The 1153433-nt window shown below is 32.0% G+C and overlaps 15 protein-coding genes and 4 long non-coding RNA genes across 29 annotated transcripts; 9 read left to right on the top strand and 10 right to left on the bottom strand.

Moving 5' to 3' along the window:
• Window positions 1-56186: 56186 nt before the first annotated feature.
• LOC130897290 (uncharacterized) lies at window positions 56187-57627 on the bottom strand. Its single transcript, XR_009059683.1, has 3 exons — window positions 57240-57627; window positions 57013-57157; window positions 56187-56483 (listed from the first exon to the last, which is right to left on the bottom strand). It is a non-coding gene; the product is annotated as an uncharacterized LOC130897290 (long non-coding RNA).
• Window positions 57628-77026: 19399 nt separating this feature from the next.
• LOC130897427 (uncharacterized) lies at window positions 77027-118059 on the top strand. The gene is made up of 4 exons (XM_057806267.1): window positions 77027-77272; window positions 97463-97669; window positions 100012-100219; window positions 115352-118059. Exons 1-4 carry the CDS (start codon window positions 77027-77029, stop codon window positions 118057-118059), a joined length of 3369 nt encoding a protein of 1122 aa, XP_057662250.1.
• A 917-nt stretch (window positions 118060-118976) lies between these two features.
• On the top strand, window positions 118977-120410 carry LOC130897426 (uncharacterized). Its single transcript, XM_057806266.1, has one exon. It carries the CDS (start codon window positions 118977-118979, stop codon window positions 120408-120410), a length of 1434 nt encoding a protein of 477 aa, XP_057662249.1.
• A 65956-nt stretch (window positions 120411-186366) lies between these two features.
• Window positions 186367-187424, top strand: LOC130897288 (uncharacterized). The gene is made up of 2 exons (XM_057806061.1): window positions 186367-186452; window positions 186953-187424. Exons 1-2 carry the CDS (start codon window positions 186383-186385, stop codon window positions 187372-187374), a joined length of 492 nt encoding a protein of 163 aa, XP_057662044.1. The 5' UTR covers window positions 186367-186382; the 3' UTR covers window positions 187375-187424.
• A 39740-nt stretch (window positions 187425-227164) lies between these two features.
• Window positions 227165-228685, top strand: LOC130897212 (uncharacterized). Its single transcript, XM_057805957.1, has 2 exons — window positions 227165-227809; window positions 228096-228685. Exons 1-2 carry the CDS (start codon window positions 227309-227311, stop codon window positions 228420-228422), a joined length of 828 nt encoding a protein of 275 aa, XP_057661940.1. The 5' UTR covers window positions 227165-227308; the 3' UTR covers window positions 228423-228685.
• Window positions 228686-309772: 81087 nt separating this feature from the next.
• LOC130896986 (uncharacterized) lies at window positions 309773-319019 on the bottom strand. 2 transcript variants are annotated; one of them, XM_057805436.1, is made up of 5 exons: window positions 318309-319019; window positions 314961-315515; window positions 314771-314898; window positions 314487-314682; window positions 309773-309955 (listed from the first exon to the last, which is right to left on the bottom strand). In XM_057805436.1, exons 1-5 carry the CDS (start codon window positions 318411-318413, stop codon window positions 309863-309865), a joined length of 1077 nt encoding a protein of 358 aa, XP_057661419.1. In that variant the 5' UTR covers window positions 318414-319019; the 3' UTR covers window positions 309773-309862. The 2 variants fall into 2 exon arrangements, with proteins under 2 accessions (XP_057661419.1, XP_057661420.1); XM_057805437.1 differs by having other exon boundaries at window positions 314961-315293; window positions 318309-318817.
• Window positions 319020-329014: 9995 nt separating this feature from the next.
• LOC130897298 (uncharacterized) lies at window positions 329015-339952 on the top strand. Its single transcript, XM_057806073.1, has 6 exons — window positions 329015-329187; window positions 335931-336158; window positions 339244-339343; window positions 339400-339501; window positions 339558-339716; window positions 339768-339952. Exons 1-6 carry the CDS (start codon window positions 329078-329080, stop codon window positions 339825-339827), a joined length of 759 nt encoding a protein of 252 aa, XP_057662056.1. The 5' UTR covers window positions 329015-329077; the 3' UTR covers window positions 339828-339952.
• Window positions 339953-366356: 26404 nt separating this feature from the next.
• On the top strand, window positions 366357-373784 carry LOC130897010 (translational activator of cytochrome c oxidase 1). Its single transcript, XM_057805483.1, has 4 exons — window positions 366357-366685; window positions 367867-368020; window positions 369823-369915; window positions 373377-373784. The coding sequence occupies exons 1-4, from the start codon at window positions 366502-366504 to the stop codon at window positions 373750-373752; spliced, it is 807 nt and encodes a 268-aa protein (XP_057661466.1). The 5' UTR covers window positions 366357-366501; the 3' UTR covers window positions 373753-373784.
• A 13161-nt stretch (window positions 373785-386945) lies between these two features.
• On the bottom strand, window positions 386946-420562 carry LOC130897066 (uncharacterized). The gene is made up of 5 exons (XM_057805634.1): window positions 420377-420562; window positions 408444-408699; window positions 396398-396683; window positions 390403-390514; window positions 386946-387229 (listed from the first exon to the last, which is right to left on the bottom strand). The coding sequence occupies exons 1-5, from the start codon at window positions 420422-420424 to the stop codon at window positions 387011-387013; spliced, it is 921 nt and encodes a 306-aa protein (XP_057661617.1). The 5' UTR covers window positions 420425-420562; the 3' UTR covers window positions 386946-387010.
• A 5143-nt stretch (window positions 420563-425705) lies between these two features.
• LOC130897065 (uncharacterized) lies at window positions 425706-428984 on the bottom strand. The gene is made up of 3 exons (XM_057805633.1): window positions 428887-428984; window positions 426273-426606; window positions 425706-426112 (listed from the first exon to the last, which is right to left on the bottom strand). Exons 1-3 carry the CDS (start codon window positions 428926-428928, stop codon window positions 425775-425777), a joined length of 714 nt encoding a protein of 237 aa, XP_057661616.1. The 5' UTR covers window positions 428929-428984; the 3' UTR covers window positions 425706-425774.
• A 15685-nt stretch (window positions 428985-444669) lies between these two features.
• On the bottom strand, window positions 444670-495459 carry LOC130897392 (facilitated trehalose transporter Tret1-like). The gene is made up of 6 exons (XM_057806223.1): window positions 495150-495459; window positions 472073-472361; window positions 463122-463300; window positions 453834-454050; window positions 447404-447604; window positions 444670-445720 (listed from the first exon to the last, which is right to left on the bottom strand). Exons 1-6 carry the CDS (start codon window positions 495196-495198, stop codon window positions 445288-445290), a joined length of 1368 nt encoding a protein of 455 aa, XP_057662206.1. The 5' UTR covers window positions 495199-495459; the 3' UTR covers window positions 444670-445287.
• Window positions 495460-509807: 14348 nt separating this feature from the next.
• LOC130897566 (kelch-like protein 10) lies at window positions 509808-529123 on the top strand. Of its 5 annotated transcripts, XM_057806497.1 has the most exons (8): window positions 510795-510909; window positions 513150-513560; window positions 514344-514973; window positions 518093-518571; window positions 518624-518935; window positions 519030-519177; window positions 520844-521230; window positions 528954-529123. In XM_057806497.1, the coding sequence occupies exons 3-7, from the start codon at window positions 514414-514416 to the stop codon at window positions 521091-521093; spliced, it is 1749 nt and encodes a 582-aa protein (XP_057662480.1). In that variant the 5' UTR covers window positions 510795-510909; window positions 513150-513560; window positions 514344-514413; the 3' UTR covers window positions 521094-521230; window positions 528954-529123. The 5 variants fall into 5 exon arrangements, with proteins under 5 accessions (XP_057662479.1, XP_057662482.1, XP_057662483.1 ...); XM_057806496.1 differs by lacking the exons at window positions 510795-510909; window positions 513150-513560 and adding an exon at window positions 509808-510103; XM_057806498.1 differs by lacking the exon at window positions 513150-513560 and having other exon boundaries at window positions 510766-510909.
• LOC130897564 (calcium/calmodulin-dependent protein kinase kinase 1) lies at window positions 529063-1038748 on the bottom strand. Of its 4 annotated transcripts, XM_057806493.1 has the most exons (11): window positions 1038524-1038748; window positions 974923-975071; window positions 863532-863598; window positions 684788-685344; window positions 668786-668967; window positions 658683-658736; window positions 591290-591620; window positions 569540-569742; window positions 555389-555604; window positions 544395-544562; window positions 529063-539154 (listed from the first exon to the last, which is right to left on the bottom strand). In XM_057806493.1, the coding sequence occupies exons 2-11, from the start codon at window positions 974939-974941 to the stop codon at window positions 538909-538911; spliced, it is 2043 nt and encodes a 680-aa protein (XP_057662476.1). In that variant the 5' UTR covers window positions 974942-975071; window positions 1038524-1038748; the 3' UTR covers window positions 529063-538908. The 4 variants fall into 4 exon arrangements, with proteins under 4 accessions (XP_057662476.1, XP_057662475.1, XP_057662477.1 ...); XM_057806492.1 differs by lacking the exons at window positions 974923-975071; window positions 1038524-1038748 and adding an exon at window positions 887190-887383; XM_057806494.1 differs by lacking the exons at window positions 863532-863598; window positions 974923-975071; window positions 1038524-1038748 and adding an exon at window positions 815596-815969.
• Window positions 721480-725629, bottom strand: LOC130897569 (uncharacterized). The gene is made up of 2 exons (XR_009059729.1): window positions 725523-725629; window positions 721480-724487 (listed from the first exon to the last, which is right to left on the bottom strand). It is a non-coding gene; the product is annotated as an uncharacterized LOC130897569 (long non-coding RNA).
• LOC130897568 (uncharacterized) lies at window positions 774410-780549 on the bottom strand. Its single transcript, XR_009059728.1, has 2 exons — window positions 780369-780549; window positions 774410-776932 (listed from the first exon to the last, which is right to left on the bottom strand). It is a non-coding gene; the product is annotated as an uncharacterized LOC130897568 (long non-coding RNA).
• Window positions 946738-948364, bottom strand: LOC130897567 (uncharacterized). Its single transcript, XR_009059726.1, has 2 exons — window positions 948155-948364; window positions 946738-948102 (listed from the first exon to the last, which is right to left on the bottom strand). It is a non-coding gene; the product is annotated as an uncharacterized LOC130897567 (long non-coding RNA).
• Window positions 1038749-1065878: 27130 nt separating the features above from the next.
• On the top strand, window positions 1065879-1125162 carry LOC130897007 (kelch-like protein 10). Of its 3 annotated transcripts, XM_057805480.1 has the most exons (8): window positions 1065994-1066171; window positions 1068504-1068641; window positions 1072138-1072767; window positions 1090969-1091498; window positions 1091559-1091870; window positions 1094705-1094852; window positions 1102454-1102800; window positions 1124929-1125162. In XM_057805480.1, exons 3-7 carry the CDS (start codon window positions 1072208-1072210, stop codon window positions 1102719-1102721), a joined length of 1818 nt encoding a protein of 605 aa, XP_057661463.1. In that variant the 5' UTR covers window positions 1065994-1066171; window positions 1068504-1068641; window positions 1072138-1072207; the 3' UTR covers window positions 1102722-1102800; window positions 1124929-1125162. The 3 variants fall into 3 exon arrangements, with proteins under 3 accessions (XP_057661462.1, XP_057661461.1, XP_057661463.1); XM_057805479.1 differs by lacking the exon at window positions 1068504-1068641 and having other exon boundaries at window positions 1065879-1066171; window positions 1091020-1091498; XM_057805478.1 differs by lacking the exon at window positions 1068504-1068641 and having other exon boundaries at window positions 1065879-1066171.
• A 1514-nt stretch (window positions 1125163-1126676) lies between these two features.
• LOC130897009 (protein takeout-like) lies at window positions 1126677-1133322 on the top strand. Its single transcript, XM_057805481.1, has 4 exons — window positions 1126677-1126737; window positions 1127004-1127137; window positions 1128708-1128857; window positions 1133104-1133322. The coding sequence occupies exons 2-4, from the start codon at window positions 1127026-1127028 to the stop codon at window positions 1133253-1133255; spliced, it is 414 nt and encodes a 137-aa protein (XP_057661464.1). The 5' UTR covers window positions 1126677-1126737; window positions 1127004-1127025; the 3' UTR covers window positions 1133256-1133322.
• A 13157-nt stretch (window positions 1133323-1146479) lies between these two features.
• Window positions 1146480-1152924, bottom strand: LOC130896998 (actin-related protein 2/3 complex subunit 3-like). The gene is made up of 4 exons (XM_057805456.1): window positions 1152677-1152924; window positions 1152405-1152584; window positions 1152097-1152266; window positions 1146480-1146916 (listed from the first exon to the last, which is right to left on the bottom strand). The coding sequence occupies exons 1-4, from the start codon at window positions 1152680-1152682 to the stop codon at window positions 1146736-1146738; spliced, it is 537 nt and encodes a 178-aa protein (XP_057661439.1). The 5' UTR covers window positions 1152683-1152924; the 3' UTR covers window positions 1146480-1146735.
• Window positions 1152925-1153433: the final 509 nt, after the last annotated feature.

The raw sequence follows: 1153433 nt of genomic DNA, 5'->3' as shown, positions 1-1153433 counted from the left end.
AATCATTAGGGTAAAGTAAATAACTTCAAGTTTTATATCTATTATGCAGAATTGCCGACCATACTGTGATTGTGAAAACGTTTCTTCTACCCTATTGTTGATTATAGACTTTCATATCGAACTTTTATCAGCGCTGATTTCATTCACTAATTTTCACACTTATTTAATTGTTAGACCTGAATAATGCAACTTACGAGGATGTATCTCGTAAGTATCTAATAGGCCTAGACCAGTTCCATGCATAAACAAAAGATTGCGATACCAAAGTTTGACGTCAAAAAAGTGAACCAGAGCTTCGGAATAAATTAAAAGGAAAAAGATGTTCACTGAAATTGTGAAAATCGAAAAATTGTAGTATCGAACCATCATCAAGTACCTGTATTTAAAAAGGTTAAGAGATAAGCAGATTTACGAAGATATGCTTAATAACCTTGGTGATCAATGCCCTTCGTATGCGACTGTGAAAAATTGGGCTGCAAGCTTCAAAAGAGGTAAATTTTCCATTGAAGATGATGACCAATCGGGAGGGCCAGTTTCTGTGTCAGTCCCCAAAAATATCGATGCAGTTCATGACATGATTTTATCAGACTATCGAATTGAGCTGAAACGGATATCTGAAGCACTGAATATTTCATACGAACGCATTCATCATATAGTTAACGTCAATTTGGACATGAGAAAAATTGCTGCAAAATGGATCCCTAAATGTTTGAATGTTGACCAAAAGCGTGCAAGAGTAGAAGCAACGCTTTCGATCTGGGCTCGATTTGAAAACGATGTAAACTTATTAAGCCGAATTATTACTATGGATGAGACTTTGGTACATCACTACGATCCAGAAACAAAGCAACATTCGATGGAAAGGCGACACTCTGGTTTTCCAAGACGTATCGTGTCCAAAAATCCGATGGAAAAGTTCTTGCTTCAGTTTTTTGGGATTGCCATGGAGTAATCATGATTTATTTTCTGGATAAGGGTAGAACAATAACTGGAGATTACTATTCGACATTACTGACCACTCTACGAGGAAAAAAATGAAAGGGAGAAGACGCGGACAGCTATCCAAAGGTGTTTTGTTTTTGTAGGACCACGCCCCTGCACACAAATCTCATGTTGCGATGCAAAAATTCGTGATTTAGGGTTTGAATTACTAGAACACCCCGTTATTCACCAGATTTGGCTCCGCCCGACTATCGTCTCTTTCCTGAAAAAAGGTTTAAAAGGTCGTAAATTTTCTTCCGACGAGGAGGTAATAAAAGCTCTGGAGATCTGGTTTCAGAGCAAGAAGAAACATTTTTTCGCTGAAATAAATGTATCCAATTAGGAGGAGAATATGTTGAGTAATAAAATATTTTGACGTTGAAATTTTGTTCAGTTCTATAGTAGGCTAATAATTTTTCAATATATTCTTGTAAATCAACAAGTGATTACATACATACTGCTTAAACACTTCAATGTACCTTTGAATAAAATCTATAGATTTCACGTTATGTCATGTTAGATTAGAATTATAAAAATAATAACCTACTACTATTTACTAATGATCAATGCAGTGTGCCCGATAACGATAAGTAGAGGTAGATAATCCGCACTATTAAACTCAAGAAGGAGCGATGATTCAAACAGTAATTCAACAGTAGAAGTTCCTATGAATATAATGGGACGATTGCTTTCGATCCATTTCTCAATTTCGTAGAAAATCAATTTCTTTATTTTATTTGAATTCTGAAATATTATGAGAATATCAAGTAAGCTTCACGGAGTCCTTGAATGGTCTCCACAGTTTAAGAAACGCTGCAATAGAAATTATTGATATCACGTTTTTCTAGATAGCTACAATTATAGAAAGTTTCTATGGTATAGTATTTGAGCTATTCACCGAATAAATATGTTTTTATATTTTTAACTAATTTTTATTTTTATCAATGAAAATATTGAATAGAATTTGAAGAGAATCAGAAATATTTTTTCTGTCATATAGCTATGAAGCCACTCTATATCTCTATAGATATTTATAGATCTATAAACATTTTTCAAATTATGTTCATTCTTGTTTTACTTTATCTTCTCATTTCTACGTAACTCTTGTCGATTACTAAAAGGTAACTACGAACTTCAAACCTTCCAAATATACATAGTTACCTACTGTTCCATTTTATCCGTTAATCCCATCTTTGTTTCAACTTCATCACACATCATACTCATGATGCGGGAAGATATCCTTATCCGAATCTAATCCGTGCAGGTATAAAATAATTCCAACGCAACCAGCGAACTATTGATGTAAAATGTTCATCGAAGCTTATGATATGTTAAACAAAAAAATAAAGGGCTCATCATATTATCTATGAAACTATGGAATTAAATTAGCTTAGCCAAATTTCACTTTCATTATTATTATTTAGTTACCTTAATTAGTTAGTAATAATTACCAAATGGGAACAACAATAACGTTTGAAGATTATATTTCATAATATCATATTTATATTTATAGTTTATGCTCTGGGATGAGAGATGTATTTTTTTAAATGCTGAATCAAAAAAGAGGAAAAATAGGAATTACCGATAACAGGTCTTTCCCATAAAAGTACTCCCCACATGAGGAATTTATAAGTAACTAAAATATAATACCCTATGCTTGATTCATTTTCAGTTTATCATTATTTTAGCCATCAGAACCATGCGATGTACAGAATGTGTTAAAACATCGGTGCTCACGTCTTGTAAGCAACTAATTATAGCACGCTTTTCCTCTAATTATTATAAAACCTCTTGAAACGGATTCGTTACGATGTCGTTGGCTAACAGAAATATTATTTTGGTTACTTAGTTAGAAGAATAGGTTTGGGAGAAAAGTGGAACGATAAATAAGTGATAAAGAAACGAAATTATAAAATTGGGAAAAAATATTCTCCATATCTCGGCCGACCTGCCCTATTCCAACTCGGAATCGCTCTATGAAGTGGAACTTCATGGTATCCTACTTTCACTACATCATATCTATCTACTAATACTCTAAACGTTGTTACCCTAATATTTCTCTACAGATGGCTATTCAAATCTGCGAACTCTATGAGTATATTTATAACACGTTGAAGGTTCCTCTAAACTCAATTTTGTAAATATGGGTATTAGAATCCGGTTTACTCTCTCAACTTATCCGTTAATTTTTGGATCTCCAGTTGTTGTCATCACCTATCGAATTTCTTTTTCTTAACAATATTTTTGGAACTTTTCAGATCTAAATGAACTTCCTTTATCTGACATTACTCTGGAGCTGATTTTATAAACGTTGAGGTTTCGTCTTCGACTGAATAAAGAGTTAGCTAATCCTCTGAGCGATTTTCTAGTAAAAATTATCTTTTGAAGTTCGTTCTATCCAGTTATCTCAGCAATTTCCCTCAAATCAGTTATCCATTTCTGAACAGGCTAATCACTTTTTCCATCGAAATTTCGAATACTGTTTTCTATATCTCTAAACGTTGTTACAGAAGAATTCCTATTTGATTTTGACTTTGAGCTTGAACGCCGACCTTAATTATCATTATTTTCGAAATCACTGAGTTCTACATCATTTTCCATTTCACACTTACTGCATTCATCTTTAGATAATAATTCTAGTATATTAGATCATGCATTATGGTATCTCTTATAATTGATGCAAACGGCATCATGTAATCTTGAATAAGATATATTTTTTCCAAATAGAAGATATATCTCTCGATGACAAAATTATCCTGAGAATTAACTAGCATGTTATATATGTATTAATTGATATTTAATCTTCATATTGTAGTGGTACTTATTATCGTTTCGAGGTTTCGAAGAGAATTTATTCTCTTCTTCAGTATTACATTTTGTAATAGCACAGCATCCAGCATCGTTCAGTTCTAAATTGTTTAAAAACAACTTAAAAATAACTCGTTTTACTAAATATTCACTCGAGATTTGGTAGAATCTGGTAGAACTTTTATTCCTTTCACTTGTTTTAACATCATAGCGATTGACTTTTCATAAGATTTATATATTTAAGAGAAGCAAAATAATTATCTAATCTATTAGGTATGTGAACGTGCAACATTTTTCAACTGCTCAATTAAAGAACCTACTCGTATTTCAATAAAATGCAGAAAAGTACATTTTGTATCAAGAACTTGGATTTCGAAATCATTACTATAAGCTGTAGACAGAAGTGTTGTGATCAGGATTAGTATTATTTTCCATGTTTTCTTCATCTTGTGAAAGAAGTCAACTGTTCAATTGGATTTTCGCTTTTGACTTGCGTTTTCATTGTCAGTATTATAGTACACCAAAATGAGATATGAATTTGCTTGACACTTTATGATGCTTACGTATTATAAGCTTTTTTCTCTTATATAAGCCTGTCCGTATTTTGAAAAAAAAAAATTTAAATAAAATTCATTTGAATTGTATTTAATAGTTCTTTTTCGGTTGATTGTCTACGAAAATTTTATGTGTAGTTGACGCTGTTTACCACATAGCTTGATAAAGTATATTAGGAAAAAATATAAATTATGTTTTGAATTTGATTCATATCTTATTTTCATGCTGATATTTGATATTATTACTTTCATGGTTTATTCAAAACTTTCAACATCTGCTGCAAATTTTCTTGTCATAACTAATCTGTAACGTTGGTTGTGACGTCTTTCTGTAACGTAGCTTATGAATACATCATATTTTTGTTGGCTATAAATATTCGATATTAGCAGTTAGATAGGCCTTTATGTGTGATTTATTTGCAGTTTTTTATCAAGTTTTCTGTGAATGAAAACAAGTCATATGTTTAACTTCTTGTCATGGAAATTGAGGATCGTCTTTACCTATTATTTCCATCATTTACGTTTATTGCATTAATTAAGTTGTCCAGTTGATTTTACAAGGTGTTCTAGGTGGGTTCATTAAGATTGTAAAGAAAATATTCGTTGTTTACTAATTAGGGTGTCGACATTGTCATATAGATGTTGTTATTTTGTTATTTTTTATTGATTCTGTCTTATAGAGAATTTCGTAGTCACATTCAGTAATTGATAAACGCCACCTTATAAAAATAGAAAATTGGCTCTTTTACATAAAATAAATATTTGCTAGGTTTGTGATTGAATATTATATTGATTTATTCTAAAAAGTTGGAATATTATTTATGGTGTCAGAAGAACGGCATCAAATTTTATCCTCCACATACTTTCCAATGAAGAATGACTTGAAGGGTAAACACATATAAAAAAATACATTAGATATATAGGAGAGCCCATACTATAGGTGTTCCAAAGATTTGTTGATAATTTTTATCAATAGAAAAAATGTACTATTAAAAATTTCACATATATTTAAATGAACATTGCTGAAAAGAGTTATTGTATCTAAATACGAGAGAACATAATTTTGTTATTATACCATGCTAGTGAAAGTTTTGTTAAGTCTTAATGATACTCCAATATAATATTCATTGTAATAATGTAGGCTTAAGATTTTTAGTAAACATTAGTATTTGGAAAAAAATCAACTTCAACTGATAAACTCACCAACCTTATGAAATTCCTTGTTCAAATTGTGACAACAAATCCATTGATCAATCTTAAAGGTCATTCATCAATCGGATTACACTCAAACAGTGATAGCAAATTATAGACAGGCAGATGCTAACTTGCTGAACCTGTATTTTATGGACAAGATTCTATTGATTATATACGTGCCAGCTTATTAACAGTATGAAATAACAACTTCTAGCGTCTGTTTTAGAGAGATAGAGAGAGAGAGAGAGAGAGAGAGATAGAGAGAGAGAGAGAAATGTCAAATGTCAAAAAATTGGTACAATTTGTAGACAAAAGCTTGCAAAAACTAAAAAACAAACATAAGAATAACTAAATAAAGATACAAATAAAGTAAAATTTCAATATACAGAATTATTAGAATAGTCTTTAACAGAGTAGAAGGCACTTTCCAGTAAATATGCCCTCAAATTATTGCGGAATGAGGGAAAGATGATATAGATTTGATTTCAATTGGCAATTTATTTTGCATTTTTTTGCATTGTGAAATATTGAGCCCTTAACTCATTCTGAACGAATTAGGCTAACGGATTCAATAAGGATGAAAGCGACAGAATTCTCAATCTTTTAAAAAAGTCCCAGCAGCGAGCCCTGTTGTTATTAAAGCGTATGAAGGTGTATTCTAGGCCGGTGTTGGAGTACAAAAAGCTTTACAAGTGCTAGTGAATCATAGCTGCATGGTCTAACTCATTTGGGTGCCCAATCACTCGGGCAAACAACCAGGCTGATTTGCTCGCGAGACTGGGATGAGCAGAAGCAGTAATGGGACTTAAAGCCTTTCTAGCAGGAGAAGCAATTACATATCTGAGTAGTCTGCTCACTAGTCATTGTCTGTAGAGGTGGATGAAAGAACCTGGAATGAGAAAAGTAAAGGCATACATTGTCGTCTCTTGCTGCACCTTATGCCTCTCTAACCTTCAGGTACTTCACCTTAACAGGCGTGAAATTTGACAAGCCACTTCCAACCGAAAACGGAGATCTGAAAAGCCAACTACATGAAACAGACAACACGAACTATCCGGAATTCCCTTGATGTATGGAGGAGGAAGAAACTGTAGTCCCCATTATCAATTACTTTCCAGCACTCACACCTGTGTGAATCAAATACAAACAGATTTCTAAAGGACATCTGCCTTTGGTAGATTTAAATGGAGCACAACGTCCGTATCAACAGTCCCTTCCTGCTCACATTTCCAGATATTTTACCGAATCAGAATATAGATTACTTTGATGAGAATATTTAATGATGATGTTATTATATTTCGAACTAAGTGAGTTTTAAATTTTTAGCAATTTGATCATTTTCTTTCCAATTAATGTAATTACTATTATTGAGAAATACATGCTTAAATAAAAATAAGAATAAGCAGAGAATACGTAGGTCATTATCAATCAAAACACAACAAAAGTTAGCCATAGTTACAAATATAGAGGTAACATAAGTATGTTTACTCAACAATTGTGGGCACATACATTAAATGCTGAATTATAATAGTTACGAAGCTAGCATTCAAAGGCACTATGTGGTGTCTATTGAAAAAATTTTTATAAATGTCGAATAAACTTATTATCATTTATTTTCGTCGAAATCATTTTATCGGAATCAAGACTTACCTCCCGTGCAGAATAATTCACAAGAATGCAAATGCAAATCGGTTGCCTAGCTCCAATTTTTAGGTAACGCTCTAAATTTAAGTGCACTAACAGTTTTTGAATCTGAAAATACTCCAATATTTCGTTCCAAAATAAGTGATTCGTGTACTTTAATCAAAATCGTGGTATAACTATGAAATAATCATTTTTTTTTAATAAATTAATAGTACTTATGAAATAAAAAGAATTAAAAGTAGTACCCACAGTACATAGTACCTAGTAGTACATAAAATCTAAAATTAAAATTTCTCTTTGTTTCTTCAGTTGATGATTGGATTGAAATCTTCAAAACTTTCATGGTTGCTATTAGCATCTTCACCAATTATGTTGTTGCGAATAATTTCCATTTATATTAACGAAATTCCTAGGTTCACTCACTCGCCCATCGCTTAATTCACGAAATGATAGAATTATCAATATTTTTAGTACTCCAACTCTCACTCAGTTTTGTAGAGTTTTAAGTAATAGCACATTATTTCAGTGCATATCTTGTTCTTATCAATTCTTCAGTACCATTGACCATTTTTATTTTATCACTTTTAATTATATCCTCTTCATTGAAGTGCAGTTCACAAACATAATACGAACTCGTCCACAACATGGACCGCAAAGCCTGCCCTGTTCGGTTAGGATGTTAAAGTCTATTTGACGCATGTGACAGTTTCTTACTATATTTTTTATCACAGCGGTGATTTTTTCATATTTTTTTTTGAACCAATATCTAGGAAGGTCTTATTAATTATTTGCTTGTTCACTTTCTAAAATTTAAGAGATTTCTTCATGGTATAAATTCGTGCTTGTTAAGTAAGTTTATAATTCAAAGTAGTGAACAAAACAAAGTAGTAAAAAGTAACCGGCAAATTTAAATAAATTATAAAAATAGTGAATAATTACTTATATAAATAGTGATAACTTAATTATTATAGTTTAAATAAATAAATAAAAAACAACCATATTGTGATGGTGTAGTAGTAATAAAAATATGTTCATCCTTATCGGTGTGATAAGGAAAACTTATAAAACTGGATATCGAAGAGCAGTTGAAGCTAATGGCGACTTATAAGCAATTTGATTCAAATTTAAATCAACTGCCAATGCGGTTTTACTACCAGCAGAAACGTTTCAGACAGAACAAAAGTATAATCAACACCAGAAGGAGATTATCCTAGTAGCAACCATCGTTGTTAAGAATGCTTTTAATTCGGTGAGCTGGGAGAATATAGTAAACCTCCTAAGAGATAATTACAATATTTCCCCTCACTACGCTTAGTAAAGAGTTATCTTAGCAACAGACAGCTGCTTTATGGAACAGGGGATGATCTGAGAAGTAAAAGTGTATTTGCCGGAGCCGCACAAGGGTCAGTTCTAGGACCAGTGTTTTTGAACATATCCTATAACGACATACTTAGACTAAAGCTGCCTGATGGATTTCATAGGCTATGTCGACCAAATTGCTATCGTCACCACTGGAAGGAACAGAAAGGAAAATCAAGATAAACTATGACTATGGACTACCACTAGTGGCGGAAAAAACCGATTTGATCTTCTTGACCAAGAAGCAGAAGGCAATATTTGACAAAACCCAAGCGATGAAAGTCGAAGAGCTCTCCATCCAGACGAAAAAATTCATCAAATATTTAGGATTCACGCTAGAAACGAATATAAGTTTTGTTGAACATATATGAGAAGCGGTAGACAAAGCATCTATAGTCAAACAATAGCTAAACCGACCAATAAGAAATATCGGGGATCCCACTGCCATAAAAAGAAGATTGTTGATGTCAGTCACAAAGTCAATACTTCTGTATGGCGCAAATATATGGGGAGAAACTACGCAAACAGAGATCCATCGCAAAAAGTAACCAGGCTCCAACACAGTGGATACCGCAATGTATCAGAAACATCAGTACTAACCATTGCGGGACCATCCAATTAGACCTGCTAGCACTCGAACGCAAGAGAATATACAAAAGGATACGCAACGAGGAAAAGGCCATCGGAATCATCGAGTCGGAGTCGCAAAGAGAGATTAATGACTATGTGCCAATGGCAGCAGAGGTATGATACGTATTAACGAGGTATATGGACTGTGCGTCTCTTACCATAAGTCAAGGGCTGGATATCAAGAAGTCGCGTCACGAAGAGGTTAACTATTACCTCACCCAACTACTGTCTTGAAAATTTCGATCTGTTCAAACAAGGAAAAATAGAGAGCCTCACTTTTCTCGCTTGCGGACAAGCCACGAACAACGCAGAACACACATTCACAATTGGAAAATTCACTCCCGAGAATATGGTAAGGTTTATGATCGCAAAAAAAAACTGGGACGCCGTAGTTGAGTATGTAGAAACAATTTTACTTACTTCGCATGGTAACAGAACGGTTTGGTCAATGATCAGATAACGCCAAGCAAAAGCTAGATATTATAGAACAAAGAATGAACAACATAGCAAACGCAAAGCAAGGAACAGTCATTCTGTTGGATGTTAACTCGGGTCAAGAATGGGAACCTTAGAGAGGTTAAGATAGAAGAGGAAGGGCTTTAGTGGGTCGTGAAAGTACAGCCCCACACATCAATCGGTCTCATATGGCCACTGATGGTGCGGATGAGCAATTCCCTCTTCTTCGGATAAAAAAAGTACCGGTGTCATCAACGATTCCGGAAATTTAAACAATGGTACTACCCTATAATAACACACATTTTATATAACTGAATCAGTCGGCTCACTTTCCTAATTTTTATTTATAAATGTTGCATTAAATTGGGAATTACCTAACCAAACGTTTACAAGAGTTTCTCTTTCTCTTTTTTAATTCTTCATGTATAGTTGCTTCCCAACCTTCAAAATATAGATACATATTTCACCAAAAACGTTCAATTTGCCTCAGTTGAGACACATTAATAGAATTCCTAGAGGACTCAATAAACGGAATATTCAACTATGCAAAGGCTTCCAGAAAATTTCATTTTTCTAGATCTAATATACTCTTTTTCATATATTTTAGCGGTTACAAAATTTGAAGAAGGACAAATGTATGCTGGAGATCGACCAGGAGAAGATATCCCAAACCATACCAATACTTTCGAGTTGAACTTTTTGTGTCTTTTGGAATACACCTCTGAATTTACTTCCTTGCCTTTCTAGCAATAAGTTTATAATTCGTCGTTTCAACTCCGTCAAAAGTAAAATATGACTAGTGGTCGATAATAATTTCCAAAGCTTTAGCGGGTGGAAACTCTTCACTAAGTTTTTATTTTTGTTCTATTTGTTGTTGTTCCTGTAGAATGTTTCTTACATATTTCTTCGATTTTGAATTTTCTGCCCAATTTTCGCAAACCGACCCCCAGTTTTCCTTGATCCGCTTTAATCAAAGCTTCTCTTTTCTCTTCTGATCTTTTTTTGCTTCTCTCCTTATACTCTCCTCTTAACACTCCGACAGTTGTTTGTTTGAATATTAGTATCCTCACAAAGTGATTAACTGTAAACGATTCCTTGAGATCTTGTTTTTTTTCATAAAACTTGGCAATTATTTCACGCCGTTCGTTTCCTTTTAAATTGTTCATGCTTGAAACTAAACATCTAGCACACACGTAATATTTATACTGTCAAACTGTCAAATTGTTTGTCTCCAAACACTTAGAAATAACTGGTATACATTACTTGTCCATCTTTGTAGTTAGAACTATAAAATGAAGTTAATAATTCAATAGCTATGTAACTTTTAGAATGCCATTTTTCCTAAAGGCTAAATCAAGGACAGTTGGTGCACATTTTATTGAGTTAGTATGAAATATACAGGTTATTAGAAATAAATAATACAAACTCACATTTAAATGCATTATTGACCAGCTCTACTGATTGACTACCGTTAATGAAATATGGAAGTGACATTTTAGTTTTAAAATCAACTCTTTTATTTTGCGAATCGCGTCTACTCTCCTGATATCTTAGATTAGATGACGCACTTCCTTAGTGGAGATTGCGCGGTAGGTAATAGAAAGGTAATAACTAGATACTATCAATATAAAACTTTTAATTGTAAACTGACCATGATCAATATATATATATATATATATATATATATATATATATATATATATATATATATATATATATATATATTGTACCATATTATATATAATACTTAAACAAAACAAAAATGTGTAAAATGATTATTAGTTATGGATGCAGTCTCACCTAAATAATAGCTGTGACTTGATTTATCATTTCTCATCCTAAATCACTGGCGAGATTTCTTCATACAAACGAAGATTTGAACTGAAATGCTAAATTTGAAATTTATTATTTCGATATACGTATGGTATGAAATATTAAACCGCGTCAATAGAATAAGTAAGATGTGACAAAAGGTCGATATAAATTTAAAAATCGCTATCGACAATTTATGCAAGCATCAATGATAAAATACTTATAATAAAAATCACATCCAATGAAGATTTTTGCAGACATGTGTAAAATGATTTTAACTTTACCATTAGTTATAAATGCAGTCTCATCTAATAGCTGCGACTTGATTTATCATTTCTGATCCTCAATCACTCGCGAGTTCTCGTTTGATACAATGCCATCAAACTTAAAATCTCGGTTTATTTTCAAATAATTTTCAAAAATAAAAACCTAAAAATATTGTCCACACTTGTCACAAACTAGTAACACATCCTTGCTTTACAAAACGTTTCGTTACATGCATACTTCATGCTACATGCTAACTCTAGAGTTTATTATCTGGATATATGTATGGTACGAAATGTTGAACCGCGTCAATAAAATAAGTAAGATGTGGTTAATAGCCGATACCCATTAAATATTCGCTACTGAAAATTTGCGCAATTTTTAATAGAAAACAGCAATTGTGAGATATCAATGACTTTTGAAGAGAAAAAACCAAATTTTGAAGCTGTAGATGAGCCTATTGATTCCGCTGAAATATTTCCAATTGATTTTTTTATTACAGTGGTTAACGCCGTAACATATTCATGATTACACTCACTGAATATTATAACAATTTTGCACTGTAATGATTTAGGTCTAGTACTTCAAGATAGAGAAAGCAAAGACATAAAATGTTATGAGCCTTACGAAAAAATACAACTTTTAGTGCCTTTTCTACCAAAATACATTAAAGATACCAATCAGATGACTCAATACACAATTATAAACGAACTGGAAGATATCTATCCTAATGTTTACATGGCTATTAACATTATGTTGACTATGCCTGTAAGTATAGAGGAAATAATGATTTTATGGTAATATTGCGACTAATTTCTCTGAAAAAAAAATGAACCCAATTTAAACTTCATGCATATTCCTAATTATTTATAATGGAAAGTGTAAATAATTTCGGAAAAGCGAAACATAGTCAACTATATTATCTATATCTAAATCTCTGGATAGTAGTAGGTTAGTGTAGTCAGAAGCACACATCACTAGGCAAATATCAGGGATTAAATCTATAAATGTTGAATACTACTAATAAGAGGGAGTGTGTGGTATGGTAATCAGTGATTTAATAGTATGAGTAGACAAAAACAAGCTGAAAAACATCCACTTTAATAGAAACATATCGATATGACTGCATCTAACCAAATTGCTCGATATTGGAAATAAAAAGAGTTAGAAAAACTGGGTTTATAATCAACCTGCGCATAAAGAATGGAGTAAAGTGAAGATCATATTTTCTATTTAACCAGGTTTCTAATAATAATTTATCGATATTGTTAATTTAGTTGGTTTTTGAATAATATGAATTTAACACAATTTAGATACCATAGTTATCGGTAAATTAATTCTCTGATGATGAATACCTAGTTATTCTAAAGTTAAATTATGAAAAATATTAATCATTGTGTTGTATGGGTTTTCAAGCATTAATTTCAAATATCTTGAAAGCTAGTAGCATAGAACAAAATAATTGAAGAATAACTGAACTTCTGTTATAGGAGCTAATAAATTTTTCGAAATAAAAATTTGTGATATACCAAATTATTTATTGGAATACTATAAAATATCAGTGATAGGATATGTGAAAACATTACTGATTGATGTTATGAATGTATTCATATCATATAGAGATTCAGTTCAGTGGTTAAAATGCAAAATGCGAACATATTTATATAAACTGTAAAATATTTCAATTGCAGAAATAAATTTCCCATTCTATTTACTATATAAAAACGTATTATTGTTTAGAATCGATGAAATGGATAGGATTGCGGGCTAGTTTGATTTGCCTAAAATAAAACTGCTATGTATGTAATTGTTTTATCATGTTATTATAATATCTCTTCTTTCTAAAAAAATTTTTTATACTTTCCAGTATCTTTCTTCGGCGTTTGCAAGTTTACTGTAGACTAAAATCATTATCACAGTAAGTAATGGATGATTCCTCTGAATCTGTGAATGAGAAACCGTGTCAAAAATCAACATCCATACTTTATTTGTATTTGGAACCATGTTTTATAGCCGCTTTACAATTAAAAATCTTGTCAAAGGATGCTGATTACTTACATGATTACTTACATAATGAATAATGCTTCCTAGAGACAAGGTATCAAATTATTGAGAAAAAAAAAGAATGCTACACCATTGACCATAATATTTATACATTTTTTTAAAGTTGTAATTTCCTCGTTGGAATTGTCAATTAATTTTAATGTTTGGATCACGAGTCAGGAAAGTATACATATCCACATATACAAGTTTTTTCCTTATATAAAAAAAAATAAAATCCGAATCCAAAATACGAGGATGATTCAAATATATACCGAAATTTTGCCATAAAAATTTTAATATTAAGTTACAAAACTGAAATTTTTCTATAGTTCTTCTAGATAGTCTTCGTCACGCTACACACTTTTGCTGCTTTATTTTGGATGCCTTTTTTGTTAAAATCTCTCTGCTTTTCACGTAACCATTCGCGCAAGAAGGATTCTATCTTTCGATTCGCAGTCCGCCAAAAGTCTCTTTCAATGGACTAAATAAATAATTGTCGTATAGATACAATTCAGGACTATAGGGAGGGTGTTAGAGTGTTACCCAACCAAATTCGCGGAGATACATGTACCTCCCAGTGTAAGAATTTCTGCCCAAAATTTAGAAGGCTTGGCACCCATCTGGCTGGAAGTTTGCGGTAACCGGGTACTACATATGCTATTACCCAATTCTTCAGCAGCATCGCGGATAGTACAACATTGGTCTTCGAAAATTTGTTTTTATACTGCGCTTACGTTATCATCAACACTTATACGCCTCGCATATGGCAAGATTGCAACTACTTCTCGGTCTTTTCGGAAATATTCATATACTTGAGCCTTGGAGAGGCACGCATCTCCGGATTGCTCGATTAATTTACAATAAATTTCCGCGGAATTCACATTATATTTGACGAATAAGGCGTTATGCAACAGAAACTGGTATATTCTTCTCGCTCATGGCTATAAGTACACTAAAAAGCGAGGTTACGCAGACCCGATTATTCTATATGCTTCGTCACCTACCAGTCTAACATCTAGTGTAGCCACTCATACGACACAAAATTTTTCGCGGATTTATTATAATTTTTGATTATACTTATTATAATAGTGGTTTTCGCTCACACTCCGACCTGAATGTGAAATCTTGTCTTTTAAGAACGAACAAGGGGATGAAGGCAGAATGAAGCTTGCTTATAGTGTTGGGCGGCTTTTCAACAATAAATCAACTCGTATACCAAAACTAAGGAGACATGAATTAATTAGATGTAAAGACTCGATGATAACCCCAGTAGCTCTTGTAACTACATAAAATCTTTTGGCTCCTCAAAATATTGCGTTATTAAATGAAAACTCAATAAGCGTATTGTTAGGAATTTGAGAAGTTACATTGTGAATAATCATTGAACATATATTTCAGGAATTGTGCAAAATAAGATATTTACATTTGCATTTTTGAGTTATATGATATCAGTAAATCATAGTTAGCGACATTTTTTCAAAAACAACAGATTGGTAGATAAAAATAATTTGTTTCTCAAGATATTTGAAGTGTATCATCCTATCTCTGAAGTACAAAAAAGTGATTATTAGTTCGTCAGATGGAGCTATGTAACAGTGAGATACTGAATTTAGATACACAGATATTAGCTGCAAATCGGGAGCTAAAATCTGTTGGCCGATTTCGAAATTGTTGAATCTGTTCAGAACGACCTAATGATCTCTCTACCGGAAGGTCTAATCTGAAGTGCTGCTATTTATAACTATACCTGCAACAGCAAATGTTCTCTGGCACTATCCTCACTTCAAAAAATGTAGATATTGACAGAATCGTCGAATAACGTGACAGTTTTTAAAGGTGATTTTTTCAATATTATTATAATGGGTTTGGAAAATTAAAAAAAAGTAATTCTTTTTTAAGAAATATAAATGCAATGGTGTTTATCTTAATTCGATAGGATTCATATTAATTCAACACACCTTCAAAGCTTAGAAGTTTGGAAGTTTGGATATATTTTATACTGCCCAAGATTCGTTTCAAATGGGTGCTACGTCATCGGTGCTGATTGTATAGGAGAGCGGCCGGTATATTTGACAAAATGCTACTGGCTAGATTGCCTTGTCGCTGTTTGATGACAAAGAATTGATTTGTTGTTAATAATGGAGCAGGGGTTTATTCGGTATTTCCTTGCAATGGCTAATTATATTTTGCCACAAATATCAATTTTGTGACTTTTAAAATGTGCAGCACGAACCAGATGAACAGACAGATAGAAAGAATGACATTCATGGGGCAAAAATGAGGAGATTTTATGTGTGCGGAACCTATTAATATTGAGATTGAGATGTTGAAGTTTAAACAAACATATTTTATTCAATTCGGAAGAAAATTCGACTTCATTTTCGTTGGACATTGGTGTTCAAGTAAAGTGTCTCATTTTCAAAAAAAAATAATTAGAATGTGATAAGGAAACACTATTGTTTTCTAACAGTTACCCCGAGAATTAACAAAAGGTGTCAATCTACTTGCATGAAAAATGTAGTTTTATAAGAGTTTTTATGAAAAAAAGAATATGTCCGCACCACATGAAAATACTTAAGAAAAGTACGAGCATATTAAAAATTATTTGTTCTTAAAACTCAGTGGTGCCTCTTTTTTATTTAACAATAGATCCTGTACGGACGCAACGCTATTAAAAAAACGAAAAAATTTAAACATAAGTAACACCTTAAAATAACTACATTATTGTTACAATAATACGTCAAACCACCATGTATCGTAAGTTTTAATTATGCTAATTGAAAAATGTTCCTATCACTGTCCCTTTTTTTTCTATCCCTTAAGAATACTTAATAGTACATTATGTTACTAGGAGTAGAAGCTATCATTATTGTTGAGCCCAGATTCTTGCACTGTCGAGGCGTTAGCCGAGGCTGTGCAAACTAGGCGAAACATATAATGGGTCTTCTACTCCGAGTGACATATACTATTTTTTCTTCAAGCGGACGTATACATTGAAATTCTTCTTCTTGAGACATTTTTACAATACACTCATCAAAACTGACAAACATGAAAGTAAATAAAAATTAAATGACCAGTTCCTGCCTACTTGGTTACAACGCTCATAATAAGACGTTTCGCATTATTTTGTTACTACTACAATAATGAGCGTTCAATATTTTATTAGTGGTTAGGTCTCGATCTCTGTTGTGTTAGTATAGATATTATTATAAGCTTTAAGAAAAAAATTTGGTGCAGATATAGTGGTGTTGATATATTTTAGTACAATACAATCTTTATAACGCGAACCTTTGTCGATCTAAGCTTCAACATCCTGACAAAAAATACAACTAATATGACACAACGTGATATAATAGTGAAAGAAACTTGGTGTGGATGCTGCTTTAACTTGACAGGCTAAATTCGATCGGTACTGGTGACGTAAGCAATTGAATGGCGCGTTGAAAGAAGAAATAAGGGTGGAATAAAAATATTCCACTTTTAAAAATTTATATCGGCGCTATTATGAGTATTAGAGACGTGCAAATTGCAAAATTCATGCCTCACCGTGCTCAATCATTTAAAAATGTAAATCTGAATGAAAAACATCTCACAATAACTCATCTTTTTGTATTGTGTTTGTATTTTGAATGTAAACTGCACATCCAAGTCCATCGATTGTCTTAGATCCATCAGTATATATTATTGCCTTATTAGCAAACTCTGCTAAAGTGTTGAATTTCGAAAAAGTTTTGTTGGTTCTATAAATATTAAATTTTTTTTATTTGAGGCGTTTCCAAGGTGTAGGTGTGTTCTCAATTCTTCAAAATCAATAATTGAGCATTTGTCAGTTCAGAGGATCATAGCAGTTTCTTCAATCCATTTAACCACAGTTTGCAACATATTTTCCAAGATCTACAGATAATCAGTGTATGTGTTCTGGATGGAGTATATACATTTATATTGATTTTGACAACATTTTGATTCCTCTGGCAGGAAGACTGATATTACTAATGACAACACGAAAAGAAGGAAACATCGTGGCTATCGAAAAAAGAATACATAACAATTGCAATTTGATTAATTAACATATTGAATGAATTCCTATGAATAATAATCTGACAACAGGAAGTAATTATGGACAATGCTTTTAGTTACATTCCTACGATAATCAATGTGTTCAATCGGATACAAGAACCTTTATTTTTATTTTTTTTTTATTTTATTTATTTTCCGGAGTAACAGTACATTACAAAGTCTGGAGACGCGGGACAAGCATGGCAATATTTTCTTAGCCATGCTTGTTCTCCTTAAAAACTAACTTAAAACTATGATCAAATACAAAATAAGAAATATGTATAAGAATAATAAAATTTCTATTTACAATAATCAATTAAGTAAGTAGAATTTTTTATACATGTTTCTTATAGTGTATTTGATGATAATTTCAGACGATGAATACATAAGTAAAATATATTAAAGTTAGTTCACTTTGGTGTTTCGCTGCCACGTTCCCAATAAAAAACCGCTCATAATATTCATATAGTTGGCAAAGAGTTATTTTACAATTCATATATATATATATATATATATATATATATATATATATATATATATATATATATATATATATATATTTTCCACATTGTAGGAGACTGTAGCATGGTTTGGACTATGTTTTCTGGGGTTATGATGGTATTTGCTTCTGTTTCAGCTCGTCTTCTTTCATTTTGCCACCTAGGGCACGCAAAAAAGGTATGATAAACATCGTCCTGTTCATTGCCACAATACTGGCAAAGTGGCGAGTCTTTTATTTTGAATCTGCAGAAGTATGCTGCAAAGCATCCATGTCCACATAATAGCTGGGACAAGGCGTACGTTATCTCCCCATGTCCTCTCTTGTGCCAAGGTTTAAGTTCCGGTATGAGTCTTTTGGTCCAAGCGCCCAAGTGGTGTGTTGCTTCCCATTTTCTTTGCCATTTAGTTAGCGTGTTTTCTTTTTCTGTTGTTTTAACTGCTTGCTCTTTTCCATGTGTGGCGGTTCTCTCGATCACCAATAGGTCTATGGGTATTATACCCGCCAATACTAATATTGCCTCGGTGGATACAGTACGGAACGCACTGCATATGCGGATAGTTAGTTTTCTCTGTATCTTGAGGAACATAGATCTATACTTCAGATGTTCCAGAGATTCTTGCCATACTGGTGCAGCGTATAGCATAATCGAGTGGGCTACCGCCGACAGCAGTTTGCGCTTACTTGACGATGGTCCCTCTCTTTTCGGCATCAGGCGGCTAAGAGCCATTATCGTTGCTTCAGCCTTACGGCTTGTGTTTACAATATGAGCCTTCATTTTAGCGCCCTGATCGAAAAATACCCCTAGGTATTTAGTTTGTGGTTGAGTGAAGACCGGTGTGTCTATTATATCGATAGTCACCTGTTTAACAATCTTTCTATCCACCAGCAACGTTGCCTCTGTTTTTTCTGACGCCAATTCTAGTCCTCTGGATTTCATCCATTCCACAACCCTTTGCACTGCTAAGTTGGTCACAGCTACGATTTCGTTGTCCGTCTTCCCACTCGCTACTACCGCCAAGTCGTCAGCGAATCCAATAAGCACGACTCCTGGCGGCATATCCAGGCGTAGTACATCGTCGTAGTAGACGTTCCACAAAGTGGGTCCAAGTACAGAGCCTTGCGGTACACCACTTGTCACTTCCATGTTAGTTCTGTCGCCAATTAAGATCCTTCGGTTGATAAAGTAGCTTTTTACCATTCGTATCAAATATGGTGCTATCTTTCTTTTTTCAAGTTCTCTTACGATGCCTTGCCAGGGTGCCGAGTTGAAGGCATTTTTGACATCCAGGGTCACTAGCAAGCATAGTTTTCTATTTTGATGTGCGAGTCTTTTTGCTTTATTTACCTCTTCCATTACTCTCAGCATAGCGTCTATGGTCGATTTCTTTTTCACAAATCCAAACTGTGTATCAGCAAGGCCTCCTGTTCTGCAGATTTCTTCAACTATTCTTTCTTTTATAAGGTGCTCTAGTAGTTTTCCCATGCAATTTATTAGGCACAGCGGTCTGTATGTGAGTTTTGATTGTCCTTCTTTACGTGGTTTTTCTATGAGCAGTAATTTGGCGGTTTTCCAGATATCTGGGAATTCGCCCTTCAGGATTTGCTGGTTCATTACATTCAGACAGATTGGTGAAAGTCTTTGTGCGACACATCTAATTATCTCCGGTGGTATATGGTCGGGTCCTGCAGCCTTTTTTAATTTGATCCTGTTTGAAGCTCGATCCAGCTCTTCTGCCGAGAATAGTGGAATAATGTCTCGTACCTCAGTGGTACTCCACTTAGTTTTCTGGTGTTGTGGGAACAGCTTCTTAGCTTCGTCAAGCATGAGTTCTTCTGACAACGCAGGAGGTGATCTCAAGCTCAGTTTATTCATCACTATCTTGTATCCCAGTCCCCATGGGTCTTCTTCAACTTCTTCACTGACCCTTTTCCATTTAACCTGTTTTGCTCTTAGGATGGCGTTCTTTAGCCGCGCTCTTTCTTCTTTGTAGGCTTGCCGGGATGTATCTTGTTGTTCTTGCGATATATTAGGTTTTTTTATGGAGCCTTGTCATATTTCTCTTCCGTGTAAGGCATTTTTTCCGAGCCTCGGCGATTTCCGCTGACCACCAGTAAGCTGGTTTTTTCCTGTCACTTGGGATACCCTTTCGTTGGAATGTATTATCACATGCATGGCTGATGTTCTCAATTAATCTCTCTGGCTTTAAGGTTTGTTCTCTTGATGGTAATTTGCTTCGCAGTTCATTTATGAAGTAATCCATTTGTGTCGTATCCACCCTCCAGCCGCGGCTCTTAATCTTCGTTCTTACGCTATCTTTATTAATAGCTATATCAAAATAAATGTAATTGTGGTCTGTAAGATTTTCCTCTTCAGACACTCTCCAGTTCGTTACTAAAGGCGCTATATTGGTTGCCGCGAATGTTATATCGATAATGGATGAGCTTTGGCCTCTACGGAAGGTAGGTTCACATCCGGTGTTCAGTGAAATTAAGTTTAGTTCTGAGGCCCATTCAGAAAGAATATCGCCTCTAGAATCATTTGTTGTTGAGCTCCACATCATTGATTTCGCGTTGAAGTCCCCGCAAACCAGGCACTTATTTTTCCGTGTAGCCATACTATTTTTCAGTCCATTCAGTAAATGTTGGAACTCTTCGAGCCTTATATTTGGCGACATATAACAGCTATATACAATAGTGATTTTGATGCAGTTAATCCAGACAAATCCATTTCCCTGTCCCCAACCTTGTATCGATATGTGCTTGCTTGCTGGTAAGCAAATTGCTGCATCTATATTGATATCTGTGTACCAGCCGCTCTTTTTAGCTAAATTCTTTTTTGGTTCGCTTATGAATGTAATGTCTATTTCATTTGTAGCTGTTGTTTGTCGCAGTAAGTCATGTGCTGGAATACGCCTACCTAGGTTAATTTGAACTAGTTTGAACATTTTGTTGGCGGTTTGTTCGCAGCCTTTTTATCTCTCCTCTATATAAAGGGCACTTTAGGGAAAGTGGCCTATGACCGGGGATGTTGCATAGTACGCAGTGAGCTTCTTATATATATATATATATATATATATATATATATATATATATATATATATATGTTCTCGATTTTAGGTCTCTTCTGTTTTAAACTAGATTTTTTTTGCAATAATTTTTGGAGGAAAGATTATATTTGACGTTTCGACTTTTCTTTAAGTCTTTATCGAAATAACTCCGTTCCGGAAGAACTGTGACGTAAATGCAAAACTTTCAATTTTACAGTGGAGTGAAAAAACTATTTGCATTTGTATAAAACATATAATTGATAACGCTGTATGTGACATAAAATAATAGTATGTTGAGAGTATGTAGAATATATACTCAACTTTCATTTACCAGGGATTAGGATTTAATCACTCCAATTTCAACCCTAAATTCCCACCCCTAAATACAGTTACGTCATTGTTTCTCTTAAAATCGTAGAAGGAACAAACTGTCGTAAATGTTAATTTTCTCAGCGATGATATCCAAATTTCGCCACTGAATTGAAAAAAAAACAAGGAATAAAAGATGTTTGAGAGCTATCTCACAAAAACCATAAATACAACTAAAGTACACTGTTTAAAGTAATTGGAAATGAAAAAAAATCCAAAGTAGTGAAAAAAAGTGGTTTCTTTTATTACAAATTTCGCATCAACCATATACTGGTTATTAGCTATTTAGTAAATGTTAAGTATTTTATGTATGAATATTTGTTGAATTAAATTTATGATAGAGATCTGTTTAAGGTAATTTTTAAGGTAAGTAATATTGTATTTAGGTCCTAAAATTTCATGTATTGTTCCGAGTGGTAGATTTGATGATCCTTCTTAGTTAAGAAATGGACATTCTGCGATTATGTGTTTTATAGTAAATTTGCAATTGCAGTTGCTACATTTTGGTTCGCATCAAATAAGTAGCTATACGTCAGACGCGTATGGCCTAGACGCAGACGTGTTAGAAGAAGTTCATCTCTGCGATTTTTCGGTAGTATTGACCATGATTTTACTGAGTTTTTCACTTCGCGAAGTTTATGTGTCGACGTTGACCATTTGTTCTCCCATTCATTAAGCACTTAACGTTTCAGGATTGTTTTAATATCGGCAGTAATTAAAAAGTTCGCACACTCCGCACTATCACTATTTACATCTTCCTTAGCGGTCAGGTCTGCCTTTTCGTTTCCTTTTATTCCAGTGTGTGAGGGGATCTAACAGAATACTATTTTTTTTGTTGATGTCTTGTATATATTGCAGTTGTGGTTGTAGCTCGATATATTGCATATAATTCAGCAGTGGATGAGGCTGGAGTAGCTTTTAGCATATATTTGGAGGTTGGTGTAATGATTGCGATACCCGTACTGTACCGTCTTGAGATATCGATGCGTCTCTGTGAATATGTACAATATTTTTGTACTCATTGAGTAGGTTATTTAAGTGTCCTTTGATTAGCGTATGTTTGGTGTGGTGTTTGTAGAAAGAGGTGAGCTGTGTAATGAATTTGGTGCTTTCTATTGTCTTGGAGAAGCAGTTTTGGAGGGTTAGATTGGAAGGATTGAATTTCAGTTTGGCTGTATATGTAAGGCTCAAATGTATTCTTCTGTCCCCCAAGGATGGTTCCCCTGATTGCAGTACAGACGTAAGGCTGAGTTCTGAAAGCTATCGAGTTTTTTAGAAGTGATTTGTTAGCTGTTGAATATACAATCCAGAATCTAGTTTTGATCGAATAAGTGTTCGGTACAATGTTAGTAATGTTTGTCGATCTGCACCCCATTCGTTGTTCGTTAGCATTTTCAGTAAGTTTAATCGTTTGTTGCAAGCTAGGAGAAGATTTCTAATATGATAGTTCCAGCTTAGTGTGTGGTCGAATAGTATACCGAGAAATTTTATTGATGTTTCCATTTTTATGTCTTCATTATAAAGTTTCAATACCGGTACGTTTGATATGTTCTTTTGTCTTGAGAAAAGAATGTAGCGAGTCTTTGCAGTTGAAAAAGTAAAACCAGTTTTTTGTGACCACAGTTCTAAGTTATGGATAAAAGCCTGACTTGGAGAAGAGGTTTTTAATATTTTTTCCTTTACAGTAAACAACCAAGTCATCTGCGTATACTCGAGCTTTTACTGGTAACTTTAAGTTTTTCAGGCTTTCGTTGATTGCGATGATAAAGAGTGTGGGACTTATGATTGATCCTTGGGGTATACCATTATTAAAATATGTTTTTTTGGAGGTGGTGCCGTTGATTTTAACTTTAAATGTTTTCTCAGGAAGTTTTTGATAAAATCCAGGCAGTGACCATGTATGTTGAATTCGTATAATTTTTTATGATGTATTCATGTCTTGCAGTGTCAAAAGCTCGGTTAATGTCAAAGAAAATAGCTAGACAGCTGTTTTTTAGGGCAAATGCAAATGATTTCACTTTCCAAGTCTAGTATGTTATCCAGGGCTGATCTATGTTGTCTAAATCCGCTTTGTTCCGGTATAATAAGGTTTCTTTTTTCTAGAGTCCAGAGTAGTCTGTTGTTTATAATTTTTTCCATTAGTTTGCACATAGCACATGTGAGTGATATAGGTCTTTAGGATTCAGGATGGGTTCTAATGATTTGTGGTTTCAGTACAGGAATTATTATGGATTCACGCCACTTTTCAGGAAAGTTATGCTGTAGCCAGATGGTATTGAACAAGTTAAGGATGTATTCGTGAGCAATTAAGGGGAGATGTTTCAAGAAGACAACTGGTATTTCATCTGGTCCTGGTGACGTTTCTTTCAGGCTTGAAAGAGCTTCATGATATTCTTGGGTGGTAATGGGTAAATTGATGGGTTCGTTTTCATCGAACAGTATCATTATCTCATCCTTTTCTTCTCTCTCATGGATAGTAACTGTATCATCGTAATTGCGTGTGATGGAGCGGTTTTTGTAAGTGGTAGCTAGTATTGAGACTATTTTGGAGTTATCTGTGGTTGTGCGTCCGTCTTTCTCTACCATTTGTATATTATGGTGCTTGTAAAGTCCTGATATTTTTATCACTCTTTCCCGTACCTCCGTCATGGGTGTTTCAGAATTTATTGTACTGACGTATTCTGTCCAGAATTTGCGTTTAGCAGTTTTTATTGTACGTCTAGCTTCGGCTCGGTTTTTCAAGAATTCGATTTTGTGTGCTGATGTATTGTGTCTTTTATATCTATTGAAAGTTTTTTTGTTGCTCCTAATTGCTGATTCGCAGTCGCTTTTCCACCACGTCACAGGATTGCGTCGTTTCAGACGTGTAGTTCTTCCAATTGATATGTTTGCTGCTCGCTGAAAAATACTAATAAGGTTTTATGAAGCTTCGTCTATATCTGTTGGAATTATGTAAGTTGTCAAACTATTTGAAATAATTGTTTTGAAAAGAGCCCAGTCTGCTTTTTTTAAGTTCCATTTTGGATATAAGTCGTGATTGTGATTTGGTTTTCTATTGTTATGAATAACGATTTGATAGTGGTCACAGTGTAGGTATAGTCCAGCCGATCCCAAGGAAAGAGCCGGAGTCAAAGTTGGGTCACAGATAGTGAGCTCAAAACATGAAGCCTGTCCTGATTGTATGTTAAATCTAGTTGATTTCCCATCATTTGGATGGATGGAGAGATATTGCTACTCCTCCGCTAGCTATTTCAGTATTTATTCGGTTCTTGTAGAAGCTGTTAAATTGCCTGAGCAGTTCGTTGTTATTGTATTTGAAATTGGTTTCTTGAAGACAAATAACTACGCAATTCTGTTTGGATAGGATGGTTTGCAACATTGGTAAGTTGTTATAAAAGCCATTGATATTCCATTGTAGAATAGATACAGAGAGAAAATAGAAGAAAAGGAGAATAAATATTAAAGTAAATTATTGGTTCAGTTAGTTAATATTTGTTTGATATTATTCAGTTTCTGTTTCTGATATGTTCATTTGTAGGTCAGAAAATAGTTTCTTCTTGAGTTTAGTGCATCTGCATTTGATAGAGCTGTGCACAAAGAAAGGGTAAATTTTTGTTAGCATGTCTATTATTGCAGTAAAATCATTTGTGTAGTTCTTTATAATACTTATTGGATCAGATGAACCGTAGACATTTTCAAAAAGGTCAGATATTTGGTTGTGGTCCAATATGAAAGGAGGATTCTGTTCTGAAATGACTTTTTTAATTGGTTCCATGAGAATTTTTGAAAAGATTTCTGGTTTCTTTTAGGCTTTTTACTAGGCCTATTTGGTTTGGGGAAAGAAGGTTTCTTAGGGTTCTCTGGTTCGTTTCCTTCTGGTTGAGGAGGAGGCGTAATTATTTGCTCGTAGTTGCGTTTGGTGCTGTTTTGCGGAATTTCTTTTATGTTTATGGGGGATAAATTCTGGGAGTGAGGTGTTATAGGGGTTTCTGATAAGATCTCGGTGTGTGCTTGGGGAGTATTGGCTTCGGTATTTAGGGGCTGCCGAGAACGTTGGGTGGGGTTTTGTGGTAGTTCAGTTATTTGGAGTTCTTCATAAGTTTGTAATTAGGGGTTCTTACAGTTTGCTGCAGTATGACCTGGTTTTTTGCAAGAAAAACATAGTAGACGGTCTTGGGATAGATAAATTCTGTAACTGGTGTTCTCGTGTGTAATCATTAGACAATCGTGTATTTGGATTGTGGATGGTGAAATAAAGATTTGTCTTCTGAATCTGTAGATGTGGTTATATTCCGGAATTGTGGAGCTAATTTTGAAGAAAGACATTGGTGAGGGTGTATTGAGACCTATTTTGTTAAGTTCATCGATTAGAGCTGAGTGTGGTATGGTGTGGCATACATTTGAGAGGATTAATCTTTCGGAAGGTGTTATAAGCTTTCGGGCTTGGATCGGAGTGTTGTTGATAATGATCAGCCCTTTATGAAAGGTCATGAAGCGTTCTACAGTATCTTCATTTGCGAGGTACATGCACATTCTATTGTTTGACAACCTCGATGTGAATAGTATATTTTTTGGACCGATTAGTTCTTCAAGTGATATCAGGTAATCTTGAATTTTCAGATTATCAACAGCTGGAAAAACAATTGCTTGATGTTTTGTAGGAAATTGTGGTTGACTAAGTGCAGATGAGTATGTTTTTGTAGGGTTTGTATTCTGAGAGCTTCTGTAGTCAGAAGTCCCAGCATTTGTATTTGACATAATTAATTTTAGAAATATTTCCGCTTTTATTCGAGAGTACGGACCTGTTTTGGCACAGGCTATTTCATATCAAGTTGATAAGAGCTGGTTTTTTTACAAATTCTTCTTCCAAACCGGTGTAAAACTGATAGCACTGTGTGTAACAAATTCACTGTTTTGGTATGAATGCATGAGATTCTACTTACAGTAATATGTCTCTGGGATTAGAATACTTCTAAAAGTTTCTATCTATAGTTTCATAAATTTTTAGAACTGTGATAACTATCGAAAAAGAGTTATTTTTATAGGAACTAACACTTTCACTGTTAACGTTACGGTTGCCAGAGCCGAACTCAGTGGTAGCTTTATTATAATAAACGTGTAAATCACATACCTACTCATTTTGTAAATATTGGAATGTATAAAATGTGAGAATGTATGAGAAAAAGAAATATTGTCGTAACATTTTCACTTCAGGGAATCGTAAAAAGATTTATAGAACGTAGGAATCAAATTTTTCATGAATTGGGGATTCAAATCGCGTAATTTATTATTTATTAGTGCGATTCTTCCTGTATAAGCCGGTTTTAGAGTGATGGTAGATGTGAGTGAAGATCAGCTATTTCAAAATTTAACCTCAATCCACTCTTCCTGTTTATAACTGGTTTTATAAAAAAATGTGTCCTCTCCTTTTTGAAATCTTAAAATTTTTACATCCTGAAGTTTAAAATCATCTCCATTTGTGTTCTTGGCAAGTTTTGGAACCATCTTCTCATGAAGTGCTTTAAAATCGTAAAAATATCCAAAACTCATTTCATTGACATGAAAAGGGTTTCCTTTTTTTTAAGTGTTTCTGATCAGTGAAACATATTGATCGGGTATGTAAATAGGGCCTGACTTCTTTGCTCTGTTCAAAGAACTTTCGATGATGCTGTGAACTGCGTCTCCCTCGTTTTGCGTTTTACCGCGAAACAAATACTTGTGCGTAATAGACTGGTTGTCAAGATGTTTAACTGCGTACAAGTATAGAGCGATCATGTACCTACAACAACAGTGGAAGTTAATTACATTTTCCTTCTTATCCAAAAGCCTGAAAGAATCAATGTTTACTAAGTGACAGAACGCAGTAGCTGATTTACTACATACATGCCAGGTAGGTACCTATGTATTCAAATCAAATTTTCGTTTGTACTATCTGAGGCTTACCGGTCCTTCTGTTGGCGCCCGCAGTTTTCTGAGTACAATACAACGTCTTGCCCAGGGCTGCTCCTTGAACACGCGTCGAGATAAACGCCAGTTCCTATCTCGTTAACACCCATGTTCCCAAGTCCTTCATGCCAAAAGAAGCACACGGTCTTGTCGCTTCCGATTTCAGTTACCTGCAAAAAGAAAAAACAGTTTGAACAATTTTTAGACAGTAGGAAGTAAGTTATTATTATTATTATTAATAATAATTAATAATTATTAATTATCATTATTATTATCATTATTATTATTATTATTATTATTATTATTATTATTATTATTATTATTATTATTATTATTATTATTATTATTATTATTATTATTATTATTATTACTATTATTACTATTAATATTATTATTATGAAGCAGTGAGTTACTGTGAATGGAACACTTGCTGATAATTACTTGAAATTAAAACAATTTAGTCGTGACTTGTAATAAAAAGCTGATGTGGCAACACTGCTTGTAGGTCGTAAACAGCTAACTTGATTTCTTCTTTTTGAGACTTTTCTTTATCCGCTGCTTTCTCAAGTCGAGTGGTAAGCGTCTTCAAGTTCCTTCTTTTCATCATCAATAGCATTTTTGTACGCCTCACATTGATCCTTCTTCGGCAGGAAGAATCCTATATTAAATTCTTTGTTAAATATCCGTGCATACGTATCATAATTTGCCGGTTGCATACTAATTACAGATCGTTCGGCAAAATACTGACGATGCATATCTGCTATGGTTAAATCACCATCAATGAGCTCTATTTGTATCCTTTCGTACGTAGTGGCTCTCAACACGGGGGATCGAGTTGAGAGTTTATGTGGTTCCTGACTGAAATAAAAATTTCTTCATCTATCTTACGATTGGCATGTTTACCGCTTTTGTCTTCCAAAGAAGCAATTCCAGTTCCACTCAATGTGGCTTGATTACTGTACGGATTGCTCTTTCGCTTATCCCCAAAGTATTTATCATGAAGGTTTTACTTACTCGAACCTTATTTTTTGTACTATTATCCCTCAGATAAAAAGCACAATTTGGCTTTCGAGGTTCTTGGGCAGTTATGAGAGGATATTTTAGAGCAAGTTTCTCAATATATGCACTGAGAAAACCCCGCTGACGTTGTATCGAACCCATTGCCCAATAATCCGTGACAGTTGAACTCTATATTGTTCTGTGAATTTCTTGGAACAAGACAGGATACATTTATCCTTGCAAGAAGGACCCATCTTTCGAGGAGGTACAGTTTTTCCTCTAAACCTTAAACTGAACCTCGAAAATAACGAATTAACTTTTTTTACCATGAGTAACGTTTGAATAATTAACATTACTAATAATTCTAAGTAAAATATACATCTTTATACTCAGATTCATCATTATAGATTCAAATTTATAAATTGCCTTCACGTCAACAGTGACATTATAAACCGAATTACACAAATTCCTACGTTCAACAACGGCAAAAAAAGAAGTTACGCCAACAGGTGTCTCTAATAAATCGAATGTACAACGGCACAAAGAACAGTTATGCTATCTCTTAAAAATCGAAGGTAAAATGACAGAATGTACACTTACGTCGTTATTGCAAGAGGAAGTCCATCCAGGTTCTTGTCTGATGTTGCACTTACGTCACTGTGGCACAGAATACAACAACGCTCACGTGTATCAGGAACGCAACTGATCCATGTGGCGTTGTTCCATTGGAGGAAGGCTGATATTTCGACCGAGACGCAACTGTTACGTTTATCTTTCCCTGTGTACGGGATGTGTTTCTGACCTTGTCTTTGGAATTATTTGCATTTGACCCATTTTTGTATTTATGTCACTGTTCGTCAGGAACGGCGATATGATATTGAAACTGACAATTTGCGTATTTATATTAATTAATAGATCACCTATATCATCAACATCAAAATAAGAATAAAATCAAAATAGAAATTGGTTCTAATAAGAAAAATTATTTTTTTTTTCAGTCCTTACATCTCAAATGGAGCAGTTTTAATCAATCAAATTATTTGTAGTTTTATTAGAATTTACAAATTTAAGCTATAAATTTTACTTAAATTATTTAGATCTTTTTTATCATTTATAGGTTTTTCGTTCTTATGAGTGTAAACGATTTCTAAAAATTCCCTTTTTCGTGTATTAGATTCCGTTTCAAGAATATTTGAATTTTTATAAATGAATTTATGTTTTTTTTATATTAAATGGTTCGTTATCGCAGTTTTATTTTTTTCATCGTATTGATGACCTTTTAGTCTATTTTCTAAATGTTGAGAGGTCTGCCCTATGTAGACAGCGTCACAATTAGTAAAAGGCACTTGATATACAGGGTGATTCATTAAGAATGTCCAATCTTTGAACTGTAGGTTCTAGACCTTAAAATATGATGATTCTGCTCAACATGCCTTATGCAAATATTGCTAGTTTCCGAAATACGGGGTGTTCAAAGTTTAAATTTAAATTTTGATTTCGCAATATTTTTTTATGTTTTCACAATTTCTCTTTGAATATTGGCAATTTTACGTTTTTTTGGCATGAGAAGTCAAAATTTGCACTCTAATTTAACATTGCTAATAGAGGGCGCTAGTTACACTTGTTTGTGTTAATTAAATCAAAGTTAAATTTTTTTTGGATTAAACTTACAACGAAAATAATAAAAAAGTATCAAAAAGCGTTGAATTCTAAAAAAGTTACTCTTCTTTGATTCGTGTAACTCAATCGATTTTTGAGTTATTTGCTCTAAAAATTTTAATTTTTTCAAAAAAAAATGTTATTATTCCTTAAATATGTAACAAAAGCAAATTTGTCAACAAAAATAAAAAACTTCAAAGCAAAAGCTCAAAATGCCCACCATTTACTTCAATATACTTTATGATCTGCTTTCGTAAAGATCTCTTAATATCAAAATCCCATTCGTGAATTAAGCCGTGATTTAATTTATCGTTTTCTTTACAAGTCGGCTTGTATCGCTATTAAACAGTTTGTGTAAAGTTTAATTTTTCGTTTTTTTAAGTAGGCTTGGGTCTTGTCTTGTGTTTTAGACAGTTTGTGTTGAAGCTGAAATTGGATAATAATAAGAATAAGTAATACATGAGTATACCATTTATTAACAATTTAGTAATTAACAAGTGTAATAGTTATTTATCAAATAATGCCTGATATGATTTATGTGTTTGCTCAGTCAAATTATAGTGGTCCAGCTGCGGCTCGAAGATATTCACAATTATACCCAAATCGAAGGCAACCCAATTACAAACTGTACCGAAATCTTTACAACTGCTTAGGTGAAACATGGTCTTTACGCTCTAAAACTGAGCACGGTGCTACAAAAAAAATCACTGCCGATGAAGAAGATGAAATTTTAATTTGTGTTACGGAGAATCCAGATATCAGTAATCGCCGATTAAGTCTGCAAACAGGTATAAGCCAATCGTCTATTTTTAGAATACTGAAGAAGGAAAAATTGCATCCATATCATTACACTCCTGTTCAGAATTTATTACCTCAAGACTTACCTAAGCGTCTACAATTTGCTCATTTTATACAAGATAACCAAAATGTTAACCCAGATTTTCTGGATACAATTCTTTTTACTGATGAGGCAACATTTACCAGACGAGGAATATTTAATTATAAAAATAATCATTTGTGGGATTCTGAAAATCCACATGCTATGAGGGAATCGCATTTTCAGCACGAGTATAAGGTTAACATTTGATGTGGTGTAATACATGGGTATTTAATAGGTCCTTTTGAACTACCGACAAATTTAAATGGACCTCTTTATTTAGATTTTATTCAAGAACATTTACACGAATTACAAAAGGATATACCTCTCGTTTTAAGACAAAATATGTGGTTTTTGCACGACGGAGCACCACCACATTATTCTTTACAAGTTCGTCAATACTTAAATGAAAAGTTTCCACATCGATGGATTGGTCCTGACTTAAATCCTTTGGATTTTTCACTTTGGCCGCAAATGAAGGCATTAGTTTACAAAGAAAAAATTACTTCTCTTTCACAACTGCCACGGAAAATAGAAGAAGCCGCGGATGTAATTTAGATCTTTATGAAAGCGGATCATAAAGTATTGAAGTAAATGGTGGCATTTTGAGCATTTGCTTTGAAGTTTTTTATTTTTGTTTACAAATTTGTTATTGTTACATATTTGAGGAATAATGAAATTTTTTTATGAAAAAATTAAAATTTCTTTTTAAAAGCAAATAACTCGATAACCGATTGAGTTACACGAATCAAAGAAGATTACCTTTTTTTGTAGAATTTAACGATTTTTAATACTTTTTTATTATTTTAGTTTTAAGTTTGCCAATTTTCAAAGAGAAATTGTGAAAACATAAAAAATTATTGCGAAAATCAAAATTTAAATTTAAACTTTGAACACTCCGTATCTGGGAAACTAGCAATATTTGCATGAGGCATGTTGAGCAGAATCATCATATTTTGAGGTCTAAAATCTACAGTTCAGAGATTGGACATTCTTAATGAATCACCCTGTATATCAAGTGCCTTTTACTAATTGTGACGCTGTCTACATAGGGCAGACCTCTCAACATTTAGAAAATAGACTAAAAGGTCATCAATACGATGAAAAAAATAAAACTGCGTTAACGAACCATTTAATATCAAAAAAACATAAATTCATTTATAAACATTCAAAAATTCTAATACACGAAAAAGTTTTTAGAAATGGTTTACATTCATAAGAACGAAAAACCTATAAATATAAAAAAGATCTAAATAATTTAAGTGAAATTTATAGCTCAAATTAGTAAATTCTAATAAAACTACAAATAATTTGATTGATTAAAACTGCTACATATTGAGATGTATGGACTGGAAAAAAATTAATTTTTCTTATTAGAACCAATTCCTATTCTGATTATATTCTTATTTTGATGTTCATGATATAGGTGATCTATTAATTAATATAAATACGCAAATTGTCAGTGTCAATATCATATCGCCGTTATATATATATATATATATATATATATATATATATATATATATATATATATATATATATATATTTATATATATGTTTTTTAAAAGAAAAATAAATTTTGACGTTTAGACTTTTCTTCAAGTCTTTATCAAAATATTTACTTCAGTAACCCATAAGAATCGTTTTCTTATGTAGTTGGAAATTGGAAATTTTTGCGATTTTGAAATAAATATTCATATATTATTTTTCACTTTCAATTAAATATTTCACTTTTCTGACATTATCTCATATTAAAAAGTTATGAATGAACAAAAAAATAAATACTTGAAAAAATGCAAGTACTTTATTATCCGCAAAATCGCAAAATGAAATTTTGAATATCCAATTCGTGGCTACACAATGTTCGTCTTTGCTTTTCTTTCCACCTTCCGTTACAATCAATAATTTTTTCCCTCAATACGCATTTTGACATTTTTACTGTCAAAGTTTAAATACCCTCACTCTACCCAAACTGCTGATAGAGAGGGAAAGAGCATCGGTATGTTACTCTTTATCTTTCGCAACCCTTTTCCATGACGTCGAACTTTTGAGTGGTGTGAACGGCAAAGGAGGACAATAACAAGTATCTATATTTATTATTAATTCTATCTGAAATATTTTCAATTGTCGTGACATTATCAGAATATATTATCTGCTTGATAAAATAAAATATGGTATACATAAATAAAGTGCAAGCCCAAGAAACTTTGAACTAAATTGTATCACTCAGTAATCATAAATTGATAATAGGTTTTCAGAATATATATTGTTCAACTTCAATCAACTTTACTATGATGATAATGTAGTGTATTCATAATAAAGCAGTCGAATCGGAACGGTTATTTCTTAAAGTTAAGTTGATCCCATATAAAGGATGTACTTCAACTGTCTATGAGTATGAAGATTAAGTCGGCTTAGAAGCGTACATTGATGGAAATATAGACATCATAAACCTCTTCAATCAAGACGTATTATAGTTGAAACTAAAAGACATATTGGTGTAGGTGCATTCAAAGACGGTAGTGGCAGTTAAGATCTGTGAGATTGAGAGGACTTACTAGACATCTTACAACTAAATGTATAATCTTTGTATCTATTTATATTCGGTCTAAGAGTCACGCTTATCAAATTCATCATTTATTTTTAACTTGACAATTACTTGAAAATTTTAAATGAACCGCTGAGAATTTAGATAGATGCTTCCTATTGAATTTGGTAATATCAATTCCAATTATAGGTGTAAAAGTAAGCTCTCATCTACAAATCATTTTTGCAAGTATAAACATAGTTTTTTAGTGGAAAAGCCGCAAACACTAGTGCAAATCAACAACCTCATATATCCATCTCAAAGTAAGCAAATTTTAAATCATCATAACGAATTTAGCATTTAAACAGTAACAATGAAACTTGATTGTTTTTATTCGAGGCACAAAACCGGTCGCCTGATAGCAAATCAACTTCCAGTAAACAGGACCGGCTTAAGTACGGAAAATATGATAATTAAAATCAAAGACGATGGATGGAAACAACATAAAAAATTATTCTACTATCCCACCAAATAACTACCCTCAATCCTACTCATCCATTAGTAAACAACAAAAATCAAATTTTCCAAAAAACAAGCAATAGTTATCAGCTCACTAAACGGAATAAAACTAGAAGAATAACCAATAATGGAATATTCCTATACCTATCAACAAAAGAAGAAGTATACGAGCTCCTAACAAAATGAAATGGAAAGATTAAAGTCAATAACGAAATTCTTCCTATACGTAGATTTATAACGCCTAGTGAATGATTGCTTTTGTCTAACGTCTGTCCAACTATACCCCACCAAATTATCGAACAAGAACTTAATCCAAATCAAAAAATAATCTTCGTTAATCACATTCCTCAAAATTGGTACATCTAATCCGAAATTTAAACACATTGTAAGTTTTCGCTGTATCGTTTACATATTTCCCACGGAAATACCAATATCAACCTCAATTCTTATCAACTTCGAAGACACTATACTTTCCAATAATTGTCAGAACGCATCAACAATCATCGAAACTAATAATACATTATCAAAAATATAACAATCAACAAATATAAACAACCAATCAAAAGACAATACATTGTTCCTACCAATCCTGAACATGGCGTCTAATCCATGAACAATCACCACTCCGCCCTCACATACACCACAACAAGAAGATGCGTTTTCTAAACCAAATGAACAAATAATGAAAAAAGCCAAAAAAGCAACATATAAAAAATCGGATACACGAAAAAGCACTTACAAAAAACCATTATTTGAGGAAGAAATATAAATTTTAAGTTTTGTGGAAACAGTGGATTTCTTCGAGAATGCACTAGGATCAAAAAACCCACTAGGTGTATCAAAAATATATCGTTTAAAGAAAAGTCGAAACGTCATATTTTATCATTTTGGGCAATATATGTTGTTTGGAAAAATAGACGTTTTTTGTAGTTTTTTCAGTTGTCAAAACTTTGGTAGATTCATAATTCATATTGTGTCTTTCATGATAGACATGAGTCGCTAATGAACATTTATCAGAATATAATCTGCCATCGCTCTTGTGGGGTATTATCCGATTGATGATTGACCTTTTCCACTGACCAATGTACTTTTTGTCACAATGTAAACAAGGTATTTCATATACTATGTTAGGCCATTTATTGATTGGTATTTTATCTTTTATTTTAGTAAAAATAGATTGAATATTAAGGGTTTGAATGTACGTTATTTTAATATTGTGTTGTTTGAAGATTCCAGAAAGTTTAGGGGTTATACATTGTAAGGTTGTATATATTAGTGGAATAGAAAGGTTATTTATGAGTTTTCATTAATCAGTTTGTAAAGTATTTTAAGATTCTTTTTCTGAAACATTGGAAATTTCAAGAACTCTGTTCTTTATCGGTTTGTTTAAATTTATTTTAGTGTTACGTAGGTGATATGAACGATATTTCCAGTACTTATTGGATTCCTTCCCCAGTTAATTAAAATTTTGTTATTTTAGTTTCTTATCAATTTAGTAGATACCAAGAAAAAGTAAAAATTTTCGTTATTCTTCTTTTCTATAGTAAATTGTATATATATAGTCGCGTTAATGAATACATAAAACGCAATCTTCGGAAGTCCTCAAGAACAGCTCCGATTTTGAGTTTTTTTTTAAATTTTGTTTTTTTATATTCCTTAAAATCAGAAACCTCTTGTAGTGGGGACGGAACTATTTATCTTGTTTAAACAATATCTATGATATTTATGCACAAAAAAAATTCTACTATACAATATCCATTAAAAACTTGTAAATATATTAATGAATGTTATAAACAATTACCTAGAAGTTTGTTCTGTATAGTAATGACGTGGAATTAATTTGTGGACCAAAATATGAATTTTTTATTGACCATAGAAAATTCATTATTTTATATACAAAAAAGTACATTTAATTTTCATTCTCATTTCGCGTTTCGGAGACTATGCAGACTGTTGAGCAATTAAGACCACTTTCTCTGCAGCCACACGCTGAACCGCATCCTGTTTTGCAAGAGCAAAATATCAATTTTAAAACGTTGTCAGGTGCTGCTGGTTGTGTAATTTTTATTGGTTTTAAATAATTCTCTTTCTCCAACCCCATTCTTCAGGTGGTACCGATAAATTATTTTTCCATTGCTGAACTAGTATGTAGACTCTTTTAATATGTTGTTTTGCTGCATCTTCGGTCGGAGGTAAGGAATTAAGTTGTACGTTTTTATTTTTTGAAGCTAATGCTATGAAACGTTTATAGCGCAGTTCATTCAAGCATTTGGCGGTTTTAGCACCATACATTGTTAGAATACAATCAATACCATCATTAAAAAGCAAATCTCCATTTTGCTCTTCAACCATAAAATTTTCAGCTGCTGCATGTAATTTTTGATTATCATCAAAAACTTTAATAAAACTATTTTTTCCTTTGTTATAGAAAGCGGATGTAGTATCACATCCAGTGAATGCATGAATGAAAAACAGATGGTTTTTTTTAATATTTGAATATTTCTCTAATATTGTTTTTGTTGAGTAAACTCGTTGCAAGATATTTTTTATCCAGTGGTTAGGTTTTGCATAAAACCGTTCCATCCCGGATAATTATTAGATTCAATATGCTTCATGAATAATTCTATTTAGAAAATTCGTAAAGAAAATCGCCTTGGCATGACGTGACATATATATGGAAAATCGAAAATAATATTAAAAAAAATATACTAAATAGATCCTCGTTCACATATGTGTAAGCAAAAAGAAGTATTTGTAGCGTATGCAGGTAACACATTAATGTTTTTTTTTATTTTAATATTAAATTATTGTTAAAAACTTTTTTGTAACAACTATTTGTTACAATAAGATTAATATATGGAGATTTTTTTACAAAAAAATAGAGACCAAACTGAATTTTTTATATAAATGTCGTTGATATTGTTCAAACAATATAAATAGTTCCGTCCCCGCTCTAAGAGGTTTCTGATTTCAAATAATATCAAAAAACAAAATTAAAAAAAAATCGGAGCTGTTCTTGAGGACTTCCGAAGCAAAGGCTTCATTAACGCGACTTAGAGGGATATAAACTATTGAAGTAAAATAGTAAATGATCAATTTCATTATATGTAAGGGATAAAATTATATCATCTACATACTTTTAATAAAGAATAATTTAAAGGGTAAAACAGATATTACAAAGTCCAAAATCTATTCTATTACATAATCTGCTAATATAGAGGATATTGAGGACCCCATTGGTGTTCCAAAAATTTGTTGGTAATTTTTATTATTATATGAGAAATATGTATTGTTAAAAATGAATGTTATTAATTATAATAGCGTTTCTTTATTAAGTTTGAAATTTTCACTTATATCGCTCCATTTATGCTGTAGGTCTGTGAGGCATATATTTAAGTATACATTACTAAATAGGGATATTACATCCAGTCCTAATAATATATAATTCGGTGGTAATATTTATTGAAAGTTCCTTCGATTTTTCAAGAGTCTTTCATATAATATCATTGTGATAATTATAAGATTTAGACAAAATATCAATTAACCAATTTGTAAGGGGTTCAAAAGGAGTGATAATTGATGCTTATCAATTTTTGATAAACAGAATAATTTAGCAGAAATACCGATATAATTTGTTAATTTCTTCTGGGCTTCCTCGAAAATTTGTTACAATTATTAGTTGTGTTTAAAGTTCGATCATTAGTGAGTTCTTTGTATGATGTATTATTCGAAAACATGATGAACATCCTGAATCTCGACATCTTGAATGGACGGAAGACCAACAAGGCTCCGGGTCCAGAACAAATACATGTAATATGTAATATTCCTACAGAAACTCTCAATTACCACCAACGTTTTATACAAAATAATGGAAAAAATGATCAATCGTAGATTGCTCTGGATGCTAGAACATAATAATTTATTGACATCAGAACAAAGTGGATTTCGCCAAACATTAGGGCTTAAAAGAAAACATTTTATACTTCATTAACAAGTTTGTCACAGATAGATACTACCTAACCTAACCAATTAAGAATAGATGAAAGCCTCTCTGTTAAAAAGTTGCCGAAGAATGGGATTACAAAAGGTTTTACAATAAGCTTCACCCATTTCTCATTGCGATCTCCGATATTCTCGACAAATGCTCTCTGTTTGTTTGCAAAAGATAAAAACATGACTACTACTAATATACACCAGACAATACCTGTCCACTAGACAAATTAAGTCTAATACCAACAGATCGTAATTCTTAGAAACCAAAACAAGGTGTATTAACTTCTGCAGAAAATACATACTAGGAGGCCCGTACTAATGTTAAAAGGTCAAAATTTAGTATTCTCGAAAAGTATTCAGTTTCTAGGCATTATCTTTGATAAAAAACTTTTGTGGAATGAGCATATTAATCAACTCAAGAAAGCCTGTTAAAACGGCCTTAATTTATTAAAAATTAGCCAGCCATAAATGGGGCGATGATTCTCGTAAGATCAAGGTTGGACTACGACTGAATGGTTAACGCATTATATGAGAAAACATCTTAAACAACATAAACGACATATTGCAAGGTACTGCACTAAGAATTGCTACTGGCGCATTTTGAACAACACCGATTGAAATCTCTTATGTCTCACCGGGGAATCACCCCTCCGACTTCCGGTGAGTATGGACTATGCAAATCAGTTCTGTCAAATAAAAATAATCCTGTAAACTACACAACATTAACACATATCAAAACAAACAAACAACTATTCCGTTCTATGAAATAATTCGCCAATATACAAACACTCTAGCACTTGTATTAGCAGATTTCTTTCCAATTAACATAAGTATCCCCCCTTCTCCTTGGACAATCCCTATTCCCACGATCAACGTTAACATGAACTTTTTTAAAAACGAAGAAGCAAACCATTCTCTAATAACATAATTGCTCCATACTCTTACAGTCTAGGAGCTGCAGTATTATTAGAAAAAGAAATTAAAAATTAAAACTCCACATAATACAGTACTCTATGCCATATTACATATTACAGGCACTAATCACTGCTAGAATACAATAAAACAGCTATAATTACAAGCTTCATGGAGTCAATACATACCATTGAACAACTTTTTACTAAACACCCAGTAGGTACCCTCATTAAAACTCAATTACACCTTATCAACCAATCCAAGGCAAACGTATCAATTATTTGGGTCCCATCACACACCGGCATCCCAGGAAACGAAAAAGCAGACAGATGTCCAAAAGCAGCAGCAGATAACAACGAAGAAACAATTGTACGCGAAGGGATAGCAAACGACTATAAAGGTATCAGGCAAACAGATCGCATTCGATATTAAAATCTATCAAACCATCCGTTCCACCATGGAAAAACAGTTTTAAAATCGTACGGACTAAATAAAAATCGATAGTTTAAGGCTGGGGCACATTAAAATTACACACTTATACCTATTTAACCGAGAAAATCCAGTAATATGCGAATCTTGTAATGAGAATTTAAACGTAAAACACTTATTATTGAACTGTGAAAAGTACAAAAACGAAAGACTTCCCAAACAATATAATCTCTTTACTTAACAACTATCATAATACTGCAAACTTAATCAAATATCTAAAAGACACTCAGTTGTATCACAAATTGTGCACTTACTTGTCGCTAATAACCTTTGAAGTTGATGCGACAATAAATTTATAAATAAAAATTCTAATTATAACTTAAATATTAAGTATGTACTTGACGACTATTTTACATACGGGATATGATGATAAAATATGGTAATATAGCGCCAAATACCATCTATTTTAACAAATATGCCTCATACTCTTATGTGTTGAACCAAGCAGTCACAAGTTTGAACCTGTTCCGTGTAATCGCTCTGCTACTATTAGAAGCTTTAGTAATAACATATAGTGTCTGTTATGAAATATAAATCTTGAACAACGCATTAACATTTTGTTTCAAGTTGTAAGCAATTGCCAAAGAAACGCACAAAATGTTGAGTATGCAGAGCCAATCCTAGGGTGTCGGCCGCCCGCATTCAAATATCTAATGTGCCGCCCTCTTGAGAATGTTTCATATTTTTACTTTTACTTAACGATGACATGAACTCATCTATCTGTCGAAAAACGAAAAGTAAAATATAAATGAAAATGCAAATATAATTTAAAACGAAAAATTAATTTCTTAGCCAGTCAGGTTATAATTGTGGAAAACTACTAACTATCTGTTATGCACCAGGAAAAAGATCTTTGAAAGGAGAGAATTGTATGCCTATAACTTTGACGGTACTATATGTTTCTTAAACTATACTATCGGAAAAATGGGAATATTCAAAATTCAACATATTCATTCGATCTTAGTAATTTCATTTTAAGAAATACATGACATTTTTTGCTTGGATGATAAATAAGATGCGGCATACAACGCCTATTGTTTTGGCGGTCCATATGTATTCCATAAGTCCATAAGTTTTTGCTCAAACAGGCGACTGGGATACTGGAACGATTGCAAAAAAAATTGAGAAGAGGTCGCTAAAAAGAAAGTGCTGGTACTACATATTCTTCATTACTTCATAAGGATATCTCTTACGTATTAATGTGATGGAGTTTCTGCTATATCTTAACTAAGTTACCTTGCTATTATTGACACAATACAGGGGTCAGCAAACTTTTGAGTCAGTAGAGCCCAAAGTTACAATTTACAAAATTTCAAAGATTTTAAAGAGCCATAAAATTTTTAAATTGCTCAAATCTGTCAGAAAATTCATCCTCAATTTTTTTATAAGTGTTCTGAAGTAATTCTTGTCAACAGTTGCACTAGCTTTATCACGATATTACTTTAAAAATTGAAAAAGTAATTTACCGCTCTGAAGATCTTCTCTTAATTTTTCTTCAAAACAAACCAATTCTTCTACCAAAACATAGACTGGGTTTCTTCTCCTTCCAATTTTAGTTTTAGTTCATTTAATTTCGCTGTAATATCCACTATAAAGTAAAATTTTGCAACCATTTGTCACTCTTCAATTCAGAGTGATTAATGTCTTCATTCATTTATGAATGTACTCATATAATTTCAGCACTAAGCGTAATGTTTCACTACCTTATCTTTGGAAAGCCATATTATGAAGAAGGAGGTCGGAATACTGAGTCTCCATTTCGTTTAACAATTCTTTAAACTGGCGTTGGTAGAGTGCTTTTATCAAGAATTTTTAACAATTTTGATAACCAAATCCATAACCTCAACTATTTAGGCTGGAAATTATTGGATACATAGCGCTTCTTGGTATATTATGCAGTAAAACTTCAGAATTTCATGGTTTATTCTGCTCTGATGAATCGTTTATTTTTTCCTGTCACACATCTGGTTTCATCAGGTGCATGGCCGTCTGTACACGACTGTCTACTACATTTAAACCGACGACATCACAATTAACTCATAAGATACTGCAGATCCCCCTCTTTTGAACGCAAATATTCTATAACTGCGTTTTGCTTTACTCGATCCATTTTGATACTGAGATTTGACTTTATCGCGTATGAACGCCATTTTCGACACGCTTCAATATCCTCGGATGTGGGCTTTTCGTTTGAGTATATAAACAATAGATATCAATATGGCGTTATGATAAATAATTGTGATTGAAAAATGGGTTAGGGTTGAAGCAAGTGCATCACCCTTCGTATTGAGTAAGAATTATCAAAACTAATCCTTTCAAGTTCAGTTGAAACTTCAGTTGCATCGAAAGTTATTAAAACAGTCCTTGTTTTTACGAAAAAAATAAGAGCTCTTGTAGTGATACAATACTAAATATTGCATGTAATTTATAACTAAAGTTATTAATCATGATGCTATCTGTGAGAGAATTAATATCCCTAGTGCTAATTAATAAGCATAACTACAATATAAATACTCCATTATTGATTAATTTTATCAATTTTAAGATCAAATTAGTGATAAGAATTGATTCCTTCTACCCAATTATTGTTTGTAATTGTTTTTCCTTTAATAAATACCTGCAATATAAATTTTCTAAATTCAAGATTCAAAATTCAAAGTGAAATAATTAAGGGTGCTCAGCTATTGGGGCCTTAGTACGAAACAAACAGTTTGAGCTCCAGAGCCGCAATACATACAAATTGTTGTTTGTTTCATACTAAGGGTCCAATAGCTCAGTGCCTATATTTATTTAACTGTTTAGACTAGACTGTTTGTGAACAATTACTGTTTGTCAGTCTCAATGTATCCGTTTTATCGATCTCATTTACGCAACAAAAAAATTTATTCAATTCAGGGCTTCCGAGCATTATCAGGTTTATGTCTGGTAGGACAGCTACCTTCAAATACCATGCCTCTGTGGTCACGTTTGTTAGTTTAGTAACAGCCATCTCAATATCGGCAGCAAGATCAAGTCTCGCCGGCCTGTCCACAAGGAGGCCAGTGAACTCCTCTCTATTCCTAGAGCAGATGGTGAGGTCAATCACTGATTAGCCTCGATTGCAAAATCACGTGGAGACACTCCATCGATTGAGGACTTCTAGGCCCGCGGAGCGCAGGAGGTCGGTTAGGAAGCTTCCCCACAAGCCATGGTGTGAGTTGGAGTCATAGCCTACGGGAAGGAGGAGCCTCATTCTTTCACAGTACCTCACGACTGAAATTACGCTCTCAGATGGAGATTCAGTTTCCATGGGAAAGTATGCTGAGGATACTATCATGTCTTTCCTCGCACCCTACCCCCCTATGGACATCTTGACCACTGCCGAATCTCTGGTACAGAGACCTGAAAGTGCGAACATTCCTGGCTAGGATACAGGCAATAGGATTGTCACAGGGAACGCATTGATGTAGCTTCACCAGTCCTCTGACCGCGCTTCTAAAGGTCCAGGGTTCTTGGATTAGAGCCACGTTGGTGAGGATTCACCTGTAAAAATGGCATGCAATATAAAAGTAGGACTTACCGTGAGATGCTGGCGTCTGCGGTTCCTTGCTGGGGAGGGCTGAGTGCTTGTTAGTCCTCCTCGCTGGAGTCGGTGGAGACGGCATCCATGTCGGCTGTTTCCGGCTTCTCTTGGATTGAGATGGAGGCCTTGGTGATGCTATAATATAGCGAGCCTTCACCCTCCATAATAACCTGGGCCGACTTTTCGACGCCCAGCACTAATCTGAGGCTGTTAGCCTCCCATACTCTCCATTGGGAGCAGGGGTGGTCAGGATTTTGTCTATCAAGGACCCTGAGTGTGTGCTGGACGAATTGATATCTTCTGGCAGGGACCTGTAAGTTCGCTCGGTGAAGACGGAGGGGTCATCTGCCGTTAGTGTGACACCTTTCTAAGGTGAAAGATCAGATTTGAGAGCTCCCTACGTAGCCCTTCCACACTATCTCTGTTTTCGGCTGTGAGAAACAACTGATTCCTAAACAGCCGAAAAGGAAGCAAGCGGTGGCCTGTTTCCGCTCCCAGATGGAGACCGCATTATGGCACCAGTCACCGAGTCGATAAAGTCCAAGAGCTGGTCCTCCATAAAGACGATGTCCAACCTCCCTCTTAGTGCCCACAACGTAAAAATATAACAGCTCCTTGAGGGGGTCTTAAAGGGTTATTTAGTCTTTAAATGAATTCACAACCCTTCCTCTGTTGCGTTATTCTTTCAACCAAGAAAAATTGAAAAATATCGAAACACCTTAAGATGGTGCTTCATCTGGACTTCACAACATCATTTTACTAGTTGTTGGACTGAGCTTTGCAGTATTTTGTATCATTTTACCAAGCTTTCATCACTATCTTATGAGTTTGATGATCATATTTCAAACATTTCTCAGCACCTGTTATGGATATGCCGAGGAATGGTTCAGTTTAATTGTGATTTGACAAAAAATTACTCATCTTGACAGCTTACATGTCGATCTATATGGAATTCAAAATTTTTTGGGATTCTACAGTCAAACTTTCATGAGGAAATCATTCAAATCAATTAGACATAGTACCTTGTAATTTATGGAATCGTTGGTGATATTCATTGAATAAACGGTTTTTGATACCACTACACTCACTATCGTCTGAAGCGCATTTCGATAACTCAAGTTAACGTCTTGAAAGATCAAAGGTAAACTGTTTATGTTCAGTTTTGTGAAGCGTTATAGTCATTTCGATAGTAGTGAAAATGCATCATACAGTGTATTTCTTCAGAAATGTCGTTTATTTTTGAATATTCCCCAACTTTTAACTATCGACTGAAGAAAATAATTTGCGCACAAATGTTATCTTAAAAGCCATATGTGAAAAGTGCATGAATGTGGCTTAATCGGACTACTGGTTTTCGATATAAGACAGGTAACAATAGTATTAATCAGTATCAGTTTTGGTTTTAGTGTGATCTAAACTTCACGTAGTCTGTTTCCTATATCCTTAGAAGTTTCCTAATTCAGTTCCATTGATATACCTTTCCGTCTCACATAAACAAGACTTTAACTTATCAATCTTCAATGAATGACTACCACATAGTTGATTTTTTTCCAAAGGAAATGAGTGTCATTCGTACATACTCATGCTGTAAATAGTTCCATTTGATTCCTATTCATATTTCTCAAGTACCTTTAGTTTTTTAATCTTTAAACAAATACTTTTAATTTCATAAAACCCCACAGAATAGAGCATCTAGGTGACAGCTGCGGTGATGTCACTTGTGCTATTGTATATAACCTCGCTTAGAAAACCATCTACTTAAAAAGCACTAATTTGGGCTTCAAATTGCTAAAACCAGATATTGATATTACCTAAATTTGGATAAATAGCATTTGGAAACATCTTCGTGAGGATAGGTATTTGTTCAGGACTTATTTGCCTATGAATTCACTTTTCAAGAACATTACGTTTGTGTCCCTCATGCAGTGTGCTCTATTGACTTCAATAGAGCACACTTTGAAACTTACTGATATTTTGCAATAGGCAAACTCTATGTTCTGATTTTTCTTAGATTAGCCAATATTTAGTATCTAGGTAAATTCTCTTATTATACCAGAAATTATCAAGCACAATGGTAACAAGAGCTGTGTTTCAAAAGTGACAAACTCCAATATAAAATAGATATATTTCTTTAATTTTTTAGACCTTTTTATAAAGACAGGTAAAAATTTGACGTTTCGACCTGATGCGGTATTTAGCAAAGTATGACTGGACATTGACAACTTGCAAAATTATATTTATCAATAAATCACTTACAAACATGAAGATCAACACAACGACAGAAATTCAATTGATAGCTTTTACTCATTTTTGAGAAATAACAACTGAAAAAAGGAAAAAATAATGTGATTGAACCAGATTTCTATCTTGATATTCATGTTGTAGGCTGATGGGGGAGACAAATTTTGCAAGTTGTGAATACCAAGTAATATTTTAATAAAGACCGCAATAGGTCGAAATTTTCACCGGTCTTGTGGCGTGAATTTTATATTGGAGTTTGTCACTTTTGAAAACACAGTTCTCGTTACCATTGTGCTTGATAATTACTGGTATAATAAGAGAATTCACCTGGATACTAACTATTGGCTAATCTAGGAAAAATCAGAACGAAAATCGTACAAGCCATTACCGAGATAATTGAGGCGTTTGATACAAAAAACTCACTCTGTATATAAGGTAAAGTTGCGCGTTTTTTGTTTTAGGTCGCTGGAAGCTGATTGAATTGTAGATATTTGTTTATTTAAAAACTTAGTCTAACAGTAAAAAATGCCCTATAGTCTCTCGCGCCGAGAGTGCGACGACTTTTTTGCTAGTTATTGATAGCTAAAATTTTGATTCAAATCGAAAAAAAAAATTTCCCATATTATATAAAATAATTGGGATTACAGCTGAGAAAAAATATGATCGAATCATATTTCTGTAATTTTTACCTATCTCTACCACAAACAAAATTGAAATTAGAATCATTATTGTAATAACTGTCTCTGCTCTGTTTTAATTAATCAATTCTCCTTCTACAGATATCGAGAAAAATACATATGAAATTTTAGATGTGAATTGTTTAGCTGTTCATAAGCATAACTAGGTCAAATTTCGTAATTTTCAAGCGTATAATGTATATGACTGTGGACAATAAACACATTCTTCTTTTTCCCTTTTTTATTGCCATTGTTATATGTCGCTACAAATTACCATTTTTCTCATGACATAATGAATCTGTTGGTGCTACATATGAAAGCACAGAAAGTAACAATAGTAAAAACGCCGCTTGTGTTGCAGTGCTGTCAACCAGATATGGGGTTCTTGTTGACAGCATTCCATATACGTACACTATCTCACAATTAGGGCCATTAATTAAGAGGAATTTCAGTTTAGTGGTTGCTCCAAGAAAAGGAAAGAAAGAGAAAATGAATATCTAGGTCCGGATTGAGGAAATTCTAAATTGATACTGCAATATGAAGTGTGAAATGAATTTCATCAAGTCCAAGCTGGATATACTTGATATACTTGCAACGTTTATGAAAATAATGCAGTCAATTATGAAATTAATCGGATTCTCAATTTATTCATAGATTATGGAAGAAAATTCATAATAATACGAATAAAAAATTACAAATTCGTATTGATCACCAGAGTACAGTTTCATCATCAATTTTGCAGCTTCACACTCAATATAACAAGCTTACATTCCATGGAAAATAGTTTAAGACGTCAAAGTAAATTGATAAGTTAAAATTACCAGAACTTTCCATTATGAGCGATTTTCAGATGAATGGTAAGTGGGAATAAACAGAAGCGTGGTCTACTTGTCTATTTTGTAAATAAACCCCTCGTATCGCTCCTTCTCTCTCTGTTGCCCAATTGCTGCAACTGTGTGAACCGGTACGACGTTTTTAGTGATTTCGCATTGAGAATGAAGTGGATGGTGAAAGAAATGTAAAGAGTATATATTATAAAAAAAGCAGCTTGAGAACACTGCCCAGCTAAACATAGGTGATGCGATGGGTTTCTTCAACTTTGGTCTCAAAATATATACCAAAATGAGGAAAAGAATATTGAGAAATGAAGATATATCACAAGAAAGTTGAAGTTCCACCTACAAATGAAAAATTTTTCTATTATTCCATATTATTCCTATTATATATATAAACGATTTACCGGCGCCTCTGAAATGGTGATCAATTTTATTCGCCAACGATGCTACTTCCTGAATAACGGGGATGAAAATGTCAGCTGAGAATCTAAAGGTAGCTAAATCTTGGTTTGATTTAAACAACTTGAAATTAGACGAAGCAAAAACTGATAAAATAACATTTTGCTCCTCAAAAAGAGATACCACAAGAATTTGTGAAATTATTGGGAATCACATTAGATGTCGATCACAGCTTGATGTATGACATTGCAGTAATCGTATTATGCGCATGATTTACTTAGAGTCGATTCAGTCATCTGGCTCATGGTATCCTTCTATGGGACAACTCTAGCAGAGATCAAAGGGTTTTTACTCTTCAGAAGATTGTTTTCCGTATTACTCACAATGCAAGAAGTCAAGTACATTGCTGCGAACTCTAATGGAACATAGGAACCTGCCATTACCTTCCATGTATAATGTTCCTTTATGTTTAGAATAGCATGTATACTATCTAGAGCACTAGATCAACCAGAAAACTTTTATCTTTTGCTCTTTTCCAGCCATTTTGCCACTTTTATCAACTCACAATAAAAAACAAACATTGTTTCAAGGATATACTAACTGTTTAACACTTATATTAACATCTCAGTTAAAATTTAATCGTTACATTTTATTACTAGGATCCCCTAACTTTAATGGATCATAATTATAGTCATATATCCAATCATTATAAATTATTGAAGTGTAATATGTTGGCAGTGCAAAATCTGGGCTCAACAATAATGATAGCCTTCTACTCCTAGTAACATAATGTACTATTGCTTAGGTTTTATATACAACTCAACAACAAATAAGGTACGGTTTTACTATAGAGTAGCAGCTCATCGTTACATTGGTTAAGAATTAGGGATCGAAAAAATTTAAAACATTAAAAAATCAACAGTAGATATGCTGCGATTTAGAAATATGCACCATTATCCACAACACACCCTTAGTTTTACGAATGGGACCCATCTATCATCTTGGATTTTGTAATGTTCAATGCCAGATCTTTCGTTTTTCTGGAAATATGATGAAGTTTTTCATTTAAAACTGATTTGTTTCCCAAATCTTCATGGAGATCAAATATTTTTTTTCCCAAATTATTGCCATATTTATAGCTATGTTAGCGAAATCTCCGGCGAAGTTAAAATAATACTTGAATGAATTAGATCAATTTGTTTACTATTTTATGTTTCATTCTGACAATACTAACTAGTTTGCAGGAAAACGAAGTTTGGGATATTTATGTTATTTAAAAAGATAGTCCACATTTGAATATTAACCATATTAGGAATAAAAAGTACAGGTTGTTATAGCAGAAGCTCAAAATATTGTTTGTTTCGATACAATAAACCGATTTTTAAAACTTCTGAAATTTAGAGTTTTTAATATTGGACAGTATGGTTTTAATTTTTTAAGTGAACCCAAAGGAAACAATTTATGAAGGGGAACAATTTACATTAGAATTTTGGTTAGGAGAAAAATCAAGATATATCAATTCGTTCTTTCTTAGATGAACGGTCCATTCCAATAAACACCGCAGTATTAATGTATTGAAACGTTAAAATTATTGTCATTGCAGTCATAGCCACCTCAGTGTATCATTCAATGTATAAACCAGAAATTTTGGTAAACAGGTATAAGGAACATGGCATGGGAAACACGGTATATTTTTCATCAAAAAAATACATTCTAAATCAACAAGTTCTATTTGTTACAAAATGCTCACTGTTAAGTTCTCAATGATTGGAGGAAGGCTATAAATGAATTGGTAGCTGTATATGAAGTACTTATCAATACTTACCGATCAAGAAACATGAAACAGTTTACGTAGATCGATGAGGAGAAGATTCATTGAATATAGCAATTATAAGTGATCCTAATCACTATTAGTGTTCTGTAAATTTCATCTGGCCTAGAATTATATACAATTCGTCTGGTTTTAGGAACGCCATACTTGTTCGAAATATCTTGCAACTTTATAAGTCTTCTCCAGATGTCTTTACTGTTGGGAATAGTGCCTTTTGAACTCTTAGTTGATACAAAGACTACGTAGAAACACTCAAATACAAAGCGAAATATGTTTTACATCGCTCACAACATAACATAGAAACTGGTATGAGATGTATAAGAATTTCAGAAAAAAAATACTGATGTAACTCCACAAACGTCGTATCATCTTGTGTGACATAGGCAATATACTTGATTGGAACGAGTGCGTCATGAACTAATTATCACCATCATCCTCAAACCGTTCAATCTCTACTGATTATGACTAATAATCGTACTTCTTTTAATCATTTTACTTCTTTTTAATCTTTTACAAATTGCTATGGATCACGGCTATTCTCGTTATTTCTATATTTTAATATCCAGTTGTTCTTTTATTCTTGGAATATTGCATGTTACCTCTTTGTTAAGTGATACTCCGAATACACTCATATATGCCCCAATTGTGATATTAGTGCTTTTATGAACCTCCCAATTTATCATAAATTTCTTCATTAATTTTCCGTCCCACAGTCCCATATCTTGTAGTATATAGTCAAGAAATTATTCCCATAAATTTTTCTTATATTTTCTTATTAAATTCATATTAATAAGTGTTTTATATTATAAATGCACGAAAAAGAATAGTTAACTTTATTTGTCACCTCAAAATTTTGTTGAGGATCTTTATCTACATATTGATCTTTGGTTATCGTTTGTGTATATTTAAGGTAATATGCTTTTCTTTTCTTATTATTAGATATAATAATGATGATGATTCATGCTAGCATTTCAAGCAAAATTCTATGTAAAGTGCAACAACTTCTTTTTGTAGGTCATACTCATTCTAAGTTCAAGTTCAATTAGTAATTCAACCAAACAGATTTGATTCCCAGTTTGATTTGAACAGTATAGTTTATTATAATGGGCAAAATCCGTTTTATATTTTCTTTATCTGGAATATTTTTTTCAGTCAATTGTTAATTGGTTATTGCAGCGGTTAGTTTGCAGTACAGAAAGTTGAGTGTATCTAGCACTAGGAAATGCGATACAAAACAAAAAATATCAACAAATTTCTGAAGAGAAAACTTTAGATATTGTTGGAAATGTGAAAAATTGTTAGAAATTTCATACGCTGTTGGCTGCGATGTTATATAGTGTGTATTTACTGTTGATAATATTTCTTGCCAGACTCTAGTACATATAACTGAATTCGTATAAGTTATACTGCCCATATCAAACTGGGAATCAGATCTGCTAGGTTGAATTACAAACTGAACTTATTATATCTAAAACCTAGAAGAAGAATTATTGCACTTTACATAAAATGGTAGGATGCATTATCATTGTTATATTTTGTTGTGTTGGTGGTTGAAATTAGTGCTTCTCCGGACAAAATGTGTAAATTTTTGACAACTAGAGGATACTAAAGCTATCATTTTGTCGACTGAGAGAGAGAAATGCTTTATTGTCAAGAAATTGTTACAATTTGTAGACAAAAGCTTGTGAAAACTAAAAAAACAGAAAAATAACCAAATAAAGATATAAATAGAATTAAATATCAATATACAGAATAAAACCACAATGAGTTACAAAATTATAGGTAATAGTAATAGGTAATAATTAGTATATAAGTCCATAGTAAAAATTGAATCAATATGCTGCATGTCCAGAATTAAATATTATTAGAATAGAAGTAGTTTACAAAGTAGAAAGCACTTCCAGTAACTATGTCTTCAAATTGCAGAATGCAGGAGAAGATTATTTCAATTGGCAAGTGATTGTACATTGTGTTGTTCAATAAAAAAGGCTGCAATGTTTTTTTATATAATAAAAATTTGGCTTTAGAAATTAGACAAAGAAGTTTAGAATTGCACCAAGATTGGGTGATTAGGTCACTAGATATTATCCTATGAAATGCCGTGAGATCAGGGTTGCTCCAAGATATACTAGTGTCGTCTGCTAATAGACATATTTTACCACTGATGTCTAGATAGGCGATGTCGTTTATAAACAGAAGAAACAAAATAGGGCCTAGAACTTAGTCTTGGGGTACTCTACATTCTATTGGCTTGCAAAATGACATCGTTGTCTCAACCCTTACAAGCTGATTTTGGTTGGTAATGTATGACTTAAACCATGTGAGAGGTCTTCTCCTGAAGCCATAGTACTGCTATTTGTTGATTAAAATATTATAATTAACATAATCGAAAGCCTTAGAAAAATTACAAAAAGTTGTTGCAGTGGACTGATGGCTGTTTAGGTTAGAGTATTAATAAGGGAGGATCAATCTTTCTATAATCTTACGTGGAAAGGAGATCAATTGCGCGATAATTCGATGCTTAATTTTTATCTTAAACGTTATTAAAACGTTATTAAAGTGGTAAGGTAATTTAATGTGCAATCGGGCAGACTCGAAAACATTTTTTTGGAAGTCCTGCTCAAAAAAGGTGTGAATTTATAGCTGAACATAGTGTCTTATGGTTGTAATTGTCTTAGAGTTACCAAAGGACTTTCATTCAACTGATACTTTGATACAAATTTTTCTATCCATGCTACTACTCAATTTTCTTTCTCGTTGCTTTGATCTAATCTGCGAGAACAGTGGAATGAGTGAGAAAAGAAATAAAAAAAGATAAGAGCTAATCTGGCGATAATACTGACATTATACTTCTCATCAAATCATTTGTTATTGATCAAAATGTTGAAACTCTATCTCTTGACCAAAGCGACTGTAGTCTTTCCGAGGAAGACAAATCCAGTCTGAAAATGTTTACTCCACTCATCGGACTATTAAACCATTATCTGAAGTGCAAATTTAAAAAAGTTAAAAAGATTCTATCAGAATTCTAGCTACTTATCATTTCATTCTATGAAAATAGACGTTATATGAAAAATTTTTTTAAATCATAATTCAACGTAACAATTCCATGAAAGTCAATATATCATCCACTCTTCCCTTAGTTGATCAAAGAAGTTCAAGATTTGATGCAAGTATGTAGCATGGAATCACCACAGTGTCGATGTCATATTTTCATCTAAAAATATCACATAATCTTTGTATTACCAAGATAATAATGACACGTGATAACAGTTCTCTCTACTGCAAAAGAATAATAATGACAATTCAATGGATTGATATTATTCAACAGTCGTATCATAAGACGTGTCAAAATTGAATAAATTGATTTTGCCATTTTGTGAAATCTATCCCGAGTTCTGTTTGTTTCGGGTAGAAGTACAAGTAATGTATTTTTTTAATTGAACAAAAAGTAAATAGAAGCGTCCTCGCTGTCAGCTTTCTACTCGATACTAAAAAGTACCCCGAATATTCAGCATAACATCTATCAGGAAAATTATATGAAGCTACAATCGTTCACAAAACGCCAGCCCGAAGGCCATCAATCAAAAAAATGCCAAGACTTTTACATCGGAGAAGTTGTATAAATTTCTCGGAGGTGCACCAGACCATCCAAAATAGAATATTAAAATATTTCATTAATGTTTTGCACAGGTTGCATTAATCATAGGTTTAATGGAAACTTGCCACACTAACGGAGTAAATTTCATCAAAATTGAAAATATAAAACAATACAAAGGAACTCTTAAAGTACCTGTCATCGAAACAAAAGCACCTAGATCGGTTACCGTATTACGTGATTTTACGAAATTTGTAGAAAATATATTTCTCTGTTTATATATTAGAATAACGTTATTCTCGCACGCATATTGGTGGAAGAATGGACTCCATCTTTAAACGATTTTTGGTAATTTTCAGTAGTGATTTGGTACCCCTGAACATTTCCATTTTGACAGTTGAATCGACGATGCATAATATTTTGACGAATATTTAACGTTGGTGAATAAATAAGTTTCCCAAATTATTGAGCATTTATAACTTCTAAACATAGCGTCACCAATTAACACATTTTCTGTTATATTAGTGGCCCCTTTATCCGAACGCCAAGCCATATATTTTTCATATTATTTTCATAATTATTTTTTGGTTTAAGATGTAGTATATTTTATGCTGGTAGAGGCGACGTTCCGCAATTTTGGTGGTGTAAACTGAACTTCTTCCCCAACATTCCGCTTACACGATGAGTTTTTTCTGACTTGAGCAAACTATTAAATACAAATAATATTTCCAAATTAATTGTCAAACATGAATAATGGTACCAATCGACCACATACGTTACAGTGTAGTTTCCTTATGTATATTTTGATAAGTTGACGGATATGGGTAAACAAATTGCCATGATTTTCAAGCTGAAAAATCCTCAACATTACACTGGTCATTCATTTCATCGATTATCGGCAACAATTTTCGTGAACAGAGGTGATAACAGCTTAGCAAATTAGCGGTTGCCGAGCAAAAAGAAGAACGAGCAATGACAATTGGGGAAGTAATTAACAGGGATAATTGTATATATAAAGTGTTAACAATATTTTAAGTGAACCTAGCACTGGGGGTACTACTTATATTTTGATGCGCGAAGAAAATTCAGCTGCAACTTCTAATAACTGAGGTTATATTCCTATTAATTGTTATTGTCATATTTGACGTAAATTAATAATGTATTGTTTTTTACCTGATAAATGGATAAATTCACCACTCACCATTCGTGAGTGGTGAATGTTCAAAGAATTGTTCCAAATTGCTTCAAACAAGCGTCATTAGAACGTGGTGAGTTCGGTTTCCAAATTTGAATTCAAAGATTTAGAATTATGTAGCGACAATGTTATACTACCACATTCTTTGCTTACTAGCGTGCGTTTGAATAAGTAATTTTTTCTTGTTTTCTTGGAAAAGATCAGTTGGTTATCTATAGATGCGTGAAATAGTAAAAAAAATATTGTTGGAGTAGAGCAAGCAAAAATATAATAGTAAATAATAGAAAAACTGAACCAAGATATTGGACAACAGAATATTTTTGAAAAAATAATCAGAAAAAAATTGGTGAATATTGAACTGGAAAGGTAAAATGTGAATAAGTTGGAAACATATTTGGCACCTGAAATAAATAGACAAAAATCTCTATTAAGTGAATGAGCTGCTAATTAAGAAATGTGGAAATTCGAGAACAAAAGAATTTCGCCAGCTCTGCGTCAAATAGAAGAGAAGTTAGTAATATAGATAAAAGGAGGATAATGAGATGATGTAGTAAATAATAGAAACGACGCAACGCATTTGGAATAGGATACTTGCATTTTTTAAAAAGTACTTATTGTTTGTTATTTTATAAGTTCTTGGTATGAAATAATGAAAAAAGTCAATCAAAAGTGGAAAAATAATATCTTAATAATCAATAGAATATCCCAAAAATTTCAAATTTTCAACTACATAGGAAAACGATTCTCATCGGTTTTCATTTGTGACGTCATCGGTTTAATAAAAACATTGATCAGATGTCTGATTGATGATCACGAGGTTATCGTTTCCGGCAATGTAGCGTGTGCTGTTATAATATAGTTATTATAATTATATTATAATTATATTATAATTATAATTATAATATAATTATATAATATAGATATAATATATAATAATAAGCAATCTAGCAACAAAAATAATTACAACTTGCAGGATCCTTAAAACGACCAACATTTTCAACATTTTTATTGTGTATTCTAATTTCTTGGCATCATAAAAAAACCTCTATCAGGTGTTTTAGTCGTGGTATTTTTACATCTTCGCACAAAACACGATTTATATACCATTTTTCCAATTAATCGAAGTTTAATAATATCGCTTATTTTAGAATAACCGAGAGAATAACTGTCGTATTTTCTTTGTATCATATATTCAGTGTTTCATACCTAGGACGACATGCATTACTGAAATGTTTGAACTACTTACAAAATTTTTTAATTTTCAATAGTTTTTTTCTCTATAAATATTGACAAAACAATTGGAAAAAAATATGATAAAGGTTGTATATAAACTATCTAAAACTATTTTTCTCTCAAACCATGCAAGTACCCTATTCATAGAGAAAATAATGAATAAACAATTATCAGTCATGAAACATAGCTTCTATATTAGTAAAACAGAGGTATATTGTTCAATGACAACTGGTCAGTTGTCAAATAGTCTGTTAATGATAACTCAACACAATCAGCTTCTAAAACCCTACAAGACTAAATACAACTGTTAAATCACCATCTAGGCTAGAGATCTCTGAGATTTATGAAATAATTTGTCAATTGGGAAGTACTATTTGTAAAGTGTCTAGGTTTTACTGCATATTTGATTATATTGCACAATTATGTAAATGATTGGCTAGATTGACTATTTGGCTAGAGTGTCGATAAATGTGACAATATTTTGGAGAAATACCAATTCACTGGAACATTTAGTCATCATTACAAGTAAATTCGAGTTTATTATGAGATTTTACCAGACTTTGATCACGTAAATTGATGTTTTCTAACACGAAAGATATGAATCATAGTCAAATGATTGAAAAAGATATTAATCATACTAAAAAAGAGAAATATTGAATTGATGAGAGCTTAAATCAAAAGTGAATTAGTTCCCTAACAAAGCTCCGAACAAGAGATGGCACAAAAAAATAATTGGTAGGAAAGTTCTAAATATACTGTTTCATAATTAGAGACTACATTTCTAAGGAAAAATAAAAATGGAGTAATAAACACAAATTTATTATTTTAAAAAGTCTGGACTGAAAAATCCAATGTACTCAAATATTTTTTTTAGCATTATTGAATTATTTCTCACCTAGAGATAGTGACTTTTTGATGCCAAATTTTTCTAGGAAGATTCAGAATATATGTAAAATGAATCTTATGGTCCTCTCTACCATTTAGATGCACCAATCTGTCATATAAAATGTAGGTATTTTGAAAGTCGCATAGTTTGGGAACATTTTAATTGAAGTTGCTCTTCAATCAGGTATCCACTGAAAATTTTTCTATATTCCGGGACTTGGCTGCATTTTCAACTAGCCATTTCATTCAACCCAATTCTGCTTGTCCTGACAGAACACACTTTAGGAATAAACGTAATAACCTTCAGTTGGCAAGGAAGCGCCGGGTCCGTTCGATCCAGGTGTAATAAACTCCGTCATTTTAACTCATTCCAGGAATGGCTCAAACTGAAAAATATGGTAGATTATATTACATATTTAACAAAAAAAACCTTCAGCTTCAGCTGCAGGATGATGGAAAGTCCTTCAGCTGATACGCTAAAGGTCCCCATGAGTGCGCGCGCGTAGGTACATTGGTATCAGCGTAGATCGCATAACAGAAATCCTGTCTACCCGTAAATTACCAGCTGAATGTTTTATTTTTGTTAAATATACTATAAATTATCGGATACTTTAATTTCAGCCTGATATTTATTATTTTAATGAATTTATTTATTAAAACAAACTATGAAATACATACTCTTATTTCAGCTTGGTTATTACTATTATAATGATTTTATTATACATTTTTTTTTGTGTGTGCCAATACTTATCAAGTGATAATTTGCATTAATAATGTAAAGAGTAGTATTTATTTTATCATATAATTAAAATTACTTATGAGTAGCACAAATATTATATTCAAATGCATACAATGTAAAGAAATTTTTTTTACAATTTTTTAAATGGTTTCATGATTACAAATGAAACGCAGTACCTTTTTTTAATAAAAACATGAAATTGGAGTGGCAAACTACTACAGCTAATCCTATTACTTTCTGTTGACTCATCACTATCAAGGCCACTGCTATAAATTTCATCCGAAGACTCTTCATCGTCATCACTTCCCGAGGAATCTTCCCCTGCAATACGGAAAAGTTATAACTTGAAAAATGAAATTTGTATATCAACTCTCTATGCAAATTATAAGAATGTAAAAATTACCATCACGTTCATTGACTTCATTGACATCTTCATTCAATTTGATATCATCTATCGTTTCTGGAAGTTGACCTCCTTCAAACCAATGAAAAACGTACTTGTTGTTTCCTTCTTTCCAACCGCATTCGTCTGGAGGTAAAGTTGGAGGAATTTTTACCACTCTTTTTCGAACAAAATACGCAATACCGCGGCATTTGTACTACGAAATTCACACGTCTGACTGCTGGAAACGATGGTGAAAAACTCCGTATAGTTGGCTTGGGTCTCTATACAACATGGTACAAAATCAACATTGTACATAGTGCAGTCAATATTTGCAAGAAGTGTACCTATAAACCGAGACTGCAATAGTTAATGCTCCGTGTTAAATTAGGGTTCGCTACCTGTGGGACCGTCGCCAATAAGCACTTCGGAGAGCTGACCTGCAGCCGTATTTAGATAATTTACTTATTTGCTTTAGTATCGGCAGTAGACTAAGAGATAATTATCAATATCAACAAATTTTCTCCTTCAACATAATTTTATAAACAATAATTTTTACCAAGTATTGACACATATGACAAAAATTTTATGCGCCCTATAAAAATCAGAAATGTATCTTAGCAGTAACCTGTATAAATAAATTTAATAATCTATTAAATATCCAACTGAAATTGAAGTGATCGATAATTTATAGTATATTTAACAAAACTAAAATATTTAGCCGGTAATTCACGGCAATGGTATCAGCGATCAACGCTGATACCAATGTACCTACGCGGCACTCATGAGGACCTTTAGCGTATCAACAGTTTCGTTAAATATACAATATAATCTACCATATTACTCAGTTTGAACCAACCCGGAATGAGTTGAATTTACGGAGTTTATTTCACCTGGATCAAATCGAACCTTGCCAGCTGAAGGTCATTATGTTTACTTCTAGCAGAATTAGGTGGAACGGAATGACTAGTATGTGAGAATTACAAGGATTACTACTTACGTTTCCAGATAGACAATTAAAAACAAGTATTTATAATTCAGAAGTTACCGACTTTACGTTGCTCTAATAGAACGGTGGCGACATGAGCAGTTATTCTGAAAAATATGTATGCGAGTGGAACTGATGAACGACATTTAAACTATATCCACTCACATATTAGTTAATCAAAACCTGGTAGAGGAAATACAAACACCAACGGGTATCCGATAGAGATTCCTTAAGCCCGCAACTATTCAACCTGATAATGGACGAAATAATAAATCATGTCAAGAATATAGCAAGAGGATAATCATTTACAACGGGCGCAATAAAAATAATCTGTTATGCCGATGACGCTGTAATTGTGGCAGTGTGCGAGGACGACTTACAGCAGTTCTAATATTCATTCTACGTAAAAGCTAAAACCTTTAACATGCAAGTATCCACTGTAAAAACTAAAACCCTTGTCATCTTTAAAGAGCCAATGAGGTGCAAACTCGCCCCAGAAAGTAAAACCATAGAACAGGTAATGTCATTTGACTACCCAGTCACACAGATCAGCGCAGACCAGAACAGAATAAATAAAGTAGAAGGACAAGCAAACAAAGCCAGCCGAATATCAGGCGCACTCTGGGACATTATCTGGAATAATACCAGTATGAACAAAAGGGCAAAAGTTGAAATATACAAAACCTGCATTAGACCCATATTGACATATGCTATAGAAACAAGAGCGGACAACAAAAGAAGTAAAAATCATAATTCGAATAAGAGAAATGTTATAAATGTTATAACATGTTAACATAGTCAGATGGGGACGTAAACGTAGAAGAGCTTGGAACGAACACGATAGGATGACCAGAGAAAAATTAGCAAGGAGCGCACGAGACACGACAACCTTTAGTAAGACCTCCAAAAATATGGATGGATTAATGGACATCAACATGTCAAGGATGACAAGCTGGAAACTACAGGCCTGAGGCCTACAATACGTTGAAGAAATAAATCTTGCAATATCAGTTGTAGCGATGTGCGACCACGATTGAATCCGAAAAACCAGCAAAACACAGTGGCTCCTGATAGAGCTTCATCACCAAAAGTCGAAGCGAGTTTATAGACACACTGTTGTTGGTTTAGTCCAATTCGGAAGTCATATAATTTAATTCCATTTTTTGACCAAGATGAATGTTCTAAGTATCTATAAACAACTAAAATAGTGATCGTATGACAAAACTTTCTGAGTATATTCACCTTTAAAATGTCAAACTTTATGTTGGCAATGTCATATTTGACATCAAAACCGGAAATAAAGAAATGACAAATATAGAATATTATGGATTGAACAATGAAAATGCATCGTACTTATAGTTCTTTCAAAACCAGTCCTGCACAACCACTTAAAGTTGACGTCGATGTTGATGATACACGTTACAGATTTATAAGGGATATTGCAGTGGGTATTTTGTTGTCGAGAAATCTCGGAATCAAACGATCGTATCAGCTGTAATTGGCATTGCTTTCCGTGATTCTTCTTTGTCTTCCTATTTAGAAAGTTTTACAATGTTGAATAATAACACTCAAATGTCAACAGTAACTGAAATATTCAAAGAATAAACAAGTGTCTTAGAAAAGTAAAAATTTGAATTGTGACATATAATTAGAGCATCCTCAATTTCAATCTGAAATTAAGTTTCCCTTTTATTTTTAAGGAGTTGATAATCAACAAAAGTCATAGGTAGTGAACATACGAGGATTATTGAAAACGTTATGTTCCTGGCCACAGGCTTATCGCGAAAATCTGTGTGCGTGGCGTTTCTCAGAATTGATTCGTCAAATTTGCCGTTTTACAATAAAGGAGCTTTCACACAGTTCTCCTCAAGTTTAGGATGTGAATAATTCGAAATTCACTTTGGTATTTATAGATGATTACCACCTTCATTACTGGACCACCAGTAACTGGTGACAAGACGTGATTGAGTCAAGTCGCCAATACAGTACTGTCAAGGTTCATAACTAGGATAGTTGGTAGCCATCTTTCACTTTTAGGCCTTCTGCTAAACTTGTTGTACCCTACTTAAAACTACCTCAGACAAATGGAAGCTAATCCTGCAATCACCGATAAAGTGGACTGCAGTTTCATCCTCTTCCATGAACCAGCGACATTCCGCATCGTCCTTGATTCCTGTAACAAGAAGAAGGCGTCTCTTATGACCGTATTCGGTTGAAATGCCCGTGACGAGTCGCCTGTTAAAGTAGGACAGTTGATTGGTTTGGTACCAGAAGGTCAATCTCTGTGTGAGTCTGTTAATCTCATGCCAAAGTTTTTATCCATCTCCGCTGACTTCGACTTGAGATCAGACTATTAAGATATATAATGGTGTTTGCCCGTGGCCAGGAACCCTAAATCAGTTCTTGTAGGACAAGCATACAGAACACAGTTTCAGATGTTAGGGCAGCTTTGTTGTCTAAGCAGATTGGGATTACTCAGTATCTCTGATGCAAAGCACAATGAATATTCTTCTAACCGTGATTGATGTAAGTAATTTTCAATTCTGTAATACCATTTTTAATAAAAATTATTATTTGACGTTATACTTTGACCATCTTTTCAGTAGATTATGATCAAAGCTCATTTGTTAATAGAATTATGTATCATTACATTATATTTTAAAAATGCCATTGAGTTACACACCGCAAAGCATGTGGTTTTTAAATGATGGTGAGCCTGCTTACGCTAATAAATTAATTGATGATAAACAGACTAAACTATTTCCTAGAAGAGGGATCCAGTACAGTGACCACTAACGTCACCAGATTACAATAAAATAGACTCATTTTTCTAGAGTCATAAAAGAAATGAAGTGTACAAAATACGGAATTAATTTCGTAATATTTCCATAGAAATGCTTCGAAATGTGAGATACTCTCCTAATTATGTGTAAGTATGCATAGATAACAAGAAGTGTATGTATACTGTAGTAAATAGATGTTTTGTGTTGTTTCGTTTATTTGTAATATATTCATTTTTTCTTTACATTTGTTATTTATATATAGTATTATATATAGTAGCAAATAGAACTAATAAAATGTCAGTTTTTAACAAATAAATCATAGCCAACTCACAATTAATTATTTAATGATTGGATAAATAATCGTTGTATTGCTCAGAAAGATTGAAATATCACAAGAACTAATATTTTAGGTATAGGGAATGCTGGCTGGAAAAGAAAGTATGTTGGTAGTACTTTTCGATACTTCCATAAAATAAAGGGTGATTCATTTGGAAAAAACCGAAAAAATAATGTAGTAGTTTTTTAATTCACCGTGTATCAGATTCAATGAATATTAACGAATATTCGAATACTACTATTCGAATGTTTTGAATGGAACAGATCTTCATTCTTGAATTTCTTAGATTGAACAATGTAATGAGCTTGTTACGATTTTTATTGAAAATGAGAACTTTTTAAATACGCCGTAGAACAAATCATAACCCTATATTATTGTAATGTAATGGGAAAGTCAAGCTGACTCCAAATATGCAATAAAGTATAGGGCATTTCTTTCAAAAAAATGTAACTTTGAAAAAGCACAGCATTCTGGAACAATATTAAAATGTAAAAACTGATGATGGCTATAATCCATTCAATTTTTGAATTGATATCTTGAAGGACCAGGGGAACTCTATCACATTAATCAATCACTCTGTTTACAAAAAAGTTTTTGTAGTGAGAGTGTGGCAATTTTCCTCTAAATGTTTGATATTGTTCTGTAGAAAAGTAGGAAGAATGATCTTATTTCAACATTGTAAAAGTAAGCATCTTCTGATATGATTAAATTATTAAAAATTACTTACATTTAAAAATTGAGAATGCCTACACTTTTATAGATATTATAGATACAACATCAATATTCATATGGACGTTTGACTTTTGGTCTTTTCTGATAGGAAATCATTTCATAATAACAGGTAAAAATTTAACGTTTCGACCTATTTTGGTCTTTCCAAAATATGACATTGACAATTAATGTAATTATATTAATCACTAGATCACCTACAACATGAATATATGTCTATTTGATTCCGTTTCAAGAATTTTCGAATTCATGTAATTGAATCTATTTCAAAATTTTTTTAAGAGACCGTATCTCAATATCCACTTCTTGATGGGCTGTGTCTTTTTCGATATAATCGTTTCCTTCATTTGGTTTTAAAGTGTCCTTTGGATGTTTAATGAATTGCTCTCTTGTTGACATTTGCCATCTTAATTGGTGGTGATTGCTTGATAGGTTTTTTAAATCTTCAATCAAATGTTTTTCCATAGTGAATAATCATTTATGTTAATTCACAAGGTGAATACAAATTGAATCATTTTTTCACTAGATTGATGCTATTTTCGCATTAGTTATCTTTTTTCACAGATTGAGTTGTCCTCGTTGGTTAGATGTCTAATGATTATTATTATTATATCATTCCATACACATTGTTATATTTGTTTTAAGAATAATTCCATCTCCGCAACTCGTTGTTGTTAATTTCTTAAGGGTACTATACTCGACAAGATTGAATTTCTAATTGAGTATGTATGTTATCCTAAGTTCTGGAATAACTGTTTGAAAACAGGATAAAACCGGCCAGTGGGATTCATCATGATTCGGGATCGTTCTAATAAATGTTGAGGAAGCTCAACTCGTTGACTCGTTGAGCATGATACCAGGAGATATATCGTTCACGGGGTTCTCAGATGTAGATACGAGTCGGCAGTTATATATTTGATATGATTCTCGATTCCTTCCAACACGATTCCCTACGAAAATATCTTGAAGATTGTGTACACTTTTAAATCAGCCTAATACCACCGTGAAGCCTAATCAACAAACTGCACAACTTGTGTCAATGTCTATGGAAATCTTGCCCTTTTCGATTAATCGTACAAGTAGAAGAACAGCTATAAGCTGCTCCAGACAGGCAACCGTTTGTGACTCTAGTGGAGCGACCTTTTATTTTGCGCAGATAAATTCTAACAATAAATTCTATGTCATTGACATTCAGGCACAAGACTTGTCGATTTACTTTAAACTGATTTGAACAGTATAATCCGTTGCGAAATTGTAGTTAACGAGTATAACTATTTTGGCCATTATACTAGATGGACACAGGCACAAACAGTCCAAGATTTGAGAAGTTTCAGACAAGATAGATCATTTGTTAACCACAATTTGTATGTTATTTAAAAAATAGCCTGAAGTAGCTACGCAAGAAGCGTCCAAAAGAACTCGTAATTTAGTAGTGAGGCTACTTTTTTTAATGACTCCGTGATGTAGCAAAAAATACAACTGCTGACTATTTACATTATTGACCTTTAGCTTGTGTCCTAGAGCTATATACCCGTTTATAAATTTACAAGATTCTTCGGAAATATGTAATGGACTATTGTGTTGGCATCTGCAAATTTTACAAGAACTTGAATGGCATTGTTTTATCATGTGACCGAGAGGTAAACAGTTTATACATAATCTCTTTCTCTCTGGTTCGTTTGTACGATCATTCACGATCAGTTCTTGAAAATCTACACGAACTTGATTATCGTCGGTTCAAGTTTCAAACCTCGTAAACTCCATAGCACCAAATTTTACAGTACACAAAAAAACTTAACTAATATAAAATAAAGATTCGACTTGTTTTTTTAAGGATTGAAATACTGGCGAGATATCAAATTTCGAAAAAGTAACTGAAAACAATTTAAATTAATTTACATGGAGAGCGGTCAGCTTTAAACAAAATGGCGGTATGGAGTTGCGAAGTTCTGTATTTAGAATTTAAATTGTAAAGGATTTGAGTCTACACCAGTTTTTTTGTTAGGTGCATTTAGAAATTATGTATTTAATGGTACCAAAACTTTGATATTGCAATAAAACGAAGATTTGCGACTTAAGCTGACGATATAGTGTTCGTTTTGGTGAAAAGGACAAAGTTTTGGGTAATTAAAAGTTTTTGTTCAAAGACATGATTTGTTTTGAAGAGTATTTTACTAATCTCTAACGATTCTAAAACGTTAACACGATCTTTTAAGAAATTGAACTGTTGGATTATCATACCCAGTGTTTTTCTGTTTCTATTCACGCGAAGTGATTTGATCTAATTTTTATGATATTTATCTCAATAATCAGTCGGTTTTTTGAGACTTTTCCATATACTAAAATATTTTCTTAGATGGTAAAATGCACGCGCATCACTAACAAGAGATTTGTTTTCACATATGCTAGTTCACTAGCATGCTTTTTCGCATGCAAGTTGATCTAGATCTATTTTAGAAGTCAATAAAGAATATTAATTTCAATACAAAATAATAATATGAGTAATCAGGTTATGAAATATTGTATAGACGACTTAACAACGGTTTTAATTAACGAATAGGAGGATATATTGGAGGCTATGTTAACAAAAGCCAAACGGAAAAAGAAATGAGATGTAGGTCAGAAATTGGATCTCACAGTGTTCATCTTTGGGAGCCTCGAGCACTCTTCTGCCGAAACTGATATCTGATCTGATATTTCCGCTCCCATTTTCGAATGGGAGTAGATAAATTTGATAAGTTACTTTCAAAAGTATCAAACGAAATTCAGCGACAAGCTACCTACATGTCGGCTAGAATAAAACTGAAAGTTACATCACGTTATAGTAGAGTTGCCAACCATCCTGTTTTCCCAGGACATGTCCTAGTTTTTGAAGTGTCCTGGGACGGCCTGGGTTTTTAAATTTTAAAATTCGCGCGCCTCTTCTCACATTTTTCCGCTACGAGTGGCCTCACGGCTTCGCAAGTAATTGCGTTGCCGCGCTGCGTGCTGTTTCAAAAAAAAGGCACTCTTTCCCTCTACCTGTGCTTACCATTCCGTCCCTTTCTTGCATTAGACATACAGAGCTAGCTATATAGTCAGATTACTATTTAGTTGTAATTTGTTTGTATAAATGAACAGGAACATTTAAAAATATTCATGATTGACTTCTAAGAGTAAGAACAATTTTAAAGAAGTTGCATGACGAAGGAATATATACGGCAGAATTTCCAACTAAAATTGAAGATTTTTATAAAGAAATCAATGACTATTTGGAAATGTGAATTGAACCATTTGATGATCTAGAATTTGTCCACTGGATTGATCTAACAGGGTCTCATCTGCTAGATTGGAAGAACAGTGAAATCTTTGGTTTTTCAAAAAATCATATTATTGAAATCGACAACGAAAAATTATTTGACGATTGGGTTAATTTGAAAAATTTTAGCACAAATTTGACTCTTACTCAAAAAGACTGAGAAACAGTATGCAGAACTACAGAAAGTGGTTAAATATGTATTTAATATACCAGGTCATAACGTTAATGTCTAGAGAGTCTTTTCCCTCATAAATTCACAATCGATTACTGCCAACAACAGTAACAGCAATAATCAAAACTATATATATAACAAAGCATAAATATGAAGTGTGACCAATTTTATAATTATTTGCTTACTCAACCACAGATACTGAAGGAAATTAATGGGTTTGAAAAGTATAGTAAAAATTAATAAGTTTATAATATTAGAATGTATTAGATACTATAAGTTATAGTATCTAATATCTAATGGTTAGTCTTTAACTAACCTAAGTTTCAAAAATTTGTTACAAACTAAAGTGTGTTTTATATTTTAATAACTAGTTTTCAACATAATTTTATTCAAATATTTTTATTAAAAAATCTAGATATTTATTTAACCATTGCAACTCTATTAATGCGTCCTCTTTTCAAACTGAATTGTCCTGGTGTTTCTACCTTGAAATCCTGGTTTTTAAAATTTGAGGTTGACAACCCTATGTTATAGTATAGTACTGTTGGCTTGACGACGATTACGAGTTTTCCTACATTGACGTTGGATCTAATAGAAGATCATCTGATGGGGTTTTTTACAAATTCTTTTCACAACATACCCAAAGATTCAGTAGTAGTAGGTGATTTTGGACTGACTCATACTTGATGAGGCCCTATCATTTTCTAGGAGCAGTAGACAAATGAAAGATAATTTCTAACAATCGATTATCTAGGACTGATGTAAATGCCTTCGCGATACTTGCTTCTTCATTTTGTACATTTGAAAAGCTACATTACCAGCGAATGTGTAAATTTTGAAGATATTATTTCAGTGAATTGAATCTTCCCGACAAACACAAGCTATCAAAAGCCAATACATTGACTATTTTAATGGTAACGGAGGTGTCTCCCGGCAAAACAAATTCTCAATTTAGACGAGAATTTTAAAAAATTTGGAAGTACAGAATTATCGCAATGATTGATAAATAAATAAACTTATTCTGACTATGGCTAAATTAATTTTATAAACAGCATTATAGTTATTTATGCAACAAGTGAGAAAGTAACACTTTTTTTCACGAGTAGGTTTGATTGCACGAGCCGAAGGCGAATGTGGAAATTCTTACGAATGAAAAAAGTTACTCACGAGTTTTATACAAAATTTTTTCTACATCCGTATACTTAAAAAATTTTATAATTGCGTTAAAAAATGACACGTTACGCCACTTTTTTTTAAATGAAAAGCGTGAAAGAATGTACCGCTACGGTACTTTTTTCACACTTTCGACCAATTTAGAAATTACATTCTTTATGAAATATAATAATTATTTACCTTTGAATAATTTGTAGTACTACTTATTGTTGGCACTACTATCTTCTTAACTGCATGTAATGTGTCGTAATATTCGGTTTACAAACGCTTTAGGACCCCCGCACATAGTCACTGGCATGCGACTGTTCACACATATGATTTGAATGCTTGTGGCTTGCTAGTAAAGTACTCAGCCGAGTACACTGGCATGTTCAAATGAGCCTTTAAGGTATGTACATGCCAGTGTACCCGGCCGAGTAAAATGCGTGCGTATCGCTATAAAGCCACAACATTCAAATAATATGTGAGAATAGTCACTAGTGCTAGTGCACGGATGTATTCGGATACAGCTCTACTTTTTCGTGTTAGTGAAGAGTGGGTGTCGGAAAGTACCAGAGCACTATACCAGCACGTTTATTCCGTTTGTTTCAAGAGTCGTGTTGAAATAAAAATGAAAATAAGCGGAAAATAACAAAAGTGGAGTGAAAAGGAAACTATTCATTTTATTGAACTATACATAAATGGGGAATGTTTGTAGAATGTAACATGTGATGATTATAAAAATAAACATAAACGAGAAGATGCATATTAACAGATTCTTCCAAAATTCATGACCCAAACTCAACAACTCCAGATGCGGAAAATGATATAAAAAATTGGGGCAGGCGACATATCGTCGATGCGCGTTCGAAACCGCGTAAGAGCAGTTTGTAAATACCGCGTAACAACAAAACGCGCAAAATTCAAATATCGTGCTGGCCGATTCTAAACGCCTATTGGCTTATACTAGAGTTCATCTGATTTGAATTATCCAATGAGAAACGTCAGTTGAGCTATCGAAACAATACCGCGGAACAGTAGGAGGCCTGAAGTTGGTAGCAAGTTTTTTCTTCCTCCTGTAAAATCATTAAAAAGCAAATACGCGGTCTCTACAAATTGCTCTTACGCGGATCCGCACGCGCAGCGACGATATATAAACCGAATATTAGGTGGTACCACACATTACATGCTGTGAATGCCCGAAAACTAGCATGACGTGAATACCAAATCTGTTGCTAGTGATGACCGCGAATTTTACTCGGTCAAGTACAACGGCATGTATAAATGATCCTTAAGTGATTAAGACGACTCCTCGTTTTCTTTGACTAAATTGAACGAAGCTTTTACATTATTTTGTGTAAAATGCGATTATCATTATTTCTTTTGCAAACTTTTGTATATCGCTAATAGATCCATTTTGATGAATGAAAGAATCATATGAGCCCCTAAACTCTAGCCAATTATCATAGTGACCGTCAAATTGAAGCAATTCTGGTAATTTTATGTTAAATCCGTTCAAATTAGTGGAAGTGACAAAATCTCCCTGAATTAATACTACCATTACTATCGCTACACCCGTTTTTATTTTTAATCGATTCTTCACCAAATGCTTTTTATATTACTACTTTTGAAATAGCAATCACGGTCACAATTTTCTGTCTATATCCGTTGCCAGATGATGTATTGATATCTAGATAGGCTAGACCAATTCCATGCATAAAAATATTGCTTACCATAGCAACGAACAATAACTTATTAGAAGTGTCAGTGTGAAGTTTGACGTCAAAAAAGTAAACTAGAGTTACGCAATAAATTAATAGAAAAAAGTGAAAATCGAAAAATTGGAGTATCTAGCCATCATCAATTATTTGTATTTAAAAGGGTTAAGAGGTAAGCATATTTACGAAGATTTGCTTAATACCCTTGGTAATCAATGTCCTTCGTATGCGACCATAAAAAGTTGGACTGCAAGCTTCTAGAGAGTTGAATTTTCCATTGACGGTGACGGCCGATCGGAAAGGCCAGTTTCTGTGTCAGTCCCCGAAAATATCGATGCAGTTCATGACATGATTATATCAGACCGTCGAATTAGGCTAAAACGGATATCTGAAGCACTGAATATTTCATACGAATGCGTTCATCATATAGTTAACGTCAATTTGGACATGAGAAAAATCACTGCAAAATGAATCGATGTAGAATTCTTAAACCGAATTGTTACTATGGATCAGACTTGGCTACATTTCTACGATCCAGAAACAAAAAAACAATCGATGGAATGGCGACACTCTGTTTCTCCAAGACCTAAGAAATTTCGTGTCCAAAAATCTGCTGGAAAAGTTCTTGCTTCTTTCTTCAACTGAAAAAAAGTTTAAAAGGTCGTAAATTTTCTTCCAACGAGGAGATAATAAAAGCTGTGAAGGTCTGGTTTGCCAAGCAAGAAAAAACATTTCTATAAAAGTTCTAAAGACGTTGCAGGTTCGCTGTAATAAATGTATCCAATTAAGAGGAGAATATGTTGAGTAATAAAATGTTGGACATTGAAATTTTGTTTGGTTCTATAGTAGGCTAAGAATTTTTCTATACATCCTCGGATTTGATCAATACCATATTGAATTTGTTTGAACTAGTCTAACGCAAGTCCAGAACGCCTTAATTCGTTTTACAACTTTTTTAAGTGATCTTGGACCTATAATTTTTAAATAAGGAATATTTCGCTTTAATTGCATCTTTTTTATGCGTTATTCTTTCAATATCTGACGTAATCATTTCGATTTCATACTTATATTAAATCAATAATCAAAATAATTAAAAGATAATATAAGGGACCCTACTAGTATTTGTAAACACTATCTTAAAATATTATTAAATAGCAACATAAATCGAGACGGGCTTTTGATAGGAAAATTGAGGTAAAAACTCACTTTTGTCTCCAATTTCTTTCTTGTCTCTTGTTCTGGTTTTTGCAGGGTTTTTTTTTATTTTTTTAATTCAAGCTAAACCGCTTCCACCCAAGGTGATTAGCGGGGTGTATAACAATATACAACAATATACAATATTAGATTTTGTTTAGTAGATTAATGTCCTTTAGGAATCCCAACAATTTATCAACAGTTTACACCTAAGAGTATATTTAAGTCTGTGGGTAGTCTATATTTTAGCCGGTACGTGTCGAACTTAGTGCAATTGATCAGGACATGTTTCACTGTTAAGTGTTCTTGACATGAGTCACATATAGGAGCATTGTCATTATTGAAAAGATAAGTGTGTGTAAATTTGCAATGCCCTATTCTAAGTCTGGTAATAATCATTTGTGCTCTGCGTGTTATTTTAGGATACTTCCACAGTGTCACTGTTGATTTAAATTCGCGAAGTTTGTCTTGCGATCGCTGCCAGTCTTGTTGCCAGTGGTTGTGAACTTTTTCCCGAATAAGTGTTCTCACGTCACTCACCACGCACTTTGTTATGAGTTCAGCATTAACGTTTACGATTGCGTTGCCTCTGATGCCAATGTGAGCAGGAATCCAAATGAAATCGACAGATTTCTTGTCGTTCTGGATATTGTGAAGCAGTGATTTGATTGATTGTAATATTTGATCCTTGGGATAGGGATGTTTCAAGGAATGAATGCTACTTAAGGAATCAGATAAATTAGGGTTTTGGGATTTGGGAAGGAGGTAGTTACTTTGAGGGCATGAAAGATAGCATAGAGTTCTGCCGTAAATATGCTAGTGTGTGGGGAGAATTTTATGCTGTAAGATTCAGTTGCGGTCACTACTGCAGCACCCACTCCTGCCTCCGATTTCGAAGCATCCGTGTAGTATGTTGAAGTCAATGTAGTTATGCAGTATCCTGTTAGGAGCTCTAAGTTAAATTTCTGAAGAAGATCTCTAACTCTGGCATAGAATGGCTTAGATAGATGCGGTTTTTTATCAAAAAGATCTCTATATATGTTGTTGAATGTCTTATTGTAAACTGGTTTTTCAGCATTTGTGGATATAGCAGCCGCGTAATTCAAGCTCAATATAGAGCGTCTGTAGCTTAATGATGGTTCACCAAGAAGACTTCGAATGCTGGTATTAGGGGATGTTGTAAACGAGCCTGAAGCTGTTTTTAATGCTGTATTATGGATAACATCGAGTTTGCGAAGTACAGTTTTTCTGGCAGATGCATATGCTATGGAGCCGTAGTCTATTTTAGACCTAATCAGCGTTTTATATATAAGTAGTAGCGTTGTTTGGTCAGATCCCCAATTTATATTTCCTAGACTTTTCATTATATTAAGCCGCTTCATACATGTTTGGACTAACTTCTCTATGTGTTCTTTCCAGGTAAGCTTATGGTCAAAGATCATTCCTAGAAATTTTGCTGATGATTTAAAGTTGACATTTTGGTTATAAAGTTTCAATTTTGGGATAGTATATGAACGATTTCTGCTAAATACCACACCTGTTGTTTTGGTAACAGAAAACCTGAAGCCGGATTGACGTGACCATAGTTCCAAATTTGTGATGAATTGTTGAATAAATAGAGATATTGTATTTATATTTTTTCCTTTTATGTAAACTACTAGGTCGTCTGCGAAGACTCTTGCTTTCAGTGGTTTTTTCAGATTATTGAGTATGTTGTTGATGGCAATCAGAAATAAAGTAGGGCTGATAACTGAGCCTTGTGGGGTTCCATTTGCTTGGCGGTAAGCATCAGATAGTACGTCGTCAACCTGAACCTTGAATGTTCTGTTGGCAAGGAAGTTGTTGATGAAAGCAAGGCAATTTCCTGTGATATTCCATCTTCGTAGTTGCATCAGAATGTTTGGAGTCCAGCAGGTATCAAATGCTTTTGAGATATCGAAGAAAATGGCTACGCATACCTGTTTGGTGGCAAAAGCCTCGTTGATCTTACTTTCCAAATCCACAATATTGTCTAGAGTTGAGCAGTTTGGTCTAAAACCAGTTTGTTCCTTGATTAAGAGGTTAGAAGTTTCGAGATGCCACGTGAGTCTTTGGTTGACAATTTTCTCTAGCAGTTTTCCCATTGAGCAAGTTAGTGATATAGGTCTGTACGAGTTGGCTTCTTGTTTGGGCTTTTTAGATTTCAAAAATGGTAGAATAATAGCTTCAGACCATAAAGAAGGGAATACTTTATCTTCCCATATCTTGTTGAAAAGCTTCAGTAGATGCCGTTTTGCTGAAGATGGTAGATATTTGAGAAATATGACTGGAATATTGTCTGGACCTGGGCTCGAGTTTTTCATTTTTTCTAAGGAGCTGTCAAGTTCTTCTATAGTAATAGGAAGGTTTAAAGGGTTATCCAGTGTATCTTCAAATCTGATGGGAGTTTGTTCGATTTGAGTCTTGTAATTGAGAAAGTCGCGTGTGAAATTTGAAGTTGACGATTGTTCTTGGTAGGATTGGCCCAAAATATTGGCTATATCTATTGTGGATGAGTAGTAACGATCATTGTGTTTAATGCTACGGATAGTGCTTTTTGAACTATGTCCATTCATTTTTCTTATTTTGGTCCAGACTTGATTTATTGGAGTGGAGGAGTTTATTCCAGAAACATATTCCTGCCAAGATTTTTTCTTGGATTGTTTGATCACAAGTTGTGCCTTTACTTTGTATTTTTTCAACTCTACGCGATTTTGGAGAGTTTTGTGTTTCCTGTACTTGTTCAACGCTGCTTTTGCTTCCCTGATAGCTATTTCGCAATCTTGATTCCACCAGGGGACTGGAGTATGGCCTTTTATATCTTTTGTTTGGCCAATGTGCTGGCTGGCACTATCCAAGATGATTTTATTGAAGTTCAATACACATTTCTGGACATCGTTGGTATTATCGCAGCTATCCATGTTTAGCTCAATCTGGTTACTGAAGGATGTCCAATCTGCACAATTTATTCTCCATTTAGGTGAGTATTTTGGTGAACATTTTCCTGGAGAGGTGCGATTTTCGATAATAATTGGAAAGTGATCGCTTCCATAGGAGTACGAGAGAGCCTCCCATGATAGATTGGCAGAAAGTGCTGGGTCGCAGAGACTTAAATCGATAGCAGAAGTTTCTCCGGTGGATATGTTGAACCTAGTATGGCTTCCATCATTCAGAAAATTCAGTGGAATGTCGGCAATGAGTTTCTCTAGTATGAGACCTCTTGAGTTTGTCGATTTACTGCCCCAGGTTATGTTATGTGCATTAAAATCTCCAACAATGATTCTTGGACTTGGTATCTGATTTAGTAAGTTTTCTAAGTCTTTGTATTCTATTGTGGAGTCGGGAGCAATGTATATATTACAGATGTAAGAGGTTTTATGGCTGGTGAGTTTTACTACAAGGGCTTCGATATCTGAGTTTACATGGAAGTGATCTGCTTGTAAAGATTTGCTTATTAAAGTTACCACTCCTCCACTAGCACGTTTGGTATTATTACGAGTTTTGGAGAAGAATTGAAATTGACTGTTTGAATAGCTGCTATCTGGTTTAAGATTGGATTCTTGAAGGCATATGATGTCCGGGGAGTATTCTTTAATAATAACTTGTAGCATACCAAGTCGATGGTAGAAACCATCTATGTTCCATTGAAGAATTGAGTTGAATTTTGGACTAATTTGAGAGGGTTATGTGCGACAAATCAGTTGTTAGTAGTTGAATCAGATTCAGAGTCAATTAAGTCTTGGCCAAGATGATTAAATATCTTTTTTTAAGTATGGTGATTCTCGTTTTTGTTGCCTTGTCATTTATGTAGGGATATACTTCGGTTAACATAGTAGTAAGCGCAAGGAGGTCAGAAGTGAAATCTTGAGCTATATTTACAGGTTGGAGTGAGCCGGTTACATTATCTAGTAGAACAATTAATTGGTCGTAGTCCAGAATGAAAGGTGGCGAATGATTTTCGATGAACTCTTTGCAGGATATTGTTGATTGTTTCTTGCTCGATTTATTCTTTTTTAGTATTGGTTTTGGCTTAGGGAATAATTTTTCGGGCGTTATGTTATTATCGCTATCGGGTGTGGGGGTGTCTTCCATAGGCCTTTTGTTTGTGATTTTGGGAATATCTGTTGCATCCGTTTCTGCTTCCATATTCGTTGAAGTTGCGGGCGTCTCTTGACTAAGTGAAGAGTCTTCTGTTGTTGGATAAGAAGTCAATTTTTGTGTATTGATGTTATTTGTTGACGAAGATAGTGGAAGAGTTTGGATTGGGGTTGTAAGAAGAGTTTGGGAAGTCGAAAGCGGTTGAATATTTGATGTTGAACTATATGTATTAGGTTCTGATTGGCTGGAGCTATTGATACATTGTGAGGCTATATGACCATCAGCTTTGCATTTGTAGCATGTTAGTCCATCTTTTTGGAGGAATACTCGGTAGCTGGTTTGTTCGAATTCAATCAGTATGGAGTCTGGAAGCTGTTGCGTATAAGGGCTTACGTAAATCTGTCTTCTGAAGCTTAGGATGTGACTATACTCAGCTAATGTTGCACCGATTCTTAGAAACGTCATGGGAGAAACTGGATTTAGACCTAATTTTAATATTTCATCTGTTAGCAGTTGATGAGGGATGGTTGGACTTACATTGGAAAGTATGATTCTATCAGCCGGATACTAGTACGCTAGTTTTTCGCTACTAGTTTTTCGCCGTTGACGGTTATGGAGCCATAATTGTTCATGAAGTTGTCAACAACTGATTTGTTTGCCAAGTACATACAGACACGATTGTTCGAAAGCCTTGATGAAAAAATAATATTTTTTGGTTGAATGATTGATCCTAATGGGATAAGGTAATCCTGTAATTTGGCATTGTTGATAGCGGAAAAAACGATTGCTTGTTGTTTGCTTGGAAAAACAGTTTGGTTAACTGCTGATGAATAGCTTTTGATGACTGTTGTAGGAGTGTCTGACTGTGTATTATTGATTGAAGACATCATTAAAATTTGATTTTATTTGGCCGGAATTTGGAATACGTCCCTGGCCACTATTTGTAAATAGTAGCATGCGAAATTGGTTTGCTGCTTTTATAGGTGAAGTACTAATCGAATTGACTGTGTTTATGATGAGTAATTCACTAAGTTTAGATAACTTGGAGATCAATATAAGTATGGTGAACTTACAGTTTCTGAAACTACTTCTCACTGGACAGAACTGTGTTAATGGTCCGCCACTGGTGAAAACCAGATTCTTTTACTATTCACAACACCGTAAAAACTCTAGTACAAATTTACTAACGCGTATTTAATGACTTTGTAAACAAACACCGAGTTAAACAAAAGGTACGTGTTCACTCGTTGATCGACAAAATCGTACTCCTTTGCAGGGTTTGATGATATGAGTGTGTAAAAACTCCGCTTTGAAATCTGCTTCAAAATTCTAATAATATCGTTTTTATATAAGTCGAATATATTCAACAACTTTTTTTACTTTTCTTGCGCTTTGTCGACTATCGATACTTGTTTTTAAATGAAACACAACGAATAGATGAGAATTTGTTTTTATTAGATATTAAATAATGTTATTGATATTCAGTAGACGTTCTAAGGATTTCTACTACTTGTATCGGCTATAATACCGTCGTTATATTTTCATAGTAAGAGGGGGCAACAAAACGCCGTTCAGCATTAATCACAATATCACCCCATCTGAAATACGTTAAGTAAATTTTTCTTCAATATCAATATAGTTTACAGATAATAAGGTGGGCTTGTCTGTTGATACCGATACACTCCTATTTTCTTTGCTCGCTACATAATGTTTCTGTTACTTCTTGGTTTTCGTCATTGATTGTTACAGATGTATATAGAATTTTTTCAGTTTTAGGTTCTTTCCCTGCATGATGATATTTTGTTTAATAATTATTATGGCATTCCCGACGTTAGCCACATTTAAAGGTGAATGTTGTAATATGAATCAAAGTATCTTAATTTTATATACGATTGTGACCCAACAATAACACAAATATCTGTTTTTTCAATTATCCTGAATGCTTGGAACATTTGTTGATGTTTCACTTCACTGGAATTTGATTCCGTTATCCTTATTTCCTAAAATGTTTCTTTGCTTTGGTTATGCTCCAATACTACGATGCTCTAGATCAGCGTTTCTCTACCTTTTTTGGACCGCGGACCAGTAGATTTGTTAAAAAAAAATTGCGGACCAGTGATATTTTCTTAACAACAAAGTATCTATAAAGAACTACTTCGTAAGTTAGTTGTAACATTTTTATTATCATTTGCCTACAGTAATATTTAAATGTAAAGATATATAATTATGCACACATATAATAATAAGTATATACACCTTTGACAAAAATGACAAAGAATTATAAAAAAATCACAAACTCATGGATGTAGAAACATAACAAAAATATCATTCTTACGATTACCAAAAAATAAAATCAATAGGAACAAATTCTTGAGAAAAATTAGAACAAAAAATCAGAAATTATAAAAATAATCAAAAACTCATTGCATATGAAGATATTATTAATGAAAAGATTGTTGCTGCTCTTCTTCAATCAACTTGTGAAATAACTAAAAGCCGATTTCTAAATTTATTTTTTATTACCGTTATAGATGCAAATCCCGATTCACATAAAAATGTAGTTGAGAAGGGGACTAAAATTTTCATTGCTTTCTCGAATAGAGGTGGATATTCATTTTTCAATTTGTTCCAAAATTTATCTAAGGACATTGTTGAACAACTAGCTTTTAACATAATATCTGCACTAAACTCAAGAAGAGGCTCATATTCTGTCATTTAAATTTAACTTACTACTGACATATGTTATGAAAGGGTTTGTTATCCACACATTTCTTTTACGAGTGGTTTTTTCAATTCACACAATTTGGTTGAGCATTCCGAGGGTCATCTTATTCTTTCTCAATGTGTTTGTCAGGATATCATCTAGGTTATCTCACATAGTCCTTCTTACGCTTGACATATCTTGCGATAGTCTTGACCCTAGCAACGTCTGTCAGACGACGCGTGTTTCCGAAATAACGTCACTCAGTTATGCCTTGGTGTAGGAATGCTTTCTCTCATGTATTTCTCAAATCATAGGTTACGTTTACAACTAGGCACGCTCGTTCTTGTGTTATGTGTCATAGTTTATATCCGGTAGTCGAATGGTTATGATTGGTGTTCTTTTTCTTAGGTTCTCTACTTTTAGGACAACTCTTTATGTTCAACATATTAATTTCTACTTTCGAATAGTTTTTGTAAATTATAACCATATAAACAGTGTTAACAAATTTTTATTATCTATAAATTAGAACTGATTGTGTTTTATTTTGAAAATGAGTGATATTTTTGTTAGGGATTCTGAAATAGGAACTATACTTTCAGACCTCGATAGAGAAGATAATGTTAACGAAAGTGAAGTGCTGGGAAATTGAAGACAATTTAGACACTGAATTGGTACATTTTACAGACGACAGTGATGCAGATCTCATTTATATTCCTTTAGTGTCTTACAGTTCTGACGTTGAAACAATAGAAAAAACTTCGTCAACATACAACCGCGGTAATTCTGACAATTCTTCAAATATTACGCATGCTCAAACTTCCGTACAGGATTCGGATAATAGCGATGATAGTAGTAGACAGAACGTAAATAATTATAATATTGAATAATGAATACCCGAGAAAAAGAATACGAGGTAAAAATGAGTATAAGTGGTCGTCAAAACCAAAATCACAGTTTTACAAAACGCATGCTAGAAACATTATAAATATTAGACAAATGCCTGAACGCAATGCTGTAAATGTATTTATTATTTATCACACCTTCCATTAACCACACAAATAATAAAGTTGAAGCAAAAAATAATAAATACCAGAACCAGACTGCTACCATTAGGCAAACTACAATGATCGAAATAATAGGTTTACTTGTAATGACAGCAGCAAATAAAGATAATCATCTTATTTCAAAGAATATTTTTGATTCAAGTTTCAGCGGCACTCGATATGTGTCATCCATGAGTAGAGATCGTTTTGATTTTCTTATGAATTGTTTGCGTTTCGACGATAGAAGAACTCGGATGGAACGTAGAATTAACGATAAATTTGCACCAATTAGGAACATATGGACTGATTCTGCGAGTGCTTGCATGGAAAGTTATCTTCCAGGTTCTTATAACACTATTGATGAACAGTTGTTTTCGATTTCGTGGGCGTTGCCCATTTCGTATGTACATACCGTCCAAGCCTAACAAAAATGGCAAAAAAATAGTATGATGTACGAATTAAGTACATGATTGACGCTATGTCATATTTAGGGAACGGTAACAATTTGTCAAGGTTTCTGTTGGCGCATTTCTTCACTACTCAACTCATCAAAAGTATCCATGGTAGCAACAGAAATGTTACTATGGACAATTGGTTTACTTCGGTACCTGTAGCAGATGAAATGCTGAACAACTTTAAATTAATAATAGTAAGTACATTACGTTCAGAAAAAAAGGAAATCCTTGAAGGCCATAAAACCAAGGAAGTTGAACTCTTCAATCGTCTGTTACAGTAAAAATAATGTTTTAGTTTCTGTAAAAGTGAAGGAAGAAAGGAATATATTTTTATTATCAACAAGCCAGGAAAGAGGCAGTGTATCGAAAGAAACTGGGAAGTCTCATATTGTAGAGTTCTACAATGCTACTATAAGGGCTGTAGATACCTTCGATAAAATAACGGCCAATATATCGTGCAGTCGAAAAACACAAAGGTGACCCCTCTGCTATTTCTACGGTATGATCAATGCTTGTATTGTGATTATATGTTCATAATACCGTAAAATAGTAGTAAATGAAAAAGCACTTACAAGGCGAGATTTTACAAAGAAAGTTCGTGAGGATCTCATGACACCTTGGCTTCGTCAGAGACTAAGTGTCACAACTCTGCAACGCAACCTGTAGAGGAAAATTGAAGGAATTTTAGGGAAAGATTGGCCTGTTGTGGAAATAGAGGTCAAAGACAGTCAAAAAGGAAAATCTGCGATTTTTGTCCTTGAAAAAAACGTAGAATGACACAGTTTCAGTGTTACACATGTAAAAAATACATGTGCCTGGAACATCAGGCAAAAGTATGTAGAAACTGTATTTAAATATATTCTGTTTATTCGTGTTTTATTTTGATTGTATGGTGCTGTATAAATAATAAATGAAATTTATTATATAATAAATTTCCTTTATTTTGTAATACCTTTAATCTGTCAGACTAAAGCTTATGAATGGTACTAGTATTTACAAACATAATGAATCTAGGGTTAATCTATAACTATCTTGCATCAATTAAACTTTTTTTTCATAAATTTTATTTGAATATCAGGTATAATATTGCTCAGTTGCTTAAATAATTCATAGAAAACTTGAATTCTATTATAGGTGGAGGTAATTTTGCCATTCTACTTATCGTTCGTTTATTTTTATTAGGTGGACTTAGAAATGTATCCATCAATTTTCTTCTGTAGTCTTCAGTTTTTACCGATATCCTCTCAGTATCTTTGCAAGCTCTTCTTCGTCTATATGGTATTCAACTTTTTGTTCCTTCTAGTCTTTTTTGAGTCTGCTTGTTCTCTATCTCCTAAATATCTAATATATATCTATATATATATATCTAAAATATAGCTAAATATCTCTTATATATATCTAAAAACTTTTGTTGTTCATCTAAAACTTTATCAGTAATATTTTCTGTAATGATGCATTTTTCTCTTCTCATGCATTTCTCGTCCCTCTATATAAAATTTGTTCAGTTTATGATGTGAAATTATATTCGAATAATAATTAACATCGCGTCATTATGTTTTTGTGATAACTGCGTTTGTAAAAACATAATTGATAATTAGTAGAGATAATTAGGTTATTATTACTTTGTGAAGTTAATTGTTGGACTTTAGAACTATAATGTCAAGCTTTATTACAGAATGCCTTCTTAAAGAAATACTACAAAAGTGTGGAATTTCTTCCCGAACACGTGGTTTTATTGGGTTTTTTGCCGACTATGCAGTGTTGTGCTTAGTTGAAAAGCCTTAAAGTAGTCAGAGCTGCTTCGAAATCTGTTGGAATAAATATCTGGCATAGCTCGTTTGATTGATTGATTGTACTGCATTACCTTATTTATTATGTTACCAACTTCTTTTACTAATCAAATCCAGATTTAAATGAGTTTTGATTCCGCTTAATTTTAAACATAACATCGTTATAGAATTCATTTTTTTGATCATTGGTTAAGACAATTACCACTAAGCTTTATGGTATATTTAGTAAGTGGTATATTTGCTATTTTATTTAAATATATATATATATATATATATATATATATATATATATATGTATATATACATTATACACATGAATATGAGCCTGTTTTAGTAGTAACAACAGTTTTGCTCTTAAACTTCAGAACACAGCAATTGGTTACAAATCCAGTTTGAAATTGGTAGGCTTCTAAATGTTTCCATTTTTGTCTTAGTGGGGAAATTGGTTGTTAATAACAAGTATGCGACAGTGTCCAAATTGAAATATGGAGGAAAATGGAAAATGAGGTAAAACTCTTTCCATCTATTGAAAAGGTGTCAACTCAAATTAAATATATAAGTTGCACCTTACGCATTTTAGCTGCCACTGGATTATTACTTTGTAACCTTAAAAATTACTCATTCTGTCTGATGAACATAATTTCCAAACTTGACGCCACAGTGGAAAATAATATTCATAAGTATTGAATCAAGTATTGTCGAGAGTGCCTTTTTTAACCTCAATACTGTATACAAATTAACAAAGTGTTTCTTTAAAATACAGATGTTGAATCGAAATTTACATGTTTCATGTTATCGAGTCAATGACCTAATGGAATTTCCAACTAAGATACTCATATTCAGAATATCCATTGTTCTTTCTTGTAGGATAGAAGATATGTATATAGTGGGTATTGACAGTAGGATTTGTCGAAAAAACCAAGAACTTCATGTTAAAACCAAGTAAACGACCGCTTTATATGCACAATCTCACATAATCTTAGTATAATTTGTTATGCAAATATATACAAGGAGCTTCGAATAAATTGCCAATGACGTTTAGCTTCTAATGTTCAATGTATATGAAAAATTATAAGTGATTGATTATTTTTGATTTTGTATTATTGTAAAAAATATAAAGTCTAACTTAAAATATGAAGTCTAACTGAAGATATTTTGGTAACGTCCACACGATGAAGAAGAACGGGTTACTTTACTCGAGTATTGTATCCAAAATAATATTAGTACTCTTGTTTTTTATTCAAAGATCTTTTCCGAATATTTGCTATGATGTGACACCATTTAACAGTTCTAATGTTGTAACTAATGGTATTGCAGAATAAAATGCGACACTATTTCCAGCTGTACAGGGTACAATTCGGAGCCCACAGGCAACTAATAACTGAAATAGACCGTTTCATTCTTGAGAGAGAATAACTGTTTTTTTATATTTATTCTTAAAAATTGTTACTTTTTGTTTTAAAATGTTTCCAATTCTAACTACTGATAAAAAAAAGAAAAAAGAAGAAAGAAAATGAGGAGACCACATTTCTTCTGATGTACAATTATTCAAAGGAGTAATATAAAGCATTATATTCTGATCTCACTATCCAAATTAATTCATATTCAAATCATATTATATAAAATATATCGGGTACGTTATCTTAACACTCATTCCACAATTTTTTATACACCGTTTACCCCAGAGGTATAACGACTTAAAAATGAATCTTTCCACTGAGTAATCCGATAAGCATCTCGCCGCTGTACCCCAGGTGTTGGAGAAAAACACTTTCCAATCTGTATGGGTCATTTCATTCTATATGGCCGCATAGTTTTTACGTTTTCTTAAAATCGGAGTGACTAGACACCCGAACATAATACTTAAAATGTTTGACAGTTGATTCAGAAGTAAATTTTCCATATATTTATAGACGTGAGGCTTACGGAAGAAACAATTAACTTGCAACGAAATGATATCGCTCTTTTCACACTGGCAAACGGGATGTCGAAGATTTCATTATGAAAGATACAGGCCGACTAAATTCTTCATGAAAGGAATGTACACAACACTGGTTATAGAAATGATCATCAATAATTGATATTAACGATCCTGCCTTTTTTGTTATATTTGTGGATAATTAACTTTCAAGAAACAATGACGAAATTTAACGTTGGTTTTCTTGTAGCCCATCAAGTCAAATCTTGGGCTCCCCATATTTGTTGCACTTATTGGACTAATATTATGAGTGAGGAAATCCTGTGCAGTTTGTTGTTTGTATCCATGATTTGACCCAACTACAAGATCACGATTGGAACTGGTATGTTTGTATAGTCTAAGTCTAGCAACGTTTTCGATAGAGAATTTCAGGTATGTCAATTTTCACTTCTCTGTGAAACTATTGCAGAATTTCTGTTCATAGCGAAGGCATTTGTAGTTCTGCACTAGAGGATAAACATATGGTTCTACTATAAACCGAACTAAATCAATTTTGACAAAAATAGGTAAATTCGGAATCAATAATTTTGCGTTTCATTCTTTTAATGTCTATGACTTTTTTTTCGTTTTCAATATTTCACGTCTAAAAATGTATCAATTTCCCTAATTAAGCCTTTTTTCTGATTGATGAAGATCGGAGTATAAGTTATCAATTTGTCGCCTTTCATTATTTCGTTACCTATAATTAAATTTGCAGTATAATAATTTTTAAAAATAATTTTCACTTTATTTTTACTACTACTATATCTTTTTTGAAATTTTTATCCTTAAGAAGGTGATGATCTATCTTGACTACCGAAATACGATTACTGGTTTTTGTAGGCTCAACAATAACATAGAACGGTCCGATATCGGCTGAAGAATATTTATTACTTGAATTGTAATTGTTTACATCAATGTCCATTTTGTCAGCATATTTACTTTTTGCTGAAAAAAATAAGAATAAAGCAATATTGACGATTATAGTGAATACTTATATAATATAATAATTGTGAAAACCTATCCTATTATAACTAATTTTGATAATAATAAACTAAAGTCTATTTCAGAAAGGTATAGAGCAATAAAATGGGGAATTCCATCCAGTTCGGCTCAATTTCGGTGTCGGCCGTAGGTGTCTTGAAATATTGTGTAGAGATTACTTAGGTAGTAGATTATACAGTTACGTTTTGCGTTTAACAGGTACAGTTTAACCTTCTATTAGTGCCTCTGCCTAATTCCAACCCTATTTCAGATTCGGCTCAACCATGCGCCTTAAGAGCTATGGTCCCTTATATTATGGTATATTTGTTCAGTTCAACGCATCAGTATTTGCTGTTAAGCCGTAAATAGTGTTCACATCATATTATAAGATTAGTAATAAAATGGCGACATTTACACCAACGAAAAGATGTTCCAATAATTCTCCACTATCAGTGAATGATAAACTTATCATTTTAAATGTACACGCATAAAATACCATTACCCGCAATTTACTGTACCAGAAACTGTCGACCGATGTTCCCGAATGACTGGAGCTGGAAAGTCCACCGTTTTTAAATTATTGCGGGAGAGAAAAATAGCAGGCCAAGTGGAAACTCCCAAGAAAAGTCCAGGCAGACCAGTAAAAGTCCTTGATGAAGACACCAAAAGTGTAATGTATTTAAAAAAAAATACCCACCCTAGATAAGATTTTAATGGAGCTTGGCCAGGATGACAGTATTCCGTTGATAACTAAAAAACTTTTATGGACCACTTTGGGACATATGGATTTTGTCTGGGAAAAGCATAACCGTAGAGCACTTTTACTGGAAAGCGATGAAATTGTTTGCTGGCGACGAAAATACTATTGGAAGCGAAGAGGGATTTTTAAGAGGTTTGCTAACCTTTCAGTCGTAACATACGGGAGATTACTACGAGGACATGGATTCGGATGTTCTTGAGGAAATGATAAAATATCTTCCGGCTGATTCATTAGTAGTTATGGATAACGCAAGTTATCATTCTCGACGCATAGAGAAGACTCCAACTTCATCTTGGAGAAAACAAGAAATAATTGACTGGTTAACCACCAATATTATTGAATTTGAAGATAATTTGATAAATTTACAGAAACATTGTTTTATGAAATACGCCGTGGAAGATATAGCAGAAAAACATAGTGTAACTGTGCTGCGCACACCGCCATATCATTTCGAACTAAGTCCTATAGAACTTATATGGGCGCAAGTGAAAGGATTTGTAGCAAGGCACAACACGAACTTAGAAATGAAAGACGTTAAGCTACTGTTTGAGTCCAGTAGTCATTAAAGAAGAGGAGAAAAAGTGGGATCTTGACTACTTGATCGATCGGACCGTCGACCCGTTAATTATAACGTCAAGAGGAGATAACAGTTCCTCAGATGACGAAGAATATTATGATTTCTCATAATTAAATTTCTATATTATGTATTTTTCGTATAATGTTCAATAAAAAATAAGTGTACCTAGTACTATCTACAAAATGCCTAATTTTTATTCTGTTAAAATTCTTTCCTTTTTACGAGTATCCTACCGGCACGCATTTGGCACATTATTTTCAGTATTTGTGAATGGATAACAATAGGCTAAACCCATATATTTACCCCAACCCGGGTGGTACTACCTGCACTTGATAAAAAAAAGTATTTTACAATGAAATCAATGCCAAACTATGAAAGTGGCTTGAATATTCGTTGGGTTACTTTGTGGTCCCTTTGCATACCTAATGATATTTTATTACTTTATAACTTTCTGAAATAAACTATAGAATTAATTTATAAACTTCTAGCGTAACTTTTTCGCTTGAAGGTTGATTTTATGAAAAGTTTTCATGATTTTTATATGCAGCGTACCTATGTGTTAAAGGTTGATTCCAATAAAACTCTACTCTATCAAGTTATCAAGTAGCACACTTTATTATGTCGTGCTCAATTTTTCTTTTCTGCGCAAATGGTATTATCACAAATTTTTAACAGAAGGATTGCTGAATGTTATTTGATTTCTCCATTTTTTTACTGTTTAACATTCGGATGTAACTTTTTTACGCTGCATAATCCACCTGCACCAACGTCATATCACTTTTTCTCCTAGGCAAGTTGTTTCTCTTTGAAAGTCGATGTATTCTTCAAAACTTTGTAGGACATAGTTGCCTAAGAATAAATTAAATCGAATACAGGAAAACGGTTCTGTGCAAGTGAAAGAGATCTTACCCCACTTTCTCGTAAAATTATTTGCTCTCTATATCCAGTTTACTGACACCGAGACCGGGAAGGTCTTTCCCTTTGTTTAATGTATTCAGGTTTTCTAGGCAATCCATGACTAACTTCTTATTGATTGTTTGTGAATTGATCGTTCTCATGGCTGCTTAACTAAAATAGGATTGGTAAATGTCTTTTCCGATAGTACGTGTCCACATTTAATAGTCCATAATTTCCAATAGCTAGAAATTCTACCTGGATGGTGGTAGATGGTTTATTATTAATTCAGAAAATTTACTTACTTATTGCACATACACATATTCTTGTTCCTATTGTGGTTTAGGAGGCATTATTATGTCATATCAAATTGTGATTTCTGATTAAATTTACATATTTACTGGGAGTTCAGTGCTCTTAAAATTTATGAGAGGTACTTTTAGACATTCATACAATAAACTATATGAATTAACGTATATATTAGTAATTCTTAATATATGATTCAATAGCTGTAATATTATTTATGGAATACCCTGTATAAATTTAACTGTTTAACTCAATTTCCGTTGGAAATTCATCGCGCTATGGATCACTAGCCACTCCTGTTCTACATTCAAACGTCTATTTGTATTCTGTTTACGCTACGTTCTTATTCTCGCCATTTAGATTCTACAACGGGCTCAAACAATACAATAAATGCATTTGTTATTTATAACTCAACTTTATCTCCTTCTGTTATGGGTCGTAAGTCTTTAGTTCCGAGTTAAGAAAAGGCCGGAGCTAGGGAAGGATTTATAAAGTTATTGGCTCTGGGGAGTATCGATATGGTTTTCATTGAATATAACTTCAAGCCGATTTGGTACCATCGATGAGTTTATATAAAAAACTCTTGTCATGTCGATATAAACACAAATAATAATGCGGAATGAATTGAATTGATACAAAAAAAAATATTATGATCGCTTAATTCAAATTATATAAGTATTGTATTCAGGACTAAAAAAATTGGAACGTGTGAAGTACATTTGGAAAAAAGTTCAGTAACGTCCGCAAATTATTTCCATATTATCTTCGAAGAAAATTGTTTTATCTCCCTACTTTCAAAACACGGAATTAATTTCCATTGTTTCTTTACAAAAACGATTTTATGCTTCAAATGATACAAATTTATCAAATTGATGATGTGTTATTTGTGTAAAATTTGGGCTAGTTGATAAGTAGCTTCATTATTGGCCAGTTTAAGCCGTGTTTAAAAATTTGAAAATCATACGAAAATGCTGAATAGATAAATTGCAGTGAAGATTGTTCAGAACTAATGTTTTCCCCAACCTTAACTATAAGTATATTTTAGTGAATTGCCGATAAAAGTGAAGCTGTGAAAATAATCCTCTTGTACCATTTGTGGACACATTGGTCGTAATATGGTTTTTTAAGGACATGTTTGTGGCCACTAATGATTTCGAGAACAAAAAGCAGGTCAAAATTAAGTACCTGAATAACGAGGTAATATTTATTATTTTATTCATAATAGAATAAGCAATTTTCATTCAAAATCCCGATATTTATCGATCGCAGGCTCCAACCGTAACCAACAAAAGGCAAATTTCTTTTATGTCTTGAAACATTTTCTTCACTTGGATATATGAGTATGTTACTCAAAATTTTATTGGTTTTCTCTTGCGTGTAAGAAGGATACCGTTATCAGTAGGTGTAGAATTTGAAACAGAAGGAGAGTCAAGAAGTTTGTTGACTAAGATACTGTTGTCTAGTATAGTTGATGTAGTAATATAAGTTATAGTTTCTTCTTGAACAATTAATATTTCAGCGGCCAATCAATGGATTCTTCTTCGATTTTTGGGTTCTTCTTACAATCAAGGTCCACTTGATTTTCACAGCCGTTGTCGAAATAATCGTGTAATTAAACATTATCATCCTTAAATTGCATACATAAATCTTAAACATTTATTTTCAGATGTGTATGTATGCTCTTTAAATTGGTTCAAGGTGTCAACTTCTGTTTTAGAAGTATTGCAAATATGTAAGCTTGTATTTCGTCTTATTTGATATAACCTTTGGCAATTTTTTCAACGTAATTCTAGAATAATCTACATTATTTGCAGATAATAGATATAGGCCGCATATCTTGAATCCGTTTCGAAGAGATTTCTTGAAATCGATATAGTCAATGATTTTTGAAGCAGTAGAGGTATGTCAAATTTCTTGATATCCTTACCATTATGAAATATGAACATCTTGACTTCTTCTTTCCACTTCCTCTTCAATCAATGGAAAAAAGAAACTGACGTCTAATAGCTAAAGTATGTGTTGTATTAGGATCTAGGCATACAACAATTAACTTATTTTCTATGCATATGCGACTTTGAGGAAGGTTTAAATGATAAGAGTGGCCGTCCAGAAACACGAAAATAGGCAATCCAATATCACTGTTTTTGATTAACGGTATGACAACGTTAGAAAAATTTCAAAGAAGCATTTGGACGTGATATATCCTTTTGGGGATTTTCCGATTCCGCGGGCACATTTTTAAAAACCGTTTCAGGCAGACGATCGTATTTACGAAGCTTGAAGTAGTATTGTACAAGGGTCCACCTTTCTTAGCTAGAACTAGTTCATCTTCTGGGTGCTCTAGAACATATTGGTTATTTCCTAGTTGATCAAGAAACCGGTGATTAGTGATCGAGCTCTGTTAATGTATTGACATTGTTTGAAATATATTTGTGGACATGTACGTTGGAATAACTTAAACCATTTTGTACCCGCTATTATTGCTTTGAATGGTGTCTTTAATGAGCATTCTGCCATCAAATTTTTGATTAAAAGGAAAAACATTGAAAATCCCATTTTTGCTAAGGTTTTAATCCAGGGTACTAAGTGGTCTTCCACTGCCTTGTCTAATGCCGGACTCCGTCCAATTTTGCCTGTGGCTTCTGAAGCTCTTCTAATCAATTTATTTCCAATTTTGGCACGGGTGACTTCATATAAATTGTCCTGTGCTAATTTTCATCTCGCAACGTTTAAAACATAAGCTCTTGTTGATATTGGAATAATTTTCTCTTTTACATGTTTTGTCATTTTCTTATAAATTTTAGCAGGTTGCTTCCCGTAAAGGTATAAGTCCAGATTATTTATGGATGGAAATAAATCAATATTTGTTATAGCAATAAATGGCTACTAATGGTAAAAAGAAGTATTTGTTGATTCTTTCTTGGCCACTCAATTAATTAGTACTCAACATCAAAATTGAATAAATATTCGATAATTAAACATATTCTATAAACCCCAATAAGTGTCCCTGTACTTAATTTTTTGAGATTTTGAGATTGATCTATTTGTTTCTAGCTAGATCATATTATGAAGTCATGAGAAAAGAAACTGGTCATTTTATATTTAAATTTTTTTCGGCGTGGAATTGTAGAATAAATTCTTCTTCTTTTATCACTGATGATAATAATATAGTATATGCATTGTTATATAACCGCAAAATAATAAGCCCAATTTTATTTGGTTATTGTTAACTAGATAATTTAAGCCTACCAGTTTCTTTGACCCGCAAAAAACAATAAATTTCAATTAAAAATAACTTTTATACAAACAAATTAAAATGAATTTTAGGACACCAATCAAAAGTTAGTATTTACTAGGTAATGGTAGAAATACGTGCAAAAAAGAGGAGCGCAAGGGACTATTTGAAAAGAGTTCACAGAGATTCTGAACTCATTTCTTTTAGGTGATTTACATCAATCAGCCTGAATATAAGAGTGGCATTAGGTAGTTACTGAAAAAATTGATTAGCAAGAAGCAGTTAATGGTACAACCTTTACTTGAATTAGTCTTCGAATTAACAGAAGGAAGGTCGCAACTTTAGAAACTATCGGCAAAAGATTGGGTGATTCCATACCGTAAGTGTTATGATCAAAGTGATCAAAAGTATGAAGTAACAAGTATTGTATGAGCATTTCATTTTATCGAAGTTCAAATAAATTATTCTTTGATATCTTCAGAAACTTGATTTGAAAAAAAAATTACGATAGTGCTTACAATGACTCTGTTGGAAAAGTCGTATCAGCTATTGAAGAATTCTCGTAGTCTGCGCTGCAAATGGAAAATACGTCTTTTGTATATAATATTTCAATGCAAAAGAATCATTCGTTGATGGTTTCATTCTACGGACTTCATATTAAAAAATCATGAATTCAGAATTAGGGATTTGTTTCTTTTTATTTTCAAGAATATCAAAAAGAGTTTTTGATGATCGAGTTTTGTTAATACTAAACAATCATGCGAGCTATATGCCATAAGCTGTAATTGATAGAATAAATGTCATAGCTTAGACCAGAGATGTCAAACTCAATTTTGCAGAGGGCCATATATTAAGCTTTGAATTCGTAGGTGAGCCAGATTGAAAATAAAAAAAATTATTATATTATTATGACATTTTATTTATTAAATTATATAAGTATATAATATACGGTTGTTAAAAATCATATCAAAGTTATACAAGATGCTAGGTAATTATGCTGAGCTAGAGGATCCATATAACTGACTTCTCTTGGTTTTGACAAGCTCATTGATGTCAGGAATCATAGTCGTTGTAGTTATTTTAAGAATTGATTGGAGATGTCCATACGTAAGACTTGTGCGATGTTTGTTTGACGGAAAACATTTGCTCGCATAAATAGGCACTACCAAACATGCAGAGAATGCGTGCTGCACGCTTTTTTAATTCCGGATAATTATAAAAACTCTTGAAATATTGTATATAAAATGTAAGACCGTTAATCTCATTGAATTTTTCTTTCAAAATACTGTCCAATTGAAGATCTATCAACTCCATTTGCAAATGAACTGGTGCCTGTGAAGTTTAAAAATTGAATGGATTGTTGAAAATTGAGAATTCCATTTCATTTCGACGATTGTTGAATTCCGTAATAAAATTTTGCAAAAGTTGAGAATATTGATCCAATTTTTTTGGTTCACTGTGCCAAATGATTTTAAATGAGTTTAATGGTCCAAAGTTTGATTTTTTACCTGATTTTCCCACAACCTCAACTTTGTTTCATAGGCTTGAATATATGAATACATTGTACAATCAGATTTTTACCCTCTAACTTTATATTTATATCAATCAAGTGTTTATTCATATCTACCAAAAGGCACAATCAATCCACCAGTCATTGTCATAATCCATTAGTTTGCCTTTTTCTAACATGAAATATTGAATAGGGTCACGTAATGCAAAAAATATCTCTAAAACTACTCCTCGACTGAGCCAATGAACTTCGGTGAAATAGGGGACATCAGAAAATCTTTCGTCTAAATCTTGTAAAAATTGCCGAAACTATCGGTGATTTAGTCTTCTGCTCCTTATGAAATATACAATTTTAATTATAGGTTACATAACATGATCCATTTTTGAATGTTTGGATGCCAGTGATTCCAGATGAATTATACAGTGAAATTCCACAAAATTCCCTGATATTTTCTGTTTTAATTTAGTTAAAACGCCCGAATGTTTGCCAGACATGGCAGGAGAGCTATCCGTAGCTGTGCTGCTAAGTTTATTCCAGTCGAGTTCATATTCTGCTATTAAATGCTCCATTGCAGAATAAATATCATTTGCTGTTGTAGCACCCATCAATGGAACCCACTTTAATAGTTCTTCAGTTATTTCAAAGTTACCTCGTATAAAAACAGCAAGTTGAGCTGTATCAACAGTATCAGTGCTCTCGTCAACAGCCAGTGAAATGTTTGTAAATTCTTTAATTTTCTCCTTCAGTTGAAGAACCAAATTTTGACATAAATCATTTATTCTTAAAGTAACAATGTTTCTTGGAGCGAAATATTCTGAATTATTGACTTTAGAGATGGAAATGAAACATCGGCAATTTTCAATATACAGTCTTCAATAAAATCAGCATCAGTGAAAGTTTCTGATCTTTTCGCGATTTCTGATGCAATAAAAAAACTTGATTTCAGAGCATCTTCGCTCTCTGTATTAGCTTTAGTAAACATCCATTATTGACCTTGAAGTTTAGATTTTAAACATGACAATTTTTTCAGTGTAGCAATCGAATTTTAACTTATGATTCGTATCATAGTGTCTCTTCAAATTAAACTTCTTACAAACAGCAACTGTTCGATTACCAATCAAACACAGTGGTTTACCTTTCCATTCTATGAAAAAATATGCAATTTCCCATTTAGACTGAAAAACTCTGTACTCACTATCAACTTCACGTTTTTGTGACATTATGTCAAAATCGTAACAATTATGGAACTTGACATAATAATACCTTCACAATCACTACTTCACAGTACAATTAAAATTCTTCTCCAACCGTATCGCTTCGATTACTCGATTCAACTGACTCACGTCGCGCGGACGCACTCGTTTTATATGGTTAAGGAAGATTCTAGTCTAGATTCTAAGCGCGTGGAAGATTCTATCGTTCTCGACAAAAATAATAGGATATTTTCACTTGCTGCTAAGAGAAGGCGATACTGTCTTTCTCTCTCGCTTGTCTAGACACGCGCTGCTTGAATTTACTTATGAACAGCCAACTTGAGAGGTTGAGTATTTAAAACATGATTCTTCTCTCTGTGACACATTGCGTTCGCGGGCCTTATTGTTACGGCCCAGCGGATAGTTCTCCTCTAAGCAGCTCCATTTGGAAACGACACGAATGCTTTTCAATCCTAAAATTGGCTCTAGGAACTAGAAAGTGATCACCATCGAAAATTATGCACCAGATATCGTGAACATCTGCAAATATTATAAAATAAAACGATGAAGGCGACAAACTGATAAATTTTTTACTCCAATTTTATCCTATCATAGAGGTTCAATAACGGTTTAGACACCTTCAATGTAGATTTCTCTTCAACCTTCCAAACCTCCAAATACCTACAGCTAACTTCGCGATCAGGACTATACAGATGTAGTTTTTTGTTTGTATTTTATTATGATATTAATATACACACATATGGTCCAGTGATATTTTTGAAAACAAATTTTGGAAGGTTACCTATAGAATAAGTTTCTATTAATGTTTATATTATGTTATCAATTTTGATTTGATCAAACACGTTCCTTATTCTCTATAAAAACTGTTTTTAAACTTCGGCTGGTTATTGGAAAAAACAGTTTGATGCTAGACCATCTTTTGTAGCATGTTCTAGATTTGCTCAATTGGATTGAGCATTAATTTGTTCATATTAAAAAAAATAATTCTCATGATATTGTGATGATAATGAAAATTGCAGCACATTTGCTGCATTAAAATATAAAAGTATCATCATATTATAGCCCAAATTATATTCAAATATGACCTATGAATCGACGCTGTTAGCAAGGATCAAAAATATAGGCGTAATAGTCAAATGTTATCAATTCAAATGAATTATTAAACAGTTCAAAAATATCATTAGCTACACTAAAATATAAAACCGAAACCAGCGTCAACTTACTAAATCAGAATTTCCCGAAAGAAGACATGAAAAAAATAGAAATTTGTACTTTTAGCGAGAGATTTTGTTCAATAGTAAATTTCTTGTTCGTCATAAATCCTACCAACTGCCATAATTAAAGAATTTTACTCATAATGAGCTTTAAATTCATATATTTCAATTACATTGTATCATCTGATGAGATTTGCATAGATGTCCGTTTAGTAAGCAGATAATTTTTGCTGGCCATTCAAAAGTTATGGAGTTTATTACGTATGAATGTATCAAATTCAATCGCAATTTATGATTTGGTTACGTAAACTACACAGAAGTAAATTTGATTCAAACATGTTTTGAAATGTGTAGGGAATAATTGAATTAATTTCAACCTACTCACCTACACCTGATATGTTCAGTAACTGTCTAGAAAATATTCCTCATCCTTATTCTTTACTGTAGAAAAAATTTCTTCTTTCTGATAATACATCTGACTACTTTCTCGTTGTTCATTCGATACGTGTGCTCTTTTCACTCCCTTTCACTATTTACTACCCATTCATTGATATTGCCCATAAACTGTTGAGATGAATCGCTGGAAAAACTACTAGATGAAGGACAAATTGAAAAAGCATGAAAAACATTATTGTTTACAATTCTTAAAAATTCGCTTCAATATACATTGAATAATGCGAGTTTGTTAACTCTCCCGTACTGAGATCTTTGGGCTTCGCAAAGTATTATATTACCTCCTGATTGTGTTACTCGTTCTCTATTGTGCGCATTCTGATGAACTTATATGGTAGTGAAAACGGGATATTCATTGGATAATAAATGAATAATTTCATCTCTCGCTATTTTATTCTTCAAGATGGTTGTGAAGCTGATTCAAGTAACGAGTTGTAGTTTGATCAAAAATAATTCCCATTATTCATGTTACCACTCACAGAATCGATATAGTGAATGATTCGTATTTTCAAATTCACATTATTCTTAGTGGTGTACGTATATTGATAGATAGAAGACTTCTTTAATCTACGTTGTACTTACTGTAAGTAGGTCCAATCACCCGGTATTCTGCATTGAGGGAATAATGTATGTATATTGAGTTACACTATTAGGATATATGTAATATAATAATTGATATTTCAAGATTAATATAAATAAATTTAAATTATTGGATAATATTGACTTTTGGTGATGGAGCACCATATCGAGCAATCATATTTCGCTGATATTCCAAATTTAATCGTGGTCTCAATTCCCTTTCGTGAAGGTCGTTCAAAATCGACTGTTGTTGTAATTCTTTGGTATTAGTTCCACTCGCCTACATTCAATATGACATGAACATTTGGATGTCAACAAAGAAGAAAAGCTGGAGAAAACCCAATCGCAATGCTTCAGAAGACATTTATAAGATTATGGCAGGTGACGGATCATGGATTTATGCATATGAACCCGAATCTAAACAACAATCGACTGTATGCATCTTTCAAGACGAGTCAATTTCGACAAAATCTGTTCGTACACGAAGCATTTCGAAGCAAATGGTCGCCTGTTTTTTCGAAACAACTGGACATGTCGCCACCGGTCCATTAGAGCAATGTAGAACGGTCAATACTGAAAGGTATACCAGCATTTTTTTGCCAGAAGTGTTCGAAAAAAGCAGGAAAACCAATCGCAGAAGATGAATCTCTCTCGTCCACTACAATACAAGCTCTCACGCATCAGTCCAACAAAACCGTTTTTGAATAATCAAAACATCGAATTGATGAGTCATCCAACCTATTTGCCATCCAATGACTCTTTCTTTTGCTCGCAGATCAAAAATAAATTGCGAGGTCAACGTTTTTCTACAGCTGAAGAAGTGACATCAGTCACATTTTTTGTAGCTACCTCAATCGGAATGGGAAAATGCTTCGACAATATTTTTCACTTGAGATGATCATTATTATGAATAAATGATATTTTATGTGAGGGTATTTTTATTACTCTTATCCACAAACATTTCGTATTAAAATTGATTTTTATTCAATTGAATGATTATAATAAACTGAGCTTCGAGATCTTGACGTTTATAAAGAGGCAGAGCGGTCAATCATCACTTTTTAGGGACTGTCGACGGCTGCTCCTACTAGCAGCTCAGTATATCAGGAATACAGTGTGGACGGGAAGTTCGACTTTGCCTCTAGGATTCCCATCAGAATTTGGTAAAGGGTTTCTAACATCAATGGAGAAGCCATTGTATGTTTATTATCATTCAAATTATGAAACTTCAAGTGTCCTTTCTTAAAGATTATTAGACCAGGAGAGCTATTAAGTTTTTTCATCTTTGCCTTTTTGGAAAACTCAAAGTTCAAAACGCGAGTAAAATTTCAAAAAATTCATTTCATCAATAGTGGAAAACTAACAATATAATATTTCCATAAATCAGATTCTACATCAAATTGTATTTCATATTCTACATCAAGCTAATTCATAAAAAAGCCATTAAATGCGACAATACAACATTTTATAATATACGAATCAAATTATGATATGCAAATCATTATATACTACAATATTGATCTGCTCTTTTCTCTCCCTTTCTCTGCGTAGTTTCACATCCATTTGTGTTTGGATTTTTGAGGAAGTTATTTCCCATCCTGCCACCTGCCGTATAGGTTCTCTTCCAATATTTGTCCTTTGGGCTTGATTTCCATTATTTAATTCAAGTTAATGTGAAGAAGTAATTTTTATCACAATATGAGCTAAATTAATTTGAAAATTGAGTCTCACATTTGAATCTCGAACGAGTAGTAAATAGTATGTGGTCAAGTCTTGCCTCTAGAAGCAATAAATGCACTAATTATCTATAAAAATATAATTATAAAGAGAATGTCTGCTTTTTCAGAAAAGTTGGATTTAGAGAGTTAATTTGAGCAGCGCAGCTTTTGATGAAGAAGAATCTAGTTTCAGATACTTGAATCCCGACTTCTTAAAATATTTTAGTTGTTGAAATTAAAGACTAGATCAAGGATTCTTGAATTATTTTGGCTAGAGATTTTTTTTCCAGAATGAACTGATTATTCAGTACAATCCAAATCACTTTAAAAATCTAATCTCTTGACAGAATAATTAGCAATTTGAAAACCTTGTCTTTGGGAAACTGAGTAACTTCACATCATTCTATTATCAAAATTTTACGAAATAAATAGACAAATGACAAGGACGAATCTAATGACTAATTAAATTATCTCTGAATGGTGTTATTGATAAAAGGAGTTCTCATTATAATATCAAGAGCGAACTTGTTACATTGTAACTTCCGTAATGACTGATGCAGTGAATAGTACAGTTCTCTAATTGTGTGAGGTTTCCAGGAGTTTGTTATTACTAAATACGACACTCGTAATCCATCGACGCTTTACGTAGACGAAAACGCAAACGTTTATCTTTTGAATTTCCGTTTCTATAGTTTCCCTTAACGTGCTTGAAATAATGACAAATTCTCACATTATCACTCAGCATGTACTCTTGATAAGTGGTCCTCAATTTTAAGGGACTTCATAGCATCGTTATTGACTATTTTTCACATATAAGACAAACACGCGAGTATTAATTTTAAAGAAAAGAAATAAATTAACAGTAACAGTAAGTACCTAATCCAAACAGTACGGTCTTCATTTTTCTATTTTTGCCATAATAACACTTGCAAATCTGCAAATAAAAAAATTTATTAGAAGCTTCTCAAAAAGTAGCGATAAAATGTGTATTAGGTACCAACCTCGAATATTAACAATAGAAGGTTCACTATAGGATCCTTCCCTTATTATGCCTATCTCACATTAATATCAGATGCTTCTTTTTTTCTATCGCTCGAAAATCATATATGTAATACTCCTATATGGACAGTTTCTATACGAGTAGGTGGAAGGTGTTCCGACTAAGTGAAACAAATAGTGGAGCGTTCTCCCTCTCCTACGGACGCTTCTGTTAGTTCTGTGCATCTTTTGCATGCATGAAGCATGCGCAGTGTAGATAAATGTCTCTAACGAGAGGAAAAAATGAATACTGTCTGCACCGTAACGTCGAGACGTTTTATTCCCATAAGTACTTTCCTGGTAGGAGTATTACATAATATATGTTGAAAATTCATAAACGGGTTGTCCGCCTCGTCAAGTCGTAGAGAAAAATGAATGATTGTCTTGATTTGCCGTAGTGATAGCAATCCGTTTTTAAAATAACCATTCTCTCAGTGTTTTAACTTTGCTACTGCAGAGAAGGTAGAAACCTATCTCTATTTAATTGTCCGAAAATTACGTAAGTAGCTGGACTAATTTTTTTTATTGGAAATATTTAAATAATTAACTATGTTAATGAATATTAATGTCATCTTTTGAATTTTGTGTAATATTTTTGTTCCTTTGACCATCTAGAGGTAAAGTTGTTTCCAATATTTTTAAATATCAACGTTGGAAACAGGTCTTGGGATTTGTAATATTTATGCCAATATGACTTCTGAACAGTTTAGTTAAAAGCCTTTCAGATGTGGCTCCAATAATATCAGCAGATATCGCAGCCCAAACATATACCGAAGAATGAATGGCGAATAATCAGTGATAATGGCAATTTTGTATTGTTTTGTTTCACATTAAAAAAATATTTTTGCTAGAGTGAATTTTAGAGAAAAAAGTACTTATTGATTAAATGTAAAAATGCTCTTTCTTTTTTTAGGTAATGTTTGTCAAATCTTCTTTTCGAGATATGTGTTTACAAGAGGTGTGTTTATTCTTATGTTATAGTTTAAATTTGCGAGATAGCTCATAAAAAATATTTATATATTTTTTCCTTTTCTAAAACGTATTACAAGGTATATCGGTGAGAGTTAGGTGAATTGCTTGCAGTTAAAAAATTAAGAAAGTTATACAAAAATAGCACATAAGGAAACGCTTCTTATGGGTTTTCGGTTGTGAGATTTAATAAAAACATTGAGCATTTGTCTGCTTGATGAACACAAGGTTATCATTGCCGGTACCGTAGCGTGTGCTATTATAATACAGTTTTTATTTATTAGTTACGTATAACTAACAAACCTTTTAATTCATCTGTCTTTGGATTTATCAGTATTGAAACAATTTTTTTCGTAGTGCCTCATAAAAATGTGGCCGTTTTATTGGAAGCATCATACCAAGGCTATACAAGAAAATAATCCAGAGATCATACACTTTTATAATGATACGAAAGGTGATGTTGATGCCCTGGATAAAAAAGTCCATAGGAAAAGAAGATGTTATAAAGTAAGGAAAAGAAGATGTTTACCAGCAATAAGATTAAGACTAATAGATATAGCAGGCGTAAATGCCAATGTTATTTTTAACTGTGTGGCAAAAAACCAAACAATGGATAGAAGGTAGTTTTTAACAACTCTAGGAAGAGAACTAATACAAGAACACCTGGATCGCCGTGTCAAGAGAAAGGTTTAACAAGAGAGCCGCGCTTTCTCATATACATAATAGGCAATATTGACGAAGCAGAACTGATGGTAGCTCAACAACATGTTCAAGGACAAAAAGGAGAAGATATCAACTATGCTCTTATTCACAGATGAAAGAGTCAGCTATGTGCCATTTGTGTCACAGTTATATTTGCAAAAATCACAAGCATACCAAGGTTTTGGGGGATAACTGCTCCCAAAAGTAAATGTTTTTCATATTACGTTTTTGGTGAAATGTATAGCTGTTAGCTTTTTGTGCAGTACATTATTATTTTACCCATTACCTAACATTATCCTGATACTTTTCAATGATACGTTTTTAACACCAAAACAGTATTTGATTTTTAATATATATTTTTGTAACGATGCTTTTTGTTGTAATGCTGCTTAATTTTTCTTCAATAGAGGTTACAGAATCCTATGTATTATTTTTTCATAAATTACAATATCAAAAATATATTACTCTAACAACTTTTATCCACTGCACAGTGATTCCTTTTTTTAGCACTAAAAAAAGCGTTGCGTCCAAAATGACCTTACCACATCATGAATGTTAACAATTTTCCGCCATACAGTTAAGGATTATATTCCTCTAAAAATTCTTTCTCTCTTAAGAAGTTTTTTTTATTCCACTTCTCTCACTATCATAATTAAATAGATGTTTGATGAGTGATAGAATGGCTATGACGATAAAGTTGGTTTTGTATATCATTCTGCTTTTTTGTAAAGTTCGATTTTATATAGAAAAAACAAGTGCCTGACGTAGTAAGTAAGACAACTTTGTTTATGTCTGGACAGACATGCAATGGAAATTTTAAAAATAAAAGTATTAGTATGGAAAAGTATGGAAGAGATTTTATACCTTTATGAATTGGACATAATTTAAAAACCAGTAAAACTGAAATAGTTGAGTTGGAAGTTGATAACTGAAGAAGAATTGGAATAGAAGTGGAGCAGTGCGAATACAAATCAAATTATACTATAAAGATCTGTTAGATAAGATATTTTATAGTACGAGTATATTTGTAAATAATACGAGTAGCATTTTTCAAAACGTCTATTGTTTGCAACAAATCCACTCTAATTCCAATCCGAATGAGAAACATTCGATTCTCAATTTTTCGATGGTTTCCTGTTAAACTAAAATCGGTCATATCGATTTGTAAAAAAACTTTGAATTAGGACTTGAATAACTGAACCAAATTTTAATAAATTCAAATAATTCATCCAATATTTTGGGGGCGATTTAATTCTAATTTGCAACTGATATATAAAAATGTTGCAAGGTTCATGATTTACAATAGAACTTTTCGGAAACTATGATCGGATTAACGATCATGATCTGATTGTTCGGAATCTTATCGAGTTAATCGGGTTTTACATATTTCATAAGATTCTATCTACCTTAGTAGACCATCGAGCTGATCTGTCACGGGAATAAATTATTTTATAAATAAACGGCATATGGTTGGCTTTGATTTGATTTGTACCATCCGAAAATAAAATTGAAATATTTTTTTTTTCCTCGAAAAAACGAAAAAAACGCGATAATAATAGGATGTCGCAATATCTATGCTCCTAGCAGGAAATAATTAGATTTTCTTGACCAAAAAATACAAGCAGTTCTCTTTTAATTTATACCATTCGAAAATATCAATTTTTCTATTTGTACCCCTCGCAAAATTTGACAAAAATTAAATTTTCACAAATCAACTCAGTCGTTGAAACGTTCGAACCTTCTGCACATGTGCGGTGGAACATCTTATTTCTAGCAGGCAAATGCAATGTTCATGGAAAAACCCAGGGATTGGCTTCCAATTAATATGTAACATTCATAGAAAATGTCTGTGTCAAAGTGAAATTGAAGAGTTTGATAAACACAAAAAATAATCGAAAAAGAATCCAGACATGACAATCCGAAACCATTATCAGGTCAAGCCAATTCATCAAAGTTTTATGAGAAGAATGAAGAAATATCGAATGAAGTCTTGGTCAAGAATGGAAAAATGGAGATATTCCTAGACGCAGAGGAATGGGAATCTATCAAATCAATCGACAAAATATACCGAGATGGCATAGAGAATAAATCGATGGAAGAAGACTGGGGTTATATTTAAATGGGAAAAGTTTGGTTCCTAACATCCCATGTGCATTTGATTTCAGTAATCAACACATTGGAAAATTATGCTTTTTTTGCGAAAGGATTTTGTAGCAAATGCAAATCTACTTTATCTGTCGCACAGCAGTTATAGACGTTTAGCTGGTCCAAAACGAGTAAAAGTGAAACAAGATTTATTAAATGTTAAACCAAGAAAGAGACAAAGGCAAGAGGCTGGAAAATTAATAGAATCTACTGATCCTCATTTCCCAAATTTGTACAATTTAGGAACAATGCACAAAATCAGTACTAGTAACAATTTTTCAAAGAAAAACGAAAATACTTTTTTGATTTGTTGGCTAGGTTTTTTGCTCATCCCCACGTATCTCTCTCTCATTCTTACGTATCTACTTAATTAGATAGAATTATTTTTCTGAAAACATTCAGTTTTTATCAATAAATTACCACAAGGCTTTCGTACGAACAGAAAAATTCTAATTGTCGAATGGTACAAATTAAAACAAAAATGCTTGTATTTTTTTGTCAAGAAAATCTAATTTTTCTTCCTAGGAGCATAGATTTTGTGACATTCTATTATTTTCGCGTTTTTTTTCGTTTTCTCGAGGGGAAATCATTATTTCAATTTTATTTTAGGATGGTACAAATCAAAACAAAGTCAACCATGTGCCGTTTATATAGAAAATAATTTATTCTCGTGCCAGGATGGGCTCGATTAGTAGACCAGTGAGTAAATGCGAATGTCTGACGGGTTGTTTTATTTGTTTTTTATATTTTAACACTAAAAATTGTTTATTTCCCTCAAATAGACGTATACTCGTCTCATAAGTAGTGTAATTGATAGGTTGCAGAGATTTGCGGTCTTTATATTTTTAGGCATTTCAAAAAGCCTTTGGTGCAACATCCGTTTGAGTGGCTAAATCGTTGATTTCAATAATAATTATAAAACATCTAGAATATATTATACAACAAGATAAATATCATGAAAGAATTGACGATCAAAGAAGTAATAGAAATTAAATGTTCTAAAATTGAAATTTCCACCGAAAATTGAACTCGACGTTCAGAAACTGTGATCTAAAATATCGTCCTGACTTACGATCCGTAATTAGCTAATAAGTGATCTATCTAAACCTGGGTAATAGTTTCCGAAAAGTTCTAAAGCATGAAATATGGAGATGGAATTAATTGTCGTTTGTCGGCTCAATCAGTAAGTAATACCTTATATGTAGAACCGTAAATTTGTACAATTTTAGAAAACTATTGAATATATCACAGAAGTAGGGTCGAAAAAATATTTAGTGCCGAGTGGGTGTTCCTAATATTTTCCTTGCTACTTTTGAAAATTTCATATGATATGGGATTCGATCGAAAAATGTTTGTATTTTTTGTTAACTCCACAGATATTCAAAGCGTTTCACATTCATATTAACGTCAAAATGGTAGTGTAACCCACATTAACATAAATTCTAGTAAGTATCTTTTATGATATACTCTACACAAATTTAGGATATATAAAGTCGTTAGTTAACTTTGGCGCTTGTATTCGTTGGTTAAATGGCATGCTATCAGTGCTACAACATCTAACGTCGTCTTAATACGATTTTCTTTTGTTCCGCTAATGGCATTCTCAGATGGGTCATTTATAATCAAGTGTCTAACTGACTCGAAGAGAACAACCTTAGAAAAACTGAAATCCCCGAAATCCCTCTCATTTTGCTCGAATACAGCTTATCACATTTTTAACAGAGAAAGTCCATTTAAATCTCAATTCTTGGGAAGAATTTTAGACGCCAATCTCATACGACCTTTTGTGACGCTCCCTCAATATCAGTTTTAGAATGAATTAAAGATTGATACTTTTTGGTAACTGCAACGTAAAATGCTGATTACTGGTATTAATTTTCAAATACTCCCAATATTCATCGAATGCAAATGGAAGACTAATGCTAATTAATATATACACTGATTATATCGATTTAAATGGGCGTAAAGAATTCGTGAAATATTACTCATGACATGAATAAAAATAACTTTGAAATGAACATTGACTTCTCGTTTTCATAAACACACTAAAAATGAAATTTTTCTCATTTATTCTGTACATATTTGTAATTTTTCTTCATAATTGAATAAACTTTTTATACGTCCAAACGGTTTTGTCCTAATTCGTTGAATAATCTAAAGCAGGGGTGTCCAACTTACAAAGCCTCAAGGGTCAAAATTGAAACCTTGAAATTGTTTGCGGCTCACTTAGGCTAGTTCGCTTGTAACACTTAGTTTTAAAATATCGAGTATAATTTTTTGAAATTTTTAAATGAACTTTATATTCAATTTTTAGCAAATACACACAAATAGTACAAACATATTAGTTTTATCAATCAATACAACTACTGAAGTGAGAATGAAAATTGTTATTTAATGCGAGCATTGTGGTCGAATATCAACTTCTAGTTCGGTAGTAACCAATCTCATGAGATAATGTAATGACTCATCAGTTTTTGTTCTTTATATACTTCATAGATGAAAACACACTTTCACATAGGTGGGTACTACCAAAAATTGATGACATTTTAAATCTAAAATGCCGCAGTTCTGGGAATCTGTTTTTAGTAAGTAATTTAAAAAAGTCATGAGCCTTTTTTTGCCTGATCATGAGGAATATATCAGTCTGCAAGTCACACAACTCCAGTTGTAGGTCAGGTGGTTGGTCTTCGATTCTTGCGCCAAGAAGATGATTATTAAGCTGTAGACTGCTTTTAAGATTGTCAATTTCCAGAAATCTTCCATGAAATTCATCAAATACTTCTTGAATTTGAGAATTGCAGTTCGCAAAATTGGTATCTTTGAAATCGTCCGCTAACCACCTCACAGTTATACAAAAGCAAGTCCCCATACTCAGCCTCTGTTTCTTGTAAGAACTGCTTCAGTTGCCTATGTAAAAGTGCTCGGTTTCCACCTCTGATCAAATTTATAGTCTCAACCACCAGTTTAAAAACCTCATCATGATTGATATATTTTCTACATAGAGCTTCCTGGTGAATAATATAGTGGATTATTGGACAAGTTACTTCATTCTCACTGAGCAATCCTACTAATCCAGATTTTTTCTCTGTCATTGCTGGTGCCTTATCTCTTACAATGGCTGAGCATTTATCAACCTGGTTAGGTCATCACAAGAAACATGGCATAAGAGGCAAACAATGAATGCGTTTGGGCCAGTTGGACAAAGCAGATGTAAATGCTCTGTTTCCATGGATGTTCGTGCACTTATTCATCTATTTCTCTGTGAATACCTGCTTTCATGGTGTCACTATCCTATCTATGCAATGGGCTCAAAAAAAATCAATGAAAAATTTTCCGGCCTAGGCCGTTAACATAAAATATTAAGGGAACCTAAAACATAAGCAATTTGGCCAAATATCTCCACCTAAAAAATTTAAACCACTTAAAAAATAACAGTATACAGCAACACACAGTTAATAGTCGCGAAATTAAGAGTTCAGAGGATATACTTCCGACAGAGACAGACGACTCTGATGTCGACGAAGAAGATGATCTCTTCACACCAACTGAGTCTACTCGTACTAAGCAAACTATAAAACTAACTGAATATCTTACATCCTCATACCCGTCAGATCTTAGCAAGGAAAATCTGATGGAAAAGCTGGAAATTTTTTTGAGGTATGTAAGAAATCCAAACTTTTTGTTAGTGGGCACATTTAATCTGCACTTGATAGGCTTAACCTTATTTAAAAGAATGGACTACAGTCGGTTTCTCCCAGATATGGACTTCTAATAGTAGCACCAGTGAGTGTAGCGTCGCATCGGGTGAACAACCCTTAGGAAATTATCATTAATAAAGAATCGCTTACGTGCGACTACTACCTAACACTTGATGACAATGAGAGCAAACGCGGCACCCATCTTGCGCACAGCTTTTTCAAATCCAATTCCAAATTTTCTGTTAATATGCGATGTACCTCACTTTTTGATATGCCTAATATGTCTACTAGTTTGCGTACATTTAGTAGACGATTATCCAGTATCGTTTCTTTGTTGGTCATCCGGCGTCGCTTAAGCAATATTTTGCTGTTTAAAACGAAGAAGCAATCTCACTCAAAGTAGAATCTAGATCAGCTTTTATTGGTTGGGCAATGCCTTTAAAATAAAAGTTTTGTATCATATAACGATGACCAATTTTTTCCATGTTTTTACAAATTCATTGAAAACGTTCACTATTGATGGCTACCAAACCAACACTGAACAACGTGGCAGCCTCAATTTTGAAACATATGCTATATAGATTGTGTACTTTCTGATAAAGTGGTATTTTTCATGCAACTACTGCCATCTCTAAGTCAGGCCAATATTTTGACTAAATGGTTACATAAAGTTCTACTTTTTGAGTATATACACTAAAAAATCAATATAAACCGAACCTAGGAGCATTTGCTATCTATGTGCTCTTGAGTGCACAAATCCTGTTTTTCAATTGCTGTGCAAAGTTCTTCCTTCCATTTTTTTTTTGGAATTCGAAATGGATTGAGTTACATAATGTACATGTTATCACTTCTTTAGATTTCGTTTTACATTTGGAAAATTCGATTATTTTATTTATTATGTTTTGTTAGTAGAATTCATGATATCCCGAATAATTTTGATATCATTGCTTTACATGATATGATTTGCAGGGGGAATTCACCTACTCGCCTTAAAATACTGTTTTAGTTTATGAAAAGAAATGACTATTAATGGTATTTAAATACTTTGGGCCGATGTTACTACTCACAAATCTTATTGATGAACCAAGAAATTCTACTGCACGAATGCTTCTAAATATTAATTTTGTAAGATCGCTCTTGATTTAGAGATAATTATCCGATGTGTTGATAGGGAAATTATTTAATTTGTGATGAGACACATAAGCATTAATTCATAATTGAGAGAAGCTTGTTTTGATTGAAGAGGTTGATTGGTTTAGCACGTTATAAGTTTCTTATGAAATTTTTTGAGACTCTTTTGATTTTTCTAAGGCATTTCTCGTGTGCCTTCTATTTTATTTCAATCTATTGACATAACGAGTATATAACTTTTTTCAAAACAAATCAGTTTTCATAATTTTCGTTTTCTTGATGTAAACATTTGGTTCCCGTATCTTTATTTATCTTATTTTCGTAAAACCAAGAAGGAGAGGTGAAATCACTCCAATTCATACCCAGTTATATGAAATTATAATATTGGAATTTACACTGATATTTATTCGTAAATGATAATTAAACAATATTATTTATTATAATGGAATCTGATTTTATTTCGGATACAAATGTTTAAAGTAGATGTTGTTAGAAATGTTCACATCCATAAAAGACGATTTTCAACTTTTTTGTTAGGAATTTATAATAAAAACCAGCATAAAGCAGTGTATTAACTGCTAAAGTCTTGTGGGCAAATCTACAGGTTCATTTCTCGAAATAAATTTATTCTAAATTTTGGTCCAATAAATCGATAGTTGTAGTAGCTTAATAAAATATATAAATTGCAATGATACCATTATCCTGGAAACCCATTAACGTGATTTATTGATGATATCACGAAACTCCAAAATGTAATAATAGTACAGGGAATCAAAAATTTTAATTGGGCGTAGCATAGCACAACGACGACGTTTCCTCCTTTGCCAAGATTATACTGGAAGCTACAACATTCACTGAAATTATCCCTTAATGAAACATTGAGCGGAATAGCTACATTAGGAAAACATGCGACAAAAATAATATTTTCGCAGAATTACGATGTTAATTGCTCAAAATTATGAGAGTATCTCAAAAAAAATAAAGAGGAAGGTATAGGAATAAATTTATCGTTACAATTATTCATACCTCTTATTACACTGAAGACAGAAGTGCAAGAATACATTACTTAAGTCATTAGAAAGTGGAAATAGGAGCTACCATAAGCAATAAGTTAATAACATAATTCAATATTTATGTAATCATTTTTGCAAGAGAGAAACAAAACACAAGATTATAAACCACAAACACTAGAATAGATATGATTTGAAGATATTTCAGTGTTCTAGAGCAAGTGGGGCTATCCCAGTATAAACATCAAAACTAATAATGGCTTCTTAACAAAAAACTTGAACTAGGCGTATTTTTAACCTACCCAGAAATATATATTGTCAATAATTATAATTTCATAAGTTTTTCAAACCAAATACAGGACTCCGAAAGTCTAAATTCAAATCAGCATGCAAATCTAATTACTGATAATTTTTCAGCACTCGGTGATACAAGCTTTCCTTTAAAATTGATTTCTCATAGAAAGACAGGGTTCTCTAGGCTTAAGGCAATGCGCAAAAAAGTTGAGACAAAGGTTTTGGTCTAAAATCACTCTTTGATTGGTATAAGTACTCTCATTTGCGAGGAGACTTCCGTAGGTCGCTTAAAATAGCAAAATTGAATGTATATGTTCAAACTATTCGTGAATCAGAAAACAAGAGTTTTTTGGGACATAGTTTAGGGTCTTGATGAAGGTGAAAACAACTATGCCATTATGTGACCCAACTAATGCCTTTGACTGCTTGAGTTCAGCCATTTTGCTTAATATGGAAAACTTTGGATTCCCAGATAGAGAGTTGAAGCTGTTTGATTCTGATTTGGAAAAGTAGCTACAACAGCTGTGAATCTAGTTAGGATGGAGACTCACAGGATTCAGTGATATAATCACTATTGTTTCTGTTATATGTAAACGATTTAACAGTGTCTCAGTTTTATTCGCCGACATTGCTACATTTCTAGCTAAATGGGATGAAAACGTCAGGATCGAGAATCTAAAGGTTACGTTAGGTTTGACGTGATTGGATCATGAAATTGAACTAAGAAAAAACTAAAAAAAAATAACATTTAGCTCTGCAATACGAGGCAGCAGAGGGGAATCTGTGAAATTGCTGGAAATTACATTAGATTCCGGTATCAATTAGGGGGTTTTTCGAAAATTTCTACTCAGCTTTTTGCAATGACACAATTGCATTCTTCTACTGGCAGTAATAGTGTTATGCGCACGATTTACTTGCGTTGATCCATATGGCTTATAGCATCTCTCTATGGGGCAACTCTAGCAGAGCTCAAAAGGTTTTTACTATTCTTCAGACTGCTTTGAGTATTAATTACAATACAAAGTCGGGTACATTGCCGTGAACTCTTCACGGAGTATTAGATCCTGCCCTTGCCTTGCATGTATATACACCGCTATAAAATACCTCTGTGTATTTATAGGAGTGTACGAAATAAGGTAACTTTCTATGCTACATCAAACACAATGTAACAAACTTGACGTTAGATTGTATAACAAGTTTCTAGATTTGCATTCTGGTAGTACGTAAGAAATATTAGCCAGGTTCTATGAACTTTCAAAGCAGCCTTTATTTCAACATTGTTTTTATGCATTTGGAGAATACATGTTTTTTAATTTTTACCCTTACTTATTTCAATCTTACATAAATGTTACGTTAGAAATCTGATTCGAAGGAAATATTGTTTCTTTTCTACTAATCATTTAATTTTGAATTACACTGTATAGTTAATCATTCTTACTAACTTGATTATCAACATCCTTTCGTTTCTCATCAATATCAACAGCTTGTTCTAAAATATTTCTCCCCCCATTCAGTGCATCCATACACCGCCTTTAAATGCCACCAAGAATAGAACTGCTTTAAAATAATGACTATTCTATGCATTGAATTTCCCACAATGGCTTTCTGACGAGGAAATATCGCGACGTACTTGATATCGCTATATCAGTTTCCTCTTTACTATGGTGTTCTACGCAATCAAGGCGGCTTTTGCATGTGGACGTGGCAGCAGCCTTTATTCGCTTTCTTTTATTATCTCCCAATGTTCCATTGTCATCTGTTAGGGTTTGTGTGTGTGAGTGTGCGTGTGTGTGTCTATTGATTTATGTTATTGTGGTATTCAAGATGTTGGTTGCAGTCGGAAAGAAATAATAAGAAAACGACAATTTTATGTGATAGGAATTTTAAAGAGCATCGGAAGGATCAATTACGGAAATGTCTTCCTTCTATTCAAGATATGCGAGATAGAAATCTAACATAATATTTGAAAATAAACATACTTGAAGCGAAGGGTGTATCATCGTTTAAATTGGTATCAGTTGTTTTCTTCGAGGAAAAAACATATTAAGATGGGAGAGAAACAGAAAACAACATATATTTGATATTACAAGCATGTCGCTGAATATAATATCACTGTATGCCTTTTTCAACTGTAAATAACACTCACTACTTATTATCAATGAACATACGAGGGTAGATCAATAAGTTCGTGACTTTTTGAATTAAACTTCTACGTAGACTCGTTTAATATATAACTTTGTATAATATTTCTTCAATTTACTTATTTCTTAAAAAACAAGAGACTTGTCGTGGTCATCATAATAGCTATTTGATTCTATTGCAGTAGTTGAATATCTTGTCTTAGTAAGTAACTTTTTTCTTGGCCAAATCCTTTTCAAATCCTTAATAAATCCATAACATTGACATAATATCCGTTATAAATCTTTCAATCCTAGTAATAGTATATTACGTAACAAGAGTTGTAAGTAACCCATTACGCATGAAGTAAAAAATTTGCACGATGCCGTGCAGCTGCGAGTGCATAAATTTCATGAGTGCGTAATGATCTTACAACTCGTGTAACGTACTATACTTTTTCTATGCCCATTCATGCATGCTACTTAAGAAAAGGTGACCTATTTTTAAGGAAATTGCATAATGTGCTGCCTACATTTAGGGGCATCACTCTATCACTCCTAAATATATCTTCCTAATGCTAAAAGTTTTTATGACTAATTGATTAAATTTGTGTAAATACACCAAATAAAGTCTTACGTAAATAAAAATTTGATTGTAATTTAATTAAAACAAGAAGCTTAAGTTTTCTTCTCAGAACGCACATGTATGTTAGGAGATCTCATTACGTGCATGTTATTGTTAAATATCATTTACAAGGAATGTGGAGAGTGCGGTTTTTGGCGTTTACAGACATGGGCGTAGAAAAAGATATTTATCATGGATTAGATCGAGTACATCTAACAAAACGATCGTCTTATCTTTATTGGCGGATAAACAAAGTCAATACTTGCGGTTGCTCGACAATAGAAATGGGGTATATATACAGCGGATGATGTATTGAAACAGCGAAGATGTTCCTTCATTGGCCGAGACTACTTGCACTGAGAGTTACAACATACAACGAAATAATACTGAAATTTCAGCTCAATCAAACATTTAGCGAAATATCTACATTTAGAAGACAAATAGAAAAAGCAAATTCTCTCAACAATATAAATTCTAAGATCCCCGTAGATTCGGATGAAGAAGAAAAGTAATAAAATCCATAGTATTTTAGTGTACATTCAACAAAATAGTCTCCATAACTTGATTGGTGGATAAAAATTATTTGGTCTTCTTTGGCTTCGATTTGCCCAAGAAACCTGTCGCTCTCATTCCTGGACTTTGTTTTGTAATGTGATATAAACAAGTCTGATAAATATTAATTGTGATCAAACAACACAAATACTCCTGCAAAGTTGTCACATACTTTAGTTGGCTTCAAAACGCAACAACCATCTTTCGCTAAGCTATCTTGTACTCACGTGATAGTTCAAAATTGACCCTACTAAGTCTCTTGAGATAAATATCGTGTTCATAGTTTTTCGCACTTTCAATTACGGGCATTAAGATAAAATATTGGAGAGAATGAATCAGATCATTGAGAAATATCTATTTCTAGTATTTTCCAGTAAAGAGATCTGCAGTCATAAAGTCAATGAATTGAAATCTCTTTTCTATTAAATTGAAGGTTTTTTGCTACCTGGATATCGGATGTCGACTAACGAATAAAGATTACACGATAAAATTCAGAAGAATGTATAATGTGACAGAATTGGCTCGAACGATTCTTTGATGCGTCAGTGTCAGAATGAATAAATTATTTAAATGTGAGAGACAGTTTTCAACTTCATAATTTATGGAAAATGTACACTTGTTGGAAAAACATATTGTGTAATCGATATGGATTGTTATGTAATAGGTCATCTACATCTACACTAGCTTGATAGACTGGTAAATGTTTTATAAATGACCCAGTATCGCCACGTAGTAATTCTGATGAGTTCAGACTTGATTATTATCAATTACTCAATGTATTGGTGACTTTTTCCCAGATAATTGCTTTCAAGCGTTCTTGATTTAGTTTTCGCGTATTGCTTGTTATCATAATATAGCTTAACTATTTCGTTGGAACATCGTACATATATAGTTTGAGTTAAGCTTGGTTTTCATAATGAACATTACACAATATAATTGTGAGAATTGATGTAGTTCTAGAGAACGGTATTTTTTAGATTTTGATGAAATATACAAACAAATTGATGATTGTGCTATGGGAGCTTCCATTTCAAGTCTTTTAGCACAATTAGTAATGGAAGATCTCGAGGAAACTGTCTAAGCAAACTTATTATAAATATTCCATTCTTTTTCCGATATGTAGATGATTGCATTACTGCTGTACCAAAGAATCAAATTGAAAACAATAAAAAATTCAATTCCTATCATAAAAAACGAAATCGAACAAAATAATAAAATTTTCTTGAGATCAGATTATATAAAATTAACAGAAACATACGAACAGAATGGTATACTAAACCAACATGGTCCTCAAGATATTTGAATTTCAATTCATGTCAACCTATGTCACAAAAAAGATCAGTAATAATAAGTTTAGCTGATAGATCTATGCAACTATCAGTCCAAAGTCCAAAGATCAATAAATGATATATTGTTAAATATTTATATATCGAATTGAAATCTATTGCAATCGTTGTATCACACATTATCTTGAAAATTTTTTTAGGAGTCCTAGTTATTGTTTCTAGGAATTTGAAGATGTAGGTGAATAATTCTTTTTCTTGGGTTTTCTCATTTGCTTTCGTGAGTATATATTAAGTGAAATTATCTGTATAAAGTACTTATGAAAATGTATCTTTTTCATCACTTTCTCTCAAAATTTTTCTGTCCTATTATCTGTACGATCAGTGATAATAATTTTATTTTTTATTTTTTATTACTTACTTTTTTTCCTTGCGAATAAAAATACAATAATCAGAAACACTTTTTCCTAAGTGGTAAAACCTATTTTCGAAAATAACATCATGTAACAACCTTTTTTGCACTATTAATTTAATACCATCAAAAACATGCATTGGAAATAGACATATCAATTCATTCATAAATTCAAAAAAGAGCGATTTGTTATTAAAGTCATGATGTTTCAATGAGGCAACACTGTCTAGCCATAAGCTTGATTCGATGACTTTGTTTTTTCTTCAAATTAATCAGTTGCTTTACTTTAATAAAAATCTATAATTCTCGTCAGGAACTCAAATGTCTTCATTTGGCAATGGCGCTTAAAATAAATAATGAACCTAGCGTACGTTTTCTCTAGCTGTAGCATGCATCGTTACACTATTTAAAATTTTACTTTAAAAATTCTTTATTGAAATTGTATTGATAATTTTTTTCTTTTGGTATTGCGGACTCTGTTATGTTTATCTCACCAGTTCAAATATCTAATACACTTCCATTTATTAATTTACATTTTAACTAGATACTGGTGGTTTTAGACATGGCAGTGTCAAGTGAAGTGGACAATATATGTTTTTGCATGCGTTAATGATAAACTGTGTTAATTCACTATATTAGAAATTTTCAAGCTCCTATATAAGATGGATTGTACTGACATGTCGCTTATTATTTGACGTGAACAGCGTCTCCCGAAAAGTAGATCAAACAAACTACCAAATTCCTCTCTCTTCCGTGAGTATGATGGTTAGGTCACTGTGAACTATACGAGCCTTTGGCTTTATATATGAGTATCAAAGATTGCACTTTTTGGTTGAAAGACCAGCATTTTTTTCCTATACGACATGGTTCCTACAGGAGGACCGCACCAATGTCCGCTCTAATCTTGTAACAAGCGTTGTTGATGTAATTTTCACACGCTAAATATTGGGCCATGGGTTTTTACCTCTCTCTTGATTGTGAAAAGCTGTCCAATTCGAGCGCACTAGGCTCTTCTTTTTTCATGGGGACCACTGATTCTTCTGCAAATGTCGCTTTCAGCAGACACTTTCCACATTCATAAAGTTCTTGTTAATATTGAGCTTCCGTCCTTGAGGTTTTTAGACCCATACGACGTGCCTCCATCTAACCTTGGCCGTTTAGTACACCTTTGTTTGGTGAAGTTTGTTCAACTGTCCCTGCTTTCGTAGGCTCTAATTGTGTTTTTTTGTCTTCTCGACAGATCTGATAATGTTGGCAGCTATGGGAGTTTTTTTGGTAATTTTGTTCCTTTTTTGCCAATTTTCCTATTAGGTACAGCTTTGAATATACCAGATATTGCATCAATTTCTTCATCTGTCGAAGGGTGTATAATATAAAATAATGAGAGCATGACAGCTGCTGTTGATAATGAGCTAAATGCTTCGGAATATTTATGGAGATGAAGATTTATGGATGGAAGAACACTACTTTTAATAGTCGAATAATTATACGTTGTAGAAAATATGTGCTTAATTTTTATTACTACTGTCTATAACCATAAAACGTATATATAAAAATGTGAATAGTAAACGGTCAGTCCACGGCTAAGACTCTTTCTCGGCAAGTAGTATTTGGCCTCATCAGTTAAAGTATATACAGCAAACCTCGGATGGAGGAAAATCCTGAACAAATTTCTAATTTCGAACGTATCGAACGAATACGTCCAAGGTATCCTCGGACCTGAGCAAGATTTTTCATTTACCACATACTATCCTCTAACCTAGATGTTTTTATCCGTACTTGCAATTAAAAAAAATGTGGTATTTCAATTTATACTTACCCACAAGAATAAATTCTTGGATTAATTATATAGTAATATAAATAGTATATACATTTTGTTTTTCTAGCTAGTTGCGAATTCAAATTATAATTTCATATTTTCCTAAATCGTTCGTGGAAGAATGTATATTCAGAACATATTCTAAACAAAGCATGCGCATTTGACACGTTCAGAATATGTTCAGTATACATCCGGAATATGTTCAAATTATCTACCGCGAACAAATCCATCAAGTTATAATGAATTGAATCAATTTGAATTAAATGAACAATCCCTAATCACGATCCTCATAATTCATGTAAATTGCTCTACAAAATAAAATACATTTGGTTGTAAAACAAAGAGAAAAATCGTGAATTACTGCATATACCTAATTCAACAGCACTGGAAATGATTGTTTTCCTTTCGGTAACGATCTTAATATCATGCCTCGCTTGGAGCTACGTTCCCAAACAATGGAAATATGTGGAAGAAGTGTTTATTCAAAAACTCGTAAGGAATAACTAAACCAATTCCACAAAACGGTAATTGAAAAAAGAAACATGTTGGTCAAAAGACTTTATATGGTAAAATTGGAAAAAAGTTCTATCAACGCCCAATTGAATAGTGAATTTGTCAAGATGGCGGCGTTGAGAGGCTGCCTGCAGAGCCGAAATTTCGTCTTCAGCCCTGTGGTATTTGGTGTTGACGATTTAATAGTAGAGGGAGGAGGCCTATGCTAATGACTTGTTATTTTCCCGGAAAAAGCGCCGTTGCCCTGTAAAGCTCCATATCAAAAGCCTTGTGGTAGGTAGACTGGTGGTGCTCAAAGCCTGAGGAGCTAAAGCTAGTCGTGCTCCTTTTTTCACCAGAAAGCACAACATTGGCTCGCCCTAATTGTATCATTGGGAGATCTGACTCATCGTACTCTCAAGGGAAGACTTATCTAGGGGTTCACTCTGGATCCAAAACTGCTATGATATGAACACATGGATACCAAAATAAAGAAGGCGACCTGCACGCCAGACAGGTTCAATTGTTTTCGAAATACAGCACTTTGAATTCTTATCTTGACAGATGCTATATTTTGAAATTATCGATAATATATCGAATCGAAATTTTCAGAGCACTTGTAAAAAATTATATTTATTGGCCGCTAGAAGTATTCGATTATTTTATCTCGGTAAAAATGAGTTTTTCATTCAAAAATTGATATCAAATTTCGATATCAATTCATCATTCCTATTTACTTGAGCTTATCAATTAATATTGAATAAAATAAAATTTCTCGAAATTAATTTTCTTGAACAATTCCTCTTTGTCAAGTCATATAAAACAAAACTTCAAGCAAAATATCCCCGGCACAGTAATCCATCCTGTCATCCATCATTTCATTAATTAATTATTAACTTTGTTATTTCATTAATTTTAATAAGAGAAGCAGCAATCCGACTAATGATTTAATAGAACTCTGCTTGGGCTCATAAGAACGATTGAATTTGTTTTCGTGTTATAATTTTTGGTGCGATGGTAGATTTGTCAATCACCAACTCGAAAATAGTGGAGATCAGGAAAGTAAGTCGATGATGTCAAAGTGACTAAAAATATGTAAAAAGTTATGATTATTCCACCTAGCCAATTCCGCATTATTCGCGCTTCGTGAACTTTATAATTAAAAATTCCTCTTCTTTTTCTATTTTTTTGTTACATTTTTAACTTCGAATAAGAGTTTCGGCCCTTTTGTCTAAGCTAGAATTTTTCTAACCTTCCTTGGTAAAAAAGCTCTAATCAAAGTTGTATTTTCCCCTGCTCAAAAATTGTCCTTGATGTAAAATTCAGCACTTGTTTATGAAGTGCAGAGTTACCGTGTCGATCTGTGTTGACTGAAATCCTATGATCTTTTTTAGAGGTCTCTATTTTTTGTTGTTTTTATTTATTAATTTTGATTTGTGTCCTTTGTTTTTTGTGTTCTTTTGCAATCACTAATAGGTAACATCAAGGCTAGTGTGACTGTCAATTTATTCGTGTCTACCTAATATTTATCCAAATTCTGTAGGCTGACAAACTGTATTGTTGATCGTTACAACTTGGAAGTTTATTTGTGAGTTTGTAGTTTGTTATTCTCGTGTTAATTTGTCTATTACTAGTAGTTTACTGTTAAAATTAATCTTTAAAATAATTTTAATACAATTTCATTAGTTTGATTTATAAAAATCACATGCAATTATTTTAAAAGATACAAATTACTACTTTACTTACAATTTTAAGCCTAGTAAGAAGGTACAATCAATGTTAAGCAATTGAAGTAGCAATTTTCTGTCGTAGGTTATTTTTTGATAATAAATTACAATTTAAACTGCAATAATGCCCCCAATAGAGAATATTGACCTCACAATTTTATACCGTAAAAGAGGTACAATTAAACAAAAACTTACATTATTAGAAAAATTCATAGATAAAATTAACGAATCAATTCCAGGATTTAATGAAATACAAATGCGATACGACAATCACTTAAATTTATTAGATGAATTTGACAAAATCCAATCGATTATAGAGTCTGAATGTAAAGAGGATGACTTAGATGAACAATTCAATGAACGCGATACATTTCAAGATAGATATTATGCTGCTTTTGATTTTTTGAAACAATTTATACAAACTTTACAACCACGTCTAGATACAAGCGTTGAACAAAATTCAAATTCAGTTAACAACATTTCGTCGAATAATTTTGATCCTCTTCAGAATGTTTTATTACCAAAGTTAAAATTACTTAGCTTTGATGGAGAGTTTCATCATTGGCTTCAATTTAAAACCAATTTTAAAACTATCATATGTGACAATACAAATTTGAATGAGAATCAGAAATTTCAGTTTTTAAAGGCGTCTCTAGAAGGGTACGCTTCTCGATTTATTGAAGGTTTAGACAGTACAGACAAACCATTTGAAAGAGCTTGGAACCTTTTAGGTGAAAGATTTGATAAAAAACAATTCTTAATCGATAGCCATTTCAAGTCTATTCTAAGTGTGCAAAATATTGTTAGAGAAAATTATATACAATTCCGTAAGTTATTAGATGAAAATTCTAAACATTTAACATCGCTAGAAGGCTTAGAGTTAACTAAAGATATTTTATACGACTCCTTTATTATTTATATTGTGTCCAATAAATTGGACAAAAATACGATTCGTGACTGGAAAGAAATGAAATATCATTCTGAATTACCAACTTTGGACGAATTTATGAATTTCTTGAAAGACAAATCTGACATTTTACAATGTTTGGACGAGTCTCAACAATCAACTAAATCCATAGGCAATTTAAGTAAGAATAAGAACAATCCAGTACATATGCTTTTATCAACAAATAAATCATTGTCCTGTAATTATTGTAAACAAGCTCATACAATTTATAAGTGTCCTCAGTTTTCAGCTTTAAATGTTGATACAAAAATTCATAAAATTAAAAATTTGCACTTATGCGAAAATTGTTTACTTGCAGGTCATGATAAACAAAATTGTAAACACGGCAAATGTACAATATGCAAAAGGAAGCACAATACACTGCTTCACAAACAATATAATGTAGTACCCCCGGCAAATAATCCTTCTAATAAACCAACAACTTCGATGAATGTAGTTGTAAACCACAATAATTCAAACACGATTTTAAAAGCGGAAACTTTCGCCAATTCACTGTTATCTACCGTCTCATGTCAAATTAAAGACAACCAAGGCAATTTTCATCAAATAAGAGCACTGCTGGATTGTGGAGCTCAATCCAATATAATAACTGAAAGGCTATGTAGTTTACTAAATATACCATTGTTACCTACCAATGTATCAATTTCTGGAATAGGTAAATCTGTATCTTATATAAATAAAAAAAGTTCTATTTCTCTTTATTCTTGCGTTAATGATCATGAATATACAATTTCATGTTTAGTCGTCCCTGTAATAACTGGTAATATTCCATTTGCTTATTTTAATCCTAGTACATTAAAGATACCGGAACATGTTCAATTATCTGATCCCAGTTTTGGATGTCCACAAGAAGTCGATTTATTGTTGGGAGCCAATATATTTTGGGATTTGTTATTAAACGAAAAAATAAAATTGGGAAATAATATGTTAGTTAACACTGTATTTGGATGGATAGTAACAGGTGCGCTTCCAATTGATAATAATAAAACAATCATGTGTAACCTTTCAAGTCATATTCCTGAAGATGACCAGTTAAAGAAATTCTGGGAAATTGAAGAAATAAAAGGTAGTAATCAATTTTTATCTCAAGACGATATTGTGTGTGAGTCTTTATTTAACGAAAATACTTTCCGCATAGAAAACGGTCAGTTTGTAGTAAAATTCCCGTTAAAACAATCCCCAGAACTATTGGGCAGGTCTAAACCCGAAGCAATTAGAAGATTTAAGACATTAGAAAAACGGTTCGCGGATGTTCAATTTAAACAATTATACACCGATTTTATTCAAGAATATGAAACTTTAGGTCATATGACTAAATTAACTATTGAACCCGATGGAATTAAATACTTTTTACCACATCATGGTATTTTAAAAGAAATGAGTACGACAACTCGTTTACGCGTAGTTTTTGATGGAAGCTGTGAGACGTCTACAGGGTGGTCGCTTAACGATCTACAATATATCGGCCCTAAAGTTCAGAATGACATTATAAACATTCTTTTACGATTCAGAACATATAAATTCGTGGTTTCAGCTGACATATCAAAAATGTATCGTCAAATTCTCATAGATCGAGAGCATAGACCTTTACAACAGATACTATGGCGTGATAACCCCAAAAGTAACTTTTGCACTTATCACTTGAATACAGTTACATATGGAACTCGATCAGCTCCATATCTGGCTATCAAGTGTATTAAGACGCTAGCGGAACACAATATGAATCAATACCCCAAAGCCTGTGAAACAATACTAAAGGACATGTACGTGGACGATTTGTTGACCGGTTCTAACGATTTAATAGAATTACAAAAATTATGCAAAGACATATATGATGTCTTATCATCCGCTAATTTCATTTTAAGAAAGTGGATTTCTAATAATTTTCAAGTAGTTTGTGGCTTCAAAGATAACAATATCTCAAATGCAATTTTAGATATAGGTGATAAAGAAAGTTGTAAAACTTTGGGAATCCAATAGGACAATAAAAATGACATTCTAAAATATACAATTAAACAATTTACCCATCGAAACACAATTACTAAACGTCACATTCTTTCAATTATTGCTCAAATTTACGATCCTTTAGGGTTATTGAGCCCTTCAATAGTTATTGCAAAATTAATAATACAGAAATTATGGTCCCTACACATTAGATGGGATGAGCCTATTCCACAAGATATAGAACAAACTTGGTATCGATTTCAGAATGAACTTGGCAGTTTAAATCAATTATCTATTCCTAGAAATGCTATTTATTTAAACTATGTACTTACAGATGTCCATTGCTTCTGCGATGCATCGAGAGATGCATATTCATGTTGCATATACTTATGTAGTGTTGACGATAGCGGAAATTATAACATTCAATTACTATGTGCCAAAACCAAAGTGTCGCCACTGAAGACAATAACAATTCCAAAACTTGAATTGTGTGATTGTCTTCTAGGAGCACAACTAGTAAATACTGTGGTCAATGCCCTCAATTTAAAAAATATTCATTATTGTTTGTGGTCCGATTCTCAAGTCGCCCTATGTTGGATTAACACGGAACCCAATTTATTACAGACCTTTGTTGCTAATCGCGTATCTAAAATACAATCTCTCACGAACATTGAAAATTGGAAGTATGTTAGTACTAAGGAAAACCCTGCAGATTTAGCATCTCGAGGTATAATGCCTAAAATGCTGATGTCAAGTGCAATTTGGTGGAAAGGACCTCAATTTTTATTGTTACAATCATCAGATTGGCCAATTACTAATTTTTCAATTTCTAAACACGATCTCCCAGAACTAAGAAAATCTAAAACTATTTTGGTCATATCACAACAAAAATTTGTGATTTATTTACAAAATTCTCTTGTTTACAACGATTAAAAAGAGTCACAGCATATTGTATGCGTTTTATCAATAATGCACGAAAATCTGATACCAAAGTTATTGGCCCATTATCAGTTGAAGAATTGGAAAACACCAATACTATTTTAATTAAATTATCTCAAATGGAATCATTTTCCGAGGAGCTAGAATTACTTCGTAAAAACAAGCAATTAGATGCTAAACATAAATTTGCCTCATTAGCGCTCTTTATTGATGAGAAAGGAATCATCAGAGTTGGGGGACGATTAAAAAATACTTACTCATCATTTAACATCAAACATCCAATCTTACTCTCAAGTAAACACAATTTTACCAAGCTAATTTTCAATCATAAACATAGTCAATTGTTACACCCAGGACCACAACTACTATTAAGTTCGGTTCGACAATTCTACTGGCCTGTTGGTGGTTCTATATTAGCCAAACAAACAGTGAGAAATTGCGTGAATTGTTTCAAGTTCAATCCTATTCCATTTTCCTGTCCAATGTCAAACCTACCGAATGAAAGAATTAGGCCTACGCTTCCATTTGAAGTGACCGGAGTTGATTATGCCGGCCCATTCTATATTTTGAACAAACCAGGTAAAGGAGCTAAACTTAATAAATGTTATTTGGCTATTTTCGTTTGTTTTTGCACTAAGGCAATTCATTGCGAAATAGTAACTGATTTAACTTCCAACAATTTCTTAGCATGCTTAAAACGCTTTGTATCTAGACGAGGTGTTCCCAAAATAATATATTCCGATAACGGAACTACATTTCACGGCACTAACAACTTATTGAAAGATCTTAGTAAATTTTTATTTAACAATCAGGCCTCTATTGTCAATTCTACCAGTCAATATAATATACAATGGAAGTTTATTCCTCCGTACACCCCAAATCATGGTGGATTGTGGGAAGCAGCCGTTAAAAGTTGCAAATTTCATTTGAAGCGAGCTCTTATTAATAATAATGTGACTTACGAAGAAATGTGCACCTTAGTGATACAAATCGAAGGTATATTAAACTCTCGACCATTGTTTGCGCAATCAAATGACCCTAATGACTTGTCACCCATTAAACCATCCCATTTCTTAATAGGTCGAGTTCTGACTTCCATTCCCAACATTGACTATACTAATACCAACAAGTATCGTTTGACTCGATTAGAACACATCCAGAAATTCTACCAACAATTTTGGCGAAGATTTTCAAGACAATATATTTCTCAGCTACATCAGCAGTACAAGTGGAAAGACGCCCCATCAACTATTTCTGTGGGTACTTTAGTCTTAATAAAAACCACCTTATATCCACCATGCCAATGGCCAATGGGAATAATTAGGAAATTATTTCCCGGAAGAGACGGCATTACAAGAGTTGCTGAAGTCCAAACCCATAAGGGACTAATTATTCGTTCCATCAGACATTTGTGTCCATTACCAAGACAAGAAGACATAGACAATTAAATCGATTTATTGCAATCTTAATACAGTGATAGACTTTGTAAACATAGATATATATTATCAAGTAAATTTCTACAATAAGCTGTTTTGAAGGCATCCCTTCAAAGTGGGGGCTATTATGTTAAAATTAATCTTTAAAATAATTTTTTATTATGTTAAAATAAGTCGAAAACGTGGCAACGCTGCCCAACATAAAGTTTTTTCTATTTTTGTATTAATTAGAAATGTGTTGTTGTTATATCGCCATTAAAACCCAACCAACACATGTTTTAATATTATTAATAAATAATACAGTCCACACATCAACAATTAGTTTATTTGAACCAGCAAAGAATTTTAAACATTTACCATACGAGGGTTTATTGAAAAATTCTTAGCCTACTATAGAACCAAACAAAATTTCCATGTCAAAATATTTTATTTCTCAACATATTCTCCTCTTAATTCGATACATTTATAACAGCGAACCTGCAACATCTCTAGACCTTTCAAAAAAAATGTTTCTACTTGTTCTGCAAACCAGATCTCCACAGCTTTTATTACCTCTTCGTTGGAAGAAAATTCACGACCTTTTAAACTGTTTTCAGTTGAGGAATGAGATGATAATCAGACGGAGCCAAATCTGGTGAATAAGGGAGGTGTCCTAGTAATTCAAACCCTAAATCACGAATTTTTGGCATGGCAACATGAGATTTGTGTGCAGGGGCGCTGTCCTGCAAAAACAAAACACTAATCTAATCTAATCTAATATTAAATAGTAATCTCCAGTTATTCTGATGGTATATAGTGTGGTTGATAATATGCAATGAGCAAAAGCAAGAGTAGCATGCATCATCAATAAAGGTAACAGAAACATATTATGTCCTAATTATCATAAATAATCGCAAACAGTTATTAGTAGTTTGTAAATATAAATATTTATTACATTATAGTAATATATTTCCAAGGAAGTTGCAATATTTGAAGTTTTTTGATAATTTCTCTGCAATTTGTATTTTTGGGCTCATTGTAAATGATCCTTATTACTGTTTCCTGTAATAAAATAATATATATATATATATATAAAATATAATAGGTATATAATATATAATAATATATATATAAATAATAATAAAGATATTTTGTTTACTGAGAAGCAGTTACCCCACAGTTTAATACCATTTATCATTTTGCTGTTAAAAAGTGAGTAATACACAGTTTTTAATAAATTAATAGGTATACAAGATTTCAACTGCTGGATTAGAAAGATTTGACTCGCTAATTTTGAACGAAGGTGATCAATTTATTAGCCACGAATCACTGATTTAATAAAGTGATATCTCTCACTTGTGCACCATCTGATAAGTTTATGGTATCATCTGCAAATAAGATTCAAATTTTATAATTATCTTGCAGTAAATCATTAACAAATTTGATGGAGTGGGTCGAAAATAGAGCTTTGAGGGATGCCATTGTATATACTGCGTTAATCTGAAGTTCTGTTTCCACAAACTACATATTGTTTTCTGTTTCTTAGGTAAGATGCCAATGATTTTTATGCTTTCTCCCTAATACCATAAAATTCTAGATTGTAAATCTGTGGAAACGCAGTCGAAAACTTTCGTTAAGTCGCATAGTGGTGCAACCGAGATGATGCCTTCTTCAAGTTTATCAACTTCTTTCAAGAGAAGAAGAATTGCAGGTATGGTCGATTTATTACGACGATATCCGAATTAATATTCTGTTAATAGGGACTTAGATTCTAGATAATTTACCAATTTTTCTTTGACAATAAATTCGAGTATTTTGTTTATTTTAGTTTTCTGGAAAGGCTACGTTACTATTTTTAGGTAATGGTAGAATTTTTGTTATTTTGCCAGTGTCCCCTCTTCTATACATTGAATAAACAAAATTTTGAGTGGATGTATCATTGAATAAATAGAGTTTTCAATTATTTTGCTGTTAATGTTGTAGAAATCTAAGCATGATAATTGCTTATCTTCCTGGACATCACTTTCCAAGATTGTCTTGGACTAATAAAGAATGGAAAAGTGGGTTTATTGAGTTCGTGCAAAAAGAAGTTGGACTAGAATTGAGAGTCGTCAAGAGATTTTAAAACTATTTCTGATATTGACATGAAAAGCTCATTAAACTTCTGCGTTGGTATTTCAGACTGTTCGGATTTATTTATTTCAGATTTCCGTTAGGAATTCAGGATTTTCTAACAGGTCTTATTCTTATTTCTTGAACCTTCTATCATTTTTAAATACGCTGACATTTTTATAGTTCAACCAATCAGCTTCTGAGTAGGTATGTACAAATGTATGTTTCCATTTATGACCTCCTTTCTCATATTTCGTAATTTGTTATTGAAAAAATTAAACAATAAAAATTTATTTGTCTTAATTGGTTTTTCATAAAAGCATATTTCGGAGATTTGTTTCAATGTATCCATTATGGTGCCTACCAAATTTTCAGGTGTCTATATTGAAATCATTCCAAAAAAATTCAGAAAGTATCTTTGTGACATTTGTTATAATGGTGTTGTTTATTACTTGTTTCATAATGGGGATATTATTTTTTAATGGATAATTGAAATGTATGCATTGGCCGTTATGATCCAACGTAAGTGGATCTGCTATTCCAACTTCTAATCAACTGGATTCTATATTTGTTACTTTATTGTCTAGGCAAGATTGACAATTCAACAGTATACTATTTAGTTCTACAATCTACAATCTACAATTCTACAATGGCGTACCATATAGGAATTGATCATTTTCTTGTAAAAGTGAAAGTCAAAGATAGAAAGAAACCATTGAATGCGAAAATTGATCAAACAAAAAAGTTCCCAACTGCATACAGAAATCTAGCAACTAAAGTTATGTGGATCAAATAGAAAAACAAACCATAAAAACTTAACTCACTGACGATAAAATCAAGAAATTATAATAAGGAAAATAGAAAGAAATATCATGAAAAATATATCTCAGTAATAACATAAATTATGAAGTATATAGAGAATAGAAGAACAGAGTAAAAAGCAAAAAAATCTAAAGCCAAGCTGGGAGAAGAGTTGAGAGAAGAGAACAGCGAAATATATAGAAACAAAAAGATATTAATAACAATCAGAAAGAGGAGATGGCAATATAACAGGAGCAAGCGTAAGGCAAGAAGTGTCAGGAGCAGAAATGAATAAGAGCGACATTATAAAGGAGATTATAGGAGGTAGAGGAAAAATATGGGAAATAATGAGGAATGAAGAAGTGAGTCAACAAACATACTCAAGAATATTTATAAGAAAACAGAGAATGTGGTACGAGTACGCGAGAAAATGACAATAAGTGAGACAAGGAGGCGTTTAAAGCCCATCATAGTTCCTTTCACTCATGTACGTAATAGCAAACTAAGTGAACAAAGAAGGAAAGAAGTCACACATAGAACACAACAGACTGAGACCAATCTATATAAACACAGTAACGTATGCGTACGACCTATTTTTACTATTCGGTAACACAAAAGATGAGCTACACAATAGAATAGAGAAGTGGAGTCTTTGAATGGAACAATACGGACTGCAAAAAATAAATATACAAGTGACAGAAATACTGAAAATATCAAACTAGGAGAAATAACTGTGCAAATACAAGAACAGGAAAAGAATAACATTAACAAGCTAAATTTTAAAATCAGAGGGAGACTGGCTAATCAAGAAGCAAATGGGAAAGAAATGTAAAATCAACACAGAGGTTGCGGATAAGTGAATAAGTAAAGACCAAATTTTACTTACGACCTTGTATGATTGATATCTCCGAGGGTAGAGTGGAGAGCTACTGTTGTAGGAAAGAACCATCATAATCAAGAAACACTCTGTACATTTAATAATTACACTTAATTGTTTCGAGGAATTTATATTTGTATGAAGTAAAATTATTGATTATTTATTCTTGAGTATTCACTATTAAAATAATATATTAATTATTATATAATTAATATATAAAATAATATTCACTATTAAAATATTAAAATGTTCGTAAATTCAGAAACAAATATTCAAATAAATTTTAACTCCAATATTGGCTAGGACAGGTTTTACGACAAAAGAAGTGGGTTTGTGTGATTAATGAGTAGAATTAAATTTATAGTTTATTAAAGTACAATTACACTTTACAATTCGGAAGCTACATAAAATCTGAATATCAATATTAAAAAATGTTATGATGGAAGGAATCCGTGGGATTGCAATTCAGCAGTTTAACAGTGTGGAGTTACTACAAGCGTTCCCATAACTCCTACGCCGTTAGACAGAAATTCAAAGAATTTCAGAGTTCCAAATTTTGGGGACCATTCTGGACTTCGTGACCTTGGCTTCTTCTTCGGGTTCTTCTTGTTTGAATGAATTCTATAGTCCAATACAAAATAATTATTAATATAATGAAGTGAATAAAAACACTCCAAATATCAAAATTGGCCGATATTATTGGAGATGAAATGTTAGCGATTTTTTGTTTTTGAATGTCTAAAGCACTCTGGACATGTTTGAATTTGTCTAAATTGATAGAATGTAATTGAATTGGTTCAATTTGAAAATTTGATATTTTACTTGAAAATGTTAAATTTGGAAAGGTTATTAGTTTAAGTTCGGTTTGATAATTTTCAAATTAAACCAATTCAATAATTTTAATACCATCTGTGTCCACTTCGCATTCCGAATCAATAAAATATCATAAAAGTTGTCTGAATTGGAAAATTATATTTGTTAGACCCGCACTTTTGATTTACTACATGTATTTCAGGAGATATTAGAATCCAATGATTCTTCTCTCGTTTTTGGATTCGTAAATTTGGCATTCGGACAGCTAACTGTTGTCGTGATGACACGTTCTTGAAGTAGCGAAGCATTTGAATTTCACATGGGGTTTTTTCTTAAATGATGACGGGTCCATTCTGGTTGCAAATATACTATTCAGATGTGATTTTCACGATTCTTGTCGAAAAACATATAAGAAAGGTCATTTAGGATAAGGAATTTCATTTGAAGGAATTTTGAGGGGGTACAGGCATGAATATATCTGGAAATAATTGTACATTTCGCTTTCTAGTAAAATGAGGAAGTGTTATTTGTGAATTAACTATATTCCTCAATTTTGATTGATTATCAGAAATTGTGTAAATTTCTTTATTGTATTTTTCCGCAGCATCTTGATTCTTACATCAAAAACTGGGTTTATTTGATTCAATTGAATTTGTATTTTTTGTTCGGAATTTATGATTAGGTATCTCTTGGAAATGTTTGCTAATTTCTTTTAAATTGATGTTGGATAGTTTCGAAATGATTTATACTAATTCCAAAATGTCAAAAGTTTTAATGAAAGAACAAAAATCAATTTTATTTTGACTATTGCCTAGTTTTAAAGGTGGAAAACCAGGGTTATTATTTAGGTTTTGGAGTCTTGGGTGGTTTGATCCGTCATGGATGTGGATGGACAACCTGTAAGAGTTGAAGGTTGTTTCGGTTCCTTTATATGTATTCTTTCTTTTTTATTTTGACCTTTTCTTTAGGTTATTTCTACTTTATTCCTATCTAAAATTTCGGTTATTTCATAAGGTGCTATAAATTTATTATCCTTTTTACTATGATAGCGTAAGTTTTTCTTAAATACTATTTGTCCTTACTTAAAATCAATGTTAGTATTGCCTTTTTGATTATTTATATCTACAATTTTATATTTTTGTTTTTCTGGGGTTTCCTTTATATTTTTTTATATAAATGTTTAAGTCACTCTTTTTGATTTTAGGCATAGTAAATTTAATAGTACTATGTATTGAGCTATTGTATCCTAAAATTGCATAGTCAATTAAATCATCTTTATTAGGGTGCATTTCTTTTAGAATTCTGAGTTATTCTATTAAACTGGAATTGAATCGTTCTGCTATACTGTTTGATTCGTGATGTCCTACAGTGCCAAAATGAATATTGACACTGTATCATTATTAAATTCAGTACATGGTCAAGAATTATTTTTTCTGTCACTCCAAAAGAACAGAAGAATTTCATTAATGCTTTACTGACATGAATAGCAATAATGATTAAATATATTTTATTGTTGTAATGGAATAAATCTATGTGAACAATTTGAAATGGTTTTGATGTTGTTTCGATTATTACTAGAGCTGCGAATGGAGGATGTTCTGCCGTATTTTTTCGTTGACAAATATCACACGAGTTTATATATTCAGTAACAGTAGTTTTCATGCTTTTCCAATAAGAGTTTCGTTTTAAATATTCGTACGTTTCTACAATATCACGATGGTTAGTTTTTCCTTGATTGTGTTTACTTGTTTTAAGCATCTAAATAATTTTGGACCTTTTTCCGAAATGTGTTCTACTAAAATCATTATAAAGAGAATCGTTGTGAAAATACATGCAGTAACAACGTTTCGTAATTGTGTAGTCCTTTAAAAATTCCGGTATAAAATTTTAATTATTTTGAGTTGGAATTTTAACATTTTAACGTTTCCTGCTCAACTAACAATTTATTATATGGATGGGAGTGTTACTATAATTTGGTAGACTTTGTTATTAATTATTTCGTCATATAATCGAATACCATCATTTGTTGTTTCTTTAAAAGTGGTGTGTTGTGTATCTGAGCTGGTTACAATTGTGTCAGCTATTTGCAAATTGGCATCAATTATGTTGTTATTTAGTTGGTTATCTATAAGGTCGTTCAAAATTAAGTCTTATTCATGAGGATCTTTAATTTCGTCAGGGTAATTAATCATTGAATCGTTTTATAGTGCGTTAATAACTACTCTAGAAAGTGCATCGAAATTAGAATTTAGAGTGTCTTTTTTATGAATTATTTGATAGTCAAATTCTTCTAAACGTGATCTCCAGCGTTTTAATTTGAATCCGGTTCTCTTCTATAGTACTATATTTTTGTTATTCTGGGCTCTTGAAGCGTACGCAATTGGTCTACCTGAACCAATTGGACCTTGAGATAATGCTGGGCCTAATGCTGTTCGAAGCGTCAGTCGTTAAAACAAAGGGCTTAGAAAAGTCTGGGTACTGAAGTTTGAGTGAATTTATGAATAGATTTTTACAAGTGTTAAAAGCTGAGATGAAATTTTGATTTGACTTAAGCATTCTTGTTCAGACATAGAGATAAAGGTTTGATTATTTTAGCAAAATCTATAATATCCTAATAGTCCTAAAAAGCTTTTGATTTCCTTTAGAGTTTTTGGTATTGGATAATTCTTTATTGCACTTATTTTCTCGGGATTTGGCTTTACTCCGTCTGGTGTAATGATATGCCCTAAGTATGCAACTTCTTTCCTAAGAAAATCAGATTTATCTAGTTGAATTTTAAAATTTGATTGTCGTTAGCGGTCAAATACTGTTTTCAGTCTCCCTACGTGTTCTTGTAAGGATATAGAGTAAACTACAATGTCGTCTAAATATACTAAGCATATTTCGTTATTCAATCCTCTTAAAATATTGTCCATAACTCTTTGGAATGTAGAAGATGAACGTAGTCCTATTAGCATACGTTTGAATTCCCAATGTCTGTTTTGAGTTGAAAATGCTGTCTTCGGAATGTCTTCTTCATGCATTTGGATTAGGTAGAATCCACTAGCTAGGTAGTGTACTAAAATATTGGTTTATGCCTAATTTGTCTAATATTTCCGGCATAGGGGGATTTATCGGGTATAGTTTTTTCATTTAATTTGCGGTAGACTTTAACTAAACGAAATTTTTTTTTGTTTGATTTGTCTGTCTTCTTTGGAACGATCCAAATAGGAGATGAATAAGGTGAATTGGAAGGCTGGATAATACCTAGATCCAGCATTTAGTTTATTTGTGTTTTGACTTCTTTGTAAATTTCGGGGTAACGGTAATGTTTTTGTGTATATTGGAGTATCGTCTGTTACATTTATTTTATGTTTATTTGACTAGTAAGAGAGTGGTATCTTTTCATAATAGAAAATATCACGATATTCGTAACATAATTTTTTTGATAACATCTTTCTTTTCTGGATTACAATGATCAATATTTTTCAAATTTGTTTTTAAAGCACGGTCATGTTTTACACCAATTCCATGATCCGTTTCCATTTTTTCTAGGAAATTAATTCCGTTTATATTTAAAATTTCAATATCTATTGGTTTGAAAAATTCGATTGAAATTATCAAAATTCTGTTAGGGTTGTAAGAATTGATTATTAGCTACACCTGAATATGACTTTCGATTAATTGAAATAGTGAGTTGAGAGGGTGGTGAATGGAAGTTTTGATAACTAGCGTTACTATTTCGAAAAAAGTTGGAATGATGATTAGTTTGTCTGGATGGAGTGATTTTCGTTATTGGTTTGTAACATTGATTATTCTTTTTTTTATTATTTATCTATGACTAAAGACATAGCTACTTCTAAACTATCTGGGTTATACAAACGTATATTATTCTGCAATTGACCAGTTAAAACTCTTAAGTGCTATAGGATTATTTGAAGTATTCCATTTTAAAATTACTAAGCTACGTGCTTCCTGACATCCCATACCGAAATTGTATAGAGTTTTATTTTTTTAATAGTCTCAAAATAATTGAATCTTGCACTAAGCCATATATATATTTTTGATCTCCGAAATATAATTGAAGAGCTGGTTTTATTTCAGCCCATGTTCGTAATTCAGTTCTTGAACCTATAAGCATTACAGCGCCCTACCTACTAATTTACTCAATATTGCGCTTAATACAAAACTATTTTATTGCGGATTTGTTGCATCGTAAAATTGTGAAAGTAATGCGTTCCAGTTATCTAAAAAATATTTAAAGTATTAGAATTACCCTCGTATTGTGGACTAGTGTCAATATATAATTTTAATAATTGATAGTTTTGATTGGCCATTGTTTCAATTTCTGATGTTTTATTTTTATCTTTCAAAGTTTTACTAGAATTAAATAAATTTGCTAATTCTTCTACAATTGAGTCATTCATCAACTAATTTTAATCATATTACTTATATTTGAAAGATGTTCATTTTTTATAAAGGTGTATAAAGCATAAATAGATTAGATACTGACCGTTGTCACGATTTTTGTTGAACCGATTTGCAATTCTACTGACTGCGTCAATTAAATTTGTAGTTTATCTATCTTATATATCTTTATATATCATATCTTATCGGGATACTACAAGCGTTCCCATATTGTTGTAATAAACATATTGTTTACTAACACCACACCAACAAGCACAAATACACTGTCTGATGCAACCAAGTAATGGATATGAACAAATTGTTGATAAATGAAGTGATTTAAAACATGTTTTACACTAATTCCACATGCCAGCTGTTTCTCCATCTAATTTTTCTTCATTATTTTGACGATCTTAGATAATTCCAAATTCACAGAATTTTTGCTTTCCTCTTATCACCATAAATAGGTAAATGTGACCCAATACTTCTCATTGAATATCCTACAAAGCTCAGAATATCTCTACTTTTTCTATCACAATTATATTCAATAATAAATACATATCTGAAAATTATTAACGATGTGTAGCCAACTGAAATGATTTTCTAATGAGTGAATGATCTTTCTGCGGCGTTTGATTTTCAAACTAAGATAAAATTCCCACTTTATGGCAAAAAAAACTCTTCCTGTTGGAAAATTTGCCACTCCTCAAGAAAAATGACAAATATAATGACTGATATTGACAGTAACGGTTATTTACTTTGATACGTCACCACGTACTTCATATAATCGGAGGGAAAATGATAAATAGGAACCTTTTTCAGTATTATGATGGTGCAACTAACCTGGTTTATTGTTGATTGTTATCAAAGTATTTAAATATAAAGTAAAAAGCTGGAATAAGTATGATTAGCAATAATAGTTATATTTGAAAGAAGTATTTCTAAGAGTATCACGTAGAAACTGTATATTGAAAAAATATTATCATGGGATGATAGGATTGTAAATCTATGACAATTGGGTTGTTAAATGGAATAACTCTTTCAATGGATATCATCAGTCTAAAAGAAAAAATGTATCTCATATATATGAACATAACGGTGAACCTTTTCTATTTCGAATTTCTATTAGTGTGGAAAAGTTGCGAATTATATAGATAAAGAATAATAATTGTGATCGGTTGACTTCCCCGATCTCTCATAGGCTATTATCACCCATCATGTCATGGAATTAACTTTTTTAGGTAGGTACTGTTGAGGTCGTTGCGAGTCCGACTATTAAAATTCTCTTTTGATAAAAAACAATGGTCATCTGTTAAATAAATCTAATAATTATGTTGAAAAAAGTAGATTGAGGAGAAGAAAAAGCCTAGTGCGACTGAAATAAATTAGAATAGAATGTTTTTAGGCTGTTTAAAAACATTACAAATTATTACATTACGAAAACATCTGATCAATGATTGAACAATTAAAAAATAACCGCAAAATTTAAGTTTCCTTATTTTCAGCCAAATTAAGAGGCTATATGTGACTGATACACCTCCTAGATAAAATTAACATACCAATTTCCAAATTCATGAATGAAGCATTCTGAAGATGTGAAATAATTTATAGAAAATCTTCGCCGCCCTACTCATACTAATAGTCCAGCTTAAGAAAAATAGTGAATTCACTTGTGAAATATTTTTTGGAGTGATAATTCCTTTTTGGCTATTCTTCCGTAAATTATTTGGCTTTTTGTTGCAGGTGGACATGTGTGGATATTTCACATCCATCTAATTTTTCAATATACACGGTCTACCATTATTTTTGTCCAAGTCCTATGATAATCTTGTTATTCGTTTCTCTTAAGACAGTTGATAACTACTTTCGAGACTTCATCTTTGGATATTGAATATATCACGTTGATCTAAGACTTCTTCAATTTCTTTCCACTTTCCGTGTATCCAATTCACTTCTACTCCCTTTTGATGCGCATTATTCACTTATTGTACTATTGGCTATGTCTTATATTTTCTGCATTTTTTGTTCCGTATGGTTTCTGCTTCCGTTCCCTCATCCTTCTCAATTTTTTCCAATATTCCTGTTTCTAATATATAATTTACTCCTTTTTTAATTGCTAATTCCTTTTTTCACATTTCTTTTGTTCTAAATGATTTACAACCAGGAAGTTTTTGTACATTTTTTTCTCTTTCTCGCTGGACATATAAATATTTAAAGTAAATAATAACTGAAATGTAATAATTGAAAATGCTAAGCTAATTTAGGTATTGACTACATTTTTGTCGATTCAAAACTAAAACACTTCATTTTTTGTGGTGTTCACTTTGATTGAAGGCATTAATTCATTGTTACAATCTTGATAACTACTTCAACTTTTGTGTTGTAACCTTTTATATCGTTATTTATACAAACAATGCATCAATTTTTATTGATAAATCTAAAGAGAAATTATTCTCTAAAATTGTTCCAGTGAAATATTTTTTTCCATTATTAGCAATTCTTAAACAATATAATCGTTTACCGATACAATGTTGAAAAAGCGAAAACTATGCAGTATTCGACAAGTAATTAGAAGAAATCCAATTTCTATATTTAGTTTTCTCTGCTATTCCTGTGACCAAAACACTGCACTATTATTATTTTTGTCAACTTACGAAACGGGAATGGTTTTATTGTTGTTTTTTATACTAAAATAATTCAGATCTTTGAAATATTCAATATAAGGAAATACGAGGATCGAGAGTTTGAAAATATACTTTCAGATATTATTCAATAAGCATGTTATGTTGTATTTGCTCCCAAACACATCGAAACAATAAGATGAAATTACAGAAACGCTCTTGGATTAAAGAATGCAATCTAAGGTGATTTCTTTTTCTGAAAATATTTGCTAGTTTCCTTTAAGTAGTTGTCAAGAAAATTATAACTATCGCCGTAATGGTTCCAGTACGCAGTACCTTAACTATCGAAAGCTGTGAGGACATATCAAGTGAAACTAAATTACGCGTACTTCTGAAACGAAAATCGGAAAGATAGGTTCCTAAGTAGTCAAAAACCAGAACTATTGAAAAAAAGAATTTACTTATTGAGGTATATTTGTAAAAATCTTATAAAAGATTGCAGTTTTGGTTTCATTGCTAGGCACTTTAACTATTGGCTTCACAGGGACAGTGGGCGCAACAAAAATATGAATGTAATGGTAACGTTTTTTACGAGAATTCACTTCAGTGAATCAAATTATAAGTCGATATAGGTTAGTTTGAAGTACAAATAAATTGGAATATCTCAACAACAGAAAAATATAGAAACAAAATTATTCCTTATTGCCACAGAAGTTTATTTTCGCGTTGATATTAAACAGCAAGCTCGATGAAATAGCCGAATTTATTGTAGGCAGATCTTACCGACTTCAATCGTCCCGACAAGTCGATATGATCGTATTGTTTCAGGATATTAGTTTTGAAAATATCTTTTTAATACTTGCTTCTTGTTGGTCTCCTGGAGCAAGCAAGCAAGTTAATATACGACTGCTAGTATCAATGTAACAAAGACTTATACAAAAGATTACAGTCCTATTATAGCATTTAAGATTTGTAAGGGTGTGATTGAGACGACACCTTTTTGCTTTAAGTCACTATCAGTATCTACCTGACCTCACTAATTACAAACAAAATGGAGAAGCTCTTAGGACAAATGTACTTCGTAAAAATCTCGTAGGTCTCTTATTTATGACTTATCGGAACTTAAAACTCCCTCGTATTATTGGTTTTATTCTCAATTCTTGTTTGTTACACACCTCAGTATTTTGTTTTCATTTGTCCTTAATGATTATATTCTCATCATATCTAAATTCATTCAAGCTTCTTACCTTTTAAAGTATGTACATTTCAATTACTCATATCAGAATATCTCGAATGTGATATGATCTTTATACTCTATTAAAATCGAGAGCCACAAAGCCAAGGTCGGTGATCGATCTCAAAAGTCACTACTCCATTATTAACAGACGATAAATCGGCAATTAGTAAACGTTCGATCAGATGGTAAGTACAAAGCAAGAATGGGAGAATCATTTTATTTTAGTCATTTTTCAGTAGAACACCAATTATTTATAATTAATTTCAGATGTATCTGAAGTATAATGTTTCACCCCAGTACACTTCTAAAAATTAGTTTATAAAAATTTATATCATATATTTGAGGTACTTACAGTGGTACTGAAGTAACGAATAATGTAGAAATATTGTTCAATAATATGGAAAAAAAAATGTCATTTTTTCCAAAGGCACAAGGATTTTTAACCTTGACGAGTGATTGCGCCATAAGGTTACACAAGTTTAGAGGAAATAATTATTGGAGAAAAGGGCATACTCGTTACAACCTGTTGCTTGTACTTGTACTTGTTACTTTCAATATCATATGATTACCACAGACGCGCCCGAAAAGTAAGAAATCGGAATGATGAAAGCTGTTGCTAAAAGAAAACAGGAATTAGGGAAAATGAAGCGAGGAAAACTGCCTAAAAAAGTTATAGTCAGTGATTCTGAAGATTCGCTAGAGATTGCTCTGTCCGACATCTCTGAAAATGACACTGATTGGGTAGAACACAATGAAGCAGAATCTGATGTTCAAATAATTTTTGAATAAAGTCTGTAAAATTAATTAGAAAGGTGTCCCGATGAGCATGACTATATTTTAGTGCAGTTCCCTACAAGTAGGCAAAATATTCATTACGTGAGACAAATTCGAAAATATAAAAATGAATATTTTGTGAGTTTTTTCAGGTTACAAACTAACAAAAGCAATTAGTTTCACATGCCACATATTTTTGATCAGTCTCTGGTACACCAAAATGATATCAAAATGATATTATCACCTCCTAACATGAATGAAACCACTTCAAGACAGGTAAAATTATGTATTTCCGTACAAATTTGCTCTCATAAATATTCGTTGAAACTTAGCTCTAGGTACAAGTTTTTGGAAATATTAGTTTTCATTTTTTGTATCATTAAAATATATTTCTATTATTTTTTGTGTGATCCTTTGAATAAAATCGTTCATTTCGTGTACCTACAAAGTGGATAAAATTGTCTTTTTTATACAATTTCTATCTATTTCTACCAAAGTATTATTTCGTAATGTTATTAAATATCGAGCTGGGATTTTTACATTATGCACATACAATCTTTCATGAATAAATGAGATTATCTACCAAGTTTACAAGCTGTAGATAAAAAAGTGAGCCACCGTTGCCACATTGACCCTAAAAATTCAAAATAGTGATTCTGTTGAGTTCTTATCAAAATTGAGAGAAATTTTTGATTCAGTTCGTCTAATAAACCATTTAGTTTGAATGAATTTGAACATGAAATAAACTGAAAGAAATGTGTATTCTTACTCAAACTATAATAAGCGCCTGTTTTATTAATAATTTCAAAAAGTTTCAACATAACGGACAGACCAAAATCAATTTGCGAAGTTGACGACAATTTCAGGGACTAAATATATGAAAATAATAAAGTCATAGAAAAATACTCAGTGAATTCTTCTAATATACGAATCAATGGACCGACAAATCAATGAATCAACCAAAACATCCATTGAATCAATAAATCAAGTCAATGAATCGATAAATCAATAAATTAATTAATATTTAGCACTTTAGCAACCAACGTGTGTGACGTTATGTTAGATTGTGATCCAAACAGAATAATTTAGAATGAAATTATTTCAAAGCATTGATCTAGAAAATATAACTGGATTTGTTAAGAGCAGGTGACATCCTTTAAACAATTACTAACTCATTCTTTCTAATAATATATAATACCTCTAATTCCCCTATTCCATATTTTCAAGTAAATTGGAATATTAAAACTAATAATTTCTTCATGCGATAATGCGATGACATTCATGACCACTTTAGTTTAAATTCAAAATAATTCTCAAGCTCCCATCCATTTCTGGATAAAAATGCCGACGAGATAAGCGAATTCAGAAGTTTTATCCTGGCATGTTATGTATGTTCTTAGTGAACGACAAGATTAAGGTGGAGAGATGGATCAGGATTTAGCGGGATTATACTGACTGTAATGTGTTTCGGCGCTGAGAAACCCATTTCCAAATCTATAGAGCTTATTTCACAGAGGCGTAACACGCTTGTCAGCGAATTCTTTCATTTTTTGAATGGTAGCGATGATTATCATCATACTACTAATATGAAAAAGGTATTTAATCCTGTTAAGAGATACAATATTGTCCATGGAGTAGACAATTAAGATTAAAACCAAATTTTAACCGATTTTTTAACAGTAATTGATAAATAACTAGAATGTTGATATGATAACTTTTTCTACTACTTTACTCTAAAACATTCATTACATATGTGTTTTTTGTATAGGTAAACATAATGATTATCATAAGAGATAAATGGTCCAGTATAACGTCTCAACGTATATTTTAATGAGAACATATCATTCACATTTTCAGAATTGTATAATTATAAAATTTTCGACTTTATGTGTTTAATATCAGAATATTACTGTAATATTCAAATTCATCGCATTGTTATGTAATAGGAAGGAAAGTCATCGTTTTATGAGAATATTTGAATGTCTACAGATAAGCTTTATATGTTGAACATAATTTTATTGTATGGGTAATTCTCAGGACCCACAGAGCTCGTATTTTTTTAAATTTGACGAGTTTCTTAAATAATTATCATTTTCCTCTGAAACAGATACAAACTTCTAGACGTCCTCTGTGCTGCGGCGTGGTGTAATGAAACTCATAGAAATTTCTCTTAATGTTCCAATCACGATAGGACAGGATAGATAGGTAAGACGTTAATCACTATTGGCTTTTCTACAGTTAGTTGGACCAGTAAACATCATTTTCGTGAATATGCAGCCAGGGCGACGCTGCGTTGGGTAATGTCCAGCAAATGGTATATATTTGTTATTGTTCAGTCTTCGTTTGTACTTAAAACAATAACCAATGAACTAAAATTCGAGTACAAATTTTCACTTCTTGAATTTAACAGTGTATTGAGCCTTCCATAATTATAATGGTCGTGCAGCTTATGAGTTCTGTTTTAGACATTATTACTAACTATGAACATTTAACAAATATTGGCTACGATGATTGTTCGAACCCATTACTATTATCATTGGTTGAAATTGGTTGAAACTGGAACAAATCTCATCTCACCGTATGCCACTGATTTGGATTAATTTTGGTATTGCTTCTAAAATTTCAATACAACTTCACATTTCAAATATCTATAACATGCAAGATATCTGGTTTGTTGATTGAATATATTTGCATATATTTATATGCTTAAAAATATGCTTCGAATTATTAGACTGTAGAATTCCGAGTGGTAAAAAAGTGAATTAGATACTTGATATGTATCAGAAAATAAAAATCCATACATATGAACTATGAACCAAAATGGAAAAAAGTTACAAATCAGTTCCCGTAGTAAGCTGCAACAACCAATACACCTCTCATTACAGTAAATTCTTATGCAATCATATGTTAGAGGCTTAAGTACATTGTAAATAAGAAGAAAAAACATTTGGATTACTGATAACCTAAGATTTGAGTCCATTCTTGCTGTCAACCCATATATATTGAAAACAACTTGTCCACGCCAAATATGATCTAATTATATGTTCTCATATATTCATACAGTACGCGTACCCCTAATCCGTTATCGGCCGAACTCGGCCGATTAAACCAAACCTATGTAAAGGTTTGAAAGCGCATACCCTGCTACAACCGACCGAGCAGTGTATGCGCTTTCAAACTTTTACATAGGTTTGGTTTAATCGGCCGAGTGCGGCCAACGACGCCCGAGCATACTTCGGCCGATGGCGGATTTGGTGTAAGCGTACCGATACGATCATGTGCTTTTTCGGTATATATCAATTCCTTGTTATGTTAACTTTTTATCGCTTTTATATTAATTTAAATTCTTTTCAGAATCCTTGTATTGTGTTTGATTGTCATGAAACCTCTTGCAAAAATTCTTATTTCTTCTTTGTTATTGTAGAAACTTTGATCATAAATTCTCCTCTTATTTTCATTTCTTCATTTGCTGAAATAAACAGTTATTCATTTTTGACGTCAGAAGTGTCAATAGCAATTACGTGAATTTGTATACTATTTTTTGTATCTGATTCTCACATTCCAAGAATTCGTTATTCGAAGTGATTTTTTCAATCGCTTTACCAATCTTAGTAGACATGTTACTTCTATAAACTTCACTAAAATTTCGTTAAATTTCTTTATATGAGATTCTTCTTTTACTACATTATCTATTAGGCTTATAACGCTTTATATTTCTCACTTTTAGTTCATTTTTCTCACAGTTTCCAGTCTATTATCTATACATGTTTTTCTAATAACACAATAATTTTCAGCCAGCTATTAGCTTCCTGATCTTCAGTTATTTCAATTTTTGTCTCAACCTTTTGCTTTTACCTTGTGCTATGTAATATCAATTTTTGTAGATTTTTGATCGAAAACATCTTTTGTTTCTTTTAAAAAATATGAATCGGCTTAGGGCTTGGAACTTTATCAATTGTATCATCTGTTATCACCCATTATCAATCAATGAACTCTTGAAATTCCATTTTCAATGTAATGAGAAAAATTTGTATAGGTAAGTTAATTTAGTGCAAACATTGGCTTGTTAACTTTTTTACCTATGATTATCCTAAGAAACTAATTTTATCACAAGCAACCTCTCACCTGATTACCAGGATTGTTTTTGTCAAAAAATGAAATCGAATTACTAAATCTTTTCAATCATTTTTACGTTCATATAGAAAGTACAATAATATTCAACACAGGTTGAATCTTCACTGTTTTAATTTTAATCAGAAGCATAATAATCCGTTAATTTGGCAAGAAGAATTTTCATAGTAATGTTTACATCAAAAAATTACTCATATAATATATTATTTTGAATATAATATATTATTTTGAAATGTTCATTTGCCATTATCATGAGAAACTTGGATGTGGGTAAATATTTTTTAAATGAAATGCAAAGTAAACGTGTTGATTATCAAGTAACGTGGAGCACGAAATTTTTAATAGAATCATGAAGTTAATAACCTTGATTAGTTTATTTGTATAAAAGATTAGAAAATATAAACACCATGATATTCCATATAAATATATGTAATTCACAATTCATATTTCTTTTACTACTCACGTTCTTTTTTTCCGAATGAGTTCATGGTGTTGAATGTTCATTAATACAATATTAAAACCAGAATTGAATAATATCTAATCTACGATAAAATTATAGTTTTATTACCAAGACAGTAAATATTTTCAACGCAATATGCGTATACAGTTGGTTTGAAAACTTCGATAAATTTATTGCACACATTTATACCGAATTGTGACAATATTTTTTATATAGCATTAGAAAAAAGAGAAAAAGATGCAACAATATGGCAAGCAAACCAAAAGATATAGTAGGCTGATTATTTTTCATTATAGAGCAAGCACTACATTTGATTTGAGTTGGTGTTGACGTTACAGTCACAGTCAGTTACATGAAAACTTACTAGATATATAGATTAGAAGAAAGGGCACAATAGATGACCTGCAAATCTCCGAAGTTATGGTTTTAATACTACTTTCTGTGGGAATGGAATACTAATAATAGTCACTCAAATAAGAAATCATTCGTTAACCTCCTCCCTTCCACTATCGCAACGCCTTATTTTTTCACAAAAACCTTGTGTACCATTCAAAGTGCAACTTTTCAAACATGAAACTCAACGCCTATTATTCGCAAAAAATTACTAATTTAATATTAACACAGTTTAACAATGTTGTTAGTTGGTCAATTTAGATCATTATTTTTCTAAACGGATGCATGATCCAAAAGTGTGCATGAATTTATTTGTGTCAAAATTAGAAAACAAATAAATTCATCATCTAATTCACCCCAATCTTGAAACTTCAAGGTCATCCGAATGAACCGACAAAAATGAGCATGAAATCTACTGGGCATGAAAAATAGATGGATACTCATACTATAAGGGATGTAAGTAACATTTACTAGTCAAAAACGATTTTGCTCCCGAGTAATAACAAGGATAGGCAATGTACTAAATTTCTCCATTTGATCTTTCTATCCAAACTTTCTTGTGTTTTTCTCCACCTCTTCTATCCATGTCTTTCTTGGTCTTCTTTTTTCTCTTTCCTGTTTACCCCTCAATTAATGTCTTTTTTAGTGTACTGTAATTATTCATTCGGGAGACGTATCTCCGCTGTCTAGCTCGTCCCCTTGAAGAGTGTGAATTTATAAAAAAAATAGTTGGTACTCAACCAAATTTGATAAGTCGACGGTAGTTTTATTAATAGAAGCAAGAATTTTTGTGCAGCATGAAATGTTCATAATATTACACTCATATACTTTATCACCAAACAAAGAAACATCTAATTTTAGATACTATCATCACAAACTGCTCAATCAACACAGTCATGGTCCTTCCAAAATTTCTTCCCACAAATTAATACCTATCGTGATATTATCTTATTTTATAACGAAAAGTTCAAAGCCAATATGTTTATCTGTTATGTTAACCTTCCGGACAAAATATGTTTGATTTTACAAGTGAGTGTAGTTTATATTCTTTGGAAGATGATGAATATCTTGTGGACAATAATTAAGCTTTGTAATCTAAAATAGCCTACGAAACTACCAAAATGTATACTACTTTTTCGGTAATATTTCATTATTCTGTAGCTCAACGTATTTTGAAGTTTTTAAATTGCATGATTCATCAATACCGAATATGCAGGTATACTTTATAAGTAAAGATAAAAACGCGAAGCATTTTGTTACGCACATCGTAGTGTCACTGAAACACAATGAAAACACAGTATAAACCACCACCAGCTCCAAGCTAGTCATTCTATTGATCCAGTTCTCGAAGATCACATTTAACAAACATTCGAATATAGGTTTACAAGCAGCTTATAAATATCGTGAAATCTTTATGTAAAAGCACAGAGGAATATGATACTCTGTTATAAAAAAGGAAAATATCTATTGTCTCATAGCAAACTGCAGGTGTTTGAAGTGAAAACCCTTTGTTATTATGTAGATAAAGATTAAAGTCCACATCGACTTTTGCAAAATAAACTCTCTCCATTTTTAGAAGGTGTCCCAATTCCAAAAGAGGCCAGGGAATCATTTTCTAGAATGACGGTTGTACATTTCATTATAAACGAATTATAAGAGAAAATAAAGATATCTTCCATCATAAATGGATTGGTGAAGCTGGCCTTAAAACATTGCCAGCTAGACATCCATATATAATTCCTCAGAACTTTCCACAAAGATTAACTGAACTGTAACTTTTTATTACAGTTCAGACTTTTTAGATTACGAACGACGAGGGAATCACATTGAATCTGTATATTTTGTGTGTCGGTGAACATAATGACACTTGCCATCCATTTTCTTCATTCGTTTCTTGTATAAACTGTGGATGAAAATAATTCTCTTTGACTACTGAAATATTTGAATTGGCAACTTCTTTAAATTCAAATTATTGCAATGACAGTAACTGGACATTCCGATGACTCAATCGACTGAATATTGTTTCTTTTATTCAATGGCTCTCGAGATTCTCAAGCTCTAAGCATTACTTCAGTGCTGCATCTTCAGTCCTAATTAAGAGCTTTCTCAAAAGTTACTTGTTGAAGTGTGCCATTGACTTTGCTGTCATTCAAGTCAAGAATTTTATTTTAATTAATATTGTAGTAATATTGTCGTGTTTGCCGATTGATGTAACTGAATAATTAGATTTTATGCTTTAATACATCTTTCTACTCTATAAGATTTAATCATCGTTTACTCATGAATAAAGGGATAACCGAGGATGGTTCCCATCAATTAATCATTCCAAATATTATGAAGATGGTGATGTAATCATTTTAAGATTATTCTTTGCTTTTTCGAATGCCTGATCACAAGCAACTGGAACAGATTTGGTTATTTCTTGTGTAACAATAAAAAAGTATAGTAATCTTAACAAACACAAGTTCTTGAGAATTTTTATCCATTCAAAATTATAGGACAACCTTACGTAAATAGGCAAAACATGAGTTAACTAATATATATATATATATATATATATATATATATATATATATATATATATATATATATATATATATATATATATATATATATATATATATATATAACTACCATTCTAAGGAATAGACGACAATTTAGGGTCTTATAAAATAACAAACCAGATCGAAAGTAAAATAGTTGATTTTTCATATTATTGGACCAATATTCATTGAAGAAAACCTCAATAGAACCATTCCTTCAATTTGTTAGGAGTAGTTTTAATAATATTTGAGATGAACAACAAAATTTCTTGGATGGGTCCTCACTTAAGACAGTTTTTTAACCAATATTTTCTTGTCTTTGGGTGTCCGACCTGACTACCGAATCTCTCGCTTTTGAATTTATTTTTTTTGGGAGGCCTAAAATCAATAATCAAGCAAATTTTCGAAAGATATTTGTGGCACACTATCGATTACTGATAACGAAGATATCGGCTAATGTAAGAAAGCCTCTGAAATAAGTTGTAACTTTGATTAAAGAAAGTGCGAAGCTTAAAATTTGTGAGGAGTAATGAATCACGTTCCAAATGATGAGTTACTGGAACATACTTAACAAAATTTTGTTATGCGAGGCTGCAGGGGTGTGAATTTTGTATGAGAATTCAATAAATTTGTTAGTTTCTATTTCTTTAAAACTCTTGGTTCCAGAGATTCATGAGAGTCAAATTTTTCAATATATTTTGTAATAATTTGAACTGATCAATTGTATTATTGTATTGCCCTGTTTTATAGTCACAGAAAAAAATTGTATTACTTTAATCATTAACCATTAAAACCAAAGACAAAGTTATATGGCTATAGAAGATTGAGGAGAGAATTTTTTTATTATAAGTATTGTTATGGTAAATTATCGAATGGATATCAGTACCAGTAATACTGACAATATTAATTTTATGTAATTATTTTGCTGAAAAAGACCTTACTTTATTGTTTTGAATTTTTTCATTCCATATCCTTGACGAACTTCCCATTACTGATAACTTTATAGATCTCTGTGTGATTTATTAAATACATAAAAAATTGAAATTGAGCATAATAACTCACAGTACTTCTCATTTTCCACTGACAACTTGCACAATCTGCTGAATATTCACATAAATTATTGTGTGAATTTACTACAAGTATAAAAAATATTGCGGATGGTAGATGATAACCAAGGCAATATTACTTATTTAATTATAATATATAAAATTATTTAAAAAATTAGCATGTTTGGAAAGAAGACCTTATCGTCAATATTTTCATTTCAGTAAAACTATACATGAAATAATAGAGCCACAAATACTTCATATACTCTTTAATTTGATCTAATATTTGATTAAGAATCAAATATTAGATATTATTAGTCCAATATTACACAATAATTGAATACTATTGCACCAGCCTCTCTGTGGTGTCAGTTTATATAAAGACTATGAAAAATTTACACAAACAGTAAAATACGATACTTATTTCTGTCTTATTGAAGATATCAATTTCTAGCGTCTTCGTTTGCCGTTCGAACTGTGTTTGCTACGAGTGCAAAAGTGTTGGATTCTGATTGTAGAGAAGGCAAAACTTTCATTCGACAATAGTGGCAGCTGCTAAGGCGAGGTCTCTTTGAGTATTCTATAATAACTGTATATTTTTGCTTCCTACACTAGCGCAAGGAAAATTTTTACACGCAGAGTTATTTTAAGTGGATTTGAAGTTTCACATAACTGATTGATAAAGACCAATAAATTTGTTCTTCGAAATTTACAACTTACTGAACATTGATTGAATCACACATTTCCATCCTTCCATAATAGACGCTATAACTGGTAGTTTTTTATCAATATCATTATGCAATTCATATATAGCTGTAGGTGGGAATTGCTGCCATATTAAAATTGCATTTCGGTTGGTCCTAATCATTTTCTTTGATGACACAATATTTTGTATTGTTACTAAATCACATAGTGACATAGGCGTCAGAGCCAACCCTGTTTAATAGATCATTTTGTTGTTCAATAGTTGCATAGATGATAAATACTAAGTATAGGTAAAATATCAATTGTATAGCAAGTAGGGAGTTTGTTTAGAAAATATTTTTATTAGAATTTTGAGAATTTTCAGAGGTGTGAAAAAAATATGCCGCATATTTCAAGATCATCCAATATGTGAGGATAAATGATAGGTCTAAAAATAGTGAATAAATCATGACCATGAAAATGAGTATTTTCCTCATTGTTTCTATCCTTTATGTTTAGGTAGTCGCCGCCTGTAGTATGGTGTGTACCTAAATGCTTCCTTTGAGAACCTGATCTATTTTTTTCTCATTACATATATTAATTTCTGAATCCGTTGGTGATATTTGTACTTAAACACACTGTTTACACTACCACGACACCATTTATTTGTGTCTTAAGTTTTCATTTACAGAATGTAAACAATTTTTTGACAATAAAGCATTTCTCTGTTTCGCTCCCAATGCTCACAATTACACGCATGTCAATAATGAAGTTTTCGTCTATTTAGACTGAAGGTACACGAAAACCTATTAATTTGTAGCTTTGACCTAACTATTTCTACTAAATTTTCCCACCAATGAACTTCCTCCCAAATTTGATATTCAATTAACAAACCATAGAGTAGTCTATAAACAATAGGCCGTTTGTCCTTATTCAAACTATTCTCTCAATTTTGGATATTTATTCAACAATTCCAAATTAAATATATATATATATATATATATATATATATATATATATATATATATATATATATGTATATATATATATATCGTGCTCGGCAATACTCGATTCTCCTGCTCGTCCATATTCCAAATGAGGTATGTGCTTGTTAATCCAGACATTAACAGACCTCTTCATCTGCCCAACATACTTCTTGTCACAATCATCACAGTTAATTTCATAAATACCACCCTTCTCTGAATCTGGTATTTTATCTTTAGGGTTGGCTCACCAATCGTTTTAATTTATTGCTGGATTTATAAATCAATTACACTTTGCTGAGGATACCTTCCAATCCCTTTGTATAGAATTAAAAAGTACTAGAGAAAACTTTCCCTGTTACTCGTTTTTATATTCATATGATTAGATTGTATGTTCTTAATAAAATAACTATTGTTATTGAACGCTTTTTTCTTCTTCTGATATATTGCAATCTGGAAATATTATACACTCTCTTTTAAAAAGTCACACGGTCTCTTCTTTTTTTCTCCCGTCTCTGTAAGCTGACGTATTTACATCCTAGAACTGAAGTCCATTTTTTCTATTTTTAGTTGACAGTGAGAGGTGTTCAATTATCAGATAGATGTTTTTCTTTACTATGTCCTATTTTATTTAAATTGATCTTATGCTTCTACCGCGGAAATAAAGTAGAGATTATAATGATCTACGTTTTTTAAGCACATGTATTTCTCCATCAGGATGTATTCCATGCTAATTTCATATTTCTAAATATTCTGTTTTGTGCATATTTATTATTAGACTTTATATTTCCAATTTTTCCTCCACTTTTGAGCATGTAATCTGTTTTATCTCCACAACATGGATATAATATATCGGATTTGATTTACTCATATTTTGGAAAGCATCAAGGAATGATTTTTATCGTAAACAATTATTTCAGTTAATTATTTCACATTATTTTTATCAAAAATATAACCTTCACGAAATAACAATGAGTACGCCATCGGTTTCTTTAACCACCCTCCTGTTAGGACTTTCAACTGTTTAAAGTGCGATTGAGCCGTCACCCCAATTTTATAACTTCTTGCATACCCTCGGGACATTCTAAAACACCGCAATCCGTAAGAAGGACGTATGCTAGCTGTTGGGGATAAGCGATTTTGAGATTTTAAAAAGGTGGGTCTTTTACAGACATCAATTTAAGTTCACTGACTGTTTTCAAGAAGTTGGGTCGGTCGGAAAATTAGTATTAAGACTTTTATTGGATATGGCAAATGATAGTTCTATTAAGGGCTGGGTATAAAGGGTGAATAGGAAGAAAACTATATCTTTGCAAAATATTAACCTCAATGAAAATCGACATACCATTAATTTTGTTGCTGAAACATATTTTCATTAAAAAAACTGCAGTATTTAGATCAAGAAAAGTTTTGTTCTGCCGACACGGGCAATAATTGCCAATAACTAAGAATAAAATTTACACGTGAATAACATATGGATGAACTCCTAGTTTTATTAGAAATTTTTGGAAATAAGTATTTCAGTTCATTACGTTTGAAATACATCCCAACTCAATTTAAAATCCAACAACTCATGAAATTACGTATGATAATAGTAATCGATATAAAATCGACAAATTAGAGAAACAGACTGAATTTCGAAATTTGAATATAATACGTAAAAAAATTTACAGGGTTTGAGGATACTATAATATACAAGAAGTAAAAAGTATGAACACTAAGATAACTCAGCATAAAATAAGAAATTTTTAGGTTATATCTAACGTCTAATTAGCTCTAAATTCTATACTGATAATAATAATAAAATCAGACAATTTCTCAATGGTAACCCAAGAGAGCTAATTAATAAAATTATAAAGAGGGCAATAATAACGTAATACAGGTACCTCGAAATGAAAGTAAAATGTATTATGTATAAATTTCCTTACAATAGAGGATTGTCGGAGAAACTGTTTCAAAACGCACTTGTCAAATAATTCTGAGCTGGCATTCTTCCCAATAAAACAAATGGGCAACATATCGAAGACAAAACATTCGAATTCCAGCATCCCAATATGATATATAAAATAAATTGTTAACACTACAATAAGAGTTACATCGGTATGACTAAACAGTACTTAAAATCCAGAACATACTAGCATGCACATGATTGTCGAGAAAATAATATGAACAAAAAAGATAGAACAGCCTAGCCCAACATCATTTCACCGATAGTCAAAACTTTGATTTTATATATAACTATCTTTTGAATGTTATAAATCAACATACTCTGACCAGACTAGTTCTTGATGCTAACAATTAGAATAATTCCAACCGTTTTTACCATCGCGTCGTGCTTTTGTTAATATTGGAAAAGTTTCTAATTATTCATTCTCTGATAAATGTATCTTAACAGGAGAATTATATCTTCGTGCGGAATATGTACATATGTATTTCATCTTTTGACTGACGTCTAATAATTTTGAAATGTATGTTGGTTGCACAGGCTTTTATTTATATGTATATGTATTAGTTTCTTTGAATAACTTTTTCCTTGTTCTTCTGTTCTATACAACAATATTCTTATTTGTTTAGGTTTTATAGTGAGTCCAATTAATTTATACATATATAGATTTTTTTTATATTGTTACAATTAGTTTATCTGATCATTATTTTACTTTTTAATTTCACAATTTTTATATTTTTAGCCTTGATAAAGATCAAATGAAGGATGGGAACGTTGGCATTTTAAGAAACTCTTAGGCAGTTTTATTTTTTGTCCTCAACCCACCACACCATTCGAAATATATATCTAACAAAATCGTCGACTGGACCAACGGAATATGCAACATCATATTGAAACTAATATTCAGTTTCTAAATTCATGCGATAAAATTCAGAACGTGATTGCTCGTATGACATTAGGCATGAACATTCGTATAACAGGATTTCCTCATCTCACACCTTTCCGAGATATTAGCCTTGAAAGGTGGTGATTTAACTTGACGTTTTATTTTTTTCTAAACTTTCAGCAAAGCTATAATTATAATATATAAATAATAATAATTTATATTCTCTTCAATAAATTGAGTGGTAAACAGTAAAATTTAATAAGATTCTCAATAAATGCTGGAATAACTACCTCTATCACAAGTACTCGAAAATTACAGAATTTCGAGTTTTTAGCATTACTTTTACAAACATTTTAAGGATAAAATCGCATGAATTTAGAAACACCCTGATTATACATAACAATTATACATAAGATTAAAAAATTCAACACAAGAACATAAGATGTCCAGCTGTTAGGTCTTTGAAATGCTAATAGGACAGCACGACATCGAAAGAAGATTTCATGTACATTATTAAGGAAATTGGATAGATACCATTACACAGGCCTGCCCCTAGAGTCGTAAAATATAGTCACTTATCTATCTTCATATTTTCTCATTGACTTTGAACTCTTTTTCATTGTTATCAACAATTATGCAATATGTTGTGATGAGTCGATACCGAAATTGCCGTTGCCGTTGATGTTTGCTGTTAGAAAAGTGTAAACATTGAAATGCATAAGAACATGCACAGTTGCCGTTTGCCGATCGGTCTGGCGTTGGTGACTTTTAACATAAAAAAATTTTATCTTTTCCCATCGACAACATTCTTAGCTATATAAAAAAGCCAACCACATTCGTTTGCGTTTGTCACGTGATTTTGACGTTAGTGCGTGACGTTGGGGTTATTTCTCTTACTGTTTGTCGTTTTATTGTTGTCTTTGGCTTGCTTGTTTTCTTCTTGGTATTTTCCATAATACCGTCCATAATATCGGATTAGAGACCAAAACACAGAAATATCAGGAAAACAAAACACATCTAAATGAATAAGAAAATTTTTAGGTTAACGGCAGCAAAGTCATGTTTATGAATAAGGTGTCAGATCGTAAAACGGCAAACGTCACTCGCGAACAGCAACGCTAGACGGATAATAAACAAGTATCCGGGTTTTTTCAGGCTTTTTACATTTCACAAACGAGCATGGCCGAGCGCAAGCGACGAGAGTCGACTGTCGGCGGGCGCTCACGCAGGCCCAAGTGCCGCCTGTCGCCCGTTTTTCGAACACTGACAAAGAGAACGTTGATTTCAAGAAGCTGTTAGCTCATAAAAATGGGTAGCCAATTTTAAATCAATGATAAGTCAAGATTCCTTTTCAGAATTCCTAACTAATTGTCAGTATTACTTTGCTATTCCGGGACATAACGCAAACGTTGAAAGAGCTTTTTTCTTGATAGGTCAACAGTGGACGGAAGAGAACAGATTACATGTTGACACTGTTGCCAAAATGTTGGTTGTAGAATTTAATTTATAATATTTGACATGTAAGGATTTTTACAAATACATTTTGAAAGAAACTGAGCTCTTAAGGCAGATTTCGGTAAACCAAAAATATTAATAAGATATATAATTTTTATTGTGTAACTCAAAAGGAAGAAGTTTTTTTTGTATTTTAGTTTAACTTGAGAAAAAGTATTTTTTAATAATTTTTTTTTCAGTTAAGAAAATCTTATTATTTTTTTGTCGAACCGTACTTATAATGAGACAAAATCCTCAATAATGTGGGGTGTCCGGCCTTTCTACTCAAATGTCCGCCAAACTGGCTGGTCTGTCCGGCTATTATGTTTGGCCACCTGACAACCCTACTTCTGAGGAATTTGTGGTGCGACACAATTGGAGCGAATCTTCAAACTACAAACGAGAGCTGCGAGATATTTACTCGGACTAAACAACAGGGATCACTGTATGGACTTCTTTAAAAGATTGAAAATTCTGACTCTTCCTTCCTTATTCATCTTTGAATCCGTTTGCCTAATTCGTAAGTATGTTTCTCTAATTTCACAAAGAACGTTGTATGGCGATCCACTTAGGAACGCGGAGCACGACCTTTATCTACCTGCTCCACGTTCAGAATTAGTGGAGGGCTTAATATTTCACAATGCAAAGTAAATGCAGAATCACTTGCCAATTGAAATCAAATCGATATCATCTTTTCTCGCATACCGCAATAATTTGAGGGCTCTTTAAAAGACTTCTATTCTGATAATAACATTTAATTCCGGGCATGCTGCATACTGGTTTAATTTCATATACAACTTATATACTAAGTATTACCTATTACTATTACCTATGATTTTGTTAGTCATTGTGGTTTTCTTCAGAATTTTTAAATTTTATGTTATTTGTTTCATCATTATTTAGTTATTTGTAGGTTGGTTTTTAGTTTTTACAAGCTTGTAAAAATTTTTTTACAATAAATCATTTCTCTCTGTCTGTCTCTCTCTCTTTCACTATCTCTGTATAGCATTTAGTTCTTATGTTATTGTCAATTTTATATGTATAATGTGATATCGAGGAAATTAATTTTATTATTTTGTTTTATTTTTTATAATAACAATTTTTAATTTACGTTTTAAATTTGATATTCATAGTGAGTTTACTTGCTCAAAATCTCATTACTAAATGGATAATCTAACAGGTCACTGATAATTCGAAAAATTTCTCACAAATGTGACATCAAATTTTTTCCAGATAGATGCTCGCTCTCTTGCCTCTTGCGTTTTCTATTGTCATTTTATGGATTATGAATCTGCCAAAGTTTGATCAACTGAAAACAACTACAAGAAATTTCTGTGTTCAGAAACAACATACATAGCTCAAAATGATCCTTGTATAATGAAAAAACTGATTAACGTAATCTTTGCATTTGTTTTAGATTGTGAAAACACTAATTTTATAAAAAATTCAATCATTTACTAACTTACCTTATCTAACCTATAGAATTCAACTTCATACATAACGACTTAACCTAATCTAATAATTTAATGTCAATCATAATTTAACCAAAAAATATTCAGCTTCACTCTTAACGATCTGACCTAAAAAAATTTGATGTCGTTCATAATCTAACCAATAATTAAATCAAATTCATTGATAAGGAATCTAAGCCTTAAAAATTTAATGTCATTCATAATTTAACCAATCACAACAACTTGAATAGCAACCATAATCGATAAACATATATTCATCTCAAGCGTTTAATTAATATAATAATAATAAAAAAAAACAAAATTTAAAACACCACAATTCTCAATTATTTAATGTAAATAATTTTTTATATTGTTATACATATTTTTACATTCTACTTTGGCTATAATTCTAATTTTCGATTATTAATACAAAAGTGTTCGAAAGCTTTGAATGAATATACTTTAAACAAAGTTACACTTTGTCACATTCCTACTATTAAAACGTTTATATAGCAAATTATAACAAATCTAACACTTTGATGGCACCAGTTAGCATGCACACATTATGTGCCCGCCCTATTCGTTAAATTACTTTTATGATTTACAAATTGTAGTTTCTATAACGACTGAAATTGAGGGGTATTTCGGACATGCTTACAACTGTTGTTATTGTTTAGACTGTTTAGAGGCTCCAAAAAATTAAAACCATAGTTTACTAACTTTGCTAACGATGTGTTTAATGACTTTGGGACACTTTTCATATCTTTAGTGATGAATCGACCTTTCACTTTACAGAAAATTCAAACAATTCAAAATTCTCCACAATAGTACAAGTGCAACGAAACTTTGGGTATCGGTTAAGCAACTGTAACTGTACTTACTTTAGTTGGAAAACAACGAAACTCAGTTATCAGCAAGATAGTATGGCGCCCAATGACAGGGCATGTTTTCCACCGTCATCAGAACGGAAGCCTTGTGATTTCTGTATGAGGCAGACTTTATTAGAGGAAGATGATTTGAAAATGTTTTCATTACCAAAAAACAAATTTTTCAAGACAAACCTTAAGAATATGTTTCACTTGATATATGAATTATTATAAAAGTATGATTCCTATCAATCCTATCTTCACAATATGCATAATTGTTGAGCTTTTAATTCGACATTTTTTAATGTATCGAATCGTACTCATATTGCTTAGCAACATTACGATGTCTGTGAATTAGCATAATCTGGATATATATTCGACACTTTTTAGTAATAATCTATATTCATAGCAAGGCATTTTATATCCAATATTCAGAATGTCTATATTATAAAAGTTATACTCGCTTCATGACATCCATTAAAAGCGATATTATGTTAATCTGTTGGGGATTCTCTTAAAAATAGCTGTTTTCATCCTTGAATAGCCCAGGAAATAAAATTTTTTAATCAATTTATACTTATCAAATTATTTTGAACTGATACGAATATAAAATTCATTTACTGTATATTCTGAGCTCACTAATATGATACTTATAAGTATAATCAATCAATATGCTTGTGAAAGTTTGAATTGAAAAATGTCACAACATAATCATTATTTTTACAATGAGATGTGCTACATGATTTGAATATTTTTTTAAACCAATATTCAGTAGTCAACTTAAGCTCCTACATATTCACAATTAAAGTAATACGGAAAGCAGAGATATTTATAATCGCATTAATGGAATGTCAAAAACTGTCCCGTTTAATGAAGATAAAATTTCAAATTGTGTTTCAAGAGATCCAGATCTCAGAATCGATCGGTTAAACAGATATAATCAATTATTCTCTTTGAAACTATTGAAAACTTCATCTATATCTTATACCCCGGTAATTTTTATTTCAAAAATTTTTTAATATTTTTAAGACAAACTAACAAAAACATGGCAAGACAACTAAGAGTTGTAGTGGAGGAAGCCATGAAAAGAACAATGTTTAAGAGGTCCAATACTGTACGACTACCAAAAAGAACCATAGTAACCGATATCATGGTCAGAGAAGGTGAGAGCACACATAGCAGAATACAAAATAGTTATACAGAACAAAATTTTATCAACTAGAAATAAAAGACATTAGGAAATACCAAAAACGATTGATAGAATAGAAGAAGATGTAATGAGCATGATTGCGTCTTTGAGAGAATTAATACCGAAAAAAAGGAGATAATTCTCTTCTAAAGGTGAAAGATATTTATTGAGCAATAAATGGACACGAGTATATTACACTCTATAAGTATACGATTTGCTTAAATAAATTTGGAGGAAGAAAAAGTTTGAGTAAATGGGAGAAAATCATCCACATTACCGTCGGGCATTCGAGTACAAATCGTTTACACTTCCATTACAGCAATTACACTATCTGATAAGCATTTTGTTGAACAAGTAACAGTGTAATTGTGGATATTTGTGTATTGGTAGTGTAACCAGTGTTTAATATGAATACAGTGAAACCTCTCTAACTCGAAACTCAAAGGACAAGCAATCTATTTCGAGTTATAGGAGTTTCGAGTAAGGGAGACTTCGAGATAAAGAGGTGAAATAAATCTACTTCAAGTTACAGAGGTTAACATTTTTTAATGAATTTTATTCTTGTTGATCAAAAACTTTTAATTGAGAAAATTTTATTATTTTTCTTTGACATTTTGATTTCAGAGATTGAAGATCTATGATATTATCGATGGTATGTAGAGATGAAAGAAATTATCACCAATTTCTTCTGATCTCTCTAAATACGTTCTCAATGTATCAAGAGCACGTTTCGCATCATAACTTGTCACAGAGTGTAGTGTGTAATTCGTCTCGTCATCAAAATCTTCCTCGTCTTCATCTCGTGCACTTGTAATAATATCAGAATCAGTATAAGGTCCGTACGCAAACTACCATCATCAAAATTAACAAACTCATCGAAAGTCACAGGTTGTTGGATATTGAAGTGCGCAGTAACAAGAAGCCATTGCTGCTGGATGTTCGAATTACAATTAGTTTCAAACTCTAATTCTAAAGAGGTGACATTTGCAAAACCTTCTTGTTTGAAGCGTGTGGCGATAGTATTTTGACATTCTTCCATGCTTTATCTATAAACATAGCTGCATGTAGAATTGTAGTGATACTAGACTTATGTTTTTCTTCGATGTCATAAATAATTTTTCTACAACCTCTTTTCAGTCAAAACAAACAAACAAACAGTAAAATTTGTCGCTTTTGTTGCTTCATTCGTTTTTTTTTTCGAGAGATAATAACCATTCACTTCAAATTACACTTCTCGGAAGCAACGTGGTTTTGCTGATTTGCCAATGAGAAAAAGCTTCAATTTTTCAGTACCACTTGAATTGGCGGCTAACAGCACTGTAACTATTTCCTTGCCGTGCTTTCCACCAAAATATAATTCAGCATTAAAATTTAATGTATTGTCAGGTTGACACTTGTAAAATAAACCTAAAATTACATAAAAAGTGCACGTGAATCTGTACACTTATTATTATTTTATTGTGACATGATTTTAAGAGTCATATTCCCTTATTATGGTTTGTAATTTTAGCTTCTAATCGTCATTTGTGTCATTGTTTACATCGGTACTCTCACCGCAGACTTTACGAAAAATAATGCCGTGCCTCTGCTTAAACTTCTGCAGTCACCCGTTACTAGCTCTAAAACTGTCACAGCCTAAATATTTTACATATTGTTCAGCTTTCTTGCCTTCACATAAGATTTTCGTCAACACATTGCTTAAACCATTTCAACGTAGCTTCTTCCACACTTGGCTGTTCAGCCTCTCTCTTTCTTTTAAGACTATAGTCACCTTCGTAAAATCGTGATAAAATTTCGTCTTTATTTTTCAAAATCGTTGACTATGTGCTACTAGGAATGCTAAAGTCTTTTGCTATGTCTTGCTTATTCTTTTCACTTCGATCCACAGCTTCAATAACCTTTACTTGATCAGGAATACACAGACATTTCAATTTTCTCTTAGCACCTGCCTACCTTTACATTTCGAGTTGCAGAGGTTTGTGATCGTTGCTTCGAGTTATAAAGGCAACGCAAATCATTCAAATTTTTAATAATAAACTGCTTGAGTAAAAAAGGATATTAAATTTTTTAACTCGGCAAACTTACATAATCCTAAATTTCTGCATTCATCCATACCCTTTGTCGATACCAGCGACATCAGATTTATCGTATACAACTGCATGTTTTTCACTCTTTTCTCATCTTTCTCTCTATCCTCCATAAAACGAACATAACTTGGAGGGTTTGAATCGTTTCGATAGAGGACTAGTATCCGAAGTGTTTGTATTGATCGTGATAAGCAACAGAAATCTTCAAGGGTTATAAATTCAAGGTTGTTCGGACAACAAAGATATGTCCAATAGGTGAGGCTTCTACTCGTATTTGTAATTACAGAATAAACGTAGCAATCATTAATAGGGTCCACTTGAAATCAAGAGATTACTTTGTTCCAAATTTAAAGCAATAGGGTTGTTATGATAGGGTGACGCGTGTGACAATATTGGAGGATAATTGGTACATTATGTCTCATACCACTATTAAGTGTGAAGAAAGTTAAGATTCATCAAGAGTATTTACTCGTAGAACTAATTCGTGAATATATGTTATATGTAAGGATTAGGAAAAATTGAAGCGGTGTAAGGAATGTGGGATTTTTATTCAATAGATAAATATTAAATATCAGTCAATACTAAATATAGGACGGAGCATAAATATGACAAAACAATAAATTTGAAATTGTTGTTCAGGAAACAATCGATGAAATATGTATCACGTTTCGCGTACACATGAAATTATGAAGTCGGAAAAATTCTAGCATGCAACAAAATGCTGCTTTTGCAAATTATGTTATTCGATCTAATGAAACTTGAAGATACTTATACCAGTGAAAGTAGAAGATGTTTTTGTGGAGTTTGATATGGTTTGTTCCAAAGGAGTTCCAACGTCCTAGAATTTTCATATAATGTTATCTAGGAGTATAACTTCCAACATTCCTTAAAATATGTAAGTGACAGATGCCATTTGGGTAATGACCCAGCCGCTAAAGACGTATAATCAGGTCTTAATGAAATCATGTTTACCGGAGTTTCCAATTCCAATTTCGAAATATGCTCCCAACAATAATTAAATTGTACGTAAATCATTGAAGTTAGGATTGCAAGCTTCAGATTCAGATTATTAACTGCTGTTATATGAATTTGTAATAATAATTTGGTTACCATGAAATTCTGTCCTTCAATTTGACGATCAATCATAAAAAAAACATTTTTCTGTCTTCTCAGGTAAGTTCCCTTATCTTTTTACCGAATATATATTTGTATTGCTTTTATATGAAATAGCTACTAAATAATATTTTTGTCTGAAAAAATTTGACGACTCTTCATTTCAAAAATGCAGTTCTTATTGTATAAGGCATATAACATTTATGGAGAAGAAAACCGTAAGAATTGAATATTCTTCTTCTTCCTGCTGTGTATAGGCATCATTGCCTGTTTTTCTTCACGTCATTGCCTCTGCTCAGTCACCTGGGAGGTTGTCACTCCATCTTTTCCTAGGTCTTCCAATGCTTCTTTGTCCTGCTGGTGATTTGTCCCTTGATATTTTCACAATTCGTTCTTCCGTCATGCGGTCAATGTGCTCATTCCATTTTATCTTTCTATCCAGTACCCAGTCATTGATATTATCTATCCCGCATGTTCGTCTTATGTTTTCACTCCTTTCTCTATCCAGTAGTGTTCTTCCCGCTATTCTTCGAACTATTTTCATTTCTGTAGTCTCCAATATCCGTTTCGTTTTAGAGGTCTCAGGTCGGGTCGAATTGAATATATTGAAATTAATTATCAATTTGTCGCAAACCTGGTAGCTTCATAGAATAAAATTTTACTGTAGAGTGTAGATACAAAAAACTTAACGATGAAAAGAATTATGAAAACTCAACCTGTTTTTTTAAATATAGAATTGAAATAGTGACTAGATTTCAAATTTCGGAAAAATGATTGAAGAAAAACAGTTCAAGTGAATTAACATGGAGTGCAGTTAGCTTTAAACAAAATGGCGGTCTAAAGCTGGGAGATTTACTAATGAGACTTTTAAATTGTCACGGATTTTTTTGAGTCTTTTTTTTCTGTTAGATTCGTTCAAAAATTATCTATTTAATGGTATCAAAATGCTGATATAGAGAAAAAACGGAGTTACGTGGTTTACGACGCCGACGAATTGTGACATTTTTTTTCCTAAATTAACAGTTCCTGATTTTGCCTGGGCTAATATGGGGACAAAAGAAAGTATCCAACTTTAAAGTTTAAAAGCTGAAGTTACGACGATAATAACTCACGAATTTACTTATTACCTGAACTTTGAGGAGAGAAAAGGGATAAAGGTTAATAGCCTTACTGTAATATTTTATCAAACTTGGCATTTCACGAAAATAATGAAGATCTGATAAATCAAAAATATGAGAATAGAGCTCGAAATATATTTTTTTTTTCATACAAAAAGCTGCTTCGCACATCGAAGTGATAGACTCTCAATGAGAAACAAGAAAAAGAGAGATCAAGTACACTATTCACTAAATCATTCCAATTCTTAAATCAAAACTTTTGAGCTTCATTTTAAATGAGATCATAAGTCTCCGGAAATCAACTAAATCAACTAAAAATTCTCATATTCAAATCAGATGTGTGTATCAGATGTATAATGGTATGCAGTGACCTAATTGTATAAATGCAAACTTGAAACAATTTCATTGTTGGTTACACAATAATTTTTACTCACAATCATTCAATAGAGAAGGTAAGAGGCACACATAGTATAATACAAAATAGTCATACAGGACAAAATTTTATCAACTTATAGATTTATATATATATATATATATATATATATATATATATATATATATATATACATATACATATAAAGTATATAAAAGACATTAGGAAAAACCAAAAACCAAAAATGATTGATAGAATAGAAGATGTAATAGGCATATTTGCGTCTTTGAGAGAATTAATACCGAAAAAAAGGAGATAATTTTCTTCTAAAAGTGAAAAATTGAGCACGAATTGAGCACACGAATATATTACTCTCTATAAGTATACGATTTGCTTAAACAAATTTGGAGGAAGAAAGAGTTTGAGTGAATGGGAGAAATGATAATCGTTAAAAAAAACACTAGTAGCTTAATCGATGCATGGCGACGATTGAAATTCTAACTGAATCATCCACATTACCGTCGGGCTTTTGAGTACAAACCGTTTACACTTCCATTACAGCAATTACACTATCTGATGCGTATTTTGTTGAACAAGTTATCATCTTCTTACCTATAAATGCGTAACAGTGTAATTGTGGATGTTTGTGTATTGGTAGTGTAAACAGTGTTTACTATGAATACAGTGAAACCTCTCTAACTCGAAACTCAAAGGACAAGCAATCTATTTCGAGTTATAGGAGTTTAGAGTAAGGGAGACTTCGAGATAAAGAGGTGAAATAAATCTACTTCAAGTTACAGATGTTAACATTTTTTAATGAGTTTTATTGTGTGTATCAGATGCATAATGGTATGCAATGACAACTAACTGTATAAATGCAAACTTGGAACAATTTCATTGTCGGTTACACAATAATTTTCACTCACAATCATTTTTCTCAGATCATATCTGTTATATTTTATATAGAGAAATATAGTGATTTATGCCAAATGGCGATTTGTTGCCCGCCTTCGCACTGTTAAGAATAATACTTATGACGGTATTCTAGTTGATACCAGGAATCATTTGAGCGTTTATTATATAGTTCTTCCAGTATCAATTGCAGAAAACAGTTATACGAGGATCAATCAATATTTCATCAATACGCACGGCACTCATACCAAATTAAGAAATGAAAAATAATGCTTTCTCCCCGTATAAAATTCAGTAAATATCTAACAAACCGTCATTCCGCGTGGACTCTATTTACCAATGAAAACATCGAATCGTAAACATAAATGCATTTCTATTGACCGAAACTGTATGTACACAATTTCTTCGAAAATTCATTAGCGTCGCTTGTTAAAATTTATTTAATTCATAAATAAACCTAACTAGAGTAAATAAAATTTCTATTTATCGAGTAGTCACGAAAGGGGTATATTTAATATATGCCATATTCATTACAACATCATAGTCTTTAAAATGTTGATCCTTGCCAATCAAAATTTTATTAATAATACCTACGTAATGAAAGATGCATATGCTAAAACTAATATTTACAAACATATTTACATAATCCTTATGATCTGAACAAAATATTCAGGAAATGTCTGTCAAATCCTCCAAACGAAATATTTGTTTTTTATGCCTAACTAACTAATTGATTAACTGGGGCAATCTTTCGAAAATTTTATCAGAAAAACTTTTAAAAATATCACAGAATTTTGCTGAAGACGCACATAAAACATTTTCCTTATGTTCCCTAGAATATATTAATAAATTTGCATTAATTAATTCGTTTGACAATATTATATTTTCACACAAGGGGCATTTGAGACTTTTAAATAATTTCTTCGCTACTGAACCTACTACAAGATCTAATCCTGTATATTTTGAGCTTGTGTTGAATGGTTTATAAATTGTGACATTGACTATTGGTTTTTTTCCCTTTATTGGGCTGTTGCCAGTAAAGGTGCTGATAGAGGAACTAGTCCTTGCAATTGATTCTAAAAAATGTCTCAATTAATCTCAATAGAAAAAGGAAATCAGTAAGCAAAAATAAACAATTGGACAACTACATTATAGAAAATATACAATGACATTTATCTTATTTATCTATCACCTAACTTATTATTGAATATTACTGAATAATCCTTTTGGTTATTGATATGAAATAAAAAGATAAAGCCTGTTCCCCATTTCTCTTTGATTTTAAATAACTACCTGCTTATAACTGCCATAAATGGTTGTGTCATGCCTATACCCAAAATTTACAATTATTTAAACAATTTAGCATCTTGATTACATAACTAGAAGAATTAACAGGCAGATTTTCACCTTTTTTGTAGCCTACAAACAAAAATAGCAATTCTTTTCCTAATTGTCACGGTAAATATAAGTACTTACCAGGTAAATGTAGAGTTGGCAGTGAAAGTTTTTTTAACCTGCCATTGGGGTTTCTACTAATTGGTTCAAAATGAATATCACATTTTCTATGTGATGATAATACTGTATCTGCATGCATTAACTTTATTCTTTGCAACTAAATTCTGCAGACTTTTTCATTCGTATGAATGGAATGTCTATAAAAAAGTAAAATAAGGATAAAACCATTCAACATATTTTATCATTCAACAAAATGATTTCCTAAATACAAATAAATGAAGTTAGGAAGAAAAGAGTTATTCTCGGATAGATATGAACTTGATTTCAATTTAAATATTTTTATGTTGATAAATAGTAAAAATTACTCTCACCAAACGGATTTTAAAGCGAAGTTTTACACACTTGAAACATTCTGCAAAAAGCAACAACGACAAGAGAGAAGCCGCCGACACAAAGTGAGTTTTTACTTTACATTTTTTCTATCATAAGCTTGTTTGGATTTATTTCTAATTAATAATATTCTAATTCAATCCTTACAAACACTAGAAATGTAGAAGTTGCATTAAAGCGAAAATTACATTTTTTTTTTAAATTTCTTCATACAATAGAAAGTAAATTTACTAATTTTGAAATTATAAATCTACTATCACTTAACGAGGTTGTAGAACAGGTATGGGCAACCTTTGACATGCTGAGGGCCAAACTTTTTTGCGATAGATATTAGACATGAAATAATACGACAATGTTATTATTGTATTATGTATTTATTATTGACATGTATGTGTATATTGACAATGTGATTATTGTATTTATTAAAATAACAAAATGAAATTTTAAAAAATGGTACAACATTATAATTAAATAATTACATTTGCAATTGTTACAAACTACAAAAGTTAAATACACTGAAATCAATGAGACACTTGAGCTTGAATTTGGGAAACTAATCCATCGATATTTGGATGAAGAATTTTCCAAATTATCGTCAGTCAGTCTTGTACGATGTGTTGATTTATTAACTTTCATCAATGAAAAGAACTGTTACCATTTATAAGTACTGCCCAATGCAGAAATCAATCTTCTTGCGAATTTTCTAAGCTGCGGAAAATTGTCTTCTTCTAGGTATTTTTTGTAGAAATCGCACAACTCTACGTCTTCAAATTTGGATTTTAGGAGTGAGTTTTCTTGAATCTCGATTAACTCCATTTGTAAGTGTATTGGAGCATTTTGTACATTACATTTTGTAGGAGTAGCAAATAAATTGAAACATTCTTCCATGTTTTTGAAGTCGCTAAATCTGTTCGAAAATTGTTCCGACAGTAACTTGAGTTCTTCAGCATATTGAGCATAAGCAATATTTTCATACGCAGAGAGCGTGTTGAAATGGTAACTGTTACCAGACTGCATCTGTGACTCCCACAAGCGTAGTTTGATCTGAAACGCTTTCAAATGGCTGTACAAATCATTTACTAACTGTCCTTGTTTTTGAAGTTTCAAATTTAAATCATTCAAATAGCCTGTAAGATCGACCAGAAATGCCAAATCACATATCCATTTTGGGTCACTCAATTCAGATAGTGGCTTATCTTTTATTTTCATAAAGTCTGCTATCTCATTTCTAAGCTTGTAAAACCGTTTCAACATTTTTTCCTTTGCTCATCCATCTGACTTCACAATAATATGTTACGTCGTTATATTCAGCTGATATTTCATCCAAAAACGTCTTGAACTGACGATGGTTAAGCCCTCGGGATCGAATAAAATTGATGGTTTTTACTACCACATTCATAACATTGTGGAGTCGAATGGACTTAGAACACAAGTTCTGTTGGTGGATAATGCAATGAAGGACTATCAAATCAATACCTCGAATAAATAAAGCCAGTTGAGCTGTGTTAGACAAATCGGTGCTCTCGTCTAATGCTATGGAAAATGATTCAAAACCAGCCATACGGTCAGTCAATGTTGTTTTTATATCATTAGCCATCATTTCTATACGTCGAACAACGTTCGTCTTGACAAACAAATTTTTTCAAATTCATTTTTCTTTTCAGGACACAAAACACCGCAAACTTCTAACATACACTCCTTGATAAATTCTCCTTAGGCAAATGGTTTTAATGCCTTTGCCAATTTTGAGCTAACTATAAAACTAGCTTTCACAACATTATCAAGTTGTGTTCTTTGTTTATGAAACATTTGATGCTGTTTTTCAATATTTGCTCTAAGCTTCTGGATTTTGTCTGTTCTTAATTGACCTGTCAGTGAGTGCTGTGTAGTATGCTTAGTTGAGTAATGCCTCTTTATATTGAATTCTTACATTACTGAAATGGATTCATTACAAAGCAAACAAATAGGCTTACCATTGTGCAAGATAAAAAAGAATTCTTCAGTCCATTTTTCTTGAAACTGGCGACCCTCTGTATCTACTTTTCGTTTCTTTCCACCAGACATCATTTTTTTTTTACTTTTCGTTCAATAAACTTAATAACAAACTATAGTTAGTAACCACTCAAGATGCACACAAATTCTCAAAGCAAGTTGACGGCTCTAGCCGTTAGCTAGGATATCGCTTGTCTGAGTTATCACCTCGGTAGCTCAAATAGAACTGAACTAACTTTCGGGCCATCCACCCGCTTATATAGACAAAATGAAGGAATAATCTGGAATAAACTAGTTCAGAATAATCGAGAAGCACAAACAAGTGTTTTCTTTTAAAGATATGTACTAGTATAAGTATATGTACTAGTACTAAGTATATGTCTAGTACTAAGTATAAGTACTTAGTTTAGTGTAATATTTTTTTAATTGGGTTTTTCCAAAATGTCTCGCGGGCCGGATCATATCTTACACGGGGCCGGATCCGGCCCGCGGGCCGGTGGTTGCCCATATGTGTTGTAGAACGAACTGAGCATTTTGAGCTCTGCGAACTTGGAACCCGAACTAAAAAAAATGAGAAAGTTAAAATATGTATCAATTCTTAATATCTTCACTATTTTTTTAAAATTATAACTCTTTTTAGAATAAAAAATCTACAATAAAAATTTTTCAGTGTTACAACTATCTACAAACGATGCTAAATGCATTGATATCAAGATTCCTCGAAAATTGTAATATTTCATGAAAAATTACAGCCTTTAGTGATTTTCAGGAAATTTTTCAGGACTACAAACGAATAAACGGTATTACAATCATCTGCATCGTTTGTAGAATATGTATATTGATTACATCGCAACGGATATTGACAACTGATTCATGAACGTGAAAATATTGACCGTGAATTTTATTTTGCGCTAATTTCTTAGAATCGTTATAGAATAGTAAAAACGTCAGAAAACTCCAAAAGCAAATTAGATTCTCGACACCATATTCATGAATGTGTAGATTTTCAAAAACTAAGCGTTAATGATCGTATAGAATTGAAATTGCAGTAAGTCTCGAAAGTATTGTTTGTTTATCACGAAGCACTTTAATAATCAAGTATTATTGTAAACCGTTACTGTTCGCATATTTGGTTAGGACAATAAATCAAAGTTTGTGGCTTAAACCAGGCTGAGTCTTCAGTTGAGAGTATAACGAGAAAAGTAGACTTGTAATCCCGTTACAACAATTTCAGCAATGAACTCCTCTTTTTAGTTGTGCCCGAATTTACAGGTGTATTGCCTAACCTTCCTGTCAATTGCAATTCTATACAAATACGAGCACAGACTAGCAGATCCAAATTTCCACTTGCTAGGTTGTAGTTGTAAGTTGATAATCTTGTAGGCGATGATCATTTTAATCATCTTATATGCATTGGACAAGTGAGATTATCAAATATCGCAATTTTGCAAGAGAGCAAATTTGGATGGATCATATCTGGCTCCGTTTCATCGAATGTATCTCATTTCATACAGTTCAATTTATCAAACCCTTTGGAACTCACTCACTCGATTTTGGGTAGTTTAGAAAGTTCCCATTCTAAAACCTTTTTTGAAAGAAGAAGAAATTTGCGAAACACATTTTGTAAAAACTTTTTCAAGGTTTTGTGTGACTTATTTCATATCATCACGAAAACGATTTTTATTTTTTATATTTTCATATTTTATTTTTATTAGAGCGAAAATTTGAATGCAAGCCAAACTTAAGAAGTGAATATTGTGAATTTATAAACGATTATACAGCTTTAAGACACATGCTAAAGTTCAATGATGTAAATACGCAACAGTCGTATTTTTTGTTATATCACTGCGTTATTATGCTCTAATATAAAGGAAATATGATGAGTGGATGAAAATATTTCGGTAGAATTGATCTGCTGGCGACACGTACCGTCATCCAAGAACCCCGCATACCTTATGTCTCGTAGTATCATGCCTAACAAGCTAGCTTTCCTCAATATTTATTTGAAAGTTCCCCAATGGCTCAAACATGATAAACTTAACCGACCGATTTTATTTTCTTTTCAGACAGAACTTTGGAAAAACATACATACTTACGTAGTAACTTCAATGTCGCCCTGTCGATCCGATCTATTCAAACTAGAACGTATCATGGCCTACTGTTCAAGATTTACAGACAATTGTTCAAAGAAAGACATCGATAGGCATTGCTTTAACACCTTGTTGAGCACAAAGACTCCATTTTCATTGGAAAAATTTCTCAATCTGAATCATTTCAGGATAAAATAAATATTATTTCTAAAAATCCCTTCAAACTTGAGGGTACCAAAACTCTTCCCATTCCTGGATAATATTGGAATGGTAAGAGTTGGTCCTAGGCTCGAACATGCAGCCATGCCTTCCCATCTTAAAAAATATTCTATTCATCTATGAATACACATATTTTTAAAACTTCTTTATAAAAGAGACACGTGAGACTCGGGAGGTCAGCAAACTTTATATTCGACTCCCAAAAGGTATTGGCGATTATCAGCTTGTAGCTAATCGAGAAAACATTTCACCAATACATAGAGTGTTTCAGAACAACACCAAAAACCATAGAGCCAGTCATTGGAAACTTACCAAAGAATCGAGTGAGTCATGTTCTTCCATTCTACACTACAGGTGTTGACTATTGTGGTCCTTTCTTCATAAAGAACAGCATGCAAAATATTGAAATGTTATATCTCCCATTTTGTTTGTCTTGCAACTTGCAGCATACATTTAGAGCTAGAAAGACTCTTTTATATCAGCTTTAAGACGATACATCAGTGACGCGAAGAATCTTATCAATTGTATTACAAGAACGGCACCACAAGTTTAAAGATGAAACCATTGGGGGACCTTCTAAAAAATAACTCATCCGATTAAAAATATGCCGTAGAAATTGAGGGTATCGCTTGATCACATATACCGCCAAGCTTACCAAACTTTGGTGGCCTCTAGAATGTTAGAATGAAGTGGGAGTAATACCACCCCAAACGAGCTGCATGAAATGCAAGTTCAACCTTTGAACAGTTCAATACATTATTCACACAAATCGAGGATGTGCTATGCAGTGGTGGGATCAATAGAAAAACATTTTACGCAATTAACATCAAAATATTAAGTGAAGGATATCCCCGAATATGATCCAAGTTATTGTAAATTGCTGAAATCATAGGAAAATTCCCAGTAATGATATACTTACAAAAAACTTGCATTATCTGTGTAATTGTAATTGAGAAAAATAATAGAAAGAAAGCTGGGTTATTGCAGATCTCAGCTATGCCGTCTATTCTGGTGATGCAATACAGTAGTTTAACTATATTTGGAATCTAAATAAATGGAAGATATTGGTTCGTCTGTATAGTAGTATAGAAACCGAATCTGAAATGAAATTTTTTTCTATAAGTAGGCTCCAAATGATTGGAGAATTCACAAAATCACAAATCATTATACAACAAAAGTAACCACTGAATTACGATGATAAAATAAAATGTAAAAAATGGAGAAAAACGTATCAGGCTTATCTGCTCCTTACAAACTCTTATGAACATACCTCATGAATACAAGATCTAAAAAACTGTTCGTTGTTTCATTTGTTATCCACTATAAGTCAATATTGGAAAAAAAATGGTGATACAATTAGCTTACAAAAGAAATACTTTAATTTTGAAACAGTGGCGATTTATTCTTCAATATAGTAATCTTTTAGTACAATATACTTAACACAGCGATGCTCCAGCTTCTCCGACCCGTCTGAAAAATACTTTTTTTTGAGCTCTGCCAAGTAAGTTTCCTTGAGAACGACCCAAATTTCTGCCCGACGAAATAACGCAAACACTCCATCAAATTCAGTCTGGAGTAATCTTACGATTGTTGTCCGAAGTGAGCGTTGAAAGCTTTGTCTTGTCACAAATTTTATGTAAGTAGTCTTTTGATATGCCTACTGTCTCAGTTTCCTTCCAATCGACGGTCTGCCAAAACGAGATTGTGTTACGTTATCGCCCATGGTAGCCCTTCTACGTACCCTTAGACACGGCTCTTCAAAAACCGATGTGCGATCACGTTAAATCTCGTTGAATCTATTTTCGATGGTCGTCATCGAAACAGAAGAGTTACCAAATACAACATCCAAACGTTTGTTAATTTTTTGTACAATTTTCCCTCCAGAAACAATTTTTCTTTAATGTACAGACACGGCTGCTTTCACACACAGCCAAAATGAAACGTCTGATTCGGATTTATTTGATTTTATGCTCAAAATATTGATATCCAGATATCATTTGGATCCGTTTAAATAGCATTCTATCATTACTTTCACAGAAATGAATCTTATTTATATACGTTTGTGATATTTTGTGATTTAAGTAAATTTATGAGTTGATTTTTCGTTTGTAAACCATTATAAATAGTGGATATTTACTAACATAAACTTAAAATAAACATTACATAATTCAACCAATTATTATAATATTTGTACGTACCTAAGTATTAAAATATTTATGAATGATAAAAACCGCTTGGATTATTAAAGAGAGAGAGGGAGAGAGAGACCACACATACCGACTATCATAAAAATTGTCAGTATAAGTTCTTTCATAATCATTGAGTTTTTTGAAACAAGATAGAAACATATATAAAATTCGCAATCCCTCTTGTTGTTATGAAATAATACTTTCATTGAATTATATAAAAGTAATTTAATGTATTTCTCAATATATTCTTTTCCAAATAAATGTTGATAGTAACAACTACGTACCTACGCTGTAACGATTTCTATATTGCTATAGCTGCTTTAAGTTCGTATTTGCGTGAACGATTTAAAAATAAAAATTGATCAGTTAAGGACAATGAGCTAATAGCTTTTTCTCCTTAATCACGACAACGCACTTTGCTACAAATTGTGAGTCCATATCCACCTAACTCAAAATATATATTTCAATGCGACAATGTGATACGTGCATGACTAGCCAAAGACAGTACTTTGAAAGAAACAAATTCGAATTTTTTGTTACATTTTTAGTTATTATAGGATTATGGAAACGGTAACGTTGTATATATGTAATAATTGAATATTGTCTTTTATTCCAATTAGAGTTTTGGACTTATGTTAAGGTGTCAAGGATCGGAAAGATCTAACTGCTTACAACTATAGTTTACTGAATATTTTGGATTTGTAAGGTCTATTCTTTGTTTTGAATTGTACCTAGTTTTATTACTTGTAGCTCAGAATATTTTATCTCAACTTCTAGGAAGTACTCAAATAAATTCTTTTAGTTCACTCAAAATATGATAAGTGTATTATCTTAAAAGAGGAAGATTTTCTAACTCAACCCTCGTACACTAAAATATTCACTACTTAGCTGGCTACTTGCTTATGAATCAGCACTCACACAAACATGTATCGTCTGCATAAACTACGTCTTAAGATCCTTCAGTGCGAAATAGACATACCAAAACGTTGTTAAGTATAATGTAAAAAATTCTACTTCTCTAATATAAAGAGTAGAAAACTGCATAATGTTATAAGGCCTTATGCATTTGATTGGTGAAAGAAACATAATATCGCAAAAAGTGATGATAATTGAATATGGCTTTATTGTTTCCCAAAATATTCTCCATTAAGATCAATACACTTTTGCATGCGTTTGAACCAATGTTCCATCCTGATTTAGGTTCCCCAAAACATGTGATTTGAACGAATCAATCGCTTCTTCAAGTGTAGAGAAACGTTGACCTCCCAATTTATTTTCGGGAATAGAAATAAATCATTTGGTGCCAAACCAGCACTGTTCGTAGGATGATCCATCAATTCGATGTTATGACTGTTCAAAAACATTTTTGTTTGGATTGATGTGTGAGGGCTCGCATTGTCTTGGTGGAGAATGATTAATTCTACTTCTGCGATTTGTTTTCTTGTTTTTTCAGAACACTTCTGGTAAACAAATGCTGGTGTACCATTCAGAATTGAGAGCATACATAGATCCTTGATTCGTCGCTTGTCACGATCTCAGATATCGAATTTTTTCAGTATTTCTTTGAACCATTCGACACGAGTTTTTTTTAGCGATTGTCAAATCATGCGGTACAATTGACAGCTCAATCTTCATGCAATATTGAATGTATGCAAGTGGAGCTAATACCCATGTACGCTCCAATCTCACGGTATGTCACAGGATGATCTTGCAATATCATCTTCCGCATGTTTTTTTTTGGCACACCAGCCGATTTCGGACGACCTTCACAAAATTCAATGTGTAACAAAGTACGACTACGATTGAATTCGGAAAACCAGCGGAACTAGGTGGCTGAAGATTGGGCTTCATCAGCAAAAGTTGAAGGGAGTTGATCGGCACACTGCTATTGGTTAAATCCACGTCGAATATCATAGAAAATCATTGCACAAAAATGTTCGCGATTTAATTCCATTTCACGTTCACCATAAAAATGTCAAACTTGATATATTCACATTAATGTTGTCATATCTTGAAACTTAAGTAGCAATCCTCGTACACTCACTCCGATTCACTGTAAAAGTACAAAAGTATGATTCATTAAGGGCTGTTATAATATATATTCAATCTTAAATTTGTAATTTTAAAGATACAGGGTGCCACACATCTATTGTTATACAAAACTGTGGCGGTGGTAATGATAAATATCTCATTAAAGACGTTTTGGTCAACTTGTAATGTTGCGTGATCCAAAGAACCATGTGAGCTATTGTTATTTTTATATCTCTAAGGATTCTTAAGAAAACTCCAGAACATAATAAAATAAAGACATATTTTCCAATCTCAAGCACCTCTAACATGTATATTAATATCTAGAAATAGATATACTAAATACTAATTATTTTATTTATTAATTCGTCCCAGTCAAGGCTCAAAAATGTTGGCCGTAATGAAAGTAAGTTTTCTTACCATGTACTGTGAAAAAGTAATTGAAAATAAATATTATCCATCGAACTTGGAGTAACAAATTTTTTTTCCTCTTTCCTGTATCCAAAGTTTACATTTCTTTGCCTCATTGTGCGGAGCAGAGGCGTACTTTTCATTACTAGATAGAAAAAGTACGTTTCCACCCTAGGTAGGGAAAGTAAATGTGACATCATGGGATGGCTCCAGTTATACTATCATTTATAGAAAATATTTATCGGTACGCCCTATAACAGATCAGACACGGTTATTTGTCTGCTATAGACCAGGAAAATATATCAACCTAATGGTTGGATAAAATACTATTGCTCAAATTCCTAAACAAGTTGCAAAAGTTTTAAAACTGCCTAATGCCATAAATTATGCCGGCCATAGATTTAGAAGAACCTTGGCAAGTTCATTTGCAAATTCTGTAAGAGACATTCTTGCTATAAAGCAACACGGAGGTTGAAAATCTACGAAAATCGAAGGATATGTGCAGCATCTCTTGCAGAAATGCGAAAAACTTCGAACTAACTTATAGGAGTCCCTGAAGTTAATGAAATTGTTGTTAATGGAAATATCACGTTGGTTCCAGCTCTCACTTCTAGAGGTATTCAAATAACCACTGATCACAATTACAAGTTTAACATTAGTATAAATAATTACCCTACGACAAATTGAAAATATGTGGGATACAAGATATAAAATAACGTGCCTGTGAGTTATACTGTACCTACTTCTTAGTTTTAGTTCTATAATAAATTTTGTTCAAATGTATAACATGGGAATAAAGTGCCTTGAGGGAAGCAAACTTTATTCTTGGGAGGAGAAGTAGCACTTGCCTCCTTTGTTATACAAATATCTATTATGAGAGTTATGAACAAAATTTGTTCAGATTTCTTGAAAAAATTCTCTTAGAATTAAATGCATTTGATATCAATGATTATAAAATGAACATTTTCTATTGAGATCATTGAGACTTCAAGGCAAAAAATAAACATAAGTTTTATAGATGTTCACGATTCAAATCCATAATGGAAAAAGAAGATAAGAAGATTGGTACTTGATAATCAAATGCCGATAGTATTAAAATAAAAGGTTATGTTGCTTAGAAGTACGTAAGAAATTAGGAAGAGAATATATTCGTGATGACAAATAGGATAATAGACGATTTAGTTCAGGTTTGGGCTGATTAAAATCAAGTGATTAAAATCATTATTCAAATCGCTTGATTTTTAAAATTAAATCATGATTTAAATCAATATTTTTCTTTCTTATTCAGAACCAGATAACAACATAATATAAAACTTTTCTCAAAAATCAAAAGAAGTATCTGCTTTTAGCAAAAACAAAAAAGATGTACATTCTTCCAAATTCTTAAACTAAACGTAACACCTAAATTTCATTACTGTATATTTTCATTCTCGTTATACAATTTAAACAAAAACACAAGTTTTTCTCCTTTTACTATGCCTAATCTGTTTCTAACATCCGAGTGTACAAGACCAAAAGACCTAAATAAGCGTTCTACTGAAGCTGGAGAAGCAGTTGCACAAAGGAACTGTTTTATTATTGGCAACTGTTTCAAGATTTCCGGCTCATCATTTTGTGATAACCACCATTGTAGTCCGTTTATATTTTTTATTACTTCGTCCGAAAAAATAACTTGCTTAACTGGAGCGCTGCGTGCATTTAAATTTCTTACTAAAGGTAACAGTCCAGTTTTCATATAACTCGCTAATTGTTTCTAAAGCTATATTCTTTTCTTCTGGTGTTAACTGATATTTTTTTATTTATGGATTCAACATATACGCTATAAAATGATATGGCGTTAGTGCTTGCTTTTATCAATTATTAAATTGTTGTGTATTTTTAATGGTTATTTCACAGATTCATCAAAGATATATTGTAAATGTTTCCACTGTTCTACAGCATCTGCGATAGTAGCATTTTTCCTCTGCACAGTATCAAGAGCAACTGATATAGGTTTTAAAATATTTAAATAATCTTGCGCTGCATGTTTAATCGCAATATTTGAAACTTATTGCTAAATAGTGGAATCAGTCTCCTTTTTATTTTCTTCGCAGATTTTTAATATGATGTCCCAATAAGTGACATACATCTCTAAGCAGCTGCCAAGGCTATTCCATCGCACATCTCTTGGAAGGACTAAAGCGCTGCTTTCTGCTTGACTCAATTTAATTCTAGCCAAATGGTTATTTCGAAAATACTTAAAAATTTGGACCACATGTTATTTAACGTCTTTAACTTGAAAGTCCTTGCACAATAAATTAAAAACATGTGCAAAGCAGCTATAAGTTATAACTTTTGCGTTCGTTTTTTCATATAATTTTTTTCATGTTTTTCTCATAAGTGTCATATTTGCGGCAACAGATTTTACGGTACACTTGAATATTAATTCACATGAAGAAATTAGGTCACAAACTATTTGAGTTGAATATTCTGAAGTATGTGGATTTCCTGATGTGTCTATAGTTTCGTATAGGAGGGCTTAGCCATCTTCAATGGTTATCGTTGCACATATCACTGGTTTGTTGTGCACGTTTCACCACCCATCAATTGGCATATATACGGACTGTCCTAACAGGGAGAAGAAACATTTTTCTTTTTCCTCTTCATAGATTTCGTCCAAAAGACTTGTTGCTACCGTTTTTCTCGAGGGCGGTGTATAACCAGGCCTTAATAACTGAATGGCTTTTTTCACCTCTAAATTCTCAATACATCTGAAGCTCGAATTAGTAGCAAAAATAACCTTTGCTATTTGTTTGTCAATTTTATGTTTTTCAGCAGTAGAATTCCGCGTTACAAAACCACTCATGGTAGGCTGAGTTTCGATTGCTTTCTTTTTTTGGACTGGCTCAAAAGTTGTTGGACTTGTTGGTACTTTCGTGGAGTTGTTCTAACATATAAACTATCCGTCATGAGTGAATTACAACTTGAGGCAGAAGATGTACTAGCAAAACTGTCGAGAAACATTCAACTCTCTGGAAAGAGAAAAAACATAATTGGAAATTGAAATTGATTCCTTTCCCAGATTTCTAATGTGTTTTCCTCTTTTTTTGTTAAAATCCAGGTTTCTGCGGCGTAAAGTACGACTGGTCTAATTACTGTCTTGTATATTTCATTTTTTGATTTTGTAGAAAATATCTTTGATTTAAATGTGTCTTTTAATGCATACAAACATTTGTTACCCTGTTGTTTCTGTTATTTATCAAAACTGTATCTACTTATAATATGATACGTATATATTTAAAAAATATTTCAAAATATTTCAGAATATTCAATTAGGAATTACACTATGTTACTTAACTTATAATTAATATTTATGTCTCAAAACTTCCACTAAATTATCTCAAAAAGGAAATAACAAGTGCTTGGAGAGAGAATCAACAAAAAACAAAAAATCTAATCCACACGATCATTCTCGGGTTAATAATAAAAATCTTTATTAAATATAGATAAAATTAAATTAATAATTTAATTACATGTATTCCTCTCTTGATCATTATAAACATCGTGGTGTGTTTTAAGTCTTTGTACTAATCATTGAATATCTTTCTTGCACTTTCTATAAATAGCCCTACACCCAGAATCAAAATATTCAAATTTTATATTCAAATTTAAAAATTCAAATAAATCGTGATTTTAAAAAGAATCGATGGTTTTTGATTTTTTTAATAAAAATAAGATTTTGCCCCACCCTGATTTAGTAACTATCTGAGCAGTTTTCTCGAGTTTTTAGCACGATTTAAAGATAAAACATTCAAACTACCCATTAGAAGTTACGTTCGGTATTAAAAATGATGTTAGAATTTTAGATAACTTGACTTTCCATTTTTTTAAAATATGACGAGAAAGCAAGAAGACGATAATATTTTAATCTAGGTACATATTCAGAGACAGGAGAAATTTAAGATTCAATTCTGTACATACTACTCAGATATAATATCCCATTCTGCTGTAAGAGCTTCAAAAAATTGCCACTTAGTTTCTGCCCTATCGAATACATCTCACATGTGTTCTATTGGATTCGGATCTAGTGATCTTGTTAGCCAATCCATTACAATTTTATTGATGGACGGACATTTGAAATGATTGCCCACAATTGTTTCAAATAACCTTGAAGAATATCATTAATATAATCCATATCCATTTCATATCCAAACCATAATATTTTCTTCGCCATATACATACTACTAACGCTATGGCCTTGTATAAATCATGTTCATAGGAGACCTACTATACACCCTCACAAAACTATCATTTATTGAAGGAATAAATCTGGACTTGTTCATATCGAAGACATTCATATCAAGTTTATATCGAGACATCTTGAAACTAATTGAGTCCTTATACGGCCATAACACTCAACTGATTGACAATGGGGAAAAATTTCTAGAAAAGCTGTTAAATTTCTAACAAGACGTCTGTTGATATTGCAACCTTTGTCCATTATATTCAGAAAAACAAAATTTTCTACAAAGCTACAGAATTCCAATTATTTTAATTCATACTCAAGTATGTTAAAAAGAAAGCCTGCATATATTTTGTTGCACTTACGGAAGTTTTCCTAAGAAATCATAGATCCTGCAGTTTGTTCATATTTTAGATGGAATGCTGCAAGGCTTATCACAAAATGAAAGACAGCGCACATTTTTAAGACTAACATCTAATTTTTCACATAGATATATGGGTACTATGGGTAATGAACACGAAGGGTTATTCCCCTAATATATAGAAACACGATATGTAGGAGAATGAAGCTCTATGATATTGAAAGACTGCTCGTGGTCAATTTGGTATATCAAAGTAACAGAGCATTGACGAAACATAACGAGTTAGGAAATTAGGTTTTTCCATCCAAAACAAAGTTTTTGACTCCCTTATGATACTTATAGACATAAATATTGGTAAAACATGAAATATAGAAGTTATATGAATAAATATTTGAATAAATGATGAAGATCCACTGAGTAGTACTGAGAAATATAAGTTTGCAGCATATATGAATGAAGTATTCAGTACAGGGTTTCTTAAATATGTGATAAGTACTTGTAGTATCTGTGAGAGAAGAAGAATATAAAAAATGGATAATGAAAACCAGTGCAATGAAGTATACCCTCGAACAGAGTCTCAATATGATATGTTTTTTTGGATTTTTTCAAAAATATTTGACAACACATTTTGCATTGATTATATAAGTAGAGAAGTAATAAACCAAAGAATTTGTAAAAAATGCTCGCGAAACTTACTTGCATGATTAATCAAAATTCAGTTATGAGTGCTATCAACTACACTCCATGGATAGACCAGATATTAGGCCCAATTTTTTGTCAAAAATACCGCTTAAAAGGAGCTGAACTAGACCAAGCAAAAAGTGACTGAATTTAAAATTATACAGAATTTGTGAAACGGTTTTTAGTCTTACACTTTAGATATCTCCTGATTTGTATAGATTTTAAGAAGTTTGAATGAAAAAATAAATTATTGCTATATATTTCAAGATGATGCGTATGAAATAATATGAACTACATTTGAGAGAGATAATAATGATAACATTGACTTCATATCAAATTTGATTCAATATGAAAGTAATAACCATAATTCTTCCTACCTATTTCAGACATTGGAAAAACTCAAACTTCTCTGAAATATTGTATTAAGCTCTCCAATGAATTTTACACAATATAAACGATAAAAGAGTAACTAATTTTGTGGTTCTGGCAAAAGTCACTGAGTCCAATTTTCAGCAATTTCATATATTAAACCCACTCGATTTAAAATTAGCCGATCCATAGATTGACAAAACTAAACTACAAAATAAATATGTTGTGTGCCACATGTGTTGAAATGAATTAGTAAATGAAAAATGTAAATAGTAGATCATGTGTAATATAGTTGGCTGTATTGAATCGTTTTCAAAAATCTTGTTCTACTTTTGTGACCGTTGAAAGTAATCCACAAAAAATATTTTATGTTTTGTATCATATACATCATATTTTTTAAGCAGTAAGAAAATGACGCCTTAAATTAAGAAATAATTTTTATTTTGATGTGGAAGTATTATCAAAACTAAACAATGTCGAGACAATTTTTCCCGTAGATAGTTATAAAATAGGCGGCGAAAACATTATTTGCAAGATGAAGAATCTGAAACAGATCACAGCAACTTATTTAAAAATTATTTTCCATCGACATCTTCACATTCTATATACTACAGACTGATGAAACAATGAAGCAGAATTATGTTAGGAAAAATCTTTGGTCAACGTCCATTATTTCTAAATGGAATCATAATCAACTGAAAAAGCAAAGAAATTCTGAACAGACATATGAAACTGAAAATCGTCAGTATAAAGCAAAGTTACCGAAACCTATGGAATGCACATGTCCACTTAAATTTACAACTAGAATAATTGAAACTTAAAGACTACAGATGTGTAAAAATTACTGGAAACTAGAAGACTACAAAAGGAAGAAACATTTTGAATTACGGTAAAGCGAAAGAAAACTCCCATCAGTTTTTTGATTAAACAAAATAGTGAAATTACAGTTTGCCGTAATTTTTTCTTGAGCACCTTATCCAGTAGCAATGGGCTTCTTAACAACACTTTGAAAATACAAATGAATTGGCTGTGTTTGGACTAACATGGAAAACATTCACCTTCTAATAAGCTTTCCTTGCATGAGCTAGAAGTTATCAACGAATATATCGAGTATCTTGATAGGAAATTATCCAATTTAAACATGTATGATCTTTAAAAAGAAGTGTGAAATAAAAAAATGTAAAACCGTGCCCTAAAGCTACATATCTAAGATATTTTTTAAAAACTATAATTATTCATTCTTCTAACCTCAAAATGTTCAACATGGATCAATTACAAAACAACGAGAGGAAAAAATAAAGAAATTACATTATGATGATTTCTCTCTGGTTCAAAATTAAAGCTTTAAGGTTTGATAAACATAAACTTAGAGAGAGAATATTAATACAAACATGACAGCGAATACTCAACTATCAAAATAAATGCAAATGCAAAGAGACGTGCAACTACTAAAAGCATGCACTAAAAGTTTGCATTATTCCAGAAAAAAATATGAGGATTTGATGAAATTATGCAGTAGAGGTGTCATTTGTGAAGAATTATATGGATACTAAATCAAACATTGCTCGTGACTCAAACCCAGAACCATCCATCTGCTCATAGAGTGAGGAAGGACCAAAAACAAATTAAATATTTTGTTGTTTTTATCATTATAAATGTAGTTTCGGTTTGATATCAAAAAAGCAGAACTAAACATAATAACTTTATCCAATTTATTCCAATTTTTGATCTATCAACAGTAGCTAAGTCTGTTCTAATCAGATTATCATTTTGAAATCTAAATTGGTCTATTGTATGTTTTAGTTACACTAGAGTAGTGTTCCTCACATTATACTATTTTCTAATTTACTCTGAACTCTGAAACTCTTCTGAGGCAAAAGTATCTTTTTGGACTTCTGCCACAACAACGACGATATGTGTAAAAAAGCTAACCTACAACATTACTTTTACTATCTTATACGGAAAGGTTCAAAACATTCTCACTCAAAAATCTTTTCATATTTGTAGATTCTTTTAAATGCGATTATATTGTATAATGGGTACGGTTAAAAGTAAAAATATACGAACAAATGTGTCAATTTAATAGCGATCAAGCGCAATTTTATAGTTTGTAGACACTGAGCCGTATGAATTTGTTAAAAAAGCAATTATATAGTTCCCTTGAAAATATTAGGAAGTATTAAATTATTATTTAAAATATATCCATTGTTTTGTTTATTTCTATATTTACATTACAATGTATTTGTTAGGTTAAAAATAAATACATGCTCAAATAAGATTACTTATTAAAAATAACAAATCTACAAAATGCAAAAACAATCATTACGAGGTAAAAACAGAAGCTGTGGTATAAATATCAACTATCAGGAATAATTTTCATTCAAGCTCTTCACATCAAACCAAGAACATCAATCATGAAATACATATACTTCATTTGTGCATTAACTTACTTTTATGTTTCAGCCGAAGACCAACTAGTCCTTCAAGGTAAGTATTGGACGGTTTTTTCTTGAATTTTTATATTTATATAATAATGTGTATTATTGATAAACGATTTTAAAATTTTTGTATAATGTATATTGCTTTTTTTAGGTAGCCCAACATGTCAGTGTACTGATATACTAGATGAAATTACTAATGCTCTTAATAACGGTACCGAGGAAATTGAAGCTATTGGAAACGCTATAGCACAGATCAAAAGTGATTTAGAAGAAGTTGAGACAGGAGTTGATAGAAATTCAGAGCAATTAGAGGAAATGGAAAGTGCAATAAACACTTTGAACAACTTAGTAAATACCAATTTGAATGTAGTCAATTACCAAAAATTCATTGTTAACGATATCGATGCTAAAGTAAGGGGTCTAGAACAAGAAGAAGATGCTTTGGATTGCCTTGTTGACGACAACAAAAGTAGATTGGATGATATTCAAGAAATCATAGCTGAATTAGAAACCTGCTCTTGTACACCAAAAACAACTACACCAAGAGGCAATGGAGAGATTACACCAACACCATACTATTATCAACATTAAAAAAGTTTAATAAATAAATTCAATATTTTCTGACACATATGTATTATTTTTCAAGATCAATAAATATCATCTGCTATAATAGGTGTAAATAAAATTTGATGTCATCGGTTTCTAGAAGTTAAACTCTCTCATTATCAGCTCCAAATTAGAATAGATATGCAATTTTACTATAACGTAAGAAATTATAAATTTAGTGGGTATGATGGATTATTACGTAACAACTTCCATAGTTTATTTGAATATATTGGTCTGAAAGTGATATCTTCATAAATATTTGAATATTTGTAAGGATACAAAGAACGAAATATTTGTAGATTTCAAAAGTAGAACGGTGGACGAAACAAGTTATATATTGAACATTTGTATTAATTTTTTTTCACTTCATTTGCTTGTATACAAATCCTTTAAGCTGAAAAATGACTAGATCTTTTAATTCGAGTAAACAACTGAGTTTCAATAATTTAGCAGTTTTGGATAGAGTTTCATATATTTTCCTGTACTACTTGAGACCCAATATTTTTTCAATATTAAAAAAACCTAACCTGTAGTTACTTCTTAGTCGCTGAGATAACAATTTGGTGCATTTATTCCAATTAATTGTTGTGAACCTAAAATGTTTTCCTGAGAATCTATGGAACAAATATATTAAATTGCATATCAACGTTCATAGCTGATCCATTCATGAGTAACTTCTATTAGCTGATTAGTCAAGTTTCAGTATTGTCTCATTGTTCGTTACAGATATGGGGATTTATTGGGAAAATGTGGATGGTTTTATCTTAGAACTAACTTAGAATATCCACTATTAAATTTACTTTCAATCAAATAGAAGTATTTACATAATTAGAAAAACACTGCAACATAGACGTATATCCCAGTTAGTTATTTTCATTGTCTCCACCAAAAAAAAGCAGTTATTATTTCTCAGAATACCGATTTATTAATTTACTACTCGGTATTGATTGACAAAAGGAGAAAAAGAACTTGATTAAGGATACATCTCTACTTAAGGCTATGAAAGAAAAACATTAGATAAGTTGATAATCATCATAAATTTAATAACTACATATATTCGTGACACCACTTTTTTCAGAAAGTTGAATGGTAAACAGGAGAGATTGGATATAGAAGGATTAGAACAGGGACTTGAGCGTATAAATCCAAAAATATTTGTTGGGTATTCGCATATAAAATGTTTTGTTTGTAATAAGTGAGATTTCGGGCTGAGATAATTGCCATAGAAAGTATGTTGGACAAACAAGGAGATATATTAATAGCCGTTCAGGGAGCACCTAGATTATTTGAAATTTATACGAAAATAGACATCTGGTAACATAGAAGTATGAGAATGTAAGAATAGTTTACTAGAGACTAAACTTCTACTCTCCACCAGTTGTTTTGATAAGATTGAAATCAGGTATTGCCACCAACGTAGATTTTTATTGAGAATAAATGTAGTATACTCTAAACCTAAGACAATAATCGTAACACACGGCTTACAGTGGAAGCAGTATATTCAGTACGAACATTAATTACAGTTTCAGAACTCATAACTTAATAATATAATTTCTAATTTAAGCACAGTATTTTCTGTATGGGATTCTCGATTTTCCACTAATTTTGTTTGAACTTGAACTTAAAATTACTGACCGGTATTATAGAGGATTTTCCGGAAGTTGATTCAAGTAATTCGGGAGTAAGTACATGACGTGAAAATAATGCTTTAATTATATTTAAAGTTACGAAATCAGAACTTATATTCAAGTATATTTTCTAAAGTATACATTAGAACATTATAAATTTTCAATGGATGATTACGTATGTCCAAGTAGTGCATTTGATGGAATAAATAATTCTGCACTACTATCTGAAGGTTAGGGGCGGCTCGTGCTCAATGTTTGACAATCCGTAACTTTTACAGGGAGGACTTGTATAATCTAAAGATAACGAAAATGAACTTTTCAATTGATTTTCAACAAATGGATAATTTTCTTCAGAGTATCTCTTCATGGCGAACAGTATTCTTGACATGTACAACGATTTAAAAATCTACATATCTCCTAAACCATAAATTTGATCGAATTAAGCAAAGAGTACCTTTTTGTTGAAAAATTAACCGAAAAATTCATTTTTGCTATCTTCAGATAGTACAAGTTGTTCCTGTAAAAGTTACGGATTGTTAACCATTGAGCATGAGCAGCCCCTGGCCTTCAGATATTAGTGTAAAATTATTTATTCCGTCAAATATACTTAAATTTAAGTTCTGATTTCGCAACTTTGAGGGCCTATATTCCAGAAACAACGGGCCTTCTCAGAAAACCACGAATTTTTTGCCTCAAGTCCCGGAGCATTCTGTATATCTGATGTTAAAAGTTTTAACATACATTGGAATTTCTCGAACCGATATTGATATTTATACTGGAACATGTTCACTGCTACAACTATACAAAATCTCTCAATAACACTGTATAAACCTGCATTTCGATAATTGAAACGCCGCTCAGATCGTCTAACTGTGAGTGTACAGAGTGGTTGTGCATTCAGTATAGAAATTCATGTTGTTCTTCTCGATTATGAAACATTAATTGTGATAGTTATGAAATGGAAACACGTGCATGAAACATAAGAAGCAAGTGTGTCAGAATAAATAGTATTTGTGTAGAGCGAGAATAATGACATGTTAATATTGCAATTGATTTTGTACTAAAATTATGAAACGTTGCTCTAGTAGTTAGTGATAGAAACACTTCCAATTACAAAAAATTCCTCGTTTGTATTACCCCAATATACCATTATACTTTCGTAAAAATAATAGTTATTTTTCTGTATTTGTTGTGAGTCATTTATGTGTATCTGATGAATCAATCAAGATAAAAACTTTTGCCAAATAGTTTGTTGCTTTTTAAATGAATGAAAATGCGCTAAACACTTTGAAATTTTGTTCAAATCCTCAACGGTTCCATAGTAGCCAGGAATTTATTTCTCAAAGTTAGCTTTCATTTTGCGAAAAGAAGCAGGATTATATCTTAGATTTACGTTTGTTCATATTTCATATACCTTATACGTTCGAATGAGATTTAAATCGGGGGACCAGGGGAGACACTGCAAAGCATAGACGACAGCTTCTTGTGAAACTCCACATATATTTGGACGAGCTTATACTCCCTCGAAGCAAACCCAATATCACATACACATTGTAATAAGTATAGCTTCTGTTGCCTGAAGCAGTAGTCTCGACGCTCGGGGGTTCATCTTAGTTCTACAGCTGGCTTTATTCATATTCCTTTACCTTCTTCAATTCAAAACGTCGTGCAATAATACAAAAGGATAAACCCACATCTCGAAGAGCCACAATTCTGGCACTGTCACAATTGTTAGCATGGTTTTACGTTTTTCTAGCAACATGGTCAAAAATAATACGTGAATTCTGTGATCATAGCCATAAGTCATTTGTCTTAGGTGTAACACTTCTAATATTAAATCTACCTTTAAAAAAAAAGGTTTGTATCGGTTTGTATCTGATATTATACTTGAAATTCTACAATGTGCATATACCACATTATGGCACACGAAAAAGGCACAGGGATTTTCAGATATTTGGTCATTTACCTCTATATAATATCAAAAAGTTCCATGATCGTCTGAAACAGAAGACTTCATGTTACACATTAGAAGAAAATTATATGATGATTTCGCATTTTTTAAACTGATGAAAAATGATGCATTTTCAAACCAATTGATAATTGTGACAGATGCAGTACTATCTATTAAATTAACTTCTGTTTAATAGTAAGAACCACCATTTTTTCTAACACTGAACATTTACCAATGTGCTCAATAGACGTCAATGAATACAATTGAGCAACTTAGTACCATATATGTATGTACACCACATATGTACCACTTTCCCTATCATTGTAATAATTGAAGAACTATTAAATCAAAGAAAATTATCACACTACTATAGAGAATGTCTAATAATCGACGTTTTTTCGGATATGATTGGAAAAATTTGTTTCCAAAATACGGAATTAAGTTATGCATAAATACTTCCGGTTACAATGCAAAGATTCGCATAATTAATGCGAATAGTTTCTAGTTAATCATTGCTTTCTAGATTCCGCAAACATGGGTACGAGTCGATAACTCCTGATCGCATAGAATGAACATTTTTAGTTAATCAATTTTCTCACTTGTGCACTCAGGGCCGGATTAAGATTTATAAGGCCCGGGGCTAAAGTAATGACGGGGCTCCATTAAGGAATTCGGAAACTCGGAAAAACAAGACTAAAAAAAGTGATGGGCATTTCCAATAAATTAATTATACCACATATTTCTTGTACAAATAATTATTACATATATTATATCAAAAGTATATATTATAACTATATTTTAGAATCTCAGTAACAATGTATACATTCGAATTTAAATTTATATGCTCTTTTGAGTACTACATGAAGAAGTCATTAGAATTTTTTTCTGAACTTTGAGCTGTGAAAATATATGAATAAACAATACAGAATGTTTTCCAAATGACGGGGCCTTCTTGGACCTGTGGCTATAGCCCCCCCAAGCTCCTAGCTTAATCCTGTGTGCACTGAAAACCTGGCCAAAAGTTCAAATTCTCAAGTGCTCAGAAATGTTGCAAAATTAATTATGAAAAAGGGATCTTGAGTCTGTAACGTGGTGCTTTAAAATATACCTGCAACGTCCTCTTTTTTTATTTTTGGTCACTTGAATGTACGCACACAATGACGTTTGTTCGTGGAATATCAATCAAAAGAAAATTTTGAACTATTTCTTTGTGTCTTGGATATAATCCAGTTATTGCTGAAAGGAAGCTGGGTACATAGTTTAATGTTAATATATAAATTATTTTTATTGAAAAATTCAAGTTAAAGAAAAACAATAAATAGTAAGTTTTTATAGAGATACAATATTAGTCACTCATAGCCATCTTTTAATTTTTTGTTTAAATAAAAGGGCATAGAATATAGAGACTGCTGAAAAGAAAATTAGCTGCCCATGTGCGGCTATTCCATTTTATGGCTTTTCCTTTAAAACATAAAAATCTGTTCATCATTTGGCAAGAACTAAAGGGTGAAAATGATACGGAAAAATGTCAACATGTTCAAAATGTATCCCGCAATCATTTAATATCTGAAGAGTATGGTGAATAAATTTTAAAATCTGTGTAACGTAGCATATCAGCTGTGTTTCACATTTCCAAAAAGATAGCTAATAGAATGGAAAAAGAAATTCTAGCAATTTCTAGCAAAATGCCAACTGTTTTCGTTGTCTATTGCCTATTTGCTTGAAGAGATACTATCAAGCTCTCGCATGGGACAACCCGAAGTAAGTTTTGAATACAGAAGCGAGAGAACTAATAGAAGTAAATGGGTTTAAGCACAGAAGGACAATTTGATGCCTCGAAACTGTTGATGCTCTTTGTTTTACCCGATTGGAAACGCGATTGTTTTTGGAAATATGACAGAAGTTAGATTGCAGCCTCTTCTCGATCACACCATGATATATCTCCCACTCAATATTAATTTCTAAATGGAGTTGCAATGGTAGTATCGGAGTACAAACAAAAATTTTGTGAACAAACTATCACAGTAACAAAGGAAAACATTATCATCGGAAATTCCAGAACTTTTGGCACCATCTGATGATATAGAAAACATCTGTGAATCAATTATGTTCATTTTGGAAAAAGAAAGAAACTGAATTCATAACCAGTGACAGCGACGATAGTTTATAATGTTTATTTGAGGAAACACATAAATTATAATGAATTAATTTCAATATATTTCAATACACTAAATCAGTTTTTAACAAAAAAACATATCCTTTTGACCACGTTTTGATGTCATCGGGTCTACTGTGTTGTGTAATACGTAGGAATACAACAATGTTGAAATCAGCAGCTGAATTTAAATATTATTAGGATGCATAAGTACTAGTGGTAAATTATCATTCAAAAAATCTTAAATCGATTGCGTGGAATCTTGGGACCGAGCACATTATGATTCAATAATCCTTTCTCAAAGTTAATTCTTGTAATTCCAATATTTAGTGGAATATTCTGCGAATCAGATAAGAGTTTTCATTTCTTGATTCATACAAATTATCACTAACTCTGGTCCCTAACTGGATAAATATTCACTCATAAGTCCACGTAATATGTGGATCATTTTCTCGAAAACGCATCTGTGAACATTGATCCAAAGCTCCTTACTTTTCTAATGCTACACGTCAAGTCTAAACGGATAAAATTAATTTCTTTGAATGTAAATTGTATCTCATTGATAATGAATTTGTCTCGAAAGCCTGTCTCCAGTTTTAAGCCGGGTTCATTTTTATTGACAGTTGATTTCGAGATTTTTGTTTTGATCAAACATAGACAAAGAGCAAAATTGATATTTACACGATTAAGTTAATTTCAGTATCACGATTCATATTCATAAACTACTAGTTTCAATTTAGCGATACCCTGTGAATAGTATACCATTAACGTCAAATAAAGATACCATAAAATGAAAACTGGAATTCTGCTCCAACACATGTATAATCAGTATAATGAAGTTAGCGTATCTACAACAATTTAAATTATAAAAGTTTACCCTTTTATTCATTCCTTTATCCTTATAAGGACATAATCATCACACATCTACACCTGTGTTGTATTTTCTGGTTACCATAGAAAGAAGCAACCTACTGTTTAACTGTTGGAACTCTATGTCAAGAAGTTGACTTTGGCAGACTACTATCGTTAATGTGATATTATTAATGTTGTTAGGGCACAGAATATAATAGAAGACCACGGCGATTACCCGTTCTCACCATTTTTTCCAATTCCTCTTCAGAATCAAGCAAAAAGTACTACATAAATGAATAACACGAATACGACACATCAATGAAATCGCTATAGAGCCTTCAAACATACTCTATACTCCAAAAATGAATACTTTTCTATAAAGTAATCAAATTTTTATAGGATGAATTGAGGCTACAGAATTTGTGATGTACAATGAAAAATTCGTCAATGTTTGATTGTCACCAAACAAAAGAAAATAATATGAAAATTCACTGAATTGGTTTATCAAAATTAGAATAGTCGAAATTATTTATATATAAGCATGTGTGCTAATCGGATATGTTAATTTGTGGAAAGGAAATTCTGAGAATAGATCTTATTAAATAAATTTCCATTTATCAATGGATATTCTTTTCTGCAGATTTGTTGAAAATATTTGCAATTGATCAACCGTCTGGATTTTTAATCTTTTGGGTGCGTAACATTAAATATATAGACCATATTGTGACTAAAGGATAAACGGCTTTAGAGTTTCTACCATCTTGTCACAATATACAAAAATACATTTTCTGAGAAATCTCCCATTTTTACATTGAATAAACTTTCAACAAGCCAATTTATTTTTTTTTATGATTTTTATAGTCTCAAATCAAACACTAATTTTGAAGCATCACTATTCTCAGTCTCCATAAGACTTATTATCAATAAGTATATGTCTTATTAACATAATATTCAACGAGAACTTCCATTTCTGTCAATACACGAATGAAAACTACTTCAAGAATTTGGAAAACTAAAATCTTTGTAGTGGTTAAACTTATTTAGAGATGAACAGTACATTTCGTTATTTCTAATATAATTTTCAAATTCAGCTACTTTCCATAAAATTTGTAGAAACTTTTTTTTGTCCACAGTTATTGCAGTCCAGAATTAATTGCTCGTACATACATCCGCATACCCTATAATTCTGTGTCCGAAACCACTTATCAAATACTAATTGAGTATATCAGATTTATGAAATTCAAGACAAATCGATAGTCTTAGAATACAGTAGTTGTTGAAATTTTTGTTCATAATCATACACGAATTTCCTATACATCACTTCGCTGTCACAGAAAATATCATTTATCACTGGTTTCTCTTTTTAGCTAGAATTGCAAGTGATCATCACCATGACAATTTTTCATTAGCTTTAATGAGCTCATGATTTCGGATTGGTTGAAAAGAGCCATTTAAAAACTTCTTGAGATTGGATACTAAAAAATTCATAATTAATCATTATATACAATTCATTTCTTAGATATGTGATTGAAACTATCTTATAACAGAAATCCATACTGATTTTTGTATACAAATCAAAGATCTCCATAGTAATCGAATGGGAACCATTCCATAACTATATTAGTTAATTGTTTGGAGAAGAAATCTTTCTCAAACTCACTACTACCTTCACTTTTACCGTTGTTGATGAAGATCTCATTAATAATAATTTGAGATCGATGATATATCTATGAAAAAGTTATATAATAAAGATCTGTAAAGCACTCAAACTCCAAACTACATCAGTGGACATTAAAGATGGCAACAACAGTGTTTGATCTTCATAGTAACTGCTAAAGTTATACAACTTCCGATGGAAACGTGTGTGTTTGAGTTAGGAATCTGCAGGACATATGATATGAAAATTATTTCAAAATCTCTCGTCTCACTTTCGCTTCTGTTAACGAGAGTTTACCTTTAAACCCTGATGTTTTTAAAACATCACCATATCAATCTGTAAACGTACCAATCTGTTGAACGTAAAGCTACTAATAAATAATGATAATTCAAAATTCTCAATAGAAAATGATTATTGAAAGCATTAGCGGTTAAAGTTTGCAAATGAAGTAAAATTGTCAATTTTGAAGACCGGTATAGTTTGGAGGAAGTATTAGGAGATGCTGAGAAAGTTACCGGGGTTTTTAAGCCGTAATTTCTTTTGTTTTGTTTAACGTGAAATGTTGTTGGAGCTGAGTGATACCCAAGAAAAATTGTTCTAAAAGTTGTTATCACTTGGTATTTTCTTCATAAATGATGTAATGGGTTAAATTTTCAGTAGGGCATTATCTTTATTTAATATGAAAAGCCATAAAAGATAAGTTTAACTTGAAAATCTAATGTCAATAGGGAAGAATAATAAAGGTATTAAATAGTAATCCTGTTTAAATCTGAAATTTATAACAAAAAACATTAAAGTAATATTTGTTCACAATAATATTTATTATTTTACCTTCATTTCAAAAAACAAATTTAATCAAATAAATTTAATACTTGTGAAAACAACTGTTTGGTTATGATAGAAAGTGTTGTAAATAAAGAAAATAAATCTCAACATTATCTCAAGTATAAATGAGAGAATTGTAGCCTGAAGTTATCAGTTACATTCATATCTTTTCAAAAATAACATCAAAAATGAAATATATCTATTTTATTTACTTTTTAATCGGATATGTTGCTGCCGAGGAATCATTAAACTTACAAGGTAAGAGTCATTGAAAGTATATTTTCCTGGCCCACTGATTTCATGTTTATGAATCATGCTGCTGGAATTTTCACAACTCTCAGACATGAGTTTTAGATATTTTTCTATATATTCTCTATATTCACTCCTTATGTGTACATAAAAAATCTATTCTTTATTTTCCACAAACAGCTGAAAAATGAAAAATTTGCTAGAAACTTGTATAATTGTGAATTCTATATAGTTGAATGTTTCCAAAAAACGAGAATGTAGGTTGCAAAAAGAATTCTACATAAATGCTTCCATAATTTGGACTAAATTCCATAAACTTGAAATTCCCTTAAAATGTAACACATAATTCGTATGTTTTAGAATGTCGAGATTATTTCCCTTATCTTAGAACTATTTCAGTAGTCCTCACGAAAAGTAGCAGCCTCAAATTCAATTTCTGTTTTTCCGAATATATTAATGAAATTACGTGGATGTTCGAAATAGCTTCCTAATTTTTTAATATGTTACAGCTTTAGTAGAAAAATGTGAATGCAACGACATAATCGACCAAATTTTGTGCAAAATAGCTGAAAATACCAACAACACTTTGAATTTGAAGACCAAGCTTGTAAAAGTAGTAAAAAAAACTCAAGGATTGGTGAGAGATCTGAATGACAATACTAAAGAGATATCTCAAATAACTACTGATGTTACCGACGTAGAAAATAAACAATCTGTTATCGTAGACGTTGTTGATAAACACAATGCTACTATCAGCTCAATCGATGAAAAAGTCGACGAAATCTTAGATAATCAGGAAGGAACTGAAAAAGCTTTAGAGGGCTTCAGCTGTTCAGCACAACAAATTAAGAAAACTTTAATCCTTTTACAGATTTGCCCATGCATAGACGAGAAATGTAGTGCTCCTACCACTACAGTTGGTCCGAGATAATTGTTTGCTTATTAATTTGAAATATACTTACAATAAACGGAATTATCTTCATTAAATCTTGTACATTTTTTTCTCACCTTTTGACCTTGAGTGAGTGTGTCCGTTAGTAATTTTGATAAATCCTTGCCGACTATATTTTTTTAAACAGTATTATGATGTTTTTGACTAACACACAAATTTGTTTTTATTCAGTCAGAGGGCGCTCACTGATCAGTGCAACGCAGCCACAAACAAACCATACTGAGTTTCTAAATGAATTTGTCAATGTCAAATATTCAAGTCTGTTAATCATTGACAGACTGGCGAGTATGTCCGCTCTCAGAACATAATTTTTTTCACGTGGACCTTGTTTTTGTTTTACAACTTTAATAAAATTAAAGTAATTAGATATAAGTATAATAATGATACGTTTAGTGTACAAAAGATGGAAAGTGATAAAGACTTACCTTCTCCTCCTACAATGCCAAGAAAGAAAGCCAAACCATAAAAGGTACAACAAAAATATAAGTACGAATGGGAATTGTTAACAAGTGATCCTCCATGCGAATTTAATGCTTAGACAAATGGTTCGATGTCAATCAAACTAACTGGCTCTCTTTCATTGAAATCTTCGGTCAGATTTGATAATGTTGAGAAAATTATGATAATCTAAATTTGTATAGACTCAATATTGGTATGGATGATTTAATTGGTTGGCGACAAAGTAATTTCGGTTTTCTAGTATGAAATAAAACACTTTTTTTTTTCTTAACAAACTATAGTTTTGCCATCTTTCTTTCAGCTCATGATTCAGCGCTCATAAAAATTCTGGTCCTTATCAGCAAAAAAATGAACCAGGTGCGATTGAAGGTCATCGTCGATGCTTCTACCCTTGCACGCTTTTGGTCAACATTCAAACATTTGGGGATCCATTTTGCAGCAATTTTTCTCATGTCCAAACTGACATGAACTATATGATGAAAGAGTTCGTATGAAATATTCAGTGCCTCAGATATCCGTTTTAGCCCAATTCGATGGTCTGATAAAATCATGTGCATCGATATTTTCGGGGACTGACACATAAACTGGACTTCCCAATCGGTCAACATCTTCAATGGAAAATTTACCTCTTTTGAATCTTGTAGTCCAATTTTTCACGTTCGCATACGAATGACATCGATAACCAAGGGTATTAAGCATAACTTCGGAAATCTGCTTACGTCTTAATCCTTCTAAATACATGTACTACTGTAATTTCGGTGGACATCTTTTTTCTTTTAATTTATTGCGTAACTCTGGTTTACTTTTCTGACGTCAAACTTTACACTGACACTTCTATTAAGTTATTGTTCGTTGCTATGGTAACGCAATATTTTGTTTTTGCTAGGCTGGTATAGGCTAATTGTATATCAATATATCCTCGTGTATACTTTATTTCTTGTAAGAAAAGCTGGCAACCCTAGATAAGACTCACTTTATCACCCAGTCATGTATATTGCGAATATTGAATATGAGTTAATTGACATATTTTTTTAAAATTCCCAATAATCTTGAGAAACCCTGTTTTTGAGGAGAAATAAACAAATTACAAAAAATTTCGTCAATTTTTGCCAAACAACTTTCCGCAAATATCTATTTAATTTCCACTTTTGACGTAATGTGAGAGTATTTTTAGGAAGATCCAGAAACATATAATGTAGGTATTAGTTAAATATAATTGGGGGCTGAATAATTTGTTGTCGGCCTCGCAAATTATCACCTTTGAAAGACGTTATATTCAAGATAAGTGAATCAGTGTAAAATAACGAATTTCGGAACAAATCACATTCACTAAATATGGGTCAATTGAGTTTTTAGTTCAACGTTTAGCTCTATTAATATACCATGGCTGATCCTTCGGTTCTATTAATGACTTAATTACAAATGAAATAATTATTTATTATAATGTCACTTTTTGTATGAACCCTCACTAGAAACTAAACACTTTGAAACTATTGAAGAGTGTCTATAGTAGAAGTCACATCTTAGTATTAAAATGGATCATATCGAGCAACGCGCAGTGATTGAATACTTCTAAAATAGTCAACCCTAATACAAAATCAGAAAATTTGGGGGATACATTAAAAGAATATGCAGTATCATATGACATAGGGAACATATGTTGTCGTGAAGTCGTGAGCTTAAATGTGGTGGACCGTCGTTTACAGATTAACTTCTACCTCTGCCACCACACACGAAAATATTGCAATAGTCCATATTATGGTGTTGTGATATCGACATGTACTTGTGGACAAAAGGTTTTTCTTGATAGTACAAAATATAGGTACTGCCAACTGGAAGAAGAAAATAAAATGTCTGCACAACTTTTATTAGACGCACATAAGCGAAAAAAACATTTGCAATTTAAAAGTGAAAATATAGGGGTTAACCACCTCCTAAAGAATTTGAAATGCAGCTTTCATTTGGGAAGGTCAAATTTATTAGGGAAAGTTAAGTCGTAATTTTAGAAGATCACCTGGAAAAGGTGTTAATTCAGTTATGAAGGAGACAAATGTACAGAAGGGTTCTATTGCATCTGTAATAGCTCAGGAAACCTTAGAATTTGTTATTCATTCTTCAAAATTTGCACTTTAGTGGGAAAATATTCATTGGAGAACAAAGACATAGGTGCGAAAAATCAATTGAAGGCTTTTAGAAATTAGAAATGTTAGAAGATCAATGGAAGTGCGTGAGCCTATATATATGAAGATTATATTGAAAATAAAATTATATTATATATTATTATTGTATTGTATTATCTGTTTCAATACTCGACTTGTTACTCGTTTTGCAGAAAAATTGTATTGAAGAAAACGTACGTGAGAATGAATAATTTCATTAATATTTTTGGGGGTGAACAGCGATATAAATAAATAATAGAATACATACTATATTTCAATATTTAACTATTATCTGTTATCGTTCACTAACCATTTTTATGAATTAACTATAAATTTGAGCTAGTATAAAGTTAATTTAAATGGATTGAACTATCATATAGAATATGATTTTTTCGAATAGTTTTATTTTTCAATTTTACTCCTTTCAGAGTATTCATCTACGTTCCCTTGTACTGTGTCCGTTTAAACATCTATGTATTTGCTCAGTGATTCTTACAAACAAATCTATAATGAATCCAAAATTAAACACGTCTTTATTGTGATACAGTATCAGAATCTCCGGCTTGTGTTCAAATGCGATTCTTCAGTCTTGTCCACTAAATAAAATCATCACACTAGTATACCTGGCTGAATATTTGAACTGTAAAACAACATCAACGAACTATTGAAACGTCTCCATTTCATGTTACCTGATAACAATTCCTAGTAAAAAATATCTTGCAAGTCTTGGTTTAGTTCAGTTATGTCATCCGTTTATTTATTACTATTAGAAATAACATATTTTTTGAAACCTTAAAAAGATATACAGCATTTAGTCATATCGCTAAAAATGCAATAAAGGCACAACTAAATATGAAACAGAAAGTGATGAGAATTTATAATACTTCCAGATTTTCAATTTAAAGTACTGCAGTTGTAAACAGACTAATTCAATTTTATTTACATGAAAACTCGTGGAATTAAGAACAGAGTTGAATGAAATAAGGAAAAACTGAGAAGATTTTCAGAAAAATGTAGATTTTAATAATTTTTGAACTAGAGGTGCAATTCATTTCTTCATTACTAGGCGACACTTACAAAAATATCCTATTTATGTTCATTGTTCTCTGAAGCATCTGGCACTTGATTCAAGAAAATGTTTTTCTCATTGTATTTGATCGTCTACTCCCTTTACCTTCGAATAAAATAAGAGTTTCAAGTTCTTAGTCCCTGTATTTTAATTTGCGGATAAACCAATTGTTAATTTAACAGATGATTTTTATGATGAAATAATCGCTCTGTTACATCAAAGTAAGTTTCAGTATTCTTATTTTTCATTACTAGAGTTTTTGTACATCAAATCAGTTTTTAAAAAATGTTTTCATTACATAAAAAGTTAAGTTTAAAATTGACAATTTGTCCATGAATTGGAATTACAAAGCAATCCAAATAATGTTTATTTTCTTTATAAAACTGCGTGATTGTTTTACTACCAATTATGTAATTTTATGAACTCGTAACGAGAGTTTAATTAATTTCAATGATAAGAAGGGATCGATGTGTCTCTTGCACTTTCTCTCAAGTTATTAGAAGTCTCATAAAATTTTTGGTTCACCTGGTTTTTTACAAAAAATCCATCATTGGAATTGTTTATTATAATGCGAATATATCATTGTGATTTTTATTTTTTACAATTTCCGTAGACCGTTTTTATAATGTATAAATACACATTCTTCAAAAGTATTTATATATTTCTGTACTTTTTAATAAATAGTCCTCCAAGGCTTAGTACTAGGCAATCCTGATCTCACGGCACTTCATAGAACCATATCAAGTGACCTAATTACCCTTAAATCATGGTGCGATTCTAATCCTCTCTGTCTCAACGTTTCTAAAACTAAAGTTTTATTGTATAATAATACATTACATCCTTTCTTATTAAATAACACAACCATTGATGTCATTGAATCTTAAAAGTTCTTAGTACTTGTTGTAGACAGTTCCTAGAAAAGGGAGTTACATATTGACGACTTATCTGAAAAATTAAGTTCCTCCTATTTTGCGCTGAGATAAGTTTCCAAAGAATTGATATTATCCACCTTCTCAACAGTTTATTATGACCTTATTGAGTCGCATTTCCGATATGCCCTTCCTTTCTGGGGTACATATGGTGCGACTCAATTTCAGCTAATCTTCAAACTACAAAAGAGAGCTGTTAGATATTTACTCGATCTAAACAGCACGGCTCACTGCCGGGACTTCTTTAAAAGATTAAAAATTCTGACTCCACCTTCCTTATTTATCTTTTAATCCATTTGTCTAATTCGAAATGACGCTTCTCCAATTTCAGATCGTTGCACGGCTATCCATTTAGGAACGCGAAGCACGAATTCATTATGGGCACTTGTTAATCTTTTACAGCATTACAAAGCAACATGAAAACCAAAGCGAAAGCGAAGGAGTTGGCCATTGCAGCTACATACGTATATATATATATATATATATATATATATATATATATATATATATATATATATATATATACAAATGTCTTTCATATAGGTAATGTTATTACATAAGAAACACAGCAGAGAATTTCTAATCATGGATAAAGTTATCCCATATCTTATCACTCGCAACAACATGATATTTCCATTATTTTACCAATTCTAGTCATAACAGTATATAATATAATAAATGCACTGAGAAGATTCCACATATAGGTTTAGCTGCAATTGGCTTTGTGCCCGTGAGCACCTCTGCAACTGCTCCTAAACCTGCGTGCATAGAAATCAGATCAAAAAAAGAAATATGTTTGAAAACAATTTAATATGCTTCAATGTGAACATGAATTTATCAGGAAGGCTTATCGTTTACAAGCGTAGCAACCTGTAAACAAATGAAGATGTATATGTAGTGATTGTATCGAAAATAACAGATTTGTCAACAATGAAAATTATTACGTTTGCAACAGAAATTTGCAAATTATTCGTTTTTGATAATCTCAATATGTTAAGTGTGTTAGTTTAATCCATACTACACCACAAAAAGCCGCCAAGTTATCGCTCCAATGGAAAATGGACTTGGTCAACGAGTTTTTGCTAGACAATTGAATATGACCCGCGCATCGGTTCGAAGAATGTATTAGCGTTATGAGGAGACTGGAGACTTATGGAGGTAGATTCTGCATGATTCGGAGCTCAATTCCATATCGGTGCACGAACTGACACTGTGTTCATTCGTAGGGTCGACTATGTTCACGGAAGAAGAGGTTTAACAGCGAATAGATATATCGAGGAAGCTCTAGAAATTCATGTGTTACCTTACGTCGACCTTATTGGAAATGAATTTCCTTTATTCAAGATAATGCAATGCCGCAGAATTGTGCAAGATTACATTTCAATTCATTACATTACAAGTCGGTTTTCGATCGGCCAGCATACAGTTCTGACTTAAATTAGATGAATAATTTATGGCCTGAGCTAAAAAGAAGTATACGAGCTAGACCTTCTATCCCAAACTCGATCTCAGAGCGTATTATTGCAGTAGACGAAGAGTGGCCCTTACAAGAAACAATTAACTTGATTAGATCTAAGCCTAATCGTATGAGAGGTGATATTAGGAAAGTAGGTGTTAATGGCCATTCTTAAGAAATTAAGTATTTTCAATTGTCAATTGTTTATGTTAATAATAAAAAAGCTTGATTTGCTTAATGCTTAATTAATTGTTTTCATAAATTTATATTAGAATCGAAGCATATTACATTGATTTCCAAACAGAGTTTTTTTATCTTGGTCTGATGAATAATTATAAAAAATACATAGTGTATTCGTAACTTACTATTCGACTTGTTAAGTTTTTCTTTGATCACGTATTGGGGCACAGTAGTCACTTCTATTTTAATTCTTACATTCGAAATTTTGAAGAAATTAATTTGTGTTTATATTATTAATACTTAAATTCGCTGGTTTCTTATATCTTTTCAACATTTCCTATAATACTCCCAAAATTTCAGTTATGTTTATTAATTTGCATTTGTTTTAAGCAAATTTTGTATAATAGTTTCAGTGTAAATTCGTATTAGCTGTTAATTTGGGGACGACCGAATAGCATGGAACAGATTTCTGTTTGATTATATTTTAAAAAGTATAAATCCAGTTTTTTTATATGTTAGAACATAAGCTCTTTTTAAATGAAATCTATTCAACCTACTCGTTTTTTCTTTAGTAATTTCCATCTGTGTTCCCATTCCCTTCCGTATTTTATGTTTTTTCCGCACTTCTACAGATACCGGGCTAGGAGTTCCCCCGCATTTGGAAGATCCAATCAGTGCATCACAAACAACAAATTCAACTCCACTCCAACAAATGGAAATTCAGTTGAGGACTGCAACCATCCAGGAATTCCATAAATAAGTCCTGGTCTTATCTTTAAAATGTAGAAATTGTTTTTAATTTATAACTTTATTCGTTGTGCTTTTTTGGATACGCAGTTGATGCGAATTTATTATTTTTTCAATAAATTTATTTGTTGATGAAATTTTCTTCTAGTCACAGCAATACATATTAATTTGGAGTATCATGACCGGGGATGGTTTGCTCAATTTTTTTATTAATTTAATTCATAAGGTGTTTCCAGCTTTTTTGTCCTTTTTTATTAATTTTTAATGTCATTTGTTAAAAAGCTGGTGGCGTCCAATTCAATATTGATTGCTTACCACATCTGAGTACCAGTTATTTATATACTTTAACTGAAGCCGAATACCACTTCATGAGGAAGAGTCTTCAGCCGGGGAAGTAAGGTTAAACGAGAAACTGCTGATTCATATGTCCTACATTATTATCTCGTTTTTTATGGTTGATCCTTATTCTATTAAAGAATTATAATATCTTGAAGACTGTCTATTTTCCGGAAAAAAATGCCAGTTATTACGAAAGTTATGTATTCACTTTTTCTTCCTATTGTATACTTAAATTTCAAAATACCTATTTATCAGTTAGTTAGTTGCCTATATTTCGGAATTTATTATATAATTTCATCAAGTATCATTTCTTTTTTTCAAGAAAGAAATGGTACAGCTATTTTTTGTTTCAACGAAAAATACTATTCTAACCCTGATTGTATAAATAAACACAAGCTTCAATTTGAATACAACACAAAGCTCACGATTCCATATAAGATCATACGTTTTTTCAAAATATCACTTCTTTCTTGGCTAAAACATAGAGTGTTTTCTAAGTAAATGGGATACATGCTTTATATATCACAAATTATTACCATCTAAGTGTGGTAAGTAGAGTGGTAAGCTGACTGACAACCCGTCATCAAGCCAGTCGATAGCTTTTTGTTACTTACATCCTTCAAAAGAGTGCTCACAAGATTAGATGGAAAAAAATATTTTTCAAATAACTAGTAGAACTTTAAATATTGAACCAATTACTATAAATCTAGTTTTCCTTTTATGGCTGTCGAATAAGAGCTTTTTAGGCCCATCATAATGATAATTTCCACCTCTATTTGCATGAAAACATTTAGTGAATTATGTTCAATCAGTAGAAAATAACCCTTATCGGAATACTAAATCAAGTGTAAAATATTTAATACTACAAAAATTACCAATCAAAGTTACTCCCAAAACAATGAATTAAATTTTAATGGATTTGAAAATAACATACAGGAAAAACAATATGTTTTCCCATATATAAGTCGCTATTATTTATGGAAAATATAATTCATTTAAAAAAATATTTACAAAACAACTACATAATACCTCACACTAAGTATCCCCCAAAGATAATAATCATTATACAAATAAATGAAAAGACAGTTAAATATAAATAAGGAGTTTCTCTTTTTAAAATTATCATTTCTTTTCAGATCCTTTCAAGAATAACATCAAACATGAAGTACATCTACATCTCTTTCTTGGTATATATTTTGATTGGATACATTACACCTTCTGTAACGGGAGATGATGCACTAAATTTGAGCGGTAAGTCGTAAAATGCAATCTATTTCCAGTGTATTTCAATACAATTATAATGATTACTGTTTTAGCTTTGTCACAAAAATGCGAGTGTAACGATAACATCGATGAAATACTTTGTAAAATAGCAGAAACTGCAACTCTAATCTTGAATCTTAGATCAAAATTGACCAGAATTGTTATAGAAACCAAAGATTTAACGAAAGAACTTGCACAAAATACAGATGAACTTAAAGAAATCGACGAGGAAGTTTCAAATATGCAGCAACAACAATCTGACGCTGACGCCACTATAAAAGAAAATTCAAATGTCATCGAAGATATTAATGCGGCAGTAGAAGGAATCGTTGATGATCAAGAAGAAACCGGATGTGTTTTGTCCCAGGATACATGTGAATTGAATCAACTCAGAAGGATCTTAATTAGTTATGTCAATTGCCAATGTGTTAGAGATAGCCAATCTTCAACCACTGTTTCACCTTAATTCTTTTCTCAAATTTATTGTAACTAATTCGATGCAAATAAAAACTATAGACTAAACTTTTGAATTTTGAATAAAAATTGAGTTTATCATTCAAATGGAAAGTATACCATTTCTGAACGCATTTTCAAATTTGCTCAATATTTTGTATAATTATCTAACATTACCTCTTATATAGATCCACGGGCTCATTATTGACCTTAGGATGAAGAAAAATCACATTCTATTGATTTGTCCAAATTATATTTTCTTATTCGATGGTGACTAGCAAAGTCCTTCTTCCACATTAGAAAAGAATCTCAATTGGAAGCATAGCTACCCCATTTAATATTCATACCAAGTTTTTTATCATTTTATTGGAAGATTCAGAAAATACCGGAAATATATAGTTGCAAAAAATATTTAGATGCTTTTTCATTTAAGAACCAGTCTGGAAAGACATCACGCATATGTGTTTTTGAAGTTATCGAAACCTTATATCTCCTCATATTTTCTTTTGGCAGCACTTCTCTCGAAGTATCAAATATCATGTTTCGTCCTTAGGTTCACCAGCAAACATGATGGCATCTATAGACTTAAATAATTTGGAATGCAATTCATTTGGTACGGCTCACTTTTTCTAGGTGTCAGGAAGTTAACTGTAATAACTCTATAAACAGTTCCAGTAAGGTCAAGAATTACTCTTTCATCCCAATTTTTTCTCTAAATGTTCTTACTTACTTGTAAGTAATGTCATGTCATATAAGTTTCTACATTCAACAACCAACCAATTTTTAATGTCATATTTAGGTGGTTTCTTTTCCTAGTGAATACAAAAAGGATATATTTTCCTAAATGAATACAGCTACTCATCTATAGTAACATGTAGTACAAAATGTTAATACTCATATTAATATTTATATCAGTTATACTTCCGTTTGTCGAGAATGGACTACAATTTCTTAATCTTAACCATCTGTCACCTTCAAATAAAAAACCGATTCTTCCTATTTCTGTTCAATCGCAATTTTTGATTATTACATTTAACAAAATAAGAAGTATTTTTGTTATTTGTTATTTGTGCGATAACAATGATGAAGACTTCCAACGATTGCTGTTACGTACGCTGGTTGTTGAGATGTGCATGTTTATCAAGATTTTATTTACGTTTGACTAAGTTTTAGAATTTCTGGACAGTAAAAATCCTGATTTAAAAGAAAATCTGATCAATTTTGAAGCAGACATCGCTCATTAAACAGATTAGCTCAAAAAATTCAATGACCTCAACTACAATTACAAAGGGACTGCCTCATATTAATAAAAAAAGGAGTGGAATTTCAGCTTTTATTGCAAAATTGAAATTTATGAAGGAAAATATTGGTCGGAGCCTATTTTCAATTTTCATACTTGTCGTGTAGAGAATGCATTGATGAAGATATTCAGATATACATTCAAGAAACAGTCATGGATCACAATCCATTTGATGAATTGGAAGTAGAGAATGTGATATTACAAGAGGAACTACTCGAGCTTAAGCACTAATGAGGAGCTGAAAGTGACATTTAAAAGAGGGTATCAAAATATCCTGGACTGCAAAAGCTTCTGAACGTGCTTACCTCGTCATATTTTGTCGAAAAAAGTTTTAGTGCCGCTACAAACTTATTAACAAAAATGGAGCAGTTATTCCTTACAAAAGTGAAGCCAAATATTGATAATTTGCTGTCAATCCATTGAGTACATCTTTCTTATGAAGATTATTTTTTCTTTTGTATTTACCATTGTGGAAATTACATTTCGTTATAAGTATGTTCATGTATGTTGATTGGATTACGGCTGTTATAACAATAATAATTGATAGTGTAATCATTTATATATTTTAATAAATACCTACAACATCTACTCCATATTTCTTTTTACAACTCCGAATGGGAAGTTTTCAAAATAAAATTTTTGAGAATCGATTGGTTCTTGTGCTATGAATCCCTATAGATTTAGAAAAAAGAAGTTGCAGTCACTTTTTCGATTGGCAAACTGTGCTCTTTCATATCCACTCACAGCACACAATTAAAATTTAACTGAAAATTTGGGTTTATTTCGAAAATTGTTCATTCGTCGTTGAAACTCTGCCTCAACGCAAGTAATAAAGAAGGTTCCTGCGTATCCAGCAAAATTTTGAATCTAGTCTACGAAACATAAAAGTTTGAGAGCCAATGCTTTAAATTATCCGCTCTTTCATCCTTTTTCTTTGATAATCTTACGGTCTCCGATAAGTTATTTGATTGTTGATATAAATATCACAACAAATTAATTTTTTATTGAAATTACCATGATCATCACTTCTTCAATCTATGTATTTGTTCATATTTTATTTTTATAAACAATTGATAATCAATTTATCCACTGTTTAAATATAAATTATTAGATTAGTTGATTTACTCCGAGAAAGAATTTATCATGACTTTTTATATTTTACGGACGTTTTCTGTTCTGTTGACTGTTTGTTTGATGGAGTTTCCAACCTAGAGTAGCAAAATTGAAACTTACTATCTCCAACTAAAAATACATACAACATCAATGTAATTACAAAGTTTTTCGATATGAGAAACTTTTTTCCTATTTTAAGAAATACATTCTTTCGATTATTAATACAAATACAAGAGAGCGAACAAACTTTTTCTTGTACCCAAAGCAATCAAACTCAACTTTCGGTGCAAACCATCGCACAAACATAAATCATAGAGAGGCGAACAAATATCTCAATCTCATGTCTGCGCGGCTAACGAAACAAAAACTACGATTAATAACTCGAAATGTTCGTGTAGTTTCCATATTCTTACCAAAACATAGATGATCAGCACGAAACAGATGTTATTAATAGTCGTGACAATAAGCAATTTGCTGAAAGTTGTTAGGTATTAATAGAATTTTTTCCTAAGATAAAAAGAAATTTAGTTGCTGTGTTTTCAGGTTGTTGAAAAAAGTTTTATTAAACGTGATTGGTAATAAGTCTGCAGTAATAATACTAATCTTTAAGTCATCCGCAATAAACTATTTTGAAAAAATATTATTAGGTAGCAAATTATCAAGTAATACTATGAAAATAAACTTTTTATACTTTATACTGATAAATTCATCAGTATATGTGGAAATATGAAGTAATGAACTGAAGACAAGTCACATATTCTAATCACTTAACCCTCCAGCTGTGCGTTGCAAATCTCAAACAAGCGATTTAAAAACTTTCACCTATGCTTGTGGCGTCTCAGTACCTTTTCAAAATTGTCGAAACCGCTGATCTTTGCTTATTCTGCAGTTGTACTCAAACGTATAAGTAAACCACATCGTTTCAAAGTTACTTGGGCTATCTTGGTATAATAAAATGAACTGATACGAAATTATAACAAAAGGCAGAATATCACAAGTTTGTAGTTCGAGAAACCTACTGAAATTAGAGCGGTTTTTGAGTTACGTTATCTTACAGAGATTTACAAGTCTGTAAAACTAAATTTAACAGCTGATTGATGTGCTAATGGCTCTGGCATTGAAAAGTTTAGGAAAGCAATGTCTCAATAGTGATTGATGGTTTTATAAAGCTGTTTTCGATTCGAAAATATATGAAATTCACAAAACGAATCAATAAGCTAACATTTATAAGAGCAGTTTTTGGAAGATCTCTGGAAAGAAAAATACAGAAGAATGACTTTATCCTTAAAGGAGATTTAGCTAAATGGTACAAGGAATGTTTTCCTGAAAACGTAAGAAATAGAAATGAAAACGCTATCACTAACTTCCCGGATATAAAGTCACGTGTGAATGTGAAATTTGCAATGGAATATTTGATAAAATTTGATAGAAAGCAGAAGGTCACTGGTACTTTATCTTGCAGGGATTTACAAGTCTGTAAGACTGAATTTAGAAGCTGGCTGATGTGCTGTTGTCTTTGGCATTGAAAAGTTCAAGGAATACAATGTTCCTTTAATGATTTCGTGTTCCTCTAGGCTGCTATTTATTTAAAAATTTATAAATTTTCACAGAACGAAGACGAATCAATAAGTTAACATTCATGAAAGCAGTTTTTGAAAATTTGTACATAAATCTCGAAATGTATATACTCCAAGCAATTATGGACTATTAATGGGAAACTGGAAGCATTAAGAGGGCTCTGTTCGTTCCAGCAGTACATTTCAATAAAAAAAAAATCGTGCGATATGGTTTGAAAATATTCCCTCTTGCAGACGCAGAATCATATGATATTCTTCACCTTTTGTCGTGAGTAAAACATCAGCTGATATTCGAAGATTAATTCCACCAATATATGGCTCACCCAACATATCATTTGATCAGTGGTTTACTAGTTGCGATCTCATCTGAACATCACTGAAAAAACATTGCTGATGTTTTGAGAAGGATCCTTAAAAATAAACGGCAACTACCGCCCAGTTGTTTGTCTAACAAAAATCGTGATGAGGGTTGAATTAAATCAGGATTTTATAATGATGTTACTTATCTTATTCTCGTACGTACCCAAAAAGTTTAAATCAGAGTTTTTTTTTTTTATTTCAGTTTAACGTGCCTCGACAGCGCTTGTCATTGGCACACAAAAACAATCATGAGTTAAATAAATTCGAATTAAATAAAAATAAAATTTAAGTTAAATACATTCGAATTAAATAAAAATAAAATTAAAGTTAAATACAGTTACATACAAAAAATAAAATCTGTTAGAATGTATAAATTAAATTATATTTTCTTGTACAACTTGGTGGCTTTAAGGAACTGCACGGTTTTCCTTATTTCCGTCGGGCAGTTAAGTGTCTCCTTGAGGTTGGTTAAGATGTGCTTAACAGTCACAGGAACTTGACAAATTCGGCAGACAGGGCGACTTTCTGACGATATCAAATAGCCGTGAGTAAGTTTCGTGTGGTTGATGCGAAGTCTTCTTATTGTCACAGCTTCTCTCCTATTCAGAAAGTTTAGGGAAATGTGAGAAGTAGTTGGGTGGATTTGATGTAGTGCTGTAGTGCTCTTGCTCCATATATCGTGTCAAGATTTTTTAGTGAGGTGTTTGAAAGTAATCTTCAGATCATTGTCCAGCTGTACTGGGATTTCAAGATGATTTTTTGTGGCTTCTTTGGCATTGCGACCGGCACATTCGTTTCCAGCAATTCCTGTGTGCGATGGAAGCCAGATGAGAGAGACTGTTATATCAAGAGCAATGAGAGTTTGGTAGATGTCATGAATGTTTTGGACTATTGGGTGGTCGGTGAATATGGTTGATATGGACTGTATGGATGAAAGAGAGTCAGTACATATGGCGATATGTTTATGGGGAAAAGAAATATATTTGAAGGCTTGAAGGATACTGTATAGTTCACCAGTGTAAACACTATACGTCGAGGGTAAGCGGAAAGAACTTATGAGTTCGTGGTTTGTAGTGACTGCGCAACCCACACCGAATTCAGCTTTGGAGGCATCCGTATAGAGAATTAGGTCGAAGGATTTTTTATGCAGAATGTTAGTGAGGTATCTACTTTCTATGTCTTGATGCTGACACTGAAGAGTCAGCAAGTCATTATATTGAAATAAAAGGTGCTGTAGATGTAGTAAAAAAAATTTATATGTGAAATGTCACGTAACACGAAATAGTTTGTTTTATAGTTTTATAGTTAGTTTTATAGTTATTGTTCAACATAGTAATCAATTCAATTTATTCAAATTTTAAGTTATAATAAATAGCAACTATTAGTATTGTAGGTTTTTTTTGTTGTTGCAAAAGTCATAAATTAGTTTTTGTTTAAGCAAGAGATATTACAGTGAGGTATTCCATACACCACCCAACAGATGTGTGCGAGAAAAATTCTATTGGAAAAAGTGGAAAGTATTTCATAGGTTGACAAATACACATGTTGAAAAAGTGAGAAGTCATATTACAGAATATTTTCTAAAATACAAGCAGATAGATCTCAAGTCTTAAGCCGGCGCTTTTTCGTCCTACACTGTAAGTAGTAATGGAGTGAGAGAAACATTAATTAGTGTTATCCAACTAAGTTTTACACAAAATATTTTTAGCTCTAACATATGTACTAGTAGTGACAAGTCTAGTTAAATGATAAATTTCATTTTCTTGCCTGAAAGCTTGATTATAATTATATATATATATATATATATATATATATATATATATATATATATATATATATATATATATATATACATACATATAACACAGAGTATTGGAGGCTTTAGATAATGGTTCCAGCCGTTAATTGTAAAACAGCTTGTGGCATTCAATAGAGCCAATTGTTAAAATGCTCTCCTAATCTCTCCCTAGATGCTCAAAATGGCCACCAAATCTTTCAGGGATGACTAGACTATTCATCTCATAGATTCAATTGCACTTCATAGATGCTTCTAAATTGTAATGATCGTATTTTCTCTTCTTGTTGACCTTGATATTTGATATTTTCATGTTATCATGAGTATTACAAAATGCGCTGAGCACCAGTCTGATATTTTCTAATAAAATACGTACAATACAGGAAGGTCCCAAGAAGATATTAATTTTAGGTACTTCTGCACAGATATTTGGTCATATAATTTTAGCACTTATTATATCTCACAACACATCAACAGTCAACATTTGTTATTGCTGTACATCTTACTTTCTATGTCTTTGGCTGTCCAAAGAATATTCTTTATATTTTCTTGGGATCTACCAGTACAAGTGAAGATTGTCTTCATATTCTCTATTTAGAACACTATGGCTAGATACGTTATATGTGCCCGTTACATGTCTTTAACGAATTCATTTGGGAACTATCCATACATGTCGTTAAACCACAACTACTTTGGAAGAGGTTTTCGGCCAAATATATTTTGTCTAAAGTTGAACGATGTCGTTCTTTTTCTACAAAAGACTTTGGCAATACGCCTACTCAACTGTCACTGCAACTTTTCGTCTCTTCTCCTAACTGATTGATGAATTCGCCATTATTACTATATATTATTTCTGAACCAACATTTTCCTTAGATATACACCATAAAAATTTCCTTAGATATTTTCGATATGTGTAATCTCAAATTATGATATCCTTAAAAACTTTTTCAAAGCTTCTGGCTTTGTTAGTTTCTATCGTGCCATTTAGTATTGGATTCCATCTAACAGTACTGTTTCTCGAAGATTTTATATTCATTTTTGTATTTTCATCACCAACTGCTCATAAATATTAAAGGAATTCAAATTATGTTGTTTAAATAACTAGATAAGCTGATATTATATAATCAATTAATCCAAATTCAAAATATATATTAAAAATAAGAATTTTTTCTCCGACAGTAGCGAGAAGTTGGTACTTATATGAATGCGGAAGACCGGCTCTATTGACTTTATTTTTTGAATTTCGAAATCTCATATCAAAAATAATCATAGGTTGGGGTGAATTGTTCACGTAAATACTGTGGTAATTAATAACTAGTAGAGTGGGTGTGAAATTTGGTTGGTAATTACAACATTGGCTAACTGGAGATCAAGGTAATGAAACGATAGAATACAGATTATACGGAAGTGAGATATTTCCAAAAGAGGAATGAAAAATAGTCTGACAGGATAAAATCATAAATTAACACAAAATAAGTATGCATACTATTATCGTTCAAGTACTACATACTTTCGGAGCAATTTCTGCTTAGAGTTAACATAAAAGGCGGAAAAATATACAAAAGACAGTGTTTTGTATTATAGTTATTATTAACACGTTCACATTAACATTTATTTGTAAGAAAATTTTTTACATAGCTTTAACAACAGAACTTATTATATATCTCATTTCTTCCATTCGCTCAGTAGTCGGTTGGTCGGACAGCGTTGCCAGTTTTCATGAGTTTTGAATTAATTCTGGCGTGAACATACTCCCCGCGTTGAAAGCATAAGGATGGCTTTCAAAGGTCAACTGGAAGGGGGCAGATTTTTTGAAAGCTTCTTTTGATGATTTCTCCAGAGGGAGTTCTTATAGAAGCGACCCTCGCGATACCGTCAGGGCCTCTATGGAGCTTGCTGATTCTACCTAATAACCACTGAGTGGGCATAGTGTTCTCGCCTTTCACTAAAACGAGAGAATCTTCTACTAGATGGCCTTGGTTGGACTTCCATTTGGTGCGTCTTTGGAGCTCCGCAATGTACTCAGATTTCCATCTGTTCCAGAAGTGCTGTGCTAATTGTTGTACGAGCTGAAATCTGGAAAGTCGATTCATTTTTATGTCGGTGACATCTTGATCAGGTGCTGCAATTATTGGTCTTCCAATCAAGAAGTGAGCTGGGGTAAGAGGTCCAAAATCGTTGGGATCAGAGCTCAGTGGGCATAAAGGACGCGAATTCAAAATCGCCTCGATTTGTGCGAGAACTGTGGCAAATTCTTCAAATGATAAATGAACTTGGGTCAAAACGCGCCTTAAATGATGCTTTACGCTTTTGACAGCTGCTTCCCACAAACCTCCGAAATGAGGAGAGTAGGGTGGTATAAACCTCCACTCTATATTCTGAGAGCTACATTTCTCGATTATAGTGTTGCTGCCATGTTTTAGAAAATCCTTTAGCTCTCGCTGTGCCCCGACGAAGCTTGTTCCATTGTCGGACAATATTTTTGATGGTTTGCCTCGTCTAGAGACAAAACGATATAGCGCTTGAATAAATGATTCTGAAGAAAGGCTAGAAATCAATTCCAAATGGACTGCTTTAGTTGATAAACAAATAAATACGCCAATATAACATTTACTTAAACGACAACCTCTACCTTTCTTATCGTTAATCATAAATGGCCCCGCGTAATCAACTCCCACTATTGAAAATGCACTAGAAGGATTAGTTCTATCGCGCGGTAAGTTGGCCATAATTGGCTGTATGGTTTTAGCATTGAATTTGAAGCATTTCACACAATTCTTAACAGTCTTTCGTGCAAGATTTCTACCGGATATAACCCAGTAATTTTCTCTTATAGTGCTTAAGAGCAGCTGAGGGCCGCCATGCAATAGGCGTTCATGTTCTTGTAAAAATAGTAGCTTTGAAAAATGATGCTTTGAATTGATCAAAATTGGATGCCTTTTGTCAAAGGAGTAATTTGAATGTTTTAGTCGCCCTCCTACGCGTAGCAAACCATCGGGTTCTAGAAAGGGACTAAGACTTAATAGATTACTATGGGAGCTCAAAGGCTTGTTATTTTTCAATGTTTCAATTTCGGTAGAATACGATTGAGATTGACAAATTCGAATGAGACATTTTAGAGAATCACTTAACTCCTGTACTGTAAGAGAACCGCCTCTTCTGCGATTTCTCTGAAGACAATGATCCTTAAATCGTAAAATGTATGCCATTGTTCGTTGCATTCTTGAGAAATTTGAGAAACGTTCAAAGGGAAAACTCAGAGTAGGGGGCGCAACATTGGTCAGAAGACTGGATTTAAGTTCAGGTAAATCATGAACCACCTCCAGCTTGTCATTGGGCCAAAAACTTGGGTCCTTAGCTAGCCAAGTAGGGCCGCGCCACCACAAATCAGAGTTTAAAATTTGACTAGGATATATTCCCCTTGAAGCAATATCTGCTGGATTATCGTGGGTGGGGATGTGCCTCCAATCGGCGTGTTTAGTGAGAGACTGAATTTCTGCCACTCTATGGGCCGTGAATGTTTTTAGCAGATTCGGGCTTGTGCGTACCCAAGCTAGAGTTATAGTTGAGTCCGACCAAAGTGTGAAAGATTTGAATTGAATTTTTAAAGCAGTTTTAGCTTTATCTGTTAGGCGGGCTAGAAGCAATGCTGCGCATAATTCCAACCGCGGGATTGGTATTGTTTTTATAGGTGCCACCTTTGCTTTGGCGCATAACAGGGATACATGAACCTTTTGATCGGAATCAATACTTCTCAAATAAACACAGGCTCCGTAAGCCTTTTCCGAAGCGTCAGCGAAACCATGCAGTTGTAATTCAACAGCATTCTTGCAAATAGCTTGTCTGTTTAACTCAAGATCGTTCAAAATAAGAAGCTCCTTCTCCAACCTTACCCAATTTTCAGATATAGCTTTTGGAATAGCGTCATCCCAAGCTAATTTATTTTCCCATAATTTTTGCATTATCATTTTTGCGATAATAGTACATGGGCTTAGTAAACCAAGGATGTCGAATATTTTTGATATAGTAGATAAAATTGTGCGTTTTGTGACCTTTGTACCTATAGGATTGGTATGAATTTTATATTGAAGCTTATCGTTATTGCAAACCCATATCAAGCCTAATGTTTTTGTTTTGCCATCATGCGCAAATTCTAGTATATCGGATTTTAAATCATTTGAACTTATATTTTTGAGCGCGTTAGTGTCGTTAGAGCACCATTTTCGGAGTGCGAAACATCCCGATTTAAGAGTGTCACTTATCGCTTTACATATGTATTGCGCATGCTCAAGTGTAGGTGCACCTGTTAACAGGTCATCTACATAAAAGTCGTGCTTAATGATTTCGGCTATTTCCGGGTTCATTTCTTGAATATCCTCAGCGAGTTTAGCTAAACAGCGTATTGCAAGATAACTGGCAGAGGCTTGCCCGTATGTAACGGTATTTAGCTGGTAGACTTCCAGGTTATCACTCGGATTTTCGCGCCATACAATTTTTTGCAAATGCCTTTGCTCGGGCGTTATTGAAATTTGCCGGTACATTTTAACTATGTCTGCCGAAACTACATAGTTATATTTCCTAAACCTTAAGACTATTGATAGTAAATCGTCTTGTAAAACGGGTCCAATGACTTGAATATTGTTGAAGGATAGACCGTTGCTAGAGGGCGCTGATGCATCGAAAACTACCCGTAGTTTTGTGGTCAAACTCTCTTCTCTCAAAACTCCGTGATGCGGCATGAAATATTCGAAGCTTGAATCATTGCCGTTACAAATTGTCATATGGCCTAGCTCTTTATACTCGTTCATAAATTGTATATATCTGCTGTGCAGCATTGGATCTCTCCTGAATTTTCGTTCTAATGCATAGAAACGTTTTTCGGCTTGAGCTTTTGACTCACCTAAACTAGAAGGTTGTTGCTTCAAAGGTATAGTGACTGTAAAACGTCCGTTCGCGTCTCTGGTAGTAGTTTTGATGAAATTGTCCTCGCAAAATTGTTCATCTGGAGAAAGTTGTCGCGTGCTAGATATTTCCTCGATTTCCCAAAATTTGGCTATTGAATTTAATAATTCCTGGTTTATACTTAAATTACAAGAAGCCTTTTCAACGTTGTTAGTACTTATTTGCCCAGATACAACCCAACCTAGCACTGTATCAATTAATAGCGGCATATTTTTTCCTAACGAAATTTTGTTATTGCTTAAAATTGTCCAAAATAGGTCCGCGCCAATGAGCATGTCTACTGGTCCGGGAATATTGAATTGTGGATCAGCTAGCTTTAGATCACCTGGAATCGCCCAAGATTGCGTGTTGATTCGACAACACGGCATCACACTTGTAATCTCTTTTAGAATATAACAATTGCCATGCGCTTTAAAATTGGTATGTATAGATTTAAATGAAACCTTACACCTTTTACTGACCTTTGAAATATTGTTTGAAATTCCGAAAATTGAAAGATCTGTTTTATGTGTCGCAATATTCAAACGCTTTTGCAAATCCTCCGTTATAAAGGAAGTTTGAGAACCACAATCTAATAACGCTCTTGCTTTGTGAAAATTATTGAAATTGTCTGAAATGAGTAAACAGGCGGTAGATAATAGCACCTGCCCCGCCGCTGGTACCACTACGCCACTGCTTAGTGCTGCGGAACTTGAGCTCGCGTTGTCCGCTATCTCGAGTTTTTCATGCAAAATTGTATTGTGCCAAGCTTTACACACTTTGCAAGGCCCTAATTTACACTGTTTGACAGAGTGACCCGAACGCAAACAGTTATGGCAAAGATTTGATTTTTTGACAAAATCTTTTTTTTGTGTTATTGTTAATCCGAGAAACTCTGCACAACGATATATTGAATGCTCTTTCTTGCAATAGGAGCATGTATATGTACTTGAGGTCAATGACCTTACTCTACTTTGTTTATTGAATTTATTTTCCTCATTACTAAATTTTGAATCTGATTTATTTAAACTGAGACTGTTCTTTGATTCTAACATATTAAGAAAATTGGAACGTTTTTGTAAAAATTGTAGGAATTTATCTAACTTTGGCAATTCTTCCTGATCTCTATTTTCCCTTTCCCATTCAAGGTTTGAGCTAGTATCTAATTTATTAGTAATCCAAAAAATTAGTAGAGGATCCCAATTAGTTATATTTTGCCCCAATTGTTCAATAGATCCCAAATGTTTGTGAATATCGTCAGCTAAATTTTGTAGTTTTTCAGCTGTCGGTTTTTGTATATTTTCTAATGAAAAAATAGCTCTAATATGTTCATATATTAATTTTTTAGTATTGTCAAATCTTTTTGAAATTGTGGCCCATGCCACTTCATAATTGTCGGCCGTATATTTGATTTTGGAAATGGACGCCGCTGCTGTTCCTCCTAGTGCACTTCGCAAGTAATAAAATTTTTGAATATTATCTAATTTTTTACTATCATGAATAAGGCATTTATATGTGTCCCTGAATTCTAACCAATCTTCAAAGTTTCCACTGAATTTAGGAAGTGATATATCCGGAAGCTTTATACCCTCGTTTTTACAACAAGCTTTGTCTGAAATCACGCTAAGATTTGTATCATTATCGTGATTATTGTAGCCTTGTAAAATGTTTTTAGCAACAGCGATTGCATCATAATATGAATTTTCAAATCTCTCTCGTTCGATTAATTGCTCATCTAAATTTATATCATCCTGTAACTCTATTTCTAATTGATATGATTTGAATTCGTCAAGATAATTTTCGGCATCACGTAACCTATCTTTTAATTTTGTAACTTCTGTTTGGCTTAAATTAGATATAGTTGCAAATTCATTTACCGCTTTTGTGAAAATAGTTAACTGAGCTTTAATTACACCTCTTTTCTTTATTAGTTTGCCAAGTTCTGCCATTTTATATTATCAAATTGTTCAAGCACAAACAGAGAAGCTTTGAAATCGCAAATGGAAAGAAAAATTCGGAAATAAATAATTTGGAACAAACTCACTCTGATTTCGGTCGAACTGCCTGATTCTTGCAATTGAACTAGTCGGCCAGTTGAGTTGATGTCTGGTCGCCGTGATATTGTATCGACTACTTGTTTGGTCGATCACTTTGCACTCGTTGATAGTTGCTTGCAGCACGTGGTAAATTGTTTTTGGGTTATAGTTGTTAATAATATATTGTTTATTGCGAATTTTCACTGGTTTTGTTTATAATCCGCTCGTAAGGACCATGTTTTGTATTATAGTTATTATTAACACGTTCACATTAACATTTATTTGTAAGAAAATTTTTTACATAGCTTTAACAACAGAACTTATTATATATCTCATTTCTTCCATTCGCTCAGTAGTCGGTTGGTCGGACAGCGTTGCCAGTTTTCATGAGTTTTGAATTAATTCTGGCGTGAACAGACAGAATTTTGATAGAAGTAAAATTAACTAATCGTGGTGCGACAGCGATACGAGAAAAAGGAAAAAAGTTGGCGATTTTGAACACAAATTGTTTAAAGAATCAATAATTTTCAACATGTTGTTTCTTGAAACTGATTCCGATGACATTATATTATCTAAATCCGAAAATGCACCTCGACGTTCAATTAGTATATATACTCCTGTGAATTCTATGAAAATAGTTAGAGAAAATTGTTGATAATTTGAATTATTCCAATAATCAAAACTACTAATTGATTTCTCGTCTATTGGAATAAGCACTCGATAGTAGAGATGAACGGTTTCCATAAACAAAGTTCTTGAAAGTGAAAAGTAGGCATTTTATTTAAATGTGATATAAAATTGGCAAAGAATTATTTCATAAACTTATATCGAATGAAATGAAGAACATCTGCTATGGGAGATAATGAGGTCGCTTCTGTTCCGTCAGCGAATAATATAGGAGTTGAATAAGAAATAGAATATAAAATTAAGATAAATAAGAGTTAATCAAAATTTTCTCATACGAATGGAAACATACATAAGTAAGGTACTAAACTTCTCCATGTAATGAAACTTCAATCGGAGATAATATCTAGTTGAGTGGTACCCAAATCTGAAGTACGACAAAAAGAATTTTATCAATGTGACACGTTCTATAGTGGATGTATGTTGTTAAACAATCTTGGGGCATTAATTAATAAACACTGAGCTCTTTCAGCTTTTCTAAGGCGAAAATACAAAAATATGACTATTCGTATAACAAACAAGTGTGAATTTTGATATTTTTATTTTCTCTCACTTAAAACAAGAAACAACATTTTCTTAGATGTTAAAACTAATGTTGGTAGTAGTATGGGGTAGGAGTAACTCTATCATCAATAGGTGTGGTTGGTTTCGGTGCACAAGAACAACTCTCCAATTCAGATACGATTTCTGCGGTCTCATTGAGTCTGCCAATGTTGTCGTCAATAAGGCAATCCAATGCCTCTTCTTCTTCTTCGAGTGCCTTCACTTTGGCATCTATGTCATTAATGATGAATGTTTGATAATTCATGGTATTCAAGTTCTTGTTGACCAAGTTATCCAATGAATTTACGTCTGCGTCAATGTCAACAATTTTGTCTGAATTTGAATCAACTTCTGCCTCAGCATCATTGAGTTCCTCTTTAATTTTGCTAATCATATCTCTGATATTGACAACTTCATTGGAAGTTTCTGTTAGTACGGAAATTATTTGGTCCAAGGTATCGTTACATTGGCAAGCAGGAGAAGCTGGAAATAGTATGTATTATTCAGTTGAAATACATTGATACCCAATTTTTATTGATAGTATACTTTTATTTTGCAATAACAATAGATTCAACTTACCTTGAAGGTAAAAATTTTCTTCCGCTGATACATAAGCCAATATACAAAAGAAATATAAATATTTCATGTCTGAATGTTGTTCTTGTTGATATAAGGTGAAACAATACGATGAATAAAATTGCTACAGCTCCTTTTATATATTTAGGCATTTATTTAAACTGAGATTATATTATTTTTACCGTATTTGTACATGAAGTATTTGTTGTAACACAAAACTTGTTTATTTGGTATGGATTCAATACTTGTGAATAATAAATTTAAAAATATTAACACATGGATTAGGGGTACGGAAATCAAAATGTTTCGTTTTATATATATAATCATTTTTGTAGATAGTATAATTTGATATAAGTTAACAATAACAGTCAATTTCAGTTATTGCTCCTATTAGATTCTATTATCTGCTAATCCGTTAAGTATCACATACAATTGAAGAGTTTTTAATAATAAAATTATAAATTGTTTTGTTAAAATTTTCTTTGTTGAAAATTAGAATATTTTATTAGCTAAAAAATCTTAGGGCTTAAATGACCAGTTGGCGGTAAGTAATGAAATAAATTCGTTGGAAAACCGATTGGACACGTCGATTTGTATTTTTGTATGGGAATTTTTAAAAAAAATTATACTGTGTATCATGTGACAGTAGCCAATACTAACTTTTTAATGTTAAATGCAGTCCTCTTTATATTATTTATCTTTTGAATTCTTCAGAAAATTTTCGACATGATTCATGTATAATGTCCTATACCTACCTTGAGCTATTTCGGAAATATTAAGCACTTTCAGATTTATTATAAAAATTGACATTCAAAAAAGGTTATTTATTATGTTATTTCACAAATTCGCTACATTACAATAAAACCCTAAAATGTAATCAATGACAAAAAAACATCATTGCTAATGTAGGAGATGTTCAAAATGCTCGCCGTAAACGTTTTGGCAACATGCTTAATTGGCAAAGAAATGTCTCCTGACGTTACTCAATATTTCAGACATAACTGATTCAATCGCAACCGTGATTCGTCTTTTTAAATAATCTAAGTTGAGAGGTTTTGTTTTGATTACAATACTTTCGACATATGCCCACAAAACCAATTGTAAGGGCGATTTAAAAAAGTTTGGTTGAGTTACTGCCTGACAATTTCTTATTGGTGTTGAGCTTATTCTTGTTGAAACCATATGTTGGTTAGTTGGATAGGGATTATTTAGGAGCCGTTCTAAATATTTATCTCCGTTCAAGTTTCCATGAATGAAAAAGGGAGCTACAATAAGATTTCCAACAATTTCTGTCCAAACATTAATTTCAGGATATTGCGTATGTTTCCTCTCTCATCCAATGAAGATTTTCGTTAGACCAATAGCCACAATTAAGGCGATGAACATTACCATAAAATGTAAATGTGCTATCATCAGAAAACAAAGCATTTTATTTCCTTTGAATAATCTAAAAATTGATGTGTGGCTAACGTTGAGCAGTGTGGCTGCGTTCCGACCAGAATTATGTGTTTCCTTGAAAATCAAGCATAATATGCAATTTCGTATCACTACTTACTGTGTTAACATATACTTTTTGCATCTATCTAACACGATGAAGCTCGCCAAACCGCTTTCCTATTTTCCTAATTGTTCCTTGTTATGGAGGCGGTAATTTTGAAAATTTTGCAGGGAGTAAGCGAGTAACTTTTATTTATATTTCCATAACTAATCATTTATAGAATGGTTATTTTATGCATTTCTGTTAAATCAACAATTTTTAGGAGTGAATATGTATAAAGAAATATTTTTTTATGTTAATTTTGTTTGAAAAATCTTAATATTTCCGAAACAGTTGACGCTAGGTACACAAATTATGTCGACAATTTAAAAAATAGATAATATACAGAGGGGTAATATTTAAAATAAGGAAGTGGGTATTGACCACTGTCATATGATAGACGATGTAATTTTTCTATAATTCGCATTTAGAAACACAAATCGACTTGTCCAGTGATTTTTCTCCGTTCTACACTGTAGAATAGTGATAATGAGAATAATAAAAGTTATTAAAAAATGACACATATGCACAAGATATAGAACAGAACGAAATAAACAACGTTTAGATCCCATCAAGATCAGTACTTGTTGAGCACAATTATAATAACAAGATACTTATAACTATATGATTGATTCATAAATTATAAACTTTATTCCCTCACAAATAGCAATCTCTATACAATCTGTTTATAAAGTATGTATATACTTTTGACTATTTTTTTAAATAGGACATCTTTCATATATCAGTTTTTCATATTGTCTTTATCTATCTCACATGATCATGCTCCCAAAATTGCTTTTCTATTTTGTTAATTTCTCCTTGTAATATAGGCGGCAAATTTGGAAACTTTTTGTGGAAAAGTGCGTAACTTTCATTTGTGTCCGTATTATTTCCATAACTAATCTTTTATAGAATGGTTATTCTATGTATTTATGTATTTATGTTGAATAAACAATTTTTCGGGGCGAATATGTGAAGTGAAATCATTTTCTGTTTTCAATTTTATTATGTATCAAATCTCAAAACACTCAATATCTAGGAAATGGTTGGAGATGAATTATTTCTAGCATCTGAAGAATCTCAAAAAATACATTATATACAGGGGCATTGCCTTTGTAATGGAACAGTTGGTTTTGTCTATTGTCGCCTGGTAGAAGCAGCAACTTTTTTTAATTCGCGTTTAAAATTAGAAATCGACGTGTCCATGCATTTTTTCTAGCTCGCTCTTATTTATTTATCGATGAATCTATTTGATTTGTCTGTTCCACACCGTAGAACAGTGATAAAAAAAATAATAAAGGATAAGTAAACGACGACAAATCCCTTCAAAATCAATACTTATTGGGCAAAATTACAAAGATAACACAAGATACTCATAACTAACAAATTTTTTTAAATAATTTAGGCCATATCCATACGTCAATTAGAAGAATGCGTAATAACCTATTAACAATTTTTTCAAATAGTACTTCCTTTTATATGTCAGTTTCTCATAAATTATTTAATTTTAAATTCAACTGTCCTAATTTCAAACTTCCTACAGTTATTCAAAAACAAAAAATTATTCAAAATCTCCAGCACTTTTCCAATTTTTCACGTACTCTAGAGACGAAGCCATATTTTTTAAGCATCCCGATTAAAAGCACTCGTAGTATTCCTGTCTAGTGGAATAGTGTCCATCTTATTAGCAAAACAACCGATCGAAGATATAAATAAACAAACTGACATAATTAATGTTCGTAAAAGGAAATGTTATTGCTATGGCAGCGTCCGCTTCACCCACTTGTCGTGACTTGTGACATGACGATTTGATAATATGATTCCATGGAATCAATTACTCCATATTCATATGGATTATGTGATAATACATAAAAGTTTTATTCGTCAAATATCCAAGATATAAGTGATATGTAGATCAAAACATCGAATATTTCAATTTATATCACATTATTACAAATCATTCAGCTGAATAGCTTTATTTTTATTTTGTTAGAATATAGTCTTCGTTTTAAATATTTTATTTTCAATACAATATCAAAAATTCTAGAATTCATTCAACAAGTCCTTTAGTTGACAAGTTAATCATAATCGAATCACGTATTTTTAACACATTCTGATAAACAAAATTTGATGTATCGACATCCCTTTTTCAATCTTAATTTAGATCGAGATAATACCTCGAAACGGAAGGGTCTCTTCAATAAATGCCTAATTTTTCTGTTCTAGTGCAAATCGCTTAAGGCCAAAAATTTGAACGAAATTGATGCTAGCTAACATAAAATCCTAAATAGTTCAAAGCCAATGTACCATTCGTTTGTTATCAGTAATCTCTACGGGGGAAATGACCCTTTGTTCGGTCTCATCCAGCGACAGGACTATCGGGATAACAATCTGATGCTCTGGCTCTGGCACATACTCTTATCTTGTGGGCTGTGCGCTTCAGGCTGTATAACAATCGACCTGAAAAGTCTAGATCGGCCATCTTATAAAATTATGCATTTCCTGACAAAATTTATGGTGTAGAAAAAAACTGGTAATAACGGATACTGACTCCTCAATTGGTGTTTAAGATAAGATATAAATTATTATATCAATTATTCAGTTATAAGATCTTGACTTATGAAAGTTGATCCTTCTCAAAAAACATTCAGTGTTCAATCACTAGTATTGGTTTTAAGAACGTTTCGAAAATATTAATAAAAATACAGCAACATTGAACATTTCAAGATACAAGGCTTTTGTAATTATCGGATAAAATCACAATAAGATTATAAAAAAGGCAATATAACACTAAGACATATTCCATCACGATAGATATTCAAAATAATATTTCATTCTCTTCACAACATTTTTGTTTTCCATATAATGAGGATACTTCGAGCAGAAAATGGTCTATGTGGATTATGAAATGCTGATTATAGCAAGAGTAGTTATAATTTTATCTATAAATGAAAAAATTTTCAAAAACAGAGCTCTATTCAAAGTAAGGATTAACCATTTGTTATTACAGGTCTTTGTGTTTATGACTAAGCGTATATGAACTATTTATTAAAAGTATTTATCTGTTTAGTCCAACGGTGCAGCTTACGAAGCTAGAAATATGCACTTCCTAAGACATAAACTAATGAACCGTGAAAAGAGAAAGACCTCTTTTTGGATGAAACTGCGTTTCATTGCTTTAGCTTTATGGGATAATCCTAGTAGGTAATCTACAAATTTTGGAAACGGTTGTTTGAGATGATTTGATAAATTGTTCATTAGTACAACAAAACACACTAAACTTTCAAGACCTACCGACAGAAATATGAAATATGCATTAAAATTGACTGCATTCTACGAATGAATAGAGCGACCTTATTTGGAAAACCATATAAAATTTCTGTTTTGATTATATCGAAACATGGAAACACATGGAAGTACATCAAAAACTCAAATTATACGTTAATTTCATAGGTTTCTTACAACCTGGACCCTTCTTGGAACGATTGAATAATATTTTCTAAACAATCTCTGTTACATAAGATAGCATTAGATGGCTAGTGTATGGTCTCCTATTTCAACTACACATGATCACTAGGTGGCAGCAGAACGGACGTCAAGTAGAAACGTCAGTGGTACTCCTGCGCTTATCAGAGATATTGTAAAACATATATGTTTCCTTAATAAAATAGTATTCAATAAGTTCTGACTATAATTTAAGTTATAAAACATGTAACATGGTGTCAGGTGAAATCACGCCAAGAAGATAAAAGGTGGAAATAAGACTATACTGAAATAAGACACAAATGAATAACAGTAGCTAGAGGTTAATGAACTCTGCCACACCCTGATAGAAGCTTGCCGAGACCGAGTAGAAACGCGAAGATTTCACGTAGAGCAGTAATTTAATATTATAAAAAGAAAATGTCAACATTTAAGCCACCAAAAGCTTTAGTGTTTGATCAAAATACAAGTCAAAACTTTACAAAATTCATGAATAGTTTCAAAATATACATGAAAGCATCTGGCTATGACAGTAAAGATGATGAAATGAAGATCACTATATTTTTGAATATTGCTGGTGAAGATGCTCAAGAGGTATTTCAAACCTTTAAATTTGATAATGTTGGAGATGAAAAGAAATATGATAAGGTCATAGAAAAGTTTGAAAATCATTGCATACCCTTTGAAAATGAGACATTTGATACATTCAAGTTTAACACGCGCTGTCAGCAAGAAGGGGAAGACTTTGATAACTTTCTTACGGCAATAAAAAAGTTAGCAAAGCCATGCAAGTTCGCAACATTGCATGATTATCTGGTAAGAGATAGAATAGTAGCTGGTATATTAGATGCAGAGGTACAAGAAAGGCTCTTCATAGTGAAAAATTTGACTCTTAGTCAGGCAGAAAACATATGTAGATCCTCAGAAGCAAGTAAAAAGCAAGTTCAGAATATAAGAGGGAATGCAACACAAGTAGATGCAGTCAGAAGCATCATCAATCTTATAGCAGTAGCAGTGCATACGAGTGCTTCAAATGCAAGACAAAACATTTTTAAAGAATAACCCTAATCCAGTATCTCTTAGACACTCTTGTTTTGATTCTACTGACAATAATTTGCAAACTTCAACATCAAATAATGTACCTGGCGTTAACGAGTCAAGTGATATTGCTAATGGTTGAAAATCAATGTCAACTGATGACAGTGAACATAATAATAGTGTGGAACGTTCTATTTCTGCCAAAGACAGTACTACAGGAAGTGACTTTTATATAACTCGATCAGGACGATATGTAAATAAGCCTTTGAGATTTAAAGAATAAGCAATTTTTATGTCTTATTAATAATAACAGTTAAAGTTTAAGTTATATGTTTTCTGTTCTAATAATGTCTGGTATATAGTCGTTTTCTTTTAGTTCGAATTTTCATTTATTTATAAGTGTTAAGTTGCTTTTATAAAAGGGGAGATGTTACATAAGATAGCATTAGATGGCTAGTGTATGGTCTCCTATATCAACCACACATGACCACTAGGTGGCAGCAGAACGGACGTCAAGTAGAAACGTCAGTGGTACTCCTGCGCTTATCAGAGATATTGTAAAACATATATGTTTCCTTAATAAAATAGTATTCAATAAGTTCTGACTATAATTTAACAAGTTATAAAACATGTAACAATCTCTGACTGTGCACGGTTCTGGTAATAGCTCTTTCTATCAACCAAATATCGAAAAGATCGATCTGGAAACGGTTTACAAACGACACCTAAGTCGATTGGAACACAAAACAAAATCGTTCGTATAACTGTCCGGTTGGAATACATTGTCTGTATTGCATAGAATCGTCACCTTCCAAGGATGGTTTTTTTATGGTCTGGAGTCTGAAGTGAATCTTATGTATTGATAAAAAATGTTCTTTAAGGACAAAAGTGTTTTTGAAATGTATATGTCCAATAGACCTAATGATTAATGTAATGAGGATAATTTGTTTGACAGATGCTAAAAGTTTAGACTGTTATAATGATTATTTCTTCGCTGTTAAGAACATTGATAGGTATTTACTTTCACCAGACGACAAAAGTTGTAAATATCAGCCCGGGCTGTTCTTAAAAGGGGAATCTTATTACTCGTAGGTTGTATCAATTGTTTTAATGAAAGATTTTGTTGCCCTTTAATTTTTAAATTTTTTAGTACTATTGGGTATTGTTTCCAATACCAATATTCTCAAAATTCTGATTTTAGAAACTGTCTGATTTTTTGAAAAAAATATTTCTGGTGAAGCTGTTTGTTAAACCACTTTCCTACTACCTTGATGGACAAATATTTAAGTCCTTAAATACATATGATAGGTATCTATCTAGATTCACTTTATCTTCTTAACTAATTTTTTTCTTTAATTTCGAGCCGCTTTATATTTTTTTATCAACTAAGTGTTTTTTTATCCTAAGGAAATGTTTTGTCGTACACTTACAACATAGTTCAATCAATAAGTATTTCAATTATTTCCAATTCATTTATGGCTTTATTTCCTTTATGTAATCACTAAAAATGCTTTGTTTGAATGATTTGAGAAATAAATTTGAAAACCATTGTTATAATCTAAATTAATTCATTCGAACCCAAGCTCTTATTGGAATATCTCTAACTATATATATATATATATATATATATATATATATATATATATATATATATATATATATATATATATATATATATATATATATATATACCTCTCGAATAGAAAGAGTGTAAATAAGTGAGAAAAATATTTGAGCATAAAAGCAGTTTATTAGTATCAAATTTTAGTGCAAAGTCTGTGTGAGGGAGTTCCTAAACTTGGGTTATAGTTTCCGAAAAGTTCTAGAGATTGTTGGATTGACGCTAATGCTATCCGAGAGTATTCTTAATATAACAATAAATTAGATCATAGAAACAAATATTTCGCGTCCCATTGATGGAAACAAAATTCTCATATTTAAAGTCAATAAAAAAGAAGTCAGCTTAAAATAAATAACTAGTCTAAGTGTTGATTTCGTGATATTGACAATGTAGTGAGCTTGAAAGTGTCTATAAGTAAATTTTTGAAGTAATCTATACTGCAACTCTATCAATATATGTATATACAGGGTGATTTAAGAAGAGTAGACCCCGACTATAGGCTAGGTAGAAAACTAGTAAATAATTGGGAGCTACTATGTAAAAAAATATATCCCCATTCAAGAAAAAATGCATTGAATTTGTATACATTTTAATGGAACTATTGGCAACATTGTAATGGAATTTTATACAAATATGTTTTGGGAGCTATACATTTTATTTTATTTGATTCCCATATACGGTACTGATTACATGTTAGATCTATCGATCAAAATTTTAACTAAACTTGAAAATAATTCAATATTGTGTACTGTTTTCGGAATATTTTAGGAAAATTTTTAAACAATAATAATATAATAATTATATTAATTAAAATACTGAAAACTTGGTTATATCATACAACACACTGTTTACACTACACAAAACACTCACAATTACACTTTCTTGTATTTTGATAACCAATAAATTGTTAACAAATTTGAAAACTTGTAATTTATTGAATGTGAGCAACAAACAACAAAAACCGTTGATAAAGAGAATGTTTTAATCTAAAGATCCAACAGTTAGCGTGAGTAAGAGAGATAAATCAAATACATCTTGTCAGATGATCTATCGGTTAGAGTGGATTTTTGTCAAACATTACAAGGAAGAAAAATCATCAATTCGAATATTTCAAATGTATTCTTATTTTGGACGAGACCATCTTTACCATAAAACATATTTTCAACTCTCATAACAAACACTACTTATGTGATGAAAGTCCACAACTCAATATGATATCACATTCTACCTGGAAATTTAAATGGTGATATATACTAGGGTTGCTATTTAATTTTTGAGGTACATTCGCTTCAATTTTCGGTAACGAAGCACCATCTCGAGCGAATATGTTCCACTGGTTCTCCGAATTCAAATGTGGTCGCACTTCTCTACAGAATGGATTTCGTGAAGGTTGTACAAAATCGGCTGTTGTACCAGATAACATCGATAATGTACGTAAATTCATAATGAAATATCGTCATGTGGTATACCGTGAAATTGAGGCAAACTTGGGATCAAATCCACTCGCATACATACTCGAAAATTTGATTGTCGATTGGTTCAAAGAAATACTGAGGAACCTCAATCACGGTGCTTCAAAAGACGTCTATAAGATCGTGACAGACGACGAACCATAGATCTATGCATATGAACCCGAAAATAAACAACAATCGACTGTGTGGGTCTCACAACACGAGCCAAATCCAACAAAAATTTTTCGCGCACGAACCACTTCCATGCAAATATGGTAGCCGGTTTTTTCGAAATAATTGGACAATAGAGCAACGTAGAACGGTAAATTTTGAATGATACATCAGCATTTGTTTGCCTTACCTCGACAATGCCAGCTTCTATACATCTAGTCTTAGAGCTGGTCGCCACTTCGCTAAAGTACATTCACAAAGCTTACAGATACTTGCAACAGAGCAAATCAACTGGTAATTTTTTTTACACTCAAAATTGTCTAATTAAAAATATCCTCAAAAGCCAGATTTGTGAAGATACTTTTTTTTAAATAAAAAATTTGCAATATGCAAAAAACAGTGGATATTATTGCATCCACGCTAACCCTGCCAGAAGTTGAATTTTTTGCTTTAAAAATATATTAAATAACATATAGAAAAAGTTTCAGCCTTGTGAAAGTACCTTAGTCGAAGAGGCGACCAGCTCTCCGAAGAGGCGACCAGCTCTCCGAATAATCAAAAAACGTTTTTGATTAGCCAAAATATCGGATTGATTGATCATCCGCCGTACAGTCCTTGTTTGGCAACCAATGATTTCTTCCTATTCCCGAAAAACAAAAATAAATTGCAAGGCAAACGTTTTTCTACACCTGATGAAGCGGTTAATTCGTTCAAAGCACATTATTTAGAGGTATCGAAATGGATTAAACGCATGCAAAAGTGTATTGAACTTAATGGAGAATATGTGAAAAACTAGGCGATATCTATGTATGTACCGTGGCACCTGGTACCTTTTAAACAATTAATTATCCGAATTTGAAGATTTAATGCTAAATAACATCACCATTTCTTATGCCACATGGAGTTCCATCATATTCCAATTTTCTTCGTGTGATTATTTGTCCTATTGATAATATTATTATTGCTTTATATCAACATGATTATAATTTCATAATTATCTAATCAAAATATTCCTAAAGCGGGTTTCAAGTATTACCAAGAGTACCTTTTTGGAGTTTAATTTTGAACGATGTTTAAGTTCACTTGGAATTTTGATTGATAAATATGAACTTAGAGTTATGGTCAATATTACTTGATACGAACCATGTAACTAGCACCCTCTGTGAGAGTCAGATATGATAACAACTTAATGAAGCAGCTTCCAAACATATTTTTGTCAAATTTCATTGCAATTTTGCCAGAAGTTTCAGTAAATAGTGGATAATGTACATTTTTTATCTTCAACGTCCTTTATTATGAATACGGATGGCGTTAAGGAATTTTTTTATCCAGAAAGTCTTTCTATAGACTCCGCCGCCTTCTCTTGAATAAAGAACTTTAATTTGGTATTAACTCTCAATATAGTTCTATCAAATATTATTTGAGTTGCATTGGTCAAACTTGAAACCAACCTATTCAAAATTCTATCTATAAAGTGTTCCGTCCACAAATGTACTATGGAACGTTCATTACACTTATGCACCTACTCGTATGTTTAATATGAGAATATCATTTACATTGAAAGAAAATTTAATCGTTGCAAATGTAGATTCTCAAAATGAACCTCACCTCTGAAGAATGATTTTGTTTTCTGCTCTAAATTTCAATTAAAACGAAATATATTTCTTCAGGACTACCATCACATTATCTTGGATTTTTATTGTGTTGTATACTTTAATTTTGAACTGAAAATACCTCTGAATTCCCAGCCCCTTTCTATCAGTATAAATCAATAAAAAATCGTTATTTTGAATAATCAAATTTTTTCAGTTAAGAGAAGGAAAATTACAAATTATATCAATAAAATATTACTTAACATGTTAAAACCTAGCGAAACCCACCTAGAAAAAATATTTTAGTTTCCTGTATTAGTTGTAGTATTATTATATGAATAGAAGGATTCCAGCCATATAAATTATATATCGATAAATCATTTATTTACTTGAATTGCTTCACTTGTTTCGAAATAACGTATACAACCGCTGAAGTGGGTAAAAATAACAGACTGCTGAGAATATTCTTTCCTACTGCCTTAAAACAATTGTTAGAAGAATATAAGCCCTTTATGGATCCATGATAGAAATTATATTATTATATTTGTTACACAGGTGAACAATAATGTAGTAACTTTGATATACCTAGACTCTATGACAAATGTACGTCGCTTTTCTCAAGCCGAAAAAAAAACAATTTCGAAATGTAACAACCATAAGACCTAACCAACCTTCATGCATAATCAGCAAAACAAAATTATAGAATTATTTCGCACAAGTTTTTTGCGACTTTTCATAGTCATATTTTTAATAAAACAGTTGTTCTAATAATATCATAGGTTATGAAAATGGAAATAATTTTTATCTCTGATATGAGAATTTTGAAAATGCCATCAGTTTCCCCCACCCAAAAAAGATTTTTTGGGTAAAAAAAGTTCATGAAAATTTAATTTACTTGGAAACCATCGCTCAGACTTAAAAACTAAAATGATTTTCGAAATCTCCATAAAACAATACATGATACCATGTGGTTTTTTGAAGAATTCTACAGTATACCCATGTATCAAAATTTTCAAAGACTTTGAAAATGGGAAACATTTTTACCTCTGATTCCGTTCAAATTTCCTTCAAGAGGGTTCTTCGGTATCAGAATTACAAAAATGCTCTCAGTTTCTCGAAAAAAGAAAAGGTTTCTTGGGTAAGAAAAGAAGGGAGAGTTTATGAAAACTTTTTCTCGGAAACCATCAAACAAAAACTGATGTGATTTTCGGAATTTCCACGTAAGAAAATATATGACACTATGTGGTTTTTTGAATAATTGGACGGTATATCCATATCTTCACGTTTTTAAAGGTTATGAGAATGAAATAATGTTTAATAATGCTCAGGCGGCTTAGTCTTTAATGTTTGTCCTATCTATTATAGTTTTGGTTTGTCTGCAGCCATATTCTGGAGCTATGCTCCTTATCATACGAAGACGGTCCCAGAAGTATCTTGCCTGACCTAAAGATGGCGGTAGTTGTTTGAAAAATATCTCTGTATTAGAAAGTACACATATGTTTCAAGTTTGAAGACGCCACGATTTTTAATAGAAAACATCTTTACCTCTGATTTTTTTAGTAATTATAGTGGGAAAAATTCATGAAAATTGGGTTTTCTCGGGAACAATGGCTTAGACTAAAAACTGATGTGATTTTAGGAATCTCAATAAGAAAATACATTATATCATGTGGTGTTTTGAACAAATCGACAGTATACCCATATCTTAAAATTTTTAAAGGTTATGAAAATGGAAAATTTATATTTCTGATTTTGGGCAAATTTCACCCAAGGGGTTTTTTATGAGGATTTTGTAAATGCATAAAAAAAGATATTTTGTGTAAGAAAAATGGGGAAAGTTAATGAAATTTGGATTGGACTATTGAAATTTCAAAATTAGTTCATTATAAGTATAATTTGTGAAAAACTGTTTTATAATAGTTACAAAGTCTTACAATCGATATTTTTGGTAATGCGAATAGAATCCTCGTACAGAAGCTACCTGTTTATTTGTCAGTTTCAATTGATTATGGAAAAACCATACAAATGGACAAGTATGCCGAGGAAATTATTAATTATCATCATCTTGTAAGTACTTATTTTCTTTTTTTTAACATAATTTTAACATTTTTAACGATAATTTGCATTCTTTTTCTGACAATCTTGCAACGAGATATTAAAAAAAAAATGAGAATAACCACAATTTTATAATGCCATGATCAAAATTGGAAGTTTAATCGCTTTAGGTGGATCTCTCCAGAAGCCACCAAATTTTTCAACAAATCTCATAAACCTTTAACATTAATGTCGATGAAATTAGCTCGTAAACTGAGCTTTAACATGAATACACCCTCATTTGACGAATATAATATAAATGAGTTCATTGTTTTATGAGTCAATTCTGATATTTCACTCAACACTTTGACTTCTTCGTAATTTTAGATCATTCAACAAAAACATTACCTTTCAATCCTCTCAGAAATTTCAATATAACAATGCCGTAGGAAACTTTATATAACAAAATTCCTTGGTGGAATATTACTGCCTGAAACTGTTATCGTCTTGAAAGAAACTCATAATTATCTCATAATAAAAATTGATGAAATTTCGGATAACATAGGCAAAGCTAGCCCAAAGATTCCATCAAATTGAAATACACAAAAAACAGCTTTTACTGTACCACATGGTCACTTTAAAAATACGAAACTTCTGATGGTACCAAAACAACCCAGTCAGACTAGAAAAACTAATGGATTATATTTTGAGACATTTTTAATATAAATAATATGAATCATGGATGTCGTAATTATTTTCTCTAAATCACCAGATGGATATCTTATTCATATTTCCGCTATTTTCAGGAAAATCATTCGAAAACTCAATTTTCTTAGCCACTTAATAACCGTTTCAAACTAAACCGTATCAAAATAGAAGCAATCCAAAAATTCTCTGTGCGGAAAACCATGAAAAAGAGAAAATTATTTATAAGATCATTATGGTTACTAAAATCACATTCCCAATTACTAAATGCACTCGAAAACGAGCAATAATAGACCCCACCAATTCCAATTAAGTGGTTAACGCTCCTGTTCTTCAATATCCCGATTTTCAAAATCCTTTAAATTAACTACAGATGCCTCGAATAAGCCATCGGATCTGTACCCTCAACCAATCGTCTAGTATTCCCGTCCTTTTTTAAACGGTCAAAATTTCAAATCGCGACAAATCATTCTCTCTTGAATATGTATCATCTAGTAAAATGTTATAGTGATTATGTATATCAATGATAAAGTAGTAAGGGGCTCCAACTTACATAAAACGCATATTTCTTCGAACTGTAGTGTAAAAAATAGTTACATGAACTCCGAACATCTATAACTATTCAAAAAGCTACTGATAAAGTTGTACTAAGAATTAGTCGCCTTTATCGTCTGGACATTTGCACCAAATTATCGTACTTTTTTCAACTTTATTATATCGTATAAATTTTTATCAGCCCATGAATGTAAGTGCGGTAGATTAATCTCCATATGAAAAGCTGCTTCTGGAAAATATTGTGAATGTTTCTAGTAGAGAATCATCGCCGACATCCAATACATTTTATTCTATAGTTGGTAAACGGGCAGGTTGTGTTTTATTTTAAAAGTATGTTAACCACAGCTCTCATACTTATATATATATATATATATATATATATATATATATATATATATATATATATATTGATTTCTTTTCTTTGATTTTCTTTTCGAATACCACACTATTTAGTATAATAGAGTAATTTATTTTCTATAATGTAATTTTCTTTATTGAAACTTTAGAATCAGAGAGATTTAGAAAAATCGTGACAACTACAATATTTGACTAAAAAGCTATTTAACTAATTAAAAAAAAATCAAATAAAAGAATAACTCGGTGCTTTCAAAGAAATCTAAATTAGAACTGAATCAATATGATTAAAAATATTCTTTACGGGGTGTTTTAATGAAAAACTGAGATATTTATAACAATAAACGAAAATAATTCATCTCACAGATGAATTCAAGTATAATAAGATGGCAGACCTTCAGTTTTATATATAATTGTACCAAAGAGAGAATCGTGATCTTTTTTTAGAATAGTTGATTATTTATAATTCATTGGGAAATAACTGTTGTGAAAGGCGGCAACTTTTCAATGAAGCCATCTAAAGAATAATGAAAATGTCTGTGGAGCTTAGTTCTTGAGATCTGTTACATTAAATCTTCTATAATATAAAAATGAATCGCAAAATGTGTTGGTAAGCGCATAACTCAACAACGCCTGGACCAATTTGGCCAAATCTTTTTTTAAAATGTTCGTTGAAGTTCAAGGATGGTTTTTACGGCGAGAAAAATTAGAATTATTGCTGGAAAAACCCTAAAAATAGCTCTTTTCTTTTTCCCATACAAATGATTTGTAACTAAAACGTAGTCAATTTGAGCACTCACTGTTGTCTAAGCAATGTAGGTGTGTTCCTAACGTCAAAGATCATATCTATCAAAACAATGTGTGTGTGTGCGTTGGAGCACAGAATACATAGTTGGAGGAGTTTAATATCGCGTTCCGAAACTCGCGTTTCTTTTGTAAGGTGTGTTCCTAACGTCAAAGATCATATCTATCAAAACAATGTGTGTGTGTGCGTTGGAGCACAGAATACATAGTTGGAGGAGTATAATGTCGCGTTCCGAAACTCGCGTTTCTTTTGTATTAGTTTCGGCACGCCAGATAAAATGCAGCAGTTTCCATGTCATTACATCAGTCAAACAAAAATCGCGTTAGCAACAGTGTTTTATTATTTTTAATATCCAAACAAAAACAATTCGTACGGCTAAAAAAAAAACAATTCGTATGGCTTAAAAGGATTTGACTTCAAGTCATATCAAATTAAAAAAAAAAAAAGTTGTCTGTTACCTAATCTACTGAGTTTGCTTTTGTCAACTGATACACGAAACAAATTCGTATATCGTGTTTTTTGCAGAGTGTTTAGTTAGTTAGTGTTTGATTAGTTCGTGATTAGTGAAAAAATAATGTATATTTGATATGCCTCCTATAAGACGAAGCAATTTAGGTAGAAGAACCAGAAATGCTACAAACCAAGCTAATTACCGATCTAATCGTACTGCACAAGAACGTGACGACGGAAATGAACGTGAAAGAATTCGGATATCACAAACGCGTGAAGCGCGAGCGCGACATTCAACTAATAATCGCGCAAGTTTGAATCGAGCTGCTTTCAGTTACGATGTGTCAATTGACTACAGTAACTACCAATGTGTTGTTATTGGTTCTATGAACTCGGTTTGCTCACACTGTAAGGCATTAAAATACAAAAACGAAGCCAATGGATTGTGTTGCGCAAATGGTAAAGTGAAATTGATACCATTGGATCCACCACCAGAACCATTGTACTCATTGGTTTCAGGAATAGGAACAGATTCTATACACTTTTTGACACATATCCAACAATATAACAATTGCTTTCAAATGACTTCATTTGGGGCAACAAATGTAGTTCGGGAAAATTTTATGCCAACTTTCAAGGTATGTATTATAGCAGTTACTCATAATTATTTTAGCGAACAAAATTTTCTGTCACGAAAGTTAAGATGTGTCACTTATCTTCAATTTCTTAATCATTACGAAATATATCACTTAGTCATCATATTATATGGTGATTCAGTTTCAGTGACACTTTTATTATATTTTATATATTTGATAGATATTAGTTAAAACTAAATATATACTTTTTAAGATCAAATATTATTTAAGTTTGGTCACTGACAACCCATTAATTTATACCACACCATAATATTTTTCTTATTTACAGATACAAGGGCAAATATATCACAGAGCAGGTTCACTGTTACCAGTGTCAGATAGCGACAACAAATTCCTGCAAATTTATTTTATGGGCAATTCACCACAAGAAATTGATCTGCGTTGTGCACATAACAATTTAGTAAAGAGGTCTATTATAGAACAATTACAAACTTTATTTCATCAACACAATCAATTGATTATATTGTTTAAAACTGCCCTGGATCTGATGCCATCCGATAATCACAAAATTGTAATCAGAGCTGATAAAACACCTGCAGGTCAACATACAAGACGTTTTATGCACCAACTATTGATGAAGTTGCTATCGTTGTAGTTGGAGAAAACTTGGAATCCCGTGATATTGTTTTACATCGTCGGAATGATCAATTACAACGTATAAAGGAAACACACCGCTCATATGATGCACTGCAATATCCCATTATATTTTGGCAAGGTGAAGATGGCTACGATTTCTCAACAAAAATGATAAATCCCATTACAGGTAACTAAAATATTAGTTTAGCTATGGCGATAATATTTCAGTCATTATATTATGTATTTTAATTTTATATTTGAATGTTATTAAAACAAAATCTATTTACAGGTTCTGAAACCAACAAAAAAGTCAGTCAATGAACTATTATTGGGTATTAATAGTAGTATAATAATCCTTCTCTTATAATAATAATAATCTGAGCAAAACGTATTATTATTAGTATTAATATCGCGATAAAAAAATTATGGAAAATATATATTTTCAAATTAAATATTGCATATAAATATAGCTAATTAATATGTCACATATTAAGTGATTAGATTTAATTTCGAGAAATTTCATTACTTGAACTTCATATGAAATCTTTGCAGTTAATTATTTTTTATTTATTCTTCAGTCATTATGAGTATTTGGAACAATTCATTACATCAATTGATTTGCAATGTTATACACAACATTTAATGAAATTCACTTTAAAAAATTATCATCAACTAACACTTTACATATTCATAAAGACACAAAAAACACAACAATAATGACTCATGAATGTATACCAATATCAAATCATACAGTTTTGTGTCAAATTATGTTGGCAGACCCATCAAAGGCTCTGAGCATTAATTATAAGAATGATTCAACCTTGGTCCATCTGTGTAAAACGTCTAGAAAACACGTGGAAATTGAAAGAAAAACATTGGTCTCAAAGCGTAGTGAAAATAATATATATGTTATAAGAAACCTCTTTTATAAATTTATTTAATTTCTTATTTTTTAGACCTTTTAATATTTTAATGCATCTAAATGTTCTTGATTTTAGATCTCTTTAGGTCTGTTTTAAATTTTTTTTAATAATTTCTCGAAGAAAGAAAAAATTTGACGTCTCGACTTTTCTTTAAGTCAAAATATGATATCGACACTGACAATAGATCACCTACATCATGAACATCAAAATAAGAATAAAATCAAAATAAAGAATGTTTGTAGTTCTGTTAGAATTTACAAAATAGAACTATGAATTTTACTTGAATGATTAGGTCTTTTTTATCATTTATAGCTCCCTCGTTTTTATGAAAGTTAACCATTTCTAAAAACTCTCTTTTTCGTGTATTAGATTCCGTTCCAAGAATTTTTGAATCTTTATAATTGAATTTATGTTATTTTGACATTTCATGGTTGGTTAACGCAGTCACAATTAGTACAAGGCAATTGATATGTAATATTACTAAGGAAAAATTCATGTTCATGGTGTAGGTAATCTATTGATTAATATAAATACGCAAATTGTCAGTGTCAATATCATATTTTGATAAAGAAATGTCGAAACGTCAAATTTTATCTTTCTTCTAGAAATTATTAAAAAAAACTAATTTTAAACTTGAAGAGACCTAAAATCAAAATATTTAGATGCATTGATATATCAAAAAGTCTAAGAAATAAGAAATTAAAGATATATATACACCAAAAATAATGCCCTGCAGGGTCTAAAAATGTTTCCATTTTTATTTTTTCTAATATATCGAATATTGATAGTATTATATGACGCATCTCATGAGTTATTCGACTTGGAAGTTGAAATTTGAAATTAATTGATTTAGATTTTGCACGACTTAATACACTTTCGATAGAGCTCCTTCCCTCAGATGTTTCAGTTCGATGGAGTTTGTAATTTTGATTTTATATGTAATGATCATAATAAGTTTTATATATTAGTGGACTATAATTGATAAATGAAATATATCCAACTCAGTTTAGACCGCACATATTCTGTTTTTCATAACATAATGAATCCAACTATTCCTCCGCTTATTTTATACTACTTTAGAGTAATAAGTTTCAAATTATTAGTGAATGGAAATATTCGGATTGCAGCACTAATGGCGGAGAGATCTGAATTACTTCTAATAATCTTAAATAATCATATGTTTCAGATATTACTGTTATGTTTGATATTCGACAAATACAAATTTTATGGCATTCAAACGATTTAGTCCACTCCTACAAATAGTCAACTGCTACTATCAGAGTTATTATGATCGGTCCTGGCAAGTTTCTCCTCTTTAAATATGATTCATAGCGTACTTCTATGATTGAATAACTACCTCTAATGCAGTAGCAAATGCTGCAAATTAAAGATAAAATAAGACGCGCTAAATATAATGATACAGTCCGAAAACAGTAATACATTATCTATAAGCCGGCTTACTGAAAAAATAATGGATTTAACTGGCTGCATTTAGTTTCATAGTTGCCATTAAAACCAGTATTATCGTATCCAGCTTATCGATTATTGTATGAAATGTTTATCCAGCAACTATGATATGAAGAGTTATTTATCGCAATACAATATAATTAAATAGTTTGATTTTCGATGCAGCAGGAAATGATTTGCGCTGATATTCTCAGGATAGTCGCTAGTCTTTTTTGGACGCAGAGATCAAGCTACTTTTTCTATAAATCTACTATTATTTAATATATAAGGCTAATAACCGTTGCCTATAGGCACTTAAAAGCCACCGATATATCTTCAAGAATAACTTTCTGGTTGCTTGCTGGTATCAACCTAGCATCATCTAACTAGCGTATTTTTTGAATTGAATAATTTGCTATTTTATGGAGTTATTTTTTTACTAGAGAATTATAAGTGAAGTAAAGATAAAAGATAAGTTTGGGAAGTACGTCGTTATCTTTTAACAAGTTGGTTAAATATCTTGGCAGAAGGAATTTTTTAATTCAAATGAAAATTATAAAATATCTTGCTTGTCTCCGGTTAACTTCATCAAATTAAATACAAAAACAATTCTATGAATATTGAATTATTATGATAAATCTGTTATATTTTCCATCTGTGGAAATCATTTCTCAAATATTCAAATACGTTGCCCACTAGCTTTTCCTATTGATTCCTAATTGTTTCTGCAATTTACGTAGTTTTCTGGAGGTTCCATCTTCATTAAATAGATCCTACGAAAATTTGTATTCATAATTGATGTTAGTACAAGTATTTACCATTTTATTTTTCCGACAAATTGAAAATATGATTATTGTATATGGTATTGATTTTTATACAGTACCGTAATAGATATTTATGTAACAAGTGTGTAAAGTAGCTTTTATGGACGAAAGTGAATATTGGCGCATGAGCCACAGGTTAAAAAGGACTTTATATATAAATTGATTGAAAATTTTTTTCTAATACCGAATAGTTTGTCAAAATATGGAGGTTAATGTTAATTTTCTTATTATTATTTATATATGTACATATATATATATATATATATATATATATATATATATATATATATATATATATTATATATTTATTATATTATTTATTTTCTCATTATTTCTTTCTTACTAATATTAAAGATGAACTTTGTGCAGTGAGTCAATTTATCAATTCTGCTCTAAGGCATGCGCTGAAAACTGAAAATACCAATTATAATGCTACCTAAAAATAATTGATACACGAGTTGAATAATAAAGAGCGACATGAGCGAAGCTTGAACCTGGAGACTCCAGAGAGAGTCTACGCTATGGATACCTTATAGTTTTCTTTACGCATAAAAGCGCAAAGTTTGTTTCTTTACACACTAGTACATAAAACAAAGTTTTACGCTCTCGAAAGTGTATCTAAATTACTTTCTTTTCACACGGTAGCAGAAAAGCACAATTTATACTTTCTCTACCATCACCTTTAGACACTGAAGGTAAAGTTGACCTTCACTACTTACATGAATATCACAATTGGTTCTAGAAATTCCAATTTAGTTGATCTTAACACAGCTTGTGCTTGAGCTTTAATGTTTTTATGTACTGATAATGTAGCTGACCAATTTCTTTTTTCTTTAATAGACCTCAACAATAGACGCTACACAAACAACATCCTTTTAATTGTTTTTATGGAATCGAAAAAAAATTATCCAGTATTGTATTTTTCTAATAAATATATTGGTTCCTACCAACGTAAAATAGAAGAATTACAATTACAAACACGCTCAGCTTGTCTAGCTTTTGAGAGTTACTTAATTTTCCAACATAGACCCTTGTAAAATCTTTATACTACTCGAATCTTTTTACCCCTCTAACTGGCGCCTTTTTCCTCAAAATAGGCGCTTTTGAATGCATCAACGTCCTCGTCTGATGAAAATGTCTTTGTTGTAAGTGACACTTCAATATTAGTCGCTGGGGACTAGATCTGTAGAATAAGGGAGGTGGTTAACCAATTTGAAGTGCAATTTGTGAATATCAACAATAGAAATAACCGAAGTATGAGGAGGTGCGTTGGCTTTAAGGAAAGCACTCACACAGTATACAAGTCATATTTCATTTGTGTAAGATTATTGTCTTTCAACAACAAATATTCAACGACATCTCGATAATTAATCTTCCAGATTCTCAGGAAAATCTTCGCAACGAATGTCAAACGTAAACTTAGCATCAAAAATAGCTGTAGTTTTAATAAGAATATCTCAATGCATCCGTAAATGAATTACAAAACTTATATTGATAACTGCTTATATCTCTGCAACTTTTCAGAGAATTTTTGTGGGATAGACATATTTGGTACCAATTTTGGTACCTACAAATTCCACTTATCTACAAACACTATTACTACAGATTAGAGGTACTAGACATTACCGTTGAAACTAACACATGTTCTCGATTATTATCAATTTATATTCTTTAAATCACCTCATTCACATTTACCTGTAATTTTTGTATTTTATCGGTAGACCACCTTGTTTAATTATTATAATTGGACAATCCACAAAGTTTTAATAAGCTAAGTGGTGAAAAGTGTCTAACACAAAATGCATTATTCTTCAATACCAATCCCATAATGGTTGTAAGTATTGAAAAACAGAAAACTTTTCCCAAAACACTAAAAGCTCTCTTATATATAGCAAAAATTCCTTGTATACTGCCTCCCTTAGATTTTAAAAATTGTGAAGTGAGGAGAAAGTCTATTTACACACTGTACTCGATGGTATACTTTGCAGCATCCATAGTAATTCACATATATAGTATCTCTAGAATACTTCATAAAGAAGAATTGGCTTTGGAAGAGAATATTTTATCTATAATATTTGCACATATAATGAAAGGATTAATTAGCATATGTTCTAATTTAGTAACATTAGTTTCTATTTATTGGCATTCTTCGCGATGGAGAAGTCTGCTCCGGAATATTCGAGATACTGAAATATTAATGATCTCCAATAAAAACGAATGGTTCATAAAATATTTCATATTCATATTTTGCACTGACTTAGTACTAAGTGCTGCAGTAAGTATTAGTGCAAATTGGCACTATATTGAGAAAATAGGATTGTATTCTCAGAATAAATACTTCATGAAATACTTATCAATGCTTCGTCAACACATAATGTATATCAATATATTTTATCATATTTTTTATGTTTACTCACAATACAAACAGTTGAATAGAATAGCTATGGAAAAATTCAAACTGGAAAACCATATAAACATTTCGCAGCTTATGCATATTTATAGGAAATTATGGGAGGTTACGCAAGATATCAATGATGTTTTCGGTATGCAAATCATTTCAGGGATGCTGGAGAGTTGTCTTATCACTTTATATTATGTAAACGCTGCAAATTTGAGCTTTCATCAGAACAATACAGAAATTATTCTGTTTTCTTCACTAGCATTCATGGAAATGGTAAGATTTTTTTCTTTCAAAATTAGCATGTCACATGCAAATTTTTATTGATTAGTATAGGAAACCAATTTTTCAAGAGGATTTATTAATTATTAATATTATTATTATTATTATGATTATTATTATTATTATTATTGTTATTATTATTATTATTCATATACTAAGATTAATTTAATCAAACCGATGGAAAATATTCCTTGAAAACCTAACAATACTGAAGTAGAAACTTTCTTATGACAACTCATATCATTCTAATTTTTTAGAACGAATTCTATACCATACTTTTAGCAGTGACCTTGAGACTTGGACATTACAAGAAGCGTACAATTAAATAATATATTACCTATTCATACATCTTTATCATATGTAAAATTAGTTACTCATGAGCTTGCTTAATTAATTAAACATTAGTATTACAAACAAACAACATCCAGCAATTCATTCTAATTTCACTATTCATCATCACCATTCACCACTATTTCACCATCTGATGAATTAATTAACATGGTTTGGAGAATTCCTTTTTTGAATTGTAACTAATGATAACTTGATCATTCTAAGAAATCTGAAAACGCAGGTTTTTTGAAACAACATATAAGAATGGTAAAACTGATTTAAATAGCCTTAGTGTGATTTATGCATATCTTTCAGATTTGAAAACACAAATTCTTTAGAAAATTCAACCTCTCCAGTAGCAACTTAACCTTGCATCACCTATGAGAATTCAGAGTTTATCTTTTAAGAAATTCAATGTCATTTATAGCGACTGAACTAAACCAAACCTAAAATTGAACGTATTTCAATTTCAACTCAATATTTATAACAATTATAAATTGAAGACACAAACATTATTAAACGTAATTTAATTTATTTCAAAAACAAATAAAAAATTTATAAAAATAAATAAATAAATTCGATATTTATGTCATTCATCAAATATAATCATCAAATATGTTTCAAATCTAATTTTATCACAAAATTAACGTCATTTCATATATGTATATAAATTAGTCATTAGTTTTTCTAATAATTTTTATAAGATAGATAAAAATTAACGTTTCGACTAATTTCAAATCTTTACCAAAATATTGTTTAATTCCTTATTTCTGAGATCTCTTGGTATATTAATGCTTCTAAAAGTTGTTGATTTTAGGTCACTTCTGTTTTAAAATTAATTCTTCAATAATTTTTGAAAGATTGATAAAAAATTGATGTTTGGACTTAACTTCAGTCTTTATCAAAATATTATCATGCGATAATCTTTAACATAGTTGTTGTGCATGAGCCAAGGAAGGTTTCTTGGTGGTGCATGAAGAATAATGGATACACCAATTTTCTTTATAAATTCATCTCCTGTTTTCGTTTCAATTTTGTCTAGAAAAATCAAAGACCTACTGTTGCAATCACTATGGGTGGCGCCATTTCCTGTAATTTCCCATTGATTATTGCCTGAATTCTTCGTTGCAATACAGAAATTTTATCTTTTGAACGATCCTTATTCTTTTCTGAATATTCAGTTCGAATTGTGAGATTTTTAACATCGATTGAGTGCTTTTCGAACGTATTCTGTCATTTCTGTCAAGAATAATGTTGTTTGTTGTATTTTGATTATTTTATTCACACAAATTTGATAATTGATACAAAATGGATAACACCACAAATCTCAATTAATTATTTTTCCGATAATAAATACATAAGTATTCGAAAACAGGATAGTAATTTTTTTCACAGTGTGAACAATATATGGTTAGAAATTATGTGAGCTATAGAAACAAGTCACTTTTTCATCAGTTGTGAAGAAAATAATTTTGTCACCTAGAACCACCCTTCAACTTCTCCTCTTTCTCCTCTTCCACTAGCTACGGATCTTTATGTATTGATTTTATATAATATTGATATCTGTCATATTTTTTCCTCCTATTTTAATACCTGACAAATATTTATATCAAAACTGAGATAAAAATTATTTTAAAAATCGATTTTTCATGTTCCCAATCTTCATATTCTTATGAAGAATGATAAATGACATTTCATTATTTCCATTGCACATTGTAATTTGTTTCCAGCTCAATATATTTTCTAATAATGTGACGCTTCATATTGAGGTATCGCGTATTTATTTATAATTATATTTTCTGATGAATGCTACATTAGATTCATCTAGTATTCAGTCCATTTTTCCTCTCTCCTGTCCTTGAATACTAGTGTCTCGAATAAATACAGAAAATTATTTATAATCCATATCAAAATCTGGAATCCCATTCAATTTCCGCTCTTTTTCATTAAAATTACGTGAAGCAAAATATAAAAGGAAAAAAACGAACGAAGCTGTTCTGTCAAAAACATATAAGCTGTTCGAGTTTTTTAATGTTCAGAGTGATGTTGCTGAATCTACAAAAAGTAAATTGGAGTCTACTCTTAATACGATATAATATTATCATTGATATATTGCAGTAAAGTCAGTAAGTAAGTAAAGTAAGTTTTGATCTTGAACAACTTATGAGGAATTTAATCATCTAATTGCGTCAAACATACTGTATCAAATTATTAGCGAAATTATGAGATGCAAATACTATTCAGTTTCATTGGATTCTACTACAGATATATCACATCTAGACCAGCTGAATCTGATAATTCACTATGTTCTGCCATCTGGACCTGTGGAACGATTTGTTAGGTTCTTGGATAAGAAAGGTCATTCTGCTGATTAGCTCGCTCAAAGTTCACTAGATTTCTTAAGTGAGACAGTGTTATTGATATTAAATATTATTGTGGGCAAAGCTACGATTATGCCATCATTAGTGGAAAATACATCGGCTTACAAACTCGAATCAATGAAATAAATAAGAACGCTGAATACATTCCCTGTCTTGTATATTCACTGTACAGAATCAATACTTATGTTCGATTTCGTTGAAAACTTCTATAAATTTTTTCCGCTTCCTAGGTGGTCAATCTGACCAAGGTACTTTTATGCGGCTTTATCACTATTAAGCAAGTTTTGGAAGATATTTTCAATAACTTCAATAAACAAGCATAGTATCGTAATAAATCCGACGGATTAGTTTCAACGATTAATAAGTTAGAAACAGGTATAATGACAATAACGTGTAACGGAATCTTAGAACTCTTGCAGGCGACTAATGCTTCGCTGCAGTCGTAAAATCGAAACCTTAATACGGGATTCGCCCTTTATGAATCATTATTCAGCTACGTCCACATTGAGGCTAGAGTCAAAGATCTTACCGACTGTGAAGAATAGAAGCACAACAATTTCAGTAGCTCTACTACACTCGACGACCTAGACCAAAATCAAACAGCTGGAAAACGTTTTGAAGTTCAAGTGTTTATTGTCATTATTCATAAGGTACTGTTTGTTTTAACTAAACTAACTAGTGTTTTCGGAATATTTTTTCAAGTATCATGGACGTCATTTACTAACATGAGGGGCCCCGCGGCCGAATTTGCTACATACCCTGTGCTGGCTTAATCCGGTACTGGGTTATATTAGTATTTTGATAACTTTCTCAGAAAAGAGAAATGGAAAAACACCTAATGTTTTCCAATATGTACCTACTGATACGTATCTACTAGCATTAGTAAACTGGTGGTAACTCTACCAACAAATTACCTCCAATTTTAAGGTATTTAGTTTGTTGCTTTTTGTTTAGGAAATTATATTTGCTTCTTATATAAATACTCGTATGTATTATATTAGAAAAATCTGAAAGTATGAATAAAAATGAAAACCAACTTACAAGATCTTTAGTTCCACACTATTTTGAAAAATCAAGTTTTAGATGAAAACATTTTACAACTACCTTTTTCTTTGCGTTAAGTCTAATTATACTTTAATGAAGTAGCCCTATTTGAATTTATATTTTTCAGATAATTTATCTGTTGACACTAATAAAAAGAACGATTATATATGTGTGTAGAGATGAATATATGGAATTAGAATTACATAAAAACAATTAACCCTGTTAAAGTCTAACAAACCATTTGTTTTCTTTTGTTATTAGCATTATGTGAATAACTTGATTGTTAACAAATTATATATGTATTCGTATTAAAGAAACATATTCACTTGTTTTTCAATGAATATGAAACATAATTTTCTACGAAAATTTAAAATAAAAAAGATATTTTTTATATAACCTTGTACAATCTTCAAAGGGGTGTCACAAAACAACTATCAAACCACCCGAGTCTGATATCAGTTGCTATGACAACTCAGGCGTGTAATTGTTACTAAAACGTCAAAGTTGTTCAAAACGTCTTGGAAGTGACCGAAAAAGTACAATCTTCTTTTAAATTAAACCACATTAAACCAAATAACTCCACTGGACCGGCAATTCTTACTAGTCTACAGAATACAACAAATTGTGTTTTCAATATTAATATTTATAATACTTATTAGTTTTTAGTTGAAGTTTTATATATTATTATGTTTGTTGATATAAAATAAATTTTGAAATATGAGTCGTTGTATATACGGTCGTAGAAAAAATAATGTTCCTAACTAATGCGTAAAGTGTCTTTCCGCACTTGACCGCTTGCAGTCGCGTGCGGGAAAGTATCACTTTCCGCACTTGTTAGGAAAATAACTATTTACTTTGATGAGGTAGCACCATTTGAATTTTCCTATCAATTTTACAACAATTATCCTTATCAGCATTAGTTATTGCAGTTAATCTTTCCAGGTCAATATAATTGCCAGAAGTGATACTGAATTTTGTTTTTGACTGGAAATAAGATATGAATACCTAAAGACATTGTTACTTTTATCACTTTACACTGGCTTAAATTTGTATCCCAAAAGCAATTGTACTTTGTTTGCAGCTACTCCCGAATAAAAGGCTTAAATGCGAGGGTAAAAACAAATCGAGAAGTACACCTCTGTATCTCAATATGTTCCCAAATGAATAATAAATATTGAAGGTAACACTACGTTTTAATATACTAAGTGGTGAATATCGAACTTTCAAATTGGATTAATTCATAGTACTAGTAACCGCAGCACCCGATATGTTTGTAGGTATAGTTAAAAACGAAGTCAACAAGAAGAATCTAAGCATACTTCTAAATATCGCATGTATTTTTTGTATACTGCCTCCAACAGTTTTCAAGCAAATCACACTTAAAAGAAAACTACTTTACACAGTATATTCCACGTTGTTTTTTGTAACCACATTAGTCATCCAAATTTACAGTATTAACAGGTTACTTCGCAAAGAAGAGCTGATTTTAAACGTAGATTACTTGTCCACATTAGCTGCTAACGTTATAAAAGGAATATTAAATATGTTTTCCAATTTGACGACATTTATAATTACTGTTCATTGGAATAATACAAAATGGAAGAATTTACTTGAAAAGATACAAAATGTTGGAATATTATCAGCTCAAAATGAGAACAAATGGTTTATCAAGTATTTTCTCTGGATTTATTTTGGTGACGTAACTTTGTGCACTGTAGTAAGTGTTGCTATAAATTGGTTCTATATAGAAAGAATAGGGTGGTATACCCAGAACAAATACTTCATAAAATACGCATCTACATTCCGCCAACATAACATATTCATTGTTGTTTTTTACCACATTTATCACGTTTATTTAGAATATGAGGAGTTAAATAAAATTGCCAGAGCTAAATTTGAATTGAGACTGAATATAAATTTGGCCTCCGTAATCAAAATTCATAGGAAATTATGGGATATCGTTCAAGATATAAATGATGTTTTTGGGATCCAAATAATTCTAGGAATGCTTGAAAGCTGTGTTATTACTTTATATTACCTGGATGCTGTGTATATAAATTTTCAGAGAAGAAATGTGAAAGTATTTTTATTCTCATCGATGGCATTTATTGAGATGGTAAGATTTAATGATCCAAAGATTTACACTTAATATGCAATATTCGACAAAAACTTGTACTGGAAGTAATCCTAAAATCCAAGGAACAAATTCTAAAACTGTTATAATGAAGGTTTATTACAACTAACTTCTTCGCACTTTCTAAAGAAAATACTTATCTTTACTTTTTTGACTGTTACCGGATTACTATAGCAGATTTTTCTTCAAAAATAAAGTTCACAGCTGGATATTTCTGTCGTGCATCCAATTTAGTATGTTATTTTTTCTATTTCTATTTTATGGTGATTATTATCCATAATCATAACCGGAAAAATCGCGTGTGTTCCAAATGATTCAAAACCATAAAGAGCAAACCTAAATTCATGTCTTTATAATAAGATACGAGGACAAGCTCAATAAATATGCCCCAACATGCGTGAAAAATTAAGCGATCTATCACATAAGGAATTTTTAATTCTTCCACGAATGGTTGTGATAATTGTTTATGGTATTATCTTGCTCTATGTTAACAATTTCTAAGCATTTTAATATTTCATCTGTTTCTGCAGCATACTCTTTCTATTCACATCAAAATGAAAGTTGATTCAAACATTCTTTGGATGTCTATTCTTCTACGGATATCACTGTTTCTATCACTAACAACCTTTAAATATTAAAACGATGTTGGTAAAAATAGTTCGAAACTATCAATGAATTTTATTTAGTGTTTTAGTAAAAATGCTGATTAACTCAGGTGGTAGCGAGAACGGTATGTTATAACATATCGCCAGATGTCGTGTGTAGAACGGTATTTTTTATTAACAAGTTCCCGTATCCGATAAAGGTACTCGTTGTTAGCAACTTGAATATGGAATGAGCACTAACCGTTCAAACTTTTTAATTTTCGAGTATGGTAAATTGTAATTGGAAGATTGGGAGTAAATTTTAATTTTATGCGAGAAAAAAATTGAATGACAAGGTATAAGATACGAAAGTGGTGGCTAACTGCAACTTTTGCTATACGTACTGAAGACAGCACTGCTCACAATTATATTCTCTGACGCGCGTTTCGATAACCATATTATGGTCTTAAGAGACCAAAAGTAAACCAGTCTATATATACTTAATATAGACTGAAAATAGTCGAAACGTCAAATTTATATCTGTATTTCATAAATTATAAAAAAAAACATAAATTTTAAAACATAGAGACCTAAAATAAATACGATTTAGAAACAAATATATAATTAATTGTTCCTTTCTTTTGTTGGAGCAGTACAGGCCCTATTCATTCCCCTATAACATTTTTGTACATAAAACTATGAGCCTGAATTTCCAGTAACCAAACAGGCGTTGAATTAACAACGTATAAATCAAATTTCATTTGGTTTTAACCAGTAGTTTAAGAATAACAACTAGTCAAGATATATTATTTCGACACTTATTTACTGACTGTCTGACAAAAACAGAACATAATCAAAAAAAGTGACAATCATTATAAAAACTGTAAAAACGGGAAAGCTCAACAAAGACAGTTAACTACAGAAATTAATAAGAATCGGTAAACCGAAATAAAAAAATTCGATGCGAGGTGCAGATGCAGCCAGTGACGAGAAAACTAAACAGAAAATTTCGGAATTTGGCGTTCAAAGGATACAATTACAAAACTAAATTGGCTAGTAAATGGGTAATTGAACAAATTGTATTGATCTGTCAACATCAATATCAACATTTGTCATCTAGATCATCATAATAATTACATACGAGTAGATAGGATAAAATTCTTCTTGAATTAATTTTACAAATTGTCGTTATATAATGAAAACAACTTCGATAATCGATAAAATAATATCTACACATAGGTCAAGTTTTATTGCTATTATCCAATATGTGTCATCGACGACAGACCACGAATAACAAAAATTTATAACGATTTGATCATTTCAAATGAACATAACCTTTTGGGATCATTAATAAAAATTCTATTACAGCTTTCACATTATTATTGAAATTTACGGAGAGGATTGTTCTCTACATGTTTTTTAAGTATCGATACTTTGTCAATAAATAAACACCCCACAAAAATTATCTCATCACTCATTATTTTTCAAATATTCTAAATGTGTTGCCTGTTTTTCGAATTTTATTATTGTTGCGAATTAAAACACAAATAGATACGCCTTTTGCAACATTTATTTTATATATTAGTTCACTTCAGAGGACAAAAAGTTTGATTTGCCAAAACATAGAGAATATCAAAAAAATTGTACAAAAAAACTATACAAAAAATTGAACGGTGCTTAAACTAAAACCAGCTAATGAATTTCTAATAGCGTCTCGCTCTAATTACAGCTTCCATTCATCTTGGAAGGCTTCTAAACAGGTTCTAGACGTATCCTTACGGCATGTTTTCCCAGAAATTAAAAAAAACATTTTGAAGATCATCTAGTGTTCTTATTGGTGCCGGATGTTGATGAAGTTGCCATCCTAGATGGTCCCAGACATGCTCTATTGGGTTAAGGTCCGGGCTACATGCAGCTCAATTCAGGGTGGGTATCTCGATCTCTTCTAAGTACTGCCGAACCACTCTAGCAGCGTGTGGACGAGCATTATCGTGCATTAGCATAGAGTTCACCAATATCACCAATATGAGGCATATAGGGCACTACATGGGGTTCTAGGATATTGGTTATGTACCTGTCAGCATTTAGTCTTCCATCATTCACTGGTACTAACTCCGTGCGACCCTCCAAGAAAATTCCTTCCCAAACCATGATAGAGCCACCACCAAAGCTTTCAGTTTGACAAAAATTAACCTGATTGTACCGGTCACCACGTCGCCTATATACTGGTACACGCCTATCTGATGAAGACAGACAAAATCTTGATTCATCCGTGAATAAAATATTGGACCAATCTTGAATATTCCAATTTGCATGTTCTCGAGCAAATTCCAACCTTGCTACTCGATGTTCTCTGGTAAGACGTGGATCTCTAGCTGGCACTCTGGCTCGTATACCTGCTTAGCCTATTTCGAACTGTTTGTAGGCTTATTCGTACATTACGAGCAGCCAAAAGATCTGTTTGCAGCCTTCGAGCGGTCGTATGGCTAATTCTTAACGCCGTTAACCTCAAATAACGATCATCTACTACCGAAGTTACCCTTCCGAGGCATTGTCCAGGTCTTCTGTTTAGCTGCATGTTTCTTGGTAGCGAATAACAATTCTGGATATGGTGCTTTGTTAAACTCCAACTACCCCGGCGAGGTATCTTTGACTGCGGTCATCTTGTATGAGCGCGATGATTCTAGCAGCTTCTTCATTCGTCACATGTCTTGTTAAACGTTGTGGTACATCCATTATTAACAAAATAAATTTTCACTATACAATAACACAATTTGCTTAGAAAGTTCTCGAACTCAATGCATTCCACAAGACAGAAATGATTTACTCGAGCATTTTTGCTTCCAAAAAAATTGTAAGAAATTGTGATATTTTTTGCCCATGATAAGAAACCAGAAATATTTATTAAGTTGATACATATACAGATTGTCCCAAAAAACTAAAATTAAGTATTAAAAATATCCTAAAATACCAGTGATGCGATAATTTTTGTGGTCTCTATAGTAAGAATATATTTGGAATAAAGGAAAAAGCAAAAATTTGAGTAATACAGATATTATTAATACTCCCAAGTTTGTTTTTATTTTACTTTGTATCGTGTACGTTATTTCGTCACGATTGGCGCTCAACGAAAGGCACTAATCAAACAATATAATGTTGGAAGTCGTTTCGAGAGGATCGCTTTGGATATCGCTGAACCATTTCCGACGACCGACAGTGGTGGTAAATACATCCTAGTCGTGATGAACTATTTTACAATGGATGGACATTTACGCGATCAAGAGAAATATTGGTGAAAGAATTTATCAGCTTTAGGAAGTCCACAGAGATCAAGAAAGAAACTTCGAGAGCCATGGTAATGTTACGAACAAGTTCGCAAAATGGTTCCCTAGGCCGACCCAGTCCAGCTACTATGGAATTTTGAAAATTCTGCGAATTCGCGCAGCGTCTTTCATATTTTTTATAAATGGCGGAGGCTGTTGTTTCCTTTTAGAACTTTTTTTATTATAGCCGGCGGTTTATTCACAGTATTTCTTCTAAATAATTTTTTGGAAAGTCCATTTATTTATTTCTTTTGTTTCTTTTTGTTCTGGATCTTTGTAGAATTTTCTTTAGGTGTATAAATGATTTGTGTAAACGCAGTGAGTTTAGTTTTGTATGAATAGTCGTAGTAAAAAGAACGATTTAGTGATAGTAATCGTAGAAAGTATTTAAGTGATATTTATTAGTAAATTATTATAAGTTAATTTTATTGTAAAGTGTGTAAATGATATAAAAACGTGAGAGATAGTGTTTATTAATTTATCCCTCGAATAGAAAGAGTGTAAATAAATACGAAAAACGTTACAATATTAATATGATCACTATAAGATGTTAGGTTAGGTAAGATAATAACGTAATAAGTTAAAGCAGATGGATCCTTAAGCAGGGATTGAATAAATTGATCGACCGAATTCCATATCTAAGTTTTATAAATACTTGGAAAGTATCAGTAACACCAAATTTTTTTTGTCAGCTAATAAGTCATTGTAACATGACCTTATTAGGTCGAGTTGATGAGGATTTTATGAAGAAATTAACAAAAGCATTTGGCAAAGTTCTGTCGCGGCAAAATAACACATAAGTATATATGTGCATTTTTCATAGCAAAATCCTTGAATATCTCACTCAAACGGTCTATTGCCAGATTTGATCCCGACTACTTTTTATTTCCAAACCTGATGAAACTCCTCCTAAAGAGATTAGATTCCGGCAATGAAATTATCACAAAGAAATAAAGGGTGATCAATTTGAGAAAGTACAACCCTTGTAGTAGATCAGGAGCATATTAGTAAAACTATTTTCTAATTAATAAAAGTCATACATCACTTTATGAGATAGTGATTTATTTTAACCACACGAAAGCAAGCAACTTCATAATTTACCTTTACTTAGCAATTACTAAGATGAAATATTTATGTCTGTTTTTCTAAAATATAGCAATTGAACTCACCTATTGCTGTCTCAATGGATTCGGGTGAATTTTAAAAATAAATTGATCAGAGATGAGTACATAATGCCATAATTTGATTTTCGGTATTAGTGCATCGCGAAATTTTATGATAACATATATGAAATGTCATTTATTTACAGCTGGCATTTACTATAACTCAGTTTTCTTTTTACAGTTATGGCCTTTACTCGTAATATTTGCGAGTGATTGGGTGACTACAGAATCAGAAAAGCTACTAAGAATTTGTTATGGATTCCAAAAAAATTTTTCGTTTTTCTCTAAAGAAAATTTGGAGTTACTCAACTTGAAAAATCACATTGATGTAGCAAAACCAAAAATAACTGCTTGTGGATTCTTCGATTTGAATAGTGGACTCATTTTTGCACTTTTTGGCACTCTCACAACTTATTTTTTCATAATCATACAATTTAACAAAAATATTTAGAATTTATATTAAAAAGATCTGTTGGTTTTATTTTCAAAGGATGATTAGTACATTATGTTACTAGGAGTAGAAAGCTATCATTATTGTTGAGCCCAGATTCTTGCGGACTGGGCGAAACATATAATGGGTCTTCTGCTCTGAGTGACATACTATTTTTTCTTCAAGCGGAGGTGTACAATTAAATTCTTTTTCTTAGAACATTTTCACAATACACTTTTCAAACTGACAAACATCAAATTAAATGACAGCTCTTGCCTATTTGGTTACAACGCCCATAATAAGACGTTACTATAGTTTCTCATTATTTTGTTACTAGTACAATAATGAGCGTTCATTATTTTACTAGTTAAAGAATGGGTTATTTCTAAGATCTGTGTTGCCGAAAATTATGTATTTGAAATTATTTATTGAAATACTTGCCTTTATTGACGAAAACTGAGCGATTTTCATATTGCAGTCACTTTTTGCACATGGTTGTTTGGATTCTTTGGATCTGTAATAAGCAGTCTGAGTTTAGAATTGTCCAAATTTTTGAAGAGTTCAGTTTACTTTAATAATGTTACCAAGAAAATTATCTATCAAAGAGTCCTCTCGGGCTATTGAACTACTCAAAGCAGATACACACGGATGTAACAGACTATTACTTCGAGGATGTGTCGTAGGATCCAGAAAACTGGATGCGTTGCCAAAAGAAGTGGAAGCCTCGGAGTAACAACCGATGTTGATGATCGTTACCAAAGATCCTCGTAATACTTGCATGATTCTGGGAAAAATACTGCTTATGCTAGATATGCTTCTGTTTCAATATAAAAAATGAAGTGAGAAGAAGTCGTAATGCTCATTTAAGGTACAGACGACTTTTAAGGAGACTAACATTTACACCTGCCCATGTGCAACAAAGATTATTTTGAGTATTAGAACACCAACTGAACACCAACAATGGTTTAATAAATTGAGGAATACGATCTTCACACCTGAGTTTCATTATGGATTATTTCCAGACAGTAGATGAATCCATTCACACACTGATTATTTGTTTGTTCAAAAATTTAAATTTCTTGATAAATTCTCTATTATCCTGTACCAGAATCTATTTAATTTTCAATATTCTAAGATAAGAAGAAACGATTTTATTATTGGTTTTTAGCATTCAACATTTTTTAAAAATTTACATACTTTTAGGAAAACCATTAAATTTCTTCGTTCTTCATTATCCAATCTTAGAAATAAATGTACGTTTGAACTCTAGAAAATAGAATTTACTAATATAATTTTGGTATAAAATTTTGTATTTTTGGGTTGTTATTATTTTTCAGTCATTTAATATATTTGAAATATTAATAATTTTTCTCATTTTAGAGCAATTAGAGCACAAATCATTAATAATTGCTTATATTTCAAATACTGCATGTGAAATTCAAAACATCACTATTTATGTTTTATCACTGTTTTACTAAAAAACTATTTAAAGCTTCACAGTGAGAATAATGTAGGTAGATCGTCTACCAGCCGACGCATACTACAGAGGGAAGTCAATAGTTCATGCTTCCCAAATTCTACGCCACTGACGGTACTGCAAGTTTAATACAACTCTCTGGTTCTAGAGCACTTTTTTATTCTTTTTCCTACTTCATTTTAGGCAGCATGAAAATATAATGGTATTCAGAATCAAGATATTGGAATTCATGTTATCTTATCTCTATAAAAAGATCAATGATTCTTGGCTTGATTAATAAAGCTATCCAACTACTATCAGATCCTGCATTTAGTTGCAAAGGTAAAAAATCAAAAACTGCATTGAGAGAAAATAATTATGTCGAGAAAAAAAAACAATGTATTGAGTTAATAAGGAGTAATAAATATTATAATTGATTAACAAACATATCAGATCCTACATACCAAAACGTAGAACATATTTTCTCGCCAAATTTACAAAGTAATATTATTTGAATGAATATGAAATTAAAATAAGTCGCAATGAGTTATGATGAAAAACTTTGTATACATAGTTAAACCAGATTTTATAATCACATGGTACGTGATCTATTAATTCACATACTCAATTATAAAAGTCAATGTCAGTTTATATTATGATAAAGATCACGAGTAGATCGTAACTAAACAGATATCTTCTATACAATAATACATTATTTTTTGGTGGAGACCTAAATAAAGGTCGTTTATTCACGAGAATTTGATTGTTCATCCGAAAACCTGTTAAATCGACTTTACTACCATATGGTGTCGTGAACTCGGAATCGAGCGTGAATTTTTTCTCGGGCTAAAAAATATTGAAACAGGAACAGTTTTAGGAATACGTTAAAAAACAAGACTTTTTTCGTCTTGTTAACTGGATCAATGGAGATGTGTCTTATGACATATTTTGTGTGTCACCGATTTTTGTCTTCATTATTGTAGTGTAGAAAAGTTTCACAAAATATCTTAAGAACTGAAAAGTGAATTGAGCTCATTAATCGGAGGTTTTAGTGTGAATAAATCTTGAACAAGAAACCCAACAATCCAAAACTGCGTGCTGTAAAGGATTAACCTCCGGTGATCGATTAAGACGTAATATATCAGTCAAGAAATATTGAAATGAAGCACTGAACCAATTATAACGATTTTAGAAAATCTCTGTCTAAAGTTTGAGCTTTATCAAGAAGAGCATGGAAGAGAAAGCTTAAATATTTGCTTAAGGCGATATCTATGGATGTTTATTTAAGCTAAGAGAAGCATAGGCATGAAGAATGATTTTAAAATATTATAACAAAACGCTTATGTAATGAAAGGACGAGGTTTTCCTGTAAATGTGTCACAGATTACAGTAAGTGAGGAAGTAGGAATCGGTGCACCTTTGATGAGCGAAAAAGAATGTTTGTTAAACCTCTTAAGTTCTTCGTTTTCATCTTGAGATTAAGCAGTTCGAAACGATATTATTGGTAATTTTGATATTTCGAAATTCTGTTAAAAATTCTACGATGAAAAATAGTTGAATTGGTGAAAGCTTCCACGTTTCTGCTGAAAAGCGTTAATCAATGTTTTGTATAGACTCTGCATAGGTATTCTTATAGAAGGGAGTGTTGAATAGCAGCATATGTAACCACAAGTTCACAATAGTACGCAGGCGCAGAAATTCTCAAAATAAACGTAGAAAAAAAACAACATATCTTAGAACTGGTATTAAAGAGAAAGCGATATTTAGATATTCTATCAACATCAATGAGATAATTACCAGATCAGTCAGATGTCATCCTTAGCTCTGATCGTTTTTCGAGAAAGTACAAGGTTTGATGTCTTTTAGATCAATCTGCTAAAATCTTCTGTAATTCTAACAAACTTGACTTTGTTCTCATATGCTGCTTTGACCAAGGAAATTGTAATGATCAGCGCCAACTCAATAGTTTTGTCAGCGAGCTCCACAAGCTTATTAGATGCTAATTTAGATTACGATGCTGGGATAATTCCAGATATTAAAGTTTATCTTGAATGAAGATTGCATCAGATTGGCGATGCTGAAGTAACTGCAGCAATTTGCGATCGCCTAACTTTTCCTTTAGTTGTTTCCCAGACAAGATATGCGTATGTAATATGGTTATAAAAACTTTTTTGTTAGCTATATACAGGGTTTTTCCTTAAAATACTCTACAGTGCTGGGTAACTCCGTAACAAACATAACATAATTTTTCATAAGATTATATGTAAAATCGCTAGTAAATCAATCATTTTTGAAAACCTTGACCACCGAAATTTGAATAGAATGCAACTGGCTGTCTCAATGTGATAGTTCGATTAGAGACTTCATTTTGGAAAGCAGCTGAGGAATCTCAAATTTCATTCCTTGGAAACCAAGATTTTATTATTCCTTTTGAGGTACCTACTTGTAGTTTCTTTTCTTCTTATCCACATTTCTCTTCAGAAATGTTCATGTAAATCTGACAAGAAACAGTTCAATTCAAATATATGTGCCTGCTTTAAAAGTAAGAATTTATTTCCCTCCAAATGCCATAGAAGTTTGACAAGCAGTAATAAATAAATAGATATGTTGCTTCTGTAATTTTTACCTAATCAACGTTAAGAATTTAATTATGTTGAGTGTATGTGTTTGATGTGTGTTTCACATTATAGTCAAAGTTTGTTTAGATATTAAGCACTTACGTATTTGTTTCATTTTAGAAATGTTTATTTATGTTTTTTAAGCAAAGCTGTGAGTAAAAAATTTGTAAATTATTTTTATCACTCTTTCCATCACGTTCAGAAGAAGTTTCTCTTATCAGCCCTCAAATATAGTCTTCCATCATGCTTTTAGTATACTGGCCTTGGTAACGTCTCTCAAATTCCACTATGTCTTGATGGAAGTGTTCCTCTTGTTCTTCCGAATTAGCTTCCATATTATCTACAAATTTATCTAGATGAGAATGTAACATATGCATTTTTAGAGAAATTCTACATCTCATGATAGAAACATTTGTGATCATCTCAGTGATCACCTCTTCCCAACAACTCTTCCCACTTGTTTAATTGAAGTTAATAACTTTTTCATACTGTCGTAATTTTCTTTGAGATGTAAGGAAAGTGCTGATGGAATCGATGAAGATTTGTTCACATTATGTAGTAGAACAGCTTTCAGACTTTTAGTTAGTCTTTTTTACTGAATAAACAAGAAAATTCTTCATGTCGACGGGATATTCATACGTCAGATTCAATTAATTTCCGTTGTTTTAATCGCAATGCTAGTAACTCGGCTTTACTTTTTGAAAAATTTAAGTCTCTTATTAAGTCATTGACTTTTCCAACAACGGCGGAGCAGGTACAGGATTTTCTTCTGTAAATGATATTGGAGCAGATGTGGATAGTAGGTCAGGATGAGTTGTATTCTTTGAAATTTCACCTCTGAGTGGATCCACAATACAAAAATAACAATCAGTGTAATGATCACTTGGTTCCCTACAAATTCTCGGCACTGCAAACTTCATTGCTCTTTTCTCACCACGATACCAATCTACAATAAAACGCAACGTAACATAAACCTAGTTCAGGTTATTATAAGATAGTTAATAAAATAAAAAAGATAAAATGATATGAAAGACGTTATTTTTCTGTAATATTCAAACATCAACTGTCGTACACAACGCGATGCAAGAAACACTGCTCACACACCCTCGTTTTCTAGTTATAAAAAATTTTTTTCATATGAATAATACTCGAATTTTCGACTATGCTCCCCGAATGAAAATTCTCAATCTAGACGCGATGGAAACATTGGAGCAGTGTTCAGATTATCTCAATTGATAAGGATATAGTGGTAACTTAAGTTCATATATACCAACTAGAATATCCACGTTATTTCAGGTCAAAAGAATTAAGTTTGCTAAAAGCTGTTGGTTTTATTCAGTATTATCTTCGCGTGGTACACTGTAAGTTCTTGCAAGTTGATATCGTCTTATCATCTTTAACTATATTTTTTAAAAGTCATTTATCATACATATTTGGTGTGCTTGTGCATTTGATCAAGAACAACATCGTAATTTCCATGAAAGAACGGCATTTCAGCACAATAAAAGAGGTAATAAGTTTTTCATTGGAAGAGTTGAAGGCCATATCAAAATTGAATATATCAGAGTACTTCTTTGATCGTAATCAGTGCTAACTAGCTAGAAAAAGTATTGATTATTGATAAGTAAATGAGTATTAAACATGCAGAAAGTCACTCAATTTTTGAACACTTATATGTATACACAAGGTGACCGAAAGAAGGTATAACTAAAATGAAAAAATTCTGCTGAGAAGGTTCATTTCTTAATACATTTTAGTTTTCAAATACCATCCTCTTAATGCCATGCGCTACTACTGGTAGTTTTAATTCATTTTCCTCTCGCCTTCATTTCTTTTTAAAAGAGCCATAAAGTAGAATGTCATCACCAATTCACTCACACCTTTTGATTGTAATAAACAGGGAGAAAAGGAGCAAATTATTCATACTAACATTTTCTTCATAGATACAGGAAGAAAATCGATATAATTTCTGCATTTTTGAACAAACGCATTATTGATCTTTCAAACTCAATATATAAACCCAATTTGAAAAATCAAAAGATCTTTTTCATATGCTAAAGTTATACCTTCTGGAACGTTTCCATAGAGCAACCTTTTATATGGAAGCTTACTATTCTTAGTTCTATTATTACTATTCTTGATGTTTGATGATTGATGTTTCGTAATATAAATGTATTTAAGCTAAAGCATATTTTTCTCTGTTTACATTTCATATTCTAATCCGTCAAGGCAATATTCAGATAAATTCAACAGAAATCTAATATCTCAATTAAGAGAAATCATACTTCCTCTTCCGTACTCGATCTAGGCTTCTAAAGTCTATGACGATGGTCCGTAACAAATGCCGAAAGTGGGATTACAGGATTTAACAAAGTTTTTGCGATTCTGTGAAATGTTTTTAGATAGTTTGCGGTAATTCAGTTTGTTCCAGTAAGGTTTTAAGGGCTTTATCCCGCCTTGCCATAAGCAACAAAACTTTATAATTGTATTTCTTATGATAACTGTTGTACGTCAGCTTTTCTACAGTTACAATTCATTTTCGGACTTCACGGAAATCTTACATTGTAAATATGAACAACAAATATTATAGGCGGGGAGCGGGTAATTCTGAAAGTCCGGTCATAGTGGAATCAACAAACTTTTATTTGAATAAATAGAACATAGTATAGGAATAAATTAAGCTCGGGAAGCGTGGGTTCCTATTGCCTAAACAATGTGAAGAAAAATTATTAAAAACATGAAAAAATGTTTCACCGTCATCGCGGATAGTAATTTTTTTGAATGTATTCGGCAGTAAATACCATCTTGCCGGAAACTTTTTTTATTTTATTTATTTTTATGTAATTTTTAAAAATATTTTGTTGTGTCCGCTCAAAAACTGCCGGAAAAATCCCGCATACTATGAAATGCACGAACTATTTTAGCATCTACTCAAAAATGTACGATGTTTAATACATTTATTTTGGAGTAAATGCTTTTTGTCGAATTACCGTTGCTACATAATTATTATGATCTAGTATATTACATCAATAATAATTATGTTTCTTGTAAAATTACTCTGGTTGATTAATGGTTTTTACATACATAATATAGTTTAGTACAGAGTAAGGTTTTAGAGGTGAATCGCTAGAGCTGGAATAGTTGCAATAGTTTCTATCATGGAGAATAGACTATATAGTCTCCATGGTTTCAATGTATATATTTATTACTTTTCTATAGTTCACGTAGGGTTCTTTGGGCATTTTAGAAGGTAGAAGCTATTATCTTATCGGATTATACATGTTATCATGAAGAGGCTGATATGAGAATTTTCTTCCACTTGAAAAAATGTTGATCTCACCAAAAAATTCTCATTAAATCTGTAGATACTGACGTGTTCATCATTTGTCTCAGAAATATTCACAAAGTCGAAAACCAAAAAGAATGGATAACAAATAAATTCGGTAAAGAAATTAATTATATAAGTTGTACAGATCTTGCACGAGAATTAGGTCCATCACTTTGTCGAGCTATACCGGGCTTCCATGCCTTCACAGGTTCTGATTATACAGCAGCTTTTGTTCGCAAATTGAAAATCAAAGCATTCAACATTATAATACAAAATGAAGAATACTAAAATATATTTATAATTTGACGGATCCGGAACACATCAATGACAAAGTGAATACAGAAACAAAACAAAAACAAAATAATCATACAAAATGATAGATTCTCGTTCTCAACAAAATCATCAAAATCAAAAACATTGTAACGATGAACTGGTAAAGATTTTTCTCACCACATCTGTCAGTGTGAAAGACAATGTTTTCAGCGATTTCACAACTTCTTCTATCTCCTTGGATCTGATCCCACATGTAGCAAAAACCTTGATGGGCGTTCAGTATGTAAATCGTGAAATTGTAAAAAGCTAGTCAGCATTTATAAAAGTGCATTGTTAGTTGAATCAGATGGTACGAGAAGACTTGCTGGAAATCGAAAGTAGCACATACAGATTCGCCGTTAGAAATATGTGCTTCTTCATCATCTTTCGGCACGAGCTCTCTCTATTAGCTGTCAGTGTTTTTATAATCTTCCTTGAATATTTTTTTTTTTCGTTTGATTAAGCATTGATATAATGGGAGCAAACTCGGCAATGATCTTTTTTTGGATGATGATGATAATGAATTCTAAATTGTTTAAAAATTTTCAATAGAGGATGATAATGGTATTTAAATGAATTGAGTAATAAAATTATTCTTACTCATATTGATGTTGCATAATGGAATATTCGTTTTGTTCTTGAAGACATCTTGGAATTTTTAGAAGGATAAAATACTAACTATTACACACTATTTAAATCCGACTAGCTCGATAATGGAAAAGCCTCACTTTAACCTTACCTTAACTAATATAAAATATCGACAACAGATACTCAGTTGTAGTATGTTGTGGATCTAGCCTAAATGGATTCATGTGTGCACATACTCAATACTCAAATGTTTCCAAATTTGTAGTTACCTAGTTGTAGTATTCACCCCACGATATTATTCAATAAGCGAATAATTGTAATTGTTTCTCTTGAGAATCATTAATGCAGCGAGCAGGGTAATTTATTCGAATGAATAACATCCATTACTCGCGAATGAAATGCTGTACTTTATCTACAACTATTAGGAAAAAACACAATATATAAATAATTAAATAATTTTTTGATAATTATAATTAATGGTAATTTTACTACAGTTATATAAAAAGTATACTACTTCCTGTTGTAGTTATTATATTTTTATCACTTTGTATGTAATAGTTATTTTTGTTAATTATCTCCACAAATTTTTCCTCGTTCGAACTTCTTGTTTTAGTGAATTCACCATTTCGGGTAATTGAAGATTTAACAAATTACATAAAATTCACCTGACATAGTAAGCTATTAAAAGCCTTTAGAAACTATTAGAAGCCTTCGTCTTGGTGACAGGTATATCAACTATAAGAGCTACGTTGTAATCTTTTATATCTTTAACTTTCATGATATGTTCGTGCGCATACACCTCTTAATGATCAATGGGAAGCAATAAAGAAAAATTAAGAAAATTCGTTTCGATGACTTACTTAAGCTAGAAGAAATGTACATAAGCAAACGCCGCCTTGTATTTGTGAGATAAAAAATAAATTTTACAATTATATTTATTCTATTTTAAGATCTTTAAGATAAAAATGTTTAAAACGTTCAACTAAACAATTCTATTTATTAACAACTAGTTTTTACCGGCGCCTTCCCTCGCATTGAAGCCATTAAAAACTATCAGAGATCATTTCAATAGAAATGAATCAATATGATAACTATATTTTATTACTTGGTTGGGATTATCAATATTTTAAAATTGCTATATACAATGAAGTTTTAAAAACTTAAAATATACTTTAATGAAATACAACAACAAATGTTAAAATATATTTCTCTGTAACAAAAATAAATAATTTCGAATTTTAACAATTTATATAGATATAAATGCAGAGTAGTAATCTAGGATACTGAACCCTTTTGAATTAGAATGGAAGGTCAGTGGGAATAATTGGAATCATAATGAATAGTATATAGTCACAAAAATTACACCTATCCTCAAAAATTCGAATAGTATGATACTGCATGTATAATGACAGAAAAAAGTAACAAAAAAAATAACAATATAGAAAAATTCTGAACAGTTGAAACTATAGTCAATTGGATTGCATATTGACGTAACCGTCAGTAATACAGTGCAACGGTTTTACAGTACTCTGAGTTGGAACTTCATTATTGGAATGCTAGATGGTGTTGAAGAAGCTAGATTTTGAGATTATATATATATATATATATATATATATATATATATATATATATATATATATATATATATATATATATATATATATATATATATATATATATATATATATATATATATATATATATATAGATACAATATTTTAGTATGGCTGAAATTTTTATATGATGTTATTGAAGTATCTAAAATTAATTTGCCAAACAATAATTCGATTGTTAAACTTTCAGCCAGACCGCTCTAAGCACGACAGCAGCTGTTTGTAGTCAGGATTACGTTAGTTTAGTCATATTGGTGTATCCGTTGCTTCCTTTGTTTCCATACTTGAGATAGAACATTATCTTGATTTTGTGGAACAATAAATAATTATTCACTTAATTTCTTATTTCTTATACCTTTTATATATGTTTATTCTTCTAAATGTTCTCAATTTTAGGTCTCTTCTGTTTTAAATATTTTAAAACACTGAAATAAGTCGAAACGTCAATTTTAATCTTTCTTTTAAAAAATTATTAAAAAAAAGTTTGAAACAAAAACCTAAAACCAAGAACATTCAGAAGAATGAATAATTATTTTGATATATTAATCCACAAATTAATTCAAAAGTTTTTAATTCCTTTTTAGTAATTTATTCGACAACTTCTAAATCAAGCAAAATGATACATCAGTTTTCACTTTTCAATCGGTCTGGCTGAACGTTTCATATAAAAATTTCAGCTATACTAAAATATTTTGAATATTTTATTTCCAATTCAAAGTTAGCATTACAAAATATCTGGCAATATTAGATTCATGCTGCAAAATGTTCAATAAAAATAATTAAAACAAAAAGGAACTTCCGCCCGCCAGATAGCTCGTATGACGTCCGGGAGAATAAGAGGGGTAGCATATCTAAAAAGTGGCCTACCTGAAATTCTTGTTTTCTACTATATCTAATACCTCCAAAAATATGTATACAAAGTTTCATGATGATCAGTTTAGTAGTTTTTGTGTGGAAGCATAACAAACAAGCTTAGATTTACATTTATAATAGAAAGTAAGGATAGGGTGGTAGAAAAAGATAAAAAAGTTCACATCAAATGAATAAATGGAACTAAAATAGAGCCCGAATCCACAAATGAATATAAATTTCTGAAAAGTACAATATTTTCAGCAATTATATCAACAGCGCATACAAATTTTAAAAACTAAAGCAGTGCAGTAAGGTGTATAGGCAACAGACAAGAAACTTGCTTAACTATATTAATGTGTTCTTGTGTCCTAGCATTTATCCGTTACAGATAACTAGTCGTGGCGAGTATGAAGAAATATCACCTCAAATCGATTTGAACATTAATATATCATTGTTGTTGATAGAGAAGGAAAAAATGTAATAATGGAAATGTAATTTTGAGAATTAAATGGAATTGAAGTGAGTAATGGACATAATCATTTTTTTGGGTTTTTGAAAATGACGATACAACAAAAGTGACAACTGCACCAAAATAAATAATAAATAAATTGAGTTAAATATAGAACATTACAAATGACCAGCCTATTATATATTAAAATTTTGTCGATTACAATTAGCTAAGTAAAATTTGAGCAATGCTAATAAGTTATATATTAGTGAACTTGACAGAATTAATCATAAATTTTTAACATCATGGTAATCAACTCTACACACTTGTTATCGCTTACTTCGTTTTCAATAACGTGTACATATCAAATTTGACAGCGGGTACATTATAATCTTAAATTAGTGTAAACTCAAGTGACTAGTACCCCTACTGATCAATTAAACTGCAACAATCTGCTATATCAATATAAATATTATTGAGATGAGAATTTTCGGATGATCTAAATGCAAATTCATCGTTTTTTCTGATCAGCAATGGAATTCAGATCATTCGTAATAAATAAATGAAAATACGTTTTAACAACAATATTTTAAAATGAAATTCGTGTCACTTATGTTGTTTTCTTTCAATGTTTCAAAGGAACAATATCTTTCTTATTTCTAGTAAAATAATCATGGATATCATGGATATCTTCAAGTTTTTTTCAACTTTTTTTTCAAATATACGCTCTACTGAAATCGCTTTGACTAACATATATCTTTCAGTATAACGTTGGTCTATCTCCTTATTGCGATTTTTTAGCAAAAGATAGGGACACTTGTTCATGAGAAGGGTGTCAAAACAAAAAATATTCGAAAAAAAAATGGGACAAGTCCAGGCATGGGTAAATTTCAGAATAATAATGGTACATGTCAGGAGTTGGAGCACTTTTATTCTTAAACTTGTTGCTATCGTCTGGAAGTCGTATGTTTAGTAACAAGTAAGTTGTTTAGGTAAAGATTAATAATATTTCGTGTTGGATTGTGAAAATATTAGTTATTTTTCTGATTTTAGTGACTCTGAGTCCGAATATTGTCCAAGTTCGAAATATAATTCATCTAGTATATTTAGACTAATTATAACCTAAAAATATTTTAGTTTTTATAGTCAGATACAAAATCAAACCCCGTAACTAGGTGTTGTCATAATTATAAAAAAAGTACAAAAAATGGACATTCCTACCGAATACAACTAAGTGAGGATTTTTTTCCAATAAATTATTAAAAATTTACTTGTGTAAACTATATATATATATATACATATACATATATATATATACATATATATATATATATATATATATATATATATATATATATATATACATATACATATACATATATATATATATATATATATATATATATATATATATATATATATATATATATGAACTATGAACATGTTTTTGCTTTAAACTAGAACTTCCTGGAAATGATTCACAATGTTAACATTTATTCCAGGCCAACAGAAAAGAAAACATACAAGAAATGAAAAGTTCTGGAAAATAAATAAAAGAAATTTAAACAGAAATTCAGGAAAGATGTATGTTTCTAAGAAGGGAGTGACGGTACCAGGAAAAAAATTTACTCACTAGGATTGCGGCTGTGCAAAGAAATGCTTCACTTTATTCACGAAAAATCAACGAAGACTAATTTTTGAGTCGTTCTGGAACCTTGGAGACTAAGTGGCACAAAATTCATACATCTATGGTCTCGTGCAAGCTAAAAAAGTTGCTCGAAAACGCCCAAAAGATGGGTCTGGTCATCAAAAACAGACTTCATTCTCGTATTTTTTAAGAAATTACGGCAATACTCAGGTTGTATGTAATAAATTTTTTCTATCTACTTTTAAAATAAGTAATGGACGTCTATATAGATGCATTACAAGACAATGTCGGAGTGCAAAGAAAGACGTGGCACGACAAATTCCAGACGACTAGACGATGCAGATATTGTTGCCCATATAAGTAGTTTCCCGGCCTACCGAAGCCACTATTCTAGAATCAAAAACCCCAATAGAAAATATTTGAATTTTAAGTTAACTATAAAATGAATGTACGACTTATATAAAAAAGAGTGTGGCAGAGAAAACAAAGAGCCAAAGAAATTGAAATATTACTAACATGTTTTCAACAAGAAGTTGAATTGAATTTACATTTCAAGCCACCACAAAAAGATACCTGTAAGATGTATAACGAATTTTAATCAAAAATAAAGGCTGCAAATGAAGGGAGTATGAAAAATATACTGGAAATACAAAGAGAACTGCATCAAAGAAGGGCAGAATCGGCCAGAAATATTCTAAAGACAGAGTTAGAAAATGTTGATGATGCTTATGTGATAACCTTTGATCTACAAAAAGCCCTCCCCTTCCTAAGCTCACAGTTTCTGTTGCTTACTATAAAAGAAATTTATACCTATACAATCTAGGTACTGCGGAAACGATAAAACGGGATATATTTACGTTTGGGATAAAACTGAAGGTGGGCTTGACTCCCTAGACATAGCAACGTCTTTGGTTAAACATACTCAGATTCATGCATCGACCAAAATCGTAGCATCAAAGCAAGACTTTCTCTTCTAAAGCTTGTGCAAGATCCAGATGTCTCGATTAATACAATAGATCTCAAATTCTTAGTCTCAGGTCACTCATATCTTCTTAATGATGAGTGGATTAAAATTATGATGCAAAAAAAGTTGACACATTTCATGGTTGTTGAGATGCATCATGAGGATTTTTTAAGCACCAAAAACTTGGAAGCTGCTATTCAGAATAGGAAGAAAACGACTTGTGGCTACGATTTCAACTGGCTTAAAATTCGATGGCTCCGCTTTCAACGGGATAAACCTTTGCAGTTTCAGTTCAAAGAAACTCTAGACGTCAAAATGGAGTTTTATACAGTTGACTTGACGAAAAGAACCGGAGGCAGACCTTTGAATAGTTTGATTCATATTCGTCAAGATCAACTCTACGCATCAAAGAGAGTAGTAGCAGCTGCTAAGAAAAAAAGGATATGATGGATTTATTACCATACATCCCAACAATATACCATTGTTACTACCGTAATCTTCCAGCAGAAGTTGCCTCCCGTTATTCAACAATAATTATACATCTAATATTAAGCTCTTAATAAACAAAAAATGAGACAACCATTGTCCTTCTTTACTTTTTTATGATTTTTTATGGTTACGGTAACGGTAAATAGATTCTAAGGGAAAAAAGGAAGTATGTATCCTCTGGTTATGGGGAAAACTATGTTAATACTTTAATATTTTAACCTATGAGCACGGTTTCTCAAGGTTGATCATAAACATAATGGAAGCTTAGGCAAGAGACAAAACTTATTTTAGAATATTGTATTAAAACAATATCTATCTTTAAGATGGAGTAATTCATTTGAGTTAAATCGTAGTATTTTGTATTGTGGTTACTCGAGTTACAATAAGGGCAATTCTTAATAATACACCCTGTAGCGAACAAGTTTAAAAGGTTATACTTAACAAACAATACCTCCTGAATATGAGCGAGCCATACAAGTCGATAGTTAGAAGCTGCAGTTAATCCTCAAGTGATAAGAAATCACTACCGCTTTAGCAATACGTGGCACGCCGAATCAAAAGGCGTACATATCATATTGTAAGAGGGAAAAAAAAACCAGAATCAATTGTGAATTATCTTTACAAAGTGCATATTTTGGCAAGCTTAGAAACGTTCAGAATAAGTAGTACTTAAGTTTTTTATTCCACATTTTCGAAAATTGTTATAAAAATGGCGCAGAATTTTTCTTATATTTCACGAAAAAACATTCCTTATAATAAATTATCGATTTTTATTGAAAAACTATTTTCATAACGTACAAAGTGAACAAAACATTGGTAATAATCATTAGGTTTCAAGGAAATACAGAAACACGTTGATTTTTGTTCTATAGGGGACATATCTCCGCTATAAAAACATCTGTGGTTTGTTAATGTGCCATTTTTAATTAACTAAATACAAATATTGATAAAAAATGGCAATTTCCTACTAGGCATTTTTTTAATTCTGTAGAAAAGAATGAAACCAATTAATTTGAAGTCATCTGATTGAAGGCAACCAATCGGTACATACCTATATAGAAAACAGATCCCATGGACTGTTTTCACTTTATTACGTTGCTATGAATACATATTTATTCATTTCGATTTTAATGTTTCAAATATTTATTATTTCAAAATGTCACGATTTGGTTGTAATACTGACGAGAATATTAATGAAATTATAGGATTAAACATACCAAACATTTTATACAGTTACAGAAACTAACAAGTCTGGTTCTTCACTTATCTTTTCTAATTGTTGTTATGCTAATTACACCTTCAAATAAATTGATTTCGCTCTGTATTTTCCCTATAATTAGCAAAAAAATTTTAACTGAATAACCCTCGAACATTGATAAAATGTAATTGTAACAATTTTCTCCAGCTTGTTGCTTATAGGCGTCGGTCAGTTTCCAAGCAACAAGCTTTCGAAATCTGTAGAATTTTCGATTATCAATGTTCAAAGGTTATTACTATTGACAAAAAAGGTTGCGAATCAACAGAAACACAACCATCTACACAAATATCTAGGCAGCCGTAAAAACTATAGCACCAACTAAGTACGTGAGCCTCTGCCGTAGACAATGTCGAATAGATAGTTACAGCGCTACTACCAATTAAATTGTTAAAAAATTCTATTAGCACAGACGACAGACAAGATACTAGAATTCAGAAACACTTATCCAGAAGACCATGAGAGTGGTCACTAGATACTGTACGGTAGGAGTGTAATGGAGAATAAGTAACCATCAAGCATCAAGGTACTCAGAAAATGTTCTCTTTTTCCAACTTGATAGTGTACCTCCACATTACAATAGAGCTAACTCTAAGGTAATATCTTTATGAAAGATTCTCTATGCAATGGTTTTGAACGAGAGGCTTTATTGAATGGCCTGGAATATCTCTGTATTCAATGTCTTGGATTTCTTTTTATGAAATTTAAATAAACAACATTTTGACTATCTCATTGACTAATTTAATATTGATTGTAATTTTTTCAACATAACTTAAAATTTTTTAACATTTAAATTGATATTATATTGTTTTTGGAAAATTTCTTTAAATTCACGTAACTTGTACTTAACATATACACACTATGTAGAAGAAAAAAAACTATTAACAAAAGATCAAACAGTCCTGAGAAAAAATCAGAACAATAAGCGATATATAAAAATAGAATAAACACTGATATAGCTGCAGGCATGAAATCGGATATATTTGAAAAACAGTACTAAAACAAGCTGGAGACTTGAAGCTAAGAAAATAACGAGTGAGACATATAAATTGAGACAGAGAAAAAATATTATGAGAAACATTCGTTGTCCCGCTTACCTATAGCCAGAAAACAACTCAGTTGGCTTGAAGGCATTGGGGAGAATGATAGTGCCTACGATGTCCTCGATAATAAGTATATCTCACTCAAAAAGGTTGATTCATTACTTTAAGTAAGCAAATCTTCTGTTAGATTAATAAATTACTCTAACCATCTTTTCTTGATAATGTATAGTGGCTTCAGCTTTCAAACAGGTACAGATTGTCTACAATTATTCAAAACATGAAGAAAGTAGTATGAAAGGTTCCGCAAGGAGGGCACTAAAGAGATAAGTACAGCAAACCATAGCCTAGACCGATCAACGGCGCAAATATTATCACTAACGCCAAAAGGGCATCACAGTTGATCATCACTTAATCCCTCAGTAGAGATATAATCCACAAAGAAAAAAAGAGTCAACAGTCAAATTAATCATATTAAGATAACGAAAATTATCTTCCCTCTTTTTGTTTAAATATTTAAGGTGAATAAATTTTCAAGCACGACGTTCATTCTCAATATGTTATTTATTAAATTGTGAGGATTGCAAAAGAAATACGTAGATTTTGTAATTAAATTAATGAAAAGATCTCAAAAATAATTGATACAGCTCATTATCCACCTATTTAGGACTCATTTTTAAACTTACAGTTTTCTCTCGGCTATATGTATTGAAAAAGTGTGCTTATATTCCTTTGACTATAAAAAGTATATTTCTCGCTAAAACCTAAATATCTTTCTGATGTAGATAGACTGAAAAATTCTTTTATATCAAAAACAAAGAAACCAAGCTTTCACCTTCTGTGTTTGACAGCGCCCTATTCGACTTTAAAATATATACAGTCATTTACATTCGAGCAGTTTCTTTTTAAGGATTTTCGCCACTGTAAAATGGCATTTGAGAAAAACTCAGAAAAGATAGATGGTTACCATAACTATCGGCTTATCCAGGGGCTAAATGTAAATTTGAGCAATCATTCTGGAGAACGCGGATAGATGAGAAACATTTCTATGCTGCGACAGGAAATATATGCTGGGGGATTATTTTTATATCCTTCGAGGATTTTGACACTTTTATGCGATCTGATATAATTATAAATGATGCGTTCATAATAAAATAATGTTTGAGGACTTCTCAGGGTAACACCTCAGAATTTAAACTAGTAACATCAATCGTACTGAGAAAAATGTAAAAATATCAAATATCCTCAGAAAAAAGAAAATAATTTTTGATTTCAGCAGAGTTGAGAGTTTTTGGTTTGCATGATGATTGGTTTCTATAATAGAAGGCGTGAAATGTCCTAAATTATGTCATAACAAATATTAAAAACAAAACATTCTTGCAAATCATACATCACTTATATCCATTTCCAATAAAATAGTTACAATAATAGAAATGTAATGAAAATGTAAAAAAATATGATGATGTTCATTGCCTTGAAGAACTATTAGATACTCATATTCATAGGTAGTGAGCTAATAGTACAGCACCCGGTGAGAAATGGAATTTTACCCTTCTATTTTTGATTAAATTAATTTTGATTACTTTTTCCATTACCTTCACTCTATTCGTAACCAACCAAATTTACTCCCAAATATTAGCTTTGAATATGGAGATTTTGTCATTCTCCATATTCATTAAGTTAAAAATCCTACCAATTTACAATGTTACAGAACAATAAGAAGCTTCACCAAATACGCATAATTAGAGAAAGAATTGAATTTTTTAAACAAGTTTTTTTAAAAAAAGTAAAGATTTTTGGGACACTGCTAAAAAGATAAGATAACAGACAACAATAGTTTCGAGTATTATCGAACCAACGTACATGAAGCTAGAAATTAATTAAATTTTAATTTATTGAATGAAAGAAGTTGCCTCGAAATAGTAGACAAAATTAATACGAATGCTATTGGTGAAGAAGGTTTTTCAATCATGGAATTAAACTATACTTACCTCATTGCATAAAGCCCTTAATAAATATTATTAAGATTTGTATTTTGGAAAGTGTTTTGTTTCCTGCTATTCTTATTCCTAAGCCTAAAAATGCACATCCAAAAGAAGCAAAACACTTAAAACCATTAAGCAATAGGTCTAGTTAAATTGGTAAATGACATGAGATCTAGCGAAAATGTAGGAGAGCCAACCTGCTTGTTGATTTTAGAAAAGCATTCGATACCATTGATCATAATAATCATTTAGCTAAATTAAATTATTTTGGCTTTTCCAAACCAGCTACCGACTTTTTAGAGCATGTTTCCAGAACATATGTCATTACGTTTTAATTAATAGTAATGAAATTTTAGACAAATCCATATATTGGCCACTACAAATGGGAAATCCCCAAGGCTCCATAGGTCCTTTATATGTAGCGGATATGAAAAACTGCTTAAACTCCAATAAACTATAGGATGCAGATGATGCGCAAATATATGCTTCCTTTTCAAAATCCGACATTCCAGTTATTCAGTGACGACCTGAATAACATAAAATTATTTTCAAAAAATCGCAATTTAAAACGTCAAAGTCTTGTGAATTATGAATTTCACTTCCGAAACTCTAGTTATAAAAAACTTTTTCACAAAAATAAATTACAATTTTACAAGTGTTGAATGGACTCAATTAGTTTCAACGATTGAATTAACAAAATTCATTAGATGAATGGATTCATTAAAATGGTATTTACCACAATTTCTATTGGTATTAAAATAAAAGCTGATTTAATATTTATGAAATATAATCTTTTTACGTAACTCCTCTATCCCTACGAATGAAAAATAATAGAGCTATTTTTCAGATCCTGTCTTCTTTCTTCAATTTCGAATTCTTCTTTTCTTCAATATTCTGCTTTTTTGATTATCTTCGTTTGAATTTTCGAATTAACCAAAATATTAAAATAACTATACAAATTATTATTATCATTGAAAGTAATCCAAATGTTATGACTTTGTGCATTTTGTATCTTTGGTATTATTATTTCATTTGACTAAAAATATAAAATGTAATTCTCTCTTAATTTAAATTTTTCTTTGCAATAATATTTTTCTGATAAAATTCTTCTTTTATTAATATTACTTCTTGGCCAAGTATGAATGTTAAAGAATAAATATTTTTTATTATAGATAACAGGAAAAATTCAGTGGTTTGGGATTTCAATATAGGTACCTGGGTAGCCAAAATTATTTCGGATTTGGAAAAAGATACTTGAGCGCCCAGAAAGAGATAATATGTCAAAATATTATTAAATTTTGGAATTTGTTTTCCTGCACAAATAGTTCGTAAATATTTTATCATTTCTAAAATTTCCTGACTCGAAATTACTGAACTATAAATTGAATTTAATTTAGAGAATGTGATTGCATTTTCAATACTATCAATTAATGTAATTAGGTTTGTTCAATCAAGATTGATTTGTATATAAATTGTAATGAAATTATGTAAAGTTACTGTTTTAATTTTCAATGATTTATGAAATATTCCTAAACTGTTTTGAGGTTTTTGTTGATTAATCCATAAAGTCGTTGTTGATCTATCATAATGATAAATTACTTTTTCATGTGAAGATATTTGTTTATGATTTTATTGTAAAATATTTATCCTATATAATCTATAATCTTTCTTCATCATCTGAATCAAAAGTTCCAAAAAGCCATTTATCTATTTTTCCTACAGCCTTTATTTGACCTTATATGCGAATAAATATTTTCTATCTAAATCTAAAGTATTGATTGAAATTTTTGTTCTCTCTATCATTTGTTCAGCTAGGTTATGGTATGAAATATGGTTAAGCTATTTCATAAAATTTAAAAATATTATTTCAGGTTTTCTATCTGCTCGCGCCCTTCCCAACCTCCGAACTGCAATACAAGAATAATTTGGAATTCTTGAAAGCTTGACATGCTTTATTGGACCTACCTCTCCGTTGAGAAACTTTGTCGTAAATGCATTGATGAAGATGGGCATCAATTTAAACACTTAGAGTAACCTTTTCTTGAATCCCTCTTGTAATTTCTTTCAATAAACTCATTTTGTTGCTGCATTTTTTGTATTAATGCAAATTTGTTGCCTGACTTATTCCGACCTCTGTAGACAATTCTCACAAAGTGTAGGTAAAAGTACTAACGTCCTGTATACTCTGAAATTTATAAATTGGAAATTCATCATATCGGCTGCTGATAAGAACACAAAAAACAGGATCATTATTTTTTACCACTCTTATTATTATATGTAAACATAGAATTTCACGCATCCTTCTCTCAATATTAAGCCCCCAGCAGACAGGAGAAATACCAGCCAGAAAGAGGGGAATCTTATTTTATCTTCCCCAATGGGGAAGATAAAAATAAAAATAATCCTATTCTCTCTATTACATTCAGAAAATTGGATGTTATATTTAAACTAATATATGTCCGTCCTAATATCTTTCTACAAATCATTCACTTTCCAGCCGTAATTTTACTAAAACCAATAAAATTACGAAGTATGTACACCTCTACGTTCACTATTTCGATTTCTATTTCACACAATATTTTAATTATCGGATTGTGCAAAAAATTTTTACTTATTTCAGTTATTTCTCATTGCCCGTTAATTTCTTGAATACAATAAAGAAAAACCGAAGAAAAGATTCTCCATCAAGATATTTTCGTTTTAAACATGGTTACTTAATTAAAAGTAGCAAATCCTTTCCGCCCCATAATTTCCTGCATTTAATTAAAAACGATTTGAGTCGAGAATACAGGGATGTAGATGTTTCTTTCTAATGGAGAAGGTTTTATACAAATATATTATTATATTACAGATATCATAAAAACTCAAAACCCAAAATCAGTGAAGCTTGGCAGTAGCATCATTTGATATTTTAATTATCCAATTTGAAAGAAAAGGGAGAATTAGACAAAGCTAGAGTATTGTCAAAAATATTGTGTCGTCTTTAAATATAATCTCTTATAAAAATCACAAAGAATTCTCAGAAATAGATCCCATGAATACCCTTTTAAAACGAAAAAAACAGGTGTCATATAAAAGGAGTTATCAGGGTTTTTGGTAGGGTGATAAATTCACTCGCAATGATACGAATTGATTTGTGTGAGACGGAAAGTACAGGAAACAATCTTTTGCAGACTTAAACTTATTCAGTTGCCGTTTCCTTCACTTTCTCGATACAGTTGATAAAGTCAATTCAGTTTAAACTGGTGGCTTTGGGAAACAATATTTCTAATCAAAAATTGAGTGAGAACTATTATTTGGTCGATATTAAATCCATTTTAAAATATAAGAAGGCAGGCCAGGTGAACTGACAACTAAATGACAGATGTTGCTCACCCAACGCGGGATATATCTGTGCAAATTGCGGAATTTTCTATTTCTATGAACAAACTTAATATTCATGAAAATAATAAGTTAGGTCGAAACGTTAAGAATCATTTTTATGGAAATGCATACGTTAGGTATTTATTACAATAAAATGTTTTGGTTAAAGTTTTTATTCAATTTAAGGAGCAGTACCCATTTTCTGCTTTACCTATATATGTTTTGGATATCAATGACCTCTTTTCAACCCCTCACTTCTATTGATTTCCAGATCTATAGGGTGTGAAATTAGTATTATTATTTTATACTGAAATTTGTAGTTCTTAATCTATTTTCTATCTTTAACATTGTTATTAGAATATTTGTTCACAACGATATCACATCCAATCAAAAAATATATAGTATATAAATATATAGTAAAAAATCATCCTTTGACATTTCAGGAGTTCGAATATATGATACAATTGATTCAAGATGTATATTTAGAAAATATAATGTTATAATTTCTGAGTTTTTACAAAAAGTGGAATCTTTGGCCCAAAAAACGATACCTCCTCTCACCTTTAACAAGTGGAAACTAAATAACTATTCGAAAAATGTTGATAGGACACACTCCCATTTTTTGGAAGCAGTCCTCATGTGAATGGTGGAAACGGTAGTGCAATTGTTTTTTGTAGCCTAGTTATTAAGTATTACAAATTACATAGTAACTATAGAGACTGCAACAAATCAGCCGTGTTTGATCATTTCTCCCAAAATCATGTGAACAAAAGAAATTATAGTGGATCCATCACATGGCAAACCTGCCATTTGTTAATTTTTTTAATACTTAGAGCTTTTTTATCAAGACTTGTTATGACTGAATGTGAATACTGTGATAAGTTTCTAGTCAATAATTTGGAATCCTCAATATCTGGAATATATTGATAGAGTTGACCGAATCTAGAATAAATTCATAAACTACTGCAAAAAAAATATTTCCTAATAATAACATTGTTTTAGTTAGGAGAAGCTTGGCTGTGATTTCCCGTCTAATAACTGAAGTCAGAAGATTGAATTAAATTCAAAATTTCGGCTAATGATATTAGATATATTGCAGTTTTTAATGCTAATTTAAGTACTACCAATTATTATAAAAATTCTCCCTTGCATAGTTGCTGTAACTCCTTCAACTTAGTTTGACATTTTGATACATTTAATAATAAAGTGTTTACTTTTTCTAATAAGCTGAACAAGCTGGAAATACATCAACTTTGCAAATAATTGAAATTCAAAAACAAGAAGATATTAAATATACGATGAACTAGAGAATTTGTGTAACAGAAAATTCAAATCCACAAAATCTCTTATTACATCATTAGATAAAATAATGGAATTAGCAGAAGATTAAGACGAATTAGAAAAAACAGGTTCCTATAAATTTTAATTGAAAATAGAACTATAATCTTAATGGATGTTGAGGAAAAAATCATTCATTATTCATCAAATTTGAAATGCCCTATCTCCAAAATTGACATTAAAAGTTTAAAAACCTATTTCCAAACCTATAATTGTATCCAAATTCCTTTCGCAAACCCAAATTAACACTAAATCTTTTAGAAACAGAGAATCAAATTTCAATACATACATTCCAATTGTAATTTTAAAAAAAAAATGGAGTAAAAATGCAGCAAAAATCAAAGAAGCGCAAATAATGTCTCGATACGAGTTTATTGTAAAATTGTTTAGCTTACATTGCAAGTGAAATTAGATGAAATATAGGTATAATTAAACTAATGCTTCTACTATTGGGTCATCGATATAAAGTGATATGAAAACTTGAAAAAACTGTTATAAGCAAACTTCACATATATATTTCATTCTTCTCCTGTTATATGGATGACAGCTGTAATAGTAACTGAAATTGCAAATATTTGAAAAATTTCAATCAGAAAACAATAAAGATTTAACAAAGTGAAAAAATTTTTTTCATACGAACTGTATAAAATCGACATTAACATGATCTTGAAATTTCTGTTCAATCCATATCATATTATACCACCTCAACTGCAGCACTCAAAAATATCCAAGCAAAGGACAAAATTAATGAAATAAGGACACTGAAAAATCCAGATTTTAACTTTACGAGAAATAAGAAGAGAAGAGAAGAGAAGATCCAACATGAGTGTGATTTACATTCGTGTATTGTATTATCATTTACCTCTTACAGAGTACATTCTACCCGTCCAGCCTCATTTCAACGTCCACAGTATAGGGAAAAATTTCCTAGCAAATTACTGAGGAAGTTTGATGAATCAGAATTATAATAATAATACTTATTAACGATTTAATGGTAATAAAGAATTTTGATAGATTCAATATTAATTTTCATTTGTACTACTCGAAATTCTACTTAGGTTATGCATATACCTTTAACAATGCAAAGCAATAAGAAGTGCTGCTTTAGTGCAAAATGTTAATATTATTTTACCTTAAATGACATAAAACTACCCAAAACATTGAAAAAAAAAACGATTTCGAATTTATGCCAAATTTCTTATTTTTTCGATTTTCGACATTTTCGATCCGACGCTTCATCAGAAAACTTGCAAAATTGTGCAAAAATTTGGCGGTTTTCAGGCTAGTAAAAGTTAAGCTAACCATCTGGGATGGAAGTTTTAAAATGATTTCGAACTTGATGGAAATTGATTCCTCAAAAGGAATTTTTTCGACTTAATTTTATTGGCATAATAAGAGTTGTAATATTATAATGAAATAATAATGTAATGAAAAGTTCGTGTTATTATTATTATTATTATGCGAAAGACTCATGCACTACTCAGCTTAGAGCCGGTATTATTTACCTATCCCGGATACAAAGTATCAAAAGGAATAGGCTCGGTTTACGTAATAAACTTGCGCGCTGTGTGGCAAGTATTCAATATTGCAGTCTTCTGGATGTCGGCGAAGGCGTTTTTTGGTAATCCCAATTTGGCGATGCTATCGTGCAGGGTCTTAACGTAATAACTGGCACTATTTCCACATTTTTGCTGTGCCACATCTGTTTTAATCATTTGCGAGACACGCGTATTTGGCTAGTTTCTCCTGGTGTTTGTTGAGAACGTTATAAGTATTCGGTATAGCTACATCATCGACAAGAAGGACTGAATTGACTCTTCTATCAACCACCACGATGTCAGGTCTGTTATTCGTCACTTGTCTATCGGTGATAACGGTCAACCTCTGAATACCCTCTAGTTCTATTTTCGTCCACTTCAGGATTTCGAAAGAGTACGTTAATACAGGTGGGGCATAGGTGTTGATTGCCTGGACTAAGTTACCTGCATTTAATTCGGTGTATTGATCCTGGATTCTAGCTTTTGCCTGCTTGTGGTCCTGCAGCTTGGCCTGTTGAAATCCTAGGTATTTGTAGGTTTCTCCGTTCCATCGCCTGTACGATATCTCCGTTGGGAAGCTGCACATTTCCATTCATAACAATGCCTTTCTCGATATGTAGAATCTTGCACTTAGACAGTTCAAACTCCATATGTATATCGGTGGAGAATCTATGTGTTATATCGAGGTGATTGATTTGACGCTTATTTGCTGCTTATAGCTTGATATCGTCCATATAAAGAAGATGGGAAATGGTACAGTTGGTGTCTCTGTTTGCTTTAATGTTGAATCTGTACTTTGTATCATTGAGAATGGTAGATAGGGGATTCATTGCAAGGCAGAACAATAACGGACTCAGGGAGTCACCCTGGTTTATTCCCCTAGGAATGGGTATTTCATCAGTACTGAGGGTGTTTGGACCTTCATAACAAATAATATAGACCTCAGAAGCCGGAATATCATATGCAAGCCTACTAGTACAAAATCAAAGATCAAATTACCCACCAAAAGAATAAGCTAATATTTTGTCGTCAATTAATGAAATCAAATGCCAAGATTATGTGTACAAAGTTGGTCCATTTATGTCACCAAGAAATATATTATATGTTTCATGCATGGCCAACGACAGAATTCACATATATTTATCATCGAAACAGATGGTAGACAAATTTTTAGAAGATCTTGGAAGGGAAATAACTATTAACAGCCAAGAAATCAAAGCACGTAGAATGATGACGGCAGCAGAAAAACTTATAATTTCAAATGTTTACTACTCAATCCCTAACGAAATTATCCAAGCACATTTAGAAAATATTGGAATAAAACTAATGTCAAATATAACAATCCTAACAATTGGTGTTACTGACCCTGCCTACAGCCAATACTCAGTTTCCGACGTCCAGCTATATAACCCACCAAATAACGTTATCGTACCAGACAGTCTCCTTATACAATTTGAAACAACCAGTCATCGGTTTTTTCAATTTAGATGGTCAGGGTTACTATAAATGCAAGGAACTGTCCTTCCAGTCAAATTAACTCCCAATCTAATGTAAGCAGTAGAGTAACACCTCTGGTTCTGCCCCCCAAGTCCAAGTTAACACTACTACTTCTATACCCCCAGTGCAAGTTGATATCATTCCTCCAACAGTCCAACTGCAATCCGATCAGAATGTCGTAATAAATAATGATCATACAGAAACTAACAAATCAACGGATTTGAAACTCCCCCAATACAACATAAATTTACTGAAGGAGAAACAACTTTTAAAACACTCAAACAGCTTAAAGTGAGAAAACTCAAGAAAATTGGACTAGACAAAACAATGAAAATGTTCTAATCCGCGAATAATTTTATTCAGGAGCGCATAGATGAGCTAATATCAATTTATGATCAACTGACAGATTTGATCACCAATAATCATGGTTCAATTGAACCAATCAGTACAATAAGAAATTGCACCGCAGATTTTGAGTCTCTTATTGATATGCTGAAAAAAATATATCCCTAAATCACGAACACATCCCTGGAAATTCACCTAACCAAGATTAAAAACGATTAAGAAAATACATATCAGAAGGTCCCATTGACTCTCATGGATCTACTGTAATTGAATTGGAATGGTTATTATTCATACCATGAAATAATGAAAAAATTTTTATCTAAGTACAAACCAAATACTATTATTTACAGAAAACACATTTTAAAGACAGTAACGTCCATAACCTAAAAAACTATACCGTGTACTATAAAAATAGACCCACTGGAGGGAGGAGTTGGGGAGGTGTTGCCCAATACGTCGAAAATAATATTCAATCGAATAAAATTTATGTAAACACAGATCTAGAAGCTGTTACGGTTACAGTTTTCTATCCATCTAAAATAAATATTTGCATTAATTATATTCCCTTCAATTTATCTCAATAAAAATTATTTGGAGAATTTAATTCAGCAAATACCTCAACCTCGCATAAATATCGGAGAATTCAACAGACAAAACTAACTATGTGGATCAGACAAGCAGGATGATATAGGTAACTTGATTGAGGAAATTATTAATGATTACAGTCTCACCTTGCTTAACAACGGATCTAATACGATATTCAACTCATAAAATGGGACATCGTCTGCTATAGACTTAGCAATATGTGACCCTGCTATTACTCCTTTATTTAATTGGGAAATAGTATCATACCTCTATGACAGCGATCGTTTCCCAATAATGACATTGGAACTACCGCAGAAAATACTGACCCTTTACAAAAATGGTGTCTTAAAAATCTGTTTTCCGAGAATATGGAAACATTACTTACTCCAGACTAAATAACAAATGATATCGATGAAACGTTTAATAAATTAACCAACTTGATCAAACTAGCCGCAAATAACAGTATGGAATAACGGAAACCATAAAAAGTCTCAATCCAGTACTTCGTAGAATGACGAATGTCGACCGACCATAAAAACAGGTAAAACAGCAATGAATCGCTATAAAAACACAAGACCCCTGAAAATCTAACAAATTTCAAGACACTAAGAGCTAAGGCGAGGTATACACTTAAAAAGAGTGGAAGGGCATCATGGAAGGCATACATACAAAATATAAATAGCTCAACCAATATTAGTACTATTAGGAAAAAAATTGCTGCTTTCATAGCACAGTTTTCTTGAAAATAATAAAAGCCGTCTTCATAACTTTCACATCGACAATATAGGGAAGGACATCAACAAACCCTTCCTAAATACTGAGTTTAACCAAGCCCTTATTCCTGTTAACGATTCTAGCCCAAGTCCAGACAATATACCTACAGACCCATATCCTAAACTTACGCCATGTGTAAATTATTAGAAAAAATAATTAATAACAGAATTGTTTGGGAACTAGAACGAAGAAATATGATAACACCAGAGCAGACTGGTTTTAGAAAACACAAAAGCATAATCGACACAATCGATTATAGATCTAGAAAGGGATATACATGAGGCTTTAGCACACAATCGGAAATGCATAGCTGTATTCTTTGACATAAACAAAGCCTTTGATACCGCATGGAGGCCTGATATAGTAAAAATCTTGAAATAATAGAACATAGATGGACACATGTTGGCTTTCATTCACAATTTTCGGAATAATACAAGTTTTCAAGTTAGGATAAACGGCTCCATATCTCACCTTAAAACACAACAACATAGAACAGCGCAGGTTCAGTTACAGAACATCTCTTATCGAAAGTTTACAATTAGAACTAGGAAAGTCGTCACTAGCTAAAAAAAACAATAACTAATATTGTCATATGCTAGTACTGTAATGAGCAACCATGAACATCCAAACTATCAACGCACGTTCGAATTTAATTTCCTCTTATTTCACAATTAAATATTGATATACCTTCCCTATGACTGATTAAAACTCAAGTTTGAATATCTTTAACAGGGCAGAAACGCCAGCCTCCATAATATATCAGGACTTTCACTCGTCGAAACTCTCCATGTATTCTAACTTATTGAAAGTCAAAGTGGAGGGGTAGTGAATCAATTGTTTTTTATACGTTATTAGGAATGCTGTTCAAAGAACTTTTTTTAACTATCTTATGAAAAAAAAGCGGAATTTCACCTGTATAGATAATACGAGACAGCCAGTTCATGCAACGGATTTTATTTTTCGAAGCGTATGATGCAATTTTTTCAAAAAAACTAATTAATGGTCTCGTTAGAGGTTGAATTATTTGAATAAATAAAAATATACTCAAAACCTACCAAAAATTGACCCCTATGTGTTTCAATTCATAATAGTTACGGAGTATTAAATGCCACTCGGTATATTCTTGTTGAATCTATTTAGTTATTTAGGAATTGGATTGCGTGAAAGGGAGTTCTCATAATCTAATGCTTATATTTGCCTTATCGCTTTTAATTCGTTTTTAATTTATAATATTGAAAAGAAAATGAGAAAGAGTTAAAAGACTGAATTCAATTTAATCCGAAAATGAATCAAAAGAAATGCTGATTACAAAAGCAACTAAAATTCTGAGAAGAAATAAGAAGGCATTCCACAATAATTCCTGTTTAATTGCTCGGTTCTAATTAAGAAAGCCACCACAGAGTTGAGGTTGTAGCTTCGCTATTCTTATTGTGGATGCAGTGACGTAGTTGACGGAAAATTGAAAGGATGTGGATAATTGAATTAGGAAAGTATATTTGTACAAATAATGATTGAACTTGTTTAAATCTTCGCTACCAAATTAAATGGAAAATTTTTGTCCTTATATGTTCTTATAAGCTAAATAAATAAATATATAACAAGCTAAAATAAATTTGTTCATAGTTTTCACTCCAAAAATTGCTCAATTTTCGCAATAAAATAATCTCGATTTAGTTATATATGTTAATATGCGATGGATCTATAATAATTATATATTTTTTAAATAATAGTGCCGTACAAAACACAAATTTTTACCAAGAGAAATAATCTCAATCAGAATTTATCAAGATCAAAAATCACAAGTTCTTCTTATTGATTTGTTAACAAGGGATTCGATAAAGTCGAAATAATTGATTTCTAAGCAAAAAAGCGAATTCACTCGAATAATAACAACAACTATCAAAAAGTCAAATATCGAGAATTATACGTATAAGAGCGGCCAATAGATGTAGCAAAAAAACACGACGACCACGCTTTTTAAAAATACATATCCAGTCGACTCCTAAGTGATCGATAGCTAAGTTTAAGTAGTTATCGACTTATCGAACTTTGATTATTGTGTTACCTCTTCACCATGCTTGATAATATAACTAGCGTCGATCACAAGGATATAATATAGATATAAATATAATATATGAACCTACTATTGATTATTATAAATGGAATTATAGGTTGAAAGGAACTTCAGTCTTTGTGTAATATATTTATTTTATTTTGTAATGAGTCGCTTGCAGAAATATTTTCTCTATTTTTCTTTTTTGTCTTCAGTTAGGATCAGCAGGATAGAATTCGAAAGTTCTATCCTATTCTTGTCACATTTTTCAAGTTTTCTGTTGTATAAACTATTATTTTCAAATTTTTCTTTGTATATATCATTATATTTTCACTGTTTATCTTTTTTTTTAATTTTTATTTCTTCTTCTATCGCGTTTGCTCATCAAACAATTTTTGTTCATTTTATATGTTTCATATATTGCCCTTGTTTCAATTACTATTTATTCAAAGTAGCTCCAAAGCTGAGTATTTAGGTCTGTTTCATTCCAAGTCCTACCAAAATTTCCGTTTGTTTCGTATATTCTTTTAATATCCTCTTGATTTAATTTATATTCATCATCATCATCATTATACATCCTATTTCTTCTCCGTATTTTCCTATTAAGTCTTATTCTTTATTATCTACTCCTACTATGGCGTTGGTGTCGATTATTATAAATAGATTCCATTATCATATTACTGTTCTAAAATTCCAATTAATCTTCCACTTGTGCATCGTAATTTTGTATTTATTTTTCTACATTATTTCTATCATCGTCATCCGTTCCGACAGTCTTTCCTAATTGGTTTTTTTATATTCAATTTCTTTTTTCATCATTACTCCACGTCTGTAGATGCTTTATTATTATTCCATACGCCACTATAATCTTGTCCATTTCCTTCACTCTTTCTTGATTTTTTTTGTAGTTTCATTTCTTCAGTTAATGCATCATATCAATAGATCTCTACCAGTTTACTCTATCAAATTTTTTAACCAATTCATTCCCTGATTGTAGCCTTTTTATTCATGATATTTGCTAGTTTACTTTTTTTTTCATTCAATACCTCGTTATGTCATTTTGATTCTGTATATTTATTACTTGGCTAGGCTTCTAACCATTAAGATGTAATGCTTTTGTTTCTATTACCGTTTCACAATATTACTATTACACAGTTAATACAAATGTAATTTACTTCATTTCTCGAGTTTAACATAGGTAAAATGGAATAAAAAAAAATATCATTAAAATCATATTAGAAGTAAGAGTAGTTCTTAATAATTTACTCGTTTTGTTATTGAAGCGGTATGAGGACCAGGCCTGGCATTAGTTTATTTCGTTTACATAATCACATATATATCCCAGATTTAAACGAATTATGTTTCAATTATTCATTGTAACTTTCATTTTATATTCTATTCATCTGCAATCTTTTTAGGGTTTGGTAACTTTACTCATATTGTTACGAAAGTGTCTCCGCCATAGAGCCGGTCTTGCCACTTACGGTTTATTTACATTGTTTCTTTTGAATAATTAATTTCTAGGAAGGTGTATTTATTTATTTGTTTTGTTTTTTTATGTTCTAGAAGTTTGGAGAATTCTATTTGTGGTATATAAATAAGTTTATGTAACGCAGTTTAGTTCAGTTTATAATAAAAAGTCGTATTAAACTGAAGGAACGAGCAAAATACTCAGAAAATTCAAATTAATTATTTAAGTTAGTTAAGTGATAGTGATAAGTGTCTATGAATTCACCCTACGATGAAAAATCGTACAAATAAATAAGAAAAACATTACATTGTTGTCAGGTGTGGGGTATTGTAAATAAATAGTGACATGGCCAAGAGACTAAGTGACCTGAAAGTAACTGAAAGGAAAGCCGAACTGGAGAATTGCGAGTTGGAGGTAAGAAGAGCTATTAGTACAAAGACTCAAATGGTTCTAGTAAGTGACAGATTTGATCCAGAAACTTATCTATTCGAAGACGAGTCTTCCACTTTAATCTCGTCAATTTCTGAAATGAAGAACGATATTTCGACCAATATTGACGAAAAAATTTCTGCCCAAATTTTATCGTTGAAAACCGACATTGCCATTGACGTCTAAAACAAAATATCATTTCTAAAATCGGATATCGAGAACAAAATGACAACGATGAAAAATGAGATGGACCAGAAAATCAATGAGTTGGAGAAAAAGATGGCAGATTTAAGAACACAAGACACTCCAATCGAAGAGAAGAAGAATGACTATACAAAATCGTACAAATAAAGAATATTATACACAAAACCATACACCTACTCTGACAGTAACAAGAATATTGCTCTTAAACATCAACAGAACACAGCAGTGTGTTACAAATTCAGTTTGGAAGTATTTAAAAGACCTTAAACTTTCAAATGCTTTATTTTGTGTCTGAATGAAGAAACTAGTTGTTAATACCAAATATGCAACAATGTCCGTATTGGAAAGTAGTGGAAAAAAGCAGAATTTTGACTGAAGCTCTTTTCATTTAATGAAAACGAGTCAATTCCACGTCGTTTGTTCTTATACCTTTCAGCTGCAACTGGACTATCACTTTCCAACCTTAAAATGTTCTCACTTACTTGTTCAAACTATAACGCAACACTAGAAACTAGTGTTCAAAAAATTCCCAAAATTTAAGTAAGTTAATACGATTTTACTAAATTTTGTATATTTGTTGGAAACTTTTGAGCAGACTGATTAAAAGAAAGTCGGAAAATACTCAGTTTCAGCTTCATAAGTTTCACTAAATTAGATCAAATAATTATCTATAGAATACTCTTAATACTACGAAACAAGAAAACCATACAAATTACCCCTCACTTTTAAAAAAACAAAAGCTAGCATGGGTACATAAGAAAAAATCAGTATTGCTCACAACACGACCGCCATTTTGACGTAAATCAGCTGTTTTATAAGATCCCTCAATTGTATATATTTTCAAAAAATTCAATACCCCTGATATTTCAACTATAATTCGACATTAGAATTATGATCCCCAAAGTTTGGGATGATCATCTTTCAAACTATTTCTTTCGTTCTTTTTTTAAACATTTTATCGCTTTCAAATGCTCTTAATAATCAACAATTGAAAAAACTAGATCATCTGACTATCAGAATTCAGTACAATGTTATCAAAACCAATTTCTTATTTCGGTTTTGATGATAAAAGTAAGCAAAAAATATAACAATATTTTTCGAGACGGTAGTCAAAATACATTCAATGTTTCCGATGTTGTCTTAGTTTGTTTTAAACGAATCAGTGACTTGTGTAATTACAAATTGTCAATGTTATAATCTTTGATAATTGAATCAGATAAATGCTTATTCAACAGATATGATAAAATGGTAGCTACCAAATGAATGATTATGAAACTACAGCCCGAATAATAGCTCCCCTATTAGATAAGAAATTTCCGAATTTGTTGCTTTGATAAAAGTTTGGTAAAATAAATAAGGGTTTAGCAAAGCTGAACATGGTAGACTTATAAAGCATCATCTATAGACTAGGGTGGTTCGAAAAAAACGTTTTTGCGATTTCGAAATTCCATTACCATTCATAAGTTGCAGTTTTTTACGTAGAATTCGGTAAAAATATTTTTTCACCTTAGTTCACGCATGTAGCTTAAAATTTGAAAAATAAATGTAATTAAAAATTTATTTCTAAAAAATTGTAATAAAATAAAATTCTGTAATATATTTTCTTCAAAATATTAATGTTCTAATTTTTTTAAGTGTCTGTAGTTTGCGCACAATTCCTGAATATGAATTAAAAAGGTTGGTTTTGACATTTTCTATCAGTTTTAAATTGTTTTTTCGTACTGTAATTTTTGCTTATAATGTTGGAACTATTCCCAAATTTTAGACATTTAAATGTATGTTTTAACACATTTAAAATGATTTTATTGCTGTGCATAAGTAAAAATAATAAAACCATTCAACGAAGCAGAGAGACATGGATAATGTCTGGTGCCGCGTTGGGTTCTCGGGTTGGCTGACTGGATCATTGTGATTAAGAGGAATATTGACTGATCTCAGTGCAAACTTTCACCTTCTCCAGCAATGAACAATGTTTCAAATTAAAGTTTAGAACAACTAATTTGTAAGTTTTGCCTTAGTAAAAGCTGAAGAAATTTCCTAGCCATACAAAAAGTTTGGAAAGAATAGTACAACTGGTAACAGAGTCTTGTACAAAGGTTTGTGGGGAAAAATATAGAGATGGTTTCATAAGACCAACAATGCTCTCAAGATCAGTTATGCCATTGTTCAACTTCAAAAGGGAATCCAAACCAATGCCTCATGATCATGAGTAAACTTAAATCCATCAAGTTTATAGGCTATTCAATTACTTTCAAATATAAATGTGTTATGTACATTGTAAATATACTATAAAACTCTTCCTACAATTGGATGGTTGGATGAGTATGGAGTGGGTGGAACTTGAAGAACTTACAGCCACCTCCTTGTAGTCATTCGGGGTAGTTTCATTTTTTGCAAAAAGCTAAGAGCTGAACACAAGTTTACTATCTTTTAATTAAAAGAAAAACTTGTTCAAAAAGCCGCTCCCAACAAAAAAAATGAAGAACAACAGTATGACTATATCAAGATATTTCAAATTATAATATAGTTGAAATATCAGATTAATAGCTGATTTTGCAATATTCCAGGATTTCCAGGCCTAAGATTTTAACTAAGGATAATATAAACAACCATTATATATATAATAGTTATATTGCAAGTGGACAGAACAAAAATATATTTTAAGCAATTTTAATTTTTTTTTAATTTCAATTTTTTTTTTAGTTTAAGCTACATGCGGAAACTCAAGTCGATAATTTAAAATTTTTTTGAAATTTTTATCGAATACTGCAACTTTTGATTGGTTATGGAATTTCGAAATCGCAAAAACCTAACCACCCTACTGTAGATTCAATGAATGATTATTTCAAGTTGGATACTTGTTGTGATACTTGAGCTTGGGGAAATTCTATATACATGAAGGGAACAAGTATTCACAACGTTTCATGTTATCCATAAATACATACATACATTCTTATAAAATTTCACCTACTCAAGAGTTCATGGAACTTTACTGCCATGCCGATCGGGAAAATTCTCTTTACTCATATTTTCCATGACGCCATCATTGCTGGGCAAATAATGCATTTTTCCGCCTAGATATTGTTATATAATCGTACGTTCGGAAAATAAAAGAATTTTTATTTATAATAATGGTTAAGCTGATTTGGACAGTGGACAGTAAAACTGAACGAATGTGTTAACTCCACCTTTTATTTTACTTCTCTGTATTTTTCTCTATTTCTTCTCTTTTTACAACTACTCTCATCTTATAACAATACCTAAAGATTCCACAGGCGGCTTATAGCGAGTTTTGCTCAAAATTATATATTATACACAATCAAAAACACATTCACGGACAATAGGCTCAAGGGAAGGTCGAAAATTAACACTATCTGTTTCTGTAATTTTTAGAACATTAAAAGTATAGTTTGACTTTTTCTGCTTAAATGAACTTAATTTTGATTAATTCAGCACCTTTAATTAGGTTGCGGCTATAACCGTCATTACGCCAGCGGACTCAAAACACTAAGTAAGAAATGTTAGTTTATAATCAAACAAAAATAAATAAATAACAAAAAAATATATAATAAATTTATAATTATTACACATTATTTTCGATATGCCATGTTTCAAAACATGGTGCAGGACACAGTGCATATTTCGATATGCAATTCTTGCAGCAATATGATATTTCCTATGTTTTCTAATAATTTTCAGGACGGGAAATTTTCTCAGGAAAATGCTACCTTCCATTATAGTTCATTTCATTGGTTTGGATTCGTTCACCTTTAAATTTAACAAAAGACCTTCCATCCTGTTTATAATTCATACGAGTTAGAGATCATTTGATTTCTTCCTTGTATTCTATAAACTTCATTTGAGAACCTGTCTTGTCTTTAAAGATGTAATAAGATTTCCACACTGCTTTATCCAGTAGATGAAATATTACCTTTTTACACCATCTTAAGGCAGGAATAATAAGAAATCATCTGATCAGCTCTGTCAAAACCCGACATATTATAATTATAATTCACTATTTCAATTAGTTTTCTTTTTTCCTGTTCTCGCCGGATAGCTATGTCTATCATACTTGGATGTAAGCTGTTGTTAGACATAGCACATCCCGTTTATCTTTCCATTTGGGAGTTCCTGTCACATATGTCTTTTTGCTAAGTTATTTGTTAGATAATGGTTGACTATCGTTGAAGTTATCCATGAATAAATGATGGCCTTTATTTAAATATGACTGCATCCATCGCATCACAAGACTTTCAATAGTTGTCATGTTTTCATCGTTTCTTGATAGCCTTTGTATATTTCTATGTTCAAAACATAACCCTGTGTTGAAAGTTCATATAAATTAATTCCGTATCTTACCTTTTTGTTTTTCATCTACGTACGAAAATACAGGCTTCCTCGAAATAATAACAAAGATTCGTCTAATGATAATGCTTCATTTGGTACATGGGTGATTCCGTTCTAACTGTGATTTTTTGTATTCAAAATTTCAAGATTTTAAAATTTAACTTTTCTAACTTTTTTATGCATATTATTCATCTATTTTACTGTAAAAATAAAACTCTAAGAGGAATTTACTACAACTTCAAAGTATCACGAGCAAGACACAAATGTCGGATTTTGAGTTCCACGGTACTGACTCATTTATCCACGGTACTGACATGGTAACTTAAGATATTAAACAACAAGTGCATCAATTTTCCTCAGTTTGATCATAAACATTAGAATTTATAAGGTAATTAGTTTAAATCATTTGTTACGACAAAAAAAATTAATAATTTATCGGTAAATTCTAGGAATGGACATGACACGGTACTGACATGGTAACTTAAGATATTAAACAACAAGTGCATCAATTTTCCTCAGTTTGATCATAAACATTAGAATTTATAAGGTAATTAGTTTAAATCATTTGTTACGACAAAAAAAATTAATAATTTATCGGTAAATTCTAGGAATGGACATGACACGGTACTGACATTCAAGTGATGTAGTATAAGTTTTCTTTAAGTGGCAAGTTATATTGTATAAAAATAATGTTTAAATATCTTAAGAATTATTCAATTAACACAAAATTTTTATTAATTGATTATTAATTAATGACTAGTACAAAAAAACAATACAGGACATTGAATATCACAGTTAGAACGGAATCACCCACATATGCATTCACAAACTTTTGTATAAGCAAATCAAGAATAGTACATTATGTTACTAGGAGCAGAAGGATATAATTATTGTTGAGCTCAGATTCTTGCACTGCCGAGGTGTTAGCCGAGGCTGTGCAAACTGGGATAAACATAGAATGGGTCTTCTGATCCGAGTGACATACACTATTTTTTCTTCAAGCTTAAAAATAATACATTGAAACTTTTCTTCTTGTGACATTTTTACAATACATTTTTCAAAATTGACAAACATCAAATTAAATTAAATGACAGTTTCTGTCTACTTGGTTACAACGCCAATAATAAGACGTTGCTATTGTTTCTCATTATTTTGTTACTAGTACAATAATGAGCGGTCATTATTTTACTAGCAAAAGAATAGGCTATTTCTACGATCTGTGCTGCCGGAAATAATATAGATATTATTATAAGCTTGAAGAAAAATATTCATTTCCTCAAAGCGTCGTTTGAATTTTCTTCTTCTACATAAAAAAAATCTCAAAATTTGCTCAAACCTCCTTCTAGGTATTGTGGAGGAAATTCTGGGTGGTAATGTAATGCATCAATTTATAAAGTTTCAGTATTTTTAAAATTTGCCTTCCTACTATGCCTTGTATGTGGGCGTGTTTGATTGCACAGTTTAATGGCGTAATCATTCTTAGATGTTATAATAATTTCCATTACTTGGTCCATTACATATCTTTTCAAAATCCTGAATTGGCGAAACATTCTCGTCTATATCCAAAAGAATCCCAGCGGCATCTGCATCAAAAGAAAAGTTTCTTAAGGGTGTTATATTGGTATACCATGTCTTATCATTTTGTTCTGGTGTTTCATATTCCTACAAATAATTTGATTGATTAAGTACTGCTACATATTTGAGATGTAAGGACTAATATATACATTATATATATATATATATATATATATATATATATATATATATATATATATATATATATATATATATATAATTTCTTCAATTTCTTATTTCTTAGATCTTTTGATATATTAATGCATCTAAATGTTCTTGATTTTAGGTCTCTTCTATTTCAAAAGTTTTTTTTGGTAGTTTTTAAAAGAAAGATGAATTTTGACACTTTTCCTTAAGTCTTTATCAAAATATGATATTGACACTGACAATTTGCTTATTTATATTGATCTATAGATCACCTTCATCATGAATATCAAAATAAGAATAAAATCAACTTTGTTCCAATAAGAAAAATTAATTTTTTTTTGGTTTCCACATCTTAAATATATTATATTCATTAGAATTTACAAAATAGAGCTATAAATTGTACTTAAATTATTTAGATCTTTTTTATCATTTATAGCTTTTTCGTTCTTATAAATGTGAACCATTTCTAAAAATTCTCTTTTTCGTGTATTAGATTCCGTTTCAAGAATTTTTGAATCTATTGATTTATGAATTTATGTTTTTTTGATATTTCATGGTTTGTTAATGCAGTTCTCTTCTTTTTATCATATTGATGACCTCTTAATCTATTTTCTAAATACTAAGATGTTCGCCCTATGTAGACAGCGTCACAATTATTACAATGCACTTGATATATAATATTACTTCTTTTGTTTTTTAGTGTGTTTTAGATTTTAATTTAGTGAAATATTTAGATAACGTATTATGTCCTCTATGACTTTTACTAATATCATATTTATTGAAATAATTCCATAATAGTTGGGAAAGTCTTTGTACATATGGTAATGAAAAATATTTATGTTTTGATGTTTCGTTTCAGTTTTGTTTTTAAATTGATTGTAGTATCTTTTTATCCTTTTCTTGAATATGTTTTTATCATTTTTGCCGGATAATTATTTTCTTTCAATGCAGTTTTTGCCTTTTTGAATAGCTAAGCATCTAAATTCAGGATCTGTTAGTTGGATAGATCTATCAGCCAAACTTATTATCACTGATCTTTTTTGTGACATAGGATGACACAAATTGGAGTTAAGTATCTTGAAGACCAAGTTTGTTTCGTATACCATTCTGTTCTTATGTTATTGTTGATTTTATATAATGTGACATCAAGAAAATTGATTCTATTATTTTGCTCAACCTCGATTGTGAATTGAAGTTCTTCATGATAAGTATTGAATTTTTTACTTATGTTTTCAATTGGATTCTGCAGCAGTAATGCAGTCATCTACATATCGGAAAAAGAATGGAGTATTTATATCAAGTTTGCTTAGGACCGCTTCCTCAAGATCTTCCATTACCAATTGTGCTATAACACTTGAAATGGAAGAATGAAAGTGATCTTTAGATCAATATAAATAAGCAACTTGTCAGTGTCAATATCATATTTTGATAAACACTTAAAGAAAAGTCGAAACGTCAAAATTTATCTTTCTTTTAAAAACTATAAAAAAAAACAGAAGAACATTTAAATTCATTAATATATCAAAAGGTCTAAGAAGTAAGAAATTGAAGAAATATATATATATATATATATATATATATATATATATATATATATATATATGTATATATATATATATGTATATATATATATATAATATTTATATTATATTATAATTATTTATTTATATTTCAATTGCAAAATCATAAATAGAACAAAAAGTAAACAGAATACTTATCAGTATAAACAAATAAATATAGTTAAATATATCAAAACACAACACCAGTCAACAGAAAACACGATCGCACCACTCCCTTCGCAACCACGTGCACATTGAACCTGCAAGTCGTGTAACAGGCGGATAACAAAATTCAACCTAAGAAATTGTATTCATAACACTAGACTTCTACTTGTACGCCGGTAAATGCACATTTGTGCCGCTAGAGCCACAGTGTTTAAAAACGACCGTTTGGTTTTAGACGGCTGTTGTCATCTTCCACATAGTGAACTCCATTTTGGCGGCTGTAGAACCAACGTGTTAAAAATTATATAAAATAAACTTAGCATATCGGCCCCCTTGATATTATGCTAATAAATTAACAACAGTTTGTATAGTTCAAATGTCTTCTTCACCAATACCTTTAATAACTCCATTGGAATAACTCACAACCCTAATTTTTCCGTTTTCACTGGGGTGTAATTGCGCTATTCTTCGCATGGGCCAGTGGAGAAGTGGAGTATTGTCGTTTTTATGACTACCATAGCTCTTACTTCTATTTTCGTAGGAGATATAAATTTTCATTTTGTTCTGACTTGTAGCGTGTAGCGGCACTGATTTCCAATGTAAGATGCGCGTTGCCAACGATTCTCCATGTGATGTGATGTTTGGTAAGTTTGACAGCTGCCCCCCAACTACTTTCAAAATGAGGAGAGTTCGCGGGTATAAACTTCCACTTAATCGAATTTTGAGTCAAATAATGGTTATTGGTTCCGCGAAAATAAGTACAGTTATTCGATAAGATTGTGTTGCAAACTCCACGCCTTGAAATAAAACATTCCAAGGCATTCAGAAAACATTCGGTTCTCATATTTCCATACAAAACGAAGTGTACTGCTCGAGTTTCCAGGCAAATGGATATACATAAATAAGATTTCACTATTTTTCCATAGCGAGTTATTCCGTCTTTTATATAGAACGTTCCGGCGAAATATACTCCTGTATTGAAAAACGGTCTAGCTGCTTGAACGCGCTCTATAGGTAACTTTGCTATTTGAGGAAACGTGCTTGTCGGTCTGGCCTTAAAACACTTGACGCAGGTGCGAAGGATATATTAGATAGTACTCTTACCTGTGAGAGGCTAAAATGGGTATCTCACGAAAGCGAGTGTAGATTGAGGACCAGCATGAAATTTTTTAATATGCTCGAGACGAGTTAAGGATGCCCGTTTGAAATAAAAATAGGATGTTTTTGATCCATAGTGGCCTACGCCCACTCTAATTATTCTTCTTTCATATATGAACGGGTTTAATGAACTGAGCTTGCTATTCTTAGAAATTTATTTCTCGACTTTAAGCCGATTTAGCTCTTCCGGGCTACCCTAACTAAGACATGCATGAAGTTAATTAGTTCGTCAACCGAAAGACTTGCAGACATTGTATTATTTTTACAATTGTGTATCAATATGAACAAATAAGCTACTACGCGTTGGAATTTCAATAGTAAGGAATATCTGTAGAATATTTCATAATGAGCAATTTCTGTCTGTAATAACGTAATATTTGTTGCTTCGGGTATAACTTTCTTTGATTTAACGATAGTTTTCGGCCATGAAGCAGGAGTTTAACTTAGCCATGCTGGACCTGACCACCATAATGCTGAGATTATTAAATTGTCGGGAGTAATACCGCGAGAAATTATATTAGCGGGATTGTCCTCTGACCTGGTGTGACGCCACTGATGATTTGAAGTCAATTGTTGTATTTTTGCAAAGCGGTTTTCCAATTATTGGAAGGAGCTGATATCCAAGATAAAGTGATTGCGTTAACTTCACCTTTTATTTTACTTCTCTTTATTTCTAGACTTCTTATTTTACAACTTCTCCTTTTTTAATCGGGATCATTATCAAAAAATAATCTTTTAAAAATACAAAAAGATTCCATAGGCGGGTATACAGCGGATGTTGCTTAAAATTATATATTTTAATCAATCAAATTAAAATCAATTTAACAAATAATGTGATATAATGTAATCGATGAAAAAGTGAATAAGACTAAATAATCCTACCGAAGAATGAATTGGATAATTAAATTGACAATATAGAAAGTTAACTTTTATCTCTGCTATTGTTTGAATTAATTTCGATCGTAATGCACTCTTTTGGTTCATCAATATTATCAAATCTGTTAATGTAAACTTCCAATTTAAGGTTCACTCCAAAAATGTGGTTATTGTGGAATATACATCTGGACAGATAATGCTAGTACAGCATTATTCATTTAATAGGATGTGAAATTATTAATATTAATTTGGCCTAATTTTGTCCTTCTCATGTTTGTATATTGCTAATTCATGAATTGTAACTGCACATTACTTTGGAATATTAATACGTTAATATTTTACATCAACTCTAATCCCTGTTAATATTTTATTAGTAGATATGGCTGTGGTATTTTCTCTGCTTTCTTTTCAATAGATCTTAACGTTACTCCGCTTAAAAATTATCAAAGCTGTCAAAAAAATTGTTGAATACCTTTTTTGCAGCACTGTCGAGTAATATCGAAAAAAATTGATATCTGCATCAAAAATTTTTACAGATAGATTTAGTAGAAATGGGAAAATAAATATAGTGCCTTAATCAGATATTCTTGACCTAGCCATATAGGTAGTGGACTCACAGTCCTACAGGATAGGTAAATATGTGCAAAACCCCAGCTATCAACAATTGATACTGTGAAACATTATGTTATCTATACAGTCTGCTACTGTAATCAATTAGTATAGTGGTATACTTTATTCGCGTCAGTGTTGTGTTTTTGTTTTGCAAACATAATGTTGAGTAAATTCTTGTGAAATTTGACTTAAAACATGGAAATATTGCAAATGAAATGAAATTTATTGAAAGTATGTGGCAGCGTATGTTGATTTTGAACATGAACGTTGTGAACGTTTGGCATAAGATGTCTGAGAGTACGTTCTAAATGATTTCCATCCGGATAGCTCTTTCACGTCAAAAACGGGCGAACATAGAAAAAACGACAATATGATTTGATTTAACTATCAGTTAAGTATTCTTGTGATTGCTGGAGCTATAGATATTGATCAAAATTCTGATGTTTCAACATGTCTAGAACTTAGGAACTTTTGTGACAAGTCGTGATTTTTTACTGATACTGTTGGAATGAAGCGCCATTTCATGTGAAGGAAGAGGCGATTTTCACGAAATAAACTCAAATAGGAATAATTTCGTATGCATAACTATTTCAATTTTCTATATTATGATGGTAGAGAACATATTCCATTATTTTTGAATTGTTAGAAGGAATATAGGCGAATTTAACCAGCGTTTGCCGGCAATCTCCCTTCGCAATTACAACAGACTATAAATCAGAATCCAAATCCTCAATATAAGGATTTGACAAACATCAATTTTTACGAGCAGATGTTCAATCTCAGAATCCATATTCAGTATATGGAAACATTCCAAAATTCTTTACTTGATTTTTCAACTTATTGAAATCGTATATTGTATCGAGATTTACACCAAAAATTCAATTTCTTATTATTCAGTGCAGAGGTGTCAAATTCAATTTTGCAGAGGGGCATATATTAAATTTTGAACTCGTAGGTGGGCCAGATTGAAAATAAAAAAAATGAACTGTATTATTAGAACAATTTATTCATTAAATTATATAAATATATAATATAGGGTTGTTAAAAATAATATTAAAGTTATAAAAGATACTTGGAAATTATGCTGAGCTCGAGGATCCATATAACTGACTTCTCTTCTTTTTGACAAGCTCATATTGATGTCAGGTATCATATTCGTTGTAGTTATTTTAAGAATTGATTGGAGGTATTCAGTTGTAAGTCTTGTACAATGTTTGTTCTTATTTATTTTCATGACGGAAAACATCTGTTAACATAAATAGGTGCTACCTGCTACCAAACATGCAGAGCATGCGTACTGTACTGCATTTTTTAATTCCGGGTAATTATGCGAACTCTTGAAATATTGTGTATAAAATGTAAGAGCGTTAATCTCATTCAATTTTTCTTTCAAATTACTGTCCGATTGAAGATCTATTAACACCATTTGCAAATGAACTGGTGCCTGTGAAGTTTCAAAATTGAATGGATTGTTGAAAATTGGGAATTCCATTTCACTCATTATGTGGATGTCTTCAAAACGATTGTTGAATTCCGTAATAAAATTTTACGGAACCTGAGAATATTGATCCAATTTTTTTAGTTATCTGTGTCAAATGATTTTGACTGAGGTTAATTGTCCAAAGTTTGATTTTTTACCTGATTTTCCCACAGCCTCAACTTTGTTTCAAAGGCTCGAATATATGTATACATTTGAGTGTCAGAGAGATTTTTACCCTGTAACTTTATATTCAGATCAGTCAAGTGTTTATTCATATCTACCAAAAAGGCACAATCAATCCATCAGTCATTGTCATAATCAATTGGTTCGCATTTTTCTAATATGAAAGCTTGAATGGAGTCACGTAATGCAAAAAATCTTTCTAAAACTACTCCTCGACTGAGCCATGATGATGATGATACGGTGAAATCCCACAAAAAAAAATTCCCTGATGTTTTCTATCTTAATTTATTTACAACGCCCGAATGTTTTCCAGCCATGGCAGGAGCGCCATCCGTAGTTGTGCTGCTAAATATATTTCAGTCGAGTTCATATTCTGCTATTAAATGTTCAGTATCAGTACCAGTACTCTCGTCAACAACTAGTGAAAAGTTTGTAAATTCCTTAATTTTCTTCTTAAATTGAAGAACCACATTTTGCGATAAATCATTTATTCTTGAAGCAACAGTGTTTTTTGAGAGCGAAATATTTTGCATTATCGACTTTTGAGATGGAAATGAAACGCAACTTTCAACATACAGTATTTAATAAAATCGCCATTAGTGAAAGGTTTTGATCTTTTCGCAATTTCTAATACAATAATAAAACTTTATTTCAGGGCATCTTTGCTCTATGTATTAGCTTTAGTAAACATCGATTGTTGAACTTGAAGTTTAGATCTTAAGAAGGCAATGTGTCGATTCTTATTTTTTCAGTGTAACAATCGAATTTTGACTTAAATTTAAAAAAAAAATTAAACTCCTTACAAACAGCAACTGTTCTATTACAAATCAAACACAGTGGTTTACCTTTCCATTCTTTAAAAAAATATGCAATTTTCCATTTAGACTGAAAAACTCTGCACTTACTATCAACTTTACGTTTTTGCCAAAATCGTAACAATTATGGATATCGCATGCACACAACACAAAGAAATGCACAATACCTTCACAATCACTACTTCGCAGTACGATTAAAATTCTTCTCCAACCGTATCGCTTCGATTACTAGACTCAACTGACTCAAGTTGCGCCGATGCACTCGTTTTATATGGTTAAGGAAGATTCTAGTCTAGACTCGAAGCGCGTGGAAGATTCTATCGTTCTCGACAAAAATAATAGGATATTATCGCTTGCTGTCTTTCTCTCTCGCTTGTCTAGGCTGCCCTTGAAATTACTCATAAACATCCGTAGACTTGAGAGTACGAGTATTTGAAACATCCATAGAGGAATCAAATGAAGTCTAAAAACTTTAAAGAACATTATTCTTATTTCTGTGACAAATTGTGATAGTGGGCCTTATTGATACGGCCCAGGAGTCGGAAGCGGCCCGCGGGCCGTATCTTTGACATAACTGATTTAGTGCATTTCAAATGATTATTTAAGAAAATGTATCTCACAATCACGGTGTCATAATAGCACTATAATAACGTTCATAAATCTTAAAATACTATTGAATTAAAGTGATAAGTTAATTGTCACTTTAAATAATAGGATACTTGCATGGTTTGAGAAAAAATAGTTTATATACAACTTTTATTATAATTTTTCTTCATCCCTTGATCAATATTTATAGACAAAAAAATTATTTAGAATCAAAATTTTGTAGGTAGTTTAAACATTTTAGAAAGGCCGCCATATTGCGTGACGTCATAGGTTTTTTATACCAGGGTGTAAAAATACCACGACTTAAACAACTGAGTTCTTTATATGCCAAGAAATTATTTCTGTTGCCAGGATAATTTTAATGTAAGTATGATTCAAATTTAACTTATTTTAACGTGAGTATGTAATAATATAAGAACTTTATTTTCATGTATTGCCGGCAACGATAGCCTCGTGATCATCCAAGCAGACCGATGCTCAATATTTTTGTTAAATTTATGACGTCACAACTGAAAACCAATGAGTATCGTTTACTTATATAGTTAAAAATGTGAAATTTTTGCGATTTTCAATTAAATATTAGGATATCATTTTTTCACTTTCAATTGAATATTCTACTTTCTGACATTATTTTATATCAAGAACTTATAAAATAAACAAAAAAATGAATATTAACAATTACTCTTTGACACAAACAGTTAGGTGAAGGTTTTTACATTTTTTATAGAAAATGTGTAGTTTCCTAATGTCAAGGAGTGACTTAAAATGTCACATTTGATAGCGGAATTAGATAAATAACATTTTAACGGATCATGAAAATTGTGAGCTTCAAATATAGTACGAGGACCACTCTGTATATTTTGAAATGCTACAAAACTAGAGGATTTAGAGCTATTAAGACTATCATTATAAACACGACCATCCATATTTTAAGGTATTTCAAAGTCCGTTCAATTAAAGTTTCCAACGACTGATACGAACATTTGATGATGAAAGTCATTCACAAGCAACTTTGTTTCGCTGGAGTAGCAAATTCAAAAGAGGGGGAATATCGCGTGGGGCTGAAGCACGTGTTGGCATGCAATGTTCTTCAGTCACTACTGAATACACTCAATTATTTTCAAAAGGGAGAGCGATAAAAAAATCACGCTAAAACGTTCTAAATGCTAAATAATGAGAAGCATAGTATTCTTACTAAAATAGTAGCAGTGATGAAACATACAAACTGTTTTATGATATTTCTACCCGCTAAGAGAACTGTGAGTAAAAAAAAGTTTTCTTTACTAGCACAGGATTAATTGAATCAATTAAACTTGGACATCAACGTACAATTTCAATAAAATGGTTCTCTTTCAAATGTTCACCTGCAGTTCTTGATTCAGTCAATATTCACGCAGCAAACTGTTGAATTTTCACGTGAAAATAATGTAACAGTCATTGAATAATAATATATTCGCCTGATTTGGTCACATGTGATTTCTGGTTACTCTTTTACTTAAATAAAAATTGGATTGTGATTGTTTAAACAATACAACAATATTTTCAGAGCATTTCAGAAGATGATTGCCTTCAATGGAAGCTTCAATTACAAAAGTGTATTGGTGTCAGTTAACACTTTCTTAATAAATAACAATATTTTCTTGTTTTCTTATATCTCAAAAAAATTAGTGAAATTTATCTATTACACAGGCCAACGATGAAAAAACTTTTTTACTGAAAATACCTTATTCTTATGTTTTTTAGGTTGCTGAATCCAAATATGATGCTTAAAAAGCTGTATCCCCCACCATTTATTGACATTTTATAGTTACATTTATGAAATCAAGCAACAATTTTCGAATTTAGCAGCTTTTATATAGTTAAAATAAAATTGAAAAAATAGGTCTAATGAACCAAGACCGACTCCATACCTATCTAGGGGTATTTAATGAACGAGGATGATGTTGGTATAACGGCTGAAACACATGCTAAACAGCTGATGTTTAGTTTAGTTTCAACCTAACCTCAGTTGCACGTTTCCGTTTCCTGTATGTACATGTCCTCAGTGCAATGCCTAATCGCTGTTGTGAAAACTCTGCGGACAGTTTTTGTTTTATTTCTGATGAGTTTGTTATTAAAAAACACCAATGAAACATTACGGACTTTGTAAAAAAGGTTTATCTAGCATACTTTGGAACTAAACTTTGAGATCAGGATAAATCTTGGGCGCCGCATAAGATTTGTTATGTATGTGCTGAAGACCTTGCAAAATGGTCAAAAAAAAGAGAAAAAGCATTTCAAATTTGCTGTTCCTAACTAAGAAATCATTCCTATGACTGTTAGTTTTGCAGTGTTGATATTACTGGTCATAACTCAGTAATCAGCTACCCTAATCTTCCGTCGCTATCCGACCAGATAGGCACGGTGTAGACTTGTCGTTCCTTGAACCACCAGAGGACTTAAATTCTATTGTAACAGAAGAATTTTCTGATGTACAGTCGGAGTTAGACGAGCACGATGAAGAATTTCAATGTGTTATAGAAAATGTAGAGCCTAAATTGTTTACTCAGGTCGAGCTTAACGACTGGGATCTGGGCTTAACGAAAGCTGAACTGCTTGAGAAGTTCTTGGGAAATGAAAAAGACCCAGAATATAAGTCTATTGTTACCAGCATGCTGAAAAAGTTTGAAGAGTTAGGATGTTTGATGAGCCTGAAAGTTCAGTTTTTGAACAGCCACCTCGATTACTTCCCGGACAGTTTAGGAAATGTTAGTGAGGAGCAAGATGAGCGTTTTCACCAGGATGTTAAAGTGATGGAAAAACGTTACCGCTAGAACACCAACATGATGGGGGATTACTGTTGGTCACTTCACCGGGAAGTTCAGCAAGCGAATCATCGCAGAAAAAGTTACACAAGAGGTTTCAAAAAAAAAGGAAAAGAAAATATAGACAATATAGTTGACAAGTAAACCCTGTATTATCACACTACAATACTATACTGTAAATACAAACCATTTCTATGATGTAACATAGTGTTTTATTGAATAAGGTGATTTTACAAATGATGAGGATATCAGAACCGTCTTTAAACAACAAATTGATTCGGAAATACAATGGCCAATACCAATATCATTAAACTAAATCGCAGCAATGACTTATTTTTATGATGAAACACAAGTTACAATTGCTCAGTTCACTATGAAAGAGACCTACAAAGATAATTAGTTGAGTTAGATACATTTCACAGAAAAGATAATTACCTAAAATTAATTCCTAATTTTTGGGATCTATCCATTTTTTATATAAAAAAATTAATTTTGTTTTAGAGTTGTAAATACGAAAAAAATACTTTTTAGCCATGGAAATGAAAAAACCATTGGATGAAGCTGGCAATTGAAGCAATAGCTCCACAGGAGAAAGACTGACTAAAAGAAATACTTGGGTGGAAGTGAGAGCACCATTCATTAATATTATTTTAAATTCTTCTACACAACTTATTGCTCTTTCGAAAATCATTTGGTATCAACCTATAATTTGGTCATTAAAATAAAATATGAACAGAGAAGTTTCATATAGAATATTTATTAGGTCTCGTTGACGTGGAGAGGGGAGAAGGGGGCTATGGCTAGCTCTGGAAATCGTCTTATATATCAGCTGGACATTTAACTGTTTTGTACGATATAAAATAAGAATGATTCATATTAACAGTTACTTTTTTGGAAATGAGTGTGGACATCAAAATCACCAAATACATTTAGATATATCGATTGACGCGATTTAATTGGCGAAGGCGAAAAATGTTTTCCATATGCCAAAAAAATTTTAAGCCTTCCATATTCTAATAGTACGATTGAAAGAAGTTTTATTCTATTATTATTGGTACGACTGAGCATAATCCATTTAATACTAACACTTAAATAGCTAAAAATTTGTGTTAATATAATATAAATCTATTTATATTTCTAATTTTTATAATGTAATAAGTAATAAGTACATATATTCAATGGTAATAAGAGTAAACGAAGAAATTATCCCCTCTCATGTCTATATTTACATTTTCGAATGCAAAGGTTACCTCGAAAAAAATTTTTCTTTGTCACGTTGTTTTTAAAAATTTCAATAGATTACCTAGATCCACCAAGAGCTTGAGAGCAAAATGCAGTCACCGAAATTAGATAAATAATTTTAAAAATTATATTAACAAAAGTTTTATGAAGCTCCATTTTCGCTCATATATATTTTTTGTAATATCTAAGATGAATAAGTAAACAAAGTTAATCATCAAGTTGTAATTATTCATATCAGGAAAGTGTATAAAATACTGATAATATTTTCAATGAACTACGATTTAAAATATCAATTCAATCAAAGATCTTCAAAATGGAGTCACTAAGTACCCACATCCGTCTGAAAAAAAAATAATAATCTTAACGTTTCAACCTAGTGCGGTCTTTATCAAAATATAATTATATATTTTGATAGAATAATTTATCCCCGGAGACTGAAAAGATGGTTAAAATCCAATATAAGAATATGAAAATATCAAAATATCACAATAATTAATTGTGGTGTCTTCGATTTTTATAGAATTTATTTTTCAAAATATGCATAGATTACACTAATTTTTAAATCGGGAATTAGTATTCAATTATCATGAAACAGTTTTTTCTTTAAGTTTTTGCAACAATTGGGTTTTAGTAAAGAAAAAATACAGAAACTGGTTCGTGGTATAACTAATTCTGACGAAAAACAAAGTGCCACAACTCTTGTCATCAGAAACGCAGAAGTGGAATTAGTTCCTCCTATAATGAGCTATTGGTAGATCTGACAATAGTCGGATGACTGAAAAATCATTTGTTGAATATGCAACCACTGGATGTACGAGTTTTCAATCCATTGAAGGTCACTTGAGAAAGAGAATTTTCTGAATAGAGAAAAGGAGATGTAGAAATGTGTTAAAAATAGGACAATTTTCTTATACTTCTTTAAAACTACTTAAAACTACACTCAAGCCCGAGATGTTAAAGAATGGGTTCAGGGCATGTGGATAGCTGCCTCTGGATCCAGATGCTTCAGACTATTTAGATAAAAAACAATTAATAAACGTCCCAAAATTAAAAATTTAGTGGATATAAAAAATCATGTATCAAGTCACTTATCCCACAAGACAAAACATTCTTTTCTTCTTATTCATGTTTTTATTCCAATTACCCAATTTCTATTCTTGTGCAATCTTGTAATGTTTAATTATCTATTATTATAATTATTATATTTGGCGACAAAATCATTTCGGTTTTGTTATATGAAATAATAGTTTTTAATCAATTATATATTTTCCATTTTGCTCAATTAACTTTTTCATTTTCCTTTCAGCTTCATGTTTCCGCGTTCATAAAATTTCTGGTTCTTATCAGCAAAAAACTGAACTAGGTGCGATTGAAGGTCATCGTCATTTGTGAAAGATTGTTGATTCAAAAAATTCTGCAAACTTCTAAATAATCAGTTGGTTCCAGATCAGGGCTATATGGGGAATGTGGCATCACTTCCCAGCCAAGCTCCAATAGTTTACAATGAGTTGCTAAAGATGTGTGAGGCCTTGCATTATCATTAGTGGAACACTAAACCTTTCCGGTTTAACAATTCTGGCCTTTAATTGCCTAATCCAGTTTCATTCATTGCTGACAGTGAACATCAGAATTCACCGTTTTGTTCCTTGGAAGCAGTTCAAAAAACACAACACCTTTATAATCCCACCAAACTGACAGCATGAGGTTTTTTTGTTGTTTTTCAGCTTTCGATGTAGTTTGTGCTGGTTGATACCAATTCTGACACGTGCGCTCTGTTAAGGAATCAGCACCATATACTTTACATAATATACTGTAGGCCACAGCAACTTTCTTTCCTTTATGGCAATAAAAAACTAAAATATGCCGAAAATGTTCGTTTCGTTTATTTGAAATTAACCCACAACTAATTGTTTTAGTAAAAATCACGCACTACCTGCTTCGAAAGTTACATCAATGTGACCAGTATCACGTGACAAACAGCAAAGTATAGCACTAACATAAGTAGAAAGCGAAAGTACTTAGTTGCCAACCTTATATATCAATTGTATCATTAGTGGACTATATACAATTTCTTCGGAATCAATGTCGCTCTGGTGAAATTCTTTGGTTGTATCATAATCTGGATCGTCGACACCACAATCTTCGTTCTCAAAAGCAAAAGAGGTTCCTGTATCAATTCCTTACCAAAATTATTTCCTGCTATAATATTTTCCAAAGAGAGCATCAGACTTTTCTGATTATTCATGAAATGCTTTCATTAATTTGCTCTCCAGTTTTACATAATTTGTCCATTTATGTTTAATTACGATGTTTTTGTATAAAATTATATAAAAAATTTACTTAAAAGTTTGGAATCGATGATTTTTACAAACCATGAAGCATTTGATAAAATTAGATAAATGCTAGCAATAAGTCTTAGTGTATAGTTTAGTGAATAGTTCAGTGCACTTATATCAATCATATAAATAATTTAAGTTAGTGAGAGACATTGTGTATAAATCCAAGATTATTCTTCTACAAAACAAAAATTAAACATCAAAACATAAAGTATTTAAAAAATTGATTAAAAGGTCATCAATGATGGAAAACACCAAACTGTAGCAACGTCATGAAATATGAAAAAAATATATATTCAATTATAAAAATTAAAAAATTCTTGAAAGGAAATCAAATACAAGAAAATGAGAATTTTTCGAAATGGTTCAGATATATAGGAACGAGAAAGCAATCAATTAAAAAAGAGACTCAAACAATCTAAGTCGAATTTATAGTTTTATGTTATAAATTTTGATGCAACTACAAATAATTTAATTAATGGCTGCAATATATTTTTGAAATGTAACAACTATGGAAAATATTTTTTGTGGTTAAAACAGATTTTTATTCTGATATTCATGTTGTAGGCGATCTATTTATTAATATTATCATTCAAATGGTCAATGTCAAGTCATTTTTTGATAAAGATCGAAGTAAGTCGAAACGTAAATTTTCACCTGTTTTTTGATTCTAATTTTCTATAAAAAGACCTAAAATCAGAAGGATTTATCAAAAAAAAAAATTAATTTAATTTAGTGAAAAATGAAGGTATCTAAGTAAAATTGATCCCAAACTTATAATATAAATTAAGTGTCAAATATAAAAGGCTTATATTATATCAAACATCAGAAGTAATTATTGTGCAATTCTTTTTCACGTGGAAACTGTAGTATTTTAATCAATGATTAAGACAAAAATGAGCTTTTTTTAACAAAATAAAATTCAAATTCAAATTGTTTCACGACATTGCGGATTCACTCATAAGTAAACAAACAAATAAAAAACAAAACAAGGTGAAGAAAAGAATTTGATTGAAGAGATATGTTAAAAACAGCGATACACCTCATTTAAAAGTTGGAATTTCACTGTTATTCGATGGAGATTGGTAGGGGTTTTCACGTTGACGAATATCAATTTATAGTTCCAGAATTTTTCATAAATACCATAAAATGAATAATGAATGTATTTCATTCGACTTTTCTACACTATTATATTGGAAAAAAAGTTTATAACAATGGAAAATAATTCACATTGAATGAACAACTGAACCTTCCTGTACGAATAGGAGGTACAAGTGGAATGAATCTTCGTAAACTAAATCCACAAAAAAAGTACCAATGAAACTTTTCAATACATTCGTGTGATTTTCTCTGGCGTCGCATTCAATGTGGCGTCGCAGCGCTCTGGCGTCGACTTTTTGTCTAGACGGCAAAATGGACGCCAGATTAAATGACATCCTAAGCTTTTCTCAGAAATTTCCAGACTTAATCTGTGTACGTGGATTAAATGAAAAATTAGCTTTTCGTATAAAGTCGTAAAATATCTCCAGATAAATGAAATTACTTTTCACGGAATGTGGCAATTAATATAATTGATATAACAAGAAAATATGATGAACAACCATCACAAATTTTATAAATAATTCGAAATTTTATCATGGTTTTTATCTCCGTTGGATAACATTCTGTTTTCAGTTGCACATAGATAAACATCCAAATCATTATTTTAAGAATCTAGAATCAATGTTTACTTTATGATTATTAGAATTGTATAGAACAAATACTTATATACAAAAATTAGAATTTTTCTATCATCACAATAATAGATATATAATGTCCCCAGATATCAGTTATATTTTCATAATTTACTTCATTTGGAAAATATCCCATTAACAAATAGAACATCAGGAACTGAGCCTAGGAAATGATGTCGCGACTAGGAGAATATAATAGTATAAGTAACTCTAAATTTTATAAATTCCACGAGTCAAGATTAGTTGTTAGTCACGTTGTTTCATCATCATGCCATAGAAAAGCTTTTGATTGCCAGTTTACAACAATCCGGAGACTTTCCATGTACGAGGATGTATTGATCTAGGTTTCTTCAGATATATCCTAATTGTGTCAAAATATATATAAAAGTTTAGAGAGTTATATTAGAGGGTCTCCGGAACCAACTCAATGGGGCTCTGCAACAATTTCTTCAACCTCTTCTAGTTAGAATTGACTTAACTTGATTCTCCTATTGCGAGGAGAGGGCATGAGGATCGAGACAACAGTGAATTTCGATCCCCTCGCATTCTATGACATCGATATCGCTCAAGCGAGGACCTGAGAATACCGGCCCAGTAATGATACTTATGAAATTTCATATGAATATATTTTACTGGCTGATTTACGAGGATGTATTGATATCTAGTTAGCCTAGACCAATTCTATGCATAAACAAAATATTGCGTTACCATAGGAACGAACAATAGCTTATCAGCAGTGTCAGTGTACAGTTGGACGTCAAAAAAGTAAATCAGAGTTACGCAATAAATTAAAAGAAGAAAGTTGTGAATTGAGAAAATCAAAAAATTGTAGTATCGAGCCACCATCACGTACCTGTATTTAAAAGGGTTGAGAGGAAAGCAGATTTACGAAGATATGCTAAATACCCTTGGTGATCAATGTCCTTCGTATGTGACCGTGAAAAATTGGACTACAAACTTCAAAAGAAGTAATTTTTTCATTGAAGATGATGACCGATCGAAAATGCCAGTTTCTGTATCAGGCTCCGAAAATATCGATGCAGTTCATGATATGATTTTATCAGACCGTCGAATTGGGCTAAAACGGATATCTAAAGCACTGAATATTTCATACGAACGCGTTCATCATATAGTTCACGTCAATTTAGATATGAGAAAAATTGCGTGCAAGGATAGAGTTCGATCTGTGCTCGATTTGAAAACGATGTAGACTTCTTAAACCGAATTGTTGCTATGGATGAGACTTGCGTACATTTCTACGATCCGAAGCAACAATCGATGGATGGGCGACACTCTGGTTCTCCAAAACCTAAGAAGTTTCGTGTCTAAAAATCTGGTGGAGAAGTTCTTGCTTCAGTTTTTTGGAATTGCCTTGAAATAATCATGAATGATTTTTTGGATAAGGGTAGAATAATAACTGGAGATTACTATTCGACATTATTGACCACTCTACGGAAAAAAATTAAAGAGAAAAGACGCGGAAAGCTATCCAAAGATGTTTTGTTTTTGTAGGACAACGCCCCTGCAAACAAATCTCATGTTGCCATGCAAAAAATCCTTGATTTAGGGTTTGGATTACTAGAACATCCTCCTTATTCACCAGATTTGGCTCCGTCCGACTAACATCTCTTTCCTCAACTGAAAAAAAGTTTAAAAGGGCGTAAATTTTCTTCCAACGAGTAGGTAATAAAAGCTGTGGAGGTCTGTTTGCAGAGCAAGAAGAAGAAATAAAATATTTTTACATTGAAATTTTGTTTGATTCTAGAGTAGGCTAAGAATTTTTCAATATATCCTCGTATTAATCTTTTCTTTAGAGTGGCCATAAATGTCTAGCCTGGACCGGGACATTGCAGTACTTCGGGGGGGGGGGGGGGGGTCCTGTGTAGTCCGAAAACCTATAAGGTAAATCGGTACCACCCTAAATGCAGTCACCTACCTAATACCGTCGTTGATCTTTGATTCTTATTTATACAAACAAAGTAAAAAGCTATATAAATATTTCTGTCTGTAACTTATTCCAAAAAACAAATTTCATACATTAAAATATTTGGCGGAGGCTATTATATGGACAAAATAAGAATTAAACATCATTGGTGTTAGGTAGGTGATCGTAATTAATTAGGGCGGTTTACCTTAGACTTTTTGGGAATGGGTTGAGTTTGTTGTTGAATCAAAACTAGAGTTATTTATTTTCTTCCAATTTATTGTTCCCACTGTAGATAAAACTTATAGTTTGCATTTAATTATTTAGTAATATTTGTAACTTTGGCTACACATGGAAAGTCTGTTGAGTTAAAAACTTTGTTTGTCTGTTGGACCCCCTAGTCTGTTTGAGGGTACAGCCTACTCATCAGCTTTATCTTTAACATATCAAAAGTACTTTTGGGAAGAACTTATCTGTCTCAATACATTTTTGTTTTTCAAAAGCGTCTCGTAAAACTGGTCACAAGTGTATTTAAAATTTACTCGAACCATCAACATTGAACTCATTGTCATAACATCAAGACGTGATTTTTCAGATGTCCACAAATTGTTCATAATAGAAAAAATTCTTTCTACGGGAGCACTGGTTCCTGGCAAACACATTGCAAATTCAACTACTGTCAAAATAGCATCATATGCAATGTCCTCACTATTGAGCTTTGAAAATATTTGCTTCCATCTCTCGTCAACAGGAGTTTTAGCCTTTGTTTTGTCCACTCCGTTCCATTCCTTTATGTTTTCAGACACAATCTCTTTTACACACTGCCACTGGTCAAAGAGTTTGGTTTCTTCAGCTTAATCCTCAGATATTTCCTTTATCTGCTTAGCATTTAGATTAGACAGGCTGGTCTGGATATCACTCCATGACGGAACTGTTTGTAGTAAAATCCACTGCAAGTTTTGTACGCCACCGAAGCTCGATTCCCATTTGCCTAAGTAGTCAATACATGTTTTGTAAAACTTTCTCACAGTTGTTTTAAAGACTTGGACATTCAGTTCTCCTTTCTTCTCTAAGTCTAATATTAGTGTTATCACATTTGTTGAAATAAATTCCTCTTCCTCTCTAGATTTCATCACACTTTTGAGTGAGCTTATGCGCCAAGCAACTTCAGTAGCTGAGATATTATCTTTCTCTATCTTCAAAATAGTTTCTTCGAAAGTTGAAATCTGGGATGTCACAAACATCAGCCGTGGCTTAAAACATGGATTTTCAAAAAGCTGGCTTATAAAGTATGGACATTTATCCTGGGAGAGAAAGTAGGACTTCAGGCCTTCAAATATCTTTAGAATACGTGTAATAGCTGGGCCAAGGGACAGAAAACGAGTGTTTCCATGCTCTAGTAACTTTGAGTATTCCACTCCAACAAACTGACAAAATTCTTTCAGCTCTTCTGTTTTAACGGTATAAATGTGAAAGTATTTATACACTTTAACGGTGAAGCATTCAATATCAAACGGCAGAGTGTCGACAGCTGTTTGAATGCAGTTGTGGACTATATGGGCACCGCACCCTACTCCGATTATCTCTTTCCCTAGACTTTGTTGAAGGTGTCGCCACACATTCTTCTTCCCTTTTCTAGCGGCCCCATCTGTCAGTAGTAGAAATGTCAGTTTTAATAAACTTAAATTCTCTCTCAAAATCGTCATTGAAAACACATAACCTTTTTTGCTGTTTTGAGAGAGACATTATTCACATTACTATATGACACTTACAAATCACAAGTTTACACAGACGAAGTTCACAAATCCGAGCACACGTATACGACTGTACTTGTACACACAGAGTTAATACATCAGACCAGACTGGCGACTGCTGGTGAGTAGCAAGAGCTCTTGACTGGCATTGGCGGCTGTCACCGACTTGCGCAGGCGCGGCGGTACAGTCAGCAAGAAAAGCTATGCTCTTTGCGAAGTACAGTCGCTGCACGCAAATATGCCCGAAGCAGCACAGAAACTATGAATACTTTTACACTTTTTAATACTGTACTGACTGTATTCCAATTGCTGTAAGCTTTTATGAGATACGATGAAACTGTTGATAAGTAAGTTATCACTTAGATTTGTAAAAATATTTATTTTTAGCATTATTTCATTGAAACCGGGACATTGTAGATTATTTTCGGAGACCGACGGGACGGACAAAAAAGTGGTCTAAAACGGGACTGTCCCGGCCAAACCGGGACGTATGGCCAGCCTGCTTTTCTTCCTTAAACATTTTTTTGAAAATGTTAGTATATCTTATTCAAGTATATTGTCCATGCTGTCTTTTCATTTCTAGTAGCCTTTATTTTTTCTGTTCAACGGAGTGTTCTTATTATGTTATCGTTTATAATTATCTTTGTACATTTTCTTGCAGATCCTCTCTTTAAAATACTATGTACTGTCGACATTATTTTTGTCTTCTATTTTACTGAACTTTACGGTTAGTATCTGCTAGTTATATATCCTTTTCAACCTTCGTAATTTAATATCATCATCAGTAAATAATGGTCGCTACCTATCTTGGTTCTTCTTTTCACATTGATGTTCTTCACTGAGTGCCAAATTTATCGACTCACTAGAAAATAATATATAATTAATTTTTCCCTTCTGCTTTAAACTTCTCTCGTTATTTTGTAAATTTCTTTATCACTATTATGAATTTATGACTGAGGAGAAGAAACCTTGCGATTACACTATAAAATGAGAAGTGAGTTTTTTGAAATAGAACCTTCCATTGTCTCAATAACACTTTTATTCTAATTTGTGACGGAAAGTCCATGATAGTCACATTGAGTGAGCTGATTTGCTAAAATAATTTAATAAGGGGTTTTCCAATAAGAACTTGACAACTTTTTATCAAAATAAAATGAAAACGATTGAGATATTTCAAAATTTTTATTATCGGGCTGAAGTACATTCAAAACATTTATGAATGGAACTCGACTTCGCTCATATGGCCACCGCGGGCACTTTTGCAGCGGTTGATTCGTTGGATGCTATTTTCCATGACTCGACCACACATTTCGGCCGAAACGGCTGCTATTTCGCGTTCAATATTGGCTTTGAGCTCTTGTAACGTCGTCGGATTATTAACATAGACCAATGACTTGACGTAGTCCCAAAAAAGAATCTAGCGTTAAATCGCACGAACGAGGCGGCCAATCGACTGGTCCATTTCTTGAGATAACACGCTCAAACTTGTGTAATTGATTGTAACGTGTGCTGTGTGGCGCCGTCCTGTTGAAACCACATTTTGTCCAAGTCCATATATTCCAATTCAGGCCAAACATAATCGATATGTATGGCGCGATAACGATCACCATTCACAGTAACATCGTGACCACTATGATGTCGCCGGTATGCAAACCGAACCAAATAGTTGTCTTTTGTGGATGAAGTGGTTTTTCATTAAGCACATGTGAATTTCCACCCACCCAATACCGCATATTTTGTTTATTGACAAACCCATAGAACCAGAAATGAGCTTCGTCACTGAAGATGATTTTGCGATGAAATTGATCATCTTGGTTCATCTTTTCCAGAGCCCAATTAGAGAACGTACGTCTCTTCGAATGGTCTATCGACTTTATTTATTGAGTGAGCCTCTTCTTGTATGGGTGTAAAGTAAAATTCGCCATAAAGTGGTCTTAGCGAAGCCCAACTCTTGGGAATTGGTTAGGTTAGATTTGGATCATTTGCTACGGACGTTTCGACGGCAGCGATATTTTTGACACTTCGACCTGTAGTCTCACTGGAACGCCAACATCACACAACGAATATGTAGGCTCAAACTTTTTCACTTAACTTGTTACTGTCTGTCTACTAGGTCGAGAATTACGACCGAAAATCGGAGTTAACGCTCTTAAAGTAGCGGTCACCGACTCCGAATTTATGTGGTAAATTTTTAAGATTTGCAGACGTTATTCGTTCGTGTACTTTACCATGATAAAAAGGTTATGTCTAGTGAATAAACTGAAAGTGACAGTTCGATGTTTACGTGAAAAGTTACGTTCACAAACTAAATTCAAAATTGTCAGGTCCCCATTGGAAAACCTTTTTTTATATACCAATCATATGATAAAATGAGATTTTTTATAGTTCCAGTTATCAACTTTGTTATCGTGAAATATTTAGAAAATAAAAGTTTCAAAAGTTCACGATTTTTGACAGAACTTTATCTACAAATTAGGTATTGACACTTTTCTCCAAATTATAATATAGTTTATTGATTAGATAGGGTCAAAATTACTTGAGGTTAGCTATTTCAAATATTTAAAGTTGGCTGGCGCGAGTGTAAAAGTTTATAATTGTCCTTTAGAGTGAAATAGTATTCAACGGTTAAAATTATAATCAAAATTATATTATAAAACTAGAGTCTGGTATCAGACAACATAGAACATAAGGCCTTGCTCAAGTGCCATTTGAACAAAAATTGATCGATTCATTCAAGATATTTTTACAATGTCAACAATTATCAATATAAGTTGGGAAATATATATGTACACACATTAGTTTCTGTTCGACAATATTATGAGTAAATTATTGCGAAGATTTTTCTGAAAATAGAAAATATTCAGTATTAACCCTAGAATACTAAACCTTCGTCGGTTTGACGACTAAGATCAAACAATTCTTGGTAAAACCCTTTCAGGTAGGGGTAAGAGGTTCAACACTCAGCAGTGCTTTCCCCCACTCAGTAGCCCTTGAACCGTAATAGTGAAAGGATCACTGCTTGAGTTTGATGATAACCAGGTAAGTTTAAACAAAATTTACATCGTCAGTTTGACTAAGGTTTAGGATTAAAAGTAGAAATTTGTTCGACGAGCTACTCGGACAAAGCGACAGGGCTCACTGCTGGAACTTCTTTAAAAGATTAAAAATTCTGACTCTTCCTTCCTTATTCATTTTTGATTCCGTTTGGGGTCAATATTTTACAATGCAAAAAATGTACAATCACTTGCCAATTGAAATCAAATCAATATCATCTTTTTCGCATACCGCAAAAATTTCAGGGTATACTGCATTCTACTCTGTAAACGATTTCTATTCTAATAATAATATTCAATTCCGGGCATGCTACATAGTGGTTTAATTTTGGCTATGGACTCGTGTATTGATTATTATTAACTATTACTATTACCTATAGTTTTGTTACCCATTGTGGTTTTCTTCTGTACATTGAAATTTTATTTTATTTGTATATTTATTTGTTATTTTTAGTTTATACAAGCTTCAGTCTACAAATTGTCACAATTTTGTGACAAGAAAGTATTTCTCTCTCTATTTGTTATTATTGTTAATTCCAACTACTTTTTGGTATATTTTCCTTTAACAAAAAATCTTTCTTTCTCTGGTGTTCTAAGCAGATTATATTTTTTAGACACCACTTAAAACATACTAGGAATTACAAAGGATCGGTCGGTTTTTGTTTTTGTATCATTTAAGGTAACTTGAACTTAAATTTTTGAATAAACACTACCTAAAATTTTATTAAAACCATATTTCCCTCCGTATACATGTACGTTAACATACTATTCTAGCACAAATCTATGATTGAAACGTTTATAATTTACAGCATTATGTAGACACCTACTACTTTGAAATGCTAAATGGTGTTTTTTTTTAATTTGTATGAGATGTTTTATTTAACCCTTTGCACTATGTTGTCGCTGCATTTGCATGCAGCTGCATTTCGTGTGTTAGGAATATATCCGTTATTGCCGCATTTGTGACACGTTTGTTTATCTCACTCAGTGCTCTTAAATTCTTAGATAATCAAAAATGTTCCTATGTGTATGATCTGCATATTATGTGCATACAATAGTAATTGTTTTATTTTGTTTCGTTTCCTTATAATTATTACGTTATAACCCCTCGTGTAGTGAAGATGGAAGGCGAAAATTTTAACGATAGTGAAATAAATGATGTGGAAGACGAACTAGATTTTGTATTGCATGGATGATTTTTGTGAAATATTACTAGGAGATGCCTTTGGGATAGATAGTGACGTTATACTAATGAGAAAAAAAAAAGAAATCAAATTATTAAATCGGATTCAGAGGAATAAGATGCACCACAGGCAGACACCAATACATGGAGTGATATTCCCTTGTCAAGAATAAACTTTTCAATAGGAAATAAAGTTCTAGGGTCACAAATATTCAATATTGATGAACCTGTGGAAATTTTCAAGCTCTATTTTACAGAGGAGTTGTATCAGAGAGGAATATTACCCCACTAACAATTTAGGAACGAAAACTCTGAGTCAAAATTAAATATGGCATTCATGGCGCGATACTAACAGAGAAATTTTGGATCTTTATAGGAGTAATCTTGAATATGGGTACCATCGCTTTGCCAAATTTGTTAGATTACTGGTTAACAAGTGATAATACCAAAATACCTTTCTTTTCAAATGTGTTAACTAGAAAAAAATTCCGTCAATTTTTCTGGATACTGCATTTGAAAACCGTAGATCAGTAAATGAGAGATAAAAATACCATACTTTGAGAAATTTTAAGTCTCAAGATTGTTCTTTTAGCCCTAAATATAAGCCACAGGCATTTATTACAATATATGTAACGCATTTTTCTGAAAAATTAAAGCATGCATTTTTTACTAATACTTTTGCCAATAATATTCTCGATCCGTTGCTTTTTATAGAATTTATTTTATTTGTTCCGGCGTTAAAATTTTAAATTTTTTAGTCTTATATCTGGTAGATTGCAATTTAAGAAAGCATCGCAATTTAGGGTTACTTGAAATGTCAATGTTACTTTTAATATATATCACTGTTCTTAACAAATAGTGGAGGGTTTGTTTTTACTCGACGTTTCTTTCTTATAAACAGTGATGACATTTTATGTTTTTAACTACGTTTACCAGAGTCCAATCCTCGAACTTTTTATAACAAAATTCTTATTTACTTTTTGATTTTTGAGGTATTAATGTGTTATACGACTCCTTTGCGGCTAAGCGAATATATGGTGGAGTATTATTTATAGATTCGTCACTGCAATCACTCATTTTTACTAATATTTTTCTTAAAAACTATTATATATTTCGACGTTGCTTTGAAATTGAAAAAAGAAGAGTTGACTGGTACTAAACGCAAATGCTAATTGATGGATTTCTTATATATTCTAGGATGTACATCAAATCATATCGGTTCAGTTAACCACAAGGCCTACATTGCCATTCTATAAATTGTAAAAAAATGGATGATATACATGTGGTTGTGGAAAAATGGAATTTTACTTCTTAAATTAGTAAACGAATTGATTCTTCCAAAATGGCGCAATACAGAAATATATAAATATGTTGTTTTTAATTTTATCCTATTTTAACAACTTTCAGCACTTTTTTGCAACCTATATTCAGTTATAGCAAATGATTGATTATTATTAATTATTTTACTAATTTCAAAAATGTTGTTACAAAGCTATAGTCCAAATTAATGCCAATAAAATTTACCAAACTTCATCAAATTAAATTTTTAAGAAATATGTTTAAAACTGTATTTAAATTTTTTCAGCAAGAAAAGCAACATAATTGATGAAGTTTAACCACACATTTTAAATACTTATGATATCTACATTAATTTGTTTGTAACAAAAGGTACATTATTTTTTTAAATGTTCCCGCCTTTTATGACATGGTGAAAAATTTTGTGCCACTTTTTAATTAGGTTGAGTATAATTTTCCTCCTGTATAACGGAGTGTTTTTTTTTGACAATTACAGGTATCTAAAATAGTTATTAATCGTGTCAATAAGGAGGGGGTCCAAAACTAATACTTTATTTAAAATGTGATCAGATATTGATACCAAAATCTTTTTAACTTGAATAATTCTACCTTTTCTTGTTATACCATTTCGAAAGCATTTCAGCAAATTTTTAGAATGAGATAAAGATGATAACTTTTGATTACTGTTGCAAATATGCTAACAATTTAGATTATTTCGGTCAATGTCTAAAATTTTTCAAACTTCTCAGTTTCAGCTTTCTCAGTCACTCCCCACAATGTATACATGGAATCCTCTATTTTAAATACTTTCAATCATTAATTTGTGAATTGGTGCCGAAATTAAATTTGAAAACCAACGCACGATTCCCTAGCTTAATTTATAAATTTTCAGGGATATCTTTCCCACAAAGCTCTGTTTCAAAAAAGCAACATTTTATTAAATAATATAATGCCGCCAAGCCCAAATGAGTCATGGAGACTTACTATTCTTTCAAACTATCAAAAATTACTGATTTGTTAAATGTATCTAACGATGGAAGGGGTAATATTTTAAAAACACACAAACTTCCATAGGCTATCGTACTTTTTATTCTAATCATAATGCATTCATATATCCAAGTGTAGGGTCGTCCTTTTGCACTTTTTTTGTATTGCTTCACAACAATGGCTCGAACTTCTTCTGGTAATTCTTGGACATACGTGCACATTGCACTTTCAATTCAAAAATTTCTTCTTTTAGTTTTAGATTCTGAAAATAAATATTATTGGATCAAAACTAATCGTTCTTTTTCTCAGGATACTATACTGTAGTAGATCAATGTTTGCACATTACAACTATATAGAAGCTTCAGAGTCGACACTGAATATCAACAGTTTATCATTGAAATTGTTATTGTTTGAACAAAATCATATTAAAAAGAAAATTAAAAATATAAAAACTTATAAAAACATAAAAGACCTCGCTCAATCCTTATGAAAATTGGGTTTCAACCAATTATTCTGAAACTTCACACAATGATAATTGGAAGCAAGCTGATTAAAAGTCTCAATGGGCACTAAACCCGAAAACCCTCATCCTTATTAAAAATACCCCTAAAGTGTCAGAAGGTACCCTAAGAAGACGGGAATTGGTTTTGGCAAATTGTTCTCAAACTTGGCATGATGATAGTTCAAAGCATGTTAATGGACCCTCTGAAAAGTCCAAGGGTACCGTAAGAGGACTTCAGCTAGTTTTTTAAGCAAGCTGATTAAAAGTCTCGATTGGCACTAAACCCCTCAACCTTATCAAAACTACCCCTAAAGTGTCAGAAGGTACCCTAGGAGAAAGTGAATTGTTTTTGGTCAATTGTTCTCAAACTTGGCACAATGATAGTTCAAAGCAAGCTAATGAAAAGTCTCAATGGCCAAAGCCCCCAAAATTACCCTTGAAGAGTTTAATGGGCTACAGCCAGTTAAACAGTTACTGTATTATTGACAATATCTTTTCTGTGGTCTTTTTCAGGACAGTAGAAGAGCGACCTCACCGGTGACAAAACAATCCTCGGGAGGAGTGGAAAGCGAACAAATTAATTTGCTAAGACTCATGACATTTTCGACACATCATTTGAATAATAAAAATGGCGAATCGCTTAGCATGTATTATTTGTGGTAGACAAATGCAGCGACAATAAATCGATGTTGACGAAAATATGGATCAACGGGAAATTGTTCTATTTAGAATAAATACTGATAATAGAGATCCTCTTGTTGTGAATGCTGATACTAGTTTATGTAACAACTGTAACATCTTCATAGTGAATGAGCTATGATAGAGAATGATATCGCTCCAAGCGAGGACCTAAGAATACTGGCACTGTAATGATAGTTATGAAATTTTATACGAATATATTTTATAGGCTGATTTACGAGGATGTATTGATAGTTAGCCTAGAGCAGTTCCATGCATAAACAAAATATTGCGTTACCATAGGAACGAACAATAGCTTATAAGCAGTGTCAGTGTAAAGTTTGACGTCAAAAAAGTAAACCAGAGTTACGCAATAAATTAAAAGATGTCCACCGAAATTGTGAAAATCGAAAAATTGGAGTATCGAGCCATCATTAAGTGCCTGTATTTAAAAGGGTTAAGAGGGAAGCAGATTTACGAAGATATGCTTAATACCCTTGGTGATCAATGTCCTTCGTATGCAACCGTGAAAAATTGAACTGCAAGCTTCAAAAGAGGTAAATTGAATGTTGACCAAAAGCGTGCAACGGTAGAAGCATCGCGTTCGATCTGTGCTCGATTTGAAAACGATGTACATTCTTAAACCGAATTGTTACTATGGATGAGACTTGGGTACATTTCTACGTTACAGAAACAAAGCAACAATCGATGGAATGGCGACACTGGCTCTCCAAGACCTAAGAAGTTTCGTGTCCAAGAATCTTGCTTCAGTTTTTTGGGATTGCCATGAAATAATCATGAATGATTTTTTGGATAAAGTTAGAACAATAACTGGAGATTACTATTCGACATTACTGATCACTCTACGGGAAAAAATCAAAAAGAAAAGGCGCGAAAAGCTATCCAAAGGTGTTTTGTTTAAACGGGACAACGCCCCTGCACACAAATCTTATGTTGCCATGCAAAAAATTCGTGATTTAGGGTTTGAATTACTAGAGTACCCCCCTTATTCACCAGATTTGGCTCCATCCGACTATCATATCTTTCCTCAACTGAAAAAAAAGTTTAAAAGGTGGTAAATTTTCTTCCAACGAGAAGGTAATAAAAGCTGTGGAGGTCTGATTTGCTGAGCAAAAAGACACATTTTTTTTCGAAAGGTCTAGAGACGTTGCAGGTTCGCTGTAATAAATGTATCCAATTAAGAAGAGAGTATGTTAAGTTATAAAATATTTTGACATTGAAATTTTGTTTGGTTCCATAGTAGGCTAAGAATTTTTCAATATATCCTTAAAGTCTGTAAACAATGTATTGAAGACCTTCGAAATTGGTTTGTGGGCAAGAAAAAAGCGTTCCGATATGCAATTCCTATGGTATGTCGAGAACAAAAGAACCATAGTGATGATTGTTACTTTTGTTTGAGTAATGTGAAAGGGTATAATCCAAAACGGAAGGAGTCAATTCCATACCCCAATTTGCAATCAACTATTCGTCCCATCCCTCATGGGCCCGAAATGCCAATGCCCAAGACCCCTGCTACCTTAGAAGAGATATCCACCTCCTACTTTGTGTAAGAGGGCGAGTTGGTTTATTGAAGGCTTGATTGAACCATACTGAAGGCTTGATGAATACAATTAAGATCTCATATGAACCAGCACAGTGGAGTATTTTCATAGATTCTTCATAAAGAAGCCTTAAAGCACTTCTGCTTTACAATGGCAGTTTCTATGCTTTCATTCCTGTCGGTAATTCCGTACACCTCAAGGAAACCTACAAGAACTTGGAATTGGTTCTTTGCAAATTAAAATATACCGACCACGATTGGCAAGTGGACGGCGATTTTAAAATCTTGGGCATGTTGCTCGGAGAACAATCTGGATTTACCAAATTCCCTTACTTTTGTGTCTATGGGATAGTAGAGACCGAGTAAATTACTGAATCAAAAAGTGTTGGCCACCAAGGAAGCTTAACATTGGCGAACAGAACATCCTACATGAAACTTTGGTGCCTCCTCATAAATTTCTTCTACCACCGCTTCACTTAAAACTGGAATTGATGAAGCAATTCGTAAAGTCACTTCCAAAAAATGGAAATTGCTACAAATACCCGATATCAGAATTTCCAGGCCTTTGGCGGCAAAGTTGAAAGAATGTGTTTTCATTGAACCAGATATTAGACAGCTTATGACGGATCCTCAAAGAGAAAGGTGGATTGCCTTCAAAAAGGTCATAGAGAAATTTTTAGACAATAACAAAGACACCAATTACAAACAAATCGACAAAAGAATGTTAGAAAAGCATCTCACACTTTAGATTGCCAAATGAGTTTAAAAGATCATTTTCTTCATTCCCATCTCTACTACTTTACTTTCCAGAAATTTTAGATGTAAGTGGAGAGCAAGCTAAACGATTTCATCAAGATATAAAGGAGATAGAAAGAGGATACCGTGGAAGATGGAGCTTCTCAATGATGGCAGACTACTGTTGAACGCTTCAGAGAGACCTTTCAGATGCTTCCTACAAGCAAAAATGTACTAAAAGGTGACTCCTTGGGGAAAAAATATGTTTAGTGCTTTCTAATGAATTTATTTTAGATGACAAAATAAATTTGGTTACACAATCAGAAAACGAAACGTTCTACGAGCAAGTGAAAGTCATTTCCGAATTCAGCACACCCAAAAACATAAGTATTATGCACAAAAACCAAAATAGTTCTCAACTCTCAACTTTTTTTGTAGACTTGTGTATATCAAATCTAATTGAACCAGCTATTGAAAGTGACGCCTTCTATTGAAAATTGGCGCATCCACAATTCTTGTTTGAAACATAAATTCAGACAGACTGGCTGTATTTGTTAATAATAGGAAGTATTTACATCATATATCAATAAAAGGTTTTTGAGGCTATACCAACACCAACTTGGTATGCGCGGTTGGCTCACTGAAAATTACCGAGAATTCCCGGTTTTTCAGAAAATTCCCATTGAAACCAAAGTTTTTCCCAGTACTGCGAAATTCCCGTCTTTTTCCGATTTTCCCTATTTTCAAGGCTCTTAGATCCTCAGGAGAATCCCAAAACCGGTATCAATAGCAGGCGACGTCAGAGCGCGCTAGTAAAGCAAACAAAGATACGCGAGCCCGTAAGAGTGCATTTACTTGGGAGGTTCAATATGTTGTTTAGATTGGATTTTTAGATCGGTGGAAAGGTTTTGGAGCTGTATCACCACCATATTGGTATGTATGATTGGCTCACCTGATATCACTGAAAATTCCTGCTTTATTAGAAAATTTCAGTCGAATACCCGATTTTTTGGGTACTGCGATATTCCTGTCTTTCTCCCGGTTTTTAAGACTTCTAAACACCCTGTTAAAACTTCGGGAAAATACCAAAAGCGGTGTCAATATCAGACGACGTCAGAACGCGTTAGTTAGGCAACCATGGATTGGAATACTCAGTTTTACTGAAAACTCCAGGTGTATTAGAAAATACCCATGGAATCCCCGATTTTTCCTGGTTCAACGAAATTTCCGTCCAGGCTCCTAGACACACTGCTGCTTAGCAACACATAATGTTAAGAATAACGAATATAAAGATAGAAACAATAAATTCAAACTCACCAATTTCTTTAAACGTTTACACTGCTTGGTCATATTTTCATTTCGTCGTTTCAATTCACTTGTTTTATCTAAAGTACTACTCTTGCATTTCTGTAACCGATAACGAAGAACTCTGCATGATTTGCACCGAGGATTCATTTGATTTCTTTTGTAAGTCTCATCACCAATTATAACGCCTTTACATCCATTTGAATATCTGAAAATGTAAGTTTTATAGTAAAACAACAATTAAAAAACTACTATCTTCTGTTCAATTTAAAATAACAATTAAAAAACTGTGTCACCTGCTTTTGTCCATTTGAGTGCCAACACATAATGGCCACCTCTCAACATATTTTAAAAAATTTAAAATTTCATCCGATGAAGTTAGCTTATTATCTAAATTTAATCGTTCATTAGTGAGGAAAATTACCTGAAAAGTATTTTATTCATTATTTAACTTTAATGGATTTTAAATAGTAAATATATACATACTGAAACAGATATATCTTCATTTAGAACAATGTGGTTTTTAATTTGTTTACTTGCAGGATCGAACCTCATAAACTCAATTTCATTAGGTTTTATTGTATATAACCAATTCGGTGGTAGTACTGGAATGTTTTGCCTCATGCATTCTATTGTCTGTTTGACTTCAAATGTTTGTTGCTCGTAGTGATTGTCTGGTATGTTATATTTCTGTTCTTGAAATTGTTTAAATTGATTTTGTTGTTGTTGGTCATTGTATTCCAATTGTTGTACTTGTTCAGGTTGTTGTTCTTGTATTGGTTCTTCTTTTATGTTTTCTTCTTTTATTGTTATTTCTTCCTGTTGAAATTCAGGTATTAATTTAAACTGGTGTTCAATAGTTGGCAATGCATTTGGTTGAAGAGTTTTTTTAAGACGGTAATGTAAATGGATAGTATTCCCAATAACAATTTTGTCATACATTTTGATATCTTTCTCTTGAAAATGGTACTGACAAATATAATCAGAGAACTTCAAATTCATACCTAGAGATTTAGACCAATCTTGTAATCTTGTTAGGGTCTGTAGAAAAGTAAATATTAATAAAGTAATAAATCAACAATATCAATTATTATTTTTACAAGTTTTGCAGAGAAACTAAAGTAGTAAATAAATATTAAATAATAAAAATATTAAGCAATTGAAGAAAAAAGCTGGATTTATTGGTTTGAAAATGATGAATTGAAATAATTTCTAAACTATCATTTATTGATATCAACAAAATTTTTAAAAAGTTTAACCCTGCAGTGGTAGAACTGCACAGTGGGGCAAACCTATACATTTGGTGGACATAGGACCAATATTTGAAATTTCTCCATATTTTTTGTGGTTAAGCTGTGTTTATGCTATTTTCATTATCATTATCCATGATCTGTTTTTTTTTATTAAAAATTTCCACCTAAGATATATTGTTAATATCCTTTTAAAAAAAAAAGTACTACAAGTACCAAAATTAATCAATCATCTTTATTACAATCATCTAACTTCATTATCATGATTTCAGTTTATGCAGCTTGAACTTTTATAGACTTTTTTGATGAAAACCATTTAAAACATTCATAAAAAAATCTCTTAGAAATCTACTTCCACAGATATTAACTAGAAGGTTTATAATTTACTTGCCATAAATAATGAACTGCGGGTTTGTGCTGGTTTACGAGGGAAAAAACTTTTTTCTTTAGATGGTGACAGCAACAAAATAAATACGGCACAAGAATTCTTCATTTTTCTTGAAATTTTATCTTCAACAACTGGTATGATGAAAATCTCATTAAACCCTTGAAAATATTGTTACTAGTTATTTCATCCAACTCTAAGATTGATGTTGACAAATTTGAATGTTATGCCAAAAAACAGCCCAGTTGTGTTTCTCTATAGAACTAGTATTATATGCCAGTTACCTAGCATAAGCTGTTGGTTCGTCATGTAAAATGTGAAGAATGCGATAGTGCCAATAGGTCAGTTGTCTGAAGTACATAAGAGGCAAATTATAAATTATTTAGAAAATACAGGGAAAATGATTCGAGACAAGTATCAAGAGAACTCAACAATAGAGACATTATATATAATTTGTTGATAAATTTATCTCCCTTGATTTCTTCTTTATGATTAAAAATTATCAGTTTAAATCAATACTTAATGTGTTGATAAACTAGTTTTCTCTACTTTTTCTAATATCATACTAAATCAACACACCCATAGATAATTAAAAAATATTTTTTTTGTAAAACCCAATTATGTACACACATAATTAATAAAAGTAACTAATTATAATATTTTGATTAAAAATTTTTATAGATTTCATTCACGTTTCATTATTGTCAATTAAATGGTACCTACTCCTCTTATATAAAAAGGGGGTTTTGGTTTGCTGAAAAACCCTGTAACGCTTCTATAGGTTGCACCTTTAAAAAAAAATGACCTAAGTAAAAGTTACTTGTAATAGGATGAGGAATAAATTTACGACGTCGAATCATAGGGTTCCAATTAAAAAAACTTTTTTTCGTGTGGCCAAAAGTCTGGCCATAAAACTACAATGTCCAATAATTTGATGTTTTGCCATAGTATGTGCAGGTGTGAGGAACCCGAACATGCTTTGAATTACTCAGATCTATGTTGAAAAGGGCGCTGAGAAAAAGCTATGGTATTATTACTCAGGTGTTTGAACAGTTTAGTCTACAGTTGGGAATTACGTTACAATCAATGAAAAGTTGAAGGTATTCAGTGAGCGATGTAGTTCCCGCCACTACTTACCAAAAAAACTCAATAAATATGTAATTAAAATATTTGTGCTAGTAAACTTGAAGATTTGTTATACTAAAAACCTAGATATTTACATCTTTGAGCAACCAAATGGGCCATATAGAGTGAAAACTGATTCAAAAAGTATTGTGTTGCATCTAATAACAAGAGTTTCCAAAATTTAGGGAAATATTACATGTGACAATGTTACCACTTAAAAATTATCTTTTGAAGAGCCACAGATTAATTTATGTTGGTACAGTCAGGGAAAATAGACATAGCATTCCTATAAAATTCAAAGATATCTTTGGTTTTCAGAAAGATATTACCCTTGTGTGGTATACTCCAAAGCAAAAATATTGTATTAGAGTCCACTCTACACCACAACAAAATTATTGATAAAGATTCCAGGCATCTATATAAACCAGAAATTGCCTCCTTTCATAAAATGGCAATAAGTGGAGGAGATACACTGAATCAGCTTTATTATCCAAATATTAAGCATCAAAACATTTTAAAAACAATTGTCTTATCATTATTAGATGAACACTTGAAAAGAAGATCTGCAGCTCAAAATGTACTACTGGAAGTAAGAAATATACGTGAAAAACTGCAAATATTCCGAATGCAGAAAATTTACCATTTGAAAATACTGTTCTAAAAAAAATCTATACATTTTCATGCCTGAAATACGTTTATATTTATTGTGATCAATATTCAAATTAATGATTTTTTCACTACTCCTAATTTATGTTCTGTTTAAATAAAAAATATATATTTCATAAGTTACTGAATGATTTAATAATCAAAACTGATTTTTTTCATCAAATTGTAAAAAGATAATTAAGTATTAATTGCATGAAAAATATTTTTGAATATGAATAAAAATATATTCTTACTTATCGGCTATGGTGAGCCCTGCGTTATCAAATTTGTATACTAAAGAGACGCTACCACTACAGGATTAAACTCTAAATAAGATTATCCAATAATAAAATTTATATGGAATATTTGGCTTTGAAATTTTTCAGAGTTATATCATTAAAATTATGATGGAATTAATTTTTAACATACCGATGCTTGAAAAAAAGACACAGAGCCCAATGCTTCTCCTTTTACTTTTTTTGTTTTATAACCACTTGAACAAGATTTAACTGCACAAATTTTCACCATTTTCATTAAATAGTTACTTTAAATACTAAAGATAAAAATATAAATCCCTTCAATTAATAATTCGGAGCTTCACGTTTTTGGATTACTTTTCGTTTCACTACGTTATGTATTCATTATCCGCCTTTTTTAATTTCTTTACTTTATATAAATTAATAAAATACATTTCCTTATATCGTCGCCGAATTGCTTGCGAGCGCTAGTGTGGAAAGTTATTGAACTATATTTTTTATTATCTCATATGGAGCACATTTTAGAGTTACACCCCACAATATAGTTCTCCTTAGTTTCATCCTCCATAAATAACGCGAAAAATTCATTCTTTCGCACTACTAGTTCGAATAAAATTTTTTTCAGATACACAATCGATATAGACTTTTCAGCATTCATTTATGATGATGGGCATCAATTTCTGGATATTTCATATTTTTTACAAATCATTGCTTCTCTTTATCATAGATAAACTAAAACTATTTTCATTTTATATTATTATTTTATTTTGTTACTCAAAGCAATGTCGTAATTTCTGAAATTAATTCTCACAATAGAAACGTTCGTATTTTTTGATAAAAAAATTTGTTTTAATTAAATTTTATCACATTATTAACATACTTCAGGTAATTATTCAAATTGAATTAGAAAGAGAAGAATATAAAAATGAATGTAACCTCTATACAGCAAAAATCAGCTGATCTGAGTCAGAATCAAAATAGCGGCCGAAGGGTCAACAATCGATTTTCTCCTATATCCCCGTTTTAGCTTTTTTTGGTTTTCTACAATAGTGAAAGTTGTATTATTTTTTTATGGTGTTAGATAGATATTTTTTTAGACTTATTTGAGTAGACCTGAACATTGAGCTTACAACCAATATATAAAATATAGACACTTGTGCTTACATTACGGGGGTTTTTGAATATTAGTTTTAACTGTAGCGTGTAAGTTTAGATATTAAGTTTATCAAATATGAGGAAATACTTTTTAAGCTCTCAAGTGATATCCTAATGGTAGCTGAATAATAAAAGACAAACATATATCTTTAGGTGGAGTTGACCTACAACTGTGATAAAATACCTATGTTTATACAATGCTATATTTTATTCTTATTCCATAAAATGTGATGATGATTTTTTGGCAAGTATAAATTATTAAGAGACAAATAAAAGTTCTATACAGCACTATGTATATCATATTTTCAATATGTTCTTAAATATTGTTAAAATTTAAAAAAATGTGTTTGAAAAAAGAATAGGGGTACATTTCTTCTAGTCGCAGAGGAGTAGGAAGTAAAACAAATCTCCTGTTTGAGGGAAATCTAGGAATGGACAAGCATATGTAAACGTACGAGAGGCGCTAAGTTGAAATGAGAAAGTATTCCGATGACAAAGAGGGTAATATGGGCTTGGTGAATTAGTATGGTAAATAATCAAAGTACTAAATTCTGTACCCCAGAATAAAGTATATATAAGTAATATTCTTTAATTATTCAGGAGGCATAAATGAATGTATTAATAGTATTTATTACTGTTTAATAATATATTGTTTAATATCTGTTAGAATAATACAAGTCTATAGGAAATAAGAATGCAGATATTTAATTAAAGAAACAGGTAGTGGGAATTCCAATATTTTAAACTTAATCCAGATATATGACAGAACAGGGATTCAAACCATGCGAAAGCATTAAAACAGTAATTAAAGATACATAATTAAAGTAAAATGTTTATTCACTAAATTAATTTAAACAGTAGATATTGGTATGTTTCGACTAAAATTATATATCCAGAAAATATTTCAACAATGATTACATATTAATATTACATAAAAAATTTATCAACTTATCAGATCTATCTTTTAAATTATTTGGTAAATATCTCATTAGGGTGAATTAGGTACTTATTACTTGTAGGGTAATAATAGGTAATCATGTATTTACTGTGATTAATTTTTCTTAGAAGTGAGCGTTTTGGAGAAATCATATCAGATTGAGTAGCATTTCTCAAAAAATTTAATATTTTTTGTCTGATTTCAGGTTTCTCCATTAAAAGTTTTCTTTTTGTTTTAGTTTTCCTCCACCGAAATCTCATGCAATGCATAATTTTTCTTAAACTTTGCCTTGAACTTTGTAGCAAAATTCATCGTGAAATATTTTATGCATATTGCGCAAGGTTGGTACTCTCTTATGGGTCACTTGATAACTCAAAATATATCTTCTTAGAACACCTTTATCACAATTATCCAAGCCTGTTTCAGATTTTGATATTTTTCTTTGTTTGTTTGGAGTAGAAAATTATGAAGATTCCCCATTTTCTATTTGCCTCATCTCCTTTTCAATATTTGAAATCGTATGCACACTGACACCTATGGCAATAGCAACACATTCTTGAACTTTTTGAATGTCCTTTATAGGTTTATTTTCTGATGCTTCCCGACGCAAAAAAGAAATTATATTTGCCATAATTTCTCGACTGTATCCAGTCAAAATTTTACTTGTCACTTTTGATTTGAATTCCTTTTTATATCACTGTAAGAATAATAATATATTTATTTTGCACCGATATACTTTCTTGCAAGCGACTGCAGTTGTCCTGAACGACGCGGAGCGGAGTTCGGGCAAGCGGTCAAGTGCGGGAAAGACACTTTACGCATGAGTTAGGAACATTATTTTTTCTACGGCCGTATATACAAAAAAGTATACGAACCCATTTTTCAAAAATTATTTTAATCTAACAAACATAATAATATACAAAATTTTAACTAAAAACTACCAATTATTATAAATATTTATATTGAAAACACAATTTGTTGTATTCTGTAGACTAGTAAGAATTGCCGGTCCAGTAGAGTTATTTGGTTTCAACTGGAAGGTAGATGACGGTGATGGCAAGGGTTTTAAGTCATTTGGCAGGTAACAGCTCGGAATTAGTTTCATTTGCAGCCTTCAAAATGGCTTCGGGAAGTTCTTCGTCGGATAAATCCATTAATATTATTTTATCGGATTCGGTTTAAGGTGGTTTAATTTAGAAGAAGATTGCACTTATTCGGTCACTTCCAAAACGTTTTGAACAACTTTGACGTTTTAGTAACAATTACATGGTTATATAAAAAATATTTATATTATTTTATATTTTCAAAAAATTAAAAATGCTACAAAAAGCTAGAAAAGGTTTAATTTTTATTTGATGGACTATTTCGTAAATATTTATTTAGCTGTAGTAACAATAGTTATAATCTCAGAAGCAAAAAACTATCTAATAAGGTAAACATTTGCATAATTTTAGTTAAAGTGGGTTAAAACGCACGGTCGTAGAAAAAATATTTTTCACGGTATCCAGTAAAAAATGAAAGTAGGTACCCACGCAGTGCTCTTCACTATCTAACAGACTCAATAGAACTGAGAATTGTAGTCAAGTATACCTGCTTGAGGGACCGTACTAATCTCTACTACCATCATCTAGTAACGAGCATTGACGGGCGTGGCTACTTAACATTTATTTCTGTATTTGCCAAAGTGTAGCTTCGAACAATCGTTTAGATTGGCTGAAAATAGTCTAGAAGTCTGGTTATTAGATTTATATTGGTTAGTTCTTAGTACATCCTAAACCAAATTATCTACCTTATCTAATCAGTATAATAAGACTTCAAAAGATATGCCGTTGGGACTAAACTTCATTCAAAATATTGTTTCTGAAAGATGTAGATATTTATTGAGCAACTAATAAAACATTCTAAATCAACTGTACATCCTTATCTAATTTTCTAAAATCCTAGATATTTTAAATGGGAGGTATTTCATATTAAACAACTCAATTTACAATATATCAAATGGTAATCAAATATATTATTATATGTCTATTCCTATACAGTATTGAAATTTGTTTGAATATCTATGTAAAATCTACCAGTGTTAATTTCCTATTCCACTTTACCAGGTTGTTTGTGTGAAGAGTCTGATTGGATGAACTTAGAACTGGCTCTTCAGTGGATGATGCATTTGTGCAAATATGCTAATCCTTCATCAAAAAGTAAAGTAGTGCAGTTTCTTCTTAATGACCATTCAAGACACATCTCATTAGCAACTGTAGCATTTTGGAGAAATAATAATTTAATTCTCATGTGCATATTATAATCGGGCTTGAACCACATGGTTAAAAATAATCCAGGCCGTGTTATTACCGCTTACCAAGTGAGTAAAGTCTTTTCCGAAGCATATGATAAAGCAGCGAAAATACAAAATGAATTGACCGGTTTTGCTAAAAAAAGATACCTGTTAGAGGAAAACGACCAACATATTTAAGGTGACAATCAGGTTGAAGTAGAAAATGAACCAGAAGTCAAAAAGCTATCATTTTTATAAATATTCCTACAATCTAAAGAATAGCCCCATCAAGAAAAAGGAATGTAACAAAAAAGACCACTATGTTAACTTGTTATCCGAACCTCAAAGAATTGAAAAACAAAACCAAGAACGAGCATATGCTTCTGCGTAACTATGTGCAATTCTCTTCTTATGGGTATCAACATCACAACTATTTTAATATGCTTAGATTAGCTACACCTGTATGTAGGTTTGTGAGTTTGTTTGTAAGTTTCTTTTGTGACTTATTACTGTTAGTATCAAACCATTTCAATTTTATTGCTAGCCGAGCGGGCTAAGGCGTCAACTTTCGGATTTGCTGGTCGTGGGTTCAAATCCCGTTGACCGCAAATTTTTTTTAGAAATTATCACTAAAAAATCTTAGCATCGAAACACATTTTACAACTGTTTATCTGCCCTCTGTTGGAGATTTACCATGCTACCTGCATCAGTATTACTTTAGAATTTACAACTTAAATTTGATTATGTTGTCCGAGAAAAATTTTACATCCGTGGACGATCTGCTGAAGATTTACAATCCTAATGACTAGAACTTGAAGAAAAATTTTATTTTTGACAACAAATCGAACTAAAGAGTGGAAAATATAGTTTAAAAAAATAAAAACAGTGCTTTCAAAGCACATCAAACTAAAAAGTTTAAGGTAAGCTTGAAACAATAATGAATAAAAAATACTAATATTAGCGTGGGACTTTTTTATCAATATTTATCGCTCGACGCTTTTTCGCAATAATTCTAGTATTTTTAATTCATTATTGTCTTAATATTATTTTTAACTTTTTAGTTTTATGTATTTTAAAAGCGTGTGCTTCAGTTTCTTCAAACCATGATGATGATTTACATTTTTTTCAAGATTTAATAATCGATTAAAATTATAGTATAACAGAAATATCAGCTGGCATTTTCTAGAAGATTTTACGAAAAATATTGAAAAATTTATCGATAAGTTATAATAAGAATTATTGTGAAATCATATCCTGTTATTTTATCCAGGTTGAAAAAATCAAGTTTGTATGAAAATAATTTTACGAAAATCTAGGAAAACCTATGAAAGATAGTGTTTTATTCTTGTGTTTTAGAAGCATTTATTAACGTTTATATACCTTTGAAGTTGTTAAATCCTCATACGGTTGGTTTTGAGTGTATTTACCTAAAAAATTATTGGAAATATAGCAATTTCTAATGAAACTTATTTGAATTAAGTTGAAAATTAATTTCGTAGTATAACTACGGGTGTATTTCCCCTAATGCCGATTTTGAAATCTCCAGATTTACGCATGCTTTTCTTTATGATATACTCGTATATGATAATGCTTTTGATAATATATCAACTTTACAATATCTCATTTTTTTTTTATTTTGCAAGCAAGTCCCATCTACCACTGGGTTAATTAGCAACAGAAATTATGAATGGATTATAAAGATTATATTTGTGTTAATATGTTGAATTCGTTTAAATATTTGAAAAAATTTTGCATATTACAATTTTTATCAAGTGTTTCTTCTATAGTGTTATTAAGGTTGGTGCTTGTCTTTATTGGTGAATTTTTTTTAGTCAGTTATTAGGTGTTCTACAGTGAGTTGTGTCTTGCATAGTTCATATTGTGGGGGTTCACTTTTGATTGTTTTATTAAAGAACTGTGGGTAAGCTTAGTGTTGCCTATTCTTAACCTAGTTAATTTAATTTGGAGTGATCTTTCGCTGATTGACTGCGACCAGGATTTCACGAAAGCTGCTAACTTGAAAGTTAACATTTTATTAAAAATAAATAGTCGTTCATCTTATTTTTTCAAAATACCCATTAAGTATCAACTTATACATACACAGATGTAGTATTTGCAGAGATCTCTTGTGTATGTATATGATTAACGACCAGTAAATAACGGCATCGGTTATTATAGTTTGTTACAGTGAAATATATTTAATTTATGAGTGTAAAAATAAGCCAAAATCAAAAAGAAACTTTAAAAAAAATTTGGTTACATTTCGCGCTAATAATCAAGCTTCTATACCAAAAGAACTTTTATAAAAAAATAAAATTAAATTAGTTTTACCTGTAATGTATTTTCATGCTAATCAATGATTGTTGACCATATTCGTTGTATTAACACATCAAAATACTTTGAAATAATCTATTTATTAATAATAAAATAAGTAGTTAAACGTGGTTTCAATAATCCGACGACCATACTCGAACGATCGGTAGAATATTAAGACATCTATCTCTCTACTTACTATTCTTAAATACTGAAAAATAAATTATTATTATCGATAAGTATGGTCGTTAAAATCACATCTATATAAAATAAAGTACGTAATTTGATACCTTAATGGAATTCAAGTGTCCAAAACACCAAAAAAAAAAATATGTTTTTTTATAAGAAAGATTAATTTTTTTCTCAGTTTTTACATCTCAAATACGTAGCAGGCATTAATTAAATTATTTGTAGTTGTATTAACATTTACAAAATGAAGCTATAAATTTGACTTAAATTATTTAGGTCTTTTTCATCATTTATAGCTTTTTCATTTTTATGAATGTGAACCATTTCTATAAATTCTATTTTTCGTGTATTAGATACCGTTCCAAGAATTTTTGAATCTTTATAATTGAATCTGTTTTTTGTTATTTCATGGTTCGTTAATGCAGTTTTATTTTTTTATCGTATTGATGACCTTTTAATCTATTTTATAAATAGTGAGATGTCTGCCCTATGTAGACAGCGTCACAATTAATACAAGGCACTTGATATTTAATATTACTTCTTTCTACTTGTTTTTTGGTGTTTTAGATTTTAATTTAGTGAAATATTTGGATAATGTATTATGTCCTCTATGACATACTAATATCATATTTATTGAAATAATTCTATAATTGTTGGGAAAGTCCTTATACATATGGTAAGGAAAAATGTTTTATGTTTTGATGTTTCGTTTCTGTTTTACTTTTTAATTGATTGTAGTATATGTTTATCCTTTTCTTGAATATGTTGTTTATCTTCTTTTTTGGATATTATGTTCTTTTAATGCAGTTTCTGCTTTTTGACTACCTAAGCATCTGAATTCAAGATCCGATAGTTGAATAGATCTATTCTATCAATCAAACTTATTATTTTTTGTGTTGTGTTGTGACATAGGATGACAAGAATTGAAGTTCCAATATCTTGAGGACCAAGTTGATAATTGATTCTATTTTTTGTTCGCTTTCGATTGTCAATTGAAATTTTTCATAATAAGAATTGGTTTTTCTTGAAATTGTTTTGTAAAATTATTTCTTGGCAGTCTCAACATCGCTCTCATCAGAATTTACAACATTCTCTGCTTCATCAAATTCATCTTCATCGTTTGAAAATTCATTTTCGTTACGACTTACAATATTGGAATCAGAATCCAAATAATTTTCATCGTTTGGTAATTTTCGAGAGCTGCTATGATTCAATTTAAAACCAAATAATGAAATACCCATCGACCACTTGTAATTACCAACAGCAGGGTACATATTTTCAGGAAAGTGATCCTTTGTTTGGTATGTTTGTTTCTGCATGAGATGTGCAGTGTCGGTTCAAGAACCCAACACAACCTAACATGAGATGTGTTGGTCATTGTTGTTCCAAACTTTTGTGTTTGTTTCTGCGTGAGATGTGCAGTATCGGTTCAACAACCCAACATGAGATGTGTTGGTCATTGTTGTTCCAAACTTCTATGTTTGTTTCTGCATGAGATGTGCAGTGTCGGTTCAACAACTCAACATGAGATGTGTTGGTCATTGTTGTCAAATATATATTATAATTATATTATAAATATATATATTATAAATATATATTATAAAAAAATAGAGTATAATATGAAAATTGTGCCCTGGGCAGGCGAACCTATGCCCAAATAGTTGAAAATTGTGCCCTAGGCAGGCGAACATATGCATTTTCAAATATAGTTTTAAAAAAACACAGTAGACATTGTTGTGGTTACTTATATATAATAACTTAGTAGTTCTTCCGTTATCCTAACTTTTAAATCAACAATATTGTCTGGTCTATTAAAATATACTTTCGATTTTTAATAACCCCATAAGAAGTAATCGAGAGAAGTTATCTGTTTTGCATGAGGAAAAAATCTTTGAAAATACTAAAATATTAGTCAAAAAGCCAAATAAACAATCGATATGAATCTAGTAGGCCTTTTTTAAAAATACTTTACTCACAATAGGCGACTTTTAATTTTTACAGAAAATAACTTCAATAAAGAAATCGATACTCTACATAACGAATAAAAATAAAACAATGAACACCAAATTCATTACAATTAACCTATAAGAGGGTTGCTAAAAACAAATATTTATAATTGGATATGGCTTTATTGTGTTTCAAAATATTTTATATTAAGATCAATACACTTTTGCATGCGTTTGAACCAATTGTCGAAGCATTTTTTCCATTCCGATTGAGGTACCAAAATATATGATTTGAACGCATCAATAGTTTCATCAAGTGTAGAAAAACGTTGACTTCGCAATTTTGTTTTCATTTGAGAGAAAAAGAAATCATTGGGTGCCAAACAAGTACTGTACGACGGATGATCCATCAGTTCGTCTTCTGCGATTGGTTTCTCTGATATTTCAAACACTCTTGACAACCAAATACTGCTGTAGGTAATTGACTGTTCTACGTTGTTCTAATAGAACGGTGGTGACATGTCAAGTTATTCCGAAAAAAACAGGGACCATCAACGGTTACGATCTTATAAAAGTCTTTTGAAGCACCGCTATTGAATTTTTTCAGCATTTCTTAGCACCAACCGGCACGACCATTTTTTGAGCGATTGCAAATTATGCGGTATCCAACGCGAAAAAATCTTTTTGACAACTAAATGTTCATGCAATATTGAATGTATGCGAGTGGAATTAATCCCTACGTATGCCTCAACCTCACAGTATGTCACAAGACGATCTTGCAATATCAGTTTACGCACAACATCGATGATTTCTGGCATAACAGCTGAGTTTGGACGATATTCACGAAATTCATCCTGTAGAGAAGTGCGACTATGGCAATATCAAATTTGATATATTCACATCAGAGTTGCCATATCTGAAAACTCAATGAGCAACTCTTATATTTATTTGACTTTCCATATTTCTATATTTAAATAAGTATCTATCTTACTAATTAAGTTGGAATTTCTGGAACTGTTGGTTATATTCATACTGAACACACTGTTAACAATACCACTACACCAATACTCACTCACGCGCTTCGATAACAAAGTTATTGCCTTCAGAGACTGAAGCGAAACTATTTACCTTCACTAACTTATTAATGTTTTATTAACGTTTTTGTTATCAGTATACATCATGATATTATTGAGTGATTTATTATGAAATATAGTTGCAACATTTGGAACAATCTTAAAATCAAAACAAAAAAATGTGGTACCGCGTATCATTAACTATATACTACCACTACAACACTTAGAGAGACCGAAGTAAACTCTTTCAGTCTCTGAAGGTAATTTTGATATTGAACCGCGTTTCAGACAACTCCAAGTGTTAATGTAGTGGCAATAAATAATAGTGCATATGAATTTCAACCTTAGTTCCAAAAATTCTAATTTAAAGGATAAAAACCTGAAATTTTTTGTTTTATTATTGCTAGTTCAATAATGACGAGTATATTGTGAAGAAAAATGTACATGCTACAAAGTATCCACATCATGTTATAGTATAAATTTATCTGGAAATATATTTGTTTTGTCGACTTAATTGTATTTTGAATAAATAATTTAAAATCTTATTATTGAGTAGAGGCTCTAATTAAATAATAATTATTGTTGTTTCTAACATGAATCCTAGCACGTGTCCTCTCGATGTATAATTAACAATTATACTTCATTTATAATTCATAATTCTAGAAAATATAAAAGATTAGCAAAGAAACGACAATCATTCATATAAAAATGAAGTCCTTTTATAAAACGTACTACGAATCAACTTTCAAAATGTTGAAATATTTAGGGATTTGGTCACAAAACTTTGAAAAAAAAAATAAAAATAGTTATCTTACTTATTGTGTTGCTACAAATTTCTTTTTTCTTTTTATGGCTAATTTTATACGATTTATTTCTATATTGAATCAAACAGATTTTAAGCATATTATTTCGCGTGCTTATGCATTTCCGTTATCTTGTCTGCCGGTCATGAAGTCTTTTTTCTTCTTCAAAAATCGCTCCGATCTTCAAAAAATTCAACAACATTTCAATAATTTCCAACCAGAGGACGATGATACCAATTTCATCATAAAAACTATGAAAGTTTATCGCGTTTTAAAAAAATCTGCAGAGTGTTTAGCAGTTATGATAATTACAATCGATACAACAACAATGTTTTTTGGCTATTATGACGTTGTGCCATTGTGGTGAGTCACTATAAATATCATACTAATGCCTGCTTTTTAAAATTACTATATTTTAATAAGATCTTTGAAATATAATACTCATTTCCTCACTTTTGATAAAATTCGATTTTATCAAAGTATGGATATCAAATGTTACTTAATGCGATGTTAAAATAGTTTGCAATAGTTTTTCATGAATACGGTTTTTGAGAAAAAATTGTGGAAAATCAATTAAAGAAATTACTTATTTTAAATGATTACTTTGAAGTATAAGTATATATATTGGATACCTAGATTCGTTTGTCGAAGTTGTTTTCTTACCAACACGATTCCCGATAGAATAATTTTATGACCTTTACTGTCGCTGTAGCTCTTATCGTTCAGATTTCGTACACTCATTAATTTTCTTAGTCTTTGCATCCTTAATAATCTTGGTCTTCTTCTCTTTCTGTTCTCCTATGGAAACCACTTCATTATTTTTTTGGCAATCTTTCCTCCCCCATTCAGGTTAATTTCCTTGTGTCGTTTCTGTCCTGATCTAACCTTGACGTTCTATTTGCTCTTCTTGATGCGTCAATTTCATTGGCTTCTATTTTTTGCTTAGTTATTCTCCACGTTTCCGATTCAGTTATCGTTGTTTTCTTTTTAAGTATTCCACAGTATTCCATTTAGTGTTTTAGTTATTGTTCTTGCTCTGTTTATTCTACATTTTATTTCTCATCATTCTCATCATCATCTCTCGTTACAATTTCGTTGTTTTCTAGTTGTACTGTACTGTCTTTTCTACGTTCCGATTTTCCGTATTCTACCTTCAATTTTCGTGCTATGTATTCTATGTCATCTGTGTCGATTGCGCTTATAATTTAAATCTTAATTCCTTTCCATTTCTTCTTTCGAATGGTTAGAGCTTTTTGTTAGAAAAATGCAACACTTTTGACTTATGCTTTTGTTGACTGTGAAAGATTCTGATACTCTATTTCCGATTTTTACTGCAGACTTCATTATTATTATTTATTTTTTTTCTGAATGGCCTTTGTATATGATTAATTTTTTTCAGAAGCTTCCCATGATTTTGATATGGTATGTAATTGTAAGCCTTTCGTAAATCTATAAACACCTTGTCTGTACAAGACCTTTCAGCTCTAAACGCATTCTGTTCTTCTTTGTAATAAGTGTATTCGTACTCTATTATATTCTTTGTTATATACACTGCTCATTGTAGTTATTACTGATATTCCATGCCTCACCGATGAATGCTGCATTTTTTATGTATAGATGTATAAATTTTATTTACTGTATATAAATAATCTCATGTTTTATCAGCAAATACTTGTAAAAATTAAATTATATATATATATATATATATATATATATATATATATATATATATATATATAAACTATAATTAAAATTTATAGTTTTAAACTAATTACATTTATTAGTTTTGAGTATTTGTAATAAACAGCCTATTCTGTTTATTTTAATCCAGTCAAGCTGGATTTACCTGGTATTATTCAAGCACATATCAATTTATTTCCTAGTTAAATAATAGTCTTATTTGAATAATCGTTCCTTTGTCTAGTTTCTAGTTTAAATTGTTATTATTGAGAATATTTGTTTGATATTACGAATTCTATTAGAGTGGTTGTAGTTGTATTCTGTAAGTTTTATAATTTATCCAATTGTTAATCTAAATTATTACTATGTCTGAAACCGCCGGTAGTCTGGATAATCCAGCAATAAGCTTAAGAGATAAATTTAAAAAATTGATAAGAAATAGAGGGAGCAATGAACAAAAATTAACTATTCTAGAAAAATATTTAATATACAGGGTTCAGTTAAAAAACGAAGTTTAAATGATGTTGAATTAAGATCAAATACAGGGTTTAAACTATTAGAATTCGATAAGATAGAATCAGAAATTGAATCTTTGTGCGAAGAAGATTTAGAAGCCCATTATAAGGATCGGGAAGATTTTCAAAATAGATTCTATTTCGTTCAAAACTTTTTGTCCCAGTATATAAATAATGAACGCAAATCTATTGCCATTATTGAACAGCAAAGTTCAAAATCTTAATCCTTCTCAATCACATGCTGCAGTTCCATCCACAATTACTGATTCTCTACAAAAGGTTTTGCGACCTAAAATAAAATTGCCTACATTTTCTGGAGATTATGAACAGTGACTCAACTTTAAACTAAATTTCACTTCCATCATTATGAGTAATGTAAGGTTGACAGATTTACAAAAATTCCAATTTTTAAAAGCTTCATTAGAAGGTTTTCCATCAAAGTATATTGAGGTTTTAGAAGCCTCAGAGACACCATTTGAAATGGGCCATTTTGTGCGATAAATTCGATAAAAAACAGTTTCTGTTAGATACGTATTTTCAAATAATATTTAAAATATTTTTTAGTCATTTGACTAAAGTAGATGATGGTAAGAGCTCAATTTCCATTTCCTATTTTTTGCCACATCGTGGCGTGTTAAAAGAATCGAGCTTAACTACTAAACTGAGGACAGTATTCGATGCAATCTGTGTTAGCTCCACTGGTTGGTCCTTGAATGATTTACAGTATGATGGAACTTAAGTCCAAAATGATATCATAAATATTCTACTTCGTTTTAGAACTTATACATATGTCGTCTCGGCTGATGTTTTTAAAATGTTCAGATCAGAGTTTTCGACTTATCGATTAAATACTGTATCGTATGGAACCACGTCCGTATTTGTCTATTGTCTGTATAAGAAAACTCGCTGCTGAGTATATTCATGAGTATCCTAGGGCGTGTGAAATTATTTTAAAAGATATTTATGTAGATGATCTTTTGACGGGATCTAATGATCAAGATGAACTTACCAGTTTTAGCAAACAAATATATTCAATTCTAGAGTTAGCCCATTTTATCTTGAGAAAATGGATTTCCAATGACGCGCGGATATTATTCAATTTAAATATTCAAATATTTCCAATACAGTATTGAATATAGGTAAAAATGGAGGTTGTAAAACCTTGGGAATTCAATGGATGCCTACAACTGACACTTTGCAATATAATACTGAACCATTCACATACAATTATACAATACAATTACTAAATAATCACTAAAAGGTACATACTATCTACTATTGCTCAAATTTACGACCCTTTACGCCTTTTAAGTCCAATTATAATCACTTCAAAGATCATTATTCAATGTTTGAGGAGTCTGACCTACTGATCTTGAAAAATTATTTTTGAAAATCTATAGTAGTTTAAGCCAAATTGCCAAATAGCCAAAATTGCATACTTAGAGACTTCAATCTTATTGAATTGCACTGTTTTTGCGATGCGTCAAAGGATGCATATGCAGCTGCTGTATATTTAAGAAGCAGAAATTATAACAATGAATTCCAGTCACATATATTATATGCTAAGAGTAAAGTATCTCCTCTTAAGACTATTACAATTCCCTAGTTAGATCTATGCGCTTCTCTGCTACGAGCTCAATTGGTTGATCTTGTGAAAGAGGCACTTTCACTACAAGTTCCGATATTTATATGGTCTGATTCAGAGGTGGCTCTTAGTTGGATTAGAACAGAGCCTAGTTTGTTACAAGTTTTTGTATCGAATAGAGTATCCAAAATTTAATCCTTAACTAATTTAGAAGATTGGAGATACGTTAACACCAAAGAAAATCCAACAGATCTAGTCTCTCTTGCTATTCCTGTAGAAATTTCACACAATTCCCTTTTGTGGTGGACAGGACCTGAATTTCCTAAAAATTCTGGTTCTAATTTCATAAACACAGACTAATTAAATCAATTGACCAATTACCAGACGTTAGAAAGAAAGCTGCTATATTACAAGTTGTGAATAAAGACCATTTTCCTCTATTCACTAAATATTCGTGTCTATCCAAGTTGAAACGAATCACCGCTTTATGTATTCGATTTATGTGTAATCTCGAAAGAAACATGGATAATGAACCTCTAGTCACTGGTCCCATTACCGAATGGACTGGATAACGCCAACATTTCACTCAATTTGAAAGTTTCATTTCAGAGAATTCAGTGTTATCCAGAAGTTCCCTATTATACAAAAAACAGAAGCTTTCTTCCTTAACGCCCTTCATTATGATACAGGACTTATGCGAGTAGGAGGTCGCCTGAAAAATACTTATCTGAGCTATGATGCTAAGCACCCTATTCTATTAGATTCAAATCATCCATATACTAGATTAATTTTTGAGCATAAACATAAGGCTCTCCTGCATCCAAGTTCTCTATTATTATTAGCCTCAATTAGACAATTCTATTGGCCTATCTAAGGTCGTAATCTTGCAAAGAAAACTGTTAAGAATTGTTTAACATGTTTTCGATTTAATCATACTCCATTAGTTTCACGTATGTCCAGTCTACCAGATAGCCGATTAAGATTCAAATTTCCCTTTGAGATAACCGGTATTGATTATACAGGTCCCTTTTTTATCTAAACAAACAAGGAAAAGGGGCCAGGTTAACAAAATGCTATCTATGTATTTTTGTATGCTTTTGTACATTTAGAAATCATATCTAATTTAACTACAGAGAACTGCCTAGCATGTCTAACACGATTTACCTCTAGAAGAGGTCTTCCCGCAACTATTTCATCCGATAATGGCAGCACCTTTGTAGGAGCCAGAAATGAGTTGAGAGAATTAGGTAAATTCTTAAGAGTATACAAAGATTCAATTAATGACGGTACCATCGAAAAGGGCATAAACTGGATGTTTATACCACCATATACTTCAAATTGTGGCAGCTTATGGGATGCCGCTGCAAAAATCGCAAAACATCATTTAAAACGAGTACTTATTAGTAGGAATGTTACTTTTGAAGAATTTAATACTTTGGTGGTCCAAGTTGAAAGCATTCTGAATTATAGACCGCTATTTGCTATGTCAGACGATCTTAATGATTTAATGCAAATTACTTCTTCCCATTTACTTCTTGGTCGCTCTCCTAATTTCACTTCAGAACCTAATTTGCAACACATCAGTACATTTAAATGATCAAGGATTCAACATGTCCAGAAATTGACCCAACAGCTGTGGACACACTTTTCCAAACAGTACATATCGCAACTACATACGCAGTATAAATGGAAAGAAGTTAATGAGGGTTGTCTAGTGCTAATACGAAACATCAAGCAACCCCCTTACAAGTGGCCTATTGGCAGAATTTCCAGACTGATCCATAGTAATGATGGTGTCGCCCCTACTGCAGAAGTTAAAATGACGAGAGGAAGTGTGTTGAGATCAGTCACCTGTGCAAACTGCCATTGCAAGATGAGACAAATAATTAAACCAGTGTTAGCTTATTGGTTATAATAGTGTTGACAACAATATTTACTTTTTTTGGAGATACCCTTCAAAGAGGGAAGAATATGTATAAATTTTATTTACTGTATATAAATTATATCATGTTTTATCAGCAAATAATTGTAGAAATTAAAATTGTGGCAAAGTCGCCTATAACGGTGAGACATTGGGAGAGGAGAATTCGAGTTTGTACTTAGAACGAGAAACAAGTCTAGAAATACAGTCCGCTAAACCTATTTCGAAATCTATTTTCTTCCACCTATTAACTATTAGTGAAATATCTGACAATAGATTAAACTTAGTGAACATTTATAAAAAATATAAAAACTAACGACCCACAAATATCTGCAGTATAGAAATGGAAAATGCCAAACCTTTCAAAAATGTCCTCGCTTATCGCAACTTTTTTGAATTTACCTAATCCATTAAGCTACACTTCAAATAAAGAAGCACGGTGGGTGGAAATCCAACACAGTAGAGGAGGATTACGTAGACGACTTAATAAAAAACAAAATGGATTCCGCAGTGAAAACTTTAACGGGAACAACTAGCAACTTCAAGCAACAATGTAAATGTTCACGATCCTACTAACAATCCAATAAGTACTAATAAAACTATAGACGATGTTTTCTTTGAATTCATTAAATGTTGTCAATTTAAGTACAAATAGTAATGTAACATCTTTTTCACTTCAAATTAATAAAGCTCACAGTTGTACTTTTAATATTACTATTACAAAATGAAAATTGATAAAAGTTTTATCGAATTTTTTTAAGGCTACGGACGCAGAAAAATTTTTGTATGAAACTTGTGAGTAAAGTATCTTATTTTTTCACTCGAAGGAATTGCAGCACTCGCGAAAATCGTGAAAAAGGTATTACTTTACAGACTTGTTGCATAAATAACTATTACCACGGTTTTGTGATTATTTGAATATAAAAAAGCATTTTGATGTTCAATGTTATTCCAAATTCGCCTTTGTTATTATCAATATAATATATAATTTATTTGTGTTAAAAATCATTTTATTATGTTCGTGAAATTGTTCAATTCGCTTCTGTCATTTCACAAACATTTCCATTCACAAAATAGAACATTACTTTTAACACTCATATAAATAACTATTTTACGTGATTCATTAATAAAATCATTTTTTGATACTTTTGCTAGATAAATTTATTGTTTTTTCTTTCCAAGTGCACATGATATATAAAAGGATTTCCATTATAAGAGTTGGGGCGCCATATATCTTCAGAGAAATACCTATTTGCGAATATTAGTTACCAATAAGTAATTTCTAAACAGAAATTTTCTCATGTCCCAATTAAGTCTCATAAAGGGGTCAGTTTTAGATTCACTACAGAATTAAAGCAGTTTTTAGAAACCAAACAATATCAACACTATATTTTTCGTGTTTCAGGTGTCCTGTTAACTCATCATCTCCTTTTAAAGAAATTGTTTACGTTTATAATATTATAGCTTTGACATATATAACTACAACGTACATTTATATTCAACTTGTCTGCTCGGCAGTATTCATGTTTATAGGCATGCAATGTGATTTATATTGTAAATGTCTGTCTAGAGTGGAACGTTTAGATGGAGTTTTACTGAAAAATTTGGTACAACGTTACGAAAATATAATAAGGTAATGTAGATACTTTAATCATAGAAAATGTTCAAATAAATTCTTTAATTTGAAAATGTAAATCAAAACCCAACTTCTCAGTTTTTACCACTGTTAGTGTATTTTTTTCCGTCACTTTTTTCATAAAGTATAAATAAACATCTTATTCTTGGATAAGTTAAAAGGCAATGTATGGACTGACTAAGACTAAAAAAATAAAAGTTTTTTTACGTACCTACAATTTGGTTTCATAAGGAAACTATGATCGGGTTAAACTGATCATTGTTCGTAAAGTTCGGAAACTAACTCGGATCACGTTTATTATTATTCGGAAACTGATGGAGTTAATCGGGTATTTTTTGAACTTAAATTATTTTTTCTCCTTCAATGGCTGTAAACTATTAAATGTTATTTCAGCATAAAAATACCTTACTAGTATTAAACTTTATTAGAAAATCCACGTGTGGGGGTAAATCATCGATAACTGCTCAATAACAATTATTAAGCATCCAGAATCTATTAAATGATTATCATTGAAGAATTAACGCACAAAAAAGCGATAAAATAAAAAGTAGATCATGTTTTAAATTTGAGAATTTCGCCGAAAATTGAACGCAACGTTCGGAAACTGTGATCTAACCTCGTTCTGTGCTAGGTCTACAATCCAGCCGATAGATGATCTACCTGCACCCGGGTTATAGTTTGCGAAAATTCATGTAATGAACGAACTGTGCAAAAACTTAATTATTCGTACCTACCTACCTATATTTACAACATTCGATGTCTACGAGGAAATTTCTGATTATGTACAGATCTATAAACCAGGATAGGAATTCTGATTAAACAAGTGAATTGAAATAAAAAATCAAAATAAAAAAATATATTTATACTCCATAAATACATTAAGGATTAAAACGAAAAAGAATTTTGGTCCAGAAGATCCAGACCTGATGCGCTGAAGCCGCATGTTGCCACTCGGCTACATTTTTAATAAATCTGTCAAGTTTCTGCTATTTATCAATTGTAGAATAATAATCAGCTTATTATCCTCTATATTTTTACGTTAATTGTATGTAGTGAAAAAATTTAGCGTGGGGATCTAATACCTGTGTGTGTCAAAAACAGCCACGAAATATACATCTGCATAAAGTATGGAGGGAAGAGAACAACCTGCGTATATAGAAAGTGTTTATACCAGATACTTTTTCAACTTTTCTCCCATAAGAGATACTCCTCTATCTCTCAACTCTCCATAGCTGTAAGGGAGTACAATGTTGCCAGTTTTGTGTTATCATTAATCAAATGGATCATCAACGTGGGTCGTGAATTTCTGATCTGTTAGAAAATAGATAATCCATAAAATATTTGTTTGTTTAAGAGAGAAAGAAAAATGTTATTTTTTGGAAGGGATTGTAACGATTTTTAGGATGGGGAAATCGTGTTAAAAGTTCTCACTGCATACCGAAGAAAATGATCAAAATAGTTTCACCCATGTTTCGGTTAAAAATAAATAGTAATAACGCAAAGTTTTGTTTTTGATTAACTTCATTTGCATGATGATAAATATGATGAGCTAAGTAGCACATTTGCGTTCAATGCAACCAATTTGGCAACATTTCCAACGTTGTCATACACGTTGGGAACGTTTCTATAAAACAGTTCGGTAGTAATTTATTTCATCTTAATTTGAAGATGTTTTTTATATCTACAAGTGGAATGGAAACTAATAATGAAGGAACATTTTGTAAAGGCTCATTCAAACATGCCCGTGTACTCGGATGAGTAAAATGAGCGCGCATCAGTAGCAAGAGATTTGGTATTTACACATGCTAGTTTACTGGCATGCTTTTTCGCATGCAATTTCAGTTGAGGATACCATGGCTCTTTGAACGTAGCATACTTTTTCTTGTTGCCACTACTATAGGTATAATTGTCAGTGCCAATCAATCCTCTACTTACTACTCCGTGATAATACCTATGTCGATCTAATGTCTTCGATTTCATTTTTTACATCTTGAATTGATAACTTTGTATACTGAATTTATGGAGAATCTCTTCTGCAAGATGCAGCTTCTCGCTTATATTTATTGTTATAATAATCACATTTCATATTGCACAAACATTCTTTATTTATGTAAAGCTCAATTAATTGAATAGTTTCCTTTTCATTCCAATTGTGTTGTTGTTGTTTTATTTTTATTTTAATACGACTCGTAAAACAAACGGAAGGTACGTGCTAGTATATGTTCACACTTGCCAGTGCACTGCTGCTTTTGGACTCCTACTCTTTACAAGCACGATCAAGTAGCGCCGTGTCCGAGTACACTCGCATACCAGTGCACTAGTACCAGTAACTGTTCACATATATTAAGTTGGTACCACATGATGCGCTCAATACTTCTAACGTTGGACGCATCGTGTGGTCGTAGTACACATGTCATTCGAAAAATGTTTTGCTTCCAACGTTGGCCATGAAAGTCGGATTTTTTTGTCCCACGTAAAGGAATACCTAGTAGAACAAAGCTACAACCAATACTTGTACAATTACACTCACTTCTCTTCACCTTGCGTGTTAATGTTACGTGTTTTGTTTGCCAAAGTTGTCAGTATTATCAAGTTTATTTTAAAATAATTTATATCTGTTGTATGCTGTTCATCACTTTTTTGCCACATTTTCATAAGTAGGTTCAGGTAAGTTTCCAGCCTTCGTCCAATGTTCAGCCGTACAAAGGAACGCGAATGTTGGCGCGAACGTTGGACGCATCGTGTAGTACCGGCTCTATTTGAATACTAGTGGCTTGCTAGTAAAGCACTCGTATGAGCTAGCTGGCATGTTCGAATGAGCCTTAATTCTACTATGGTCTATTAAAGATAAAATCTGAGTATGTAAGAATATATTATGTTATTATATAATTTAGACAAAACGTAATATAAAATACTATAATTATTTTGAATGTAGTCTTAGCGTTTCGAAACAGATCATTTTGCTTTATAAACTTCGTAATGTTATTTTGTAGTACCCTACACTTTCTTATTTTTTTCCTACAAATCTCGACACAATCTGTATAACAGAAATTGATCTGTCGATATTCTTTTCTAATTTTAGGATTTTCGTTTTGTCTGAAAGAGTTTTTAGCGAAATATTTTTAGTTGAAATTATTTTTGTAACTTTGGGATTGTGCCTTAGACTTTTCGTAATTTCTATGGTAAGGAATGATTATTAAATCAATTATAACTGATTAATCTCAATTTTTGTTTACAGACAGAGAATTTCTTGGAACTCCCTATTCATATATCATCATTAATACTCGCATCTCTTTTGATATTACTCCCTTGCTGGTTTTCAACTACTGTTAAAACAAAGGTAACTCAGATCTATAGAAAATGTTGTAGAAATAATTCAAAATTCAATAATTTCAGAGCGACAGAATTTCTACAGCTGTTTATTCATTACCTTGGTACAACTGTCAATCTTTAAGAGTAAAAAAGGATCTGGTTCAATTTATTCGTATAACTGAAAGGCCAATTGAATTTACTGGGATGGGACTTGTCACTCTTTCTACTGATACGTTCATTAATGTGGGTAGTTATTTGATTAAATCTATATATTTTCTTAAAATATTGTTTCAGATGATGCGCACCACTTTTTCATTCTACACGTTTTTGGATTTTCTAAATCAACGAGAATAATCTAGAAACCTAGAAAAACGTTCATATACTTAATTAAAAATATTGCACATTTAATCTAATCGCACAATCACTGATTTACAAATAAACAATCAAATTAAAAATATATCTTTAAATAATATATTTCATTTACAAGAATATACAAATCAACATTATTCAATCAAATATTATATTTACAGTTCCTTGGTTAATTTTTTATTGTTCACTCGCATGAATAGATAGTTATGAATATAATCGAAGAATAGAAAGAGAGAGAGAGAGAGAGAGAAATGCTTTATTACCAAAAAATTGTTGCAATTTGTAGACAAAATCTTGTAAAAACTAAGAAACAAACAAAAAAATAACTAAATAAAGATACAAATGAAATAAAATTTCAATATACAGAAGAAAACACCAATGGGTAACAAAATTATAGGTACAAGTATACTTAAGTACACTAATATTCAAATAATTTTATTTTGCTAATTTGAAAAAAATTAGGTAAAGATGTTACACAACGGAACAAAACACCTCCTAAAATTTCAAAAATGCGTCCCCATAATAATCTAATGAGATTACCGGGTGTTGTTGGAAATGATGCATAAAACGCCAAAACGGAGCTCGAATGTTGGAATTTATTTTTCACGGACTCCATTTTAGATTTATTAGTAAAATATACTAATCAACACATAGATAATGTACGTCAGAGATTTGCTAGGGAAAGAAATTGCAGACCTACACACAAAGCTGAAATTAGAGGATTTATAGGGCTATTATATTTGCTGGGTGTATTCAAAAGAGCTAATCAACGACTTGGCGATTTCTGGGCCACTGACGGTTTAGGAATAAACATTTTTCGTATAACAATGTCTGGAAAACGCTTTAGGGTTTTGATAAGGTGTCTAAGATTTGACAACAGAGAAACCAGAGCAACGCGGCGTCAAGTGGATATATAGGCCCCAGTGAGAGAGCTTTTTACTGTTTTCATTGAAAACTGCCAAAAACATTATCATCAAATATTTTGTCTTAGTGATGCCAAATTATATTACACCGCCAATATGGAGATATATTGTGGACTACAACCTGAAGGACCTTTCCAACAGTCCAATTCAGCGGATTCGGTAGTAATGCGGCTTTGTAAACCCATAGTTGGATCCGGTCGAAATGTTACTGCGAATAATTGGTTTACTAGTTTGCAGCTAGTAAAAGAACTGGAGTAAAATAAGATATAATATGTAGGCACAATACGAAAAAATAAAAGGTAAATTCCCCCGGATTTTGCATCACCGTAGGATCGCGAATGTTTTAGCAGTGTTTTTGGCTACACAAGAGATGAAACTCTCGTTTCATACGTTCCGAAACAGGGAAATACTGTAGTATTACTTCCAAGCATGCGCGTTTCATCTACAAAAGTTTCCAATGACACTTCAAAAAAACCGGATATAATTTTATTTTACAATGATACAAAATCCGGTGTAGATGTTGTCGACAAATTATATGCATCTTATAATGTTGGCAGATCAACCAGAAGATGGCCAATGGTGATTTTTTATCATCTTATGAACATAGCGGGTTTGAATTCCAGACCATTTTTTTGACTAACCAAAATGAATTTACTTCAAGAGTAGAGTACTTGAAAAAATTAGCACTAAATTTGGTAGACGAGCAACTTCGGATCAGAGCCCAAATTGAAAATCTTCCCATGGACATGAAAACCTTGCTACAAAAATATAAGCTTCAAGAACTTGAACCAGAAACGTCAAGGGCACCAAAACGACAACGTTGTCGGCCATGCTATCAGCAGCAGAATAAGAAAACATCATTCAGTTCTTATCGTTGAGAAAAATGCGATATTGTACTGTGTTTGGAAAAACATTCAATGATTATTTGCGAAAGTTGTTTAGATACTTTGTTGTAAACCAGGTACTTAATTAATTTTTGGAATTCAAATATTATAAGCATTAAACATTTTTGTTCACGTGTTTGCAATTTATTATTATCTTCTACCATTATTTGCTTCTATTAACATCCGTACAATTAAATAATTACACTTGTCAAAATTAATTTCCACTTTTTCAAAATTGCCTGCAAGTATTATAGGTAGCCAGGTAAGTAAATATTGCTAGTAGAAGAAGCTTATTAAGGCGTAAACTGATAAATTCAAATAAAATAATACATTATTTACATGCATGTATCTGAGAGATACATAGCGATTAACCGCGTCACAAGAAACCGCGCGCCTAGTGGAAGGTTAAATCTATATATTTTCTTAAAATATTGTTTCAGATGATGCGCACCACTTTTTCATTCTACACGTTTTTGGATTTTCTAAATCAACGAGAATAAACCTAGAAAAACGTTCATATACTTAATTAAAAATATTGTACATTTAATCTAATCGCACAATCACTGATTTTCAAATAAACAATCAAATTTAAAATATATCTTTAAGTAATATATTTCATTTACAAGAATATACAAATCGACATTATTCAATCAAATATTATATTTACAGATCCTTGGTTAATTTTTTATTGTTCACTCGCATGAATAGATAGAGAGAGAGAGAGAGAAATGCTTTATTACCAAAAAATTGTTGCAATTTGTAGACAAAATCTTGTAAAAACTAAGAAACAAACAAAAAAATAACTAAATAAAGATACAAATAAAATAAAATTTCAATATACAGAGGAAAACACCAATGGGTAACAAAATTATAGGTAATAATTAGTATATAAGTCCATAGCAAAAATTAAACCACTTTGCAGCGTGTCCGGAATTAAATATTATATAGTCGTTTACAGATTCGAAGGCATTTTCCAGTAAATATGCCCTCAAATTATTGCAGAACGCGGGAAAAGATTATATCGATTTGATTTCAATTAGCAAGTGCATTTTTTGCATTGTAAAATATTGAGCCCTTGACTTAACTAATTCTGAACGTTAGCTACGTAAAGGTCGTGCTCCACGTTCCTAAGTGGACAGCCGTGCAACGACTTATATGAAATCGGAGAAGCGGAGAAGGAAGAGTCAGAATTTTTATCTTTCCTTTAAAGAAGTCCCTGCAGTGAGCCCTGCTGTTTAGTCCGAGTAAATACATAACAGCTCTCTGTTGTAGTTCGACGATTCGCTCAAATTGAGTCGCACCATCAGTAGATATAGCTATGAGAGTACGGGACCACTTCCAGTGTGTGTGTGTGTGTACAAGATAATGACAGTAGCTTCTTGATGGTATTGGCACATGAAATCGGACACACCTTAGGAATTGGACACAGTGACGTTCCAATTGCAATAATGTACCCATAGTATCAAAATAACATAACACCGCTCGATGAAGATGATAAAATGGCGCTCGAATATCTTTATGGACCCACACAAAAATTTTTACGAAATCCATACAACAACAACAACAAAGCGACGACAACGAGGGTGACGACGACGACGACAACTATGCAACCAACACCAACACCTCGTTCAACATCTCATCAAGCGTCTTTGACTAATATATGTGATATCAAAACTCCAGATTTCATGTTTCTTGCATCAACTCCATCATTCCCAAATTTTTGTCTTTATATTGGGTACAACAGATTACTATGGAAATTTGATTTATCTGACATTCATATTCCTTTACATGCTGAATACGTCAAAGATCATCTTCCGCGACAGATACAATTCGAAACAATATCACACATTTTTCAAAATTCTGCAGGCAACTTGTTGGCATTTAATGAAAATAACGGTGATTATTATACAGCATCTTTCCCAGATTTAACTATTTGGAAAGAAACAAAGTACCTGTGCCAACTAACTCTAAAGTCGATGTTATTTTTCAAACAAATAGTGGTCAAATTTTTGTGTTCTATGATCAAGCATATTACATTGATTTAATGATGGATTTCAAAAAGTTTTGCATAGAGGTCGAGTTAGCGATGGTTTTTTGGGACTTCCGAAAAATCCTACTGCTGCATTCAGATATATCGATGGATACATATACTTTTTCACTCAAGACACCTATTACAAATTCAGCGAATATTCTAGAAGTATTGTATCATCGGGATCATTTAATTGGAATATCTTTGGTATACCGTGTACCGACACTAGCCTAAAGGAGCAGTTAAAAGCACTTCTTATAAAACGTAAAAATAATTAAATATATCGAATAACCTATATTGGGTAATTACTGGTAATTATTTATGGAATAATGTCCCCACGGTAGCGTATTATCACAATTAACCAACAAGTACCTTTTATCATCTAAAGCGCTTAAGGCTATTTTATTTTGTTCAATACTATATATTTTATGTTTAAAAGATCGAATATTACATTGCCTTTCGTAACGTGTTTCTAAACTTCTTAAACATGGAAGGTAATGTTCAAAAGTGATTTTATTTTTAACATGCTTCTTAACTCCCTTAGATCTCTTTTCTACGCCAACATCTCTTACTTTATACGAATACATTTTTGACCTTAAACCAACGTAATGAGTGATTAGTTGTGATTTTGTTTCATTTTTCCCAATACTTTTTTATTAACTAATGGGATATTATACGGATAATCGCTTGATCAAATCTATCTAGATCGGCATTAATAACCTGCTCATATGCATCATCGCAATTGAATTCATAGATAAAACTCTGTATCAGTGTACATTATTTTGTACACAATCGACTCCCATCTTGGGTAAAGTATAGTCATAATAAAATTTATACATAAAAATTTTTGATATGTCTAGAATCACCATACCTATGTAAATTGGCTTATTAAAAATTATTTCTGCCTTTTTTAATTCGATGGCTAATAAATTTTCAGAAAAAATTGAACGAGAGTGAAACCTAGGATTGGCAATATAACTTTTTGCACCATATCAACCTTCCCAAGACCTTACAAGTTTTACAACGCGGTGTTTGCGTACAGATTCAATTGTTTTACCAAACACCGCATTGTTCATAAGTTTATGCAAATTTTTTTCGAAATTGCTTTTTGCGACAGTCCTAAGTAAATTATTGAAATCAATGTATGATTTTAGCCATGTTGATTGATTAAATTTGAGAACATTGTGAATCTTGATTAATTTTAAACCGTGTCTAAGTGCTTGTTTAAGTCCCTATGATGTATTACGTAGTTCTTTTTATCATAAAGCGTATTCAATAATTTTTTATGTTTAGAACCTAGAGGTACAAGATGTTCAGCGTCAGATGTCATGCAATTCAATTGGATACTTCAGATCAACTTGTAAGATATATCCTTCAGCGGCATTATCGGAGATTTGGGTAATATCTGTGTTAGTGTCAACCCATTGAAATCCTCCGTATGTAAGAGGCTCAGTCATGGCTTTACCATATAAATTATTTAAATCAAAATAAAGTAAAAATTTGTTTGGTTTTGATGGATCGTACTCAGCCATATATTTGTTATTTGCTTCAGAGTACCTATTGCAAAAGACTGATATACCACCTCGTATTCCTTCTTCTATGAACAACACTTTGTCAACATCCTTAAGCAATTCAAGCTCACACTTCGAGTAACGCAGCATTGCATCAAAAGTATATGGGTGATTCCGTTCTAACTGTGATATTCAATGTCCTGTATTGTTTTTTTGTACTAGTCATTAATTAATAATCAATTAATAAAAATTTTGTGTTAATTGAATAATTCTTAAGATATTTAAACATTATTTTTATACAATATAACTTGCCACTTAAAGAAAACTTATACTACATCACTTGAATGTCAGTACCGTGTCATGTCCATTCCTAGAATTTACCGATAAATTATTAATTTTTTTTGTCGTAACAAATGATTTAAACTAATTACCTTATAAATTCTAATGTTTATGATCAAACTGAGGAAAATTGATGCACTTGTTGTTTAATATCTTAAGTTACCATGTCAGTACCGTGTCATGTCCATTCCTAGAATTTACCGATAAATTATTAATTTTTTTTGTCGTAACAAATGATTTAAACTAATTACCTTATAAATTCTAATGTTTATGATCAAACTGAGGAAAATTGATGCACTTGTTGTTTAATATCTTAAGTTACCATGTCAGTACCGTGGATAAATGAGTCAGTACCGTGGAACTCAAAATCCGACATTTGTGTCTTGCTCGTGATACTTTGAAGTTGTAGTAAATTCCTCTTAGAGTTTTATTTTTACAGTAAAATAGATGAATAATATGCATAAAAAAGTTAGAAAAGTTAAATTTTAAAATCTTGAAATTTTGAATACAAAAAATCACAGTTAGAACGGAATCACCCATATCCGGGTATTGTATAGTACCATGCGGGATCTAATCCATAAGATTTGTAACACTTTTCCCTAAATTGTTCAAAAACACATGCGAGCAATAAAATATCAGTTTTCATGTATAAATCTGAAAAATCTCCAAGTGTTTTTATATCAAAGTTTTGCCATATTGATCCTCACTAATATGTTTGTCATATAATTTATTGTAGAATTTTTCTATCGCGGGTAGCTCAGTTTCGTGTAATTTATCCATAGAATCAATATAATCATAGGGAAAGACACCTTTTCGTGTCAAAAGTTCAAATTTCTCAGGGTCCAAGTCAATGAATTCTTTTTTTAAAATCTCGAAATTATTGTTATCTAAAGAGTTTACCAACTCATCCAGAGATGATCCCAAAAATCTAAATGAATTAATAAACCTAAATTTTATATTTGTTATGTCGTCTGTTAGTGTAAAGGATATATATTTTTCTTTGTTTATTGGTAGTACGTATATATGACCTTGCGTCCATAAATCTCTTATCATTAAATGTGAATCGTATCCGCAAGATTATGAAATACTACAGGTACCATGTATTTTCTCTGATAATTTAAATTACAACTTTGATGAGCCCAACGCCGTTTATGCCCCGTAAAATGATCATGATCCAGTACAATTATATCTGACTTTGAAAACTTCTCTTCACAAATGTGACAGTGAATTGATTTATTGATGCTAGATTCCTCGTTTATTGAGACTATTGTTTTTAGTTTATTATTAACAAATTCAGCAATATTCCTTATTTCATTTGCGACCTAACCTAACCTATTCATGCAATCTTCTCCACAATAACTTTTATAAAATGAAAGAGAATCATCATAATAACATTTTAAATAATATCCCACACTAAATGCTTCATGTAGCTGATATTTTACGGTTTGAGACTTTGAATTATCGCTATATTTTTTTAACAGTGATTCGAAATCACCATATATAATAAATCGGGTCCTTTGTTTATAAACAAAATTTTGCAATCATTTAATGTGGGACAAAGCACTTCGTGGTTTTTAAGGTTTTCAGTGTTATGAAAATAATTTAAACATCTGTCGCAAATAAATTTTTTACCATTGTGTTTGTTTAATTGACCCGATATCAAACGGGATATGTCTTTAATCCAACAGTAATGGAATTGAATATCACAATGTTCATCTGAGTCTGTTTCATTGGGCGGTGTTACAAAGTCATTTAGTACTGGGATATAAGAGTTTTGAAGTAGTAATGAATTTACATGATTTTGAAGCTTCACATTAACAATTCTCACAGGTATTACATTATAATAGTCATTTTTCACAGTTTTGTGATATTCTAAACCATATACATTAACGGATATATTATTTAATTCTTCGAATTTATGAATTTTATTTAAAGGCATCCGTATCGGCAATTTATCCATATTAAAGACTTCATTATAATGTGGATATGAGGAGGATCTGTCAGAATGATTTTCCGTTGGATATAAAGCACTTACAATTGATCTATAGAAACAAGCGTTATCTTTGTTTTTAACGTTAACACAGGCCTGTTTTTTTAAAATTGGTAAAGGTAAAGATATGAAAGATGAACCACCAGCACTAATTTCATATTTGTTCAAATTAACTTCTAAAGATATTATTTTACTTAAATCCCAACCTGATCCGTTTTTAGAGAATCCCGATAATTTCCCCAATAAATTTTCTACTACATTTTGGAACCATTCCTTCTTATTATCATTCTTAGTAAGAATTGCATTTTTTGAGCTAAAAGTCTTTTTCCGAAAGACTTTTTATAAATTCGCCGCAAAACGATACATTAACTTTTAATGTTGAATATCTTTTTAAAATAAAATTCTATTTGAAATTAATAGTTTTAAAGTAATCTTCAAAAAAATTATCCAAATTTGTATGTTTTAAATTAATTATCACACCAGTCAAAATTCGACTCTCAAAAGCTGAAGCTATATTTTCCCACCTAATCCTATCACTTCGATTACTATTTTTCACCCCATACCCCTTTTTAGATTCACCTATTCGCTTCATTAATACACGACAACGTTTAAATGTTCAATATTGGTAGATAGATTTCTTCGCGTTCCAATCGACAAAGGCATTTCACGTAAAGCTCTATTGCTCTAATATTATTATGTAAATATTTTATCCATTTCTCATTACCCTTTTCATTATAACTTTGATTAAGTAAACTTAACGCCTTGTTGGATATTGTAACCATATGCTTAGCGTTTAATTCAACCCCATCCATATTTTATGAAAAAAGTTACTTACATATAATGTAGAATTTTCTTTGGGAATAACGATAGATGTAGATGGATAGATGTCTTGAAGGTTCGCACCATTCAATTATTGAAGTCCCTCAAATAAAATATTATTTTCAAAATAGAACAAATTTAATAATAATTTAATACGTAAATAATTTGAATTTAGGAAAATACTTACCTTATTATCAAAAATTTTGAACAAAATTCTCGGTTGCGCTCCACCAAATTTTTGAGAACCCGTATATACTAATGAGTATGACCCCGCATTAATTTCATCGATATAAGGCTTAAATATGTTTCAGTCACTCGTTTTGGTAAGGACGCCTTTGCTTCTTCAAATTCAATTAGAATTACTTCTCCGAACTTGGATTGTACTACCCCAGCCTTAATAATTTTATAAGGCTCATTGATTAGTAAATCATTTATTTTAATGGTATCTTTTACCAATGTGCTACTCGCTTGATGAAATAAATCTAAAAACGCCATCTAAAATTGAATAGTTGCAAAATATGATGAAACTAAAATAGGACCATGGTAAAAAAAACTTACCTCTAATATATTACGTAAAATCACTTGATATTCAACCAACGATAGAACAACGAATGATGTTTAGTACACGTCAGTAATATTTTAAAAGTAAAGATTTACTTTTTTAAAAAAACTTTATTAACTCGATGACTACAACAATAGGTGATAGAATGAAGACTAACTGTATCAATGAATTAACAAACATTAAATAAAAATGAAAAATGTTGAATAGAATTAAATATAAAAGAAATAGTAGATATTTGTTAACAGGATGTTTCTACACATGTTTGCTGATAACTTAATTATATTGACTTATGTAATTGTCTATATGACTCCTCCCCTCTTCGTTGAACGTACGTCCTCGTGGCTTCGGCTTCATCAAATAACAACTAATTTTTCACAAATATTCATGAAAAAAAAATCAACCATGGATCTAATCTTTTTCATCGAGCCCCCGCACCCCAAACTATCCCCCGCACGCCACCTACCCAGTAACTCACACACACGCTTCTATACCCACTTTACACATTTTGTTACATGTTCGCCACTGTACAGCAGACAACGCTTCGGCCTCGCAATCCGAATGAGAGTTCGAATCCCAGCCTGTCCATCTCTCTATCTCAATTTTTTGCTATTTTTCACCTCTTGTAAATTTAACCAGAAGCTTTGTCGTCGAAGACACCGCTCATCATCTTCAATTACCAAGAACTCTGGGCCATCCAACTGCCCCGAAATACAATGAGAGTATGGGACCACTGAAATACAATGTGACTACGGGACTACTCGAAACTGGTCCCGTACTCTCATAGCTTCCCGAAATACAATGAGAGTACGGGACCACTTCCGGGTGGTCCCGTACATTGATAAAAAATAAAAATAGTTATCTCACTTATTGTGTTGCTACTAATTTTTTTTTTATTTTTATGCCTGATTTTTTACGATTTATTTCAATTTTGAATCAAACAGATTTTAAGCATATTATTTCGCGTGCTTATGCTTTTCCGTTGACTTTTCTGCCGGTAATAAAATCTTTTTTCTTCTTCAGATCTTCAAAAAATTCAACAATATTTCAATAATTTCCAACCAGAGGTCAATGATACCAATTTCATCATGAAAACTATGAAAATTTACAGTGTTTTAAAAAAATCTGCAGAGTGTTTAGCAGTTATGATAATTACAATCGATACAACAATAATGGTTTTTGGTTATTATGACGTTGTGCCACTGTAGTAAGTCACTATAAATATCATACTAATGGCTGTTTTTTGAAATTAATATATTTTAATAAGATCTTTAAAATATAACCCTTGATTCCTGACTTTTGTTAAAATAAAATTTTACCATAGTATGGATATCAAATGTTATTTAACGCGATGTTAAAATAGTTTGAAATGATTTTTCATGAATATGGTGTTTAAAAAAATTGTGAAAAATCAATTAAAGAAATTGCTTATTTTGAATGATTCCTTTTAAGTATAAGAATGTAATTTGGGTACCTAGAACCGTTTGTCGAAGTTGTTAGTATTTATAAAAATAATAAATTCATAGAATGAGGTATCTACGCCTATGATAGATAGATCAAACAAAATTGTTGGCAAGAGTTTTTATAATCATATAATCAATTGATATTGGAGGAACTATATGTTATCATAAGCCTTATGTAAATCTATAAACATCTTGTCTGTACAAGACCTTTCAACTCTAAACCCATTTTGTTCTTCTTCTTAGTAATAAGTATGTTCCTGCTCTACATATCCCTTGTTATTCTTGTATGTATACTGTATGTATTTATTACCAATATCCCACGATAAATGTTGTATTTTTTATGTAAAGATGTGATATAAGCTGATTTCCAGTCTTCGGATACATAAAGTATTCCGGAACTTGATGCAAAAAAATTCGGAAATGAGTAGATGACGTGAGAATAATGCCGTAACATGAAAAAAAATTCTTATACGGCCCCTCGTTTCTGAGTTATAGGCTATAAGATGCGAAATCTGAACATATATTTAAGTATATTTCCTAAATTATACATTCGAACATTATGAATTTTTATTGGATAATTCTAAACTATTATCTGAAGTCTAGATGCGCCTTATGCCCAATGGTTGACAATCCGTAACTTTTACAGGGACAACCTGTACAATCTGAAGATAGCAAAAATAAATTTTTCAATAGATTTTTCAACAAAAAGGTACTCTTTGCCTTAATGCATCAAATGAAGACATTCTCATAGTTATGCTTTGAGTTTTGAGAATCCCGCTACTTCTCTCAACGCTCTCTTCGATTCAACTCTTAACATGGGTCATGAGTGGTTGAGTCATGAGTGTTAGTGACCGTGTAATAGAGCATTTTTGTTTTTATAATGCGCATGTGCTGGTTCAATGTGGACTGTTTATCGTTTTGAATAATGGTTTGTTTAATTAAACGTAATGTTTCAATTCATTTTGCTTAACACAACAACAATAAATTTTAGTTGGATATTTGCTTTAGTTGATGTACAATTGTGCCGGACCGGCTAAACTTGAAAATACCGGCGGACAACAAAATACTGATTGACTAGTCACGTCCGCGTTAAGAATTTTATTACATATCTATGCTATAAGATGCTTTCCACTAAGAAATACTCTTTTGAACGTTTCGCATAACTACGATTGTTGTCACGGCGAGAACGTCACTTATTATGTCATCACTAACATTCACGACGACACTTGTCAACAGGTGGATCGAAGAGGTTGTTGCGGCATTTTTAAAACTTAAGCAACGGAGATTACAACTATGAGAATATATCTCATTATTTGATGCAGTATGAAATATAAGTACTTTTGTAGCATTCTTGTGACGACACACCAAATATTTTACTTTTTCTTCACAAATATTTTGATTTTAGTTTAATTTATATCAGTTAAGCACTCCACTAAAAACATCAATAACTTACAAATTATGACATAACCGCTTTCACTTTATTTTTTCTGTTTTTCCATTCATTAATATTTATCTTAACGCTCAAAACGCCTCGGATGTCCATTTCCATTGGATTACGATTATAACGCTCTGGTCTAAGTGGAACGGGAAAGGTCGTGGTCGTGAACGTGATTGTCTTGAGTGCTTGGTGGAATGCATCAATAGAAAAGCAAACAAATCTTAACAATGAGCATTAGTCATGACGTAACGTTCTCGATGCGACCACAATGATCGTAGTCGTCATGTGGAACGCCCAAAAAGGTATTTGAGGAGTTGTGAACCAATGGAATGCACAAAGATAATCATAAAGTTGTTTTAAACGTAATTCCTTATTAATACAACAACCAAACCTGCAGTTAATAATACAAAAGTTTATAATGCTAAAAAACCAAACTATCAAGATTTAGTTCAACATCTGCTTATATTAATTGGTGTTATAAATAAATAATTGTTTTTTCTTATAATTAACTTCATTGTATTTTTCATTTAACACGCGAAAAAAAAATCGGAGATCGAGTGGTGCTCTGAAAACGCCACCTTTACGTCTTTGTAAAAACATATGAGAACAAGATGTTTTCAGTTTTATGTATGGAACGCCTCAATTATTTGTTATTGTGTTTTTTGAAATACTTGAAAAATACTGATTATTTTTTATCTAATCTTCTCTATAACTAAAAGCCAAAATAGTAATAGCTACATTTGCAGTATCTCCATCAAAGTTACAATGAATATTTTACATTTAGATGGCTACTATTGAATAATCTCGTTTAATTTAAATATTCTTTAATAATTTATGTGCTAATACAAATAACTTATCAAGGTCTAGTGTCAGTAAGTTTAACGAAACTGGTGCAGTAAAATATTTATCCAAATCATGGCGTAGAAAACCTACAACAACTGAAGACAAATCTTTAAATGGTTGTGTCGTGTTAGAAGTAGATCCACATTTGTGAAGTAGAAAAATTACGAATTTTAGGAAACATACAGTAAAAGCAATTATAGCAGATGCTCAAAAGGTTATCTATTTACTTCAATGCAACAATTCCTGACCCAATTCTTCTTATCTCTGTGGTAATCCTATCTTTTAATTCCTGAATATTGGTAGGTTTTGTTTTATAAATGATGTTTTTTAAGTGACCCCACAGCAAATACTCTAAAGGATTCATATCGGGTGATCGCGGGAGCCATTCGATAAAACCACGCCTTCCAATCCATCTGGGAAACACATTTTTTCAAGTATTGCATCACCACACACGCATAGTGAGGTGGGGCACCATCTTGTTGTATCCAAATATTGTCGTTTGCATGTAATTGAAAATACTTACTTGGATTTGGCAATATCCGAGCCAACTCAGATATAATACTATTTTTCAATAAATCTAAATACGCCGGACCATTTAAGTTACCCTCAATGAAAAAGGGACCAATTGTTTTGTCGCCTATTATTCCAGTTGAAACATTCATTTCTTCAGGATATTGGGTGTGGGATTCACGTGTCCAACGAGGATTGTCACGAGAACAGTATACAATTATGCCGATTTATGTTTCCATTAATACAAAAAGTAGCCTCATCGCAAAACATAACATTACTTAAAAATTTTGGATCGTTTTGATTGTATTATTTTTCCATCTTTAGGTGTGCAGACTCTTCACGTCTCTCAAAATCATCATCTGACAACTTTTGCACCAACCAATTTATTATCACATTTTAATTGCGGATGTTTGCGAAATATCAAGTTTCCTGGATATTTGTCTAGTACTCAAGTGTAGATCGTCTTCTAATAGGACACAAACATCTAAAGATTTGTTTTCAGTGGATGGAGTTTATCTGCGTGCTGATTTGGATAAATCTTTTACAGAACCAGTTTCGTTAAATTTTTTTACTAATGTAATGACAGTAGATCTTGTTATGGGATTTCGGTTAGGATATAAATTATTAAGATATTACACGTTTCTTGGTGACTTCTATGCCCATCACCATATCCTATAGTTTATTTCAGAAAGGTATAAAGTAATAAAACCTCATTAGATATGCAACGGGACCACAGAGTGACCCAACGAATATTTAAGCTACTTCCATAGTTTGGCATTGATTTCATTGTAAAATTCTTTCTTTTTATCAAGTGCAGGTACTACCGCCCGGGATGGAGCCTATTGTTATCCATTCACAAACACTGAAAATAGTGTGCCAAAGGCGTGCCGGTAGGATACTCGTTAAAAGGGAAAGAATTTTATTTTAACAGAATAAAAATTAGGCATTATGTACATAGTATTAGGTACACTTATTTTTTATTAAACATTTTACATAAAATACATTATACGTTATAATTAACGGGTCGATGGTCTGATCGATCAAGTAGTCAAGATCCCACATTTTCTCCTCTTCTTTAATCACATGCTGGAATGCTTTTCACCAGTTCTCTGGTGTCACCTCTTTAATAGCTTGATCAAACAGTAGCTTAACGTCTATCATTTTGAATGTCGTGTTGTGACTTGCTACAAATCCTTTCACTTGTGCCCATATAAGTTCTATAGGATTTAGTTCGCAATGATATGGCGGTGTGCATAGCACAGTTACACTATATTTTTCCGCTATATCTTCCACGGCGTATTTCATAAAACGTTTATGTAAATTTTCTATATCCATGTCCTCGTGGTAATCTTCCGTATGGCAAGACTGAAAGGTTAGCAAACCTTCTTTTAAAAATCCCTCTTCGTTTCCAATGTGGACGATTATTAGTCTTTTCCCTTTACCTGAATGCACCTTAATACTTGTTGACAGGACTTCCATGAAAGCTTGGCGAGCACTGATTATATTTTTGTCTTGCCACTTTTTTGGTACTGTATAAGCTTCATCAATCCATGTCTCATCAAGATTTTTTTCTGCTCTGTTTTGTATTGCTTTATACTTCTTAAGTATTTTCGTCGCTAGCAAGCAGTTTCATCGCTTTCCAGTAAAAGTGCTCTACGGTTATGCTTTTCCCAGACAAAATCCATATTTTCCAAAGTGGTCCATAAAAGTTTTTTAGCTATCAACGGAATACTGTCATCTTGGCCAAGCTCCATTAAAATCTTATCTAGGGTGGGTATTTCATTCACTGATAGTGGAGAATTATTGGAACATTTTTTCGTTGGTGTAAATGTCGCCATTTTATTACTAATCTTATAATATGATGTGAACACTATTTACGGCTTAACAGCAAATACTGATGCGTTAAACTAAACAAATATACTCATAAAGGTCTAAAAATTTTGGGTAAGGCACCATTGACATGGTTAAGCCAAATCTGAAATAGGGTTGGAATTAGGCAGAGGCACTAATAGGAGGTTAAACGGTACCTTTTAAACGCAAAACGTAACTGTATAATCATTTACTTAAGTAATCCCTACACAATATTTCGATATTGACACTTCAGGCCAGAAAACATACTTTCAAAACTTACACCTATGGCCGACACCGAAATTGAGGACGGAATTTCCCATTTTATCACTCTATACCTTTCTGAAATAGACTATAATATCAATAAAATATCAATTCGTTCTTGTTCAGATAAACGATCCATTGTGACCTTCAATGAACTTCAACAATAATTATTTATTGAAACGGCAAATTTGTTATCGTATTCGACGCAAATGTAGCTATAATTCCGAAATTATGGCATTTAGGTATAAGAAACATCAGATGTAAAATAATAAGTATTTCTTAAGGATTTCGAAAAGCGAAATATATACAGGGTGATCCATTTGAAATAATAAAGTTCATCATTTTTCCGGAAAAGGCAAAGATCTGACAACAATGTAAATACCAGCATAATACCGGCCTTGTACACAAAAAATATCAAAATCGAACAAGCTGTTTTCGAGATACTTGAGGCGTTCCATGTATAAAACTCACTTTGTATAATGAAAAAATATTTTTTGTACATTACACTTGTGTTGTCAGCCGACAGGGTTAAAAGTGGATGTTTAAGTGAAGTTTACGTGGAAGTGTGTTAAAAATATTAACCGCGTTGAGAATACTTTTAGTAATGTTTTGTAATTATTTGAATATGAAAATGTATTTTGTACTTCAATGTCATTCCAAATTCGCTTATGTTATTCAATATATGTATGATATTTGTGGTAAAAGTGATTTTATTTTGTTCGTGAAATTGTTCGATTCGCTTCTCTCATTTCACAAACTTTTACATTCACAAAATAGAACATCACTTTTAACACTCATATCATAGAAACTATTTTACGTAATCATTTATAAAATCATTTTTTGATACTACTGCTAGATAAATTTATCGTTTTTTCTCTCCAAGTGCACATGATATTATGAGATTATGAGAGCTGATATATAAGAAGGTTTTTCAGTATAAGAGTTGGGGCGCCATATATCTTCAGAGAAATACCTATTTGCGAGTTATCAATAAGTAATTTGAAAACAGAAATTTTCTCATGTCCCAATAAAGTCACATTCAGGGGTCAGTTTTAGTTTCACTACAGAATTGAAGCATTCTGCAGAAACCACACAATATTATCACTATATTTTTCTTGTTTTAGGTGCCCAGTTAACTCATCATCTCCTTTTAAAGAAATTATTCACGTTTATAATATTATAAATTTGACATATATAACTACAACGTACATTTATATTCAACTTGTCTGCTCGGCAATATTCATTTTTATAGGAATGTTATGTGATTTATATTGTAAACGTTTGTCTAGAGTAGAACGTTTAGATGAAGTTTTACTGAAAAATTTGGTGCAACATTACGAAAATATAATAAGGTAATGTAGATACTTAAATCATAGAAAATGTACGAAATAAATTCTTTAAGTTGAAAATGTGAATCAAAAACCAACTTCTCTGTTACCAACCACTGTTAGTGTTTTTGTTTTCAATTTTTCACCACCTAACAACATTGATAATTTCACCTTTAAGACACGAGGTCACACCACTTGGATTCCTACTCTGGAACCTACTTGCTACACATGGTGTTGCCATATGCTTGAATTATTAAGCCACATAAACGACTCAGTCCGACTATTTGAGATATATTTATGAAATGTACTGCAAACCAAAATCATTCGACACTTTTTTCATAAAGTATACCTAAACCCCTTATTCTTGGATACGTTAAAAGGCAATGTATAGACTGACCAAGACTAAAAAAATAAAAGTTTTTGTACATATCTACAATTTGGTTTGCATAAGGAAACTATGATCGGGTTAACCTGATCATTGTTCGTAATGTTCGGAAACTAACTCGGATCACGTTTATTATTATTCGGATCGGGTTGTAGTCAGATGATATGACTTTTTTACCCTTGTAAACCTGTGAGTAAATGCGATCAGATGACGGATTGTTTCATTTGTCTATGTTTTTTTAAATTTTAATTATTTATTCTTCTTGAATAGCTGTCAACTATTAAATCTTATTTCAGCATAAAAATACCTTATTAGTATATTTTAGTACAAAATTCACGTGAGGGGTAAATCTTTGATAATCATTGATAACTGCTTGATAACAATTATTAAACATCATACAATTGAATAAATATCATTGAAGCATTAACGCACAAAAAAGCGATAAAATCAAAAGTAGATCATATTTTACATTTGAAATTTCCACCGAAAATTGAACCCGACGTTCGGGAACTGTGAACTAAACTTTGTTCTGGGTTAGGGCTGCGATTAGCCGGTAGGTGAAACTGCAAACGCCTAATTATTTGTCCCTTCCTATATTTGCAATATTCGATGCCTACAAGAAAATTTTTGATTAAGTAGAGATCTGAAAACCAGAAAAGAAATTCTTATTAAACAAGGGGATTGAAACAAAAAACTATAATCCAAAATTATATTTATACTCCATAAATACATTACAATAATAATGGTCAGATTATCTTATGCAGGGCAGGGATTGTGATGATGTTTAGGATGTGTAAATCGTGTTAAAAGTTCTCACTGTATACCTACTATCACGTGAGGGGTAAAAAATAATAATGGGAGCAAAACAGAATATCGAATTTACCAGGCTACAAAAAACCATATTGAACATATGTATTGTGGGTGTTTATTGAATTATAACATTTTATTTTCATTTGAGTCAATTGACATCAATCTTGTCATTTTCCCGACCATCAATAAGTTTGGATACTGAATTTTTGCATAATCTCTGCAATATGCAGCTTCTCGTTTATATTTATTTTTATAATTATCACATTTTACATTGCACAAACATTCCTCATTTATGTAATGCTGAATAGTTTCCTTTTCATTCCACTTGTGATGTTTTCTGCCCATTTTAATTTTTAATTTTAATACGGAAGAAACGTGCTAGTATATGGTTCTCACTTGCCAAAGCACGGCCATAGAAAGTCGGGTTTTTTGAACCGCGTTAAAGAAGTACCCATTGGAATGAAACTAGAACAAATACGTGTTAATGCTACTTATTTCTTATAAAAAACGAAAGCTGCCAGTATCATCAAATTTATTTTAAAATAATTTATATCTGTTGTATGCTGCTTATTATTGTTTTCATTTCTATGAGTAAGTTTAGGTAAGGTTGGAAGGTGAATGTTGGCGCAAACGTTGGACGCAACCTGTAGTTGCAGCTTTGTCTATTAAAGATAAAATTGAGTATGTAAGAATATATTATGTTCTCATACAATTTCAACAAAATTTAATACTGTAATTATTTTGAATGTAGTTTTAACGTTTTTAACGAAACAGATTTCAGAGCGATAGAATTTCTACTGCTGTTTATTCATTACCTTGGTACAATTGTCAATCTTTGAGAGTAAAAAAGGATCTAGTTCAATTCATTCGCATAACTGAAAGGTCAATTGAATTTACTGATGGAACTTGTCACTTTTTCCACTGATACGTTCATTAATGTGGGTATTTATCTGAATAAATCTATATATTTTCTTTAAATATGGTTTCAGATGATGCGCACCACTTTTTCATTCTGCACATTTTTGGGTTTTTTAAATCAACGAGAAGCTGAATAAAACTAGAAGAACGTTCACATACTTAACTACAAATATTGCACATTTAATCTAATCACACAATCACTGATTTACAAATAAATAATCAAATTAAAAATATATCTTTAAACAATAAATTTCATTCACAAGAATATACAAATCAACATTATTCAATCAAATATTGTATTTGCAGTAGTTCCTAGGTTCTTTTAAACTCTGGTAGCTTATTTCTTCCCAATTTAAAAAGTTGAAGTTTTTATTGCTCCTTCTCATGACTATACCAATGCGACTCCTTGAGTCCGTTGTGGTTCTGTCTTGCAAAAAATCCCCTATCTACATGCTCAATGATACAAAGTACGGATTGAGTATTAAAGCAAACAGAGACACCAACTGTACCAACTCCCATCTTCTTTATATGGAAAAACTTTACGTAGCAAATAAACGTCAAATAAAGGCATTGTCATGAACGTGCAACTTCCCAACGAATATATCTTACAAGCGGTGGAAAATGGAGAAACCTACAAATACCTAATATTTCAACAGATTAAGTTCCTGGACCACAAGTAGGCAGAAGCAAGAATCCAGGGTCAATACACCAAAAGAGTGAAGTCACTTATTAAGTCCAAATTGATTACAGCAACTTAAGGTAATCAATACCTATGCCACGCCTGTTTTAACGAATTCTATTGAAATCCTGAAGAAAAATGTTATTAAGGATCTGGACACTCAATTTGACAAATCCAGAAAGTACCAACATACATCAGAGACCATTCAACATATAACATCTGCTTGTTATATGTTATAACCAAGTGTGCAACATCATCCACCAGAAACTAGCCAACAAGTACGGTTTTTCAATATATACACCGTGTTACAAGTACCAATCGCAGAAGGTGCTCGAAAATCACAATTTTAGACTCTACTACGATAGGTCCATTATCACCGATAGATGGGAGACGAATAATAGACCTGACATCGTGGTGGTTGATGGAAGAGTCAATTCAGTCCTTCTTGTCGATGTAGCTATACGTAACTCTCAACTCTCTCAACAAACACCAGGAGAAACTGGCCAAATACGCGGATCTTGCAATTGAGATTAAACAAATGTGGCACAGCGAAAATGCGGAAATAGTCCCAGTTATTATGTCAGTAACCGGAGTCGTGCCTAAGACCCTGCACATTAGCATCACCAAACTGTGATTACCAAAAAACACCTTTGCCCACATCCAGAAGGCTGTAATATTGAATACTTGCTACACAGTGCGCAAGTTTATTATGTGACCCGAGCCTAATCTTTTTGATACTTTGTGTCTGGGATAGGTGAATAATACCGGCTCTAAACTGAGTAGTACGTAAGTCTTTCGCATAATAATAATAATAATAACTATTATTATGTTAACACAATTCGGCGCCGTTAAACTACATGACGTTTGTGACTATCCACTCCTCGATGACAACACTTACCTGGCGGCCGCCGAGGGTGCATTCCACTAAGCACTCATGACAATCACGTTCACGACCACGACCTTTGCCGTTCCACTTAGTTATAATCATAAAATAAAGCGAAAGCGGTTATGTTATAATTTGTGAGCTATTGAATTTTTTAGTAGAGTGCTTATCTGATTCAAATTAAACTAAAATCAAAATATCTTCTGTGGCGATGGTTAAATATTGGGTCACAAAAATGCTTCAAAAGTACTTCTAATTTCCATACTGCATCAAATAATGAGATATATTCTCATAGTTGTAATCTCCGTTGCTTGAGTTTTAAAAATGCCGCTAATTATTTCAACGCTCTTTTCGACCCACTTCTTGACGAGGGTCGTTGTGAACGATAGTCATGATGTCATGAGTGACGTTCTGGCCGCGACCACAACGATCGTAGTCGCTATGTGGAACGCCCAAAAGAGTATTTCAGGCGTCGGTGACTTCACGGGAATTCACCCAGAGTGAGATGTGAAATGAACCCTCAATCCAACTTATCTCGTTGCCAGACCACCGTGGATGTACCTAATTTTGAAGTTTATCCTCCATGAATAACTCGAAAAATTCATTTTTTTGGCATTTTAGTTTGGATAAAATTTTTTGGAGGTATGCGATTGATATGTACTTTTCAGTATTAATTTTCATGAATTTTTATATCTTATGCGAATTTACAGTACAGTTGCGATTTTTGAGTGCATGGACATTTTAGAACATTAAAGTAGGCTTTCTAACGTCGAGAACAAGTAGATTATGTGGGCAACATTTCCTACCACCAGATTACCAAGATATACCTGGTAGAAAACAAAAAGTCTTGAAACTTGATGCCATTCAGAGTGTGTTTGATTTTCCAAAACATCTCAAACACGTCACGGAATCTCGAAAGGAGCCAGCACAACGAGTAATATCTGCTACATAATTTATTATTTAATTTTTATCCAATTTACAATTTATTTTAGTCACTATAGGTTTTGATGAGTTTTAAGAATAATTTGTTATTAATATATCATAAAAAAATATTTTTTTTATTTCAGTTAAAACAAAACAATCATAAGTTAAATAGAGGACTGTTACAAAATCTATTACAATGTATAAATTAAATTATATTTTCTTATATAGCTTGGTGGCTTTAAGAAACTTCACGATTTTCCTCATTTCCGTCGGGCAGTTAAGTGTCTCCTTGAGGTTGGTTTTCATATCAAACTGTTGATATGCGGTAGAATACTCTGCAGTCGGTGAGGAACTTGAAAAGTTCGACAGACAGGACGACTTTCTGACATCAAATAGCCGTGAGTAAGTTTCGTGTGGTTGATGCGAAGTCTTCTTATTGTCACAGCTTCTCTCCTATTCAAAAAGTTTAGGGAAATGTGAGAAGTAGGTGGGTGGATGTAATGTAGTGCTGTAGTACTTTTGCTCCATGTATCGCGCCAATATTTTTTAATGAGGTGTTTGAAGTTAATGTTCAGATCATTGGCCAGCTGAACTGGATTTTCAGGATGATTCTTTGTGGCTTCTTTGGCATATTTTGCAATGGCAATGTTTTGGACTATTGGATGGTCGGTAAATATGGTTGTGATTGACTGTATGGATGAAAGAGAGTAAGTACATATGACGATATATTTATGGGGAGGAGAAATATATTTGAAAGCTTGAAGGATACTGTATAGTTCACCAGTGTAAACACTACACGTCGAGGGTAAGCGGAAATAACTTATAAGTTCGTGGTTTGTAGTGACTGTGCAACCCACACCAGATTCAGCTTTGGAGGAGGCATCCGTATAGAGAATTAAGTCGAAGGATTTTTTATGCAGAATTTCCAAGAATGCTTTCTCTACAACAACGCTAGGGGATTCGTGTTTATTGTTGATGGTTAGTGAGGTATCTACTATGGGAATATTTTTTATCCAAGGGGGAGAAGAAGGCAAAGAAAGTGGAAAGGTCAACGAGAGGTTGGTATTTTGGAGTAGAGGTACGAGCAATTGAGGGATTGAATTTAAAGTTGTTCGTGAGTTGATAGGTACGGAAGTGGTGGTAAGTAGCGAATGGACAGGATTAGAAGGATTGGAAGATACTTTAGCAGCATATGACAGGAGAAGAGATTGTCGTCTTAAGGATAGTGGTGGCTTATTAGCTTCAACATTGACATTAGCGGCGGGTCTTGAGCGAAAGGCACCAAGGCAAAGGCGAAGAGCGATGTTGTGTACAGAGATCATTAAGTCAGTTTTAGACTTGGAAGCGGACATATAGATAAAATAACCATAGTCAAGCTTTGAGCGTATGAGAGCTCTGTAAACTCTCAGCAGTATAGTTTCGTTGGAGTCCCATTGAAGGTGGCTAAGGGTTTTAATTATGTTCAGCCTCTCTAGACAAATGCCTTTTACATCATGAATATGGTGATTCCAGTTGAGTCGAGAATCAAAAGTCATACCAAGGATCTTGCACTGATTCACAATAGGTAGAGGGGAGTTATCAAAGAAAATTTGAGGTGAGTGGATAGATGTTCTTCGAGAGAATTTTATCAGCAAGGATTTGTTTCGGGAAAATGATAATCCTAGGTAGGGGGATCTCTCTTGTAGTAGATTTATTGCGTTTTGGAGCAGTTGGCATGTAGAGGTGACGTATTTACCATGGCAATAAATGATTAGGTCTTCAGCGTATTGGACATATTTTATGGGAGATGGGAAGTTGTCACATAGCTCATTTATTGTGAGGATAAATAAAGTAGCGCTTAATACTGAACCTTGAGGGATGCCAGTATTTTGTGGATGAGGAAGGGAGAGCTTACCGATTGCGGAAACCCTGAAAATTCTATCAGTTAGGAAATTATGGATGAATGATAATATGTTACTGGTGAGTATTCCAAATAATGTTATAGATGTCAAGGAACTTGGAAAGGGACGAGTCGGATAGTTTTTTGAGAAATATATACAGGACATCACCAGGACCGGCAGCGGAATTTTTGCAGGACGACAGCGCGAATTTTAGTTCGTTCAAATTAATAGAAGCAATGACAGACGCAATATCGAGAGGATTAGCTGGAGTGTGGAGGAGGGCTGAATATGTGAGTTATGAAAATCGGATGACGGATAATGGATGCTGAAATTTTCTTCAAAGTGTTGTGCGAGTCTGTCGGAGATTTTTTGGCTGTCGGTGATAAGCAGATCGTTAGAAGGAATTTTGATATTAGTTTTTGTGCCTTGGAATTGTGCAATTTTTTTCCAAACTTGACTGGGGTCTGTTTTTTGGGTAAGGGATGAAGTATAACTTTGCCAAGCAGATTTCTTGTTTTTCTTGACAATAAATTTAGCTTCAGCTTTAAACCTTTTATGTATAATAAGGTTTTCTTCCTATTAAGAGCATGTTTTTTCAGTTTTTATTTGCCAGAAGCTTTTGGCAACAGTTTCTTTATTATATGGATTGGATAGGATAATAGGAAAGTGGTTGCTATCATGTAGGTCATCGGAAACTGGCCAAGAAAGAGAAATTGCAGTTGTAGGGTCACAGAAGCTGAGGTCAATAGCAGAAAAGGAACCCAAGGAGATGTTAAAGTGAGTTTTGGATCCAGTATTTAACAGACAGATACCAGTTGAATTTATGACTCTTTCTATTGTGTTGCTTCTAGTGAGAGTTTGGGTGGCGCCCCACATAGTGTGATGTGCATTAAAGTCTCCAACAAGAATGTATGGCTGGGGAAGCTGACGAATTAGGTCTGTTAACTCTTTTTCATCAAGGGGGTGATCCGGTGGAATGTATATACTGCAAATGGTGAGTTTATTGGGGCACTAAGTAGTGACAGCTACTACTTCAAGGTTTGTTGATAATGGGAGGTGGGATGAGTATATGTCGCTGGATACAAATATTTAAGTACCGCCACTGGCTCTTATGCAGTTGGTACGGATATAATGATATCCTTCAAAGTTTCTCAAATTAAGTTTATGATCACTTTTGAAGTTGGTTTTTTGGAGACAAAGAAAATCAGGTTTGTGAGAGGAAATGATTTTCTGAATTCTTTCTAGTCGAGGATAAAATCCATCGCACTTCCACTGTATCAGGGAGAATGTACTTGTTTACGAAGAAGGGAGAGAGTATTTACTGAGATAATGACGAGGAGTCAGTGGTATTCCCATCATCAGTAAGAGACATTTCGGGAAGAGTTTTTTGCTCGGGATGAAGTTTAAAGTTAATTCTATTGATTAGACGTGTAATACGGTTTTTAAAAGATCTTTCTTTTATATTAGGATAAATTAGGGATCAGAAGAAGGATTGTGTTGAAATAATTTGTTGGCTTCGGGGAGGGGGTCATTGATGCCATACGTGTTTTCAAGAAACGCAATTAATTGGGTGCCTGTAAGGGAAAATGATTCATGAGAATCGTCGAATTGTTTATGTATAACGGAGCGTGATTCGGGGCTTAGATTTTTTGGTCTTCTTTTTCGCAAGGTTTCTGGAGCTAGATGTTGAAAATTCGGGAGGAGGCATTGGATCTGGATGAAGATCAGTAGGAGATATAGTCTGTGGTGAGTCATTCGAACGAGGACGTTTTTCGCTAGTTTTTGATAAGGAAATTAGAGGTGGAAAATGAGAAAGGGTGTCCTCCGAGGATACTACGGGAATAACTGAAGTATTAGTAGTGACACTGGGGTCAGCACAAAAGGAAGGGATGAGATTGACCGAATCATTCGATTTGGGAGAGGGATCTTGAGGAATGGAAGTGTTGGGCTATGAATCAGCAGTGTGCCTAGCCTGTTTGTAAAGAAACCATTCAAGTTTGTCGGTAGAAATGAATATACTGTGTGTTGTTTTTTCATGATTAATGACAGTCAAAGTTTGAAGAGAAAAATCATTATTGGTTGGTAATACGTAAGTTACTCGGCGGAAGCTGAGCACATGTGCGTATTCATCATCAGGTGAGCCACATTTGACGTATGATATAGGAAAGGTGATGGATAACCTTAGGCCTAGCAGTGCTTTCTTCATGACGGAATGGGGAATGTATAGACAAACATTGGAAATGAGTATTCTTTTGGTGGGAGATATGAGCCGACGTATAGGGATTGAATTATAATTAACTAGGATGCTTTGGTTGGTTTTTAGAAGTTCGTCGACTTGATTCGTCGATGATAAATAAATGCATATGCGACCGTGTGATATTCTGGATGACAAAAAGACATTTTTAGGAAAGACGATACTACCTATTGATTTGATGTAGTCAAATAGTACCGTGTTGGGGATAGAATGCATAATGATGGCCTGATCTCGTAAGGGCACAGAAGGCGGTGAATGTTTTGTTGAGATAGCTGCAGCATATGATAAAGGTGGAGAGTGAATATTTAGATTGGTTTTTGGTAGTGAGGGGAGGTGTGATCTTGGTTTCCAAAATCATAATCAATAGTTGAAAAAAATAAGAGAAACGGATCAAATATATAAATGAATCTCAACTCGAGAAAAACAAAACAGTCTGTGTCTCAGTGATTGGCCTATTGATTTCCGGATACGTAAATAATTTTAAAGTATATTTACCAAATTTTATGATAAAAACACTGCTTCAACAATTTGTGGTATCACATTTTAATTATTACAAAAAGCGAAGAATTTATTATTTTTGGGATTTAACTTAACGATCTGAACCTGACGAGGTATACAGAAAGAATCAAAAAAAATATTTAAATTATTTATAACGAAGATATGATTCAATACATGAAAATATTTTAGTTCTTGTCATTTGTGCAATGAGAAAGAGTGCGACGGTGATACTACAATATAGCTATTTCAGTTGGCCTCACTTTCGCAGCCCTACGTGTCCGTTCCATTTATTTATCGACGTCGATGACTTGGTTACACCTCATTAATTCTCCTTACCATAGATAAAACAAAACTATTATCGTTATCATTCCATTTATTTATCGACGTCGATGACTTGGTTACACCTCATTAATTCTCCTTACCATAGATAAAACAAAACTATTATCGTTATCATTATCATCAAAACTCTAGCATTCATTCTCAAAATCGAAATATTTACTATTTTCTGATATAAATTGTTCAACTAAATTACATAATTAATATATCTCAGTTAATTATTTACATTAATCAGAAAAAGAAGAAAGTTAAAGTGAATGTAACCTCTATTAGAACTTCTGAAAGTCACATTAAGATAAGATGTCATAATATTTATTAATAAGAATTAAATTTATTTCCAAGTAATGTTGAACCGAATATTTACCAAATCATTTTTAACTGATATTTGTATTTGCAATATATTCGTACCTAAAAGGCTTGCGGGGCATTCAAAATGGGCAAATATCCGCCACATAAAAGGAGCGAAAGATGCAGAAAAAGCCAGAGTTTTTACAAAGTTAGGAAGGCAGATAAAAGTAGCTTTTCAAGGTATGTTTTTGCAACACTATGATACTTTGCACAAAGTTTTAAATTTATTGACATCCTAAATTATTTGTAGTTCTGAATATATCAGTACATTACTATTTAGCCAATGTAACAGTACTGGTTATTTTTACATAATATTATCAAGATGTTTTCGAGTCTATGAAGAGTTTACAACCCTCTCTAATGTTTTTGACTTACTATTTAATTTTTAAAGCTGAACACTAATATTTTTTTCAATGATTGGAAAGATGTTCATCATTTCGAAAATACAAAATTAATCAAATCTAACCAGATTGCAACAAAATAAACTCAACCAACCTACAAATTATTTTCGGCTCTTTGAAACAATGTGACTGCTTCAGAACAATGACCTTTTACCAAATTGAGATATTTTCCACAACTTACTCTTGTATTGGTGTTCGCATTGCTATAAACGTATATCCTACATCAGACTGAATCAGACCTTTTGTCATAACATTACCATAATCACCAACAGACCACTCTTAAAGTTTGGACTTAAGAAGAAACCCAAGCTCTTTAAGCAGGAGCAATGTCTCACTACCCCAAAATATCAGAATCTTCCCCCTGTGACTGAAGACATGCTGTTCTCGAAGACTCTTTGTGTCTTACTCTGTGTGTCCCAAATATCCCTTACTGTTGAGAATGGTCGGAAAAATTTTGAAAATATTTCTCATAGGTTAATTCTTATTTCTCATCTCATTTTCAAAGTGTTTAACATCATTCTGGTAAAAAATTTTAAAGGTCTAGTTTGATGATCCTTAAAATTAAGATAACTGTAATTGTCTCCCTCTATCTGTTAAGAGGTAAATTAGAAATAGGATCCCCTTCATGTATTTACCGCTGACTTTCTGCCATCAAAAAAATTACAAGCTCAGATGTATATGGTTTCATGTGTTGCTATTCAAATTTATCCCAGCGTATTAGCCAAAATTTAACTTGAAGTTTTTGAAAAATAATTTTTACTCAAGTACCTATGTAAAATTGTTTTTTCAAAGAAATAACCTCTGTTATTGGTGCTCTTTATTCATGTTCAGTGAGAACAATCGAATAAAAATATCTCAATAAATTTGAAGGCGATATAAACTCTAACTCACTTTAAAACTGTATAGCTTTATGAGTGTTTTACTTAACTTTTTGTCTTTGTGATAATCTATTTTTTGTAGAGGGAGGATCAGCTGATCCCAAACGAAACTTGCAATTGAGTCAGGTTTTGGAGCAAGCAAAGAGAATGAACATGCCTACAGCCACAGTGCAGAGTATATTGAAAAGTTGTGAAAGTGATAAATCCCAAAACAAAAAATATCTCCTAGAAATAAAGTAAGTCACAGGTAACTGACATAAGGAATAACAAAATTATACTTAATAACCTCACATTTGATATTAGTTTGGTGCAATAACTGATTTTTTGTAGTACCTTAAAAACTAAATTAGTTCATTGGTGTAATGAAAACAATCAACCACATTCTTTAGATGGCCAACTCGAGTTCCCCTTTCAGCACTATCTCTTGGTTCATTAACAGTACTAAACATGGAAACAAAAGTTCCCTTTCTGTTTTCGGCGGCATATTTCAAATTAATCATTCAAAATAATCTTTCGTTCAATTATCTTTCAAAACAATTTAATAGTCATTGTGATCATGAACGTTTTGGTAGATGCAATTTCATTGAATTGTTTCAAAAAATAACTGGATGAAAGTTGGTATTAAATATGATGCATCCATCAATAAGGTTTCAGAAACGAAACAAAAAAAATGAGACCTAACCTAACGCTTTAGTTGTCTGACCCACAATTTGAAACTAAACACTTTTTCACACCCATTTCAGGTATCAAAATAAAACGAAAACACATCTGTACGACTGAAAACGTGCTACAATGATATTGGCAAGTAGTTGTTAGGAGTCCACCCCAGTTTAACTACACATCCACAATGTTATATCTATGCTGTTTTGTGAGTGCCTGGATAGTGTTACCTACCCTTCAAATCTATTCTATAAACATATTATTTGTGCTAGTGAACCATACCCTGATGGAAACTATTTATTATGTCATTAACCTATATATTCTCAAGCCTATTTCACTTCCTCAGTAGTTTTGTCACAAAGCTCTTTTTGAAGCCTCCGGATAACTTCATTTGTGAGAATTGATAAATAAAACATAACACAAAGATAAAACATGCTCCATTGGTTTGCCTTAATTACTTAACTGTAGGCTCCTTAGGTGTTAGTTGTTTATGAGCATAATAATTTATTATAGTTTTATTATTATGTTTAGAAGTTTATAATTAGACACTAGAAATGAAAAAGATTTTCAGCTTAACTCACGTTTACATTAACTATTACAAAGTTAGCCTAATAAGAAAACAAGTAACAAAAAATTATGATGTAAATATTTTTTACGCGCATCGATCATTTTGAAGTCGAATCCCTAAAATTTTTCCAAATTTTCTTTCACTATTGAAAGGATACTAAATAAGTAATCTATTAACAAAAAATTGTGATATAAGTATTTTTGATAACCTAAAAAAATTCATAAAGTGTGCGTTTGAAAACAGAAGACTACTAGGCTTTCTATTTTTTGAGTTATTTCTGAATTTTTTTTCTATGTCCAAGGGTTTGAAGACCCTAATTATTTGCCATGCAAATGCTTGAGCCTTTTGTTGGTGGTTCCTGGTCTACGTTGCATTTCTATATTTTACAGGTGGAACATGTTCCATACTGTAAAATCTATAAATATATGTGATTGTAAACTGTACACCATTTGTTCCTTGCTTGTTTTTTACTGCAAAATAATTATGAATACGTGTCAAAAGGATGTTTCAATTTCTACACAAAATAACAAATATAGAATTTATTTGTTAAATAAAAATCTGTTCTACCCTTTTTAGTCAATATTTCAATATTCATGCTTCTAAATGTTGTCTTGATTTTAGGTCTCGTCGGTTTTAAAAATATTTTTTTTCAATAATTTGTCTTTCAAAAATTATTAAAGAAAACTAATTTTTAAACAGAAGAGACCTGAAATGAAAAACCTTTAGAATCATAAACATATCAAAAGATTTAAGAAATTAAAGAAATTTACTTCAATATTTTTATTCCTAATTTATTACTTTTACTCCTAGGGGACCAGGAAGCTGTTTCATTTTATGTGAACTGTATACCAATCAGTTACATATAACAAAAATGGCAATTAGTACAATTTTAAAAAAGCATCAGTAAGTATGTTTTAATTTTGTTTATATATTTTTTTCAAATGATAAACATTTGAAAAATATAAAAACTTCCATAATTTAATTCATATTTGAATACAATTTTAGTTGGATGGTCGAGGCAGTCGAATAATAAATATGAAGGCACTATTGGTATTAACTTTTATATTTATAATTATGAAAAACGTCGTAGACATTCACTCTTTACAAGAAACGACAAAGGAATAAATCATTAGTGTTATTAGATGGTTGAGTCAACACGTTTTGTATATCTGGCTGTCATAGGCGGGTACCCTGCCAGTTACGCATATAGCACGGCCATCCTGACCTGTTGTCCTCAATAACTTTCTGTCAAGGACTTATCTGAACAAATCAAAAAAATAATATCTATTTGTGACCGATCCATCAAAGCTCATTTTCTTGCCATCGATGGCTTCTTTCTGCCAGCAACGGGTTTATTTTTGCAATCAAAGTGCTAATTTCTTCAATCAAAGTGCTCCTATTTGCAATCAAAGTGCTGATTCTTACCTTAAAATTTTTTTAAATCCAAAGGTTTAATGTGTTCCACTGTGCTACCACTCCTTCATATGGGCGGTTGGATCTACCTGTGTGAATGTCCTCTTTAACTTTATACATGTTTGGTATTCCACTTTTTTAAAAGATCTTTTGAACTTCGACAGCAGCTTTTTACTTTCTCCGGTTGCTGGATTGCTAATGACCTTCGTTAACACCAAATCCCCAATCCCAAACATTTTTGGTGGTAGTCTCTTCTAATAAAAGGTAACATTTTGTTTCAGTCTATTATCCTCTAGCCTTTTTGCAATCTCTTTGCGAATAGTCATGGATGTTAGTATCCATTTTCAAGAGAAATTCAAATAAAAGTTCTGCAGGCATATGCTGTGTAATTCCAAAAAATGAAAAGTATTTTTCTTCTCAAAAGCTAGCTAACTACACATGCCAGTTACAATATTGCGAAAAGTAACAAATCATTTTCTGTTGGCGAATTTATAAAAACTTGTTTGCTCCAAGTATGTTTTATGTCCTGAAAATACAAAATATTGTGAGACAGTAAGTTTGTTTCAAAAACCATTACTTCTAGAATTAAAGTTGTTTATAAACAATTTCTTTCACAATTTTATTCAAAAAAGGCAAGCTCAAGTTCTTTTTTTTTGCATTGGATGAAAGAAACTATCACATCTTTCAAGGTTTTTATTAACAATATTTGTTGGCGAAATATCTGGTGTTGTCGGCAACGAATAATTTCCTGGAAACGAAGTTGTGTTTCTTCATTCTCTCATACATCAAGAAGCTGTTGTTGTAAGTTTATTAATAGCATTCGTTCACGAGCATTCAATCATCAATCTTAAAAGTTTCTTGAGTCATTGCAGTCTGATTATTCTGATGTACTTTAATACATTAAAGTGAGGTAAGTCAGTGCAGGAAAGGTTACTGAACGAGTTTGGGATCAGAAAGACGAAATAATCTCATTTATGGAAGAAAAAAGACTGGATCAGTGTGAACATTTGAAAGATATTGCCTGGTTCTCGGACTTTTCGTTTTTTACAGATCTTTTGGTCACATCAATAGATTGAACCTTAAACTTCAACAAAGAAATCAATAAACCTCTGATATTTGGAGTCATATCAAAGATTTCAAAACGCAATTAAATCTATTTTCCAGACAACTAGTCAAGAATGACTACTCATTTTTCAAGACTAAAAACTAGTGTAGTTACGGGAAACAAACTTTAGAGATATGAGACAAATGTGAAATGTCTTCACGAAGATGTTGAACGAACAATCAAAGACTTCAAAATTATCGAATTGGACCTGGACATTTTCAGCATGCCGTTTAATCTGAATTGTGAATCAGTCAAACAGTTGATTGAGTTGCAATGTAACTCTGAATTGAAGCAATTATTTTTCAACGCTCTTAAAATCGAATTCTACAAAGTCCTATCAAAATCAAGTTTCACAAACCTGAAATCTCACGCGCAGAAAATAATTGTGACAGCATTAGAAATCGATTGACTGACGACAATTCAGCTTCACTTCTCCAAATCAGCTGATCCCAATTTTTACTAGATTACAAACAACTTTTTAAGCTAGGGCACAATTTCATTTGTCGCATACGCTTTAAAAAATAATAAATTTCCGTAACTTCTTTCACTAATTTTTAACCATTGTAGCATATATAAGTTGTGTGTAATGTTTAAAAAAAGTTCATTATAATTTTTTGTTTTATCTCCCCTCCCCCTCTAAAAAGTTTGCTCATGTATGGTCTAGACTAACAAATGGCGTATTAAAATCAATGAGGGAAAATCTGCACATATCAACTCTACCTATAAGTGGCAGGAATATTTCAAAAAGAAACCAGATGAATTTAAACTCAGATTTAAAATATATATTGGATACTACGGAAAAACTCACAATTTCTATGAAAAATAAGGTGCCGATATATAAATACTCACATGGTGTACAACTATGGGGATGTACTAGTGAAAGTAATTATGCTTGCTTGCAAAGAGTCCAAAACGGAATACTAAGGAATATAGTTAACACGCCTTAGTATGTCCGCATTAAAGATCTACACCCAGAACTCCATATAAAAAAAATCACAGAAGAGATCAAGAAAATTGCTAAAGGTCAAGAAGAACGACGTCATAACCACATAAACAACGAAATATTGGAATTTTTCGATAAAGACACAATCTGCAGGCTCCAACGCACGAAGCCTTCTAAACTTCTCTGATAAGTGACAGTTAAAACCCAGTTCAATAGTTAGTAGTCTCAAGAATAAAGTGCGCATAAACGTCTATATCATACTGAACTTGGCAGAGTAAAGTACTTAGTAGATTAAAGCTTGGTTTATGCAACCTTAATTAAAAAGTACCATTAAAATAACAAATTAAATTACTAGTTGGAAGACACTGAAATGGTACTTGTGGTTCATGCAAAAATTAAAAGTATACTAGAGTTCGCAAACTTATAACTTCTTAGTTTAATTTCTTAATTTTGTGAGGTTATTAGAACAGAATACGTTAGGTCAGTCAGGTGTTTTATTTCTAAACTGACATAAAAAAAATAGGAAAGAGGGATGTCTGAAAGTCAGCAATGTTCTTTAGACGAAGGAACACTAATAGACAGGGTCAGAAGTTTTCCACATTTTTATAGCAAAATGGGGATTTCTATTGGTTAACCAGTGATTCATAATTATCCTTTATTTACTGCATAAATTTAAACATTACCATCAAAGAAACCAAGCTTTAGTTAAATTGAATCTAGTTTTTTTTTACTATCTTATGATAATTTTAGTTTATATATATATATATATATATATATATATATATTTTTTTTTTTTTCATTATTGGTGTTCATTATTTCTTATATTTTTCTGATTTTTTAACTGCTAGATTTATATACTTATTAGAATATAATATAAAAACATATCTTATTAATTTGTTTTAGGTCAAAGTTCAGTGAGGGAGGCGGTTTACATTTATTTGACGAAAAAGGACGAATAGAAGCTGAACACCAGTCTATGATTAATAAATCCCAAGGAGAAATTTTAGAGCTAGCAACAGATCACGCAATAGAATCGGGTGCAGAAGATGTAACAGTGATAGAAAACAATATACTCCAATTTACCTGCGGTAAAACGAATTTAACCCGAGTGGTTACAGAATTAGAAAAAATAGGTTACAAAGTTAATAGTGCTGAAATTGAGTATGTTCCTTTAAAATTACAAGATTTACAAGACTTCGAACTAGATCATTGTCAGAAATTGTATGAAAAATTAGAAAATTTACCTGAAGTTGTGAGGCTGGTAGATAATATTGCCTAAAGTTGATATATTTCAAAATAAATATATATACATATAGCTTTTATTATTAATATTTCCTTTTTTACAAGGGTTACTAAAAAAATTATAAATTTAGTCAACAAATGTTTTGAAGATAATATCTCAATGTTTTAAATATTTAGAAAATTTTTGAAAAAGAATCTATCAACACTCGTTATTTCGTCATTACTCTAAAATTTAATCAGTAGGAGGCTAGAGGTAAGGAGAATGGTCTGGAATAGGGGTAAAGCTGAAAAAGTGTCCAGCTGTAAACAGCAAATTATTTGATTTGATTTTGATATCAACAAGTTTATTTTATAAACCTTGGTACAAAACTACAAATCTACCACTTGCAAAAAGAATTTTGAGAAACATCTTCATCACATGCCCGTTCTTCTAGAAAGAGTATTTTTTCCCGAGAGCATTTTTCGATCTCCCAGTATCAGGAAAGTTGATTTTGTGAATATAAGTTTGTGACGAAGTTGCATTTATTTATCTGATATTACTCATCCAAAAAGTGTTTTTTGAAATAAAGGTTTGTTTCTGCCGAGGCCGATTTGACAGCCACCTCCATAATATGTCGGCAACAATCAGTAGATCAATGCTATTTGGTATGCTGTGTTTACTTGTCAATTGTAGATATTTAGCAGTTTGGTGTATAGTTTGACATTTGGAATTAATGAGGTAATATTTGGAAAAATAATACAAGAAAGCATGGTGCTAGAATTATTAATAGAAGATTGTAATTTTACGTCGCATTTGGAATTTACTTGAGAGCTTAGGGATATTAAGCACTCAGCTTGGTACTAATTGGATATTGTAGTCAATTTATCGAATTAATTGTTCTAAATATAAATATGAAAAATAGGAAAGTAGTGCTTAGTGAAAAGTTGACCATTTGGACGAAAATTTAAAAAGATTTGATATGTCCCAACTTTTGTCTTTTTTTTTTCAACCAACAATACTGTTTACACTATAGTATACCAACACTCAGAAAAACGATGGACATGATGAGGGCAACAGAGATAAAAACACTGAGAACGATTATAGGAGTGGGTCTAAGAGATCGAATGAAAAGCAAAGCTATAAGAGAAGATCTGAAAATTCCTAAATACGATATTGGAGAGATTACGTTGAGAGAATGATGAAAGATTGATGGGCTGAAAGGATGAGATAGTACGAAAGCTGGACATCTACTTCTGAAGAGACGCAATAGTAGAAAAAACAAGATTAAGTATTAATAAAAGAAGAAGAAGATACTAGGAAAATTGTGGTATCTGTAATTGGGATAAATACTGATAAGCAAACTACATGAAGAATTGGAAGACGAAGAACGACGTGAAGAATTTAATTGCACACCTCTAGAATTTCATAAAGTGGCAGATGGTGTCATATAATTTGCTTCCAAAATAACAAAAAATATTGTGCTTATTTATTTTGAAATTTTGAATAAAGTTGAAAAATAATCGACCTTGTGGTTCATACATTCGAAGTTGATGGCATCGTTGCATGTAGATAAAAATGTTGATATTTCGAAATATTTCGCGCTTTACAGTGATCCAATTTCGATAAAACGAGGACAAAATGTTGTTATTTTCAGTGGGTTTTGGATTTTTTGTTGTTAAATGATGAATAAATGATACTTGTTTTGATTAATAAAACTTAGGATTGTTACTCAATATTTAAAAGTTCTTAAAAATTACAATTTGTAGCACGTTTGCCGGTCACAATTTTTTTGTCACTACTTCACTGTCACTTGAACATATCTAAGAGTGCTTGTCCCCTGCCAATTTAACTAAATTAGAAATTAATATAAACATGGCTACCAACTATATAAAACAAAATAGTGGGAGATAGGGATAGGTCGGATCAGCTGTTAATTTGATTAATTCTCAATTCTCCCCCTTGATCAATTTACAGCGGAGCGTTTCAAAGATTGTTCTGTTCAGTGACTGCAATCTGCTTGCTGCTCTGGACGTGTTGCAATGTCACAGTATTGCCGACGTGTTGCGGGATGTACTTTCGTGGTATCTCAATGTGTTTCTTTCCTATGGTCGTCTTTTCTTCGTGTGCGTTCTATAACATGTGTATGGCTGACATGTTGTCAACTCAAGATGATCGGCTGATTAACTTCCAGAATACCAAGTTCCAGTGCAATTCGTTTGATCCAGCACACATCGTCAATCACTGACACCGCGTCTCGGTACTCGGCTTCTGCAGTTGAAGTCGCTACCAGACGCTGTTTCTGTGAGTACCAAATTACTAGTCCCCCTCTCATCACTAACACTCTACTCGTCGACTGTCCTCTCTCAGGGTCTTCTCCAAAGTCTGAATCGGTATGTGCCATGAGTTCTTTGTCTCCTCCGAAGTGGCTTCCTGCTGTCACTGTTCCTCTCAAGTACTGGAACATTCGTTTCACCATCACCTAATGACTTTTCATGGGCTTATCACAGAATCGACTTAGGTAGTTCACGGCAAAGCTGATGTCTGGCCTAGTGATTGTAGCTAAGTACAGCAAACTTCCTATCGCTTCGCGATAGTTGCTCCTGGAAGTGGCTCGTCGCTCTTGAAGTCTGTCTTCTTGGTGATCATCCCTTGCTCAATCTTTCTCAAAATCTTTTCCGTGTAATGAGGCTGATTCACGAAGATGCCATTCTGGTGGATCTTGATTTCCATTTCCCAAATACGTTAACTAGTCTTGTACTTTCTCACTGAATGTGATCTAAAATTCCTTGCTTATCACGCCTAAAAGTTTGTATATTTCTTCTTCATCTTTCCCAGCTACCAATCCATCATCCACGAAGAGTAAAAGCATAATGCTCTTGTCCTTGTTATAGTAAATACATGGGTCGTCGTCTGTGTTGATCAGGCATATTTTTTTTTCAAAATGAGCGGTGACTCTCTCGTTCCACATCCTTGGAGCTTGTTTGAGTCCGTAGAGACTCCTATCTAACTTGCACACTTTCCATGATCCGTCGTCGAACCCTTCAGGCTGGTTCATGTAAATGACTTGCTCCAGGTTTCCATACAAGAACGCTGTTTTCACATCGGATGATACCAACTTCGTTTTCTCTGACGCTGCATGGCATAAGAGTAGGCGAATCGATGCATGGCGGGCTACGGGGCTGAAGATTTCCGCATAGTCCACTTCTTCCTTCTGTTCAAATCCCCTTTCCACGAGTCTGACCTTGTATCTACCGTCTACTTACTCTCAAAGTACCCAACGACAAGTGATTGGTTTCACTCCTTCTGGATAGTCAACCAGTTTCCAAGTTTTCATTTCCATGAGTGAGTCGTACTCCTCTTGCATTGCTTGTCTCCACTTCTCATTTTTGAGTGCCTCGCTCACCGGGATGTCTTCTGTTTCATCAATCATGGCTATTTTTGCACTCTTTCCTCTACGACGAGAGTCCAGTATGCAATCTCTCAGTCTCGGTGGTGGTTGCAAAGTCCGACAATCTCGCAAAATTCTCCTTCCTGGCTCTTCTGCTGGCTGTGGTCTCTCATTCTCATGGCTCCTCGGCGCTTTCTTCAGTCTTCCAGTTCTCGTCTTCTTCGTCTCACTCGCTATTGCTTTCTTCTTGCTTGTCCGCTATGCTTTCTGGTCTCAATGTCAGTGCCTTGCTTTAATCGCACCTTTTCCTCGTCGAATATCACATTGTCTGAGCTAACTACCCTCTTTTTCTTCAGATGAATCCTGTAGCAGGGCGAATCAATGTCACAACCAAACAGAACTCCCTTTTCTGATTTTCTATCAATCTTACCTCTCTTCTGTGCTTGCGTCCACACATAACATTCACATCCAAATGGTCGCAACTTCTCAATCTTTATTTCCCTTCAAAACCAAAGTTATGCTGGACTTTTCTCTGGTACGTTGATGGTTCCAGTCTGTTTGATTGTGAAGATCGCATGGTTCATTGCCTCTGCCCACAGTCTCTCGTCCAACTCGTCAGCATGTTTCGCTGCTCTGGCTGCTTCAACAATCGTTCTTATTTCTCTCTCAACCCTTCCGCTCTGCTTTGATTTTTAAGTTCAGTGCCACTATCTGATCTCAGACTCTTCACTATCCTCTCCTAGCTGATTTTAAACAAGTCTCAGGTAGCTCTCAATCTTCTCTGGGGCCTCACTTTTCGTCTTTATAAAATAACAGCTTCGGTAGTGGGTTAAGTCATCCTTAAACATGAGCCAATACTTGGCGCCTCATTGAGACGGGATGTTCATCTCGCCAGTGTCGACATGCACAAGATATAATGGCTGTTGGGCTGTATTGGAGTTGTTTGGGTGTAAGGATCGATGTTGCTTGCCATATGCGCACCCTATGCACACATAATCATTCCTTTCCTTATCAGTATGTCCCTAACATACTCTACATTTTGATGGGAGAGTCTCTCGTGCCATACTTTGATCGACTGAACCATCAGACTTGTCTCTTCTTCTCTGCTAAGCATTATTTTGTAGGGATTTCCGTTGCGCTTTGCTATTGCCACAATAGATGGCAGTGGAGAGTTGGCGTTCACAGCACGTCTTTTTTTACTGTACGTCGTAGCTTGAATTCGTGTTTTCTTAGCTTTGGTCGAGTATATAATCTTAGGTTTGGTTGCCGAATTACCCCAATAGCAGATGGAACCAAAATTATTTGAAATATTATATTCAACCCTTAAGCTGTGTTGTAAAGTTTCTTATTTTGGGTGCCTATAGTAAAGTTGCAATTTGAGTTCATTATTGTATTGTGTTCGTTGTGTTATTGTTGAGTTTCGTTGGTTGTACATTTGGATTATTTTTTTATTTGAGAATCTTTGAACTTGGATATATATTACATTTTAAGGTAAGTGGATATTATTACAATTAATATACCTCAATACTCTCTTAGTTAATATAATTCAAATTATAAGAGGCGCTAGATGTATAAATGCTACAGCTTACAATTTCGAAAAAAAAAATTGTATATTTAACGAACTACTTACTAAAATGTATTTATATAACAAATAATCACTTCTTTTCAATTTTTTAGAAATGGATGGAAATAAGTGTGTTTATTTGAAGTGTGGACTAAGTAAGAGATCAGATCCTACAATTAAAATGTACCGATTTCCTGTGAATGACTTTACCAGATGTCAAAAACGGAATATATACTCGGGAGTTATTCTCCCTAATAAGACAATTATTTTTCATAAAGAAATAAAAAATAGTGAATGTGATTAAATGATTGTTTACAAATGTTCAAGACTAAACATAAGTAGGTATTTAATTATCGTCAAATAAAAGATGATTCGTCCAATAGTTTTTTCTGATAATGAGTTTATTTGTATTATGGTCGCATTGCATATTATACGAGTTCAATAATTTACTGCAAATTCCAAATCCATTCAATCTTATAAACTTATCAAAAGTACTTGAATCATACCTAAATTTAAAGTTAGAAGCCATCTTTATAGTAAAGACAAACAGAATAGAATAAAACATTTTTGAAAATATACATAACTAACCGAATACAAATGACTGAACTTTAATATTTCACAAAAATTGAAATAGTATTTTTTTTTATTTTTTAATGTTTATGAACTCAGCACATAATAATAAGGTAATGTGTCTGTGTGTTTATATTTGGAAATTATCCTGTCAATAAGGAAAAAACTTCACCTGTTCAAATGTATATGTTTTTTTTATCACATATTATACTATGGTTATAATACTATATTCTATGCCATAACATATTGACAAAATAGTAAAATTAGAGAGAAAATTATAATTTCCTCCATTCTTAAGTTATACATGAAAATTATGCTTCTGTTTTATCCAGCATAGAATGTTTCAATGAAATAATATCAAATACTAGTTTTATTTGAATACAAATTTACTATAGATATGTACCAACAAATCTTCGATACGACGTTTCGTGCCTTCACGAGGCAACATATAGGTTTTTAATGAGGATATGCTTATTTATTATAATTATAAGTCAATTTAAGCGATATAGCACACTTTTATCTCGAATAACTAACATCACTAATGATTATTCTTACAAACATTTCTGTCTTAGATACTCGTTTTGATTTTGTCAAAAAATGTACTGAGAGCTTTACTTTAAACATTATCTTCCGTTTTCTATATAAAAAAGGACTTTTTTAATCAATGTAATGCCCCTCCATAATATAATCACTATTTTTGTCCATTGTTCATTTTTGTCCTCGTATCTATTAAGGGTAAGAATATAGTAATATAGTAATGCTATATTTGTGAATAAAACCATTTTGTTAAATTAGTACCAGTAGTAATATAAATATATTTAACTCAACAATGAGCTCAGTTTTAACATTTCTTTATTATTTTGTGGTCAATCCAAAAAGTATAAATAGATAATACAATAAATAATATTTTCGATTATTATAACTTTTATCTCTCCATTGTGAAACCAAGACCGGTCTTGGGTTAGTTGGTACACTTATCAGTAAAGATGAGGCCATTGTATAAATATCTTAACACAATGATAAAACTGACAAAAAAATTTTAGTAGTAGCTGTTAGGACAACTTTCAATACAAAGCCAATGAATATAATGTTTATATTAAAATCAGATTATTTAAATATCTTTGGTATGTATATACTTATTTGCATATTTTTTATTTCTGGTTTTGTTACAATTCTTTTGAATGGTCTTTTTTGTTTGATTTTAAAAACCCTTATTAAAGATAAATATGAGAGTGTTTTTACCGTTGTTGTAAGCATACCAAGAAATTTCAATGATGTGTAGTTGTTTTTGAGTATGGAATTATCTAAACATAATTCGGGAAAATTCTGTCATTCCGACGATGATATAAGATACAATTAGGGAAATTCCAAATAAGGTACTACTAGTCGTTATAGCATTTATGCCCGTTATTGAAATGAAATAAATTTAAAGTTTTTGAACATAAAAAAATACTACTTTACCATAACCATTACAATAAATATGTTTGTTAACATTGATGTTCCTTATTTCAGGTAATGCTGTTTTGGCAAACCTAAGCTAGAAATCACTAAGAAATAAGCTGATCAGCAGCAAACATTTCAGTGAAAATATTAGTCAATCTAAAAGATTGCCTACTACTTCTGTAGCATTCCGCTACAAAAATGATGAAGGTTCAGAAAGTGAATTGGATAGGAAAAATTTGGATGAACAAATAATCCAATTGAATGTTTCCTCACATTCACAAACATATTCAAATAGTGATTTTATTGCCCTGATTCATTCCAGAAATGATGACATGACAGATAGTTCTATCAGTAACCATAAAGATGAAGAGTGGTTGAAAGAGTTACAGAACCAATCATCTTGTTCTATGGAAATTGGAGGTAGGAAGCAGTCATTGCAAGAAGAAAATGAACGGTTGAGAAAGGAACTAACTAACGCTAGGAAAAAAGTCAATAACCTGAATACTCAATTGAGAGCTACAAAAAAAAAGGATTATGAAAACGCAACTCTCTGCGCACGTTTTGGATGGAGAAGGAACTCTCATGAATTTTACAAAATCTCTTGGGAATATGCAATTACAACATAAGATGAAATCCCCATGGTTACTATCTGAAAAGAAAACTGCCCTGTCATTATTTTATAAAGGACGTAAGACATACAGATATTTTCGACAAAAAGGGTTTATTTTGCCAGCAATATCAACAGTGAAATCATGGGTTGCCAATTTCCGTTGCAAACCTGGATTCAATAAAAAAATTTCTATGTACCTTACTTTAAAGGCGGATAGATGCTGCCTTACAAGAAGAAATGTATTCTGATGTTCGTGGAAATGTCTATTAAGATGAATCTTGAGTACAACATGAAAACAGATTTAATTGAGGGTTTCGAAGATCTGGGCGAGTTTGGAAGAAAGCCTTTCACTGCCAGCTCTACTTCTCATGATCAGAGGAATCTATAGCAACTGGAAAATTCCTATTGCCTACTTTGTATCGAATGGTGGTGTCATATGCTTCTTTATGGTGTATAATTACCAAGGCATTGGAAAAACTTAGTGAGACAAAACTAGACACTATAGGCATAGTATGTGATTTATCAACTATCAATCAGAAACTCATAAAGGATTTGGGAGTTAACAAAAAACCAACCTTATTTTTTTCATAATGAGAAAAAATATTATGCTTTTTTTGATGCAATATGTTGAAATGCGTTAGAAATAATTTTTTGAACAATAGTTTCATATTTAATGGGCAGTTCATAAGTTTTTCTGACATTCGAAAAGTTTATGATCTTGATAAAAGGAGCAAAGCAGGAAAAGCCTTATTGAAACTGACTGATAAGCACATGAAAATGAAGGTTAAATTAGCTGCCCAATTGTTGAGTCACAGTGTTTATTCTCCCATAATGACATCTTTGGAAACTGGTGAACTTATTTCAAGTACAGCTAAAAATACGGCTAACTTTGTTCTAACCATGATCAATTTATTTGATAGTACATGTTTACATTCAACAAAACCGTGTAATCGTGTTCTCAGCGAACGAATCCAAAAGTGCTAGCAGCTTTAAGCTCAGGATATGATTTATTGGAAAATCTATATAAAGTTGGAAAAAAGGGAAATTTGACCAGACCTGATAGCTTTGATGGTTTTCTTCTCACCATTAACTCCGTTAAACAATTTGCAAGTGATCAAAAAAATGAAGGTTTCAATTATTTACTCATAGGCACACTAATTCAAGATCCACTTGAAACCCAACAGTGAAAGCATTTCGAGCTGCATTTAAAATAAATATTGTCGCCAATTTCATGAGGCTACTACACATTGTTCGTTAATTAAGTCAAAAATATTATTAAAGTAACAGAACGAATACTTGTATCTCATATCAAATAATGAATGTTTTGTATAATGGCCTGTCCACCGAATTTTAACCTATTTTTTCAAAATATTGCATCATTTTTTTTCAAATAAATTTTTATGGGTAAGTGAGAATGGTCAAGAACTAGAACATATATTTTTTTGATTATTGTAAGTCGCATTAAAGGCGAAATATTTATTAATTAATTATCGGTAGTCTTACTTATTTGAATAATCTAAAAAAATACCAATTTACTCTCTATTGTCACTTACAACCTGATTTTAGACTTATTTCTTTAGTACAATAGACTTGAAAAATTTGGAAAAAGTATATTCTTTTTTAACGAAAATAAAATCAACCTAATTTTACAAGAATAATAGTGTTTATTATTATAAGGTTGGCAACTAAGTACTTTGGCTTTTTACTAATAGAGAGTCTTGCTTTATATTTTGAATAACTTATTGTTAGTGCTGTACTTTGCCGTTCATCACCTGATAGAGAAGCAAATATTACGTGATTTTTATTAAAGCTAATTTTAAATAGAATGCAGAAACGAACATTTTCGGCATATTTTACTTTTGTATTTCCGCAAAGGAAAGATAGCTGCTGCGGTTCACAAACAAATATGTGAAATTTATGGTGCTGATTTCTTAACAGAGCGCACGTGTCAGAATTGGTATAAATATTCCGTTCTGGAGATTTTTCCCTTAGAGCAACATTCTTGTCGGTCTACTGAAATTGATAAAGACAAAATCAAAATCATAATTGAAGAGGATCGTCATATAACTATTCGAAAGGTTGCAAATAGGCTACATATATGTCTTGTGCTAGTAAACAAACTTGAAATTTGGGTACGTCGTGCTCGAAAGAAATTTATTCAACACAAAGAATCAACATTTGCGATATGCACCTTAAACGAAATGAAACCGACACTGGGTCCTGTACAGCAACGTAGTTCGAGAACAATCATGTAGCAAATACGATGAACCAGCACAAACCACACCGAAAACTGAAAAATAACAAAAAAGCTCAGACTGTGAGTTTAGTGGGATTATAAAGGTTTTCAAAGGAACTAAACGATCAATTCTGATGTTTACTGCCCAAAATTAATGAAACTGGAAGAAACAAACAAAGAAAAACGGCCAAAAGTGTCAAATCGGAAATGTTTAGTGATATGCATATGATAATGCAAGGCATCACACATTTTTTGCAACTTGTGGGAAACTATTGGAGCTTGGCTGAGAAGTGATGCCTTATCGCCCATACAGCCCTGATCTTGCACCATCTGATTACCATTTATTTCGAAGTTTGCAGAATTTTTTGAAAACTATTCTTTTATTTTCTACTACAAAACCGGAATTAAGTTGTCGCCAACCAATAATTCTTTAAACCGTCCAAGATCCGTTCCAAATAGGTTCTACGTCATCAGCTTTTCTTGTGTATGAGAGCTGTTGATAAAAATAGAGCAAATACATTCCCCTTGCAATGGATAGTTATTTTATCATGAATAACGATTTTATGCCTGTAATGTTAAAATCTGCGCATAAACCAGGTAAACAGACAGATCGAAATAATTTCATACTCTTTTGAGCTATCAAGTGCTAAAGTTTGAACATTTTTAAGATTTTGTCATGAAATTCAGATCGACTTTATTTTTTCACTTTAAAAAAATATTCAGATTAGATCTCGTACGGACGCCACGCCAATGCAAAAAATGAAAAAAATCAAATCACAAGTATCACAAAACATTATTGTTATAATAATACGTGAAGCTACCCCATAAGATTTGAATATGCTGATTAAAAAAGAAATTATCTATTTAACTCGAAATGATCTTCACAAAAAACCGATTACTTGTAATTGATAAAACAGTATTTATAACAACGACTAATACGACAGGTTGGTAAAACACAACAACGGGGTGTGGATGCTGCTGTAACTTGGCAGACGAAGCTCGATCGGCGCTGGTGACGTAAGTCAATAATTGGGGCGTTGTAAGCAGAAATGAGAGTGGAGTAAAAATATTCCACTTTTGAAAATTTGTTCTAGTGCTATTATGAGTGCTAGGGCCGCGCGGTGATTTACGAGATTTATGTTAAGGCGTGCCCACTCATTTAACATTTAAAACCTTTTACTTTTCTCACCTATTGGTTTTTGAAGTACGGCTGTTCGCACAATAGTCATACATACATTGGTAATTCTCATGAAATCTCGAAATTACCTATATTAAATTAATGAAAAATATGCAAATTATTGCATCGATGCAATCTTTATTTGCTCTGATATTTGTACTATTTATCTTACTAGAAGTGAAAAATATCAGAGTCTCCAGAACAAATGAGTTTTGACGATGTTAGGAGTACTACATTTATATTTGTGCCCCTGTATATCGTTGCGAAGGGCGCATGATCTCTTGTCTGAAAGTCATTACCACATAACTCATCAAACGTCACTTTTATTTAAAATGAAGAAATGACTGTGAGGGAATGACAAAACAAATCATAACCTAAAAAATCTTGAAACATAACCTTTCGTTACCAGCTAGCTTTTCGCTACGTTTTCTACCTCTAAAAACATACTTAACTACGCCATCAAAATGAAAATATTATAATAACTTTTTTCATTTTTCATTATGATAGAATAATTGAATAAAATGTAATCTTTGAAAAATAACAGTGAAATCTTCTTCCAACAATTACTCTAATAAACTTAAAGTTAATGCTGTGAGGGAATGATTATGTTTCATAGGAAAAATATTGAATTAACATTAGACAAGTATTTAATGACTTATTATCCTAAATTCAGAGACATTTTGTTGTATTTACAATAGACAAGTCATAATTTCAAATAGATTTTTTAAAAACTTCTTAATAAACACTTTAGACAATGTTCTAATCTGGATATAGGGACATAGTGAGGGAATGATTTTCAGAGAACTTTGTATTAGCAGCATTTTTAGCCTAGATGAAAAAAAAAACCTCCCAAGTCGGTTAGGTTTATTCTTAATGACTAGATCAGTACATGCTGGATGTACTAATATAGATATAAGCAAAGTCGTATCAATGAGACCCCTTTTCTTTCGATCCCAAGATCTACCCAATAAATTCATCTTACCATACATGCTTTGATACGATAGGATTACTTATGAAAGTGAAAAAATATATTGTAAATGAGTGATGGAAGAATATAGATTGAAACTTAAGTGGTTTAATTTTTTAAAAAAGTAAGGTTCTTCGGTTTTTTACTTTACTGAAGCCCTCTAATAAGGATTTGTAATTAATCTTGCTGATAAATTTGCTTCCATTAAGAGTATTGCTAAACCTGCTTCTTTCTGTGGAAGCTGTACTTATGGGCATAGTCAACATAATTCTTATAGCAATGTCTTACAATAATCCAAAATTTTTGTAATATTCAGTGAAAGCAGTAATCTTATTTGATATATTGTATCACGGCGCCAATCATTGTAATGAAAAAATCAACTTTCAGCGGAATCAATAGGCTCATCCACAGCTTCATCATTGAACATTTTCTTTTTATGAAGTATTTTCTCTAAAAGTCATTGGAATCTTACAACTAATTTCTATGGATTCGTAGGCGTATGCAGTACTTTATTGGAGTTTTTTTTCCCGAAATTTTTGAATCCAGTTACAAATTGTATCGAAATAATAAATGCTACATTTAGCATTTCACTGTAGCATTAGTACTTTCACATCTTGTATTAGACAATGATTTTATGGTTATCTTCAATTTATCCTGTACTAATTACCATCTTCTACTGGATTTTGAAAAAAGCATTTTTCAATGAAAACAAAGAATACTTTAGCGATGAATGATGTCTTGCTAAAATGAGAATCCAATTATGGCAACCACAGGGAGTGAAGCTCTTGAAATGATAGTTTTGTATTATCTATTTCAGGAAAATCTGTATTTTCATTTTTGTTTTGTCATTGTTTACAAAATAATAATTACATGTCACAAACGAATACGCTTTTAAAGAAGACAAATTGTCATGGTACTTTGATACAAAAAAATACTTTTTTTGATATACCATTTAAATCAAACGAATAAACTATCTTATTCTGATTCACGTACTTCTAAAAGTTTTGAAAACTTCTCTTTTTTCCAAAATGTGTTCAATCTCCGCTGTTTTGCATGAAGTATGCGTTTGAAGAAACGTTTTTAAAAGCTAAACTGTGTTGCAAGTCTGTGACGAGTCCCACTATCCTTTATCTATGGTGACGAGTATGGACAATATCTTTTAGGTTTTCTATTTAATTTAAAAATATATTTCAAGTTTGGTTAGGTTTGAGAGGACGAAGCTAATGGATTGTGTACGGCCACTCTTATTGTATTAAATCTTCGTAACGCCCTATAAATGACAACAACTACTAATCTACCAAAAATTATTTAATCATTCAAATCTAAATTACACGTTAATACAATCTCACTAAACATAATATTACAAGGCATATGATAGAGGTGGAATATATTGCAATGCCATGTTGATATAACTGTTGGATTCTTCCAAATCTGTAATTAGTTGTTTCACTTTTTTCAAAATGTCAGCCCTGTTTGTATCTCGATGTTCTATAAGTTTTTTTAAGGTGTATAATAGCTGATATGAAGAAGTGCCAGTGGAAATATCAGCAAGTTCTTTCAACATCCTTTCTGTGTAACCCTGAAAAGATAACGTAATTAAAATTAATAAAATCATTTCTATTGGTGTTTTCATCCATAATACACACATGTGTTGCAATATGTACAAGGTACTAGTAGAATCATAAAAAGTAAAAATGAAATGCCTTTATAAAGATCTCCTTCTTTCTTCCACAATAGGTCTAACGCCTGTTTATCAATCGCTATATTTCTTTATTATGGCAGTAGGTTGTCACTCCATCTTTTTCGTGTTTCAACAGAAACTTATAAATATCAATATTAAATATATTCAATTTTTTGCCAGATCATATTATAAATAGGCAAATGTGACATTTCACCTCGAATTTAAGCTTGTAGAGTGCTTCAACAATTTACAATCTTTTTCATCAGCTGATTATCTCTAATAAGAAATATTCACCTTTTCCGTATAAATTCGATGATATTCCTTATGTTCTTCTTCAAGGACGATGAAATGATTAAAGCACTTTTCAACTTATTGTTCATAAAAATTGCACGAGAATCCTCTCCACCAAATAAAAACGTTATTTCGATAAATCCTGTCTATTTAACCTTTAACCCGTACAACGTAACAGAATCCAGAGAGGACCGACAACTTGCTCTAAGCCGGTGTAATAATGAACTTGTGCGATATTCATCTTTAAACGAGGGTCGCTACGAAAGTTTTGATATAGACAAATAAAAACAAAAATTTATAATTGGATATTGTTTTATTGTTTTTCTCCATTAAGATCAATACACTTTTGCATGCGTTTTAAATAATTATAGAAGCATATTCCGACTCCGATTGAGGTACCTCCAAAACATGTGATTTGCACGCATCTACCACTTCAGGTGTACAAAAAGGTTGACCTCGCAATTAATTTTTGATCTGCGAGAATAAGAAGATATCATTGAGTGCCAAACTAGGACTGTATGGCAGATGACCCATCAATTCAAGTTTTGACTGTTCAAAAAAGTTTTTGTTTGAACTAATATGTGAGAGCTTTCATTGTAATGTAAACCATTCAGAATTGACCGTCCTACGTGGTTCTAATGGAATGATGGCGACATGTCCAGTTATTCCGACAAAACCGGCGACCAATTTTAGTTGGATTTGTCTTGTCTTGAGAGATCCATACAGTCGATTGTTGTTTAGTTTCGATATCATAAGCATAGATCCATGATTGTCGCCTGTCACGATCTTATAAGCGTCTTTTGAAGCACCGCGATTGAATTTTTTCAGCATTTTCTGGTACCAATTGACACGATTGTTAAATTATGCAGTATTCAATGCGAAAAAATCTTTGACAGCCAAAAGTTCACGTAATATTGAATTTATGCATTCGGAATCTCATGGTATGTCACCTGACAATCTTGCAATATCAGTTTACGCACAGCATCGATGTTTTTTGGTACAAATGTTGATTTTGGACGATCTTCACAAAATTTATCCTGTAGCGAAGTGTGACCTTGATTTAATTCGGTAAACCAGCGAAACACGGTGACTCGAGATGGTACTTCATCATCAAAAGTCGGAGCGAGTTGATTAATAAACTGCTGTTGTTTTTGTCCACGTCCAAAGTCATAGGAAAATAGGAAGATGAATGTTTCAAGTAATTGTACAGAACTCGTATGACAACATGTTCTGTCTACGTTCACCATTAAAAATGTCAAATTTTATGATTAGCAATGTCAGATTTGTCATATTCACATAAGTGTTGCCATATCTCAGAACTTAAGTAGCAGCTCTCGTATAATGTTTCATACGTAAAACTATGTCATTGGTTGAATTCATACCTAGAGAGCGTAGAAGCTCTCATTTTGTTAACTTGGCAAGTTCATTTAATTTATAAAGGGTTTTTCTTTTCGGGATTAATGGGAAAAAGTCCGAATCGTATAGTATGAGCCAAAATAATATGGCCAAGGGCAGCTCACGCTCAATGGTTAACAACCCGAAACTTTTACAGGTATAATCAGTACAATCTAAATATAGCAAAAATAATTTTTCAATCGATTTTTTGATAAAAAGGTACTCTTTGTTTAACTCGATAAAATTTATGGTTTAGAAGATATTACATCACTTAAAAAGTCTTCTGCCTTTGTCAAATCCATAAGTACCTTTCAAAAAGCTACGCATAAACTTTTATAACATTAGTCAGAAAAAAGTGACAGCTATTTAAGTGTAGCCTACTTTTGTTATTTCCAAAACAATGGATACAAAACGATTTCGTGTGTTATCATTGTCTCTTGATGAAAAAAAATACTGTACAAGCTCAGCAATGGTTTCAAAAGTGTTATCCGGACTCTGTTCCATCGAAAAGAACCATTTGTTATTGGTTTGCTGAATTTAAACATGGTTGTACAGACACCGATGATGGTGAACGTTCTGGTAGTCCAATTGAGGTAATTATTTCAGAAATCAACGATTTAAAATCTCACAATATTACATTTATACTGAACCTCCTCCTGTGCCCACTGAACAACTGCCAGGTCACACAAGTAAAGAGTGTAAAATACCTAGGCGTACATCTAGACAAGAGACTAACGTGGAAAACACACATATTCAATTAGAGAAAGCAGCTGGGACTTAGACTTCTAGAGCTTTACTGAATAATTGGTAGAAAATAGCAGCTGTACCTATATACAACCTATATAAAACCATTATAAAGCCCATTTGGACATACGAAATACACCTGTGGGGATCTGCTTTCCCTTCAAATCTAGAAATCATACAAATATTCCAAAATATGGTTCTAAGAATTTTAATGCTCCATGGTACGTTCCCAATTCCGCCATAGAAAGAGACCTACATATCCCCACCATTAAAAGTCAAGTATCACACTGTACATACTACGGTAAGAGATATAGTGTGTTATGTAACGTGATAGGTGGAGTGTGTCTCTTAAAACGTTTCACACCGCCAGACCTTTTGACTGAGTTTAATTAACTATCCATGTAGTCAAAACAGAAGAATATAGCTTAAGAGGGGAGATATTTTAATGAAAATATTTCCCACATGTCAAATTTTGTAAAGTCTTATTATTTACTTATTGTTTACATATATTAAACAGATTGTAAATTCTATGAAGGTAGAAAAAATGATTTCTGATTTGGTCAATTGTTGTCTTAACGTTTTCTGTCCACATAACAACCTCAAACCCACATAGTTGACAAAATAATTGGCATTCTACTTACTTGATATTTGCTCAATCCTAACCGTTTCGATTCTTTATTCAACATATCATATAATGATAGAAGAGTAACATAAGCTCTTGTGGGCGGTACTCGCTTTTGCCTAAACTCTGTCCTAAAAATGATGTTTAAATCAATACATGAACAATACGATATGAAAAAACAGGGGCTTGGTTTCTCAGGGCAATAACTCATTCATAATGAAAATATCCAACGGCATCAGACTTTTGATTGCAATTTGCACTACTATAATTAGTTAGAATGGAATAACCTAGGTCTCACTATATTTAAAACTAATCTATAATCAAGATAAAGGGCGATGAAAAAAAAACCTATACGCATTGTTTACAATTTTGCCGAACTTACAACATTGTAGGAAATTTTATTCGAATACGTTTTGGAAGCTGATATATCCATGAATTTGTTTCCATTTCTGAGTCTCATAAAGGGCGCTAGTTACACGGTTTGTACTAAGAATTATTAAACATAACCTTTCCAAGATTGCACCAAAAAGGTTCCCCAGGTAAAACATGATACTATGTACTGTTTTCGGAATAATTTGATTTGACAATTATGAATAACCGTTTCTGTTATAATGTAATGAAATTAACAATTAGTATGCATTATGTGAATTAAAAATTTTTTATCGCGTCACCTTTTTTTGAGACAAGGTCTCTTTTTTGAGACATACTGATAAACAATACTGTCAATGGACAAATCAAAACTTGTACACACATTTTGTGAATCGGTAGAAAGATAAGTCAATCGATAATTCTTTGTATTTGATTAAATTGTAAATTGTGATACAATGTTCACTCAAAAAGCATACATTTTTCTGCGTAAATCGGAGTTCCTGTCATTGTCAGGTCAACAGATAATTTAACAATTAATTTGAGCTTAAATTGCTTTTTCTTTGAATGCGCTTTTGGTCAAAACTGAGTAAACGCGGCACCTAACGTCCATATAGCTTACGAATGCAGCATATAGCAAATGCGTTTTTTCTAAGACCCTAGCCTCTTCTATCGCTTTTACTTGAACCTGAAGGTCTTTCAGCGTAGCTTTCACTTCATCGAACTTTCTTTCAGCGGCATTTTTATTGTATTGTAATTGTAAAAGATATGAAAGTCTCAGGGAGCTAAGTACGGTAAGGTACAAAGGCCAGTAAATATACAACTATTAATTTGTTAAATGTTGCTGCACAAGGATAATCGAAGCACGGAATCTCTTAAATATTTCAATGTAGAAGTCAAGCAAGCATTCTTCAATGATTGTTTGACTTGTCGGAGAATAATACCTTCATAATCAAAGATAATAGTGGACATATTTTGTTTCTGGATCATACGCCAGTTATAGTTCGCTCACCCACGTTTCATATATGGTATTGAACTTCCAGCCTTCTTAATAAACACAAGCTGCTGATCCGCAATTCAACAAATATTTTATTAAACTGAATCACATATTTTTAATTTATAGTTGCATTTATTTTTTGTATATAAGATCGACCAAAAATAACTATTGTACAATGTAATTTTAATTATTAACAAATAGGGTCGTTTTGTTGTCCAAATTAAGTATCATTTTAAAAAGTGATTTTTGTGGCAGTAACCTTTAATTAGCGCAGTCATTAGCTCAGTGAAAGAGCCCTTAGTGATCCTCTCCGTTATTTAACGTTTATCTACTCCAACGAACCTTTGGAACACATTCAAGTTCATCCAAGAAAGGAGAAACAAGCATAAGTGAAAATAAAATTTGAGAAGTATTCATAAGTTAAGAAGAATAAAATAGAAAACTTTAAAGTTAATTTAAAGTACTAGAAGATAAGAAAATAGAAGCGAAAAAATCTTTGGAAAACCGTGTGAAGTTAATCCGGAAGATTTAGGACGAATAAAAAAAAGAAAATAATAATAGTTACAACCAGAATATACTTCAGCATCATTGTTAACCTGTAAGCAATCATAACTTTCCATAACTTTTCTCGACCATTCCAAGCATGCAAACCTACACCGATGAGTATCAGTACCAGAGTTACAACTCAGAAACAAAACGAAGCACCGTAATTTTGGAGACCTTAACACCAACAAAACCCACCAAGATTTGCATCCGAAGAATTACTTATTATCGAATATACCAACAAAAGTTATGATTATGACATAAACGGATTTGAAGATGAAACTACGTACAACGATCCCTTTCTAGGAAAGCAATTCGTCGAGGAGGACCAATAAAAAGTTCCAGGAAAACGCTGAAAACAACGCCGAGGCGTAGTAGAGCTACACTCGTACCAAGATAGAAGAGAACTACCCTACATCTTAAACGCTGCTCTTAAGCCTCTTATAGACAATTGTGCTACCAAATCTTTCTTTAATCACAAAGCTTCAAAGTACTGACCTAATAATATCAAATGATAGGTAATTTCAAATTCCACCTTTTTAAATTCCACAAAACCTTCGATTGTTTAATAGGACTCAATAATCTCATAATACTTCTTAAAACCAAACTCAATTTCCCTGATTCTGAACTCATTACAGACAGTTCCATCCTATCCATTCAATACTACAAAATTAACAATACACAATTTTACTCTATCCAACTCGAACCACAAACCATTACCCAAGTCCGAGTACCCGTTAAAGAAACCCAAGGAACTATCATACTGCCCAAACAATAGATACAAGGAGTCATTCTTAGAGAAAGCTTAACTACAGCAACTAATGGTTTAGCACGGACAGAACTTGTCAATTCTACAGACGAACCGATACAAATAGCTCTGACAGCTCCAGTGAAAAGTTCAGAATTCTATTTACCCGACTTCCATCTACTTACGGCCGAAATTATTCCTTGAGAATACCAGAAGACAGATATCAAACACCTCCTAAGAGTCGATCATCTTAACCCAGAAGAATTGAGCATAAAACAACTGTGTAAAAGAGTTTCAGATATTTTCCACCATCTGGAGTCACCCTTGACTTTCACCAACCAATTCAAACATAACATAAGAACAACAGGTGAAGCTCCCACTTACACCAATCATACCGTTACCTACATTCAAAAAGAAGAGGTACAGAAACAAATAGCATCAATGTTAGAACCAGGAATCAATTGACCTAGTCAATCATCATGGTCTTCACCGATTGGGTGACCCCCAAAAAACGCGATGCCTCTGGAAAAATCAAATGGCGAATAGTAGTAGACTACCTCAGGGTCAACGAAAAAACAAAAGATAATAGATACCCGATTCCAAACATCAATGATATCCTTGATAAACTAGGAAGATGTCAGTATTTCTTTTGATCTCGCTAGCGGGTTCAAGATAGAAATGACAGAGGAAGATATTCCTAAAACTGCATTCAAAATCCTAAACGGTCACTATGAATACCTAAGAATGCAATTAGGACTCAAAAACGCCCCTGCAACATTCCAAAGGATTGCAAGAAGTAATTTGTCTGGTATACATGAACGACATAATTCTCTTCTCCACATCCCTACACTAACATCTTGTCAATGTAGCAAAAGAGCAAGAGACTCAGAGAAACGGGATTCAAAATTCAACTGAATAATTGTGAATTTCTAAATGAAGAAGTTAGCTTCCGAGGTCATATTGTCACTCCAGAAAGAGCTAAACCGAATCCAGACAAAATCAAAGCTATTATGGACTAGCCGATTCCAAAAACGACAAAAGAAATCCAGGATTTGCAAGGATAACGAAACCTTTAATTGCATGTTTAAAGAAGGACGCGAATAAGAACATACACCAGAATTCTTAGAATACGTGAAGACATGTAAGAACCTGTTGACCAACGAATCATTGCTACAATACCCAGACTTCACGAAGCCGTTTAACTTCACTACATACGCCTACTCTCTCAAGGTCCCATCGGCAACGATAAGCCGATCGCATGCGCATCCAGAACTCTGAATAATACATTAATAGAATACTTCACTATCGAGTAATAATTTGGGCTACCCAAGAATTTGCCTACAAAGTTGCATATGAAAAAGGCAAAGCTATTACCATTGTCGACGCCCTTTCTAGAGTTGAGATCAACGCACACAAACTTGAAGAAGAGACAGATAACGAACACCTGGCATTATTATACAAGCACCCAGGTTCCCTCATCGACACAAACATAGATGAAACAGAATTTGTACAAAGGACAAATCATCTAAATCCAGAAGAAATAGAAATAATAATTGTTGAAAGAAGAGGAGAATCAACATTCTCCAGCGAACAGCTTTAGCATGGACCATCTTAAAGCTATAGAAGACTTATTCCAAGAAAAAGCAAGACATACAGCAGAAGAAACTTCCATCTTAGGAATTCCCATCAGCGGTAGACCGATAAATCACTACAACAACCAAGTGATATTCGTTAACCATAGTCCAGTTCCAATTTCCACTGAAATCACTTTTACTAATAAAAAAGGATTTATGCTCAAGTTGGAAGAAACAACCTAAAGGGAGACTTTTTCGAGTTCTTTGGGGACTATCTCGATTCAAAAATGAAATACGCTACATACTTTGAGGTCGATGATTTTTACCCATTTCTCTGCAACATAATAGAAGAAACATTGAAGAGCATAACCAAGTTTTTGAAGATATTGATAACCCCAATAAATATCATAAATCATTATCAACAAGGAACAACCAATCCCTGTGTCATAAACGCAACAAAAACTTAAATTCGAAGACTATACTATTATTGGCCAATCTTAAATAAAGACGTTAAAGAAATAATAAACCTGTGTGATACTTGTCTGACCAACCAAGAAAATATCGCTCTATAACTAAACAAAATCAATACCGACCTAAATAAATTTGTTTTCGACTTCAACCACTATATGGAAGTACGTAACAAACTTGATCAACTCAACTTAACTCTTCTAACCGTTCTACTGCTTCTCACTGATTTAGAAACAAATACAAAATACTTCAGCATTCTGAAAGTTGACAGTTATTACACAAACCACATACTGGTATTAGTTATCCACTTTCCGGTCTTCTATTCAGATCCCTTCTCATATTTCCATCTGTTTGTTTTTTCTATCCCTACTCATAATAAAACTATAATCATCCCACCAGGTCCCTACTTAGCTTCTAATGGAAATTTTTACCATTACATGGAAACACCCTTCGAATCATTTGGTCTGGAAAATCTATGTTCGGAAAACTTCGACTGTGTGAACAAAATACTCAAGCTTACCAACGAAGAAGTCTCTTGCGAATATCTACCCATCTCAATTAACTCCACATTCATGCAAGAGATGTTAGAAGCTCATTAGATAGCCGTTTTTCCTCAAGCTACGATAATTTCCACACAGTGCGATAATTCAAAAATTATGGTACTCCAAGGAACGTACCTAGGATCAAAACCATCTCATACACAGTTACCTAAGATCAAACCTCCAACAATTAATAAAATCCATTTCGACCAGCTCCACCTCCTCACCAACAAAGAAGAACGACTGCTATCAATCACAAAATACCCATCAGTTCACAAAAGACACTTTTCAGGATGACCCAAATTTATATAACTATTACTATCTTTACAATAATAGGATTGTACAAACTCCGAAGACTACAAAGGACTCCGAAAGAGCCGGAAATCCAGCAAGACCACCACCATCACAACCAGTTTTGTTGGTCCCTTACAAAACTTCCCTGAGGGATGGAAAAGTTACAGCCGTCATAACAAACACAAATTGCTGATCCGCAAATCAACAACTATTTTATCAAACTGATGAACTGAATCACAAATTTTTAATTTACAGTTGCATTTATTTTTTGTACATATATAAGATCGCTTAAAAATAACTAATTTAATTATTAATAGTGTCGTTTTGCTGTCCAAATAAAGTATCTTCTTAAAAAGTGACTTTTGTGGCAGTAGAAGACAGTGAAGACTTACACTTCCCATGTAGGGAAAATTTTGACATGGTGATATGAAGGAAGGCTCAATACTTTTGAGAAAAATATCCTATGTATTATTTGTATCACTTACGTGAAAGCTAAATCGTCATATTTCTTTAAAAAGTCTTGTGGGTTTTCTTCAATATTGTTCGGAACATCGTCTTTTTCAACTTCAATTCCAAGCTTATAAGTGTCCAGGAAATTCCTTCCAAAGTATTCAGCAATAGTTGGAAATATTCTATCTACTTCGCCGGTTTCAATGTTTCTAGGATTCCTATTAACATTCTTACTACTATCCAAATCTTGTTTGTATCGATCAAAATAGTTGAGGCCGCTTGGTCTTTGCAGACTTGCGATGTAATCTCTGTAATCATTACCTGAAAATTGAAAAGATTAATCCAGAAATCTCCAAAATAAATTTTTTAAAAGCTAGAAAATGGGTCGAGATCAATTGTAAACAGTAGTTATTATAGTATATGAGGAACTGAGGAAAAAGGAAATTGACAAGTCATAGGCGTGCGGTTAATATTGAAAATAACAGTATTTTAAAACGAATTGGTGGTCAAAAAACTCATTAACTTATCTAAAGCATCTTATTAATAGTTCAAAACAATTGAATACATATTTCTATTGACATAGACTATAAACAGATAAAAAATACCTTCAGCTTAATTCTAGTATGAGTTGTTGTCCTTTTCAATTTGTGGGGAGCAGATCTTTTACGTCGTTTTATTTAGAATCAACATTATTCCTTGCAATTTCATTTCATTCGATATAAGTTCTTTTGGATTCAACTAACAATGATAGGGTTGCCATCGAACTACAACTACGCTTCCAAAACAATCGATATATACTGTTGTTTAAACATGGGGCATTATGTATCTACTTTTCCTTTCTTAAAAGTAGCAATTATTATTTGAAAAACAAATAAAACTTTGCAGTTATAGTCAGTCGCACAACAAATACAATTATAAATCAAGCATATTAGAAACAAAGCACGCGATACGATATCCATCACCTCACAGCATTAGTTCTTATGTGACTTCGGGAGCTAAATGCCGCGAACAAGCAACTAGTGACCGACGATGAGTCAAAATTGTCTCTAGTCGTGTACAGCAGTGGTTCTTAACCTTTTTAAGCCGCGACCCAAATTTGAGAAATATGTTCATGTCGCAACCCAAAAAAAAGTCAAAATATTTTCATTGCCTTGTTTTAGATCGTATTTCTAAAAAATTTTCAATTATACGATGATGATTTTTTTTTTACTTATAACTTTTTTATTTATTTTTCTAATAATTAAGATAAACAAAAATATTCTTCGATCCAAGGAATAATTGATTAATAATCAAGTGTTTTTAGTAATTTTTATTGATCAAATTAAAATATATTTATAACTTTCTGAAAATAATTGACATTTTAACTTATTCCTAAAAAAAGAAGATCTTCATATATTAAGTCTTTCAAATTTTAAATGCAAGTCATACAGTTTTAATCAGAACCTTGTGCTTGAATACATTTTGAAAGATCTTCAAACCTCGTTTGAATGCTTGTCAAGGAGCACCTTATATCTATTTCAGGATTTAACTTGTTCCGGTAATTGTTTTTGATTACACACAGAGTCGAAAAACCAGCCTCACACATATATGTTGTTGAAAAGGGCAATAATACTTTTAGGGCTTCTTTAACAATTATTGGCTTTTCGGTTTTTAATTTTAACCAGAAAGCACATAAACATTCAGTGTTTTTGTAGAAATTGTATCGAAGTGCTTGGTCACTTTGTATTTTTATTAATTGTTCTTGAAATTGATTAATATTAACAAATTCCTTATGCAAATCACTTACATCAAAATTAAATGGCATTCGAACCCAATTATATTTGAAAACATCGTCTGCAGGGAAATATCGATCAAAGTCTGCTATTAGTTTTTCGAAATGATTAATAATAATTTTCTGTATTTCAAAATCTGTGATATCAATATTATTGTCTTCAATAAGTAAATTAAGAGTCAGGAATGAAGCAACTTCAATCTTATTTCTCCATAATTTGAGTTTATTTTTAAAACATGTGATTTTTCAGTTAATTCAATAATAGTATGATTACATCCTTGCATAGACGTATTTAGATTATTTATTTCAAATGAAATATCTGACAAATAAGCAACTTGAGTAATCCACTTCAACTCGGAGAATTTAGATGCTAATGGGTGTTTCTTTGCTCTTAAAAAAATTCGACTTCTGTCCGCAATGATAATACTCTTTGAACAACTTTGCCCCGGGACAGCCATCTACCTTCAGAATAATATAATAAATGTTTGTATTCTGCACCAAATTCGAAGCACAGTTCGCGGAAAATTCTACAGTTAAGAGCTCTTAATTTGATAAAATTAACTACCGCAACAATTTCATCCAAAACGATACAAAATTCGGGTGATAATTTTTTGAAGCAAGATTTTGTCTATGTAACAACCAATGAATCGATATAATTTGTAGATTCATTTGTTTTGATCTTGTCGAAAATCCCATTTGAGATGCTGTCATGGCAGTTGCACCGTCGGTGCAAATACTGAAACACTGATTCAAATTTAATCCTTCTTGTTTAAAAAACGAATCGACCATAAGAAAAATATCTTCACCTCTAGTTGTTGTTGACATTGGTTTGCAAAATAAAATGTCCTCGTGTATATTTGTTAAACCTGGATACCGCACGTAAATCATGGTTTTGTAAGTTTTTCAGTAATATTATGGGGTTTCTGTTGTCTTGCAATATGCCAAGCCACATAAAAAGAAGTGTACCTTGTTTGGCAGAATTTATAAAACCATTACTACTTGGTGCATCCAAACGCTGTCATTTTAAGTGGGCTTCTTTTCTTTCGAAAAAAGTACGAATCTTTTCCCTCAAAGAAAAAATTTTTATGTTTTGCATCAAAATGTCTTTTAAGTTTGTTCAGTTTCATCGATTCATTACTTAATATTTGACTGCACAACACGCATTGCGGCTTGTTCACTCCTCGATCATAAATGGAAGTAAAACCTAATTCTAAAAATGCTTCCTTGTATTCACGTTTTGCCATTATTAGGGTGATTACAATTTTACAATACGCACTGTAGCTTGATCACTCCACTATTAATAATAAGACAAAATTTGTTTCTAAAATGCTTGTATTCACGTTTCACTGTTATTACACGTTTCAGTGTTATTCACAACATAATACGCAGTAACGAGTTTTTGACAGATAGCTTACTGAGACTACACGCACGCACAGCAATGGCGTGAGTATTACCAACATCTCCTAGAGAAAGCCTCAGGACGAGAATTGGACGTCACTTCCGCCATTCGCGAAGAGCGGTAAAACTGAAACATCGTATTAGGGAATAACTCTTCAGGTATGTTGGTATTAATTATTATTTGGTGTATTACTAACTAACGACTCAGCGCGACCCAAGAAATATGCTTCGCGACCCATAGGTTAAGAACCGCTGGTGTAAAGTTCAGGTAAGACGCATAGTGACAACTTTGAACAGTGTAAATATGAAATATACTCTGGGCTGGTAACAAACCATTTCCTCACGATAATATCCAGTCTGTCTAGAAACAAATGCGTTCAAACCCTATTCAACAAATTCTTATTCGCTAGTAACATTGGTGCTAGGTGGTGCTTTTAATCCTGTCGACAAATCATATAAAAAACTTCTGGTTTGCTGTTGATCTGTGCAATAGTATCGTTACAATAGCATAAACCTTGAATAGGTGACGACACAGTGGAATTCTGATATCTACCGTTAGAGCAAACAGAGAAACCATGCATTGAGTTGGGTTATACACATTGATAACGTTCCGTTTGGCTTCAAAATCTCAATATTCTCGAATATATTGGTACATTTTATAATTTGAGCAGCCCAATTATTGAAAATTGAAGAATGTTTTGGTAAACCTCTAAGAGATTGAATAGATTTTGCAAAAATCCAGTAACTGATTCATAAATACTGAGAACATTATCGAAAATTCTCCCGTCAAAATATCAGCTTTACTTAAAAAGTCGGTGAGGTTTTTGCCGATTAAATCTCTACTTTCTGAAGTATCCGAAAATTTTTCTCAACTATTATGTACACTTTTTAAATACTCCATTACTAATGTTTAGTAATGTAACATGGACATTCACGTTTTTCGTGTAATTGGAGTGTGGAATTTTAATAAATAACTTAAAATTGTACAAATGATTAAAAACAAATGGGATGCGAGTTTTTTCGATTTTTTTGCCTTTTCAGAGAAAAATTTTTAACACCAAAAGGAAGTGGAGATTTCAACAAACAAAAATTTCGCCTATTTAAAAAAAAGCATAATTTGACAGGAGAATTTTCTATTGACATTAGAGTGCTTATTCGATATTAAGTCAAAATAACGTCAAAAAATAAATATTTCAATTCAAATAAAGTACAGTGTATTTGGGACATTTTAAGTAACAAATACATAAATGATGCTATATTCTCCCTCCTAAATAATGTCTATTCCTGCCTAAACAGCCATCACTCCACTGCAATAACTTTTTGTGATATCAGTGGTAGAATATGTCTATTCGAAGTCGACACTAGTTTCTCTTGGAGCAACCCTGATCTCACGGCACTTCATAGGACCATATCTAGTGACCTAATCACCCATAAATCATGGTGCGATTCTAATCTTCTCTGTTTCAACGTTTCTAAAACCAAAGTTTTATCATATAAAGATACATTACAACCTTTTTAACTAAATTATTCCACCATTGACGTGGTTGAATCTATAAATTCTAAGGCTTGTTGTGGACAATTCCTTGAAATGGGAGTTATATATTTCCGCCTTATCTCAAGAATCCAGTTCCTCCTGCTTTGCGCTGAGACCATTTATCAAAGAACTGAAATTATCCACCTCCTTAACAGTCTATTATGCCTTTATTTGAGTCACATTTCCGATAAACCCTTCCCTTCTGCGGTACGTGTGGTGCGACTCAATTTGAGCAAATCTTCACTTGCCAATTGAAATCAAATCGATATCATCTTTTCCCGCATTCTGCAATTATTTGAGGGCATATTTACTGGAAAGTGCCTTCTACTCTGTAAACAACTTCTAATAATAATATTTAATTTCGAACATGCTGCATACTGGTTTTAATTTTTGCTGTGGACTTATGTACTAATTATTACCTATTACTATTACCTATAATTTTGTTACTCATTGTGGTTTTCTTCTGTATATTGAAATTTTATTTTATTTGTTTTATCTTTATTTAGTCATTTTTATGTTTGTCTTTCAATTTTCACAAGCTTTTGTTTATAAATTGTAACAATTTTGTGACAATAAAGCATTTCTCTCTCTCAGAATAAGGTGAACTTTTACCAAAATTCGTCAAAAAAAATTGTAAAAGGTAAAAATGAAAACCAAAAACTTGGATTTTTGAGTTTTTCATTTAAATTTGAAAAGAGTGAATACAAAATTTGCAGATATTACCCACAACTTTGCTGTTTTACTTTATTCCATAAGATTTGTAGTTTTGCCGGAAATAGAAATAAACGGGTTTTTACCGTTTAAAACTCACTTCTTCCCCTTCCTGACTACAAATCATCCGTAAATTATTTTTCATTCCATTTTAATTGTATTTTCCTCCTTTTCCAATAAATTCCATCCTATTATTATTATTTTTTGTTTCAAAAGTTATCCACCCTGGTCTATATGTGGATTTGGTTGAAGGATGAAAAATACCAAATCTTGCCAATAGAATAATATTGAAAATTATATAATAATACTCTCCATTACAAGTAATACATTTGTCCCAGCGGTGCCTCCACTGTTCAAAACATTGTTTGAACTCATCTTTAGAGATGGCTGCAAGCTCCTGTCTCATTCTTTTCTTGATGTCTTCAATGTTTTCGAATCGCCGTCCTTTCATGCCCCTTTTCTGTGGAAGTGGGGCAGCGGAACCATGTTATTTTTAACCAAAAACTGGCTAACAGTGATGGCTGAGTATGCAGGTGCGTTGTCATGGTGGAAGAACCAGTCACCTCAACTGAGCTCCAAGATATTCCACTGATTTCAGACAGTTGATCAATTGTCTGTCGACGGTCTGTGCGCACAAGCTCTCGAATTCTTTCAACATTTTCATCGATTCGGGCAGTTGATGGACGTCCAGAACGAGGTTTATCATCAATCGACATATCGCCATTTTTAAATCGAGAAAACCACTCATACACTTGAGTTTTCCCCATATCATCATCTTTGTAAGCAGTTTTCAACATTAAAACAGTTTCAGCAGCGTTTTTACTGAGTAGAAAACAAAATTTCACAGTGGCACGTTGTTCACTTATATTTGCCATCATAAAAAAACGAAGCAGAAGTGAAACAGCACTAGCAAAAACGGTTACTAGTGACGAACAAAACGTGGCAGGTCAACAACTCACGTGACACTGGTGACGAGTTGCGCTAGGCAGGCCCAGCAGCAGGAGTCAGTACTACAAAAGCTCCTCCCATAGCAATGCTATTCCGATTACTTTCGGGTACCGCCTCGTACGTTACAAAAACAAATGTATCAACTAACAATAATCAGTATTGTGTGATAATTTGGTCTTATTTAGTTATGAATTTAATTTGAAAAACATTCATTCTTCAACCACTAATACAAGTTTTCATGAAGATTTTCGAAAAAGTACTCAAGACGTATCGTTTCGGTCTGTTATCAAAAGTCGTTTTTTATATTCACAGTAAAAATTAACAAAATAGCAATTAGTGATAAAACTCAAGTAGAATATAAAATACAAAACAAACAAAACAAGGTAATTTTAATACAAAATAATAACACATTATTTCAAGAAAATAATGCCAGGACAAAAAATGAACAAGTATTGTATAAGGCATGGAAAAAGTTACAAGCAGTAAGCTAAACACAATGCAACTTCAATCAGAACAAATGCAAAAATATCAAAAACCAGTAGAATAGTGCACAAATGAGAAGAATTGGCCAGAGAAACTGAGGGAACCGGAAAGAAAATCGTAAGAAAAGACGGATGGATACTTCGTCTACCCCACCACAACATAGTTAAAAGAGCGAAGAAACGGAAGCGGAAACCCAAAATAACATCAACAACATTCAATAATTGTAGATGGAAAACTAGCAAAATGAGTAATTTTCAAATAAAATTGATTAATGATAGAAATATCGAGATCAATGTTATAGTTGTAGAAAGTTACCAAGCTCTTACTAAGACACTAGTACAGGAGAAATATTCATGGTACTATTTCGAAAAGAAACAAAATAGGTCAATTAAGGTGCCGCACTCTTGCGATCCCAGTCACATAACTGCTGAACTGAGAAAGAGAGGTTATAAAATCGTTGAAGCAACCAGAAAATTAAAATACAAAAAGACATAAACAAAATATTGAGTATCACAGATATTGTGGGCATAAGGGTTGACATACAACCTATTAGAAAACACAAACTATTACCACGATCTAAATCTTGTTAGGCATATGGCCACACAAGAAGAGATTGTTTGATCGAATCAATATGGGTATGATGTACCAGACAACATCTCAAGGCGGAATGTGATAAACCAAAAGTTACCAAAATGCTTTTACTGTGATGAAGGTTCTCCAGCTAACTATCGCGGATGCGAAGTAGCCAAATAACTACAAAAATATAGAATAAGCAAATGAAAAAGCCAACTACTATTGCAGAGGGAATGAAACAGATAAATTTAAAAAAAAAGGAATCACAAACTACAAATCTTACAAAGCATAAAGCTACCGGCACCTGCAGGAAAAACAAAACATATAGCGAAGTAACCATAAATAAAGAGAAGAACCCTTATATTGAACCATCTCCACAAGGATCAAATACTGATGTTAGACAGATAAGAATGCTGAAGGGTTATTGACCAAGACCAGCAAGAGCTACAAAGATTTATAGAGCTACAAACAATTGATGTTTGCCTCCTTGCAGAAAGAGATTTTAAGAGTTATTTATCAAATTTGATGGATACAACGTGTATCATACTATGCACTCAGAAAATGCTATAAAAGGCGAAATCGCAATTATAGTAAAAGAACATAGAAATATAGGCCACATCGGTTAAACTCAAAACAAAAACTTATGAGGTGATAATTACACCATTATACAGCCTATCGAGACATGCTAAAAAAAGGACAATATATAGACTTTCTTGATAGTCAAGAATAAATGTGCAAATAGTGCAAGAGGATTTCAATGCAAAACACCCACTGGAAATCTAGATTGCCCAACAATGAAAAGCGAAGTATTATTAGCAGTATGTAATAATCTTGAAACTTTGTCAATTGGAAAGCCAACATACTAGTCCAAAAATCAGAGTAAGATTTCTTCATAACCACGAATCTATCCTCAAATTATCTGAATGTAGAAGAGGCATGGGATCTAAATTTGAACTACTCTCTCATACTTCTCACATTGAGTAATAGTACGATATAATATAAAAAGACAATGTACCCAAATTAGTAGACAACAGACTTTATTGGCAAAGTTTCAGAATCAGTCTCGAGCAGGCAATTAATTTCTAAGTTCAACTGCAAACGAAAGAATAATTAGGTCACGAAATAAAATGTTTTCTAACAAATATTCACCTTTTAGCTTGCGAGAACACCCCTGCAATCAAAAACAAAACAAAAGCAAATAATTACCCAAAAGAAATCAGGAGCCTTATTACAGAGAAAAGGAAAACTAGAAGAAAATGGCAGCAAACCAGGACACCAACTGACACCTAACCTAACCAACTGATAAAACAATGCTACACAACTACTAAAACGCGAAATCCAGCGCATTAAAAATGAGTCGATGGCTAAGTAGTTTGAGTGAATTAACTTATGATAAAAGTATAGATTATTCACTCTGCAAAACAACCAAACAATTGAAAAGGCCTATTCTATATAACCCACCAATAATGAAAAAAAATGGGCACGAGGTAATAAGTTAAAAGCAAATAGTTTCGCGAAACTTTTAGAAAAAACCTTTCAGTCCAATAAATGTGAAGAAACACAAGACTGAAATGAACCAGAACATGAGGATTCCATTGTATGACCTACTTCTCCAAAACAAGTTTCTACAGAAATTATGACTAACATAAATCCTAAGAAAGCACCTGGGTTTGACCTCATCACTGGAGAAATACTGAAGCAACTCTCCCACAAAGCTACAGTCAAATTAACCAACCTTAATGATGCGCCATTCACACAGAAATACGTACCTAAGTTATGGAAAGTAACAAAGGTTATGATGATACCTAAAAAAGGCAAACCTCCCTAGGATGTTACATCCTACCGGCCTATCTCTTTGTTCCCTGTTATTTCTAAATTGTACGAAAAATTGCACTTTAAGGGACTAAAATATATAATAGATGAAAAGAACATGAAAGAACATCAATTTGGTTTCCGAGAAAAGTACTCAACCATCGACCAAGTTCATAATAGAATCAAAGACGTAATCGAAAAGTCCTTGGAGGAAAATAAAGTGTGCTCTGCTGCTTTCCTAGTCGTGGATCAGGCCTTTGATAACGTTTGGCATAAGGGCCTAAATTACACGCTAAGTTACTTCCACGGTAATGTTCTAGTACTAAAATCTTATATATCGGACGTAGACGCCATTTTGGACGAAGAAAAAGACCATGGAGGAGCTAATATTAAATTACAAACATCTATAGATCTGATTAACACCTGGACTAATAGATGGCGAATTAAGTTGAATGAAAAAAAAATCTGCTAGACTTCGCTATAGAGTCTACACCAAAAAGAAACGCGAAGAGCTAGATATCTTCTTCTTCTTCTTCTTCTTCCTGCTGTGTATAGGCATCATTGCCTGTTTTTCTTCACGTCATTGCCTCTGCTCAGTCACCTGGGAGGTTGTCACTCCATCTTTTCCTAGGTCTTCCAATGCTTCTTTGTCCTGCTGGTGATTTGTCCCTTGATATTTTCACAATTCGTTCTTCCGTCATGCGGTCAATGTGCTCATTCCATTTTATCTTTCTATCCAGTACCCAGTCATTGATATTATCTATCCCGCATGTTCGTCTTATGTTTTCACTCCTTTCTCTATCCAGTAGTGTTCTTCCCGTTTTAGAGGTCTCAGGTCGGGTCTCTGCTGCATAGGATAATATAGGTCTGATTGCGGTCTTGTAAATGCGGGCTTTTGCTTCAGTTCGAATGTATTTATTTCGCCAGATTGTGTCATTTGGTATGCTGCTGCTCTTGAGGCTCTTGTAGCTTGGTTTCTTACTTCCGTCTCCACGTCCCCGTGTCCAGATATTTCGATTCCCAGATATTTAAATTTCATTTCCTGGTGTATTATTTTGTTATCCACCACAAGCTTACATCTGATCGGTGTCTTGGAAGTAACCATTGATTTTGTCTTTGCCGCTGATATTATCATATTGAATTTTTTTGCTGTTTTGTTAAATTGGTACAGTAGCCTTTGCAGATCGTCCTCGTTCTCCGCCAACAGTACCGCATCGTCTACATAAAGAGCTAGATATGAAACATAAAAATATGTACTCGCCTCTAGGATGAAACTTAAAATTGTCCACACAACAAACTGCTTCTCTCCAAACAGATATTGGAATCTATCTGGACATACGGCATACAACTTTGGGGCCGTGCCAGTAAAAGTAACATTCAAGTGATACAACGTTTCCAAAAAAAATATTAAGGAACATCGTTAATGCACCTTGGTACTGCCGAAACTGTGATATCGATAGGGACCTCGATATAGAAACTGTTAACCAGCCAAATTCGTTAATAGCTATGAATAACGGATACTACAACATGGAAACGTTGAGGTAATGCCAATTTAGTGAGAAGGCTTTAAAATATCAAGCCGTTCGAGTTAGTTTAAATGACTATGTTAGCTGAAAGCAGTGTATAACATGTAAACGATAGTGTTGATAAAATTACTGGACACTAAGGTATGAGTAGGACCTTAGGATTCAAGAGGTTAGAAAAAAATTGCTTATCGATCTTCAGGATCAGATTGTAATAACCCCTACTTGGGTGTTTTTCTTAACAAGAAAAAAATTATATTAATGTTCCTTTAATAACTTTTCTTTCATACTTTCACGTCATTCTTCCAGAGTGAGGTCAGTAACTAACTGTAATTATCACTTTAACGGGTTATCCAATGAGAAAAATTAGAATGACTGGACAAAAAATTGTCTCAATAGTTTTCCCTGTTTCAATTACTACTTTTTCAATTCGAGAATAAGTTCGTATATTGAGAAACTAAGTCAAATAAGTAGTTTTTTTTTCTTCATTTCATTATTTCATAGGTATTGTAATTTGACAGTACCTGGTAAAAATAATAAATATTGCAGAGAATGCAATACTTATACCAACAAACCTTTATTAAAAGCCTATGGTGAAAGCAAAGGTCAAACTATTGACTACTGATCTTAATTTTGGAGCAGTCACAATGGCTTCAATTTTTAAGAAATTTACCTCCGTCCAAGAAGAAAATTGATACAAACATGACTCGATCATGGAATTGATAAAATATAGTAGAAATAGAAAAGCATCAGATGATGATGTTGGCGAGTTAGGATATGTACACTGTGAGACACTGGAACAACTAAAACGGCGAGAGATAATAAACTTGAAGGTTCTACCTACGAGACTGTTAACCGCCACATGTAAAAATGCCAAATTTTATAGAGGGAGACAGATTGGTTACAGAAAAGTTTACGCCTTACGTTACAGAGATGAATTCTTTCATTAAAAAGAAGACAACACGGGTTTGAAATTGTAGAGAAAGATAACGATTATTTACATCCATGAAACGAAACTATGAGAGAAGCGCGGTAGGTAGGTAGGTACTCAACACAAAACGAAAAAAAATTCTAACAATGAACTTGATTTACTTGAATGAATAACTTTTAAGATTAATAGTAGATTATTATTCTAAAATTTAAATCAAACTAATTCTAATTTTGTACAGATGGTTAAATAGAAGAGTGGTAGTAAAAAAGGGGAGATATTTGATATTCTTATTGTATCCGTATTGACTTACACAGGTAATTTAATATATTCGATATTTTAGATTTTATTTTATCAATAAATGTAGAAGCAACTAAGCCGTATTATGGAATATACTTGCCTTTTTGAAGTGACTGATAATAGGAATCTGGTCCCGGTGGCCTGAGGGGGGCATAGACACCCGGCCTGTGAAAAGGCGTGGGCTTAATTGTCGAAGTAGTTGTTGGTCCGTAAGGTGGAGCTGTTGTAGGCTTCAAATCGTACTTCATCATTTCAGTTAAATACGCCATCATTTGCATAGCAGGTGGAATATAAGATTCTAGTAATAAAGTTACTTTTTCAACTTTAGGTGGAGTACCGAGTTGAGATGAACAGATCTGTAAAACAGAAGAATTTACATATTTTTTAGAGATCATAATTACGCAGATTGAGTAATGATAAAAATTTAAATAAAAAATAAATGAAAACGTCTTGAGTATACATGACAAAATACCTCAGCTTTGTGGGAAAATGAACAAAAGGGACCGAATTTTTTACATATACCTATAAAGTGAGTCAATTTGAAAACATAAAAACCTGTGTATTTTGCTCTTTATAGAAAATTCGGAAATAAGCAAAGCCAGGTCACAATTATTTTTAATGGAAATACTGGTTTTCATATACATTAATCTTTAATGGGGACAGACGCAAACTAAAATCTCAAATGGAAATAGAGGTTGCATGATATCTTATTTTTGTCGTTCAACTGAATGTTAAAATAAAACTCGATAAAGAGTAGAGAGAGAGAGAGAGAGAGAGAAAGAGAGAAAGAGAGAGAGAGAGAGAGAGAGAAAGAGAGAAATGCTTTATTGTAAAAACTAAAAAATAAACATAAAATTAACTAAAAGATACAAAATAAAATGCAATTCCAATATACAGAAGGAAACCACAATGAATAACAAAATTATAAGTAATAGTAATAGATAATACTTAGTATATAAGTCCATTAAACCAGTATGTAGCATGCCCGGAATTAAATATTATTATTAGAATAGAAGTCGCTCACAGACTAGAAGACACTTTCCAGTAAATATGCCCTTAAATTGATGCAAAATGCGGGAAAAGATGATATCAATTGGCAAATAATTGTTTCTTTTTTGCACTGTTATCTTTATGTGATAAAACTTTAGTTTTCAGGTGTTCTCCTGAAACCGTAGGAATGCAATTTGTTAATTAAAATAACAATAGATGTTGCAGTGGAGTGATGGCTGTTTAGGCTGGAGTGGGAAGGGGTACAATTGGAGAATAATTCGATGCTTGATTTTTATCTCTTTTTTTAAACAGAGGTATAATTATAGCCGTCTTAAGCAATTAGAAAAAGTGCCATTTTGAAACGATACTTTAATTAAGGTGGTAAGGTGATTTAATGTGGAATCGGGCAGACTCCAAAATATTTTTATTGTAAGTTCATTAGTTCCAGATGAGTATTTATTCTCGATGTCATCAATTGTACTGCGAAGCTCTGCTAAAATTACGGGCGTAAAGAAGAAACTGTATAATTTAGCACTAGCATCAGGGAGATATGGAAGCGGATGATGAGAAGGAGTTATAGAATTTAATAAATTTTTGGCTACATTCACAAAGTAATTATCAAAATTATTAAGTGAAGTAGAGATTATGCTTCATGAAGAAGCCTTATTTCTTAGGTCATTCACAATGGACCGTGTTTTGTTTAGAAACATTACGAGACTTGGCGAGTCTCCTATTATAATGATCTTTGGCAGCTTTTATTATCTATGATAAATTTTTCTGTATAGTTTCACGTAATTTTTGAAGAAGACACTATCCGAGAATTTACTTAGGTGAGATAAAGTTCGCATGTTCTTTGCATGTATACGTAAACCTTTAGTGGACCTGGATTTATTTTGCTTATCTAATTCTATTAAATTTTGGAAACCTTCCTAAATAGTTGTCTAAAGTCTACAGTTAAAGTCCTCTCAATAACATGTAGCTGTATTCTCTTGCTCCTCTTTAATCAATCATACGAAATATTATTCGTTTGTCTGTTTGTGCGTCTAGATAGATTGTGCTTGCTTGTGAGCTCTGCCAATTCCATAGTGACTTTATCTACAACTAGAAACTTTCTATTTAGCTTATGAAAAATATATCGAAAAAACGGCCTGAAAAACTTCTATATATCGAAGTTTTTGCAATAAAAAACACAAAGTAAACAAACCATGTACGGAAAAAAAACTTTCTTCTTGCGATTTGTCACCGATACCGGGGAATTACAATACTGCAGACAGACTAGTACTGTGTCAATGTCATTATTCTTAATACGCTGTGCGTTTTAGTCTAAAATGTAATGTGTTACAAGTAATTTTTATTTTTTATTTTTTTGTGCGATGGCAAAGCAAAAAACATAAACCTATGAAGAAAAATTCAAATGATAGAGCCTGTAAACACAGATGACAAGAGAAAATGTGAATTTAATATACCTGCCACCACACTGTCTACAATAATGAAAAATACGAAAACGAAGAGAATTAAAGGAGCTGAATTCGAAGACATCGAAGTTTGCTCTCTGCTGTGGTTAAAGCAGTGTCGTTATACGAACTACCTATAAGTGGACCAATCCTACAAGAAAAAACAAGTCAATTTGCTCAACAACTTGGTAAATGTGAAAGTGACTTTAACAGGTTACAATAGTTACAGCAAACAATAGAGTGAAAAACTACCTGAACTAACCAAGAGGTATAAAGCAGTGCTGACGAGACTGGTCTTCATTACCAGTGCTTACCTGACAAAACCTTCACCTTTTAAGGGGATTCTTGCCATGGTGGGAACGACGGTCAGCTTAGAGTTACAGTGCTGTTAGCACAAAATCTTGGATGAAATCTGAAATTTTTTCTCAATTGTTAGCTGACCTGGACAAAGAAATGAGGTAAAAGAAAAAACAATTCTAATGTTTATCGACAATTGCACAGCTCATGGAGATATCCTAAAGATCGAAAACATAAAAATTGAATTTCCACCTCCAAATACGACATCGAAGCTACAACCGTTGGATCAAGGAATAGTAAAGAATTTTAAAGCTGTTTACAGAAAAGAAGTTGTGCACCAGTTCCTTCGTGATATTGAACACAATAACCCAACAAAAATCAATGACCTTGACGCCATGCGGATGGCTCCAAAGGTTTGAAACAATGTAGCTGAAAAGAAAATTACGAACTGTTTCAAAAAAAGCGGGTTTAAACAGCAGAATCAAAATGATGAACAGGACTGTCCTAGCATTATTTATACACCAGATGCAATTGAAACTCCCGATCGATGGAACGAAGACAATGAACGTTGACGGACTTTTATTCGAGGAATTGGTTAATTTCGATGAAAATCTGTCTGTATGCGTTATACTCAGCGATGCAGACATTGTCGCATCTGTTTCGCAAGGGGCAGAAGAGGATGAGAGAAGATAGCAAAGTCGAGGATGTACCGGAGCAAAATCCAACACTCTGTATGCCTTAACCTCCTTGAATAGATTTTTACACAATAAAACAGCAATGAGTGATTGTGTAATCCAATCAATAGTTGTCCTGGGTGATGCATTGGACAAAGCAGCATTTACTGGCAGTAAGCAAACAACAATTTTGAATTTTTTCAAATCCTAGATGAAATTTGATTTCGTATTAATGTAATATGTAATTGATATTTAATACTGTACTGTATTTCATTTCATTATTGCAATTCGTATGTTTTGTTTATTATTTATCATATCTATATATATATAATAAAACTAAGTCGATAAAATGTGCGTGCCGATAAAACTTAAAAAGGAGTCCCGACACGATAAAGGGACTTATGTAGTGTGATAGCCCTTTATCCCTCCTCGAACAAGAAAGTTCCCGTTTTAATCTAAAGGGCATGTTTTTAAAGATATAAGGGACTTTCCGACCCTTCAACTTGGAAATTAAGTCCAGTGGCGCCATCTGTTATCGAATGACGAGATCTTCAATGAAACACTCATTCGCTTAGAAGATAAATGTTTAGCAATAAATAATCAGGCCTTAGTAGAACTTGGAATGCCAGCACCACAAAGAAATGCTTTTAGTGTGCTAAACTACGAAATTATGAAGGAAAAAAGTTACAACATCAATGAACTACTTGAATACATTGCTCACAACAAACCACTTCTCAATGACAATCAAAAAAAAGTTTACGACGTTATAATGAGCCGGATAAATAACAATATTGGTGGAATTATTTACTTGGACGCACCAGGAGGCACTGGTAAAACGTTTCTCATAAATCTAATATTGGCGGAAATACGTGCTAAAAAACTCATCGCACTGGCACTAGCATCATCTGGCATTGCAGCCACACTTATGGAAGGAGGACGAACTGCCCATTCTGCCTTACAACTACCATTGAATATAGCCGAACAACAATTCCCGGTATGTAAAATTTCAGGAAAATCTGGACGTGGTCAAATTTTAAAACAAGCTAAAATTATCATCTGGGATGAATGCACCATGGCCCATAAAAAATTTATAGAAGCCATGGACAGAACATTACAAGAATTGCGAAAAAACTCTGAAATAATGGGAGGAGCTCTACTCATACTCTCAGGAGATTTTCGACAAACACTTCCAGTTATTCCCAAGTCAACATCAGCAGACGAGATCAATGCATGCTTGAAAAAATCACATCTCTGGCCACAAGTACAAATACTGCAATTAACAAAAAACATGAGAGTTGAATTATCAAGAGATGAAACAACAGCACAATTTGCTAAAATACTTTTACAAATCGGCGAAGATACATATCCTACTGACCAAACAACCGGCCTCATTGAATTTAATAGTGATTTCTGTAATATAGCCACTACTGAAGACAAAATTTATCCAAATATTATTCAGAACTATACTAATGCAGAGTGGTTATTTCAAAGAGCAATTTTGGCCACTAAAAATAATATTGTTGACGATATCAATTTTAATATTCTAAAGAAAATACCTGGTGAAGAGAAAATATATAAATCGATCGACACGATGGTATCCATTGAAGAAAGTGACAACTTCCCCACTGAATTTCTAAACTCTTTACAAGTACCAGGAATGCCATTACACTGCCTTCGTCTGAAAATTGGAACTCCAATCATACTACTCAGAAATCTCAACTCCCCAAAATTATGTAATGGAACTAGAATGATCGTAAAACAGCTATCGAATAATATCATTGAAGCTGAACTTCTTTCTGGAAAGACCAAAGGACAGACAGTATTTATACCTAGAATACCTCTGATCTCTTCGGAATTGCCATTTCAATTTAAAAGACTGCAGTTTCCAATAAAATTAGCCTTTAGTTTTACAATTAACAAAGCGCGGACAAACTTTAAAATATTGTGGCATTAACCTCAAAGAATCCTGCTTCTCTCACGGTCAGCTATATGTAGCTTGCTCAAGAGTAGGAAATCCAAAAAATTTATGTATATATACTCCGGACAATAAAATGAAAAATGTTGTTTATAAACAAGTATTGTAAATAATGAGAAAACGTTTTCAATAAACTTTTTTTTTTTACTTTTTACGTCATAGTTTATTTTTTTAATTCGACTCTACCACGTCATCTCATATCAACTCCCGGGCGAAGCCGGGTTTTTTAGATAGTTATTAAATAAAATATAATTTATCCTACTGCAGTGAATTATATTTGCATTTACACCATATTTTGCTCCATAATTTGCATTGAAACAAAATCATGAGGGCTGTTGCGAACTTCAATATATCGAAGCCGATCGAAAAACACCTCGATATATCGAAACTTGATTTCTTCGTATCAAAAGCCTCGATATATCGAAGTTGTCACATTCCCCTTGAACTTCGATATATCAAGGTTGCACAGTATTTTCGGTTGAAATAACTCATTAACTTCTTGAAAAGTTTTTGTATAATAAATAATTCATATGAAACTTAAACCAAATGAGGTTGCAATTGTGATATATATTCGATAGACATATCTCGCGACTCATCAATCCTATGGTCGTGAATCTCATTCGTGAATCGGGACGTGATTTTAATTGAAAATTATAGAATAACAAAAATGCGAAATAAAACATTCTGTTTCACATGATAATTATTCTCATTCTCATTATCTTATTCAATCGGCATTATTTCAATTTTCTAACAATTTTCCTATTACGTCATGTATTGTCATGAAAAGCCAGAAAGTATCACAATTTCAATCAATAGATTGATTAGAAGTTAGGAAACATTCGATAGAAAATTTCATATGAATATAGTAATTGAACTTTGGTGATACAATAAGATCTGGAAAATTTATCTTTAATAATAATAAGAAATTTATGAAATAGAAAGATCATTTAGATATTTTAGAAGCAGATCAACTAATCAACTATTGTTATTGAAATAATGATAATGATAACATGATGAAAGAATTGAATTATGAAAATAATCAATAGTCCAAGAGGTGTAATATCGAAAAATTCTTGAACTAAAGCTGATTTATAATATCAAAAATGTTGACGCTCCTTGCTGATGTTTTTAAATCATATATTTCAATTTACGGCTGTGATGATCATACCGGTTGATAGTTGAAATATTATAATTTGTTGACGCCTATAACACTGATGTTATTGACCTTTACCGATAATGTAGATTTAATCTATTTACTATTTTCCAAGCTGTCGGGATTTAATTTCTTTCCATTCCCAAATATGATTAGATCACAAAAAAAACTGGTAAGATGTACTAAGAATTTTTTCAATTTTCATCTTTTTTGAAATAATAAATAGATATTTCTATCATAGTAATATATATATATAGACCAAATAACCAATTCAAAAATAATTTTTTCATGTTTTTGTATGTTCACTAGTTTGTTATAAATAAAACTTAAATTATTATGGTTAATTTTTTTATAATGATTTTTGGTTTCTAAGATTTTGAAAATTGTATAAGTTTTCAGGAAATATCAAAGTGAGATAATTTTTAGTGTATTAGGTGGATTGAAAAATTCGTAGGCTCCTTCTAGTAGTAAGTACATATGATTTTCAGTGAGTCTTAACTTTAAAAAGATACGTGCATACATTTTACAGCTGTCGTACTATCGGTTTGTAAGTTTTGCAGTTTGAGTGAAGCAGCCTTAGGAAAATCAAATTTAAACGAGGCATAATGAGCACCTCGGATGATGCATGCAGTGGACTCCTCAAGGCTGTCATCGTCGAAAACACCAGAAAAGTCCACCAAATTATTATGTTCAAACTGGGTGTCGCGTGAGCTTACAATCAACCAAAATACAACAACGAAGTAATGATTCTGAGTAGTGTTTGGAGCTGTCCAATAATAATAAATTACGTCGATATAAGACAATGGATGAAATTTAGTACTATCAATGTACCAACTCCAAAGCGATAAAATTTGACTTGTTAGCTTATGGCATCAGTACTTTGAAGTGAGCATTCGTTTGAAAAACGAAATCACGGATAAATGGCATCGTCAAAGCAATGTACCGTGTCACAAATCAATGAAAATGATGGAAAAATTGCGTAAATTGGGCTTCGAATTGCTTCCCCAGTTACTTTTCTTTGTAGATCTGGTCCCCAGCGACTTTTACCTGTTCTCAGACTTTAAGAGAGTGCTGACTGGACAGGAATATTGCGCCGATGAAGAGGTTATCGCTGAAACTGAAGTCTAATTTGAGTTTAAAGACAAACCGTACTATAAAATTGGTATCGAAAAGTTGTATGACTGCTATAATCGTTGCATTGCACTCGAAGGCAACTACATTGAATAATAAAATAAAATACTATTAAAAAAATATTTTTATATACTAGCATATATATCCTACAAATTTTTCAGCTCAGAATCAGTATTATACTGGATACAAGAAGACACAATCAACCCTTCCTACAAGACTTATCCAGCAGTTCAGAAGAAATTACTCTAACAATTAGGACGTTACTATAATTAAAACTGTTAAGTAAAAAATGGCATTTTATCAGGTAAAATCAACTCAACAATTCGCTATGTCCTTTCCCTTCTGCTACCTGTTTTCTTGTAAAACCAGTATAAGTCTAATAGCAGTCGATTATTCAAGTAGTGTCTTGAAAATTTGTTGTCATTATATCAGTTGCACATCAAGTTTCTTTTTCTACTTACTGACTTACTTTTCCTTGTTTGAATCTCACCTAAGCTATAGGCTACCCTTCTAGGGTTCTTGTAGAGTTTGTAACTTTCAATCTAGCTTTAAATTACAAAAAAGAGTATTCCGTTATTTGTTGTAAATATATAAATAATAATAAAACTTTTCTACGCTATGGAATACAAAATATCATCATTCTTTAATAATAATTATTTCCTTGTGTAATTATTTTTGATAATCTTTTTCTTTTATTCTCAAAATCAAATTATTGTTTTCCATTTTTCTATGCTCTTTTAGAATATTTGTGACTATTTATTTCATTTCTTAAATATTGTATTTTCATTCCATTGTATTATTTTTACAATTTAATCATGGTATATACAATGGAATATAGAATATATGATTCTTTGTTTTAACGTGTAGGTTTATGACATACATTTTATCTTGTTTTGTTTTTTATTTAAGTTACATAATATAAGCATTATATATAAGTAATGACTACCTGTAAATAATTAAATTACATGAAGAGAATAATTAATTCCCAGATGATGAATAAATAAGTATTCTTAACCTCGGAAGTATATTAGAGTTAGTACACTCTGGTGTCTAATTTTTTCGCAATCCCACTACGAAAACGCTTATATATACTGATGGTGCATATATACTGGTATATATACTGATGTGCAGAATCAGATGAAACTGTGGCTCCATTGCAGACATATACATGAAGCTGCCTTAAGTGAGTTTTAAACATATGTGCTTATTTATACGTATTATAGCTAGTATTATAGGCTAGTTTATAAATGTAGTAGTATCATCAGAAGAATTATCATCGGTTGAGAGTAGGTGTGAAAGAAAAATTTCAGGTTGGTAACTTGCTCGGGTACAACCCATACCCAAAAGAAGGAAAAAAAGACGGTTCCTAACAACTACCGTCCGACTGCTTTAGTCTCAGCCATTGCTAAAGTCATTAACCAGCAAATATTGAGATATTTTGAGTCTAAATTAGCGATCATCAATACTGTTTTCTTAAACATAGATCAACCGGGGATCTCTTGGTCTGTGTCACCAACGTATGGACTGAGACTATAGAGAAATATGGGGAATACCGAGCAATCGCACTGGACATATAGCCGGTTTTTGACAGGGTTTGGATGAAAACTTTCAAATTTAATTAAGATCATACGGTTTGTCGTTCTCACTTATCGACTGAGCTGGTTTATTAGCTTTCTCACAGACCGATCCATCTAGGTCGCTATGGATTGACAAACCTCAGAAAGATTTGGAATCAACGCTAGTGTTCCTTAGAGATCTCTTTCTTCTTCACATCAACGATCTACTCGACATCAAACCGATGTATAGCTTCGTAGACGATACTGGTGTCGTTGTTCAAAGCGACCGTCCCAATAAACTCGGCTAACATGCAAATCAGTAGGCAGCAACAAATCAATACCGAACTTGAAAACATTCTGGAGTCGACCGGGCAGCAACTGGCAAGGTAAGGCAAGGCTAACACTATAGTTCAGGATTTGAACCTGAAAGGGAGAAATTTCAAAAAATCGATTACATTAGAATAAAAAGAAAGTGATTTTTCATCAGAACAACGCCATTTTTCACATTTTGGTGATCGCCATGACTAAAATTCACCAATTGCACATTAAGTGGGTTCACCACTCACCATATTCAGAAGTGCCCCTTATGGACTTTCGCGTATCCTAACATTGATGTTTCACATGTACAGGAAAAAGATTTTCATCAGACTAGGTCGTTATCGCTCAGGTGAATGGCAACTATTACTTGGAGGATTATATCATATCATATCATCGCTGAAAATAGTATATATTATATAGAAAAAATATAGTAAAAATTATACTGGAAAAAAACGGCTTGTAGTAGTAGTTAACCTGTGATAATAGATGCATTAGAATAGAAATTCTAAAGGAATCTAATTATCCAAACAATTGAGTAGATATTCTAGATCTTGGAAATAGTATTTATTTATATCACTGCCAAATTTCCATTCTATACGGTATGAAAGGACCAAATGGAATAAATTCGTTGGTTAATAAATAAGAGCGTGTTAGGAAAAGCGTTTAGACACGTGGATTTGTATTTTTAAATGCGCATTTTAGAAAAAATCATACAATGGACTTTACCAACTTTCTTATTTCAAATGCAACTTCCTGTATATTATTTATTTATACACATTTTTTAGAAAATTCTATACAGTTTTGTAAATACTAAGTATTTTCAGATTGATGATAAACTTAGGAAATATTAGGAAATTATTTAATTTTAAAAATTGGATACATTACACTTAATAGATATTTCCAATGTAGATTTTGATATTGAGAGAAAACGTTTTGTTTATTTTCGTTTAACACTAACAGTCTTAGCAAATTGTTGTGTGCCTGTAAGAAAATATTGTCGTTTTGATTTCGTTAACTGTACGCAATAATATCCAGAAATGGTTCATTCAACAAAATGCACAAAATAACCATTTCACAAATTTTTGATAATGGAAGTTTAGCCCTTATCTCACATAAAGTATCCAAAATGGCCCTAATAATAAGCAAAATAGAAAAGCAGTTTCGTAAGCTTGTTCATGTGAGACAAATGAAAAAATAGTTTCCAATTCTGGTCGAAAAGGAGCTCTGTGCAAAGTTAGCTACATATCAATTTTCTGAATATGTCAGGAAAATAAAATGCATCCATATATAATGATAACAGGAAGAAGATTTCATAGGAGAATCCTCATTGGATAAAAGAATAAAACCAAAATCCTAAACTTTTTTGGCATATATGGAGATATATATGTATATTTGCTCCAAAATAAGATCGTGTTTAATTCATATCCTGACCCAGAAAACCTATAAGTTCCTATAAACATGATATGGTTTCACCAAGGAGGAGCTTTTCTCCATTGCTAAATCAATGTCTGGCAGTACCTAAACCAAAATTTTCCGAATCTGTGTCTGGGAGGCGCGGATAGAAATAATGGCCAGCACAATTACCTGATCTGACGCCATAAGACTTCTTTTTGTGGAGATATGACAAAAGTATTGTGAACAAGAATAACCTCCTCAATTTAGATGACTTTATTAGACGAATCAGGCTTGCGATTAGATCAGTCACGCCTGAGATGTTGAGTAAAGTTTTAGTATTATTTATTAGGTTTTTGTAACAGATTAATATTTCCAAAACAGTTGAGGACATATATTGCACCAGAGTTATGTCTAGAACTTGTCACTGTCACACCCCGTAAATTTATTGAAGAAAATGGGTATTTAATAATACAAATCGACGTGTCCATGCGTTTCACCAAACTCGTCCTTATTTATTAACAAATTTATTCCACATCTCTGCTTCAACAAACAAAGAATTTCTCATAAAATTATTTCCTACGTTACGACTTGATTTCTATCAAAATATTACCTACCGTCAACAACTTTGATATATGAATTGACATTGACAATTTATTAGATAGAATTATGAATGTGAATTTTTCAGCCAAATTCAGTATAAAGTTGGTTGATAGGTAAGTAAAATTTCCTTACTTTGTATATATTCCACCTAGTGTGAAATGATATAATGGGTATTTAATAATACAAATCGACGTGTCCATGCGTTTCACCAAACTCGTCCTTATTTATTAACAAATTTATTCCACATCTCTGTTTCAACAAACAAAGAATTTCTCATAAAATTATTTCCTACGTTACGACTTGATTTCTATCAAAATATTACCTACCGTCAACAACTTTGATATATGAATTGACATTGACAATTTATTAGATAGAATTATGAATGTGAATTTTTCAGCCAAATTCAGTATAAAGTTGGTTGATAGGTAAGTAAAATTTCCTTACTTTGTATATATTCCACCTAGTGTGAAATGATATAATTTTTGCTCACCTTCATTAAACAAAATATCACTAAAAACTTTGTAACAGTCGAAGACATTGTCAAATATTCTTTTTTCGACCGGCAAAAACGAATTCACCCGTATGACTAAAGAACAATAAGCAAATGTGTTGTTGATGCAAATAAACCACCGGCCAAACCAGTCTTTAGGCGATGAAACGACAAAAAATAGAAGACGCACAAAGTGAATAACTGTAGTTGTTGAAGTAGGCGCGACATACAGGCCTAGTCTTCGAGTGTACCAGTTATTTTCACTTTTTTCTTTTGTATTCTAATATATCGGAAAGTGGATCGAACAGTAATAGAAGGTAACAGAAATCTTGCCTTGATTTAGTTTTTTTGATGAATGCGTGAAACTTTGGTTTACATGAATTTTTCAAGTATATCAATACAATATTGGACGTATTCTTAAATTATACAAATGTGATATGTAGAAAAAATTGATTTCAAACTCTTGGAATTCTTTGTATGATACAGAAAATTCCACCCGTATGTTATTAGGTCGTTCTCAAAGTGGAGGTTTTATTCATGAATTGTCTATGGAATTTGCAAAATGTGTTTTTGAACAATAATATACTGATGGTTACTCACATTTTTGAGTAGTCCACTGACGCCTTTAGAAAAAACTCGTCGAAGAGCAATAAACAAATAAAACTCTACGGAATGTATAAAGGGTGTATCTAAATTCATACGATAGAATTCAGTAGGTGATTGCTAATGTGAAATTAAGATGGGTCTTTTCTATAACAAAATTTAGGCAGTACATCCCTTTCCGAGATTATATTAAGTTTTTATTTTTTTTTCTATTTCAGTAAAGCTAGAAACTTGAAATTCTGTAATTATTGTGCATTTGCAAAGGACTTACTAATGGTATTTTCTCAATATTCTTGTTGAATTAATGGGGGTAAAATTAGCAGCCCTTACTTTATTTCACTCTGTTTTAAGATGACGTTTTATGGAATAAACTTATAACCATAACTAAATTTCTTATTGTGTCACATGCTAGTTCAATGAGATTCAACTATGGGTGTTGTGAAGACTAAGGTAACCCCATAATCAGAAATCAAAAGTATATTAGAGCATCATCGTATATGAACATGTTCTGTCTGATATCAGCGACACCTTCAAGTAGTTCAGGGAGATCATTTTCGAGAAAACTATTATGGGAAATCCCATTTGAAGGCTGAGGTTAAAAATGAGGATAAATTAAATTATCCCTTACAATATCAATCCATACAATTACTGAAAAAGACATTTTGAAAATGATGCTCTTTAATCTCATGGGGATTCTCCTCTACCCATACGTGAGTATGTGAAAATTTATGATAGATACTCTTGGAAAATATATCTCGTCCGTAAACAATACATTATTTGAAAATTGAGGATTTTGTTACATTTTCGAATGTCAACCATTTACAAAATATAACTCTCTGAGGAAAATCTCAATCTATTTAAAAAATTATGAACTATTGCTTATGTTTTTGCTCTGCAGCTATCGGTTTTGGGAATAAAATTTAACAATAAAGAGTATTTTTAAATAAAACAAGGAACTCAAGTTATAATTTTATTTCGAAAAACTTCATCTTGAAACAAAGTATGATATGAAATAATGTAAGGATTACTCATTTCACCCCCGTATAATGTAACAGGAATTTTGAAAAGATACCCGTAGTTAATCGGTTAGTAGCGTGTGCACGAAAATAACAGAATTTCAAGTTTCTATCATTATTGAAATTGCAGAAAAAAAGAATATTACTCTGTCCAAATCACATTATATGGCTACATTGAGAAACTGCTACACTGGGCCAAAGTCATCAGGTGTAAATTTGTCTACATCTAGAAGAAATATTCCATTTGAGCGATACACCTTTTTTCATCGTAGCAACTTTTTCGATTAAATAAACTTGCTACATCAGTCATGTTTATTTTTTCATGATCGCTTATCTTCCGATGCTGATCGAATTCTCGATAAAAGACATTCTTTAATGAACTGTAGAAGGACACGTCGAGCGGTTGGTGATTATTTTTTCATTTCATCTCTTAGTGTGGATTCAGGAATTCTGAAGTCTCGCCCAGCTTTTCGAATTGAAGATTCGTTATTGATATCAATCGCTCGTTCAATGGTCTTAGTTTTCCAGGTTTACCCATGTTTTTCTGGCGTATTTTAGGGCCATCTAGAACATAATACTTACCAAGAAAATAATTCCAGATTTATTATCTTAAGAGCCAATCAGTTAACTAAAAAGGCCCAAATTAAAAGCTATAAATCAACAAACTCTAAGGTACAAATTTTAAGGAATAAGTTATTATATTATAACATTCTACTATTAACTTTATAAGGGGTGAAACTATACATAATATCGCGCCAACTTTCAGTCTGCGCGATAATACCCCCCAGGAGTATTTTGACAAACAGTGATAAATTTTCTAAAAACGTGACCATCGACATAAGGTATACTAGGATTAAACAGAGACTAGAAAAAGATTTACAATAAAAAGGAAAAATCTACCTATGCTAAAAATGTTGACTTACCTTGGTTACTTTGTAAGAGCACAATAATACAGTAGCCTTACACTAAACAAAACAAATATATATATATATATATATATATATATATATATATATATATATATATATATATATATATATATATATATAGTATCTGGATACTCTCAATATTCGATTACTAAAGTTTGCCTGCATTTCTTCTTAATGGATATTTTTGTAATATGACTCAATATTGATTAAAATATAAGTTAATAGATATCACACTTTCTTAAAGATTTACAATAAAGAAGATAGATATACAGGGTGTTTCCAAATTCATACTACACAATTCAAGAAGTTTTCCTATAAGAAAATTCCTTCAACTCAGCCCTTTCTGAGATCTCACCACTAAAATTGAGTTATTTTTTTTCTAAACGAGTATGGCAATCTATAACACGTAGGTTTATATTTTGGATAAAGGTGGTTATTTTTCTGTTTTCTACTCAATTTATAAATAAAATTATAAATTATGGTGTTTATTTTTTTCCTTTGCAGCTATTGGTTTTCGGAAAAAAAATTATCAATAAAAAATATTCCCAAATAAAACAAGGATTTTAATTCTATTTCATGTAACTTCATGTTAAGAAAACTTTTGATATGAAATAAAGTAAGTGTTGTTAGTATCACACCTGTTTAATGTAATAGGAATATTGAAAAAATAACCATAGTTAGTCCTTGGAGAGGTCACGAAAATTACAGAATGTCAAGCAGCATCACTTAAATTTTAGAAAAGAAATAAAATCTTGGTTAATTTCATGCGAGCAATCACCTCCTGAATTTAGAAACACTCTAACACCATAACGGGAGAGTAATTCATTCTATACTGATTCAATATTATCAACGTAGATACTTAACTGTTATCTTAAATTAAATCTAAAAAACAATCGTTATCATCTATTTTTATAAGGAGGTATAAAAGATGTTAATTCACATCTTAACTTTATTTCGTGATATATCAAACAACCTTGAATTTTTCGTGTTAATAACCTTATTTGAATTCTTGTTTGATTACAAAAGGTTAAATATTGCTGTGTGGGTATTGATAATTATCAGAGGTATGCAAAATTAATTCTGAAAAGTTCCAATAAATATGGATTACCTTCCTGGCAAAAATAAAACTTGTTTAATGATATTTCATATAAGTAAAGGTAACCATTGAATACGAGATTGTTGCAAAATCGCTTAAGTGTTGTTTAAAATATAATAAAATTTCTAGGATATATAATAGCAACAAAATAAATAAAGTGGGGGTTATACCTGCAGTAAAGTAAAAAATCTTCGAAAAGTCGGTATTCATTATCTTATTAGATTATCATAATTATCAAAATTCGGAGCAGAAATCAAATTTTTAGTTCCTAATCGTTCCAACACCTTGAAAACGTTTTTCACATAAAACCTTCTTAAAAATACTCAATGTATGGAGAACAGGAGCAATTTAAGATGGTGAACTCAAAATTATTATTGGCGCTGCTCAAACTAATTAGTAATCAGCCAGAAAGTTGATGGATCAACACAGATTTGGTCAGTTACTTTTGTTTCCGCACATCAAAAACAAGATTCGCGGTCGACGAGTTTCAATCAGAAGTGTTTCGAAAATACATTAAAAGTATGTTAATTTAAATAGAAAATATTTTGAAGAATAATGAAGCTGAAGTGTATTGATTATCTGCTCGTAAAAGTACAAAATGCCGGCACCTGTATCGTTTCACAGTATTGGAATAAATTTTATCTAAACATTGAAGTTTTGTTTTACTTGGTTCTTTTATTTCGTAGTTTCTGTAGATACGACCCGTTATTTGTTATGTGTTTTGGTTTCTAATATGGAAGAGACACAGCAAATGAAATTAGAGGCCTTTTAATTAAAGCTTATCAAGTCGTCTATCGAAAAATTATTTTAGTGTTAGATGAAAGAACTTATTTCATATTTATTGGTGATTGTTACTTGAAAAGCATCTTGACGTTTTTAAAGTTAAACTGTAACCGGTATGACCGGTAGTACCACATTCATGACATGTTGTTTGTTGTATCGTGTCAGACAAACTAGGAATCATGAGAGCTTTTCTTATTGGAGAGACATTAAATTAGCATACTTCCCTTCAATAATCAGTTTGGTGGAAGATGATTTGGGAGCATAAGTGTGAGATGTTGGTCTGCTACACTCCCAACACTGGAGTTTTTCTATGGGGAAGAATGGGTGTAAAACCATTTGTTTATTAAGAACAGATTCCGAATGATAGTGAAATATTAATGTGAATCACAGAAAGATTTTTAACATTTCCGAAAACTTATTGATGCATAAATATTAGTGAGCCTAACATTTAATCTGTATTCAACTTACATTTTTTTAATTACCATTAATTAGTATTAAGTCGGTAGTGATGGTCAAGTATAAATTTTTGTTGAAATAAAAATTGTAGATTTCAATTTATCTCGAAATTTGTTATATGGGTCTAAATGCTGATTCGAATTTTTCTATATGACTTTTTTCATATTTGCCATAAAAAAGACTCTCTTTCTAATCCTAACAAGAGTCGGTTTACATAATCAGGGACACATTGTATATGATCAAGGTTGCCTATATTGGGATGGTGCGCGACTCATTTTAATAATTCCACAATTACAAAATAGATCTCGATTATCATTATGATTAATATGAAATAGTAAATACATGTAAAACTTAGTTTTCTCGAAAGTCAATTCTAACCTGTTCTATAGTTATGTAAAATAGAATCATTTAGAGATCTCGGTGACATAAATTGATTGACATTAAAATACATGAATATTCAGTATTTTAATTGAATGTTGATTTATAATAAATATAAGAACTGGATTGAAAATCCATCAAATTGTAGTTTCAGGCTGGTATTCTCCTTGAATAACTTTATTAATATGTGCAAAAGCTCCGTAAACAAGCGCTAGGAAACTTCCAAATAGTTCGGCAAAATGTATTCCAGCTTGACCAATCTTATTATTCTCTTGACTCGTGCAATTAACATCATCAAAGTTTTCAAACTCAGTACTACTTTCTGAGTCTTGGATATCCAAGTTTATTTTCAATGGAGTTCCATACTGTTGAGAGATTAGGTTTTGGAAGGGGGTCTTGGACTTAAAAAAGTCGGGTTGCTTCAAATCAATCTTAACTTCACTCCTTGGAATTTCTTCTGTAGAAACTTCCGTGGCTGCAAAAAATTATTATTATGAAGCTAAGTATATTTCCAAAGAAGAATTAAAGTGCTACTACTCAGCATATTCCTAGATAAGATGAAAGTAGCATGATGATGAGCAATGAGGAAATTGAAGTTTTATGTGGAATAAATTTGAATTTTGTAAATTACTTACAGTTATTTTCTTCTGGTTCAGGAGGTGCAACAAAACTAGATATGAACTGCAGTTTTGTTAAAATTTTATTAATTTTTTTCTGCAGGAAAGTTGGATTGGCTTCATTTTTATCTTTTTCATTTGGGTTCTCCTCGATTTCATGATCTTCACTTAATTGCTTCTCTGCTTCTAATTCTTGAGCTTTTCCTTCTTTCCTTCTGTAATCAGCTATGTTTGTAAACCTTGCAGAAGTAGGGGATGATGCAGAAGACGAAGCTGATACAGCTATTGTGGTTAAAGCTCTTGGCACACTATAAAGAGATGGATATGATCTTGAATAGGCCAAGTGTACTACCTGGTGAGGAATAAATATTAAATGATTTCATTGTACGGATTATATCTAAAATAAATAAATATTTTCTCAAAGAAATAATGTGCGAACGTTTCTTATTTCTATAATTTTTTTGTGTGATTGACTTAATGCAGCAAAGACCTAGGCTGATATTTTTACGAAGAGGATTGGTACTGTAGCGCAGGATTTGGTCCTGTCTGGACATAAAATATCACCATCACCGCAAATTCGTTTGTTGGGTTTTGAGGTTTGAAACAATATATTCTAGCGTAGTCACCTGACCGATTTAGCCTAGGCAGCCTCACAAAAACTTGGAGCCCTCTTTAAGACTAAAAAGCTGTATACCCCTGCATCACCTTCTAATATTCTACAAGGCTCAGAGGGCAGTTCGACTTATAGGTGATCCCGAATTGAGCAGAAACTTGGACGGCGTAGAACATAGAAGGAAGGTTGCCATCGTGACTCTCTTTAATCCATACTACTACGGCAAATGCTCTTCCCAGCTATCCATCAAAGTCCCACCTAGAGCAGTTCTTACAAGACCTACTCGACAGTCAAGATCAATATCCACAGGCATCTTCACACGACAGGCACCAGTCGAATTACTTGAGTGTAAAAGGACTTAATCTTTTGTGCTTCCTTTTAATATAAAGAAAATTGCAACAGATTTCTTAGCGTTAATTCTTACTCAACGATGTTAAGAAGAAAACCAAAAAGTGCACAATACGTACTATCTACTGAATAATTCATTGATATGGAAGTGATTATAATCGGACAATCAGGCTCAACAGATTTTCAAAAATAAAATTTGAGATACATTTATGGTACGTTGTATGGATTTAAGAAAACTAGAACAAGATGTAACAATAACAAATAAATAAATATCACTAATAAGATAAAACGAAACACGTAGATATGGTTGTGTACTGTAAAATTTTTGGTATATTACTTCAAGAAAATACGTCCTACATCCCAAAATCTGAGTTAAATTGCTTTTGAAGCATTTTTAAGCACTGCGATAAATGTAATTTTCTAACTAAGTTTTCTAATTTTTACCGTTTTATCTATAAACACATTTTATTAATTTCTCCATCTCCATTCCCCAATTCTTACATTTTTATGCAAGTAGCATTTCTGCCCCTTTTACTGGAAACAGCTCACAAAACTACTCTTATCAAATAATTTCTTCAACATCGTTGATACAGTGTAATAGTGAGTGTTGGTGTAGTGGTACTGTAAACTGTGCTACACTGAATAGTTAAAAATGGTAGACCGCATGTCGCAAGAATTGTCCAATGGATTGTTGAAGGGAACGGCATAGCCAGTCGTTAGTTTTTTGTATTTTTGTTGATTTTCTGTATCTCCCACAGTAATGATGGAAATAAAAAAACACTTAGTAATTTTTTGCGTAATTCAATTACAATATTTGGTTAAATATTTGAAAATATGCATAATGTCATTTGACATAGTGAAAAGGTAGTTTCGTGAGATTAAATTTGGTGAATAGTAGTGTGATGATCGTGTGAGAATTAGATAAATAGTTGAAGTTTTTATTTTCTTATACAATGTGGTAAATAATATACTAAGCGCCGAACTGAACATGGAAATATTGTCTACACGACGCGATGGGTACAACGAATCTTAACAGATCCCCATAAGCAAAGTAAAAAAAACATTTAAAGTCATTTTTTTAACGCATTTAACGTATAGATGAAACAGAGAGAATTTTATTGAAATATTGAAGACAATTGATCTATCGCTATGATCCCAGAGTACCCAGAGTACAATCTTGTTCAGCTGTTATATTGGTTGCGCTAACGCCTTTCAAATGAAAGTATTTATCATATAACGATGACCAATTTTGTCCATGTTTACAAATTCACTGGAAACGTTCACAATTTATGGCTACCAACAGCGTTGGATTAAGAAGTAATAGGGCGTGGGGCATAAATAAATCCTTGCTACTCGTCTTCTAGTGTAGTGATCGATTCAATTTTCCTCTGCCTACGTACTTCTAAGTGGACTGAGTAGCCTAGTGGCACTGATGCCGTTCTCAGGCCTGGCAAAACGAGGAGAGCTGAGGGGCCAAGTTAACAGCCTACCCCTCAGAAAAATGCAAAAAAAATATTTCTAGATACCGTCAGAATATGAAATGTGACAATTTTCTTGACTACTACTGCATTGATCATTATTATTATCATCTCTTAATCATACATATACATTCGAAGACTAAATACTTCATATAATAATGTTTTTTTTTTAATAAAAAATGCTTTTACTTACACTTGTTATAAACAACACGTTAACACACCCACGTACCAGCATTTTTGTTACAATCAAGAATAGCAATGATGTAAAAAATATGAAGAGTGTGATATGCATAAATAGTTTGACAATCCCTCTTCAGATAATAACATAATATGTTGTAACAATTAGACCAGTTGAAAATGCTGTTAGCAATTAAAATTAATTGGACGGTCTGATCTAAAATTTAATTCTTATATAATAAAAATAAATCTTATATCTTCGAAAATTCATCCATATTTTTGAGCTAAGGATAATCCAAAATTTCTTGCTAAGCCTTTGGTGATAATTAAGTAGGATACTAATGTTTATGATTATACTTTTAAAGCAATATGTAAGTAGTACGAATGTACTAAACGCTGATCATTATTCATTAAATTTGCACAATAGGCACTTAATCACATCACTTCTGCAGGTATTTATTCTCTAAATGAAACTCAATTTGAATTACTGGGCATGCGACACCTCGTGATTTTAATACCCACCATAAAATTTCAACTTGTTACAAGGTGCCAACTTGTGATCGTGGTTGTTATGAAGATTAGACAACTCGTCACGGAAGATTATGCAGCTCAGGATTATAATTATGATATGAAAAACAAAAATAAAAAAATGTATTCACGGTGTATTTCAATAAAAAATATTTTTTTTTAAAACGGGCTAGAAATGAATACTTTCAGGTTTATTTTTAGGTCAGAAAATCTCATTTTGTGGGACCGAGCCAGAAAATTATTGTGATAGTCCGGTAAAAGCTTTTACCGGACTCATTTTTATTTACTTTCCGGCCTATATTTAAAGAAAAAAATAATAAAATAGTTAGTCTAAGATAATGGTCAATTGGTTTCTATAGTAACCGAGTTTTGTATTATTTACAACTATAAAATAACTTGACATATTTTCACGCTTAGTTGAAAACGTGACATTTATTATAAAATGGATATTCAAAATGATGCATTTGATTGTGTTTATGGTACAACAATGCCCGTTTTAAAAAAATATTGTACGTAATACGTCCCGAAAGTGGTTTTTTACTGGATTCGCAGGCTTGCAGGACTCGTCCTGCAATTTGCCCACTCGTCTAGTAAAAGACCACTCTCGGGACTTGTTACGTAAACTACTATTACATTCTAAATACATTGGAAAACAATAATAGATATTCACGATATAAGTGTCGTAAAGATTCATATTACAAAATGAGATGGGAAATTTGTCAAACGAGGCCGTTAGGCAGAGTTTGATGACCTATCGAATATCGTAATATGAATTTACGATAGGAATATAGTACATTATTTTACCTACTACCAATAATGTTAATTATTCACTAAAAATTAGTCAATTTTCCTGAAATTAATGATATTAGAATCATGTAAGAAGCAATCGTTGCGCTCATTGTTGATTTATTTTGCGAACTGTCAATTTTGACGCGTTCACTTCAGTTTGGTATAATTGTATCGACATGAGTTTCGACTATGGAAGTGTGGATTCTGATATAAAACTTGCTGCAAATTACGCAACACAAACCCTAGGATCCCGCTAAATCCCGCAATAGATACGAAAAAGAATATAATTCGAAGACTGGTGCAGTTCAAAAAAATTCCGTGATATATCGGAGAAAATTTTATTAGCTTATTTTGCTGGGAAAGCTGAAAAAGAGAAGGCATCAACATTATGGGCACATTATAGTATGCTAAGAACAATGATATCTTTGAAGAAAAATGTGGACATAAGTAAATATTCACAGCTATTGGCTTTTTTGAAGCGGAAAACATCTTTAGAAAACAAAAAAGAAATAGCTACTAAAATAATAGGCATTACGAAACTCATATTAGTATCGTAATGTTTGATATTAGATATTGGTAATAGGTAAAAAATGTTACACTTTGTATCTATAAGAAACCTGTTTTTCCAACTTTATGAAGTAAATTAAGTACGAAATTCCAGGTAATACTTTTAATGTATTCGCCTTGTTGTCTCAACCTTATCTCAAGGTATTAAGAATCGTTACAAGCTGTAGCGCAGCCGAATTACTGATTAATGAGTAGGTGTACTCCGGGTTACTGTATGAAATAATCCACAATTACCTCTAATGGTATTTAGTGTTAATAATTTATAAAAATTACATTATAAAATGCTATTTAAATATTTAAAGTTTGAGTTACCAGGTGTGAACAAATATATCACTATTATTCATAATTTCATCTGTGTTTTTCAAATAAATATCACTTCGAACTAATGTTACTTAATATTTGCAGTACCTGATGACCCTTTGTTGTCAGTTAAAAATAGCTACAAGTAGTAGTTATCAAGATTTGGGTGAATTATGTTCACTCTAGATATGCATTTAACAAAGGATATTCATACTGTTACGTTCTGTAAATAACAATGTGATACATACATTTTTGAGAATTTTAAACATCTTGAGCTATTGGTGACATTTACACTAAACGCACTACTACTAGTATACCAACACCATCAACCAACAATACTATCTGACACACTCGTTTCGATAACCAAGCATCGCCTTCAGAGGCCGAAGGTGAATTTGTCTTTGGATAAGATAATGAGATTGTGATTGTTGGTATGGTGGTAGTAAACAGAAAAATAATGTGGAAAGAAAAACAAAATTTTCTTATTCCTTTAATCTCTATTATTAGAAAACTTTTTTCATTTCATCTCTTTTGTAATAAATGAAGGAAAAACATACAGGTAAATATTGACCAATGATACATATAATAATAACATCAAAGAGCAATCGCAATTGTAATGTTTTTTAAAAGACAAATAAAAAAATTATAATAAATATGAAATTAGTGGCTTTTCGTATGCGAGAATATATTCATACTACAGCTGGCATTAATCCTCAATATTATTAATTTAAATTATGGCAACCTCTCTATACGGTCATTTTTCAACTGGTAAGCATGAGTTTTTAAGAAAAGAACCAGTCGCAATGTTGGTAAAAATGATTAATATCTATGAATAATTTCTTTTAGATTTTGAATATTCTTTTGAAAATACTTAGAAAAACTGGTTTTTTGATAATAAATACGGAAATTGACCTGAATTCTCTTTGTCAAGATTAAATACGAAACGCTTTGGTATTGCAATTTGTGGTGCAATTGCTTGCCTATACATTGCGAAACTCTTGATGATCCAACGATATTAAATGAATATATTTGTTTTAGGTTCGTGTTTATTATTTTTTACAATGAAACCTGGTGTTGTATTTGTTTAGTGTGTATGTGTATATACAAGGGATATAAAATCAATTGTGTAGTACAATTTCACATATGAATGTAGGAAACGAAATAATATTGTAAATTGAATTGATGCAGTAATATTTGGCTACAACATAAATTATCCAAATCTTGGCGAGAATCTCTAACAATCCCGATACATAAATCACGTACTCCCAAATCCATTCCCGAATTTTATCGCCCTATGTCTCTTACATGTATGATAAGCAAAATGATTGAAAAAATTATCAATACAAGATTACTATGGACACTGGAAATACGCAACCTAATAATAGAGAATCAGAGTGGGAATAGATCAGGAAGAACAACATTAGACAACATTGTTGATCTCGAATTTTCTTCGACATTATGAGTGCTTTCAACACCGCCTTGCATGCCATAACTACTAAGAACGACACTATTCATAGTAGCAATGAAATGATGTTCTACAAGGGTTAAAACTGCCTCTGAAAGCTCGTTTATGTCAATGACCTGGTCATTTACTGTAAGAGTAGGAGCCTTAAAATTTACAAACTGAATTATCCGTTACATTTTTGGGTATGACTTTCAACGAATCTTTTACCTAGAAATGCCCTATAAAAATCTTCTTCTGACACGTCAAAAACGATTGAATCTTTTAAAAATGCATGCTAAGGAAAATTGGGCTAAAATCGAGGGTACTTGTTAATAATCACGATTATTATCTACTAGAGAATGATAAGAGAGAAAGAAAGAGTTGTTCTAATATTGTTCCATTTATATGATTCTGGAGAGACAGTTCTCAAATAACAACAAAAGGAATTTAATTTCAGCACTATGAATATTTTGATGCTCAAAAAGATCATGTTAATAGTGAGAATAAACAAATATTTAAGATGAATGAGTGGAAAACTTTCGGTCAATGATAAAAGTAATGTCTTCAATGATTTTTTTTTATTTCAAAAAGTACGGAGAAAAATTAACTGCAACATTATAAATATCGTAAAAGGCACGCATAATCACGATAATTATTATGCTGGTAACATTGTTTACTTAATCATATTGGTTGATATGCAGAACGGGTAGCTGATACTTATTTGGGCCAAAGTCAAATCATATTATTTCAGAATCTTCTTTGAAGGCTGAAACATATTTATTAGACCTGTCAATGATAATAAACATAGATTAATCGCGTCAAGCAATTTCATAAGTTTGTTGTCTAAAATATATACCTATTCAATAAAAATTTTATGTCCTTTCCATGGGTTGCTAGCCACGCTGTTTTCAACTCAGGAGCCGAAATTTTTAATCGAGTAGTCTGGCCAAATTTTTATCAGATTTTTGAAAAGTAATTTTGCTAGTACTGTTTATATTTTTTCTATTATAATATTATAATATTTTTCACAACCTAATAAAGTGCCTTTACTATCCAAAATCTATATAAAGCTCAATAGGATTCAAAAGTCGTAAATTTATGGCTATTTATTTATTGGGCGGGGGGTTATTATGCAGGGGCACACTATTGTATTATAATCCCTGGTATTTATAAAATTTATTTGATATGGCACTATTGAATTTTAATCTGAAGTCTACCAAATGATACATAATAAATTAATATATATTATTATTATATAAGTAAATGAAATATAATATATTAACATATATTTTATTTCATTTTTCACTAAATAATATCTAATGCAATTTCACTGTCGCTAAAATCTTTCAAAGAAATGATAATTTTTACGGATTCTAAACTATATAATATATTTGTGTACATACATCTACATAAATTCTCAATTTTTTCCACATATTGAATACAGTTTCTCCAGTTCTTACTTTACATTTTTAAACTTCTTCACTCGATCATATTTCTGTTTAAAATAGGTGTATTATTGTGAGCACTTTTGAAATATATGTCACTTTCGTACAGAGTCTATATTGCACATTTTCTATTATTGGAACCTGGTATCTTATTCTTTTAGCGACCTTGGTAAGTTGCATTGTCTACCACAATATATATATTTTGAAAGCAATTCTCGAAAGTTACCGCGGTTGTATCGTAGTGAGAATCCAGGCTGAAATATTTTTGGCTGCTAAAAACAGACATTCTGGTATCCGTTTTTCAGGAGCTATCGAATTATTCACAGCTTTCTATAATGTACTTTCAGGGATGCTCGTTAAAGCTGGATTCCCTTTTAATGAAAGGTATTATTCGTCGCCTCACTACCAACTTCAAGCAAACACTTAAACTATAATTTTTTCGTTGTTTCGTAGACATTTTAAAAGACACTATCTAACTTTATAATACACACTGTTTCATGGCTCGAAATGAACTGACACAGACAAATTTGTTGGGACCATACATAATTCTATCATGTTAGGGCCAGGTATAAATAAAAGGATAGAGTCTATTCTATTGTATCTTATATATTAACTGGAGGCTAGTCGCTTACTTATAATTAGATCGGGAAAAAATTTATACCTTACCACATACATTTAAATAATTAGTGCATTTGATAGGGAACTATCGCAATTCAATTACAATAACCCTATGTTTTCCCGAAAACATAATGATGTATTGCCCAAAGTTTTTATACAAATAATATTTTGGGTCGAGTGCTCTACAATCAAGCGAATACTCAACAAATTTTAGATATTTCCAGATATTGCACGAAACTTCTTTTGTCTTTATTGTCATGTTTTCCTCGATACAAAAAGAAGTTTTTGAAACTTTCTCTGACTAATGCTTATAAAGAGAAGCTTTCCTTGAGAAAACGCTAAGAAACTGATTTCTTTTGAATTCAAACTCTGCTTTAAAAGCTATAGTTGATGGATAATGTTGAAATTAATTCACCACAATTAACATAAAAAAATATTTCAATACATATTTAATGACACTACTTAGTACCATGACATTATTATTTTTTTATTCTTTGATTTGTGTAACTCATCACAAAATGGGATTTTCCAAAAACAAGGGCGAGTCGATGGGAAGTTGACAACGTTTGCTACGATGTTTATATTGTTAGTTTTCGCCATGCTTCTGAAGTTATTTCTCGACATTTAACATAATTTGGTGGATTAATTTTATTACTGAAATAAAGAGCACTGTTTTCATTATTGAATAATCAAGGAATAATTTAAAATATTGACTTCAACGTGGAAAAACAATTAGATAAATAACAAAATATGAATATTATCTTGGAAGTGCTCCATTCCACAGAATTAATGGTACTTTTCTTATGAATGTGGCCACATGAACAAAGACGAAGCTGAACATACGAGACCGTCTTTCACAGTACGTATATTAGAAATGGTTAATGAAATCTTTGCCCTTGTGCTTAACGATCGTCGAATTGAAGTACGAGGGCCTTTTTTTCAGCATCCGATAAAATATAAATAGAAGACAAGTTCATATAAAACAATAATTTTATTACCAAAAGATTGGTACACTCACGGTTACTTTTCGACATAATCACCGCAGAGATTGAGACATTTGTCATATCTGTGGACAAGCTTTTGACTGAAACGACAGATTTGCGTCCTTGGTATCCTTCATCATGCACATAATTACGGCCATCTTTGAACTTCTGAACAGAAAGAATTTGGGTTTGGTTTGCAAAAGAAAGGTCTTTCAAATGTAACTTATATATATATATATATATATATATATATATATATATATATATATATATATATATATATATATATATTTAATAATAAAGCAAACTTTTGGTACACCAATGAGTGCCTCGGTGTCATCTATTTTGGCATCGTATGTCATGAATGATGTATTAGACACGGTTATCCCTGTACACTCCTCAAAACCTGTTTCATTAAAAAATATGTTGATAATATTATCGTCTCTGTACCCAGTGATGATTTGGACGAAATTTATATACTTTCAGCAGCTATGACCCACACATCCAATTCAGTAGAAGTAGAAGACACCAACCATTTCTTGTCACGAGATATATTCGTAGATTGGATAATTCCATCGTAATAGATTGGTACAGGAAACAGTGTAGTTCAGGTAGATAACTAAATTACTATTTATACCATAAACATTCTATGAAAGTGAATTTGGTAAAACAAATGAAAAAAGAGTATTAAAGATCTCTAATCACATTTTTCATAATAAAAACCTGAACATCCTTCTTAATCTTTTTTTAGATAACTCATACATCGAAATTTTCTTACGTAAACTATTATTTCATAAACGAACATACCACTAATATTACAATTCTAGTATTATAACAAATAACACGATTAAGCTGTCTCAATCTCATATGATTCATACATCTACACAATTTATCAAGGAAATTACTCCTAGGACTTACCAAACTTTTCAATCATAATAACAAATTTTATATTGCAAATGAAACAATTTTAACAATCCCATCTATCTTTTCCAAAATAAAAGATAAAACACCTCTTTTATTATTATTTATTATACTAATGCCATTTATACCATTCTATGTAAATATTGCAATGCAATATTGGTGAAACCATTAGATCCTTATCAAACAGAATCACTTCCCATAAAAGCGCCTGCAGATTACATCCTGAAAGATGTGCTCTAGCCGAACATGTTAATTCGACCAACCATCAGATGGATTTCAATGCTCTGAGCGTTTTAAAAACTGAAGCATATCACAAAAAAGAACCATAATTATATAAACAAGAAAAAACAGATATAAACCATCTCAGCAAGATTTATTCCTTCCTACTTTCATTAGATTCAAATAAACTCTTTAGACTGAATCCCAATAATTCAACATCAATAAGCTTAACATAATATTGACCAAGGAGGACTTACATCCCCATAAGGGTAAACCTCCACTGGTCAACCAATCATCTGATTTACCAATAAGGGTGTTAGGGGCGTTTCCCCAATCTAGCCTGAGGGAAAATACATTGAAAGATTATTCGATAACTGATCAGGGTATTGAATAATCAGAACTACTATAGAATGTTAGTGGTGGAATAAAGCCATCAGCAGCAATTCATCTGGTGGAAAATCAAACCGGTAAGAAAATTATTTGATACTGAAATAAGAAGTAAGGGAGCGAAGTTGGCAGAAACGACCATATTTGCACAAAATAACTATGAATAATAGAAAATACAAGGAACGGAATAATTGATAGAATAAACTTCTATTGTGACGCTATAAGGCAGAATCTTGGAATACTCTTAAACAATTTATTTTAGTGTAATGTTTTTCTAATTTATTTATACGGTTTCTATTCGTGGGTGAATTAATAATACTGTCTCTTACGTTCTCAATTTATTTAAATACTTCACACTACACATAACTAATATATGTATACTATATAATTAACTTATCACTAACGCTTAACTAACTTATATAATTCATTAAAATTCTTCGATTACTCTCTATTTCGGCCTGTTCACTATGAATATTAGTTATAAACTAAACTACACTAAACTGCACTACCCAAACTCCTTATATATATCCCAAAGGAATACTCATAACTTCTAGAAAATAAAGAAACAAAACAAATAAATTAATACCTTCCTAGAAATTATTCAAAAGAAACAGTGTAAATAAACCGCCTGCTATAATAAAAATTAATATAAATCAAACATCAAACGGATTTCGCCTTTTATAAAAAATATGTCAAGGAAATCGCACGCCTTCGCCGAATTTAAAATTCCAATATATCTAGACAGGACCCGCTCTAGGACGGAGACGCGTTCGTAACAATAGTTTTGTTTTGTTTTTGATTTGATAGGCTAACCAAATAAATTTTTATAATTTACAATTTCTACCTTATGTAAATAATACGAAGTTCGACATTGCGCAGTTCCATTACCTCCTGTAAGTATTTTCAATAGCAATTATCATTTTCTTCACAATGTTTCTTTATGGCGAACGGTGTCCTTAGCATGTACAACGATCTAAAAATATACATATCTCTTGAGCCATAACTTTTATCGAGTTAAACATAGAACTAGAACATCGAATGAAAAATGTATTTCTGCTGTCTTTAGACGGTCCCTGTAGAAGATACGAATTGTTCACCATTAGACATGAGCCGCCGTTGGCCTTGAGATAGTAGTGTAGAATTATTTATTCCGTCAAACAAGTTACATGGATATACGTAATCATCCATTTAAAATTCATGTTATTCGATTTAAAAAATATACTTGAATATAAGTTCTGCTTTCGCAACTTTGTAGGCCTCAGAAGCAAGAAGTCGTGTGACAAAATTTTTTTCATGTCACACTTGGCATAAAGTGCTAGAACGAGTAGATGAAGTTAAGTATTTTCCTATTTTAGGCTGTGATATTCATAAAAAAGAACTTATGACTTGATGAAAGAACTTTTGAAACTCTGGAAAAGCGAAGTAATATGAAAAAGTAAGAATTCTGAATTTTTTAAATCATTATTCATGAAAATCATAATTTTTATATAAAAATGTAATCATAAGGAGCCAGAAGACCATAGCCGACCTACATGCTTAATTACAAGCGTAATATTATAATTGAACACTTGTTTATTATGACTTCTTATAGTGAGATCTTTTGTATAAGGGTTGTTGTTATGAAATCTAGTACTATTTATAGTCCAAGATAGTTTGTATTAAATTTCGTGCGGACAATCCTTAGATACTAAATAAACGCCTAATAAACTATTAATGAAAATAAATAAAAATAGTTCTACACTTGTATAATCAAAAAATTATCTGCTCATTTCTCGTCAGAATGGAATAATAATCTCCAAAATATCAGGGAATTCATCATTAAATTGATTAGACCAACCACCCTCTCTCATTTAGATTTATAAAACAATTATTAAATTATTTAATTGAGAAAAGTTATAATTTTTGAATGACGAGCTTCTTCACATTTACTCCAGAGATGCCCTTCTTTTAACGATGTACAAATCATATATCATCGAGACGTATGATTCCGAATGTTCATAACGGCACCAAATGTATAGCAACAGATAATTTTGTACAGAAAACATCTAAGTCATATTAATAGGAATGCTACTAAACTTCAAGATCAATAGATCCAATCAACCCGTGTCCTGTTAACTGAACCACCAATTATTATTGAAAGCGTCCTTTACACACAAAAAATCATTCAAGAAATTTCCAGAAGCATACCAGACCACGAAATCAAATTAGAAAAGTTGTAAATTCCAGAAACTCACGGTCAAATTCAACCAATAGAGTCATTGGAAATCTACCCCAAATTTTTACGGGACTCAGTCCTGCTTCTATGATTTTATTATTATCTGTTTGAAAGTCTATTAATCAAAGAAAAATAGTGGACCAAAGCTATGATTAGTGCGTGATCAACACGCAAACATCCCGGGCGAAACTCGGCGCAACATCTTTATTGGTTGAAATCAGTGGTACCATAATAAACCATAAATAAAAATCCGCGTGGGAGTGGCGAGAGCTGCATCGCTGTTAGAGCAGGTGTATTGTAGTGAGATTGCTTATATGTGTCAGTTACGTAATTTTATTAAATATGTCTGAGGCGGAGATAGAGGATGAAGTTGTTGACATAAGCTATACTCCGCCCAAAAAATAATTAAAAATCTTCATTCCAACGCTAGCACAAAATTTATATTTATAACAATGAAATGCAAGAAAATGATGACATGACTGTTGATGATTTTATTTCGAAAACAAAAAATATTTAGGAGTATCTTCAAATGTTCAAGGTTGAAACCAAGATATGAAATATAGACATTGTCATTGATGTACAAGTTGAGCCCCTTATTATAAATGCCGAAGACAGTAGACGCTCAATGTCATTTGATGGGGAATCAGAAAATGTGTTTATTGAGGTAGAAAATGAAGATTTTATTTTTTTCTTGTAATACATATATTTTCGATTTCTGTATTCGGTGTTAACAAGTTAAGAGGCTATCTTTAAAAAATTATTAATACCTGATTGTTCAATGAATGTGTTTCATATGTTGGCCGTTCACTTTATATCTATTTCAAACTTCACGTTTACATTGTATATTTTTGTAATAATAATTGTGAATAGTTTTTTATAATTTATATTATCAATCTGCTGGATGAAACCGCAAATTATTTCTTAAATGCGTTTTCAACGTTTTCAACCCTGATCACGTGCATTATTCGTGATGATGTTTTGGTTCACTATTTTTCTTCGATAAATAGAGTGTAGTAAACTGCAACCAGCCCAGGCAAAGTATTAAAAGAGAAATTGTTATAACGGTTGTTGTAGTAAAATTCATTTATTTGTTATTAAAATTACAGTTGGTTTGTAATAAGCTTTATTTATGAAAAGAACACTATTTCTAAACGTGTTAAGGTGTTACAAACGACAATGTTATATTGCTACTATTTATATAATAAAATAATAATTTCTCATTGTTTACAGTCTTTTAAATTATAATCTCGGAGCAAATGAATAATTACTCAAAATTTATTCTATTATTTTATTTTTCTAAATTCTACTTTTCTTTAAGTACAGCCGGATGCGGTAAGATAAAATATTGTATTGTTATACAAATAATATTTATTTACTGTTTATTATGCAGTAACAAGATTCATTCATCACAATATTTTATTATAGCAATATTAATATGGTTTTTAGTCAAATTAATACTTTACTTTTTCTTCAATTATATTAAAAATAACGATAGATATTAATTATCATTGAAAAAATTAATTTTGAAATTCTAAGAAACCATCCCTGCATTCTGTAGTTACTCCTTCTAAACAATGATAAATAGACACTATTTGTCGGACATTACGAACGCAGCATCGCACTCGCGGCATATTTACGAAAATGATAACGGATTCAAGCGAATAACCTGGTCATTATTGGTAATTACCAGAAATAAGCAACTTACTGAAGGTAATTATATCATAACGTCATAAATTAGCCCTTCAACATCACTATTTTGGACCGCAGATGATCATACTTGACAGTTGAGTTAAATTTGTGGTTATATAAGAAGTGAGGTTAAGTTCGATATATAACGGTATTTTGCAAGCGTACCAGTGAATTAAATAAAATTATTATACTCCAAGGCATTTGGTGGATTCTTTAGATTTTGTGGAGAGCTCATCAGATGGGATCGTCACAAGTGAGGCTCAACCAGAAGGGATTCCGGCACATCTGACCCTATTCTAGGAACCGGTATGGTGAGCCTTCCCAGTTGAAAATTAGTGACCGATATAAAAATTTCAAGGATGTGTCGCCAAAACCTAATAAGATTGATCAAGTTCTACAAGAGTTTAATGATCAACGATTGGTACAAAAAAAACAGTTTAATATTTTAACTGAACATATGAAGAAAACAGAACAGCAGAGAAAGACAATCAGATTCAGACTCTGAATAGTTAGTATTAAATAGTTATATTTGTTCATTTAATAAATTTTTCCTTTGTTTTAGTTTATTAGTATTATGCTATATATATTTGGACAGAATTGTAATGTTTTCCATGATTATAAACTTTTCAAATATAGTTTGTTTATCTATAGGTAGGTATTTTTTGTTAGTGTAATATTCATTTTTGTATCCAAGGTTCAATTATAATTATACACGCATCATTATGACAAAATGTAAGTATTACCTAGATAGTGAAAAACATTTGTGCTACAGTATGGAGCTCATGATGTCTAGGAAAAATAATATAATAAATAATAAATAATAATCTATAGTGACCTCCTATATTTTTATTTATTATATCCGACTTTGCAATCACTTCGACGAGAAGATAATAACTTGTTTTGTCAAGGGAAACATCTTGAAATTAAAATGCACTTGTGAATAATAAATATATAAATATCATATTCAAGTACATTTTCACTAGCAAGTATCATAGATACAATTACATCTTCTGTAAACGACATTATTCTCTGTAATATGTAATTTGAAATCTGAAGTAAGTGAAGTATTTTAAATAGTTTTCTCTAGAACCTTATTTGATACTAAATATTAAGAGAAAACACTAGTATGAGCATTATTGTGGAAAGTGAAGAGCAAGGATTATTTCAATAGAAATAAAAAAGTTCGGCGCAAGAAAAAATACGTGGGGCTATTGAAAAAGATAAAACCCGATTTCAGTGTGATACAATTGAAATAAAAAATTAATGTTGTTATAACAAACTTCAACAAAGTTCAAGGCGATCGAGGGTAAAAAAGTGTCACTTACTGTGTTAATTATTAAATTTCTGTTGTGCCTAAATTATACAATGCCGGAGAGTCACACAGTTTTTTCAAACCCTCGGTAGCCGTTCGACGGAATAACCGACCGGGAAAATTCCGTGCGGGTCTTTAAAGCATGGTGTAATTTAGGATTATAGTAATTTAAGTTTGTAAGGTTTCATTCACTGTGTTTGAGTTTTTGTTACAACAACCGACTCCGGCTGAAGACTCGCAATCACAACTCAGTTTCGTGTGTATGGACTCCTTCTGACGTAGTTACACCCTCAACTTCCAAACCAGCCATCCATATAAAGACGGGTGAAAAAAGGAAATGTGGGTCTGATAGCACTGATCAATTAGTGGGACTAGCTATTGAATATTTCAAGTGATCTGAGATATTCTGACTAAGGGATGGACTATGAAATTAAAAAGGTAACTCCAGACCGACCAACGACGCTTCGCCCAAAAAATCATAAATGGCACGCTTTTTGAAGCAGAAATGAGTAACTTGGCAAGATAAGGAGTGCGTTTTTAAACCCCCCTACTCGTTGGTTACCCTCACCACCTTAATCGTCATCTTCTTCAATGTATAGTACTCCAACCCAGGGCAGACGCTGTACATTTCACATCCAAGTGAACGCCCCTCATACCCAGAGCAACACCACGAAACGTCTGATGAAGATAATGCTGCTACGTTCTTCTTCTCATTTACCTCAATGTGAACTTATCCCCTAATCTTTTCAGTTCAGCAATAATGTACATTACCTGTGCGATATCTGTATTATTTGTTATGACACGTGACTTGGTGGACGAGTATATTATCGAAGTCCATGCGTAGAAAGTTACTATAATCCTCTGGTTCCGAACCACTGAGAAAGTTAAGGAGATGTTGATAATTGAAGCGGTTCCTCATTTTATACCACTTAGACCACCGTCTTTTTTTCTTTTTGTGGTTTCTTCCCTTCACAGAAACCAATGTTAAGGCCAGGAAGCCAATTTACATTTGACACTATGATACACTTCTCAGCTTTGACTGAGAGTTTTGATCAAAGATTAAAGTACGTTTGAAACGCCCATCATTCGGAGCCTCAAGCATTTGATCAAGCCGCTTGATAGTGTAAAGCCTCCTTCACAAAATACATTGCGATCGTCCTCATATAGCCTCCATGATCTTAATTCTTATACAGTACAATGCCAAAGAAATTCTCCAGCTTCTTCAAAATCCCAGATTCAATGAGCTTTCCTTTTTCGAATAGCAAAGAATTTAAATTCAGAATTTGATAGTTGGATAGGTATATGACCAATTTTGAAAGTTTATATATAAACAAATTAATGATTGTGCTATGCAAGCATCTGCAGCAGAAGATCATGAGGAAACTATCTGAAGCTAACATGAATATTTTATTCGTCTATTTTGATGTAAATGACAGCATTACTGCTGAACCAAAAAATGAAATTTGAAACTCTAGTAAGAAATGCAATTTTTATCATAAGAAACATCGGTTCAATCGAAATCGAACAAATAAATAAAATTAATTTTCTTGATGTCACATTACGTATATAAGATTAACAATAACATGAAACGAATTTATAATAGGGTAACTATATATATGAAGGTATAATTTTTACAAATTTTGGCATTAGTAGTCACTCTATGTAGTGCGTGGTTGGCAAAAACTTATAGACTTATAGGCACAGGTGTAAACGTTCATCTACAAGAATGTATCTGCAAAAACAGTTAGAGTGATATCTGATATTCTACTCATGGATCTAAAAGCTGAGAAAAGTCGTCAGAAATACATTGAACCATTAAAAATGAATGTAAAAAAATATGCTCATTAAATGGCAATCCAAGAAATTGAGGCTGACGTTTATTTACAGATGCTTTGGTGGAATGTTTTATTTAAAAAAACCTTAAACAACAAGCAAAATACATGTATATTATTCTCAAATAGAAGACATGTAAAATACTCTTTTTAAATGACAAAGGTTAGTAGGTGGGTAGAAACTAAATGCGAAAGAATTGCTTCGATAAAATGAACATGAAAGAAACCGTAGTAGGCTCAGACCAAGCATGTGAATAGCAATGTGAATTCCAATATGTTATGCAGACATGTAGAAGTTTCTTTCAGTCGGTTGGTAACCATGCAAGTGGTATAAACCGACACTTGATTGGTCGCTACAACACCATACGGGTATATCGTTTTGTAAATTTTCGATACATCACAAAAAAGATCAAGAGCTCTTTCCAAACGATCTACCGTATAAATGAATGTTTGTTAAATACATCTTGATATTTTATATTTAAAGGATATCTTTCACAATGGAATATGCTTGGGCATAATTAAAGGTAAGTAAATAAAAGTTATTAGAATATAAGAAGTACACTGTTTATTTATTCAATTTTATATTATTGTTCAGTACATTTTTATTCTACTTTACATTTAACAGTATTGAATAAAACAAGAGTTTTTATACAAATATCAATTTCCATTTGGAAAGAAGTTGCATTTGATCGGATTTAAGTTAATTTATCAGACTACTCTATCGACTCAACAATACTTATTAACTTCTTTTCACTATTTCAGATCAAATAATTATCTTATCAGACGATAAAGGAGTAATTCTTAGCTCTTACAGGTGTAGAGAAAATTGAACATTTTTCTAAGGAAAGTACAAAAAGCTATGTTCCCAATGTTTTCCTATGAGAATTGAAAAATAATCGACTTTTGTTGTTTAAATTATAAGAATTCTTTTTGTTCTCTATAATATTTGAATAATAATTTTTATTATCACTATATCCAACTATCATCAGATTTGTATATAATATCTGATCAATTGAACTAATAAAACTGATGTCAGGTAGAACACTATAACTTGTCACAATTTTTGTTAACATTATACAATTTGCATATTATTTGGTATTTTCAAAATTTTGTTATATCAAGGTTTTGTTCATTGCACATACAGTTTTGATGTTTGTTGTACCCCAAATCATTTACCCAACATTTCTTGTATTTCATTCAAACTTTTACCTTTTGTTTCTATAACATAGAAACTGGAAAACATTGCAGCTAATAAACAACTAAAGGTGGAAAATAGAAATACGTTTCCCAATCCAAACGTAGCTACAGCCAAACCAAAATATTTCGTCACCCAAAATGATACTAACCAACAAAGAGTTGACACAAAAGCTGCTGCGAAGGACCTGTAGTTTGTTGAGAACATTTCAGCTAAAATCGTCCATGGTAATGGGCCATAACCAAAATTGAAAAATATTATGAACGTAGTGAGTGTTAACACTGGAATCCAGGAATAACTTTCTACATGTATTTGGGAGCTCCTGAGATGGCAGTAGATAGCTAGAGGTGCATTGGAAGCTATCATTCCAACGGCTGATATTAACAAACATATTTTTCGACCAAATCTGCAAACAAAATCACGTTCAAGTTTATTGAGATCCGTTCTATTTATTTTTTTTTATTAGAAAAACGATAATTTCAAATTTGGCTTGTACTCTTGTACTCGTACCGAATCGTAACCAGTATTTTTGTTATGACGAATATTTAATTGCAGCTTCTCCAGAAAAGAGAATATCTACTAAAAATTGTGCTGCGAATATCATGAAGATAGAACAGCAGAATTATTTGAAAAGTGGTTAAATGAACAGCTTTTACCTAACATTCCACTATTCATTAATCGTTACGGACGACGCATCCTACCATACGCAGCAACTCCTTAAGATACCAAATAGTAGTGGTAACAAAGCTCAAATTTTAGCATTTATGTCTGAAAAAAATATTCCTATTCCTGTCAGCGCTCGTAAAAAAGGTCCAACAAACAAAGAATTTCTTACCGTTATTAAAAGTTTTAAGTTAGAAAAAATTTATTATATTGACAAGCAGTGCAAGGAACAGGGTAATACTCTTCTCAGGTTACCTCCTTACCTTTGCTTATTCAACCCTATAGAGTTAATATGGGCAAACGTAAAATTATAAATACGAAAATCAGTCTCCAGAACTAAGTGAAGAAGTTGTAGAACTTGTAAAGAAAGTTCTAGCAGCAGACCGCCAAGAGCTTTGGAGAAACAGTGTTGAACACCCTCTTTACAACCCTTCATAATTTAATCGAATGATGATTCTAGTTCAGACGACTCTGACTACCATTATTATTTATAAATATACTTTGAAATTGAAATGTTTTTTCTATTTTGTTTTATTCGCAAAAAATTTATTTTCCTTCAGGTTTTTTTTTGAAATTTCTTTTTCCAGGGATAAAGAACGAATGGGATACAAAGACGGCTCAGTCCACGTATGGTACCCTGCTTAAACCAAACTCCCTCATAGGCAGGTACATTTTACTCCTCTATTTACGTTTTATAATTTGTGCATCTATCTAAATAACGGCGTATATTTATAATGATTACCTTTTAACGAATACTTTCTCGCATAAGATATATATATATATATATATATATATATATATATATATATATATATATATTTAGAAGTATTAATAAAAATAATAAATTTATAAAATGAGGTATCTACGGCTATGGTAGATCAAATAAAATTCTCTTATAATTTCTCAATTTATAGAAGAATTTATAGAAGAACTATAGTACTTTTCGACACTCACAAAAATTCGATGTGATTCATTTGGAAAAATTGAGAAAATAATGTATTAGTATTTTGATTCACCCTGTATCAGAGTCAATGAATATTAACGAAACAAATAATTTCCCAGAATTTTTACCATTATTTGAATGTTTTGGCCGGAACAGATCTACATTTTTGAATTTCTCTTAAATTATACAGGGTATTGAACTTGTTACAATTGTTAGGGAAAATTGGTTATAATTTTTCAAATACTCCGTATTACACATCCCATATTATTACAATAAGAGTGTCAAACTGATTCCAAATATGCAATGAAATATAGTTTCAATAAAAAGAAATGTAACTTTGATGGATGGAATACCTGTAAGATGGTAAATAATTTTAAAATGATAGCTGTAATCTAATTTTCAAATTGACAAAGGAGGCACTGAACTTCATAACACTATTCAATCACCCTGTATTATGCATCAAGTATATCTTAAGATACTCACCTGTCAACGACAAATGAAACTATGAAGCTGCTAACGAATTGTACACTCACTAGAATAATCACACAAAACTGTGGTGCCAATTTGGTACCGGCTTGTTCAAAAATGGTCTGGCTATAGAACATTATGGCATTTATTCCGGATAGTTGCTGGAAAATTAATAGTCCCAATGACGAAATTGTCCCTTTGATAAAAGGTTTTGATCTATAAATAAAAAAAGTATTTATAATCTAATTTACAAGGTGTCCATTTAAAAACTTGTTACAATTCATATTTCGGCCTCAATTGAAAATTAAAAAGTATGCATAGCCACGTCACACTCTCTAACGGAGAGGACTAAAATAACCTCTAAAATATTAAAAAGGAAGAAGAATCGACTCACAAAGTACTCTCAACTACTTTATTAAAATTATCATATCCTCGATTTTTTTAGTAGTCAGTTGGCGATACCTGTTAGAAAAGGAATATTCCATTATTTTGGATCAAGCAGAAAAAATTGAGGGGCAACAACGATTCTTTGGAGCAAAGTATACAACGAAATTCTGAAATTTTACTGCATAATACGGCAAGAAGCGCTTTGTGTCTAAGAATTTTCGGCCAAAATAGTTGAGGTTATGAATTTAGCAATCATATTGGTTAGTAGCATCTTGTAAGGAGCACTATACTATCGTCAGTTTAAAGGATTGTTAACCAAAAATAAGATTTAGTATTCCGACCTCCTTATTCATAATAAAGTGTTATGACTTTCCAAAGGTAAGATCTCAAAACATTTTGCTTTGTGCTTGTGTGGAAGAAATACATTCAATGAACGAACAAGGCATTAATCACCCTTAAATAAAGAGCGACAAATGGTTTCGAAAATTTTGTTTTTTGGAGGATATCACAGAGAAATTGAAAAAACAGAACTTTAAATTGCTAGGAAAGGGAAACCCACCCTGTGCTTTGGTAGAAAACCTAGTTTGAAGAAGAAATTCAGAGCAGTAAATTGCTTCACTATTTAAAGCAATATCGCGATGAAACCAGTGTAACTGTTGACAGTTACTTTAGCACTCTTATGAAAAAATTAAAGATGAATTTGCTGACAGATTTGAATAATTCAAAATCAACAAAACCACTCTAACATTCATAGTAAATTATAGTGAATACTAATGAATTCTACATTGAGCCATTAGGAATTGAAACCGTATCTCTAGAAATGCAATTGATCGAATGAAAAAGTAAAGCTTTGGGGAGTGGAAAACTTACAGAGTTGAAAAGCAAGTTAGAAGAGTTGAAGGTAAAGAAGAAATATATGTACGTAACGCAACAGAAGTGGACAGATTCTTATATCGCATGGAATTGTCTTCCAGAATGCTTCAGTTAGGTGAAGAAATTGACATTTCAAGTGCGGACCATCTTCGGATCGTCATATTCGTGCAAGCAAACGTTTTCTTGCAAGAATATCATTAAAAGTAAAGTAAAGAAGCCAACAAACAGATGAAAATTTAGAATCATGTTTGAAAGTGTTTTTTTACTTGAAAGATAGGTAATTATCTAAAATTAAAAAATAATAAATATATATTTTTTCTTATGAATAAAACAAAAATTTTTATTGCTTTCTAACAACAATTTTGTAAATTGTAATTTTTTGCTCTCTCAACTCGAAAGGTTGCCGACCCCTGCCTTAGACTGAAAACGATTTGAGGTGCACAATTCACACGAGGATGTATTGATATCTAGTTAGCCTAAACCAGTTACATGCGTAAACGAAATATTGCGTTACCATAGCAACGAAGAATAACTTATTAGTGTCAGTGTAAAGTTTGACGTCAAAAAAGTAAATCAGAGATTCGCAATAAATAAAGAGAAAAAAGATATCCACCGAAATTGTGAAAATCGAAAAATTAGAGTTTTAAGCCATCATCAAGTACCTGTATTTAAAAGGGTTAAGAGATAAGCAGATTTACGAGATATGCTTAATACCCTTGGTGATCAATGTCCTTCGAATGCGATCGTGAAAAATTTGCAAAAATTGGAGTGCAAGCTTCAAAAGAGGTAAATTATCCATTGGAGATGATCGCCGATCGGGAAGGCCAGTTTCTGTGTCAGTCCCCGAAAATATCGATGGAGTTCATGATATGATTTTATCAGACCGTCGAAATTGGGCTAAAACGGATATCTGAAGTACTGAATACTTCATAGGAACACTTCATCATATAGTTCACGTCAATTTGGACATGGGAAAAATTGCTAGAAAATGGATCCCCAAATGTTTGAATGTTAACCAAAAGTGTGCAAGGGTAGAAGCATCGCCTTCGATGTGTGAAAACGATGTAGACTTCTTAAACCGAATTGTTACTATGAATGAGAGAATCGATAAAATGGCGACCTAAGAAGTCTCGTGTCCAAAAATCTGCTGGAATAGTTCTTGCTGCAGATTTTTGGCATTGCTATGGAGTAGTCTCTTACTATTCGACATTACTGACCAATCTCTGGGAAAAAATTGAAGAGAAAAAACGCAGAAAACTATCCAAAGGTGTTTTGTTTTTGCAGGACAACGCTCCTGCCTGATGATACCATGCAAAAAATTCGTGATTTGGGGTTTGAATTACTAGAACACCCTTCTTATTCACCAGATTTGGCTACGTCCGACTATCATCTCTTTCCTCAATTGAAAAAAAAGTTTAAAAGTTTTCTTCCAACGAGGAGGTTATAAAAGTTGTGGAGGTCTGGTTTGCAGAGCAAGAAGAAACATTTTTTTTGAAAGATCTAGGGACGTTGCAGGTTCGCTGTAATAAATGTATCCAATTAAGAGGAGAGTAATACTATATTTATATAGTACTATATACTATACCCACCATACGTACCTACTATATAGTAGGCTAAGAAGTTTTCAATATATCCTCGTAACTTAACTTAATTACAGTTATTCTTAATCTCGTTACTCTATTTTATGTAGCAATTTAGTATTCTATGAATGATACATATTGGATTTTGTATAAGCCACTCTCTGGTTCAATGAACCTTTGCCGGTGCTTTTAGATCATTACAAGAACTTGGATATGTTATCGGACAGTCAATCAATAAATTAAAAGTTTAAAGAAAATGGTAGATTGGAGGAATAGATAACCAAATAAAATGGAAGAAATTCGTAAGCAAAATAAACAATTCTGAAATTTTAAAAAATCACAGTAACCCTCGAAGGAAACAAATTGCTGGAAAATGAAGATGATTTACAACAAAACAAAGAAAAAAGAATTGAATGATGAATAAGGTTTAAAGTATAAAGACGAGCTTATGCTGCATTTATTTTAACTAGTATGTCTAATAACCTTATATGTTAAGACTAGCATTGTTAACTGTGTTGGTGGTGAGGAGTTATAAATAATACCTGAATATTAAATTGAATTTCAAGTTAAAAAAAGTGTTGAAGAACCTTTTGAAAGTTGAAATTTGACTTTAGTGGTAATGTAGCAACTTTGAAGACTATTCACAAATTGTATCAATAGTTCAAATATTGAAATGAGTTTTCTAAGAACAAGCAATAAATGAAAATGTACAAAAAGTAAACAAACTCTTTCATTCAAACAGAATATTGACTATCCAAGAATTGAACATCTAAAAAATCTCGTCAATGAAAGTTAAGCCTCAAGCTCATAGTCATTGTTACCTTCTGTTGTAAGGCAATAATAGCATTCCAATCTAAGGGAAACAATTGATGCGTTTCTTACATAAACGACCATTGTTCTAAAACTCGGATTTCGCGGTTTAAATTGACACCCATAAATTAGGGGCCACCTGTTTGACCGGGAAAGTCAGATTCTACAAAAAGAACTATAGTACGAAGTTAATGCCGCCAAAAAATCGCCATAGTCCAACCGAATTCCTCCAAAAAGCACCATTGTCACGGTCTGTTTGTAAAATGTGTAAAGAAAGAAACAGTTATAAAGGAAAATAAAGTACGTGTTGTGGCACATATAAATCATGTGTGAAAACAAGTTCCGACTAGAGTTACTGGCGCTGATTGTATGTATGTGAAAAACTAAATATATTCATGTTATTATTGAGTGGTACTTTTGTTTTAGGTGTTCGCGTTTAAAGTACTTTCAAAATATTAACGAGAATAATCGACAGACTTTAATAACATGGTGTCAAAAGATGAACAAGATTCTTATTTAGTTGACTTAATTTCTATAAGTGCTCCGCTTCGCTATAGATCAAGAAAAGTTAGTAATACAAGTGATGATGATCCAAATGCAGGTGAAAGAAATGACAGAATGAAATCGTGCAGTATTTTCTTATAAGATAAGAGTGAAAGGCAAAGAATATTCAGTATGTTTTAAGGCGTTTTTAAGCATTTTTGGTGTTACTAGAGGGAGAGTACGAAGACTACAAAATAATATTTTGCTTGAAAGTAAATCACCACACGATATAGGAGGAAGGCATAATAATAGGCACAAGAAAATATCGGAGCCTGTAGTGAATTTGATAAAAACCTATATCCAGTCATTTAAAACTCGGCAATCACATTATTTAAGAAAAGATCCAAACAGACTATACTTTTCAGAAACTTTCTGTCAAAGCAATGTATAAAAGGTTTTTAGAGAAGTTTCATATTAATGTATCCTACAAAGCATATTGGTCAATTTTCATAACATCATTTAATATTAAATTTGGATTGCCGAGATCTGACACGGGTACCATTTGTAATAGATTTATATCAAAACTAAATTTATGCACTTGCTTAGAAGAACGTGTTAGTATCGAAACATCATTTATGTAAGGCTGATAAATTCTATAAGATAAAAAGGCAATGCAAACTTAAAGCAAATCAAGGCCTTATTACGCGCTTATCTTTTGATTACATGCAAAATTTGCCATTGCCCCACATTCAAACTGGTGATGTTTTTTTGCCAGCCAGCTCTGGTACTATGTTTTTGAAGTGCATGATTCGGCAACTATATTCGTGTACGATGAAACTGCAAGAAAGGCCAGAATGATGTTACTTCTTTGATGTTGCATTATTTTAACAGGACAGATGGAAGCAACAAAGACTTAGTGTTGTTTAGTGATGCGATACGAAATCTTGCTAAATGCCTGAAAGTTCCCGAGAATGTCCACTATTATCTCAAACCTTGCTCAGTCCAGCATCAGTACTAGTACTGGGCCTGAAGTTGAAATAAATAACAAAGACAATAGCAGTGACGCTAAAGATTTAACAATGATGTCAATTTTCTTGGTAGTTATTACAACTTAACATTGTTAAAAAAAACACATTTCTTTCAACATTTTGCATATTGAAATCCTCAGTTCCATAGAAACTCCCGTAAAGAAACCATTCTCCATAAAAAAAGGAAAAACTACTTTGTTATTTGAAATATTACCAAAATTTTGTTCCACTTTCCTAAAAAAGTGGAAGCTGGACTATGGTGGTTTTTTTTAGAAACGCCTCAATTGTAAATTCAAAAGTTTTCCAGTGGAAAATGGAACGTTTATGGAATGCGCAAAGCCTCCAATTCATTAACGAGTTATTTGTTGCTAAGAAAGCAAAGTTTCTACATCATTTCTAACATTGAGGATACCCTAACAGAGTAGATGGAAGCCATTTTGAAAGAAGATGACAAGTTCCCACTCATAGATTGAACGTTAGAATCGATGCATTACTTTCAAATAGTGTTATTCGAATTTAGAATAACTTTTTTTCTTTTAAATAAAATTATATGCCATATTTTTTACCCCAAATCGTATATAGAAAGTAGGGACAGGATAATTGAATTGCTTCAAGCTAATGTCAAAGATTGGATATTGGAAAAAAGTGTGAAACTATATACTTATTGAAGACAGAGAAAAGAAGGGATATGGGCAAAAAGTGAAGTAAAGAATATTATGGAACATAATGGCAAAAAACACCAAACCAACAGTGATGATACTAGCAACTTCTATACGAATACATCATAAACCCATACTTAAAACAATACACAAGAAATCAATTGACGAGACAATGTTGTCTAATGGAATATTCATTATCTGAAAAAATGTGAATTTCAGTAACTTACTCTGAATCATATTGAGATGAGAATTTTTATATAAGAAAACATGTAATAGCCAAGCCAATAACCGATAACTGAATAGCTAGAATTCAAATGCAGAGTATTATAAGGTAAATTATTTGATAAAAATCAAATTTTCAGCTTCAAAATAGAGAAAAAATAGAATATTGATCCTTGTTATAAAGAATGTGGCAAAAACGTGTTGGGTGACTAGAATTTGAACTAAATATTTCAGACATAGTGTCACAGAAGATCCTGGTAGGTAATAATCTCGGTCATACCATCAAAAAAGTAAGTATGTCTACATTTGTAGAACTATAATGTTATGATTATGAAAAAGGAAGTGAGCTTGTGATATATGGTAATGGTACAAATGGAATGTGTGACAGAAGTAATCAATTCACCTGAACATTTCTTTGTAGTTTATAGTTGTATCTTCTTTATTTCCATATCCACTTTGAATCTCCAGGATTTCCTTCTTTGCGGCTTCTAGTGTTCTTCCCAAATTGTGTAAAACTGATTCGGCTTGTTCAATTTCTTGATTTTTTATTAAATATATAGGACTCTCTTCACTAAGTATACTGAAGATAATTAAGAATAATAGAGGTGGGATAGCTAGAACTAAAAAAAAAGTGGAGCTAGATACTATATCTTTTATATGACACTTTAATAAAAAAGTTTTATTTTCATGTGAATTTCTAGTTATCAAAAACTGTCTTATGATATGTAATGTGATTATTACAATAACTTTAACATTGCTATAGTTTTATTGAAAGGATGAAACGGGCAATGTTAACAAACATTATAATCCAATTTTTAAGAAACTGGAATACTTTGTTTTATGTTTTTATAAAAAGAACTTGAGTTCTATACTGGAAATATTTTTAAAAGGGAACTTCTACTTTTGACTAACTTGTTGCCGCAATTAATGGATCCATTGTTACTTATCAAACGTGCTTAATTTTGATATAACAATTGACTAGGAGAGTGTTCCACAGCGGAGCAATCTATCTTAATTAAAAGCCAACAGACAAAAATCTTCCGCCATCTCGTGAATTATTTGATATCTAATCCCCACTTAAAAATACTTTACAGCAGATGACGGCATTTGTTTAGTACAGTGCTTTAGCTCAGCAAAGGCATCCAAAGAAACAATACCCTGACTAGAAATTTTTCCTGATTTCCTTAAAATTATAAGGATCTTATCAGGTTAAAACAAGGTTAATCTTATTAGTAGTAATCCAAACAAGGTTCACGCTAGGATTACATCAGGATAACCTTATTCGAAATAAATTAATTTTTGTTCAGATTCCCTTAATAATGTCCTTACAAGGAACGTCTCAGGATTACCTTACTGAAAAGAAAAATATTTCTCACAAGGTAATCCCGACGAGGTCCATAATAGGACTGTATCAGGATTACCTTGTGTAAAATACATTAATTTTTATCAGGTTTTTCTCATTATGACCATACAAGGAACCTCTTAGGATCACCTTACTAAAAAAAAGAATATTTTCCATCAGATTATCCCGACGATTTCCATAGTAGGATCACATCAGGATAATCCTATTTAAAATATATTGATTTTCATCAGGTTTTTCTGATCAGGACCATACAAGGAATCTCTTAGCATCACCTTACTGAAAAAAAAGAATATTTCTCTTCAGATTAACTCGGCGTTTTGCATACCAAGATTAAATCAGGATAACCCTTTTTAAAATGCATTAATGTTCTTCCTGATCATGTCGGTGCAAGGAATCTCTCAGGTTTACCTTACTGGAAAAAGAATTTTTCTTATTGTTCTCAGTTTATTTCATCTACTTCTAAATCTGATTAGTATAACTGATTATAAGAACAATTTCTTTTTTTTTTCGTATGATAACCTTTCTGATTACTTTCACGATTCTAAAATTTTTACAAAACGTATTTCCATGTTTTTTATTCACTCCAGCTTGGCGTCAGGAGGGGGTCACATAGTAGTGGTCAATTCAAGAACTTATAATTTAATTTTGATAACAAAGATACAAGTAAAAAGTAGGTATTTTATTTATGTACGTAAGTACTGTACTTAAAAATATTTATTCTTTATTGTTCACTTGAAAAACTTAACACATAATAACTTGTACATATACACGTACATATTGTCATCTTCTCTTGAAGACATCCAGAGAAGCATTACCACGCACGGAATGAGGCAGCCTATTTATATTCCATAACCGTGGTGATTTGTCATAACAGCTAGAGGTATGTCGAGGGGTATGACGCAAAACAACGCAATACTCATAAAGGTACACTTATAAACACATTATAGGTAGAACGAAATTTTAGTTTTTAACTATTTTATGATATGTTGAAGTTTAGTCGTTCAATCATTATGTTCAATTAGTGGTCCACCTAAGTCGTGGAACTAGCTCAGCGGGAGGGTCATTACCACCCCTCGGATCCGCCTTTGACTGATGGAATAGTCGATTTACTAAAGTTGTCATACATTCTTAGAGTTGAGTAGATAAATGAAACTAACGTTACTGTTAACAAACAACAGCATTCTTAAATTTAGCGACTGTATCAAATGACTTGACTAAAAAGTAATACATAATAATTTCAATACACAAAATGTATTGATATTCTAAAAATTCAATAATATTATAATAATAAAAATTATAACGATAACCTTATTTGAATTTTTTAAGCATTGAATATTAACATTTTATTCATTCAATAAATCATATATCGTTAAAAATTCATTTTTTACCTGAATCCGGCATTGGTAAGATAACTCATCACAACGATTGTAATCGAATCATAATTACCGTATGTTAGAATAACGAAAAATCACTGGGCGATCGGAATTCTATCAACTTCCCAATATTTTAGTTCATAAAAAAAACTTACATTGCTCAGAATATAATCCTGTTATTTATTTGTCGTTTTTACCAAAGTTTTTCACCGAGATGTTACGAAAAAATTGCAGATTGCAAAAAACACGTAAACTAACTCATGAAAGAGTAACGAAACATCGTAGTATCTTAAATCAAGATATGGTCGGTAGAGAATGTTTGCAATAAACTTGTGAACAATCAAGCTATCATAGGATGGTTGATAAAATTCAAGTTTTGGACAATGAAAACCTTAATAACGATGATGAATCTTCTATTGATGATTCTATAACCAACAGTTTATCATGTAATATAGAAGAAATGGCTAATGATTTCACCAAAGATGAAAAAACAAATAACGAAGTTCTTTCTGAAGAGCAAGTCTAAAATCATTCTAATAATGAAAGAATGGACGATGTTGTCAATAATGTGAATGATGCTTCTGCCAATATTCATTTAGTTACAAGAAATGGAACTCAAAAATAGATGAAGTCGAAGATCTTCGTGAGTGGGCATTGCCGCCTATTCCATATGCACTTCTCGAATCATTAAAAATTCTCAGAAGACGGAAATTTCTAGAACTGATGTTATACACACATTTGTTATAGATTCTATGGATTTAGTTTATCTTGGAGTTGTTAAAAAAATTATTATTGAATATTGGTTAACGGGAAAAATCAAATCTGCAAAAGTATGTAGGACCGATTAAATCTGGTTTACTCATAACATTACAATGTCAAATACCTACTGAGTTTCAACGAACCACCAGAACGCTAACACATATTCATAAATTTAAGGAGACTGAATTTCAGTTTTTATTATTATATATGCTGGACCTGTTATATTCAAAAGAGTATTATCCGAAGATATATATTTCTTATTTCTTCATGCAACAGGTAGAAATGCGTCATCTGGAAAACATGCAGTGGAAACGAATCATGAAGTGAAATTTTTATTAAAAAGATTAATAATGCCCAATTTCAGAAATGAACGCATATCCATTTGAAAATGCACTAGGAGAACTAAAACAACTTGTATGTAATGGTAATAAACCATTGTCACAATTATGTCGTCGAAAGAATGAAATGTTTTTCTAATGCTGAACAAGCATTAATTCTACCTTCTTTTCAAATTTTAAAGATATCAAAACCTGACAGTAATGATCACCAAAGTAAAATATAAAGATATTATTATTATAATTACAGTGAAAGAGCCGAAGAATACTGTGTTACTAAAAAAGAAACGGTTGTATAAATTAACCAAATGTATGTGCTTTCTGACGAAGACCCGAGTGCAATACATGTTTGGGGATTCTGTGAACATATTTCAAAGAAATTGAAACCATTATATACATAATCATTTGATGCAGTGTATTGGAAATGTGGAGAGTAACCAAAGAAACGCTGAAGCTATTAGTTGTTGACAAAAATGTATAAAAAAATGGTAACATTTTATATCAGTAGTAAGTATGAAGAGTGAATTTATACACTGCCATAACTTCATATATTATGTAGTTTGTGTGAATTATAATAAAATTAAGTGATTATTTATCTCTTATAAATTATATTATTATTATACATTAAAAAATTATACTTTTCTGTTACTTTTCCTATACAAAATATCAGTTTTCATTTTTTATGATTTAGTGCATAACATAAGTTTTTGTTCCTCAAGATATGATATTGTGTGATGCCGATCGAACGACCGACCGAATCAACTGTAAAAACTCTCTTGGACTTTTTGTTGCTCATATTTAACAATGACTGGCGGCTACAGAGAGGGAAATATGTATTATTTGTTTTGTTCTTCTTGGGTGTTGTAGTTGTTACAAGTTAAATTTTTATTTTCTCGTAACATAACACTGGACATATAGTGAACATGTTATAAAGGAAAGAAATTATTGCATTTCATATTCAATGAGTAATATTAAGGTACCAAAAATTTCAATTTATATAAATTAAAGTATCTTCAAGTGGGTATCTAACGATTCAAAGTATTTAAAATTAATAAGGAAAGAAATTTTGATCTCAATAGTTTAGAAAGTTGCTTCATTATTTTTGATGTTTATCTTGAAGTTTCATGGGATATCATGTAGTAATTTAAAAAAATATCATTTTATACTTAGTTAGAAAAATGATTATTTGATCTCAATTTGAAATTTTATATTGACAGATGTGGATCACGAATATAGACTGATTGCATTTCAAGAAGATACAAATGAAGATTTGAAGCAAATCAACATTATACCAATATCATGGTTCATTTATGAAGATTCAGAGCCAAATAAAACGTATCGTAAGTTTATGCCACCACCGAGTTCTACATCGAGAATAGCAAAATTGAGAAGGATGGTGATGAATAATAGTGATACGTCTTTGCCAACGTATGCAGTTGAAATGAAATGAAGAGCCAGTAAGTATATTTTCTTGTTACTTTTCACTGTTTAAGGAACTAATGCCAAAATTTCTCATTACTTATATAAAGAGACATACAAAGAAGCTGAAGAGAAAGTAATTTTATTACATATAAAAGACAATGTCTATACGTCAAGTGACTCTGGGAAGACAGCAGCTATAAATGCTGAAGAAGATAGGTAGTTAACATGAATGATATTCATAGAAAAAATGTGAGTTTTCAAAGTAGTCAACTTTATCTAAATAATAACTCTGACTTAATTTAACTGGTTTTATAGTTTGTGAGTCATAAAATAATGAAGATAGTTATTTCATCTGAAAATGGAAGAAAAAAGAAAAACATCTGAGGATAGTGACGATCATTCAAATAATAGGACATTGGTGCCATTGTCATCACAGCTTACTTATCCAGAGCACCAGAAAGACAACCAAGTTACAGTAGAGTTGTCTAATAGTAATAATAATCAAATCGAAAAATACTTGAAAGGTACAAAAAATATTTTCCATGTAACTGAATCACCTATATTTTGATATATGTATATTTATTTACTCTCTTATTTGGCCAATTTAATGACAGTATATTATGGAAGCTTTTCTAAAATTTTAGCTACTATCAATGGAAAACTTACAGATGTTTTTGATCGAATAGGAGTTATGGAACAATGTATTGCCAAATAATAAAAACATATAGATAGTGATGTAATAGAATCAATAATAATAAAGAAGACCAAAGTATTGAAGTAAGCCGACAAAATATTGAAACTATCATTCTACCTATCATAGCATTACATAAATTCAATGAGTTTGAACAAAAACTATCCATAGATAATTTCTATCGGAGAACAATTGCGTATTTCTTTTGAATTAATATGATTAGGCTGAACTCTATCATTTTTAATTTTCAATATTAAAATTGAAAAAGTAGGAATTGAATCTGATTTTTGAACCAAAATATCCACTAAAATTATTGTAAGAATAAAATTTTAACTTTTATTATGGACAAATAATGTATACCTATATATGAATTGAAAAGAAATCTTGGTAATATTATTTGTTTGATTTATTATTTCTAATTTATTTCAATCAATTACTTAAAAGTTTTTTCATTATAAAATTCATTACAGTCTTGAAATCAAATCATAGTAAAGCTTGAAATTTACAATAAGATTACATAAGATTTATTACCATTTTGTACAATAAACAATGTTTTGCAGATTCCTCGTTTAATGCGTATGGCAGATAATAATATTGGAATAACAGGTAAAATTGGATGCATTATGCGACCATACTTTGCAAGAGATGTAGCATTACAATTTACTTCTGTAAAAAATGGGGAAAAAGATCTGATTTGGCAATCCTGACGAGGGCCATCTTAAGTAATCCTGATCAGATTCATGATCAGGACCATATAAGTAATCCTGCTTATAACCCTATGAGGTAATTCTAATCAGGACTACATAAGCAATCCTAATCAGAACCTAGGTAATCCCAATCAGGGCTATACGAAGTAATTTTCATCAGAACGTTATAAGGTATTCCTGATCATGATCTTATGAAGAGATTCTCATCAGGACCATATAGGGCAATTCTTATCAGGATCATAGGTAAAAGGTAGTCCTGATGAGGTTCATATAAGGTAAACCTGATCAGGACCTTACCAGGTTGCGAAATTTCCTGATAAGGTTCTTATCAGGTCCTCACAAAAAAATTCTAGTCGGGACGGTAAAATTTTGAAAATCAATTTTTTAATTTTTTGGTTTAAGACTACACAGTGGAAACAGAGGTGTTTTACTGTTAACCAGTGGTATTTCAGTGTGGACCATCGGTATTTCGGTGTGCTTTATATTGTCTCTTTGGAATAACAAAATATTTCGTTTCAAGGTGGTAAATAGAATACGCAAGTCTGCAATGGGTCTAACATCTGCAGAGATAATGAAGAATGCTATAAACCTACTTAATAATGGCTTAAATTTAAGAAATGTATTTGAGATGTCAAGAGTCCCTTATGTTATACTGTATCGAAAACAAACAGAGAATCAATCCCCTAGTGAAAATTAGATTCACTCCAAACTATAATTGCAGTTAAGTTTTTGACAAAAAAGAAGAGGATGTTAAGTATATTTTAAATTTGTCGAAAATGAGGTTTGGCTTAACAATAAAAGAAGCAGAAAATTAGCTTATGATATGGCTAAAACAAATCAAATACCTGAAACCAAATTGAAACCTGGGTCAAAAATAAAGAAGCAGGTTTAGAATGGTTCAGAAGTATAAGAAAGCGACATCCTAGTATCAGTATTTGTACGCAGTCTTTCGCGAATGACCTCATTCAATGCACATAATGTACAATCATTTTTTGATAAGATTAAAACCGTTTATTCATAAAATGAACACTTTTCTGACTGTTCAAGGGTTAAAAATTCAGACAAAACATCAATCACTCTTAAGAATAAAAAAATTGCTGGAAAAGGGATTAAGTAGGTGAGCAAAGATACAAGCGAAGAAAGGGGATAAAATGTCACTATATGCTGAATTATTAATGCTGTTGATACCTCCTTGCCTCCAGCCATGATTAATTACAAAACTCATATGATTAGTGGAGCTCCTCACGGAACGCTAGAGTTTTTGCGTCTCCTTATGGATGGACGACTTCGGAAATATTTCTACAGATTCTGGATCACTTCATCAAGTTTACTTTATGCAATAAATAAAATCCTACGCTCTTGTTTATAGACAACCATGAAAGCTCCAGTTACTGTGGACAAAGTTTGTGAAAATTCTAGTCTACAATCTTTGGATGCAAGTATTTTCTCGTCTTTTAAAGCTTATTATAATGCTACGATAGATAGTCAGCCTCTGCATCATATCGGAACGCCCATGGCTTTCCATCAGAATGCATTGGATTTTGATCGTGAAATATTTCTAGATAAGAATATATTTAGTGAAAGATTTTATGAGCAGCTGGTACAGATGGTCTATTACAGACGAAAACACAGGGCAATAACTATTGCTGCTATAAAAATGAAACAACGGGAAGTTCAGTGCTGGCCAAACAAAAAGAAGTAAACTTTATTTCCCCAGAACAGTTCAAAGTTTACCCGCAAGATTCCACACGAGAAGGTAAAATAATTAGAAGAAAAGTATTATAGGGACTGACCAAATATTGAAAAAAGAGAGAAAAGTAAAAAAAATATGCTCTTGAAAATGTTACACAAAAACTTGTTAAAACTTCAGAGGAAGAAGATAAAGACGAAATCTCTCTTGACTTAGAAACGCAGATCTGGATCCCAGAAGGAAATCAAAATGGATTTGAAGTTTAAGTTCCTTCCTCAGAACCTGGTGATTTTGTATTGATACAATTTAAAATAACAGAAAATTAAAAAAAAACACCATTTACTACGTTGCGGTAGTCTTGGAGGGTCATAGCGACAAAACACAAGATATTGGAGTTCAATTTTGTAGAAGGTACACCAAAATACCCAACAAATTTGTTTTGTTTTAATTTCTGACATTGCGGTAGCTCCTGAGAGTAAAATTAAAATGATTATCCACAACAACATGGAAGTTAACGTAAAAATGCAAATGATTTAATTAAAAAATATAAGCTTGAAAAAATAGATTGCAGTATTTGCCAATTAGCGTTTCGTTGTTTATTTGTTTATTAAATAGGTTATAGTTTCTTAAGCCAATTTATAGTTTTAAGTCACTTTTTATTTTTGTAGCTAGTATGTATAATTTTTGGTTTTATGATAAATGGAAACTAATTTTTTTAAATTGTTTCTTTATTCTATTTCACGGTACTACACTAGTGCTCCAAATAAAAAACATGTATTTTTAAATGCTCCACATTAAGTTTCTGCCTACTTTTGATATTTTATTTTAAAGATAAATATATAATTTACTAGAATTTTCAATGAAACTAATCTTCGAGGGTAGCATTATAATTCGGACAACAAAAATTTTATTGTGAATCTGAAGATTTCCAATTCGTCTGGATCTATATAAATTGTATAGTAACTTGAAAGTTATTTTTTATAACCACCAGTACATTTAAGACGTCATTTCATATGTTTTTGTTATTTGTGGATTGCGAATGACTCGAAAGCGTCAAGGTTTGTGGACATGATTCTTGCAAATATTTTATGATTTGATATTAGTTGCTCATAAAACTTTTTTTGGTATACTCTAACGCTTTTTCGAAAATTTACTCCACAAAACAGCAACATCTTAATTCGTTAATCATAAGCATACTTATTAACATTTGGAAAAGTGTACAAAGAAACAGAAAATTCAAAAAGAAAAGTCAAGGTATTGAAACACTTTCACTCTGAAATATCATTGATTTTACGTAAATAAGAAATATGAATGATATTTGATTTCAGGTTAGGAACAACATTAATTTTACCTGTGTTAAAATATTGAATTGTTTTGAATGGTCCCAAGGCTACTGAAAATAACAATCCAAACGAGCAAATAGCTCCTGTTAAACAGCTGATCAATCCTCTGTTTCGACATTCAGCAATTTCTCCAATGTACATGGGCACCATGGTGAAAGTACCTCCAACTCCAATTCCTGATAGAATCCTAGCAATAAACTTAAATTAAAAAAAATAAGAGTTGTTCCGCTGAAATTGTTATATACATATGAAAAAATCATATAGACAACTCTACTAAAGAAATTTTTTTGAAACATAAAATATAATAACCAATTTTCTTCTGTCGAAAAATTACATTAGACAAGTATATTATAATTAAAACATACAGAAGAAGAGATTCACCCTTTTTTTCAAATGGGTATTTGCTTTTGATATTCCTTCGATTAAATCAAGCCTCTCTTCAACTTGAATAATTAGAGCTTCGAAATCAGATACCTTGTTGCTGCAGAACCCAATCGACTACAGAACTTTTTGATGCAGATTCTTATCTTGATACATCGCCATCAACATTATCCAAATCGTTGCTAATTAAGCGCAAGTAACGATGTTCGTTTACTTTCGCCAGTGGATTTGTACATAAAAGTACATAAATTCACTATGCGTTTGAATACATTCTACCAATCAAGATATGTATATATATAGGGTAAATTGTTAACACAGCGCAATATCCATTTAAATTGTTTTTTTCCAAATTTTCTGTTCTATCCCCATTTCATGGATCGGTTTAAATGATAATACAAAATACTTCGATCTTTTGTGTCTAAAGTAAGCTTAAGAATATATTATTATGTATTTATTCACAAAAATATGTTCACACTGATATTGATTATTTCATTTCACTTTTTCCATTTGATAATTTTAAGATGAACTGGAAAACAACTAACAGAGTTTCTAGGCGACATATCGACTCCAAAATGGCCCAAAAATGAATATAACAAAGATTATTTTCCATATTTTGATGTACACCTCAAAGAAGAGAAAATCTTTGAATTTAAACGTATCACGTGAAGGAAGAGGAAGAATATTAGCAGCAAGAATCATCTCAGAATAAAAGTATTATAGCCATCTTATGAACCAATGCCTGTTTCAGTAACTTCACTGAGAGTCTTTATACTATTTCTAGAATCAAATCCAAACTACCTTCGGAATTAGCCAGAATTAGGCGAATAGTCTCATTAATGCTATTATTGAAGACGCTTCAACTCTAATAAGTGTGGGTATACCATTACTCTAATGAGACGCTTTTTTCAATAATTTGTTAGGATCAACCTTGTTTGTCGAAGTAAACGGCATTTCGTAGCAATCTGTTCAGTTGAAAATATTTGACTAACTGGCTTTCAGTCAATGTATGGTGGATCCAGAATCTAATTTTGAAGACTTGACTGTACGTGATAAGTACAAGAAACTGTCTGTTCATCTCTAAACCTCTCAACCCAACCAAAATATGACGGTCAATGTACTTATTCTTTCAAGCAAATCTTAGATATTTTTTATATAACCATGTACATTCTTCAAAGGAGTGTTACAAAACAACTATCAAACCACCCGGGTTTGATATCAGTTGTTATGACAACCCAGGCGTGTAATTGTTACTAAAACGTCAAAGTTGCTCAAAACGTCTTGGAAGTTACCGAATAAGTCCAATCTTCTAAATTAAATCACATTAAACCGAATCCGATAAAATAATATTAATGGATTCAACCGACGAAGAACTTCCCGAAGCCATTTTGAAGGCTACAAATGAAGCTAATTCCGAGCTGTTGCCTGCCAAATCCAGACAAGGTGTGAGAAGCAATACGACCATTTTTCAGACCTAATTAAGGTTTTGAAATCTAATACATTATGGTCTCGCTATTCGATGGTAAAATGTTTAGTAAAAATAAAACAAAATTTGGATATAGGAAACTTCCATAAGCTAACGAAAAGCGCAAGTTTTTACCAAAGAAGATATATCCAGGGTAATGCTAGCTTCCGTTGAGGTATACCTGATGATTGAAGTTAGTACCATTTTTGCACTGGCTGGCGTTCTCCGCAGACCCGAGCTTTTAAATATCACTGTCGACGACATTCAAGATAAATGCAACCTAATTGTTGTGAAAATTTCTGATTCCAAAAATCATTCGTCAAGATCATTTGTTTTATCTAAAGAAATAATGAAATGTACAGAAAGTACGCAGATTTACGACTACCTACCACTCCACACCGCCGATTTTTTATTCATTATAAGAACGGAAAATGCTCAGTTCAATGCGTTGGCGTAAACACTTTTGGTAAGATGCCAGCAGAGATTCCTGCATATTTACGCCTACCTAATCCGGAACGTTATACAGGACACAGTTTCAGACGTTCTTCGGCAACGTTCCTAGCAGACTCCGGCGAAGAAATAACCAACCTAAAGCACCTCGGTGGCTGGAAGTCTACTACTGTCGCTAAGGACTATTTGGAGGACTCCGAGAAGAAAAAAATATCAAATAAAATTCTCTGTACTTCAAGTGACTTAAAACCGTTGCCGTCACCGTCATTGTCATCTTTATGCGACCTGCAACCGATGCCATCCTCATTGACGTCATCTACCTTCCAGTTGAAACCAAATAACTCCACTGGACCGGAAATTTTTACTAGTCTACAGAATGCAACAAATTGTGTTTTCAATATTCATAATAATTAGTAGTTTTTAAAGTTTTTTATATTGTTATATTTGTTGGAATAAAATAATTTTTGAAAAATGGTTTGGTATACATTTTTGTATATATGTTCGTAGAAAAAATAATGTTCCTAACTCATGCGTAAAGTGTCTTTCCCGCACTTGACCGCTTGCCCGCTCCGCGTCGATCGGGACAACTGCAGTCGAGTGCGGGAATGTATCACTTTCGTATCACGGTCGTAGAAAAATAAATATTTCACCTAGTAGGGTTCTGTCTAATAAGTTACTACCTAAAATTCAATTAAATATTGCAAGCGACATAATTTTTCAATGTCAGTTCACTGTCAATCTACAATGGTAGAATTTAGCTTTAGAAAAAAAAATGGGTTTTGTATATATGGAATTTATATTGAATACTTTCCGAGCAGAACTACACCCGACTATAGAACTTTTGTTAGGGTTGCTCACAGCTTAAGAGAAACCGATTGGTTTACATAAATTGAGTAAATAAGTTTCCATTTTTTATAAACTGATATTTTAGGAAGTGTTCCATCAAAAAAAGGTGGCGAAGGTTAACATCGAAGTATACGATCATCAGGTTTAGTGCAAAATGCATTAGACGTAGTTGATGCTGATTCCACATCTAGGGTACGCAAAATGTCACTATAATTTAACGATTGACCACTACTATTCAGGAGCAACTTCCTCACCCCTTTCACATCCAAAAGTGCATACCATGGAAATAGAAGATTATCCAGCATGGACTACGCTAGTTGGTTTCTACGCTACTGATGAAATTGGTTTCACATAAGACGGTTCTATTAATTCCCATTAATTTACAGTTATGGGCAGAAGAAAATCCTCATGGTACAATTCAAACAAATAATCAACATCTATTTTGTGTTGATGTGTGGCAGGAATAGGACAGGCAGAATAGGAACATAATAATCGATATAATATACTTCCATTGTGACGCTATAAGGCAAAATCTTGTAATGCTTCTCTAATTTCAAAGAAATATTCTTCGTAGACTCTAAAAGGGTGTAGAGCTGCAAGGTACCCACTTATTCAATTTATTTTCCTTGTTTTTATTTGATAAGTTGTAAGCTATAATTTAGAAACGTGGGGTCGTATGAGAATTTTTTTCTCATGTCAGCTTTATTTTCACGTCATCTATTCACTCTCGAATTTTTTCAATCAAGTCCTGAAGCACTCTTTGTAAAAATTAACATTTTCCTTAATTGTGATCGAAAACAAATTATGTTTTCCTGTGTCTTGAGATTCATAATTATACGTGTTTCTTCATAAAGGCTATCAGAACCATTGACCAACAAAAATGGCAGTTATTGTTATTGATTGTTTATATTTCAATGTCATATTCGCTTCGCGAATTAACTCGGATATGTTACGTGCCCGATAAGCAGTTCTGAGTTTAATTTTACTAACTTATGAGAAGGTTGCAAACGATTTTCAAGAAGGTTGTTGTAATAACATTGACTTTGACTCCTCCACTTTGAAAGTGAAGGTGATCTCCACAAAAATAGAATATGGGAGCTGGTTAATTTGCAATTGATTAATATAGCTATCGTTGTATTCTTTCCAGTTTCTAGCCATTGAATATTATATATCTGAAAATAAGATCGTTTATCAATATACCGATATATCTTGTTCATTAGCAATAATTCTTAATATGTATTATACTCAAGAAATAACCGATTTCTTTTCTGGTACTTGAAGAAATATCCACTTTTACTGATGAGTTCTAAAAAGGCCGAAACTGGTCTATAGCTCTTTTTGACTACAATCTCAATTGATTAGTGTGAATTGTTCATGATGTCGTTAGGTTGCAAAATTCGTGGAGAACGTATAATCGTTGTTTATGTATTGTTATGTAATAAAATATGTCATTTTGAAATTACAAAGAATCTCATGTCTATATGTAGGTATGTCGAACTGTACTGAATTAACAATTGAAAAACTCTTAGATAATTATACAGTGCTTTTCAGATAAAAGTATCCACCTTTAATAACTTTTGTAATACTGGTATTTAGAAAAAATCCAAAAACACGTCAATTTATGTTGGAAGGGGCAAGCATTATGGCTTATTTAAACTTACTGGAAAAGCCACCCCCTCACCCCTAGCAGCATCCCCTTTATTTTTTTAAATTACTTTTCATATTTTTTATGTAAAATTTGGATACTCCTCTTTGAGCTGATTTCAAAAATGTATAATACTTGTAGGTTAAAGTGGTTAGTTTATGAGATAAACAATTTTTCTTTTAAGAGCACAAATTTTACTTATTATTTACTTTCACCTTATTTGCCTGTACTAAAATGGGTTGTACAACAGTTCAAACTCTTTAATCTTTTTAACTGTGCTATTTATTCTACTTAAAAAATCCAAACAACAAAAAACTCTACTTTTTATTAAAGTTTGACATTGTCAACTAGAATTTGTAGTCACTATTGATAGTGTAATTTGATACATTATTTATTTTGTTTCTCTGAAATGGTTTACTCTTTGCAAGAAAGAATTGAAATTGTAGGTTTATACTACCAAAATAATAATTGTGCAAGAGCTGCTGCTAGAATATTTAACGAATTACATGACGGAAGACATGCAACTCATAAGTATGTAATTCTACTGATGGAGAAATTTACCACAACAGGGTCTGTTTGTAATAAAGTGCATAAGCGAGAAATACTCGTAAATAACGAAGCAATCCAAGTGGCAATTTTAGGGCAAGTCAGCTTAGAGGCTCAACAACCCCAATCGTTGTCAACAATAAGTAAAGCGATCGGTGTTTCATCTTCTACAGTTTTCCGAGTTCTATATAAATTCAAGTACCACCTATACAAAGTTAAGTTGGTGCACGAGTTGAATGAAGATGATTTTGATCGTCGTCTAGAGTTTTGCGAATCAATGACGCAAATTATCAATAACAATCCACAATTGTTAAACAATATTTGCTTTTCTGATGAATGCTCATGGTCATTAAATGGCTTAGTAAGTAGGCATAATTGTAGATATTGGGCTGAAAGTGATCCACATATTATGCGTGAATTCCATACACAACATCCCCAAAAGTTAAACGTTTGGTGTGGTATCCTAGGTGACCACATTATCGGACCTTTCTTCATCAACGGAAATTTAAATGGTGAATCATATCTTGAGTTACTCAGGGAAGGGGTTGACCCACGTATTACAACAATAATAGAAAATGATGATAACCTTTCCGAAGATTTACTGGTATTTCAACAAGACGGAGCTCCCCCACACTATGCTATGCCTGTCCGACAATTTTTAAACGAAACATTCCCCGCTCGTTGGATAGGTAGAAGGGGGCAGATGATGGAGTGGCCACCTAGGTCACCGGATTTAACACCCCTAGACTTCTTTTTATGGGGGTATTTAAAAACAAAAGTTTATGCTACCCAACCAGAATCTCTGGATGATTTACGAGAGAGGATAGAAAATGAATGTCGACAATTAAATCCAGCCGTATTAAGCAATGTCAGAGAGGCATTTCAAAATAGATTATACCATTGTATGGAAGTGAATGGTACTCATTTTGAACACTTATTGTAACTTCATAATAAATAGCACAATTAAAAAGATTAAAGAGTTTGAACTGTTGTACAACCTATTTTAGTACAGGCAAATAAGGTGAAAGTAAATAATAAGTAAAATTTGTGCTCTTAAAAGAAAAATTGTTTATCTCATAAACTAACCACTTTAACCTACAAGTATTATACATTTTTGAAATCAGCTCAAAGAGGAGTATCCAAATTTTACATAAAAAATATAAAAAGTAATTTAAAAAAATAAAGGGGATGCTGCTAGGGGTGAGGGGGAGGCTTTTCCAGTAAGTTTAAATAAGCCATAATGCTTGCCCCTTCCAACATAAATTGACGTGTTTTTGGATTTTTTCCAAATACCAGTATTACAAAAGTTATTAAAGGTGGATACTTTTATCTGAAAAGCACTGTATAGAGTAAAGATACGTTAGGTTTTTCAAATTATTGTTTGAAGATATTTTAACCGTGTAAATTTTTTTGAGGCCATGGTATGCATTGATTATCGATGCGATATAAATTTCTCTTTCAAAAACTATTCATTTCAACTATATCTAGCTTTTTACGCCTTGAAGTTATAAGAACCTTTTCTATTTTTTCTAAATTTCAGTGGCTTTGATTTCAATTTATTCCATTAAAATAATTTTTCGATATCAATTTTAGTAGAAAATTAATTTATTTCTCTAAAACTATAGTAGCACTATAAATTTAAAGTCAGTAATATTCTCAATTGTTATTTACCGAAGCTGTAATTCCAAAATAGCAGGTAATTTAGAAATTGATGGTAATACATGAGGAGCTTTACACCTTACACGTAGGTACTACAGTTTCTTAACTCATTATTCTCTGGTTGTTAAGGAAGTGGATAGTCATCTTTATGCATATATCTTAAGACCGAAACTTATGCCTTTTTTCTAGAATTCATAGGTGATTAACGTCAGCGAACTTATCGAAGCTCAATGGAAGATAATTTCAATTCCTGCAAGAAAAATTTCGATTTGTATACTCAATCGTTGAAAATTAATCTGTTTCTATGGGAAAATTGAAATTCTACTTGAAAAGCAAACGATTTACTTTCTACATTGGGACTGAGTTCTTAGACAGGAGACGAGGAAGTTGTCAAGAGTTGCAACTGGAATCACTGAATATAATTCGACAACGTGGGGGTGGCCAATGTCATAGACCAATTTTTGTTATCTCTTCAATTCCCTTATTGCGAATCTCATCTTCGTACAGTAGATACAATATTTCTTGGAGCACCAACATTGGAGTTGTGCATTTGTCGTACAATAAACTTTGATGATTTCTCTAGTGTTAATTTGAGAAAGTTGAAGAAGGGATAATTCCTAATGAGATTAACCAATACAACTGATGTTTTAGAGTCAGAACAAAAGATTAAGACCGTTTAGAGGGACCTTCAATATTAAAAACTGATGTGTGAAGGATCTCATGAAAACAGACAGTTGTTTGACAATGAGGAAATAAAAATAATCGCAGCGTACACATTTAACAGATGACTTCAATATAATAATTATTTTTTTCCAAGTTCTAAAAAACCAAACAATAGAACGGAAGGACAATCGAATAAACGTATGAGTTACAAATACGTAATAACAGGGGCTGCTACTAATAGTGTATAGCTATCCAATTAAATAATAGGAAAATGGTTTGTTAATGAAAAATTCTTTTCATCACTTTTCTTGTACACTTTGCAAGAATGAGAAGATCATCTTAGTGATGTCTTGTGATGTATATAAGGTGAATAGTTTTCATCAAAATACCTTGTATACACACAAAAGTTCTTTGTATTTGGCAATTTTAACTTCAGTTTAGGAGAATTTCTGTGAGGTGAGGTACCATTGTACTGTACTGTCACTGAAAGCGTATGTCTAAAAAATGCCTCGGAAGCGTAAATCTACATTATCTAAAACTTCGTCACGGGCCCATGCAGCAAAAGTTGCACGAAATCAAGTATCTTCGGTTCATGCAGAACTGAGAAGACAACAGCAAGCAAGGCTGCAAGTGATTTGAGAGCTTCTGAAACACATGCTGAGAGACATGCTCAGCAACGAGTAGCTAGAAGAGCGATAGTAAAGCTTTAACAACCACAGGCTAGGATAATTGTTCGAGCAGAAATAGATACCACACGCCGTCAAAATTTCATGTGTAAGGACTGGTCCGTATTTAATGATACTGGATTTGTTCCTCTGGTTCACCAAGCAATGGAAGTGAAACCACTTGAACAGTACATTCCAGTTTTTTTATTCGTTTAGCCAATAACAATTAGAGGATGATTGTGATATTCCAATGTAGAGTCATATTGAAATCCAGTACCATTAAATACGTAACACATATTTGCACCCAAAGAAAAAACTTATAGTATACAAAAATATTCTAGATTAATACTCATTTGTTATTATATTTCAATAAAGCATGTTTTGAAACTTCACTGTATGTAGTAATTTTTAAAAATCGATAATACTAACCAAGCAATAAAATAAAGTTATATTGATATGTTTCTATTATAATGATTTCTGATACTTATTTAATGGATTCGATTCGAGCGAAGCCGCGGGTAGTCATATCATATATAAAGAGCGTGCCTTTTTCTGTCTATTTTCTAGTCATTAAGAAATGTCATCAGGATAGAATGTACTCATATCTAATTCAAAGTATTCGAATCATTCACATGTACTAACCTTGCACAATAGAACACCTCAATCACTTCTCCTGTAGCCAACATGACGTAAGAAATGAAAAATGGAACACCAACAAGTAGGATTGTTGATTTTCTACCAATTTTATCTGCAAGGAAGCCAAATAGGAAAGGTGCCGTAACGGCTCCCAAAGTAAGCAGTGATGAAATCCAGGAAATCTCTTCTTCGGTTACAACTCGTTCGAATGGATTTGTGGTGGCGTTTAAAAGCTTCGGTATTTCTGGGGATGACCAACAACATGATGTTCCCGCCATGAACATCAACAGGCTTGCTGTAAAATATGTGACATTAGTAGGAACTATTAGACAAAATCAATGAATATAGTCAAGTGATACAGAAATGATACCGACTAGAATTATTCGTAAGAGCTTGATAAGGACCTTATCAGGTAATTCCGCAACCTGGTAAAGTGAAGGTCAGGATAACCTCACAAGGACCTGATAAGGATATAACGCAGATCACTGATGATGTCTTGATCCGGTTATCCTGGTCCTCATCAGGATTACCTTATATGGTCCTGATCATAAGTGTCTCATAAGATCCTCATAAAGTTCTGAACGGGATTACTTGCAGCAATGAACATAACTTTGATAACATTTTTAGATAAACGAAAAATAACATAAATCATAAACACTGTCTCTCTTTCCAAAAATTTCAAATCATAAATAATTCTCATAATCATAAAGCAATAATTTTGTTAATGAATCACAATAAAAACTGATGAAATAGAAGCGATATATTATATATATATTTTTAATATGACTTTTCTTATAATTTTGACTAAATGCTTCTGTTAAAGTAGTTCACACTTTAGTTTGACATCCAATTCAACAGCCAAATGAATAAGCAATTTCTGAAAGTAGATACTGTTATATTAAAATTCATAGAAGGTTCTTATTATATGGTTTGAAATAAGTGATTTGATCATAGAAATATTCGGGAATATCCAAATTTCGTGAAAAAATATTATTTTTCCCGTGAGGTAAGAGATTCCTCGAATGGATATGATCTGGAAGATTTATGAAAAATGATTTATTTTTAATCAACCTTATGTGATCCAAGTATCGTCAGAATAACTTAAAAAGAGTTTTTTTTCAATAATGCGATCTTGAGAGGTGCCTTATATGAACGTTGCACATGATAAGGAAAACATCATGAAAAATAATCTTATAGAAAATTAATTTATTCTAAATAGGGTTGTCTTGATGCGCTCCTAGCGTGGACCTCGTCAGGTTTTACCTAATAAGGTTAACCTTGTTTTAACCTTCTTAAATTGTAATAATAGCAATTGAATCTTATGCGTAGTTTCGAATACTCTAACCTCGCTTCAATAAAGAAATACTCCTCTTATTCTGCCAAGCTTCTAGAAGAGAATCAGTTTGTGATGCTTACTAACAAATTTTGTCTTGCATCCATTATTAGTCGAATATCATCACATTTCTTATATTATTTTAGTATCAAGGGAGAAGATATTCTTCATATACATTTTTTCTAAAACTGATTCATATGGGATCTTTTTTTCATATTTTGGAAGTGAATAAAGGAGTAAGTCGCTGTAATTATTTTCATGTTAACTTTCATTTCATTTAATGTGAATATATAGAGTAGACAGAAATATGACGAATACCGTAAAAACATGTTATATCTTCAATCGATCTATCAACAAGTATAGTTCATAGAGGACATCAAACTAATTTTTGTCGGTTAATACTTGTCGAATATGTCAATATTGACTTTTCTTGTGTATGCTGCTTAAGAATGCCACCAGTTAACTTTTGATTTTTTTGACGCGTCTTTGTATGATTCAACAACTGTCGACTGTACTATCCTTATTTCAATTCTTTCCGATTATGAAGCAGTATTAACAAGATTATTGTTGAAATCCAATACTATGAATGATTCTCGTATATTATGCAGTAATTTTTCGGAAATTTTTTTCATAAATTGAAACAACGATGACTAACAACTGACTGGGACATTCTTTCTGGTGATTTCGACTTCGAATTTTCTAAATTCGTAAAACCACTAACTAGTTCAGCGTTAAATTCTTCTCCTCTCAGTTATATTAAAAATAAGCAAAAATTAACCTTGGTCGACTAATGGTTTACGTACATCTGCAAAGAACATGCGATCTTTATACCACCTAAGAAAATCCATGGGCAGTATCTATCCAAGTTACGTAAAACTATACAGAAAAATCTATCATAAGACAATAAAAACCGCCAAGGATATTTATGATCAAAGGAGACTTACTTTGCGAATGTATCCAAATAATTTACGTATTATATAACTCCTCTTGATCAGCTTTCATGTTTCTGCGCAAAAATAAATCCTCATTTGATACAGATTAAATATATGTTACATATGTTTTGTAATCTGCCGAAATGCACATTAAATCTCCTTAGTACTTTAATAAACATTTCATTTCAAGACAGCCTTAAGACGGTTATAATTATAACTTTGCTTGAAGGGGGAGACAAAGATCAAGCCTCGAACTATTGCATTCCTCCTCACGTTTCTAAGATCATTGAAATATTGGTCAAAAAAGGCTTACCACCACTACACTGCAATAATTTTCTGTATTTTCTTAAGACTCTCGATATTTCAATTAACAAATTGTAGTACAATGGTTTCAGGGGAGCACAGCTGATATGATTTAGGTCACTCTTTACCAACAGAAGTTAGGTTGTAATGATTGATACAATGATGTCTTCTTGTAAGCCAATAGAATATTCTTTCTGTCTATCAACGTCAAACTAAAGTGCTATCGTATCAAAATACTTTGTAGCCTTTTGTACTAATTAATACTACCATTGACGTCGTTGAATCTGTAAAATTCTTAGTGCTTGTTTTAGACAATTATTTGAAATAGGAGTTACATATCGCCGCGTTATCTAAAAAAAATTATTTCTATTTGCTTTGTGTTAAGATCGGTTTACACGGAATTAAACTTATCAACTTGTATAACAGTTTATTATCCCCTTTTTGAGTCGCATGAGTTGATATGCTCTCCTCTTCTGGGATCCGTTTTGTCTGACTCCATTTTAGGGAAATCTCAAAAGGACGAAAGAGAGTTGTTATAAGTTCACTCAGACTAAATAGTAACACTCACTGCCGGGACTTCATCATGATATTCAAAATATTGAATCTTCATTTCTTATCTATCTTATCTATATATGAATCCGTTGACCTAATTCAAAGAACAGTTCTCCTATTTTAGAAAGATCATTGCACAGCCATCCACTTGGGAACGCGGATCATGATCTCTACCTATCTACTCCACATTGAGAATTAATGAATGGTTCAATACTGTACATGAGACGAAAATTTTTTATACGGTCACAAGAAAAGTAAATTGAACATTTCACAATACTAAATATAGCCGGTGTATCTGCCAAACTTTAGCTTCGATAATATATTAGAACAGAACCGCCTTCACGATCTATATCGGTGGGATCTAATTATTTATAACAATGAAGCATCTTTTCTACTTCTCTCTTTGTGTTATTTTATCATAAATTCTAATATTCATAGTCAACCTAAAACCTTTTTAAAAACAAAAAAACGTGAATACGAACGAAAAAGAGCATTACAAAAAAGCAAAAAAAAAACATTTATTGTATATCTAGAGAATCATATGATTCGAATGCTTTTTAGATTTTTATTATATTCAATTACGGTACTAATTACGGTACTGTCACATTAACGTTGAATTATAATTATTTTAATGCATGTTATTATCACACACACGAGACACAATATAATTTTAGTGAATCTAAAAATAAACTTTATTAAATAATACCCCTTATTATGTTATTTGACAACAGACTTCAAAATTGCAGCGAACCATTCTTTTGATCGGCTGAGTTCCCAATTAGGGGCAGGATGCGAGAAATTATGTTACGAATATTGCTTCAATCTGCTATAAATATGGCAATAGAGACTGATAAGTGTCGCAGGTGTTGTGTACTTCGTACAATCTAAAAAATATGTTCATTACTGATGGCTCCATCAGCATTAATTTTTATTTAATTATTTTGTTAATTTTTCCGTTATCCTAACTTTAAAATCAGTAATATTGTCTGGTCCATCAAAATATACTTCAGATTTTAGAAGAGTCAAATCGGGAGAACTACCTGACCATTCGATCGTTCCATGTCTTCCAATCCACATATTGGAAAAAACCTTGCTTTAAATGGTTTCTAATTTTTATGATTGAAATCAGGAAAAGTCTTTAAATGTAGACACTAAGAAGTTAATAAAAAATATATATAATCCTTACCATTAAAACGGTCAATAATTTTATTGTTAATGTTACCAGCCCAAACGTTAACTTTTTTAAGATATTGAGTGTGAGCCTCACACATCCTGTGAGGATTTTCTCTGCTCCAATATCTACAGTTCTGTTTAAAGGAAACTATTTTGATAATGAACTGCAAATTTGCGTTCTTTCTGTCCATCATCAATTTTTCTTTATGCAAAACTGTCAAAATAGATTCACTTCAAGTGGCAAGTTCTCGAGTTGACTTATGCGGATTTTCCTCAATCTCTAGAAGTACATCAAACTTTTTTTCATCAGTGAATTGAACATTTTCACCTGGTTTTTCACTATTATTCACATGTCCAGTTTCATGAAACCTTTTTTCAATTTTGCTAACTGTAGATTGCGAAACGTGTTGAGTACTTATTATTAAAAATTTCACATACCTCCTTTTGTTCTTATTTTATTAACTCAACCAATCATAATTAAAATGTCTATTCTTGAGTACCGGATAAATGAGCCAATATTAAATTTAATACTCGCACAAATATTATTCTAACGTTTTTTAGTAACTTTAAATACCTAAATGACAGCAGCCTACTAGATTCATATCAATTGTTTATTTTTGGCTTTTTGACTTAAATTTTAGTATATTCAAATATTTTTTTCTGATGTTAAGCGGAAAAGATACGAAAATACCTGATTATTTCTAAAGTATATTTTAATAGATCAGACAATATTGCTTACTTAAAAGTTAGGATAACGGAAGAAATTAACAAAATAACCCATGAGGCCATACAAAATGTTGTACAAGAATTCCAAAATCGGCTCGGTTGTTGTCAAAAAGTGAATGATGGTCATTTTGAACGTTTAATTGTAAAATACTTTGAAAAATACATTTTACATATTATGCGACATTGTTATCTTCATTCTACGTAAATTTTGTAAAACATTACCAAAATCAAAAATTAATTTTCTCAGTTAAGATTGCCTTAAATTCAAAAAACTTCATATTCAAATAGACTCATAATTCAGAGGAGATGCTTGAGGGGGGAACTATTTTCTTACTGTAAATTGTCAATTCAGGAATAACAATCGACCTGTTTCAGGTTTTTTTTACATCGTACATAATAACGCTAAAATTTAATTTATTTTATACATATGGCATTGTACAACAAAATCTTCGAAGCACTTAATGAAAGTTTTGAGAAAATTAGTGTGATGCTTCCGGCTATATATAAGCAATCTTTTGTATGTCAGTTTTCATTTTTGTTGAAATTCTCAGAATAGCTCTCAAAACCTATCTGTGAGTCTGGAAGCATATTTTTAGGTCTCATACTATGTGCCTAATAACATTGTTTTAGTTTCAAATCTTAAAAACGACGTTCAGGCAGATAACTGACGCTTATTTCAATAGAATATAAAAATAAAAATTCCCATGATGCATTTACTGCAGTAAATAGCGGATATCAGGCGGATGCATATTTTGAATATTAAAATTCTTAACATTTACCATATACCAAGGAATAATCCGTCTGCTATTTATAAATGTACCTCCGATCCTCTTTCCCAACAATTATAAACTAGAGAATAAGACGTGTGTAACACAAAATTAAAAAGGGATTCGGATGGAGTCTTTGACCATAATGATTGCCAACGATCATTTTCGATATTTATATTGTATTTGTCATAAAAAGACTGAATTAATTTACAACAGTTTTTAAAAATTGATGGGTTGTGCCATTTTCTTCTGTGACATTTAAATTAAAATGATAAATTATTGTAACCTAACAAAAATTAAATAAATTATGAGTTATGATACATGAAACATTTTTAACTCACTATTGATCTAATCTAGATGATCAAAATCATCCATCACTTCCATACGATTTTGCTCTTTAAGCAACCCTTCATCAAAGAATCCAAGGACCTTGGGGAGCATTTGATAAAGCTTCTATCTCCAAACCAATCTTTAAAATATCGCATTACATTACACTATTGTAATGTGAAGTTGAGAATGTTGTAGTATCATATTACAAATTTGTTTCAATTTACTTTTGATGATATAAAAAAATGACTGAATGGCAAACAGTCGCGTTTTATTTTTAAGAGGTGCTGCACTTAGAACATCAATGAGGAATTTTTTTTATTTTCTATGACCTCTGTATAATACAATTATTTTCTACTATAGAGCTCCTCTTCGATAATATAAAATATTTTACCTTCTTTCAGTATATGTTAACATACTTTTTCATTTTGCCAATTTACAGCTCGGAGAATATGAATTCATGGCAGAATTATTGTACGAATGATATTTTTGTTTAAATTCAAATTAGCAAATTTTGATGAGACATCTTTTTCAACGTACAAATGATTTTATGAGAACAATCGGAAAGGTTTCACGAAACTTCATTAATTGGAAACGGTTTTAGACGATTTTTCGCTCTCTCGGAAGAATACAATGATTTTATTGACATACACTTTTTCATGCTTGTTTCGAGCTTTATAGAAGATCATGACATATGTTCTTATTTTTTTTAGTTATCTCATAATCATTTATCTGTTATTGCCATAGTATCTATTGAATTTGCACATTTAAAAAAGTAGGTAGACTTTACAAATTAAGAACAGGATGTAGTGGAAATAAACTAATCATAAATATATAAACGAATATATGGTATTAATGTGTAATTATTATGTCGAGTTGATATTCAGTCCAATGATTTCGTTGTTATTACGTGACAAAATAATTCGTTTGGAGGTTTCCAGTGCTGTATGTTAGTATCTAAAATTAGCAATCGAGTCTATAAAAATATTATTCACGATTTTTCTACGAATATTCATATCATCAAACAAAGAAAAAATAATTAGCAGTTACATGAAGAAAAATCTAGATTATTCTAAAAATTAGAATACAAAACGATTATACTTTGTAAACATGTGTCAGCATTTATTTTACTATAAAAATAGGATTTTAATGATTTTTGTTAACTCAATCGCTTGGAATTAATAGAGTTCATTCATATGTAATTTGTGTTTTTGTGTTAATAAAGTTTTTAAAAATAAATTTTCGAAAGTTAAATATATAATTGGTGTAGTCGTAGTAGTAGTATTTGTGCGGAGGGGAATTTTACGTATAGTGCAGTTGAAGACTCGACTACGTATTTCAATATAAAATTGCGAATATCTACGTTTTCTTCGAGGGACAGTAACTTCAGATTGCTGAAGTATTTTATGAACTCAGAAAATTGAAGAAAATAAGGAAGAAGAATATGAATTCGAAGAAAGAAGTGGAGCAACAGAACAAGATTTATAAATACCTCCGCTATTTTTCGGTCTTAGGGATGGAGGAGTTACATGAAGAAAAATCTAGATTATTCTAAAAATTAAAACGATCATATTTTGTAAAAATGTGTCAGCATTTATTTTACCGTAAAAATAGGATTGTTGTAAACACCTTTCAATTAATCTTGGAACTAATAGATTCCATTCATTTTTTATTTGTGTTTTTGCTTTAGTAAAGTTTTTAAAAATGCATTTTTGAAAGTTAAATATATAATTTGGGCAACTAAGCAACGTATACATATAAATTTTTAACACAAAAAAATACTCAAATACAATGAAATCTCATTTTAATTATTGCAAACAATAATGAAAAATCTGTTTATGCGAACTATTCTAACTTAAAACTGCTACTTTACGAGAAATGTGAATACATTGTAAAAATTCCTAAGAAATAAAAGGCAATATATGGGGAGATTGATTTGTGTAATAAAGTTCAGTATCTCTTTTGTCCTTTGAGATATTCATTTGACAATTTGAGGGATTATATTCATTATAAATCCTCACATTTTAAAATTATTTATTAATTCTTATTCTTTCGCTTTAACTCATTACAAAGACGTATGGTCTCTTTTTTCACTAAATTTGATTATTAAAGAATTTTATTTTGTCACAAAAATCTTCAACTATTAATTTCTACATATATTATTTTACATCTAGTTATAGATTTATCAGTTACTTCAATCTTTTTATCAGTTGCTTTCCCTGCATTAACTATCAATTAGTGTGTTATCTAATACATACATTCATGCATATTTTCTCATTTTTGAATAGTTCCATTTCGTGTAATTACAGTTTGTTCAAAGAATGTCCTACATTCCTTAGATAAAGTGAAGGATAGTTTGTGTATTATGTACTTTCAACTTTTGTTATTGAGATCTAATGTAAAATTACTTTGGAATCTTCTTTCCTCTTCTTTGGGAGTATTATTAATGAATAGAATACTTCTCTATCATTTTTAATAAGTCTGTCAATTATTGAAAAGATAAAATAGAAATTCTGTGAGCGGAATGAGAATGTGGTTAATATATTACATTTTTTATCAGCATCAAGCATATGCGGTACCATAGAACTGAGCACTTTTTGGACAATATTAACTAAAACTGTGTTGTTTATATGAGTGATACTAATATATAAAAATTAAAAACAACAACAATAAAGGTAATCACAATAGCGGAAGTTTTGTTAACCTTAGAAAAGTTATTCTCCCTTCATACCTCCCATGCATTTATAAATAATAGTCTAGCATTGAGTTTAAGAATCTTGGGAACTTTGTTATGACTAATCTGATCCTTGAAATGATATCATTGTTCGTTCAGTATCATAATATTACTAAACCAGAAAGTTTAATCAATTGGATATAAATCAAATAATAAGGTATTTCGAGTAATTATTATAGTTCATACAGTTGATTCCATACCACCATGCTTACTTGTTCTTTGAGAGCTACTTTTATTTGTTGTTCCTATGATTTTAGGTATAAATTCATATATATTTTGTTTTCCGATTTATTATTTGGAAGCTCTGTATTCCTCAAAGTAGTTAGGACGAAGCGGATATAATATACGAAATAGAAGAGAAATATTTAAAAAATTAAGAAATATTTATGGTACCTGGGTTGAAAAAATAAAGTTATACTGAATATGTTTTGAAGTAACTAATTTTTAATATTTTTCTTTAAAGGGGAATCAATTTATAGTTAAAAACCTGGTACATTAGATTGAAGATTTTAATCGGTTCTAGTAATTGATATTTATGGAAAATAAATCTTCCAAAGCTTCGTATATCCACCTCAGTCTTCATCTACCTTCGGTATTTTGTATGGCATCACCTCTCTGTAAACTTTCTACATGACTCAACTATCTCAGTCTTTGTGCTTCCATAAAACAAAGGTGTCTTTTAATTCAGGAACATCATTTTAGAGAAAACTACTAAAAGACTAATCCGTACGTTCACTGAACAAATATTTTTAACATGGTGCTCTAAAATCTCATGGTGATTTTTGTCCGCCCATACGTGATTATCGTGAAAATTTATGAATTTATTTATTACATTACATTATCCTTACAACACATCATTCAAGAATTATGGATTTTGTCGCAGTTCGAGCAATTACTGAAATTTAAGAAAAAACATATAAACTCAATTTAAGTTACCACCGCAACACCGTTTACAGGTTATAAATTGGAAAAGGGGTGGGTTAAGGAAATTTCGTTATAGGAAAGACCCATCTTAATTTCACAAGAGCAATCACTTACTGAGTTTTGTCGTGTGAATTGGAAATACCCTGTATATCCAGCTCCCATTTTTCTTGTATTGAATAATTGTTTGGTCTAAATATCAAAATTATGTTTGACCTAAATGTTTATAAAATTGAAGATATTTTGGAAAATAATGTATTCATATATAGAGGATGTTCCAATGAACTGACTTCAATGGAATTTGGAGAGACATATACAGCATAGGTAGGATACGATACTTTATACGATTTGGTAATGCTGCAAGGAAGAATCATCAGGTCACATATTAACAATCTCATTCCATTTTAGTTTTTAATTAAATTCTTTTTAAATAGATGCAATTAATGATTATTACTGAATGTTGATGGGCATTGTATATCTTTGCAAAACTTTTACGACTCGAATAGAAAAAAAAGATCTGCAACGGAAACACCTGGTTCCGTAAGTGGCTCTGCAGTTGAATAATTGTCATAGAATATATTGGTTATCTTGGGAAATATTTAAATCATCCCATAACAACCTCTCAATATGCATTTTTCAAATTTTTTTCACTCAGTTATCACATGATATAGGATAAATTATCAATATAGTACAACTACTAGATTATGAACTGAAAACAAATAACGTTGTTGACATCCTTTATTCTTTAACTGTTGTATAATCCAATTGAATAATGTTTCACAGACTTAATTCTAATAAGAATTGGAAAAATAAATCAGCATCAAGAGATTCGGACATAATAAAACTAGACATTAGGTAGTATTATTTGCAATAAGATTATGTTAATTGATAGACAAAATTTGTAATATTGGCATTAGTGTGTTTCGGAAAGTATGATCGAATTAATCCGATCATGATTTGATTGGTAGGAAACTAATTCATATCACGGTCATTGTTGTTATGAAACTGATCGAGTTAATCGGGTCGTAGTCATATGTTATGAGTGAGTAAATACGATCAGCTGACGGGTTGTTTCATTTGTTCATAAATTTTTGAATTTATTTCTTCTCCTTATATTGCTACTTACTATTAATTCGTTTCCGGTTTTTATACTTCTATACCAATTATTTAATATTTAAGAACTACTATATATAACTAAATAAATATCATAGAAAAATTGATGCAGAAAAAAGTAATAAATATAAAAAGTTCTTGTAGATCAGGTTTGAGCGCGACGCGACGTTCGGAAACTGTGATATAAATCCCGTTCTGGGATAGGATCCGTAATAAGCTGATAAGTCATTTACCTGAACCCGGGTTATATTTTCCGAAAATTTAATATTGTTGAACAGTTGAAAAAACAGTCTCGGTTTGATTTCATTTATTTTTGAATTTTTGAGAAATTCAAAACCTTATCTCAAAAGATCGGTAATATTGATACATAGTTTTTTTGTAGAAACTATCATCGTTTAAAAAGTAACAATAAAAAAAATGTTTTCATTTAAAAAACGTAGTATGATGTCATCAGGGTGTACTAATGAATGCATAATAGGTATTGTTATTCGCACCAAAAAGCAAAACATAGATATATAAAAAATGTTGATACAAACGTCAAATCAAAATTTCAGTGGAGAATAATGTTAAAATCAGTATAACTGATTCATAAATCATCATATGACGTATGAGGAAAAAATTGATTGATTAATCATTTATTTTGAATTTGACATTTTCTGTTTTGTTGATCATTGTTTTATATGAGGCGATTGCTCTGCCATCTAGCTTACCTGGCAATACAGTCTACAAAAAGCGGTAAATGTAACAATATTCCAACAAACATCAAAAAGTCATTGTAAACAAATTTCTCATTTGTCTTTAACCAACTAGCCACACAAGGAGAATTATAATGAAATTAAAGGAAGCTAAGTTTCTGCACGAGGGGGTGACATCTTGTCGGTCGTCTTTCCACCGAATATGCCTTTTAGAGAAAAGGGATAAATTATTGGACAGTTTTTACTGGACATACTCAAAAGCGGGCAAGCACGAATCAAAAACTGTCCAATTAGGCTTTTCAAAAGGCAAAGTTTTCGATTATGGAATATGTTTTATACTTATATTATATTAAAGATGTTGTCAATGTTAACACTATTGTGCAAAAGTTCGTAAAAATCTGTTTTGTGTAGTTCAATATATTTTTTTATGAAATAGTAACACTTAATATCTAGGTATAACTAAATTCACCTACAATGCTTAAAAAACAAATATAGTCAAATGAAATTATATTTAATTTAACATAAAACAAGTAGTATTAAAAAGCAATATAATTAAAATCTCTGATTTTAGTTAGTCGTACAGATACATTTTGTAATTCACTTTAATTAGCGTATTGGCATAATTTTCTTGCATGTGAAACTGTTCGTCGAAAAAAACCATATTTCATAGTACACTAACAGAATTAAAATAATCGTTCAAATTTGGAAATATAAATAGTTTGTGTTCGGCATCTTCTTTTGTATAATATCATCTTACTTAACTGAAGCACAAATATCAATAAAATAACGGACTTTTTTTCATGTTACTGATACAGATGGCCTCAAGAGCTTTAAGTGTTATTACTGTCTTGGTTTTGGCCAACAGATTGCAGTACAGATGTAACATTTGTTTGTGAAAGTATTATTGGAATGCCGAATTTATTGCAGATTGGTAACAGTTGAGCAAGACAACTATTAACCACAAATTCAACTTCTAAAAGTGTATAATGTCACCAATTCTTTTATATTTATTAGATTTTTCAAAATTGCCTTTAGTTTACAGGAATTATTCGCTACAATCATGTACACTAGAGTACTTATGAAAATTAATCGTCTAGACCAGGGTTGTCAAACTGGTGGGCCGCCAGGCTATTTTATGTATTAATTAATTGAAATATTATATTATTAATCAATATTTCTATCAACGTCAATTTGAATATTGAATTCTATGAGTTTAAAAATTTTACAAGCTTCAATAACATTAAAAATCACCGGCAATCTTAATTAATTATTTCCCAGACGATGAATACATAAGTAATCAAAAGCTTTGAAAATATATTGAAGTTATTCCACTTTGGTGTTTCCTTGCCACGTTCCCAATAAAAAACTACTCATAATATAGCTGGCAAAGACTTCATTACAATTCATATATATATATATATATATATATATATATATATATATATATATATATATATATATATATATATATATATATACATAAATACGAAAATATTAGTTCAACTAAAAACTGTTGGTGTCAAAAAGAAGACAATATTGCTGAATACTATACTTTTAAGAGCATTTTAACATAATTAAAACACAATCCTACAACTTAAATTAGATGTTTTGAAAAAAGTTTTCAATAAATACCACATAACAATAACCAATAAAAAAGGAGGTTCGTGAAGCGGTATGAAATAAACAGTAACAATTAAAAATCACTCAAATTGGTCACTATTATATGATTTAGAGATATTATTTAGTTTGCATGAGTTGGTTAAACGATTCATTCAATAGCATTATCATGGTTAATGTTAAATGTTCTTGAACTTCCAAAACACTTCCAGAAACTGTTTTCTAGTCAAATCATTTATTAAGATTATTAAGATAATAAACAACAGTTGCTTTGAAAGCTAGCAGTATTTATATTAATATTTTATCTTCCACTTTTCTTTGTTGTTTGTTGTGAATCAAATTGTAATTTTGCGACACAATTGTAATTTTAATTTTGAGGTAATCAAACATCTCTAAATCCTTCTGAAATTTGAAATACTAACTTGAGATGAATATATTCATTGTTCCCAAGTATCTATTTTGACCAAAAGAGTTCACAGAAACTTCTATAATTGATTTAAATGAGTACCATAATTTTTACCTCAAATGGATATTTTCTCCATAAACAGAAAATAATGTAGAAAGCGGACAAAGAAAGCCATGACCAACAAAAAACTGTAACAATAAGATCAATGGGAGTAATCCAATCCAATAAAGGGATTTGTGGTCGCACAAAGCGTTTAGTCCAGTCATTACGTCGGAAAAATCGGGTTAGAAATGCAAATGAACCGAGAAAGCCAAATTTTGGATATTACGTGGGGGGCGGCTAGAAAAGTTTAAGTTCAAATTGTCGACCAAAATAACCTTGTGGGCTTTACGCCATCTTGAAAAAAGGGTTAAATTCAGTTTTTCATCATAGCTCGGTTCCCGGTGAGATACGAAAATTTGCAATACAATATGCAATACTTTTTTGTTGCTCTTTGTACGATTTACAATTAAGGTCCTATATATTTTCCACGTACCGATCATTGTTATCGAGATATCGATACAAAAAAACCATAAATTTGGGGAGCGAAAATTTTTTTTCGCTTTATCCTTTTTCTCGTGAAAGATATCGAAACATGTCCAGCATGAAACTTGTAAAGCGTGTTCAGACCTACATTTTCGTTTTATATTTTTTTTTCGACAAGAATTACGACCTCTATGGTGCCACAAAGTAGGCCCCAGTGCGCCCGATGCTGCAATGTGCGTCTCGTCATAGAGCACACTTATATGGCGCCCGTTAGAGTTTGGTCATGAGTCAGGTATAGAAGACCATTTTCTAGTTTTCGTGCCAGAACATCTGCTCCTTTTCGAAGCATTCCAGTCAGTTGTCTCGAGTCTTTTGATGTGAGCATACGTGTTTGAAAGAGTCTACCGAGGAAGAACTTTTACAGCCAAGACCATCAAAACGACGAAAAACATGACCGTAATTATTATTTTTTGCTGCATAAAAATTGTTTGATCAATAATTTTTCTTGTTTATTAATTTATTTTGTATTGGAATAATTTCCTGAACAACCATCCATCCATTTTGACGTGTGCAAAAAGGAAATAGCGAAAAACAATGTTTTCTCCCCAAATTTATAGTTTTTTTGATCGATATCTCGATAACGTTAATTGTATATCGTACAAAGAGCAACAAAAAGTATTGCATAAAAATTTTTGTTTCTCAACGGGGAACCGATGGAAAACTGAAATTTTTTCAAGATAGCGGAAAACCCACAAGGTTATTTTGGTCGACAATTTGAACAATAATAACTGGACTAGTTAGCCATAATCCGAGAGATTGAACGGCATAATGATGAATGATGACGATGTAACAATTTTGGAAGTCTTCTACTGGAACGTACGGGAGCACCCTGGTTACAATTATATATTTTCTAATACGTCTAGTTTTAGAATATTTTTCAAGACATTACAATAAGTAGATACATTAGTTGATCTACATTTAGATTATAAATATATTGTTAAGTGAATAAAATGAAATGTGAACTCTACCGGAAATTATATTAAGAGAATGGTGACTTTAAATAATTTACTGTCACTCAAATCAAAACGGCAGTTAGTAACATTTTAAAAAGATTGACGATTTACGGTTTGCGTAATAGATATATTAATTTTCAGTGATTAGATCCAATATAAAATATAGTACAAATAAATCGATTTAGTCACTTAAATAACTACCAAATATATTATAACTGTTAAATTAATGAGAAACATTTATTAATAATTAATAGTAAGTACTGGGAATTTATATGAAAAGTTATTACTGCGTATATGAAGTAAAGTACGTAATATGAATGTTAATTACATTACGTACTCATGGAATTAAGCACTCGCCGCTTTGTGCCTAATTTTTCTAACCATGTTTAGTATGCAGTATGCTACACACTACTTTTGGTAGGTAATATACGATTACGTTATAAGGATAAAAATAATATTATAACATTAGCCATAATTATTAATGTATATTTTGTATCTGTCATTTATGCCAATCAGATGTTTTAACTTTGATAGGTTGTTACAACATACAAATTTTTTCGATCGCGTGACAACTGCAATATTAATAAGTGATTTCTCAAGATTGACAGCTGTCACAACGAATGTCATAATGGCAGAAAAATAAATTATTTCTAATACATATTTATTTTTACCTGGAATATAGAGTAAATAACATTTTCTTCTCACAAATAAAGTCAAAAATGCTTAAAAAATTGTCAAGAGAGAGTCAAAAAAATCATATCATACCCACTTTACTGCTTTATTAATGCTTTACTATAAAATTCTCGTACCGAATTTCCCATAATTAATATCTGTAAATTATTTCTGGTGGAGGTTAAAGGATGGTATAGGTCTCAGAGTTTGCATATGGTGTCGATCGGTATGTGAGGAATTCAGCTCTAGCAACAAATCCTCCTTTCACGTCCTCGACGATGTACTCGTATTTATCGTAACTCCAAGGTGCATGGAATATAATGAGTATACGTTATGTAGCAATCGAGAGAGGGCTCCCGGCGCCTTTGAAAAACGTGAGCAAATCGGTCAAAGAAAAACCCTCCTACAGAAACTTTGGTCCTACAAGTTGGGTGAAATGCAAAAAAAATCAATGTTAGCCTTGGAAATGAAACTGGAATAAGAGGTGAACGACAAAGGCAAAGACAACGAACATTGAATTTTGGAACAGATATAAATTGACAAAGATTATCCATGATTTGAATAAACTACAAAATTGTTATACTGACAGAAACAAAGAAAATTAGTGCAGTGACAAACTGCAATAAAGAGGAAATTAGGTATGTTGGGCAATGACGCCAAGAGAAAATTTTAGAGATCGGGAGCCTCTCAATTCAATTCAAAAGAGAGACAGAGGGTCGATTTTTGAGCATATTCGACGAATCTTCAGTATTAGGATCGATTTCAAAATTTTCATCGTAATAAGCTGTTCTTGAAACAATAATTCATTTTGAAGATGTAGTATTATACTGAAGCGAAATCCTTTTGACCACTTTGCATGGGCGCGGGGAAAACAAATTTAGGAATAAAATTTGAATTTTTTCTAGTAGAAAAGAACTTAACTTCTTTCTTTCGAATTTTGATCTATTTTTTCTTATACTTGATTTGGGTGGTTGGGAGATACGAACGTTTATTCAAATTTATTTCACTCTCTTTCTGAAAATTGACCCCTGTGTACATCCCCAAGTTTAAAAGCTTCACACTTACAAGCAATATAGATAAGATATATGTAGGTAATATTTTTCTTGTAAATACCGAAGAAACAAGGCTTACCATGAGGCTTAGGATTTGCACTCCCCCCCCCCCTTCTACCCAACTATCCTTCTTCAAATGAAAATCCTTTTAAGTATACGAATATAATTCTTAAACATACTTTATTTTTAATATACAACCGGAGTTGTTGCAATTTGCATGGTAAATTACACAAAGAGTGGTGCAATACAGATTATTTTAGCGCAACCGCACTATTTGTAGAACATTCTTGACGGCATTGACAAGAAATGAACTCCCGCAACGTTTCAGAAATTTCACCAATTTTCGTCCATAATGGCACAAATTATGAGTCTTGAAATTACTATCATCCCACGCATAATACGTAAAACTCCCGAAACGTGGCGGGAGTTCATTTCTTGTCTTGAAGAAGGAATGATGGGAGAAGGAGGGGCAACTCCTAAATCTCATGATAAGCCTTGTTTCTTCGGTATTTACTCAAAAAATATTACCCACATATATTTTAGTTATAATCAATTTTTTTCATTCTAATGCAATGTCTCAAGCTTGTAAATGTGAAGCATTTAAACTTGGGATGGACGTAGGGGTCAATTTTCTGAAAGAGAGTGAAATAAATTTGAATAAACGTTCGTATCTCCCAACCACCCAAATCAAGTATAAGAAAAAATAGATCAAAATTGGAAGAAAGAAGTTAAGTTCTTTTCTACTAGAAAAAATTCAAATTTTATTCCCAAATTTGTTTTCCCTGCGTCTCTGCAAAGTGATCAAAAGGATTTCGCTTCAGTATAATATTATACCTCTACAATGAACCATTGTTTTAATAATAATTTTGAAATTGATTCCAATACTGTAGTAAAAGGCTCAATAACGAATAGGCTCATAGTTCGAAGTCTCTAATCACCATATCTACTATTTGTAATGATTCAACATTCCTCACATTTTGTACAGAGAAGAAAATATTCAAAAAACGTATAGAAAGCATGAAAAATCCTAAAAACTAGGCAACTTGCGGTACCTCCTGTTTCCTCTCACCAAGACATATCAAGGGGGGGGAACCGCAATTCTCAATTTGAAATTTGGGGTACTTCTCGAGGTCAGATCTTGAAAGTAATGAGATATTCATGTCCAGGAGGGTCAAAATATGTAAAACCAACCCTTATAACTCTTTTTCACGGGGGGGGGTGTAACCTCAAAAATCGACCCCTGCCCCTCCTATGGCGAAATTCGAGGGGCTCACGATCTCTCTTCTTCTGTCATCACTGCCTAACACACCAATTTCCATGCTTCTATCATCAATTGCCACTTTTTCTTCCAGATTCACTGTTTGCCATTGCACTAAATGCGAAATGGCATAGAAATGCTTCACAACTACTCACATTTGTACAGAGGCTTGCTAAAAGACCAGCATGCACGTAAAGAAGCACCTAAACTAATCTGTAAAGACCTGAAAAATAGCGAATAACAGACTAAGCTAAGTTGGAATTTCTGGGACCGTTGGTGATATTCATACTGACCACACTGTTTACACCGGCACTACCTTCTTGGCGAGATTCTTCATATTTATTTCTTGACCACTGAGCAATAGAGGGGGCTGTGAGGAATTGGTCCTTTGACCCTTTGACTCTTTGATCCAAGCTACTCTTACATCTAGCAATTCCAATGCAATTCGATCTGTTCACTATGACATTCAATTATATAGGTAGCTGATGGACAGTATTCATACCAAAAGAATTCATCGAATAATTCTGATAAGTGAACAAACAAGCAAATTAAAAATGAACAATGAACGAGTTCCTAGCAGTAGTCCTCAATTATAACATTGGAAAAGGTGACTCCCACCTCCTCTAGAAGGTTGAAGAAACATGAAGAAGTCACTATGGACCCGGACCTGATCTGGCACGACTACGTGCACACCAAAATAAAATGGGTTAGCTGCGCACTTTGGAAATGAAGAAGGTCATTAAGTCATACAGCTGGTCTTTTATGGAAGATCCTCCACTGGATATACACTTTGATTGTCAAACCCCCTTTCATGTACAAAGCTTTGGTGGGGTGGTACTGTACAGAAAAAGTAAATTCTACAGTGCAAAGTTCTATTCGATATGCAGCCCTGGCACCTGATGATACGAGTACTACCCATGAGGAGAGCATCCAGGACAAATATTCTAGACAAATTGCAGGTTGAAATAATTGATCAGATCGCAGGCTGCAGGTGAATGTCCAATTATTATCACAAGCAGTGATCACATAGCACTTTCAACGGAAAATAAGGGCTTGGAAGGATATATCACTTACAGATAACAATGGATGATTGACTCTTAGCTCGCAATAATGAATAATAGAGCCAACTGGTACACAGAAACCACCAGGATTAATGCCTCAGCTGAAGCAGGCTTCTGCGGAGAATACCCAAACATTTTTCTCGTGTGGAAAAAATACTACCGACTTCGATGTCAAAGTGTTGATGGAATGTGGACGTGCGCTACTTAATCAACGTCATAGGAACAGGCTTGTAGTGGAGTACAAAAAATTTCTACATGAACTGGTGAGTACTAGGGTCAAACGCTTGGCAAGCATTACAATTTGCTCAGTGATGTTAAAAGGTTCAGGTCAAAATGCCTGATTAGCTTTTTGGAAAACATTGGCTATATATTACCAAGAGTAATATTGTTATTATTGTATGGATGAAGAAAAAATGTATTAAATATCATAAGAAATTGACAATTCACCTATTTATCTAGTTGCTGGATAAACACCTGATTGATTTGGAAGCTTAAATGGAAAAACCTTTGACAATTAAGTTAATGTAACTAGAAAAATGTCGAGTTCCTTAAACACGAAAAGATACTTTTAGCTTATTTGGCAAAATCATCAATGATAAAAAATTGTTCAGCTTTGTTTTGACTGAATTTACAAAATTACAAACTAAATAATGGGCCAATTTCAACGTCTACTTCCATCTCCAATTTAATAAATTGCTATAATCTAGTAGTTAATTCTATGTATACACTAATTTATTGAAATATTAAGAAACTCAGTACAATCATAGTATAATTGATTCTGTTCAATAGACTTAATGAAAAAATATATAGTGCTACAAATTGCTCAACCTCTTGAACAAATATTTGATTCGTTGGTAAATTATTCATACTGAATACACTCTTTACACTATACTATTAAGGTAAACAGATGGTGTAGTGGTAGTGTAAACAGTGTGTTCAATATGAATATTACCGACGGATCCAAAAATACAGCTTAATAAATTATTTGAATTCAAGAAGATAACTTTTTGTGTTTTTTAATATCAACTGGTCGAAGAAATCAGAAATTAAAGAAACTTATGATTTATTGGTCTATGCTGATGATATATCCGTTTATAACATTAAACCATGTTAGGAAAATGGTATTTTTTGTGGTTCTCCATTTCATGAATTATTTTTCTTTCGTTTAATACTCAAAACGAATCTGATCATTTATTGCCATTTATTACCATAACTGAATATAATACAATTATTTCTAGAGTTCTGAAAGTCAAAATTATGTGATAGTTATCAAGCTCACTCTACTAAAAAGTCACTTGATTAGGTTTGCTTGAAACTGTGTTTCATACTGAACAATATGAATCATAATGAACTTTATTATGATCTACTTTATATCCTTCGTATAAATATGTTTTAAAACAGCCATAAAAATAGGTAGGAGCAAAAAAGTTCAACACTATAATGAATATATACTCAAATCCCGTGAAGAATTTAAGGTTTTCCATCCTTTTTTTCCTTATCAATAATTAATTTCTCTACTTCTCGCATTAAATTATGGACAGCTTTAACAGATTCCTATAGCATTATAAACATTGTTATTTCATACAAGACGTCAAGCTAGCTAATTTTTACAAAAATTGGGGCAGAGCTAATTTAAATATTGTACTATAATGGATGGAATCTTTACAATCTGGTTAATAATAATAATTAATACCAACAGGTTGTTTGGTACATTTATTCTTGCGATATGTAAAAAAAACTTTTATTATTCACTTTTGGTTTATGGCTCTCTGTCGTTTTATGGAGGTAATAAGCTAATCAAATCTATTTACATCAATGTTTAAATTTAAATTTATCGTAATTTTCAACATTGAAAAATGGGACCATAATTTTGATGATTTGACTTTTTGGAGAAATATGCAATAAGAACATTTTCCATGTAATTTTTTTAGTCACACTAATTCAAAAACTCGCCATATGACTTCATTTATATTTTTGTGACTTTTTCAGTTATATTCCACGCAATTTTTGCAATTTCAGGAGAACTGCTATCAGATTCTTCTTCCATGTTTATTCAGCTTGACAATTAGTAGTTTATCAATCAAAATTCGAAAAACCTGTTGCAAAGTGACGATGACGTTACCCACTTCTTAATGACAGTATCAATACAGAGCCTTTGACAGAACCCACCACATAAAATCATGTAACTTTATAAAAAGTTAAAAAGTTATAAAAGTTAAAAAGCTTTGTACTTTTTCGTACTGTTTGGGGTGTTATAATGAAACTTCTATTTAAAAAGCATTATTCTTTTTTGCACGTTTTTAGACGTATGTATAATCTGTAATTTTTTTAAATTCTTAATTTTAATGGTAGTCATGGATAAAAGGCATTTCGACACTAATAAGGAAATTGAATAACAAATATATGAATCCAACTGGATTAATTATTTTTCAGATATAATCTATTATCTATTACCAATCAAAGCATTCATTTTGCGATTGATTCATGATTTTTGACATAAGCGAAGAAAAGTTATATAGTGTATATAATAAATCTAGTTTTCATGGGTTAAACAGGTAACAAATGCTTCCCATGGAAAAATTTGAAAAATAATGCCAAAATGAAAAACCGAGTTATTGATTCGAATATAAATGTTTAAATAATATAAATAAATATAATTCTTCTAAATGTTCTTGATTTTCGGTTCGGTCTCTTCTGTTTTAAAATTATTTTGTTTTTAAATTTTTTGAAAGAAAGATAAAAATCGACATTTCAACTTATTTCAGCCTTTTTCAAAATATGATATTGACACTGACAATTTGTATATTTATATTAATCAATAGACCACTTACATCATAAATATCAAAATAAGAATAAAATTAAAATAGAAATTTGTTTTAATGAGAAAAGTGAATTTTTCCTTAGATCCCTTATCTTCAAAATGTATTAGATTTCCTTCCAAGAATTTTTGTATCTTAATAATTGAATTTATACAGTGATAATGAGTTTGGCTGATAGATCTATTCAACTATCAGATCCTGAATTTAGACGCTATTCAAAAAGCATTGAAAGAAAATAATTATCTGGTAAAAATGATAAACAACATATTTAAGAAAAAAGTAAACAGATAATACATCCAATTGAAAAGCAAAACAGAAACGGATCATTTTTCCTTACGATATGTACCAAGACTTTCCCAACAACTATCGAATTATTTCATTAAATATGATATTAGTATGAGTCATAAAGGATAGAATACATTATTCAAATATTTCACTGAGTTAAAATTTAAAGCACCAAAAACAAAAGAAGTAATATCATATAACAAATGCCTTGTACTAATTGTGACGCTGTCTACATAGGGCAGACATCTCAGTATTTAGAAAATAGACTAAAGGGTCGTCCATATGATAATAAAAATAAAACTGCATTAACGAACCCTGAAGTATCAAAGAGAACATAAATTCAATTATAAAACTCAAAAATTCTAGGAACGGAATCTAATACATGAAAAAGAGAATTTTTAGAAATGGTTCACATTCATAAGTACGAAAAAGCTATAATGATAAAGAATACCTGAATAATTTAAGTAAATATAACTCTATTTTGAGAATTCTAATAAAACTACAAATAATTAAATTGATTACTTCTACGTATTTAAGATGTATGATCTAAGGAAAAATTCACTTTTCTTATTAAAAAAAATTCTATTTTGATTTATTTTTAAATTTATGATGTAGATTATCTATTGATTAATATAAATATACAAATTGTTAGTGTCAATATCATATTTTTCAAAAGGCCGAAATAAGTCAAAATGTCAATTTTTATCTTCCTTTTAAAAAAATTTCCTTCCAATAATCATATTTGATAAATTAAAATAATTAAAATCATTTTTAGATGAATTAAAAAATAAAATCCTACCTGGGGCGGCTGAAACATAAACAGACTTAATCCTGGGCAGCGGCAACATTTTCGGAACTCACCACTTCAAAATCTATTTCACGACTCACAGTCACCCAATATATTGAAAAAAATGGTGAACTTGAACTTGAATATTTCAATATTCATCGGTCTGTTATCCACTGATGACCTCAACTACCGTTTTCAACTGTAGTCGTAGAAATAAAAAACGTTTTGGTAGATTGAAATTGCTACTATATTCCTCTGATTAAATTTATTAACTATTTTGTTCTTAATAGCAACAAAAGTGTTGGAGAACAGGACGAGAATCATTTTGCAACAGATCACAGAAGCGGTGTGTAATTAGACGTTGCGCCAAAACAGATCGTTCACTGAGTATACAACTACGGTTCAACCCTTTCACTATTTCGTCAAGTTCTGTGATATTTGAATTGAATTAAAATGACACGATATATATTTTCTTACAACAATGATAATTATACAGGGTGATATTGAATTAGGGAAATTAATTCACCGATTTTATAAATGGAACTATTTTTGTCATATCCTGAATCCTTCAAGTAATATTACCGTTTCAAAATGATCTGTGCAATTCACATTTTGGATTCAAGCCAATCTGTTAATCTCAAGTATATACTCCAAAAATATTGCTGAGACAATTTCTCAAATATTTTTTTTACTTTATAAATTATTGCAAATGAAGACCTAAATATATATTTTGATAAATACTTAAAATTAATCGAAACGTCAATTTTTATAAATCTTTTAAAAATTATTAAAAAAAACCAATTTTGAAACAGAAGAGACCTAAAATCAAGTAAATTTAGAAACATAAACATGTCAAAACGTCTAAGAAATAAGATATATATATATATATATATATATATATATATATATATATATATATATATATATATCTGTGTGTGTGTGAGTGTGTGTGTGTGTGTGTGTGTGTGTGTGTGTGTGTGTGTGTGTGTATTGCAAGGCTGGAACTACTGACTAGTTTCGACGTCATTACGTCTCTTTAGATTAGTTTAACAAATCTTGTTCGGGCTCGAGACCCAGGTGGAAATTTAGCGTAGTTTATTTTGAAAAATAAAAGTGAAACTAAAAAAGGGCCATCCCAAAGTAATACTAGCATAAAGCATTTCCTCTATCATCGTTACAAAGAACCCCACGTCTCGTACGACCGAAGACAGTTTTCATGTTTTGAAATATCATTGGTCTATATAATGATCTCTTTTTCTGCCAATGGTTCGTAACAAATAACGTGCATCTAACTAAATATCTAAGGAATATAGTACGGTAGTTGAACTTCCATTTCAACCTTAGTATAGGATTCCAAGAACCATGAAAGAGTGCAAGCAATGTCCGGTTGGTACACATAAAAATAGATACATGTGTTACGATACCATACTTACGTTTATTTGTGTCTGGATACGATATCGCGAGTATTCTGTGATAACATGAATTACTGGTAATTCATGAAACACAAAAAATATTTGCAGATTGTTAAGGAGCATGAAAAGTGATACGAATGTAACAATATAACTAAAAAACCTAGGAGAGAAATTTCGGATATCTACACACAAACCTAGCAAATCCAGTCAAGTAACAAAAAACGAACGCCTAGAAGAGTCCAAAAAAGAGGTAACAGAAGCAATGGAAAAGGTTAAAAAAAAACGAAAACTCCTTATTAAGATTAAGAAACACAAACTATTTAGAAATGGAGAAACAGTCATTATAGATGAATATAGAAAACTGTTAGGTAAGATAAGACGGTAAATAAAAAAATCCGAATACTGGAGAAATCGTATTACAGTACAGTAATTATTGCAGATACTATTGACTGGAAATACAATATTTGTATGTATTATGATGATTATAAATATTTTTGGAGACTGACTCTGAATTAGGAAGCGATATATGTCGATTCAATCAACTCTGTCTAAAAGTATCAAAACAAACGAGTTATCAAATTGAAAAATTTCAAAAAGTACAACATAGTGATAAGTGATTTGTTTATATCAAGTCATACAGTGAGTAAAAAAAATTACTCGTTACTATTAAATTTTTGATTTTTAAACATTCATTTTAACTAAAAATTATTTCACACAAAAAAATAAACAAGTAATTAAATTAAGAAATTTCTTGTATCGACAAGCAATCCCTCCTTTAACATAACATAGCTATTGAACAGGGCCAGTTTTCGATATTTCAAAAATATGCCAGCCTCAAATCGACCACAAAATATCTCGTATTCAAAAGCAGCTAGTCAAAAACGCAGCATCCTACCTCCAAATAGACATCAATCCATTCTATTTAATACTAAAGACGAACATTCCCTCAAGAACTATCTAAAGGATTAAGTAAGAACGTAAACCCGAAGGATATAATAATTACATATCAAATGGTAGAATGTTCATTTATTTATCATCAAAAGCATAAGTAGACAAATTTATAGAAGAAATAGAACATATAATCATTAAACAAAATGTATTACAAGCTAGAAGATTAATAACTCCATTAACGCGCTTAATACTTTCTAACGTATGTCCAAGCATACCTATGTAACATAATTAAAGATGAATTGAAAAAACTGCGGTTAAGTTCATTATCAGATATCTGATACTTACGCTTTTGCTCTACTTGAATCATTTCTTATCAATTTGAAGCAAAGCTCATATCGAATCTTCATAACCAAAAACGAAACAGACTAGTCAACATGCTGCAGCTTGTTCAACTAATACATTTACCAACATTACTCCCAACCTAACACCAAACACCGTCTTTCAGCACGCCACATACCAAATTTCAGTGACCAACTTAATCCAAGAAACGACATCTACATCTTTGTTTACTGTTGTTAAAACTACAGCTACAGCACACATAAAAAGTCAAAGGACTCCAGAAACTGAAGCAAATGTCTCAACTTTATCTCTCACTAGTCAATCCTTACTTTCAATCACAAACACATCCATTGATACCCTTGAATGTCAATAAACTTCAGCACTAAAAATAACTTTTAAAGAGGTATCTCCACAACCTGTAGTCCTATAAAACGAGAGCATTAACCTCACAACATTACTATAACCGATAAGAGAATACTTAGAAAACGAAAATCGATTACTGTAAATTGAACTAAGTGGTGGATCTTTTTGAAAACAGTCAAGGATCCTAAGTTATACTCAGTGTAACAAAAATCGTATACAGATGACTCGTGGGTAATACTACACCACTACTACTCACCAAGTTACATCCATATTATAGAAAAAACTCATCAATACCAACAAATACGGTCTGGAAAAACTTGAGGCAATTATCAAGAGAAAATCAGCCATATCGGATCCCCTTTTTGACCAAAAATGATAAAGTAATAAGCAATAGAAAAGAAAATGTAGATATGTTAGCAAACCAATACGAATCCTATTCAAGCACCGAAAATTACATGGACGACTTAAACATAAAAAAATTCATAGAAGGCAAGCCGTTGGAAAACGACGGGCACGAAGTTGATAACCTTAATATTTGTTTTTCATTAGCAGAACTTACGGAAGCTCTAAATTCTTCTAAAGACCCTTTAGAAGCCTATTTGCCTAACTTCCCTGTGGTCGACTATGATTACAGCTTTTTCTGTTCTAGAGCATTAGATTAAATTCTTTCATATACTTCGATATCGAACTCGTATGTATTGCAATATTACTCAGGGTTACCCGTAATTCTTCTAATGTTTCAATGACCACCACTGCAAGATCATAAGCATAACCAATGAAAGTGACGTTATGTGGCATTTCTAGTTTGCGTATTTTGTTATAATAGAGGTTCCGCAGGGCTGGAGCTAAGATGGATCTTTGTGGTACTCAACATGCGATTTTAATGTGATGTTTTCACCCATTCAAGAGCTCTCTATTATGAAGGTATCTTTTACCAACCGTTCCAAATATGGTGATATTATTATGTATCGGAGCGTTTGTACAATCCCCATACATAGAGCTGATCAAATGCATCTTTTATATCAAGTGTTACTGAAAGACAGAACTTCTGATTACTATAGATTCCCTCGAATAAAGCAATATTTTGTAAAACCCTCCCGCGTTTTTTATTTCCGCTATAAGTCTTGCCTTGATAAGTTGTTCAAAAAGCTTTCCCATATAGTCGAGCAAACAAAGAGGTCTGTAGGATGTTGTATTAGCTGCAGATTTTTGTAGCTTCTCTTGTAGTACTAGCCTCGGTTTCGTCCATACTTTTGTCTACTCACCCTTGATAAGCTGATGGTACATAAGCCTCAATGAAAAATCAGCAAACATGCAGTTAGTTCTCGAATTTTTTCAGATGGAATACAATAATGTCCTGGGCTTTTCCAAGTTTTACTTTGCTACATGTTGCAATACGTAAGGGTTCCAATTTATGTTCTGGACTTTGGAAAAAAGCTTATTTGCTTTTTCAATCATAATTTCATCCGATAAACGAATAGATGGTCTCGTATACCCTAAGCCCCAAATATCATTTTCAACTTTATCTTTCACTTTTTTCCCTTGCACTAAGCGTTAATCAAATTATGGCTTTTCTAAAAACTGCTCTCTTTTCTTTGTATTGTTGGCTTTTCTTATCTCTGTATATATCTCAACTGTTTATTATTTTAACTCCTATTTCTTTTTTTGTCAAGACCGAATCTTCATGGGAATAGTTTAAATTCAACAGCCTGTGACACGTTCCAGACATGTTCAATTGGAGAAATATTCGGCGATCTAGGTGGACAAGGTAAACGTTAATGAATACCTTATATATACTCTGGACATATATCATCAGAGATTGCGTTTCTGAGCAATAGTTTTTGAGTGTGAATAATAAGCAAAATAAATAAGGAAACAAATGAACTTATCTGACCAAAAATATCCAGAGAATCATGTTCTAAAACTATTTTCAATTCTACAAATTCTCCGAGTTCCTAAATTCAATGAAGTGAAATTTAAAATTTTGAATTTCCATTCATGCGAAAAAAAAACCATTCCAAAGGAATATCAGTAAAATTCATTTCATCTTGTTTTGTCAACAGACGATTATACTTTTCAAAATCAAGTCATTTTTCAATAAATTCTTCTTGTAGCGAAGTCATTTAGTTTAATATTCCCTCGTTAAATGTAGCATTATCACAATTATTATGGTTGGGTGAGTATGTTTCCAGAAATCAAAAAAATTTTAAACAGTTTGGCCCGATTCTTACAACTTAAGGTTAGGAACATCTTTTCTCAATCATCTAGCTACTTCTTGCACTTGATTTTTTGGCATTAAAAATGACCTATGAACTATTTCACAAATTTTAGGAGTACTTTACCGCGGCTAAGATAGTGTATATTGCTGTGAAACACTGATGTGAACGTGTCAAATCTGACATTGGCATCGTGAAGTTTGACATTTTTAATGGTGAACGTACTCAGAATGTGTTGTCATACGAGTACTATTCAAGTTATCTACAGATACTTGGAACATTCATCGTGATCAAAAAATGAAATTAAATCGCCATCATTTTCGTGCGATCATTTTCTGCGATCACGTTCGATGTGGATTAAACCAAGCAGAATAAATTGAACTGCGGTTCTTCAAAAGACGTCTATAACATCGTGATAGGTGACGAATTATGAATCTATGCATATGAACCCCAAGTGCTCAACAATCGTATAGGTCTTTCAAGACGTACAAAATCCAACAATCTGTTCGCGCACGAAGCACTTCGAAGAAAATAGTTTCTATATATATTACCATCGTAGAACGGTCAATTCTAAATGGTACAAAAGCAATTCGTTGCTCTTCTACTATTGAAAAAATCAGGGAAATCAATCGCAGCAGACGAATTATTCTCCACCACGCCAATGTGAGTTCTCACACATCATTTCAAACATATCAATCAAAACATCGAATTGATGGGTCATCCGCTGTACAGTCCTTGTTTGGCACCAAATGATTTCTTCTAATCCCTCAGATCGTAAATAAAATTGCGAACTCAACTCTTTTCTACACCTGAATAGGTGATTGATTAATTCAAATCACATATTTTAAAGATACCTCTAACACAATGGAAAAAATACTTCCGACAACTGGTTCAAACGCATGCAAAAGTGTATGGATCTCAATGTAGAATATCCAATTATGAATATTAATTCTTATTTGTTTACTTCAAATCTTAAATAGCAACCGTCATAAAAATGACTTGAATAATTATCTGCGTATTGATGACCAGTAATGTTGTTAAAGCTTCCGCTCGAGAGCAGCGCACAAAAACTTTCTTTGAAAATTAAATTAAAATTCAAATGTGATCAGTTAATGCGTTCAGTAACAAGAGATATGTCTTCTGACAAAAGCTGGTGCGCTACCTGTAGTTACGCAAAATATTTCAGTCAAGTTTAGTCCCTGTTTCACAAAATGTTAAACGAATTCCGATAGTATATATTCTCTTTTTGTTTTTTCGAATTTTAGAAGAAAGATTGCTCCTAACCACAATATTGTTAAAGTACCGCGCAAGGATTGAAGAAAATATCAACAATTTCATCGAAGAAAATACTAATTACAATATTCCGTTCAATGGCGTCGATCTGTTGTTTTCGTAATTTTTCTAACGTTTCAGGAACTCACCTTTCAATAGTCTGCGTTGTTGCTGGTAAACGTTAATCTGTACCAACAGACCAGCTCTGCTTGTTTATTTGGAAAATCATTAGACAATACTCGCACTTCTCATAAGTATATGCCCCACCAGTGGAACGTATCCTCTGCTGTCCGTATGATTGCATGCATTCTTGTCTTGTTTGAAAATTTCGTTAAATATTAGATGTCCGAAATATGATTTCCTAACATAATGCGCATATGCGTCGACTTCTTTGCTGTATAAAACCATAATCATTTGATCAATAACTTTGATCTCTGCTTTTTAGGTGCCTGCCTAAACACTAACGTCAATTGCTCTCTTATATGTTAGATGTTTATTAATATTGTTAACCGTTTCGGATCCATACTGTTTCCAACACTCAACTTAGATTTCAAAACTTTTCAAAACTCACAGGGCATTCTAAAAGCCGAGAATTTTTTATTTACAATTCTTAATTTACAACAAGTATGACTGAATTTCAATTTCATTACTTTAATCAAAAATATACACCAAACGCTACAAACTGTACCTACAGGTATAAACTGCCAGGCATGCCAGGTCTGCTCTTGATCAAATTGTAGATCTTGACTTTTTGCCCTTGCCTGACTATCATGCATTCCCAGACAGAAGAAATATTCGTCACTGAACTTATTCAATTGCTCATCCCATTGAATTCTCTCTCTCCTCCGAAGCAGATGGCGATGACGATATTCACATGTGAAGACCAGCACTCCGTATTCGATGCATAGTATTAATAAATACTTGAATGATCGTAAGCACACTGTTTTATATTGCATTGGTGGGTACATAAATGGACCAACTTCGCATAAACACGGAGCACCGCCTGTACACTTCAGGTATTTCACTTGGCTAAAAACATATTGAGAACTGTATTTTATCTTTGTGGGGACAATCCAACAAATAAGTCTAAAAATTCAATAATTCGTTGCCAGATAAGTGACGATTGGAATCTGAAGAACATTGATGAGATCTTTTTTGTCAGTCCGTCCATTTTAAATTTATTTAATTATTTACTTCACTATCATTAGAAGTTTTATCATGCGATGAATCAATGAATCAATATACAAAATAATGGAGGACTACAGTAGGTTCAATATTCTATGGACTATGGGATTAACTATAATTCGTTATAGTTCCACTTAAACCCACTGTCATCAATTTAAATCGTGAGAGTAATTTCTATCATAATCGTTTGTTGATATAACCTTTCAGTAAATTCTTTGTAATACTTTTTTTTTCAAAAAGAAATATATAATTTCATTAGAAATCATGGAATATTGGTGAAAAAAAAAAACGGAAAAAAATTCTGACCACATTTTCTCAACAACAAAACAATATAGAAAGTACAATAAATTGCAGCAGAGAGTTTTTATAATAACGTAACAAAAAGTATTTGTTAAGTCAAACCAATTACTTTTTCGTTCAATTGATAAATGGAAAACAATATTATTTCCGTCTTATACATACTGGGAGAACTATAAATTTGTCATTTATACATTAGATAATTCTGGTTACACATTAGCGAATATTTGCTTCTAATCGTCTTCGACTAATCTTAATTGAACTATCTCGCATCACTTAATATCCAAGATATTAGAGGCTTAGTCTAAGGATATTCATGGAAAACATAAAAATCATTAAAAATATGATTAATTCCAGTTTCTAAATAGTAAATATATAAAGTAAAAACAGTGAGAATGATGATTGATTGATAAATCTATCATTCAAAAATGAAAATATACGAAAATTAGGAATTGAGAAGGTTAAAAAGTCTGTATAATCTCTTGAGGTTTATAGAATTCTGATCCATGGAAAGTCAAACTAATTGTTCGTCACCGTGTTATTTCCACAAAAGGTTTATCATATTAACCTATCAGAAAATTTTATTTTTTCTTTAACGAGAAGTGAGTAAAAAATTTTCGGGAAAAATGGTTGGAAGACACAAATCTTGCAAGATAAAAAATACTTCGAAAACCGATACATTCATGAAAGGAATGTTTCGAATCACTGAAGTAAAAACTGAATAATATAATTTTATGTTCTATTTTCAATTTCTGGATTTACATTAACCATATCAATTCAGCTGCTAAATCACTACTTCTTGATATAGTACTCACAATAGAGTATTTAATAGTAATAAATTTATTTGATTTTCATTCGTGGACAGACATTTCAAAAATTTATAAAGCATACATTTTTCCCCTATTTTTTGTTGACAATATAATTTTAATAAGAGATATTTATTATATTGACGTGGTAATTTTTGTCATATGATCAAAAACAGGTTTCGAATGACGTAACTATATAGTGCGATCCAATTAACTCCCATTTAATTCACTTTGTTTTGGCTATCAGTACATCACTGATTCCATTTTCTTGGGGTTTACAGACGAATCTATGGATTTATACCTAAATTAAGTTGTGTTCTGTTTATTTTTATTTTTAATGAAAAATATTTACTTAGGATAAAACTATGGTTGCGGGCTAGTGAATTTGGAGAAGTTATAATTTTATAGTAAGTATATACTATTTTCTTGAAGAATAAAAATGTGAATATAGTGAAATTTGGTTTAAAACATAGTATCTTCGATCATTAACACGTTAAGCACCACCATGTTAAAAACGTGGCCGGGGGCTACTTGATAAAAATGTATGAGAAAAGCTCTTTTAACTTCATCTTTTTATATGATTCATATAGTAGATATTATTTTTTTTTTCATGAAAAAGTTCTGGTACTCAAATGGGCACATTAACAGGAATTAACGTTTTTGGCCACTTCTATGGCTGTGAATACTGCGTTTGAAACCAGCTATATTCTTCCAATATTAGTTGCAGATTATAAAAACTTATAGTCCGGGAGACAGTGACAGATTTTCATGTCCAATTTCCTCCCAAGTGAAAATTCGTAAAATACAATAGGAAGTTGTGTTATAAAGCTTCGCGACCATCAGCTGCGGTTCCGGTAGTGGGGCAGGCAGCGGCAGCCTCCCACGCACGAAGAAAAAAAAGTTTTTTTAGTCATTTTCTCCCATTATAAAATTTCTCGAATAATAATTTTCTTGAAGAAAAAATCAGCTGACCATAATATGGGGGATTATACGTCAGCTGGCCTCTCGAATATGTAAAAATAATTTATATTTTCAATGATTTCCTCTCAACTTAAAATTAATCTGGTGATAATTTATATGTTACTGTGAATGAAAATTAATGTCAGCTTGCTGTATCTTAGTGGAAAGTTCATCAGCTGGTAATTTGAAATGTGTAACCTAGCAGCATCTATCACCTACTGAATCTTATCAGCTGACGACTTTTCCCTTGATTTACAGCTAGCTGATTTTTTTTATTATTTACTAGAATATATTACCTATTCTCTTATAAATTTCCACCCGGAAGGAAATCACTTTGCTCTAGTTGATTGGCAGTATACTTGATTTGAGTATGTTGATAAAAAATATGACTTTTAATAATGAAGGAAATATAGGTATAACTAAAGTAATTAATCAATAATTTATTACAGCATAATATTATCAACCAATGAACTCTTGTTTTATCATAATGAATACAAATGATAATAACAATTATTCATTTTCGCTCTCACTTTGGATTGAGTCGCTTTCAATTTCGTCGAATTCACTGTCAGATTCACTGTAAGAGTAATTACATGTGATCATGTCATCATCATCATTATAATCTGTTAAAAGATAAAAATAAATTATTAGTACGCGTGTATAGTAACATATGATCAATATGAAGAAATAATTGATACCTTTTTCAAGCTGAATGGTTATCTCATCAATCGACGTCCCAGAAAACCAATGGAATTCAAATCGATTATCAATTTCTTCCTAACCAAAATCTAAAGGTTCTTCAGTTGTAGGAGCTTAAGGTATGCGTGAGACCAAACTTGGGCAATGTGACACGCCCTTAAATATTGGTTAGGTTCTGATTCACATGAGGGTAGCGAAGAATCTTCAATACCTTTTTTGGGTAGCTTGAATTCATCTGTATTGTCCAAAAACTTATAAGTTTTCTGGAACATCGCAACCCTAGCGTCGATTATCTTTTTTAATCGATTAAAGTTGTACATTTGGCAAGTAAACTCTTGAATTTTGGCAAATAAATCTTCCCTGTTCATCGATGGCTCTGACATTTGAACAAAACACTAGGTAAAACCTTCAGATTTTGACATGATAGTATAGGGCGCTTTTTGCCTTTTCTAAAAGAATGCAAGGTTGAAATCACATCCTGTATATGCATGGAATGCCGGAAGTGCTGCACTTAAACTCGATCCCAAAGTTTCTTCCACTAATTTTCCGAATTCCACTTTGTTAGTAAGTATTATGAATAATATGTATATATAAGGAAAATAACAAGTGATCCAGTTCTAGAACGTCATTATCATTATGTTTTTAATTTCATTATTTTTGTTTATCTTTGTTTTTTTTTAGCTTTTTATCATTAAAAACATAATCAGATCAGAAAACTTAGATGTGGAAAATATATATAGAGGTTAGAACTATTTGACTTCAACGAAACAAAAACCAAGCGTAATTGAGGATATACTGAACAACTTCAAGGAAAAAAAATAACTTGATTTTTATAGAATTCTCATAAGCTATATGGTAACTGAATCATGAAATGTCAAACCAATATTCTACCTCATGCTCGCAAAAACGTTGGTATGACACCACTTATGATGAGATGAAATTTTTTTTGTCCGTAATATTGTGGATGGAAATTATCCGGTTACCTCAAGTCAGAGATTACTGGTCAAAATATGAGATATATACAAATAAACTGAACTCTATTTTATCAGGAAACAGAATCGAAATACTAATAAGAACATATGACAACTTCAATCCTCCAGAGAAATGTACCGGTTGTACCAAAAGTAGAATTTTGTATCGATGAGACACTAGTTCCCTTTCATGGCCGTCTGAGCTTCAAGCAATAAAATTTGGAATAAAATTATACAAACTGTACGTTTGTACATATAACCTGAAGGTATTACGGCAGAGACAAAACTGGTGATATAAATATTTTTGGTGCCACTAAGACTGTCCTGGAGTTTTCAGAAAATTAACAATTTTTATAGTAACTCACGAACTTCAAAAGAGAATGGAGACTTCATGTTCAAACAGAAAATAATTGTTGATGTTGTAAGAGCAAAGTTCGAGAAGTATCAATCTACGAGTTAACAAAGTAATACAGGTTGTACTGTTTTGAAATGGAAGAACAGAAAAGATGTTTTGATGATTTCAACAATTCAATGGTTTCTGTAAGAAGACGTGGAGAGAAAATAGAAAAACCGACAATAATTGTAGATTATAATAGACTACTCTACCAGTTTACACAAAGGGATCAATGGTACCGAAAATTAGCAGTATAGCTGATAACAGGAACTACGCTAATAAATGCGTATTATTTACATCAGACAGTAACAAATAAAAAATGTCCGACACTAAGTTCAAAGAGTTAGTTGTAACTGAAAGTTTGTCAAGACCTCTCAAGCCTAATCAAATTAACGTCAATCATGTTTTAGTGGATGATAAGAAGAAAAGGAGATACTTGGCTTGCTATTGAAAACTAAAAAACAGTCATGATTGAAACTATGCTCAAGTTAAATCTGCACAAATTCACTGCATATGAAGTGCTCGTAAAATTTTTTTTTATTTTAATATATACAAATATATACAAATGATACTCTATGAAATTTTTCATGTCATTGGACAATTGTAATAATATACAAACAACTTCAAAATTTCATCGTTTTCAAAAAATTTTATTACCAAGTTATAAAAATAAATATGACAAAGTATCTCTTCGAGAAAGTTGTAACTATATTTTTCGTTCCTCTATCCCTCTAGGTACATAAATAAATAGTTTTACAGTTAGTTCCAATGGAGCATTAGGGCACTATACACTACTTATAAGTTATAAAATACATTCAATGGCACAGAAGGAAATAAACAATAAAAAAACGGTTAATGATTACCAGCATTCCCTATACCGACGTCGGTTCACCGCCATATTGGTAGTGAGCATTTTAGCAGTTCAAAAAGAAAACGATTTATTGCAAATGTGATGATAATAGGATGAAAATATTATAATCATTTTGTAAATAAAGTTAGAGATATATTATTTCAACCACTTTTTCAGAATTTGGCAAATACTTTATTGCATCTCTTGAAGGGGAAGAGGATATGAAGGATGTAATCGATGAATTTTGTCAATGTTATATAATTGTCACTGGCCTGCTAGGTAAATACAAGTGTTTTTAACAATTTACAGCTTTGAACTTGCAAGTTTATTTGACAACCCATTGATCAGCTGATAGTGGCTTCTTATTCAGATTAGTTGAACATTTCATTCAATCAAAATGGCGTACGAAATTGTTTTCAAAATGGTTAATTCGAATAAAAATGGATAGTTTCCCAAACGCCTTCACTCTTACTGATGATGTGCATCCCATGAAACTGCGAACAGTAGGTACTGAAAAAGCTATATTCGTCGTCGATTCTAGTAACGGATTTATGTTTTTATGATTTATGGAAAGTTTTAGGGAAGAATTGGATGGTTTTAATAAAGCTGATGTGGAAAACTACCGCTTCACAGTCCTGGAACTCTTCAAAATTTCTTCTGATTCATTTTTAAGATCTCATAATCTGTTAGTTTTGCAGGTTCTTTTATACCAGTTCCTGGGAGATGGACTGCCAGCTGTCCATCCATTTCTTAGGTGGTCGTCCGGGTTTTCTTTTCCCTATTGGTTTCCCTTCAAGTACGATGCGTGGCAGTCTACTATCTTCAATTCTTCTCAATTCTTCTCATTTTAATTTGACCTAATTGTTTGTTAATTTGTCACACCCATTATAACCATCGTTGAGTAATCAATTAATGAGACCGAAAGCCAAACATACAAAAAAAATCACTTTTTTTGTATACAAAATTAACAATAGCATTCATATATTTTTTAAAGAAATCCTCAATTCACAATACTGAGAAAAATGTTTCTAAAATTTATTTTTTGTCCCTTCCATGTTTAAACTTGCAGGTCGGTTTATACCAAATAAGCATTAATTGTAGGGTGATACAATTAATCTACAATTATATATACAATTCTGAGAGAGATGATTAAAATCTTGTTTTTTTCAAAAAGCTGCTAATTGTATATTTACAATGAGAAATAATTGTCGACCAAAAACTAAATATCCTCAATGGAAAAACGAGTATATTCTTCTCAAGTGACTTATATGTACTCTGTCTTCCTCAATATATTTTAAGTTTATGAAAGGTCAATTCACGAAATCATCTCCTTTTTCCCTTTTTCTCTCTCTCCATATATTATTTTCTCACTAAATCTTAAATATTGTTATTTTGACCACAAGACTGGACCACAAAACTGTGAATCATAATAGTTTTCAATATATTCAAAATATTCGACTCAACGAGAACATTCCTTTACTTCTTTACATGTTCCAATGGAGTTTACTATAAATAAACATTTCAACAGTTAACTCGACCAAAAACTCACTGCTACATTATTCTTTACCGTCAGCGTATATTATTGAAAATATGAGGAAAGGTAATAAATATACAAATAATTTTATTTATCCAAATGAATCATCAAATTTTCGTATTAACTAATCTTAAAATTATTCGAAAAATTCGTAGTACGGAACTCACGGAGCTTTACGTCAAGATGAAGGTGGGGGCAAGAATATGTTTGTAGATTGGTTCATATCACTAACTGGTACTCAAAACATACGTATAGGATGAAAAAGTAAATTATTTCCAATTCTGGTTCAAATTTATTGAATATGTTCTTATTTCCTAATTCTCAGTTGTAATTCCATACTCCTATGAGATTAACTTAATTCATGAATTTCCTTCAATCGTACAGCTCATACCATGCATAATGTTTCCTACTTTTATTCGTCGAAAAGTGGACGAATACGTTGTTTAGCATTTGAGATAATTGATCACCTTTATTACTGTCTTTCAAATTTGACTTTTCATTTCAGTTTATATTTATTAATTGATTCACTAAATTACTTGTGTCCAAATCTTAACAAAGTAACAAAATGGCCCAGAGCAATGAAATGGGCGAATCGAACACCTTCATCGGGAAACACATGGACTGTGGATCAGGAAGATGTATGAGTATTCAGGCGATGCAAGCTCTTTTTGAATTAAAAGAAAACAATCAACTCTGCGACGCAACTATTGTTTTAGATGATGGAGCCGAAATTCCTGTGCACAGAGCAATTCTCTGCGCTTGTAGCTCTTATTTCAGGTAAACATTAAACTGTTTGATGATATATTGAAAAATAACATCATACTATGATATGTTGATGAAAAGACAAATTTTCGATAAAAGTTGGAGATTGGGGAGCATAATAAAAAGGGTAACTGGAACTGCAATTTAGAAAAAAGTATTATCTAAGGAAATATTATTCTTGAAGTTCTCAGTAGGTAAATATCACCAAATAACAACCATAAATAAGGTTTTCCGTCAAAAAAGTAATGTTTCAATTTCAAACTTTTCCACTCAAAATTGAACAATTATTACTAAACTGTTAATAATAAACTTTAACCACGATAAAACAATAAATATATTAAATTCACTCTACTTTGACATTCGCACTTGATTTAGGTTAATACATTCGAAGTATGTCAAACTAAATTTGTTCGCTCTGTGTGTTCTCAACATACTGGTGTAGCTTTCTATCTTTGTCGGCGTAATAGGATAGTTCAATGAAATTTTACCAAAAGATTTTGTTCAAATTTTTATGGAGTATCAGTGACATAAATCACGTAAAAAAAACAAAGCATTGAATCAAAATTTTGAAAGTTGCGCCTTATCATGGTGTCGAAATTTACAGCTATGACGTCATTAGAGTTTAGAGATAGGTAAGCTGAGTAGCACTAGGATTACGTTCATAATAACATTTTTCGTATAAACTAAATGTCATTTTTGTTTAGCGTTATTTTTGAATAGTTTCCTAAATCTGTTATATGAAGCGAAATATATTAATACCGATTCTCCCATTTTGTCGAGAATTGATCAGTGTAGAAAAAAGGATTGTCATTATGCAAACGGTAAGTATCATATGTCTCAAATTTTTTAGTTCATATAAGATATTATATTCATATAATAGTTCAGTGTTCATGTACACGTAATTTCTTTTTATTTAAAATGTAAGAATATGAATATATGACCAAGTAGATTGGATCACATTGTTAAAAACCTTTCCATTCATATTTTCCGTGTTTTTAGTTTTTTAAGAAATTATAATGAATTTTACTAGGTTTACTAAATATGTGGACAAGTTTGTATTTTGTATTATATTTTTAGTGCATTATTTTTCAAATTCGCGTAAGTTTGCTCATTTCATTAACCAATACTGATATGTGATCTGTTATATGAAGCTATTTTCCTCTCCTTTAAAATTGGAGGTTCGTCATAGGGCAGATATTACATGCGCAAAACCGATATGCAAGGTGTCAATATAGAGTTTGAAGTTGGAATGAATTAGAGATGATAAAGATCCAGTTTAAGAAGTAATATCTAGTTTTTGAGCCTATAATTGTATTATTCCTCTATGTTTTAGATATGTTCATAAACTTTATTGAGAAAATGCCGTGGGTTATGTTCATCATTTCTTCAAAAGTGAAGGACTAGACCACACAAGTAAGAACTATCAAATGTTGTGATGAAATGTCGTGATTGTTCTGCTTCTGAAGAAGATTGCAAAAATGCGGTGTTGTTCTTAATATGTTTGCAAAGTAGAAGCTTCTTCGATGGAAGGGTGTGAAACTGACAGATATCACTTTTAAATGGAACGTAAAAAAATGTATTATTACCCACAACACCATCTAGATCTGCTCTTGGAGTAAAACAAGAGTTGAAAATAATACCATGAGGTACTATCTTTTTTCGTTCATAAAATTGAAATTGATTCTATTGACTTAAACAACGCAGATATATTTTGGAAATATCGATTCAACAAATAGAACAAAATTGCCTCAAGAAATTGATTCAGAAACTGAGGACAATTTTAAATGTGAGTGATCTGAAATGAGATATGCATCCACAACAGAATTCCTCGTATGTACTGTTGCGCATTGTACAACGGTTAGATGGAGCACTAGTAAAAATATATATTGGGGGCCAACGTTTTCGAACGGTTACTGCAAAAAGAGACTTTCATTTAGAGGAAGGTGTTTTGTTCCATATCTTCATTGCTGATAGTAATATCACTCTTAAATGCAGACGCAGATGGATTTCACAAATTTTAAAATAAATAATAGAATTATTTCTCAAATATTGTGATTATGATTGAAGGATTTGTTTAAATAGTTTCAAATAAAGTGATAAATTTTCAAATTAAAGCTATTGAGAATGATACTCTCATTTTTTTTATTCATTGCAAATAATCTTGCAAAAATATTAAGCCACGATATTATCTAAATACTTTCTCCTGTCGAAATCATCTTCCAGAGCTCCTAAGTTGTCATCATTTTATTGAGATGCATTTTCTTTTCATTTTATACTCGGAAAAATGATGGCTAGCGATGGCTTCATTTCGACCAGATTTATGTGGTTAAATCAAGAATATTGATCCAATTTCATATAATCGGGATAATCGTGTCAAGTGAAAAATTTGAGAAATCTGATTAACCGACCATTGTATGTTTTTATTTTGTACTCAGTTCGATGATTATCGAAGTCTACATTTCCACAAAATGGCATAACTATTTTGTCCACAGCTAGATTCCTTTGCCGATTGATATTTTAAATATTACTTTTGATCCGTGACAAGTGGCATAGCGAATTTGAGAGAATTATGAACATTGATTTAAAAAAAATACTAACTGCATTTTTCTGGGGTTGTCTCAAAAATATCTTGTTCAACACTTGTTGGAAATTCGATTTTACACTCGTTTGCTTCAGCTTACGTCTCGTGGCTCCATTATGCAAATTCGTAAAAAATATTTCATTTTAAAAACTGTGTATACCATATACTACAAGGGTTGCTACTTAAGTTATGAGATTGATAAAGGAAAACAAATTTTTGGATACGTTTGAACCAATTCTCCAAGCATTTCCTCTATTCTGTTCCGTTTGAAATGTTGGAATAAGAAGAAATCATTGGGTGCAAAACAAAGACAGTGCGGCGTATGAACCATCCATTCCATGTTTTGACTGTTCAAAAATTATGTTTAGTTTCTAGCATCAATGATTCCTCACCTACAGTGATCTTACAGATTTCTTTTGAATCACCGCAATTAAATTTTTTCATCATTTCTTTGCGCTAATCAACACGAGTTTTTTTTAGCGATTGTCAAATTATGACGAACACATCCAAGTATTCCTTAATCTCACGGTACATCACATGACGATCTTGCAATATCAGTTTACGTACAAAATCGACGTATTTTGGCACAGCAGCCGATATTGATCCATCTTTACGAAATTCATCTTATAGCGAAGTGCGACTACGATTGAATTTGGAAACCACTGAAACACGATATCTCGAGGTAGAGATAGTAGAAGCGAGTTGATCGGCACAATGCGATTGGTTTATCCACGTCGAACGTCGTAGAAAATCATGACAAGAAAATGTTCGCAGTTTAATTCCATTTTTTGATCATGATCAATATTTCAAGTATTTGTAAACAATTCAAATATCACTCGTACGACAATACGTTCTGAGTACGTTCGCCATTAAAGATGTCATTTTATAATGGTAATGTCAGATTTTACATATTCACGTCAGTGTAGCCATATCTCAAAACTTAAGTAGCTCTACAGATATTTCGTTACTTTCGTTATAGATATGACTTATAGTATTTCCATGAGCTTACCTTCAAATCCTTCTGTATCTCCTTCATACATCTTTGATAATTCTTTCTTACTACAGTTTTATAATGTTGGTTTCGCAAGATATAGTTATAGTTTTCATGATTATTTTTTGCTATTTAGCACCTTTTTGTGTGTTTATATCATGACCATCAACACTAGTCTGTATATCATTTTTAACTACGTCGCTAAGTCCGTATGCTTTTAAATTTCAAATTGAAACATTTATAGTGAGAAATTTCACTTATCGCATTTCAAGTTTAGTAATTTCACTTATGGCTTCAGAACTTATTTCTGTTTTGTTAAAATCAGTTTTTGTTGTATTTTTAATCTAAGTTATTTATTTGTGTGGTGATGAGTCCTGAGCCAATAACCTATTGTTTTAGCTTTTTTTAATTAAATCAAAATAACAAAATAACAAAGTTATGTATTTTGTTATAAGATTTATCAATGTTATAACTTGATACCGACCACAAAGAAATAATAATTCTAATATTTGCACTTGCAGTCAGCTTCATAATGTGTTTTCAATTATTTCTTCAGCACATGGAAAACCACCTTTAGCGGCTTCACTTATTCTAATATTGTGATTTTGGGGTAAACAATATTATGTCAGTGGAAATCTATATTGGTTTGAAAAAACGAAGTTTTAGTTTTATTTCTGTTTCAGGGCGTTATTCACTACAACGCTACATAATAGAGAGAAACACAGAGTTCATTTACCAGGAGTAACATCGGAAATGCTCCAAAAACTTTTGGTGTACATATATCTGAGAAAACTGGATATAAACCATGACAACGTATATTCATTATTGATCACCGCAGATTATTTGAGTATATTGGGAGTATTGGAACTTTGTTGTAAATTCCTGAAGGACAATTTGACTCCTAAAAATTGTATTAGTATTCTGAACTTTGCAAGAAACCATTTTTGTAGAGATTTAGCTAATGACACATGGAAGTACATCATGAGAAATTTCACTCAGATAGGAAATGAAAGTAATGAAATCCTAGCTCTATCTTTTCCTGAAATCCAAGAAATTATCACTGCAGATGATTTGAACGTGAAAAGTGAAGAAACGGTGTGGGAATTGATATTGAGATGGATTGATCAAGATACAGAAGCGAGAAAAAAACATATCGTGTCTTTGATGAAATGTATACGATTGGGGCTATTAGATACGCAATTTTTTCTCGAACGAGTGAAAGAACATCCTTATGTGTCCAGTTCAGAAGAAAGTAGACCCATGATTATAGAAACCCTCAAATTCCTTTATGATTTGGAAATGATAACGCACAGGTAATTATGCCTAAAATTATTCTGCGCTCATTAATATACGAAACATTAAAAAATATTTTCATTTTATGCTTATTATTAGGAATGCTACTTCAAATAATTCATTCAATTTATTAGTTCTTGGACCTGTTATACCCAATGTTCAAAAATATTATTTCATTATATTAAAACTGGGCTAATAGAAAATATAATAATTTTAAATAACAATCAATTAACAGGGTACTGTACAACCTCAACTCATAACTGGAAATGTATAATTACACGTCAACGAGAGCTGTAGTTACGTTCCCAACTTGTTCATGGATTATTCATTTCAACTGGTTCAAATTTCTTGGTGTTTACTGTAGATCCTTTCTTTGAAGTAAGCTTCCATAAAAATTTATATGCGTTAAATAAGGACTTCTGGGCGGTTAATTTATAAATAATCGGGCACTGATTGTACAAAGTCGTCTAGATAAAAGTGCATCTTTTTGCTGAATGAGATAACGTCGAAAGTTTGAAAAGTATGTTCTTTATCGAAAAATTCAATATAAAGTGGATGTTACGTTTGTTGGTTATTTAATTACTGAATCAAACGTTTCGGTTTTTCTTTAATTTTATTTACACTATGTACAATTGAATTATTACTTTTCTGCCGTTCATTTCTAATCTTTAGTACCCATTCCATTGCTGACAGCTGTCGTTCTTTCGCGAACTGTCTACCCTTGACCTTGTTGCGGATTTTCAATCCTAAAGGTCTAATCACACTACTGTGGATAAATTTCAACTAAGATTAGTAACAATTAAATTTTTTGAGGATGTAGTTACAAATATTTGACAGTATGTTGTAAACGACTGTTTTTAATGATTTTGTTGCTACTGGATATTTCAAACAACTGCATCTAGATTTTTGTGACACTGGGTCAACGTCGTTGATGATCCAGTTTATTTCCAAAACTATCACAAACATGATTGGGGATATTCAATGCAAGATATGGATATATTCTGAGTTGCTACAGTATTTTCAATTCGGATCCTTACATAAAAAATATAATTTGATGAAAGTTCTCATAAAAAAGAATATATGTATGTATATATATATATATATATATATATATATATATATATATATATATATATATATATGTATATATATATATATATATATATATATATATATATATATATATATATATATATATATATATATATAATGACATTTTGACGATTTCGTCATATATTCCATCCGGACGCCACGCCAATGTAAAATAACAAAAAAATAAAACAGAAGTAACACCTTAAAACTACTACTTTATTGTTACAATACTATGTCAAGCTACCCTGTATCGTAAAGTTTAAGTTTTTATTTTGCTAGATGGAAGTACTTACTTACCTCGAAATGATCTTGACAACAAAACCGATTCCTTGAACTTGATAAAACAGTATTCCTTTCACTGTCCCTTTTCATTTCACTACACCATTTTTATTGTAATTTTTCTTTCTTGGGAATAATTTATTTGGTGCAGTAACAGTTGTCTTGGACCATTTTTGTACAATATAATATATATAACGAACCTTTGTCATTGAAACTTCGAAAACTTGACAAAAAATAAAACTAATACAACACGACGTGACATGATGGTGAAACAAAACAACGTGGTATGGATGCTGTTGTAGCTTGATTGGCGAAACTCAGTCGGCGCTGGTGACGTAAGCAAGAAGAATTGAGGGCGAAGTGAAAATATTTATATTAGCTTTATTATGAGTGCTAGGGACGTGCGGCAAATTCAAAATGTATGTTACGGCGTGCTCTATCATTTAAAAGTATAAATCTAACATCGTTTTCAGACTCATTTAGACATTGTAACTGAGGTATAGAACATTTGAGTTAGGTACTGATTAGCGGAAAAAAACGAATACAATGAATACTGATTATTTAAATATTCAGGTACAACTTATTCTAAGTAATTTCCAAAATAGTAGAACGTTTTTTGCTTCTTTGGTACTTATCCACATTTTTATAAACTGCAGAAATGTATAGTTACTCTACGTGTCTATGTAATTAAGCACTTCGTAAATTCAAACACATTCACTTTATTATCAGTAATTCTATTTAACTGTGTAATAATTTCATGATATCTTGAGATAGATTGATAGATGAATTGGATTTTTTTGGATTTTAAAGAAATTCTGTCGACTTTTGTTATGAGTTGTTAAAATTTCTAAAATATGGATACCATGCCCATCATATTCAGCATATTCGGAATTTTGTCAAACAGAGTTCTATGTATGGAACGCATCAATTATCTCGGAAACGGCGTGTCAGATTTTTATAAATTTTTGTCACAAAGGTCTTGTGATACGACCGGTGGTATATACGTTGTTGTCAGATCTTCCCTTTTTTTCGGAAAAATAATGAACTTTGTTGTTTTGAATGTATTACCGTATATATTTTGTGTTTTAGGAAATCCTTAAGAAATACTGATCATTTTTCATGTTATCTTCTCTATACCTAAATGCCATAATTTCGGAAACACATTATTGGTATTTACTCACCACACACGCATAGTGAGGTGGGACACCATATTGTTGTAGCCAAATATTGTCGTTTGGGATATTGTTATTATCTGAAAATTAATAATAATGAAGTTTTGTTCTTAAATAAAATTGAAAATAAATCTAAATACGCCGGACCATTTAAGTTACGCCCCTGATTTGGATAAATCTGTTACTGAACCAGTTTCATTACACTTTTTACTAATTTACTGATAGTAGATCATGTTATGGCATTTCGGTTAGGATATAAATAATTAAAAATATTACTCGTTTCTGGTTGACTACGCTTATCACCATGTCCTAATATCATTAAAATATCAATTTATAGAAAATTATAAAATTGCGTTTATCTGTAGTTTGCTTCTTTTTCTGTATAATGAAGACAAAATGACTTATTTCTTACAAGCAAAAATATTTTTAAAGTAGAAATTATATATGCAATTCAATTATGTTCTATCCGCAAATAATGTTTGCTTATATAAAGCATCCATGTATTTTTTACTAGCATATCGATTACCATTTCGACTTTCAGTCCACATATATTCAGAAGCGGTAGGTAAACAGTTCCTAATAATTTGGTCTCCTAGAGATGGTGAAGTGATAACTCCCGAAATAGCACGTCCAAGAGTGCCGCATGAAATTCTATTTGCCATTGGAGGTTGGAGCGGAGGTTCTCCTACTAATTTCATTGAAACCTATGATACAAGAGCTGATCGCTGGGTGAAGGTTGAAGAGGTTGATCCAACTGGACCAAGAGCTTATCATGGAACAGCTGTTGTAGGTTTCAAAATATATGTTATTGGAGGATTTGATGGTATGGAGTATTTTAATTCTTGTCGATGTTTTGACGCGGTGACTAAATCATGGAAAGAAATTGCCCCGATGCATGCCAGACGATGTTATGTTAGCACTGCTGTATTGGGAGATTTAATTTATGCCATGGGAGGGTATGATGGACACCATAGACAAAATACTGCAGAGAAATATGACCATAAAACCAATCAATGGTCTCTGATAGCTCCTATGAATATGCAAAGATCAGATGCTAGTGCATGTGATTTGAATGGTATGTATCTGTAGAAAAAAAAATTCTTATTACAAAGTATTCTTCTTTTCAGGTAAAATTTATATTACTGGTGGATTTAACGGTCAAGAATGCATGCATTCTGTAGAAGTATATGATCCAGAGCTCAACCAATGGTCTTTAATAAGTCCCATGAGGTCCAGGAGATCAGGCGTGTCCTGTATAGCTTACCATAGTCAAGTGTACGTTATAGGTGGATTCAATGGCATCTCAAGAATGTGCAGTGGAGAAAAATTCAATCCACAAACAAACAGTTGGTCACCAATACCCGATATGTATAATCCGAGAAGTAATTTCGCCATCGAGATTGTTGATGATATGATATTCGCAATTGGCGGATTTAATGGTGAGCATTTGGAAACATGATTGGGCTCATTTTTTAAATTACATTTATGCAACTCTGTAGGTATTCAGCCACATTTGAAGCTAATATATTTTAGGTGTAACTACAATATACCATGTAGAATGCTATGATGAGAAAACTAACGAATGGTACGAAGCTACTGATATGAATATCTATAGATCAGCTTTGTCAGCTTGCGTTATTGACGGCCTACCAAATGTTCAGGATTATATACATAAGCATAGGTAATATTTATCTGTATTGAAAAGACATATTTAGTTGCAGAATTCGGGAATATTTGAATATAAACACATATGTATTTGAAAAATAAAAGGTAATTGGGTTTTATAAATACACATCACTTTAATTATATGAACACTAAGGTCTTCTGTCGCCAGGCAATCTTCTGGATTCGTGGCACTAGGGTAGGCTGTGTCTCTAGACTCTACAAAATGGAAGAGAACTTAGATCAGATTTGCTGGCAAAAAGTAGGAAGAAGAAACGAGAAACGAGCGAGCATCTTTTTTGACGATACCTTATTTTAACGGAAAAACGACGTCCAATGCTGGGGAATAAATAACAATATTAGACATAGAAAAAGTTGGAAATGCTCAAAAATAAGTTTAAAAGGGAACAAGATATGAGGATAGCTACGTTGTCAGCTAAGTTCTCAAATTGTACAGAATAAAGGTTGCCACAATAAGTATCAGGCGTCTAAGTGAACCATGACCAATCTAGATTAAGGTGGTCCGTATCAACCTAATATAAACTAAGAATAACATGTATCAAACATTGTCCAATAAAGATTCCAGCAATAACGATATAAAGAAAAAAAATAAATTCATGATCGGAAATAATTTTGACAACGAAGTAACTAATGCAAAATGAGATGAAGAAAATAATGATTCGTCGTGGTGAACAGAGCTCTACACAATGTCTAATTTCATTCGTTAACAGAACGCCGTAGAGTGAGCAGCGTTTATCAAAACTGTGGTATATTTTGAAAAAGAATTATTAATGTGGAAATCGAAATGTTCATAAAGTCATAAATACACAAGGTTACGAAATAGGGTATAAGGTATTCAATAGTTCAACGTTGGAATCAAATTCTTTCGCAAAAGTGCAAGAAGGGGTCGTACAAGCAATTGGTACAGCAAGAAATCGGTAAAAAATATTATGAATCAAGGCTAAAATATTGAAAATATGAAGTGGTATCCTCCAATACCAAACACAATAAATGTAAAACCTAGCAAAATTCAGTTATTGGTTATAGCGTGTTGCAAAGAACTATTCAAAATTGGTATAAGTTATAAATCCACATAACAAACAAACAAAACGAAACAGTGGTTATTTCCAAAAAAACGTTCTAATTTCAGATGATCTCCCGACAGTAGAATTATATAATATTATAAAGAAATATTGCTGTTTAAGACTTATGAAAATACATTTTAGATTAACATTGTCACAATACTCAGATTGCCACCATATCACCGCGATCTTTAATACCATTGAATTTTTTTGAGATTTCTTGAATAATAAATTCTAAATTTCAACCATTAGAATTGCATTTGCCGCCAACCTGCTGTCAAATGTGAAAAATGAAGAGATGATTGAAGCGATAGGACAAATTATTATTAATCCGATTGTGATGATTTAGTGAATTCTGAGAGTGAAAACTGTGAATCCGAATATAGTGATGTAGTTCATTATGATCAGAATATTCTCTTAGGGTTAACCGCCAATGTATAATGAGTATTGTTGAGCACTTTTATAGAAATCTTTTTCCATCTATTGAAGGATAAAGTTTATTCGACAGCTTCTAGAAATGTATTCAAAATTCTTTATCATGTAATTAGGTTCCATTGTTGGTGAAAATTTGTTCCTATTATTTGAATTGTCGATATTTTTTAGGGACCGTTTAATGGAGGAAAAACGTCAGAAAATGATAGCTTTGGAAAATCACAGAAATATGAATGGAATACAAAACTTCAATAATAATAATAACCCTCAGGACAATATAGCAGCGGCTGTTAATGCGAATATGCAACAGCTTAATATTTTGCAACAACTTAATGCAAATTTGAATCCAGCTCTGCCTCCAGCTCCTGTACCAAATCCTATTCCAATGGATGCAGAAGATCGCGATGCGGAAGAACAATAGTAACTCGAGATTGTTATTTAGCATTGTCATAATTTTAACATATTATTTGAATTCGGAAGTGATAATAAAAAGAAGGACATTAGAAATATTAAATGGTATTTTGGTAATGACTGGAAACAATACTCTTCAAAAAACAGGTAAATCGAGCAAGGCTAGATGTTTATACTTTTCTTATTAACGTATCTTTGTACTTACTTAGACACCGGATTAACCTCCCTCTCTTCTATCCATTTTTCATACATCTCTATACTTGGCAAATATATCCATCAAAATTCTTCTCATATTTTGCCAATCTCTTTCACATTGCAATTCAATGGTGTCTTTGGTTTCTTTTTTCCTTGTATATATGTATGGATTTTGGGGTCTCGTATACATTGTGACCCAAAGGATCCATTGTGTCTCCCTTTCTTGCTTCGATACTGGAGAACCCTGTATTTACAGCTAATCCATCAATCCTACTTCTTTTTAAAAGTCTAGAATGTGTGATGGCTTCAATTGCCAGAGATTTTCGTTTTCTATTTCATACGCTGCCATGTGTAGAACTTTATATCCACTTGGAGAGGATGTTGATAGAGGTTTCGTCTTCCATGCAACAGAACCTGCACGCCGCATTATCTGCTGAGTTTAGTGTCTTCAGGTGTTTATTGAGGTGACAGTGTCCCGATAGAACTCCTGTTAGTATTATTCGTAGATGGTCTTTACTTAGGTTGATAAATTCAGTAGATCTACTCTGGTTATAGTCTCAGATAACTTTAGCGAGCTTATCAGCTATTTCATTTCCCTTTGCTACCGAAGTACATAGTAGAGTAATTTTATTTTTCTTACCTAGCCCGTTTAACTTTTCTAGGCAATCCCAAACGAGTTTGGATTTTTTTGATATTGGAACTTAGAACTCCTATTTGCTACAGTTCCTTTTTAGATTGAACCGAACACATTTTTCAATTACGTAAATTTCTGGCTTAAAAATGCTTGGTGCGCTGCTCAGACTTTCAGAGTGTTTGGTTCTGGGCCCTTACACTCCTATTCCAGTTTCGTCCGTATACCATTTAATGGCATTTCTCTTCATTTCTGGTATGGTATTTTGATCCCACTTGCTTTTATAGTTTATTTTGAGGTGAAGTTTTTTTCAAAGCTAAATTTTTCCGATGTAACGTCCTGAAACATGTCCCAGGGTTGGTCATTATTTAAGAACGAGTTTTCTTTGATGACTCCATCCCTGAGTGATATTTTCTCTGCCGCGCATTCCAGAACTATGTGGGGAGGTGGGAGATTTAGAATCATTTCTAGTACAGCTGGGCAAAATTTCATGGCCCCAGTTGCACATATAGAAGCCAGTCTTTGTATCTTTGAGAGACTGTTCCTCGTGGTATTCATACTAGTCCTAGTACCCCTAAACCACTGCCCCATATATGATGATTGGTCTGACAATTGTCATGTACATCGACCGTAGGATCGTCCAATTCCTCCCAGCAAACTTTCTGCATACCATCAGCACTTTTTTGACTTTGGTGGTGGTGTTTGTTCTAGACAAGATTGATGTCTAGTTTGAATCCCAGATATTTTACCTTTGTTTTTCATTCGGTTACTTGCCTATCTAGCTTGTTGGGTTTGAAGTCGAGTAATTAGGTAGGTCTTATTCGAACGGACGTTTAGCCGCACCGATCAACACCACCTTTTTGTATAGTTGAGTCCTCTTTGACCTAGGTCACAAAGTGTATTCTCAAAGCATCTTTTTGCGTAGATGACTAGCTCGACTGCATATCATGGACAGGATATGCCGGAGCTCCGTCAACACGCATAAGAATTCGTCTACTACTAAGCTCCACATAAGTGGGGACGCGACTCCCCCTTGTGGTTCTTTTTTCTTGATCTCTATGTCTATGATTTATCTAGCTATTCTATGCCTAGTTAACTATTTTTTCACCAATTTTTTATCAATTACTGATGTTTTCCTGGTTATTTCTATGTTAATTACATTTTTATTGTTTCAATATTTTACTGATTGTCAATATTAGCATAATTTTATAAACTTCTTGGCTCTAGTTGTAAATTCTGCATCTATATATCCGTCTTCATTAAAAATTTTTCGTATGTCGATGCCTCTCATATAATGTAAATTTATTTCTTTTTATATCTGATTTGTCTCATTTATTTTCTTTATTGTCATAACTCCGGTTTTGTTATTGTTTATAACTGTTTTTAATCCCTTAACATCATTATTTCCCAACATTATTCTTTCATTTTAATCAGTTTATTTCTTAAATTTATATTTGTTACTATATCATTAGAACATAACGACTTACTGATTCTGTAGAGCCAAAATTTATGTATTCTGCTATTGTATCTAATTGGCTTCTTTTTCTTCCACCCTCCCAACTATCTTATTCGTGACCATAATAAATAGCAGCGGACTCTGTCTTCCTGCTTTACGTTCTATCTTTTTCATTACACATGTATCTTATATCTCCAAGTCTAGGTGAATTTCAGTTTGTTCTAACCAAGTGAACTTTCTATAGCATAAATTATGTTGTGCGTGTGTAATATTAAATCGTTCTTAACAACACGAACACTGATTAACCATTCAACATAATGACATTTTACTATGATACTTCTAAAATGGAATAAATATGGTGAACAAAATGAATCAAATGTCTTAACATTTTCTGTGTACAATACCTAATTAAAAGCCGGAACTCCGATTGGGTTAAGAACAACCTCTAGTAAGATACCACAAATATACAGAGTGACTCATATCCAGTCAAAGCAAAGAAACCTCGCTCGCTTGATAATAAACGAATAACTTAGTTGTACAAATAAATATATGTTAATATATAATTATCATGAAACAACCAGAACATATATTATTTGTAGAGTGAGTAAAATAATGAGGTTTTTGTAAATTTGTAATAGATTAAACAGATTTTGGAAAAGCTCGATACTATATGTAGAAAATATATTGAAATTTTACTATCGCACAGTACCATAGCCATATTTAAGTTCATCTTACTCACGTAATCACATTTTTCTCATTCGTGTGCGTCATCAACATCAATAACTTATGAAAGAGTATTACGTATATCTGCCAGGTTTTAGTGTTGCTACTACCACTTTTATATCCGTTTAAACAAGATAAATAGGATTCAAATCGCACACCTAATAAACTAGGAGAGAGTGGGTAACGATAAGGCGCTTTTTTTGTTTTCATGTGAGTTAAATTGTTTATGGAAAGCTGAGAGTTTCATGGCAAAAATGGATTGATAGAGGTGTGTATCATCGGAGGTGACGGCTATTTCAATTGCAGTACTTGATGACTGCATGTTAGGAAAGCATTTGTTACCCAGGAATTGATAATAATAAGACGGTTGGTGGGTAAAAATAAGATAGTAGTCTAATTTATCGTTTTTCTTTCCGAAGAAATATTAATAACGTTTAGAACTTGGAAACTTCATTTATTAAGCACAAAATGTTTTACAGAAGATATTTTTAGTATCATTATTTAGTATTAAAAGTAAAATTAACGAATGTCAATTAAAGTAAAATTATATAATAATTATAAATCATTCTTATGTCAATTTTGGGAATGTGAAAAGTATCAGGAACTGGTGGAAAATAAAATTTATTTTGAATTTTTTCACTTCTCAAAAAGGAAATAAAAAATTCATCTTTATACCCGGTGAAAGACAACAGTTTTCCAACATAGTAAATAATAAGATTTTGGTTCTTCTGTTTTAAATTTAACGAGATATAATATTCCACCTCTGGATTCCGTTTTAACTTATTCATTGGGTTTCCTTTCATCTCAATATTATAGTCGGAAGAACCATCCGATTGCCACTCTTCGTCTTCATCATCGCTGTCATTAATTATTCGTTTTACTGTGATCTTCTGTTGCTGTGGTTTTTCATTACTATGTCTTTCTTCCAGCTAAGCTTTATCTGGTGTGTCCGTTGGTATTACGTTCGTTCTTTTTTTCCATTTTCGGTTTTCTTTTCTTGCTTCAGCTTTAGTCTTTTGGTGAGATAAATTGACCAGATCCAGACGCATTTTCTAAGCTTTCTCATTGACTTGGATTAATCACTTCTATATCAGAAATAGGTCTAACAGTTACGGAACTTGGTAGAAAAACTACTTCACTAAATATTAACCTATCAAAAGGAAAAATTCCACATTTTCTGAAGGCCGATGTGATAGTCCCTGGTAACTTTTTAAAAGTATCTCCGACACAAGCAGCCACTTCATACATTGAAAGTGGTTTTCCTGGTTTCTTGGCATTTTCCTGTGGACATATTACTATATAAATTAACAAAAAAATTATTGACATTATATTGATTGAAGGACATAACCCGTGGCAACTACACAGTTGAAGTTGAAGAAAATTAGGATTTTCGGCGATTCTCAATTTTAAAAAATTGAAAATAACAATTAATGGGTTGGAGATACGATAGTGAGTGTAAGGACTTTTTCTATTCGAAATATGAATATGAAAAGAAGAATATGAAAAAATTAATTATTCGCAATAAATACATTTTTTCTGGTTTATTTAGATTTTCGTTATTCAAACAATAACGTCAGGTATTAAGTGTCATCTTACACTTTTATAAACACCTCCCAGATTTTTAAAAATTAATTACAAATTAAAACAATTTCGCAAACGAATGAGCCACTATGCTCTGGTCTATTAGGTATTCCAAGTTTTGCTAGTGCTTGGTACATGTGTTTTCTTGATATTGAATCATATGCCTGTTTAAATTGAACTGTTATTATTATCACCAACATATACATCTAGTGCCAACTGTTTAGTATAAAGATTAACTATAATATAGGATGCGTCTCATTGATCACCATGTCTCATTGTTATCCACTCTCCTCTATACTTTGAGCCATCATGTTTTATGGATATTATTATTTTCCAACATCGATTAAGGTGCGTTTAATTCGTGAGACAAATTTTTTAACATAGTTCCAAACCATTTTTAACTCAGTTAATCTTAATTGATATCACCTGTATTTATTATCAAAATACATTATAATCCTGCTCCCTGAAGATCACAAAAATTTTCAAAGATGCTCACAGAAAGAAAAATTATTTCATTATTTACTGATCTAATCGAAATCAGAATGTTGCTTAATATGTTTGATCAAAATTCAATAGGTTACTGCGTTATTTTAATTAAAGGATGATTTTTAATATATATTGATAATTTTCATCATGTGATTGTCCCTTCACTAGATAGTAGGGGAGTTTACCTAAAAAGTGATACAGTGGTTAAGCAGGATATCTCAATTATTTTTAATTACATGCTAGGCCATCTGTAGTGCAGTTGACCTAAGAATTCCAGTAAGTGTATGAGTAATCATCAACAGTTTCAACCAATACGCAAATTGTGAGTTTTTAATGCATTTTTTGTGACAATTTTAATGTAAGAACATAAGCTTTTTGTCTTTATGGTCAATTAGGTTACGGCGAAATTTTTTTTACCAATAGCGAAGACATAAGCGACCCCTTAACGAATGAATATGGTAGTGAAATGGAACGCGGAATGTGCTTATAAAACGTGATGTATCCCATTTTAGAAATGTTATGCACGTCTACTATTTCAATTTCAATACGATAGCAGTGGACATTGTTGTTTAATTTTGAATTTCAGATTCAAGTTATTAGCAAATATCGCAACTCGTCAGTCTTGGTCCTAAGAAGGCATGGCGAGAGCAATTAAATGCAGCGGAAGTTTTTTCTGTTTTAAAAAGCACCCTTGAGCGGAGATAGTGAAAAAGTTAAAATAAAAACATTATCGGATATGAAGAAGGTTTGGGAAGTCGACAACGAACTTTTTCGCGTCAAATTGAAGATCAACTTCTTAACTACGTAGACACTATGGAGAACATGCATGCTATTTGGATTAACGTCTACAGATGTGCGTAGGTAGGCGTTTCAGTTAGCGGAAAGGAATAATTTGAAATATTATTTTAATGAAAATGAAAAAATGGGTTGCTCGGTTTGGATTCGATCATGAATGAAAATAAATCACCTCTCCTTGAAGAGACCTAAGGCAAAATCAAGAGCTCACGCTAGTGGCTTTAATAGAATCACCATGGGAGAATTTTTTTATTTGCTAGAGTCCCTGCAAAAAATATTCGCGTATGCACCATCTAGAAGATTCAATGTCGATGACAGCTGTACAGAGACGTCCACTTAAAATGATTGTAATGCAAGGTAGGAATCAAGTAGGAACGTTAACGGGAAACACTATGTACTGCGGTAATATGCATGAGTACTGTTTCACATATGATTACTTTACCAAAAATTCGCGCCAAGGAAGACTTTTTAATTGTACTACCCCCTTAATCCATAGCTACCTATCATGCTTCTGGTTGGATACATCTGGATCTCTTCGTGATTCAACCATTTTGTCACAATCTACCAATGCAACGCAAAAAATCCTTCGTTACTCATAATGGAACGCCACAAGACTCATACTCCAAACATCTTTTGATAGAGAAAGCCATGGGTCATATGTAATCATCGCATGCAACCGCTAGACGTTTCTTCTATGACTCAATCTATGGACATTCTACAACCAAGTGGTGGTCTAAGGAACAATCTAGTTAGGGTCGTCATAATTTCACATAATTTCAAAATAGGCAGATTATTTGGGAAAGCCTTCTCAAGGGCAGAAATACCCATTAAGACTATTCATGGTGAAGATATGCTATGTCCTACTGGATTGATCAACCAAAAGGTGAATTAATTCCAACAGAATAGGGTTCACTAGAAATAGAACCACCATTTACAATCAGACACCATACACATATTGCCACAATCTAAATCCACCCCTCCTATCAGGCATCAAGCATCATCTTCATCCAATTCGTATTCGTCCCACATACTGCAAAATTTAAAATCAACTCGTCCTCTTGGGTCAAATGATGTGACCGTGAAAAACAAGACCGTAATACCAAATAAATATGAGTGGCCAAAGAAACCAGTGATGATGCCGAAAATAGTTTTTGCTTTATTGTAAAGTAGATTTTCTAAGCAGTAAACCTGGTGATCAGTGGAGTCGGTGCAATTCCTGCCACGATGCTTGCGGTGTATCAGACAATGGAGCCAATTATTTCATATGTGATATATACTTGGAACATTATTTCATTTTAGAGATATTACTATATATTTTCCTCGAATAGGAAATCAGTATTCCACAATAATTATTTTGTTTTTTTTGATACTTTCATATGTTATGATAAGTTTTTGAATAAATTTATGTTTGGTATATATCATGAGTGTTTTCCATGACTTTGTACTTGAAATTTTTATTTAAACTAGGTCCAAATCTTAAATATCCCATTTTAGGTGAATTTTTTTATTTTCTTACACTGCTCTTAAATTTTTGTCTTACATAGAAGTGCCGATTCTCATGCTCTGTGTCTAATCCACCTACAATAAAAAATGGTATGAGGTATGAGCTCAATTATTTAACATACTACCCTTTAAGTTTAACCTTTTTCCATCGACAATGTTACATTTACAATGCTCCTAGAAACAAAGATTATGTGAACTCTGCTAACTAATGATTCACTCCACAAATGACTTCAAAATCTAAAAAAATTATTAACAGGTTCAGGTATCATACATGATAGGTTACAATTTGGGGATGATAAAAAAATTTTTTGATCACTTCAGCGGCTCGAAGTATACTAACATACTTATTGAGAGCTAAAACTACTTATATCAAGTACCGTTGAATGTTGTTAATAAAATTAACTTTGACCTACAGTTTTTGAACTATGGTAGTAGCTGCTATTTGTGAACAATTCTTCACATAAATCAATAATAAAAAAATAAAGAAATTTTTTTTCTAGGTCAGTCTCCAAATCACCATTTGGACAAAATAGGAAAGTTATGATGAATTTTTCTAAAATGTGAATTCGCAAATTTACCTCAGGTAATGGGGATACAAGATAAATAAAATTCTTTATCCAAATATCAAAAAATGTATTCAGCTGAATTTCAATAAATCGTTTTAACACTATTGATTATGATTTCCAAGGTAAGCTTTGTGCAAGATCGTAAAAATTTGGTGCTGTATGTAGATTTTACAAATAGAAAGAGAAATTGCATGCATTGATTCATAAGTACCAAGTAATATAAATGTAAAAGTTTAATAAATATATCATCTTTCCAAGGATTTACAATAAAACTTGATTCAGATTATTATTAACCATGATAGACTAGGTTTAATAAACAATACAGTGAACTATTTTATTAAAAAAAGTAAGAATATAACATAAATTTTGAATTAATATTTTTGAAACCGCTGTTCTTGTCTAGCGTCTTGTCTTTATTCCAACGCCGAATTTATAATTGGAAGCTTTGTTCTGTCGTATCCTGCTAAATGTCAGAAATAGTTTAAAACCGGCTAATAACTGGCGAATCTAAAGAGAACCATTATCATGATGAAGACGAAAGGCATTAACTCAATTTTCATTTCGAAAATCGTTTCTCAAACATACCAGTTTCCTGTTTGTCTATTTAACCCTTTCGAGGTCAACTGCGCAGAAGTGATATTGAAATTTGTCTTTTCCTCAAAATTGCTTTATCATATTTTTTTAAGATTTTTGGTACCGATATACATACATGTATATTTCACATTTTAAAAATATATCCATTGGAATTGACAAAACCGATTTAAGGAGGTAAGATTTGAATATGAAATTTGATAATAATAAATAAATAAATTTGATAAAATAGAGAGAGTAATAGCATTTATTATGATATTTCAAGAAACAATTCCGGTTCTTAATGAAACATATATAAACTTAATACAAAAAGTATGAGATTTGTGTACAGTATTACAGTTAACAACGTGCTGCCCCCTTCTTTTCTGGAAGATGTACATAGCCGTCAAATCTAAATTCATTCAAAGGTTTTGTTTTTGCAGTGAAGTATCGCCTTGAGAAGGTCGTCCACGTTCCGGGGATTCTTCATATAAAATTAAGTACTCTACGATAATTTCTTGTTTATATTGTTTTCTTTTTTCATATATAATGTCGGAGAATAAGAATAAGAATTACAAAAGAAATCACACGTGGTCCATTAATTGATAAATTGTGCATTGTAATTGACATATAATACAACAAATAATGTTCCATGTACAGTTTAGCTGATTTTTTCTTTAAGTTCTCTCCCTACTGACTTCATTAAGCCAAGCAGCATTTTACGCCAGAAGTGTTGTCCATTCTATTAGTGATTTGGCACCTTTTCGAAAATGCGAAATACAGCTGAAAAATGCTACGTTTCCCAGATTTTAAACTTTCTTCAACATGTCCTTCATATATGAAATGATTGCGGACAATATTCTGTACATAATGAAATTTTTCCGTAATATTTTTCCCTTGTTCTTGTCAAATGGAAAACAAATTCTTTTGTTTCATAGGAAAAGCTGTAAAGTGGAATAAAATATCCATTACATAAAAACTATGATATTTTAAAGAGGGGAAAATATGGGCAGGTAATTTTTTTTCCAGCAGATTCTATATACTATGCTCTTTTATTTAACCCGGCATCAATACAGTGACATTTTTTACTATATGGGTACGGTGAAAGTAGTGTTTGATAAGATAAGAAGCAAAAACCATAGCTTTAGGATGTAGAAAGTAGAAACAAATAAGTAAATATGCTGAGCAGATATTTGAAAAATCTTATTTTCATTCATGATATGAAAAACATCTATCACAAGAAATTATTGAATCCTCTAAGCAAATAAAGTTTTACGATTAACACAGTTGGAAAACGATTTTCGATCTTTGTTACGCTCACAAATTTAGTATCCGCCAGATTTGTTTCGCTTATTTCCAGGTGTCTCTTCAGTTTTTTCGTGCCCAGAGTTGGGTATTCCAGTTAATTCAAAGATTTTTCTTATTAAAATGACAGGAGCCTTAAGTTCATTTCTCGAAGTATTGAAGAACTAGGCGTGATTAACTTTGTATCTCTGCAAAAATTTACTATTCATTGTTTTTCTTTGACTTATATCCAAGACACAGAAAAATCTGATGCGTACTGGTGCGTATATTCAAGTGACCAAAAATAAAAAAAGCGTATGTAGAGGTATATTTTATTGCACCCTGTTACAGACTCAATTTAAACTTGACAATTTGGACTTTTGGCCAGGTTTTCAGTGCTTAGCACCCACTGTGATGTTAGAACATTAGAAAATTTCTTGAAGCAGCTTCTATTTGTTAACAAAGGTTTGTGACATGACTTGCAACTTTAATACTAAAATTTATATTTTTAGACCGCCCTCATATTTGGTATTTGTGGATTTATGCAGGAAGATGAACTTTACAATGTTAAACTTGGTGATATCATCGAACTCAGCATTTCAGCTCATCATCAGCAACTCTTTCACTAAAACTAAGAAACCTAAACAATTTGTCATTACTAATAGTTTTTATATTATTTATAAGAAATATATCAATCTACGACTGATAGAAGATTCTTTATCAATTAGCAAAAAGAAAAGTGCACAAAGCAATGAGCATTAAAAAATTTGGTAGATTGGTTCGAGACATCGCTAAATTTTTGAACTCAGAAACTTACACAGGGCACTTGTGCAGAAAAACATCATCAACAATTATTGCCAACAAGACTGGTGATCTGGCTTTGAAACGCCATGATGGTGGCAATGCAGCATAAGTGCTGAAGGTTATGTAAACGATTCGAAGAGTAAACAGATAGAAATCTCTGAACATTTTGTAGAAGCTATACGATCCTCTCATGTATCCCCCTAAGTTAACCTCCGCCATTTTATGAAATTGAATTTGCAGCACCACCTATCAGTCTGATAGGCATAAAATTCAAAATTTTGTATCAATTGAGGAACATAAAATTGCCAATAAGCACAAATTTATTTTCAAAAATGTAGGACCTTCACCATAAACTTTGATAGAAAAATTAAGTTTTAATTCTGCAAAATCGTGTAAAATCTTCCAGTTTCAATACTTGTTGTGCAATATACTATTAACACGTTCAAAATAATCTTAACACGTTTCCACATAAACAATCACTTTCAACACTGTAGACTGTCATTGAAAATGGCATTTTTAATGGCATTTGTACAAAAAATCATTTTTTATGATTTAGTGGAACTTAACAGTTAGTGTCATAAGTATTAATAACAAAAATTAATTCAGAAAAAAATGTGATAGATGACATATGTGTTATTCGTATTTGAGTAGATTTTTTTCACAATACAGTAGAACAAAATATACTATACTTTTGGTCTACTAAATAATAATTTTTTTCTCGAAAATTCATTTATTGTTAAATCCAATACTCCATCGACCAGGACTTTTCAAAAGCCTTTCCAAATAAAATAATTTCTGAACAGAACATACTACAAATTGTGCAAATGTGTACAGGTGGAGGTTATAACTAAAACTAAAAGCACACTGTAAAAATTGCTATAATAGTCTCAAGTTTTGTGTGTATATTTATAATGTTAACAAGTTAATAACAAATTGTCTATAGTATAAACAGTTTCTTAGAGCAAATATATTTATAGAAGAAATTCAGGAAACAGCTATTGCCTATATATGTTATCATTTTTTGCATCTCCAAATTTTTGTACTGAATGAATGAGTTTAAATTGAGTCATGAGATTGTTTCAGAAATATTTTGCATTTAACATAATGGCAATAATGATCTTTTCCACAAGATTCTTATTTGTTCAACAAAAACCAATAGCCCCAATATTCAGTTCAACACTTTCGGCCAAAAACTTCATTTCTAGACTTCTGTATTATTAATACACGACATTGACTCATGTAAAAATATGACAGAAATCTTATAGGTTAGTGGACACCTTACTAAGGATATAGTTCAATTCTATGGTGATTCATGTTACTACAAGTGAATAGAATTTGGCTAAACTCTCTAGTCGTTACTGATGGGGGTTACTTCTCAGACTGGGCTCTAGTAGCCAAACTGTTAAACCACAGTTTGAATATTGTTCTCTTGGTCAAATTGTAAATTTATTTTGGTCACTGGGGAATTAAGCATGGAGGTGGGGAGGTGAAATTTGTATTATATATGCATATGTAAAGGAAGAATGCCAGAAAGGAAGACTTTTATAGGATGGTTTAAGTGTAGTAAATATGCAACAGACATATTATGTAGACTGTTCCATTCCAAACATACTTGAAACTTGGTAATTAATTTTTCAGTTAATCAGTAGTTTAACAAGCTTCTTTTCAGCTATACAGTGCTATTCCTCGTATATATGTAGCATACATTTGAATATATCTAGAAGAACTACCAATTGATGAGTTTATTATTTTCTACATATTTTGGTCGACTATTCTACCAAATGCTGATATTTTCTTCTCATATTGGTTGTTTCCCACCACCCTTCATTATTACTTTATGAAAACATGAGAATATTCTCTCCAATTGTAGAATACAATAGAAAGATATTTTGATTGTGTTTATTAGATGGACCTGCGATTTCAAATTTTATATTCTTGAATTTTGAATTAAAGATTGTTGAAGTCATTTTGGCTCTGCACCATGATTCTGCATCTTTTTGTTCTGTCTTCAAAAGGAGGCTACTTTTTGCGGAGTTTATGTCCCACTTCCCATGGTATTAGCACTACTACTTTGAGGAACCCAAGCTTTTTGCTTAAATGGGCAAGACATTCGCAGATTGCAATATTATGTATATTTTCAAATAAGACAACAGTAGATTTCACAACAATTTTCTGTTAGATTTTTAATGTAATTGCCGATAAGTTAAGGCTGATGTGACCAAATTTAATTTTGGATTTGACATTGTGTTTGAGCAGTAGCAGTACCTATTAAAGAAAGAAATATGAAGAAAGAATAAAGAAAGTCGATATGAGTCCCAGGTCTTAATGAAAATTCATCGAATACTTCCATTTCCAGAGAAATTGGAGCTATTTCGTTCATTCGACTGCTCTTTTTCGTCCCATCCAAAAATTGTAAAATGTAATGTGATAAGTTGAAAATATAATATATGTACATAACCAACATTTTTTATTGTACTTTGAGGGTTGACAAAAATATGTTCATATTTCTACATCTCACTTCTCAAATAATATTTTATATCTTTGATTATTACTATGGAATCACAACACATGTCGTTTTTCTCCAATCTAAGTAAACATAGGACTCATTTCGGATTAACACTTTTTTCAAATATATGCTAATATCAGAGCCGTCTTTATGCAAAGGCTAGTGACCCAGGTTCTGGGTGTAATCTTGTATATTAAGAGCCTTTTTTTTAGAAAAGAGCCCCACTCTATGTTAGGCATAGGGCCCCCTGGTCTCACAGACGGTCCTGGCTGAATTAATTCCTGAATTGCTTGTCCAAACGTCATTGTTATTCATAAGCACTTATTTGAATTCGTTAGTAAATAATAGTAAATAATGTTCCCCTATTGACTCTTATATCCAATGTATTACTAAGATATGTGGAAGGCTCTGCAAAAGAGTTTTATTACATTGTTATGGAAGTAATAGAAGTTCTACGATGTTCATAATAAACCAGTTTTCAGATCATATAAGATTCCTAACGTTTGCAGGATTTGCCTTCATCAAATTATCAAAACAAAAATATGAGAAAACTATGGACTTGATATTAGATTCAGTTTTTTAGTTTCCATGAAAGATTAACGATAAAATAAATAAGGATCAACTTTATACGGATACAGAATTTTGGTCAATATTGGGTCTCCTAATTGTTTTGTTCACTATACAGCTTCAGTTTATTCTTTTTTATTGTGGTAATTTAACCTTGTGCTTTTTTTATGATTAGAAGATTTTGAAACCTACGTTGTAGCTTACTGGTGTTTTTTTTTCAAAAAATGAGTTCAGGGTTTGTAGTTTGTGTTTTCAAAATTTTTACTTATTGGTCATTATATACTAGTGTTACATTATAATATAATCCTCGTATTTTTCAATCTAAATACAGTATTTCAAAATTTGTGCAACAAAATTGCTTTCATGAAATTGAGAAGGATTTTTATTATAACAAAATTTCCTCAGCTCACTTCTTTCGGAGATATCACTTTTAAAAGAGGGTGGAATTAGCAACCCTTACTTTACTTACTTTACATATCAAAACTTTTTTTGAGCAGAATTTTATGAAATAAAATTATCAATTACAATTCATGTTTTATTTTGTAATATTTCTTATTCTTAAATTTTTTTCTCAAAACCAATAGCTACAGAAGATATAAACATCGTAATTTATAATTTTTATAATAAATTGAGCGGAAAACAATAGAGATGTAAAATGTAATACGATTCATAATTAATGTTGGATATAGCCACCTCTAGCCAATATATGTTGTCGTGAAGACTAATGATTTAAGGTAAACCCATCAACAGAAATCACAAGAATTTAACTATGGAGATCGAGGAGACCAAAGAGGAGGCTCTCTCGACTAATCCAAAGATTGAGATACGTTGCCCAGCAGTCCGACTGAACTGGAGCATGTTTTATCTGATATTGAGTGCGATGTATTCCAAAAATTTCAGTGAGATCGTTATCGAGAAAATTCTTTCACTGTAAAAACATTATGAAAATAGTGCTCTGTAATTTTTAGACATTATTGTAAAAAATATACCTCGTTTAAAAATAATACATTATTAAAAATTGAGGATTTTGTCGCATTTCGTTGCATTCACAAAATTTAACTCGTTGCGAAAATTCTCAATGTAAAAGAGCTTGAACCCGTTGGATGTGGTAAGGTTATATTGCTGCTCTGTTAAAACTCGCCACATGGATGAATGAATGTTTTGATAGGAGATACAGTGAGGATTGCTAATTCCACCCCCTTTCAAGGGTGATGTCTCTGGAAATTTTGTTATGAGAAAGACCCATCACAATTTCATACAAGAAATTTTGTCGCATGAATTTAGAAACACCCTGTATTTAGACTGTAAAATACGAGGTAGGAGAGTTAGGAATATAGTTAACAAAAGAACCTAAAAATGTAGCAAAAAGTAAAAAAAGTGTCTCAATAAAATATTTAAATAAATTCTCCCCAACATTGATGTATCCGAACTATCTAAAGTTGATAACTTCCATTAGAATTATTGCTATATGGATTCTTTTACATATTTTCAAATTTTTCTTGAATTATCTATATATTACTCACATTACACTATATTATAATGAAACACTAATAGATATATAGATAGAATAAATAAAACAGTTCCGAAGATACAGTCTACAAAACCCGAACTATTTTTTGGAAAACGAAACTACGGTAAGCTACAACGTAGGTTTAAAAATCTTTTTAATCATAAAAAAGCACAAGGTACAATCACCACAATAAAAAAGAATAAACTGAAACTGTTAGTAAACAAAACAATTAGGAGACCCAATATCGTCCAAAACATACGCCTGAAATTCTGTACCCACATAAAGTTGATTCTCATTTATTTTATCGTAAATCTTTCTTGGGAAATGAAAAACTAAATCTAATATCAAGACCGTAGTTTTCCCACGTTTTTTTTTTTGATAATTTAATGAAGGCAGATCCTGCAAACTTTAGGAATCATATATGACCTGAAAACTGATTTATTAAGGACGTAGTAGAACTTCTGTTACTTCCATAATAATGAAATAAAACTCTTTTACAGAGCATTCCAAATATCTGAGTAATACATTGACCATAAGAGTTAATACGGCAACATTATTTACTGTTATATCGAATTCAAATATGTGCTTATGAATACCAATGATGTTTGGAACAAGCAATTCAGGAAGTAATGTCTGTCAGGGCCGTCTTTCAAGACCAGAGGGTACGAGGCCTAACATAGAGTGGGGCTCTTTTCTAAAAAAAGGTTATCAGTATACAAGATTACACCCAGAACCTAGGTCACTATCCCTGGGCCTATACATAAAGAGGCCCTGATATTTACTTAGATTGGAGGGGCCCTAGGCGTAACATAGGGTAGAGCTATTTTCTAAAAAAAAAGGTTCTTACTATACAAGATTGTATAATTCTTCAAAAGAAACAAATTAATTCGTGCATCTTCATCAAATATATGAAATTTCACGAAAAAATATATGATATGTGTTTCTGTATCGGCTAGGGCCTGGGCCTCTTGGGCCTATGCGTAAAGATGGCCCTGATATCAGCAAAAGTTTGAAAAAAGTGTTTGGACCATACGTAGAATGGAGAAAAACAACATATGATTCAAAGTAATATTTTGATATAGAAAATATTATTCAAGAGGTGTGGTGTCATTATCCTCGGGACATTCTGGCGCTTCATGATATTACATTTTACAATTTCTCTGGAAATGAAAAGTCTTTGATGAATAGGAGATCACATCGACTACATTTATTTATTTAATAGGCACTACTACTGTTCATACATCAATATCAATTGCAAAATTAAATTTGGTCACATTAACCTCAACCTAGCTACAACGGCATTTAAAAGCTAACAGAAAGTTATTGTGAAATCTACTGTTGTCCCATTTGAAAATATACATACTATTGTAATCTGCGAATGTCTTGCTCAATTCAGCAAAAAGTATAGGTACCTTAAAGTAGTAGTGCTAATGCCATAGGAAGTGGGACAGAAACACTGCAAAAATAGCCTCTTTAAGAAGAAGTCTACGTATTTTGAAAACGGAACAAAAAGATGCAGAATCATAGGTGCCGAGCCAAAATGATTTTAACGATCTTTAATTTAGAATACAAGAATATAAAATTTAAAATTCCATTTAATAAACGCAATCAAAATTTCTTTCTATTTTACCCCTGTAATTCGAAACTTCTTATGTATTGAACACTCCTTGATAGTTGATTCTCAATTATTTTATCGTAAATCTTTCTTGGAAACTAAAAAACTGAATCTAATATCAAGACCATATTTTTTCCATGTTTTTGTTTTGAGAATTTGATGGAAGCAAAGCCTGCAAACTACAGATGTTATATTATATGACCTGAAAACTGGTGTATAGAAACGCAATAAAACTTTTTTTGAAAAAAATTATAAAAATTTAATTTCTGTCCCACTTTTTAAAGGTGATATCTCGGAAAGGAGTGGGCTGTGGAAATTTTGTTATAGGAAAAACCCATCTTAATGCCATACGAGCAATTACCTCCTGATTTTTTTCGCTTGAATATAAAAGCTCCCTATAAATAATTACAAATGAAAAACTTATAAAAGCATATTTTTTCTCATATTTTTGAATCTAAAATGAAAATAAAGCTATCAAGACACGCAATTTCGTCATAAACATAGCATAAACATGCATTTCTAACGATGATCGAGTTGTTGTGACTCATTGGATGAAACTCAATTTTGAGGAAAAGGCAATTTATATGTATGTTATAATTATTTTGAATAATTTCACTTATACATTTTTGCATTCACAATTTAATAAAAATATTAATTTATGTAACATATAAGGTGTAAATAAGAAAAAAAATATTAAAGGAAATTAAACAAAGTCATAAATTTTGGAACCAAAAATCACACATATCCCAGTTTTAATTTGCTTTAAATTCATGATTTATAAAAATAATATAATTATGATTTTAAAATATAAGTACTTCAACACATATGAAAATATCAAACTATTTATTTTTGAGTTCTATTCCAACTATGATTGAAATAAATCTAAATATTTAGATACATCTTCATATGTGTTAAAAAAATGAGATTCACAATGCAGTGAATTTTTCATTTAATCACAGATCAAGCTCAAACTCATCATCAACATTTACCAAAGCATTCTCCAAAATTTTTCTATTTTATTCAACAAGTGATATCACCGCTTTTCTTCTTTTTTCCTCCCATTATTTGTAGTTTCTTCTAAAGTTTGATCTGTAGCGACCTCTTCAACAGATTCTAGACCCAAGTCGATACTGAGCTGTTTCTCGTGATGCCAATCATAGCTACCAGGTGCGGAATTAGAACGACCCGATTGCCCGATATATTGACGAGGGGTAGATACCGTGCTGGAATGTGAAACAGATGGAACTACAGTTGTATCTCGACGATGAAGAAATGGATTCTAAAAATAAAAACAGAAAAGTGTGAATAAATCATCAATCTGTCTTTTACGTGATATATTTCAAAGCTTGTTATCACAAATATCTGAAATTGGCAACGTTATCGAAACACAATTAGAGAATTTTTTTTGAGAAAGCAAGAGAAAGATGAGGTTAACTCAACCAATAAATTAAAATGAAAACTTGTGGTCGAATGAGAATCTTTATTTACTATGGAGGAACGATTGGGATAATTATGAACTAAAATAGATAAAAAATCATAATCCATTTTTTAGTTGATCACCTGATGCATTAAAAACATGAAAACGTTGAATTCAACTGAAATTGAATGAAATTCAATTATAAGTGAAATGCATACCTCATAATATATACAAAAGAGTTCACTCAATCAAATATTGGGGTTTCTATGAAATATCTTATAGATTAAATATAATTTGGATAATTTTGATGATATAACATCGAAGTAATTAGAATTCAGAAAATTTCATACACCAAAGTCAATGTATACATTTTGCTTATTCATATTAATCAAAAGATCACCTATATCATGAATATCAAAATAGAAATTTATTTTTTCCTTAGTTTTTCAAAAATATGAAGCAGTCATCAATTAATTAATTTAGGTCTTTTTTATCATTTATAGCTGTTTCGTTCTTATGAATGTGAAACATTTCTGAAAATTCTCTTCTTCGTGTATTAGATTTCATTCCAAGAATTTTTGAATTTTTTGATATTTCGTGGTTGTTTAATGCAGTTTCATTTATGTTATTTACAAAAAATTATTAAAAAAATTAATTTTACAACCGAAGTGAGATCATGACGATTTAGAAACATAAACATTTAGAAGAATAAATATATACTCGTATACAGAAGTAAATGATGGAAAAAATATGTGCGAAGTATTTTCGATTTATTTTAATTGGTGATTGCGAAGTATTAAAACAACAACATTTTTTGCTGCACTGTAGGCATCCTACACTAATTTGAAAGCCACTTCTCCACAAGCGACATCCACAACCCTTTTTGCAACTACCAAAAAGTTTTATCAAACATGGAATCGTGTCTGTTATATTTTTTCATCTCTTAGATTGACTGATATCCTCGAGCATTTTGTCACTTGATATACAATTTTTTTATTCGTAATCATGAGCTCATATATCACTCCGAATAATCTCATTAACTTCTTGAAAATATGAAATTTCACTTTTTTTAATATCATATTGTTGGTTGTACAAATTTTCTGTTAAATTATTATTAGTTTTTTCTTTCATCTGAAACGGTATTAATTTAACTTTACTTGATACAAGAATATAATCATAATAACGGTCACTTTCTAGTAGTTTTTTCATTTAGAATAAAGTGATGACCAACAGTTCACACTCTCTTCTATCTATTTGTACGACCGTTGCTACATAAGTTTTGAAATATAATAAAACTATATATGTTGATGGCTTAACACCCCTAATGTGGTTGTGACTCAAACATGCTTTCTAGATCCTTTTGTTGGGGTAGATCAGTCTTTTTTGCCAGTTTATAACTCCTATTCTGCTTAGGTAATCTTTTACCTCTCTTAATCATTTTATCATTTGAAATATTGATTCCCAATATATTTGTTTTCACATATAGTAATAATACGAGAGTTGCTACTTGAGTATTGAGATAGATAAATAAAAACAAATATTTATAACTGGATATGGCTTTATTATTTTCCCAATTATATTCCAATAAGATCCATACACTTTTGCATGCGGTTTAACCAATTGTCGGAAGTATTTTTTCCATTCCGATTGAGGTTCCTCAAAAACATGTAATTTATGCGCATCAACCGCTCCTTCAGATGTAGAAAAACGTTGACCTTGATTGTTCAAATACGTTTTTGTTTGAACTGATATGTGAGATCTCAAGTTTTCGTGGTAGAGAATGTTTCGTTTTCTGCGATTGGTTTCTCTAGTTTTTTCTAACACTTCAGTATTGACCGTTCTACGTTGATCTACAACTTTTTTTGGATTTGGCTTGTCTTAAAAGACCCATACAGTCGATTGTAAATTAATTTTGGGTTCATATGCATGATTCGTCGTCTATCACGATCATATAGACGTCTTCTGAAATACCGCGATTGAATTTTTTTATCATTTTTTGACAACAATCGACGTTTTTTGAAAGATTGACAACTGATGCGATATCCAACGCGAACAAATCTTGAATATATATGAATGGAACTAACTCCCACGTACAAGTATGCTTAAATTTCACGATATGTCACATGACTATCTTGCAATATCAGTTTACGCACGGCATTGGTGTTTTCTGGCACAACAGACGATTTCTGACGATCTTCACGAAATTCATCCTCTAGTGAAGTCCGACCACGATCGAATCGAACATCAGCGAAACACGATGACTCGAGATAGTACTTCATCATCAAAAGTCGGAGCGACTTGATTAATAAACTGCCGTTGTTTTAATCCACGTCGAAAGTCATAGCAATTCATCACACGAAAACCTTCGTGATTTAATTCCATTTTATTATCAAGATGAATGTTTGAAGTAACTTATTTATTTCAAATAAAAAAGAGTAGAGATTTCTTAGTAAATTTATCTTCAGATCAATGCATTTGTACTTTAATATACATTTTAACATAATTTCTACCAATATTGAGGCACTTTTCATACATTCCAATGAGGTTTTTAATTCTGCTTCCAAAGAATTTTGCCACCTGTCTTTACAATTAGTTCAGCTCAGCCATTTTTGATATAGACGTCATTGTTTTAATGCTTACCACTCAGATGTTTCTCCAAATAAAAAAAATATATGATCACTACTGGTCATTAGATTGGAAATAACGAAAGGATATGGAGTACTTTAGTGAAGTTTCCTATGATTTTACGATGTGACCATGTTTGTTTAAACTTGAGATTCCTGGGCGATATCATCATTATTCCACACTGTTATTTTGATTATGGTGTAACGTATGCCACTCATGTGCTTGTCATTGTTTGGTATGAGAAATCGTCACAATTTCGAAATTTGCAATTCGATAAAGTTCGGTCACAGCGTTCCTCATTGTGCATAGCCAAAGCCATAAACCAGTCTCGAACCATTATATGACATATAATATTTTTCATTTGCTTCATAGATCCGTGAATAACGATTGCTTTGAGGTATTTAGTACAAAGAAAAGGGATAAGTGCCAATACCTTGCAGTTAGCGGAGCTCTCGATTAGCCGAAACATTTTAAACAGTCTCCATGAGCATTGATGGAAAATGTCCTACTGGTGTCTATGTGTTGTTGACAGATGTAGGACCACAGCCACTCTAATAAATAGTTTAATATCAATCTCAAAAACTATCAATTACTAATAACACTTCCCGAGAATATTAGAAGTAATTATTTCATCCAGCTTACTCTATCGATGTCTAGCATATCCCGTTATATTCAAATCAACAACGTCTAGGTTGGAATTTTGGGAACCGTTGGCGATATTAATGCTAAACAACTGTTTACCCTACCACTTACAATACACTGTCTGCCGCGTTTCGAGAACTAAGTTATCGTCTTCAGTATCTAAGACTCCTAAAATAGTCAAAGATCATGTCTTTAAAAGTTTCTATCTGGATAGGACTGAATTGGGAAAAATATTGAACGCATTAGAGCATTTTCCAAGGCTTTACAAAGAAATTTTTATCTCTGACTACAATCTTCATACACGAGGATGGTCTCAGAAGTACCTGGCCCAACAAAGAAAGAAAAGCTCCTCAAAATAGCCATTAACTGCTGACATCACCTCTTCATTGTTGGAAAATCTTTAACCACCAAGTGCGGGAACAGAAAATAATCCGAGAATGTTAAATTTGGAGAATACGGTGCATGATGTAGCAATTCAAACTTTAATTCATTAATTTTGGCCATTGAAATAACAGATGTGTGAGCTGGTGCATTGTCTTGACGAAACAACACTTTTTTTTAGTCAATTGCGGCCTTGATTTCTTTGCTAAAACGATGCAATAAGTTCGCATAATACTCGTCGTTAATAGTTTTTCCTATTTCAAAATGGTCTGTGAAAATTATTCAAGACACATATCAAAAAACCTACGCATGACTGCTGATGGAACGGTCTTTGCTTTCTTTGGAGCTGGTTCTCACTTTTCAGTCCATTGTTTTGATTGTACTTTTGTTTCGTGTGTGAGTTGATGGACCCATATTTCATCCATGGTTATGGAAGCGCAAAAATACGGCTTTATTTCTATTGAACATCTTCAAGACGCTGTGTTTGTACATTGCGATGTACCGCACTTTTTGAAATGCCTAAGTCTGCTAGCTCGTGCACTTTCAGTCGACAATCATCCAGTACCCGCTTTGTGGATTTTCTTCAACATTTCTGGAGTCGTCACCTCATTTGGTGGACCACTGCGATGCTGGTCTTCGCAGGTTGTATGGCCTCGTTTAAACTCTGCTGCCCAATATTTCACTGTTGACAACCAAGGAGCAGTCTCATCTAGAGTTGAATCTAGTTCAGATTTTGTATTGGTTGGACTAATACCTTTCAAATAAAAGTATTGTATCACATAACGATGACCAATTTTTTCCACTTTTACAAATTTACTGGAAACGTTCACTATCGATAGCTGCCAAACAAATATTAAACAACGTGGCGTCTTCAAACTTAAAAACATATGCTGTATAGGTTGTGTAATTTCTAATACAGAGGTACTTTTCAAGCAACAACTACCAGCTCGCCATCTCTAGGTCAGGCCAGGTACTTCTGGGACCATACTCTTACTAATTTAAATAAAAAAATACGTTGAAAATTTTTGTAATATAATTTGAAGAAAGGGATATTCTATTCTTCCGAGAGATTATATGGAATTTGTTCAGCAAAAAACTCTTCCAATTTAGAACGAAGAGAATATGTTCCAATAAGTTATGTACAGAGAAATAGAAATTGTTACTTTCGGAAAAAATGTACATTTTTTCTTTTGACTGGTTGTGCGAATTCACAAGATTTTTACTTGATATCTGAAATATCTTATATATACTTTTTCATTACTTCAATCTGATGGAATGGAAGATCAACATGTTTTGTTAGGCAAATATATCATCGCAACTAAAGGTCAACCACCGTTTATGTTAGTTACTTTTATCGCAATGCCAGTTTTCATATTTACGAAAATTTCATATTTACAAACTTAAATAATTTTTTTTTCTTAATATGTATTACTAAAATGGAAAAGATTACGAACCTGAAAGGAGTGTTTCTTGAGCATGTGCTTGATTAAAATTAAAGTGTCTAGCTTCGGTATTGAAGTTATAACTTTAGCCACTTCTTCTTCAGTAACTTCAACCAACTGGCAATTTTCCTCTTCCGATGGAAGTGGAAATTGTCCACTACGAGTTACCCATGGATGAACCTAAAACATTTAAAAATCATAAATAAGCACTTAACTTCAATATTAACCCTACACTGCCACATGTAGCATATATGATACGGCGAAGTTTTTCCTTTTATTTGTTGACTTAGAAGAAAATTTATACTTATTGACTTCCTATTTATCGCGCCACAACAAAAAATTCTTAGCTTAGTATAGAACCAAACAAAATTTCAATGTCAAAATATTTTATTACTTAACATATTCCCCTCTTAATTGGATATATTTATTACAGCGAACCTGAAACGTCTCTAGACCATTCAAAAAAATGTTTCTTCTTGCTCTGCAAACCAAATCTACACAGCTTTTATTACCTCCTCGTTGGAAGAAAATTTACGACCTTTTAAACTTTTTTTCAGTTGAGGAAAGAAATCACGAATTTTTTGCATGGCAACAAGAGATTTGGGTGCAGGGGTGTTGTTCTGAAAAAACAAAACAGCTTTGGATAGCTTTCCGCGTCTTTTCTTTTTATTTTTTTCCCGTAGATTGGTCAGTAATGTCGAATAATAATATCCAGTTATTGTTCTACCCTTATACAAAAAATCAATCAAGATTACTCCATAGCAATCCCAAAAAACTGAAGCAGGAACTTTTGCAGCATATTCTTAGACACGAAGCTTCTTAGGTCTTGGAGAACCAGAGTGTCGCCATTCCATCGATTGTTGCTTTGTTTCTGGATCGTAAAAATGTAACCAAGTCTCATCCATATTAAAAATTCGGGTTAAGAAGTCTACATCTTTTTCAAATCGAGAACAGATCGATCGCGATGCTTCTATCCTTGCACGCTTTTGGTCAACAATCAAACATTTGGGGATCCATTTTGCAGCAATTTTTCTCATGTTCGCGTTCGTATGGAATATTCAGTGCTTCAGATATCCGTTTTAGCCCAATTCGACGGTCTGATGAAATCATGTTATGAACTCGATATTTTGGGGGAATGACACCGAAACTGGCCTTTCCGATCGGTCATCATCTTCAATTGAAAATTTACCTCTTTTGAAGCTTGCTGTCCAATTATTCACGGTCGCATACGAAGGACATTGATCACCAAGGGTATTAAGCATATCTTCGAAAATCTGCTTAACCCTTTAAATGGAGGTACTTGATGATGTTTCGATACTTCAACTATTCGATTTTCTCAATTTCTGTGGACATCTTTTTTCTTTTAATTTATTACGTAACTCTGATTTACTTTTTTGACGTCAAACTTCACACTGACACTTCTAATAAGTTATTGTTCGTTGCTACGGTAACGTAATATTTTATTTAAGCATGGAACTGGTCTAGGCTAACTAGATATAAATACATCCTCGTATAATCTGCAAACTCGTCATCATGATTGTTACGAAGATTATGTAGCTCGGGATTTTAATTATAAAATCAAAAACAGAAATAAAATATATATTCACAGTGTATTTCAGTAAAAAATATTTTACATTCTAAACACATACCAAAAGTACTTTGGATAGTATATACCTAAAAGTGCCATTCATGTAAAATCATCTGATAAAAATAATATACTCGGTCAGTTTTTAAAAGATATATATTTCTTATAGCATTGTGAAATTTTAGATTTTACTTTTTGGATTTTCCAACTCTACAAAGTGGATTCGGTACTGAATTTCAGGTGATACTGTTAATGAATCCGTCACGAGTGGTATTATGTAGTCTAACTTTTCGTTTACCTGAAATATCCTCCATTCTTTTATATTCGTTTTTAGTTTTAATATTATTTGATGGATTTCAAAATCAGTTATAACCGATCTGATACATGAAGGTTATCGTGAACTTCTCATAGAAATACCACAGAAATAGCTGATAATGTAGCTCATTTAAGGAAATGAAATTCACAATGAATACATACCTTAGGACATACATGAGAAGGCATACCTCCATAACATTCGAATACCAACTACAGCAAAAAAATTTATCATTTGAAAATTTAGTTAAATATTTGACTCTTCCGTAAATGTATTTTTTCAATGACGACATAGTCGCAGAAATAGTTTATCAATAGAATTTATATACCACACAGTATGACTCAAACTGTAAATTTGACAGCAGAATATATAAAATAGTTTATTGGTATTTGCTTATAAATTTGAAAACATTCGTCAATATTTCTCCGCAAAACCTCATTTATATATGTATAAAATACACGTGAAGCAGACGATCTTATTTTGGGTCTGAAATGTCAACCGCGAAGAAATTTTTTGAATTTTAGAAAAAGTTGATTTTTCACTTATTTCCAATAATTTGTAAATAAACTTCTCCATAACTTAGAGAACTCTTTCCAAAGGCATTCTTTCCAGTAGATTCCTTTTTTTAAAAATAACATAGTTATTTGGTATAAATATTTATCGGGTTTAGCTGACAGCTTTTGACGAAATAAATTTCACCTGTTTGATAAAATAGTATTTTAAGCACCGTTTTCGATGTTAAGATACGACCAGCAGCTTATGCCTTTCATTTAAGTATACATTTATGAAATAAATCTAACTTTTCCTAAGCTCTATTTCTTTCAGGAAAGTTGCTTTGTGAAAAATCATTGCAATCAAAAATCATCAATCAAAAAATTCTCCCGGGGGTAGATTTGGTCATATAAGGCTCAAATATTCAAGATCCTGAGTGTGAGTGAGAATCGAAAAGCCTCAAAATCATCGCACACACTTTCATTGACTATCAGTGGATCTGTCTATATATTATGCGGTCCAGTTGGATTTTCGTACAATTTCGAAATTTACACTGGCTCTGTGTCGAATAATACTTGCCGGTAATACAATTATCGAGTGTATCTCGATACTCGCCGTTGATAATATTTTTCAGGACAATAAATGAAAATTATCCCACGCGCATCCCAAAAACCGACGCTATGACCTTGCCTTCATTGCAGCCGGTGTAACCATTGTTTTCACTGTTCTTGTGTTTCGGATGTGAAGTAATGGACTCACATTTCATCCATTGTAGTAAAACGTCGCAAATATTCGATTTTATTTCTGTTAAACATTGCCAAACACTCGATGGAAACATCTTAACGACGCTGTTTTTGTTCCATTGTGAGCAAACGCGGCACCCATCTTGCGTACAGCTTTCTCATGAACAAATTCCCAGTTGATATGCGTCGTACCTTTTTGAAATTATGTCGTGCACTTTCAGTCGACGATCATCCAGTACCGTTTTGTGGATTTTCTTCAACATTTCTGGAGTCATCACCTCATTTGGTCGACCACTGCGATGCTGGTATTCGCATGTCGTACGACCTCGTTTAAACTCCGCTACCCAATATTTCATTGTTGATAACGAAGGAGCAGTCTTACCCACATTAGAATCTGGTTCAGCTTCTACATGGGATGGGCTATGGCTTTCAAATAGAAGTATTGTATCACATAGAGGTGACCAATTTTTTCCATGTTCACATATTCACTGAAAACGTTCACTATTGATGGCTGCCACAAAATACTAGATAACGTGGCGTCTTCAGACTTGAAACATATTCTGTATAGGTTTTGTACTTTCTAGTACAAAGGTATTTTTCAAGCAACTCCTGCCATGTCTAGGTCAGGCCAGGTACTTCTGGGACCATAATCGTACACTGCATAAGACATTTTAACTAATTCAAGAAAAAATAATTAACAATCATTTGTCCTGTCAAAATAGATCTTTTATCTGTAATTCTAGTTTTTTCGACGTTAAGGTAAGTCCAGCAGCTTATTTCTTTCATTTAAGTATACATTTATGAAATATACTTAGCTTTTGCTTGATTGCTCCCCTTGCAGCAAACTACAATCAATTAAGTTTAAAAAATCAGAGTTCGATTTTTTCAGGAAAGTTGCTTTGTAAAAAATCATTGCAATTAAAAATCATCAATCAAAAATTCTCCCGGGGTGGATTTCGTCATATCAAGCTCAAATATTTATATCGTGTGTGTACTTCCGAAGCATCGAAAAGTATCAAAATCATAGCAGACACTTTCATCGAATATCAGTGGATCTGCCCATATATTATGCGGTTAGGATGCAGTTGGATTTTCGTACAATTTCGAAATTTACACTGGCACTGTGTCGAATAATACCCGCTGGCAATATAATTATCGAGTGCATTCCAATCATTTTAATATTTGAAGAGAGAATTTTATCCCTGGGTATATATTTATAACACCAAATTACAAATTTCTGCTTCAAACTGGAATAAATAATCAGAGGAATTTCGTATGAGTATGTATGTGTATACCATAGACATTTCTAGTGGTTTTAGAGAACATAATGAAATTGTTACCCTGCTATCATCTTTTACATGCAAAATTATCATCCTTTTATATCATATATTTGATATGACTGTAATAAACATCTGGCTTCTGCATAGAGAAACATCGCGACAAAAAATTTGCGAACAAATTTTATTTTTGACACATTTCCGAATCAGAATTTGCATACTGTATGTATCATTTGGGAAAAGGTAACCCAAAAAGAGGATGGTCATCATCCAAAGTATAAAAATAACTGCAAACAAAAATAACGTTTAGCTACAACTGCGTACGTCTCACCAAACGATAGAAGAGCAGACTCTCATGCGCATGTTTGTTCATTACTCAGTAAGACAATGGCTCAAATTACTGAATTGCAACTATTTTTTATTTGAAAAATGCTCTATTGGATGTGATCTCATTAATAAAAATTACCTTCATGTTGTAGAATCTATCCATACATTTTTTTGTGATAGAAATTATTTTATAGCAGATATAATATATAATTGAATTCTATATATTCACTTCTTTGTCCCTATAACTTTTATCCTAAAAATCAATTGGTAAAAAAAATTTTGTCAAATAAATCGGAAATAAACTGATTTTTAACAGCAAAATCAAAACAAACACTTACCTAGTAAGCACCATGTATCATATTTGCTACATTTATATGTTTTAGCAAAATTTATATTTTTTTATGAATAGAATGTTTTGTATATTTTCCTCGTCAACTTTGCTCAACTTTAAAAATTAGAGCAGTATAGGGTTGAAGTTATTTACTGATAGTTATTTGCATATGTGTTGGATAATGTTGTAAGGTGAAATTACCAGGAAAACTATCAGAAATACCCAATTGTTTATTTTCTTTGCTATAATTTGAATAATTTTTTTTTACTAAATTACTCAAAGTAGATTCTGTTATAAGATTTCAGTTAGGATATAAATTATTAAAGATATTAGATTTGAGTTGGTAAGTTTATAACTGCAAATTAAAATGTAAACTCCAATGGAGTATGAAAATTAGAAGATTAGAAGTGTTAAATCGAACATTTTGATTCGAAGCAATATAAAATGTAAAGGAAACTGCAAACTTTAACTATAAAAACTAAAATGCATAGTTCTTTACTTGGAAAGCGATAACATAGCACGCAGCTGAAATATTTATGATGCGTTTGTTTTTCTATCGTATTCCGTGTACCATTTAGACATGAGACTGAATCCTGATCAAATCGATTTAATGAATTTTCTATTACCGGTAAAATATTTTAGAATTTGAAACTTACCTATCCATTCAATATAATTAGTAGTGAACTTTTGGCTGCTTGACTATAGACAGGTTCAAATTTATATTAATCAAGTAAAAGTTTAATTACTTTATTGAACAAAGCGAATGCTGATGCTGAAACTTGGGACAATAGTCTCAGGAATATTGTGGTGAAAACTTCCATTAATACAGTAGTAGACAATGAAATGGGATTTACTTATAAAAATTGAAAAAACATGTTATCCAAAATATTGATTATATTTCCAGTTGTGAAATTAGTGAAACGAACTATTGTCCTCAATATAACCTAAATCTAATATAAAAATTGATAGAATTCTAATTTTGTTTGAAATGTTTCTAGAAGAAGCCGTGATATAGAAAATTCAAACTAAGAGATAAAACTATGTGGTTCATTCTTGACTTCCACTATCAACTATTTCTATTGGGAGTCTCTGAATTTTAAACTCATTGAATTAATAAGTGTAGTTCAAATAATTTCAGAATGAATTCGTAAAAATTATTTTATGTGATATAATTTCAATGTAGAAGAGCTTGAGAAAGGTTCAAAATTTAACGCGATGACGAAATATGGACTGGTCTATGTAATGGAAGTGTTAAAGTACTGCATTTGATGTGGCTTGTTGATATGAAAGATATACACCAGCAATCAAGGATTTTAACAAATTAGAAGGAAGCTTTTCATTTGCGGTCATACCGGCGCGCGGCGTTAGCATGAGCAGCACACATCAAACGATCATATGTTAGGGTACCTTTATAAAGTACGAAAATTACATTATTAACATAGATTTCAATATATTTGACATATAATGGGAGGAATAGCAATATATTATCAGGGAGCATAATTGAAATAAATGGAAAAAATTTAAAATACAACTTTTAAATTGAATAGAATCAGAGAGAACAAGAACACAGTCGAAATTATCACTACGATTTTAAGAAGCAAATTTACATAGATATACAAGACTTACCCATAGAATAAACATCCACAATTTAAATTTGGGACGAAGAAATGTGATAAATACACCGAAATATCATTAACAAAAAATTAATCGTTGCTTTTCATATCAAAGGTCCCTGTTTAGTAAATATTTGGATGTTTCCCATTACCTGTTATCTTGCAATGTATCCACAAATCGTGTATATTTCATTTAACTTCTTAGTTCTATATCAAAATAACTTCAGATGGTAAGTGTGGAAATATTGGTCAATCGACATAACACAAACCATTTATCTTATGTAATATATTAATGTTTTGTTATCAATGGCATATAATAAATGATACATTATTATTAACACTAGGGTTACTACTTAAGTTTTGAGATATGGCAACACTGTTGTGAATATGTCAAATCTAACATTGCTGTCATAAAGTTTGACATTTTTCAAGATAAACGTACTCGGAACGTATGGTCATATGAGTGTTATATGAGTTGTTTACAGATACCTGAAACATTCATCTTGGTCTAAAAATGGAATTAAATCGCGAAGGTTTTCGTGTAATGAATTTCTATGACTTTCGACGTGGATTAAAGCAACATCAGTGTGTCGAGAAACTCGCTTCGACTTTTGGTGATAAAGAATTATCTCGAGCCACTGTGTTTTCCTGCGTTTTGCTAACTAAATTGTAGTCGTAATTCGCTACAGGATAAATTTCATCGTCGGCCAAAATCGGTTGTTGTGCCAGAAAACATCGATGCTGTACGTAAACTGATATTGCAATATAGTAATGTGACATATCGCGAGATTGAGGCATACGTGGGCATTAGTTCTACTCGCATACATCCAACATTGCATTTGGCTGTCAAAAGGACTTGCCGTGTGTGCGTTAGATACCGCATAATTTGATAATCGTTCAAAAATAGCTCGTGTCGATTGGTGCCAGGAAATTTAAGAAAAATTCAATTCAATTTTTCAAGAGGAGTCAAATCAAACAAAAGTTTCTCGCATGTGAAGCACTACGAAGTAAATGGTCACCTGATTATTTTTGAATAACTGGACCGCCACCCTTATATTAGACCAAAATTAAACGGTAAATGCTAAATGTACACCAACATTTGTTTGCCAGAAGTATTGAAAGAAATCAGAGAAACCAATCGCAGAAGACGAAGCATTCTCCACCTAGATGAGAACTCATACATATCAGTTCAAACAAAAACGTTTTTGAATAATCAAAGCATTGAATTAATCGGAATGGAAAAAATGCTTCCATTATTGATGGAGAATATTTGAAAAACAATTGAGCCATATCAAATTATAAATATTTGTTTTTATTTTTCTATCTCAAAACTCAAGTAGCAACCCTCGTATTATTATTATATATGAAATCAAATATATCGGGAATCAATCGTTTCACAACATTTGATAATATTTATCGATCAAAATCTGCAGGAAACAGAGCATATCTAACAAAATTAGTATTTCATTACTTATCCATTATTGCCAACAGAGTGTTTTTGAACAAATTAACTTTAATGAATATGTTTGCAACTGTCCGTATTTCTGTAACATTTTATCAAAGCATATTCAATTTAATAGTAGTTTTTGCCACTCGCATTTTCAGTGGGTCATTTTAAATAATATAGAACGGAGCCGTGCCTTTACAAAAATGTGAGTTAGTTCCAATTGCTTTAATCTCAAAATGTCGATGAGAGTTGTCATCACCTTTTCTCAGAGATGAAAGCACGTATGGTCTCAAGTAACTCTAAATAACAATCGATCGGAATTTCACAAGAAACTAATATTGTTTGATCTCTTTCAAGGAACAAAATTCAAGTTCTTTTTCGTTTGATATTTGATGTTAGTTTTGTCTTTGCTTTCAGATTTTTGAAGTTATTGAAGTTAACATATCGATTTGTCACTAACTAATTCATAGCAAATATTGGGAAATTCACTGATACTTTTGTATCTTTGTATGGAATTAAATATTAGAATCTCTTTGAAAATTGTAATTGTAAGTTTTCTAGATAATTTTCACAACATATATGGAAATGATGCGATACAAATACACCACCAAAATGTTTTCATATACAAACAAGAAATCTATGGGGTGTGGTCGAAAGCTTCGCAGAATGACATACAGGTCAAATCCTGGTTAGAGAAAAACAGTGATATGTTTAAGCCAGTTTTTACTTATCAGTTAATTATTATCAGCTTAATATTTGCATCCGCTAAAATATGAATCGTGAACAATTAGTTAACATAACAAGTTAATTGTAAATGGAAAGCCAAAGAAGCTCACGAAAAAATCTAAAAAGTTCAAAATTATGGTCAATGTTGTCTTCGATGGCGAAGTCCTAGTAGAATCAATATTCGTTACATGTGGCACATTTGTAACCTCCGAATTATAAAAGGGGGAATGGAATATAAAGAACTAGATCAACAGCTCTCATTTTCACCAAAACAAGTCGCCTCGCCACAAGCTATTTTGATATGAGAGTTTTTGGCCGTTAATACTCTTCTTCTGTATCCATCTTTCTTTTACTTGAATGGAATGGAATTTGGTACCACAGATACTCGTTCCTCCAGAAAAGGAAAAAACAAACAGTTCAATATTACTGACATTCAGAAGGATACGAGGAGGTAAATGAAAACCATTTCAAAATAATGCTTTCACAAATTTTACGAATCAACGTTGATATTAGTGATTTACTAGTACAGTACAGTCTTTTGAAGATACTTTATTGAAAGTTTATGTTACATTTTTACTTCAATAGTTAACTGTAGTTGTTGATCATATTCCGATTTTAAGCTACTCTAAGATGAAAATCAACTCGAAACAAATTATAAAGATAACAAATAAGGATAAGTGAGATCGGTCTTGTAAAAACCCACACACCAAGACCAATTTAACATCAGCGAGTCTCAGATCAAGACCGAATAGAGAGACTCAGATCAAGACTGATATGCAAGGTCGAAACAAATATGCTAGTCAAATTTTGATACACATTTCTTATTATTCCAAGGAGGCAATTTGTATTTTTTCACTATAAAACCCAAACCCATGAGAGAAACTGTTTTCTTCACAATAGAGTGTGAAATCAAGTTTTTTAGTTAGTGTTTGTGCAATATTTGATATGTGAAGATAAGTAACGAAGTAAGAATGAATTATTCTCAAAAGTAATCTAACAGGACATACGATGATATATTGAAAAATTCTCAGCCTACTATAGAACCAAACAAAATTGCAATGTCATTGAAAATTTCAATGACAATTTCAATTTAAAAAAAAATGTTACTTCTTGCTCTGCAAACTAGACCTCCTCAGCTTTTATTACCTCCTCGTTGGAAGAAAATTTACAACCTTTTTAACTTTTTTCAGTTGAGGAAAGAGATGATAGTCGGATGGAGCCAAATTTGGTGAATAAGGGGGCGTTCTAGTCATTCAAACCCTAAATCTCGAATTTTTTGCATGGCAACATGAGATTTATATGCAGTAGCGTTGTCCTGCAAAAACAAAACACCTTTAGATAGCTTTCCGCGTCTTTTCTGTTTAATTTTTTCCCTTAGAGTGGTCAGTAATGTCGAATAGTCATCTCCAGTTATTTTTCTATCCTTATCCAAAAAATCAATCATTATATCTAGATGGCAATCCCAAAAAACTGAAGCAAGAAGGTTTCCAGCAGACTTCTTAGGTCTTGGAGAACCAGAGTGTCGCATTCCAGCGATTGTTGTTTTGTTTCTGGATCGTAGAAATGAACGTAAGACTCACCTCTACTATTTTACAATGTGAATTTGGCTATTTGATAAAATATAGTCTTTTAGGGTTGCAGGATAAATACGTTAGACTGAATATGATTCTGGTGAAAAAATTTAGTTCTTCAATGTGCGAATTAAATAGTATAGATAGATAATCATGAAATAAAAATAGAAATAATTTGAACTTGTTGAAAAATGTTCTAATACTAAATTGTTACAATAGCGACAAAGTGCCCATTCCTTATAGGCCTTTTTAGGTCAGTACTTAAGGAATAAATGAGAAGATTCCCACCAAGGACTTTTTCCGCTGGAATTACTTTTGGCAGAAGAACGTTCATTGGTGGAAAAATTTTGTATAAAATGGGTAATAGGTTTTAGTTTACTTTCAGTCTCTGAAGACGATAACTTGGTTATCGAAACGCGCATCAGAAAATGTATTTGGGGGTGTTCATGCAGTGGTAGTGTAAACAGTGTGTTCAGAATTAATATCACCAATGGTTCCAAAAATCACAACTTTGTTAATAATGTTGTATATTTGAATAATTGTTAGTAAAAATAATTTTTTCACTAAATTTTTTAGTATACCTTTATTTCGGGTAGCGTTATTCTTTGGGTAGGATCCTTAACAAGCATTTTCTTTATGAGATCCTTCAACTCATCACTGATGTACGGCTGCTCTGGAAAGTTGACTGGTTGACTTTTAATTTTTGAGTAAAGTCTCACGATATGATCGTCATAGAATGGTACTTGCCCAAAGACAAAAGCGTAGAGTGTGACTCCCATTGACCAAATGTCGGTACCCTGTAAATAAAAAAAAACCTGATTGAGAATGTAATATATTAGGTGGACTGGAAAGTAGAGAATTTATGTGCAAGTGAATATTTCATTGTTTTTTGTCAGCTCATAGTGTTATTTGGAGTCGTGTCTAAGTTATTGTGAGTTGTTCACTTCTAAATAATTGAATAGTAGGTTTATTTGCATTCTTTGGTGAAATATCAAGTTAAATACCAGTGTAGTAAAGACAATAACATAACAGTTCCAGCCAAAAACATTTGCGAGTTTAAGTGAATTCGACGTTTGTATCCGGTAATTTTGATCTCTCTGGCTCTGATCGATCAGGAAGGCCAAGAACATTATAGAACGACAAGGATAAAAAGTGGAACCAAATACATGTCAGAGAATATTATTACCCAGCCATGGTCGATCAAAAACATTTTCAGCAGGATTGAAAAATAGTACATCAGGTATTTGTTATCTTCAAGATCTGTCCGAAGAGAACAAATTCATTACATGCAAAATATTGCTTCATCGGTATCATATTTTGAGGTCGCCTGATCAGTGGAGCCGTAAAATGGATCCTACATGGTGTTTCAAAAGGCAATAAACGACGCATCACGAAGTAGTGCGATGTCAGGTTTACATTACAAAAAAGTGCTTATGAGTGTTTGGTGGAGAGTATGCGAGATTTTTCATATAGATATGCTCAAACTAGGACAAACTGCTTATAAAGACCTTTATGGTGACTATTGGATCCAGTGAACCAAATTTTAATCGAAAATTATGGGGTGATTGTCAACATAAAATACGTTATGCCGACCATACTTGACCAATAGTTTTCGGATTCCCATTTATTCCGATTGCTACCTTAGCGAGAAAATTCAAAAATTTGAATAACTTAAAAATATTTTTGTCAAAAACCAATTTATTCTTATTAGTCTTGCATCATTCATTGCATTATTGATTAAAAACAAAAACTTTATCGATTGAATTCAATTTATGATAGCGGCATTATTTTCCGATTCCCCGTTGTGTATTGAAAGAGAATCGATATGGTACAAGTGGGAACGTAAATTAAAAATTAAAAGTTTGTCGTTACCCAGTTAAATGGAAACATACCGTTGCTTCATATTAACAGGTAATTTTTTATTAACGTATAAAGTGGAATTAATTAATCGCTATGTAACATAACACGCATGGTGTATTTTTACAAGAAAATACTTTAAACAGTAATATAGTTTTCCCTTAGCTTATTTTTTTTATTTCTTTATCTTTTTTTAAGTTGTTGAGTAGCTATTTCTATGATCTAATCCTCTCGATGAAGTAGTCAAGAATACTTCTGCTGTACTAGCGGTTCTTCCATTGTTTCGAAATTCTGGTCAAAACTACCACACAATGCTCCTCAGTAACATTTCCCAAAGTATCTTCTATGTCTAGAATATTCTGTGTTTTTTCATTTTGCAAGAACTCTTTGAAGAGTTGAAATTTATCTTGTTTTTTTTCATTTATTTCACGTCAATGTTTTTCTTATCAGGTTTAAAAGATTCCCCCACACGCTACTTCTCTCTGCACATTCACAGAACAAACCAACTTGTCGACCAAGATACCTGTTATTTAATTAATTAATTATGTTCATAGATTTTAAGCAGGCTTAGATAGAAATAGAATGTATGCTGACTTTAATCTACTAGAAATCGCGAAATAAATTGTGAAGCTAGTCGAGATGACTTTACATAACTCACAAAGTAGAGTGATCAGTAATGGAATTGTATCAGACAAATTAAGGGTGGAAAAGGGTTTGAAACTATATCGACAATGGCTTTTAATCATGCAAACGATTTAGTTTTAATAACCAGAACAAAGAAATGAACAGAGCAATCTGTAAACTAGAAGAGGCTGCAAAAAATTATGGATTTAGTATAAATCAAGAGAAAATAAAGTATATGGCACTAAAATACAATTTTATTGGTAGATTTTATTGGTAGATACATAGATATTAAAGCGAGACACGACAAAAAATATAGGATAGAAAAATAGAGCGGATTGAAATAAATAAGAGAATAGCCAAACGAAGGAAAGCCATCGGATTATTAAGTAAAATGATGAAATCAAAGGAGTTATCTAGAACATTGAGAAACATAAACATATCAAAAGGTATAAGAAGGTTAATTTGACAGTAACGATCTTTAAATAGACACTATTGTTAAGATCTAATTTCGGACTCAATTCAAATTATTCACAGTTGCATTCATAATATAGAATTAATTTGACTCAAATGTATACAAATTCTGAAACATTTCCATGTTCATATGTACACAACTATTCAAAATGTTGATGAAGAGTAGCTTCTGATATTGCATTCGATATATTTTTCAATTCTATATTTAGAAATATATCACTTTTTGATATTGATAACAAATAAAAGCTATCATCAATAAAATAATTGAAAACGTATCGATATATCAGTGAATTGATTAATTCAGAAGAACAAAGTGGCTATAAAATTTTGCTAAATCGAACAATCTATACATTCGTAAAAATTGAAATACGCTAGTACTGACGATGCATAATGTAGTGTAGTTTCACTTTGTCGAAACCACACATTTCTGGAAAAACCGGTAATCAACAATTTAATACTTATAAGTAAACCTAGTATCGAAACAATTATGTTATAGGAAAGTAGCTCAAAAAAATTTCTAAATAAAAGAGCCTGAAAATGATAGATGTGGAAGAAAAAATATATTTAGGAGTGTTAATTATCTAGTAATTGTTTTCATGCGATCAGTTCCATCAAGAATATTCCCCAATCTTATACTGTTCGAAAACTATTAATGTTGACTGATTTCTATAGTTTCAGATATGCACAAACGGGGAACTAGTTGCAGATATTTCTCAGCAGATATTTCTCAGATGTGTAGTAACAATATCCGAAAATTATGAATAAAAAAATTCAAATTTGTAACTATCAAAAACAGAGTTTGACATCAGCCCACTAAAATCTGAATTAACATCTTCTTGCCATGCATTAAATGTCAAAATGACACAATCCTAATATAATACTATAATTAATATACGGTGGCCAATTGCATTAAAAAATGTTTCATTACTGACAGGAATTTTAAGTGATTGTGTCTCATAAATAATGTCGGTTTTCATATCGAAGTGTTTGAAGTTACATCTAAATTTATTTTTCACTTTTCGGTTGATAACTTAAAAGCTGAAAAAGTGACTGCAATAGTAACTATTTACAAGAAATTATAAGAAATAAGAATAAGTTTTCTAGTACCAATAGCTCAATAAATCTTCTAATTTTTTGACTTAACGGACAATTTGAGGGGAGATGCGACATGTGGAAATTCCTACACCGTAATTTAAACATGTCGTAACGTGTCTCTAATTCTATGGAAAGTACAATTGCTTCACTTTTTTTATCATCATCTTTTTTGTTTATTGACGACGCAGTTTTTATAATAACTAGTGTGAAGTGCGATAAATGTGAAATTCGTGTAGTGTTAAAACATTATTGGAAACAAAAGTTTGAAGTAGCAGAGAAAATATGTGAACTCTTGGACTTTCTAAAGATACCGCATATCGTGATTTAATATTATTAGGTAAGATCTATATAAGTTGTCGAATAGTAACTAATTAACCGAAATCAAATAATACGTCAAATGGAAGAGTGTAAACTGCTCCTTGCTCTGCTTTTTATTAGACGCATTGTTAGTAGCTAGAAAAAAGACAATTACCAGAACCCGTTTCAAAGATAGATCTATAGGATCGGAATATTTTGTGTGTCTGGTGGAATTATGAAGGTTGAGTGTACTTCAAAATCATTCCACCATAAACGAACTATCTATGCCAAGGAATATAGTGAACAGTTGATGCGAATGTGGTTTTATCGGCGATATATGCAGGTTTAGTTATTGAAAGAGATTCTCTCCCATAAGACAATGCTTAACCACATATTGCGAAAGTTACGTCAGAAAAGTTGGTCGCTTTAACTCCTATCACATCCACCATTTAATCCGGACCTTGCACCGTCTGATTACTATTTATTCACATCCATGGAGAAATCCTCACTTGGGAAATATTTTTAATCCAAGGGAGATGACACCCTTATATGACAATTTTATAAAATGAAATCACAAAGAAAAAAATATTTGATATCATGAATGAGGGGCTGATTCTACCTCCACATAATATCACAGGGATGTTGAAAATACAGGTTATACTTCTTTACGAGAATATGTAAGTTCACATTATCACTTTAATTTGAAAAAAAAAATTGAATTTCAACGTTTCAGAGTTGGTATCTCGGAAACGGATGGTATAAAGAAATTTTATTATAAGATCCTTGATTTTATATTTTGTTTAGTTTAAGAAGAAAAGATTCCGATTCAGTTCGAGATAAGTGGCTTTGAAAAGAGCAAGGAACTGATTAAATATGAAGAGCACAAAGAAAAAACATTAATACAGAGGTCGGCATAAGTCAGGCAACAAATTTGCATCAAAAGAGAAAAATTCAGCGTCAAACTGAATTTATGAAAAGAAATCCCGTGAAGCATGTCAAACTGTCCGCGAAGAGCTCAAAATTCTTTAATTGCAGTTGGGAGGTCGGAAGGAAGCGTGGTCCTCTCGCAAAAATGCGGTACTTGAGAAGGCCTGACAAGAAGAAATCACGCTGTCAAATTGTAATATGCTATTTGGCTTGTTAAGTTTTTCTTTAAGCATTTTGAATATTCTTTTGTTCACGTATTGTGGCACTGTAGTCACTTCTCATCTATTTATTCTAACATTTGAGTTTTTGAAGAAATTAATTTGTTATCGACGTCCACTTCATTCGAGAAATTGAATAAAACCTCGGAATGTAGTCGAATTTTACCTCTACCTATCTACCTTTAAATTGGAGTAAATTTGTGGTGATTTGTATATTCGCTGGTACATTTTCTTTGTATTTTTCATTGTAATTAGAAAAATTCTATCTTATCATTAAGAATTTCCTTTTGTTTTAATTTTGTATGATATTTTTCATAAAAATTAGTATTTTCTTTTTATTTGGGGAACAGGACAGAATAGAATAAAACAGATTTTTGTTTGGTTAAAGTTTAAAAAATATAAATTCCGGTTTTTCATATGTTAGAGCATAAGCTCCTTTCATTCAAATCTGTTCTTTCTGTTCATTCCTCCTTCAGTAATTTCCATCTGTGTTCCTAAGACCTTCCTTATTTTATTTTTCTGTTCTAGAGCTGCCAGGTTGGAGTTTCAATCACATCCATAGGGCTCAACTGGTACACCACAAATAAACAAATTCAACTCAGCTCCAACAACTGAGATTTAAGTTAAGGGCAACCATCCCGGATATTTCTATATTAGATAAAATATTTTGATAAATCGTCTGGGAATAATTAATTAATGAATAAAAAATTAATTGAGATATCCGGTGATTTTGATATTATTAAAGCTTGTAAAAATTTTGGAATTCAAAATTCAATATTCAAATTGACTTTTTATTAAAAAAAATTTCTACAAACTTTAATAATATCAAAATCACCGGAAATCTTAATTAATTATTTCCTAGACGATGATTACATAAGTATTCGAAATATATTGAAGTTAGTCCACTTTGGTGTTTCCTTGCCACGTTCCCAATAAAAACCTACCCATTATATATATATATATATAAAAATACAAATTTCCTTAATTTCCTATTTCTTAGACCTTCCGCATCGTACCTGCCGTGACACACACACCAGCAGGTTTAATTATTTTTCAATGGAGTCGCTAGGATTCTAATCGTACTACACGCAGTTATGCCAATTGACCGTACCGTTCAGCCTGAAGGTTGCTCCATCTGACCGCAAAATAGATTGCTGGAATTGCAGATCATTCTGACTTCATTATGAACAATACTAGTGGGTGTCTTGTCGAGACATTGCCTCCTTGAAGATTTTAGCTGTGGCAACAATTTCGATTCAAAATATCCCAAACATTTTCATCACTTACTTTCACCAATTTGTTTGCTTGAAGAAGGATCACTGATTTGGCATTAACACAAACATTTATTACTCCAATGTGCCATTTTTGTTGACTGGTTTCTGGCTATTTTTGTAACTTGCCCATAAAAGTGCATATTTAAATTTTTAATAACCTTACAATCAGTAGACTGTTAGGGTTTAATCATCTAATATTCAGTTATCTACTGATTATTTTACTTGTTTCGCCCCCATATATGTCTTTTAGTTAATTTGTTCAATAAAGTTACTGGTAGTTCCTGATCTACTTTTATTGTATGAATAATAAATCTAATCAAAATAGATGTAATATCAATTGTTACATCAGGTATGGTCCTCATTCTTTGAAACATGAATGTAGACGATAGTGTTAACAATGCCAATGACTCATGAAAATCAATTTGATTCAGTGATAGAAAGATCCATTAAACATCGTTATTTTTCATTGTTCCTCAATTAATAATGAAATTTTACTTGAAATGATAATTTCATATTCTCAGGAACATATACCACAGCTTCATATTAAAACAAACAACATAATGTGAAACTTACCCATGCAGACTTGTATATAAACTCAGCTTCCTAAGTAACTTTCATCGTGCTCCTTTTATGTAGAAACTGTTACTCTCAGTTGAGCTTAAAGTTAACCTTGTCTATAATATTGATCTTACTAATATCATGCACTTCGAGACTGCTTCAACAGTCTTACTATTCTGCTTTGAACGGCTGGCAAGTTGATAAGGTGGAAAGATTAATCTCCATCGAAATGGAAGCTGTATAAAGTTACCATAATGTTCTTGATAGCTTGGATATTTAGACAAAGTGAAACAAGTGATTTCAGTTTACATTTACAGCAAAACACGTCGTTTTTATTGAAATTAGAGTTGTTTCGAATTCTAATCAATAAATTGATGACAAATATCATTAAATAAAAATAATTCAAAACATTAGTATTGGATAATCTCTTATAAATTCAAGAAAGTGACATTCATTTACAGTGTGGAAAAGTAATATATAATCCTTACTAATATTATAAATCAGAATGTAAGTTTCACGAGAAAACTACTTAACCGATCATCATAAAACTTTGTACACATATTCTTGGAAGTATTAGAAATAACATAGGATACTTTTATGAAAAAAATTGACTATAGTTTCAGCTGTTTGGAATTTTTTTTATTTATTGTTATTTTTTTCTGTCAGTTTATATGCAGTATTGAACTATTTGAATTTTTGAGGTTAGGTGTCATTTTTGTCATTGCATACTATTCATTATTTTAGATCTTACTCTTTGGTTTTAATTATTACTCTGTTCTTCTTTGAAAATGTTTCGGAAGTAAAAGCCCCATGCAGCAAAAGTTGCACGAAATAAAGAATCTTCGGTTCACGCATAGATGTGAAGACAATAGCAAGCATAGCAACAAAGTGTTTTGAGAGTAGCTGAAACTCCTCTTCAGATATGAGTTCGTTCAGAAAGGCAAGCTACGCTGTATGCAGTTAGGAGAGTAATAGAAATGCCAGAACAGCCGCCCGGCGAGAAGAATTTATAATGCAGAAATGCATACCACGCGCCGTCGAAATTTCATGCCTAAGATTGGTTGGTATTTAATGGTACTAGGCTTCAATATGATTGGCTCAATGTATAAAAAATGTCACTATTGCGATGATTTCTAGTAGAAAGATGAAACTATTGGAATGTGCCGTTCCAGTGGTAAAGTTTCATTTCCATTACTTGGTGAACCAAAAGAGCCTTTAAAAACTTAATTGTCAAGTGTTACAGATGAGTCATAGCAATTTTTAACCAAAATAAGAAAGTATAACTTTTGCTTTTAATTATATGGATTCATTTCTGGTGTAATAATCTCTTTTCCATCTTTAGTAAACTATAATTTATTCGAATAGCACAGTTTTTATGGCAAAAGATATAGTTAGTAGATTAGTCTATCGTTCAGTCGAATTCACAACGTTGGTTGTAGTAATTGAGTGTGTTTAGCTACGAACCTATTGTATCATATTGATACATTGCGACACAACGCGTAAGTGTTATTTTACTTTGTTATTTTTGGCTTAATTATTATAGCTTAGTGTTATTTTATATTTATTTTACCTTGGAAAAGACAAAACTTCAAGATGGATGAAACTACCACACGCAAAGAAGCGACGCACTGAGCCTAATATTGTTACACGTCTCCCAGGAGAATACATGAAGCACGACTAGCTAAGTTACCTATAGAATGTTGGAGTCACATGTTTTCTGATGAAATGACATGACTAAACTCAAAACTTTTTACTGAACTAAAAACTGATAGACTTTCATATGTTGGCACAATAAAAAAATAAAAGAGAACTGCCAGTAGAACTGCTGAATGTTAAGGGGAGACCACCACAGTCAAGTATGTTTGGTTTTGGAGAACAACCAACTCATGTTTCCTACGTACCAAAAAAGAATCGAAATGTTCTTGTTATACCTTCTCAGCATTACGATGATTCCACAGATCAGGAGTCAGTACAAGCTGCGAAACCAGAAATGGTCACATGTTATATTAATAAGTCTGGCGTCGACGTTGTCGATAAACTCTGTGCGTCATACAACATTGCTGGAAGCACACGTCGTTAGCTGGCCTATTTTTTCTAAGTTGAACGTTGCAGGTATCAATGCACAAGTGATTTCAATCCGAAATTTACAGGAGAATATACGAAGTCGCCTTTTTCTTCGAAAACTGGGTGACGGATTAGCCTTACCACAACCGTAAAAAAGAACATGAGCATGACAAAAGGCATGCCACGTTCTCGTTCTGGAGGTCTCAGAAAATTCGGACCAGCGGAAGAACCCGATGAAGAAGCTGGACCAGTGGCTGTACAAGATACCTTAGCTCCAACAAAGCATCGTCGCTGTGCTTTATGTTACACTTCACAAACAACCAGATTGACCAAAACCATATGCAAGAATTGTAAGCGATATATTTGAGGAGAGCATACAACTTCACACAACTGCACACCATGTCATTCAAGGTTGAAAGAAAAAGAAGACTTAATAAAAGATCGCCTCTCTGAATATTTTCATTTGAAATGTTTCTAAGAATATATATTTTTTATTAGTGTCACATAGGAATGCCAGATTTTATTTGAGTACCAATCTACAATGTAAGAAATTATTTTATATGAGTACCTACCTACTTAGGTTATATTTCTTTGTATGTTACCATTTTTTCATAACATAAATATTTCAACTCATCCTAATAAAATAAATTATAAAAATAAATATAAAAAATATAACAACTAAAACCAGACACATTTGACTTCTCGTTAGTAAATTTTACAATCATATATCAAACAGATACATTGCGACATTGCTGTCATTAATTTTTTACCCGTAAATCACGTCTCTGGGGATTGACAGAAATAATTTTTTTTGGGATCACAACATACTTAAACAAAAAAATGAAAGGATAAGCAAAATGAATATTGGATTTAGTCTACAACTAAGCTTGATAGAAGAACTGATGTTCTTAGTGTAATTCTAAGCTAGATGTATCACTTTGATACATAGCGACAGCTTTTTAATAGAATAAGGTTGCGACCTACGGAGGGTTAACTATATATATTTATTCTATATATGGGCCTTTTCTTATTTTTGAATATAATCTTTCTGTTTTTATTTTCCAGTACTACTTCTTGAGCTTTAGCTCTCAGTATCTATGGCTTTTCTTGTAGGCTTTGATGTTACAATTTTGTAGCCTGGTCGATAAATACTCCTTTATCTATTGCATTCGCAAATTGAAGATTCCTGCTCTTTTATACTTCCAATGTTAACATTAATTTTATTTAAGCCTTCTAGATTTGTAACTCTCGAAAGCGCTACTTAAGCTTGTGTAGATATGAATATTGCAGAACCGATATCCATCAGGCATTATTTAGACTTATGATCAATATATCTGTTAACAATTTCAAGCTCGTAAGCATATTCTATATTGAGTATAACGTTTATTTTCTTTTGTATTTCCGTATTTTCCGGATTAACCTTTACTCATTGCAATATATTTGAGATTTAGCTCAGAATGTAAATCTTTATAATGTACCACAGCTTTTTGTTCAACTCCGTTCTCACAAATCAAAGGAGCAGCGCATCGCTATCGCCAGAACAAACTCGAGAATTGTGAAAAGAAATTAATTCTTACATTTCTTTATATCACATTATGTTCACATACCAGCTGAAGTCTATTAGACTGCATCTCATATCTAAGTTCACTGAGAAAGAAGCAGTGTCACGTTATAGTGATTTTCATATTAAGTTTACCGTAGTATAATGATTCACTTCTTCAAAGTTAACTTCAGCCACTGCGTCTTTGGTTTGTTAGAAACGAAATTAGTTTTAGATCTTCCGTTATAAATATTCTGTCTTTTTTAGGAAAGTTTTTTTTTTCATTTAAATTATCATCATTTGGAGGCGTTTCTTGGAGGATAACTATATAATATCCGCAAGGGAAACTTTTTACAGAATTACAGGAATCTCTTCCAATTGATCTTTTCGAAAAGCAGTTATCGCAAACCTCAAAAGTATACAGATACAAGGCGGCGGTCAATATTCTTGAATTTAGAGAATTACAAAAAGTGAAATAAGCACGAATCATTGCCTGGTATGGGTACAACCCAGTATTGACAAAGATTGTCATTCACATACAATACTGGTACGCAAGAGATTTATTGTACAGGAATAAGTCTAATACATTACCGTTACTTCAAAGTACTTAAAACGCTTCAATATATTCAAAAGATTATCCAAATAAAATTTCTAGACAAACTCGAACAAGAAGTCACTCGCACGTATAAGTGCGGTTGTAGCTCACTTATATGGGATTACAAAGTTATTTATGCAGTTGGTGATGAATAAAACTGGACTAATATTGCAAAATATTTTAGTTTTGCCTTAGTTTATACACTCAACACTAGTTTTATTCCAAATTCGAAGCTCTGCTGTCTACTAGAAGAGTTTTCATGATCGGTAAGCTAGTCATAAAAGCATAAAAATGAAAAATGTTTCTTATTCGCGTTTTTAAACAGAACTTTTAAGTTAATCAATTTTACATAGGCACTATTACAGTTTCTTATTAAAAGTTGGAACAAAGATGACATGTGCATGTATTGTTATGAATGCATCGCTATTGATTCAGACACTGTACAAATGAGAGATATGGGTAATGGAAACAGGCTTATACAATGTTTGCCAGATTGATATTGATGCGACGAAATAATAATGGTCAATATATCAGAAAATGTGATTTTAACTCAGCCTTTTTGAAAAAAGAAAGAAACGTCTTTGATCGATAATGGCTAAATCAAAAGACTTCGTCAAGTATTTCATACAGATGAAAAGCGGATCGGAGAATAGAGATTATATTTTTGCGAAGATCAATGAGTTTGTTTATCGTTTGTAAGCGTTGTCGTAGTGAGATTTTGGCAAATAAGTATAATAACTCTAATATGTTCCGAGCTTTCGAATATTCATGTATTCATCTCTTGAAGTGAAATTATGGTTAAGTACAATATAAAAATATGTATAAAAGTATAACAATAATAACAATTACTTACATTGATTAGTTAAGAATAGCGGTGTAACAACTTTTATAATATCTTTTGAAAACATTAGATTCATCAACTTCAAAATGATGATGAATATAGATTCGTTTGTTAATGGATGACATCAAAATCTTCCTGTCTTAGTCCTCGCTCGCTTATTGATCGTTTCCTTCCTTCCATCCATGTTTTCCTTGATCTTACTATTGTACGGTTTTCTGGTGGTATCCATCTTTTGGTAATCTTTATTCTGTCATTCTCTGAACATGCCGTACCATATCAGTTGTTTCCTTTCTATACATGTTATAACTGTCTCTTCTCGTTTGTTCCTTAACGTTACTTTACGCACTAGTGCCTAAATAAACATACTTTGAGCAGTAGTGCGTGAAGATAGTTATTATTGAGGTCTCCGTAGCGTAACGGCTAGAGTACGAGGATCACATGTGGGAGGTCCCAGGTTTAAATCGTACTCCATTTTTTAATTTTTTACTTATGTAGTGATAATTATTTTTAAGTGACATTTATACATTCTGTAGAGAAGAGTTGACAAATTCAATAACTGCAGAAAGTACAGCTCTAATATTAGTATTGTTTATAATTGAATTTATCTGTTGTTTTGTTAATTTGTTCTAATCTTGATTGAAGTGTTCAAAATATTAATAAATATATAATATATCTTATCAGCAATTATATTACAGTTTCTTTGAACGAAAAATTAAACTTACTTAAAAATTATCGCTAAACTTGTATATATGTAAATGTATTTCAATGAAATTTTCGCTTGTTGAAAAAATATTGTATACAATTCGTGCGTACAGGTATTTTTTCGTCTCATGTGGTTGTCGCATTCATCGAAAGAAGGCTTCTTCACACACTTGTCATGGCCTCTCCACACTCTCTCAAGAATCTTGCTGAAAGTCTCCACGAAGTTCTCACTACAGTTCTCACTTCAGTTCTCCGCTCGATAATGATGGACGCTGAAGTGTGTGCGGCAAGTTTATTGTTATGCGCATTTGCATATTATTATTATGCGTATATTAAAGAGAAAAGAATGATTAAAAAGAAGGGGCGAAAAATACTTCAAATCGGCGACTCGCTCGTTACTAAGAAATATGCGAGTGTGGAGTCAATAAACCTTCTCGCCAGTTCTCACGTTCTCGCGCTCCTTTCTCGCGGTGTTCTCCATCTTCACCGGAAAATGCCAGAGAGCAGCACGAGAACCTGAGAAAAATACGCGAATCGGTTCCACATTCGCATTTCTCACATGCCTCTTGCATTCTCGCGATATTCTCGCGAGAGTGTAGATGGACCTTCACGCAAATAACTGTTTCTCACTGCCAAGGCGACTAGACTAAAAAGAGACGTTCTTGTATGTAAATAACAGTCAGTTGTATCACTAACTTCCATAATGAAGTTGATCTAAAATTCGAGTTTAATAATTGTCAGAGCAATATTACAGATCACATCAATAATAGTTATAAATAGGTGGTATATATATGAAATGAATAAATTGGAAATTAGTTTTGTTATTATACTTTTGTGAAAAATTTTTTCATGATCGTGTAATTTAAATACTTACATGAAAAATTCGGTTTGCGACATTTGTAGAAGAACGAATAACTATTTAGGGAACATTCATTTTATTGGAAAATTTATGTTCCTCGTAGATAAAAATTTTTAATCTGGTTTGTACATTTTATTCTGAAATTATTAAAAAAAATCAGAAGCCGAGGGGAAGGTATTATCGGGTAAATTTTTAGTTGATCAGTTGTTTTTTTTTCGTTAAATTGAAAAATATAAAATTTAAATAGTGAGGAACAAATAGGATAATTATTTTTTTTCCACATTTTCGGGAGACTACCGTCGTTAATCCCCTCAACGATCCGCAACTAACGTTCACGAAGCTCTATGCACCTCATCAAATAACGCTTAAGAGGAACTTTCGCTCGTGCTACCTTGATAATATTACCAATCACCAATATTAAATGAAAAGAAGTTAATTTAGACCTTCGAATAGGTCTCAAGAAACTATCATTGGTGTGGGCCCGAATATTATTTACCAAATTGAATTTTGACTTTTACCTTTCACAAAGAAATGTGTTATTTATTTATGATTTATACAATGGGTTATATTCTATTTATCTGAAATTTTCAGGAAAATCTCAATTTTTGAGATTTTTGTTCAAAAAAATATAGATTTAGCTACAATAACTAAAATTTATAGACATACAACGTTTCTTTATTGACTTATATTTGTTAAACTTAAAATTCTCTCAATTCTCTTCGGTTTACCCTTCCTAGGCAATCATGACTTTGTTTTAAATAAATAGTTCATTATCCAGTTTTTATACGAGACTGTTACATAATACCTTACCTTTCCACTGAATCCTGCTTGTTTCTGATCGCTAATGGCTTCTGGTGGCGAGAAAGCTGGAGTGCCTGCAGTATTCGAGAGAAAAGCATCGCTTCCGTGAAACTCGTTGCATACCCCCAGGTCGGCTATCTGAACTCTACCCGTATCGCTTAAAAGTAAATTTGCCGGTTTTATGTCTCTGTGGATGATTCTTTGGTAGTGAACTAGAAATAAAGGAATTTAATAATGATAGAATACACATTCATTCGTGCTTCATTTCAAGGAAAATATTTGTTTATTAAATATGAAAAGATGATTGTAGGAATTTGGTTAGAAATGTTATTTAATAGCACTATTATAATAACATGCTGTTCTTATATTATTCAAGGAGGGTACGTTACGATAATTTTCATTAATTTAGGAAAATGAAAATGGAAAATATCATGCTGCAGTTTTATTTTTATATAGGTTGTCTAAGTTACCTACCTACTAGTCAAGATAAATTGGGCTTTTCAAAAGAAAAAGTTTACAGATTTACAAAATTTGGCTAGAAGTATTTAATAGACATTAAAATATAGATCATAAGTATTCGCTCCTATTAGGAATGTGCTTTATTATGTTGAGCTCAAGAAACGTAATGTAATGTACGAGGATAGTCCCAGAAGTACCTGACATGATCTAGAGATGGCAGTAGTTGCTCGAAAAATACCAATGTATCAGAAAATACAGAATCTATATAGCATATATTTCAAGTTTGAAGACGCTACGTTGTTTATTATTTGTTTGGCAGCCATATCTATAGTGAACGTTCTCTGAATTCGAGAACATGGAAAAATTGGTCATCGTTATGTCATACAATACTTTTATTTGAATTTACTCCAACCAATAGACTAGACAAAGCTAGACTAGATTCTACTCTGGGTGAGAATGCTCCTTCGTTTCAGTTTCTAATTTTATTAATTGTTCGTATTCAGTGGTATGGACAGACTTTAAATGATCTTTTAACGACGTTGTCGTACCTCTCTTTTTGGATACGTCTTCATACACAGTGTACACTTTGCCGAATTTAAATAAACTTCGAAGAAGTTTTTTCAGTTTTGTTGTCCAACACAAAACCAGATCACTTTAATTGATACTAAGGCGCAACAATCAAAACAAATTTTTATAACCTACGTTGTGTGCGTAACGACTAACAACAAGTGAAAAAATAATTGACGATAAGCTCACGTAAGGGAGTCCTGGGGATTCCCCGCGCGACATGTATGAATATGGATCTGATGCAGGTCACTGCTGCCGTTATGTAATGCTTAGACCTCCGATTTAAAAGTGTCGGAGCCGAAGTTGGAACCGAAGGAGAAATAATAATCGGAAGTTTCGACGTAAAGGGGTCGGATTCAAAGCTCCGTAATAATCCTGGTCTAAGTTTACTTTTCATCAATCTTAAATATGCTGAACATTTATTGAATTACTAGCTTTTACGCGTGGCTTCAATCGCATTGAAGCCATTGAATAAGTATCAGAGAGCATATTTTTTCTACGTTCATGCAATAAACACAACTTTATTGAACTATATTCACTGGAAAAAGTGGATCTTTATTGCACTAGTGCAATAAATATTGCCTTCTTCTTTCATTATAGTACAGAGGTTTGTAATCAAGACAAACATAAATACTGAAATGAGTGAAATATGTAGTGCTTTTTCTGTGAGATTGTAATAATTTCAAATAATTGCTGATTTTATTTTATTATCATTCATATTTATTATGTACTGGATAACGAAATTAGTAGAAAATGCATTTTTTTCTTATAATGCTATATGATTTATATAGCATATATACAATTTATAAACACAACCGTGAATACATAGGCAATCACGACTACTGATTTAGATAATGTAACTCTGCAAATCTAGAAAGTCAGTCAAAAATTAATTTTGACAACCAAAGTTTAAAAATATTAACATTTTTAGAAAAATAGATGATAGTTGTGAGGAAGAATTTTCTGGAGCCCACCAGAAGTAGGTGATATAGCAAATACCGCATCATTAAACTTATTAACTAGTAAATAGAGAAAACTATATTAAATTCGTTATAATTGTTTTAAAGAGTGGTACTTCGATAAAAAAGTGAATCTTCAAAATGTGCTTCTTGCATATTTTTCAAAAAGATCGAAAGTTATTAAGCCCTCATCACTTTGTTCTTAGTACTCAATGGTGAGAGCTTGCCTTTTTACAAAAGAAGATATTAATATTAACAATTATAAAAAACTAACGGCATTTATGAAGCATCTCTGCAGGATTTCGGTCAAAAATTTAATAGGGGACACATTTATAATTTATAAAAGAAGCTCCGAGTATTCGATTAAAAAGGTAAGTCAAAAATTATTGTTTAGCTGTTGTAAGACATATTAAAATTATTTGTTGTAGTTCGCTGGAATATTTGGAATCACAGAAGAGTGTCATAGAGATCAGCCTCGAAAATTGAGTATTGAAGACATATAAGAAGTAGGTTCAATATTAATTGTAAAAGTGCCATGTTCCAAAACTGACAAGGAACGAAGTTTTGTCATTAGAGGCGAGGTTAATGAAGGATTAGATTTGATCGATATATACCATAAATACACGAAACTACGTCCCAGTCATATTCTACATAAACGTTTTTTATCAATTACCGAAATGAAAAGTGCACTGTCCAAGCTATTGGTGCAAACACTTTTACTAAAATTCTGTATGAAATTGCAAAATTTCTGAATCTTGAGCTATAAACAGGTCACTGCATCAGGAGATTATCCACAACACTTCTTACAGATACTGGAGCAGATATACCATAGCTCGAACGACTCGGCGGATGGAAATCGTCGACAGAAGCGGAAGGATACGTAGAGCAATCACTTGCAATCAAACTCAATGTTGCAAGACAAATATTTCAAGCTGAAGACAATGACAATGTACAGATACCAAGTACTAGTATATTTATAGAAGTTACAAATCAAGAAGTAGAATTAAAAATAATTCACAAAGAAATATTAATATTAAAAATTGCAAAAATTGTACATTTAATTTTAATATTAATGGTACAAATAATGTTTACGTTGAATTATTCCTAATTACTAGTTTCTAGCGGTTTTTCAATGTTAACCGATAGTGTTAATTGATTATTGCATATTTTTCTCTCAAATTACACTATGCTCTTTATTTTTCTACAACTAAATAATTATTTTTTTGAACATAGAAAATATATTGTATGCAACTCGACGTGTTGTCGCGTACAATAAACATTTATACAATAAACTTTCTGCACTTGTTGCGTAAATAACTATTATCCATTTTTACAATTACTACACACAATTAAGTTTTGAAATACAACAAGAAACGTTAAAATATATTTCTTTGTAACAAAAATGAATAATTTTTAATTTTAACAGTTTAAAAAATATAAATGCAGAGAATTAATCTAAGGCATTTTTGTAGACGATATTAAAAGTTTTAATGTGGAGTGCAAAAATGTGTAAATTCCGGGCATTAGACACAAGCGAACAGGCTACATATAGTTGACCATGAGAGAATCAAGGCGTTTCTGAATGCACTACCGCACTCCCATGTAATGTCTGCCCTTGTTCTTTGTTTATAATAACAAGCAAAACTAAGCTTCACGGGAAACTGAAACTTTTTGAATTAGAATACAATGTCAATGGGAATAATTGGAATCATAATGAATAGCATCTAACCACAAAAATTACACCTAACCTCAAAATTCAAATAGTTCTATACTGCATATATAATGAAAGAAAAACATAAAAATAAATAAAGAAAATTTGAAATAGCTGAAACTATAGTCAATTGGATTGGATATTGACGTGAGTGTCGGAAATATAGTGCAACGGTATTACAGTACTCTGGGCTGGAACGTCATTACGGAAATACTAGATGGCGTTGAAAAAACTAGATTTTGAGATGTTTTGAGAACTAATTTTTTCATCTTACGTAAAAAATATTCTTTGTTATGTATATATTATATTATGTATATGTTAGTTATAATACCTCCAAGAATGTGTGTACAAAGTTACAAGATACTCGATTAAGTAGTTTTCACGTGAAAGCGTAACAAGCAAACTTACATTCACATTTATAATATTAGTAATAATAGTAGCTTTTTTGGTGTTTTCAAAAACCATTCGAGGCATGTATTTTTGATATAAATTGTCTTTGCTTTGAGGCAGCGTTATCGAATGTTTTAATCTGATTGATTCATCACAATATTTTCAAGATATTATATGTGATCATTATTTAATTACACAAATAAGATCCTGCACAATCAATTAAATACGTTACAATCCGATCCAATATTTTGCAATGTAAAACCCTGACAAGATATCGTTGCTATGTTGAACTCAATCTATGGCGTGAGTATGCGATATGACAAGAATTGATGAAATCACGTTTACAGCCACTGAAGATATACAGGTCGATTGGTGAACGATTCATATTAGGTTTTCCTCAAACCTAATATCTTTTCAAATGATTCTCAACATATTTAGTTGTAGGCGGCAAAAAATACGGTAATCTCTAATTATTTCTCGGGGGAAATCAAAATAATGAACCGTTCACTTTGTAAGCGTTTCGAATACGCCGACCATTAAGTAATCACCTTTCAACTGTTCGTTTTCCTCACTATTTAATGCCGCATTAAGCATAAACTTTATGAACCGCGAATAGAATGGAAAACAAAGAACAAATAACCGCGTTACGTTAGTATTACAACTCGATTATACGAGATATTAAAAAAGTACTCAAGGGGTAATATTAAGGTGGAAAATCTTTTCATATGATAAATTAACATATGCAGGGACAAACAAAATCACTGAATTTGTGGTTTAATTATGACCTTTTGTATATTTTTTCATAGTGTCGAATGGTGTTTGCAGATTTTCTACTTTTGTCACAGTTTTTGAAATATATCGCCATTAGGTAATATTTTGGATACATAATTTTTTTAGTATAGATATATGACGTTCCTGAATTTACTAATACTAAGTTTACTGGGTCCCCAACTTTCGGATGACGGTTTAACAACATCAAAGTCATCGTGAGGAAATGTTTATTTTATACAAAATTACCAATAATTGAGAATTCAACACATTTACACACACTTTATAGGAATGAATTTTGTAAGTATCGTTCTCACATATTTCTTACTACGAGGGTGGCTACTTAAGTTTTGAGATAGAAAAATGAGAACAAATATTTATAATATTCTTAATTAAGATCTCTTTTGTATGCGTTTGACCAATTGTCGAAGCATCTTTCCCTTTAGGATCGATGTACTTCGAAAACATGTGATTTGAACTCATTTCAGGTGTGAAAAAACATTGAAATCACAATTTTATTGCGGGAATAAAAAAGGATCATTGACTGCTAAACAAGACCAGAACGGCGAATGACTTCATCAATTCGATGTTTTGACTTTTCAAAAAAGATACATTATGAAAAAGAGTAAGTGCGAATCACGGACTAAATTCTTGTCTACAATAACATCCTCAACCCCATCTAACTCCCCCTAACCCATAACTCTAGCGATTCAAACTACGACCCAACATTCATACAAACTACAAGAGATATCAAGAAAGAAAAATTAATAGATTTTACTGAAACTGTAACAAATGTCATCAATTACCCTTTCAACAAAACAGAACTACACGAAGCTCTGAAATAACAAAAACCGACAGCTCCTGGTCAAGACCAAATACCTGTATATTTCTACAAAAACTTTCCATCACTACCAAAGAATACCTTTTAAAACTATACAACTACATTTGAATCAAAGTCTTCCTTTCAAGTTGGCGCGAAGCTGTGATAATTCCTTTTTTGAATCCCGACAAAACGAGAACTAACCCAGACTCATATCGACCAATATCCTTAACCAACGTTCTATGCAAAATCATGGAAAAAATGACCAATCGTAGACTTCTCTGGGTACTAGAACAGAACGATTTATTAATACCAGAGCAAAGCGGATTTCGCAAAATGATCTCGAGTCTGAAATAAGCAAAGGACTGCCCAATAAACAAGAATGCATAGCAGTATTCATTGATATCTCTAAAGCGTACGACGTGGTATGAAGACCCAACATAATCTCAAAATTACATCATTGGGGACTAAGAGTAAACACTTTACACTTCATCAACAATTTTCTCACAGATAGATACTTCCAAGTAAGAATAGACTCAAACCTCTATGTTGAAAAAATACAGAAGAATGGGATACCACAAGGGTCCACAATAATCTCCACCCTCTTTCTTATCGCGATCTCCTATTGTAGTAGATTTTATGCCGATGACCTGATGTTGTTTGCAAAAGGTAAAAGCATAACTACTATTCAAACACATACAAACTACACTAGACGAATTAAACAACTGGTCTAACAATAGCGGATTGAAATTCTCCGAAACTAAAACAAAGTGTATCAACTTCTCCAGAAAATATATACAAGAAACGCCCGTACTGACCTTGAAAGGTAGAAGTTTTGAATTTGTGGAAAGCATTAAGTTTCTGGGCTTTATCTTTGATAAAAAACTTACTTGGAAACAACACATTAATCATCTCAAGAAAGTATGCCAAAATGGCATCAATTTATTAAAAACAATATGGGGCGCCGATTCTACATGTTTGACAAACCTATATAAGACACTCATAAGATTAAGAATCGACTACGGCTCAATCGCCTATGCATCATGCGAAAAAACATATATTAAACAACTTGACACATTGCAAAGTACTGCACTAAGAATCGCTACTGGCGCATTCCGAACAACACCGAAAGCCTCCACTGCCTCACCGGAATATCACCCCTCCGACTCCGAAGTATGAACTATGCAACATCAGTCATGTCAAATAAAAATAACCCTGTTAATCAGAAAATTAACACAGATCGCTTCAAACACCTATTCGAAAACAAACAAACAACTATTCCGATCTATGAAAGAATTCGCCAATACACAAACACCCTTGTACTTTAATTACCAGATTTCTTTCCAACCCACATAAATATCCCCCCTTCTTGGACAATCCCTATTCCCACCATCAACGTCAACATGAACTCCTTTAAAAAAGAAGAAACAACCCGTTCTCTAATAACACAATCGTTCTGTACTCTTACAGACAAAAGCTTCAAAGAATACCATTTTCTGTACCCCGACGCTTCCAAAACACCTAATGGCCTAGGAGCCGCAGTAGTAGTAGAGAACGAGATACACACATTCAAACTATCTTCACAGCGTCCACACTGGAGAACTCTATGCCATATTACAGGCACTAATCATCGCTAGAAGAAATCAATACAATAGAATAGCCATAATTACAGACTCCATGAGCTCGATACAAACAATCCAACAACTCTTTCCCAAACACCCTATAGGTATCCTTATTAAAACTCAACTACACCTTATCGGCCAAACCAAAGCAAATGTATCAATTATTTGGGTCCCATCACACACAGGAATCCCAGGAAATGAAAAAGCAGACCAAGCAACAATTGTACGGGAAGTGATAGCAAACGACTTTAAAGGGACAATAAAAACAAAAGTACAGTGCCAGTGGCAAAGTGAGTGGAACAAATCGCAGTCGATATTAAAATCTATAAAACCATCCGGTCAACCATGGAAAAACAGCTTCAAAAATCGTACGGATCAAATAAAAATCGATCGTTTAAGGCTGGGGCACACCAAAGTGACACACTCACATTAATTTAACGGAGAGAACATACCAATATGTGAAACTTGTAACGAAAATCTAAACGTGAAACACTTATTGTTGAACTGTCAAAAGAACAAAAACGAAAGACTAATTAACAACTTCCCAAACACCATGATCGCTCTACTGAACAATAATTGTAATACCGCAGACTTAATCAAATACCTAAAAGTGAACAACTGACATATCGCTAATAACCTTGTAGTTGATGCGAAATTAAAGAAAAAAAAAAGTTTTTGTATGAACTGATGTGTGACAGATCGCATTGTCGTGGTGGAGAATGATTCGTCTTTTGCGATTAATTTCCCTTTTTTCTGGCGACAAAATGCTGGTGAACCACTCAGAATTGACCGTTCTAGATTGCTCTAATAGAACGGTGGTAATATGTCCAATTATTCCGAAAAAAATATCTGCTTCAAAATGCTTCATGCGCAAACAACTTATGTTGAATTTGGCTCGTATGAAAGACACATACAGTCGATTGTTGTTCAGTTTCTAGTTCAAAGGTATCCATTTACTGGCACAACAGCTGATTTTGAACGACCTTCACAAAATTCCTCCTATGGCGAAGTGCGACCATGATTGATTTCGGGAAACCAGCAAAACACAGTGGCTGGATATGATGTTTCATCACCAAACTGTCGAAGCGAGTTGATCGGCCCGCTGCTGTTGGTTCAGTCTACGTGAAAAGTCATAGAAAAAGTCGCACGAAAATGTTCGCAATTTAATTCCATTTTTTGACTAAGATGAATGTTTCAAGTATCTGTATATAGTTCAAATAGCACTCGCATGACAACACGTTTTGATATGAAAAGGTACGGCATTAAAAAGTCAATTTTTATGACGGCAATATCAGATCTGACATATTCACATCTATATCGAAACATAAGTAGGAGCCCTCGAATTGCAGGAATTTATTCAAAACTCTTTGGTTATTTTGAATAATATAGCAAAATTATATGAACAAAAAAATGGAGATGAAAATTCATGAAAAAACAATTATCTCGATTTAATAGGACGACAACAACATTTAGATAACCTGAATACAGCAAGATTACGAGATATTTATTGAGACTGTCAACTGATTTACTTATTTTTTGGTACTATTTCAAGAATATTTGTCATCATTTCATAATAAACAATTGAAAATATCTAGATCCCTGCAATGTTTCATTCTAATTAAAAAAAAAGAGTTGTGGTAGTTAAAACCTCGGCATCCTCAAAATTGACAACAAATCTGATAATTGATAGATATTTGTCCATAGAAAACTAAAAAACAAGATATATACAAACTAATTAGGACACACACATAACCCCGAAAAAAGAAATTGTTTACCATTGATTTAGTCAATTCTCACTGAATAATACGTAAAGACTCACAATATGTAATCGATAGTACGTCTCCTCATAGATCTTGACAAGCTGATGTCTAGCCCATAGTTTTACGACAATATTTTTGTTTGTATAAAAGAAAATTTCGATTTCTATAAAGTTAACTCGGAACTGTAGAGTTCAAGGACGTCCAGGTCTTTAAGTTCAATGAATTGCCAAAATCGTTATTTTCGTCTAGTAAACAAACACGATATTAGAGAATATAATATTTTTCAAATAAGTGCAACTCATATCAATGAGATGTATGCTATAAACACAATGTTTAAAAGTAATGATGAAAAGTGAAATAAAATACTTTACATAGTATATTTTCAGAAAGTGGATGAAAGTTTTCCTTTACTTTTTTTGCCCGTTTTGATTATTGATTAGTAAACGTAATTTATTCGAATAACAGTCATTTGCTTACTATTGAATTTAATGAATTCATATTTGATATAGTGTTGAATAAATTGTATTAATAAAAAATAGAAGTATTCTATAAGGTTTTATAGAAATCACTTTTAGAATGATCCGAATAAAAAAAATGGGGGATGAGTATTTACGCAAAGTACGCTCATTTGCGCTATGTACCTAATCACCTTCCTGGATGCATGAGTGTCCTAGTACAGAAAATTTCATTGTTATCTTCTTAAAGCTCAAACTGATGAGCAATAGCATAGCTTATTAAGCTGATCCGATTTCGTAGAACGCAGCTGTCGCTCTACAAATTTAATTCCTTCAATTCCTTCAAACTTTCCCTCCTTAATTGTTTCGAATGTGTGAGAATTTGTTGCATGGTTATAGACGAGATATATATGTTTTGGCTTATCAACCTATATTCTGTTGATATTTGAAATAAAAAAAAAACATAGCTATTTATCTTTTGTGAGTTTTCAGATTTTTTTCTTTCCTTCTCCTTTCAACCTTACACTTTGTAGTTGTATTTAAGATAAACAATCTCTTTTCATTTGCATCTAACTTATAGAAGATTTAAAAAATTTCTTTCCTATTATCTTCACTCACTTTTGTAGCACATTTGAAATAAAATCTATTAAACACTCTTTCTCTAGCTCACCGAAGTTTTTTTCTTGCTAACACGTAGTCCAATCCTATTTTTCTTTCGAATATTGTGTGCTCAGGTTCCGGGTACCTAGCTTTTTTTTGGTGGAATATTCTTTCCGGTTTTGTGCTCCACTAAATCAGGCTCTGTATCATCAGATTCAACAAACTGAAAAATCTATCCTATAATTATTACAAAACAACAAGAAAAATAGAGAAATATGAGGATGTATGTTGCAACATAGTAACCTTGTTATTCTCAAATATCGAAAAAATGAACTACAATTGAGAATTAAGTGGGTTCTTGTTCAATATAATACTATTTAACTTAATGTTTCAATTTTGAAAACATTTTGGTTTTCTCATGATTGTAAAAGTAATCTTTACGTGATTTTATATTTGAAGGTTTCTATGTATACCATGTTATACATAGAACTGTGTTATCCTAAAATGTCAAATTTTCTAAATTTGTTTTATACATACTCATACTTCTAAAGCAGCGATGTATTTCCAAGGCCTTTTTTTGTTTTCAGCCTCCGATCGCTGTGTCTAGATGCTACGGGAGCAGAAGAAAGCGGCTGTTGACATTCAGGCGTCAGTCGGTGTTGTCCTACAGCCACGTAAAAATGTCCACCATTATTAATGCTACCGCCAAGTGTGAATTGCAAAGTGGGATTCGTTTTCTACAGGCTGAAGGGCATAGTGTTGCAGAAATCAATCGGAGAATAATTCATGTGTATGGGGAAAACTTCATGAGAAATGGTGTTGTAAATGAATGCAAATTTGTCGTTTCAGATGAACTAGTTCAACGAGTTGACAGAATGATTAAAGGAAACCGCAGATTCACCATTACTGCGTTGTCTACGAAATTTCCAGGCATTTCAAGGTCTGTTTTTAACTCTATTGCTACTCTGAATGGTTAGGCTATACTGGCTGCTACTTTCTTTGAAGAGGGTATTGAAAAGTCTGTACATAGATATGACAAATGTCTCAATCTCTTCAGTGATTATGTCGAAAAGTAACCGTAAGTGTACCAATCTTTTGGTAAATTAATTATTGTTTTATATGAACTTGTCTTCTATTTATAGCCTACTTGAGGTTGATAAAAAAACGCCCCTCGTACTTCTAGATTTGCAGCTCAATAAGTCCGTGACTTTTTAATTCACGTCTAGGTTTTTGAATAAGGAATTATTTTATTTGAAACTTAACCTCCGTTAGAGAGATTTTAGTTCTTTTAAAGAAGAAAACTCAATAGGTCCTCAAGAGAGATATTTACGAGAGTTGTCTAAAAAGTGTCTCAAGGCTCAACCTAAAGATTCCATTTTAAAATGGAAATATATTTGCAGTATCTTTAATAATGAATTTCTGTTCATGACCTGGTTTAGCTTTCTTTACTTGACACTTGTGACAATTTCCTCACATCTTTCTCCATGTTTTTCCATTTAAAATTTTCCCTTTTTTATAATCTGTTATATCCTACATGTCCTTCAAACCTTGGGCATTATGGTTTCTTTGTAAGATCTTCCTGCTCCACCATCTTAGGTATTTCGCAAATGCAGCCTTCTACCATTTATTTTTTTTTGTTACCTATAACTATAAATTATAAAGAGCCATATAGATAACAGTCAATTTTCCAACGAATTGCTAATATTTTCTTTATAATTTAAATTTATATTAAATTATAAAAATGTCAAATACTTCATATTTTGTAATAATGATCATAGATTCAACTTTAATGTGAATTTAATATTGAATTCAGTTAATATTGATTACTATATTTAATTTTCCATTACGCTCACATGTAATTATATATTTCTTTTGACGTTGTTTCCGAGGAAGATTAACAAATATATTGAAATAATAAATACAAATGATAAATGGTTCTGTCTTTAAATAAGAGATGGTGTTTAGATTTGCCGATTCAGATCTTTCTAAGTGATACTAGATATTTGTGAAATAATATATCGCATCAACTAGTAATTGATTTTCCGAATGCATTCATCAATCAACCCAAAACTCCATAAATAAAATAATTCATTTAAGCTCTTAGTTCAAACTTTTTTACTATAGTAAACTGATTTGATATCATTCATAATAACTTCATAACAACATAATTCAACAAACATTTCCAAAAGATAAAAATGAATCTATCCTCATCAACAAATTTCAAAGCATGTTAAGTAAAATAATACCGAATGTAGAACAAAGAGTATATAATTAATTTAATCATCAAGATTCAAAACAATTAACATACATTCTGAATGTAAAGGGGCATGTAGAAATTATGTATGTGTTTGTGTCTTTTCTCTCCTACACAAAACGTGCAGTCGCTGGTGGCTCTTATTTTTATTATCTCAGGGTGTTTATGTAAGTTACATAAAGTGTGTAAGTGTTCCGTCAGAAGCCCTCTGAAAATATGAAGGTTAATTCTGCTAATGTCGATGTATTTACTCGATCTTTTTTAGTGACATTTATCAATAACAAACACGTAATGAGATTTTATGATACACACGTGCTTACATTTCTTGTTTCAATCAAATTTATATCTACGTAGCACTTTATTTGGTCTATTCATATAAATTTAATCAATTGAGAGAAACATTTTGGATTGAAAGGTCGACAACACATATAATTTCTTAGTTCTCAGCTTGTTGTGCAAAAAAATATTATTGTATGCGAACATCTTATTAATATTATCTACAAATAGATAGGCAATTACATGAATTGTAAGCCATAAGTGATACCAGTGCTGTTTGTCTTCAAGGAAGCTAATGAACTTTTACCACAAATGGTATTCCGTCTTCCTAAAACTGTCAATATTGGAGCAAAAGCAATTTCCATTTTTAAATTAAAGTAAAAAGGTATTATTTCAAAAAAGTAAATGTTTGGTGTGCCGTGTCATACCGTCTTGAAATCATTGAACCTTCTTTTATTACTTACATTAGTTATAAACCTTCTTTCTGGACGAATGATGCGTTTGGTGAAAGATTTTGAGAGAATGAGTGTTACATGTAGGTCTACTAGATTACCACACCTTTCAATAATGCTTTTTTGAGGAAAGGTTAAAAAATAACGTATTCTGAATAATAGTGAAATAACACACGCAACACAATCAGTTACTGAAGAACAAGTACAGGCAGTTTTTGGACAATTCCTAAAACGTATTGAAAAATGCGCAGATGGAGAAAGAGGATTAGTGGATTCTGAAATTCAAGTTGAGGTTATCAAATTACTTACCTATTTAATTATCAGTAAAAAGTGTTTAGCCTGTAGTAATAAACCAAGTGTGATTTTTTAATTTTAATAGAAGTTGAGAATTATATTTGAAATTTGATGAAAATTGATGTATGGGCCTAGAATCTGAACAACTTTTTCTAATAATTTTTGCAATATTAGACATGTGAAAAATACTTCCCAGAAAAATATTTTTTTTTGAAAATTTTTGAGCCATATGTGATTTATCAAATCTTGTATTATGCGAGAAATTAGTCTTTTGTCAAGCAGGGGTAAACTTGAAAAAATAAAAATTGGAATCGAAAATTTTTTATATTTTACAAAAGTGGTTTCACCTTCCCAAGGAAAAATTGTATCATTGAAATGAACTTCGATATTTTGTACATCAAAAAATGAATGATACTTATTATAAATGAATATAGAACTTAACAAAGTGTTCCCTTTTTGGAGATATGTCTTCTTCAAAATGTCTAAATACTTTACTCAAATCCATGCTATGTTCAATACTTAGCACTTACCTAATTATTAGTTTGACTTTAATTAATCATATTTTCAACAGAAAAACCTATGATTTTCTGCACATTCGTCACACCCTAACTTTCATACTAGATACAGATTCATAGAAACTAGTCTATTCAGACGGTAACGAATTATTCGATACAGTTTCTGTCAGCTCTATCACCTCATGAGTTTCAAAAACTCAGATTGTGGCATTTTTTTTTTTAAATTATTATTCATCAATCCTCCTTGTCAAATATTAACGTTAATAATAATAATTATAATGAAAAAGCTTGGTTCCTTATTTTTCTTTCAATTTCTCAGAGTTTATATGCATATAAAAAATCAAGTGTGATTCAAACAGATGACTAGCTTCGTTCGTGGTGTTCATTTGAGAATCAGTATCCCGTCAGAAATCCTTCGAAAGCTCAATTTATTCTTGCTTGGTTCGAAGTATTCACTCAATATTTCACGATCATAGTTTCCAAAAAAAATTCGTAAAATATTTGTTATTCCATCATTGTATATACCTCTATATGCTAGCTCCCAGATTAGGAGAAAATGGAACGGAATTAATTTAGTGTTCTCGACATTATCAACTTAGAGATGAAACGAAAAGATTTTAATAAAGTAATACACAAGTTAGTAAAATTGGATGAACTGTGATTTTTACTTGATATATAACCAATAGGTTCGTCTATTATTGTTATTTATATCCTCCTTATGTAATTCAATCTTTCTGCTAGAGGGATCCATTGAATTTATTATATAATATGCCATTAAATTCACCTTCTCCTAAATTACTATTATATTCTAAACCTTATGTTGGAAACAATTTTATTAAAAAGCTTTTACTGTTCCTTAATAAAACAAGCTGATTTCCAAATTTGTCGCTATAATTTATTTGCCACGCACTTACATAATTATTCAGAAATACTTGAAGTTGATGTTTTCACAATATTATATTTTTCACTTTGAATAACATCCGAGTCTATTTGTGATTCTATAAATGATTGTGTCCGTCGTGGGCAAAAACCTACTTTGCAGGTACTCTTTGGTTGACCTTCTATTTTCAAAATTTTATCGATCAATTTACATCCTGTTGTCTTATGAATCCACTTATTTTGCGCGGTTTAGACCAATAGTATTCATATATCTAAATACGCAAGACATTAGTTCGCATTATTTTCATTTAGATGCCATAATTTCATTTTATTTGTACGAGTAATATCAATATTTCCAGCATCTATTGAGCAGATGTAAGGGAATTGCAGTAATAGTTTACAACTTTTAGACAGCCCAGCCTGACAATTACTAATAAACACTTTTTCTTCTGTAATATTTAACTGTAGCAAATGTTTAAAATATTTCCACCTCTAACAAAACTTTTTTTATATATTAAATCAAATTACGACTACTCTAGAGATAAAACTGTCGAGAAATTTTTTCTTATAAATCCTCTTAAAAGTGTTTGCCGAGTTTAAGTCACTGCACTAATGTTTTGTTCTATCTAGGATACTACATAACACAACATGCAATCTGCTCTGTTTTTTCACCACTACATTGACTCAAAAGGTTTAATTTTATTGAGTTTTTTAAGTATCCAACGTTGTTTCGGCAATGGATTGCCCTGGAGCTCTCGTGAATTTTAAGTCATTCTTCATGCTTCTTTGCAACATGTTTTGCCTCGTCTGTTACTACTTTAACTCCTAGATTGCCGTAACCGTCTCTGTATCTTGCATACCAACGGACATCAACAATACACCTCAATACCTTATTTTGTATGATTTAAATATTGATTGAAGTGACAAATGCCCAAAGTTGTATACTATTTATCCTCACAAGTTTCAAGCCCTGTTTTAATATTCATAACTTTTGTTTAATTGATAGTTTACAGTTTCTACTTAATAACTAGCAAAATTTTTCTATATGTCAGATTTTATGTTCATCTTTTTTGCATATGGAATGATATGAATATTGATAATTATAAGCATTTGACCAGAATGTCTATTCATGAAATTTGAATCGACTGATTTGTTTCCATCAAATATGATGCACCAGATTTTTGCACAGGCATCGAGCTTTGACTTAATTTAATGCTTGATGGGGTCTTTCATCAACCTCTTGATCATTTCTACCAGCTGTCGAAAATTGTCGAAAATGTACTTTATTCTGTTACTGGTAAATCAAAGATGTATAGAAGATACATTAGCTGACTCTCACAACTTTGCTTTATATACGGAAATTGTTTCATTAATGTAGGATTTTAACAGCAGGCTATATTGTGATCTCAGTTTGGGAAGCACGTCGGCCTCTGCTTCTATCTACGCAAATGTTTTATTCTAAAATTTATATATCTTCACATAATAAATAATGATTGCTGGTGTTTGATAATTTTTTCAGTTATAGGATCATAACCGGTTACTGTTTTGGGGTTCATTTTGTCTTTATTTCCTCTACTAGTTCTTCTAGTGTTAGTGGTTCTGTATTTTCCTTTGAAGCAGGTTATATACTTTTGGCTTTTTATTTCTGTAGTCGCCTTTCACAAAGAAAGCCGGTTAAAGTGAGAATTCAGTATTTTATTCTTTTTTGTTACTCCTCTTTTCGGGGTTTGTTTTTTTTCTTGTCAATGTATTATTAGTTTCCTTTATTCAACTACAATAGTTCTCATTTTGTATAGTTGGACTTGAATTTGTTGTAGAATATGTGGTCCTTGCTATAAGTGATAATGTGATAATAAATGTATTTCAGCCTGAATATTACCCCGTCTTGAGTCGTTACTATCATATTTAAACTGGATTTTAATTAATGCATCAACATAATATTATTGTAACGACTAAAGCTCACAAAATGATTTCTACTACTTTAACAGCAAGTACCATAACGAACTTCTAACTTAAGAATTTTAATTTATCTTATGTTGAACAACAATTTGCTCCTATTATAAAATGAGTGATTGATCATTTCTAGGAAAGTGGAATATTATCCTCATGAAAAAAGTTCATATAATTACAAGTTTGATCATTTCCTTATTCAAATCTCATCATCAGTGGAGGACATTTTTCATTTGCTTGGATATCTTAATGAGTGCGACATCCTCATCCTATAAGGTGGGTGACCAAAATAAAGCCTATGTCCTAATAAGGCCTATTTTTAAAATTTCACGCTTCATGATTTCAAATTTCCGCCATCATTGCTAGATGTGTGCGTGTACAACTAACATTCACAAGCACAGCAAGGGGCCCGTACCGCGAACGTGTCGGAACCTACAGTCGCAAACAACAACGACGTGGAGTGCACGCTTGTTTTTATAAAATTCTGGCAGCGTAAACAGTAAGTATTTTTATTTTTATTTGTACACGGTGTGCTGTGTTTTGTTTATATGATAATTATAGTGTAGCCATCCCCTCACGTAAGTGAAAAAGCTGTAATATCGGTGTATTTCCATATAATTGTTGTTTTGTTTACCCATGTACCCTAATAAAGCCTACAAAAAAAAATGTGTAGGCCTTATAAGGGCACAAGTACAGGCCTTATTAGGACATTGTTTTATGTTAGTTAGAAAAGTATCACAGTAAAATACTAAACCCTTGTTTTCATTAACATCATGGAAAACAAATCACCAGCTTCTACCACAAAGAAAAAAAGGGCTCAATGGACTTCGCAACAGATGGAAAACGCTGTTGAAATGGTAGAAAGGGGTATATTATCTACATATGCTGCTGCAGCCAGATATAACATCCCAAGAAGAACCCTACGCAACCATCTAGCGAGTGGGTCGATTACACGAAAGCTGGATCGGACGACTATATTGACTACAGAACAAGAAGCTGGACTAGTCAGAAGAATCATACGTTTGGCTGATGTTGGAGTGCCGTTGACATCAAAGATGTTGAGCATAAGGCTTTTTCATTCTGTAAAATTAAGAAAATTCCAAACACTTTCAATGATGCAAAAACGCCGCGGGGAAGAAATGGTTGAGGTTGTTTCTCAAACGACATATGATGAATCCAGCTCGTGCTCAAAAATTAAATGAAGATATTGTTAGCGATCATTTTTCCAAATACAAAAGTTTGCTGGATAGACTTGGAATTGAACATAAACCTGAAAGCATTTACAACATCGATGAAAAAAAGTCTCGCATATCTTTGCACCATCAAGAGGAAGTTCTGACAGCCAAAGGAAGAAAAAAAGTTCATGAAATAGCGAATGAGCATGCTGAAAGTGTAACTGTTGTGGGCTGCGGAAATGCTATAGGATCAGCTATTCCGCCAATGATATTGTTCAAAGGTAAGAGACTAAAGCCAGAATTCCAAGACAATTTACCTCGAGGCTCTCTGGTGAAGATGACGCCAAAAGGAAGTATGACGACAAAAACTTTCACATAGTTTCTTAATCATTTGCATAAATACAAAACATCAGGGCCATGTCTCCTCATATTTGATGGTGCAAAATGCCACCTGGACTTCACTATTGTTGAGGAAGCTGAAAAATGTGGCATTACTTTATATTGTCTTCCGTTAAATACCACGCATGGATAAATCTGTTTATCGTTCTTTTGAGCACCATTGGGACCAAGAGTTGATTAAATACGTCAGTCAGCATCCCGAACGAACCCTTAACAAGACAAGCTTCAATGTCATTCTCTCACAAGTATGGCCGAAATGTATGGCTAATACGAACGGTTTCGCGCTACAGGGTTATATCCATATAACCCTCATGCTATTCCTGAAGAGGCGTTTGCGCTCTCTGCGTTGTCAGAACTTCCAAATCCTACAAACAGTGAGAATATTGCTATCTTATCTGATGATGATGATGAATCAGGAGAACAAGAGATTTCAACTGCAAATGTGGACGATTCAGATGGGTCAGGCACAGATACAGATAATTTGCCACTGTCCTTGCTCTCAAAAGACAATTCGTATGCTGGAACTCCTCTGAAGATAGACAGCCAATCAACTACGTGTAAGATTCATAAATTTTTACCAACTCCTAAAGATTTGTTTGGTGACAGGCTTTGAATTCCGCATCACAGATTTCTGTACCATCGTCAAGAGGAGAAGATGTTCCTGGTACTTCGTCCATGATCCAGATTAATACAAAGACACCAAAATCAACCTCTGTTACTGGCTGCACATCTGCACAACCTGCAGTTGTTGCAACGCGAAAGCGAACGTCAGTAAAGACTGCTTCTTTGATATCAGATAAGCTTACGGAATCTAAACCAAATCATCACGATAATAAACACCATTCTTGGTACTGTCCAGCTTGTAAAGAAGATCGAGTTGATGATATGCGACAATGTCTTACTTGTGCGGTTTGGTATCATGAGTTGTGTGTTGGACTCACACCCGATGATAATATTCTACTGTTCAGGAGATTGTTTAAAAAAAAAGGTAAAAAAGGCTGAATAATAATTTCACTCTTTAAATCTGATCTCATTAGATTCAATATAAGTATTGACAACGTTTTATATTCATTTAGAAGTTTATTGTTTACTTGTTTTTATTAAGGCTTTATTAAGACACTGGGTTCCCAATAACGCCAAAGTGACATTTTAATAATTTGTGTTCACAAAAGTGTGATTTTTGTATTTAAAGCAATTTTGTTTTCTTTATTACAGTTTAATAAATAAATATAAGTATTTCAAATTACTAATATACCTTAAACGAGTTATTCAAATGTAAAATGGAGACTAAAGAGCAATATGATTATTGTCAGTTGGCTTAAAACCAATATAAGAATCATCGAGATAAAGATAAGAAAATGCATTAATGAGGTAACATATGAGGACCAAAATGCATATAGAAATTGGGAAAAACCATAGGTAACGTATACATATTGAGAAACTTAATAGGGAGGAAAGTAGAACATGGAGAAGAATCCCAATATTACATTAATCTATAAGACAGCTGAACTCGACTCAATAGATAGAAAAATGGTATGGAATAGTTATAGGAAATTAGGAATCTCTGGAAAAATAAAAAAGATACCAAAGATTTACATAAAAATATAAGAAGATAAGTCCAATATACATAAAAAAATCGACGAATATGGAAATAAAACAAGAAGATAGTCTTAGTGTTCTTCTATTTATATTTGTCATGGATAGGATGGAAAAAAATAGAAGAGAACAACTGAAAACTGGAGGCAATAATTGGCTACAGAAAACTAGAATCGGTAAAAATAGGAGAATTATTATACGCAGACGATATAGTAATAGTAGCAAATACATTTGAAAAATAATATTTAATATATATTATATATAATAGTTAATAATGGAGGGACAAAGAATAGATGGAGTGTCCACTTTTGAATACCTGAAAGTCATTTGCACAGAAGACTTTTGATTTTATCTCTCATATCAAGCCTAGATTTTGTGTTTTGAATTTGTGTGAAGCAGCAAAAAATAAAAGGATCGATTTTCGCAATATTACAGGAAAACAATTTAAAGAAGCTATAAAAGTTATGTTAGAAATGTGAACTTTTGAAAAGCATGTTTTATACTTTGAACATTTCAAAAACGTCGTCACTTTTGAGTTCACATCATCTCCCCATTCTACAGAGGTACAGCCTTAGTATTTCCTCTCACGTTCATCATATCCCCAGCATTCTTTTGTAGCAGCACTTTTACAATACTTTGATATTTGTCATTTCAAACATTATTCTTTATCTACTACTGATAAGAAATTTTATGCAGATTCTACCGAGCAACACAATTCTGTCACTGTGACAGTTAATCAAATATGCGGTTTTCCGTACAAGGCACAGAGAGCAATTGACAAGATTCAATCTCTAGACTGATACGTGTCATAAGAAGAATAAGTGTAGATCAAGGAAATTCTTGATTAAGAAAAGTGAGAAAAGTTGAACTGTTTCCACTTGCTGCTCAATATGAATTATTTTAATTTTACCAAAGTTCCTTGTGCTTTTTGAAATATCATTTTCAATTTTTTTGGATTGATTATTTTTTTCTCCAAGCCACTACGTAATTTTATGATATACTCTTTTTATTTGTTTGATATGATAGCGTATAATTTGTCTTTGATATAACTAGTAATTCAGTTTTTCCACGGTTTCAAACTAATATTCAATAACTTTTCTCAAACAAAAAACGTTTTTTTCAATAATATATAAAATGGACTAATACTGAATACTATTGAACTGCTTAAATTATTTTTCAGAATTCTACTCTATTACTGAATTTAAATTTCTTAATTCATTAGAGTTTAATTTTAATCCTACAGGTAACCTTAATAATTGATGTTGACCTTTGTCGCGGTGAAGGTTATATGGGTCTATTAATTCCACTTGATAATAGCCTTGCGATGAATCTAAATTGGGAAAGTATATTACTTTGAATTTCCATTACATTGGGAATGAATTTGTCACTACCTTCCATTTGGATCAACTTTTTTGCGAAATATTAATAAGAGATGTAATTCTTATTCCCTTTCTCAGTTTATCCACTCTTCATTACCTCCAAGTTTTAATATTAGTCTAAATATAATGAGGCGTCGAAATAAAAGTTTATTTCCTTGCATGGTAATAGTTCATATCCAAAATAAATAGTGAAATTTAGGATCCAACTCATATATTTCATGTTAATGTCATCACTATCAACTTTCTCCATTGTGATTACTATATTTTTAGTCAAGTCCGAATTCAACTATTTTTATTTTCATATTCTTGTAAATCGATAGTTTTTTCAATTTGCTCGCACTTCAGCAATCCAGCATGATAGTGATCAAGAAATGACTATATACTACCATAAAACGCGACAAGAACAAGTTTAGTATGAAAGTGAAATTGGATAGTAAAACTTGGGAGCAAATATAACATATAATATTAATCCTACTTACGATATTCAATTCCCAATACAACGTCTCTGAAGTAGGTCCACGCTTTATCTTCATCCAACGGAGTATCAGTCGGTATTTCCAATACCTGACCACCTTCAAGAAGTTCAAATACTAAATACAAATGATCTTCATCTGGATCGTCTAGTACTTCTACTAATTTGACTACGTTGGGATGGTCAAGTTTCTTCAAAATGGCTATCTCTCGATATACTTTCTGGAAAGGATGATTGATTGGCGAGGAATTGGATCGACCATCTCTACGTGGTGGTGGAAGACGACCAAACATGCCATGTTTTTTCAGAAGTTTCTTCTTTGAAAGAATCTTCATGGCCTGAAAATGAACAAAACTGATTTAAATCAAGTCCTTTAATATACATGGTGGTCAAATAGAATGCGCAACTTTGTATGTCGGGAATCATTCGTTGTAAAACTTTGTAAGAGAGAATTTTCTAGATAAAGTAGCCAAAAGAAAGCTGTTAAGAATTTCAGACTTCTAAGATAGTGAAGGTGAGACGTAATGCCAGTGTTGGCTAATTCAAAGTCCTGTCCTTTGAATAGATTTTAACATACTTGACTTTGTTGCTAAACGCATCTTTTTCTCATTGACATTAGGGCGAGTATTTTAATAATTGAATACAATATTGAATTTTGGCTTGAAAATCGTAACATACTCGTATTTCTAATAACTTTGTTTGTTGGATTATTACATTAATTATATTCACTTTCACAAATTTCCCTTCCATATTGTTGTTAATTTATATAAACATCGAAGAATATTACATATACAAAGGACGTTGACAGTAAGAATCGACTGCGCATTGTTTTTGTGCATTTTGACATTTGACTTCAGTTTAAGGTTGACCACTATTTGCAGTTTTTAAAAAAAAACCAAAATTAGTACTAGTTAAACTGAGGGACCATATATGTCTCTGACTTATCCATTCCACCAAAATATTCTAATTAATTCAATTCAAAATCAATTTAATTGACTATTTAGAAGAGACAGGGGTGAATACTGGTCATACATTGAGAAATTATTTTTGGAGGTAAGTCTCCAAGCACCAATACGTAAAGGAAAACAAAAATAACGATGGACTAGTATCATGATCTTAATATTAAAAAAGCTTTCAACTATTACGAAAACATCAATGCAGATAGGTACAAACTAATCCGAATTAGCAGAAATGCAGTGATAGCTGTGTGTGCATTTCGCAATACTGCAAATAAAGCATGATAAATTTCAACTTTCAAACTACATCGAGCCAAATGAACCGTATCATTTAGAGCTCAACCTTTTAAACTTTATTGGCATAGACAGTGGTTACGTAGCGCGTCATAATTTAACTAAAACTGCAGATGCAAGGCGATTACTACGTAAAGCTATAGATAAAGTTTCCTCATTAGCCTGGAAGAAAACTATAAATCATATTCAGAAAGAGAAAAGACTGATGTAGGAATTAGATTTTATAGCACATACTCTACCGGTCCTAAGTTTTCGTCCACCCTATAGTTTGCGTGGTTATATTTCAAAGAACAAATATAGATAAGAATATAGTAATAATAAAAGTACAGTCTGTAATTGTTACATATTAGAATTTTTCTTTCATCGTTGTAACCTCCTTTTGATTTTATTATTTCGGTGCAAAATTTTGATATTCTCTGCAATAATTTTGACAAATAATCGTCGTCCATTTGGTTACATTCGTTTGTCAGAATATTTCAAACAAGTGGAGTGAAAATATGATACTGCTTTCTGGCTTCCTTGTCCAATTTGTCCCAATATGGTTTTGGTCGGACGACTGTGACGGACAAATCATTACTTTCACTATATTCGTTCTTTCCAATTATTTCAAATACTCTTTGCACAACTTCGATGAATGCTTGGGATCGTTGTCAGACTGAAAAATAAATTTTTTGCCGATAAGGCGCTAGCAAGAATGTTCTGAATTCTCCTTAGATCTTTTTATAGCCTTTCTTCAAAATCTATTTCATTTTTACCAGGTCTCCAGTCGCATTTCTTTCCAAAATTTGACCGAACCATCATACCTCTTCCATGATTTAAAGTCGTAATTAAACATGGATCTGCAACCTCTTTATTTAATTTTGACGTCTTAGAAGGTTACTTCACTGTCACCCTTCAAAAAAGACCAGCTTCTCTTAATATATTTTTCACTGTAGAAGCACTCGAAGGAAGATCATTAGAAGATCAGCCGGTAATAGCAAGTTTTAAGTTACCGCTCTCACCAACAAAATATAAATATGCGCTCGTATGAAGTAAACAAATAACGGACACTATTATTTTTGCTTTATAAGACGGCTTTCGCTTGACAATATGGAAGAGGATTTTGTGATATTGAATATAACTAATGGATTATGGGGTTGGCGAAAACTTTTGACCGGTAGTGTACGTTTAATGAACTAGTTATTATTTATGTTGTGACTTATAATGACCTTGATATATTTTGTACAGCTTGATAAATCTCTTGGTGATGGAACATATTGGTTCTTCGAAATTTTACTACGAACGTAAACGTTTTTGGATATTTTACTACACCATGAATTTTTGAATCAAGAAATATGGAATTTTTATAATATATAATGGATTTTACTTGTGTAGCGATTTTTCACTCGAATATAAGCACTACAATATCAAAGCGACAGAATTTATTAAACAACAAAATGAAGCTAGTGTGTGAGATATCTCAAACAGTGAAAACTTTTTCAATTAGGGTGTTACAACTACCTCGATTGGTCTTGAATGTCATATCCTTATTACCATATTAATTGGTTGTGATAGTAAACGTCTCCAGTTATGCCTTAAAAGTGACGGAAATATTCATTTAAATACCTATTAATTAATATTAATTTATTCTATACTTAGTTTTCCGAGTTTCATATAATTTAACTTTCAACGCTTTTTCTCCTAAAAGTAAAATGAAAATAGGTTTTGTTCGCTTTAAATTAAAACTTTGATATAAAGTTTGTAATCAGTCGTTTTCAGAATAATAAATTCAAGGTCGTGTTAACAACTTACATTGAAATAAAATGTTATAAATTCCAACAAATCGCGGTATATTTGGTCCATTGTTTCCTTATTTCCTACGTGGATAAATTAGCTTATAATCTATTCAATACTATCACTGGAATATTATCGTTGATATATGAAATTTATTCATATCGCCCACCCTCAAACTCTCTTATCAAAGAAAAATATTTTGAAACTACACCAAAACCTTATTTACTGCTAATTGAAGATTTACTGATAAACCTTTCTCTTTGATGAAACAATTTTAAAATAAGGTTAAGATAGAAAACAGCACAAATTAATTCACATTAATATATAGTATAGAATCCGTCAGAAAAAAGAGTGAGACTTATGCTAATTTAAGAGATAATTATTCGCATCAAAAGCCTTTCCTATAACAAAATTTCAACATCCCATCTTTTTCGGAGGTTGTCAGTGGTGGTGGGTAAAATTGACTTTTACTTCCATCGAGTTCAAGTAAAAGAAGAAACTTTAAATTTTGTAACTTCTGTGCTTTCGTAAAGGCATAAGCATGGTAAATTTTCGAACATAACATTATTAGGGGGTGGTGAAATACGTGGCTTCCTCTTTATTGATCATCAAACCTATTTTGTATGAGATATCTTTCGAAATATCACTAAAAATTACTGTTCATTGAAAGAAGAGTGCAAGCACCTCTCTTTAAGTAGTCAGGACCTCATTTTCAAAACAGAGGCAATGAATTCCATATAACGGCCGAGACAGAAAATGTTGCCTAATTTTGTTATTCTCTATAATTTAAATCCATACGTCAATTGAAAACTCTTCTTGAAAAGGGGCCATCCATAAATTACGTCACACAAATTTCAGGACTTTTTAACCCCTCCCCCCCTCCTTGTCACAGGTTGTCACAATTTCAAAAACCCCTCCCCCCTGATGTGACGTCACACATTTTTCAAATTTATATATTTATTCAAAAATAATCAAAAGAGAACAGTTATTTTTATTTTTTTCTTACTTTTATTATATAATCTTTGATAAAATTAACATAAAGAAGTCAAATATTTTAGACAACAGAAAAACAAACGACTAGTTAGGAAGCAACAAACGACTAATTAAATTTTGCGTGATGAATTTTGAATTTTAACATGTGATGTCACAAAGTTTTTGACCCCCCCTGCCCCTTGTCACACTATGTCACATTCTGATGATACCCTCCCCCCCATTAACATGTGACGTAATTTATGGATGACCCCAAACAGCACTCTATATTCATGATGGATACTCTAGAAACAATATCATATATGGACTTTCATAGCAATTAATGATTTCCTCTATAATCCTTGAAAAAATTCAACTCACTTGAATTTCTGAGGTCAGAGTTGAATACTTTCGATAGTTTATAGTTGTGACAGTTTGAAGTCATTGACATAGACCTGATAGACCCGTCGGGTTCAATAAAAACTACCAAAAGACATTCGTATTTCGTGCCAGTTTAAGTAGTAGTTGACAGATAATACAGGCAGAAGGTGTGATTGCAATGTCTAAGGTGTTTTCATCTATTTCCGTAGAGACTTAAATGAGCTTCTTAGCAATGTGATTGATACACTTCTACCTACACCAATAGTTTCTGGGTCCAAAGGTGATCTTGGTATTCCCAGTCTGGCGGGCGAAACTGTCTTGTAGTTGTCCTCATTAACCAAGTGAGAAGACACCCAAATGAAATGAACGTTCGTTCACCAGTTTAACACAAGCTTAGAGCAATTGGATGTAGTAAGGGTTTAATTGTTGCTTTTTTAATACTCGCTTCATGTGACTGTGTTTTGTTCCTGCATGTTAATTAATTATATTCCGAATATCTTATTATATTTCCAAATTTCGTACTGGAAACGACTGACTTTCTATGTAGGCAGTATATAATGGGCCTTGGTCGGTATGTAAAAATACGGAATGATAAAGCGTTACTTGATGCAGATATTTTTGACATAAAAATGTCTAGCTTCACGACAATTGATATTTATCATACAAAAGTGCATATTGGTCTTTTAGCGTTTGTATACTTGTTATAAAGGAATAAAATGTAATAGTAGTAAACAAATTAATGCAAAACTATCCAACTAAAATCTAGCAAGTAATCTTTTATTTGCAACTATTTTTTTCTCTATTGACACAAACATCGAAATTAAGAAATGCTTTTAAATTAATATTTTCATTTTAGAAAGCGAATCGATTACAATAGAACCAAAACTATCGCCCCACTCCGCTTATCCAAGTCCAGGATTATTGGAGAAGCCATCGAAATAGAGAAACATCCAAACTGTCTGAACACAAGGGAAGATAGCCAAAGATTGCCGGCAACTTGGAAACACCTACCTCATCCACTTCGTTCCAATGCCACTCCGACTAACAACAACATTTCTTCTGAAATCTCCTGATCTCCGCACATTTTTCACCTCTCTCGCCAATAACATACTTCCCATGCGCGCCAAAAACCCAAAACCCGCCAATAGCTCCCCTATAATTACAAGGTACCGGCGACCAGCTCCCCAGTTAGATCGAGTGAGTAAGTTACCGTCAATTGTGTTCTTGATGCTTTCCATTTTCTCGGTGAAATTCCAAGGCGTAGGCAGATTGAGGATTTGGAAACAACCGTAGAAGGAGTAATTTAATTTTAGGTTTTTTGTGTTTCGACTAATTTGAAGTCTTTACCAAGAACATTTAGAATCATGAACATATCAAAAGGTCTAAGAAATAAAAAATTGAAGAAATATATATATATATATATATATATATATATATATATATATATTTATATATATAATGAAAATTAAATAAAATATAATGAAAAATTATTAGTCTACTATAGAACCAAACAAAATTTCAATTTCAATGTCAAAATATTTTATTACTCAACATATTCTCTTCTTGATTGGATAAATTTATTACAGCGAACCTGCAACGTGTCTAGACCTTAAAAAAATGTTTCTTCTTGCTATGCAAACCAGACCTCCAAAGCTTTTATTACCACCTTGTTGGAAGAAAATTTACGACCTGTTAAACTTTTTTTCAGTTGAGGAAAGAGAATATAGTCGGACGGAGCCAAATCTGGTGAGAAAGGGGGTGTTCTAGTAATTCAAACCGTAAATCACAAATTTATGCATGGCAATATGAGATTTGTGTGCAGGGGCGTTGTCCTGCAAAAACAAAACACCTTTGGATAGCTTTCCGCGTCTTTTGTCTTTCATTTTTTTGCCCGTAGAGTGTTCAGTAATGTCGAATAGTAATCTCTAGTTATTGTTCTACCATTATCCCAAAAGTCAATCATGATTACTCCATGGCAATCCTAAAAAACTAAAGCAAGAACTTTTTCAGCATATTATTGGACACGAAACTTCTTAGGTCTTGGAGAACCAGAGTGTCGCCATTCCATCGATTGTTGCTTTGTTTCCGTATCGTAGAAATGTATCCAAGTTTCATCCATAGTAACATCGTTTTCAAATCGACCCCAGATCGAACGCGATGCTTCTACCCTTGCACGCTTTTGGTCAACATTCAAACATTTGGGATTCCATTTTGCAGCAATTTTTCTCATGTCCAAATTGATTATATGATGAACGCGTTCGTATGAAATATCCAGTGCTTCAGATATCCGTTTCCGCCCAATTCAACGGTCTGATAAAATCATGTCAGGAACTGTATCGATATTTTCGGGGACTCACACAGAAACTGGCCTTCTCGATCGGTCATCATCTTCAATGGAAAATTTACCTCTTTTGAAGCTTGCAATTTTTCACGGTCGCATACGAAGGACATTGATCACCAAGGGTATTAAGCATATCGTAAATCTGCTTACCTCTTAACCATTTTAAATACAGTTACTTGATTATGGCTCAAGACTCCAAGTTTACGATTTTCACAATTTCGGTGGACATCTTTTTTCTTTAAATCTATTGCGTAACTCTGGTTTACTTTTTTGACGTCAAACTTTACATTGACACATCTAATAAGTTATTGTTCGTTGCTATGGTAACGCAATATTTTGTTTATGCATGGAACTGGTAGGCTAATTAGATATCAATACATCCTCGTATATTTATAGATATGTATACAGGGTGATTCATTAAGAATGTCCAATCTCTGAACTGTAGATTCTAGACCTCAAAATATGATGATTTTGCTCAACATGACTTATACAAAAATTGCTAGTTTCCAGGATACGGGGTGTTCAAAGTTTAAATTGAAATTTTGATTTTCCCAATAATTTTTTATGTAATCACAATTTCTCTTTGAAAATTGGCAAATTTTACGTTTTTTTGGCATGAGGAATCATAATTTGCACTCCAATTTAACATTGATAATAAAGGGCGCTAGTTACACTTGTTTGTGTTAATTAAATCAAAGTAAACTTTTTTTATGCTTAACTTACAACTAAAATTATAAAAAAAATATTAAAAAGCGTTAAATTGTACAAAAAAAAGGGTCTTCTCTTTGATTTGTGTAATTCAATCGGTTTTCGAGTTATGTGCTTCTAAAAAGTTCAATAAATTTTAATTTTTTCATAAAAAAATTTTATTATTCCTTAAATATGTAACAATAACAAATTTGTGAACAAAGATAAAAAACTTCAAAGCAAATGCTCAAAATGCCCACCATTTACTTCAATACACTTTATGATCCGCTTTCGTAAAGATCTCTTAATATCAAATAATCCTTGTCTATTATTTTTATTTACATCCGCGGCTTCTTCTATTTTCCGTCGCAGTTGTGGAAGAGAACTAATGCCTTCATTTGCAACAAAATGGAATAATCCAAAGGATTTAAATCAGGGCCTCTTGGTGGCCAAGCAAACTCACTTCCACCCACGACCAATCCATCGATGCTTATCTATATATATATATATATCTATATATATATATATATATATATATATATATATATATATATATATATATATATATATATATATATATATATATAGAGAGAGAGAGAGAGAGAGAGAGAGTAGAAAGTTTGTTTGATTTTTTACATCCCAAATAACTTCCTAACGACGAGAAATAGAACAACAAAGCTTTACGATGGTATCAAACATTTTGTATCGATTTATTGAAATATATATAAAATCTAATAACAAACGGTGGAATTCACCAGGTCATACCTTGATAATTTATTTAACGATAAAGTGATCGATAGAGTAATAAGCATCCAAACGTAGCCACATTGAGTTATTGAAAACAGAACGAGAATTAATGGCAATCAGGAATTTATGAAATAAACTATGACGATTTTTCAACTACTATATTGTCCAGTGTAATTTTAATAAAGTTACGTTAGGGCTGTATTAATTTTTCAGCGAGTCATTGTAGGATGAGTCATATGAAGTTTTTGGCACAACATTTATTCCTTGCACTGAAAATAAATACAGAATATGATAGTATCAAATAAAATTTTATATTTCTAGCCGTGTTCACTTTCATAACGCAATTCCATCTCGACAATATCTTTTATAACCTCTCAAGGGATCAGTTTTTTATGTTAAATTCAATATCCTGTACAATGTGAAGCAGCTTTCTCCTGTGATAAGGTCACAACCTTTTTGCTAGTGATATCATCCACTACAGCAATTAACTGATTAACATTAGATTTGGTTATTGGATTCATTGTCAGCGAACATAGTTTTATCAAGAAATGCTAGGATTCTAGGCAAGGAGATGCTCTTTACTTTAATAAAATTGCGAAATAACAGTACAAAAATACAGACTCGTTCATAAACCAAATGAACAACACCAGACTTCTTCTTTTAATCGATTTGAATATACAGGAATTATTTTTTACAAGAGTCCTGTCATTAATATCATTAGACCTTTCGCCAAAGTTTCGGAAGTAGACATTATATCCAAAACATACTCAGACATCGTTATGTCTATGCTAATCCAATATAGTGTATTATATAATCCAGTTAATTAAGGACGTTTTTAGAAGCTTTCATCTTCTGTTGTAGAATCAGTCTTACATTAAATACGGTACAATTACATCAAAACTTTACTCAGTTACCTCAGTTGTTCTTGACAAAGCATGAATGAAAAAAAAAGTTTGCCACAATGTTCCATTCCATTTTCAGATACATTTGATTTTCCGAAAAAATTACTATAATCCAAGGAAACTTATTGAATTAGTATCACGATTTTGCTTTATCCAGGTGATTTATTTCACTATCTAATAGTTTATTCCTTAGTTTTCAACCTTATAAAAAAAATTGTTCAATCTTTTCTACACTATATTTTTCAACCTAATAATTCCCGAGGAGCTTTTAATGACCCAGAGACTAAAAATGAATCTATATAGCAATATCATTTGCAGAAGGCACTAATAATACGTCCGTCTAGAAAAGGGGTGTCCAAACTGCGGCCCGAGGGCCACATCCGTCCCGCGAACAGATTTTGTCCGGCCCGCGGAGAGCTAGCATACTTGAAACTCCTTTTAGAGAACATATTTTTTATAGCAAATTGAATTTAGTTTACTGAAGTACATTTTCTAATTTTATGTTGAATAATTATTAAAATGACATCTACATTGATATGGTCATGGGCTAACTACTCATTACATTGTTGTAGGCTTATTGTTATTATTTTTGTAATATGTTGGATAGATAAAGAAACACACAATTGTAATGAGTAAAGACATGTATAATATGCAGAAACTTTAACTTCAGGCTATAATAACTAACAAATTATTGAAATAAATCCAACTAACATTTTGTACATTTTAAATAAAAATATAACTTATAACAAGCATAATGACATATGAAATACTAATGAGATTTATGTAATTGAGATTTGTAGTTGTGGACTAATTTTACTTGTACCAGTTATTAAAAGAGATTTAAGATGCTCATCAGTTAATTTAGATCTGTAAAAATTTTTTGTGTACTTCATTTTGGAGAAGGTCTTCTCACACGAATAAGTAGTACCAAAAACAGAAAACAGCCCACGAGCGAATTTATGCAAATTATCAAATTATGCCAGTGGAAGACTTTTATAAAATTCCAACAAAGATCAGTTTTGATATTTGTTCTTAATTATATCACTGCACTGTAGATCAATCATTTCCATTTGAAGTTCCGGGGCTAGGGTTTCAATGTCAGTATCAAAATGACTCTGAAAAATTTTAATTTGATTCGCAATGGCATCAAAGTCCAAGAAACGAGTATCAAAATTTATTTTCAAAGCACTCAAAGTTTCGATTGCAAAATCGATAGGAAACTCGGTATCAGTGATGTGGCTTAATATTTCACATGTTTTAAAATGTGACAAACATTTACTTCGTAGTGGTGATTGAAACAGTATCAATTTCTTCCGGAATAATTTGATATTAGTGTATAAATCAGGAAGATGCTGGTTTTTTCATTGCAATCTCAAATTCAGTTCGTTCACATGTTTTGTCAAATCAACATAGAATGCTAACTTCCACAGCCATGCATTATTTTGTAATTCAGTAAGAGGGCGATGCTTTTCATTCAAAAAAATTTCGACTACTGCTCGAAGTTCAAAAAAGCGCTGAAGGACTTTCCCACAACTGAGCCAACGTACGGCAGTATGATAAGGTAAGTCATTTTCTCCAATCTCTTCAATAAATTGTCGGAATTGTCGGTGATTCAGCCCAAAAGATCTGATAAAATTAACAATTGATATGACTGGTTTCAAAACATGTTTTGAAACATCAGTTGTAATATATTTCAAGTTTTTCCATCGAAGGTTCTTTTGATCAATGGCCATTTTAACTCCCTTAAAAATATGTACCAGTAGTTGTGCCATGAATACTAGATATACATATCAAGAAGCTCTTCATGCACTTCATAGCTTTTATCTACTCCTCGAATATAAATCAACTCCTGAGTAGTATCTGACACATCCGTTGACTCATCCAAGGCCAAAGAAAACCACTCAACATGTCCATTTTTGTCGAACAGTTGAGATGATATATTTTCAGCGATGTTTTCTACCCTTCGAGCCATAGTGTTTGCTGATATACTGACAGTTTTTAATAAATTTACCTTTTCAGGGCACATTTCTTCGGCTACTGCGATTATGCATTTTTTGATCATTTCTCCATCGGTGAATGGTTTTCCACGTTTTGAAATTTCAAGAGCCACACGAAAGCTGGAACGAGTTGCAGCCTCTTGTTCAGTTTTGAGTTTTGTAAATGAAGAATGTCGCGATTTCAATCCGCGCTTCATAGCTTCGAATTTTTCTGTCCGCAAACTTCCTGTACATTTTGAGTAATTTTGAAAATGTTTTGTTTCATAATGACGTTTAATGTTATATTCTTTGAGAACAGCTATGCTTTCATTGCAAATCAAACATAGCGCCTTGTTACTGGACTCAATTACGAAATACTGAATGTTTCACTGATCTTTGAATTTTCTGCATTCATTATCAATTTTTCTCTTCTTTTCCATACTACTAAATCACACACAAAAGCAACAATTCAAATAAAAATACTGTTACAAAGATGTCTTAAACTTAAACACGCACAAACACGTTTTAAGGAGGTACGCACTATTTTATTTCACAACAGTGTTATAGGAACTGTCTTGTGATGGCGCCACTAGCCTTCTTATATATTCCAATTACTGCCATCTAGAAGTGAGTGGAAAACACCAGAACTCTCGAACCAACGAGATTATTCTGTACGCGCTATTAGCACCATCTCTTTGCGCTTGTGTCCACCAGATGTCGTGTCACGTTACTCCTCATGGCTCGAACGATTAATTACAGAAATAGAAATTACAGATAATGACAGGAAAATTAATAACGTGCAATGTTGCCGTTTTACAGACTTTAGTCCGACTTGCAGCCTTTTTTGAACGTTGCGTATTTTTTCGGACTTTTGTTTCATCAGTGGACTATTTTATTTTTTACCACAGGCAACAATGATAATATGGTTTTGGCCCTCGGAACTTACTGGAGTAACCAGTATGGCCCTAAGGCTGGAAAGTTTGGAGACCACTGGTCTAAAAGAACGTACTTGCTTTATCAAATTATCACTCCCCTTAGACTCGCGAACTCGCCACTTTCTTTTTGGAAAAGTACTATGAAACCACTATTGTTCTCATTTGAACATAGTTATATTATTTATTCAAGAGCTCGTGATCAGTTACAAACGATATTTTTATAAATTTGTTTTTTGAATAAGTTTTCGGCAGAGTTATATATATTTATAGGATGTTTTTTGGCAGCGGATACATTCCTCCACTAAGCAGAAGAATGTGTTAGGAAGAAGCTGAATATTTGCTTAATATACTGGTATCATGAGGAGTAATCGATCTGAAGGGATATACAGATTTTTGCATGCGATGGGCAACAGTATCCTACCTCAAGAGAACAAAATGGCTAAGTTACGTTCAATGATTGAAAGAAACTTTGAAAATATGGCTGTAAGCAATTTATCCGCAGTGAGCCCATATAATTTTTGCTATAAGGCTTGAGTTGAATACCAAGCCAGGCCATTACAGTTTCACATTCATCAAGGACACAAAAATGAAGAAATATCTATATAAAATCAGGATATTGGAAAATATGTGCGCAAAAATTTACTGATATCTCACATGAAGAATATTCACATTTGTTTATATTTCCATAACTTTTTTTACCTCGGAGAAGTTGAAATATGAATATCAAAGCAGAATAGAAAACATAATAATGAAATATACAAGGATATATTGAAAAATTATTAGCCTACTGTAGAACCAAACAAAATTTCAATGTCAAAATATTTTATTACTCAACATATTCTCCTCTTAATTGAATACATTTATCACAGCAAACCTGCAATGTCTCTAGACCTTTCAAAACAAAAATGTTTCTTCTTGTTCTGGAAACCAGATCTCCACAGCTTTTATTACATCCTCGTTAAAAGAAAATTTACGACCTTTTAAACTTTTTCTCAGTTGAGGAAAGTATATAGTCGGACGGAGCCAAATCTGGTGAATAAGGGGAGAGTTCTAGTAATTAAAACCCTAAATCACGAATTTTTTGCTTAGCAACATGAGATTTGTGTGCAGGCGTGTTGTCCTGCAAAAACAAAAAACCTTTGGATAGCTTTTCGCGTCTTTTCTCTTTAATGTTTTCCCATAGAGTGGTCAGTAATGTCGAAGTAATATCCAGTTATCCTTATCCAAAAAATCAATCATGATTACTCCATGGCAATCCTAAAAAACTGAAGCAAGAACTTTTTCAGCAGATTATTGGACACGAAACTTATTAGGTCTTGGAGAACCAGAGTGTCACCAATCCATCGATTGCTGCTTTGTTTCTGGATCGTAGAAATACCCACGAATTTTTCATGGTCGCATACGAAGGATATTGATCACCAAGGGTATTAAGCATATCATCGTAAATCTGCTTACCACTTAACTCTTTTAAATACAGGTACTTGATGATGGCACGATACTCGATACTTCAATTTTCACAATTTCGGTGTACATCTTTTTTCTCTTTATTTATTGCTTAGCTCTGGTTTACTTTTTTGACGTCAAACTTTACACAGACACTTCTAATAAGTTATTGTTCGTTGCTATGGTAACGCAATATTTTGTTTATGCATAGAACTGGTCTAGGCTAACTAGATATTAATACATCCTCGTAAATTAGTTAATTAGTTAATAAAGACCATAGTATAAAATGGAAAGATAACAGTGTCGTTAGCTCATCGTCAAATGACTATGGTGTTGAGTCCATGCAGAAAAGTAAAATATTTTCGATCAAAGACAAATATTTATATTGGTTTTCAAATTTTATTATTAAGATCAATAAACTCTTGCATGCGTTTGAACCAATGGTCGAAGCTATTTTATCCTTTCCGATTGAGGTACTTCCAAAACATGTGATTTGAACGCATCAACCGTTGATTTAGGTACAGAAATACGTTGACCTCACGACGCAATTTTTTTTCAATCTTTTTTATCTGTGGGTATAAGAATATATCATTGGCTGCCAAACAAATACTGTACGGAGTATGACATCTCAATCGATGTTTTGACTATTCAAAAACATTTTTGTTTCGACTGATGGGTGAGATCTCGTATTATCGTGGAGAAGAATGATTCGTCTTCTGCGATTGGTTTTCCCTATTTTTTCGAAAAGTTCTGGCAAACAAATGGTCTACCATTCAGAATTGACCATTGTACATTGCTCTAAAGTATAATGGAATAACATGCCGACATATTCAGTTATTTCGACAAAACAACTTGAATAGCATTCGTATGACAACACGTTCTGAGTAGGGTCGCCATTGAAAATGTCAAACCTTATGATGGCTATATCACAAATTTAAGTAGTAACCCTTGTATAAGATAGGTTAATATCACTCGGATAATATTATACCCAATCACAAAATCACTAAGAGAGGGAAAAAGTTGTAAGCACCAATACTGCACTGGATCAGTTAACCCTCTCTTACGGATATGAGGCAGATAACTCCATTTGAGACGAGAGATTTCACCATATCTCGTAAAGAAATATGGAATTAAATAAAAATACCGAGCATAAAAAGGCCACAGTGTATTTTAGCACTTTGAAAGGATAATTTGCCCACAGACAAGAAGAAGATAGTATGTAAGAATAGAACAACTAAAATATACGACTGTCCTGTAATTCCAGTAAACTATATAAACGATAAATCTTTTTGACGAATTTAATAAATTGTAATTACATTTCAATTGTTTTCATTTATTTTTAAAATAAATGAAAATAATATCATACAAAATCATAAATTACGATGCAAACATTTTTTCAAGTATTTCACCTTTTAATAACACAACACATTCGATCATTTTTAAACATTTTTATAGTTCTGAGCATTAATGGATTGAATACTGACAAAATATCCAAAAAACAAATCCTTTAAAAAAAACGCATTACCACAAGAATTGCTTCAATATTCATAAGTGGGTTTTATTGTTGATAGGATTGTGCTAAATAAAAATACGTATCCAATAAAAGTTTCATATTTATCCGATCAGAACGACATTGAAGTTCTTCTTTTTGCTTTGGAAGCTCATAATAAATATAAAGTCATTCTTATGTCTGTTCGAATAACATTTCTGGAACTTTAAGGATTACTGAGTGTGTCCCACAAAAGAATGTAATCATCAACTTCGATTGATAAAGTTTACATTCTCTCGCTTAATCGACACAGGGTCTATAAATTTAAGAAACTTCCAACCGACGAATTTTGTATCTATTAATGGGAATCACAGGAATAATTTATTTAAGAATGGATATTACATTGAGGAAATAAAATGAGTAAACATTTTTTGAAATAATGGGAACAGAATATTTTACAATCGATAGAGATAATTTTTATGGGTATTTTCAAATTTTGAAGTTTACACTCAGAGATTTTAGAAAATCAATTGGTTAGGTACCTGAAACCTATAACCAGACCTGAAATGCAAAACATAAAACCGGCCATAAAGGTAACAAATTTATTATCAAGTCCAAAACTAAAAAAGTCAAAATATTCTTCTACGGCCTGTTTAATGCTATCGTCGTTATCAAATCTTTCACCACTTAAAGAGGTTCCCACGTCTACCAAAGTAGTAATTTTGAACTAAAATTTATTGATGTTTATTCCACTTGTATTTATGCTTGAAAATCTTGAATTAATTAATTATGAACTAAAATAATGCGTAAAAGTTGCTAAATTGAACGTTAACATTTTATTAAAAATAAATAGTCGCTCATTACATTTTTTCAAAACAGCCAATAAGCGTCGCGCGCTTTCTTTGAGTGACAGAAACCATTTTCCTAACCTCCGCTCAGTTGCTGGATATGTATTGAATTATAACAAGCTTAAGCTAATAACTCTTATTTGTGTTCCATAACTGTTATAACGACTGACACCATTAGAAAGATTAATTTCTTACCAATTAAATCCATATACTCATATATCGAGGCAAGTCTAATTTAATTTGTCATTAAAGAATTTAACTATAGCTGCCATAGGAGCTCTTGTTAAAGAAGCGAACTTTGAAATGAAATTTGTGTAGGTTTTAATCGATAACACATATTAAGAAGGGTACCGTTGGATACTCTACACAATTAGAAAATACAGATCTTGTTTCGCGCGGGAGCCTCCTTAACTCGGCATTCAGATTTACCAACAAAAAATAGTACTGAGCTATATGGTGGGTGTCTATATAAAATACATTTGAATACTGTAGCCTTGGAAATCGAAGCAGTGTGGACTGGAGCATTATCATGAAGCAAGCGCGCAATTCGGCTGATTCTACAAAACTAATCGGTGACCTAAAAGTTATAACCAGACAAGAAATGCAAAATATACAACTCGCGAAAGATGAAGAATCTATTATCAACTGAAGTCATTGTTTAATGGTCGGTGGAACACAAATATTATCAATTATTGTTTTATAAACAATATATTTTTTCTAGGTCCGTTATAACAATAATGTTTTCTTTATTCATCTGCATTCATAAAGAATGTAATTTCTGAATTGGTGAAAAAGCGTGAAAAAAAGTACCGTAGCGGTTCATTATTTCACTCTTTTGCGTGATTTTGTAATTATAAAATCGTTTTATCAAAATAGTAAGCAATGAACGCTTTCTTTCTCATGTCAATTCAAGTAACAATAGTAATGTAACTTCTTCTTCATTTCAAATTAATAATGCTCACAGTTGTACTTTTAATATTACAATTACAAAATAAAAATTGATAAAAGTTTCTACAGACGTAGGAAAAATATTATGTGAAACTCGTGAGTGTAGTAACTTTTTTTCACAAGTAGGACGGTTCGACCGGCAATTCTAAATTCCGGCGATTCCAAATTTTGTATGATACTCGTGAGTAAATTAACTTTTTTTCACTCGTAGCAATTGTTTGTTGCATATATAACTATGTATGAATTGGTTTCGAATTAATTCATCATTTTAGCAAAGGAAATCCACAATTTGAGGAAAAGAAGGTTTTATTTCATTCTAATTGAAATGCCAGCCGAATAATGAAGATGCAACTAATGTGGAGGTAGAAATATATAATTCTATTGTGGAATATGATAAAAGCTGCGACCTATCAACATTAAAAAAATAAACTATAAAATGGAAAGTCACCAATACAAGATTCAATTATATCAGAGGTAGTGAGGTATTGAAGGGGAAGGATGAATAAATATATTTCGAATACTATGAGAATTTAGAATAAATAAAATGGCAACTCTTTACATAAAAAGAGAAAAGTGGATTGTGGGAATTTCCGTGTTATTTAACTTTTCAGCACCACTTACAAAGTACCCTCAAGGAATATAGCGACTAGATTATTACCCTATAATGGAAAAAAATAGCCACCTACTAGCCTGACTTCAGAAGTGTGAGGACTATGATTGTCTAAATTTCTGGTAAGAGCAATGTCTTGGAAAAAGTTTTTTGAGCAAAGTATAAAACCATACTAACTTTCTATATATTTTGAACAAGCGTATGATTGTATAAAAAGTTAAAAGTTGTACGAGTACTATATTTTTATAGTGTGTGAAAATTTTATGAGACTTGATAAAATGACCATATAGCTCCCAAAAAACTCATGAGTCTACACGGAATTCAGACTGGGTGATGTTCTGTCTACTACTCTTTGAAATACATAATGAGGAAAATTTAATGTAGTACAAAATTAGAATTCTAAACCAAACTTTTTGCATTCGCTGATAATGTGGGCTTGATGTCAGAAGAATAGAAGATTAGACACGAACTGTGGAACTTTAGTTAACAGGTAAAATCTAAATATATTGCGATCCACAGAGGAAACAGGTGGCTACCGATGCAATAAATACTGAATTTGGTTTGAAAACGGTAACGGAATTTGAGTATCTTGGTTCAATTATTACAGAAAGAAATCATTTAAATCCGAATCCAGCTGGGAAGTCGCTTTTTTTCAATGATTAAGTTGCTTTGATCTCTTCTAACCAGAGAGGTGACACTAAAATTATATAAAGCAATCATTAGACCTATTGTCATTTATGGCGGCGAAACTTAGGCTACTAGTCCAAATCACGATAAAATGCTTATTACTATTGGAAAGAAAATTTTGTGAAAAATATATGATATTTATGAGATGAAAACTGAAGGAGTGCAATGACTCGGACATTTGGAGAAATGGAATGGAGATAAAGCAATATAGGAGATCTATTGAGAGAAAATTGAGCAAAAAGAAAAATTGGTGGTTAGATAAAACAGTACAAGACTTAAAGAGAATGAAAGTGAAACATTGGAAGAACAAGGCCAAGGATCAGGAGAAGTAGAGCTGATGAAGGACAGTTCTTCATAGTTTGTAAAGCCTTAAGTTAAGTTTATTTTTGAGAACAAATGTTGCTGTCTGATCAATAAATCAAATAAATCCGTCAAACACAATTTCTAATGAAAAATCGATTTATTCGGGAATTATTTCATTTTTTTCTATTAATAATACGTTATTTAATTTGAAGCGATATTTTCTATTTTATAAATCAAAGAAGGTCAAAAAAGCTTTCGATTCGAAATTTAGCTGAATTAATATTTAATAAAGTATAGTGAAATTATATTTATATTATAAATATATGTTCATTCTAATTCACATTCATGTTATATGTATATCTGAAAATTACAGATCAATTGAATTTCGAAGAATTTTATCAATAAGTTATACTTTGAATATTTGATAGAAGTTATTGGATTATAATTGATAAGTTGAATTTTGATTATTATAAAACATAGAATACAATCATGTAATATTTTTACACCAAAAATTCTCTCGATGTGAAATAATTGAAATGTGATAAAGACTTCGCCATAACCTTTCTGGTAAGTTTATCATAACATAAGAGAACTTTTATAAGAGATGAAAGTTCTTCTTTTTTACAGTTTAATAATATTGACTATTCGATGAGATGATATTATTAATCGTTATATCCAAAATCACGTCAAAAACCAATCATAATGCAAGCCCGTTACAGCGATGGTTTTTGTTGTCGCAAACTTTAATTGTGCCATTTTGTGAACTGCTATTTTGAGTTCTGTTTGTTTCACGTACCATTGATGAATACCAACAGTAGTACGATGCTTCTGATGGAGTTAAAATGTGTACCTGTATGTACTTCTAATATATTGCAGTTTGTTGCAAGCACAAAAGTAAATCTGCTACATACCTACATGATAAAAGAGGGGTATGATGTCGTTTACAAGACTTGTACAGATTCACAATAAAAACAAAAAGCCACTTGTTTTTCTGAGAATGTATCACTCGTGTATTTTGCTCAATTGAACAAGAATTCATTGGAATATACAGGGTGTTGCTATATTCGACCGACAACACTCTAGCACAGAGTGTTCTTAATGAATGATTCATTTTGATAAAGGAATACGAACCCTTACGGGGCCTTATGAGAACACCCTGATATATAGGGTGTTCAAAATTTTAAATCAAAATCAAAAATTGCGTTGCGTTGCGCTGTCAGGGTTAGAGACATCCCTCTGTGTTTTACTCCATTAGAGCAAATTATTTCTTCAATTTTATTTCAATTTGCCTGATTAGTTTTTGGAACTAAAATTAATGGTGTTGTAGAAATTTGCCTCTAAACAAAAGTCTGCAAACACGTAAGTCATTTACAAATTAATTAATTATTCATTTAATTTCGAATAATGATTAAGCGTAAATAGTTCAAAACAAATAAAAAATATTCATAATCTCAATTTCAAACAAAAATGTATTACAATAATAACAAAATTGGCAATGAGAATAAAAATAATAATAGCACAAATTAACTTTAAACAACACTGTATTACAACAAAAACAAAATTGACAAAGTTACAGTAGTTGTTCAAACTGTTGGCCGCTTACTTCAATTCACTTATTACACTATTTTGTCGTTGAAAAACGTGAGAATAAATCTGGATGGAATTAAATGATTTCTGCCGCAGTTTGAATTCTAGCAATTAGATCTTAGATTCGATTATTGTTTCGTACACTGAGGACTTCATATAGCCCCATATAATAGAATCGATAGGATTTGAGTCAGGTTAGTCAAATTTTTTATTTTGATTTAAAATTTTGAACACCTTATAGAGCATTGTCGGTCGACTATAGAAATACCCTATATAAAACTATACCATCCACGTGGAAAACTAAATCTTTATTCAGAGAAAAAGCAACGATCCAAAAATTGAATGATGTTGATCTTATCGCTAATCATTCAGTAATTAAAGAAATTGAAATTTTGGCGTACATCTTTGTACATCTGTTCTTGATTTACGGTATTAGAGAGTATAAGATACTGATAGTGTCAAAATTTAGAAAAATATCGTGTAAACTTATAGATACGGAAATGCTGAAACTACTACTTTCTAATAATTAGTCGAAAAATATGATATTGTGTAAAGTTAAAATTGTCATGGATACTAACGTACAATGTTATAAAGTTGTCAATATTAGAACATAGTTGAAATATGTAAAAAAATTGTTGAAAGAGTAAATGAGCCAAGTACCAAAAAGAGTGGGCGTTTCAAACTTCATTTTACTGCTCCCGAACTCACTGAACTGCCTTTAAATTATTATTTTTGAGTATAGCTAAAAACAGACAAAATCTTATAATTAGGATCAATTAACAAATTGGATACTGATATCAGATAATAGCCTATCAAATAACAAATCAGCAATTACGTAATTACATACCAACATTTTATAACAAACTGTCTTATTGAGGAAACAAGGCAATTTGATTATATAATTGAATAAAATTAATTAGTCTTTTGGTTCTGTTAATTATTTTGGTGTAGAAAATATGTTGTTTACTAAATTTTGAAAATAAACCTAAAATATATAGGGAGTACTATTTATAAAAAATGTAAGTAGGTTAAATAATGTATCGAAATACGTAGTGCGGTCCACAAGTTCATAAATAGAAGAATTGTGATTATTTTTCAATATATTTTCCCTTCTTTTCCACACAGTTTTCAGAAGGTTTAATTGAAGGTTCTATGTCACTACACAAATATAATGCATCTTTAATGCCAAAATGTTCGTAGACCGCCAGATTAGAGCTATATGGTGGGTATTCAAACTCTGTGAAGCTACATTTGCTTGAAAAGCGAAGCAGTGTGAACTGATTTTGACGCGCATTTTTCAATAATTTTTTGACGCAACTACCATAGTAAGTGCGAGTAATATACAGCGTTGACGGTTGTATTTGATTCCACAAAATCAATAAAAATAACTTTCATGCAGTCAAAAAATATTGTAGCCATCACTTTTTTAGTGCTTTTCGTGACTTACGCTTTTTTGGTACGGGCTCTATTTTCCGATACCACTCAATGGAACCTCTTTTGTATGTCGAATCATAGTGTCATCAGCGTTTAGAATTGATGGGACTACACTTTTTTGTTCCTCGCGGCAAAGCTGTAAACATCTATTTGAAAATACTCTTGGACTCTTCGCTGTGAAATCGAGGCACCTACCTTGCACTAATTTTTGTCATATTTTGATGCTCATCTAGGATCTTAAGAACACTTGTTTTGAAAATGCCGGTCCGTGCTTCTTTTGATTATAGGTGCCGGTCACCTGGTGAGTCATTATCTAATGATTCTGGCCTTCAGCGAAACAACTTACACCAAATTTCAATTGTTGAAAATGATGAACACAAGTCACCGTGAATAGCCTTCATTCTGTTCTTGAATTGTGTTATTATTAATTTCTTTAGTCAAAAATTTATAACAGCGTTTAAGACAACTTGACTAAATAGTCGTTCGAGAACTACTATAATAAAATAGATCGAAGAAGCAAGTTGCGATTTTGTGTAAAGCTTGTTGAGATTTGTCACGTAATCTATTTACTATATAGTACATATTAAATTGAGAAATCCAATAATAATAAAATTTTTTTTTTAGTCTCTTTAATGTACTCGTACTTGTATTTTGATGTGGCAGGCATCTATTGATTTATGTAATAATTTACTGTCAGGTTAAAGTTAATAACCAGAAGACGACAAGAATAATTTTCATGAAAAAATAGGTTTTTCATTCAAAGAGACCCAAATCAAAAATAATTTATTGAGGAGAATACATATAAAAAGATATAAGAATTAAAAATTGAACGTGTTACGGCTCGATATACCTGACTAATGGCAATCGCAATTGAAACGCCTAAGAGCGTATTTTCTTATCTTCACGTGGCTTGTTCTACTTATCTATCTTTGTGACTCCAAATCATATCTGGTGCGTAATCACTTGAATAACACTCCGAATGCACCAAACGCGCCGCGAACCTCAAACTATCATTTTCACGCGCGGTCTGAACAACCTACACGGAGCGTTTCAGTTTCCGCTGCGTTCCTACCAGGAATCAGTTCGTGTTTTTTGTGTGTTTGTCGTCATGGATTCATCTAATATACCATAGTCGCTGGTACTATTTCGATTAAAGAGGAAAAAAAATAAAAGAACGAAATGTGTGGACAGGAAAACTCTTCTTGCGTCAACAAAATATGGCCTCACTTACAGATCTAGATTTTATGCATATGGAAAATTTCACAAGGATATTGCTTTATAATATTTTTTTAATGTATTTTATATTTCCACAATCATTTTGTAAATACGGCAACACTGTTACCATTACATTTTTTTACTCGTCGTGTGTATCAAGTACACGTGGTAACAATTACAAGAAGAATTGGCATTAAGAACGATCCCGGCCAACAATAATTTAAACTTTTTAAAATAAAAACTCAATAAATAAATAGTTTCAATCTTTAAATGTACTTTTGCCTGTTCCTATAGTTTTTCTCCCTTTTGCTTTCTCACTTCCAAAACTTGATAGAAGCCTTTCCATTATTTTATCACGACCGATGCGGTGCACTCTATATTACTAGCAATTGCCACTCAAGCATCATGCTTCTTCACTTTGTTAAAATATGTCCCGTTTGTCGGATCCTATAAAATAGGCTGTCTTTCGAAATCATCAATTGACGCTAAACACAATTCCTTACTCCACTCTATCAATACGCACAGTTAAAACACTACAAACGCAACGGACGTTCAAATATGCCGAATCCACTTAACACCGGCCACTAGGCCAGGTATTCAAGCATTTCCCCTCCGAATTTATTAATGCAGTACCGATTTATTTGAAATTTTGTAAGATGATAGGTGTGTATCCAAAAATCGAGATCTACATTGTGCTGAAGTGTGTACCCCCCCCCCCCCCGAAAGGGGATGCCTACCGTTTTCATAATCCCAGAAATAAAGAAATCAGCAAATTTTAAAGTAAAAAATATATGAAGTTTTTCAACAGATTTGGATTTAACTGCAATTGGAAAGTACGATTTTTCGTCAAAAAAACAGCATTTTCCAATAGTTTTTTACGTATAACTAACAAAAACTAAAAAAAAACAAAGAAATTAAGCTATAAGATGTTCTACCAAAAGCTAGTTATAGATACTTAAATAGCTTTTGTTTTGCATAACCTCAAATAATGGGAAAAGGGTACATTTTTCAACAAAAAGTAATAGAAAAGTATTCAAAGAGCTGAAAAAAATACCAAATACTTTATTATATATATATATATATATATATATATATATATATATATATATATATATATATATATATATATATATATATATATAATATATATAATAATATCAAAATGAATGCAAAATCTAAAAGTTGGAAGTCATTAGATTTATTTTTAGATCATTCTTTGTGAAGAGTTAGTTTTTTTTTAGGGTTGAATAATAAAAATTAATAACCAATAAAATTTTATTAAAACGCTATGAATTTTTCACAGTAAAAATGAAATTGGAATGTTTTAAATCGTTAAAAGATTTTTTCTTAAATTATTTTCATCAGAAGGGTAGTTTTTAAAGATTTTTAAGGGTTGATACTTCAAAATATATAAATTTTCTATTATACATTATGAGATATTTATGCAGCATAATCGAAAAACATTTGTATTGAAAAAAAGTAGGAAAAACTATCGGTATTTTTCGATAAGGGGTGGTATTTACCCCTTAAAAACAATTTGCATATCTTGATTTGGAAGATAAACTGAGCTTAATTCTAAATTTTCAGAAACATCGGAGCTGCATTAAAGAATTCGGAGGTTTGAAACCATTTTGAGCTTGAATGCCTGCATTACACGAAATAAAATGAGCAAGTCCCATTTACCGATAAACCTCGGTACTGACTAGACGAATTTATCACAGCGCACATCACATGTTTGATTCGTTTGGACTGTGTTGTTGCAAGTGAATACGACCATTAGATATTTCATTATTATTGATTGTATCTCGTTTTGTTGCCTTTTAATTAATATGTACCTAAGATTGATTAGTACATTGTTTTCACTCGATCTGGAGAGTAATTACTGGTTTGTTATATAGATATAACACTTTCTGTATAATTTTGTAATTTTTATGTATTGTTTTTATTATTACTCTTACACTTTCGAGATAATCTATATACTTTCCTAATTTTTCACGAGGATAAGGGGAATGAATATAGGCTTAATCTGCGAACAATATTAATTTTTTTCACATACGCATTATGAAGTTGTTTTTTAATGAAAATATGGTTAATCAAATCATGTATAGCATGATGTTGTTTAATACTGGAACACAACAACTGATTAATAATTGAAGTAATTTTAAAAAGCTATTAATTAGAAAAAGAAAACAAAAACATTACTGTCATGTTAATATCATTGTTTCAACGCTCTTTGATGTCTATCCAATTAGGTATTGTTTTTGAATAGGTATTGTTCTGAAAATATATTAGTGAAGTATTCGAATGATTTGTTATTTATAAGGTGGATATAGCTATATTTGTATCACTCTGCTCCTGTCGTTAAAATTTATTTTGAATGATACAAACAAAACGAAATTATTTTCGAAGAACGAGGGTCTAATAAATACGAATCATGTAGTATGGGATAAACAATGACCATGTTTCATAGAAAACTTTGAATATAATATGTTTGACATCAGATAGTAATTACACTTGAGTGATCCTGTAGAATCCAATGAATGTTGTGCTTGTGACTGGGTGCAGGTCTCTATCCAAAAAAAGAATTTTGCCATTTATCATCAAACAATGGTTAATAAACTTTTTTCACATTCAAAATGTTTCCATTGATTGTTCCTTCCAGAATTTAACACAAAATGTGATGGCGGAGTTTTTTAGGTGTTGAAACAGCATTACAGTGCCAACTCCTTCGATTTGTCAAATATAAGGCGCTTCCTATGGTTGATATTGTTGGAACCAGGTTGTCTTGTCAAGAGAGATTATGTTAAATTATTTTCCCGAAATTTTTGCTCGGATGTAGACGATACATTCTCTAATATTGTCATAAACTGTGTTCACTTGCTGAATAATGAGTCTTGTTTATTATTGACAATTTCAATATTCCACAATACTTTAAAATGGATGCTGGCTCATCTAACGATAATAAAACTTCATTATACAACATAACTTGATTTAGCAATATTACACAATTTGAAAAAGTTCTTAAATTTCGCAATCGCACACTTTAGGTTTAAACCGGGTTCAACACACAGTAAGTAGTCATCCATTAACTGGTGGAGTATCAAAGTACCAATAATAATGATAACAAAATTGAATTTAGTGATATGAGAGCCAAAATTGAGCGAGATACAGTGATTATAACTTCATGAATTTCTACTATGAGACTACTTCAATTCAACCTCATTGAATTATTTATCGAATCTCTCATTAAAATCTGTTAACTGTTCGGTGATATGATAAGCTAGACATGTTTGATCCAGTTTTAAGAAGGATAATAAGTATATTATCAAGAACTATCGCCCCATCAAAATTATATCCAACTTTAATGCATTGCTATAATAGTTTAGGCAACTAGTGTGGATATAATGACGAAGTTTGAGCAGGACGTCGTAGGCGGAGTGTTACATCGTCTCTAGGAAATAAACATTTTATTAAACAATAATTTAATTTCAAATTGGAAATTTTTAAGAATTTTTCTCATAATTTTAGCAATCCCATTTTATATTCTTAACGATTTTTATATGTTGAGGTTTCCTTTTTTAAATCTGCGTAGTTATTTTCTTCGATTCTATTATAAGTAGATGTTGATTCTATTAAGTTTCTGTAAATATTATGCATCGATGTTGATGGCATAACTTCGTGTTTTTTGTCAACTGACCTTACAATAGTATTAACGAAGTCTGTTTTATTACTTCAGGAATGTTCTATATACGTTTCTATTACCGCGGTTAATTTACAACTATCGAAATTTTTCACTATTAATGCGTCACCTGTGTCTTTGCCGTACAACATTCCCCTTGCGCTAATTATACTAATGCCACCTCAATTGCCACACTTCTTACTATCTCCTTTCTTGTATATTGATGTATTATATGCCATATTCCAACCTTCTGGGATAGCGTCCCTATTCAACAGGCACTTATTTAATAGATTTGTTATAATTTCGTATAATATTTTCAGTCCATGTGTGTCCAACACAACGGGAATGTTTCCAGGCCCTGCTACCTTTTCATTTTTGGCCATTTGTAAAGCTTTCCAAATTTCGTCTACCGTTAGCGCTTCTACTTCTTGGTTATCAACTTGAATACTTCACACATTGATAATGTAAATATAGTAAGATATTATCAAAAAATAAAGGTCTTCAAATTTTCCATTCTGGATGTATTACATATATAACGCTAAATATACGATGATATATTGAAAAATTCTTAAACTACTATAGAACCAGACAAAATTTCAATGTCAAAATATTTTGTTACTCAACATATTCTTCTATTAATTGGTTACATTTATTACAGCGCACCTGCAACGTCTCTAGACCTTTCAAAACAAAAATATTTCTTCTTGCTCTGCAAACCAGACCTCCACAACTTTTATTACCTCCTCGTTGGAAGAAAGTTTACGACTTTTTAAACTATTTTTCGGTTGAGGGAAGAGATGATGGTCGGATGGAGCCAAATCTGGTGAATAAGTGAAGTGTTCTAGTAATTCAAACCCTAAATCATGAATTTTTTCCTTGGCAAATGAAATTTGTGTGAAGGGGCGTTGTACTGCAAAAACAAAAAACCTTTGGATAGCTTTCCGCGTCTTTTCTCTTCAATGTTTTCCCATAGAGTGGTCAGTAATGTCGAAGTAATCTCCAGTTATCCTTATCTAAAAAATGAATCATGATTACTCCATGCAATCCTAAAAAACTAAAGCAAGAACTTTTTCAGCAGGTTATTGGACACGAAACTTATAAGGTCTTAAAGAACCAGAGTGTCGCCATTCCATCGATTGTTGCTCTGTTTCTGGATCGTAGAAATGTACCCAAGTCACATCCATAGTAATAATTCAGTTTAAGAAGTCTACATCGTTTTCAGATCGAGCACAGATCGAACGCGATGCTTCTACCTTTGCACATTCAAATATTTGGGATTCCATTCTGCAGCATTGTTTCTCATGTCCAAATTGACGTGAACTATATGATGAACGAGTTCGTATGAAATATTCAGTGCTTCAGATATCCGTTCTTGCCCAATTCGATGGTCTGATGAAATCATTTCATGAACAGCATCGATATTTTCGAGGACTGACACAGAAACTGGCTTTCCCGATCGGTCATCATCATCAATGGAAAATTTACCTCTTTTGGAGCTTGCAGTCCAATTTTCACGGTCACATATGTAGTACATTTATCACCAAGTATATTAAGCATATCTTAATATATAAATAAAGGTACTTGATGATGGCACGATACTCGATACTTCGATTTTCACAATTTCAGTGGACATCTTTTTTCTCTTTATTTATTGCGTAACTCTGGTTTAGTTTTTTTAGGTCAAACTTCATATTGACACTTCTAATAAGTTATTGTTCGTTGCTATGGTATCGCAATATTTTGTTTATGCATGGAACTGGTCTTGGCTAACTAGATATCAATACATCCTCTTATTGTCTGATATCATTATTTCCAAACTTCATATGACTATTTACTTTGACTCCATTCTAAATGTCATTCCAGCATTGTAGTCGATAATCGCAAATTTCAATAGACGGTATATATTACCCAGATCACCGTATATGAGATATATCATTAGTAGCTGTCAAATTGGATCAATTCCAACAAGCACCATATCTCGATTTAACACGAACAATGTATACCAATACTACTTGAAGGGATTATAGTTCCCATTCCCTAACCTAAATGGAATAGATCAATGATTTTCTCACAGTTTATAGGGTGGAAGACAAAGGACATGAAGTAGTTAATAGTCATTTCAAAATAACTTCTCTATAAATTTATTAATGTTCAAGTGCTAGAATAATTCACATTTTGTATTTTGTACTTCATTCAAACGTGAACTATACAGGATAATCATAATTATTGGGACATAGAAATTATTTTTACCATAATCTTATGATAGGAGCAAATATACGTAAATAAAATATACGCGGAACCAATCTGACTGAGTTCGGCAAAGACCCAGGCTACTGTTTTTACAAAGAAAGCTGGCACTGCAGCTCGGGATTTGGTCCTGTCTAGACATGAAATATCACCGCAAATTCGTATGTTGGGAACTGAGGTTGGGAATAATATGTCCTGGCAGTATAGTCACGTGATAAAATGAGCTAATGCAGCTTCACAAAAACTTGGAGCCCTCTTTAAGATTAAAAAGTCATAAACTCCGCAACGGCTTCTAATCCTCTACAAAGCTCCGATTCGTTCATTATTAGAGTTGTCCTCGCACATTTGAATCTTGGCCCACAAGCATACCCTGAGGATACTCTACTCAATACAGAAGAGCGCAATTTGACTTATAGACGATCCAGAGTTGACCAGAAACTTGAACAGTTTACATACCAGAACGATCCCTTGCCTGCCTCTGTTTTATCGATATTACCACGGCAAAAGCTCTTCCGAACTGTCCAACATAATCTCATCTAGAGCAGTATTTACACGACCTTCTTGACCGGTATACGTGGCTCACGAGCATCAACTTAGACTGCAGAATTTATCGGTACTCCCATTTTTGTAAAAGTGCAGGCTAGTGGAATCAGCTACCAAGATGCTACTCAAACTATTCGAGTGTGATAGGGTTTATCTTCTTGTGCTTGCTTTTCACACGAAAAATCTGGTATGTCAAATTTTATTCCTTTTTTTTATCAATGTCACACTATGTGTATTAATTATTATTATAATCGACAGAGAAGTATAACTTTAGAGAATCAATATCATTTTATGTACTATAGTGCATTTCGTGACATGGGTCACCATGTAAAGATTGTTGCTTTTATACGAACCTATTGGTGATTTTGATTAGAAAATATGACGTTCATAATGCGTTGTGTCCAAAACAGCCATATTCGAACTACAAATTTACAGTAGTCTCAATTGCACGTTCGACGTTACGATTTTGAAAGTTGAAATTATAGTAGTTCCATTTTCTTCAAAAGAAGAATTAGACGCGTTTCTTAAGTTAGATTTATGATTTCAGTTACTTCATACATTGATATGGTTGAATAGGTATTTAAAATTCCTTTCAAATAATCTATTACAACACCCACACTTCCATGTAAAAATTTTAGCGAAGACGTCATCACGCTCACATATATGACGTCGAAAATATACAGGTAGCCTTACGAATAACCTGATGTGATAATTTTGTTACATCATTAATATAATAGTGATCATTAATCGATCAATATGAACGTTTAGTTTTTCGGAAAACGTATTTTTTGTTACTAGGAAGTGCAAAATGTCGAAGGACAATTCGAGTCTGGTTTATTTTTGGATCAGAAGCTATCCCGAGTTTGCTGACATAAATTGAAAAGCCTGTAGTAAACTCATAAGTTTGTTAAGATGGTTTTCTTCTATCCGTTTTCCTTAATATTTTGTTAATCCTTGATTATTCAATAGTCTGAAAAAATGTATGTTCTTATTCTAGATACCGACCAAACGGAAATTTTCGGTGACACAACACGTCAGGGCAGAATTTCACAAGTCAAAATGCGAGAAGATTAATAATTAGAAAAACAACAATTGCCCGTAGACGGCAAACCGTCATTCATAATTTCATGTAATGAACTACAAGAAATTAATCATTTGTAGGAATATACCTCTGGAAGAATTTCTGTTTCAACAGATTTTTGGAAATATTTTTCAAGAAATATGTTCCAGATGGAAAAACGATGTGCCCGAAAAGTGATACCCCGAAAAGTAAAGAAAACCGTATAAAATTAATACAAAACTATCGATTCTTTTGGGCGTTATATTGTAAATATGTTAATATGATCTATGTAGGAAGAATCTTATTTGATAGCATGCTGACAACAAAAATGACTATTAAAGAATTTTAAGATCTGTTAAATGAATTGTTTGGTATCTTATGTAGTTTCTAATAGAGAAATTTTACTTATTGCATCAGATGCAGCCACTTACATTGTTAACGCTAGGCAAAAAGTTGAAATAATTTATCCAAATTCAGTTCAGGTGACTAGTATAACTTATTAATGCAACAGAGTAGCTAAATATATTAGATGTTAATTTTCTGAGGCAAAGGTAGTAATTGATAGCATTAAAAATTATTTATCGAAATTCCTTCACGAAGTTTCCTCCATAACATGCTGGAAAGCGGCAATCTTCTTTGCTGAACATTTTGTAGTAATTAATGAATTACTTTCAAAGTTTCATGCAGATAGTACTACTATAGCAAAGGTACAAAATATTGTAACAACAGCTTCATTGGCAAATATACTCTTCTTCAAAAATAAATTAGAGTTTAGCTGCAGGAAATATGAACAACTCAGAGAAAGAAATAATATCTTCAATAGATCCGGTAAGCTAGTTAAAGAATTTGAAGAAACTATATCAAAAGTTTTAAGTATAATTAAATAAAAAATGTTGAACTATTTAAAAATAAATTGTTGCCGTTCATGTATTGGTAGGCCATCAATAAAATCATACAATTGGTGTTTGATATATTTAAAAAGTCTATTTGCGTAATCACTATATTCCAAATTAAAAATGAAGAACAGGAAGAATTTGCCCTGGTACCTCTCAATCCTGTTTGTACAGAAGGATTGGAAGGAATTTTTAACACAGCGAGTTTAAAATTGGTTTATAAATCCAGAAATACATTAGTACCATTGTTCCAAGGATAAAATGCCAGATTTGAAAAAGAGTGATATCTATGAATTTAGCTGTAACGATTATGACAGGAAGTATGTTGAGCAGTCTAAGAAATCCGTTAATGTCGGGTTTGAAGAGCACACAGCTTATTTAAAATATAGATGGAAGGGTATCGTTGAACACGCTGCTTGTTAAAAAATTATCTAATAATAAAATGTTGGATGCAAAGTCTATGTTAATAGGTTTTAATTCTTCCTCAATCTCTGAAGCCAAAAATGTGGTTATCGAAACACGCGGTAGACATTGTGATTGTGAGTTTTGGTATAGTAGGAGTGTAAACAGTGTATTAAGTGTGAATATCGCCAACCCATCCAGAAATTAAAATTTAATACGTGGTATTATAATATAGGAAGAAACCAGTTGCATATACTAGTCGCTTCAGCGTGGAGATGTTACCATTATATATAATGGGTCTTAAAGAGTACGTCAACATTAAGTTCAATTTAATTTCTAAAAAAAGTACCAGAGAAGCTGGTATGAGTGGCGTGCAAACGGGAGAGTTAGTGGCGAGAAAAGATCGGGACATACTTCGACACAAAAAAACTTGAGAGATTTTTAAAGAAACATTTTATTAGATGTTTTGCAGATGAAAAGAGTTTTGATAAACAAGTAGAAAAATGTGCTTCACTTTGCATGGAATTGTAAGATCGTCTTCATGTTTATTTGATATGAGATTTAGCTCAACGGAGAGCCGGTGACTAACCTTTCCTAAAAATACCGTTAATTGTAGTAGAACATCAAGGATCAGTTACTGTTTTCTTTGATTGTGATAACATGCCTTGTATCCTAGAAATTAGTACTGGAATGTTTGCGAAATGGTATGCAAAGAAGACCTAAAAAATGAAAAAGCAATTTCTAGATCATAAGTTTTTGACCGCGATAAGTCTTTTCCTGTATCCATATACAGTTGTATCAACAGATTTAGCAAAAAATAGGAAATGAGCTAAAAGGGAAACATTTTGATATCATTGCTGATATTGAAAAACTCACGTAAGAACAGAAGGAATTCGTTCCGAAAGAAATATTCCAGTACTTTTTTATGTCACTATATAGCTATCTAAGAGCAGTTCAGTAATATTTTGAATATGTATAATAAAAACCTTCCCCTAATTTTTAGCATACCTCATTACCAATTTTTTAAAAAACTGAATAGTGATGGAGCAGGTGAAATGATTTCAATGTATATATGATATATTGAAAATGCGTGAAAAAAATTTCTAAATGTATTGCAGTACAATCAATCAAATATTGAAATGGCAAACATATAAATTTATCGAAAATATGACGGAAGCGTAGGTTTACTGATTCCACTCATAAATGATTTACACATTCGTTCGTATGTGATTTGTTATTTCGGTACACGGTTGAAGCTACAATATAAATTATCAGAATTGAATTTGTAAATACCTTGAATAAACACATTGTATAAATCGCAACAAAATAAAATTATTCCATATTACGAATTCAAATCTAGTATTCATGGTTCTCCTATTGTGGAAAGATTAGATCAAAAACTAACCATGGAGTAGCATTCTTATTTTTCAATAGCACATTTACTTTGATATAATCGATGTGAAGAGCAAATTAGTGAATATTATGAAAAGAGCGGGTAGCATTTATATGATTTACTGTCAGAAAGTTTCGCGAATTTTCTTGTATATCTGCAAACAAATTATAATTTTAGTTTTGGAAATTAAAACACTTTGAGATAATACGGAGTTCTTCTATCAGTTTTTGACTTTTACTTTTTAATATGGAGGGTTCTTTTGGGTGCGTAAACACTTATTTTGTATAGTACAAACTGATTAAATAGATAATGATTTTCTGGTTACAATAAATGGTTTTTATAAAACTTTGATCCGAAAGCAGATACAGCATCAATCAACTATATGCGGATCATTAGTCAGAACGGAATTTTCAAGTTAAGTTTTAAATGGATTTCAAAATACAAAAACCTTCTATTTTTAGTTCCGTTGTTAATTCATAACTTCATAGTTTTTCTATAAGCAATTTTTTTCTAAATTAACTTAACTAACGTGGAAATTCTCAAATCCTAAGTTCCTACTCATTAGTAAGTATACTTTAGTGTCTAGTAATTTTAGCAACTCTACGCGACAGTCGCACAATACTCTACTTTTAACTAATACCGTCATTTAAACTAAATCAAACGGTTTGACCCCATTTAAGCCTTTCCACAAAATTGGCTGGATAATCTCAACGTTCCCATATTGTAGTATCCGTTGTTCATGGCTACTAGCGAATTTTGCTATAGTCTGGTTAACAGTTTCTACATTAGAAATCACTGTTACGGCAGTATCAAAGTGCATTAACGATGTTCCTTCACTTATACTGGCACAGCTCCAAAGTTATATGCCATATATACAGACGGGTTTTAATATATGTTTGTAAAGAAGTAGTTTGTTGTATGTGGACCATACATTCAACAGTACATCTTTTTATATTCTATACGTAGCTCCTTGCGTTTCTTTTTAATGTGGACTCTCCAGCGTCACGTGTAATCCCAAATACTTTGCATTGTTAGTATAATAAATTTGGACATTGTTTATTTTGACTAGGATATTCTGGTTTCTTTTCTTCGTAAAGTTAACAGGAGCAGATTTGTTTTCGTAAATACGCCATCTATTAGTCCAGGTGTTAATCAGGCCTATGAGTGTTTATGCTCCGTGGTTTTTTCCGTTGGCCAAAATGGCAATATCATCAGCGAACCTTAGAATTTCATTGTAATCAAGGTTTGGTATATCGCTGTTTACGATAAGTAGAGTATTCGACCTAATACACTACTCTGAGGTACTCCTGCTTTTATTTCTGTTAGATAAGAGTATGCTTTTTCCTGTTTTACTCTAAAATATATGTCCGATATATAAGATTTTAGTAGTGAATATATGGTAGTAAATTAACTTATAATTTAGGCCCTCATGCAAAACCATAATTGTTTTGATAACACTAGTTTATACATTTTAACTTTTTTTCATACACCCCGACATAAATGTCCTTTCCCTAAACCTAAAAGAAGAAATACTTTATCACGCCACATATTTTCCTTCAACAAAATCATTTTCTTCAACTACCTTATCTTAGGATTCAATTTTATCATTTATGAATTCTTCAACATTCAATATCCCGTTTGAAATTTTGCACAATCACAACTCAAAACCGAACAAAACTTTTTTTGTACCTTCTAGTCGACATTTTAATAAATTTGAAACGAGATATTGAACGTTGAGTATGATTAAAAACCCATAGTAGATTCTTTAAAAAGTGAATCTCATTAATATATTGCGAATCAAGTTAAAAAATGGGTACCGCATGTATTTTGTGGAAGCTTTGAAATGGTTAGCTGGAGATGACTTATACATTCTATTGGGTTCACTGACGTGCGTATAGTTAACCAGCCTTTTTCAAAATTCAAAAAAATAAAAGTTGAGCTGAATTGTATTAGGTTCGTGTTACTTACATACTGCGGAACAAAGTTGTATGAGCTGTTGAGAAATTGCTCTTTCGGTTTCCTTGTTTACACACTTGGCAAATCTCGTCTCTTATAACGCTTAGACACCCTTTGAATGAAGCTTTGGCAAGATTGCCTATGTTGACCTCTGCATTTATCTTTATTATTTTCGTCCTCGCTTCGGTCGTTTCAAAAAAAGGCAGATTTGCCAAGAGAACGGCTCTTCGTTCGAAAAAACTTTGATTCAAACCTTATTCGATCACATCGTTGACCATACCGTAGATAGGTGATTTTATACTATGTCTCGTTATTCTGCAAACTGTCAAAATTTTACACATGTGACGGCATTACATAAGTTTTTTCTTGATAAATTACGTTTCGGCAATGTTACCGTTTGGGATCGCGGAAAGCAATGTGCCTGTTTGCAATGGTGGATAAAATCGTGGAAACGGAGGAACATATTTCGATGACTTCTTTACTTTGTTCTGGCTTCTCCAATTTTGCTAAGCCCGTAGTTCATTCATCTTTTAAAAATCGTCATCGCTTTTTCCGAAAGGCGATCGTTTTACTTTCGCTGTGTTATTGTCGAGCTTTTTTGTTTTCAAGATAATCGCGTCAATGGATGCATCCTCTTTTTTCATTCGATGATATAATTTTTTTTATCGACTGCATAGTGGCCTAGCAGAACTCAACACAGCCTTCACTTTTACGATAATGTCGAAAGACAAAGTTTCTCTAGTAGCACAAATAGTAAAAAGCTAGCACAATTGAATCCTTTTTTTTATACATGGCTGGGGTAACCTTTTTTTAATTTTTCATCAGCTTATAGAATTTTCATTATTAAAAAAAAATCGCAGCACAAGTAGCACAAACCTAACACAATTAAGCACAACTTTTATTAATTTGAATTTCAAAAAAGGCTGTGCTAACTCTATCCTCATGGTTCACTAATGTTATAGCGAATCATAAGAATGACTATTAGTTTTGAGTAACGGAGACGGCGGGATATAATACGAAAAATAAGTATTGTATATGCCGATGTTCTGTATATTACTAGTGCTTTTCATATTCGAAAGAACTTCCATATCTAATTTGTTCCATTTTAGTCAAAATATATCAGATGATAATGAAAGTGATTTTGAAGTAAAGCTCTCCAAGAAAATTAGTCAAGCTGAATTGAATGATTCCATCGAAAATTTACAACTATCAAGTTCTAGGACATAATTTGTTGGATCTCGCTTACAACTGTGGAATTTATCGCATGTTTCGCCTTTTTCAATATGTGTTATGGAGAATTCAAACACACACACGCATACAAATTTGTGGGAGAAGTAGAAAAGCAGCTTCTTATCAACATTCGATAAAAATTTATAAACTTTCTATCTGTCTATCTGACAGTCCTTGTGCAGCTACGAAGATTCTAGAGATCACATTTTGACTTATGTATTGATTGATCGAAAATTCTCTCTGTACCCTGAGCGCATTGTCTGCGCTATTGATAATAATCAATGACGTCGTCTTCATCTGAGTCTGAATACATTGAAAAATTACGTTTAACAGCTGCACCAATTGGTTAAATACTGATTACGAATCGGATCCGTTTGCGATCAAAAGTTTTATTTTGATTGCAAAACTGTTGCAAGATAAACTGGTTAGCAACTTTTGTTTCAAAACAGTTGCATCATGGGCGGTTGTCCAAAAAATCCATTCTATAACCCGCAAAAGTTAACTTGGCGGGTTAACTTGATATCTGAGTAGGTAGTACACAAGAGCGCTCAGTCTCAAGTTAACTCTGCCATACCTGCCAGTGAGAAATCAAAATTATTGTTGAAATACAACTTTATAGTATTTCCAATAACACGAACAATCGATTTGGATATGAAAACTAATGTGAAGGATGAATCTGATGCTGTTTAAAAAGTTTGTTGATGTCAGGTTCAAATTTACTTAAGACACCACACAGTCACCACGTTCAGAAACGTGCAGACGATTTCTCTTTATAGTAAGCAGCGTTGCGACAGCACTAAGTCGACGTTCATGTAAATATCACGATGGGAATGCTATTAAGAATCGTTGAACGAATACCACAATCAGCAATGTGTGGACACTTGGAAACGGATTCAACACCCACCTCAGACTGGTTCCAAACGTGCTTGTATCATTCGCAGAAGTCAATTTGGAGGTTTTACAAAAATTGGCTGTAAGCAAAGAAGTCATACTGATAAATTCGGAAAATTCTTTTTGTGTAGAAGTTTGACTGCGAAAGCAGCAACAACATTTTTTGTTCCAAATAAATTTAGTTCATCACTTTGCAGTTGGAGATTCATAAAGTTGAACAATTTATACAAGTCTATCATATAAGTTATACCATTCTTTGATGTGATGAGTTTGTTGTGCAATGATTTATCTTTGGTTTCTAAGAACTCTACAGAGTCAAACAGGTTGTAAAATCGAGTTTTGATAGCCAATTTATCATTCAAAGAGCTGATTTTATAGACTGCCTCAATGACATGTTTCAGTGATTGAAATAATCGATCACTCGAATTATTAGCAACCAAATGTTGTCGATGAATAACGAAATGTAAAGCAAGAACATCTGGAATTTGTCATAGCCATAATAATCTTCAAAGGATTTTTTTTCTCATTACAAAACTTTTTCAATGCATTGAATTTGATTCCGCCTTTTGTATTGGTGTTTAAATTTCTAGCAAAAAATAGTTCTTCACATATTTTCTCATCTTTGATAAACCTCACGTGAGACAGCAATAATTGAAAATTTACTAGTCCTCAGATGATTGCACAATGATTCTTTAAGGTTTCCAGCAATATCATTTGTCTTTACCAAGAATTATTACTTGGTGAAATGTTTCGGATTTCACCGATTTATGGAACAGAGTAGTTATTAATTGCTGCTGGCAAAATTAACTCATTTCCTATGTTGTGTGGTTGGCCTTTTTGTGTAATTGACAAAGAAATATTGTACGAAGCTCGAAATCTGTCGGAATCTTGCTAAACAGCCAGCTAAGAGCTACTGAAGGTAATAATGATAGGCTCAAAACCTTTCTTATCTGGATACATTTCGAAAATGTTTTTAGGCATAGGCACACAAAGGCAACGATGGGTCTGTGGGGTTTTCAATGAATCCTTATTTAATACATTCCGCACAGAATTGCGGTATCTTATTTTTTACTTCTGGCATTCAGTTTTACTTTCAAAAATACGTAAGTGAGTGTTGAGCATAAGTACTGCTTATCTTTCACGTGTGACACCATAAATGAAAATAAAATAAATCTAATTCGACGCAAAATCGTACTGAACAAATTTATGAACCAACCAATGACAATTGATACAGGATTGCACATATCGCGTTATTTACCAGAAAGTTGTCACGACATTATTGGTCGTTGTCTATTATCTACGAAAATTACCTGTACTAATACCTAGTAAAATGCGAAAGTTGTTTGTTTAGTTTTTATTTGTTTATGTGTGTCTATTTTCATTTCGTAACGAAGCAGTGGATTAGAATTATTTTTGAAATGGGAATAGAAAGACCAAAGAGTGATAGACTACTTTTATCCAGAAAAACATCTCATTTTTAACGGATAATCAAATCTCTATATCTATTATGCAGGAACGATTCCGCGGGAAACTAACTCGTATTAAAAATTTTTAGTTTTCATTCAAACAGGATAGATATAAGAAATATATAAATGAGTACCTAATTAAATAAAATTTCTGTTGAGCAATTTGATGAATTTAAAAAAATTAAAGTGCCTACCCACACTAAATTACAAATCACCCCATAAGCTTCTTCAACGCTTCCATCTTCCCTGGGTCTCTTACAGCCCCCTCTTATGCCTGCAGCTCCCATAAAAGGGCGTTGTGACCTACTTCGAGAAAGATTTAAATAAATTATAAACTATTATTGGTAATTATACACTTTCACGGTCACCTGGTTTTTTGGCTCTAGAAAATGGATGGATTTTAATTATCTTGGTCTCAAAATGTTCCATTTTACGGCAGATTTATAAAAAAAAATTAGTAGAAATAGCTGGAATGAAAATTTCTCATAGTTTTACTGTTTTAAATCGTACAAAAAACGGTTTCGCAAAATAATCCTTTACAAAAAATTATGGTAATTATACACTTTCGCGGTCACCTAGTTTTTTGGTTAGGTTAGGTTAGGTTAGGTTAGATTGGCTCTAAAAAATCGAAAAATGGATGGATTTTAATTATCTTGGTCTCAAAATGTTCCATTTTACGGCGGATTTATAAAAAAATACGAAAATTAAAAAAAATAAATATTTTTTACAGTTTCATGAAATTACCTTTTTTGAAATTTTTTTTTCAAAATATTCATTTTTTTATGTAAATTGCGAAAAAATATATACGAACTTGATTCCACGACGTCAGAAACAGTTACGAAGAATGTAGAAAGTCATTTTTTTGCATTTAAATTCAAGAAACTGTGAAAAATATTTATTTTTTTTTAATTTTCGTTTTTTTTTTGTAAATCCGCCGTAAAATGGAACATTTTTAGACCAAGATCATTGAAATCCATCCATTTTTCGATTTTATAGAGCCAAAAAACCAGGTGACCGCGAAAGTGTATAATTACCCTATTATTAATCTCAGTTTAATTATCCTTCTCATTCCTGGTCATACCATTTTTTTTGTCGGATTATATGTGTATATTTTTTCTTTACCTTCCTAATAATTTTCCAATATTTTTCAAAATTCTTTCTACTATTTTCTGTTTTTTCATGAGAATCGTGCATTTTCCCGTATTTGATGTAAATTTTCCTACTTCTTGAAACAGACTCTAATACAAAGAAAGGATTTTTGGAAATATTTCATACAAAAAATGATAAAGCAAAATTTCTGAATCTATTTCGAAAATTTGAATTAATAATAGCCTTATATTAGAATGTGGACAATTAGGAATAAATGTTTGTATGGTTGGAACATATTGTATATAGATTTTCATATCATTGAATTATATTAATAATAGTCTCAAAACCTTTAGGAAAATTACGTTATCGATTAAAATAATGCTGAAATGTTTCTATTCATTTTGGTAAGAACTCAAAACTATTACTTGCGTACATGAATACACACACACGAACACACGCTTGTTTTCTGTTTGTTCAGAATTATTGATTCGATAAATATGTGAAAAAGGCGAATGCTTTAAGGCGGCCGCCATAAATTTGGATATTCGCTGTGTCACATTTGAGCAAATATCCACAGCATTCCGAACAATAAGGTTAATTAAAGTCTTTGGTTTAATCGATTTTGTAGTTTCTTTGAGAACTAATTTCAAAATAGGCCATACACAAATTTGCGTATGTACAACTTTTGAATCAGGTGGTCGTCTTTATTCGTTTCTGATAAAAAATGTTTCATTGGAATTTCGAATTCATGACCTGATTAAATTCTGATGTTCCCAGCCTATATAGAAAATGAACAAATATTTACCATGTCCAGATGGATTCAGTATACGTAGTCTATCCGTCATCTTAATAATTCCCCAGAGAACGGCATATCAAACCTGCATCTTGCTCTCATGATATATGTCACTTCCAAAAAATAATGTGTTCACACTGCGATTTCCATCAATGTATAATACATCTCGAAAAATCACATTACACCATTCAACAATTCTATGTGTTTATTATTATTAACAATTCAATATAGTTACCAGAAAGACAAAGTTTTAAAAAATGAAATAATACCTAATAGTAGAAACTAGAAATTAAAAATATCGATGATCTAGAATTCACTCGATTGGAAACTTTGTTCTTCATCTTCGATTTCTATCTAAGCTGAACAGTCATTGTATTCTTGAGCAGAATTTACTTAAAATTTTCATCTCAATCAAAATCTATAGGAGATATCTTGTTACTACTCAATAGCAGCGGATTGTTATTCAACGCTAGTTAATAAGAAGTGAACATCTGCTTCAGTTAGTCAATCGGTTTATAACAGTCAAAAAAACTATTTTAAAATAATTATAGAATTTACGTGATATGAATAAATTTTTATAGTGTCTGCATTGACGCATCGTTTTTACGTACATTTGTATCAGAGTTTAATTTAAATAATGGACATTTTTGTGTGTGTACAATCTTTATTTATATATATATGATTCCTCTGTATGTGTGTTTCTAATTGAAGTCCTTCTAAACGGCTGGACCGATTTTGATGAATTTTTTTATGTGTAATCAAGGATATTCGAGAAGGGTTAAGATTCACAATTAGACCAACTAGATAATGTGTTATCAACAATTTTTAAATTGTTGTTGATGTTAGAGCGTTTTTCATAGAATGCCGGCAGACTGCGCTGCCGTCGAGTCAGATATTCAAAATTATAGTTGAGTTTCAGTTGCGATTGGTAGATGTCGCCGAGATCAGATTATAAGTTAGCATAAGTATAGTCTAAACCATGGAGACTATAGACTTCATGTGTATGTATAGTATATAGTATATGTATAGTGTCCAAACATTCATACTGCTATACTACTCTATAAGATACATAGGATCTGAATGAAGATTCATAAAGGACAGTTCGGCTGAACACATTTGTCACTTTTTGGTACATCCATTACTTTCTTCTTACAGATATTACTTAAAACTATTTATTTTGAAATTTGTTCCAGTTTTGAAATACATTCTTCATAAAATTTTCCTAACCTGCATAACTATCGTAACTGAGATACAGTTTCAAAATTATCTCTTATTTTGAATTATACTGTTCTGGAAATAGTTAATATACAAAACTAAGAAATGAAATTATAATTACGATATTTGTATAGCCCTGTATACTTTCATTTTTAGAAGTTACCTACATTGGTTGAGTATTTTTGCCACGTCTTCGCGAAAGACGCAAGTAAACTGATCAATGAGGGATTTTGCTGAAAAGTGAAACATAGCTATTAGCATTGCGGTTTAAACAATGAAATTTTGTTGATTTTTGTTGATCGAATAACACGTCACGTCTTCAGTGATGTGACATGTTAATTTTGATGTCACGTCATACAATTGAATAAGTTGACTTTGGATATGGATATTATTAATTAGAAAAAAAAACTGACGATGGACATTGATAATAGAAACTAAGGAGAACAGATTAACTGGAAATATATGGGCAAAATCAAAATTTCAAATATTGGTTCCTCCATTGTGAAGCGGCGAAGTGACAAAGACTTGAACGATATTATTTTTAAGAAATAAATTTTCAATTTATGTCGTTTATTTTGCATAAACAGTTATCGGATACAATGTATTTTTTTCTCAATGCAATGTCAAAGTGCAAAGATTCATGGTCCACGTTATAGTTCAAATTACGACTTTCACTCATTGTAATCATTCATTCAAATACTAATGGGAAGAAAAATATTGATACGTAACACTTGTTCATTTCCTCTCTCACCGACATGTTAAGGTTGATTGTCAACCAACGACCGTATATAATTTTAAGGAGAGATTAATTCTACTTGCTGATTTTGTAGCATCTCGTGTGATTTAATCACAATACTTATAGAACAGAACTTCTCTTACTAGACAAAAACTACTATTAGATGTTAACCCTATTTTCCTCTGCCCAAAAATTACTCCTAAGGGGGCTATTACCCTTTAAATATGATATTAAGTTAGTTTTTCAACCATATCTTAAAAATACGTTATTTATAAACTTGACCTTAGTATGTTGGACGTATACATACGCTGATTATGTAACGAATCACTGAGACTCAGATATTTATAGATATTATACCCTACTGTACTCATTTTCAACGAATTGTCTCTGAAACTATTAGATTTTTTATTCCTGAAGCTCTCAAAAATTTTAGAAGATTCACCAACTTCAATTTAGGTGAGTCTTCCTATTCACTCCAGTACGCTCCCAGTTAACAAACCTCGAATTAAGCAAGTTGGTGAATAGATGTTTCCTCTTTTCAATGCTCTAACTCACAAAATCTGTATGCAGTCTTCTTCCCAGTTTCAATATATGCAGAATCATTAAATCATAAAAATTGGGTTTTTTCCCTATTCTGATATACTGATCGATACAGATGCTGTATAAAAGACTTATACAAGGAGGAAGTACTCAACGGAATGCAAAGTATCGCCACTATTATCGAATTTTCACTCTCGATAAATTTCAAAATTACCTTCTATAACCTAACTTATGGTATTGCGAATACTTAGACCGAAATTTCAGTTATTTATCGACTAATACAAAACAAAATCACTTATAAACCTCATAAATGGTGTTTGATTTAAAATTCCAATTGTGGCTTCCTGTCGGTCATAATGATTTCTCCTAAGTCTTATTCACACTTAATCTTCGTTGAGGTAAGTTTATATACACACTCTGGAAAAAAGTGATCACTAAAAATTGGCTGTTTTTTTTTTGATTGAAGATTTATTCCAAACAATAAGACGAAGTTACTTTTTAACACCCTGTGAAGTGCAACTGCTAGAAACCGGTGTACAGAGGAATCACATTGAAACGTTAACTTGTTTAAATATATGCTGCTAAGAAAGTATGTCTAGACTGACCTTCTCCCGTGAAAATTACTGCATTCAGTCGATGCAGCATCGACAATTATCGTCATTAATTTGAATACCAACTCATGAAGTTGATCAATTGAATTGAGATCAGGACTGCAAGCGAACCGAAATATTTGCTCAATACCAATTTCACTAAAAGGAGCAATGAATTTAAATGTAAATGTGAAGATTTTGTGAAGTCGCTGGGGTCCTATGTAAGCCCTTCTTGAGGACAGGTCGTTCATTTCAATTCTCAATCGAATAATGATTTAATCCTAGTTATGGTTGGTAGAAGCTGTATGTACAGCTATAGATCTACGATTTCGTAAACATTCAGGATAATGAAGCGTTCATCAATGGCACATGTTTTCCACTTTCTTCCAGAATCCACTCGCTTTACCGCTATAGCTATATTTAGCTGTAGCACCAAAAGGTGCTACAAATTGATAAAAGATGTTATCGCCTCTGAGAAACTAATTTTCAAAAGTGCGGCTAAATTTTAGAGATCAGTTTTTTGCCAGTGATTTTGGATTGTGATGATTTTTAGCTTATAAAAACAGTCGTCATTTGCCAAATTTTTTGACAGCATTAAAACCCAATTTACATCCTATTATACAGGGTGATTCATTAAGAATGTCCAATCTCTCAACTGTAGATTTTAGACCTCAAAATATGATGATTCTGCTCAACATGCCTTATGCAAATATTGCTAGTTTCCGAGATACGGGGTGTTCAAAGTTTAAATTTAAATTTTGATTTTCCCAATAATTTCTTATGTTTTCACAATTTCTCTTTGAAAATTGGCAATTTCACGTTTTTTGGCATGAGGAATTTTTGCACTCTAATTTAACATTGCTAATAGAGGGCGCTAGTTATACTTCTTTGTGTTAATTAAATCAAAGTAATCTTTTTTTGGGCTAAACTCACAACTAAAATAATGAGAAAATATTAAAAATCTTTAAATTCTACAAAAAAAGTTACTCCTCTTTGATTCGTGTAACTCAATCGGTTATCGAGTTATTTGCTTCTAAAACGTTCAATAAATTTTAATTTTTTAATAAAAAAATTTTATTATTTCTCAAATATGTAACAATAACAAATTTGTCAACAAAAATAAAAAACTTCAAAGCAAATGCTCAAAATACCCACCATTTACTTCAATACACTTTATGATCCGCTTTCGTAAAGATCTCTTAATATCAAAATCACATTCGTAGATGGAATGAAACTTTGAAATTTGGTGGCCAAGCAAACTCACTTTCACGACCAATCCATCGATGCGGAAACTGTTCGTTTAAGTATTGACGAACTTGTAAAGAATAATGTGGTGTGCTCCGTCGTGCAAAAACTATATATTTTTTCTTAAAGCGTGAGGTGTATCCTCGAGTAATTCGTGTAAATGTTCTTGATGAAAATCTAAATAAAGAGGTCCATTTAAATTGGTTGGCAGTTCAAAAGGACTTATTAAATACTCACATGTTAAACCACACCAAATGTTAACCTTAAACTCGTGCTGAAAATGTGTTTCCCTCATATAATGTGGATTTTCAGAATCCCACAAATGATTATTTTTATAATTAAATATTCCTCGTCTAATAAATTTTGCCTCATGAGTAAAAAGAATTGTATTCAGAAAATCTGGGTTAACATTTTGTTTATCTTGCAAAAAATGGGCAAATTGTAGACGCTTAGGTAAATATTGAGGTAATAAATTCTGAACAGGAGTGTAATGATATGGATGCAATTTTTCCCTCTTCAGTATTCTAAAAATAGATATTTACAGAATTAATCGGCGAGTACTGATATCTGGATTCTCCGTAACACAAATTAAAATTTCATCTTCTTCATCGGCAGTGATTTTTTTTGTAGCACCGTGCTCAGTTTTAGAGCGTAAAGACCCTGTTTCGCCTAAGCGGTTGTAAAGATTTCGGTACAGTTTGTAATTGGGTTGCCTTCGATTTGGGTATAATTGTGAATATGTTCGAGCCGCAGCTGGACCATTATAATTTGACTGAGCAAACACACAAATCATATCGCGCATCTCATTATTGGAAAAATCGTTATGCCTAGTATTATTTGAAAAAAACTATTACACTTGTTAATTACTATTATTACATAATTACATTTATTAATTATTAATAAATGGTATACTAATGTATTACTTATTCTTATTATTATCCAATTTTTGCTTCCACACAAACTGTCTAATAGCGACACAAGCCTACTTGAAAAAATTAAACCACGGCTTAATTCACGAATGTGATTTTGATATTAAGAGATCTTTACGAAAGCGGATTATAAAGTGTATTGAAGTAAATGGTGGGCAAATTTGTTATTGTTACATATTTAAGGAATAATAAAAATTTTTTATGAAAAAAATAAAATTTATTGAACTTTTTAGAAGCAAATAACTCGATAACCGATTGAGTTACACGAATCAAAGAACAGTAACTTTTTTTGTAGAATTTAACGCTTTTTAATATTTTTTTATTATTTTAGTTGTAAGTTTAGTCCAAAAAAAGTTTACTTTGATTTAATTAACATTAACAAGTGTAACTAGCGCCCTCTATTAGCAATGTTAAATAAGAGTGCAAATTATGATTCCTCATGCAAAAAAACGTGAAATTGCCAATTTTCAAAGGGAAATTGTGAAAACATAAGAAATTATTGCGAAAGTCAAAATTTAAATTTAAACTTTGAACACCCCGTATCTCGGAAACTAGCAATATTTGCATAAGGCATGTTGAGCAGAATCATCATATTTTGAGGTCTAGAATGTACAGAGATTGGACATTCTTAATGAATCACCCTGTATTATAATAATCGATCTGTGAGACGTCCTTCAAAGATAAGGATTGAGGGACGTAAAGTTTTTAATGTTATTCTTAACAGTTGAGATATTATTATTCAGGTCAGACTTAAATATGCTATAATAATTCCTCTTCTGGCATTCAGTATCATTAGTATTCTAATGCTGCGGCCTTTTGCTCTTTGTGAATAGTTTCCGTATGTAAAGCTGATAAAATTGAATTAACTGACCCAAATTTCTCTCGTTTGAATTAATTTATATTCATTATAGCATAATAAATAATTAAATTCATGCAACTCAGCATCTCCGTAGTAGAAACAAATATAGACTTTTTAAAAAATTTTATTTTATTATTTTATTCGATTTCGAATCTGAATTGAAGTTTTCTATGATAAGAATTAAATTTTTTATTTATACTTTCAATTTGATTCTTTGGTACGGCAAAATGCAATCATCTACATATCGGAAAAATAATTTAATAATTATATCAAGTTTACACAGGCCAGCTTCCACAGCACAACCATGAGTTTGTTTGTATTTCATTTTCATATTTGTATGTTGTTGTAATTGTAAGTTCTATAACTTTTATAAATTCGTTTTAGGGTATTTCTGTTTATTGTTTAATTTTGTCCCATTTTTTTTTAATATATTTTTCACAATGAAAATAGGAATATTTGTATATCCAATGAAAAATACTAGGCAGACATCTCAGTATTTAGAAAATATACTAAAAGGTCATCAGTACGATGAAAATAAAACTGAATTAACGAACCATGGAATATCAAAAAAACATAAATACACTTACAGAGATTCAAAAATTCTTGGAACGGAATCTAATACAAGAAAAAGGGAATTCTTAGAAATGGTTCACTTTCATGAGAACGATAAAGCTATAAATGATAAAAAAGATCTGAATAATTTAAGTAAAATTCATGGCTCTTTTTTATAAATTCTAAAAAACAACAAATAATTGAGGAAAAACTCATTTTCCTTATCAAAACAAATTTCTATTTTGATTTTATTCTTAGTTTGATTTTCATGATGTGGACGATCTATTGATTAATATAAATATACAAATTGTTAGTGTCAATATCATATTTTGAAAAAGACTGAAAGAAGTCGAAACGTCAGTTTTTATATTTCTTTTGAAAAATTATTTAAAAAAACTGATATTGAAACAGAAGAGACCTAAAATCAAGAACATTTACAAACACATATACACACACATATATTTATATATATATATATATATATATATATATATATATATATATATATATATATATTTATATATATATATTTATATATATATATATATATATACATATATATATGTGTATATATATACATGTATATATATATATATATATATTTAATTTCTTATTTCTTAGATCTTTTGATATATTTATATTTCTAGATTTTAGGTCTCTTCTGTTTCAAAATTTTTATCAATAATTTTTGAAAGATAAATAAAATTGACTTTTCATTGCCATATTCTGATAAAGACTGAATTTTCAAAATAGTACTTTTTAACATTTTTTTGGTGATTCTCGAGAAATCTGGTGAAAATCTGCAAACAAGTTTAAGGTACCAATGAACTGTGGTGAGTATTACACATTTTAAGCAAGCAGATCCTACGGTGTCCTTTTAGTAAAATGGATGAAACCCCGTATATTTTTCCATTTTTTCCAAAAATCTCTCTCACTATTTCGGCGACACCATATCCTGTGCTAATTCAATACATGGTTCTTTTCAACTCGGAATATATCCAAATCCTCGATATAAGCCTATTCCAAAAGAAGATAATGTTATTTACATTCGTACTTGTACCCAAGTTAATCACCATTTTATTTCAATGTTTGCCACAGTTTAGAAATAAGTTAAACTACTATCCAGAGGATTTTTAAACAATACAAATGTCATCATTTCCAAATACATTCATTGCAAAATCTAGCTTCTACAAATTCAGAAAAAAAACTATTTATTACTAGAATTTCAATTTGAATCGTACAGACCGTTTTTATAATAACGATATTTTAATAGACATAATTGTCACTGCTGTTCGATTGAAAATCCCAGGTAGTGGAGAGAATCTCCATACTGTTTGGGTGATAGTTTCCCAGTTTGCATGAGGACATTCTACAAAATTAGTGACTATATGATGACAACAGGATGATGAACCGCATAATATTGCTCGATCGGGATATGTAATTCTAAGACAGATGGATTTGAAGAACTAGTACTATTTTTTATCCAGCTTATTAACCAGATATAACCTCTTTAGAATTTTTTCATTCAATCCTTTACCGAAATAGAGCATAGGATGGCTCATTAACTGAAAATTGTAACATTAGGTATATTCAGAAACAATTTTATTCAACTAAACTAAACTGGTATTTTCACAGTCGTTCAGCTTATAATGTAAAAAAATGGTACAGGTAGCGTAGCATTCATGAGATTTCGATCAATATATTATTTGTCATTCTCGAAACAATTGCTATTTACCAAAATTACTTTTTTATATAATCACTTTTCAGAGTTGAAGGTTATGTGGTTTTTTCAAATAATATCTATACTTCAAAAATAAATAAAAGTATTTTTATTTGGCAAAAGAAAAAAAGAAAAAAAAACGGTTAGTAATTTGACTAAAAAATATGTTTTAGTTGTCTGTTGAAAATAAATATTGTTTTTGATGAGGATTTCGACAGGGGAATTAAATTGTGGAAAATTGTGATCGGTAATTGAAAACAATAATATTATACTTTTTTACTTTTTTGAGAGTGAGTTTTCTGTTAATGGATATGTTACCAAACAAAATTATTGTTAATGAAGCCATAAAAAAGTGCGATATTTCAGGAAAAGTCATTCAGATTAATTAATATCACTTAATAATAAATTTTTACGTCTGCGATTTTTGTGATTTCGCTAATGCCTTCGATTGTGTCGAAATGAAATTCTGATAAATTCTGTATCTTACGTTGAATGTAAAAAAACAAATGGTACAAGTTAATGGTAAAGTTCCCAGTATTCTCTTCTAGGTCTCGTTTTGTTTTGATATTTGTTAATGATTTCATTGACTCACAATTTCATGGTAAATTCATTTTATTTGCTACACAAGTTTTTACCATGGGCAAAGATCTCATTACTATTAAGTCCTGATCTGAGGCGAATAGGCTCTGTTTCAACACTGACAACAGATTTATCCTACAAAGGAGTTTTTAACCTCTAAAGCTCAACATAACTTGAAACGATCGTCAAATTTGATCAAGTTTCTGGGTCTACATATCGACGTTGCCCTTCAATAGTACATGTAGTACATGTAGAGACCTTGGCGAAAAAATTATCCTTTGTTTATTTTCCTATTAAATCTGTGTCTAAGCAGCTCGATTCTCGTACTTTAAAAATTTACTACTAGTTGTTCGAATCGCATCTTTACCATGGTTTGCCTTTCTGTTCATTCATAGTTATCTACCAGAAGAAAAAAATTGACATTTACTTAAGAATAGCCTTTAATTTGTTAAAAAATTCCAACATCTTTAATTCCAAAAAAATTATTCAATCAACTACCTTCAAAATTGAAAATGACAAATATATTTTATAAATTCCGGCGATTTACAAAGGCATTTCTGCTTCAAAGACTTTATTATTCTCTGGCAGAATTCTACAATCTACTATACACTCACTAGACTGGCATAATTCAATTAAGTATGAAGTGAGATATATGTATTATTATTATTATCAAGGCAAATTGTTATTTTATATTACCTATTTCAAAATTGTGTCGTTTTGTCCATAAAATTGTTAAACTTTTAGGTGACAATAAAGCTCGTCTCTCTCTTATCTTTCTCAAACAGAGTGACGTTTAGGTTGGTATTGAAACTTAATTTGTGAACTAAAATACAACTGGTTATTGCAAAATCTCAACGTTTAAATCTTGTTTCGATCAATTCAAATCGAAATTACTGGATACTTTCCCCATTCACAGACGCGACGATAGTTGCTAATATATTTCAACTCAAAATTATGGGACAAAATAAAACATCTCATACCAGGATTCTCAATTTCTACAAGGTCGTCTAATAAGACGGAATGTAATATTGTGAATGTGCCTACAGAATTTTGAGTGACAAACTGCATTATTATCCGATTCTCGTGATTTAAATATGATAACCTCAAAATTAGGTAGTTCTGAAAACATTTTTCAGCTTTTCCAAGCTCAACAGCTCCAACACGCCTCAAAAAAACTTCTTTCCATACTTGAGTTCTATTCAACCTTTCGTTATATAACAGATTTAAGAAACGTTGAGGAAGTATCGAACATTTCTGTGCTTCGATTAGGAATGAAAATAAATTATCTACAAGAATTTCCAATTGCCGAATAAGAAAACAATCAAGTTTTTAGTGAAATATCAACCTGATCAAACAGTATTAGTTGTCTGTAATATGGAACAAATAAAATAGTTCAAACTCATTTTACTTCGAACTTTTTGAAAAAAGTTGGGATTTGTTCGTTCGTTCGGTTAGTATTTTCAATAGCGATTTCTTACGTAAGATAATAATGTATGTCCTCATTGATTTTTCTGAATGGTAATAATGTCAACAAATGTTCAAGAACATCGACTAATAGTCAATTTTTATGGAGAAATCTTTAATGTGATTCATTACAATAAAATTTCATAAATTATTGAATATGGAGATATGGAGATAGACCAAGAGCAAAAACTTCTTTCACACATCAGTTCATTAAAAAATATCATAATCTTAACCCATTGTGGAAGTAAAATAGAAAGATAATTTGCGCCTAGACTAAACATTACTTATTACGCATTACTTTCGTATGTATAATTTCTTTTCCACAAGATAATTCATTATATGAATCTCATTGAATACTAAAAGAAAATTTCAGCAATGCTGCAAAGAAAAAACCTTTATAACTGATGTTGTCAATATTAATTATTATCATTGCACGAAAATGTTCGCGACTTAATTCCATTTGTTAACCAAGATGAATATTCTAAGTATCTGTGAACACCTCTAATAGCACTCCTATGACAACACGTCCTGAGTATGCAAAAATTTCAAAATTTATGAGTGTTGTCATATCTCAAAATCTAAGCAGCAGCTCTAATATTTTGCGATCAACAAAAAATATCTCAATGTTATATTATGAAATGAAATATTTTATTCGTGAAAAGCTCTACAGAATAATGTATCTGCTCTTAATTGAAGGACTATAAAAAGTATTAGATTGGTACACTGCTGCTAGTTTAATCCACGTCAAAAGTCATGGATAATCCTCATTCCATAATATCGCTATACAATTCTTTTTTTTAACCTAGAGAATGTTTCAATTATCCATAAACAACTCATAATGGCAATTTCAGATTTGACATATTCACATCAGTTTTACCCTATCTCGAAACTTAAATAGCAACCCTCGTATCAATAACATTTTCGTTTTTTAAATTATAACTATTTATGATGTGAATCATTTCCTATTCTGTGGAAATTTTTTAAGGAATATTTATATTCTCAATTTCCATGAAAATTGATATTTCATCTCTTTAGAACTGGTGTTGGGAATTTTGTTTAATTTTCGGGAATAATAAGACGCGTTATTAATAACAATAACTTCATTTGGCGTTCATGTCTTCGTGGTAAGGAGCAAAAATACTGGAAAATATTTTTAGGAAGCATCTTTATTGCCAGCTTGAACAATAATGACCCGTTTACCTCTTGACGAAGCAGTATTCAAGAGACAGTTTATAGAATAACACTGTCATATTTACTTACGTCATGTGTACCAAACAAGGTTTCAATCAAATACACAATATTTCTGATCAAATCTTGGTATATATACATAGGAAATATTTTTTTCGATGTTAGATGAAAGAAAATGATTCCAAGGTAATAATTCTCTTGTTTTTTTATGTTTAATACTACACTCTATTGAAACAAATCATTTTGTGATATTCAAGTTCTGGGCTTATGCACTCTAACATATTTGAAATAACCCTTTGACAATGATCATTTGAATCTTTATCCAAAGCCTCGACAAACTTTTTTCACCATTTGACACTATATCGTTGATTAAAACACTGCATAATAATGGAAATAAAACACTATAATTAAATACAAAAATCGCAAACTAAACTAAGATCCAAAAAACAAATTGAAATAATCACAACATGCATAAAATACAATACTGCAAAACGCCACTATCAACAGTCAAAATCAAAGTATTTACAATTCAAGGAAAATAATTTGATATCTCTTTTGAAATAATCAGACTATTTTTTATCTAAACGTATGTATTCATTGGCGACAATTTGATTTCTTACCGAGTTACTAAGAAAACTTGTATGCGCTTCTTCAAAACTCTGCGCGGTATATAAGTTTTGCGACCAGAACTCTGGTACATTTTATAGTCCTCCAATTAAGAACAGATACATTATACCGAAGAACGTTTCACGTGTGAAATAATTCATTTGATTATATAACATTGAAATATTTTTGATTGGTACGCAAAACGAGAGTTGCTACTTTAGTTTTGAAATATAGCAACACTGACGTGGATATGTCAAATCTGACATTGCCATCATAAAGTTTGACGTATTCAGAACGTGTTCATAGAAGTGCTATTAGAGAGGTTTCGTGCGATGTTTTTCCAAATTAAATCGTGGTCGCACTTCGCCACAGGATGAATTTCGTGAACTCCGTCCAAAATTGGCAATTGTACTAGAAAACATCGATGCTGTGCTTAAATTGATATTGCAAGATCGTCATATGACGTACTGTGATATTTAGGCATACTTGGGTATCAGTTCCTTTCACATACATTCAGTATTACATGAACATTTGGCTGTCGAGAAGATTTGTTCGCATTTGAAACCGCATAATTTCACAATTGCTCAAAAAAAGATTGTGTCGATTATGAACTCGAACGTTCCATTAATTCCACTCGCAAACATTCAATATTGCATAAATATTTAGTTGCCAATAAGATTTGTTCATGTTGGATACCGCAGACGAGCTAAATCCAATAAAGTTATTAGCACACGAAGCACTGTTTTTTCGGAATAACTGTTCATGTCGATACCGTTCCTTGAAAGCAGTGTAAAAAATCCAATTCTGAATGATACACCAGCATTTGTTTGCTAGAAGAATTCTAAAAAATCAGGGAAACCAATTGCGGAAGAGAAATTATTCTTCATTACGCAATTCGAGCTCTCGGAAGATACGGTTGATGCTTTCTAATCACGTGTTTTGGAGGTACCTCATTCAGAATAGAAAAAATGCTTCGACAATTGGTTTGAATGTAAGCCAAAGTATATTATAAATATTTGTTTTTTATTTGTCTATCTCAAAACATAAGTAATAACCCTCGTATTTCCGATAGTTCAGTGTTGTAGACTCAACAATTACGATGTTCTCTAGTCTGAACCAACATATTGGAAAAAATCTCGTTGTTCATACCTCACATGACAAATCGATGTCCTCTATATGCATTTCTTTTTTAATTGCAGGCCCGCTGTTTGTACAAAACGCTTGCGTTGTTTTGATATTGGAGGTGAAATTAATCGATTAGCAGAGATGATCACGAATTCAGAAAGAAGGAAATAGAAAATTATTCAATATTCCATTAGACTTTTCTAGTTGACCTACAAATTAATATAACGTGTACGTAAAATGTCATGGATTAGTGGTCAATTTATAAAAAATAGAATAATATATATATATATATATATATATATATATATATATATATATATATAATATATATTATATAGTTGTGTTTTGCTCTAGACGTTTCGCCAACACGAGAGATGTCATCTTCAGAAGTTGCCATCGGTTCTAGTGCCAGCGCACTATTGGATCCTGAGGTGAAAGAAGAGAGAGTTGGTTGGTTGGTTGGTTGTGATTTGAATGGAGATATTTTTCATGTGAGGGGTGCGATATATATGGTTCGGCACAGATTTAAAAAAACTTTCTCTGTAGGGATGAAATCGAGGTGAATTTGGGATGGTAGAGTGATGTGTCTGCAATAAGAGAACCAAACGAAAGAAAAATAAAGGCTCTACAAAGAAACAAATCTTCGTTAAAGTGGATAGGCTATATTACTCCGTATCGTTGGCCATTTGGCTGTTGAACCGTTAGGCAGTTTAAAGGGTAAACCGAAGAATATCTGCAACAACGACAATAGAAGAGGTGGTATTTGCAAGAGGGTTTCACCTAATAGCGATTGGTGAATTATTAAGAAATGCAAGGTAGTTTTCAGGGAGGTCTTCATAGGCAGGGTAGAATAAACATTTATAAAACATAGATTGATACAATAAGCTAATATGTACCCCATATTACCCATAAAAATTCATATCAGTTTTCATACAGCAGTTCCATGATATTTATGAAACAATTCCGTGAAAACAGAGCAAGATTTGTGTTACTTGGGGATAGACGGGGCAACTATTCAGTCGTGACAATTGTTTCAAGTCTTTATATCTGTTGAATGCTTTTTACTATACTATTCAATGTTTGATGTACCTTTAGTATTTCCTCTGTTCTGTTAAAATTTGATGTATAGTTATGAATTTCAATGGCTTCCCTTCTAAGCCTGGCCTGGTAGTTCTCGCATCACCTCATATTATCAAGCCTGCCACATGGAGGTTAGAGAAATTTCGAAAAATTTCTAAAATCGTGTCATTGAACGTAAATACTTGAGTCACCAGAAATACGAGGTTATACAACGTCAGGATTTATTTTACATACACTATTTACTTGACGTTTGTATCCACTCAATAAGAAATTGTTGACTCTCGCTTCCTATACTAAAACTACCTTTGTATTCATGGATCCCCTGAATTACCATTTATAAACAAGGTCTTCTTAACAATGTATCTATGAAAAAAAATCAGGAGAAAAGGTAAACAGACAGATTTAAAAAATGCCCGGCCTACCCTCCAATCTTTAGATCAATAACATGTTCCAACAGAAACAGCTTCACGGTCTATATCAGTGGACAAGTTCTTAGAGATACCAATATACCTATACTCCGAATACTCGCACTTAATGTATTTTTAAGAATATTTCAATTGGTTATGTTAGGTTATATAAAAGGGTTTCTTCTCTGATATTGAGTACAGCGCATATTCTCCAAAAATATCCTTAAATTTTTACATTCAATTGAACCACATTATGATGCTAAATAACGGATCTAGCTTATACCTTCAACAATGATCATCATCAGGATTCAATATTTACTTGAAATTTTGGAACAATTTCATAAAACTAAGTGATGGTTCTTTATCGAGTCTTCATTGATTTTGCTCAAAACATCAATACCACACAATCTTGCTTGATTATGTTATCGAGGAAAACATATTGAACAATTTACAGATTATATGCTATTGTTGGTTTTGTCGAAGCTTTTTTTGATATATACGCCTCATAATAATCATTTTACGAACGAGTGTTTTGTGTATAAGCACAAAAATGCTTTTGAGATTGGATTGCAGTATGAATTGTTATATCCAGAAAGCAACCGAAATACAAAACTATTTCATCGAATGAACCCGGGTCATCCACTCTCAAAAGGAGATTTCAAATATTTCAAATTTCTGAATATAAGTACATCATTTTATTTTCAATAGACTCATTTATAAATATAATCTGTTAAATAATTGTAGAATAAGACGAATTCTAATTTAACTCTTCTATAACAGAACTTGTTTGCGTTATCCAATATTGTATGTTCGTGTATACAGTGTTGTATTCCATATTATATTAAGCTATATGCTAGTTTCATTTTTCATCTATTCGAATTGAAATATTTGTAAAATGGATCTATTATTGTCAGGAACTTCCTGAATTTATGGTACTTGAATGTCAAGTTCAAAAATGTTCAGTGTCTAATAATAGTTTCAAATGTCTCCTACCGTATCTGTTAACTGGCATAATTCGTATTCATTTATATTTAATTTTTTTTTATAAATTTATTGTCGCATCAACTACAAAGGTTATTAGCGACATGTCAATTATAGTTTGTGATATAATTTGGTGTCTTTCAAATACTTAATTATGTTTGCGTTATTACAATTTTCATTGAGTAAGGTGGTTATATTGTCTGGAAAATTGTTAAGTATTCTTTCATTTCTGTACTTTCGACAGTTTAACAATAAATGTTCAACATTAAGGTTCTCGTTACAAGTTTCACATATCGGTGGAATTTCTCTATTAAATAGATGGGAGTGTGTTGCTTTAGTGTGACCCAGCCTTAAGCGATCGATTTTTATTTGATCTGCGCGACTTTTTGGAAGTATCTGTCTGTCAGGAAATTTTTTATGAAGTGTAGAATGTTCCCTCCTAGACCCCACTTTTGTAGTTTTGAGGTTATATTGTGTTTCCAAACCATGTCATATGCCTTGGTGATATCCATAAATACGGCTATACATTCTTGTTTATTGGCAAAACCTTCGCTTATTTCGGATTCTAGGTCTATCAGGTTATCAGCTGTGCACCTATTTTGGCGAAATCCGCTTTGTTCTGGTACCAATAAATTATTTTGTTCTAGTACCCAGAGTAGTCTACGATTAACCATTTTCTCCATAATCTTGCATAGGACGTTCGTTAAGGATATTGGCCGGTAAGACTCTGGTTTTGTTCTTATTTTGTCAGGTTTCAAAAGTGGGATTATCACAGCTTCGCGCCAGCTTGAAGGGAAGACTTTATTAGTCCAAATCTAGTTATACAGTTTTAATAGGTAGTTTTTGGTGCTATCTGAAAGTTTTTGTAGGAATACTACTGGTATTTGATCTGGACCAGGGGCAGTATGTTTTTGTGATTTCAAAGCTTCATAAAGTTCTATTTGGCTGAACGCGCAGTTAATAGGATTTGATTGTTCTTCACTAAAAAAAAATTTCTTCTTCGTTATTTTTTATATTCTTTATGAACTTTGCATCATAGTTTGAATCATTAGAGTTATATTCGTATTGTGAAGCTAATGCTTCCGCAATTTCACTTGAATTTGTGATCAGGGTGTTATTTTTAACTAAAAATGGAATTCTTGGGGATTGTTTTATTCCAGACATCTTCCGAATATTTTGCCAAACTAAGGATGGTGGAGTTGAGGATGTTATTGTAGATACGAATTTAATCCATGACTCCTATCTACTCTTCTTCATAATATATCTCGCTCGGGCTCTTTGTTTTTTATATTCAATTAAATTTTCTACAGTATTCTTCCGTTTAAACTTGTTAAAAGAGAACTTATAAATTCTGATTGCGTTTTGACAGTCTTTGTTCCACCAAGGTAGTGGTTTATGGTTTAATAATATTTTAGTATATCCTATGTGTGTTTTGGCAGCATCTACGATTATAGATGTGAAGGTTTCTACGAGATTTTCTACATTTAAAATTGGCTGGTCTTTTGTAATGTTAATCTTCGTTTCAACTGTTTCGCTAAATTTTTCCCAATTAGCATTTTTTAGATTCCATTTTGGGTTTGGTAAGCTATTATTCTCAGAGAGTTTTGATGTATATGAAATCTTTATAGGATAATGATCGCTTCCAAATAAATATGGTATTAAATCCCAAGTTAATGTGGGAGTCAGGACTGGTTCACACAGGGTGATATCAATGGCTGAGCATGTTCCTGTGTATGTCAATTCTTGTTGGTCTTCCGTCATTTAAGATGTTAAGATTTAGGGAATTTATCATGTTGTCTATTGTTTTGCCTCGGGCTGTGATATAGTTTGATCCCCATAGTGTATTGTGAGCGTTAAAATCACCTAAAATCAATCGAGGACTTGGAATAGTTTTTAGAACTTGTTCAAGTTCTGACGTATCGATATTTTGGTCTTTATTTATATTTAATAATTTGCTATCAATACTCTTTCATTTGGCTAATAATTGAAAGCTTTCAATAAATTTTCAATTTCTTCTAATGCTCTATGAGTAGTCTCACCTTCGTGGTAATATTGAAATTGATCTTTAACGTTATAAAAAGTTAATTTGAGATTTTTGAAATTTCAAGAATTTTTCTCAGATAGCATGATTGGAATAAATGAAATATTACATTAATTACATCTTACTTAAAATTGTTGTTAAGGTAATTTATCAATAATCCCTTGTTGCATACAGTTTTTTAATTGTAGACTTGGCGGACCCGAAAATTGCTTCTGGGAAGATTAATTCATTTTTGCCAAGATTTATCGCTGAATTTTAAATTAGTATAGCTATAATAGGATATTCTTGATTTGCTCTACGAAAAAATTGTTGTTTTGTTTCCAGGTGCCCAGGGTACATATTATGTGCTTATGTGCTCTTATTTTTACGCTTTTTGCATATCTTATATTTTAAACAACAATAGCAATAATAGTTATTTATGTATCACGGTACTAAGTTATACTTTTTGTACGAGGCTGGAGGTTAGTTGCCAAGACGTTTAGCTCAGAAAACTAACCAGACGAGTGACAAAAAGCAGTACAACGCTGCGTTAAATATAATATTTTTTTACGAAATCATCCGGATTCAAAAATACTAGCTGAAACATTTGGAATTGAGGCGAGCAGATAGGTTATGAGAAGATTTATGCTGATTATTTCGAGTTTAATATGAACAAACTGGATAAACCATGGGTCACTCCTATAATCATGTTGAGTCTTGACAACAGTGGAAAAAGAAGGGAACGTCCTTGATTAGACTTTGCCTATTATCTGGATGTAGCCAAAAATTATGTCGATAATTGTTAATTTTGTTTAGAGAATGAGAATCTCCTTCAGCCTATCTACTCTTGAAAAATAATTCGCATGCCCTTAGAAACAATTATTTTGCCAAATTCACAGAAATTGGTACATTCTACGAATGAAAGTGAATACTAGGATGATATATCCATTCCATAGTTATTTACTGAAAATGATCTCGATCTATGGAAATGAGAATCAGAACTAAAAAAAATATTGGCACCACAGTAATAATAACAAATATGTAGAACGCGAGATACTGTGTTATAACAATTTTTTAGTTTCCTCTGATATAGCGAAGCTGCTATTAGACATAGGCTTCGAAGGATAATGGACTGAGTAGGACCTCTTTATTGTAAAAGTTTAAAAATATGTTTTATTGTATAATGGAAATAGATATGAATCAGTTCCCAATCAACAGAACTCAAAGAAGAACATGAAAAATAATTACTCGTATCATCTATGTCTGATCTATGGGGATATGGAAATAAATAATTTTTTACTTGGTCACCAAAATGGATTCACGACACACCCTTGCTTCATTTTTATGTAGGACAGTAAAGCAAAGCAAATTTATTGTGAAAAAATGTTTGCTTGTAAGAAATTTTTCAACTATCGCTAAAGACAATGTAATAAGGAAAATCATACTTTCACCATTATACAGAGTGTTCTGGGACTTGATACAAAAAATATATGACGTGAAAATAATGCTGTGACAAAAAAATCGACCACCCTTCGTTTTTGAGTTATATGCCTTTAAATTTGCATAAAATTTTAAGTATATTTTATAAATTTCCAATCGAACAATATGAATTTTTAATGGCCATTTTTGATGGAATAAATAATTCTACACTACTATCTGGAGGCCAGAGGCGGCTCATGGTTAACAATCCGTAACTTTTACAGGAACAACCCGTACAATCTAAAGATAGCAAAAATGAATTTTTCAATCGATTTTTTAAGAAAAAGGTACTTTTTTAAATCGAGAAAATGTATGGATATATATTTTTTCAGATCGTTGTACATGCCAAGGAACCGTTCATCATTAAAAGCTATTCTGAACAAAATTATCATTGTAATTGTAATTATTTATTAAAAATACACTAATTAAATTAAATAATTTGTCAAAGCATTCCACAAAGAAAGAGATTTCTTCAATACTATTTGTAGCAAATTTCCGAAGGTTGGTATGAATAAGTTGGAAGATGGAATATTTCATGCTCCTCACATACTTAAATTGATGAAAGATACAGCTTCTATTGAAATTATAACTTGAAAAAGCTTTCTGTTGATAATCGAAAATTGTGGAAATTGATTGTGGAAAATGTGCTGAGAAACTTTCAAATTCTAGTAGCAAATATGAGTATCAAAGTACATTATTTCTGAAATCCACTAGATAAATTTCCGGATTATTTTAGAAACTTATATTTTATATAATATCAGGGTCGGTAAGATCGTCACATGATGACATATACTAGCCTTTAAAAAGAAAGTCGTTTTATCAAAATATAACATTTTCCTCTCTATTTCCCTGAGTTTTCAGAACAAAATTGATATTTTGAATATATATGTTGTTTTATTTCATGTTTTCCATGTTTAGGATGTTTACTGGAAATAACGATTTAAAAAAACGAGAGCAAATCTTACATTATTATGGAGCAGAAAAAAATGGTTTATTACCTTGCTGTAATAGTTTTAGAAAGTTGTGTTTAGGTTTAAATATTAATTGTAAAAAATTTTCTTTCGTTTAATTCATGTTTAGAGGGTCCGCCGGATTCCTGGACACTGGATGTATAAAACGACACTGCAAAAGTGGTTTCTGGTATTAATAATTTATTTTGTCCACCACGGACTTAAAAACAAAAAATATTTACCTTATTTATCGCTTTGGTCGTAATTTAGTTCGTACCTGTCGTATGGGAAGGAGTGAAAGTAAACGGACGGACCTGAGAATCCTTCATAAAATTTAGTAATTCTACTGTGAGAGTTTGGTTCATTATGAAGGAAAGCAATTTATGCTCGGATGATGCAAAAAATCCTTGGGAGCTTATTAAGTATTCTAGATGTATGGACAAAAAGTATCACAAGGTCATAGATTCTGTCATTCAGAGCAATGCATATTTTGATAACCTAGAAAACATTCTTTTGATCATAGTAACAGATTCCAGGGAACAAATAAGGGAACTGGGATTGCGAAGGATACTAAAAGCAAAAAAATGGCGTCACAAGAAACTCAGTTAAAGTTAGAACTTTTCAATTAACAGCAATTAACTTTGACGCAAGTGAGTATACTGAAAAGATCTATTAGCAACGCTTAACGCATATTAAAGAAGCAACCTTAGTAAAAAGAAAATTGGATATCTCCAAATTTCCTTGTCATACAAAGGTTTTGCAACGAAGTATTAAGCTTAAGTCTTCTTCGTCGGTAAGCAGGCCCCGCAGAAGAGATGGATGGCTTTATAAAAGTAAAGCTGAGGCTACAAACTTGAATGACAACTTTTGAAATCAGAAAGGAATAAATATAAATTTTATCAGCTCACATTAACTTTCAAAGGTTTTGAAATAGGTTGGGTGATAAGATTGAAACATAGAAAAGTTTAATAAGCAGTCACCTCCACGTAGCGAGCTCAGGGTTACTTTGTTCTAGGCAAAGTAAGCAAAGAACTGTTTCGCAGCAGCACTCTATCTGTAGATATTGATATTTTCTGGGAAATGGCTTTTAATAGACCCGGTGTACCGTCAAAAAATAATTTAATTTTGATTTACTACACTTTCTGTGACCGACAAATCAACACATAAATTTTTTGTAACTATAGAAATAGAATAGTAAAGCATTCTAGAGCACCTCGTAAGAATAATTTTGAAATGTGAAGACTAATGATGGCTATAATCCCTTTAATTTTCTAACAGATATCTTAAAGGACAAAAGAGGCACTGCAATTTATTACATCAATCAATCACCCTGTATATTGATTTATTACAAATATTTGCCATACATTTAGCCAATTAACATATCATTCTTTTGAAAAGATATGGGAATTATGTCTATCGTGAGGAAATAAGGGAAGAACATCCGTATCCAATGGAAGAATTAATTTTTATTATATATACATGTAGATACAATCCTATGGAAATTGTAGTCATATCCTGAAGGACTGTTTTTGGAATACCGGGAAACCAGGATAACTAAAATCATTGTTTCACATGAAAATCTCTTTTTATTTTACTGAAATAATCAAGTAAATGTTTGTAGAATAAATCAAAATAAACAATCTTACGCATACAAAATGTTGAACTTCAAATCTCTTAACTTTAATATCAATCTTAACAACTTTAATCTCTTAATAAACAAAAATTCTACTTCTATTAGGCAGATGAGGAATTTATCTTATTCTACCTACACTCCACATCACAGAGATCAACATGTGCGTTGGCGTCACTGTTGGTGGTTAACATTCGCTTTCTTTGAATCTTTCTATACTGTTCTGTACTTCAAATTGGAGTTTTTCTTTTAATAATAAATCAGTTCTGTTACTCTCAATCTATGTATTGATTACATTTCAACTTCCCTCTTATCTTCTTTTTCAATTTCGCAGTTGTTCTTCAGTTTTTGAGTTAACGTAATAATCCACTTTTTCATATGCCGTTTGCTTGGACAATTCTTTGAGATTAACATTCCAATTTCACTCTCATTACTTTTGGTAGTTAACATGAGAGTGCATTATTTCTTTGGATTGGGAAAATAAAATCTTATAAGACAAGAAGAATCTTCTGAAAGTTGTTCCAAACAGATTCATTTTCTATTTCATAATTCTAAATTATTCTTTGAATCTTCCCATACTGTTATGTACTTCAAACTAAAGTTTTTCTTTTAATAATAAATCAGTTCTGTTACTCTCAATCTATGTATTGATTGCATTTCAACTTCCCTCTTATCTTCTTTTTCAATTTCGCAGTTGTTCTTCAGTTTTTGAGTTAACATAATAATCTACTTTTTCATATGCTGTTTGCTTGGACAATTCTTTGAGATTAACATTCCAATGATAACTCTCATTATAGAGAATTTGTAAGTAGCTTAATACGCCACTCGATTCTTTCTGCCGTCGATTTTTAATGCGGCCAAACGTAAATCATTTCCGTTCAGTTGTTGAAACAAAAACTTAAAAGTAGCATTAGCCGTGTATAAATTGGCATCAGAGAGATAAAGCACTTCTACAGATAATTTAACCGGGACTAAGACATTCATCAACTTATTTATGAGTTCAGAATCAGATATATCAAAATGCACGTGATTATTCAGGTATACAAGTGCTATAATTTTCAGTTTTTGTTAGTTCCGTTTAGTTAGTTTGATGATATCCATAATGTTGTGTACTTATAATTTCATTCGAAGTGTCCGTTTTCTTAGCAGCAAATGTTTAAAAAGTTTAACGACGGGAAGCGACAATTGAAATTTCAAATCAAACACCATTTATGACATATAAATTAAATTTCTGGGTAAGTATTCACATTACCTCGAATTAGAGCCTTTTCCTATTTATCTAAATTCTATCATGTGATTCAATTTTTTCAACTATTTTTCTTTTTTACTTTGTTTCTTTCTTCGCTTGTAGTTCTCTACTTTACTTGATTATCTGTATTTAGGATAATTCATCAAATATTTTGGAATTATCAATTGACTCAACAAAATATTCATAAACAGAAATGATTTTTCTGATAATAAATGTTGATATGAGTTATATGAGTACGTCAATGTTAACATTCATTTCATTTACGTCATTACCGTCATTTTTTCTCCTCTAATTATTATATTATTGAGTGGGTGATTGATCGTTATTTCATTGAATTTATCAATTAAATGGTTTCCCTCCCATCTGAACGATTTCGTTCAAAACAAATTAAAGGAATATAATAAAACTCCCAATTAATGTTTTTTTGTGAAATTGCTAATATCGGAAATTGAGCATTAGATAATTAATGAGGTTTGTCAATTGAAAAAAATTAATGATGCTTGATGAATAATTAATTAAATGCGTATTCGAATTTAAATTGTACATTTACAGAGTTAATTGTTATAGTAGATTGATCATTTTTTGTCAAGTATGGTTTAAACTGATTGAAAAAGTAAAATTTATTGGTTTCTATAATTTGACTGGATTAATGAATACGGAAAAAGTTGGCGACAAATAATCACAGAAATAAATTAATGTAAAACTTATATTAGAGATAAATAGGAATACGACCTATTTGTCAACAATTTTTAATTAGTACAGAATCCGTAATAACCCTCAGATCTACTATTAGATACACCACTTCCATAACCAATTTTTATCATAAACGCAGTTGAAAACCCTCATGCGTTTCAGTATATATTAACAAAACACATGGATTCAATCACTCATTTCAAAATTTGCTCAAATTAGTTACTCATAAATTTTCTTTTATACGACTATCTACCACTCTAACATAGAGTTTGGAAGGGTACTCTCGCTAAATATTGCAACAGTAGTGGATCATCCTGTCATTGATATCGACTTTTTGAACGATTTTTCTTTCTTTTTATTCACCACTATCACCTAAATGGACACAATAACATATGTAACAAACAAGAAAATTGAAATTTCAGATAATTCTGCTTATTCTACTTCTGAATGTTTCGGTATATGAGTTCATTTATGTTCTGTTATTGATAAAAATGATAGATGTCTTTAAGGTCCATATTTTGCAATTAGCGAAATATAGTGTTGCATAATTGCATTACAAACCAACTATGATTTTTTCTGGAAGCTCTTGAATATTTTACCGATTGCTCATACTTTTTTTAATGGAAGATATTGTTATTTTATACAGATTGATGCAGGTAAATGGCAATTTTTATTAACAAAATAAGATGAGAGAAAATGGTATTCATTTTTTTGCCAATAACTCGAAAAATATTAATTTTCAAGCAATTTTGGAAGAAGCGCGTTGAAGAGCAGCAGGAAATTTATTTTATGTTATGAAAAAATTATTTTATCTGATGATGTCAACTTCTTCACCTCACTAAACAAATTTGTATGCATTTGAGCAAACACATTCAATGGAAGCGTTGGCTTTATATGGTTTTGAAAATTTTGGATAAATTTGGCTCATAACTTGTTTTAACTTTCAAACATAACTCCAAATTTTCATTTGTTATTTGGCTTGTCACTTCACTTTTAATTATATTACTGCAAGACAACGCTTACTGGCACGAATATGTCTGAACAAAGATAGTCAGCACTCTATAGGTCAACTTCTTCAGCATGCTGGAAAACTATTTCATACGTCGAATATGAGAGCCTCAGGTCGCGGTATTTCATTCAGATATCCACTTTGCGTTACGTACATATATTTCTAGGCCTCAAACTCTTCTAACATGCTTTTCAACTGTAAGTTTTCCACTCCCAAAAACTTTACTTTTTATTCGATCAATTGCATTTCTAGAAATCTAGTTTCAATTTCTAATGGCTTAATGGAGATTTCGTTACTTTTTTTGTTGATTTACTATGAATGCTAGAGTGTTTTTTTTTTATTTTGAGTCACTCAAATCCGTCAACAAATTCATATTTAATTTTTGTTTGTTAAAGTAATTCGTTTCAACAATTGTACTGGTTTTATTGCGTTATTGTTTTAAAAATTGAAAATGAAGCAATTTACCGCTCTGAATATCTTCTCGCAGAAGAATCAATTTTTCTTTGAAACAAACTAATTCTTCCACTAAAACATAGACTGCGTTTCCAGTTTTCTTGCAATTTTAGATTCAGTTCCTTTAATTTAATAATTCAGGGTGATTAATGCCTTTCTTTCATTTAGGAATGTATTTAAATCATTCAAGCCCAAAGCACACGTGTTAACACCTTACCTTTGTGAAGCCATCGTAATTTTTAATGAAGAAGGAGGAGGAATACTGAGTCTGCATTTCGTTGAACAATTCTTCAAACTGGCCGGAAATGCTAGGGCCCAAAGCGCTTCTTGTTGTATTATGCAGTGAAGCTTCAGAATTTCTTGGTTTATTTTGCTCTCTTTGTTCTCCCTTCATTTTTAACTGTTACACTTCTGGCCCATCAGTTGCTATTGAAACGATTTTATTTAGATTGATCCCATTGTCTTCCAGTGATTTTTGCACAACATTTGCTATATCGTTCCCTCTAGATTGTCCCGAGAGAGGTAGCAATTCTCTAAGATCTTATTTCGGACCTTGGGAAGATGCACATATGAATCAATCATTGAAGTGTGTTTCTTGGGAGGACGCGAAAAACAACATATACAAGTCGCTGAGAGATAGAATCGATATCTCTTTCTCGTTAATAGTTTATTTTTATATATTTTTTTAAATCAATAATATTTGCGAATGGAACTGAAGAACCGCAGCTTCACATCAAAAGAGCCCTATATTTGATTAAACTCAAATAATTTTCTCTTTTGTATGCATCATGGAGAACAAAATTTCTTAGTATTTTGTAAATAAAAACGGTTCAAATATGCAAAAAAGTTGATTTTAGATTTCTCTACCGCAAATTTGATGCATATAGTGCTTGCTGGTGGAGCTGTTTGAAAAAAAAATGTTCATTCTTCATGATCCTTATAAAATAGAGCTCAGTTTGAATTAATACTATATTATTTATCGCATGATGCTTGTTTTAAAAAACAGATGATGAAGAGAAATTTTTTTTATATTTTTTGTATACTTTTATATCACAGAACATATCTTCATTCTTATTGGGTACTAGTTTTTGGGTTTATGGTTCTTGTTCCTCTTCTAATACAAAATATTTTCAAATGGATTCAGAAAGAGAACATTTCCCATCATTTCACATAATGTGTTTTCCTTTCGAGGGATTTTATTACTTGGACAAATATTGCTCCAATAGTTCATGCATTATTACTTCGTCTACGAAAGAAATTTCGAATATTCTCCTCTGAAGCCATAATTTGAAGTTCTCGAGTCTCCTTTGCGTTACGTTTATTGTCTATGACTTCTTGCCACGAAAAAGTAACAAGAAAAGTTTACTGCTTAGGCAGTAAGTATATTTGCTATTCTACAAAATCAGAAGAATCGACGATTATGAATTTAATTGTGAAAGATAAAATTGAGAAAAAATGTCATTACATTAACATCGGGTTCAAAATCAATGTATGATTTAGAACATATACTCAAATAAGTTCTGATTTCGCACAGCATTATTTTCATATCATCTACTCGCTCCCGAATTTTTTGCATCATGTCCCGGAACACCCTGTATATTTCAATTGACAAAACTGTAATCCAGAGATTTTTTTATAAATAAAATGTTTTATAATTGTTGTCTCACTTTCTTCGAAAGTATCACTACAAATTTTTCTACCATTCAAATTTTTTCACAAAAAAATGCTCAGAGAAGATATAGAGGGAAGTTTTAGAAAAAGTTCCAAAATTCTTTAGGATTTTTGTGAATATTCTATTGACTACGTCTTCTCGACGTCCACGTTCGTTCATTAGTTTACTATGCAGGTTGGCCTCTTTAGTTATATTCTAAAAGGATCTCACCTCAGTCGCCCTAGTTAATTATGATATAAATAAATCAGTGCTTCATACTCACATAATGCGTATCATCTTCTTCATTATACGCCAACTTAACTATTCCATAAGATCCCTAGAAACAAAGGAAATAAAAATGAAATCGTATTGCAAATATGGAAATATTTCTTTTTGAAATGTTCACTGATTAGATCTTTTAATATTCAATTCCGTGAATAACTATAGATCTGTTTAAATAAATAAATAGTGGTTTTTATGAAAATATATTATATAAAAAATAAGAAATATATATATATATATATATATATATATATATTTAATTTCTTATATATAAACATATAAATATGTATAAATGCATCTAAATGTTCTTGATTTTAGATCATTTCTGTTTTAAAATTAGTTTTTTTTGATAATTTTTAAAAGAAAGATAAATTTTGACGTTTCGACTTTTCAAAATATAATTTTGACACTGACAATTTGCTTATTCATATTGATCTATAGATCACCTTCATCATAAATATCATAATAAAGATAAAATCAACTTAGAACTTTTTTCTAATAACAAAAATTTGTTTTCCTTAGTAAGGTAATCAATTAAATTATTTGTAGTTTTATTAGAATTTTATTAGAGCTATAAATTTCACTTGAATTACTTAGATCTTTTTTATCATTCATAGCTTTTTCGTTCTTATGAATGTGAACCATTTCTAAAAATTCCCTTCTTCGTGTATTAGATTCCGTTTCAAGAATTTTTTAATCTTTATAATTGAATTTATGTTTTTTTTTGATATTTCATGGTTTGTTAATAGAGTTCTATTTTTTTATCGTATTGATGACCTCTTAGTCTATTATCTAAATACTGAGATGTTTTCCTTATATATAGTTGATTTTATTCTTATTTTGATATTGAATGTTGAAGGTGATATATAGATCAATATAAATGCGCAAATTGTCAGTGTCAATATCGTATTTTGATGAACACTTAAAGAAAAGTCGAAACGTCAAAATTTATCTTTCTTTCAAGAATTATCAAAAAAACTAATTTTAAAACAGAAGAGACCTAAAATAAAATAGATAGATAGATATATCCTTATATATAATACAACCTTACATATATATATATATATATATATATATATATATATATATATATATATATATATATATATATATATATATATATATATATATATATATATATATGAATGAGCCTAGATCAGTTCCATGCATAAACAAAATATTGTGTTACCATAGCAACGTACAATAACTTATTAGAAGTGTCAGTGTACAGTTTGACGTCAAAAAAGTAAACCAGAGTTACTCAATAGATTAAAAGAAAAAAGATATCCTCCGAAATTGTGAAAATCGAAAAATTGGAGTTTTGAGCCATCATCAAGTACCTGTATTTAGCAAGGTTAAGAAGTAAGCAGATTTATGAAGATATGCTTAATACCCTTGGTAATCAATGTCTTTCGTATGCGACCCTGAAAAATTGGACTGCAAGCTCCAAAAGAGGTAAGTTTTCTATTAAAGATGATGACCGATCAGGAAGGACAGTTTCTGTGTCAGTCCCCGAAAATATCGATGCATTTCATGACATGATTTTATCAGACAGTCGAATTGGGCTAAAACGGATATTTGAGCACTGAATATTTCATACGAACGCGTACATCATATAGTTCACGTCAATTTGGACATGAGAAAAATTGCTGCAAAATGAATCCCCAAATGTGTCAATTGTTACTTAGGTACATTTCTACGATCCAGAAATAAAGCAACAATCGATGGAATTTAGGGTTTGAATTACTAGAACACCCCCTTATTCACCAGATGTGGCTCCGACCGACTATTATCTCTTTCTTCAACTGAAAAAAAGGTCGTAAATTTTCTTCCAACAAGGAGATAATAAAAGCTGTGGAGGTCTGGTTTGCCAAGCAAGAAAAAACATTTCTCTAAAAGTTTTAAAGACGTTGCAGGTTCGCTTTAATAAATGTATCTAATTAAGAGAAGAATATGTTGAGTAACAAAATATTATGACATTGAAATTTTGTTTGGTTTTATAGTAGGCTCAGAATTTTTCAATATATCGTCGTATATATAATAAGAAAAATTAATTTTTCTTCAGTCCTTACATCTCAAATATGAAGCAGTACTTAATCAATCAAAGTATTGTAATTTTATTAGAATTTACAAAGTAGAGCTATACATTTTACTTAAGTTATTTAGGTCCTTTTTATGATTTATATAAATTTCTTATTCCTTAGACCTTTTGATATATTAATCAATTAAATGTTGTTGATTTTAGGTCTCTTCTGTTTAAAAATAGTTTTTTTCTAATAATTTTTGGAAGATTGTTAAAAAATAAAGCTATAAATTTTACTAACATTATTTAGGTCCTTTTTTATCATTTATAGCTTTTTCGTTCTTATGAATGTGAACCATTTCTAAAAATCCTCTATTTCGAATATTAGATTATTTGAATGTTCATAATTGAATTTATATGTTTTTAATATCTCATGGTTTGTTAATGCAGTTTAATTTTTTTTTATCGTATTGATGACCTTTTAGTCTATTTTCTAAATGTTGAGAGGTCTGCCCTATGTAGACAGCGTCACAATTACAAGTACAAGGCAATTGATATATAACATTACTTCGTTATAGATTTTAATTTAGTGAAATATTTGGAAAACGTATTATGTCTTTTATGACTTTGAAGATCCTCAAGTCTAGCGCTAATTGTTATGGGATATGTAGAAGAGAAGATACTGGATGATACGGATATTGATGTAGTGTTTTTCAAAAGATATTTTGACTACTGTTTAGCGGTAATTCCTAGTTACAAATGCAATACATTTTTTGATAACTTTAATATATTAAACCCAAGTATTCAATTCACTTTAGAAATTCAAAAAAACAAATTGAATTTGTTAGACATGACACTTATTAAAATCAATAATAAAATAAAAACTAAATATACAGAAAAAACATGGTTTTGAAGATATCTTAATTATAACTCCAACTCGATCCTAAATCACAAAAAAACAGCGTCGTAATAGTATTAACAGATACAGGATTAAAATTAACTTCTCCAGAATATCACCGCGAAATAATAAAAAAACTCAAAAATACTTTGAAGAATAATCAATATCCAGAAAATCAAATTGATAGAATTATCCGACAACGCACATATAAATTACACAATAAGAACAATATAAATCCAACTAGACAAATAAATTCAAGTAAAGAAAAAGTTACATATATAGCACTCCCCTATACAAACCAACTATCAGAAAAATTAAAATACATTTTTTGGAAACATAACATCAATATAATTCATAGATCACACAACACATTATCACCTGTATTCACTACACTAAAAAACAAAACTAAAGACACATAAAAAATCAAATATATATTCCATATCATTGTCTGAATTATCCTAAAAATCATATAGGAATGACTACACCATACTTGGAGAACAAAATAAATGATCACAGATACACAGATACACCAAAAATGCATTGACTGCTCTACACAAACACGAAAAAAATTAACATCTTGAATTTGATTTTGAAAAAACGAAAATCTTAGCTCAAGACACGGACTACCAAAAATTATTAATCAAAGAAGTGATATACATAAAACAAGATAAGTGTTTTGTGAATGATAGACAAGATATAAAAAATTTCATCCAAATGTACCATAAATTGATTAATTAGTTTATTTCAATCTACCTGGTATAATATCGAAGAAGTTTCGTATGGGGAACGTGGTAATGAAACACCAAAGTGGACTAAGTTTTATATATATTATATAAATATGTATGAATGTATAAAAATAGTAAAATTTGTACCTAAAATAATTCAATATTCAAATGGACTTTGATAGAAATATTGATTAATTGAAATATTGATTCTGGTTACTATAGAAATTTGTATTAATTTTCAATTGGTTAGATTATGAATGACGTTGAATTTTTATGGGTTAGATAAAGAGAAGTTGTAATGAATGATGTTAAATTTTACATTTTAACTTTCCGAGTAAACATCAAAAGACACACTACTAAAGTCAACGTGGATGAAGAAGGCACATCTACTTACACAAATAATGAAGTGGAGTCCTAACAGCATTAAAAATAGGCTGATTGAGGCTGTGAAATATCTATGTACTAAATTTCATATTTATAATGTTAATATCTGCAAAACATATAAGGTGGCATATCTGGATTTGAAAATATGAAGAGGATAATAAACAACGTGAGCTAATTTTTAAGCGAATAAATTCAGAGTAGACTCATTTAGCTAACAGGATAAATATGTTAAGTGTTAAGTTGGAATTTTTGAAACCGTTGGTGATATTCATACTGAACACACTGTTTACACTACGACTACACCAACACTCACAATTACACTGACACATGTTTGATATGTTCAGTATGTTGAGAATTGGCACGGATGATGGCCATTAATTGATGCCCGTTGCCGATGTTTCTTTATTTAGTGTTTCCCTCCCATTTCCTTTCATATCTTGTGGATAAACTTCCTCTCCTATATCGACATTTTTATATCCTAATGCGAACTATATGCCTTTATAAATATTAAATGTGACTACTCCAGCATCCCGAAGTATTCCATCCATTCAGCACTGGTAAGAATCGAACCAAGCATGGTAGCTTGGGTTATGGTAATGGTGAAACCCCTCAGAATGAACGTGGTTGAACTAGCCCTTGAGTCAGATATTTAATATCTCAGGGTGACCTTCGATCAGAGACAGAATGGAAACAACAACTGCAAGCAGATTGCCATAAGGCACGAATTGCTTATTAAAACTGCTGAAGAACGGTCGGAGGAGCATGGAGCCTGAAAACCAAATTATGAACTGGATGTTGAAATCAGTTATGCGACCTAACAGAAGCTATCAAAAATCCAAAAATTGGAGAAACAACTCTAGCTACGCATATAGCTCATTTAAAATATGGTTGGACCGAAAAATCGAGTATTGGCGCTGCCAATCATAATCATGAACTAAATGTAAATAATGTGAAATTGTTAAAAAATCTATCCAATCATGAGATTATTGAAATTTTTTCAATGTAAGAACATTTTAAATAGTGACAGAGAACCAAAATAGTTCTATAGTTCAATAGTTAAGGGATAAATGTAAAGATTCACGCCAATAGGATTTTTTCGCTGGAATTCTTTGTCTCGGGGGAAACTTTATTGGTATAATATACATAGAACATACCAAAAAAAAGGTCAACTTGTATGTAAATCTCGGCAACACAAATTTAGTTCAGCTACCTACCAATCGTTACGTTAGTGTAATAAAAATGTGTCATTACTCTCAATGTCAATATGTCATTCGTCATCAATTTCTGAATTCCCACTTTTCTGATGTGTGTTTTAAATTGGAAAAGTTCTGTAAAATTCAATGCTCAACACCAAATTATCGCTTGAGTGGAAATCATTTTCTGTGAAGTTATTTTTCAAAATGCAATAGAAAACATTTGAGGCATGAAGCTATCCCAATAACAGTTACTCCAAAGTTCATGACTGTATAGTAAACCAAGAACATTCATATACTGTAAATGGAAGTATAGTGGACACTGATATAATTGTCGATAAGCATCAAATTGATAGTTCGAGTTTTCATAACATAACATCGGGCAATTTACCTATAGAAGAGCCATTGGAGTTTTTAAGTGAATTTTCAGATTCCATTAAGAAATTAATACTTTTGACAAAAAAATCGGGTTTTTTGAGCAAAAACAATTTAACACGTAAAGAAATGGTTATGTATCAAGTTAATCGGAATACATTTGCCAAAATAACAAAATTGAACAGTCTAGAGAATAACAAAGAGCAGTTAAAGACATTGAAGAAGCTGTGTGAAATTGGAAAATTTGAGTGTATAGAAGAAAGTTTAAATAATGTAACGAAAGAATTCATTTTCTCACATTTAAGACATATTTGTAGACAGGGTACAGGAAAACGATGGACTATACAGGATAAAAAACTGTATCCAATCTTTCTATGTACAAAAAAAGTCCTAGTTTGTATAGAAATTTATCAAATTATTTTTAGTTGCCTTCATTTACAACCCTAAGAGGAATGTTGCCAAGAATACTTTTTGAAACTGGTATTAATAGTACTATTATGGAACAATTGAAGTTCCAAGTGAATAAAATAAAATAAATAAATAAATAAAATAAAACAAAATAAATTACCCACCCGTTAGTGGAGGCTCACCTTAAGAAATTATAACCCTTTGGTGCATGAAAAAATTATTTTGTTTACCAATTCTCTACGTATTTATATAAAAAAATGATATACGTATTCTCGGTACCCATTATAATTAGTATTCCAATTAATCAACTAATTGATTATGAAAACATATTTGCAATGATATCTAGTTTCTGTCATAATTTCTTTCAATACACTGAATGTTTATATATGATTATTATATAAGTATTATAATACATATATAATATAAGCAAAATAATTTTAAATCATAACATACACTCGGTATTTAATTCTATCTCATACAAGTATTTAGTGTAACAAATATATAAATGTAAAAAAATTGAATTAATACATATAAACAAATGAGTTTGAATTTCTGGAACTTTTGGTGTTATTCACTGTTTACACTACCACTACACCAATGCTCACAATTGCACTACCTCATACGCGTTTCGATAACCAAGTTATCGTCTTCAGACACTCAAGGTAGACTGTTCAGTGAAGGTAAACAATTTACCTTGAGTCTATGAAGACGATAGCTTGATTATCGAAACGTTTGTCAGACAATGTAATTCTGAGTGTAGTGGTAGTGTAAACAGTGTGTTCAATAATTCATATATACAGTTTATTTCAAATATATAAAAGTAATGTGAAAATTTTCTAGAAATAGTGCTCTGGTTTAAAAGAAGTGTTTTAAGACCAACTTAAAAAATTGATTTTATCCGTTATGGAAATTTACTATCAAATTAACAATTTGCAGTAAATCGGGGTACTGGATTACAGAAATGAGAGACACAGCTTTGTGAAATGAATCATTCTACGAAAAATAAATTCGAATATGAAATTTACGATCTAAGAGGTTGATACATCTAGGATGCTGAATTTAGTAACCTCCTCTTGTTATCAGTAGGCGTTATTAGAGAAAAAAATTTCGCATGTATTTCAATATTCCGGCGTAATTGGCGCTAGACAAATGGATTTTTTAAATCAAGGAAATACTTGAGTCGCTTCTGTCACAACACGTCCTTGAGCCCATTCATGGCCTTAATTTGAAAGTTTCAATTTAACAGAGTGATAAATTATTTCTTAACACCTGATTACTTCATTCACTTCAAGTATGAATACAGTGTGTTTCTAAATTCACGCTCCTATGAATTTAAGTTGGATCTTTCCCATAACAAAATTTCCTCAGCCGTCTCCTTTCCAAAATATCATCCTTAAAAAGTGGTCACTAAAACGAATTTTTCATTTTTTTTGTCTAAAATTTTAGTAATGCTGGAAACTTGAAATTCTGTAATTTTCGTGCACTCACAAGGTCTATATGACTATATACAGGTACCCTTATAATCCTTAATTGTTTATCTGAAAGTACTTTATCATGTTTTAGTATAAGTGTAAGTAAGTGAACAACAGTAGAGAATAAATGTCATATATGCAGGGTGTTTCTAAATTCATTCGTCAAACTACGCGTATTTTTTCAATATTCCTGTAACATTATACAGGGGTGAAATTCGCAAACTCTTACTTTGTATCATATCAAAACTTGTTTTTAAGATGAAGTTTAATGGAATGAAATTATAACTTGAAATCCTTGTTTTATTTACAAACATTTTTTTCTCAAAATCAATAGCTACAGAGAAAAAAATAACCATGATTGATAATACTTTAATAATTGTGTGGAAAACAGTGAAGATGTGAAATATAATATGATTCATAACAAACGCTGGAAATAACCTTCTCTAGCTGGTTTTTAGTTACAAACTTCTAGAATATTTCGCTTCTGTCACTTCGATGTTTATCTAAATTGTAGTAGGCTAATATCCAACACAGTTTTTGATAGTTACCAATCTAAGTATACTTGTAAGTTTGTAGGTTGTTATTTTTGCGTTTTCCTATGTGTTGTGACAAGTGTACAAACGCTGAAATGGCCGACATTCATTTTGTGTACGGTATGGCAATGTTTCAAGCTGTTTTACCTAGAGATTAATACTCGAGACGCTCCAGTACATCCAGACAACATTTAAATGCAACATATACCAACCGTTGGATTGGTCGAGGAGGGCCCCAGCATTGGCTCCCAGAGTTAAATTCTTGTGATTTATGTTAATAGAGTTACCTTAAATTATTAGTTTACACGGCCCCCACGGTTGGTATTAACGATTCGAAGAATCGTATTCAACTAGCGTGTGACACCATACGAAATAGTCTTTGAACGTATACAGCAATCCATGAAATATAGGCTATGATAATTTATTTTGGCTAGAGGTGGCAATTTCCAATATTTATTATGTATCGTATTCTATTTTACATATTTACTGTTTTCTTCTTCATTCATTGAAAAAATTATAAATTATGTTGTTTATTTTTTCTTTTGTATCTATTGATTTTGCAAAAAAGAATTTAAGATTAGAATATATTTTTTAAACGAAACAAGTTATAGTTTTATTTCATACAACTTTTGATATGAAGTAAAGTGAGAACTGCTAATTTTACCCCCGTATATTATAACAGGAATATTGAAAAAATACCCTGTATCTATGACATTTAATCTCTATTGTTGTTCACTTACGCATAAAACGTGATAAAGTACCTTCAGATGAACAATTAAGGATTATAAGGGTGCCTGTATTCTACTTGTTGATATCTGAAAGACTTGTTAAGTTGTGGTAATTTCGTTGGAGTTCCAATTAGTCCGAAAGGCATCGACACTTTTTGTGTAATTATTCAACTCTTGTTTAACTAAACCGATGAAATTCCTGAATTTTGTGTAGTTATTGTATATTGATAAGTAAATACACCCTTGATAACGTAGTATAATCATTTTGTTACATCGTTCGTTAAAAATAACAGTCAAACATACCTAAGTTTCGTTCGTTTTCATTATGAAGTGGTTTGATCAGTTAGTTATAGTAGTGGAATAAACAAAGTCAAACACGTACATTTCGAAACAGTTTATGTGGTTTTATGAATATCGAAATCATAAACTGTGTTTTGCAAATTCAAATATAAAAAGTAGTAGATATACTGAAACATTCAGAGTTTAAAATTGATCGAACAGAAGCAAGAGAAAATAAGGAAGGTACAGCGAAAATAATTTGAAAAATTTCTGATCAACACTTCAGGAAAGAGGTTTTTTAACTGTTGAATAGAGAATTAAGTCTTTGTGAAGAAGTAATTTTTGAAAATTTTAGAAAGGCCTACATAACTAATTCCAAAAAAAAACAAATCGCTCAAAATAAAAATAAATTCCATAAATTGTTTTAAATTTTGATGAAAATACGCAAAAAAAAATTATACTATTGACATAAAAACGGAGCAATCTTTTGTTTATTGCGCTGTTTCAAAGAAAAGTTCGACAATAACTATCAAAATACGGGACGAAAAGATTGCAATTCAATGAAGTGAAAAACAGCACATGGTAATCAACGTACATTTGATTCTAAATCGTTAACTCCAAACACAGTGTTCATAGTTTAGTGCCTAGTAGGTCTTTTATAAAAAAAATGTTGAGCTGCGAACATTACTTATAAAAAATTTTGAGCCAAATATTCCCAATTATTACAAATAGTCTCCATCCAATGCTCCATCCTCGTAGGTCACTCATAACCAGAACATAAAATCGTATCAAACTCAGTGAGATGCGTAATTAAGATACTATTGAAAAGATGAGAAATCATCCATCTAACACTTCAACGATTAACATTGGAAAAGTCACAATTCTTTGACTGAAAGTTTAGGAACTACTATGTTAGGAAAAATAATTAAACCTAAACTCAATTACATTGTGTTTTTCACTTTACTACGTTGTTTGATTGTGTGTTCGCAATCTCGCTACATAATTATGATAGAATTAGAACGGAAAAAGTAAGCTAGGAAACAAACACTAAATAATCGAATGATTCTCCACAAAATCGTCACTTACCTGACCAATACTATCCAAGAGCTTGTATTGATTCAGCTGTAAGTACATGCCCGATTTCTCAATGCTAACTCTTCTAGATTCTCTTAACGGTTGCCTTTTTCTATTGCTTCTAGGGCTATTCGTAGGACTGCAGTGTGGAGACAATTGGCAATTTGAAAACAAATGCTTACTTTCTGCTACAACTGAAAATAGAAAAACATTTTCATAAAAATTTCAAAAAAAAGGAAACTCAACAAAAAAGTTATGAATTTAATCACATCACAATAACTATGAATTAATGTTCTCCAAAATTAATGGGCCCATAGAAGTTCTATACATAACGCTATAATAAAAATGTAGTAATTACTGAATTCAATTCAAAGAGTGGTTTCAGAATAAGTGAAACCATTTTCAATTTCCCAATGTTGGCCTAAAATTTCCAGGTTCAAAACTATTTCACATCATTGAATATGATCTAATATCACATCTTCAAGATTTGGAATTGAATGAGAAATACAAATGGCGAGTCGCAAATGGCGTTATGCATTGGCAGTAAAAAGCAGATAATCAAATAAGCAACGCTGGAACAAATGAAGATTTTGAAATTACAGAAGGAGTTCCCAGATGGTATATCTTAATACTCAAGATATTTCCTTTACAATTGAATCAAATGTGCATTGACAATATTCAGTACGTGGATGACGTGCGACTGTAACATAAGCATATAATGTACAAAATTTCCAAAATCAAAGACGGCGTAAACAAAATTAGCACTTCTAAATTTATGACTGTTATTAGAAACAGTATTAAACATACTCATATACGATGATATATTGAAAAATTTTGAGCCTACTATAGAACCAAACAAAATTTCAAAATATTTTATTACTCAACGTATTCTCCAACAGCTTTTATTACCTCCTAGTTGTAAGAAAATTTATGACCTTTTAATCTTTTTTTCAGTTGAGGAAAGAGATGATAGTCGGACGGAGCCAAATCTGGTGAATAAGAGGAGTGTTCTAGTAATTCAAACCCTAAATCACGAATTTTTTGCTTGACAAATGAGATTTGTGTGCAGGGGCGTTGTACTGCAAAAACAAAAAACCTTTGGATAGCTTTCCGCGTCTTTTCTCTTCAATGTTTTCTCGCAGAGTGGTCAGTAATGTCGAATAGTAATCTCCAGATATTGTTCTACCCTTATCCAAAAAATAAATCATGATTACTCCTTGGCAATCCCAAAAAACTGAAGCAAGAACTTTTCCATTAGATTTTTGGACACGAAACTTATGTCTTGGAGAACCAGAGTGTCGCCATTCCATCGATTGTTGCTTTGTTTATGGATCGTAGAAATGTACCCAAGTCTCATCCATAGTAACAATTCGATTTAAGAAGTCTACATCGTTTTCAACTCGAACACAGATCGAACGCGATGCTTCTACCCTTGCACGCTTTTAGTCAACATTCAAACATTTGGGATTCCATTTTGCAGCAATTTTTCTCATGTCCAAATTGACGTGAAATATATAATGAACGCTTTCGTATGAAATATTCAGTGCTTCAGATATCTGTTTAAGCCCAATTCGACGGTGGGATAAAATCATGTCATGAACTGCATCGATATTTTCGGGGACTGACACAGAAACTGGCCTTCCCGATCGGTCATACGAAGGAAATTGACCACCAAAGGTATTAAGCATATCTTCTTAAATATGCTTACTTCTTAACCCTTTTAAATACAAATAATTGATGATGGCTCGATACTCCAATTTTTTGATTTTCACAATTTCGGTGGATATCTTATTTTTTTTAATTTATTGCGTTACTCTAGTTTACTTTTTTGACGTCAAACTTCACACTGATACTTCTAATAAGTTATTGTTCGTTGCTATGGTAACGTAATATTTTGTTTATGCATGGAAATGGTCTAGGCTAACTAGATATCAATACATCCTCGTACGTAGTGAGGCCCATGGGTTTTAAGCCTAACATTGAAAGAAAGTCATAAATTAAAAAAAAATGTGATTATTTTCCAATATAATCTCTCTTCATCCTTTCATCTTTTACCCCTCTTAACACAGACTTCAGCTTTGCGAAAAAAAAAAAATAGTCAAGCGGGGCCACATCAGGACTATATGGTGGGTGTTCAATTTCTACCGCTATTGTACACGAATGTGAAGCAACAGTAGTCTTGGAAAGCTATCTCGTAGTAGCCTTTTTTTAGCTCAACTACTTCAGTAAGTCCGCGTCTAGGGTTGTATTTGATCCTTAATTAATTATAGCATCACTGTTGGGTGCTTTCTATGACCTTTGTTTTTTTGGCACGGGCTCTTCTTTCCAATGCCTCTCCATGGAATTTTTTTTGGATGTCCATCATAATTTCATAACCCACCGTGCACTAATTTTTTTCATATTTACATGCTCACGTAGAATCATAGAACACTTGATATGGAAATTCCGGTATGAGCAGCAGTTTTTTTTGTTTTTAATTGTTGAATATGATGGACACAAGTCACCCTAAACACCCTAAACAGCATTTTGTTTCTGATTTATGTACTTCTCAATTTTTCTTTAGTCAAACATGTTTAAATATCGTGAAACTGAATTTGAGGCATTTTTCAAAACAACTTAAATGAGTGATCTTTCGAGTTCTACTAAAATAAAATGGATTGAAGCAGTAAGTCTATTTAGTACATGAAGCCAAGAACGCATGGATCGCACTATACAGATATTAATGAGGAAAGCATCAAATGAAGCACACAAAATAGTAAGGTAATAAAGAATGAAATCCGGATCAGAAAGAATCGGAACCAGCTTTTTAAAACAGGAGAGGCAGACAAGAACTTGAGTATTAGCCTCAAAGGTAGTATCTGTACAGTGCAGTATCAAGACCTGAGCATTTAAAACAGCACTCATCATAAAATGGAAGCCTTTGGAATGTGAATTTTGTGGAGATAACAGAAAAAAAAATTAGAAGAAGAGAAAAATTGGCTAAATTTAGAAAGCGACGAACATATTTGAAAAAATGAAAAACCGTTAGGAGATTGTGATAATGAATCCAAGATATTTGTGATATATTTAACCGTAATCATGAATATTAATTGAGAGAAAATAGAAAAAAATTGAGAAATTTTAAATTTCCATTGAGAAAATACATACCACAAGCAAATGAGAAACCAGTAATAAATTACTGGTTTCAATTCAAATATAAAAACTGAAATAAGATTGTTGGAACATCATACACAATTTATAAGAGTGAAGTCTACTAAATGAAAATAAAATATAGAATATACAAACAATCATCTATCCAAATCTAAAACAAATACATGTCGACAAACAAAAATTTACAAGAGGAAAATGTGTTAAACTCAAAATGAATGCAAGCCAAATGATGAAACATATTTCTTGATGCTAATTTTTTGAAATATTTTCTCTCGATGGGGAGAAAGTGAATCATAAGCAAACCATAGGCTTTACTATTTAATTACTTAATTTTCAAGTGAGACTGAACTAAACTTTAACTTCCAAACTCCTGAACGACCGAACCGAATTACAAATAATTGAGTTCTTTATATGTCTCCTGAGATATCCAAGTTGGACAATATATTTTCAGGAGGAATCCTGCATTGAAAAAGATACTAGCTCGATTTACATTTTTTCATGAATAGCCAAATAGATTTTTTTTTTAATTTTTGTTATTATGGTAATTATAAACGATGGATTGTGTAGTGTAAATTGAAAATTCTTGATATAACAAAAAAACCAAGCAGACAATTCCATTTATTATTTTGTCGTGTTATATTTCACGGTACGAAAGTGACCCATATCACATCTCCGTTATTTTGTTACGATGTGGTAAGTATCTGTTTACTTTCTACTAATTTATTTTCTTAATCTATGTTGCGAGCGGAACAATAAAATTTATAATACTATGCATTTGTCTCCTCACTATATATAAACAACGCATTGAAACAATGTTTGGAAGGTCGTAAGGTATCGATTCCCTTCACAAGTTTTATGTCAACTTGACGACGGGATGTAAGTCACTTATAACTTATGTCTCATTTACTTAAAAACTACTCTAAACTAATAAATTCCAACTAAGTAGAATCATACGAAATAACTTTTGTTATTTCCTTGATAAAGTCAAATAAAAAATTATTTATAAGCATGGAATAATATTAATAGATATGAATATGAATATTATTTATACAATTTGGATAAATGTTTTCTAGTTTCTTTGTATTGGCACCATTTCTTCAAGTATTGTTACGTTGCTTCAAACCTCTTCCTTGATTCTCCTGACAACAGCGACAGACAAGCAATATTTGCAGATTCTTCTAGATCCATTTAGGTGTTATAGAAATCAAAAATACCTATTCCCTCAATTTTTGATGAATAATTGTTAGCGTTGTTGATAAAATAACAAGTCTCATGATCATATTGAAACCGCTTGAAGCTGGTCATAATTCCATGCAAAAACTATCAGTGAAATTAATAAAAATTCAAGAAGAAATCCTGCGGAAGGAGAAGGAGAGAAAACCTAACCTAACAAAATCATTGTCGACTATACTCTATCTTTAAACTAGGAAGACCATTTGATGAAACCTGAATCCAAAAATTATATAGTCTAGAAATTATTAAATGTCAAACAAAATAATAATCAACCTAAAAGGCACACGGTAAAAGAGCGAATGTATATTATTGGAAACGAAAAAAAAGTCCACGAATTGTAAAATTAAATCTATTAAGAATTTCAAGTTAGGTGACTACATTTGTAAGTAAGTTAATAACAGATGTCAAATTTGGTGGCACATAAAATTATGCAAAGTTTTGTATCATTGATGAAATTTTAAAACAATGATGAGTTTTCAGATCCAATGTAAATAATTCAGAATGAAGGAACTACAATAGGTTAAAATTGTCTTTATCAGAGAGCAGAGAATGTTTGTTTTTAGAAAATTGAGCTATATGAGAAATGAAGATAAGTTGAATGATTAATTGGTAGATTATGAAATATAAGAAAATGTTTCATTGCAAGTACAAGAGCTCATTTGATTCAAAAATGCAACAAATATTTTTTTATTCTATTAATTAATTTAATCTATTAATAAATAATCAGAAAAATCTTTATGTCAGCAGAATAATGTATTTGTCATTACTTCCTACATAGATTTCCTATTTAGATTATTTCATAGCAAGATTATAGTTAATCCTCATTCTGAAAGCAGTAATTTCAGTACTTAAAACATTATTTGTAACAAATAAACAGAGAGCAGTATTTCACAAATATTAATTACATTATATATTATTTGTTAACTCAAGAAACACTAAATAAATTTATATAAAGTTATGAATAATTATTTACTGATAATCTGTCTCACTGTCATCACTAGAGAAAGAAACGATTATCGGTTTTATAATATCATACACAATCCTATCTAACCTGATCATTTAATCTTTTTTTTTCATGAGATGTGCAAAATAATTTTTGCCAGTAAATGTTTGTCACTTTTTCTAAAGCTTGCCTTGAAATATCCTATACATCTTTTAGTTCAGAGGTAGTATTTTTGAATGCCACTTCATTTTTTACTTAAGCCAAAATCAATTCTAGAGTTCAATTCACAATGATATGGTGGCAGCTTAAGTACAATTATTTTGTTTTTAATTTGGGATCAGAATTAGTCAAATGTTCTTAACTAAGTTGGATTTTCTCTGGAACCCTTGATGATATTAATACTGAACACACTGTTTATGTTATCACTACTACAATACCTGAATTACACCATCTCACGATTGTTTTCCACGAATGGGGTACAAAAAGGGCTTAGTTCACATCTGGTACTCTGTTTAAACCAAACTACCTTACAAACAGGTACATTTTATTCGTCTATTTACGTTATATAATTTGATATCCAGTTGTAGCTAACGAGGTATAATAATAATTTTTTTCCAAGTTCCAAGTAGGACTACAATTAGTGCATCTATCTAAATAACGGCATATAATGCCGTCGAATTTATAATTATTCGATTGCCTTTCTTGCATAAGATATACATATTTTCAAAGGATTTGTAAAAATAATGAATCTATAAAATGAGGTAATTACGCCTTTGTAGATAGATCAAACAAAATTGTCGGCACGGGTTTTTACAATCTGCAATTGATATTGGAAGAACTGTAATTTTGATGAAGAAAGTTCATTGAGATAGGACCCGTACATAAACTGAGTAAAACTAAGGTGAAGTTAAATGCATTTGCGAAACATTGCATCGATTTCCTAGAATTCGGTCGGTATCGGTAGTAATTCATCGAACAAGCAGCAAAGATTGTCGATCGTGCCGAGGCAACATTTACGGATTTATATTCTCGATTTTATTAAAGTCAGTTAAACTTTATATGTAGTCCAGCTACTCTAGCGGCCACCACATAGTATCCGATTACATTATTGAAAGAAAGTGTACAAGATCAACAAAATTTCTATGAATTTTTCTAAAAAGAAATGAATTTTAAGAGATTTCGATAGTGAAGGATTGCGAAAAAAAGGACAGAAAGCGCTGGTGAGGATAATCAAATTTTATTATCTCATAAGAAGCACGTGATGGTATATAATAATAATTCTAATACTTCGTCCTATATTGACTCTCTCAAACTACTACGCTACTTCCTTTAATCTATTGGTTCCCAAACTTTTTTGTTTCATAGACCTCTTTTGAAATTTCGCTGGATCTGGTGGATCCCCATCTACATCACTACTAATTTCCAAATATCGAAGAAAATTGGAGATTAGATCTAGCTAAGGAAACGTTATGGCCAAGTTTCAACGACGAATTAACAGTTTTCGAGAAAAAAACGGTAAGAATTGATTGCTTGATAGGGTTAATTATTTAATAGTGAAATCAACTGAACAAATTTTCAAATAAACTTCAATCAATTGTGCAGTGAGTGGATATCAAAGTTGCCAATCGCAAAAGTGACTCCATCCAACTTCACTTTTTTGAAATCTACAGTGACTCAGCACAAGAATCAATCAATGATCAAAAATTTTATTTAGAAAACTTCCCATTCGGAGTGGTAAAAAGAATATAGTATAGATCGTCAACGTTAAGCTGAGTGTCGAAGAATAGTTAAGGGGACAAGCGTTTCCAGCGTCATAGCATGCTGCACGACAATTCCTCTTTCCATTTTTCATGGATTGTACATAGTTGCATAGTTTCACAGTTGCCTTTTCGACGATGCCACATCAACCTCATAGTACCAATATCGCCTTATGTGACTTTTCCTAAGATGTCGCACACCAGAGAAACCCATGATGGTGGTGAAGTGGAAATCAATTAATTCCTTGAATAGTGGAAGTGACAAAGAGATAGTTATATAGATTCGAATGCGTATTAAAACCTTTTCACTGCGACGCCCTTCTATAGTCGGGCCAGTGAATCTTTCCCTGCTTTGTCTCATTTTAGTAGGTCCAGACGAATGTTCTGTGCTTGCGGACTATCCATGCGTCCCGTAAACCCATTCTAATGGATTTCAGAAATGATTGATAAAGTCATACTAGCAGTGAAAAGGTTAAGGTGAAGGTCGATAATAAAATTTTGTGTTAAAGTTTATTCACTTCTTTTTTTGATATATTACTGGTTTTTAGTTCTACCTCGTATAGGAGTGGATGTCTCGTGTGAGACTTATAAATAATGGAGATCCAACCTCGTCGCGAGTTCCTTCAATTATTCTCGTGTCTCGTACCTTGAGATTCAAATATAGCTGTCAACATTCCGCTGTTGTATAATATTATTTATTTAAATGAAGCAGAAAAATAAACTCAACGATATTCCTACTATTTTGAACAGCTGTTAGTGTTTTGATATAAAGAATGTTTTGATGAAAACAATAACATTCAACTTATCATCAATAGTCATAAAATAATCTCTTACTCGTATATCTGATCGTTCCACTTCTTAATGCTATATGCGGTTTATTTTAAGAAACATGCAATGTCGAATCCCTCGATGACTATCTGTCACTTTTAAGTATTGTTTCAAAGTTCAGGTGAGTGAAAAGAGTCCTCGGCATTAGTTGTGGACAGTCTCACCGGAAATTTCAATTTAAAAATTTAACATTTTACTAAGTATTAAATCCTCATCCCATCTGGATACGAATTTGGATAAACTGGGGCTCACCTTTAAAAGAATCTTTGATGAAACGCTTTAATAGCTGGTTCTTCGTATCATCTTTTCTTGTTATTAATTCAGTTCCGCGTATTATGAATATAAACTGCTTCAATTGATCCTGCGGATAATCTAGAATTGTGAGAGACTTATAATATCCAATGGATAAACTATCTTGAATGCCTCAAAAGGTTCAATAACATCGTACAAGTTAATGCCAAATGGAAAAAACGTCTTAAATTTTGCAATTAAACATAGTCCTCAAAACCTTGCGACTCCATCGTATCCATCAAAATATGCATTTCCAACAGACCACGAGCCGATCTAAGTTTCAGATTGAACTGATCCAGAACTTCTCCCACAATCGCGTCTATGGAAAACATCAATTTCAGATTGAATTGGACAGATTGGACTTGAGTGATTCTGTACAGTAGCTGAATTAATTAGAAGTTTACACACAACTACTGAATAACAAATTTGTGTCTAGTTATTGATTACAAGACCCAACAAAATATTTCAGATGACATACTTAAGTTGTAAATGATGGTTTCACTGACGATATTCATTTGCATTGTCAATTGTTTCCGTGAAAACGGCAATTGATGTTTTAATAATGTTGTTTACATAGTCTTTTAAGCCTCTGACCTCCATATTTTCTCCCTTGCTGGGATATGGTGAATATCTATAACTATATTGCGGTAAAACAATTACCTTTATCTCTTTTTATAACCGTGAGATACTAGTGTGTATTCTTTTCAAGTTTTAAGCTTGTGGTCGAAAACATAAAATAGAGATACCGCTTTATTCAGCTAACACTGTTTGTTTGTATGGTACAAATTTTGTAATCAATATTTAACTACCTTCCCGTTAACCAATCTACTAGATGTATTACGAATACAAGAACTAGATTGCTCAAACCTAACGGAAAAGAAACCATGCAACAACGAAGCGTTAGCTGAAATGGAAAGATTTTGAATGTGTAAAGATAAAAGGTCTTGACCAATTGTTAAATATCAATTGTGTAGCGTTTTCATGCGGATAAGACAAGACCAAATTGATATTGTTTTCTCGGATTGTACTCTAAAAGGTAAGGTTCACTGATAGTCCATAGCGTCTATCTTTTAGCAATTTGATTACAAAATTTTACTTATACAATTACAAGAATAAAAAGTCAAAAATAATATATTATAAAAAAAATTTCTCAAAACGCACACTTTATAAAGGTTTAAAAAGGCACAAATAAAAAGGGAGACTGTATAGGGGTCGTGGCGGACAAGTTTGGTACGTATGTAGGTTATAATAGAATTGAAAAAAAAATGAAAATTCATCACAACAATACCAAATGTGTGGAAGTTTAAATTGTATATAAATTTTTTGGTTGTAATAATAATTATATTACCAACTTTGTCCAACAAAACCCCTGTCCTGTCCTTACCTTTTACTTTTTAGTGTACTTTTAAAATTTTATAAACTGTGGTTTTTAAAAAAGTTTTTTCAATAATATATTATTAATATGTACTACAAAAAGGATGACTGCTATTATCTAATGTCTTCTAATATATATTTTGAATATTGATTACTTCACACGTGTTTGATATTTATATATCCCTTGATCAATTCTAATAAATCATTAAAAATTTAGTTTCATGTTATATTACAATTATATCTGAACTTTTATACCAAGTATTGCGATTTTTAATTAGAATAACCAGTTAAAATAGCTACTATACAATTCTATAATTGTGGAAATTCGGGATCAAGGAAAAGTATAATAGCTAGAGATGACAGCTCTCTTATAACTAATGCTATGAGAAACCGAACAGTAACGGTAGTTTACTTTCGAAATCATATAGAACTGGAAAATGACAACGTAGTAAGTGAAAAGTGAGGAAGCAACTTCAGGCAGTTGGATTATCTTTTCGAACGAGAACTACTTGACTGTATTTTCTCGTAAACATCGGATTGCAAGGTTGAATTTTGTCTGACAATAGAAGACAGGATCAGGGTATGGCGTCGACAAGGTGAGAGATATGCTCAAAGGTATATTACCGACCAACTTTCATTTTGTGGAGGATCATATAATTATGAGAGACAATGTACAAGGTCCTTCGCGACGAGTTGAATCGATATGTATATGGGAAAGTACTGCAATTAGTGTTCTGAAAATTTGCTTGCGTGGGTTTTCCGAACTGCTCGTTTCAGTTAAAATAATTTCACTTTTCTGAAACTACCAGTTATACCGGAAGTAGACCCAAACTTCGTTATTTTAAACGGAATGCTATGATTTTTATCAAGTTTTTGGAATCTACGCCAAATTTCAATATAATATCAGTATACGCAAAGTCCACTATTTTTTATTTATTTCACATAAACCCTGACAAAAATTTATATAGGGTGTTCAGAAAATGGTGCCGAATTTCGTTATCTAAAAACTTCGAAAACTTAATTTTCTCAATTGGCAATCCCCTCTTTTCCATTGGATTCTACGCTTTAAATTAAGGAGACTTCGTTAGTAAATTCATATATCTCAAATTGACGGTTTTTGTAGAAACTTGAAAAAACTGAAATTTTTTTGGTTTTTAATTGTCGGTTGTCTGGAGCGACATATCAACAAACATTGCAAAAGTGTTCATCATTTCCCGTTTAGGATTTATTATTGGAGATTATTTCAATTTGCTGGTAATATACGGGGAATGTGATAGGGTTATTAAATGAGCCTTACGTTTGCGATATCCGGATAAACCACGGCCCACCTACACTTACGCGGCTCATTCATGATTGTTAAACCCACGGTCAGTTTGTTGTACCGTGCAGCAAATTGAACCTGTCGTAGACAATGAAACCAATGAAATTACAGTTTTAGGATACTGAAAATTCATTAACCGACGCAGAAAGAGATTTGGGAATACCAGACATAAGTATTCACAGGATTCTTAAAAAACACAAGTTCCACCAGTATTCAATCACGTTAGTACAAAATTTAAGCCCAGGTGACGATCAAAGAAGAATTGCTTTTGGTGAATTCATGTTAATTAATACTCAGGAAAACCAAAATTTTTTACAAAACTTAATTTGGACAGATGAGTGTAAAATTCAGAAGAATGGAATATTTAACCCGCGTAACTCCCATTATTGCAGTGATACTAATCCTCTCATGTTGCGTGAAAGACAGTTTCAAGGGTTCTGGAATTTCAATGTTTTTGATAAAAAACGACAGTATGCTGGTGGTACATATTTATGACGAACATTTGAATGGTAATCTTACTATTTAAATTTAAGGGTGAATTTTACTTAAAATTTTTGTTTATTTCATGTAACATATATCTAGAAATATTAGAAAATTATTTACGCCCACTAAATTTGAATTGGAATCATCATTGGTATCCGCACGACGGAGCCCTACCACACGGTAGTGCGCTTATAAATAACTTACAGACTCATTTTGAAGACCCCGTTCAGCGGATATCACCCCATTAGAATTTTTTCTATTTTTCGAACTCTTTCACCGCAATAAATTCGGAAAGCCACTCAGTACTTTAGTTTAATTTTTGGTTCTATTGTTCTCCTCTTAGTCTAGTGTTTTTAAATATTTTTTAATTGACTGAAGTATTTTATTTTTTGATACGTTAAATTTGGTTATTCGTTGTTCGCCATCGGCAGGTGACAATAAAAACCATGCAGATTTCAGTTTTTTCAAGTTTCTACATAAACCGTTAATTTGAGATATATGAATTTACTAACGAAGTCTCCTTAATTTAAAGCGTAGAATCCAATGATAAAGAGAAAAATGGAGAGGGTGCTATTTGAAAAAATCAAGTTCTTAGACAGCGAAATCAGGCATCATTTTCTGAACACCCTGTATAAATGTTTGTCAAGGTTTTCACAGATTTTGAAAGCTGTATGTGTCATTTGTCCAAATCCAAAAAATATTAGACCTGACTCACTTAAACTTAAATATAATTTTTTTAGTGTTAGGCTGCATATGTTCAAAAATTTCGAAAATGTGAAATAATTAAAAAATGGTGGACTTTAGGCATACGATGCCTCATATGAAAGTTATATTGAAATTTTGCGTAGTTTCAGAAAACTGAAATTATTGTAGCTGGAATGAGCATTTCCGAAAACCCAAGCAAGAAAATTTTCAGAACACTAGTCCTAGTACTTTCCCATATGCATATCGATTCAGTTCGTTGTGAAGGACCCTGTATTTAAAAATAAAATAGCTGAGAATCATTCAATCGCAGTTCATTCTAATCTATTTGAAAGTGAAATTTCAAGAAATTTTGTACAATCAATGATTAATATTTATTCAAGCACCGGTTTATGCGAGCAAAAAAAGCTACGGACTACAGTATTTGATGAATAGATAGGCATTTCGCAGCTTTTGTAAAATATGTGAAAACTACTTTTCTTAGAGTGCTGTTATATCAACGGCGAAGTGACATATTTTACTTATAAGCTCCGAAACATTGGTTTGAAATTTTTTTATTAACAATCACAATATTTTATACATTCTATGGGTAAATTTGCTCGCGAGTGTTAGATAAACTAACATCTATAATGTCTTGGCGATACAACCTCTTATACCTCATATTCGGTCTAATGGACAACTTGTTTCAGTCTTTTCGCGTTTCGTGGCGTTAACAACTCCTCTAGAAGTGGATTTGGGTGGGGGTTTCTGTAGTTTTGTGATGTTTGATGATCCTCTCTTAGATAACTTCTTATACAGTGGGCACTTTCAGGTGCATCTGACTGGTGTGAATTGTTACATACCATCGAAGATAAAAAAAAACATAGAAAGAATGGTCACAAATGAAAGAACTGACATATTGTCACTTGATTTTCCCTAACTCTTCAGAAAGTCTGATTAAAACCTTCATATCACTATAAAAATATGATGCATCTTTAGAATCATAATCTTTCATCCTCTCAACTTTTACCCCTTAACTTACTGATCTTTATCATATTAAAATACTCATGTGGGATCCTCAGAACACTCGTTTTGTCTGTGCTACAGTTTCTTTTGTTTTTTAGTCACCGGACAATTTCTATCTCTTCTATCCTTCACTTCTTGCACTAATTCAATGTTTGCGGATCATCTTCTAATGATTTTTTTTTTCAGCGAAGCAGTTTAAACCAATTTTCAATTGTTGAGAATGATGGACACGAGTCACCTCTCTCCTTTAGTCAACAATTTTATAACAGCGCGAAACTCAATTTGAGACATTTTGCAAAACAACTCACCAGAGTAGCCTTTCGAGCTCTAATATAATAAAATAGTTCTAAGCAAGTTGAAACTTTGTGTAAAGCTTGTTAAGAACTCATGGACCGCACTATGTAGACTTAATATTAAATTTAAAAGACAAATCTGTATTACAGAATCTGTAATCGGAGTTAGGGCAAAATTAATTATATTCTATCATATGTACAGTCTAAATTATGTCCCAATCATATTTCTCAAGAGCGTAGTTTCATTAATTACTGAAATGAAAAGTGTGCTACTTTAGCTATTGGTGTGTATGTAAATCCCATATAGAATTGCAAATTATCTGCAACTAAAGAATCCTCAACTATATACAGGACACCATTTAAGCAACATTTCTGGCGGATACCAGGGTAGATTTGTAAGAAATTAAACGACATGATCAATGAAATTATCTACAAAGTCCCAGGAGAATAAACAAACGCTTGGTCATTTTTCGACGAATAATCTATTGTACGGCATTTAGCTAATACTCCGGGGCGCAGCATCAGCCAACTGATGGGATATTAGCTAAAATCCCAACTTGTCTATTGACCTACAATATATATATATATATATATATATATATATATATATATATATATATATATATATATATATATATATATATATATATATACATATATATTCTATAAAAGAGATTCAAAGCCATCGGCAACCGATTAACCTATTTAATGTCACTCAAAATCGAACCAATAAATATTCAGTTCCATTCCAAACGATAACCTAAAAAATTTATATAAAAATGTCATTAATAAATTATTCAAACGATGTTTAACATAATTCACAACAATCTAACCTTATCTAACCTATAAAAATTTCAGATACTCTAAAAAATGTGCCCCGTCCGTAAACCATACATGGAGAGATAGAAATTGAGGATTTTGTCGCATTTCTTGTGTTAATCATTCACAAAATGTATCTCGTTGAGGAAAATCACTAGGAACAAGAGATTAAACGCGTTGGATATGGTAAGGATATAACTGTTGCTCTTCTAAAACTAAAATTGCTTGTTCTACCATTATATTTCTAACTATCCGGAAACGACCAGTATTGGTTCAATTTCTTTCCAACATTCCAGTTTAGTTTCGAATAAGCGGTTGAGAACACGTGCAAATACGGAATGAGGAGTCATTCTTTGCGGGTATTTTTCAGCATAAAGACGTCTAGCTTGTGGAGAATTATTATCTAACATACTATATACAACATGTAGGTCGGCCAGCGTTTGAATACATGTTACAACACGCAAAAATAACAACTTAAAAACTTACAAGTAGACTTCGATTGGTAACTATCAACAACTATCAACAACAAGTTGAATAAACATTAAGTAAATACAGTAAATAAATTGTCGAAGTGTTTTGCAGTCCTTCACAAGTTTCTAGCTTCACTGCAATTTTAGTCAGAAAATAAAAATTCAATTTTAGTTAACACTTTTAAGGGTAATATCTCCGAAAGGGGTGGGCTGAGGAACTTTTTTATAAAAAAGACTGATCTTAATTTATTAAGAGCAATCACTTCATGAATTTTGTCGCATGAATTTATGAATACCCTGTATATAGATATAATTTGTTTTCTTCTACCTTTTGTGTATATTTTTGATTGGAATGTCTTGAGCTCATTTCATTTTATTTTCCTAATATTTCGCACCTCTAAAAAGCATTATAATTCTTTAAATAATGCAATGCATGCATTAATGATAGCCAAGGTTCAATTATTGTTCCAAACATAGTTCCTAACTTTTCCAATATTGATCGATAGTGCTAATTAATTAATAACGCCTTTATTTCCTATATCTTCAGTGTAGGAAATGTGAAAACATACAAAACGAGAAAATAAAAACGTTGATAATAATCACTCACTTTTGGCAATTGTTGCATCAAACCAGGGAATTGCTAATTATTGATTTAAATTCAAATTGAAAAAGGAATAAAACTTTTGAGAATGTAAATAAAAACAATAACAAATACCAATAATAAAACATCAATGTCAAAAAAATAATTACAGAAACGTTTCCGTGAAATCAATATTCAAACCGTCAGTCAATTATTGTTGTTATGTGTTTGACCAAGTACGAGGTAGTTGAAAATATGAGTAAGCCAAAAAATGGACAACTGAAAAATATTTGATATTTGTCAAAAAAACTTTATTGCCAATTTGTAGTTGATACATTTTTCCCCATAATATGCCATTGAGTTATCAGAATGTCCTCATATTATTTTCACTATACCTATAGTTACCATTACCTTTCTCATACAAAAGAATCGAGGAAGAAATTTTCTCAAATAATTGAAAAAATGTAATGTAATAATCTTATACTTACCTACTTAAACTATCTAATATTCGTAAGAGAAAGGTAATGCTATGACATTGATTATCCTAATAACTACGAAACATGAATTCGATAATAAAAACACTTTGGTAGATATTTGGAAACATAAGATTCACAGTTCACCCCTTTGTATAATACCTACCATATGATTCACTTAATAAAAGATATGTACATCATTCTTAACATATTGTCCGCTCTAGCTATTATTATACTCTATTCTGGGCCACTTTTTACTCGTATTTAGGTTGAGAGAAAGAAAATAACTTACCAGGTTTAGATTGGACCAATATATTTGGATCGTGCACTGGAACGTGCTTTGCAGAGGCATGCTCAGACAAATTAAGGGAAGGCACTGAGTTATTAATTATCACAGGTATGCTCGGCTCGGATCGACAACTACTACTGCCGTCGGAAATATGTGCGTTCAGTTCTGAGTGTGGGTTTTCTCCACTTGATTGGATATCGACTTGTCTTTCAACTTTGTCATCCGTTTGACAACTATCGACTTGTTCTAAAACAACTTCACCTTGGACTTGTTTTTTGACAACTTCGATGGTAGTTCGGCTAACGTCGGTTGTTCGGGCAACTTCGACTTTCCTAGGAGTTTTTGAAATTTTTTCTTCTGTGCGCATTTGTTCAGCATCTTTTGTGATTTTAGTAATTTCCGATATCATTAGCTTATTATCATCATTATTCAGAGATTGTGTATAGTTGTCTTGAGCTCGAAGTACATCTTTTGGTGGGTATATTTTCTTCAAATTTCCCGATAATTGGCTACTTTGATCTACTTGCTTGCTTTTCAGGTCGACATCTACCGCAGTATGTCTGGAATAAAAAAAAAGGATAAGTTGAAACAGATATCATTAAATCAAAACATTTGTTTTGTTATTTTATTGAACAAAATACTTTTTCTTTGTTTATTATCTATCCAATATTCTTGCATTCTCATATCGTACAAGTTACAACTTTTCATAATGATAAGTTTCATTTGCTTTATGAATTTGGAGTACAGAAGGTAAAATACTCAACATTTGAGCAAATTTTTTGTATAACTTGCAAAATATTTTCTGTATACGAGTTCATGATCACAAATGTTTTTGTCAGGTATTTCAATCCATAGCTGAGCTCTAAAATCCATAATTTTCTTCAAAAGTTAGGATAACTCTGTATTTCTAGGAACAATAGGATGATGACGAGCTTATACAATCTTATAGGGTCACAAATCAATCTACTTTGTCGATATTTGTAAAACTGTATATGAATAGAATAAATTTTTGGGCAGCAATCCATGAGCTGCTCCAAAAGGATCAAAATTCTAGTTTTCATACAGTAATTAATATTATCAATCATTTAACCTGTATTCACAATTGAACATTCATAACATTGTTAGAATTATATAATTTGGAATAATGAGAATGAATTAAACGTCTTAAAATAGGATGTGTCATTCGACCCCTGTCATAATCTGAATAAGTTGCGTTATATCGTTTGTGTTTGACATTCACTGTTAACAAATTATCTTTGTGATTTACTGAATATCATTGTGATGCAATGCTAAAAATTTTAGACATCTAGTTTAGGTCTCCACGTCTGAAACAACTAAACAAAAATTTACGATATGATATTGACCGATCGGAGATTGGAAAGTACAAGAGAATGTAGAAACCCTAGATATTTCATGAATGATAACTTCGGAAGATGAGTGCTACGTTTGCACACAATCGACAAAAAATGCATTCATTTGGCAAATTTCACAAAGTGTTTGGCATCTTATATCCGCAACATTGACGAGTTCTGATACATTTTCGTAACCTTCAACACATGGGTTCACTACAACTCACCAAAACAAGTCATTACAACGTGGGTTAGTTGGCCAATGAGTCATTGAGAGCTATTTTACTCTTCTGTACCAATACAATGTATTTCTCTTTAATAGATCTACAATGGACAAAGGTATTAATTTTTTTAAGAATATCTTAGTACGGCGATTTTGACACGTACAATGCAGTAATTACAAAGCTGTGTAAGCTTATGCAGCAGTAAGCCAGTTCAAATACGTTAGTTATCTTTCATATTTAATACACTACCCTAATCGCCAATAATATATGATTTAATTAAATATCGTAGGAGATATCGCAAGGAAATGTGAAAATAGATTCAAGGGAATTTAATACTCACGTTCAAGTTGATGTCATGACAATATATAAAGAAATATATCAGGTTTTTTATTTTAATTTAATCTACAGATTCAACTCATCAACCGAATACGATCCTACGATAGATGAAAAATATTTAATAACTGGAGCGGGTTCGTAGTAACTACTCACTAATTTGTTTTAGGAAAAAAGTTTGATAGATTACTAGGAATTAACCAATTCAAATAATTGAAATGTGTTTTGAAAAATCCTATATTCATTTGGGAGAAAAAACTTTTATTTATTCAAAAACTGAGTTTTTTATTGTGAAAACAACGAATATAATTCATATATAAATGGAAGCTTAATTTGGTTTCCCTTGAAGAAATGTAAAGGAACCCCAAGACCCGGAAATTATGGTCGTCTGACTCTGTTACGAACAATATGGGAAATGAATTTCATATCGTTGCATTTCATAATATAAAAGTTTCATTGAAAATCGCAACAAAGAAAAAGAAGTTCGCATGTTGACACGTCGAAAATTTCAACTTTAGTCTAATCATTCAATTAATTCGACCATGAAAATAATTAGATTATTTATTATTACAAGGATTGTTCCAGTAGTACCCGGCCCAACAAAGAAAACACAAAAATTTTGAGAAGAAATGTATTTATTTTTGAACGTAATCTCCTTTCATCACACTTTTTCCAGCGATATTCAATTAGTTCTATACACTTTTTATAATAAGAATCTCCAAGTTTTTCAAAATAGTCATTAGCTACCACTTTTAGAACATCTTTGATCAGCGTGCCATTTTTTCAATTCTGGAAACATAAAATAACTCGAGGGGGCTAAATCTAGCGAATAGGTAGCAATTCAAAACTGTAACTCATTAATTTTGGCCATTACATCAACGGATGTGTGAGCTGGTGCTTTGTCTTGATGAAACAACACTTCTTACGCAAACTGCTTGATTTCAACGCTCAAACGTTGCAATAAGTTTGCATAGTACTTGCCGCTGATAATTTTTCCTTTCTCACGGTAGACAATGATACTTAGACTTTGCCTTCTTTGGAATCAATTCTCACTTTTTAGTCCATTGTTTTGATTGTTCTTTTGTTTCGTGTGTGATATGCCCAAGTTATGGTTATGAAACGGCGCAATAATTGGGCTGTGAAACATCGCCAAACACTCGATGGAAACAATTTCACGACGCTGTTTTTGTTCCATTTTGAGCAGACGCGGCACACATCTTGCGCACAGCTTTCTCATGTAATAATTTTCAATTAATATGCCACTTTTTTTGGAACAATCTATCTGCTAGCTCGCGCACTTTCAGAGGACGATAGTCCAGTACCGCTTTGTAGATTTTCTTCAGCATTTCTGTCCTAGATTAAATTGTAAACTACAACATATATTTTTCACAATACCATTGTATTATTCAATTTCTGGTTGATATTTGATAGATTTCTGGTGGGAAATTGGACGAGTTTGTCTCATTTTTAGAAAGCATAATAAAATTGTTTTTGAGAACTATAGCTTCATCACTATTATAGTCAATTTTTTTAACAAATTTGAAATAGATATTATGGATGTGATGATAGAGATAATTCTGACTAAATTTATGTCTCTAATTTCAATAATAAATCATGTTTGTATATAACTTTATCGTAAGGCCATCATTTTTAATTTGTCTTGTTCCTGTATTGATTGAGTAACTAATATATAGAAATTAACCAAATTATGAATGAATGGAATGTTTAATTTTATAAATAAATAATAGTTTTCACCAATACATTTGAAAAAATTTTATGACTTTTACTTTCCTTCCTGGTATTAATTTATTTCGGTATGCATCATTCTCATGATTTTCAGGGGTTGAAGCCATAATTCAAAGTGGTATGACAGATATTTTGAGCTGTCACACCGAGATATTTCATGAGTAGAAGTAAAAAGGGAGAGATTAGAACCAAAAAACCTAATTCCGCGATAAGAGCAAAATTTGATGAACTGTCATTATTAAAAGTCGGTGTGACAGACATTTCTGCCAGGATGAGAGCTGTCACACCAAGTTTTTTAGAAAGTACATAAAATTTGCAATAAAAGGATATATAAAACATGACAATCCGTGTAAGTGCAGATTATCAAGAATTTTTCAAAAAATGAACATTTTTTAAAAATATTTTTGCCATGATAAGATCTGGCACACCGGGCTTATTTTGTAGTAGGCCCCCAGCCTACTAGTTAAATAACTTAATTCACTTTTAAAAACTATTTATTAACATAAAATATAAATAAATAAAGTGGTTTCAATAGTCTGACTACTGTTCTCGTTGGATAGTGAGACTATACAAGGTGATTCATTAAGAATATCCAATCTCTGAATTGTAGATTCTAGACCTCAAAATATGATGATTTTGCTCAACATGCCTTATGCAAATATTGCTAGTTTCCGAGATACGGGGTGTTCAAAGTTTAAATTTAAATTTTGATTTTCCCAATAATTTTTTGTTTTTACAAATTCTCTTTGAAAATTGGCAATTTCACGTTTTTTGGCATGAGGAATCATAATTTGCACTCTAATTTAAAATTGCTAAAAGAGGGCGCTAGTTACACTTGTTTGTGTTAATTAAATCAAAGTAAACTTTTTTGGGCTAAACTAATAATAAGAATAATTAACAAGTGTAATAGTTATATGTATATGACCATCTATGCAAGTTTTTGCTCACTTAAATTCTAATTCTATTGTATATGAAGGCTCTAATTATATTTATGGTCGTCCCGTCACATCAATAAAATAAGTAATGGAACTGCAAGTGTCTAAGGGACATATGGAGCCACTTAAGTAAGGCATTGATGACGGTCAGTCTACAATAAATCTCACAATACAATACGTATACAATAGTAAGTAGAAGTCAAATAGGTAGATTAATGATTCTTCACAGTCACATTAATATAAGACAGAAATTAGATAATCCGAGACGATACCTTAGTGAAGCATTAAATAAGAGACATATTGTATAACTTGATACGTTAAGAGATCTAAAATGGTTCCCATCAGGAGTGGCGAGATAATTCCTCCCTTCGAAAATTCAACTTCGAGGGCTAACGAGGAAGTCGGGTTGATAGGGTGGTCTTCTATCGGTCGCATCCACTGGGAATGAAGATTCTTGCTAACTATGGTTCCTCCAATTATAATAAGAGGACAATTGATCCGTTGTTGTTGATTTAGGATTTTAATTTAGCTTGATTTCAAATAACAATCTGAAGGAATATTGATTAGGTAGGATTACCTCTCGGTTTTGGCAATTTAATGTGATTATTTCTTGGAAAGGAAATATTCAATCGTTTGTTCCTCTGATCGCTGTACGAATGATTTGTGTTTTGTAGCGAATTTGATTTCGCAAAGATCTTCTTGGTGAATATCTTGTCGTTCGATCGATGTTCATCTGATAGAATTTAAGACAGGGTTTGCTAATAAATACGTTGTGACAACTGTTTTTTTTAATGTCTTCTAGGAATCACTGTTTTTAATCGCTCTTAGTCACCAATTGTTATTGGACATAAATGATCAAGTAATCAAAATTTTGATTGAAATTACAGGTATTCGTAATATGTGAGTAATTCTATTATTAGAAATATAGCTTAAGTTTTCATAAATTTTCCAGTTCAACTTAATAGTAATTTACCTTTTTCTAAATGTCTTTGTAGTGCAATTAACTCGTTGATAAGCGGGTTAGGATCGTAATAATGTTTAAATTGTTATCTAGAATTTTTAGGGTGTTTTTATTTCCGAGGATCCGAGGATTACAAGTAATCTGAAGGGAATTGAAAATAATAAAGGTTAATTAGGAAAATCATAGGTATTTTGTAAAAGCCGTTTTAAATTGTCCAAGTGAATTTTCGGTTTTGAGTTGTTCAAAATTGTTTCATTTTGTGCGCTTACTTTTTTTTGGTTTGTTGAATACATTTGCTTGTTTTTGTCTTTTGTGATTTTTAACATACCTTTTGATTCTGTTGCAAAATCTCTGCATCCTCAGAATTTAAATGTCTGTTAATTACGTCTATAGGTTCTCTTTTTGTCGTTAAGTGTATATAATGGTTATAAGCCATGACTGCATAAGGGATTTTTAAATTGATTGGTATTTTGTGGGATCCTTGCGTATTTAAGAATCTCGTTGGTCTCGTTGCTGTTGGGGTTTGATTCATTTCAATTACTACGGGGTTTCTTTCATATTTCCTTTGTTGGCAAATATTGCAATCACTTATGTAAGTTTGTATTGAATTTTTCATGTAAGGCTAGAAGTATTTGTCTTTAAGTCTCATGTAGGTTTCGTTTATCCCTCTGTGGTTTAGCTTACCTTCATGATAAGTTTGTATAATATCTTTTACGTCGTTTTCGTTTGTAATATCTATTAGTTTTTTGGAAACCTTTTTAAATTTTATAGAAGAATGACTTCTTATTCGAAATTCTTATTAGAGATTTGAGCAATTGTACGTTTTTTCTTTCCAATGAAGATTTTTATTTTATGTGTAGCTGGTGAATGAAGTACGTCAATAATAATTATTTGATTTTGTCCGTAATTTACTGCTGTATTTATTGTTTGTATTTCAAAAGTGGGGTTGTGTGGTTTATTAGAATATCTAGTATCGTTATTATTATTATAAATTTCAATTTTAACAATTGACAAGTTCTTCATTTCCTTATATTTTGGATTGTTGTTCAGGTCCGATATTTGTATTTGCGTCTACATGCACTTCTAGAGATATATTCACGGTTTTGTCGTTTGTTAATGATATCTCAGAAATTGATATATTTTCTGTGTATTGGTCAATAAGGTCATTGTCATTAGTACTTTGTTGTGGTCGATGAAATTAAAAATTTCTAGGTTATGTTCTTTGTGTGAGTTTACAACTTTTAGAATATCATACAATTGTACACAACGAGGCGCTATGTTTATCAAATTTACTTCATTGTTAGTGGGATGATAAAGCAACTGTATTTTCGTGTAAGGGGTTGACAAGTATCGTTTATCAATATCTATGTTGGCTTGTAAAAATTTTAAGATATCCATAACTATTAAGCCGTCTAATATACTATGAAATTTAAACAAAAAGAATTTTTGATATGAAGTTTCTGGTAACTTAAATATTTTCGACTTAGGTATATTATAATTATGAACAGATTTTTGACGGCCACTTTATACGATAAATGGGTCATCTTAACTCTGTGTAGATTATATGGTTGTAAATGGAAAAGTCCAGGTGATTAACGAGTGTTAGATTTTGATTTTAATCCAAGATAGGTTTTTCTGGTATTATCTAGATTAGGTTACACCCTTCCGATTTTGTTAAAATTTTAGTTTTGAAGAAAATTACGCTAAACAAGAAAATATGTATATATATATATATATATATATATATATATATATATATATATATATATATATATATATATCCCTTCAGGTACTTTTTGCGTTTAAAGAATCAAATAATTGTAATGATTTTTCAGTGATTGTAATATTGTAATATCCAAATTGATCGTTGAAACCTAACCTAACCTACATACTTCTCTACAAAATGGAATCTAATCACAAACAGGGGTTGCTGTTATCGAAAACTCTTCTATGTTTTTTTCTTGATGAGGTGGTAGACAATAAATAAAATAAGCGATGATTCTACAGTTTGTATATCTATTCGAATTTGATTAGTGCCATTTAATGCACTTATTGCCCAATTGCACCACACGGTTAGGTTAGATTAGGGTTAGGTTTGGTTAGGTAAGTTTAAGTTAGGTTAGGTTAGGTTAGGTTAGGTTAGGTTAGGGTAGGTTAGGTTAGGTTAAGTAAGGTTAGGTTAGGTTAGGTTAGGTTAGGTTACGTTAGGTTCCAACGATTAATTTAAATATGGCATTCACTGAAAAATCATTACAATTATTTGATTCTTTAAACGCAAAAAAGTACCCAAAGGGATGATTTCAGCGCTATATATATATATATATATATATATATATATATATATATATATATATATATATATGCGTTTATACGCGTATATTGCGTAATTTTCTTTATAACATACCAAAACTTCGAAATCGGAGAGGTGTAACCTAATACAGAAAATTTTTTTTCTTTTTATATTTTGGAATAGAGATCAACATACAGAATACAGAGAAAAAAGCTGGGCTAGGTTGCCTCAATGGATAGGTATCTGAGTTGTACGATCAAAAGGTTCTGTGTTGTAGCGGGTTAACCCTATTAATGAGGTATCTGATATATTATCACAAATGAATACTATGAACTTTCTATTTTCAGACACTTTTCCTTGAACTTTTATGTCAAGTACAATAGTAATTTACGAAATACAATCAAAAACAAATGTTCTTTTTATAAAACTTTGAAGTGTTTACGGCTAGAATAATACATATACCAAAAATACATTTTAATTGCTGCTTTTATCGAAACATTCGTGGTGGTAGAGCAGTAATATTTTAATTACTTTCTTTTTTTTAGATATGAGTCATATTGATTTATTTTATCATGAAGTTCATTGGAATTATTAAGCGATATCTAAATTGATTTGTTGAGAAATTATTGACTCCAAAATAGTTTTTTTATATGAATCAATATATTACAAATTAAAGACTCCCTAGACGCACACCGACCGTGGAAAATTATGTAACGTTGTTTTGGGCCACAACGAGACCCGGAATTATTGGCCATCGTCGCCGATGTAATTAAACACTCTAGTTCCGTCGAAAATTCGATCCTATAAATTACTATAACGGTTGGCATTTAGAGGTTGCCAATCATACATTTCAGTTGACATTTTAAAATAATTGGAAATATAAGTATATTGGCATATTAAAGAGTCGATCGAGAGTCCCCCTGGAAAGGTTCATAAAGAGGATAAATGGGAATGACTTTTAAGCACATTCGATTAATTCGGCAATTATAATATGTTTTTCTACGACCGGGCGTTTTAACCCACTTTCCCGCACGCATTTTAGTGCGGGAAAGTAAAATTATGCAAATTTTGACCTTATTAGATAGTTTTTTACTTCTGAGATTATAACTATTGTTACTACAGGTAAATAAATATTCACGAAATAGTCCATCAAATAAAATTTAAACCTTTTCTAGCTTTTTGTAGCATTTTTAATTTTTTAAAAATATAAAATAATACAGATATATTTTATTTAACCATGTAATTATTACTAAAACGTGAAAGTTGTCCAAAACGTCTTGGAAGTGACCGAATAAGTACAATCTTCTTCTAAATCAAACCACATTGAACCGAATCCGATACAATAATATTAATGGATTCATCCGAAGAAGAATTTCCCGAGGCCATTTTGAGAGCTGCAAATGAAACTAATTCCGAGCTGTTACCTGCCAAATGACTTAAGACTGTTGCCGTCACCGCCATCGTCATCTTTATGCGACTTGCAACCGATGCAATCCTCATCGACGTCATCTACCTTCCAGTTGAAACCAAATTATTCCACTGGACCGGCAATTCTTACTAGTCTACAGAATACAACAAATTGTGCTTTCAATATTAATATTTATAATAATTAGTAGTTTTTAGTTACAGTTTTTTATATTGTTATGTTTGTTGGAATAAGATAATTTTTCAAAAATGGGTTGTTATACTTTTTTGTATATACGGTCGTAGAAAAAATAATGTTCCTAACACATGCGTAAAGTGTCTTTCCCGCACTTGACCGCTTGCCCGAACTCCGCTCTGCGTCGTTGGGGACAACTGCCGTCGCGTGCGGGAAAGTATCACTTTCCGCACTTGTTAGGAAAATAACTATTTTCTCAATCAAAGTGATCTAGAAAACCGACAATAAATGTAATAGAAACCTAGAAATCTTAACTAAAAACTTGTTAGAATGTGCCTACAGTAGAATTCAATTCAATATCAAAATGGTCGAACAATTCACGGTGATTTAACACTTTAACACTGACTCCAACACAAATTCACAATGATTTGTTGGAAAAATTAGGTACAGTATTTCATATAGCAATGCGAAAAGGTGGTGTTGTGAATATGAATGTAATTAATTGCCGTATACGGACGAACAACAGCTACCAAATTAGAAACTATTGAAGGAGACGATGATGTAGTTGCAAGATCGACTACTAGGCAACAAGTTTAAGATAGTGGTTTCTCATACCCCGTGGTACATAACACGAGGGTCGCTACTTATGTTTTGAGATAGACAAATACAAACAAGTATTTATAATTGAACATGGCTCTTTTGTTTTTCAAAATAGTCTCCATTAAGGTCAATACACCTTTGCATGCATTTGAACCAATGATCAAAGAATTTTTTCCATTCCGATTGAGGTACCACCAAAACATGTGATTAAATCCATCAACCCTTTCATCAGGTGTAGAAAAACGTTGACCTCGCAATTTATTTTTTATCTGCGGGAATAAGGAGAAATCATTGGGTGCCAAACAAGAACTGTACGGCGAACAATCAAACATTTTGATGTTTTGACTCTTGAAAAACGTTTTTTTTAAACTGATGAATGAGAGCTCGCATTGTCGTGGTGGAGAATTTTTAGTCTTCAACTATTGGTTTCTCTGATTTTTTTTAATACTGCTAGTATACTATTCATAATTGACTGTTCTCCGTTGCTCTAATGGAATAGTGACGAAGTGTCCAGTTATTTCGAAAAGCAGGCAACCATTTTCTCCGGAGTACTTCATGCGCGAACAACTTTTGTTGGATTTGTTGTTTAGTTTAGGGTTCCTATGCATAGATCGATTATTCGTTGTCTGTCATGATCTTGAAGACTTCTTTTGAGGCACCGCGAGTGAATTTGTTTAACATTTCTTTGCATCAATCGACACGAGCTTTTTTTGAGCGATTGTCAAATTATGCAGTATCCAACGCGAACAATTCTTTTTAACAGTACATGCAATATTGAATCTATGCAAGTGATACTAATGTCCAAGTATATCAGTTTAGGCACAGCATCGATGTTTTCTGGCACAACAGCTGATTTTGAACGATACAAAATTCATCCTCTATGACATCACGGTTTGAGTACTTACTACTACTTACATCATTAAAAATTTCAGATAACAATGTCAGATTTTATATATCCACATCAATATTGCCATATCTCAAAACTTAAGTAGCAACCCTCATATGATACTCACATGAAAAAACTTTCTGCACGATGGGTAGATATACCAATTATGCATATAAGCAAACTCGAAACCAAAATTGCGGTCATATTTTAGCGCGTTATAAAGAATACAAGGAAAATTTTATTTCAAGACTAGTAACTATGAATGGGTTATAGATCCACAACTTTGATTTAGAGACCACAGTGTAAAATTAGGACTGAAAACATGAAGGTTCACCACCCCGGTTTACTGGGAATGTTGAAGAGGGCATTTTAGTTTATTATCTGAAAAAAAAAGAGACACAATTAAAGGTGTTTAATATGTCTTTTTAATTCCAAAATTACTTGATGCGAAGAAAGTTGTGCCAAGTTATTCTCTGTCATCAGTATAATGCACCCAGTCACAGGTCCACCATTACAAAAACACAAAAGATCAGGTGAGTAATTTTTATATTCTGTTTATTTTCTATGTGTCAAAATTATCTTTAAAATACTTCAGGGTGTTCCCCAGAGTGATTTATACTCAATTTATTAGTATATGAGTTGTTCTTTTAATTGATATGTTAAATTTTCAAAGACTATTGCATTCTAATGAAATTGCTTTATTGTTGGTCAAGATAGGGTCCGTAGGGTACACGTATTAAAAATACTATTCTTAAAAGTTAATTTTACAAAACTTAGCTGCGCAAATATAAGACGGAAATTAGCTTCTTGGGAACGTTCTTGGCAAACTCTTGTTTCACATTTTATAGGCAATATCAGTAAAATAGAAAATTTATGAATATACATCAAAAATTATCCTATTAATGTAAATCATGGCACCACCAACGAAATTTATTTTATAGGACCGTATATAGGTAATAAGAAAAAGTGTGAATAATGAGGTGTTCATTTTTAGAACGCTAAAAGGATGATCTAATAGTTCAGGCGCTCTAGTCGAAATTTTACTAATAGCTTGAATCAAAACTAATGTTATGTAGTTATGATTTTTAGAACAAGTAGTTTTTAAAGAGTATTTAGATCACCGGAAAAACTCTAAAAATTGGTAGTTTGTCAATAATGTGCCCGGGATTGAAAATTTCGACACAATGTATAGAAACAAATATTTAGAGCGTGTAAAATATTCACAAAAAAGGTTTTACATGTTTTTTCGAAGAATAGTCCAATTTTGAGACACGTGGCCCTGAAGTGTTTTTCAGAAATGGACCCCTGGTCGAGAGTTGTGAGACGCATACTTAAGTTAATTGGGCTGTAATTGTGTGGATTTGTGATTATAGTAGGCTGAAATCAGCTTCTCATAATAATTGTTATAAAGTTGATTTGCCGTCTATATTATTTATTACTTAACAATATTCTAAAAAATTGAAACATAATGTTTTCTTATTTATAGTCCCCGCCAATTGGAATATATATTTTAGAAGTAGAAGAAAGGATGAAATCATATAGACCGAGTGAAGTTTATAAGAAATTGGAATTTTCTAACTGGAATACGTGGAAAAGAAGAAAAAAAATTAGTACTATAAACCAGAGTTGCTGAAGATGTGCTCACTTATTAAATAATGATATGTAATAACCCGAAGTACATAATCTTTATTCAATTATTCAAAGCGACCCCCGCGAACTCCCCTATCGAATCGATCACCGTGTGAGAAATTATCGCTTGGAATTTAAAAATAAAACTGGCCTGAGATTACCAAATAAGTTCAAATTTCTGGAACCGTTGATGATATTAATGCTTAACGCGCTGTTTACACTACTACTACACCAACATTCACAATTATACTATTTGACGTGTATTTCGATAACCAAGTTATCTTCTTCAGAGAAATCTTCACATTTAATCTTTGGCTACTGAAATATTACAGTGCGCTGTAAGAAATTGCTTTCAAATGCATCCAATAATTGATTATTGGATACATTTTTTAACAGTTTTACATTATTAATATATATATATATATATATATATATATATATATATATATATATATATATATATATATATATATATATCATGGCGTGATCGGCAGGTAAATTCCGGCTGATTTTTTCCTTCTTATCAACATAAGATGGTCATTCTCTATACTGGTACATCGTTTAATTCACATTCTACTTACCATCCAAAGATACAATAGGAAAAGGACTTTTATTGAGGATGTAGCTGTACTCAACGGATGATAAGAAAATTGTAAATAAGTTAATTAACCATCATAGGTTTAAGAAGTCGCTATATGAAACCACTTTGTTCCAAACTATGGATGAGAAACAGAAAAATTGGCTATAGTACCTTCCAAATCTGTTTATACAAAGGGATCGAGAGGAATATTTAACAGAGTGAGTTTTAAATAAGTTTATAAATCATCAAAACAATTGGTGGGTAATTCTAAAGATAAGACCAAATTTGGAAAAGAATGGTATGTATGAAATTAGCTGTGGTGATTGTGACGGGAAGTATATTAGGAGGACTAAGAGATCCGTCATTTCAAACAGGTTTATTGATAGGAATATTTAGTGTAAAACAAGTATGTCAAGTTAAGTTTTAATTTACCTTCAATCTCTGATGCAGTGTAATTGAAGGTTACTGCGAGAAAGAGCAAGTTCTGAAATACGTATTCTTACATTGATGAAATCAATAAGATAGACTTACTAGCCTTATGAAATAATTTCCGTGTATTTTGGAAAACATCCGGAAAATTTAAATAAAGATGAATGGAAACTTTATTATCGCACGTCTTTAGAGTATGGTATTGAAGTAGACTAGAATGCCTAGTGGCTTTTTTTCAGGAATCTGGACTTTGATATTGATACAAAAATGAAATATTAGTAGAATTAAATTGTTAATTTATTGAATAAATTTATTTCAGCTTTGGATAATAAAAAGAAACCAATTTTGACGGTAATTGCTAGCTGTATATATCAATTACTGAAGGATTTTCGTTCAAAATCCCGTTTACTTTGAGACATTTTACCCAAAAAGGAGGAAGTTGTAGAGATTTTAGTCGAACGTCACGGTAAGTAGTATTCCGAGTTGAAAAAAATTTTTGGAAAAAATATGTAGAGATTTTTTTTACGTTTTTACGTTCTACAATTTTCAACCCCTTCCACGTTATTGACATAATACCAATTTTCCGGGAGTTTTCTTCAGTTTCCATAGCTGCTCGCGAGCAGAAGTAGTGTTCAAAAACTGTTCTTATACCAAAAATAATTTCTTTTGGTTTGAGTATCATGTTAAAACCCTTGGTTTCTGAACTATAATGAAATCAGCAAATTTTGTGACTGTTGCAGTATTGAGAATCAATCATATTCACGATCATTGAAGGCTCAAAAGATGTCAAGTTTATCAGACTTCCTTAGTTAAGTGTTATAAATAATGAAATTGATATACTAAATAGTCCGCCATATGTGACCACTGCAGTTCGGTAAGATAAGTGATGATTTTATTGGAGTTTTGGATGTTACTGCTCAGCCTATACCTGTTTTATTCTTGGATGCATCCGTATTTGAAATTGAATTTAGCAGGTTTCCCAACTTACGGGTTTTTCCTCCAAATTTAGCTCCAAAATGCTTCTAGGAGTGTTATGTTTTTAGGGATTTTTATAACTCTAGCATTGTAAAGATAAAACTGCGTAACAGAATATCGATTGATATGTTAAACAATATGATTATGGTTTGATTCACGCTGCAACGGAATGGTGTATCATGCAAAACATTCCCACCATCCGCAAAAATGTTGAAATCATTCAATGTCAATTTGTTTAATTAATTACTCGAAATTTAGCGATAATTTATGAATAAAGGATTTGAAAAAAATAATTTTACTAAATGGAATTATTTATTGATTGTTCGAAATTTATTTATATTATATTTGTACAATGATATTTTAGTATTTTCAATGTTATTTATTTAAAAATATTCTATCATTTATTTTTATATTTTATACTGATTGTGAGATTGTGGGACTTTTGGGGGTTTTTAATTGAAGCTTTGCAGATATATATTTTCTAAATTACATGAATTATAGTTACAACCAGTGATTACTTCTTTGAATGTATTTTTCATTACTGGTGTGGGTTTTATCGTCTTTTGTGAAGGATGTATCAAATTTGGGAAGGTTGATAAGATATGGTAGAGTGGACTAATTAAGAAAAGAGCTTGTTCCTGAAAGGTCTATGTCATCAAGAATCTGTGATAAAATAAAGGGAACGGATTTTATCACTGGAATGATTGATGAATGGTATGAATTGTTAAATGTAGATATAATGAACAGTAAGCAGGGTTTAAGTGGTTAGATAATACAGCGGCAGCAAAAATAGAAGTAGTTGCTGTCGTCTAATCTAAAATGGTATCTCATCAGCTTCACAGCTTTCCATTGAGTTCGAGAATGGTATAAAATTAGGAAGATCCCTGAATGAAAAGAAAAAATCGTTTATATTAATTGAATTTATATATATCAAGATATTTAAACAAACCTTACAGGTCTCCAAAATTGTAAATTTATCACTATTAGTGACACTTTCAGTACAAATAAAAGTACTTCCACTAATGTTGACAAATATGTTATTTTTATTTGGTAAAATTCATCCACCGAGTGGGTCAACAGCGTCATTAAGGTTTACTAATAATGTTGTTTATATAAAGTAGACAAATGTGTTGATACAAGTCTTTTTTACTGGAATATGAGAAAGAATTATTAACTGCAAATTTGGTAAGGTAACTGTCCATTATTTTCCATTTCATAGGAGAACTTTATAGATGGATATTTTTAATTGAGTTCCAAAATTCTTCTACGCATTGAATTCCTATATCGATCCTGTTTCGATTAAGCTGTGCACTTTCTGGAAATAGTTTGTCCTTTACCTTGTTACCTACCAGTTTGTCATAGGATAAATGAATCCTGATTCCTCATCTTCTATTGTTGTGATCAAGTTAATTTTTTTCATATTGTCTTCACAAATCTCAACACCTGATAATGTCCACAAAATATTCAACTTTTATTCTCTACAATAATATATAGTAGGACGTGCCTCTTAAATCATTTTGTAACGTGATTCGGGGTTGTGTCTATGTTCACCATTAACCCATTTCTTCGGCTGTTTTTTATATTCCTCAAAGTGAGAGCATAAAACAATGTCTTTCTGATGTGTCCCCAAAGAATCACACGATGTAAAATATAGCGACCTTGGAGGTCATTATCAGCATAACAGTCAATCCAACGATACAGGCTCAGATATAATGCTTTGTTTACACGTATAATTTTCTCATACTGACTTCTAGAAGAATTAAACTGCTTGTCATAGATGCTTATTCCAAGACACACTATCCTCCAGTTTGTCTCCATTTTGGAAGGGACTGGTCTCGTTAGAAAATCGTATGATTAAATGTTTTGTACTAATGATGTATGTGTAAGTCTCGAAAAAATATATTGTAAATTTCTATTTCTTTGTTGCTTTACGAGATTGTATGATTTTATTATTTTCCAATGAATAGAGAACATTCAACTAGAGAAAGTAGGTACTGTTGATATTATTGTGATGGTACTGACTTTGATCGTAGTGTTATTCTCTGGAATTGGTGAGATTATTCGTTCAAATTTTAAAAATGACTGTCCATGCCATCTTTACAAATTAGATGAATTGAAAGTGAATGAGACAGAAGATTCTACAAACTTGACCGGCAAAAATTTTGTTATGCTGTTTGTGGGACCAGAATTCTTGAGGACTAGATTTTCGCTGATAAAATAAACATTTTTAAGCGATTTTAAGAAGCTACAATATATTATATGGTCTGTAAAATAGAAAAAAAAAAACGTTGAGTGGCATACATTGGCAACAGTTTCTTCATATTTCTGTATTCATAAATGTTCAAAGAATACAGTCTCTAAAAATATAATGTGGAATATATCAACAGAATACTAGAAGAACGGCGTTTAAAATTGATTCGCCCAGGAAAAACTCAAAATCTCAATACTCGTAGGAATACTCGGAAAACACTTCAAGACTGGAAAACCTTCGTTGGGTCGCTCCAATGAGAAACTAGGAGCTTTGAAACAAAAACAAACTACTGAATACTCTTTAAGCTTATAGTTCGTAAAATAGAATCAATTTGAATATTTTTCTTGCAATATTTGGATTATTTTGTATTTCTATCACAACAGATTGGAAATATAGCTACTCACGTTCCTCCTGCAAGAACCATTGTCCACTTCTGAGATTATTATTTGGTAAATATAAACTTTTGAACACACAAACCACAATTTAAAACTTCACACTGTAATTCGATAATGTCGTCCAACTAAAATCGGTGTACGACTAACTTCATTTAACATGTACGTTCTACTTAAAAATTTATCAGACATCAACAAAATTGAAATATTGTTTTGAACGTCCTAATGACTATTATCTCTTCACTCAAAATTAATTGCTTTGTCGTGACGTCAGTAAGTAATAATTTTCCGCATTCTGTAATATTATAACAATTTGTGTTGGTTATTAATAATGAAAAAAACCAGAGGCGTCCTCAAAATCCTCCATATTGTAGATTAAACTCAAATATGTATCCCTATGATATTTCCATCAATAAATCAACACTTCTTAACAGATCATCACTCAAACACGTGTAAATATATCAAATTGCAGTTTTTGTTCGATTTCATTGCTATGTTTCTATTGACAAGTTGACATCTGATTTTTTCCAGATATTGACGAAAAAAATAATTTTTATTTAAAATGATGAGGACAGTTTAAATAGGACATCAAAGAATTCTTATAATGTTAAGAAACGCCATAAAACTATGACAAGAATTTGAAAATGTAAAAGAGTGCAATTTAACAGTATATAAATATAAATAAAAAAAGGTTTATCTGGAGTTGTTTATAATATTATAATTAAATTCAAATATACTGACTAAAAGAGTAAATATACCAAGAGAATATTAGTAGACATAGTCTTCATGATGAAACTAATGGGAACGGAATCAAAGTCATAGACTTTGCACATTTGGTAGTGGGAAGCATGATATTCGAGCGCAAAAGAATACATAAAGTTGAAGTGAAGTCTTGATATACAAAACTATGTCATTATAAGGACTATATCGAAGATGGCATCATGTCAGGGATGTCAAAAAACAAGTGGTCACGAACACACTAGGCAATATGCGTAGAATACTTCGAAATTATTTGTTCGACGAAGAATGACAAGTCATAGAAAGAAAGAGAAAAGCATATCAAAGAAAAAGATAGGCAGAAGAAAAGATTATTCGTAGAGAGAAACAGAGCATATATCAAAAAAGCAACCAGTCAGAATCAAGAAATTTCTACCAGAAAGTTAACAGCATAAGAGAATATTTCTAACTAAACGTCAATATTTGTAAGAACAAGATCGGATGCATTCTTACTAACAAGTATGAAATTCTAAATAGGTGCGTGGAGCATTTCTCCGAACTCCGAACTCTGATATCCAAAAGTTAAAAGAGTTAGATGTATTTAATGATCACCCAATGGAACCGATCAATCTAGAGGAAATAGGAGATACCATCAAGAATCCGAAAAACAAAGCCTCTAAAAAGTATACGTCACAGCAGAATTTATTAAGGCTTGTGAACAAACGCCTGAAGAAATCGTCGTACAAGTTATACAAAAAGTATGCCCCTTGCACAAAAAAGTTACTCAGCTATTGAATAGTGATTACCAAGCAATGACACTACAAAAAATTTTGCTTATAAAATTTTGGCATACATCCTGACATCAGGCATGAGGACGTATGTGGAACCCATAATCGGACAATACCAATGGAAATCTTGAGTTGGTCTATCGACAACAAACTAGATTTTCATACTAAGAAATTTGCTTGAGAAGTGGCTCGAGTACAACATTGACACCTTCCATATTCACATCGATTTTAGGGCGGCATATGATAGTATTCTAAAACCGAAGCTCTACCCTGCTATCAATGTACTACAAATACCAAAAACTTTAAATGATTTGAGAAAAATTATATTGTTAAGTCAAAAGTGGTATTTCACGTTAAAATACAGAATGAAATCTCAGATCCGTATAAGACAACAGTGAGTGTTAGGCAGAGTGACCCTCTGGTGTGTCTCCTGTTCAACAAAGCACTGGAAAAAGTAGTTCGACATGTGGAACTCGATAGTAAAGAGCTAAAAAGGCGTATAGTGCTTGCCAATCGATGTTATTTTGGATTGTCAAAATACTAACGGAAAACTGCGGAAAAATAGTCTTACAAGAAGCAGAAAGATCAAAATCTATAAGATGTTAATTGTACTAGTTTTAATCATTAATTCGAAACCTGGACCTTAACAAAAATGAGGATGATATGTTACTATCGATCTCCTAGACAAAGAGTAAATTTAGAGGGCTGTTCAAGAGTTATAACTAAGAATAAAGAGCTACTTAACTTATAAAGAGGATCAGGATACAGAGGAATAATAACAATGATCAAGATTGGCAGGACATGTACACGCATCGACAGCAGTGTGCACCAAAAAAATAATTTAAGGCCATACCAACGGACAGATGAAGATGAAGAGACGGATTCTCTAATGATGCTACAAAGATCAGTGAAGCAAACTGGATGGTCCTGAAAGAGACCGGAAAGGATGGCGTTCGAGACTAGAGTGGAAGAATGATGCAGAATAATGTGCTAGTTGACTATGTGTTAAAATTGAACTTTTTTGTATTGAGATTTACAGATGACATTGAAATTAATATTGCGAGAACCAAGAATAAGTTTGAAGTTGAATAATTGTAGAAGACCAAATGCGTGCTGTTTTACGCTATCAGAATGTTGAACTTTGATTATTAGAGATGTAAGAATTTTTAGGGCTGATATTAAGAGAGGAACATGTGCAGGTGAGGCGTGGGAATATACCGGGTATTCCGGGACATGATGCAAAAAATTCGGGAGTGAGTAGATGAAATGAAAATAATGCTGTGACATAAAAAAATATCTCATACGACGAAATCTTTTTCAAGCTGTACTTTTCAAACAGTTCTAACTCTCATAAAATCTGTTTCTTTCATCAATTTACGTATGTGAGGAGAATGAAATATTCCATTTTTCGACATTTTCATAACAAGCTTCGTAAATTTGTTAAAAACGTTATTGAAAAAATCATCTTCCATGTCGAACGCTTTGACAAATGTTTTAATCATTCCTAATTTAATGTACAAGGTGTTTCGGGATTTGATGCAAAAATTTCGAGAGTGAGTAAATGACGTGAAAATAATGTTATAGGTCTTTAAAGTTGCGTAATCAAAACTTATATTATAAATTATTGATGGATGGTTACGTATGTCCATACAATCTTCTTATTCGCCGTCACTTCTTACGAGTTTTCACAATTCAATAACAAGGATTACAATATGTATTCAACCCAATATCTTTCGTAAATGCGTCGTATTACAACTATGCCTGAAGTGTGTTGTTAATTGTTATAAAATGACATAAGGTGCCTTTACCGCGGACGGTGTTTTTGAGAATGCAAATTTTGATTTGTTAATAATCATGTCTACTGCAAGACGGATTGGAAACTAACGTCATTTAAGCTCCAACGGTAAATCTGTTGGGATCCTCGGAATAAGAACTTCCTCACCCTCGAATGTCTCTTTGAGTATCTTAGTATAAATAATATTGTTTATCAATTTACTTACCAGTAAACGCGTTCCGTTTCATAGTTTTGATTGGTATGTTTCGAAATATAACTACTACGGAGCCAACTGTTAGCCTTAAATTATGCGTTGGTAAGCCGGGTACATTCAAATTAATGAGTAACTTGAATGTTGGAGTAAATAATATTTTTTTGATGTCTGTCTCAAATTAGTTCATTTAGGAAGAATCATTGTATTTTTGAGTACTTGCTAGAAAATGTCTTTCACCACGAAGCAGTATCTCATGTTGCGGACTATAATATTCGCAAACAACCTCCATTGTCACAATGCAAACAATTCTCCAACAAATATTTCAAGAAACTGAAAACTGCAAAACATGCAGAACCTAGCAACTGATATACTAATTGGAGAACAAAACTACAATGCCCTTTACTGCCAAAATTAATAAGCACAGTTTTAATGGTTATGACTTCTTGGGTCATCATTTTATTTCACTGAATCTGATAGATTAATCACAATCTTTTTATTGTGAATTCATATATTACAATCATTTATACATTATTAATATTATAATTATTAATATTTCTGTCAAGTTTGATAACATGAAACAATACCCTTATAGTACGACCTCAACCTCAAGAGATGGGCACTTATCAATTATGTGTTGGGACATATATTCACGCATGCGTTGGGAGATTTTCACAACATTTCCTACATTTTGGACGCTTATTTCTGTTAGACAATCATATCAGTAGTCATTAAAAAGTTTTTCTGAAAATCGGAAACCCTAAGTATTGAGATGCCACTAGATATTTGTTTTTGAAAAGCAATACGTCTACACAAACGAAAAGGGAATGGGACATTGTGTACTGACACTTTGCACCATTATTTACGATCTTAAAATTATGAGTATCTGAAACGTAACCGTCTCAGCTTGACTGACGACGAGCGTTCGGGAAGGCCAATAACTGTGGCAACTAGCAAGACTTATCAATAGAACGCATTTTTCAGGCATTATTGGAGCGGTTTAGACAGAATGAGTCTGCATCTCTTCATAACGATATCCACCACTACATACACCACTCCCACTTGGGACGGTCGTGGGATTGTGTTCATCGATACCAAAATGGTAAAATATTAACAGGAGAGTATTAAGCATCGTTGTTTGATAAGATAAAATGACAAATTGTATAAAAGCGATTTGAAGGAAATGGTGTATTTCCATTGTGATGACGAATCTTCTTAGACTTCTCATACTATCCGCCGAATTTACAAAATCAAGCCCCGACGATTTTTCCCAGTTTCCTAACTTCAAAGTTTCCCTTGCAGAAGAGAGAAAACTTTTGAGACAACCCTCGTAAAAAATTATTATGTGATAAAACTTTCAACTTATTCGGTTTATCTTATAATATCCATATTTTCTTTTGTATTAAGTGTAGCTCTAAGCATGGGGTAATTTAACCACAACGAAGATATACTTAACTTTGTGGATAAATCGGAGAAGTATGCAATCATGACATTTTCGGTCGGGAGGTTGTCTTTTTCATTGGCAATAATTCACGAAACTTTAGTATAAGTTTTGATATTTTAGATTCATTAAGAAATAAAAATAACATTTTCGGTAGCATTAATCAACTCTACTAACGCTTTGTAGTATCCTGAATAAATTTTAGCGATGAGAAGATTTGAAGGAGTGAATTTTTGGTATTTAGTACAAACATTAACACATATCAATTGTTAAACAACTCAATAATAAAATTCATCCAAGATAATTTGGTTGACAATTGTTTTCTCAGTAATTGACGCAAAATTCTCGAAATTTAAAATGACCTTGTAATACCAAAAAAACTAAGTTGCGATATACTGAAGCACAGATTAAAGAGAAGCTGAAACCAACTTTGAACCCAGACAATTTGAACAGTGTGATGCAAACTGCGCTTGAGTACTAATTATCCCTAAGAACAAGAACATGTTAGAAATAAGTGATTTAAAATTTAAAAAAAAAACATAGGAGAATTTTTTATTAAGATACAAGACATGTAAAATAATATGAACAGCTTAGTTGAACATAACATGGATGTTATATAAATATACAACTATTGAATGTACAAACACAGAGCTGAGAATGCAATGATACTTCGAGAGCTTTTGACTAAATGTAGTCGTGCATACAGTATGTATAATTAATATTGTGATAAGTAGTATAGTGGAAGTTAAGATGTACTTTAAATGTTAATTAGTAGGGTGAAGAAAGTCTAGTCAAATTTACCATATAGCTTAATTTTTTCAACAACAAGGGCACTAACAACATGAATCATAAATGAACCTATTGATAAGGATACACAAATTGATCTTATCGATGAGTCACATTATGAATGAAAAAATATCCAACAGTTCAAAAACTCTCTTTCTAAATATGGTTATCAAGGATTAATGAAGAAAATGGATTTATCAATTCCAGACCAACGTTGCTAATGAAATCGACAACTCCATTGAAAAACCTTTACAGAAATGGAGACAGAAAATACACCGTATATGAACGATCAACCCTCAGCATCTAAAATTAACATAACAGAAAATAAAAAGAAATGATGTTCCGTGTTTAACTATACAAAATTATAAAAATTTCACAATCAACTACAATTTTAAATAATATTATTCAACAGTTCAGAGGATCCTTGAGTATTATTTTGGTTTCACTAATCATAAAAATAAACATTAAGTTCCATTACTTTTATTCTTTCAATTTGTGCAATTACAAAAAAAGTATAGTGTGCAATATGTGGTAAAAGTACTTTTCTCACTCGTGTGTTTACGGCACCCGCCCTTCGGGTTCGTATCTCAATCTTCCACACACGTGAGAAAAGTTGAACTTTTCCCCCTTTTTGCACAATGTACTATTTTTACAAGACAGTTAAGATACTATTTGAATTTTTTAATTTAATTATGAAGATTATTTTCTTCTTGTAGGTTCTTCTCCTACTTTTTTCTTTTCTATGAACTCAAGTATTCCAATACAATAGACCTATCATTATGTAGTGTGGCTTCACAAATGAATTAAGAACTATATCGATTTCCCAAAATTCGAGTATTTTCAAATCTAATATCGTATTTGAATTTTGACAACGATGAGGAATTTATCTGAGCGCTATAACCTAAGTGACTTGATTTACATCCTACTTCTAATTGGAATAATCTGCATTGAATTGCTTTCAGAATAGTAATTGAATGTAAAGCGCATTCCAGCTTCAATAGTCTTGGGTTCCTCACATGTGCCGATTAGCTTTTATTAAACTGAATATATTCTTGATCAACCTCTAAATCCCATAATTTTAAAAATAAATTGTCGAGTATTTATTATATAACTATTTTTCTCAGTTTCTTGAGCTATTATTCAATTCTTTGTAAACAAACCCTCAAAATGACTCTCATTTGAAAATCATTGTTCATAATTTTTTTAGGATTACAACCAACTCGCCGTTTTGAGAGTGAACAAAGTTACATGTTGTTTATTTGTTTTTAAATGGGCGAAAGTCATGTCTAAATATTGAGAAAAATAAATATAGGTCAAGCCAATATACAGCATGTAAAATCAGACTTGTCTTTATTACATATTGTACATCAAATCGTGGAATTACATTTCATAAGAGGAAAAGACTAATTATAGCTATCCCTTTCAAAATATGTCAATCAAAAGTACTACGATATAACCGTTTTTATTAACTACCTACTTCAACAATAACATTTATTCCGTTAATTCTAGATTTTAATGACTGATAAAATTTTGTATACATAACTTTGCCATGAAAGAATTTCTTTAGAACGCAAAGTTTACCATAATTCTGTGAGAATTATTTTTCCACAGCAAGTAAACATCGGAGATCAAGCGGATAGCGCGTTAATATTATTACCACTTTATTTATCTTACTTTGTTAGTTTGTCGGTTTGTTTGTTTACTTGGATAGAATTCTCTAATTAAATTTTCATTATTATTTAATCAACCTACTGATTTGAAATTTCGCATACTTTCATGCTTTAATGGCAATTCATGTTTCGCTGATAGTAAGATATTTAATGCCCCTGGCCCTGACCGAATCTTTAACAAAATGCTCAAATACGGAGGACCTGAAATACGACCAGCATTCACAATATTATTTCAAAACACTACCTCGATGAAAAAAATACCTACTGATTGAAAACACAGCATCACAATCCCAGTATACAAAAAGAGAGACAAATGATCCAGACAATTATAGAATGATATCTTTGCTAAACAGCGTAAATAAGCTGCTGACCAAAATCATTACAAAAAAATTAATGAATAAAATAGATATAAAAGAGTACAATGAGGCTTCATAGAAAAAAGATCAACAATAGACGCAATTTTCATCCTCAGATAGAAAAACCCCTGTTATTTTGTTTTGACGATCTCAAAAAAGTATTTGTTAGAATTCAAATAGCTGACATCCTGACATCATTGATATACTCAGGGAATACCCGTGAAATACATAAATATAATATATATATATATTATAAATATATATAATATATAAAATATAAATATAATATATATATATATATATATATATATATATATATATATATATATATATATAAGAAGTTCCTGGAGGATACAGGATGGGTCGAAGAGCAATAAAGGTAATATTTTACGCCGACGACGCGATCTTGATAGCCGATAATGAGGATAACCTACAGCGTTTGCTGTATAGGTAGCAAACAACGGCCGAAAACTTCAATAAACAGATATCTTCAGAATAAACAGAATCAACTAGAGCGAACATAACAAAAACGAAGAACATCATGAGGGTAGCAGAGATGAAAACAGTAAGGATTATTAAAGAGGTGAGCCTAAGATTAAATACAAAGCCATGTTATAAGATAAGAACTGAAAATTCAGGATATAATACGGTTCACGAGATCGAGACAACGATAATGGAGAGATCACGTCGACAGAATGACGGAAGATCGATGGGCTAAATTGTGCAAAGGATAAAAACCAACTTCAAGGAGACCTTCTAGCCGACCTCCTAAGAGATGGCACGAAAGCTAGACATCTACTTCTCAAGAGGCGGAAAAGTAGAAGAAACAAAACTTAAAAAAAGTATTTCTAAATAAAATTTTTATTGTGGTACAGTAGTCACTTCTCATTTATTTATTCTAACATTCGATTTTTTCAAGAAATTAATTTGTTATAGATCTCCCATTCCATTCGAAAAATCCAATAAAACCACGAAATGTAAACAAAATCGTCCTAAACCTATCTGCACTCAAGTTTAAATCAAAGTAAATTTTAGTTAATTTGTGGTGATATTATTCTTTATATTCGCTGGTAAGTTCTTCAAGTATCTTTTTAGCTTTTATCATCAATGTTCTCACAAAAATTCCAGTTAACTTTATTAGTTTTCTTTTATTTTATACAAATTTTGTATAATAGATTCCATGGAAATTTGTATTTTCTATTTATTTGTAGAACAGAACGAATAGAATAGAACAGATTCCTCTTTGGTTATATTTTTAAAAAAATATAATTTCAATTTTTCCATATGCTAGAACATAAGCTTCTTTTTTTCCAAATATGTTCTCTTTATTCGTTTCTTTTTCAGTAATTTCCGTCTATGTTACCTTCCACATTTTTTCCCGTAGCTCTATAGCTGCCAGATTTAGAGTTTCAACCACAACAAGTGATTTAACCGTTGGACCATTACAAGGCACAAATACAACCATCCTGAATTTCCATATATAAGTCCCGCTCTTATCTTTGATATATATAAACCTGAGTTGTTTTAATTTATAACTGCTTTTTATTCGTTGTGCTCTTTTGGATACGCAGGTAATGTGAAATTATTATTTTTTCAGTGAATTTATTTGTTGCTGAAACTTCTTTCTATTGTTAACAGCAATAAATATTAATTTGGAGAATCGTGTCCGGGGATGGTTTTATTTTTTTATTAATATAATCCGTGTGGTGTTTCCAGCATTTCTTCTTTTGTATTCACTTTTAACATCGTGCGTTTAAAAGCTGATGTCCAATTTTATATTAATTGTATCAGTATCAGTTATTTATATACTTCAAATGAAGCCGAATACCACTTCCTGAGGAAAAGTCTCCTGCTGGGGAAGTAACTCCAGCAAAGTTAAACAAATTCTGTATAAAGTCATAAAAATAAATCCAATCCAAAATAAAAATTTGTACCTGAAATTCAAGCAATCCGCGGAATAGTAGTACCATATCTGATCATTTTCAACTTTTTTTTACTGCCTTTTTTATGATTTTTCCTTTATTTTTGTTATAAAATTCACTTTCCACATATTTTTTGTAGTTTTTTAACTACTGATTAGATGCAGCAGTTGGGAATATAGTAATTTAACTACTTAATGTATCGCTTATAGTAACGGGAAGACAAGAAGCAAGCCCGAATGTATTCAACGCAAATGATAAAGATTATTAAAAGATGTATTACAAGAAGCAGATAATTATATTACTAAAATAAGGAACCAAGTATTGAAGATATACAGAATGCTAATAATTGAAAACCTAACTGAATAGTAAACAAACATAGGTTAGACAAAAATCTATGGCAAAAATAGAACTCATTTCGCTTTAACCGCCTTAATAAAGCCTGGGAATTGTTTATTTGAATGCGCATTTATTCCAAAGTAAGCAATTACGGCACCCAACGCGCGAGTATCTTACGTATGCATAATTACTTGAAATGAGAATTACATATTGCCGCCTTATTTAAAAAATTAAGTTCCTCCTGTTTTGCGCTTGGTTCAGCCTCCAAAGAACTGAACTTATCTACAGAGTAACTACAAAAGGGAGCTGTTAGATATTTACTCGGACTAAACAGCAGGGCTCACTGCAAGGACTTCTTTGAAAGATTAAAAATTTTGACTCTTCCTTCCTTATTGATCTTTGAATCTGTTTGCCTAATTCGTAAGTATGCTTCTCCAATTTCACAAAGGACGTTGCATGGCGATCCACTTAGGAACGCGGAGCACGACCTTTATCTACCTACTCCACGTTTAGAATTAGTGGAGGGCTTAATATTTCACAATGCAAAAAATGCACAATCACTTGCCAATTGAAATTAAATCTATATCATCTTTGTTTTTTTTTAATTATCACAAGTAAAATACCCGTTTTTAACAAAATACAGACGTACCTGAAGTAATGTCTTTTCAAGGAAAAATTTCCTTAATGAATTAATTATATACCGGTATTATTATATGGATTTACAATTTATATATAAGATTATTGATTAGTGTCTATTTTTCATTAGTATTTACATTATTCACAATCTTACAGGGTGTTTAAAGTTGCTAAGCCATATCAAAGTTACATTTTTTTAAATAGAGTTGAATATAGAATTATGATGTGTTCTACGAGGTATCTTAACAGTTATAACCATAAAAAAATTATTAGTTCTTGACATATTTTGTTTTTGGTCTAAAAATTATGATAATATACCTATATATAATCATTTAACAATGTGAGTTCTCTATGATTTATTTGTCAAAAACTGACATTTGACAATGACATGACATGAAAAAAGATTTTTTGGTGTTGAACTAGGACAAAAATGAATTTCACTGGTGACGAAATGATTGATCTGGGTATTGGTAGTATGCGATAAATATGCCTTACTACCAGAACGAGTTAAACGTTTTCCTGAATGGGGGCAACCTACAAAAGCAACCTTGGAGAGATTGATGGAGTGCTTCAATCGCACGGGTTAAGTTAATTATGAGAAGTATGGACTATTGAAAGCTTTTGTGACAGAAGAAAATAAAATTAATATTTTGCTGATAATTAGTGATAACCCGCACACAAGTATTTCTAGCGAACAAGAACTGAGCTACTATGGTGTGCAAAGAAACCTTGACAATAAAAAAATGCACTCTCAACACATTTAATTGCAACAGGAATTGACTGGAATTGATCCTGAAAAAATACTAGCATTTTGTAGATGTGCTTCACTAAAAACTAATCATCAGAGAAGCTTTTTCAACTGTGTTATTTGGAGATGAAGCTACGCTTGATAAAAATGTTGTGTTAACAGGCAAAACTTTCACTATTATCACTATTATTCACCAGATTTGGCTCCGTCTGACTAGCATCTCTTTCCTCAACTGAAAAAAAGTTCAAAAGGTCGTAAATTTTCTTCAAACGAGGAGGCAATAAAAGATGTGGAGTTCTGGTTTGCAGAAAAAAAGGAACCTTTTTTAATGAAAGGTGTAGAAACGTTGCAGGTTCGCTGTAATAAATGTATCCAATTAAGAGGAGAATATGTTGAGTAATAAAATATTCTCACATTAAAATTTGGTTTGGTTTTATAGTAGGCTAAAAATTTTTCAATATATCCTGGTATTATTATTTTGAATCACCCTGAATCAGATTCAATGAATTTTAACAAAATAAATCATTTTCCAGAATTTTCACTACTATTTGAATTCTACGCTAGCAACAGATCTCCATTCTTGAGTTTCTCTCACATTGTACAGGGTATTGATCTTGTTACGATTTTATAGTAAATTGGATATTTGGAACGTTTTAAGTAGCCCGAACATATCACAACCCTATATTATTGTAATGGAGAAGTCATGCTGATTCCAAATATGCAATAAAATATAGGATGTTTTATTTAAAAGAATGTAACTTTGATGTGGCACAGCATTTCAAATTGATATGTCAAAAGACAAAGTAGATGCTGAACTTAATCACATCGATCAATCACCCTGTATAAAAATTGATAAAATTCTTTGAATAGAGCGTCCTAAGTAGCTATTTTTATTAGTTGTTAGTGTATTATATTTTATTCCCGATAGTTTTCTTAATTTTCCTTGGGGCCCAATGTAACTTGCTTCTATACAAAATCCGATTAAGTCAAAACAAACTGGAATTAGTATATTGTTGAGAGAATTAAAAACTAACAAATGTCTAAATTGGCCTAGAAAATCTTAAAACAAAAATAAATTTCAATGAAACACAGATAATTTAGTTCTTATAAACATTTTTACTTAATTGGTACGAAAGAAAAGAAAATAAATAGTAAAAATAGATTGAAATGAACAAATGTGATTTAAAGAGTCGGAGTACCTTTCATATGGGTGAAGAATTTTTGACAATACAATAAACTAGGAACTCGATGTTAAGTGAGGAAAATATGACAACTGCTGTTGGTAGTTTTGCACAAAGAGGGCAGACTCTTATTCTTTAATTCTTCACACTGGTGGAAATATTTTATAAAGTGATGGAAACGTCAACTTGCATATTGGGCATTATTGATTAAACGAATTCAAACAAAACTGTTGTCTGATTGAGTGGCGGAACTATTATAGGTCCCTACTTTTTTTTAATTAATCATGATTTGATTTTTTGATTTCTAGTGATTCAAATGCACTTGAAATAGTGACAAAATATACTTTTGAAACTAAAGGATAGCGAAATCATTTTATATCACCATAGGCGGATTGGGGGAGGAAATTCAGTTCCTTTCCCATCTAAATCCTCAGATATTACATGATCGTTTTACTGTTAGAAGATTATGTTGAAATATATTTAAATTCAACCATCAACTAAAGACATTCTACTTTTTTCATTTTTCCTTATAATATGTACAAGGACAACAACTATCAACTTATGTTAATAAATATGAAATTAGAATAAGCCATAATAATTTTTAAAATAAGCTTAAAACAATTTCGAATGAAGAATACTAGTGGTATTGTGGTAAAAGAAATACGAAACAAAGCGCCTAAAAAAACAGCGTTAACGTGATTGGAATCCACGACCGGCGAATCCGGAGGTTGACGTCTTAGCCCGCTCGACTAGCAAATGTAATTAGAGGGATATACTAACAGTAATTAGCCACTTGCTCTTGGTCCAAAGGAGAGTTCCGTACAAACTCATAAACACAAATACAATTGAAGTTAATAAAAGAGTGTTAGAGAGAGAGAGAGATTCTAGAATTGATTTATATTATACAAGTTGCCTATGCTAGATTATATTTTGTAAGAAACGAAACTACGTCGATGCATCAAAATATTTTCAATTCAAAAAGCTATCAATAATTGAAAAATATGGAAGTGAGAAATTAAACTTAAGATTACATTAATCAAAAAATTACCCCATATATGAATTTAAGGTAACTTAAAGAAAAGGACGTAACGATGAGTGAAAAATTGAGTAAAACAGAAATAGGAAAATAAAAAATGGTGAAACAAAATAAGATACCAAATAATTTTACAGTAAAATTAACTTATTTTCAAATTGAATGATTTTTTTGTTATTTGGAATATTTGGTTATATTAAATTGTTCGCTTAAAATGTTCGAATTAAACAGATATATAATTAACAGAGTGAGAAAAGCGAACTTATTAGACTGAACTCCAAATAAGACAATATTTCAGAAAAACGAAAGAGGTGAATATATGAAATTTAAAGTTTAAAACTCAATTTCTGTATCCATCTTGATATATGAAAGTGGAATCTAGGTGATCTTCAGAAAGACACAGAAAATGAGAAGAATGATAACAGCTTTAGAAAAGCTCAACAGCAACCAAAAGGAAACTAAACAGTTACATGATATCTGACCCAATGCTGGAAAAGGAATGAAAATGTCTAAGGAAGAAGAAGAATTATAGTTCAGTTAACAACGGTAGAAACATGGCATCACCACAAAATTCCATAAAGCATGGATTTGCGTGACATTTTGGAAATAAATTATATTTAACGCTCACTTCAAAATCTATCCTCTGCCAATATTTGTAAGGGATGAAAACTACCTCTTATTATCAGAATTCAATAAATTAAGTTAAAACATAAATAATTTAAAACATTTAAAAAGTTAAAGAACATTTGTAGGACTAAAATAAAGATTGCATAATATTTTAGGATACTATTTATGTTTTTTAACCCTTAATCAATGTATTTCAACCAATATTATATAAGTATATATATATATATATATATATATATATATATATATACATATATATATATATATATATATATATATATATATATATATATATATATGTGTGTGTACTCCAAAATTTATCTGCTCCGAACTTAAAAAAAATGTGTTTGTTTGTTTTAGGTATAAACACTCTCAATTTTTCAATTACGTTGTCGACTGAAAAACCACTTTATAGGAAAATTTAAAATCCATCAGGCTAAAAGATTTAAAATACATTCAAACGGTTCAAAATGGTACCAGTCACACACTACTGTGAACCTTATCTCGGTTAATTCTGAAGTTAAGAAAAAAATAAAACAAAAACAAAATTATCATGAAAAAAACTTACGTTTTGTTCTGTAGCAGTTTTAACGTATCTCTCATATTTATTTCAGTTATTTTTAATAAAAGACAATTTTTTTTAAAATGCTTTCTCCATTGTAACCATAATTTTTTCAGATTTAAGCTCTCGAAATCATTCAAAATTCTTGATCCTATTATTTGTATTCAATTAAAGTGATTTGCAAATTTATAACATTTTATTTCAATTCAATATGAAGGGTAGAAATGACGTTTTTTAATGAAATGGAGGGATTCTATATTATTTTCGTCATAGCTCTCTTATTTTATGTATTACAAAGTCTTATGAAGTGTCATTTGAATGGTTTTCAAATTTCTTAAAAAAAAATTCAATATATTTTTTTTCGTAAAATTGACCATTTTCCACTAACTCAATTCTCAATTTTTCAAAATCTGGGGTTCACTAAAGTTCCACTTTTAATAAATCATAACTCGGTTTATATTAGGTCTCATTTTTTCTATTTTTTTAAAAGCTACATTCAACCACTTTATAGTCTTTAAAATGGAATCTAGAATTATTGAGTTATTTGTGAAAAATTTATTAAAACTATGCTTTTTCATTCAAAATAACGAATAAGTCAAAAAATATTGATTTTCCGAAAAAACTTCATAAAATAATTTGTGTTTATGTTTCAACAAAAAAATTACCACCTTCTAGTTGGGGTGGTATTCACTCCCAGAGTAAAAGCACTGAATTTATATTTTTGATCAAAAAACTAATTGTAAAGGTATATTAGAGAATGAATAATTAGTTATTGGAATGGGATTGGATAATTTAAAAAATATTTCGTGACAAATATATCGTCCATAATTATTATATTATTTAATATTCCCTTCTCAATCATTTATCAATCTTTTCCATTGAAACGAAACGATCAAATTTCTTCTACATCTGATCCAATGTAGTTTCTCATTCCCACCAGCTATATTTATAACGATCTACCCTCTGTAATCTTGTCAATTAAGAATATTTATGGGGTGAAATATTTTATTTCCCTTGTAAATCTATTTCCCGGAATTGATAGTGATTAAATAGCATTTTCGAATTTAAAAGCCGAAAGCATGTCAGGAAATTCAGATTGAAAGGAATAATCTGACTAGTAACCGATTAATTTATTTTATAGGCCAAAAATAGTTTATAGCTTGAATATGATTAATAGTTGATTTATAGTAACGATAATAAAAAATATCAAATGATAAAAAGTATCAAAAATACATTATTTAGGTTAATATTACATCAACATATTTCACAGTGTCATATACTAAACTCTAATTAACTAAACAATGATTTGGTCAGCTACGTTATGGGTATATAAAAACAATCGTACTGAAGCGCTAGTAGGGTAGGGATGGATTAGTGTAAGTGTACGAGAAATAAGTTCTTCTTTGTTTACTATTCATTATTATTATTTCCATATTTGATTCTCAACAGTCATATACTTAAGAGTTCAATTGAATATTGAAGACATGAGGACAATAGTTATATTTTCGTTGCGTCCCGGGAAGAAAGAAGTAAATACTTATATTGACAGTGTGCTTGTAAGGGGACTATCCAATGAAGTTAGAACTCAAGCTTAAATTGAAAATTGAATTATACTATAAAAATATTGTCATTTTGTACGTCACGTTTGTCACGTTTAAGTATCAAATTCATGAGGTATTATTTTTGTTTCAATAAGAAAATCAGACTATCAACGAGATTTCTACAGTAATCAAAAACAAAAACGTAATTCTTATTATGAATCATAAAATCTTGTATAAACAATTGCACCGAATCAACTTGAGGATGGAAGAATGAGAACTGCATTGATAGAAATACAGAAAAAGGCAATAATCATACGATTGAACAAATAAGAGTTTACACATTCATAACAGTTGGAAGCTGTTCTTGAAATTATCAGCAGACAAAGGATTTATGGACAAAAGTAGCATGGCCTTTGTACCCAAAAATACAGCAAAATATGACGAATCAACGACACAAATTTATACCAATAATTGTCAAAATATTAAGTTACCTGCCAGTGGTCTAACTTCAAAAAAGGACTAGAGAAGGTTTGGCAAGTCTTTCATAGGTTAACGCTACAATTTCTCAGAGGGTAAACTATTAACAATACTGTCTTCACAATTTGTTGTTTCAAATAGAAATTAAACATTTCTTTTAACCCTTTTGCTATTCTTACAAGCTCAAAATGGCTGTAGGCTGAAAGAAAAAGAAAAAAATGAGGTAATCCAAAAATTATTGAGCCCCGTATCAATTAGGACATCCCAGTCATCCCCGTAATAATTAGAACAACCCTGTCTTACCAAAAGTATAGAGAGAGAAATACTTTGAATTTGAAGACTGAAGCTTGTAAAAACAAAAACAAACATAAAAATAACTTAATAAAGTTACAAATAAAATGAAATTTCAATATACAGATGAAAACCACAATGAGTAACAAAATTATAATAAATAAGTTCATAGCAAAAATTAAAGCAGTATGTGCATGTCCAGAATTAAATATTATTATTAGAATAGAAATCGTTTACAAAGTAGAAAGTACTCTCCAGTAAATATGCCCTCATATTATTGCGGAATGAAGGAAAAGATGGCATCGATTTAATTTCAAGTGGCAAGTGATTGTGCATTTTTTTGCATTGTAGAATATAGAGCCCTTAACTAATTCTGAACGTGGAGTAAGTAGGTGAAGATTATGCTCCACGTTTCTAAGTGGATAGCCGTGCAACGATCTTTCTGAAATTGGAGAAGCGTGCTTATGAATTATGCAAACGGATTTAATGATGAAAAAGGAGTCAGAATTTTTAATCTTTTAGAGAAGTCCCTGCAGTGAACCCTACACGTACCCCAGAAGGGTAAGGCAATCCAGAGATGCGACTCAATAAGAGCACAATAGACTGTTAAGGAGGTGGATAAGTTCAGTTCTTTGACAACTAATCTCAGCTCAAAGCAGGAGGAACTTCATTTTTTAGATAAGGCGTCAATGAGTAACTCCTATTTCAGGGAATTTTTCACAACAAGCCCTAAGAATTTTACAGACTCAACGATGTCAATGGTGGTGTTGTTTAATAAAAAAGGCTGCAATTTATTGTGATAAAACTCTGGTTTTAGAAATGTTAAGACAGAGAAGATTAGAATCGCAGCATGATTCTATAGTGATTAGGTCACTAGATATGGTCCTATGAAGTGCCGTGAGATCAGGGTTGCTCTAAGAGAACCTAGTAACGTCTGCAAATAGACATATTTTATCACTGATGTCTAGTTAGGTGATGTCGTTTATAAACAGAAGAAAGAAAATTGGGCCTAGTATTGAGCCTTGGGGCACTCCACATTCTATTGACTTGCAAGAAGACATTGTTGTATGAACCCTCAGAAGCTGACTTCTGTTGGTAAGGTATGACTTAAGCCATGCAAGAGGTGTTCCCCTGAAACCGTAGTACTGCAGTTTGTTGATTAAAATATTATGATTAACACAATCGAAAGCTTTAGAAAAATCACAAAAAGTTGGCTGTTTAGGCTAGAGTACAAATTATTGAGGAGGGAGGATAAGTATTTTATATTTAAACAGAAATGATGAACCCTATTTTTTACCAATCTTTCTATGATCTTAGATAATGCGGGAAGTAGTGCAATTGGGCGATAATGCGATACTTGATTCTTATCTCCTCTTTTATGTAGAGGTATAATTATATCCGTCTCAAGGCAAATGGGAAGAGTGCAATTTAGAAATGAAACTTTAATTAAAGTGGTGACGTAATTTTTGAAGAAGACACTATTCGAAAATTTCCTTAGGTAAGATAAAGATCGGATGTTCTTTGCAGATATACGTAAACCTTTAGTGGACCAGGGTTTATTTTGCGTCTTTTTCATACGCCTGAGGGGATACACTAGTTAGTGTTTTTATGAATCTAGAAAAGTCCACATCTCCAGATGCTTTTAAAAAAAATATTCCACCTGAGGGCATGAGAGAAAATTTTTTCAAGAAACAGATATGAAAAGTTTTGTAGAACTATTTACGCAATAGAACGTCATCTTTCCAATGTTAGTTCAGAAAATTATCTTAGTGCTTTGAAATTCTTTATACCCAATTTTCACATTAGGCTGCAGGCCGATTTTCTGTTCAATACATTAACATATTTCTCTTTGAAATACATTTATACACATCATTTCAAAATATAGAATATTTGTAAATCTGAATCACGCTTTATAATACAAAAGACAGACTAGTTAGAACTTATGAAAATGAGGATCGGTTTTTAAAAAAATACAAAGTACAATTGATATATTAATAACGAATTCTGAACAAAAGCTGAGACAAGACTGACAAAACTTATATACAATAAATTTTAAAGAATATATAAAATTACAAAAGTATGAAGATAGCACTTAATTTCTCAGAAGAGTCTCTCATTACTGCAGCTGTTTACTGTTTTTGAATCCATTGGAATTTCTTCATTGGTCTCTCTAATTTTTGTTATTTTTGAATGATTTCAGGATTCTTTTAGATAAAGGGTATATCAATATTATTATAAATTTAAGAATTATCATTGGAATCGACGTTAGTTTTGGAATTTTGTAGGTATCTTTTTGTTCATTGTTGAGAGTCAGCTGATTGGTAATTCTGTGGATCTGATATAAGGTATTGGATTTTATTTTCGAAATTTTCGGAGCTTGAGCTTCCACTGTTTCGATTGCTGTTATTTCTAATTTAGGTAGAAGCAATGGTTGTGCCTAATTGATATCGCTTTTCATATAATACTTTTCATCTTTTATTGAAATTTCGCATCGATTTGGTATTCTAATTAGTGGACTCAAAAACTCTGTTATTATTATACTTCCTTGTTGGCCATTTGTTCGGTTATGGATTGATTATAATATGATATAATTAGATGGTCGTCAAGATCAAACGGATCAATGCTATTGATGTAGCCTTTTATTATTTCAAAGAGGGCTGACTTTTGTGATCAAGTGTATGGAGTTTTCATAAGCCAAAATAGAGTGTTTTATTATTTGAACAGGATTCAGTTCCTTACCTTGACCTCTTAAACATATGAAATATTCTATCAGACTTGAATGGAATCGTTCTACCTTGAATTTGAGTATGTTTTTGGATGTGGTGATAGGGAGCTCTATTGTGTGATATCTTTAAATTCTGAAATGAAATCAGATATGATTTCATGGAGTAAACCGTAATGAGTTATGAAACTTAACAATTCATTTACGACAGATATGCTGCTAACTGTCTGGATATGATAGGCCATTTGGAGCTGTAGGAGTCAAACTAAACTTCACAATTGAAGAGCTTCTGTCATATTCGTTCCTTTCCTACGTCTCGCAATTATTCACAAATTTTTCTTATGTCTTATGACATCTTTGTCCAGTATTAAATTCTATTTTAATGACGATTTTAATTCGGTGATGCCGCGATATCCCTTTTTATATATGTGATAGTATTTTAATTTCTCCAGTTGTTCTTCGGTTATAATGATGACTTTATGGAATTTAGTACAGTGAATTTTAAACGTCGAGTTTTGGAAATATTTCTGTAAAGTAGTTATTTCAGGTACAAGAGGATTCTTGAAATATGAAGTTTATGTAATTTGATGATTCAAATATTCTCTAGTAAATTTGAATATAGCATTTTCTAGGTTTCTAGTTGCCAATTTTACATTTAATCGGATATTGTTAAATATTTTTGCACGTTTGCAAATTGTATCATTTATTTCGCCGCAGGTTAAAATAATTTGTTTTTGTCTTAATTAATCGGTTTTTCAGTAACAGTTAAGTAATTTATTGGATTCTCGGCTGTATGTACAGTTTCTAGGTCGTTACTTGGTCGTGTCTCTACTAAAGGGAGTTGATTTTAAATGTTCTGTAAGATTTATATTTGTTTTTGTTCATTTAGAACTTTGTCAATGTCATTTGTTGATAAGTTTGGTGAAGAATTAATATCGGTCGTTGATAAGTTTGGCAATTGGCCAATTCTATCGAGTTCATTTTGGATAATTTTCGCAAACTATCATGAGAAGCTCTTTCTCTATTGTAGAATAATTAATTTCAGCGGAATTTCTAGTCCTGGTTGTCAAGCTCGCGCGTATACTCAACCTTTTTGTATTTTTTCAAGCAATTTGTAAAAGTTTTAGATTATCGTAAAATTTTGTATATATTTTATGTAGTAGCCTAGGAGTCCAAAACGTTTTTTTTGTGTCGAGAAATTGGACAATTTCGTATAGCATGAACTTTTTTCGGATTTGGGTTTATACCAACTAGTAGGGTAACGATATGCCCACGAAATTCATCTCAGGTTTCTCATGTTCCTGAAGTCCTGATAGATAATTTTGTCGACCATATATCCGAGGCAGACTTTATTCTGAAGGTCCTTTAAAACTTCGTCCATAGATCATTGGAAAGTGCTGGGTGAGTTTCTCAAACCCATTGGCATTTTCAAGAATTCAAAATCGCTATTATCTACATTGAAGGCGGTTTTTTCTATAGAGTCTTTACTTAGCGCGATTTAATAGAATCCATTGAGAAGATCTAACGCGCTAAAATATTGCGGCCGATCTAATTTATAAAGTATTTCGTTTATGTTGGGTAATGGATACCGATCAACAATAGTCTTTCGTTTAATTTTCTGTAGTCTACAACCAGACACCACTTCTGTTGTCTGGATGCGTCCAACTTTTTTGGTACGATCCAAATTCTAGAAGACCAGGGGCTGGTCGAAGACCTAATGATCCTTTTTTCTAGCATGTCGTCTATTTGTCGCGTACTTCTTCCTCAAATTCATAGAGGTACCTGTACGATTTCACATGAACTGGAGCTTTCACCATAGTTTTGATACAATGTCTCACATTAGAGGTAAAGTGAGCGGATCATCTGCCTTAAGAAAAACATATATTTTAACAATATTTTTCTTCTTTTCTGGATTCATGTGATCAGTTCTAATCAGTTTATGAATCTGTTTCTTCTTGTTTTCGATTTTCATCTGATTTGTAAAATAATCGAATTTGTAAACATCATAAATTTCTGAGTTATATGGAATATTATTTAGTGGTCTCGATAGGATTATAGAAATACTTCTATTCCTTTTATTAATAAATTCTACAAAATCTAATCCGTTATTTGCTACGGTTAACATTTCTGGTAGAAATATATCACCTAATAATATTTTACTTATTATATTTATATTATTAATATTTCACCGTCTTTTACAGTGACTGGTACTTGATTCACCATTCTTTAAATATGGACTAGCGTAATTTTGAATTTTATATCAGTAGGTTGCCCGAATTTTATTCACTCACATGATCACTAATAATTTTTTTATTTTTCAATTCAATATCAGGGTTCATTACAATTAAATTCTTAATCCCTATAATACCATCAAAGCATTCTTGGAAGTCGTGAAGAATGAATCCTTGAACGCCGATATCTCTAGTTGGAACCGAATATTTTTAGTTCCAAGAGATGTTAATAACAATGCATAAGAGTGAAAAACAGTTTGGATAAAATTTCTAGGCAAATAAATGTTTTATAATAATTTTAACGGACGATTTTCCATCACTATATATGGCAAGGGGTTGTTAGATGTTATGTTTATTTTCTATATCTCCGTTGACGTGATGAGGAACTTCTCTGAAAATTTGGATTAAAACATTTATCATCTTGTAGCTTGGAACCATATCATGTTCATACTCCTCATCTCAACCATCTCAACCTAATAAAATAGAAATTAAATTTGGTGAAATAATTATTAATATTATAGATAAAACAAATATCACAACTAATAAAATAAATCGATTTTTATAAATATCCCCCGCCATATATTCTTCTCTATAAAAAATTACTATAGAAGAAATAAATAAAACAAAACTTATAAATAATAAAGATATTCAATCTAGCAAAACAACAAAATAAATATTAGTAGAATTTAACATTAAAAAATTAGATTCTAAAATATAAGTTAAATTTATAACTAATAAATATAATGAAGAACATAATAATATTAATCTTAAATATGAAAATATTAAAAAATAAATATAACAAATAATCTAAAATTTTTATTTATATTTTTAGTACCACAAACTAATATTTTTTATAAAACTATTCAGATTAAATTCATTGAACTAAAAACCCTAATTCTATAAACAATAAATTCAAAGGCAATGAATGTAAAATTATTAATAAATATTCACGAATCAAACCTCTATTGAATATATATCCGGAATAATATTGACCATGTTGAGTATATGAATACAAGAATAATGAATAAACAGCACTAAAAAATGATATTAAAGATAAAAATAATATACTATTTAATCCGGATAAAAACGGTGGTGAAAAGTTCCGCTATGAAATTAGGCTTTTGATTATTATTATAGGTTATTATATTTTCCGTATTTTCATTAAATGTTCGTCTAGTGTTCATTGAAGTTATTCTCGGGGTAGTTGATATGGGTTCCGGTTTAGGTAGTTAATTCTGAGCAATTTGGTTACAATTAAAAAGTATTTCTAGGAGTTGGTGGTTGAACATTTACTAGTTGAGGGGATCACACTGGATATTTAAAATTCTGTTGATTTTGTTGAATTTGGTTCGCGTTTGTATTTTACAAATTTTGCCGATGTGGATTAGAAATTTGTGGAATACATTGCGGTTGCTGTTGTTAGTTATCGTTCGATCGAGTTATATTTTGAGGCTTGAAATTCTTATAATAATTGAATATAATCTCCCAAAGTTTGCAAATTTACTTACAAATGTTATAGCGTATTTAAAGATGCGGGTTGTTTTAGGTGCATTTATTTTTCAATAAAGTATTATCACAAAATTGAGTGAACAGAAGTGTGTTAGATCAGTCTACATAAAACCCAAGAAAAACTAGTGAAAAGTGAAAAATAAATTATAAAAATAGTGTACAACCTTTGAGGATTGATACATCATAACAGTAAGTCAGTTTTAATTAGTTATTTATCAGTGGATTGACCGATAAAATAATAAAAGTAAAGTAAATTTATAATCCATTAAAATTCAACAAGTAATAATTTTTAACATCAGAAAAAAAAAGAAGCAAAAGATAAGCGAAAACCAGCTGCTATCGCATCTACTATTCGAATAGAAATAAAAATACAGAGGCGGATTAAGAATTTAACGACGGTTTGGCAAACTGGGTCAGATCGCTGGCGTGTTGAAAGTTGAACCGAGTAGGCTTTTGACTAATAGCGCCTCCGGTACGCTTGATTTGTTAAACTGTGGTTAGCGGACAAAAAATGGAAAAAAGGAATGAAGACATGGAGGAAATAAAAGCAATGTTTATAGCTTTAAATGAAAAAATAATGGCTATTGACAACAAATTAGATCAGAATAATCAAGAAATGGCGAAAATAAGAACAGAAAACGAACAGTTAAGACAAACGATATAGAAACAGGAAGCGAGAATGGAAATGATTGAGCGCGAAATAAAGAGAAATAATATTATAATCCATGGCATTGAAGATAATGAAAACGAGAAATTGGAAGAGGTTAAAAGAAAAGTCGAACGTGCTCTAAATAAAACCGGCAGAAATGTAAGCTTAAACGTAGAGGCAAGTGAAATAAGAAAAATAGGAAACTTTGCTGGAAATAAGAATAGACCTGTACTTGTAAAAATGAATAGAGGAGAAAGGAAAATGGAAATATTACAAAGCGCAAAAAAACTTAAGGGAACGAATATATGGATCAACGAGGACTATACCAAGAATGTACAACAAAGTAGGAAAGTACTAATACCCTACCTTAAGAAGGCGAGGCAAGAAGGAAAAAGAGCGCATATCAAATACGATAAGCTGCACGTGGAAGGAAATGTTTATGATATGTATAGTTTCCAAAAAGATCAGATGGACATGGAAAGGAACCTACCAAAAAACAGTGGGAAAAGTACGACAAGTGAACGATCACCTGGAATGGAGACAGTCTCAAGAGACGAAAAAAACTAATGAACCATGGTAATATGGAAATATGCAATGAAAACAATGGCAAGATCAAGGACGTGCTAAAGGATAATGAAACAATACCGAAAATAGCAAAAAACAAGAATAAAATGGGAAATAGAACTAAAAATAAAAAAAATGAAATAATAAATAAAAAAGTAAATAAAAAAAAGGAAATTAAAATTAGTACATGGAATGTTAGAACTATGCTGGCTCCAGGAAAAATGGAAGAAATAGCAGCTGAACTAAGAAAATATGAGGTGGATGTAGCAGCCATACAAGAAATTAGATGGAAAGAACAGGGAATTATAAACAAAAAAGAGTACACCCTCTTATACTCAGGAAACGAGAAACAAGGGCAAGGTGGGACAGGTTTTATAGTAAGCAAAAAACTAAAAGACAATATAATAGACTTTAGGGCGGTAAACGGGAGAATAGCGTATTTACGAATAAAAGCAACCCCCTTTAACCTATCAGTACTAAACGTGTATGCACCAACAGAAAATGCTGAAGAAGAAGAAAAAGAAAAACTATATGAGAATCTGGAGAAGGAAATAGAAGGAATACCCAAGGAAGATACAACTATAGTACTGGGGGATTTTAACGCACAGATAGGTCAAGAAGATTACATAAAACAAGTTGCAGGAAAACATACAGTACACAATGTAACTAATGATAATGGAACAAGATTGTGCAATTTAGCTATAAGTTCGAATATGGTCATAAGCAGCACCAAATTCCAGCATCCGTACCACCACAAAGTGACTTGGAGTGCCCCGGACAACAAAACATTCACGCAAATAGACCATATATTAATAACAAGAAGGAAACAAAGCTCTGTAAAGGATGTCCGAACATTTAGGGGAGCTTGCGCAGATACGGACCACTTTCTAGTTACAGCAACTATAAAGCAGAAGGTTAAAAGATGTAGAAGAGATGCTGAAAAAAAGAAATGGAACATTGAAAAATTGAACCACAAAAATGCAAGAAAAAAAAATAGAGATACTTTAACAAAAAAATTAAGAGAACAGACAAAGTCAAATGATATACAAACGGAGTGGGTACAAATCAAAGACTGTATAAAAGAAGCAGCAGCAGAACATGTCGGAATAAAAGAAAAAACAACAAATAAAGGCTGGTATAATGAAAATTGTCATGAAATACTAAATAAAAAAAACGAGGCAAGACTAAAATGGATCCAAACTGGCAAGCAACAGGACTTACAAAAATATAATGAGTTAAGAACAGAATCAAAAAGCGTTAATACAAGAGCAAAAAGAAATTGGATAGACAGCAAAATAAAGGAAATAGAAAGGGAAAATATAAATATAAACTCGAAGAAGTTCTATAAGAGCATAAATGAACAAAATAAGGTAAATAAAGGGAAGATAAAAGGCATAAAGGATAGCAACGGAAAAGTTACGGAAGATGAACACCAGTACAAAATGACATGGACGCAATATTTTAAGGAAATACTTACAGATAAAGAAGTACTCCAAGATGAAGAATATCAACAAATAGAAGATCTAGAAAATGCAACCGAAAATACGGATGAACCAACAAGAGAGGAAATCTATGAAATAATCAATAAAAGCCGCAATGGAAAAGCACCTGGATTAGATGGCATTATGGAGCTAATAAAATATGGAGGCTTTGACCTCCAATATCGGCTATATGAATTGATCAAAAAGATATGGATCGAAGAAAAAATGCCTGAGGATTGGGAAACTGGTGAAATTATTACTATACACAAAAAAGGGGATCAACAGATATGTAAGAATTACAGAGGACTCACGCTGCTAAACACCGCATACAAAATACTGTCAACACTCATACAAAAAAGAATTTCAAAACAAACCAAAACCATAATTGGACAGTACCAAACCGGGTTTACATCTGGAAAATCTACAATAGATGCTATCCATACGGTCAAGCAGTTAATGAAGAAAACGCATGAGTATAAAATGGAAGTGGAAATACTCTTCATAGATTTTGAACAAGCGTTTGATTCGATAAAAAGAAGTAAGCTCATGTCGGCAGTAAAAGAACTGGGAATACACCCCAAACTAAGAAAACTAATACAGTGTACAATGAAGAAAACAACAGTCACAGTAAGGACACAAGTGGGGAACACAGAAGAATTTGAAATAAATCAGGGTGTAAGACAGGGGGATGCTTTATCAACGACGCTGTTCAATTTGGCACTGGAATATGTGATGCGTAAAATAGACAAGAGAACAATAAAAACTAGAAGTGGACAAATAGTAGCATATGCAGACGATATAGCATTTATCACAAGAAGTCGAAACACAATGGAAGAAATGCTAAAGGAAATAGTACTAGAAGGAAGTAAAATGGGTCTCAAAATAAATGAAAAGAAAACAAAAATAATGAGGCTAGATAAACGTATTATAGGAGGTAAACAGAAAATAAAAATTGGAAATTTTGATTTTGAGGAAGTAGATACTTTCAAGTACTTAGGAACAACCTTAAGTAGTGACGGAAATAAAGAGGCAGAAGTCAAAGAAAAAATAACAGCAGCTAACAGGGCATATTACGCTAACAAAAAACTACTGCAAAACAAAATACTAGGAAAAAGTACAAAAATGAGAATATATAAAACAGTTATTAGACCGGTCATGATGTATGCTGCAGAAACTATGACTATGACAAAAAAGCAAGAAGAAGACTTAAGAATTGTTGAGAGAAAAATATTAAGAACAATATTAGGACCAGTAAAACTAACAGAAAATGAGTACCGAAGAAGAATGAACCATGAAATAGCACAAGAAATTAAAGAGGACATAGTAAGAAAAATTAAACAACAAAGAGCAAGATGGCTGGGACATGTATGGAGAGCAGGAGAGGAAACAGTAGCGTACTCAATATTAGATTGGACCCCTGGAAGTGCTAGAAGAAGAGGAAGACCAAGGTCTACATGGTGGCAAGAGGTAAAAGACGACCTTAAGAGAATTGGGATGTGGAACTGGCAAGAAAAAACGAAAGATAGACGAGCCTGGCAGGATATGTGCCACAAGATATAAACAGAAGAGAATGGGGACTGATCTATCCCGAAACAAAGAAAAAAAAGATCTAGAAAGCTCGTAAGAGCGGCGTTACCCCATCTGGGGTGTTTAGCCACCATATATATATATTATCACAAAATTGCATATGAATAATTTTCTCGTTCTAATTTGAATTATTTATCATAGTGATTCTTCGACCAATACTACTTCTAAGCAATTGCAATCTATTTCCGAATTTCGTACGAGTATGTCGTTGTTAAGCTTTCCCATAAGGAAATAAATTTATTTAATGTGTTGCTATCCCCATCGTATGGTTTTATATTATCTACTTTTGATTTGGATAATCCTGAGTTGATTAAGCGCTCTTCCTGTTGAAAAAAAAACTAGCCATTGTTATTTGGTTTGATTCAAGTTTACTAGTCAATTCACTACTTTCAGTTTTTGTTTCCTTTATATTGATATTTTAGAGAAATTCAAATATATTTTCAGGATCGTTCATCGATTAGATAAATATATTTAAAATTTGTTATATCCAATGTCTTAACAACTATCTTTCCAGTTTCTTCAAAAAGGCAAATATTAGGAAAGTCGAGGGGGAACTCGGCACTTACCTTGATGGTAGACTGCTACTTGTTCCCGAAGTCTCGTCGCTTAGGTACTTGATTCAATGATCACTTGTTTGTTCACTGTATATGTAATGTTCGTAAAATATACGTTATGCTGTAGAAACGACAAAATATATTATCCGAACAAAAGCAAATCAAATAAAACACTTTTTCTATTTCAAAGCCCCATGCGTATCCTACAGACTGCGTCAGTTATATCTTATGTATTAAGAACGAATTCTGAAAAAAAGCTAAGACACAAAAGTCTATTATTTCTTCAGTTAATAGTTGGAATCGAAACAATTAAGTGGATAGAAAAGTTGGGAGTTTTGTATAAATTAGAACAATTTCCAAAAATTGGTCTAATAATCTATTATTTTGAGCTCATGCTTTGAGCTTCTTGAACTTGTCAAAAGAGGCATTATGAGTTGATGACAATTACTCCATAACGTGCTTATGTACCTTTTGAAATAATTGGTATGTGTTTTCAATACTGTCAAATATTATTGGCATTGAAAAGTTTGACATTTTCAATGGTGAACGTAATTAGAACGTGATGTCAAACGAGTGCTATTTGAGGTGCTTACAGATACCTACTTGAAACATTCATCTGGGTCAAAAAATGGAATTAAATCGCGAACATTTTGCGTGCGATGATTTTCTATAACTCGACACAGATTAAACCAACAGCAGTGTGCCGATCAACTCGCTTCAACTTTTGGTGATGAAGCAATATCTCGATCCACCGTGTTCAGCTGGTTTTTTTTATTCAATCGTGATCACAATTTGCTACAGAATAATTTTCGTGATGCAGCCCGTGAATTGATATTGCAAGATCGTCATGTGATATTGAAGCAATCGCTCAAAAAAAGCTCGTGTCGATTGGTGTAAAGGAATGCTGAAAAAATTCTGTTGCAGTGCTCTAAAAGACATGCGATCTATGCATATGAACCTAAAACTAAACAACAATAAGATGAGCCAAATCCAACAAAAGTTGTTAACGCACTAAGCACTCATAAGCAAATGGTCTTCTGTTGTTTCAGAGTCACTGGACATGTCGTAGAACGGTCAGTTCTGAATGATACACCAGCATTTGTCTGCGAGAATTGTTCGAAAAAATCGGAGAAACCAATCAAAGCCGACGACTCATTCTTCACCACGACAATGCGAGCTCTCACACATAAATTCAAACAAAATTGTGTTTGAACAATCAAATCATCGAATGAATGGGTCATCTGCTGTACAGTCCTTGTTTGGCACTCGATGGTTTCTTCTTATTCCTGTAGATCAATAATAAATAGCGAGGTCAACATTTTTCTACACCTGACGAAGCTATTGATACTTTCAAATCACATATTTTGGAAGTACTTCAATCGGGATGGGAAAAATGCTTCGACAATTGATTTAAACACATGCAAATGTGTATTGATCTTATTGGAGAATATTTTTAAACACAATAAAACCATCTATCATCAAAGTATTCATTTTATGAAGTTATCCAATTCTTGTGATAGTAAGTTAAATTTTTAGATATATAGCACTAAATTTTGGAGATCTGTTGAGTAGAAAAGTAATAATAAAAAAAGTATAGGATAATCTAATCGGATAGTCCGGGACAGGTGAATGCTGCCGTATGCAACTATAGGGCCAAGGATAAAACAGTGGTATTCATATGTATTTTGAGAGGCTGAATCCAAATTTTCCCGGCGTTTTTGCGAAAAACTGGTCCTTTGTCTATTGTTTAAACAAATTATGAACATTTGGATTTTTCGGTTTAGATAATTGTTTTATGCAAATACGGCCTATTTTGAGAAGATGAGATTTCTCTTCATGTGTCCGTATAATTCTTATTTAAAAATTTATAAACTTTTGAATGTCGAAAAATCGATTTTTACTTATATTCGATGTTAAAACTTTAGACCAACTGAACTAAAAGGGAAAAATCGTACTTGTTCTTTGAATCTTACTCTACAAATTAATCGCTTTCTCAACGTGCAGCGCGTAGCGACAATCCTTGATCACCGCGCGCCGAACGCAAGTGGCTCTGTTCTGGCGGGTATTTTATGTCGCTAATTTACTATCTGCCTTAAAAAAAAGATCAACAACAAAACTTTGGCATTAACATTAACAATATCATTCCATTACATAAGCTCGACCAAATAAATTATAACCTGAATTATTGTGATTGAACGCATTTCAACGAAATGTAGACATATCAGTCTTCTTCTGTTGTTATTTTTATTGGGTTTGGGTTCTTTGTTGAGAAATGATGAAGTCCAAAGTTGACAAAAGGTTGAGTTTATTAAACAGAGTTTCAACAGATACCTTTTGAATCGTTTGACAATATTTGTTTCAATTAACAAAACTCTTGCTTAACAATCGTCGGATTGTTGCTCAATACTTAACAATTCTTGAGATTACAAATTGGAGCACGCTTGCCTGTCACCATTTCATTTCGCTTTTTCGCTGTCGCCTGAGCATATCAAAAAGTGCTTATCGCCTGCCAACTGAACTAAATTAGAAATTAACATGAACATGGTTACCAACTTTGACTCTATATAAAACAAAATAGTGTGAAGTAAGGTTGAGATAGGACGGGTCAGCTACATTTAATCAATTCTCAACATCTTCTAATCGATTTCATTATCACTAGTAATGGTTTAGGTATCATAATAACCAGTCTTAATGCAAATGATGAACTCAAATACATTTATGTTGATTTTATAAATGACCTCCCCATACAAGGTAATTAAAGATCACATTGGACTTATATTCATGCACCTAAATTTCATTAGTGATTTATACATAAATATAAATGGATGTTCTTCATCCATACCGTAATTTAAAAATATTCATATGTGTCATATTAAATTCGAAGTATTTTTTTGGTATATATTCCCATAAGAATCCATTGAGTACGTCTTCCCTATTTACTACTTATTAAATATGTGAATTTGGACGGAAATGATTCAAGAATATTCCAATTGAAAAAATATATATTACATAGGTCTTCGAAGTTATTCTTTGAAAGATGGAAGTAGTTCTCCAAGTAGCTTTCTTTACAGAATTATGCTCAGAAATGGTCTTTCAAGTTTTTGAACTGAAAAAATCGAATGAAAAACGATATAAAATTTACTGAACAATAAAATAGAACTCCTGATAGAAAATAATGGAAAATTTCATATTTACTGCATTCTGAATAAATTGTGGTTTTAAAATATGTTCTCCGACTTTTTTATATATTGATTCTATTTTATTTTAGAATTATTCTCAGTATTACAGGGTGTTCTAGAATGCTGTGCCATATAAAAGTTAAATTTTTAAATGAATCACGCCATATTTTATTGCATATTTAGAATCAGTTTGATTCCTCATAGAGGGTTTGCTCTATAATGTAAGAGAAATTAAAAAATGATGATCTTTTGATGATGCGGCCAAAGCACTCGAATAGTAGGAAAAATTTTGGAAAATTTTCTGTTTCGTTAGAATTCATTCAATCTGATAAAGGGTGAATCAAAATTCGAATACATTATTTTCTCGATTTTTTTAAATGTATCACTCTATATTTTATGTTAGTATCGAAATGTACTACCTACATATTTATTTTATGCGGCATTCTCTATACCTAAAATTATTAGTTTTCGTAGTTCTCCAGATACTTTAATTTTTCCGTGCAAAACTATGTTTATGTACCTATAACTAATCATACAATTAATTGTTAGTTTGCTATCAATTATTTGTCAAAAACTGATTTTCTGTTATTGCTGTTTGGTATTATAGAGTTTGAATAGAAATTACAAAGAAAAAACGGGTATATTACGAATATATTACAGGAAAAGAAAAAATGGAAAAATATCCTATTTACTACAATTGTTCGAAATGGAAATATCTATGCATGCTTGAAAGCGATAATTAAAAAAGTTAATAACATTGCGAAGGATTTCTATAGAAATATTTTGATATTCATTTCCTTCATTTCATATCTTGTTATTGAAAGTATTTTGTACATTTCATTATTAGTGTAACCGCAGAAGAATAAGTTCATTTTATTGAAATCTGGTGATCCTATTGGCCACTGTACTGGACCATTTTCACCGATCCATGTTTCAAGAAATGGGTAGTTCAATCAGTTCACCCATCAATTGATTAGCGTGAGCAAGCGAACCATCATGCAAAGCCACATCCTTGTACATGTATGAAGTGGAACTTTTTCCAATAAAAGAGGCAAGTAGTGCACTAGAACATCTAAATACATCTCAGCATTCAAATGTCACTCAAAAATATGGTCCTATTACATATTCATCAACAATACTTTCCTTATACATTCAACAACTATCTAATTTAACAGTGTCATTATGTGATATGAATTAGTTGATGACTAATAGTGTAAAAATTTGCCTGTGAACACAACCATTTTTATTAAACGTGGATTCATCCCCAAATAAAAGATAGTCGAAGAAGTCTCTCAATTGATTATTATTTTGTACCGACAAAATGCTAAAATGCTATTTTTTTTCGAAGTCAAGTTCACCTGATTCCTGTTGCAAAGGAATGTGGTGAATAGGTATTTTGTTTTTGTTCGCCGTAGTAACTCAGTTCTTGTACTCTGGAAATACTTATTATACTTGTGTATGGGTTAACAGTAAATGTTAGCAAAACATCAATTTCATTTTATACTGTTACAGTAAGTTTTTAATCGTTCATGTTTTTGCAGCTTTTGCAGCCTTTCAGAACAACGTTCATCTTATACTTTTACTGATACTAAGGAGTTTTTATTGTCCTATGTCCAGATCAATCATTTTATCACTAGTATACCAAACCGCTAAATCAAAAAACAATAATATACCTAGTTTCATGTCATGTCGTTGTCAAATATCTTCTTCTTCTTCTTCTTAAAGGGCCATCTCCAGGCGTAACTTGGTGAACATCATGACTATTTGTATTTTATTCACAGCTGCTCTAAATAATTGGTTTAATGTGCAGTTAAACCACACTCTCAAGTTTCACAGCCATGATATACTATACCTCTATTTCCCTCTATCTTTCCTTGCATAATCAATCTCTGGAATTCGTATCGTTGTACCCTCATTACAAGACCGAAGTACTCTGTGGCTTTTATAGTAGTCAATAATTCTCTTTGTGTCCCCATTTTGCGTAAAACTTCTTCATTTGTGATTCTATCTGTCGTAGTATTCTTCTCAATATCCACATTTCAAAGGCTTCCAGTTTTTTCATTATTGCTTTGTTTAAAGTAGCTGCCTCCATTCCGTACAGAACGATTGAGTACATGAAACATTTTATCATTCTCTTTTTCAATTCGTTATTCAAGTTTTACATCAAAAGAAGTTTTTCATTTCATGAAATGCACCGCGAGCAATTTCAATTCCTACTTTTATTTCTTCAGTGCTGTCATGTTTCGAATTAATCCAAGTCCAAGTCAAATATCAGTTTTTGACAAATAAATCGTAGCCAAATCACAATTAATATGAGTACGTAATTATTGTTTTTAATTAAAAAATCAAAATATCTCAAGAACTAATAATTTTAGGTACAGTGAATGCTTGATAAAAAAAATTGAGAATAATTTAATAGTATTTTTGATCACCGTTTATCAAATTCAATTAATATTAACGAAATGAATAATTTTCCAGAATTTAAACTACTATTCGAATGCTTTGGCCGCAACAGGTCTACAATCGAGAATTTTTCTTAGGTTGTGCAAAGTATTGAACTTTTCACGATTTTATAGAAAATTGGTAATAACTTTTTTTTATAACCCCACACGTCAACCTTATATTATAACGGGGAAGTCTAGGTAATTCTAAATCTGCAATAAAATATAGGATGTTCCATTAAAAAAATGCGATATGGCACTGTAATCTGGACCACGTTTTAAGATTGTTAATAATTTTGAAACGTGAATACTAGTAATGGCTATGATCCCTCAAATTTTCAAATTTATATCTCTGAAGTTTATCACACTAATCAATAAAATATTTACCTTACGGCTGTTTTCAAGGAAGGCAAGCAAGACGGTACTCTTGCTATATTATCAATATTGACGCACTGTTTACACTAAGACTATACCAACACTTAACAATAATACTGTTCGATCCGAATTTCGATAAATGTTACCTTCAGTCTCTGAAGAAGATAACTTGGTTATCGAAATGGGCATTAGACAATGTAACTGTGGATGTTGATATGGTGGTAGTGTGAACAATGTGTAAGTATGAATAACCTAACCTAACCAACTGTTCCAGAGATTCCAATTAATTCAATTATCAAAACCAATCAAGGGTAAACTATCTTCAAATTCTAACTAGCAAATCATAAGATTGGCTTTTCAAGAAACTAATGATCCTATATTGGGTCAGATACGTTTACCTCGCACTCATTATCCAATAAAGATTTTGAATTGTATTGGTTTCACCTACGAAGTAATTATGGCACAACCTTCATTGTCCAATTGTTAGAAACGAATGTAGCGTACACGTATTTTTCGGAAATTTTCATCTCTAAACTTAGTAATTATATTTAAATAAATACCTCAATTCTTGCATAATTAGAAATATTCATATATTTTGTAAGTAGTAAACTATATCCTTATTGGTCATAGCAAGAAAAAGTGTATAAAAACTCGTAATAAATATCATTAAATATCCATTATTTTTAGAATTGTATTGTTCATGGTTTATAATTATTGTGTACCTAATCCCCCAATTTCATGCAATCACTGATAAAAGGACAAATATTATCGTAACAATGCATACCTGGCAAAAGAGATTTAAACAATGTTTTCGTAAGAAACCATATAAGTTTATATGTATTTGCATTGAATATATGTGTTGTGATAAATTTAAAATGATTAATAATTGCCTATTATTATTGATAATTACCGAATGCCAAGGCAAAAGTGGAAAATTAGTCATATTTATAGATATAATTATTAATGCAATAACCTTGGTACCGATGAATTTTCAATAAAACGTATCTACACTTAGCTATTGTATCCATTGAGTGTAAGAAAAATTCGTTTCTACTGAGGAGGTTTTTAATACAGATTGCAGTATTCGATTGTATTGGTGATTGCAATTCCACTGTAAATCCATCCTCCTTGAAAACGAAATGTATGTAAGTGTGTCACACTTAATAAAGATTTGAAAGAGCATCAAAGAACAAAAAAAAGTAATAACAGATTTGAAAAGAAAAGAAAATTTTTTTATAACAACACCAAAAATGTGGGATATAACATAATATATACTATTCTTGAAAGATATAAAATTTATATAGAGTTCAAGCCCCACACTTTGGATGTTGTTATAATACATTTTTTTTTCATCTAGATTACCAACTTCTGACGTACATTATACATACATATTCAGGGAGTTTCTAAATTCATGCGACATAATTCAGTGAGATGATTGCTAGGTGAAACTAAGATGCGTCTTTCCTATAACAAAATTTCCTCAGCCTACCCCTTTCCGAGATATCACCCTTAAAATGTGGTGACTAAAATTTTGTTTTTCTTTAATTTCAGTAAAGCTAGAAAATTGAAACTCTGTAATTTTCGTGCACTCGCAAAGAATAAAATACGGGTATTTTTTCATTATTCCATGTCAAGCATTTATTATGAATCGTATAAAATTTTACATATTTACTGTTCTCCACTCACTTTATCATAAAAATCAAAAATTATGTTTTTTTTCTCTGACGCTATTGGTTTTGGAAGTAAGTTTAACAATAAAAAATTTTTTGAATAAAGCAAGGATATTAAGTTATAATTTTATTTCATAATACTTCATCTTAAAAAAAAGTTTTGAATTGAAATAAAGGAAGGGTTGCTTATTTCACCGCCGTATAATTTAATTTGAAAAATATTTGGTAAGTATTTAATTCTTTGTAATGCAGATAAATTACAGAATTTTTACAGTTATTAGCATTAATGAAATTTCAGAAAAAAAATAGAAACTCAATTTTATTCACCGCATTTTAAAGGTGATACCTCGGGAAGGGGTCGGCTTGTAAATTTAGTTATAGGAAAGACCCATCTTAATTTTATATGTGAAACCTGAATTTAGAAGCACCCTGTTTATCAATTTGTACACCACGACTCAGATCCAAGGAACGATCATAATTACTTATATTAAAAGTCATTATTGGAATGAAAATGTATTTTAATTGTTAATATGAATAGCGTCATCTATTGCAATCTATATAGAAAGTATAATTTATTGGTGAAATTAAAAAAAAATTCCTCCTTATAAAATATTAACTTAATTTATTTCTAATAATTGGGTAATTCATTTGTAGATCTTGATTTATATATTCTCATCTAGAGTAAGTAAGCATACAAAATTTTACGTTGATTGGTCAACAGGAAGTTAGTTAAATATTGATTACAAAATTTGTCCATGCAAACAGTCAAACAGAATAAGTATGCTTTGAAGAAAGACCTAACATTGGAAGAGAAAGTTGTAGCGTATGTTTATCAAGGGGCTTCTGATCTTTGGTATCATTTTTAATGCTAGAAATGTAGCATACAGGGACGAATTTTTCAAATTTTACCTCTCGAAAAAACTTCAAGACCCATAGCTATACTTTGCATTGTTGTTAGTGATATGAAAGGTGATCAGGTAAGAATACAAAGTACTATATCTTGAAAAATATTAACCGTAGTAACAAATGTTTGCACTATAGTGGAGATTGTGCAACATATAAAACTAAAAATACTTAATGTCTTTGTTAATCCAATTTTTAGACAAAGTGTTGACATTGTATTCAAGGCAGAGCTATTGTACATTTCCATTTCTCTAAGAAAACACTACTTTCTTGATTTTCTGTTAAGCGAATTTCTTCATTTATTGAAAGACGCGTCTCTGTAATTGCGTAGCACACGATTAGATACAAGATATCTCAATAGGTGATTTGGATGAGGAAGCCTATTTTTTAGCCTAGCCGAACCTATTTCATGCTTATTAGAAATTTTATCTAAGGGTTGAGATATTCTCCACCAAATATTACCAACAAGAGATGATCTGATATGCACAAGTCCTTCAAGCAGCAAGCTTTTAGAGAGAAATGCTTTTTTGTCAAAAAATTGTTACAATTTGTAGACTAAAGCTTGTAAAAACTAGAGGACAAACATAAAAATAACTAAATGGAGATACAAATGGAATAAAATTCCAATATACAAAAGAAAATGAATAATGAATAACAAAATTATAGGTAATAGTAAAAGGTAATAATTGGTATATAAGTCCATAGCAGAGTTAAACCAGTATGCAGCATACCCGGAATTGAATATTATTATTATTGGTATAGAAGTCGTTTACAAAGTAGAAGGCACTTTCTAGTAAATATGTCCGCAAATTATTGCGAAATGCCGGTGTTAGTTTTTTTCAAATAGGCATTTTTATTGTTGTGTTCCTTCACAATTCATTTTGTGAATTCCCTCAAATAAAAATACTTTTATTATTTGAAAATTACCATAGTAAGAAGTTCTATCTCTAAATCTTGGAACATTATAAATAAATTACAATAATTACTGAACTTTCTTAGTTTGATATTTCGGACTACGAGTTTTTCGTATTTTCCTTGTAATTGATTTGAAATTCATTTTTTAAAAATGTTTTCACATTATACAATCGTTTGAAACCATTTGCAGTTAGATATAAAAATATCTACAAAATTTTCCTAAAATCAGCTGTTCCTCTTTCGACATTTTTTCATTTAAAACGACTATTTCTAAAGCAGAAATATTCAGATATTGGATCGTCCATAACTTTATTTAAATGAATTCCATTATTTTGCATAATAATGTTAATAAATGATATATGTCTGCTAAATAAATTATTGCCTTCGGTATCCACGATATTTCCTCAAAAATTTTGGACTTTCACCCCACATTACTACCCACTATATCTAGTAGGTTGTAATAGACAATAATAATAATAATAATTATAATAGTAATAGATAAACATAATTAGCAATACTAAATGAACTTGGGGACTCCACACCACTGACGACGATGATTTCTCGGTTCTAGCTCTCCGTATACAATAGGGTTTCTGTTTCCTCCTACATTATACTATATAGTCATCATTCCAGTCTATTATGATAGAAAAAAATCATGTTTCTGCTTTTAATTTTTTGAAGAATTTTCCACTTTTATTTTAATCATGTTAAATTTGAATCTATGTTCATGGATTTAGATGGTGTAGAAGTTTAACTTCGATCAATGCATTAACTTTAGACAAGTGAAGTTTCATTATATAATTCAAATATTCTCCGCATGGAACACCCTGTATAGTATCAATGTATTGAATGGTACACTTAGTTTTCTAGCATAGTGCGTAAGGATTCACTATAGCTATCTCTAATCTTTTTGAAAATATCAAGAATTTTTCAATGACGAATTATTATCTGATCAATATAATAAGTATCTTATACTACAAATTGTATATATGGTGAAGGATAACAAACAATAACTTTAAAGTTGCTCCAATTGAACATCCCTTTCTATAGTACAGACTAAGGACTGTAACCCCTCCCTGAAATGATAGTCTAGCATCTCTTAAAATGTTAGTTGTACCTGTAGCACGTTTCTAATTCGAATCCCATATCATCGGGGGTAGTCTTAGTCTGTGTAGTACTGTATACAATAGTCGTGTGTCTTCATAAAAAGAAATTCATTAAAGACAGATATGGAGGTGGATGGCCCACTACATGGACCTCTCATTTTTATCCATCTATTAGAAAAGTTTCTATTTACATAATTAGTTATGACTATTTACTAGACCATTATTGTGCAGTAGATTAGTCTGTTATAACACAAATTCGAAATAATCTCCCCCCTCGGTGACTAGAGCAAGGGCCCATAAGTACAAATCTATTCTATGGTCATGGGCGTATAAATAATGGGGTAGCTGAATATAATACGGATGGAATGTGTGCTTAATAAGAATCCTAGAAACGCCCGATTGACACATACCTATTTTATGATGCGTGTGTTCGGATTCTTAACTACAGATCCTAATACCTAATTCATTGTCTTCTGGTTATGGTTATCGTTTTCTTTTGATTCGTTTAAGTAACACTACTTGTAGTACGAAATCTTGCCAGCAACCTTTCAAAACTCATCTTCTGCAATATGGTCTTCTTCATGATATTTATGTGCATATACTTTCGCCTATGGTTACAATCATATCGATATTCTTATTATTTATTCTTTTAAAATGTCACTACAAAGTATTATCGTTGGAATAAAAATGAAGAAAACTGAAATTATATAGATGTAACCAAAATATCATAGTGAGACATACAAAACGGTTCTAATTGTTTTTTTTTAACAAATCTATGAAGATTTGACTTCAAGTGACTTGATGATATTTGAACGCCCTATTATTAAATATTGGAACAACACATATCACCATTAGTTCAAGATATCCCAAATCACTTGTTTAGATTTGGTTTTACTACTTTTGGAACATCCTGTGTGGCTGGAAATAATTTTAGGTAGTAAAAGTAGTTAATATATGTGTCTATGTGGAATAATTTCTAAAAAAATTCATCATCTGCTCACTTGAACCATATGGGTAACTCACCCTACATACTTACGAACAAATGACTCCAATCACTCTCATGATAAATTTCAATTTCGTATTCACATTTACGGAATTACGGAGTAATAACTCGATTATAGTCCAAGCGTAAAAATCAACAAAGTTTGGGAAATAAAATTCCCATAACAAAGATGAACAACATAGAAATCGCATTCAAAGATTAACTTCATTCGGAGAACAATTTCGAAAATTTATTTTCCATGCAGCAATGATATTGTGTTTATTATGTGGCATATACAATAAAAACGAGAGCAAACTGTTTGTTTTTTCATTCTAAAAATAAAATTAAAACAGTATGATTCTAAAGTGACAGACGAAAGTACGAAGGTTGTCTGAAAAGTTTCCGACCTCACCCTGAAGATGTCAACAATTATCAATATAAGTTGAAAGATTCTCACTAAACTTTCAGCTTTTTGGATACTTATCTTCTGTTTGACAGTCATTTAGTCCTAGAGTCAGCTGCAAATTTTGAATAGTCATTCCGTTCCACCCAATTCTGCTTGTCCTGACAGAACTCACCTTAGAAGTGAACGTTTGATCCAGGTGTACTAAACTCCGTAAATTCAACTCATTCCGGGATGGCTCAAACTGAATAATATGATAGATATTATTGTATTTCTAACAAAAAAAACCTTCAGCTGCATGTAGGGTTCCCATGAGTGCGTGCGGGTACATTGGTATCAGCGTTGATCACGTACGTTAACCTAGCGGACCAATTTTTTCAAAAATGACTTTTGTTTAGCTTGATAATTGCCGTGTTTTGCCATGAAACCTGAAATTTTCCGTTAGTTATTTAAAAAAAAACCTATGGTCCGCTATCTTAACACATAAGTTAGCGAGCCACCGCCTGAAAAATCGCTTCCCTATGTACGGCAATTATATTTGAACACATCAATAATTGCCGCTTAACTTGCCGTTCAAGAAATTATCGTTAATTTATCCGGATCATATAAGGGTCGGGCGCAAAGTTGGGAAATAGCAAGTTTCCATATAAAATTAGCGAGCCACACCCTGAAAATCCTACGTACGGCAATTATATTTGAACACATCAATAATTGCCGCTTAATTTGTCGTTCAAGAAATCATCGTTGATTCATCTGGAGCACATCGGGATCGGGCACAAAATCGGAAAATGGCAATTTTCCATATAAACTTGCAATAACTTGCTACTTTCCAACAAAATATTTTTTTGTTACTCAATTTTCAGATAGTTATTTCAATCAATTTGGCATAACTATTCTTACAAACCAAGTCATAATCAGGTTTTAGCTAATGTGTTTTCAAGGCTCAGACCACTTGAATGTTAACTGTATATGTTTTTATCGGCAATCCGGATGAATTGAATTATTACACAATATACACTGTTTACTAATTAAAAACACAGGCATACACGAAAAGTGTTGGCTTGCTTGACAAAACAGTTGAGTTATTCATTGAATATCAGTTATAAATTAATTTAACCATCCGAAACCACAATCCGTAGTCAAATATCATCATATTCTTCATGCACTATTTTGGTTTTGAAAATTTTAATTTCTCTTCATTTCTATCGTTTTACCTGTATTCGCCTCTTGTGTATCAACAACAACTGAATACCACTCGAATTAATTAAACAGCATACCATTTACGATAGGTATTATTTTTTGCCAAAGAGATTTCAGTTTTGTCATCAGATCTGAACAGAAAAGGAGATACAGGGTATGAAAGTAATACCGATTGCACGATGTGTGCTTGCAGTTCCGCTCGCTTAGCGCAACTGTGGCGCTTAATTATATTAATGTATAAAAATATTTCCAATTTCTCATTTTTTTTTTTTATTTTCATAGATTTAAGCTTTCATAAGCGTTTCCCACATCATTGCAAACTGATAAAAAGTTCTTCATTTTTTATCATAGATGAACAAAATATTAAATTAAGCGGCAATTATTGATGTGTTCAAATATAATTGCCTTACAGAGGGAAGCGATTTTTCAGGGGTGGCTCGTTTAACTTATGTGTTAAGATAGCGGACCATAGGTTATTTTTTAAATAATTAACGGCTAATTCTCAGAATTTCACTGCAGAAAAGGCGGCTAAAAAACGGCAATTATTAAGCTAATCAAACTCATTTTTGGAAAAATTGTTCCTCTAGGTTAACTTACGTGTGCTACGAGCGTATATGGAAATTTGCCATTTTCCGACTTTGCGCCCGGTCCTGATGATTTCTTCAACGCTAAATTATGCGGCAATTATTGATTCCGTCATTCTCAACTTTTTTTTATATATTCTTCTGAAAGAATAATTTTGATTTATGACATGTTATGATGAATAACGTATATTTTTTAAAAGAATTGTGAAAATTTCTTATGAATCTCATCATAAGTGAGATGCCTGTTTCGACAATGTTGTAAACAAATTTACATCTTCATTATGAACAAGCTGTCGTATAAATTCAGCAGGACGATCTTTTTTGAATTTATAGACCGGATAGTTGAGCAAAATTCTCTTCATCACTGATTAGCTTTGTGGTAAACGAAGTAGTTAAGCACATAACTAACACTGGTAGAGATGTGAAACGTACTTGTGGCGTAGAAGAGATTGACATCACTTGTGAAGGGGCACAATCGATTCTTACTTACGTACTAAAATTTGTTTGTCAAAACTTCGCCATGTCTGCTGAAAATGTTCCACAAGAAAGTGGACTTGCTACATTTTCCTACTCGACATTTGAAATAATTTTGTAATCTAATAAATTTGGCTTGCAAGTTTCCCATGGTTCCTTCAGAAATACATCAACGTAAACATTTTAACGATCAATAAATGTAATTTTGCCACTTTACTATTTTATCGTCTGAAATAAAATATTTACTAAGCACGCAATATTTCCATTGATATACTATTTATTTCTACTACCGGTGCTTTACACGCAAATATTTGTTTCCAAATGATCGTATGTTGAACAAAAAAGACTGAATCAACATGTCCATAAATGAAGGAAGCCCAAAAACGAATAATGCATTGAATCTGTTTTGCGCTACAAAAAACTATCTTTTTATAGGGGCTATGAATACAATCGATCATTCCAAACTAAAAATAAAACAAAACGAGGATAAAAGTTTCGGGCGAGGCGCGCAGTAAATCAGAGTAAATCTATTATACTGGAGGGCTATCAAGTTCCTATCTGGAAACATTCGTTTTCAACAAAAAACCTCTGCCCTCGCATTTTTCAATTTCAATATTTTGCTTTTGATCTTCAAGTTGTTAACAACTCTAAATTATCACTACTATATCCCGTTTTTAAACCAGGAGGACTGATTTGAATTTAAGTTGCCAATTCTGTAAATTCCTTATTTGTCACATCGCAGCCGAATTTACACAGTACTTTTGACATTATGATTGATAATTTTATAAGTTGTAAACAAATACATACAAATGTACATTTTGTTCTTTCTTGTGTTCTTGTTATTTTTCCATTGAAGTATAAAAGAACTCTTGTTATGACTACTTTGAAAATGGACTCAGTAATTTTCCAAGTAGTAGACATGATTTATCCCTAAAAAGAGAAGCTCTGTAATTTTACGCAACTTATCGTCTACAGACAAGTAAAGCATTGTGAAAAAAGGTCAATGTCATTGTGTTGGGTAAGTTATCGAAAATAGCACTTTTGTATTAAATTGCTAAATGGAGTTGCTAGATCTATTGTGTTTCGAATTATTAAGAATATAGAAACTTTTGAATAATCGTCTCTTCTAACAATTGTGAAGGTCCTCCCAGAATTGTAGAAACCTTCAACGATACAACAGAAGATATAATTCGACGGACGCATTGTTCATAGTTTCTTTTTTTCGTTAATTATTGCATAAAGTTAAGAAAGAAAGAAATTTTATGTAAGCCATAAATTATACTGATCTTCATAATAATTGAATAATCTCTATATTACCGATGAAATGGCACAACAAAATGATAAAATTGTACTTAAGCTGTCATCTTATAATTGTGAGTTGAGCTCTGTAGAATTGAATTGGGTCTCAGTAAAAAACGAAGTTGCAGCCAAAAATACTACTTTTAAATAGAAAGATATGGAGGATCTTATGATACAAGCCTAGGATTGTGGATAATCTTAAAGAACCAGAAATCGTTTCTATCTCTACTTATGACTGATCTTTATATAAATTTATTTACTGTTTCTACAGACAATGTAATTGATATTTCTGATATATGTACTGTAAGCGTTTGTTACAAAAAATGTTTAATGAAAAATTATGTAAATAATTCTATTATTTTTATGGCACATCTGATTTCTAAGTACCGAAATTACTGTTTTTAGAATGAGAATTAACTATAATAGGTTGTCTATTGAGAAATAAGCCTTTTTCTCTTCTAATACAATATTTTCTTATTCTCATACTCAACCAATTTTTCATTTAACTTATGTGCATTTCTCATACAGATCAATAATGCAGTTTTAGTCTATTGTGGTTTCTTAATTCTGAATTATTTAAATGTGTTTACCTTCGTAAACGTTAATCAACCTTATCAAATTCTCCTGGCTCTAAAACTCTTTACTCATTTTGCAGAAAAACCACACACACACACACACACATACACACACATTTCCACTGAATATTTTCTATAAAAAAATACAAATAATAATGTTTATATCCAAGAATTATGCCGGAAAACCACTTTAAAATACACTAAAACAAACCAAACAGGTGGTAGGGGAAGTCACTGACAAACAATGGTCGATCTAGGACGGGAACATTTTAGACAAACAAAAATGGCGGCCCCTTTTCCTTCCACACATGAAATGTTTGTTGGAATAGCGTCCACACCAAAAACACCGGCGAAGATTGTTTGTGAAACAAAAAAGTTTGTCGAAATTTTCGACAAATGTTTGGCAAACTATGTTTGTCCATTGTTTGTCTAGTGGGGACGCGGCTTAATAAATACAAAAAACAAAACTTGGGGAAACTAATGTATCATCAAATATGACAACTGTTATTAACATTTTTACAAACGTAGTCAGCGACCTTGAAATTATTTATAGATTTAATTCTATAATTCGTTTTATTTTTTTTATATCCATTCGCTCTTTGACTGTGTGTCTGTTAGGTTGTTTATTACTTAGATTATGGTTCATTATTTATTGACAGTATAATTTTAGTAAGATTATGTAGTATTTTATGTTATCGCTTCTAATCTAGTAACTTTTCTGGTGAGTTCTAGTGGTATGATTCCGGTTTCCTAAAATGTTCTTCTAGTTTAAAAACCTCAATATCTTCACCTCATAGATAATTATGAAAATTACCAAATTCCGATGAAGAATGGTATCTAATTAAAAACTTCATTGTAGTAATATTGGATCACTTTTTTGAGATCATTAGTCACAATATTATTTCTAAAGATATGAGACTCATATTGTATTATATAATGATGCTTCTTCCTATCCCACATATTTTTAGTATTGTAGATTCTTGCAGTTACATTATATGTTCAGGTAAGTTGTATTTTTGTTGGTAGGAGTTCTATTATTAAGATAATTACTGGACTTCGCTCAACTTTTTCCATCTTCGTCATTAGTTTCATTTCCACTGCTAGTTTGCTATATTTCTTTGTTTCTCACCCCATATATTCCCTATATGTTGTGATCCAGAAGAAGTACAATATCCTTCAAATTAGTTGTTTCACCTTGTTTTTAGTAGATGTTTGTGTAAGATTGTGTCTATTCATATACTCTGAAGCTAAACAACATCAACCTGATGTAATAAATTGAATTGTCTCTGATGATGTTTTACATAATCTACATTTCTGTCTCTATTTGTAATCCTCCTATATCAAGTCATTCATTTCATGGTGCAGTCTGCTGATATTCTTGAATCAGCTATGAATATTTTCACCTTATATAGCCGAAAAACATTTTAAAAAAATCTTTTATTCAATAAAAATTTCATTTACAATCTGCTTTTGTTATCAGCCAACAAATTTACTCCAGTTTCATTCCTTCACCCCAAATATTCAATGATGGGGAAGCACACAATTTAGAGCGTTGAGTTTTCAAATTTCAAGATTATTTTGATTATTTACAAGAATAAGATAATTTAAAAAATCTCAATGCGATTATTGATTCAAATGAAAATATGTTAATAACAATTAAACTGAATTACTTAGGTATCAAAGCCGAATCCACTAATTTTCTAGTGGGGCCTCCTCGTTGCGAATATGTGTTAAATACTGAAAATGTGAAAAATGGTAACATTATTACCACATCGCTTACTTAGTCGTGTGACTAACTAAGAAAAACACATTTTTTGCCAAAAATCGATTTTATTCAAAAGAAATACAATAATTCCAACGCTTATCTAGCTTCTCGATGCCGTGATTGTAGAAGTATTTGTCTTTTTTCTCAAATAGGCTCCAGTTTCAGCAATTGCTTCTTCATTTGAGCTGAAATTCTTGCCGGCGAGCATTTTTTTGAGATCAGCGAAAAGCCAGTAATCACTGGGGCCAGATCTGGACTATACAGTGGAGGAGCAATTCGAAGTGTAATTCGTTCAATTCCACTATCGTTGCCATCGACTTGTGAATCGGTGAAACAGTGGTTTTTTTCTTCAATTCAACAACTCTATGTGGTATTCGGTTTTGACTGTCTCTCCCTTTTGGAGATGGTCGATGAACAATATTCCATGTGCATTTCAAAATACTGAAGCCATAATGCGAAAAATCTTATTTATTACGTGTAAACATGACCAAACACTGCTCTGAATCATCAACACGTTGTTGTTTTTGATCAACTGTGAGTAAACGCGATACCCACTTTGAAAAAAGCTTTCTAATGGTCAAATGTTCATGCATAATTGTAAACACACTGCCCTCTGATATGTTTATGGCCTCAACTATCTCACGCAATTCCAATTTATGATTAGATATAACCAATTTGTAGACTTTTCAAATGTTTTCTGGAATTGGTCGATGAGAACGATCACCATCATCGGTGTCTGTACGATCACCATCATCGGTGTCTGTACGATCACGTTAAAATTTAGCAAACCGATAACAAATGGTGCTTTTCGATAGAGTATAGTCCAGATAACAATTTTGAGGCCATTGCTGAACTTGTACAGTTTTTTATCAAGAAGGAATGATAAATTAACACACGAAATCCATTGTTTTGAAAATAACAAATGTAGCATAACTTAAATGGCTGTCACTATTTTCTTACTAGTAGAAATGTCATGAAATTTTTCACATGGTCTTTTGAAAGTTGGTACTTCATAAACTTCATATGGATTTGACAATGGCAGCGCCATCTATGTGTCAGCCAAACGATTTATGAGTGATGTTATATATCATATATACAAAATAGGAGCTAAAAGTCGCAGGATATTTATCAAGAGTATAATATATTATAGCCTCACGTACAATTTCAAATTCATCATATAACTTTCGGGTAGATCTAACCACTTCTCTATATGTTGAGATGAATACTAATAAACTCTGAATCCAAATTTAAATAGAATATACTGAAAATGTCAAAAAAGAAACACAATCTATGTTATATTAAAACTTTTTCAAGAGTATAGGGATATTTTTCATGTTGAAGGAAATCAGCATACGTTCACAAGTAAAATATACCGTCACATTAAAACTTCTAGTGAAGTACCTATTCCTAATAAATCTCACAGATATGCTTATATTTCTCGGGCTGGATAGGTAAAATGGCCGCCAACATTACTTTTTTTTAAGGGGAATAGTTGATATAAAAGTTTCTAATAACAAGAGCATTCAATTGATTGAAATAATTGAATTCAATTCGATTATTTGTTTCTCGTAATTACGTTATTTTTTATGATTTTCCCATTAGGACTAAATAAAAATTTAATACGTACTACCTTATACATTCGACAAAATCAGTAATGACATCATATGTCTAAAATGGACACTTATATGAATTATCATTGTCAGAATACAACAGGTAAGCTAATTGTTCAAATAAATATTATCTGATTTATTCAATTTCTTCCAATTAGAGGACTCCCTACGTGAATGAATGTATGACTTTCCGGTTGAAATTTTATTTCTTTAATATTCATACAAAACTTATTTTTATATCCCATAAAATATAGATAGAAATACTTAGATTTCTATGAAGATGATAAAATTTATTATAGATTTAAATTCATACTTTTTTAATCGTATTCAAGATATTTTTATATTTTGTTTTATTCTCCTTACTTTCATTAGTTGACACGTTGGCATTGTTTTCTACAGGTATTTTTTCCCAGTCACCACAATATCACCTTTCAACTCTCTTTCGCAATCTATAGGCGGAAATTGTTCACAAGAGTAAATAAATCTGGAATGCACTCAATAAAAAGCTCGAATGCAATTCAACTTCAAACATTTGAACGGCCTTCTGTTATCTTATGTTATCTCCTTCAGACTTCTTCTCCTACTCTGGCTTTCCTATATAAGGAATATATATATATATATATATATATATATATATATATATATATATATATATACATATATATATATATATATATATATATTAGTTTTTTCAATAATTTTTAAAGTCGAAACGTCAAATTATATCTTTTATCTTAAAAATTATTAAGAAAACTAATTTTAAAACATTTAGATGCATTAATATATAAAAAGGTCTAAGAAATAAGAAATTAAAGAAATTTATATATATTCATTGCCATTGTCCTCATTTCGTCCAAAGTTTTCCTCTTTTTTAATAAATCTTTTCCTTAATAAGTCATTTCCTTTTGAGTTAGAATTTCTGAGTCCTTTGGTGATAGTTTTACTGAACACATTGTTGATTTTCAGTCCACAAACATGATTTTGATATGGTCTCCAAACACCAAAGATAAACTAGAACTAATTTTATTTGTCCTACAGATATATACGTCATACACTAATGAACCTTCTCCTTTGGAAAGAATTCCACTGGGAAAAAGAAATTCTCTTCATGTTAACAATTTAAATATATTCGAATGCATCCAATAGTCTATTGTTTATACGAAATCTTACAGAGTATGACAAAATGTAACAATTGTTTAAATACAGACAGAAAATCTATTGAGTATGAAATTTTTCCGTCGAAATGAGGAAGGTTTCTTTGTACGAACAATTTAGTATAGAAATATATAAAAACATGACTTGGTAATCGTAAAAAGCGATTAGTACGAGTACTACGACGGGTCGTAGTCAAATGATAGGATCTTTTCTACCCCAACATTCGTAAACTGTGATCTCGTTCTGGGTCCGCAATCAGCTGATAAGTGATATACCTGAATTTGGCTTATAATTTCCGAAAAGCCCTAGTGTAATAGTGTGAATTTGAGTGTTGGTTTAGTAACAGTAAACAGTAGGTTGAGGATTTATTGCTTTAGTTTCCATGTTTATTAATCTAAAATAAAGGAATAAATTTATTAAACACACTTATATTAGCTTCACCTGTGTGTGGGTTTGTGGTCTTGTTTGTTTGTAACTCTCCTTTGTTGCTTATTACTGTTAGTATATCCCACCACTTGAATTGCGTTGGTTAACCGAGCGGGATAAGGTATCAACTTCCAGATTCACCGGTTTTGGGTTTTGTTTTCGGCAATTTTTTTTTAGAAATTATCACTGCAAATTTTTTCTTCACATTGTAAAAAATTTGACAACTGTCTGTCCTCTGTGGAAGATTTACTATAGTACCTAGATTAGTATTACTTTCGAATTCAGCATCTTGAATTTAATTATGTTGTTTGAGAAGAATTTCACATCCGTGCACTCTCTGTTGGAGATTTAGAATAAAAATGATGAGAAAAATCTGATTTTTGGCAATAAGTCGAACTGCAAAGTGGAAAAGATGGTTTAAAAAAATCAAAAAAAACCCTTTGTGTATTCTTGTGAAAAATGCGTGGGGCGCTTTGTTCTAAATTTCTCGTATATCGAGCGCCCGACGCTTTTTTCACAATGATACTCGTATTTTTTATTCATTATTGTTTTAAGCTCATTTAAGTACGCGTTTTTCAGTTTCTTTTTCAATACATTTATTTCTTATTTGTGTTCGTCATTATCCCTCTAATTGACATCTTCTCGTTTTTAAAATTGATTGTGGCTTCCCTGCTGCATCTATTTTCTTGATTGTCCAGCATGTTATTGACATATCTTTTTAATACTGTTGCAAGTTTTATAAGTGTGAAATCTAGGTGCAATGATTCGGGGCGATAGTGTTAAAAAGTCCAACTGGGAAGAGAGACAGTGACGACACTATAAAAAATATGAAAAGATAGGAATCACAAGGGGAACAAGGATCAAATTACTACATATGTTGTATTTAATAATGGTTCGGAGACCTGATCGTTACAACAGGTAGATAGACGTTGGATAGATACGGTGAACAGATTGAAGAACGAATGTATCAATTCTGAAAGAAGTGAAGTACCACTGATACTATCAACGCTTTTGTACACATTTTTTGTATAAATAATGAGTCGCAACATTTTACGGTTGTTAGTGCAAGAAAAAGCAAACCGGAAACGCAGACTGGGTATATTTCATTTTACTTTGGACAAACGACACAGTTACAATTCAAGTATTAAGGCTGCAATTATACCAACGTAAAACAGAATACAGTGGAAAACTACAATAAGACTACTAATCGACCATAGGGTCTATTGTTGATAGTTTCATGTAATTTCACACATCCTTATTCAGAGTTTAATAGCTTATATTCAACTCAACCTACTATTGCTGTGTTTTAAAATGGTATAAATTATAAGTTAAAGTAGCCTGAGCTGAAAAATTCACAATGTTTAGATATTGTACTGAGTCATGTTCACTTACGAGAGTATCTGAGACCGGTTATAACAAAGCTAACAACACATTAACAATTTATTGGGCTCTCTCCCAGATATAAAAATCCTTCAATGAACTGGCGTCAAAATATTCGTTTCATTTCTGTTTCATTTACATTGATGCATCCAAAATGACATCAGGAAATGCTGCAGCTTACATTTGTAACGACAAAAAATTTGCCCTGCGTCTACCTAACAATTGTAGTATTTACACTGGAGAAGCATTTGCTATACTCTATGATCTAAAAATGTACAGAACAGCAAATGAAAAAAATTTCATCACTGATTCATTAAGCACACTAACAGATATTAAAACTTTATACCCATCACACCCGATCAATCAACTCATTAAAGTGGAACTTTATGCCTTACAACATAAAAACATCTTGTTTCTGTGGGTACCATCACACACGGGAATAAAAAGCAACCTAGAAGTAGACTCTTTAGCCCTAAATTCAACCTTCACTAATAACTTACCAATCATTTCAAAATTTCCCCACACCGACCACAAATTATTTTATCCATAAAAGGGCACATATACCAAAAATAGTAATTAATCTGGAAAGAAACCCAAACAAATAATACCCGAAATTAAAATCAAACTGCCAATTCCTTACAGCCAACTCTATAGTTTATTAGTCAAAGAATGAATGTGAAGATTCCCGCCAGGAGGTTTTCTCACTGGAATTAATTTTCGCAGAAAGTTTATTGGTGGGAAAATTCAATATAAAACAGATGAGTCAAGTCATTAGATTTGGTGTAAACAGTGTATTCAGTATGTAATCATTGATGATAACTATGATATGAAATTATCTCAATTTGAAGTGACACTGTATGAAAACGGTTGTTCGAAAACTTTTAGTTTTGGTTTCATTGTACGCAGAATTTATTTCTCTTCAAGTTTTATGATAAACATTCTATTGATAAATGTAAATTTCTTATTTCTTGGTTCTTTTGATATATTGATTGTTCTTGATTTTAGGTCTCTTCTGTTTCAAAATTAGGTTTTTTTATAATTTTTTAAAATATATTTTGATAAAGACTGACGTTAAGTCGAAGCGTCAATTTTTTATCAATCTCTCAAAAATTATTTAAAAAATTAATTTTAAAACAGAATAGACCTAAAATCGAATATATCAAATCAAAATCAGAACAAAATATATTTTGATAAAGACTGAAGTTGAGTAGAAGCGTCAATTTTTTATCAATCTCTCAAAAATTATTAAAAAAATTAATTTTAAAACAGAATAAACCTAAAATCAAATATATCAAATCAAAATATATTTTGGTGAAGACTGAAATTAAGTAGAAATATCAATTTTTTATCAATTTTCCAAAAATTATCAAAAAAAAAATAATTTTAAAACAGAATAGACCAAAAATCAAATATATCAAATCAAAATATATTTAGGTGAAGACTGAAGTTAAGTAGAAACGTCAATTTTAAAACAGAAGAGACCTAAAATCAAAAACATTTATATTACGGAAAACCTGATGTTAGAACGACAATTTTCCAAAAATGTCGAAAATTGGTCCAACTTTGAGGTGCAGTAGTATTGGAACAAGTGGACAAAAAATTTGCGACATTCTCATATATTGCAGAATTTAATGTTCTAGAATTTTTATAGTATTACTGTATTACGAGTTATTTTAGGGATATTACGGATATAAAGATTCCCCTTTTGAGGGTACGTTTCACCCTCCAACAACCAAATTAGCACAACTACGGTGAGGATAGTCATATTGGAGTGAAAATGTATCCTTTAAATTATAAAGCCTTTTGTAGCAATTATTTCCGATTTGAATTTCAATCCTACTGGACTATACGAGTTATCGTGTACTACGTAATAATGTATCGTTGATTATTTTGAAGATCTTGCAAACGGATATAAATAAAAGAAAAAAGCTAGATCGTCAGCATAAAATAATCTACCTTAGAAAACACTGTTAATCTAGGCAATATAGTTGTGCATTGTTTCCTTTCTGGTGGCTGATTTCGTTGGAGACATGTTATAGGAGAAGATGCACCTCGATATTTGAAGAAAAGAAAGTTTTTCAAGAATACGTTTTGCATTTGATTTTAACAGAAAAGAAATTTTTCTCCTCAAAAGACCTACGAAAAAATTCAAAATTCGATGTTATCATTATAAAGTCTTTATAACTAATTGATCTCTCAATTTCACAAATATATAGTATGGAATTTGCAATCTGTAACTGTATAAACAAATTGATTCTCGCCCTGAACGACATTGCGCATCACGTTTTCTTCAGATGATTGTTTGGGAATGCAATATACCGCATGTGAAATGAACTTTGCAATATATTATTACGAAACTTCATAGCGCATGAAAAATGCTTTAATATGAAAAAATAATCGTCTAGAAAAATAAACCGTCAAACTTTGAGGCTCATTATTCATAAATTTGGGAACGATGAAATGATCATGTAATGCTTTCATTTCAACTATTTGGCTCGTGGAGACAGAGTAGAAATATCGAGACTTGAGTCACTCGAAAGGTACTGGAGCTGCATTGGTACTTTTCTCGGGCTCCATTCAAAATAAATTGATGGTTTTTCCAAATTTCATACCAACCGACGAGAGAAATTTATTTCTATAATCTATAAAATTATAAAATCAGACCCTTCCTTCTTACCTTATTAACCAACTTTTCGCAACAACTTCAGAGTGAGTGCATCTTATTCTACGTTAAATTTGCACAATTCTCAAGTGAAATCAGCCACCAGGAGAAAAACGATGCGGAATGATTATTTTCAGTATAAAATTCCTGGACTATGTGAGTTACATCCATATTTTATGAAGTAATGTTTTGTTTTATATAAAAATTCTTGGAAATTTACTCAAGCTTGTATGAAATATTTCTTTCATGAGTATCAAATATCTTTTACTTAGAATCTGAAGCAGGAAATTTCTAATACGTATGTGTAAGCTTCAGGAATTTGAGAATCAGGAAATTCTTAAATTTTAAAATTTTTACTTGTTTGATCAACCAGGCACACAGATGATACAGTAATTATTAAAAAAAAGATTATAATAAGTGAACTAGCTACTGTAGTTTTGAGATTTGGCCACACTAATGTTAATGTATCAAATATGATATTGCCAACATAAAGTTTGACATTGTTAATGGTAAACGTTCTCAGAACGTGTTCTCATACGAGTGCTATTTAAGTTGTTTACCATATACTTCAAACATTCATCTCAAAGGTCACAAAATGGAATTAAATCGCGAACCTTTTTGGCCGATGATTTTCTATGACTTTCGACATTGATTACAGTAACAACAGTGTACCGATAATTTCGTTATAGCATGAATTTCGTGAAGTTCGTCCAAAATGTTGTGCCAAAAAACATACTGTACGTAAAGATCGACATGAGACATACCGTGAGGTTGAGGCATACATGGACGTTAGTTCTATTCGCATCCATTCAATATTGCATGAACATGACTGTCAAAAATATTTGTTTGCGTTAGACACCTCATAATTTGACAATCGCTCAAAAGTACGCTGGATGGGTCATCCAGCGTACAATACAAAATCAAAAATAAATTGCGAAATCACCGTTCTACACCTGAAGAGGCGTTTGATGCATTCAAATCACATGTTTTGGAGGTATCTCAATCGGAATAGAGAAATGCTTAGACAATTGATTCAAACGCATGCAATTGTATATTACACACCGAGGTGAGAAGAATTTCATTACTTTCGAGAGATTAGATATAGTTAATCAAGACGCGAAGCGTCGAGGTTAGCTATGATCTCGAGACAGGAATGAAACTTAAGTGTACTCTTAGCATATTTTGGAGAACAAACCAGACAAGAGGTTTCTTGACAGTGTGCAGTGTGATTCGAACGATGCTACAAATTGAAGAAAAAACTGATCTTTCGAAACATGAGAAACTGTTGTCCTTCCTAAAACGACAAAATGTGGGCTTCAGGCTCAAGAAATAGAACGTATTTTCCAGTAAAAATATAGAGGATTTTTAAACAAAGCTCCAAATGAATTTCTACCGATACAGGTGATATATTTATGATCTTTAAATAAGTATTAAAAAATCATGTTTGAGCTTATATAAGTATACAGTTATTATGGTATTATATATTTCTTATTGTTTTAAGTCGCATTAATAATAGGCGTATCTGAACCTTGTCGGACGGACGAATTAGTGAAAATGAAAATTTTCTATTTTGCTTTTTTTGAAGAAAAAATTTCGGTTGAAATTCCATATTCAGAAATACATAAAAGTAGATCATTTTTCATTACTGATCCAGAATGGGCGAAGGTCATTCGAGACTACATGAATTTGAGAAAAAAAACATAGAAATCGATAGATTTTTTTAGCTTAGAGAAGGAATATTAAGAAATCAACCAATGGGGTAGTGCAATAGCTAATTTTTCACAAGCATTGCTACTTTTTTGAATTTACAGGACTCGAAAGGCTCTACAGGCCACGCTCTAAGAAGAACCGCCGCTATGTTACTTGCCAACAGCTGTGCAAATGTACTCCAATTAAAAAGGCTGAGGGGATGGAAATCTAGTACTGTGGCAGAACGTTATGTGGATAGCTCAATGGAGAATAAAACCCAAATTGCCAATATGCTGTCCCAATGTGCCATGTCTTTTGAAACTGTTGAAAGTAGTTTAAAGTTGAACGTGAAAAAATTAATCATTTTTTGTAAGTATATTTTCGTATAGACAAATAGTGCATATGAAGTATGGATGTTAGTATAATGTAATATTTTGTAGAAAGGGAAGAACGTTGTTGTTTGAAATTTTTGTAGAAAAGAGAGGGTGCGATAAATAATTCATCAACATCATTTTATATACCTATTATCAAGAACTAAAGTGAATACAATAGCGAAATTATTATAGCATTTTCCTAATAGGTAGAACGCGAAGGCTTTTAGATAATTAGGAAAAGTTCAGAACTCCTTTTTTTTTAAATAGAAAAAGTTTAAGCTACTACTGAATAAGTTAGACATAATGATGACTAAATTATGATAATGACAAAAATGTATTAACCGTTAGCGGAGAGAACTCTATGGAAAATATTATGAAGCTACCAGGGCAGCATATTTATTGCAGCTCATATTTTGAACAGCTTCGGAGTATATGATGTAATACCCTGCTGCACCTTGGATATTAAAGTATATGATTTTGAAAATAACGGTAAGCCCCAATAAGAAATATTGAAGGAATCCGACAATTATTCAGGATTATAAAATGAGTATTTGTCGATTCTAAAGCAAACAGGGATACAAATGGGATTAGGAATTGGAGCTTTCAAAAACAATCATCTGATTTTATAAATAAGTTTTTTTACATACAATATACAGGTGTGTTTCAGATGCTTTACAAATGTCTATCCGATACTAAAATTCGTTCCCCACCTTACCTAGCTAATATTGAGTGATGGATTCGATGGCTGCTATAATACAGCTTTTCAGCCATGGTTGGGTGGGAAGAGATGTAAAAAGAGTCCACACAAAAAAAATCACAAACAGTGAAGTCAGGTAACCCTGCAAGCTAGTAATATAAAGCGGAAAACATTTGGAGAATCTTGCTCAACTGTGTAATTTAATAGGGTTTCTCGGACCTCAATATATTCACCATGTGACGAATAACTCAAATGGAAAGTTGCATCGTCACTAAATACTACCTACTATGAAATCTCTATAAGAATTCTCCACACCTTTGTCTACCATCTGCCTTTGGATAAACTCACAAAACTCAATATGTCATCCTTTGACACTTCATACAAAGCTTGTAGTAAATGCTCTCACAAGTGAAACAAGCTGGACAGACATCGAAGGAATGTTGAGTACCCCTCCAGCAGAAAGAGTGGATATCTATCTAATGATGTGCATTTATAGAGACAGCCTGTGTCACTGAATTGACGCAGAATGATTTCTATTGTGCATATGACTATCTAGCGAAAATAACGTAAAATTCTGAATCTTCTTTTTTCTAACATCTAACTTTTTTCAAAAGTTTGGGTCATAGCAATATTATATCATAAATGCTAAAGCTAAAACACCGAGTATTAACAAATCACGTTTGAATTTGTAATAAAATCTCTATCATAATTCGTTATAGACAAGCCACGTAAAATCAACAAACAGAAGTAAACAAACACTTAATTAAATAAAGACACAAATAATATAAAATCTAAAAATAAGTATACACGAGGAAACTACAACGAATAACGAAGTTACCTTTTAAAATGTACATTTGAAAATTTTTATATGTAATATACATTTCATGTATAAATTTGCAACATAAAACCAGAGAATAGAACCTAAAATAGTTGATAGTTTGTATATTAAAAATCCAAAACAACATTAAACCAGTGTGTAGCATTCTCCGAATTAAATATTACTATGAGAACGGAAGTTGTTTATAGAGTGCGAGATTTAAATTGGCAACTGACTGTGCATTTTTTTTCATTGTAAAATATTGAGCCCTCAACTAATTCTGAACGTGGAGTAGGTAGATAAAGGTCGTACTTTTCTAAGTGTATAGTTGTACAATGATGGTTCTAAAATTGGAGAAGATTGCTTAGGAATTAGTCAACTCAAAGGGGAATAAGGAAGAAAAAATAAATATTTCAAATCTTTTAAAGAAGTCGCTCAAATTGAATCACACCACACGTAACCCAAAAGAGAAAGGCATATCGGAGATATGACGCAATAAGGGCTTAATAAACTGGATAAGTTTAGCTCTTTGGAAACTGATCTTAGAACAAAAAAGGCAGAACTTAGTTTTTTAGATAAAGCAGAAATATGTAACTTCTATTTGAAAGAATTGTTTACAACAAGCCGTAAAAAATGTACAGATTCAACAACGTCAATGGTGGTGTTCTTCAGTGCAAAAGACTGCAATGAACTTTCATGGATAAAAATTTAGTTTTAGAAGCGTTAAAACACAGAAATCGCACCATGATTTAAGGGTGATTGGGTTACTAGATTTGATCGTATAAAGTGCCAAAGACATATTCTACAACTGATATCTAGAATAGATGTCGTTGATAAACAGAAGAAACAAAATAGGGCCTAGTTCTGAATCTTGAGCAGCTCCACATTCTATTGGCTTGTGAAGAGACGTCATTGTATCAAACCTTACAAGCTGTATTCTGTATTCAATCGAAGATTCAATCTATTACTCATAAGAGAAGGCATAAATAAACCATAAATAAACGTTTCAGATGAACCCGGAATACTTTTACTATTGTTAGAACCATCCTTAAATCAGTAATATTAACCCACGTAAAATTTACGTTTCAATATTTTCAGTTTTCACGCCGGCAGTATTTTTCCCTACTGTTTCTCTACTGTGAGAGAAGAGCGAGGATTTTTTATCAATTTATATTTGGTGACAGATTCACACTCGAGTATGTGAAATTTACCAGTGCTTAGTAATAGCATTTGTGAATAGATATGTATATTTTCGTTGCGTTGATAACAAGCAGAAAGAAAATCATCTTTAGTAGAATACGGCTGTCACAGAGAAGTAATTGCAGAATATTTAAATAACTGTAGTAAATTAGTATAAGGTTAAAAAAAACAGTACTTTTATGTGCATCATTGAAAATTATAAGAAATGACCAGTTCATTTCCTCGACATTAGAATTAGTCCTTCGACTAATTCGTGAAGCAATGAATAAGATTACTAGAGTTTGATTAAAAATTTTAGAGAATATTTATGCCAAATTTATTGAAAATACAGAGTCAGAAAATCGTACAAAGAAAAAGAAGCTATTCTAGTTCAGCATGTTTTCTATTCCAAAAATAATGTCGCCGCGTCTTGTTTGCTGAATAGCAAGTAAAATAATGACTAAACACAATAATTGTGCGCCTTCGGGTGCTCAAAGACAAACTTCTTTATAAGATTTTGATAAAAAATATGAAACCGCTCTTTTTCGATTATGTTGAAAGGAGTTTAGTAAATGCACCGGCTATATATTTCTTGAGAATCCTATGATTTTTTTAAGGCGACAATTTCTTTGTATTTTTATAAGCTGTACACTTTATGATATAACAGTTTTTATATACACAATTTTTCAGAAGAATTTTATGTTTGTTTGTGGTATTCTCGAATCAGAATTATTTACAATTATGTATTTAAATAAGAGATAGTTTACCAGCCAAAGTGAGTAAATATTTTGATGTCATAGTGAATACATCGAAATATTGAAAGGTAAACAATGAATTTAGATAAATTAGAGTGATCAGAATTAGAAGTGTTCAGTAAGTGTTTTAGTGGATAGTAAATAGGTTATTGTATTGAGTGTTATTGTATAAAAAAATTTCGTACGTAAGATGAACCCACTGTATAAAACCTGTTTAAACAAATAAGAACATGACAGTACAGTGCAAAATGTCGTGGTCCAATATTATCTATTCTTTACATTCATTCCTCAGTTGATGATAAAGAAACGTGGCAATAGTTAAAGGCTTTTTCCTTATCAGGGATATTAGCACCAGCTTACTCATGACGGCTGCTGCTTTGTAGATTTAGAGCTTAGTAAATTGTTCGACAAATTTGAAGAAATTTCATACACTTCACTAGTATATAAAATAGAAAATGTATAAGTTTTACAGTTTTGTCTAGCAAAAAAAATCATAAAAATTTAGTATATTGTAGTTGACCCAACTTTTTATCCGTACCTGTCTCGGTGTCTTCAGGCAAAACTAAAGAAATAATATGACACAAGAAAGGCTTGGAGATTTGGCAACCATCTCTATTGAATCCTATTTCTTTGAATAAATTTATTTCACCGAAGCCAGCAAAGTTAGTTAATTATAAGTTATAGGCAGTTTTTGTAGAAGGACTGATGGATATATTTTTATATATATATTTATATATATATATATATATATATATATATATATATATATATATATATATATATAATATATATATATATACTCTAAGCCACGTACTATTTAGTTTGACGTTAAATACTCACTACACAATATTATAAAGTTTTATATCCTTTCTTCTCCGTATTTGTGCTAGAGTTATTAGATTTTTGTTCAGTATATTGAAGATTTTGTTCACTTTCGATATCTTCTTGAAATACAACGAAACGAAGTCTGTTTGAATAGAGATTTCGTAACGTAGTAGAATTGAAACGAATCTTCCTGATTATATTACGATAGATGTCTACATATTCTAAATTTAATTTGTATCATGTTAATCTCCATGAAAATATGGAGGCTGCTAAATTCCTTAAAAACACATCATATCAGAATTTAGCCGTAAAAACATTTTTATCTGTTCTAAGAGAACCTCTAGGTACCACCATTCGGTGCATGAAACCTTCTTCTTTAAAAGAGGCTATGTAATATGTAACTCAAGGAGAAAATGTTCATTATCTTCAAAACTCTTTTAACAAAAATTCGTAGAGATCATTTTTCAATAATAATAACAGATCGAGTCATGGACCATTACAATTGTCCAATCGACCTCCATTTAAATCAAACACCTCGAACCACATATTCAATAGGCAAACTGATGATTTTCCTTCTCAGCCTATACCAATAGAACCTTGACCAATATATCGGAATTTTCCTAGAAATTCTTGAGTCTTTAGACAATCGAACTCGAATACCAATGTATTCAGGCCAAATACGAACAACATAGATTCCCCAAACCATCGCCGATGTCAACATCGACGAGAAACACAAATCAGTTTACTCAGCCCAACAGACAATTTCAGTCCACAAATAGTAGACCCCCAAGTGACAAGTGAAATTCAAGAAGAACCTAGCATAATTAGCGATTAGAGATGATTACGACGACTTGTAAATGATCATGAATGTTGACGCGTTCGATGACAATGACGAAAAACAAACTCAAGACGCCCATGACTAAAATAACACGGTAAATTCAAATTTTGACGAACATCCTATAGTAGGTACTCCTATCACCGAATGTGCAGTCAATTATGGTAAAAACCAAGAATTCAGTAATGCACTCTCCGGTAAAACCTAAAATAAAAACTCTCTTTGGAAACAAACAACGATTCTACATTCAATTATTCAAAAACAACTTTGTTAACGACCCTATATATTTTATCAAAGAATATATCGCTCCAGATGTCTCTTATTACCTATATTTTGAAGACCCAACTCTGTATGAACCATTCTCAGTTTGTTTACAGCAATATTCCAAATTCTATTCCATTAAATTAAAAAAATTACCAGTCAAACTTGGTAGCGCAAAACTTATTCAATTTAATTAAGCTCAATAAAATGAAAATTGAAGAACTCCCGAATAATTTAAATACAGTTGATTTTATAGAAAATCAGATAGAAACTAGATTAAGTGAGTTATTACCTCAACAGCTGAGAACAAAATGTGGATTAGTCAATGGGCTTGGATCAATTTTTAAAGCAATTAGCGAAAATTTAGATGTTAACGATGGTGAACGTTACGAGAGACTTATTAAAGAACTTCAACAAAATCAAAATTTCTTATATAAACGATCAAAACAAAATACTCTAGCTATTTCTATAATTGACGATTTTAATTTAACTATTCGACAAATAAACAAAAATGAAAAACTGTTGGAAAACAAAATTAATATGATAAATTCATTCATTCGAAATCTGTATAGTAATAGTAATATCTTCATTAAAGACGTACTTAATATGTACGAAATTTCAAATTCGATATCACAAGATGTAGATTTTCATTTTTATTTGCAAAAGCGGGTATCATGCACCCAAGTATAACAAAAAGATTTAGACATTCTCATTCCATTGATGTTTCTTTGCATGGAGGAGTTTTTCAAGTCTGCAGCGCGGAGGGCTAAATCTAGAGTATTTGGTGGGATTGGAAGAGACTTAAAGTTTAATTAGTTCTAATAGTCTATGAAAAAAGTGCCATGTGTATATTGTAAAAGGTCTCCAACTTGCCAGTCGGTTATTGCATTAAGCAGCTTGCGATTACGTTTTAATACAAGTGTATAGTAATGAATTTTTGTATCTCTCGTAAATAGTTTCAAAGAGATTGAAAGAAATTCTCATTTGTTATTTTTGTTCCATTCTGGGAGCACGCTGAAATCCTATGCAAAAAAGCTTTTTTATGCTGAAATAATCATAAAATATATGCTAACACCATATATCTTTGTCATTTCTACCTCCTTGATTTCACTTTGGGTTTTTACAACATAAGATCCAATTTTCTTGAGTTTACCGCTCGTTATCCTGATCATTGAATATGATTGTATGACAACGTTTAAACTACTCATTCCAGTCAATGGTGGTTGAATTCAGAGAAAAAGAGTCACGATAATAATTAAGCGCATTTTTTCGGATTGAAAAACAATCTATAAAAGAAATTCTAGTTCGTCCGTTGTTCAAAAAAAGTTGCAATATACTATAAGAGGAGATGTTTTTGAAATATGACAGCGTTTAAAAGATTGTATTTAAAAAGAGGAATATGATGAAACAATCATGGAAACTTTATCCATCAGAGTGAATATTTCCAATTATTTTTAGTTTAAAACATATATAGAATATTGTACATTAAATAAGTCTTGATTCCTCTAAAAATGATTGTATTATATTATTCTATTCGAAATAAAAAAATTGAATCCTCCACTGTTTCATTATTTGAAAATATCGTATCAACATCCAAGAGTCTATTCATTTATTGTCTTATTCATTCTATTTGTCTATCACATACTGTATACAGATTTACGTGAGCAAATCTCATTCAAATTTTTATGATCTTTTTCATATTTACCAACGTGTTAATTAACTACCAGTCTATAAAAATTTCAATTACAAACATGAACCCACTCGTTACTAAGAAACGATAAGACGTCAATTTTTTCATGTAAAAATAGAAATATAAGTAACTAGTAACGAGTAAATCCAAAATTCTTTTCCATTCGTAAAAACAAATTGTCCGGTATTCAGCTGGCATTTTGAAATCATTATAATATCCTGTGGTATATTCGTATATATTAATTAGCGAAATGAGCATCTGCTGGACAGATGGTGGTGAAGGTAGCCACAGGACTCATCATCAAGTGTATAATAGTTGCTGGAGAAAATAAATAATAAATAATATCGTTTTGTTCTGAGATACTGTAATTTTCTCTAAAATATAAAAATTGGAGCTGTTCGTTTTTTAACGAATATAGGTTTTTTTTTATTATACATGGTTATACATAGTAGATTTCAACAGACATTATCTAGAAATTTTTTACCAAAGGAGTACTAAGATGTTGTTTCTTATATTATTCTAAAGAAATTGTCACAGTAGAATTTTTCTATTCTTGGATACATTTTATGTTCATGTGCCGTGATGCACATTATATTCAAGATGGATCTTCCATAATTGCCAGGCGTTTGGATAAAGCCGGACATAGGTGGGCTTTTCGATGGTGTTTCCGTCAAAAATAAACGGTGTGCGGCTTGTTCGGCTTTTTACATTTCGCAAACGATCTTGGCCGAGCACAGTCGGCGAGAGTCGACTATCGGTCGCTTACGCAGGTCGAAGTACCGTCCACAGAACATACCCTACGAAGAAATACAAACTTAGTTGTTATTCAGTGGAACTAACATAATATAGCGTTTTAAATAAAAATATAAAAATTTTGAAAAACAGCCTTCTATAAAAAACAAAAGAAAATTTTGATCCCACATGATTCCATCAGATACATCTCTTCGTCCTCCACTTCCATTAAATGATGATTCACTCACTGAAAGTGAACTGATTTGGATTACAGTTCACAGGTAAGTGTTATTTTCATTTTCTTGCATGAGTTCATTCAATGCGGCTCTGTTTGTAGATCCCTGATCTGAACTGTAGCAACCACTTTCAAATTTATATTTTGCAGCTCCTGGATCCTATGAAGAATAATTTGTTTAAAGGCAGATATCTGCATTGTATGTGATGTAAAATAATATTTAATACTTTGCTTCCAACTCGTCCTTATCCTCTAGCTAGAAAAACTAGTGCATTGTTAGCCAACTGATTTCTCCTCACAAGGTGTCCAAGATTTACATATCTTAAAATAGAACTTTCATGCTTTTCATGATGAAGGCCTGTAGACACAGAAATTTCATCAAGTAATAATACACAGTGGCGATCAAGTTCATTCATTTTATTCACTTGGAGCTTCAATTGCTCTATGATAGTACAATTGATAGCAATTTTGAAAAGGTATTGTTAACAACATTCCTTTCAGTTTTGAAACTGAAAGCAACTGAAAATAATTTGATAAATATCTATACAAACTAGGACTTCTTTTATACATAGAAAGAAGAAAAGTTTTATCTTGTATAATCCATCCTTGTATACGAATATTTATTAACTGTGAGTATTCGTTACATTTATATACTTAAATGTTTTCTTCAATGCCTCTAACTATTCTTCAGACTGTTCCTAAATTTTGATATTTTGGCTGTTGTATTCCGATCAACCTGATACGTAACCATTACCTTAGGTGTTAAATTGTTCTTGCTAGTTACAGCTGCAGTAAAAAAAAAACCCGATTTTTCTTGGTCAAAACTATTAATTTCCTCTGTAACAATGTAGTATTATAGAAAGAATTTTCTTTATTTAGTATACAGACATGTAGATAATGAAGTCAGATGAGAGATAGGATTAGTTGGGATGGCTTCATACTTCAAATTTTTTCTATTGCAATTTGTAAAATAGGGCTTAATAATAAAATGTATAAGCCAACAACAGATCCATCGGAGGTGAAGTGTGAGCTTTGCGACAAGTTAATATCAATAGCCAGTGACGGAAAATATGACCTGAAAAAACATTTAAATACCAAAAAACACCGTGAAAATATTAGAACCGGTTTGTGACTGGGACTACTTCAGTTTTTCACAGGATAAAGCGCAATCAGTCATCCAATTCGTTAGACTGTACAGTACCACTTCAAAAGTGTCTTTATGCTGATTCAAACATTGCGAAAGACTTACCCTGTGCGAAAACCGAGACAGAAGCAATTAAGAAAAATGTTCTTGCTCCATATGTTTTAAACAATATATTGGAGGACTTGTCTAATATAAAATACATAACCGCTTCCACTAAAGCAAGCAATTATGGTGCTATTTTGACTGTTAATTCAGTATTTTGACTATTAAAAAGATGGAATTCGGGTTTTCTTAATAAATAATCAATCACAACCAAATAAGACATCCAAAATGAAATCTAATTACCTTACGATTCACTACGTAACAAATAAAGATAAACTGCTACATATTTTGGTGGCAGGCAGAGGAGGACCTTAATAATGTTATCTTCACATTAAAATATCTAACGAATAATCAAAATATTATTGGAGTCGGCTGTGTTGCACATATTTTTAATAATTTTATCCACAGTGCTCTTGATTCCTTACCACTGTGTTTTAAAAGTATTGTCATGAAGATCAACAGTTATTTTGCATTTACCGTACATATAACTCAAAAGTATTAACTCAGAAATAGAAAGTCATTTTAAACAAAAACTATATCATTCAAAGACGTGCTGGCTAAGATTTTTTTCAGTCATAGAAAGGATTTTAAAAATGTTTGAACCCCGTAATTCTTATTTTCTTAAAAAAGAAAAGAATAAAACGTACAGAACTCTGAGAGATTTCTTTGAAAACTACCTTAACGAAGGCTATTTGTGGGCTGTTCATTATTTCATTTATCAAAACTACATCAAATATACAGAGAAAGCTGATGTTTCCGTAAATAAAGTTTTGAAAAACTGTTCTGAGATAATGAATAGCATAAATGCAAGAATTGAACAAGACTTTTGTCCACTGAAAGTGACTATCATTTTGTGTGAATTCAAATAGAGCAACGAAAATTCTGAACGGGTGACTGCTTTTAAAGAGTATATCAAAAAGCTGTACATTTTTACATTACAATATTCACGATCTTGGACTGAAAGCTTATATAGACACAAAATATTTCATATGGATGACTTTGAAAAATGTTCTTGAATGGAATCAAGATTCCGATACTATAAGTATCTTATCATAATACAACGTCAAAATAGACGATAGCAAATGTTTTGACCAACTACAAAATATTAAAATTTTCAGAACACTGATAAACAGCTAATTATTTGTCAGTATTACTTTGCTATCCCAGGACATAACGCAAATGTTGATTGACCTTTTTCTTGATAGGTCAGCAATGGACGAAAGAACGCAATAGATTACATGTTGACAATGCTGGTTGTAGGATTCAATTTAAAACGTTTGGTATGTAAGGACTTTTATATATACATTTTGGAAGAAACTAAGCTATTAAAGCAGGTTTCTTCAGACAAAAAATAAAAGTAATTATTTTTATTGTGCATCTCAAACGTAAAAAGTTTTTGATTATTTTTTTTTCAGATAAAAAAAAACTCATTTGTGCCTTTCATTAGTATTTAGATGAATTTAAATATGTTTATAAATGTATAAGTATTGAAAATTTATTTTTGACTGATTTCTATTTCACTGATTAATAATGAAGCAAATACCTAAGACTGAATTGGCATTCGATTTTATTTATTATTTCACTAGAAGTGGTTCATCTGTCCAGCTATTAGGTTTGGCGACCTGTCAACCCTATTCATAGTAGACTTAATTTGTCATTGTAAGATTGCAATTGATAAATGAATAAAAGATCATAGTTTTCAAACAACGGTTTAACATTGAACTTCCAATTTCAATCTTTTCCCTTCAACTTCAATCCATGTTTCTTTTTAATGCAGATCTGTCCTAAGGCAACAAGTAGACGTCGTACGATGCAAGATCCGGCGAATAAAGTGGGTGGTCTATCATAGCATCTTCTCGGCCGTCTTAAAAATGTATGAAGCACTCAAAAACAAGTAGATGCCACCAACAAATATACTCGCTACAATTAATTATAAGTTACAGTTGTAGTTTCTTGTGGAATATTACAACAATGTGTTGCTGTATTTTTGCGACAATAATTTTTACGGTAAAACAAAAATAGTCCCTATACAAACGAAAGCTATAGCTACACTGGTTGGTCTACATACACGGTAGACATCGCATTCGATAGAATAGGCTTCAGGCTAAGCAGCTGACAGTTGTTAAGATTTGGCGCAAGCGTACTTTTTATGTGGCAGTGCTAGTCAATAGCCACACTTCGTAGATTTTCTATTTGGACGTACGTCAATCACATCTACATATTCTATCACTTTCTGTTTACGTGTGGTGAACATTATTCTTCGTTCCATTACTAGCATATATGCTCATGTTAACGAGGTTTTGATTGGTCCCAATGGAAACAGCTTCTTCAATAGATAATGTAAATATTCACAGAAGACCTATTAATTTTAAATACCCTAACGCTATGCACTAACTAATTTTCTACGTGTAAAGTAGTCCAATTTGATGTATGTACGTATACAGAAGTTTGTAAGAACATATACAGTGGAGTCCGACAATAACATTGAAGTAATATTTCTTACGTATTCATAAATGCAAAGAGAAAATCCTGAAATACATCAGTTTTTGTAACATACTTCTAAATAAAACTGAATAAAATTATTCAGCTATTATTTTAATCCACTTGGAGTAAGTGAAAAAATTTAAACCATCAGGGGTTGCGAACGATAACTGGTCTCAAAGGGTTTTCAATTCTCTATTCAACAAAGTTTTGATTTTTTGACGTCGACACTCAAAAAAAATTATTTCATACAAACAAAGCCCTCAAAAAGATCAGACGGGTTTGAAATTTATTTTAGTTCGCTAGACCGTTCATAATTTTCAGTTGTTAATCGTTTATTAACGGTTTTCTGCACTTGGAATTATTTGAAAATTTTCGAAAATGAGAGACCCTTCCAAATAAAATTCAAATCATCGCAGATTACAATTTACGAAAAAATACAAATGACATCCGATGTTTTTCAAAAATATCATTATTTCGATAATGCAACTTTTACTCAACATGGGAAGGCTGACAAACATAAATGTAGGTATTGTAGTATGAAAAATCCACACTGGATGAGAACGTGACACTTTTTATTTATTTATATATTTACTTATTTATTTATTTATTCACACCTCTCTACAGCTCAAAGACCAATTAAAGGTGGAAAATACATACATAAAAGTTAACAATTTAACACTTAAAGTACAAATAAACTATGGTACATCTGGATGAAGTGTAAATATACACACAAAAATACGAAAAAAAGTGAGCAATCCTAGAATTCCTAGAATTCCATGATAACTCTGCCAATTACGAATAATGAGAGAATTATAGAACGGTAAAAATTCTCTGTTTTATGTTAGAAATAGTGCAACAAAAATATCCAGAGAGTTCTGCACATGACAGTCATATATAATGGAGAAAATTTGAGTTAGACCGGTGGCAACAAACCTAGCAATTCTGGACAGCCAACTTTATTCATCACAATTTTGTGAAGGAATATCAAGGAAGAACACATACGCCTAGTCGCTAGATCGTTCAGGTTAAACCGTTGTAATATTGTTTTGAGGTATTCCTTCTGGTGGATAAATATTATCAGACCTGCACAACATATAATTAACATACTTTCTGTGAATATTACTCATTTTTTTTATATGAGTTTGGTAGCCCGGAAAGATTGAATTCGAAAAACCAGTGAAGTACCGTGGTTCCAGATAATGATATATCACCAAAAGTCGAAGCGATCAATCGTCATACTACTTTTGGTTCAATCTAAGTCGAAAGTTATAGAAAATCATCGCACGAAAATTTGCGCGATTTAATTCCATTTTTTTGACGAAGACGAATGTTTTAAGTATCTGTAAATAACTCAAATAACCCTCGTATGATAACACGTTCTGAGTTCGTGCACCATTAAAAATGTCAAGCCTTATGATGGCAATGTGAGATTTTAGATATTCACATCAGTGTTGCTATATCTCAAAACTCAAATAACAACCCCCGTATTTTGAATTGGATTCTTTAGGGTTAAATGGCCAAATTTGAGGACTATAAATTTTAAATCGTTCGGCATAGAGATATAGTTGAAGTATTTACATGCCCATTCTATGTCAAGCAATTATCTTTCAATTGTACGATTTTTTTTTGTGTTATTCACTGTAATTGAAGTGTTCGCAATTGGTCTATTTGAACCAAGCAATTTGAACCTGTGATAAAAAGGCCCCCAATGCTACGTTTGGAGTATCTGTGGTTAATACAATCGGCTTATAAAAGTCTGGATAATGAAGTTTGAGTGAATTAGTTATTAAATTCACATATGAGATAAGATATACTTTTGTATAAGTTTAACGTTCTATTTGAAACATATAGATAATGATGTAGTTACTCTAGCGGAAGCTTTCATTTAAGGGATTTCAGTGATTAATAACAGGCTAAAAGTTAATATACATATACATATATATGTATATATATATATATGTATATGTATATATATATATATAATATTATATATATATATATAATAACAGGCTAAAAGTTAATATACAGTGCGGTCGTAAAGTATGGAATAAATTCAATAATTTCTAATCCAAGAGATATTTTCAAAAACCCTCGGACACGTCAATTTTATTTTTCGACGAGGATTTTTTTGAAGAAAAAATTAATATACAGGGTGTTCTCAAAAAAGCTGGGCAGGTAGCAACTTTGTTTTTTTAAATAGACACCCCCAATTTTTTTACATTTTCGGATTCCTTGTAAAATTCTAAGCATTTTTCATGTAACACTCCCTATACCTAACTTTAACCGTTTTGAAATTAGAGCGTGTTAAAAAAAAATCGCCTGGATATTACATTTAAGTCAAAGTAGGCCATGAGCAGCTGCAAACAAGAGAAAAATTTATACGAAATTAATAGAATCCACGGGTTTTCAGGTAACATTTTTTAAAAATTACGATTTTTACACGACATTTTAACTCTAATACCTAGTTTACATAATTTGATTTTAACAAATGTTGAAAATGTCTTCCATTTGTTAACTGGCAATAACCTAACCGATTAATAAATTCATTATGGACACTATTAATGACTTGTGGTGTGATACGTCGCATTTCTTGAGTAATACGATTTTTTAATTCTTCCATATCTGCAGGTTTTGTTTTAAAAACTTTTCCTTTTATGTAACCCCACAGAAAAAAGTCTAAAGGGGTTAAGTCCGGGGACCTTGGAGCCCATTCGATCGCCTCTTCTTCCAATCCACCTATTCGGCAAAATTTGATCTAAATATGCGCGAACTTGTGCATGGTAATGTGGCGGGGCGCCATCCTGTTGGAACCAAATGTTTACATTAGGTAAATCCTCTCCCGGATATAACGTTGCTAGGGCTGGTAGAACATCGTTATGTAAAAGCTGCAAATACCTTTCACCAGTTAAACTTTCTTCAATGAAAAAGGGCCCTACAATACTGTTTCCTACAATACCCGCCCATACGTTAATTTTTTCCCTATACTGAGTATGGCCTTCGCGCATCCAATGCGGATTTACGTCCGACCAATAACGGTAGTTTTGCGTGTTTACTTCTCCATTTAAATTAAACGTAGCATCGTCCGTAAACACAATATTTTTCACAAAGTTTTCATTCTCAAGGCACATAGCTTGTAAACGTTCGCAGAACTCGAGACGTCTGTCATAATCGTCTTCATAAAGTTCTTGAAGGACTTGCATTTTGTAAGGGTGGTATTTGCTTTTATGTAATGTTTTGATCACTGCTGTTTTATTAACATTTAATTCTGAGGCCAGTTCTCTAGTTGTAACATGCGGCCGTTCTTGGACACTTAATAAAACATCCAATTGTGTTTTTTCTGAGACAGATGGTCAACCAGACTTTGGAGCATCTCTTACATGACCAATTTCTCGAATTTTTTTTTTAATCTTACTTACTGTTGATTGCGAAATTGGAGTCCGATCGGGATATTTTTGGTTAAATAACTCGCATACTTCCTGTTGCGTTCTGGTTCTATTCCCATAGCCAATCATGATTAAAACTTCTATCCTTTGCGTCTCAGTAAGCCGCATCTTGATAATAAAATTAATTATAAAAATGTTTTTTCAAAAAGAAAAAACTATTGCGACCATGCAAAAAGATACTTTGATAGATATTTAGAAATCGAAAAACACTTTAGGCAATATCGAATTAAAAGCAAAATGAAATAAAGTGGTGTTTTGTGTCAAAAAGTCATAGCCTACTTATAATTTAATAGTAAATTGTTCATTCCTCTAATTTCAAAACGGTTGAAGTTAGGTATAGGGAGTGTTACATGAAAAATGCTTAGAATTTTACAAGGAATCCTAAAATGTAAAAAAAATTGCGGGTGTCTATTTAAAAAAACGAAGTTGCTACCTGCCCAGCTTTTTTGAGAACACCCTGTATATTAATTTTTTTTTTCAAAAAAATCCTCGTCGAAAAATAAAATTGACGTGTCCGAGGGTTTTTGAAAATATCTCTTGGATTAGAAATTATTGAATTTATTCCATACTTTACGACCGCACTGTATATATATATATATATATATATATATATATATATATCTTTTATCATTGGGCGGCAAAATTTTGATAGTGGGACGAAAAAGCGCGATAAGGAGCGAAACACGTCGATTTGATGAGTGTCCAAATTAATTAATAAAATACTATAGGAAACTGGAAAAAACTTGTGGCATAGTGAGTGGTACCTTCCGAGTGACCCCCACCTTTATTATATCAGAATCGTGACTTAAAAAAATTTATTAATAACAAGCAGATTTTTGTTTTGTGGCTTATAAAAAAATATATTTCTTATAAAAAATGCATTGGCATACAAATGTGTGGGAAAAGTTTTTGGAACTTACACTCTAAAGTTGTTAAGATTATGTCAATCTTTCGATTTGATGATTAATAACTGTATGCCACGAAAATTATTTTTAGTTTTTTCATAATGGTTTTTTCATAAATAACCTACAAAAACAGAAAATCGAATCATTTAATACGTGAGTCATACTTATGTCATATAAGTACTGGTTTCATCATAACGATATAAAAATAAAAGCTTGTGTTTTTGGCGTATTAGACCTTTAATAATTATTAAATTTGACAGTGCATGAAAGAAATTAAACTTATAAATAATTTAATAATGAATATTTAAAAAATCAATCTTCATCAGATTCTTCACTCGATGATTCTGAAGATGATGATGTTATCATCATCTTCAAAATTATCCGTGACATACAGTTCAGATTCTGTAATAGAAGTAAAATTATATAAATAATAATCATAATTTTTTTAATTATAATTAGAATACCTGTAACCTAAAAGGTCACATTTTGAGCTCCAACTAAGCTCATCATGTTAATGTGTGTTGTCTGGGTTCGTTACAAGATTTTGTTGTGCTAAAGATGTACAAAAATTTATATATGCTTTCAAACTCCCAAATGGGGCGCCACTCAATTAATTAACCTAAACTGAGAAAGGTGAAGAAATAGGTTGAGATATCTTTAGGAATAAAGCTACTCCGTAAGACAAAGCACTATGATTTTTATTTGAAATTTGAAATTATAAAAAAAACAAAGTTAAAAAAATTACCCGCAAAACTCATAGTTTGTTGGTTTACAGAAAATAATGAAGTAAATATTACAACAAAAAGAAACTAATATGAGTTGATCTGACCTTTAACAACACATAAGGGCTTTTTACTTGCCAGAAAAATACAAATAGGACCATATCCGTGGAATATGGTTAATAAATTAAGAGGTTCATTCAGTTAGTTGTCTCGGACTAGGTAGTTCCCCGAGTCGAGGTTTGACGTTAATTCCAAATTAAAGTCGTCTAAGTAAGTTTTAACTTAAATTCCAGGAATCCAGTATGTCACCAAGTATATACAAAACTACAAAAGAGATATGAAATATAATATGTAAATTTTTCTACTCAAAGATAATATAACAAAATATCTTATAAAGAAAATTATTTACAAAAGGAAGTTGGTAAGTTTATATCGTATAATGTATAATGTATAAAGTTTATATAAAGTAACGCAAGCTGTGAGCAGTGAAAACGTTACATACATTTTGTTGCAAAAAGTTGATCAAGCAATGAACTTTGTGGTTCGTTAAGACAATAATAATGATAATTATTATCAATTTATATACATCCATAATCCTCTTGCGTTTTATCAGTTAGACCCCTCATATGTGCATTGCACCATATGCACGTATATTCTTCGATTTTTTGGCTATCACTTAAAAATTGTTTTTAATTGAACAATAAAATAAATAAGTAGTTCAATAGTTCAATCACTCGTTACAAGAAATTTCAACAAAATTTCATGCAATTCACTTCTTTTTTTACTGTAATTGTTTATATAACTGAGTAATTTTAAAAATAATATCCATTTCTATTTAATAAGCTGTAATATTTTATAGGAATTTATAGAACATCAACATTTTATATATCCAAGATTTAATTTGTTATAAAATTTTGAAAGTCCGTTGTAAATTAATTGCATTTTTTTGTATGCCAATAGTGACATGGTGTTATACATTTGATTCTTAACAGAAAAAGTTAAAAAAAAAGTTGTTATTAATCAACTTTCGAGTGTATGTTTCAAAAACATTAGCAACAAATTTGTATAACAATGCATTTTTTATAAAAAAAATATTATTTACAAGCCACAAAGCAAAAATCAGCTAATTACTAATAAATTTTTTCAAGTCGCCATTCTGACATGATAGAGGTGGGGATCACTCGAAAGGTACCACTCACTTTGTATGCCACCAGTTTTTTTCAGTTTTCTATAGCATTTTATCGAAGTATTGATTTTAATGAGATGTTATTAATTAATTTGGGACACTCATCAAATCGAAGTGTTATCGCGCTTTTCCCTCCCACTATAAAAATTTGGCCCAATAATAAAAGTTAGGTGTTTCGTGAAAACGAAGCTGTATATTAACTTTTAGCCTGTTATTAATAACTGAAATCCCTTATATGTGGGCCCGGGGACTATTTACTGTATCTCCCGTAATATCCCAATAGTCTGTATATTTTGAAGTGCCAAGTGAGCTTGTCATATTACATTTTTAAATACCATCATTCTTTACTATTGAGCTCTGACTGCAATTGAATTGCAGCTATCAAGGGATGAAAGTCCTTCACAAACAACTGTGTTTTGCAGGTTCAATTGAAAAGAGTACGAATATCGTTTGATTAAGAGGCAAATGTTCTTAAATTATTATAGAAGAGATAGAGAGATCGGCATGTGACATAGTAGTATTGGAAGAGCGAGAAAGAGCATGAGTCTACTACTCTCTACTGCTTATCAAAATCCAATCAGAATAGGGTGAATAGAGAGAGAGAGATAGGGGTAAACCAATGTTCTTTGTATCCCTATAAGCAGTACGAGTCCACTTGAACAATCTCTCATAACTCTCTTTCTCTATCTTCAATAATAACACTATGTGCACACTGCACAGCAGACAATTGAATTTTCGCGTGAACATAATGTCATTGGGGGCGACCATCCAAAAACGTGACTTGTTTCAAGCTTTTAAGTTTTGAAAATATCATTTACAACAAGGCATATAGATGGTGACTATTATGAACATGAATAAACTCATTTTCTCAAATGTTCATTGTTCATCCAAAATCACATTTTCTAGTTGAGAAAGTCATCGTGGAAACAAATTCAGATAACCATTTCCCACACGAAAGATTCGAGATAACTGGGTGTGAAATTCTGTAACTCATATCGTCCATGAGTAAAGTATTCAGGAGGACTGTGAGCGGTATTTCATATGACATTATTTTAGTGAGTTTTATTGGTTTGGAAAAATAATTTACTAAAAGCCAACGAATTCCTTATCTTCTCCGGCTATATTTAGAGCGTGTAATTTTCACAACCGTTGTGTAGAATCGTTAGAGCGCTTAACTTTCTCGTATCTATTCTCGTTTTACTTTAATATGGATAATAGGCACACTATGATCCTTTGCGAATGATTTCTCTCAGTGCTCTGGAAACATGTTACACTAGAAAAAGCAGGTACAAATTGATGGTGCATGAACATAAAAGTGTTTTGATATCACTTTTCTTGAAAAAGCTCCATTGAAAGCTATCTTTACATTGAATATTATTTCGTGTGAGCAGTAACCTGAAAATAAATCGAACGTCATGTTGAAGTTAGTCAGGGAAATGTGAAACAAGAACCTCAAAATAACACATACAGACTTAAACACACGCATAGATTATGAATACTGAGAGTCTCTAAACTTTAGGGTATGGTTTAACTGTTAGTCCAGTCAATCAGAATTTTTTCCAGAGATTTTTGGTCCCGACAACCAATTGATATCAACGTGTAAAATTAAGTCAAAATCAATGTAAGAATCTACTTTAAAAATGTGCTTACACCTGGTATTGTCTATGAGGTTGAAGCCACCCCTTCTAAGGGGTAGAATATATAATCCTAAAAATAAGTGCAGGAATGGATAAAACAAGTAATTCCATGAAAAACATTTTCTATGAAAATATTTATTTAAGCGATAATTTCTTTTGTTTAGTTGAGAACATTCAATATTCGTGTTAAAAAGAGCATTTTTAGATGGTTTTCTGAAAATAAATTTGAAAATGTACAACTTACAAAAAAAAATGTAAGTTGGAGCCTGTCAAAAAAGAAATAAATTTAACTTTAATTTAGTTATGTAATTGCCAAAATGACTAAGATATGGCTAGTTAATGATAATTTTATGCCACAACTGTAAAAATAAAAAAAGATTCGATGAATCTCATTCAATATCATTTGGATAAAACGTGGGTTGAGAACCAGAGGGTTCCAAGCGACATTTATTTTAAAATACGTTTTTTTGTAAGAAAATAAGATCCATAGAAACCTGCATCGTTTGCTATACAAACTTTGAGCCCATTCTCAAAGATGGCGCCAATATTTAATTTTCAAGATAGTTCCAAGCGACAGTCAACGTCATTATGAAGAATCATAGGGTTCCAAGCGATAACCAAGTAATCGTTTATGTGTCAAGTTCAAAGTTTGTGCCTGTTGGTGCCTGTTTTACGCGGTATAATATGTCACGTACTTCAGAAGAAGGGTCTTTTGACTTTTCAAGCTCTGGATCAGAATATGTGCCAGACTATGAAGTTAAAAAACGGTTTGTTTATGAATCTATATATTTACAGATTTTTAACCTCAATGTTTTTAGAAGCTTATTGCAATCAAGCAACAGCAGCTTGGAGAGCGAATATTCAGAGCATGAAGAATCTCTTTCTCACCTAAAAGCAAAGGGTGTAGCAGGAGTAAGAAGGTACAATAGTTTTTGACAAAAATAAAATTTTAGAAAAAAAAGCTTCCTTATGTTAAATGTTTGTAAATTATTGCAGACTTTTACCGGAGATTGGGGAGGCCTAAAACTCAGTAAATAAGAATGTTCCAATACCAGAGGATCATAGCTCGATAGTCTACTAGAATATTTTCTACATTTTTTTTTTGTAGAACTGATCAGGACGACAATAACACTTATTGTGATGATTAACGTATTGTCAATTATACTGATTCTGAAATATCTCAATCATCAGAAGAAAAAACCCCAATGAAGGCGAAGACCAGGACTCGTAAGCGAAAAAGAAATATTAGACTTCGGAAAAGTAACCAAAGAAAAGAAAAGTATCAAAAGGGGAAATCTATATAAACACCAAAGGAGAATTGAAACCTGCAAAAAAGATTGACGAAAATAAATATTGCCCTGAAAGCTGAAGATTTCAGTGTAGAAAAAATTTTTCACTTGAGCAAAGGGAAGAAATAAAAAAATATTATTACTCTATGGATCAAAATGGACACAGTATTTTTTGTTAAACAACACAAAAAGAATACTAATAAAGCGAAAACGAAGTAGTGTTACAAACTACCGATCTTTTTCATTTGAGTACTTTTTTGAAAAAGAGAACGAAAAATTGAGAGTATGCAAAAGTTTTTTTCTGACCACATTATGTGTAAGGCAAAAGCCATTTTATAATGTACTTTTGAAGAAATCCGACGCAGGTACGCCTCAAAGTGACCAGCGAGGGAAATATACCAAAGATAGTATATCAAAGGAAAGTGAAGATGAAATAAGACAACACATAGAGGCTTTTCCTCACGTCGAGTCTCATTCGAGTCGAGGTTTCAGTCCTCTTTTACAAGCAAAAAATGAATGTATATAACTTAACTGCATATAATTCTTATGACAAGCAATGTTATTGCGCTGTTTGGCCAGAAACTACATGTGGAAGATCAGGCAATGACTTGGCAAGCGCATTGATGCAAATTCTTGAAAAAATTGTTTCAAACAATCCCAACATAACGGAAATAATAACCTGGAGTGACAGCTGTGTTCCTCAAAATAGGAACATTTTAATTTCCTTAGCTGTAGCCAATTTCTTAAAGAAGCATCAACACGTTAAACAAATTACAATGAACAACATTCATTCCCGTATCGAGAAATTTATGCGAGTACAAGATATATGGTCCCCACTTGCAATCACAAAACTTTTGCTAAAGGCCGATAGAAAGATGCCTTTTTGCATCATTAACATGAGGCCCAAACATTTTTTTGATTACAAAAAAAGTACAGATTGTTTAAATTCCATACAACAAAGTCTGCCAATTAAAGTTTTTGCAGGGTAGTCCACTTGAGGTCCACTATAAAATAGAAAACCATTCTTCAGAGTTCATAAGAACGAATGTGGAGAAAGAAACGAAAACTAGAAAAGGTAACAAAATTACACCTGAAGAACAAAACCTGGATGCTTCTTTTAAAATCGAACAAGTAAAAAATTCTAAAACGAAGAGTTTTACAAGCCAAAAAATCGATGCAATCGAGTTTACTTATAAGTGGATGCCACTTGAAGACAAAAGCCCTCATTTCAGAGTTTAAAAAAAAATAACTTCATTTTCTTTATTTCACTAAATTTTTTAAGCTGTGTTGTTCGAATTTAATTAAATAATGTTTGAATCGTACTTATGCATATTTAAATAAAAGCATTTCTCTTAACTGAGGTGTTTATTTTCATAAATATTTCTTAAAAAAGTAACTTCATTATTATTAAACAGTCGCTTTGAACCTTCTGGTTCCCTACATTTAAGTTGTCATAAGGTTCTAAGTACAGTCAAGTGTTCAAACTTTAATTTATTTTACTTTTTTGAATAATCTATATGAAAATGTATAAGTACAAGCAACTCAACAAATAACCGAATAAAGAATTAAAACTTTCAAAATTGAATAATTACTTTGTTTGACACATTTTTAAGAATGCCAAACATTAATATTGATTTTCTGAACAATTTTGACTTTGGCGCTTGGAACCCTCTGGTTCTCAGCCCATGAAAATTTAACAAAATTGTAACTAAAATAAAATTATTCAAAGAAAAGAGATACAAAAAGTAATGAATTTTCCATAACTATAAGAATGAAAGATAATCACTTTACTTTATAACCTTTTGATATTGTTTATGATTCTAAATGTTCTTGATTTTAAGTCAATTTATTTCTATTTTTTAAAAGTTATTAAAAAAATTGATATGTTATTAGGTAAAACAATACCTGAAATCGATCAGCTCCCAAGTGTATAACAAATTTTGCGAGTATAAAATCGAATAAATTCAATTGAAAGTCATAATCTACCTAAACTAATTATAACAAATATAAGTGAGTACTATTTACATTACCACTGATTCTTTATAGTGTTTACAAGCAATAAGACGAAATTCCATCAAAAAACGGGTACCATCCTTATCGCTTATCAAAAGGAATTCACTTTTTATTTCTGACTCTATCTCAGTAGACAGAGTCGAACCTACAAATGTTAGTTTTGAAACAGAAAATTGTATTAACAGTTACTTAATATCAAAAATTATTATGGATAGTAGTAATTCATGAAATATAATGCAGACCCCACAAGCCGGAATATCATATTCGAGCGTACTAGTACAAAATCAACTACCAAATTACCCACCGAAAGAACAAGCTATTATTTTCCGTTAATTAATGGAATCAAATGCCAAGAGTATTTGTATAAAGTTGGTCCACTTATCTCATCAAGAAATATATTACATACTTCACGCATTGCGAACAACAGAATTTGCATATATTTATTATCGAAACAGATGGTAGACAAATTATTGAAAGATCATGGAGGGGAAATAACTATTAACGGCTAACAAATAAAAGCACGTAGAATGATTACACCAGCAGATAGACTTATAATTTCAAGTGTTTGCCCTCAATCCCTAACGAAGTTATCCAAGCAGCTTTAGAAAATATTGGAATAAAACGAATGTCGAATATAACATTCCTAAGAATGGGTGTTACTGACCCTACCTACAGCCATCTACTCAGTTTCCGACGTCAAGCATATATTAACCCACCGAACAACGTTATCGCACCAGACAGTCTCCTTATACAATTCTAAATAACCAGTTATGAGATTTTTCTCAATTTAGATGGTCAGGGTTACTATAAATGCAAACAACCAGTTCACACCGAATACAACTGTCCTTCCAGTCGAATTAATTCCCAATCTAATAAAAGCAGCAGTAACTCCTCTGGTTCTGCCCCCCCAAGTCCAAGCTAACATTACCCCTTCTACACCTCCAGTGCAAGTTAATATCATTCCTCCTACACTCCAACTGCAATCTACCAAAAATTTAAGTGAAACTGAAACAGACAAAAATGTCGTAATAAATAATGGTCACACAGAAACTAACAAAAGAAAAATCAACGAAATAGAATGTCCCCCAATACAAGATACAAGATAAACTTACTGAAGGAGAAACTACTTTAAAACGCCCAAAATGTGAAAAAACCCAAAAAATTGGACGAAACAATGAAAATGTTGAGGCGAAAAATTTTATTCAGAAGTACAGAGATGAGCTAATATTAAATTATGATCATCTGACAGATTTGATCACCAATATTCATGGTTTAAATGATCTAATCAGTACAATAAGAAATCATACCGCAGATTTTGGGTCTTCTCTTGATATGCTGGAAAAAGTGTATCCCCAAATCTCGAACAAATCCCTGAAAATTCGCATAACCAAGATAAAAAGCGATTAAGAAGATACATATCAGAAGGCCCCATTGACTCTAGTAGCGAGTCGTCACAACCATCATAATAGAAATGGATCTACTGCAATGGAATTTGAATGGATATAATTCATATTTTGAAATGTTGAAAAAAATGTTTATCTAAGTACAAACCAAACACTATGTGTTTACAGGAAACACATTTCAAAAACAGTAACGTACATAACCTGAAAAACTATACCGTGCACTATATAAATAGACCCACTGGAGAAAGGAGTTGGAGAGGTGTTGCCAAATACGTAGAAAATAATATTCAATCGAAGAAAATTCATATAAATACAGATCTAGAAGCAGTTGCGATTACTATTTTCAATCAATCTAAAATAAATCTTTGTAACATTTATATTCCCTCCAATATTTTCAAAAAAAAATGATTTGGAGAATTAAGTTCAATTGATACTTCGCATAATTGTCGGTGACTTCAATGGACACAACTTATTATGAGTATCGAACGAGAAGAATGATAGAGGTAACTTGATTGAGTAAATTATTAATGACTACAATTTCACCTTGCTTAACAATGGATCTAATACGAGATTCAACGAATACAATGGAACATCGTCTGCTGTAGCAATATTACTCCTTTCTCCTTACTGGGAAGTGGTATCATACCTCTTTGATAGTGATAGCAACATTACTTACTCAATACAAAATAACAGATGATATCGATGGAACGGTTGACAAACTTACCAACTTAATCAAACAAGCCGCAAATAACAGTATTGAAATGACGGAAACCATAAAAGGTCACAATCCAGTAACTTGGTGGAATGACGAATGTCGACGGACCATAAAAGCAAGTACAGCAGCATTTATGGAAGGCATTCGTACAAAATATAAACAGCTCAACCAATAATAGTACTATTTGGAAAAAAGAGTCTTCATAACTTTCACATTAACAATATAGAGACGGACATCAACAGACCTCTTCTAAAGACTTAGTTTGATGAAGCCCTTATTTCCTTTGACGATTCTAGCCCAGAGCCAGACAATATATTTATAAGCTTTCCAATATTCCTAAAAATAGCTAACGCTACACTGCTTGAAATATTTAATCAAATATGGACAAAATATACATTTCCAAAAAAATGGTTGCAATGGACTATTATACTATTTTCAAGTAAGGATGAATGGCTCTATATCTAGCCTCAAAACACAACAACATGGAACACCGCAAGGTTCAGTAATCAGTCCAACTGAATTCCTGATAGCTATCAACAATATCACCACTAATTTACAGAAATCAATTAAATCAGAATGTATGTATAGATGATCTGGTTATGTATATAAAAAGTAAAAATCTGACAACAATGAAATCAATTTTACAACCACACATAAATATACTTGAAAAATAGTTCAGAGACTCCGGTTTTTGCTTCTCTGCAGCGAAAACCACTACTCAAACTAAATGGTATTCGGTTATGTAACAACCTGTTAAAAGAGAGTGGGGATCTCCTCAAGAGACTTTACCCTCAATCTACAGGCATGTCATAAGATCTAGGTTCGATTATGGGTCCATCGCTTATGCCTCCGCTAAAAAACCTATACTAAAATATTACGCATAATTACTGGAGCTTATAGAACATCTCCCATCGAAAGTTTCCAAATAGAACTAGAAGAGTCGTTACTAGCTAAAAGAAAACAATACGTAACATTGTCATATGCCAGTACTGTAATGAGCAACCAAACTATATTAGCACAGTTGCAAATATATATCAAAGCACATTCGAATTCAGGAAAAGGGCCACCTATCCCTTTTATCAGAGAGTTTCTTAATATATCAGACAACTAGATCTGCAGTTTCCTTCCATTCTATAATTAAATATTGATATACCTTCCCCATGGCTGATTAAAACTCCGAGCATTGACACGAGCACGACAAGTCTGATTATCTTCAATAAGACAGAAACGCCAGCCTCCATAAAACCTATATCAGAACTTTCACTCGAAATTCTCAATAAAATAAACAATTATGCATCCAAAAACCCCCAATGGTTTTATATATATATATATATATATATATATATATATATATATATATATATATATATATATATATATAAACCCTCTTATAAACCTCCCTTGAAATATGAATTACCTCACGTAAACTATGTATATTCAGCAGAAATATATGCTATCAAATTTTTTAGGGTTCCCTCTTATCAAAGATTACAAGAAAATGAAGATGCTGACAAACACGCAAAAGACGCTACGGTTTGCAGTGATGTACATCTAAGGAATAGTGAAACGTGAAAGCATAATATATCAAAATGAAAATTAATCTTCAGTGGCAATCTGAGTGGCAAAGATCAAGTGTTGAACAGTGGTCGCGAATATGCAGTAATCGCCTAAAACAAGTAATAGTAACTAGACTAAGACCTAAAATTCCGCACGAATATTAGGCCAGGACATTTACGAAATTACGTAACAAAATTAATAGTAGAAAAAAACAACGTCATCGTGTTCTAGAGATTAAATAAAAGTTATGTGCATAAAATTCAACATTTTTTGACTATGCGTTATTTTTTTAAACAATAAAAACACTAAAAAATCGATAAAAATTTTGTTTTTTTGTGCGTTTTACGCTGAACCTATGCAAGACTTGTCTTTGTTACTATGGGCAATATTGTAGAGAATTGAAAAATCTTAAGCTTGTTTAATTTTGAATATAAAGGTTTCGTATTCACTGAAAACAGAGATCTCGATATACTTAATCAATGTTCTAAAGATGGGCCCTGTGGCCCCAATAGTTTTTGCAAAATGGCAATCAAACCTTAGGAAGCCCTTTTTTTCAAAGGGCCATTCGAAAAGCTGGCAGTTTAATTTGGGGCAAAATTAGACATTTTTTTTTAAATCACTGCGGATTTGTTTTTCAATATTAAGGAAAGTTTTTTGCGTCATTTTGTATGGGAAGCTTGAAATTTTTATCAATAAAAGTTTCAATAATCTATTATTGAAAATGTGCATTTGGTAGCAGTATAAGTGAAACTGTTTTTCTCCGCTGTTCCGCAGAGAAGCAAGGACGGCGTGCTCAAAAATGCTCCGACAGACTTCAAATCTGTGGAGCGCTGGAAAATATTAATTATCTCAGCAACTATTGGGCCGATTTTGATTTTTTTTTAACTGGGCTAACTCGATCAGCTAAAATTAGCTGTCACATTAGTTTTTTGCTAAATTTAATAATTTTTCCCTCTACGAACTTTGCAATTGTAAGACTTATTTATTAACTAAATAAACAGTTATTCATACTGGCATAAAATAGTTCGTATTAAATATTTCTTATTTACTTCTTTACTTGAACGCATTTATAGGTTCATACAAAAAATTTAAAAATACTCCTTTTTGTATGTTTTTCATGAAAATATTTTTATTTGTACCCTAATACTGTGAAACAATAATTTTTCAGCTTGAATCTTGATACTACGTATAACATAATTAATTTCGATTTTTAAATAAATAAAATTTTTGAAGTTGTCATAATTTTTCATTGTTTCTATGCAATACATCATTGTTCAAATAAATCTTCACATTAAGCAACGTCGCTTGGGTCTTACAACTTCATCATCATCGTCTATATTATTATGATTTAATTCAGTCTCATTTATATTGGGGACATCGTCACTAAAAATATTTTCGCCATGGTTAACGTCTACTTGATCATCTATACTAATAAAGAGCACCGTAATTTTTGCAGTACTCTGTTTCGAAATTAGCGCGTATTAAGCTGCAACATAAACTGTGCTTTTTGCATGTGCAATTTGCACCCTGCTTTGCACGCGCATGAAATCTGCTTTAAGAAAAATTCCGGTATGGGAGGATCCTCTATGGTCGTGAGAAGTATGAACCCCTTATTTGTTTTCCTTCCCCAATTTGAAGTCTGTCGGAACATTTTTGAGCGCGCCGTCTTTGCTTCTTTTCGTTATCCCCACTCCTCCGCTGTCGCGGCTTCGCTTAGACTGCTGCCAAATGCACATTACAATAAAAGATTATTGAAACTTTTATTGATAAAAATTTCAAGCTTCCCCTACAAAATGACAAAAAAAACATTCCTTAATATTGAAAAAATAACCGCAGTGAATTTTAAAAAAAATGTCTAACTTTGCCCCAAATTAAACTGCCACCTTTCCGAATATAACACTGGTATTACAATATTTTTATAAAATGTTTAAAAAGCAATTAATTGTTTCTAATTTTTTTTATCCCTTGTTGGAACACATTTTTGAGGTCAAAAAATATTTTAAAAAATGAAATGAGGGATTTTTAGTTCAACTCTTCTTCTTTCCAACGCGACTTTCCAAATGATGATAGGACCAACCGGTGAGCAAGAATGGCCTTTGAAAAAAAGGGTCTCCTATGATTTAATTGCCATTTTGCAAAAACTATTGGGGCCACAGGGCCCATCTTTAGAACATTGATTAAGTATATCGAGATCTCGGTTTTCAGTGAATAAGAAAACTTTATATTTAAAATTAAACAAATTATGAACAATTTAAAAATTTTCTCCTTTCGGTTAAATTATCTAAGCAACAAGTTACCGAAAGTTTTGTCAATTCTGTACAATATTGCCTATAGTATATAAGACAAGTCTTGCATAGGTTCAGTGTAAAACGCAAAAAATAAAATTTGTACCGATTTTTTGGTGTTTTTATTGTTTAAAAAAATAACGCGTAGACAAAAAATGTTGAATTTTATGCACATAACTTTAATTTAGCCCCTAGATACACGATGGCGTTGTTTTTTCAACTATTAATTTTGTCACCAAAAGCTTTTGTTTTCGTAAGTGCTCTGGCCGATATTTACTATGTAAAAGTAACAACCAAATTGTAACCGAGAACTTACTGTAAAATATATACTTTTAGAATGTATATGTTAAATACGTCTTCAATTAACAAGTGATTATATCGAGATTGAAAATTTAAGTACTGCTAAAAAAGAATGATTCCAATTTAAAAAAAAAGTGATTTGACCAATCAACCTGCACCAGAAGAACTTTTGAAGATGATATTTTTCAACTGCAAAAAAGGATGCGGCACAACTTGCTGTTGTCGAAAACTATTTTGCAATTCGACATGTGGAACATGCTCTAGTGACAGCTGTTTAATTTGCCCTTCTATCACAGATGAAGCAGAAGAAAAAGAGGAAGAAATCGAAAGTGTCTGTGAAACATAATGTTACATTCCATTCAATTAAAAATTTATTATATGCACTCTTTTAATTTTTCCTTTCAATTATTGAGTAATATAGTGAAAAATAAAAAAAGGGTTTACCTTTTTTTATTAATTTCATGATAATAGGTTTGTTTTTAAGGGTGAAAATATTATTATGATTAATGTTTGGACCACTAATTATTATAATGATTATTAGTTATTATGAAGCATTGAAAAAAGCTGAAGAAAAATCATTTTATTTATAATGTTATCATTAAGGGTAGTTTATAGGTGTTGAAATATGATAAATATTATAGAATTATATTCCGCGATATGTAACAATACAGAAAATGCAGAAAAGTTTAATTTTAATTCATGCAAGGTATTTTTTCCAACTTTTTCAATTATTTTGCATAGAGTGTTTTTCGCCCCTTTAGAATAAAAAGTCGGTGCTAAAATCTTTTTGAAAATGATGTACTGGGTAAACTAAACTTAATTCCAAATTTTCATAAAAATATGTAGCAAGAAACTTTATTTATTTACTTCCATCCGAATTCGACAAGGCGTTAAAGTGCATGGTTTGCTATGTGTTTTTATATCCATCGTGCTGTATGAATAAGATGTCCAACAGTCTTAACGGTATTGGCGATTTTTGTAAACAGGCTGTACACTCGACGATTCCTATCACGGTTTAGTGTTGATCCAAAATGACATGAAATAATAATCATTTATAATTGACAAATCGTTTTGGATATTACAATTTTTATCGAGTGTTTGTTGTATAGTGTTATTGAGGTTATTGTCTTGTCTTAATTGTTGAAATTTTGAACAGTCAGTTATTAGGTTTTTTATAGTGTGTTGTGTCTTGCATAGTTCACATTGTGGGGGTTCACTTTTCGTAATGAAATAACTGTGGGCTGTGGGTGAGCCTATTCGTAAACTAGTTAATTTAACATATTTCCCCTGCGACCAGGGTTTTTCATCGTTTTACATTGCCACTCTTTTTTCCACAGTTTTTGCACTTTTTATTTAAGTACTGATACACTTCACTACTTTACTACCGCTTGCACTTCACTCGCGGTTTCACTTATCACTGCTTGTCGAACATTATGGTCGGCTTCTTGAACCCAAAGTATTTCCACACAATTATTCATTTGTTGAAACTGTGATAATTCGACTTTAATTTGGAGTGCTATTGTGAGAGTGGGATAAAGTTCAATAATTATATGGATTGAGTTTTTATTATAGGGGATCTCCGAATACATTGTTTTTTTATATGAATGTGTGCTTCCAAAACAGCGTATAGTTTTCCAGTACAGACGCTGCTTGTTTCAGGTAGTTTAAATTGTAATGTGCTGTTTTGTACGTTCACTGCTGCGACTACGTCGTTAGTGGTTTTGTATGCGTCTGTATGTACAAAGTAAAATTATGTGGATTTCAATATTATTTTTATTATTACAATTATTGGTTTAGATAAAAAATATTGATTACTGTTGAAGAACTCAGCAATTATATACTGCTAACAGCAAAACTTGATATTTGTATGCAATATAGAAATTAATCATAATTGATCCTGAACAAGCATGATAAGAAAAAATGTTTGGGGAAAGGTTTCAATGATTTATTCTAATTTTTTGTGTAGCAATGTTATAATGGATTTGATGTCATAATTTTACAACAGTTTGTATATCAATTATATTGTTTATTCAACCATGTTGAGCACTATGATTTGTCTTTCTAACAATATTAAAGCAACAAGTTAGAAACTATTACTTGAAGAGTATGAAGCTTTCTGTCGAGAAACCGTACACGGCTCACGTTCCATTGTTTGTTAGCTCTTGTTTCAAAGCGATTCGTATATGTTACACAGTTCTATTACGTTATTGCTTCATCAACAAAGACAACAAATACAAACTTCTACAAAGATAGACATTTCTATAAAAAAACTAAAATAATCGATGTACAATTATATACAATTAAATGAAAGATATATTTGGACCCACATTATATATACTATAAATAGAGATTGCGTTTATGATTTGGTGAATGGAGTCATTACTATGATATGAAAGAAAAACAAATACTTAATCTTTAATTTCAATTCTAGCTTTCTGCGGCTTTGGTCGCGCAGTTTTGTATGATTGCAGAGACAAGAACATGGAAATAGTTTCATTTAAACTTCTGACTCTCATTGCGAAAAAATTCAAAGGGAACTTGTTTATACAAAAAGTTAACGTCGATGTATGGGACTGAATATTAATCCGAGCAAAACCTACCTAATCACTTTGACTAGAAATAAAAATCTCATATTACGGTCATAAATTCAAACGAGCAAGGCATTAGTTGGAAATAAATTCACTCTAGATAATAAACTCCCCTAGAACAAATATGATAAGGAGATGACCAGTAAAGCCATTGAAAGAAGCCCTGATTATGTGCAAGGAAGAATTGGGGTTCTACAGACTTACTCAGAAAGAGATCAAATCTGAAACAAGCCTCTGATTAATACCGATGAATTTGGGCATTAAGAGAAAATTTTATCACAAAACTTGGTGACAGAAGTAAAGTATAGAGGGATGGATTCAAAATAGCAGACCGAACTGGGAGTGTACAAGCTCGGCACTAAGTAGTCTTAACCTTACCCAGAAATACATGAAATTAAAAAATGCAGCCCTGTTATATTTAAAAAGGAATTGTTGTAAAGGATAAATTTTCATCCTATGAAATGCCTCTACCAGATAAAAGAGCTGGATGAAAAAATAGTTACTCTCTAATGGATTACAGTATACAATGAAGTGAAAGGAGATTAAGTTTACCTTCTCAGTCTCTGAAGACGATAATTTGGGTATCAGAACGCGCATCAGACAGAGTAATTTTGAGTGTTGATATAGTGGTAGTATAAACAGTATATTTAGTAAGCGGAAGAAGATGAAAGATAGACTTGCTAGTAGTAGTAGAGGTGGATGATTGATAACCTCTTTGTAAGAGCTAAACCATTCTGAGCAATCAGCTACGAAATAATAGAGAGAACATTAGAAAAGGACATAAATAAAAAGAAAATCAATCTTTGGAATACTCCACAAACCCATTGAATGTATCATTTGAACAATGAGCGTTTCACGAATACTAACAGGTTTTTTGTCTGGTCGTCAAGAGACAATGGCCCGATAAGGTGCTAGGGTTAGCAGTGGATGCAACGAGCACATTCTGCTACATAGAGAGCGAAACTATAGCCTAGAGTAGATCAAGAGAATGAGAGAAGAAAAGAGAAGAATTTAGAATCTGTCTCCATTCAAAACATTCCAAAAAATAGTATAAAATGTCCTAAATCTGGAAAGTTCATATTTAAAACATTTTACTGCAGTGGTATGTCAAGAATATAAGTTTACTAAACTTGTGTGAATGTGAATTTCTATTCAATGTTCATTCCTTTGTTTGATTAAATATTTGGCAGAGGATTGACTATAAATTGATACAGGGATATGATAAATACAGCTGGGGCAACACAAAACAGTATTTCACGATATTTGGCAGTTTTCAGTTCAGGTAGATTTTTTTGGATTCCATTTTCGATATTCACATCATGTTTTAAAATAAGTCTCAATCAATTTTAGATGCACTATGAGTGAGCCTATAGTTTACTATTGTATAATGTTTTCTGTCACAGCGAAAATAAAATAAATTTGGTAAAAACAATATGATAAATTATAATGTACTATTAAAATAAATAAACCACTCCGTATATTGATCTAGCCGAACATTTTAAATAGAACAATATATTTCTCAGAAAACGTGACGACGATCTATCCCTTATTACACTAAAAGATGAAATCTTTCTCGTGATATCGTTGAACTAAAGCAAGCAGGTGCAAATTTTGAATCTTCTTAAAGTTCTTGAAGATTCAATTATTGAACTTTCTGTATAGCAACCATGTGTAGAAGCCGACAAAAACGCATAAATATGAATTAAAGTTTTCTGCTGTAATTATTTCGTGATTTTTCCATTTTAACGTTTTGAGGGAATGCTGAAAGACGTCCATTTTATTTGCGAATTTGTCATACCAAACGTAAATTAGAACAAATTTAATACTGAACTAGTGAATAAGATATTCATAAATTCTTCATATTATAATCACATTCAAAAGCAAGCTTTCAAATTTTTGTCAAATTTCCCCCTAAACTGCTTATTACCATTGTGGCGGTGCAGTGACGTCAATATATAGTAAGCTTTTAAATAGTTAACAGCACTCATTACTGTTCATTTGCTTCTGTATTATAAAATAACTTTCAAAACTATAAATGCTTGAAAAGATCCAGGGACTACAAAAAATTACATTTGTAGAGATCTCTTTTTAGTTTAGTTTCTTAGAGTTTTAATTGTTATGTTCATTTTTCTACTACGTTGAGGTTATAAAATATGTATCACTTTCATATTAGTATATAAATTATCATTATGTTCTTAGTTCATTTTTTCCGTAAATGATATAGCATAAAACAAAATTGGATTTTGTTGAATATGAATAATTGAGTAAGACAGTAGATAGTAATTTAATTAATATGACCAATATGTTCAATTAATTTATTGATACAAATACATTCAATTGAAATTTCGAAATTTACATTTTTGTACCTGGATGCAAGTAGAAAAATAAACATAATTAAATTTTATATGAAAAACTATAATTATTATTCAAATAATGAGATAAAAACCATATCATAACTTTATTGAATGTGAATGATAGAATAACCCATCAAGTAAAAATTATATACTAACATTGAAATTTAAACGTTTTTAAATCCAGCAGCACAGAAATTATTGGCTGCAAGGAAATCTGCCGCTATAAATGCATCTAGCATTATATCTGAATCTATTCACTTTGGAAAATTCACTTACCAAAATATTTTTAATTGGAAAAGAAAATGAATTAAGTAGAATTAATCGGACTGTACATCAGTAGACGTACTAATCATATAATTTTTGTTGTAGTTTATTAGTACTTTTAGTATTAGGATTAAAAGTAGCGTTTTTAATCCTAGGATTAAAAGTGTTGCTAAGCAACGAGGAAATTACGGTAAGGGAATTAATGGCTTTTGCACCTGAAAATAGAACAGAAATGTCAACATTTTTTGATGGTTGGAGAAAAAATTATTATGTGTGTGTGTGTGTGTGTATTGATATTTGTCTTCAGGAATCATAGTCCTCAGCCACAAAAATTGTTTGAAAAGAAAATCAATAATTAGAACCTTATAATTTTATATCACACAATTTATACTAATTGAATAGATGAGTCTAAAATTACTTGTTTTCTATGCTTAATAAATACGTTGAATTTATAGGAAAATTGATATTGTTTGAGTAAGAGTATCTTTGAATTGGCTAATTTGTGTGGCATGATATTTACAAGAAAATATTAGGTGATTTAGATCAACACTAGATGTATTATCACATGAGCATGTGGCACTGTCCAGTAAACCTGTTTTATTCAGATGCGCTGGTGATATACCGTTATTGACCCTCATTGTGCTAGAATATTTTTAAATATATGGGAAATATTTTGATGTAGTTCTATATTTAACAAAGAGTAGTGGTTAGTTGAGCTCTGGAATTTTTTCCATTGTATGCAAGTTATTTTTCAGATCTTTCTTAAGAATTGGTAGTATGTCTTGGGTGTTGTAAAATTTTTCTATATCATTTTTTCCAATTGCTTCTTCTGCGAGTTAGTCAGCAATTTCATTCCCTTTAATACCAGCATGCCCTTTAGTCCATATACAAGTAATTCTATATTTAATTGATTTAATACCCAATAGCAGGTTTTAATGTTCCACAATAGTGTCATTTTAAAGATTTTTATGCTTTTTGTAAAGAATTCTATGAATGACTTCGAATCGCTTATTATTACACTGTCACCAACCTTTTCTTATCTAATATAGAGAAGTGCTTGCCAAATGACAAACATTTCTGTTGTATGTCTAAATGTTTGTCTAAATGATAAAGGCACATCCTGTCCCATTTTGAGTTTTTGACGCATTAGTAAAAATTTTTTAATAGTTAATGTAGTTGAACAATATGGATATCATAATATTTTCATTGATTACGTGTGAGTTTGAATATAAGGGAATATGGCGTTCGACCTCACCGTAATTATTTCAAAATTAAATTTTTCAATTGTATATACGAGGATATATTGGAAACTTTTTAGCCTACTATAGAACCAAGCAAAATTTCAATGTCAAAATATTTTATTACTCAATATATTCTCCTTTTAATTGCATACATTTATTACAGCGAACCTGCAACCTGCCTAGACCTTTCAAAAAAAATGTTTCTTCTTGCTCTGCAAACCAGACCTCCACAAACTTTTATTACCTCCTCGTTGGAAGAAAATTTACGACCTTTTAGTAATTCTAGTAATTCAACCCCTAAATCACGAATTTTTTGCATGGCAACATGAGATTTGTGTGCAGGGGCGTTGTCCTGCAGAAACAAAACACCTTTGGATAGCTTTCCGCGTCTTTTCTCTTGAATGTTTTCCCATGGAGTGGTCAGTAATATCGAAGTAATCTCCAGTTATCCTTATCCAAAAAATCAAACATGATTACTCCATGGCAATCCTAAAAAACTGAAGCAAGAACTTTTTCAGCAGATTATTGGACACGAAACTTCTTAGGTATTGGAGAACCAGAGTGTCGCCATTCCATCGATTGTTTCTTTGTTTCTGGATCGTAGAAATGTACCCAAGTCTCATTCATAGTAACAATTTGGTTTAAGAAGTCTACATCGTTTTCAAATCGAGCACACATCGAACGCGATGTTTCTACCCTTGCACGCTTTTGGTCAACATTTGAACATTTGGGGATTCATTTTGCAGCAATTTTTCTCATGTCCAAATTGACGTGAACTATATGATGATCACGTTCGTATGAAATATTCAGTGCTTCAGATATCCATTTTAGCCCAATTCGACGGGGACTGACACAGAAACTGTCCTTCCCGATCGGTCATCATCTTCAATAGAAAATTTACCTCTTTTGAAGCTTGCAGTCCAATTTTTCACGGACGCATACGAAGGACATTGATCACCAAGGTGATTAAGCATATTTTCGTAAATCTGCTTACCTCTTAACCCTTTTAAATACAGGTACTTGATGATGCCTCGATACTCCAGTTTTTCGATTTTTACAATTTTGGTGGACATGTTTTTCCTTTTCTTTTAATTTATTGGGTAACTCTGGTTTACTTTTTTGACGTCAAACTTTACACTGACACTTCTGATAAGTTATTGTTTTTGTCTACGATAACGCTATATTTTGTTTATGCATGTTATTACATTAAATATATTAATAAATTTATTGGTATATACAAAAGCATCAACCAGTGGAGGAATATTATTTAAATCCCAATATTTCTCTGTTAGATACTGTGTATCAAGTGAAGCTTTTTTATTATTTATTAATATTATTGTTAGAATTTCTCTTCCTTTATTTTATTATGTACTTATTTGCAAGGTATCGTCTGCGAATGCTTAAAGGTGGTTCTTTAGCTTCAGCTAGAATTGCATCACATGGGGAGGATCTCATGGCTCCGATATAAATTACAAAAAGAGGACATTCATCGTAAAACACAGATTTGTTTTGCTTATATATTATTATATATGTGTATTACCTGTACCAAATGTGTAAGGATGATACTTATAATGTTCCAAATCCCTACAAACCTCAGTGAGTGGAAAATCAGATTCGTTGACCAATTTTCTTGTTGTAGGATGTAAATTAATACGACCTGAAATTGCTAGTCCTGCCGCTGCAATCCTAATACTATTTTCTTTTTTGATTAGCTACTGACCGTGACTGACGATATTTTCTCGCCAGCTCTAATACGAATAGGTGATGAAATAGCTTGGTTTGAGGAAAATAATTAAATAAATTGTCTGTTTTTCAGATACTCTCCGGTTTAAAAAATATGAAAGTATTCTTAACACCCTCAGCAATGGAAAATTCCATATAGGAAGTATTGAAAAAATACAAAAAATGTTAAATAAATGTTTTTGCAATAGGTGTGTGTGTTGGTTTGTAAATTAACGTTATGAATATGAAAAAAGACATCAAGTCTGAATACACAATCTACAAACCTTTCTAATGATTAGCCACATATGATATATCTCCTACCTAAAAATGAAGTGTTAGAGTAGGTGGAAGAGAGAGAATGGACAAATGATAGGTATCGTTTCAGCATCTATTTAAAATCTGAGTAATACTTCAAAATATCGGGGTAACTCTCTACTGTGATCCCCCTACTGTAGCTCCCTTCTTCCATGTCTGCTAAAAGACGTATTATTGATTTACTACCAGCATTAGTTGTAATTTGGTCCATCAATAAATACTTTAATTAAATTTGATCAATAAATACGTTTAATTATTTGTTCTCCACTCGTGATTTATTATAAGAATTATTAAAAATAAAAATTTCTATTGTCATCTAGTGAGAGATTTTGTGTTTTATGTTTTATTCAAGTTTACTGTAAATCGAAGATATCGCTAGGTAACGCATTGTAGAATAACAAAAACAACGTGTTCTTGACTAAACAGTAAATTTATCTCGGTATTTGCCAAAGAAACGTTAGGTTTATGTTTTATATGCACGTTTTTGTGAATATAGCAAATTTAAACCAAGTAAAATATGTTTATTGCGAAGTTATTACTAAAAAATCAATATAATTTATCCCTTCAATGAGTAATATTGATTGATAATTTGATAGATGTTTTTTTAAAGGACAATTGCAGAATATAAATAGTAAATATTATGTGTTTTTAAGAATTACTGGAAGAAGCCCCTCAAACTTTGTGAGTTATTCGAAAAAGTCGAGAACCTAGATAGAAGAGTACCTTCAGAAATAATTACATTTCCACCAGGAATGGTGCCACCGACATTACTGATGAAGACTATGGGAATGAGAATGAATTCTTATTAAGAAGCTTACCTGGAAGCCACCTGCGTCGGAAGTTGAGGTTTTGGAGAGTGTCTCACGAGAAAAAAATTAAGAAGTTACAACATTTCAAGTAAAAGACAAAAAACCATCAATACACATCCCTGAAAGTTTTCTGCTAGTTTTTTAGTTTTTTTTTCGAGCTTTCGATAAATTTTAGCGACAAATATGCTACAGCTAGAAATAAGATCGGAGATATAACAGACAGTAAAATGAAATGCTATATATATATATATATATATATATATATATATATATATATATATATATATATATATATATATATATATATATATATTGTGAAGAGGTTTTTGCCAGCTATATTATGAGTAGTTTTTTATTGGGAATGTGGCAAGGACAACAATTGTAAGTAAAATTTTATTATTGTTATACATTTAAACATATTTCTTATATTGTATTTGACCATAATTTCAGTCCCAGACGATGAATACGTAGGTATTCGAAAGGTCGGAAAATAGAGTGAAGTCAGTCCACTTTGGTGTTTCCTTGCCACGTTCCCAATAAAAAACTACTCTACTACTATTGTTTTGCAGTATCTCATTTAAAAAAAGGTATTGACATTATGACAAAGGTCATTCAACTTTAGCTAATAATAAATTTATGCATTACTTGATATTCCAACTTAAAATTACTAAGATTATTTGTTGGAAAACTACGCCTCAGACTATTATCAGGAATTATTCAAATATAAAATCACATCCTAAGTCTAAGATCACGCTTTTTTTCTAGTCTAAAACAACTGTTCAATATCAATTCATAAGATTACTAGAATAAACAAATAACAAAAAACACATACATATAATTTTCATCACAACATATTATTTGCTTCATAACCCTTTATTTTAATCTTAATAACATGTTTCATTGGATACGAATCACTTCTTCAAATTTCAATCTTGAAGAGGTTACGAAAAAAATTGTTAGCAATAAATGTTCCATCCAAATACTCTAGTAAAATTGGAGAGAAAATTTATGTTGGTCTGACATGAAAATTTCATTTTATTATGAATACCAAATTTTCTCGTCTATTCGTTTCAACTTCTATTACATGAAAAACTGTGTACATCATTTATGTGTCTTGAAAATGGGTGGAAGACGCGACCATCGTCTATTGTACATATATTTTTTTATATATTCTACACTTGAGAAGACACCAAGTTTACTTATAGAACATTTCGTGTGCATAATTTTTTATATGGGTAACGTAAATACTTGATAAATAATTAATAAATTTAGTTGTTTAGTTTTCTTGTATACATGTCGTATCCAACCATATAAGATGTCCCAAAATCAGTTGATCAAATCAAACATACGATGTTTTAAATAGATTGCCCCATATCTAATCACATTTTTGAAATCTGAAATGATAATTAGGTCAGTTTTGAATTAGGTCTCCTGTATATAGGTTTTGCCGTTCTTGAGACATTCCATTTATACAGATATGAAGAGTTGTTGTAGATTCAATTTAATAAATCCATTTAATTTAGGTAATAAATTATATATATATATATATATATATATATATATATATATATATATATATAATAAATAAGGTTAACAACAATTATTAAGGATATTTCAAACAATGGTTTATGAAGGGTTCCTGTACCTATCTCTAAACGTTATGTAGCTATCAACACTTCACCAAAAATAGTGTATTTTTCTCATTAGTAATGTTCAATCAAGATGTATCAAGTCAATTCTGGATAAGTGGTGTATTTGAATGATTAATTAATCAAGAATGAATGTCACATATCACGAATTTCAATAACTTAAAACAAATAAGAAAAAATTAATTATAACTGCTCAACCTGCACCAAACACATCAAATTGTCATATAATTGGGAGTAGTCCATGGAGTAATATATTTTCCACGTGCTGATCTATGGATCTTGGTGGTCAACTAGATGGACCTCCGCTTCGTATTCATATATTTGGGAATTTTTTAATTAGATAGTTTCTTACCACCGTAATGAAAATCCACATCTAACTGCCATCATACTTTGATATCCAAAATAATTTGATGGAAGAGATACCTAGCTGCTGCTTTAAAAAATTTGGACCATTAAAAAAATAGGGATATATTCCACGATTCTCCACATTCCCACCAAATACATGTATAAATCGATTCTGACGGTTCACAATATAGAAAAAGTGCCTATATCGAATGTCAAAATAGTGAAAGTTATGACTATTCACTGGAGTATTATTATGGAACGTAGATTCTTCTGTGACTAACACAAACTTGGAGAAGTCTTGATTAATGTCCCAAAAGCAAAAACCTATTCTGTGATGAAACACCGTATTTCTAAAAATCCTAAAAATACTTGTTTGACTTTTACCTTTGAGTCTAGTAATTTTTTAGTGCTTGTGTACGGATTCTCAACTACTGATTCTAATACAAAGAAATCGTTTCCTTTGTGATAACTGTCACCGTCTACTTTTGATTCGTGTGAGCAGCATTAACTGTGCACAATATTTTGCCAGCACCGTTTCAAATCTTATCCATCACGGACGGTCTCTTTAGGATATTTTTGTGCACATACCCTTGACTCTAGACTGTTCAATCCATTCTTTAAGAGTATATTGCTTAATAATTAAATTAGTGCAAAATATTGAATAAAACACAGGAAACTATTTTATTTTGCCAAACTTAAAAAATGGCAAGTTCAGACATGAGAAACAATTCTGTTCGTTAGAGGGAGATAGAGAGAGATAATATAAAAATATAAAAAATATAAAAAAATGAAAATAAAAAATATAAAAAATTTAAGAAATATAAAAAATTTAAAAAATATGAAAAATATAAAAATGTAAAAAATAAAAAACTATAAAAAACAATTGACCTAATATAGTAATTATAATATACTTCATACTAAATTGAATTATGCTATTCTAATGAGTCTACAGTGAACTGTAGAATTCTGCCACAGAATAATAAAATATTTCAGGTAGAAATGTCTGCAAATCTTCGGAACTTATTAAATGTTTTTGATATTTTTAATTCCGAAAGTAACTGAATAATTTTTTGGGCGCTGAATAATTTTTTACCAGATCAGAAATGGGTACGAGTATAGTTAAGTGCATGTCCAAATTCTTTCGTTTAGTAGGGTGGGCATGAATGGGTCTCTCAGATGTGTTGTAAAAGTTTTTGCAAAGAAAACAAACAGATACTAAAATGAAAAGAGCGCGGAGAGTGTGTTTGTATTTTTTGAAATAAAATTTGCGTTTCATCACTCAAACCAAAAATATAACGAAAAGCTCTTTATTGTAATTTGAAGATAGATTCGAAGAGGTACAAACTATAAGATCCCCAGAAAGGCAAACCATACCGAAGATACGATTCGAGCAACAAGTAGTAAGTTGTTAAAGTAGTACGGAAATCGAGCTGTTCAGACACAGATTTTATCGCAAAACAAACAGAGGATAATTTTTTGACAAGTTTTCTACATGTACAGACCATTCAAGGGCATTGTCAATATGTATACCAAGAAACGTGATCGAATTAAATCACTGTTGAATTTTAGAGCTGGTAAAGCTCCTTGATAGGATAAAACTAAGGTTTTCTCAGTGTTTTAACAGAAACCGTTCGCGTCAGACTAGGACTTAAAAGCAATAAGATCTTTGCCTATGGTAGAATGTGAAGCTTGTATATCTGGACCACTTCAGGTTACATTGGTGTCTTCTGCGCATCAAGTGAATTCACCATTAATTGGACCTCAAACTGAGCCCTGCGGTACACCACTGCTTGCTGGCAATTCACTAGAAACTTTGTCATTAGCTCTCACTAATTGTTTTCGACATTTAAGGTAAGATATAAACCATTTTAAAAGAACACCTCGGATGCCATAATATTCTAATTTGTAAATCAGAATTTCATGATCAACACAATCGAGGGACATCACAAAAAAACAGAAAGAACAGAAAACATAGCATCATTAGTGCATTTATTAGGACGTAGAAAACCAAATTTTAGAGTTATCAATATTTATGTTTTAAAAAGGAATAATAGACGGTTTTTCATTATTTTCGATAGGATTGGTAATAATACAATAGAACGATAGTTACTAGTGTTATTTTTCTCACCACCCTTGTGAGGGGAAAAATTATAGCTGCTCTTAGACAGCTAGGGAAAAGCCCCTTTTCAAATGATTCGTAGATTAGAGAACATAAAACGTTAATTATCACTTCTGGAAAATTCAAAAATAACTTAGCTAATAACCCATCGTTGCCGCAGGAAGTCTTGTTTTGAATGCTGAGTATGGTTTGCTCTAGCTGAAATATATCTACAGGTCTGAGGAAGAGACTGTCACTGATTTTTTTAGAAGGAACGAGGAAAGAAAAAGCATCCCGACTTAGAAATATTTTAGAACTAATATTCTTACCTACATTCACGAAATAACTTTTAAGTTCGTCTGGGTCGAGGTCAAAAGTGTTTGATGAACGGGTTTTGTTTCTGAAATCATTGATAACAGAAGTTGAAATAATTTGAGATGCGATTGTTGTAATAGTTTTTGCTTAATAGTTTTGATATTTTCCCGATACAATAATCTATAGTTATTGATACTCGTATAATTGAAGATGTGAGGAATCTCTGTGAACTTTCTAATATACAAGAGTGATCTCATATTCTTGGATGAAGTGTGACATTCTTTCGTAGTCCATGATTTGTGATGATTAATTTTACTAGGGCAAAGAGGGAATGCTGTATTGTAGCACCTGATAATTTTATCGAGAAAGTCTGAAAATTTAGAGTCAATATCGTTAGAAAAATCAATCCAATCATTACCTAAACAGAAGTTATGGAATTTGGTATTTTGTTTAGAGAATATCATTACCAACTGAGAGTGTTTCATTTAGCAAGTCTGTCAAGAATTGATACCAGGTGAATTAACGAAACGTTATAAATAAGAAAATTGTATTATTTGTAGTAGAGTGTATATAATTTCAGCACCGTTAGATATATGTAAAGGGAACCATTTTCACCAAAAAATTCAACACATTGAAAATATACAGGATATTCCAACACTGTTGTAAACTTCCTTTGTCTTAATTAAATAGATTCATCGGGATTCAACTTCTACGTCAACTTTTTATTTCACAATACAAGAATTATATCAAGAACGGCAAAACCGATGTATATAAACCGTATTCAAAGTTGAACTAATTTTCAATTTTCGATTTAAAATTGTAATAAAATATGTAGCGTTAGCTTTAAAAAATGTTTGAATCAATTAACCGTCTTTAGGATATTCTTTATGGCTCAAAATTATTTTCGATAGCTGTAAGAAAAAAACTTTTAAAAATGTGACTGTTTGCCCTCTAAAGACAGAAAAAAAGGGACGGTTGAACATCATAATTTTCAGTAAATAGAGAACTAAATTATCGACTGAATTAACAAAAACACATAAGAATCGGAGATAAAGTAACTTTTTTTACTAGTCTAATAGTTTTGTCGACATGCAGGAAGTCTTAGCAAAATAATTTTAGGCATTTTTCATAGAACAATCAATAAAGTCTCAATTGAATAAAATAAAATTTTTTGGTACCTCCGTACGTTACAAAGCAAATCGAGATATATTTCATTACAATCCATTCTAAAATTCTGATTTTAATCACTTTTAAGTTGTTGCACTTTTTTACAATGTGAAATTTAACACTTACTAATTTACATAGATGTTTGAATTTGCTGTTTCTATCAGTTTACTGTAGTAGTACTTGAATTAGTTCACAAAACTTGAAGTAATCTATGAGCTCTTTATAATAATAACCTCGATCTCGTATGCTACCATACGTGATAAGTTTTGCAAAGAAAACAACGAAAGATAGAACATTGTCTTAAACACATTATGCATACTTTGAAATTCGAATAGAATCAGACAAACGCCCCGTTCCCGTACAATATTTGCTAAATAAATATAAGTTTTTTCAACAAGTTAACAATCAAAATTGCTGCTAGTGGAATGATGGGACTCTTTAAGGCAAGCCGTACATAGTATGGAGCGAAAATTTAGATTGGTATTCTTAGAAATAGTATAATTGGTTTTTTACTCATAGAAGAAAATCTAACTGATGCTCTATTGCTCCATTTGGATATATTCCAAATACAATTGACTCCTGTATATATGAGTTCTCAAGAGTATGATATCAACAAGATGGGGGGAAAATTGTTCATAAAAACACGTTCAAAATTTCAAAGATTACCAGCTGCGTCTATAAAGCGTCAGGTAGATGTTTTGTGAAATGTGAACAAGCAGTTTAAGAGCAATTAATAATTCCAAATAAAGCCATAAAACTGTATTTGCAGAAACAAGTATCGTGTACTTCAGATATGTAAAAGTATGCAATGAATACGCTACAAATGTGCTGGACTGATAGAAGAATGGTGCACTTGTAAGAAGCCTCATTGACACCAGCAAGAACCTTTCATTTGATTAAAGGTCACTTTGTTGTTGGCTGTTTATTGAACCACTGGTATTTATTTCATTCCTAAAGGTAATAAGTAGTTCTAAGTATGATTGAATATTATATAAATTTTAGTAAAGTATATCATTGTGAATTGTTGGTACTTACAAAGATAGTTCAAGCTTCTCTGTAAAAACATTCTTGTTGGTAAATGTATTTGCCACATTACGGAGTTAATGTTCTATAACTAACAACTGCTTCAATTAGTCCAGTAGAAAATATCATTGTTTATTAAATTATCCGTAAAAATAGTTTACGGTTATGTAAAATAAATCGGTTCATTTCTCAGTCATAATCGCGCTCTGAACAGTTACAATAATTGAGTTTTAATACCTTATAATAGGTGTTCAAAAACTTATGATATAGAATTTAGCCTTACATCGATTTTGTTCTTCGTTGGGCCGACCAATAAAGACGTGTTTACTAGTAAAACAGAAACACATTATCAGAAGTGACGAAGCTCATTATATATCAGATACGAGAGTAGATTTTGACGATAACGATTAAAGAAAACGTGATGTGATAGATAACAGATATTTTTTTGTATAGATATATTATCTGTTCCGTTTTTACCCTATAGGGTGTAGGGGTGCTGATTGTACTATTTAGCTATTTTCTCATGAAAAGTTTCCAGTGATTTCTATCTTGCGTCAAGTTTTTCACTTCAGACCTTCCTTTCTTTTTTTATTTTCACAAGCGCGTTATATTACTCGTTTTCTTCCCTTTTTCCCGGCATTTTATTTTCCCAAATTTTTTATAACTGGCACTATATTATCCATCCTTTGTTGTAGGTGGCCCTACCGCCCTAGTTGTCTCCGTTCTATATATTCTTAAATTTAACTTTAAATCTTCTCTCATATGCCAGTATCTGAGATTATCTTTTCTAGTTACTCCTTTCACTCTTCTAAGATGTTTCATATCCGCTTCATCAATTTTACTTCCTCTCTCTGTCAATACCCAAGATTAACAGCCATATGTGAGAATTAGCCTATAAATTGCTTCAAGCCCTTTCATTTTTGTTGTTGTTTATTTGGAGATTTGTTTTTTATTTATGAGCCCCTTGCTTAATACATAGCATACTTTGTTTGCCTTCTCTATTCTATTGTTTAATTTCAAATCCTAGGTACTGGAAGCTACTATCTTGTTTCAAAGTTCCACTACAACCCTAATTTCCATTTTATCTTTCATGTTTGCTACTACCATAACTTTGATTCTCTTTTTGTCAATTTTAATCCTGTTTTCTGTCAATATTTGGTTCCAGTTGATTGAATAATCTTGTAGATCCTTCTGGATGTATGCTATGACCAATATGTCATTTGCAATTACGTATTTCTATATGTTAATGCGTTCTAGTTGTTGGAATCCAATATGGAGTTGTTTAGTTTTCTTTTCTACACTTCTAATTAATTCATCCACGTCAGCTATGAGCTCATACTGCCTCCTTGTCCCACTCTTTCTTCTGTTGTGAATGCCTGTTATTACCTATTTCTGTTTATTACCTTGTTTCTTATTGCTTTGTACAGGCATTTAGTGACTGTCGTTAATTTGCTGATGATATTTCTTTTTCGCAGGTACTCCCATATCAAGGATTGGTTTTGATCTTGCCATTTTTCTACATTTCATTTCTTGACACGATATTGTGTCCTTCTGATTTCCGAAATCCACTTTGAAACTTTCTAAAAATTGGTTCTGTTTTAGCTCGCAGTCCCTCTTCGATTATTTTTTCAGAAAGCTTTAGCAGTGTAGTACATAACAGGAATATTCCTCTATAATTATTACAGTTCTCCCAGTTCATTTTCCATTCTTTAGCTGTTTTATTGCTGCGAACAATTCCTCTTTATTTATAAGCTCTTCACTGCCTCTCCAATATTTTTATGGATTGAAACAAAATATGAGAAATCTATTATAAATTCAATTTCTAGGTGAAAGTTCGGTTTAAAAAATTGATGAAAAAAGTATAAGTCAAACAATTAAATAAATAAAAAATTGTCCCCTTGATATTAGATTTGATTTCCTCTCAATTATTTGATGAAAATACAAGGGTGGTTAAGATATAACTGGAGGATTTCGGATGTTTTTTTAGTAAAAATCTTTTTTATCGCCTTACTACCTTCAATCTATACATCTCTCTACAAGGCACAATTAAATGGAATACAAATACGACGTGAACATTGGATAAGAGCGTAGAATAGAGATGAAATTTTGAGCGTTTCCTTTTTAAATAATGTGACAATTTATGCACCTCACTTTGTATCAGGTAAACAGATTCATAAAAATGAAGTTTTTGTCATAAAATTAAGTGCTTTGGTACTTTAAAAAGTGTTTTAAGATTACAGAGAAGACTGTTTTTAAGTATGATGAAATAATTATATATTACGAGATTTACAGGTAATATTGAAGGTTCTGAATATTTGTAATCTAAACAAAACATTTTTCACTAGCTTATACATTGATAACCGTAGATTTTTTGTCCTTTTATCTGAATCAGCCAAACTTGAAGACAGGGATAAACCTGATTGGGTGCCTTCAGTAAATATTGGGTATATTACTACAAAAAGTCAAACTGAACAGAGTGTTAGGTGACATGCTAGGAGTGTGAAACAGCAAACCAATCAAATAAAATTGGTTATTATTTTCCATATAATTAATATTATACATATAATAAATTAATATACTCCTTAACCAGATAAGGGGCCGTTCCGATAATGCATTAAAAAAAGTCATACCTAATTGAAAAAGGTTTTAAGTTTCTGGACAGCTTCTATTGTCTGGTTTGTTCTCCAAAATATGCTAAGAGTACACTTTCGGAATTGGTATTCTCCACCTTTTTTTCTGCGCACCACTTTCATTTTTCTCAATTTATTATTTACGAACTTAATATCTATCCGACTTTAACATTTATTTATATTGGTGAAAGTTTTCAGCAATAGCAACAGTAACAATAAATTACTGGTAATTTTTTGTTAAATGTAATATTTTAGGTATGTCCAGAACGAAACAATGATTTATTAACTTTGATGGAATTAGTCGCATCTTGGTTAACTATAACTAATCACTCGACAGTAATGAAATTCTTCCCCAATATATTAGGCTTACCCCTTTCAATACCAATTTTTTATTTTCGAATGAAAGGGTGAATTATGACTTTAGAGTGTCAAATAAAGTAGAAATAACAATATTCTACCCCTCCTATAAAAATTTTAAATATAGGGTCATTTTCGAGGATGGGACACATATGTCCCACTGGTGTTGAAATGACAATATAAAATACAGTTAAATGTTCTGTTTACTAATTCAAAAAAATATTTATTAGATGACATCCTTTCAGAATATTTATGATAAAACTTTCTACGTATGATACATCGCAAAACAACTCTTGTAGAGTGCAGATTTGCACATTGCACACAATTTTTGTTCGTGGCCACGGCAAATGGTCGCCAAATCGTGAGTTTTGTTGGATTTGAAGGTTGAACCGATTTTTTTCTTCTGACAGTTCCATTTTCTTTTCTTTGTGCCATCATTGATTCAGCTAAGGGGACAATAAATTGCAGTAGAAGCATTTTCCTATTCTTGAAATATTATAAGTGCATTTACAAGCGCAGACATCAAAAGTTTATAAAATACTTTTTTCTACAACTTTGTAGATCTTCTGTCAAAGTCATATAAGAATATCTTCTGGTCAGACAAACCTGCTTCTCCCATGAATCTGTTGTAATCGGCTATATCAGTAGGTCATGATTTTTTCTTCGTCCAAGAAGAAAGTCTGCTCCTGTCTTTTCTTAGAAGAGGCATTTGACAAAGTTTGGCATGAAGGGCTCAAATACAAAATAAACAAACTCATGTCTAACCAATATGCAAAACTGTTAGAGTCCTATAAGAGAGAATAAAGCAAGAAGATGCACAATATATTATTACCTCTTATAGACATCCCTCAATTATAAAATTACACTATCACCACATTTGCGACCCGACACAGCCATTTTTACAGTAGGCGATTCCCACGAAGAAGAAACCTACAGACATCAATTAATAAAATTAATTATTGGACAAAAAAGTGGAGGATAAGCTTAAACAAGAAAAAATCAGTACATGTTACTCTTCCAAATAAAAAGAGTAATATGTACTCGTAAAAATAGTGAAATATCTGCGGCTAACACTAGATGCGAAGTTACTCTGGAAACCTCTCATAGAAAAGAAACGAGAAGAGCTAAGTATTAGATACAAGAAAGTGTATTGGTTGCTGGAAAGACAATCCACTCTGTCAATTTTTAATAGACTACTTGTATATGAAGAAATCCTGAAGCCGGTATGGACCTACGGGATTCAACTATGAGGATATGCCAGCGAAAGCACACCCAAATAATCGAAAGATTTCAAAATAAAGTGCTAAGGAGCATCGTTGATGCCCTATGATACTTTCTAAATAGCGATCTTCATCGGCACCTGAAGATAGACACAGTAAGGCAGGTATCCACTAAATTTGCAAAAAGTCACTAACAGCGGCTCTTAAAACATATGAATATCGATGCAATCCAGCTCCTCGACAACACGAACCTAGAGACAAGACTGAAGAGGACGGAGACTTAGTTATTCAACTACTTGTTGTAAAAGCAAATTGCCGAATTTTGCTTATTAGTGTTAGTGTAAACAATAATAATTGCAGTTATAATAATTGAAGGAGCTTCTACTGAGTAAGACCCTTAGTTTACAAGCATTTATAGTAATTTAGGATGGAACAAAATTATACATTTATCGTGATAATGATCAGATTACAATGACAGAGAGATCTTCCAGGATTTCTTGAATAAAAAGCTTCGAAAGTATTTATTTGTGCAAAAAAAATTTTCGTTTGCGCATGGAAATTAAATTGCTTATTTTAATTATGTATTGTGACCAAAGTGAGTTGTTTGAATGAAAATAGAATATTACGAGCTATAAATTACATCAGTATTTACAGATATTTTAATAGTAATCGTACTAAAAGTAGTTTTCGTATGCATTGGGAACCATTTTCTAGAATACGTTGTAGAACCGCCAAATGGAATATATTCTTCAATAAATAAATGATAGCGTGTTAGTCATGTCGATATATATTATCATATGAGCATTTTTTTCGAAAACCAAAACTATACAGGGTGTGTCATATGACTGTGTCAAATACAAACTTTCTTATTTTACATGCAACCTCCTCTATATTATTTATTCCAGGTATAATTCATTCACAATGTCAATCTCAAATGCCTATCTAAAAAACTGTTTCGGACGTATTAAGCATTTTAAAATTTTTTCGCCAAGTACCGGGTGGCCCAATAAGAATGGCTCTCGGCAATATCTCGGGAACCGTTTATAATACAGCTTCGGGAAAAGAAATTATAGCAAAAGTGACGTCGATAGAATGGCCTGCATGATCTCCTGATCTGACGCCGTTAGACTTCTTTTTGAGGAGATGTCTCAACAGTATTGTATGCAAAATTAAGCCTCTCAATTTAGATTACTTGAAAAAACAAATCACGCTTGCGATTATATGAGTCAAGCTTAAGTTTTTGAATAACCTTAGAAGTCATTTTTATAGCAGAAACTCAAAAAATAGATAATATATAGGGCATTTAAAATAAAAAAGTTGGTAATGGCCACTATCACATGACATACTCTTTATAATTTTTTATTTTGAAGAAAAAACGAATCTCAAAATACAAATCATCGGTTTTGAGCGTTTTTCTCAACACGCGCTTATTGATTATTAACGACTTTATTCTATTTGGCTGTTCCACACAGTACTCTTGAAAATAGTACCCAATGTTTAAGAAAACTTCTGTACTACTTGTATTTAAATATCTGTAAATTCTACTGCACAATTTATGTTCATAATTCCTGTTTTGCCTATAGCATATAGATACGAAAACTTTCCTACTTAATAGAATTTATATGAGGATTGCATTGATATCTAGTTAGCCTAGACCAGTTCCATGCATAAACAACATATTGCGTTACCATAGCAACGAACAATTAGAAGTGTCAGTGTAAAGTTCGACGTCAAAAAAGTAAACCAGAGTTACGTAATAGATTAAAAAAAAAGATTTCCACCGAAATTGTGAAAATCGAAAATTTGAGTATCGAGCCATCATCAAGTACCTGTATTTTAAATTTTAAATTTTACATTGAAGGCCAGTTTCTGTGTCAGTCCTCAAAATATCGATGCAGTTCATGACAGACCGTCGAATTGGGCTAAAACGGATATCTGAAGCACTGAATATTTCATACGAACGCGTTCATCATATAGTTCACGTCAATTTGGACATGAGAAAAATTGCTGCAAAATGAATCCCCAAATGTTTAAATGTTAAAAATTTTTCAATATATCCTCGTATTTCATATAAAAAAATAACAATTTTCATTCGTATTCTTGGAGATCTACGCCTGATTTATTCTCACAACAATTTCTTTTGTTCTAATTACTGATATTAGTTTGAAATAAATCTTATATTTTCACATATTTTTACGCTGATATCAAGATTTAGACTAGAATATGTCGTAATTTAGTTTAACTCTCCGTCTTTCACGACAATAATGAAAATCCTTTTTTGTAATTTTAGTTCTAGTACCGTTAAAACAAAGATCCTAGGTTCTATCTTCTATATGTGTGACTTTACAAGTTCTTGCAGCTGACATCCACCTAATAATAATACGACCTTATTCATTGAAAACGTTCTACTTCAGAACATTCTCTTTAAATAACATACTGGATTTTATTGTTTGTTACCCTTTTGATGTTTGCTTTAAATACATAATTTCTGAAACTATTTACCAATGAATTTTTTTTCGTCGAATAATTAGCGCACAGAAAGCTTGTGGATAATTTTGCATATAGATGATTAAAGGTTGCCATTGCCTTTACGGTTGGAATTTCAAAATCTTGAATAAATAGAAACATTGAATATTTTTATACTTATATCCCTAGCAACAATAACGCAGACAAAAATTATGTCAAGGTGATATCATAGAGAAAAAGAAAAAAACTGGTAAATCCAACTGATGGAGGCCATAGGATGTGTAATCCTGTCGTTCTCAGAGTGTAATCATCTACTTAATACACTTGATACCTACATAACTATAATAATGAGCCTCATAATATAGTTAGGCAAAATATATTGTATGAAAATAAATTCTTATATACAGTTATCACGATTACTGCTGAAATGATGGTCTTTTTTGAGTTCTTGATATTCAAAAATGTAATGGGAAAATTATAATCAAAATGTGGTTGAAATGACATGGTACATAACGGAAAAACCAGTACAAGAAAAATATATGAAGGAATTTAATAGAGTAGTTAATCAATTCTCAATTCCTATACATTGAACACAACCTCAAGTTTCACCGGACAAAATAAAGGTCAGTAATATGAAAATTTTAAGATACTAATACATAGCAAAGATGTCATGTTTGTTTCCTTTACTTAATTCACCTAAAAAATTATCGAATCAAATAAAAAACGTACTTCAAAATAAATACTCAAACTTCCTGCATAATTTCAAATTTTAACATACTATTACTGAAATTAAATGAATTAACTCATACTATCCGAGGTCATTTTGCATAAAAAGTTAATTAGTCCTTAAAGAGGAGAAAATTTGCCAGAACTGTACCTAATTTTAATTTGAATATTTGAATAATGTTTATGAGTTTGTATTTTTCTTTGGAATAAGAGCATGTTTTTTGTTTACTTAAAATTTCTATTCCCAGTTTTTTCAAATAAAAAGTTGGAAAAGAAAGGGTATAAGTACTTTACAAATAACCTGAAATAGATTGTAATTTCAATCAATTTCAGTTCCTTATTTTCAAATTGTATATATATGTATAACATAAGAACAGAAAGGTACACAAAATCAAAAGGTACCTAAGATAGTTGAACTTCAGCTCGTGACATCCTATGTCACAAAAAAGATCAGTGATAATAAGTTTGGCTGATAGATCTATCCAACTATCAGATCCTGAATTTAGATGCTTAGCAATTCAAAAAGCAAAAACTGCATTAAAAGAAAATAGTTATTCGGAAAAAATGATAAACAACATATTCAAGAAAAGGATTAACAGTTATTACAATCAATTAAAAAACAAAACAGAAACGAAACATCCGAACATAAAACATTTCTCCTTACCATATGTACAAGTATGGAGAGTAGAGGTAAGGAGAATCATCTTGGTGTATCGAAAAGTGTCTGTTGAGAGGAAGCAAATTAAGGTGGCGCAAGTGGAAGAATGTTAAAGAGTGCGCCACAAACTATTAGAGTAGGATAGTAAATTAAATTCTTTATTTTTAAGTCATAAGTTTTTCAAAGAAACTATTAATATACAAATTCATTTGAAAATTGTACATAAAATATATAATTGCTAAATTCATATCATTTCTACTTGATACAATAGCGCTATTTTTAAGAGTCTTCGTATTATAATTTTCTGTTTACAGCTGGACACTTTTTCAAATAATCCTCCATACAAGACGGTTCTCCTTACCTCTACCCTCCATATGTACAAGGAATTTCTCAACAACTATCGCATTATTTCAATAAATATGATATATGTATAAGTCATAAAGGATATAATACATTATCCAAAGATTTCACTAAACTAAAATCTAAGAAACTAAAAAACAAAAGAATTAGTGATGCTGTCTACATAGGGCAGACATCTCAGTAATTAGAAAATAGACTAAAAGGTCATCAATAGGATAAGAAAAATGAAACTGCATTAACGAACCACGAAATATCAAAAGGAAAAATTAAAGTCAATTATAAAGATTAAAAAATACTTGGAATGGAGTCTAACACACAAAAAAAAAGAATTTTTAGAAATGGATCACATTCCTAAGAACGAGAAAGCTATAATTGATAAAAGAGTCCTAAATAATTTAAATAAAATTTATAGTTCTATTTTCTAAATTCTAATACAAATTCAAATAATTTAATTGTTGACTGCCACGTATTTGAGATGTAAAAACTAATGAAAAATTAATCTTTCTTGTTAAAACAAATTTCTATTTTGATTTTATTCTTATTATGATAATCATGTTGTAGGTGATCTATTGATTAATATAAATAAGCAAATTTTCAGTGTCAAAATCATATTTTGATAAAGACTAAAAGAAGTTGAAACATCAAATTTTCATCTGTCGTTAAAAATTATGAGAAACATATACCACATAGTGGTATATGTGAATCTTTCATTCTTTGTAAATAACCCCACCATCTCAACTGCCTTTGCCCAATAAATTCCATAAGAGAGATCTTCATTGCCTTTATTTTCTATTTCCATTCAAATGTTCTCACCGTTTTAATTCTATATCTCTTATTCCTATGTTTATCGTTTGTTGTTTATTCTCATACCAAACTGCTTCAGTGTTTTGTTCAAAATGTCAAAGTTTTTCTATTGATCTTGGTTGTTGTCTGCAATAAGGACTATATCATCAGCATATGCTCCATCAGATATTTTTACTATTTTCTGGTTTTTATATTCAACGCACATTTCCTTTGAATTGGATGAGTAGATATTCATTATATCATCTAAAAATATGGAATGAACTTAATCCCCTACCTTGTCTTACTCCTTCTGTGGTTAGAAAAGCCTCAAAAATTAGCTTTTTACTAATAACACAGTTCACATTTCTTTTATATAAGCTCTTGATTACATTTCGTGAGTCAACATCTATTTTTTTTTCTTTCTAAACTTTTCCATATTTTTACCCTCGGTACTTTGTCGAAAGCTTTCTACATATCAATAAATCCAAATAATGCATCTGTATCTGGGCGGAGAGTTCTACCTATAATTTTTTTGATGGTAAATACGTGATCTTCTACACTTCTACCTTTGTGGAATCCTCTTTATGCATCATTTATTGTATTTTCTACGTTTGGTCTCTTTTTTTTTATCTAGGAATTTCTCGTAAACTTTCATCAATGTATACAGTAATGTTATTTCTCTATAGTTGTTACATTATTTGTTAACAGCTGACTTATGGGTAATAACAATGCTGTTATCAGTTTTTTGGTATCTTTGCCGTATTTAAAGCTATGTTACATATTTTTGTAAATAGGTCTATACCACTTTTGATATTTCAGGTGTTATTTCGTCCATTCTGCAGCTTTTTCATTCATTTTTTAGCCATTTGATCGCTTCTTTCTTTCACTTATTTCATCAGTTTCTTTATTTGGATCATTATTATCCTCTGTCCCTATCAGTAGTTGCATCAAATATGAGTTCCATCTTACCATTAATTTTGCTTCTTTTGTTAAAATTATACCATTTTGGTCCTTTATATGTATTTCATCTTGTTTCTTGCCATTTCTTGAAGATTTGATTGTTTTGTAAAACATTTTCTGGTTTACTTTGCTGCCTGCTTTCCAGTTTGTTAACGAAGTCTGTCCAGTTCGCTATTTGTTTTAGTTTTCTATTGTTTTGCTTGCAATATATCGCTTTCATGTGTCTTTTGAATTGTATGAACATAAAAGGTGTAAAAATCTCATTTTTATAATTTTTATTTCAAATAAAATATGTATTTCTCAACAAAATATAAATTGAGAAATAAATTTATTTCTCTACCACAAAAAGTTGACATTTTGTATCAGCTAAATAATGGTAAGAAAGCAATAGTAATAGCAAAGGATCTGGAGCAATTAAACAAGATACAAGTGCTGTAATGCTCTAAGATTAAGTGAATCTTTAATTGTGAGAGATTTACTTATACCAAAAACAGAAAAATGTTTGATACCTTGGATAGAAGATTGCGATGAAAATAATATTCCCATAAATAGTTGCTCAATAAAACCAAAAGCCCAAGAAATTTTTACTTATTTGAATGAATTGGAAATTGTTGTATTGTACCGACGACACAAAATCAAAATTTTTCGAAAAGGTTTTCTTTGTATAATATCCAAATCAACTGATTACGGAAGTACTCGCAAAAAGAACTTCCGAATATAGTTAAAGAAGGCAGATAGAAAGCTGACCAAACTGGCTTATATTGAGAAAAATGCCTAAGCATACATATTGATCGAAATGTTAGAGGTCTGCCGGTGGGTTGAAGGCTTCTAAGGATCTAATACTGTCTAGCATCATGTGGAAAAGTGCAGAAAATAAATAAAAAACTACAAATAATTATTAAGTTAAATTTTACTGCATAGAAGCGAACAAGAATATATTCTCTTATGTAATGACAGTAATAAAAATTCGAAAGGTGAAACTTTTGAACATGTCGGTAGAACGTTATTCCAGATAGCTTGGTTTGATTTTAATAGAACCCCATATTTGTTTCAGAACATAGATTTTCCTTAATATTTGATCTAAACCTCCTTTAACGAGAAAAAATAAACGTGAATCATCTCCACATACATACATATGAGGTCATACTCGTACAACGCGTTTTCCTACAGCGCGAAACTCATATACTGTGTTATACGGGGAGATTACTGTAGTATGTTGAGTTAACACTTATTTGAAATTTTAAACTGGACTAAGAAATTGTAATTGGACACACTTTGTAATTATTCAACAAGTTATACATTTATAACTTGGTATTGGGAAATAACCTCTGCAATGTCCGAATTATTTATGTACCATGTAATGTTGGGACGGCATGTGAACGTCTAGGAAAATCTTGAATTCCGTGATATGTTCACAGTACAGATGTTGTATTGGGCTAGGATAAAAAGCTGTGAGTGTGCTGATATATGTGTTTTGCATTCAAAAGCATTCAATTTTCAACAGATTCCTTATTCATATTCAATGATTAGAAACAATGTACTTAACACTCTGTTTATCACTACTACTAGCCGTTTGTAGGCACAGAAAATTGCATTGAAAATTAGATATACAAAAGGTATTTGCTTGGTTAATATTTGGAAAAATATGTAGCGTCAGAAGGAATGCAACTATATGTTACAGCATTCGAAACTGATAATCTTAACTTAATATTCGCGACACATTGTTTGCGCTTATAGCTTATATTGTAGTTGAGTATAATATAATTTGCAAGCTGAACTATAATTTCTTTGTCGTTAAAAGATTCTGGTTACCGTCATTTACAATTTGCTTTTCAGTGATACCAGTATGAATTTAAGCTGTTACAACATGAGCAAATATATATCATATATGTTTTGAACTTTTGAGTCATCGGTTAAAATCTTTTCAATTGGTTAAATAGAAGCAAGATCTTGCATCTATCTATGTACTGAGAAATGTTTACCGAATCGATTATTTCCCACGCGCTGGTAAGCTGGAAACAGTCCTTCGAGCTTTGGTCTGTAGATGGAATAAGGTGAAAAATAAATGCTACTGATTTGATGAGAAATTTGTATCAGAATAAGTACGTCAAGAAATTAGCTCTGATGTGAGATACATTGAAATGGATGAAGAACTATTTGAAGGAGATCGCATTCAATGATAGTTGATTATTTGCATTCTACATATTTTTGAACACTTAATCACCTCTTAAAAAAGTGTGAATTATACTGAAATTATTGAATATTTGATACTATTAAATTTACAATGTATCAAATTATTACTTTTCGAAGTATGCGGTATACTAAATATCAAATTATAAAAAATTGAGAATATGGATTTTGTAATGAAAAGCGTTATATGAGATTATGTGCAACGTCTTTCTAATACATTTGTTTGAGTTAGTTATCTTCGAATATCTGCAAGACTATGAAATAATTATAATAACGAAAATATGAAATCTCTTCACCTCCGAATATGAATAAATATCATCGATTTGAAATTCCACGAATTCTTGAGAAGTCGCAAAGAAATAACGAAAAATAAAAGTATTCAAGGACATATTGATTTTCAATAGATGTTAGAGTTATCATAATTCCTTATTGTGTATATTTATTTTAAAAACATTATATGAATAATAATCACCAAAGTTAAAAAATGCGTATTAACTTATGAGAAGTCACTCAAAACTTTTTAAACTACCAGTAGTGAACCTTTTTATGAGGTTTTTAGCGCTAAAAAAATTACTATTGTTGCAAAACAATATCTTAAAAGTCAGATAAAAGTACTTACATCGCCACTAACCGGTTCATTATTCATGTTTTTATTCACAAATTCAATATTCGAAAATTACGAGTTTCTAATGACAGTACCCCACACGTGAAATGAATATATCTTCCAAGCACGCCGGTCACAAATAAAACAACGTAAAGTTGCGGGAAACACTGAGTTCCGTTACACTACAACACGTGGAATGAACGAACGAACTAACTTATCCGAAGTTGAAATTCAGCTGAAATATAACAGGACGCAGGACTGATAGCATGAGAGGAAGAGCTCGATCAAAACGAACTGACCGAAGAACGGGCGAATGAATAGGGAAGTGGTTGAAACTCAGGAAAGGTGAAGCTTGAACGCGTAATTGTAGGTATGTTGTGTTTATTAGCAACAGTTCCGCTTCCAGGTTCCATTCATTGAAGACTGTTTTGGGAATTATTCATGAGTAAATAGAGGAACGTTACATTTTAGTAATAGACTTTTTTACATTAAGACGACTGTTTCTAATTTGTATGAATAATTTGATTGAAAATTTTTTTATAACTCTGTGTATACAGTGTTATGATTTTTCAATAGTTTCGTTCTGCATTCATTGTTATATAAACAGTATGTAGAATTATTTATCAGTTGTAAACTTTACTCGTAACGACAATTGTCAGAAGATAAATAAAGTATCTTTTAATACAAACTCACGTAGTTAATATGAATATTATATTCATGACCTAAGTTCACTCCGGAATTTCATATAATATCTAGAAATTTCATAGAATGCCTAGTCAAACCATGGAATGGATGCTCGATTCCATACTTCGCCTAAAAAGATCCGGCATTTTATAGAATACCTACGCATTTCATAGTTTGCCTGGATTACATGATTTGCCGGTGACACATACACATACATCACATCGACTACATCTACACAATATTGATTCCTCTCGGTGTTTTCGATCAAAACTGAACACTGGAGTAAATAAATTAATGTTCGTAATAGTTATATAAAGTTGCTTGAATTGTTTATTTTTTTGGGAAAGTATTATTTTTGTTTACTTAAATTTATTTCTAATGATTTTATATTTTTCTCCATACCTTGCTCGAAAGTACTTACTTTCGTCCCTAATATCGGGGGCGGAAGTTTAACTGTGAGTAGTACACGCGTGGATTACACTACATGGGCCAAAACTTGAAATCTCGGTCCTGCGCGTCATGATGCCCGAGGGAAAGTAAATATTTAACTTTCGTTCCTGCACCTAAGTTCGTACTACTATACACTACACGGGCAAAAAGTTCGCAAATCACTTCGCCTCGTGCAGGGCCGAAAATTCAACTTTAGGTCCTTGTAGTGAATTATACTAGCAATTTTGCCGTTTTGATCAATCCTAAAATTGTGGTGTGGATAGTGCCACAGAGCAGTTGCTGAAGTGTTTTAACTACCTGATCCAAATAGCAATGCTGGTTGGTGTCTTCAATTTAGATTAGAGACTCCAAACGAGAGGATGTAAGATCTATCTGATGAGATTTGATAATATTGAACCCGGCCAAGGGATACTGCAATTTTCCGTCATTACAGATCCCAATATCGACAAAAGGATCGAGATGTAATTCAATATTCGTCGAGGCAAGAGCAGGAAAGTAGTTATTTTCTCCTAAAAACGGCAGTTTATGTTATTGAAGTTCTAAACAAAATCAGATACAAACTATTATGTTTTTGATATATCAGATACACCTCTTATATCAATACATTTTATTTCATATTATCGGCGACTACGGTTCGATTTTACTAGAAAATTGTAACTGTAAGTGAGGATGGCGCCAAAGAGCGTTTGAAGTGTTTATATACACAAATCAAATAGTGGCACAATGGTATGTATTCAGATCGGATTAAAGTCTCTGAACGAGAGTCTGTATAACGTTCTTTGCAATTGCGAGACATAAGACATGTCAATGTGAAAATGATTCCCTCTGTATCAACAAATATAATAGTCACTCAATTTCAATAAAATTTGATAAACCTAGAATGATCTGTATCAGATAGTTACTAGAAACTGGACATCTTCTAGGAGTCACGGTGACAAGCATTCAAAGTACATAATGGGAGAAAAAATCACAATGTAGTCTATGGCGTCACCCCAAAATAAAAATAGCAGCAGTTGAACACATTTCAGACGAACTTATGGAACGTACGTACTTACGTTTTGTCGTAGGTTTGCTGCTGCCAAAGATCTAAGTGAGCGTGTTTTCACTACACAACGCATAGTCACTTTTCTAACGTAAGCATGAATTGGCTTTCACCGCATTAGAGCAATGGTAATACCTTTGCCCCTGATGAGTTAGTTAGGATCAGAACCTAAAGCGCAACTAATGTTTGCTGGAGAAATTAATCCATTAAGGAGAAAACAAGACGTTTTGGAAAGATTTCAAGTATGAATGCACAAGACTTAACTGTATATTACACATACTATAGACATTCATAGGAAATATGAACCTGAGAAATAATGAAAGACACCGGATAAGGATCAGATTAAACACGTGTAATATGATGGGGGGACAATATTTGGAAGGTCTTATTCACTGGTCAATAAGCAAGAACTAATTATGGCGATTGAACTATTTCCTAAAAGCTAAATGAAAATTTAATTTTTTGCTGCGGGGGTCGACTCCTATCCTGTTCTAGAATAGAAGAGCTTACACTGAATATTAGTGTTGACAAACCTTTTTTACAAGTGCACATTTTGAAAAGTTTTATATTCAATAAAATGTATATTTTTACGTGTTTATTATAACATTTAAACATAGTATGGGAATATTAAATGCAAAAAGACTTCTCTTTCAAAATATTGTACTTTTATAATGTTGATTCAGACATGATTTTGGAAGTAAAATTTTCTGATCTGTTAATAGTTATTTATGCAACAAGGGAGTAATGTAATACTTTTTTCACGAATAGGACGATTTGACGGTTATTCCTACTAGTGAAAAAAAGTTACTTTACTCACGAGTTTCATTACAAAAATTTTTCTACGTCCGTAGACTTGAAGAAATTCAATGAAACTTTCATTAAATATTTATATATTAAATATTTTGTAATGGTAATATTAAAAGCACAACTGTGAACATTATTAATTTGGAGTGAGGAAGAAATTACATTACTATTGGCACCTGAATTGGCAACATTTAACGAGTTCAAAGAAATAACATCGTCTATAGCTGTATTAGTACTTATTGGATTATTGGTAGTGTCGTTATCATTTACAATGTTGCTTGTTGTTGTACCCATTAAAATTTTCACTGCGGAATCCATTTTGTTTTTTATTGAGTCGTCTACGTAACCCTACGCAACTGTGTTGGATTTCCACCGTGCTTCTTTATTTGAATTATATCACCACCGGAATCCACTAATAGAGACGCCGAAGAGCGTCGAAATGTATGCCCAGTGTAGTTTTTTGGATGAGTTAAATTCAAATATGTTGTGATAAGCGAGGGTATTTTTGAAAAGGTATTGATACCTACAACTTATGTTTTGCTTTTATCATTTCTATATTGTAAACAGAAATGATCTGTTTTGAAATTTGTGAATCGTGGATTTTTATATTTTTTATTAATGTTTGCCAAATTCAATCTATTATCAGATATTTCACAAATAACTGTAAATCGATGATGAAAATGAGTTTTTGTATCAGGTACTGTGATAATGAAAACATTTTCTGTATTATCAATATCGTTAGACTTCATTTTATATAATTCCTCCCTTCATAAGGCTCCTGCGATTCCGAATATTAAAGCAGCCTGAACGATGATACAAATAATATCTAAGGTAACATTAAAATGTTTTGCTGTCATATCTTATGCATGAGGTAATGATCGCATGGAGCTTGCAACAGAAACTTATTAATTTATTCACGGGCAAATGTTTTAGATTTTTTGGGTTTATAGCCAACTGATTTATTTTTCATATATGCAATGAGTTTCGAGTATTTACCGATGTCTACGTCGTTATTTACCATAAGGGTGCCTTTCAGTTTTGAATAATAAGTCAACTAAAGTGTTGAAGACTTCCACATTTTGAATTTAGTTTCAAAGTAAGATAGTAACACTCTTTCTGTTAAGCTGTTCAAGCATTTTTTAGTACGCCACTTAATAAAAGAACTATATTCCTTTAACTACTGTTCCCTGGATTTCTCAGGGAGAAGATTCATAGTCGCTGCAGTTGCCGATTCAACAACATCTTTTGGTGTGCAATTTAAACTTTCTTCATTATTACTCTCCATCACTAATAATAATAATAATAATAATACACTCCTTTTAATTAGGCACAAAACGGATTTTCTTCAACGAATATCAAGAAATAAAAGTATGACAGACAGAAAGAAAGCTTTCACAGCTCTCTATTTTGATAAAAAAAAACGCAAAAGCGTTATAAAAATTAACCGCTTTAGTACTTTTTCTCACGGTTTTTGACCGATTCAGAAATTACATTCTTTATGAATGCAAAGAATGGAAAAAAAAACGTGAATATTATAACGGACATAGAAAAAACTTTTTAACCTTGTCATAAATATATTTTGGTATTTCCTGAATTGAAGAAAAAAAGGTTTTCAAGCTACAGTTCATAAAACCAGGTTTAGATCTATCTATAGAATGGATTATAAAATCCAAAATGTATTTAGTTTAGGAATTAGGTAGTTCAGTTCTCTCCGAACATTAACATTGTAAGGATATACCTCCGAAACTCTAAGTGAAATAAAATAACCTTCCAATTGATAACGTATCCATAAAAGGTATTAAAAGCAACGTAATAGAGTAACGAAGTTTAAAAAGGTAATTAGAATACTTTGTTTAATATTACTCTTTAAAAGTTTCAAGAGGCTTGTAAGTTTTTCCAAACTATTTCGAGTATTAACAAAAGTCATAAACATTTCTAGTTTTGTTCATAAAAGCAAAATTTTTCAATTAAATAAATATTATCAAACTACTTATTGCTAAGCTAGTGGCAGATATAGAAGAGGAAAATTATGGAAAATATTTTTTTAATTTTCTGTGTTAATCATAATTTTATTAGTTATTTTTTTTATTTTGATTTTCAAATATTAATACATTCCGTATGATGAAAATTACTCACCACTTTTTATTTTTGAACATGGAAATCGTGAATCGTACCTGGAACAAAAGATTCTTTTGAAATTCATAATTCTATTTAATTTCACCTCAAAGAAATGTATCAAATAAGATAATAATTATCATATCAATATCGCAATGGAAAAAACACCAAGTTCTGAATTTTAAATTAGATTTTATTTTCCATATTTCCCCCCAACTAAATTTTGTTAGTTCTAGGTTGTTATCCCTGAAATAAGCTCGAATTTATATGTACTGATTACCGGAAAATTTTTATCAATTTTTTGGTTATACAGTGTGAGTCATGAGGTACTTTACATACTTCTATCATATGTAGATTCCCTCAAGGACCGTTTCATTTGCCTACTAAAAAGTATTAAATCCTCTTCTTTATCAATTTACAGGGTGATTTGTGAAATTGGCCGTAAATTTTAATTGGCTATGTGTTTACACAGCTATTAGCCAAACTTAAAATTTCCAAGACTAATTTTGGAAAAATCAATAATAGGCTAGTAGAAAAAATTTGGAAACTAGTTTAAAACTATAGATTAGCATCTATTTCACCCCAAAAATATATTATTTTGAGAAAAATAGGTTTTTTACGTTAGTATTTTGAGTTTTTAAAAATTAACTTGAAATTGGCCGCAAAAAAGGCAAACATTGTAATGGCGTCACAGCTCGCGAAACAGCTGTGTTTATTTATGACAGTCAATTAGGATTTTTAATAAATAATGAATTCCTTGTATTATAAATACTGTATAGTGCCCCAATTTGTAAGTGCAACTTTGAAAACGCCAGACAAATTATTCATATATGATCCAAACAATAAAGAAATACGAAGAAAGTGGTTAAAAATAGCGAGGAGACAAGATGCTCCTACTTTATCAACTAATTTCACAAATTATTTCTGTGAAGATCATTTTGATGTAAGTATCAAACAAAACTTACTGTATCTATTTATAAATATATAGTAAAAGAAATGAATTTTGCAAAATCTACCATAATATACCACACATAACATATAAAATGTTATGACTTAATTAAGAAACTTTGTATTCCCCAACCTAAAAATCAGTTAAGTATTTTCATTCCACAGTGGGTGAATGCGTCTCTCTGACTGGTAACTGCTAATTAAATAAGTCTTTGTTCCTTCTTCACGTAATACTTACATATAAGTTTTAACACTGCGAACTTTCGATGAACAAAAGTAGGTGTTCATTATAAAAAAGTTGTCAAGCATAACGGCGTCAATTTTGGGCAAATTACTGCAGTTTGCTTTGTTAAATCCTGTCCATGGCAAATTATACCTGTCTTTCAAATTTAAACTAAAAAAGAACTTTATTAATTTAACAATAGTTGCTGAAAACTCAAAATAACCTGGTCAATTTATACGACATACAACATAGCGTTTCGCGAGGTGTGACGTCACGCTTTTCTGATTGGTGTTTGATGTCTCGTGATTAAACGCCCCATTTTGTCGATTTTATTTTCCGAAAATATTATTAATCTTTTATTATTCTTTTAGAAAATTTGTATTTTTATATACTAATTATCATGGTTAATCATGAGAAACTCAAAGCCATCCGATTTATTCTTAGTAGACACAAGTCTATTTAGGGATTCGAATTGAATATTTTTTTAATTGAATAAAGTGATTTTGAATTTACATAAATAATAAATAACGACATATACGCTGAGGTGACCGCATTTGTATCAAATTTTAAATGAACAATCAAATCTTATCAAACATAGAATAACCATAATGGCGTATCAAATAAAGAATTATTAATTTAAGCAAATATTATTAATTTCAAATATTCCGACTAAAATAATAAACTGTATCGAATTACCACAACGACACACACCAAACAACAAAATACAGTAACTGATAACAAAAATGAGCAACAATTTTAAAACTATAATTGCAACAAAATGAAAATAATAGTAATAATATTTATTCATATTACAAAAAAATTTAATTGTGTTAATTATTTGTTAAGAGTTATTAATATTCTTTGTGAGAACTAGCTTCAATGGTCCCCAAAGATGGTAATCAATGGAATTGAAATCAGGGGATCTTGAAGGCAATGAAATAGAGCTTTCATCCTATCCACTTGTTGCCATAAACATTATTTAGATGTTGTGTCACTGCCCGTAAAAAGTGGGATGAATATACATCCCTTAGGTAACAACATTCGGGTTGGAAAGCAAATTAGGCCAAATATTTTGTAGACCTGTTTTCTTAAAGGACTTTCTTTTGCCTACACATATAGGTTACGGGAATTATTAATTCTGTCTTCCGTTGATTGGACTTTATCGGTGAATAGTGTCCTTTACAGCGATGATTGATAATTATTAATCCATCTACAAAATTTCAACCAATGGATTCCATCTCCAGGATGTAGTCCTTGAACCATTTGAATATGATATGGGTACAGATGATTTTCTTTTAAGACTTTTGAATGAATAGAATTAAGTTCTCGACTTACTTGTCTAGTGTTTATTGTGATGTTATAGTAACAGCTTCAATAATTTCATCTTCCTGCTCTCCATCTACATGTTATTCTGTTTTTCCACTAGGAAAAGTGCACATCTTCTGTGATATTGTCTAGCAGCCGCTCTATCATTGCCATTACAGAACCCATAAACAAAAATTATATCGGCATATTATGTGGTTGAAAACTGAAGATATATTTTTGTACATATAAATAACGCTTGATAATGACAATAATGACCATGTATAAAGTATCCAGAAATGCCAATCTTGATTTTAAAACTTTTAATAATTGCTCGATACTTTTATTTGGTACAGTTGATACAGTGTATTATTAACTGACATAAAATTTCAATAAGTTGTAATCAACATACATACATTCAATTTAATTCATTATATAACGAGAATAATGGAACAATGCGATTGATGATGATACAAAGTGACAATAAAGATGTAGTTGAATTTAAGGTACTCATTTCAATTGAAATACTTAAAATTTATAAAATTTGTTAAAATTAATATAATAATATATATTCAATAATATATATTCAATACAAATACATTGATTTTTCCGGTCCTGGAGTGTCGCTAATACTATTCGATTGCTTTATTATAGTATATCATGAAAATTTATAATCAATTTCAGAAATCACCTTGTGAAAGAACTACCATGAAGAATGAGAAGGAATTAAACATATACAAGAAATTGCATCGATTCATATTTTTCGGACAAAAAGTTAATAATGACCCTATATAGAATACATTCTTTAGGCATCAATAAAAGGTATCTGGTTATGACATTTCGTAACACATAACAAAAATAGACAAACTCCCAATAACTCTAGTTGTTCCTTTATAGTACTACGTTGTTTCGATAAGTAAATCTACTCGTATAGCAGTTGTAGAGTTGACTTTTCAACAATTTAAGCATAAATTCTATGTTTCCGGATTGTTTATCTGAGTAAAACAGTAAAAATACTCCCACTTTGGGTTTTTCCAAATGCATAGGTATGATTTGTTTTTAATATCAGGTATTGATTAATTTTTAATCATGCGACGCGAATGCAAAAATCACCCCGATAGCTTCTGCTATGCCTGCCAGGAATTTACTTCAAAAGCGTAACGAAAACACCTTTTTCCGCTTCTTCAAACTGCTTCTGAATTTCACTTCGTTTGCCAAGTTAATGACCAGGACAAGACTAGGGCTTCATCAGTTTTTTGTTTGACTTGTTACAGAAATTTGACCTAATGGCTCAAAGGTACCCGTCAATCAATGCCATTTACTGTGCCCATGGTTTGGCGTGCACCTCGCTGTCATCTTACAGACTATTACTTCGGTATAATTTCCACCGTCGGTTTTTCGAAAAAGAGTAAGCATACAAGCAGTATCCCAATATTGCTTCAGTTCCAAGACATGTTCCACACAACGAGTCTTTGCCAATTCCAGTGCCCTCACAAACTTATACTCTGGAGACAAAGGAAATTGAAACACTCTGATTTACAACCTGGTCCATCGAATTATACGTTCACCGATGATGGGGAGAATTCGGCTACTTCAGTTTCTCGACAACCTCATCTACTTAGTCAATCTTGTCAGGGATTTGGAGTTACATAAGACTAAATAAAACTTCTTTGATCGCGACTTCAACAGTGGAATCTCTTTGAAACGGTAGTAAAACAAGCTGTTGGCAAATAGGAATAACTTAAATTTCAGTTGCATACTCTGTTTACATGAAGGAGACGTACGAAAATATCATCACGGTCATGGATAAAAATAGTTATCGTTATATATTCACGGGCCTGCAATGAGGGTTCACAAAATATTACTGCCTTCTCTGTGAATGAGACTGCCGAGCGCGGGCTAGATCGTAGGAGCTGGCCTCTGCGAAAAAATGTTACCCCTGGTCAGAAAAATGCAGGCCACGCATTTCAATGTTTGAAAATTGAATTTCCTCGTCTTAATGACACTAAAATCGAGGAGTTTTTGTGGATCTCCAAATTAGACAACTTTTCCAACAACTAAATCAAAAAGAAAAAAGTGCTTGTCTTGCATTCTAAAACGTGTGTAAAAACTTTTTGGGTAAACACAAGAATGATGAGTATGTTGCCCACGTCGAGAAATTACTGTTAGCGTACAAGGCCATGGGATGTAACATGTCTCTTGAAGTACATTTAATTCAACCGCATCTAGACTGTCCTAAAAATTTGGGAGCAGTTTCCGATGAAGACGGGGAACGGTTCTATCGGCGCATGGTCGCCTCAACAAACACCTGAAGATGCTATACCTAGCAGATAATGCGGCGTGCAGATTTTGTTGCACAAAGGACGAAACCTCTATCCACATTATCCCGAAGTGTGAAACACCAAGGAACTCCAAGGAACTTTACCTGGGTCTGAATAAAACAGAAGACGAAGATCTGACAATTGAAGACATCCCACTTTCTAGACTTTTCAAAAGGAGTGGTATTGATGGATCAGCTGTAAACACAGGGTTCTCCAGTATCGCAGTAAGAAAGGGGGACACAATAGATCCTTTGCGTCGCAGTGTATACGAGACCCCAAATCCATATATACATATATTCACCCGCATCTGGACTGTCCTGAAAATTTAGGAGCAGTCTCCGATGAACACGAGGAACGGTTCCATCAAGACATCGCTAAAATGTAGAGATTTTTGCTGGTTTTTGTGTCGAGACAGCTTTATCTCGGGGTATAAATGAAAGCACCAAATATTGATGATTATTTATAATTATTTCAAGCTGAAAAAATTCTTTCCACCTATTATATATATAAGTTTATTATTATCATCGAAAAGAGGTAAAAATAGAAGACCGGGGCTCCACCAAAAATGGTGGGTGATGAAAGAAAACGGCAGTTATATTTGGATTCAGGACATAGTTTTCAATAAAAATTTTCTTTGCCGACCGATGTTATTCAAAAAGGAAAATATTCATCAATCAAACGAGTTGATTCTGATCACACTAGAAATATAAATATAATATATAATAGGAGCAAAAAGTTCTAATAAGTAGGTTTTAAACACAAAAAACATGATAAGCACTAATTTATTATCAAATCGGGAAGGATAATACAATATTACTTGCAGTAGTTGAAATTGGAAAGCTCATGACATTTTAACAGACCAATTATTTTTCTTGATGAAATAAATAAATAAATTCGATAATCGTGATGTAGTTGATTATGATTGAGTACAATATAGTAAAAACTTCTGTTTTAGTATGCCATGCTCTAAAGTAAAAAGTCTTATATTACTCGCTGGAACCAAAAACGATTTTGTATCTTATGCTTCATTATTATCAGCTAAAAACAACTATTGATCATAACGAAGACATGATAGCAAATTTATTTGAAAAATTTATTGTATTTTAGATTTCGCCGTTTTGCGCGACTTCAAAATACATTTTTTTGCTTCTACGGTACGCACCAGGGTTATGTTTATAACCCTTTATATAACGGGCTGTTCTTCGTTAGGAACGTTTTTCTATACAGCTAATGACGCTCAGTGTTGACCATAACAAGAAATATGTTCTTACAGCTTTGAGTGACATTGTAGGCAATTTAGCGGAGATGCTGAAATTAGATAACCATGTGTGAGTCGAATGAGGCCAATATGTATTATGCAAATACCAGTTTTATTTCATTTATACAGATGTTCTAAATGTCTAATGAATGTATATCTGAATTTATAGCTAATATATGGAATATTGCATATTGTAAGCTGATTTACCTGTTTAAGTGCTTCATGATAGCGAATAGTTGACCAGTATAGACCTAACAGAAAGAGTAGATACTATAAGATCCGATGTGTTTCTTCCGACATCACACAAAATGTGCAGCTCCAGCGAGAGTCAGAGGCATTTTTGTAGAAGACCATGTTATACTGTTTGCTACGTAACAATACAAGAATATCTGAAAGTAGAACATATGCACTGGTTCTTTCCTTGTTGGATACGAAGAGGGCCAGATCAAGTTGATGTAGAGCTGTTGGTCAGGGTAGTGTATTAAAAGTGGTAGAGGACGTGCGATTAAATTATGATGGAGTTGTTGATTTAAGGGATTGGAGAAAATAGCGACCGCATAGGAGAGAAGGGTGCAGGATTGTTTACTTAGTTCAGAGCTTTTACTGAGAGAGTGCTTCAATAATAATGAGCCTGAGATTTGTCTAAGTAATATCTCCTCCGCATTTTATGTTGACTAGAATCAGAAATTTTTTCCAATTATAGTGTGTTCTTAAGTACACATTGTATACCTACCCTTTACTCAGGTAGATTGTTAATTTGTTTGAACCAATAGTTAGGTTTTAATGGAGTGGAATGTTTCTATTACTTTTTTAAATCGATGATTGTTTTTTAAGAGAATCGACGAAATTTAAAACGACGCAATATTTAACTAATTAATTCCCAGACGATCAATAGATAAGTATTCGGAAGCTCAAAAATATATTAGAGTTAGTACACTTTGGTGTATAATTTTGCTACAATCCCACTACGAAAACTCTCATAATCTAGCTGGAAAAGACTTCGTTTCAATAAATGAGTGAAAAAACAAGAGTAAAGAAATATCAGGTAAAAAAAAAATAATATTCAATGCATATCCGTGAATTTTTTTATAGTAAAATGAAGAGAAGTTAATCCGAACGTACAGTTTTTCATTAAAATTAATAACAGATTATGTTATATCATATTCTCTACTGCACAACTTCGGTTGCTTTACATTCTCTGTAGCACACATTTGCTTTTAATTTTCTAACTTCAAAGACTCGCAATACTAATTAATAGCAGGATTATTACAGGCGAAGCTATACCATTAAATTATCTATCTTTTCATCTTAACATTTCTAATGGTAAAGAGATCCTTATAATTAGCTATATTAACTTACTTGTTTACACGTGCTTTCGTGGTATGATATCAAGAAATGAGTGGGTATTATATACCATTTGAGCAAAATTCCTCTGGTTGATAGAAGGACAAGCAAAAAACATAGCAGCTAAAATTAATTTAGAAATAATCTATTCAAAATTTCGTAATCGTATTTGTCAATTTTTGAAAATATAGAAGGTCTCATCAGTACGTCTCATCTACAATTTTTATTTTCCAATAGTCTTTGAGGTTATCACATTTCTGCCAATGATTTTTCGAAAAAAAGATTGTGCAAACTTTGGAAACTATTGATTTATCATCTGATACTACATCAACATTATCTGAAGTAAATCGTTCACCACCGTAAAGTATTTTCTAGAATCTGGGTACAACATCTCACAGCTGAATTGTTATAAGTACCTGTAATTGTATCTTCTTTTTCCAGGTTACTCATTAACATTTCAAAATATGGTTATCTTGATCTTGATCCTGCTAAGAGTTGCATTTTGAATTTTTTTTCGTTGGACGTAAAAAACGAAACGGTTTGATTTGGTTTACCAAGTTCATTCAAAACAATTTGTAATTCGCCATGCTTTATCATCTAAGAAAACAGTAGTACCTGAAGTATATATCTTAAGTTATAGAACCGACGTGCATTAAGGCTAAGGACTCCGAGACTTCGACGAGTGAACACGTGTGACAGTGAAGTGCAGTGAAAGCGGACTCAGGTAGTGTTTGTTAACACAAATTTGACTGTACCGAATTTATCCGTTTTTTCAATACAGCCGCACTTCTCAGTACGGCTTATTATTTTATTTTTAGGTACTTTCTAGGCATTTCAGCAAGATAGGAAAACCAAAACAGAGAGTAACAGGCGCGGAGCCAGGAAACTCCAAAAATAGAGAGAAACCCTATGACTGAGGATCGTCTCACGAAAGATAGAGAAAAAGCCAAGAGACCACAACAAGACGACTAGAAGAAGAGAATAGGAGAAAAGAAGAGGACAACAAGTTGTTAAATAAGAAAATTGAAAAACTAGCTGATATTGAATTGACGACGAAGATGATGGAAAAACAAATTAAAAATCTTGAAGAGATAATTATTAATAGAGATAAGGATAATAGCAATTTAGAAGAAAAAATTGGAATCCATAAGTATAAAATTAAGTCCTTAATGGACATAAATCAAGAATTAGAAGCCAAAAACGAATTATTGGACAAAAAATACAAAAGTTGGAAAGAAATACAACTACAGCAGAAGTAGATGAGACTAAGTCTCAACCCAGAGTGAACGAAGAAATACAAAATGAAGACAGCCCCATGGAATAAGACCATATAGAAGTGAAAAATAAGAAAAAAAAGGAAGAAACCAGAGAGACAATCTTCAGAGGAAGAAGATACATCAACGGACAAACAAGTCCAAGAAGAAAAAGAGAGGAAGCTAGTCATTAAAGGACTGGCTGTAAACACCCCCACGACGGAAGTAGAGGCAGAGCTGAGAGAAAATGGACCAAAAAAAGTATGGCAACTGACAAGCCGTACACAAAGAAAAGGGACAACACCCGAAAATTACTACCTATATACATGGTAGTAATCGAACCCGAAGAGGAACAAACATATAAGAAACTAAGATACCTTCGCCACACAAAATTAAGTGTGGTAGAACAAAAAAGGCACGACGGACCTGTACAATGTTACAGATGCCAGGGATTTCACCATGGGCAAAGCACGTGCAACATGGACGTGCACTGCGTGAGCGCACAGAGCAGCGGAATGCACACTGTGGCGGAGAGCACCCTGCAAACTACAGGGGGTACCCGAAACACCTAAAGAAGACGGAAAACAAACCAGCAACACACAAACAGGACGCAACTACGCAATAGCTGCTAAGAAAACGACAAAAGAAGGAACGCCCGAGCTACTGAGTGTGCTGCATAGCATGCAGACACTCATAGCAACACTCATAGCAACAACAGGTAAAGTAAAACGGAGGACCAGGATCATTAGGGTAAGCTAGTTTAGTAAAAAATTTTCAAAAACACAAAAAAAACACAAAAAAATATATAAAAAAAACAAAAAAAATACATTTTACAAGATTTTAGGTTTCACCGAAGCAACCCACAAGAGGACACCTATAGAGAAGACGAAAGACCACTCGGATTAGATCTTTTCTTGCCGGAGAGGTTGGAAGAAGTTTACCCGAGGCATCGAAACACACACACACATTAAGACGTCCAGAACAAGAAGCCAAGAGTGTATAGCCAATAGGCTAATCTCTTAACAAAAAAATAAGACATCCCAGAATCTCCCATAAACTCAGGGAAGAGGAAGGAGTCTACGCGCGAAACTGGGACGCGAATGAGGGTGAGGACCTATCGAAGATACAGGGGGTGGATGGAATGTCATTCTTCGCACCCACTAGTGGATTTATCCGGGAGTGGATGCTTAGATGGACGGGATTTCTCACGCGCTCGTGTGTGTGTGTGTGTATGTGTATGTATTATCCAATCTGACAATGGAAAAGAATTTGTTTATAATGTGAGTTCGCTTTTCTTAAAATTATGCAATGTAAATCAAGGCCAGGGATCCGTTGAACGCGCAAATCAGGATATAAATGGTCAAATTATCAATATATGAAAAATCGCTCGAGAATGGAGTACATCTTTTGAATGCATAATTACCGCATAAAAATTATATTCAGGATTAAGAGGACCTTAGAAAACTTATCGAATATGATACGAATTGTAAACAGAGTGATGATGTAACCTCCGAAATATCAATGGAATAATTCTTCAAAAAAAGATGGGTGTCTGTACAAAACTAGTACCAAACAGGATATTGCAAACATTTTATTACAGATACAGTATTTTTGTAGATTGTTGGTTTTTTATGGCAAAATTATATTACTTTTGACTTGTTTTGTTTTCACAATTGAACTCGACATTCGCATTCAGAAATTTTCAGACGAGGATGATGTTAACTCAGTTATAGAAATATATCTTACAATTCGGTTAAATTAGTGAAGGGTTTTGTGAAGAGAAAAAAAAAGATGTTCTGCAATTCCAAATTTCATCAAAGTGAGCTTTGCATAAATGAGTAAAATTGTTGTTATCCAATCCATAAATGAAAGTCGTGTACCATTAGTCTTTTGTATTAGAAATGAAACTTTCAAAAATAATACACTATGATATAAAAAAAACATATTTCAAACAATGGATAAATAAATTTGATCATGTAAGTAGTATTAATGGTTGACAAAAATTTCTACTATAGTACTATTTTGCAAATAGTTTCTCAATTCTTATTATCAAAAGATTGTAGTAAAGACTTACATCGGTCTTCTGGGTAGCAATATTCTAGTCCAAGTACAATACGACTTTACGATGAAAAAGTTTCACAGCGTGAAAACTGTACTCTAACAATATATTGAGAAAAAAGGGGAAAATGATAATTGTGAGTTTCATATTGGATACTCCTATGTAAAATTAGATTTATAGAAAAATCAGATCCAGAAATCACACAAAGGTACAAAAACCGCAACGTATTTTTTCAGAAACTAGCTAAAAGAGAAGAGTCTGGTAAAGAATAATTTGAGAAAATACCCAAAGGAAAGATAAATACAAAATAATCAAAAAATTCAATGAGAATAAGGCTCTCAAGTAAAGTAAAGAAAACTATCAAATTTGTGACCTGTGCTAACCATTAATTCTTGATGAAAATGTTATTTTCTTCAAACATGTTATAAATTAAAGCACTAACGTTTTTTGAGTAAATGTTAATCCCACAATTAACGTTTTTTGAGTAAATGTTAATCCCACAATTAACGTTTTTCAAGTCACTTATCACACTAATTGAAACAGTACAAACACAATAACTAACGCTTCATTTTAAATATAAGTTCTTGCAATAAGTTGAAATCGTCGTAGAAACTTCTGTCAAGTTTCAATTGTTTTTACAAACAATCTACTAGGTATATGAAATAGCCGGCGATTCTAAAGTTCTTTTTTAATTTCAGCTCTTCAATCCTGTGTTAAAGCGATAAATAGGTTGAACAGTTAATCAATTCTCGTCGCCGATTCTGCAATCTATTGAAATCCAATGAAATCCAATTAGATTGGCAATGAAAATTGTAATCTTCAAATCGGGTTTGGATTTAGTTCTTTGACAAACTCACAAATCGAATCGGAAATACTTATTCTTTCCACAGTTACCGACTTCAAATTACTCTTCTCAAGGATCTTTCATAAATACGTTAAATCTTCTTCATGATTGGCTCTTACAAATCGAAAGTTTCTCATTACTTTCTTATCATGTTACCAATGAAAGTTTGAAACTCTGAGTTTAATTTTTAAAGAGGTAACCTGATGTAATTCCAATAATTTTTAACTGTGAGAGCTTTATAGCTAAATGACCATAGCCATTGAGAACGGCTAATTAAAAATCTCCATGAATTTATTAATTATTTTTGTACAAGTGAAATGAAAAAATTTCTACAAGAAATGTTTTACGTAAATTCTATCAATTGATTCCATTTGGCCTTGCGAAGTTATTCTACGCTACGAAGAAGTTGTTTTGAGTGCTAACGAAACTGTTCATTATACTTCCCTACCGGAGACAATCTATTGAAATTTTTTTTTTTGTTACAAAAAATTTTTGCTAGACGAACGAACAGGCATAGAAATCAAACAATTCTCAGTAGTAGTAAGTGACACATACGATAATTAACTAGCTGTATAATTAACACATTAAGAAAAAAGTGAAACAAAATTTTTAGGAAAATACGTAAATAAAGCCGAACACACACGGTTCAACTCAAAAGAAATTAATTTATTAATTTGCATTGAGTAACAACCTTTGTGATATAATGGGGAACAACTAACCAGCCGGCAACGTGTTGACAATCGATTTTAAAAAACTCGAACTGTTGATTCGCTGGCAACTTGAATCACGCACCTCTCAAAGGTTTCAATGGACCAAGGTTATTTTGTTTTCAATCTGATCACGAGATCACTGTCTTCATTTGATTCATTTGTTTTTATTTTGTTTTTTTTTTGAACTATATTTGTTTTTTCATGTAAAATGCAAGCACAGGAGGCTAGAACCTAATCACTCAAGTAGTTTGAGTGTTGCCTGCCGTATGGAGATGCCTGTGGAAATTGTTCTTGAGCTTCTGTAGGTTGTAATATTTGGGAAAGGCGTGCCTTGGTATCTAACTCCACAGGCTTTCAATTCTCCAAAGAAATGAGTTCCTAAAAGTTTACGTTCTGGGCGTGTGCAAGTAAACTCGGTATGCATGAGCCTCGTATGCCTGTCGAGTAGACTCTAGGTGAGATTTTGTTGGTCAATTCAGAACATTTGCCATGGTAGTATCGGTGAAAAATAGTCAGGTCTGTGACATTTTTTCTATGTTCCAAGCTGTCCAAGTTTCTGGTCAACTCTGGATAAGTCGAACTTCTCTCTTCTGTATTCCATCGAGCATCCCGAGCGTGTGCTTGGAAGCCGAGCTCCAAATGTGCGATCAATAATTCAAAAATGGACGAATAGGATAGTTTATACATTTGCAAAAGAAGTTTGGTGTAGAATAAGATGCACTCAGCCCGATCTCTGAAGTCGTTGCGAAAAATTGTTAAATAAGGTTAGATTTCAGTCAAAATAAAATTGTCGGATTTTATTGTTATGACGTCTTTGGATTATATATAATCATGTCCCCAAATTTACAAATAACGTGTATGAAATCTGGAGTCTGTAATTTACTTAGTTTTTCAATTATGACGTTATGAATAAATTAATTGATTCCTTTCTTTTACGACATTGGATCTATTGTGTTCCTCTTTCTAGCTGCAATACTGGGAAATCCAGTGTTTATAGCTGATCTGTTTATTCCACTCCTTATAAAGAGTCAAGAATGTGGGATGGCTTCAATTGACAGAGATCTTCGTTCTCTTAACTCCGGTGTGTCTAGGAATCTATTGTAGGATAACTATATTTTTCTTGTCTAGCTCGTTAAATTTTTCTAGGCAATCCCAAACGAGTTTGGATTTCATGAGGTTGGAGCTTAAAGCTGTAATGGCTGCTTGACTATTAGAAAGCATGATGATCTTCTGTTTGCGATCGTTCCTCTCTAGTCTGAACTTGACATACTTTTCAATTGCATAAATCTTTGCTTGAAAAATGTTCGGTGTGTTGTCCAGGTTTTCAGAGTGTTTGGTTCTGAGCCCATACACTCCTATTTTACTTCTATCTGCTGCTTTAGATCCGTTCGTATACCATTTAAAGGCATTTCTGTTCATTTCTTGTATTGTCTTGATCCCACTTAAGTAATGTTTTTCCTTCCACGCTTTCCAGTACTATGTAAAAAGGTGGAAGATTCAGAATCACTTCTAGTGTAGCTGATGAGCATAATTTCATGGTCCCGGATGCACATATGCAAGCCAGTCTTTGTACCTTCAAGAGATTGTTCCTCGTGGTATTCATAGAAGTTCTAGTACCCCAAATCACTGCCCCATATGTGATGATTGCCGTGTATATACACAGTAGGATGTTTGGGTTACAACCCCAATTCCTCCCTGCATTGAGTGAAAAACAGAGGAGAAATATCTCACACTAGATAGGAAAATTCTCGAATAACCACGTAAAGAAGATAATCACTAAATCCACATAGCTTTAGACGTAATTTTTTGACGTGTTGAATCTAGTATCGTAGATCTTTTACGGAGAAAAAAAGAAAAAAAATGTCTTAAGGTTTTTTCTGTAAAAGCAAAGACATGCACTACTATTTTCACTGAAATGACACCCTTCTTATCAATTTTCCGTAACGATTTCAGAGATCGGGTTGTCAAACAAAACTTGCCACCAAGTGGGAAACTATATTTCCTGGACTAATTTGTGAAATTGTAAAATTTTATCTATAACATTGTTTCTTATAAAAATGAAGATAATTAATTCACACGAAATTATCAAGTACTTCCCAATTTTTTATGTATGCGAATTTTCAAGTCAATGAGTTGATTAGTAGTTTATGACAAATCTATTAGGAAACTCCATATGAACAGGGAAACTAAAGTGAATTAGAAAAATATAAGTGTAAAAATACTACAATACGGCGTATTTATTGACGTATAAAGTTATCGTAGGTTAGTTTCTAGATTCCAAATAAATCAATCTTGGCGAGAAGTAAACAAGATTGAGATTTTATTATATAATAAAATGTTCAAGGCAAATAACCCATATTAAGATATTCCCATATACACTTAATAAGGCGAAACATTAAAGGTTAAGTTAAAAATAACTTAACCTCAAAATAACTATTTTAATCTTATTTACATTTATAATTATAAGAGAGAGTCGCATTAAGGAACATAATCGAATTCACATCGTGTATTCATGTTTTCCACTATCATAAGTAAAATGTCTTGTTTGATAAGATAAATGGGTAAATCTTGGGAATGAAAGGAAACGGGCCTAGCTGATGCGACTTCAACCACGGCTATATACACACCAACTGAAAAAAAAATTATCGATGGATGCATAGATTAAGACTTTCCAAATACACACAGATACATACAGACTTTATAGATACACACCATTAATGGTGATCTGGTTAATATATTATGTTTTTCTTTTACAGTCAGGATTCCTCCGCCTTCTTACAAGTTTTTGAGTGTTTTAAAACAGCAGATACATACATAATTCCTAGGTAAACACAAGATCTGATCATTGCATAAATTTTTTCTTACAGGAATTTTTCGCAAATAGTCATGATTCCTCAAAAATCTGAGTGTTTCAAATCAGCAGGTTTAGCTAATGAATTTCCAACTGCCAAACACCGATATTTTACAGGGTAATTTTCAGAAACATGTATAGTAGAAATAAATCATATGTTTAAGATTAAATTTGTTTTGAAGAAGTGAAATGATTCATATTGATTCCTCTGACGAATCTATAATGTCCGATTTCCCTGTCTCGTAATTTCATTTCGAGGACGTCCTAGAAGAAACGGAAAATCAATTTTTTTTAAATAGTAGCTCAAATCAATATAAAGAAATTAATTGAGGCCTTTTAGGATGAACATTTTAAGGAAAATGAAATTATTTTGCCCACGTTAATAGTTTAGGGTGAAAAATGAAATTAATATCTAAATATTAATTGAAATACCAAGCAAACGAAAAAAATGACTAGAGGTTAGGTGCTAATTACAGAAATGTAAAGTTTGGCTTCAATAAAACTTGAAAAAAAAATCTTTCATCTGTCGACACAAATAATCTGGAAACTATCAGAAATATTCATGTGCATTAACGTTGTATTGGGAAACTGTCACTAACTGTTTATTTATTCTCAATGAGTATAAACCCATTATCTAGTAAAAAAATTTACACATGTCGCTAACATTCATTAAGTAAATATTTTTTTCGGAATTGAAACCAGTTGCACTCTATAGCGTTATTTATCTACATAGGTAATCTTAGTTTTTAGTGGTATATAATATGAATAATGAATACGAGATGGTTTGATAGAGTAATTACTATTCAATAAAAAGATACTTTACTGTAAAAATATTCGTGTTTGAACTTGAATTCCTTTTGACTCTACCCAGTTACTCCAGCGTGTTCAAATTTTTTCAAACTATCTAAAAATTGAATTTAAGAAGTTCTGCAAATGTTTTTACCATCACCTGTTCATTTATATAGAGTGGATAATTTCAGGATCAAGTGCCTCGAACTCAGAAATTGATAACTTTCCAATATTCAAAATTAGAAAATTTAGAGCTGGATTTGATTTATCAATTTTAGTAATATATATACTGGTACGTGTTCCGCACTTATGCATTCTGGATAATAAATAAAATTAGGTGTTTATTGTGGCTAATACAACATGTCAAAACTTAGCAGCTAATCTTCACAAAACCATTTAAAGAAATATATATTCTGATAAATGATTGGTGGATTAAGCAACACGCTGTGTACGCTGTAGTCGAGGGTGGCAGATTTCAAGACGCGCCAAATTATAAATCCCTACGTAAGTTATTCGTATAAGAGAATTTAGAACAATGGAACTGAGCGTATTGATTGAAAATACACTAGACAACCAAAAAAAAGAAGATTAGATGAAACATGATTAGATGATTAGATGTACCCTAATAATTTAGAAACAAACTCAATACAGGAATGCGAACACTTTCAAATTTGCTACAACTTGACGCAGTGATAGTTTGAAGCAAGCTGATAAAAAGTCTCAATGAGCACGAATCCCCAAAACACCTTAATCCCTCCAGAACTACCCCTGAAATGTTTGAGGGTACCATGGGAGGAAAGAATTTGGTTTTGGCCATTTTTTTAAGCTTGGCACAATGATAGTTTTAAGTAAACTAATTGAACATTTCCATTTCCTCAACACCCCAACACCTACCCATCACCCACATCATCAGATTCAGAAACACTGTCCGAGACATCCCCTCTTATTGGACACGTCAGGGGTAGTTTTGACGGAGTTGGGGAGTTTTGGAATTTCGTGCCCATTAAGACTTTTAATCAGCTTGTTTTGAACTATCATTATGTCAAGTTACAGAGCAATGGCTCAAAACCAATTCCCTTTTATCTCTTATAAAAAATTTCATTAAGTTTAAATTTTTTTTGATAAAAAATGTAATTTAAATAATTATGGAGGAAGGTATCTGGTTTCAAATGTCAGTAGAGGCGGCTAAATATGGATAGCGGCAATTCTGAAAATCCGTCACTGGATCCACCAATACTATTCCATCTGTAATGTTCATAAGCATTTTTCATAGTTATTTTTGTGGTAATTTGATATATATCAAGATAATAAGAACAATTCTCACAAATCCACGCAATACATATACATTTCAGATTACAAAAAGATTACACAAAATTTACGGACTTTTGAATTCTAATAAAGGATTCGAAATAAATTTCAGTCAATAAATTTTCAATAAAACAATTGTATACTTTGACTTCTATTCATTTTTTATTATCCAATTATATCAATTAATCTTGAACAAATGATAAGAAATTCATTTGGTGTTCATCATCAATATTTCATCAATAGACTAGAGCATTAGTAGGGAATTTCTCATATTTTACTAAGAAAATTCTTGAGGAAACTTCAAAATTAAATTTTGAATTACCCATAAATTCGGTCTGAAGCTAATAGGAGCTGTTAATCCTACCGTTTAACTCGTCCTATTCCGAGTAACTTACACTGTTAATTTCGATCTAAAGTAATATAATCAAAGGTCCAATTCATACTAAAATATATTTTGAGTAATTTTGAAAATGTTTTGTTTCATAATGACGTTTAATGTTATAATATTCTTTGAGAACAGCTATGCTTTCATTGCAAATCAAACATAGCGCCTTGTTACTGGACTCAATTACGAAATACTGATCTTTGAATTTTCTGTATTCATTATCAATTTTTCGCTTCTTTTCCATACTACTAAATTACACACAAAAGCAACAATTCAAATCAAAATACTGTTACAAAGATGTCTTAAACTTAAACACGCCAAACACGTTTTTAGGAGGTACGCACTATTTTATTTCACAACAGTGTCAGGAACTGACTTGTGATTGCGCCACTAGCCTTCTTATATATTCCAATTACTGCCATCTAGAAGTGAGTGGAAGATACCAGAACTTTCTAGAACTAACGAGATTATTCTGTACGTGCTATTAGCGCCATCTGTTAGCGATAGAAGGTACTACCTATTTCCGCTTTTGTCCACCAGATGTCGTGTCACGTTACTCCTCATGGCTCGTACTCTACGACTAATCTAGAAATTACAGATAATGACAAAAAAATTAATATGGCCCTAAGGCTGGAAAGTTTTGAGACCCCTGATTTAGATCGGCAATCTAATGGTTTTCCATCAGAAATATTTCTTGGAAAAGTAAGTAATCCGTTGTTATTACTTTCTATCAAGATTTTATACATCCTGCTAACTGAGGTTACTGAAAAAATTAATTTATCATAAAGAAAAATACAACTTGATAAAAACTTATCAGTATTGAAAATACTTGAAATCGTTCGATTATCCAAAGGACAAAAATGACACTTATTTCTCTTCACAATTTGCTACTTCAATAAATAACTTGCCAGTGCGCCAAACAATCTCATAAAGTTTTTCTGATTTATTTATACTTTTTCTATTCGTGAGGTCAATTAATAAACATTGTCTCTTACGTTCTTAATTTATTTACACAATATATACTCGTAATACACTTAACTCATAATAATTTACTTATAAATATCACTTGAGCAATTTATGCGATTATTTTTACTAATTCCTTCTATTCACTACGATTATTTATTTAAAACTAACTCACTGCACTACATAAACTTATTTATATACCACAAATAAGAGTATATAATATTGAAAAATTCTTAGCTTACTATAGAACCAAACAAAATATTTTATTGCTCAACATATTCTCCTCTTAATTGGATACATTTATTACAGCGAACCTGCAATTTCTCTAGAGCTTTAAAAAAATGTTTCTTCTTGCTCTGCAAACCAGACCTTCACAGCTTTTATTACCTCCTTGTTGGAAGAAAATTCACCACCTTTTAAACTTCTTTTCAGTTGAGGAAAGAGCTGATAGTCAGACGGAGCCAAATCTGGTGAATAAGGGGGGTGATCTAGTAATTCAAACTCTAAATCACGATTTTTTTGACTGACAACATGAGATTTGTGTGCAAGGGCGTTTTCCTTCAAAAACAAAACACTTTTGTAAAGTTTTGCGCATCTTTTCTCTTTAATTTTTTCCAGTAGAGTGGTCAGTAATGTCGAAAAATAATCTCCAGTTGCTGTTCTACCTTCTCCAAAAAATCAATCATGATTACTCCATGACAATCCCAAAAAACTGAAGCAATAACTTTTCCAGAAGATTTTTGGACACGAAACTTCTTAGGTCTCGGAGCACCAAAGCTCCATCCATCGATTGTTGCTTTGTTTATGGATCGTAGAAGTATACCTACCCAAGTCTGATCCATACTGACAATTCGGTTTAAGAAGTCTACATCGTTTTCAAATCCAGCACTTATCGAACGCGATGCTTCTACCCTTGTACACTTTTGGTCAACATTCAAACATTTGGGGATTCACATTGCAGCAATTTTTCTCAGGTCGAAATTGACGTGAACTATATGATGAACGTGTTCGTATGAGATATTCAGTGCTTCAGATTCGACGGTCAGATGAAATCATGTCATGAACTGCAACGATATTTTCGGGGACTGACACAGAAACTGGCCTACCTCTTTTGAAGCTTGCAGTCCAATTTTTCACAGTCGCATACGAATGACATTGATCATCAAGGGTACTAAGCATATCTTCTTAAATCTGCTTACCTCTTAACCCTTTTAAATAAGGGTATTTGATGATAGATCGATAATCCAATTTTTCGATTTTCACAATTTTTCCTTTTAATTTATTGTGTAACTCTGGTGGTTTACTTTTTTGACTTCAAACTCTTACACTTCTAATAAGTTATTGTTCGTTGCTATGGTAACGCAATATTTTGTTTATTCATGGAACTGGTCTAGGCTAACTAGATATCAATGCATTCTCGTAGAATACTACGAAGTTCTAGAACAACAAGAAACAAAGGGAATAAATAAATACTTTTCTAAAAATCATTTTCATTGTAAATAACCCGCCGCCTATAATAAAAAGTTCTAATAGGATAAATTAAACGGGATTCCGCCATTTATAAAAAATGATTAAGACGCCACGCGAATTCGACGAATTTTAAAATTCCATTGTAGCTAACAGGGCCGGCCTAAGGACCCATTTCGCGAGCTTGTACCTTGTAATTGTTTTTCCAAACGTGTCGATCTCAATTTGACAATAGATTTATAGAAAATATTTTGTACTAACTGTTCCTACATTTATATATGTATATTATAGTTACAATTTTCTTATTTATTTATTCTACATATTAGAAAGAATAAGAGAGAAAGTCATAAAAATATGACGCGTATGTATGAGAAAGAGTTATGTTACAGGAATTTACATTTCAAATGCAAGAAAAATCTCTTAAACACAATAGATAATTGGAAGACAAAAGTATAATGCTTGTTTCGAACGTGACCATCGAAACTTGACACAAAAATTTCTCTGTTCGTTATATTGAAATTTGACACACTGAAAAAAGAATTAATGAGCAATATTATCGATACAAAAAATATTTTAAGAGTTGGTAAAGATCGCAACTATCTGTGTGTATTATATAACACAAGAGATTGGCACTGGATTTTATTTTTTTCTTTATACTGGAAAAATAAAATCAGTAATCTTATGCCATTTAAGCCCAAATATTTATTTTTAAATTGTTGTTTGTAGATATATTCATTCTTAATGCCCCCCTAAATACAAAATAATCGATGCATTGCAAAAAAGTCATTCAGGGGCCATATATTCTCATTTGAGGACATTTATTATTTGCAAATCATGTTGAGGTAAAATAGTAATTTTAATTTTTTAATAAGATTTTTTGATAATTTGGAAAACATGTTATACACAAAGTTACGTTACACTTTGCAATCATCTGAGAAAATGAGAAACACAAAAAAATATTTGATTTCATCAATTGTAACGCAGTATTTGTGTTTTATCTATATTTTTTTTGCGTAGCGATTAGTTTCTTCAACAATATGTCATCGGTAAATATCTGCTCAAATAAGTCAATCGGACATGAATTGTTCAAGATAGTCTTTACTTGCTCTAAACAATCATTCGCTGTATTCGCACTTCTCTGTTCAGTATACTTGAGATTTATTTTTATCCAATTTATGTTAATATTCTATTGTTTTTCTTCTCGTTATCGTCCGCTCACTTTGGTATTTAGATCACAAACGGTGATTTTAGCATCATCATTTTTCTCCTTGTCTTCTATTTTGTGAAAATCAATTTACCATGAAATATCTGAAACAATGGGTAGAGACTATTCTTTATCGTCAAAGTTTTCTTCGTCCTTCAATTCATATACTTCAGGGGTCAAAGCAATATTCGTCTCAATTTCTTTGGAAAATAAATATTCGTGAGATTCCTCTAGGACATTCTTGAATACGTAAACTAACATTGAAATAAAAAAATATAAAATATAAGGTGTCGAGAGAGGGTATCGGGTATTTGTTTTCGCGCCACATTCGAAACGGAGCACCTGTAACACTTAAACACATTTTCATTTGAGGACGAAGTTTATGCAAGAATTTTGATAATAAAATATTTTTCATCCAAAACCAATATTTCGTAATCTCAAAGTATTGTTCCATATAATTTAGAGAAAGAAACAACTTATATTTGGACAAATTTAATACCCGTAGTAGCAACTCGAGTAAAATTCACAAAATAAACGTTAACTAAAACAATCATAACCTATCACAATGAAATGAAAACACACAATTATTTGTTAAATTATAGTGTCATCTAGCGACATATCAGCGAAATTCTAAATAAAAATGTCGAGTAAAATAACAAAATGGCAAAAGTTTTACTGTCCTCAAAGGCGCTGGATGCTAGAGGGTAATTTTAATTTTATATAATGGGTAAAGTTCACCTTAAAATAATTTTTTTGAGAGGTTCGCGAACCACACTGTCATTATAAAATTTATTTCATCGAAATTAATGATTAAACTTTGATAAATGTGGATTTCATAGAAGCAACCAAGTTCACTACCAATCTTCAAACAATTTGTTTTATTAACCAATTTAAGGCCTAGGCTAAAGCTGATGATAGATAACAAGAAATTATAACTTCGCCAATCATAGGCAAATGTAAAAAAAGTCTTACGTTGTTTTGTTTTGTCATTTGAACTGGTTTTGTAAAATAATTCAAACAAATTTTCAAACTCAGGCAAAAATTTTTATACAAGTTTTCTTCATATTTTTTAAGAACATAATTTGTTTAAAACATTTTTAATAAACAATTGCAAATGACAAAAAAAACATTTTTTTTTCATTTGCTTATGAAAGACGAGTTAGTTTAGCACAGTTTTGGCATTTGTTTTAGGTTAATAATTTTTATTGTTAGATTTATTGTACCGTTGAAAATGAAGTATTATTATAATTTGAATTATGATCATTGTAATTATCAAAATCTTGATAATTATAATTCTGAAAAAAATATATGTTATGTTTTAAGGTATACAATACAGGTAAACAAATTTTTGAAGCTCTAGTGTTCTAGGATGCTAGTACAACTCACCATAATATTTACTTTTGCGATATAAAATTCCTATGTTGAATGAAAAAGTGGTTGGTGAACCCTCTCAAAAGAAAATAAAAAATCCAATCATTTTCACAATTTTTCTCAAATAGTTTAATAGCACAAAGCTAGCACAATTGAACCTTATTTTTTTCTGAAAATGGCTGGGGTAACTTATATTTAAAAAAATTTGTTTCACAACACAAGTAGCACAATTCAGCATGGCTTTTATTTTTTTGAATTCCAAAAAATGCTAAGCTAACTTACCCACATTAATGTTTCTAGTACTTTCTACTTTCTTAGCTATTCATCATTTTCCTCACCTCTTTCTCTATGTGCTCATATATTCTATTTTAATAATTTCGTTAATAGCATACTTATGCTGTTTTTGTTTCAAATATTTCAACTCTGTTCTTTGTGATGTCAATAAATTGATCCCAAAAACAATCATGAATAATTTTATCAAACAATTTGTTTTATTTTAAAATATAAATGCAACTACTATCCATCGTTATGTCCTGAACTTTATTTTATGTGAGGTTATTCAAAAACGAATTTCGCACTTCGTTTCATTCTATTGATGAGCACTGGAAATGTTTTGTCAGCTTCACGTTTCGAAAATTGAATTAATTATTTAATTTAGTATCCGTGGATGAAAAATTGGTATTAGTGTGAATTTAGTAAAAAAAGAGAAATTCTTAATGATAAAAAAACTTAATTTTCAGATAGCCTAGGCCATCGTTGATACAGTTTTTAGTCCCGTATCACATAAAGTTATCTACGTCTAACGTTTGAGCCTCAAAAGTTAACGGTTTCCGTGTGCCTTTCGGGGCAAAATTTACGGCGCAGGTTCGCCTTGGACCACGTATTCGATGTAGGTAAGCAGGAAGAATCTGGGCATAATAGCAAATGTGCACTATGATTGAGACAATTTGGAGTAGGAATAGACGAAGATTTGAATCACACATAGAATACTATGAATAATCTAAATATAAATGGAAAATCAATAATTAGTGCTATCGAAGAAAGAAGAAGCGTTTTGAACGTTCAAAAACCAGATTAAATGTTACGCTCCAATAATGCACTTCCTATGTGCATTTTCCAATACAATTTCGGAATTTTCCAAAAGCTGCTGTATTGGTTGTAACTGATCGAATTGCGCTAGTTATTTTGTTTTTGAATATTTCCCTATCATTCGGAATGATGTCTTGAAACACTATTTGTTCACCCTTCCTTATACAAAAAAACTCCATTATTGTAGGGCCCGACAATCCAGGACCAACATGCCCCTAATTATATAGCCAATTAGTAATAATTCTTTTAGAAGGAGCAAAGCAGCCGTCATATAAAAAGAAATGAGTATTGGAGTCAATGGAATATTCAATGATAGTTTGAATGTTTGCAAAATTTGTAAACAAGTATGCTGATTTAACGTTCCTACAATAAAGAAAGGTCCGATGATTCTAAATCCTTTGAAACGACACAACATTCCCTTTTATGAAATATTAGTTTAAGTACGTAATGGGGACAGTTCCAAAATCAACACTTTTGGAAAGAAGTACTTTTATTAGAAAAAACCTCTGGTTTGTTAAATTATAAACTCCCTGTTTTCTGCATTTACTGAATTTGAAACAAATAAAATTTCTGCATCTTCATTTATCAGCCTGTCTCGTCCACAAAAGCCTCTCTTAACCTAGACTATTTAGTTTCATATAGCATATAGTATGTAGTACAATTGAGCATAAAATATTTAGGTTGCTGCCTAAATTTTGATATAGAAAAATGAAAACAAATATTTATATGTGATTGGATATGGTTTTATTGATTTCCAAAATATTCATCATCGATATCAAAACACTTCTGCATGACTTTGAATCAATTCCATTCCGACTAGGGTACCTGCAAAAAATGTGATTTCAACGCATCAACCGGTTCTTCATGTGTATTGTTGACGCAATTTAAATTTTATCTGTAGGAATAAGAAGAAATCATTGGGTGCCTAACAAGTACGGTGGATGACATATCAATTCGATGTTTTGACTGTCCAAAAACGTTTTTGTTTCAACTGATGTATGAGAGCTCGCATTGTCGTGGTGAAGAATGTTTCGACTTCTGCGATTGGTTTCCCTAATTTTTTTGAACATTTCTGGCAAACAAATGCTGATAAACCATTTAGAATTGAAAGAATTTTGGACGACCTTCACGAAATGTATTCTGTAACGAAGTGCGTTCACGATTGAATTCGGAAAACCAGCGAAACACGGTGGCTCGAGATATTGATTCAACACCATAAATCTAAGCGATTTGATAGGTACACTGCTGTTGGTTTAATCCACGTCGAAAGTCATAGAAAATCGTCACACGAAAGCTTTCGCGATTTAATTCCATTTTATGGAGATGAATATTTCAAGTATCTGCAAACAACTCAAATGGCAATCGTGTGACAACACCTCCTGAGTCCGTTCACCATTAAAAATATCAAACTTTATGATTCCAATATTAGATTTGATATATTCACAGCAGTGTTGCCATTTCTCAAAATATAATTCGCAACCGTTCTGTTATTATGGAGATGAATATGTTTATCTCATATAGTGTAATGAAATACAAAATTCAGTGTCCTAACATCCAGATTCTTTATATTTACATGAAGTGGCGATGCACCTTTTTAATCAAATATTGCCACAACCTGTGTATAATCAAAACAACATACTTTATATTTACTATGAATCTCGGCCTATTTGTATATATTGAATATCTCTAAAACTGTTTCTTTTTTGTCGGTCACGAAATTGTCATCCAAATAAATTAAAAGAGCCAACGAAGAAATTCTTGTGAATTACTTTCCAATTGGAAAAATACTTTCATTGAATTTTCTCAGTATGAGACTTAATTTGACTATCCTAATGATCACGATTCCACTTTCCATTGAAAGGGCAACTTTCCTAACAAGCCGTATTTGCGATTGACACGAAGTTGAAGAAGTGTCAGAGCTGGTAATTTTATTTGCCGCCTTTAGGGAATTTATTTGAAAACAATCATTATTTTTGAAAGTTTTCATTATTATCAACTAGAACACGAATTCAGAAGAATCTATAAATGGTAGGTATTTCATTGATAATAGAATCGTTTAGACTACTGAATCTTGAGCTCAAAATATTAAAATTCAGCTTAGATAGGATAGACTGAATAATGAAAGATAAAATTTTAATATAAAAAAGTTTGAAGCTTTTGATATCCATCGATGTAAATATTTTATGTTGATAGATACTTGATGTAAGTAAAGTCATCATAAAATTTTCTTAGAAATCACTTCACGCTTTTTTACATTAAAATGGTATCTAATTTTTAATTTGGTTTGCTATTATTTTCCATTTTTATGTGAATGATAAAACCTACTTACTAACCTAACCTAACAAAAACAAAAAAAGTACAGTCATCCTAAATATTACTACCGAATCGTCTAAATATTTCCATAAAATTTTATTAATATTCCTAAGTTGATACAAGTTTTCGGGCTTTTAACTGGTTATGAGTTGTACAGGACAATAAAAAGAAGTTTGGACTGGTAAAAAACCCTGTGTATTAAAGATTACATAGCTTTATCATAAGATCTATAAGTACATATTTGCTAGACTATATAGTATGGAGGTCCATATCATGTATTTTCAACAGTTTAGTTCAGTTGAAGCTTCTATCGTGAATTCTAGGTTGATTATGAGAAATTTGAAAGGGCCGCATGAATACCGAAAAATCGGTCCTTTAACATTAATCGTTTTAAATCATTTACAGAATTTATGTGAAAGAGCTGATAACACTGTACACTAGTATTGAAAAATCTACGATTTACAGAGTTATTGAAGAGAGGTGTAGCGACTTTCAAACAGCACAGGCAAACCAAAATTTTGAATGATTTCGAATCATTTAAAAGAAATACTTCGAATGAAAGTACATCCGTTATTCTTTAGAACAGAATATCCGATAATAATCCTTATGGTACAATTCAAACAAATAATCATCGATTATGTGTTAATTTGTAGGCAGGAATAGTGAATAACAATATAGTAGGTCCATATTTTGTTTACAATAACCTGAATGGTCAGCGATACTTAGAATTTCTTTAAAATGATTTCCCACCTATGTTATGTGATATTCATCTAAATATTCTCAGAGACATGTCGTTCACTTTCTAAATGATGTATAAAAAACATCTTAATAACATTTTTCCTAATGGGTGGATTGATCGGAAAGGTCCATTTGCATGACCACTACGTTCCTCTTAATTGAATACAATGGATTCATTTTTTGAGGATATCTAAAAAACTTGGTATATGCAACACTAGTAAACACAAAGAACGAAATGATGGATAGAATAAAATTGCATTTGCACGCTATAAGGCAAAATCTTGGAATGCTCTTCCAAATTCACAGAAATATCCTCCGTAGACTTCGAAAGTGTAAATAAGTATATAAGTTTTTTTTTGTTTTTATTTGATAAGTTGTGAGCTACCAACTGAAATTTTCTTTATTTCCATTTTTTCCTTACGTAAGTAACACGATGTTCGACAATATGTAGTTCAAATTGAAAATGTTTGATTGGGTTTCAATACCTCCTTGTAAGTATTTGCAATAAATGTCTCTTTATAGCGGTTTCGTTGGCATGTACGACGATCCAAAAATCTACATATCTTCTGAAACATGAATTTTATCGAGTTAAACATAAAGTACCTTTTTGTTGAAAAATTCATTTTTGATATCTTTAGATTGTACAGGTTGTTACTGTAAAAGTTACGGATTGTTAACCATTGAGCATGAGTCGCCCCTGGATTTCAGATAGTAGTGTACAATTACTTATTTCGTCAAACTTACTACATGGACATACGTAATCATCCTTCAAACATTCATAACGTTCCAATGTATAATTGAGAAAATATACTTAACTATAAGTTCTGATTACGCAACTTTAAAGGCCTATAACTCAGAAACGAGAGGTGGTATGATAAAAATTTTCGTATCACAGCATTATTCTCACTTCATCTACACACTCCCGATTATTTTGCATCAAGACCCGGAATACTCTGCATTTATGCAAATGTTATTTCATACGAGAACACTTGACGTATCACAAAAATATTTTAACTGACTACTAAAAGAAGTGTTACGCCTATGGGTTTAGAATGCTCCATCATTTTATTACTCCCTATTACATAAAAATACTATAAGTATCACTTTTATTCAAAGTTGGTTACTCTAAGAAGTAATTTAATTTAGCGCCTGCTAACTTCCTTTGATAAGATGAGAGGTTCTTGGACCCCTTTCACAAAATTTTTTTTTCGAATATGAAATTTAGCCATGCGCTCGCCTCTCCGTTGTTGTCACAAAGCACAACCAGAAATCAGATATAGGAAAATCGCTAATAGTGTGAACCCGATCAGGATCATGTGAAGAATTTATGAGTTTTTTGTATTGTCATTGTTTGTAAAAAATGCATTTACGTTGCAAAGTAATTTCACTATGGTACAGTTAACATTTGGTTAAGTATTTAGTTAAATAGTTCATTAGTTAACTGTGCTTTAGTATTTGAACAGAGCAGGAAGTGAATTTTTGTGAGAAAATTGGCATTAATCACAAGTTTTAATTCAACGATATTTGAACGTGCTGTAAGAAAAGTTGAGCTTAATTTTATTCTGTTTTAGAGCATAAGCACCTAATTTGTACCATTCGCCGTTCAATTTGCTAATGTGCCAGATATCACCGATGGCTGAGTCAAACCAATAAAGTGGATATTAATTGAATGTACCATTATTTTTACGTAAAAATTCAACTATTTACTGTGTGACGATTCATTATTGTGACAACATTAAAATGTAAATATTGACTGTGTCAATAATTGCAGGTAAAAATTATGTGATGTACCAGTTTGCTTTGACTGTACGTTAATCCAGAAGTTTAATTGCTTCCAATAATCCATTACTACATAACTTTCTTTATAGACCTTCGCTTTTTCGCCTTTGTTGACGTTGGTGAATTTTAACGAATTCACACACGGCTCTCCTAACGCACGCGGGAAGGAACAAAATATGTTATGTATGTTTTATCATCTTTCACTACTCTAGGAAGAATACGATGTCGATTATTATTCAAGATTCCTGTGCGCTTCTTAACGTTTCCTGTGCGCTTCTTACTCGAAACATATGTGACAAGCTAATTTTTTGACATGAAAATTATTATTCGTTCCTACGCCTCACTTAATTTTCCAACTGTAACTGAAAAACAGAGACGTGAATCGTAATTAGTCGATATTTCTATTCTTTTAAATTTGCTTTATCCGCGAAATATTCAATTAAGAACCTGTTGCTTCATATAAACTGATCATGAATCGTAGATCACGTCACACATGTTCTCTTTACAAATTAATAATTCTATCACAAATCATTGCATATAACACCACTTACTCTGAAAGCATCGACTGAATTCAGAGCTACTACTTAAACATACCCATTGAGGAGGAACTTAAAAACGAAGTCTCGAATATTGTTTTGAAATATTGAGAATTCTTGTTCCTTTTTTCATCCACATAACCAAAATATTTTTGTTTTAATTCTAACATAAAATGCTTAAGTGCCCTTAATTACCGCAAATAACTCAAGTTTATCAATTGTCTCCAAGCTATTTATATCTCATCGATAAATTTATATAATCTGAAACTTTATCCAAAGGAGTATACTCGAACATTTATACATATTTCTTATATTGTATTTGATCATAATTTTAGTCCCAGACGAATACATAAGTATTCGAAAGCTCGGAAAATATATTAAAGTTAGACCACTTTGGTGTTTCTTGCCAGGGTCCCAATAAAAAACCGCTCATAATATAGCTGGCAAAGACTCCTTTACTATACATACTATACATATATATATATATATATATATATATATATATATATATATATATATATATATATATATATATTTCATAGAAAATCAGTTTAAAATAATAAAATAATAAGAGATGGAGAGACGAAATAAGGTAATAAGGTAGAATTCAGAATTGCAGTGTACAGAAAAATAACCTTCTTTTCTATTTTATTATTATTCAGAATTTTTGATATTCATTGAGAAGTTAGTCTAACTTTCTCTTAGTATCCAAATTTCCAAATAGTACTGAATAACAGACCTTTATATTGAAAATTCCATGACAGTTTTCTCTGGAATGTCTATTCTTATAGGATACATATATCGAAGGCACTTCGCTACACATACTCGCATTCTAATGTGAAAGTTCAAATTTATCCTTAGCAATTCTTTTCATCAGAATCAAATAACAGTATGTTTTCATTAGTGAATATATTGAGAAATTTAATTTTTCTTTCAAAAAATTCACAAGCCTATTGATCACAAATATATCCTTATATGACAAAAGTTCATTAAAACTTTTAACAATAATTTGCCAACATTTCATGAGAAATGTTGGCACAGATACTGTAAATTGTTCTCCTATCAAATTATTAATTAACGTTATGTATTCATTTTATCATGTTGATGAGATTCTGAATTAAGTTTATCCAAAAGTATAAAGTTAACTGTCAGCTAGTTACGAATAAAGTGAAGAATATGAGAATGCGACTCATTGTCCACAATGCTCTTTGTAAAAATCCGGATAAAATATAAAAACTTGTTGCAGAAAACTCGAAATTAATTTTCATCATATAATTTTTCGTTACAGTTACGAATTAATATAAGATAAGTCAACATTGTCATTACAAATGGAAAAAGAATCAAATGTATAACGACAGAGAAAACTAAAGAGAGATTTTGTTTACGAACGTATACTCGTACTTTTCGTGAATAATTAGTACGGGAGTATGCAATAAATTATATTGTAAATAAGAAATTGTACATATAAACCTAATGCGTGATCGGTAATGTCGAATTAACGGCTGCGAAGTGGATTTAAAGCAATGAAATGATAATCTACAGTTGCTTCATTTGTTGGATGAGAGGCGTCAAATAAAATGTAAATCAAAACAAAAGTTGATGACGAAAATAAAACATTTCAATTATAATTCCAGTCAATTATTGTATAAAAACGAAACGTGGGAAATGTGGGAAAAATTTTGTTAAGTGATTTTTTAAAAACTTCAATAATTTATTTACATAGAATTCCAAGATAAGAATCTTATCATAACATTATTGACTATTCCGAGTATAATACAACTTTTTAGCAATGTTAATGATGGGACGCCGCTGAAGACAACAGCCCTAGTTAACATAGAACTAGGTACTACATTCAAAGATACATTTTTCTATGTGTAACTTGAAATAATTTTTCTGTAAATTAATTATCAACTTGCATTGAAACGTATTTGGTAATCACTGAATAGGATTGTTATTCTTAAAAGAAGCACGAAGTTATAAATTATGAATTAATCCTTGACTCTATAAAAACATGTGAAAATATTTACTTTGAAATCATAGTGTTGAAATTTCAAGTATATTTGAATCAGCTATAATGAATAAACACATATTGAGTAATGTTATCGATACACGAAACAGCAAAGTTTGTTATTTTTACGAAAATATTAACCTAAGTGAACAGTTGCAATAAGAAAATACTATTTATATAAATTTAATTTACCGACATTTTTTCTAGCTGTTTCCTAACAGATTCAGTTCTTTCAACAATTGAATAAAAAGATTATAATATTATAAGACTGACATTTATTCTCTTTTATATTAAAGGGATATTAGAGCAGTCTAGCTCTAAGTTTGCGAAATCCAATTCTCTTAGAATCAGACACTTCTTGCAAAAGTAGAAGTCTTGAAAGTGTTTTGTAAAAAATGGAATTGCCACATTTGAAGTTTCACTTTTTCTGTTAGATTCAAAATCGTAGAAGTAATAAGCAAAAAAACCATATAGAAATTATCATTTCTTTTCCAATATACAATGCGGTCCATATGTATGGATTAAATTCAATTTTAGCGTTATTGTGTACTATGTGGAAAAAACCTCAAGCAGATCGATTTTTATTCTTAAATTGACAATTTACACTATGAAAATATTATCCCCCTAAAGCATCCCCACTGAAATATAAGCACTCCCTCGAAAATTTTGAATAAAGAAAGGAGGTCGTTCGGCACCTTGTTGGAAAGGGATTTTAGTCCTGCGTTTAACAATATATAAGTTTTTTTTTTAAAGTCAGCAGCCAGCAGACAGCAGCCTTCTAGTTTCATGTCAACTATTTATTTGGCTTTTTAACTAATATTTTAGTATCTTCAAAGATTTTTTTCCAAATGTTTAGCAGAACAGATACCTTCTCTCGATTACTTCTTATGGGGTTATTTAAAATCGAAAGTATATTTTAATAGACCAGACAATATTACTGATTTAAAAGTTAGGATAACGGAGGGAATTAACAAAATAACCCCTGGTTTCATACAAAATGTTGTACGAGAATTCCAAAATCGCCTCGGTTATTGTCAAGAAGTAAATGGTGGTCATTTAGAACATTCAATTTAATTATAAAGTACATTGAAAAATACATTATAAACATTATTATCTTGTGATACAGAGATCATCAAAATTTTACATTTAAAAGAAAATTTTATACTATTGAACAACGGACTAAAATCTCTTTCCAACGACCTTCTTTATTGGGTGGTGCTTATAATTCAGAGGAGGTGCTGGAGGAGGATAATATTTTCATACTGTAAATTGTGAATTTAAGAATAAAAATCGACTTGTTTTTTCACATAGTACATAATAACGCTCAAATTGAATTTATTCCTTACATATGGATCGCACTGTATATTTTTATTTATGTCAAAGTACGATCATAATTTCAAAAGATCAGGTATAAAAACATGATCTATATCTTACCATAATGTAAACAGAAATACAATCTACGTATTACAATATTTGATAGTATAAACACAGATTTACTTAATATCATGAGAATGTGGTTTGAATTTTAGAAACTCAACAGAGTGATTCATAAGTAATTATTTGAAACGCAAAAACTATAATACTTCCATTAGCAGGAATATTTCAAAGCCTCTCCTAAGGAAAATAATACAAGATGGTAGATTGGAAAAAATGTTAATATATCAGATATGTTTCAGATAAATTGGGTTTAAAATAGTTTCTGAAATATAATCACTTCTCAAACGAAGAAATGACAAATTTTATTTGGATTTTAGATAGCTTTTGAGATATAATCACTTTTCATATGAAGAAATGAATTACTGATTTCCTAGAAAATATATCCTGGATGAATAAACACAAAATATAATATACGAGTAGTTTAAAATATTCATAATAGGGTCCTTGTATACTTTTTTTATACCTTAACTACGCTTAGTATATTGTTCTTAACCACACACTATTTTTCAATTCTTTTTAATCGGTATATTAGTAAAAAAAATAAATAAATTTAAATACCCAACTGACGCGCCAAAACGCATTCGTAGTCATACGAACGTTGTGTGACGTAGAAAGTAAGTAAACAGACCTGCATCAGGAGATAAAAAGGCTATTTACAGACATTTAAAATTTCCGACAGTTGAGTGGAATAAAAATATTTATTCTAAATATATATTACTCTATGTTATACAGTTGTCAGGTAAATTCCATTTGAATGAAAAAATAAAAACAATCTATATATATGAATGTACTACATCTATTGCCACTGCTAACTACTTTTTAAACTGCTTATTAATATCTAAAAAATATTGACGTTACCATAGAAAAGTATAATTTAAAATTTGTAAAATTCTGTCATAGAAATGTTGAGGTCGTTCGTTATATTTTTGTATCTTTATGACAAAATCACGATTTAAGCAGCCCTCGTCCTCTTTGATTTGCAAAAATGTACAAAAAGTGACGATTTGAATAATGACAACCAATTTAACATTAACAAGAAATTTATAAATTAAGGTGCAATGAGCAAAACTGAGACGAGAATTTCTTAGTTTTTGTCAAAAAAAGTAAAGATAATGAAGCCACCTAAACTGTAGTCTATTTACTCAATGTTAAATCGACTACGTACATGACAATGTCAATACCGAAGAAGAAAGTTTTGCATATTTTGGACCCCATGCCAAAAAATCTGAAATATTTACTCAAGGAAACATGAAGAAATTCTTGAAGGAAGAGCCTGCGGACATAAAAAATACTTTCGGAATTGCTAGAGGCTCTTGACGAGTCGAACTAGTTAAAAGGAATGTAGACAATATTAAGGATAAATAATAGATATTTATTGTGAAAAATCTAGTTTTGAAAACAAGAGCACATATTTATCATGAGTAAGTCTGACTCTATAGTTTATTTGTCGTACTACAGAAAATACTGCAGCTTACAGCCAAACAGCAATTCAACCTCACGTCGATTTTTTCTTAAATATGTTGCCACAGTCAAGTTGTTGGGATAAATTCTTTATATATTCAAATTTAATAAATGCTGAATTATACAGTGGTAACTGCTCTAGGACAGGGGTCTCCAAAATTCTCAGCCTTAGGACCATACTGATTACTCCAGTAAGTTCCGAAGGCCAAAACCATATAATCATTGTTGCCGGTGGTAAAAAATGAAATAGTCCACTGATGAAAAAAGAAATCCGAAAAAGTACGCGACGTTTAAAAAAGGCTGCAAATCGGACTAAAGTCCGCAAAACGGAAACACTGCATATTATTAGTTCTGTCATTATCTGTAATATCTAGATTAGTCGTAGAGTACGAGCTATGAGGAGTAACGTGACACGACATCTGGTGGACAAAAGCGGAAATAGGTAGTACCTTCTATCGCTAACAGATGGCGCTAATAGCATATACAGAATAATCTCGTTGGTTCGAGAAAGTTCTGGTATCTTCCACTCACTTCTAGATGGCAGTAATTGGAATATATAAGAAGGCTAGTGGCGCAATCATAAGTCAGTTCCTGACACTGTTGTGAAATAAAATAGTGCGTACCTCCTAAAAACGTGTTTGTGCGTGTTTAAGTTTAAGACATATTTGTAACAGTATTTTGATTTAAATTGTTGCTTTTGTGTGTGATTTAGTAGTATGGAAAAGAAGAGAAAAATTGATAATGAATGCAGAAAATTCAAAGATCAGTGAAACATTCAGTATTTCGTAATTGAGTCCAGTAACAAGGCGCTATGTTTGATTTGCAATGAAAGCATAGCTGTTTTCAAAGAATATAACATTAAACATCATTATAGAACAAAACATGTTCAAAATTACTCAAAATATATAGGAACTTTACGGGCTGCTTTCGAGTGGCTCTTGAAATTGCAAAACTTGGAAAATCATTCACCGATGAAGAAATGCTCAAAGAATGCATAATTGCAGTAGCCGAAGAAATGTGCCCTGAGGAGGTAAATTTATTAAAAACTGTCAGTATGTCAGCAAACACTGTGGCTCGAAGGGTAGAAAACATCGCTGAAAATATATCCTCTCAACTGTTCGACAAAAATGGACATGTTGAGTGGTTTTCTTTGGCCTTGGATGAGTCAACGGATGTGTCAGATACTGCTCAGGTGTTGATTTATATTCGAGGAGAAGATAAAAGCTATGAAGTGCAAGGAGAACTTCTTGATATGAATAGTATTCTTGGCACAACTACTGGTACAGATATTTTTAAAGGAGTTGAAATGGCCATTAATCAAAAGAACCTTCGATGGAAAAACTTGAAATGTATTACAACTAATGGAGGCAAAAACATGAATGGAAAAGATAAAGTGTGTCAAAGGCTGTCTTTGTGCGGAAAATGTTTGGATATTCCAGTCTGGAGTTCTGAAACCAGTCATATCAATTGTTGATTTTATCAGATCTTTTGGGCTGGATCACCGGCAATTCCGACAATTTATTGAAGAGATTGGAGAAAATTACTTACCTTATCATACTGCCGTACGTTGGCTTAGTTGTGGGGAAGTTCTTCAGCGCTTTTTTGAACTTCGAGCAGTGGTCGAAATTTTTTCGAAAGAAAATCATCGCCCTCTTACTAAATTACAAAACAACGCATGGCTGTGGAAGTTATGTTGAGTTGACAAAACATGTGAACGAACTGAAATTGAGATTTCAAGGAGAAAACCAGCATCTTCCTGATTTATACACTAATATCAAATCATTTCGGAAGAAATTGATACTGTTTCAATCACTACTACGAAGTAAATGTTTTTCACATTTCAAAACATGTGAAATATTCAGCCCCACCACTGAGACTGAGTTTCCTATCGATTTTGCAATCGAAACTTAGAGTGCTTTGAAAATAAATTTTGATTCTCATTTCTCGGACTTTGATGCCATTGCGAATCAAATTAAGATTTTCCAGAATCCTTTTGATACTGACATTGAAACCATAGCCCCGGAACTTCAAATGGAAATGATTGATCTACAGTGCAGTCATACAATTAAGAACAAATATCAAAACTCATCTTTGTTGGAATTTTATAAGAGTCTTCCACTGACACAATTTGATAATTTGCATAAATTTGCTCGTGAGCTGCATTCTGTTTTTGGTACTACTTATTTGTGTAAGAAGACCTTTTCTAAAATGAAGTACACAAAAAATGTTTACAGATCTAAATTAATTGATGAGCATCTTAAATATCTTTTAATAATTGGTACAAGTAAAATTAGTCCACAACTACAAACTATTGTCAGTGGAAAATCTCAAGTACATAAATCTCATTAGTATTTCATATGTCATTATGCTTGTTATAAGTTATGTTTTTATTTAAAATGTATAAAATGTTAGTTGGATTCATTTAAATTATTTGTTAGTTATTATAGACTGAAGTTAAATTTTCTGCATATTATTCCTGTCTTTACTCATTACAATTATGTGTTTCTTTATCCAACTTATCACAAAAATAACAATAAGCCTACAACAATGAGTAGTTAGCCCATGACAATATCAATGTAGATGTCATATTAATAATTATTAATAAATAAATAAAATTAGAATACTTCAGTAAACTAAATTTAATATACTATAAAAAATATGTTCTCTAAAAGGAGTTTCAAGATGATATGAAGTACAATTGGGATGGTTTGCACTCATATGCCAGATGGCCGAAAATAGAATATCAAATAAAAAGTTCAGACAAAATAGCAGGTGAAAATTACAGAGGAAGACTAACAAAAATATAAATTGAAAATGTCAATTAAGCTGCTGAGATAAAGGGATAATATTGGAAGGACCAAAAGACCAAACAAGCATGGAGAGAAAAGTCATGATCCCCATTTAAACACCCATTAGCTTAGGTTTGAATAAAAAATATATGTTTTATTATAGTTGAATGAAATCTTCAGATTTATCCGTTATTTTAAGGATAATATGAAAAGATAAACTGAACTTGCATTTTATAAGACTTACTAGTTCGAATAAAAAGAAATATTATCAACGAATAATTGTTTTGGAACACCATGTTGAGCAAAGAATTTGTTAAAATAGTCAACCACTTCTGTACCAGAGGCCAAATTTATGTGACTTACTTGCTAATTTTTATAAAAGACATCAACGGTTAAAATTTTGTTTATTCCATTGTAAAAGAATCTGAATGGATAATTTAAAAATGTTTTAAGCTGATTGGACTGATATTCCATTGCATGTGCATTGGGTTTTGGTCATGTTTGCACATATTTCTTGAGATTAGACCAATAATATTTTTTTATAGTCTCAAATAAATTTCCTTTATTCCTCGGTTATTCAATTTTCCTTCGTGGTAGTTTTGAATGATAATTTTGATTTCTTCCTGGTTTGTTAATTTAATTTTGTGGTACACTGTTCTAATTGAATTGAATTCGATTTTAAATATTTTTAGAATATTATTCTCAATGCTTATTAATACAATTCGGAGCTTGCGAAATAAATATGATATTGAGTACCCAAGGTGAAAAATTCTTTAATCAAACTAGTAATAAGAGGGTTGCAACTCGAGTTTTGAGATATGCCAACAAGGCTATTCGAGTTGTTTACAGATACTTGAAACATTAATCATGGTTAAAAAATGGAATTATATCGGGAACATAATCATGTGATAATTTTCTATGACTTTCGACGTGAATTAAATCAACAGCAGAGTGCGGATCAACTCTTCTCGACTTTTGGTGATAAAGCACGATCTCGAGCCCTCGTGTTTCTAGGTTTCATGAATTCAATCGTGGTTACACTTCCCTACAGGATGAATTTCGTGAAGGTCGTGCAAAATCGGCTGTTTTGCCAGAAAACATCGATGCTATGCGTATGATATTGCACATCGTTATGTGACATACTGTGAGATTGAGGCATACTTGGGCATCAGTTTTACTCCCTTACATTCAAAATTGCTTGAATAAATGGCTGCCAAAAATATTTTTTCGCTTTGAATACTGCATAAATGTGATATCGCTTAAAAAAGCTGGTGTCGATTGGTGCGAAAGAATGTTGAAAAAATCCAATCGAGGTGACTCGAAAAACATCTATAAGATCGTGATAGGCGATCCGAAACAAAATTGTTTGTATGGGTCTTTCAAGACCAGCTCGCGCACGAAACACTTCGAAGCAAATGGTCGCCTTTTTGTTATTCATTCCACCAATATTCCATAAGAGCAACGTATAACAGTCAGTTTTAATTGGTACACCAGCATTTTTTAGCCAGTAGTATTAAAAAAAGACTAATCATTCTCCAGCACGACAATGCAAATTCTCACACAACAATTTAAACAAAAACGAAGTCAACGTTTTTCTATAACTGAAAAAGAGGTTGATGCGTTCAAATCGCATGTTTCGGATGTATCTCAATCGGAATGGAAAAATGTTTAGACATTTGGTTCAAACGCATACAAAAGTGTATTTGTCTCAATGGAGAATATTTTGAAAAACAATAATATCATATCCAATAACAAATATTTTTTTTATTTGTATATCTCAAAAATTAAGTAGAAGCCCTCGTATTGGTTAAATATTATTTTTCTATATTTGATCGATTATTTGTTACTAATTAAATTCTAAATTTGAGTTTTACTGGATTTGATTTCAATTTGATTTGGTTCTACGTTAACAGTACATTTTTATTAAAATACCAATTATCGGATTTTCCTCAATATTCTTAATCGTGAGAAATTCTTTGCCAACAATACTTTCGCCTTCTGGTTTATTTTGGTGATTAGGTGTTATCTGCTGTCAGAAAGAATTAAGAGTGTCGTTGGTTGAATTCGTTTTTGACAAATTTACGAAACTTGTCTTTCCAATATAAAATAAGAAATATATTTGCACATTCATTAAAAGATTTTCAGCAAAATGTATCGTACTGAAAATTTAAATAAAAATTATACTCCTATGCGTATGAAAGAAGAGTTAATATGTATAGAAAGACTCTCCAACATCATTTACAATGGTGAAATTTATAGTGTCTGAATTCAATCGTGGCCTTCAGCTTGACTGAAGACGAGCGATCTTTGAGAATCAGAAAGTTTGTAAAAGTTCACCAAATGGTACTGGACCACGATATTTGCCACATCTTCACTAAAGAATTGTGGATGCGTTAGCTATCTGCTGCATTTGCCGAGTTCGGGCCAAAAGTGCATTCAAATGACCACTTCCCAAGCTTAATTGACGCGGTTTAAGGAAGTAATTGTAGAAAAAAGCTGGATCCAGCAATACACTCCTGAATCGAGCAAAACAGTAAAGGCTGTGTAATTCATAGGACAAAGATGGATTTATTGATAGGAAAAGTGATGGCTATCGGTTTTTGGGATAGTGAGAGCCATATTGTTGTGTTAATTGACTATCTTCAAATAGGTAAAACAATAACCGGAGAATATTACCCAACAGGGCACCTTCTCACACTTTAGTGACCGCCATTGCGAATGTTTTATTTCCAATTGGTTGATTACCCTCCCGTTTTTACCGGATATGGCTCCTGTTTCCTAACCTTAAAGTGTCATTTGCAGGGGAGATATTTTTTATCAAACGAAGACATTATCGCATATGTTAACAAACGACTATTTTCTGGAGAAAGGCGTCAACTATTATTTAGAATAGTTAAAGAGATTGGGGCATTACTGGAAAAAGTCTATAGGCTTGAAAAAAGACAAGACTAAGATAGAAAATAAAAATGATTATTTTTAAATATATATTGTTGCTTTGTTAGGTCGGATTTTATATTTAATTTTGTTCATAAAATAGAGTAGACTGTTTAGCTGGAGGTTGTAAATTTTCCCACAGTTAATTGTCACTCATAATAATGCAAATTTTTCGCCAGTTACGAAATATTTTTGTATTAAATAAGAATACAAACATTTCCCCAAAGAAATATTTCATTCCGCCAGATGCAACAACTTCAAAGGGAAGAAGTTTTGGAATAATAGAAGTTAGCATTAAAATACTAATTCATATTAATGTATCTTATGATGAATATTTAAAATGGAAGTTCTGTGAAATTATTCGAAATAATTATTGTTTATTATTTCCTATTTGATACTTTTTTATAGATTTATGATACCATTAAATTACCAATTTCTCATTATATTTTTTCCCTTGCATATTAAAAAAAGATAGACGGTAGTAAAAATATTTCACAGAACTACTATCAGCAATTAATTGGTTACTAAACACACTATTTAGTAATTCCACTACAACAACCGTCATAATTCGACTGTCTACCCTGGGTTTCGAAACTGAAGGTAAATTTTGATTCCTAAAGACGATGAACAAGTTATTAGACAATGCACTTTATGTATGTATGTAGATATTGGGGTGTCATATACACTGTGACCCAAAGGATCTATTGTGTTCCACTTTCTTGCTGCGATATTGGCGAACCCAGTGTTTAGAGCTGATCTGTTAATCCCACTCCATTCAGAAAGTTTAGAATAAGGGATGGCTGTATCTTTCAGAGATCTTCGTCTTCTTTTTCATACGCTCCCAGTTGTAGTGCTCTGCAGTTTGTAGTGTTTCACACTTCAGAAGAATGTGAATAGTTTCCTCCTCTGTGCAACAGAAGATGTACGCTGCAATATCTGCTGAGTATTTAGGTTTTGTTGAGGGCCCGATAGAACTCCTGTTACTATTGGTAGATTGTTATTATGACACATTCAGCAGATCTTCTGCGACCTGATACCACGTCAGGTCACATGGAGGGCTTGTTCGCACTTATAAGTGTTAGTGTAATAATAGCAGTATAAATATCACTTCCAGAAATTCCAACAACTGTTGTCTGTATATACATATAGGTAGATAGTGAGTTATATACATGGAACGTACCAATTATCTCGGAAACAGATACGATTTTTCTAAATTTTTGTGTACAAGGGCCTTGTGTTAATGCCGGTATTATGGTGGTATTTACATTGTTTTCAGGTCTTTCCTTTTTTCGGAAAATAACGAATCTATATATTTTGTGTTTTAGGAATCCTTAGAAATACTTATTATTTTTCATGTGATATTCTCTATACCTAAATGCCGTAAAATCGGAGTTATAGCTACATTTACAGTATCTCAACCAAAGCTACAATAATTATTGTACATTTAGATGGCTACGATTTAATAAACTCTTTTAATTTGAATATTCTCCAATAATTTATGTGATAACACAAATCTCGTAACAAGGTCTAGTGTCAAAAAGTTAGTAAAAAATTTACCGAAACTGGAGCAGTAAAATATTTATCTAAATCGTGGTGCAGAAAACCTTCAAAAACTGAAGACAAATCTTTAAATGTTTGTGTCATGTTAAAAGTAGATCTACATTTGTGAAAAAGCAAAATTACGAATTTAAGAAAACATACTGTAAAGGCGATTATAGCAGATGCTCAAAATGTTATCCTTTAACTTCAATACAACAAGCCATGCGATTTTTAAAACTTTACAATACATTTTGCAACATCTCTGACTGCTCAATTCTTCTTATCTCTGTGGTAATCCTATCTGCAATTCCTGATATTGACAGGTTTTGTTTTATAAATGATGTTTTTTGAGTGACCCCACAGTAAATTGTCTGAAGGATTTATGTCGGGTAATCGCGGGGGCTATTCGATGAAATCACGCCTTCCAATCCATCATCTAGGAAACACATTTTTTAGGTATTGCCTCACCTTACAGCATAGTAAGGTGGAGCACCATCTTGTAGTAGCCAAATGTTGTCGTTTGGGATGTTGTTTCCAAGTTTTCTTTAAATTTAATTGAAAATACTTACTTGGATTTGGAAATATCCGAGCCAACTCAAGTATAATAATACTATTTTCCAATAAATATAAATACGTCGGACCATTTAAATTACTAATGGAAAAAGGACCAATTATTTTGTCGCCTATTATACGGCTCATACGTTCAGTTTTTCAGGATACTGGGTGTGGGATTCACGCAACCAACGAGGATTGTTACATGACCAGTATCTTGAATTATGCCGATTTACATTTCCATTAGTACAAAAAGTGGCCTCATTGCAAAACAAAACATTACTTGAAACATTTGGATCGTTTTCATCGTAACTTTTTTCCATCAATAGGTCTGCAAACTCTTCTATCAAAACCTTTACTCTTGAACCAACGTTACTTTGTATGGATGGAATTTATTATCACGTAAAATTTTCATTACGGATCTTTGAAAATATCATCTTGTTATGGGATTTCGGTTAGGAAATAAATTATTGAAGATATTACACGTTTCTTGTTGACTTGTATACTTATCACCATATCCAAATTTCATTAACATATCAATTCGTTCTTTTTCAGATAAACGTGTAACTTTTAATAAACTTCAACAATAATAATTTATTGTAACGTCAAATTTGTTATTGTAGCAGTCATAGCCAGCTGAATGTATTATTTGAACTTCGGCGGAGTTCATGTAGCTATAACTCCGAAATTATGGCATTTAGGTATGGAAACATTAAATGAAAATTAATAATTATTTCTCAAGCGAAAAGTGTACAGGTTGATCCATTTGTAATAACACACTTCAATATTTTTCCGGAAAAAGAAAAGATCTGACAACCATGTAAATACCACCATAATAGCTGCCGTATCACAAGACCCTTGTATACAAAAAATTATAAAAATCGTAGAAGCGGCTCCCGAGGTAATTGATGCGTTCCATATATATATTTCACTAAGTTTGAAATCTGTAACCAACTGTGGCTTTTTTTATTTGATTCTCGATAAATATATTGATTAATAGTTTCCAGTAGAAGAAGCTGTTAATTGAATTGACCGAATGAATTGGAACCAATTACATTATAAAAACTAAATCACAACTCACCTGGGAATATCTCCAATTTTCGGCGGTCTCGGGATTCGATGCCCACATCCATCTTGCCATAAATTTGCTGAAAATGAACTTAATCAATAAAAAATATAGACAAATCACGAAAGTTTCCGTTATTTTATCATTAGAAAATACAATAGTTATCAATAATTATCAAAAGAGAGAATGATGATAAATAATTTTGTAACCTTCCGCTCTTTCATTATATGAAATATTGCTGTTGTTACAATGAAGTTTCGTTGAAGATCGAGTTACTATTTTAAAATATAATAATAAGGGTACTTTAACTAAGAAAAATAATAACGAGATCTATTTGTAACCCAATGCGCAGAGTCTGTTTACATATGAGTTTTTTTAATGTATGATACCTATAATATCATATCTGAAAGTGTTAATAATATTATGTCTTTTAGAGTAAATGAATCAAATTACAAGTCTACTCTTGATATTTCTGTTTTCATTTAAATAAACGATCCACGTATCTTATTGATATATACCTTATACACCCAAAGTAACAACCAGTACACGACGTAGAAGTAGACGATGTGGGCCTTCGCCCACGGCCCCACACTTCAATGGGTGTCGTGAAGCCTCTTTAAATGCAATGCAGACTTAGCCTTTCTGTTTAGCTTCAAATTATATGAAAACTTGAATATTGATATTTGTATAATAGATGTGGCCGACCATGCCACGTACAACCCTTCTGTCGCATTTAAAAGTACATAATGCAGATACACTTTCATCCAGGATGTTTTCATAGTTCTACCGTTTCCTCGAACAACTTCTTCAATAAAACAATATTTTTTCGATCCTTGGCCGACGCCTAACCCAGAAATTCCTAGCCTTCTTTTGGGAATTACCTTTCATGTATAATTTTCTTAATTACCTAATTTTCTCACAGCATGCACTCCCCAATATACCTGGTAGCACGTTTCAGGGAAAAAACTAACCTACTTACTGTCCTCTACCTTCCACACTGTTTCATGAACCTTGACCATTGTGTTTAAGACTAGTGTCCATATAGCAAATTGAATTATCGTTTGGCGCGCATGACTGCAATCTCTGATAATAGTTTGTGTTAATTAGGGATCCCACGATCTTTCTTTGACTGTAGCTGAGAACGAGGAATTATAAGTTTCAGTGTCTCATTCTATTAGAGACGCTAATCGGATGATTCAATATATAATTACAAATGTATTGAAAAACAAATGGTTACATTGCTGTGAGAATTATAAAAAATTATTTGAAACTACTGGAGAAGTATGACCAATCCACAATCGAAGCAGATTCTGCTACGAAAATTGATTACAAGCCTCATCTAGCAGATTTGAGTAGAGAAACAAAAACTTTTGAATAAAATTAAATCAGCAAGTTCCTCAATAGAACAATTTTTTTTATACTTGTGTTTTCAGCTTCTCATTATTCCCCAAGTACGTAATCATATTTTTTCAGTATCATAAATAGTTGTGTCCTGTCAAAGCATGCTTGGTAAGATAGATTAAGTTCGCCTACAAACGCCCAAAACCTCAATTTAGTTTCAGCTAAAATAATTTCAGTTTCTGAAAATTCCGGTTATACCGGAAAACCCCATAAGAGACTTGGAAATATCAGAGATAAGTATTCACAGGATTCTAGAAAAACACAAGTTTCTTCCGTATTCAATCCCGTTGGTACACAATTTAAAGCCAGGTGACGATCAAAGATGAATTGCTTTTTGTGAATTTATATTAATTAAAACTCAGGAAAACGAAAATTTTTTACAAAACTCAATTTGGACAGATGAGTGTAAAATTCAGAAGAATGGAATAATTAACCGGCGTAACTCCCATTATTGGAGTGATGCTAATCCTCACATGTTGCGTGAAAGTTTCAAGGATACTGGAATTTCAATGTTTTTGATAAAAAACGACATTATCTTGGTGGTACATATTTATGACGGAAATTTGAATGATAATCTTACTATTTAAATTTGAGGGTGAATTTTACTTAAAATTTTTGTTTATTTCAGGTAACAGATATCTAGACATATTAGAAAATGATTTACACCAACTAAATCTTAATTGGAATCAGATGAGGTATCAGTACGACGGAGCCCCACCACACGGTAGTGCGCTTGTAAATAACTTTTTACAGACTCATTTTGAGGACCGATGGATAGCACACGATGGACCACATCAATGGCCTCCCCGATCACCGGATATCACCCCATTAGATTTTTTTCTTTGGGGTCATATAAAAGATATCGTGTATGCTTCACCGCAAACTACAAAAGAAGATTGTCAGAAAAGAGTTCGTAATGCATTCGAACTCTTTCATCGCAAGAAATTCAAAACGCCACTAAGCACGGGTTTTTAAGAAGAATCCATAAATGTTTAGAAGTTGGGGGCAACCATTTCGAACATTTACTTTGGTTTGATTGTTAGTTTTGTTCTTCTCCTCTTAGTGTAGTATTTTAATTTTTGATTCGTTGATAACTTTTGTTATTCGTTGTTCGCCATCGGCAGGTGACAATTAAAAACCATGAAAATTTCAGTTTTTTCAAGTTTCTACAAAAACCGTTAATTTGAGATATATGAATTTACTAATGAAGTCCCCTTAATTTAAAGCGTAGAATCGAATGGTAAAGAGAAAAATGGGGGTTACCATTTGAAAAAATTAAGTTTTCGAAGTTTTTAGATAGCGAAATTCGGCACCATTTTTTTAGTGTAGGGCTGCATTTGTCCAAAAGTTTCAAAAATGTGAAATAATTAAAAAATGATGGACTTTAGGCATACTATGCCTCATAGTTATATTGAAATTTTACGTAGATTCCAAAATTTAATAAAACCCATAGCATTCCGTTCAAAATAACGAAGTTCAGGTTCACTTCCGGTATAACCGGAAGTTTCAAGCAAGCAAATTTTCAGAACACTAGTTCCAGTACATCAAATTTCCCTCATATCCCTATTTCTTTTTGTTTCATTGTCTATGTTCCCGGATGTGAATCCGAATTAGTTCATGCGCAGTTGTTTCAAAATTGTCATTCGCAGTTCATAGCGTTTTCAAGTAAAAGTTTCGTGTTCGCGGGTTACAACGATTCGGTTCATTATTGGTTCTACCAGCAGTGATAGTTGATATTATTGATAGTACTAAAATTACCAAAAAGTATATCAACAAATGTTAGTGAATGAATGTAGGTTTATTAATTGTTCATTCACCTTATTAAGAGCCACATATCTTTTAAGTCTGGAAGATTGAAGAATTTACAGAAATATTCAATAATAGTGAGTAGTAAGAGATGATTGTTATGTGAAATTTTAGATTCGGAATGTGTTCTAATCGTGACCCGTGAACAAAGCTAATAATTCCAACCCATTTTTATTGTCATACTCTACGTTAAACGAGTGTTAATATCAATCGAAATATCTATTGAAATGCAAAGTATATTATCTTTTCAAACGTTAATTAGCAATCATAAAAACTGCTAGTTCCGAAATTAGATATCAACACCTTTCATTCACAACACAAGATCTGAGAATTCATTACGGATTAGGGGACCATATTGAGAAACTAATTGAGAAACTTTGATGGTATATCGTTATAATAATCTAGGCTTTTTATTATATACATATCGTTGAATTTTTTGTTCATATAACGTGCCTTATCTTGATCGTCCCAAATTAATGACTTTCTATGACCAAACAAGAGTTCATTGTAGATGAGAATCATTAAAAAATATCAAGTTTGGATTGAGTAGATACTTATAAACGAATTATACCTACCGCGTTGGATATCATTACAAAAACGTGATAATAGAGAAAGTATATGTAATTGAAGTTACATTAGATTATGTAATACATAAATAATGCTTCTAGTATTCATATTATCTGCATATAATTTTGTTGTTTTTTTCTATATATACTTTACAATTCATTATTTCTCGGTGTGAAGACTGAAGACTCTGAAGGCAAAAATCAAAGATGTCCGCAAAATGTTTCATTACAAACTTGCCTATTCAACATGATATAGAATCCAAATCCACATACAGGGTGTTTCAAAAAGAGGTGATCCGTCTCTAGGATAGATAGAAAACTGGAAAATATTCACGGTTTGCTTCTTACCAGCATCAGTTATTGCTTCATAATTTTTAAATCAAAATATTACGAAACTGGTACAAAGTATCGAGTTTTTGTTGTAAAATTAAATCATGTTCAAGTTCACTTGGGATTTTTCCTAATAAATATTAAAAAAATTATGTTCAATACTACTTGGTACGAAAACATATTTATATAAAATTTTAATCCAATGTTGCCAGTAGTTGCAGCAAAATCATAGAAAATGTGTATGATTTTTTTTCCTCAACGCCCTCTACCTTGAATACGGAGGCGTTACGAATTTTTAACTGAGCAAACCCCAAATATTTTTCAGTTTTCTATCTATCCTAGAGACGGGATTTTTTTAAACACCTTGTATAGGAAATGGCAGTGAACAAAATAATAGTACCATTCTTTTTTTTTTTACAAAAGTCGCATCAACTGTATACTGGTTATTAGCGATTTAGTAAAGATTAAATATTTTGTCTATGAATATTTGTTAAATTAAATTTATGATAGAGATCTCTTTAAGGTAATTTTTAAGGTAAGTAATATTGTATTTCACGTAGATTTGATGATGATCTTTCTGAGTTAAGAGATGGACATTCTGCGATTATGTGTTTAATAGTCAATTTGCAATTGCAATTGCACATTTTAGTTCAGATTTCGCTTCAAATAAGTAGCTATGCGTCAGTCGCGTATGGCCTAGATGCAGACGTGTTAGAAGAACTTCATCTCTGCGATTTTTCGGTAGTATTGACCATGCTTTTACTGAGTCTTTCACTTCACGAGGTTTATGTGTGGATAACCATTTGTTCTCCCATTCATTAAACACTTTACGCTTTAGGATTGTTTTAATATCAGTAGTAGTTAAAAAGCTCACACACTCCGCACTATTACTAATTATAGTTTCCTTAGCGGTCAGGTCTGCCCCTTCGTTTCCTTTTATTCCAATGTGTGAGAGGATCCAACTGAATACTTTTTTTTTGTTGTTGTCTCGTATGTATTGCAGTTGTTGCTCGTAATGATTGCGATCCTCGTACTGTCTTGAGATATTGATACGTCTGTGTAAATATGTACAAAGTTTTTGTACTCATTGAGTATGTTATTTAAGTGTCCTTCGATTAGCTTATGGTTGGTGTGGTGTTTGTCGGAAGAGGTGAGATGGGTAATGAATTTGGTGCTTTCTATTGTCCATGGTGGAGTTTGAGAAGATTCGATAGGAAGGCATTCAGGAATAAAGAAATTTAATTCGCTCAGATATGATCGAATTCTAGCAGAGAAAGGTTTGAGGATTCTGGGTTTATTTGAAAAAAGATTTGGGAATTTGGATTGGATTTTAGATTGGCTGCATATTTAAGGCTCAAATATATTCTTCTGTCTCCCAAGGATGGTTCCCCTGATTCGCAGTACAGACTTTCCACTGGTGTTGTTTTGAATGCACCTGTTATCAAACGTAAGGCTGAGTTGTGAAAGCTGTCGAGTTTTTTTAGAAGCGAATAAGTGTTCGGTACAATGTGAGTAATGTTTGCCGATCTGCATCCCATTCTTTGTTCTTTAGCGTTTTCAGTAAGTTCAGTTCTCCTAGGAGAAGATTTCTAATAGGATAGTTCCACCTTAGTGTATGGTCGAATAGTATTCCGAGAAATTTTATAGATGTTTCCATTTTTATGTCTTTATTATAAAGTTTCGATACCGGTACGTTTGGTATGTTCTTTTGTCTTAAGAAAAGAATATTGCGAGTCTTTGCAGTTGAAAAAGTGAAACCAGTTTTTTGTGACCACAGTTCTGGGTTATGGATAAAAGCCTGACTTTGTGAGAAGAGGTTTTCAATATTTTTTCCTTTACAGGAAACAACCAAGTCATCTGCGTATAATGGAGCCTTTACTGGTAACTTTAATTTTTTCAGGATGTCGTTGATTGCGATGATAAAGAGTGTGGGACTTATGATTGATCCTTGGGGTATACCATTATTAAAATATGGTTTTTCGAAAATGGTGCCGTTGGTTTTAGCTTTAAATATTTTCTCAGGAAGTTTTTGATAAAATCCAGGCAGTGACCATGTATGTTGAATTGGTATAATTTTTTTATGATGTATTCATGCCTTGTAGTGGCACAAGCTCGATTAATGTCAAAGAAAATAGCTAGACAGCTGTTTTTTAGGGCAAATGCAAATGATTTCAGTTTCCAAGTCTATTATGTTATCCAGGGCTGATCTATGTTATCTAAATCCGCTTTGTTCCGGTATAATAAGGTTTCTTTTTTCTAGAGTCCAGAGCAGTCTGTTGTTTATAATTTTTTCCATTAGTTTGCACATAGCACATGTGAGTGATATAGGTCTTTAGGATTCAGGATAGGTTCTAATGGTTTGTGGTTTCAGTATAGGAATTATTATGGATTCACGCCACTTTTCAGGAAAGTTATGCTGCAGCTAGATGGTATTGAACAAGTTAAGGATGTATTCATGAGCAATTAAGGGGAGATGTTTCAAGAAGACAACTGGTATTTCATCTGGTCCTGGTGACGTTTCTTTCAGGCTTAAAAGAGCTTCATCATATTCTTGGGTGGTAATAGGTAAATTGATGGGTTCGTTTTCATCGAACTGTATCATTATCTTATCCTTTTCTTCTCTCTCATGGGTAATAACAGTATCATCGTAATTGCGTGTGATAGAGCGGTTTTGGTAAGTGGTAGCTAGTACTGAGACTATTTTGGAGTTATATGGTATATTATGGTGCTTGTAAAGTCCTGATATTTTTCTCACTCTTTCCCATACCTCCGTCATGGGTGTTTCAGAATTTATTGAAGAGACGTATTCTGTCCAGGATTTGCGTTTAGCAGTTTTTATTGTACGTCTAGCTTCGGCTCGGTTTTTCAAGAATTCGATTTTGTTTGCTGATGTATTGTGTCTTTTATATCTATTGAAAGCTTTTTTGTTGTATCTAATTGCTGATTCGCAGTCGCTCTTCCACCACGGCACAGGATTGCGTCGTTTCAGACGTGTAGTTCTTCCGATTGATATGGATTGATATGTTTGCTGCTCGCTGAAAAATACTAATAAGGTTTTCTAAAGCTTCGTCTATATCTGTTGTAATTGTGTAAGTTGTCAAACTTTGTGAGATAATTGTTTTGAAAAGAGCCCAGTCTGCTTTTTTCAAGTTCCATTTTGGATATAAGTCGTGATTGTGATTTGGTTTTCTATTGTTATGAATGACGATTGCATAGTGGTCACTGTTGTAGGTATAGTCCAGCCGATCCCAGGAAAGAGCTGGAGTCAAAGTTGGGTCACAGATAGTGAGGTCAATACATAAACCCTGTCCTGATTCTATGTTAAATCTAGTTGGCTTCCCATCATTTAATATGGAGAGATTTGCGTCATCAAGAATATCTCCTAGTAAGCGACATCTGTGGTTTATTGATGTTGATCCCCACATGGTGTTATGGCCATTGAAGTCTCCGACTATTATTCTAGGTTGAGGAATTTTTCCAATAATTCATTTAATTCTTTAGCATCTATTTGATATGCTGGAGGGATATATAGATTTCAGATATTTACTTTTGGATTAGTGTGTAGTTCGATAGCTACGGCTTCAAGGTTTGTAAGGATCTTGATTTCTGCAGCGTGGAGAGATTTTTCCACAAATATTGCTACTCCTCCGCTAGCTATTTCAGTATTTATTCGGTTCTTGTATAAGCTGTTAAATTGCCTGAGTGGTTCGTTGTTATTGTATTTGAAATTGGTTTCTGAAAGACAGATAACTCCACATTTCTGTTTGGATAGGATGGTTTGCAACATTGGTAAGTTGTTATGAAATCCATTGATATTCCATTGTAGTATAGATGTAAAGTCCATGAAAATACGGGGAGAAAAAAAGAAGAAAAGGAAAAAAATATTTAAGTAAATTATTGATTCAGTTAGTTAATATTTGTTTGATATGATTCACTTTCTGTTTCTGAGAGGTCTGTTTCTGGTATGTTCATTTGTAGGTGAGAAATCAGTTGACTAAGTATAGATGAGTATGTTTTTGTGGGGTTTATATTCTGGGAGCTTCTGTAGTCAGAAGTTACAACATTTGTATTTTGCATCATTAATTTTAGAAATTTCCCCTTTGATTCGAGAGTGCGGACCTGTTTTGGCACAGGCTACTTGATATCAAGTTGATAAGAGCTAGTTTGTTTTTTTGCGAATTCTTCTTCCAAACCGATGCGGTGTAAAATTGATAGCACAGTATGTAACAAATTCACTGTTTTAGTATGAATGTATGAAATTCTACTTACAGTAATATGTCTCTGAGTTAAGAACACTTCGAAAAGATTCTATCTATTTTCAGTTTCATAGATTTTAGGACTGTGATAACTATCGAAAAAGAGTTATTTTTATAGGAACTGACACTTTTATTGTTAACGTTACGGACTCCATGTACCATTCTTGCATCTAAAAATAACGGGAGATTATAACAAGAACTTAAAAACAGCTCGCTTCACACTGTGAGTGTTTGGGTCCGTCCTGCAAAGTGTCGACGATTAATTGTATTATTGTAATAGTTAACGCCCTTTATCGTAGTCGCTTGTATTCTCATTTCAAACAATCGAAAACTGAAATATAATAATACAGCTATGTGAACAGGGAATTGGATACTCATTGCAATATATAAAGTTACCCCATTACTTTAGAATTCTGCTATCAATTACGTACGAAATGAGGAAAGCCGCATATAGTAATTTGATTTTCTAAAGAATACGTTTAATGAACTAGTTGCTTTTGAAGTTGTGGTCAAAAATAGTGAATTAAATTTTAATTACAAACAATAATTACTTTACCATGAAATTTATATTTTCTTCCAAAAAAAGACGATTCTCCCATTAATCTACACATAATACAGTAGATAAAATTGATGTTAAAAGATTTTCCAAGATTAGATGTTTCCGTGGAATGCTAAAGTCGCAAGTTTAAAGTAATACGGCAAAAACTTTGCTGGACCGTGTTCCATTATGAATTAATAGTGACATACGTTACTAGACCAAGCGCGCAAGCTCTAGACGAATGCACTTTTTTCATGTTGTTGTCCATCGAGTTGGATTTTTAGCTTTCACGGTGTTTTAGAGTTAAACGGTCTGCTCCTGCATCTACTAAATAATTACAAATGACTTTCGTAAATAATGTATATAATTCCGCATTCGGTAATTGTAAATATTTTCGACATATCATTTATCATATATCTAATTTCTTCATTCCTACGAGCTGTTTTTTACATTTGCCATTTTGGTCTCTTGGCCTCATATTTTTTTGTAAAAATGGTCGAAATCTCCTCTGATCGCGAATCTTCTAGACTGGGAACTTTTTTTGACGCATCAGACACGCAGGGTTATTAGCAAGTAATAGTCTACTTGCATTTTTTGAAAAGCATTTACTTTTTCATTTATTTTATAAGTTCTTGATATGGAATAATGTTATTAGAAGATCTAAATCTTTAAATGAGAATCGCAAAAATTTCAAATTTTCAACTACACAAGAAAACGATTCTCATTACTTTTCAGTTGTAACGTCGTAGGTTTAATAATGATCACGAGCTTATTATTGCCGGCAACATAGCGTGTGCTGTTATAATATAGTTTTTATTTATTAGTTACGTACAAATAAAACATTTTTCTATATATAAGAATAAATTAAATGAACCTTTTATAGGTTGAGTTCTTGCATTATTCCATATTCACGTTTAAATTAAAAGTTTAATAAACTTCATTATATAAAATATGAAAATAATTTGAATTTGAATCTTACTTACATTAGAATGATCCTGACAACAAAAATAATTACCTCTCGCAGGATCGTCAAAACAACCAAAACATTCAAACCAACTTAATCTGGTGTTTAAGTCGTGGTATTTTCACATTTTCAAATTAATCAAAGTTTAATAATAACACTCACTTTAAAATAACTGAGGGAATAACTGTCGTATTTACTTTGTAGCATATGTTCAGTGTTTATTTTATTTTTGAATTTTTAATAAATTATATCTCTGTATATATTGTTCTCAAACCATGTAAGTAAATAAACTTATTGAGGTTTAATACATTCGATCCTTACGATCTATATTTTATACTTAGTTTGCAGTGTTTCAGTTCATTAGTTTCTTCTTGAAGTAGTTGTTCCAGAAAATATGATAATTGATTCATTTTTCGTTCATTGTCATATTTTAAACAGTCAATTAAGAGGTGTTTCACAGTTAACTCAATAATACACATTCCGTACATTGGTTTGTGATTTCCCGCTAGTAGATAGTCATGTGTGATATGAGTATGTCCGATTCTTGACGAAAAAGGATCACTTGTGTTCACTTCTATTTACGTGGTTGGAGTTATAGTTTTGATAATTTTTAAGTATTTCATAAGTTTCTGGTCTGCTATCTCTTGCCATTTTTCTTGGATTTTCTTCTTTAAAAATGATTTAAAATCGGTATGTACTATATAGTTAGTCTTTACTGATTACTTGTTATGGTATGCATTTTTGCTAATCCATTCATTCTTTTATTTCCCTCTATTCCGGTGTGGGATGGAACTCACATGAAATTAACATTTATCTTGTTGTTTGTGCAAGTGAGTAGCTCCTTCTCAATGTCAATGGCAAACTGTTCAGCAGAGTAGATAGATGTAATAGAAGAGAAGTACAGAGAATTTCGACAGGTTTTCGGAGTAGAAGGCGGCTCCAGTTTCATATTGGCTACTCGAAGCATCCGTGTATACCTTATAAAAGTTGTCGTATCTACTTAAAGTTCTTGTTTTATCATGTTCGTTCATGTTTCTGTTTTATTGAGGTGAGCAAGTTCCTGGTCTGTAGTAGTGAGGGCTACTGTTCGTGGGAGAATAACATCTATTGATGAAATATCATAGATATTTGGAAATTACAAATTCATACTGCTTAGATATGTGTTGACTTTTTGATAGAAAGGAGTAGTTGAGTTGATTGAAAATTTATTTTTAAAACAGTTAGATACGACGTTACGCATTACAGGATTTCTTGTATTCGATAATAGAGCAACCGCGTACAAGATGATCAGATATTGTCTTCAGTGAGAAAGTGGTAGCTCTCCAGTTTCTTTACATAAGCTTTGGATGGGCACCCAAACAGATGCGTAGTGTTGTGTTCTGAATAACTTCCAGTGAATGTCGAATAGGTTTTCTAGCAGAGTTGTAGACGATCACTCCGTAGTCAAGATCTTATAAATGATTTGTATATGTGTAGAAAACTTGAGTGGTCTGCACTCCAGTTTTTTAATGCTAAATACCTGAGTAGGTTATTTGTGGGTTGCTTTTCTTCTTTAATGTCAGAATGTGTGTTTTCCATGTTAATTTTTGATCGAGTATTATTCCTAGAAAGTTTACTTCTTTCACATATTCCACCTTTTCTCCATATAGGTGTGAAGTTTTGGGCTGGAATTGAGTTCTTCTTGATTTCGATATATTAAATCGCAACCCACTTGTTTTTGACCAATGTTCCATTGTGGCTATTGTTTGTTCGTTGTTCTTATGTGTTGTTGTCATATTTTTTCCTCTGCAATAAATAACTAAGTTGTTTGTGTTTAATTCGCATTTTAGTGGTGATCTACAGTAATAATTGAATTTATCGCTATGGGAAATAATGTTGTATGAGATTCGATCCTTGTGGTTTACCATTTTCTTTTGTCTTCAACTGAGAGTATACAACATCCACTTGCACTTCATACTGACGATGTTCTAGGAAGTTAGAGATATATTTCAATATCTATCCTTGTTATTGACCAGTCGTAGAGTGTATTACTCCAAATTTGCTGAGTTAATTTTCCATTTTGTTGTTAAATGCGATATAATTTCCTCTTCATTAGTGATTATTATGGGATAGTGGTTACTTTCATATACATACGTGGATACATCCCAATTCAGTTATTGTCAGAGAGATGGATTACACATCGTTAGTCGACGCCAGTTCTTATGCCATGTTTCCCATGCCGTCATCCAAGAGGTTGAGATTGTCCGTTTCCAATAATTTTTAAAGCTTTTTCCCAAAAGATGTTAGTTTATGTGAACCTCAGATATGATTGCTGATATTAAAATCTCCTACTATAAACTGAGGAGCTGGAATTTGCTCTAGTAGCTCAGTTCCTGCCTCCACTAGCTATTTTGTAGACAAATTAGCATAGATTTATGTTTTCAAATTATTAGTTGTAGGTTTTCTATATGCGTACAGTACCCATTTATATTCCAAGAAATTAAGGTGGTGAATTTTAAGAAGGTTGATAGGTTTCAATTGAGGTATCGTTATCCAGTTCAGTTTGGTTTTCGCGATTTATCTGTTTGAGAATTTTGTTCCTAAATAGAGTGCAGCTGGTAACTTTGGTATTAGTGCATCGAGTAATTTTTTTTCTCCAAGTACCAGAACAATGATAAATTTGGAACTGTTATTTTTAACTATGTTTTGAACAATATTACTCACTTTTAGCTTGTTGAAAAAATAGAGAGAAATGCTTTATTGTCAAAAGCTTGTTACAATTTGTAGACAAAACATTGTAAAAACTTGAAAACAAACATGAAAATAACTAAATAAAGTTACGAATAAAATAAAATTTCAACATTCGGAACCACAAGGTAATAGGTAATAATTGTAAAATATTGAGCCCTCAACTTATTCTGAACGTGGAGTAGGTAGGTAAAGGACGTGCGTGCTCCGCGTTCTTAAGTGGATAGCCGTCCAGTCTCTTCAGCGAGCCCTGCTGTTTAGTCCGAGTAAATATCTAACAGCTCCCTTTTGTAGTTTGAAGATCCGCTCAAATTGAGTCGTACAACACATACCCCAAACAGGAAGGGCATGAGGTGTATGAGTACAGTTCTTTGGAAACTAATCTCAGCAGGAGGAACTGAATTTTTTAGATAAGACGGCAATATATAACTTCCATTTCAAGGAATTGTCCAAAACAAGCCGTAAGAATTTTACAAATTCAACGACATTATTGGTGGTGTTATTTAATAAAAAAGGCTGCAATGTATTTTGATATGATAAAACTTTTTTAAAAACGTTGAGGCAGAGAAAATTATAATCGCATCATGATTTAATGGTGACTCGGTGACTGGATATGGTCATATGAAGTGCCATGAGATTAGAGTTACTCCAAGAGAAACTAGTGTCGTCTGCAAATAGACATATTTTACCACTGATGTCTAGATAGGCGAAGTCGTTTATAAACCGAAGAAAAAATAGGACCTAGTAATGAGTTTTGGGGCACTTCACAATCTATTGGCTTGCAAGATGACATCGTTGTATAAACCCTTACAAGCTGACTTCTGTTGGTAAGATATGACATGCAAGAGGTGTAAATTTATGTATCTTTAAATGTCTAGATTGATCAGGCTGATAATTCACCTGGCTTGCATTTTCCAGTCTATAAAGTTAATATAAATTATTTCATATTTTGCCTTGATGTCTTTGATACCCTAGTTTAAGAAATATTGCATCATTTTTGAACAATATTTGGAAGTGTATTTCCAAACTCTTCGTATTCAATTATAAACAATATTTGAGAAATGTGGACAGTTTAAGTAAAAAACTATTTCCGTTTGGAAAGTTTACAGCATTAACAATTGTGCCTTGTTTTGATCGTGTTTTAATAGCATTAATTGATATTTCCCGCTAATCGATAGCGTTGCGTCGTTACTATGAAAATTTGGGTGTGATAATTCATAGTTGACGTGGTTTATTACATTAACAGCGAAAAATAATTTCTCACTGTAATGGCAGATTTTTCTTACTGCATTAGAAATTCTTATAAACGTATGGAAGCGAAGAAACTGGTAGATCTAAGCATTTTTCTAGATGTTTCTATACTACTATTTCAATAGATTCAATGCTCTTTCATTGTATATGTTTTATTTTATGAAGTTTACTGTCATACTTTACTAAAATTGGGGAAAACATATTCATGATAAGTAATTTGTGGTGGTATCAGTATCATATGGAGAAAAATTAACGGTAAACTGATAATTGTAATCAGATACGCAAAAGATACAGTTGTACTGTATGATGACTTAAACGGACTGAAATGTCTTTAACTGTTCTAAAACAAAATATATGGTATTCAGTCGCTTACCTTACCATGACACACAGCTACAGGTAAACGGACAAAAGATTCAAAGAGCGTCCAGTTTCAAATATCTTGATTGCTACATTACAACTGGATCCCGATAAGGAAATGAAATAGAGAATTGACACAGCTCGTACATGTTTTAAAATGAGATCATTCTTCTCTAATGACAATTTAGAATTTCACCTCCGTAAACGGATGATCAAATGTTACATATCGTCTTAGTTCTCTTATATGGTGTCGAAGCATGGAGTTTAAAACTATCTACCATTAATCGCTTAGAGGCTTTTGAAATGTGGTTATATAGACGCATGCTCAAGATACTGTGGACAGCTATACAAACAAACGATGCAGTCCTTAGCAGAGCAAGGAAAATAGCTTAGCTAAGAAAAAGAATGTGGTATCAGATATCTAGCATGAAATGTTTGAGACATTTAATTTGCTGTAATAAAAATTGTTCACGCAACAACAGGAAAACGGTTAAAATTGTTATGAGTCTGTAAACAAAGCTATTTAATCAATCTGAAATTGATGAGTTTGACAGACGTATAGGTTCAAATGATCGTAGGGAGAACTAGAGGACACAAATAATGTAACTGCGATAGTTGAACAAACGTGCGGTCGAGGTACTAAGTTTAGAAAAGACAAAGTCAAATAACTACATGAATGATTCAGTCTTCAAGATGATAGTTTTTTTACGAAAAGTTTTATTTAGATTTAGAGGTGACAATAGTTCCGAACAAATCGCTACGACACAGTATGAAATAGGTATAGTTAATTGATACCATAGTTTCCAATATTTATCAAATTTTACTACAACGAACGGCTATAGAGTGAAATACTACTTTATCTTATTCTGAACATTTTATTTTAATTAATAACTAGCACAGTAGCTAAAACTTGATTAAACAATGATTCTATAATGGCAAGCGAATACAATTGTTGTGAATACAATTGCTGTGAATTACATATTATACTCATAATTCATCTTCTCAAATTATCACACATTTAATAATTGATTGAATAAGTAAATTATGCCGTGGAAGATAATATTGTATAAGCTCATTAATTTGGTAATTTCATATTCATATTCAATGCGAGCATATACACGTGTATATATAATATTACATGTGTTACTAAATTTCAGGCAGTATGTACAATACAATTATTGGGATATGATTATTTTCTCATATTCCTTATATAAACAATTCATGAAATTTCAGAATTAATCAAATTCTATAAAAGCATTGCACAAAAAGTTGATTGACTAATTATGGATTTTTTTAGAATTCTCGCCTTCGATACTACAGATCTACTGTGCCAATTAACATATATATATTCGAAAATATATTAAAGTTAGTCCACTTTGGTTTTTCATTGCCACGTTCCCAATAAGAAACCGGTCATAATATAGCTAGCAAAGATGGGATTCAATAAAACAAAATATATCACTCAGCTATGACGAATTTCTAGAAGGTATTATGCTTATTCAAACTAATTATTTCCAATATAAAGATAAATTTTTCCAACAACTAAACGGATGTACAATGGTGGGGATCACATCCTCAAGACTGGAACAAATTGTTATGGAATATGTAGAAGAGAAGATACTAGACGATATGGATATTGATGTGGTGTTTTTCAAAAGATACGTTGATGACTGTTTAGCGTTAATTCAGAGTAACAAATACAATACATTTCTTGATAACTCTAATAAACTTAACCCAAGTATCCAATTCACTTTAGAAATTGAAAACAACAAAATGAATTTTTTAGACATGATAGTTATTAAAAAAAATAATAAAATAAAAACTAATTAATATACTTCTCCAGAGTATCAGCCCGAAGTAATAAAAGACTCAAAAATACTTTGAAAAATGATTAATATCCAGAAAATTGAATTAAAAGAATCATCCGACAACGTACATATATATTGCACATTAAGAAAAATATAAATCAAACTACATAAATAAATTCAAGTAGAAAAAGATACATATATAGCTCTTCCCTATACAAACCAAGTATCAGTAAAACTGATATATGAATTGTCCTAAAAATTATATACGAATAACTACACAATACTTGGAGAACAGAATAAATGGTTACAAATTCACCAAAAATGCATCAACTACTCTACACAAACAGGAAAAAAATGAACATCATAAATTTGACTTTAAAAAACAAAAATCTTAGCTCAAAATAGGAAGTACCGAAAATTATCAATCAAAAAAATTAAATACATAAAACAAGATGATTTTTTTGTGAATGATAGACAAGATATAAAAAATCTCAGCCAAATTTACCATAAATTGATTAATTAGTTTATTTCAATTTACCTGATATAATATCGTTTTATTGAAATTTCTAGGTTGTTGATTCTTATACCATGTTTTTAAAATATCTACTAATATGTTTTTATCTATTCTACAAATATTTTAATCATCATGTATTAATTATTCTTTTGAAAAGAAGGAGCTAAACGTTAAGTTATACAGATCTAACATAAAAATGTGAAATTTCGTATAAATTTTATTATTATCATATAATAGAAGACTCTTTGTACTTCTGTCGCTTCTTGGCTATGAAATCTCGTATTTATGAGATCAAGTACTATTCCAATTAGCAACTATTCAACTATCGATCCCAAATAACCTTTTGATCAAACCTGTAACAATTTTTAGTAGAAACGGCTTTGAAAAAAAAAACTGACGAGTGTTACAGCTTACCCCGTGAATGTAGCTAGTAACAGGCTTGGGGTAAATTGTAACATTAGGAATTGAAAACCAGTTTTATATTTTATAAAGATTTATTTGGCATATTTAGCATAAGAAACTCCAGAAACGGTAAAACAGGCTTAGACACTTTAAGTCAAATTTTTAATCTAAAAGGAAATATTCAAAAATAAACAAATACGTAACATATTCTTTATTTACTTAAACTTTTAAGGCATTCTAGGCTTACAGCCATTTATAATTATAACTGCTTCAATAATCATATTTGGATTTATTTAGCATAATAAACTTTAGGTACGTTATAACAAACTTAGACTTTTATTCTTAATCTAATAGGAAAATAATCGAATATTGTCAAAAACATGGTTTTTCTTAAACTATGAAGGAACTTTAAGCTCACTTCCAGTAACAAAATATCGATATCTTAAATAATCAGTCTTTTGATTCACGTAGGTAAAATATGCAATTAGTCTTCATTAGAATCACAATTAGACATACAAATGAGATCTTATTCGCTGTTGCACATTTCACAAGTGTCCACATCTTATATATAATGTATTGTATCCACTCCTCGTTTGAATTTTCATAAGTTTCCCCACAAGCTAAACAAAATCATTCCTTGGGTTCAAATTCCAAATCAGAATTTAAAAATTTCTTTTATACTTTTTCTATTCCTTGTCTTTTAGCTATTTTTATCTTATCTGTTTCCTCTCGATCTTTTGTCATCGATCGTTTGCCTTTTTCTTAGTCTCTTGTGTTTTCTTTGTCTTATTTAAGTTTCTTCGTGTTATTTTTGTAACTCTTGGTTCTCTGGCATGTCTGTGAGAACACTTATATCTAAGGAACAATTATCAAATGAATCTATATTAGGAAGATCTGTTATCAAGCTGGAGACAGTAATGTTCATATCTGTTTCAGATTCTTTGCTTGCAGGATTTGACTGATCCGTAACATAAGATGGAGCAAAATCTGAATCTTTAAAAATATCTGCATTTAGAGGTCATATGCCTGTGGCTTTAAAACCATTCATAATATTAGAAGGATTCATTGCTAATGGCAAAGAATCTTTAACGATCCCAGGAATGTCTTATAAGGTCATCGTTTTCCCTGGGTTGTTATGCATCCACGCTGTCTGTGTTCGGCTTAAGTAATTCTTTAATGGACCATAAACTCCAATATCCAACGGCTGCAGATTATGTGAACAGTGGGGGGAAATGATAGCATGATAACGTGACTTTCTTTTGCTTTTTTCACCTCTGAGATATTTACGTGTGAATGATGATTGTCGAGTAATAAGAGGACAGATTCTTGCACCGACGGTTTGACAAACTTGATGGAATGATCCAGATATAAATTCTTATCATAGAACTTATAAGTAACAAGTTACAACTTGTCCCGTAAAAGTGTTACAACATACGCCACTACGAGGTACTTTGAAATAACCTCTATTAAAAAAAAAGTCGCTTACTTGGTGTGAAATAACACAGAGCCTGCACAACACCATCTTCCTGCGCCGTCCGGCGGGGTACTGATCGCGCTTATACGATAGAAGGGGTATTACGTAGTAGGTTAGGTTGAAAATCAAAAGAATGTTCTTTTATTATGTAGGTAAAAAACGCTTCATACTACTTGCCCTTGTTACAACTAGCCCCCCGCTCCCCTACATGTCACCTGGAGGATGTCCAAGGAGAAAGTAAATACTAAGGGAATATGCAAAAATAGAAGCACATACGTTCAATTCTTAAGGATATTATGTGTATACTTTATAGAAAATTCTAGGGTTAGAATAGGCCCGGTGGGAACAATTATGCTGATAAACAAACTGTACCGTTTAAAAGAGATAAACGCATTCAAAGTAAATTAAATAAGGAGTTATATCTTGCACATGCGAAAATGATGTCACAACATTGCAAGGGATGATTTGATTAATCTTTATTTAGCCTCCTACAAAAATAGTATCTTATATGGATAGAACTTCTACTTTTCAATATTTGCAGAGATTATACGACAAATATTCGTTGCTCCATCGAACTGTCTTGGAATCCACTGTAGCTTGCACCAATATTGTTATTTGTAGAGCTTTATTTAATACCAGAATTTCCCCGCCCTTTTCTTATTTTGAACCCGACATTTCGATACCAATTGACGCAGTTATAACATAAACATGTGTATCGGCATGTTATTGATGGAGTATGTCTACAGCTCTGTTTTCTCATTTATTATTTCTTAAATAAGTTCAATTCCTATAGTATATGTCATGAATTTGGAATAAACATTTCGAAGAACACAGCAACACAGATGTTCAGTAATTTTTCGATTCGATGAAGGATAATTTTTGGAAGTACGAGATCATGAAATGAAGAATATCTCACAAAGTAATATCCAGCTAAAATATTCTGCAAGTCAACAAGATGAAACAAAAGGAGTAAATCTGTTCTTATCAATATAACTTTGAAGATACTCGTACAGTCAGTATTTAACCCTCCGTTAATCGCGCATGTATCTAACAGATACATATAGCTGTTGGTATTCACCGTTCTCTCGAAAATAAGCAACGGTTACCAAACACAAAGTTCTTCTGGTCCAATTCGTCTACCATTATATTCTAGATTGTCCAGTCATCTGTGATTTTTGGATAACAATCCAAACACTAATTATCATGAAATTCGGAATGGAAACAGTTCATTGTGCCGATGTGTGCTTTTAACCTGGCGAAAAATACTATCCCTTTTCGAGGGTGGAAATTAATAAATGTAAATTAACATCAAATATCGATGAGTTAGTCAATTTTGTGCAGAAAGAGTATTTTTTTATAAAGTCAATACTTTTATAGCTATTCACGATAAAACCTGCGGAGCTTTAGACCAAAAAATGCATGTTTTTCAATATTATTCTTACTAATAACTGTGAAACTATTACTTCCAAATTTAAAAAAGCTTAATTAAAGAGCATAAAAAACCTTAATTAAGCTATGATGATTAAGTCTTTTGCATAAAACTTATGTCAAAGTTATAATGAAACAAAGTCATTATCCTTATTTTTCAAACTTGGGCCGATTTTAGTTAATGTTCCAACAATATGTTCAAGAAGTTTGACCGATTTTGAAGTCAAAAATTATCACATTTTAGAAAGAAGTGACGAAGCAAGGCAATTGCGTTTCTGTTTGTGTTTGAGGGAGCTAATTTTATAAAACAGAAATTTTAGTAAATTAATAATTGTTTCTAACAAAAGTACTTTTACAAAAAATGGTATTCCGTTTTCCCAAAACTGTCGATATTGAAGCGAAGGCAATCCCCAATACGTGAATAAAGCAAGAGTATTTAAAAGAAGTAAATTTTTGGTATGCCATGTCAAAGAAGCTAGGAATCTTCCTATTTTATAATTTTATTGACGGGATTCTTTCAAATACGAATGAACTGCTCATTCTTCACAAAGTATTACTGATTGACTAAATAATTAGATGCAATTGGCTTGAAAGAATGAATGTGACATGTTGACCTGTTCGGTCCCCAGACCTTACAATAACAGATTTTTTTTATTTGGTGAAGGGTAAAACAAATAGTTTATCAAAACATTTAATCTGAAACTTTCAACTTAGTTTCAATTAATTATAACTAGTCAGTGTTAAGTGAATAGTAATAACCTAATTGTGAATATTTTATCATAACAAAAATTGAAAATTATGGATGATAATTTTTCTAAACTTGGTATGCGAGCTTAAATGTCTATTATAAATAGCTTTTTTCGATAATTTTTTCAAATTTACCACATAAAAGACACGTTAAAAAATAATGAGTATAGAAATAGAGAAATTTTTGAGGAATATTTGATTTTTAAGAACTTAAATTATGTTAGAAAATAGTCTTGTGTCAAATAAGGCTAAATATGAAAAAGTAAAGATAGGAATCGAGAATTTTTTTATCTCTTACATGAGTCCTCTCACATATCTGGATATACATTGTAGGTTTCAATTTGTAGCTAAAAACACGTACACTATAATTTAAAATATACAACTTTCCAACTTAAAAGGCTAGAGAAGATATTGCATAAACAGAAATTATATTAAAATAACATCAAATAAGTCTGATGCGACATAGGCTCAAATATGTACATATATGTATAATTTAATTTTCTTGAAAATTTCTAGGTTAATATTATTTTAGTAAGGAACTATTCATTGGTGATTCTTTCTTGCCTTCTCATATAATATAATATAATGATGTGTTGAGAAGGCTTAATTGCTTTCCATATCTTTAAGCAATCTTAGCTATACGTTCATAACAGACGAAATATTTCAATATCCCAATGCTTCAAGAAGAAGGCCGTACTAAAACGTACAAGCTATGGCCTTATTGGCAAATAAAAGTTGGAAATAAAATTATCAATACCCGTTAATGCTGTTCAGTATCAGCCGCTTTAACAATTCTGAAAGAATATATGGACGAACTTTACATTCAATTTGAATGTTGTTTATTAAATAATCATATCAAAAGAAAGCATTGCTCTTTGGAGTATAACCCATCATATTATATGGTTTAAACCCAACGTTCACTGAGCTTTTGGAGACCTTGGTAAAACTATTCTTTGGGATTCAATGCAAAAAATTGTCGCAATGTCTTTTTAACATATCCTTTGAATTCAAATTTTTTCCAACCCAGAATTTTGCTATTAATCTGAATGAATAGTAATTGATGGTGCAAGGCCTGGACTAAATGCTAGTTTTTATAGAAAAGTTCGATAATACCAAGTTTAACGATCTTATTCCGCGTAACTTTAATAATATGTGGTTTAACATTGTCTTGTTTTAAGAGAAACTACTTTCGATCCAGACACACAACAACGCTTTCCATTCGATCGACCTTCCTTTGCGACAAGTTCCGGTAATTGTCCTTAGTCCAACCATTGATTTTCCATATTCGTGTTGTTTAGTTAAATCCTATTTTCATATTCCGGCAAGGCAAGTGGCTGATCCCCCACCTATACCCAGTGTTTCGCTCTAATCTAGGTTTATTTGTGTGGCACTTTTCGACAAATTTTATAGATTTCACCTAATGATTTTGAATTGCGATTTATAGTATCCTTAAAAGGTCCAAGAGAGTCCTATAATCGGCGAGTTCTGGTAATATGTTGTTTTTTTACTGCTTCCCGTGTAATCTTCAAGCGTCAAATCTCCAATATTGAAACGATAAAGCCAACGATGTGCCGTTCGCTCATGAACTGTCTCTTCCCATCCAATTTCACAATTTTCCTTGCTGCCACGATTGCTTTAAACTTTCGATTCCAATAATGTCTTAAGGTGGGTCCACATCTGACATCAATTCTTGTGTTGTGCACCAATGCATTTTTAACATATCCTTTGGATTCCAATTTTTCCTACGCTAAAGTTTTGCTATGGATCTGAATGAATAGTAATTTGCTTGTACAAGGCCTGGACTCAATGCTGGTTGTTAAAGAAGTTCAATATCACCAAATTGTATTGTTGTAAGAGAATCTATTTTCTCCGATAAAACCTCATTGATAGATAGATAATTCCACCAGACACAACAAGTCTTTCCGCTCGATCCACCTTCCTTTGCGAGAAGTTCCGTTGATTGTCCTTAGTCTAACAACTGATTTTTCATGTACGGATTGTTTAGATAAGTTCTTTTTTCATCGCGTCTAATAAAACGATCATATTTCGGCAAGGCAAGTGACTGTTTATACACCTCTACTCGTTGTTTCGCTCTTATCTCGGTTTATTCGTGTGGCACTTTCCAACAAATTTTATAGATTCCAACTAATGATTTTGAGTTGCGATTTATGGTCCAAGAGAGTTATATAATCGGCGAGTACTGGTAAAATATTGGTTTACTACTGCTCCCATGCAACTTCAATATCCCACGCAGGTGGACGACCTGAACGCGAACGATCTTCAAGTGTAAAATCTCCAATATTGTAACAATAGAGTCAATGAAGTGTCGTTCGCTCATTAACATTCATTTTTCCTTAAATCTAATTCAGCCATTAGGTATTTCTGTAAACACAAAAAGAAGTACAAGACACAGCCAGAAAGACCAAACTTGGAAATCTCATCTGACATAAATAGTAAATTTTCGTCACGAATTTGCGTGACAGCAGTTAGTACATCCAAATATACATCACTATGCGCCACAAATCCTTTGACGTTCGTTGAAAATCCGCCAATGCGGGTTAGCGTGTGTCTTGTGTGACAAATATTCTTGCGTAGGAAATGTGCACGTTACTACGTATAAATTTGACATAAATTATCTGCGTCACAAAAAAATTTGGCCGATTGCTACGTAACACAAGAATTTAACAATATACAGAGTTTGTATTTTTCACACTTCATATAATTCACTGCGTCGTCAATAAACAAAGAGAGAATGGTTAAAAGAAATTGAAGCAATTTGTACTCTGCATAGAATTAGAGACTAGTATTAACAAGTTACGAAGTTTAAATTGAGGTGTAGGAATTTTCATATATGAAAACTGACATTAGATAATCATGAGATACCCTCTGTATATTACCTACTATATTATTCTGGAGATTCCGAAATAAAGAAAATAGAATTGCTCCGAAATATTAAATTCCAGTTTTGTGGTATTTACATTTGTTACAAACGGTTTTTTGATGAAATATTTATTTTTCCAATCTACGGGTACGAAAAATTTAATACTCCTGACAACATCATAAACCAACATTAAAAAAGAAAAAATTACAAATGTCCTACTTACTGAACTCATCCTTATTCATAGTTTAAAATTCACTTTAACCTTATAGATATTACGATAATTGTATGCTTGCTTACGCCACAACTTCACTAATAGCAATATACTATATTATTAAATTTACCTTCCAGCGTTTTTGTTTATTAGTATATTGAAATTTGTCGAATACAACTTTTTTGTTTATTCAAATCTCAATGAGAATAATTATCTTCCGACGCTTCGGTTCGGGCCAGCTGTACTTTGATAATAAAAAATTTTATTTTTAAAACTGGTCAATAACAATACGATTCATTATCGCACAACTGTTAATAGGTATTTTAATGAAAAAGTGATATTTGGGACCAGTTTCAACATTGAAATAAAACGTGGGATCAAATAATGATTCAACAACGCTAAGCGTATTACATTTAAACTTAACAAATTTAATTTGAAATGCGGAGCAATGGTGGTCTAAGATAAATTAATCTTAAATTGTAAATAAAATAAGGATGAAATAAAGAGGAGTTCATCTGTATACTAATTTCAAATTATTAACGCAAATATTTTCTTTACAAATTTGATTTAAACAAAAATTTAGTAAATATGAGGATTATTCTTGGTCGTGGGCTTGCCGTGTAACAATTTATCTGGGTCTTGGTCTTGCAAACTATTTTCCCGTCAGAAAAAGAAAACTTTTCTTTTAGACACTAATGTGATTAATAATGGAAATTAAATATGTATTCTTCTTTTTTAATTTAATTTTAATTTTTATTTTTATTTTATTTTAATTTTAATTTAATAACCAGGTAGTTTATAATATTATACAGGAGGGTGAGTTTTGTGTATAGAACATCTCAATTATACCGGAAACAGCTTGTACGATTTTTTAAAATTTTTGTGAGAAAGGGTCTTGTGACACGGCCGGTATCATGGTGTTATCTACATTGTTGTAAAATCTTTCGTTTTTCCGGAAAAATGATGAACTTACTTCAAATGGGTCACCCTATATATTTTGTGTTTATAGAAATCGTTAAGATATATTGATTATTTTTCATATAATATTTTCCGTAATTTCGGAGTTATATGTAGCTACATTTACAGTATCTCCTCCAAAGTTACAATATGGTACATTTAGATGGCTACGATTGAATAATCTCATTTAATTTGAATATTCTTTAATAATTTATGTGCTAATACAAATCTAGTAACAAGATCTAGTGTCACTAAGTTAGTAAATTGTGTGGTAAAATATTTATGTTGATGCTCAAAATGTTATCCATTTACTCCAATACAACAAGCCATGCGATTTTTAAAACTTTGCTATAAAATTTGCAGCTTCCCGGACTGCTTAATTCTTCTTATATTTGGGATAACCCCATCTTTTAATTCCTGAATATTGGCAGGTTTTGATTTATACACGATGATTTTTGAGTGACCCACCGGAGTTTAGGTGGGTCGCGGCAATGCTTTTGTAAAAAAATTTACTGATTCTTAAGCATCACATTTGATCATAACGAAGTAATTATTTATTAGTGGGTTGTAACATAACAAATATTTGGTGCAATTTTTGCCAGTTCTTACTTGCCAATAATTATTTGCAATTTATATGATGTATAAAAAACAGTAGCGCAAAGTTGCCGTCCACGATCTGGCAACAGGGGCAAGCCAGTCGGACCGGTTTTCTCCCACCACAGGCCTCGCTTTGTCACTCGTCTCGGTTATTTGTTCTGTTCACTCACGCAGTCTGGTAACTGCATTTGCTCACGCGGAAGTGGCTTGATAATTTATTTGTCTAGCTTTGTTTTGGTTTAAAAGTATTGAAGTAGTGTTTACTACTTACAAGGATGGAGAATTGGCTGAAATCTGGGTCGTGTGTTAAGAGAAAACAGGAATCCATTATGGATTTACGTTCATTGGTACCGATGAAGAACCTCTGCCTCAATGTGTAATTTGTTTTGAAACCTTGGCAAATGAAAGTATGAAGCCCTCAAAACTTCAAAGGCACATTTCAACAAAACATCCCGAATGCTCAAATAAACCTTTGATATATTTTCAAAAGAAGAAAACAGAACTATTTGCGACTCTGTCGAATATGGAGAATGTGTCGTTGGGGCAAGGTAATAAAAAAATTATCATGGCCTCATACCCGCTGTCATTGCTAATAGCAAAAAATGGCGCTCCTCACACAGCAGGTGAAAACCTTATTTTGCCTGGGGCAAACATAATTTCCTCACTTCTGCTTAACGAAAAAGCAGGTCAACAGATAGGTGAAATATCCCTATCAAACACTACAGTGAAACGTAGAATCGAGGAAATGTCTATCAATGTAAAAGAGAGTTTAATATCTGCTTTGAAAGAAAGTGATTTTTATTCTTTACAATTGGACGAAAGTACAGATATTGCTGACAATCCTAATTTATTATGATTTGCAAGGTTTACTTTCAATGGAGCAATTGAAGAAGAAATCTTATTTTGCCAGTCACTAAAGACCAGTGAAACAGGCCAAGACATTTTTGACTCATTGAATAGTTTTATCCACGAAAATGGAATAAATAAGTCCAAATGTGTCGGGCTTACAACCGATGGAGCTCGTGCTATGTCAGGAAAATATACAGGACTAGTAGCTAAAGTCCATGAAGTAGCTCCGTTAGTTGAATGGATCCATTGTAGCATTCAAAGGGAGGCATTAGCGGTCAAGGGAATGAACCCAGCACACTTGAAGACGCCGTAAAAATTGTGAATTTAATCGTTGTGCGTTTGTTGTCAAGGGAAAAGGACATTTTTAGCTCACTGAACATCCTTAATTTGACATTACAAGGAGAAGATGTACATAGATTCTTCGTTCAAGAAAAAGTTGATTCTACAATTAAAAAAATTGATAGATGGTATCAAAAGGTCCAAGCAAATAAATTTGATTCAATCCCGATAATAAATGAATTTTTAGATTTCCATGAGCTAACAGTCGATCCAGCAACTTTAGAAATTATACTTGAACACTTACGAGGCTTGTCATCCGAACTGAGGCGATACTTTCCACCAATATTGACCACTAATAAGTGGATACAAAATCCATTTGACGAGGAAAATTTGAAGAATGCCAACTTAGCAGCAGCCCGGGTATATACTAATTTTTAGATTAACTTTTTTGTTAAAAGTTTTTAATCCTAATTTTTTTATAATTATAATTTATAGTCAGTTATTCCAGTTTGTTACATATTTTTCTGAATTTCACGTTCTCAATGCCTAGCTATTTACGTTCGTGAAAAAACCATTCCTTTCAGAACAGCTGACAGCTGGTTGATATACTTACTGCAGCTTTTAGGCCCAGTACATACGTAACGATTTGGCCAGAAGGTTTAGCCGTTCGGGCCAAATCGGTACGTTTGTAGCGAGCCTCTGAAAAGTAAAAAAAATATATTCTATTATCAATCTGTTTTTTTTTCTCAGGAAGATGCTTTAATTGACTCCATCATGAAAACGATGTTCAAGGAGAAAAGTTTTACCTCATTTTGGCTGAATATTAAGCCAAGCTATCCAGGTTTATTTGAAAAAGCAATGAGATTCTTAATAGTTTTTTCAACAACATATCTTTGTGAGCGTACCTTTTCAACTTTGGTTCATATCGAGAACAAGTATAGGAACAGACTGGATGTGAAAAGTGACTTAAGACTCAAAATATCAAATTTCAACCCTGACATTGAATCACTGGTGCAGTCAAAACAATGCCAGAAGTCACACTAGTCTTAGAGTCAAATTATTTGCAATAATCAGTATAATGAATACACTCTTATTTTTTTCATGACTAAACTGTGTACTTATTTATTGACATTTTCCCATTACCACGCATATAATATATACACGATATAAATCTTATATAAATGAATATAAATGAATATATATATATATATATATATATATATATATATATATATATAAACGGGTGGGGGATGGGTTGCTAAAATAAAAAACATCAAAAGGTGGGTCGCCAGACATAAAAGGTTGGGAGCCACTGGTCTAAAGGATTTATGTCGTGTGATCTCCTCCCAACCCATCATCTGGGAAACACCTTTTTCAGGTATTCCCTCACCAAACATGCATAGTGAGGTGGGCCACCGTCTTGTTGTAACAAAATATTGTCGTATGGTGTATTGTTATTGTCTGAAAATTTCTAGTAATGAAGTTTTTTTTAATGTAATTAAAACTACTTACTTGGATTCGGAAATATCCGAGCAAACTCAGAAATAATACTATTCTCCAATAAAACTAAATACACCGGACCATTTAAGTTCCCGTCAATAAAAAAGAGACTAATTATTTTGTCGCCTATTATTTCTCGCACATACATTCAGTTTTTCGTGATATTGGGTGTGAGATCACGCATCTAACGAGGATTGTTACGTGACCAGTATCTTTAATTCACGTTTCTATTAATACAAAAAGTGGCCTCATCGCAAAACATAACAATTGGATCGTTTTGATTGTAACATTTTTCTATCATTAAGTCTGCAAACTCTTCATTTCTATCGACTTCATTATATGAGAACTCTTGATCCAACGTTCCTTTGTATGGATTTGTATTATTACCACTTACTCACAGTAGACATTGTTATGATATTTCGGTTAGTTAGGATATAAATAATTAAAAATATTACGTTTCTTGTTGACTTCTACGCCTATCACCATATCCTAATATCATTGAAATATAAATTCGCTGTTCTTCAGATAAACGATTCATTATAACTTTCAAGAAACAAAAATAATAATTTATTGAAAATATCAAATTTGTTATTGTAACAGTCATACCCTTCTTATATATTTTTGAGATCTTATGATCTGTTAGTTTTGCAGGTTCCTCCGTATCAGTTCCTGGGAGGTGGACTGCCAGCTGTCCATCCCTTCAAGTACGATGCGTGGCAGTCAACTCTCTTCCATTCTTCTCACGTGGGCGTACCAGTATCTTTTTCTTCGTTTCATTGTTCCCTGATGTCAGTGTTCCTGATTCGATCTACTATTGTTTTTCCTCTATAAACCTGAGCGTTTTCATTTCGGCTAGCATGCTTTTCGTTTTGTTGGTTAGGTTTCTATTCCATATGTAATGATTCGCCTGATACAAGTCCTATAGATCCTAACCTTGGTATCCTTTCGCATGTATTCGTTCGCCTATATAATCTGTCTTGAGCAGCCCGATATGGCAGTCGCTTTTTGATCTGGCTTCTTAGGTCCTTCACTGGGTCGTGATAACTCGACAGGTCCATACCAGGTATTTAAATTGTGAGACTTTCGATACTTTTGTCCTGAACTACCAGCTTACATTGTAAGGGCTCTTTAGTAAAGGTTATGATTTTATTTTTTTCTGTGGATATAGTCATGTTCATCGCTTGGCTGACCTCGCAGAATTTGTGTAGTTGTCTCTGTGGGTCGTCTTGCGTTTCCGCAAAAATAGCTGCATCGTCGGCTTAGCATACCATGCTGATTCTTTTATTGTGTCCCATTCGGTATCCCATATTTAGTGATACTTCCTCTATAATTCTGTCCATTCTGTCGCCCTTTCTGATGCCTCCTGGTGCTGGTATCTCTTCCGTATAAGTGGACCTTTACTTTGGTCGTGTTGTTCGTATTGAGACTGCGGACTGCTCTCACGATGGTGTCTGGCGTTTCTTTCGATATGATACATACATACGCTGGTATATTAAATTCGATCGATTTTCCTTTTATTTGTTTAATAATGAATATGGTGACGGTCTTGGATCTGTTTCGTCTGAAGCCTTGTTGTTCTTCCCTGTTCATGTTTGTCTTTCTTTTTAAATGCTAGTGAAGAGTTTCATGCTTCAGTTTCAGCAGCGTTATGCCCCTTTAGTTGTCTGGGTGCGTCTTCTGTCCTTTTTTGAATATAGAAATAGTTATACTTTTGTGCCATTCCGTTAGGTATTTCCGATGTCTCTAAAATTTTGTTACAGAGAATTTTTAAATGTTTTCCTAGCTCTGGACCGGCATATTTTAGAAGTTCATGAGGTCTGTTCCGGGGGCTTTTCTGTTTTTCAGTTTTTTTATTTTTACCATTACCTCTTCGTAATAAGCATCATAAAACAGACGGTGGGCGTATCCTGTTGACTGCCATGCGACGAAAGCGTTTTTACGACTCTAGTCGGCACATCAATACGTGTTCGCGTATGTGGTGAAACAGACGACGAGCGTTTTTGTTGCGTTTTTTAATTTTTAAGAGTCTCAGGGTTGCCAGATTACAAAAACCATGGAAAATTTGGATATTGACCGATTTATTAATGAGGTTCAAATAAGACCTGCGATTTTGGATATGTGTTCAGATGAGTATTCCAACAAAATAATAGAAAAATGTTGTTGGGAAGAGGTAACGGAAACTTTTGTTGGCGAGAATGCTACCCAGGAGGAAAAAAGGAATATAGGTAATTATATGAATTCAAATTTTATTTATTAATTTAATAAAAAAAATTAGAAACAATCGGCATTCTCCATTTAATAGCCTTTAAACCAAATGTGCATTCAACATATCTTCGGGCCCTTGACAATCTATAGTTAAAAATTCTTTTCTCAAAAGATAAATTTGATCCACCGTAGGGTCTAAGCAAATTTTCAAAGAGAGGAAAGGCTTCATCGCCTACGATTACAAATGGATAGTCTATCAAATCTCCTCGATGGGCGTTGCTGCGGGTATGTTCAGTGTACCATTTATCATTTTTTCATACAGTGTGGAATTTTCAAAAATATCAGAGACACTAGATTTTCCAGATGAGCCAATATCAACAAATGTAAATAAATAATTGCTATCACACATTGCAAAAAGCACCATTGAAAAACACTGTTTATAACTAAAGAACATAGAGCCGCTATTCGCCGGTTTTATGAATCTGACATGTTTTCCATCGATAGCTCCTATACGATGTGGAAAATCTGCATTTTTCTTGAATCCTTCAGATATTTCGAGCACAACTAGACAACAGCACACGACTGTGACGACTGTGATTTTTTAACTTTGTCAGTCAGCAGTTGCAGAGACACGCGTGTTATGAGCCGCTTTTCTGCTGAGTCGGCAGCCGACTCGACACAAAACGCTCCGTCTGTTTTAAGCCTTATGGTGTATTTACGTCTCACAGGTCGTTTTTTCCTTTTCGTAGCGTATGTCGTCATAGTATGATTCCGATCGGTTTTGAGGCTCTTCCTACAGTTCTGTGAGCAGTATGTTTCTTTTAGCACAGGCAAGGTGCTAGCCTAGCCTGAGAACCCTCCTCCTTACCCGCGCTTGGGATCGAGCTGCATGACCCTTGAGCTATTCAGTCCACCCAACAACCATACAGGCAGAGTTTCAAGCCACCTAAATGTATTATTTTAGCTTCGGCGGAGATAATGCAAATGTATCTATAACTCCCAAATTATGGCATTTAGATATAGAGAAAAATATACAGGGTGATTCTATTGAAATAACACTGTTCATTTTTTTCCAGAAAAAGAAAAGATCTCACAATAATGTAAATTGCGCACAAAAATTTATAAAAATCGTACAAATCACATTGAATTAAACTACAAAGACTAGCACATAGAAGTAAAAAAGTTATCTTATTTAGCAATCATATAATGCAAACATAAGAATTGTAGGATTTAGACAAATTGATAAGTTATATATACATACTTAAATTAATTACAAATTAACTTATATCAAAATAAACTGAGCTGTTACAACTTCATCAAAGAGACAACATAGAAAATATTCAAACACAAAGTTACTGAATCGTTTTATGTAGTTTCTTTTCTTTTTTCCTTCTTTTAACACAGTTCTCCGACTTTGGTATTTATGTCGTATCTAATTCCTGGTAATGTAAAATCCTTAACCTACGCTTCCACGTTAGCAACAGTTCCAAATCAAACATTGATATTTTCCTTGCAAAGATCCTACGCTGAAATCCCGTAAAGCAAGTAGGTCAGCCAAACAACTTTTATAGTATACAGGTTAAAATAATTTTTTTCATACAAGTTACAAATTCTAATTATATATTTCATTGGGACTCTGGAAATAATTTTTTTTCCATGAACTCGTTACATTTCTAAAGTACTGATATATTTATTAACGGTATTGTTTTGTTTTTTTGACAGTTAAACTCATGTTAGGTTTAAAAAATGTACTTGGAAGCAAACAAACAATTTTTTATGGAATAGCGAGATTTCAAAGAAGGAAACTGTGAATGATGATTTTCTTCAGTTTTATTTTATCGAAAAAGCCAAAGTATGAAATCTTCCACGTTATGGAATCGGGTCTCATTGCTAGAGAAACGTTCAGCTATAACAGAAATTGCTGATAATACAAAATATCCTAAAATGTTTGCTTTTTTGGAGCGGTAGGTTGTAGGCTGGATCCCAAAAAAGTTCAGGGTACTAACGTCAGAACAAGTAAACTCATTTTTATGCGAAACTTGAGATGAATAGTTCTACTGGAAAGCATGTTTGATGTCATATCATCAGCCCTGTCCTGAAACTTATGGCAAAATACCTGAAACTGAAAAATCCCAAAGGATATAACGGACATGGGCTAAAGTGTTATTCGGCAAGAAATTGGTGGAAAGCTGTGCTGATTTACGCAATCTGAATAGATATGGAGGATAGCGTTCTTTGAACGTGGCAGAAGGATACATGAAAGAATCCATACAAAAAAAATAGAAGTATCACAAACATTGTTTGAACCTTCTCACTTGCACTATTCAAGCTCTGCGACATTCCATCAACAAATTCAAATCTTACGAATTCAACACTTACGAATCGTATGCTTCAGCATATTTAAATCTAGAGAATGGGACCTAATTTCTGTAATAATACTAATTGTAGAATAAATGTTACCATTAATACCGATTCTTAAATATCCTAATTATGCTGTTGTTTTCTGAAAAGTGTTATTTATACAATTATTGTTTTTCTTTTATAATTAATTTCAATTGTATTTTTCTAATTAGCGTATGAAAAAAAATTGAATTCGAGAAAATTTTTCCGTGCGCTGTTCTCAAAATTCCACCTTCACGTTTTTTCAAAACCAGATGAAAACAAGTTGTATTATAAAAATATTTTTGCTAAATATTATTGAATATTAGTGATTAATTATTTGTATCCAAGTGCTGTATTGGCCAGTATATACAGTGTGTTTCAAAAAAGGTAATCCTATCTCTAGGATAGATAAAGAGCTGAAAACTATTTAGGGTTTGCTCAGTGAAAAATTTTCGTCACGTCATTCAAGATAAAGGACGTTGAAGACAAAAAAATTATACAATTTTTTACGATTTTACTGCAACTACGGGCACATTGTATTGAAATTTTGTACGATTATTTTTTGGAAGTTGATATATCCAATGAATTTATTTTTATGTTTGACTCTAATAGAGGGCGCTAATTGCACGGTTCGTACCAAGTAGTAATGAACATAACTTTTTCAATATTAGATTTATTAAGCAAAATTTCAAGTGAACTTAAACATCATTTAGTTTTACAACAAAAAGGTACTCTTGATAAAACTCGATACTGTATACCGTTTTCTGAATATTTTGATTTAAAAATTATATAGTAATAACCGATGTAAGTTTTTTTGTCGCGTAAATGAGACCCCATCGATAAAACGGATACATTTAAAAATAAGGGCTTTCGTTTCTTGTAACGTTTCACAAAAATCCAGTCTAATCTGTCTAACAAATAAGTCTTCTTCAAGTACTTGAAGGATACTTAAGGAGCAACAGCTACATCTTTATCATTACAGACAAGTCCAACATCTCATGCCAGACGATCCACCGATTAGAGTGGATTTTTGTCAAACAATACAAGAAAGCACACACTACTACCAACACATTTAAAGTTAATGTTTGGGCAGCAACTTTAGGTAATAAATTAATAGAGTACCGTTTTTGTGTAAAATTGAATGATGTTTAAGTTCACTCGAAATTTTTGCGTTGCGATATTATAAAAAACATTCAAGATAACTAATTACCAAGGAAATCATTATTGAATCCTAGAATGGAAATTTTTGATTTCGACTCCATATGACAAATCTGTTTTTGGTATCTTTCAAGTTATATGAGTATGAGTATAAGTATGAATTGTTAATTGTTATGTCTTTTGAATGAAATGTTCTAATCTAGAACTTATATTATGTTCGTTGTACTAGGCTACCTTTCGAAGCAAGATCTCTTGTTCTTCCCGCACATCATTTTTTATGCTTTATTATATACCTTCTTTATTTTCTTGGCTGTTTTCTTATGACATTTTTTGTTTTGTCGTATTTCTTTTTCCAATACCCGTTTACATTATTAACCAAACCACTCATCATGTTTTTTGCCCTTGGGGCTTCCTAATATTCAAACTGTAAAATCTCTTATTACAGTTTCTGACCATCCCTCCGTTTCTTCGACGCAAGTTCTTAAATTTAGTTCTTTAATTTTTTGTTACTTTAGCGTCTCTCATTTTTCACAAATCTTATTTTTTTAATTGTAAATTCTAGCTAGCTTATATGTTTGAGTTTTGAAATTGGTGGTAGCTATCCGCAACGACCCCTATGTAACTACATTTGTTACTTTTTCTGTAGGTTTCATTTCTTTCAGTAGGTGATAATTTTGAATCTTTGTTGTACCGTTCCTTGTGGATATTAATGAGGTCGAATGACATGCTTACTATTTTCATCCATATCTTCTATTATTATCATATTTTGATATCTTTTGATTACTTATTCCAGTTCTCCATAGAACTTTGCTTAAGTGTCTTCGTCTTTGTCCTCTTAAGTATAATGTGCCATTCTTATGTTACATACTCCCTCAAAATCTATATCATTTGCTTTGAATTCACTGCTCACTATAAAACTTGTAGCCAACTTTCTATTCTCTAATCCTCTATTAAAAAACATTGTTGTCGTTTAGTGCTAGGGTTTACCTAGAGTAGTCGCTATTTTCAGTCAATTTTCATATTATTCTTTACTTGTTCCATTTCCTTCCATTGCTTGGTATACTTTTTTTTTCTTTTGTTTTTTGTTTATGTTTGTCGCTATGGTTTTTTTGTCATTATATTTTGTTTCTGTACAGGTAAACGTAGTGCAATATTCAAGAGTTGAACTAGAAGCAGATTGAAACCTAGAGACGGAAATAAATAGAAGAATTGAAAATGCCAACAGAGTATATGGTTAATAGATTCATAGATAAAAGAAAAATATTCAGAAAAACCGAAATGGTAGTAGTATTTCGAACTATATTTAGGCCCATACTAATGTATGGCTGAGAATCGTGGATACTAAATCAGCAACAAACAAGTAGAATACAACTACAAAGATGAAATATTTGAAAAGTGACAGGAAAAGGTAGAATTAGACATGATAGTATTAGAGAAGAGCTGCAAGTGATACCAGTCACTGAATTCATTGAAAGAAGACAGTTGAGCTGGTGGGGACATTTACAGGTAATGGAAAATTCAAAAGAAATAAAAAAAGTTTTGCAAGCCAAAAGCCAATAAAAAAGAAACAGAGGAAATCTAAACGAAACGTGAGACGACGTGATAAGAAAATCTTTGAAGAAGAAAATGCTGACATGGAACGAAGCAGTGTTCACAATTTGAAAACAAAAGCTAGTAAAAAACTAAGAAACAAACACAAAAATAACTAAATAAAGACACAATACTTAATACTTATTGGTTCGATTATGAATGACATTAAATTTTATAGGTTAGGTCGTTATGAGTTAAGCCAACGGGCGTTGAATTTCTTTTATAGAATTTGTTTTTTCAAAATCTATAAAAGAAATTCAAAGATATGCACTAAGTTTATTAAAATCAGTTTTATTATCAATATATTGATAATATTGAGCAATATGCTAATACAGCTAATGAATACCTGTCAAGATATAATTTGCTATCGCTTTTGTGAAAGGTTATCAGATTGTTGAGTGACCTCTTCGACTAACCAATGTGTATATATGTACTGTTATATTTTCTCAACTTCCGTTCTCCGCGTTCCATTCTAATGATTCTGTTTCTATGTATATTTTTCTGAACCTAATTTAGAAAATTTGACATGATTTAGAAATATGATTAACTTGACGACATTTTACATACGAAAACGAGGTTTTCCTCACTTATAATAACGTTGAAACTGGTTTCAGAAGTGATCTTGTTGTTTTTCAGCATTAAGTGAAAAATAAAAAGTTAAAAATTAGGCTCTGGTGGTTTAGGTAGTGTAGAGATATTACTATACTGGCATGTGTAAGAGCAGATGTCTTATTTATTAAACCACTAAGAAACAATTGCGAAGAAAATAAAACAGCCACAGATATTTTACAACCTGTGTCTTTGAAGCAGCTAATGCTTATTGAGAAAAGGTGTTGATCAATTTATTAGTTCTATCTTTGAATTTTATGAAACTAGAATGCATGTTAAGGTATTGCCAATCCCTATTATGTGTTGTTCAAAAATTCCGGAAAATTTAGTGGTAAAGGGTTATAAATAGAAAAAATATTATTGTTAGAATTAGTATCACTAGATTTTAACTTTAGTGTGAGGTTACTGTCAGAAGTATTATATAGAATTCGTTGTGAAAGATATGACGAATCTAAGTTTTCACAAGAAAATTTTTACAGTATTTTTAATTTCTTTCCGTGATATATTGGATTGAACATATTTATCTCTATTGTCCATTTGTTCGATTACATTAATATGATCATTTTTTTAACGCCTCATTTGCATTTAAGAGCTATCAGACAATTCAATTATTGTAAAGGAGTCTGTAGTATGACTCGTTTGGTTACGTTCGTTAATATTTATGTTATAATGACAATCTTCTTTAGATAATATTTTTTGTAACTCAGTTTTCAGCTTCCATATAAAAGATCTTCTACATAAAATCCGCTTGTAATAGTTGTAGCTGCAGCTCACTCACTGTTTAATTGCAATTTCATTTAGTGCACAGTAGCAAGATAGGGTGCGCTTGGTGTACTGTATGTCACGGTTTTCAATTTATATTCTGTGATGTCATGGTTGGTATCAGACCGCCATAGAATTCTTTGTGAATGTTCTGGTCGTATAAGTACTTAGCAATACATTTTTTCTATATCTATTGCAAGAACTGCGTTGAAGCTTGCGAATTTGATTAGTATTGTGAATAGTTCTGGCTGAGATGTTGGTCCAACCTTAAGGTAATCATTCAAAGGAAGATTTATAGAGGTTTCGGAAGAACCATCGAAGGCAGCCTTCGTTTTGTACTTGAACTTTCTTGTTTCGTAACTCCATGAAGTGGTAACTAGTACACTAGTGATGCTGCGTTATCATCTTGACGGGTGACATGGGTCCTAATTAGTAAAACTCATAATACTCATAAAATTCTGGTAAAATTGTTTTACCGTTGGATCCTTTCCTAGTTTTCCATCCAATGGAGAGAATACCTTGGGTGCAGGATCTTGTGTATTTAATTTCGTCAAAATGGGCACAACAAATCTTCCCGTTTCATCTTGTTTCACGTTTTCTTTGAATTCTTTTTCACACCATTCTTCATTTTGACCAAATCCTCTCTCACTGTATATATTTTCGATTTCCTAAAATTGTTCCAGTTTATTTTGAATTGGAATACTTGATATATAGCATTTTGTCTCTTTCTTGAACTGTTTGTCATTAACCCATGTTGTTTCTCTAGTAACAATCCATCCATTATCTTTTATATGTTGGGAAAATTATTTTGTTTGATTGGACCGACGCTCAGTACTCCCTATATCTATTTTTTCCTTCATGTAAAATAGTACAGGAGCCAGGTGAAAATTAGGTTAATTCTTACCTTTCGAAAGATAATTGGTGAGATGCATCAGAGAGATATGAAATAAAGCCTAGTGAATAGCAGATGCGACTCGGTGGATGGGACAAAAAAAATTCTGTCAATCAACTCAATTTCTCGAAGGAACAAAACAATCAACTGACTATACTATAGTTTATTATACGTCAGCTGGGGCCTCGAAAATGGAAAAAAATATACTTTCAGTGATTTCCTCTCGAATAAAATTTTATTTATTATAGCTTATATGTAACTGTGAATAAATATATAAGTCTGCTGGTTATATCTCGGTGGAAAAACTGTCAGATGCTAACAGAGTTAAGCGGAAGCATCTATTGCATATGTATATGCATCAGCTGACCAGGTTACCCTCGACTTACTACTAGTTGGTTTTTTTTATTCATCACAGAAGTATATTAAAAACTGCTTACAAATTTTCAACGTAGCATATAAATTAATGAGGAACACTTGGAGGGGGTAAGTTGTAGGCCGTGATCGGAGCACTGAGGTCTTTTTGTGTGGAGCATTGTAAAAGATTTTTGGGGGAAATAGAAAAGATGCGAAAATAAAGAGCATCTAGAATAGAGGAACAAAAGTAGTCACTCGAAGAGTGTAGTCAACACACATTATTATAGTAACCGTTAAAAAACAATAAAAATGTTAACACCACACCTTTTGCGTTTTCTGCAAAAAACAACTACTTCTTTAAATCATTCAGTCAAGATTATCTTATTAAGTCCAGTGCAGTAATGATTGTTTGAAAGAATAATAAATTAGCTGGAAACGAAACTATACGTCCTAAATAAAAAAACAAATTTCAGTTGTATCACAGTGAATGTTATGGACGCATAGTCAGCATTATTAGGAAAATATGAACATTTCGAGCCACCACAAAATACAGACCCCACAATAAACTATGGTGGGAATACATATTTAAAAAAAAGCTCTGCAAATGATATGTGCAAGCAGATCATCGTCATCGTCATTTCTTTGATAGATACATTTTTCAATCAATTAGATGCTGAGCTCGAGCCTGGTCCAAGGCCTTGACCAAGTGCAAAAAAGAGATTTTTCATTAGAGGTCAAGAAAATCAATTTTAAGGAAGCAATTGTACAGTTTTCAATGAAATTTGGGAAGAAGATCATATGGGTACGTATATTACAGATAAAACTTTTTATACAGATGCAGATGCCTGTTATAAATATACAGTTGATGATTCAAAAGTTTTAGTTGAAGAAATTTCGTGTCTGGTTTACAAATAAGTGCAGATAAAAATGGTTTTCAACGTTTGCCACATAAATAGTAATGCGAACGTGACAATTCGTTGTTTAGACAATGACGTATTAATAATTATGTTAGCCAACATGGTCAATCTATCAGAAAGTTTTCATGTTCTCATGGAAGTTGTTGTTGGGAATACTCAAAGATTTATAAATGTTTCTCAACTATATGAAGCTATAGGATCTGATTTGAATGCAGCATTCACAGGATAAGATTATAACATAGCCTTTATGAGAATAGGAAAGAAACGTCTTTTTTCAATAATAGCGAAATCGCAAGAATTTATCCAGTATTTCATCAAAATGTCCAAAACATCAATAAACTATGAAGATTTTATTTTTCATGTTCGCGGCGCCTGACTATCGTATAGTCAGCTGATTGATTTGTTTCTTCAAGATATTGAGATAGTTATAATTTCACACATTTTAAGATGGAAGGAAATGACTGAATTCATTTTTTTTTCGCTCATCCCACCTACCGAGCCGCAGCTGGCGTTCACTAGGCTTTATTACTTTGCCGTGTATTTCTGTTGCTGGCTCTCGGGCTAAAATGTTTAATCAGCTAACGTTATATTTGGCGGTATTGAAAATGAAGCCACGTCTGGGCGTGTAGTTGGTAGGTTTTCAGTAATTTTATAAAGAAACGAAAATGTTGTATACGAAGTTTGTTTGTTTGATATGAAGTATTTCTTCATTGTATGGTTGGGTTTGTATAATGATTGTTTTGAGTAAAATTTTAATTAATGCCACTAACTAGCAAATGTTTTTTACAAATTTATTGGTTATAAAATTTGATTATGAACCTGAGTCGAGTAAAGCACGCGCTTTATACTTATTTCCAGACGACCGATACTAAAAGAAATTCTGAACCTTTATTTAATGAGCAGTTTAATACGACAGGAGAACTAAAATCGAATGAAACTTCCCGATTGCCTGATAATTGTGAGAGAGTATTTGAATGTTAATAATTTGATTAACTTATTGTAGGAAAACTTGATTTGATTGAGGTTTATTGAATAACTGATTCTTTTCTACTGATTCTTGTGTAGTTTGAGATTAATCATTGTTAATTGGAATTGGATTACATGATATTTCATTTAGTTGTGTCTACCCTAAACATTAAAGTGAATTGTGCATCTCGCCACTGTATCTACAGCCCCTGATTAAGCAATTTTCTACTGAATAATTGGACCAAAAACAGAGTTTTATCGTTTTAATTTCAATACTGCGATATTTAACTGGTTTTGTCAAAAATTTCGGACAATGAAATAAAGAATGGGTATCGATAAGTACATTTCCCGCTTTTATTTGTTTGATTTAGGAATGAATGATTTTTCACGTTCAGGAAAATGGTTATTCAAAATGTTATTTGTTTTGGCTATTATTATTATTAAGTTTATATAAAAGAGGATGTATAGTTCATATTGGCTGACATAATTTCATTTTGAAATTTCCATATTAATTATCGTTCCATCACTACAAGGGCCTAGAGATAGAAACTGTGAAATATCGTTAGGTATCTTCGTGTTTAAGATTCTAATTGTCTTGTGATACAAGAGCTGAACTATTTTTTTTTGTGAATAAGTTTATTTTATTGCTTATTATAAATAACTGGCTGTCTGCTAGTGAAATTTTCAAAGATAAATTCATGAATTGTATTCAATTGTTTGATTTTTCAATTCTAAAGGACCAATAAACAGTTGTTTTCACTTAATTTCGACATCTAAGTCAAATAAGTGAATAATAAAAGCTTTTGTGAGAAAATCAATTTATCTAAAAAATGTCCCTAGCCGTATGTCTTATTTTTAGCTTAGTTCAAAAGATATTTGAGCGTCCAATTGTGGAAAATATTTATTAAATGTTTTCATTTCAACTATATGAGATAATTCTAATTATTCTTTTTGTAAAGAATTTAATTTCCTATCAAAAACAATAGAACGGCTTTTTCGTGTTCGCTCATATTTGCAAAGTTATTTTCTAATGAAATTTTTAATTTTTAATTTTTTTTTAATAAAATTTCTAATGAAATTTTTTGCAGTTTTGCAGTTGTATGAGTATGAGTATGAGTATTAAAATATCAGCTTCATAGGGTAAATGAATATATGTGTTTTCATATTCAAAGTATTCATAATGTAAACCTTATTCGTCCAAGATGTAAACTATTGTGCGATATAGGTCACGAAATAAAGACGCGTATACTAGATGCTAAAGTCGTTCTGTCAGTTAGTTAGAACCGCCATTTTGTACTATTAATTGTCAGATATACTTGAAATAACATACTGCGTAACTAAATACTAGAAAGTTGATTGTTTCTACGATATGTTTTGTTTGCCACCCTCTAAGAACCGTCCAATTGATTTGTAAATATTATAAAGATGATCCTCGACTAACAGAAGACTAATGAAAAGAATGTTAGTCCTAACTAAAAAATAGAAGAGACGTGTTCTGCCCTCATAGATCCACGATCAGAGCTAATCCTCACCTATAGCACTTGAAGAGGCCCTAACCATAAAGTCTCTTAAAAAAATGCCCTCAACTAAATTTCACTGACTCTTAGACAGAAGTGATAATAAATAAAAGACTAGAAAAGGTGCTAACAGAAAATCATTATGTCTATGTGCAAAGGACACTAGTTTTTCTTGAAGCAACCCTGATCTCACGGCACCTCATTAAACCGATATCATCTCTTACTGCATTCCGTAATAATTTGAGGGCATATTTACTGGAAAGTGCCTTTCACTCCGTAAACGACTTCTATTCTAGTAAAAATATTTAATTCCAGGCATGCTGCATACTGGTTCAATTTTTGCTAAGGATTTATAAAGTATACTATTATCTATAATGTTTTTACTCATTGTGAAATTTTATTTTATTTGTTTTATGTTTATTTAGTTATTTTTATGTTTGTATTTTGCGTTTCACAAGCTTTTATCTACAAATTGTAACAATTTTTTGACAATAAAGTATTTCTCTCTCCTCTCTCAGGACGCGCACTCAATCCACAAGGCTCAGTTGGATCAGATAGAAAGGTAGGTGAGATTGCACACTGAATCGAAAAATTCGCTGGCTTCTCTTAGTACAAATAGAGCAGCATTGTGAAGTGTATGATAATTAATTAAATTAATATCATAGTCTAATATTCCTGAAGAAATAATAACCGAGCTTTCATATTCAGGGCTGAAAGCTGAATTCGGAGCAATTGATGTTCGGGATGGGAAAGAAGAATTTCTATAATCTATTAAAGTTAGTTAGCAAGTGACAAAAACGGAAATTATACGTAGATACTTGATTTTGAACTGGATGATCCTAAGATGTTGCAATTTCGTTGATCCTCAATATTTTTATCTCACATTAAACAACTAGATCTAATTTTTTTATTTTATTTAAATATGAAAAGAATATGTTGAAGTTTCATTCTTGTATGGTATAAAAGAATTTCTGCAAGTGATGTGCTTTTTTTCTCATTCAGTAAGTCTGCATTTTCTAAGTTTATAGGACCCAATTAATTGGAATATTTTGTTACTTATTGAATTTTCCTATAGTTAATTTCGATTCAGGAGTTTCTGACCTATACTTTGGAGTGACTGGTAGTATAGATTGTGATAGCTATTAACGATATTAACAAAAGAGAAACGACTCATTTCTTCAAATATAACTTCTCATAGACTCATAAATGAAGATCTACTTTCTTCCTACATCAACGAAAGTATTCCGCTTCAAAGTTCTCATACGCCTGGTATTGACTTATATATCGGAAAATTGCACGATGACGAAGTGTATAGTTCTTGGAATGATTCTGTGGACAATATATGGCCCAGTAGAAGGAAATAATTAGTGGAAGAAACATCTTTAACAACAACTTGTCGGATTAAGGAAATGCATGTGGTCAAATATATAAAATTTGCGGTTGGTGATCTAAGTCTTGTGGATCATCAGTGCCGAATCAATCAAAAAACAGAAGACTGAAGTTGAGACGAGATGCCAGAATTCTTAAAATAGGAAGAGTGGACTTGAAGGAATTATTGAAGGCCTTCAAGATTCAATGATAGATTTACGTAATAAGGATGATTATGGGTCGATACTAACCTTTCAGAAACTGATGCAAATATCATCTTGAATCTGTTAAGTCCTAAATTTATAAAATCAAATGTTCATTAACCAATTGCGAATAAAATGAATAAAATACTAAAATAAACTAGTGTGAAACTTTTCGCTTCATTCGCTCGAAATTTGTTTCCAAATATTGAAGCCCTTAACAGTGATATTTATTTATTTATTAAACCTTATTATAAATCTAGACCTACTGATACAGATATCCCTTTAACTATGACGAGTAGGGCAGTTGTCATCCTGAGAAATCAATTTCAGGATCCACTCTGAAATGTACTGCCTAAAATGTGTGGGAGATCATTTTACTGCTTCATATAATTTTGTGTGTTTAAAGAAAGTTTCAGAGCACACCCTTACTGAAAAATCTATCAGAAGAGTTTTTTCTTCCAAATGTGGATTTGAATCTTAATATTTTCAATAGCTAAGGTTTTAAAAATTAATAATACCATGGAAAAATTATTATAAAATTGATGCTTTAGAGCAGCGGTCACCAAACTTTTTAATATGTTGATCTACTTCAATAATTTTGGAATAGATACAGAGAACTGTAAAAGATGTAAGCCAATCAAATAATGCACAGTTGTGTTCCACACACATTTATTTCATTTACTAACATAAATAATGGAAACGTCCCGTAAAAAGTAACCAGAGGTGTTTACTACGTAAACAAAGTTTTTATGCAATTTACATGATGTATGGAACTAAAATAGTATAGAAGCAACAAATTGAATAATGCACTATTTTAATTTATGTTCAATGAGAGGAATAACAGTCAGACTCATTAATAACGTTAACAATGTTTGTAGTATAATTTGATACGGCCATTCGAATACAATTATTCAAATGTTCATTTGTAAGTTGATTGCAATGTTTGTTTTTAATTAACTTCAAATTTGAGAAAGAGGATTCACACAATATGTTGAACTAAGTAACGCTTTCGAAGTTGAAGTTAGAGTTGAGACATTTTGAAATGCAATTATTTCTGCAAAACACAAGATGCGAACTGTTGGACATCAATTTCAATGAAGAGTAAAATAACCAACTGCTCCAATAAAACATTCGTTCCCATGAATTTTGAAAAATATTTTCTGGAAGAATTGGAAAATGCTTGGTATTTGGAGCTAATTGGGGAAACGTTTCATCTTTGTGACTTAACACGAGACCCTTATCACAACCCATCATAGCTGGAGCGCTATCGATTGTCAAGCTATTATTAATTAGATGCAAAAAAATCTTGCTCTTCAAAGAAATGAACTTCAACAGATTTTCTTCATTTATAAAATCACAGAAAACCATCCTAACGAACACGGCCATCTGGGAGGTGTCAACTACGTCAGATTATTGCAGTGAAAAATTAACACAATTAGACAAGTCATTGTACAATTATAGAAAAATATGAGAGTTTCTCTTTGTTTTTATTATTTATATTATTTTTATTGTTGTTTGAACTGTACCAGAGGCTAATTTTGAATTAAAATATTTTAGTATGGCTCAAGTATATTTGTATATGATGCTATTTAAGTATATAAAAATCTAAAATCAATTTGTCAAACAATAATTCGATAATTAAACCTTCAGCCAGACTGATCTAAAAGTGAAAAGTAAATATCCCAAAAATATTTTAAGAGGTGCGAGCTGTTAGAATATTGTTTGCGAGCGATAAGTGGCTCGCGATCGACGAGTTGGCGACCGCTGCTATAGAGTATAAAATAAGTATTCATTACATTCCAATCCACCCACCACCCTAATTGATTTCTAATTATTTAATGGAATCATTTACTAAAGTACACCACTGTCTTTTTACTTTCGCAAGTTCGTATGTTCCGTCCGTCCTAAAGTTTCTTGGAAACTTGTCTTTTGATGTACAATTTTTGAAGATGATATTAAAACGAAAGTTCAAAATACATCTTCCCTTTCAAGTATGTGCTTTTATCAACTTTAGAAGGAGACAACTATTAATCATTTCCAAAGAAGGATTCCGCCTTCGGGAGTTTGGAGATATTACAGACTGATACATAAACAAATTGATGGAAAAATCTACCAAGTTATATACTCCAGATACATTTCAAAGTAAAAAAAAGGTACACGAGAAAAGTTGAAGAATTATATTCTACTTCAAAATAAATTACTAAGATCCAATCTACTACTGTGGTAATTTGTCGATAAAAAGTAATGAGAATTATTTAATTGATTCAGTTATTTTTATATATATTTAGGAATATATACTGAGTACATACATAATCGTGACTCATTATATCTTTAAAGGTTGTTATTTCACAGCAAGTTTTTGTCCTATCACCAGTTAAAGATTTACTTTTGAAAATAAATTTTTAAAAACTTTATTGTTACAAAAAAAAACAATACACAATTTTCCAAGCGAATGTACTTAATTAATTTCACGATTGAATTAACAAGATTCATTCAATGAACGAGGTTCCTTATTTTGAGGTTTACAATATTCATATTAATTATACTAATAAAATACTGACAGTTGTCGTTTCACTTTTTAGAATGTTCTGGATTTTTTCTTCACATAACTCCTCCATCCTTAAGAATTAAAAATAACGGAGGTATGTTTCATATTATCTTCTATAGTTCCTCTTCTTGTTTTAAATTAATATTCTTCTTCCTTCTTCTCTTCGATTTTTATTTCTTCTGAATTTCTTCTTTTAAATTTCCGAATTATCCAGAATATTAAAAAGTAATTTGAAGTTCCAGTCCCTCGTAGAAACGAAGGTATTGGCACTACTGTATTAAAATACTTTGCCGTACTATGCGTAAAATTCGCGACCGCACGAATTCTACTGTTAAAGATTTTACTTTTGAAAACTATATTGTTACAAAAAACACAATTTACAATTTTACAATTTTCAAGTGTGTGAACTTAATTAATTTCACGATTGAATTAACAAGATTCTTTGAATGAACTAGATTAATTATTTTGATGTTTACAATATTCATATTTATACTAATAAAATGCTAACAGTTGTTTACGTAATTTGATCTTTATGCGTTTTACTTTTTAGAATGTTCTGGATTTTTTCTTCACATAACTCACCATATTTTTTTCTAAATAACCTTCCGAGTTACATACGCCGCTTATCAAGGAAACTTAAAAGCGCAGCAGAAACATTATACTTTCTGAGAAATTGTTACTTAACAACATATGTAGATAAATCTTACTTTTTTGTAATATCATTTAATATAATTCATTCTCTGTTCAGATCTCTAACAATAAACTTGTAATTGCTAGAATAAATATATTTTTTAAAAACGAATTTTTCGTAAAGAAAACCAAAATTGGCGCAGTCAGTAGGATCGCGCAAGTCGTAGAAATCAAAAATCACTAAAACGTTTACGGGCATACAGTGCGTAACAAAATTTCGGATCGTGCGAAATAGTTTAGTGACTTCACGGCTTTAACGTTTCAACGTTTTAAGTGCGAATACAACGAACAATATTAGACTAGCAATTATCGTGCAATAGCCCTTTAGTGGTGAACATTGGAGGTAACAGGGAATCATCGAAGGAGAAGATTTTAAAAGCCTGTTCTTCAGAAACGTAAGTGCCTTATTGTCCTCTTCTTGCCTTTCCTACCTTTTTTTGGATTTCGGAAAGATAGTATTGATTATTAAGTTTTAAAGTTTCAAAAACGAATATAATTAATAAAAAAAAAATCAATTTATGAGTGAATTAAACTCTAGTAATCTCGATAACATAGTTCAATTGTTCAATAATATTTCTTTAGTCGAAAATAACGTAGAACAAACTGATACTAACAAAATGGCTCCTCCTGCAATGAATTGGGATCTTTTCAAATCCAAATTATCAAATATTAAACCTTTTAACGGTGACAGTGAATATTTGAATAAATTTATTACAAGGTGTGAGCATTTAATAGAGTCATATAGAATTTATAATGATGCAGAATTAAATTTACACATTATAGAATGTATTCAAGAGAAATTAGAAGGTAGAGCAGCCTTCATGGTCGGTAACAGAGTTGAATTAAATACTTGGCCAAAATTAAAAACGGCCTTATTACATTGTTTTGCTGATAGGAGGGATTTAAATTGTCTTGTGCAAGAGTTGATCAGAGCCAAACCATTAAAAAACGAGCATCTTATTGATTTTGGAAGTAGACTTCAATTAATTCGTAGTAGTGTAATTCAAAGAATTAGCAATGACCCCAATATAACTGCTGAAGAAAGAAATTGTCAAATAAATCAATACGATAAAACCGCTTTAAATACGTTTATTGCAGGGTGCGACGGTACTCGACGTACTGAAAAATTCTCAAAGAGCCAATTCAAATTTTTATAAAAATCCTAATACGTATCAAAATTTTGTACCAAATAACAAACCTGTTAACAATTACCCGAACTCTTGTAGCAATCGTCAATACTACCAACCAAATTCCGTACAAAATAGAGAAAGTTGGCCAAATCAGCCGATACCTATTCAATCCATACCACAAAATAAAAGATATTTTACTAATCGACAAGTATTCGGCCCTCCCAAAAATGTATTCAAACCTAACCAAATTCCACAAAACCAATTACCAACACCTGAACCGATGTCCACGACATCACGTAATTTTACTGAACGTACTCGAAAACCTATCAATAATAATAATAATAATAATAATAATAATAATAATAATAATAATAATAATAATAATAATAGATTTTTCCGATCAAATCCAAACGCTAAACCAAACTTCGTTTCCGAAGAATTATACTTAAATCAATATGCTAATTCAGACTATAATCACGACAATCAATATGATGAATATGACGAAATAGAATTTGACGAAAACGACGAAGCCAATCGCGATGAAAATTTTCAAGCAGCTCGTCCATCAGACGGGAAAACATAGAAATAAATATACTTTCAGTTAATCCGCTACCATATATAGAAATTGCAAATCCAAAAATTAAATTGCTAATCGATACTGGTAGCTCTAAATCAATTATAAGACCTTCTATTGCCGAAAAATACTTTCCAGATACAATTTATCATTCTGATACTACTATATCTACTAGTCTTGGAAGTAAAAACGTTAGGTATCGAGCGCTTATTCCTGCATTTCCTGAACTAAAAAATAAAAACTATCAAATCGATTTTATACTATATGATTTTCACAATTATTTTGATGGAATTCTCGGTATTAAAGATTTAATAGGTATGAATATAAATATTGATCTAACTAATCGAGAACTATTAGGACCTCACTTAAGATTACCTTTTAAGTATAGAAAAGTAAACGATATTGAGTTTTCTTTTTCAATAGACCCCGGAGAAAAAACGATAAATATAGATAATGGAGATATTATTGTAGACGCTCGAAAAATAGAAAATATAATAATTCCACAAATTTTATCTACAGCGAGAAACGGTTTCGCACCAATAGAAATTCAAAATCACACTAATAATTCGATAACGATAACATTACGAAAACCAATTCAAGTTACTCCATTTAAATATTCACAATATGAACTCTTTAAATTTGAAAGCTTTGCTAATGATTTTGATGAAAATAATTTTATAAAACCTAATGACAATATTACCGAATTAATTCGTACAAATCACATGAATAAAGAAGAAAAACAAAAAATTATTTCGTTGTGTAAAGAATATTCGGATTTATTTTTGAAACCAGGGGATAAATTGACTTTCACTTCAAATGTTAAACATATTATAAGAACCAAAGATGAGGTACCGGTTCACACTAAATCTTATAGATATCCCTACGTCCACAGAGAGGAAATTAGGAGACAAATTCAAGAGATGTTAGATAAAAACATAATTAGACCGTCCTGTTCCCCTTGGAGCTCCCCGATATGGATTGTTAAAAAGAAAATGGACGCATCAAATACCCAAAAATGGAGACTGGTAGTTGATTACCGGAAAATTAATGAAAAAACAATTGATGACAGGTACCCGCTTCCCAATATATCCGATATATTGGATAAATTAGGTCGAGCCCAGTATTTTACTACCCTCGACTTGGCAAGCGGCTTCCATCAAATACAAATGAGCGAATGTTCTATAGAAAAAACGGCTTTCAACGTAGATGGAGGACATTACGAGTACCTTAGAATGCCTTTCGGTCTTAAAAATGCCCCTTCTACATTTCAAAGAGCTGTAAATGAAGTCCTTAAAGACATCCAAAACAAAATATGCATGGTATACATGGATGACATTATCATATTCAGTACTAGCCTTCAAGAGCACATACAAAATCTGAAATTAGTATTTTCAAAACTACGCCACGCAGAGCTTAAAATACAACTAGACAAGTGCGAGTTTCTTCGCAAGGAGGTAGAGTATCTAGGTCACGTTGTAACTCCTCAAGGGATAAAACCTAATCCGAATAAAATCAAAGCGATTCAAAATTTCCCTATCCCAAAAACCGCTAAAGATATCAAATCCTTTTTAGGACTAGTAGGTTACTATAGGAAGTTTATAAAAAATTTTGCTCAAATTACGAAACCGATGACGATATGTCTAAAGAAGGATCACATAATTAAACACACAGAAGAATTTATTAATTGCTTCAATACTTGTAAAAACATTTTAATTTCAGAACCAGTCCTCGCGTATCCCGATTTCAGTAAACCTTTCGAATTAACTACTGACGCTTCTAAATATGCCATAGGTGCTATTCTATCTCAAAATAATCATCCTATTTGTTATGCTAGTAGAACACTTAATTCCGCAGAAATAAATTATTCTACAATCGAGAAAGAGTTACTTTCGATAGTCTGGTCGTGTAAATATTTTCGACCGTATCTATTTGGTCAAAAATTCACAATTTTTTCAGATCATAAACCATTGCAATGGCTCATGTCATTAAAAGAGCCCAATTCACGTCTTGTACACTGGCGCCTTAAACTTGAGGAATTTGAGTACGATATAAAATATTTGAAAGGTAAAAGTAACAAAGCAGCTGATGCATTATCTCGATATCCCGATATAAATGCATTAGAAACTGCATCGATGGATGTCAATTTAAGTGACATCGATGAAATAATGAATGAAGAATTTGAAAGAATTAATTCCAGTACTCTCCCGAATTTAGATAATTTAGATCTTACAAATATATTAGATTTAAATAAATCTAACCAAAACGATTCAAACATAGAAAATCTCGCAAACAATAATTTACCAATATTACCTATAACGGAAGAACCAAATCCTAATAATAACGAAGACATTGAAACAGTACATACATCTGTTGAAAATCCTATTCTATCAATTCCAATTACCGAAAAACCATTAAATATGTATAAAAATCAAATATATCTTACTAAGGGTCAAATAAATATCTTTAAGGTTAGAAGAGAGAAAGTATTCGAAAATATTCGTCTATACGTTACATTACCAGTAATTGACATCGAAAATAATATAATAAACTTCATTAAAGAATATATTGACCCCAGAAAAAATTATGCACTTTATTTCCAGAATGAACCCTTATCGAGAATATTTATTGTAACTGCACAGAATATGTTTAAGAATTCTGCATTTAAATTTACAATGTGTACCAAATCAGTAACAGATATTGAAACAAAAGAAGAGCAATTAGAAAAAATTAAATATCATCATATATATAAATCAGGTCATAGAGGTATAAACGAAGTTAAAACATCTCTTAGTTGTAGATACTACTGGCCGAAAATGATCGAAGATGTAGAAAACTTTATCAATAATTGCGATACATGCTTGAAAAATAAATATGATAGGAATCCCCCTGTAGTCAAATTTAGCCTAACACCCACAGCGTCTAAGCCTTTTGAGCATGTACATATGGATGTTTTTAAAATTGCAAATAAAATTTATCTAACAGTAATTGATTCTTTTTCGCGTTACGGACAAGCTTACCCCATAGTAAGTGTTACAGGATTTTCCACAGTAGACTCTTTACTAAATTTCAAAACTCACCATGGACTACCTCAAAAGATAACAACAGATAGTGGTTCTGAATTTAAGAATTTCGATTTAGAAGACTTTTGCAAACTTCACCATATAGAATTGCATCATACCACAGCGAAAAATAGCAATTCCAACTCGCCAGTTGAACGATTTCATTCAAGTATTTTAGAACATTATCGATGTATACAGGAAGATAATAAAAATTTGACACCGGATCAAATAATGAAACACGCGATTCTTTGTTATAACAATTCAGTTCATACAGTAACAAAATTCACGCCTTTCGAAATTATAAAAGGACATATAAACAATCCTGACCCGTTTGACCTGAATGATCATTTAGTCCCAATACGTTCAAAATCATAAAGAAACCAGTAAACGCTTATATGAAAAAATTAAACAACAAAACGAACAAACTAAACAAAAGGTTATAGAGAAATTAAATAGAAAAAGGTCCGAACCTTTAGACTATTCAAATCAAAAAACCGCCTACGTAAAAACTAAATTAAGAAATAAAAAACTCCCTAAATTTAAACAAACTAAAATAATCAGAGATAAAGGTATTCTGCTAAAAACCGATAAAGGTACGTATCATAAAAGTATTGTCCGAAAACCAAGAAGTAATGTTCGGAAATTGTTACAGGATGTCGACGAGCACGCGAATCCTGATGCTTTACCTGATTCTTCGCGTATTTCAAGCGACCTGTAGTGTAGAAGACATACAGGTTACGAAAATTCAAAACTTCCTTCTTCCTATCCAATTAGGAAACGCTAGATTAGTATATAGTAAACATACGTTTTTACATTATTTAGATTTAAGCCAACTTATTAAGCAAATAGTCTAGTTACGCATTTCAATTACATAAAAAATAGTATTACAACTGTAACCACTACAAATACTATATCCTATCACGCTTTAGCACAGAACATGTTAATAAGAACCGAGTATTTGATCAACGTTGTACAGAAAAAATTCGAAAATTTGAATCCTCATATCAGAAATCGAAGAGGCTTACTGAATGGCGTTGGTAAAATAAACAAATGGCTATTTGGAAACCTCGATTCAGATGACGAGATAAAATACGATAACGCAATTACTTTATTACAACAAAATCAAAAGAACATTATCCATGAAACTAACCTTCAAATTTCTCTCTATAAGAAACTCATTGATCATTACAATAAGTCAATTACTACTTTAAATAAAAATCAAGCAAACTTTAATAATGGGTTACAACTATTTTCAGCCTCTGTATATAACAAAATTGAAACACTAGAAAGTTATCTAACGTTTCAAGGTATGTTGTATCAGATTAATTTAGACTGTCAGTCAACAATAGCGTTTATAGATAATATTGAGAACGCAGTTGTATTTTCGAAACTTAATTCTGTACATACGTCTATAATTTCTAGTTACGAGATACTGGACATAATTCAACATTTAGGAAAACTATATTCAGAAAAACAGATTCCTAAATTTTCTAACATTTTAACATACTATCAATTTCTTGGAACTCAAGTATCAATCATTGATTCGAAATTAGTCTTTGCTATCCACGTACCTATACTCATCTCCGAAACATTTGAATTTTACCACCTTTTTCCCATAATCCAAAATAACAAAATGTACACTCCTAAATTCCCTTACCTGGCACGAACGCAAAATGAAACCCAATCAGAAAAAGAAGAATATCCACCACTCGAAGGTACCTACTATTGCCGTCAAAATTTTGTCCAAAGGGATAATTGCACCCTTAGTCTACTTGAAGGGAACACTCTAGATGATTGCCAAATTCTAGAAGTCAATATCGAAGAAACAATCATTCAACAAGTTACAGCAAAAAAAGTCCTGATAATGCCGATTCAACAAGAAAAAATACTTTCAAAATGTCAATCCGATCGATACCTCGAAATAGAAGAACCATCACTTGTCAAAATCCCAAAAAATTGTGAACTATGGATCAATAATCAACGATACATCAATGACGACGAAATCAGTTACGGTAAACCATTTGTCCTGCCTAAATTAGAAACAAACAAATTATCAACTTCAAAACACTACGAAAAATATAACATAACAAATCTCAATCTCGATGATCTTTTCCAAATCAACGAACTGTCAAGAAAATTTAAGCCGATCTAAGAAATTTCAAATACACAGAGTCATATAACAATAATCGAAAGCCTTTTAGCGATAATATTCATTATTTTAATAGCAGGTGTCTTGTTCAAATTCAAATCAAAAATTTTAGTATGCAGAAAACACACAAAAGAAAAAAGCAAAGAAAACCTGGAAAGGGCCCAAAAATCGAAAAGTCAATCCATACTTTTCGAGACTTAAGGAGGGAGGAGTTACATACGCCGCTTATAAAGGAAACTTAAAAGCGCAGCAGAAACATTATACTTTCTGAGAAATTGTTACTTAACAACATATGTAGATAAATCTTACTTTTTTGTAATATCATTTAATATAATTCATTCTCTGTTCAGATCTCTAACAATAAACTTGTAATTGCTAGAATAAATATATTTTTTAAAAACGAATTTTTCGTAAAGAAAACCAAAATTTCCGTCAGCATTTTTCCCAATAGATGAATCACTGGATAATAAGGAATATATTATTCTCGTATAATTATAGAATTGGATTTGTTCCGGTAAATGGAAAATAATTGTGAAAAATTATTGAAATACTCAGTGAAATACACAGTGGGTGACAATGGTCCTCTATCTTGGGAAAGTCAGTCAACAGAAAAAGTAAGCAACCACATGTGTTTTCACCACTGTCAACAAAAACATACTTACCTTATTAACTCCAACGGTAGTGAGATGTTCTATCAACCGGTCACAGAGATATTAAAAAGTATTTTCTATAAACGAGTCACAATATGGTATTATTTAGTTATTAGGGTGCATCATAAAACTTGTTGTTCGAACATTTGGTTTTTCCTAGCTTCACAGCAAAATTAATCCTAGGCAGATGCGTAGTAGTTACGAAATTACTCTAGTGATAAGTAATTGGAAGAGTGGGTGTAAATATTAATGTGATGAGAGGAGAAAAAATTCAGGAACTAGAATAGAGAGAGATAATAGACAGGAAGTAACTGTAATATATGCTATACCGCAAAAACGTAGCAATAAAATGATAAAATACAGATGTTCTGAAAGCAAAATATTTCTGAAACGGGATTAAAAATGGTCTGAGAAATTAAGTGTAAAAATAGTTCGCATCTGATTACCGTCCAATTTTAACAATGCCAACAATAAACTAAAATCAAATGGCAACGGAAATTGAACAAACTCAAATAAAATGTTATTGCTGTACACTGAGGCGAAACACACAAACAAAGAAATTATTAGACATTGTAGTTTTATGGCCGAACTGTTGGCCGTACGAAAAAAAAGGTAAATCTAAACCCCCATTATTTTTAAGGAATCGATTTCTGTATTGAAATTTTTATTTTGATGTGCAGGGTGGCCCAGAAGTCCACACCCTATTTCCAGCAACTTTTATTTAGGTTAATTTTTTTTATAAGAGCAACCGTATAAAAGGGTTACGGAGTTTTTCGGCAAACAAAAACCCCCTCTTTTCCATATAAGAAGAGTAGGTACCATTCAATTCACAATAAATTTTTCGCGCACTCTTAGGAATATTTTCGAGTTCAAGATCTTGAATCCTTTGTCCATATGCCCAGTCATGGGAAAATTATATGTTTTGTTCTGAAAGAATAAAAAACTGAATTTTATTTCTCTACTGACTTTCTTGTTTTCACAATTTATGAGGATTAAAGACAATCATACGTTCATAAAGTATAAACAAACATTTGATACAAAGAACTGGAATTCCTAAGGACAAGATTTGAAAAAAAGGCAGAAGCTAAAACGAAAAAATATTTTTCTCGTAAACCGGCACGAACCCATAGATAATGTAAACTAGGGTACTTATAATCAATTTGTGTAAAGGTAAACTTTTGAGCGATTTTTGTTATAAATGTTTCAATTTTTTTTATATTTTTCATTAAAAAAAACTTCGAGTGTCTATGAAAGTTCAAGCTGCATAAACTTAAATTATGATAATAAAGTTAAATTATCATAATAAAAATGATTAATTAATTTTGGTGCATAAAAATAGTTTTCTTAAAAAAAGGACATTTTCCATGAATTTTGATAAAATATCTTAGGTGGAAATTTTTAATCAAAAGAACTGACGATGGACAATAATAATAGAAATTAGAAAGAACAGCTGAATCAAAAAATATGGGAATATTCGAAATTTTAGATATTCGTCCTATGTCCACCAAATGCATAGGTTCGTTTCACTTTGCGATGAGTAAAAAGAGATTAACAGATTAAAGCAACTTTCGGCACTTTGTAACATAAAAGGCATAGCAAGATAGTAGATACATGAAAATTTTTTGCAACAGCGGTACAAAAAATTTATAAAAACTAGTTCAAAAATCAACTTTTTCAAATAACATGTTCCTTATACCGAGTGGCTCATATCTGCGTGATAAAGCAGGCATACGTGTTTTTCAAATGCCAAACCGCTAAAATGCTTCATATTCAGATAATCCCTCTTATTATAATATACAGTTTAACCCAAATGAGTAGAATATTTAGAAATTGCTACTAAATAAATACTTTGTATATGAATAACTAGTAAATGAACATACTGAATACACTATTTACACCACCACAACACCAGCACTCACAACTACACTGTCTGATGCGCGTTTCGATAACCATTATCCAAAAACATTCACATGATGCTGCTTATTTACAAAACAGAGTTTTACTAAAATACTGGCTATTTACTAGGTTTCAATTTGATATTGACAAACATACACAGTTATGGTACAGTCTGTTAATCAATTTAAAGCTTTCTGATAAACCAAATTTTTTGTTTTGTTTCGTTGTGTGTAAATAGAAAAAGATGACGGTTTTCCGATACGATAACACCCGTCGTATTATTTTCCATGCGCGAAACAGGAAAAAAAAGTTTATTTCGCCAACTACCAACTAGCCCTGCGATTTATTTATGATCATCGCAAAGGCCAGACGTACCGGAAATTTCAAACGTTTAATATCGAATGGTAAATTCGTTGAAATCATAGGTATACGCGAGATCAAGACATCCTCTCCATGGTATTTTTCCTTTATGATTTTTGCCTCAATGACGTTATTCATCACCACTTGCACAGTCGAGATTGATTAATGTTACGCAGTTCGATGACAACTGATCCTACTTTCAACTGAAAATTGTGGGGTGGTAATACAGGCAATTCTAGTGAATTTAAAACATGCGTGGGGTAGTGGCGACAAATCCGAATTATAAGGAAAGTGTTCCAGTGATTCCTAACCCAATTCGTTCAATATTTCCGTTGTAAGCTGAGCTAAATGCGGTCTGCCGTTGTCTTACAGCAATATCGCGATGTTTTGATATTTAGACAGGTTTTATCATTCAGTTTAGTGTCATCTAAAGCTCTAAATTTTGATTATGAGATTGATTTAACTTTGGATATGTGTGAAACATCTATAAAATATATATAGTTTATATGCTCAAAAGTAGGGGTACGCATTAGAATTTTAAGGAGAGCCGATTTCCTTAATTCCATTAGAGTTGAGGACCGTAGTTTTTAATGGTGAATTGATATGATTACTAGCGTCGTAAGAATATCTGAGATAGTATTTAGAAATTTTAATTTAAGGAAAGCATTGAATAAAACAGTGTTTAATAAGGAGATATAAAAGAAAGTAATACTTAGCGTATACAATACAATAACAGTTCCAGCACTGACGTATGGAAGTGAAATGCAGGTAACAAACAGTAAAATAGATTGTAAAGTAAACGCAATCGAGATTAAGTACCCAAGAAAAATAGGAGGAAACACTAGAATAGATAAAATAAGGAATGAAATTATAAGAAATAACTGCCAACAAGAAACAAATGAAAAAATAACAAATAAGAGAATCTTACAACTGGTTTGGACATTTAACAATGATGGAACTAATAAATTAGTAAACTAACATAAATCATTCCTGGCTCCTTGATGTTGATAATTGGAGTAGTTGAGAGTTACCTATTTTGGAATAGGAATAACTGAAACAAATTTTCTATATTTCCGTTTGCGATCCTAGATCTGTGTTTGTGTTTTAAATCATATAATTTGTTGAAAGTTGACTTGCAAACATATTTAGAGGTAAAACGCATACATTCAATTATATATGGAAATTTATCGTGATCAACAGTTTCCCAAAAGTCATATTGGACCGTTTTCTTCTATTTTTCTTCAAAAAAGAACTGTTAGTACTGTATATTCCCGCATATCAATTAATCTTTGGGCTTTAGGCCCAAAATTATAATTGAGCTACGTTGTCAGTAGCTTTCGGACTCTCAACTAAGCGAAATGATATCTTTTGATACCATTGAACCACATCATGATGTCCTGATTTAGGTCTGAATCTCCATTTAGATTTCCTTCAAATAGAATTTCAACACTAGAAAAACTAGAATCTCCAACAAATATATTTAAATTGACAATTTTGTTGTCTCTTTGTATTCTTGTTGACGTATGATTAACAAAAGTCGATGAGGTACTTTTTCTTACACACCAATTGGAATTATAAATTACTCAAGTTTTTTTTTACCTTTTGAGACAAAAACGAAGTGATTTTATAACGAAAAATAAAAAATATCTCCCCTCACTTTTTACGACTCAGAGGAAAAGTATATCTCCGTATTGAAAAGTAAGTTCTTTCAAAAACTCCGTGGTTTCGAAGAGAAAATATTTTTCATGTCAATTTACGGCATTCAAAGACTTTATTATTACCTAATAATCCGAACATGAGGTTTGCTCAGTTATAGGAATCATCGTTAAAAGTCTTCTTTGCCATAACCGTTTTTTTGTGATATATTTAGAAAAAATAATAATTTAAGAACAAATTTTCAATTTGTTGGCGAATCCAGAGCAAGACTAAAATATTAGTTCATAATTAGTTGATGCATTGACCGCTGGATAATATAGTCGTTTCATGCAAATTAGATAAGATAATGGTAGTTTTGTTATTCTTCCTTGGTTTGTTCACTATTTGGTAAAAATGCCAGCATTGTTTTGCTAATAGTGAAAACGCACTCTTTTACGAGATCAATACCTGTCAATGATTTAATCTTACTTGCTGTAATTTCAGTTTCATAATAAGATGCTTTGCGAGTCAGCTCGAATTTTCAATTTCACTAAAAACTGTATTCCCTTCAAAATCAAATTAATTCGTCACTATGCAATTTCTCAATTCTTATTTCTATATTCGTTGGTAGCAAATTGTGGATAAACCGTTGAATGGTGTATATACAATTTACATGTTTTGTATCCGTTTACTATTTATTTCAAGCCACATCAAGCACAAAGAAATTCTTTCGTTTTCATGTGTAACAAAGAGAAATTTTGTTCCGACTTCCGGTTTTCCTCTCCGAGTTTCCGAGTTTACTATTTAAATGTATATATTGATGTGATGTTCAATCTAAACAAACTCAGACCGACACGATTTATGGTTTTATAGAGTTTTTAAGTACTGACAAAATGTGAATAAAAAACATGTAAATTGGAATATGTGAAGTAAAATAAAAGTCAAGATAACAATACTTAATACAAGCAAGGCCGCCAACAGCTCAGAACGAAAAAACTTAGTTTCCGCAGACAGCCGCTACAAAAATATCTGTAGAGTCTGGATTTTTCAACAATTTCCATTTTTTATGTGAACGACATTATCACAAAGTGGACCCAAACTTTTTCGTAAAACATGAAGTCGCTGATGAAGCATGGGCTTTGTAAAAATGTCTGCATGGTACTCGGTCCCAATGTGCTCCACAGCTAGCATTCTTTTCTTGATTCAATCTCTCAAAATCTGGTTTTCAATGAGCTTTTTGGCAGATTTATTGTCAATTTTGATAATAGGAACATCAGAAACCTAGCAGCTCTTTTAACAGCCGAGAAATCTAAATGGTCTCCTTTGAACTAAGATTTGATGCGACAATTTTTGCAACACAGGTAGAATAAGTAACCTTGACGGCGGCTTAGCCAAGATAAAGCTGCATCTATAAATTTTATGTTCACTCCACTTGTTGAACACATATTGTATAGCCACCCAGCAAAATCAAAATCACTGTTTATTTTGATTTTTAAAATAAAATATATTTTGAATATTTTTTGCAATTGTAGAAAATAATCTAGCCATAGGCCTTCAAGGCCTGAAGTAGTGGTGTGTGTTGAATACCCATGGCTTTATTATTTTTACAATTAAAAAATTTACAAAATATATATTTGTTTACAGAATATTATTAAAGGACCTCATTATTCTACTACCCTTTGATATCCGATTTTCATATAACTTTTTAGGTCTATTTATTAACTTGTTCTGTTTCATTATTTTCTAGAAGTTCTTAGGACCCATTTGGGATATATAAATGAATTAAATTAAAATACAATACTCTGATTTCAGTTCTATTTAAAGTCATTTTCATCATTCTTATAAGTTTTCTGAAGACACCTAAAATCTCTAAAGCCTAATACAACTTTGTCATCTTAAATATATTCCTGCTATTGTCTACAAATTGTGGTCTGACATATCAGACCACAATATTAAGAATGGGCTACTATCTATTGGTGCGTGGTGAGCATATCCGCTTGTACATGCAGCTTCTACCGCCTGCGCACTATAGTTAAATACGTCAAGTAAACTACACTGTATAACAATACACGAAGAAATATTTTATTAGTAAGTACGATCTACCGTTGATGGAACCAAAAACTTGCTTGGTTACTTTCTTAGTATAATTTTAAGAGATTAATATTTTTATTTCGTCTAACGCCGTACGAAATTGCACTGAGGGCAACATTATGCGTACCTGTTACTATTCTAAAGCCTACACACCATGGTTTATGTACCATCTTCACCACCTACGCAGTTATACCAAGAAGCGCTGATGCAAGTGCAACGAGACCCACAGCTAGAGTGACTGCAATAAGTCTAATGAATCTTTCACGACCTCAACCATCCCCCGATCTGACACCGTATAACTTCTATCTTTGGTAGGTCATAGAGGATCGTATGTATATATGCCTCCGTGACCAGCCGACCTTTCAAATTAAAAACAGAATTAAGGCAGCTGTTGCAGCAATTAGTTGGGAGATAATGAACAACAACGGTTGCTAAGAACTTTTATACCGTCTTGATGATAATGTAGGCTTACAAGTGAAACTTTTAAATACAAATGATGACATACCATATATAATGGTGGTATGTATCAAACAGCCACGAGAACATTTGCCCGCAAAGTAGAAGACAACGTCGCGTTCTGAGCTTTTAATAGGTATTTGCACGAATCCGGTGTAGTTATTTTAGAAGTGTCGGTACACGAATGATATGAATGAAAATTGAAATGAAATATTAGTCACTAGCTTATCTAACCTAACTTAGCCTAGCCTAACCAATTTACGATAATCCGATTAACAGCGGTTGGCGTAGGTTAGATTGTGGCTCTTTCATAACGCCCCGTCGAGTTGTGGATGTTAGACTTTGGTGCTCAGGCCTGTTTCAAAAAAATGAGGGTTAGGTTTTTCGACGGATTCTAATGTTTTTCGGTGTGCTATATCCAAATCTGCCGTTTGTCTACAAATAAAATTATAGGTTCACAGTGAAAATCGCAAAAAAGTAGAAAAATATGCATTCTATTGAGTTTTTCATTATTTACACAGTGAAGTAAACAATTTTTTTTTAAATGTACTGAGTACCTACTTTGAGTTTTTGAGTACAGGGTACTGTCACTAGAGTGCACTGAAAAAGAGCGAAATGAAACTTATGGCCAAATGAGACTTTAGGAAATGATAACCAGTGTATAAATAAAGGCTTTGCATAGCTTTTCAACATTCTAATTCTACAATGCTGAATCTGTTGCATAGTAATTTGTGATTAAATATGTTGCTTAAAAGATTAATGACAAATCAATCTAATGAATATATACACGAGACGGGAAAACTATTACATTTTTAGAAATACTGTTGCAAAGATCCCTTGGATCATTGGAATTAGCACATTACGTCAAACAATGAATAAACCTGTCACCTAAACAAAAACAAGAATTTAATTAATTCAATAGATAATGCTGATCCGAGGGCGAACTCGTTCATCCATTTCAAATTGTACTTTTTGTTTTCAAAATGAGAAAACAATAGATAAAACAGAAACAGAAATATAAAAAAAAGTATATGATAAATACGAGTTTGTTCTTCTTGCAATTAAGTTAACAGTTTACGAGTCATTGGCGTTCAAAGAACAAAGCCCACTTCTCAATCTCAAAGAGTCGGAAAGGTTTTCTGAAACACCGTTTGTAAATTGTCGTTGACTTCAAATTTATCAGTATTCATTTTTCATGAAGGGAAAAAATTCTCTTTCAATCTTGAAAAACACTTGGTGACAACAGAAAGTTTCTAAGCAATAAAAAGATCGCTTGATACCTTTTATTAGGCTAATATCTATATAACTAAACTTATCTCTTTAGGTAGTGAATATATGAGGGACGAAATTTTCGCGTCGTGAATATGCAATTTCTGAGGAGCTTCTAGATGATCAGACTCAGACTACTATTGTGAAAAAGGGGAACTGAACTCGTTCATTAAAGCAAATAAAAAACAACTGGAAGGTAAGGTTGTCTTTTTCAAAAGAAACGCAGAATTTAAAGAAATTGTTTGTTTCGCTTATTTTGTTGCAATTAATTGTATTGTTTGTTGTTAATTCCCATTACATTCATTCTTATTATTTATTTAATAAATAAATATTAAAACTGCTTGTTCGGCCCTCTATAAATTCCTATTTCTCCGTGGCTAATGTTTTCCAAAAGCTTCGTATTCTAGGACTAGTTACGGATTAGTTTCTGTCGTTTTTGCACAAGTGTCAAAAAGTTGCTCTTTTAGCGCGCTCTAGCGGCGGTGCCTTTCAGTAAAAATCAAAAACGAGCGAGCAGAGAATTTCCAAGGAAATTTTGGCTACTTCAATTATGTAATTATGAGAAATTCAGTAGTATGCATACTTCTTAACTTATACGCAATGTTGTGAAAAAAGTCCGGATCTTTTGTTTTTTTCGCGATTTTCACTGTGAGGTCGTCATTTTTTATATCAGCAAACTTCATATTCAGTACACCGAAAAACATAAGAATCTGAGGGGAAACCTTCTACCCTATTTTTTTATCAAAACTACCATTTGACTGGATTATGTTCTGAAAGATCCACAATGCGCTATGGCCTCTTTAAAACGGCCAGTGGCCACATAAATGTAATTTCGATTCATGAATAATGTGACGTAGAATCAGTCTTAGTCCTCAGTAATGTACGGCTGTATCTTAACTCTATCAAATATTTGTGTTTGTGTCTATTTCGGATTCTCCTGTTCATTACAGTAAAAACTAATAATGTTGATAATATTTGCTATAAACAGAATGTAATTAAACGTCAAGATGGAGGCGACTATTAATTTAAGCTATTTTATGTAAAAATATGAAAGTATGTCTGGGCATGGTTTGTGAATAGCGGTCGTGCTCTACAAATAATATTTTGATAAAGGTAACGTCGAGACGTCAAAAATATTCTATGGAAAAACAGCAAATTTATTAAAATTTTCTGCTTTATCAAAAGTGAAATAAGTCAACTATAACATATAATTATCATGCAACATGTTTCCTTGGAAAATACATGAATTTCATAAGCGTGTCGAGAATCAGATTTCAGAAAGTTGCCGTCGAGTTTATTACTGCATGAAAATAACAAATAATCAATCTATGGCCAATGGGTATAACATTTTAAGTGATATTAGAATAACAGAATAAGTTTTTGTACTCAAATAAATTTTTTTAATTAAAGTACAGGAGGTAGCGTTGAGGTTTTAATTTTTAAAAATTTAATTAATTAAGAATAACAATTAGTTGTCTTCAAATGGAATGAATTATAGGTCAGTCGTGTATATGACCTTAATTTTATTTCAAGAAGAATCATTTCATGCTCAATACTATTTTGCGTATGGGTCGCTCTTAACTTTGGGTGGTCTCTCTTAATTCCATGGGACACTTAAGCGCAAGACACTTAGGTCAGTTCGGCAATCACGGTGTAATGCATAAGAATCAACACTGAGCAGAGGCATACAGAGGAGCCCAAAAGATGACGATTGGGAGAAATTTACCTCTATACCAAGTTGCGTTCCTCAGGTGTTATAGGGACTCAAAGCACAAAATTTCTAAGAAAATGAATTTATTTGCAGCTAACAAGTGCCAAACTTGGTACACTGTAAGAAACTGTTGAGGACATTAAGTGATGGTAAGTGGAAGGCTTTCGAGCCATTCTGGAGGGTTAATTGAGGGTGACCTAACCTTAAAATTCTACAGAAGTTTTTTATCTATCAATTGATTTGAACAAAATTATTTCATTCCATGAATAAAATTTGACTCTAATTTTTTTATTTTCAAGGAAAAGACGAATAATCAATGACATGTTTTCAACAATGTTATTTGAAAAGTCAAGATTTGGCTAGATAAGAAGATGAGTGCCTAACAATTTCATCGAAATATGTAACAAAGAATTAATTGATGAATTTCAATAATTATTATAAATACAAATTTTTTTGTCGCGATATCCAGCCTATTTATACATGTTAATAAAATTAGCAATATATTTATGTCTCTGTTTATAATTTATTTTTTTTATATTAACAGGAATGAGGATACTATTTTATTTCACATAAATTCGAATTGGTACATATTTAAAAATATTTAATAATTTGAGAATATCTGGGGATATACTATGAAATTCTGAATTAAATCTGAAAAGAAATTTTTCTTATTATTTATTCTTCCTGTCATACTACTACGAGCCCACAATTTTGGTGGACCAGTTGCATTTTCTGAAATGTAGTTGTTGACTAAATAATCAGGGTATTTAAATACTCGCTACTCCTGATGGGAACCATTTAAGATCTGTTAACCATATAATAAGTTATACAATATGTCTGTTATTTTATGCTCCATTAACGTATCGTCTCGGATTACCTAATTTCTGACTTATGTTAATGAGATAATACAAATGAAAACGACGTAAATAAATCATACAAACTCATCATGAAGATAAGACAAACCACAGAGGGATAGACGAAACCTAGATGAGACATGAAGCTAAATACAAATTTACATAAATAATTGCGATATTTGCCAACAAAGGAAATATGAAAGGATTTCCGTAGCAATTAAACTGAATCAAACCCCAACAGCAGCGAGACCAACGGATTGTTAAATATCCAAGTATCCCTCCAAACACCAATCAAGTTAAAAATGACTTATGCAGTCATGGCTTATAACCATTCACTGTACTTAAAGACAAAAAGTAAACTTATAGACGTAATTAACGGTCATTTAAACTCTGATGGTACAGAGAGTTCAACAGAATCAAAAGACATATGTTAAAACTCACAAAAGATAAAAACAAGCAAATTTATTTAACAAACCTACAACAATAAAGAAGGTAAACGTACAAAACAAAACAATTTCGACCGACTCAAAACCAAAAATTCGCATGGAAAATTTTAAACGGCCTTTACAAAATTCCTACGATTTTCCTAATTAATTTTCTTGTTTTCAATTCCCTTCATATTACTTGAAATTCTCGGAACCTCGCAAAATTAAATTACCCTAAAAAATCTAGATAATAATTTAATACATTATTAAGATCTTAACCCGCTTATCAACGATTTAATTGCACTACCAAGAAATTTAGAGAAAGGTAAATTACTATTAAGAAAAAACTCAAGAAATATATTGCCATTTGGAAAATTTATAAAAATTAATAGCTATACTTCTAATAATTGAATAATTTACCAATTACGAATAACTATAATTTCAACCAAGATTTCCATTACTATCATTTATGTCCAATAACAATTGGTAAGTAAGATCGAATAAAAACAATAATTCCTAAACGACATTAAAAAAATAAGTTGTCACAACGTCTTTATTAGTAAACCCTGTCTTAAATTCTATTCGATGAATAAGTACTTCTACAAGAACATCGAACTACAAGATATTCAACAAGAAGATCCTTGCGAAATCAAACTCGCTACGAAACACGAATCATCATCAATCATCCATTCGTACAGCGATTAGACGAACAAATGATTGGCTTGTCATTTTTCCTTTCAAAGAAATAATTACATTAAATTGCCAAATCCAAGAAGTATTCCCCTGATTGATCCCTTTACGGCTTTCTGGAATTGCTGACTGTACATATAACCTACAAATAAATCAACTTATAAATAAATATTTATTGATACAAAACTGTGACTTAATATTGTATTCGTTTGCTTATTATTTGACTCACCTTTCACAATAATAGAACACGTATATTTATCAAACACGTATACATATCTGTTTTGATTTAAAACAATTTGCAAAAAATTTTAAGTACAACAAGTACAGGTACGATAATGGCCATTGTTAGCTACAGCTCACAACACGTGTTTATTTACATCAGAGTACAAACTCTCTTCTCAGTTAATAATAAATTGTGAATAGATAATTATTGCACAGGAAATCAATAATAAATTTAAGATCAAAATGATAGGTACGTACGTACGATCGACACAAAAATGAAATGCTTCATTCTTATTGGTCGCAGCGTGATGTTATGTAGCCTAAAACGTTTCTCGATAAATGGACTATCCAATAAAAAAATAATTTTTCAATACGAACCAGTAGTTCTTGGGATTAGCCCATTCAAACAAACGAATAACCGAACTCTTATTCTTCTTCTTAGTATAGATATATGTAGCATCCTTTTTTTGGAATGCTTCGTTTTTATAGCGAACCTTCACTTCCTCAATCCAGTTTCTACCACCTTACTCTTAGATGGGTATCATACAAAAGCTGAAATATCTCATTGTTTTTCACGTAGTATCCAATCATATCATCTTTTTCTTTTCCATCTTATCATCTTTTTCAATCATCTCAGCATAGAACCATTGGTGAAAAACTGAGTATGTTGTTCATTTAGTGAAAGAAATTCACTATCCATTACCAAAACACGTATCCAGAGCTGTTTCACTATATGAGGATGGTCCCAGAAGTACCTGGCCTAATTTAAAGGTTGCTTGACAAATATCACTATATTAGAAACTACACAATCTATACAGCTTAATTGTTTCAAGTTTGAAGACGTCACGTTATTTAATATCTGTGTGGCAGCCATCAATAGATAACGTTTTCAGTGAATTTGGAAGCATTGAAAAAAAAAATAGGTCATCGTTATGTGATACTATACTTTTATTTGAAACGCCTTGAATATTGGGTAGTATCACTTCGCACCCGAAACAAAAGAACGATCATAACAATGGACTGAAGAGGGAGAACTGTCTACAAAGAAGGTAAAGACCGTTCCATCTACAGGTTAGGTCGTAGTTAGGTAGGTTTTTTGGGATGCGTGAGATAATTTTCATTGAATGGCTTAAAAAAGGAAAAACGACGAATATAATGCGAGCTGATTGTAATGTTTGAGCGAATAAATCAAACAGAAACGGCCGCATTTGGCTAAGTTAAAAGTGTTGTTCCATCAAGACAATGCACCAGCTCACACGTCTGTTATAGCAATCATATTCATGCACCATATTCGTCAAATTTAGTCCCCTTGAAATATTTTTATTTCCCAGATTTGAAAAAATGTCTATGTGGTCAAAAATTTTCTAATTTTCTATAGAGCCAAATTTTAATATTGTGATTAATCTTTTTGTCCAGCTACTTTTGTCTGTCAAACTGACCCCTAGATTTGATAGCTCTTGCCTTTTCATAGAATTTCCCTGGTCTATGCAGATTCTAAGTAATCTTATTTTTTGGCTTAGTTATAACTCGTGTTTTTTACTTCTGTGGACCCCTGTATAACTACCCTACGATCGACCATGAGTAAAGCTTCAGTCTTTTATTTCACTAGTTCTGGATCTATTTCTTTCATAAACTCCGATATCTTATGTATTGCAATGTCAGAGTAATCAGTAATTCTTCTGATGCTCCAATGATGTAACGTTATGTGGCATCTCCAGATTGAGTATATACTGATAATAGAGGTTTCACGGGGCTGGACCTAAGATGGATCATTGTGGTACTCCATCAAGAGCTCTCTATTATGAAGGTAGCTTTCTACCAAAAGTTTTAAATATGATAGTTTTTTCTCTCGTCTTGCTTGTGCAATCCTTAGCCATGGAGCTGAATTAAATACATTTTTTACAAGTATTACCATGAGACAAGGCTTCTGATTATTATATGCAGTTTTTGCCTTACCTATAACTAGGTTTACCGTATCGATAGTTGATTTTCCGTCGATAAAACTTATAAGATGTTGAAGAAGAATTGCATTCCAGTCAAGAAAATACAGATGTCTGTTATATTAATTGATTATTTTTGGGGCTTCTTTAGTAGAAGTAGCCTCGCTTTCTTCCATATTTTTGGGAACTCACCCTGAAGGTGATATAACAGCCAATGTAGGGTTTGGTTCAAGTTAAATTCTTTCGAAATTGTTTAATTTTTTCATAGGGGCTACAGAATTTGTTACAATTACCGTTAGAAATTAAAGTGAAATTTACCAGTTGAGTTCCTTGGAGCAATATTATAAAGATGAAGAAAATCAATTTGATTTTTAATTTATTTTGTAAGATATTATGTGAACCCCATTTATTTGTATATATGTATGTTTTAATATAAATATTTACATATTTAAGTTTTTATTAATTTTATAGTAGAGAAAACTAAGATGTTTATTCATTTATTCCTAATGTAACTGTTATAGATTGTATGAGTAATTAAAGAAATATGAAGCATCGTGCCAGGCATTTGTCACTAGAATAGAAGTGTCGTGATATGGGATTAGCACAAGATTTAACTTGTTAATCATTACTTTTCACTCACTTGAAACTAAATTTTAAAATCAATTTCAAGTGGTTAATCTATTGGTACAGTTTACTGTTCATATCCGAAAAAGTATTGTAGAGAAAATATGGCAATGTTATGCACTATGGCACTAAATGATGTTTTCAATAGTTGCGGTGAGTAGTATCATTTAAAAAATACTTCATGAGGAAACTCGATAAGCCAGGTTTTTGCAGCCAATTCTTGAACTATAAGTGAAGTTGAAGTGTACATGAATGATATAGAATTGACAGAACACAGAGAAGAATAAAAATTGAATCAGTGAACAAACAGCACTGATTCGAATTTACTTGCGCGCAAAATAAGATATTTCGTTAAAATAATCCTATTGTTAAGAAACATAAAATGTATTCTTGACCAAATAGGTGAAGCGTATATTTTTCCTCTGAGTGATGTGAAATTTGACATCATCGTTCATTGAGTTTTAACAAGTATGTCAAATAATTCTAAATAATTCTAATTCTAAATAAACTATTTTTATTCGCATGTAATATTTTAAAAGTAAAGATGTACTTTTTTAAAAAAACTTTATTAACTCGATGACTACAACAATAGGTAATAGAATGAAGACTAACTGTATCAATGAATTAACAAACATTAAATAAAATGAAAAATGTAACAAAATGATTGTTATTCTAATTACAGGATGTCTACATATGTCTGCTGTTAACATTAAAAATATTCTCAGGTTTTATGAGAAAACTAGAAATGCTGAATACAATTAAATATAAAAAAATAGTAGATATTTGTTAACAGGATGTTTCTACACATGTTTGCTGATAAAGTTAGAAAATTATGATCAAGTTTCGTTATAAGAAAATAAGGTGTATGAACTGCACTGTTATCACTTAATTATGTTGACTTATGTAATTTATTATATGACTCGTAGAATCGCGGACCATATTACAATGAATTTAATTCAGTAAAAAGCTCGAAATTGTATCTTGTATCCGGTGGATTTTGACTATTTTACATGTATAATGATTTTATAACCGGAACTAATTTATGACTATCACTCAAGAAACAAATAAATTATGTACAGAACAGTATGATTGTTGTAAATAATGGAATTGTAAAGAGACAAATCGTAATATTAAACAAAATAAAAGGGAGGGAATACCAAACGTAATCCAAGGTAAACACTGTTGTTAAATATGATGATTTAAATACACACAAAATATCAGACACGCTTGCAATGATATTGTCAATTGCGCCCAGAATGTTAAGATAATAACCCAAGATGCTCCACCCTACTATAGATACTGTTATATGTTACGATTCTTCAATTGCGGCAGTAGTTCCCGAACCAAGATCGTTCAATTGTCAATCTCGCCGTAGACTATCCCCAATTTACGGTTTACATACTACTGTAGAAATTCATGAGTAATTATAAAAGTTAGAACCTTTTTGAAATCAACAATACATGTGAGTTTAGAGAGGAATCGACTTTTTAGAGATAATTGTCTGAATAGGAATTAGGCTAGTTGAAATTTGACTGAACGACTCGATGTGCTTCATGAATCAGTAATCAAAGTCTAATGTGATTTAATGTTTAGTAGTGCCCATAAATACAATTTTGGATTCAAACAGCGTTAATTAGTGAGATTGGTGTAGGAAATTAAATTAGATTGAGGTATTTCAATACAATATTCGTATTGTTAGCGTTGTTAGATTAGAGACCATTTAAATAAAAAGAGTTTAAATGAACAATATTTGCAGATGGCTTTCCGTAAATGAGAAAAGCTTTCCATATACGGCAAAGACCAAATTCAAATTAACACATTCTTGTATTTCTGCTTAAATTATCACTTTCCTATTATTACCTCCCATCACCTTGTCATTGCCCTTTTTTTAATATTACAGCTAGCTCAAGAAATTATCAAATTCAGTAGAGTAGGGGTGAGTAAATATAAACTGGTATGTACTTTATGCACTACGTTTATAAAGTACTTCTAAATAGTGAAAATATCAGGAATATGAATTATTTTACAAATTGATATATCCAAAATGCTACTAGTTGGTTGCTGCTGTCATTGTAAGTATAATATAATATTGATATATTTGTGAATTTCTTCATATTTATAGTTGTATATTTGTATATCACTTTTAGGATAAGATGTCTATGCTGGTTCCCTCTTGTGATTAAATGGAATTAGCTTACTTGAGTTTAGGCAGCGGATAAATAAACAAGTTTACATGCACTCGGGAATCTGTAGCTGATATACATACATGCAGCTGTACTCCAAATCAGTACTTATACACTCCTACCTTTGGGTGGATCCGTTCTTATAAAGCTAAGTATTTATAGTTATTCTAATATCAATTGCAGATTATAAAAACCGGTTCGAAACCTTTGCCGACAATTTTGTTTGATCTACCATAGGCGTAGATACCTCATTATATAATTATATAATATAAATTTATTATTTTTATAAATACTTATTTGAAGAAAAAATCATTATTATACCTCGTTAACTTGCTACAACTGCATATTAAATAATAAAACGTAAATAGACGAGTAGAAAGTACCTGCCTGAAAGGGCGTTTGGTTTAAGCTGGGTACCAGATGTAAACTAAGCCCTTTTTGTACTCCATTCATTTTTACTTCTGGAAAACGAAATTTCAAAGCAAAAACCATGAAGGAAAATAAATTCTGTGCAAATAAAACAGAAATAAAACCATTTCAATTCCAAAGTATCTTTATAAATAATCATATCAGTCAATTATGATGGGTTATAAAGATGGTGATACCACTTACACATCTTCTTCTTTGATAACATGTTCAACACAGTTCTGGAGGCTGATTACATTTTCGTAATTCTGATTTTACCTTTGCTCTTATTAATTCTATAGGATTAAATACGCAATAGTCAGGAGGTAGTCTGAGAAGACTATAAACTTGTACTTTGTACAGCTTGTCAATGTAATAAATTTTCTCTAACTTTAGACCTTTAATAACAGTAAGCAATTCTTTGTTTATGGGGCCTTTTTACGATTGCTGGCAGGAATAGAAATATTTTTTTTGAAACAAATACTAAAATTTGAGCTTTGTTAGTACTACTATTTTGTATCTTAAGGAGTTGCCGCGAGTAGTAGGAAGCGTTGTCCATAACAATTACTGACTGTTGTGGAATGTTAGGTAAATGCTGTTCATTAAACCACTTTTCAAATAATTCTGCTGTCATATCTTCTTGATAATCAGCTGCATAGTTTTATATTTTTTTAGCAGATATTAATAAAGTATTAGGCACTCTCGGGGGTTTTTCACCCTCTCGGGGGTTTTTCACCTTGGCGTGGTGAGAGGGCTTAGTAGCTTTCAATATCCAGGGAGCGATGCCGGCGGTAGCATAGCTACTGGTAGGGCCACCCTTGCCGGTAAGGTCTCAAAGAGATGAAAGTGAAGCTAAGAAAACCCACAAACGGTGAGGCGTCTGACCCAGAGTGGGCGGCTTCAAACAGCGTCTGTATCTCCACGTTAGGAGCGGCTGAAATACACACTCGCCAACACGCAATGGCAAGCGTGGCGTTTTATTTGCCAAAAAACCCTCAAAGTTATGTCGAGTTTTAAAACAATTACGGAACGACCCCAGGCAAGTAGGATAGATCGTCCAAAATCTTGTGCTGAAGAAACTTCAGTCAGTCCCATGGATTCTGGGGGGGACAAAAATCCGACAAGCAAATCAAGTAGAAACACTAAGATCTTTAAAATCATAACCTACAATGTAAGAACATTATCGTCAAGTAGTAAACTTCTAGAAATGGAAGAGGAGATTAAGGACATAAGCTGGGATATAATCGGTTTATGTGAAACAAGAAGAAAAGAAGAACAACTTCTTAAATTAAAGTCCAGACATCTCTTTTATCAAAATGAAAATCCCAACAGCCCTGACGGTGGTATAGGATTCTTAATAAACAAACGACTTGAAAAATCAATAGTCACTCTAAAGACTATATCAGACAGAGTGGCATATATAACACTTTCCATAAGTAAAAGGTATGAAATTAAAATTATTCAAGTATACGCTCCTACGACAGCCCACACAGATGAGGAAGTTGACATCTTCTATGGTGACATAGAAATAGCACTTAAAGAGAATCGATGTTACTATACTTTTATTATGGGGGACTTCAACGCCAAAATTGGAAAACAAACAGATATGTCGGAGGTGGCAAATGGAAGCTTTGGAATAGATGGTCGAAATGAGAGAGGACAGACATTGATAGATTTCCTGCACAATCAAAAGTTATATGTAATGAACAGCTTCTTCCAAAAGAAATTGCATAGACGATGGACTTGGGTAAACCCAAATGGAAGAACAAAAAATGAAATAGACTTTTTTATCACGACGCGGAAAAGATTTGTCACAGATGTTACAGTTCTAAATAAATTCGGTATAGGGAGTGATCATAGAGCTGTAAGAGCAACTGTAAGAATAAACGCCAGAAATGAACGACAAAAAATGATAAGAAAGAAACAACAAATAAAGTGGGAGACCCCAGAAGATATTGATGCGTATAATACTTTCTTAACTGAATCCCTGAACACGAACCAGTCACTAGACATAAACATATTAAATGAAGAAATCACTGGAACAATATTAAAAGCACAACAAAAATACTGTAAAAGAGATGGAGATAAAGAAGAAAAAATAAGCAAAAATACAAAAGATCTAATTAGACAAAGAAGACTTCTAGTAGAACAACAAAAGGAAGATACAAGCGAAATAAGAACACTAAATAAGACTGTTTCAAAAGAAATACGGAAAGATTTAAGGAAATATAACACAGAAAAAACCAGACAAGTAATCGAAGAAAATAAAAGTATGAAGGTGCTTAGAAGGAGACTAGCTGATGGGAAAAAGGAAATCGTCAAACTCAAGGATAACAACAAAAAAGAAACAAACAATAGGAGAGAATTGGTAAAAATTGTAGAAGAATTCTACAAGGAACTATATAGGAGCAGAAGAGAAGAATTAAATATCACAGAAAATAAAATCGTAAACCAAGGTTCAGAACTTGTACCCGAAATAACAATTGAAGAGTCAAAAAATGCCCTAACGGAAATGAAAAACAAGAAAGCGACAAGAGAAGACCAAATTGTGATAGAAGCTGTCAAAGTTGGGGGTGAGAAACTTTTAAAAGAAATAATCTCCCTCTTCAATCTATGTCTACAAAAGGGGGAAATCCCGGAAAAGTGGAGAAATGCGACGATAATTCTCATCCACAAAAAAGGGGATATAACGAACCTTGAAAACTATAGACCTATAAGTCTGCTTGGAACGAAAGTTAGACTTTTATCAGCCCAGAGAACAGGCAGGGTTCAGAATAGGGTATGGAACAAACGACCATTTGCAAACGATTAAGATACTGATAGAAAAATCCATAGAATATAATAGGCCCATCGTAATGATATTTGTCGATTTTAGAAAGGCGTTTGACACAGTTGAACTTCCAGCAATTTTATCAGCCCTGCAACAATGTAGGATAGACTACAGATACACAAAGCTCATTAAACACATATATGAAAACGCAACTCTAAATGTAAATTTCCACGAACCAACAAATAAGATACATGTAGGACGCGGGATTAGACAAGGAGACACTATCTCTCCTAAGCTCTTCACATGTGTGTTGGAATACTCTTTCAAAAAAACAATTAAATTGGGAAGGGAAAGTTATAAATATCGACGGTGAGTATCTAAACCACCTGCGTTTCGCAGACGATATCGTCATAATCACCGACAATATGCAAGACGCTCGGCAGATGGCCACGGATTTGAAAAGAACCACAATGAATGTTGGCCTAGAAATAAATCTAGACAAAACCAAATTCCGAATGACGGATGATAGATGGACGAAAAGAATATTGGAGTGGAGGCCAAGAATGGATAAGAGAAGTAGAGGCAGGCCGCCAACAAGATGGAGTGACGATGTAAAGAAAATAGTAGGAAATTGGATACATACAGCTCAAGATAGAGATAGATGGTTTAAACTAGAGGAGGCCTATATCCAGCAGTGGATGGAAGATGGCTGATAGATGATGATGAGGCACGAAACCGACTTTGCTTCCAGCGGGTACTATTATAATGCGTTTTACTATTGTCAACCTAACCGAAATTTACCACATCGTGAGTGTCAAACCATGTTTCATCTAGATAAATTATGTGTCTATTAAAACTTCGGTAGTCTTTTACGCAAATAATGTCGCCATTAAACGATCCTTGACGATTCGGTTATTGCCATCAATTTATTCAGTTTTTTGTGTTTAAAACCACATGCTGACAAAACTTGACGCATGTTTCTAAACTGGTATAATTGCATTCTGGATAATTTGCTACCTTTTCATGTATTACTTCTAATTTCGCAACCCTATTCGCCTTATATAAATTATAAATTGTCCTAGGTATAAAATCTTGAGTAGCTTTGTCAACTGATTTCAGTTTTTCTTACATGTTTTTAGGTTCTATGAATGATCCACAGCAACTCCTTTCGTGGCTATTCATTAATTCTTATCAGCAAGAAGCTGATAAAGCAAAAGAAGCAAAATTGAATAAAAATCGGCGAAGACAAATTTCATACATGAATACTGGCACAGTCCTTTTCCTGATACAGATACTATCATGTCCATCGCTACGGGAATTACTGGTTTGAAGGTAATGAAAAAAACAAAGGGACAAAATATAGGCGAATTGAAATTATCAAAGAGAGATACAATAAATCCGTAATATGCGATAAGTAACAAAATTGAAATTCATGACGATGTGATTCCTGTCATTCATTTCTGCTGTTTCAACGCATTTGTATTCTGAAAAAAAAATCGATGAGGAGCTTGAAAATTATATGAATTACGAACTAGCACCATATTCGCATGTTCTGTTTTGAGATGGCGAACTGCGAAAGACAAAAAATCCACTTTCCCGGCAATTCAAATTAATTTAAAAAATTTAGAAAATGTTCATTATGTTATTGATGGATGCATGTTATTACATGCCTTTAAAATGATATGTATTATGTGAGTTATTTAAAAAATAATTATCACAGTAATACGTGGTATTCGACGGATATAAGATGGATTCTATTAAATCAGATGAAACAAATCGTCGCGCATTGAAAAATAAATGTGCAGATATTGAATTCAATGATGATAGGCGTGTGAATATCGCTAATAATAAATTTTTGTCAAATAAAAGTCGCTTGATAGAAATGTTGAGAATTAAATTAGTAGACAACAATATTTTACGTATGTAACATTTTCTCGCAAATAACAGGTCCGTATGGTGTGATGTTTGTAATGGGCTAAGTTGTCTCATTCAAAAACGAAGTAGCAATTTTTTGTGAATTCTGATTGCAGGCCCTTAGTTTCATGAAACTCCAAAATTAAAATAGTGATGAAGATAAATTGATTGTTGATACAGCAATCAACTTAAAAATAAAAAATGTTATAGTTCCAGAATATATTGACATCTTGGTTACATTAACGGCATTAGTGGATAAGGATCAAGAAATATATTTTCTAACACCATCCCGAGGCAAGGTCGAGCAAGAAATATTTTCTTCGAAAAGTTTAGAGAAATCTTCACCAAAATGTAAAGAACACTTTTTTACATTCTTTAACGGGTTGTGACAATACTTCTGCATTTTTCAATACAGAAAAAAATGAGTTTGCCAAAAATTTTGAGAAACGTCATGATTTACATGAATCAGAAAAATATTCGAACGTCAAAAAATACTTCAATAATATATTTCAATTGAATACATTGCGATACCATTTTTTCATTAAAGCTACAACCAAAAATACAAGTGTTACTTTGTTACCACCTATAACCGATACCGCATTTGAACACCTGAAAATAGTGTAACTGCAAACCCAGTTATAAATAATGGAGATTGGAGTATCTCAATAATATTTTTAACCCTATAACGATAAACCAATTACTACCACCGGATAATCTACTGCCAATGTTATTTTGTAATTGCAAAAAAAGGGTGTGGAGCATGTGGATGTAGGATGTTTATATTTTGTAGTATGTTTACAATACATCGGAAATATTTATCTTAATACTTTACCTACCATTAAAATAACTGAAGTGGGAGAGAATATGATGCAGATCAATAATGTAAAATGCCTAAACAAACGAACATTTTATTTTAAATTTCAATATTTAATATACATTCATTTACTTTTTATGTAAAAAACCATTTCACATTCTAATATGCCTTATACTAATTAAATTATTATGAATATCCTTTTATAATCATTTTTATTTATGTTATTATTTATGTTTGTATAATTTTGACGCTCCAGGTTCTCCGCTAAATATCCCACTGTGTAATTCGTCCGCAGGATACTTAAAATTTAGTTTATTTTACTCTATTATAAATATTATAAAATCATATATATTATTGAACAAGGTGTTAACAGAATGGGAATTCACAACAATAATATGATAACAGTACAGTAACATAAAGAGAGGAAAACCTCAAGTCTAATAAGAAAAGACAGAAGCAATAAAATATAAGAAAAGACGGAAAGGAAGACCCAGGAAGCTCGGATACAGAAAAGAGGAAGACAAAAGAAAACTTTACAGCAGATGGATGAAGTAGGGAAGGATCAAAAAAAAAGGAAAAATGGATGGAAAACGAATGATTACTGAAATCGCAATACTCTGCCGAAGAAGAAATTGTAGTTAGTCTTATTAATACGTCTTGAAAATTAGTATCTCCATTTTTTTATGAAATTATAAATCTTCTTTGTTTCTTATAGCTCCACCTTTTCGTAAAATTTTGAAGTTTGATTTAGAAGTTCAAATTAACAGTTTTTTTTATATAAAAATGAAGTAGATTCCAAATTCTAGAAAGACTGTGCAAGCTTTGATATAAGAGCCTGTACCGTTTAAAATATGTTATCCTATACAACACTCTTGATAAGAAGATTGAAATTACAAATGACGTCACACGACCCAAAGAATTGATTCATTATTATGGCTGACATAAAAGTTTCTAGATTTATGCTTTCTCACAAAATATAAATTTTATATAAAAATTTCAAATGAACAACACAATCACTTCAATTTCCAGTGAAATCAAAAATATAACACGACAAATAGTTTATGAAATTCTTGATACAAACTGAAGAGAAAATGATAATGATGTAAGATCGATTAATCAAATAATCGATTCCTCGGACCAAATACATTGATTTTTTAAATCGATATGTTCTCCTGAACCGATTCAGTGAATCGATATTTTACCCATGAAAATCGATATTAGGTTTTTTCTGTTTTGGTAAAAACCATAAAATTATTAACAATTAGCTGAAAAAAGTTTGTAATCTTCGACTTCGACTGTTGAATGTGATCAAAGAATAGGCTGGATGGTGCAACACAAAGGCCGCAAAAATAATAAGACTTTATTGGCAGGAGTTGGAAATTATGAGAAATCTTATGAAAATATGTTAGACGTTATTTATATTTTATTAAATCACCAATGTAGTTAATCCAATAATTTACAGGGCAATTTTTGTTACAAAAACAGTTGACAGGAAGAAATCATTTGGTTAAGATATAAGGCCACCCTGGAATTTTCAAAAATCGCTTATCATTTTTTATTTCAAATTGTCCAAAAAAATTATATCCCAAACGATAATGGCCAGGAAAAATCTCTAAGTACTCGGTTTTTGTCAACGCATATTAAGGATATTGCAAAATTATTCATGTTTTTCTACTACTAAAAATTTTGTAGGCGATTATCTGAATACTGCTTTTTTTAGGTTGGCTGGACTTATAGCTTTAACAAATTTACTCCAAATTTTTGATATATCTTGTAAGAGACATTATGTTTGCAAGTACACATTGTATAGTTAATTTGTTATTAACCAGTTGGGGGCGTGGAAGGATTTCAGGGGGCGTATGAGCTTTCCTAGAAAAAATGATAAATAAAAATAAAAAATTCCTCAATTAAAATTAGAATACCGCAATTAAATTGTTTACCAGCGGCAAAATAGCTTAGGACTGTCAGGTGGGGAGTGAGTGAATGCCTTGGCCAGCCGGGTGGTCACTGGTCGCGCTCCGTCCTTTGACCTTGGCTGGCTTACCCCAACCCTGCATTCATGTTCGTGTCAGAGGACAGTCAGTGTCTTTGCGTCTGTGTTATATTTTATCCGTTTGTCGTTTGTTCTGCTGACACCTTTGCTTAATTTTCGTTGTTGCTGTGCTTGTGGCTTGTTTAAAGTAGTTTGTTATGAATATTAGTTCTTAGTAATAGTTGTAGTTCGTCGTAGTAGTATTGCGTAGTAATAAGGTCGTTCATAGTGAGTACTTAGTTTATTTGAGTTACAATAGAGTGAAAATGGCTAAAAACGCACTAGAGAAAAGACAATATTCTGATGACTATAATAAATGTGGCTTTTCCTTTGTTGAGAAAAGTGGAACTCAATTACCACAGTGTGTTATCTGTCATAGCGTTCTGAGCAACGATGCAATGCGACCTGGTCGTTTGGAGAGACATTTGTCTACGAATCATTCCGCTGTGAAAGACGGTTGATTTTTTTATAATGAAAGAAGACAGTCTTAAGCGCATGAAACTTGATGCGACTAGAAGTTTTCGATTGGACAATGAGAAAGCTGTTAAGGCTTCTTACAAAATTGCCTTGTTGAAGGCAAAAGATGAAAAGTCTCATACCATCGGTGAGTCACTCATAAAATCTTGTTTGATTATTCCTTGTAGTGATTTACTGCGTGAGAAAAATTCAGGATTCTAAGGGGGGCGTGGACCAAAAAATATTGAGAACCCCTGTTATAAACAATTATCTGATGATTTTTCACTTTCCACTCTCCAAGTGCACCGTTTGGTTAAAAATCAGCAAAATTCTACATACTCCTACAGCAGTTATTACAGATAATAAAAATCGTTGGCTCACAATGGTTAAAAAAATTACAGGGGCAGCGGAAGATTCCGAAAAAACCAAGATTCAAAAACGACGCACAGCCGCCAATTTGAAATAAATCACTTCAATGAAATTATGGTCAGCAGTCTCTGATATGTACAATAAAATAAAGTTTTTGTTATCTCGTTTTATTTTGTAATATTTCTAAAAATAAATCTTCAAAAAGCCTACTAACGGTTGCTTAAAACCTATATTAGAAGCTAATAAATAGATATAGCTTATTATAAGTAGCTGGTATAAAATAAAAAATCGCTGAATTTTGTTTTGTTAGAAGTTTTTTTTCTGAATTTCTCATTAAAAGGCTTTGTCTTGAACACAGTGTGTTTCGGACATCCCGACAAAAATAGTCTAATGATCCCATTACAGTGGTGCTATTAACATCTGTTCGAACATAAACTGCGAAAGGCTTTTCAGTTATTTGTATCACTTCAATATCTGCAATTGTGGGCGATTTAATATATCATTCAACACAAACGTATCTTCATGGCTAAAAGCAATTTTACTTATAAGAGTCCGAAACTACCTACTGGATTATGGTTTCATATAATTCCATTCTGCGGTCATGATCACCTTCAAGTAATTATTCTTGTACCAGAATTGCTTTATAAGGATCCTACTTATTCTTTTTAATAATATTGCATACAGATATCAATTATGAAATCTAGATTATTTGTTACGTTCAAAACTTTTATTTCGTTTTTAGTCTACGTAACAGACTACTTTAGTAACTCAAGTTTAATATCTTATTAATAGAAACGATCCTAAGTTCGTGCTTCTAAGAGAAAAGGCCAGCTGGTCGACAAGTAAATGGTAAAAATAGTGTATTATTCACGAGTGTATAATGTAGGTTATTACTCACGACGTTAGTTTACTGCCGCGAGCCCTAGCGAGTGGTATAAATCACCGAGTTTTTTTGTTATAGCATAGGAAACACTATTATATTTCATTTGAACATAGTACATAGTTATCGAAAATTATAATAATTGTATATCTCCATAATAATAAATATACATCCTTTTTAGTTTGTTTTTAAACGTTATTTGACAAAAAATATTAATAATAATAATGTTATATGTTTGAGTCAAATTTATATAGTTTCAAAAGGTACTTCAATTAATAAATTGTTTTAAAAATCACGGTGCGTTAAAAACAGATATACGACAAACACATTTAATGTTGCTGTTAGCCCAGTGTTAGTTCTCCGTGCCTTCAAACTTGAGATCCGGGCTTATTTTACCCAGTATGTGGATTTGTTTGTGAGCTTGGTTGTACGGGAAATATGGAACAATGCGCCCCACGTTTTTTTCACAATAATACTAGTATTTTCCATTCATTACTAGCTTATTTAGAAAATTATGTTTAACTTTTTAGTTTGATTTGCTTTAAAAGCGGGCTTAATAGTTTTTTCAAACTACATACATTCAATTTTTTTGTCTCAAAAGTGCCGTGATTAATGGGTATTATAAATGTTGCATAAGCGGTCCTATAATAAATAGATTATACAACAGTCGTGGATAAAATTTATTATTAAGTATACTTTCTACAAATTTTCATAAATATAAGATTTCTTCTATGAGTATTGCAGTAGTTGAGTATTTGTGACATGGAAATTAATATCAATGGTTTAGAAATGTTCTCAGGCGGGATAAAATTCACCAAAAAATCATTCAATAGTAAAATTATATATATATATATATATATATATATATATATATATATATATATATTATATATATATATATATAATAGTATAAAAATACACAATTAATTTAATAAAATTCTGATATGAATTTAAAACTTTATCATTTTACGTTTTAAAACCTATATAGATCTTATAAAAAAATATAGAGTGAAAAAAATTTTAATAAAATTTGAGTTAACAAGAACGGAACATACAAGAATTTTGACATGTTTGACTCAAATTTAATATGAGATTTTTTTAATATTTACTGATTGCTAACGGTAAAACATCACTATAGTCACTCCCCCCGATAGTACGACAACTTTTTTACTTGTTTTTCTGTACAAGCGTATGATATAACCGTTGAAGAGAAAGTAACCACCCCATGGTAACACCCTATAACTTTCGCAAATGGAGATAGACCGCGAAAAATCGGTTTTGACATTTGTGAAACAAACAAACGCAGAAAATAAATTGAGAGGTCATGAGCTTTGGTTCATTTGAAAAAAACGTGGAATGTTTGTTCAGTTTTTTTTGTTGTTGTGATGCGCATCGTGGATTTTGTCGAAGATTTCCATACAATAAGGCGTAGGCCACTGGCCTTATTGTGCGACTTCCCAAGGTTTGCAACCGTTCCGAAAATATCATTAGTGGTGTCCAATATGTCGAAGAAGAAACCTGAACTTTGACCAGATGACGTTCCACGTAATTGAGCAATAGTTAACGTTTCTTACCAAGAGCTTAGTTAAAGATTTGAACATATTCCATTACAAAGTACAGTCAGTAGATCAGCTGTTAACTGTTAACCGTTAAACGCGTGTAACTTACGGTTAAGCCATTTCTCAACGATTCCGATTAAAATTGCAGATCTAAAATAATAAAAACTCATTTTTTGTATAGAAACAATATAATATAATTAAATAAAGAAAGAATCTGACAGCAGTGATTTATGATTGATTAATCAGTGCCGTTATTAACATTATACAACAGTCGTGGATAAAAATTATTATTCACAATGATCTTTTGATGACGGATGATTTATCCTGAACTGATTTTGCAAGAGCTACCAGAACGTTTTATTACTCTGATGTATTTATTGATAAACTATATATATATATATATATATATATATATATATATATATATATATATATATATATGATATATATATATATATATATGATATATATATATATATATATATATATATATATATATATATATATATATATATATATATATATATATATATATATATATATATATACTCAGTGAATATTGCATTTAGGTACAAAACGAAATATGTTGGACAATGAAAAAATATCAATTACCAGAAGAATGAACGGCTAATGACTCCATTTTATTTTATTGAAACATTGAAACTTATGGACTAAATATTTACATTCAACAAACTCTTTAATTTACAAGCGGAGAATCGTAGCATACATTTAGACATTACTGGCGACACACAAAAAGTGGACAAGTAAGGATAATACTAAAAAAAAGACGACATATTGCAATTCTTGGCGCCTGACATTGTGCAACACAAAGAAAACGGACTAACACGACAAAACGAAAAACCTATTTCTGCCGAATACACTTTGCTGAATTTTGATGTTACTAACAATACTAACAATATTTAAATAATTCATTTTTTCTTTCTCGTTTGGAACAAAATATTTCTATTAGACGTTTTCGCTGTAGGATGCCTCGTGTATTGAATGAGAAATGATGAACAAAAAGTCTCAATTCAATTATTTTTGTCTGAGAATATTTTCTGTCTTTTCAGTGTCAGAGCAAACTCGTTTTTCTTTGTAGTTTGAAAATCTGATTTTCTTTTCTTAATTGCATAGTGTTGACGTTCTTATTTTGTGCTATGTATCGAAATCGTTAAATTTTCTACGACCTTCAGTTTAGTTTTAGAAAGGCTCAAGGTAAATCTTTCTTTTTCAATGCTAAATTCATGTCTTCAAGCTTATCGTCAGGTTTGTTCGGGTATTGGCTAATTAGAACTAGGAAAAGCGCGAATAGAAAATTACCAGCATCCTTGTTTCTGCGTTTGTCTTTCCAGTTCATATTTTCAAAATTGTGGTGAAAAGCTTTCGTTTTTCAACTGCTGCTAATACTGTTTAAGTAGGAATATACGGCAAACATTCTCAATTATTTGGAATTTCCTTACATTTAATGAGTATCAATAATAATGCAATCATTGATAAACTTTGCTCTCATATCATGACGAAAGTCATCCAACAAACGGATTTGTCTATTCTGCAAGAATTTTATTGGTATACCGTAGGTCTCCCTGAAAACAAATTTGTTGTTGTTATGTCAAAGATTGAGTCTAGAAAACATAGACGCCTAAGAATACATATTTATATAACGAGTGGGAAGAGTAGCCTTTTTTCGAAAACATGAATATTGTCACATGCCACAGCAACAAGTTTCGAAAAAAGGTCTTTACGCACGAATTGCATAATTTTTCTTAGCGAAAGTTTTATCAAAATACAGAGATTTGATAGTAATTTTCCTTATAAAATATATTCTTTAATATTTTGAATATTTTAATCAAAATTGAAACAAATTAACAAAACAACAGACGGATTTGTACAATTAAATTTGTAAACTATATATATATATATATATATATATATATATATATATATATATATATATATATATATAGTTACGGTCCTTTCATATTGCTTTCAATCGAATTTAATTGTTTTGGAAAAAAAATAAATATGTATTTACTTAGTATATAAGTATTTATATTGACATATTTTTGTCAAACATATCAAAATATTGCCATAACAAAAACCTTTTTTTTTATTCTGTATTTTATTAAGTAACTTTAGTAATAATCAAAAACACTAGGCACACATTCTAACATTATATAAAAAAATCTGCAAGGGGTAAAGTTTTGATACTTTTAAGGAGAACATTCCTTGCAAATTCTGTGAATTTACGCATGATATATCTAGAAGTTTAAAAAAAAAATAGCCATGGGCCATCGGCGAGTTCTATGACCCGTAGAGTATACGCTGCATTTTTTATCTAAACTGTCGACGCCTCCTTTCGTTGTATTATAATAATCTATTATCTCTGGTTCACCACTTTTTTCATCAGTATTTTTATTATGGTGCATGGAATAGATAAGTAATACTGCCTTGTTTTTCTTCGGAACGTAGAATAGAAGAGTTGTTTCACTGGAGAACCCTTAGAGACTGGAACCAACACCTCTCTGCTTATTTGGTAAAAATGAAGCAAGGATTTTCACCTTTATATTTTAGCGTTCCTATATAAGTAAACGTTTTAGTCTTTACCTCCACCTCCAACGAAGAAAACCAGTTGTCGGCAGTGACGTTTCTGTTAGTATAAATTGGTTTGGACAGTTTTAACACAGCCTGAGTCGATTTAGAAAATACCCTTTCATCGTTGCTCAAGAAATTACCATCAGAATCCTTTCCAGAATACACGTAAATGAAACGGGCATTTCATCTACACATGCACAACTTCCGATGGTGTAAAACTCCTGACAGTTTGATATGAAAGTATCAAATATTTCTGAAATAGCAGCTAGAGGGTCTTGCCTTTTTCGTTCCTCCCTACTTTCAGCATTGTCAAACCTCAGACAAGAAAGAATAATTGCAAACCGATTCGAATTCATTACGCAATGAAATATATCCCTCCCAGAGCCATCTGTAGCGAAAATCGATCTGATATCCTCATGATTGGGTTTGAAAATTGATGTAAAAATCAAGAAGCCCAAGAAAGCTTTTAGTTCAACAAGATTCAACTCACGAATGTCGGCACTGTTTTTTTGTATTTTTGTTTTATTTTCATCAATCGTGGATTAGTATATTGAAGAACTGCATTTAAAATCCGTTCATTAAATATTGTGTTGCAAGGTACACGTATTTTTAAGAATGCAGGAATCGAGACCATTTAAACCTATTTTTCACATAAAACGCGGTGGAAGTAACTTTCTCGCGGACGTCTTCATGGTTTTCTTGGTTCATTTCTTCAGCTTCAATTTCTGACTGACTTTCATGATCGGATGGTATGAAGTCGTTATCTGAGTCAGTATCGCTGTCATCAGACTCTATTTCATCAAAATCTGCTCATAATTCGTATCCCCATATTTAACTTTTTTGGAGGGCCCCGGGTTGCAATCCATACCCAATCTAAAAGCGCAAACATTAAAAACAAATAAGTATAACAATTTTAATTTATTACCTAAACACAGATCACCGGTATTTTTGACTGACAGCGAAGTTTCCACGTGAATAATTTCCTTAAATTGAACAACACAGTATGCACTTTGACTGTCGCTATAGAACTAACTGATGGGAATGTACACAGACGCGAGCACGCGAAAGTGGTAGGGATGCGAAGAAATTTCCAAAATTTAATTTTAAATGAGATAATAATATGAAAAAATTATAATAATTATTATTACGTTCAGAAAATTTGAGGGTAAAATTAAGTTTAGGCATTTTTTGAGGAAGATTTAAAATATTTTTGCCATAATAAATGTTCAATTCATAGTGGACGTACACTTTCGTCATACTTTTACAACTTAGTATTTCCTTTTCTGACAAAAATTTTTCACTGGTTTGAGCTTCCATCTGTATTGAATTAGCCATTCGAAATGTTTGAAATCACTATTGGAATTACTCTGTTAATATTCAATATTTACTTTCTTCTTTTTCCCAAAAATATTACTATTTTTATCGTTCATTCTATATTTGAATGAAACTTGAACTGTCTCATTAGAAAACAAATAACAAAATACCAATAAATTGTACCCATTTCTCGTAGATACAGATAATAGCAATCATTAAGTTATTTCCGCTTGAATTCGAAAGTTTTTGTGTACAATAACGTAGCTACTTTTAAGGTTTTTCTTTCCATAAGATGCGCATAAAACTCTACTTTGAACTAAAAAAGTTACTAATTCAAACGGTTTAATCCAAAGGTCTCCGCAATATATTGTTCAGAAGCCCAGAAGGTAAATTACCTCGATGGAGTAAATTATAGCTTTTGAGAATAGTCTGGTTTTCTTGTTAACAGCCAGTAATTTTTGTATATTCTTAATTCAAGACTTTTATATTTCTTTTTCAATGCAATAATGATAAAGGTAATTTGCGTGTTATTGAGTGTCAATCAAATATTTAAATCTCATTCATTGGTAAAGTTAACTGTTTAGGTTTGTAACAGTATAGCAGTATCACCTACAAATGTGTTACGGACTCGCTCTATGATATAGACCATGAAATCAGTACTTTCCGTGTTATCGAAGCTAAAGTTTGATGGATGTACTGGGTACTTTTTTGGAAGGTCTCTTTACCTATTTTTGCACCCTATTTATATTATATTTCTTTTCGGCATTCTAGAGCTAGAGCCCTGATCTGGCACCATCTGATCACCATTTATTTCAAAGTTTGCAAAATTCTTTGAATAGTCAAACTTTCACAAATAACGAAGACCTTCAATCGCACCTTGTTCAGTTTTTTGCTAATAAGGACCAGAAATTATGAACGCGGTATCATGAGGCTGAAAGATGGCGAAAGGTCATTGAGCAAAATGGGAAATATATAAATGATTGAAAACTATTTGTAGTGTAGTGTAGTTTGAAAAAATATTTTCTACTACAAAACAAAAATTTCTATGTTGCCAACCAATAATATTTGCAGAGTAAATTAGTGTGTATAATTGTCATAAAAAAAGGTTCTATACAATAATTCCAGCAACTTCCAATGAAAATATGCACGTGTAGTACGCACAATATAATCTTTTTCCTATCAAAAAAACACATGTATATAGAAACTATGTTCGTGCCAAAGATCAGATATAGTAAATCTAGCTGTGAGTGAATTTTTGCGTGTAATTTTGAGCTAAATGCTACGTGAGATTAATTATACGGAAAGTTTGAACTTTTTTGAGAATATTATCGACCATAAATTAACGAAAACAACTGCGTGTGAATCAAATCTAGTGATCTGATCCCATTAAATAAATACGATTATTCTAGACCAGCTAATGAGTAAGAACGACTAATATTACCAATATCCGTTGTATTTAGCATTTACATAATTGTAAAAATATTCAGAGCTTACACAATTAAGAGATATAAACATTTGGAAGAATATAATTCAATAACAAACAGCCTAATCTTATAGCATAACAAATCACTACAATTTCCATCTAGAATGGCAAAATCTGAAGAAGACGTGCCAAGATTATTAATAGTTGGAGCAAATTTATCACCTATATACGTTTATCTGCTTTACAGTTGAATTCTAAACATCATTCCCATGAGGTAGAGACAGAAGAAAAGAGAAAAAGATTACTTAGAGTTTGGATTAGGACGGTCAAAGGTCTCTGAGCTCTGAATAACTTGAGTTGTTTTTTTTGCAAAAAGCAAAAGCTTTTAGACTCGAGTAATTCGAGTGGTGCTTTCCTGTAGATGTTGATTTTGAACTTCTGTAGGTTGTAATGCTTTATTGGCCGGAAAAGTGATGCCAATCATTTTCGTAATAGTTATTGGGCTACCTTCAACCAGGTAAGGCAAAAAGAGTATTATGCATTACTGCTTGATAAGGTAAATTGGTAATTGCAAAAAAGAGACCGCAATTTAAGAAAGTTATTTCCATCAGAACAACGCACCTCAGACGGTAATCGCCATGTTTAAAATTCACGAAATGCACTCTGAATTCGTTGACCAACCACCGTAGTCATGAGGTCTGGCAGCAACTTTTTCCTTTTACCTAACTTTAAAATTTCACTTACAGCATGGAAATATTTATTGGAGGATGTTCTATGATACTTAAATGTTTATTTTGAGGAAAAACAAAGCAACCATAACCATAACCATAACCAATGGTTATGGAAAAGAATGTTTTTCTTTTTGGTGTAATATTGATATATTTGAAGTTAATGGACAGAAGTTCCTAACAGTAATATATTCATTTTCCAAATACAGACAATCCTACCCAGGAGGAGAACAAGCAGTAATTAATGCTTTTCTTACATTCGTAACTCATCTCTATGATAGTAACACATACCGGAACAAAATTTAATAACGGAATCATATAAGAATACGTGGATTCGCATAAAGTAGCAAGCCACTATACCAGCCAAGACATCCCCCAGCCCAACGGTAAGATCGAGATATTTCAATCAACTTTAATTGAACACCAAAAGATACTCCGAAGCATAAGACCTACATTATTCATCAAAGATCAAATGCCCTATGCATTACTACAGTGCATTTGAATGCAACAGAACTTTTATATATAGATAACAAAAACCTTATGGAACGATTACATAGTAGGAAAACGAAAGAAAATTATAAAGAGATTAGCAAGCATATTTCCGAAAGTAATAAGGCCATTATAAAAAATAGAAATGAGACGAGACAATCTCCTATCTCATACAAACCCTCCACTAAAATTTATACTATAAAAACTTTGAAAAGAAATAAACTATTGCCAAAATTTCTATCAAAGGCAGTACTAACAGATAACACTAAAACAACAGACACTGCGATAGATACTGTGTACATATGAAAAACAAAGTAAAAAGTATACACAAAAAAATATTAATTCCAAACCTGGGATAACATTAGCGACTGAATATATTTTCTTGAACTACAACCTCGATTAGATAAGCTGAAAAATAAACAACGCTAGACAAAAGAACACAGGAAATAGAAACCGAGTAGAACAGTAAAGTTTTTTTCATCCCATACAAAACTTCCCCAGGGGATAAAACTCTTTAATTTAAAATAAAGTAAATAGAATATATCAGAATCTCGGTATGTTAGAATACACAAATTATATTGGATGCTAACTCGACCAATTCTAAAAAAAAATGAATATACTCGTAATATGAATGAAATATTATCACAGTATGTTAGATTGAAGAAATCATTTCCAATTTTATGAATCATTGGAAGAACTACAGTCAAAACTTTCAATAGAACATTTGATGCCGAGCCATTAATATTTTTCATAAAAATTAACCAAATCAAATATATACAACTCAGCCTGACTTTAGTTTTAGTTTAGTTACATTGTTAATTGTGTATAGTATTAAATTTCTAGAAAAAGTCGTAGTTAGGTGATTATAAAGAAGTGAGTTTTCAAAAGACTATCTACCCTAAAATAAATATCATACTCTCAGTTCAATGAAGTACTTAATATTACCATAACTATTCTGAACTTGTATATTTTAAATCATTTTTAATTAAGAAGTATTTTATTCATTTGAATATCTGATTTATTGAGCTGAATCACAAATCCAAAGGGTATATTGTGCTTCTGAATTGGTTCTTACAAATGTGAAGAATGTTCGTATACAAACGTATATGTTAATATGGATTTTCAGAGAAAGTTCGAATACCGTAGTGTCGAATTACCTCTAATTATCGAATGAAATTAATCTTCGATTTAACTGTACGTATGTATCTGTATGTAAATTGAACTAATATAATGTGAACATTTTCAATTAGAATTAATTCCTAACTGATTACATAGTTACTTGGCAAACATTCTCACTCCGTATATTCAATTTCCTCATGAAATAATCCCTCATTGATTTTATAATTTATTAGAAACATATCAACACAACACAATTTTACATATTTTGTCACAATATTCCCATGAAAATTGATTAGTGATATGATTTTAATCCTAATGCCTATATATCTCTTCAGACAACTTGTTTTTGTATCCTTTTAAACCCTGCCTCTTTTATTTCCATTCCCAGCCTTTTATCTCGTCCTATTATTTTCATTGTTCTTTTTCGGAAATATTTTCGGAATATCTTTACTCCAGAAATAGTATTTTATACCACTCGTTGAGTGTCCTAATAATCATAGTACTATTTTTTATAAATGGCGGAATTCGTTTGATCTCAAGTTTTTATAACAAACGGCTTGTTTGCATCGTTTCTTTGAAATCATTTCCAGAAAGGTCTATTTATTTTTTGGTTTCTTCATGTTCTAGAAGTTTGGAAAATTCTCTTTGTGGAATATAAATAAGTTTCTGTAGCGCAGTTTAGCTCAGTTTCTAATAAATAGTCGTAGTGAACAGAACTAATTAACAAAGTAATCGAAGAATTTAAATAAATTATTTAAGTTAGTTAAGTGATAGTGATAAGTTAATTATTATTCGTTAAGTGTAGTGAATCGTGTTTAAATAAACTAAGATTGTAGAAGACAGTGTTTATCAATTAGCCCCACGAATAGAAATTATATAAATAAAAAAGAAAATCTTACTAAGAGATAAATGCTGCAATTATTTATCTTTGAATGTTTCTATCAACGTTTTAATTTTCTATTCATACTCATACTTTAGGACAGCCTACAGTCAAGTCACTTTCAGAGTGCCAAATGAGTATATTTCACAAAAAAAATTTTCGTGATCCTTGATCTCTGTAGAACCTATACAAATCGCGACTATTTTGAAAATAATGTTTTCAACTCTTTCTTTGGATATTGGAAATATTGACTTGCAAAAAAGACGTTTTACAAGAGAAATAGTCTTGCAACTATAATTTTCAATATTTAAGGGTAAAAATTTACCCTGTGTGAATTTATTGTACCGTTAACAACCCCCTGAAATTTTATTTACGCCTAAGAGGCATAAATTCTCAACGTAAAGAAAGTTGTTTGTTGTGCTGATATGTTCTTGTTTTTGCGTATGAATTATAATACTGTATTAATTTTTACTCTTTCAGTATCTCTAAAAAGAATGAGTAGATATTTATTCAAGAGAAAAAAAATAAACCATATGTTATTATGGATAAAATAATGAAACAATCAAAATCTTATGTGAACTCGAAGAATGAAAACTACTTAGGCTCCTCTGGTGGCACAGTTTCGGAGTTTATCAATGGCAATATATTTATTTCTTGAAAAAAATTTTCACATCATTTAATTGACGTGCTCCATTTTATCATCAGAGTACTGTCCCCTCGTTGATTTGCGTTTTTTAACGAAAACGACCATTTTCCCTTATTTGGGTAGATAGTTTGCTCTCTAATTTATATTTTATTGGAAAGAGCACCACAAAATACATAAAAACACATGGTGTTGACTACCAATTTAATAGATTCAGAAATTCTAGGTTTTAATTTTTGAATTTTTCAACTATACAAAAATTGGGTACTGAAGTCTAGGTAATACTATTATGAATCTGTCACGAGTTGTATTATGTAATCGGACCACCTTTTCATTTGCCTGAAATAAATCCGTCCCCAGTTAGCGCATCCCTATATCGAGACGAAAAATATATCTACATAGAAAAAACTATCTTGAAACATACGACAACGATTTCGAATATCTAAGCCCACATTTAGGGTATTATTGAATCTAATTCGGGATTAAATAGAGCTACCTATAAATAAGTAAAACACCAAATATGATTATCACAATTAATAAATTGTTATCTTATTGTACTATGTAATTTAAGGGTGGCTGTATTCAAAATGTTATACATATTCTACTAAATTTTCGATTTTCGCCTACAGGCAGAATACTGATATCTGTTGGTTTCTCTACGGATATTGGAAAGGGACAGAGTCCGTATTACCTGTCAAAAACTTCAAAAATACAGCCAGGATTACCAATCTTTGAAAGTATTAAAGGAACCTTTACTTGAAAGACTATTACAAATCTATAATGGGACCATTTCACCTTAACAACAAAGTTAAAGGACCCTACAATCTAAAACAACCTTCAGTTAAAGTGCCAGTTAGAGTGGGATTATGAAACCGGCTGTAGGCACCATAATGTATAATGCCTGTATAATGAATAATATATTAGTCCATAACTTATATATTTTGAAAGTCTTATATCTACATAAACGTTCGAATGATTTGAAGAAATAGTTAAATAATTTGTCAGTGTTTGGCACAGTGAAGTATTAGGCCGAATCATACTTGACTTTCCGTGTGCCGTTGCGGTCGCAGGTGACGTTTGCCGTTTAAAGTTCGTAGCAAATTTTATACCCTATTCATAAACTTAACGTTGCTGCCGTTCATATAAAATTTTTTTTATTCTTCTTTTCGTGTGTACTGCTTTTTGTTTTTGTGATATTTTTGTGTTTTTGTTTGTAATACGGTATTTATGGACGATATTATGGAAAATAACGAAGAGAAAACAAGCAAAGCCAAAAGACCACTATAAACAAACAAACAAAAAGAGAAATAACTTCAACATCACGCTCTAACGTCATACGTCAAAATCACATGACAAATGAAAACGGATGTGATTGGCTATTCTATATTGCTACGAAAGTTACTACGAACGGCCGACGGGAAAATCACCAATGGCAGACATATCGGCGAACGACAATTATAAATAGTCTTATGCATTTCAATGTTTTTAATTTTGTAACAGCAAACGTTAACGGCAAACGGAAACTTTATGAATAAACCTTTTTAAACTCGTGGCCATAAATAACGCACCACCCTTTATTTCAATATTAAAACCTAAAATGTTGATCTTTTGGGTTCCTTTTTTTTTCTATCACAAAAAGTATTTTATATAGATATTAGCGATAAAATGTAACAAAATGTTTTACCAACAAATAACTGTTTTTGTGCTTTTTTAAAATTTTTATTTTATGCATAATTTAAGTTAATCAAGGTGTGTTAATATCGAGACTACTTAAACAAAAAATGAATAGAGTTAGTCAGTTAAGTAAACGCGAAGCTGAAAGAATAGCCGAGTTAGTTGGACAGGGACAAAGTTATCGTGAAGTGGCAAATCTGTTTGGCGCACACCACACAACCATTGGCAGATTGATGCAAAGATTTCCAGAGACCGCTTCACATTCTAGGAGGCCTGGACAAGGACGTCCTTCAGTTTAAACTCCTCGAGATGATCGTTTTTCACGATTTAATTCATTAATAGGCAATGACAAGTGTCGAGCTCCATAGCCTTTTACGAGAAGTTCAAAATTTAAATATCTCTGATAGATCAATATGTCGACACCTTCACAATGCTGGTCTACACAGCAGGAGCGCTGTCCAGGCACCTTTGCCTACCAGGCAATATCCTGTTGCTAGACTAAGATTTGCAAGGCATCATTTAGAATGGAATTTACAAAATTGGTGCCAAGTTTTATTTACTGATGAGACAAGAATCAATCTAAGAGGTCCAGATAGATGTAATCAAATTCGAAGACGGCGAGGAGAAAGATTTGCGCAGTCTTCTATCATTCCCAGGGAGCCGTTCCAAGGAGGGTATATCATGTTTTGGGGAGGAATTTGTTGCCCGCACAGAATTAGTGTCTCTTCCTAGACCCGTCCTTAACGCAGCAAGATACATAACTGACATTCTTGAAAATTATGTCGTTCCATTTGGGCCATTTATTGGTGATGATTTTCGTTTAATGCATGATAATGCTAGACCCTACGTTGCGACAGATGTTCTGAATTACCTAAACGAAGTAGGAATTCATACCCTGGACTGGCCACCAAGAAGTCCAGATATGAATCCTATCGAGCACGTCTGGGACATTTTTAAACGCCGCATTTGTCGTCGAAATCCATCTCCTCAAAAGTTAAATGATCTTGAGCAAGCGGCATTAGAGGAATGGGAGAACATACCTCAAGAAGTGATACAGCTCCTAATTGAGAGCATGCCCAGGAGAATGTTAGCAATAATTACATCCAGATGCGTAAAAAAGGAACATTATTGTTTAGGATGCAAGTTCTATTTTCTAGAAAATTTTGTTTTAATGCAATGTTTTTATTTTTATTTTTTTACTCATTAAAAATCTCTCAAAATTACTACACATTTCTTATTATTGCGTCAAAATGATTGAAAAGAAGTTGAAAAATAGCAATATTAATTTAAAAATATTAAACAAAAAAATATTTTCAGAAATCGGGGTGGTGCGTTATTTTTAACCACGAGTGTATAAACTCTACGAATTTTAATGAGAATCAAGTATATTGTATATTCCTTATTTCTGGTTTAAAAAGCTGGTTTTTAAAAGACAAAAAACATTCCACTTCATAGTTTATTAGAGGGGTATTACATGAGAAATTTCCAAGGTAAAGTTGCTTTTCCCGCTGGAATTATTTCCCTCGAGAAAAGTTACATTGGCAAAGAAAATTTACAGAATATATATAGGCCAAATTAACTGTTAAATTAAGTTTTAGTTCATGTTGAGTCTCAGAGGACGATAACTTATTGAAATGTGCATTAGCAAATCTAATTGCGAATGTTGATGTAGAGGTAGATAACAGGTTGATCAGTATGAGTATCACCAATGCCACGTTTTCAGATATTATGTATTAGGTCTCAAAGTTAGAACGATAACACACACTAATTTTAGATAGCGAACAAATTTGAATCAAGTTTTACTCATATCTGTTTCTCCGATAATATTTTCTTGATTTGCATTTGCATTTTGAAAAATACGAAGGTTGAAAACAAAGTTTCATAGCTAGAGATGTAGCAAGCCGTATGTATTCGGTACTGAGTAATGGGTGCGCCATCTAGTAATGAGAAACAAAACGTTACATACGAATATATTTCGTTACTCGCATTTTTCGTAGAATATTATTCTCAAAGTGGATTTAGATTAAGAATGACGAGCAAAAAAAATAACTACTAGCACAAGTTTGGTTCAAAATTGGAAAAGTGAAAAAATTTACCTTACGTAGCTTCTTACGTAATGTAAAATTTAGTTACGAATTACGAATTAGTAAAATTACGAATGTTGCACATCGCGACATCATACTATACGCGTAGGCAATGCGATTTTATTCGTTCAAACGATCGCACAGAAGTTCTCAAACTTCTTTTCATCGTAAATCACTTTCAAAATACTTATTACCAATTTTAGTTGATACATTTACACTATACTGTCAACTCGTCAAAGAATCATATCTAACTATAGAAATTCAACTCATGTAGTAGAGCTTTCCGTGGACCCCTGGGGGTATCTAGACCAATTTGTGAAGAGTCACTGCACTAACATAACTGTACATGCAGCACTCGGAACATCAGATCACATACTAGAATTAGAAATCCAAACGCAAAATCCACCGAAATTGACTTTAGAAGATGGGTCGATCGCAGACAGCAAAAGAGAGATCGGGGCGATTGTGTCGCATATTTGTTTCAAATTCAACTCTTCATTAGCGAGGAAAACTACCACTAGCTCCGATAGAATACCACCAATCTTATTGAAGGAATGCGCAGCTGAATTAACAATTATCATATAAAAGAGGTTTTTCCCTGCAGATTAGAAACTTACTCGTCAACGAATCATATCTTGGGTATAACCTATACTAAGAAACGAAAAAAGACGGTTCTCAACAACTACCGTCCGATTGCTTTAGTCCCAGCCATTCCCAAGGTCATGGAGAAAGTTTTTAACCAGCAAATATTAAGCTATTTTTAATTAACATCATCAGCGACTATAAATATGAATTTCGTAAATAAATATCAACCAGGGATCTCCTGGCATATGTCAGTGTATGGAATGAAGCTATAGGGAAATAGGGGAAATCCCGAGCAATCGTACTGGACGTAACAAATGCTTCAGATGTACATAACTGTAGTGGACCTACTGTCTTTCTCCTGTAATCGACAAAACTGATAATCCTATCTATAACTACACCAAAGATAACACACTGGTATTGTTGTTCAACTCAACCGCCCCAATAAAATCGTACCATCTGTAGATATCAACAGATCACCACCATCAATATTGAAAATTTTCTGAAGGGGTGAAAACAATCTGATCTGAGTCTAATGGTGCTACTGCTGTTATTTCAAAGGTTCGCATTTCAGCTCAGGATTTGGTCCTGTCTGGACATAAAATATCACCATAACCGCAAATTCGCTTGTTGGGTGTTTAGGTTAGAAGCAGTATGTCCTGGAATAGTCATGTGGCCACAAAAAGTTGGAGCCCTCTTCAAAACCAAAAAGCTATACACCACGCAATAGCTTCTAATTCTATACAAGGCCTAGATTTGTCCATCTTTGAAATATTACTCGCATATTTGGAGCTTGCTCTTCCGAGCTATCCAGCATAATGTCGCTCAGAGTAGTGTTTTTACAAGACCTACTCGACAGGTGGACATGTCTCAGGAATACCGAGTTCGCCTGCAGATGCCCAGAACGTCAATTTATCGGGATTCCTCTCTTTGTAAATATGCAAGTCTGTTGAACCAGCTACTAAGGCACGTCTATCACGAACACTACAACCTACAGAAGTTTAAGATCAATATCCACAGGCACCTCCACACTGCAGGTACCACTCGAACTACTCGAGTGCTTGCTCTTTATATAAAAAAAATAACATAGCATGTTATGAGGTATCAGAAATAATGAGTAACGTAACAAGTACTAATTGTTATAGAAATGAATATATATATATATATATATATATATATATATATATATATATATATATATATATATATATATATATATATATATATATATATATATACATGGATACACTTTTTTTGGTTCTATACATAGCCGACCAATAAAAAATTGTTCCTCAAATTGTTGACACATTAATGTGGTGGTAGGTGTACAAGAACCATACTTTCTGTACCCAATAATATCTGTTACAGAATTTTATAAACTTGTATACTTTTTCAATTTAGATTTATATAAGTTGTTTCAATACCACAAAACAGTAATAAAAAACGTCACTAACCACGTATATGCAAAATCACGCAACGTATAATTTTTATCATACATCGAGGGAGAGCGGAGCGATAGTCCAAGTGGAATTTAAAGGTTAAAAATGGTGTATTGATCGAGCAGCGTGTCAAGCCTGACAATAATTAGTAGTAATAATTAATTTTTGTTATTGAAAACTTGTAGGACCATATACAGTGGTGACGTGTATTTCGTAGGTAAGGTAAGGACAATTGGGTGAAATATAGTTGGCTACGCTGCCGATCTTTTGATCATCACCAATACCTAACTATAAATTATACACGGTGATATGAAAGTGGCGGAGTCATGGTACTAAAAGACTGAACTCTGATGTAATAATGACAATACGCTACTAGTGGGATAAAAACTGCAAAATGTCTATAAATCGAGAAAAGATACAGTTTTGCAAGGAGTGTGAAAGCTACTTGTAATTCTGGACATTCAACTCCCCTGAAAGTACTATCTAGAAAGAAAGCACTGGAGCCTTACCGCAACGACGTAGGTACTACCGTGGGCAAATGAAGACAGCTGGGGCCTCAGTCTGTGTACCTTGATCGATATATTCAAGGTTATTTTTAAATTCAGACTAATTTACACTTCTCTAGACTAACAAAAAACAGCGATATAAAAACTCAACAGGCTTGTCGTTAAGGTGACTTTCAGGGACGGAAAAGTCAACCCAACCAGCAGTCCTCCGAGGTGTCAGACCTCTATAGATTTGCGTCAGCGTGTATGCTGCTAATAACTAAAACACCAAATTGTAAGTACCAAGTCGGCAGAGAGTGGAGGAATCTTCATAATACTCACTGACAGGATCTAACGGACAAATCTATTTGACTGGAATATCAGACTTTCTACCTAGTAGGGCGCGAAGGGATCAGAATGAGACAGTTGGATACGAAATAGGCGAGCTAGAGCAGAAGTATGCAAGCGCAAAAGAGGAGAAGGACTTATACTTGCCATAACAAGGCATAAATCTGCTCAGCAGACCGAGCTTGCTAAACAATCATTACATTAGTGTGAGCATTTGATCAGAGAGTATAGCAGCACTTATTATTGAAGTAACCGATGACCCGACGAAGCTTGGAGTGAGGTCCTGCAGTGGGAATCCCTTGTGAATCGAGAAACACCTTAAACTGTAGAAAAGAATAAAAGTAAAGAGGCATATCTCCAGTAATATAGCTGCAGATAGACGAAAGCCTTATCAGTGAGAAAAGCCTTTGAAATTAGGTGGAGAAAATATTGATGTTGGAGCTCAGTTGTCGGGAGTCAGGTACTGTGCTAGGTCTAATCACAGGGTACGTGAAATCTAGTTATTAAAGATACAATCCAAACTGCTGGATCTGTGGAACAGCGTAGGAAATTATCCTTTTCAAGCTCATAATAAATACACTAAATTGAGAATTTTTGTCTGTGCTGCTCAATTGATGTCACTTCTAAGTTTTTGCAATTTTAAATGAACGGAATATACCTAATACTAATATAATCTCTACATATTTGAAATGTTTGCTATATCGATTGTGATTATTGAGAAAAGAAGTCATTTTCGCAAAATTCTATCTCATATATTCTATCCATGAAATTTATTTTTAAGTGGAGCCTCATCGTACAATAATTAATTGAAGACATGAAATAAGATTACATCGAGAAATTTGTCTTAGAGTTCAAAAGCATTTTCGCAATTTTAATTAGATTTGTAATTAATTACTGGAGACGACCCGAGAAAACGTATTTTTAGATTAAAGACTGGATGTAAAACGTAAGCGACAATGACGAAAATCGGTATTGGAAAACCGATATATTTGGAGAAGGAGCATATACATAAAGGCAAATTTAAAGGAACTCCAATAAATTTCTAGATTTACCTGTTAGAGTAGTTGATTTATATGTTGAATATAAATCAGAGTAGCTGGGGCATTTATATTTGTTTTTATTGTGAATGTTTGAAATAAGTATGTTTTGAATTCTTCGTTCTTAGACCTTTTGATATATTTATGTTTTTGAATCGTCTTGATTTTAGGTCTCTACTGATTTAAAATTAGTTTTTTTTTAATTTATTAAGACGATTTAGAAACATTAGTCTTCCCTTTTTTGGGTTTTCTGTTTGTTCCTCAATTCTCTCATCAGTCACTCTTCTGAATTTTGATGTCTTAGATACTTTTCCCATTGCTTCCATTTTCGTAGCTTCTCTTTTCCATTTCTTTTGTGGTTTTAGTTGCTACGTCTCTGATCCACATATTAAGGTGCTTTTGATCTTAGTATCATATATTCTCATTTTTCTTTATTTGCGTTTTTATTATCTGTTATGCCTTGTTTATTCTCGATTTTATTTTGGCTTCATCCGACCCTTCTCTATTAAAATTTACGCCTAAATATCTGTAGCTATCTATTTTTTTGTCTCATTGTTTTCCAGAACAATATCCGTGGTCTGTTCACCAATGCATAAGTTAGTTTTTAATATCGTAATTTTTAGTTTCTTACCCGTTATTATGTTTGTTTTCTTATTATTAACTATATTAACACTAACTGATGTCGCTAGGACAATAGCAATAATATATAGCGGCCGATCGTACATTGATTTTGCCGCTGCGTTTGGTGAATTGAACTCAACAATCATTACATTATACGTTGGAGACAAACTTTATGTGAGGGGACCAAAATCAAGGCAAAAGTCGATCAATTACGGCTGTATATGACGCACATTTAATGTTGCAAACTTTCCGAAGCACACGGCATTTTAATCAGGTTAAATATGAAGACTTTGTCGGTCACACGTGATTGAGTGGTATTCATGGAAACAGAATTGGAGAATCTTTCAGGCGTGGTTACGTCTGCTGCATCCATTCCTCTTTGTTCTCTCATTTCAAGATGTTCTCTAATCTACGATTTTTACCGCATGTTAGGGCTCTGGCTCGGTTGAGAGGCTCCAAGCTTGGCCTTGGTATTTTTATTACTACGGAGTCCATTATACTATTGGAATAATCAGTAGCTCTAGCGCTTCTTTACCAGCTAGCATTTTAGAATTAGCTTCAATTTGGTTGTCGTAAATGCGATTTTTATTTTTGCAGCAAAAGAAGCGTACCGTGAAGTGAGGTGTGTTCAGACAATTTTTAAGGGTTTTTGCAATAACTACGTTAAATATAATAAAAAAAATGAAAAAACACTGTAGATGTATGTATTATAGATATATATTATGATTTCAATTTTTGCAGCAAAAGAAGCGTACCGTTAAGTGAGGTATCTTCAGACAGTTTGTGAGGGTTTCTGCAATAACTACGTTAAATATGATAAAAAAAATGAAAAAAAAAACACTGTAGATGCATGTATTATAGATATATAGGCTATGTTTTTTTTAATCATATCCTACCTCATCAGTTTCAAAAAAATTTCTTCTGTACTCTTCAATTTTGAAGTGTCTTCGGACATGTATTAAAACGTTGCAAATGTGATTTTAGGTTCATATTTAGACGGCTTCGTACAAAAAAGTTCTAAGCGGTAAATACAAATAAATACAAATACAAATATATTTAGACATACATACATCACAGTGTTTGGATGGATAATATATGGATGAGAGTACTACGTCTAAAGATTCGATTAATTAATAACTTCACTTGATATTTATACATTCACCTTTCAACTATCTTTCAAGACGCAATTACTGGGATAGTTCATACTGTTTACACCACCACTACAAAAATTACACTGTCTGACACCCGATTCGATAACCAAGTTATCGTCTTCATTTGACTGAATGTAAACTTAAGTTTAACACAGGCTGTGCAAACCTAGGTATAATCATTGGAACGGGTGAATGTATACAAAATTCCGGGTTTGTCACATCTAGAAAATCAAACTTCGGAAAATAGGAAAATAAAATAAAATAACTTTTTCCGCCGAATTCTCCTAAACGTATCTTCCTAGTACGACCTCTTAGAACCACTGACGATTGTGAGATACTTCTCGACAGTTAGGTGCTTGCTCGATCTTAGATTTTTGTAATCACATTCATAGTATTTTGATTAAGATTTCAACACAAATGGTAGTTTATTTTGCAATTCACTTTGGCTCATGATATATTTGATTTGGTTAATCTGAGCTCTTCACTAAATAGTAGAAAGTCGTGAAACAAATGAATCAAAATACAAAAGGATTGCAGCAGATGCTGTAAAGGATCCTAAGCAATAACTCAGTTCTAATAGGCTTTCCACATGAAAAGATGAAGAGGTATTTAAATTGAGTTCGTATTATAATGAATTATTGAACAAATCAATATTTACGAAATAGCTATGTTGTGAAAATATATAAAAATATTGACTTGCTGGTTTATGCAATTCTAAAATCAATGTGGGACTATTTCTCCATTAAATAAAGTGAGAGCCAGGTAACCGAATAAAAACAAAATCTACTCGTATAAGTATATTTATTTGATTAATTTGCATAGATATGCTTACAATTTTGAACATGGAATATTTTATTCGATGATAAGAGGTAATTTCATGAGTCAAAAACCTAACTATTACAACATCTAATATTGGTCCAGGAGCTGTCAATCTAAAAAGTTCCCTCATATCGTACTTGTAATTTTTTTTATGATAGTTCAAAACTATAGGAATTGAAACGCGAGGTTTGCGAGGATTTGCAAAGGCGAAAAAATGTTAAAATAAATTATTATTAGAAATCGATAAATGTTTCTTTCTCATGGTATAAATTGGTTTGCCTTAAATATATTGGATATGAAATTTCAATCTCTTCCAGAAAAACTGAAACAGAAGAGACCTGAAATCAAGAACATTTAGAAACATAAAAAGTATAAAGAATTGGTTTGCTTAATTATTTTTTTTAATAATTTTCAAGAGATTGATAAAAAATTGACTTTTCGACTTTCCTTTAAGTCTTTATAGAAATTTGATATTGACACTGACAATTTGCGTGTTTATATTGATCAATAGATCACCTTAATCATGAATAATACGAATAAGATCAAATTAGAACGTGTTCTGATAAGAAAAATCAATTTTTCCTTAATCCTTACATCTCAAATTTATAGTAGTAATCAAATAAATAATTTGTAGTTTTATTAGCATTTACAAAATAGAGCTATAAATTTTACTTAAATTATTCTATTTTTTTATGGTATTGATGACCTCTTTTCTATTTTCTAAATACTCAGATGTCTGCCCTATGTAGACAGCATCACAATCAATATAAGGCACTTGATATATAATATTATTTCTTTTGGATAATGTATTATGTCCTTTATAACTTATACTAATATCATATTTATTGAAATAATTCAATAATTGAAGAGAAAGTCCTTGTACACATGGTAAGGAGAAATGTTTTATGTTTTGATGTTTCGTTTCTAGATCCTCAAGATATTTAAGCTTTAATTCGTGTCATCCTATTTCACAAAAAAGATCAGAGATAATAAGTTTGGCTGATAGATCTAGCCAACTATCAGATCCTGTATTTATATGCTTGGCTATTCAAAAGGAAAAAACTACAATGAAAGAAAATAATTATCCGGAAAAAAGATAAATAATTATATTCATAAAAGACATAATACACTATCCAAATATTTCACTAAATTAAAATCTAAAACACCAAAAAACCTAAGACGTAATATTGTATATCAAGTGCCTTGTACTAATTGTGACGCTGTCTACATAATGCAGACATCTCAATATAGACTAAGAGGTCATGAATACGATAAAAAAATAGAAGAGGCCTAAAATCAAGGACATTTAGAAACATAAGAAATTAAAGATATTTTTCATTTCATTTTTCCGGCTTTTCAAATCCCCGCAAACTTCGCGTTTTCAATTTTAATTTTCATAAAAACATGTACTGTATGAGGGGACTTTTTAGATTCACAGCTCCTGGACTATATGTTTTATATACACACTTAAGCGTACAACCTTCCTTCAAATCAGTAAGAAGCGACTTTCAATTTCTTTAAACAATCCTCCAAATAGGTGTTTGTTTCTGCCACCACGTATTCGTTTGCCTGAAATAGCTTTCCGTATGGCCATTTTTTTATTTGGAAATATAAAGTGATCGTAGGGAGCCAGATTAGGTGAATTTGGCGGACGAGGCAATAAATTATTACGCTCGGATAATTTGTCAGAAATAATAGCCAATGAATGAGCAGACCCTTCGAGAAAGAACGAATCTTTTTTCGTCAACCAATGCGGAAGCTTTTTCTTAGTGAGTAAATCAATATGATATTAGCTTATTATCATATTACCTATTTCTAAATAATTAATAGAGATAACTTTGACCTTATTAGCTGAAAACAAGGTTTTGGTTTCTTGAGAGAAAGTTCCTAAAATGAAATCAATGGATTTATTTTTGTTTCTAAGATATAATAGTGTAGTTTGGAAATATCCAAATATTTGTTTCAATGCGAGCGAGCTTTTGATTAGCACAGTAATTTCGTAATCACATCTTACAGATAGATTTTCAAATGTAACCTTCCATATAAAATGTTCGATTGATTTACTTGTCTTATTACTACTCGTATTTCAAATTATAATTATATTAGAAATTAGATTTAAATGTTATAATATCAATAATATAACTGCATAATTCCATTTTTAGCTTTTTAAACTACATAGACGTTCAGAATATTTATATGTATGAACTGAACTACAAAAACAATTGGTTATTAGGATGTTTAGATATAAATAAACTTCTTGTATGACTAGGTTTTGTTTACTATGTTAATAAACTGGATATTCATTGTTTTGTGTCAAGGCCTTTTTAAACATTTCAGTAGTCGCTAAATTGTCCGGTTTATGAGCTAATACCACATCTTTCGCAGTAGTAACGAATTGCCGGAAGTAACGAATTGCCAATAAAAGTTTTATCCTTGTAGAGGTTGTGTCTGATTGTGTAAATTAAGTGTTTTCAGTGTGTTTGACATATTTTCCTTCGCCTACAATTATAACACAGAGATCTGTAGTTTTGAATAAATTTAATAATTAAGAAAATTATTTTTTACTTAGCCTGACCCGTAGATTTGAATTTCCGGTCGTAATTTTTATATATGTATATAAGTTGTCTCAATTTAGATGAGACTTGGCTGGAAACCTCTTGGAACAAAAAATTTCATCAATTCCTTCAATTTCAGCATTCGCATAAATATTAAGCCAATAAATGAGTTCAAATCAGATACGGATGAAAATAATATAGAACTTTCACATTTACTTCTTATCTAATAAATTATGATGTGGGGAATAGTTTCTTTGGCATGTACAGTACAGTACATGTACAGTAATATTATTAATGTTTGATTGTGATTAGTAGCGTTCTTGGCTATACCAGCTTAGTATTCTTTGAGCCGAACAATAGAACATTTCCTTGTTTGTCCAACATATTTTGTGTTATAATCATTAGAGCTAATTTCGTGAAAACCATACTTATTCAAATCCTGTTATAAATTCTTAGGATAACCTGGCCATAATTTTCAAGTATTGTTGAATTTGTAAACTAACGAAGAACCTTCTGTTTTTCATTTAGAAACCTATAATGGGTGCCATTAAAATGAAATAATAATAAATATACTAGGATACCAGTTACTGCTTCATGTGAAGAGCACCTAGAGCATTCTTAAAAATAAATTAGTAGAATGATTACCTAAGTATAGCTTCTTCAGATTCCTTACAGTACACTTGATCATTTTATAGTTCAATAGATCGGAATTGAATGTGAAATTGTACCACCGAAATTGATTTTACCGTTAAATTTATTTTTATAGAAAAATATTCCATGGTCGATTAAAAAAAGTTTGCATCCAAAATATATTGATTGGAAACGAATGCCGAAACAAGTCAGTTTTAACCAAAATAGGCTTATTTTTATATTAGTATATTCTCAAAGGAACCCAAAGTAGATCCAAAAAAAGAATTTTATGCTAACAAATTTTCATCTACTTGTGCAGCCTGTTGTCAAATGCTCCTCTAACTGCAACCATTTTGGCGCTCTGAATCGGCATTTTGTTACGAGTCTTGGTCGAAGGACCTCAATAGATTAAGGACTTGCAAACTCGTTTACAAGTTTACATGAATGCTAGAAGTCATATTATACATGACTTTTATGCCCTCCATCACATGTCTAGATCACACTAGTTTGGCCGTTATGCTGTTGAAATAGAATGAAAATACTAAGAATCGCCCGATCATATGTCATCACATCGAATATTTTGGCTGGGAAGATGGTATCGTGCTCCTCAACCGAGAAAAATCAGCTTATATTGGTTTATCCTCTGTAGAAGCCCACATGGGCCAAGTCATTCATCCTGGAACCAAGTGGCTTCATTATATTGGAGTCCACTGTCAGTAGTGTGTGCCTCCGAGACGTTATTATTATCAAAGCTCACTGATGCCATTTGGTTTTAACCTACAGCTTGTGTGCCGACTTTTGCATGACCAGTTACTCCAGCCTGTTCTTATTGCATCGTAATGTTATTGTTACCTGATTACACATGTTGCATATTCACGAATGCGAAACAAATTCTAAGAAATGGATTTCTGAGAGAGACTTGCCATTTGAAAACAGTATGATTGAAAAGCCAAAGTATTTTTAATCATATAACTTCTACAAATTAGAAGATGCGTTCTATACTTTAGCCAATATATTTGGAGGCAGATCCAGACTGATCTACAAAAGCAGTTGAATTTTCCATGAGCTCGCAGCATTAAATTAAGCTTCTGGAAATGAGTTGACACTGCGATGATTTGTCGCTGCAATGTACTCTCAGCGATGAATTGGCAATTATCGTAGATTTTTATATCCTGTACAACGAAAGAATAGATAAAGTAAATATGTTGTGATTTGTTTTTATATTAGTATAATTTACCTAATAACCTCTGCGTTACTCTACGAACTAAAATTTTATTTTATCTATATTTTCAGACGAATAACTAACTAACGGGTAACTAACAGAATAAATGTTGATTGGCACTTAACTAGACAGGGATTGGTCATAAATATTGAAACTTTTGAAATATTTATTTCGTTTTTAATATTCGTATTATTAGTTCAAACTATTTCAATCTGAAGTCGAAACTTTTATTTGGTTCCGAACTTTTCCCATGAGGCATCATTCGATACGCTTCTGCATCCTTAAGATCTGCTAGCGTCAATGACAATAAAAATAACTCGACCGAGGTTGAGCAGAAAGGTCAAAGATATGTACATCAACTTATCTGTAACATTCCTCGTGTTCGGAAAATAAGTTATTCATGATATGTGCATATTTTTAAATTTCTTTCTTCAGTGATTTTGCTTAAATAGACATAATTTATACGGCTAAACACTTTCAAATACTTATTAGAAATATTCCAGTATTCGAGATATACATACAGTATTTGAAGCCCAAACATATATTCTTACTTACTGCTCAGTTTCTCTGCGAAAAGAGAACAATGACAGCATTTGACCTAATTTACATAAGCATCCACTATAGTAGTCTTGATAATACGAACTAAAGTGACAGCCGGAAGATCGAATACCATGGGAAATGATATAAACAATGTTAGAATTTCTTATTTTACTCTGAGAATACACGTGTAGTAACATATATGAACGTTATAAACAATGTTAAATTTCAATTCAACCGTATGTCGTTTTTTGGTTCCCAAATCTCGTAGTTTCTCAGAAGTAAAATCTCGGTAGAAGATGTTTCTTCTATCTACTCTGGACATTATAACGCACTTTCTGAAACACTGTAAGAAATTTCATGTGTACTTTCTCTTACTTATTTGTGTCATTTCTTGTTGTGTCAGGACATCCCGGCACTTTATATACCCACAAAGCTAGGCTAGTATTGTTTAATAAGGTTGACTGCTTTAGTGATTTCTTGAGTTTCTTAAAGCAAAATATTCTAAGATTTAGTAATAGGACTTGGTAAAATTTAGCAATGTTATAGGTTACTGCGGCGTAATTTTTCTACCATAGCATAAATTAAAGAAGAAAGTAGATTCTGCAGTAGTTTCACTTGAATGTTCCTAAGAATCCCTGGTCTACCTTTTAAAACGATAAAACGAAAACACAATTAGGATAGTAAATGCATGAATGCTACAAGTTAGCACAAAAGAAGAGCAGACGATATTATTGCAGTGCCCCAAAACAAAGAGACAAAACATACCCTCAGCCATTGAAAAATATGAAAACATGGGATAACTTAAATGCTAAAATCATGTTAACACACGGAAGTAGAGAAGGAAGAAAAATGGGATTTCACTCGAGACCTATTGCATTGCAATACTTGAATGATAAGAAGAAGAAAACGTCATTTGATGTATAATAATTGAGGAAGGAGCTATAGATTTTCAAATATCTAAAAAAAACTCCCTTATGGATATACTCGAGCATGTCAGATAATGATAGTAACAATGTCCCACACATTTTTAATGATGTGCGTATGTTAATCTGATCATTTGCATGATACAGTGGTCGTACGTAAAGCTTGAAAATAAAGGAAAAATCGAGCGCGTCAAAAGATGTTAAATGAATATAAGAAAATCATTCAATAATCTGTCAATTTCCAAGTAACGAAAACTCGCGGCCATCATAATAATGTGCCAAGAAAATCAGACTTTTCAGAATACTCAAACGCGTCACATCAATATTTATATGGTTCATCTTTATGTCTCATAACTTGACGATTATCTCGAAGAATTCGCGTAATCTCATAAAAAAATTATTTTTGATTCTAACAATAGAATTTTCCAAAAAAAATCAATTTGTTATCGATCTCCTACTCAATTCAAAAAATTCAATAAAACTCAAGCTTCGTTGCTAAATCGTCCTCTATATATCTACACTCTGTGTTTAAAGCAAAGTGAATTCAGTAAAATTTGTGGTGATATTATTCTTCATATTCGCTGTTAAGTTTTCCTTATATATCCTTAGCGTTGCTTTTTATCTAATGCTCACAAAATCAGTTATATAACGAATAGAATATTCAGTTTTTTATATCTTAAAGCATAAGCTCCTTTTTATACACATCTGTTCTACCTACTCGTTCCTTCTTCAGTAATTTTTATCTGTGTTCCCGTTTCCTTGCCTATTTTATTTTTTCCGCAGTTCCGCAGTACTACAGCTGCTACAACCATTTCATTAAACTCAACTCCAAGAACTGGAAACTCAGTAGAGGGTTGCAACCATTTCGGCTTTCGATAGATATGTCCCAGTCTTATCTTCAATATATAGAAATTTGAGTTGTTCATTAATTTATAACTGCTTTTATTCGTTGTGCTCTTTTGAATACACATTCGATGAGATTTTATTATATTTTTTAATAATTTTATTTGTTGCTGAAACGTTTATTCCAACTTCTCCAACTTTTATTATTTACTTCTAACGTCGTTCGTTAAAAAGCTGGTGACGTCAATATATATTGTTCACCCCATCTAAGTAACTGTTATTTATATTTTTCAACTGAAGCCGAATACCATTTCCTAAGAATCTCCAACCTGGGAAGTGAGGCTAAAAATACTTGTAAGTATTTGTAAGAAAATTATTTAAAACAAACTATCTTTCATAAAATAGTGTATTTTTATTGTTATCAGCAAGTACTAGTAACATTAATGCAAGAATTTGGGAGGAAAACCAACATAAAATGAAAATATGACAAGTACTAACTTAAACATTTACAATACAAAGAATTTAATAGTATTGGTGTTTATTACAATATAAAAAATAAACGGAATTAAATTTTTGTAAATTAAAAGCACTAGGTATAAATTAAATGAATGCAAAGAGATGTAGAATGGATTTTAGTCACTAATCTAAATTGAAATTATTTCTAACACTGTCAAATATATATTTAAAAGTGAAATATCCAGAAATATCCCTTCTGGGTTAGAGCAACAAAATATAGACAATTTATATCACAAGTGAATTATAACACACTATAACTATATAACTGGAACTCTAAAATACAAAAAATAAAATTTAAAACGAGTAACGACATGATTGACTATTTGTGGTCCCTAAATCGTCGCGGCAAATAAGCATTGAACAGTTTCGCAATGAAGCGTTCATAATTTTTGTTACTTCAGCTTGTCAAAATCGACAGATTATATATTTTTTCTTATTATCTTCAAAAGAAAAATTAGCGACGCTCGAAAATATCGAGATAACGTTTTTTTTTACAAATTTGTAACCATCCTCTTTATATCACTCTCAAATTGTCAGATTATTGGAATACACACTCTTTAGCATGTGATTAACTCATTCTATCTCAATCTGAAGAACTCAATAAATAGTATCCCCCTGTATATTAATCTGCCGCGCTTTAGTAAATCTCTAAATCCCCACTTGGGCTTCTCTACTAGATACTTCCATCACTAAGATAACATTCACAATTAGAGATTGTGAATGTGAATGAAATAATGAAAGATGATAAAATGCATCTAAAAGCGATCCAACATTGTTTGTGAAAAAGTAATAAGTGCAAATAGGAGAGGGCTTATCCTTGTCAGCTTAGAGTTGCTTTCCGGCAACGCTGTAAAATGCGTACCTTCTTATGACAACAGTGGTGTACTGATTATCGACTAATTTTACCATGAATAAAACATTCTGTATTTATTTTAAAAAACATTTCGTTTTTTTTATATTTCGATTTATTTAAAAAAACACAAGGATAAAAATCAAAGAAAATATACACACATATAATATTAAACATTTACATAATCTGCAAATAGCAATTTTAATACCTAATTAATACTCAATTTACAGAAAACCAGTATAAACTGATATGTCTATATACCATATATTTCAAATAATCCCAAGTCACATAAATCACCAGTATACAATTCAATTATACATAGAGAGCATTTAAATAGAAATGTTAGGCAACAAAATATTTCAATAATAGTAACAAAGAACATGGCCCATCACTGACGATAAATTATTTTGTTTACCTGACTTAAACATAACTATACTAACCTGTGAAAACTTAAATTTGGAAATAAATGACTTTTCCACAAACTACACAACCACGAACCATAATTGTTTGATAATGGAAGTTTTTTCAAGAAAAATTACAGGTATATACTAAAAAAGCCAAATAATTGTACATGTACAGTGTTTAGAAGGCAACGTCGCAAGAAATAAATTCATTCATTATCATTACCGCGAATCCATCCGCCACCTAGCATAAAATAATAAACGGTGTTGTCATATTTTTTTTATATTACTACAGAAAACTCCCGGTTATCTGAGTCTTGGTGAACCAAGCTTACGGGTTAACCAAGCCTATCATTACAAAATGACAAACATAAATAAAGGTCTTCATAGCGAGGAACCGCGAAGGTTATTTGTTTATACAGTTACAAGCGCGTTCGAGCCGTAGACGCCTCTACTGGGTCTGCTTGGTCGAGTCGTCATGTCGTGGGAGGGGGAAGATGATACATTCTAGAATCAGATGGTTGTGAATTCGTTGTAGTTTTTCTTGAAACAAACTTTAATGCTATTAAACGATTGGACAATGGTGAAACGATAGAAAAGGTGGCTGCTGATTTGGGGGTTGGGAAAGTGACTGTTAGCAATTGGAGACGAAAACGTGAAAAAATCGAAAAATATGTTAACAAAAGTTCACAAGAACTTTAGAGACAACGAGGAAACATTTATCGCGAGTGAAGGATGGCTGGACCGATGGAAGAAGAGGTATGGAGTAAGGCAGCTAAATATTACTGCTAAATTTCAAAAGAATATTGAAGAAATTGTGTTCAAGGACGAATCAACTTCTGATCAAATTTTTGGTTCCGATGAAACGGGCCTTAATTTTCGAATGCTACATTCTAAAACCAAAATCCGAGAGAACTGCTACTGGATTTATAAAAGCAAAGAGAGGGTAACGATACTGGCTACAGCTTATGCTTTTGGCTCATTGAAGCTAAGGCTACTGCTTATTTGAAAGATGAAAAAACCTAGAGCCTTTAAAAATATAAAAGTCGACTGTCTGCCAACAATGTACCGCAATCAAATGAGTGCTTCCCAGTAAAAAAGAAGCTTCCCAGGAAAGCCGTTCTAATATTGGATAATGCACCATCTCACCCTAATGCTCAAGAGCTGTGCAGTGGTGGTATTAAGGCAATCTTTCTACCCCCTAATGTAACCTCGCTTATACAACCTCTATACCAAGGGGTTCTAGAAGCGATGAAGAGGATATACCAACGAAAGCTTCTCCAGATGTTGATTTTGAAGACGAAGGAATGACTGTTAAGGATGCCTTATAAAAAGTCACATTAAAATATGTGTCATATTGGAATGCATGAGGGTGGGGTTAAGTAAAAACAACCACCGTTCAAAAGTGGAAAAATTTATTTGACAAGGACGGACCATGCAGAAAAGCACCAGAATCCGAGTGAATTAGTCGAACTAACTATGGGTTACCCGTGGAAGATCAAATCAACAGCGAAGACATTCGTGATTGGGCAATCAAGATGTTCAGATGGAGATTATCGACGAAGAAATAATCAATATGATAACCGGTGCAGTGAAGAAGACGATCAAAAACTTTTTTAAGAAATAATCTATGTTTCCACTTGCTTACAGGTCTGTTATTGTGACTATTATATGTTTTGTCCTTTCAATGAACCAGTTTTGTAACCTTTCACAGGATTTTACGTCTTTTTTACCATAACTGAACTTAACTTTCGAATTATCCGAGTTTTCCCATATCCGAGGTGTTCCCGGATCCAATTACCTTGGATAATCTGTATTTACAGCATATTACTGTTCTTGGTTTACTATACTGTCATTAAATTTGGCGTAACTGTGATCTTCAAAAATTAATGTGAACAATGAAGGCAGATGAGAGGTAGGAATAGATGGGACAGCTTTTCACTTCAAATGTTTTGTATTGAAATTTGTGAAACCACATTCCAGAAAATGATTTTCACACAAGAAATAATTTGATGTTGAGCATTGAATTTTATAAAATTCTTCCTATTCAGAACACACATCAAGAAATCGTTTGGGAAATTTAAAACAATGATTATTTATCTCACAATTGACATTGACAGTAATGACACATTTTTATTACACTAGCGCCACGATTGGTAAGTGGCAGGACTAAATTTGTGTTGCTGAAAGTCGACCTTCTTATTGGCTATGCTAAGTGGTTTCAATAGAGGTGGAGGGTTTTCCGACACAATTATAAAGAAACATTACGGTCTAAACTTACTGCTCAATTAAAGAAACGTCACAATATTCATTGGATGAGACAATATATATACTTCTTTTCCGCTAAAGATTAACTAATTATGTTGAAGTTACTCACCATGTTGAAGAGCAGCCATTATAACGTTCAAACTACTTTGTCATTTATCGATTGTGCCTCGAAAATTACGAACTGCCTGATATTGAAATATTGTAGGTAGTTGAACTTTTCCACTAAAAATTCTGACGTGGTCAATAATTCCAATCTATCTGAAATACAAAGCCGTAATTAGTTTTTCAACAGCTCTGGAAGCTCAAAAATTCAAATTGGATTTAAACTCTTCATCGCGGTTTGAGATCAAATAAAATGATTAAACAGAAATATACGAATATAATTGAATAATATACGGAGGGCAAATGTTTTCCAACTCACAAATTAAAGAAAGGGAAGACATTTGTTCAATATTGAAAAATTAGAGATAATTACAAAAATTTTGTCAATACTATTGCAAATTCATAAGAACATCTTTGATAATGGGATAAAATCAAACTTTTTGATGCATAAAATTCACTCTAAATAGCTTCTTGAATCATTAACTAGATATAGCGAAAGTTATCTGGAATATATAGTAGACGATCGGGTATCCACTAACCGCATCCCGTGTTCAACAAGCAACAAATCAGGAGACAGGTGGACGGCAATATTGTTTTTTTTTTACCTGTGAGGATGAGTACTGTCTTACTTGAAAATGATATTCAACAACCTATAAAAATATAGAAGCGAAATTGGTTTTAACTCATTGAGCTCACCTATCAGAGCTGCTTTTGCAGAAGATATTTGATAGACCATTTAAAACTCATCCGCCAGTTCCTGAGTTCTCATGCTAGATAGTATATTTTATTCACAGGTTCCTTTTCATACATTTTTCAATAGCCAGTATATCTACCTGAAAGACGTTTATACAGGAGCCTAGCGATAGTAAGTATTTGGTGTCAGACTCAAATCTTCCAACACCGTAACCTACCGTGGTTTTAGATATGTATATAATTTGATGGAATTTTTTCCATCTTTCTTTCTGTCAATATCGCGTTAAAAGCACTTTTTATGCTTATCATTACTATGAACAATCGCCGATAAGATGTATTTTAGTTCTCTCATTGCTTGTACTCTTCTCAGATATCTTCAGAATGTCCTACTTGATTCATCTATTTATGATCGTGTTTGCATATTACGAATTGTAGTATTTTTTTATCAGAAGATAATAATGTTGAAAATCTACACGATCGAGTGACTGGATAGAGTTAGAAATTTGCTGTCCCAGAAAATATAGTCAAGAGTACAGTGAGCCCAAATTATAATATAAAAAAAATCATATTACATTTATAACGCGTGGTCGAATTATTGAATTTGCTTATTGAATTATTGAAATTGCTAGTCGATGAAAAAACCCAGGACTATTCAAAATATATATAATTCTCTGTGATTGGGTAACGAGATAAATGTTCATTGAATGTTTCTAAATGTTTTTGATTTTAGGTCTCTGTTTTAAAATTAGTTTTTTTAAATAATTTTAAAGCAGAAGAGACATGAACATTTAGAAGCATTAAAATATGAAAAGGTCTAAGAAATAAGAAATTAAAGAAATGAATCGTTTTTTAAACCTGCATTAAAAACAATGCAGCTGAGTAGCTCAGTGAAGATCAGTGGGTATCGAAAGATGACAATGGGCCCTGTTTCTGCTTACAAACATTACACTACACGAACAGATGGACCAGAACGTAATTAGGTAAGTAAAACACCAATCAATACAAAGAAATTACGGCCATTGAGACTTTATATCTGTAATAATATTCTGGATAAAGTAGCGTCATTTACGCTTAAAAACGATCAAGGTAAGGAAACACATAGGACAATGAAAATACCAATTGTACCAAATTTGCAAATTTTAACAGAAAGTGACGTGTTTCCGGATAATGATTATGTAAATTTGTGGTTACAAACAGTCGAAGCAAATCTATTTATAGATAAGTAGGATACCGATAATTTGATAAAGCTATGACTTGTTTTAATACACGTGTTCATTAGATCTTCACAGTGAAATAACAAAAACAGATAGCATCTTATTTGATAGAAGTAGATGCAGAAAAGTGAAATAAAAATTTTTTAAGTATGTACATACAGGATAAAAGTTGAAGCAGATCTTTCCGCCTTCACGTCTTTCTTTTTAACGGAGAAACTTCTATAGCTTCAAAAAATTAGGAAAAGTCATAGCAAATATTATTCCAGTGGCTCTCCATGTAAATATAAAAATTTTTAGTTAAAATGACGCGATCAGAGGAGCATGCACCCTCTAAAAAGCTGCCTATTTCTTATTAATTTCAGTCCCTGAAATACAAATCAGATGAATTATATCTTTTACTATAGGAACTTTATTTTCCACAAATAATTGCCATTACTGAACATAGGTTGAGCAATAATTAGCCTGTTCTTGTCAAAAACTGTACCACAGTAGCCAGATATAATAGAAATGATTCATCTCATGGAGGTACTATCATCATGTCTACAAACAACGACTTTTTCGAAATAACACAGTTCAATAATTTTATATCTGAGTGTTCGAATCTTCTATCGTCTTTTATTCTTTTGGTATAGTCATGTATATTAGCTCACCAACCAGAATAACTAAATCAGTTCTAGTATATAGACTATGTCGGGTAATCATATGATTCAGAATCCACCGACTGTACTGTGTTTAATTCAGGTCTCTCAAATTTTGCAAAAGAACAAATTTGGATGGATCATTTCTGGCTCCGTTTCTTCGATTGTACCTCATTTCATACAGTTCAATTTATCAAACCGTTTTGAACCCACTCACTCGATTTTGGGTAGATGAGGAAGTTCCCACTCAAAAACCTTTTTTTTTAAGAAGTAGCAATTTGCGAAACACATTTTGTAGAAACTTTTTCAAGGTTTTTTCATATCATCATGAAAATTTCAATTTTTTATAATTCCATATTTTATTTGTATCAGAGCGAAAATTTGAATGCAAGCCAAACTAAAGAAGTGAATATTGTGAATTTATTAACAATTATACAGGTTTAAGACACACGCAAAAGTTCAATGATGTAAATAGGCAACAGTCGTATTTTTTGTTATATCAATGCGTTATTATGCTCTAATATAAAGGAAATATGATGAGTAGATGAAAATATACGGTAGAATTGATCTATTGGCGACCCGTACCGTCATCCAAGAACCCCGCAGACCTTATTTGAACGTTCCCAATGGCTCAAACATGATAAACTTAACCGATTGGTTTTTTTTTTGTTTTTAGACAGAACTTTGGAAAAACATACATACTTACGTAGTAACTTCGATGTCGCCCTGTCGAAAATACTCCGATCTATTCAAACTAGAACGTATCATAGCTTACTGTTCAAGATTTACAGACAATTTTTCAAAGAATGACATCTATAGGCGTCGCTTTAACACCTTGTTGAGCACGAAGACTTTTTTATTGAGAAAGTTTCTTGATCTGAATCATTTCAGGATAAAATAAATATTATTTCTAAAGATCCATTTAAACTTGAGGGTGCCAAAACTCTACCCATTCCTGGATAATATTGGAATGGTAAAAGCTGGTCGTAGGCTCAAACATGCAACCATGTCTCGTCCCATCTTAAAAAACATCCTATTCATCTATGAATACACATATTATTAAAACTTTTTTTAAATGAGAACGTGAAACTGCTAGAATCAGGAGGAGCAAATTTTATATTCGAGTCGCAAAAGGTATTGGCCATTATCGGCTCGTATCGAGAAAACAGTTCACCAATACATAAAGTGTTTCAGAGCCAAACCCAAAACCATAGAGCCAGTCATTGGAAACTTACCAAAGGATCGAGTGAGTCATGCTCTTCCATTCTACACTACAGGTGTTGACTATTGTGGCCCTTTCTTCATAAAGAACAGAATGCAAAATATTGAAATGTTATATCTCCCATTTTGTTTGTCTTGCAACTTGCAGCATACATTTAGAACTAGAAAGACTCTTTTATATCAGCTTTAAGACGATACATCAGTGACGCGGAGAATCTTATCAATTGTTTGCACCACAAGTTTAAAACTAACACCATTGGGGGAGCTTCTAAAACATAAATCATCCGATTTAACATGTGCTGTAAGAATCGAGGGTATTGCTTGATCATTTATACCGTCAAGCGTACTATACTTTGGTGGCCTCTAGAATGTTGGAGTGAAGTGAGAATAATACCACCTCAAAAGAGCTGCAGGAAATGCAAGTTTAACCTTTGAACAGTTCAATACATTACTCATTAATCGAGGATGTACTATGCAGATAGTGGGATCAATAGAAAAACATTTTACACCATTAACATTAAAAGATTAAGTGAAGGACATCCCCGAACATGATCCAAGTTATTGTAAATTACTGAAATCAAAGAAAAATTCCCAATAATGATATACTTACAAAAAACTTGCATTATCTGTGTAATTGTAATTGAGAAAAATAATATAAAGCACTAAATCTAGACTCATCTGAATTAGAAGCAAGAAAGGCGAATATATCTGTAGAAAGCTGGGTTATTGCAGATCTCAGCTATGCCCTATATTCTGGTGATGCAATGTAGTATATTTGGAATCTAAATAAATGGAAGATATAGTTTCGCGCCCATGAAGCAGTATTAACAAAATTTTCGATAAAATCCAATACTGGAAATACTTCTTGCAAATTATGTAGTATCTTTTCGGAAAAAAAAAAATTCAAAACTTCAGATATCGTTGTCTAGTAATTGACTGGAACATTCTCTCGGGTGATATGGACATGGACTTTTCTAGATACATAAAAACTCTAACTAGTCTGGCATCCACTTATTTTCCCCTCAGCCTTATTAAACATAAGATTTACGTATATCTGTAAAGAGTATGCTATCTTTATCTCACCTAAATTAAATTAAATTAATTCTTGTCTTCCTCCAAAATTACGCAAAACTATCCAGAAAAATTTTCATAAAAAATACGAGCAGTCAAGGATATTTATTATAATAGGAGACTTGCCAATTCTCGTAATAAGACTTCTTCGTCGAAGTCAATCTCGATTTCATCTGATAACATTAATAATTACTTTGTGTAGCCAAAAATTTTCGAATTCTATAACTCCTTATCATAATCCGCTTTCATATCTCCTTGATGCTAATGTGAATTTACACAAAAATAAATCTTCATCTAACGGATTCAATTAAAAATATTTTCGAGTCTACCAGAATGCACATTAAATCACCTTATCACTTTAATGAACATTTAAGAAGGCAATAATTATACCTCTGCATAAAGGAGGAAATAAAAATCAAACATCGAATTATCGCCCAATTGCATTTCTTCCCAAGTTATCTAAGATCATAGAAAGATTAATAAGAGACTTTGATAATTTCACTTCAAATACAAAATAATGACTACCCATCAATTTAAATTTTTGAATAATAAATGCATGAATGATGCTCTCTTCTCCCTTCTAAATAATGTTTACTCCAGCCTAAGCAACCATCACTCCACTGGAACAACTTTTTGTATATAATAATAAAAATTACAAGGCAGCCTTTTGTACTAAGTAACACCATCATTGACGTCCTAGAATCTATAAAATTATTGGGGCTTATTCTTTGAAATGGCAGTTACATATTGCCAGTTTCCACCTTTATAATAATTGATTGTCCTTATTGAGTCACATTTCCGATACACTCTTCCCTTCTGGGGTACGTGTGGTGCGACTCAATTTGAGCGAATCTTCAAACTACAAAAGAGAGCTGAGGATTCAAAATATTGGCTCTTTCTTCCTTATCCATATTTGCCTCATACTATATAACGACTTTTACTCTATAGTCTATTTCAGAAAGGTATAGAGTAATAAAATGGGGAATTCCGTCCAGTTCGGCTCAATTTCGGTGTCGGCCATAGGTGTAGGTCTCGAAATAGTATTGTTTGTAATATTAAAATGTCAAGTAATTGCGTAAGAGAATTGTGAAAAGCATGTTTTCTGGCCTGAAGTGTCAATATCGAAATATTGTGTAGGGATTACTTAGGTAGTAGATTATACAGACGTTTTGCAGTTTTAACAGGTACCGTTTAACCTGCCTAATTCCAACTAACCATGCGCCATAAGGGCAATGATTCCTTACCCAAAATGTTTAGACCTTTATAAGTATATTTGTTTAGTTCAACGCATCAGTATTTGCTTTAAGCCGTAAATAGTGTTCACAGTATTAAAAGATTAGTGATAAAATGGCGAAATTTACACCAACGAAAAGATGTTTCAATAATTCTCCACTATCAGTGAATGAAAAACTTGCATAAAATACGATTACCCGAAATTTACTGTACAAGAAACTGTCAACCGAGGTTCCCGAATAACTGGAGTTGGAAAGTCCACCGTTTTCAAATTATTGCGGGGGAGAAAGATAGCAGGCCAAGTGGAACTTCCCAAGAAACGTCCAGACAGACCAGTAAAAGTCCTTGATGAAGACACCAAAACTGTAATTCGAACAAAAGTTCACTCTTTTTAGTTTAAAAAAAGAAAAACCCACCCTAGATAAGATTTTAATGGAATTTGGCCAAGATGACACTATTCCGTTGATAACTAAAAAACTTTTATGGACCACTTTGAGAAATTTGGATATTGCCTGGGAAAAGCATAACCGTAATGCGCTTTTACTGGAAAGCGATGAAATTGTTTGCTGGTGACGAAAATACTTAAAAAGTATAAAGCAGTACAGAACAGAGCAGAAGAAAATCTTTTATCTTGATAAGACGTGGATTGATAAAGGTTATACAGTACCAAAAATGTGGCAAGACAAAAATATATCCAGTGCTCGCCAAGCTTTCAAGCAAGGCCTGTCAACGGGTATTAAGGTGCCTTCAGGTAAAGGGAAAAGACTAATAATTGTCCATATTGGAATCGAAGAGGGATTTTTAAAAGGTTTGCTATCGTTTCTGTCGTGCCATACGGGAGATTACCACGAGAACATGGATTCGGATGTTTTTGAAGACTATTTTGGTGAAATGATAAATTATCTTCCAGCTGATTTAGTAGAAGTTATGGATAACAGAATATCCTTCTTGACACATAGAGAAGACTCCAACTTCATCTTGGAGAAAACAAGAAATTATTGACTGGTTAACCACAAAAATTATTGAATTTGGGGATAATTTGATAAGAAAAGAACTATTAGCTATAGCAAATTTACCCAAACATCATTTTATGGAATACGCCGTGGAAGATATAGCAGAAAAACATATTTTGTATTTGTATTTGTAGCAAGATACAACACGACATTCAAAATGAAAGACGTTAAGCTACTGTTTGATCAAGCCATTAAGAAGGAGACACCAGAGAACTGGCGAAAAGCAGTCCAGCATGTCATTAAAGAAGAGTCTTAGTGTTTGTGAATGGATAGGCTAAACCCATATATTGACCCCAACCCGGATGGTACTAACTGCATTTGATAAAAAGGAAGGATTTTACAATGAAATCAATGCCAAACTATGAAAGTGGCTTGAATATTCGTTGGGCCACTCTGTGGTTCCTTTGCATACCTAATGAGATTTTATTACTCTATACTTTTCTAAAATAAACTATAATACTAATATTTAATTTTGCATGCAACGCAGATTCTATGTTGTTATTGATTTTTAATACATATATTAGGATTACCGATTAGGATTTTATTGTCTGATTCAATTTTGACAATGTATAAAATGTACATCACATGTACATTTTAAAAGGTAATTTCCTTATTCATTGTAGTTTTTTTACAAGCTTTTGTCAACAACTCGTTAACAATTTTTTGAGAATAAAGCATTTCCCTCTGTCTTTCTCAATACATTCGGATATTTTCCGTATTCATTTGTTGAACCCACGTCAGTTAGTATATAAAGGGTCTCACTAAATTCGAATCTAATGGAAATTTCCAAATTTTTGACAGCTTTCTACAGGGTGTCCCTAAATTCCACTTCTAACGCTCTAGGGGAAATTCCTTGGGTCAACTTATGCCTATCGGGATAGGGAAGTCTGCAAACGCATCCTTTCCAAGATACGCAAAATGTGTTTTCCGGAAATTCTAAATTTACATTAATACCATTCAGATAACAATTTTACACAAACAGATCATACAAAAATTTACCTCAAATTTTCTAGCTCCTTCATTTAAACACGCCCTGACCTTTCGCAGCATTGATGAGCGTACGTTTTGGAAAATATTGGGTGTCTTAGAAATTCAAATTTACTCTAACTTCGAATATTAGGACATTTTGAAACAATTATGTTGTTGTTACAATGAAATTGTTTATATGTGATTTATATGACGTTTATATGAAAGTGTGCATTACAAGATAAATTATTAAAAATATATATATAATGAATTACAGTTTTAAAGAATTAGAAGATATTTATTTAATTTACGAAAGTCGACTAAATTCAAGATTGGCGGAAAGATTTTATAGAGAAAGGTTTCTTCATAGATATCATCCTAAACCGTTCTATTTTTGCCAGTATTGATAAAAGATTAAGAGAAACGGGAAGTTTAAATATTAGAAAGAATACCGCCGGACGACCTCGAACTACCCGTACAGGTAAGTTTGAAAACAACGTTTTGAATAATATAGAGAATCAAACAACTAAGTAAAAGATCTATCAGTCACCGATTGAATAAATACAAATAGAAACTCTGTATGGAGAGTTGCAAATGAACAGTTATTGCATCCTTATAAATTCGCAAAGATACAAGATGTTTTACAAAGAGATTTTGGGCCTCGGATGGAATTTTCTAATTGGTTTTTTCAACAACATACAAATAAATTTCTAATGCACCTAATGTTTTCCAAAACGTGCGCTTATCAATGCTGGGAAAAGTCTGGGCTTGTGTGAAAGAAGGAGGCGGATAATTTGAGCAGTTGCTTCAATTTATTGTGTTTCACCTATTTTGTGTTTAAGATGTGTTAATTAAATGTTACATTTTTATTCTGCATATTTATTTGTAAACTTATCATTTGAATGACATTAGTTGCATTAAAAATTTCTGGAAAACCGTTTTAGCGTAGTAAAAAACAACACTTTATCAAAGAAAACGTGTAGTTTAACGAACAAATATCATTTTGTAAAACACCATTAACCTATCGATGGAAGTTAATTCGCACCGGTCTCAAAATTATGTTTTTCTAGAAAAAGGTTAATTTTAGCGTAGTCAAATGTCATTACATTTTTATTGAGGAATGATTGTAGAGTTTGAGAATTTGAAGAATATAACATTTTATCCAGTGGCGGAGAATTTAGGGGTCGGAAAAGGGTTTTTTACCCCTGCTGCACATATCTGGAATGAACTAGAAATCATCTCTATCCCGAAAGAGATAATTTAAATCAAGGAATTTTCCCTAGAGCATTGGAACACGAATTTAGAAACACCCTGTAGAAATTTGTCAAAAATTTGGAAATTTCCAATAAATTCTGCAATCAAATGTAATTGATAAACGGAACGATTTCGATAAACGTACGAAGTAAACATATTAATTCCGAATTCGTATATTTTTATCACCCTTATCTTTACACCAAACAGTGTTGGATGTCCCTCTTTATAACTTCGGGCAATTAAAATAATTTTCCTATTTTTGTAAACTATAATTCTGCATATGTTATCATCAATCACTATAAGTTTGGGCAAATTTCAATAACATTTACAGTTTCATGTGGAAGTTCTACTGTTCGATTTTTAGACGAAAAATAAATCTGTGAACAAAAGCCACGGCTCCAATGATTTGTTTATAGTGTCACTGGGTTCTGAAGAGTATGTTTCACGATAACAGTTGTTGGTTACTGTCTCAAGGTGCAAGCTGCATTATTTTTATTTTCGTTATTGAAATTCCTACATATATTTTCGAATTATTTCAAATCTGTTCGTTTGATCATACATTTTAATGTGTTTCTGTATTGATTTCAAGAAGAAGAATATATAATTCTACTTTTAGATCAAGGCGACCTTCAACGATCAAGTACTATTTACACTTGTGCAAATGCAACAAATTTAAGCTTGAGCATTGGAACACCCGCACAAGCCTAATTAATGAAAAAAGACGATCCTCGTAAATGTAATTTTTGGACAGTAAACAGGAACAAATATGGATAAATTAATTGCATTAACGGCTTGTCCAAGAAAATCTGGACAGAAATTTGTTGTAAGAGCCATATTATGTTGAGTGTATTGAATGGAAACATACTCGTAACAGGACAGGAATATAGGAGTCAAGTGGTGGTCAACATTGGTCAACAAAGTTCTCTTTATCTACCCTTTCCAAACGTGATCACCTGCTTTGAATTCCTTGAGCCTGCTTGGGATCTTGGGACCTCAATCCGCGAATAAATTATTTTGTCTTATTATTATATATTAGCACTTTATTTAATTTTCAGTAAAAAATATTATATGATTCGTGTTTGGCCTTCAAGAGTTAAAAATATGAATATATACCTTTTTAAGAAGCTGTTAGAATGGAATTTAATCAGTATCCTTAATAGCCGTTTATTATTCGAAATTTCACCGTGACATAGATACTAGCACTTGAATAATAGAAGTTTATACTATTTTTTTTTTCAATAGTCTAAGTTGGAATTTTTGGAACCGTTGTTGATATTCATACTGTTTACACTACCACTACACCAACACTCACAATGGATATTTTCGCCATATTCAATACGAAAAAGCAAACGTAGTCAAATTCATTTTTGAACTTAAATCAAAATATATATCAAAGTTCACTTTTGAAATGAAAAATAATGGACAGTTTCCATTTTCAGATATTTTAGTAATTAGAAATAATAATGGGATAGAATTTGATGTATTTAGAAAAAATACCACTACGTGTAGGTACATCCCGGCTGATTCTTTACATTATATCCAACATAAGATGATCAGCCTCCATTTTCTGGTACATCGTTTAATTCACCGTCAAAGGTTTAAGAAATCTATGTGAATCAATTTTTTTCCAAAATCAAAGTGAAATACAAGAAAAATTTGCCCTGGGATTGGAAGGAATATTTAAAAGATTGGGTTTTAAATTGGTTTATAAATCCAAAAATACATCACAACAATTGTTGGGTAAGCCTAAGGATAAAATACCAAATTTGGAGAAAAATGGTATATGAGATTAACTGTGGTGATTTTGATGGAAGGTATATTAGGCAGACTAAGAGATCCGTTAATGTCCGGTTTGAAGAGCACATAGCTCATTTAAAATATGGACGGATCAAAAAATCGAGTATTGCTGATCACGCAGCCAGTCATAATCTTGACATTAATATTAATAATATAAAATTGTTACAATAATAAATTGTTGGATACATTTGAAAGCATTCAAATTGCTAAATGTAAGAGTAGCTAAGATAGGGACAAAGGACCAATTCCCTACAGCCCACTCTAGAGTTCAGTAGTCAAGGAATAAATTCCCGCCAACGAAGTTGTCCCGCTGGAATTATTTTTTTCGCACAAGGTTTATTGGTGGGAAAATTCAGTATAAACTAGATAAGTCAAGTTATTAAGTTTTAGTTTACCTTCAGTCTCTGAAGACGATAACTTGGTTATCGAAATGGTGTAGTGGTAGTGTAAATAGTGTGTTCAGTACATATTAGTCTGTCAACCTTTTGCATTTTTTTTGATAGATTACTTCTTTTGTTTTTCTTAAACTTCTTCGAGTTGAGTTATATATTGAATTATATCTAAGTAGTTGAAGTTGATTTGTAACTTAATTATATACATCAATAAAATGTAGTATTTTTTACGATCGCCTATTTCATTTCTCGATTTTCTGACTCTACCTGAGAGTTCGTAGTATTCGGAATAAATCAAACAAAAAAAAATTTTTTCCATTACTTTATTGCGGAAAGTAGAGTTCACATATTGTTTCCAAACAAATTGGATCAATGCTTTTTAGAAAATCTAAAATACCTCCATTTTAAATTCGAAAGGAGAATATAAACTTTTGAAAGTTGGACAACTTTTAACCATTTACTTCTTTTAGGAAAAGGAATTTATCAACTTTGTTGGATAACATTTTTCAACTGTTTTAAGTCGAGATTGTAACCCGCAATTGTTTTCTGGTTATAAAATGCATACCTAACCTAAACCTATCAGTAGTTGTTGATATTGTGGCACTTTGTGAATGTTTTAGAATAATTTTTCATTTAATTTTCGTAAATGATTATATACACTATTCTAGAGAAAGTGGTCTTAAATTTATTGGAATAAGATCGAATAGATGCAGGATTGAGAATTCTCTAAACTCCTTCATTTCAACATCATTATGAACCTGATAATATAAAGTGTATAAAGTATATAAAGAATAGAGTATGGAAAGCCATTATTCTTTGCTACGCTGACAATGCCGTATTGGTGGCTGAGGATGAAAAGATCTACAGCATGAGATGATATTTGAGTAGTTAGAAAGAGAAATATCAGGCTATGCCGACATTGAGGGGAGGCTAGACAACAAAAACGAAGGCAATAAGAAAAGCTTTTTCATTGCAATAGAAACTAATTCGAAAATCTACAAGGCAATTTTTATACTCACTACGATATATATTGCAAAAGCTCGACCTGACACATCTAAAATAAAACAGTTAATAGAGACAACTGGAATGACTGTACTACGTAAATAATTAGAGAAAACCTCTTCGACAGAGAGAGAAGTGAGAACATTAGAATATGTAATATATAGTAGTAAACGTTAATGACAGGATGCTGATGTCGGTTAGAGCAAAGTTGATTTTAATTTTTGGGCCCCTTTGGACATCAATTTCTTAAATAGTCTGACAAGACAAACGTTGCTGTCGTTGTTTTCTATTAATTATGAATTTAATTTCAGTACATATTCTTGAACCACCTTGCTGAATACAGGGTAATAGTCAACTCGATTTAAAGAACCAACGTGGTTTGACTCGATACAAAAAAGTCACGCCCACGCCAAGCTAATTCTACCGCGGTTATGTAATAGAATTTTCATTATTTTCATTCTATAAATTAATTTTTTTTCGTTATTTTTACGTTTTTTACTTAATGCTGACGAACTTTGTTTCTTTTTCCAGGCATCTTATTGCAGTTTTCGTCGTATAGAATCGCGGGCAGCTCGCGCTTATTGAAATACAACACTTTTGAATGAGTCAATAATAAGTTTCTATCATTGCAAAAGTCCATAAACGCTTTACATACAAATTTTTAACAGTAAACGGTATTTTTTTGTATGTTTGATTTTATAATTCCATTAATATTCTTGTCTGTATAACAACAAAATCGTGACATTTTGAAATTATTAAATATTTGAAACGTAAAAATCGAAATAAATCATTATGTATCCATAGTAATCCGATAAAGTGAAAACTTGGGATCTGTTTTCAATATTAATGTCCCGAGTGCATGTCAAATTGTCGATAATTTAATTTTCTCGAGTGCGCGAATGCGCACAAGAGGAAATTATGAGACAATTTGACATGCACGAGAGGGCATTTTGGCAGACTATTTCCTGAGAAAAATTTAATTTAAAATAAACTTAATTCTGTGTTTAAAATTTGTTATTCTTTAAATTATACCGTAGTTGACGATCATCATATTGGCATTGAATTGGTATCTACGGTAAGTAACTTATTGACAACAGTTTTGTTCGTGAAAAAATATTTCAAAATGAGTTTACATCCTAGACGAAAATTTGGCACTAGTGCAAATTATCGATAATTTGCACTAGTGCAGTATTATCGCTGAAATTTGATCGTTGCTAGGTAAACATAAAATATTACAGCTTTTTGGTTGGCTTAAATTTTTCGAAGGAAATAGTCAATATTAATGTCCCGAGTGCATGTCAAATTGTCGATAATTTAATTTTCTCGAGTGAGCGAATGCGCACGAGAGGAAATTATGAGACAATTTGACATCCACGAGAGGGCATTTTGGCAGACTATTTCCTGAGAAAAATTTAATTTAAAATAAACTTAATTCTGTGTTTAAAATTTGTTATTCTTTAAATTATACCGTAGTTGACGATCATCATATTGGCATTGAATTGGTATCTACGGTAACTTATTGACAACAGTTTTGTTCGTGAAAAAATATTTCAAAATGAGTTTACATCCTAGACGAAAATTTGGCACTAGTGCAAATTATCGATAATTTGCACTAGTGCAGTATTATCGCTGAAATTTGGTCGTTGCTAGGTAAACATAAAATATTACAGCTTTTTGGTTGGCTTAAATTTTTCGAAGGAAATAGTCAATATTAATGTCCCGAGTGCATGTCAAATTGTCGATAATTTAATTTTCTCGAGTGCGCGAATGCGCACAAGAGGAAATTATGAGACAATTTGACATGCACGAGAGGGCATTTTGGCAGACTATTTCCTGAGAAAAATTTAATTTAAAATAAACTTAATTCTGTGTTTAAAATTTGTTATTCTTTAAATTATAATAAGAAGTGGTGGAAGCAGCATAGAAACACCATCGTCGGCCTCCAGTAAAGTTGTATATTCTAATTGCATTTTCAATAATTGTTCCTTTTCTTAAAATATAAAATTAAAACCAAATGATGTTTATTAATCCTAGACGAAAATTTGGCACTAGTGCAAATTATCGATAATTTGCACTAGTGCAGTATTATCGCTGAAATTTGATCGTTGCTAGGTAAACATAAAATATTACAGCTTTTTGGTTGGCTTAAATTTTTCGAAGGAAATAGTCAATATTAATGTCCCGAGTGCATGTCAAATTGTCGATAATTTAATTTTCTCGAGTGCGCGAATGCGCACGAGAGGAAATTATGAGACAATTTGACAGGCACGAGAGGGCATTTTGGCAGACTATTTCCTGAGAAAAATTTAATTTAAAATAAACAATAATTGTTCCTTTTCTTAAAATATAAAATTAAAACCAAATGATGTTTATTAATCCTAGACGAAAATTTGGCACTAGTGCAAATTATCGATAATTTGCACTAGTGCAGTATTATCGCTGAAATTTGATCGTTGCTAGGTAAACATAAAATATTACAGCTTTTTGGTTGGCTTAAATTTTTCGAAGGAAATAGTCAGTATAATGTAGTTATTGGTTGTGACTTTTACTGTAGCAAAAAATTTTAATGGAAATGACTTTGTATTTGCTGTTCTTACATATTTTCGGATATTGAATTAATCTCAACTAGTTCTGTACCATCTCTTAGCAATATTTAAAAAATACCTCAACTCCGTATGTAATAATGTAATGACTTAGTATGAAAATATTTCCAAAATTTGTTCTAATTTCCTTTTGACAGAAAAAATGGTACATTGGCAATCCAAAGGCTTTGTCTCTTTTTGCAAGAAATCGAATGTTGATTTAGAAGTTTTTCTACAAACTAAGTGTTAGTTTCAATGTACTGATTGGTCACCTTCATTCATTTGATCTCCAATTAATTGATATCATTTGATTTCTACTGGAGCAAAAAAATTCAGTGCAACAAACAAAATGACTAGATCACAGAAGGAAGCAAACGAAGGATGATTTTGGAAACCATATTCTTATTTAATCAATAGCCAGCCGATAAACATTTGTGGTAAACATGCCTTAATCGATTTGGCAATTTAGGGAATTGGTCCTGATCGGAATAAAAGGAGGCCTAGTAGAAAACTGGCCCTAAATAATGGTGTGTAAATATCAGTATAGGGGCTGCAATTAACTTTACTAACAGTACAAGACAATTGGCTGGTACAACGGAAATTTATCTTTGAATGATATTCAAAAAGTACAAGTTACAACTTTATAAAATTCAATGATGGCTTGACATAATTGAAAATTATTTCGACAATAATGCATACACTAATACTTTGGCAGATCTAATGGCATCGTTATTGCATGGCGCGAAGTAACATCGGAAGTTCTGCGTAATGTGCGACAACGAGTTGAGAATTATCTGAATCATTGTATGGAGGTTGGTGAACGTCATTTTGAATATGTACTTCGATGGTACGGTGAGTTTTTGAGAGACAGCGAGATATAAATTACATGTGGTGTTTAATCAAATTTCTAAAAAAGATGTGTGGTTAATAAATAGTCGTATTTTCTAAGACAACATTTTCATTGGGAAAAATGGGAGTTGCCACCTTCGGAATATATTTTCTGCGTCTTTAAAAATGAAGTAGATATATTTCCAGTTTTCCTCGTCAAAAAATTTCACTGACAATTAAGTTTTTATTGGACCACCTTGTATATTGCATTTAACCTCTCATGTTACAAAAACGTTTAATCTGCCTAACATACTGTATCTGAGCCATACTCAAAGTGTGCTCCGCGGAACCTCAAGGTTCCGTGAAGCCTCTGTGGGGACTCCGGGAGATTTCAGAAAAACAAAGAAAATTTTTTTGATTATCAACACCGATCAACAAAACATGTAGTCGAGTCGATTCATTTCGTTCTATTTATCTCCAACCACGCATCACTGCTCACGCGTTAATTTGTTAACAAGTTAAAAACTAACGTTTTAGTCGAGTTTATATTGTGAAACACTATTTATTTGTGCACTGTGCTCGACCTTAGTGCACCAACGATTTATGAAAATATTATTCTGCTCGTCGTAGCTTCACATTAAAATTACTTACTCGTAGATATTAATAAATGAGAATGGAGAGTCAAACTCCACGGTATCAAAAGCGAAGAAAAGGAAATATGATAAATCATACATCAGTTTCGGATTTTTTTATTCCAACCGCTCAACTCTCTGTTTTTTATGTAGTAAACTGCTTCCTAATAGTTCTATGGTACTTGCCAAGAAGCGCGAGACATTTGAAAACCAAACACTGTAAGATTAAAGACAAGAAAACAGATTTTTTTGCGTGAAAAAAGAGGATTCATTGAAAATTCAAAAAACTATAATTATATGATATCGTATTTAATAAGGTATCGCATTGCGCAGGAAGGTTAAACGCACACTGTCGCTGAGTCTGCAAATCTGCAATCTTTCTACCGTACCGCTATCAAACGATACTGTTTCTCGTCGAATTTATGATCTGGCAAGCTATGTCAAACAAGAACTAGTTACACGTCTAGAAAAGACACAATTGCAAATAGACCGATGTCGCTGGTCTGGCCATATTGCTGTGAGATATCCATATGACTATTCTTTTGAATAAGACATGCTTATGTGTACACCGCTGCTTACGAACACTAATTTTTGATAAATTAGACATATTTTCCGACAAAAACAGAAAAACCTCAGTTGGAACAATCGACATTTATACAGATGGAGCCAAGGCGATGACTGAGAGAACAGCAGGAAAAGTGTCACAAATAAAAAATGAAGCATCTAATTGTAGCCATTGTATCCTGCATAGGCAGGCACTTGCGACGAAAAAATTGACGCTAAATCTAAAATTAGTTTTCGATGAAGCGGTGAAATAACAAATTCCATCAAATCGCGACCAGTGCAAGATTATGGCAGCCAAATAAAGTAAGTAAAATTTTAACAAGGCTATTCGAACTTAGAGCGGAATTAGAAATGTTCTTTATATATATTTCTTTTAATTTGAAAGACTGTTTGTATGATAAAATTTGGTTGTTGCGACTGTCTTTTATGGCTGATATCTTTCAAAAATTGAACGGATTGAATTTATTATTACAATGTAAAGAGACAACATTGTTCCAAAAGCTTTACGTAACTTATTAGCAAAAGCGACTCAGAAATGTTTAAAGATGATATATTTGACGAATATCTCGCTGTAATACGCGTATCTTCTAAGATGTATTTTCCCTATGAATATAATACTAAAGTTCAAATGATTCAGAAAGCAAAAGCCCGAAAGTATATCAAACGAGGTATTTGAGTCGTTTTTAGAAATGTCATCAGACACATTGTACGGAGTCATTGTTCAAATCGACACGCGACGCCCCTCAAGGATTTTGGGTCAGAATCCATGATGGATTTCTAATCATTGTCAAAATGGCCCTGAATGTATTTCCCGTTCCCAAAAACATATTTGTGCGAAACAGGATTTTCAACCTATGCAGGTACGAAAACAAAACACCGCAATAAACTGGAAGCCGGTCCTGACATGAGACCTCAACGATCTTCTATCAAACCTGGCATCAACCAATTAATGAAAAACAAGAAATAGTTTCGTACCTCTCATTAGATTCTGTAACTTGTACTACATTGTACCTATTTATACAAAACAGTCTATATGTATGGAATAAATTCAATTTTAGCATTATTATGAACATTATGAAAAAACCTGCAACAGGTCTATTTTTATTCTTAAATTGATAATTCACAGTATGAAAATATTGTCCTCATCTAGCATCCCCTCTGAATTATATGAACCTCTTCGAAACTTTTAAATAAGAGAGGGGGTCGTATGGCACCTTGAAGGAAAAGGATTGTAGTCCTCTGTTCAGCAAAATATAGATTTTTTAAATTTAGTGGAAACTGTGGAAATTGATCATTAAGTGAAAAAACGTCACAATTGAATTAAATGTTCAAAATGACCACCATTCTGTTCTTGACAATAGCTGAAGCGATTTTGGAATTCTTCTACAACATTTTATGTGACGTCTGGAGTTCGTATCTGTTTTGCTAAATATTAGGAAAAAATCTGTGAAGATACTAAACGATTAGTCGAAAAACCAAATAAAAAATTGATATGAATCTAGTAGGCTGCTGTCATTTAGGTATTTGAAGTTACTAAAAGACATCACTATAATATTTTTATTTGACTCAAGGAGTGGACATTTTAATTATGATTGGTTGTGGTAATAAAACAAGAACTTAAAAGGAGGTTTGTGAAATTTTTATTAATAAATATCCTGGTCAACACGTTTGGCAGTCTACAGTTAGCAAAATTGAAAAAAAGTCTCGTGAAACTTGAAGTGTAGACAATATTGAAAAAAAAGTTAATGATGAAAAAAAGTTAGATGTACTTCTTGAGGAACATCCGCATAAGACAACACCAATAAAGATGTAAGTTAATCATCTACTGAGATTTTTGCATAGAGAAAAATACCACCCTTACAAGGACAGTTGGTTAAAGAGTTCAATGAAGATTATAGAAGGCATGAATTCCGTGAATTAATGATGGACAAAATGAACGAAGATTTGCAGTTCATCTACAAAATAGTTTTTTCTGATGAAGCAACGTTTCATTATAAGGTAACGGTTAACAAACAGAACTTTAGATATTGGAGTAGAGAAAATCCTCAGTGGTTGTGTGAGGCTCACTCTCAATATCCTGAAAAAGTGAAAGTTTGGGCTGGTATCATTAACAATAAAATTATCAGTTAGTGGTGAGGTTTATCTAGATTTTGTAACTAATTTCTTAGTGCCTGCATTACAAAGACTTTTTCTGGATGTTAATCATCCAAATAAGATAGATTGATCCATTTACTACAAACAAAACGGAGCTCCATCGTATATTGCACGTACAGTTAGAAATTATTTGAATGAGGTTTTTTCCAATAGGTGAATTGGAAGACGTAGAACGATCGAATGGCCGGCTAGATCCCCTGATTTGACTCCTCTCGATTACTTCTTATGAAATTATTTAAAATCTATATTTTAATAGACCAGACAATTATGCTGATTTAAAAGTTAGAATAACGGAAGAAATTAACTAAATAACCCCTTAGGTCATACAAAATGTTGTAGGAGAATTTAAAAATCGCCTCGGTTATTGTCAAGAGGTGAATGGTGGTAATTTTGAACATTTAATTTAATTGTAAAATATTCTAAATATTATGCGACAATATTATCTTCATTCTATGTTTTGTGATACAGACATTATCAAAATTTTACACCTTAAAAATTAATTTTCTCAGCTATGATTGCACCAAATTTCGAAAACTTTGTATTGGCAGCAGAGCAGATTGGTAAGCAGAGGAATGAAATCCCTTTCCTAAATATTTCTATACTGTAAATTGTCAATTTGAGAATAAAAATAAACCGTTTCAGGTTTTTTTTCACATAGTACACAATAACGCTAAAATTGAATTTATTCCATAAATATGGACCGCATTGTATTAATGTACATAGAGCAGTATTTGTTTTATTTTGAAGTTTGAGAGCCGCTGCGGTTTCTCATTAACGTGTTTTCATTTTTTACTATGAGAAAAAAAAGCCAGTGGGACAGAAGTTACAAAATGAAATACTTCTAATAGAAAACTCTGCAATAATAAAAGATTTAGTGTTCAACATATTTCAATATAAAACGACTACATAACGAAAAAGCCCGTAAATCACTACCCCAAGTAAGTTACAATAACAGTGAATGAACATTCTGAAAATTAATAGTTTAATCACGTAATACCCGATTCGAACTTGTTCACATTCCAAGGTGACTAAAATGAAAATGCTGTAAAAGGATCTTTGATAATAATGGTAAGTGAGTCATAATTTATTCATAGACTCGCTTTTTCAACAGGTCCAAGAAATTTGTATAGTTTCATATCGATATCATTCATATCATTTATTTATATTATTCATATATCTTGATAGGGTTCTGACAAAGTACTGCCCAATTTTCATAAAACGTACAACGTTCATTTCTGAAAAATATGCAGACACGAAACATAAGAAAAAGCTGAGAGAATTAATAAAAAACAATATAAAGTCGATAAAACCACACAATTAAAAAAATCACATCTTAACACGCTTGTTTTAATCAATTTTTTCAATTGTTTTAATAAAACACCTGTTTGTCATTGTCATTCTTACAATTAGCATCATACCAATTTTATAATTATTGCTTCTGTAATCAAAATGGATAGGATAGAAGTCCTAATGACGGTAGGTTACGGCGATAGACTTTGAAGTAATGAAGAATCATGTGTTTCATTTAACGAAACATTTTCAAATACCTCTAATTGCTAGGAGAACAGTGACCAAAATTTCATGAGCTGGAAAGCGTGCAGGATGCTCCATAAACCTGGAAGACAAGGAATAAGCGAAGATATTTTGTTATCATTGCAACTACAATATGTTAGTCAGTCGTTTCTAATAAATATACAAAGACAGAAAAACTACACCTATAGGAGTTAAACTTGTTCACGAACTGTCAGAAAATTATTCGCGCAGATATTTGTAAATTTGTAAAATCTTCATGGGGCATTGTAATGAATATTTTAATTCTCTCAATAGTGTAACATTTTTAGACGAGGCATAGTTTTGTTTAAGTGGTACATTAAATCGACACAATAGCCGCTACTGCGCTCGGGATTCACACAAAACAAAGTTACCACTACCAAAAATTTCATGTAGGAATCGTCAGGGGAAGATTTAGTGGTTTTTATTTCTTCCGCGAAAATTATTATAGCGAAAATTTGGTTTGGATTGGAAGACGTAGATCATTTTAATGGAAATAATTAAATGTGACTAAAACTCTGCAAATGGCAAATGATCCAAAATCAGTTCTACCATCGTATTGGCCTATGTTAGGACACATTTTGAATAATTCCTGTAAGAAATAGCTTTGATGTAATAAAATGTTTAGTGAATTTAAAACTTAGCACTAAAATTAAATTTATTTATTTTTATTAATTTTTCCGTTTTTTCCCTGTATTACCCATACTTAAAATACTTTTTCATAATGCCAAAAAGTTTTATCAAATTATATAAGAAATCTAGTATCTTATTTAGAAAAAATATTGAAGACGTCATTACATTCACAAATTCGACGTTTCATTTTTTCAATTTACGTCAAATAACGCGGAATGAAATGAACTGTTGACGTATTATTACATTTTTTTCTTAAATAGAAATTGTTGTTTTATCGTCGCTGTGAAATCAAACCGGCAAATCTAAAAAATTTTCAATTGAACCCTTTAAGTTTTTGCTTCTGATATTTTCTATGTAACGTCTGTGTGGGCTCGTCTCAATGCCATCTTAAGCTTGAATAAAATTTAGATTAATACTGCTTAATGAAGCAGTAGTGGCAAATGAATTAGAAATCGCCTAAATCGAGAGACATACGCAGATATGATAGTAAGAATTTAAGACCGGCGCCACATTGCCTTCTTCTTTTGAAACCTTTTCTAGGTTAGAAAAGAAAAATAACCTATCGCTCCAAAATTTTTTTAGGCAATTAACATATTGATCTTCCCTTTGCTGGCAACTTAAAGGTTCCTTAAATGGTTGTGGAAATTTCACTAAATTCATAGTATTATCCCGGCGGTAGCTAACTTTAGGATTCTTCCTATCTTCTCATAAGCAGAAAAGGATTCACATATACATTTCACTGCGTATTCTTTTTCTTCGCCTCCTATTAAGTAAGTAATCCATAGGATATTTTGAAGTACTAAGTTGCCCTTGTCTCTAATTGCATTGAACATTTGAATGTCCAACATGGGTAAACTCCTTTTATGTGAAAAATTCCGTTGTGAACCATATAAGTCTTGTTCCTTTACTTTGCGGTTTTCATGGACATTGCATATTGGAAGGTAAGTTTACCGAACTACCGTTTATACAGTTGTTTCCTTTCATAAATGAGCTCAATAGACTCTCCATCGCTTTCGGGATGGAAGAAGAAAGCCTAATCGATCTAAAATATACTGGGGTTGTGTTACTTGGTCCATCTACCTGGTGCTATTGACTTGTATTTCGAGGTCCAATAACCACGACGTCTCTGTATAGTTCTTAGAAATTGGTTTTTCTGAAGGCAGTTTCCTGCACCTGACGGTTTATTTACATCAATTATTGACACCAGGAGTTCATTTAACGATTTTCATTCGCCCTTACATATTAAATTTCTATTTTTTTTTGATAAGGAGTTTGAAAAATGATGAACCTGCAAAAAATAAATACATATTTCCTTTCTTATGACATATTTTTTTAGTTTTTGAATATATTCAGATACCTATATAAAATTGATAATTTCAGTCTATTCTGCCCACTCAATAAACTCTACAATTATAAATAAAAGAACTATACATACATCGTATCATTTAAAATGTCTCAGCAATTCGTATCTATTAAATTGCTAAAGTTAGAAGGTGACCAATTTATCTACAGTCACGTACCAGTTTGCTTTTCATTTCTTTAGGGTGCTTAGAAAATTAAGTAATTTGATACGGTTTTAGTTTAGCTCTAATTCAATCTACCGTAACGTTTTTGTGCTCCGATAAAAAATATTTCAGAATTTCCCATCACGTTTTCTGTTGTAGCCGGTGAAACTCTATGGGGTAGCTCAAACTAATTTAGAATGAAAAATAGCTGAGAAGGAAAAAATCAAACGTTCGCTGAATTAACTTATACAGAGGAATATGAAATTTTGAAATGAAGAGTTTTCTAAATTATGTATCTACAGGAATGTATCTTGTTAAAGTTGAGACTCTTTTCATTCACAATAGTTTACAACTGTAATTGATAAAAGAAACAAAAATTATACATTGTGATTAATTTATTAACTAGACCTGCAATTGATTTTACCTTCTGAATCATTTTATATAGTTTGTCCCATAAGATATTGTCTCGACTTATTACTTACAAACCGCCAATAATCTATGAAAGTGTCATACTTCTAAAATTTTGTCTTTCTATTGTGTATGTAATTAGATTGTTTAAATTTTGAGGGCATATTGGAACTTTCTGTTTTTCGAGCTACCATTTCTTGTATTTTCCATTATTCATTTTATTATAGAACAACGCGTACGAAAATTAAAGAGGAGTTGTAAATTATTATTTAAGACCTTGAATTTTTGTGCAACTGAATTCGACGTGGCTTACGACGAGCATTTGGGACGGCCAGAAACTGCGACAACCAGCGATCTAATCAAAAAATTTCTCTAAATTGTACTGAAACATCGTCTGTGTAGTTACAAATATTTTATTTTCAGACCATGAAATGTACAAATCACAGATTATTTAGTTTAAGAGCTTTAGTTTAAGGCTAGTATAAGTATGTTATATATTACGAAAAAAACGGTTAACCGTGAATTCGGAAAACAGCTCGATTTTATATGGTATGAATAAAGCTAATACAGCTTTTTCTGACGAGAAAGAGTATTAGGATTGGAGATTTTCAGCTGTTTAAGAATTACCAGCTTTTTTGCATATGGATAATTGAATATATATAGCCCGATGAAAATAACTGCTACTTATCTAGGATTGTAAGAAGAGTGTAAGAACGGTTTCTTTGGAATAATCCGGATTGCAAAACCAGTTTTAATACAACCTCTAAATCTTACTTTGGAGCAAACAATGAACGCTTATGCTGCTAGGGTAGTTACCGGAATTGTACACTTAACTGATCCAATTTTAGCTCGACAACGTTGGGCAGGGAGCCATGACATTTCCTCTATGGTAATATCTAACGTCTTGGAGTAAGGAGAACTTGAGAAAAAAAGATATTTCCACTCAAATACAGCCATCAGATGTTAAAAAAGCACAGAACTGGAAAATTTCATCAAGCTCTTTGAGCAATATATTAATCCATCCAGTCATGACTTACCAATGTATCAATTATTCAACATTACACCCGTAAAAACTGCTTCGCTCAGGGTTGAAAAGAAAAGAACGAGAAACATTTATAATTCAGTGCTCATTGGACGTTTCTCGATTTGACCAAGCGAAACAAAAACATCTATTGACAATTTCCCTAGCCAAAATGAGAAAAAAAATTCACTTTGCGGAAAATACAAAGAAATTCAGTTACCATGGAACTTATTTGGACGCTTGTTGAGGATATCAAAGGATATATATTCGATGTTCTGCGGATTTTATCTTACACCTCTTATTACTTCTCCGTTATGTCATTTACGTATTAAACGTTTGGAAACATTTCCAAAGGTTCTTGTAGATGATAACCAAATATCCTGCAAATAGGAGCGATGTAATCTCCGATCAGTATTGGCATCCCTCGATAAAAGCGACAACTACGAAAAGAGGAACAACTTCAACTTCAATTACCCGGCCCGATTCATTTGATTTTTGCTCAACTCTTTGGACAAATTATGAAATTGCTTCTTCCATTGGCAAAAATTAACTTGTCGATCAAGTAATGGAAAAGTTGAATGAATTAGTCTTAGTTGCAACTTGCATGAAGAGGCTGGTATGAAAATTACACTAGTCTGCATGAAATTCGGCCCTGACATCATTCTTGTCGATTCCTATGTAAAATGACCTCCTGAATCCAAATATTATTTGGACATCAGAGAACATGTTACCCCTGTTCAGAAACATGACGCTCACGATCATTTGGTCCCGAAAGAAAATATTTACTTGCCACCTATGCACATAAAACTTGCATTGGTCAAGAAGTTTGTGAAAGAAATGGACACAACAGATGACGCATTTCAATTTTTGAAAACTAAAACTCATCGTCTTGACGAAGCTATAATTAAGGAAGGAATTTTTGTGGGTCCCCAAATTAGACAACTCTCCCAAAATTCGATGTTTATGTTTATTGAACACCTAAATCAAAAAGAGAAACGTAGTTAGCTTGAATTCCAAAACGTATGTAAAAACTTCTTGAGTAACTACAAAAGTGATGATTATGTCGCTTACGTCGAGGAAATGCGTTAGTGTACAAGGCCATGGGATGTAACATGTCCATTTATCCACTCACACCTGGATCTCTTCTTCTTCTCTTGAATATTTAGGAGCAGTCTTCGATGAATACAGGGAACAGTTGCATCAAGACATCGCTAAGATGGAGAAGAGATTTTCAGGGAAGTGGAATGCAAGCATGTTGACGGGTACTGCTGGATTTTGGAACGAGATAGCTGTATCTCTGGTTATAAAAAGAAAGCAAATATGAAATAGTGGTAAACATCTTTATTATTTATAATAGTCTCCAGCTTAAATAGTTTTTTTTACCATTTCAAATTAAATCAATGCCTATAAATTTATTATTATAATGGAAAAGTGGTAAAAATAGAAGTTGACCAATCTCGTGTTGTCATTAGAGCCAGTGATACTGATATACTTATAATTATGTTTGCTAATATGAAGAATTTAAAATATGCTTCTTACCATATTTCGATTCTTATCGAAATGGGTAATAATAAAAGACTCTTTAACATCACCAAAATATATGAAGAATTGTATGAATGAGTGAAAAGCTTCAGTAGGATCCATGCTTTTAACGATCGCACTGATATTTTTAACAGAAAACAGGAGAGAACTTTCAGCTTATTGAAAAAATGTATGGAAATTTAAAAAGCTTTTGCAGATCTTGGTGATCCGAAGTTCTATAACTCCACGTAAAAACGAGTTATATCAACAGTTTTTGAGAGCTCATTAAATTTCAAGCATTTGATAAAATGCTTCTCAAAAACAATCAACAGCTTTGACCCCACCTGAGTATGGTTGGGTGGAGGAAAAAAACTCCTACATGTTTAAATGGTTTGAAGGAGATCAATCGCCATGTCTAATCAGCAGCTTGATTGATGATTCTCAAGGTAATTATCAAGCTATGGAAATGACTTTTAGTAAAAGATTCGAATTGCTAACTTAAATTTTACTTTTACAGAAACTGATGAAGTAGATGATGAAATTGATTTTTATATGGAGACGATAATTCGGAAAAGAATACTAACGTATGAAGAGAAAATAAAGATAAATAATTTTTTGTTTTGTATTTTGATCATGTTTTTAATGATATTTTTTTCATTTTTTAATTACTTCTTCTGCAATTTCATTTTTTATAGTTATATTTGTGATCAAGACATAAAAAATTGAGATAATTATGTTACTAATATTTTCAATTTAAAAAAAAGGACGTTAGGTTGATATAGGACTATAGGATTAAGCTTCTGAGTTGGCTAAATTATATAGTTGAGAGTCGATGTGCAGTGAAACTCTTGACCTTTGTTGGAAGCTCATTTTTTGCTACAGATGATAGTTATAGAGTTGGTAGTTTTGAGTTTCAAACTAAAATAAATGTTCACAGTTGAAAACTGGATTTGTACCTATTTTCTATAAGCAATATAAAATAAAGATAGGCGAAAATTAAATTTCAAATACAATACTAATATATAATTATATTTGGGACAAATCAACAATCACGATATTTTTTGTAACATAAAATTCATAACTTAATTTGATTCGAATATAGAAAGATCCTTTTAGCCACTCATTTTTCATTTCGTGTCATGCAAGAAATTAGCTTCAATTAAAAACTTTACGTAGCTTTATTAATTCATTACATCGAAAGATAAATATTTCAAACTCTATAAAATATTAATAGAGCTCATATAGAATAGAACTGGTATGAAATTAAGCCTGAAATGTAAAATTAGACATGCTCTCTTCACAGTATCTTAGAATCAACTGATTTAATATCAGAAAAATACGAGGATTGATCCAGAAAAGGCTTGCAATTCGAATAAAGAAATATTTATGAACATGTAGGCACAGAATTTTAGTAATCGATCAATGATCAAGTGTCCGTAGATATTTTCATTTACTGTATATTGGATAAGTGATTCTTAAACTTTAACGCAGGACATTGTCATGCATTATGCAGATAACACTACTTGATATCCAGAATATGGTTGTGATAAATTTCCCATATAGGTTATAGCCTCAATTCCTTTGCCGTTAGCTATTCAAGAATGTTTCTTCTTCACATGTAAAGATAAAATGATGCAACCAAGTTTCGTCCCTACTTTGTACTCATCCGATAGAGTATGTGGAACCCAGTGAGAACGCACCGTGAAATATCGCACATTAGAAATGATATTCTGTACGCTACCATAATTCAGTTCAAACTTTGACGAGATGCGATGCGATGCGGAGTCGAACATTCGTCGTATCGTGTGAGTTTATATAGTTAAAGAGCTTGGCCAGCCAATTCCTATTATATTGCGATTTTTGACATCCTTTCTACCCAATTTGCATGTTGTCTGCTAATTGCTTCTTCACAATAAATTTTAATGATTTAGAGATATGGCAACAATGATGTGAATATGTCAAATCTGACATTGTGATTATAAATTTTGACATTTTTAATGGTGAACGTACTCAGAACGTATTGTCATACGAGTGTTGAGTTGTTTAAAGATACTTGAAACATTCATCTAGGTCAAAATATGGAATTAAATCGCAAAAATTTTCGTGCGATGGGGATAAAACCAACAGTTGTTGAAAATCGGCTGTTGTACCAGAAAACATCGACGCTGTGCGTAAACTGATATTGCAACTGATATTTGTTCGCGTTGGATATCGCATAAATTGGAATAAATTCAAAAAAGCTTGTGTCGATTAGTGCAAAGAAATGCTGAAAAAACTCAATTGCGCTGCTTAAAGAGATTTATAAGATCGTGACAGACGACGAATCATGGATAATCGATAATCGACTGTTTGGGTCCTTCAAGACGAACCAAATCCTACAAAAGTTGTTCGCGCATATAAAACGTCGAAGTAAATGGTTACCTGTTTTTCTGTTTTTTCGGAATAACTGAACATGTCGCCTCCGGTCCATTGGAGGAACGCAGAAAATTCAATACTGGATCGTACACCAGCATTTATTTACCAGTGTCCGAAAAAATAAGACAAACCAAAAGCAGTAGACGAATTATTCTTCGGCACGAAAATGCGAGCTCTCACACATCAGTTCAACAAAAACGTTTTTGAACAGTCAAAGCATCAAATTTTAGTAATATTTTGCCGTATTGTCCTTATTTGGCACCCAATCTTATTATCGCAGATCGAAAATAAATTGCGAGGTCAACTGTTTTCTAAACCTATAGAAGCGATAAATGTATGCAAATCACATGTTATAGAGGTATAGTTTCTCCAATATCAATAGCAGAAGACAGTTAAGCGCGAAACAATCAATATTTCATAAATACGCAGGGCACTCATACCAAATTAAGAAATGAAATAATGTTTACTCATCGTATAAATTCGGTAAACATCTAATAAACCGTCTGTCTACATGGACTCATCATCTCCACTGATTACCAATGAAAACATCGAATCGTAAACATAAATGCATTTCTATTGCCCGAAGCTTTCGGAAGGCGTATGTACACAATTTCTTTAAAATATTCCTGTTAGGCAGTATGCAATAAGCAGTGGCGTGGCTAGGTGAGATTTTTTAATTCATAATTTTGTTTTAATAAATAGAAATTTGGCGTTCTTTAGACCATGGGCGAATGAAAACAATAAAATTGTACAGTGTAGTGAGAATAAAGATAGGTATGAAGTTAATAATAAAGATATGGATATACAAACACAGAAGTTATTTTAAATATCTTCGAATGTTTAAAAAAGTAAAATATTTAGCAATCTTATAATGCAATCATAATAATAATTGCTGAATTAACTAGAGTGAATGAATTTGCAATTTATCAATGAGTCACGAAAGGGGTTGCTGTGGATCATTCACAGAACCGAAAAATATGTAAAGGAAAACTGAAATCACTTAACAAAGCTACTCAAGATTTTATATTAGGACAATTTATATTTTATGTAAGGAAAACAGGGATGCGACATTAGAAGTATTATTATTATCCACAATACAATTATACCAATTTAGAAACATTGCGTCAAGTTTTATCCGCACGTGGTTTTAAAAAAAATTTAAAACTACCGAAGGGCTCAATTCACGTCTGGCACCCTTTTTAAACCAAACTACCTTACAGGCAGGTAAGTTGTAGCAACTTAACGAGGTATAATAATGATTTTTTTCTAAGTTCCAAGTAGAACTACAATTAAGTGTATCTGTTTAAAAAACTGCGTTCAGTGCCGTCCAATTTTTAATGATTCTATTGTCTTTTAACAAATATTTTCTCGCATAATATATAACATATTTTTAAAAGTATTCATAAAAAGAATAACTTTATTGAGTTATCTACGCCTATGGTAGATCAAACAAAATTGTCTGCAAAGATTTTTATAATCTGCAATTGATACTGAAAGAACGATACCTCAATTGGAATTGAAGAAATGCCTCGACAATTGGTTCAAACACATGTAAAAGTATATTGATCTTAATGGAGAATATTTTGAAAAATAATGCTATATCCAATATTTGTTTTTATTTGTACTTGTCAAAATTTGAGTGACAATCTTCGTCGTAATCGAATTAAGATACGCATTTTTATACAAAACCAATTTTTGAAATGTCTTACGATTTCAACCGTCCTTAACAGTTTGGAAACGATCATCACAGGCGCAAGCTATATAATGAGTGAAGACATCTGTATCTATCTACTCTGGAAAATTTGTCAATATTAATTAAAATAGACTTGTCATATCGAACAACCAACTATATAATTCAAAGCTTCATATTTTTACGTAATTGTTGAGAAAAGTTATTGTCAAGAGCTATATATCAGCAATTCATGTAGTTGAATACACTTGGGAAAACAGGAGCACTTGATAATCATAATTTCATTACGAAAAGTTGAATATGATACATGAAGCTAAAGAAAGAAGGGCTCTTCTGTCCACTATAACAAGATTATCCTTTTCCTGAAAATGACGGCGTTAGTTTTCAAATTAGTGGAATAATCAGATTGTATAGTTAAGGCTGAGAACAATAATAACTTTTAATTGAAAGATTAATATGACAAGCTAGTACTCGTTCGAAATTAGTAAAGCCAGAACGTTTTATAAATCGCAATTACTCTGGCATTTTTGATCCTTATAACGTTAATGAACGCAGTGGGTAATAAAATAATATAAACCTCGTCATCGTGTCTGTGAAAAGGAAACAGTGACGTGGGAAGTTGATATTTATCAGGAAATATTATGATAATATATAAACAATGTGGGTTTTCGCATACATCCAAACAAATTATTCTGACTTCAACAAAATAATATACTCTTCTGAGGAAATTGCTAAGGTCGAACAACTACTACATAACCGAAATATTTTGAATAATAGGGTGAGACAATTCTATATGGAAAATGTCGTGAAATCGAATGCAGAGTTACAAATAAAAGTTATGAAAGTGGGGAAAAAATGTAGTCTCAATTCAATATTATAAGAGCAAATAGATAGAACCAAATACCTCAATAAAACCAGTTTCGTAAAAACAAGATGTCTCTGAGGCCATATGAGAGTATGATGATATGAACTTGCGTGAAAAAAATACCCATTCCTAAGGTGTCAGTTCGGAACCTCATATTTAAGACAAAAAAAACATAATTTTAAGTTATACTTCGTGATATTCATTTTTTATATGATATGTTTTACTGTAGTAAAAAAGATCACACATACTTATTGATAAGTACAGAAGTGTTCCATCTATTTTTCAACAAAACCACCACCACGCTTTATACACTTCTCGTATCGTAGGATCATTTCTGTTGTTGAACTCTGCCGCCTGTGAATGCAATCAGCGTGTGACAGACGTGTTCAAATTTTTGTTCTATAAAATGTGAAAATCGCTAACAGCAAGATCAGTGCCGAAGGGTGGATGACATAACAACTAGCAACCAACCGTTAACACATTTACGACCGTTGATGCGTTTATGCAACACTGCATTCATAAATAATTGATATAATGTAATAAAACAAATATAATTAGATCAAATTTGAAATAAGTTTGTATTTTTTGGGGAAATGTTCAAAAAAATCGAAATTTGTTACAGGTTGTTGTGTAATTTTCTAAAATCGGAATATCATGCACATATAATAATTTTCAAAATTTTGGCACTCACATTTCATTGAATATATTTCAAAATTTATGATAAAATTTAAATGCATGTACCTATATAACCTTCCTCTTCCTTCGACGTACCCCACAATATTTTAGTCTTGATCTCATCGAGTCTGATAACTGATTCCATAGATTTCCATAGAAATATGTCACTATAAATTGGAGTTCTGGGCGTCTGCCTATCGAGAAGGTCTTCCAGAAGATGTTCTAGGTGGCATTATGCTATAACTTTGAGAAACATTTGCCGTAATAGTATCAGTAAAAAAAGGTTAAGTCGGCGAATTTTCTTCTTTGCCCTAAGCTATCCAAGTTTCTGGTTAACTCTGGATCGAATTGCTCTCTTCTGTATTGAGTTGAGCATCTTTAGGTTATGCTTGGGAACCGAGCTCCAAATGCGCAAGTAATATTCCAAAGATGAACGAATTTGGACCTTGAAAACGATTAGAATCTGTTTCGTAGTATATAGCCTTTTGATTTTCAAGTTTTTGTGAAGCTGCCGTAGCTAATTCGGCCACGTGAACTATGACAGGACATCTGCTGCCAACCTCAACACTCAAGAGGCAAATTTGCGGAACTGGTAATATTTTATGTCCAGACAAGAGCAAATACTAAGGCGTAATACCAGCCTTCTTTGTAAAAATAGCAGCGTGGGTCTTTGCTGTATTGAGCTCAGTTAGATTGTTTTTACCCCACTCCAGAATGTTTTCTGTTGCTGCCTACAGGTTTGGCAAGTTCATTGGAGTGATTAATTTCAACGATAACACCAGTGTGCTTTCGTAGACAAAGCTATAAATTGGATTGCAGTTTTGTAGAAAAGATGTATGTACAGGAGGAAAAGAGTAGGTGATAAGATGCATCCCTGGCGAACACCAATGTTCACCTCAAATCTTTCTAAGGTGTGTCCATCTATAGCGACCTGAATGATGAATGGGTCTTTGCGAAGATACTAAGTCAGTCGATGAGTGAGAACGACAAACTGGACAAAAAAATGATCTGGAGAGAACCAGGATGGAAATAGCAAATTAATTTTATACTGTCCCCTAGAAAGTAACATAATGTTTTGAGGAAGTATAAAGTTCAACTATCCCACCCAATTATTTTGTGAGCCAGAAAACAATATATGTTGAATTAACACGGAACAAGTTATAACATTTCTTATAAACTCCATTTATAATTATGAATTTTGTGTTTATGGACAACGATCGACCACATCACGAAAGAATCGATCAGAATGAACTGGAAGCAGATGATATCTAAATTTGTCAGCCAACTGTCCCGATATAAATATAATTGAGAACATGTGAGGTTTTATTACAAAAACTACTCGCAATGGTGTCAACCCACCTTAGACTGCAGATGAGTCGAAACAGTGTTAGAGGAGTAGGACGTGTAGGGTACTATATTGACTAGTCAGAATTGAACGTGTTTTATTACTTTTCTAGCTTCAGTGAATTTTGTCAATAAACTTATATATTTCTTAGTTCTAAATTTGAGATTTTCATGGATACCAGAAAACATGTTTTTCATGTTCAGTAAACAAAATACTTTTACAGTATTTTTTTTCTTTCTAAGATTGTGACTGGTTCAATACCCTTGACGATCTTTGTAAATTAATTTCTTATTTATTCAGTGATTTGTCAATTCAAGTGAAATTGTGATAAACATCTGTAAAAATGAATACTGCACCTACTGAGTCCGTTCAAGTTGTAACAGTGATCCAGGCTGGTTTGAGTTAATGTGTCGCGGCTCGATATCTTCATTTGAGTCAATCAGCAGTAACACAAGTGTATCAAAGGTTTTTAGAAATAATAAAAGATCGGATTCGGGAAGACATCTGACGACCTAGAAGAAAAGTGACCACTTCCTGGTGTCTACAGCCTAAGAAATCGACAGATGACTGGTGTTCATGTAAAACAGCGACTTCGTATGGTCCATTGTGTCTTATAAGTTAGTAATCTATACATCGGAGACTCGTAAAAGTATATTACACCTTCACGAATCAACTTATAGTCCAAAATTAACCCCCGCGCATCTACAAAGGCAACTTAAATTTACTCATGCTCACGTTGATTGGACAATCGATAAATGGAGGATGAAAATAAAATCAATTTTAAAACCAAACCAAACCAAACGATGGACCCAGACAAGTATATCGAAGGCTCGGAAACTTATTTGCACAGGCTTTCACTGAAGAATGAGTGGTTTTTGAAGGAGGCTCGTGTTTGGGGTAGAATTTATTACGAACAAAAAGTTGTCATGTAGGTCATTTGAATACATCTAGAAGATTTTGGAACAGTATTAAGTGCCATTCTCCGGTCTCATATTAATTTAAAACGACGCCTAAACGTGAAACTACATTTGTCATTTTCAAAACAATGGATTGAAAACAATTTCGTGTGTTAATTTATAGTTGCTTCTTGACGAGAAAAAATACTGTAAAAGCTCAATAATGGCTTCAAAATTGTTATCCGGATTCTATTCCATCGATTGGTTTTCCAATTGAGTTGGCTACTCCAGAAAACATCACAAAGTCCACGAATTGATTATATCTAATAGTAATTTGAATTAGCTTGAGACAGCTTGAGACAGACAATTATGCATGAACATTTGATCATGAGAAAGCTTTTTTCAAAGTGACTGTCGCGTTCACTCACAGTCGATCAAAAACAACAACGTGTTGATGATTCAGGATTTATCACTTTACTCCTGAATCAGAATAATCTGAGTGGACTACAGCCAGTGAACCACGTCCGAAGAGTCCAAAGGCACAACACTCAGTTGAGAAGGTTATGGCTTCAGTATTTTGGCATGCGCATGGAATATGGTTCATCGACTATCTCCATAAGGAGATAGGAGAGACAATCAATAGCGAATACTACATAGAATTGTTGCATCATATGGATGCAAAAATCAAGGATAAACGGCCTCATATGTCGAAGAAACAATCAACGATTCACCAAGCCAATACACCGATTCACAAGTCGATGGTAACGATTGTTACATGGAACTAATTACACTTCAAATTGCTTCCTTATCCACCGTATAATCCAGATCTGGCCCCCAATGAGTACTGGTTATTCGCTGATAACAAAAAATGCTAACCGGTAAGAAATTCAGCTCAAATGAAGAACCAGTTGCTGAAACTGAAGCCTATTTTGAGGCAAAAGACAAATCCATCTGCAAGCACGGCATCGATAAGTAAGAGAAGCGTTGGAATTATTGTATTCCTCTTGAGATTATATTGATGAATAAATTTTCTGGAAAAAATTGTTTTTCTTAGTTGGTCACACGACTTATTGTGTGAACGAATATAGCTTTTCAATAATCTTTATACTATTTTTCGAATCTATGCCAATCATATGAAATTACCATAGTTTGAAAAGAAGAAAAAGAAAATATATGATTATAATATTTTGTTATACTTTCCACCTTTCTGAGGCAATGTGACTGTGCATGAGAAAGATCTTTCAATTCCGTGCAAGCTAAAACACTATTATCTTATTGTTCATTAGTTGTATGTCTCGGAACAAATTTGTATTTACGTTTATTCCTTGTCTATTCCCACTTCTGAAGCAACTACCCCTACTAGAAGTTACTAAATATCTACCATAGACAGATTTTAATTTTTCGTTATCTTTATGGGGACTTTTTTGACCTTGAAACGAAACATAATGTGATTGCTCTGAGAACTGGTTGTTAGTTTACAACATGAGTTGTAGACTTATAGGCCGGGATGGGATATAATATATAATTGCTTGTCACATGAGAGTAGAGAACATATTAGTTGAAATAGACGCCGCGTACGTAGTTATTGCTACTCTTATGGGTATATACATATACAATATATGTAAGAGCTACGAAGGTTTTCATGTAGTTTAAGAAGATAAAATAAGGATACTTTAAAATTACAAGAAAAAAGACTGAAACCTCAATGCAATAGATGCCATAAATATGATCATACGGAAAACTAAGGGGACAGAAATTGAAAAATAACATCCTAACTGTGTGCGTATTATCAAGGACACCCAGGTATAAAGTATTACGAATTAGAATACAAGTTATGCCCAAGCAGTTATTGTTGATCCGAAAATATAACTTAGCACTTAAGACAAACCAAAATGTATCCATTGAGAGTAACTACTCTCCAACGAATACTTTCTTACAATAATTTAGAACTACAGAAGCTATTCCGAAGACTTTTAATAGTAAGAATCCCATCGGCTACAAAGCACATAAATTGGCCTTGGCCGCAGTGAATGAACGTCCTTTTTACTAAAGACTTCCGTTTTGGATTAACGAGTGAAGTAGACACAAACTTTTTCTAAAGAAGTTATTCCTTCTGAGATTTGTTGTGAGGATGTATCATCATTGGACATGACTTGTATATGTAGTACAGAAGTTAGGAAGAAATATCTAACTCGAAAATGTAGTTAAAGATCAATTATTGAACCCATGAGAGAAGACCTTTTATTTTTATAAGGGAAGATGCTCGACAAAGAACGTACATGTGTTATACGAAGCAACTGTGGAAAGACGAGAGAAGCATTGTTGGATATGATTTGCAGAAATTTTAGGGGTATATGTTGTTAACTAAGATATTGTATAAGAGCAGAAAAAGCAGGACACTCCCCCTATCAAAATTTCCAAATTTTGTTATTTGTACCCATCATGCTCATCAAAAATGTTTCCCCTCTCTCACCAACAGCAAATCCAGGCAAACCCAATCAAGAAGGACTGAGCAAATTGTCATATGCTTATAATAATGCAACATTTGTCACTGCTCCATTGAAGTACTATAAAATGTCAGGGGTCATAATTTTCGTTGTTCACGACGCCTTAAATATGCCTTGCAAACCGGTAACTTAAAACTTTTCATTTGAATTCTCTATAAAATATCCAATTTTTGCTCAAATCGATTACTGGGTAGAATCTCATGTGCTGGTATAGTACTGAATGACACTGTACTTGAAGTTGAAAGTAATAAACAATCAACTATCTTTTTTGCAATTTGTCATTGGTGCGAGATAAAACTTTACCGACTGTGGGAAGAATAAAGGATTATTTTTATTGAACATAATAGGACATAACAAGCGGTTGATACTACAAAATTAAAAAATTCCTATTAGAAAGACTGGTATTTAATCTCTCAGGTATTGTAATTTTTATATAATTAACATTTTAGTTTTTTAAGCAGATTAAGCATTTTATTATCAAAAAATATTATGGAACTTTATATAAATTTGGTATACACAGAAATGCAATTATTATTTTATTGCCCTAGACTTGCCGCTATTTATAGTCAAGTCTGACTTTCCTTCTTATCGATTGGCTACGGTTATGTGAGGTTAATTACCCTGTTCGCAAGTTACAAAGGTTAAAGTACACATTGTGTTAATAAATAATTGATAGAAATCAAAGTTAGAAGGTCTCGTCAATTGAATTATATGATGAGCAATGAGAAATGTATGATAAAAACTCGATAATAAATTATTTTAATTTGAATTTAAAAATCATTCATACTACATGTTATTCATCAACATCAGGGTTCACTATTTTGGACAAGAGACTGCTTACCCAAAATGAACCGACACCATAGACCAAACAGTAAAGTTCTTTTCCTAGTATTTTATCTACTGGTAAGATATACCAATTCATTTAAACCATCAAGTAAGTTCTCAGAAAGAGCGATATGAATAAATTAGTATAATATAGTATTACATAGAGTTGGATCATAATATGGCCCAGTGTGAATTGAAAGGTACCCTACACGACATAATAGAGAAAATTGTTCAAATTTGTGGAGCTGAGGGTCAAAAAAACCACAGTGATACCATCCACTTCCCGGTATCTCCAAAAGAAGTTGGGAACACCTAACTCAACTATAAGTACAGTTCAAGGCCATTTCAATATCCTGGAGAGAAGAATGTCTAGTAACACAGTTTAAACTTTACTTTTGATAAGCCGCTTATAATTTATTGCACCCAACAAAAAAAAGTTTGAATGGAAATCAGACATTTTGTAGACATTGCATTTAATCAAATTAAACAAAAACATTTTTATTAGTACAAAAAAAATATTGAATGTTTGTGGCACATTCACTAAATTTTTAAACTTGCGTAATGACCACAAAAATATGGAGCAAAATGATAGAAGCATCATTGATTGGAAAGGAAACAGAGTGAAAAGAAATTTAGAATGCAAAAGATAGTAAGGAAACAGAGATGGATAAGTTACTAGTCTACATTTTAATAATGGATACTATATCCTCATAACAAGACGATATCAGTATTATAGAAGAAGCAGAAGAAAAAATAAGAAAGTAGCGAATATAACAAGGAATAGAAGAGTGGAAATAATTTGGAAATAGGGAATGATCAGATTAATCTTGGTCCTCATTCAAATAATATAAAAATAAGGCGAAACAATAACATGAAAATTGAATCGAAACGTATACCGCAAAAATATCATTAAATTTCAAGGAAATGCAGGGACACATAGATTTTTGTATTAAAAAGGAAATTTTCAGAATATACACATGTCATTTGTCAACCCAATTTCCTGTCCCTTTGAGCAGATTTTGATAAGAGTATTGGGGTATAATAAATATCAAAAATTTTTTGAAATTAACACTTAGTTTGAAGAAAAATGTCTAAGTCAATTAAAAATTCGCAACTCTTGCAAATAAGAGACACAGGAAATTAGAACAAATTTTGAAAATATTTGGAAATACTTTCATACTAAGTCATTACATTGTTAGATATGGAGTTGAAATGTTTTTTAAATATTGCGAAGATGGCACAGAACTATTGAGATTATTTCAATATTTTTTGAAATCCGGAAATACGTAAGAACAGCAAATATAAAGTCATTTCCATGAGAATTTGTTGCTATAGTAGTCATCTGATTGGAGACAACCATTATACTGACTATTTCCTTCAAAAAATTTAAGCCAACCAAAAAGCTGTAATATTTTATGTTTACCTAGCAACGATCAAATTTCAGCGATAATACTGCACTAGTGCAAATTATTGATAATTTGCACTAGTGCCAAATTTTCGTCTAGGATTAATAAACATCATTTGGTTTTAATTTCATATTTTAAGAAAAGGAACAATTATTGAAAATGCAATTAGAATATACAACTTTACTGGAGGCCGACGATGGTGTTTCTATGCTGCTTCCACCACTTCTTATTATAATTTAAAGAATAACAAATTTTAAACACAGAATTAAGTTTATTTTGAATTAAATTTTTCTCAGGAAATAGTCTGCCAAAATGCCCTCTCGTGCATGTCAAATTGTCTCATAATTTCCTCTCGTGCGCATTCGCGCACTCGAGAAAATTAAATTATCGACAATTTGACATGCACTCGGGACATTAATATTGAAAATAGATCCAATGGGCTGTTTTCAGTTTATTACGTTGCCATGGATACATACTGATTTATTTCGATTTTGACGTTTCAAATTTTTAATATTTCAAAATTCACGATGTGGTTGTAATACTGACGAGAAATTATAGAATCAAATACCGTTGACAGTAAAAAATTTGTGTGGAAAGTATTTATGGACTTTTGCAATTATAGAAAGTATCAATTAGATGGAAATCGGAAATGAAAATACAAGAAGAAAAGATGGTACAGAGTTTAAGGAAACTACGGTCACAACCTTATGGAACCTAACAAATGAAAATATTATAAAGAAATGAAAGTTGTAATTGACCTATTCAAAAGTGTTGTATTGCAACAAGCGCGAGCTGCAGGCGATTCTATACGACGAAAAACTGCAATCAAATCCCTGTAAAAGTTCGACAGCATTAAGTTCCGTAGAAGTAACGAAAATGATAATCTTATGGAATCAAAATACCTCTGACAGGCTGAAGCAGAAATTCTATCACTTAACCGCAGTAGAATTAGCTTGGCGAGGTGGAGAAGCTGTTGCTTACTCGACTGACTTTTTTGCATCGAAAATGATCACTTGTATGATAATATGTCCATTGGAAGGAATAGAATTCTAAATTGGACAAAATCGTCTGCCGAAGTGATTGGCTTGTATACCAAGGAAAAAGATTACTAATAAATTCAATAGATCGAGCCCGGTTAGTCGATTACCTAAAAATGGTATATAGGAGCAAGAGCTTATAAAAATTACGGGTCACAACAATGCCAACTCAAAAAAACCCTACCTGAATATCAAATGATTAACAGTATACGTATTGGAAATACATCTTCATTAGTTATAGAAACTAACTCGTCTGAATCTTCACATAAATTTTCCTATTATTATTTTGTAATTTTCTCAAGCTTGTTGCTTATTGCAAAGTGCTTTCGAAATCTGTTTGGAACAATTATCAATGTCCTTGTATTATTACTACTAAAAAAACAAGCAACTGCAATATTATACGTATCAGAGTTGATGAGAAAACTTTGTCAAAAAAGACAATATTTAAAAAAAAAATAGAACTAAATTGATTGGAGTAACAGTTTTAGGTCATTAGGTCATATTAATTCCCATTTTACAAGTAAAAGGAAATTGCTCAGTCTGATTTTTCTGCACTGCCGTTCGTAGTATTTTGAAACATCATAAAATTATCTACAAAAACTACTATAGATTATGATTAATATCATAGATAATTATACCAACTTTATTCAATATTGGGAACTATTAATCTCCCAGCTTTATGGCAATATCTCGATAAACGTATTAATAGGCAATGCATAGGTACAAGAGACTTTAGTGAATAGTCATAGAGATCTGCGAATTAATGCCACTAGATTACTATCTCTGTATTTATTGGAATAATATTGTTTACAACCCACGAAATACTGAAACATTCTATCAAATTTCAAACATCGACTCTTACAACTTTCTATCCAATATCTAATTCATCCTTTCATTATTAATTAAGGATATTCAACCGATCGTAACTTCTAATTTTGTCAATTTCCGTTACAGTATAATCGAATTCTCCTGTTGACTGTTGAGATGTCATGGATTATGCCTCGGAACTTTGATAGTCTCCTTAAAGAATGTCAAATTCTGACACAGCATATAGGAACAGTCCCTACGAATATATATCCGACAAATTTAAGACAGTTGTGAGAAATTTTTACACCCCCGAAAATGGAATAATGATCGTTTAGAATACAATATTAGATATAAAATCTATGCTATCCTTGTACTTTACAGTAGTCATAAATTCTCCCAACCCCGTTTCAAATAATAATTGTTTACAATGTTACCTTAGTGACTTCTGTTGACTTTTATTTTTTTGAATAATAAGAGAATAATCGAAGGACCTATTTTTCAGTAAAATTTTCAAATATGACATTTCATATTTAATATAATTTTGCTTTTTATTTAAAATCGAAAACAGTACGAAAAAAAACATTTTACGATATACATGCGTAAAGTTATTATTACGGTACTCGATTAGATATTCTTGACTCGACTCCTTCGATGCCTCGCCCATAAACATCTATCCCATATCCCATACCGTACTAAATCACTTCCCGGACTTATAACGTCAATAACTATATTGATAACTGTAAAAACTGACAATTAGTTTATTATTTAAACTGACAATTAATTCATTATTTTAATTCAATAGTATTTTAAGATTTATAAACATTGAAAACCACATTATTAAAGACACAGATATTTAGAGTAAGTCCATTTTCTAGGTGAATATTCTCTTGAACTTCTTGTCTAATGTTAATTTCATTTGAAGTTGTGATATCTACATGTACGCAAGGGGCTTGACCCAAAATCTGAAATTCTTCTCTTATCTTCTAATGAACTCTCAACATAGCCTTCGGCTACACTGTTGGATTTCCATCCTCCGTGTTGCTTTATTTTCATAATTTCCGCTCCAGGAAAGACGCGTCTGAAACAATCCTGTGTATCCTTTGATATTAGGTAGACCCTGTTACTGAGCAATCTCAACTGGTAATTTTCCAATGGTATGCTTACGGGTTGAATGTTACATTTTCCATTATAATATCGCACAAAAAATCTGTCATGCTTTACAGCAGGAAGTCTAATATTTCTATACACAACAATTTTGACATAGGAAGTTAAGTGGAAATAATTTGTTAAACGATAATTAAATCACATTGTAGTTACAAAATAAGTAAATTGATTGACTTTGCACTAATGAAAACAGGAACGTGACTCTTATTTTTTTTTTCAGATCATTTGCATTGATATAAAGTAGTAAGAATAAACGATTACTATATAGTATGATTAATGAGATATTTGGTCAATCAATCCTTCTTGAACGGTAACTGGTAAATCAATAAATGATTATTATGATAAAGCGTCGTAAAAGTCAGCTGGAGCTATGAGCAGCAGTAACCTCTTTCGTACGATATTCAACTATTTCTTCCTAGCTAATCATTTTTTAGATTGTAGCTAACTCAACATCCCTAAGAAAAACTTTAATTAACAAGATAATTATAAAACGTGAAATCTACGTGAATTTTTTTTGAGACGGAAACATAATCTAAAAGGTAATTTATTTCACAAACGGAACAACGTTGGAGATTTGTATTATTTAACTAATGTATTAGTTGAGTATCAGTAATAATACGGAAACCTCAAATTTTAACAAATTTCAAATCAAATGTCGCTTTTTGCTATTATGTGAATTTGTATATATCGTAGGTCAATAGAGTTGGGATTTTAGCTAATATCCCAGGATAAAATAGGCAGTTGGCTGATTGCGCTCCACGCATGCCTATTCTCCCGGAGTATCTAAATGCTAGATAATAGATTATTCGTCGAAAAATGACCAAGCGTTTGTCTATTCTCTTGGGACTTTAGCTACAATTCGGATAATAGAATATTTGTTGAAAAAGCGTTTATCTCCTGTCCTATACTTCTAGCGAAAGGGCCAATACCGAAGCCAATTCCAATGTTTGTTTTTATTTTTGAGTTCACACCGAGGTTCGCACTGGCACTTTCTTGACTTATTTTCCTCTTTTTTCTTTCTCTCTCTCTCTCTCTCATTGTCTCCAGATTCATCAATCGTGCTGTCGTTTCTGTCGAACATACAGTGTCTTATCCAGTTTTGTATATTATTAGTCAGTTTAGTCAACACGTGAACTTGAAAAGTCATTTACAAAAACTCTTTAGAATGGAGAAGATCATTCTTGACTGTGAAAATTTTGATAAGGAGCTGAAAGAATTGTTAAATAGTCAGAAAGGTAATCGCGGTATAAGAGATAAAGAACAGTTAGACAAAGTAAAGCAAATTTTACAGGCTGGTCCCCAGACAGAGAAGCTGGACCCAAAGCTTATCTGTTATCTAGTCTGTTATCCAAATTTTAGCTAAAGTCCCAGTAGAATAGACAAACGCTTGGTCATTTTTCGACGAATAATCTATTGTCCGGCATTTAGCTAATACTTCAGGAGAATAGGCATGCGATATTAGCTAAAATCCCAACTTCTCTATTGACCTACGACATATATAAAATGATAACGAAGCTATATTGCAAATGATTATAGAAATAACATGCAATAAATAAAACAAGTATAACGATAAATGAACTGGTTAAGATTGCTAGGAAATTGAACAATTTTGATTAACAATTGCCTCCTATCACAAGCATTAGGTGAGTGCTCTATTGCTTCCACTACTTCAAAATTTGAATAAGCCCCCATACTCCCTTGGAGTTTTAATACTATCAAGACAATATCTAACAGTGATGGGGAGAATAGGAATCGGTTGCCTATTTACTTGAAGTTATCAAACCACCCACAACATTGTGAAATCTACAACTGGAAGAATTTCAACAGTACACAGTAACAACAGCGGCTCAATTGCAAAATGAATCTTTATAAATAATGTAGGTAACCCAAATAAGGCCATGGCCCTAATAAGGCCAATAGCTTTTATTTATAAAAGTACTCACACTAGGCAGATGAGCGCAGCACCTGTCAGTGGGTTATCGGTGATGATGGGGTCCTTGTAGTTTTAAGTTCCTACGCTAGACGTACCACTGTTGGTTACAGATTGCATCTGAACAACATTGGAGGTATATAATTTTAGGTAAGTCGCATTTTACAAATTAATTTGAGTTTATCCATCAAAACTGTTAAGTGTGATATATTTTTGAGTTCAGAATAAACTGTATTATAAGATCATGGTAAGCGTTTTTGAAAAAAAGTATATAGGGGTAACTGTATCAAATTCTATTGATAAACAGGGGTGCCCCAATAAGGCCAGCAGCTGGCTCAATAATCTTTCGGTTGGCTGATGTTGGAATGCCTATTACAAGCAAGATAATTCTAAAGAGTGTGTTTTATTCGTGTGAGGAAAATAATATTCTTCATACTTTTAACCCAAAGAAACAAAAAGCTGGAGGTAATTGGTTGAAACTTTCTGGGTCGCAACCCTAATTTGGCTAGGCGTAAAACAAAAAATTTGAATCCGGCAAGGGCAAGTAAACTTAATAAAGTGATTGTTACCGATTTCTTAGACAAATTGAAGGCAGTCATGGAGGAATTGGATATTGCTGTTAAACCTCAGAACATTCACAATATTGATGAAAGGCTGCCGTTTGACATGGCACTACCAACAGGAAGTTTTTGACAAGAAAGGGACCAAGAGAGTGCATATAGTAGCACCTGAGCATGCTGAAAACGAGAGACAGTTGGTACTGTTTCATTTGTGACGAGGGCCAGATCAGAGATATGAGGATGTGCTACGCCTGTGGAAGGTTACACTTAAATTAGTTTGATGTTTTTAAATGTTTTTCTTTTGACAAGATTCAAAATTATATATTTGATTTTCAAAATACAGGTAAAATAAATTGACCTTTTTTTTTCACCTAAACAAACACCAAACGTGTTTTTTTTTGTATTGGCGTTATTTAGAACCCCAGTCCTTAATAAGATCAATTTGCAAATCACGAAAGTAAAAAATCACGAAAAATCAATTTTAAAATATTTTTTTGTAAAATTGAGGGGCGCATTGATTGTCAATAAGTCAACTATCATTTTCAGCTACTTTGTTATTTTTTCAGTCAAGAGTCACCTTTTAAAAAATTGGCAAACGTTAATGTGGCCTTATTTGGGTCACCTACTTACTTGGAAATCCAGATGAAGCCGCAACTATGCTCTACTTCGAGAAAATGTACGGCTGAACTTACTAAATCTTACTTCTCTTTATTAAAACATGAAAGTAGATAGATCGATAGATACAATGAAGCGAATTAAGATCACCTCGCACAGCAGCAATGCAATGTAAATGAAGCAGCAAAGTGGAAACTGAAAGCACATAAGGAACAGAATAAGAAGTCCAATGAAATGACTGGGCATCTAAACATACTAACTAAAACAATTTAAGGTGCCTGTTGGTATGGTTAAGGGTACAATGCTTCTTAAAGTATGTTTTATCAAACACTGAACCCAAAGATGAGTTAAGGAGTGTTACTGGTATGCTCAGTAAACACAGTTCGGTAAATTTCTATCTTAAGAGAATTGGAGGAACTTCTGACAATACAAAGGATTGCGAGGCTGATTCACATTCACACACATTCAAGCTTCCTAAAGCCAGAATTGGTAAGCTGAATGGCCACCAGACAGGTAGCTAATATGGTGAAATCAAGCCCTGTTCATTGCTGCAGTTTCAGAATTTGAAATAATTGTAAAAACCTTATTTCTGTGACCTTTCGCCTAAAATAATTTACAACACAGACACGAGATTTGATGATTTTTGAGATAACTTTTAAAACGCCTAAATGACGATGTGTATGAAAGTTTACTGATGAAATCCTTACTATGACTCTACTATACAATGTATGAGGGAAATCGTGAATATTGCTGAAATTTTGCATTAGTTTTTGAACTTGTGGAATAAATTTGGAATAGTGAATAATTTAATTCAGACTCTATTTGATATTCCAAGCGTGAGTTTGATTGAAGAAATTTGAATCAATATAAAAGTTAGGATAACACGGATTGACCTAAGAATAGTTATTTTCAAGAAAGATATTTCATTTATATAATCCTATAGGACAAATTTTTTTTCTCTTCACTGTTATGGATAGAAGCTTACTGAATTTCAATATTATATATTGGTCATATTATGAAAAGTTTTTTTAGATTATTTTCCCCATACCAGCAATATTTATATGGAGAATAGAAGCTATTCAACATTGGCTCAACTGATTCATTAACCAATTTTTCTGTGTCATACCTAAAGGAGAGAAAGATGACAGTTATTATCATCGTTTTAACTTCATAGAAACCAACGCAACTTCTGGAGTGCACCAGGGCTCAGTTCTTGTGCCATTATTATTTTTATTATTGATATGAAGGGTGTCTCTAAATGCATGCGACAAATTCAGAAGGTGTTTCCGCGTATGAAATTAAGTCTTTCCTATAACAAAATTTCTTCAACTCACCATTTCCGACATATCACCCTTAAAATATGGCGATTAAAATTGAATTATTATCCCTAAAATTTCAGTATAGCTATGTTGTTATTTTCAGTGGATTTGGGTTCTTTGTTGTTGAATGATGAATAAATGATACTTGTTTCAATTAACAAAACTCTTGCTGAACAATGTTAGGATTGTCGCTCAACACTTAAAAGTTCTTAAAAATTACAAATTGTAGCACGTTTGCCTTCACAATTTTTGTGTCACTACTTCACTATCACTTAAACATATCTAAGAGTGCTTGATCCCTGCCAACTTAACTAAATTAAAACTTAATAGTAACATGGCTACCAACTATATAAAACAAGTGTGAGATAGGAATAGGTCGGATCAGCTGTTAATTTGATCAATTATCAACAAGCTATAAACTTGAAATTTTGTAATTTTTATGCACACGCTAAGTTCTAACCACGGGTATTTTTTCAATATTCTTGTTACATTATACGGGGGTGAAATTAGCAACACTTACTTTACTTTCAAGGCAGTTTTATGAAATAAAATAATTTAACATCTTTGTTTTATTTAAAAATATTTTTTATTCTCATATTTTTCCCCAAAATCGATAGCTACAGAGAAAAAACACTATAATTAATAATTTTTCTAATGAATTTACTGGGTGGAAAACAGTAAAAATGTAAAATGTAATAGGATTCATAATAAATGCTGGAAATGTAAGGGGAATATTGAAAAATTACTCCTGGCTAGTCCTTTGCACAAAAATGACAGAATTTCAAGTATCTAGATATAATGAAATTTTAGGGAAAAAAATGAAAACTCAATTTTAGCCACCAATTTTTAAGGGTGATTGATATCTCGGAAAAGGTGGGATAAGGAAATTTTATTGTAGGTAATGCCCATCTTAATTTCATACGAGCAAACATCTCCTGAATTTTGTCGCATGAATTTAGAAATGCCTTGTGTATAATAATATAATATTTTCTCATTATTACTATTCGTCAGAATAATCAAAGAATTCCTTAACTGTTATGTTTTCTTCTCTAGAAGTTTTCTGTATACTAAATTATTAACAATTTCTTTACATGTACCATTGTTTATATGTACTAATCAACTTGTTTTACCATGTTTTATCGATTTCTGTATTCAAAAATATGTTTTAAGACATTGAAACTGATAACATCACATCAGAAAAGTATTCATAATCAGTATTTTTGAAATATATTAGGATCTGATAAGTATGAAGTAATTTCCTATAACAGTAAATACCCACGTTGATTGGGAAATAATTTTCCCAACCAAAAACTATGAAATATTTAAAGAGTTCCCAAAATGATTTTTTGACAGTCCAACATTGCTGTAAATAGGACGATGCCACCAGGCACAGGGCGTAGAATATGGATTGAGCAAAAATGGCCAGACCAGGCAGTACTATTTTTTTTTCCTTTTGCTCCTGATAAGTTCCCACTGCGCCGATTATTCATGGATGTTGAGAGCAAATATTTGTGTGACGCTTTCCTATGTAGATAAAGATGGTTATAGGGTTTAATTACCATTCAATGTTTAGATATTATTATAGTTTTTACCTCTTCTACATAAAAAATACGACAACGAAAAATTAATTCGAAATGTAAAAACAGCTGCACTATTTGCCAAAATGCTGCTTGCTGTTGATGCGTGAAACAAGTCTTTTAGAAAATTTACTTTCCTAAATGTTTTATATACATAGAACTAAAGACTATAACTAAAATTCAAAATTTAATTTTAATCACAAACCTCTAATATTTTGATCATATTATCTATATCATATGCCGTCATTTTGACGGTCGCGGTCTTTGAAGATATGACATCTTCGCTGGCCCTTCAAATGTTAATAAATCTTTACTATCTGAACAAATTTATTTGTGGTGTAGTTGTGAATAATTTTTGTAATTATTTTCGAATAAACGTTTTTTCGTCAATTCATACTTTTACGCAATTTATATTATGCTATCTTCCTTATTCAAAATTACCATACAAGTGGAGAGTGTTATTTTATGATAGACGTATGAAGACCAATGTGGCCCAAAAATTAAATCTTGAGCATCAGGGTGGGCAACGCATTTGCACTAGTGACCTTGCGTTTGAGTTTTAGTGAGTGAGACACTGTGGGTGGTATAAGAGGCGAAAGGTCCACTTAAATAGCTCGTATGTTTGTTTACTCATATCAGTTCTAGTTCTTTTTTCCAAAATATTAGATAATTGGTCCAACAATACCCCAAGGTCCTTTTGCTTTATTTTATCACCCTGAATGAAATAAAGTAGGCCTTTATATAGCTAGGTATCTATAATATCTAAAAAAACAAGGGCGCAGTTATAGAAGCTCGCACAAGTCGGAGAAAAGGCTATTTACGGCACTGCGGTCCAGTAAACATTTTTTAAACAAATTCTTACAGTGTTAAAGTGTGAAGCTCAGTTTAAAAATGTACTAATCTGTCATATGCAGAATTTTATCCTAATGTGTCACAGAAAACTCACTTTATTGACAGTTTAGATTGTACTTACATACAGAATAAAATATAAATACGGTAATTCAAACATGTGTATGGTATGAAAGGAAAATATAAGAAAAACACATGGGAAAAGTTTGATTTCTTTATTAATAAAAAATGTTGACATTTTTGTACTATTTTTAGGTGCAAAAGCCATCAATTCCCTTACCGTACAAAAATTTGCTCGTTGCTTAGCAACCCTTTTAATCCTAGAATTGAAAACGCTACTTTTAATACTAAGACTAAAAGTAATTGCATTTGAGCTCTCTAATTGAAATTTGAAGAAAAAAACATTGTCTCTTACAAACTTAGTAAAACAAACTAATTGGGCAACTATATATAGGTATTTATTTGTTATTTATAGTGGTATTGAATGTACAATTTGAACAATTATTGCCAAAATTTTAAGCACCACTGAAATTATCACTAACAATTTTCGAGCAATTCAAAAGATTTTCATTAATTTCAAAATATTCTCCGTAACTGTTGATGAAACATTCGAGGAAATATCTGAACAGGTACTTGTACCTTCATTGTCAGGTTGCAATATTTTTCTGGCAGTATTCTCTTTGTTGATACGTGATTCTTCAATATACCCTTCTGCTACCGTACTCGATTTCCAACCTCCATGTCTTTTAAGACAAGTGAGGTCACCGCCACCATCAAAAAGAAGTGTAGCAGATGTTCTTCTAATTTTGTGAATACCATCAACCCTTCTTTGACCTTCCCATTAACATACTTCAAAAATAAACGACGTTTCTGTATATTTGGTGGCCGTAGTGCAACATATTTTCGAAATAAACGCAAATAATTATCGCCTATAATGGTAAACAAACGAGGTTTCTTGTTTTTTGTTTGCAAAATTTTTACGACCAGGACCGAGTCCATATCCTCAATGTCATCAATTTTCAAATGGACTAGTTTGTCACAACGCATAACCCCTCCAATTCCTAATACTAGAACAACCTTTATCATCAAACATAAATTATCAGGTGCCATATTCAGGAACCGATCCACTTCCTCCTTTGTAAAAACCCTAGACTTTTTATGTATATATCCATCACTTTGCCTTTTCAACAATGCTCGTAATTTTGAATATTTACTAATATCCACACCATTATATTTTCATCGTGTTCGGGATTCATTTTGAAAGCAGCGTAAAAACTACTACAAAAATTATATGATTAGTACGTCTACTTCACAATCGATATTTAACAACAATACCAGATATCCATGACTACCGACTTGCTATCGCTGTTATAATTAATAGGTACTCAAATTTATTATCAAATTATTAACGATTTTTGAATTTTAATCCGATCAATTGAAGCACACTATGACAAAGTTTCAATAGATTTTTTCTGAACATTCTTGATTTCCTAAAACTCTCTCATAATACGGAAACAAAATTATTGAAGTAACCAGACTTCATATTTTGTGAAACGTATGGATACAGTGACAGAAGTAGAAAATGGTAATGTGAACTATTTCATTTTTTTTTTTTGGAAGCACGCTTTAATTTATGTCATAAAATTGACCATATTTTTAATCACACTCCATATACCAGAAAAAAATTAAAAAGACATCGGGCCTCACCGAATGTGGTGTCGATATCGCCTGTTCTGTTTTTAAAAATCTCTCATAATGTCCGAGGTAGTCAAAACAAGACAGAAAAAATTTCATTTTCTAGAAGTAAAACCATATACAAATATACATTACTTTTTTATTAAACAGGCGAAAGCATTTAATCAAGTGAAAAGAGAGAATTTATGAACATAATTACGTTAAGAGTTGAAAAAGAGGGATCAGATTCAATTAAAACTACATAAGGGTTAACATAGGGTGAATACTGAGTCCACTTTTATTCCTATTAATGGAGTAAGTGGAGGCGTAAAGAAAAAAGTTAACTATATATATAGTATGGTTTACGGGAAACTGGAAACATAAGGTTATTAAAACTCAGATTATAGATAGGAATACGAAAAATCGAATAAATATCGGAAGATATTGAAAATTGAAATATAGAAGTCCAAGTTAACAATAAACAATGAAACAAAACATAGGAGAGGAGGGAACAACGGTAGAGAGAAGCTTAAAGTAGGGTTAACATAGAGTAAGATACATACCGTATTAGTCTTAAACAAGTGTTCTAACAGGTCACATATTGTAAAAAGACATTCAACGTTTAGTTTTCGACTGAAAAATGATTCAGTATTTTAATAATAGTGAGAAAATGAATAATGCTTCTTCTAATAGAACATCTCATAAGTAAGTAATTAAGTGGACCGTATTCGTCGCAAGTTAGAATTTTTTATTTCACAAAAAGTATTTTGTGATGAACTTCCATTTTCTCATTTGTGCTAAGTATATTTGACATATATTTCCAATATAGAAAATGCCTAGCACATAATAATAAAAATTACAACTATTTATATCTCAATACCGAATATTATTCGAGCCTTGAACAGAACCAAATATATACCCCTCTCTGATTTGTTGTGGCCTAGTTAAGCAGCGTCAAAGTAACCATAATGATCCAAAATACGTATATTTGTACACTCTCCTGTTCTTTAATATGTTTCCACAGAAAAGATCGTTTTCAGCGATATGTGTATTAAAGAGTTTCTTTAAAACTTCAGATCAGCGAAAATTGATTGAAGAATCCACAATTACTACCAAATTACTACCTATAGTTTATTTTTTATATACAGCCGTTATAAAATGTTCTCTCAGACTCTAAAAAAGTTTGTGATTCTCCAATAAGAGATGTTCCACCACGATAATAGGAAAAAGCTGAAAGGGCATGCAACACTATAAACAGGAGTGGGAGTAAAAAATCATTTAATTCAGTTAAAATAGAGTATACGAATTTTGAATAAGAAATATAGGTAAATAGAATAATATAAGAAATATTTAGGAAGGGGAATACATTTTATCCATTAAATATTTCCCATTTACTGTGAGGTCTGAGACATGTTAGTTATATGAGTGACATATATGAATTATGAGAAACCCTTGTATAATTATTATTTATATAACCTTTTTTCAATAGAAAGTAATGTTTTAGTCAAAAATTAAAATTTTATAAGAAGCAAGAAATTAATATAATACGTGTTGATTTTAACAATTAATTCATTTTGGTTTTTAGACTACAGAATATTTAATTGCATTTTTATGGCTTTAACACCAACGGATGCTTCACGACCTGCAAGGTAGTCGTATGGTCAATTTATACAGCTTCCTACTAGTATAAATCAATGTACTGATCAAACATCCATTCAGCCAGTCAATTACCTCGGCAACTAAACTAGAAGACTAGGATCAGGTCATAGAAGAAGAACATCCCCAAGCAATAATCAATTTTTGGTATTCTCATGTTCAAGAAACAGATCTAGTGAACTCATAAACCGTATGAACTAAGTGAGAAATGCGGATGTGAACACTTCGTAAACTAATGAATTAACCTAATTCATCATTCAGAAGACCTCTGCCGTTAGTAGAGCTCGATTTGCTTTTGCAAGTAATCACAAACACTGGTATTACGCAGATTGGAGTAACCTTTGGTTCTCGGTACCCAGGTTTTGATTAATGTCATGAGAGGGATGAGAAAAAATTTGAAAAAGACAAGGAGAGTGATTTACCCAATGCAATATAACTGAAAAAATAAAGTACCTGTAATGGTTTGAGCATGTATAAGTTCCGTACTGATTTGATTATTTTTGATTGAGGTTCTAGGCAGTAAGAGAGTACATAAAAAATTTATATTTTTTCAGACAATAACGCGCGCCAACTTCAAGTCTCGACTCCAATCTTATTAACTTGACTTACAAGGTGTATACATTTTCTAGCCGATGTGTTAAAAAATACTTCCAGCGGGAAAACATCCTCGGCGAGAAACTTCATATTTATTCCTTAAAAACTAAAACTGTTCCTATTTAAACTGTTTTTACATTTAACAATATTTCAATACATCCAAATGCAACCAATAATTCATTATTGGATACATTTTCAAACAATTTAACGTTATTTATATTTATTTCATGATTATGACTGGCTGCGTGATCAGCAATACTCGATTTTTTTATCCGTCCATATTTTAAATGAGCTATGTGCTCTTTAAACCGAAAATTAACGGATCTCTTAGTTTACCCAACATACTGTCCGTCATTACAGCTATTCGTAATTTCATATATACCACTATTTTCCCAAATTTGATATTTTGTTCTTGGGGTTACTGAATAATGGTCCAATGTACAGTTGGATTTATGTATCAATTTTAAACCCACTCTGTTGAAAATACTTTCTAATTCTTTTGTATAAACTGTTTTTCTTTTGGCAAAGGGTGGTTTCATATAGAGATTTCTTACACCTATGACAACGACTATGTAATGTAATGTAAAACTACAATTTTCGAAAATGAAAACGGAAAAAAAAATTTGTTCTGGTACCTTTTAATCCTGTTTATACATTTTTTCATTTTTAACAGGCTGGGTTTAATATTGATTTATAAATCCAGCTATTTATTGAAACAATTGTTGGGTTATCCTAAGTATAGAATACCAAAATTTGTTGAACAGATTAAAAGATCTATTAATATCGGGTTTAAAGAGAAAATAACAAAAATATGAACTGACCTAAAAAGCGAGTATTGCCGATCACACTACCACTTATAATTATAAAATAGATATAAAAAAAGTGAAATTAATAATTAATTAGCACTAGCTGACCCGACAGACTTCGTCCTGTCAAAAAGATTTGTAATGTGGCAGTTTTTGTGCCTACGTATTTTAAAAAATTCTCCTGAACAGAACCGTCACCCTGGTGATAGGGCGTTGTGAATAAAAAATAATTAAATAAAACATATATAAGGATTTAAAAGTAAGTAATCGCTTTATTGTTAATCATGTGAATCATAAATAATTATTATTATTATCATTGTAGTGCTTTGTGGTATACGATGTTTTTTGTTTGATTACCTGGCGCATAGATAAACAAATCTGATGGTTTTCCAACACGGGAACAGGCAACATACAATTGACCATGTGAGAAACATGGGTTTTCTAGATTAATACCACAAACACTTAATGATTGCCCCTGGGACTTGTTTATAGTCATAGCAAAAGCAAGCCGCACTGGAAACTGTAGTCGTTTAAACTCAAATGGCACATCAGTCGGAATCATTGGGATGCGCGGTATGAGAACATCTTCTCCTTTATACTTTCCTTTGAGTATAGTTGCTTCTATCACATTGTTTAGTAATTTTTTTATCGCTAACCGTGTACCGTTGCAAAGACGCGGTTGGTTGATATTTCGCAACATTATAACCACCGATCCGACCTTTAATTGAAGATTGTGAGGTGGCAATCCTGGCAAATCCAGCGAGTTTAAAAATTCCGGTGGATAGTTGACTACATCATCTTGATTAGTAGCCGAATCAACTGATTTATATATCCTCAATTCGCCTGTAATTTGTTCTTGAATTTTGAAATTTAATTCATTTACATCTATGTTTTTTGCAGCCAGTATAGCTCGTTCGCTCAACCAATCATGGTTTCTGTAATTTTGAGAAACATCTGGAAACACCTTCTGAATAAGTTCATCTTTTGATTGAGTTAACTGACAAAAACTTTGAGGAAAGTTAATGCAGCCAGTCAACATGTCTATAGGTAATTTGCCATTACCAATGTCAATGAGTTGTTTAGAGAATATGTTTCCAGATTGGTCATTTTGCAACTCGACACGCATATTCTTGCTTAAATGAAGTACTTTGACATGTTTCCACAAATTGGAGGACTTTAGACATGCATTGAGTTCATCAGCTGGCGTTGATCGTGGAATCACTGGCAATGTTTGACGAAAATCTCCTGCTAATAAAATCATTGCACCACCAAATCGGTTATTATTGCTCCGTAGATCTTTTAAGGTTCTGTCTAAAGCCTCCAAAGATTTTTTATGTGCCATCGTGCATTCATCCCAAACAATCAATTTACATTGCTGCAAAACCTTTGCCATTGCAGAGTTCTTCGAAACGTTACAGGTTGGAGTTTTATTGCTTTGCATATTTAATGGCAATTTTAGTGCTGAATGGGCTGTTCGACCACCTTCAAGCAAAGTTGCTGCGATTCCCGACGAAGCGAGTGCAAGTGCAATTTTATTTTGTGAGCGAATTGTTGCTAATATTAATGAAATCAAAAAAGTTTTTCCTGTACCACCAGGTGCATCTAAGAAGTAAATCCCTCCAGTTTCATCATTTGTTACTTTCATAAGAGTTTCAAATACATACTTCTGTTGTTCATTTAACAGTGGAAGATTTGTTTGAATTAATTCTTTCAAAGCGTTGAGATCATACAGTCTTTCTCGATGCAACTCTTGGTTAAAAGCGTCATGCATTGGACGATTGGGCGCGGTCAGGCCCAATTGAATTAATAGTTTGTTTGACATTATCAAGCACATGTCCTCAATTGAAATCAATGCTTCATTGTAAATTTCTTCACTGATTTGTATATTTGGATTTCCCATTCTATTCCGTATTTGATACAAAATATCATCACACATATAATCTTTGTACTTGATCCACAAATCAATTGGGTTTGATGGGAAGCATGTAGATATGATTATAGAAAACAATGTTCGTATTTGATGAGCGTGTGATGATATTACAGCATCATTGAGAGTTTGATCCCAATGAGCGTCATTTTCAAGTAAATACATACCTTGAAAGTTGGCATAAAATTTTCCCGAACTACATTTGTTGCCCCAAATGAAGTCATTTGAAAGCAATTGTTATATTGTTGGATATGTGTCAAAAAGTGTATAGAATCTGTTCCTATTCCTGAAACCAATGAGTACAATGGTTCTGGTGGTGGATCCAATGGTATCAATTTCACTTTACCATTTGCGCAACACAATCCATTGGCTTCGTTTTTTTATTTTAATGCCTTACAGTGTGAGCAAACCGAGTTCATAGAACCAATAACAACACATTGGTAGTTACTGTAGTCAATTGACACATCGTAACTGAAAGCAGCTCGATTCAAACTTGCGCGATTATTAGTTGAATGTCGCGCTCGCGCTTCACGCGTTTGTGATATCCGAATTCTTTCACGTTCATTTCCGTCGTCACGTTCTTGTGCAGTACGATTAGATCGGTAATTAGCTTGGTTTGTAGCATTTCTGGTTCTTCTACCTAAATTGCTTCGTCTTATAGGAGGCATATCAAATATACATTATTTTTTCACTAATCACGAACTAATCAAACACTAACTAACTAAACACTCTGCAAAAAACACGATATACGAATTTGTTCCGTGTATCAGTTGACAAAAGCAAACTCAGTAGATTAGGTAACAGACAACTTTTTTTTTTTTTAATTTGATATGACTTGAAGTCAAAAAAATAATAAAACACTGTTGCTAACGCGATTTTTGTTTGACTGATGTAATGACGTGGAAACTGCTGCATTTTATCTCGCGTGCCGAAACTAATACAAAAGAAACGCGAGTTTCGGAACGCGACATTAAACTCCTCCAACTATGTATTCTGTGCTCCAACGCACACACACACATTGTTTTGATAGATATGATTTTTGACGTTAGGAACACACCTACATTGCTTAGACAACAGTGAGTGCTCAAATTGACTACGTTTTAGTTACAAATCATTTGTATGGGAAAAAGAAAAGAGCTATTTTTAGGGTTTTTCCAGCAATAATTCTAATTTTTCTCGCCGTAAAAACCATCCTTGAACTTCAACGAACATTTTAAAAAAAGATTTGGCCAAATTGGTCCAGGCGTTGTTGAGTTATGCGCTTACCAACACATTTTGCGATTCATTTTTATATTATAGATATAGATTAAGTTTTTCAAATTTAAGAACAGTTTAAATAGGTACAAAGGGCCTATTGTTTACAGCACAATCTAAAGTTTAGTAGTTGAGGAAAAAAAGTTTCCTTCCGAATAGGTTTTTCCGCTAGAATTATTTTTCTTGCGATGGAGCTCATTGGTGGGATAATTCTCTAATATCTCCAAAAATGTTGTTTTGTATAAAATAGACATGGATTATATTTATCTTATCAAGTTTGTAAATCTGGAAACGTGAGGTAGTCGTAAGGATATAAAGCACAACTTATAACAAGATATAACATTTTTGATGCATACAAAAAGAAGTCGAGAGAAGGACAGAGAAAACGGAATGTAAAGGTGATAAGAAGAAAAGAGAATACCTAGCAAGTGACGGAAAAAGTGATAAGAGAAACACTTTTGGAGATGAATAACATAAAACCCACTTCACAGATAAACCTTCTATGGTAAGGATATAAGGATAGTAATTAATAACTATAGATAGTTCAAGATATAAAAAAGTTTATTGACGTCTTTCCTGAGGTAATAGAGACACAATTATTAGTAAAAATCCACATAAGTTTTTATTAGAACGCCACTGATTTTCATTATGTTCCAACCTTTCAGCTTAGAAAAATGATTAAATCTTTACGAGTTTCTTCTCGATGTTACTTATTTGGTCTTTATTGTAATATCCTTGATAATTGTTTCGTTCATATATAGGAGTGCTTTGAAGTCGAGTATAATTATAATTACAGACTAGCTCGAAAAAAAAAAGATCTTGACATTTTTATAATTAAAAATGTGTATTTATAGAAGCGGTTAAGGTAAAATATGAATGTCATCTTAACCATGATATTTTTTTTCAAGTTTGAACTTCAATAAACGTACAATCAAAGATTGAATGGCTAAATTTGTAAAGGGAAAAGTGTTAATTTATCTGTTAGAGATAAGTTGAGGCGCACTTAACAATTTTTTTCTGGTGAAATCGAGGAAATATCTCCGTCAAACAAAAAATGATAATGTTTATTTGAAATTGAACTAATATTTTTTTATAGTGAGCACATTAAAATCATAAACGCATGTATCACCATCAGTTTTCATAACTGTGAGATCAAAACGTTCCTAGCATATAGGAGGGAACCAAAAATAACCGGAATTATTTCTAAAAAATATCGAATTTCAAATTTATCATAAAACAATGTGGTCCTCCTCAAAATATTCTCCATTACAAAAAATATAGATCAGGGTTGATAAATTTCGGATCCAAACTGATAGCAGGATAAAATCCATTGCAAAAGGAGAAGACTTAAAAATTGAAAAAAAAAATTACGGTCATACTTAGGTCGGGAAAGGGGAGGAGGTGAGTTTTTAAGGGTAAAAAACGATGTCCTAGTAGTCCTATGGAAAGTAAAATAACAGAGTTTTGGGTAATAGAAAGTTTTACAACTTTTTTATCTAGATTTTCATCAAATAACGTCAAATTTTTTGTGAAAAATTTAGATTATTCAGTTTTTTTTTTCATTTTTATCTTTTATCTTTTTTTTTCGCACTCACATTTCTATGTTCCAAATACACTCTAATTCATTTGATTTGAAATATCTATTTTTTAACCTTATTGTGAAGCAATATCAAAAAAGCACCCTAATTTTCAATCGTAAACTCTCCCATCAAAATATCGTTTTTTTTTATAGTCGGAGAGATTTTCATTTGCTGAAATCTCTACTTTCTGATGGTGTAGAAAAATATTACCATTGCCATGGTAAATTTTCTCAGAGAAGGCAAAAAAAAAACAAAAAGAAAACTTGCCTCCAAAATTTTTTTAAGCATTTATACCATTTTTAGTTATTTATTGAAATTTTACACCATAATTACATGAAAAACATGAGATTTCAGGTTATATTGATAAATATGAGTAATAATAGTGTAATTTTGCGAATTTTTTGGCATTTTCTCAGAAAATTTACCACGGTGTTGGTAAAATTTTTTACATCATTAAAAAGTAGAGATAGAGACGAAATCCCATCGATTTTAAAAAACGGTATTTTTCATTTGAAATTTGGGTATTACTTTTTGGTCGAAATAAGGCGAAAAAATAAATATTTCAAATCAAATGAATCACAGTGTGTTTGTGACATAAAAAGTTGAGTTTTCACCAAATTTAGAAAAGAAAATATTTTTTGTAAAATATAAAAATAAAAAACCAAAAAATTATTCCAATTTTTCATATAAATTTTGAGGTTATGTGAAGTACAAAACTTGTAGAACTTTTTATAACTTGCAGCTTTGATATTTGACTTTTCTCAATAGAAATAAACTGTTTTTTACCCTTAAAAACTCACTCTCTTCATGATCTCAGATCACCCGTAAATTATTTTTCCTTCCATTTTCATTATATTCTCGTCCTTTTCCAATGGGTTTCATTCTACTGTTTTTTTCACTTTTTATCACTTTTAAAGGCTTCTACTCTGGTCTAATACATTTATCTCATCGTAACATTGTACTCATTTTTATAAATGACATATAGTTCGTTTCTAGTTTTATTTTTGATTTTTTAAATATTGTGGAATTAGTATCCTTTCATGTTCAAACTGTTGAACGTAGAAGGAGAATCATTTCATATTCGTTGTGAATGTATCATTTGATTGTAAAATATTTTATATTTATTTATTGTTCATTTATGATACAATCATCAATATTTATATTTTAGTAACCTTACTGCTACTAAACCTTACACGCATACCTACTTGGTAACATTCTACTATGCTCATAGATAGTATAGTCGACTCACATTAATTGGAAACTCAAGGAACTTTGAAAATATTTCGAATTAACAAGAGTTTGAAATATCACAAGTTTCGAACTTTTCGAGAGAGAAATAAGAAACTTTAAATTATTTAGTGCTTGAAATGGTTCGACATATTCGAGAGAAGAAACAACCTTTTTATATTATTTATTAATGGCTTTTTCATTACTAAATCTAAAGGTACATATTTAAATATAATACATAATGCGAAATGATTATTTTGTATTATGTCTAACAGAAAATTTCACAGCACATTGCTTAGACTCATGAATAACATTTTCTATAAAAAATTCATTAAGGTTGAATTGCAGATGGAAGCTATGTAATGTGTCGAAGTCGACGCTTGCTTCTTCTATTGACACCCCTGTCAAAGACTATCATGTATCATTTCCATATTCATTGTTGCTTTTTCATTTGTATCCATAGCGGAAATTTCGATTAGACAACCACTGATATCAACATCTTCATTGACCTGAACAAAGCCTGAAAAACTGATTTGAAACATTAGTGGTATTGCTGGTTTTTCATCATCCGTAATATTGAGCTGATTTTCTTGATCTTCAAAAAAAACCAATATTTTTATGCAGTTGAGAATAGTTGGAGGTATTACAGCTAACCGTGCCTTATCAGTAAGTAAAATAGTCATCACGACTTTGAGGATCGCAGTTAACTAAGTGTCCAAAGATATATTCCTCTAATTTCTTATATCTTTGACCTTTTGTTATATTAATGCATCTAAATGTTCTTCATTTTAGGTCTCTTCTGTTTTAAAATTAGTTTTTTTAATAATTTTTGAAAGATAAAATTTGACGTTTCGACTTTTCTTTAAGTCTTTATCAAAATATTTTGGTAACTAATTTTAAAACAAAAGAGGGCTAAACTCAAGAGCATTTAGATGCATTATCCAAAGATATTGAAATAACCGTAACAATTAGTTTGCGATCGTCTTAAAATTATAGATAATCCCTTGATCCAAGGTTGCAGTGTGGGCGGAAGGAAGTAGACTGGTGTGGACAGTGCAAATGCCGCTTTTATTATTTCTTCTCCACGTTAACTGTTAAATGTCAATTGTTGAAAAGCTTCGTAGTCCTTTAAACTTTTTATTAGCGCGATAAACAGTAGAAAACGATTTCATTCATTTGAAATATCACGGTTTCACTAATTTTCTTTTAACTAATAGCTTCAATTTATCCGATCCATATGTATATATTGGAAGCAAATAAAACTATTCACTTCTGTCTACTATGTTTCTCCCTATGACTTTTTTCATCTATGAGAGTAAGGGTTTTGACGCAGCCGCTTTTATCAGTATTAAAAATATTTCGGGAATCAAGGTTTACTATTGAAGATGCTGCGAAATCTAAGCAAACAGCACGATTAATACCTTTACTTACCTCACAAACTTTTTTTAACACAACTTCGTTCCTTCTTCGTTTCAGCTAATAGACACTTTAACCGATGTTGTAGTCGAGGAATGCCCAGAAGAGATACAATGTTTTTAACAAATATTATTGTTGAAATTGAATCAAATCGCTTTTTTCCTTTATCGAACTTTCAATTTTGACAGTGAAGGAAAGACACTCTCTTAAGTTCTAATAGATAATATTCTGATATGCATGAGGTAACTGATCTATTAATTTATATATCCCGATAGTTAAACCTTCACGTCAGAATAGGATTTATGGAATGTTATGTGTGGTTAGCAGTATTGACGGAGTACGAAGTGGAAACCTGGACCTTGAAAGTTCAAATGATAAAAAAACATGAGGCATTTGAGATGTGACTCTATAGACGCATCCTGAAGATACCCTGGACTGACAGAATTATTAAGATAATAAAAACATCTTACATAGGACAAATCTTACGCAACGACAAATACCTACTGCTATAGAACATAATGCAGGACAGAGTAGAGGGAAAAGCATCGACAGAAGAAATCCTGGCTCCGTAACATAAGAAAATGGGCAAATCTCAGCGTCGGAGAATTGTTTCATGTTGCAAGGGACAGAAATGCATTTAAAAACGTGGTCGCCAATCTTCAATGAGAAGACGACATGAGAAGAAGATACTTAATGTTGATATTTTCTACGAGAAACACGCTGTTCATCTCAATACAACTGAAATCAATAATATTTAGAAGATTTAGAAGACTCGCTTCAATAGCAAACCAAATTAAGAATTGGAAGAAAAAAAAAGAATAAATCAATAAAACAAATAACCGCAGAACTATACATACGAGGTCTGGCTATTAAATAACGAGACTGGTTACGAAAAAGGGTTTTATTATAAAAATCATTCTACATTCGAATGCTTCTCTTCAATATACTCCGCTTACTTTGCCACACAACTTCCTATACGTTTTTTCCATTGATCGAAGCAGTGCTGGAAGTCTTCTTTGGTGAGTGCCTTTAGGAAATCTGCCGTTTTTTGCTTTACCGCTCCCATCGACTCAAATCGGGTTCTTTTCAAAGCATATCATTTTGTAACCTTTCAAGGAAATATGAGTAGACCCGTTGACGCAAGAGCTTTTGGTCAGGAGTCCCCATAGGCCTCTTGCAACAATGTATAGCACTCAGTCAGAGTTTTTTGCAATTTAACGAGAAATTTAAGATTGATACGTTGCTCCAGTTTCTCGTCACACATTGTTTTCGGTACGAGAAAAAACACGTTCGTTTCAAACCGCTACTGCACAAATACTATAATAGTACATAGACAAGATATCTAGATACCAAACGAACTATTTGTTTTTTACCCTACCTCCCTAGGGCGCCCTCTAGGCACGCAGTTTTGTTTTTTAATAGCAGACCTCGTATATTATAGAAAGTGACTGAACTAATAAGTAATATATAGGAGAGTTGCTAAATAAATTTTGAAATATGGCAGCACTGATGTTAATATGTCAAATCTGACTACTGACAACCAAGTTTGAAATTTTTAATGGTGTATGTACTCAGAACGTGTTGTCATAGGAGTGCTATTTGTGTTGTTTACATATATTTGAAACAATTGTCTTAGTCAAAAAATGGAATTAAATCGCTCCACGTCGTTCGGGACAACTGCAGTCGCGTGCGGGGAATTATCACTTTCCACACTTGTTAGGAAAATAACTATTTCGCGTTGGATACCGCATAATTTGACAATCGCTCAATAAAAAGCTCGTGTCGATTGGTGTAAATAAATGCTAAAAAAATTGAATCGCGGTGCTTGAAAAGACGTCTATAAGATAGTGACAGGCGACGAATCATGTATATGAACCCGAAACTAAATAACAATCGACTGTATGGGTCTTTCAAGAAGAGCCAAATCTAACAAAAAGTTGTTAACGCACGAAGCACTTCGAAGCAAATGGTTGCCTGTTTTTCAGGTATAACTGGACATATCGCACCGTTCCATTAGAGCAACGTAAAACGATCAATTCAGAATGGTACACCGGCATTTGTTTGTACGAAGTGTTCGGAAAAATTAAGTGAACCAATCGCAGAAGACGAATCATCCTCCATCACGACAATGCGAGCTCTCACACATCCGTCCAAACAAAAATGTTTTCGAACAGTCGAAACATCGATTTGAAAGGTCATATGCCGTTCAGTCATTATTTAGCACCCAATAATTTCGTCTTATTCCCGCAGATCAAAAGTAAATTGAGAGATCAACGTTTTTCTACACCCGATTAATGCGTTCAAATCATATATTTTAGAGGTACCCCAATTGGAATAGAAAAAATGGTTCCAGCGCATGCAAAAATGTATTAATTTTAATGGAGAATATTTTGAGAAGCAGTATCCATATCCAATTATCAATATTTGTTTTTAATTGTCTATCTCAAATCTTAAGTAGCAACCTCGTATAAAAGGTATCAACCTAGTATTATATAAAGACAGTCATTTTGGTGACCAGATCAATTTTTCCTTTATCCTTATATTTCATAAATACCACATAACCAAGAAGAGAACAAAGAATTTTATACCCCTATTTAATTTGTTGTTATATCTTTACTCTTGTCGATAAAAATTGTTAACCACCAAATTTCAATAGTAATCGATAGAGAAATTGAGGAAAAATTTTGAACTGTTGGTTTGAATCCATATAGTTCTGTGTAATGAACGTAAACCTATTCTTATGTTTACATTCATTAAATCACGTCATTACTTCTCACATTTTATCTCATTTTTTATTTGTAAGTATTTAATAAAATAGGTTAATTCGGATAGTTTGGCCTCCATTTTAATATATAAATTAAATTCAGAGGCAAACATTTCTAATTAGATGACATCGAATGAATTGATTTGAATGAATTATTTTTAGGATAATTATCTTTTTATTAAGATACAGGAATATATTGTTAATTATATAAGATTATACTAATAATAAAGGCTCATTTATAAATATCATATTTCCTGTGATAAAAGTTGATTAAAACGACCGGCATGTTATCATCAAGCGAAAGTTATCAATATCATGAAAAGTTTCAAACTTACTGTAGAATAGTGCCTTTATCCGTCTAAATATTTTCAATGTCTTTGTAAATTGCACAAAAAACAATCTAAACTATCAAACGGGGCGTCATGAATCGCGTTTTTTGAAATTTCACCGACTGCACTTCTGCCTCGGTGTAAAAACAACTGACCAAACAATAAACATTATACAGTTCCATGGTCCATGTGAAATGCGTGTATTCGATCGACGTTGCCGCTTTGATCAATGAAGGATTTAACCGCTAACAATTATATAATGTAATAAAGTATATCAAGTAGCAATCGTGTGATAATTGAAAGTATTTAAAGATTGTGGTTATATTTCATGTTATGATTTATCATGAATTTTACTGGAAATTTTAGGATTGCATTTCTAAAAAGATTACGTCATTTTGCATTATAAGGATATAAGGATGTCAATTGTTTTATACAAGCGAAAAAATCCAGGAGGTGATTGTCCTTACGAAATTATGACGATTTTCCACTGCAGGAAACTTCCAAATAAAAGTGGTAAATAAGGTTTCAGTATTTTCTTATGAAATTTGGGTAAACATAGTACACTGATCCCTCTATTTCCAATGTAATTTTTTTATACAATTTACAAATTAACGTTAAAATTAATGTGGAAAAACAAAAATGTACACAGGGTAAGTTACTTGTATTTGTACGTTCTTTAGTAACTTAGTTTTTCCATTCTTGAGTTCTTACATTTTTGCGGAAATTAATTTAAGCGTATCATTATTTGATTGGACCAGTTATTTTACTAGGCTCCTTCTGCAGTTTCTTTCGGAAAAGTTTAACACTCATACCATATCCACTTGTTTGCTAAATGAAAATTGTGAAGTGAGTTGAAAATTGTTAAATTTGACATCTAAATTTATAGCCAACTTTTTCAAAACATTTTTAAAACATATATTTGGTTATTCCAGTTTTCCTTAAAAACAAAAAGTTTTATAAAAAATTACAAGAGTGAAAAATTCTTTAGAATCAAACCATCCATGGTATGAAGTTTTATTAAATCAACTGAAAGATAAACACTTTATGTGAAATTTTATAGTAAGTTCACCTCTAATTAATCCCTAAGAATAATTCAATCGCTTTCCACTTCCCAGGGCTGCTACTCAAGTTGTGAGATAGACAAATAAAAACAAATATTTTTAGTTGAATATGGCTTCATTGTTTTTCAAAATTATCTCAATTGAAATCAACATAATTTTGCATTCGTTTCAACTAATTGCCGAAGCATTTTTTACATTCTGATTGAGATACCTCCAAAACATTTGCATCAATCCTTCCTTCAGGTGTAAAAAAATGTTGACCTCACAATTTATTTTTGATTTGGGGAAAAAGAAGAAATCATTGGGTGCCAAACAAGGATTGTACGGCGGATGACCCATCATTTAGATGTTTTGAATGTTCAAAAATGTTTTTGTTTGAACTGATTTATGGTGGAGGATGATTCGTCTGCTGCGATTGGTTTCCCTGATTTTTTCTAACCTTTCTGACATACAAATGCTGGTGTATAGACGTCTTCTGAAAAACTGCGATTGAATTTTTTCAGCATTCGACACGAGTCAAATTATGCGGTATCCAATGCGAACAAACCTTATTGACACCAAAATGTTCATGCAATATTGGATATATACGAGTAGAACTAATGCTATTCAAGTATGCCTATCTCACGGTATATCACTTGACGATCTTGCAATGTCAGTTCACATACAACATCGATTTTTTCGACACAACAGCGGATTTTGGCCGGCTTTCACAAAATTTATCCTGTAGCGAAGTGCGAGCACGAATGAATTCGGAAAACGAGCGAAACACGGCGGCTCGAGATGTTCGCAATAAAAAAAGTCAAACTTTATGATGGCAATTTCAGATTTGACATATTCATATCAGTATTGGCATATCTCAAAAGTTAAGTAGCAACACCCATGCTAGTCTCAAACCGTGTACTAAATATTGTATTTCAGTTAGAGGGTTGCTAAGAATTTAATTTTTTCGAAATTTCAGACCCCACTTTGGGGCCTTATAACTCCTTAGGGATCCAACTTAGTATAAAGGTAGATTAGCCCTATCATTAAATTTCGGGCTCCCCTTTACGCGTCTGCTCTGTGTTGGTTCTTATGCAGGACATCCTCTATGACGAATTGTATCAAACTTCTATGAGATAGTAAAGAGAAAAGTAAGAATTCTGTAATCAAAGTGCAGCCCTAAACACAAATGATAGTTAGTGGAATTTTTCAAGGAAAAATTAGACTATTACGGTAGGTATGACTAGAAGAAAAATGGGGGGCACATCATTTTTCCCATGTTTTGAGACCTCCTGAACACGATTATTATGGTTTTTCGAATGTCTGTAGTTTATATATATATATATATATATATATATATATATATATATATATATATATATATATATATATATCTGTTTAAGCTACAATTCTTATTTTCGTCTCTCGAGCAATTGCTATAGGTCCGATTTGGTTCAAAATTAGCATACATGGCTTTTTTGGAGGCGGATTGATGTTATTAGAGTTTGGTTGGAAACAAATGAATATTTCGTTCGAGGAAAAGCGACTGAAAAATGAAATTTCACATGTAGTCTCAATTAGTTGCGAGATGATTTCCTGTCTAAGGTCGAAACTTTCCATCTCCACCCCTCTCCATTTTATGGTCATTTTTGTTATATTTTCTAATTTTATGGCCAGAAAAAGTGTAACTAGAGGGTTCGAACTTCGCATGCAAGTAGGGGTGATGTTGAAGAATTGTCTTTCTCAAGTTCAAAGTTTTCTTCTTCAGTTCTTCTAGCACAAAACGCCCGAAATCATTTTGATCGTTGTAATTGTTGAACTGGACCGCCTCCTATTTAATGGATAATACGAGTATGATCGTTGCTAGGGTGATTTTTTTTACTTCCCATTTTCGAAATTTCTTGTCATTGTGACAATTTTTTGTTGTTGTCAATTGGAATTGAACAAGAGGGTTCGAGACCACCGGGTCTATTGAAATTATGAATTTTCATTCGAGAGAGAGAGTTAACTTGTGAAATGAAAAGTTATTGAGGAATAGCAAATTTTCCATATAAAGAAATAAGATTGAGAATTGATATCATTTCCAAGAAATTCATTTTATGGAAAGATTTGTTTGTGTATTAGTGATGGAGCTCTGCTGGTCACGGTTTTTTTTTAAATATATGAAGCTAAAACACGTCCCTAATTAGAATTTCAGCATAATCAAAATTAGTCGTTATAGTACAATACACTTATCCTCATAGAAAAAGATCCATCAAAGTCAGATCTGGGTAGCCAACTGCTTGATTCTCCTATCCTATCGATCATTTGGAAATTTCCTATTCCTAAAGGAATATGCTACAAGTGATACCAAAACGCTGTTTTCCAGAATCTTAACAATGTTCGATGACCATTGAAAAAACAGGTACCTACCACATAATTCTATAAAGTCTCCCTCCAAACTGATATTCATGCTCCTACGATCTTGGCGTTCCACAGTATAGAAAAAAAAATGCTCTTTTCAAGGGTTACAGTCCCGGAAATTATGCGGGAAAAGTGCCTATTTTCAGGGTCATATTAGTGACTAGTTGTTTACTACACCATTATTGTGAAATAGAGTATTCTGTTGATAACATAAAGTTGAAAAAGTCTTCCATCCTCTGGTAATTGAACAAGAGCTCAAAAGCAAAAGCCTATTCTGTGGTTGGAAGTCATCGTTGTATAAATACTCATGCAGCTGAATATGATACGGATGGTAATTCTCCTTTCTAAGAATTCTAGATTCACGTAAACATATTCGTTGGTACGCTTATTTGGATTCTTAGCTACAGATCCTGAAACCAAGAAGTCATTATCTTCGTCAGTGGAAACTGTCATCGTTTTCGTTAGTTCGAGTTAGCAACACCACCTAAAATGTCACAAAAATCGTTTCAAAGCTTTTGAGGATGGTAAGGATATTTTTGTTTGTTTCCCTTTGACGTCGGAAGGATGTTTTCATGGCAGTCAACTTTCTATGGTTAAAAAAAAGAATATGTCACTACAAAGTTTGCATAAACAAAAATAAAACTGATATTATCTAACTTAACTATACGATATTGTGACTAAAATGGCTGGCTCAGACTTCAGACACAAATAACGGTTTTGTTTGTTACATTTTGCAAATCTACAAAAAAAATAATTATTATATCTAAAGTGTAGCTTCGAAACGGCTAGAAATAGTTATAAAGAGCCTATTGTACTATTATTGTAGAAAACTAAGAGTGGTATTCAATGCATTGAAAATATAGAGGCTGTTCTATTTTAGGTAATAAAATAATTGCTTTTTGATTTTGACTTGAGTGAACATTTGAAGCTCTACCATCAAGCAACAAATATCACGATACTTATTTTTAGGGTATCGTGAATCCTTGTTGTAAACCTCACTTATCCAAATTATATGGATATATCGATATTAAACTTCAACTATTGACCCTTTTTAATCTTGATTTTAATTTCGAGGATTTAAAGTTTCAATAGATTTTACTGCATTTAAAAAAATTAGAGTTGAATCTGGAGGCACGGCAAAGCATCCACAAAGTTGAGCAAAAACAATAGGCACGTACGTACGTAAGCGACCGTACCATCCTTTTCTCGAAACAGTTCAGGCCATTTTCGACCACCTCTAACTTCGCTGTGGATAAGATAAGGAAGCCTGTCCCTAAACAATCATTATATGCACACGATATATTTGAAACTAGCTGACCCGACAGACTTCGTCCTGTCAAAAAGATTTGTAATGTGGCAGTTTTTGTGCCTACGTATTTTAAAAAATTCTCCTGAACAGAACCGTCACCCTGGTGATAGGGCGTTGTGAATAAAAAATAATTAAATAAAACATATATAAGGATTTAAAAGTAAGTAATCGCTTTATTGTTAATCATGTGAATCATAAATAATTATTATTATTATCATTGTAGTGCTTTGTGGTATACGATGTTTTTTGTTTGATTACCTGGCGCATAGATAAACAAATCTGATGGTTTTCCAACACGGGAACAGGCAACATACAATTGACCATGTGAGAAACATGGATTTTCTAGATTAATACCACAAACACTTAATGATTGCCCCTGGGACTTGTTTATAGTCATAGCAAAAGCAAGCCGCACTGGAAACTGTAGTCGTTTAAACTCAAATGGCACATCAGTCGGAATCATTGGGATGCGCGGTATGAGAACATCTTCTCCTTTATACTTTCCTTTGAGTATAGTTGCTTCTATCACATTGTTTAGTAATTTTTTTATCGCTAACCGTGTACCGTTGCAAAGACGCGGTTGGTTGATATTTCGCAACATTATAACCACCGATCCGACCTTTAATTGAAGATTGTGAGGTGGCAATCCTGGCAAATCCAGCGAGTTTAAAAATTCCGGTGGATAGTTGACTACATCATCTTGATTAGTAGCCGAATCAACTGATTTATATATCCTCAATTCGCCTGTAATTTGTTCTTGAATTTTGAAATTTAATTCATTTACATCTATGTTTTTTGCAGCCAGTATAGCTCGTTCGCTCAACCAATCATGGTTTCTGTAATTTTGAGAAACATCTGGAAACACCTTCTGAATAAGTTCATCTTTTGATTGAGTTAACTGACAAAAACTTTGAGGAAAGTTAATGCAGCCAGTCAACATGTCTATAGGTAATTTGCCATTACCAATGTCAATGAGTTGTTTAGAGAATATGTTTCCAGATTGGTCATTTTGCAACTCGACACGCATATTCTTGCTTAAATGAAGTACTTTGACATGTTTCCACAAATTGGAGGACTTTAGACATGCATTGAGTTCATCAGCTGGCGTTGATCGTGGAATCACTGGCAATGTTTGACGAAAATCTCCTGCTAATAAAATCATTGCACCACCAAATCGGTTATTATTGCTCCGTAGATCTTTTAAGGTTCTGTCTAAAGCCTCCAAAGATTTTTTATGTGCCATCGTGCATTCATCCCAAACAATCAATTTACATTGCTGCAAAACCTTTGCCATTGCAGAGTTCTTCGAAACGTTACAGGTTGGAGTTTTATTGCTTTGCATATTTAATGGCAATTTTAGTGCTGAATGGGCTGTTCGACCACCTTCAAGCAAAGTTGCTGCGATTCCCGACGAAGCGAGTGCAAGTGCAATTTTATTTTGTGAGCGAATTGTTGCTAATATTAATGAAATCAAAAAAGTTTTTCCTGTACCACCAGGTGCATCTAAGAAGTAAATCCCTCCAGTTTCATCATTTGTTACTTTCATAAGAGTTTCAAATACATACTTCTGTTGTTCATTTAACAGTGGAAGATTTGTTTGAATTAATTCTTTCAAAGCGTTGAGATCATACAGTCTTTCTCGATGCAACTCTTGGTTAAAAGCGTCATGCATTGGACGATTGGGCGCGGTCAGGCCTAATTGAATTAATAGTTTGTTTGACATTATCAAGCACATGTCCTCAATTGAAATCAATGCTTCATTGTAAATTTCTTCACTGATTTGTATATTTGGATTTCCCATTCTATTCCGTATTTGATACAAAATATCATCACACATATAATCTTCGTACTTGATCCACAAATCAATTGGGTTTGATGGGAAGCATGTAGATATGATTATAGAAAACAATGTTCGTATTTGATGAGCGTGTGATGATATTACAGCATCATTGAGAGTTTGATCCCAATGAGCGTCATTTTCAAGTAAATACATACCTTGAAAGTTGGCATAAATTTTTCCCGAACTACATTTGTTGCCCCAAATGAAGTCATTTGAAAGCAATTTGTTCCGTGTATCAGTTGACAAAAGCAAACTCAGTAGATTAGGTAACAGACAACTTTTTTTTTTTAATTTGATATGACTTGAAGTCAACAAAATAATAAAACACTGTTGCTAACGCGATTTTTGTTTGACTGATGTAATGACGTGGAAACTGCTGCATTTTATCTCGCGTGCCGAAACTAATACAAAAGAAACGCGAGTTTCGGAACGCGACATTAAACTCCTCCAACTATGTATTCTGTGCTCCAACGCACACACACACATTGTTTTGATAGATATGATTTTTGACGTTAGGAACACACCTTACAAAAGAAACGCGAGTTTCGGAACGCGACATTAAACTCCTCCAACTATGTATTCTGTGCTCCAACGCACACACACACATTGTTTTGATAGATATGATCTTTGACGTTAGGAACACACCTTACAAAAGAAACGCGAGTTTCGGAACGCGACATTAAACTCCTCCAACTATGTATTCTGTGCTCCAACGCACACACACACATTGTTTTGATAGATATGATCTTTGACGTTAGGAACACACCTACATTGCTTAAACAACAGTGAGTGCTCAAATTGACTACGTTTTAGTTACAAATCATTTGTATGGGAAAAAGAAAAGAGCTATTTTTAGGGTTTTTCCAGCAATAATTCTAATTTTTCTCGCCGTAAAAACCATCCTTGAACTTCAACGAACATTTTAAAAAAAGATTTGGCCAAATTGGTCCAGGCGTTGTTGAGTTATGCGCTTACCAACACATTTTGCGATTCATTTTTATATTATAGATTTAATTTAATAAGAACTAGTAGCTTAAAAATGATAGCTAGTCAAAGTTTGTTAGTTATGTTATTTACTCACCCACTGAATGATCGATCATCGAAACTTTAAGGGACTTCTAGCAGTTACAGAAGCTTCGTATTAAGTCTACCGAAAAACCGAAATATCTTACAATTTATGTCAAGTTTTCTAGATACATCAACTACATAAATAACTTTATAATCCCATTCAAGTGTTAAGTGAGTGGCAACTGATCTTTTACAGCCTTAGTGAAGAAGAATGTCATCAAATTGTACATCGAAGCCTCCGAAGTCTACACACCCAGTACCAAACGTGCTGAAACCTTGGGTAATGAGCCTAATATTTTTCAACCAGAAATATCCACAATTGAAAAATATAAGACAGGAGATTATCAACTTTCCGATATACAAGCAGTCATTAGAGTTTTAAGTTCTAATGTCATAAGATCCGAAGATAAGCTAAATAAGATATATTGGAAGAATAAAGTTACCCTCCAATGGATTCCGGAACACTAGAATGGAGATAAATGAGATAACTAACTAATGGCTGAAGCATGGGATAAACTTATCGAACGACCTGAAACCTTATTAATGTCATTGGTAAAATTAGCAGCTCAAATAGCCTCAAATCGTAATTTACGAGACATAATTATTGATTAATAACTAATAAACTAATGTTGCAGCTAGTATAAATGTCGTTTCCCAGTTTTTACGAAGATCAAAACATTATCTTCTATTTATTTATGCATTTTGAAATTTCTTTGTTTTATCAGTTTAGAAAGCATATCCAATGCACAATCATGGTTAGTAAATATAATTAAAGAAAGCATTTCGCTAATTTAAAATGATGATGTGGGTTATAAAAAGTCATTATTTCTTTTCCAATTATAAAAACATGAAGAACATGTTTTAAATTTTTTATTACCTAATTGTCTCAGAGCTGATTGATTTGTATGCATTAGATTGTAAACAGTAGTTATTACATTTAATTCCATATCTTTTGCTCTGGTAAATCTACCTCTACAATATTTGATATCAAATCTCCAATTTTAACCTGATCTTTGGTAAAATGATAAGCCACGGACTACTTCCAAGTATTTATTACAAATACCACGATGGCAAGTTTTCATTGGTAATGATCGGAGGTTCTAATTTCAGCACTGTTGCCTTTGATTATTGTCAGATGAAAATTTAAACGAAATGTTAAATTAGTCCAAAAAATATTTACAATAGAATTCTTTACAAACGGTTATAATGAACTTTACCCGTTGATACCATTTTCAACCTTTAGTTAGTTCAATTTACTGCGTAAAAACCAGAATTCTTAATAAATTGAATCTTGCTTATCTTTCTCACGTGCAATTTTTATTTGCACCTTAATGAACACAAATCATATGACACCAATGTATGAGTGATTTTGTATATTTTCATTTTCAATAACCTAAATTAAAATACTTTTTGTAATCTTCATAGACTTTAAAGGTGATTTCAAATATGTTCTTATGGTTTTTCTTTGGTCTTTTACACATTCACCCATTAACTGGCACTAATCTGTGGAGTCTCGATTGTGAACCATCAGACACTAGAATACACATAAAATAACACTTCGCTGTTTAGAGGAAATAATGGACGCATACAAGCACTCTTACAAGATATTAAATCAAATGTGTATAATCTGAACATATTATTAACAACTCGGCAACTTGTAGTCGACTATCTCCTAGTACCACTTAGAATTTCTTCAGTATTCTCAAAAACGTCACTCCTTTTGCTGTACCACTGAGCGGTACGACGCTAATCTATGCAGCTGGTACGGCCGTTAAAAATGTACCATTTAATATTTGACTATTGTCAACGAACAGCCAGAGAATGACTCCAGTTCATCTCGATTGATTGAGTTTAGTCCTAATAAATTAAAGTATTGTATTACATAATGATGACAGAAATTGATACTGACAGTGGGCGTTGCGCACGTAGGTCTAATAGATTTGTCTTACTCCACGTAGAACTATCGAAGGTCGATGTCTTTGAGAAGGCCCATCAGGTACCTTGACTCGGATGTTCGCACTTCACTGAGCAAATTTTGAGGGTTCATGTGTTTGAACCTCACACTTCCGCAGTGATGTGTGATTATCGATGATGTTGCCTGCAATTTCTTTTTCGATGAAGCACCAGCGACTCTACAGATCATCCATAATGCCTATACAGTCACAACAGAAGTCGCCATTCATATTTTGCTTCTGTTTAAACGGAGGAGTAGATTGATAAAATATGCAGAAGGCCTATGTGTTTATGTCTTAGTTTGTATCATGCCATTTGTTACCATTTATCTTTATATAAACGGCCTTGCGAGAAAACTCTTTAGTAATCCCATAGCTACATTTATACCAAGTTTCTGGGCCCACTGGTGATTTTGCTCACCTACTTCTGGGAAACGAATCAGCTTCGTCGTTGTCTAAGTGATCAAAAAATTGAACGAAATGGTGATGACCAATTTACTTCATTTCAATGTAAACGGCCACTTTGGTTGTTGGAGAATTATCTGTATTGGAAATTACATAATCTATAAGGTCGTGTCAAGGTTTTACTCATCATTATTTTCTGAAAATTTTACTTCTTTTTATCAAGAGAAGGATGAGGATAGAATGGTTATCAATTCATTGGTAAGAAGTGATCCGATTCCATGGTATCAATCTGCCTACACCATGCAACTAATTACCCCTTTTTTGATTGATTCCAAGGCCTCAATCTGCCTACTTTCACCGAGGAAATGAAAAGCTGAAACAAAAAAATATGAAACTACTTTTTTTTGGGCACCTAGACTGCGGCCTAGTGGTAAATCCGGCACTGATTATTACATCCACGATTTTACTATACGCAATAACTAAAATGAGCAATCACTGCTTCCAATGTTACATGTCATTACCAATAAATAATTGAAAAACAGAAAAATTAACAACATATAGTGAGAAGAACGTAGATTCAATAGTGCTTAGACATTACAAATACTTCCAATAGAACGTGCACATTAGGATAATGCCTTGAAGACAAGTGTGTGGGTATTTCAATTACAACAAAGATTTTCTATACATTCCATCTGGAAGGAATAAGAAGTAGCTTTGGTTTGTTGCAGTTTATTTACTTTGCTTGATATGCTCCTCCAGTTACTTATACAGACTAATCTTTTTTTTTTAAATTCCATTCCAAGTTTTGAATCGTCCTTGTATTTACTTATATTATTACAATAATTGAATTTCATAAGATGATCCCACAAACTGTATTTATTTTGTTTCTTCAACTGTATTAATTGAGAGAGAGAAATAATATTTGGAGTTGACCCGAAATTCCAAGGATAGTGAGTGGGTAAATATTCAAATCATTCCAACACACATTCCGTATAATAACGGTGTTAGGTGTGAATATAAATCGCTTATTCAGTGTTAGTATGGGAACATAAATATCTGATAAATCAAGGGTGATGATGAAAAGCATACTAACTGCAACGAAGAATTTTTTAATTGGAATACTTGGATTATTATATCAATTTATGAAATCTTTGGACTTCTAGATTAATATAGTTGCTTTTGTTACTGATACCACGAGAAAAATCATGTAGAATTTACCGGTCTTTTGAAAATCTACATACCTGATCTTCCACTATGAACCATTGTTAGTGCATTCAGCTGAACTCAAACAACTCTTGGCCAAACATCTTGTTGAAATTATTTAGAAAATTGCTGACCTATCAAAATACTACTTCAAAAAGTCTCCCCATTTTATTACTCTACTGAACGATTTTGATATTCTTCTCACGTATTTCTTTCCAACTTCGATTTTGTCTCCTTACTTACATTCTTATCGATGAAACTTTGAGACACTCAACAACAAGTCTTCTCAAATTCTATATCGCTCGTCAAAAACGGTTTGTCCAGCACATTTTCAAGGTAACATTTTTAAGGAATATTCCGAAAATAGAACCTCTTCCCATCTTGGACCAAGCTGTTTTCTAAGATATATTGTTGATACTTTCGCCATTCAACTTCATGGAAGAGATAATTTAATTCCTTCTCACTTCATCTGAATTGGGTACAAGCCTGTTTAACGGCGAAAATGGAGATAAACTTACCTCTACTATTTCTTGACGTTATCATAAAAAAACCTTTTCCATCTATTACAATCCCACTCAAGTCAACCTTTTTCTCAATGGTCCTCCGATCGCCACTCGGGACAATTCAATTATATCACAAATACATTGATATCACGATTCATATTGCTGTCTGACGAATCCAATCATCGCACAATCTTCAAATCCCAGAAATAACTACCCTACCTAATCAGATCTGTTAAAAATAAAATTCCCCAATCCACCAATCAATATATTTCTATCAAAGCACGAGAACTTATTGTCTCTTGAACATTCTCATACTTCCTACAAATTAGACCAACTTCGTATCCATATCAGTCAGTTTTAATGGGACTAAATCCATCAACCCATTTCGCTCCTTGATGTCCAGAATAATTGGAGAAGCACAAGAAACGGTAGCCAGATATTAACATCAACTAGGTATCATATTCATCCACCCCTTTCTGATACCACATCACCCTATTCTAGTTTGACCAGTTCTGATGGTAATAATAATTTCTCTCCTAAAACTTCCCGAACAGATGAATTCCACACATTTGTTATCCATCCCGTCAATAACACATTTCCCCATTTCCCCGAGAACACTAAGCCTCTTAATAGGTCCTCTATATTCACAATTTTCTTTTATTTTAATCTTAATTTTTATTTTCCCAGGTTCCATTTCCTCGTCGGAATTCCAAACAATCATTAGATGGAGACCTTGGAATCAGCTGAAAATGATACGTTGGGTGGACTATGCAGATTAAGACTACAGAATCGAATCATTCCTTCAAATTAGCTTCACAGTACCAGCTAAAATAATAATGACATTTGAATTTCCAACGCTGCTTAACCAGTAAACGTTATAAAAAAATAATAATGTAGACAATCATCTAATTCAAGTATAAGAGGAAATGTAGAAATCATATTAACAAATAGTCAGGGTGAGATTACTTGGGGGTTATGAAGAAAAGAATGTTGATGGATTTGAAAAATATGTGCACATATAAGTGTAGATTCGGAATCAAAACAATGTCATTATTGGGTTCAATTTTCAGGTGATCAAATTTTGGCAATCGTATTAAGAGTTATTCAAAAACCGTTTAAATTATATCGAATTTTGAGAATTGAACAGTATACCTATTGTACAAAATTGTTGAAATATATAATATGTGCGGATTGTATCTCCCACACTTATATAGTGATATAGGAAAGGATATCACTAAGTCAGGGTAGTCGTAAAGACGAGAGTATGTAAGAAGTCTTAGTCCGATCGTTAAAAATATACATTAATAAACAAATTATAAGCAACATCTAAATAGGGGAACGTCCATGAACCACGTAGCTGTGGTAATAGGGGGAAGATAAGTTGAAATACTACGCTGAGCCACGTGACGGTGGACCAGTAGGGGTAAGAGCAAAGCTACGTAGCTTTTTTTTCAGATTGAATTTTGTTAAAGAAAATTATTTCAATTGGCTCACAAATGCTAATTTTTCCGGAAAAATAATAAATGGAGGCAGAAGCACCAAGAATAAGAGTTCTCTACAACATCTACTCGGTGGTCACATCCAAGACGAAGTACACCCTGAGAGCCCTCCACTCAATCGACATTGACATTGCCATTATCACTAGGAACACGAAGGCACGAAAACTTCAGTAAGTCTTGAACCAAATCGACGACTGATGGAGGAACATCAGCATTAACACAAAGAGATGTGTCCTCTTCATGTTGGTCGTGATATTATTTAAAAAAAAGAGAGAATATCAAAATAAGGACAACTTAGAACTTTGTTCCAATAAACATAAAAGATTTTTCCTTACCATATGTACTAAGACTTTCCCAACAATTATCGAATTATTTCAATAAATATGATGTTAGTATAGGTCATAAAGGACATAATACATTATCTGAATATTTCACTAAATTAAAATCTAAAACATCAAAAAGCAAAAGAAGTAATATTATATATCAAGTGCCTTGTACTAATTGTGACGCTGTTACATAGGGCAAGCATCTCAGTATTTAGATGATAGAGTAAGAAGTCATCAATACGATAAAAAAATAGAACTACATTAACCAACCATGAAATAACAAAATAACATAAATTCAATTATAAAGATTCAAAAATTCTTGAAACGGAATATAATACACAAAAAAGAGAATTTTTAGAAATCTTTCACATCTTTAAGAACGAAAAAGGTATAAATCATAAAAGGGACCTAAATAATTTAAGTAAAATTTATAGCTCTATTTTGTAAATTTTAATAAATTTAATTGATTACCGCTATATATTTGAGACGTGGGAACCAAAGAAAAAATTATTTTTTTCTTATTGGAACAAAGTTCTAAGTTGATTTTATCCTTATTTTGATATTCATGATAAAGATGATCTATAAATCACTATAAATAAGCAAATTGTCAGTGTCAATATCATATTTTGATAAAGACTTCAAGAAAAGTCGAAACGTCAAAATTTATCTTTCTTTTGAAAACTATCAAAAAAAACTAATTTTAAAACAGAAGAGACCTAAAATCAAGAATATTTAGATGCATTTCTATATATCTATATATATATATATATATATATATATATATATATATATATATATATATATATATATATATATATATATACACCGGAAACGGATCCCTTTTAAATTGGAATACAAGGTCAGTGGGAATAATTTGAATCATAATGAATAGCATCTAACCAGAAAAATGACAACTAACTCAAAAATTCAAATCGTTTTATACTGCAAATATAACGACAAAAAAAATAACAATAATTATAGAAAAATTCCAAGCAGCTAAAACTATAGTCATTTGGATTAGATATTGACGTGACCGTCGGAAATACATTGCAACGGTATTACAGTACTATGGGTTTGAACTTCATTACTGCAATGCTAGATGGCATTGAAAAAGTTAGATTTTGATATTTTTTGCCAACTAATTTTTTCACCTCACGTGAAAGATATTATTTTCTTATAAAAAGTAGATATCCTATGTTAGATCTAATACCTCCAAGAATATGTGTACAAAGTTTCATGATGCTCGATTAAGTCGTTTTTACGTGAAAGCAAGTAACCTTCGTGGAAAATTAAACCTTTTCCAAATAGCAACAATAGTAAGCAGCAGGTTCCACGTGGACTGATGAACGTTTTAAAATCACCGCAACAAAGAATTTCAATTTATGAAGAAGGTAAGCTGAGGCGACTCATAAGAATCTGTGGTCCGATGATGCCTAGCAAAAAAAAAGTTCACAGGGGCCCCATTCAATTCAAAGCAGTTGAGTCAAACAAGAGGCGCTGTAAGCCTAGATCAGTCTCAAAAGTCACAACTCTTATATCTAGGAATCCAGTTGAGGGCTGCAACAATCCCAAATTTCCATAGCTCAGTCCCAATCTTATCTTTGTTATATGTGAATCTGAGTTGTTTTTAATTTACAACTGATTTTTATTCGTTGTGCTCCTTTGTATACGCAGTTAATGCGAATTTATTATTTTGCCAATAAATTTATTTGTTGCTGAAAAATTGTTTATTGTTCTCAGCATGAATATTAATGTGGATAATCGTGTCCGGTAGTAGTTTTAGTTTGTTTCATTTTTATTAATTTAATTCATGAGGTGTTTCCAGCTTTCCCAAATTTTTTATTCACTTTTAATGTTGTTGGTTAAGCGGGTGGCGTCCAATTTAATATTGATTGTCCACCCCAATTAAATACCAGTTACTTATATACTTTAACTGAGGTCGAATATCACTTCCTGATGAAAAGTCTTCCTTCATACATACTCGTCTTTATTCTCTCATTTTTTTATTTATTTTCTACCAACCAACTAAGACTTTTCTTCATTTAGAGCCTTATCAAAATTAAGCGAAAACAATTTTTAAACGTTATTTCGAACGAAACTTTAGTTATCTTAAAAAACTTCACAAAATATTCAATAACAATAGTTTCCAATACTTTCCATACATCTTGGCAACGGTGACCAGCATTCAATAACTAGTCGGGATTGCGCGGTAACTTTTCAAGGCGTTGCTATGGTTACCGCGGCCTGCTTGTTGTTGTCTGTCAAAACGAGAGGAGACCTTGCTTCATTACCGATTTAACGTTGCTTTAATCTTGAGTCTTCATTAGAATGTGAAAAAATCCTTGGTATTCATTAATGAAATTCCAGTTTGTATCTGCATCACATTGACATTAATGGTAATTATATGGATAATACTTGTAGGAAGCTGGTTTGATCTCAATAACTTTCATCGTATTTACCTACTACTAAAATTGAATACAGAAACTAGGTGGGTAACTATGTTACCTAAATTTAGATTCAATTAAATTCTTTATTAATATGTTGTGATATAATATGTGACCTTGTAATACTACAAATTATTCAAAATATTGCTGGCTTTAATCCATTAAATATTTTTGTTACATTGATTACATACGGGACGGAACATGAAATATGTTTTCCAACGTTAGATATCTTGATAAAAAATGTTAATTTTTATATCGATATTTCACTCAATACATCATAGTTTTCGACACAAGTTTTTGATAAGATTCTCTTCGGTTCATGAAAGAACTATACAATTATTAGACGCAATTTTAGATAGTACAATGAATGAACCTATTTTTTTTGTGGACCCACTGGATAGTTCACGTAAATTATCTGCAACAAAAAAAGATTTCAACCATATTTCCCATTTTCATTTGTCTTATAGAAAAAATTGATTTTATAAAAGAAGAGATCCAAAATAAAGACGATTTAGAAACATAAGTATATAAAATATTTAGAAACTCATATATATATATATATATATATATATATATATATATATATATATATATTATATATAGGCTCTCACTCCTAACCCACGGTGATCCTTTCCCGTTTCATATCATTCAACTCCCTACAACTTCCCAAAATTATTCCTTCCCTTGACCGGTGGCACACCACATGTTCAGGGAATCCCTTACTCTTCTCCTGATACCCTTCATTTCAAGTTCTTCATACAAACAAAATAAAATAAAAAAAATTCGCATTTACATGTAGAATAATAATAAAGTATTAAAAGATACCCCAGTACACGCCCAGAGTGTTTGACAAGTGGGCCATGATGTTGCGATAGAAAGCTACCGCGACTTTTACCTCGGTGGGTCCCAGTGGGAAAAGTAGTGAAGCATCTGGGAGAGACGAAACAGTGAAGGCGAAGGACTTAATTATGATTCACTGACCTAAATAAACTCGAAGAATATGATTGGAAACAAACGCAATTATAAATACGAGAATTATAAATAATTCTTGAATTCGGTGATGAACAAAAGTGATCTTGTTGCATTTATAGACATCATAGGAGCAGAAAAGTCTGCACTAGTTAAGAGACTAGGAGAAAGATTGGTACAAATTTAAGACCTTATAGAAAAAAATATGCCTAAGCCAGGAAAGCTAGTCTATGTACAATATAGCAGCAAAGTCCTTTATAGCGAGAGGTGCGAACTATCATGTGTGTTTCAAAGGAAATTGAACCAAGTGCGTTGCAGACAAATAGCAGAGTGGACATTCAAGAGCTAATATTTCCAAATCCGCAAAAAGACTCAGTAGAAGTGAAAACAAAAACGACTACGGATGCGGTACTAATAGAGAAAGGCGACAAGACCTACGCAGACCTTCTTAGATTTGTAAAGAAAGAAGTTGTAGCAAAGCAGCTTAGCGGTGAAAACCACCGGAAAAGGAAAAAGCACAGTCTTACACATACGAAATTTGGGTGCTATCCCAACAAAAGAAGATATGGAACTCGCCTTGGTGACTCTCATGATGAGAGAAATGTAAAAGGCAGCGTTAGAGTTAGCTCCATGTGACTCTCGTATGAAGAAACTCAGAATGCGACAGTAATAGTCACAAAAAAAGTAGCAAAAGTGAACATGTAAATGGTAAAAGTTAGAATTGGACTTACTAGTTGCCCTGTGCAAGAGAGAGTCCAAATTACGACATATTATCGTTGCTGGGGTACGGGCCATGAGGCTAGGGAATGCCATGGACTGGATAGAACAAAAGTGTATATCAACTGCGGAGAAGAAAATCACTAAAGAAAGGATTGTACCAACAAAAAATACTATATCGTATGTGACACTCCAGGTTATAAACCTCTAACACTAAGGTACCCGGTGTATAGGAAAGCAGTTGAAAGTAAAATTCTGCTAGTACAGTTAGAAAATATTTAAAAATGATTAAAATAGTAAAGAAGTAGTAGAAAGTAAAAGAAGATATGCAGCCCATGATATGCTACAACACGTAATGAAAAGCAAGGACATTGGGATAGGGTTACCAAAAAACTCAAATACAGCTGATATATATCGCGAAGAAACCTTTAACAGAATCCTTTTTGCATCTCAAAGCCAACATTCAAAGCCAAAACAAACAATGTCTGGTATGCGGTGATTTCAATGCAAAGTCTATGGTGTGGGGTTCTCTTATCACAGAGGAGACAGCCTTTCAGAGTGGGCCTTAGAATTAAGCCTTGTTGTACTTCATAAGGGAACAAAGCCAACTTTCAAGAGAGGCAGTAGCGAGTCTTTTATTGATGTTACATTCGTAACCAAAGGACTTGCAGCGAAAAGTCTATATTGGGAAGTGTCCGATGAAGAAAACATGTCGGATCACAACTACGTTTTCTTTGAAATGAAGAATAAATAAAACAGGACAAGCGAAAAGACGTACAAAAAGCAGAACACGTGGGTTGGAAAGAAATCCATCGCAAGTGGAACTTTTCTTAAGAAGGATACGCCACATAATAGAAACTGAAACCAACAAAAACGGAGACAATATTATCCCAGAAATATGGATCGAATTTATCACTGATGCTTGCAATAGAACCTTTGAACCAAAAAAAAAAACAAAATTGGTAATAAAAAACCTGTCGCCAGAAAGAATGTCTTAAGGAAAAAAGAAATATGACCAGAAAAAATAAACAGACGAGTATATCTGATGTAGAGAACAGATTCGCCATAGGACAATACAAAGAAAAAAGAGCAGTCTCAAAGAAAGCCATCCTTGAAGCAAAGTATAATGCCTGGGAAAAAGTAGTGCAGGATGTTGAAAATGATATTTGGGGTATGGAGTATAAAATTGTGACAAAATCTCTGGGACTTAGACCCCCTACGCGTCTATCGGATGAAATTATGATTGAAGAAGGTAAAAAGCTATTCCCCAAAGCAAAGGTCATAAATTGGGACTCATTAGATATCTCGGAAGACAATATACGAAAAGTTAAAAAAGGCCTTTAGCAAAATAAAACTCAAAAGAGCATCAGGACCGGACTGTATACTACATGAGTTAATCAGGTAAAAATTTAGTTGTCATTAAACCCTATGAACCGTCAGCTTATCAAAGGTGAGTTCCCAAAAATAAGGAAGAGAGCGAGGCTAGTACTTCTAGAGAAGCTCCAAAAATCGGTAACAAATAGAACGTCTTACATATCTCTGTGTTTGCTGTACTGCATGGGAAAGCTTCTTGAACATCTTACAAAGGCAATACTTATTACAGAAATAAAAAATGGGAGTGGATTTTCTAAAATTCAGTTTGGTTTTACCGAGGGGAGATCGACTATCGATGCTGTAAACCTGGTTATAGGTAACTGTAAAAGCTTATATAGATTATATAGCCATAAGCTTTGTCTCTTGGACGGGTATTGCGTAAGCGCTTCGAGACAAAAGCATATCATCATATTTTTAACGCGTAGTAATGAGCTACCTTCATAATAGAGATTTCTTGATTGAGCAAGAACATTATATGCAAATCACATGTGGAGTACCACAAGGATCCATCCTAGGTCCAACTCTCTCGAACCTCTACTCTGACAAAACCTAGAGATGCCATATAATGTCACCCTTATTGGTTATGCTGACGATCTTGCAGTCGTAGTCACCGGTGCGTCAGAAGAATTACTGGTGAACCAGATAAATATTGCAATATATAGAATATCGGAGTGTATGAAAAAAATGAATCTGAAACCCGCAAATAGAACTATGAATTTTACTTAAATTATTTAGGTCCCTTTTACCATTTATAGCTTTTTCGTTCTTATAGATGTGACAGATTTCTAAAAATTCTCTTTTTTGTGTATTATATTCCGTTTCAAGAATTTTTTAATCTTTATAATTGAATTTATGTTTTTTTTGATATTGCATGGTTCGTTAATGCAGTTCTATTTTTTTTATCCTATTGATAACCTCTTAGTCTATTTTCTAAATACTGAGATGTTTGCCCTATGTAGACAGCGTCACAATTAGTACAAGGCACTTGATATATAATATTTACTTCTTTTGCTTTGTGTGAATTAATGACGGTATATAACGTGCTCGAGTTGGTTTGAATGTGATCAGCCGGAAATTTATTAGTTGACATTAGACTATGGTGGGATTCAGGATAATTCAGGATGACTCATTAATTCAGTTACTGTCATAGTCAAGTTGAGTTGATAATATAGTCATGTTTGAGGTAAAAAACTATTGAAGGGATTCTATAGTGGCCAGGAAGCATTGAATGCTAATGTGCAAAATATATGTCTGGGGAACACCCCTATTTTTAAGCCACTTAGACTTCATAAACTTTGGTGTTTCATTGCCACGTTCCCACGTATATATATATATATATATATATATATATATATATATATATATATATATATATATATATATATATAATATAAATGTTTTTTGTTTTTGTTTTAATTCATTACGATTCAGGAAATCCGGTTTTCTTTATTTTTCCAACAATCTTTTTTTTATCTTTGAATTAAACACAACAGACCGAAGTTATCAAATTACATATTTACTCCTACCTAACCAAACTATCGTCGAAAAGGTTATGCTTATAAACTAAAAGTTTTGCTAATAAACATGTAGAATTTACAACTTTGTGTATTAGTTAAGTATGTTTGCTTATGCTATTATAATGATTACATTAAAATACAGAACTTGCTGTATAATATATGTACATTTTCACAATCTCTCGATTTAGAAAAATGTTTTTCTTTGCCTTTGCTTTTATTTATTAGTCACTTATTGCTCTAGCGCGTTAAAGTTTCTAAACGAGTTTTGTCCGTAGCAATTACATACAATACAAACAAATTTGAATAATTTAACTGACAATTTTGAAAGTTTTCTAGAGATTCAAATAATAGTTGCATAAGTTGCGCTTTCAATTTCAACGAAAATTATAGAAAATAGTAACAGTGACTTTTAAGTAATTTGACAAGTACGCGGTAGACGTATTATTCTTTTTCTTGACGACCTAATTGTTGATCTCCGAGACCGCGTATCAAGGGCTTTTTGGCATCTTGATCTTTGGACTTTACGATACAAGTCGAACCTATGAGAATGGTATAAATGCTATATATCCTTAACATATTGCTGGCTGGAGTAATTGCCAATGGAAAAATCTGGAAGCAAGTTGTAGGTAGAAGTCAACATTTTGATGGCCAGTGATCAAATGGCCTCTGTTAAAAATAATAACAGAGTATAGTTGAAGAGGACTTCAAGCCCACAATTCTAAATAATGAAGCCACTTGGTCGAAATATACCAATAGACGACACAACAACACAGCATAACGGCTTAAATGGTAAGCTCTAGGCTTGTATTGACGAATGAAGAAGTCCTTTAAGAAATGGTGCAGGATGGCTACAAGAAGCAGTTCGTCAGGGTTAGGTTAGGTCACTCGAGCAACAAAGATGTTGCTTAATTCACTAGACTGGGATCAGTCAAACCACCAATGTCCATAAAGGCCATTTTCAATGTAGCTAAAATTCTAGCTATCATATCTATGAAAATTCTACTGACAAGATTTATTTTACTAGAATAGAAGGCACATATAGATGTGTTTTCTGCTTGTCTTGTCCAACTCTAACTTAAAATAGATGTAATTTTTTCATATATCACTTCAACCACAATAATAAATTGAAATAATAATTTCCACACATGGAAGTATAAAAAGAGGGATCAAGTACTCAAATCATAGAGAGAATTATGGTTAACTTATGGTAAAATATAACATAATGATTAAGTATGAGTGCAGATCACATCTTCTAAAGAGACATTTAACGTTTAATTTTCGACTTGAAAAGGTTCTGTGTTTAGTGTTAGTGTGTTTTAATAATAGTGAAAAAAAAATAAAGCTTCTAATTTCCATAATTGAGTTATCTCTGGCTTCTGCCTTTTACCAATGTTGGTAGGGAAGGAGCAACTTAAATGAGTCTATAACAATTTCTTTGACATAGTTAAGTTATCAAGAAATTGCTCAATCATTCTCATGTTTAAAATCGAAGCCCTGGAAAATTACTTCATGCAGTTTACTTCAAAATTATGCTTAATAATATTTATTATGCTAATAAGAAGTTGCTATAATAATAATTGTATTATTAGAAGTTCAGGAAAATATATGCGACATATGTTTCCAATATGGGATATGCAGATGAGTACCATAATTATTATAACCATATCTCAATCCCACATATTTTTGGACTTCGAATTTAAACAAAACCAATGTTTGCGACCTAGGTAGGAGGCTTCAAATAAATCATAATAATCCAAACAAGTTTGTATATGCTTTAAATATTTGTTTCAAAAAAAGATCGTTTTCAAGTAAATATAGATTAAGGCTACAGTAGGTGTTAATTGGGTTCCATTTAAAGTTGTCCTCTCATGCTCTCTTGAGTCTTGCTTTTCAATAGTTCTTAATAGTTCTAAAAATCAGCCAAAAATGATCGAGAGTTCGATACCAACCAAAGTTCTACCTAAAGATGAGGTAGATTTTATTATTCATATATGGCCGTATTTTTGAGAGTAGGAGAGTTTATGTTTTTACTTTCCCTACTTTTCTGACCGTAATATTTGATATTAAAAAGGTTTAATTGTGAACTTCGAGATTCAAAGCGCTTCTTCCACTTTGGTATGAACGAAGATAGTAAAATACTTTCCATAAATAACTTCAACATTAACATCAGTGAACTTGTCTAATGCATTTTTCAATATAGATTAAGAATAAGGGTAATTTGATCTATCTCTCTGAAAATTATAAAGTTTATGAGTTCTGTAGAAAAATAATCAAATAGCACACAAATTTATCTGAAGAAACAATATCAGACATTCGAATGAAAAAAAAAATTGTGTTTATATTTTTCCTTATTGTTCTCAAGGGACAATGGAATTCAATATATTAAATATAAATTTTATTTTTTTATTGTATCGGTGAATAATGTATTATATAATAGTAAACAAGAATCAAACCATTACGTATCTTTTTCGAGCAAGCGCGGGGAATTTCGACAACAAACATTGAAGGTACTGATCCGTTCGAGGTACTTTGGCTAGATGCTTCGTCAGGTGTCTATAACGAAGCAGACTGATAACTTCCATATATAATGTGCGATTGACTTGTATGTAATCGCATACTTAGTATCTGCAGACAGACTCTGATAATTAGTATTCTCATTGCAGAGAAGCTTTGAAAGCGTTGTGAACAATATTTGTAGAATTGCTTTTCGGTACTCCAATAAATCGCGAATTCGTATAGAATTGGATCTTCGGGTTTCTGGTTAATTCTATTTGTACTTTGACTATAATTATTCTGTTTTATAACCATATAAAATGCGAATTTAATGTATTGAAAGATAGAAATATGAAAATAATTCTTTTTGATGTAGTGTTATTAAGAATGCCATGCTTTGCTTGTATGGTTTTTGTCCCAACTTTTTGGTACAATGGATCTTTTAGAAAGTAAATCTGTAAAAAATTTTATTTTGAAAAATATTCGTTACGAAGTAAGAATATCGTGACTTATACGCCTTTTGATTGGTTCCAATGATGATTTTAAAGGAAAAAACAGTTATATACTCACAGATGATTTGAGATGCTTTAGAATTAACAAGATCGGAAAGCAAATGAAATAAAGGTAAAAGTTGACTACGAGATAATCGTGAGACTGAAGCTTATTTTGTATTTTGTTTTTTTCTGGATTTAAGATGTTGATATGCAATGTTGTAAACTATACATTTGACGTATACACTACGTACTACGATGTAAATTGAACCTATAGCACGCACGACATATTTGACGAATACCAAACACGCGCACCTTAGACAATAGTTTCAATGAAAGATAACGCAAATTTAAGGCTTATTTTGATAATTTGCGAGGCGCATCGATTGTCTCGTTCTTCCAGCGTGACTATCTTTTTTAAAAAGTTAATGGATGTAGCCCGTGAATGAACGTTTATATTTTAATATCGAACTTCCTAATACTGTTTGTCTCCACTATCGAACTTTACTGACAGGTCCGAATAATAAATTCGTGGCCTGTATAGTGTATAACAATTCTTGTTAACATTCGCTGGCATGGAAGAATTCAGTATTTCAAATTTCATGGAGTTTTTCCCAATTAGAAAAAATACATATCAAGTATATTTTTATTTTTACTTAATACATCACTCAATAAGTCGTGTGACTGTCATTGTCAAATCCATTTGCCATTTATGAAGTAGCAACTTTCAAAAGACTATGCGTAAAATTTCATGCCCTTAACGTGAAGCTACTTTTGTTATTTTAAAAACAATGGAATGAAAACAACTTCATGCGTTCAGTCGATCAAAAACAACGTGATGATGATTCAGGGCAGTGTTTGGCCATGTTTATACGTCATAAATTAGATTTTTCGCATCGATATGTGACAATGGATGAAACATGAATCCATGAATCATCACCTGATTGAACTGCAGTCGGTGAACCACGTCCGAAGTCCAACAGCACAATAGTTGGTTGGGAAAGTTATGGTTGCAGTATTTTGAGATTTGCATGGAATATTGTTTATCGATTGTCTTCAATGGGGAGACGCAATCAATAGCGAATACTAGGTAGAGTTGTTGGATCGTTTGAATGCAAAAATCAAGAAAAAACGGTATTTCACCAAGACAATGGCTGATAAGAAATTCAGTTCAAATGAAAAAAAAAATTGCTAAAACTGGAGCCTATTTTCAGGGAGAAGAGAAATCCACGGCATTGAGAAGTTAGAGAAGCGTAGGAATGATTGTATTGCTCTTGAAGGAGATTACATTGATAAGAAAATCGATTTTTGCCAGAAAATGTGCTTGCTCACACAACTTATTGAGTAATGTGTTACTTGTTCTATTTCTAAGTTATTCTTACGAAATTATTTGGGACCAATGATATTTAAGTAATACTCACGAAAAAATTCTTATAGCTAAATTTTAGATAAAACTTGTTTCACTAAAATGAAATATGCACAAATAATTTCAAGTTCACTCTGAAACATTTTTCCATTGTTGAGTATCATTTGTAAGCGAAAAGAAAAGTAACCCTTCCTAAATTTACGTCTAGCACGCCCATAACGTCACTATTGAACTTGTTGGTACAGTCCTTGCTAACTTACAAGCTATTTCTACGTACAGGTACCTAACCTTATTCCTATCACGTGATTGGAGAGTTAATCATACACGTCTTCATTTGTTGAAGTCTCTCCATTGATTTGAATACTTATGTGTATCAACTAGGATAAAAATTGTTGATAATACCTTGTTTTCGTTTCAATTATTTATTAATAACGACAAAAATAATAAAAAAACTGACACAACAATACTAGATAAATCAAAATAAAAAGTTAATAAATTGTTTTAATGGAATAAAATATAAAAAGGGCCTGTTGAAAGTTATGGATAGGTAATCGTTATTATTAGGTTTTATATTTATAAATGAAATACACAGTGGTTAACATTCATATATTAAGTCTTTATTTAAAAGACTACGTTTTCGAGAAGCGTCCTCACGCTTGAAAGAGTCGGTTTGTACTGACTAAAAAACTAATAATAAAGTATTTACAATGAGGTCTAAGCCTCTCCTTAAGAATCGTAAAATTACAGATGTTTTACTAAAATATATGCATTACTCCGAAAAGTAAAAAGAGTCCTTTGTGTAACCCATGTGTCCGGGGTCATAAAACAGAGGTAGGACTTACTTTTCCTTTTCTAAAATATCTTTCAACTAAATGTTAAGTTTCCTTAAACATAAAATCTAAGCATAATGTTAAAATACTAAAATAAAAATAATTTGTAAAATAGGATTCAATTTTGCTCAGAGAAATTCAACAGGGCCGTTACACTATATGGTCATAAAATGTATTTTTTCTTTACACCTTATCTCCTGAAATTAAATTTATATCAATTGACATTTAATATTCTAGCAACAATAAACTGTATCATTGCGCTTGTAGAACTTTTTCTTAATTTCTATTTCTTTCCTTAGTTCAGGATAATAATTTTGACTGATTAGAAAGTTAGAAAGCTGGTTGGTGCATTTTTTTATATTATTCTGAACATTTCTGTAGAACGCAGTAATAAAATTAGTACAAGACTCAATAGGTTGTAACCGGGGACAGCCAGAATCACTAGCCAATAAGATTAATACTAGTTTTAGCTAGCGAATGATTTGGAAGGTTACAATTACTGAAACTAAGGCTCTTAGTAGACGTGACAGCAAAGTTAAGCTACTAATCGGGCAATCAGTCACCGGGCATTGGTTCATATGGAGCTTATCATATGAAGAAAGCCATGTTTTGGCTGCCGATTGGTTGCTCAGCCCGCTAACTACACCAAAATTCCGTCAGTCTCAGATCATAACTCAGGCTATTTATCGTTGTTTATGGTGTTTTGCATTACATGTACAAGTGTTCTAAGAATATGTTTAAATATATACTATACGGAACTATCATATAGTTAATTTTCTATCTCTTATAAGGGACTGAATTAAGCTCCTCTTATTTTCTCATTTGAGTGTTTATCCCAGTTATCTCATCTCTTATTAGGTCTAACAGCTCGACTGTTTCGACATGCAAAAGTAATCAAATAGTGTGTGGTATAATCGTTTTGATGTTGTTGGAGAAAGAATTAGATGTATATGCATTGTCGTCCTTTTTCACACTAACCAAATATTCTCGTCTACAGAGTGAGTGTTATGTATGGAACTTCTCAATTATCTCGGAAACGTACAATATTTATAAATTTATGTGCACAAAGGTCTTGTGTTATGGCCGGTATTATGATGGTATTTACATTATTTACAAATAATCAAGTTCATTATTTTTCCGGAAAAAGGAAATATCTGATAATAATTACATACCACCATAATAAGATCCTTGTACAGAAAAATTTAAAAAATCGTTTCCGAGATAATTGAGGCGTTCTATACATGGAACTCACTCTGTATATTGAACAGCGAACTGTGCCATGCATTGTACATGCACAGATGGAATCTTCTTCTTTCGTCTTCTTTCAAAGTTGGTGATTTTATGGTTGCTCTGTTCGACATCCAGAGTGGCCTAATCTACGTTTACGTCACGTACTCAAGTGCAACAAATGAGTTATTTTCAAAGAAATCGTCAAATTAAAAAAATGGTATGGAAGTCTAATCGTAAATAATCGTTAAAGCGGCATTAGATTATATTAATGAATAGTATTACACTGATCGTTATTATGATTCTCAAAAAATATATTATATTGTATCTTGCATGACTCTATGACTGATTTATAACCTCTTTTATTATCCTTCAAATTTGACATTTCGTTTCATTCTCATTTCAGTTTATAATCATTCAATGATTTACTAAATTACTTGTGTTCAATTCTTAACAGAGTAATAATATGACTCAAATTAATGAAATAGGAGAATCCCATACGATTATGGAAAAGCATATGGAGTGTGGATCAGGAAGATGCATGAGTATTCAGGCGATGCAAGCTCTTTTTGAGTTAAAAGAAAACAATCAACTTTGCGATGCGACCATAGTTTTAGATGACGGAGCGGAAATTCCAGTACATAGAGCAATACTCTGCGCTTGCAGTTCTTATTTCAGGTACATATTTAGCACTTTCATTCTATTTATTAGAAATACGTTTAGAATAGTAGAAATACTAGGTGCGCAAATAACGGTTTCAAGTATCAAGCATTATAAAATGAGAAGGGTAGCTGTTCGTTTAAAACTAGATGACCCGATAGACTTCGTACTGTCTCAATCGATAAATAAAAGATCTAAACTTTTGTATAAAATGAACTTAAAAAAACAAAAGGAGTCCTTTTTTTATCAAAACAAATAAAAAATGCCCGGTATAAATGAAGTTTTATTATTATTTCCGATTAATTACACGTGATGTTGCTTACTTACAAAACAGAGTTTTCTTTTCTCAATTTGATATTGACAGACACACACAGTTGTGATACAGTCTGGTAATCAATTTAAAGCTTTCTGATAAACTATATCTTTTGTTTTTTGGTGCGTAAATAAGTCGGTTTTTCGACGTGGGAACACGCGACGTATATTTATCCATGCGCGAAACGTCGAAACTCCAAGTTTATTCCGCAAATTTCCAACGACTGGCCTTGCTATTTATTTATAGTCATCGCAAAGGCCAGACGTAAAGGAAATTTTCAACGTTTAAAATCGAATGGTGAATCCGTTGGAATCATTGGTATACGCGTGATCAAGACATCCTCACCTTTGTATTTTTTGTTGCCTCAATGACGTTATTCATCACCAATCGAGGTCGATTAATGTTACGCAGCATGATGACAACTGATTCTACTTTTAACTGCAAGTTGTGAGGTAGAAATTCAGGCAATTCCATGGAATCTAACAATTCATTGACTACGTCATAACGTTCATAACGGTGTCAGCTGATTTGAAGGAAACCAACTGCCCCGAAAGAGAATTCTGATTGGTCGTATTGAGATCATCGACATCTTTATTTTTCGTGGCCAATATTGCTTGTTCACTTATCCAATTATGGTTATTGAACTGTTGCGCTATATCTAGAAAGACACGCTAAATAAGTTTGTGATGTGACAGAAATCTGTGAGTAATGTGATGAATCCGGTCGAGGTGTCCACTGCGACTTTATTATTTTCAATGTCTAATAATCGCTTCGCAAACACATTTGCAGTTTTATATTGTAGCAAAAATACTTGCATGTCAGCAGTACAGTATCACTATCACAAAAGATCAACTAAAAAAGAACACATAAAAAAGTACGTAGCGGTAATTGTCACTCACAACGATAGAAGGATGAACTCTTTGTCTGAGGTTTCGATCGACTTAGAGGATGCATCAACATATTCGTTGGTTGTCAATTGTCAAATATGATGGTTACCTTCAGAAGTTTAATTTGTGATAAAAGTTTTAGTTTTATCAATCTACATATAGTTGTTTGTCAAATATCAAATATTATGGCTGCGCTGCGTTCAGAAATTTGATTTGGGACAAAACATCAAGGAAAAAGAAAATTGTTTTTATTTAATTCCGAGCATTTTCATATTCATTCACCTTTTAAATCTTCTCTGAACATTCACAAATAAATAATTCAAGACCAAAATTAGCCAAATTCGACCAGCCGTTTCGAGTTTTAGCGATACAAACGAACAGCAATTTATTTATATTTCGATTTAGTGAAAACAGATCTTGGACACAAGTTTCGTGAAAATCTAATCAGTTCAGTCGAACAACACCAACTCTAAACTAACTAAAGGAAATAAAGGAGGGGTTACATGATATTTTACACTCACAATTTAACTAGTAGACAAGTGTTATATTATTTTATGGACGTTTTACCCAGATGACCCAAGGTTGGATTATTTTTGAAATTCAAGTTCAAAGCCCTAGACAGATCTGCTTGTATATATCAAGTAGGCGAATTTAAGACAAAATTGGATAATTTAATGTTGGTAGATCTTGTGCAGTTTCTCTTGATGACTCAATATTGTTGTGTTGTGTTCGTGTCCTTTTGATTATGTATAGTGTTAAATGTGGTTAATTTTTCAATAAATATTGTATATAACACTGAGGATTTATTAATGTGATGCATTTGTTCCCAAATCCTCGTAAGGACTAAATGTATTAATAGATTGCTGCCGGATATAAACAAAACTAAATCAACTGCAAGGAATTTATGATGAAGTTCAAATCATGAATTTTATCTAGATTGGGTATAGAAAATTTACGCGTCATGAATAAAATTTTAATTTGCCACTATTTTATGAAGGATATCATATTAGTAGTTCAAGTTCAGACATCCAGTCGACGTCAATTTGGATAGAACAAAGAAGATTGTAGTCATTAATCTAAATATAGGTGTGAAGATGCAACCGGTGGAACTTCTACTATGCATGCATGTTTAAAAAACCTATACTTTTAGACACCAGAAGAGTTATAGTAATATCATAAACCAAATAATGGAGAAAATTTGTTTATATTCCCTTCAACAATATGAATGTGTCAAACATAACCTCTTGAGCCCTGGAATAGATAAATGTCCATTTGGCTAGCAAAGTAGGTATGTTCATATAAAAATTTAAAAAATCGCTCCTAAACCATTGATTCAGATTAATGAATAATATCAATATCTATCAGCCTCACACTTCATATAGAAATGTTCTTTGAGACACCTTAAACTTTTTATAAAAAATACTTTACTTAACAATAAATGACTTATAATTTCTACAGAAAATAACTTGACAGACAAATCAATACTTTAACAATGAATACTAAGAAAACAAAGAATGAGCTCAAATTTATTGCAATGAACAATATTTATTTCATCCATGTTTTGGAATCCGCTATGTGAATATTATTTATTGTTCTTTGGAATTCGCTGATAGTGTGGCAGTGTCGGGAACCTTTTACATTTCTCCTCCCTCCTTTTGTGTTGACTTCATCCTCGAAGTCTCTGAGAACAAATTTGGAGTATCTGGATTTGAGTTGGTTGCAGCTTGGGACCATCTGGAATTTTTTTTTCGTTTCTTTACAGTGACTGTTATTAAAATGGCAAAAATAATTAAAGTTGTACTTAAGGAAACAATACTGAGTCCTGCAGAAAATTGCGGCAGAAGTGAAATTTTGAACAATGATTAGCAGGGTCGTCGTAGTTCTTCTCTATTATCATCAGTCTGGGACAAGTTGACGGATTCGTTGCACAGTTGTCCAAATATTTGATCAAGAGCTACGCCACAATTAATCTTCAGGGCACAGCGTGGGGTTTAATGAAACAACTAACAATAGTGCAACTTTATTCGTGATTTTGTAATGACTTTGATTAAATACCACTTGAGAGGCCGCAAAGGCAACCCACGGATTCCAAGGGAGTCGCGCAAGCGCTTGCATCGCTTATTTAGTGAAAGTCTAATGGAATTCTCAAAGAAGATGCCAAATTCTATAACAAGATGTTTGGAATACTACAGGAGTAGTGTTCTAGAGGTCAAATACTGTTATAAACGATGTGGAGTACCAATATGCCTAGATCACGCTTATTTGGTTTTTGTAAAAATTGTAGTAATTTATACCAACTAGGATATCACGCAGGCTAGTTATATTTAGTGACTTTTATTTTATTTTGGTTTCTTACCATGAATGAAGGGCAATAAGAAATGTTTAGCCTGTTGAAGTAGATTGACTCCTTTTAGTTGAAGTGAGTACTATTTTTGTTACATGAAAGCATAAAATGACATTTCACAAATTTACCTTATTTTGATTGTCTAATGCTCTAGAAATAATTATGAATACATACCTTTTCACTGCGACGCCCTTCTATAGTCGAGCCAGTGAAGTTTTCCCAGCTTTGCCCCATTTTAGTAGGTCCAGACGAACAATCTATGCTTGCGAACCATCCCGTAAGTCGGGCGCAAGATTTGTCTGTTGCAACTGACTAAAATAGTTCCATAAACGCATTCTAACGAATTTCAGAAATTATTGATAAAGTAATACTAGCAGTGAAAAGGTTAATAATATAAAAAATACTATCCATAAACAAATAGTGACGATGGGTCCTGAAAACCTAACACATAAAGCGACTAGGTCCGTTCTGCTCATTGATACGAGGGTTGCCACTTAAGATTTGTAATAGATAAATCGGAACAAACTTTATAATTGGACATGGCTTTATTGTTTTCCAAAATGTTCTCCAGCAAAATCAATAGACTTTTGCATGCGTTTGAACGAATTATCAGATAATTTCATCCATTCCGATTGAGGTACTTCCAAAACATGAGATGTGAATGCATCATCTACCAAACAAGGAGTGTACGGCGAATGACCCATCAATTCGATGTTTTGAATGTTCAAAAACCTTTTTGTTTGAATTGATGTGTGAGAGTTCGCATTGTCGTGGTGAAAAATGATTCGTCTTCTACTATTGGTTTCTCTAAGTTCTTCTGCCAAACAAATGCTGGTGCACCATGTAGAATTGACCGTTCTACGTACAGGCGACCACTTGTTTTGTGCTTCGTGAGAGAACAACTTTTTTTGAATTTGGCTCGTTTTGAAAAACCTATGCAGTCGATTGTTGATTAGTTTCCGGTTTATATGCATAAATCCATGATCTGTCACCTGCCGTGATCTTATAGACGTCTTTTGGTGCACCACGATTAAAATTTTTAAGAAATTTGTTTGCACCAATTGACAAGAGCTTTTTTAAGCGATTGTCATTTTATGCGGTATCCAACGTGAACGAATCTTTTTGATAGCCAAATGTTCATGCATAATTGAATGAATGCGAGTGGAACTCATGCTCAAGTATGCCTCAATCTCAGGGTATTTCACATCTTGTAGAATAAGTTCACGCACATCATTAATGTTTTATGGCACAATATCCAATTTTAAACGAACTTCACCATCATGTAGCGAAGAATATCAGCGAAACATGGTGGCTAGAGATGGTGCTGGCTGCTGGTCGCGAATTCCATTTTTTGACCAAGATGAATGTTTCAAGTATCTTTGATTGACTCAAATAGCACTCTTATGACAACAAGTTTTGAATACGTTCACCATTAAAAATGTAAATCTTGATGATGGCAATGTCAGATATATTTACATCAGTGTTGTCATATCTCGAAACATCGTCGTATAACGAAACCAAACCGTATAGTCAAAGCTTTATAGTCCTAGATAATTCCAAAATAAAGATTTTAAAAGCATTTTTATCATTACTGTTTTTTGATGTCTTTTAAAATAACCCATTTACTGGTATAATTTTTCGTAAGATTGATAAAAACTTGATATTAAGCATGAAAAGTATGTATTTGTGTGAAAAACATTAATTTTCACAAGGAAATGTAAATTTTAATTAATTTGAGGTGTTCAAGTACATTAACAATATAATCAAAGCTGTGTCACCAGTGCGCGGATTCCCTCACAAACGAACAACAAAGCAAAGTGGGGAAAATAATATAATGATACCCTCGCACGCAGTTAGTACGAGTATAACATTTCAAATAATTATTATTCAAGCAACGAAAATATGAGGACGATTTCATTCCAAATGCAACACACTATATATATTCCGTAGATGATTTGTCTAGTTTAGATTGTGGTAATTGACCGAAAACGGGAATTACTACTCCTTAAAACAGTTCTTCTCCAGATTCATCCAAATTTAGTTTAAAATTTTCCATATAATTTTCTGCAATCAGTAGGTTAAACTATAAATCTACTTGTACATATATTTTTGCAATGTAAAAAGGTTACTAATACCTGCCAGTTGCATTAAGAATATAATTTTTATAATTTCCCTACAAGGAAATTTCCACATTCTTATCGATAGCTTTGTCAAAACCTACGTAAACGTATTTAATGATTCATGGAATATATTCAAAAAAGAAGTTTTTTGTGTAAAACATGCAATTAATGTAAATTGAAACATATTCAACGCCTCACTATGAAACAGATATGGTTCACAATTTAGAAAATGACACAATTAATCTATTTCAATATCTATCTCAATTTGTGACATGGAGTTGTAAAGTTGTGAGGTTTTATTGTAAATTAATTTATTGTAGGGCTCTGTTTACCACCACGCTACATAACAGAGAGAAACACAGAGTTCATTTGCCAGGTGTAACGTCAGAAATGCTTCAAAAACTTTTGGTGTACATATATTTAAGAAAACTGGACATAAATCACGAAAATGTATATTCTCTACTAATCACTGCTGATTATTTAAGTATATTGGGCGTGCTAGAACTTTGTTGTAAATTCCTGAAAGAGAATCTAACACCAAAAAATTGTATTGGTATACTTAAATTTGCAAAGAATTACTTCTGTACAGATTTAGCAAACGATACATGGAAATACATTATGCGAAATTTTGCTGAAATTGCAAATGAAAGTAACGAAATTTTAGCTTTGTCTTTTCCTGAAATTCAAGAGATTATTAATTCGGATGATTTGAATGTGAAAAGTGAAGATATAGTATGGGAGTTGGTTTTAAAATGGATAGACCAAGATCCTGAAGGAAGAAAGAAACATATTGTCGCTTTAATGAAATGTATACGATTGGGGTTATTGGATACACAATTTTTTCTTGAAAGAGTGAAAGAACATCCTTATGTGTCCAGTTCAGAGGAGAGTAGACCAATGATTATAGAAACTCTCAAATTTCTCTATGATTTGGAGATGATAACGCACAGGTAATTATGTTTTCCACAATTGGTCAACTCAAAAATAATATGATAGGCCTCCTCTTCCTCTCTAGATGCGAGCTTTTTAAAATCGTATGTCCAATGCATTCGTGCTCTCCCTTTTTTTTCCAAGATCCACAGTGTATTAATATTTAATTTAATCGATTAGTTTTTTGTCTTAAGATATGACTTGTGAATTTCTATTAAAACTCCTATATTAAGTTTGTTACGGAGATGTTTCTTTCCCAGTCTGAAGTTTGTCTTATAATATATTTGATTGCTTCTTCTATTCTATGGATGTTTTTATCAGAGAATGCTCAGTCTTAATAGCCTTATATCATGTAGGGGTAGGATAGGTTAATACGGGTAACCGCGATATATATTGGTCGTGGTCTACTCGGAAGTCCGAAGACTCTTTATTTTTCACAATTCTGAAATTCTGAAACTAGCTAACCCTCCTCGCCTCTTTTTCTTATTTATAACTGATTTTTAAACATTTTGATTCCAGAATAATGTTTTTTACTTTTTGTATTACTAATTCTGCTATTTTTTAGGCTAAATGAGGCCAACTGCTCTATCGATTATTTTTCTTTGATGCACTCTTTGCAATAAATGTCTTTCGCCACTTTCCATTTTTGGAGTCATTTGAAAATAGTACTACGTCCAGTGATCACCCCAATAGTCTTCTGGATTGAGTATTCCGTGAATCTTGTGTCTCTTCAATGATTGTCAAGTTGCTCTTGACATCTTGCAATCACTTTTGTTTGACCACTCATCATATCATCCATCTATGGTATGATTGTTACTACCTCTTAGACATCCTCTGGTCTCGCCTCAATTCTAGTCTATCTGTCTTAGAGTTTGAAGATTTTATTGTTTTTAATGCTATTGTATACAAGGCTGCCCGTCTGTATATATTTACTGTTGTGTTTCTGTTTGATTCTCTGTTGCGTAGATTTCTGATTGAAGAATAATATGTACAGTTTTCAATCTTACACCACCATCCACTGAGATTTAGATTTCATTATCATCATGGTCGATTTTTCAACCCATTTTTCTCTTAGGGAAATGTTTATTTTTATCCTTTCCTCAAATCCGATTACTCCCAATGTGCAGTACTTCTCGACTACAGGTGTAGAAAGCGTTGAATCCTTATTATAACTTTTACTCCACATTCCTTTCCCAGGAAAGGTTGGAGTCTATTATAATTGCCAATTAGTTAGCGTCCTTTCAAAGGCAAAGTTCTTGTGCAATAAATTATAGTGCGGGAATTAAGGTACTTAGTATTTTTTGTGAAGACAATTACTTCGGTCTTTCTATGATTGACCGTCAGTCTGTTTATTTCCGCCCATAAGGTGATATAATTTAATACCTTTTTCATGATGTCGTCAATTATTTGTGGTGTATTAAAATTAGAGCTACATTTTCAGCATATGCTATTGGTTTGATTCCTTTTCTTTCTATAATTTTTAGAATCTTTTTGATCAGTATTAACCATAATAAGGGTGATATCACTCCTCCTTGAGGCGTTCCTCTAGCAGTTCTTTCCCTTGTTTTGTGTACACCTATTTCTAAACAAATCATTCTTTATTCAGCTAAGCTATAATATAGTTTATTACTTAAAAGTTTACTTCTAGATCTCTAAGTGTATCCCTTATTTGTCTGTATTTTTAAGGGGATAAATGCAGCCTCCTTCTATATCAAGGAAGGACCCCTGAGTAATTTCATTTACTCAATCATACCAACTGTGTCAACGTTAACTCAGCTGATTTATGTTCTAAATAGACATATTAAGTTTAGTAATCCATTCCTATTGATGTGTTTTTTCTTAGTCCAATAGGTTGTTGATCAGAAAAAAAAGTCTTATCTCTCTATAATTTTTTAGTGTTGTGTTACTTGGTTCACCCGCCTTGGTAATGTAAACGTTTTATTGTTTTTTTAATATATATGACAGTTTCCTGAATGAGGCTCATGTAGATATTATTCTTTTCATTTCTCCACTGGGCAGTGGAAAACTGCACAAAATAGAAGGATATATATGTTACAGACCGTTTATGAAACATAGATCATATATAAAAGGACTAGTCCGTATAGAAAAGGACTGAGGATATTAGTCTATATGTGTAACCAGCTTGTCTTTCAATGAACTGTCTAGTCCGTTTGTAACAGGTCTAGTCTATTTATATAAGGCCCGGCTGCAGCTACGCCATATGTATATTTCTAAGATGTTTAAGCACAATGTTTTTTATTTATTTATTATAGAAAGGAGTTATACATGACGTTTCAGACAATAAACGATGAATAAATGAAAGTAAGATTACAAATCATCTTCAGTAGAACAAAAACCATGACCAATTAACAAGTAAAAGAATTCACAGGGTGTTTCTGAATTCATGCGTCAAAATTCAGGAGGTGGGTCTTTCTCATAATGAAATTTCCTCAGCCAACCTCTTTCCGTAATATCACACATAAAAGGTGATGTCTAAAATTGGGCTTATAATTTTTTTTTTAAATTTCAGTAATGATGGAAATTTGAAATACTGTAACTTTCTTGTACTCGCAAAGGATTAATTACGGGTATTCTTTCAATATTCCTGTTACATTATACGGGGTGAAACTAGAAATCCTTACTTTATTAAATATCAAAAAATATTTTTAAAGATGGAGTTTTATGGAATAAAATTATAACTTAAAATATTTGTTTTATTTGAAAATGTTTTTTTCAATAATTTTTTTCCTAAAACCAATAACTGCAAAGTAAAAAACATTAACACAATAAATTATATTTTTAAAATAACTTGAGTGGAAAATAGTAAAGATAAAATGTGAGACGATTCATAATAACATGCTGGAAATAACCACTTCTGGCCCAAAATACATGAACGTAGTCTACGTGTCATGGATTGCCGCACACTTTCGAATATTTGAGGGGTCTTTTTTATGGTGTCATACCCTATTCGATTATGATTATTCAATTCGTTGATATCAAATATGGGTGTCGTGTAGACTAATGATCCAAGGTGACCCTATAAACAGAAATCATAAGGATTTAACTTTGAGGATCGAGGAATCCAATGTTGCGGCCCTCCTCGACCAATACAACGGTTGGGATTTGTTGCTTCTAAATGTTGCCTAGCAGTACGATTGAAGTATACTGGCGCACCATCATGCATGAATCGCATGTTAAGTTCAAACCATTCCATACGTTCATTGAAAAGATATTTTGAAAATGGTGCTTTAGAATCTCATGGGGATTCTAGTGATTATTGTGAAAAGTTATGATAGATATTCTTGAAAAATATGCCTCGTCCGTAAACCATACATTATCCAAAAATTGAAGATTTTGTCAAAATTCGTCTTAACCAATCATACAATCAAAGTCATTGAGAAAAACCTCTAGGTAAAAGAGCTTGAGCCTGTTGGATGTGGTAAGTATATAACTGCCGCTCTTTTAAAACTTGTCACAAAGGTGAATGGCTAATATTTAGGGTGTTGACAATTTTTCTAATGCTTGTTTCCGGGTTTCCAGGTGTACATCAATTTCATCAAAAATTGCTTGTTCTACCATTCCCCTTCTAACTATCTGGAAACGACCAGTGTTGGTTGAATGGCTTTCTAATAATCCAGTTGTGGATAAGTGGTTGTGAATCCGCGCAAACATGGAATGATAAGACGTCATTCGACTAACAAACTTCGATGGATAACTATCAACAACAGTGTTTGACATCAACCTACTACAATTCGAATAAACATTAAGTGAATACGGTAAATGAATTGTCAAAGTCACAACAGCCTTCTATACTAAAACTTTGTAGTTCAAATCGAGGTAAAGGTGGTTATTTCCAGCATTTATTATGAATTATGAATATTACATAGTACATCTTCACTATTTTCCATTTAATTTATTAAAACACTTATAATAAAACTATTAATTATGGTGTTTGTTTTTCTCTGTAGCTATTGGTTTTGGGAAAAAATTTTTGGTCACCACCTTTTAAGGGTGATAACTAAGAAACAGACGGACTGAGGAAATTTTATAATAGCAAAAATCCATCTGAATTTCACCTCCTGAATTTTGTCGCATGAATTTACAAACAATCTGTATATGTATATTTACGAAAAATAATAAAATCAAATATAGTAAGAAACTGAGATCTACTAGGCTTAAAACTGAAATGGGAGAACAATCATACAGTCTAAGTTTTTTGATATTTTCATAAATTTTGTTTTTGTATAATATTATATAATGCTATATCCTTAGTCAGATGGGACCCCTACTTGTTGCATTAAATTATTGTTGTTTGTGATATAGAAAAAACAAATATAAATTATTACTCAATTTGGTAATACTGTTTACAAATTAATTTGAAAATACCGGACAATATATGTATCCTTCAATTCAAAATGGACCAATTGTTTTGACGTCTATTGGCCATCTCATAGATTATTCTGGATAAGTGGATATCTGGTGAGGGGTTATTTGATCCAACGGGAACTGTTCACTTCACTCACGTTAAATACTTCTTAAAGGTGTTTGTGGGATATCAAATTCCTTGATTGTTTGTCTCGAACTTAAGTGTCTTCTAGCACAACACTAATATCTTAAGATTTGTTTTTATTTAATGCAGTTTTATTGCGACTTGATTTGGATGCAGTGTCAATGACACTAATTTAGTTCACATTTTTTCAACACACCTTTAGTAGGTCTTTGTTATAGGATTGCGGTTAGTATATGAATTTTTATAAATTTTAGAAATAAAAAAATGTAGAAGGGTCAATGTTTACATAAAAATTTGGGAAGTTATTGCAAGAAGCAAAATCAATAGTTGAGAAGCGAGCATTTGGTACCTCGGAAACTTACAGAGATAATTGATAATATTTTCTATACTAAAATATATAATTTAGCAATTTGAAAAAAGGATCTTCGTAAAGTATATGTTACAGCTAATTTAATTGATCCGAATATTATCGAGATGGTTCCAGAAGTCATTTGCCTGACCTAGAGATTTTGGTAGTGGCTTAAATAATACAAATGTATCTATACAGCACATGTTTCAAATTTGAAGATTGTCACGTTGTTTAGTATTTGTTTGGAAGCCATCAATAGTGAACGTTTTCAGTGAATTTTAAAATTTATCAGACAAGAAGTATGCACGTCAGCGTCAAGTGTTCTGTAAATACAAACAATATAGAGGTCTTAAGTCTTGTGGTAGACGATAGAAAATTCGAATACTCTCTCAGATATTGAATCATTGAACTGTGTTATTTCGGAAAAGTCGTTGTTTGTGGACATGATCATATTATCTATATACCTCCATGAGATAAATTAGTTCTATTGAATCTGGCTACTGAGGTATAGTTTTTCACAAGAGCAGGCTCATTGTTATTTAACCAATGTTCAGTGAAGTTAACAATTTGTCGTAATTTTACAGTAGCGCAACAGAGAAGTAACATTAATGGGTTAGGATAAAGAACCTGGATTTTGCCTATTTCAACTTAATACTTGAAGATCAAGACAAATTATGGGCTTCCCATAAAGTGAATCGCACCAGTGTAGAAGGTTATTGCAATGCAAGAAAAAAGAAGCAAATGTCTTCTGCAATATCTATGGTATGGCAAGAGCCGCAGAATCTTGTGAACGACTGCTATTTTTTATCGTCTGGCTAGATTTCTAAAGATAAAAAGAGTGTTGTTTACTACAGCATTCTCTCAGTAATATGATTTGTGTCACATGGGCCAGATTTAGATTCCATCTCCACCTGATATTTCGATCGATGTACCTGCTAAATCTGAGAGTGTAGCCATTTCACCAAAGGATGAATTGAGTCCAGGGAGACCTAATGAAGCACAGCAGTTTACCCAAGCAGAAATGAATGATTTGGTTAGAGATTTGACCTTATCGAAAGAGGAATCTGAAGTTCTAGTCTCAATATTTTTGATCTAATGAAATATTTTGGAATCACTTACGAAATATCTGAGTGGAGACTTTTTATTGATTTTCTTCTACATAATGACAATAAATACGCCTCCATTTCAGTAGCCCATTTTCACTTGAAGGGAACATATGAAAATATAGGAACCGATTGGGCAAATCAAATATGCGGAGCGCCAATGGATTGTTTGTGGCTATTTTAAAATGATATTAAAATTAATTGAAAATTCATCCTTTGCCAACCATTAATTTTCATTCATACATCTATGTACACATGAACTAATATTGATAACAAAATTTGTAGTATTGATGTGTGAAAGAACGTGTCTTTCTCCTTAAAATACATATCATAGTCGGGTGAAATTAGAGATTGAATTTGTACAAAATCTATACGTGATAGAGGAAAACGGAAAGTAGATATATGATCGGCAATAAACATATCCGAAACAGCTATTTTCATTGAATCATCAGTAGAAAAATTTTTATATACAGGGTGGTGTAATTAACTCCATTGTGTATATGATGTGTTCTATGAATGTAAAGAATTTATACCACTTATTTCTGGAAACATAATGTTTTAAATAAAAAATTAAATTAATTCCGTTTACATATTCTTTGAAAATTGAGAGAGAGGAAGATAAATTTTTCTGAAAACTATCAACCTTAGAAAATCAAACTATATCAAGTGAAAAATATTCTATTTTTCTTCAGAAAGGTTTTTGACTATTCTAATAATTTCGGTACGACCTTCAAATAATCTCTGTTTTTATATGTTATATATATATATATATATATATATATATATATATATATATATATATATATATATGTTATAGTTAGTGTGATTAAATAGCTATTATACATAATAACTGGTCATTATATATAATAAAATTGTCTAGGCGATGTGATAAATTAATCACCTTATTCAGATATTATTCATAATGGCGGGCCAAAGTAATAAATGCGGTTGTTACCTCTCCCGTTCTTCATCCAATTGCCGCATAGCGTGATCGCCGCGAAATGTGGTTGACGCAATAGTACTGCTTTATAATGAGAGAACGCACCACGTGTGCCACAATTTCCGCGTTATTTTACGTTTGTATCGGTGTCTGATTATGCCAGAGGAAAAGAAAAACGTTTTTATGAAACTATCACCGTCTTATTGCAAGTAAAGGGAAAATAATTAGTTGCTTAAAAATGATGAAATTTTGTCTTTAATTAAGAAAGTAAAATAATCAAAGAACAAAATTACTAAGAAAACACGTTAAGATTACTAGCGGCTGGTAAGGTACGATCTTGTCAAAATTGGAAAATCGGAAAAACTAATAATTCCGGTGGAAAACGAAGCGGATCCCATTATGTACTATTTTTATTTAGACAAAATTACAATTTCAAACGCTGCAAAATGAAATACTAAATAAGATGACAGGTAAACCTGATAAGGAGACCGACAACCAAAGAGTTACTACAGATTCGTCAGATCTATACAATGCAAAGTGAAAAAAATAATAATTGCTTTTGATAAAGAGAAACAAGATATTGAAGACATCAGAAAATTAGTTGAACAATTTCTGAAACAACAAGCAGATAACATTTCAGCTTTATCTTCGCTAAAATATCCTATTGCTAAAACAGGTAGTGGACAAAATTCCTGATGTAAACCGTGCCAAAGCCGATGATAGACACAGCTATTATAATTTTTTAGAATACAGAAGGAATGTATGAGTTAGGCACTAAGAATGGGATTAAAATTAGTTCACTGTCCTCAAAGAAGCGTTTATTACAGTTGATATTGTTCCCTAATACGAAATGACCATCTGAGAATATGCAAAAAAAATCACATCTTGACGGCCAAGAATTCCAGCAGTATAACTATATTGGAGAAATAATTTCTATTAGATGTAAATGTAAAAAGTCAAGCCTCGTATAACTCAAAATGTCACTAGAGCATAACTGGTAAGAATCAGTTGATTTTAAATATTTTTCTATATTAGTCTTCAAAGGGTAATACCAAATATTAATCGCTTGTTTTTTTTTGTTTTATGACTAGTGGACTTTAATTTAAATTCACTATATAAAGTTGAATTCTTAACAATGTTACTTGAAGTAAAAATTTTATCCATGACAATGTTATTATTGTTATAATACCTGTACCTACTTGTTTTATTTTTCTATCAAAGTCTTCGAAGATATTATATAAAATTGCTAGTTAATTTTATTAATTCTGTGTCATTTATCACTTTGTATAAATTGATTAAACATTATAAATAATGGCTGGATAAATATATACGAGGATGGTCCCAGAAGTACCTGGCCCAATAATCTTAATCTCCTTTTAGTTCCGTACACTTCTCCCAGATATGTTGAATAAGTTCGATTTCCTTCTTATAATAAAAATCCAGCAAACTCCTCAAAATAGCCATTAACTACCGACATAACTTGTCCGAGAACAGAAAATGAACCGAGGGGGCTAAATATGGCAAATAGGGGCATAAGGTAGCAATTCAAACTTTATTTCATTAATTTTGGTCATTGCAATAACGGATGTATGAGCTGGTGCATTGTCTTGATGAAATAACAATTTCTTCTTAGTCATATGCGGCCGTTTTTGCTCGATTTCTCCACCCAAAAGCTGTAAGAAGTTTGCATAATATTCGCCGTTGATATTTTTTCCTTTTTCAAGATAGTCAATGAAAATTATCCCACGCGCATCCCGACAAACCGATATGACCTTGCCTGCAGATGGCACTCTTTGTTATCTTTGGAAGTTATGGACCCATGTTTCATCCTTGGTTAAGAAACGGTGCAAAAATTCGGATTAATTTCTGTGAAACATTGTCAAACACTCGATGGAAACATCTTCACGACAATATAATATTCATAATTCATAATAAATGTTGGAAATAACCAACTCTACCTCGATTTGAACTACAAAGTTTTAGAATAGAAGGCTGTTGTCACTTTGACAATTCATTTACCGTATTCACTTAATGTTTATTCGAATTGTAATAGGTTGATGTCAAACACTGTTGTTGATAGTTATCCATCGAAGTTTGTTAGTTGTTATTTTTGCGTAATCTGCGTGTTGTAATATATATACAAACGCTAAAATGGAGAACATGCATTTTGTTTAGGATATGACAAGTGGTAATTCTCTACAAGATAGACGTCTTCATGCTGAATAATATCCGCAGCGAATGACGCCTTATCATTCCATATTTGCACGTATTCACAACCGCTTATCCACAACTGTATTATTGGAAAGTCATTCAACCAACACGTGTCGTTTCCAGATAGTTAGAAGTGGAATGGTAGAACAAGCAATTTTTGATGAAATTGATGTATGATTGGTTAACACACGAATTTTGACAAAATCTTCAATTTTTGGATAATGTGTGGTTTACGGACGAGGCACATTTTTCAAGAATATCTATCATAACTTTTCACAATAATCACGAGAATCCCCATGAGATTCTAAAGCACAATTTTAAAAATATTTTTTCAATAAACGTATGGAATGGTTTGAACTTAACATGCGATTCATGCACGATGCTGCGCCAGTAAACTTCAATCGGACTGATAGGCAACTTTTAGAAGCAACATATCCCAACCGTTGTATTGGTCGAGGAGGGCCAAAGCATTGGACTCCTAGATCCTCAAAGTTAAATCCTTACGATTTCTGTTTATAGGGTTACCTTGGATCATTAGTCTACACGACACCCATAGTTGATATCAACGAATCGAATAATCATATTCAAATAGGGTATGACACCATAAGAAAAACCCCTCAAATCTTCGAAAGTGTACGGCAATCCATGACGTAGCCTACGTTCATGTATTTTGGGCCAGAAGTGGTTATTTCCAGCATTTTATTATGAATCGTCTCACATTTTATCTTTACTATTTTCCACTCAAGTTATTTTAAAAATATAATTTATTGTGTTAATGTTTTTTACTTTGCAGTTATTGGTTTTAGGAAAAAAATTATTGAAAAAAACATTTTCAAATAAAACAAATATTTTAAGTTATAATTTTATTCCATGAAACTCCATCTTGAAAAATATTTTTTGATATAAAATAAAGTAAGGATTGCTAAATCACCCCCGTATAATGTAACAGGAATATTGAAAGAATACCCCTAATTAATCCTTTGCGAGTACAAGAAAGTTACAGTATTTCAAATTTCCATCATTACTGAAATTTAAAAAAAAAATTATAAGCCCAATTTTAGACATCACCTTTTATGTGTGATATTACGGAAAGAGGTTGGCTGAGGAAATTTCAGGAAAGACCCACCTCCTGAATTTTGACGCATGAATTTAGAAACACCTTTTGAATTCTTTTACTTGTTAATCGGTAATGGTTTTTGTTTTACTGAATATGATTTGTAATCTTACTTTCGTTTAATGTCTGAAGCATTGTTTGCAGACCTCCTTTTTTATATATCATCTGCATATCAAAGATGATTAAATGATATATTGCGCGTATATATTGAACCCTTATAATCCCAATATTATTTTTGGCAAATGTCTGTCAATTCTTGATGCAACAGTTTTGTTAAAATTGTATTTCTTTTTATAATCCTAGGCACATCTTTTGTTTATTCCATTAGTTCAAAATTTTTTTCTCCTTTTTCATTCATATTTGATATCAAATCGGCGTATATGTTACAAACCATATATAAAATGAGACCGTATGTATATGACCTAAGTCGTATTCATACGGTCTAAATTGTGCAGACCGTATGAAATATATGGTATTTCATAGACCGTTTGACTATTGTGATTCAGGCCATATGCTCGATGGCAGTTTTTCCAAGCACGTGGTTAGGTTAGGTTAGGTTTCAAACAACTATACAGAAAAGTTTATCATGAGACAATAAAAGCTGCCAAAGATATTTATTATAATAGGAGACTCGCTAATTCTCGTAATGTTTCTAAAGAAACATGGCCCATTGTGAATTATTTAAGAAATAAGGCTTCTTCATCGAGCATAATCTCTACTTCACATGATAACCTTAATAATTACTTTGTGAATGTAGCCAAAAATTTATCAAATTCTATAACCTCTTCTCATGATCCCCTTTCATATCTCCCTGATGCTAATGCTAACTTATATATTTTTTTCTTTATACCCGTAGTTTTAGCAGAACTTCGCAGTACAATTAATGACATCAAAAATAAACACTCACCTTACCACTTCAATTAACGTTTCATTTCAAAATAGCACTTTTCCCAATTGCCTTAAGACCGCTATAATTATACTTCTGCATAAAGGAGGAGATAAAAATCAAGTATCGAATTATTGCCCAATTGCACTCCTCCCAACGTTATCTAAGATCGTAGAAAGATTGGTCAAGAAGAGGCTTTTATCGTGAAATACTTACTACTTATCAATTTGGGTTTTTAAGTAACAAATGCACAAATGATGCTATAGTTTCCGAAATAACACAGTTCAATAATTTAATATCTATCCTTTACCACAATACTTGTGACCTCTATATTGTTTGTATTTAAAGAACACCTGACGCTGACGTGCATATTTTCTGTCACAAACTACTGATCTCTAAAAGCAAACTAATTTTTTGTGGCGATCTCAATATTGATTATTCCAGTGTGTGTGCTGGTCAAGAATGTCTTCAGTCAATTTTTGATTCTTTTGGTATGGTCATGCATATAACGGCGCCAAACAGAATAACTAAGACCAGTTCTAGTACTATAGACTATCTCGTGTCATCGTATGATCCAGAATCCACCCAGTATACTGGCTTTAATTCAGTTCTCTCCAATCATGAAGCTGTGTTAATAAAATTTTCGGTAAAATCAAATACTAAAAATGCTTCTCGCAAAATATGCCATATCTTTTCGAAAAAATTTTTTCAAAACTTTAAGCATCGTTGTCAAACAACTGACTGGAACATGCTCTCTGATGATGTGGACTTCGAATTTTCTCAATTCATAAAAACACTGACTAATCTAGCATCAAATTTCTTTTCCCCTGTTCCACTTAAGGTTTACGTATATCTGCAAAGAACATACGACCTTTATCTCACCTAAGAAAATTCTCGGATAGTGTCTTCTTCAGAAATTACGTGAAACTATACAAAAAAATTCATTATAAGACAATAAAAGCAGTCAAATATATTTATTATAATAGGAGACTCGCCAATTCTCGTACTGTTTCTAAAGAAACATGGTCCATTGTGAATGATCTAAGAAATAAGGTTTCTTCATTGAGCATAATCTCTACTTCACCTCAATAATTACTTTGTGAATCTAGAAATTTATCAAATTCTAGAACTCCTTCTCATCATCCGTTTTCATATCTTACCGATGCTAATGCTAAATTACACAGTTTTTTCTTTATGGCCGAAGTTCAAGCAGTTTCGCAGCACAATTAATGACATCAAAAATAAATACTCATCCGGAACTGATGGACTCACATTAAAAATGTTTTCGAGTGGGCACGATTATCTTACCACTTTGATCAAAGTTTTATTTCAAAAAGGAGGAGATAAAAATCAAGCATCGAATTAACACCCACTTGCACTCCTTCCCACATTATCTAAGATCATAGAAAGTTTGGTCAAAAAGAGGCTTTTATCATTTTTGTTTAAATATAAAATACTGACAACCCATCAATTTGGGTTTTTAAGTAACAAATGCTATATTCTTCGTCCTAAATAATATATACTCTGGCCTAAACTGCCATCACTCCACTGCTACAGCGTTTTGTGATTTTTCTAAGGCTTTTGATTGTGTAATCATAATATTTTAATGAAGAAATTGCAGTATTACACCTCTCGCATGGTTTAAGTCATACCCTACCATAGAAGTTCCTCCTGTTTCGCGCTGAGACCATTTTCTGAAGAACTGAACTTATCCATCTCCTTAACAGTCTATTACGCCCTTAATGAGTAGCATCTCCGATATGCCCTTCCCTTATGGGGTACGTGTGGTGCGAATCTTCAAACTACAAAAGAGAGCTGTTACATATTTACTCGGATTAAACAGCATGGCTCACTGAGGGACTTTTTTAAAATATTAAAAATTCTGACTCTTCCTTCCTTATTCATCTTTGAATTCGTTTGCTTAATTCGTAAGCTCGCTTCTCCAATTTCAGGAATATCGTTGCACGGCTATCCCCTTAAGAACGCGGAGCACGACCTTTACCTACCTCCTCCACGTTCAGAATTAGTTAAGGGCTCAATTTTTTACAAAGCAAAAAAATGCACAATCACTTGCCAATTCAAATCAAATCGATATAATCTTTTCCCACATTTCGCAATAATTTGTGAGCATATTCACTGGAAAGTGTCTTCTACTCTGTAAACGACCTCTAATAATAATATTTAATACCGGACATGCTGCATACTAGTTTAATTTTTGCTATGGACGATTTAAATACTAATTATTACCTATTACTATTACCTATAATTTTGTTACTCATTGTGGTTTTCTTCTGTATATTGAAATATTATTTTATTTGTTTTATCTTTATTTAGTCATTTTTATGTTTGTTTTTTAGTTTTTACAAGCTTTGTCTACAACTTGTAACAACTTTTTGACAATAAAGCATTTCTCTCTTTTTCTTTCTCTTTCTCTTTCTTTTTCTCTTTCTCTTCTCCTTTTTCTCTCTCTCTATTCAAACACTTTCGTTTAGTTAAGCTCATTATGTACCTACCGACACTATTTCCACAGTTATCGGAAGAAGAACAAGAAATGTACTGAAGTGACTATAGATTGACGAATTAACTCGCTACTATATACTGTATTTGTTTATAATTTGTTTTCGGCACCTTGCAAAAAAAGATGACTGCAGTCCATGAATGATTAAAAAGAATTTACCGCTCGTCAGTAAGGTGCCGACAGATGAGAGGAACATGTAACAGACCAACGTTGAACTTGTAAATCCTAACTCGACACGAGAATCATGAATGTGCGCTTTACGCGTTGTAGTCGCTAAATCGCCGCGGTGCGTCGCGGGTGTCTGATTATTATTTCCTGACCGGGAATGAATCCCCACGATATAAATTATCGATTTGTGAGTTAACTTGCTAGGAAAAAAAAGGAATTGCATATTTGAAATCAGCGTGAAAAACTGCTTAAAGAAGATGTATTTTCATTTAGTCATAAATTTTGATACAGGGTGATTATCGAAGTATTGTCTTTTACTTTTCCTTCATCAGTTTAGTCAATAATTTTTAGAAATGTAAATAAATGTTTTTATATTTTCATCCAAACGTATCTGCACCTATTGCATTAATAAAACTAAATATACTCTATTTACCCCCTATGATGAGCTAATGTTATATTAATTTTCCGACTCACTTTAAAAAAACGTTTTTTTTTATATGTTTACGAGGAACTTGGAATTCACTCCTAAGATGGGAATTTGTAGATCTGTCACTATAACAACCATATTATCGTTTTCAGGGACCGAAGGTTAACACACTTTACTTTAATATATTACTAATAAACAAAATATGATCGTATAATATTTGAAACAACTTTGAAACCTACTTGTAGTCCGAGTGCTCACTAAAAAATTTCATGCTTATAAGCTAGATACTAGGGGGAATTGGAATAAGTCTACAGTAGATTTGGAAAGGAATCAAAAATATTTTGCCTATAAGATGGAAATACATGGAAATGCAATGGCAAAGAAAGAATCAAAGGGAAAACAGACCTTTCAGGATGGAAAACGAAAAATATTATTTTGAAAAAGTTGAGTCCTTCGACTATCTAGGAGTGCTTATTACGAATTCGGATGATGAGACGAAAGAAAGAGGAAATCGGATAGCAAAGGGTAGTAGAATAATGAGGTCCTTGAAAAATGTTCTTATAGCGGAAGCAATCTCCAAAGCAACAAAGATAGGATTATATAAAACAATTATCAGGCCGACTGTACTGTATTGAACCAAGAAGAGTGCTGAAAAAATAGAAGTCTGGACGAGGAAAGTACTCCGAAAAATACTGGGTGGTGTAAAAATAAACAATGAGTCATGGAGAAGAAGAACAAGTGCTAAGATGAAATAAATATATTACGAGCCTAATGTTACACAAGTATTCAGAGTCCAGAGAGTCAGGTGGTTGGGACATGGTGCAGAATGAATGCAATTGCCAAGAGAGCACAAATGAAAAGAGAGAGAGCTAGAAGGAGAAGGAGAGGAGGGCCGAAAACAAAATAGATTCGAGATGTAACATGAGATTTGAGAAGAGTGGGAATAACTGAGTAGAGAAAGAACAGAGGAGAGAAACGGATGGAGAGATAGTAAAAAGAGGAAGAAGAACAAAATAAAGCATGAAAATTTTGTCAATTTTTCAATTGAAAAAAAAAATATAACCATGGATCTTCGAGGTCCGAATTGCTGTAATATAAGCCATATCCCAATTAAATATACTCAAAATGGTAGTACTGACCTTCTACGTATCGGGGTAATTTTGAGTTTGGGATAGGTACATTCCTCTAATAATACATTTTTTTGGCCATATATTCACATAAACAATAACGGCTTTGAACTACTCTTTAAATTTAGTATTGGTTATATATAAGATAGTGACTCATTTCATCCTGAGCATGGTAAGTCTATTTTGATCTATCAGTGCCTATCGCGAACATCTCCAAACTCAACGCGAATTAATATATTCAGATGTTTTCATACAGTGAAAAATGAAATTGGTACGTGCACGCCTGTTTAAAGTAGTTAATCAATACTTTCCATTTGTCATGATCTTATGCTATTATTGGATGAATAGATTTTTTCCCACATATGCTACACGGAGGTATGTTTAGGTAAGCATCGTTGGACACTATCATAATGTGGTCCGTAATCACTAGATTTTACTGATTCTACTGAGAAAAACAGACGCTGGTCACCTCTAACACAATTATCAAGCGTCTCAGTTGTTTAGCGACTCTTTATCTAGTGTGTACGTGTTAGAGAATTTATCAGTTTTAGAAATTTGTTTGACTTAATAAATTATCACAATGAAATTGTACTTTTTGTGTGGTCGTCGTGAGAGTTTGAAAGTTTTTGATAACACTCATTATAAAAAACTAATGTTATGGCTTTGCTTCGGATTTTAGAGAAACTTAAATCTTCTGTTCTAAATCATTCTGTTGACAATGAGTGATGCTATTTCATGAAAGTAATCTTAGGCAACTCCCTATTTACTTGTGATATACATTCGCTTTAGAAAAGTTATGCCTAATTTTTAATAGTTTACTGGTTTACTCATAATTACATTTTTATATTATGTCTCCTGATATGTTGCTCAATTAACTTGTAGGTTGGAATGAAATTTTCCGTTGACTCTCTGATCCTATTTTTACTCTTTGCTCGTTATTCTCGTTACCTGTTGAATTCATTAATTATAAGAGCCCTGGTGCATCCAGGATTGCATACTCGTAATAGAAATGTTGCTGCTGATCATAATTATAATGATGAAAATGATAACAGTCGTGATTATGATGATGATAATGAACAAAAATGATGATAAGGACTTTAATGAAGAAAAAGTGTGCTCCAAAGTGTGCATTATAGTAATAAATTTCGATTTAGCAACCATGAATAAAGACATTATATAGTGCCAGTTATTTTTAGATGCACTTTCATTTCATGAAAACATCTAAATATTAATTAAAGTTTGGAGACGTAACGCGATAAATACTACAATATATAATCCTATAATCAGCATTATATATTACGAGTAAAAAGCTGTGACTGTATAGGTGAGATAATGGCCCAAGAAATGTATTATTTCCTCACTCAGTAGTAGTTCAATAATGTTGTAGTATGGCCATACTCAACGTATATTCTACCATTTGGCTGTGTTACAATATGGAATCTTGTAGGGGGCTATCGGACTAGGAGGTTCATTTTTGTAAAAAGGCTAGATACCTTTCAATCAGCTACGGGACGCAATGGAGAGAAGGAAAATGAGATAGAATACTAATTTAAGTAGAAGTGGACAAATAATTCAGAGGACCTGAATCCGTTTGTGCAATTGGTATTAGAACAATAGAGAAAACTTTAGAAATGGAGACAGATACAAAAAACCAGTCACTGGAATAATCTACAGGATATGAAAAAAAAAACAAATATACTTATGAGAACTATACCAGGGAAGATTTGTTGAATGTATCAACCTTGGTAAAAACAATATAAGAATACTAACAGGCGTCTTGTCAGAACCAGTAGGGCACGTGAAAAAGTTAGGCTCAGCAAAGGGAACAATGTGCAAATTCTACTACATAGAGGACGAAACCTGTATCCATATACTTCGAAGTGTGAAAGCTCACAGAGTACCTCACCTGGAAGCGTATAAAATAGAATATGAGTATCTTTGGCACATCCGGAACGTTCTAAATGCAATATTAATAAAAGCGGACACTATTCAAGTTTAGGCTTAGTAAATTATAATTCTCAGGGAAAGCAGACATTTCATTCTTGTTCTTCTTTCTTCCATAACAGGCTTAGCGCCGTTTTTTCTCCGATATGTGGCTGGCCTGGCTTTAGATTGTCCACCTCTTTGGTAGTTGAGCCCTACTTCCTGTTCCAATTGGAGATTTATCCCTTGTTATTTTTACCAGTCTATCATCTGTTCTTCGACTAAGTTGGTTCCATTATTTTTTACACTGTGGTACCCATTCGTTGGTGTTATGTATGTCACATATTCGTTTGAAGTTTACGCTTCTTCGGTCTAATAGTGTTTTTCCCAAGATTCGCCAGAGAATTTTCATTTCTGTGGTGTCAAAGAGTTGTTTCAGTTTTGATGTTTTTGGTCTTGTTTCTGATGTATATGTTTTTATAAGTCTGACTGTCGCTTTGTACATTCGTGCCTTTGTTTCTTGTCTTATGTGTTTGATCCGCCAAACTACGTTCTGGAGACATCCTGCGACCTTATTTGCTATTTACTTTTTCTTAGTTAATGTTTCTCTTAGTACTTCTCTTTATTCTCAGAATTTTCTTATTAACTCTATTTCATCTAGATTTATAATCATTAATTGTTCCGGCATTAGGTCTTAACTATTTTTTTGACACAAGGCTTGGTATTTAGATTTTCCCATTTCCTTATTGTTCCATGTCCAGAAGCTTCTCCGTTATTTCTATTCTATTATTTCTCTCCGTTTTCCCATATTAGAACAATATGATTTTGTTCTTGCTAGAAATATGTTATTCAAGCAAAATTTCCCAATCTAACGAAAATTATTTTGCTTGTATAATTAGAGCTTCTACTACTTGCTAGCATATCGATTACCGCTTCAAATTTCAGTCCACATAATATCAGAAGCGGTAGTCAGTTCCTAATAATTTGGTCTCCTAGAGATGGTGAAGTGATTACTCCAGAAATAGCACGTCCGAGAGTGCCGCATGAAATTCTTTTTGCCATCGGAGGCTGGAGCGGAGGGTCTCCTACTAATTTTATTGAAACCTACGATACAAGAGCCGATCGTTGGGTGAAAGTTGAAGAAGTTGATCCGACTGGACCAAGAGCCTACCATGGAACGGCTGTGGTAGGTTTCAAAATATACGTCATCGGAGGATTTGATGGCATGGACTACTTCAATTCATGTCGATGTTTTGACGCAGTTACAAAATCTTGGAAAGAAATTGCCCCTATGCACGGCAGAAGGTGTTACGTTAGTACAGCTGTATTGGGAGATTTAATTTATGCTATGGGAGGATATGATGGACATCATAGGCAAAATACTGCAGAAAAATATGATCATAAAACTAATCAATGGTCTCTGATAGCTCCCATGAATATGCAGAGATCCGATGCTAGTGCATGTAATTTAAACGGTATGGTTTTGTAGAAATATGTGTTTTCTTATTTCTAAATAGAATTTCTCTGATTTTAAGGTAAAATTTATATCACCGGAGGATTTAACGGTCAAGAATGTATGCATTCGGCAGAGGTTTATGACCCAGAATTTAACCAATGGTCTTTAATAAGCCCTATGAGATCCAGAAGATCGGGTGTTTCTTGTATGGCTTATCATAACCAAGTGTACGTTATAGGTGGATTCAATGGTATTTCTAGAATGTGCAGTGGAGAAAAGTTCAATCCGCAAACTAACACTTGGTCACCAATACCTGATATGTACAATCCGAGAAGTAATTTTGCCGTTGAGGTAGTTGATGACATGATATTTGCGATTGGTGGATTCAATGGTGAGAGTTCAGAAATACATAATTAGCCAAATTATTATTTCAACAGTATGGTGGGTCAAAATCAGATATTTTTTGTTCGACTGATTTTTGTTGTTCATAAATTTCATAACTGTCAAACCAATAAGCATTATGAAACAATCAATATTTTACTAGAAAATCAACTTATCTAATATATTATTAAAAAAATATGGAGAAAAACTCTAATACTAGATATTTTTATGACCAAAAGTGGAAATTGAATAAATTCCTAAGCAATATTGGAATTTTCTGAATCAATTAATGCGAAACTTTCAATATCTGCTCGTTTTGGATGTTTCTGGCCTTTTTTCTGATGTATAGGTCATTATAGGTCTGATAATCGCTTTGTAAATTCGTTCATTTGGTTTTCGTCTTAGTTGTTTGTTTCGTCACACTACGTTCTGAAGACATCTCGCGACCAATTCAAAAGTACCATTCTCTGATGTATTATCTGATCTTCTAGTTCTAATTTGCATCTAATGGGCTTTTTTGATGTTATCATGCATATGTATTCAGTCGATATAGTTATGTTATACTTTTTTCCTGTGAGATGAAATCATATTAATAGTCTATGAAGATTGTCTTCATTTTTGGTACAAATCAACGCGTTATCGGCATAGCACAGTATTTTAATTTCTCTGTCACTCATTCAGTAACCTTTACCTAGCGGCACCGTTTTTATGAATTTGTCCATTATTACGTTGGAAAACATTGGACTAAGCGAGTCTCATTGTCTAATACCGCTGTTGACTGGCTTGGGTTTTGTTTATTTACCATTAAAGCGAGTATTAACTTATTATTGTCTGAGTATTTGTTTTCCATGGTTTACATTACATTGATATATATGTTTCTATTGTATAATAGGTGAATACCATCTTCCTGTTTGATACGGTCTAACGCTTTGGTGAGGTCAATAAGTCATTGGAATGCTGGTTTGTTATATTATAAATACTGCATCTACGCAGGATCTTCTTGATCTATTTTTGTGACAAATTTCAATATTGTATGAAGATTTGTATAAGATTTGTACACTGCTACGTATGGTCCGTATTATTATATGGAGTTGAAACTTGGACGCTGATAGCTCAGATAACAAAAAAGCTTGAAGCATTTGAATTCTGGCTCTATCGTAAAATGCTAAAGATCCCATGGACTGCAAGAACAACAAATGCAGAAGTGCTAACCAGAATAGGCAGAGAACTATCACTGATAAGGACCATAAAACAAAGTAAAACAGCGTACTTAGGTCACATACTGAGAGGAGACAAGTTTACTCTTCTGCAAACAATTATGCAAGGCAGGGTAGATGTTAGACGGGGTGTCAGGAGAAAGAAGAAGTCGTGGCTAAGGAATGTGAGAGACTGGACGAATATGAGTGTGCCAGAATTGTTTCACATAGCAAAAGATAGAGAAGCGTTTAAAGTAGTGGTGGCCAACCTCCGTTAGGAGAAGGCATGGAAAGAAGAAGTTGAAGCTGTAGTTAGATGGATCTCGTGTATCTTTTTTTTAAACATGAATATAATTGTACTGACTTACCATCCGTCTAGTACTTTATAGTGTAGCCGTATTTTACAGGTAAAATTTGTGAGTTACTGTGTCAGATGTTGGCCATCGTACATAGTAGTTCATTATAGACTCCATTCTGTCTGGAAGATTTTCTCTTTTATAAGGTTTTCAGAACTTGCTCGACTTCGTGAATGGCGACTTACGTTATTCTTTATGTGCGGTAAGTTGGTTTTCTTAGTATTAGCTTCTTCTTTGAATAGCTTCGTCCATTTGATTTTTCACTTGATTCGCAGGGTCTATAACTTAATTCGTTTGGTTTGATAATAGATGGCGTAACTTGAAGAAAATTACATCGTTACAATATTCCGAACCTGCGTTAGAAAGCTACTGTTATTGTACGTCTTTTCAGTATATGTCATTCATTTGAAGCGTTAACAACAATTATCTCAAATATGTCGAACTTTGTTCCTGAAAAAGTGTTTTTGCGGGGAGTTCTTCTTGATTACTTTAATATGAAGAAAAATGCTGCCAAAATTCATTGCATTTTGATGGAAGTTTAAGGTGAACATGCTCTAGCTGAGCAAACTTGCCAAAAGTAGTGGTGATTTAATGTGATGTGGTTGTGGTGATTATGGCTTGGAAGACGATGAACGTCCTGGGCAACTAAAAAAGTTTGAAGATGAAGAACTGGAAGCATTACTTGATGAAGATTGCTTCCAAACACAAGAAGAGCTCGCAGAATCTTTGGGTGTCACTCAAGCAGCCATTTCAAAACGTTTAAAAGCAGCTGGATATATTCAAAAGCAAGGAAATTGGGTTCCACATGAACTCAAGAGAGACGTCGAAAGGCGGTTTTGCATGTCCAAAATGCTGCTGGAACGCCATAGAAGGAAGTCATTTCTGCATTGGATTGTAACTGGTGATGAAAAATGAATCCATTACGACAACCCCAAGCGCTAATCATATGTGAAATCCGGCCAACCAGTCAATTCAACGGCAACGCCAAATATCCAATGTTCGCTTTTTATCTGCCTAACCATAAAGTTAGTCTCGTTCCTAATTTAGTATGCATATGTTGTAAGATTCTGATGTTTGTAACGTTCTGTAAGCTAAGAAAGCTTATATTTGTCTATAACTTTAAATCTTTCAAACCATACCTTTGCACATACATATCCATGCGCACCATTACCTGCTGCATGCAATTCCTAAGAACTAATATTTAGTGAAAATATCACTAATACACAAAAACTATTACTTTTTTGACCCACCCTATCTAGAGTCTTTGATTTTAAGTGGAATTTTTTTCTCAGGAGTGACTACGATATATCATGTAGAATGTTATGATGAAAAAACTAACGAATGGTACGAAGCTACCGACATGAACATCTACAGATCAGCTTTGTCAGCTTGTGTTATTGATGGCCTACCAAATGTTCAAGATTATATACATAAACACAGGTAAATTTTAATCTCCTCAATACTTACCCCAAAACCTTAAACTCAAGATTAAAATTTTGCAACATTCTTTGGATTCAAAAATTTTCTTCACAAATCAAATTATTCAAATAATAATAATATTAAAAAATAAGGAGATATTTTTCAAATAAGTTGTAGTTAAGATCTCGAATTACAACAAATTTTTTTCTTATCTTTGACTTTAAAAAAGTTATAGTTTGAATAGTTAGAAGCATAAACATTTGCAATAATTTCAAATATCCGATTAAAGTTTTGCAAATCCATAGATTAATGTTTCAACTACGTAAAATTTCAAAATTTTGTCTGGTACCGGCTGTTATTTTACCTTAATGCGTATATTGTTTGTGCTATAGGAAATCTTGATCTTTAAACTTTTCTCCACCAAACACTCAAGTCAAATTTTAATCACATAAATGATAAAGGAGAACATTTGTTCATTATAACTTTTTTCCTTAGTAGATCTGTCATTATAAACGGTTGACTTCGGAAAATCGACATACCCAGTATAATACCACGTAAAAACTTGTATTTTGGGATCCTAACACTATTCTCAAAATTCACATATTATTTGAGGGTCGCAAGTTTGAAAGTCAGTGGTCAAAGCTCACAAAAATAGTTTTTTTATATTTTTTGCAAATATTTCGTCTTTTATGAGTCACGCTATTTGTTTTTAATATTATTATTGTAGAGAATACAATTCTCTAAAACTTTTGTTTAGAGAATTATCTAAGTAGTCCCGATGAAAAACTAATATTAATCTTATAATTAATTTCTAAATATTTAATTCATCAACTTTTAGATTCATTCTTTCTTTCTAATAATTCTAAAATTTATAAATACAATAACACTCATAATCTCTTTCGGTCATTGAAAAATTACTAAAGGATGTACTTGAATTACTTTGTAATTATATTCTCATTTACACTAATAGCATTTGAAGTAGAAAATAATTAAGTTCATATCATTAAAAATTCGTAAGCTTGCTGCAGCATTTGAAGAAGAAAACTGTCCGGTTCAGAGATTATTAGCAGTTTATAATGCTCCGAAATCTGTGGATAGTATCGATCATCATCAAAATCGAACAAACCTGTGCAATTATCAAATATTCCACCAACGAGTGGAGCAGCTTAACAATATTTCAATCGCGTTTATTATCAAATTTAGTTAGGGCATGATTCAGAACTCCAGGAATGGGTTTGGTAAATGCGAATTCCTGGAACCTATCAGGAGTTTTTGATCGAGACTACCAGCTCAAGGTATAAGAAAATGTTGAATACAAAAGTTGTGGAGAAATTAATTCTCTTCAATATTGATAATAGCGTAAAACCAATAGGAAACGATATATTTGCAGAAAAATATAAAAAAAAATCGATTTTTGTGACCTTCGACCTCTGACTTTCAAACTAGCGATCATCCAATTATACGTGAATTTGAGAATAGTTTTAGGATGCCAAAATACAAGTTTTTACTTGCTAATATACATCTGAAAAATTTGCTGGGGTAAGGGAATAAATGCTGGGATAAAGCAAGCTGAAGGCATGATAAGGGAATGTAATATCGATGGAAGTATCATTAATAAACAGAACATATAATAGAATATGCTGATGATTTAACTCTAATTGCAAAGGACCGAAAAAGTCTTGAAGACGCATTAGAAAAATATTTAAGAGATGCATAAAAAAGAGGAATGAACATTAATTAAAAGAAGACAGAATATATAGGTATTAAAAGAAAAAAGGTACAAGAAACAGTAGAGATAAATGACCTCATATTCGAAGTAGTCGATGCCTTAGGTTACAATGATAAGCATAAAAAATGACATAAAGATTGAGATGAAGAATTTATGCGAGATATAGGACATATAATAAGTACAAAATTATAATGCAAAGCAAAATAATAAGTCGAGCAACCAAATTGAGTGTCTACGAAACTGCGAAAAAACCAGTAGGTACATACGCCGCTGAAACTATGAGACTAACAAATTTGTACAAAGAAGGCTATATGAGAACAATTAGGAAAATTCATGGACCCGCAAAAGTTCGAAATAATGAGTACAGAAGACTCATTAACTATGAAAGTAAGAATATATTAGAAAATAAGGATATCGTGAATGCAATTAAATCAAAAAAATACAATGATACGGACACATTAAAAGAATGGAAAATGCCATGGTACTAGAAAAATTACAGAATGGAGACCAAACGAAAAAATATTACCAGGTATACCAAAAAATAGATGGGAAGAGAAGACTGTACAAGATTGCAAAGTCTAGGAGAACGTTACTGGAACAAACAAATACGAGACAGAAAGAAATGGAGAACAATAGTCGATTCTCCATAAACATATGTTAAGCTGTAATTTAGTAGTGATAGAATCTGTGCGCTGACCACCCACAAAAATACAGGATGAAAAGAGTTCAATCTGTGCAGCAACAATTCTAAATAGAATATATATTCACTTAGATAAAGATAAACTTTATGAAGTGTTTGGATCGTTTGATAGCTTTTTATATAACATCGTAATCACGATATTCCAAAACAAACATTGACTAATTTTTTTTAATATAACCTGTCCCAAAAACGGGATATCAGCACTGCTATAGGTACTTATCTACAATACACAGCTCAATTCATTGAATCGGGGCATAATTTCCAGCTTTTATTATATGGAGGAGCTTCTTGTCGATTAATATATGGTCTATCTGGTTTCTGGTAACTCCCTTTGGTGCTTCCTATCCAATTTGCCTGGCACTGCTAGTGTTCTCACATTTCATGTACCGATTCTCAAGTACTTATGTCTAAGCTTGGGTTTCATTCCATTTAGTCTATCAATATCAGAGGCATTTTGTTGGTACTTCGAAACAATGTCTTTTTATAAGATAGGTTCGTTAGCCGTATGCTCAACCCCCAATCTGAATGGAGGGCCGCACCTACTTGTGGTCAGCGGGTCTATCGGACTTAGCCGGGAAAGCCGCCTTAGCAGATCCACCGGCCGTTCCCCTATCCGCCACCTTGGGGACGCTCCGGATAGCGCACGGAAATTTATTCTCAAATTTATGTAAAACTACGTTAATATTGTAAACAAAAACCGATGAAAATAGGAAACTTTATCGTTAAATAACTTTTAAACAGTGGTTTTTATCAAAAAAAGTATTCAATTCTTTTTTTAAGCGTTAAATTTACTACAAGAAATAGCTGTTTGTGTATTCGTAACTCCAATTGTTACAATTAACTGCAAAAATCATATGTTATTTAAATGGGAAATGTATCATAATTTAGGCAAGGGTTAATGTGAATGTCAAGGGTAAATAGGTTTGATATTTTTTTGTTACAACCTAAAAATTTGAGGGGAATTTGCAGACAAGGAGCCAGTTTAGGAAATAACGGACACCCTAATACAGTCATGTCAAAGATATGGCCAACGGGCCGCTTCCGGCCCCTGGGCCGTATCAATAAGGCCCGCGATTTCAATGAGTCACAGAAAGAAGAATCATGTTTTTTAGAGCTTTTAGACTTCATTCGATTTCTCTACGGATGTTTTAAATACTCGCATTCTCAAGTCTACAGATGTTTATAAGTAATTTCAAGAGCAGCGCGTGCCTAGAAAGAGAGAAAGACAGTATCGCCATATCTTAGCAGCAAGCGGAAATATCCTATTATTTTTGTCGAGAACGATAGAATCTTCCACGCGCTTCGAATCTAGACTACAACCTTCCTTAACCATAAAAAAAGAGTGCGTCAGCGTGACGTGAGTCAGTTGAGTCGAGTAATCGAAGCGATACGGTTGGAGAAGAATTTTAAATGTACTGCGAAGTAGTGAAGGTATTGTGAATTTGTTTGTGTCGTGCGCGTGCGATATCCATAATTGTTACGATCTTGGCATAAAGTCACAAAAACCTAAAGTTGATAGTGAGTTTTTGTCTAAATGGAAAATTTTTCATAGAATGTGTGTTTGATTTGTAATCGAACAGTTGCTGTTTGTAAGGAGTTTAATTTGAAGAGACACTATGATACGATCATGAGTCAAAGTTCGATTGTTACACTGAAAAAATAAGAATATAAGAATAGAGACATTGTCATATTTAAAATCTAATATTCAAGGTCAACAATCGATGTTTGCTAAAGCTAATACAGAGAACGAAGATCTGGCCCACCTACGAATTCAAAATTTAATATATGGCCCTCTGCAAAATTGAGTTTGACATCTCTGCCCTAATACATAATAATTCTACTCTACTATTTCCCCTCTCACAGCATTGATTGATATAAATGAAACTGTAAAAAACCTAGTAAAATGGTTAGGTTAGTAACCTTACGCACATTTTGTTTCTGTAGGTTCCGAGTTTATACATCGCTCACTTAATACTGAATTGTTTTTTGAATTGTATTTGGAAAATGTTTTTAGTAATACTATATTTTTATATACTGTAATATACTGTATATTTAAATCATGTACTTATGAATACATTGATTTCAAATATTATAATTTGGAAATTGATTGTTAACAAATAGAAAGGAATTTTCAGGGAAATAATCATTTAGAAATGATTTATTATAAGATAAAAGATTATTTCAAAATATTAATTATATTAACTTTAATGAGTTTGAAAATCCAATTGTGTTCTTGCACAAAAAAATTCATAGCAGACCCAATATAATATAAAATATTAAATAATCTATTCCAAATTTATAGGAATAGTTATTTTTCCCCATATGTTTACTTTATTGTGTTGTTTTCTAAAGATGAGTTTGGTGTTGGATCTTCGCCAAACTTGAATATCGTAGAAAAATAAATTACCCTTCTCAAATGAAAATACATCAACAAAAAAAAATGTTTCGCCATGTAGTTTGTATAAAATATTCATTTATCAAGTTTATTGTAACCAAATAACTATTATATTTTAAAGATCGATAATAATAAATATTTCTCTATAAAAAATTGTCCTCATGAAATGATGATCTATTGTTAGCTGTAAATTGGAAAGAAATATTACATTCACGAAAAAAAAATAATCATTTGTTACGTTTAAATATCGAAATATTTCCTTTCCAGCAGAAAATACGGAAGTAACCAGCTGTACGATAGGAGAGGGCACTATAAGGTTCTTCATGATAGTTTTCTCAAAGTGGTACTATATTTTTGCACACGTGTAAAGTTTACTCTAGATCGGTTAACTCATTCGTGCAACCTCAGCTGTACAAAGTTGGCGCGGCGCGTCACAGTATTTTTTTATAATGAACGGGATAGCACCAAAACACTTTATCTTTATTTTATCTTATATAATATATAAGATTAAATGAAGACATATTATGTGAGAGTGAAAAGATTATCTACTGCTAATGATTATGCAAGATCGTCCATTAACAGATTCGTTTTGACGTAAATTGTAGACTTGTGTAAATAAAATGGCTGTAACACTCACTAATATGCAAAAAACACACTCGTATGCGATTCTCTCAACATTTGAAGTTATAGAAAAGATAGAAAGGATTTAGTTTACCACCATGATCCTGAATCAAAATTTTATGTAGAAAGGCTTCAATAAATTGAAGTGACATTTATGCTGTTCCCCAGACATAGCTACATTTGACTGTTGGCTGTTTTTATATCTCAGAGTATTTCTACCTACAAGTACCATAGGACGAAGTCGTTGAAGCGTAATTCGATAGGATTCCAGATTCTCATAGGAACAGAAACAAAGGTCGACGCACAGCCAACTTTTACATTAATGCATTTTTATCCACACAAAATAGAAGCCTATTATTCACCACTTCAGTTACCAAAGCCATCTCTGTTATTTGCAAAATAATGTCGTTAAAGGGAATATCCATTATTTCGTATTCAGAACTCAAGTTTCAAGTTGAAGTATCTCTCTCTTAAAGTATCTCTTCAGAAAAATGTCACTCTTCGATAAGTGAGGATACCTGGCAGGCCCAGGAACAGGAAGTGGTATGAGATTTGATTCGATACTGCTGGAACCAAACACGTTTTGAGACGATTCGTTGTGTTCTTAGTCCTGGATTTAAGTCGAGCCGAGTCAATAGTAGCTGTTACTTTTTTTGAGCTTAAAGGAAACTGGTAGATAAAATGTGGATTCTTTGAAGATCCGTAACGTAGCTTTAACTTATTCACAGATTCATATATGGAAACGAGCCTCATCTTTCATAAAGAAAATTTCAATTTGATCCCAAAATTACTTGCATTTGCATTCTGTTAGCAGAGCCTTAAGTTTATGGACAGTGAGAATTTTGTGGGAACGGCATTTTGATGTTTTATGTAAAATTGGTTTAGCCTATTAACGATTAATTCATAGCTCATAGCAAGATATCTAGCTAACCACCCTGTCCATTTACACTGTGAATTGGAACAAGATGCGTATGATTCATTATCTTTCCACTAAATTTGAGATTTGTCAGCCATCTTAGGATCATGTTCCGACCCCGAACAGCTCAATGTCAATGGACATAAATCTACGCACGGAACTATCTTTGCAGCTGTAATAGTCTCATCACTTCTCACGAATCTGTCATAGACAAACAATTGGCGTTGCAAGTATCACTGCTTCATAATGTCTGAGTAAATGGAATGACTTATTGTGTAGAAAACAACTAATCACTTCCCAACACCGCATTCTCGGTACTACGCAGTTCAAAACCGGTTCGCTCTCGTGTGTCACATGCTAAATTTGGAAAAGTAGATCTTTGAAACAAGAGTATCGCAGTCAGTTGAATAATAGAATCTCTTTAAAACCACTGTATCGTATTATTCTGATCGCGGGACAAAAATTTATTGGACCATATTTGCTTACTATTGTAGTTGCCTTAGCTTAGATTAGATAAGCTAGGGCGTAAAGGCTGTGAATCTATATCTATATCTTTATTTTATGTGTACCCTAGAATGTTTACTAGTGAGGTGGCAACGACCTGTCTAGTAGCTGCGGTCTATTTCTTCCTGCTTTTGATTGCTTGAATGTGTGTTTAGCAGCCTTTGTCTATGGAACAGTTGCGCACTCACAGATGAGCTATTCGGCGGTTTCCTTTGGTTCCTTGAAGAAAAGAGCTGTTGGAAGTTTTTTCGATATTCTCCAGATGATACCTACTGTTATGCGTACTGGACACTGTAAGCATACCAGTATTTCTTCTGAACTCATCTTTGCTTGATATGGAAGTCCCTTTTGGGACTAATCAGTAGAATAAGAAAGAAATCTCTTCGATTTTCCTAGACATTCACTTATTCACTAATATGAAATTATCTAAAATGATCCTTGAGTAGGAGGAATTATTTTTGGTTTGTTGGAGAATTATATAAATTCATATTATGGTTCGGTTTTCAAGAAGAACAAGCGGCAGAATATATCTCTTCTTAAACAATTCATTTTATTTTACATAAATCCTCTCTAAGAATAGTAATTTACTCTTCTAAATATCGAAATGAATTGTTATCTTTCTTTTAAAAAATTATTAAAAGAACGAATTTTAAAACAGACCTAAAATAAAGAACATTTAGAAGAATAGACATATATAAAAGATCTAAGAAATAAGATATTGAACAGAAGTAATAGTAATATTTATTATTGTTTGTAGGGACCGTTTGATGGAGGAGAAACGTCAGAAATTAATAGCTCTGGAAAACCAACGGAACACAATGGGCGTGCAGAACTTCAATAACAATAACCATCAAGAAAATATAGCAGCAGCTGTAAATGCAAATATGCAACAACTAAACATTCTACAGCAGCTGAATGCAAATCTAAATCCAGCTCTACCTCCAGTTCCTGTACAAAATCCTGTACAAAATCCCATACAAATGGACGTAGATGAGGATGATGCAGAAGAGCAACAATTAATATAATTGAGTTTTGCTGTAATTTCTTCAAACTAAATTTCGGTAACGTGAAATCTGAATATCAACTCGGATCAATTTCGATTTGGTAAGCTAACGATACTTTCATATACAAATTATCCATTGTGCAGGGCACCATTGAGTTGGAATAGCAGGGTCGGCATAAGTTTCTTTTTAGATTATTAAACGAGTATGCGCTCATTGAATCCGAGCCGTGTAGCCCGACATTGTACGCGTCTGTAAATTCGATTTCGAATTCTAGTGGTGGTGCTAATGGTGTGCTACTATACTTTAGTAGGGAAAGTTATGTTCGCTGAAAATTATATCTATTATATCAAAGAATAATCATTTATTACTGCCAATTTTTTTTATATTATTCCATAGATTCAATATCTTTCTTCTTCTTTTGCCTCAGTACAAACTAGAGACAATATAATAATTACTGAATCAAATGAGCAATTCTGTTACCTATTTTTGTTTGTCATTATTTCGAATGTTGCTGATTTACTTTTTATTTCAGCATATTCATTGTAAAACAAGTACACGCGGGTCATTCTATTATAACGGTTTTTCACATGTATCTGATAAGGCCTAAGATTAACACCTAGCTTTGATTCATATTTATCACATATGAAGTGAACGTTTTATGAATTAGAAGAAAAAAATCCTATACCTAAGTGTTTAATAGAACTAAATATTCACCGTTGCATATCACTATCCGCTACAATGTCTATGATGCTACAACTCATATGTATCATAGTATCTGGATATACATATGAAATTGGAGCTTACGCGGAATAGGTAGATAGTTTATTGACCCCATTCATATAATTATTAATTTACGTATTAATTATAATATATAATTAATCAATAATCGCTATATACAAGATTTTTGAAAGAAAGGTAATCCTCTCCCTAGGATAGATAGAAAACTGAAAAATATTTGGGGTTTGCTTTAGACATTTTTAACGATTTTGCCGCAACTACTGCCATCATTGTATTGAAATTTTATATGAATATGTTTTGGAAGCTGATACATCTAATTAATTTTTTCTTATGTCTGACTCTCGTAAAGGGCGCTAGTTACACGGTTCGTACCAAGTAGTATTGAACATAATTTTTTCAATTTTAGATTTATTAAGTTTCAAGTGAACTTATCATCATTTAATTAAATAACCTATGCTGGTATAAAGTATTGTTAAAGTTATTATAAACTCTAATGCAGCTGTTACCCGTTATACAGAGAAGTGAAAATACATTTAGAGCCATTGAACGACGTTGTCGCGAAACTGGGAATGTTAGTCCTAAAAAAATAAATTCTGGTAAGCGAAGAACAACAAGAACTATTAATAAAGAAAATATGATTTTAAATTTAGTTGATCAAAATACAACAGCGTAAGGAATGTGGCAAGACAAACGAATACGTCTTATTCAAGTACTTGGAGGATACTTAAAAAGCAACAGCTACATCTTTATCATGACAGACAAGTCCAAGAGCTCTTGCCAGACGATCTACTATCTTTTTACGGAGACACTTTTACGCGACAAGGTATGATTAACTTCCATAATGCACATTACTGGTGTGATGAGAATCCACATGTCAAAAGGGTATCAAATTACCAAAACTCATTTAAAGCTAATAGTTGGGCAGCAACTTCAGGTAAAAATTAATAGGTTATCACACTGGAAATTTAAGTGGTGATATGTGCCTGCATTTGAGATATTAGAAGATTTAACAAGTAAAGATCTCTATTTTTCATGTATGATGGAGCATCACCGCACTTTGATAGTTGTCGTAATTGATTGAGTAATCATTTTCCGAAACGATGGCTAGGTAGAGGTCCAGAAGCTCCGATTCATTAACCTCTTCAGTATTGGGATTTTAATCCCTTGGATTACACAGTTTGGTCTTATATTAAAGAAAAAGTTTATGCTACATAGGTAAATTTACCTCAAGAGCTGAAAGACAGAATTCAACGTAACTTCAATGATTGATTTCAATTGATGGATTTTTTAGAAAAAAGGATAGACTTACATATTCGTGAAAACGGAGTACATTTTGAACATTTACTCTAATTGAATTCTATTTTATGTTATTAGCCTTTTTTAAATTGTCATATAGTGACATTTTGTTAACTTAATACATTACTTCATACCAGCATCGGTTTCAGTTCATTTGAAATTTTTCTTAAAAAATTTAATATTGAAAGAGTTATGTTCAATACCATTTAGTACGAACCATGTAACTAACGTCCTCTATGAGAATCAGACATAAAAACAAATTCATTGGATGTATCAGCTTCCAAAACATAGTCCTATAAAATTTCAATACAATGTCAGTATTTGCGGTAAAGTTATAAAAAATGTGTATAATTTATTTTCTCTATTTTTCTCAACACCCTTTATCTTGTATACGGTGGTGTTACGAAATTTTTTTACAGAACAAACCCCAAATATTTTCCAGTTTTCTACCTATCCTAGAGACGGGATCACTTTTTATATTCGTACAATAGAAAATTTTGATGTCTTAACTATAATAGATAAATTTAGATAGTTGCAAAACTATAACTATAAATAATATATTATGATATATCCTAATTATTATAAATAATTCATAAATAATCGGAAAAAGTTATTACTACTTTCAGAAGAAAAGGCTTTGATGTATGAAATATTTTACAAATTTGACATGTGGCATTCAACTCGTTGTTTTGTATCCAGATTTTGAATGTACAATGCCCCCATTATTTCTAATGAAATAATCATGAATATCTTTATGTTTCATCAGAACAATCGGTTGTTGGGTATTTCTATCAATATTTCTAAAATATACGTGCACAGAAGTGGCAATATTTTGATTTTTTGAAGATTCTCTGCAATTTGTAGTTTTGGGCAATTTGTGAATGATCCTCATTAATGTTTTCTGTAATAAAAATATTTTGTTCACTGATGAGCTGTTAACGCACAGATAATATATGTCATTTTGCTGTAAAAAAGTGAGTAATATACAGTTTCTAATAAATTAATAGGTATAAAAGATTGACTGACGAATTACAAAGATTTGAATCGCTAATTTTGAGCAAACGTGATCAATATGATGTTCCCAACTTAAATTGGTATTCAAGTGAATGCCTAGTATTTTCACTAGCTCCGATTTCATAGCCCATTTGTCTACACTAATGAAAGGATGTTTCGTTTTATTCTCAGTTTCAATTTATTAGCTACGAACTACTCATTTAATGAAGTCTTATCACTCATTTGTGCATCATCTGATAAGGTTGTGGTATCATCTATAAATAAGATACAAGAGATATCGATAGTTTCCGATGAATTATTGAAAAATGTTATAAATAGGAGTAGACTCTAAATAGATCCTTGAGGGATGTCATTGTATATACTGCGTAAATGTGAGTTTCTGTTTTCACAAATTACATACTGTTTTCTATTTTTTTAGTAAGATGCTAATAATTGTATGCTTCTTCCCTAATTCCATAAAATTCTAGTTTGTCGAGGAGTATATCTGTGGGAAGGCAGTGAGTAAGAAACTAGATAATTTACCAATTTTTCTTTAACAATAAATTCGAATATTTTGTTTATTGTTGGTAAAATAGCTATCGGTCTGTAGTTTTCAGGGAAGTCTACGTCACCAGTTTTATGTAATGGTAGAATATTTGTTATTTTGAAAGATTCTGGCCAGTGTCCTTCTCATTTATTAAACAAAATGGTGAGTGGACGATCATTGAATAGATGAAGTGTTCAAACAATTTGCTGTTGATGTTGTAGAAATCTAAGCACGACGAATTGTTTATATTCAGTATTGCTTCCTGGACGGCACGGAATTCAAAAAGAAGCTTTATTCCAATTAAGAGTCACCAAGAGATTTTAAACCTATTTCTGATATTGACGTGAAAAACTCTTTAAATTTCTGCGGTGGAATTTCGGACTGTTTGGTCTTATTTATTTTAGATTTCCGTCCTGAATTCACGATTCCTTACTTACGATATATTACTCCAAACTCCTATTATTTTTAAATATGCCGACTTTTATCGTATCTAATTGCTTTTTCATATGTTTTAATTCTCCTAATTTTTAAAGTTCAACTAATCGGCTTCTGAGTCGGTATGAATTAATGTATGTTTTCCATTTATGACCTCCATTCTCATATTTCGTAAGTTGTCGAATCATTGCCCAATTGAACTCCTTCTCACGTTATCTGAGATCATAGAAACATTGGTCAAGGAGAGGCTTTTATCATTACTGTTTAAATATAAAATACATACTTCCCATCAATTTGAGTTTTTAAGTAACAAATGCATAAATTATGCAAGAGTCACTCCGCTATAACAACTTTTTGTGATTTTTCTAAGGTTTTGAATGGTCAATCATGATATTTTAATTAACAAATTGCAGTACTACTACTATTTTTGTTATATTTTTTTCCTTTCCCAATGGGTTTTTTCCTACTACTGTATTATTTAATTTTTTCATAATTTTTAAAGGTTTTAGCACTGGTCCATTTCCTTAAATGTGAATTTAGTTATCGTTAATCTGGCTTAGTACAAAATGATCGCTCAAGGGTTAATGCTAGTGTCGTTAGCAGTGATTTCCAATCCTTTTAATTACGAATATGTAGTGTAACTTTTAAATAATTATTTGTAAATCTTTATCACGGCGGAGTCTTGTAAAAAGTCGTAAGTCAATACCTACCTATTTTATTAACCTTTGTCATTGTTCTTACAAAGTGTATATTCGTCTCCTGAGACCAGTAGTACTGCAACATATTGGTGCATCAAGTTTATCCATAATCCATACATTTTTTTAATCCCAGTTAGCCTTGTGAAATGAAATAACGTGCTGTGATTCATACTTTTTGGATCAAGACAGGTTTTTTGTAGTTCGTATACGAATTATTTTCGTTCTCGAAAATTCAAACTTTTAAGTTTTAAAATAGGCTGAAACTCATGCATTAATCGCAAGTCTTCAAAGTCCAGGCAATATTTCCGCTGATTTTAAAATACCTCAACCTAACAAGGAATATAGCTTGCGAAAATATGCATCCACCAGGAGCTTTGGCGATAAAAAACGTTCAGGGCAGAAAAACCATAACCGCTGAAGATAAACGTGTTGTATTAATCATTTAAGGTGATCGACGTTTCATAGGCCCATAGATAGCAGCTCAGATAAATGAGTCTAGAGATTTTGCTTTGAGGATTTCTATAGTGAAAAGGAGATTGAGAGAAATTGGCCTTTTTGGAAAGGAGACAGTAAATAAACCTCTTCTAAGACGTCAAAATAAAATTAAAAGGTTGCAGTGGACTACTGAACATAATAATTGGAAGCATGAAGAGTGGAGTCTTCATTCTCCGAAGACTATAACTTGGGTTAACGAAACGCGCCTCAAACAGTGTAATTATGAGTGTTGGTATAGTGGCACTGTGAACAGGGTGTTCAGTACTTCACTATCAATCGTTTTTACCCAAATTCAAATGCAGCTTCAATCATTTTACCATCCCGTTTTTACTGTCAAAGAATATGATACAGAAACAAGATATTCAAATAATGCAGACATCTAAGTATATTATGGCAAAGACGATAATGTAACCCCTTATTTGGACTTCCTTAGTTTCGATTGATTTCTTGTGTTTTTTGTAGATGATATATTAATTCAAAATATGCTTATATTTATTTGCCATTTGGATTCACTTTGTTTTTGTTGGAGCTTATTCATTCAAAATAATGTATTCCATACATGTAACATTCAATCATTGTACGATTATTTCCAGTCACATTCTAATTTTCGATTATTTCCAGTACAATTATCTATCACTTATTTCAATTAATTAGAAGTTCATATTACTACTTTTCGTTGAATTCAATCTATTAGTTTATTTGCCTGTATACTTTAATTTTCTAATCAAATTTTCACCAACTTTTAATCAACTCGAAATACCAAATACGTCCCCACTAACTAAAATTCATAAATTAAATTAAAAATAGCGAAATACTTGATCGCGTAAATAATTTAACTCACTCATTAGGTGTTAGAGAACGCGGGCTATTGGAATAAAAATGCCGGTGCCTTTTGTGACGTCACGCTCATCTTTCTCGCACTCATGGATTTTGATATATGTCTCTTTCGCACTCATTCATTTCCCTATACTTGCGGTAGAACCGGCTTAGTATATCTGTTACGTCCCAAGCCCGATCTTGTACGGAGTCGAGCTTCGTACAATGAATTTGTACGAAGTCCGATCTGTACAAGCCATTTTGTACGAAGCCGAGATTGGCGGACTTCGGACAGAGATGATTGTACGAAATCGACTCTGTACAACGCTGGTTAGGTTAGGTTAGGTTAGGTTAGGTTAGGTTTTCTTCAAATACTCTTTTCATCTTTTCATCAACTAGCCGGAGAACATACTTTCAATCACAATAACTACGTTTGTGTTTACTAACATCTTAATAGCGCGCTCATTACCGAGTGAGTATCGATGCTCCGACTCCGTACAACAAAAATATTAGGACGGTCCTATGGTTAGGTCGTTGCCTTTCAGTAAAAAAGTCGCGGGTTCAAATTTATGGAATGTGCAATTTTTTTATTAATTCAACTGTTACAAATTTCATAACGATTTTTTTGTAAAATAAATACATCATTTATATGAGCCTTTAGAAAAATGATGTTTCAAAAGTAAAATAGCTTTGATAGCTCAATGGATCATAAACGCGGCTTATAAATCATATGATAGATTGGTCGAAAATCATTTAAGGCTCAAATCAATAAGTTTATTAAATTCATACTCTAAATAGTTTTATAGAATAAGTAATTATAAAATGAAATATAATGTGAAAACCATTTTTAAGCCAAACATTATTTTTGTCGTAAATCTTGGTACAACTGTTGAAAGTATAGCTAGAACTATCAATTCCTTCAATATTAAACAAACGGGTTGTTTGAAAAGTTTCCGACATCAAGCTGAAGATGTCAGCACTCATTAATGTAAGTGGAGAAATATAATTATTCATGCGTTGGGATATTTTCACTAAAGTTTGGACTCTTTCAGACGCTTAGTTTCTGTTTATAGATAGTATAAATAATTCATATCGAAGATCTCTCTGAAAATGGAAAGGTAATGGCAATGGAATGGAATTTGACGTCGTGTACGGAAATAGCACCGTCATTTACGACGGTAAAATTTTGGGGAGCCATATCATTTCTTCAAATGATACAGGACGACCGTTGGATTGAGTGCTAGAAAAGACTATGGGCTTATGAAAAGAATGCATTTCCCATGTACTGACTAATGAACATTTCCCCATGCCTTATTGACGTGGCTTAAGAAAAATAAGTCAGATTTTGCATTAATTTAAACTGTAGATGGAACTTGGATCCACCAATACATTCCTGAATTGAAACAATAAACAAGACAGTGGATTACAACCCTTGTAGCAATACTATAAAATATGATCGTTTCAACTTTGATCCCACTGCTTCCAAACTCACTGTGTACATCAAACACACATTCAAGCTTAACTCAATAACGAATTTTTTAAAAACTATTGGAAAGCACTCTTTCCCACATGAGCAGCTTTCCTTCACTTTACCATAACTATATGTTGACAATATACTTTTTCAGCCTTACATTTTGCAGCTTTGTTATTACTGGTATAGTTCTTCCAATACCAATTGCAGATTATAAAAACCGGTTCGAAACACTTGCCGACAATTTTGTTTGATCTACTGTAGGCGTAGATACCTCATTTTATAAATATATTATTTTCATAAATACTTTTAAAAATATTCAAATAAAACAAAAGAGAAAAAAAACATTTCCATTCCAAAATATCTTCATAAATAATATCGTGGTAGTTAGAATAGTGTGAACTAGAGTCATCATTTGATTGAATTACGATGGGTTGTGATGAGAGTGATACCACATCATCTTCTTCTTTGATAACATGTTCAACAACAGTTTTTCCAAAGCTCTTGGCTAAAGTCTGCTAAAACTTTCTTCACGAGTTATACAACCTCTTTACTCAGTTCTGGAGACTGATCACATTTTCGTAATTCTGATTTTATGTTTGCCCATATTAACTCTATAGGGTTAAATATGCAATGATAAGGAGGTAGTCTGAGAAGAGTGTGACCCTGTTTTTGGCCCAGCTTGTCAATATAATAAATTTTCTTTAACTTTAGACCTTTAATAACAGTAAGCAATTCCTTGTTTGTTGGGCCTTTTTTACGATATCTGAAAGGAATAGGAATATTTTTTTCAGACATAAATGATAAAATTTGAGCTTTATTACCACTACTATTTGGAATCTTAAGGAGTTGCCGCGAGTGGTAGGATGCGTTGTCCATAACAACTGGCTGTGGCGGAATTTTCATTAAACCACTTTGAAATAATTATGCTGTCCTATCTTCGTAATAATCATCTGCACAGTTTTTAATTTTTTAAGCAGTTATTGATAAAGCATTAGGCATGAAACCGTCTTTGCTTCCAGCGCGTACTATTTTCACTATTGTCAACCAAACCGAAATTTACTACATCCTGAAAGTCAAACTATGTTTCATTCCGATAAATTATGTGTCTATTAGAACTTCGGTAGTTTTTTATCTGACGCAAATAATAATCTTATCGCCATCGACGCAATGCCTCTAAGCTGGTATAATTGTATTCTTGATAATTTGCTACGTTTTGTTGTATTACTTTTAATATCGCAACCCTGTTCTCCTTAAACGAGTATTAACTATAATTTTCTCACGTATAAAATCTTTAGTAGCTTTGTCAATTGATTCCGGTTCTGAGAATGATCCACAGCGACCCCTTTCGTAACTACTCGATGAATTTCGAAAATTTATTCACTCTAGTTAATTCAGTAATTCTTATTATGATTGCATTATCAGTTTCCTGAATATCTTCCTTTTTAAACATTCGAATATATTTAGAATAACTTGCTGTGTTTGTATATCTAAATCTTTATTATTAAATTCATACCTGTCTGCATTCTGTGCAATTTCATTGTCTTCATTCGCCTATGGTCAAAAGAACGCCATATTTTTTACATCTTACCAAACGACGCCACTATTTATCGCAGACTGCAGGAATATTTCGAAGAAATTGTGTACATACGCTTTCCGCGAGCTTCGGCCAATAAAAATGCATTTTTATTTACGACTCCATGTTTTCATTGGTAAACAGTTGAGATGATGATTTTGACACACTTCCATTAAGTCCACGTGGACTGACTGACTGTTTGTTAGATGTTTGCCGAATTTTATACGGGGAGTAAACATTATTTTTCATCTTTGAAATGAGAGCCGTGCTTATTTATGAAATATTTATTGTTCCTCTCATAACTGTCTTCTGCAATTGATATTGAAGAACTATATCTATAATGTAATTCATTTTTAAAGACCAATGGCACCAAGATTCACTCCAACAAGTTTCATATTTTTTTTACTGCATTTTAATTGAACTGTAGTTTGGGGAAATTTCTTCATTGGCTCTATATATTCAATTACCTTCACGAGTTTGCTTCTCTATAAAATTATTATTTGAACTAATAATTCAACGACAACCTGTAAATACGTCAAGTTCAGCTAATATTAAAATTATTGTATACCTTTGTTTATTTTTCTAAGTACGTGTCAAGTTCACTATGATCTTGAGTTACATCAAAATATTTATAATAAATAAGTTGTTGTTTTGGAAGGTTATTAAATACATAACTATAACAATAAAAATTACATTATGATTTTGATTGACTGAAGTGTAGCATTGATAATCTCAACATGGGGCTTAATACATTTTTCCGTTGTTTAGTGTTACAACAGTTTTTGTTTTATGTTGCTTCTGCGGCTGCAGGATCACAAAAATTGCGTAAGTTGATTTTCTCACAGTTTATTGACAGTAAAAATAATTATATCATTTATCTTAGACTGTTACTTTGATATCATACATTGGATAAAAAGCAAGTATTGAGTTTTTAGGCATAACTCTTACCCAACCACGTTTAGTGGTAGAAGGTAACATAAAATGCGGTACATACGGTTGGAATAAAAAGCTGAAACAGTCGATTTTCATTCTTAAATTGACAATTTACAGAATCAATTATAAACAACCCTTTGAATATTTTAAATAAAAAAGGGGGTCGTGAGGCACTTTCTTGGAAAGGAATGTAGCAATATGAAGCTCTTTTAAATTTGCTGCAATCGTAACTGAGAAATTTAATTTTTGAGATGTAAAATTTTGATAATATCTGTATCATAAAACTTTATGTAGAATGAAGATAATAATGCTGCATAATATTTAGACTTCATTTTTCAATGTACTTTATAATTAAATTGAATGTTCTAAATAACTACCATTCACTTCTTGACAATAACCGAAGCGATTTTGGAATTCTTGTACAACATTTTGTTTGACACAAGTTATTTTGTTAATTCCCTCCGTTATTCTAACTTTTAAATCAGCAATATTGTCTGGTCTATTAAAATATACTTTAGAAATAATCAATTATCTGTTCTGCTAAACATCAGGAAAAAATATTTGAAGATACTAAAATATTAGTAAAAAGCCATATTAAGAATTAATATGAATCTAGTAGGCTGCTGACATTTAGGTATTTAAAGTTACTAAAAGATGTCAGTATAATATTTGTGTGCATATTAAATTTAATTATGGCTTATTTGTCCAAGACTCAAAGAATAGATATTTTGATTATGATTGGTTGTGGTGAGAAAACAAGAACCCAAAAGGAGGTGTGTGAAATTTTTAATAATAAATACGTTCTGCAGTCTATAGTTAGCAAAATTAGTTTCGTGAAACTAGATTTGCAGTTCATAAGTAAAATAGTTTTTTCTGATTCATCTAAACGGAACTGTTAACAAACAGAGCTGTATATATTGGAGTAGAGAAAATCATCACTGGATGTGTGAGGTTCACACTCAATATACTAAAAAAGTGAACGTATGTTAATGGTGAGGTTTATCTAGTTTTTTTTTTATTAACTTCTTAGTGCCTACATTACAAAGACTTGATGATGATGTTAATGATCTAAATGAGATCGATCTATTTACTACCAACAAGACTCCTTCTCTGAATTTGCATGTACATTTAGAAATTATTTGAACGATGTTTTTCCCAATAGGTGGATTGGAAGACGTGGAACGATTGCTGGCTAGATTCCCCGATTTGATTCCTCTCGACTATTTCTTAAGAGGTTATTAAAAATTTTAAGTATATTCAAATAGACCAGACAATATTGCTGATTTAAAAGATAACTGAAGAAATTAACAAAATAGCACCTGAGGTCATACAAAATATTACACGAAAATTCAAAAATTGACTCGGTTATTGTCAAGAAGTGAATGGTGGTCATTTTGAACATTTAATTCAATTGTAAAATACATTAAATAATACATTCCAAATATTATGCAACATTATTATCTTCATTCTACGTAAAGTTTGGTCATTTTCTCAGTTATGATTGCACCAGATTTAAAAAATTTTCTTTTCTTATTCACAATTTTCGTTGTGGTGCTTATAATTCAGAGGGGGTTCTGGAGGGGGATAATATTTTCATACTGTAAATTGTCAATTTAAGAATAAAAATCTACTTGTTTCCGTTTATTTCACATACCACATAATAACGGTAAAATTGAATTCATTCAATACATATGGACCACATTGTATAAATTAAGTAAAATAGATCTAATATAAAATAGTTCTCTCTACACTATATTATTTAATATAGTTCTGGGGGTCGCGATCGATTTAATAACAATGGGACAATCCTCAATAACGAATACCAATATGTAACTTTTGCGTATGACATATTCTGATAGCTAAATCCTAGAATCAATCGTGAAAATTTAAATTAAGGAGATTAAGGATCAGCTATCTTTCATGTGGAACAAAGATAAATGATATAAATTCCAGAGGATCCTGTGGTGATAAACGACTAAGGAGTAAAAAAATAGAACGGCTTGCCAGAAAAGTCGAAGGAATACAGACATTTGGAAGCATAGTATAATTCATGATATTAGGATTAAAGTATGTTTCAGAAAAATATAATATTAATTAGTAACAAAACCTACCAATTAGTCAATGAAAACATATTGGCCGGATGAAAAAGGAATGTTTGAAGAGGAAATAAAATCATAAAAGTCGGGACGAGAACTTATGAAGAATTGAATAGTCGAACATGTTAAAAGAAGAGAATATGTTGAGTAATAAAATATTTTGCCACTGATATTTTGATTGGTTCTATAGTATGCTAAGAATTTTTCAATATATCCTCGTACAAACAAAATTGGAAGATGAAACGGAGAAATGAGAAAAATTCGATAGTTAGTAAGGATATTCGGAAATATTTGTTTTAAATTGGCAAACTTTTTATTGAATAGGTATAGAGAAAAATAATTGTAAACTTTTGTAATATCGCCATTCTTGCCCTCTGCATACTCTGAGACTGGTTTAGATTGAAACACACATTTGAAATTTGAAGTAACTTGCCGATTTCCTCCATTCTTTCAATGTCAAACAATCTTGCAATAAACTATCCATAAAGGAAGAAATATTTAAAATAATATCAATATTTAACAGAAACCCAATTACATTTAGCTTTAAATCGTTGGAATTATTTCTTTTTTTATTTTTTTATATGAGAGTTAAGTAAATTGCAATTAGAATCCTTTATTCTCAGCAGTTTTCAGGTAATTGTCTTCCAGGAACTCTCCACTTTTCAAAATTGCTAGTCAACTCTGGAGTTTGTGGAAAATAATTCATTTTTTCATCTTATTCTCAACTAGATAAGCCAAGGCAATTTCGAAAAAATATTACCCGTAATTTAAACTTTGACGTTTTTGTTGGTTTACAATTTGCAGACAAAGGCTTGTAAAAACTAAAAAACAAACATAAAAATAACTAAATAAAAGTACAAATACAATAAAATTTTAATATACAGAAGAAAACCACAATGAATAACAAAATTATAGGTAATAGTAATAGGTAACAATCAGTACATAAGTCGTATATAAGTCCATAGCAAAAAATAAACCAATATACAACATGTCAAGAATTAAATATTATTATTAGGATAGAAGTCGTTTACAGAGTAGAAGGGACTGGCCAGTAAATATGCCCTCAAATTATTGCAGGAAAAGATTATATCGATTTGATTTCAATTATTAATATTAGGTCAATAGATAGGGTCCTATGAAGTGTCGTGAGATCAGGGTTGCTCCCAAAGGAACTAGCCAATAGAAATATTTTACCACTGATATCTAAATAGACGACGTCGTCTATAAACAGAAGAAACACAATAGAGCCTAGTTCTGAGCCTTGGGGCACTCCACTTTCTAGTGCCTTGCAGGAAGACATTGTTGTATCAACCCTTATAAGCTGAGTTCTGTTGGTAAGGTATGACTTAAACCATGCGAGGAGTGTTCCCCTGATGCCGTAGAACTGCAATTTTTGAATTAAAATATTATCTAAATCTAAATCTAAATTTTTATGTTGCTTTCAAAAAAATTTCAAATTCGGTGTTTGTTGAGAGATTTTGTACGATAAAAATCACATTTAGTTTAATTTAATTTTTCTCTTATGCCAAGAGTTTTTTTGCTTCGGCCTTCCTACAGGTATATAGGAATTAAATGCAACAAACCCGAGCTTGCTACATGCTTCCTGATCATCGCTACAGACAGACACACGCACAAAGCGCATTTTTTTAATGTTGTACGACAAAACTTTCAGGTAGTTTTTTCAACATGCTAAACATGTCGAATTCATTATTGTGGTATTGGTGATAACTAGCAGTCTGATTTTTTCGTATCGGAAAAGCCAATAGTAGCATTATCAGACAAATAATATGGAGTTATAGCATTCCGACCCTTCAAACATGTCGAGTTATCATAATTCGTGACAAATATGAAGAAAACACTATAGGAAGTTATAATGAAGGTTATTATTCACGAGGTGAAGTTAATATCACTTAGTGATTAATAACTCATTAAACGCAAGTAGAATACTATACTTTATCCACGACTGCAAAAATATTTTTGTTGGAAAATAAATTAATAGAAAAATTATTATTTTATTCTAGCAAATATTTCATACAATATATTATTGTTCATTTCAACATAGTACATAGTACATAGTACATAGTACATAGTACATAGTACATAGTACATAGTACATAGTACATAGTACATAGTACATAGTACATAGTACATAGTACATAGTACATAGTACATAGTACATAGTACATAGTACATAGTACATAGTACATAGTACATAGTACATAGTACATAGTACATAGTACATAGTACATAGTACATAGTACATAGTACATAGTACATAGTACATAGTACATAGTCCATAGTACATAGTACATAGTACATAGTACAAAGTACATAGTACATATAAAAGTATAATAATCATATAATATCTCCATAATAATCAAGTCAAAAATCTATGTATCAGTTTATTGAAAGTTGGATATGTAATGTTACGTGAGGATGATATTAATTTATAGTTATTAATAATCTTATTTTATATACTCTGAAGACGGCACTTCAGAAGCTTCTCTAATTTCTGGTGGTATTAAAAAAAGTCACTTTCATTTTCTATATCCTTTTTAGTTGGTTTTTCAACATGATTTAACATCAAATTTATATTATATCAAAAGGTACTTCATTTTATAAATTGTTCTGAAAATCCGGTGCAGATATGCGACAAACACATTTAATGTCGCTGATAGCTCACTGTTAATATTCCATGCCTACAAACTGGAGGTCCTGGCTTAGCTTCACCAATATATGGATTTGGTTTGGTTCTGTATCACTCCTTTGAACTGAGAGCAAGTAGATTATTTAATCAAAGTTTCGTTCGACATAGTATTCGAACCTCCGACCTCCGTGTTGGAAATCAAGCATTTTTCGACAACCATACCAACTACATTTTCACGGCTTGATACAAGTTTCGACGAGATATTAAAAAACTAAATAGTGAAAAATGAATTTAATTTAAAAAAACACGCTTTCAAATCACATCAAACCAAAAATTGTTGTCAATAATTTTCAAAATAAGCTTAAAACAATAATTAATTAAAAGCACTAGTATTATTGTGAAAAAGCTTCGGGCGCTAAATGTATATGAACAAACCACAATAATACTAGTATTTTTCATTCATTATTGTTCTAAGCCTATTTTTGTTAAATTATGTTTAACTTTTTTGTTTGATGTACTTTAAAAGCGGACTATCTAGTTTTTTAAACTATAATCATTCAATTTCTTTGTACAGAACTAAATTGAAAATATTCGGTGTTTCACATGCTAAAATTATAAAAACAAATTTTTTGTAACAAATCAATATAATGTAGCTAAATCAAGAAAGCATTTGACAGCAGTGATTAATGGATTCATTAATCACTGCCGTGATCAATAGGTATTATTGAGGTTAAACAAGCAGCCGTATAATGGGTCGTGGATAAAATTAATCATTTGAAAATATGAAATAATATATCGTTCATAAAGAAATGGATTTACTTTTTTCAAATTCTCATAAATATAATATTTCTTATTATAAATATTGCAGTAGTTGAATAGTTGTTGACATGGAAGTTAATATCAATGGTTGAGAAATGTTCTCAGGTGAGAAGGAAGTTGACCTTCCACCAAAAAATCATTGATTAATAATAGTTATTTATGCAACAAGTGAGTAACGTAATATTTTCTTCACGCGTAGGACGGCAATTCCTACGAGTAAAAAAGTTACTTTACTCACGAGTTTCATACAAAAAATTTTCTACGTCCGTAGTCTTAAAAAATTCGATAAAACTTTTATCAATCTTCATTTTGTAATAGTAAAATTAAAAATACAACTGTGAGCATTATTAATTTCAAGTGAAGAAGAAGTTACATTACTATTGTTATTTGAATTGGCAACGTTCAAAGAAATAACATCGTCTATAGTTGTATTAGTACTTATTGGATTATTGGTAGGATCGTGAACATTTACAATGTTATTTGAAGTCGAACTAGTTGTTCTCGTTAAAATTTTCACTGCAGAATCTATTTTGTTTTTTAATTAGTCGTCTACGTAACCCTCCGCAACTGTGTTGGATTTCCACCCACCGTGCTTCTTTAGTTGAATTATATCACCACGGGAATCCACTAATAGAGACGCCGAAGAGCGTCGAAATGTATGCCCAATGTAGTTTTTTAGATTTGGTAAATTCAAATATGTTGCGATAGATAATTTTTGAAAAGGTATATACCTACAACTTGGGTTTTGCAATTTCCATTTATATACTGTAAAAAGAAATGATCTGTTTTGACATTTATGGGTCGTTGATTTTTATATTTCTTATAAATGTTTACCAAGTTCAATCTATTATCAGATATTTCACTAATAACAGTAAATCGACGTTAAACATGAGTTTTTGTATCAGGTACTGTCATAATTAAAACATTTCCTGTTTTATCAATATCGTTACACTTCATTTTATATAGTTCCTCCTTTCGCAGAGCTCCTGCGATTCCGAATATTAGAGCAACCTGAAATATGTTACAAATAATATCTAAGCTTACATTAAAATGTTTTGCTGCCATACCTCATGGATGAGGTAATGATCGTCTGGAGCTGGCAACAGAAACTTAATTTCTTCACGGGCAGATATTTTAGATTTCTTGGGTCTATAGCCAACTGATTTATTGTTCAAATATGCAATGAGTTTTTTAGTATTTACTGATGTCAACGTCGTTATTTACCATAGGGTGCCTTTCAGTTTTGAATAAATCGACCAAAGTGCTGAAGACTTCCACAATTTGGATTTCGTTTCAAAGTAAGCTAGTAACACTCTTTCTGTGAAGCTGTTTAAGCATTTTTTAGTACACCACTCCATAAAAGAATTATATTCCTATATTGTTCCATGGATTTCTCGGGGATAAGATTCATAGTCGCTGCAGTTGCCGATTTAACAACATCTACTGGTGTGCAGTTTAAACTTTCTTCACTAATTCTCTCCATCACTAATAATAATACTACACTCCTTTTAATTGGACACAGAATGAATTTTCTTGAAAGAATATCAAGATATAAAAGTGTGACAGTTTATCGGAGAAACGAATTGACATGAGAAAAAAAGCGTTCACAGTCCACTATTTTCATAAAACAATTTTATAATTGCGTTAAAAAATGACACGTTACGGAAAAATGGACCCCTGCGGTATTTTTTTTCACGCTTTTTGACCGTTTCAGAAATTACATTCTTTATGAATGCAAATGAATGAAAAAAAAAACGTGAATATTATAACGGACGTAGAAAAAATTATATATTATAGTATAAAAATATACAATCAATTCAATGACATTCCCACATGAATTCAAAACTATATCATTTTTTGTTTTAAAAACTATATAGATCTTATAGAAAATTATATAATGAAAAAAAATTTAGCAAAGTTTAAGTTAATAAGAACAGAACATAAAATTATTTGTATGAAAATATTTATTCAATTTAATAATAAATAACAATATTAATAATTTTGAAGTACATTTAATTAGGATCCAATATATCAAAAAATTTAAATTTACGTAATAAAAGTTAACTTAAGTTTTATTTATGAAAGGTGCTTCAAATAAAGATGGACCCGCCTCTAAGATTAGTAGTTGAAAACTGGAAAAAAATTAAGGTTCGTTCAATAAAAAAATTTCGTTATCTATTCAAGATGAAGAAAATAAATTTATATATATATATATATATATATATATATATATATATATATATATATATTTACGATTTTGCCGTAAGTACTGGAAGCATTGAAATGAAATTTTATACGAATTTGTTTTAAAAGCTAATACATCCCATAAATTTGCTTTCAGATCGAACTCTCATAGAAGATGTTAGTACACGGTTCATACCAATAATATTGAGTATAACTATTTTAAGGCTAGCTTTTTTCATAAAAGTTTTGAATGATCTTGAACATCAATCAATTTTACGCCAAAAAGGTAAAATTCGATGTTGTGTGCTGTTTTCGGAATATTTTGATTGAACATAATGGAGTAATAACTGTTGTATTAAGAAATGATAAATTTATTGATTGAAGAGGAAATCACAAGTAAAAAATTGAAATTAAGACAAAGAACATGAATTAAAATTCTACAAAGTTACAGAAGTATATCCTTTTAAAGAATTCATCAATCTTCTAGGAGGTCAATGAAGTGAAGTTGATTTCCATCTTTCAGTTCTTAACGTGAATTTATCTTGTAACATAAATTGTTTTCTTAAGATACGATCAAACTGCGTTGTCTAAACGATTAGAATCGCATGACCGAAAAGCTTCTGCACGTCTACCAATGTATTGATTCAGAAAATGGTTCCAATTACGACACCTTCCATCAAAGTGCGATGGAGATACGTACGTCTTTTCGAAGAATGTTTGACAAAATTCCACTCTAATCGGTAGATCGTTTGACAAGATCTCCTGGACTTTGTAATTTAGAATGGTGTTGCGGTTTGAGGACTCAAAATAAAACTGTCCAAGAGTTTTTCAAAATGCCAACGTTCCGATCTTTTATTTATTTGATATTTATCGAAGCTAAAAATATATTGTACATTATACTTCAAACTTTGATGAAGATAAACAAGTAAACAAAAAATTGTGAAATTAGAAGTGAAACAATAATCAGATAGTGTACTAATATAAATATCTACACACTGCATCTAAGACAAACTATATAATATAAAAAAATTAGAACATTGTTGTATAAAACAGAAGAACAATAAGAAAGTTATTTAAAGAAACCATTACATAAACATACTCGTATGAGTAAAAACCTTTGCAAAAAACATACCTTTTTAAATAATTAGACGTCAGTCAAAATATAAAATACATATATACATATTCCGCATTGAGAGATAATTCTCCTGGTAAGATACATCAGTGAATAAATACTTCCAAGCTTGTCCAATATTAACAAAAGCATGAACGGTAAAAACTGTTGGAATTATTATAATTATTACCATCAAGTACTAGTCCGGTCAGACAGTCTTACTTATAAACATTCAGAAGATGGTTATATTGAATTACTAGATTGGCCACTAGATGTTGGACCAGAGCTTTTTTATCTTTTTTGATCTCGACAATCATATTAATGCTCTTATATTCTTGATTTCAATCACTGTTAAGTCATACCAATGTAACTCTTATTGCAGTCTAAACAATTTATTTTTTAAATCACATTGGAATGCTGGAGGTTAGGTGTTTTGTCTGAATAAGTTGCCAATTTTGTTTATTGGGTAGAATGCCAGCTCACAATTATTTCACGAGTGCATTTTGAAATAATTTCCAAGTTTCTTCAACAATCCTCTAATTTAAGGAAATTTATAATACATTTTACTTTCGTTTCGAAGTACCTGTATTACGTGCTCTCACTTATAATTTTATTAACTAGCTTTCTTGGGTAACCATTAATTCCGAAAATTTGATTGATTTTATTCATATTATCAGCATAAAATTCAGGGCTACTTAGACGTTGAACCCTGTGTCTAATTCCTTTTATTGTTCCTAATTTATGTCTCCAAGGATGCTTCAAATGAAAGTTGAGTAGTTGGCCTGATGTTAAAGGATTGGAAAACCATTCGATCATGTGTCCAAAAAAGGGATAGCACCATCTAATTCTTCAAGATAGGTAAACTTGGTTGGGGTGATAGGAGTTATACGTACGGACTACTATCTCAATTTGTTGATTTGGATTGGCTAAAATGGAATCATCAACATTAATTTTAACGAAATTAACTGGAAAGGGTAGATGTCTGTTTGTAATGATAAGGATGTAGCTACTGCTCTCTAAGTATTCTCTGAGTACTTGAAGAAGACATATTTGTTTTGTCATATTCCATACACTTATCGTTGGATCTTTATCAACGGAATTTTAATTATTTTCTTTACTAATGGCTCTTGTTGTTCTTAGCATACCACATTTTTTTTTGGTATCACATTCTCAATACCTAGGCAAAATCGTTCGATGACCCTAAATATATTTTTACTTTGTAAGTTTCTTCTAGGGAACTTTTCTGCATAAATGTCAACTTATAAACTTTCACGCTAGCGCCCACGCTCATTCGCTTTCAACAGATTACGGAGTGTGAAGTCGAACGCCAATGGGAGCGTCAGTGCGTGCGTGAACGTAAAAGTTTATAATTCCAACTTAACTCGTAACAGTTGCAGTTCAGTTCACTCATCTAACGTTAATAACATGTCGGTGTATTCAACATTTAAGTAAATTTTGATAAACAATATCCAATTTTACAAATAACAAGGTTTCAAACAACTGAATATTGGTGGCTCATTGTTATAACTATCAATAAATGTCAGTTTTTCATTGCATATCTAGTATTTTGAAAAATACGTGGTAGGTTCGCATATTTTTAACTAAATTGTTCCGTTATATTGTTTTTCGTTAAATTTATATTAATCCAGAAGGAGCCTATGATTTGGAACTCTAAAACTCATCCAAATATCAATTTTTGAGTATACTGAAGCCGTACAGGAGTCAGGTGTTTATTTTCTCGGAACCAATATCTTATGATTGGCAGATTATGTTTACTATGTTTTGAAATCGTAGATACATCTGCAAAAAATGATATATGAGACAGTTTTTTGGAATAAATCCTGTAGCTCAAATACTATTTTTTTTCAAAAAATGTTAACTACGCTTTCCGATGTCATTATTTTCATGTACATATATATATATATATATATATATATATATATATATATATATATATATATATATATATATAGGCTGTCATTTGGTCATTTGGATGGCTAGGGAGTTTGATATAACTTCGAAATATCAAATGTCTATTCCATAGCATTTACAATAAAAATCGAACATTAAATTTTTCATGTGGTTAACAATTATTTGAAGTTTGTGAATATGGAATATTAACAAATAATCGCTTTAGGTGTAATCATTCAATATGGTGTTGCATTTTACAAATGATTGATTATATCAATGGAGCAAGATCATGAAATCAGATATCAGAAAATTCTGATATATCTACAAAGAAAGTACCTAATGAATTTGAAATTAGCTAGTCGTCAGTAGCCCGAATTCATCAAGAACTTCCTTTCAAACATACGATCCTCCGAGAATTGATAAAATATCCCCATAACTTGTTCTGAAATTATGGGGATCAACTGGAAGTTAGCATCATTCTGTTCTCTGATAAGTCTATGTTTACCTTAAATGATTAAAGAATATTTTCAATATTGGGCGGATGAGAATCTAAAAATGGATTCGGAAAAGTAATACTCAACGCCTAGAAGAATTTAATGTATGTACGGGGATTGCGCCTGTATAAAACCAATTGTCTTAATTATTATACAATATTTGGAATTTCTAACTACCCAAATTCACTCATTTGTTTCCCCTACTTGTATATGCTAATGTCCCAATGTCCCCATTTCTCAACATGTATGTCCCATGAGATTGTATTACCAGGCAAATGGAGAGGAGCCCATTGAATGGCATTCGTAAACCTTTATATCTAAATCCATTTTCATGGGAGTACTTTAAGCTCTTGATATTAAGCCATAAAGCTGTTAAGCAGCCTAAAGTCATGAGTACAGATTAATTTCGCCACAAGTCATTAGAAGAGATGTTCAAATTCAGATCCCGTTTTGAATATTATCCAATAAATTGATTGACATCATAAGCATGTTAATGATTAGATTCAATTATTTTAACTCTGTTACTTTTCATTATTTTGTAATTAATAAGGAATAAGTTTTTGACAACCATTCACAAGTTTACTTAACCATAGCTATAGCCTTTAAAATTAGAGTGTTATTATTTCACAAAATCTAAAATTGTTTTTAAAAAATTGCGATGGGTCCGAGTATTCGAAAACATATAGTATGCTAGCTATTGAATTCAATCTGTATATCACTTGTATATCTAAAGACTAGAAATATTTCTATAATGTATTATATACTTCTATTATATTTAATTGAGCATTGAACTCCTTATCTCACTCACAATTATACTGTGCTTTACGATGCTTTATATTTTTCTGGCTGATGCTCGGCTGGAAGGACCTGACAGGGTAATTGTGAGTTTTGTTGTAATAAAATATGCTCCTGTATAGAATTGAATAACATTTTTTTCTCAAACTCAACTTACTTTTTTTTTATTTTAGCATCATACTTCAAAGTATGTCATCAAACAGACCCAAATCTAGCGAAATGTATTCAAAGTTCAGTAGAAAAACTACGACCTCTACTAATCAAGGGAATTCCTGATTTGGGTATACCCAGTATTGAACCATTATCGATACCAGAAGTTGTTATTGATCAAGGAACAGGTTCAGTAGCACTTCGATCCGAATACAAAAATATTAAAGTATACGGTCCATCAAAGTTCGTCATCAAGGATATTAAGTGAGTATCACAATGATTAACAGAATATAATGAAATATTGATGAAGGTTATTTATTCACTGATATAGGAATAGATAATGACAATAATTTATTAGTTATCTATAACCCCAAAAACAGCCACATATTGGTCCTACTCATTCTGTTTTATTTTAATACAATTTTATTCATTATTACCTTCAAAATAAACCTATTCCTACATCGACTTCTTCTAGTCTATTTGTTTGAAACAGTGCAGAAGTCTTTTTTTCTCAGTTACATCAGAGCTGCCTCTACCACGGGAGATTCAAATCTATTTTTTAGTAGACTTGGAGAAAAATGTATATCGCACAGCACCGCATCCTGCTGTTTCACCATGTGATGATTCATTATATTGAGAAATTAGGAATATATAATGCAGAATGACTTACCACATTTTCTTGGTGTCAAGCCCATGACTGGTGCCTCCACAATTCGGGTTGTTTCCCCTTATAATTCCTCGAAATTAAGAAAGAACACAAAGAACACGAAGTTGGTAAAGTTGATTAACATTTTGAGCTTCAATATCATCACAATAAATAGAAAGACTAAGCTCCGACAGAGATGAAATACAAGCCATTGAGGATTGAAGATTGAGATTGCTTGAACAATTTTTATTCCAACGGAAATTTACTAAGGAAGAAGTACGAGTAAAACGCTCATTCCAGTGATAAACAAACACTGCCATACACTTCTTTGATTATATTTTCACAAATTCGCGCTCTGATATAGACCATAAAATCAGTCATTGTCCAAGCTCAAGTTTGACGGATGTGCACTGTTATGAGATAGTTTATTTACACTAATCTAGAGATCTCTAGACTCCAAAAGATCTAGAATTCAATTATAATATATAAAACGGAGTTTCAGCGGTTGTAGAAAGTAGAATACACCGAGACAGTGACAAGTAAACTAAAAAGTTTTTTTGAATAAAATAGATGTTTAATGTGTACATAAATATCAGTGAATCGTTAACCGTGTATAAGGAATAATTAGTGTATATATAAATTATGTAAGTGCGTATAAATTCATCCCACTATTTTGTGAGTAAGAACTGCTCATATAAATAAATACAACATTACAGTATTTCAAGTTTCAGTTACATTTTGTTCAAGTTTCAAGTGAAATTTCACATGTCGTTACTCCACTGCTACATTTAACATTTTTATCGATGTTAATGGTTTTTGTAAATCCTTATACGATTAAAAAATCATGTCTCTTTCTATCATCATAGTATAGAAATACTTGACATCTCAGGATTTGAAACTTGAGAGATATGAAAAAGGAATGTCTAGCGTTAATTAAACATCATTTCACACTTGAAATGATTTGTTTTTTCCTGCTTTTAAATGTAGCCACATGAATAAGAAAAGTTCTAATAACCAGAACAGTCCTTTAGTAAGTACCCGAGATATCTTATGAAATAAACCGGATGAGTATGATATATTTTGATTAGAAAATTGATTATGAAAAAACGATATGTCACAACAGATTAAACTTCGATAAAGCATTATATCCCTGATTACAAATACAGTGGAACTTCCTCCGAATAAGGTACTCACTTCTATGTAGGCAAAATCCGTTTTTTGTCAGTGTTTTGAGAATTCAAAAGTGTAATATGTTATTGAAAAAGTAAAATATTCTTTACTAATCGACGAATCTGAGCAATAAAAAATTAGGTTTGAAATATGGAATATATTGTAAATTACAGATTTTTGTCAAATATTTTCACGATCGGAGAGAATGGAGTAGATATTTGCAAAATTTTTCCCATGGAGATACATTTATACGTATTATTAATATTATTTGAATTGTTGCAGAATTGATTTAGAAAAAGATAAAATGCGAATTAAGCTGTTGCTGCCAATATTACATGTTGTTTGTGACTATAACTTGGATGGCAAAATTATGCTGATGCCTATAACTGGTTCAGGTTTAAGTACCTCAAACTATAGTAAGTATTATGAAATTAACTTCAAACCGCGAAAAAATTATACGAGGGCTGCTACATGACTTATGAGGCAGACAAATAAAAACAAATCTTTATAATTGGATATGGCTCTATTGTTTTACAAAATGTTCTCTATCGAGTTGAGAGAATTGAGAGATTGAGAGATACATTTTTGCATGCGTTTGAACCAATTGTCGAAGCATTTTTTTTTTCAATTGAGGTACCTCCAAAACATGTCATTTGAACTCATCAAGTGTTCCTTCAGGTGTAGAAAAACGATGACCTCGCTATTTATTTTTGATTTGCGGCAATAAGAAGAAATCATTGGATACCAACAAGGACTGTAGAGTGGTCGACCTATCAATTAGATGTTTTGACTGTTCAAAAATGTTTTTATTTGAGCTGATGTGTGAGAGCTCGCATTGTCGTGATGGAGTTTTTTGCGATTAGTTTCTGGATTTCCTAACACTCCTAGCAAATAAATGCTGGTGTGCCATTTAGAATTGAACGTTTTGCGCTGCTCTAATGGAACAGTGGCTACATATTCAGTTATTCGAAAAAAACAGGCAATCATTTGTTTCGTGCGCAAACAACTTTTGTTGGATTTAGCTCGTCTTGAAAGTCCTATATAGTCCATTGTTGTTTAGTTTTAGGTTAATATGCATAGAATCATGATTCGTCGTATAAACATATTTTGAAGCACCGCTATTGATTTTTTTAGCATTTCTTTGCACGAAATTCCACGAGCTTTTTTTAACCCATTATCAGATTAAGCGGTATCCAACGCAAATAAATAATTTTGACAGCCAAATGTTCATGCAATATTGAATGTATACGAGTGGAACTAATGCAAAACATTAGTTCCACTCACATACATTCAATATTGCATGAACATTTGGCTGTCAATAGCCTCAATTTCACGGTGTGCCACATGACGATCTTGCAATATATGCTCAGCATCGATATTTTCTGGCACAATAGCCAATTTTAGAGGACATTCACCATCATGTAGCGATGTGCGACCACAATTGAATTTGGAAAACCGGCGAAACACGGTGTCTCGAGATAGAGATCACCAAAAGTCGAAGCAAGTTGATCAGCACTCTGCTATTGGTTTAATCCACATTGAAAGTCATAAAAAATCATTGCACGAAAATTTTAGCGATTTAATTCGTTTTTTTGATCTATATAAATGTTTCAAGTATCTGTAAACAACTCAAATAGCACTCGAATGATAACATGTTCCGAGTACGTTCACCATAAAATATCAAACTTCGTGATAGCAATGTCAGGATTGACGTATTCACATCAGTGTTGCCATATCTCCAAACTTAAGTAGCAATCCTCGTAGTTTTCCTATGAAAGGTCGTTAGTTGAGTAGATTGAAAGATTAGGCTTGTTTCACTACTCGGTAAATTTTCTGGTATTCTTTCCTATTCCACAAAATAATTTCTCTCAAATTAAATAGTAAATTTTATTGTTCAATGTTTTCGAGAAGATAATATAAGTATATTGAAAAATAAGTATAAGATTTTATAAGATTATATTATATTTATACAAATTTACTTTTCAGCTAATATTGACGCAACTGTGACACTTCGAGTGGAAAAAATAAAAAAAAATGATAACATATACTACAATGTCAAGGATTTTTATATAAATTTTGATATAGCAGAAGCCAATATACGATTTGAAGATTTATTCAATGGGGATCAAGATTTAGGTTAGTAAATATTCACAAAATAGCTTTGATTGAAGCAACTACCACCTTAACTAAATTCAAAAAAGAAATTTGTTCCAATGATAATGCGTTTGTGGATAGGTGAAAGGATTCAAGGAACAAAAAAATTCTCGATCACAATTGTTATTTTTTGAGGTTAAAGTTTGAGTTTTAAAAAATGAAGTATCCTTCAGAAATTCTTCAAAAACCTATTATTCTATGGAAACTATAGAAAAAAAGTTATTTAAAAAATTTGTTTAGAATCCACATCAAAACATATAAATTTTGAAATGAGTTGTCATCCATATTTTTAAATTTTTCTAATAATAAAAAGTTCACATTTGAATTATAACTACATAACCACTAACTTAGATGCGACAGCTTGTTCTTCTCTTTCAATTGATCGAATTGCGCGAGTAATTAAATAATTCACTATCGTTCGGAATGTATTCTTTATAAGCCCTTTTCCCTACAAAAAATCCATTATTTTTAAGTCTGGGGGTCCAAGAGACCAATAAGCTTAGTCTAAAAAAATTCTTTCACCAAACTGATTATTTAGTCAGTTAGTAATCATTTGTGTAGAATAAGCAAATGTTGTCATGTTAAAAGAAATGAGTTTGACGAAAAGGAAAATTCGTCAATAAATTTTCGTAGAATTTGTGAGTAAGAAGGCCGATGTAAGGCCAATGAAGATTCCTAGATCGTAAACTCGCCTCACCAAACATTCACTTTTTTTAAATACTGCTTACTTTAATTTCGTAATGAAGATTGCCTCGCGCCAATATCTACAGTTTTGGAAAGACGAAGCACTATTTGTGATAAAACTACTTTTCTTAAAAGAAATTGTTAATTTATAAAAAATATCTGTTTTGTGAAATTAGCTCCCTTAAAGACAAACAGAACTGCAATGGGTTTGTTTCGTTACCTTCATCTAAATTGTGAATGTGTTCTACTCATGTTCTCAATTATGCTTCGATTTCTGGTTACTAAAGTATCTGCATCAGTTTCATCATGAGTTTTTGTATTGGTCTTCTCATACTTTTATTTATTTTAGTAGTTGGATACCTAACCTTAATGTTGGGGTCACACTAGCGGCTAACGTCAATGCCCATTTAACGCGCTAAAGCGGGTGGCTACATTATAACGGTCAACGTGGCGTTATTGGCGATGAAAACGACGTAAATTTTATTTGAATTCAAGCAAGATGGATACAGAGCTCTGTATTTCATAAGTGTAAATTTTTATTATTTATTGAATCATTACCGAATGAAGAAAAAAAGGAAACAAAGAAAAAGTTTCAATAGGTTCTATAATAACCCATTAAGGTTTCCTTCTTTTATTTCATTTCTTGAATAGTTTTAAAAGGTAATAGTTCGATTAATTGTCGCATCACTTTGCATTCCATGATTCTTGAAATTTTTGAGTTTCGGAACATACAAACATGATTCTGTTTGAAGAATCTCTAGATACACGATACCCAATTATTTTCTCGTTACTCCACTCCATAGCCATAGTACGTGTTTCAAAAACAAACACGTGTGATCCCGTCGTAAGGAAGGGCATAAAATATTGATATATATATATTATTATATTATATATATATATTATTAATTTTCGAGTATCAAATTCGATATTTTTTCAAGATCCTCATAATATTTCATACTTATTATGTATTCCACTTATTGTCGTAATATTTTACCTGTTTTAAGTATAAATTAATTAATTATACAAGTAAGTATACGTTTAAGGGTAGACCAGAACGCGCGAGCTTTTCTGTGTGTCTCTATATGTACCTAACCTAACCACAGTTGTGTGTAGTGTATATACATAAGTGATAGTTTTAAAATGAAAAAATCAATTTGTTTCTTGTAATTTATGTGGTGAAGAATATGAAACATGTGGTAATATTAAAAATTAAGTCACTCATCTAAAAAAATCATTATAATGCCTTCCTCAGTATCATCTGAAAGACTTGCTTCGACGGTCAATCTAGCTGTTCCAGATAATAGAAGAATGTTAACTGGAGAGCATATTAAAGACCGAGTACTTTTGATGTCTATACCAGATGATTACTGGTTTGAATAAAATACAGATTCCTAACTGCTACTTAAATGATCATTTTCTGACATGACTAAAAACTTTATCTTATTAACAGTAATCAAAAATTTATTTTCTTAATTAATAAATAAAATTGAAATAATTAAATATTTGTTCATATTTTTTAATGTTCGAATAATTTGACTATTTGACAAATATAATCGCACATTGAAGTAAAAATATCGATAAATCAAAATATACATATTTTTTTTCTGCATAAGTCGATGCGATATTTTTTTCATTTGCCCATCCCTATAGTCCGGGAGATGGCAATCTCAAAAGATCCGTGATCACGGAATTGCAAAATTTTTATATAAGTCGACAGCTATTAATTAGAGTAATCGTCGATTTATTTGGCCGAAAGTATGTTTTCCCGTCATCACGAATTTCGATAAAAAACGGTCTGTTCTATAGGAAATTTTGTGAATTAATGAAAAAAAATCGGCTTACCAATTTTTTCCAGCCGGAAAAGCACGGCTACCTATTTAAAGGGTGTGATTGGGGAATAAAATTTCCTCATCATTCTGGAAAACTTCTACTTTTAATTTGTTCATTTTCATGTAAATTTTAAAAATATCATGGTATGCGTACCTGAAAACGGCACGAAATATGGCGCATACCAATTTTATTGTATACGGACTCGATTCTCATCTCATATTGTTATATTAATTTCTTAATATTTTTTAATTATTATTATTACTCTTTTTAAAATTTCAAAATATTTTTGAGTATTTAACGGATCCACAAGACATTAATAATAAAGAAAAAACAGATATAATACAAAGATTTACGAATAAAATGTACAATGTACAAAATAGTGATAATAATGCTGCAATTATTTTTGAAGTTCTTTGCAAGTACAAGTGACAGAGAAGAATTTTATGAAGGCACTATGAATTTTAATTCTAGTAAAATTACGCCGTGCTGGAAAGCGTTATCACAAAAAATTTCACGCACAATATTCGTAAATAAAATGTGGCAAAATGTTACGGAACCAAAATACATTTCAAATGATCCAACCGAATGTGGGAATTCAAGGAAAATAATAAACTCGAACCATTGTGGTATAACGGCCCAGCGGCACCACTAAAAGTTGAAGAAATTCTGAGTCATTATGAAAATAATGAGGAATGTGACAAATCAGAGGATGAAAAACATTATAATTGTGATGATGATAGTTGAGATAAATGATAATAATTATATTCTGCTTTAGTATAAACAATAGTTTATTGTATTATCTTAAACTAATAACAACTGAAATAAAAATGAGCTCGAAAAAAAAATTCCTATATTTCCGTCGATTTTATTTATCCTTACACAACTTCAAATTTAGGATATAAATAACATTTTTTATTGTTATATGGACGCTTATTACAGAGTGAAATGATGTAATTAAAGGCTTATTACCATTGATGAAAATCGAGTCCGTATACAATAAAACTAGTATGGTCGTTAGGTAATAGGTAAGCCGGCCCCTTCCAGCCATTCCGGTTTTCCGGAATGATGGGGAAATTTTATCCCCCAATCACACCCTTTAAATAGGTTGGAAAAAATTGGTAAACCGATTTTTTTCATTAATCCACAAAATTTCCTATCGAATAGACCGTTTTTTATCGAAATCCGCTAAACATAAACGTTCATTCTCTAATACTAACGTGTATTTAAAAACAATTTTAGTAGTTTCCACACTTCATTTTACCATATTAATGTTGTTATTTATACAACCCTGTTTTTCCGCGACAGTTTTTGTTGCAAAGATTAATTATTTATTTGTGAAAATGAAAAAATTAACCGATGATTTTGAAGTTTAGTATGAATCTTCACAACTTATCTCAATAACCCACATAAAAAGCACTATATTGTCGAGACAAATACGTTTTCTGGATATTTCCATATACCTAGTTTTTCAAAACTCAAATTCTGTTAAATTAATTACTATTAGACCAAGGACTGAACTCTAAAAATGAAGATTAAAATGGAAATTTTTTATTTTTTCACCTATCCTGAGACACGGTATATATTGTTTGGAATGCTATTTCTCCAATATTTCCCATAGCGATATGTCGTCACTTAATTAGATCTTTGTAGCTTCATATACATACTAATAAGTCACTTATTTATGTCGATATTTGAATATTATCATTTGTTGTAGGTGAAGCAATGAATTTGTTCTTGAATGACAATTGGAAACAAATTGCAAACGAAATCAAACCAGTATTAGAAGACAACATTGCCATGATATTGAAAAAATTCGCCAACAAGATATTCCACAAATATCCCAGGAATATATTACTTCCCAAATAATAAATTATTCTTCAAACTGTGATAAGAAATTAATAATTTTTTCTCAATAAACATATTTAGATCCTCATTTTATTCGTTTTAATAAATTTCTAAAAAGTGAGTTTTTAGTACGAAAACAGTGTTGTGAAAATTATGCAGAACAGTCAACAAAAATTCTAAGGGATGACATGGTATCTGGAAAATATGCCGATTTGCCACGGAAATAGAAATATTGAGTATATATTTTTCAGAAATACCTCTCATTACATCCGATAAGTGATTTGTATCTATTTTCTATTACTGTTTAGTAAAATCCTTTTATATTTTTTCTCCACTGTAAGTTGATATTTTTCTAAAACGAAAATTCAACGAAATTACCGATTTCAAATAGAGGCTGTGTCAAAAACATTCACATTTTTTACGATTTTGCCGCAACTACTGGAAACATTGTATTGAAATTTTATAAGAAATTGTTTTGGAATCATTCAATTATAGTAGGTGTCGTCCGTTTTTACGAATACACAAGTTTATCCTTTTTTTTAAAGAATCCATTAATCTTCTAAGCGGTTGGGAGTCAGCTATGAGCGACGTTGAATTCTGTCTTTCAATTCTTGGGCATAAACTGTAGCATAAACTTTTTCTTTAATATACTACCATACTGTGTAATCCAAGGAATTAAAATCGCATGACCGAGGAGGCCAATGCATTGGAGCTTCTCCACCTATTTAAGTATCCTCCAAGTATTTGAAGAAGACGTATTTGTTTGTCTTGCTAAATTCCTTACGCTAATTGTTGGATTTTGATCAACTAAATTTGAAATCATATTTCCTTTATTAACGGTTCTTGGCCTACCAGAATTTATTTTTTTAGGTCTCACATTCTCAGTTTCTCGACAACGTCTTTCAATGGCTCTAAATGTATTTTAACTTGGTAAGTTTCTTCGAAGAAACTTACGCATAATGCATAACAGCTGCACTAGAGTTTCCTAAACACTCGCCTAAGGTTAATAACATGTCAGTGTATTCAAAATTTGAGTACATTTTGATTAATATCTAATTTAACAAATAACAGGGCTACAGAAATATAACTTTCATCGACTCAACGTCATAACTATCATAGAATGACAGTTTTCCATGACATAGTCACAGCAAAAATGCTATTGCCATGTAAAATTCAAATTAAAATAATTATGGGTACTCAGCTTTTGGGGGCCTTAATATGAAACAAATAACAGTTTGCGTCCCAGAACCGCAATACATGATCATCAAATTATTGTTTGTTTCATACTAAAGCCTCCAATAGCTCAGTGCCCATACTTATTTAACTTTATAAGACAAGATCCCCTACTGATGAGACTGGATTATTGTGAAACGTTACAAGAAACGAAAACACTCGGTCCCAATTTTTTTGAATGTATCCGTTTTATCGATGGGGTCTATTTACACAACAAAAATTCTCAATTCACATAATGCTCACTAATTAATGATACTAATTAATAACTTTATTGATTGATCAGTTGATTCTCGATACCACCGATTCTTGGACATTGGTGTCGGTATCGAGAATCGATCACAAAAAGTCGATGCCGATACCAGTAAATGGACGGAAAAATTATTTTTTTATCCAGTTTATATTTTTATCAAAATGAAAATATCATATATTGGAAAATCTTTTGTTAAAATATTTGTCTTTGTTTAAACAACAGGCTGTATCGGTATATTTATTGCGCCGACAAAGTAGTTCCATATCGTCTTTCATATATTAAGTGTAGAGTGTAGAAAAATCCTGCTTTTAATATAACTTGGATGATGATTTTGATTTTTGATGCAATAACCAAAAAACCAAAGAGCTAAAATTTCAATTGATGATATGATAAGATAAAACTAAATACAATTAAAAACGAGAAAATTACCTTTATTAGGCGACAGGCCTCTACTGTGCCTTCCTTACGCAAGAAAAAGTACATCCACATTTCTTTCTGATATTTATTTTATTTAATAATTTCGACAACTTAACATATGCGTATGGCTTACATTTTTTATCATTAGAAATTGCCTCATTTATTCCTGTATAGGCATAGATATTTTAAAATTGGTTTGTAGATTGTTCAACAAACTATGAATATGTTTCGGTATCGGTATACTTGTCAAATCAAAATATTCCGAAAACAGTACTCAATATCGATTTTTATCAAGAGTACCTTTTTGGTGTGAAATCAAATTATGTTTAAGTTCACTTGAAATTTCGCTTAATCAATGTAATATTAAAAAAGTTATGTTCAAAACTACTTGGTACGAATCGAGTAACCAGCGTTCTCTATGAGAGTCATATATAAAAACAAATTCATTGGATGTATAAGCTACCAAAACAATTTCTTATAAAATTTCAATACAATGTTGCCAGTAGTTGCGACAAAATCGTAAAAAATGTGTATCTTCAACGACCTTTATCTTGAATACGGATGGCGTTATGAAATTTTTTTACGAGCGGCCCCTAAATATTTTTCAGTTTTCTATCTATCCTAGATACGAGATCACCGTTTTTTAAAATACCCTGTAGAATTTATATGCCCGTTATTTTTCGACTTAGAAATGTAATCCTTTCTCGAGTGTTATCAAAAAAATAGGCCGGTTATATTCTCCCCGCTCTCCGAAATTCAAAGATCCCACCTTTCACACCTCTAGAGAAAGGGAGCTCTTACAGTAATAGAAGATATAGTATGGAGTCATTCTGCCGTCCTCTTCGAAGACAGAAGCCAACCAAGAAATACAATTGTAAAATTCCCAACCGGAATCCGCGCAGGTCCAGCGGATTGGTATAAGGATTATACCGGTAGACGTCTTGATATTTGGTAGAGAAAAGGCAGTTCTCGAAGAACCAGCAGACCCTCCATCACACTGCATACAGCGAAGACAAGACTCGGAGCAGAGTAAATATCCGAAAAATCCGGAAAAAGGTTTTTGCGCCAGTGGGAGAAACTTAGGTAAGCCGATGTAACTCACTAAATTGTGAGGTTCTAGGATCAAAGGTTAGTTTGCCTCACTTGGCAGTTATCAGGTAGAAACCGTAGAGCTCAAATTTTTCATATCGTTGCTTTTCCCATCTTTGTTTTTCTTTATATATTGATGTACTTCCAGGTATAGTTCATTTTTAATTCAATTTTAAATAAAGGAAATTGTGTTTAACCGTTATTTCGCTATCTTATATGATTCCGTACTTTAAAAGCCTTGTAAGTAACAGTGGCAGCAAATATCTAACTTAACAATCTAGGAGAGCAAGTAAAATCTGTTCAACTAGCTTCAACGTATTCGTTATCACCATACTAACCAGTATTTGATTTTCTTCACTGACGGTGCCCAGAGTAAGTAGAGCATACCACGATAAAAAACTGGCCCACAAGGCAATCCGATACCTGAGTCAAGAATTGGCAATGAATTTATACATCAGAATTGACAAGCTGCAATCTAGTTCTTCTGAATGTAAATAAGGGAGAAATTCTCAAGTGAAGTTATTGGTGTATGAAGTATGAAAGAATATTGGAGGTATCCTAATCACGTGGTTTCTCAGAAAAAACATTTTCTAATGCAGGGAGACAGGCTCGCCAGCAATAAAGTTTCTTAGTATTAATCAAGAACGTCCTATTCAAGTGAGTGTGCGAGATGAAAAACTTATTTGGATACTATCAACTAACAACGGTTTAATACCACATTAGCACAATACACTTATCTAGAAAGACATATCAAGATCCTCTGTACAGCGAACTATTAGACGTAATTTACTCCCTTCACATCATCTTCCAAAAGTGTAAGAGTTGCTATCTCAAGACATGGTTCAGCGAGTAAATTTCTGGTGATTTATTCTACGTTAGGATAGAGAGAGAGAGAGAGAAATGCTTTATTGACGAAAAATTGTTACGGTTCACAATTTGTAGACAAAAGCTTGTAAAAACTAAAAATCAAAAATAAAAATAACTAAATAAAGATACAAATATAATAAACTTTCAATTTACAGAAGGAAACCACAATGAGTAACAAAATTATAGGTAATAATTAGTAAATAAGTTCATAGCAAAATTAAACCAGTATTCAGCATGCCCGAAACTAATTATTATTATTAGAATAGAAGTCGTTTACAGAATAGTCCAGTAAATATGCCCTCAAATTATTGCGGAATGCGGGAGAAGATAATGTCGATTTGATTTCAATTGGCAAGTGATTGTGCATTTTTTGTATTGTAAAATATAGCACTTAATTAATTCTGAACGTGGAGTAGGTAGGTAAAGGTCGTGCTCCGCGTTCCTAGATGGATACCAGAGCAACCAACTTTCTGAAATTGAAGAAACATGCTTACGAATTAATGAGGATGAATAAGGAAGGAAGAATCAATATTTTTAATCTTTTAAGGAAGTCCCTGCAGTGAGCCCTACTGTTTAGTCCGAGTAAATATCTAACAGCTCTCTTTCGTAGTTTGAAGATTTGCTCATATTGATTCACACCACACGTAGCACAGAAGGGAAGAGCATATCGAAGATGCGACTCAATAAGGGCATAATAAACTGTTAAGGAGGTGGATAAGTTCAGTTCTTTGGAAACTGATCCCAGCACAAGACAGGAGGAACTTTTTAGATAAGGCGAAATGTGTAACTCCCATTTCAAGGAATTGTCCAAAACAAGACCTAAGAATTTTACAGATTCAACGATGTCTATGGTGGTGTTATTTAATAAAAAAGGCACCAATGTATTTTTATATGATAAAACTTTAGTTTGTAGAAATGTTGAAACAGAGAAAATTAGAATCACTAGATATAGTCCTATGAAGTGCCGTGAGATCAGGGTTGCTTCAAGAGAAACTAGTGTCGTCTGCAAATAGACGTATGTTACCACTGATGTGTAGATATCGTCTATAAACAGAAGAAACAAAATAGAGCCTAATACTGAGGCCTTGGGGCACTCCACATATTATTGGCGTGCAAGAAGACATCGTTGTATCAACTCTTACAAGCTGACTTCTGTTGGTAAGGTATAACTTAAACCATGCGAGAGGTGTTCTCCTGAAACCGTAGTATTGCAATTTGTTGATTAAAATATTATTATTAACACAATCGAAAGCCGAAAAATCACAAAAAGTTGTTGCAGTGGAGTGATGGCTGTTTAGGCTAGAGTAGACATTATTTAGGAGGGAAAAATATAGCATCATTTGTGCATTTGTTACTTAAAAACCCAAATTGATAAGTAGTAAGTATTTTATGATAAAAGCTTCTTCTTGAACAATCTTTCTTAGATAACGTGAGAAGGAGTTCAATTGGGCAATAATTCCATATTTGATTTTTATCTCCTCCTTTATGCGGAGGTATAATTATAGCCGTCTTAAGGCAATTGGGAAAAGTGCTATTTTGAAATGAAACGTTAATTAAAGTGGTGAGTGTTTATTTTTGATGTAATTAATTGTACTGCGAAAATCTGCTAAAGCTACGGGCATAAAGAAGAAACTGTATAAGTTAGCATTAGCATCAGGGAGATATGAAAACGGATCATGAGAAGGAGTTATAGAATTTGATAAATTTTTGGCTACATTCACAAAGTAATTATTAAGGCTATCAGGTAAAGTAGAGATTAAGCTCAATGAATCAGCCTCATTTTTTTGATCATTCACAAGAGACCATGTTTCTTTAGATTATAATAAATATCTTTGGCAGCTTTTATTGTCTTATGATAAATTTCTCTGTATAGTTTGACGTAATTTTTGAAGAAGACACTATCCGAGAATTTCCTCAGGTGAGACAAAGGTCACATGATCCTTGTAGATATAAGTAAACCTATAGTGAACCAGGGTTTATTTTGCTTACTTTTAATACGTCCGAGGGGAAAAGAATTGGATGCTAGACTAGTTAGTGTTTTTATGAATATAAAAAATTTGTCCACATCCCCAGATAGCATGTTCCAATGAGTTGTTTGACAACGATGATTGAAGTTTTGAAAACGTTTTTCCTAAAAAATACGGCATAATTTGCGAGAAGCATTTCTAGTATTGGATTTCACTAAGGAGAGGCTTGAATTAAAGATAGAACAGTCGGTGAATTCTGGATCATACGATGACACGACATAGTCTCTAGTACTAAAACTGGTCTTAGATATTCTGGTTGGTGCCGTTATATGCATGACCATACCAAAAGAATCAAAAATTGACTGAAGACATTTTTGACTAGCACACACACTGAAATAATTAGTTTGAAATCGCCACATAGAATTAGTTTGCTTTTTAGAGATAAGGACTTCAGTAGGGTCAGTAATTTGTGACAGGAAGTATGCAAGTCCGCGTCAGGTGTTCTGTAAATACAAACAATATAGAGGTCATAAGTCTTGTGGTAGACGATAGAAAATCCGAATACTTTCTCAGATATTATATCATTGAACTGTGTTATTTCGGAAAAGTTTGTGGACATGATCATAGTACCTCCATGAGATAAATTACTTCTATTGAATCTGGCTACTGTGGTATAATTTTGACAAGAACATTTTCATAATCAAATCATTCATGGTTTGAAACTGAAATTTTCAAATCAACTAAAAAACTTTTAAGGTTAGGCCACCCATAATTAAATCTCAGAATGGTTGAATCGTCTTCTACTTACCATTACATAATATCCTTAACAGTCTTATACAGTGTACCAAATTTGCGTTAAAGGGTTACAAAAAAATTGTTTGATGCCCTGCAACTCCTCAGATATACAGCTCTACATCGCCATATATTGAGCACCCCTATACACCACTGTTCTGTATCGGTTCTTATCCGAAGAACCCTGTATATTCTAATTTATTGATTTGATTATTTGGCGTATATGTAATGAAAGTGTATGTACTATGCTAATTGCAGATCTATCGTCCCCTTAAAACCATAAGGTCGTATGTAACCCTTTTTATGTAAATCATATTTTTATACCTGGAGACTAAATCAGCTAATATTATTAACTTGAAAAGGGCCTTATATGAAATGAAATTCCAGAACCTTTAAAAGTGAAAATAACTTAATGTGCATATGCGTATGTGCATTAGATCCAATCATACAAAAATAAAAGGTCCTATGTGCTGAATAAATACATATATATATCTCATATTTTCTTTTGTTAGTTTAGAAAACTGTTTTCAGGAAGTCAAGAGGCTTTCTGTGTATTATTCTGACATATATCTTTCTAAAAATAAAGATGGAAGGGGAGAACATTCACCAAAAAATAAAACCTCTAGAATCATGGAATAGGAAGTCATTACTCTCGATCCAAAACCAAAAGGCTGTATTTATAGTCAGACTTAAAATTTTGGATTCCACACGATAGCTGTAATGTCATAATAAGGTTGATACTGATACGATGAAGTAAATCTGTGAAAGGCATATGAAAAATAAAGAATTTTTCCGAATTAAAAATGATCTTCTTAATTCTTTATAAAGAAAAAGTTAAAACAGATAATAGTTTTAAGTCACTAACATTTGATTTGTAGTCAGTTTTAAATACTAATTATTATTATACTCTTAAATTTTGATCACACAATTTGTGTATTTTTTATCTAGCCACCAAGAAGGGATATTGGGATATTCATATTTTTGACCAAAAACAGATGGTAAAAGAGGATCTGGCAAAATTGGAACTGCTCTCTTCATGTATCTCAAATCACTACCCGACACAGTTAAAAACATCTCTTTGTATTCAGTCTCATTTGGTGGTCAAAACAGCAGCCACTTTCTTGTTGCCTTCCTTTCAGACAGCTACCGATTGATATCATAATTTCACAATTTTCTCAAACCAAGTCATACTGATATGGCTGTAGTGCTGCCTCAAAGAAACAAAAAATCCATGTCAACTCTGCGAGTTTCCACGATAATAATAAAGAAAATACATCACTGGAAATAGTCGCAAAGAATATTTACATATATTAAAAAACTGAAGAAAAAATACATCAACCTCTGCTAATATCGGGAAAAAAATAAAAAAAAAACTTGTTAACCTATACAGAGTAGATGCGATGTTTCATAATTTCTATACGTCTCTTCTATGTACTTCCAATGTTTTCAATCAACTGCCAGAACCTATTTTTTATGTAGAAAGCAAGCACAATACTGTAAACCCTCTAAGCTCGAGTAATTCGAGTGATACCTGCCGTGTTGAGATGCCTGTGGATATTGAGTTGAAACTTCTGTAGGATTTAGTGCTCGGGAAAGAAGTGATTTGGTAGCTGATTTCACAGGCTTGCAGTTCTCCACGTTTGGTCGAGTAGGTCTTGCAAAAACTGCTCAAGGCGGGATTATGTTAGTCAGCTCGGAAGAGCATTTGTCGAGGTAGTGTCGGTAAAACAAAGTCGGGTCGGTGACCTTTCTTCTATGCTCTAAGCTGTCCAAGTGTCTAGTCAACTCTGGATCGCCTATAAGTCAAACTGCTTTCTTTTTATTGAGTTAAGTTCCTTCAGGGTATGCTCGGGAACCGGGCTCCAAATATGCGAGCAATATTCTAAAGATGGACCAATCTGGGCCTTATAGACGATTAGAAACTGTTGCGAAGTATATAGCTTTTTGGTCTTGACAAGTGCTCCAATTTTTTGTGTTGCCACCCTTAAAGTAATATTAATATTTCAGATATACTGATATATAATTTCGATGAGATTCCTAAAGAAACTAAGGAAGAAACCCCGATAGATATTCAGGGCACCAAACCAAATTTAGATTATAATGTCAGTAAGTGTTCTGTTCACAAAATGTATCAAAAATAGATACACGTAGAAAGGCAGTCAAAAGAAAGATTGTACCACAATCTTCAAAGTGGAGATTGAAAAATTACAGGAAACTTCAAATCGTGCATCACAAGTCACTGTAAATGAAGAAGACAGTTATGATCTTTTTGGTAAATATACAAAGTAAGTTTTATGTATGGAACGCCTCAATTATCTTGGAAACGATGATTTTCATAATTTTTTTGTGTGCAAGGGTCTTGTAATACGGCCGGTATTATGGTGGTATATACATTGTTGTCATATCTTTCCTTTTTCCGGAAAATAATGTACTTATTGTATATGTTATTTCAAATAGATCACTCTGTATAATTTTCGCTTTTCTAAATCCTTAAGAAATACTTATTATTTTTCATCTGATATTCCCTATACCTAAATGCCATAATTTTGGAGTTATAGCTACATTTGCGTTATCTCCGCCGAAGTTAAAATAATACATTTAGGTCACTATGATTACTACAATAACAAATTTGACGTTTTAGTGAATTATTATTGTTGAAGTTTATTGAAAGTCACAATGGATCGTTTATCTAAAAAAGAACGAATTGATATTTTAATTACATTTGGATATGGTAATAGGCATAGAAGTCAACAAGAAACGTGTAATATCTTTAATAATTTATGTCCTAACCGAAATCCCATAATAAGTTCTACTGTCAGTAAATTAGTAAAAAAGTTTAAGGAATCTGGTTCAGTACAAGATTTATCCAAATCAGGGCGCAGAAAAAATGCATCAACTGAAAACAATTCCTTAGATGCTTGTGTCATTTTAGAAGACGATCCAAACTTGAGTACTAGACAAATATCCAAGGAACTTGATATTTCGTAATTAAAATTTTAGGTGATTATAAATTCCATTCATACAAACTAACGATAGTTCAAGAATTACGAGATGACGATTTTAATGGACGTGAAGAGTTTGCAGACGTAATGATGGAAAAATGTTATAATAAAAACGATCCAACTTTTTTAAGTAATGATATGTTTTGCAATAGGGCCCCTTTTTGTATTAATGGAAACTTAAATCGGTATAATTGTAGATACTGGTCACGTAACAATCCTCGTTGGATGCGTGAATCTCTCACCCAATATCACGAAAAACTGAATGTATGAGCTGGAATAATAGGCCACAAAATTATTGGTCCCTTTTTCATTGAGGTTAAATGGTCCGGGGTATTTGAATTTATTGAAAAATAGTGTAATACCTGAGTTGGCTCGGATATTTCAAAATCCAAGTAATTATTTTCAATTACATTAAAAAACTTATTATTATTAGAAATTTTCAGACAATAACAATATCTCAAACAACAATATTTGCTCACCTCACTATGCGTGTTTGGTGAGGTAATAGCTAAATAATGTGTTTCCCCGAAGATGGATTGGAAGGCCCCCGCGATCACCCGACATGAATCCTTTAGATTATTACCTGTGGGGTCACTTAAAAACATCGTTTATAAAACAAAACCTGCCAATATCCAGGAATTCACAGATAGGATTACCTCAAAGATAAGAATTCAGCAGTTAGGGATGTTGCAAAATGTATTGCAAAGTTTTAAAAATCGCATGGCTTGTTGTAATGAAGTAAATGGACAACATTTTGAGCATTTGCTGTAATCGCCTTCACTGTATGTTTTCTAAAATTCGTAATTTTTCTACTTCACAAATGTTGAAGTTGTAAGTTTTCTGCGCCATGACTTGGATAAATATTTTACTGCACCAATTTCAGTAAACTTTTTGCTAATTTACTAACACTAGACCTTGTTACGAAAATTATATTACCACATAAATGATTAAAGAATATTCAAATTAAATGAGTTTATCCAATCGTAGTCATCTAATACTCCATCGAAATGTTACAATTTAAGGACCGAATATTGCATTTTTTAGAGGACGCAATTTTATTTTTGAGACATGTGTGGGGGTTCAAAAGAAGCTTAACCTCAAGTTTGTGGGGTCGCCACTCTTGTCCCCCGGCCATCATCTTGGAAAAAGGGGTGCAAACACCATTTTCGCGATATCTCGGAAACTATGCGCCTTACAAAAAGTTCGTAGACATAATTTGTTGCAAATTGTTTTGCCTACAAATATGTTCATATAACTTTTTGCCTTAAATTTGAAATTAAAGAAGTTATAAGCAAAAAGGTGAGAAAATTTTTATAAAAATTTTCTTTTTTGCTCTATAACTTTCTTTTATACGTTTTACAAACAAATTACCTTATATATATATATATATATATATATATATATATATATATATATATATATATATATATTCTTGAAAATTTTTTGTTAAATTCGTACAACTTTACGTATTCATACCTAACTATTTTCCTTACCATATTCCTGTTATCATCATTATAGCGATAGTCTAAGAGATAATCTTCAGTATCAGAAAATCTAGATGCTGATTTTGATTTCTCAAACAATTGCTTTATTTGCGCCGAAGTACTCCAGTCTTGCGTCAAAGCCGTCAGATGAAGATATGTAATGTACGTCATGAAGATGCAAAAAAAAAACATTTTGGACGTTGTTCTCAAACGTTTTCATGACAAAGCAAAGAGCATTGCTGATCGCATAGCTAATGTTTCTAGATTAGTCAATGTTGAAACTAAGTATCACAAGGATTGCAGCAACCAATTGTACTCCAAAAAATGGAGTGACAAAATAAGACATGATGAGCGCAAAAATAACATTGACAATGCTATGGAGGATGTTTTTGCTTACTTGCACGAGAATAGAGAAGAGTGCCAATTTAGCCTTACGGATTTAATGAAATCCATTAAAGGAGAATACATTCCAGAGAAGCGTACGGTCATTGAACGATTAAAGAGTTGCGTTGAGTAGGCCTACTGGGAATACCACGTAAAAAAACGCGCCTACAGACTCTACCTCATAGGTGGCAGGGAAAAAAGTTAAGAATAAATAAGTGAAGTTGTACGAATTTAACAAAATTTTTTTAAGAATATATTCACAATAAAAAAAATCAAAAATAAGTTGAACATTTCGGTTTAACTGGATTCTCATGAGCATTGACGAACCCGGTCAACTTTAGAGCGCTGTAACATCGGTTTAAATGAATGAAATTAAAAAAAATTACTGAGAAAATTTTTTCTCGAAAGATCATCTACAAGATTGTTCTGAAGTATTTTTTTGTAAAATGTATTAAAAAAGTTAGAACCAAAAAAAAGTTTTTGTAAAAATTTTCACACTTTTTTGCTTATAACTTCTTCAATTTCAAATATAAGGCAAAAACATATTTGTAGGCAAAACAATTTGCAGCAAATTATGTCTTCATGAAATTTTTGGAAGACGCATAGTTTCAGAGATATCACGAAAAATGTCTTTGAACCACTTTTTCCAAGTTAAGCTATTTATGTACAATATGGACAATATTTATTATAACGTTGGTGCGAAATTATGGCATTTAGGTATAGAGAATATTACATGAAAAATAGTCAGTATTTCTTAAGGATTTTATTTTTCCGGAAAAAGGAAAGATCTGACAAAAATGTAGATACCACCATAGTACCTACAGTATCACAAGACCCTCATGCACAAAAATTTAAAAAAATCGAGATAATTGCGGCAATTCATACATAAAACTCACTCTGTATAGCCTCTATGTTACGGGATAAAGGAGCACAAACAGCTACAAAATTACAACGAAATAACACTAATATCGTTACAACCACTTATGTCAACTAAAATTTTTTATCACTGAAAATTCGATATCAGAAAGAGCAAGTGCAACTAATAGAAGTATATTAAATTCAATTACTTTTTCAGATAGAAATGAACTTTCATAATTCACAGATTTATATCCAAATTCAAAAATTTCATTACATAATTATAATTTCCTCATAAATAATCTAAAAACTAAGCTACCCATTTTTATTATAATTCATTCAATTTCATAGTGTTAAAATTAGTAAGAAATAAATTTTATTGTATTGTATAATTTTATTTACTTGCATAAATTATTTCAGTGCATTATAAAATGCTACACAGGTATAAGGAATGAGCTTATTATGTTTTTTGGAACACGAAATAAAAATTTCAAATTTTTTAAAGTATCCCCGGTAGCTAAATAACCCAATCACCTCTAGTTTTGTTTTTGCACTGATTGCTTGTCACATGTTTATGTCAGATTATTATATGGTATTCTGAAATCATCTGCAAAACTGCTTTTTAAATCTGTATAAACCAAATTTGATGCTTCTAACATTTTTCTTTGCAGTATCCATTCTTTAACCTAGAAACGTATTTTTTCGTTTTCTGGTCATTGTGTCTCGTAGGCGATCATTGTTTTTGTTAATGAAAAGAACTCAAAACGGTTTCCAACAACTAGCTCATTCATGATCGATGTATACCAAAGTGGCACTGTACTGGTACAAAATTGATGATTACAAACTGTGTTAGCACATATATATCGATCATATTTTAAGGATGATTCAATAAGTATTGTTGAAAATTAATGATTTTACATTTTATTTACATTTTTCGACTTAAAAATTGGTAATTGAAAACAATATAAAGATACATATTAGACACTCCACACCTTCCAACTAAGACTAGAAGGTCATATAATTAAAATAATGAAATATATTATCAAATGAACCAAAATTGGGATAAAATATAAACTTATTGAAAACCAGATAATATGTGTTGTTTCAAAATAAAATATAAATTGTCTATATTTCAGATGACACAAAATAAAAATATAATTATTACTGTCCTGGGCCAGAGAGAGATTTGTCCATAAACTTCTTCTTCGCAAAACACAACCACCACTTGCTAGGTTTTTTATCATCTCCAAAAACTTTATCACAAACTCTCAACCCAACTTCTTGTCGTAATTGTGTAAAATAGGAACGTAACATTTCAGCATCGTTTGCATTAGAAGGTTTGCTAAATTTGAAAAAAAAAATAAATATTAGAAGAAAATATAAACAAATAGCATTAAGCTTGAATCAAGGGAATCGATTAGGCTTTGTGTTTTATAACTATTAGTGGGTAAATGATTCTATGTATTCGCTTCTTCTATAATACGAGGATGGTCCCAGAAGTAGGCCTGACATATAGATGACTGTAGTTTCTTGAAAAATACCACCGTATTAGAAAGTACACAATCTATACAGCATATGTTTTAAGTTTGAAGACGTGAGACTGTTTAGTATTTGTTTGGCAGCCATCAACAGTAAACGTTTTCAGTGAAATTGTAAACATGGAAAAAATAGGTAATCGTTATGTGATACAATACTTCGTTATCAACAGTAAAATATTTGGTAGCAGAGTTTAAACGAGGCCGTACGACCTGCGAAGACCAGCATCGCAGCGGTCCACCAAATGAGGTGAGAACTCCAGAAATGTTGAAGAAAATCCGTTAAACGGTACTGGACGATAGAGCTAGTAGACATGGTAGGTATTTCAAAGTGCGGTACATCGTATATTAACTGAAAATTTGGACATGAGAAAACTGTGCGCAAGATGGATGCCGCGTTTGCTCACAATCGAACAAAAACAGCGCCGTGAAGATGTTTCCAACGAGTGTTTGGCAATGTTTCACAGAAATAAAGCCGAATTTTTGCACCATGGATGAAACGTGGGTCCATCACTTCCACCCGAAACAAAAGAGTAATCAAAACAATGTTGCGATGTTTTCCATTGACTATCTTGAAAAAGAAAAAACTATCAACGGCGAGTATTATACGAACTTATTACATCGTTTGGGCGAAATAATCAAGAAAAAAGGTTAAGAAGAAAGTGTTGTTTCATCAAGGCAATGCACACATTCATTATTACAGTGGCCAAAATTAATGAATTAAAGTTTGAATTGCTACATCATGCACCTCTTTTCGCCAGATTTAGTTCTCTCGGCTTATTTTCTGTTCCCAGACTCAGTGGTCAAAGATTTTCCAACAATGAAGAGCTGATGTCGGCAGTTAATGACTATATAGAGGAGCTTGACGATTCTTATTTAAAAAAGGCATCTAACTTATGAAACATCACTAGGAAAAGTGTATGGAGCTAAAATGAGATTACATTGAAAAATAAGTGTATTTTTTTCCAAAATGTTTGTGCACCAAATCGGAATTTCTGGAACCTAGTTATCCTCTTCAGAAAGTTATTTAATACTGAACTACAACAATTCTAAATTGAAGTGTATTTTTTTTTCTAGATAGAAGTCTGTCATTTTTTTAGTGATAATACGACTTTTGGGTATAAATAATCATAACCCATAGGCAAGATATTCAATTGTACTTATTACAAACTTTTATTGGGCAATGAGAATATGGACAAAACGTTTTAGCATCACACCACTATGAGTTTTTGCCCAATAAGTATATTTCTCACCTGACAAAAAATTATCCACCACATCAGTATTCTGTAATTATGTTGATCATGAAATTTCAATGTTTCATGGCCTGAGCAAATAATTGCGAATAAACGAGAACATAATTGTTTTTATTTTTCTAAAATACTTTCTCAAGTAGTTCTTGCTAGAGTCAAATGCAACACACCTTTGGAATACAAACGATTGAAAGGTTTTGAAAATTAATGATGAAAAGAAGTTAATTGTAGCATTAAAACCAGGGAAAAGGGCATAAATTATTATGTTACCAATGAAGAATTACAGTAGACTATATGAAACTCACACCAGAATAGACCACGAAGGAAGAACATGTATGCTTAAAGAGTTGCAAGTTACATACAAAAATATTACATATGAAATTGTAATGTATTTAAATTTATGCAAACAGTGTCAAATGTTAGTTCTGAATTGAACTCAAGATGTCTAGTTCATCTTATAGATCTGCAGTCAAACAGAGATGGCGAATGTAAGTTAATAATGGTGTATCAAGATCATTGAACTAAGTTCGTCCAGCTACGAACTTTGAAAATTAAACGAGCTGAAGAAGTAGCGCATCACGTTCTTTCAATATTCTTAAGATTTGGTGCATTGGCTATATTGCAATCTGACGATAGGAGAGAATTTAGCAATCAAGACATATCCGAAATATGCGCTGTGTGGAAAGATGTAAGAATAGCTCATAGGAAGCTTCGTCACAGTCAAACATAAGGCTCAGTTAAAAGGGCCAATCTGAATGTACAGAATATGCTAATTGCATGAATGGTAGATAACGAAACAAATAAATGGTCAGACGGTATATCTTCTGTTCAATTTATCACGAAGGAATACACCAAAGTCTTTGTGAAGTCATGTTTGGCGTTAAAGCAAAAAGAGGCATACAATATTGAAACTGAAGAACAGCTCGAAGAAATTGCCAATACTTCTAAAACCGAAGAGCCGAAGTACAGATAATTGAAATGTGAAAATTGTGAAATTGTACGGTAGTTGTTGGAATAGAAGACTCCGACTTCTATAAACTGGTAAATGAAAATGGTACCCTCAAGCAGCTTTACACACATAATCAGTTCGTAATTTATGAAGAAAAGTTAATTTCCATAGACGAGATATCTTATCAAGAAATGTCACTGAGAGAAGCTGCTGCATCTAATTCGAGAAGCGGAGGACAAGGTTATACACGCTATCTTTTCAAAAGGAAGAGTCCCACAAATAAATGCATTTGTTAAAGCAAAGGACTCTGGACTCTTATGTTATTCAAAGTGTCATAATAGTTTAAGTTGTTTTCTCTGTCTTGTAGAATGTACGGCGTATTTTAAATTGAAGTTACCCCTTAGGGTGACTGAATTACGGGGCACCACCACATTATTCTTTACTAGTTCGTCAATACTTAAACGAACAGTTTCCGCATCAATGGATTGGTCGTGAAAGTGAGTTTGCTTGGCCACCAAGAGTACCTGATTTAAATCCTTTGGATTTTTCAATCATTCAATAGCATTAGTTTACAAAGAAAAAATTACTTGTCTTCCACAACTGCGACGGAAAATAGAAGAAGCCGCGGATGTAATTAAAAATAATACACAAGAAGTTTTTTATTTTTGTTTACAAATTTGTTATTGTTACATATTTAAGGAATAATAAAATTTTTTTATGAAAAAATTAAAATTTATTCAACTTTTTATAAGCAAATAACTCGATAATTGATTGAGTTACACGAATCAAAGAAGAGTAACTTTTTTTGTAGAATATAACGCTTTTTAATACATATTCTTATTGTGTTTCATTAAAAATTCCAAAGTTGATGTCGATATTGAAGAATTGCGAAACCCTGTATAATCTGAAAGTCAATAATCTAAAAATTCCTTCAAATACAAAGAACTTTGTTAATTATAGTTTTTTTCTAACTCTTACAGGTTTTAAGAAAAGTATATGAGTCACTTGTACATAACTATAAAAAGAAACTAGGCGCATTCAAAAACAAGATATGAATCCAAACTCAAAAGTGAAATATATTTTACAGAGCAATAGTAAAGAGAATGTGAAAGGGGTGAAGAAAAAATTATTATTTTGTGAGATCCGAAATCAACTCAAACAAAATATGAATTTGAAAACGAATGACAATGAAAAGATGATATTTGAAAAAGTATTGAGAGGTCAAATAGTCAATAAATATTAAGTGTTGAAACGACTTTGCTAGATAACTATGTTTATGATACCCGAAGAATTTGATTTTCAAAAGAAGATAATTATCAAATCTTTATCAAGTTTATTTAAATTAAAGTACCTTAAATGTTGATTTCAAGTTTTATAATTAAAATCTATCAAACAGTATGTTCTGTGATTTTCATCTCAGATGTGACTGACTAGTTTTATTTAAGTCCCCTTGTTTAGCTAATAATCAATGGTATGTCACTTCCTTGCTTTAATTTGTAAATATTCTGTCAATAGTGGTCGCATTCAGCAGACGTAGAGCTATCGCTACCTATCAGTAACGACTGGCAACATATTAAACATTCACTGTTTTGAGGTTTTTATTTTTTGTGTCTTATCAGTTTGTCACAGGTATATTTCCAAAACAGAGGTTGTTTTGGTTGCTTTTAATGAACTTAACAAGTGTTACATTAAATGGTAAATGTGTAGGTACTTTCCCTATTTCCTTTTCAAAGAATGAAGAGTTGTATTCATCACTCATCCACTTTATATATAATAAAAATTGTCATTTGAATTGAAAACAAAATTATAGAAAATAATTCATACAGTTCCAATTCATTGTTCTTCTAAGAAAGGTTACAAGTTGACATTTGATCACAGAACCCAGTTGATTTAACAAAATGCTTTGAAACATAGATGTATTATGTCTGTTGCTTTCTAACTTTAAAATACAGTTGACAACTGGTTCGAAAAGAGGTGTGGTACTTTCTATACACACCCAAAATTCTTTGTCATCCAAGAGCATTTGTTTTTTATTATGACCCATTATATTTCTAGCCTCTACATTTGCAGGCAAAATTTGCAGACTTTCTTTACAAACAGACATCAATTGTAAGCAAAACAAGTGCTGTGTGTAGTAGTAACTGGTAAAACCAAATTCTTGGTGCAGTTTTTTGCTTTTCCATAATAAGTCCACAATAACCAAGTGTAATGTATGTGCCAAACAGCCAATGCTTGAAATATGTGGGAACATCTCACTAACAGAATCTGTAACCTCACGAGTAACAGCTGAAACTATTGTCAGATTTAACATGTTGTATCTAATATTACGTAATTGTATTTATTTAGTAATTTTTAGTAAAATTCCCGTTTTTGCCATTACTTTTTGTGTTTCTGGAAATTAGCAGGAATTTTCCTGTTCCCAGTGGAAATTTCCTGGCATCCATCAGTATGTATGTGTCACCAAATAATTTGACTAGGATTGTACAACAGTTGTACAATGGTTTTGTCTGCTGAATGCAACCAGTATCACTCCACTGGTAATACATTTTCCTCGAGTACTCAAAAACATGAAAAATTCTTCTGTCTCTCATCCTTACAAATTTAAAAATAGTGTTAAGTAGAGAAATTATAAATAATGAATTGTACAGATTATATTTATTTCAGGAACACAAAAAAATCAAATAGAGTATATTTACCCAATTATAACATACATTTTTCAATTTATAACTCTGTAATTAACTAATCTAATTGGCAAGTAAGCAAAATGTCAATTACTGAAATTTCTTACCTGTACACAGAGTTTAAAGGAAATTTTGGATCTCCAGGAATATCAAATCTAGATATAGCCAAAGTTCTCATTTCATTTTGTGCTTGAGTTTTTGTACTACATTTTTGAAGTTTTTTCAAACATTCCGTAATATACAAGGTGATGTATATCAACAACCTATCAGCTTCAGACTAAAAAAAATTAGCAAAAAATAGAATTCAAAGCAAACTCTAATAATTGTTATGAACATTCTGGTTTTGCATCTAAATTATTTTGATAATCGCATTGCAATATTATGTATATAACACACAATTAAATATTAACAATACCTTAATTTCGTAAGTTCTAAAAAATACATTTGCTTTGAAGTAATATAATGATTCATCAATGATATCCTGTTCTTGTTCATTGCTTTGAATAGGAGCAGGTCCCTTAAATCGCGTTTTGAGTGGCAAAATAGCCACATTACCAATTACTGCACAAGGTTCCAAGAAACTCGAATGATAAGCCTATAATGTTAATAGTAAATATTACATTTAAAAAAGACACGCCCTGCCGATGTGAATTCTGTGCACACATAATACATATCGTTTCAACTTACTGGCATTATAATCTTTTTGTGAACTAAGGAATAAATTTTTTTAATACTAATTCGTCAATCAAATTTGTACAAAAACTAATTGTGTTACCGAAATGTCACCAAAAATACAAATTATTGAGGTTAAGTTGTGATGTCAACTAAAATGTCATCCGTTGACAGAACTAATACATACACATAAGCTGTGCTCTTGCAATTTTTAAGAATTAACTTGATTCCAATATTAGAAATGAGTCCAAAGACCTTTAGTAATTGATTAATTGAAAATACTATAGTAAAATACCGGGTAATAAGAATTCATGCGGTAATTTACTATAAATAATAGTAATTTACCACCCATAGACAAAACTAAAATATGACAAGAATGACAGGATTTCGTTCTAAGAGATTCGATAGAGAGAGAGAGAGAGAGAGAGAGAGAGAGAGAGAGAGAGTATTGTCAACTGTTCCATTAAAAACAAGTAAATAAATATAGTTTAGAAAAACTTTAAATACACGCTTCTGAAGAACATCAAACTAAAAAGTTAAGATAATAATGAATGGAAAATACTAGTATTATTCTGAAAAAAGCGTGGGGTGTTTTGTTCCAGTTTATTCGAACACAATATTACGTTTAGTTATTTTTGTTTGTAGGCTATTTAATTACATTAATACAACATACCTAGTTAACGTTTTCAATGGTGTCCAAAATCAGTAATCTGTTCATGCTATTATTTACTTTTACAGTTTTAATATAATATTACCTTAAATAATCGAAATC

This window comes from Diorhabda carinulata, chromosome 8, assembly GCF_026250575.1.
Source record: "Diorhabda carinulata isolate Delta chromosome 8, icDioCari1.1, whole genome shotgun sequence".
Taxonomy (NCBI): Eukaryota; Metazoa; Arthropoda; class Insecta; order Coleoptera; family Chrysomelidae; genus Diorhabda; species Diorhabda carinulata.
This window is presented reverse-complemented; position numbering and strand designations above follow the sequence as displayed.

Coding starts and splice junctions, on each gene's coding strand:
- LOC130897009 (XM_057805481.1), top strand. CDS start 1,127,026: ATGCGAATTAAGCTGTTGCTGCCAATATTACATGTTGTTTGTGACTAT. Junction 1,127,138..1,128,707: donor TTTAAGTACCTCAAACTATA/GTAAGTATTATG, acceptor TTTACTTTTCAG/CTAATATTGACGCAACTGTG. Junction 1,128,858..1,133,103: donor CAATGGGGATCAAGATTTAG/GTTAGTAAATAT, acceptor CATTTGTTGTAG/GTGAAGCAATGAATTTGTTC.
- LOC130897566 (XM_057806496.1), top strand. CDS start 509,892: ATGGCCCAGAGCAATGAAATGGGCGAATCGAACACCTTCATCGGGAAA. Junction 510,104..514,343: donor GCTTGTAGCTCTTATTTCAG/GTAAACATTAAA, acceptor TTTCTGTTTCAG/GGCGTTATTCACTACAACGC. Junction 518,936..519,029: donor CGCAATTGGCGGATTTAATG/GTGAGCATTTGG, acceptor AATATATTTTAG/GTGTAACTACAATATACCAT.
- LOC130896998 (XM_057805456.1), bottom strand. Junction 1,152,267..1,152,404: donor TTAGAACTTACGAAATTAAG/GTATTGTTAATA, acceptor AATTTTTTTTAG/TCTGAAGCTGATAGGTTGTT. Junction 1,146,917..1,152,096: donor CCTTTAAACTCTGTGTACAG/GTAAGAAATTTC, acceptor TTTCAAATTTAG/CAAACCTTCTAATGCAAACG.
- LOC130896986 (XM_057805436.1), bottom strand. CDS start 318,413: ATGAAAATGGTGAAAATTTGTGCAGTTAAATCTTGTTCAAGTGGTTAT. Junction 315,516..318,308: donor TGTCTTTTTTTCAAGCATCG/GTATGTTAAAAA, acceptor ACTTTTCTACAG/ACCCTAACAAGATTACAAGA. Junction 314,683..314,770: donor ACTCAAATGGACAAAAGCAG/GTGACACAGTTT, acceptor TTACATTTTCAG/ATATTCAAATGGATGTAAAG.
- LOC130897288 (XM_057806061.1), top strand. CDS start 186,383: ATGAAATATATCTATTTTATTTACTTTTTAATCGGATATGTTGCTGCC. Junction 186,453..186,952: donor GGAATCATTAAACTTACAAG/GTAAGAGTCATT, acceptor AATATGTTACAG/CTTTAGTAGAAAAATGTGAA.
- LOC130897010 (XM_057805483.1), top strand. CDS start 366,502: ATGTTGAACCGAATATTTACCAAATCATTTTTAACTGATATTTGTATT. Junction 366,686..367,866: donor GATAAAAGTAGCTTTTCAAG/GTATGTTTTTGC, acceptor TATTTTTTGTAG/AGGGAGGATCAGCTGATCCC. Junction 368,021..369,822: donor AAATATCTCCTAGAAATAAA/GTAAGTCACAGG, acceptor TTTTACTCCTAG/GGGACCAGGAAGCTGTTTCA.
- LOC130897426 (XM_057806266.1), top strand. CDS start 118,977: ATGCGTTTTATCAATAATGCACGAAAATCTGATACCAAAGTTATTGGC.
- LOC130897298 (XM_057806073.1), top strand. CDS start 329,078: ATGAAAGTTTATCGCGTTTTAAAAAAATCTGCAGAGTGTTTAGCAGTT. Junction 339,344..339,399: donor GACTTTTCGTAATTTCTATG/GTAAGGAATGAT, acceptor TTTTGTTTACAG/ACAGAGAATTTCTTGGAACT. Junction 339,717..339,767: donor CTACTGATACGTTCATTAAT/GTGGGTAGTTAT, acceptor ATATTGTTTCAG/ATGATGCGCACCACTTTTTC.
- LOC130897066 (XM_057805634.1), bottom strand. CDS start 420,424: ATGTCTTCGACTGTTACAAAGTTTTTAGTGATATTTTGTTTAATGAAG. Junction 396,684..408,443: donor TTATCAGTCACTTCAAAAAG/GCAAGTATATTC, acceptor TTCAATTTTCAG/GTAATGATTACAGAGATTAC. Junction 387,230..390,402: donor TAGGATTGAGCAAATATCAA/GTAAGTAGAATG, acceptor TTATCTTTTCAG/GGTTACACAGAAAGGATGTT.
- LOC130897564 (XM_057806493.1), bottom strand. Junction 591,621..658,682: donor AAGAAGATGATACGCATTAT/GTGAGTATGAAG, acceptor GTTCATTTTCAG/GCCATGAAGATTCTTTCAAA. Junction 544,563..555,388: donor TAACGCTACCCGAAATAAAG/GTATACTAAAAA, acceptor TAAATGTTTTAG/GTTCATCCATGGGTAACTCG.
- LOC130897007 (XM_057805478.1), top strand. CDS start 1,065,960: ATGACTCAAATTAATGAAATAGGAGAATCCCATACGATTATGGAAAAG. Junction 1,066,172..1,072,137: donor GCTTGCAGTTCTTATTTCAG/GTACATATTTAG, acceptor AATTTATTGTAG/GGCTCTGTTTACCACCACGC. Junction 1,094,853..1,102,453: donor GATTATATACATAAACACAG/GTAAATTTTAAT, acceptor TATTGTTTGTAG/GGACCGTTTGATGGAGGAGA.
- LOC130897212 (XM_057805957.1), top strand. CDS start 227,309: ATGCCTCCTATAAGACGAAGCAATTTAGGTAGAAGAACCAGAAATGCT. Junction 227,810..228,095: donor ATTTTATGCCAACTTTCAAG/GTATGTATTATA, acceptor TCTTATTTACAG/ATACAAGGGCAAATATATCA.
- LOC130897427 (XM_057806267.1), top strand. CDS start 77,027: ATGTTAACGAAAGTGAAGTGCTGGGAAATTGAAGACAATTTAGACACT. Junction 97,670..100,011: donor GACTAATAGATATAGCAGGC/GTAAATGCCAAT, acceptor TTTTTGCGAAAG/GATTTTGTAGCAAATGCAAA. Junction 100,220..115,351: donor AATGCACAAAATCAGTACTA/GTAACAATTTTT, acceptor AATCAATTCCAG/GATTTAATGAAATACAAATG.
- LOC130897392 (XM_057806223.1), bottom strand. CDS start 495,198: ATGTTGCCGCTGCCCAGGATTAAGTCTGTTTATGTTTCAGCCGCCCCA. Junction 463,301..472,072: donor GAGGTGTTCTATTGTGCAAG/GTTAGTACATGT, acceptor GTTTATTGCTAG/GATTCTATCAGGAATTGGAG. Junction 454,051..463,121: donor AATTCAATATTTTAACACAG/GTAAAATTAATG, acceptor CTTTTTTTTTAG/TTCTAGCTATCCCACCTCTA.
- LOC130897065 (XM_057805633.1), bottom strand. CDS start 428,928: ATGCTGGTACGTGGGTGTGTTAACGTGTTGTTTATAACAAGT. Junction 426,607..428,886: donor ACGTGTTGTTTATAACAAGT/GTAAGTAAAAGC, acceptor ATTCCTCACCAG/GTAGTACACTTGGCCTATTC. Junction 426,113..426,272: donor TGAACCAGAAGAAAATAACT/GTAAGTAATTTA, acceptor AATTTTTTGCAG/CCACGGAAGTTTCTACAGAA.